This window comes from Capra hircus, chromosome 18 (genome assembly GCF_001704415.2).
Source record: "Capra hircus breed San Clemente chromosome 18, ASM170441v1, whole genome shotgun sequence".
Taxonomy (NCBI): Eukaryota; Metazoa; Chordata; class Mammalia; order Artiodactyla; family Bovidae; genus Capra; species Capra hircus.
Window position 1 is genome coordinate 21,158,892 of NC_030825.1, and position 1,153,433 is coordinate 22,312,324.

Here is a 1,153,433-nt window from a genome sequence, read left to right on the forward strand (position 1 = left end):
ACCTTTTCCGTGTAATTTTTGCTGAGAAAGTACTTGTACATTTGTGTGTTGTATATGGATCTGTATCATTATAGACAAAAGACATATTTACCCTATTCATGAATAAGTGCAGCAAAAGGCATTTCAGAACTTCCCTTTGAAACAGGAGGCATAGGGGCAGGGCACAACCTTTAAAAGAATGACATAGCCATTGAGGATATGACAAAAACTGATTGGAATCTATTAGGTGCAAGATGGTGGAAGATTTGACTTCCAGCAGACCTTGAACCTCATTATCTGTTCATTGTAATGATTAGCATATGCTAAATGACACATCTATGAGCACCATGACAGTTCCAAGGCCGATCATAAAAGGCCAAAAAGTGCGTGGTGGCCCAATTCCTGGAAATCCCTGCCCTCTCCCCCAAATAGTTGGAATTATTTAGCCTCATTAGCCTGTGAAATTTCTTCATTAGCTCCCCACTCATTAGCCTATGAAATTACCCAGCCCATAAAATCTAACCACCTCATATTTCTGGGCCTTTCACCTTCTGAAATGGCCCACACGCTGTCTGTGAAGTGTGTTTCTCCCAGAGCCACTCTTGCCTTTTGAGGTGGATTGCATTCTGTCTAAGGTATATATCTCAAAATAAATCTACTTCTTACCTATCACTTTGCCTGTCACGGAATTCCTTCTGTTCTGAGACATGAAAGAACCTGAGCTTCATTAAGACAATGGGTTCGAGACCCAGCCTGTGTGTTCAAGTCCCATTCTGAGTTTGGTTGGATTCAAATCTCATGTCAGTGTGTGGTTTCATTCCATGTGAGATGTGTGGTTTCTACTTGGTGAGCCACCTGCACCCGCTTATCAGATGCAGTCACTCATCAGCACCAATCTACGTGGACGTGCAGACTGGCGTCAAAGAATCTTTCATGATTTTCATAATAAATAAGAAATATGAATTTTATGAGAAATCTCTTGGTTTTGAAATGTTGACTCAACTTGTGTTTAAATATGCAATAGACCAACCAAAACGCATCTTGCAAAAAGTCTGTGGGCAGCTTGAGATCTCTACTGTAGCTACTCAGTAGCTTGCAGAACCTTGCTACTCAGAGTGTGGTGTGAAAACCAGCAGCACTGGCATCAGCCAGGAATTTACTCAGAATCCAGAAGCCCAGGCCCACCCCAGACCTGATGAATCAAAATCTGCTTCTTAACAAGTTCTCTAGGTAGTTTGTTGGCACATGAAAGACTAAGAAATCTTGGCTTAATTCACTTGTTCATAACTGGGCTGTGATTTGAACTCATCTGAGGAGCTTAAAAAAGTACTGATATCTCTGGGTCCTACTCCCAGAGATTCTGTTTTAATTAGTTCATGATGCAGCCTGGACATTTTCCTAAGCTCCCAAGTTGATTTTAACATGAAGCAAATGTCAAGACCTGCTGCTGTACCACAGACCCCCTACTTCCTCTCACCTCCCAGATAACACACCCAGAAGTACACTCAGACCTTACCTGCTTTGGCCTGTGAGTTGGTGACCCCTGACTGGAGTCTTACGATTTGACAAGAGTTGCAAATTAAAGGTCCACAAATATTGCCAGAATACAGAAAAACTTGTTGTGTTTTTTTAACAATGTTTCAAAGAAAATTAATCTGATGGGCCTAAATTAGAAGTCAGTACTTTCCTAAGTGCTAACAAGAAACATCAAGTATGAACATCTTAGAAAACTAAACTACTATGGCCAAAAGTACTCAATTACACCTATAAAGATTCCAAATACACAAAGCTAAGCCAAGACCTGCACCTGAAATGATCTCAGTCATCTGAATATTCCAGTCCTTTGAAAATGTCAAATGAGCAACAATAGCAAACAACCAAGGTTGAACACTGAGAAAATGAACACCTAAAATTAGAGTACAGGAAATATGTGTTCTTTTCCATTCTGAGACCTAATCATGCACTCTGATCATAGCTCCCACATCCTAGCAACTAAAACAAGCTTTCCTGTTTGTTCTGAATGTGTGTATATAAAGTTCTCCCAGCACAATCAACCACAAACAAGAAAACAAGCCCACATTTCTTTACCCTCCCTGTGCCCATGCTCTTTGCAATGTGATGTGGTTTCTCCCCTTAAAAAGGAGGATCTATTGCCACCCTTTGATTCTGGACTTGTCTGGTAAGTTTCTTTGGCCATTAGAATAGGTAGAAGTGATGTTGTCCATTCCTAAACCTAAGCATCAAGAGGCTTTGTTCATTGCTTCTCTCTTTTAGGCCCCTGCTTCTGCAATGTGAGCAAGCTGAATTAGCTGAATTCAGAGAAGACCCAAGGTCTTCCTAAACCAGCTCACAGCCAACTGACTCTCAACATTTGAGAAAGACCAACTAACATCAGCAGAGTCATCTACCTGCCCCACCACTGGACGAAGACTCATTAGCAAGCTTGTGCGTGTGCATGATAAGTCGCTTCAGTCATGTCTGACTCTTTGTGACCCTATGGACTGTATCCCCAGGCTTGTCTGTCCATGGGATCATCCAGGCAAGCATATTGGAGTGGACTGCCATGCCCTCCTGCAGGGATCTTTCCAACCCAGGAATCAAACCTGTGTCTCCTGCAGCTCCTGCATTGCAGGCAGATTCTTTACCGCTGAGCCACAAAGGAAGCCCTGAGTAAGCCTAGCTAAGACCAACAAATTCATCCATCCATCCCACAGAGTCATGAATCATATAAAAGCTTGATTTGTTTTGGAGCGCTTCATTACACAGAAATAGCCAAGTGACATGCCCACCCTAGAGAATTTCAACTAGACACTAAAATCCCAAAGAGACAACTAGAAAGCAGCTAAGCTAAACTAGAAAAGACTAAGGAAGGTGACAAAGTGAACTACACGGGAGATGATTTCTCTGTCCTTGTCAACCAGGAGTGCACAAGAGTTCCCTTCTCCGCATGCTCACCAAAACTTATCTTTTGTCTTTTTGATAGTAGGCATCCTAACAGGTGTGAGGTGACATCTTATTGTGGTTTGCATTTCCCTGATGATTAGTGATGCTGAGCATCTTTTTATGTATTGGTTGGCCATTTGCACGGAAGATCTTGCTTATTAAATACTCCTTGAGACACATGTTCTGGGCTTCCCTGGTGGCTCAGTGGTAAAGAATCCACCTGCTAGTGCAGGAGACATGGGTTTGATCTTCGAATCAGGAGGATTCCATGGAGAAGGAAATGACAACCCACTCCAGTATGCTTGCCTGGGAAATCCTATGTACAGAGAAATCTGGTGGGCTACAGTCCACAAGTCACAAAGAATTGGACACGACTTAGGGACTAAACAACAACAACAGAAGTATGCTCTGGATATCTGTCTCTTTGTACACACACACACACACACACACAGACAATTCTATAACTGTCTTATCAAAATCATCCCCATCTCCTGAGACTCTCAGGAGGGAGACTACATAGCTCTCTGTATAGAGAAACCATACAGGCCTACTATTTCATAGGTCACTGTTGACATTTCTTCACATTATTTTGAACTGGACACCACCCAGGACAGATGATCTCCCAGAGAAAGAAATGGTTCCAAATGTTAACAGTGAGTTGAGAGCAGCCCAGATATGTGATCAGGAACATGCAAGGAAAGTAATTTTCAATAAGTTCCTGTGAATAGCAATTCTTAGAAAGCTTTCTATGGGATGCCATCTGGACGCATAACTATCACCAGGATGAAACAGCATTGGCTTCCACTCTCACCGTGCACATGTCTTATAATTATCTATACTCCCAAGTTTTCTGAGTTTTTATTTTAAAAATTAAGGGAAACTTTATCATTTCACATTTGGTTTTCAATACAATTGTAGCACACTTTCTAAAATGCCAAGTAATCTAAAAGTAATTTACATGTGAGCTAGGGATATGCTGGATTTTTAGGATATTTTCCTTCTTACTTCCCAAATTGTGCTCTGACTAATCTAGTAGTAAAATTAGTTAAATATTCAACTAGGCACAAGCTGCATGATTAGAGAGGATAGCTGTGAGAGCTGGAAGGAAACCAGGCTGATTTAAAATTTATCAAGAGATCATTTAATTCCATGCAATGAGCATTTCCTGCACTGCCAGGGAACTGGTCATCATTATTCATTAAGACACAACCCACATGGAGCTAGATTAAGGAGTGATCATTCAGAGACCTCACCAGTTTTTACATACAAATGAGACCCCATGGTCTTAACAGCATAGACCAGCCTCCAGATGGCAATTTCACCTTGCAGGTCATTAAAACAAACCTGTCCTTGGAGCTTTATCCAGCAGACAATGCCTCACCCCACTACAATCAACCCGAAATGTGCAGCACGTTGCATGTTGCTTCCTTGATTAGAGTACACCAATCATCCAATTACACGGCATGATTTCTCAAGCCTCTCTTGAAACAAGCCCCTAGAAAACCAGGAGGAAAATCAAACTGAAGGAAGCCCCAGGATTTCAATAGGCTTTAACCACAGAGGCTTTAATTTGTTCATAGGTGAATAAGGGGTGGAAGGGAAACAAGGCTCTTAGTTTTCTGCCGGTCTTTCCCAGGCAGGGACGCAGCTCAGCAGCAGAAGGTAAATGTGCCAGGTGGAAAAGCCTCCTCTGGCCTTTCATTCTTCCTTTCCCTCTAGGCTGACCAAGCAGGGTGCTTTCACCTTGGTTACTAACACGTAAATCAAGAGGGAGCAGCTCACTTCACTGACTGCATCATTAACTAGTAAGACTGTTCTTTACATTTGATAAAGTGACCTGCAAAATAGATCTTTTGCAGAAAGCATACATCCAAATGTCTCCTTATGAATAAAAACCAAGTGTCCATGAAAAGACTCCTCTGGAGAAACATAACTAGCACTTTTAGGATTCCTGCCCTCAGGCTGACACAACACAAGGCACTGGGTGCTAGTGTTAAGTTTACTCTCAGCCTCTCTAGCGGGACCTTGACGTTCAGATGGGTCTATCCTTTGCTTATGGACAGGCAGGAGAGGCAACACAGAGTGAGAAATGATGCTGGACAATTTGATAAAACAAGCTCAGCTTCCAGTTCTTTCCAGAGGACAGGGAGACATGATTGGGAACATGGACACTGGAAGCAGACCAGTTGGAGTCTGAATTCTAATTTTACCACCTTTTGATCCTGGTAAAGCTCTTAAACCGGCCCCTACTCTGAGACTTGTTTTCTACTGAGGTAGAGATACTCCCTTTTATCTGCTAGATGAAGTCATAATTCATGCCAAGTGTCCAGCACAGTGTATGATGCATGAAGAGTATTGAGCCAATACTGGTTATTATTATTTATCATACTATTTTCCTTGATTTATTCTCCTTTCAGTCCCTTACTGGTGTAGCTCAAGGGCTTTACCTAAAACAACTTCCAGCAGGTGGAAGTGAGAAGCAAATGGAGATCACGTGCCATGATGATGATAAGGCAGTAATTAAACAGGAATTACCACCTAAATTCGACTGGGCAGGAGGGATCAGGTAGGAAATCTGGTCTATCCATTTTTTATCAGAGGAAGAACTGTGCTTGTGGTGATGCTGGAGCTGGAGGCAAAGAGTGTGGGGTTGAGAGGAAATGGGAGCCTCGACACCTATGGCTTTCACTTTGATTAAGACTCCACTCTGCAGCACATCCTTCAACGAGAGAAACACTGAACACAGGCTGTGGTCCGAGAGACCCAATTTTGATCTGCTGGCTCCCAGGGGCAGCCATCTGCCACATCTGATTGGGGAGCAGAGATAAAATCACATTGCTGCAGCATCACTTCCCTACTCCCTAAGAAAACCAGTGAAGGATGGCAGGCTGGCTGGCTGTGGCCACTTAGAGGACAGTCTATTCCATGTTAATGGAGCAGAGACAAGTGGGATAGCAAAACTGGGAGAGATGCATTTTATGTTTTTTTTCATGGAGGGACCTCAGGGAAAGACAACATCCCATAGCAACGCTGGTAAAAGAAATCAGAACCATGTTAGTATGGTGACATCTCTATCAGTTTCCCAGACCAGAGGAACAAGGGCAATTTTGAAAAGAGAAAAGCAGCCGGAAATAAGAAAAAAAAGACTTTCGCATGAGATCATTGCCAGAACGCAATTCGCCCACAGCACCGAGGTGAAAGCCTTCGTCAAGAGAGGAGTCGCAGCTGGAGCAGGAGCAAGGGGCCCTTGGTTGCAGTCCTGCCCAGAAGCACTGGGGAGGCGGACGGTGGGGGTGGCAAGAGAGGGCGTGTGATCTACAAAGGTGGTGCTCTTCAGCAGTCTTTTTTCACACTCTATGTTGACATAGAAAAGACATTAGAGGGCATAAGTGTGAAAGCAAGACCACCAAAAGCACAGAGAAAACCTTCCAAAGGGCACGAGTGCTTACTACAGGCCCCTTCCCAACCAGTTCTCCCCAGTTAGCACCTGCTGACACCTGTGGCCCTAGCCCTGCCGTTAACCCCGCTGGAACATAAGAGATTTCTTTTCACCCACCAGCTAGGGGTGCTGCTGCTTGTTCTGCCTCTGAAATGTTCTGAGGTGGATTCATTTAGGGCTTTGACAGCAAAGATGCTGTCAGTGTGCTGTTCCTCTCCAGTGAGACACAAACGAGAGAGTACACAAACCCAGACTTGGGAAATGGAGATTGGGGACCACCTCACCCCCTTCCTCCCACATTTTACAAGTGAGACTGCGATGGCTCAGGAAAGCTGACTGAGTTCTATAAAGTCACACAACCTATTCAGAGATGGACCTGGGGCTAGAAACTACGCAGCTTTAGAGGAATAAACCTCTTCATTGTTAGCAAGTTCAATACTGAAGTGTGTGTGAATTAATGGGTATCTCCTTTACTGAAGGCATGAAAATCAGGATGATTGTCTTACAGTTGTGACAGCTCGCAAGAATCAAAGTCCTTCCAATATCTAAGAATCTACCAACCCCCCAAAAACAAACAAAACAGTGGAAAAACTGAGTGTCAAAGCCAACAGGGTTTGCAGAACAGTGTGGACTCGGGGCAGCAGATGCAGCTGGATGACTGTGAGGTGGCTGGGCAAATTCTCAGAGGACAGCAGCTGGGGTTGCCTAGAGCAGAGAAATAAGAACTTCCAGTATGCAAGGCACCCTTCTAGGCCTGCTTAGCTCACACAAAGGTGAAGGGGCATGGAGGGAAATGATGCTGCAATGTTGGCACTAGATCACATGGAGTGTCGCTTTCATGTACATTACATCACAGCAAGCCAGCTGTGTATCGCTCCCCCTATTTTAAGGAGAGGAGACTTCATCAGTGGCAGAGAAGGAATCAGTGTAATGTGTCTGTGTATACTCTTCATCTGCCTCCCCACAATTTAGCCGGAAAAGGATAAATACATAGAGAAACTCAGGTGTGCTCATGAGGCTGACATTTCAACAAACTAAAGGTTGAGAACTGGAAATAAACATTCTCTGGTGTTTGCACGCATTGCATAGCACAGGGATGGGTGTGATCTTGACAGCTCCTTCGCTCTCCTTCTGGACCAAAGGGGCTGCTGAACTCCCTTGTTAAGCAGAGAGCTGGTCATTTGCAGAGTATGGATTTGGAAACTTTCCCAAGACACAGTCTAAGAAGTCTGTATTCTACTCTGGAAACAGTGGGGAGTCAAAAATGTGTTTCTGGGAAGAAGAGGAACTGGATTAGACATGATGCTTACAGTGGAGCTAGTCCAAAAGGATAAAACTCAGGTTTGAAAATCTGGTGGGAAGAGGTAGTTGTAGCATCAAGATTAGAGGTGATGAAAGTGGAAAGAGAAAATGAATGGAATTACCTTAGGATCCTACCTTTGGACAGCCTGCATGATTAATCCCCATGAATGTGGTTATATAATATGGTTCCATTAGCCTAGAATCTCCTAGAAATAATGGCTTTGAGCTAAAGGGCTTCTGGAGCTGGACTCTGTACCCCAGGGGCAGCTAGTGAGGAAATCTTCCTGGGAAGGGAGGTGCTGGAGGCTCTCAAGCCCTGGAAAAGTGTCTCCTGCTTCCCTTAGCCAAGAAAGGCCCATCACCAAGAGTACTTCTTCCAGTCTGATCAGCCAAAGAGTGGGGAATGAATAGAGAGGTGTGCTTTGCTATTTCATTATCTGAGTCCATTCCTCTGCTCATGCCCAGATTCTAACCCAGTCGTGGGGTTGAATCACTCAGGTCTGCCTTGCTAGTTTCCTGAAAAACAGACAGAGGCATATCTTAATTTGAAGGGACTATTATGAAAGCTCTTTGATTAGTAACATTTTTAAAGTGCAAGAATAGATTTTAAAATTGTCAGTCCTGTTACCCAGACAATCCCTGGGTTTCACTCAGGGCTAATCCCGTGCCCTACTTTCTCCACTGATCACAAACAGAAAAGCTGGTTAAAGATATGTTTCTTCCTCCTATACCCAATTATTACGACCTTGGTTCTAGCTGTCAGGAGACCTTGCTAAAGGAAGGAATGCCATAATTCAGCATTAGCTCACAAGAAAACACTAGTGGGAGTTGAAATCACAAGTAAACAGAGAATAAAGTAGAACCAAAATTCATCACGAAGTCATTTTCACCTCCCACACTCTTCTATGACCCAGACAAGAACCCTTATTTGTAAGGAACATAAAGATTTGCCCTTGTTATTGCTGCTTGATGCTATTTTTTAAGTGTTGGAATGTACATTCCTCTCCTGGAAAAGAGCAGTGTATTTAGAAATGCTCTGATCTTTTATCTACAATCAGCAGAAAAAAATTATAATTTAGCTCACTTTGAGGAAATGATGTTTGGATCAGACTCCAAAAGCAGAAGATACGGATAATTGGCAATTCTCTGCCTCTAAGAACTGTGATAAATGTCACAGAAGAGCCTTGGCCAGCACTTCAAGAGGTCCCTGGGAAGCCCTTAGGCTTCCCCTGATGGAGACGTGGAGGAGGGCAGCTTTTGGAACTGACTAGTTGGCTTCAGGTGCCCAGCATTTTGGTCATAGCAGTTTTGAAAGTGGAAAGTGAACTCTGCAAATGTAGCCAAGCCATCTTAATTAAGGCCAGAGCCTCTTCATTAAAAAGAAATAGTACTTGAGTTCAGAAATCCAATATAAGTTGCCACAGTGAATTGAAAATGATGGAGTGCACTGGCTAAATATGCAGCTAAAGACATGTATGAATTTTAGTTGCCTTGTCTTCAAGCTGGTTTCAAATTAAAGGCCAAGTGGCTAACCAGAGGGGCCAAGGGCAGTTGTTGACAGTGAGAGCTAGGGACTCTGGCGCTCAGATCAGATGCTCCACAAACCCTCAGTGACCTTGGCCTTACCTGGGTCTGTCCCTCTTTGTTTCCAATCCTGCAGTGAGTCCCCCAAATTCTTCCTGATTCCAAGGCATTCATGTCAGCCCCCTGCCTAAAGCTCTCCAGTGTCTTTCCACGGCACTTAGACTGAAAGGCAAATCCCAGCCAAGTCCTGCAGGGCTCCCACCTGGTTTAGCTTCAGCTCCACCCTCCCAACTCACGCTCCCCTCTGTTCACTTCATTCCAGCAACTCTGGACTTCTTTCTGCTCTGTGAACACAACTAACTTGCTCCTTTCCTGCCTCCGGGCCTTTGCACTGGCAGCTCCCTCCTTCTGGACTCTCTTCCCTCAAATCTTTGCATGGCTAGTTCCCGTCCTTTGGTCCACATGTTACCTGTTCTTGGTAGCCTTTCTGATATTCCCCATATATGCAGTCCCCCCATGACTATCTAATCACTATCCTGTTTTGGTCTATTTTATTCATCAAACTCTGACATTACTGTGTTTGTTTATTTTTCTGTTTCTCCACATTAACGTATAAGGCCCTGGAGAACAGAGACCTCACTTGTCTCGTTCACCACAAGATCTCTAGCACCTGTAACAGTGTTCAGTTGCTATGCTTAAACAAATGAATAAATCTCTTAGGACACTCACAATAATGAAAAATCTAGAAGTAATTCTTTAAAAAGCTCCACAATCATATGAGCACATGTGGAAATGCATCAATCTGGCAATCTTCCCAGAGAATCCTGTGTCCCATCACTGCAGCTCCAGCCTCCCCTCTGCTCCTGGCTGGCACCTGACAGAAAACAGAAGTCATTTGTAGGAATTCACTTAATAGTAAAACACACGTTCTAATTTTCACTCCTCAGAACCACTTACATTCATTGGTACTTTTCACCCAGAGACGCATCCTGCAGTCATTCCCATTAACATCTTACATAAACAAGCCACAAGAGGTATCAGTCGGAAAGTCTTTTAAATAATGTTTCAAGCAACCTGAGCATAGGCAATAATTTCAAAGTCAGAGGGACACCGCTGCTTGGGAAAGAGCAGCCTGGGATGGGAAAGAGAAACTGGAATTGGCCTCTCCTTCTGCAGTCTACTTATCTACCTGTTCTTCTTACATTTCTATTTAGATGTTGTCTAGGGTGCCACAGACACCCAAGGAACACAAAGAAGGTGATTTGTCCAGTTACGAGGCAAATTGTGAGTGTGTTCACTGGAGTGTGTTTTGTTTCATCTTGAGTCGGTGATCCAGAAAGGAAAGTAGAAGGGGATGAACTAAATGGGGCCAAACTCATCTACTGTGCTTGCTTCCCTTTAGAGTAATTCTAAAATTGTCATCGTCATTGTCTTAGTGGCTAAGTCGTATCTGACTCTTCAGGACTCCATGGACTGTAGCCCACTGTGGGATTTCCCAAGCAAGAATACTGGAGTTCATTGCCATTTCCTTCTCCAGGGTATCTCCCCAACCCAGGGATCAAACCCACGTCTCCTGCAGTGGCAGGCGGGTTCTTCACCACTGAGCCACCTGAGAAGCCCAAGTCTAAAATTAACAATTCTAAAATTAAAAACAGGTCATGGTCTCTAGAAATAAGGGTGTGTGGTCAGTCTGAATTCTCTCCTGTGGCTCCCTCCCTGACTAACTGATTTCTATTGGCTACAGAATTTCCTCAAGGGCGACACGGATGTGTGTGATACCTCTGCACCGCACACATAGCAAACAGCATGGAAACTATTCAGGAGATGTGCAATAGTAGTGATGACAAAAGTAAGAACTCAGCTGTATTTTCCTGGGAGTCACACTGAAGGACAGAGCTGCACACAGACCCTATTGTGGGGACTGAGACCCTTGATGTTATTTGGCTGTTTCTGCGGGTATAGAGCTAGGCTGGGGCTGCCAGAAAAGGACTAGAAAACTCAAGGACTGATGGGCTTGGAACCTCTAAATTCAGTGTCATTGTTTCCCACTGCAGTATGACAGAGGCTTAAAGGCATTTACATAAAAAGTATTAAACTAAGCCGGGTGGCTGACCTTTTTTTTCCCTAAATCTAAGTAAAAACCATCTAGAAGGCCAGACCTGCTCAGAAGGGCAGCCCTGTTTTAATCCTCTTCACCACCATTCAACTAATACTGAAGCACATGCCACACTCAGGACATTCTGTTGGGTGCTATGGACTCAATGATAAACAAGATAAACCAGTTTCCTGCCTCCTCTAAAGCTTTTGTTCTAGTGTAAGTTTGTCTTTTTCTTTTTTAATGCAGCTTTATTTAGACATAATTCACATAACATACAATTCACTCATTTTAGGTGGATAATTTAATAGCTTTTTATATATTCATGGAGTTATTCAACCATCACCACAATCTATTCTAGAGCATTTTCATTACTTTAAAAGGTAGTGCAGGCTTTAAAGGAGTTAATCTCTTGGTCAGTTATGAGCTGCGATTGGGGCCATTGCTTCTCCTTCTTTGGGAAAATGAAGTGAGGAACAGGAGGAGCTCTCTGGTCTCAGGGTGCCATGACCGCTCCCAGCCAAGTGACCCTTAAACTGTGAACTGATGGATGAGTAGGAGGCAGCCAGGCAAAAGGAGGGGAATGAGGAGGGGGCAAAGTAAGCAAAAGCAGAGGTTTCGTGGTGAATCTGAGGAACTGAGATAAGAACTTTGAATTTCATCTTAGAAAAATTTGTTTTCTAATTTTAAAGACTCTTAAGTCTCTCTGCTCTCCCTTCTCCCCCCACCCCCCACCCTCACCATGGTCAGATTTTCATTTTAAAACTTGATAAATCTCTTACTAATGGCTGGAGAATGGATTCCAGAGAGATAAGCGTGAAAGCAGGAAGGCAGTTAGGAACCAGCACAGAAGTCCAGACACAAGATGATGGTGGCCCAAATTAGGGCATTGGCCATGGATGTGAGATTTTTTAGGACCTGAATTGAAAGACCTCGATAATTGATTGACTATGGGAGTGATGAATCCCAAGTAAGCTGGTACATCTGGGAATATGGTCATGGAACGAAAACTGGAAGAAAAAGGATTCTAGGAGTTAGGAGAGAGATCAGTACAGGTTTGATATTGGATAGATTGACAATGAAGGGTCCATAGACTGAGCTGTCAAATATTTGAATATGAATCTGATATCGGAGGTGAGATCTGGGCTGAAGATACAAATATGGACTGTTGGCCACCGATGCCTGCCCAGGGTGAGACCACCCAGGGAAAGACCACAGAGTAGAGAAGCGAGTCTTAGACAAAGCCAAGGGGAACAACTTTTTAAAAATTGAAAGAGTTGATTTACAATCTTGTGTTAGTTTCTGGTGTACAGCAAAGCGATTCAGATGTGTGTATGTGTGTATATATATAATCATTCATATCATGTTCCATTATGGTTTATTACAGATGTTGAATATACTTCCCAGTGCTTGCATGTGTGCTAAGTCTCTTCCATCATGTCTGGCTCTTTCCAATCTTATGGGCTGTAGCCCACCAGGCTCCTCTGCCCCTGGGATTTTCCAGGCAAGAATACTAGAATGGTTGCCATGCCCTCCTCCAGAGGACCTTCCTGACCCAGGAATTGAACCTGCATCTGCTGCATTGGCTGGTAGGTTCTTTATCACTGGTGCCACCTGGGAAGCCCCAGTAGGACCTTCTTATTTATCTATTTTATATATAGTACGTTGTATCTGCTAATTACAAACTCCTAATTTACCACTCCCCCTCCTTCTCCTTTGGTAAACTTAAGTTTGTTTTCTATGTCTGTGAGTCTGTCTTGTAAATAAGTTCATTTGTATCATTTTTTTTTAAAGATTCCACATATGTGTTATCATATGATATTTGTCTTTCTCTGTCTGACTTATTTCTCTTAGTATGATAATCACTAGGTCCATCCCTGTTGCTGCCAATGGCATTATTTCATTCTTTTAATGGCTGAGTAATATTCCATTGTGTATATATACCACATCTTTATCCATTCATCTGTTGATGGGCATTTAGGTTGCTTCCATGTCTTGGCTATTGTACATAGTACTGCAATGAACATTGAGGTGCATGTGTCTTTGTGAATTATAGTTCTGTCCAGTTATATGCCCAGGAGTGAGATTACTGGATCATGGTAACACTTATTTTTAAGGAACCCCCATGCTATTTTCCATAGTGGTTTCACTAATTTACATTCTCACTAATAGTGTAGGAGAGGGGAATGCCAACATTTTAATGGTGGGTAGAGGAGGATGAGCTGGTAAAAGAGGGTGAGAAAGAGCTTGCAGGGAGGAGAAGGTAAGCCAGGAGAGTGTGGGGACCAGGGGAAAATGGTGCTTTGAGGTGGGAGAGGCTATTTGTTTAAACACCGCTGAGAAAATGTCCTTCGGACTTGGTGATGGGAAAATTTTTAGTGACCTTAGTAAGAGTCATTTCAGTGACAGACAGGGGGAGGGATGAAAAAAAAAGGAACACGTGCAGAAAGTTTTGAGATATTTGGCTTGAATGGGAGGAGGAGGATAGTGTGGATGAAGGGTCAGGTGGGGCAAAGAAGGAAAGCTTAAGATAGGAGAGATGTAAGCAAAAGGCAATGCTAATAGGAAGGATAAGAGGGAGCAAGGAGAGACCTACAGATCAGTACATGTTTCCTTAGTTAATACTATGCCCTGTTGCCTTGGGTCTCTTAAAAAATAAAAGGAACATTTCGTTGGCATAATGTATTTTAAGCAAACAGTTGCCAACTAAACTCCTGTCAAGGATATGGGGCACTGGGCCAAAAGCAGAAGGAACTGTGTTAGGATCACCCTCCACCTCCGTAACAGAGAAAATTAATGCACTGCCCTGCATACCTTTACGAAAACCACTTAACTAACTGCTGACTCTGCTAGTTTTGTTATTTAATTCCCTGTTTGATAGAAGTTGAAAAATCACTTGTATTATTAATTTGTGTAAAACCTCTAGCTACAGAATGTGACTCTAAAGCTATTTTTACAAAGCAAAGTTAAATTCTCAGATTTTTGCTTTCAAATAACTATAGTCATTCATCAATGGTTCTCATAAACAGCCAGCTTACAATTTTTTTTACCTTTCCTTTTCTAGATAGGATAAACATGTGTGGGTTTATTCTAACTCTCACTGCACAGTCATACATACAATTACCAAAAGAGCCCTTAGTCCCTTTCCTATTTTCAGACAATCAGACAATTACCTCTCCCTTTCGGAAAATCTCCATTCATTTTAAATATTTATTATCCACTCTCTTTTCTGTCAATCAAGAAGCATTTATTCAACTTCAGCTACAAGTTTAGCACTGTAGTGGGTAGTGGGTGGAGACATCCAATTTATTGAGCCCTTGCTGAACGTCCTGGGTTCTAAGCAGGAGACCCTTAGTTGGCCTGGGGACTCCATTTCAGGGGGAAGGGAAGCTGCAATGCAGCAGAGGCCAAAGCAGCAGAAATGAAAGAAAATTTCCATTCTTTCCTATTTACAGTAAAAAAAGATTCTTCCCCCACTGGGGATACTATTTCAGACTTTTCTTAGCCATTATTGCCATTCAAAAAGATAGATGATAGACGTTGCTGCTGCTGCTAAGTCACTTCAGTCGTATCCAACTCTGTGCGACCCCATTGATGGGAGCCTACCAGGCTCCTCCGTCCCTGGGATTCTCCAGGCAAGAACACTGGAGTGGGTTGCCATATAGGCAGATAAAACATAAAATAAACCCAAATCAGCTTTTTAAAAAAGTGAGCAAAGTAGCAGCGAGCCCAGATCTGATAGAATGGAGATTTTTAATCTGACCCCAGCTCTGCTACTGAGTTTGCACAACTGTTTGACCTCTCAGTTTCCTCAGCTGTGTAATGGAAGTAATAATAATGCCTTCCCTATAGAATTAGTGTTAGGGTTAAATGCGATAAACCATACCATGAGCTTAGCAGAGGTGTAACCAAAGCTACTGATGGACATTGCGGGGCGTGTCCCAGGTAAATCCATAGGCAGGCTCTGGGTACACGGCTCCCCAGATTTTCAGTCATCTCCTGGTGTGGCAGACATCCTTCTGGGCTGAGATCTGAGTCTTAAACCATTTTCTCTCTTTGTTCCATTTATGATTTTGTGACTACAGACAGACAGACAGACAGACAAGCAAGCAGTTCCACTCCCTGCTGAGGATCTTCCTCCTGGTTCAAGCAGATGTCAAGTGGACAGTTACAGAGAAACAAGGTTGTCAGGGGTGTGGCAGTGGGAACAGGAAGATGTCAGATTCTGAAGACAGAAGTAAGAAGACAATGGGACTTGGCAATCAATGATAAGGACAGTTAAATATCACCACAGGTTTGGGGAAATTGCTGACGCCGTAGAGAAGAGGACTTAAATCCAGAACTGGGACATGTCTAGAGTGGCGAGGAAAAACAAGTTCCACAAAATTTGGATAAGAAAGGTTTTGACAAAAGATGGTAGGACAGATGAGTATAAATTTCTAGTGGACAAATCAGAGATAGAGTGTATATGTATACACACACATATGTATGAGTTACAAGGATAAAGGTGATAATTAAGGCAGGAGAGTAGGGGCAGTCTTTGAAAGACAGCACTTAGCAACCCGGAAAGAGAAAGTTTAAAGCAGAGGGACTGATGCACATGGTAACATAGATGGGAGGTGGATTGGCAGATCCGTAGGGACATTCACAAACATGTAGCCCGACTCAGTCACTGTAAGGATAAAGAAACTGAGGTTCAGAGAACGCTGGTGATTCATTGAATGGTCCACGTCATTCAGAAAATGGGAGGTCACAGGCCTAAGTTCTCAGACTCTCAGTTTTTGTCCATTCCCACAGTTCTAGGCAAGAGACCAGGAAATGGCTAGGAGCAAGGTGAATGCTGATTAATACCACCAGAATGAAATTGGTGAGCATGAAGTTTTAAGTTGGGGTAAAATCAACTTATGAGTCAAGGAATCATGAAAGTAAGTGTCCTTTGTCCTTTGACGTAAATCAATGAGAAACAACAAAGCCACCAAAAGCAAAACCAGAAAAATATCTTAAAATGAAATGGAATCTTGTTATCTGGGGGGCTGATTAATGATTTCCAGGGCTGGAGAATTATTTCCCTACTTTATTCAGGATAAGGAAGTGGCAGAAAAAATTAGGTTCAAACCATTTATTTTGAACTTGTATTCATCGTGCTTCTTGTCAGTCCTGAATCATGCATGAAAATGAGCAGAAGGAAAACTTGATTTGTACTGACAAACTTCTAGGTCATAAGCTGTGACAACTTGCAATATCTCCATTAAAAAAAAAAATCGAATCTGAAGAGCTAGAAATGCATGTTGCATGAAGGGTTTCTGATTATGGCACCCACTTTCAGTCTCAGAAAACAAACAGTTCTCTAAATGATCCAACCCCTTCTGAATCAGTCATCTCTACTGGTGGTGGCTCAGCCAGTATTGGAGCCAAAATTGCCACTTAAACCTGCCCTTGTGGGTTTCCCTGGTGGCTCAGCTGGTAAAGAATCCACCTGCAATGTGGGAGACCTGGATTCAATCCCTGGGTTGGGGAGATCCCCTGGAGAAGGGAAAGACTACCCACTCCAGTATTCTGGCCTGGAGAATTCTATATACTATACAGTCCATGGGGTCACAAAGAGTCAGACAAGACTGAGCAGCTTTCAAACCTGCTCCTGTAGTTCACTGCACTGAGAGCACAAGATGGGAGGGTTAATTATCCACCTCGCATTGTATTTCTCTACCAAACACAGGAACATGGCAGGGTGGACACTTGATGGTGAGTGACTGATGTTATCGACTTTTTTCATTCTCATTTTGTCATAGGCTTGAAAGAAGAGTAAAACACACTCACGCTGTGAACTTTCCTGCTTATTGGGTACCCTTCAGTGCATTCTGCAAGAGGCAACTGGGACCTGCTTTTTCTGAAAGATGAAAATGCCCTCAAGTAATCTCTTTGAAGCACGGAGGAGGATTAGCCAGGTTCCAGAGTAAATGTTGCTCTCGGAGCAACAGGGGTTCCAGCTTCCTCATTTAGGGAGCTCCCGTGGGTCCATGTTGTTTATAAGGTGCATCACAGAGGAGCCCACACTTTTGTGAAACGGGCATATGGTTGCAGGACAGCAAGAGAGTCCCCAGCCCTGCCTCAGATTTCTCAAATCTTGAAAAACAGATGAGCTTGTTTCTTCAAGAAGTGTTTTTGAACCACTCAAGTAACAAGGTTGAGAATTTTCTAATGTTAATATGTATCAAAAATTTAAATTTTAAGTTTCATCTGTCTTTGTGAAATAATTATTTCATCTTCTGAAATCTGATCGTTCAAACACTTACTATTTGTGGGGCCTTGGATAAGATGCTTAAACTCTGTTCCTCAGTTTCCTTATATGTAAAATGTGGCCGCCAATCGTACCTACTTCATAACATAGAGCTAAAATACTTAAAGCACTAAGCCTAGTGCCTAGTTAAGTCCTCAGTAAATACGAGCTATCATTACTCCTTTATTACTCCATTAACTAATTAATCATCTAGTTATCTAACACTTTCTTCAAAAAACCACCTCTTAGATTTATTCTGTTATTGAATTAATTTCTGTTTCACTTTGTCATTTTCTTTTCTTGTGCTTTATTTACATTTAATTTAAAATTTTTCTTGCAATGAGTATTTAATTCACTTATTTCCATTCTCTCTTATTTAGTAGTATGTTTAAAAATATGAATTCTTACCTAAATATGGTTTTAGCCTTCTTATATGTAGCAATTTGACTATAGCATAGACATTATGAAATTTCAATTTTAGTTTCAAATTTCAGTTCAGTTCAGTCACTCAGTCGTGTCAAATATAGAAGAATTTCAAAATTTCTAAGAGTCTGGCTTTTATCCTTTCTATTTTGGTTATGAAACTAGAATTTTTTCCCTTTACTTTACATAAATGAATGCAGTCATTATTATTCCTAATTTTGAAATGCCTGGAGGCTTCCTTTGGCACCCCAAATTTGGTCAGCTTCAAAATACTCAGGGGAACCAGAAGGTGAGATTTCAATGTTTGAATAAGAATTAAATTTTTATATATTAGTCATTATACTTGGAGAAGGCGATGGCACCCCACTCCAGTACTCTTGCCTGGAAAATCCCATGGACAAGGAGCCTGGAAGGCTGCAGTCCATGGCGTCGCTGAGGATCAGGCACGACTGAGCGACTTCACTTTCACTTTTCACTTTCCTGCATTGGAGAAAGAAATGGCAACCCACTCCAGTGTTCTTGCCTGGAGAATCCCAGGGACAGGGGAGCCTGGTGGGCTGCCGTCTATGGGGTCGCGACTGACAGAAATGACTTAGCAGTCATTATGCTATTCCCATGATATCATTATTTGCTTGTAGATTTCACTTGTCTATATTTTCATTTCTCTTTGCATTTTCAGACACTTGCTTTATGTATGTATCTTGATACTTATACTGGTTAAACTGTTTTTTGTGTTACATTGGTTCTGTCCAGACAACTGGGACAGTTTCTATCTTTTGACAGAATCCTGACTCAGTGGTCAATGATGGGTGTTCTAGTAAGCAGAGTATGTGTCGAGGGATGGTCAGAGACAGCCCCACAGTTAGAACAAGACTGAAGCTCTTTGGCTACTATGTTCGCCTTAGCCCTTGTCATCCCAGCCCACAGGAGGAACACAGAGGGGCCAGAAAGGAGGTTTACGGGCCAGGTCTGTAAGAGGCACTCACTAGTTCTGCTCGTAACCCACTGGGGAACATTCTGGGAATGCCACAAGGCCACCTTCCGTGAGAGAGATGGAATGTATGGTATATCTGAGCAGCCATATGCCCAGCTATAATTGTTACCATGGAAGTGAAGAATAGATGTTGTGATAGACAGCTAGCAGTTTCTACCACGATGGGATTTTTTGGTACATTGAATTAGGCTACTTGTATTCTAGCTTCAGACTTAATCCTTTTTTTTTTACCTTTAATTCAATGTTGTCTAGTAATAAAGAAGACAGTTACAGTTAGTTATAATGGATCTAGAGACCGTCATTTTTCTTTTATTTTCTATCTGGTCAATTTCCTGAACATGCCCCACCTTCTAGTAATTTAAAATTACTTTGGTATTTCAAATGGTAAACTTTTAAAATTTTTATTTCTTGATTTATTAACTTTAAAAAATGAAATGAATATTGACATTTTGCTGTGAAAGATGAGGAAATTCACTCACGCAAGCTTCCTCCTTAGTCCCACTGAGTTTTATTAACAAGATCTAGAATTTTTGTCCCGGTCCATTAGTCAGGGCCTTCCCCGGTGGCTCAGTCAGTAGAGAATCCATCTGCAATGCAAGAGACCTGGGTTTGATCCCTGGTTGAGGAAGATTCTCTGGAGGAGGAAAGGGCTACCCACTCTAGTATTCTTGCCTGAGAAACCCCATGGATAGAGGACAGAGGAGCCTGGAGGTCTACAGTCCATGGGGTCAAAAGAGTCAGACATGACTTAGCAATTAAACCACCACCACTACCATCATTAGTTATATTATTTTAAATTGTGAAGTTTTTCTTTCATCTCTACATTATTTTCTGTAAATGCATATTGCTTTAATTTTATATTTTAATTAATTGTTTTTATGTATCAAGTTTTCTACTCTGCTCTTCACATTGACCCCCCTTGGTTGACTGGATTTAGTAAAATATTATTTTCAAGAAAATTTCACAGTTGCTACAACTCCTGAGTTATTATATATTTAAGAAATCTTCATTTTGCCTTTATAACTGACAGGAAAAAAATTTAGGTTGCACTTTTGGTGTAACATTGAACTGGCATAGAGAAATTGAGCCCTAGAAGATGATAGATTTTTTTGGTCTGAACTTCTCCAAGATGTTTCAGCATTGCTCATCTTGTTTCAATTTTTTTCTGAAACGTGGTGTGTCATCTTTATCTTTTAATTCTTCCTTATTTAGGTAAAACTTTATGATAGCTTTGAATTTTCTTTTTTCCTGTATCAATCATAGCCCTCTCTACCTATGGATATCAGTTCTGTTTATGTTGGATCAAACTTGTCCCCCCCCCCCACCCCATCTCTTTTCTATTTGCATTTGAGAGTGTTAACAGCCTCAGTAGGGAGGCCAGAAGTCCCCAGGCGGCAGGAGGCGATAAACTGCAAGTGGCAGATTTTTTCCCTTCTCCGTTGATGACACCTAGTTCTGCCTGAACTTATTTTTCTCAAACATTGAGCTAACCAACTCATTTTTCTTATGGGAATGTTTTTCTTAAGCTATATTAATGAAACTATGTATTTGCTTTGGAATCTGCCTTTCTTCAAATCAGCTCTGCCTAAAACTAATCTTTTTTTTTTCTTTTCTTTTCTTTTCTCAAAGAAAAAAATGGGCTGACAATGGCTCAACAAACCAGCATTCATGTCAATTGTTTTTTGGCTGGGGATGACACCTTGTGCTATTCTATCTTAAAAATGCATGTTGTGGGAGAGGGGCCTAGTGAAACTCCCTCAGCCTTGAAGTGTCTCTCTTATCTGATTGGCAGCTCACTAACAGACATAGCTCGGAGAAGGCAGTGGCACCCCACTCCAGTACTCTTACCTGGAAAATCCCATGGATGGAGGAGCCTGGTAGGCTGCAGTCCATGGGGTCGCTAAGAGTCGGACACGACTGAGCGACTTCATTTTCACTTTTCACTTTCATGCATTGGAGAAGGAAATGGCAACCCACTCCAGGGTTCTTGCCTGGAGAATCCCAGGGACGAGGGAGGCTGGTGGGCTGCCGTCTATGGGGTCGCACAGAGTCTGACACAGCTGAAGCGACTTAGCAGCAGCAGCAGCAACAGACATAGCTACAGTCCATGGGATCGCAAAGAGTCAGACACAACTGAATGACTTCACTCACTTAACAGACATAGCAAGTGGGCACTCTTTCTGTCCCCTTCTGATGTCTGTGTCAGAAGCTTTCCCAATCTCTACTATACTTTAATAAAACTTTGCTACACAAAAAGCTCTGAGTAATCAAGCCTTATCTCTGGCCCCAGATCAAAAGCCTCTCCTCCAGAGGTCATGAATCTCGGCATAACACATGGCTCACAACCACCAACTTTCACATTCACTGTGGTAATCTCTCTGATCTGCCAATCTCCCAGATAAAAAAAAAATTAAAATGCCCAATCCCAGTGTCTACTTCCTTCCTTGAGGAGCCTGACTGTGGCAGTCATGTGGTTTGCACACTGCACAACGGTGCCTCACTGAGAGGGCAACAGAGTGCCAAAATGCAGTTTATGCTAGGTTCTCTGAGCCGCTTGTCCTAGCCTGGCAAAGGTACATCTCCTTAGAGGAAGGATCTTCTTTGCACAAAGGTACTAAACCTTGTGCTAAGGTTAGTAAACCTTCGGGGCCGAATGTCTCAGAAGGGGTTCCTTTTTCTAATTCACACAGCTGTCACCTGGGCTGGCAATAGCCCTCCGAAAAATATTGTGGGACAGTGGTATGTGTGGTGGGGGAAATTCCACCCTGGAAAGACATTTCCTGTCTTTTTTCCCCTACATACTGACTCAGCTCTCATGGTTCCCTTCAAGTGCATTAGGTTTTTCATAATTTATCTGCTGATCTTGTCCTCACCCTGTACAGCTTCTGAGAAGCCAGAGGATAGGAGCCAAATACAAATTCCAATGAATGTTTTGTTTTTCTGCTGCTTTTCAGATTTTATGGTACGAGATTGCATTGCTTCCTTAGTCTGAATGCTGGTATATTGTTTTGCCAATTCTTTCCTTCTCATTTTTCATTCACATTTTTAGTTTCCAAGATAGAGTACTTTTATGAATCTGGCTGTGTGTTAGTCACTGAGTCGTGTCTTACTCTTTGTGAACCCATGGACTGTAGCCCACCAGGCTTCTCTGTCCATGGAATTCTCCAGGCAAGAATACTGGAGTGGATTGCCATTCTCTTTTCCAGAGGAACTTCCCAACCCAGGGATTGAACCCTGATCTCTTGCATCGCAGGCAGATTCTTTACTGTTTGAGCTACAGGGAAGTCCTATGAATTTGGCTGCATACTACAAATATGAAATTGAAGGAAGAAAGGAACAGGCCAAGCTGACTCCATCTTGAAAAGGAAGGAAACTCCATCTTACATTCCCAGTGAACTTTGGACTATACACCTGCTTGCAGGTTCAGTGAACTTTGGACTATATGCCTGCTTGCACTTTCAGTGAACTTTGGACTATGTGCCTAGTAGCCATAGGGATAACATACCTATGGCCTCCTGGACCGATAAAACACCAGATTCATACGAAGATTTCCCAGTGCCAAAAAGAATGCAATAATCCCCTATGTAATCACACCTTTGTAATCTTTATGGCACCCATTGGTGTAGGCTACAACGTATAACCAGCTGACCCTTCTGATTATGAATCATGGTTGTAACCCGATTGTATGTCCCTTTAACATTTTCCAGGCTAGGTTTAAGGAATTTGGGGATGTGGGCTTGAGCATGTACACTTAAGGTATATAAGGTTTTCACAAAAGTCAGCCGAGGACCCTGGGGTCCCTGGCCTGGGTCCCAGACCTGCTGGTGTAATAAACGACACTCAACTATCCACACTGTCCTTCTGAGTGAATTTGTTTCCCAAAGGGTTTGGCTATAACATTTGGTGCATTGGCTGGGAAACTCCTCACTTTGAGGAGACAAGTCCTGTTTGGGGCCACACCAAGGCCTTGTGGCTCAGATATTCTAGAGGGGGGAAGGTGCCTCGCCCTTCTGGAAAAATTCTCTTTCTTGACGCCTGGACCTTCCAAGTTAAGTGGCCAGTGGATGACAGCAGGGGAATTGAGCTCTCGGCTAAGGAAGGTTCCCACCCTGCGGGGTGGAAGAGGGGGCCTGATCAACTCCTGAGAGAGAGCAGGAAATGCACAAACTGTAAATGTCAAGGGAGGCAGTGGAGGTAGTGTCCACACGGTCCTGAGTTAAATTTGTCAGGTGGTCATGAGAAGGCTTTTCGAAGAAAATTGAATGTCACACCGTCTTGGGACAAATTATTGCCAGACCATTGTGAGAGGGCTTTGAGGGGAAGAAACTTGGTCTTTGTTGTGTGCTCATATTCTACTCTCCCCTAGGAGATGTCCCATCTGCCATGGAATTCTTAATCCCCTCAGAATTGTCAGGCTAGAAGGAGGGGGATACATAAGTGAGTACAAATTGGCTTTTCCAGAGATGGCGTGGGACGTGGGATATTTAACCCATCTGTGTTTTCATCTGCACCTGATCAACCCCACCAAGGCAAAGTGGACTTTAAAAGTCAAGGGAGAAACAGTCTTGGACCACGTGGTGTTCTGGTTTGGCTGTGCTGACCAGCAGATGAAGACATGCCAATTCCCCTTCTCCCTCTGGGATCTGGCAGGTAAGGCTCTTCTCACCCCAATTAGGAAGGAGGCAGAATGGCAATTTAAATGTTTCATTGAGTTGAAATATCAGAAGTACATAGAGTACCGAGAACTCCGTACACAGAATGGAAAGGAAATGTAGAAGAAGGTCCAAGAAGGTAAGCAAGATGGGAGGAAATGAATCTCAGACAACAGTACTGGAGTGCATGAGTAAAAATTTTAAGAAGGGATTTGGAGGAGACTATGGGGTGAAGATAACACCTAACCGCCTCCACACACTCTGTCAGGTCAAATGGCCCTCTATGGGAGTAGGGTGGCCACCAGAAGGCATCATGAACTTAAAAACAGTGGAAGCAATCTATACAATAGCCACAGGAGAGCCAGGACAGCCAGATCAATTTCTACTTATTGGCTTATGGCTAGGGTTAGCTCAAGAGCCCCCTCCTTGGATGAGATTCTATATCAAGAAAGGGAAAGGAACAATATTAATGGCACAAAAATTGACTGATAAAAAAGAAATTCTGCAGGATTTGGACGGGGACAACTTGCCCCCTTCCCCATACTGGATGATGACGTGCCCATCACCCAATGCTCCACCAGGACTGGAGGCCACCTTAATGCCCAATCCAAGGCCAGGTAAAGTTCCTGCAGTGGCCACTGCTCCTACACCGACTGTCCTGGAGATCATAGAGCCACTGTTTCAGCAGCCTCTGATCCTGGCAATGGAGACCTCTGGTCAACGCCCCCAGGATTCCAGCTCAGCCGGACCTCCTAGACTGTATCTACCTCTCCCGGTGAGTACTGATGGGAAGGGGAAAGAAAATTAGGAACTAGACAGAGGCTGCACTCCACCAAGGAACAGGGGGAAAGAACCCCACTACAGATGCCTCTCAGAGAGCTATAACAGCCTCCTGTTCAGGACGCAGGCGGGCACTACCATCAGCCCTCTGTAGCCTATTATTACCAGCCATTTTCCTCTATGGATATATTAAACTGGCAGAGACACACTCCACCATACTCGGGGGAGTCACAAGTCATCATTAGGCTAATGGAGACTATTTTTCGAACCCAGTGCCTTACATGGGATGCCATAATCCAACTACTAGCATCCCCTTTCATCACTGAGGAAAGACACAGGATCCTAACTGAGGCCAGAAAATGATTAAGAACTGGCGCTTGAGAGTACCAGAATACGATTAAGAAATGATTAAGATGGCACTTGAGCATACTGCAGCAGTGGGCAGAACTAGCCACCCCTGATAGAGGCCCAACTGGGACTATAACACAGAGGAAGGAGGGGGGGCCACCTGGAGAGATGTTGGGTGGCTATTTTACAAGGCCTCAAGGGGGGGCCCGAAAACCTATGAATATGGCAAAACCCTCCAAAGTGATTCAAACCGAATCACCCTCTGGGTTCTATGAAAGACTGTGTGAAGCCTACAGACTTTATACACCAATAGATCCAGAGACCTCTGGGTCTCAGATGGTGATAAATGCAGCCTTTGTGTCTCAAGACTACCCTGATATCAGACATCAACTTCAAAAGTTGGACAGGGTATTGGCCACGACTAGCTTACAAATAATTGAGATCGCTGATAAGGTATTCAGAAATAGAGACGTGGAGTCTAAGGGGGAAGCTGAGAAAAGACAGAAGATAATATGAGGGCAGACCAGAGGATCGTGGTACTGGCCATGGCTTTGGGAAGGTCTCCTCTCTGAGTGGGGGCCAATATCTCGGCAAGCCCTCTACAAGAAGGCCCACAGCCACCCTGCAACAAAACCAATGTGCTCCATGCTGAGACTTTAGTCACTGGGAAAATGAATGCCCTCAAAATAATGGAGAAAAAGAATTGGCATCGGCTGTTATAGGGCTGGTTGGACTAGAGGCTGAATAGGGGTGCCAGGGTTCAAAGACACAAGGTCCCCGAGAGCCCATGGTGAAACTAAAAGTAGGGGACCAAATTACTGACTTTACGGTGGACATTGGGGCAGAAATGTCAGTGGTGACTGAACCGGTAGTACCCCTCTCAATAAAGGCCACTGGCATAGAAGGAGTAACCAGAGAAAAGATTATCAGATCATTCTGTTTACCCCAGAAATGCCAAATAGGGGGCATCAAGTGACTCATGAATTCCTGTATATTCCTGAATGCCCAGTACATCTTTTGGGAAGAGACTTGTCATCTAAATTGGGGGCACAAGTGACCTTTCCCCCTCAAGAAAGACCTACTTTCCGGGTGTGGATATTTACTCTATTATTTAAACTATCTATTTACTCTCCCTCTCAGTAACCCTTCAAGATGAATTGAGGTTACATGACCCTCTGGAAGGAAATCTGGATGGACTAGACAGCTGAGAGAGGGAACTAATCCGATGATTCCCCAAGGTTTGGGAGGAAAATTAACTCCCAATCCCCACACTGGGCTTGCCATACATCAAGCTCCAGTGGTAATAGAACTCAAACCCGGTGCCATCCCAGTCAGAAAACATCAGTACCCATTGCCACTAGAGGCTCGAGTTGGCATTTTGCCACACATAAGCAGACTGAAACAGGAAAGCATCCTGATTGAATGCCAGTCGGCCTGGAACACACCAATTCTACCAGTCAAGAAAGAAGGGGGACAGGACTATAGACCTGTGCAGGACCTCAGACTGGTCAACCAGGCCACTGTGACTCTACATCCCACCGTTCCTAACCCCTATACTTTAACTAGCCTCCTTCCACCGAGTGCTAATATCTATACTTGTTTAGATCTCAAGAATGCCTTCTTCTGTATATGCCTTGCCCCAGTGTCTCAACCCATTTTTGCTTTTGAATGGGAAGACCTAGCAGGGGGCACCAAACAACAGCTCACCTGGACTCACCTCCCACAAGGATTTAAGAATTCCCCAACCATCTTTGGGGAAGCCATGGCTTCCAAACTGGACTCATTCCAGCTAGAGTTCAGATGCTGGTTGCTACAACATGTGGACGACTTGCTGTTGGCTGCCAAGAACAGCGAAGAGTGCTGGGAAGGGACCAAGGCTTTACTAGAGCAGTTGATGGAGTCCGGCTACCAAGTCTAGAAAAAGAAGGCACAGATCTGCAAAGAGGAGGTAAGATATTTGGGGTTTGTTCTGAGAGGAGGGACAAGGCTGTTAGACCAGTTCAGAAAAGAGGTCATTTTGAGAATCCCACAACCAAGAACCAGATGATGGGTCCAAGAGTTCTTGGGAGCCACTGGGTTTTGTAGGATTTGGATTCTGGGCTATTCCAAGACGGCTCAGACGTAATATGAACTCCTAACGGGATCAGAAGGAGATTCACTAAATTGGACTGCTAGACAGCAACAGCCCTTTGAGGAATTAAAGCTGGCAATCACATCAGCACCCGCCCTGGGCCTGCCAGACCCTAAGCCGTTTACTCTTTATGTGACTGAAAAGGACAAGGTGGCTATGGGAGTGCTGTCCCAGACTATGGGGACATGGGACAGACCCGTGGCTTCTCTCTCAAAACGGCTGGACAATGTTGCCACCGGGTGGCCGGGATGCTTATGGGCAGTTGCTGTGGTTGCCTTACTGGTCCAGGAGGCAACCAAGCTGACTTTGGGCCAAGATTTGATCATAAAAGTCCCCCATGAGGTCAACACTCTCCTGTGAGGGGACCCCCATAAATGGCTGTTGACATTCTGGAATACTCAATACTAGGGACTGTTATGTGAGAACCCTCATGTTACTATTGAGCCTCGTCAGGCCCTGAATCCAGCCACTCTCCTTCCTGAGGGAGAAGGTGGGCCCTCACATGATTGCAAGGAAATCCTAGAAGAAGTTTATGCCAGCAGACCTGACTTGAGAGACCTGTCAATCCTGGACCTGCCTTGGGTTCTGTACACCAATGGCACCAGCCTGATGAAACAAGGACAGTGACTGTCAGGATATGCAGTAGTCACAGAAGAAACCATCTTTGAGGCTAGCTCTCTGCCGTCACCGGTCTGCTCAACGGGCCAAACTATATGCTCTAATCCGGGCCCTCCAGCTGTCAAAAGGCAAGAAGACAAACATTTGCACAGACTCCAGGTACGCTTCTGGTACTCTGTGTGTACATGGGGATTATATGAAGAGAGACGTCTTCTGACAGCCCACAGAAAGGACATTAAAAACAAGAAATCTTGACTCTATTAGATGCTGTATGGGAACCTGAAAAGGTAGCAGTGATACATTGCTGGGGTCACCAAAAGGAAGACACCCACAAGCACAGGGAAACTGACTAGCAGATAAAAGTGCAAAACATGTGGCTGAGAAATTTGGGGCTGCTGGTGGGGGACCTCAAAAATGCCTGAGTTAATGTTGATTCTCCCACAGTATACCCTGGCCCAAGATCAGCTGGCTGAAGCAGAAAGGGCCACCATGAATGAAAAACGTTGGTGGGAACTGCCAGATGGCAGGTTACTGGTACCCGAGGCATTAGCCCCCCATACTGGTGTCTCAGGTTCACCAGGCAACCTACTTGGGACATGACAAAATGGAAGAATTAATTCAAAAATATTTCTTAATTCCATGACTTTCCTCCCTATGTAGACTGTTCTGCTTGCTCAGATGTCAATGCTGCCCTTCGACATAAACAAAAACTTCCAGGAATACAGTTAAAAGGCACTCTACCCTTTGAACATTTAGAAGTGGACTTTACCGAGATGAAACCCTGCTGACACTATCACTATTTACTGGTCATGGTACGTACCTTCTCAGGATGGGTAGAGGCCTTCCCCACTTGAAATGAAGTAAATGAAGTGGCTTGCTGTCTGCTCCGAGAAATAACCACCAGATTTGGGTTCCCAACCAGTGTAGGATCAGACAACGGCCCTGCCTTTGGTAACCGACTTAATTCAACAGGTCTATAAAGGTCTAAATATCAAGTGGAAATTACATATGGTGTATAGGTCCCAGAGTTCCAGAGTGGTGAAAGAACCAACCAAACTCTTAGACACTTTCAAAATGAATCATAGAGACTAACTGTTCATGGGTAGACTTGCTTCTGGCAGCCTTACTCAAATTAAGGGTAACCCCGCATTCCCAAGGTTTTTCTTATGAAACTGTCTATGGGAAGCCCTCTCCCATAGTAAGACTGGTTTGGGCGAATCTGCCACAGGTAAGGGCAGATGGGATTTCACAGCAGATGGAACAGCTGGGTCAGGTAATAAATCAGGTAACTAAGTTTGTACAAGAAAGATTGCCAGTCCCCCTTGGGGAACAGATTCACGAATTTGTGCCCAGTGATCAGGTGTGGGTCAAGGACTGGAAACACGACCGACTCCTTGGCCCCTCATTGGAAGGGTCCGTATACTGTTGTTCTAACCACCCCTACAGCCTAAGAGCTATTCAAGCACTAAATACTGAACAAATACAAATGAGAAAAGTGGTAATTCAAAACAGAATGGCTTTAGACATACTTACAGCCACTCAAGGAGGGACCTGTGCTATAATTAAAGCCAAATGTTGTGTATATATTCCTGATTTGTCTGGCAATATATCAGTCGCTCTAGATGACATGAAGGATCAAGTAAAAGCTATGTATGATGAAAATCTTCCTTTTTGGACTTCTGTTCTATCATAGGTAAAGGGTGATTGGTAGAAACCTATATTAACCATTGTTACAGTTGTTCTGTTGATTCTGTTACGTGGACCTTGTATTCTCCAATGTGTTGTTAAGTTTGTATCACAGAGGATGACTTCGTTTACCCAAATATTTACCAGGAAGCCTAAAATGCAGTACATCTCAGTAAATGATGCTTGCACTGGAAGTTGAGAGCATCAAGAGGGGAGAATGAAGGAGGAAAGCAACAGGCCGAGCTGACTCCATTTTGAAAAAGAAGCAAACTACACCTTACATTCCCAGTGAACTCTGGACTGTACGCCTGCTTGCACTTTCAGTGAACTTTGGACTATGTGTCTAGGAGCCATGGGGATAACTACCTACTACGGAACTGGCCTCCCGGACTGATAAACACCAGATTCCATACCAAGATTTCCCAGTGCCAAAAAGAATGTAACAATCTCTTATGTAGTCAATCACCTTTGTAATCTTTATGGCACCCATTGGTGTAGGCTACAGCATATAACCAGCTGACCCTTCTGATTATGAATTATGGCTGTAACCCAATTGTATCTCCCTTTAACATTTTCCAGGCTAGGTTTAAGGAATTTGGGGATGTGGGCTTGAGCATGTACACTTAAGGTATATAAGGTTTTCACAAAAGTTGGCTGGGGTCCCTGGCTAAAGAGGCAACTCTGCCTTGGACCCGCTGGTGTAACAAACTGCACTCCACTATCCACACTGTCCTTCTGAGTGAGTTTGTTTCCTGGAGCATTTAGCTATAACAAAAACAGTTGTAACAGGACAGAGAGACCACATTTAAATCAAGAAGATCCTGGACATACTGTAGTATATGAAGCTGGCTGCATACTACAATACTTCTGGGCTCTTCTTGATTTAAATGTGGTCTCTGTGCTGTTACAACTGTTTTCACATTGTGTTGGCTCTCCTACTTTTATATGCCATCTATTTAATATGCATGCTCATCAAGTACTTTTTATCTGATCCTATTCTTTAGGGTTCTGGTAAAAAAGTTTACTTAGGTATTCTACAAATGTTGTTTGGTGTCCATTAGGCACTGCAAGCTTATCATATATTGGAAATGATATCAAGGTGATTCCACACTCTGATTTTTTAAAACTGAAATATGATCTTTTCAGACTTAAATAAAATGGAAGGAAATCCGGAAAACACCATGTTTCTGAAAATGATGTTCTAGAAATGTAGCTGAATTTGATATTCAGTGAGGAGTTTCCAACAGACATGGCTTGTACAATAAACTTACACAGTAAATCTGCCATTGTGATAGAGGAAGCTTTAAATTAGATTTAAATCTTGTCATGCCTGGATAAATGTGCTAATATTTTCAGTCAGTCTCTAGTACAGCTGTTAAAACATTTTGGCTCTGTAGGCCAAATGAGACTTCTAAAATTCATGAGTTCTGTGTTCTAATTCTTATTATTTTTTGCTCTTCTAATTAGAAAACAATGGCTTCTGTAGAGGGAAGATTTATTGATCCAAACATGTCTTTCAGAACAACAGATTTTGAATTTCGTCAAAACACGAAGTCTATACTTACATCACAGATTCTGAATGCCTTCAGTACTAGAAAACTTCAGAATTCTGCATATGTAACATGTAAGCAGGAAGTTAAAACTCCTATGTGGATATGCAAATGGTGTTTGCTTTCAGCTAAGACAGTGGCAGGTTCCATCAACTTTGCTCAGCTAATCAAATTTTTTAATTCTCAAAAATACAACATAGTTCATTCTGCCTATATTTCAGCAAATATTAAACATTTCAAGTTTTTTTAAATCTCCAGTTGCCCTAGCTAGTGTTAGTCTCCAATTCTTTCCATGGGTTTCAACTTTAAGTTGATGCTCTTTTTCCCATGCTTGTTTTATAAACTAGCTGGTTATCTTTTCATAAACTCTCTTCATATATCAAGTGTTCTTTGCCATATTCCTCTCCTTAACATGTTCTTGACCATCAACAAAATGAAAAGATAACCTACTGAATGGGAGAAAATATTTGCAAATCATATATCTAATAAGGGACTAACATCCAAAATAAAGAACTCATACAACTCAATAGCAAAACAAACAAAAAAAGTCTAACTAAAAAATGAGCATAAGATCTGACTAGACATTTTCCTAAAGAAGACATATAGATAGCCAACAGGTACATAAAAAGATGCTTAACATCACTATTCATCAGGGAAATGCAAATCAAAACCACCATGAGAAATCTCAGAATGATTATTTGTCAGAATGATTATTATAAGAAAAAAGAAATAAAAATTTGATTCTCTTTTTCCTTAACATAAAAAATGGAGCTAATGGTGCTGCTTTATTATTTACTCTGAAGAAGTACTAAAGATTAATTAGATTGGCATGGAGTAATCTGAACTCATTGAAAAAAACAGCAATAACTATTTCAGTGGGGAAAATTAGCATGCATATAATATGCATGTATTAAATATACTCATATAGAGTCTATTCCTATTTATATGTGTATGTATATGTATTTATATGTGTATGTATGTATATATGTGTATATATTTATTTGTATACATATTGTATACAAATTCAATGTGTATGTATTTGTATACATACATATTGTGTATGTACATTGAATTTGTATATACTCTCAAATTACAGGTAAGAGTGTGAAGAAAAGTGGATCATAATGCACTGTTGGTGGTAATATAAATTGGTGCAGCAGTCACTATGGAAAACAGTATGGAAGTTCCTCAAAAAATTAAAAATAGAACCATCATTCAGCTCAGTTCAGTTCAGTCACTCAGTCATGTCCAACTCTTTGTGACCCCATGGACTGCAGCACGCCAGGACTCCCTGTCCATTGCCAACTTCCAGAGTTTACTCAAACTCATGTCCATTGAGTTGGTGATGCCATCCAACCATCTCATCTTCTGTCATCCCCTTCTCCTCCCGCCTTCAATCTTTCCCAGAATCAGGGTCTTTTCTAATGAGTCAGTTCTTTGCATCCGGTGGCCAAAGTACTGGAGTTTCAGCTTTACCATCAGTCCCTCCAATGAATATTCAGGAATGATTTCCTTTGGGATGCACTAGTTGGATCTCCTTTAAGTCCAAGGGACTCTCAACAGTCTTCTCCAACACCACTGTTCAAAAGCCTCAATTCTTCGGTGCTCAGCTTTCTTTATAGTCCAACTCTCACATCCACACATGACTACTGGAAAAACCACAGCTTTGACTATAGAACCATCATACAATTCAGCAATTTCACTTCTGGGTATTCACTCAAGGAAAATGAAAATCCTAACTCAAAAAGATACCTGCACTCTTATGTTCACTGCAGCATTATGTACAATAGCCAAGATATGGAATATCCTAGGTGTTCATTGATGATGGATGAATAGATAAAGTAATATTCTACTGCATATTGGTGGTGGTTTAGTTGCTAAGTCGTGTCTGACTCTTGTGACCCAGTGGACTGTAGCCTGCCAGGCTTCTCTGTTCATGGGATTCTCCAGACAAGAATACTGGAATGGGTTGCCATTTCCTTCTCCAAGGAATCTTCCTGACCCAGGAATCAAACCCAAGTCTCCTGCACTGCAGGCAGATTCTTTACTGACTGAACTATGAGGGGAAGCCCTACTGCATATTATTCAGCCAGAAAAGAAAAAAATCTTGCCATTTGCTTCAACATGGATGGACTTCGAGAACATTATGCTAAGTGAAGTCAGTCAGAGACAGAGAAACACAAATACTGTATGATCTCTTATATGTGGAATCAGAAAAAAAAAAAAAGCAAGTTCATAACTACAGAGAACAGATTGATGGCTGCCAAAGGTAGGGGCTTGGGGAGTAAAAGGGGTCAAAAGGTAAAAATAAATAAATAAATAAATATGATACATTACTGAGCAACAACAACAACCAAAATAAAGAAGAAAAAAGAAGTAGTATATGGCTTTTTATGGATGCACAAACCTAAAAGCAGGATGTAAGTAAATTACCAATTTCAGTTCAAGTCACTTTCCTCTTTAACCATAGTATTACAAGAAAACTTACATTGAAATATAAGTCATACTTTAAGTAATGCCCATGCTCACGTGTTACCTGTTTCCTGCATTTGTATGGGAAGGGAGTGGGGGTAAGAAGAAAATACAGTAAAAAAAAAAAAAGAAAATACAGTAAAAAACACATCTATATTACTCTAAGCCATTTTGTGTATGGTGAGATTATTTTTTCTTCTCAAGAAAATGTCAAGTCATTTCTTTTTCTTAACACACATTCCAGACATTTTAACTGGATATTTTCTCAAAACTCACAAAGGAGTTCCCTGAAGTATTTTCACTAGAGTAAATAAGCAAACAAAAAAGGGCAAATCTATATATGCATGTGTTTTTTTTTTAAAAATTAAATACATATGTATAAATATAAATTCAATATACATGCACATATAAAAAGGAATCTATATATATTTAATATATGTGTTATATGCATGTTAGTTTTCCCCAATGAAATATTGTTATTGATGTTTTTTCAAGGAGTTCAGATTACTTGATGCAAATCTAATTAATCTTTAGTACTTCTTCAAGGTAAATAATAAAGCACCATTAGCTCCATTCTTTTATGTTAAGGAAAAAGAGAATCAAATATATAATAATAGAACAAGCTTTCTTGGTCACTCAAAAAAGATACAGCAAACATACAGAGCTCACAAAAAATATAATGTGATATAGCTCTTGCATGTGTGTGCATGTATATACAGTTAGCTCTCTGTGTTCCACATCCACATTCAACTAACTATGGATTGAAAATAGCCAGAAAAAAAATTCCAGAGTTCCAAAAAGCAAAACTTGAATTTGCAGCATATTGGCAACTATTTACACAGCATTTACATTGTATTAGGAATTAGAAATAATCTAAAGATGATTTAAAGTATATAGGAGGATGTATGCACGTCATGCTATTTTATATAAGGAACTTGAGTATCCGTGGATTTGGGGATCCATGAGGGTCCTGCAACTAATTTGCTGTGGACACTGTGGGGTGACTGTACAGTCTGATTGTAGTATTCAAATACATCCGCACTGCCAAATATAAGTTGTTCTAGCTCTTTTAAATTATTGGCCATTGGAGATAAAACACTTATTTCAATGATACCACTTTTATTTCCTATTATGTTACTAGTGGAATTTTCTTAAGAGCCAGATTTATGTTCTTTATTTTATCAATTTCTCTGAATCAAATTAAAAACAATTCGAATGACTAGTGAGGAATTCTCTTTGAGCAATAAACACTCACAGCATTTACAGCTTGCAGAAGTGGTTTGTAATCCAGTAAGATGATGGTTCTAGACAGAAACCAGTGATTGGTTTGGAATCAGAGACAGTGCAGTCAGAAAAGATAGCCTAAAGCAAGAATTCTTGTAGAAGCTAGGAGAACTCCTCCTAAACTGGGTCATTTCCCATAGTCTGAATCAACTGTTGCTTCTCCCTTGTGGATTTTACCTGGAAATGTGGCATTCTAACACTACAGTCCCACTAGAGAGAAGAAAAATCAGAGTCTGTGGTAGATTAATGAAATATACATAGATTCTATAATATTAGTTAAAAGTACATAGATTCTGTACTATAGACACAAATCTCAATTCTTTTCATACCACAGAAGTGGAGGAGTTTATTACATAATCCAGACAGTATAACTTATTTCTTAATATTCATTTATTTAGCTGTATGGGATCTTAGTTGTGGCACACAGGCTCTCCATTGCATCACGTGGGATCTTCTGCTACGGCACGCGGACTCTCTAATTGTGGCCTGTGGGCTCAGTGGTGGCAGCATGTGGGCTCTGTAGTTGTGGTGCACAGGGATCTTAGTTTCCCAGCCAGGAATCAAACCCTGTCCTCTGCACTGCAAGGTGGATTCTTAACCACTGTACCACCAGGGAAGTCCTTGGACCTTAGTATTCTTAACTGTAAAACTAGGATAACAATTTCCGTTTCATATGATTAGTATACAAATTTGATAGTATAATTCATGTGAATCACTTAATACATAACAGATTCTGAAAATATTTTTCTCTCTGATTTCTTAAAACGAAAAAGTTCTATAAGGTAAGATTTTACCTGACTCTTCTCAGTTTCGCCAACCAGCACACTCTTTGCAAGTGCACCTCAAAGATGTGAGGAATGTGCCCGACTCCAGACTTTTTCACGTGCTCCTGCACCCATTTATTTCACATCAACCTGACTTGTCGCTTAAGCTACTTGTCCTTTCTGTCTTAGATCCTTTCAAGACTTTATAAATGGGCTGTATTTTCTGTGACAAGTTTGACTTTTCAGGTGAAACTCCCATAAGGCTAGTGAGAAAAATGACTCCCTTTGGGGTCAGGGCTCAAATTAATGGGCTTCACTGTAACATTCAGTAAGGAAACAAAGTGATGAAATTTTAATGTTTAACCTATATTATATTTTCATTAACATTAGCTTAAGTAAATTTGGTAACAAAATATGTGTAATGGTAGGTACCATAGATTCTCTTTCATCTCCTGATCAATTAAATGAAAATATTCAGGAGTAATAAATTCAATATTGAGAATAATGAGAACAAAGAATGTATTCAGATGTATTCATTAATTCAGAAATAAAATTTAATGATTTTTAATTTTGTTTTTATGAGTACAAACTAGGTTAACAGTTCATACTTATTTTTACTAAGGATGCAAAGAAAATATTTGATAAGGTATAGATTTATTACTTTAGTCCAACCCCTACAGTTAGCACAAATACAAAACCATAATAATGTTTATAAGGTAAAAATTGTACAATAGCTCTGTATTCTAAAATATTACCAATAATGCAGTTTGAGAATAAAAATACCAGCCTGTTGATTTTGCTTTTATGATGCATATTAATATCTTGTTCTAGAAGCATGTTACTTAACAAGAATTCACCATTTTTTCAATATACTTTCTTTCCCGGTATGCATTATTAGTTGGAAAATTCATTTAATTGACAGGAAGGTGGGAATTCAATCCAAAATGAGCAAAGGCTCAATTTGAAGAGTTATGTAATCAGAAAACATGCAGTGGTAAACTTTCAATTAATAAACTATTACTACTGCTCAGTAAAGATTATTACTGTAGTTGGCATAATCATGAGAACTTATTTTCAATTGATTACAAGCATTTCTTACCATTAGATTGGTTATGGCATGCAAGAAGTCCAAAAATTCCACCAAGGGTGTAGCGACCACTTCACCAGCATGGTCAGCCCACACATTAATGGCTGCCTTGCTTAAGCTTCAACACAAACACCACACTGCTGGAAAACCTGTCTTAGCAAGTCTCTACCACTTTCCTCACTAGCTAACCAGACACGGGTCATCGTTGCTTGGCTTGACTTCTCCTTCCAGCAGCAGATTCATCACGACCTTTGTCAAATAGCTGCATGTTCCTCTTTTTCCCAGAGGGGGAGTGTTGTAAAAGGAAGTCATGTCATCCTACAAAGGAAAATAGTAAGTGAGTCATCTGAGTTTTTGTTTGTAAAGAGTTGACAAGTAAAATCAGTGTCAGCCAAGAGGGAAAAATAAATTCACAGGAAGATTTCCTTGTGGAAAATATGAGCTTCTTGAGTTTTTCTTTTATTTTCCTGAGGCAACTTCTCAGCATATAAAACAAAGACAGTATTTTCAGTATTCTCCTTTTTGCTGATAATTTTTATTTATTTAGGGAAACGTTTTATGGATGAGAATAAAATATTAAACAGACAGCCTGGAAGGAGCTATATTAGGTAGTACACAGCACCAGTGTGGCCTGTTACTCATTCCCATCCTCCCAGAATTTAATTTTATAGCCTTCTGGAATCCATGGCTTCTTTCTGGTAAAACACATTTTAACTGCTAACTACAAATGGAAATTTATCTCTTCTTACATATCTTTCTAGTCAAAACTTTTTAGCTGAATTGACTACTAATTGATTAAAAAGTAACATTAATTCCTCAAATAAATCAGACTTCCTCCTGTTTTGTACTCTGTATATCTGTTCTGTAAGTTAAATGACAAGGGATTTAGGGATACTTTGAAGAATTGAGAAAAAAAATTCGACAAAAAGCTATTTTCTCTACTTACTTGTTTTTCAACTTCCTTTAGTCGACTCTCATCTTTCTGAAATTCATGAAATGCTTCTTTCACCAGTTTGTCAAGATCTACTTTGTCTTGAAATTCTAGCTCAGGGTTTCTTTCCAGTACAATGGATACGACCATTAGTAACTAGAAGAGACAGACATCAAAAGCCAATTATATGAACCATAAAAGCAACATAGTCTGCGTATGTTTTCATTCTTTGCTCAGACTGATGGATGGTCCTTGTATTCCACAGCCTGTTCTGTACAATGATAGGTGTTAGGATCATCTATGGATGGAATCTTCCTAACTATACAAATTAATAACATGAGTTCTGTTTGGAAATCTCACTTTTTTTTCATTGTCTGTATCCCTGTAGCTATATGGAAATGTTTTTTAATCACTTATATCGATAACTTAGAAAAATGACTTTTCTAATCCTGTCACAGTACATAGTACCCTATAGTATCCAAAGTGTCTGAACTCTCTCTAGTCTTTAGACCTTCATGCTTGGTGGCAAGCAAGCCACTCTTTGGTGGACCAAAACAGGGTCCAGTGGTGCCGAGGCTGCCTCAGAAAGCAAGGCAGATGAGTACAGTGGAGATTTTGGATCTACGCTTAAGATCAAATGACTTGAAGTCTAGCACGCCAAAATGAGTATAATTCTCTGACATCACAGTATTTCTCAGGGGACAGTTATGTTTTAAACAATATACTTAAGTGTGATTCTTTATGACATGAGCACTATTTGGTTTGTATAAGCTATCTCAGTTTAAGGCATCATCCTATTGTTTGGCTACCGTGTACATTTATCCTAAGTAGTAATGTTCATTTTATATGACAAACTGTAATATGCAAAATTGTATCTGAGTATACAATGCTTGGTAAAGACTTTCTGATGATGATTATGGTTCCTGGTTTGTACATGAAACAGGATAAAGACATAATTTCCAACTTGGGAATCTTTCTGATATACTTTATTGAAATGTTTCCCAATTAGTACCTGAAAGAACCAAAGGAAACACTAAGAAAAAATCCAGGAGTCACAATGTGGGAGACCTTGGGGCAGAGCTTTAGCCGAAAGAATTTGAAGTTTTGCTCAAGTTCTAAAGGTAAATTTCTTCTGCAAAGAGAATGACCACATTTTAGGGGCATCTATAGGCATGAGATAACAAAAGGTTAACTATACAAAGAAGGCAATCACTTTTCTAAAAATCCCATCTTTTCTTCACCCCAGTCTCTCTCTGTCTCACTCCCACAAGTGATGAAACTGATTGGCTGATACTCTTACCCAAATTCTGGCCTATCATAGATGAGGCTGAATCTTGCTCAGCTGACTGTAGCTCCAGACATGCTGGATTTTAGGAGGTGCCACATCCAGTTCAGCACTCACTGAGAGCTTCTGTATCAATAGGACATATTACCCACCCTCAAGAGAGACAGAGTCTGATGGAGACATTCCCAGAGAGACAAAGTGAGGATGAGCTATACATTATATCCATTCAAGGGAGTCTGTATGTATTTGATATAATACTTTAAAATGGCAAAAAAGTATGTGTATGTGTGCATGCACAGGTGTGTGTATTTTAGCATTTAACTTTATATGCAGTGATGATGATATACAAAATTACACGCTTTCTCTGTTCACAGAGATGTCTGGAAAGGTATCCCTCAAAATAATAGTGACGATCTATTGCTAGTGGATATGGTGATATGTTTTGGTTTTCTTTTCTATAATTTTTTCAACTATTGAACTTTTCTACAATAGTCATGAGTTATTTCTGTAAACAGGAAAAAATGAAAAAGGTCACCTCCTCTCTTTTATGGTACTGCTGATGCACTTACTGTGGGGATGAGTGTGTAGCTGGGAAAGCTGGCCAGTCAGTCTTTCTACCCTGATGGATTTAAGATGTTTGAATTGTTTGTGTGCCTCGACTCAAGGGTCAAGGATGGCCATCTCCTCCAGGACTCAACTGGAGATCTGGGTTAGGTGAGGAGTGAATTTCTGGCCTCGTAAGCAGTTTCCTTTACACTGGTTTTCAGGGAGCAGATAGAAAGCACTTCTTCAGCAATCTACATTTTTAAATACAAACCTCCACGACAATCTGTCTGTATTTTGGCTGGTCAATATTTCCCAACATGTCTTCAACAAGGAGAGAGAAATTCATCTCATACATGGTCATATCTGACAGGGTTGGTTGCTGAAAAAAATAACTCAGCATTAAAATGCTGCATTGTTACACTCTGGTTCCTGCTTAACAGGAAAATTTCATTCGCTAGTATCTTTTTCAGCTTCTACAAAACCTTAGAGAGCATTTTCAGCTATATGACTGGATTTTATATATGTCAAACTACTTAAGCTAACCAGCTGACTCTCGTGATAAATTAAACCTCCTGTTTTTAGTAGTTATCTTTCCTATATTAATGTATTTAGGGAAAAGAGGACTGCATTAGAAAACTACTTCAATACACAAAAGGAATGGCCAAAAATTGAACAACACATAAGAATACATATTGCTTTTAAGATTAACACAACAAGTTATGCTTGCCATCAGACTTCAGCCTCTAAGTCACTTGCTATTGAATTAACATCATTTCTGTGGCAGGTCCTTCTGAGCTGGCAGCATAAAAATGCACACAAATAAGTGAAACAATATCATGTACAGAAATGGTAAGCAAACACAGAAAAAAGCAAAAAAAAAAAATTTTCTCTAATCTCCTCTTTATATTTCATTTAAAACAAGAGTATTGTAAAAATCTTCCATATACTTTCCACAAACCAAATGAAAGCAGAAAATAAACAAAGAAAAAATCTTGGCATGCATCTTCAAAGGATGGAAGGAAAGGCTCTAAATGTTAGGCTTGAATGACGGAAAGCAGATGGAGTCACCAGAATTATTACCAGAGATGAAGAGATGAGAGTCATACTTATTTGCCTTTACCTCAGAGCATGATCTACAGTGAATTTACTCATACCCTAGAACATGTGTATCTACTTACTATTCAAAATGGGATTAAGCCCATTGTCTCCTTTCAATTAAATGACAGCAATATTATTTTGCTTGGTGTAATAATGCTTCAGTCCTATATTCAATATGGTCCATCTATTGTATTTTGTATTCAATACAATCCCACATACTGTCAATGATTATAGGTAGTACCTAATTCAGGGAAAATGCAGCTGGGGCAGGCATACCTTGTTTTATTGTGCTTCACTTTACTACACTTTGCAGATTTTTGTTCTTGTTGTTCATTTTATAAATTGAAAGTTTCTGGCAGCCCTGTGTTTTTAGATGATAGTTACCAATTTTTAGCAAATAAGTACTTTTAAATTAAGGTATGTATATTGCTTTCTTAGATATAATGCCTAGCATGCCTAGCAGACTACAGTATAGTGTACACATAACTTTAATATGCACTGAATAACCAGAAAAAATTATGTAATTTGCTTTACTGTGATCATCTGGAACCAAACTTGCACTATTTGAGATATGCCTGCAATTATAACTGTTTAGATGTCTAGCAATGAGATTAATGGGGTTACGGAAGGAAAGGAAGATCTTTTCATGGGTTCACATCAATGTCCTTTTAATAGATCTCATTTGAAAAGTCAGCATAGCTAGTATGCAATATGATAGTTAAATCTAGAGAAGAGCTATCAGGCTACCTTATTTTCCAGTCTCTGAAACAAGTGGAAAGTGTAGCAAAGGAGTTAAGAGAAAAGGCTCAGAAGCCAAACTGCTGGGAAGCGGGTCACCCTAGGTCAGGTGCTTCCTAGATGTACAACTTTGGGAAAACCACTGAGCTGTGTTGCAGTCTTCTCATCTGTCAAACAGTAGTAATACAGTTCAGTTCAGTTCAGTCGCTCAGTCGTGTCCGACTCTCTGCGACCTCATGAATCGCAGCACGCCAGGCCTCCCTGTCCATCACCAACTCCCAGAGTTCACTCAGTTCATCATCGTCCATCGAGTCGATGATGCCATCCAGCCATCTCATCCTCGGTCGTCCCCTTCTCCTCCTGCCCCCAATCCCTCCCAGCATCAGAGTCTTTTCCAATGAGTCAACTCTTCGCATGAGGTGGCCAAAGTACTGGAGTTTCAGCTTCAGCATCATTCCTTCCAAAGAAATCCCAGGGTTGATCTCCTTCAGAATGGACTGGTTGGATCTCCTTGCAGTCCAAGGGACTCTCAAGAGTCTTCTCCAACATCACAGTTCAAAAGCATCAATTCTTTGGTGCTCAGCCTTCTTCACAGTCCAACTCTCACATTCATACATGACCACAGGGAAAACCATAGCCTTGACTAGACGGACCTTTGTTGGCAAAGTAATGTCTCTGCTTTTGAATATGCTATCTTGGTTGGTCATAACTTTTCCTCCAAGGAGCAAGCATCTTTTAATTTCATGGCTGCAGTCACCATCTGCAGTGATTCTGGAGCCCCCCAAAATAAAGTCTGACACTGTTTCCACTGTTTCCCCATCTATTTCCCATGAAGTGATGGGACCGGATGCCATGATCTTCATTTTCTGAATGTTGAGCTTTAGGCCAACTTTTTCGCTCTCCTCTTTCACTTTCATCAAGAGGCTTTTTAGTTCCTCTTCACTTTCTGTCATAAGGGTGGTGTCATCTGCATAGCTGAGGTGATTGATATTTCTCCCGGCAATCTTGATTCCAGCTTGTGTTTCTCCCAGTCCAGCATTTCTCATGATGTACTCTGCATAGAAGTTAAATAAGCACGGTGACAATATACAGCCTTGATGTACTCCTTTTCCTATTTGGAACCAGTCTGTTGTTCCATGTCCACTTCTAACTATTGCTTCCTGACCTGCATACAGATTTCTCAAGAGGCAGGTTAGGTGGTCTGGTATACCCATCTCTTTCAGAATTTTCCACAGTTTATTGTGATCCACACAGTCACAGGCTTTGGCATAGTCAATAAAGCAGAAATAGACGTTTTTTTGGAACTCTCTTGCTTTTTCCATGATCCAGCGGATGTTGGCAATTTGATCTCTGGTTCCTCTGCCTTTTCTAAAACCAGCTTGAACATCAGGGAGTTCACGGTTCACGTATTGCTGAAGTCTGGCTTGGAGAATTTTGAGCATTACTTTACTAGCATGTGTACCTACCACAAAAGACAGTTGTAAGGATTAAAGGAGCACTTAGAAAAGTGCCTGGCACTTAAAAATACTTAACACATTGTCAGCAAGGAGAGAATATGCCCAGGCGTTCAGATAATTAAAAGAAAGTCTGGTAGGTATTAGAGGAGGCTGGGAAAGAAGCAACAGAAGGCTGCAACAGTCCACTGTGCCCAGACACAAGGCCCAGTAGAAGCAGCAGGACACGAGCAGTTGAAGTAGGTCCCTGCCCACAGGAGACAGAGGCGCTCCATACAATGGTCACAGAGAGCACCTTGGGAAGGACTGGAGCACCTATACTGACAACCAACAAAAACCAATCAACAGTCCGTGAACAGCATAAAAAATACTTTTAAAAAGCTCTTATTCATTTTTAGAAAAAAATAATAGATTCACAAAGTTCAAAAATCTGAAAGGTTAAAAAGGATTATCAGTACGCCCAAGCTGTACCATAGACCACAGTCCCTTTCCCCAAAGGCAAAGAAAAGAATTCTATTGATTTCTTGTGGGTTCTTTCATAAATACCCTATGTACACATAAACAAAATGAGTATAGGTGTGTGTTTTAAGAATATTTTATTTTCACAGATATAGAGATCAAACTAGTAGTTACCAGTGGGGTGAGGGAAGAGTAGAGGGGCAAGATAGGTGTGGGAGACTAAGAGGCACAAACTATGTATAAAATAAATAAATATGCTACAGCACAGGGAATATAGCTGATATTTTATAATAACTTTAAATGGAATATAATCTATAGAAATATTAAATCACTATGTTGTATACCTGAAACTCACATTGTATATCAACTATACTTCAATAAAAAAGGAATACTTTGATAAAGACCTTTATCACAAAGAATTTGGCTGATGTTTCAACACTATAAACAAATATAGTACTCCATTTCTAGAAGGCCTAATTATTCACGTTTGTGCATAAGCAGAATGATTTAGGTATCAGAATTAAATTAAAGAATTAAAGAGGCTGGCTAGTTGCTATAACCTGGAAAACCATTTGAAGAAGGGAATACTAATTCATTCAGATCAAACGTCAGTTACCTCTCAAATAAGTGATTGTCTAATGACCTAAAAGTTACTGTACTTTTCACGTTCAATTCAATTTTTAATTAGTAATTTCTAGCCACAGCATTACTAAACCACTTTGTTTCTTAAGACTGATTTGGTTTTTGAACGTATGTTTTCCTGTTTGAGAGGTTCCCTGCCACTGGCCTATTGCACTTGGTGGTATTTCTACCATCATTGCTATTATTTCTAATCCACCTGATCAGGCTTCTTATTTTTCTCCTTTCAAGTATCTAAATATTCTTAGAAAATGAAATAAGTAGAAAAGTCATTTGCAAAGCAGAGAAGGGAAGAACTCTCTGCTCCTTTGTAGCTGCTCAGTCACTAAGTCCTGTTCGATTCTTTGCGACCCCATGGAGAGTAGCACACCAGGCTTCCCTGTTCTTCACCATCTCCTGGAGCTTGCTCAGATTCATGTCCATTAAGTCTGTGATGCTATCTAACCATCTCATCCTCTGCTATCTTCTTTTCTCTTTAGGTCTCTTTAGAAGGCCCTCTTACTGACACAAACACAGTGGGGCTGTACCTGGGGCAAATGCCTCCCGGCTACAATGATTCCATTGGGTGTGCGTTCCAGGATCTGCCATACTCTGTCATAGAACCCAGGGGGGGTTCTATTCAAAGAGCCATCGATTTGCCGCCTGTTCAGCCAACACCTGTGGGCCAAAGGAAAATGCCTCAGTGTTGAAAAACAAGCTTGTTCTGGCAAAAAGCAGTGCTTTTAAATGGATTAATTGTTCCAACAGAGTGAGCAATAAAAGCCAAAATCCATCAATGATACATATCTACCATGTGTTATAGAGGTTATTAAATATTTCACAGTGAAAACAGAACTTACAGGAAAGGAGAAAATCCCTAAGATTTTAAAAAATTTAACAGGCAAAATGTTATTCTCTAGTAAGTTTCTTACAACTCACTATGTGATCAAATGAGTTTCTAACATGCAACACAGTTCAATTTAAAAACACAGGAACAGTCAATTTCAAAATAAGTTCACCTGGTCCTCACGTGCAATAAAATGTAAGTTCCATGAAGACATGGGCATTGTATATATAGTTTGATTACTCCTATATACCTCTCCAAGAAAGGTGCTTAATAACCACCTGATAAGTGGGTGAGTGCTCAAAAAAGCATAATGTATCTAATAAAACTGTTGTTGTTTAGTCACAATGTTATGTCTGACTCTTTTGGGACCCCAGGGACTCTAGCCTGTCAGGCTTCTCTGTCCATGGGATTTCTCAGGTAAGAATACTGGAGTGGGTTGCTATTTCCTTCTCCAGGGGATCTTTATGACCCAGGGATCAAACCCAAATCTGCATTGGCAAGTTGATTCTTTTTTTCTTCCTTCAAATATAATTTATTTATTTTCTTTTTTCCTTGTTTTTAAAATTTATGGGGCAAGTTGATTCTTTACCACTGAGCTACCAGGGAAGCCCATCTAATGAAATTACCTTATTTTAAACCTTATATGTTAATTTAAACCTTATATTTAGTTTTCTACTTAAATTCAACCAAAGTACCAGTGCTAAAAAATCAGCTACCGAATCTTTCACATCATAATAATTAATGAAGAGTCAAAATTCTAGATCTATTATTTTAATGAATTTAAGTTTTAAATCTTAAAAATATAATAGTTACTTCAATCACAAACTGCTAACGATACAGAATTTGCACAATCTGAAAAGAATAAACAAATGACATAGTAGTATATTATTACAAAAGCTGAAGATAGGCACACATTAATTTTTCATACTTGATATTAAAACAGGCAGCAGAGTAAAATGTGTCATCAACCACAAGTAACAATCAATAATATTTCTAGGTGTGAAACTCGTTATGCAGGGTACAGTGATCAGAAAAAGACATTTTTTGTTCTGGTGAAAGCGGACCAAGAAGTTACATCACTACACAAGTGAGGAGGCATCTCCTTCGGATTTATAGCTTCTTTTGGTAGGCCCAGATTTGTGTGGCTGGGTTCAGTGCTATGCTAAAGAAAAAGCCAAAAAGGTTCCTTTGTGATGTTTTATTTTGGATAATGGGTATGCAAACTGAATATTTTGCATGTGATTCTTCCCCTTACTTTGTTTGGCAACAACAACAAAAAATGTTTTCAGAGTTCTGTGAAGTCATAGTTAAGACTATAAAAGGAAAATGTTTGCTTAGAACAACATAAAAGGTAGAAATGTGTGAATATTCACAGAGCAGGAATTATTTTAGAAGAATTCTCTTATTTTTATCTTTTGACTTTTTACTTAGAAAAAAAAGGTTTACAGTAAAGCAAAAAAAAAAACAAAGTTCCCCTACTCAGCCTCCTCTTTCTGTCATCTTACATAATCAATAGTACAACTGTCGAAACCAGGAAATAAACATTGGTAGAATACTACTAATCTTATGGACCGTACCCAAATTTTGCCAATTTCACTGCAAATTTCCTTGTTTTGGTCCTGTGTCCCATCCAGGACAGCACACTGCATTTAGTGTTCAGGTCTCCTTAGGCTCTTCTAATCTGTGACAGTTCCTCAAACTTTATCTTTCACAACTGTGACATTTTAGAAAAGTCAGTTATTTTGTAGAATGTACCTCAATTTAGGTTTGTCAGATGTTTTCTCATGATTAAACTCAGGTTATGCAGTTTTGCAATACCCAGAAATGGCTGTACCCTTTCTCAGCACATTGTATCAGGGGGTATGTAATGTTGATGTATCTTACTACTGATGATGTTAACCTTGATCATTTGGTTAAGGTGGAGTCTGCTCGGTTTCTTCACTGTAAAGTTACAATTTTTCCTTTTACAATTAAAAAGTATCTTGAGTGGAAATACTCTGAAATTATACAAATTCCCATTTCTCATCATACTTCCACCCACTAAATTTAGGGGTTCTTGCCTGCAATGGTTATTGTACTTGCCTAATGGTGATCATTATTCTACCTACATTATCATCATTCCACCTATACTTATTAATTGGAATTCTACTGTAAAAAGAGTCCCTTCTCTTCCATTTATCTATTTATATCAGCATGGGCTTATGGATATTTATTCTACTGGATGTAATCCAATAGTATCATTATTTATTTTGTTGCTCAAATTGTCCCAGCTTTGGTCATTGAGCCTCCTTCACATTGTCTCTGGCATCCACCTAAAACACCTCTATAGTTTTTGGAGCATTTTCTTACTTTCTGGCACCACATGATGCTTCAGGTTTATCTTGTGTTTTTTTCTGTCCCAGCCCTGGAATCAACTACTTCTCCAAGGAATCCTGGTTCTTTCCATCAGAAAGTGTTATTTGGAAATCAGTATCTGGGTACGAGGTTTGCTCACTGCTATTGGGGTTTCATTGCTTCTAGGTTCTCTTAGTGGACAGTTAGGAAAGATAAGGATGTATGTTCCCATATACATATACACATTCTCATTTATTTCTGTATCTATCCATCTTTGTAAAAACTATGAATTCACAGTGATACTTCCAATTCCAATCAAACACCACGGGGTATATTCTAGCCATTCTCCTTTCCTTATCTCTAACTATATATTTCAACAGTGAAAAAAAATCTGGCTCAAATTAGCTGCAATATATTGAATTATTTATTTAATCTCAGTGTGTATATGTATGTTGCTGCTAAGTCGCTTCAGTCGTGTCCGACTCTGTGCGACCCCATAGATGGCAGCCCACCAGGCTCCGCCATCCCTGGGATTCTCCAGGCAAGAACACTGGAGTGGGTTGCCATTTCCTTCTCCAATGCATGAAAGTGAAAAGTGAAAGTGAAGCCGCTCAGTTGTGTCCGACCCTCAGCAACCCCATGGACTGCAGCCTACCAGGCTCCTCTGTCCATGGGATTTTCCAGGCAAGAGTACTGGAGTGGGGTGCCATTGCCTTCTCCAGTGTATATGTATATGCACCATATATTGGGTTGACCAAAAAGTTCGTATGGGTTTCTCTACAAGATGTCATGGAAAAACTCAAATGAACTTTTCAGCCAACCCAATATATAACACTATGCATGTGTGTATAAATATCAGAACTGCTAATTCCTACCTCTGTGAGAAAAAATAATTAGTCCAGGATTTGTGTGCAGTTCTTAAAAATTTTTGTTTAGCTTTACAGTGTTTAGTCAATGTTTTCCAAAGGTACTTTGGTTAATTCTTGTCTTCCCCTCCCCCTCCAGTGTGGTAATATTATTCATTTGTAATATGGTTAGGGTCAATTGTTACTATGTGTATTCTATTTTTGGATTAATCTCCATTAATAATTTATGTTTGGGGAATAATTATTTGGAGAGTCAGAGCTAGTCAAATGGTCTGAATTTGAAGTATTGCTCTCCCCTCAACCCTACTGCTCTGGATCTATTTTTTTCATTCTTTCCACCCTGTTCCCACCCACTCTCTGAAGGTAACCAATTTCACTAGTTTCTGATTTAGCCTTCCTGTATTTCTTCTGCAAAAGTGAGCAGATATCCTCTTCTTTCTTACATGAAGAGTACATGAAGAGTAGAGTACTATATACTTTAGTACTTTGCTATTCTCAAGTAACAATGCAGCCTAGAGATTATTCCCTATCAGTTCATAGAGACCACACTTGTTCTTTTTCACAACTTCATAATACTCCATTGTGTGGACATTTACCACAGTTTATTCAAATAATTCCCCATGTATGAGGACTTAGGTCATGGGCATTCCAAAATTTGCAATTATAGATGATGATGCACGGAATAACCTTGTGCATATATACTCACATTGTTGGAGGCATATCTCCAGGGTGGGTCCTTAAAAATAAGATGAAGACTGCTGGGTTAAAGGGTAAGTGCTCATCTAGGCTTTTTTTAAGATATTATCAAATTCTCATATAGAAGGGTTATACTCATCAGCTGTATATGGGAGTATCTGTTTTCTCCACAGCCTCAGCAAATGTTCCCCATACTCTTTAACTCTGCCAGTCTGATAGATGAGAAATGGTATCTCAATGTGTTTTAATTTACATTTCTCTAATTTTGAGTTAGTTTGAACATCTCTCCAAATATTTAAGGTCCATTTTAAATATTTTAAATGAACTGATCAATCATATCTTCCCCCATTTTTCTCTTAGGTATATTTGTGCTTTATCCCTCAATTTTTAAGAGTTAGTATTAACTCTCTGTAACACATGTTTTGCTCCAGCTTCTCAAGTTGTCTTTTGGCATTGCTTATTTTTTTCTATGAAAAATGCTGTTTTTAATTTTTATATAGTTTTATTAATCTTTTATTGCCCCTAGGTTTGAGTCATAGTTAGAAAGTCTTTCTCATACCAAGGTTACAAAGGAATTTACCCATATTTTCTTCCAGCTAAGTCATGTCCAATTTTTTGTGATCCCATGGACTATAGCCCACCAGGCTCCTTTGTCTGTGGGATTTCCCAGGCAAGAATACTGGAGTGGGTTACCATTTTCTCCTCCAGGGGGTCTTCCCGACCCAGGAATTGAACCCACGTCTCCTGCCTGCATCTCCACAGGCAGGTGGATTAGCGTTGGCACTGGCACAGGCATTGGCAGGTGGATTCTCTACCACTTGAGCCACCTGGAAAGCCTTTAGCACTAGCACAGTTTCATTTTTTTAAATGTTTAGATCACTCATCTGTTTGGAGTTTATTCTTAAATACAGTATAAAGTATGGATTTTATTTTATCTTTTCCAAGTGGTTATCCAGTTGTTACATCACTAGTTATTTAAAAAGTCCATCCTTGACCTAATGATTTGAGATGTCACCTCTATCACACACAAAATTTCCAGATGTGACTGGGGGTCTATTTCTGGACTTTCTATTCTGTTCATAAGTTCTATTTTTCTCTTCATGTACTAGCATCACATTATTTTAATTATAAAGGCTGTTAAATATTTTAACTGTCTCTCTTAGGGCAAGTCTTTATGTTTTCCTGGTTATTCTTGCATGTTTGTTTTTCCATATGAATTTTAGTATTTACTGGTCTAACTCCATAAAACAGCTTGTTGGAATTTTGTTGGAATTGTTAGATATCTTTAAAGTCTTCCTGTTTAAGAAAAAGGATGCTTTTCTGTTTGTTCACATCTACCTTTGCAGAAGACTTCTTTCCTAGGTATTTCTAGGCATATAACTATATCATTTTAGAAAGTACCAGGCACACAAATAGTGCTCAATAACTGTTTGCCTAAGTAATTATATTAATACTGTTTTTGTAACAAAAATAACTCTTCAATTCAAAGCAATCCAAAGTATTTGCTTTACTTATATTCTAAGATTGGTACAAGTTACGTTTATAGACAGTTTACTCTGAAGATTATAGTCTACTTAAAGAGACAGAGTTACAAGCAAGAATTTAACTAACATTATCAAACCCAAACTTGTGTGCCAAAATGTTGGGAGGAGATGGTGAGTGCTACCAAAGATCAGAAAAGGAATTGACCAAAGTAGAATGAAGTACTACATTCTACACAGAATAATAAAAATTATTACAAACTATACCTAGAAAAAGTATAAAATTCAAATCAATACAAAATTACAACCAAAGACAGACATTTTAACTAGTATCTCTATGTATGCTGCCCATCTAGTATTGACACTTTGCTACATTTTATTTCTTATTAACATCTTACTAATTTCATACACACACACACACACACACACACACACACACACACACACGTACGTATAAAATGTTATTGTAAATCCAGAGTGTCCTGTAGGTAACAAAGGACCGTCATTACCTTCCATTCTGTTGAGGCTGGAGAATATCCAATAGAAGCTGTTTTACTTCACTAGGTGACAGTTGATATAAGTCTCTGGCTGGCTTGTTTCCACCACGGATTTGTAGTTCATACTCCATAGCATGGATGATCCACCTGCAACAAAACAAGGGAAGCGCGAATCAGTACCTTCATTGCAATGCCCTTAACAGCACTGACCCATCCAAAGAAGAATGAAAAAGGCCATTTAAATTTCCTAAACTTCTGATAGAATTACTTCAATCAAGATTGTGTGACATGATTAGACTGTTAAAAATGACGCCTGCTCTTGCATATGCGGTAAGGTAGTAAAACATGAAAATAAACTTAGGTACTACCAAATGAGATTGATGAGTAGTAGCTGTCACATTACTATTTTCTTAATAATAGATACATGGAAAAAATAAATAGGATAAAAACTCATTCTAAGAAATGAGCTGTGATATGCTATCATATAAATGCTCCTTTCCCAGGAAGGACAAGTATTTCTTACCTACTACATTTATTTTGTAGTCATTCCCTTGTAATTAGAAGGGATAGAGAAGTACCTGACTTTTAAATACAGAGACACAGTTAGTTATAACTTAACTATACTAGTATATTAGAGAACACACTTTATTCAACAGATTTCAGAAGAATCTACTCTTTAATAGATATTTAAATGCTATTCATAAAATATGTTTTTATTACAGAGACAGCTTTATTATGATTATTTAGGAAAGTATTTATTGAGCACTGTTTGTGTGCCTGGTAGTTATATGCCTGGAAATGCCCAAAATATTTCATCATTTTATGTGTAAATAATTTTACTCTTTAATTTGAGAAGCTTTTAGTATTTTTATAGTGTCATCTCATTTCATTTCTGTTATTCTGAGGAAAGAACTCCGATAAACCAGTTATGCAAATTGAAGAAAACTCTGGAAATAACACTGTGCCTTAGGGAATCAGAACTCTACACACCATTAGGAAAAGCCAGGGAATTAGTTTTACACAGCAGAATCCTATACTTTTATCCTTAAATCCTTCATTGAAAACTGAATAACAGACAGGGACTGGAAAGCATCTGGAAAGAATGTGTCTCTGTTTACTCAGGTTTTGTCTCAAAAGAGGGGCTGTACAGCCAGTGCACAGGCAGAAACATATAATAGTTACAGCAATGAAGATTTAAAGTAGGGAAGCTACTGCACCCAAATATTTCAGCATCTTTCTCTTGATGCAATCCTTTGAAAGACTGCCTACAAGGGTTATCACAGATATAGAGATGAAAGAGTTAGACGGAAATAACCAAAAATTAAAGTCTTTCTTTCTGCCAAGGCTAGTTTGCAAAACAATACTGATGCATCCTGATGGACTGACTTTAATGTCTCTCAGTGGAAAAAAATGGTAGGAAAAATGGTAACAGTTTCCGGTTGAACAGTAAGTAATATCAACCAAGCATATTGCCCTGCCCACTTAGCCAGGCCACAGGAGACAAAGCAGTGTGTCCCTGCTCTGTGACTGTTCCAATCCTGATAAGGCAACTCTCACCTCTTTTTCCTATCCTCTTCACTATTCTTCGTTGTTGCCATTTCTGGAAGTTAGGCATTTAACTAGCCTGCCAGTTGGATACTGAGATAGATTATACTCAATTATAGAGTATCTACTCAATTATAGAGTATCTCAATTATAGAGTATCTACTCAAGATAGATTATACTTGAAGAAATACTCAAGAATAGGACATAATAATGTAAAAAACATACTATTACCACTGATAGTACATAACAAATATTTAATACTTGCTCTTTGGTAAGAACAGTAAAGATGACAAGGTGTTTACAAACAACAAAAAACATGTTTGTGAGTTTTCTGATATGTGCAACAGAACTTGTGACAGAGTTAAGATGTATAATTTGCACTTCTCTAATCAGCTGAAAAGAAAAATTGGACTAAACTTATATTACTGCCAAACACTAGAATTTATTAGGACTTCCTCATATCTCAGTTGGTAGAGAATCTGCCTGTGATGCAGGAGACTGGGGTTCGATCCCTGGGTTGGGAAAATCGTCTGGAGAAGGAAATGGCAACCCGCTACAGTATTCTCACCTGGAGAATCCCAAGGACAGAGGAGCTTGGTGGGCTACAGTTCATGGGATTGCAAGAGTTGGACACGAATGAATGACTTCACTTCACTTAGTGACTAAAACACCAAACCACCAGAATTTATTTACTTGTTCATCTTCACTATTATGAACTACACTTAGTCAAAATGCTAATAGAGACATACAAGTCACAAGGATACAGTTACTACTTTGGATTTTATTTTGATTTTAAAGTTGCTTATGAAATAAATTCTTACATTTCACTTACTGTAAACTGTTCTGTGAACTCTTGAAAATAAAAAAATTCTACTTTTAAGGTTAGACAGAGTTGTTTTCTATTTATTATTGTATTTCTTTATTTAACATTTAAAATTTACATTTGAGGCAGCTTAGTATAATAGAAGCAACATGAAATTTAAAATTTAAAGACCAGCCTTTTAGTCTCCCCAAGCAAGTTAACATCATGAAAAGAAAAATGGGGTGAGGAGTATTGTTTTAGATTAACCGTGACTTAAGCAATGTAACAACTAGTGTCTTGTGGGGACCTTCTTTGAGATCCTGATTATTTTTAAAACAAAGTCATTTTGGGAACAACCAGAAAAACATGAATAAAAATATTGTAATATTACAGAATCACTGCTAATTTTGTTGGGTGTGATAATGGTATTGTGGTTATTAAGAAAATTTCCTTTTCCTTACTTTTGTTGTTGTTTAGTTGCTAAGTTGCATCTGACTTTTTCGTGACCTCATGGACTGTAGCCCGCCAGGCTTCTCTGTCCAGGGAAATTCTCCAGGCAACAATACTGGAGTGGGAGAAACCATTTCCTTCTCTAGGGGATCTTCCTGATCCAGGGATCAAATCCACGTCTCTTGCACTGACAGGCAGATTCTTTACCACTGAGCCACCAGGCAAGCCCCTTCCTTACTTTAGATATATACTTACTAAAATTATGAGGGGTGAAAGTCAAAATGTCTTGGATTTGCTTTATAATCTACAGCAAAAAAAGAAGCAAATAAAGTAAATGCAAATTACTAACAATTGCTTGTACTCATTTACATAATGAGTATAAAAGAATTTACCAAATTGTTCTACTATTACACATTGTTAAATTTTGTCAGGATGAAAAGCAAAAACAATAAAGACAGACCTGAATACCAATTCTGTCACTAACCAACTGAGCTCCATTTGCAAGTTATTTTTCAAATGGTAATACTACATTACTATTACTTGTTTAGCTCATTTTATGAAAGTATTTTGAAGAAAAAATAAGAACGTTATGTTAAAATTTGTTAAAAGGCTTTTGAAATTATAGAGGTCAATTTTTATGTTCAGATGTTATGTTCAGATTATGTTAGCAAACTCCTTTTACTTGACTCTCAGACTCAGGCTGGAAGAAGTGCCACATCAATTTAACTTTAGGAGGTATCTATCCTCTATTAAAATAAGTAATTAAAAATTTTTTAAAACACTTTTTAAGGTCTTCCCAAAACTTGAGTTATTAAAACTAAACAATATCTATCACATTTACCTTTTAAAATCTTCAATGCCATAAACAAAGATAGTTGGAGATCTAAACATTTTCCCAAGACTTCTATTTACAAAGTCCCAGCAGTTCTGTGAGCAAAATACAGAAAACATAGTACTCAGCAGCCACCAAAGAAAGGTGACTGTTTTTCATTCATTTGAGCACAAATTAATCTTATTTGTCAGACTGTTAAAAAAAATGCATTATTCACTAAAAAATATTGGTCAAATTAATCTGTTTAGCTTGGAATTGTTCAAAAGACTAAAACAGAGTTCATATCAAAACAACTTTAGATATGAACCATCAGAGACTTTGAGAAAGTAAAAAACCAAGAGAGTAAAATCAAAGCCATTTTAATCCATTTTTAGAATTACTAATACAAAAGGGCATTAACTCCTTTGCATGGGAAATCTGGTTTCTTACCCACATTGCTGCTGACAAAGTCACCAAACCTGATTTGACAATTCCAGTGTAAAAGCAGTTAATGCAAAATGGGGAAAGCAAGCACGCAAGCAACTGTGAAAGGTCAAAATAATGAAGGTTATCCTTGGACAAGATCCTTATAAATTCAGTCTGTCTAAAGAACCAGGGACACGCTCTACTTGCCAATAAGCAAATGAGAAAGAGGCAGATACACATGACTGACCAGATCAACCTTCAAATGTATCATGGTCTGACTTGACGATAAATTCCTCCACACTACTAGAAAAATGTGAAGAGGCAGACTAGCATTCCTATATAGTCCTGGGAATTAGCTTGTCCTTCTAAAAACTGTGGGATGTGAGGTTGGTTAGCATATGGTGTATGTACTGGCATTTTTCTTTCCAACCTGCCCCAATTAAGGAGTGAAACAGAAAATAAAGTTCATGGAAATCTGACATCATTGGCTGACATTTTCTGGAAAAAAAAAAAAAAAAGCAATAAACAATAGCACTGATCCATAGCAAGAAACAATACTTAAAGTAATTATTTTGAGTTTATTTCAAGATACTGAGAAGTATTTGCCAAGTTTACTGCTAAACAAGTGAATGAATAACTGTACAAGCATTTTACTAAGCTATATGATAGGAAACGAGAAAGTTGCAAGAAGGGATATTTTGTTTGATTCCTATTAATACAGAGAGGGTGATAATTTGATGAGGCAAAATGAGCTTCCTGTCTGGTAAATGGAGAACAGTCACTCACCCACCCTACCTGTGATCTAATCACAACAAAATAGAGGTATAACTCGATCATTTCATTTTCTTACCTCATATCAAATGTCAAAAGCAAAGTCCTATGAATGAGTATCAAACTATGCTAATGAACTCAGAGCTGCATCTATCTCCTTTTCCCTATCTCCATAGGCCTGGTACCTATGACACCAATGGACTTCTCTAAGCATTGGATGGGTGAGCCACAGATGCACCTGTGGGCAATAGAAGACATGCAATGATCATAGTTGCTTACAGAGGATGACCTGGCAGTATGAAAAGCAGTGATGAAAAAGATTTGATAACATATATCCTCAGCAGTTATCTCCTGAATGACAGACCTAGAGCAGAAAACATTTGATTGGAGGTCTTTATGCTAATGGGCCTGTCAGGAACTCGATCTATTTCAACCCAAAAGCTGGAGCGCAAATCAATAACAAGGCAGCAAATCAAATCATTATCAGACTAGAATACCAATCCTGTGAGCAGGTTAATTTTGTTCACTGGAGTGCCTGATAACAGTAATGTCAAAGAAATTACACTGGCAGAATTAACCTTGGGAAAAGAGAAAAAAACCATGGTGGTATTGGTTTAAAGCAATTGAAGCAGTGGGTGATGTAAATAAATAAAATTTAAAAACCGAAAAACCTGAGAGAGGGAGAGGGGTTAAAACAGAGATATAAGCATACATAGTGCAGGAGAATTATGGGTAACACGTACCACGACCAAGACAAATATTCTTTTTTTAAAAAAATTTATTTTAATTGGAAGCTAATTACTTTACAATATTGTGGTGGTTTTTGCCATACATTCACATTAATCAGCTATGGGTGTACAAGTGTTCCCCCTCCTGATCCTTCCTACCACCTCCCTCCCCATCCCATCCCTCCCCTCAGGGTCATCCCAGTGCACCAGCCCTAAGCACCCTGCCTCATGCATCGAACCTGGACAGGCAATCTATTTCACATATGATAATATACATGTTTCAATGCTATTCTCTCAAATCATCCCACCCTCACCTTCTCCCCAGAGTCCAAAAGTCTGTTCTCTACATCTGTGTCTCTGTTGCTGTCTCACATATAGGGTCATCATTACCATTCTTTCTAAATTCTATAAATATGCATTAATATACTGTATTGGTGTTTTTCTTTTTGACTTACTTTGCTCTGTATAATAGGCTCCAGTTTCATCCACCTCATTAGAACTGATTCAAATGTATTCTTTCTAACAGCTGAGTAATATTCCATTGTGTATATGTACCACAGCTTTCTTATCCATTCATCTGCAGATGGATATCTAGGTTGCTTCCATGTCCTGGCTATTGTAAACAGTGTTGTGATGAACATTGGGGTACATGTTATCTCTTTCAATTCTGGTTTCCTTGGTGTGTATGGCCAGCAGTGGGATTGCTGGGACATATGGCAATTCTATTTCCAGTTTTTTAAGGAATTGCCACACAGTTCTCCATAGTAGCTGTACTAGTTTGCATTCCCACAACAGTGTAAGAGGGTTCCTTTTTCTCTGCACCCTCTACAGCATTGTTTGTAGACTTTTTGATAGCAGCCATTCTGACTGGCGTGAGATGGTACCTCATTGTGGTTTTGATTTGCATTTCTCTGATAATGAGTGATGTTGAGCATCTTTTCATGTGTTTGTTAGCCATCTGTATGTCTTCTTGGAGAAATGTCTGTTTCGTTCTTTGGCCCATTTTTTGATCGGGTCATTTATTTTTCTGGAATTGAGATGCAGGAGTTGCTTGTATATTTTTGAGATTAATTCTTTGTCAGTTGCTTCATTTGCTATTATTTTCTCCTATTCTGAAGGCTATCTTTTCACCTTGCTTATAGTTTCCTTTGTTGTGCAAAAGTTTTTAAGTTTAATTAGGTCCCATTTGTTTATTTTCGCTTTTATTTCCATTACTCTGGGAGGTGAGTCATAGAGGATCCTGCTATGATTTATGTCAGAGAATGTTGTGCCTATGTTTTCTTCTAGGAGTTTTAAAGTTTCTGGTCTTACTTTTAGATCTTTAATCAATTTTGAGTTTATTTTTGTGTATGCTGTTAGAAACTATTCTAGTTTCATTCTTTTACAAGTGGTTGACCAGTTTTCCCAGCACCACTTGTTAAATAGATTATCTTTTCTCCATTGTATGTTCTTGTCTCCTTTGTCAAAGATAAGGTGTTCACAGGTGCATGGATTTATCTCTGGGCTTTCTATTTTGTTCCACTGATCTATGTTTCTGTCTTTGTGCCAGTACCATACTGTCTTGATGACTGTTGCTTTATAGTATAGTCTGAAGTCAGGCAGGTTGATTCCTCCAGTCCCATTCTTCTCTCTCAAGATTGCTTTTGCTATTCGAGGGTTTTTGTATTTCCATACAAATTGTGAAATTATTTGTTCTAGTTCTCTGAAAAATACTGTTGGTAGTTTGATAGGAATTGCATTGAATCTATAGATTGCTTTGGGTAGTATACTCATTTTCACTATATTGATTCTTCCAATCCATGAACATGGTATATTTCTCCATCTATTTGTGTCATATTTGATTTCTTTCATCAGTGTTTTATAGTTTTCTATATATAGGTCCTTTGTTTCTTTAGGTAGATTTATTTCTAAGCATTTTATTCTTTTCGTTGCAATGGTGAATGGAATTGTTTTCTTAATTTGTTTTCTCATTGTTAGTGTATAGGAATGCAAGGGATTTCTGTGTGTTAATTTTATATCCTGCAACTTTACTATATTCATTGATTAGCTCTAGTAATTTTCTGGTGGAGTCTTTAGGGTTTTCTATGTAGAGGATCATGTCATCTTCAAATAGTGAGAGTTTCTTTTCCAATCTGGATTCCTTTTCTTTCTTTTTCTGCTCTGATTGCTGTGGCTAAAACTTCCAAAACTATGTTGAATAGTAGTGGTGACAGTGGGTATCCTTGTCTTGTTCCTGACTTTAGGGGAGATGCTTTCAATTTTTCACCATTGAGGATAATGTTTTCTGTGGGTTTATCATATATGGCTTTTATTACGTTGAGGTATGTTCCTTCTATTCCTGCTTTCTGGAGGGTTTTTATCAAAAATGGATGTTGAATTTTGTCAAAGGCTTTCTCTGCATCTATTGAGATAATCATATGGTTTTTATCTTTCAATTTGTTAATGTGGTGTATCACATTGATTGATTTGCGAATACTGAAGAATCCTTGCATCCCTGAGATAAAGCCCACTTGGTTATGATGTAAGATCTTTTTAATATGTTGTTGGATTCTGTTTGCTAGAATTTTGTTAAGGATTTTTGCATCTATGTTTATCAGTGACACTGGCCTGTAGTTTTCTTTTTTTGTGGCATCTTTGTCAGGTTTTGGTATTAGGGTGATGGTGGCCTCATAGAATGAGCTTGGAAGTTTACCTTCCTCTGCAATTTTCTGGAAGAGTTTGAGTAGGATAGGTGTTAGCTCTTCTCTAAATTTTTGGTAGAATTCTGTTGTAAAGCCATTTGTTCCTGGGCTTTTGTTTGCTGGAAGATTTCTGATTGACAAATATTCTTATTTTTTATGCCCATTCAGCCTAGTGAATATTGACATTTCAGGAAGAACATGTGTTAAAGCTGACTGAAGCTATCAATCTCTTTAATCATCAGTTCAGTCGCTCAGTTGTGTCCTACTTTTTGTGACCCCATGGACTGCAGCACTTCCCTGTCCATCACCAATTCCCAGAGCTTTAATCATACTCAACATTTAAATGATAGAAACAACAGTAAAAAGTCACATTTAAATGAGTCTGAAATGCTTTAATTAATTTATAAGGAAGTGAAAAAAAAAGAATGTTTTGTATAAATCCCTTCTCTTCTTTCTTTTAAAATCATGCTACAAACGGGTGACTTAAAATAAGAGTAACAAATCCAACAATTGATAAAAAATTTGACACTCAAGGACTCTATAAATGAATAATTTTTCATCAATTTTAAGCAAGTTAAAACATTTCAGGAATTAATTCAAGGTAAATTTTTAAAAGACACATAAACAGAGTATGTGCTTGCTGAGACAAGTATATTAACAAAGCCATTCACTTAAGGAGCTGAGGTCTGAGTGAAATTTATTAAGAATAAAGAGCAATAAAAATATACTAAAAAGATACAAAAATATCTTTTTTTCTTTTCAGAGAGGCACTATCACAAGCTCCACAGACAGGATAACTGCAATTCTCTGAGGTTGTTAAGATATCCCTTGAGTAGAGACAGGGTTCCAAAACCTTTCCATTAATATGGTGGAGGAGCAATGTGGGTAGGCACAGGAGGATCTGTGAGTGTCTACCATGTGTTTCATGAAGTCCTAGCAGGTGATGGAGGGGTGATACCATCTCAGATGGCAGTCAAGAATCCAGAAGGAATTCTGCATCATGGTTTTATATGAAATGCTTGGGGATCATTCCACTGGGCCTTGAATGAGAATGGAAAAGGATACTTCTAGGGTGGATGTTTCTTGTGGGAGCAGGTCTTTGAAAACCTAGAACTGGAAGATGAGTATGTATGTGTTTGTTGGTGGGGGTGGGTGGGGCATGGGATCCTCCTCCTTTGGATCTGTGGCATGCAAAAAGAAATCCCCAAAGATACTTGTTCTCTAAATGCCACAAGACAGAGGATCTCAAATTACCAAATGTCAGACCAATACTGTCTAAGTTTTATCCTTTGCAAAAGACCTTCACATTCCTTGCCTAGAACCCCCATAATCTAATGAGGAAGCCAAAGCAGGGACAGCCTCCCTATTTTATAGACATGAAAGATGGAAGAGGGACAGGGAAGCATGAACTCTGGAGTCATTCACCCTAGGTTCAAATTCTGGTTTTTGGTCTTACAACCAAGGGCAAGTTACTTAACTTTGTTGAATTTTTTATAGCATCTTAATATATCTCTGGCACTGCACAAGGGGATACTTAGAATCAGTTTCAAATCATCCCCATTTTCTTGGTCTCATGAATAAAGGAGGCAAAATCTTATTTTTTATGGTTGTTAACTTGGAACTGTTTGGCCTCCTTAGTGTCCCTTGTACTGTGTAATGCTGAACAGTACTGATCCTAGGCTGACTAATGACAAAAACCATCAGGAGCTACTACATGAATACTTGAATATAAAACAGGTCATAGCTGAAATCAAGTAGAAGGGACTATATGGTCAAGGTTTTAGGAAAAAAAAACAACAACACGGTAAGGCCTATTTCCAAGAGAAGAGCAATAGTATATGCAAGTGAAAACATGCACAATACTTAAGAACAAAGAACAAGAACTTTGAAGTAAGGCAGTATGGGTATAAATCCCAGTTCTTTCACTTATTGATTTGTAAATAAATTACTCCTTATTAAAAAAAAAAATTAGACTTATCCCGAACTGACAATGTCCCAGTGTTTACAGCTGACCCTATGAGTCCACCACATGGGGGAAACACACAGAGTATTTTGGGCAGGGACACTCTTAATACCTACAATGGATATATAATGCCACAACTGATTCCAGGATGAGTTTCAGGACAGTAAATAAAGCTGTCTGGCAAATTTCTTCATGAAGCTTTTTTCTATCATGAGATACTAAGTCACACGCTTTGTTCTGACATTTTTATTTCGGGAGAAAGTTTAAGGAAAAAAGAATATTTCTCACAGAAGACACTGAACATATAGAGCAGAAGATACAAAAATAGGAAGAAAACTATTTTTAGAATAAACTAAACATACTTCATTTCCATGCAGAGAATGAAGCTTCAGGTCAGATTTGAATTCAAGAAAGAAAATTATGTTGGATTTTTGAGAGAACATAAATCAGCCTAAAATGCTGAATAGACAGTAAAGGGAAAACCACTAGAGGCTGAAAAATATAGCATTGTAAGATACTGGGGAACAGTTAACTTTCACTCTGAACCTTTGCTTAAGTCACAGCAAGGATGACTACTGCTTAAAGAGTCTCCTGAATAGAACATTTATTACAAAGAATGTGTTTTGGAAGAGTTGTAACCTATACTCCTAAGTCAGCCTCAGAGAAATGCCTTAACCTGTGATAACAGAGTACTTTTAATGATTGTATGGATATGAAGAATCACACGTCATCTAGAGACAACTCACAAGAAGACCCATTTCTGCATCCCCCCATGTAGTCAAACCCTGAAGTGGAAAATTTTAGAGCTAACAGAGACTGAACAATCAGGATATAATTCACAGTTCTTATAACTGATTTGGAATACATCCTATTAGTAATATTTTAAAGGAACTATTTTACGGGGTAAAAAGGCAGGCTAAATTCTATGCAGAATGAGTTCACTTCTCAATCAAAAGGAAAAGGAGATAAAAAATAGGAAGCTCATCTGAAATATACTCTAATTGGAATTAGGCAAATAGTTTGAAAACTAATAACCTCAACTAAAATAATTTAAATAAAACTGAACACAACTTACAAAGTAGAAATCTCTCACAGAGAGTAACCGACAGTGATTTTATGTATATTTTTCCACACAGACAGACAGACAGACAGACACACACATATATATATACACAATAATTTGATAAAAAATGGAAAAAATTAGCAACTTTTTTTCACTTAATTTATCTTCAGTTCAGTTCAGTTCAGTTCAGTCGCTCAGTTGTGTCTGACTCTTCGCAATCCCATGAATCACAGCACGCCAGGCCTCCCTGTCCATCCCCAACTCCCAGAGTTCACTCAAACTCACATCCATTGAGTCGGTGATGCCATCCAGCCATCTCATCCTCTGTCGTCCCCTTCTCCTCCTGCCCCCAATCCCTCCCAGCATCAGAGTCTTTTCCAATGAGTCAACTCTTCGCATGAGGGGGCCAAAGTACTGGAGTTTCAGCTTTAGCATCATTCCTTCCAAAGAACACCCGGGGCTGATCTCCTTTAGAATGGACTGGTTGGATCTCCTTGCAGTCCAAGGGACTCTCAAGAGTCTTCTCCAACACCACAGTTCCAAAGCATCAATTCTTTGGCATTTAGCCTTCTTCACAGTCCAACTCTCACATCCATACATGACCACTGGAAAAACCATAGCCTTGACTAGATGGACCTTTGTTGGCAAAGTAATGTCTCTGCTTTTCAATATGCTATCTAGGTTGGTCATCTTGGATACTTATAAATGCCATCACTTCATGGCAAACAGAAGGGGAAAAAGTAGAGGCAGTGACAGATTTTTTTCTTGGGTTCCAAGATCACTGTGGATGATGACTACAGCCATGAAATCAGAAGATGCTTGCTTCTCGGAAGGAAAGCTATGACAAACCTATACAGTGTGTTAAAAATCAAAGACATCACTTTGCCAACAAAGGTCCATATAGTCCGAGCTACGGTTTATCCAGTAGTCATGTACAAATGTGAGAGCTGGACCATAAAGAAGGCTTAGAACTGAAGAATTGATGCTTTTGAATTGTGGGTGCTGGAGAAGACTCTTGAGAGTCCCTTGGACTGCAAGGAGATCAAACAAGTCAATCCTAAAAGAAATCAACCATGAATATTCACTGGAAGGACTGATGCTGAAGCTTCAATATTTTGGCTACCAGATGTGAAGAGCCAACTCATTTGAAAAGACCCTGCTGTTGGGAAATACTGAAGGCAAAGGAAGAGGGTGGCAGAGGATAAGATGGTTACATGGCATCAATGACTCAATGAACATGAACTTGAGCAACTCTGGAAGACAGAGGACAGGGAAGCCTGGCATGCTGCAGTCCAGGCATGGGGTCACAAAGTGTCAGATGCAACTTAGTGATTGAACAATAACAACAATTTATAAGTGCCAGTGTATTAACCTTATCTTGTTACTTGTAATGGTGGCAAAATATTTTATTATATGGCTAACAACTTATTTGAACTATTTCTTACTGATGGATAGCTGTGTTATTCTCAGTGTTTGACTACTTCAAACAAGGCTGAAATGAAGACTGCTCTTAAGTATGTCTAAATTTCAAAAATGAGAATTATTGATCAAAGAGGCATGCAGATAATTCCCAAAAAGCAACTAGTTTTTAATGAAATTTTTTGAAGGAAAAAAATGGGTGATCATTTTACATAAAGTGCTTCATACTCACATCCAAAATTAAAACTAAGAAATGAAAGGGTATCAACTTAGCAATAAAGAAGAAAGAAAAAAAGTAAGAACAAAAAAGCATGGTAACTAGAAAACAAAATAAAATGGCAAGAATAATCAAAATAGAAATGAAATGGCAAAAATATGGCATATATTTCTATTACAAGATAGTCTCAGATTGGATTAAAAGTAAATAGAGCATAGATGTTAAATATATAAGACATACCTAATCAAAATGAAAAAAGAACACTGAAGGTAAACAAATGGAAAATTATACCAAGTTAATAACAATAAAAAACAGTAATATTAAAAATATGGTAGTAACATTAAACAAAAGGAATTCATTTGTTATATTTTATACATTGTAATGGGATCATGGTTATGCTTTTTAAAAGTCTCTATGTCTTAGAGATACATACTGAAGTATTTACAGATTAAATGATATGATGGAATCAGAGGAGACTGTGGATGAGATGAATAGTAGGGAGGTATGAGTGAAATAAAATTGGCTATATGATGATATTGTTGAAGCTCAGTAATAGTATGGGCTTTATTACACTATTTTCTATGCTTTTGTAGATGTTTGAAATTAAAAATAACTTTTTAAAAATAATTCAATTAGAAAATAAATGACACAAGCAAAATTATATCATTAAAACTACAAGGTAACATGAATAAAAACAAAGCATTAAAATATAGAAAGCAAAACTTATAAAAATGCAAGGGGAAATTGACAAATTCATAATCAGGAAAACATCTTATAATTTATTAGCAATTGAAGGTCAAGTAGGACAGAAATAGTAAAGATATTGATTTAATCACAAAATTAGCACCCTGTATTCCCACTTATTCACACTCACATGTATTTGTGCCTGACAGAGACTCATTATTGTTCTTTTCAATGAGCCTATGACCATAGAAGGGCATGTATCTTTTTGAATTATACCTTTGTTTGGGTATATGCCCAGGGGTGGGATTGCTAGGTCATACAGTATTAATAATTCTATTTTTAGTTTTCACAGGAGCCTCTATACTGCTTTCCATAGTGGCTGTACCAACTTACATTCCCAACAACAGTGTAGGAAGGTTCCTTTTCCCCACCCCTTCTCCACCATTTGTTATTTATAAGACTTTTTAATGATGGCCATTCTGACCAATGTGAGGTGGTACCTCATTGTTGTTTTGATTTGCATTTCTCTAATAATTTGTGATGCTGAGCATCTTTTCATGCGCCTGCTGGTCATCTGTATGTCTTCTCTGGAGAAATGTCTATTATGGTCTTCTTATTTTTCAATTAGATTTTTTAATTTTATGAACTGTTTGTACATTTTGGAGATTAAGCCCTAATTTGTCACATCATTTGCAAATATTTTCTCCCATTATATAGGCTGCATTTTTTTTTAAATGGCTTCTTCTGTTGTGCAAAGGAAGTTTGATTAGGACCCATTTATTTTTGTTTTTATTTCTACTGTCTTGGGAGATTGACTTTAGAAAACATTGGTACAATTTATGTCAGAGAATGTTTTTCCCTATGTTCTCTTCTAGGAGTTTTGTGGTATCATGTCTTATGTTTAAGTCTTTAAGCCATTTTGAATTTACTTTTGTGCATGGTGTGAGGGTGTGTTCTAACCTCACTGATTTACATGCAGGTGTCCAACTTTCCTAGCACCACTTGCTGAAGCGACTGTCTTTTCCCTATTTTATATTCTTGCCTCCTTTTTGAAGATGAGTTGACTGTAGGTGTATGGGTTTATTTCTGGGTTCTCTATTCCACTGATTGGCTTGCCTGTTTTTGTATTAATACGATATTGTTTTGATTGTTGTAGCTTTGTAGTATTGTTTGAAATCTGAGGGAGGTATGTGTTTTTTTTTCCTCAGGATCACTCTAGAAATTCTGCATTTTTTATAGTTCCATATAAATTTTTGTATCATTTGTTCTAGTTCTGTGAAAAGTGTCATGGATAATTAGATAAGGAATAGCATTAAATCTGTAGATTGGTTTGGATCTGTAGATTGCTTTGGGCAATATTGCCATTTTAACAATATTAGTTCTTCTAATCCAAGAGCATGGGATATCCTTCCATTTCTTTGAGTCCTCTTTTATCACCTTTATTAATGTTTTGTCATTTCTCAGTGTATAAAACTTTTATCTCCTTGGTCAGGTTTATTCCTAGGTATTTTATTTATTTATTTTTGGGGGAGGTGCAATTTTAAAAGGTTGTATTTTTTTTTTTAACATTTCCTGATATTTCATTGTTAGTATAAATGAATGCAATCAATTCCTGAATGTTAATCTTGTATCCTGCTACTTGGCTGAATTCATTTATTAGACCTAGTAATTTTTGTGGAGTTCTTGTGTACGTGTGTTTGTCACTCAGTCGTGTCTGACTCTTTGTGACCTCAAGGATTGTAGCTCACAGGCTCCTCTGTCCATGAAATTCCCCAGGCAAGAATACTGGAATGGGTAGCCATTCCCTTCTCCAGGAGATTTTGTTGGCCCAGGGATTGAACCTGGGTTTTCCACATTGCAAGTGGATTCTTTACCATCTGAGCCACAAGGGAAGCCCTTTGAATCCTTAGGGTTTTCTATATAAAATAACATGTCTGCATAGAGTGACAATTTTACCTCTTTTCTTCCAATTTGGATACCTTTTATTTCTTTTTCTTATCTGATTGCTGTGGCTAGGATACATATTCATTTCAAATATTTGAGGAACAATCTCCAAATTGGCCATATACTAGGTTACTCTATATGCTCACACTTGATTTTTTATAATTAGAATATATTTATGTGATATTTGTACAAAATATGTTTTAAAAAATGAAAAGAAGCACTTATATGCAGTTGTGGTAGGCCTTTTAAACATATTACCTTGTTTGATATCACATAAAACAGTGAAAGTTGGAGGGAGGTTCAGCCAACTGACCCCAGACTACTGAGATGATGAGTACAGTTCAGCAGTTGCACTCAGTTCTCCTAGATGCCAGAGCCTGATCACATACCTTACTGTGCTGCCTCACACAATGCTTGATGAAGCACATTCAAGATTACCAGAGCCTTACTTTCAATTTCTCCAAAGAGAACACTTATGAGTTTAAGGACTAAAAATCAGATTTTGGTAGGGAACAGATACAGAAGAATATTCTTAAAAGGACCAAATTTTTACCTAAGTGTGTCTTTTTGACATCTAGCTTTACTAAAACATCATTTTACTCTTAAGGCTTATTCACTTTATAGGAATTTTTACAAGGATTGTACATAGTGGGGGGTTTTATTTATTATTATTTTTTAACATGATACAACTGTTCAAACTTCCTTGTGTTTGATTTTATCAGAGAACAGAGTTACTTCACTATTTCTCATGTGGGAGTCAAATAAACAGGCCACTAGTATTTATTTCTTCATATCACCAGACGTTTTCTCTATGACTTAGGGGAAGAAACACTTTCCTAAATACCCACCAGGTCCGAGGCAGCACTTCACTCAGAGAGACTGAGGACAACCTGAACAATTCTCTTTATGCAAATGCAAAGTATTTACTCACCCAATTCGTATTTTCAGCATGCCACTGAATAATTCTGGGTTATTGGAGATGATCCAGCCAATATGGATGACCAGTTCTTGCTGAATTACTGCCTCCCTCTCATCATGGGTATTACACTTGTAATAGATGATGTTCTTAATCACTCCCGGAGACAAAGGGTTAGAGATAACTTCTTCTTCATGCCCAAAGGCACCCAGAGTTACCTACAGATGGCAGAATTTTATTGTAAAAATTTCCTAGCTACTAATAGTTTGAAAAAAAAAAAAATCAAGGCTCAGGATGACTGGCAGGCTGAAATTACTCTATGCAAGCTAGGGAATTAGGTAGAATAACTGCCCCTGCTATTTATTAAAATGGCCTTCAAAGCATGACTCCCATTGGAGTTCATGATGGTTCAGTCTCGTCTAAAATACAAGGGCAGGTGAGGGTCCCAGCTAGGGGAATGAAGGTGAGTGGATAAAAGCAGGGAAGGAATATAAATAACTATTATGATAAAATTATTCTGAATGACTTCAGGACTGGAAACTCCTCAGAGAAAACAGTTTTACTTTAGTGCATAGTCTATACAATTTAGCATTTGAGAGTATGTTCTTCACTTCTTTTACAGTTTCTCGTGTGGAAGTTTTTGCTCTTTAACAATACTGTAACTTTTTCAAAGGTAGGTACAAGGACATAGTTGTAGTGAAGACGCACTTTTCCTGGCACACAGTCAGGTACCCAGTGAGTGCTGAAATACTTTTGGATGTATCTCTGGCCTGTGGAGGGGAATAAATAAGGCTGCCCACAAGCCAGAAAAATGAGAAAGCACAGAGGAAATGGCAAAGAAAATTCAAAGCCAAAAGTGCTGTTGAGGCTGGGCAAGAGGAATAAATACTCTGCTCCCCCTCTCTCCTCTTGTCTTAGTACTCTGCCACCCAAAAGAGTCTGCATGCAGAAGAGTCTGCATCCCCTCCTTCCTCATTGCCTCTCTCTTCCTTGTACAGGGCATAATTATAAGAGGCAGGAAAAAGAAGAGGATATCAAAGAGTCCTTGTGTCTTCTGACATGAGAGGAGAAAGCAGAATAGAGGTCTTCTGCCCAAATTTTGTGATGGACTAAAAACTGAGAATTGCTAGTTTATTGCAACACAAGTGGTACCAACCAGTTAGTCCAAGTGCGATTACTTTTATTAAAATGTCAGCTTGTAAAGAAAAAAACAAACAGAAGGTAAGTACATCATTGCCTCTGGAAGCAATGATGACTAAACCACTATTTCATTCCAGGGAGCTTGAGGTGATCTGAAAGTGCAGAAGTAGAAGTATAGAAGCAGTATTACTTCAGTTCTCAGGGTGGCACTTCATAAATAAGCAAATGCAAACTTGGAATGCTCCATTTTCATTTCCCTTTTTAAACAGGTTAAGATGCAGTCAGTGAATAGACTCCATACACCTGAAACAGGGCTGTCAGCCTTCCAGGTACCCAACTCTGTAACTGACTACTTCCCTGGGAGATGTGCAGGTCTGGTGGACAATAGTCCAGTCACAGCCTCAGGATAGGTTTCAAGGTGCTAGGATTTTGATCTGGAGAACAGAGTCTCAGGATCTTAGGCAGCAATCGCCCTCTAGATAGTGCACAGAATGGACATGACCAACTGTACCCTACCTAACCCCTCTCCAACTGCCAGATGCCAGTGACCTCAGAGCTCTCCAAAACCTTCTCATTCATTCATATGTCACAGAATTAACTATATTTTCAGATATACTACAGGGGCCTAAATCCAAGGAAAAATAACCTCCCAAAGCCTGTTGAGTTTTTTTAAGAGGTGGCTCAGTCCAAGGCAAAAATATAGAACTCTGTGGCTGGATCTGAGGACTGCAATGAGAAAAGCCATCCAATAACTTACTACCTGTCCCTGGTCTATTTACCTGATAAAGAAGGATGAAAATTCTTTTAGTAATTTGGAAAACAGAAAAATAACATATATGAAGAGATTTAAATTTTTTCTCAGGAGTTTTATTAGTACAATAATTTTTAGCTATTAAATATTACAGAATAGGATCACTTATTCTTTCAACATTTTAAAACTTTGATGTCAAGATGAAATAATTTCAATTTTAATGAACTAAGAGCCCTGAGATATGAACAATGGGTTGATTCCATCAAAGAGGGTTATAGTTTTTTGCATTATTAAAGCTTATTACATCCCTAGGTTAACTGTCAGGAAGACATGATAAAGCACACATATTCCCAAATAAGAGATAGAAAGCACACAGCTTTTCATTCCAATCAAATGATGATTCAGCCAAGTAATTAGAGCTTACAGAAAAGCAAAAAATGAGCAGCCATATCCCACTCCACATACCCACATGCACAGGCTCAATTCAATCTACATTCACCAAGTGCCTCTACAAGGCCATGGTGAGCACAAAGGGACGGTGTTGGACAAGACATAGGCCCTGACTTCCAGGGCTTCATCTACCCTATGAGAGACACACATTCAAATGAACCGGGATCCAGGGCAGATTGTGAGAAGTGTAACAGGCCTATTTTGAGAACCCAGAGGAGAAAGGGACTGCTAATGGTTTTCTGTGAGGAAGAGCTGGCAAGAGTTGGCTTTGGTGGGAGGGGAGAACCTAGAAGGAGAGGGGCCCAGAGGGTTAAGAATCTGGGGAGCCAATGCATTTCTAATGGGGAGAAGAGTTCTGGTGAAGTAAAAGGAGAATGTGCCCTTCACTACTCCCTATCGTTGCCCCACCTGTCCTAAGCCTGTCTGCAATGCTTTAGTAGGTGTCATACCATTTTCTTTGTCAGTATTTTCACTGATATCGCGTTAACACAGGAGCTTAAAATTAAATCTCTAAGGTGCAGCACAGATGTGCTTCTTTAAGACTAGATTTTGCTTGGGGAAGGAGCCTTCTGTAGAAATGCCTGAGCCATTGCAAATGTGGTTGTGAGAGGCCTGCGATGCTGAGGCTTGCCAGACTTAAAAGCCAGGGTCCTACCCAGAAATCTCTGTGACTGTGACCGAGAGTCTGAAAATCAGCTACTTACCTGTTTGCCCTGCACTAAAACATTAGTAATGGATGGGGCCAGGCTGTCCACTAGTTTACTTAAAAGACTTGCTGCATGGCGCACCACCGACCTGGGGGCAAAGAAGAGAGCACGCCAGAGGTTGACAAATCTAAATGAATGAATGAATGGGCCCCTGAATGGGGGGAATTAAAAAATCTGTACAATTAGGTCCTCACTTAATAATATGGATGAAACACTGACCCCAAGACACTGGACCTAACAGCTGAAGTCTTCTAGACTGTAGGACTATCCAGAATTAGGGAGGGATAGCTTCACCCTCACCTCTGCCACCAGCATTATTCCTGCCATTGACAACTTAAAAAGAAAGAAAAGGAAGCCTAACTGTCCCTTTGTCAGGGAGCAGTGTAGGAGGAGGAATTGATTATTCTGATTTTGTATTAAAAAATTTATTATTAAGACTGTCATGGGTACATGACACTATTCCTATAACCACTGTAAATCAAGTTTCCTTTGGTGCCTAGTAACCAAATCCCTGGATTAGGGAATTCACTTAGTACTCAATTTTAGGAAGTGATAACAATGAGATACCAGCGTTATTTTTTTTCCTTGCCAGAATGTTGAAGGAAGTAATTCACACTACTATTTCAACATTTCTGAAAAAGTCTTAGACTGTAAGAACGGATTTTTAAGCACAGCACATGCAATACATAAAACATTTTCCCCCCATCAAAAGTAAAAATCCATGTGGAACTTTCAGATGGAGAAAATAAAATAAAAATGTAGGTTTAAAGGTGTTTCCTTGTATTTCAGGATATCCATGGAAGTTGACCTATAAAAAACATGTTGCTTAATCTCAACATAGATGAACTAGTAGAAAATTCAGTCATATCTGATAAAGTTAGTGAAACAAAGACTTCCTACTTTTAGAGAAGCTTTCACCCACACACTATAAGACCAAAAGACATATTTAACCCTGAGAACGCAAATAAGCCCACACGTTTCAAGCAGCTGGAATTTTGACAATCTGTGCATGTTACCTGTTTCCCATGTACCAGAAAAGTAGTAATGTGTGGGGCTATAGAGGAAGAAAATTTCTGCGTAAATGCAGCCCCGTAGCGTACCGCCAACCTGGGTGTGTCAGTGGAAAGCCATAAAAGGGAAAATACAGTAAATAAAACTTCCAGGAGTTCGTTCTTTTAAACATAACAGTCAGGACTCTAAATGTTTGCTAATGACTTATCTAAAATACAAGTATTAAACATAAAGTAAAAGAAGGTTTGCTTAACCGAAGATTATAGACCAGATTTGAAATTTACTGACTGAAAAGCAACATCTATTTGTTTGCATGCCTTACTGTGCTGAGAATTTACAGCGAAAATCTGAGACTTAACCACAGGGTTATTACATAATTTCTTCTTGAGTGGAATAGTATATTTACTACAAATTAGAGTTGAAATACTGCTAAGAGATGTTTTGTCTAATCCTTTTATTTTAGAGATTAGAAAACTGAGGTTCATTGAAGTTAAGGGAGTTTCTTATGACATGATACTTTCTTGAGATTTCTTTTTTCAAAATTAGATAATAATGGGTTATTAAAAAACATATATGTATATTTACATACTATTAATTTCCAAAATGTTAGATTCTGCTAGTAAAACTGTTAGAGTTGCTTCAAAGATGCAGAGGGCATGCGTTTAGGCATACCTACCCCACTGTGAATGTAAACAATCTTACCTCAACTTACCTAAGTTTTCCTTAGTCTCTGGGAAGAGACTACCTCTGCAGGACATATCAGTTACTTTTTATGCAGTAACTACAATCATTAGGATTCATTAAACTTAAGCCATGAGAGAACTATCTTGTAAGTATATTATACTTTGCTTGTGTTTAAACGAAACACTGGTCTCTTCATGACCCTCTATAACAACAAGTTTTCAAAATACAAATTAGAACCTAAAGCACCTTGCTGGAACAGAGGAGGTGCAGGATAGGAAAAAGTCATTAGAACATTATGCCAGTGCATCCTCTCCAGGTTCTATTCCTACAGATGTCTTTACTCCCAGACATGCTTTTAATATCTTGGGAGAGTCAAGATAAAATGCAATGTAGGCAGATCCTTAGAATCTCACAGTACTGCAACCTTGGAACTTAAAAGGAAATATTAGAATGACTAGCCACCTTTAACACTAGTCCATTATCTTTAGGATACTGAATATGATAACACAATTAAAATAACATAATGACAAGGACGCTAATACGAACCAAAGTTTTTTGCTGCCAGCTCTTCTATAGACTCTCTCAATGTGATCAGAAACAGTACCTAGACATTGGATAATAGAGTCTTTGTTGAAAAAAGCTTTAGTTAAGTGCATAACATTAATTCTCCTTAAAAAACCTGACATAATTAAACATGTAACCCAAATATATAGTGTGAATGTCCCCAGCCCTTGTTACAATGTAGCTTGAGTATATGATTTTGATAAATATTTTATTTCTTGAAATTCATTGTTTTCTTAATATATAATCAATATATTTAACAAATAAAAATGTTATTTTAATTTACTACAAAAAATTAAAAAAACAGAATATGGCAAACTGAACAAAATACTGTAGACTCTGAATATATATAACTTCATTTGTTTGTTCAAAAAAATGTTGTGATGATTCTGTATATGATCAGAAACCAAACAAGGGTAAAGAACAGAATCTTTATCTTTTTACCCTGAACTTATTTTTATAGCTTTATAGCAAGTTGGATAAAATTATATTCAGATTCTGCAGATGCTTGTGATTTTTAATATATAAAGTTTCACAGATTTAAAACATGTAAAGTCTTTTAAATATCTAAGTAACAGATGAATATTATTACCAAGCTTAAAAAATGGTTTGAAAAATAATTCTCTTGACATTTTCATTATAAACTATTTTATATAAACTGTTTTATTTTAAAGCACCACTAAAATACACGTGTACATGCTAAGTTTACCCTTCAGTCATGTCCGACTCTTTGCAACCCTACAGGCTATAGCCCATCAGGCTCCTCTGTCCATGGGATTCTCCAGGCAAGAATACAGGAGTAGGTTGCCATGCCCTCCTCTAGGGGATCTTCCCGACCCAAGAATCGAACTGGAATCTCTTATGTCTCCTGCATTGGCAAGCGGGTTCTTTTACCACGACTGTCACCTGGGAAGCCTACTACTAAAATAACCATTCTGAATTCTAAGTTCCTAATGAAATGTCTGCTTTTTAATGATCCCTTTGTTTTAAAGTATAAATTCTGATAAATGTCCTCAATATAACTGGGATCCTTTTTACACTTTGAGTTTCAAGATTAATTAGGAACAGAAAAGATTCTATTTGAAATTTGCTTAGAGTTCTTCTGTCTTCATTAAATTAAAAAACTAAAATTGTATAATACTCAAGAAAGTTGTCTCTTAGCTACAATAATGTAAAAACTAAGTAAACCTTAGTTTCTTTATCTGAATTGTTTATCTGAATAAACAATTATGTTTAGTTCACTACCAGAACTATAAATCTTATTAATTACATTGCTGTATAGAATATCAACTCAATTTCTAATTCTAACCAAATCAATATGCCTCACTGGACAGAGGACTTTCAGATGAGCCAAAAATTTTGGGTAGTTAGATATTAAATACTTGAAATGTATCCTACATTATTCTGTATTATAAAATGCCAGAAGTAGACCATGATGTAGACAGAATTCAAAGATTCCTTAGAGTAGTGACTCAACATATGATTGTAGATTTCAGGGGTAACTGGGTTTCAGCCTTAATGCACAGTGGACACAAACACAATTAAAAATGACTTATTTTCGTAAACAGTCTTGACAGTGCAATTCTATTAAATGCCATGTTCCATTCCAAATGGCTGCTGCAGACCATGAAGGAGCTAATTCTTATGGCTATAATGATTCAGCATTGTTCTTAGACACATACAGAAAATAAAAGTGGAAATATAAACTGTCAATAAACAACTATGGAGTCATCAGAGGCTAACAGTCACAGGCAGAATCCAGGCTCCAACACCACTGAGATAATCAGACAAACAAGCATTACTGCATGAAAGCAATTCAGGAGTTCATACATCAAACTGTCTATTCCATTCTAGGGGTACGAATGAACATTTTCCTTTTAAAAAACTTTTAACTTTTAAAAATTATAAAAGGAAGGTTTACTAGGAAGAAAATAACTTGTAACAGTTTAGTGCATGTTCATTATGCATTTTTGATATATGTTCAAAAATAGGGAAGTCTTTTTATTTAAAATGTTCTCTCAGTTAGATACTCTTACCTTCCTTTGTGATGAAGTTGGGGCCTTCTCTTTTGAGCAGTATACCCAGTAGGATGGCTTGGCTAGCCAGACAACTACAGTCCTGAAAATATAAATCACTGTGAGTAACTGGAATGAAATGGGTACAAAAATTACCACAGGGAGTAAAACTAATCATGAAACCTCATGATGCAAAGAGGAAATATTCTGCTATGCAACTGAGAAAAGATAAAACGTCACTGATATATTACCAGGCATAAGATGACATTATACAACTATTTTTAGCTATCTTGGAAACAGTGGGTAGACAAGCAGGCTTCCTGGGGTAGTAGAATTTAATAATCAAATTTTCCAGGAAATAAGTAATGAATAGAAAATATGTTATCTATAAGCTAATACAGGTGACACTGATGCTGTCACCCTCTGAAAGATTTGGCCAAGTCACTTATCTGCTCCTTTCTTGACTTTACTTGTTGTTACCGACTCATTGTGGAGAGGAGGATGAAAGAAGAGGACATGTGTAGGCTGCTTATCATATGTTTTGTTTTATGCCTATTATATCATATTCATGCTTATATAGATTTATAGGTAGTAACGATCAATCACAAGAACTGAATTGATATCTGGCAGGCTATATATTTGGCCTATTCAAATTTGGATAGTCCAATAAAATGTCAATGTATTCATAGCTCTACCATTAAATTTATATTTCTTTTGATAGGTACTATACATCCTGTCCTCCTCTAAAATGCAAATAACCTCAGGGATGGGATAATACTAGGTTGCTAACCTAATATTCATATGGATGTAGTTACAGGATTGCTTTCTTCAGTGACTGGAGAGACTCAAAGCAAGCATGACCTAAACGCTGAGATAGGAGAGAAGGCCCAGATTGGGAAAAGAAGAGAAAGGGCACTGAAAGAGAAGTCTGAGATCCCCAAAGCAACTATGCTTCCTTAATGGGCTATTTAATACTTTCATACACAAGACAACCCATTTTAAGCATCTTAAAGACATTCATGCTAATATTAGACCATGAGAACTACTTCTCATTACTGCCTCAGTTACAGACAGGCCATCTACTTCCAGGCTAGTTGCTACCTTCTCTGGGAGGACAAAAAGAAATATGGTTTGCCCCTGGCAGTTCCTGCTCTGTCAACCTCACTCAGGGTCATGTGGGAATTGCATCTTCCTCACATTCAGTTTTTGAAGAATTTCATGGGTGGGTTTGTTTCTCCATTCAGTCATGGTAACATCTGGCTTCTGTTCCTGTTCAGGGGCATTGGAGGTGCTGCTTTGTCGTTTGACTTTTGAATGTTTGGGAACTTCTAATTCCTCAAAACTCTTAAATTCTGGAAGCCTAGAATTTAAAAGAAAAAGTTTCATATTTCCTGCATTCCTAATGAAATCTCAAGAAACACAATAAATAACCTAAAGGAACTTACTCTTCTATTTCACTGATTCGTAAGAAGTCAAGTTGTTCAACCACAGCTCCAGATATTAGTGTCTGAAATGCGATTGAGAAAAGATTCACAACTCTTAAATTTATCAAGCAATAACGTTATGATTTATGCACATACTATTCTGTAAGTATACAATACTTAAAAAAAGTTTACTTAAAAAATAAACATGATTGTTAAGTAATTTCTTAAAATGAACATTCTAAAATCAGATAGATTTTCACATACAACAAACCCCCCTGAAATAGAACATAAACATCAAGCTACAAGTTAATGAGTTATAATAAATAGCAGAATCAGATGAACTGTTTTTTCTTTCTATCCTCTTATTTATAAGTTCAATTAAAAACTCAGAACTTATTAAAGTGCTAAAAGACAAAAATTTGATGCTTAAAAAAGCCATGAAATATTAAAACTATATTCAGAAAATATAATGTGAAATTACTCTTTGGATTTGGCTACCATAATATATTTCAAGGCTATTCTATGATAAGATACTGCCAAATCTCCATTTTTCAGGATCATGAAGTTATTGATTATCTAGGCCAGTGCTTCTCTATATTCTGGCAAGCAATATTTGGTCATTTTATATCCCATTGTGTGTGTGTTAGTTGCTCAGTCATGTCCGACTCTTTCTGTCAATGGTATTCTCCAGGCAAGAATACTGGAGTGGGTTGCCATGCCCTCCTCCAGGGTATCTTCCTGACCCAGGGATTGAACCCAGGTCTGCCTGCATTGTCGACAGATTCTTTACCATTTGAGCTACCAGAGAACCCCTTGAGCAAACTAAATGAGGCCAAACTTGAACATAATAGTTGCTTATCAGTGGTTCATGTATAAATGAATGATAACCCACAATGATTTTTAGCACTGTCACTTCTGATGAATTGTCGAGTGAGAAATATACTGACAAGGAAACAAGCCATAAATTGTTACTTTAAAAATAAGGTAATTCTTTAATCAAAACTGTGTTACATATATTACTTTCTCTATTTTCTCCTGTTCCTTTCAAATGTGAAGCAACAGGATTTAGGGAATGTTACTCTTGTTGGCTAACCTCCAGAGTTGTGCTGCCTTCTCTTCCACTGAAAATTCATAAAGTAGGTGATCAACAAATATCCACTACAAATGGCAGAATGAACATGTTACCAATCATACTAAAGCCTCCTTGCAGAGTCTGAATGAGAAAGGCCAAATATGCAACTAATTTGCACATTTTTATGTGGCCCAGCCACAGTAAGGGTCTGAGAGGAAAGTCTGTGCCTGGGCAGAGGGCAGTACAAAGCAAAACTAAAGTCTACAGAGTGGTATTTCCTAAGATGCAGACTTACCCCTTGAACATCTTGCTCTATAGTTAACTAATTTGTTAGACAAATATTTACTGAACACATATATGCCAAGCACTAGGCTAGGTATTAAGGATATAGCATGGACAAAATACACTTAATACACAGTAATTCAATTCATAAAGTAAATGCTACTCTGAATTAACAGATAAGTTGTAGATTTCATTAATAGTCTGTAGAGTTTTTGATTTTAAAAATTTAGTTGGTTGGAGAGGCTCCTAAATTATTTTTTTAAAAACTGAATTACAGTTGTAAAATATTATATGTTAGAGGCATACAATGCAGTGATTCATAATTTTTAAAGGTTATACTCCACGTGTAGGTATTATAAAATCTTGGCTAGTTTTATAAAAAAGCTATTGCAATTATTTTGCTGGGGATTAATAATTTAGTTCTGATGGTAATTAAATAACTTACTATTGACAAATATATATGTCAAATGCAATACAATATTCAAAAATGATATTCAATTATATCCCCCAAGACCCTCTCCAACTGAACATACCACCAAAGACTGTACTCCATCCCATTATTCTGAATCCTTATCTGGCCTTATCTTTGGTTTTGCTCTCCTACTAAAATAAGTCTCATGAGATCAGGAACTCTGCATATTTTTTTTCAGCATTATATCTCCATTGCCTAGAGAGGTCACTCAGTAAGTATTTGTCGAATCAAGGAACCAATATTTACATATTTCTTACAGAGAGAACAGTAGTGAGCAGAATACTCTGGGAATGCAGAGATGAGTAAAGCCTGGACTGATAAAGAGTTTGCAATCCACACAGGGAAGCAGGCACAAGAAATTAGTTCTACCTAAAATAAGAGCTATAGCAGAGCTCAAGGAAAATGCCACAGAAACACACTGGAAGGAGAAATTAATTCCAGACTTGGAGACTTCACTAAAGAGATGAGATTGATCTAAGTTATAAAATTAAAGTATGACTTAAAAGGAAAAAAAGAAAAAAAGCAGTTCTAGAATAGAATAATAGCATGAACAGGGGAAAAAATAAATCACATTAAAGATTTGGAAAGTACTCAGTACTCTTGGAGTGGAAATCAGGACTGAGAATTAGCTGCATGAAGACATGTCCTGAGTGATGAAGCTAGGAAGTGATGCTGAGGCCCAGTGATGAGAGAGACTATAGATCATGGGCTGAAGACATCTGAAAGAGCCTTAAATAAAGGCCCAGAGAAGTATACAGGTGTCATTTCCATTTCTTATACTAAAGAGAAGATAAAGGCTAGTTTGAGGGTATGAAGGGTTGTTTAATGGGTATAGTGTTTCGGTTTTACAAGACAAAAAGAGGCTTTTTCTCTAGTTAAGACTGTACTCAAGGGTTTAGTGCACAGCAGAGAGCAGAAGATATAAAGATTAAATAATAATTTAAGTGACTCATAAATGAATTGATTAAAAATTGGAAAGCTGTCATTTATGTCCAAGATGTAGATACGAACAAAGGCTTTACTGCTTAGTGATGAGAAGCTGTTATCCATTGCTCCAACTTTCAAAGTGCAGTGTTGCACAAACTCATGGTCTAGCATCTATGCTGTTAGGATTAAGCCACTTGTGTTGCCTATGTGAAAATAATCTGTACTGTTGTAAATACCCTATACAATCTAATAAGGTACCATTTCGCTGTCTTCTGAATCTGCATTGGTAGAAAGCAACAACTGAGAGATGTTTCTGATACTGTACAGAACAGTGCAACACCCCCGGCTCCTTAACCCAACCCTGCTCTCAGGACATGGAAGCAAAATGTACATCCTTTAAGCAGAAGGCCAGATGTTTATTTTCTGGGAACCTGAAAAACCCAGAAGAAAAAAACACCCAGATATTGGCACCTGGGTTTTCCCCAGCAAAAATGGTCCTTGCCCCTAGCCCACCTTATGAGTAAATTCACCATGACAATGATCCTTGTTCCCAAACACACAGCTTCCAATAAATTTTTTATTCTTTCACTCTTAAAAATAAAGGGATAGCTGACAAATGACTCCAACATGAAAGACTGAGCCCCCTGAAAACAGAGAAAAGAAACCTGAAAGAGATAATGTACAAAGGAAAGATTTCCAAAGCTATCCTGTTAATATTCTTAGAAGGATAAGACAAAATATAATATTCAGAAAAAAAGGACAAGATACTACGAAAGAGAAAATTAAAAACAAGATAGCTAAAATACAAAAATCAGCAGAGGAGCTACATGCTAAATATCAAGGAAATTGTCCCAGAAAGCATTACACACAAAAAGACAAAACAGAAAATAATGGGAAAAGATAAAAACTTAGATAAAAATCAATTGAGTATACAAAACACAAGCAATGGTGAATGAGAATGTAAACATGCCATTTACCAGGTTACTTACATAGGTCCCTCTTTATAAATTTTCCTCTTTCTTACTCAATACTGTGCACCTACCACATAAAAGACTATGAATGATCACAACTTTTTAATGGAAATAAGACATTTAAGCCCATAATGGACTACAATTTGGATAGTTTATGTTAATGGTCATAAAAGGATATTAAAAAAGAAAAGTATCCTCTCTGGACTGAGTGATTCTGCAGAACTTGCCTTTAATGCTCAGTAAGACTTCAAAGCCCAGTGATGTTGAAAGAAAGGAGGCTACTCCAGGCAGAGGAAATGGAGTGAGCAGAAAGGGGCAGAACCTCAAAAAGCTGAGAACACAGTAATTAAGCTGTATTGGCTGAAGCAGAAAGAATGTTTAGCAGGAGATAATTGTAGGCAGAGAGGCTGCTATGGCTCACAGGAACCACAAAGGGATTCTGTTATTTAGGAGCTGTGAACATAAAGCTGTAAAATCTGAATGGAACAAGCATTATCTCCAGGTTGGTGTCACTGTGGGGTAGGGAAAAGAGCACTGGCCCATGGAGTCAAAGAACCTGAGATTATACAGGTCACTTCACCACTCTGGCCTCCAGCTTTCTCAGATGCAAAAGTGAGGTAAGAGATGACCTTTTAAAGTCTAAAATTCTGATGGGAAACCAGTGCAATTGCTCAAGCATCAGACTGGAAGGATCAGATACACAGGGTGGTGACAACGGGAATAGGAAGGTAGACAGAGAATAAAACATTCAGACAAAAGCCTTACAAAGAATATAATTAAGAAACATAGTTGATTCTAAGGATTAATTGTGCTGGAAAAAGAAACACTGAAATTCAGAAGACTACCTGTAGACGATCAACATGAACTTTGACTCCTCCAATCATTCCTTTCTTAAAAGCTGCCAGCATATCTAATATGGGATTGAATCGGCTACCTCTGAAAAATATAAACAGATAAAATGTGCATATTAACAACAGAATGAGAAATTAATAATCTAGTACTAAGTGCCTTTTATATATGCAAACCACTCTGTTACATGCTGAGATGGATATAAAAATGCAAGGAGGCCCTGCTTCCAAAGGGTTCACAGTAATAATGGCAGTGAGATGCATGCACCTTAATTCTTTCATCAACGTACCTTATATTGTCTTCCCGGATGAGAACAAGGAAAAGTGGACGTCCATGCATTTTCCAGTATTGCTTAATAAACTGGAGTGCATTCTATTAAAACATAAGAATGAGGTAGGATGTGATGGCATAGTATCTGAGTTGATCAGGATGCTTAACCATTAGTGGCAAAGAGCCAACAAAACTCTTACATATCCAGATAATTTCACAAACTCTGGATAAGACTACTTAGGGGTAGAAATGTTCTAATAACACTCAAGTTAAGCTAGAAATCATTTTGACTTTAAACTTTGTTCTTACAAATAATCAGATCACCAGATCACACATGTCTTAAAGTTGCCTTATTTGCTTTTTTTTTTTTTTTTTTTGAGGCCTAACAAATACAGTTCAGAGTGGTCTCAGGGACGGAAAATCAACCCAAGGTTATCATCCAGAAGATTTCATTCTCACTCCACAATTTACATTACAGTAGGTAAAAGAGCTTGGGCTGAACTATATATATCATCAAAAACATGAAGAGTTCTTTATTTGACTCAATTTCTATTATCATCATTATCACATCAAACATATACATAACATTTCACTATGCACCAGGCACTATTCTGAGGGCTCTGCATATATTAACTCCTAATCCTCAGGACAGTCCTATTCAGTTACACAGATGAGAAAACAGGAACACAGAGAAGTTAACTGATTTGCCCAAGATTACACAGCTGGTAAACAGAGGAATCAAGATTTTAACAAGTAAATCTGGCTCCAGACTTCATGCTCTAGGCCATGACTCTAAGCTTCTCTACTCTGCAAATGAAAAAGGGAATGTAGGAGATTTTAACTGACTGGGTATTATGAGTTAGGGGAGGTTTTATTTGAAATTCTTCATAAATAAAATCATTTTGCTAACTCAACTTTGTTCAAAAAGAGACAAATTTACTGTTATATGAACCTGGTTTCCAAAACAGTTCCCCCTCTGCTTTCACAATATATATACATATATATCCTTTTATTCCATTTGTAGAAGGTAGAGCAAATAAAGTCATACAACTTTGTATAAAACAGAATACATCTATTATTCTAAGGCTGCAAGTAGTTTAACTCCCCAAAACTATGCAGATGATGTTTAACTTTCATATTTGATACTGTATTAATCCAGTAGCATAGGCCCAGGAGCACTTCATTTAACATACGATAGAATCAGCAGAAACAAAATCATCCCCTTCAATAAAAGGCTACCTTTATGTCATCTATCAGCAGTAAAACATCTTGAGACATGTAGAAATCACTAAGGTCAAAGATGATAGGGTAACAAACCACAGTCTTTCCTAGAATGCGATAAATCTGTAAGTGATAGTAAAAAAAAGTCATATATCCATCCATACATATATATGAAACAGACGAAAGGCTAGTCTTAAAATACTAGTCTTAAAAATTAAAACTGATGTTTATTCTGAATAAGCAAATAATCTTATAAAATCTATATAATATCAAGAAATTTTAGTTTCTTAATTGAATCAGTATGCTGATAAAGTAGTTCACCTCTATTGTAATGGAAAAAATCTGAGTAAACACTACTACAATCAGATATCTTACTATGCTTAGAAGTAACAGTGAGATGTGTATTTATTTTTAGAAGAGTTCACGAAAGCATACAAAACTAATTATTTACTTGTAGAAAATAATAATTGAGATAATTAGCACAAGTATGATGAAATGTGCAAATGGATGCACAACAGGTCAAACATCATTCTAGTCTGTGGTATTACAATCTGAAGACTGCTCTATAAGGAAATTTCATGAGCACCTTTGATGTACCAAGGCAGCCAATAGGTCTATCTGGCCTTCCGCAGAGTCCTAATTTTTCATTGATACCCAGATGGAAATAAGCCTGTAAGACACAAATACGTAAATCAGAGCCAGACAAAAATTAATGCTTTTTGTTTTTTTGCCCCACCTCGACTACTGCCCTGCTAATTTCTGATTTTTCCAAAGAGGTCAGGGAAACTTTATTCAACAGACTTGCAGGAAAATAAGACAGCCAATGACATCAACTTAGATTCTGGGGCACTGGGAGATTTGAGAGTGAAATGTTTGAGATCCATTTAGCAATATTCTAAAATTCAGCACTGTTCTTATATTATCATGTCATAAATTTACAACTTGCTTGGCTCTACCTGATTCACACAAGAACACAGAGACAAATGCTTCCTATGTGATAAAACTTTTCACTATTTAAAGGTTAAAAAATCAGGGCCACATAACTTCTACTAGATTTCTATCTTCAATTATTTCCTACCAACAAGAAAATATCTTCATTGCTTTTTCTGATTATATGAATTTTATGAAAAATTTAATCCATATCCTACAAGGGAATGGTCCTGTTACTCTCACAACAGGCAACAACTCGTTCACTTTGGTATGTGTTAAAAGGAGTGTAATTTATTGTTTGATCCCTAAGAAACACTGGAAGTATAAAATATGGTTACAATTTTTTAACAGTACATAGATAAATATATACCCATATCGTATACACACACACACGTGCATATATTTACATAAATGGGTTCATATAGTATATAATCTGGTATTCCAGTTTTTTAAAATTAGTATTGTTCTTTTCTACAGAGGAAAAACAGACCTGGAAGGAACTAGATGTTAATCAGTGCCAGAGGATGAGCGCTTTATCCAATTAAGAGGTCTCCTTACAGTATTTAAAATTAACATGGATTCACCTGATGAAGGTAGCTCCCAATTTTTTTACCAATTCAGTAACCACCTTTTGTCAGTGTAGTATTACTTCTGCAGGATAATTTCCCAGACTGGATAGAGTCAAAGAGAATATACATTCTCTTTCATCATAATGGCAGGTTGGTCACCCTCCAGAAATAATGGACCAATTACATCTACATTAACAGTGCACAGGCCATTTTTGTCATTCTCTTGGGTCATAAGGATATTTCATCTTAGTTTTAAACAACTGTATTCAAATATTTTGTGGTTGACCATTTTCCTATACATTTAATAGCTATTTGTATGTTATATACATTTTTTCCTTTCATCAAATATTTTACTCAATCTGCTCATCTTCAATGTTGTTATGAAATGTGAGAACAACAGCATATTAATTCAAACATCATTTCAGCATGTGGTATTTCAATCTAAACAATTTTCTGCTAGGAAATTTCACAAGCACCTTTGATGTGCTGGTCGTTTATGCCACCTACAACTAAATTTATTTAAATGTGTCAATCACTTCCTTAATGGCTTTTTGGCACTGGTGTTACTCAATTGGACTTTTCCTTCCAACAGTTGTAAAATGTTCTAATTTTTCTTTTAGTAATTTTATATTTGATCATTAAAAATATTTAAATCTTTAATCTGTCCGGAATTTATTTTTGTATCTGAAGAGAGGCAGAAATCTAAATTTTCTTAAATGTAAAATAAAACCAACTGTCTTTACACAATCTACTATGATTTGAACTGATTTCAAGCATCAATCTCAACATATACAAATTTAATGCCATCACCAGAGCTCTCTGTTCATTTTGTCATGACGCACACATGTATGTTAGAATTAGGTCTGTCTCTCTCCTTCTGCACTGACTATTCCTAGAGAATAGCATCCCCTGAGTTGGCACTGTGCCTAGCATACAACTGTGCTCAGGAAATACTTGGTGGATGAATGAGAAAGCAAGCTAATGTCCTCTGGAGCCACATGTACTGTGCATATTAATTCTGGAATAGCAGTGGTTTTAGACAAAGCCAACTAGACAGAAAAAGTTCTCCATAAAGCATTTTATTGTATAGGCTGCACTGAAACTGCAATGCACAGCACTAGATGGAGATACCCTTCCTTTGTATTTACCGAGGTAGAAAGGAAATCTTTAAATACTATTCAATTATATTAAAAGCCGTTTCCTTAACTTCCTGAGCCACAGAAGGTCTATGACAATTAGGTAATCAGATGCAGAATGCTCTCTGTATTACAGGATGCAGATAATACTGTTCCTATGTTATATACATTGACACCATTTAATGCGCTGAAACATACAGTAGGGACAAAACCACCCAGAAACCCAGAAACACTTCATTCTCTTGGGTTGGCCAAAACTTTAGTTCAATTTTTCTGTAAGATGACTCTAGTAGCACTTAGTTGTCTAACTTCATTCAAAACAATTGTTGGATTGTATTGTGACAGCTGTCATATCAGTGTGCATAAAAAAAAAAAACTTAGCAAACTGGTCAATTTTTGTGTAGCCATTTTAATACTGAGGACAGAAGAAAAAAAATGCAACATTTTCAGCCATTATGCTTTATTATTGCAAGAAAAGTAAAAACACAACCGAAATGCAAGAAAATGTTTGTGCGATGTATAGAGAAGGTGCTGTGATTGATTGAACGTGTCAAAAGTGGTTTGTGAAGTTTCATAGTAGAGATTTTCACTGGATGATACTCCATGGTTGGGTAGACCAGTTGAAGTTGATAGCAATCAAACTGAGACATCAACTGAAAACAGTGTTATACCACACAAGAGAGAGCCAACATACTCAAAATATCTAAATCAAACACTGAAAATCATTTGCACGAGCTTGATTATGTTAATCATTTTGATGTTTGGGTTCCATGTAAGTTGCTGCTGCTGCTGCTGCTAAGTCACTTCAGTCGTGTCCGACTCTGCATGACCCCATAGACGGCAGCACACCAGGCTCCCCCATCCCTGGGATTCTCCAGGCAAGAACACTGGAGTGGGTTGCCATTTCCTTCTCCAATGCATGAAAGTGAAAAGTGAAAGTGAAGTCTCTCAGTTGTGTCCAAATCAGCGACCCCATGGACTGCAGCCTACCAGGCTCCTCCGTCCATGGGATTTTCTAGGCAAGAGTACTGGAGTGGGGTGCCATTGCCTTCTCTGTCTGTGTAAGTTAAGCAAAAGAAAAATCTTCTTGATCGTATTTCCATATGTGATTCTCTACTTAAATGTAATAAAAATGTTCTGTTTCTAAAACAAATTGTAACAGGCAATGAAAAGTGGATATAACTGTACAATAATGTGGAAGGAAAGACTGTGGGGCAAGCAAAATAAAACCAACAACCACACCAAAGGCCAGCCTTCATCCAAAGAAGGTTATGCTGTGTATGTGGTAGGAATGGAAGGGAGTCCTCTATATATATGAGCTCCTTCAGGAAAATAAAATGATTAATTTCAACAAATACTTATCCCAGTAAGACAAACTGAAAGCAGCACTTGACAAAAAGCGTCCAGAATTAGTCAACAGAAAATGTATAATCTTTCATAGGATAATGGAAGACTGCATGCTTTTTTGATGACCAGGTAAAAATTGCTACAACTTGGCTGTGAAGTTTGCTGTATTTGTGACATTGCACCTTCAGATTTCCATTTATTTTTGTCTTTAAAAATTCTGTTAGTGGAAATAATTCCCATTCCCTGGAAGACTGTAAAAGGTACCTGGAAAAGTTCTTTGCTCAAAAAGATAAAAAGTTTTGGGAAGACAGAATTATGAGGTTGCCTGAAAAATGGCAGAGGGTAGTAAAACAAAATGGTGACTAAGTTGTTCAATCAAGTTCTTGGTAAAAATGAAAAAACATGTCTTCTATTTTTACTTAAAAATTCAAAGGAACTTTTTGGTCAACCCATTAAATCTTCTCTTTGTAACAGAATGCTTGCTACCACATCTGTGATTCCTCAGCACCTTGTACTAACATTTATCATAGTACAACCAAAGTGGATTGTCATTATAATTTTTTTTTTCTGTCATCTCACGAGATTCAGAGGTCACTGACTGAGAACACGGGCAGGGTCATTTTGTCTACGTGCCCCATATAGTGCTCTGCACAGAGCAGGTGTTGCTGATGAAGGAATAAAATGCTGCTATCATGTCATCTAAAGGAGATCAGTCCTGGCTGTTCCTTGGAAGGACTGATGCTAAAGCTGAAACTCCAATACTTTGTCCACCTCATGCGAAGAGTTGACTCATTGGAAAAGACTGATGCTGGGAGGGATTGGAGGCAGGAGGAGAAGGGGATGACAGAGAATGAGATGGCTGGATGGCATCACTGACTCGATGGACATGAGTTTGGGTGAACTCCAGGAGTTGTTGATGGACAGGAAGGCCTGGCATGCTGCAATTCATGGGGTTGCAAAGAGTTGGACATGACTGAGCGACTGAATTGAACTGAGAGCCATGTTGGTCTTTTAAATCTTGCCTGCATGTCGTCTGGCAGAGTACAGACTCTAACGGAAAGAGTTGTTGATATAAATTAGGCCTGAAAAAACAGATTCAGGTTAATTTGCTTTGAAAGCATGTTTACCAAAGAATAATAACCTTTGTTATCATACTCTGGAGCTTTCAGTGAGAGACCTTAAAAGTGTATCAGCAAATACAGCCTGTACCTGAATGATAAATGCACAGTGTTATAGCCTTGGATTTTCAGACCTTCCATGCTGCCTCCTTTCCTTACCTAGGGGATCCTTACTTCCCTCTTGGACTCATTTAGCCTTTTCCATGAAACCCAGCTTTCCACCCTTTACTTCTTGGTGTGATTTTAAAGTGTTACCTCCTCTAGGGTTCCTTGCATTTTCGGCCATATCTCTTTAATTAGGGCAGAAAAATTCTAAATTTGTTAAGGACTTTTGAAGAGCTGGTGCTCTGGGTTACCTCTGGTTTTGTGGCTAACAGGTAAGGTCCAGTCTGATTAGCAACAACACTGGGGCCTTGCATTTTCCCTGCAATGTCCACCTCACTTCTCTAAGCTTTTATTCTTTTTAAGTCAAGGCTTTAATCAAAAACATTTACATCAACTTTACTGACTTTACCTCGATTACCTGAAAGAAACCACTTCCACCAAACACTGTGGAAATTTTCCTGTATTGCTTTTAACAATTACCAAATAAAAACAGGTTTATTAAATAATTAGTGGAGATCAACAATTTCCTGCCCCTAATGAGCAGGAATATTTCTAAACTCAGGCACTCCTGGATACATCTGTAGAGCAGTACATGCAAAAGGCTTCAAAAGTCACCACTTTTAATTCAATCCAATAGGTATGTAACTGTATCAAAGATAAATTCAGTTGTCACTTTACAATTATATTGAGAACCAGCAAACCAAAGAAGATAGGAATCACTTCAGACTTCAAAGAGTAAGGCAAGAGAAAAAGGGCAGTAGTTATTACCAACAATATTTAGGTGAGAACATTTCTTTAATAGTTAAAGGGGAAATCAATCAAATGTAAAAGTTAATTTGATACACCACTACTAATATTAAGGCTAATTTGTTATTTAATTGGTCAGTCCAGGTTAGTAACAACACTTTAGCAAGGAGCAGAAGCTAACAAGACCTATGAATATAATGCACACACACAATGCAGTTGATTTTTAGTAACAATGTTTGATAAAGTGGGTCTCTCAACTTAATCAGACTTATGGATCAATGACCTTATTTAGAATTGGATTTTAGCTATGCTTCTTAACTATAAACTAAGTAATCATCATGCTCTAGTACCTCCACAAAGGAGACAGTAAAGAAACAGCATCACTTACTTTCACCAGCTCCTGCTGGGCCCAGATCTGAATGGGTTCCACCTGTTGAGGAGTTTGAGTCTGAATACCATATGTGTTGAGGAAAACCTGAAGGCTAGAAAACAAAAGGGAAAAAAAGATATTGCATTTATTAAAAACCATGATGAAGGGGGAGGAGAAAAGGTGAGAGACTGTGCTAGCTGGGAATGTATTATCATTTGTTAAATATCAGCAATATGTCATCTGCACTGAAATCCACAGGCCCTCTTTTGGCGGGGGGTTGGGGGGGTGGGGTGGTTTCTTCACAGAGCATCAGATGTGAGCTCTGGGGGCTGGCAGTAAGGTAAGTACTAACTTAGGGGATGATCCCCATAATCTGTTCGCATTAATTTCTCAAAACTACATGCTGGGCAACACTGGTACAGGCCACAGACTTTAATATTTGCATCAACTAAAACAAAATTGTTTTTAAACATGGAAATAATGTTGTTCTGACACTTAAAGTGACATTAGTGATATCCTGGAAACCCTGTCAAGGGGTCTATGAAACTAATTTCTACCACCATACACAATATTATAAGCCTAAAGCAATCAACCTCCTTCCCTCTCTGTCAAAAGAACATACCACCCATCTGGATTTCATACCGTTGGCTTTCTGCTATGAGTGCTACATAAACAACCAAATCATTTTCCAGTGGACCCTGTAATACAGAATAAGAGGGGGGAACATGTTAAAAGATCTGATCATCACTGACAATAAGGAGAACCAAGGACAACATTAACCATCTCTAAGCAGTTCATTAAAATGATGGACACCAGCTGGCTCTAAGCAGTCGCCTCTCCTTCCTTTCTCTCCATTTGCCTACTAATCAGTTTGATGGTGTAGAGAGTAATGGAATACCAAGGAATGGAAAGCCATAAATTGCACCGCTGCCAGAGGGCCAGAGGGGCTAGACTTTCAGGGCTATTTTGAATGATGCCTAAGAGTAGTTTAGGAACTGAGAGTCATTTTCCATCATTTAACTATGAAAGGAAGAGCAGGAACTAAAAATAAAAACCCAACTTACATACTCTCTAAAAAGGGACTGTGAGTTAAAATAGTTCATTCCACATCTTCACTGCAAAAAGCTTTCCCCTTTTTTGTTAGCCAGTTTTACTTGGGCACCTTATACATCAAAATAGCCTTATTCTAATACACAGCTTCTACAGTAGAGAATGAACTACCCAGTTGACTATATAATTAACACTGTGTTTGTTAAATACAAGCTGTTGGGCTTAATAGTTCTAATCAAACATAGTGTTGGACATTTACTATTCTTTTTGGTGTGGAAAGATTCACTGTAGCATATATTATGCATTGTTAAAATGAACCCAATTTTAAACTTGTATATAATTAACATAAAGAAGCACCAATAAACTACAGTATTAGGAGGCTCCAAAAATACTGATCAAACATAATTTCTTTATAGTAATGAATCCAACATTCCCAATAGTATGCTGTAAAATGTTTGATTTACCATCAGTCAGCTCCTCTCTATGGCATTCAATATGCCACTAGAATTTATGTATGATAGAATGCAAGAAACACCAGCATACATATATCAGCAGTAAATAACATACAGTAGAAGGATGGTTCTCAGAATCATCATGAAAATGCTATTTCAGGAAGTCCTCAATGTGATTTAAAAGAACAGATGAGAGAAAATATGATGGAACAACCACACAAAAATAAATACACATTAAAAATGCTATAAATTCTATTTTTATTTGATAAAAACTTTAAAAGTTGATGTTACTCAAAAAGATGAGAAAAAGTAATTATTCAGAGTCTCAGGATTTCTAACAAATGAAAACATTAAAATTTATTTTTCTTGGATGAAATTTATTCATCAAAAGGAGAAGTAACCTTACGGTGGGCCATTATCTTGAGGACAATTAGAGTTTTTAAATAAAAAGCAAGTGAATACATCTATTAGAATACAGACATTATTCCAATGTAAAAAAGGTAGCTTGTAGATCCTAATAAGTGAATCAGTATATTCTTTTCGAATCACAGACCCGTTTAGGACAATGTTATTTCTATTTGCATGACAGAGCACTCAGATCTAAAATGCCTACTACAACATGTTGAATCAGAGAAAGCATCTGGTTAGGGGACTTTTTGACAACTGAAGAACACTTCTATTGTGAAAATAGCATTTCAGAAACTTCCAATTCACAAACCATCTACCATAATGAGCTTAGGTTTTTAACCCTAGCCCAAGTAGGACCCTTCACCCATTTCTTTTCACAGAAAAAAATTTGCATGACCAGTCCCACCACACCAATTCTCTTCCTTTCAGTGACAAAGTTGGAACTACTTTTCTCTGCATTTTCGTAATTTTCTTCAAATCACCAAAATTGTTGTCTAAACCTGAAGTCTCTCTGAAAACTTCCTAACAGTAATTAACACATTCTATTTCTGAATGGTATTATTCTTCATAATATTATAATACTTTCTGCTTTTAGGTTCACAAAGTATGTAAGAATACGTGCGCACACACACACACACGTAACATATTTGAAGGGCTCCAAGGTGGCACAGAGGTAAAGAATCTATCTGCCACAGAGTAGGAAATAGCAACCCATTCCAGGATTCCTACCTGGACAATTCTATGCACAGGAGAACCTGGCGGGCTACAGTCCACGGTGTCGCAGAGTCGGACACAACTGTGCAACTCAGCATCCACATATACATACTCAGTGACTCCTCTCACATAGAATATACAATGTCCTAAAGTGATGGTTACTGTTGCCATTGTTACTTTTCAATCCTGAATGTTGCTATAGAAATGAAGAGAGATGGGACTACTTCCTAGTGGTCCAGTGGTTGAGAATCTGCCTTCTAATGCAGGAGATGTGGGTTTGATCCCTGGTTAGGATCTGTTAATAAGATCCTACATGGTACAGAACAACTAAGCCCAAGCAAGTCAGTTAGTGAGCCTGAGCAACTAAGACCTGATGCAGCCAAAAATAATAATAATTATTATTATTATTTAAAAAATGAAAACAGAATATTAAGGTATTTTATCAATTACTTTATCAATTAAGATATTTTATAAGGGAAGGGTTACAGGATTTTGGTGACCAAATTGGTGCAAATCAGATGCTCTCTCCCTCTTCAACCACCATCCTCCACATGCATACACACAGACACCCTGTTTAAAACTCTTCACTGAATTCCCATTGTTCACAGAATAAGAACCAAGCTGCTTACAACAGCCTACAAGTCCTTACATAATCTAGCTCCAGCCTACTATTTTCTCATTCTCTTCTCTTCTTCACCACATTTTGGCCACACTGGGGTCTCTCTGTCCCTTGAACATGCCAACTATGTTCCTATCACAGGGCCTCCGCTCTTGTTGCACTCTTGCTTGGAATGTTTTCCCTTTAGATTGCTGCATGAGGTCCTCTTGTTATGCAGGTCTCAAGTATCATCCCTTCCTTAGAAAGGTCTTCATGTTCTACCATGGCAGCCCTCCTCTATTACTTTACTTTATTTGTCTGCTTTACAGTACTTGTCATTTCTAGAAATTACTTGATTTTATTTACTTATATATTGACTGTTATTCATCCCTACCAGAAAACAACTCCCTGACGACAGGCAACTTGATCTATCTTGTCTATCACTATGGCCCCAGTGCCAAGAAAAAATGCCTGCCACACAGTAGGTGCTTACTATCTGAGGAATGACTGCCCAGGCAAGTTTCTCTATGTTCTTCTGTGTTTATGTAAAATAAAAAATGAGAATAATGGTATGTAGGAGGCCTAACATAAAGGCAGAGGATCAAACAAAAGAGGGCCAATAGAAATACTTACAAACTTTGACCTGCTAAACAAATGATATTTATACTATTAGTTGCTGTATGACTATATCAATTAACCTTGCTAAGCTTCAGTTTCCTCACTGGTAAATTGGGATAATAAAAGTATCTGCATGTACATCTGTCTAGATTCTAGTTTTCAAATTACCCAAATCAGGTCAAAGTAACAAGGCTAGTTTTCAGCTAGGAGTAATAAATAAAATAGTAAAATACAACTTTCAAAGGGTATATACAGAAACTTAAATGTGAATGTACCCTAATGGTTTCCCTTCCCCTCTTCTTTTTCAAATTTAATTTTAATAATTAATTAACATAATTAAATTATTTGGATCATAGAAAAAATAAGAGAATTCAAAAAAAACATCTACTTCTGCTTCACTGACTATACTAAAGCCTTTGACCATGTGGATCACAACAAACTGTGGAAAATTCTTAAAGACATGGGAATATCAGACCACCTTACCTGTCTCCTGAGAAATCTGTATGCAGGTCAAGAAGCAACAGTTAGAACTGGACATGGAACAATGACTGGTTCCAAACTGGGAAAGGAGTATGTTAAGGCTGTATATTGTCACCGGGTTATTTAACTTATATGCAGAGTACATCATGTGAGATGCTGGCCTGGATGAAGCACAAGCTGGAATCAAGACTGCCAGGAGAAATATCAATAACCTCAGATATGCAGATGATACCACCCTTATGGCAGAGAGTGAAGAAGAACTAAAGAGCCTCTTACGGAAAGTAAAAGAGGGGAGTGAAAAAGTTGGCTTAAAACTCAACATTCAAAATCATCGCATCCAGTCCCATCAGTTCAGTCGCTCAGTCATATCTGACTCTTTGTGATCCCACGAACCGCAGCACGCCAGGCCTCCCTGTCCATCATCAACTCCCGGAGTCTACCCAAACTCACGTCCATTGAGTCGGTGATGCCATCCAACCATCTCATCCTCTGTCATCCCCTTCTCCTCCTGCCCTCAATCTTTCCCAGCATCAGGGTCTTTTCAAATGAGTCAGCTCTTCACATCAGGTGGCCAAAGTATTGGAGTTTCAGCTTCAACATCAGTCCTTCCAATGAACACCCAGGACTGATCTTCTTTAGGATGGACTGGTTGGATCTCCTGGCAGTCCAAGGGACTCTCAAGTCTTCTCCAACACCACAGTTCAAAAGCATCAATTCTTCAGTGCTCAGCCTTCTTTATAGTCCAACTCTCACATCTATACATGACCACTGGAAAAACCATAGCCTTGACTAGACAGACCTTTGTTGACAAAGTAATGTCTCTGCTTTTTAATATGCTGTCTAGGTTGGTCATAACTTTCCTTCCAAGGAGTAAGCATCTTTTAATTTCATGGCTGCAGTCACCATCTGCAGTGACTTTGTAGCCCCCCAAAATAGTCAGCCAGTGTTTCCACTGTTTCCCCATCTATTTGCCATGAAGTGATGGGACTGGATGCCATGATCTTCGTTTTCTGAATGTTGAGCTTTAAGCCAGCTTTTTCACTCTCCTCTTTTACTTTCAAGAGGCTCTTTAGTTCTTCTTCACTTTTTGCCATAAGGGTGGTGTTATCTGCATATCTGAGGTTATTGATATTTCTCCCGGAAAACTTGATTCCAGCTTGGGCTTCTTTCAGCCCAGAGTTTCTCATGATGTACTCTGCATATAAGTTAAATAAGCAGGGTGACAATATACAGCCTTGATGTATTCCTTTTCCTATTTGGAACCAGTCTGTTGTTCCATGTCCAGTTCTAACTGTTGCTTCCTGACCTGCATACAGGTTTCTCAAAGGTGGGTCAGGTGGTCTGGTATTCCCATCTCTTTCAGAATTTCCCACAGTTTATTGTGATCCACACAGTCAAAGGCTTTGGCATAGTCAATAAAGTAGAAATACATGTTTTTCTAGAACTCTCTTGCCGATCACATCACTTCATGGCAAATAGATGGGGCAACAATGGAAAGAGTGACAGGCTTTATTTTCTTGGTCTACAAAATCATTGTGGATGGTGACTGCACCCATAAAATTAAAAGACGCTTGCTCCTTGGAAGAAAAACTATGACCAACCTAGACAGTGTATTAAAAAGCAGAGACATTAATTTGTCAACAAAGATCCATCTAGTCAAAGCTATGGTTTTTTTCCAGTAGTTATGCATGGATGTGAGAGCTGGACAATAAAGAAGGCTGAGTGCCAAAGAACTGATGCTTTTGAACTGTGATGTTGGAGAAGACTCTTGCGGGTCCTCTGGACTGCAAGGAGATCAAACTAGTCAATCCTAAAGGAAATCAGCCCTGAATATTCATTGGCAGGACGGATGCTAAAGCTGAAACTCCAATGCTTTGGCCACCTGATGCAAAGAGCTGACTCATTAGAAAAGACCCTGATGCTGAGAAAGACTAATTAGAAGAGTCTTTCTGATGCTGAGAAAGACTAAAGGAGATCAAACTAGTCAATCCTAAAGGAAATCAGCCCTGAATATTCATTGGCAGGACGGATGCTAAAGCTGAAACTCCAATGCTTTGGCCACCTGATGCAAAGAGCTGACTCATTAGAAAAGACTCTGATGCTGAGAAAGACTCATTAGAAAAGTCTTTCTGATGCTGAGAAAGACTAAAGGCCAGAGGAGAAGCACACGACATTGGACAAGATGATTGGATGGCTTCATCGACTCAATGAACATAAGTTTGAGTAAGCTCTGGAAGACGGTGAAGGACAGGGAAACCTAGTGTGCTGTAGTCCATGGGGTTGAGAAGAGTTGGATACAACTGAATGACTGAACAACAACAACAAGTGGTTCAAACTTTTAAACTTATGAAGAAATTTTCAGTGAAATCTCTCTTCTGCCTGTGGCCCATACATCCATCCCACTATTCTCCAACCAGGCAACTGCTAGCTTACTTAAGCCTCTTTTCAGAGTTTCCTTTTGCCTATAAAAGCAGATTATCTATAATCTTACTTTGTCACATTATGGACAGAAGGTAGAATTCTATAAGCACTTTTTTCCACTTAATTACATATCATGGTACTCTTTTTATATATTAGTACACAGAATATGCCCTCATTTTTTTGCTGTAACTGCTTAGCATACCCTTATTTTGTATATGTACTGTACTTATTAATGTTACTTTTTCACATCTTTTGTCATTTAAGGCTACTCATCCTTTTGCACTGAAATCTCTGGACATGGTTATAGTTAAAGAGTGGACCATAAAAATCAGGTTTTACTTTTGCTTATAAAAGCAGAACAACGCAACCAAAGTCATTCAGAAGCTTTACTGCCACTGGATCAAGTGGGGCAAGAGAAGACTATTAGCAAAGATCAGTAGGATTGGATTTTAGGAGCAGGCAGTGGGAAAAATGTGAGTCTTTTCTAGGATAATGGCACAGAAAGATGTACGGATTCTACTTACATCTGATTCATGGAAATAGCATGACAGCCTATTAACAAGAATTACATTATTTTGTTGATTACCTTTGTTTTGCAGTCTAGTTTAGAAAGTCAAGGAATTATAACTCAAGAGTCTGCTGTATGCACTGTCACAAAAACTTCAATTTTTAAAGATGAGGAAACTGAGGTGAAGAGAGGTGAAATATGTCAAAGATCATCCATCTAGTCAGGTAGAGCTTATACCTGACTGCAGATATGTCTAAGTCTAAAGTCAGTGTGGTGCATGTCAGGCATGTATTAAGCGCTGCTTGCAGCTGTGGTTTGTATTAGTCAGGGTTCTCCAGGGAAACAGCCAACAGAGTGCACGCGTGTGTGTATGTGTGTGTAAAGAGCAGGGATTTAATGTAAAGAACTGGTTCAGGCAAACACTCTGTGTGCGCGCGCGCATGTGTGTGCGTGTGTGTGTGTGTGTGTGTGTGTGTGTGTGTGTAAAGAGAAGAAAGAGATTTACTATAAAGAATTGGCCCAGGCAATTGCGGAGTCTGGCAAGTCCAGCGATCTGCCAGGTGAGTGGGCAAACCGGTGAAACCCATGAAAGTGACGGTGTAGTTCTAGTCCAAAGGCCAGGAGGCTTAAATACGCCATTCTAATCTAAAGGCAGGAAAAAAGCCAATATTTCACTTTGAAGGCCATGAGACAGGGAGAATCCACTCATACTTGGGGGAAGGTAAGAGACGTGGTTCTCTTCAGGCCTTCAGGGATGAGGGCCACCCACATTACGGACTGCAATCTGACCTGCTCACTCTACTGATCTAAATGTTAATCTCATCAAAAACATCTTAACTCTTATCCAGAATGTTTGACCAAATATGTGAGCACTTCATGTCACATCCAGGGTGACACATAAAATTATCCATCACATAGTTGTAGGAATGTCTTACAATCATGAGGAGCAATTGTTGCTTTTCAGTTGCTCAGTTCTGTCTGATGCTTTGTGACCCTGTGGACTGCAGCATGCCAGGCTTCCCTGTCCTTCACCATCTCCTGGAGGTTGTTCAAAATCATGTCTGCTCATGTCGATCACTCATGTCCAGATGGTGATGCCATACAACCATCTCATCCAATGTCATCCCCTTCTCCTCCTGCCTTCAATCTTCCTCAGCATCAGAGTTTTTTCCAATAAGTCAGCTTTTTGCATCAGGTGGCTAAAGGAGCTTCAGCATCGGTCCTTTCAATGAATATTCAGGGCTGATTTCTTTCAGGATTGACTGGTTTGATCTCCTTGCAGTCCAAGGGACTCTCAAGAGTCTTTTCCAACACCACAGTTCAAAAGCATCAATTCTATGGCACTCAACTTTCTTTTATGGTCCAACTCTAACACCTATACATGACCACTGGAAAATCTTAGCTTTGACTCTATGGATCTCTGTAAGCAAAGTAAGACTCTGCTTTCTAATATACTGTCAAGGTTGGTCATAGCTTTTCTTTCAGGGAGCAAGTGTCTTTTAATTTCATGGCTGCAGTCACTGTCTGCAATGATTATGGAGCCCAAGAAGATAAAGCCTGTCACTTTTTCCACTGTTTCCCCATCTATTTGCCATGAAGTGATGGGACCGGATGCCATGATCTTCATTTTCTGAATGCTGAGTTTTAGGCCAGCTTTTTCACTCTCCTCTTTCACTTTCATCAAGAGGCTCTTTAGTTCCTCTCTGCTTTCTGCTATAAGGGTGGTGCCATTTGCACATCTGAGGTTATTAATATTTCTCCTGGCAATCTTGTTTGCAGCTTGTGCTTCATCCAGCCCAGCATTTTGCATGACGTGCTCTGCATATAAGTTGAATAAGCAGTGTGACAATATACAGCCTTGACTACTCCTTACCCAATCTGCAAACAGTCTGTTGTTCCATATCCAGTTCTAACTTGTATCTTGACCTGCATACAGGTTTCTCAGGAGGCAGGTATGGTGGTCTTGTATTCCCATGTCTTTTCGGAGAAGGCCATGACACTACATTCCAGGACTCTTGCCTGGAAAATCCCATGGATGGAAGAGCCTGCTAGGCTGCGGTCCGTGGGGTCGCTAAGAGTCGGACACAACAAAGAGACTTAACTTTCACTTTTCACTTTCATGCACTGGAGAAGGAAATGGCAACCCACTTCAGTGTTCTTTCCTGGAGAGTCCCAGGGATGGTGGAGCCTGGTGGGCTGCCGTCTATGGGGTCACACAGAGTCAGACACAACTGAAATGACTTAGCAGCAGTAGCAGCAAGAATTTTCCAGTCTGTTGAGATCCACACAGTCAAAGGCTTTAGCATAGTCAATGAAACAGAAGTAGATGTGTTTTTGGAATTCCCTTTCATTTCCTATGATCCAATGGATATTAGCAATTTGATCTCTCGTTCCTCTGCCTTTTCTAAATCCAACTGTACATCTGGAAGTTCTTAGTTCACATACTGTTGAAGCCTAGCTTGGAGGACTTTGCTATCATGTGAAGTGAGGGCAATTGTGCTGTGGTTTGAACATTCTTTGCCCTTCTATGGGACTGGAATGAAAACTGACCTTTTCCAATCCTGCGGCCATTGCTGAGTTTTCCAACTTTGCTGGCATATTGAGTGCAGCACTGTAAACAGCATCATCTTTTAGGATTTGAAATAGCTCTGCTGGAAGGGATTAGATCTGATAGACAGAGTGCCTGAAGAACTATGGATGGAGGTTTGTAACCTTGTACAGGAGGCAGTGATAAAAACCATCCCCAAGAAAAAGAAAAGCAATAAGACAAAATGGTTGTCTGAGGAGGCCTTACAAATGACTGAGAAAAGAAGAAAAGTGAAAGGCAAAGGAGAAAAGGAAAGATATACCTATCTGAATGCAGAGTTCCAAAGAATAACAAGGAGGGATAAGAAAGCCTTCCTAAGTGAACAATGCAAAGACATAAAGGAAAACAATAGAATGGAAAAGACTATAGATCTCTTTAAGTAAATAAATTAGAGATACCAAGGGAACATTTCATGCAAAGATGGGCACAATAAAACTCAGAAATGGCATGGACCTAACAGAAGCAGAAGAGATTAAGAAGAGGTGGCAAGAATACACAGAAGAACTATACAAAAAATTTCTTAATGATGTGGATAATCATGATGTTGTGATCCCTCACTTAGAGCCAGACATCCTGGAATGTTAAGTCAAGTGGGCCTTAGGAAGCATTACTATGAACAGGGAGCAGAGGCGTGAGCAAAAGCTTTTGTGTTCTACCAAGAGTCACTCTACATTCTCTTGAAATCAGGTTTGAAGAAAACTAAATTCCAAGTGGTGTATACAAAACACCTATTTTCTTATCTCCTTTTTGATAGAATTTATTTCTTAAATTCTTGGCAATTAAGTTTCTTCTATTAAATAATGTATACAGCATGTAAAAAACATGATTCTTATTTTTGCAACATTGTATTAAGCCCTGGTCTAAGCAGATTTATTTTTAACATGCTCTATGCTGCATAAAACAATATACTGTGGCTGGCTTGAATGGATCTTTTACTAAAAGAAGAGCATAGGAGAAGGGAGAGAAGAAAAGAATAAAAGAAGCCAACAAATAAACAGGTCACACCCCACACAAGCTGGTCTTGCCTCAAGGGCAGTGCATTTGAAACATTCTCTGCCTCTGCTGCTGGGGCCTTACAGAAACTTATTTATGCTCACTAGCCTTCATCAGTAGGTCCTGCCAACATCCAGCATTGTTTCATTACACTCATTTTTCAGCAAAACCTCATTAGCTGAAGAAACCAGGCAGACGCTTTATATTAATACATCTCAATTTCAACTGGAGACACCATAGTCATAGTAGTTTTTCTACAAGAGCCAAGTAATAGGCTCCAGCAGATTGAACACAAGGCATATCCTGACTCCAACACCCTGGCATCTTGTTCTGACATTTTCAACCAAGCCAAAGTAGCTACATGGAGAAAATTAATAGGGAAGCAGAGGAAAGTCAAGTGGAAATACCCGACAAACAACAACAATAAGCACAGTTAAAAAGCTAAACCTAGCCTAAGAGTGAAGCTGGTCAGGGATAAAATGGCCCTTTAGGACCCTTGTATTTATACACTGAATTAGTGATCATACTAGCTTTTAAGAGGAAAATACATGAATATTAAAAAGTATTCCCAAACCTCAGACATATAGTTTCAAATATCTGAATGAATAAATCAGGCGATGTTTTTGGAAAGCAGTCCTTTCAGGGACTGCAATTATCTAGGAAGAGAATACTAATCATCACTTTGTCGCAACAAATCGATTTGTAAAACTGTTTTCACTCCTGTCTAAGCACATGCTGTAACTGGATTCTTCTGTATTTTTATCTTAAAGAAATGCCCAGGCTAAAGGTCTTGTCTATTTTCTGGAAATAATGCTAAAATGACTAGGTGGAGAAACTCTGACTTGTGGTGTTCACATACTAGAAAACTGCCAACGCACAACTCCAAGTATGAGTGGAAATGAACAGACAGGCCACATGGACCTTCAGTACAACGTGAAAGCTACCTGAGAAGAGAGGCTTTGAATGGTAAAAAGTATAAAACCTGTGCTACGTTCTCTTTCAGCACTAGATGCTCTTCCCAAAGACAAAAAGACTGGGCTAATTAAACCGAGAAAGGAGAACCTGTGATAAGTTTTATAGCTGCTGGGTTAGAGATCAAACAGTTACACAGAGGAATCCAGCAAGCTCTAGAATCCGATGAGCTTTTAACTGTATAGAGCCATTTTCACTGGTTGAGGCCAGATTATTTCTAGAGTGGATTTTCACTGAGGACCAGACTGCCGAGGACACATGCTACCATTGCTCTCAACAGATTAAATCTAAATGTCTTCCATATTGATGAGATCACAACTCAACAAGTCTGTGTACTACAAATTCTCCTGCCTTAGACGGTTTATTTACCTGTTCATTCATCCAGGTATCCTGGTAGGCACCAGGGATGGCAGAAAGCCTGATGCAATGTTATTCCTGTTCTTTAGGAACTCACCATATAACAGAGAAGGGAGTTTAGCAGAATAGTAAATATAATGCTATTAACCAGTGCTTTGAAGGCAAGGGAGGGAGTAGCTAATTTAGTCTCAGAGAATGGAGGAGGACTTTATAGAAAAAGGTATCTAAGCTGTAAGAATAAAATGGATAAATGTAAAGGGTGATACAATATAGTAACTGGAGATAGGCCTACTTTAGATTGATGGTCAGAAAATAATTCTCCTGGAGGATGTCATTAAATCTGAGACTGGATTCAACAGCAAAAGGAACAAGATCTGGTAACAAATACTCAGGCAGAATGAACAGCAAAGGCCCTGAGAAGAAAAGACTTGAAGTGTTTGAGGAACTAAGAGGAAACTAGTGTATTTGGAGCATAACAGGCAAGCAAAAGAAAAAGGAATGAGGGTGGAGTTAAGGCCCAAAAGGGACTTCTAAGTGGAATGAAAAGCCACTAAAAGAGTTTCAAACAACAAAAAGACTCAATGTAATTTACATTTTTAGAACAACAGTAATATATACATATATAGTGCCTACTGTAGGTCAGCTTCTGCCCAAGCATTTTATCTATATTAACGTACATTATAATGGCTACTATATAGACATGGTTTGCAGAAGGGAGAGTGGGCACAAGGAGATTCATAGAGGGCTGCAGCTGAAAGATCAGAGTGGTTGGAAAACAGTGAAAAGATTTCAGAAATATTCAGGACATAGAATTGACAGGACTGGACTGGGAGGGGGAGAAGCAGTGACATAGATAGGCACAGAGCAATCAAAAATTACTTCTAAGCTTTTACAAAGTTCAAAGAAGGGAGTGTTCAATGGTGTTGAATGTCTGAGGACAATGATACTAAAATCTGAAAAGAGATCAATGGATTTTCAGTTAGGAGGTTATGAGTAACCTTCTGCATGTGATTTTAGTAGATCAGTGGTATAAGCAGTCAGACTGCATATAGGTAGTGATTGGAAGCTGAAGAAATGGAGATCATACAAATATTTTTCTAAGATGTTTGAAAGAAAGAAAGAAGAGAACATTACAGAGGGGCACAATTGAGGATTTTTTTTTTTTTAAGATCAGGGATAATTAAACATCTCTATAGTTAGGTGAGTTATTGCCTGCAATATAAAAGAAAAGATCTATTCATTACTAGAGGCATCTCAACATTACTAGAATACATCAATCTAGTTTTTTCTTATTGAAGTATAGCTGAATTACAATATTATATTAGTTTCAAGTTTACAACACAGTGATTCAAAATTTTTATAGATTATACTGCATTTAAAGTTATAAGATACTGGCTATATTCCCTGTGAAGTACAATATATCCTCATAGTTATTTGTTTTATACATAGTAGTTTGTATCTCTTAATGCCCTATCTCTGTTAGCCTAGTTTTAATCTTTATTATCACAGACGCTCCTGAGAATTTAAAAGTCTATCTCCTACTTTTAATAATTTTTATGCAGTTGCAAGGAAGGGCTCATGGTTGGCTACACATAATTATTTCTTCATTGCCACCTTTAACTCATATATTTAGGCTAACTTTATTAGTTTCTTCAGTTTCTGATTAATGATAGAGGAGTCATAATCAGCGTTCAGTTGTCTGGCCTTGCCACAGTGTTCCTTTTGCTCTCCAAATCACAGGCTCCCAAGATGAAAGATGCTTTAAATAAGACTGAGGAAATAATAAAATGCTCACAAAAATAATTAAGAACAACAAAATCTGAAGGTTTTTCATGAAAATTCATAAAATTCATCAAATTATATGAAATTTATATGCTTTATATGAATATTGCCTTCTTGTAAGCCAATGAAAGTGACTTTCAAAAGCGATATTTCCTAGGCATTATATTCTGACATCTCTAATTTAATAGTCTTAAGAAGTATGGGATGCAACAGGATAATGTAATCTGAGAAAATGCAACAGGCACTTAAGTTTTATCTATGCCAAATCAAAACCATCAATACAGGGCTAATTTTTAAAGTGGAGCTATCTTACGTATTTTTAAAAAAGCACTTGTCCAAATTAAAACACTGACTTGCATGTGTATAGGGACAAACTTAATCAAAAATACAAAGAGATAAAAGGAATTTAACAGGTCAAATACTAAAATTTAATTTTTTAAAAACTGAATATAATCTAAAACATATATTAAATGGCTCACTTAATGAAGCTAATCCTTTCTTTATATTCTTTCCAACTCTTCACAAATTAAAATCTTAACTTCTGCAAAACAGCCCAACAATAATGTTCATATAAGAACAGACTTTTGGACTCTGTGGGAGAGGGAGAGGGTGGGATGATTTGGGAGAATGGCATTGAAACATGTATACTACCATGTAAGAAACATATCGCCAGTCTAGGTTCGATACAGGATACAGGATGCCTGGGGCTGGTGCACTGGGATGACCCAGAGAGATGATATGGGGAGAGAGGTTGCGGGGGGGTGGGTTCAGGATTGGGAACTCATGTACACCCGTGGTGGATTCATGTCAATGTATGGCAAAACCAATACAGTATTGTAAAGTAAAATAAAAAATAAAAAAGAGAAGGATTTTAATATATAATGATTATTAATAAGGTCAAACTCTGAGTACTAAAAAAACAAAAATAAATGAAAAAACTTTCCAAAACAATGGGATGATAGAAAGTAAACGTGGTTTCACATTCCAACTGGTGACTGGTTGATAAATGATTATCTGTTGGCCTAGCTATAGAAGCACTATGCTAGTTATTGTGTGGAAGATGCACTAGTAAAAGACATGCCTACTTAAGACCATCTCTCTTAGTCATAATTGGGGACAATGAAGACATAGGAAAACAACATTAATAAGTCCCACTGACAATGATTCTTCACTTAAACAAGCTTTAGTGAAGCTTCTGAACCTCCTTGTAGGCTCACCAGTGCGCTTCCTTAAAACTCAGTTTCAGCAAGAATCCTAAGTCAGTTTAACTAGAACCCTCACCATCAATATCAATTTGTTTACCTTCTGTATCTGTTCATATTTCTCATCTGTTTCCTACCCCCGTGATATCTGATCACCCTGGACTGTCTTAAACAAAGAATCTTGTTAGCTGCTAGGTTGATTTAGACAGAATCCCCCTTACCCGTGATATTTCCTCCGAGTAATTTTCCATCCACTGACCCCTACCCTGCTCCTTGGCTATAAATTCCCTTTTGCCCATGCTGTATTTGGAACTGAATCCAGTCTCTGTCCCCACTGTAAAATCACACAGCAGTGGTCTCTATACCTGTTGTGATGGTCCTGAATAGTCTGCCTATCATGTTTAGTAAATGCCACTGAACAGTAGTTTCTCTAATTTTGTTGTTGTTGTTTAGTTGCTAAGTTGTGTTCTACTCTTTGCGACCCCATGCACTGTGGCCTGCCCAACTCCTCTGTCCATGGGATTTCCCAGGCAAGACTACCAGAGTGGGTTGCCATTTCCTTTTCCAGGAGATCTTCCTGACCCAGGGATCAAACCCATATCTCCTGCACTGGCAGTCAGGTTCTCTATCGCTGAGCCATCAGGGAAGCCCCTCTTCTCTAAGACCATGCAGTAAATGTGCACTCTCACCATGGTAGACACAGCTCACCAGCCCACACTGCAGGACACGTGGGTTCCATCCTTGCTAATACACCTGTGTGACCTTGGACTCTCACTGTCTGAATCCCAGTTTCCTGCCCTATTTTGAGGGAATAAAACAAGATGCTCTTGATAATCTTAATATTCTCTTAATATACTTTTACTATTCTATCATTTATGTGGCATACAGCCAATAAACATAATGGTTTTACAGTTTATATAGATACATTTGAATAAAAAAATAAAACATTTCCCAATCTAGGCTAAGGTCTATAACACACACATTCAGATCATGTGTGTGTTAGGAAAGTTTCTAGAAAGTGATTTTCATTTTTATGATTTTTATGAAAAATGGTTTTATCTTATAATCTTTTGCCTTATGTTTATTAGCTAATGAATGCTACAGAATATAAAATATTTAATTTAGGGATAGAAAAGTAGAGACCTTTAGATGGAAAGCAATTTAGTCATATCAGCAGTTTCTTAAAAATGTAATTCATGTCAATGTATGGCAAAAACCACCACAATATTGTAAAGTTTAGCCTCCAATTAAAATAAATAAATAAATTAAAAAAACATTAAATCTTAAACAGCCCTTATTAGGATGAAATGAAAGTCGTTCAGTTGTGCCTGACTCTTTGTGACCCTATGGATTATACAGTCCATGGAATTCTCCAGGCCAGAATACTGGAGTAGGCAGCCGTTCCCTTCTCCAGGGGATTTCCCCAACCCAGGGATCAAACCCAGGTCTCCTGCATTGCAGGCGGATTCATTACCAGCTGAGCCACCAGGGAAGCCCAAGAATACTGGAGTGGGTAGCCTATCCCTTCTCCAGTGGATCTTTCCGACCCAGGGATCGAACCGGGGTCTCCTGCATTGCAGGAGGATTCTTTTCTCCTGCATTGCAGGAGCTCAGTTCTTTACCAACTGAGCTATCAGGGAATCCCAATATACTTCTAGAACAGAAATTATTACATTAAAGAGACAGGAAACTTGATATAGCCAAAGAAACATCATGTAGGCATTTAAAAGAACATTTTATAGAAGTAATATGAAAAATAACTATGATGGTGTAAGTATTAGCAAATGCAAAACTGAATATCCAGTTAGGCTATGTATGATAAGAAAGCCTATGCATATTAACAGCCAATACATGGAGAATATGTTTTTCTCCAGACTTTTTAGAATTTTTCTCATTCTCACTAATGAGAAAGTAATATTACTTATAAAATAAGTTACTGGAACAAAATAAAATTAGCAATAATATTTATTTAGGTCTTATAATGTCAGACATTTTGTTAAGAGCTTTACATACACTATTACCACTTAATTACATACAACCACATGAGTTATGAAGTATTATATCTATTTAATAGAGGACAGAGGAGCCTGGAATGCTGCAGTCCATGGGGTCACTGAGGGTCAGACACGACTGAGCGACTTCACTTTCACTTTTCACTTTCATGCATTGCAGAAGGAAATGGCAACCCCCTCCAGTGTTCTTGCCTGGAGAATCCCAAGGACGGAGCCTGGTAGGCTGCTGTCTATGGGGTCGCACAGAGTCGGAGACGACTGAAGTGACTTAGCAGCAATAGAGGAAGAAAGTGAGGCTTAGAGAGATTAATTAAACCTTCCAAGGTCACAGAGTTAGTAAGCAGAAGAAATCAGTTTTAGAGTTAGGCCTATAGGACGCAAAGCCACTATACCACCTCCTTAAAAATAAAATGCATTACATACATATGTAGTATTCTTTAATCTTCAAGAAAACAATTCATGCAAAATTTTATATACCTGTATTTTCAGAAAACAAAGTATGAAACCCTTTCTTCTTCATTAATTTGAAAAATGAGAGATCAAGTGTATGTTCTTAGCTCAGATCTGTATAAATACGTACATGGTTTAGTAAATAAATACTGACTTTCATTCTAAATTTGGTTTAGTAAATAAGTACTGACTTTCATTCTAAATTTAGAAGCTTTACGCTCTTACACTAAATAACATTTCTTTCATATTGGTCTTTTCTCCAAAGACTGCCAAAGTAGATCAATCCATTTTAATTGGTATATTAAATGTGCTAGTTAACTTCTCAAAGCTTGGGTGTCACTGAAAATGATAAATGTGAACCTGAATTCTCTCAAGGGTGCTTCAACACCCATGATCTGTTTTATCATGATGATATGCCATAAATGTAAAGTACTGCTTCAAGAGGCTGACCAAAAATACTCATATTTTATTCAGTACAATGGCAAAAATACCTATAACTCTCTAAGGACATTGTAAAAGCACATTGCTCCTCAGGAAGTAGGCTCCCAAGGCAGCTCCTTATAATATGAATCATTAAATAAGAGAGGGTTAGAATAGATATAAAGAATATACTTTTCTTCAAAGATCAAAAAGACCTTTAAAACTTTTTGAAGATTCAAAAATAAGAAAAAAGGGAAGTAGGAAAGTCCCAGGTAAATTCATAAATTTATTTATGTTTATGAATAAACAGGATTCTGTTCTCGGAGTAAAATGCCAGGAATATAAGACGGCTCAGTGTGTTGAATTATAAGAGGGCACAAACTGATACTTGTAGTAGATTCATTAAAACAATACTAGATCATAAGTATTAGATCAAACATAAGTACTAGATCAAACAGGACCCTGCACATCTTTATTCTGGATAATAAACCTTGTTTTCTTGCTTTGGATATTTTTCTTCTTTTACATTTCAGCCATGACTATTGTAAGTTTTCATCTTGTAGATGAAATCTTTCATTATATCTCATGCCTATTATTGGAACTTTTAATTTTAACAAGTTCAATGGGTTAATTAGAATGATGTTATTATATTTAATCTTTTTTTTTAACTTCAAATTTAACCTTTCTCAGATCTGGATGCCTTTGACAAAGCATTTAATTTTCATTGGCTCTGGTATAAATACTAGTTAATAGGAGCCTTTTATTTCCCTTAAAGACTGAAGACAGTATTCCTGAAGAGAACTCATATGCAGACTAGGCTTTCAGAAGCATTTCTGATGCCTTGACTATTTTATGCTGTTTCATTATGATAATCATACGAACTTCTGTTCAGCACTCAAATTCATTCCCATGCTTTTAGATAATTTTGGGTTTTTCGTCCCACATAAGCACTTTCTTTCTTCGCCAAGCTAATGAAGTAGAGTTTTGTTTTAATCCTTTAAGTAGAAATTATGTCTCAAACTAGTTAAACTATTTCAGAGCATTAGAATGAACAAATAAAACTGAGCTTCACGCAAAATTTCCCTAAATCATCTAAGATTAATAAACCTTTAAAAACTGTGAACATATCTGAAACAAGAATGTAAAAAAGGGAAGCAGGTATAAATCCATATTTAGGAGTGCGATATACACATCTACTAAATTAGGATAGGCTTATAACCTGCCTTGGACTGCAGCACACTTACTTCCTGAACAGATGGTCTCCCACCGTTTAATCACTCTTTAACTCCCCACAATCTGGCTTCTGAGCACACTAGCTACTAAAATCACTCAAAAGTTACCAGTAACCTAGATCATGGAAGCCAGCAACAAGAGTGCTATACAGAGATTCATAAATAAGATTCAGCCAAATAATTTCACAGATTAGAGAACTACCCTTCATAAATGCTAGGAGACCTTGCCCAGATTATACTAAGGTGAATCATGCAAGGTCTAAACACCAGCACTTGAATTTCTGCCAAAGCTGTGCTGTTCTCCCCAGCCAACTAGGCAGTCAGCTTTCTTGAACCTTTCTTGAACCTTAACTTGTCTCAGAGTTAAGATCCTTTACATTTACAATCCAGTGACACTGTTTTACCTTCTTGTTAGATCCCTATCAGGCCCTTCCTTGAACATCTCTTTACTCAGCCATCTGCATTACCTGTACATACCCTGACTTTCCAAAATTGACTGCTCTCATAGTTTCAGTTCCTATCGTGAGCCATGTGCAAGAGCAACACAACCTTGTAACTTTTCATTAACTGCTGGGTATCTCAACTACCATCTTTTTATGAAATCTCTACTATTTACATTCTTGAATATTAAAATAGTATTTTCAGATCACAGTGTTTTTCTGTGACTCTTCCTTCGATAGTAGAATGGCTTATTTATGTAAAATTTCTACTGTACTCAGTATCTATTTCAAGAAACAAGCTCATTTTTTTTGGAAATTGCTTTAAAAATGAAGAAAAGAAAACCAATTCCTGGCTGGTCTTATTCTATTGCCTGTTAAACATGTTAGTTTCAGATTGAATCCTGCAAACATTTAGAAAGATATTAAGTTTGCCTTCCTATTGAACCAGGTATCTTCTGTATGTTGATTAGTATAACACATACTTCAAAATAAAGCCCATTTGCTACAGAACTCCAGAAAGCCCCCAGCTGCTATAAAAGGATGTCCTTCTAGCGTTACCTTATCCTCCAGTGGAAAACCATAATGCAGAATACAATGAATATGCGAAATCTACACAGTCAGCTGCTTACAGTTTCTTCCAAATATGAATGAGTAGCAAAGGTTTGAAACAAACACAGTCTCCAAGCAACTTTTCTCATGTTAACACGGTTAGAGGCTCTGTAGTGTGAACAGTCTAAGTCTCATTCACACCTAATCAGCAGATAGCTGGCACCAGAATTATCTAGGCAACAGAAAATGATGGGCCTCCCTAATAGGAACAAGTTAGGGTGAAAGAAGGGAGGGCAAATTCTCAAATAAAGCAGCTTATAACCTCTAAATATTATTTTCCTTTGGATAAGGAAGAAGGAACTCCCTAATAAAATTACTGTTAGACTTGTGGAAATCGGTCTTATCCCAGTACTAACAGAGAAGAAGAAAGTGACAATTAGACCTTTTACACATGATAAATGAGATATGTATTATGAATCTCAACATAAATTTTGCACAGATATAACATCTTTCCACTTAATTTTTCAGATCATTTCCAAAAGCCTCTCAGTGTCCTATAGCACAGGTGAAATGAGTTTTCTCTGACGTGGTATTAAGCTAGGTTGTTCAGGAAGCAAAATATTTCCTCTGTTAACTCCTTCATACCATTACAAAAATCACTGCTTCCATGCTTGACATCCCTTTCACTTTTCCTTCTTCAGTTTACAACTTTGTATTGGTTCTGCCACCTGACAACTGTACGACCTTGGAAAAATTACCAAACCTTTCTGAGACTTACGCTATCAATCTATAAAACAAGTATAATAATATTTATTTCAGAAAAGCATTAAACTCTGACATAATACATATAAAACAGTTTGTACAATGCCTATAATCATTAGATGGCAAAAATCAATAGTGGTTTCCTATTTCTCTCCTTTCCTTTCTCTAGCCCTGTCAAATACCAAACTAGTCTAGTAGAAGACAAAGAAGAATAAGACACATTCCCTACTCTGAGGACCCCTGCCAGAGAGGCAGGCGTGTAAACCAACTACAATGACATGACAAATGTTAAAACATGGAGAAAGAAATGGCAACCCACTCCAGTATTCTTGCCTGGGAAATCTCATGGGCAGAGGAGACTCGCAGTCCATATGGTCACAAAAGAGTGGAATTATTTTCAGGGAGTAATTTACAGGATGATTAGATAATATGATCTTTTGCATAATTTATCTTTTCCAAATCAAATGTGATATAGGAAAGTAGGGGTAAGTAGAGCAGGCACTGTTACTCTATCTACAAGAAAAAGAGAACAGATTAACAGTTTGGTGTAAATTATTCTCTTTCACACATTTCTTTATCAAGTTGGAAAATTTTGGTATTTACTTGGTTTGCATCTACTTGGGGCTATCACAACTGTTCGGTGAACATCTACTCTGCTCAAATCCCCGTGTTAGGTTCATCAGCCAAGATCTGAAGAAGCACAAAGTGTGGCTGCAGAAAAAGATACTTCAGAGAAACAATGAGAAACTAGCATGGGAAGTGAGGCTTCTAGTTCTAGACAGTGGTGTGAGCACTTACACTGAATTCTTATTCCTCTGCAGACCCCAAAGAAATGACCACATAGATGCTAAAAATAAACAAAAAAAGACTAAAGCCATAGCAATAAAGAGAAAAAGGGGCAAAAAATAAGACATTTCAGCACATTTCTAGCGTAAAAGATGGCAAACAGAAGTGCACTAATGAAGAAAGCAGAGCAGAGGAAGCTTATATTGGCAAACTATACCACTTAGAGCATCACCATAATGCTGCCAGAGGTATGGGAGCTGATCCACCAAATACAGGGGTTCCGGAGCGGCACCTGGTTTGCAGATATAATGGAGGGCTGATGGGAGAAGTGGGGCATGACAGAGAACTGATTAAAGTCCACAGTGGCTAGCCAGAGGCCCCACACAAGAATCACCATCAGCAATAAAACGAAGTTCTTCTCTCTTTTTAAATATTTTACATTATCTTTTATGTATTTATTTTTGGCTGCATTGGATCTTCATTGCTGCACATGGGCTTTCTCTAGTTGTGGTGAAAGGAGGCTGCTCTTGATTGTGGTGTGAAGGTTTCTCGTTGCAGTGGGCTTCCGTTGTTGGAAAGCATGGGCTCTAGATATGTGAGCTTTAACAGTTGCAGCATGGCAGGCTCAGTAGCTGCAATGCACAGGCTTAGCTGCTCTGCAGCATGTGGGATCTTCCTGGACCAGGGATCAAACCTGTGTCCCCTGCATTGGCAGTGGACTCTCAAGTACTTGTTCTTTTAATATACTGAACAAACTGGCTGGGGTGAGTTAATGCTTCCAGTCTTGGCCCCATTTGGCAAGGGTGATGAAGGGCATGTTTGTTCTCCACCAAGATCCCCAAGAGACAAAACTCTTTCTCACCTCCTGTTGGGACTAGGGGGTGGGGGGCGGGTACCACTTAATACACTGAGAATAATCAGGCCATCTATTACCTAATATATCACTGAACAAAGGAGGATCACCAGGTATGTGAAAAATAGCCAACAGGAAGAAAGCAAAACACTACATCAATAAAACACAAAAATTACCTTGGGTATTATGTCTACAAATTCACTAGACACAGAAGGACAAATATTGCATGGTTCTACTTATATGAGGTATATTGAATAGACAGATTCATAAAGACAGAAAGTAGAATAGAGGTTACCAGGAGCTGGAGGGAGGGGAGAATCATTGTTTAAAGGGTACAGAGTTTATGTTGGAGATGATGAAAAAGTTTTGCGTATAGATAGCAGTAATGGTTATGCAACATTGCAAATTTAATGCCACTGAATTGTACACTTATGAATGGTTAAACTGATAAATACCATGCAATGCTTATTTTACCACAATAATAAAAAAGAAAAAGATCAGTCAGGAAATTCAACAAATGGTGCTCTAACAACTGGATATCCGCATACAAAGAATGGAGTTGAATGCCTACCATTAACTCAAAATGAATCAGAGGTGTAAATCAGAGGTGTAAATATAAAAGCTAAACCTATAGAATTCTTGGAAGAAAACACAGGCATAAGTCTTTGTGACCCTGGATTAGACAGTGGTTTCTTAGATATGACACCAAAAGCACAGCAACCAAAAAAGAAAAAACTGATAAATCAGACTATCAAAGTGGAAATTGTCTGTGTTTCAAATGACACCATCAAGAAACTGGAATAGTAGTTCACCAAATGGGAGGAAATATTTGCAAATAATAGAAGGAACTCATATGCAGAACACATAAAGAAATATGACAAAACAATAATAAAGAGACAAAGAACCCAATTTTAAAATGACCACAGTATCTTGAGACACTTGCCCAAACAGATCCATATACATATTCCTCCCAAAACATATAAAAAGATGCTCAACGGCTTTAGTAACTAGAGTAACTAGGGAAATGCAAATCAAAACCACATTTTACACACTAGAAGACTATAATCAAAAGGTAACAATAAGTAGTGACAAGAATGTAGAGAAGTTGGAACCCTTATACACTGCCAGTAAAATGTCTAAATGGTGCAATCACTTTGAAAAACAGCCTGCAGTTCTCAAAATGTTAAGCATAAAATTATCAAATAACTCAGCAATTCCATTATCACCAAGAAAAATGAAAACAAGTCACATACAACCTTGTGTACCAAATTTCATGGCAGCATTAGTTACAGTAGTCAGAAAGTGGAAAAACCCAAATGTCCATCACCAGATGAATGGATAAATAAAGGGTGGTAAATACACACAATGAAATGTTATTTGGCCACAGAAAGGACTGAAACACTGATATATGCTCTAACAATGTTTTCTATGAACTTAGAAAACGTGTGGAGTGAAAAAAGCCAGTCACAAAATACCACACATTATATGAAATCATTTATATGATATACCCAGAACAGGAAAATCCATATAGACAGAAAGCAGATTCGCAGTTGCCTAGGGTTGGGATAGGGAGACAGAGGAAGGTTGAAGAAAGTGGAGAGTGACTGTGGAGAGTGACTGGGTCATGAAAATATTCTAAAATTTATTGTGATGACTATACTAAAATCCATTGAATTGTACACTTTAAATTAGTGAACTATATACAATGCAAATTTTATCTCAATAAAGCTTTTACTAAAAATAAAAGTACAGCACATTCCTGGTGCTTCAGTGGTAATGAATCAGCCTGCCAATGGAAGGGACATTGCCATTACAAGGGACATGTACTCAATCCCTGGTTCTGGAAGATCCCACACACTATGGAGGAATTAAGCCTGTGTGTCACAGCTACTGAGCCTGTGCTCTAGGTCCTGCATTTCACAAATACTGAGCCCTCGTGCACTAGAGACTGTGCTCCACAACAACAGAAGCCTCTGCAATGAGAGGCCAGTGAACTGCAATGAAGAGCAGTGCCAACTGGCTGCAATGAGAGAAAGCCTGTGCGTAGCAACAAAGACTCAGTGCAGCCAAAAATAAAAATAAATAAATAATTTTTTAAAAAGTTCAACTGTTATTCAATAAGTGATAGCATATATTTTAAAAAATTATTCTACAGAAAAAGACTAAGGAACAGAACAAATCTTAACTCTAATTTTTATTCACAGAAAGACTTATGAAGATTAATTATCCATGAAAAAAGGGGCAAGAAGGAACAAGACTCATATAACTTTTAATTATTTACCCTGAACATAATCCAATGGATAATGAGTCAAGAACTCTGAGGGCTGAAAAGAAGGCAATGGACTTGGCTGGCTAACCCAACCTCAGGACCTGAAGAACGGCAATGTGGTGAGATTCCTAAGATCCAATACACATTGGGCTGAGCACTGGACAGGCCTGCAGGCTGAAATAACCAGCAAGCATAGACCAAAAACATAAACACAAAAGTCTCTTCTCCCAGTCTAAAGGACTGGGAAACAAGAACCATAAGAGTGACCAAGTGGAAAGATCCAACTCTGGCTCCTCTACTTGAGGGTTATCAGTTGGCCATTCTACCTTCACCAGTAGCATCAAAGCCCTGGTAGGCCCACCTAACCTCTGCTTTACACCCAGCGCACTTGATGGGTCAGTACAACTGTAGCATCAGCAAAGAAGCCCCAGTGAACTGTCATGACCCCTACTCCACAAGTCAGGTTTTAGTGGGCAGTCCAATTCATCCATGATAGCAGCAATAAAGCTCCAAGGACCATCCCAACCCTCACTCCACAGCCAGTACATCAGCATGGAGTTTTGCAGCCTAGAGAAGCAGCTTTACAGCAATGACAAGATTACCCAATCCCTGATCCACACCCAGAAACCAGCAAGTGAGCTGATACATCTGAGCTGATGATAACTGCATCAGCTGATTTAGTTATCTCCTGGCCTTCCACCCAGGGGCATAAGTAGACTTAGTCCGAGAGAAATGGAATATTATCTGTAGAAGAAAACAAATTTGAATTGGCAAGGGATTTCTCAACAGCTTCCCTTGTGGCTCAGCTGGTAAAGAATTCACCTGCAACGCAGAAGACCTGAGTTCGGTCCCTGAGTTGGGAAGATTCCCTGGAGAAGGGAAAGGCTACCCACTCCAGTATTCTGGCCTGGAGAATTTCATGGACAAGTCCATGAGATCGCAAAGAGTCAGATATGACTCAGCAACTTTAACTTCACTTCACTTCTCAGCTGAAATTATGGAGGCCAGAGGAAGCACACAATAATTCTTACTGAATTAAAGAAAACAACCGTCAATCAGGAATCCTGCATTTAATGAAATCATTCTACAGAAATGAAAGGGAAATAGACATTATCAGACAAAGGAAAACTAAGGATTTTTCTAAAAGACCTACTCATAAATAATGTCTACGGAAAGCTGTGCAAACAGAAAGAGAATTACAGAAGAGGGCAGGGACATTCAGAAAGGAAAGAACAATGAAACAGTAGAAGTTGAGATAAGCACATGACTTTCTCTAAGGGTTACATTTACATTACTCAGATATTTAGAGTCAGAGGTGAAAATCGATCTGGTTTTGTTTTAAAAAAAGACTTTTCTGGAAATGGGGAAATTGCGAACTGGTTAATACTCCCAAACGTAACACAACTGCATTGTGATATCTTCTGTATTATTTCACTTTTTACAAAATGCATCTATGTAATTTTCACATGTGGGCAAAGGAAGAGACTGTATCGGGCTTGGATTTTAAAGGATTCTGTGTGAGAGGCCAGGGTTTCAGGATGAAGGTTGTACTAAGAGTAGAGGCCTGGAAGGGGGTGAATAGTAGATCAGCAAGTCAGCTGAGACTGTAGTACAGGGATAGTTGGGAGACATTTGCAGAAATTGCAAGATATAAGTGAAAAACAAGGAAGTGAAGTGACTATGTGAGGATATGGAATTTAGACTCTACCCTGTAGGCAACAGTGTGTCATGGAAGGTTTTCAGGAAATGACATAAATGAACTCATACTTTATAAGATCCTGTGCTCTCAAGCACAGAGAGTAAACAGGAGGAGCGATTAAAGACAGACAGAGATCATTAAACCATGCCACTGAGTAGTAATGAAGCCTGAGTGATACGTGGCAGTGGAAATAATTATGAAGAAACAAATGGAGATGCTTCTGTGAAGGCAAAGCCAATATGATAACCACCTGAATATAAGAGCTATTGGCACAAGAAGGGGTAACCACCTGAAAATAAGAGCTACTGGCACAAGAAGACAGTCCTTATCCAAGATAGAGGCTATGAATACAAAGAAGATAAGTTTGGCATCATAAATGTTGGGTTTCTTCTTTTTTAAACTACTTTACTGAGATATAATATATAACTCAAAGAGTTGGAGTTAAGCATACACCCAGAAATGCTGAGTTTTACTACTAGATCTGTGGAGAGACGATCACCAGGTAGGTAAAACTTAAAGTTTTGACAGCAGGAAAGAGGTCAGGGTTAAAGAAATAGATTTGGATATTTGCATAAGTCCACTATTTCCCTGGTGGCTCAGACAGTAAAGCGTCTGCCTGCAATGTGGGGGACCTGGGTTCGATTCCTGGGCTGGGAAGATCCCCTGGAGAAGGAAATGGTAATCCACTCCAGCACTCTTGCCTGGAAAATCCCATGGACAAAGGAGCCTGATAGGCTACAGTCCATGGGGTTGCAAAGTTTGACACGACTGAGCGACTTGACTTGACTTTACTATTTCCCATGACATACCTTCCTCCCACATATACCTTTAAGCACACACAAACACTCAAGTTCAACACTGAGAACCTCCTATATAACAGGTGTTAGGGCACTATGACAGATACTGAAGCTACGGAAATGAATAAAACATGGTCTCTGATCTCTAGGAACTTATATTCTAAAGTCTGCAGAGGTTTTCTTGTTTTGTTTTCTTTTGGTCAAAATCTCACAATACTGTTAAGTATATCTGCTACTGCTCACAATGCTTTTCTTTCTGCTCCTCTACACCGGCGTTTCTTTCTACTCCTCTAAAGCTGGAATTAAGATTGCTGGAAGAAATATCAACAATCTCAGTTATGCCGATGATACCACTTTAATGGCAGAAAGTGAAGAGAACTAAAGAGCCTCTTGCTGAGGGTGAAAGAGGAGAGTGAAAAAGCCAGCTTAAAACTCAAAGAGAAACTAAGATCATCACACCCGGAACCATTACTTCATGGCAAATAGAAGAGAAAAAGGTGGAAGCAGTGACAGAATTCCTCTTCTTGGGCTCTAAAATCACTGCAGATGGTGACTGAAGCCATGAAATTAAAAGGTGATTGGTTCTTGGCAGGAAAGATATGACAAACCTAGACAGCATATTAAAAAGCAAAGACACCACTTTGTTGACAAAGGTCCATATAGTCAAGGCTATGGTCTTTCCAGTAGTCATGTACAGATGTGACAGCTGGACCATAAAGAAGGTAGAGCACTGAAGAATTGATGCTTTTGAACTGTGGTGCTAGAGAAGACTCTTGAGAGTCCCTTGGACAGCAGGAAGATGAAACCAGTCAATCCTAAGGAAATCAACTCTGAATACTCATTGGAAGGACTGATGCTGAAGCTGCAATACTTTGGCCACCAGATGTGAAGAGCCAACTCACTGAAAAGAGGCTGATGCTGGGAAAAATTGAAGGCAGGAGGAGAGGAGGGCAATAGAGGATAAGATGGTTGGATGGCATCATCAATTGAATGGACATGAATTTGAACAAATTCTAGATGGTGAGGGACAGGGAAGCCTGACAGGCTGCATTCCATGGGGTCGCAAACAGTCAGACATGACTTGGCAATTGAACAACAAAAAAAAAGGTATTTTATATAATGGTATTTTATTATTCAAGTAACATCAAGAGAAAACAGCGATTTCCGACGAGTGGGAGAGCAGTGAGGAGGTTCATCCCAAATGATATCACAGTTTCCCAACCTCAATTTTAATCCCAGCTACAAAAGCAAGTCCCTTTTCCTCAAATTAATTTGCTAAGAGTAATGTTAATAAAATCAAGAGCTCTCAATTCAGTCCTCAATGTTTTGGATTTATAATGTGCCAATAGCCCCATGCATACTTGAAGGAGGGACCTTTCTAAAGTTCTAACACACTTCCTGCTCTCTGGATTCTGGAAATTTTTCTTCTGCCATAACCTCCTGTGAAGGAATAAGCTGGTCCAGAAGGCCTGGGTTGTCTAAATCCTGAAAATTCCCAAGAAAGGCATGCTTTCAGGATGAGTTTTCTGGCTTCTTGTAAGGTTCTGTCAGAAAAGAGTGTTTTTGCATGCCTTGGGCCCATACTGTACCAGTGTGTCTAGATAATTTATCTTAATAATGTGATTTATCTTAATAATGTGATTTACAGAGAACATCTGCTTCTTCTCTGAGGGGTAACTAGAGCTTAAATAACTGAAGGCAGTCAAGGCAATATACACATTTATATGACTGACCCCTAAAATAAAAACCCTGGACACTCAAGTCTGAGCAAGATTTCCTGGTTTGCAATACTTTGCATACGTTGTCACACATCCTTCCTGGGTAATTATGTCTCACATGATTCCACTGGGAGAGACCATTTGGAAGCTTGTGCCTGGTTTTCTCAGACTTGACTTGTGTATCTTCACTAATTTTATCCATTCTTTTTTTTTTGTATCAGGTTGGTGCAAAAGTAATAGAAGAGTTAATTCTTAGGTAGGTTAATAAGGAGTCTAGGGTCCCCAAGGAGGAGGAGGAAGGGGTTCGGGGCCCTCTAGGAGGAGAAAAGGATAAACTTCTTTTTTTCTACATTCCTTGTCTTAGGCACATTAAACATTTTGTTCTTTAAGCCCAGAGCTAATGATTACACAACAAAACAACTCATCTTGCTCAAAGGTATGTTTTTCCTTAAATTCTGTACCAATGATTATATATCAACAATGTATCCTGCTCAAGGATATGTTTCTCCCTCTTAAGAACCTTCTGACTAATCCTGTTATCTTAAAATCTTTATTGTGGGAGTGGGTATGGTAAGACCATTACAACCTTGAGACATTATTTTGATTTATTCTTAATAACCAATTGGAAAAGTATATAGCTCCCTTGCTAAGCCTAGTGAGGGGGCACTCTCTGTTCTCCTTCTGATGTCTATGTCAGTTCAGTTCAGTTCAGTCGCTCAGTCATGTCCAACTCTTTGCGACCCCATGAATCGCAGCACACCAGGCCTCCGTGTCCATCACCATCTCCCAGAGTTCACTCAGACTCACGTCCATCGAGTCCGTGATGACATCCAGCCATCTCATCCTCGGTCGTCCCCTTCTCCTCCTGCCCCCAATCCCTCCCAGCATCAAAGTCTTTTCCAATGAGTCAACTCTTCGCATGAGGTGTCCAAAGTACTGGAGCTTCAGCTTTAGCATCATTCCTTCCAAAGAAATCCCAGGGTTGATCTCCTTCAGAATGGACTGGTTGGATCTCCTTGCAGTTCAAGGGACTCTCAAGAGTCTTCTCCAACACCACAGCTCAAAAGCATCAATTCTTTGGCGCTCAGCCTTCTTCACAGTCTAACTCTCACATCCATACATGACCACAGGAAAAACCATAGCCTTGACTAGACGGACCTTAGTTGGTAAAGTAATGTCTCTGCTTTTGAATATGCTATCTAGGTTGGTCATAACTTTTCTTGCAAGGCGTAAGCGTCTGTTAATTTCATGGCTGCAGTCACCATCTGCAGAGATTGTGGAGCCCCCCAAAATAAAGTCTGACACTGTTTCTACTGTTTACCCATCTATTTCCCATAAAGTGATGGGACCAGATGCCATGATCTTCGTTTTCTGAATGTTGAACTTTAAGCCAACTTTTTCACTCTCCACTTTCACTTTCATCAAGAGGCTTTTTAGTTCCTCTTCACTTTCTGTCATAAGGGTGGTGTCATCTGCATAGCTGAGGTGATTGATATTTCTCCCGGCAATCTTGATTCCAGCTAGTGTTTCTTCCAGTCCAGAGTTTCTCATGATGTACTCAGCATATAAGTTAAATAAGCAGGGTGACAATATACAGCCTTGACGTACTCCTTTTCCTATTTGGAACCAGTCTGTTGTTCCATGTCCAGTTCTAACTGTTGCTTCCTGACCTGCATACAGATTTCTCAAGAGGCAGGTTAGGTGGTCTGGTATACCCATCTCTTTCAGAATTTTCCACAGTTGACTGTGATCCACACAGTCAAAGGCTTTGGCATAGTCAATAAAGCAGAAAGAGATGTTTTTCTGGAACTCTCTCTCTTGCTTTTTCCATGATCCAGCGGATGTTGGCAATTTGATCTCTGGTTCCTCTGCCTTTTCTAAAACCAGCTTGAACATCAGGGAGTTCATGGTTCACGTATTGCTCCTAAAGTTAAATCCTCTTCTTTGGAGATCAAGAATCCAACATCAACATCGTTCACAGTAAGCTATCAGTAATTGTGGTTTTTCATTGTTGAAATTTGCCATTTGATATTGGAATACATTCTAAAATACATGTGGTTATGTTATACATCATTTTAATGTGCATTTCTTGCCTTTTTTTGTTAATGACATTACTTTCAGCTCATTTTATATTTATTTTAGACTAGGGAAATAATGTTAGACAAAAAGTAAACTCAAGTGATTTTCTCATTCAAGCTCCAAAAGGGTTGTAAAGCAGTGGACACAACTCACAGCAACTGCTAACAACTGTACAGCACAGTGGATGTTCAAGAAGTTTTGCAAAGGTGATGAGAGCCTTGAAGATGAGGAACACAGTGGTCAGCCACCAGAAGTTCACAATGACAGACTGAGAGGATCATGGAAGCTGATCCTCTTATAACTACAGGAGAAGTTGACCAGCACTGGCCATTCTACAGTCTTGTGGCATTTGAAGCAAACTGGAAAGGTAAAAAGCTCAATAAGTGGGGGTGCCTCATGAGCTGACATCAAATCAAAAAAAATGCTGAAGTGTGGCCTTCTCTTATTCTGCACAACAATAATGAACCATTTTTTGATCAGTTTGTGATGTGCAATGAAAAGTGGATTTTATATGATAACTGGCAAAAACCAGCTCAGTGACTGCTGCTGCTAAGTCACTTCAGTCGTGTTCAACTCTGTGTGACCCCATAGACGGCAGCTCACCAGGCTCCCCCGTCCCTGGGATTCTCCAGGCAAGAACACTGGAGTGGGCTGCCATTTCCTTCTCCTATGCATGAAAGTGAAAAGTGAAAGGGAAGTCGCTCAGTCATGTCAGACTCTTCACGACCCCATGGACTGCAGCCTACCAGGCTTCTCTGTCCATGCGATTTTCCAGGCAAGAGTACTGGAGTAGGGTGCCATTGCCTTCTCCAAGCTCAATGACTGGACTGAGACAAAGCTCCAAAGCACTTCCCAAAGCCAAACTTGCACCAAAAGAAGGTCATGGTCACTGGTGGTCTGCTGCCCATCTGATCCACTATAGCTTTCTGAATCCCACTGAAACCATTACATCTGAGAAGTATGCTCAGTAAATTGATGAGATGCACAAAAACTGCAAAGCCTGCAGCCAGCATTGGTCAACAGAAGGGGCCCAATTCTTCTCCACGACAATGTCTGACCGCATATTGCACAACCCATGCTGCAAAACTTGAATGAATTGGGCTAAGAAGTTTTGTCGTATCCACCATACTCACCTGACCTTTCATCAACTGACAACCACTTCTTCAAGCATCTCAATGTTTTACAAGTAGAACTCTTGGAAAGAGTTTGTTGAATCCTGAAGCACAGATTTTTATGCTACAAGAATAAACAAACTTATCTCTCATTGGCAACAATGTGTTGATTATAATGGTTCCTATTTTGATTAATAAAGATGTATTTGAGCCCAGGTGTAATGATTTAAAATTCACAGTCTAAAACCGCAATTACTTTTTCACCAACCTAATAATAAACTGTAAGTGTAACAGCTTCTGAGTCCTGACAGTCCTTCCAATGAGTCACTGGGGCAAAGAGTGGTCATGAGGACCCCTAACACAGCTTCCTTTGAAGTTGGAGCTGTCTCTCTCTCTTTTTTTTAATAAGACTTCCCAAGATTTAATTTTTTGAACCAAAAAATGGAGAATGATCTCTTGGTGGCTCTTTAAGGGAAATTTAACTACATAAGATTTAATCATTTAAAATGGAATCAAAACACTGGCTTCAAAGCTATACAGGACAAACTCTAGCTTTTTTTATATCTCTGCTTCTCATGAGGTGGAATACTTCTTGGATACTCTGGAGAAGAGACATTTTAAGCCCTTGCAATACTTTTACTTTATTAACAGATATTTAATATAAAAATTAAGCAGACTTTTTATTGATATATAATTTACATATAGTAGATGGTGACTGCAGCCATGAAATTAAAAGACACTTACTCCTTGGAAGAAAAGTTATGACCCACCTAGATAGCACGTTGAAAAGCAGAGACATTACTTTGCCGACTAAGGTCCGTCTAGCCAAGGCTATGGTTTTTCCTGTGGTCATGTATAGATGTGAGATTTGGACTGTGAAGAAGGCTGAGTGCCGAAGAATTGATGCTTTTAAACTGTGGTGTTGGAGAAGACTCTTCAGAGTCCGTTGGACTAAAAGGAGATCCAACCAGTCCATCCTAAAGGAGACCAGTCCTGGGTGTTCATTGGAAGGACTGATGCTGAGGCTGAAACTCTAATACTTTGGCCACCTCATGAAAAGAGTTGACTCATTGGAAAAGACTCTGATGTTGGGAGGGATTGGGGGCAGGAGGAGAAGGGGACGACAGAGGATGAGATGGTTGGATGGCATCACTGACTCAATGGATGTGAGTCTGAGTGAACTCTGGGAGTTGGTGATGGACAGGGAGGCCTGGTGTGCTGCAATTCTTAGGGTCGCAAAGAGTCGGACACGACTGAGCAACTGAACTGAACTGAACTGAAAGGCATAAATGTTAAGTGTATTGTTGGATAAGTTTTGACAGATATATACACCTCTATAACCACTACCCAGAGATCAATGGTTAGAGTATTTCCACCACCCTAGAAAGGTTTGTTATATTCCTTTTCAGTCAGACACTCCCCATACCCACTGCAAGATAACCATTGTTCTGACTTTTAATATCTAAGTGTAGTGTTGCTTGTTCTAGTACTTCCCATAAATATAATCATGCAGGAGGTACTCTTGTGTTTAGGACATGATTTAACCATATTACTTAAGTCGATAGTTCACAATTTTTCATTTCTGATTAGTATTTTGTTGTATGGATATAGAATATTTCTTTAACCATTCACCTGTTGTTTAACCATTTGGGTTGTTAGTTGCTAAGTCATGTCTGACTCTGACTCTTGTGATCCCATGGACTGTAGCCCACCAGACTCCTCTGTCCATGGGATTTCCTAGGCAAGAATACTGGAGTGGGTTGCCAGGAGATGTCTCTTATTTCTGAGAAATGTCTGAATTTTACTACTCTACATATTTTTCTGACATTTGGCAGGATCAATTCCCACAGATCAGTTAATTCCAGGATCTGACTTAGTTAATCATGATTGAAAGGCCACTGACAGCAGCATTTCAAGTAGAGAGCCATGTCTGACTTTCATATTTCACCATGCCAAGCCAGCTAGTCCCAACAATGTATATGAGCATGCTATGTCTTGGCTACTGCTTAAACAGCTGAGAAAGTGGCAAAGGCACCTTACTATTTTATATACTACCACAACCAAGTTCCCAGTAGGGTAGAGCAATGACACCTCCCACCAATCTTCTGCTGCCTGCCCTTCCTATAATCTCCTTGTCAGAAACTATACAACACTGCACAGATATAATCCCCACTAGGCTGCAAGAGAGAAGCCTCTGTCCTGGCTCTAGAAAAAGGCTCTTAGATAGGATGTAGCTCCACATGGGAGGCATAAATATTTCCATATAAAAAGTATACCTAGAGTAAATGCTCTATAAAATTCACTCTCACTCATGTGTACCCTGATTTTTTGAGTGGGCGAGAGAGTTGCAAGTATATTGTATATACAAAATTATACATAACCCACAGCCCTCATCATATGTGTCAAGCATGAAGTAAATGTTTTAACTATTCTTTATGTTAGCTGTGTGCTTTGATGTAATCTGGTTCCTGTCCCTATACCTCGAATCTGTGACCAACAGGTCACTTTATATTCTAAAAAAGGCCTTGAGATTTCATCACCCTAGAAGTGGGTCACACATGCTATGTAAATGAAACATACTAGTCTTAAAATGGCTCAGAGTCACAGCACTAGGCGATATGAAGTAAAATACATTGCCACTTTCCCATTTCTTCAGGTAAAATTGCATGTCTCAAATACATCCAGAATGTACACTTGTACTGCAGTGAGACAAGTGGTAAATAGAGACAAAGGCCAGATCTCTTCCTTATATGGGAACTAACAGACCAGCATAACATCTCTATCACATATGAACACAGGCATTTTTATGTTCCTGGGAAAATCTTAACATTTATTAAAAGTCTCCCCCAAAGTTTTTCAACTATAAACCACTCAGTAACTAGATGTTTTGTTGAGGACCAGCAAAAGAAGCAGAGAAACAGTGTGACAGAACCTACTAACGAGGCTGGCTGGCTTTCCCTTTCTCTCATTAAAACAAGCATTTATGTGTGTGTGTGTTTGTGTATTATACATATATTTTTAAAGTAAAAGGAGCATTTTATAATGCTTACTTGTAAGCATATTTTCTGTTACTGATGATGCTATTCTTATTAAATACATTTTAACTGCTTGGAATCCCAGGCACATACTCAGGTTCATTCCCTTTCTCCTTGGGCAGTTTCAACAATCCACACAACATTTTCATTTTAACAGTCCTCATTACTGGTATCATTTAATACTTGAGGGTATGCTCAACTCAACATCAATCTTGCTGATCCTGCAAACACTTATTTTGTTGACACAACACAGTCTGAATCTATAGTTGCTAAACGTGAAAAAAAAATTTAACTATTCCTTTCCCCGACATGTCACCAAGTACTAAGATCAGCTCTGTCCATCACTTAGGCCTATCACAGAGACACATCACAGATAGACATCAAGTATGGGGTAGGGGGTGGCGTTCATGTAACAGTGCTATCTTATCTGTCCCAGTGCTACCCACACATAAATCTTCTCAAAGACATTTGATACTGTAAAGTCAACCACTGTGAAGGTGAAAATGTTTACCTGTGAGACATCTTGTTGGAAACATCCGACTCATACTTTCTCATTAACAAATAACCTTTACCACAAGTAAATCTTAACTAACCAGAACAGAGAAATGTCTTGCTCTCACAAGGAACAATAAAAATCCATTTAGAATAAAATTTATGCTTTAATTAAGCTTTAAATGTCTGGATGAATCTAAATCATTAAATAAAATCTCTTTACCTGATTGGAAAACCTCATGCTCACATTTCGTTGATTCTGTAGAGGGACAAAACGCTGAACAGGATCAATGTCTTTAGGACTAATTAATTCATCAGCTGAAAAAAAAGAAGGGAAATTACTAGATCAACAATGTATCTATACAACACTATAAACCAACTAGACTTAACAGGTGTTTACAGAACACTTCATTAAACAAGAGCAGAATATATATCCTTCTCAATATGCAAGCAACATCTTTCACATACCAGACCATAAAATAAGCTTCAGTAAATATAACAGGATTTAAATCATACAAAGTATATACTTCAGACTTCCCTGGTAGCTCAGATGGTAAAGCGTCTGTCTGCAATGTGGGAAACCTGGGTTCGATCCCTGGGTCTGGAAGATTCCCTGGAGAAGGAAATGGCAACCCACTCCAGTACTCTTGCCTCGAAAATCCCATGGACGGCGGAGCCTGATACAGGCTACTGTCCATGGGGTCCCAAAGAGTCGGACATGACTGAGCACAATAGAATGAAATTAGAAATCAATAACAGAAAAAAGTCTCAGAAATTCACAAACTAAAATTAAATAATACATTCCTAAATAACCAATGGGTTGGAAAAGAGAAATTAGGAAATACTTTCTAATATACTTTCTGATGATGATTGAAAAAGAAGACCAAACTTTAGGGGATTTAGGTAAAGCAATGCTCAAAGGGGAATTCATAGCTGCAACTGTATATACTGAAATAGAAGACTCTCAAATCAATAAGATATATTTCATATTAAGACAACAGATGAAAAGAGCTAATTAATCAAAAGCATGCAAGAGGAGTACAGTATAAATGAAACCAAACAGATTCTTGAAAAACTCAAAAGTTGACAAACCTTTAGATAGACTAACCAAGAAAAAATAAAAAAGACTTAAATTACTTACTCAGGAGTGGAACTAGGAACATTACTACTGATTTTATGAATTCCAAGAGAATATTCTCAAAAAATGTATGCCAACAATTTAGGTAACCTAGATAACATGAGCAAATTCCTAGAAACACATACACTACCAAAACTGATTCAAGGAGGACAAGAAAATATGAACAAATGTTTAATAACTAGTGACCGAAACTTTTCACACAAAAAATGTCCAGGATCATGGGACTTCACTGATGAATTCTATTAAACAGTTAATGAAAAATTAAAACCAATCTTCCATAAAATTTTACAAAAACCAGTAGAGGGACACTTTCCAACTCATTCTAAGAGGCCATTATTACCCTAAAACAGAAATCAAAGACACCACAAGGAAAGAAAATCACAAATCAAAATCTCTTCTGAATGCAGACACAAAACTACTCAATAAAAACACTAGCAAACCAAACCCAGTAACATACAAAAATTACTACATACCATGACCAACTGGGACTTATCCTACAAATTCAAGAATGGCTTAACATCCGTAAATCAGTTATTGCAACTCCCCATATCAACTGAACAAAGGATAAAAAGCTACATGACAATCTCAGCAGACACAGAAAACATTTGACAAAATTCAACATCCTTTCATCATGGTAAAAAGCGTTCAGCAAACTAGGGATAGACAGGAACTTCCTCAACCTGATAAAAAGGCATCTATAAAAAATCCAATCACTAATGTCATACTCAATGGTAAAAGAACGCTTTGCCCCAAAGATCAGGAATCAAGACAATGATGTCTGCTCTTGCCACTTCTATTCAACTTTATACTGGAAGTTCTAGTCACAGAAATAAGGCAAGAAAAAGTAATAAAAGGCATCCAGAATGATAGGTAGAAGCTACAGTAATTAAAACAATGTGGTACTGCCATAAAGATAAGAGATCAGTGGAATAGACAGTGTCCAGAAATAAACCCTTCCATTACAGTCAACTGATTTTTGACAAGGGGTCCAAAACAATTCAGTAGGGAAAGAATAGTTTTCTCCCCTACACAAAGTACTAGGAAAGGCAATATACAAAAGCAAAAGAATGAAACTGGATCTCTTTACACAAACTACAAAAATAAAGGCAAATTAGATTAAAAAGTTGAAAGTAAGAGCTAAAAGTATAAAATTGTTAGAACAAAATATAAGAGTAAATCTTTGTGACTTTGTATTAGATAAAATTACATCAAAACATATGTAACAAAGAAAAAATGAGATAAACTGGATTTTGTCAAAATTGTAAGCTTTTGTGTCTCAAAGAATACCATCAAGAATACCATCAAGAACAGCCCAAAGAATGGGAGAAAATATCTGAAAACCACATAACTTGCAAGTGACCTGAATCTTGAATATACAAAGAACTCTTACAACTTAACAATAAAAAGACAAATAACCTAATTTTAAAATGGCTACAGTATCTGAATAGACATTTCTCCAAAGAAGATTTAGTGTAAACATATGAAAAGATGCTCTGACAATATTAGTCATTTGGGAAATGCTTATTAACCCCACAATGAGATAATACCTCATATCCATTAGGACAACTAACACCAAAAAAAAGACAAGAATAAAGGTTGGGGAGGACACACAGAAATTATTACCCTTATACACTGCTGGTTGGAAGCCAAATTGGTATACCTACTTTGCAAAATAGTTTAGAAGTGCTCCAGATGTTAAACATAGAGTTACTATAAAGTGAAGTCACTGAGTCGTGTCCGACTCTTTGCGACCCATGGACTGTAGCCCACCAAGCTCCTCCGTCCATGGGATTCTCCAGGCAAGAATACTGGAGTGGGTTGCCATTTCCTTCTCCAGGGGATCTTCCTGACCCAGGGATTGAACCCAGGTCTCCCACATCGGAGGCAGATGCTTTAACCTCTGCACCACCAGGGAAGCCCTTAAATACAAGAATTCAAGTACTAACATCAAAGATTTCAAGGGAGGAAAGGAAGCCAGGTCGAAAGAAGAAGGGGGAGGAGGCAGGAGATGGGGGGGCAAAAGGGGTGACCTTATAGACGTCTCCTGCCACCTACAGATGCCCAGGCTTTATGGGAGTTTTCCCTGGGCCTCCAGAGAAGGGAAGACTGGAAGTTGGCCCTACTAGAAACCAGACCAGACTAGAACCAGAATTCGAGTTCTCTGCCAAGAGGAGGTGATCAGTCTCCAATCCTCAGCTCAGGCTGAGGGCCCTTCGACCAGATTCCTGCATCCAGCCCCCGGGGACTAGAAAAACAGGGAAGGATAGGAAGGGTTAAGGAGAAGAAAGAGAGAGGGAAAGGGAGAGAGGTCAATAAAGTCTCTTGTTCCTTACCAGTCGGGGCACTCTGGCCAGTTGTCCACGTCAGGAGGAGACCAAGGACAAAAGGGTCCCAGTTGCGGCCGCTGGGTCTGGTCCATTGGCAGGCAAGCTGGCCCCTGAGTACCCCGAGTGGTCAGGACGTCAGTCTCAGCAAAGAAGAGTCCCGTCAGAGTCGCCATTTCTTGCTGGAAGACGGACCCCTTCCAGGGCCCGAAACTGGGCTCTTGTCTAACACTCGGAAATGAATTGTCCGAGGAGACACATCTCCTGACAAAGCAAGAGATTTTATTGGGAAAGGGCACCCGGGTAGAGAGCAGTAGGGTAAGGGAACCCAGGAGAACTGCTCTGCCACGTGGCTTGCAATGTCAGGTTACTATAAGACTCAGTAATTCTACCCCTAGGAATCAGGGTAGGAAATGAAAGGGAAATGAAAACATATGTCAAACAATAACTTGTTCATGAAAGTTTATAGCAGCATTATTCACAACAGGCAAAAAGTGGAAACAACCCAAATGACCATCAGCTGCTGAATGGATAAATCAAAGGTGGTCTACCCATACAATGGAATGTTATTCAGCCATAAAAGAAAAACGTGTGGGAATTCCCTGGTGGTCCAGTAGTTAGGACTTCGCACTTTCACTTCAGAGGGCATGGGTTTCATCCCTGGTCTGGGAACTAAGATCCTGCATCATGAGGCACAGGCAAAAAAAAGTGGGAGGGGTGGGGGAGAAAAAGTGTTACTACTTGGATGAAACTTGAGAACAGGATAAATAAAAAAGTTTGCCATAAAGGCCATATTACATGATTTGTTGTTGTTCATTTGCTCAGTCATGTATGACTCTTTGTGACCCAATGGACTGCAGCACGCCAGGACTCCCTGTCCATCACCATCTCCCGGAGCTGTTTCAAACTCATGTCTATTGAGTCTGTGATGCTGTTGAAACTTATCTTCTACTGTCCTCTTTTCCTCCTGTCTTCAGTCTTTCCCAGCATGAGGGTCTTTTCTAATGAATCAGCTCTTTGCATCACATGGCAAAAGTATTGGAGCTTCAGCATCAGCATCAGTCCTTCCAATGAATATTCAGGACTGATTTCCTTTAGGATGGACTGGTTTCATCTCCTTGTAGTCCAACAGACTCTCAAGAGTCTTCTCCAACACCACAGTTCAAAAGCATCAATTTGGCAGCACTCAGCCTTTGTTATGGTTCAACCCTCACATCCATACATCACTACTGGAAAAACCATAGCTTTGACTATGTGGACCTTTGTTGGCAAAGTAATGTCTCTGATTTTTAATATGCTGTCTAGGTTGGTCATAGCTTTTCTTCCAAGGAGCAACATTTAATTTCATGACTGTAGTTACCATCTGCAGTGATTTTGGAGACCAAGGGAATAAATTCACTGTTTCCATTGTTTCCTCATCTATTTGCCACGAAGCGATGGGACCGGATGCCATTATCTTTGTTTTTTGAAGGTTGAATTTTAAGCCATTTTTTTCACTCTCCTCTTTCACTTTCATCAGGAGGTTCTTTAGATCCTTTGTGCTTTCTGCCATAAAGGGTGATATTATCTGCATATCTGAGGTTACTGACATTTCTCCTGGCAATCTTGATTCCAGCTTGTGCTTCATCCAGCTCAGCATTTCACATGATGTACTCTGCATATAAATTAAATAATCATGGTGACAATATGGAGCCCTGATGTACTCCTTCCCTAATTTGGAACCAGTCCGTTGTTCCATGTCCAGTTCTAACTGTTGCTTCCTGACCTGCATATAGGTTTCTCAGGATGCAAGTAAGGTGGCCTGGTATTCCCATCTTTTGTAAAATTTTCCACAGTCTGCTGTGATCCACACAAAGGCTTTGGCATACACAATGAATCAGTAGTAAATGTTTCTCTGGAATTCCCTTGCTTTTTCTGTGATCCAACGGATGTTGGCAATTTGATCTCTGGCTCCTCTGCCTTTTCTAAAACCAGCTGGAACATCTGGAAGCTCTCGGTTCACTTACTGCTGAAGCCTCGCTTGGAGAATTTTGAGCATTACTTTACTAGCATGTGAGATGAGTGCAATTGTGTGGTAGTTTGAGCATTTCTGGCATTGCCTTTCTTTGGGATTGGAGTGAAAACTGACCTTTTCCAGGCCTGCGGCTACTGCTGAATTTTCCAAATTTGCTGGCATATTGAGTACAGCACTTTCACAACATCATCTTTTAGGATTTGAAATAGCTCAACTGGAATTCCATCACCTCCACTAGCTTTGTTCGTAGTGATGCTTCCTAAGGCCCACTTGACACCACACTCCAAGATGTCTGGCTCTAGGTGAGTGATCCCATCATCGTGGTTATCTGAGTCATGAAGATCTATTTTGTATAGTTCTTCTGTGTGTTCTTACTAGCTCTTCTTAATCTCTTCTGCTTCTGTTAGGTCCATACTGCTTCTGACCTTTATTGTGCCCTCTTTCCATAAACATTCCCTTAGTACCTCTAATTTTTTTTAAGAGATCTCTAGTCTTTCCCTCTATTGTTTTCCTCTATTTTTTTGCATTGTTCACTCAGCAAGGCTTTCTTATCTCTCCTTGCTATTTTTTGGAACTCTGCATTCAGATGGGTATATCTTTCCTTTTCTCCTTTGCCTTTCACTTCTCTTCTTTTCTCGGCTATGTGTAAGGCCTCCTCAGACAACCATTTTGCCTTTTTGCATTTTTCTTGAGGATGGTTTTGATCCAACATCTCCTGTACAATGTTAGGAACTTCCATCCACAGTTCTTCAGGCACTCCATCAGGTCTAATCCCTTCAATCTACTTGTCACTTCCACTGTTTAACTGTAAGGGACTTGATTTGGGTCATACCTGAATGGTCCTACTTTCTTCAATTTAAGTCTGAATTTTGCAATAAGGAGTTTATGATCTAAGCCACAGTCAGCTCCTAGTCTTGTTTTTGCTGACTTTATAGAGCTTCTCCACCTTTAGCTGAAAAGAATATAATCACTCTGATTTCGCAATTGACCATGTAGTGATGTCCATGTGTAGAGTCGGCTCTTATGTTGTTAAGTATGATCATTGTGGTCTCTTGGCAAAACTGTTAGCTTTTGCTCTGCTTCATTTTGTACTCCAAGACCAAACTTGCCTGTTATTCCAGGTATCTCTTGACCTCCTACTTTTTCAATCCAGTCCCTTATGATGAAAAGGACATCTCTTTTTGGTGTTAATTCTATAAGGTTTATATGTCCTTTACAGAATTAACTTCAGCTTCTTCAGCATTAGTGGTTGGGGCATAGACTTGGATTACTGCAATACTGAATGGTTTTCCTTGGAAATGAACAGAAATCATTCTGTCATTTTTGAGATTGCACTCAAGTATTGCATTTTGGACTCTTTTGTTGAATATGAGAGCTACTCCATTTTTTTAAGGGATTACTGCTCACAGTAGTAGATATAATTGTCCTCTTAATTAAATTCATCCATTCTGGTTCAGTTTAGTTCACTGATTCCTAAAATGTCAATGTTCACTCTTGTCATCTCCTGTTTGACCACTTCCAATTTGCCTTGATTTTACGGACTTAACATTCCAGGTTCATATGCAATATTGTTCTTTATGGCATCAGACTTGACTTCCCTTGTAACTCAGCTGGTAAAGAATCTGCATGCAATGCAGGAGACCACAGTTTGATCGCTGGGTCAGGAAGATCTGCTGGAGAAGGGATAGGCTACCCACTCCAGTATTCTGGCCTGGAGAAGTCCATGGACTATATAGTCCACAGGGTCACAAAGAGATGGACATGACTGAGTGAATTTCACTTCATTTCACATGGCATCCGACTTTACTTTCACAACCAGACACATCCATAACTGTGCCTTGTTTCCACTTTGGCTCAGCCTCTTCATTCCTTCTGGAGTTATTTCTTCACTCTTCTCCAGTAGCATACTGGGGAGTTCATCTTTCACCTACTGACCTGGGGAGTTCATCTTCCACTGTCATATCTTTTTGCCTCTTCATACTGTTCATTGGTTTCTCAAGGCAAGAATGATGAAGTGGTCTGCCACTCCCTTCTCCACTGGATCACATTTTGTCAAAACTCTTCACCATGACTTGTCCAACTGGGGTGGCCCAACAGTGCATGGCTCATAGTTCAATCAGTTAGACAAGGCTGTGATCCATGTGATCAGGTTGGTTAGTTTATTATATGATTTATTATATGATTTGAGGTATATATAAAATGTCCAGAATAGGCAAATATATAAAGTAGACTAGTTCAGTTCAGTTCAGTTCAGTCGCTCAGTCGTGTCTGACTCTTTGTGACCCCAGGAATCGCAGCACGCCAGGCCTCCCTGTCCATCACCAACACCCGGATTTCACTCAGACTCATGGCCATCAAGTCCATGATGCCATCCAGCCATCTCATCCTCTGTCATCCCCTTCTCCTCCTGCCCCCAATCCCTCCCAACATCAGAGTCTTTTCCAATGAGTCAACTCTTCCATGAGGTAGAAAAGTACGGGAGTTTCAGCTTTAGCATCATTCCCTCCAAAGAAATCCCAGGGCTGATCTCCTTTAGAATGGACTGGTTGGATCTCCTTGCAGTGCAAGGGACTCTCAGGACTCTTCTCCAACACCGCAGTTCAAAAGCATCAATTCTTCGGTGCTCAGCCTTCTTCACAGTCCAACTCTCACATCCATACATGACCACTATAAAAACCATAGCCTTGACTAGATGGACCTTTGTTGGCAAAGCAGTATCTCTGCTTTTCAGTATGCTATCTAGGTTGATCATAATTTTCTTGCAAGGAGTAAGCGTCTTTTAATTACATGGCTGCAGTCACCTTCTGCAGTGATTTTGGAGCCCCCCAAAATAAAGTCTGACACTGTTTCCCCATCTATTTCCCATGAAGTGATGGGACCGGATGCCATGATCTTCGTTTCCTGAATGTCGAGCTTTAAGCCAAATATTTCACTCTCAACTTTCACTTTCATCAAGAGGATTTTTAGTTCCTCTTCACTTTCTGCCTGGTGCCATCTGCATATCTGAGGTGATTGATATTTCTCCCAGCAATCTTGATTCCAACTTGTGCTTCTTCCAACTCAGCGTTTCTCATGATGTACTCTGCATATAAGTTAAATAAGCAGGGTGACAATATACAGCCTTGACACACTCCTTTTCCTATTTGGAACCAGTCTGTTGTTCCATGTCCAGTTCTAACTGTTGCTTCCTGACCTGCATATAGGTTTCTCAAGAGGCAGGTCAGGTAGTCTGGTATTCCCATCTCTTTCAGAACTTTCCACACTTTATTGTGATCCACACAGTCAAAGGCTTTGGCACAGTCAATAAAGCAGAAATAGATGTTTTTCTGGGACTTTTTTGCATTTTCGATGATCCAGCAGATGTTGGCAATTTGATCTCTGGTTCCTCTGCCTTTTCTACAACCAGCTGGAACATCAGGGAGTTCACAGTTCACGTATTGCTGAAGCCTGGCTTGGAGAATTTTGAGCATAATTTTACTAGCGTGTGAGATGAGTTCAATTGTGCAGTAGTTTGAGCATTCTTTGGCATTGCCTTTCTTTGGAATCGGAATGAAAACTGACCTTTTCCAGTCCTGTGGCCACTGCTGAGTTTTCCAAATTTGCTGGCATATTGAGTACAGCACTTTCACAGCATCATCTTTCAGGATTTGAAATAGCTCAACCGGAATGCCATCACCTCCACTAGCTTTGTTCATAGTGATGCTTTCTAAGGCCCACTTGACTTCACATTCCAGGATGTCTGGCTCTAGGTCAGTGATCACACCACTGTGATTATCTTGGTCGTAAAGATCTTTTTTGTACAGTTCTTCCGTGTATTCCTGCTACCTCTTCTTAATCTCTTCTGCTTCTGTTAGGTCCATATCATTTCTGTCCTTTATCGAACCCATCTTTGCATGAAATGTTCCCTTGGTATCTCCAATTTTCTTGAAGAGATCTCTAGTCTTTCCCATTCTCTTCTTTTCCTCTATTTCTTTGCATTGATCAACAAAGAAGGCTTTCTTATTTCTTCTTGCTATTCTTTGGAACTCTGCATTCAGATGCTTATATCTTTCCTTTTCTCCTTGGCTTTTCACTTCTCTTCTTTTCACAGCTATTTGTAAGACCTCCCCAGACAGCCATTTTGCCTTTTTGCATTTCTTTTCCATGGGGATGGTCTTGATCCCTGTCTCCTGTACAATGTCATGAACCTCATTCCATAGTTCATCAGGCACTCTATCTATCACATCTTGGCCCTTAAATCTATTTCTCACTTCCACTGTATAATCTTAAGGGATTTGATTTAGGTCATACCTGAATGGTCTAGTGGTTTTCCCTATTTTCTCAATTTCAGTCTGAATTTGGCAATAAGGAGTTCATGATCTGAGCCACAGTCAGCTCCCAGTCTTGTTTTTGCTGACTGTATAGAGCCTCTCCATCTTTGGCTGCAGAGAATATAATCAATCTGATTTCAGTGTTGACCATCTGGTGATGTCCATGTGTAGAGTCTTCTCTTGTGTTGTTGGAAGAGGGTGTTTGCTATGAACAGTGAGTTCTCTTGGCAAAACTCTATTAGCCTTTGCCCTGCCTCATTCCGTATTCCAAGGCCAAATTTGCCTGTTACTCCAGTTGTTTCTTGACTTCTTACTTTTGCATTCCAGTCCCCTATAATGAAAAGGACATCTTTTTTGGGTGTTAGTTCTAAAATGTCTTGTAGGTCTTCACAGAATCGTTCAGCTTCAGCTTCTTCAGTGTTACTGGTTGGGGCGTAGACTTGAATTACTGTGCTATTGAATGGTTTGCCTTGGAAACGAACGGACATCATTCTGTTGTTTTTGAGACTGCATCCAACTACTGCATTTCAGACTCTGTTGTTGACCATGATGGCTACTCCATTTCTTCTAAGGGATTCCTGCCCGCAGTAGTAGATATAATGGTCATCTGAGTTAAATTCACCCATTCCAGTCCATTTTAGTTCGCTGATTCCTAGAATGTTGACGTTCACCCTTGCCATCTCCTGTTTGACCACTTCCAATTTGCCTTGACTCATGGACCTGACATTCCAGGTTCCTATGCAATATAGCTCTTTACAGCATCGGACCTTGCTTCTATCACCAGTCACATCCATAGCTGGGCATTGTTTTTGCTTTGGCTTCATTCCTTTATTCTTTCTGGAGTTATTTCTCCACTGATCTCTAGTAGCATATTTGGTACCTACTGACCCGGGGAGTTCCTCTTGCAGTATCTTATCATTTTGCCTTTTCATACTGTTCAGGGGGTTCTCAAGGCAAGAATACTGAAGTGGTTTGCCATTCCCTTCTCCAGTGGACCACATTCTGTCAGACCTCTCCATCATGACCCGCCCATCTTGGGTGGCCCCACGGGCATGGCTTAGTTTCACTGAGTTAGACAAGGCTGTGGTCCTAGTGTGATTAGATTGACTAGTTTTCTGTGATTATGGTTTTTGTGTGTCTGCCCTCTGATGCCCTCTTACAATACCTACCATCTTACTTGGGTTTCTCTTACCTTGGACGTGGGGTCTAAAGTAGACTAATGATTGTCTAATGCTGGTGGAAGGATGAAGTGATTAAAGGTAATGTGGGGAGTGATTGATTAAGGGTATAGGCTTTTTTGCGAGGGGTGATGAAAATGTTCGAGAATTGATTGTGGTTATGGTTGCACGGCCTGTCCTGCCCCAGCTAGCTCCAATGGTAAAGAACCTGCCTGCCAATGCAGGAGACATAAGAGCCTTGGGTTCGATCTCTGGGTTGGGAAGATCCCTTGGAGGAGGAAATGGCAACCCACTCCAGTATCTTTGCCTAGGGTATCCCAGGAACAGAGGAGCCTGAAAGTGAAAGTCGTTCAGTCATGTCTGACTCTTTTCGACCCCATGGACTATACAGTCCCTGGAATTTTCCAGGCCAGGATACTGGAGTGGGTACCCTTTCCCTTCTCCAGGGGATCTTCCCAACCCAGGGATAAAACCCAGGTCTCCCACATTGCAGGTGGATTTTTTACCAGCTGAGCCACAAGAGAAGCCCAAAAATACTGGAGTGGGTAGATCTCCCTTCTTTAGCAGATAGCGGGCTACAGTCCATGGGGTCGCAAAGAATCGAACACGACTGAAGTGACTTAGCATGCATGGTTGCACAACTTTGTGGATATGCTAAACACAACTGAAATGTAATCTTTAAATAGGCGAAATGTTTGTAATTTTAACTCAGTAAAGTTGTTCTAAAAATCATGCATTTGCAGTCTCAGGAAGAAAACTAGATTCTTGAGGGAAGACTGTGTTTTCTAACACTAAATTCTAAAAGATGTTTCTGAGATGGAGCATTTTTTAGGGGGCACTGACCAGCATAAGGGCAATGTCTTTGGCTGCTGTTATATTATAAATATGGAAGCTCTTTTCATGTTTTAGTTCCTTGTGGTAACGCTGGATAAAATACAAAGATACAACAAGGAAGACAATTTAGTGTGTTTGGGGGTGTGGGGGTGGGAAGAAGGTACTAAGTCAGTGTTCTCTGCTGTTTTCTGCTCTAATGTACCTCAGAGAGACTCACTGACACCTGAGGCTCTCTGTAGCATGGATTCTCTGAGGGCCTGGGGGTGACTATGCTGGGAAGGAGCAGTGCAGGGGGTAGGATCCTCAAATTTAATTCTGAATAAGCTCTTTGGTGTGCAAGTTGGCAGTATGTACGCAGATTTAAAGCAAGCATACTCTCTGACCCAGTAATTAGCATATCTTAAAGTTTGTTATGCTCAGACATGTGAAAGTTAACTGAATAATAAATCAAAAAAAAGAATCCAATTTCTCCTAAAATGAGTCAGCAGAGGTGTTTATTTTTACTGCCATGAAGCTATGAAAATGTGCTCATTTCATTTTGATCTTCAGTTCTATGTTGATTATATAAAAACAGGTTGTTATGTGGTAGCCTGGATGGCAGGGGGGTTTGGGGGAGAATGGATACATGTATATGTACAGCTGAGTCCCTTTGCTGTTCACCTGAAACTATCACAACATTGTTAATCATACCCCAATATACCCCAATAAAAAGTAATATACTATAAAAGTAAAAGGATATAATAAAAACAGGCTGAGTTTTATACATATTTATCCAAGCATAATATTTACTTAAAAAAAAATTACAGCCCATCTACCATAGCTTTTTAGGTACTGTTTTTAGGCAGTGAATAATTCTGAAAAACAGAGGAGGGAGTCAACCACAAAAATGATGGTAAATTCTTTACAGCTTTGGGACTGTTTCTCACTGTATTTCTATCCTGGGGCAATTTCAGGGTACATGTACAATGTTATTTAATAGACAAAAAACAAAGGTGTCTTTATAAACTCTTGGAAGATATTTTTCATAGTGATAAAAATGAAAATAATAGAATAATAAGAAAAAGGAGGAGAAACAGCAGCAGAACAGCCACAGAAGCCACCAGAGCCACTGTTGCCTCTGCAACAGCAGCCACAGCATCATTTTGCGCTTACTCCATTCCTGGCATTGTTTAAGCATTTCACATACATTAATCCTCAATATGCCCCTATCTTACAGATGGCAAAATAGAGGCATTGAGTGGTTAAGCAACTGGCACATGGCTAGAAAATGACAGAATTTTGATTCAAACATAATAGTCTCTTCAGAGTTTCCTGACGACATATTAATCTTGCCCTTTAAAAACACTGATATTCTATACAGTGGAAAAGATAACCAAGAGGTGGAAACAATAAAAAATTTAGGCCTTGATATGTCATCCTTTTCCTATCCCAATCAGGGAGTGTATTATAGGATATTCTCTCTCTCTGAAGAAAATATACTTTTGCAATTTAAACCAAGTCAACATGGGCTTGATTATGGCAAATATTGGCATGTAATTTCAATTTATTAATATTAGTTTAGTTTATGCTGCAGTGATATTCTAAATAGTAGCATATTATTTCCCCTTCTTATTTGTCTGACCACTGAGATGTGAAAAAATTTTCATTACCAACAAGCATTTTACATAATTAATGTTTCACTGTCATCCTATAGAAATGAATTGTATCTTTATTATTTTGTTATTTATAAATGATGACAGATAAATTAAGAAATCTTATATCCTTGGAAAGCACAAGTGCTAATTTATTAACAGTGATATGAATCAAACAGACAACCAAATCTTGAAAAAGCTTATTTCTTTGCATTTCCTTCTCATTTCTCTTTTTGTACTATACCTGTATATCTAGTTTCATGTACCAGTTTATACCACCTGTTCATCTATAACCCACAGGCTGTATGATTCTTATTCATATCTATACCACACTACCTAGCACAGCACCGGCATCTGGTAGGCACTCAAGAGATTTATTAAACAAAATAATAAATTGGTGGGTTAACAAATCTGGATACATTAATTGCCATAATCATTAATTTCCATATGGTAAAAGTGATAAATACCTTAAAAGATCAAGTTAAAAGACATTCCTCCCCACCCTGTTAGGGGAAGCACACTGACTGAAACCGCCCACCCTGGCCAGGCCCTATAGTAACCATTCACATGAGTTATTTGATGACAGGAGATCCCGGTAAGGAATACAGGAACTAATTAGCCACCACCAACTGGAAAAGTTCGGGAAAGGTCAAAAGGAGACACCGCGTGTCTGTCCACTTTGCAGAATGCCTCTCACTAGCATTCATCTTGGCTGAGGGATGCGTGCACCACCAGGAAAGACTTTGAATTAGAATGATTGGCCAAAGACCACCCGGAAACTAATCACCATAAAACCCAAGACTGTGAGTCATGCTGAGGAGTAGTTCTCCTGGGTTCCCTTACCCTACTGCTCTCCACCCGGGTGCCCTTTCCCAATAAAATCTCTTGCTCTGTCAGCACATGTGTCTCCTTGGACAATTCATTTCTGAGTGTTAGACAAGAGCCCAGTTTCGGGCCCAGGAAGGGGTCCCCCTTCCTGCAACAACCCTACTGCATTGATTTTTATCATTCAGGAGGCAAAAACAGAGCTCCTCATTGCTCCAACTATGGCAGTGGTTTTCTGGTAAGATCCCTGAAAGACCTCACACCTGCCCAACTACAGAACATTTTAAAAAAAGAAACAAGGATAAAAGAGCAATGCCTTTTACATTTGACAATACAGTACCAAAGCTCACAGAATCAAGTATTTCTATTAATATAAATAGGGACAGCTGTTTTTAAACCTTTAGAAGACATATTAGGTTCATTAATATCTACATTTTTATACACAGAAAAGGTTTATGAAATATACCCTTGGTTTATCTCAAACAATAATTGTTGAGGGTAAAAAGAAAAAATCCTTAGTTACAGTGATACATATTAGCAATTCATATATTAAGAAATGAGCTATGAAAAAAAGGAAAATGTAGATCCTCAATCTTATACATTATACCAAAAAATCCCAAATTTATATAATGTTCTTAAGTCAATTAACAGGGATCTAATACATAAAGATTTTAAATTTACTTCATCAAAAAACAGCACAAGTTGGGGACTTCCTGATGGTCCAGTGGCTAAGACTCCAAGCTTCCAATGCAGGGGGCCTGGATTTGATCTCTGGCCACGGACAGAGGAGCCTGGCGGGCTACAGTCCATAGGGTTGCAAAGAGTCGGACACGACTGAGAGACTAAGCACAGCATAGGGAACTAGATCTCAAACGCCGCAACTAAGACCCAGTGCAGCCAAATAAATAAATAAATATTTATTAAAACAACAACAACAATAGCACAAGCAAAGTTTAAGGGCAAACTAGGAAAATACTGAGAGGTTAAGTATACCTAATATATAAAATATTCACACAGACTGATGACAAAAACTATAAAACCAAGGTTAAGTGAGCAAAGTAAATAGGTAACTCAGAGGACACAGAAATGACTGAGAAATATGTTTTTAACCATCAGCATGCAAATAAAAACACGATACAAATCAGTATCTTAATATGCTAGTAAAATTTTTACTTTTAATGAGCACACTTAATGCCACAAAGGTTATATGTGACACATCACCATGGAGACTTCTGCACAAGTCAACAGTTTGTCAGTCATGGGCTGCATAACCTTGGGTGAGCTGCTAAGTTCTGAGCTTCAGTTACAGCATATAATACCCATCTCATAGAGAAGACAGGAGGATTACTTAGGATAATATTTGTAAAGGGAAGAGCACAGACTATGACAGATTTTAAGGTAGTATTATTTCAAGGCAACAGTCTGACAATATATACATAGAGTCTTCTCAGGCTTGAGGCATCACTGACTTCATGTTCAAATTTACTAATATATTCAAGGGTAGGATCAAAAACTTGTATACAATTTTTCTAGCTCTAGTAGCAATTCAAGTAAAAATTTTAGTTTTAAGAAAATCATGGAAGAAAAATCTTTCAAGATGCAACTTTTAAAGCAAAACTCTATTACATGTACTTTCAAGATGTTAGTGATGCCTACTGCACAGAAATCTTACTTTAGGTCACTAGCAATCTCATGGATACCATGAAAAAGATAGCAAAAGTGCTAAGAAATTGATGTCTTTCTGCTTGAAGTTTCCTGGAGGGTGATAGCTGGGAGAGCTCTTAGCAACAGTGTAAAAATAAACCTATATATTTTTATCTCTTTATCTTTATCACTAACCAAACTGTGGGTTACACTGAGCAAGGTGTCAACTGTATTTGAATTTCAACAGATCAATGAAAATCAAGAACTCAATTTCTTATGTCCACATGCACACTAGGGGGCACTTGATCACTAACTTGAAACAGATTTCCAGGCTTAAAAAGTGGTTTTTATATTTGAGGTCAATTGGTCAAGAAATATCATGAATAAAATCAAATACAAATGGACTTGTCTTAGTTACAGACACCGGGATTAGAATAAGCAGTTTATCAGAATAACTAACCTGCCCTCAGAGACAAAGAAATATTTCCTAGGTTGTCACATTTGATTCTTGTTGTAAAGCTACTGTGTATCAATCACAATGACTAGCAGGGAGAAGGCCTCTATAAATATCAGCTGGTTCACTGAGTAGATGAATAGTTAAGAAGCATCTAAGGATGCATTTTCTTCTTGTGATGCTCTGTGACTATCAGAGTACCTATAAAGAGAGCCCATATGCATCCTTAGTTGCCTGTTTAACAAGAACTATGAAACATATTTTCACAAGTACTATTTTCCAAATGGTGGCTGAAAGGAGGAAGGAGGGTAGAAAGAAGGACAGGAAGTAGAAGAATCATTTAAGTATGTATTTGTCCCACAGTAAATGCTTCAGTATATTTTCTCGTCAATCCTTAAAACAAAATAAAGAAACTGATGATCAAGAAGATAAGAAAATTCAAGACACTTAGCAGTAAGTGGTAGAACTTCTTTCCAGATCCTAAACTGTCTCCTTCCTAAATGCATGGCCCCCAAACTCTTGATCTTTCCACTACAGTTCAAGAAAAACATAAAGAAAAGGAAAGGACGGTAAACTAGGGGGAGGAAGTGGATGAAAAACATAGTAATGTCAGAGAAATAATCAGTATCACGTGGTTAAAAGTTTGGTGGGTGTTACAAATCATTTAAAGTATAGTTTCTGCTGGAAAATGAACTGAGTTCCAAAAAATGACTTACTAAAGAACTTTAGGAACCCAAGAATTAGTTTGGGAACTGTATATGCACATAACATTTTAGATATTTTAAAATACTGCTTTGTTTATTTCATAATTTTAAAAGTCTGTTAACACTTCCAGGAAATTAACACCCCTCCTCAAAAGAAAAGAATCCTTTGTGAAACTCAAAAAAATTTTTCACTCAACTTAACATTTTAGGACTTTGCATGCATTGCAGAAAAAACAATAGTTAATTAAAGAGCTCAGTAATTTAATTATAATCAAAGAACATGCCTGTTTTAACTCTTGATTTTTATTAATGTTTTCAAAGCATCTATCCTAAAAATTCTTCTGTTCACCTATCTTAATTTATAAAGTATGTAAAAGCTCTAATATTTATGATTTGGGATCTTACAGTAGTACCTAAATGAGGTCATCACTATGAATGCCCGATGTAAAGGGTAAAAAAAGTTAGTTGCGTATATAGTAGTCCCCTAATCTACAGTTTCACTTTCTGCAGTTTCAGTTACCTGTGGTCAATCACAGTCCAAAAATAATAAATGCAAAATTCCAGAAATAAACAACTCATAGGGCTTCCCTTCCCAGGTGACACTAGTGGTAAAGAACCCGTCTGCCAAGGCAGGAGAGGTAAGAGATGCGGGTTCCTTCTCTGGGTTGGGAAGATCCCTTGGGGGAGGGCATGGCAACCCACTCCCTGGAGAATCCCATGGACAGAGGAGCCTGGTGGGCTATGGTCCAAAGGGTCGCACACAGTAGTTGGACACGACTGAAACAACTTAGCATGCACGTGCACAGACAATGTTTAAATCCTGTGCCTGTGTCCTGAATAGCATGATAAAATCTAGGACAGTCCTTCTCCTACCTGGTAGCCCCAATCATCCCAAGATCTCTAATTATGGACATGGTCTGCTCCTGACATTGGACCATCAACATTGTCAAGGCTCCATGATCCAGGATTCCCAGAAGCAGATGATCCCACTTCTGACATCTTCTCAAAAGGTCAAGAGAAAACTAATGCTATGTCATAAGGCCTATATCATTCACCTTACCTCATTTCATCTTGTAGATATCTTATCATCTCACATTATCACAAGAAGAGGTGTACGTACAGTACAATAAGGATTTTCTTTGAGGAAGACCACATTCCATAACTTTTATTGCAGTATACTATTATAAATTATTAACTTATAAAATTATTCTTTTTGTATCATTAACTATTGTTGCTAACCTCTTACTATGCTTAACTTACACATTAGACTTTATCATAGCTATGTATACATAAAAAAAACATAGTACATATAGGATTTGGTACTATCCATGGTTTCAGGTATCTACAGGGGGGTGGGTCATAGAATGTATACTCGTGGATAAGGGGAGGGGGGCTATTATTTATTAAAAACACAAGCTCAAGTCTGGAGGTCAGGCTTTTTTTTCAAAGCTAAACAACTGATATGTTAGTTTCTCTTTAAAAAATATTGAATAAGAAAATATATTAAAGTTAAATAATGGTATTGGGGAAGTTTTAAAGTTATTATTAACTGTATGTTATCTTACATTACTCTAGTTTAACCTCAAAAAAATTTCAATCTAAAGATCATGATTTTCAAATGACTTTTATGTGATAAATATTCTTAAGGTTATTTATGCAAAAAACTCAAAAAGTACATGGCTTTCTACAGACTCACATGAACATTTTCTAAACTTTCAAATGTAAACAAAAATTTAAGGTATAACTAATGATCATTTTATTCTAAGACAAGTTAAATGTTATATCTGAAATTACATTTTATTTGGTTTAAAATAACATGTTTGTGGTTTATTTACCTATTTCACAGCAAACATTGATTTTCTAAGTGTCTAAATTTTCTAAAGATAAAAAAATTACTGTAATAATTAACTATTTTCCAAGAACACAGTGGGTAGTTCAGGTCTTGGGCCAGGAAATAGCATACTGAGTCTTTCTGCTCTAACAGTGAAATAAAAGTCACATAGCTTTGTTGTATATTATTCATTAAGGTATGTGTGTGTTAGTTGCTTAGTTGTGTCCAACTCTCTGCAACCCCACAGACTGTAGCTCACCAGGCCCCTCCGTCCATGGGATTCTCCAGGCAAGAACACTGGAGTGGGTTGCCATTTCCCTCTCCACAAGGAACTACAGAAAGAAAGAAAGTGAAGTCATTCAGTTGTGTCCGACTCTTTGCAAACCCATGGACTGTAGCCTACCAGGCTCCTCCATGCATGGAATTTTCCAGGCAAGAGTACTAGAGTGGGTAGCCATTTCCTTCTCCATCATTAAGGTATACATAGAGCAAAATATTAAATTTCACCTGAATTAGTGAAAGCCATATACTATAGAATATTTTTAAAGGTTTATGTTCTATTATTTCCATATAATTCCAATTAACTGCCCATAAAATACTGTTAAGCAGATATCCAACTGAGGGTCCTTTAATGAATAAATAAGACTTTGCTCGTAAATGTGGTGGCTGGGATCTTAACATCCATAGAAACTGGATGGTTCTTACGGAGGGCGCAGGGAGGGGGCAAGAATACTAAATGATTAGTCAAGAGCAACTAAATGAGTCAGTCTTCCGAGATCTTATTCATTTTAACCAGTGAGTTGTTAATGAGACGACACAGAGCTAGGTCAAAGTGCTAATTAACATGCAGCATCTCTCTTTTTTTTAAGCAGGAGATAAGAATGTGGTTTCATAGTTTGCAACACACCTTTTGCAGGTTCTCTACTGCCTTTTTACAAGTACAGCAGGAAAAAGAGAAATTGACTACTTTTTAAAAGATTTTCTTTTTCAAAATGGTCATGGAACAGAGATGAAGGTATGACCTGGACTATTTCTGTTCACTCTGATCTTAACAGAAGAAAATGCTATCTCCATTCAAAACCTGTCTACATTTAATACATGTAGTTTGGAGTAACAAAAGTCCAATTTTTTTTACTGATTAATATTTTCAATCCTCTTTATTTTTAAAGCTCAATCTGCTCATGTAGAGTATGGTCAATTCTATATTCCCAATTAATTAGCCTTCTTACTTTTATCCTGAGACTCTGCTCAAACAGCAATCTTTCTAGCTGTATCAATCCCAGGCTGAATATATAGCAAAAAGCAGGATGAAGGCAGTGTAGATCTCAAATTATAGCCCAGGTACCTGTTTTCAGTCTCATACTCACAGGAAAATTTCATCATGCTCACTTGTAATTTCCAAGTATAGTATACAGAAACTTATGATTCTGATGTTAAAATTCTTGTCTTAGGTTTACTATTCCTCTTCTAAAATATGTTTTATTTAGCTTAATATCAACAAGGCTTCTTTGTATTCATGATAATAAGATGGAAATAAAATTCTAACTAGAGACAACCTTAGCAACTTGATTTCAAGAAAACTACTTCATATATAGATTTTTTTTTCCTTTCAGAAACTCAAAGCAAAATCTGTACAAATAATATCAATTCCTTATCAAAGAACTGTCCCTTTAGAGAAAAGCATTTTTCAACAGGCTCTTAAATTAGCATTAAGTAAATATGGAGACCCAGAAAATACAGTTAGGAAATGAGCAAACTGAAAACAGCAATAACTTAATATTCTCTTCTTTGGTTAGCTTCTGTTTGCTCCTATATACCATTTTTTGCATGCATGCTCAGTCACTAAGTCATGTCCGACTCTTTGTAATCCCATGGACAGTAGTCGACCAGGCTCCCCTGCCTGTGGGATTTCCAAGGCAAGAATACAGGAGTGGGTTGCCATTTCTTTCTTCAATATATCATTTGTGTAAAGCTTAAATCAGGAATCTGGACTTTGAAATATTTTCCCCTAGTGGAATGTAAAAAAAGAAACCAAGATGATTACTCTTACAGCACCAAGAAATTCAGGTTTTAGGCAGTAATGCTAAGAACAGCAAAGACAATAACAGTATTTCACACAGTAAGCATTTCTTTTAGTGCAAGTATAGTATTTACAATCAACCTGCTTCATAGACTGTTTGCCATAAAAGAATTCTGACTAATATGATAACCTTTTTAATGGAAACACTAATAATGTTAAAAATTTTATCAAGGAATGGCACAGGAAGATGCATAAAGCTTTTTTGTGTTCATGAAATTAACCTTCATTTCAGTGTGTCCAAAGACACTTAGGCTGAAGTTTTAGGATAAGCTGAAAAATAATTCTTTAAAAGATTATGAATAATGGCCCCATTATGGCTCCCTCTTACTGAGTAAACTGCCAACATGTATTTATTGGCAAGAAGAGAACTTTGATATACCTGATTTCTTTTGCAAAGTGGATGACCATAGCTATGATAAAGCTATGACCAAGCATGGTTGTTATACTAAGTCAGAATTGTATTACATTTACAAAAGAGACTAAAAGTTTCCATAGCCTTCTGCTAGGAACCTATACAGTAAGCTGAATGCAACACCTAAATGATCATAGTGGTACCCACACATCTATTTGATTTTCTTCCCAGAAACCATCCATCATCATTCAGCACAACAGACACATTAATATACTTTTACATGATAAGAAACTCCAAGATGAAAACTCCCAAACTCATTCTATAAGGCCACCGTCACCCTGATACCAAAACCAGACAAAGATTTCACAAAAAAAGAAAATTACATGCCAATATCACTGATGAATATACATACAAAAATCCTCAACAAAGTTCTAGCAAACAGAATTCAACAACACATTAAAAGAATCATACGCCATGATAAAGTGGGGTTGACTCCAGGGATATAAGGATTCTTCAATATATGCAAATCAATCACTGTGATATACCACATTAACAAATTAAAAGATAAAAACCATATGATCATCTCAATAGATGCAGAGAAATCTTTCAACAAAATTGAAGACTCATATAAAATAAAAACTCTCCAGAAAATTGGCATAGAAGGAACCTACCTCAACTTAATAAAGGCTATATACAAAAAACCCACAGCAAACATTATTCTCCCTGGTGAAAAAGTTAAAGGGTTAATCTCTAAGATCAGGAACAAGATAAGGGTGCCCACTCTCACCACTATTATTCAATATAGTTTTGGAAGTCCTAGCCAAGGCACTGAGCAAAGAAAAAGATATAAAAGGAGCCCAGAGTGGAAAAGAAGAAGTAAAACTCACTGTTTGCAGATGACAAACATCTATACACAGATTTTTTAACATATTTTTTATACATGTATAGATGTTTTTCTATACATAGAAAACCCTAAAAAATGTCACCAAAAAACTACTAGAGCTAATCAATGAATTTAGTAAAGTTTCAGGATATACAATTAATACACAGAAATCCCTTGCATTCCTATACACTAAGAATGAAAAGTCAGAAAGAGAAATTCAGGAAATAATCCCATTCACCACTGCAACAAAAAGAATCAAATACCTACAATAAACCTACCAGGGGAGAAAAAAAGCTGCATATAGGACACTATAAGACAATGATGAAAGAAATCGAGGACAATACAAATAGATGGAGAGATATATTATATTCTTGAACTGGAAGAATCAATATTGTCAAAATGACTATGCTGCTCAAAGCAATCTACAAATTCAATGTAATCCCTATCAAACTACCAATGGTATTTTTCATGGAACTAGAACAAAAAATTCACAATTTGTATGGAAACATAAAAGACTGAATAGCCAAAGCAATCCTGAAGGAGAAAAAGAGAGCTGGAAGAATCAACCTTTCTGACTTCAAGCTATACTACAAAGCTATAGTCATCAAGACAGTATGGTGCTGGCACAAATGCAGAAATACAGACCGATGAAACAAGACAGAAGCATAGAGATAAACTGATGCACCATGACTATTTTATTTTTGACAAATGAGTAAAATTTACAATGGAGAAAAGACATCCTCTTCAATAAGTGGTGCTGGAAGAACTGGACAGCTACATGTAAAAGAATGAAATTAGAACACTTCCTAACACCATACACAAAAATAAACTCAAAATAGATTAAAGATTTAAATGCAAGGCCAGAAACTATATAGGTCTTCCCTGATAGCTCATTTGGTAAAGAATCCACCTGCAATGCAGGAGACCTGGGTTCAATTTATGGATCAGGAAGATCCGCTGGAGAAGGGATAGGTTACCCACTCCATATTCTTGGGCTTCCCTTGTAGCTCAACTGGTAAAGAACCTGCCTGCAATGCAGGAGACCTGGGTTCAATCACTGGGTTGGGTATTCTGGCCTGGAGAATTCCATGGACTGTACAGTTCATGGGGTTGCAAAGAGCTGGATATGACTGAGTGACTTTAACTTTTATTTTTAGAGGAAAACATAGGCAAGAAGATTCTCTCTGACATACCTCCTAGATTAATGGAATTAAAAACAAAAATAAACAAATGGGACTTAATTAAACTTAAAGCTTTTGCACAGCAAAGGAAACTATACACAAGATGAAAAGACAACCAACAGAATTCGAGCAAATAATTGCAAATGAAGCAAGTGGCAAAGGATTAATCTCAAAAATATATAAGCAGCTAGCTCATACAGCTGAATATCAGAAAAACAAATAATCCAATCAAAAATGGACAGAAGACATAAACAGACATGTCTCCAAAGAAGACATACAGATGGCCAGTAAACACATGAAAAGATGCTCAATATCACCCATTATTAGAGAAATGCAAATTAAAATTACAATGAGGTAACACCTCACACCAGTCAGAATGGCTAACATCAAAAAAGAAACCAAAAAACAAAAAACCCACAGAGAATAAATGCTGTAGAGCATGTGAAGAAAAGGGAACTTTCTGCACCGTTGGTGGGAATGTAAACTGACACAGCCATTATGGAAAGCAGTATGAAAATTTCTTAAAAAACTAGGAGTAAATCTACCATATGACCCAGCAATCCCAGTACTGGGCATATACCCTGAGAAAACCACAATTCTAAAAGACCCATGTGCCCCACTCTTTAGTGCAGCAATATTTATACTAGCCAGGACATGGAAGCAACCTAGATGTCCATCGACAGATGAATGGATAAAGAGGAGGTGGTACAATGGAATATTACTTAGCCATTTAAAAGAACAAATTTGAGTCAGTTGTAGTGAGATGGATGAACCTAGAGCCTCTGATACAGACTGAAGTAAGTCAGAAAAACAAGCATATTAATGTGTATATATGAAATCTAGAAAAATGGTACTGATGAACCTAGGAGCTAATGGACTTGTGGACATAGCAGAGGAAGGTGAGAGTATGACAAACTGAGAAAGTAGCACTGACACAGATACACTATCATGAGTAAAACAGTGGGAAGTTGCTATACAACACAGGGAGCCCAGCTTGGTCCTCTGTGATGACCTAAAGGGGTGAGATGGGGGAGGGGAGGGAGGCTCAAGAGAGAGGGGTGTGTGTGTGCTAAGTTGCTTCACTTGCGTCTGACTCTATGTGACCCCATGGACTGTAAACCGCCAGGCTCCTCTGTCCATGGAATTCTCCAGGCAAGAATACTGGTGTGAGTTGCCACGCCCTCCTCCAGGGGATCTTCCCCACCCAGGGATCCAATCTGCATGTTATGTCTCCTGCATTGGCAGGCAGGTTCTTTTCCACTAGTGCCACCATATATAATTATGACTGATTTGTGTTGCACAGCAGAAACCAACACAACATTGTAAAGCAATTTTCCACCAATTAAAAAAAAAACTCCCTCAAGGCCTCTTAATAGCATGAAACACCACCCAAATCCAAAAGAAATGCCAACAAAGATATACTTATTTCTAAAATCTTGATAATAAGGGAAAAAAAATAAAATTCCCAGTCTTCTTCACTTACCCAGGAGTTTTGCAATGATATAAAGGGCTTGTCCCCAAAGAAATAGTTTTCCATCACGGCCACAGTTGCTAGGGAATCGCTTCTGACTACCAGGGTTTCTTTTCTCATGCTCTACAAAATCAGCTGGCACATAATAGTACTTTGGTATGACAGGATAACCTATGGAATTTAAAAAATAAGTATTTAAAGTATAACAAATCAGTGTCCTCCCCGAATTTTCCTTTCAAAGACAGAAAGGTTGTCCAATAGAACATAAGAAAACTTGACTCTTTTCAGAAATCCCCAGTCAATAATGCGGGAAAAGTTTCTTTACTTTAAAACTAATTTGAACAGCATATAAGTTAGCTAACTTATAACATAAGTTGTACATAATCTCTTCTAACAACATTTAACACCTTTAAGTGAATCAATAAATATAAAGTATGCAAATATTTAGAGCTACAGAAGAAGCTATTTGTAATAGGATTAGTCTGTGGAAGCTTTACAAATGAGATACTATATAATCTTAAGTGAAGAATTATAACCCTGAGCAATTGCTGAGAGCAAAGAAATCCCCATTTTAAACATTAAGCCCATTATCTACCATTCAGTATCATTGCACAGAAAAAAAATCCATCTTCCTCCCATGACCAATCCATTTAAAAACTTTTTTTTGGTAGAAACTAAAATTTAAGACTAGAATCTCTGTGGATGATATCAACAGGGGGAAAACCAACTTTCTAATAGTGCTACAGAAGACTTCTTGTATCATCAGCCCACAGTGAACTTAATTTTTCTAATAAGACTGCATATATTTCTGTAAAATTTGCTTCTCTATTCATGCAACAATCAACAGTGATACCTCTGTCTAAAACCAGTAAAAAGGTCTAAGAAACACAGAGCATAGTTTCAACATCACTCTTTCAATAGGATGAAGCCTAAGTGTGATACACAAACTATTACCTCAATGCATCAATGATTTTGCACTGAATACTAAAAGACCTGATTCAGGGATTTTAAATATATTCATTACAACATTCATTACATTATGTCTCACACTGGACTAGTGGTTATTTGGAACATAAAGACAGAAATAACTTGTTTTTAACATTAATATTTATTTGAAATTCAATGTTTTCCATAATCATTTTACTACTTTAACATTATAAATATCTTAAAGGGTGAGCACATAATATAACGACTCTAAGATATTTGTGGAAAACCCCAAAGAACATCATAAACTTCACGTAAGACAGGAATGGGGCCTACTGCTGTGATTGCCAGTTTGTGCATCATATCTGCAAGGCCATCCTTTTTTTTTAATCAACACACCATAATTTTTAAGTTCCAGATGTTGTTATTTCACCAATCTGTCCAAACACCAAAGATATCTGGAACCTCTCCTTTGGAATTTTTTTGAGAATTAGTTTTTGAGTCATACAGAAAAATCACTTATGTTCCTTTATGGTCCCTGCTGGTGCTTAACTGAAATCAATATATTACTCATAAGCCTAGACCTTCTGACCATTTCTAAAATAGTAAACCCATCCTCAAAGGATGACATTTTAGAACTATGGCAGGCATTTATTTCAAAATAATGTGTAAAAAGCCCTGAAAACATCTCCAAAGAGGAGGCCAAAATACTCTTGGCAGTGGTAGGAACTGTTAGGCTCGAGCAGAGCCTCCCGAAGTGGCCCTCTGAAGGGGGTGGCATTCATGAACAAAGCATTTCTGGTGACATGTATAAAAATTAGTCATTTTTTATTATCATCATATTACATACAGTGAAGGAGTTTCACAGTAGGTAACAGATGAAGAACCCCTGCGCACCTGGCAAACCATTGGGTAGTAACTATAGCCATGACCTCTTAAAATTCATCTCCATCTCCATCTTTTGTCTAATGAGCTCCTTTTATAAAAAACAAGTTTATTATAACAAGTTAAGAGATGATTCATTCTAATCCATTTGCAGTCCCATTCATTTTTTCAATTGAATACAAATAGTTCTGTTTAAAAGGCAATCATTTATACACTTCAAAGGAACATTAAGGAAACATTGCTAGAAAGAATTTCTTGAGACATCATCCTAACTATACCTTCTGTGGTGTGATGAAGTACTGGAGTCAGAAGATCCTGATACTCTTTTACTTGCTTGGGATTGCCTCTAAAAACACCTAAAATGTAAAATATAAAATCCAATAGCATTTGAACTCAATAAGCACCACAGAAATTCTGCCTTAGAAAAATTACCTTAATTGTAATTATTTTGGTAATTTTATATGTAAATAATAAAACAGAAAAAGGTAAAGCAAATAAATATATACGATAGTTTTCTGGGACACTGATTTTAGAAGATCATGTTAGCATTTAGAACTAAAAATTGAATTTTAATTGCAATTTCTCTGTTCTTCAGTGTAAGTATTATAGACAGACATTCACAATGTCATAAATTGCACTGTTCATAATTCCTATGCATAAAAATTATTTGTAAAGATGAAAATATATTTATATCACTTTTAAAATACTTCAAATATTTTTTAAATTCCTTAAATGATTTAACATTAACTCAGAAAGCAGAAGGGTAAGTGAAAGTGAAAGCGTCAGTCACTCAGTTGTGCCTGACTCTTTGAGACCCCATGGACTGTACAGCTCTCCAGGCTCCTCTGTTCGTGGGATTTTCCAGGCAAGAATATTGGAGTAGATTGCCATTTTGTTCTCCAGGGGATCTTCCCAACCCAGGGATCAAACCCGGGTTTCCTGCATTGGCAGGCAGAGTCTTCACCATCTGAGCCGCTAGGGAAGCCCTAAATGATTTAACATTAACTCAGAAAGCAGAAGAATAGCAATATAAATATGTAAAGTAGTTAACATCACTAAGTGCAGTCTATTTTGCTAGCTGAAAGGAGTCATACTTTATTTCCGCTCTTCTTTAAACTACTTATATCCTACAGTTTAAATTTCAGGAGAAAAACTCACCATCAATCATCATGTAAAGGAAAAATATGGGAAATTCACATTCAATGCCATCAAATAGCTAAAACAAAATAAAACATTAAAAATTTCATGAACAATTATATTAGAACAATGATATTAATTAGAACACTTGCATCATAGGAAAGTTTCTTGTAATAAAAAAACTGGACTGATTTTATAAGTACTTACTTCTTTTTAAAAAAATTTTCTCAGAATTCTTATTATTTAAAAGCTCATTCATTTATTAATCCATCACACAGTAGTCATTCATTCAATAATATTTACTTAGTACTTAGTAATGCCACGCATCACTAAACAGAGGGCTATGGAGATAAAAAGATAGAAAATCTGCCCTAGTGGAGAAATAGGCATGTAAATAAAACAACTGCAGCAAATTATAAAACATCTATATATGGTATATATCAAGAATCAAGAACATGAAGCATCTGAGCCTGCCTAGGGGGTCAGGAAAGGGTTTATAAGAAAGGAAATGCTTCAGTTAATGCTTGATGAGTTTCTCTGGGGAGATGAGCTCTGGGAATTCCACAAAGAAAAAAGAGCAGTACACACTAGAGATGCATTAAAGGACAATGTTTGTTCAAGAAGCTAACAGCAATTCTGTATTCCTGGAACAAGCAAAGAAGAAGTAATGAAACCTGAAGTCCAACTAGGACTAGCTCAACTAGTCCACAACTAGAACATTTCATGCTCTTTAGAAGTGACAACAGAGAGAGAGGCAATAGGAGGCAGGTAGGGAGGGGTTTGGAGTATTTTTTTCTTTTTAATGATTTTCAACCTACTCCATTAAAGCATAGTCTTCAGCAATGTGAATGGATGCTTACCTTTCTGGGAGATTTTATATTCTTCTGGGGAGCTTAAAAACAGCTAGAATAACTGCAGATGTAGGGTATGTATGCATGCTCAGTCACGTCAGTCGTATCTGACTCTTTGCTACCCCATGGACTATAGCCCGACAGGTTCCCCTGTCCTGTGATTTCCCAAACAAGAATGCTGGAGTGGGTTGCCATTTCCTTCTCCAGGGGATCTCCCCAACCCAGGGATCAAACCTGCATCTCCCGTGTCTCCTGCATTGCAGACAGATTCTTTTATCATTGGGGAAGCCTCACTTTGATGGGGATGGAGGAAAAAAAGGAAAGTGAAAGTGATTTACTCTGAGATATTTGAGGCTTGAGGCTACACTCACGCAATAGAATCTCCCGTCTTGAAATATCTTCATTCTTCGAGAACTTTTCCATGTTCTCAATGGAAAATGATGGACGAGGGATCAGAGGACATTTTGACAAGTATTTAAGAAACAGACTCCCCAAGGGTCTCTTACTGAAGTAGCAGGCAGTGACTACTATATATGTATTTGAAATATAAAATCCTTAAAACTAAACGTTTAGAGGAGTATATTTTAGAGGGACGTGTGTAAGCAAAATAGAAAAAGCATTTGCTTAACAGATTGAAAATTAGATCACAAATAGATATTTTCTATTGTCTTAGACAAATGGTATAGTAGGCAGGCAAAATTTGAAAGCTCAAAAGAAAAATTACTCACTCAATGAATCAACATGGCCCAATATGAGCAAATGGGCCTTCACACTAATGTTATCAAGAGTTTACTACACGCCAAGCACAGTTCTAAATACTTTTATATACATTAATTGATTTAATTCTTATAAAACCTCACTAATATAGGCACTAACATTATTTTAACCAATGAACAATATTGTATACAGAGAGGTTAATTAACTTGCTCAAGGTCAGACAGCTAGTGAGTGGCAGAGCCATAATTCAAAGCCAAGAAGTCTACCTCCTGAAACAGTGTTTTTTTTGATCATTCTGTTATGCTATCTGATATGGAATATTTTTAATACCTTAATTTCAGCTGGTCTGTAGTAGCGTCTATTGGGATCTTCCAATGATGTTCTATATCCATCTCTCAAGAAACGCTTAAATCCATATTTTCCTTTTAATTTTCTAATCACTTTATCAAGCGTCTGGTTAAAGAGAACTTCATCATCTAAGGCAAATGCAGGATAACCGATGCAGGGGAGCAGGGCAGCATCTGTGTTCTAGGGGCAAGAAGAAAAAGAAGGGAATATAAGTGCCTATAGTGATATGATCAAAACAACTTAAGAAGAATCACAGAGATGAAAAGCCACTAAGGTTATCTAACTGACAGTGAGACTGCTGTGCTTCAAGGGACAGACAGGTGTTTATATGGCATGGTTTAGTGCACCTTACAAAGGAGATAAAACTTCATTCAGTTATTAGCAGTATTTTCAAAGTTCAACACTGGACTCAAATTTTAGTATATTATATCACTGTGTAAAAATTTTCACCAATAATTAATCATTACAACTAGTTTGTCATAACAATTTGTTCATAATAGTGAAAACCAGAAAACAATCTAAATGTCCAACAACTGGCTGAGTAAAGTAGCAGCCAATAAAATTTACATTATAGAAATGTTTACTGATATAGAAACTTGTCCATTCAAAGAAACAGGTTATCAAGCATTATGAGCAATATTCCTCCAGTTTTGTAAAGTAAAAGTATTATATGTGCATATAAAAATATATACAAACCCAAATGTATCACCCTAAGATTATAATTGAATAGTGGAAAATAAGTGGATATATTCTTATTATTTGCTTGTTTGTAAACTCTATTTGTCTATCATAATCTTGTATTACTTCTATAAAATAGTTATCTTAAAATAACTAAATTATTCCATTTTGGGTGTTTTCAAGAATAGAGCCATGAATAATTCCTACAAAATTTGGCAATCAGGTACTATATAGGCATATAAGAATTTATCAGATAAAGAAAAAGGTGAGTAGAATGAGAGAAAAGAAACAAGGAAAGCAATTCTATTCAAAAGAAATTTAACTTATGAAAAATATATTTCTACATTTCTAATATATAATAACCATGACCAAAAAAAATTCATTTTGGTATGATGTTACTAGAAAAAAATATATATATAGTTCTCTATGGCTCTACAAAAACGGAGAGGACAAAGCAGCTTTCTCCACAGCTCTGCTCACTTCCTGAACACGATCTCCATAGGCCAGAAGAGCAAGTGGCAACACTCTCTCTTCTTACCTCTTCTACCAACCTCTAACACTTTGGAGCACTTTCTTGGATAAAGAAAAAAACTACAGAGGGATGGTATGGGGAAGGAGGATGGAGGGGGGTTCAGGATAGGGAACAAAAAAGAAAAAAAAAAGAAAAAACTATACAACAATCATAAACAACAGTTCATATTAATTTATTATAAAAATATCTCACATGTGATCTTGATTCTCTGGGTAACAATGAGCACAAAGTTTGCCGGTTGCGATTGTGGGCATCAAGATCCACAAATATAACTGACCAAGAACAGCCCTGGAATGAGAGAGAAAAAATTTTCCTATATTAACATAAAAGAACTTGTAAAAACTAGGCAATCTGACTGAACTAAATTTCACATTTATAAATCAATGTTACCTTAATTTACAAAAATAATAAAATGAAAAATACAAAGACAAGCAAAGAAAAGTTTACAAAAATATTAACATTGGTTGCATTTGAGAGTGGCATTACAGAAGATTTTAATTTTTTAAATACCTTCAAGTATTTCTTAGATTTCTTGCAATAATATACTACTTTTATAATTATAAAAAATAAATGTTATTTTTATATTTTCCCCATCCTGTCAGTTTTCTTATAAACCAAAATGTATTTATCTCCAGATAACTAATAAAGGATATTTATTTTAATAAATATAAAAAATAGTTTAGCTAACACTTCTAACAAGGAATTAAGAACTAATTTAGATTCACAAAATCTGAATTGTACAGACCTAATAAAGAATGATCAAACTAAATGAATTTAGATATCTGTAATTTCTGATATAAAAGCTACTTGATTAAAATATGGAGACAGAAGCATCTCAGCTAATAATGTACAGAATACTTGCTGTTAGTCACTGTGTGTAAGGCAATGTGTTTTGCGCTTCACATGGATTCTCTCGTTTAACCTCCTTATGTGGACATTTGTGTCCCCATTTTACTGAAAATGATGCTAAATCTTAGTATAACAGAAATAAGAATTCAAAATTAAGTCTCTGACACAGAAGCCTTCATCTTAAGTTCCACGTTAGGTAATTTCCCACACTAAAAATTATCTTTCAAGTAAGAACCAAAAACTTGAATAAGAAAACCAAGTGAACATAAGGACCAAAAGCTAATAAAAAAACCAAGTGTAACAAAAATGGTAACTGGTCTCTTAACCAAAAAAAATTTACTCTTTAGCCATTAGTGCTTTCCATCTTCAATAGTACAGCTGTTAAGTAAACATGGCATTGTCCTTTTATTTAGAACCTAGATATTTTGAAAACAGAGAACGAAATTGGAACACAGAGACTGCTTCCATTATAAGAGAATACTCAGAAAAAAACATGAGAAAAGGAAGAACACTATCACAAATTTTATGTTGCTTCATTACCTTTCTCACCAATTTCAAAGATGCATTTGCCCTGAAGATAAAAATCACTGACTGAAATAAAAATCTAGTAGTACTAGCCCCTAGAACCAAATATCACACTCACTCTGTGTATGAATATGGGTTAACAGGAAAAATGTACACAGTATTAGCTCACAAACCAAAATGATTTCTCAATCCTAATATCATTTCTTAAATTTCTCTTAACTCTGACAATAAATGAACAAGGAATGAATGAGGCTGTCTCTCAACCAGATCAATGCTAAACTGTCTTCCTATTATTTGCAAGTCCCTACTTTTCATTCCTACTGTCAAAATTGAGTCCAACAAACCTTCATGCAGCAGCTGCCACTGTCAGAGTAATGTGCCCTCTACTTTGAGAGGGCACAAGACAGAACGTGACCTCTGATACCAAGGAGCTGACTCAGGTGGTATACAGCCCTAAATCAGATAAATATTCAACAAAACAACACTGCACATGGCAATACATGACTAAGAACCAGGTGAGTGAACAAATGCTAAAGTTTACAGCAGAAAACAACATAGCAAGCTTGGGGTACTTCATGCAAAAGGTGAGGACCAGAACCAGGATCTGAATTTGGGGGCAAAGGGGAGCAAGTAGAGCAGTTAGAACAAAAGTGTAGAGAAATAAATGTGTATGAGATGTTGGGAGTCAAATGAATATACAAAAGAATGGGATTTATTTATCCTTAGGCTGATAATTAAAGTTAATTCCATGTCAAATCAGTCTACCTTGAATTGAATTTTTTAAAAGATGCAATCTAAGTAGGATAATTTATAAGTAACAAAGTGAAATGGCAAATTTGGCAATTCTTGTCATCATTTGATTCATATAAAGAGCCAATTTCCATCTTCTCTCTCTCTCTTTAGTTGTTGTCGTGTCCGACTCTTGCAGCCCCATGGATTGTAGCCTGCCAGGCTCCTCTGTCCATGGAATTCTCCAGGCAACAATACTGGAGTGGGTTGCCATTTCCTTCTCCAGGGTTCTATTTTCTAGTCAAGAATAAATCGTTTATCTAGATTCACCAAAGTACTTGTTCAGATCTCTTCATCTGCCAGCCTCTAAGAAATGTGTATAAAAGGGAAAATAATCCATAATGCTACCATGTTTTTACACTAAGATCAAAGGCTATTAAACAATAGTGTTTGACTGTCATCTTAAAAACCGCACCACAGCTTTTAGGTATCTCGCCTAGATTTACAGAAGAATAAAACTCACCTAAAAAACCACGAGCATCTATTTCTATTCAGAAACAAATTTTTAAAATAACTCACCAAGGAGGCCTACATATGGAATCAATTATCACCTACTTTAAAATATCAGACATATTAATTTTAGGCCTGCAAATTTCAAAGGAAGCTAGGTATGTCGGTATTGCTTTGAACACTCTACATAATATGAGCAGTCTTTTTAATCATCACCTCTGAGATTCCGACCTCAGCTCAATTTGTCAGTCTCTTGATCTTTCCAGTTAAAGATAGGAATATGAAAGGATGCGTATACATATAAAAACTCCAGAGTATCTGATTAACTTGGGATATTTTATCTTCACCTTTCTCTTCCTGAAATTATAACTCCCGACTCATTTAAAGACCATAGTTTAAGACTGACAGTTCAAACTTTACTTCAAAACTGGGTTTCTCTAATTGTTTTCTACTATACACATTATACAGTGATTCAACCTGACTTGAGTTCCAGCGGTTCCAGTGTACTAAACCGTCTATTCAGGTCTCCATGACCACAACAAACACTTCTGAGATGGTACCTATGACCAAGGTGGCATCTAAATTAAAACAGACTGGGCCTGGGACCTATGCTGCAGTGCTGGCACCTGGACACAAATCTCCTCAAGCAACAAAATACAAAAAAACTGTAAGAGACTAAAAATAACTGTGCACAAACAACTGGGGTAAATTCTGGACAAAAGATACAAAGAAACCAAGAAACCTAACTGCTACTTCTGAAGAGCTTGGAGCAAGGTTAGGGCACTGAATGCATGCTCCCTGCAGACACTACCACCAAAGGGGTGGGTAAACCACCTAAGTCACCCTGCAGGCCTGATCCCTGGACACACCTCTAACGTAATCACATATAAAAAACCAGTTTGAGCCCCCACAGCGAGTGAACAAGGGAACGTGTTACTTGTTCTTGCTCCTCCCTGCTGCAGTAGGGAACCTAAAAAAGCCTTGCCTGAATTTCTTGTTTGGTTTATGATCAATTCCTATTGATTAAGGAGGCCAAGAAACCTGGCAGGTAACATGACCATAAGATGATCCCTTTATTTTCAATTCAAAGTGAAATGATTTAAAGTACTGCCCAGGCCTTTTTTCCCCTCATTAGCCATTTCTCTGAACCGGATCTAATGCGCATACTATCCTCAAAGATAAAACAAGATGAAACTGATCAGTATATGTACCATACATGACCTTTTCTATTCTCCTAGAAATAAAACCACATCACGACGATCAGGAAACTTTCCTATCTAGTTCAGCATTATAGGCTGTCCTATAGCTCTTTGGCATAGCCTAGAGACATATTCTGTAGAAATGACTTTTACTGATGGAAACTGCCCCTCTATACTATGGCTGTGGTGGAAGTGGGCCTGTAAACAGCCAACTTTTACTTACTGACCAAACAATAGATTCCAGCAGCCCCTCTCACCAGAGGAAATCCTACTCACATGTTGTTAAAGGAATTTTCAAGCTACAGAGGGAGATGAACCTGAGTGTTAATTCTTAGGATTTTAGAAGAACACAGCTGAGACTCAGACTCAAGAATCACAAAAATGTTGCTGATGTCTGTGACATCTGCTAAGTATAAATTATAATTTAAGTACTGTCAAATATCTATATATCACTATATCCATTTATATATCACTACATATATGGTCAAATACAAATACATTTCTAAGTGCTCAATTCAGTTCAGTTGATCATTGTGTCCAACTCTTTGCAACCCCACGGCCTGCAGCACACCAGGCTTCCCTGTTCATCACCAACTCCTAGAGCTTGCTCAAACTCATGTCCATCAAGTCGGTGATGCCCTCCAACCATCTCATCCTATGTCGTCCCCTTCTCATCCTGCCTTCAATCTTTCCCAGCATCAGGGTCTTTTCCAATGAGTCAGTTCTTTGCATCAGGTAGCCAAAGTATTAGAGTTTCAGCTTCAGCATCAGTCCTTCCAATGCATATTCAGGGATGATTTCCTTTAGGGTTGACTGGTTTGATTTCCTTGCAGTTCAAGGGACTCAAAGAGTCTTCTCCAACAGCACAGATCAAAAGCATCAATTCTTTGGTGCTCAGCTATCTTTATGGTCCAACTCTCACATCCATACATGACTACTGGAAAAACCATAGCTTTGACTAGACAGACCTTTGTTGGCAAAGTGATGTCTCTGCTTTTCAATATGCTGTCTAGGTTGGTTATAGCTTTTCTTCCAAGGAGCAAGCATCCTTAATTTCATGGCTGCAGTCACAATCTGCAGTGATTTTGGAGCCCCCCAAAATAAAGTCTGTCACTGTTTTCACTGTTTCCCTATCTATTTGCCATGAAGTGATGGGACTAGATGCCGTGATCTTAGTTTTTTGAATGCTGAATTTTAAGCCAACTTTTTCACTCTCCTCTTCCACTTTCAGCAAGAGGCCTTTGTTATAAACTTACTAGAAAAATTAAATTGATCAAATTTTCTTATTTTCTCCCAAACAAAAATGTTTTGAAAATAGTTTCAGAGTAAAGATTTAAATGATGAGTCCTTTTTCTGTGAGGCAAATCTGAAAATTTTTTGTTAAATTATTTTTTAATTGAAGGATAATTGCTTTACAGAATTTTGTTGTTTTCTGTCAAACATCAACAGGAATCAGCTACAGGTATACACATGTCCTCTCCCTCTTGAACCTCCATCCCGTCTCCGTCCCCATCCCATCTCCCTCCTCATCCCATACCTCTATGCTGATACAGCGTTGCTGTTTGAGTTCCCTGAGTCATACAGCAAATTCCCATTGGCTATCTATTTAACATAGAGCAATGTAAGTTTCCATGTTACTGTCTCTATAAAAAGAAGGAAAGAAGTGTAGAAACACATAATAACAAAAGTTAAAGGCATATTCCACCCAACAATTCCCAAAAACAAAAATCAATTTTTGTCTTCACTCAAACACCAAAGCACACAAAGGGCAAGAATTCATGAAGTAGATACCTCCTTCAGAAGATCAATAATTAAGAAGAAAATGGTGTGGTAAAAATGTAGACGTTTCCATTTATAAAATAAATAAATCCTAAGAATGTAATGTGAACTAAATGGACTGGAATGGGCAAACTGAATTCAGATGACCATTATATCTAACTACTGTGGGCAAAAATCCCTTAAAAAAAAAAAAAAGGAGTAGCCCTAATAGTTAACAAAAGGGACCTAATTGCAGTACTTGAGTGCAATCTCAAAAACAACGGAATGATCTCTGTTTCCAAGGCAAACCATTCAGTACCACATAATCCAAGTCTATGCCCCAGCCACTAATGCCTAAGAAGCTGAAGTTGAATGGTTCTATGATGACCTACAAGACCTTCTAGAACTAACAACAAAAAATATGTTCTTTTCATCACAGGGGATTGGAATGCAAAAGTAGGAGGTCAACAGGTAAGTGGAGTAACAAGAAAGTTTGTCTTGGAGTACAAAATGAAGCAGGGCAAAGGCTAACTGAGTTTGGCCAAGAGAAAGCACTGCTCATACCAAACACCCTAAGAGGTGACTCTACACCTGGACATCACTACATGGTCAACAGCAAAACCATATTGACTATATTCTTAATGGGCTTCCCTGGTGGCTCAGAGGATAAAGCATCTACTTGCAATGCAGGAGACCCAAGTTCGATCCCTGGATTACAAAGATCCCCTGGAGAAGGAAATGGCAACCCACTCCAGTATTCTTACCTGAAGAATCCCATGGACAGAGGACCCTGGCAGGCTACAGTCCATGGGGTCACAAAGAGTCGGACACAACTGAATGACTTCACTTTCTTTCTTTCTATATTCCTTGTAATCAAAGACGGACAAGCTCTACACAGTCAGCAAAAACAAGACCGGATGCTGACTGTGGCTCAGATCACGAACTCCTTATTGCAAAATTCAGACTTAAACTGAAGAAAGTGGGGAAAACCACTAGGCCATTCAGGTATGACCTAAATGAAATCCCTTACGATTACACAATGGAAGTGACAAACAGTTTCAAGGGATTAGATCTAATAGAGTGCCTGAAGAACTATGGATGGAGATCCCTAACACTGTACAGGAGGCAGAGATCAAAACCATTCCCAAGAAAAAGAAATGCAAAAACGCAAAATGGTTGTTGAGGAGGCCTTACAAAGAGCTGAGAAAAGAAGAAAAGTGAAAGGCAAATGAGAAAAGGAAAGATATACCCATCTAAATGCAGAGTTCCAAAGAAAAGCAAGGAGAGATATGAAAGCCTTCCAAAGTGATCAATGCAAAGAAATAGCGGAAAATGACAGAATGGGAAAGAGCAGAGATATCATCAAGAAAATTAGAGATACCAAGGGAACATTTCATGCAAATATGGGGACAATAAAAGACAGAAATAGTATGGACTTAACAAAAGCAAAAGATTTTAAGCAGAGCTGGCAAGAACCCACAGAAGAACTATACAAAAAAGATCTTAATGACCCAGATAACCATGACGGTGTGGTCACCCACCTAGAGCCAGACATCCTGGAGTGCAAAGTCAACAGGGTTTTAGGAAGCATCACTATGAACAAAGCTAATGCAAGTGATGAGATTCCAGCTGAGCTATTTCAAATCCTAAAGGAAGATGCTACGAAAGTCCTGTACTCAATATGCCAGCAAATTTGAAAAACTCAGCAAAGGCCACAGGACTGGAAAAGTCAGTTTTCATTCCAATCCCAAAGAAAGTTCAAAATACTGCACAACTGCACTCATCTCACATGCTAGCAAAGTAATGCTGAAAATCTCAAAATTCTCCAAGCTAGGCCTCAACAATACATGAACTGAGAACTACCAGATATACAAACTGGATTTAGAAAAGGCAAAGGAACTAGGGATCAAATTGTTAACATCTGCTGGATCATAGAAAAATCAAGAGAATTCCAGAAAACCATCGACTTCTGCTTCATTAAATATGCCAAATCCTTTGACTGTGTGGATCACAACACGCTGTGGAAAATTCTACAAGAGATATGGATATGAGACCACCTGACCCGCCTCCTAAAAAATCTGTATGCAGGTCAAAAAGGAACAGTTAGAAAGCAGATGGAACAACAGACTGATTTCAAACTGGGAAAGGAGTACATCAAGGCTGTATATTGTCACCCTGTTTATTTAACTTATATGCAGAGTACATACATCATGAGTAATGCTGGGCTGAATGAAGCAGAAGTTGGTATCAAGACTGCCATGAGAAATATCAATACCCTCAGATATGAAGATGACACCGCTCTTATGGCAGAAACCAAAGAGGAACTAAAGAGCCTCTTGATGAAATTCAAAGAGGAGTGAAAATGCCGGCTTAAAACTCAACGTTCAAAACACTAAGACCATGGCATCCAGTCCCATCACTTCATGGCAAATAGATGAGGAAACAATGGAACAGTAACAGACTTTATTTTCTTGGGCTGCCAAATCAGTGCAGATGGTGACTGCAGCCATGAAATGAAAAGATTCTTGCTCCTTGGAAGAAAAGTTATGACCAACCTAGACAGCGTATTAAAAAGCAGAGCCATTACTTTGTCGACACAGGTCTGTATAGCCAAAGCATGGTTTTCCCAGTCACCATGTACGGATTTGAGAGTTGGATCATAAAGAAGGCTGAGCGCCAAAGAATTAATGCTTTTGAACTGTGTTGTTGAAGACTCTTGAGCATCCCTTAAACTGAAAGGATATCAAACCAGTCAATCCTAATGGAAATCAGGGCTGAATATTCATTGGAAGGACTGATGCTGAAGCTGAAACTCCAATACTTTGGCCACCTGATGCAAAGAGCCAACTCATTAGAAAAGACTCTTATGCTGGGAAAGATTGAAGGCAGGAGGAGAAGGGGATCACAGAGGATAAGATGTTTGGATGGCATCACTGAATCGATGGACATGAGTTTGAGTAAGCTCCGGGAGTTGGTGATGGACAGGGAAGCCTGGCGTGCTGCAGTCCATGGGGTCACAAAGAGTCAGACACGACTGAGCGACTGAATTGAGTGATGCCATCAAGGCTGTATACTGTCACCCTGCTTATTTAACTTATATGCAGAGTACATCATGAGAAATGCTGGGCTGGAAGAAACACTAGCTGGAATCAAGATTGCCGGGAGAAATATCAATAACCTCAGATATGCAGATGACACCACCCTTATGACAGAAAGTGAAGAGGAACTAAAAAGTGGTGCATGGGGATGACCCAGAGAGATGTTATGGGGAGGGAGGTGGGAGGGGGGTTCATGTTTGGGAACGCATGTAAGAATTAAAGACTTTAAAATTAAAAAAAAAAAAAAAAAGATTGTGGGGAGAAATATCAATAACCTCAGATATGCAGATGACATCACTCTTATGACAGAAAGTGAAGAGGAACTAAAAAGCCTCTTGATGAAAGTGAAAGTGGAGAGTGAAAAAGTTGGCTTACAACTCAACATTCAGAAAACGAAGATCATAGCATCTGGTCCCATCACTTCATGGGAAATAAATGGGGAAACAGTGGAAACAGTGGCAGACTTTATTTTTTGGGGGCTCCAAAATCACTGCAGATGGTGATTGCAGCCATGAAATTAAAAGACGCTTACTCTTTGGAAGAAAAGTTATGACCAACCTAGATAGCATATTCAAAAGCAGAGATACTACTTTGCCAACAAACGTCCGTCTAGTCAAGGCTATGCTTTTTCCAGTAGTCATGTATGGATGTGAGAGTTGGACTGTGAAGAAGGCTGAGCACCGAAGAATTGATGCGTTTGAACTGTGGTGCTGGAGAAGACTCTTGAGAGTCCCTTGGACTGCAAGGAGATCCAACCAGTCCATTCTGAAGGAGATCAGCCCTGGGATTTCTTTGGAAGGAATGATGGTAAAGCTGAAACTCCAGTACTTTGGCCACCTCATGCGAAGAGTTGACTCATTGGAAAAGACTCTGATGCTGGGAGGGATTGGGGGCAGGAGGAGAAGGGGATGACAGAGGATGAGATGGCTGGATGGCATCACTGACTCGATGGATGTGAGTTTGAGTGAACTCTGGGAGTTGGTGATGGACAGGGAGGCCTGGTGTGCTGTGATTCATGGGGTCACAAAGAGTCGGACACGACTCAGACACTGAACTGAACTGATGCCTTCATTTCTCTAGCCAGAGGTCTTGAGAGAAAAAAGAATGTGGAAGAGAGTGATTTAGAGTCATATCTTATGCACCCAGAACAAGTAACTGCTTCTAACTCCAACTCGAAACTTTCTTAAATGCAATACTTGAGGTATATAGTATTATAATTGCCATAACAAAATCCACGTCACATTTTACACGTCTAAGTTCCTAAAATGTATGTTCATTGATTTGATTAGCACTGAATAGCTTAAGGTTAATTATGACATTAGTCGGACACTTCCTCTGCCCTCCCATTTTTAAAAAAATTTATTTCTAATTGAAGGATAATTGCTTTACAATATTGTGTTGATTTCTGCCATACACTAACATCAGCCACAGGCATGCATATGTCCTCTCCCTCTTGAGATTCCCTCCCAACCTGCCACCACATAAAACACCTCTAGGTTGTCACAGAGCACCAGTTTGAGCTCCCTGAGTCATACAAGAAATTCCCACTGGCTATCTATTTGTTGTTCAGCAGCTCAGTAGTGTCTGATTCTTTGTGACTCCATGGACTGCAGCACGTCAGGCTTCCCTGTTCTTCACTATCTCCGGGAGTTTGCTCAAACTCACATCCATTGAATCAGTGATGCCATCCAATCTTCTCATCCTTTCATCACCTTCTCCTCCTGCCTTCAATCTTTCCCAGAATCAGAGTCTTTCTCAGTAAGTTGGCTCTTCACATCAGGTGGCCAAAGTATTAGAGCTTCAGCTTTAGCATCAGTCCTTCCAATGAATATTCAGGGTTAGTTTCCTTTGGAATTGACAGGTTTGATCTCCTTGTGGTCCAAGGGACTCTCAAGAGTCTTCTCTAGCATCACAGTTCAAAAGCATCAATTCTTCAGTGCTCAGCCTTTTTTATGGTCCAATTCTCACATCCATACATGACTACTGGAAAAACTATAGCTTTGACTATACAGACCTATGTCAGCAAAGTGATATCTCTGCTTTTTAATATGCTGTCTAGGTTGGTCATAGCTTTTCTTCCAAGGAGCAAGAATCTTTTAATTTCAGGGCTGCAGTCACCATCTGCAGTGATTTTGGAGCCCAAGAAAATAGTTTGTTACTGTTCCATTGTCTCCCCAACTATCTGACATGAAGTGCTGGGACCAGATGCCATGATCTTAGTTTTGTGAATGCTGAGTTTTAAGCCAGATTTTTCACTGTCCCCTTTCACCTTCATCAAGAGGTTCTTTAGTTCCTCTTTGTTTTTTGCCATTAGGCTGGTGTCATCTGCACATCTGAGGTTACTGATCTATTTTACATATGGTAGTTTATATATTTCCATGCTCCTCTCTCCATTTGTCTCACCCTCTGCTTCACCTCTGTGTCTGCAAGTCTGTTCTCCATGTCTGCATCTCCACTGCTGCCCTGCAAATAGGTTCATCAGTACCATCTTTCTAGATTCCATATATATGTGTTAATATACGGTATTAAGTTTTTCTGATTCTGATTTACTTCACTTTGTATAATAGGTTCTAGGTTCATCCACGTCATTAGAATGGATTCAAATGTGTTCCTTTATATGGTTGAGTAATACTCCATTGCATATATGTACCACAGCTGTTTTTATCTGTTCATCTGTCAATTGACATCTAGGTTGTTTCCATGTCCTGGCTATTGTAAATATTGTTGCAGTGAACACTGGGGTACATGTGTCATTTTCAATATGGTTTTCTCAGGGTATATGCCCAGTAGCAGGACTGTTGTGCCATATGGTAGCTTTATCCCTAGTTTTTTAAGGACTCTCCATATTGTTCTCCACAGTTACTGTATCAATTTATATTTCCATGAACAGTGCAAGAAGGTTCCCTTTGCTCCACACCCTCTCCAGCATCCACTGTTGATAGATTTTTTTGAGGAAGGCCATTCTGAGGTGTGAGGTAATTCATCACTGCAGTTTTGACTTGCATTTCTCTAATAATGAGTGATGTTGAGCATATTTTTATGTGTTTATTGGTCTTCTCCTAGCCTTCTTTGGAAAAATGTCTGTTTAGGCCATCTGCCCAATTTTTGATTGGGTGGTTTGTTTTTCTGGTATTGAGTTGTAAGAGCTGCTTTTATATTTTGGAAATGCTTTGTCAGTTGTTTAATTTGTAATTATTTTCTCCCTTCCTGAGCATTGTCTTTTCGCTTTGTTTATATGCTTCCTTTATTATGCAAAAGCTTTTAAGTTTAATTAGGTCCCATGGTTTATTTTTTTTTCCATAACTGTAGGTGGTGGGTCATAGAGGATCTTGCTGAGATTTATGTCATAGAGTGTTCTGCCTATGTTTTCCTCTAAGAGTTTTATTGTTTCTGGTCTTACATTTAGGTCTTTAATCCATTATGAGTTTATCTTTGTGTATGGTTTTAGGGAGTGTTCTAATTTCATTCTTTTACATGCAGCTGTCCAGTTCTTCTGGCCTGCAGAGTTTCTGCTGAAAGATCAGCTGTCAACAGTATGGGATTTCCCCTGTATGTTACTTGTTGCTTTTCCCTTGTTGCTTTTAATGTTCTTTCTTCATGTTTAATCTTTGTTAGTTTGATTAGTATGTGTTTTGGTGTGTTTCTCCTTGCATTTATCGTGTATGGGTATCTTTACAAAAATTGCTAAAGAAAATTAGTCTACTTCTTGATCCAGAGAAATAACCAGTATTACTGCATATTATTCCTTCCATTGACAACTCAATCCATGGTCACTTGTTTAGGTGCAGAAATCAGTTAAAAATTTAAGGCAATCCTCAGGGTTTTCCTTTTAATCTCAAAGAAAATGAGATTTAGACAAATGAATACAGTCAGTTGAGGGTTAAGCTAGGATCCCAATTTCCAATTCCTTGGCTGCACATCTGAAGCAAATTTCCCCTCTGCATGAAATATACATCTATCTACATTAAATTGAAACCAACAAGGGAACTGACAAGTAAAATATTTAGTACATAATGCAAGGAATATACAAAAATGTTGAAAGTTGAACAAAAGACTAGAGAGAAAAGCTACTGAACTTGGAAAATGAAAATTCTTTATCAACAGCTTTACTGTTAAATTAAGCAATCTTTTTTTGTTAGAACACTAAAATTTAAGAAGCAAATCATGTTCAAAGGAAAGGCTGTTCAACCATGGGCTGCTACATAAATTTCAGACATTCTCTGATCATAATGAATGAATTGGTTAATAAATGGCCAAGTTAGTTAAACATGCAAATCAAAACAATGAAGTTCGTTGTTGCTACTGCTGTTTTTTTACCTGGTTGCCAAAGAGGTTGAATCCATTAATTGCTTCGAGAGCTGCTTTTGCTAAGCCAACAGAGCTAGAAGAGAAAAAGAAATAGTTCATAACTCTGATGTATTTGTCTATAAAAGAATACCTGTTATCTGATGAATATTCACAAGCAAGTATTTTTATTAACACTTATAACAACTTCCCAAGAATAATGTCTAATAGACTTCAGTCTGACATTTCACGACGTTAATTTTTCTTCCTTATAGTTAGTGGTCTCCAGGGAAAAATATTTCTAAGTTCACCATGATCTAGACAAATGGTCATACTGTTGATGGGAGTAGTCTTAATTCCAGTATCACTTATATTCACTAACTCAAGGGTAAAAAATGATTAAGTTTAGAAGAAAGTGTAGTATGATGATATTTGCATGGTAATACCAGGCTGGGCATCATCATTCAGATCAATGAATAGAGCTTTTGCCATGTCAATTCTGAGCCCCAGAAAAGATTTTGCATATCATACACTAGCCACCGAGTATAGTTTAATATACCCATTTGAATGCTCTTTGATTAAGGTCCAATGAAATGGCATTATTTTATGCTCATAGATCAAAGGATCATCATACCTTTGATTTTTTGCTATATTCTTCTCTTTGTAATAAAATGCATACTTCTTTGGCCTCTCAGATATCTCATTTAACAGTGTTGAAAAATGGGAAGACCCAAATTTCATTAAAAATATGAAACTGTCAGCTTATAAATATCAACCTTTAAATATTTTAGATCTAATATCTAGTTTACTTATTGCAATTTTTTGTCTTTTTCTCAAAGCAACTGTATATTCCATTAATCATTTAAAATTAATGATCTGTCATCATTTCTCTAAAGCAGTGATTATTAAAGTGTGGTTCCCAGAGCAGCAGCATTATCTGGAAGCTTGCCAATTCTCACTGCTTTCTGGGAATGGGGTGTTAACAAGCCCTCCAGGTACTTGAATGCACTTTAAATCTGAGAACCACTATCCTAAGCTATTCATGTTATCACGATTTACATTTTCTATGGGCTGTTTACATGAAATGTTCTCAAGTAAGCATTAATTTTACTATAGAATAGTAACTTGTTGGGAAACGTTTTAAAATACATGAATGGGAAGGAATATAGCCAATGTTTTATAACGTTAAATGAAACAGAACCTTTAAAAATTGTGAATTGCTGTGTTGCATACCTAACAATTACATAATATTGTACACCAGCTATAATTCAATTTTTAAAAAGGATAATTAATGTATGGAGATAGTGATCAGGTAGAAGGTACAGTGACGAAAACAAAAAAATTATACTTCAATGTCCTACCTAATTGACACACCTAAGAAAATTTTGACACTAACTCTCAGGGGCCTATTTAAGTATTAAAATACCTTGGAATTGATAAAGCAATGCAGTTTATAGCAATAAAGTGAAATCCAGAAACTGAAAGATGAGCTAAGAGAAAGAACAGATTTTTTTTGTTTTTATTACATAAGTTAAAAGTACAAAGGTAAGCGACTCAGACTACAGGATTTTATCCACAGGTGATATAATCACAGATATAGAAAATCCTTCAGTTCAGTTCAGTCACTGAGTTGTGTCTGACTCTTGGTGACCCCATGGACTGTAGCACACCAGGCTTCCCTGTCCATCACCATCTCATGGAGCTTACACAAACTCATGTCCATTGAGTCTGTGATGCCATTCAACGATTTCATCCTCTGTCATCCCCTTCTCCTCCCACCTTCAATTTTTCCCAGCATCAGGGTCTTTTCAAACGAGTCAGTTCTTCGCATCAGATGGCCAAAGTATTGCAGTTTCAACTTTAACATCAGTCCTTCCAATGAATATTCAGGACTGATTTCCTTTAGAATGGACTGGTTGCATCTCCTGGCAGTCCAAGGGACTCTCAAGAATCTTCTCCAACACCATAGTACAGAAGCATCAATTCTCCGGTGCTCAGCTTTCTTTATAGTCCAACTCACACATCCATACATGACTACGGAAAAACCATAGCTTTGACTAGACAAACTTTTGTTGGCAAAGTAAAGACTTTGCTTTGTAATATGCTGTCTAGTTTGGTCATAACTTTTCTTCAAAGGAGCAAGCATCTTTTAATTTCATGGCTGCAGTCAAAATCTGCAGTGATTTGGGAGCCCCCCAAAATAAAGTCTCTCACTGTTTCCATTGTTTCCCCATCTATTTGCCATGAAGTGATGGGACTAGATGTCATGATCTTAGTTTTTTGAATGTTGAGTTTTAAGCCAACTTTTTCACTTTTCTTCTTCACTTTCTGCCATAAGGGTGGTGTCATCTGCATATCTGAGGTTACTGAGATTTCTCCCAGCAATCTTGATTCCAGCTTGTGCTTCTTCCAGCCCAGCATTTCTCATGATCTACTCTGCATATAAGTTAAATAAGCAGGGTGACAATATACAGCTTCGACATACTCCTTTCCCTATTTAGAACCAGTCTGTTGTTCCATATCCAGTTCTAACTGTTGCTTCTTGATGTGCATACAGGTTTCTCAGCAGGCAGGTCAGGTGGTCTGGTATTCCCTCTCTTGAAGAATTTTCCACAGTCCTTAAGAATCAACAAAAATATACTATGTGGATGATACCACTCTAATCACAGAAAGCAAAGAGGAACTAAAGAAACTCTTGATGAGGGTGAAGGAGGAGAGTGAAAAAGCCAGCTTAAAACTCAGTATTAAAAAAACTAAGTTCATGGCCTCCAGTCTCATCACTTCATGGCAAATAGAAGGGAGAAAGGTAGAAGAAGTGACAGATTTCCTCTTTTGGGCTCTAAAATCACTGTGTATGGTGACCGCAGCCATGAAATTAGAAGATAATTACTTTTTGGCAAGAAAGCTATGACAAAACTAGACAGTGTGTTAGAAGCAAAAAGGTCCATACAGTCAAGGCTATGGTCTTTCTAGTAGTCATGTACTGATATGAGAGCTGGACCAGAAAGAAGGTTGATGCCAAACAACTGAACCGTGGTGCTGGAGAAGACTCTTGAAAGTCCCCTGGACAGCAAGGAGATCAAACCACTTGGTCTTATATGAAATCAACAATGAATACTCATTAGAAGGACTGATACTGAAGCTCTAGTACTTTGGTCATCTGACGTGAACGGTCAGTTCATTGGAAAGACCCTGATGCTGGGAAAGGTTGAAGGCAGAAGGAGAAAACAGTAACAGAGGATGAGATAGTAGGATGGCATCACCGATTCAATCGACATGAAATTAGGCAAACTCCAGGAGATGGTGAGGGACAGGAAGTCTGGCATGTTGCGGTCCCTGGGGTCACAAAGACTCAGACATGACTTGGAGACTAAGCAACAACAAAGTCCCAGGAGACAAATTCACTATCAAAATTAATTTTATTTCTATATACTAGCCATAGACACTTGGAAATTTAATGTTAAAAATAAGTATCACTATAACATGAAGTAACTTGAAATATTTTAGCATAAATTTAACAAAATGTGTACAATACCTGAACACTGAAAAACACTTCTGAAAAATTAAAAAGAAATAAATAAAGAGATGTCCAACTTTCATTAATTGGAAAATTGAAGATCATTAAAGTATCAGTTATCTTCAAAATGATCTACTGATTCAATGCAATCACAATCAAGTATCAACAGGCATTTTTTGGCAAAAACTGACTAGCTAATTCTAAAATAAATGTGAAAATGTCCTGGGACAGTAGAAAGGTTTTCTTTAAAGGAAAGCAAATCTGAAGGAATACTTCAGAGGTAGAAGAGCTCCACGATAATGCTGGTAAAAGAAGACATTTCAAAAGATAAGAAGAATCTGTGTAGGGCAGAATAGTTTTTCTTGGATTCAAATAAAGCAAGTTAGTCCTTAAAAAAACATGATGGACAACTTGATTTCACAACTTAGCATAAAGCAACAATTACCAGTGCAATATAGTACAGATCAGGGCAGACATGTAAATCAATAAGACAGTCTAGAAACAGACCCATATACATGATCAAACAGCCAGGTAAGTCAATGCAGAAAGAATAGCCTTTAATGGCGCTGGAATAGTGAAGTATCTATATGGGGAAAAAATCTCAATCTTTGCTTCATACTACACAAAAGTAATTTGAAATAGATCATAGAGTTAAATATAAAAGCTAAAACTATATATCTTTTAGAACAAAACCTAGGAAAAAACTCTTCACAATCATGAAGTGGAAAAATTTCTAAGACATAATGAATAACTAATGATACAAATTTTGATAAATTAGACTTCATCAGAATGAATATCCAATCTTCAAAACATGCTATTAATAAATGGCATGCCATTTATTACATGCCATAATAAACATGCCATTAATAAAATTAAAAGGCAAGTTGAACTCTGTAAAAAAAAATTTAAAAAAAAGAACCCGTATCTCACAAAAGAATCTAGAATATATAAAAAACCGTTACAATTCAGTAAGAATACAAACAATCCCCTTTAAAAATGAGAAAAAGATTTTAACAGACACTTCAAAATGCAGATATATGAAAGTAAATGGTACATGAAAAGATGTTTAATTAAACTAGTCAACAGAAAAATACAAATTAAAATTACCACATACTCATAAGGATAATTTAAAAAATACTAACAATACCAAGCATAGACAAAGATGTGGAGCAACTGAAGTTTCTGCCATTTGATGGCAGGTATGAATGGTAGGAATGAAATGGTAGGGATGAAAAAAGGTAAATCCCTTTCAAAAAACAGTTTGGCAGTTTCTTAAAATGTTAAAACACTTATTATACAACTCAGGAATTCTGCTCTTATCTATTTTCCAAGAGAAATAAAAATATATATTAACAAAAGAGCTGTATTGAAATGTTCACAACAGCTTTATTTTAACAGCCCAAACTGTCAACAACCAAATGCTCATCAACAGAAAATGGATAAACCAAACTGCGGTTTATCTGTATAATGGGATACTATGTGACAATAAAAAGGAACAAAGAACTGAAAAAATTAAAATACATGAAAGGGAAGGTGGAGTAGACATAATTTTCCCTATTCCTTTAAGTACAATTAAAAACCCTGGACATAAAATAAGAGACTTGCCTGTAGCTCAGACAATAAAGAATCTGCCTGCAATGCAGGAGATGCAAGTTCGATCCCTGGGTCGGGAAGATTCTCTAGAGAAGGGAATGGCAACCCACTCCAGTATTCTTGCCTGGAGAATCCCATGGACAAAGGAGTCTGGTGGGCTACAATCCATGGGGTTGCAAACAGTCACATACGACTGAACAACTACTACTACTACTACTAGATATAACATAAACAAACATAAAAAGGCTCACAAAGATAGAAGGCAGCCTGCCTAGGAACCTCAGGATCCAGGAACAGCAGTATACGGAGTCTCCTGAGTTTCCCTTTTGCTTTTTTTTTTTTTTTTTTGCCGCCTCATATATATACTGGACTTCCCTGGTGGCTCAGATGGTAAAGCGTCTGCCTACAATGCGGAAGACCTGGGTTCAGTCCCTGGGTCGGGAAGATCTCCTGGAGAAGGAAGTGGCAACCCACTCCAGTATTCTTGCCTGGAAAATCCCACGGATGAAGGAACCTGGTGGGCTACACAGTTCATGGGGTCACAAAGAGTCCGACATGACTGAGCGACACTCATTCACTCACTCACTCACTCATATATATACACCAGACTTAGAGCTGAATAAACCAACAACTAGGAAATATAGGTAAATACATACAAAAAAAATACCCAACAAAAGCCAATGGACCAGGAAAAGAGCAATCTAGCAAAATGGAAACTTTTAGAACATAACCAGTCAAAAAAACCATGACTCTATCCCCACCCACTCTTGTATACACTGAGTGGGAAATTTAGATGTCTGTGTCCCTGAGACTATAATGAGGAACTGTACCCAACATCCAACCACCTCAGTCATGGTGGTGTCAGAAAAACCCAAGGAAGAAATCAAGACTTGCATTCCTGATGGACGGTAAAAAGTCTCCATTCTCCCACCTCAGTGTCAGCAGACATCATATGGAGAGCCTAGACTTTCATTCCTACACACCAGTAAATAGGTAAATCGCCCCTTCCTCTGGGGATGGCACCAGAGGAAGTTCAGTGGGCAATTAAAACTCACATGAATGCCCAACTATAAAGAGGCCACACACTCTTCCTTGTCATGTAAGTGGAGGTCGCCTGGAAATTAGTACTCAGGTAATAATACTACTACCTCCCAGACAGGGAAGTATTAATTGAAGCCTACTGGGGAGCTAGACATGACAACCAGATCCAGCAGTAATGTATAATCTCTATCTTGGGTGTCAATAACACACAAAAACTGGCAGTAATGTGGTGATGTTATTACCCTCTTCCCTTGCCAGAGTGATGTCAAAAAAATACAACTAAAATAGAAAATAAAACCCACAGTCTTATAATTGCTTAAATGTTCATCAGTTCAGTTAAGTCACTCAGTCGTGTCCGATTCTTTGTGACCCCATGAATCACAGCACGCCAGGCCTCCCTGTCCATCACCAACTCCCGGAGTTTACCCAAACTCATGCCCACTAAGTCAGTGAAGCCATCCAACCATCTCATCCTCTGTTGTCCCCTTCTCCTCCTGCCCTCAGTCTTTCCCGGCATCAGGGTCTTTTCCAATGAGACAGTTCTTCGTATCAGGTGGCCAAAGCTTCAGCTGCAACATCAGTCCTTCCAGTGAACATCCATGACTGATTTCCTTTAGGATGAACTGGTTGGATCTCCCTGCAGTCCAAGGGACTCTCAAGAGTCTTCTCCAACACCACAGTTCAAAAGCATCAATTCTTCAGCGCTCAGCTCTCTTCATGGTCCAACTCTCACATCCACACATGACTACTGGAAAAACCATAGCCTTGACTAGATGGACCTTTGTTGACAAAGTAATGTCTCTGCCTTTTAATATGCTGTCTCAGTTGGTCATAACTTTCCTTCCAAGGAGTAAGAGTCTTTTAATTTCATGGCTGCACTCACCATCAGCTGTGATTTTGGAGCCCAAAAACATAAAGTCAGCCACTGTTTCCACTGTTTCCCCATCTATTTGCCATGAAGTGATGGGACTAATTAAAAAAAAAAATCACTCATCATATCTAGAACCAGAACTACTCAAAATTAATAAAAACTACCTATCCATATCAATACATCCTTATACTGAGACAAGAGAGATGTGAAAATTAACAAAGACTTTAAAGCAGCTGTGATGAAAAGGCTTCAGTGAGCAATTATGAGTATGAGTGAAACAAATGAAAAGAAAAAGGCTCAGCTATGAAATAGGAAATCTCAGCAAAGTCTTTAGAACTGAGAAATACCATAATCAAAACAAGAAGCTCAGTGAACAGGATGAAGGAGACAGAAGAAAGAATAGCTAACCTGAAAGATAAAACAATCGAAATTATCTAGTCTGAACAAAAGAGAGAAAATAGACTTAACAAAACAAATGAAGATAATCTCAGAGAGCTGCGGGACTTCAACAAAGGTTTAACATTCATGTCACTGGACTTCCTGAATGAAAGAAAAAAAAAAGGGGGGGGATGGAGCTTTAGGAAAAAAAAAAAAAAGCATCTGAAACAATGGCAGAAAAATTCCCAGTTAGCAAAAAACAAAAAGCTAAGTGAAACTCAAAAATATAATAATAATAAAAATACCCTTTCAGGACACATCATAACTTCTAAAAACTAAAGAAAAAGAAAAATCTTGACAATATCCAAAGAAAACATGTCTACAGGGAAAAAGCAATTAAATAACAGTGAACTGCTTGTAAAAAAAAAAACACACAAAGCTAAAAGAATGTGACATAAGAGTTTTTAAGCATTCAAAGAAAGAACTGTCAACCCAGAATCTTATACCAGTAAATATATTCTATATATTTATTTATTTAAGCAAGGCATTCCCAGATGAAGGAAAAGTAAGAGGTCTGTCATAAGCAGATTTACCCTAAAAATAAAGTAAGTTCTCAAAACAGATGAGATGATGGAAGTAAGTTCTCAAAACAGAAAGGAAATGCTAGATAGTTAGAAAATGGTAAACAACACTACTGGCAAATACAATAGGCTTTTCTCCTGTTGAATTTTATAAATTATGTTTGATAGTTACAGCAAAAGTTATAATACTATGGTTGTAAATGTATATGGAGGAAATATTTAATATAATTAGATTATAAATGGGGGAGGACAACAAAACACATATGAAGGTAAAGTTTCTATAATCCCTCTACCTGATAAAATGATGACATTAATACACTGAGTACATAAGTGTATATAATAATACCTAGAGCAGCCACTGAAAAGCCATAAAAAAAGATCATTCAAAACCACTATAGATAAGCAAAATGGAATTCAAAAAAATGTTTCAGAACCAACAGGAAGGAAAAAGAAAACTGAGAAATGAAAAAAAAAAGAGAATAAATACAAAAATAAAATGGCAAATGTAAACTGAAACATATCAATAATTACATTAAATGTAAAAATCTAAATATGGCAATTAAAGACTGGCAGAGTTGATCTAAAAACATAACCCAACTGTATGCAAGAAACTCTTTTTGAATATAATAATATATACAGGTTGAAAGTAAAAGGATTTAAAAAAGAAGTATCATGTAACCATCAATCTCTAATGAAAGCATATTTTGAAGTCCCAACCCAAAGAGATAGCATTTGGAGATGGGGCCTTTGGAAGGTAATTAGGCTTAGATTAGTTCATGAACTAGGTCATGAATGTGGAGCCCCTATGAATGATGGAATTAGTATGCCTGAGTCATACACACAGCATGTGGGATCTTAGTTCTCTGACCGAGGATAGAACCATGCCCCCTGCAGTGAAAGCATGGAGTCTTAATCCCTGGACCCCCAGGGAAGCCCCAGGATAAGTATCTCTTTCAGAAGAGAGACCACAGAGCTTGCTTTGTCTCCCTCTCTGGCATGAAAGGACATGGCATGAAGGTGACGTTCTGTAAATCAGAAAAAGTGCTCACCAGAGAACAGAGATGTCTGGCAACCTGATCTTGGACACTTTAGACTCCAGAATATATGAATACCCATGGTTTAAGCTACCCAGTCTATGGTACTTTGTTTTAGCAGGACAAATCAATGACAACAATTCTATATAACAGGAGTATACTTTTTTTTTTTCAAGTGCTCACATCAACATCAAGAGATCCTATCTTGGCCATAAACAAAATCCCAAGCCTATAAAAGAACTGAAATCCTACTGTACTCCTTAATCACAATGGCATCAAACTAGAATCAATAATAGAACAACAACAGGTACATCTGCCAACACTTGTAAAGAAAACAATATATACCTGTCTACATAATCCACATGAATGAAAGAATCATCTCAAGTGAAATAAAAAATACAGTGAATAGGATGAAAATGAAAATATAACATCAAAATTTGTATAGTATAACTAAAGTAGTACTAAGGGAAATTTACAGAACTAAATGTATATATTAGCAAAGAGAAAAGCCTCAAATCAATTATCTAATCCCAATGTAATTGAAGCTAGAAAAAGAGCAAAATAAACCTGAAGCAAACAGAAGGAAATAACACAGATAACAGAAAACAATGACAATTGATACACCCACCCCATCCCCCACCCCCACACAAAATCAGTGAAACAAACAACTGATCTTTAAAGGGCTAAAGAAAATTGACAGAAGCCTGACAAAGATATAAGACACAAATGACCAATATTAGGCATAAAACAGGAGATAACACTACAGCCATTGTAGGTATCAAAAGGATAATGAGCAAATACTCCGAACAATTCAACATACATAGATTAACAGGAATGAATCAATTCCTGGAAAAGCACAAACTAACACTACTCACTCAATATGAAATAATCTGAATAGCCCCATTACTGTTAAGAAGTTGAATTCATAATTTTCAAATGGTAAAAAAAAAAAAAAACCCTCTCCATACTATATGATTTCACTGAAGAAATCTACCAAACATTTAAAGAAAAATTGACACCAATTTTACACAATCTCTTCCAGAAAATAGATGGGAAAAAAAAACACTTCAGACATCATTTAATTGAAGCTACCATTACCCTGATACCAAAACAAAACGAAGACAATGCAAAAAAGAAATCTATAGGCCAATATCTTTCATGACTACAGATGTTAAAATCTTTTTAAAAATTAGAAAATAGAATTTAGCAATATGTGAAATGAATTATCCCCATGACTGACCAGGTAAGGTTTAGTCTAGGGACAAAAGGACAGTTTGATAATCAGATATTAATCAACATAATCTACCATATTAATAGCCTAAAGAAGGAAATTCACAGAATCATATTGGTGGTATCAGCAGAGGAATAGACATATAGAACCCAGAAATAGTCCAATATAAATATATCCACTTTATTTTTAGCAAGAGCCCAAATGCATTTCAATGGAGGAAAGACAGTCCTTTCAGCAAATGCAAATGACGCTGGAGCAAATGGACATTCATTGAAAAAAAAAAAAACAAAAAACAAAACCTTCAACATCATACCTTATACAAAATTAACTCAAAATAGGTCATGAACTTAAATATAAGACACAACACTGTATAAATTTTATAAAACAAACCACCAGAGAAATACATCAAAATCAAGGTTACGCAGGGTTGTCAGAATTTACACCAAAAGCGGAATCCTTCAAAGAAAAAATTTATAAACTGAGTTTCATTAAAATCAAAAGCTTGCTCTAACCAAAACAACAACAGCAAAAAACCATTCTCAACTAGGAGAATATATTTGCAAAACACAGAATTAAAGGACTAGTATCAAGAATTATTTATGTACAAAGAATTCTCAAAAATCAACAATTTTAAAAAAACCATCCTATTAGAAAATGAGCAAAAGACATGAAGAGACATTTCACCGAAGATGCAGATGATATATAGTCACATGAAAAGATCCAACACCATTATCCATTAGGAAATGCAAATTAAAACTACAATAAGCTACCAAACATCATGGAATGTGAAGTCAAGTGGGCCTTAGAAAGCATCACGATGAACAAAGCTCCTGGAGGTGATGGAATTCCAGTTGAGCTATTTCAAATCCTGAACGATGATGCTGTGAAAGTGCTGCACTCAATATGCTAGCAAATTTGGAAAACTCAGCAGTGGCCACAGGCCTGGAAAAGGTCAGTTTTCATTCCAATCCCAAAGAAAGGCAATGCCAAAGAATGCTCAAACTACCGCACAGTTGCACTCATCTCACATGCTAGTAAAGTAATGCTCAAAATTCTCCAAGCCAGGCTTCAGCAATACGTGAACCGTGAACTCCCTGATGTTCAAGTTGGTTTTAGAAAAGGCAGAGGAACCAGAGATCAAATTGCCAACATCCGCTGGATCATCAAAAAAGCAAGAGAGTTCCAGGAAAACATCTATTTCTGGTTTATTGACTATGCCAAAGCCTTTGACTGTGTGGATCACAAGAAACTGTGGAAAATTCTGAAAGAGATGGGAATACCAGACCACCTGACCTGCCTCCTGAGAAACCTGTATACAGGTCCGGAAGCAAAGGTTAGAACTGGACATGGAAGAACAGACTGGTTCCAAAGAGGAAAAGGAGTACATCAAGGCTGTATATTGTCACCCTGCTTATTTAACTTATATGCAGAGTACATCACGAGAAATGCTGGGCTGGAAGAAGCACAAGCTGGAATCAAGATTGCCAGGAGAAATATCAATAACCTCAGATATGCAGATGACACCACCCTTATGGCAGAAAGTGAAGAGGAGCTAAAAAGCCTCTTGATAAAAGTGAAACAGGAGAGTGAAAAAGTTGGCTTCAAGCTCAACATTCAGAAAACGAAGATCATGGTATCTGGTCCCATCACTTCATGGCAAATAGATGGGGAAACAGTGGAAACAGTGGTAGACTTTATTTTGGGGGGCTCCAAAATCACTGCAGATGGTGACTGCAGCCATGAAATTAAAAGATGCTTACTGCTTGGAAGGAAAGTTATGGCCAACCGAGACAGCATATTGAAAAGCAGAGACATTACTTTGCCAACAAAGGTCTGTCTCGTCAAGGCTATGGTTTTTCCAGTGGTCATGCATGGATGTGAGAGTTGGACTGTGAAGAAAGCTGAGCGCTGAAGAACTGATGCGTTTGAACTGTGGTGTTGGAGAAGACTCTTGAGAGTCCCTTGGACTGCAAGGAGATCCAACCAGTCCATTCTAAAGGAGATCAGTCCTGGGTGTTCTTTGGAAGGACTGATGCTAAAGCTGAAACTCTAGTACTTTGGCCGCCGCATGTGAAGAGTTGAAAAAAACTCTGATGCTGGGAGGGATTGGGGGCAGGAGGAGAAAGGGACAACAAATGATGAGATGGCTGGATGGCATCACCGACTCAATGGATGAGTTTGAGTGAATTCTGGGAGTTGGTGATGGACAGGGAGGCCTGGCGTGCTGCAATTCATGAGGTTCCAAAGAGTCGGACATGACTGAGTGACTGAACTGAAGCTACCACTACAAACAAATCAGAGTAAATAAAGTAAAAACTAGTGATAACACCAAATGCTGGCAAAGATTCAGAGAAATGACATCATACACTGCTAGCAGGAATGTAAAGCAATACGGGACTCTCAAAAATATTCTTGCAGTTTCTTAACTGAACTACTGGACATTCATCCCCCATAATTATTTACAACTGTTTTCTTCTAAGAGTTTTATAATTTTAGTTCTTACTTTTAGGTCATTGATCCTTTTCCAGTTAATTTTTGTATTATATACTGCACAAAGTAGGGACCCAAATTCATTCTTTTGTATCTAGTTGTCCCAGCACCATTTGGTAAAAAGACTATATCCTTATCTATCAATTATCCTTGCAACTTTGTCAAATCAACTGACCATACATTTATGGGTTTCTTTCTAGATCAGCAATTCTACTGCACTAATATCTGTATCTCTTGTTATACTTGTACCACACTATTTAATTATTGCAGCAGATTACTGTAAGCTCATTGTAGTAAGCTCATTACTGTAGTAAATTTTGAAGTTGCAAAGTGTGAATCCTCCAACTTTGTTCTTTATCAAGGGTTGTTTTGGCTATTCTGAGTCCCTTGCATTTCCATGCACATTTTAGGATTAGTTTGCCAATTTCTAAAAAAAAAAAAAGACAGATTTTTGAGATGGAATACACTGAACACCCCTAGAGTAGGAAATGCAACCCACTTCAATATTCTTGCCTGGAAAATTCCACGGACAGAGGAGCCTGGTGGTATAGTGCTATAGTCTGTGGGATGGCAAAGAGTCAGATGTGACTGAGCACACACTGAACACAGGATATCTTTCCATTCTTGCATGTCTTCTTTAAGTTTTTTCAACAATATTTTATTGTTTTTGATGTACAAGTCTTGCATTTCTTTTGTAATCCCCTCTACTTTAAAAGTGAGGAAACTTTTAAGTTCTGAAAGATTGAATGTAAGTGACTTTCAAATGCATCCTTACTTTCTCTTTGGTGAAAACTCTTTTCCTTACTACAATATATGCAGACCATGTTACCCTGGTTCTCAAGAACAACTAAGCCAGTAATCTGGTATTGCTTCCCAGGTGACCCTAGTGATGAAGAACTCACCTGCCAATGGAGGAGATGTAAGAGATGTGGGTTTGATCCCTGGGTCTGGAATATCCCTGGGAGGAGAGCATGGCAACCCACTCCAGCATTTTTTGCCTAAAGAAACCCATGGACAGAGAAGCCTGGAGGGCTACAGCCCAAAGGGTCACAAAGAGTCAGACAAGACTGGAGCAACTTAGCATGCACACACTACTGACTCAAATCTGCAGTCCAGCATTTCACTTTCAGTGAAGAAGTACCTCACACTTCCACGGGTTAAACAAATTTCAAAACAATCCACGTGGTACTCGCCAGTATTCTTTAGAGAAGGGGCATGGTCTCTTTTCATAGCCAAAGTCACTTTAGAGAAATGACGAGGCCTACAACCTGGAGGAACAAAGTCCAAATGAAGAGTATGTGCTAGTTTAAAATATGTCTGCCAAATCTCTGCCTTTTATCAAAAGGTGGAGTCTAATTCCCCTCACTTACCTTACTGAATCTAACAGATGGGATGTAGTGAAAGTTATGCTGCATGATTTCCGAGGCTAGGTCATAAAAAGATATAGCTTCCACCTGGCCTGTGGGTTTTGGGACACTGAACCTTGGAACCTAGCTACCACAATGTGCAGAATCTATATGGAAAAACTTCATATAAGTCTTCCTGCTGAAGTCCCAGTCAACACTCTGATACCCAAGTGAGGAAGTCTTCAAAGTTGATTCTAGCCCCAGCCACAACTGATGGTAAACATGAGACCCTAAGTATGAACCACTCTAGTTAGCCTAGTCAATCCTCTTAACCATGAGAGTTAACAATAGTAAAAGATTGCTGTTTTGCTGTTTTATGCTTCTAAGTTTGGGATGCTTTACTTGAAACAGTAGGTAGCAAGAAAAGAACCTAAGGCAGGTTTCTAACTGCACATGCACCCAGCACAATCATACCTAGCCTTGAATAGTCCAAATGGAAACCAAACAGCACCTGCGTAAGAATTCTAAATTCTTAGAACCTAAGGGTTAGAAGAGCCATAGGAATCATATACTCTGACAATGCATGCAAAAACATTCACTGCCAATTGATTTTATTACTTAAGGATGTGTTCTCAATGCCCAGGGAGTTCTCTGTTAGACCCCAGTGCACAAAGTTCTAAGTTTAAAAATGGTGCAGAAAGACAGCTAAGGGATGAATTGGCAAACTGTCCTCTAAATAAAGCACTACAAAAGAAAGAAACATTGTATCTGGATTATAGTAAAGGTCGAGTTCTTACCATTTCAATTTTCTTTACCAATGCAATTGGTTGAATAATTGGACTTAACTGAAACTCACAAATATGTTAATTTATTATTGACTGGTTATTTAAATCTTTGGCAACAGCAAGATATTTACGTGACTATTACCAACAGAGCATTCATCAATTTGGTTCTTTAAAGGTGTTACCTTACATTTACTTACAGGAACCAAAATAAAGTGTTTACCTGGGAGACAGTTTTTAATAAAGTGATTTATTGCATAAATGAAAGCTTCTCTAGAAAAGATAATGGGTTTGGACTAGGTGATTTAAAACCCAGCATGGAATCCAAAAAATTAACTGGCAAGCATGGAAATTAAATTCACAATCTCATATTCATTAACATTATGCTTTAACTCCCTGAGGTGCCCAATCATACTTCCTAAAAAAAAAGACCTTACAGTACTACGGTTTTAATGGATGTTCATGAATTGTTCAGTACAGGAAAAATACATAAAATAAAGCAGAATGGATGGATAACTGCCTGTATTATAGCTCAATGACTAGAACATCAGAAATGACTTAAGAAGAATAAGTAGTTACTTTAAATAACAAGTACTATATGAAATAAAACGGTCACTAAAAGTATCTTAAACTGAGCAAAGTGGTGCTATGATGGTTACTTATTTTAGTGATAGCCTTCTTGATTGGAAAAGCCTGGAGAATAGAACATAAAATTATATTCCCCCCAACAAAACCCCAATAATCTTTCCTTATGGATATATATCTGTTATGGGCTTCCCTGATAGCTCAGTTGGTAAAGAATCCACTTGCAATGCAGGAGACTCCAGTTCGATTTCTGGGTTGGGAAAGATTCTCTGGAGAAAGGATAGGCTACCCACCACGGTATTCCTGGGCTTCCCTTGTGGCTCAGCTGGTAAAGAATCAGCCTGCAAAGTGGGAAACCTGGGTTTGAACCCTGGGTTGGGAAGATCCCCTGGAGAAAGGAATGGCTATCTACTCTAGTATTCTGACCTGGAGAATTCTATGGACTGTATAGTCCATGGGTTGCTAGGAGTCAGACATGACTGAGCAACTCTCACTTTCACGTATGCATAATAATCTTTCCATTTGGGCACTGTTGTTGTGGTTCAGCTGCTAAATCGTGGTTTAGCTGCTAAGTCATGTCTGACTTTGCAACCTCATGGACTACAGTATGCCAGGTTTTCCCTGTTCTTCAGTATTTCCCAGAGTTTGCTCAAATCATGTCCATTGAGTCGGTGATGCCATCCAACCATCTCATCCTCTGTCATCCCCTTCTCCTCCTGCCCTCAATCCTTCCCAGCATCAGGGTCTTTACCAACAAGCTGGCTATTCACATCAGGTGGCCAAAGAACCGGAGCTTCAGCTTCAGCATCAGTCCTTCCAGTGAATGTTCACGGTTGATTATATATCTACATTACTAAGTTGTTACAACTTTCCTTTTTGCTTTCCAATAGCCAAAAAATTTAAAGTTAGGTTTGAGATTCCATTCATATTTTATAGAGGACTCATCTCTTCTCCACCTGTAATGCAGGAGACCCCCGTTTGATTCCTGGGTCAGGGAGACCCCCTGGAGAAGGGATAAGCTACCCACGCTAGTGTACATGGGCTTCCGTGGTGGCTCAGACAGTAACAAACTGGCCTGCAATGAGGGAGACCTGGGTTTGATCACTGGCTTAGGAAGATCCCCGGGAGGAGGGCATAGCAACCAACTCCAGTATTCTTGCCTGGAGAATCCCATGGACAGAGGAGCCTGGAGGGCTACAGTCCACGTGGTCGCAAAGAGTCAGACATGACTGAGTGACTAAGCGCAGCTCATTCTCTTCTCCAAAACAGTTTTGGCTTAAAGTGTTTAAAGGTAGCCCCAAGGAGTAGAAACACCCTTACTTAAATGAGGAAGGGAAAATTTTTAAATTAAAATACTGAATTTAATGTAGAACAGCTAAAAAGACCACCTGGATATGTAACTCTGGGGATTAAGAATTAGTGTTATACTTTCTGCCTATGGATGCCACTGAGTGAGCATCGTTGAAGTCTTCCCCCTCCACTGCCACCATGTCTAACTCAAAGTCTCCCAAAGAGCCTGAACAGCTGCGGAAGCTCTTCATCAGAGGACTGAGCTTTGAAACAAATGATGAGAGTCTAAGGAGCCATTCTGAGCAATGCGAAACACTCACAGACTGTGCGGTAATAAGGAATCCAAACACCAAGTGCTCTAGAGGCTGCGGGTTTGTCACACAGGCCTCTGTAGAGGAGGTGGACAAAGCCATGAATGCAAGGCCACACAAGGCGGATGGAAGAGTTGTAGAACCTAAGAGCCCGTCTCAAGAGAAGATTCTCAAAGAGGCGGTGTGCACTTAACCGTGAAAAAGATTTTTGTTGGTGGCATTAAAGACACTGAAGAACACCACCTGAGAAATTATTTACAATAGTAGGGGAAAACTGAAGTGACTGAAATCATGACTGACCGAGGCAGTGGCAGAAAGAGAGGCTTTGCTTTTGTAACCTTTGATGACCATGATTCCATAGACAACACTGTCATTCAGAAATACCACACTGTGAATGGCCACAACTGTGAAGTAAGAAAAGCCCTATCAAGGCTTGCCTAAGCAAGAGATGGCTAGTACTTCATCCAACCAAAGAGGTCAAAGTGGTCTGGAAACTTTGATGGCAGCCATGGTGGTGGTGGGTATTGGTGGCAGTGGGGATAGCTATAACTGATTTGGTAATGATGGAAGCAATTCTGGAGATGGCAGAAGCTACAATGATTTTGGCAATTATAATAATCAATTCTTCAAATTTTGGACCCATGAAAGGAGGAAACTTTGGAGGCAGAAGTTCTGGCTCCTACGGTGGTGGAGGCCAGTACTTTGCCAAACCAGGAAACCAAGTGGCTATGGTGGTTTCAGTAGCAGCAGTACCTGTGACAGTCGGAGAAGATTTTAATTACTGCCAGGAAACAGAATTTAGCAGGAGAGGAGAGCCAGAGAAGTGATAGGTTACAACAGATTTGTGAACTCAGCCAAGCACAGTGGTGGCAGGGCCTCGCTGCTACAAAGAAGACATGTTTTAGACAATACTCGTGTATATGAGCAAAAGCCTTGAGGACTGTATTTGTGATTAATTGTGTAACAGGTTATTTTAGTTTCTGTTTTATGGAAAGTGTAAAGTATTCTAATAAAGAGTTTTAATGTAGGTTTTTTTTTTTTTTGCAGTCATGCTGTTGATTGCTAAATGTAATAGTCTAATCATGATGCTGATACATGCTTTTTTTTAAAATGTGCTATGTAAAGTTAATCTACTCTGAAGCCATTTTGGTAAACTATATCCCAACAGTGTAAAGTTAGAATTCTTTCAGGGTGATGCCAGGTTCCACTCAAAATTTATTTACAACCTGCTTTGGTGGAGAAGCTTTTGTCTTCGAGCCTTGTTGTAGTTGAACTGACAGTTACTGTGTTGTGACCTGGAGTTCGCCGTTAAAATAGTCACCCATGCAAAGTCATGGAGTTTTTTTGGTTATTAATGACTGTTGGCACATCCTATGCAATATATCAAAATTGAATTATGATACCAAATAAAGTTATAGGTGGGAATGAAGCTCATGTATCATCCATTATCAGGTATAATCAATAAAAGATTTAACATCTTCAAAAAAGAATTTGTGTTATAATCAATAGGTAACTAATACATGAAGGAAAATGCAATTAAATCAAATAATATTAATACAAGAGTTTGAAATGTAAGAAAATTTATTATAAGACTTAGAGAATAAACAGAAGAAAAAAGGAGAATTATTTGCAATAGTTCTAGACACCCTAGGAGAAACTGAGGGAGTATATTGTTCAAGGAAAAGTCAGATCAACAGAAAAGTCAGGAGAGCAGGGAATGGTTGCTCAGGAAACATTCAGTTACACTGAGCTTAGAGCAATGGATTCTTTTACCAAATCCTGAAAAGGATGAGGATGCTGCAAGAATGGGTTAAAATGGTTAAATGTAATGAGATCACTTTTTAGAAAAAAGTTCTGAAGCTTATCTAAGAAATGCTAAATAATTCAAGAATTTGGACTAAAACAGATACAGGCAAACCTGGGGCTGAAAAGGGCAGATTAGGAAGGGAATGACAAAGGCATTAGGCTAAATCGAGCTTTACTGATTGCTAAGCAAAGATATCCTTGAAACTTAGCAAAATGTCACCAAAATGGTATACCTTGCTGTTCTTTCAAACTTTAGGAAAACTTTTTAAGACATTAAATTACAACATGATACAGCAGAAATGACTTTGGATTTTCAAGCCAACCACCTGGAATTCAGTTCTGGCTCCATTATCTTTTGATTTGTATCACTTAAGGAATGGAGGGGAAAAAAATCACAAAGTCTTCTAAACTTTAGTTTCCTCCTGTAAAAAGGCAGTAATGCTTCCTGCCTGGACTAAATGAAACTTACCTTGTAACTATAGTGCCAGGGTTTAAAATTACTAGAGAACCACTGAGCATGGATGCTGAAGGGGAAGCCTCTATCCTTAGAATACTATGTGTATGGGTTTTAGGGACCTACGGGCAGTAATCATTTTTGACCAACATGCAGTTTAGAAGGGACGTGCACTGTGTGTGGCAAAGGAGGAAAGGGATATTTACCAAGTCAGTGAGCACAAAACCCTAGTGATCGTCAAAGCAACAGACTGTGCTCCGAGCCCTGCTAAGGAGAACTGCACAGCACAGAGACAGAGATTGGCAAAGAAAGTTAGAAGGCAAAGGGCAATATGAGTACTTTTAGCAAGAATTACTATATAATATTTCAGGCTTTTAAAAATTATGAGAATAACTTAAGAATACAACAAGGATATCACATTAAGCAGTCCTTGGATCAGACCCAACGAGGCACTAGGATCAGATAATTAACTAGGATCAGATAATTCTGGGAGGTCTTACAGCAACAGATTAAGAATTGGGATTTCATCCCTGACCAGTAGCTGCTCTACATTTGACTTCCGGGCATAAGCACGGAAAGATACTGGCCTCCCACCACCACTGCCAACACTACATCCATGAGAGCCACAGGGCTCAGGTCTCCTGCAGTTTCAAACTAGACACTGTGTCAGCAGAGGCGACAGATCTGAAACAGGCCTGTGAGTATCTGAGCTAAGAAGCATTATGGATAGAGAAATTTAAGTTATTTACAGCATTATACCATGGAAAATTAGAAGATGAATGTTAAATATATAAAATGCACCATCCAAAGCTAAATAGCAAACTTCATTTCCCATCCATTTGAATAAAATTGGCCTGCTACAATCAAGGTTAGTTTTGCATGCAAAAGGTAGCAAAGAATATCATTTAATGATTTTCCAAGACTTGAAGTAAAATCCTTAATGATTCAATTTAAAGACTGGCACCTCAGTTACAGGAGAACAAGTTGGAGTCTCTTTTTTCACTGTTGTCGTTTAGTTAGTCCTGTCTGACTCTTTTGTGATCCCATGGACAGTAGCCTGCCAAGGGACTTGCCAACACCCTCACTTTCTAAGATGAATGGTAACTTTTACCCAAGAGTCTTTCTGAGTTTAACAACTTTTATAAACAGAAAAAATCCTACTCTAAATATTTTACACCAAAAATGTCAGTGGGACCACACTGGCATATATTAAATAGTTATTAACAAGCAGAAAGGGACCTGATAAATAACTATTGAAAAGGTAAATTTTAAAAAATCACGTTTTCCAATCATAAACTTTGTCTTGAATTTGACTGCTAATTTGAAATGCTGAGAACTTACAGCTGAAATATAATATTTTCTTGCTATATTTAGTATTTGCCTGAATTTAATGTCTGAATTATTTCTCTCCTTTATTGTCTTCCTTACCCATTGTTACTATTCTACTCTGTATAAACATGCCTCATATGAATCATAAAACTTATATAAAGTTTGTATGTGAGTTGACCAGAGTTAAATGAAAAATCCTTTTTATTTCAATCTTTGTTATTAAAATATTCTTAAATGTGTGAGTGTACTTTCATTTCAATGTTTACTTATGCAATTGTTCAAATGCTTTATAAATATCAACTCAATCATTACAACTTCATAAAGTAGAAAGCATTATCATCTTCATTTTATAAATGAGGAAAACTGAGGCAGAGACATTATATGGCAAGTAATCTGGAGCAGATTTTAGTTTTCTGAATATCTTATATCAACTTAATCTTTTTGTGTGTGATTAGTCCTTCTATTCAAAAAAGTATTCAGCTGCAGATTCCTCTTAACCACTGTTTCCTAAACTGTTTCACTACTTCATTTAAGTCTCGATGATCTAAACTGACCTATAGCTGATAATCTTTAGATTATTAAACTTTTAGTGTGAAATGGATAGGACTAACTGAGCTATACTTTTTAGTTAAACAAAACATAAAGGGTGTGAGTATCTCTTGTTGGGATAAAAATCAGCTCTATAACGCAAAAAGGAATTTTAGATGCGATGCATTTACAACTGCTGTTTGGCAATTTTAATGTACTTGACCTTTCAAACAGTGTAATTTAAGAGAGGAAAAAGAAAATGACTTGGTTGAACAGAAAGGTCAGGTCTTAGACTGAATACTGATATGCATGTCCTGACACGTTGTGAAGCTGGCAAAGACACTCATATGCTCTTTTCCTGCATCTGTTAATGGGTACTGAGAGGAGACTCTTCCTTTAATTTTAAGTGAATTTCACTTGAATTATATTAATATATAGAAGAAAAGAGAGATGAAAACTACACAGAAACCAGAGTTCCAACCTAGTTCTTTGATCTTTATTCACATTCCACACATTCAAATTAAAAATAGAAAGCAAAACACTCAGAAGTCAGCAAATTACCTCGAATGTAGCTCTGTGCTGCCGTTATTATATTTGCTTCCTCTTTCCCAGACACCGAAGTCAGGCACCCGGTAAACTCTTTCTACACAAAATACAAGGTTCTGAATAAAAGAGACCTAAAAGAAAACAAATGAAACATAAGGACATGTGAAATAACGGGACCTTTAGATACTGAAATTTAGATAATAATACTTGGAGTCTAAAATGTCAGATGTTAAATAAGTCTAAAACTTTGGAGATAAAAAGGTATTTCTCAGTTCTAAAATGAGTCAATCTCATGTTAGATCACCCTAGAGTCTTGAGTCTATTACTCCTAGAATCTAATCTTTCTCCTGCCTTTCCTATATAGCTATAAATAACCCATTTTCACACACTCAAAAGCTTACAGTTCAAGATGGGCTCAACCAATAAGCTGGGAGTCACAGCTTTTATGTAAACATTTCAGACATCTGATTAAATTTATATTTTCAACAGTAACTATAGAAAGCAAAGATTATAATCAGTTCTTATTTATGTTAATAAAAACACTATCTTATGTGGGCTACTAGTCCTAATTGCAGGGTTTTTAATTTAGTCATCATGTTTGATTCAATAATATGTGCACCTGCCTACCTTTTATCTCATTATCACTCTTAAGTGGCAATACATATTCCTCCACCTCCACCCTACACACCTAATAAATAACATGTATGTACTTTTAAGAATGACATGATAATAACACTGAAAACCAAGGTAAGGTTCCATCAGCAGACTAGAAACTTGACAAATTACAGGAAGAGAGAAAGCAGTAGGAAAGAACTGATTGAGAAATCAGAGCAGAGGAAAGAAAACATAGCCTCTTAAAATGATTCTCCCCTGTCTCTAAGTCTCTAAGCCCAGAGTCAACAAATACATTGATCAAGAGTAGATTAGGAAGCAGTCTAACCTAGATTCTCTCAGAAGTGATGAATGGCTGAGGCAGCTGAACTTTTCATTCTCAGTTGGGACTTTTCATTCTCAGTCCCAACACAGAGGTATCTGCCCTCAGAGCCTAGAACATCTCACACGTTTCAGTGAAGGAGAAAGTAACGAGGGTGTTGGAGCCTCACAGAAACAGAAGAGAGCCATCTAGGTTTCAAAAAACACACATCTATCCCATCATTTCTCTATCAAAGAATGGAGCATTACACGCCTACAGTAAACTTTTTCTTACTTCAAATATTGGAGAGGGTCTTCCCAGCTTTCCCAGTTTCTTGTTACCTTACCTATTCCCTGAGGAAATTCTGCCTGTATAAAAAACCTGGTGTACTTTCATAAAACTGGGTGTCTTCAGTTTTTCCCTGGTCTTCAGAGTTATTTAGATTCTATACTTATAGGAAATACTTTATACTTGTCAGGTCCCCAGGTTAAAAGCTTTGAAACCATCTAAATTCTCCTTTTTCTGATGACAAATTTCTCAAGTATATAGTCCATATACCTGCTTCTTCCCCATCTTAGGAGGATGTCAGGACCAATCCTGGAGAGACCCACAAGCAAAAACAGGTAATCATGGTTTCCTAGATCAGAGACTCAAGAGCAGAAACTGCTTAGGAATTAGTGCTGGGGAATTAAAACCTGAACTGTAATTGATGAATTGCTAGAAGCTCACTTAAAAACTTGTGAAAGTTAAAAAATGCCCAAGGGATCCAGTTTTAAGGGGGTCCCCACAATACTGTGAGGTTTACCTCCAAGAGCTCAATCAAGTTCCCATAGAAAATATCCTAGAAAAATCCCCTCTGGTTTCCAGCAAGGAGAGAGGATAAGGAACAATTCTGAAATACACCAAAACATTCTGTTTTTCTTAAGACAGTCTCTGCTCAGGGGAAACCTGTTAACCAAAGCCAGACCTGCTGGGCTATGAACCCTCCTGGGGTTATTACATAAATAAGGTACCCTATAACCTTTTCAAAACACACAAAAATTGGTATCTAAAACTTACTTGGTCTTAAACCTTTCTTCAGATAAGGAATTATGGAGCAGCATAACTTTCATGAACTCAGAAATAAATATTTCTTATACTTCATACACATGTAATACTGTGCTTTAGTAAAGACTGGACACTTAGAGGAAATAAGCAATGGCTAGAACATGAAAATAAAGATCACAACCATTTCCAAGTCAGGGTATTTTATGTACTAATTTCAATTCTGACTCTAGTTTATGTACCCAATGTTGTTAGCCCTTTGCTCTGTCTTCACACCAATTTCTAATGTGCTACCTTGCTTTGAAGGCATATATCTTTTGGATACTTTTGGGAAAAAAAAAAAACTGTACAGAAAGATTTCTAATCTGAAACAGAATCAAATGGTTTCTGTGGTATTTTCTAAGTATTTTTAGCTTATGTATAAAATAATAAATCAAATATCTGAAATAGTTTCAAAACAGATCTAAATGTCACTGAAACAATTACATTTGGGAGATAGTGAACTGATGTAATGATGTGCTAATAGAAAATTCTTAGAGGACTTCATAAAACTTAAGGTATATGCAGTAAAAAAAAAAGTAACAAATTAGCAATTAAGATGGTCTCAAATTGATTACGCATTTCATCTATCTGAGCATGACTGTGTTGTTTATGGCCACCAAAAATTTTTTAACCTTATAAAACACAGGATAGTGGGGCAGTTAGTGCCACAGTGGCATTTACGGACGAGGTTCTTCCACCATTTACTCTATAATTCTCTGGGGGTTTCCTGAGGATGAGGGAAGGAGCAGGCAAGAGAAGAGAAGTTACTTTTACCTACTATCCATACCAATTTATGTTTTCCTCAATTCATATTATCAGTCAGAATTTCTTCAAATACTGCCTTTCCTCAATTCTCTCTATCCTTTTCATCCTTGGACCTCATTCTATCCTCAATTATACTCAAACTTTCTTTCATATTTGCTATCTTTTGACATTCTGGATAATTTCTCAAGAATTATTTTCCTGTACATAAATCTTTTCTTCAACAATGTCCAATCTACTCTTTAATATGTTCATTAATGTTTTAATTGTTCATATTTATCATTTCTAAAAATATTATTTCTTTCTAGTATACTTTTTATTCCAGCACTTCACCCAGCTACTTCATACTACATTTAAATATCAATCTCAATGAAGATATTTCCTGGAAGAAAAAAACTTCCTTGATTCCCTAAGTCTGGATGAAATATCTATCTTATTCATCATTTTACCCTAGCATCTATCATTGTGTCTTATACATAGAAGCTCTTCATGAAATACTTGAACAAAATTGGCATATAATTTACACATCTGTAAACACTGACAGAAAGGCCACTGATGAGTTATTCTTGTAACTGTGTTATACTATTACAAGTTATAACTGTAGGTACATCCAATTCTAAAGACCTTTCATCCAGAGATTTCAAAGAAAAGATTATTTATGTCATCCTAGTAAATATACTAGCAGGCTGCTTGGCTCAGATGGTAAAGAATCTGCCTGCAATGCAGGAGACCTGGGTTCAATCCCTGGGTTGGGAAGATCCCCTGGAGAAGGGAGAAGGCTACCCACTCCATCATTCTTGCCTGGACAATTCCACGGACAGAGAAGCCTGGTGGGCTACAGTCCATGGGGTCACAAAGAGTTGGACATGACTGAGTGATTAACACCTTCACTTTTAGTAAATATACTGAAATAAATTACATAATCTATGCCAGTCCAGAATACTGCAACCAACTGAAAAACAATAGCCATTTTTTCAATACTGTTAAAAACCAAATAATACAACTTGATTTAAAATACCCATAAAGGCCTTTACTAATTTTTAAGTGAGCAAAGTAGAATTCTCATGATACAGTAAGCAGAAAAATACTAAACTCTTCTCTTAAGATAACCCAGGCAGGCAATATGGAGACACTGAATAAACAAAAAGGTATTTCAGAACTGGAAACCAATATCCTCAAAGAATGTTACTCACAAATCAAATATTTGAATACAAAATTTAGCACCTCATCATTAGCGACTTCATTCCCATGGTAATTGAGAATCTGTGGCTAATAGTAACAGAATCAAAATGTACTAAAGTTGTAGAACTATGATTAAGGAACAAAAGAGATAACAGGTTACTGCAAAGGTTATTTTGTCACACTGTGGAATATTAATGGCACTTTTCTGTTTAACTCTTAATGAGAAATATAGGAAGATTATATATCTTAAAGTGAAAGTAAAGTCACTAAGTCATGTTCAACATCTTGCAAACAAATGAACTGTAGCCCAACAAGCTCTTCCATCCATGGGATTTTCCAGGCAAGAATAGTGAAGTGGGTTGCCATTTCCTTCTCTAGGGGATCTTCCTGACCAAGGGAAGATCCTTATATATCTTAAGTAGCACTTAATTACATGGAAAAGGAACTGTTCAAAATTTTAGTTACTTTCTCATGGAAACTTACGTTGCCATATGCAAAATAGATAGCTAAAAGGAAATTGATATATGTCTCAGGAAACTCAAACAGGGGCTCTATATCAATCTAGAGAGGTGGGATGGGAAAGGAGATGGGAGGGAAGTTCAAGAGGGAGGGGATCTATGTATACCTATGGCTGATTTATTCTGACAAAAAAAAATTCTGTAAAGCAATTATCCTTCAATTAAAAAATAAATATTTTTTAAAAGAAAAAAATAAAGGAAAAAAAAATTAATTACTTTCAGAAGTTCTTGCTTCCCACTTACAGTGTTGCTGTTGTTCAGTTGCACAGTCGTGTCTCTCTGTGACTCCTTGAACTGCAGCACACCAGGCCTCCCTGTCCTTCACCATCTCCCAGAGCTTGCTGAAACTCATGTTTACTGAGTCTGTGACGCCATCCAACCATCTCAGCCTCTGTCATCCCCTTCTGCTCCTGCTTTCAATCTTTCCCAGCATTAGGGTCTTTTCCAGCGAATTGGCTCTTCATATCAGGTGGCCAAAGAATTGGAGCTTCAGGCAGCATCAGTCCTTCCAATTAATATTCAGGATAGATTTCCATCCTTTGATCTCCTTATAGTGAAGGGACTCTCAAGAGTCTTTTCCAACACCACAGTTTAAAAGCATCAATTCTTTGGCACTCAGCTTTCTTTATGGTCCAACTCTCACATCTATACATGACTCCTGGAAAAACCACAGCTTCGACTATACAGACCTTTGTGAGCAAAGTGATGTCTCTGCTTTTTAACACACTGTCTAGGTTTGTCTTAGCTTTTCTTCCAAGGAGCAAGTATCTTTTAATTTCAAGGCTGCAGTCACCATCCATAGTGATTTTGGAGCCCAAAAAAATAAAGTCTGTTACTGCTTTCACTTTTTCTCTTCTATTTGCCATAAAGTGATGTGACTAGAAGGCATGGTCTTAGTTTTTTGAATGTTGAGTTTTAAGCCAGCTTCCTCACTCTCCTCTTTCATCTTCATCAAGAGGTTCTTTAGTTCCTCTTTGCTTTCTGTCATAAGGATGGTATCGTCTTCATATCTGAGGTTACTGATATTTCTCCTGGCAATCTTGATTCTAGTTTGTGCTTCATCCATCCCAGCATTTTGCACGATGTACTCTGCATATAAGTTAAATAAGCAGAGTGACAATATACAGCCTTGATGTACTTCTTTCCCAATTTGGAACCAGTCCACTGTTCCATGTGAGGTTCTAACTGTTGTTTCTTGACCTGCATACAGGTTTCTCAGGAGACAGGTAAGGTGGTCTGGTATTCCCGTGTCTTTAAGAATTTTCCACAGTTTGCTGTAATCCAAACAGTCAAAGGCTTTGCCGTAGTCAATGAAGCAAAAGTAGATGCTTTTCTGGAATTCTCTTGCTTTTTGTATGATCCAACGGATGTTGAAAATTTGGTATCTTGCTCCTCTGCCTTTTCTAAATCCAGCTTGCACATCTGGAAGTTCTTAGTTCATGTACTCTTGAAGTCTAGCTTGGAGGATTTTGAGCATTACTTTGCTAGCATGTGAAATCACTGCAATTGTGCGGTAATTTGAATATTCTTTGGCATGGCTACTCTTTGGCATTGCCCTTCTTATTTCAGATTATTACAATAATTTGGACTAATTATGAAAGTTAAATTTTATGCTATAATTAAAAAAATGATCACTCAAAATGTGCTTTACAGCAAAACACAATATATTTTTTTTCATTTCACTAATATGAATAAATTCTACTTCACAAGAAGGCATTTTACTGTTCAAACAGAAATCTTTTCTAAACTGGATACTTTCCAAGGAAGCAAGACATTCCTTATATGCAATTCTAAAGTAACTGTAATACTGTTTAATAGATTAAATATATTATTATAAAAATTACTGATATTATATTCCTTTCTTATAACATTTCAAATGAAGAAGTAAATTCATATTAAGCAAAGACCATTTTATGAATTTTAGATAATTTGTATTTTCCAGTAATAAGTAAAGAGGCCATTCCAGCTTGTTGTTGTTTTGCTAAGTCATGTCCAATTCCTTGTGACCCCATGAACTGGAGCGCACCATGCTCCCCTGTCCTTCACCATCTTCCAGAGTCCTGCTTACTATGCCTTATAAGACTGTCATTTGAAAAACTTTATCAGCTTTACTAGAGTAATAATTAACATATGTGAGTATGTCTGATGGTGACTCTATTTTTTATTTGGGTAAAGAAATCTACACCAATATACTATAGTCAAAAAATCTTTTTAAATTCCCCAACATTATCTTGAATTTAGAAGCTATCACAATAACAATTAAAAATCTATATTAGTCCTATGACTACCATTTAAATATCCCATCTCTTCTATATCCTATCAAAACCACACAAGCGGGACTTCTCTGGTGGTCCAGTGGTTGAGAATCCACCTGCCAATGCAGGAGCCATAGGTTCTATCCCTGGTCTGGAAGGATGCCATGTGTTCCGGGGAAATTAAACCTATGCATCACAACTACTGAAGCCCATGTGCCCTAGAATCCGTGTGTCACAACTACTGTGTCCACACCTAGAGCCTGTGTTCCCCAACAAGAGAAGTCACTGCAATGAGAAGCCCATGGACCACAATGAAGAGTAGCTTGCTGCAACTAAAGAAAACCCACGTGCAACAATGAAGACCCAGCACAGCCAAAAAGAAAGTTTAAAAATAAAAATTAATTAATTAATTTAATGGAAAACACTTAAAAACCAAAACTAGCAAACAAAATTTAATTTAAAAAATTTCAGAAGATAAATATGGAACAAGAAACAAATTTTTATGTGTGGGAAACATTTTTATTTGGTCAATAAACCGTTATTTTTTAAAATTCAGAGACTGGCTTAGAAAAGAGATCAAGAGATCATCTATGCCAAATATGTCTTTCTGGGTATGTCCATTTTTAGCAATTATTGGAAATCATTTATATTAATAAAAGATCTGCAAGGCCCTCTTTTCCAAATACTAAATACAAAAATCTGAATCCTCTCCAATGCCTGTAAATTCAACATAGATCACAGCACCCCAAACTAGGTGCAGTACTTCAAAAAAGGTTTACCCATCTGTGAGTAATAATTTGCATATTAAATAACAAGTAACAATAATAAATCATAACAAGATACCTCTAAAATAACACTTTAAAACAGTCTAAATTATATATACATAAGAATCACCAAGAGAGAGATGGATTATCATTTAAGGTATGAATAATGTGAGTTTTGAGAGAGAAAGAGAGCATGGGATGGGAGTGATATGTGGGACACAGATTGAGTTTGAGTTATCTGACTGGACTAGTCTTCTAGAGGACAATCTTCCATCAACAGGTCAACATTTTTTCTATTTTAAAATATCTGTATTTATCAGTGACCAAGTGACTAAACTGAACTAACTGACTGATCAATCTATATATCAGTGTGTATATGGTTGGCTTGTCGTTCAATCACTAAGTTGGGTCCAGATCTTTGCGACTCCATGGACTGCAGCACACCAGGCTTCCCTATCCTCTACCATCTCCGGGAGTTTGATCAAGTTCATGTCCATTGAGTCGGTGATGCTATCTAACCAACTCATCCTCTGCTGCTCTCTTCTCCTTTTGCCCTCAGTCCTTCCCACCATCAGGGTCTTTCCCAATGAGTCAGCTCTTTGCATCAGGTGGCCAAAGTATTGGAGCTTCACCTTTAGCATCATTCCTGCCAATAAATATTTAGGAGATTTAGTTGATTTCCTTTAGGGGTGACTGGGTTGATCTCCCTGCTGGCCAAGGGACCCGTTCGAGTCTTTTCCAGCACCACAGCTCAAAAGCATCAATTCACCTGTGCTCAGTCTTTTTTATGGTCCAACTTTCACATCTATACATGACTACTGGATAAACTATAGCTTTGAATATACAGACTTTTGTCAGCAAAGTGTTATCTTTGCTTTTTAATATACTATCTAGGTTTGTCAAATCTATCACTGGCTTAGGAGGCACTAAATCTCTTTAAGACATGACCACCACCACAACAAAACAAACTGAGGTAAAATAGACTTTCTTTAATCAAGAAAAACTGAGTTTTGGGGTGAGAGGAAAGGGTAAGAGAATATCTCAAGCAAAGTAATTTCCTGATTCTTATACACTTACACTGTGAACACTCAACACACTGTAAATGGACAAGCAAAGAAAGCAAACAACGATGTACACTAAATGAGGTGGCCGTTAGCCACACGCGGCTGACTGCCATCAACTAGCTCCAGTTGAGATGAACTTTCAGTGTAAAAATTTTGAAGATCTACCACAACATAAAGAATATATAAGATATATCATCAATCTTTTCTATTTATTACACATTAAAATAATGACATCATAGATATATGCATTAAATATATTATTGAAACAAATTTCATCTGTTACTTTGATTTTAGCTACTAAAAATATTTAATTACATATGTGGCTCACATTCTGTTTTTATTGGAGAGCAAGACTATACAGACTGGAAAAAGAAATAAATGCTTTCCCAATCTGCCTGTTCAGCTGGAGGTGGCCTTACAATAGCTCTGACGGCATAAGACGATGTCTCTTGGGGACTTTTGGAAGGCTTTTGATGTTTCTGACAAAAACGGCTACTTCTGATTAAAAGTAGCTAATACATCAACTTTATCAACCTTTACCCCTGCTTTCTGCCATGATGCCAGTAGTTACAGGAGCCATTCTGAGATGATGAAGAGTAGAGAAACTGATGGACCAAGGAGCTAACCATTTCCAACACTGCATTATATGAGAAAAACAAGCGCCTTTCATTTAAGCCACTGTAGTAATCCTCAACAGACACAGAATGAAATAGTCTACTATTTCATAATGAACTAAGATATTAGAAGGGCCAGAATGAAAGAAAAATTTCAGATATTCATATGACAAGCTTCATTAAATATGACAACCTTAAATTTATTCAATAACAGCCATATAGCCAAAAAAATTAAAAGAGCATTTCTATGCAATCACTTGATAGTTTCGTGTTAGTTGTTTTAAAAAAGTCAAAGACACTAATTGGGACATAACCAAAAATTCATTGATTGTGAAATCACTGAAGTGACAAGCAATATCAAAGCAATAGCTAAATTCTAAGAACTTCTCAAATATACCATTAAAAATTAGTATAACTATTCAGCAAAACAAACTGTATACCAATACTACTGTTATAAAAGACACAATGCCTAAGCAAAGTCCTGGCTTACAACAGGTGTTCACTCAATATTTGAGAATGAGTAAACAGTAGGCATTTAGTCACACATTTCTGATCATGGTACAGAATCTCAGACGGCCACTAAATGTGCTGTTTACATATGTTTAAATGTGATAAAATGTTTGCAGAATATTGAAGCTTCTTTTTTAAAAAACTGAGGTGCAATTGATGTAACAATATTATATAAATATCAGATATACAATTAAGTTATTTTTATTGCAGTTATAAAAATACATTAGGGTTAACTGAGTTTATACAAAGAGTAAACTGCAGGATAAAAAGCTGTTGGCGGGGTGAGGAATGAATAGAAAGTTACATTAAAAATAATTACAAATGGGAAGTGTAATTTTCCCACTCTTTTAAAAATTATTAATTACCTTCATACTGATTGGTCTACCTGATATGTTGAAAGTTAACTCATTTGTTTTCTGTTTGTCTTACTTGTTATACATTCTTTTTTCCTTTTTTCTATAATGACTTTTATTTATTTATTTTTTTTTAAATTTTTTTATTTTTTTTAAATTTTAAAATCTTTAATTCTTACATGCGTTCCCAAACATGAACCCCCCTCCCACCTCCCTCCCCACAACATCTCTCTGGGTCATCCCCATGCACCTGCCCCAAGCAAGCTGCACCCTACGTCAGACATGGACTGGCGATTCAATTCTTACATGACAGTATACAAGTTAGAATTCCCATTCTCCCAAATCATCCCACCCTCTCCCTCTCCCTCTGAGTCCAAAAGTCCGTTATACACATCTGTGTCTTTTTTCCTGTCTTGCATACAGGGTCGTCATTGCCATCTTCCTAAATTCCATATATATGTGTTAGTATACTGTATTGGGAATTCAATTCAGAGAATAGCAAAGATCTCAGAAAAACTAGTCATCCATAAAAGCAATAGGAATACTGACAAAAATCATAAAAATCAACTTTTTCAGAACTCTGAAACTTAAACAAGAGCTTGTAACAATGCAAGGAGCATTAAATAAAGAAAGTGACTGAAATCTCATGTAAGTAGACTAAGCATTGGAATGTACTGAATTGCTCTATTTTCTATTCCCTCTCCCTTGCTTTATTGTAGCCTCATAATAGTTATGAAAATTAGCAGACTAAAGCCACCAGAAGGAACAAAAAAGGTTTGGAACTCACCCAAATCACTGTCTTGGTAAACTGTCACTATTTGAAGAGTCTGACAGCTTCCTGGATACATTCACTCATAGAGGTTTTCTTTAAATGATCTGACCTGGAGCTTGTACAATGCATACAGCCTTTCCCCTAGGCATATATTATATAGCTGCCTAGACATACTGAGTGGCAACTATTTAATATTTCAACTATCTAAAAACTTTCTTTTTAAAAGTTGGGCCATGAGAAGTCCACAGTGGGCTGCGTAAGTCTCCAGTATATTCCTGGGAAGCCATAAGGATATGCACGTGCGTACAGTTGTGCTTCCCTGGCAGCTCACCTGGTAAAGAATCCACCTGCAATGCAGGAGACCCCAGTCCAACTCCTGGGTCAGGAAGATCCCCTGGAGGGAGGCATGGCATTCCACACCAGTATTCTTGCCTGGAGAATTCAATGGACAGAGGAGCCTGGTGGGCTACAGCCCATGGGGTCACAAAGAGTCGGACATGAATGAGCGACTAAGCATAGCACACAGTTGTGCTCATAATTAGAAAAGACCTGAGACATAATCTCACACCTCCATCTGAACTTAAAGCTTTGCAAAAGTAGGAAGCGAAGGCTAAAGGAGAGTTACATACATCTACAAAGAACTAAAGATGATTTGGTGAGAACAACATCTCACTAATAGGGAGAATCAGTAAAGATGTAGAAATTATAGTAAGGAAACAAAATTTTAAAAAATGAGTTGAAAAGGATAATAATAAGAATTGCATTCAATAATTATATCAAATTATTTAATTTAATAATTATACTAAAATCACTCCAAATTATTCTTGAGTCACCATGGAATGAAATTACAAATCAATAACAGAAGAAAATCTGGAAAATTCACCAATATATGAAAATGAAACAATAGCCTGCTAAACAACCAAGGGGTCAAAGAAGACATCATAAGGGAAATTAGAAATACATTGAGATGAATGAACATAAAACCATAATATAACAAAAATAATGGGATGCAGCTGAGCAGGCTGAAGAGGGAAATTTATAACCACAAATGTCTGTATCTGAAAAGCAGAATGATCTCAAATCAATAACCTAATCTTCTACCTTAAGAAACTAGAAAAATAAGAGCAAAATAAATCCCTTCAACCAGAAGAAAGGAAATAATAAGGACCACAGAGGAAATAAATAAAATAGAGAATAGAAAAACAGTAAACCACTAAAACTAAAAGTTGATTCTTGGAAATCATCAATAAAACTGATAAATCTTTATCCAAACTGACCAAGTAAAAGAGGAGCTATGATTTAAATTACTAAACTAAGGAACGAAAGAGGAGATATTAAAGCCAACTTTGGAGGGAAAAAAAAGGATTCATAACCTAGATGAAATGGACAAAGTCCTGGAAATACACAAACAACAAACACTGACTCAAAAAAAACCCAAAAAATCTGAATAGACACTGAAACAATAATCAAAAATCCTCACAGCAAGGAAACCCAAACCCAGTCAACTTCAGGCTTCACGGTGGCTCAGATGGTAAAGAATCTGCCTGCAATGCATGAGACCTGGGTTTGATCCCTAGCTCAGGAAGATCCTTTGGAGGAGGAAATGACAATTGACTACAGTATTCTTGCCTGGGAAATAACACTGGCAGAGGAACCTCAGCGGCTACAGTCTAGGAGGATGCAAGAGAGTCAGACACAAATTAGTGACTAAACAACAATAGCCAGCTTTATCAATGAATTCTACCAAATGTTTAAACAAAAATTAACACAAATCCTTCACAATCTTCCTAGAAAGAGGAAGAAATGATTCCTAACCAACTGAATGAGGCCTTTATTAAACTAATACCAAAGTCAAAGATGTTATACAAAGAAACAGAAACAACAAAATATATACCAATAACCATTAAGAATACTGATGTGAAAATCCCCAACAAAAACTAGAAAATGGAATGAAGCAGTATAAAAAAATTATCTTACATGACAAACAATATTTACCTACCATATAATTTAGGTTGATTTAAAAAAAGAGAATTTGGATTACAGTCAATAAGAACATATAAAAGATGAATGTGAAGATAAAAAAGCAAAAAAATTCCAAATCAAAGTTCAGTTCAGTCGCTGAGTCGTGTCCAACTCTTTGCAACCCCGTGGATGCCAGGCCTCCCTGTCCATCACCAACTCCCGGAGTTTGCTCAAACTCATGTCCATTGAGTCAGTGATGCCATCCAGCCATTTCAGCCTCTGTCATCCCCTTCTCCTTCTGACTTCAATCTTTCCTAGAGTCAGTTCTTTGCATCAGGTGCCCAAAGTATAGGAGTTTCAGCTTCACCATCAGTCCTTTCGATGAATATTCAGGACTGATTTCCTTTAGGATTGACTGGTTTGATCTCCTTGCAGTCCAAGAGACTCTCAAGAGTCTTTTCCAACACCACAGTTCAAAAGCATCAATTCTTCGGCACTCAGTTTTCTTTACAGTCCAACTCTCACATCCATACATGACTACTGGAAAAACCACAGCTTTGACTAGATGGACCTTTGTTGGCAAAGCAATGTCTCTGCTTTTTAATACACTGTCTAGATTTGTCATAGTTTTTCTTCCAAGGAGCAAGCGTCTTTTAATTTCATGGCTGCAGTCACCATCTACAGTGATTTTAGAGCTCAAGAAAATAAAGTCTCTCACTGTTTCCACTGTTGCCCTATCTATCTGCCATGAAGTGATAGGATCAGATGCCATGATCCTAGTTTTTTGAATGTTGAGTTTTAAGCCAGCTTTTTCACTTTCCTCTTTCACTTTCAGCAAGAGGTTCTTTGGTTCTTCTTCACTTTCTGCCATAAGGGTGGTGTCATCTATGTATCTGCATTTATTGATATTTCTCTCGGCAATCTTGATTCCAGCTTGGGCTTCATCTAGCTCAGAATTTTGCATGATGTACTCTGTGTAGAAATTAAATAAGCAGGGTGACAAAATACAGTCTTGACATAGTCCTTTCCCAATTTGGAACCAGTCTGTTGTTCCACGTCTGGTTCCAACTGTTGCTTCTTGACCAGTATACAGATTTTTCAGGAGAAAGGTAAGGTGGTCTGGTACTCCCATGTCTAAGAATTTTCCACAGTTTGTTGTGATCCACACAGTCAAAGGTTTTGGTGTAGTCAATAAACCAGAAGTAGATGTTTTTCTGGAACTCTCTTGCTTCTTCTGTGATCCAACGGATGTGGGCAATTTGATCTATGGTTCCTCTGCCTTTTCTAAATCCAGTTTGAATATCTGGAAGTTCTCAATTCACATACTATTGAAGTCTCACTTGGAGAATTTTGAGCATTACTTTGCTAGTGTGTGAGATGAGTGCAATTGTGTGGTAGTTTGAACATTCTTTGGTTTGAACACATTTATAAAAATAGTAAAAGGGATAGGGAAAAGGATATAAAAAAAGAGATAAAAAGATATGGGACAAAGTGTAAGGGTTGAATATACAAGTAGCTTGGTAAAAGAAAAAAAAATGCAGCAAAAACAATATTTCAGTAGACCCTAGGTGAGAAATTCCCAAATGTTATCAAAGATATTAAACTAGAATATTTGAAAACTTCCACATGCCCCAAGGAGGATAAATACAAAGAACAGCACAGCTAGCACATCTTAGTGAAACTAATAAAAATCAAATACAAATTTTAAAGCAGCCCGAGTAGACAATATTTTCATAGAAACAATGGAATTCAAGCTGATTTATTAAAAAAAAAAAACAATGGAAGCCTAACGACAACATATTTAAAGTGTTGAAAGAAAATAACTGTCACCCTAAAATATATTTCAAAATTAAAATGGAAACAAAGATATTAAAAAAATAATAAATCAGGAATGGACAATGATCCCAGACAGAATATCCCAGGAAAGAAAGGTGACTGTCATAATGGTACATGGGTAGGTATATGTACAGTTGTAAATGGTCTGCCTGCAATGCGGGAGACCCGGGTTCAATCCCTGGGTCAGGAATATCCCCTGGAGAAGGAATTGGAAACCCACTCCAGTATTCTTGCCTGGAAACCCACTCCAGTATTGTTGCCTGGAGAATCCCATGGACAGAGGAGCCTGAGGCTAACAGACCATGGGGGTCACAAAGAGTTGGACACAATTGAATGACTCACACACAAGTAAATGTAGATGAACGAATATATAGTTCAATATTGATGTAAACATCAATAATATTGAGGTTTTGTTCAGTTTAAAAATACATGTAGTATTAAAATAAATGCACACAAAACCGCAATAGTAGATAATAAGTAGGTACGTAGAGCTAAAATGTGGTAAGGTTCTTAAATGATCTGTAAAGCAGAAAGCAGAAGAACTAACGAGCCTCTTGATGAAAGTGAAAGTGGAGGTTAAGTTGGCTTAAAACTCAACATTCAGAAAACTAAGATCATGGCATCTGGTCCCATCACTTCATGCCAAATAGATGGGGAAACAATAAAAACAGTGTCAGACTTTATTTTTAGGCTCCAAAATCACTGCAGATGGTGACTGCAGCCATGATATTAAAAGACGTTTGCCCCCTTGGAAGAAAAGTTATGACAAATCTAGACAGTGTATTAAAAAGCAGAGACATTGCTTTGCCAACAAAGGCCCATCTAGTCAAAGCTATGGTTTTTCCAGTAGTCATGAATGGATGTGAGTTGTACTATAAAGAAAACAGAGTGCTGAAGAATTGATGCTTTTAAACTGTGGTGTTGGAGAAGACTCGTGAGAGTCCCTTGGACTGCAAGGAGATCAAACCAGTCGATCCTAAAGGAAATCAGTCCTGAATATTCATCGGAAGGACTGATGGTGAAGCTGAAACTCCAATACTTTGGGCACCTGATGCAAAGAACTGACTCATTGGAAAAGACCCTGATGCTGGGAAAGATTGAAGGCAGAAGGAGAAGGGGACAACAGAGGATGAGATGGTTGGATGGCATCACTGACTCTATAGACATGAGTTTAAGTAAGATCCAGGAGTTGGTGATGGACAGGGAAGCCTGGCGTGCTGCAGTCCATGGGGTTGCAAAGAATTGGACAGGACTGAGCAACTGAACTGAACTGAAAGCAAAGTATAAATTTGAGTAGACTCTGAAGTTGCTGTCCTTTCTAAAGTAGCCACTATAAAATAATATGACAACTGGCATAACAACAAATAAATTAAAAAAAAGGGTACAAAGAATAGATAAGGCCTGTAACAAACAGAAAGGTAAAAGACTTTAACCAAGATATATCAATGTTTACATTAAATGTATATGAACTAAGTACTCCAATTAAAAGAAAATGATTGCCAGACTAGATTTAAAAAATAATAACTATATGATGCTTATAAAAGATACCAGATACAAATAAGAACCAGTTTTAAAATAAATGAAAGTTTTTTTTTTTTTAATGAAAGTTTTAGAAATGCCATACAAACACTAATGAAAAGAACCTGGTCTCTCAAGATAAATTTTAACAAAGAAATTTAATAGGAGTTAAAATGGGATATTTCCAACTAAAAAGTACAATAATCTCAAATCACGTGCCTATAATTTTATAAAAACATACACATACATATGTGTGTATATATTTATACATACATATAGATATAGACATACATATTCATGTACAAGGACACACACATACATACATACTAATAAATCAGAAAATTACAGAACTAAATGTAGAAAAATAAATTCGCAATCACATTTGCAAACTTAATGAACATATCAGACAAAAAACTTACAACATGTAAAAGATGAGATGAGCATAACTAATGCAGTTTACCTAAGAAATGTATAAAGCAATTTAAACCTAATGGCATTTTTGCCATGTTTCTATGACACATTAACTGATAATTACCATAGCTTGCATAATCTGTTTCCTTATTTCATCCAGGTATTTGCTCAAAAGCTCTTTTCCAGAAAAGCCTGTCCTGATAATTCTACTTTAAACAGTTTTATAGTTTTATTTTCTGTTTTCCTCCTTACATGCTTAAAAAAAATTATGTATCACTTCTGGACATTATAGCCTATATTTAAGTATTTATTAATTCTGTTTTCCTTATTATAAAACAAATTCCATGGCATTATAGACTAATATCTTTTTTCACTCTTATATTCTATTTGGTCTATTTTAGAAACTCAATAAATATTTGCCAAATAAGCATGGTTCATGCAAAAATGCATGACAGAGTGAACATGCAAGACATGAATAAACAGGCAAACTCTGAGTCAGCCTGGCTGCCCTCAATACTGGAACATGAAGATGTCACACGACATGTGTCACTCACATCTGTACAGAAGAAGCAGAGATAGAACACTATCAATAGAATGAATGGGCTCTGGTGCCAGACCGCACAGTTTAAATCCCGGCGCTGTCAATGACTGACTCTCCATTATTTTCATCATTTGAAAAATGAAGATGATAATTATACCAAGTTGATAGTTTTGTGAAGATTAAAATTGTTTATATGTGCAAAGTACTTTGAACAATGATAGCAAGTGATAAATGCTATTATGTTAAGTGTTATGTTATTATGTTAAGAGTTAACTACTACTATTATCATTATTATTGCTTCCTATAAATTTGAGAAACAAGAATAATACCTTTTTATTCTTAGAGGAAAACATCTATAAATAGTTTTGAGTAACCTATTCATTTTTGTGTGTACATTGTTGAAAAGCAGGGACTAAGAATACCTTGTAACACCTTAATAATTATAGATTTATTCTAACTATTAAAAAACAGAAACCCCTCAAGTTCAGCTTGAAAACCATTTCACATTAAAAGATAGTCTGTAACACAAAAGTATCTATACAATAAATGGGAGAAAAAAAAAAGATCTGCAGTGTTTTAAGGAGAAAACATGCAAACAAGGCAAAAGTTAAAACTCACTAAATAATGAGTTAAAAACCTATCTTTAAAATTAAAGTCCCAATATATGAGAGAAAAAATCATATCTTAAAGTATCTAACAAAGGTCACCTAGAAACCATTGCTTAGTATGCTGGCTCCCAATCAGACCCAATGCCTACTATTCATGCCCTGTGCTGTCCCCTCTCACACTGATTTGAGACTGACCAATGTGATAGAGGATACTGTAAAATGATGGAGGGTGACTTCCGAGACTAGGTTGTAAAAAAAGCAGTGTACTTCCATCTTTGGAATCACTTTCTCTGAAAAAAGCCACCTGACACATAGAAAAGGCACTCAAGCAGCTCTATGGAGAGGCCTCTTGCCCACAACCATGTGCGTGAACCATCCTAGGGCCCCTCCAGGCTCAGTAAAGCCTTCAGTTAACTGTAAATCTGGCTGATTATTTGAATCCAACTTATGAGAGACTCCATGTCAGCAACACCTTGATTAGTTTCTTCTGAATTCCTGACTCACTGAAACTATGAGATAATAAATGTTTGCTCTTTTAAGCCACTAAGCTCTAAGGCAATTTGTTACTCAGAAATAGGTAGTTTATATAGCAAGAAATTAATTCCACATGTCATCCAATCTAAAAGCATTTGAAAAGATCTTCTGGGTTTTGATGATAAAGGCATCTTTGCAAAATAAAAAGGAAATGGCACATGATACACAGTTGGCATAAAAGACTTTTCCAGGTTTCATGTTGAACAGACACCTACAGATTTGTATAGTATTTTTATGTAAAAGGCTTACAACCTACACACTTCTACCAAAGAGCTAAAGAAATAATCATCTAACCATTCTTGAGAAAACAAGGCTTCAAACATATTTATCTAAAGGAACTGGAGTTCGCAGGATCATTTGACAAATTTCCATCAGTACAACTGGTTCTATGACCACTCCAAGTGTTATCCCCGGTTAGTTAGTTATCTCCTATTAGTAATCCCCAGTTAGTGTTATCCCCTATTTCCACTTAAATTCTAAGCTTGTAGAAAAATGTTTGAAGTTACTGTTTTCAAAACTGACATGATACTATGACTTGTGATCAACCATTAGAGCACACTAAAATTAGAGTCATATAATAGCATACAACTAGAAAAGGGACATTAAAATCATACAGGCATTTTTCCATCTCCATTTATAATGATTTAGCAGATATAATCTAACACACAACATACAATTAACATTTTTTAATAGTTTAATAAAAAATAAAAGCAAATCCAAAATGTAACAGGAAAGACAAAATTTCACCCTTTGTAAATCTTTACTTTCAAAGTGTTCTTTAAGACTTAATAGTTTTGGGGTTATCAAAGTCTAAAAGGTCCCTTATTTTATTAAAGAATTATGAATCTTTTCATCTAATGAAGCCTTTCCACAAAAAGGAAGGAAAAATTAAACACAAAATAAAATCTCATATTTTTCCAGTAGTCATATATGGATGTGAAAGGGACTATAAAGAAAGCTGAGTGCCGAAGAATTGATGCTTTTGAATGGTGGTGTTGGAGAAGACTCTTGAGAGTCCCTTGGACTGCAAGGAGATCAAATCAGTAAATCCTAAAGGAAATCAGTTCTGAATATTCATTGGAAGGACTGATGCTGAAGCTGAAACTCCAATACTCTGGCCACCTGATGAGAAGAACTGACTCATTGGAAAAGACCCTGATGCTGGGAAAGATTGAAGGCAGAAGGGGACAACAGAGGATGAGGTGGTTGGATGGCATCACTGATTCCATGGACATGAGTTTGGGTAAGCTCTGGGAGTTGGTGATGGACAGGGAAGTCTGGCATGTTGCAGTCCAAGGAGTCACAAAGAGTGGGACACGACTGAATGACTGAACTGAATTGAACTGATGGGGGTATGTGAGGTTCTTTCATGTTAAATAAAGTAAGTTTCTCAGGAGCCATTCTGAATGATACAGCTCTTGCTTCTTTTAATCTACTTTTAGGTTATTTATGGAGTATGTCATAGAATGTAACATAGAATACCATGTGGTAGTTCATTACTTTGCCCCCTCCAACAGAAATAAATGAGTTCTCTCTATTAATAAACAGAAGGACTGATTTAGGTGAACTTTGTATTTAGTTAATATATATGTAAGATTGGTCTGATTCCCAACCCCTCTCCCACCCAAAATATTTGAGCATCACTATTTCACAACACTATAAAAACTGAGAACTAGTTGGATGAAATGAAAACATGTAGTTCTTTGATAAATAAAACAAAAGAAACCATAAGTAGTTACTGTTATTTATTATTATTATTACTTCTTTATTATTTAGCTATATTTCTAAATAGGTTTTACTTATGTGTATTAAAAAGGCACAGTGGATGTATAAGATTATGAACTACTGGAAGGCAGGGCTACATGTACCAATTTCATAGCACCCCGAGTGCAGTCCAGTGATGACTTTACTGTTTAGTATGATAAACTGTTCTTCATGCATGGATCTTAGGAAAAAATAATAACTAATACATAACTATATATCTACTCTTTGATAGAATTCTCACTGTATATGCTGGTGGTTTAGGCGCTAAGTGGTGTCTGATTCTTTGTGACCCCATGGACTGTAGTCTGCCAGGCTCCTCTTTCCATGGGATTTCCCATGCAAGAATACTGGAGTGGGTTGCTACTTCTTTCTCCAGAGGATCTTCCTGACCCAGAGAGCAAACCCACCTCTCTTGCCTTGCAGGCAGATTCTTTACCGCTGTGCCACCAGGGATGCCCTTCTCACTGTATATACCATCTCAATAATAGCTTTTTACTTCAACTGTGACACAATTCAACATATGTTAGCATATGGGTCTGTCTGTATGTTTTTTCAAGCATTAGGGCCTATGAAAAATTTCTCAACTTTGTGATAGAGTTATTTTCAAATTTCCTAATAAGAATAAAAACATATATTTATCTCTTGAAAAAAATTAAGAACTCTATTGAAGTCAAACAAAAATAACAAAACATGATAAAGGAGTTTTTACTATTAAAAGGATGGGTTACAAAAAGCAACAAAAGAAAAGAAGACAATAATTCTGAGAAAATCTGGAAAGGCTTTTATTTTTATAGTTACTAAAATTTCTGAAAGTTACAAGGTTTTATTTCAGAATACCTGAAATAAAGCCTTCATAGTAGAGTTTCACAACTGTTTCATATTTTGTTTATTTTTAAAGTGCTTTGCATTGATAATATAAAGACTTTTTAACTGAGCATTCAAAATCCCTTATCTGACTATATGAATTTAAAAATAACCCAACTGACACAATTAAAAATAAGTTTTAAAAAGTAAAAGAAAAAAGGTATTCTCAGAGATGAAATTCAGTACTACAGAATTTGGGAAAATCATACCTCATCAGTGTTGTAGATAATCTGGAGTCCTGAGGAAATCATTTCCACAAGGTAAAGCAGATAGAGGGAAACTGCATTTATCTGAAAACCAAAGAACACTACAATAGGTTAGAGAAAACCACAAAAATACTATGTTACAAAATTAAATGTAAAAGCTAAAATTATAAGTCATTTGCTCTTGTAGTAGCATACAGAACTGCTTTCTTTCCTATGAAAAATAAAGGAGCTGTGGATTTAGTTCATAATAAAATCTCAGCTTGGTATATAAAACTCTAAAATCCTCAAATTCACTGTGATGGTTATTAACAGCTGATCAGGGGTATTTTTTATGACATTTGCTTTGTAAGATTTATTTTGAAACTGTAGATTTAAGTACTTCTACTTTAGTTTTGTCCCTTGGGCAGCTAAGTAATGTGAATCCAATTCAACTGTGTGTAAATGAAAAAAATTATTGGGCAGTAAGACATTAGGACTATGCCACCACAAATAACAGGCAGCACATCCTATATTCAGAGAACACAGAACTTATATCAGCAACTGTAGGAATATATTAATCAAACATTTAAAATATATTTATGAAAAAAGTATTCTAAAAATGAGGCTTTTTCTTTTAGTTTATTAGTCTATTAAAGATGAACATTATATGCACTAAACAAAACAAACAAAAGACAATAATGTCCCCTTTAACCAAAAATAAAGATTCTCATAGAATTCTGAATGGGCTATATACATTTTCTCGAGGAAATAAGCAGTGAAAGATAAATAGCACAACATGGACAAACCTTGAAAACATTACACTGAAAGAAAGAAATCAGTCACATTAGACCACATGGTACCTGATTCCATCTATATGAAATGTACAAAATTGGCTTGTTCATACAGACAGAAAGTAGACTGGTAATTGCCTACAGTGGGGGTCTTTGAAGGAGATGAGGAGTGACTGCTAACAGGTACTGGATTTTGTTCTGGGGTGATGAAGATGTTCTGCAATGTTGTTTGAACAACTTTATGAATATATTAAAAAGCTATATACTTTATATAGGCAAATTGTATATTATGTGAATTATATCTCAATAAAGTTATCCAATAAACAAATAAATGAGAAGCAGTGAAACTTTTTCATTTAGCCAGGAAACAATTAACTTGAGGTAAAAACAACGAGGAGGTAAGACATAATTTTCTTATCATATAATTCTAACCCAGAAGATTATTACCCACTAACAGCCCTGCTGCCTTGTGCTTCGCTGATTCTCCTCCAATCCTTTCTGAATAACAGACAGTTGGGGCAGAAAATTATTTGTGCCCTAGATGCCTTGGATAAAGCAGCTGTGTGCCACCAGGGCCTGCAAGTGGGGGTAACTCTCTCAGGAAACAGGACTATCCTGAATGTCTCTTGACTTCCCAGCACTCAAAGTCCAGCAGGTCTCAGGGTCTTGTCAAGATCCAAGTGGGCCATGTAAGAAAATGGAGGATTCTTGTTTAAGGCGTTTTATAACAGATCAACATTAACCCTTGAGTGACTTTTCTCAGAACATAATAAGCAAGAGCTTCTTCCATTGGGTCACCCAAATATTCTCATAGAGCACTGACACTGGCCTGTCAGAAATGATCTCAAAGAAATTTCATTTCCATTGACAGCCAACTATAGCAATATCTCAAGAACTGTCTGCTATGATTTTTTAGGAGGCTTCTGTGAGAAAATATCCCTAAGTGGCAAAATGTACGGGACTACCAAATAACTGGCTGACCAGCATTTACTTGAAACCTACTCTGTGTTTTTATAATTTGCATCATTGGCTAATTAGTTGATATTTAAAATTCTTTGACGATTTCTCTGTGGTTTCATGCTTGATTTCTTCCCGAATATTTGTACAAGAACATTTCTGTATGTTCTCCTTGCTGTTGGAGTTCTCTGACGGTGTGTCTGCTTTCATCATTGGTTTTGATTTCCTGTCTCATGTGTTGTCTGCTTAGTTGTCGTCAATCCAGACCCCGCCCCGCCACTCCCAAGCCTGTAGTGACCCATCCATCTCCCCTCCCCCGTCCCCCAACTTGCTCTGGTCATAGCAGTGCTGTGGTCCACAGCATGTGTTCCCTTAGTCGGGTTTGTGCTTTGTCTTCATGTCTCATTAAATAGTGTTTTTCCCTCATAGCAGTAAGTTGCATTGGTGTATTAGTATGCAGTTACAGGAGAAGGCAATGGCAACCCACTCCAGTACTCTTGCCTGGAAAATCCCATGGACGGAGGAGCCTGGTAGGCTGCAGTCCACGGGGTCGCACAGAGTTGGACACGACTGAAGCGACTTAGCAGCAACAGCATGTGCTAGGCACTAAGTTTAAATTCTGAGATACACAAATAAATGAATCATTATCTTCTAAAAACTCTATGTCAAATAGCAAACATATCTGTGAAAGCAAAAGGTACAGAAAACCTAATTATTTGAAAAATTATGACACAGCTGAGCAACTACATATTTAGGTACAATTAAATCTCCATAGAACTGGTTACAAATAACTATTAAGAGTTTCTGCTGCGTAGAAATGGGGACACTGAACTTTCTGTGTTTGGAAGAGTCATTTGGAAGTAAGACATTTCAGGTCTCTAGAGAGAAAGGAACTATAAAAAGGATACTCATGTTTTAGTAAGGAATATATGAATAGTAAGTACTCTGTTCTAAAGACAACAGAACCAAATGATGAATCGGAAGAAAACCCATTAAAGATAAATAGCATATATAATACTCGTACACTAGACACAAGGCACAGGGGTACAAAGATGGGAGAGAAAAAATGAAAACAAAATATGAAGCTTTACAGTGGATTCTAAGCATATAAAATTTATATTAATGCCTTTTATGCCTTTGGAATTATCATTTTAGTGGTACATTTTTAGAATCATTGAAGGCTGATTTATTAGAAATGGGCTGTGATGTAACAAAAACCTATTATTTGTTGTTATATTACTGTCAGTTGTCTTTTATTCCCTAGTTCCTAAATACTGAAATTCCTCTAAATTTGATAATGAGCACAACAAGCTTTTGTCACTGAAAGAGCTGTAGGATCCTTTCTTCTAGATAGTAGTATTACATTCTCTCCAGCTGCCCTTTTTGCTTTTGGACCAAGAAGGCAATAATATTTAATGCTCAGTCACAATAACTAATTCAGTTCCACTGGGATTTCTTCATTTCATGGTTGACTCTCTACTTGAATTTTGAACAATTAAAGTTTTACAAAATGTAAATCCAATTTTGTAAAAATGTAAATAGCCTCAAACATTCTATGATATAGAGTAAAACTGCAGAAGAAAATGTATAGTCTTCTATTTTTACCTGAAGATGACCATATTCCTCATAGGAGAGGATCTCATCTCCTGTATGTACATTGAACACAGAGTGAAGACATGTTGTTGGGCGTGGATCCTGCTTAAATTGCTGGACCTGGAATAAAATATGAAATTTAAATGGTGCTACTAATTCACATTCTCACCCAAAATCAGAGATTATACATTTTTCAAGAGACTTTTTAATGGGGAAAACTACAGCTTATAGACAGAGGATAGAACAAAGCAGAATGTTACTTTTTCTAAAGAAACAAAATAGATAAAACTCATCATTATTAATGTAATACAGTTAACATGATTGTCAAATACTTAACTGATACTTCACAAATAACTGAAGTATAATAAAAGGCTTGTTAATCTATAAGCATTGCCTTTTGTAATGTTTTGCATCTTATTTTAGACTCAAATAATGGTTTCCTCTATGGGACTGGATATCAGAAACTGTATCCCACTGTACTGCTATTTGGAAATGCTTACATGACAACCAATGAAAGAGTGCTTCAGGCCACATTCTAATTCAATAAATTTTCAAAATGCCAAATGCTTTTTCTTTCTCCAAGGATCACAAATTGTAACCATGCTCCTGTCAACATGTTTTCATTTCTTTCACCACACATACTGTCATTACTAAGGCACCAATTCCAAGAGAATATAGGCCATATTTTTACATATTAACTCAATGTAAAATTTAATCATTTTAGAATACAAATTAAGTAAGCATTAAATAACAAAAGGAGACAAACTCCAAGGACAAGCAGATATTAATTCAATTTTGCAAACATCTGCTAATAAAGTTATATGTCAAGTAAGTCTACTACTACTTCCCTGGAAGGATAAGATGAATAGGAACAAAGAATGAATAGAATGATACATCAGTTCAGTTCAGTTGTTCAGTCTTGTCTGACTCTTTGCGAGCCCTGAAGAGCAGCACACCAAGCCTCCCTGTCCATCACCATCTCCCAGAGTTCACTCAAACTAATGTCCATCGAGTCGGTGATGCCATCCAGCCATCTCATCGTCTATCATCCCCTCTTCTCCTGCCCCCAACCCCTCCCAGCATCAGTCTTTTGCAATGAGTCAACTCTTCGCATGAGGTGGCCAAAGTACTGGAGCTTCAGCTTTAGCATCATTCCTTCCATAGAAATCCCAGGACTGATCACCTTTAGAATGGACTGGTTGGATCTCCTTGAAGTCCAAGAGACTCTCAAGAGTCTTCTCCAACACCACAACTCAAACGCATCAATTCTTTGGAGCTCAGCTTTCTCCACAGCCCAAATCTCACATCCATACATGACCACAGGAAAAACCATAGCCTTGACTAGACGGACCTTTGTTGGCAAAGTAATGTCTCTGTTTTTGAATATGCTGTCTCGGTTGGTCATAACTTTCCTTCCAAGCAGTAAGCGTCTTTTAATTTCATGGCTGCAATCACTATCTGCAGTGCTTTTGGAGCCCAAAGTAATAAACTCAGACACTGTTTCCACTGTTTCCCCATCTATTTCCCATGAAGGATGGGACCAGAAGCCATGATCTTCGTTTTCTGAATGCTGAGCTTTAAGCCAACTTTTTCACTCTCCTCTTTCACTTTCAATCAAGAGGCTTTTTAGTTCCTCTTCACTTTCTGCCATAAGGGTGGTCCATCTGCATAGCTGAGGTTATTGATATTTCTCCCGGCAATCTTGATTCCAGCTTGTGCTTCTTCCAGCCCAGTGTTTCTCATGATGTACTCTGCATAGAAGTTAAATAAGCAGGGTGACGGTATACAGCCTTGACATACTCCTTTTCCCATACTGAACCAGTCTGTTGTTCCATGTCCAGTTCTAACTGTTGCTTTCGGACCTGTATACAGGTTTCTCAAGAGGCAGGTCAGGTGGTCTGATATTCCCATCTCTTTCAGAATTTTCCACAGTTTATTGTGATCCATACAGTCAAAGGCTTTGGCGTAGTCAATAAAGCAGAAATAGATGTTTTTCTGGAACTCTCTTGCTTTTTCCATGATCCAGCAGATGTTGGCAATTTGATCTCTGGTTCTTCTGCCTTTCTAAAAACCAGCTAGAACATCTGGAAGTTTATGGTTCATGTATTGCTGAAGCCTGGCTTGGAGAATTTTGAGCATTACTTTACTAGCGTGTGCGATGAGTGCAGTTGTGCGGTAGTTTGAGCATTCTTTGGCATTGCCTTTCTTTGGGATTGGAATGAAAACTGACCTTTTCCGGTCCTGGGGCCACTGCTGAGTTTTTCAAATTTGCTGGCATATTGAGTGCAGTACTTTCACAGCATCATCTTTCAGGATTCCATTACCTCCAGTAGCTTTGTTCTTAGTGATGCTTTCTAAGGCCCACTTGACTTCACATTCCAGGATGTCTGGCTCTAGGTCAGTGATCACACCATTGTGATTATCTTGGTCATGAAGATCTTTTTTGTACAGTTCTTCTCTGTGTTCTTGCCACCTCTTCTTAATCTCTTTTGCTTCTGTTAGGTCCATACCATTTCTGTCCTTTATCGAGCTCATCTTTGCATGAAATGTTTCCTTGGTATCTCTAATTTTCTTGAAGAGATCTCTAGTCTTCCCCATTCTGTTCTTTTCCTCTATTTCTTTACATTGATTGCTGAGGAAGGCTTTCTTATCTCTCCTTCTATTCTTTGGAACTCTGCATTCAGATGCTTATATCTTTCCTTTTCTCCTTTGCTTTTCGCTTCTCTTCTTTTCACAGCTATTTGTAAGGCCTCCCCAGACAGCCATTTTGCTTTTTTGCATTTCTTTCCCATGGGGATGGTCTTGATCCCTGTCTCCTGTACAATGTCACAAACCTCCATCCATATAGTTCATCAGGCCCTCTATCAGATCTAGTCCCTTAAATCTATTTCTCACTTCCTCTGTATAATCATAAGGGATTTGATTTAGGTCATATCTGAATGGTCTAATGGTTTTCCCTACTTTCTTCAATTTAAATCTGAATTTGGTAATAAGGAGTTCATAATCTGAGCCACAGTCAGCTCCTGGTCTTGCTTTGCTGACTGTATAGAGCTTCTCCATCTTTGGCTGCAAAGAATATAAATCTGATTTCGGTGCTGACCATCTGATGATGTCCATGTGTAGAGTCTTCTCCTGTGTTTTTGGAAGAGGGTGTTTGCTATGACCTGTGCGTTCTCTTGGCAAAACTCTATTAGCCTTTGCCCTGCCTCATTCCGTATTCCAAGGCCAAATAAAAGCAATGACTTTCTTGTCTCTTTGCAAAGATATAAATGATGATAGTATCTGAGTATTCATGATCTTGACTTGTTTCACTTGGCTAAGGAACCATACTCTCTTTCCCATCTTCAAATTTCTTCTCATCCTTTAAGCCTTATTTTAAAAAGATCTTCTTTAATAAAGTCCCTTCTGAACCCCAACTAAAATTCCTTACTCTGGACTCCCATATCAGGGTGCTTATCCTTTATTTATTTCTCCAGTTATTTGTTCTTATTCAGTTGAGTTCAGTCACTCAGTCGTGTCCGACTCTTTGCAACCCCATGAATCACAGCAGGCCACGCCTCCCTGTCAATCACCAACTCCCAGAGTTCACTCAGACTCACATCCATCGAGTCAGTGATGCCATCCAGCCATCTCATCCTCGGTCGTCCCCTTCTCCTCCCGCCCCCAATCCCTCCCAGCATCAGAGTCTTTTCCAATCAGTCAACACTTCACATAAGGTGACCAAAGTACTGGAGTTTCAGCCTCAGCATCATTCCTTCCATAGAAATCCCAGGGCTGATCTCCTTCAGAATGGACTGGTTGGATCTCCTTGCAGTCCAAGGGACTCTCAAGAGTCTTCTCCAACACCACAGTTCAAAAGCATCAATTCTTCGGCGCTCAGCCTTCTTCACAGTCCAACTCTCACATCCATACATGACTACTGGAGAAACCATAGCCTTGACTAGAGAGACCTTAGTCAGCAAAGTAATGTCTCTGCTTTTGAATATGCTACCTAGGTTGGTCATAACTTTTCTTCCAAGGAGTAAGCGTCTTTTAATTTCATGGCTGCAATCACCATCTGCATCAGTTTTCTGTATCTCCCACTATCTTTCAAGCTTCAAGAAGTTATACTCTCCAATATGGCAGCCACTAGCTATACATGACAAATTGAACTCAGTTCAGTTCAATTGCCTAGTCATGTTCAACTCTTTGAGACCCCATGGACTATAGCACACCAGGCATCCCTGTCCTTCACTAACTCCTAGAGCTTGTTCAAGCTCATGTCCATCGAGTTGGTGATGCCATCCAACCATCTCATCCTCTGTCATCCCCTTCTCCTCCCTCTTTCAATCTTTCCCAGCATTAGGGTCTTTTCCAAAGAGTCAATTTTTCACATCAGGTGGCCAAAGTATTGGAGTTTCAGCTTCAGCATCAGTCCTTTCAATGAATATCCAGGACTGATTTTCTTTAGGATTGATTGGTTTGATCTCCTTGCTGTCAAAGGAACTTAGGAGTCTTTTCCAACACCACAGTTCAAAAGCATCAGTTCTGCAGCACTCAGCTTTCATTACGGTTCAAATCTCACATTCATACATGAATACTGGAAAAATCATAGCTTTGATAATACAGACAATTATATAAAATTTAGAAATTCAAGTTTTCAGTCACAATGGCCCCATATCAAGTGCTCAAAAGCCACATGTGACTAGTGGTTTCTGTACTGTTCAATATAGTAACAGAGAACATTTAGATCATAACAGTAAATTTGTTAGTACTAGAGGGCTAACACACCTTTTCACCCCTCCACGAGCCCTATATATAAACACATATGTTATGTTATACATGCATGCTCAGGCCAACTCTGTTGGACCCTATGGGCTGCAGCCCACCAGGCTCCTGTGTCGGTGGGATTTTCCAGGTAAGAATACTGAATCGTGCAGCCATTTTCTCCTCTAGGGGACCTTTGTGGCCCAGTGATTCAACCTGCATCTTCTGCAGCTCCTGCATTGGCAGGTGTTTACTTTTACCACTGAGCTATCCGCAAGCCCTCCCTAAGGTTGAAATCAACAAAATTAAAGCCAGGAACTATCAGCAGGTAATCAGAAAAGAGAGAATGAGGGTAACGGTATGGATGTACACACTCCCTCTATGTAGTGACCAAGCTATCCTGTGTTAACTCAGAAAAGGTGAGACGGCTATCCCATCTCAGTGTCTGAAACTCCTGGTAACAGTCTCAGGCTACACAAATATAGAAATCAAGGTGGTCACTACTTTCACAGTACCATGACTATTACCTCAAAGCACTGAACATTTTTCTGGGCTCTTAAGACAAAAATGTGGTTAAATTAAAACAAAATATATTTTGCCCACTTGATATGTATCTAAATGGATAAGGTTTTATTAGTTTAATAAAGTGATCGCTGCAGGTGACAAAGCAGTGTTTGTCATTTGTCTTCAAGACACACAAGTACCCAGCATGAGAATTTATATTCAATGACCGTGCCAGAGGAAAGGCAACTATTAAACGATCAAAGATAATCAAATAGTGAATTATATAATTATCCTTTGAGTCTTAAAGCTGTAAAAAGACAAACAGCAAAAGAGACACAGATGTAAAGAACAGACTTTTGGACTCTGTAGGAGAGGGAGAGGGTGGGATGATTTGGGAGAATGGCATTGAAACATGTGTATTATAATGTAAGAAATGAATCACTGGTCTAGGTTCGATACAGGATACAGGATGCTTGGGGCTGGTGCACTGGGATGACCCAGAGAGATGATATGGGGAGGGTGGTGGGAGGGGGTTCAGGGTTGGGAACTCATGTACACCTGTGGTGGATTCATGTCAATGTATGGCAAAACCAATACAGTATTGTAAAGTGAAACAATAAAATTAAAAAATAATAATAAATTAAAGAAAATAATAAAATAAAATTTCAGGGGGAAAAAAAGACCCAAATTCAATAAACTTGGAAAATTAATGAAGCATATTGTATACAAAATATACACAAAAAGTACTCTTGAGAGCAGCCAAAATCAAGAAGATGTTAATCAGTATTGTATGATATCTGGCATATGGGAAGTAAAAATAGAGAATTATTTATCAAAGTAAGAATTTCTAGATTAAAAGAATTCTAGAATAATGTTTTCTCCTTCTGTATTTTATTTAGACTTTTCCTCAGAATTTTAATTACTGTGAATAAGCAAGTTTATCATTCAGGAAAAGGTACTGAGTATTTTGTGATGACAAAATACTCTTAAAAACATCCTTAATTTATAGGCTTAAAATATACACTGAGGTAGGAAAATCATCTCATAAGGGAATCCAGGAAGAATAAATTTTATAAAAATTTTATGATTTCTCATGAATTAGAAAGTACTTAGGTAGCATTTTCAGGAAATAAATTTTTTATGCAGTTAGGGACAGCAACATTCATAGGCTACTGTAAAGCAGATCTCTATTTTCTGAACTATGAACTACAAATTGAATCGATTTTGAAATCTGAATGCTCCTCTTTAAGTAGTATTAATAAAAATAGGTATATGAACACCTAGAGGTAAAAAATAACTAATGTTGATAAGTAGAAATTAATACAAGCAGAAAGAAAATAATAGAAATTAAATTGCTCTATATTCTTCAAATCAAGGAAAACTATTCACTCAAATAAATTAAAACATCCTATTTAGGTAGTATTATTAGAAAATACATCAAGAAGCATGCTTTACAATGAGAAGCAAAAATTTTCACTAAGTCATGATTTTACTTCAGAAGATGAGCTTTAAGGTCAAACAGCACATGAACATTACAAATATGCTTTACTTCAGTTTTAAGGGAGGGCCAGAAGATAAAAGCACACATTTAAAAGTATTAACAATGTCTACTGCTATGAAATCATGAAGGAAATAGTGAGCACCAAGGTGAAGGAAGGTATGGTGGGAGGTAATTAGCTGCGTGCATGGTTTAGTCTACTGAGTCCTATGTGCATTGTAGCAATATCTTCTATTCCTACTGTAACATTATGGGGTTCAAGAAAGATTATACCAACAACAGTATTTTAAAATTTATAAACTTCTACATTTTGTAGTATGCAGAAATACCAAATGTGATCCTAATGTGATCTGTACCTTCTTACAACTCACGTAAGGCAAAAAATGATAATCCTTTGTAATTTAACGAATTCAAAGACAGCTTAAATTACATTCAAGTTGCATTCTGAAGAATACCAAACTATGAATACTTGTTAGTAAAGGTGAATAATATTTAGGAAAGGACATTAAGAAGATTAAACAAATCACGAAGAAAAGAATTTATAGTACATCATTTTCTTCCTTTTGATAAACAATTATAACTTAAGTATGTCAACCTGGTTAGCAAGCACATGAAATTCACAGTTCACACAATGTTTTCTTGAGAGAAAAGTTGAATTTACACAAAAGAATTCATGAAATGATAAATGTGAAACAAATAGTAAACTTCTCACACTTAGGAAAAAGAACTTAATCACAATTACTTCAATATGTTATACAAATTTAATTCAAATATTAAATGTCAATATGACATATTACTTTATTTCAAGCATTGAAAAACCTTTATAATAATGATTTGCAAAGTCAAATCTCAGTAGACAAACTACAGGTTTTTCATATATCTCTATTATCAACTTGTGAATAAATTTACTTTCTGCAAACTAATTTTTTTTGTTGCCATATTTTGGTGACAGAATATATAGGATTTTTTTTCTTTTGCATTTTTGACTTCAGGTCAGGTCTTAAAAAATGTGCTATCACAAAAACTTAATATAATATTCATATGATAGAGATACACAAAATATTAAGTCATTAAAATTGCCTGCATTAACTACTGAAGTGTATCTTTTCTAATAAATTATCAAACGTGGGAGTGGTTGTTGAGGAACCACGATGTAAATTTAATAACGTACCACAATATATTAGGACCTAGAAACACAGAGATGTAGGTAAGTAGAAGGAATATCACATTATATTTGTGTAGAGTTTTATAGTTTAAAAAGTTTTATTATGTACACTGTTTAATTTCCAAAATAATCCTGTAAAGTCTGCTGTTTTTTGTTTGTTTAGCCACAGACCAATCATTTAAATCAGGACTGTCCAATAGAATTATTCCATCATCCGTTCATGATCTGAATTCTAGTGTATGAGATCAATTTAAATATGGTACACAGAAAAAGTCATGAGACACTTCTGTTTCATAATAAATAAGGCAGTGGCCAACTATTACTCATTAGTAGCTTTTTTGAGATAAGCTATCAAGTCCTCCCTCTCTCCCTTCTTCTTAATGCCAGCAAAGATCATCTTGGTTCCAGGGATGTACTTCTTGGGATTCTCCAAATACTCCATCAGCATCTCCTCTCCCCAGGTGATACCTTTGTTTTATTGGCATCTGTGTAAGAGAATCCAGCAGCCTGACCTGTCTTTCGTCCAAACAGACCATGGAGGTTTGGCCCAGTCTTGTGCTTCCCTCCCTTTTCCACAGTATGGCACTGGGCACACTTCTGAACAAAAATCTTCTTGCCCTTCTCAACATCACCCATTTTTAAATTATTCTTTTTCTGTGCGCGACCGAGAAGTTCCTGCTCACAAGCTGAACGTCCCGCTTTCTAACAGTCTGCTGTTTTCTAAGCCTTTAATTCCTGCCCTCTTTATACATAAATGAATGAATTATTATATTTCTAAACTGAAGTTCAATTAGAGTAATGACATGTACAAAAGGAATTTTGATAAGGATTTTCTTATTTAATATAATATTGGTTAGAATTATGCATATCATGAGGTTCTTTAGAAACTATTTATCTGAGCAAACATCAGATGCAAAATACAAATTCAAGCCCAAATAACAGTTCCCAATCAACCTTGCTTAAGGTATTTCTTCAGTTTCAGTACTTCAAAACCCTGGGCTGGGAAGGCAGAGCTGTTTTAATCTATCCAGACTGCCCCCAGGACGTCGCTTTACCTTTTGAAAGTACATCCTTCTTCAGAAGATGTTATTGCTATACTGGTTAAATTAATCCCTCAGAACGATGTGAGAATTTCAGTCCATACTACAGTGTTTTACCTTATCGGCCTGACGCATGTAGCAGTACAGAATTCCTCTCATACATTTTATAGCCGAGTGCTCCAGCTCATGGGTCCTTCCCTTGTCATCATCAATGCGCCTGGGTGAGAGAGATAACTCATGAAACAAATTGGAAATGCATTTGAAAAGGAAGCAGAGCTTTTGATAATTAAGTATTTATCTGGCTAATCCTATGTTCTGGTGACAACTACTAATTCTGTAACAGTGAAACTCCATTTTCCCAGCAGATGTAGAAATGCTTAAAAAAAAACCCTCATGATGAAATTGTGCAAATTTCCCCTTGTCTTAAGGAAGTAAGTTAATTGTGTTAAAAATAGTGTATAATATTTTCAACACTGACTTGGCTGAAACTTTAAAGGATATTTTCATATTAGAAAAATCTACCAATAGATTTTTTTTTTAATTCACCATTCACAGAGCACAGGCAATTTTAAATACCAATCCTTTTAGGTTATGCAATGATCACTTGGATCCAAAGAAGTGTAGATTAACGTAGGCCCATGTCTTCTTTGGCTTCCCTAGCGGCTCAGACGGTAAAGCATCTGTCTGCAATGCAGGAGACCCAGGTTCAATCCCTGGGTTGGGAAGATCCCCTGGAAAAAGAAATGGCAGCCCACTCCAGTATTCTTGCCTGGAAAATCCCATGGACCGTGGAGCCTGGTAGGTTACCATCCACGGGATCGCAAAGAGTTGGACACGACTGAGCGACTTCACTTTCACTTTCTGTGTCTTCTTTGCTCTGTTATGTGTTTAATAATGCCAGAATGGGCACTTCAGTCAGCAATGCCTTCAAACAAAAATGCATCCAGGATGATAATGATGTATTTGGGCATAAAGTTTTATATTTTCAGGTCTTAGTTTAAAATCAATTGACTACAGTTTACAACTCCTGCTTTTAAAAGAAAAAAAAGCTGACACTTAAATATTAAATTAGGTTAAGATGTTTTTCGATCTTTAAGTTACTTTTTATTATTGATCAGTGGCCTTCAAAAAAGATGTTATACACTCTTGAAAAAATAAAAGTAGCTTATTCATTGTTTTACTAAATCATAAGTAAAATATCTAGCTATCATCCTCACTTGACAAAAAACACTACCTGTTCCCCATAAAAAGTAAACTATAATTACTTCCTCTTTCAATTACAGACCTCATATACCAGCAGTAGAAAGAACAATGATCATTTTAATACAGTATGGTGAATGTCAGTAAAAATGTCTATTTGTCATTAGAATATCATTCTTCTTTTCACATGCAGGTATTAAAGTATAGCTAGTATGATTCTGCTCTGTGATCTTTTTTCCCATGATGTCAGAACCAAGTGTTAACAGGCAAATTATGGAGTGGATAACATTTGACTTGGCACTGATAAAGGAAGGAAACAGCACATCTGGAGTAAAATGAACTCAATGAAATGTTCTGCATATAATTCCCACTTCATAAAAAATAAAGAAATAATTCAGAAAGAAACAAAATCCAATTTTTCTAAAATTACCTTGACTGCAATTTCTCTGCCCCTAATTTCCACAAGCATTATACCAAGACTAAAATATCCCATAATAATTTAGCCACAATAAAGAATTCTTCTATTTTAATGATGCTTTTATTTCTCCTTTCCTTAGCAAATAATAGTGGTAACCAGAAAAATATTTCTTTTCTGACTTAGAAAACTAAAGAACAGCTGCATTTGAGTAAAAACATTTAGGCAACTAGTATATATCTATTTCCTTTCCTAAGATTTAAAATGAACCTTTTCATCCAAAATAATTCCTTTATTTTCTACCAAGAACTAACAAGCTTTACTGATGTACATTCAAGTTTTAATATGATCTCAATAAAATGTTTAATTTAAAAAAAATCAGATAAGTAACTTTAATTGATCACAAGCCATGTGGAGATGTTGACTGAATATTTCTATAATATTAAGTATTAAGTTTATATTTAAATCAAAACTTAAAAATACATAACTAGTGAAAAACTAAACACTTAAGTCCTATCACTGGTGCATTATTTCCCCACAGTCAAGATTCAAGGAAAATAAAATCAGAATACTGTTTGGTCATGTGACTTGACTGTTTACAAGGACTAAGCTAGGGCCACCTGTTATATTTAACTCCTAAAATAGCAATAAATCTGACACTGAGAGGGAACAGGCCAACATCTTGCATGAAGTATTCCTCTCTCTCTCTTAGACAGTACTGCAAAGTGTCTTACCAATACCTCACCTTGAGTTTTTCTAACATATGCACAGTCTAAAGTGCTTTTTCAAATCAATACTCTTAAAAAAAAAGCTACTTTTCTCAAACATAAAAAGTAAAGAAAACTAAATCCTGTATTTAAACCCTAAATTAAAGTCATGCTTTTTTTCTAGAAGTAAGAACAAAAAATGTAAAAACTCTACATAGTACTTTTTAGTATAGCATAAAGTACAGGTTTGGGGCTTCCCAGGTGGCTCAGTGGTAAAGAATCCACTTGCCAATGCAGGAGCCGCAGGAGACACAGCTTCAGTCCCCTGGAGAAGCAAATGGCAACTCATTCCAGTATTCTTCCCAGGATACTCCTATGGACAAAGAAGCCTGGTGGGCTAGAGTCCACGGGGTCATAAGAGGGTTGGACATGACTGAGCAACTGAGCACACATGCAAAGTATAGGTTCAACTTTTCTTTTAAAAGATTTTGTACAATTGACTAGTTTTAGAAACAATTTTAACCCGAGTCATATATTTAGGTTGTGATATTTAGGATATTTAGGTTATATCATACATAACCTAAATCAAAGCAATATAATTATTTATAAAATAAAATAATTATAATAGTTATAATTATATAACTAAATATACATTTTAATTATATTAATTATAATTATATTCATACATAATTATAATGCAATATAGATATAATTATATATAAAGTAACATAAATAGATATAATTATAATTAGATATAATGCAATATAATTTTAAACAAAGGTATATTCAGGACTACAACTTGATACACGTGAAAGACATCTTAAAAAGTAAAACATATTAGTAAGCATTTTTTTCCTCCTCTAAAATAAAACAAAATTAGAAGTGAAACTATAATATTGCATTTAAGAAAAACAAACTATGTCAAAGTGTATTTTACAAATAAGCTATTTCACTGCTTCTTGCTTTTATCCAATTATTTAAATTAAATCAAACCATACTCCTAATGTAAATGAAATATAAATGTGCGTAAAATAATTATTTTAAGTCCTCAGTACACATGTACATACACACACATTCAAATAGAACTGGGGTTTCAAGAGATTTTTTACATGACTGATTAAAAACTAATGCAATTAGAAAAATCAAATTACTTCCATTTAAAAAAATTAATGACTTCATATTATGCATTCATTACCAATAAGAGATAGATAAAAATCCCTGAAAATATTGACAGCTTAATTTTTGATGAATTTTTCCTAATGCTATCTATATGATTTCATCAGCATTTTTAAGTAGAATTGGAAACAGAATTCTACTAATTTTACAACATGGGGATTATCTAAACGAATCATCACAGCTTAATACTGTGGGTAAAATCAGCTTCATCCTAATTCTGTGGTACGTACTCTTGTGTTTCTCCAAACAGAAGACATTTTGTTAGTAAAACAAAAAGTTTTTACTTTAACTATATAAGATAAATTATCCAGGGAGTTAGGAAATAGACAGTGCCCCTAGCAAAGAACAGACTTTAAATTCTCTATCAGATTTTTGAAGGCTTCTGGGAACGGGCCTGTACTCTTGTATTGTTTTTTTTTTTTTTTTTCAGTGTATAATTATAATTTATTACTTTCTATTATAATAAACTAATATAACATCAGTGACTTTTCAGTGTCTTTCATCTTTCATAAACTCCCTCATCCTTCTTCCCTCCATAGGAAAAGATTTTTCAGTTACTTTCATTTTCAGTCTCTATGTCCCTTCTCTTCCCTCAACTGTTTATCTATTTTTTTTTCTCCTCTACCTTTTATTTTTATTTTTTTTAATTTTTTAAATTTTAAAATCTTGTATTGTTTTAAGCAATTTTCCCTGAACACTTTATTCAGAAAAATTTCAAATCTATACAAAAGCTACACAACTGCTACAATGAATAAAACTCTACTCTTCACATGGATTCAAGAGCTGATAAAATCAGCTTGAATTCTTTATCTATAATTTATTCTCGGCACTAACACCATACATATTTCAGAAGTATCCCCTAAATACAAGGACATTTGCCTATATGACCATAATATCATTATCACACCAAGGAGCTATTAGCATAGACATAGTGTCTAATATATACTGTATATCAAACACAATCCAATTATCCCCAAAATAAACTTTAGTTTTTTTTAATGCATGATTCAATCAAGGTCCACACATTGCATTTGATTCTCATAATCGCGCCATCTTCATACCTATTTTCTAATCTTCTATGATTACATTTTTAAGAGCCCAGGCAAGGTGTCTTATAGGCAGCCACAATCTGGCTTTGTCTGACTCTATTTACGAGTAGAGCCACCTACACACTTTGATAAGAAGTAGACATGGGTGCTATGGCACATCAGGGAGCACCTATCTAACATCAGTGAAACGCATCAACGATTTAAGGCAGAGCAATCATATGCATGTTAAGGATACAATCTTCAAATCAGAGGCACATGCATTTACTACCTTCAGAGAATTAATACTCAGAAATCCATTCTTTTTGCCAGTTAACATGTATCACTACTGACTACAAGTCAAGACCCACGTCGGATATATTAATAATGAAACAAATAAATAAATAATGAAATAAAACAAAGAAATAGATATTAATAATGAAAAAAGAAAACTTCTGTATTGTGAAAAGGTTTATTTTTCTTTTACTTTATAAGAATTTTCCGACTTAGTGATATCCCAATGAAGTGTAATTAGAAAAACACTAAACTGGGGGAAGGAAGGAGAGGAGTTTTGGTCCTGGCTCTATCATTAACTAGGTGTGTCATTTGGGACTACTCTATTAACTACTCTAGGCTCTAGATTCATCATCAATCACTCTCAATTTCCTCTATGGTCAAAACAAATCAATTCAATGAGAATGGGCAATTCATTCTATTAAAGACTAAAGCTGATTTACAAACCTAGAGATGAGAAATGTTAGTCACAAAGTCATAAAATGTTACAACTTATCTAACGTAAATGCTCTGGAAACCTGAAAGATTTAGAGGCTGAAAAGGAGATGCAAACAGCTGCAGGTCACACGGTGACCCAGAAGCAAAGCCAACAGATAGCTGTCCAGTTTGTCTTGGGCCTAGACTTGGAGTCACAAGGAGAAGACACACCCGCTTACCTGTATGCAAGAGCCAAAGCCCAGGCACCAGCAGCACAGTACAGACTGTCATGAACCTTGGCCTTCTGATCATCACCACATGTTTTAGTGGGGAAGAGACCTGTGGTTGGACTTTGATACAGCAGCAATGTTGACTTGACTGCAATTGAAGACAAGAAAAAGAATGAAAAAAAAAAAAACCTATTTCCCTTGAGCTGAAGGTCTTAAACTTTTTTGATTTCTTTATCCTACAATTTTGTTCTTTCTAAACTTAGCTGCAGCATAAAACTTTTGAAAACGTAGAAACAACTCTTGGTATATAATTCCAGCCTCGGTAGAGATCCACCCGGCATGAGGGGTATTTTCATTTTTGAGTAAAGAATTCAGCTAATTGGCACATAAAAAATCTTTAGCACATCCCTGTTAATGTCAGTAAGTGTTATAAGGCAATATCAGATACAGAAAAAAAAAAAAAAAGATCAGCCAAAAAACTAAGTATACTTTCAAAAACTAGTTCAATAGGGAAAAATAAAGCAAATATATAACAAAGAGTTGCATACATTTGCTAAATCCAAAGATAACTCAATTCTAGAGAGGCCAGAATCCTGGTTTTCACAGATGACTAATTTGTGCCTGGCCTTCAGAGCAATATATTCCTCTTATATATGGTACAGGTCAAAGATATGTTTAACATTTCAAAATTGAATTGCATCCTAATATGACATGAAAATAGTAAACAAGTAACTATTTTATGAACATTCCACTTAAGTTAAAGAAGTCTGGAATCAATGTTTTCTAGTCATCGCTCAATCTGCACAGGGATATTTCCAGGACCTGCCATGCATGCCAAAATTCTCAAATACTCAAGTCCCTTATCTAAAATGGCTAGTATAGTAGGCCCTCCATATCTGCAGGTTCTGCATCTGCAGATAGAGAAAGCAGACTGTATTAATCTTTATAAAAGAGTCCTAAAATAAAAAAACAGTCACACTAAAATGACATTTCCTAAAAGCTATTTTATTCCTAACTATAAATGGATGAGTAATATTTTTCCCTAAAATAAATTAGGTTACTCTAATCTAGACTGGCATATGTCAACTAATTTAGAACAGTTTTTCAAAGGTTTAAAGTACTCTGTTCCATCACAGAGATTAAAGAATTAAATTTCTTTTTCTCAGACTAAACTGACATAATCATTATCATGTCTTTCAGAATACCTAGGTATTTATTATTTTTACCAGAGTGAAAAACTGGTCCTCACACTGCAAAGTAAACAGCTGACACTTCTTTTAAAAGGCAGTTTAATTTCTTTAGTTTGTTATAGCTACAGAGATAAGTGGGTAAGAATCTTGAACACAATAAGCTGAACTAACATTTTTAAGATTTTTTTTAATGTGGACCATTTTCAAAGTCTTTATTGATTTGTACAATATTGCATCTGTTTTATGTTTTAGGTGTTTGGCCACAAATAATGTAGGATCTTAGCTCCACAGTTGTCCGCTAGCTATATGTGACTAATCCAATTCAGTTCAGTTCAGTCGTTCAGAGTAGAGTGTTCAACTCTTTGTGACGCCATGACCTGCAGCACGCCAGGCTTCCCTGTCCTTCACTATCTCCCAAAGTTTGGTCAAGTTAATGTCCACTGACTCAGTGAAGCTATCTAACCATCTCCTTGCTCTCCAAGGGGCTCTCAAGCGTCTTCTCCAGCATAATATTTTGAAAGCATCAATTCTTCGGTGCTCAGCCTTCTTTCTGGTCCAACTCTCACTTCTGCACATGACTACTGGAAAAACCATAGATTTGACTATACAGACCTTTGTGGGCAAAGTGATGTCTCTACTTTCCCCATCTATTTGCCATGAAGTGATGGGACCAGATGCCATGATCTTAATTTTTTGAATGTCAACTTTTAAGCCATCTTTTTCACTCTACTCTTTCACCTTCATCAACAGGCTGCTTAGTTCCTCTTTGCTTTCTGCCACTAGGGTGATGTCATCTGTAAAACTGAGGTTACTGATATTTCTCCCAGAATCTTCATTCCTCCTTGGGCTTCATCCAGCCCAGCCTTTTGCATGATGTACTCTGCATAGAAACTAAATAAGCAGGGTGACAATATACAATCTTGTTTTACTCCTTTTCCAATTTGGAACCAATCTGTTGTTCTACATCTGGTTCCAACTGTTCCTTCTTGAACTACATATAGGTTTCTCAGGAGGCAGGTAAGATGGTCTCGTATTCTCCTCTCCTCAAGAATTTTCCACAGTTTGTTGTGATCCACAGTCAAAGGCTTTTGTGTCAATGAAGCAGTAGATGTTTTCCTGAAATTCCCTTGCTTTTTCTATGATCCAGTGGACGTTGGCGATTTGATCTCTGGTTCCTCTGCCTTTTCTAAACCCAGCTTGAACATCTGCAAATTCTGAGTTCATGTATTGTTGAAGCCTAGCTTGAATCATTTTGAGCTTTACCTTGTTAGCATGTGAAATTAGCACAATTTTGCAGTAGTCTGAACATTCTTTGGCATTGCCTTTGTTTGGGATTGGCATGAAAACTGACCTTTTCCAATCCTGTGGCCACTGTTGAGTTTTCCAAACTTGCAGTATATTGAGTGCAGCTATTTCAAAGCATCATCTTTTAGGATTTGAAATAGCTCAGCTGGAATTCCATCATCTCCACTAGCTTTGTTCGTAGTGATGCTTCCTAAGGCTCACTTGACTTCACACTCCAGGATGTCTGGCTCTAGGTGAGTGATCACACCATTGTGGCTGTCTGGGTCATTAAGAGTTTTTAGTATAGTTCTTCTGTGTATTCTTGCCACTTCTTCTTAATATCTTCGCTTCTGTTAGGTCCATACCATTTCTATCCTTTATTGTGCCCATCGTTGCATGAAATGTTTCCTTGATATCTCTAATTTTCTTGAAGAGATCTCTAGTCTTTCCCATTCTATTGCCTCTATTTCTTTGCCCTGTTCACTTAAGAATGCTTTCTTATCTCTCCCTGCTATTTTTTGGAACTCTGCATTCAGATTGGTTTTCTCCTTTGCCTTTCATTTCTCTTCTTTTCTCATCTATTTGTAAGGCTTCCTCAGACAACCATTTTGCCCTTTTGCATTTCTTTCTCTTGGGGATGGTTTTAATCACCATCTTTTGTACAGTGTTACAAACCTCCATCCTTAGTTCTTCTGGCACTCTATCACATTTAATCCCTTGAATCTATTTGTCACTTCCATCCACTGTATAATTGTAAGGGATTTGATTTCGATCATAACTGAATGGCCTAGTGGTCTTCCCTACTTTCTTTACGTCTGATTTTGCAATAAGGAATTCATGATCTGAGCCGCAGTTAGCTCCAGGTCTTGTTTTTGTAGACTGTGTGGACTTTTCTCCATTTTCAGCTGCACAGAGTACCAATCTGATTTCAGTACTGACCATCTGGTTGATGTCCATGTGTACAGTTGTCTCTGGTGTTGCTGGAAGAGTGTGTTTGCTATGATCAGTGTGTTCTCTTGGCAAAACTCTGTTAGCCTTTGCCTTGTTTCATTTTGTAATCCAAGGTCAAACTTGCCTGTTATTCCATGTACCTCTTGACTTCCTACTTTTGCATTCCAGTCCCTGTGATGAAAAGGACATCTTTTTTGAAAAGGACATCTTTTTTTTGATGCTAGTTCTAGAAAGTCTTAAAGGTCTTCATAGAACCATTAGACTTCAGCTTCTTCAGCATTAGTGGTTGAGGCATAGACTTGGATTACTATGATACTGAATGGTTTGCTTCAAAACGAACAGAGGTCATTTTTTTCATTTGTGAGATTGCATCCAAGTAGTGGATTTTGGACTCTTTCGTTGACTATGATGGCTACTCCATTTCTTCTAAGGGATTCTTGCCCACACTAGTAGATATAATGGTCATCTGAATTAAATTTGCCCATTCCCATCCATTTTAGTTCACTGATTCCTAAAATGTCAATGATCACTCTTGCTATCCTGTTGGACCACTTCCAATTTACCTTGATTCATGGACCTAACATTCCAGGTTCCTATGCAATAAGAACAATAGCTCCACAACCAGGAATCAAAGCCAAACCCTGCACATTGGAAGGTGAAGTCTCAACCATTGGACCACCAGGGAAGTCTCTGAAATAATGTTTCACATGACGCAGACAGAAACAAGAAAATTGTTCTCCTTGGTGAGAGAAGTCAAATTTTTTATTTGACATACTAGGCCACATAAATGTAGCAAACTAACAAAAAAAAGCATCCCCACCTTACCATCTGATGAACAAAAAAGAGCCCGATATATATGTATCTCTAAGCTGCTTACTCACATTGAAAAATAAAACTTGCCAGCTTGATCCTGACAAAAACAAAAGAGCAAACAAAACAAATAGGGACCTTATACCAGTAACAGTATTGAGATTCCCTTTTGCATCTCAATGAATTAGAAATGGATACAAAAGATTCAGGACTACATTGTAACTTTGTATAGGTAAATGAGCAAGGAATACTTCTACAAAATCTTTGTGTAAGAATTATTCAAGAAACATCCTCTAGTTCTCAAATCTGTTAATGTTTAGGAAAGCTAAAAGGACACAGAAGACACTAGCAGCAGTTTCAAAATTATTCCAGGGACAGATATGACTTGCCAGATTCCATTTTTAGTCTCCATATCAACATGCAATTGGAATATACAGCTGTCTAAGCACTGGAACTACCCCAACACTCAAATGAGAGATCACCATCCATATAATGTATGTAATTTAACTAAGGCAGAATAGATGTTAATCATAGCTACCTACAGACTTGCTTTCCTCAGGTTTAGCTTACCGATTCTGTAATAGTGATCCAATTTATCCCATAGAGTTTCATCAGGTCTTGGAAGATTAATGCTTTTCAGAGGTTCGTAAACTGAGCCTGAAGGAAAAATGAAAAACCCAACAAGTCCAGTTATTTTCACCCAAGTAAATGAAGAAACTCCTAAACAAATGAAGAGCCACTATTTAACAATCTAATCTTCATTTTTATAGTGAACTATATTTCACTGTTGTCAAATTTTGGATGAGGAAAGGAGAAAGAAGAAAACACTTGCAGTTTTTCTAAATGCTAGGGCATATCCCCACCCTCACTCCCAGCTAACTCATGTGCATACTGGTCTTAGCAGCTCAAATATAACTACTATTCCTATGGAAGTATAGTAGCATAATAATTCCAGTTCCTTCTGAGAAATATATCTACTTATATGCCCTGAAATGCAAACCTTACTCCTTTCTCAGGCAGTTTTCTGTCCCAGGATAATATTCCTGAACCCCCAAATCATCCGCTTCATGAGTATTCAAACATTGTTCATATTGAAAGCCTGAAACTTCCACTTTCTCCTAGGTAGGTAATATCTGCCTTATTATCTAGATTGTAAGCAGAAACCATTTCTACTTCTCAGCCATGGGAACTACAGCAAGGCGGTAACAGAGCATACTGCTCAAAAGCTACAGAATATCCATTAATCATGATAACCTGTCATAAAATGGATACAGAAAATTGTTCACTTGACAAGGGCACTTTCTCAACTGATGACTGAAAGGCAGACATTTGACCCTTCAGCCATCAGAATAAGCAGTCTCTCATTCTTGTTATAAGCACTCAGAAATTATAAACATCTCAAGGTCACAATTAATCCACCTTGGGATGCAGGTAATGCATGTCATATAGTCTAACAAAATACTAGAAGACTGAACCTATAATTTATTGGGGCAGGGGAGAGGGTCATGTTGGTAGGCATTAAGAATCAATTTTTGAAGAAAATTAAAGCATTTATGTTTGCAAAATTGCTATGTCCAGTATGCTAGTTTAAAGCCAAGTTATGTCTAAGGGAGGTTTAAGTTTTGTTTAGGGCAGGTAAGGGCTTCTCTGGTGGCTCAGATGGTAAAGAATCTGTCTGCAATCCGGAGACCCACGTTTGTTCCCTGGGTCAGGAAGATCCTCTGGGGATATCCTCTTCAGTATTCTTGCCTGGAGAATTCTATGGAGAGAGAAGGCTGGTAGGCTACAGACTACAGGGTTGCAAAGAGTTGGACACAACTCAGTGACTAACACTTACTTTTTCAAAGTAAAGAACTACACATTCAGGCAATAGCGCCATTACCTTTCACTAAAAACAGAGATGCAGATGAAAACAAGGAATATGAAATGACTTGCATGAAGATATTTTTCTAAAATAGTCTTCATAATGACACCAACCAGAATGGTCCCATACAGAAATATGGAAAGGACTACTAACACAGACAGGAAAGCATCAGGACTACAAAGGAGGCAAGGGTCCAGACACGCTCTCTGCCTCCCCACATTCAATTAGCTCTAGGTAGGTGTAAGTATACTGGCAGTAATGGGCAGCCTGGCAGCTAAGGGAGGAATGCTGGCCTGGTAGGTGATAAGGTCTGGGGGCCAGGGAGGTCTACATATTATCCATGAAATTCATCCATAATTAATAAAACAAAATCAGGTCCAAATCATCACGTTTTAAATTTTGCATGTGAATATACAAAGACTAAAGGGGACACATTTGCTAGACCAGAATGAATGTGTACCCTGTTGCCTCAGATGGAAAAGGAACCACCTGCAATGCAGGAGACTCAGGTTCAGTCCCTAGGTTGGGAAGATCCCCTGAAGAAGGCAATGGCTACTCACTCCAGTATTCTTTCCTGGAGAGTTCCATGGACTTGGTATAGGGAGACTGGCGGGCTACAGTCCATAGGATTGCAAAGAATTGGACATGATTGAGCAAGTAACACTAATAACAGTGGAATGATTTGTTTTTACTTAGATTTATTTCTATTTATTTTGTCGTGAAATGATTTGCTTTTATTTAGAGCACTATTATACAGTTAATGTTGTGCTTTATATAAGAATAATAATCACCAGAAGATGCATATATATATTTTCATTACAATTAGGTAAATAATACATGTGCATATGGATAAGGATTAAAACAGAATATGCAAAACTGAAATCTGCATTATAATAGTAGATGAATTTATTTTAAAAGATTATTTCCATGACATTGCATTCATGGTTTTAGAGTGAAAAAAAAATATTTCCCTTAAAAGCCCCTTCAGTTCAGTTCAGTTCAGTAGCTCAGTCATGTCCAACTCTTTGCGACCCCATGAACCGCAGCACACCAGGCCTCCATGTCCATCGCCAACTCCCGGAGTTCACTCAACCTCATGTCCATCGAGTCAGTAATGCCATCCAGCCATCTCATCCTCGGTCGTCCCCTTCTCCTCCTGCCCCCAATCCCTCCCAGCATCAGAGTCTTTTCCAATGAGTCAACTCTTCACATGAGGTGGCCAAAGTACTGGAGTTTCAGCTTTAGCATCATTCCTTCCAATGAACACCCAGGACTGATCTCCTTCAGAATGGACTGTTTGGATCTCCTTGTAGTTCAAGGGACTCTCAAGAGTCTTCTCCAACACCACAGTTCAAAAGCATCAATTCTTTGGCACTCAGCCTTCTTCACAGTCCAGCTCTCACATCCATACATGACTACTGGAAAAACCATAGCCTTGACTAGATGGACCTTTGTTGGCAAAGTAATGTCTCTGCTTTTTAATATGCTATCTAGGTTTGTCATAACTTTCCTTCTAAGGAGTAACTGTCTTTTAATTTCATGGCTGCCATCACCATCTGCAGTGATTTTGGAGCCCCCCAAAATAAAGTCTGACACTGTTTTCACTGTTTCCCCATCTATTTCTCATGAAGTGATGGGACCAGATGCCATGATGTTAGTTTTCTGAATGGTGAGCTTTAAGCCAACTTACCTCCCTGCAAAGACTAAAATGATTCTATCATCTAATGTTTCTCAGTAAAATCATCCATGGAGATTCTTAGAAGCAACATTAAGTATACAACATTGTATATACTTAATGTATAAACAAGTACACATAGTATTAAGTCTGGGAAATCAAACTTTCTAAGAAAATAAATACCCATTCTATAAGACTAAAAGAGATGTTCAAAGCAAAGCAGAAAAGTGTAAAAATAAAAATCATCTAATTCACTGAGAATTTATATATTCTTCTATAGTTCCTTTCTATATCTTCAAAGAAAGCCCATAATGAATTAAAAATAGCTAAGTTAGATAAATGTCAACACTTTAGTGATTACTACTGTAATGTTTCTGAAGTAACTGCATAAAATTAAGTAAGGATGTTCCATAGAATTTATGTCCAGTACCACAAATCTGAAGTCAAAGGAAAAGTCATCAATGGAAATATTTTAAACAAGAATTAGACATCTGGAAAGCATGAATACCAATAAAAATATGAAGGAGAAAGCAATCAACAATGGAGCACCAATTCTCAAAGCCAATGAAAAAAGACACAAAGTAACAGAAAAAATTCTAATAAATGCTTAGAGTTCAAAATGAAGTGAATTTTTAAAATATAAATATTTCTTTTCCACATTTTTCTTATTTTAATTTTGCCTAAATCCAACACCACAGAGGAAGACAAAACTTATCAGTTATGAAGTATGTAAAATGGGTTTAAACATGTCAACCTGATTTTTTACCTCTTAATTCCCTTTGTATTAGAAAAATACAATCTACCTCTTCATTTCATAAGACATTATGTCAAAGAGACAAAAGATAACAAAGAAGATGAAGCAGAAATTGTTATTTGAAGAGACATATTACAGCTTTATGATGAAAGAAGCAAGAACTACTTACTATAAGATTTACTGAGAAGTTCTCAAAATCACAAAATAAAACTGGTAGTTCAAAAACAAACTCTTAAAAGAATAAAAAAGATGACCAAGAGGAAATTCAAGGTGGAACACTGACCAGCAAACCAAGACAACATCAAAAGTGTATTATTTAAGCATCTTGCTTTTCTTTCTATTATTCAAAGCACTTTAATAAAGTGTTATTAACCAAGACTTTGATGATCCCTAAAATAGCTTTATCATTTTTCCATGTAAGGTGGTAGACTAAGATAGATACCATTACTTATGCATTCAGTTAACATATACAGTGAATACCTAAGACTGGAGCATACATCCAGCAGGCTACAAAGCCTACAGATTAGGAAGAAAGGTAAAATAATGTTTTGAATATAATATATATGTTTGTGTAAGATATATATGTATATAAGATATATTATATATATATATATATATGAGAATAACAAGGTAGAGTGGTAAGTTCCTTAAAAGACAAAGGACAGGAAAATTCAACTCCCCTGTGGGGCTCAGAGAACAGAGAACTTCTGCACTGCAGTTGATAAAAATACTAGCAATTACAAATAATTACAAAAAAATAAATAGCTCCAGAGGCTTCCCAAGTGGCTCAGTGGTAAAGGTCTACCTGCCAAGCAGGAGACACGGTTCAATGTGTCGGAGGATCCCCTGCAGAAGGAAACGGCAATCCACTGCAGTATTCCTGCCTGGGAAATCCCATGGGCAGAGAAGCCTGATGGGCTACACTCCAAAGGGTCACACAGTTGGGTACAACCTAGTGACTAAACAACTACAACAAAAATTTTAAGGTGTGCATTTTTTAAGGTGTATGTATTTTTAATGTGTATATACCACATATACACATAATATTTAACAAATAAAGGATACCATATGTATTTCTCATGGAAATATGTCCTTTTTTCCCTACCTCATCCCGCTTGCCCTCTTCTGTCCTCAAAACCATACATTTCCCTATGTCTCAAACATGTAGGCAAAAAAGAAGTTTGTCCTTGCTTGTTTTATAAAAATGGGATCTTGGCAAAGTCTACTCTTGCATGTAGCTCCTTTCATTTAACAACACACAGGGAAATTGCTAAAGGTGATGGCTCTTTCTCATGGATGCTATATATTCCAAGGTGTTGATATACTACAACTTATTCCACTAACTTCTCATCAGTGGGTATATAATTTGTTTCCTATTTTTACCATAACAACAATAATGCAAAACACAGATATACATAGATATAGCCAGGAATATGCTGGAACAGTTAGAATTGGCTGGAGAGTTAAATTTTATAGGGATTTTGGGAGTAGTTGTGAAACACAGCTATAACTACATATTAAATTATATAAAATTAAAACTAATTATTAAAAACAATAGTGATAATTAAACCTCATCACTTCCTATTTTCTACATATGTGCTTTTGAGTTTATTTATACCTATATAACTGTACACTGGAAATACTATGTAGCAGCATGTTAAATTACAATATATCTCTTCCAAACTCTGCATTTAGTGATGTCACATAGAAAAGTAGTACTGAGTTAAATGATTAATGAACTTTTACAATAAATGACAAATTGCATCTTTTAAAAATGCTAAAATAATTCACATTTGTATCAGAAATAGAAGTACTCTATTCTATTAAATGCTTTTCCAATTGGACAGGAATAAAGAAGTAGCCGTCTTTTCATTTCCCAGACTATTAGTGAGCTTGAGAATCTTTACAAACTGGCCATTTGGATTTGCTCTTCTGTGAAATGCCAACATCCTGTAGCCCTTTGCCATTGCTTTATCAGTATTTTGGTCAATTTCTGAGAGCTCTTTGTATACTTTGTATACTATTTATTTTCCCCTGATCAATCATTAGTACACCAATACCAAGATTCAAAGGTGTATATATATACACACACACAGACACATATGTAGATAAATAACAGTCAATGATCTCTTTCCTCATTTGGTTCTAGTTTTCTTTTCTTTTAAAAAGGTTTCTGCTAATCCTGAGGTTACAAATATAGTCACTGAAATTTTCTACTAAGTTTTCTTAAGGCTTTTATAATGTTAAAAAGATAAATTTTCCCCCTTAACTACTTTATCCATTGATAAGTTGGGTGCTGCTAAAGTAAGCAGTAGTTCACAGCAGCACTACTTACAACAGTCAGGACATGGAAGCAACCTAGATGTCCATCAACAGATAAACAGATAGAGAAGTTGTGGTACATATATACAATGGAAGCAAATGTGAAATGAGGTGGATGAACTTAGAGCCTGTTCACAGAGTGAAGTCAGTCAGAAAAATAAATACCATATGTTAATGCATAATTAATGTATGTAATCTAGAAAAATGGTACTGATGAATCTTTGCAGGCAACAAAGGTCCTTATAGTCAAAGTGACAGGTTTCCCAGTAGTCATGCACAGATGTGAGATCTGGACCATAAAGAAGGCTGAGCACTGAAGAACTGATACTTTTAAATTGTGGTGCTGGAGAAGACTCTTGAGAGTCCCTTGGACTGCAAGGAGATCAAACCAGTCAATCCTAAAGGAAATCAATCTTGAATATTCATTGGAAGGACTGTTGCTGAAGCTGAAGCTCAGTACTGTGGCCACCTGATGTGAAGAGCTGACTCACTTGAAAAGACCTTGATGCTGGGAAAGACTGAAGGCAAAAGGAGAAAGAGGCAGCAGAGAATGAGATGGTTACATAGAATCAGTGACTCAGTGGACATGAATTTGATCAGACTCTGGGAGATACTGGAAGACAGAAGAGCCTAGCACATTACAGTCCATGGGGTGGTGAAGAGTTAGACATGACTCAGCAACTGAACAACAACATCCAGAACAAATAACAAAGATGCAGACATAGAGAATGGAATTGTGGACACAGAGACGGGGAAGAAGAGGGGGGATGAACTGAGAAAGTAGCACTGACAGTATACACTACCATGTGTAAAAACATAAAGCTAGTTGAGCTGTTGTTTCGTTACTAAGTTGTGTCCGACTCTTTTGCCACCCCATGGACCGCAGCCTGCCAGGCTCCTCCTGTGAGTAGGATTTCCCAGGGGTTCCACTATGTACTTCTCCAGGGGATCTTCCTGACCCAGGGATTGAACCAGTGTCTCCTGCATTGGCAAGAGGATTCTTTACCACTGAGCCATCAGGGAAGTCTGATACAGTTAATGGGAAGCTGCTATAATACACAGGGAGCCCAGCCCCATGTGCTGTGATGACCTAGACAGGTGGGTGGGGGGGGTGAGAGGCAGGCTCAAGAGGGAGGGCATACATATATGTTGTTGTACCACAGAAACGAACACAGCCACTGTAAGGGAAATATCCTCCAATTTTGTATGTGGCACACTCCCCCAAATAAACAAATAAAGCAGCAAATTCCATTATTTTAAAAAAGATCAAATTGGTCCAGTTTTTTTTTTTAGGTTACAAATATTTGATAGAAAGAGCCATTTGTCCTAAATTATAAACAGAACATTTCAAATTATGGGATTTAAATAGACCATTTCCTCTTGAAATAATACAACTTAATTTTCAAAGGCTATAAAGAAACTCTATTATCTAATAATGTAGCATTTGGCCTACTTACATACAAGATTTCAAACCCATCATGGACATATGATATTTAAAAGCAGCTTAGCAATAATCAGCTTCATGTGCAGTTACATTAATGTTTCTAAAACTCTCCATTACTTGAAGTAACATATTGATTTTTTTTTAAAGTAATGTATGTAGCACTCAATACTGCATACTGACACAAAAACGACTGAAAATGCATGACTGACTGAGAGCATCATTTATATATGATATATTTTCAAGCAACTTTGAAATTTAAATTAAATCATTAACTTGAGATGATAATTTTTCATCTTACCATCTCCTTTTACTCTTCCACTGATAAAAACTAGACAGTGCTACTATACAAAGGGCAGGTTATTCTAATAACATTCTCACCTTTGTATCCCTAATATCAGTACTAGTAAGTTTTCAATCCAAATATTTATAGAATTGAACTAAGTGACCCACATGATTAGGGGAAGGCCTTCTTGAATTCTAGAGGCATTCTTACAGTACCCTGTAAATACCTTAAGTACAGTTCTTGCTTATGACATTTTATTTTCACTATTAGATTACTATGTTATACTACACTGGACGCCAAACAATAAACAGGGGCCATATCTAGTACATAGTAAATGGCAGTGAGAGTTTAGTAAGAAGGAGGGAAAACATGAGGAGAAGATGACCAAAATAATTTTCCTGAAAATTCTGTTTTCAGAAAACTTTTGATGACTAGTTTACATATTCTCACAGGCTACATTATCTCTTGGAATGGTCCCATCCAACTCGGAATACACAATACATGACTCAGGATTTTGAGCATCTTCAAGATCATCATCTCCTTGCAAAACAAAGAAACAAATTATTTTCTTCATTGTTCAGTTCCAGCATGCACAGAAATTTCAATATGTCCCCAGCAGAAGAATGAATACATTATCACATCTCCATTCAGTGAAGAACCTTGAAAGAGCCTTATCTGCTTCTAATATCACTAAAGACCAAAAAAACATGGTAGGAAAAAGTAATGTCATAGAACAAGATGTACAATATATTCCCTGTTGCAAAAAGAAACTTGCATGTGTGATGTTTACAAATATATGTGCATATATATTTTTAAAATATTTTAAAGGATTTTTTAAAATCTTTAAGAATATGCACCAAAATGTTAAAAATGATTAGTACTAGGGAGAGGACAGTGATTTTTACTTTACTTCTTAAGAATATATTTATCACTTGTACAATTTATGATAAGAAAGGGACATTTTGAATGCACACTATTGATACTCTGCATTGTAAAAGATACTTTATATACCTTGTCCCATTTCATTATTCTCACAAAGGAATGAGGTTGGCATTAAATTGAAGCACAAAGCAGTTATTAAAAGGCAGTCCAAATCTGAATACAGGGTTCTCTAAAGAGAAACTTTTTGTGTGCTCTTTGTCCTTTACCATGAAACTTCATAAAAATGCTTGGCTAAGAAGAGTTAAGAGCTCTTAATCGGTGTTTTCATTTTCTGCTTTAAACAACAGATTATTCCAAAATTAGATGTACAAGTATACACACATACACGGATACTTTAACTTACATAACCCCAACTTATTATCACAATTCACCTGAAATCTCAACTTTTTAAGTCTATGTTTCTGCATGGAAAGTTGTGTAAGAAACATATTTTAAATGTAAAATATTAAATGGCAAATGTAAAATAACACAACTTCATAAAAATAAAGTAAAATTTGCCTCTTCAACGTATCCAAGTAAGATGTGAAAAGGCCATTCCACTGTTCCCACTTTATTTTTAATAAAAAGGTATTAAGTTCTTCCAGTGACCTTTAAGGAAGGAGCACAGCCTATAAAATCTATTTAAGGATATTAAATCTGGTTGATGTTTCAGGTGTCGACCTTATGAATACCAATCTCTCAATTAGCTATTTCCTTTTCCTTCCTTATTTATAGTCTAGTAGAGTACCTCACCATAATATACCATGAATGTGTATGATTTCTGTGAGGTCAAACCTGTATTCCAACAGTTCTAATGTTTCTGAAAAGTGTCTGGAATTCCTTTTATGAAAAAAAGGCATTCAGAAAAGGCACAGTTATTAAAATTTTTCAACAGCAGTTTCTCATTCACTGTTATAACTCCAGTGACGACAGTGCCAGGACACAGTGAGCACTCAATAAATATTTATTGAACAAACGGAATTAATATCCTTTGATATCTAAAATTTACCGAGTTACTAGGAATCAGTTGCAATGAATAAGGTGATTCATTACAACAGATGAAGTTAAGTAAAACTCACTGGTCAATAACCTAAGCTGTGACCATACAGTAATTTAATTTGTTCTATTCTTCTATTTTAGTTTATTCTGTTCTACTATTCTATTGCTCATGAAGAAGGTGCTCAGCGAAAACATAAAAGGATATAATTTAAAAATGAACAAATGTATACAGCTTACAAGTGAGTCACTTTATAAAGTATAATACTTAACCTGAACATATAAGATTTCTCTAGAGACACCTATAGTCATTATTTCATGCTTATATTACAAGTAAAATTTTTCAATTCCCAACCTCTAAGTCTTAAGTGATAGCATGTTAGATACATATGAATTGAATTATAGGGAGGGAATAAAGAACTTCACTATATACCATTCCCAATCTCCACAATATTTAATTTTATTAAATCTTCTGTTATTAAAGCAAAAAAATATATTAGGCATTTTGATATGTCATATGTTATTCAAAGCAAGTCTTACAGAAATAATAATTTCAAGCTATTCAGGATTTGGAAAGATGGAAATGAACCATTTTCCTTTATTATCTGCACTTTGGTGAATCCTGATCTGCATTTTTTGTCTTGGCAAATATAAGCAATGCATTTAATATGAATGTTGTTACTACTAATTATAAATTGCCCTGATAACACTTCATAGGATAAGTTTGAACAGAGAAGTCTTGAATGTTAATTGAAAAAAATAACAATAAACTATAAATTAGCAAAGTAAGCTAACCATAAGAATAAAAATATTCTAACCAGAAATAGAAAATTAGAAATACTTCTGACAGTATAGAGTTTGTCAACAATGAATGCTAGTTAATTTTCTTCTCATTAAAATGCAGTGAAGTTTAGGTCACTGGCTAAAAAAGGGCAGAGATATTTTTACCATTTTCTACACTATACCATCAGACTTTGGTGATTTGATCTAAAGCTGTCTTGAGAGTCTGAGTCAATAAACTGTCTTCTGTGAACATTCACATATAATACAAACATAACTGATGAAACGTTCTTGCATGGAATTCAATCACACTTTTTAGAAGCCAACTTTTATCAAGTGATATATGATCCTAAGATTCAATCAAGTAAAAAATGAGGTTTCCCAGCTATCCATTGCCCTTCCTTCTCTTCCCACCGCCCCCCCTCCGCCGAGTGTAAGGAAGCTCCTGGAAAGAGACTGTCATAATACCTAGGAGGGTGTGGAAAGAACATGGGCTATGAAAACAGACAGACCTCGGCTACAGGCACAGCTATGTCCACAGCTTTCTACACTTGGGCACTCTCTGAGCTAGGTCTTCTCATCTGTAAAGTGGGGGGAAAATTACTTAACCTCATTGGATTGTTGTGAGAATAAATGAAATATGTCAGGTATAGCACTGGCATAGTGTATATTAACCACTTATTGTTTTCCCTTCTCCACTTTTAAACTTTTGAATCTCCTCCAGCACTTAGCATAGTATTAACCACAAAATTAGAAATCAAAGAATTTTAATTAGTTAGCTTTGTCAGGTTAATATTAGAATCCTCTTGATCAATGCAAGGATGGATGCCCCACAGAATGGTTTTAAATTTGCAACTTAAAAATCAGTAATTAAGAAATGGCAAAAAGCTAAATGAGTGAAATTTGAGCTTTGTGATATTAAAGTACCCTTGGATTGCTATACATAATTTAATGTCTATGTGCAGAAGCCATAGGAAACCAAGATTAACATGTTTAACAATGCTGGAGGAAAGAGCATAACTGAGACTGGAAGAGCAAAAGCTCCCCTAAAGTATGACCCTGTACTACATAGGAGTGATGCTAACAGGTCTTCAATAAAATTTCATAACCAAAACCAATAATTATTTCTGAAGCATAATTATTCAGAATTAACTTTAATTTCACTAACAACCTCCATGGCCACTGTCAAACATCCCCCCAAAATATGCCATCCATATAGGGAGACAAAACAAAGTCAAGACCCTTGGGAGCAGAATCACATCTGTCATTAAGATGTGGGACTGGCTCAAGATGGCAGAACAGAAGGATGTGCGCTCATCTCCTCCTGCAAGAGCACCAAAATCACAACTAGCTGTTGAACAACCATACACAGAAGGACGCTAGAACCCACCCCAAAAAGACACTCTACATCCAAAGACAAGTAAGAAGCAGCAATGATATAGTAGGAGAGGCACAATTATGATAAAATCAAACCCCATACCTGCCAGGTGGGCAACCCACAAACTGGAGAACAAAATATCAAAGAAGTTCTCCCACTGTAGTAAAGGTTCTAAGCCATATGTTAGGCTTCCCAGTGGGGGATGAGGAAACAGAGACCCCACTCTTGGAGGGCAAAAACAAAATGTCATGTGCACCAAGACCCAGGGGAAAGGAGCAGAGACCCCATAGAAACGGAACCAGACCTACCTGCTCATGTTGGAGGGTCTCTTGTGGAGGTGTTGGTCAGCAATGGCTTGCCATGGGGACAGGGGTACTGGCAGCAGCACTCCTGGAAGGTGCCCCTTGGCAAGGCCCTCTTAAAGGCTGCCATTAACACTACCATACAGCCCACAGGCCCCAGGGCTGGGTTGCCTCAGGCCAAACAAAGCACTGGGAGGGAACACAGTCCCAAGCATCAGCAGATAACTGGATTCAAGTTTTACTGAGCAAGGCCCTGCCCAGAGCAAGACCCAGTTTTTCCATTAGGAAGCTTACATAAGCATCTTAGTCTCATCCACCAGTGGGTAGATAGAAGAAGAAAGAAGAACCACAACTCCATAGCTGCCAGAAAGAAAAACCACAGAAAGTTAATCAGGATTAAAAAAGAGGGTTATGGAGCAGATGAAGGGACAACATAAAACCCCTGAAAAACAACTAAATAGAGATAGGCAACCTTCCAGAAAAAGAATTCAGATAAATGATAGTGAAGATGATCCACGATCTAGAAAAAGAATGGAGAAGACATAAAAAACGTTTACCAAAGACCTAGAAGAGCTAAAGAACAGAGATGAACAATATACTAGAAGGAATCAATAGGAGAATAACTGAGGCAGAAGGAAAGATAAGCGACCTGGAAGACAGAATGGTGGAAATCACTGCCACAGAACAGAGTATAGAAAAGAGAATGATAAAAACTGAAGACAGCATAAGAGACCTCTGGGACAACATTAAATGCACCAATATTCACATTATATGGGTCTCAGAAGGAGAAGAGAAGGACCCAAGAAAATGTGTGAAGAGATAATAGCTGAAAATTTCCCTAACATGGGAAAGGAAAGACTCAACCAAATCCAGGAAGTGCAGAGAGTCCCAAGCAGGATAAACCCAAGGAAGAACATACCAAGAAACACAGTAATCAAACTGATGAAGATTAAAGACAAGGATAAAATATTAAAAGCAACAAGGGAAAAACGACAATATACAAGGGAACTCCTATAAGGTCACCAGCCAATTTCTCAGCAGACGCTCTATAAGCCAAAACAGAATGGCACGATACATTTAAAGTGATGAAAAGGAAGAACTTGCAACCAAGAAGGAGATCAGCCCTGGGATTTCTTTGGAAGGAATGATGCTAAAGCTGAAACTCCAGTACTTTGGCCACCTCATGGGAAGAGCTGACTCACTGGAAAAGACTCTGATGCTGGGAGGGATTGGGGGCAGGAGGAGAAGGGGACAGAGGATGAGACGGCAGGATGGCATCACTGACTCAATGGACGTGAGTCTGAGTGAACTCCGGGAGATGGTGATGGACAGGGAGGCCTGGCGTGCTGCGATTCATGGGGTCGCAAAGAATCAGACATGACTGAGCGACTGAACTGAACTGAACTGAACTGAATAACCAAGAATACTCTAATCAGCAAGACTCTCATTCAGATTTGACAGAGAAATCAAAAGCTCTCAGACAAGCAGAAGTTAAGGGAATTTCAGCACCACCAAATCAGTTTTCTAACAAATGCTAAAGGAACTTCTCTAGGCAGGAAACATCAAGAGAAGGAAAACAACTACACAAAATAAACCCAAAACAATTAAGGAAATGGTAATAGAATCATACATTTTGATAATTACCTTAAATGTAAATAGATTAAATGCACTAACCAAAAGACATATACTGGATGGATGGATGAAAACATGTGCATGTATTCAGTTCCACTTACCACATCGTTTTTTGTAACCTCCAAATTGTATGTAATTATTTTTATATCCTTAGGGTAATCATGCTTCCATTATGGCTTGCAACTGCAATTATTGTTTTTGTCCAAATACTGACTATGAAAACTGATAAACAGCTTTCATTGGGACTATGTAACTATTATTTGCTTAATATCACTGTATTATGATTGGGCAACAGAAAATAACAGGATTCTATATCACTAAAGTTACCATTTAATAGAAAAATCTGTAATCACATTTAAAATCCAGAATATCAGAATTATCTTGGGATTTTCTGAAAAATATAAGTGCTTAGGTATTGCTTCTTTTTCTCCAAAGCTCCAGATGTGTTTCTAATGAGCAACCATGCTTAAAAACAACTGGATTATTTATATGATGATATTTTACTTTTATCTAGTTTCTTTCAAATGGGAAGTGCTCCCATTTCATTCAGTTTGTTTTCCAATTTATCTCTTTTTTGGTTGTTTTTTTTTCAAGCCTTTATCAAGCTTCTGTATATATAAATACTTAAATAGTATGTATAATATATATGTTTTAGAAAATTAAAAAAGAAGACTTCTCAAATTAAATGTGATTTGGTTAAAACAAAACAAAAAAAAGAAGCATAGGATGCATATTAGGCTACTGAACTCATGTTATAATGAAAATATTAAAACACAAATTAACCAACTTTCTAATACATACATTTAAAATTATAGACCTGGAATACTATAATAGGCATCCTTTAAGTACTAAATGTTTTCATCAAGAAATACACTATTCAAACTATCTAGTTTGGCTTAAATGTTTCATGTCTATTCTAAGTGTAGCTTAGCTGTGCAATATTTTTTATGGGCTATTAGTTTTTTATTGAATACAAAACTGAAAGAATGTAACCCTGGGTGAATACTAAGCCTATTAAAATTTTGCTGAACTTTAATTTGCATTATAATTTAGTTGTAAGAATTTTACAGTAAAAAAATGGAAATGAAAACCGGAGTCATGACAATGGATATTTAGGTATTCAGTATAAGATATTCAGCTTACAATATTACAAATGGAACTAAACTATACTGCAACATGAAACCACAGTAAAAATCAGCTTTGAATTTGCTAGTTTTCTGTAGTTAATTTGAAGACCATTTGCTGTTTCCTCTCCTTTTCAAACAATTATATCTATTACTAGAGCACCTACCCTCAGTTTTTTGTTCATTCTGTAAGAATGAATCCTATGAATCTTATCTTACAAGTATGCCTAGAGGAAAAAATACTTTTCTGAAGGTATTATAAATTCCCTGTCTACTGGTATTATTCTGCTTGAAATGATAAACTACATGAGATACGAAAGAGGCCAGATCCTGGACACATCACCACTTCCACTACCATCAAACAAGGGCCTACGCAAAGATCTTCAAGTAATCAGCACTTCAGTTTCTCAAAGAAATAGCTGTGGAAAATAAACTGGACTGTAGAAAATAAATTTAACTTCTACACCTAACTAAATATGCCTCTTATTTTCATTCAGTTGGCTAGGCAATTCCCTGGAAACAGAAGCAGTCATTACATCCTGAAACAGAGGTGGCAACTGAAATGAAGATCCCCTGGACAGACAGTATCAACAAATATGATTAAAGAAATAAGTAGGACTCCCCAGGTGGTCCAGTAGTTAAGAATCTTCCTGCCAATGCAGGGGACACAGATTTGACCCCTGGTCCAGGAAGATTCTACATGCTGTGGAGGAACTAAGCCCATGCACCAAAACCACTGAGCCTGCCACACACAGCAAGAGAAGCCACCGCAATGAGAAGCCTGGACTTCACAAGCAAGAGTAACCTCCACTCCTGCTGCGGCAACTAAAGAAAACCAGAGCACAATAATGACTCAGCATAGCCAATAAATAAAGTAAATTAAAGAAATAATGTACGGTAATGACACTAGACAGAAATATAAGTAAGATCCACCCACCTCCAAAAACGTTTGCTGTAAAATTTAACTTTTGTTAATGTATAGCAACAGGCTCAAACAGGAGTCCCGAACTAGAAATCCAAATGCTCTTGTGCAGTTGAGTAAAAAGGATTTGGTCCAGGTAAAATCAGGTCAGAAGTCAGAATCTGGAGAAGACCAACAAACTGGTAAAAGACACCCATACTAGCAAAAGGAGGGCTTCCCTCATAGCTCAGTTGGCTAAGAATCCGCCTGCAATGTAGGGACCCCAGTATGATTCCTGGGTTGGGAAGATCCTCTGGAGAAGGGATAGGCTACTCACTCCAGTATTTTTGGGCTTCCATTGTGGCTCAGCTGGTAAAGAATCCTCCAGCAATGTGGGAGACCTGGGTTCGATCCGTGGGTTGAGACGATCCCCTGGAGAAGGAAAAGGCTACCCACTCCAGTATTCTGGCCTAGAGAATTCCATGGACTGTAGTGTCCACGGGGTCGCAAAGAGTCGACATGACTGAGAGACTTTCACTAGCGAAAGGAGGCTGCAGAAACAGTCACGGCCAGACATAGGAACTGCAGGGTCATGCTGAACAGGAATCAGTGAGGCCAATGATGACAAATTTATCCAAAGATGATGTTTAAGATTGGGAACATGACAGACCTAATTCAGCACCCAAGATTCAGAGCCTAAAATATAACACAGAGAAGACATGAGGACTGCTGCTCAACAAGTATGGTGCTATGGAGAGACATTTCCCCCCAAAGTGTAGTCCATCCACTAGCATACTAGCAAAAGGGCCTCCCTGGGAGGTAGCTAGAACTACTGACTCTCAGGCAACATGCCAGACCTGCTACACCAGAATCTACATTTTAAGGAGATCCAAGGCTCTAAGAGGTAGTTATTTCATCTTCTAGAAATCAAGAAAGGTGAGACGGAAAAAGAGAAGAAAACGGGATCAAATAGCAACTTTATTGTCTTAGGAAAATCCAACTCCACACACCCTAGAATATAAGGATGCAGACTAACTAAAACAGCTTCAATGGAGCTCAGTCGCTCAGCGTGTCCGACTCTTTGCAACACCATGGACTGAAGCCTGGAAGCATGCCAGGCTTCCTTGTCCATCACCATCCCAGAGCTTACTCAAACTCATATACATCAAGTGCATGATGGATCTAATCATCTCATCCTCGGTGGTCCCCTTCTCCTCCTGCCTTCAATCTTTCCCAGCATCAGGGTCTTTTCAAATGACTCAGTTCTTTGCATCAGGTGGCCGAATATTGGACTTTCTGCTTCAGCATCAGTCCTTCCAATGAATATTCAGGACTTACTTCCTTTAGGATGGACTGGTTGGATCTCCTGGCAGTCCAAGGGCCTCTCAAGAGTCTTCTCCAACACCACAGTTCAAAAGCATCAATTCTTCAGTGCTCAGCTTTCTTTATAGTCTAACTCTCACATTCATACACGATTACTGGAAAAACCATAGCTGTGACCAGATGGACCTTAGTTGGCAAAGTAATGTCTCTGCTTTTTAATATGCTGTCTAGGTTGGTCACAACTTTTATGCCAAGGAGCAAGCGTCTTTTAATTTCATAGCTGCAGTGACCATTTGCAGTGATTTTGGAATCCAAAAAAATGAAGTCTGTCACTGTTTCCATCGTTTCAATCACCATCTGCAGTGATTTTGGAGCCCAGGAAAATCAAGTCAGCCATTGTTTCCACTGTTTCCCCCTCTATTTGCCATGAAGTGATGTTATCAGATGCCATGATGTAAGTTTTCTGAATGTTGAGTTTTAAACCAACTTCTTCACTCTCCTCTTTACCTTTCATCAAGAGGCTCTTTAGTGCTTCTTCACTTTCTGTCATAAGAGTGGTGTCATCTGCATATCTGAGGTTATGGACATTTCTCCCAGCAATCTTGATTCCAGCTTGTGCTTCATACACCCCAGCATTTCTCATGATGTACTCTGCATCTAAGTTAAATAAGCACAGTGACAAAATATAGCTTGATGTACTTCCCCGATTTGGAACCAGTCTGTTGTTCCATGTCCAGTTTTAACTGTTGCTTAATGATCTGCATAGAGATTTCTCAAGAGGCAGGTCAGGTGCTCTGGTATTCCCATCTCTCGAAGAATTTTCCACAGTTTGTTCTGATCCACACAATCAAAGGCTTTCACATAGTCAATAAAGCACTAGCAGATACTTGTCTAGAACACTCTCATTTTTTATATGATCCAACAGATGTTGGCAATTTGATATCTGATTCCTCTGGCTTTTCTAAATCCAGATTGAACATCTGGAAGTTCTTGGTTCATGTACTGTTGAAGTCTGGCCTGGAGAATTTTAAGCATTACTTTGCTAGCATGCGAGATGAGTGCAATTGCGCAGTAGTTTGAACATTCTTTGGCATTGCCTTTCTTTGGGATTGGAATGAAAACTGACCTTTTCCAGTCCTGTGGCCACTGCTAAGTTTTCCAAATTTGCTGGCATATTGAGTGCAAAACTCTCACAGCATCATCCTTTAGGATTTGAAATAGCTCAACTGGAATGCCATCACCTCCACTAGCTTTGTTTGTAGTGATGCTTCCTAAGGCCCACTTGATTTCACATTCCAGGATGTCTGGCTCTAGGTGAGTGATGACACCATCGTAGTTATCTGGGTCATGAAGATCTTTTTTTGTATAGATATTCTGTGTATACATGCCACCTCTTAATATCTTCTGGTTCTGTTAGGTCATTCCATTTCTGTCCTTTATTGAGCCCATCTTTGCATGAAATGTTCCCTTGTTATCTCTAATTTTCTTGAAGAGATATCTACTCTTTCCCATTCTATTATTTTCCTCTATTTCTCTGCCTTGATCACTGAGTAATGCTTTCCTATCTCTCCTTTCCATTCTTTGGAACTCTTCATTCAACGTATAATGAAAATGCGTATATCTTTTCTTTTCTCTTTTAGGAGGTCAACCCTGGGATTTCTTTGGAAGGAATGATGCTAAAGCTGAAACTCCAGTACTTTGGCCACCTCATGGGAAGAGCTGACTCACTGGAAAAGACTCTGATGCTGGGAGGGATTGGGGGCAGGAGGAGAAGGGGACGACCGAGGATGAGATGGCTGGATGGCATCACGGACTCGATGGACGTGAGTCTGAGTGAACTCCGGGAGATGGTGATGGACAGGGAGGCCTGGCGTGCTGCGATTCGTGGGGTTGCAAAGAGTCGGACATGACTGAATGACTGAACTGAACTGAACTGCCTTTCATGTTTTTCCTTTTCTCATCTATTTCTAAGGCTTTCTCAGACAACCATTTTGCCTTTTTGCATGTTTTCCTTGGGTTGTTCTTTTCACTGCCTCCTGTGCAAAATCACGAACCTCTGTCCATAGTTCTTCAAGCACTCCAACAGATCCAATCCCTTGAATCTATTTGTCATCTTTACTGTATAATCATAAGGGATTTGATTTAGATCATACCTGAATGGTTTAGTGGTTTTCCCTACTTTCTTCAATTTATGTCTGCATTTCACAATAAGGAGTTCATGTTCTGAGCCATAGTCAGCTCCCATTCTTGCTGATTGTATAGTACTTATCCAACTTTGGCTGCAGAGAATATAATCAATCTGATTTTGGTGTTGACCATCTGGTCAAGTCCATGGGTCTATTGTGTTGTTGGAAGAGGGTGTTTGCTAGGACCAGTGTGTTCTCTTGGGAAAGCTCTGTTAGCCTTTGACCTTCTTCATTTTGTACTCCAAGGCCAAATTTGCCTGTTACTCCAGGTATCTTTTGCATTCCAGTCCCCTATAATGAAAAGGACATCTTTTGAGGGTGTTAGTTCTAGGAGGTCTTCTGGGTTTTCATAGAACTGTTCAAATTCAGCTTCTTCAGCATTACTGGTTGAGGCATAGACTTGGATTACTGTGATACTGAATAGTTTGCCTTAGAAGCGAACAGAGATCATTCTGTCATTTTTGAGATTGCATATACGTACTGCATTTCAGACTCTTTTGTTGACTATGAAGGCTACTCCATTTCTTCTAAGGGATTCTTCCTCACAGTCACAGATATAATGGTTAGATGAGTTAAATTCACCCATTTCAGTCCATTGGATCATCCACTGGATCATCAAAAAAGCAAGAGAGCTCCAGAAAAACATCTACATCTGATTTATTGACTACGCCAAAGCCTTTGATTATGTGGATCACAACAAAATGTGGAAAATTCTTCAAGAGATGGGAGTACCAGAGCACCTGACCTGCCTCTTGAGAAATCTCTATGCAGATCATTAAGCAACAGTTAGCACTGGACATGGAACAACAGACTGGTTCCAAATAGGAAAAGGAGTAGGTCAAGGCTGTATATTGTCACTGTGCTTATTTAACTTAGATGCAGAGTACATCATGAGAAATGCTGGGGTGGATGAAGCACAAGCTGGAATCAAGATTGCTGGGAGAAATGTCCATAACCTCAGATATGCAGATGACACCACTCTTATGACAGAAAATGAAGAAGCACTAAAGAGCCTCTTGATAAAGGGAAAGAGGAGAGTGAAGAAGTTGGAGAGTGAAGAAGTTTAAAACTCAACATTCAGAAAACTTAGATCATGGCATCCCATACCATCACTTCATGGCAAATAGATGGAGAAACAATGGAAACAGTGACAGACTTTATTTTTCTGGGTTCCAAAATCACTGCGAATGGCGACTGCAGCTATGAAAATAAACGACGTTTGCTCCTTGGAAGAAAAGTTGTGACCAACCTGCTGCTGCTAAGTTGCTTCAGTCGTGTTCGACTCTGTGCAACCCCATAGACGGCAGCCCATCAGGCTCCCCTGTCCCTGGGATTCTCCAGGCAAGAACACTGGAGTGGGTTGCCATTTCCTTCTCCATTGCATGAAAGTGAAAACTGAAAGTTAAGTCGCTCAGTTGTGTCCAACTCTTAGCAACCCCATGGACTGCAGCCTACCAGGCTCACCCGTCCATGGAATTTTCCAGGCAAGAGTACTGGAGTGGGTTGCCATTGCTTTCTCCAGATGCGAAGAACTGAGTCATTTGAAAAGACCCTGATGCTGGGAAAGATTGAAGGCGGGAGGAGAAGGGGATCACAGAGGATGAGATGGTTGGATGGCATCACCAACTCAATGGATGTTGAGTTTGAGTAACCTGCAGGAGGTGGTGACAGACAGGGAAGCCCAGCATGCTGCAGTCCATGGTGTTGCAAAGAGTTGGACACAACTAAGCTACTGAACTGAACTGATGACTTATATTTTTATAAAAATATAAATAATCTATGTGATTTCTTCCATTTTCCAGTCAAGGGAAGCATATATCAGTACACAGAAACTGCTCAAGATATTTAAGCAAGGGGCAAAAGGAAGTCAGAGACATGCAGTTTGGCCCTGGATATGCTATCCAAAGTTAAAGATCAATCAAGAATGCCCTAATCAAGTTGTAAAGTTATTAACACTAGGTTCACTATTTTCCTTCATTTATCATACTACTTTTTTGAATTTGAACTTTGTACCTTTCTGGACTTGACCAGTGGGGTAAATATGTTTAGTGTGAAAATATGTTCTATTCAAAAACAAATGGAAAATAAAGCACTGTAGCAGAGTTGTACATGGGAGAGGAAAGTGGAAAGGTATTCAACAGTGCACTATGCTTAACAGCAGAATCCGGGTTTGTATTTTATCCTTTGGAGAATGGAGAACCACTAGGGAGGTTGATGTAATGGCTTCCTGTGATATGAGCCAAACTTTAGAAAGATAACTGTTGACAGTATGAAAGATTGCAGAAAAGTGGTAAGTCCTAGACACAAGAGTCCACTTTTGGTTAAAACATTCATCCTAGAGCCTTGAATTAAGATAGTGACAGCAAGGATGCAGAAAAGAATGAACATTCAAGAAATATTTAAAAGGTAGAAAAATTTGACTGAGGAAAGGCTTATATTTGGTATATATCTTAGGCACAAATATCAAGCCATATAGAGTAATACAAGAGGAGAATCTAGTGATAAATTTCTTATCCTTAGTTTTTTATTCCTTTAAATAATAATAATTAACCTTACATCCTGCTAGGATTTTTTTTTTTTTAATCCTTGCAGTCACCGAGTAAATGATTATTATCAAAGCTACAAGCCTATTGAGAATTGGGATTAGGTTTGGATGTGAGAGTTGGACTGTGAAGAAGGCTGAGCGACAAAGAATTGATGCTTTTGAACTGTGGTGTTGGAGAAGACTTGACAGTCCCTTGGACTGCAGGGAGATCCAACCAGTCCATTTTGAAAGAGATCAGCCCTGGGATTTATTTGGAAGAAATGATGCTAAAGCTGAAACTCCAGTACTTTGGCCACCTCATGTGAAGACTTGACTCACTGGAAAAGACTCTGTTGCTGGGAGTGATTGGTGGCAGGAGGAGAAGGGAACGGCAGGGGATGAGTTGGCTGGATGGCATCACTGACTCGATGGATGTGAGTCTGAGTGAACTCTGGGAGTTGGTGATGGACAAGGAGGCCTGGCGTGCTGCGATTCATGGGGTCGCAAAGAGTCGGACACGACTGAGCAACTGAACTGAACTGAACTGAACAAGTTAATTGTGCTTTATTGAGTATTTTCATGAAAACGTGATAATATACCAAACATGAGGATCTCAGAACTGATAGACAAACAGATAAAAACTCATAAAAGGATTCCCCAAAGCAAAGACAATTACTGTCAGAACTATGTAAGTTAAGCAAATAAGCAAGTATTTTAAATACCTCTTTATTACAGATATTTAACATGGACAATTCATTGTTATCAGGAGACCATTTAGAAGATGTTTAATACAAAAAAGGTAAAGGTCTAAAATCAGCTTGCTTATATCAGCCATATTTTAAAGGCTCAATCTGAATGGAATAAATCCTTTCAAAGCAAAAAATAAATATATTAATAGAAATGATCAATGCTTTCTACCAATGCCTAGCATAATACCAAATGACATTATGTTTAAAAACTAAAATCTTTAAAAGTTATTTTTAAATAAGATATATTTTTTAAATGTCCTTAGAAGTATGAAAGTTGGAGATGTCACACAGTGGGACATAAATATATAAGCAAAGCCTAACGATTAATGATGAACAGTGCATTTTCTCCAGAGCTCCAGGTTTCCTACTATAAATTTCTAGGTGAAGTCACTTAACAAACCCATAGCTCCAGAATGGTCAAAACCTAAGTGTTGCCCAGTTTGGAATCAATCAGCCATGGGTTGCTTTGTTCAAATCTTATCTCATATATTGTTTTTGCTTAAAGAAAGAGAATATAGTAAGGCCATCTACATTAAAATAGCATGATCTACGGTCAAATCATATACACACACACCACACACACCCCTGCACACAGGCTGCTTGATACCTGAGCCAAATTTCCATCCTTGAAATAAATATAACAGTAAATGCTTCTATCAGAATATTAAAAATCAAACATCACAGGTTTATCAGTTCAGTTCAATGACCTTAATTTTTAACCTGATTTGCACAACTGTCATTTGTTTACAAAGATAAAAATTCATGACAGAAACATATTCAGAGTACACGAAAAAAGAACATGAAACTGAAATCAGCGTAAACTAGAAGCTGTTAAAAAGTTTAGACAAATTATTAAAATTAATAATCAAAAAGAATAACCTGTCCTGTGTGTTACTGAACAATACATGTCCGTGTGCCTGATGCACTGCTGCTGCTGCGAAGTCGCTTAAGTCGTGTCCAACTCTGTGACCCCATAGACGGCAGCCCACCAGGCTCCAGTAAGGCCAAATAATATTAAAACACTGGAGTCTGGAAGAGAGAAAGGTTTATTACTGGGTCATGCAAAGAGATGGGTGGCTCATGCCCTAAGAACCTCAAACTTACTGAAAGCTTTCATCAAAGACCTTTAAAAATCAAAAGGTGAGAAGGGTGTGGTTAGTTGTTTTGCAAACTTTTGGTGTCATATTTGTTCTTGAAGTTAGGTCACAGTCAGATGACAATATTTCTGTAAACCTCTACCAAAGAAAGTTACTCTCTGTTCTAACAAGAAAGGGCCAAGGCCCAAGGCCTTGCTTTCTCCTTCCAAGGTCCTAGCAGTGGTTAAGAGGAGGTGGAGCTCAGCTGGGAGCTCCCTCAGGGCCAGATCCCCAGACTTTGCCCAGCAGTCATCTCTGAGGGAGCCAGGTGCCCAACACAACTGGCCCTAGGCTCCTCAGGCCACCTGTATAGTGAGGACCAGGTCCCACAGACTGTGACCCAGCCAGACTGCCATTGCTATTAGGCAGGATAGGGGAGATTAGGATAGAGGAGAGGTTTACCACTGTCTCAAGGCCTGGGTCAAGACCAGTGGATGGCCTAGGTGAGGGCTCTGAAGCCCTACAGAACACAGCCCTAAGCTTGTTCTCCTGGCCCCCCAGCTCACCTGCTGGCCCAAGGCTGGGTGAGCTGGAGAGCTTCCCAGAGAAGGCCAGGATCCGCCTCTTACCTCACTCTCCACCTCACAACCACCACTCCATTGTTGTCTAATTCCCCTCACTAACTGTCACTCCTGAATAGTTGGCTGCTTATAGGTGGGGCCCACAGCTGTGCGGTCCAATAGCTGAGCAGGACCACTAACAGTTGCTCACTGACAGCGGCTGCTAGTGGGCAGGACACACTGAGGCACCAACCAATGGCTGAGCAGGACCCATTGCCTGGTGACAGGGTGCAGAGTAATGAGGCAGAGCAATGGCTGCTGTACTAAGGCCTGAGCGCACTGTGCTCTGTTACATACAGACTAAAAACTCCACAGAAAAGAACAGTTCACTGACTGAAGCAGCCAAAGTCATCTTTTCAGCATAACAGTGATTTATAACTATAATCAACCATCAGGTATCTGTGATCAAAATTCAAAAGTTAATGTAACCACATTGGAAAAAGTATAATTTAAATATATAGAAATTTCTTCAGTGGCTCACCTGCTGGAAGAGGATAGAAATGCAATTATGAATAGAAGTCATGCACCTGAGAAAAGCATGTTTTCAAAACATACAAGAAAGAGAAAGAACTCATATATGAAGGACTATCCAAAGCTCAACTGCCCAGTCCCAACCTCTGGGCCTGTTCTTGCCAGTCTACATTCTCAGCTTTAACCACAGACTAAATCTATCACACCAATAATAACATGACCAGGGCTTAAATATTTGAAAAACTTCAAGTCCTATAAGACTTGAATCTTAAATGGTTGAAAAGGAAGGCCATGGAAATGGTATGAGGTTATTGATAATGAAGTACAACAATTAAAACAATAAGCTTTAAAAAATTTTATAACAAAAACTAATTGATGTATATTTTGAAAGACAAAACTAATTATGTAAAGTTTGAAAGATGACAACACATATATCAGAACCCATAAAAATAGCCAATTTCAATTACATACATAAAAAGATTCTGATTCTGGAAGTCCCTTAATATATCATATCTGTTCATCAATAAAAAGCAATGTCCTCAAGAAATTTGTGAAATATGAACTGAAAGAGAATCAAGAAATTAAAAATAAACTAGTTCTTTTCAAATGACTAAGATAAAGTCACATCATTGTTGGTAAAAAGAAACTAATAAAATCTAACTAATAAAAACTAAGAAAAAAAATACTAAAATAAAAACCAGCAACAATGTTTTCACCTTTTTAAAACAACTGTTAATCAAGGCAGCCAAGGCCAATTGTGACAAAAATAAGAACAAGTGCAAATTTATTAAAAACATATCATAGAAAACTACAATGAACAATCAAAAAGCATTTATTGAATTTTTAAGACCAGGTATATAACATGTGCAGTTACAGTTTCCTTTTATGTATTTTCTAGTCTAGGATTACTTTCAAATCTCTTTGGGTCTATCTTCAAGACTCAAAAAAAAAAAAAGACATATCTTAATATCTTAATTTCATAAGTTTTACCAGTAAAAACAAAGGAATATTTACATCTCCTACAAACCCAATATCTTCTAACAGGTAAATCAAATGTTTATATCTCTTTCAGCCTAAACTGAGAAAGATATGGCAGCTCTTGGTGTGGTCCTCAGAAACAGAATGGTTAACCTCCACTTTAAAATATGCACAAATAATGTAAAAATAAGATGTAAATCTATTTGCTAGACATAGACACAGAAAATTTTCCTGTATTAAATTTGGCCACATCCTAAAAGTTACTCTGTTGAGTCAAAGATACATACAAAAATGATAGATGATCAAGGCAGCCAGTTTCTGAATCTAGACTGAATCTGTTCTGATGACAATCAGTATTTGTGCTTTCACTGTCATTTATTATCAAAGAAGGACTGAGTGTCCCATATGCCTAGCACTGCTACTCTTAATTGCTAAATGTAGAGATAGGAACAGAGAGCATATGGCTTCTACCATGAGGCTGCTCCCTGCCTTCTTACCACTTTCCAATTTATTTGCATAATAGCCAGAGGATCTTCATAAAATATTACTCAAGTCTTATCACTCTGTTATTTCAAATTTTCCATAGCTTTCCCTTCTGATTACAGTAAAATTCAGGTATTTTCAAGCTTCCCAGCACCCTCCCCCTCACAGTCATCTTCTCTTTCCTATTACTGTCATTCATAATGTTTTGTCCTTTAAGGGTACTATTCTCAAATATCCAGCTCTATCTACCCCCAAGATCCTGTACTAGGACACTCTACCCCAACTTCTCATTTGACTCCTATATCCTCCTTCAGCTGAAATGTCACTTTCAGAGATGCCTTCTCTGAAGCCCCATGCTAATCCTGCAGAAAATACAGAGCTGACAAGTGGTGCTTGTCATCCGGTCAGAGGAGTAACGGGATCAGTTCTTTATTTTAGAAAAATAAAAGCTTGTAGAACAGACTAGGTAGAGAGGTGGTACAATGGGAGGTGATGGCTATAGGTAGCAAAGTTAAGTAGGAAACAACTACTTGTTAGAGACTATAGACATGCAAAAGCACTGAAGTCATCTTTAGCTTTGCAAAAAGTTCCATCAGGTTATAAGCTCCTCTTTAAGACCTTTATCAATTATCAGCATCTCTAAGACTGGAATTAAGATTGTCCTTTGGTATCCACCAGTGATTGGATCCAGGACCATATCACCCCTGCCAATCACACCAAAAACCATAGCTGCTCAAGCCCCTTAAGTAAAACAGCATGGTTGTGTTGGCCTTCTTCTTTCTCAGATTGTAGAGCCAACAAAGGGCCAACTGTATTACAGAATTTCCACAACATCAGAGAGATCCACTAAACATTAGTTAATTTGACATGAGTGAGTGAGAGAAGAGCAGTGAACATTTCCAAGATGCAAGCAATAATCATTCTACCACCCTAATGGCAGGAAGCAAAGAGGAACTAAAGAGGCTCTTGATGAAGGTGAAAAAGCTGGCTTAAAACTCAACATTCAAAGATCATGGTATCTGGTCCCACCACTTCATGGCAAAAAGATGGGGAAAAAATGGAAACTGACATAATTTATTTTCTTGGGCTCCAAATTCACTGCAGACAAAAGATGCTTGCCTTGGAAGAAAAGCTATGACCAACCTAGAGAGCATATTCAAAAGCAGAGACACCACTTTGCCAACAAAGGTCCATATAGTCAAAGCTATGGTTTTTCCAGGAGTTATGTATGGATGTGAGAATTGGACCATAAAGAAGGCTGAGCACTGAAGAACCGATGCTTTCAAAATGTGGTGCTGAAGTAGACTCTTGAGAGTCCCTTGAAAAGCAAGGAGATCAAACCAGTCAATTCTAAAGGAAATCAACCCTGAATATTCATTGGAAGGACTGATGCTGAAGCTGTGGCTCCAAAGAGCCAACTCACTGGAAAAGACCCTGATTCTGGGAAAGACTGAAGGCAGGAGGAAAAGGGCGCAACAGAGGATGGCACCATCGACTCAATGGACATGAGTTTTAACAAATTCCAGGAGGTCGTGAAGGACAGGGAAGCCTTGCATGCTGCAGTCCACAGGGTCGCAGTGGGACACAACTGAACAACTGAACAACAAATGACAGAGAAAGAGAATAAGGTTTAAGGCCAATAAGATTCATGCCAAGATAGTTAAATGATACCATATGGCTTCTATTTTCTAAATCTTGTAAGATTTCAGGGCAGGATATAGTAAGAAGAGATCAGAGTTCCCAGCAGGAAACAATTTACCAGTGCTCCTCAAAATTCCATCCTACATGAAGGGAACCCATAACAAATCCAATATAAACCAAATATCTCTTCTAATTGTATATAATGATGGTACTCCTTGCTGTCTGACAAGAGTTTCTATGGAAACGCTCAGAAACAATTTCCTTAGAGTTGCAATGATTACAAAAATGAACAGACTTAGATTAAAACAAGAGGTAGATTCTGTTTTAATCTGATTCCATCCAATTGTATTTTATCATGACTAGCCCTCTTAATCAAATAACTTCCATGAGTTTATGTCAAAATAAGGGAAAGTGATAAGCAACCATGTTTGCTTTTGTAAAATCAGTCTTAAATACCAAACCAGCAATATTGTTAAACACACATTTTTAGGAAAGATAAAAAAAGAGAATTTATTGGGCAGCTACTAAATATTAATTTATTTTAATTGGAAGCTAATGACTTTACTTAGCTTAAAGCTCAGCTTTCAGAAAACTAAGATCATGGCATCTGGTCCCATCACTTCATGGCAAATAGGTGGGGAAACGGTGGAAACAGTGGCTGACTTTATTTTTCTGGGCTCCAAAATCACTGCAGATGGTGACTACAGCCATGAAATTAGAAGATGCTTGCTCCTTGGAAGGAAAGTTATGACCAACCTAGACAGCATATTAAAAAGCAGAGACATTACTTTGCCAACGAAAGTCCATCTAATCGAGGCTATGGTTTTTCCAGTGGTCATGTATGGATGTGAGAGTTGTACTATAAAGAAGGCTGTGTGTCAAAGAATTGATGTTTTTGAACTGTAGTGTTGGAGAAGACTCTTGAGAGTCCCTTGGACTGCAAGGAGATCCAACCAGTTCATCCTAAAGGACCTCAGTCCTGGGTGTTCATTGGAAGGACTGATATTGAAGCTGAAACTCCAATACTTGGCCACCTGATGTGAAGAGCTGACTCATTTGAAAAGACCCTGATGCTGGGAAAGACTGAGGGCAGGAGGAGGAGGGGACGACAGAGAATGAGATGGTTGGATGGCATCACGACTCGATGGACATGGGTTTGGGTGTACTCTGGGAGTTGGTGACGGACGGGGAGGCCTGGCGTGCTGTGGTTCATGGGGTAAGAGTCAGAGACGACTGAGCGACTGAACTGAACTGAACTGAATTACTTTACAATATTGTGGTGCTTTTTGCCATACATCAAAATGAATCAGCCACGGGTATACATGTTTCCACCCCATCTTGAACCCCCCCCTAAACACACACACACCCTCCTCTCTCCCCACCCCAATCATCTGGGTTGTCCCAGAGCACCAGCTTTGAGTGCCCTGCTTCATGCATTTAATCCTCACAATAATCCCTTCAGTAAGTTTTATGACCCTTATATTTACAGAGAAGGAAACCAAGTCTCAAAGATGTAAAGTAACTTGCTCAAAATCAAACAAATAGTAAACAGAGCCAGGATTAGAGTCAGGAATAGCTGAACACAAAATGTGTATGCTCTCCTTAGGCTCTTAGAAGGTGCCACAACACGTAACAGCTCAGAAACCTCAGGCCTACGGTCTCTTTTAGACAAAAACCAAAAAACAAAACCCTCAGTAAGTAGTTGACTATTATATTAGGCTGAAAATAAGCCTGCTATATAAGTGACCAGAAAGAAGCAAGTGTCAGACACACAAAATAAAAAGTTGAGTTCTGCCCAGAATATACAATAAAATCTGACCAGGTATTGATATGCCCCTTCAAAATCAAATCAAATTAACCAAAGAACTTAAAAAGAAGTAAGTAATGAAAAAAACTCAAGTCACATGCTGATAAAGTCCTTTAGATGCTAATAAACATACGGAGCCAAGATAGAGATAAACCAATGATCCATTGCAGGGTATGACTTTTCAAATCATCTTATCATCTAAGAATAAAACTAAAAATGCTGAAACATTTCTTACCCCATCACAAAATGCCATAACAATTACTACAAATACCTGAACTGTAATGTCAATTACAGTGATTGCCCTAGCTGACTAACTCTGCTAACCTAATACAGAACTGCAGTAGTCAAATGAGAAACGGAAGCAGTCTAAGTTACTGGATGCTACACTCTTTACCTAGTAATTAGTTAATTCATTTTGGTTGTGGAATTTGCCTATAAATTCATTGTCCTGTATGCTTTGCCCAGAGGTTCTTTAAAGAAAAACCTGGAGATCAAGATCCCATTTTGGATTTTAGCAGTCAAAATAAAGAAAACATCTTCAAGCACAGCACATACTGACACATCAGCAGTCACAGCACAACTCAAGCATGCACACACAGAAATGAAGGACACACTAAATTCAATAAAGAGTAGAAATAAAAAGAAACATAGCAGAAACAAATCCAGCAGGGATAAAGAGGACTGGAATGCATAAAATAATCTAGGTATATTTGAAATTAATTTTCCAAAATGAAGGTACTAGCTTTCACTTTTGGTAACACTGAATAGTTTCTAGCCAAAGGTACTTAGGAAAAGCTCAGCTATAAACACAAGACATGCTTTAAAATGATTGTTAAATGAAATCACACCGGTAAACACTCTCCCACAATGATAACGTCCAAGGAACTACAATAGCAAAACACAAATCATTTCCAACATAAATGCAGTATTTCCAAATTAGTAAATAAACTATGCAAACCACTCTATTTAACAGATAAAAGTTTTAAGTATTTTTTACAGTCATCACTAAGTTTTGGTTAGACAAACCCTAAGTGTCACTACTGAAAGTAATTTTTATGGAATCTATCTTCTAAAATGGTTTATAATGATTAAGTTTGGTATTTTTCTATTTTGTTTCTGGGCTCATTCTATTTCCAATTTAATAATATGGTACTAAAAAACTTCTTGTATATGGCTTTAAACACTGTGCCAGTTGCACAGTTCTTAGGTCTTGAAATCTTCAGGACTGCTGATATATAAAAGCATACCTTTAGCAATCCATTACCCCATAGCTACTGAATGACTCTGCCAGTGCCGAAAATCCACCAGCTCTTATTAGGAAAGCCAAGACGGAAAACAGAGCCTGGTGCTTAAAAGAAAGTTCAGTTCAAAGATAGATGTCCTGATGTTCTCCTAGTTCAAAAATTAAGTCAGAAATCAATTGGTAATGTTACATATACTATTTTGTCATTTAGCACATGACAACTGAAGACATGGATCATTTTCCTTCCTTAAAGCATAGGCTTTGTTTACTTCTATTTGTGATTCTTCTCTAAGGTCTTGTCTATCTGTTCTTCAAGAATTTTCCCCTTCATCTTGCCAAAACAGGATTTGAAATACAAATCAAAATAAGTGTGTGGGGGCGGGGGGAGGGGGGAAGAGAGGAGGGAGAAACCACTTCTGAATGGTTATGGTGAAGCCAAAAACAATTTTTCACTGCTAACTGGCTCATCTCACATCTACCTGTTAATACGTCCTGAGGTTTGAATATTCTGCTTAAGGCACACTAAAGACAAAGCTATCTCTAGCCAATAGGCTTTACCCAGTGTTCAAGCACAGAACAGTTCAAATGGCCCAAGGTGGCTCAGTCTTCATTTCAGCTCCATGGCCACTTAACAAAGTCCTTCTATTTAGGATACATTCAAAGGCCTGGGTTCCTAATGGGAATCCATATGTAGTATTTTCTGAATGCATGGACCTCTTCCAGATTTTTTTTCAAAACCCAAAACATTCACCTGGGAAACAATTCCCCAGCTTTAATCCAACTTGAAAATGGTCTCTAAGAGCCAGTGCACCAGCACCCCTCCAAGCTAAGGAAGCCATGGGACAGAAGGCAAACCATGGGATAGAAGACAAACCACAAGGCCTTGAAACGTAATAGTTTCAGGACCTGGGACAACTGCTTCAATTCTGCGGGCTTCTCTTTCCTGTGAGAATGCATATAAAAATACCTACTTCACAGGGAGTTAATGAAGAGAAAATAATTGGAACGTTGATCAAAAATTTCTAATTTGTAAAATTTATTTTGTTATGCAAAAAGACAAAAATTACTGAAGAAGCATTTTATCTAAAAGGTGACAATTAAGCCTCCCAGATACTGAAGAATGGCCCCTGATCAAATAGAGTGTTAAGGCAGGGGCTCCACTCTGCACTTCTCAGGCCTCTTATACCACAGACCACATTCAACACAGTGCAAACTTGAGCTCAACAATAACAGAAATGGTGCTCAGGCTTGGGCCCACCAAAGATAAAATAAAAACCAAAATGATATATGGTGATAGCAACCTTCAGAAACAAATATATTTAAAATTACTAAGTGACCCTTTTGGGGTCTCCACACTTACCAGACCTTAAGAAAGCTGGTGGAGAAGGGACGACTGGATCAGGTGAGCTGGCCATTTCAAATTGTTGACTCTAATCATAAGCGTCGCAGGCTAAACTATAGCAATTTTCAAAACTGTTTAGTGAAGGTTAGAAGCAATCAGCGTTAGATTAATTGAAAGCAGTGTGAGCAGTTATTAACATGATGCAGTGTGCAACAAAGGCAATAACTGAGGCTCATTATAATTTTATTTTCTCTTTTATGACTAGAAAATTTGATTTTCTTTGCTTTGATAAATTACATTTGCTTATATGGATGAGGCAGGAAATATGTAATGGCCACTTATTAAACACTACATAAGAGCAGCATCCTCTCTTGAGCAGTGAAGTGATTATGCTACCATGTAACAATGGCTCAGAACTTTGTAGTGGTGTGTATATCTGAGTCAGGTTAGTCCAAGTTTCAAACAAAACTGTTTATACACTCCTCTAAAAGTAACAAACAGAATTCGGAGAACTCAGCGATTCACTTAAGAAACTTTACAGTCTACACAGTTATAGAAGACTCTGAAACCTCAACTAATTTGGAGGGATCTCCAATGGTATCTTTTACTGCTGCGATGTAAACATATAGGAACATCCAACACTTATACAATGTATTCAATTACTTCCTACATGAAAGTGGATTTAAGTGACCACATTCAACAATAGTTAAGACAGAGAAGGTAGGTTTTCAAAGCTGACTGTTAAGACATGCAGTTCAGAGAAAATTAAAACTGGAAAAGAAAATAAACCCTATATATGTGTATTGGAGACATGCAGTTCAGAGAAAATTAAAACTGGAGAAGAAAATAAACCCTATATACGTGTATTAGAGAAAAAGAGAAACGCTGTAAAAATATACGTTGAAGGTAGGGCTCAGTTTCCTGTAAAAAAACTCCAGTTACTCTCTTTGATGGGATATTATCAACCAAACAAAACTTTTTATAGCCCAGACAGACTCATTGCTAGTGGTCAACTAAATAATTCAATATGACACAAAAAATTTGAGAACAGTGTGAAACAAAACATATGTGACTACTGTACATAACTGTATTGATTCTAAAATGTACTAAGGATTAGTTTTTGAAAAATTCTCTCATACTTCAGTGGTAGTTTTTCTATAACCCTAAGTAAATACGTGCAGAACTATTTTTAAGGTTTAAAACAGAATGAAATAAACAAGAAACACTGAATTTCTCCTGTATGATTTATTAGACACTGACTTTAAAAAAAAAAACAAAAAAGCTAGGCACTCTGTTGTTTGCACAACAGACAACTAAGAACTTCATAAATGGGAAAAGCCAAAACATAATGGGGTGGTTATTAGCTGTAAAAAATAACAACAAACTGAATACTAATGCAAATGCAGAGTTAGCTTTCCTAGAGCTGTGTTTTTTACTGTTATTAGATTATCAACTTTGACCTTAGCTAACTAATTTATATAGTAACAACAATAACTAACAAATAATAACAATCCTTCAAAAGGGAAGATTGTTAGTTGAAGAGTGGTCATTCCACAATCTTTCCTGTATACAGGGGCACTTTTTAGCTAGAGATTACATCTAGCCAGGAATAAGAAGTTTCAATCCTGGCTCTCAGATGAGTTACCAGCCAAAAGTGCTAACTTCAAAGTCGTGACTTTGCAGTTTGAACAAGTCAGTTCAGGACACTTGAACTGTTATAACTGCCTGCGCAGCGTCTTCTGACCTAGGTGGCATCGGGTTTGGGAGCCACAGCTGAGAACTAGGTGTCCTGGGGCCACTCGCCCAGGGAAGGGGCCCACTTCCTTCTGAGCCTTAACTATGCTCAGGTGACATCCTTCACTGCCTGAGGCCCCGGCCCCCTCAATTTCTGCCATATAGGCTAGAGCTCAGAACTTGTGATGTAAAAAGGAGATACAATATAAGGCAACAAGCAAACGCCGGTTTTCTAGGACCAGACCCTAGTCATAATAATGAAACTGCTCTGACTTTCTTCTGGGAGGAATACAGGCACGAACAGCAGGCTGTCGAACGTGGTCGCCGTCTGATTTCTAAGTAAGAAGACTCCAGACTAAGTCGGCACCACCACCTACTTTTCGAGGGGGAGCACACGCGAAATATAGCTGGGGAAGCAAAACGGAATAAAGGTGGGGCCACCACCTCATGGGGGAAGACATCAAGAGAAAGTCAGGGACCACCGTCCGCTTTCTAAGGAGAAACTCGCGGGCACGGGTTCATTCTAGGACCCCTACCTGCCTCCCGCCCAAAACGCTAGAGGGGGAGCACCCCTGTGGTGCGAGGGAAGGGGTGGCGTCCCAGCCAGCCAAACCTGAGCGCTTGGTCCGGGCTCTTCGCTCCAAGACCTTCCAGTTCACTTCGGCCATGAGCCCCGCCATCGCGCTCGGGCCGCCGCCTTGGCCACCACCCCCGGGGCCGCCTGTCAGCTCCGCCCAGCCGGCCCCGCCCCCCCCGCGCGCGACACTGTCGGGAGGCGCACCGGCCGGAAGTGAGCTGAGGGCCAGCTTCAACCTAGCCCCGCGGCCTCCCAAGCGTCAGAGGGGCAGCCCTAGGGGAGAGTAAGAGAACCGGCCGCGGTCGTACGGGCGTCGGAGCTGCGCTCTTTCTCTCTCTGCCGGCGGCACGGTGCTTTCCGGCTGCCGTTAAGCGCGGCAGTGGGCCGGCGGGCTGGGGCGGAGGGGCTGCCATGGCGGCGGCGAGCCGGCTGCCGGACTCTTGGGTGCTGCTGGCCCTGCTGCTTGGGAGGCTCGCGCTGCTGGGAGTCGGGCCGGTCCCGGCGCGGGCGCTGCACAACGTCACGGCCGAGCTCTTTGGGGCCGAGGCCTGGGGCACCCTGGCGGCCTTCGGAGACCTCAACTCTGACAAGCAGACGGACCTCTTCGTGCTGCGGGAAAGTCAGTGCTTGCCTGGCCCCTCTCTGTCCGCGTGCCCCTCCCGGTGTTCCCCACGCCCCTTGCCTGGGGGGGCCGGTTCTCCTCCTTTTCCCGGCCCTTCTGTGGCAGCCCTGTCTTTCTCCTTTTATCTCCAGTTTCCTTGACAACCCCCCCCCCCACTTTTTTTTTTTTTACTATCTTTTCCAAACTCTGGTCTTGGATTGACCACTTCACAGTTTGACCGCACTAGAAACACCCCAGGTTTTTTTGTTTTGTTTTCTTGAGAAGACCGCGACCTTCACTCAGGCACCCCGCCCCCTTCATAGAATCACCTGCCTTCCAGAGTCCTTCCTGATCCCCAGGAGTCTTTCTAGCTTTCTATACGTTCCTTCCCAAGGCCCCTTCATTCCTATTTGCCTTACTTCCTCCGGTCTCCCTTCCTTTTTGATGAACTGGAAAAGGTGCAACTTGATAATTTCCTCTGGTAAAGAACTTCTCCCTACCTCCTAATTAATCTAATTCAGCCTCCACTCCCTTTGTCTGGGTCCCAGCTTTCTTTGAAACTACTATTCCTTCCCAAGAACTGAACACACCATTAACTGAAGTATTTTGCAGGCACCACTAATAAATAAACCCAGTGTCTCTTTGGAAGAGGATTCTCAAACTGCAGGGTTTTCTCCTTCCTGAGTTGCCTAGTCTTTTGTGTGCAGAAGACCTCCTTGCTTTGGCCACCACCCTCTTCTTCCAAATCTCTGCTTTACTTTCGAGCTTAAGGTTCTTGGGAGTTCTTTGGTTTAACCATCGCTAAACTATTTTTTGGTAAATCTTGATGGTGACAGTGGGCAGTAGAGGGTCTCAGTATTCTTGAGTACCCAGAAAACAGGTTCTATTTAAGGTCAAGGCTGTGAAAGAAGGAAGTGAAGCACTTATACAAAGTTTGACAGGATCTTGGCCCAGATCTCTTGGAGTCCTTTCTGGGACCCTAGAGCTTCTCGTGGACCTTGGACCTTGGGTATTTCCCCTGTTTTTATATGACTCCAGTTTCTGCAGGAAGGGGGCAGACTCCCTAACCTATATAGCTGCTCCATCCAAAGTGGAGAGAGACTCTCCCTTTAACTTCAAAGATAACATGTGTTTGGCTAAACAGTTTGAAAAGTCTGTTCCAGTGAGTGCTCTTTGAACTCCAGAAATGCTTGGGGCAGGGGGAAGGGTGGGGGTGGATCTTTAGGAGCCAAAAGGGACTGGTCTTGGAGGATTCATTTTTTTTCTGCTTAAATACGAAATCACACCCTTGTTTCTAGTCAAATGCCTACGGTAAGAAGTTACTGTGTTTTTGGTGTGACACATCTGTGCAATGAACTGAGCATAACACCCTTATAAGAGGTTGAGTTGTTAGGTTTGGGGAGGGTATGACTTAACACAGGCATATTCTTTAAATGCTTCCTCTAAGTCAGTCGATCTGACTGCTAGGAGGAGGCAGGACCGAGTATATTTTCCATGTTAATCTTTCTAGTTTCTCTGCTGCTTTGAATATTGAATTTGTTGTATACTATTAGGAATCACCATTCCGTTAGTCTGATAGGCATCCTCGATAGGGCAGACAAACTGGAGTAAAATAAAACTTTTCTTGTTGAAAACAGCCTAGAAAGCTTCTTGTAACCACTGATTAGATGTCTTAATGGGAAGCATTTTTCTAATGTTACATATTTGCCTCTTTTAGGAAATGACTTAATCGTCTTTTTGGCAGACCAGAATGCACCCTATTTTAAACCCAAAGTAAATGTATCATTGAAGTAAGTACAGATGTGTGTGTTTCTGTAACATTGTCATTGTAATAACATGCAGTAACCAATTGCATTGTTTTTGAAATCAGTTTTACTCTAATATGATGTCATGATAGAAAACCACTAGTTATGAGGTATGAAGCAAGTAACTTGTTAGGAAAATTAGTTAACATACAAAAATTTAAAGTTAATAAATAATTTTGAGTGGATCCAGGTCTGTTCCTACATAAGCACCTTTCAGACCCTTGTGATCTGATATGCTCTCTTAAATGTCTTAGAGATTGTCCCTCATCCTGAGTGTGCCTGTGGGAACAGCCTGCTCTCAGGCTCTTCAGGTCAATTTTGCAGTCTGAAAGAGGAGTTTGCTGTGGGGTCAGTGACTTCTGTTTTAATTTTTTCCTTATTGACTGGTAGGTGGTGACTGCTAGGAGACTAACTGGTTACTTTTGAGGAAATTCCAATCAAACTGAATTTTTTCAGTGTTCAAATAATTGTCCTGTTTTTTATATATATACGTATATGACTGGCTTTGCATGAAACACAGTGACTCATTCAAAGTGAGCCAACAGTTTTGAAATTATAAGAAGCAAGGATTGAATCGCTGTCTGGAAGAAGAGATGAGTCAGTGCAGGCTAAAGTGGTAGCTTCTAGAAAGATATGGAACTTGAGCTTGACCTTAAAATAGGTAAAATTTAGGTGAGGGCTTTCAGTTTTCAGGATACAGCATTAATAAGAAATGGCAGTAAAAAACAGCATGTTGTGAAGAGAAGATGAAAAAATTTGCCTGACAGAAGTAGAGGGTATACTTTGGAGAGAGATGGACTAGGAAGATGAGATCAAGTCAGACTGCTGCTGCTGCTGCTGCTAAGTCACTTCAGTCGTGTCTGACTCTGTGCGACCCCATAGACGGCGGCCCACCAGGCTCCCCCGTCCCTGGAATTCTCCAGGCAAGAACACTGGAGTGGGTTGCCATTTCCTTCTCCAATGCATGAAAGTGAAAAGTGAAAGTGAAGTCGCTCAGTCGTGTCCGACTAGTAGTGACCCCAGGGACTGCAGCCTACCAGGCTCCTCTGTCCATGGGATTTTCCAGGCAAGAGTACTGGAGTGGGGTGCCACTGCCTTCTCCGTAAGTCAGACTAAACCTTCATAAATATCAGCATTGACCTCAGTCCCATGAAAAATGAAAATCGTTGCAGGTTCTTGTTTGAAGGAGAGGTGATAAAAACGGTATTTTAAGTTGTTTGATTTACTTGTAAGTCATTGCAGGATGAATTGCTGTGTAGAAAGATCAGATATTACTTCAGAAGCTGTTCCAAAAATTTAAGAAGTTCACATGTGGCCTAATGAGTCCTGAGATTCTTTAATATTTAACTTAAATTCAAACATGGAAGATTAGAAGTTAAGGCAATTTATGGGCTGTTAAAGATTTGGGTTCCACAGAGGTTTGTTTTTTTTTTTTAATCCCAATTAATTTCTTTTTCTTTGATTAATGTAATGTCATTTTATATACTTACAAATATAGAAATTCTTGTATTTATTTAGTATACTTTTCAAAAAATAACTGTCCTTCACTGTTTTTCCCCTGCTCCTCTGTTCCTCTCTCAAACACAGCCACATTTAAAACTTTGAGTTGTTTTGGTGTTTATTTCCATATTTTGGGGCTTCCCTAGTGGCTCAGAAAGTAAAGAATTTGCATTGTTGTACTCCTTTGCAATCTGAACTCTCATGCCCTAGGCCTTCTGCAGAGTCACTGTTTGGAGATTTTTCCCTTTGTTATTGGTTGATCCCTATTTCTTAGATCCTGTACCATTTTGTTCTTTGCTTCTTCATTTACTTCACTGGAGTGTATCCTTCTAGAAATTTGGAAATGGGTATGTCCTTCCATTTCCAAACCCTTTTTCTATTCACTCTTTGATTGACCTATAGTCTTCTAGCTTCATAGGTTGCTGATTTAAAATCCATTGCTGTTCTTTTTCCTAATCTTTCAAATATAGCTTGTTTTATTTTTAATTTTAGAAGCTATTAGGGTGTCTTCTTTATCCCTTTTTTCTGAAATTTCATGGTATGTATTGGTATATACTGCTTTTCTTTTATTATTCTGGGCAGTAGATGGGCCCCTTCAAGTCTTCTATACCTGGGAGATTTTTGAAATGTTTTAATTTCTCTGATTATATTTTTGTTTTCTCTTTAAGAAATCCTTTCTAGTTATTGGATTGCCTAACTCCATCCTTTATTTCTTTATTTCATTTGTGTCTGTCATTTTGTGGGTTTCCCCCCAACCAGGAATTCTTAAGTTTATCTTGGGCCTTTTATTGGATATTTTTATGTTAGCTGTCATTTGAAGTGAAAGAAGGTTTATTCAGGGGGGAAGCAGAATCCATATGCAGACTGTGGGCTGTCTCTGATCCAGGAAAGGCCGTCTGTTATATTTTTTAATCTCCAAGAAGTTTTCTTTGTTCTTTTATTATTCTTTTGTCTTAGCATGCTATTCTTTTTTTTTTAATGGATACATTTTCTTCTCTTACGTCCTTAAGTATAGTTTTGAAGCTTTGTTTTGTTCACTATTATCTGTTTGTTTTTTTCAGATTCTTTATTGCTATTTGTTTGACTCTCTTTAATACTCAGTTTTCTTTAAAAGGCAGTTAGCTCTTTATTAAACTTTATTAAGAATAAAGTACTAAAGAACTCATTGGAAACTCTGCATGGTGGGATTTGTCTCTTGCCCTGTGGATATGTTCCTGGCTGACGGGCATCCTAGGGATTTGGCAGAGCTGGGATCAAAGGCCCATCTATTCCTTTTGTTGACTTTCCATTAACTCCCTGTTTTTAGCCTTAGACCAATATCTTACCATCTCCTGAAACTTAAATCTCTGACACTGAAACTTCCCAGAAATAAACTAGTTGATGCCTTGCTGAGCAAGAGGGAAAAGGAACCATCACAGGCCTTCAGTTAAATCTCTTTCCAGCCTTGCACCTTATTTTTGTCATCTGATATTTCTGAAAGGTTCTTCAAGGCAAAAAGCTTCTTGAGCCTGTTCTCTAAGCACTTCAAGCTAAAGTGTATATAAGCTATACAGTTGAACATTGAATGACATGGGTCTGAAATGCATAGGTCCACTTATATACATACTTTTTTCCACTAAATACATACTGCAGTACTATGCTGTCCACAGTTGGTTGAATCTGTGAATGCAGAACCGAGGATGTGAAGGACCAATTGTAAAGTTATATGTGGATTTTCAGCTGGTCAGTGTCCTTAACCCCACGTGTTCTTCAAGGGTCAGCTCTTGTTTCCTTGCCCCCTGTAAAGTCAGGTAGCATCTCTCCATCTGCTGTGTCCTTTCATGATCTCTTTGTCTTTGAGGGTTATGCTTAAAAAAAAAAATTCATTCCATATAATCTTAGTAAGTTCTTTGAAAAAAGAGATCAATGCATATCACAATCTGTTATTTTTTAAAGTTCAAATTCCTATTTTTAGAGCCATAAAGAAGCAAGGCAATTTTAGGAATGAAGCTGGTTAGGATAAGTTCCCATCTAGTCCTTTGTAATGTATTCCTGTCTATTTCAGGGTAGCTTTTGACTGCAAATCATGGATTTATTTGAAGAAGTATTACTGTCAAGTATGTGCAGCAGATGCATGACTGCACATGCACACATGCACAGGTGCACAACAGGGTATGCACTTACATGCAGCTTGCTACATAGTAGCATGTGCAGTTACTGTGGCATCATTTTTAAAGACCAGCTATTTTTCAGGGAAAGGTTAAAGTATTTTCAGAATACTTTGAGGAAACTGGCATTACAAAAAGTATTTTATCATAATGAGAATCAATTTTAGAGGACAACAGAATTCCAGCTATTCCATTTAAGTAGCTGTTTAACTTAGAAAGCAACTTAATTTCTCCAAACTTCAGATTCTTGGTCTATTCAATAAGAAAAACAGTACCTATTTCAGGTAATGGAGATTATCAGATAATAATAATAGCTGTTAAGTACTTGATATAATATCTGAGACATAGTAAGTAGCTGTATTAAGATAAAGCTATTATATATTTTTTCTAAATCTTATCATTATCAGTATTTTCCTCATTTCACTGTAAAACCTGTTACAAATTTTTTGTATTCATGATGTCATTTAGAAAATAATTATTCATAGACTATTTGGAAACTGTCTTGCTATTTGTTCTTAAGTATAATTAAATATAAATAGAATTTAAGGCCTAATTTGGTTGGGTCACTCAGACAACATTATGACCATACTCCAGAATTTCTTTTTTAAATTTTTCAAGGTTAATATAAACCATTCTAGAATATTTTATTTTTAAAGATGTAGAACTAGGTATGTATATCTTGATAGTTTATTGCCAGGTTTGGTCAAAAGGAACATATTTTTCATTATGAATCTTGAAAAGCTTTCAGAAATAAAATGATTATTTCAAATCTGCATTGAAATCCAAAATTAAGTAATTTTTAAATAATATCTTTTATAAAATGACAGTGATACTGATTCATGCTTTAACAATTGATAATCAGCCTCCGTTTGTATAAACATCATTCATGGGTCCTGGTATCTGACAAAACAACTAGGTGAAAGGACTAAGTCAACGCTTAAACATAGAACTGCACTTCCTCTTAATAAATACTTCAGTTTTTTCTCATTTCTTAAGACTCTCTGCATTCATCCTGAATTCTTTCATAGTCCAAGGAAGCCTACATACGTGAAGGATGATAAACTATTAAAGAAGACAATGAAATTAATCAGTTCTGTCAATTTTTGTATTTTGCATTGAAAATATTTTTGCATAGTATAAATATAAAAGTGTCCTTTTCTATTATAGCACTACTGGAATGTTTGTTTATTAAAATGTTTGTTTGTTTGTTTGTTTAGTAATTACAGTACATTGATAACCAGTGTAGTCCCAGGAGATTATGATGGAGATTCACAAATGGATGTCCTTCTGACGTATCTTCCCAAAAATCATGCCAGTGGTGAATTAGGAGCTGTTATCTTCTGGGGACAGAATCAAACATTAGGTGAATTTGTTTTAATTGTCTTTTAATATTTGTCTCTGGATATTAAAGGAAAAACATGCTTGGTGTTCTTAGGTAAATGTAACAAAAATAATGTTCAAAAATTAGTTCAAAAATGCAGTTCTTGTGTGTTAGTAATTGTCTCTAAAAATCTTCTTTAAAGTCTGTTTTCTCATTCTCCTTTTTCAACCTAGAAGTGATCTGCAGTCAACTCTAGGGAGCAAAATCCATTCTTGTTAGCTTAAGGAAGAGAAATTTATTAAAAGGTTTTTTTTATGCTTTACAGAGTTATTGGGTTGGCTGAAGAACACACACTAAGTTGAACTTTCAGGAACAGTTCTCAAAGCCTTTGAAGAAGCTACTGCCCTTTTACCATCAGAAAGCAGCCAACAGGTGCTCCCTCAGTACTTAACAATTCAGTGATCAGACTTTTAAGACAGAAATGGCAGAAATACAGCCTTCGCCCCATTCCTGCCTTGCAAAACCCATAGTGTGTCTAATTAGCAGGGCTCACATTTTATTCAGAATCTTAGATGCAAGGATGTCTGAGAAATACTGTTTTTGGTTTCTGGTCTCCTCAGTACAGGAAAGCACAAAAAGGTTAAATGTTGAGAGTCTGTCTACCATGCATGCGTGCAAAGTCGCTTCAGTCATGTCCAACTCTGTGCAACCCTATGCACTGTAACTCGCCAGGCTTGTTGTCCATGTGATTCTCCAGGCAAGACAGTCTACCATGTCTTCTCAGGAATCTTCAAATCTTATCTGAAAAACCAGTTAATTACACCTGAATGGGCAATTTTGTTCATAGAACCAGATTTCAAGGACTGAGGAGAGGAGAGCATGGACATTTTAGAATCAAGTAGTTTTGACATATTGGGTTCTTTACAGCAAAATCTTAATTGACAGCTGCTGTAGTGGTAAACCGTATATAAAGAAGACTCATGTAAGAGATTTTCAGAATGAAGACTCAAAAGGAAGTGATTATAATGCTGCTATCTTCACTGTAGTATGAAAGTGAAAGTGTTAGTCTCTCAGTCGTGTCCAACGCTGTGACCCCATCAGGCTCCTCTGTCCAGGCAGTTCTCCCAGTAAGAATACTGGACTTAGTTGCCATTCCCTTCTCCAGGGATCTTCCATACCCAGTGACTGACCCTATGTCTCCTGTATTGCAGACAGATTCTTTACTATCTAAGCCATCAGGGAATCCCATAGACTTTCCCAATAGTTTATCTTTACAAACCTGATGTCCACTTAAGTTACAGTGTCTCATTAGTGATTAATGGTGAAAGCTGGAATTAGTTAGAGATGAATCTTGGAAAGAGTAAAAGATTATTCTTGTCCCTGAGTACAGATATAAAAAAGAATATAAAATGCCTGTTCATTTATGTATTTTCTTTTCTTTTACAGATCCTAGCAATATGACCATACTCAATAGGACTTTTCAAGATGAACCACTAATTATGGAGTAAGTATGTGCTTGCTTCCCTTTAGATGATTTTAAACTTACAAACATAAAATAAAATCTTTCATGTAGGAAAATACTTTGCTCAGTCGTATTGGCTCTGTATTCATTCTCCCTTTAAAGCTGATAGGGGCCTGCCCTCTTAATTATATGATATTTACTTGCCATGGTGGAAGAAAGTGAAAAATGAAATTCATTATTTTGGAAAAAGAAAGAGATTTGTCTTTTTGGTTTTGTCTTAATAGTTTTGAATGTGTCCATGATGGATCTTTATTGATCCTAGCCATGTCCTTATTCAGAGAACTAAGATAACTATTCTTGGATAAAACTGTTTGTTAGTGCTTGATTGACAAATATGAAGGGTAGAGGATTTCCTCTAGTGACTTAGAACTATTTTTATATTAAGGAAAAACTTTGTCCTTTTTTACAGCTCTTGCTTAGTATTATCATTTATCTCCTCGAAGTAGACTCTTGTACCAACATAAGGTTAATTCAAATAGCTGTTAGGATTCTGATAATGATATAGATACTGTCTTGGGGACTAAACAATGTACAGTCACATTCTTGCTTCCAGTGCTGCCTTTTGTACAGTTATTAAAATCATAGTTGTACTTCAGTAGGTCAGTGACTATTAGAAGCCTGAACTTTAATCCATGGATTAATCTTTGAAAGGTTCTCAGCTTGATTTATCTTATAATTAGGTGTTTCTCATTGTTGTTAAAATATTCAATGGCTAGTATAAATTTTTACACCATCTTAGGGATTACTTTTGTGGGTTATTTCCCCTAAGCCCATCTGACTAAATAAGGAGGAGGGTCATGATTCTGAAATTACAGTTTCCTTATTACTCAGAGATAGGCTAGACTATGCAGAGGCTACAGACAACACCGAAATCTCACAACAGAAGTTTATTTCGTGCTCATACTGCATGTCCATTGTGGGTCACTGATAGTCTGTGCTCTTTTGCTGGCACTCAGAGTGTCTTGCAGGCCCTATCATCTGTGGAGCTGGGCCATCTGAAACACGTTGTTATTGCACAGGTGGCCAGAGGGTCCAATAACAAAAGTTAAACTTGTCACTTCTGACATTCAATTGACTACAACAGGTACAATTGTGTGTTTACCACACCTAGCCAATGTTTTCTTTTAATTAAATTGAAAGTGAGAATTTAATAGAATAGCTGCTTAATGTTTTAATGTTTTCTTTTCAGCTTCAATGGTGACTTAATTCCTGATATATTTGGTATCACAAATGAATCCAGCCAGCCACAGATACTATTAGGAAAGTGAGTAAATATGATTATAACCATGTAATTAATGGTACATGTTGGTGATAGAGGGACTGCGTGTCTGTATGAACTGATTGCTTTTACCATTGTGGGGGAAACCCCATCTTATTGGAAATCCTTAATTTTTAAAGGACATTTGGTCAACATATAAATTTCCTCAAACAGTATGAATTTGATCTGCCACTGGTTTCTGTGTAGAGCCAGTTTAATCATTTTCCCTCTGGAAATTAGAGATACAAACTTTGCAAGTCTCCATTTAAATATCGGTTCATTAGATGTTCTTAGAAATGGAAAGATTTAATCTGAATACTATGGATAGCTACCATCTTGGTTGATTTTCCACCTTACTCATGTTAACTCCCATATGTTTACTGATAAGCTGTGTTCCTTCTGTGTTCAGAGAGCAATTAATATTGCCTGAAAATGTAAATATTTCTCTCTAAGCTCTGGAAACTTTTCCATGTGTACTCTATCCTTGACCAGTATGTGTACTTGTGCATATCTAAGAATGCCACTCTCAGGGAAAACTACCTATGATTTGAAGATTTTCATTATAGTTCCTCTAGATTTGGATGGAACTGTCCTCCTAACACAAGAGTTGATGATAGCAAGATACTTTTCATGAGATACCTTCAACTTGGTTAATGTTTTCTATATTTGATGAAGTACACATTTTAAGAGTACAGAATACTTTTTTTTTTTTTTTCCTACTTTCCAGCAAGTTCAGGAAACCATCCTTATCAATTTGTCTTCCCAAGTACTATAAATCTAATGAATTTTTCTTCTGGGTTTTGGAGAAGTAATGTATTTTTATGATTAGTTTTCAAAATGTGATTCACAGGCACAAAGATGACTAAATTGTCAAAATTTGAGCTATTCCGAGGCAAAACTATCACATTTTCTGTCCCTTTTCTTTTAAAGTTCTCAGTAAAGAATATGAGTGTTCTTATGCTAGTCATAGTGACCTTTTAAAGACTTATTGTGCTTTTTCAATGAGAAACCCGTTTTTCTCTCAAACTTTGAAATCTGTCTGGAAGAGCACACTGCTTGAGAGAGCAACTGGATGTGGATCTTGCTTTGGCTCTGCAGCCACCCGAGAGGCACTGAGTGTGGATGTGGCGCGGCCACAGGCCACTCCCCTGCTTGTTTACCTGGGGTAGACGTGTGATTGAGAATGTGGTGGTGATTTCTGGTCTGGGTTGTTTTATGGTAATCTCTGTTATTTTATGATAATCTCCATTTTAGTGACAGAAATGCTTGGAATATCTTTAATATGATATGGCTTGACCTTATTAAATTTAAATTTATGAAACAGTTATTATAGATAATTGAAAAATTACTGCCTAGAAAAAATAACTACCTAGATATTGTGTGATAATGTCATAAATTATTTATTTGTTCTGACTTCTAGATGAGAGTGTATTTGTCCTCTTATGCTTCTTTAAAAACTTATTCTGCCTGAAGATATATTCACTTTTACTCTTTCATACATTATACTCTTATATACTACAGTATACTGGAGTAGTACTCTGCTGTTTCAAGATATTTATCATTTAAACTTCAGTTACAGATTAAACAATAGTGGGTAACCCTATTATAGGTAACAAGTTTGTATCCAAGATTTGTCCTGATATGACCTTTCAAAATGAAATTATGTAAATTGGCAGCAAAGAATTTCTGTCAAGAGCATTGTTAGGATGACTGTAGCTAGCATTATCATTATTTAGACAAAAAAAAGCTGAAGATTTCTCTATTGGGGCAAGCATTAATATGTTACTGAAATAAGATAAATGTATTTAGTCATATCCATTTTATAAGTTACAGACATATGATTAGGTGCATAAGTTAAAAAGCCATCGGTTATTAACATTTTGGACTATTTGTGTGACTTCAGTTTGGCAGTGTACTCCTATCTATCAAGAAACCTAATCTACCTTTTGCAGCTTAAATATTGTGTTTATTTATGCCTGACCCCAAGATTATCTTAATCAAATTTGACTCGAACCTAAATTTTCTGGAAAATTTTGCAGTGATCTTTGAATAGAGTGCTAAGTATTCCCATGGGATTGTGCTGAAAAGCCCATGGCTGTAAGTGGCCCAGTACAGGCATGGAACATGGAAAAAGGAGACTGCCCACAGGTAAAACTAACATGATCTGGAGTAAGGGTGCAGGTGGTCAGCCTAAGCCAGCAACAGAGATAGGTAGAAAAATCCCTTTTACTTGGTACAGTGTGGTTATCTGATAAGGATAGAAATGGTGCTAAATCTTCTGAGATACCAGGAATCATTGAAGTGTGTTAAATGTGCAAAGGTGAGGCTTCAGTTTGTGCCTCCACCTCACTTCATAATGACTTGAAGTAATGTAATAATGTGCCACATTATTGAGAAATAACACCTAGCTATTAAGTGTTAGAGCATCTTTTGTAGTGATATGAGGTTATCGTTAATGAGCATTTTCTGTAAAAGGGTATTTAAAACTGATGCTGCATAAGCGTTCAGAATATTGTTTTTAGTACTGATGTGAAAACACTTGTACCTATAATTTTAATCAAAGCCAAATGTAATGTTGGTCTGTTCAGATTTTCTGTGATTCATATACAGAATTCAAACATGTAACTGAGTCAGGCCTGAGGTGTATACCTGGGAATATTAGTGTAGGTATGTGACAAACTTTTGCCATAGTCTTTACTTCACAAGCATCTGCTTGAATATTTTGAATGAAATATTAATGGCACTGGAAGCAGCCATTTTTAACTTGGTTATGTGGGTGGATATTTTTCCTCCATTAGCAGAAAAAACTATCTTCTATTTAAATATAGGTATTTAATCTCAATTCAGAAATCCCTTTTTTGTATGTAACCATGTAATTTTCTCACATTATAATCAATGACTGATTTATTAAATCACCATTAGTTTTTACTGCTGATTTTGTTTGCTTTCTATAGCATTACAGAAAATACTGCCAATATTTATCCTAATGAAATAATATATTTTTCATGTATATCTATTATTTAGAAAAAAATATGAAAATTAAGAGATTTATAATGCAAAAGGAAACCAAGTAAAAGCTCTCAAGAGAGCTTTTAACTTTATTATCAGCATTAGTACTCATAATCTTAACAGAAAAACTAGCTCTGAGATGATTCATATTTTCTTAGAATTCCCCTACCAGCCCCCTCTCTCACCTTATACACCGTATGTATTTTGAACATTGTTGTTTAAAGAAATCTGTTAGGACTTGAGAAATCAGTTTTTTATTGGTATTTGCATAGAAACAGAGCATCAATTTTCTAACTTTTCTCTTTTCCTAAAGAAATTTTGCTATTGGAGATGAATTCACTAATTCTCTCTTTTCTCTTCTAGACCTTTATTTTCCCCCCTCAGAATTAAGCCACAGAAATAGTGAAAAACTTTTAGCCTGATGCCTTAGAATTCTACATGCTGTCATTATTTCCAGTGACATGTTACTCAAGGATCCATAATTTTATTTCCTGGAGTCCTGTCAGAAGCTTTGGGGAGTCAGTTAAATGACCCCTGATTCCCTGGTGATTTATCTTACTGCTTTGTTTTATGTTCTGGTTGGCAGTGTTGTGTGTAACTGAACTTTTGATTTTTTCTAAGTGAATTTAAGATGTTAGTCTTAAAATTTACTCACTGTTTTTAGTTAAATGTTACATTTTTTAGATGTGTTTCCTTTGTAGTAATCTTTCAGAAAAAGAGCTTCTTTTGAGTTTCTGTGCGAGTAAATTCAACAATAATAGTTCTTCATGAATATTGATGAATTTAAAAGTGTTTTGAATTCAACATATTTCTATTAGCATATATCAAAAAATTTGTTTCCTTCTTTGAGATGAAAGCATTTTCTTTTACTTACTACTTTTTGCATATGTAACAAGCACAGTTAGAGCAGCTTATGTATAGAGCAAATTTTGAGTAAGCTTGGTATATGTTATCATTTCAATTTAGGGTAAAATGAATCAAAATAATTTGTAATTCCTGAAACTGCAGGTTAAGTCCTCTTTCATTAGCATCCTGTTGCATGATTTAAGTATGTATATACTGTTGAGAATGCCCTACAGATACTTGGTATTTAACAGTCTGGAGGCCTAGGCTCTGGGCTACATGCAGTTCCCTGAGTTCCATAGAACTCCTGAGTAGAGATGGGAGCCTGTGGTTCTCCTCAGACTTCCAACTCTTCTGTTTTCCTGACCTATGATTTCTCTCAGGTATAATATTACCCTATGGAGGTAGGAACTTTTGGACAAAGTAAGAATATGGCTCCACGTTCTCTTTTACGAATGTAAGATGCTGTTTTTTAGAGGTCCTTAAGATTTATCTGGTCTGTCCCACACCTTTGATTCTAATAGAGGTCCAAGAGTGAATGAATAACCCATCAACTATTTACCAGAGTAATTCTGTTCTCCAATTCTCTTCTCTCATATATCTGACTGCTCACCATGCCCATCCTGAGGAGGCATACTTCAGGTTGTACAACTTGTTGTGTTCTGTAAGGCTTGGGGTTGGATGGGGAATGATGAGAAGAAAGAAAATCTCAAACAAGCCTATTAGGATTTTTAGATGACTGCTTAGTAACTCTGGAGTTGTCAGTTTGCATGAATTGTCTCATGTTTTTCTCACACCAGATAGCTATGTAGCTCAAGAGGCTCTCAAGGAGCCAGGTGATTCAAAGGTTAAGTGACCATTGCAATATATAAATAAATGGCAGATCTGGCATTTGAATCTCGGTCTTCCAAGATTGTCTTCTTGCCTTCAGTTATGTACAGCCATTACCATTGTTCTCGTCACAGGGATCTTGGTGGTGCTCCAACATGCTTAGCTTAGAATTCGTGGTAGCATAGTGATTGTTTTCCAAGAAGGAGCAATACAAGAGGTGTAGACAGAAGCTGGAGATCTCTTTAATGCCCAGTCCTAGCAGTACAACAGCATCACTGCTGTATTCTAATCAAAGAACTAGCTAATATTCTAGGGAATTTGAGGATTATGGATTCTACTTGTTGATGTGAGCATGTCTTAAGAGTATGGGGGATAGGAAATATGATGGATAGGAAATAATGTGGCCATCTTTGGAAACACAGTATAATGGGCTGTGTTTATTTACTTTACGATAAGTGAAGACTTGCAAAGGAATTTGCAAACAAAGATCATTTAAGCAGCTAGATCCTCAGGTTTCATAGGCACTCCTACCTAAAACTGATGAGCCTGAGTATATACCCATTATCACTATAACTTTCTTCTCTTTCATATAAGAAAGCCATATTCCTTGAGGGTTCCCTGGTGGCTCAGCACTAGAGAATCCTCCTACAATGCAGGAACCTCAGGAGACATGGATTTGATCCCTGGGTTGGGAATATCCCATGGAGGAGGGCATGGCAACCCACTCCAATATTCTTGCGTGGATAATCCCATGGTCAGAGGAGCCTGGCTGACTATGGTCCATAGGGTCACAAAGAGTCAGACGCAACTGAAATGACTTAAGACACCATATTCCTTACCCTTCCTAAAACTCACAAACGGTACATTTCCAGGGTAGTAAAAACCCATAGAGCATCAAACACAGATACAGTAAACTAATAGAATCTCCAGATTTTCCTCTTTCATAATACCTTCAGATGAAGCTTGGCAGCAAAAAGAGCACTTTGATCCACATTTAAGATGTTCTGAACTCAGGTGTGCTAGAGAAGGGTTGTGGGAGTAATGACAGCTTTTGTTAAATAACTTTGCCTCCTCCATTCCCTGATTACTGTCAAAGAATCTAATAATTACTGAGAGAGGGTCCTGGGAGAGCATAGCAAAGAGTATCCATAAAAAACACCAATTTCAACAAAGCCAACCTTTTAGCTATTCTTAGTATTTTGTCCCTAAGAAACATAATTAAATGGAAAGAAGGTACTTTTCATGCCAATGTAGTTTTGGATCATGAGAATGATTGTTTCAGGTGTGACTGGAATGTTCTCAAGGACCGCTAAACCTATGGATAAAACTTTTACATAATTTATTTCATATTTGGTACCCATTTTTGGTAACAGTAGCTAAAATCTATTTTATCAAATCATATCAAGAAAATTCCATTTAAAGTCAGATATCTTATTTTGTCTAAGAAACGTTTATTTTTTCTTTCTCCTATTGATAGAAAGTAAACTTACATGTTGGTTCCATGAGTGAAATAATTTTTTGTAGTGTATACCTTTTTCCCTTATTAAAGTCGTAGGGGGAAATGTGGTATGTCTAAAGAAATAAGAAAGAAATGGTATTATTTCTCATTGTTGTGATTCAGTTCAGTTCATTTCAGTCGCTCAGTCGTGTCTGACTTTTTGTGACCCCATGAATCACAGCATGCCAGGTCTCCCTGTTCATCACCGACTCCTGGAGTTTACTCAAACTGATGTCCATCGAGTCGGTAATGCCATCCAGCCATCTCATCATCTGTCGTCCTCTTTTCCTCCTGCCCCCAATCCCTCCGAGCATCAGGGTCTTTTCCAATGAGTCAGCTCTTAAAGTATTGGAGTTTCAACTTTATTCCTTCCAATGAACACCCAGGACTGATCTCCTTTAGGATGGACTGGTTGGACCTCCTTGCAGTCCAAGGGACTCTCGAGTCTTCTCCAACAACACAGTTCAAAAGCATCAATTCTTTGGCGCTCAGCTTTCTTCACCATCCAACTCTCACATCCATACATGACCACTGGAAAAACCACAGCCTTGACTAGACAGACCACTGTTGGCAAAGTAATGTCTCTGCTTTTGAATATGCTGTCTAGGTGGGTCATAACTTTCCTTCCAAGGAGTAAGCGTCTTTTAATTTCATGGCTGCAGTCACCATCTGCAGTGATTGTGGAGCCCCAAAAAATAAAGTCTGACACTGTTTCCACTGTTTCCCCATCTATTTGCCATGAAGTGATGGGACCAGATGCCATGATCTTCGTTTTCTGAATGTTGAGCTTTAAGCCAATTTTTTCACTCTCCTCTTTCACTTTCAAGAGGCTTTTTAGTTCCTCTTATGATTACTTTTATTTAATTACTACAAAAGCCAGATTCCAGAGTTCAATATTCACATACATTTAATCGACTAATACATTTTTATCATGCTTACTGTATTATAGGTTCTTTTAGCTATACTTCACATTGCATTGCTTTAAGTTCATTAAAGATAAACAGCATGTCACTTTACTATCTTATTCTTATAACCTGTTATGAAAATTGTTAAAACAGTTTTATCAAAACTACCTTGTTTTAATCTTGACTGCTTTTAGTAATCTTTCCTATAATATATAATGTGTACTTTTCTCAGCAGTTTTTCCGTTATTCTTTGAAACACGTGTTAACACATTTATTCTAATTGAAAAAAAGAGGTCAAATTCTTAACACAAACTAACCTTCATTTGGAGATTGGTTTGACATTGAGGACTGGATTTCTTGGTTGTATCTGAACGGCATACATTTTCCGTAAGTTGAATAAGATAAATCAGCAGCTCTAATTTTTTTTTTACTTTATTATGGAAAAATTTAAACATACGGAGAGGTGTAGCATATGGGACAGTGAATTTGCATATAATATACCAACTAAACTAAGCAACTCTTGGCCTGTCATTTCTTTCACAACTTTTCCTTCATTTCCCTCTCTCACTCCCTCCCCTGACATTTAAATCTATAAATATCTATAGTAGTGAGTAGTAGTAGTGATGTCGCTCAGTCGTGTCCTACTCTTTGCGACCCCCTAGACTGTAGCCTAGCAGGCTCCTCCATCGATGGGATTTTCCAGGAAACAGTACTGGAGTAGGTTGCCATTTCCTTCTCCAGAGGATCTTCCTGACCCAGGGATTGATCCCGGGTAAATAAATATTAAATCTATAAATATCTATAAGTAAATAAATATAAATAAATATTAAAATACATCTAATAATAAAGATGTTTAAAAAATACATAATCACAATGTATTTATCATACCTAAAAAAACTATGTTTAATATTAAATTTCCAGGGAGGTTGTAATGAAAGCACATGAACAAGATTTCTTAATATCTGTATCTAAAAAAGATGAAGAAAAAATATAGACTTTATGCTGAATACTGTCTCATTCTAGCAATGTCATGTTATTTAAAGATAAGTAAATTCTGAAATAGATGGGAATACCAGACCACCTGCCCTGCCTCTTGAGAAACCTATATGCAGATCAGGAAACAATAGTTAGGACTGGACATGGAACAACAGACTGGTTCCAAATAGGAAAAGAAGTACTCAAGGCTGTATATTGTCACCCTGCTTATTTAACTTATATGCAGAGTACATGAGAAATGCTCGGCTGGAAGAAGACCAAGCTGGAATCAAGATTGCCGGGAGAAATCTCAATAACCTCAGATATGCAGATGACACCACCCTTATGGCAGAAAGTGAAGAGGAACTAAAAAGCCTCTTGATGAAAGTGAAAGAGGAGAGTGAAAAAGTTGGCTTAAAGCTCAACATTCAGAAAACGAAGATCATGGCATCTGGCCCCATCACTTCATGGCAAAAGGATGGGGAAACAGTGTCAGACTTCATTTTTTAGGACTCCAAAATCACTGCAGATGGTGATTGCAGCCATGAAATTAAAAGACGCTTACTCCTTGGAAGGAAAGTTATGACCCACCTAGATAGCATATTCAAAAGCAGAGACGTTACTTTGCCAACAAAGGTCCGTCTCGTCAAGGTTGTGTTTTTCCAGTGGTCATGTATGGATGTGAGAGTTGGACTATGAAGAAAGCTGAGCACCGAAGAATTGATGCTTTTGAAGTGTGGTGTTGGAGAAGACTCTTGAGAGTCCCTTGGACTGCAAGGAAATCCAACCAGTCCATCCTAAAGATCAGTCCTGGGCGTTCATTGGAAGGACTGATACTGAGGCTGAAACTCCAATACTTTGGCCACCAAATGAGAAGAGTTGACTCATTGGAAAAGACTCTGATGCTGGGAGGGATTGGGGGCAGGAGGAGAAGGGGACGACAGATGATGAGATGGCTGGATGGCATCACCGACTCGATGCACATGAGTTTGGATAACTCCGAGAGTTGGTGATGGACAGAGAGGCCTGGCATGCTGTGATTCATGGGGTCACAAAGAGTCGGACATGACTGAGTGACTGAACTGAACTGAAATGAAACTAATATTTTAAAACTCCATTCATCTCTTCAAAAAATGGATTTCCAGTAAAATTTTACCTTTCATTTAAGAGGCTATCAAAGCATGTGCATTTTCATCAGTTGTACAGTAGTAGTTAAAATAACCTCAAAGAGAATTTTTTTTAAACACCTGGGTACATGAAGCCAATTTCAATACCAATTTGAAGACATACATTTCTTGGAGATACATGATAGAGTGATCACTGAAAAGACCAGATAAAAAAAAATTTTACATCATCATAAAATTTTGTAAGAAAATTTAAAGTACAAGCTTAAGGATAAAAGAAAGAGGAGTTTTTTTAAGTGGTTTATGGGTATATGTGGATGATGGTGGATAACAGTCAATATGGTATCTATATTCCACATCCTACTGAGCACATTTTTAACGATAATCTTTTTTTTTTAATTGAAGCTTAAATGCTATACAGTATTGTATCAGTTACACATGTACAATATAGTGAGTCACAGTTTTAAGGGTTTTATGCCATTTATAGTTATTATAAAATACTGGCTCTCTTCCCTGTGTTGTATAATATGTCTTCGCTTTATACTTAACAATTTGTATGCCTTACTCCCCTGCCACTGTATTGTCCCTCCTCCTACCCGCTCCCCACTGGTAGCCCCTAGTTTGTTCTCTGTTATATTTGTGAGCCACCCTCCTTGTTTTTTATTATATTCACTAGTTTCTTCTGTTTTTTATACTCCATATACTAGTGATATCTTACAGTGTTTATCTTTGTCTAACACATTTTACTTAGCATAATGGTCTCTAAGTTTTGCCTTTTATGGATAAGTAGGTATTCCATTGTGAGTATATGTGGTTATGTGTGTATACCTCTCTCACACACACAAGCACACATATATATGTGTGTGTGTGTGTATATATATATATGTATATATATATATAAAGCATAGATAACATCTTCATCTGTTCATCTGTTAAGACACTTGGGTTGCTTGCATATCTTGGCTTTTGTGAGTAATGCTGTTATGAACATATATCTTTTTGAATTAGTGTTTTTATTTTTTTAAGATATATATATCCAGGCGTGGAATTGCTGAGTATATGATAGCTCAATTTTTATTTCTTCATAATTTTTTAATTTAATTTGTTTATCTTGGTTGGAGGCTAGTTACTTTACAATATTGTAGTGGTTTTTGCCATACACTGATATGAATCAGCCATGGTTATACATGTGTTCCCCATCCTGAACCCCCCTGCCACCTCCCTCCCCATCCCTTCCCTCTGGGTCATCACAGTGCACCAGCCCTGAGCACCCTCTCTCAAGCATCGAACCTGGACTGGAGATCTATTTCATATATGATCATATACAAGTTAATAAATTTTATGTATTTATTTATTTTTGGCTGTGCAGGCTTTTCTCTGGTTGTAGTGGATGGGGCTACTCTCTAGTTGTGGGGTGTGGGCTTCCCTGCAGCAGTCTCTCTTGTTGTGCAGCACAGGCTCTGGGCGCTCCGGCTTCGGTAGTCGTGGCTCTCGGGCTCTAGAGCACAGGCATAGTAGTTGGGGCACACAGGCCCAGCTGCTTCATGACGTGTGGAATCTTCGCAGCTCAGGGGTCAAACCCATGTCTTCTGCATTGGCAGGCAGGTTTTTCACCACTGAGCCGCCAGAGAGGCCCAACTCTATTTTTAATATTTGAGAAACCTCCACACTGTTTTTCACAGTGGCTATACCAGTTTACATTTCTACCAGCTAGGGTAGTGCTAGGGTTCCCTTTTCTCCACATGCTCACCAACATTTGTTATTTGTGTTCTTGTTGATGATAACTATTCTGACAGGTGTGAGGTGATGTCTCATTATAGTTTTGATTTACATTTCTCTGATAATTAGCAGTTTTGAGCATCTTTTCATGTGCCTTTTGACCATCTGCATTTTCTCTTTGGAAAAATGTCAATTCAGTACTTCTGTAGCACAGTCAGACACGACTGAGAGACTTTCACTTTTTCTTTTGTCTTTGATTAATTGACTGTAAGTACGTAGGTTTATTTCTGGGCTGTTTTGTTCCATTAGATAATCATTTTATTTTAAATATATCAATAATTCTAACAGAGTTAAGTATTTACATATTTTGTTGCTATTTGTGGCTGAGATATTCAGTTGTGTCTGATTCTTTGCAACCCCTTGTATTATAGTTTGTCTCTCAGCAATAATACTGGCTGCTAAGTCTGCTAAGTTGCTTCAGTCGTGTTCGACTCTGTGCGACGCCATAGACAGCAGCCCACCAGGCTCCTCTGTCCCTGGGATTCTCCAGGCAAGAACACTGGAGTGGGTTGCCATTTCCTTCTCCAATGCATGAAAGTGAAGGCGCTCAGTCGTGTCCGACTCTTAGCAACCCCATGGACTGCAGCCCACCAGGCTCCTCCGTCCGTGGGATTTTCCAGGCAAGAATACTGGAGTGGGGTGCCATTGCCTTCTCCAAAGAATACTGGAGTAGAGTGCTGTTTCCTCCTCCAGGGAATCTTCCCGAACCAGGGATCAAACCCATGTCTCTTGTGTCTCTTCATCTGGGAAGATATTTAAGACAATGAAAATATTTACATTGCTTTCTTAGAAATGAGCTTAAATGTATTAAGGGATATATCTGTGTTTAGTTGCTCAGTCGTTCCTGTGTGAGTCTTTGCAACCCTTTGGATGGTAGACTGCCAGGCTTCTCTGTCCATGAAATTTTCCAGGCAAGAATACTGGAGCAGCTTGCCATTTCCTCCTCCAGGGAACCTTGCCGACCCAGGGATTGGAACTCCATCTCCTCTGTCTCTTCTGTTGCAGGCAGACTCTTTACCTGCTGAGCCATCAGGTTTTTCTAAATTCTTTTGGAGTCTGTTTGAGCAAAAATGTTTTAAAACCACTGGACTAGTCAGCTTAGAGAAGCATACTAGACTCATACTGACAGTAGAGCCATTTCCTGCTACTGCTAAGTCGCTTCAGTCGTGTCTGACTCTGTGCGACCCCATAGACAGCAGCCCACCAGGCTTCCCCATCCCTGGCATTCTCCAGGCAAGAACACTGGAGTGGGTTGCCATTTCCTTTTCCAGTGCATGAAAGTGAAAAGTGAAAGTGAAGTTGTTCAGTCGTGTCCGACTCTTAGCGACCCCATGGACCACAGCCTACCAGGCTCCTCTGTCCATGGGATTTTCCAGGCAAGAGTACTGGAGTGGGGTGCCATTGCCATCTCCTAGTAACTGCTTTTACCCGAGTATCTTAAAAACAACTCAGTATAAGCTGATCATTGAAAAGTGGGTGGATTAGCAGTCATTTCCAAGAGCTGTTACTATAGGCAACTAAAAGCTACAGTTGACATTAATTACATTTAAATTCATTCTTTGACAAATGCTATTATTTGAAATTGAGGGTGATGATGCCCAGAAATGAACACTTTGACATAATTATGTTTCCTGTGGGGCAATGGCAGGGAGGAGGGTGGGGGACAAATAACTGAAATTTTCCACAGAGGTTAAGACATCTTAACAGATAGATTCATCTTGGCTTTCAGACCTGCCCCCTTTTTCATCTCTGCTGTTTTATTCCTTTGTCATCAGAGCAGTTTGCATCTGTGACCTTGCCCATCAAATGGAGTTGAGGAAATTATAGTTTATATGGGTATAGTTGCTTTAAAAATGTGGTGTCTGCTTTTTAGTTGTTGTTTTCTTTCTACTGTACTGTATTTCTGTTGCTGTGCAGGTTTTTTCTAGTTGCTGCCAGCAGGGGCTACTCTCCAGGTGCAGTACGTGGGCTTCTTATTGTGGCAGCTCCTCTTTTTGTGGAGCCTGGGCTCTAGGGCACATGGGCTTTGAAAGTTCTGGCATCTGGGCTCAGTAGTTGTGGTTCCTGGGCTCTAAAACACAGGCTCAAGCAACATGTGGAATCTTCTCAGACAAGGTATTAAACCTGTGTTTCCTGCTTTGGCAGGTGGATTCTTTTCCACCGAGCCACCAGGGAAGTTTCCTGGTATCTGTTTCTTAGTGAAAAACTATGTTGTGTACAAAGAGCAACATTAAAGGCAAGAGGAGAAATGAATTTTATTTTCAGCTATTTGAATTTTTAAACAATTTAATTCTGTTAAACAACTGCAGATACAGTTTTCAGTCATCTTAAAATGTACCATAAAAGAAACGGAAGCTGTTTCTCCCCTCACTTTGGCTTGGTAACTCATCAGAGTGGTAAATGGACACTGTTTGTAAAATAGACACTTACAGATAAAATAGACTTTAAGAATCTGTAACTGCCTTTTAAGAGGTATTAATGTAAAAATTATAAACCTTAAAATACTGTCAAGAACCTTAATATTGATTTGAAATGTTCAAGATAGCAATATTACAGTTGATGTTTCAGTAGGGGCTGCAGACTCAAATGTCTCATGGGGCCCAGAAGGAAACCAAAGTGAGTGAACAGTTTGGAAAGGCTGGACCTTGACCTGCCTGCAGGTACTCGCTATGTCTAAAAAGGGCCAGTTGGTTGCCAGACATAATATTTCAAAAGAAGCTGGAAATCTTAATTTTAATTTGAAATATGATTTTTAATTTGTTTTACTTCTGAATTCAAACTTTTTAAAATAATGTGTAGGTCAAATGAAATATATCTTTAATTGCATTTGGCCCATAGTTAGCCACTTTATACTGTTTGCTGCATCATTACTCTAGATTCTTCATTTGAAATGTATGTTTTGTTCAATAGCTCCTAGAAGAAAATGTCAAAAATTAGTAGTTGAGGTTTTCCAAAATTCTAGCTAGAACTTATTTCAAAGCAAACCTATAAAAAATTCTGTGATAAATCAATAACTGTTTGCATTTTAATTAAAAACAGCCACATGATTAGCCTCGTAGAGCTCATCTATGTAAAATTTATGTTTTCTTAATTCCTATTTGGCTTGTATTTACAAGCTTGTTGGGAACCTGAGAAAACTCTTCTGAAATAACTTTATGTTAAAGTTGTCATAGACTCTCTAGCCTGAGTCTGATTATTTTGAATGTAATTAGAACAGTATAAAAAGACAAAAAGAAATGACACTGAAAGATGAACTCCCCAGGTTGATAGCTGCCCAGTATGCTACTGGAGATCAGTGGAGAAATAACTCTAGAAAGGATGCAGAGACAAAGCAAAATCAACACCCAGTTGTGGATATGATTGGTGATGGAAGTAAAGTCCTGTGCTATAAAGAGCAATATTCCATAGGAACCTAGAATGTTGTTAGGTCCATGAATCAAGGCAAATTGGAAGTGGTCAAACCGGAGATGGCTAGAGTGAACATCGACATTTTAGGAATCAGCGAACTATGATGGACTGGAATGAGTGAATTTAACTCAATAACCATTATATCGACTACTGTGGGTAAGAATATCTTAGAAGAAATTCAGTGGCCATCATAGTCAACAAAAGAGTCCAAAATGCAGTACTTGGCTGCAGTCTCAAAAAACGACAGAATGATCTCTGTTTATTTCCAAGGCAAACCATTCAGTATCACGGTAATCCAAGTCTTTGCCCTGACCAGTAATACTGAAGAAGCTGAAGTTGAATGGTTCTATGATGACCTATGAGACCGTCTAGAACTAACACCCCCAAAAATGTCCTTTTCATTGTAGGGGACTGGAATACAAAAGATGGAAGTCAAGCAATACCTGGAATAACAGGCAAATTTGGCCTTGGAGTACAGAATGAAGCAGGGCAAAGGCTAATAGAGTTTTGCCAAGAGAACGCACTGGTCATAGCAGACACCCTCTCCAACAACACAGGAGAAGACTCTACATATGGACATTACCAGATGGTCAACACCAAAATCAGATTGATTATTTTCTTTGCAGCCAAAGATGGAGAAGCTCTATATAGTCAGCAAAAACAAGACTGGGAGCTGACTGTGGCACAGACCATGAACTCCTTTATACCAAATTCAGAGTTAAATTGAAGAAAGTAGGGAAAACCACTCGACCATTCTGGTATGACCTAAATCAAATACCATACGATTATACAGTGGAAGTGACAGATAGATTCAAGGGATTAGATCTGATAGACAGAGTGCCTGAAGAACTATGGATGGAAGTTCATGACACTGTACAGGAGACAGGGATCAAGACCATCCCCAAGGCAAAGAAATGCAAAAAGGCAAAATTGTTGTCTCAGGAAGCCTTACAAACAGCTGTGAATAAAAGAAGCGAAAGGCAGAGGAGAAAAGGAAAGATATACCCATTTGAATGCAGAGTTCCATAGAAGAGCAAGAAGAGATAAGAAAGCCTTCCTTAGTGATCAATGCAAAGAAATAGAGGAAAACAGTAGAATGGGAAAGTCTAGAGATCTCTTCAAGAAAACTAGAGATATCAAGGGAACATTTCATGCAAAGATGGGCTCAATAAAGGACAGGAACGGTATGGACCTATCAGAAGCAGAAGATATTAAGAAGAAGTGGCAAGATACACAGAAGAACTATACAAAAGAGATCTTCATGTCCCAGATAATCACAGTAGTGTGATCAATCACCTAGAGCCGGCCACCCTAGAATGCAAACTCAAATGGGTCTTAGAAGGCATCACTATGAACAAAGCTAATGGAAATGATGAAATTCCAGTTGAGCTATTTCAAATCCTGAAAAATGATGCTGTCAAAGTGCTGCACTCAATATGCCAGCAAATTTGGAAAACTCAGCAGTGGCCACAGGACTGGGAAAGGTCAGTTTTCATTCCAATCCCAAAGAAAGACAATGCCAAAGAATGCTCAAACTACTGCACAATTGTACTCATCTCACATGCTAGTAAAGTAATGCTCAAAATTATCCAAGCCAAGCTTCAACAGTATGTGAATCGTAAACTTCTATGTATTCAGGCTGTATTTAGAAGGCAGAGGAACCAGAGATCAAATTGCCAACATCCATTGGATCATGGAAAAAGCAAGAGAGTTCCAGAAAAACATCTATTTCTGCTTTATTAATGATGCGAAAGCCTTTGATTGTGTGGACCACAAGAAACTCTGGGAAAATGTTAAAGAGATGGAAACACCAGACCACTTGATATGCCTCTTGAGAAATCGCTATGTAGATCAGGAAGCAACAGTTAGAACTGGACATGGAACAACAGATTAGTTCCAAATACGAAAAGGAAAAGGAGTATGTCAAGGCTGTATATTGTCACCCTGCTTATTTAACTTACATGCAGAGTACATCATGAGACATGCTGGGCTGGATGAAGCACAAGCTGGAATCAAGATTGCCGGGAGAAATCTCAGTAACCTCAGATACGCAGACACCTTATGGCAGAAAGTGAAGAGGAACTAAAAAGCCTCTTGATGAAAGTAAAAGAGGAGAGTTAAAAAGTTGGCTTAAAGCTCAACATTCAGAAAACGGAGATCATGGCATCTGATCCCATCACTTCATGGGAAATAGATGGGGAAACAGTGGAAACAGTGTCAGGCTTTATTTTTGGGGACTCCAAAATCACTGCAGATGGTGATTGCAGCCATGAAATTAAAAGACGCTTACTCCTTGGAAGGAAAGTTATGACCAACCTAGATAGCATTTTCAAAAGCAGACACATTACTTTGCCAACAAAGGTCCGTCTAGTCAGGACTATGGTTTTTCCAGTGGTCACCAATGGATGCAAGAGTTAGATCGTGAAGAAAGTTGAGCGCCGAAGAATTGATGCTTTTGAACTGTGGTGTTGGAGAAGACTCTTGAGAGTCCCTTGGACTGCAAGGAGATCCAACAAGTCCATTCTAAAGGAAATCAGTCCTGGGTGTTCATTGGATGGACTGATGCTAAAGCTGAAACTCCAGTACTTCGGCCACCTCATGTGAAGAGTTGACTCATTGGAAAAGACTCTGATGCTGGGAGGGATTGGGGGCATGAGGAGAAGGGGACAACAGAGGATGAGATGGCTGGAGGGCATCACCGACTCAATCAACATGAGTTTGTGTAAACTCTGGTAGTTGGTGATGGACGGGGAAGCCTGGAGTGCTGTGATTCATGGGGTCGCAAAAGTCAGATACAACTGAGTGACTGAAGTGAACCTAGCATGAGTATGTACTAAAAAAGAATGTAGAATAAGTTTATTGGGAAGAAGTTACTATTTGTACAACACAGACCCTTTGCATAGAGAAAATGTTCTCCTGTTTAATGCTTATTCTTTTTCCCTATTTCCACCTGTAAATAACAAATTATCCAATTATTTCCATTTTCCAAACACATCAAAACTAAATTCACAGGTGAACCTTGTTTGCTGTCTCCTGAATCGGATATTGTGTTGACAATTACAGTGTACTTAAATACCTTTTAATTGCTCTTCAGAGACAGCTTGTCTGTGCGTCCGTGTTGGACTAGAACATAGTACTGTGAAATTATAGCAAATTCGCACTAGAAGTAGAGAAGAATAGATGCTACTTGAGACTGCAGTTCAGTTCAGCCAGTATTTGGGAGACAGGTCCTGGTTAGACATTATAGATTCAAACTATGAATCAGAATACCTAGGATACACTCTCAGAGAGTTACTCTAATAACTTTGATCCAAACCAAAGTACTGTTAGTGGAGAAAATATAATAATGAAACAGAGAAGAGTAAAGACCTTTCAGAGGAAGCTGATTTATTTAGAGCCTTGACCAATGGGAATGCCTTTGACATTGGAATATTCTTCATTGATGGGGAGTTATGGGGGCATGATTTTGTTTAAACTTGCTCTTCTTTCTATAGTTCCCAATAGTCTACATGTGTGACCTTCCTGATTTTGATAAATTTACTAAGGTTATATTAGATGTTAACATTGGAGAAATTAAATGAAGGGTATATGTAAATTTTGCACTGTTGGTTTTTTTAGTGAGGTAAAATTCACATCACATTATTAAAGGTAACCATTATTGTGTACAGTTTAGTAATATTTAGAACATTTTCAGTGTTGTGCAACCATCACCTGATTTCAGTGGCTTTTCATCTCTCCAAAAGAAAACCCTGTATCCATTGAGCACTCACGCTCCCTTTCCCCTTTACTCCCGCACTTGGTAACCACTAATCTGCTTTCTGTGTCTAGAATTTTCCTATTATGGGTATTTCATATAAACAAAATCATATAAGATATGACCTTTTGAATTTAGTTTCTATCACATAGCATGTTTTAAAAGTCCATCCATATTGTACCATTTATCTGTACTCTGGTTGTTTTTATGACTAGACATTATTTTCATTGTGTGGCTATGACATTTTGTTTATCCATTCATCCATTGGTGGATATTTGGTGCTACTGAGATCATTCATGTATGAGTATTGGTTTGAATGCCCCTTTTTTGATTGCTATGGGTATATACCTAGGTATAGAAATGCAGAGTCAAATGGCAATTCAGTGTCTGACTTTTTGAAGAACTGTCAAACTGTTTTCCATTTTGTATTTCTACCACCAATGTTTAAGAGTTCCTATTTCTTTTAGCATTTTGACTCATTTGAGTTTATTTTTGGAATATGGTATGAGGTAGGGGATCTAAATTCATTCTTTTGCATGGCTCAGAACTTTGGAATTAATATTTTTAAAAGGTAATTATCACTCTCCACAGTCTTGGCAAAGTATCACTCATGAAAATATCAAGTTACTTTTCTTGATAAGTTACTTAAAGAATTAAACATAGTAACAAATGTAGGAGCTAAAACTATAAAACCCTTAGAAAAAAGCATTTGGAAATGGATTCTTATACCTGGTAGTAAAAGAAAAGCTACACAAGTTAAATTGGAGGAATTGGATATATCAAAATAGAAAGAGATTTTATACAGCATAGGACACTGTCAAGAAACTGAAAAGACAGTGTACAGATTGGGAGAAAATATTGGCAAATCATACACCAGATAAAGATTTAGGATCTAGTCTACATAAAGAATTCCTATAGCTCTAAGCAATAAATTACACAATTTAAAAATAGGCAAAGAATTTGATTAGACATTTCTCCAAAGATGTACAAATGGCCATTAAGCACATGAAAACATGGTAAAACATCACTAGACATCAGGAAAATAGAAATCAAAACCATAAGAATCTTTCAGAATACCTATAATAAAAGAAAGGGACAGTAATAAGTGTTTACAGTGTAATAGAGATCTTGCAACACCCATGTATGTCTAGTGAGAATGTTGGATGATGAAGCCACTTTGGAAAATGGTTTGACAGTTCTTCAGAAAGTATGGAATTGCCATGTGACTCAGGAATTCTACTCTTATGTATACTCAGGAAAATCAAAAACATATGTATATGTCCACAGAAAAACTTGTACATGAATATTCATAACAGCATGTACTTTTACTAGCCAAGCGAGGAAACAAGTCAGATGCTGATCAACAGTTAAATACAGTAACAAAAAAATGTTTTGAAATTAGATTGTGGTGATGGCTGCACATACTACACATGATGGACATACTCTAAAACCACTACATTGTGTACTTCAAAGGAGTAAAGTTTAGAGTATGTAAAAAAAACTAAGAATAAATGAGTTTTTAAAATATCTCACTTGCAGAAATTTTTGTTTTAAAACAGTACTCATTTGCTGTTTATCCTAAGAAAAAAAAATTTTTCTTTTTTTTTTTTTTTTTTTTTTTTAGAAATTTATCATGGCATCCTGCATTGACCACTAGAAATAAAATGCGAATTCCACATTCTCATGCATTCATTGATCTGACTGAAGATTTTACAGCAGGTGAGTTGCACATAAATGTAAAATATTTCTTTTTGGATGCCAAAAAATGGTGAGATATTTGCTGTGTTCCTAGGAAACATTTGCTGTTGAATTGAACATTGAAACCAAAATGTGAAAAGGTTTCAAGGAAGTCAGTGATATCAGCAAAATGTAAAAAGTACTGGGTGTAATAAAATATACCTGTAGTTATTTTTTGCTGTTTGTTAATCATATCAAAATTTGAATTATTGACTAATAAATACTGTATATTTAATTATAAGAAAAATATTTAGCTTATGTATTAAAAATTGCAAAGGTTGTTTTTAATTTTTATTATGAAAAATGTTAAATACAGAAAAGTAGGCAGAATAGTATGATATACACATATTTAATAATCACCTAGCTTCAACAATCGGAGAAGACAATGGCACCCCATTCCAGTACTCTTGCCTGGAAAATCCCATGGACAGAGGAGACTGGTAGGCTGCAGTCCATGGGGTCGCTAAGAGTCGGAAACGAATGAGTGACGTCACTTTCACTTTTCACTTTCATGCATTGGAGAAGGAAATGGCAACCCACTCCAGTGTTCTTGCCTGGAGAATCCCAGGGATGGCAGAGCCTGGTAGGCTGTCGTCTGTGGGGTCGCACAGACTCGGCCACGACTGAAGCAACTTGGCAGCAGCAGCAGCAGCTTCAACAATAATCAGTATATGGCTAATCTTGTTTCATTTGTATAATCACTCATGAGCCCCTCCCACCTAAATAAATTTAACATTTCAAACATTTTATCATTTCATTTATAAATATTTCAATCTATAGTCATGTCCAACTCTTTGCAACCACATGGGCTATAGCCCGCCAGGCTCCTCTATCCATGGAATTCTCCAGGCAAGAATACTGGAGTAGGTAGCCATTCTCTTCTACAGGGGATCTTCTTGACAAAGGGATAAAACCCGGGTCTCCTGCATTGCAGACAGATTCTCTCCTGTCTGAGCCACTAAGACAGGTTGTTAATTTTTAATAACCACAAGATCATTTTTGAACTTAAGAAAAAAAAGGAACAAAATTCTTTTAATTTTTGTTGTTCAGTCACTAAGTTCTAAGTTGCTATGCCTTGAGACTCCTTAGACTGCAGCAGGGCAGGCTCTGCTGTACTCCAGTGTCTCCCAGAGTTTGCTCAGATTCATGTCCATTGAGTCGATGATGCCATTCAGACATCTCATTCTCTATCACCCCCTCCTCTTCCTGCCCACAGTCTTTTCCAGCCCCAGGGTCTTTTCCAGTGAATCAGCTCTTTGCATCAGGTGGCCAAAATATTGGAGCTTTAGCTTTAACATCAGTCCTTCCAATGAATGTTGAAGGCTGATTTCCTTCAGGACTAACTGATTTGATATCCTTGCAGTCCAGGGGACTCTCAAGAGCCTTCTCCAGAACCACAGTTCAAAAGCATCAATTCTTTAGCATTCAGCCTTCTTTATGGTCCAACTTTCGCATCGGTACAGGACTACTGGGAAAACCATAGCTTTGACTATGCAGATGTTTGTCGGCAAAGTGATGTCTCTGCTTTTTAATATGCTGTCTAGGTTTCTCATATCTTTCTCTCCAAGGAGCAAGAGTCTTTTAATTTTGTGGTTGCATTCACCATCTGCCCTGATTTTGAGCCCAAGAAAAGAAAACCTTTACTAATTCCACTTTTTCCCCTTCAATTTGCCATGAAGTGGTAGGACTAGATGTGATGATCTTAGTTTTTTCAGTGCTGAATTTTAAGCCAGCTGTTTAGCTCTCCTTTTTCACTCTCATCAAGAGACCTAGTTCCTCTTTGATTTTTGCTATTAGAGTGATATCTGCATATCTGAGGTTGTTGGTATTTTCCCTGGCATCTTGATTCCAGCTTGTGAGTCATCCAGCCCACATTTCATATGATGCACTCTTCATCAGTTCAGTTCAGTCCATCAGTCGTATCCGACTCTTTGCGACCCCATGAACTGCAGCACGCCAGGCCTCCCTGTCCATCACCAACTCCGGGAGTCCACCCAAACCCATGTCCACTGTCAGTGATGGCATCCAACCATCTCATCCTCTGTCGTCCCCTCCTCTTCTTGCCCCCAACCCCTCCCAGCATCAGGGTCTTTTCCAGTGAGTCAGCTCTTTGCATCAAGAGGCCAAAGTATTGGAGTTTCAGCTTCAGCATCAGTCCTTTCAGTGAACATCCAGGACTGATTTCCTTTAGGATGGACTGGTTGGATCTCCTTGTGGTCCAAGGGCCTTTCAAGAATGTTCTCCAAAACCACTATTCAAAAGCGTCAGTTCTTCGGCGCTCAGCTTTCTTTATATTCCAACTCTCTTATCCATACCTGACCACTGGAAAAACCATAGCCCTGACTAGATGGACCTTTGTTGGCAAAGTAATGTCTCTGCTTTTGAATATGCTATCTAGGTTGGTCATAACTTTCCTTCTAAGGAGGAAGCGTCTTTTAATTTCATGGCTGCAGTCACCATCTGCAGAAGAACAGGAAAGACAAGTCAGGCACTATTTGCTGACTTGTTCCCCCATCTGTTTGCCATGAAGTGATGGGACCAGATGCCATGATCTTCATTTTCTGAATGTTGAGCTTTAAGCCAACTTTTTCACTCTCTTCTTTCACTTTCATCAAGAGACTCTTTAGTTCTTCATCACTTTCTGCCATAAGGGTGGTGTCATGTGCATATCGGAGGTTATTGATATTTCTCCCGGCAGTCTTGATTCGAGCTTGTGCTTCCTCCAGCCTAGTGTTTCTACTGATATAATCTGCATGTAAGTTAAGTAAGCAGGGTGACAATATACACCCTTGACGTACTCCTTTTCCTATTTGGAACCACTTTGTTGTTCCATGTCCAGTTCTAACTGTTGCTTCCTAACCTGCATACAAATTTCTCAAGAGGCAGGTCAGGTGGTCTGGTATTACCATCTCTTTCAGAATTTTCCACTGTTTATTGTGATCCACATAGTCAAAGGCTTTGGCATAGTCAATAAAGCAGAAATAGATGTTTTTCTGGAACTCTCTTGCTTTTTCGATGATCCAGCAGATGCTGGCAATTTGATCTCTGGTTCCTCTGACTTTTCTAAAACCAGCTGGAACATCTGGAAGTTCACGGTTCACGTATTGCTGAAGCCTGGCTTGGAGAATTTTGAGCATTACTTTACTAGCGTGTGAGATGAGTGCAATTGTGTGGTAGTTTGAGCATTCTTTGGCATTGCCTTTCTTTGGGATTGAAATGAAAACTGACCTTTTCCAGTCCTGCGGCCACTGCTGAGTTTTCCCAATTTGCTGGCATATTGAGTGCAGCACTTCCACAGCATCACCTTTCAGGATTTGAAATAGCTCAAATGCAATTCTGTCACCTCCACTAGCTTTGTTCGTAGTGATACTTTCCAAGGCCCACTTGACTTCACATTCCAGGATGTCTGGCTCTAGGTGAGTGATCGCAATATCATGATTATCTGGGTCGTGAAGATCTTTTTTGTACAGTTCTTCTGTGTATTCTTGCCTCCTCTTCTTAATCTCTTTTGCTTCTGTTAGGTCCATACCATTTCTGTCCTTTATCGAGCCCATCTTTACATGAAATGTTCCCTTGGGGTATCTAATTTTCTTGAAGAGATCTCTAGTCTTTCCCATTCTGTTGTTTCCCTCTATTTCTTTGCATTGATTGCTGAGAAAGGCTTTCTTATCTCTCCTTGCCATTCTTTAGAACTCTGCATTCAAATGGATATATCTTTCTTTTTCTCCTTTGCTTTTTGCCTCTCTTCTTTTCACAGTTATTTGTAAGGCCTCCCCAGACAGCCATTTTGCTTTTTGCATTTCTTTTCCATGAGGATGGTCTTGATCCCTGTCTCCTGTACAGTGTCCTGAACCTCATTCCCTAGTTCATCAGGCCCTCTATCTATCAGATCTAGGCCCTTAAATCTATTTCTCACTTCCACTGTATAATCATAAGGGATTTGATTTAGGTCATACCTGAATGGTCTAGCGGTTTTCCCTACTTTCTTCAATTTCAGTCTTAATTTGGTAATAAGGAGTTCAAGATCTGAGCCACAGTTAGCTCCTGGTCTTGTTTTTGTTGACTGTATAGAGCTTCTCCATCTTTGGCTGCAAAGAATATAATCAGTCTGATTTTGGTGTTAACCATCTGGTGATGCCCATGTGTAGAGACTTCTCTTGTGTTATTGGAAGAGAGTGTTTGCTATGACCAGCACATTCTCGTGGCAAAACTCAGTGGAGTTTCTCTTGTAACATTTGTTTAAAAGACTTGTCATTTCCACACTGCATAGTCTTAACCACTCTTGTCAAAACCAGTCTACCATATACTCAAGGATTTGTTTTTGGGTTCTGTGTTATTTCACTGATCTGTATGCTCCCCTGTGTTTATGCTAGTACCACAGTGTTTTATTTACCAAAGCCTTGTAATATATTTAATAATCAGAAAGTGTGAGTCTTCCAACTTCATTCTTTTTCCACATTGTTTTGAATCTTTGAGGTGGTCCCTTGAGATTCTACATGAATTTTAGGACAGGTTTTTTTTTCTTTGCATATCTATAAGCAGTGCCATTGGAATTGTGATAAGGATCATTCTGAATCTATAGGTCACTTTGGGTAATATTGCTGTCTTAACACATTGTTTTTCAGTTCATGAAAATGCAGTGTGTTCTCATTTATTTGTCTTTTTAATGATTTAATATTGTTTTGTAGTTTTTATTCTACAAGTCTTTTACCTCCGTGGTTAATTCTGAAGTATTTTATTCATTTTGACCTATTGTAAATTAAATCTTTCTTCATTTCCTTTTGGGATTTTATGCTTTAAGTATATAGAAATGCAACTGATTTTTGCATCTTAATTTTGTATCCTGCTAGTTTTCTGAATTCATTTATTAGAAAAGTCCTAGCGGGGTTTTGTTTGTTTGTTTGTAGAATTTTTAGGGTTTTCTGCATATAAGTTCATATCATCTATGAAGAGTGATAATTTTGCTTTTCTCCTTCTAACTTGGATGCCTTTTGTTTCTTTTTCTGTTTTATTTCTTGTTCTTCCATTTTTTTTTTAGCCATTTTTCAGACACTTCTAATCTGCTTTTACAATTCTATTTTTATATAGTATACTAATTGCAAATGAGTGAAGCATGCCTGGTGGTTGCTAAAAGTAATAAAATTTCCTTCCTTCAAAAGTATTTCATTGTTAAACTCCTAAAATTTATTTGAAAAGCAAATAGCTAATATTTTATAATTGAAACTTCTTATTCTGGGTGACTATTAATTTTATTAGAGCATTTTCATTATTAAGATACAGTTTGCAAAGTTAAGAAAATTTTAGTGTTTGAATTTACTTGGATTTCACTTTTTAAGCCTTATGCTCTGTAAGTTTTTCATGGTTCTGAGTTTAGGTTCCTGAACAAGAGCTCAGATTGGAAAGAGGATACTTTAAAAACAGAGAGGTTACTTTTATTGTGGCATATAAGCTGAATCATGTGTAAACAAAAAAATAAGGGATTTTGTACATTGTCCTGGAAATTGTTTTTAAAAGCTTGTTTTTTCAAGATGAGGATGTTCTGTAGTTATAGGCTCATGTTCTATTATCTCCTTCCAGTTAATATTAGACTTCCCTCAACATACTGACTCTGCCTTTAAGTAATTTTTTAAATTAATTCATTTGTTATTTTCAGCTGTGCTTGCCTTCTTTGCTGCACTTGGGCTTTCTCTCGTTGTGGCGAGTGGGCTCCACATTCCTGGGGGTTCTCTTGTTGTGGAGAATGTATTCTAGAGCATGCAGGCTTCAGTAGTTGTGCCTCATGGGCTTTAGAGTACTGGCTCAGTGGCTGTGGCGCACGGATCTTAGTTGCCTTGTGGCATATGGTATCTTCCTGAACCAGGAATTGAACCAATATTCAGTTCATTGTAAGGCAGATTCTTAACCATGGAAGCCCAATAATTTTTTTTTTTTTATGAAAGAGTAATTATGGCTATTGTCAGATGTTGGAAAATATGTCCAAAAAGATAAGATATCTCAATAGATTTTTGTTTTATTTTAAAATGTTGTGATTACAATTTATTTCATTACAGCAATTAGAATATCCAAAAGTAAATGCATATAATTTCTGTAAAGCATATTTTTACTTACTGAACTACTGGTGAACTTCACTAATTTATTCAAAAAAGCTGTGACTGCACTGGTAATGTGAACACAGATATGTGATTTTAAGATGTATTCTTCAAAGAAATAATACCAAGACATTTTTAGTTCTGCTTTATTCTCCCATCCTACAATCAATATCCAAGAATGAGGAATAAAAGGGACTATGGATAGAACCTGCTGGCCTTAAGTACAGCTGTAAAAAGGGTGAAACCTTTCCTGAGGTTCCTTCATCCCTACTATTCTTGGCCTCTTTGACCCTTAGGGGCTCTGGTGACATCACTCTCTTTGCTTCAGTCAGCTGATGCTCTTAATCTGACCCTCAATTGCCCTGAATTTTTCACAACATTGATTTCATCCTTTGTAGTAAACTTTTCTCTTACTGTTTATCAAAAAAAAAAAAAAAATCTTTTGCTGAGTATCTGCATAGCCTGAGTGGTAAACCAGTGAAAACAAGATAAAGATTTGCTGCTGCAGATTTTCCCTGGCCACACAGCACATGAATTTCAAAAGAGGCCTTAAGTGCCATGAACACTGAGTAATATAAAAATAATTACCATTTTATCAGAGTCAATGGGAAAATATTTTGTGATGGGCAGTTTTCTCCTCTGCCGCTTAAATCAGACCTCCTAGATGACTACAGTGCTACATGGTTTCCACAAAGAACCAAAGTAGACAGGATGAACCCAGATATTTAAAAGCCCTCCTAAGTGGGTCTTTGTCCTCTTCTCTTGCTTCTTTGGATTCATCCTGTACATTCTGCTGAGACCCCGGCCACTCTCCTATCAGAAACCTCCCTTGGTTCCTCATTACTTATCAGTTGCTTTCTAAACTTTAATTGTATCTTCTAAATGTCCTGTGGACTGGGCCTGTCCTGCCTTTCTGGTCACTAGTTTGATTATACGCAAGATGAGCTGGGGTTGTTTTGTTCTGGTTGGTTTGTTTTACATTCCACATATAAGAGATCATATCGGTATTTGTCTTTCTCTGTCTGACTTATTTCATTTATCTTAGAAAATGCCATTGAAATATTGGTGCTTTTATGATTTTGCACTTAAATCTTTGATCCAGTGGAATTTTCTTGTTATTTTTGTTATATCTTTAGATGCATGTCTCTCTGAATTGATAGTGGTAAAAGGTCTACCTGGCAAGGTGGGAGATATGGGTTCAATCTCTGGGTCAGGAAGATCCTTGGAGGAAGAAATGGCAACCCAGGATAGTATTCTTGCCTGTAAAATCCATGGAACAGAGGAGCCTCGGGGAGCTATAGTCCATGGTGTCACAAAGAGTCAGACATGACTGAACATGCACTGAGCCAGAGGGTTCTTTATTCAGTAGCACAGACCTCTTTCTAATTTCTGCCTTGTTATTGAGGAATTAATTTCTGCACTTATGTACTTATGTCCTGCCTTGCAGAGCATGTGTGTCATCAGATCCTTCTTACAGGTTTGCTATAAATAAAAGGAACTGTCTGAATCATTGGTCAGTTAAATAAGATATTTATTATAGTTAAAAGTAGACTCTCTTTAAAAGGAACATCATAAATAGTGGCATTAAAATTTTAAGAAGTTACAACATAGGAAACATAACCTTTGTTTTCTAGAATCAAAACTCTATGCCTTGGGCAGGTATTGGAGAAACAGAATTTAAACGTCTCAGTCAAAAGTTTATATCTTAGTCTCTTGAGGGTTCTAATTTGTTAGTTAAATATTCAGTTTTTCTGGATATTAACGCATTTCTCTTCTAGCAGAAGTGGCAACTGGGACAGCCTAAGGATAAGCTTATGTGTCCTGAAGGATTTGGAGGGAAAGGTCTTCTCTGAGGTTTCTACACCACCATGTTGATGGCCCCTATATATTAGGTGTCTTGCTGGTATTTGGCAGCTGGGGACTTCCTGATCTCTTCTGGCTCAGTCAGAGCTTCATAGTCTTCCCTGGCTGACTTGATCCTGCCTTGAATCTAATCTTGTTTTAATGGATTCCTCTGGAGCTGCACCTCTTCCATTCAGCCGTCTCATTTGAATTGTCCATTGTTCTTCCTTTACCATTGAATTCATTTACTTTGCACCATAGTGGCCCATGAAAGATCCATTGGTTCTCAACTTGATTATGGTCTGTATTCACCACAGGTGGTCTTAAGTCCCTTTGCTACACATTAAAACAAGGGAAGTTTGAGAGTACTAGGTTAGACCCTCTATAATTTATTTTCTGTTCTGTGAGAAATACCATTATACATACCCCTGTCATCTCAAAAAGACAGGCTCCTCCCTGAATTCCAATAGGAAGCAAGGACTTTAAATTCTTTCTTTCTGGCTAATGACTCAAAAATTGCCAGTTTTAGAAATAAGCTGAATATTGGCTCTTTTTTTTTTTTTTTTTTTTTTTTTGCCATCCTATTTGATAACCCTAATCTTTGCCAAGGCCAGTAGTTCTCTAAATGTGATCTCATTCTCTCCCAAGTGTGCAATAGAGTTTTTCAGGAATTTTAAAATATAATGATTTTGTCATTGTGACAGCATGTGTGTGCTTATGTACTCTTATGTTTTAAAAATATTTCAGTATTAAGGTTTAATATAGTAAATTATGTCAATATTCTATCAATTAACAAAACATCTTTGGGGTCCTCAATAATTTTTAAGAGTGTGGAGAGATCCTGCCACCAAAAAGCTTGAGAACTGCTGCCCTAAGCAAATGGATGCTTCTAGTTGACTGGAGTCACTGTGCAAAGTAATGAGAAAGAGTAATGTAATGTCCTTCATACATACATACATTTATCAAACAAAGATAAGATCTTGGTTGTGACAAGTGAGATAGATCATAACAATCCCTCTAAGCATTCCCCACCCCTCCTTCTTATTCTTGCCAAATAATTATCAGGGTTCTAGCATCTGACATGCAGCCAAATGGAGGAACTCAGAGGCTGATCTATTGGTGAGGTGTTCACTTCCTTCAGATGGATTCTTAGAAGTAGAACTGCTGAGTCATATGGTAGTCCGATTTTTAATTTTTGAGGAACCTCTGTGTTATTTTCCATAGTGGCTGTACCAATTTATAATCTCACCAGGAGTGCCCAATGGTTCCTTTTTCTTTATATCCCCACTAGCATTTGTTAATCCGTCTTTTTGATGCTAGCCGTTCTAACAGGTATGAAGTGATATCTCACTGTAGTTTTGATTTTCATTTTAGTGTTTCCTGGAAATTTCTTTAATATCACAAATACTTTTTCACTAATTCATCAGTTTCAATAATTATTTACTGAGCCACTGCTCTGTGAGATATTATACCAGAAACCAAGGGTTCAAAGATAAAAAAAAAGATCTCTAGACTTAAGAGCTACAGTAGCATGAATCTCAAGGATGTCATTATAGCAAGATACCGTTGCATTCATGCTGTATTTAGAAGTTTAAACTTGTTTTTTAAGCACATTAATTTCTGTCTTAAATGTTTTAAAATTCAACAGAATTTCAGACTCAGATACACTTTAGTACTCGAGAGTATCATTCATTTGTAGTGCATTTATGGAGCTGTACAAAATTCTTATATTTTTTTCCTTGCACACCCATGCTAATCTCATCACTCCAAGAATCATCTGCATTCTGATGACTCCCAGATTTATATATCTCCAGGTGGTACCTCCCTACAAATTCCAAAATCACATATCCGAATACCTACCAGCCATAACTACATCTGTGTCTTGTAAGACATTTCAGACCCTGTTTCCCAGAGTTCTACCTCCTTAACCAATAATCTTCCCATCTCTCTCAGTGGCAACCCTGTCTTTCCAGTTCCTCTGTCAAAATGCTAGAGTCATCCTCACCACCTCTTTCTTTCATACCCAGCCTCAAGTCTGTCTTGCAATATTCTTTATTCTACTTTCAGAATAAATCCACAACCTGACCACTTTCACCACCTCCACTGTAACCATCTTGTTCCAAGAAAATGTCATTTCTCACCTGAATTATTCTAGTTACTGTTACCCTGCTTCCACCCTTGTCCTCCTACACCCTGTCTTCAACGTGTGAGCTGCTGTGATCCTTTAAAAATAAAAATCAGGTCATACCACTCTTCTTAAAGTTTTCCAGTGTTTTTTTTTGTTGTTGTTGTTGTTGTTTACATTTAGAGAACTAGCCAAAGTCCACAAATTGGCCTACTAGGTCCCACATACTTTGGCCCACAATGACCTCTCTGACTTTCTATTTTATTTTCCCACTTGATGCCTTGAACTGAACATGCTAAACTCCTTGCTGTTTCTCAAACACTGCAAACAAGCTTGGGATGTGTGGCTGTTTTCTCTACCTGGAATGTTATTCCTCCACATACCCATATCACCTCTTTCAACTTTTTTCTCCAGATCGACTTTACTGCCGTCACATCTTCACTCACCTGTCATTTTATTTGCCAGTAAGGCCTGCTGTATCTGAAATTATGACTTTCAAGCACTCCCCTTTGCTATTTTCCTTGCTTTCATTTTGCTCAAAAGCACTTTCACCTGCTGAAATACTATACACTTATCTTTGCTATGTCTTCTCATTCTATATCATAAGTACCATGAGGGCAGGGATTCTCCTGTTGTTCTGTTCACTGTTGTCTCTTCAGTGCCTGGAACAGTACCTGGCACCTCATAGGGGTTTGACGGATGTCTGTTGAATAGTAACAATTTGGGCAGCAGATCAGAATCTGAAAACAGCATGTTTTTAGCTGCTCATACTGTCCCTAGTTGGTAGGCCTCATTCAGCTAAAGATTTAACAGCCTATAAAGGAAGCTCTTGATAAAAATTGTGTTTGCTTCCAAAAGTTCAACCATGTATGATCAAATGGGTTTTTTGTTTTTATTTTTTAAACACCACAAAGGATTTCTCAGAACTATGTACAAAACTTAAGCACTTTGGCTCTGGGAATTTTATCTAAGCAGATGTAGAAAATAATGGATACATTTCTCACGAGTTTTGTCCATTTTTCTAAAAACACAAATTAAACTGTTTGAAGCCTTGAGATAACATAAGGTTATTTTGTAAATTTCTTCTTAATGTATCAAGTTAGAACTGATTAAAATCTGTTCTAAATCATGGTTGATCTTTATCAGCAAAGATGAAGAGACCTGTTTACTAAAAACTGAAGTTGTCTTTGATACTGTCTGATAAGAATTGAAAGCACAACAAAGACATAGTATTAGAAATGTCTTTTTGTAAACCTCCTGTAACTTCTCTGATGCTTTCACGCATTTATACCTGAATATTTCTGAGAGAAACTTTTCAGAGATATTTGTATTCTGTAACAATATTGCACTTGCTTATCTTATAACTATTAGTACCTATTATTTGTGAAGAAGTGAAGTGAAGTCGCTCAGTCGTGTCCAACTCATAGCGACCCCGTGGACTGCAGCCTACCAAGCTCCTCCGTCCGTGGGATTTTCCAGGCAAGAGTACTGGAGTGGGTTGCCATTTCCTTCTCCAGGTCCTAATCCAGGGAAGTCCTGGTAGTTCAGGTGGTAAAGAAACTGCCTGCCATGCAAGAGACCCGGTTTCAATCCTTGCATCAGGATGACCTCCTGGAGAAGGGAATGGCAACCCGCTCCAGTATTCTGCCTGGAGAATTCCATGGACAGAGGATTCTGTGGACTGTAGTCCATGGGGTCGCACAGAGTTGGACACAACTGAGTGACTAACACATCACACCATCCCTTCCTCATCCCTCCCTGCAAAAGTCTATCAAAGTATCAAATCTGCTGTAATTTTATTAATAGTTTTTATCTGAAATAGTTAAGAATTAATAATAAAAATAAGCACTACCACTTATTTAGTACTTAGAATGAACCTGACCCTAGTCTAAGCAGTCTATGTGTATTCACTTATTTAAATCATCATAACAACATGATAGAACAAAAAATCCCCACTGCTTATTGATGTAAGCGTTAGTGACATTTTATTACCAACAGGAAGAATTCCATGCTCCTCATTATGGCACAAAAGGATCTTCTTAGTCTGGTTTCTGCCCAGTACTCCATTCTTCGTTCTCACTAACCCCCCGTCTCTTTATGCATCATGCCCAAAATGCTCTGAATTCCCCTTCCCCTCCTTTGATCTAGCTGACTTTTACATACCCTTTGGCTCTCAACTGAGACCTCTCTTTTTTTCTGGGAAGCTTTCTCTGAACCCCAGTGTAATGGCTACTACTCTATAATAATTGTTTGATCACTTGTCTGTTTCTTCTTTAAAAGCATCAGCTCTTAAGGAGAGTGACTCCTCTCTTCTCCGTTTTAGCCCCTGCTTCTGACACAGTCTTGGTGTCTAGTGATACCTATTTGAATGACTAAGGAGGGAATGAAAATGAAAGAAAGCCAGTTGCTAAGGAAGACAGTATACTATTTTGGTTAAGAATGGAGGGTTTGGATCTGGTAAATCTGGACTCCAGTCTGGCTCTTCCACTGCCCAGCTAAACAAATCAGACTCATCTGTAAAAATGAGAATGTAAGTATTAATAGTTGCTACCTTATAAGGAGTAAAATTAGAGAGCACACGCAGAGTGTCCAGAACAAATAATATGATGATGTACTCTGTCTCTCAGTCCTGTCCAGCTCCATGGTCCCATGGACTATAGCCTAACCAGCTGCTCTGCCCTGGAGTTTTCCAAGCAAGAATACTAGAGTGGATTGCCATTTCCTGCTACGGTGGATCTTCTCAACCCAGACGTGGGCTCGAACCTGTGTTTCTTGCATCTTCTTCCTTGTCAGGCAAATTCTTTACAACTGATGCCACATGGGGAGCCCATAACACAATAAAGCTAGCTGTTATTTCATTCCATTTTAATATATGAACAGGTAAAACTAAAGCACTATCTGCTTATCACTGTATTGTTTTTGACAATAAAAACACACATACATACATAGCTACATGACCCACAGACAGATTGCTTAATATCAAGAGATAAAAGGCATAATATTATATGTGGCCTTCAACCCCTGAAAATATTAGAAAAAGTAACTGATGCACCAGTTGGATAAAAATACAACTGTCATATGAGATAAAACAAAATCTGAACTTTTTATAGAACTGTAAGCCTAAGTACAGTGTATTAAAAATGTACTTTTTAAGTGTATGCTGCATGAAATGGAAAGAGGCTTTATTATAGCTGGTAACAGACTGAAAGAATGTGAGGTTTCTGAACTTGTTCTGATGGAAACTAATGTCTACTGATGTATGTCTCGAAGTGTTTTTTCTTAAAGAAGGAAAATGTAGTGCTCTGTTAAAATTCACTTAATAGTACTGCTCCATTTACCCTTTGTCTCGTTTTTACTAACTCTATTATCTGTTGACAGACAATACCAACTAGTTTGCTTGCACCTTGGTACCATTTCTTACACTCTCTGCAATCTGTCAGAGTAGGCCTAGCTTTGAAAATTTGATCTGTGAAGCAAGGGAAGCACTTAGCTGAGCTGCTTGAAAGTATAGGGAGAGAAGCTCTTTCCTTCTTGATGTGAAAAAATTTTCCCATTGTAGGTTTTACCTAGCCTGATCCATGCTTGTGGTTTGGAGAACTAAGCTGCTCTTTCATGAATGTTCACTGAAAGCTTGGCACATAAGCTTTCCATGAGTGTAGAAAGAGCACCAGTGAAATCATATTAGCTCTTTAATGTCACCAGGGCTCCATTTGATACACTGGAGAAGGAATAAGTGGTGCTTTGGTATTATGGTTATCATTCTGAACAGTATGCCTGCCTGCAGATTAAATTCTTTACCTGTCAGAAAGAATCTGATTTATTTGAGGGCGTTTTTGCCTTGGTTACCTTGTTCGGTATCTAATTTGTTTCAGAGAGAGGAACAGGAAAGGCAAACTGAATCAGTTTAGTATTTTCTTCTTAGAAATATATTGATTTGGTTATATTCAAGCTTTTATAAATTATCATTATAGAAAGTAACTGCTAACTGAAATGAGCTGAACAAATTTATGTACAGCTAAGAAAAATGGTACAAATTTGTAAGCTTGAGTTATTAATGATTTCCTTCTTGAAGAGGAAGACTTAAAATGATTGAAGTTTAGTGACCTATGTTTTGCTTTCATGTATTTCCAGAATTGAACTGTGCAATTTGTACTCTCTCCCATATGCTGGCCTGGAGAATTATATGAACTATGTAATCCCTGGGGTCGCAAAGAGTCAGACACAACTGAGCGACTTTCACTTTATATTATTAATTCAGATCTTTTTTTCTTTTCTTGCCTCAGGCTTTCTACCATTTCTTTGTTCCTCAGCATTTCTAAACATACACTGGGAATGAGGAGAGAGGAAATTAAAGTTTTTCATGTTTTCTCTATTTTTAGTAATTGAAGGGGGTGTGTGGCAATGCTGTTAAGAGCAGCATAGCAAGAGTCTGAATTTCAGGCTAGGCAACTGTATGCTTTGTTAACTATGGAATTCGATGTCTCTTATCTAGGAACTTACTATTGTTAAGAAGATAAGACATCAATGAAGCATTAAAGAGTGATGAAACTTTTACTTAAAAGTGCTTCTAAACTGAAAAGACAAGTCGTTGATAAGACTGCAATCATATATGAAGCCTCCCACCTCAATGATGTTTCAGTTCTTTGCTCAGAGATCCTCAGTGTTTTCCTTTTATCCTCTAAATTAGTTGATAGTTTCTTAACCTGCATACAGTGTGATCTTAGCCTCCTTTCCAACTTTATCTTCTGACTTCCTCTGCTGATATCCACACTTCAGCTGAACTAAAGTCATCTTTTTCCTGAATGGGCTTTCATTTTCCTCACTACCATGGCTTTCCTGTGCTATTTCCTCTACCTAAGACTTCTCAATCATGGCATTACTGACATTTTGAGCTGGTTGATTGTTTTGGGGAGCTGTCACCATCTAAATAGTAGTAATAACCAAAAATATCTTGCACATGGCCAGATGTCCCCTGGGAGGCAAATTTCCCCTGTGAGTTATTTCTGCCCTATGTTTCTGCAGTCTCCTACCCTTTTGAGGTGTTTACCACTTAGCTACACCCACCGTCTTCCAGTTTTCATTACTGACACATACCAGGTTTCTGGTTTCTTAGGGACATAATTCCTCCCATGCAGTTGTCTAGCTCCTGCCATCATTTTAGCTGATTTCATTGTCAGCAGAGATGACCTAGCCCAACATAATGACCTCCTCACCTCAGCCACCTCAGTTCATTCCCTGTGCCTTGTAGGTACCAGAAAATAAACTGTCCTTCAAATCACTAAGCAGATATCCCATTCCCCTACCACACTTCCTATCCTTCTAGGACGCCTATCCAACAGTTCTTGGACCTTGCTGAGACTCCTGGCCACTAACTGACCCGTCTAATTTATATCCACCCATCCCCTTTCCAGCTTGGGCTTCCCTCTCTCTCCATGCCACATCATTACAAACATCGCTAGCAAATAACACTTAACTTCTCTTATGCTGTGATGCTCAAACCCTGCTGCTGCTGCTAAGTCACTTCAGTCGCATCCGACTCTGTGTGACCCCATAGACGGCAGCCCACCAGGCTCCCCCATCCCTGGAATTCTCCAGGCAAGAACACTGGAGTGGGTTGCCATTGCCTTCTCCAATGCATGAAAGTGAAAAGTGAAAGTGACGTCGCTCAGTCGGCTCCTATCCTCAGCAACCCCATGGACCACACCTTTCCAGGCTCCTCCGTCCATGGGATTTTCCAGGCAAGAATACTGGAGTGGGATGCCATTGCCTTCTCTGGCTCAAACCCTAATCCTAAGTGAATCCAGTCATCTAGTCTTTCTCCAAGAACAACACATTATAATCACTGAGTTAAGAGATTGTCCCTGATCTCACTTTCAGCATTCTAAAGTCAAACCCTCATTTTACTCTGTTTCATAGTTGCTGAACTTTCTTTTCACGTTGTCACACTTTGAAATTGAAGTCTCCTTTCTCATCTTGATACATGTCAGTGGTCTCTCTGTCTCCCTTTCTTTTCTCATTCTTCCCTCCATCCTGCTACCCTTGGAGCCGAAAACAGCACACACATTTTAAGAACCACTGACAGTTTTTATCTGTGCCCATTTTGGCATTTATCAGTGTACTTGCTCCAGATGCTCTTTTCACCCCTGCCCCCACATATTTAAGAAAATAAGAAGGGACAGTTAGTTCAATCGCTCAGTCATGTCCAACTCTCTGCAGCCTCATAGACTGCAGCACACCAGACTTCCCTGTTGATCACCAAACCCGGAGCTTGCTCAAACTCAAGTTCATCAAGTTGGTGATGCCGTCCATCCAACCATCTCATCCTCTGTCATCCCCTTCTCCTCCTGCCTTCAGTCTTTCCCAGCATCAGGGTCTTTTTCCAGTGAGTCAGTTCTTTGTATCAGGTGGCCAAAGTACTGGAGCTTCAGCTTCAGCATCAGTCCTTCCAATGAATATTCAGGATTGATTTCCTTTAGGATTGATTGGTTCGATCTCCTTGCAGTCCAAGGGACTCTTAAATTAAGAGTCTTCTCCAACACCACAATTCAAAAGCATCAATTCTTTGGCGCTCAGCTTTCTTTAAGGGACAGTTGAGTGTTTTCTAATACTATCACATGCACTAATGAAATATCATTAGGAAAACCAAGAAGATATAAATTGAGTCAGTAGATATCTTAAACTTCAGGCATTTACCAGGAGACTGATACAACATTAGTAACAGATTATGTTGCATGATTTGATATTTCATCACACTGGCTTTCTGAATATAGTATGTTCTTAATTTGATATCCAGGGTTGGATACTACTAATGATAAACACAGTACAATAATGTGTAATACTTTCTGCAAGATGGAAAAAAGTTTTTGAAGCTCAGCTTTTCTGACAACATTTTGAAATTGAATATTTTCATTAATAGAACTCTAGATTAGAATTTCATTTTAAAACAATAGTCAGTACCACTAGATAATCAGCTCTTACTGTGTAATAATGAAAATAGAATTACATGTTTTGCTTCTGTTAGAGTTCTTTACTATACTAATAAACTTCAGATAGTAATTTTTAATCACGTAAAAACAGCTTTCAGTCTTTGTTAATAGTTGACAGAATTATAATGACAGTTTAACTGTTACTAGTTACTTTTTCATGGGTTTAGATTGTAATGTAGACTTTTAAATCAAGCTTGTTTGCCAGGGCACTTCACCTGATTTAGAATGTGTGAGACCTCCTATGTGTTTTACTCTGAGTGACAGTTTATGACATCCTTAGGCAGCACACACATTATCCCAATAAGCTTAAATGACTGTGGTTAGCTATTCATATTTTTAGTATCCAGTGCAGTTGATGTAGAAATGGTTTGTCTGAATCACTATCTAGTCACATTCAAGATGAACTAAGTCAATTACTATCAATTATAGTTCGTTTATTATGAACTTAGAGTCTGTTAACAAATGTTCTGAACCGTGAAACTATTACATTGGTTCAATTTAAGAAGAATATAAAATTAACATTCCGCTTATATCATTTAAAAATCTTCAGGATGCTTACGTTTCTCTTAGTTGAAATTGTCTGTGATCATAAGACTGTTACTTCTTATTGTATGTTGTTATGAAAAACAAAAAGGTCTGAAAGGAAATGGTCAGTTGCACTGTTCCTACCTCTTCCCCTAAAACCAAGAGAACTAAGTTTCCATCAATTTTTTTTTTTTTTTCATTTTAGAAGACTGGCTGAAATCATGGAGTAAGAAGAAACTTAAATTTTTAATGACTGGAGATCTAATTTCACTCTTATAGCACCTGGGATCTCATATCTTTCATAGGGGTCAGGTTCTTTGAGAGTATTTAGAGTGCTTTTAGTAAAGTAATTAAAATGAGAGGTAAAATGAGCTAAAAGCTCATAAGATGACTTTTTACAAATTAAGAGATCATCTTTTACTTTTCCATTTCCAATTAGATTTTTGGAAGAGCTTTCATAACATTGCTTCTGGCAAGTAATGAGGCTTTTGCCATTCTACTTTAAGAAAACATGTAGTGCCAGGGACATGAAATCCTGTCAGAATTCTAAAAAACAATTTGGGGCTTCCCCCACCCCTGTAGCCTTTACCTGAAGTGAAATACAATTTCATTTCTGAAATAACCTAAAGTGAAATTAGTCTGAGTCACTGAGTGAGGATATTATAAAACAAAGCATTTTATACACCAAAGTATGTAAAATGTTTAATATCTCAAACTCTGAATCCTAATCCATTTTCATAAACAAGCATATAATTTACCTTGGAGTCAGTTTAAGAAACTTAAAAGATATGTATTTTAAATGACACTGACCTGTTAGTGATATTATAGTTACCTCTAGCTTTGTGAATTCCCAGAACAGAAAAGAGCCAGATTTTTGATGGTTTGTCATTATCTTACATTTAATGACTAACTTTCTATTTATGGTAGCATAAAGTTACTTTTTCTTAACAAAGATTTTTAAAGTTTTATTTATTCATTTTTCAATTTCATTTTTCATTTACATAACATAAAATATACCACATAACCATTTTTAAGTGTACTGCTACTGCAGTCGTGTCCAACTCTTTGCGACCCCATAGACAGCAGCCCACCAGGCTACCCTGTCCCTGGGATTCTCCAGGCAAGAACACACTGGAGTGGGTTGCCATTTCCTTCTCCAAAGCATGAAAGTGAAAAGTGAAAGTGAAGTCGCCAGTTGTATCCAACTCTTAGCGACCCCATGGACTGCAGCCTTCCAGGCTCCTCTGTCTATAGGATTTTCCAGGCAAGAGTACTGGAGTGGGGTGTACAGTTCAGTTGTATTAAATGCATTCATAATGTTGTCCTCCCATCACCATGGCCTTAACTCTTAACCATCTTATAAAATTGAAACTCTATACATATATTAAACAGTAACTTCCCTATCTCCTCTTCCTCCAAGCCCTTGGCAACCACCATTCATTGGAGAAGATTCATTGGAACAGACCTTGATGCTGGGAAAAATTTAAAGCAAAAGGAAAAGGGGCTGGCAGAGGATGAGATGATTAGATAGCATCGCTGACTCAATGGACATGAGCAAATTCTAGGAGATAGTGAAAAACAGGGAATCCTGGCACGATGTAGTTTATGGGGTCGCAAGGAATCAGACATGAATTGGCGACTGAACAACAACAAAATGATAATTTTGTTTTTAATTTTTTGAGGAGCCACCATCACAGCAGCTTTATCATGTTTTATTCCCACTAAACAATGCATCAGTTCAGTTCAGTTCAGTTGCTCACTTGTGTCTGACTCTTTGTGACCCCATGAATTGCAGCACGCCAGGCCTCCCTGTCCATCACCAATGCATAGGGTTCCAGTTTCTGCACATGCCTGCCAATATTTGTTATTTTCTGCTTTTTTCCATAGCTGTCTTTTAGTTGCTAAGTCATGTCCAACTCTTGTGCCCCCATGAGCTATCCTTTGTGCATTTTTCAATCAGGTTATCTTTGTAGTTGAGTTTTAGGAGTTTCCTATCTATTTGCTTTACTATATCTTTTTTAAAAAATTATTTTTAGTTGAAGGGTAATTTGCTTTACAATATTGGGTTCATTTCTACTGCTTTACAGTATTGGGTTCATTTCTACCATACATCAACATGAATTAGCCAAGGGTGTACATATGCTCCCTCCCTCTTGAACCTCCCTTCCACCTCCCACTCTTTCCCACCCTTCTAGATTGTTATAGAGCCCCAATTTGAGTTCCCCGAGTCGTACAGCAAATTTCCGTTTGTGCAGAAAGTCATTAAAACAGTGTATGAATGAAATGGTATATTTCAAACACTCTATGAAATATCAATAAAATACAAAAAAAAAAAACCTAAGAAGTAGCCACACACCAATACAATATTATAAAGTAATTAGCTTCCAATTAAAATAAATAAATTTTTTAAAAAAGAAAGAAATTTTGGAGCTAAAAAGTACAATTACTGAAAGGAAATTCACTAGAGGAATTTGAAGGCTGATCTAAGCAACAGAGGAAAAAACAGGTAGCTTGAAGATAGGGCAATGAATATTACTGAATCTGGAGAACAGGAAAAAAAGACTGAAGAAAAGTGGACAGAGACCCATGAGACATTATAGGAGTCTCAGGAAAAGATGAGAGAAAGGGGCAGAGAGAATATTTAAAAGACAAATGGCAAAAACTTGCCAAATCCAATGAAGGATGTGAATATAAACACCCAAGAAACTCAATAAACTTCCAAAAATATAAATTCAAAGAGACTCATACCAAGACATTATAATCAAAATGTTTGAAAGACAAAGGCAAACAGAGAGTCATGGAGCTATTTGAAAGGTAATTGTAATGCATTTAGTATGTACTTTTCATGTTTAATCATTACTGATTTCTACGTTAAGAAAAATATATAATTTCACATGTGAAGTTTAGGGACTCCTTTAATTCTGTAATCTTGAGGAAATTTATTTCCTCAAGAAATACCTCTCAAAATTATTAGTTACTTCAAATTTCATATGGCTGGAATGGGTATATGAACAGTTTTTGTAACTGTCAGTTGTACTTTATGTATTACATTAATATGCTTTACTTAACATTTATTTTTGAATGAGATCGAGGTCTTGAATATGTCTCATTATTTAAGAAATTGCTTTAACCTAAAATTTGTTAGTGATTTGATTGTTTGGTTTTAACTTACTCTATATAAAAGGAGCTTTATATACTATAAAATAACATGTGTTGGTAGTGACAAAAAGTTCTCAGAGACAAGGAGCTCGCCTCATTTTTGTTTATCCAATACCTAATTGAATGCCAAGCACATAGGGGAGGCTTAAAAGGTTTTGAATGAGTAGGTAGATAGACATGAAAGAAATTTTAAAGATCATTTAGTCTTATCATATCATTATAAAGGCAAGGAAATGAAGCCTGGGGAGATTCATATTTTGCTTTACTTTTTCCAATTTATTGGAATTATTACACTTCAAGCATTTTATCACTACACTGCTCTAGATTCAGCAAAAATATTCTCTTCCAGTATGTCTCAAAAATGATGCATAGAAACCATATATATGGATTATCTCATTAAGTTCACTTTTATTCTAGTCTACAGAAAGTTGCTGACTGGTACTTAGAAAAACAAGTTAAGAGTAGAAGACAATACAGAAATCAAGAGTTTCTAGCCGAGATGGGGAATACTGCCTACTGTTTGCTTTTGAGTAACTATGAGTTTAAATAATTTTAAACAACTAATTTTTATGTTTAACTGTTCTACTCTTGGACTTTTAAGAGGAATAGTCTGGTAAACTCTGCTGACCATATATATTGTTTTGCAGTTCAGTCTGACATAGCAGTTATCAGAGAGACTAACAGCTTCTACTCATAAATTTTAGATTATTCATTGCGATGATTGAATTGTACCACTTAAGAAATAAATTACTTTCAGGTTGAATTTGATTTTAAATGTCTAGCCACTATTTTTGTGAGCAAGATTGGGGTTTCTTCTCTAACCTTGGCCCCTGAGTATGAGCCCATCATGTGATGAAAACTAAGAATTCTGTTAAAAATGAAACAACTAATTAGACAGAATTCCAGAAAAGATACAGTTGGTGGGAACGTCCTTTAGCATCAGTATAGATACTCAGAAATAGTATGTGCCATGTTTCACTTGCCAGAAGAACTGGTTTTGGATAATAGTGATTGTGAAGGCAGCTTCTAAACAGTTAGCAAGTATGACATCTTTATAAATTTGTAATATACACTTAGTGTGTGTATTATATTAATAATTAAACTTTACCTAACATTTGTTTTTGAATGAGTAGGCATGATAAGAAAGTAGACATGATCTTTTCTTAAGATTAGAAAGGATCAGGAGTTGGGAAAGGAACTAATGGAAGTAAATAGCTTTATTGTATAAACCAAGTGTATGCAGGTTGACTTCATTGCTCTAAGAAAAATCGTCAGGCCAAATGCAGTTCTAAAATTTGTATTACAAAGCCTTCATTCAAGAAAATTAACTTTAATGAGAGTTCATGGAAAAATCTGAAAATCTTAGTGATGATTAATTCCAAGCTCCTACACTCCAGTTTTTTCCATTATTAAGTATTATCATCTCTAATGAAATCTTTACATTCTGGAATCTAGAGGATTCTTCTGGAAGGTGGAATGTGTTCTCATATTGGAATTTTAAATTAATGTGTGTTAACTCATAGAAATACTGCAAGATTGGAAAAATTAAAACTGCAAACTCCCCCAGATTCCTTAAGACCCTGATCTCATAGGAGTAGAGGAAATATGTGTCTTCAACTGAGATATTCATATAACAGAAGATAACCATAATTATCTTCATTATATTTCTCTTAAAAATTTAACATTAAGTTATAAAAAATAAATGCCCTATAATCATAAATGCCTTATAATACTAATCTGGCAGCAGATCCACTACTGGCTATATACCCTGTGTCTGTGTGTGTGTGTTTGTGTGTGTGTCTGTGTGTGTGTGTGTACTTAATTGCTCAGTCATGTCCAACTCTTTGTGACCCCGTGAACGTAGCCTGCCACGCTCCTCTGTCCGTGGAATTTTCCAGGCGAGAATACAGAGTGGGTTGCCATTTCCTACTCCAGGGAATCTTCTGACCCAGGGATCAAACCTGTGTCTCTTGCATTAGCAAGCGAATTATTTATTACTACCTTGAAAAAACCATAATTCAGAAAGACACACACCCCAGTCTTCATTGTAGCACTGTTTACAATAGCCAGGACATGGAAGCAACCTGTATGTCCAGTTTACAAACAAATGGATAAAGAAGGTGTGGTACATATATACAATGGAATATTACTCAGCCATAAAAAGGAATGAAGTTGGGTCATTTGTAGATACATGGATGAACCTTGAGTCTGTCATACAGAGTGAAGTAAGTCAAATAGAAAAACAAATATCATATTAACACATGTATGTGGCATCAAGAAAAAAAAATGGTACAGATGGACCTATTTGTAGGAATAAAGGTACAGATGTAGAGAACAGATGTGGACATGGAATGGGGGTTAGGGGAGGGAGCTTAACTGGGAGACTGAGATTGACATGTACACTACCGTGTGTAAAATAGCTAGTGGGGAAAAACTGCTGTACAGTGTAGGGAGCTCAGCTGCGCTCTGGGGTGACCTGGAGGGGTGGGAATGTGGGGGCTGGCTGGGAGCGAGGTCCAAGAGGAACAGGGACATATGTATACGTATGGCTGATTCACTTCATTGTACAGCAGAATTTAACACAACACTGTAAGGCAACTATATCCCAGTTGAAAAATAATAATAACATATCATGGTCTCTCTTGCCAGTCTTCATCAAGTGAAAATTATAACCCCCTTAAACTCAATTTCAGGACACTTAACAGGCTCCCATCAATCTAACCTTTTTTTTTTTCTTACAACAAAAGTTCTTCTGGTAATGATTTGACTGATAAGGGAAGCAGGGTGGGAGTAGGTTTGTTTACCCAACGTTAAGGTCCTTCAATCATATATTAATAATAATGTGTGCGTGTGTTCCAGTGTGGTGTCTGAGTCTAGTCAGAGCTCTGCTAAACACGGAGAATCTTCATTTAGGGCCTAGTGTTTTAGGATAGGAAAGAGGAAGAAAGGGAAAGGAAGTCTAGATAAAAGTTTGTAAACTTAAAAAGTGAAATTTTAAAATGATTTCTGGAAATTTAGGCTGCTTCTTTAGGATGGTATCTTGTGAAGGAGGACCTATTCAAATAGGTTCCTCATATCATCTACTAAATTAGTGCATTTGTACAGACTATTACCTGGCAGCATTGTTTGATATAGGGAATCTAGGAAACAGGGTTGGTTCTTTGTGAACAAATATGTAACCAAAGTAATAATCTCTCAGAGGTTTTAATCTAGTACCTCAAATTAACTCTGCAGACATGTTCTTAATTTTTTCCCCATGTTGCTTAAAATATTTTGAATTGTATTTCAATATTTTTCAAGTGTGATTTTCCATATTTAAAAATTACATTTCTGTAGCAACAACAGTTGGCTGGAGCTAGCTAGTTGCCATCCTCTTTGATCAGTAATGGCCTGTTTTTAGTGCCTCCCAGTTCTCTTCCTCCTACTGCTTCTCCCATCTAGATATCTGTAGACAGTTTGTATGTCCTGTGCCTTTCTACTGTTTGATGATCTCAGGTGTAGTTGAACCTCTTGAGTTAGATCCTCATGCCTAATAGTATTTGAGTTGATGACCTCTCAGCTTCTGAATGCAATTAAACTCCTGCTGTGAAAAGGAAGAGTTGTTGGCATTAGCTGGTTTATATTAATGACTTCAGCAATCTGATGGCTCATACGGTAAAGAATCCACCTGCAATGCAGAGACCTGGGTTCGATCCCTGGGTCAGGAAGATCCCCTGAAGAAGGGAACAGCTACCCCTCCAGTATTCTGGCCTGGAGAATTCCATGGACTGTATAGTCCATGGGGTCGCAAAGAGTCAGACACGACTGAGCGATTTTCACTTTTCAGCAGTCATATGTCCTTTGGTACAGTTTTATGAACAAGTGGAAGGAGATGAAAGATAATTTTATTCTACACTCTTATGCTGCCCTTTCACCAGTGTAACTGGAACTAAGAAAGACAGGACAGTGCTACAGAACAGATGTAAACATGAACTTCGCAAATTCTCCTGGTTCAAACATTGTGAAAATGTCTGATGGTTCCAGAAAATACCAATAATATTTTATTACCTGTGTTTTTTCCAAAATGAACCATGAACTTCTTTGGAAATACAATGACTCTCGACATTGAAGGAGAACTTCTTCATGTAGGAACTCTAAATGACATTATGAATATTTCTTTTTAAAAATTTCCATTTAATATTTTTCTTAAAAGATTGAAATGTACTGAATACAATGCCAGAAATCACAGTTTTTAATCTCTTCCTTCATACCATAGTATGTCAAAAGGATGTTAGATGCCCATTATTAATGATTAATCTTTGTTTTGATTTTTCCTAACATGGTTTAGTTCACGTAGTTAAACTTACAATTCAAGTTTCTAAATTCTCAAGGGTTCCTTTTAATGCCAGCATTAACCGAAAGGTTCTTCATTTGAAAGGAAGACTGTGCTGCACTTGGCAATGATTAAAATGCAGTAAAGCTTGGTCCTTTCAAACTATGAGTGGAGATAATTAAAGCATAAACCATTTAATGTTTTTGCACACACTTGACTGTGTATTTTGAAGAAAAGAAAGTGCGTGTACGTTGACTATTTTCACTATTCTACTTGTTAAAAGAATCTAATGAACAAGGATTCAATTGACTTTGGGACTTATATCTTGAATTTTTCACTGACTCGTAATGGCAGTCTTTTGATACAGTTTATTTCTTCAAATGAATGCCAGTGATGTCAGTTATCATAATATTGCTGTTAGCATTTTAAAATTAGTTTTCAAAATGGGAAAGGCAAACCCATATCCAGAGTATATGGCTTTACTCCTGTAAAATGAGTTGTTGCCACTTCTCCAGTAGATGAGATCCAGTGTAATCACCATATCCCCAACCCCCTATTGTATCTCATTCTGCACCCCATCTTTTCTATGCACTCCTCAGCCCCTACCCTCACAATACAGTCTCATGCTTCCTCTCCTGGCTCCTGCCAGTGCTTGTTAGCCAGCTACTGCACATAATTCAGGCTATACTCCCTTTCTCCCTCAAATGACCATCACATTCCTAGTCAAGTTATCTTGTACGTAACCCATTTTTGGCTTAATGGCAGCAGAGAAGATGGGACAGACTGCAGGAAGTGAGAGCAATGTTGCCTAATAGGGTAGAAAATTTTTTCACCAAGAGAGCTAGCCTTTAGGGGTAATTTCTCTGTCATCTTCAAATGAGAGAGTGTCAGTCTCTTAACAGTCCACTTCTGAAGGCTCTGAAAATCCATTCAAGTGAATCTGGGGATTCAGGATTTTCATATTATCAACTAGGTGTTCTGATCCCATGGGTCTAGTATCACAATTTACTATCTAAGGCTCTAACCTTAATATAGCAGAGCTGCTTACGTTGAGAATTTAATGTTCTTGTCTACAGCCATACCCTCATGAACACACCCCATCTTGGAGGGTTAGCTAACCTTGATACTAATCTTAATTAAGTATTAAGCTAATCTTAATACTAATCTTGATTAGTACTTGGATTTCACTTTCAGAGTTCTTCTAGGCCCTCACTCAGAGTTCTTCTACTCTTACCATTAAGACCATTAACTTCTGGTCTTATTCATCAGCTTTCCTTGCCCTTCAGGATGGAGGTAAAAAACTCTTGTTTTGCTCCCCAAGAGGCTTTCACACTTAGCTTTTAATTTATTACTTATGCTCAGGCTTTGTATCATTCCTGTGTTTCCTGAGTTGAGCTTTGCAAAAGCCATCTAATTCTACTGTCTTTATTTGTTGTTGTTCAGTCTTTAAATCATGTCCGAATCTTTGCAACCCCATGGACTACAGCATGCCAGGCTCGCCTGTCCTTCACTATCTCCCGGAGTTTGCTCAAATTCATGTCCATTGTGTCGGTGATGCTATCTAACCATCTCATCCTCTGCCACCCCGTTCTCCTTTGGCCTTCAGTCTTTCCCAGCATCACGGTCTTTCCAGTGAGTTGGCTCTTTGCATCAGGTGGCCAAAGTAACAGAGCTTCAGTTTTAGCATCAGTCCTTCCAGTGAGTGTTCGGGGTTGATTTCCTTCAGGATTGACTGATCTCCTTATAGCCCAAGGGACTCTCAAGAGTCTTCTCCAGCACCACAGTTAGAAAGCATCAACTCTTCAGCACTCAGCTTTCTTTATGGTCCAACTCTCACATCCATACATGACTAATGGAAAAACTATAGCTTTGATCGAATGGACCTTTGTATACAATGTGATATCTCTGTTTTTTAATACACTGTCTACCTTTGTCATTGCTTTTCTTCCAGGGAGCAAGTGTCTTTTAATTTCATGGCTGCAATCCCCATTCACAATGATTTTGGAGTCTAAGAAAATGAAATATGTCACTGCTTCCACTTTTTCCTCTTCTGTTTACCATGAAGTGATGGGACTAGTTGCCGTGATCTTAGTTTTTTGAATGTTGAGTTTCAAGCCAGCTTTTTTATAATCCCCTTTCCCCCTCATCCATAGGCTGTTATTCCTCTTCACTTTCTGCCATTAGAGAGGTATCATCTGCATACCTGAGGTTGTTGATATTTCTCCCAGCAATCTTGATACCAGCTTGTGATTCATCCAGCCCAGCATTTCATATGATGTACTCTGCATGTAAGTTAAATTAAGCAGGATGACAATCTACAGTCTTGAGTAGTCTCAGTGACATGTCACAGCATCCATTAGTTTTACTGAGTACATTTCCTTTAATTTTATCATGTACAATACTCTTAACCTTATAGGATGGTAAGAACTTTATTGCTTTGTTGACCAAAATTTTTTTCAAGCTGTTATTCTCATTCAAACTCTGAGACATTATTCTGCATATTGAGTTGTTATTAAATAATTGTCTCTATTTTTGTTTCTTTGCAAAATAAATTATTTTTCTGTAACTCCGTTATATAATTGAACGATGAAGTGAATTTTTTAAAAAATCTGATTTATAAGGTACTTCCAGTCTCTCATCTTACTTAACTGTTTTTCAAAGTCTTATTAAATAATTAGTGAAGCTGTGAAAATAGAATCAACAAACATCGTGGGAGTAGCAAGAAATGAGCCTAGAAATGTAGGTAGGTAGGCTTTCACCTGACTGATGAGATTTACCCTATATCCTGGAAGAGAAGGAATGAGATCAAATTTGCACTTTTCTGTTTTAATCATGCTGATGACAGTGTGAAGGATCCATGGGTGAAAGAGAGAAGATTGATTGTAGGTATGTCATCTCTCAAATCACAGATGTTGTTTGGGAGTTTTCCTAGTGGAGTATGGAGATAAACACTTCATTGGGAGTATATGATTAAACAGATTAAAGAAATTACCATTACAAAAGACTGTATTTCAGACTTTCCTTATGGTATAGTGGATAAGAATGCACCTGCTGATGCAGGCGACATGGGTTTCATCCCTTACCTGGGAATATTCCACATGCCTCAGAGCAACCAAGTCTGTGTGCCACAACTGAACTGTTGCTTTAGAATCCGAAAGCCACAACTACTGAGCCCATACGCTCTAGATCCTGTTCTTTGCAACAAGAGAAGCTCATGGTATGCAAGGAAGAGTAGCCTCCACTTGCCCCACTTGCAGCAACAAAGACCCAGTGCAACCAGAAGTAAATAAAAAGTCCAAATTGACCAAAGATTTTAAAAACCCTACATATTTGTATTCATAGGCGAAGCATCCCTAGTGTGGTGAAAATAAATGTAGAGGTATTTGATACATTGACATAGACAATTGTTCCACTTTCTCAGAGTTAGTTTTGGGTTCAGCTGGGCTTCCCAGGTGGTGCTAGTGGTAAAGAACTCACCTACCAATTCAGGAGATTGAAAAGATACAGGTTCCATCCCTGGATTGGGAAGATCCCCTGAAGGAGGACATAGCAACCCATTCCAGTATTCTTGTCTGGAGAATCCCTATGGACAGATGAACCTGGCTGGCTACAGTCCAAGGGTTGCAAACAGTCGGACATGACTGAAGCAGCTTTAGCACTCAGGCACACAGCAGCACACACAATAATAAAAGTTAACAAGTTACTTAGCCTTCAGAGAGTTCTATGAAAATCTTTATCATTATGATTATTATTTAAATTGCTTCATTAAATTCATATGAAGCCTTTATAGAAAACATATGAATGATAGTTTCCTAAATATATTTAATGGGATGAAAAAGAAAACCTTTTCTTTGAGATAGTCATGATCTTTATACCACTTTCATCTTTTAAAAGTGTAGAAGGATGTCATTTTAATATTCCTTTGAGTCAGCTCATCATTTTAAAACTTTCATGTTCATTAAATAAAATTGCCATTCACAAAAGTAATAAATGATGCTGCTAGAATAGACTTGCAGATTACCTGGCCTTTGCATTAATAGGTTGTTTGAATGTCAACCTACTGTTTTTCAAACCATCTTTTTTAAATTCTTGCACTTTTGAATAAAACTTTTTAGTTGAAATATATGGAAATAATTGTACTACTTAAAATTTGAAATACAGTTTATTGCCCACTTAACATGTGTGCTAATGATTGTGGGTGCTGTAATACTGTTATTTAACATAATGCTGAAATTCAGTGGAGACGGAGACACAGAGAACAGACAAAGTAGAGGAAGAACAGGGTGGGATGCTTTGAGAGAGTCACATTGAAATGTATACATTACCATATGTGAAACATATTGCCAGTCAGAATTTTCTGTATGACATAGGGAGCTCAAACCCAGTGCTCCATGACAACCTAGAGGGGGTGGGATGGGGTAGGAGATGGGAGGGAGGTTCCAGAGGGAGGGCAGATATGTATACCTATGGCTGATTCATGTTAATGTATGGCATAAACCAACACAGTACTGTAAAGCAGTTATTCTCCAATTAAAAATAATTTTTTAAAATAAATTAATAAATAATACTGAAATCTGACTATGATATATAGTAGAGTGTTGCTTTTAGAGTGAGAAAGCAAAAATGTGATTATGATTAGACTATCTTTTAAAAATATATAGCCTGTCTTAAAATGTGTAAGATATAAAAGTAGTATACATAATTCTTTTTTAAAGTAAGGAATAGAGGAGGAACAAGATGGTGGAGCAGTAGGTGGACGTGGAGTACACTTCTCTCCACGGATACATCAGGAATACTCCTTCAGACACAGAAGTGCATGCAGAATACCAGCTGAGAGTTGACAGGAGTACCTGACCAGTGGAAAAGAATATGTAGAACCGTGCAAAACTTGGTAGGACAAAAGAACTGGGGAGGAAAGGGAGTGTTAGTAGGACTGGACCTGCCCTCTGTGGGTGGGGGAACTGAAGCAGCGGTCTGATCCCCGCATCGGGGCAATTGTCTGAGTCAGAGGAGAAACATTTAAGGCTGAGCGTGAAACAGCTGATCTATGGAAGCCTAAATGGAATGAGAATCAGAGTACTTGCTGCAGCCATACATACCCCAAACAAAAATGCTGGTCCCCTGGAAGGCGCAGTAGCTGGGAGCTGGAGTTTAGGGATTATGGAGCAACCCCAGGGCAAGGGCTGGTGTTGACTGCAGAGAAACACATTGAGGGGATGTGAGGTAGGAGATCGTGGTGGGAAATGCTAGTGCAGGAAAGCCAGGAAGTCATGGAAGCAAGGCAGTACTGCTGAGTCACACATAGGGGGTGGAGCCATCACCACAGCCTCTCTCTCCCCGCATGCCAGCATTGGCAGCTGAACACTAGAGAGGCTGGCCCATTAAATGCCTGATGCATTTGAGTAGGACCCCACCCAGGGTACTCCTCTAAGTGACTGATGCACTGAACTACAGAGTAGGGCCCCACCCAGAGTGCCCCTTTAAGTGCCTGAAGCGCCAGTCTACAGAGTAGGACCCCAGCCAGGAGGGCCCCCTCTATGTGCCTGACTTGCGAAACTATGGAGAAGGACCCTAGGCAAGGGAGCCCTCTAAGTGCCTATACAGATGGAGCTACAGAGAAAGACTGGCCAAAGAAGCTTTCTGATCGCCAGCTACAAGAGGCTCGGAAAAAGACCAGAGGGCCATAACTCCTATGGCGGAGGCGGTACTTGTCCCTGCACACTTGGTGCCGCCAGGGTCCCCATGAGCCAAGCAGCTGCACCACTTTCACGCTCAACTCTCACTGAGGCAGAGCTGCCACAGGCAACTATGCCCGCAGGGTACCTTTGGTCATGTCTGACTCTTTGTGACCCTGTAGACTGTGGCCTGCCAGGCTTCTCTGTCATGGAGTGGGCTTCTCCAAGAAAGAATACTGGAGCATATTGGCCAATAGTGGTTGCCATACCCTTCTAGAGCACTATATTTCCTACTGCCCTAGCTGCCAACCCCCCTGAATACCTGGTGCTGCCAGACCCCTGCAACCCAAGCAGCCACAGCACATCCATACCTGGCTCTCACAGGTTAAACCCAAGTCCTCTGGGGCAGCCTTAGGAGGAAACAAACCCCTGTGGACGACCCACATGCTGAGGTGGAAATAAAACCACAATTGAAACTCAGGGGCAGTGTGGCTAAGGAAGAAGACCCAAAACGTTCCCATCACCTGTACAGTTCAGTTCAGTCACTCAGTCATGTCCGACTCTTAGCGACCCCATGGGCAGCAACACACCAGGTCTCCCTGTCCATCACCAACTCCCGGAGCTTACTGAAACTCATGTCCATTGAGTCGGTAATGCCATCCAACCGTCGTCTCATCCTCTGTCGTCCCTTTCTCCTGCTGCCTTGAATCTTTCCCAGCATGAGGGTCTTTTGCAATTAGTGAGTTCTTCACATCAGGTGGCCAAGGTATTGCAGTTTCAGCTTCAGCATCAGTCCTTCCAATGAATATTCAGGACTGCTTTCCTTTAGAATGGACTGATTGGATCTCCTTGCTGTCCAAGGAACTCTAAAGAGTTTCTCCAACACCATGGTTCAAAAGCATTAGTTCTCGGTGCTCAGCTTTCTTCATAGTCCAACTCTCACATCTGTACATGACAGCTGGAAAAACTGTAGCTTTGACTAGACGGACCTTTGTTGGCAAAGTAACGTCTGCTTTTTAATATGCTGTCTAGGTTCAAGCTGCACATAAATCCACGCAATCAACTAGGCAGACTTTCTATCCGTGGAATATATAAAAGGCTATTGAGAGCTCCCACAAAAGAAAATGTACTAGTTCTGATAGCTGTGGACACTGGAGGCCAAGAACACACAGGAATAAGACCAGATGAGAATCTGAGCTGCATCCACAGCAGGTCCAGAGACCAGCACAGTGTTGGAGGTTATCCTAAGGTGGACGGTGACTCCCAGCAAGGGAAAGAACTCTGACAGCAGTGACTGAACAGAAACATTTGTTATTCCTTTTTTTGACTTGTTCTGTAGATTCTTTTGAATTTTTTCTTTTCTTTTCTGTTTTTCCTTTTTCCCCCTTCTGTTGTAGTTGTCGATTTTATTAGCACTAATAAATCCAGTTAAGCTTTTGACCTTTTTTCTTTCTTTTTCCTCAGTCACATTTTTATTGTTGTCATAAACCTCTGCCTCTGTGTTGGGCTTTTGCAGGTCTCTGGAGTTTTCCTCTTTTTTTTTTTTTTTTGTCTCTTTTTTAAATTTAAATTTTTAATTGTCTAAACCTATTATTATTTTTTCTACATTTATTCCTTTGTTTGCTTTTCCAACTGTTCTTTTTCCCTTGTAGTTAATCTTTAATGTATATAAATCTTCATCTACCTCTATTTAACTTTGCATATCTATTCTTTCCTTTCCTTTCAACATATTTGTTAGTTTTGTTTTCATTGCTTTATTCCCCACTTGGCACCTTGCTTTAGTTTTGTTTTCCAGTTTGTGCTTTAGTTAGTTTTGTTTTTAACTGGTAAATATAATTTTTTATTTCCTTTGTTCACCAGGTCAACCTGCTATATTTTTGTTGGGCTGTTTTGACTTTGCTCTTGGGCGTATATGTGTATATTCCATTATTTTAATTGTTATTTGCCTGATTTTCTAACTGCCATTTGTGCTTCATCTTTAGTTTCTCGTTTTTGGATATTTGTTTTAATCTCACTTAATACCATAACAAACTGCTTGTGGAATCTTTGTTCCCAGCAAGAGATCAAGCATTGAGCCTTTGGAATGGTAGCACTGACTACAAGACCCTAGACTACCAGAGAACTTACCCTAGGGAGTATCAAATAGTGAGAACTCACACAAAGGAAACCATGTGAATACAAGAACCAGCATCACCCACCCACCAGTAGCACCCTGTGCAGTAGCACCTCATCTGAACAACAAACAAAAATACAAATCCAATATCAGCAGACGTCACTGTCACTCAGCCTTGCTCATCAGAGAAAAAACAAACAAAAACTCAACACAGATCTCACCCTATAGGAAACTTACACAAACCACTGGACCAACCTTAGGGGGCAGAAACCAAAAGGAAGGAAGAATTCAACCTTGAAGCCTGGGAAAAGGAGACCTCAAACACAATAAGTTTAAAATATATATAATAAAAAAGAGAAATACTACACACATGAAGGAACAAACTAGAAACACAGAAGTCCAAATAAATGAGCAAATAGGCAAAAAGGAATTCAGAATAATGATAGTAAAGATGATCAAAAACCTTGAAAGGAAAATGGAGAAAATGCAAGAATCAATTAACAAAGACCTAGAAGAATTTGATTTAGGTCATACCTGAATGGTCTAGCGGTTTTCCCTACTTTCTTCAATTTAAGTCTGAATTTGGTAATAAGGAGCTCATGATATGAGCCACAGTCAGCTCCTGGTCTTGTTTTTGTTGACTGTATAGAGCTTCTCCATCTTTGGCTGCAAAGAATATAATCAGTCTGATTTTGGTGTTGATCATCTGGTGATGTCCATGTGTAGAGTTTTTTCTCTTGTGTTGTTGGAAGAGGGTGTTTGCTATGACCAGTGCATTGTTTTGGCAAAACTCTTTATTAGTCGTTGCCCTGCTTCATTCCGCATTCCAAGGCCAAATTTGCCTGTTACTCCAGGTGTTTCTTGACTTCCTACTTTTGCATTCCAGTCCCCTATAATGAAAAGGACATCTTTTTGGGGTGTTAGTTCTAAAAGGTCTTGTAGGTCTTCATAGAACCGTTCATCTTCAGCTTCTTCAGCATTACTGGTTGGGGCATAGACTTGGATTACCGTGATATTGAATGGTTTGCCTTGGAAATGAACAGAGATCCTTCTTTCGTTTTTGAGATTGCATCCAATACTACATAATGATCAAGGGATCAATCCAAGAGAGAGACAAAACAATTGTAATTGTCTATGCGCCCAGCATAGGAGCACCTCAATACATAAGACAAACCGCTAACAGACATAAAAGGGGAAATTAACGGTACTGCAATAATAGTAGGAGATTTCAACACCCCACTCTCACCAATGGACAGATCATCAAAACAGAAAATTAATAAGGAAACAATTCTTAAATGATACATTAGATGAGCTTGACCTCATTAATATCTTCAGGACATTCCATCCAAATGCAGAGGAATACACTTTCTCAAGTTCACATGGAACATTCTCCAGGATAGACCACATCTTGGGTCACAAATTAAACCCTAAATTTAAGAAAATTGAAATCATTTCAGTTGTCTTCTCTGACAACAGTGCTATGAGACTAGATACCAATTACAAGAAAAAAAAAAAACTGTAAGAAACACAAACACATGAAGATTAAACAACACATTTCTAAATAACCAAGAGGTTAGTGACGAAATCAAAAGGGAAGTCAAAAAATCTCTAGAAAGAAATGACAATGGAAATATGACAACTCAAAACCTATGAGATGGAGCAAAAGCATTCCTGAGAGGGAAGTTTATAGCAATACAATCCTACCTCAAGAAATAAGAAAAACATCGAATAGAAAACCTAACTTTACACCTAAAACAACTGGATAAAGAAGAACAGAAAATCCCCAAAAGTAGTCAAAGGAAAGAAATCATAAAGATCTGAGAAGAAATAAATGCAAAAGGAATGAAAGAAACAACAGTAAAGAATAATAAAACTAAAATCTGGTTCTTTGAGAAGATAAATAAAATTGACAAACCTTTAGCCAGACTCATTAAGAAAAAATGAGAGAAGAATCAAATCAAAATTAGAAATGAAAAGCAGAGATTACAACAGATAATGAAGAAGCACAAAGTATTATAAGAGACTATTATGAAAAATTATGTGGCAATGAAATAGATAACTTGGAAGAAAGGGACAGATTCTTATAAAAGTTCAATCTTCCAAGCCTGAACCAGGACGAAATAGAAATTATAACCACCCAGTTATAAGCACTGAAATTGAAGCTGGAATCCATAATCTCCCAAAAAATAAAAGCCCAGGACTACATGACTTCACAGAATTATTTCAAATATTTAGAGAAGAGCTAATGCCTATCCTTCTAAAACTATTTCAGAAAATTTCAGAGGATGGAACACTTCCAAACTCATTCCACAAGGCCACCATCACCCCAATACCAAAACCAGACAAAGACAACACAAAAAAGGAAAACTATAGGCCAATAACACTGATGAACATAAATACAAATATCCTCAACAAAATTTTACCAAACACAATTCAGCAACACATCAAAAAGCTCATACACCATGATCAAGTTGGGTTTATTGCAAGGATGCAAGGATTTTTCAATATGTGCAAATCAATCTGATACACCATATTAACAAATTGAAACATAAAAATCATGATAATCTGAACAGATGCAGAAAAGGTTTTGACAAAATTCAGCACCCATTTATGATTAAAACACTTCAAAGAAGGGAACCTACCTCAACATAATAAAGGCCATACATGATAAGCTTACTGCAAATACTATTCTCAATGTTGAAAAACTGAAAGCATTCCCCCTATGATCAGGACCAAGAAAAGAGTGTCCACTTTTGTCACTGTTGTTCAACCAAGTTCTGGAAGTCCTAGCTCCAGCAGTCAGAGAAGAAAAAGAAATAAACGCAATCCAGATTGGAAAAGAAGAAGTAAAGCTCTCACTGTTTGCAGGCGGCATGATACTGCACATAGAAAACCCTAAAGGTAGTATTGGTAAATTACTAGAGCTAATCAGTGAATTTAGCAAAGTTGCACCATACAAAATCAATACATGGAAATATCAGAAAGTGAAATTAAGGAATCAATCCCATTCACCATTGCAACAAAAAGAATTAAATATGTAGAATGAATTTACCCAAGGAGACAAAAGAACTGTACACAGAATGGCACCCCACTCCAGTACTCTTGCCTGAAAAATCCCGTGGGTGGAGGAGCCTGGTAGGCTGCAGTCCATGGGGTCCCCAAGAGTCGGTCTGCACTGAGCGACTTCACTTTCACTTTTCACTTTCATGCCTTGGAGAAGGAAATGGCAACCCACTCCAGTGTTCTTGCCTGGAGAATCCCAGGGACGGGGAAGCCTGGTGGGCTGCTGTCTATGGGATCGCACAGAGTTGGACATCACTGAAGCGACTTAGCAATGAAACAGCTAATGAAGACACTGTACATTATTCAGTTCAGTTCAGTCGCTCAGTCGTGTCCGACTCTTTGAGACCCCATGAATCGCATAACCCCAGGCCGCCCTGTCCATCACCAACTCCCGGAGTTCACTCAAAATCTTGTCCATCAAGTCGATGATGCCATCCAGCCATCTCATCCTTTGTCGTCCCCTTCTCCTCCTGCCCCCAATCCCTCCCAGCATCAGAGTCTTTTCCAATGAGTCAGCTCTTCGCATCAGATGGCCAAAGTACTGGAGTTTCAGCTTTAGCATCATTCCTTCCAATGAACACCCAGGACTAATCTCCTTTAGGATGGACTGGTTTGATCTCCTTGCAGTCCAAGGGACTCTCAAGAGTCTTCTCCAACACCACAGTTCAAAAGCATCAATTCTTTGGTGTTCAGCTTTCTTCATAGTCCAACTCTCACATCCATACATGACCACTGGAAAAAGTATAGCCTTGACTAGACGGACCTATGTTGGCAAAGTAATGTCTTTGCTTTTGAATATGCTATCTATGTTGGTCATAACTTTTCTTCCAGGGAGTAAGCGTCTTTTAATTTCATGGCTGCAGTCACCATAGCAGTGATTTTGGAGCCCAAAAGAAGAGTCAGACACTGTTTACACTGTTTCCCCATCTCTTTGCCATGAAGTGATGGGACCAGATGCCATGATCTTCGTTTTCTGAATGTTGAGCTTTAAGCCAACTTTTTCACTCTCTTCTTTCACTTTCATCAAGAGGCTTTTTAGTTCCACTTCACTCTCTGCGTAAGGGTGGTGTCATCTGCATATCTGAGGTTATTGACATTTCTCCCAGCAATCTTGATTGCAGCTTGTGTTTCTTCCAGCCCAGTGTTTCTCATGATGTACTCTGAATAGAAGTTACATAAGCAGGGTGACAGTATACAGCCTTGACATACTCCTTTTCCTGTTTGGAACCAGTCTGTTGTTCCATGTCCAGTTCTAACTGTTGCTTCCTGACCTGCATACAGGTTTCTCAAGAGGCAGGTCAAGTGGTCTGGTATTCCCATCTCTTTCAGAATTTTCCACAGTTTATTGTGATCCACACAGTCAAAGGCTTTGGCATAGTCAATGGAGCAGAAATAGATGTTTTCCTGGAACTCTCTTGCTTTTTCGATGATCCAGTGGATGTTGGCAGTTTGATCTCTGGTTCCTCTGCCTTTTCTAAAACCAGCTTGAACATCAGGAAGTTCACGGTTCATGTATTGCTGAAGCCTGGCTTGGAGAATTTTGAGCATTACTTTACTAGTGGGTGCTGCTACTGCTGAGTCACTTCAGTCGTGGCCAGCTCTGTGCAACCCCATAGATGGCAGCCCACCAGGCTCCCCTGTCCCTGGGATTCTCCAGGCAAGAACACTGGAGTGGGTTGCCATTTCCTTCTCCAATGCATGAGATGAGTGCAATTGTACGGTAGTTTGAGCATTCTTTGGCGTTGCCTTTCTTGGGGATTGGAATGAAAACTGACCTTTTCCAGTCCTGTGGCCACTGCTGAGTTTCCCAAATTTGCTGGCATATTGAGTGCAGTACTTTCACAGCATCATCTTTTTGGATTTGAAATAGCTCAACTGCAATTCCATCACCCCTACTAGCTTTGTTCATAGTGATGCTTTCCAAGGCCCACTTGACTTCACATTCCAGGATGTCTGGCTCCAGGTGAGTGATCACACCATCATGATTTTCTTGGTCTTGAAGATTATTTTTGTACAGTTCTTATGTGTATTCTTGCCACCTCTTCTTAATCTCTTCTGCTTCTGTTAGGTCCATACCATTTCTGTCCTTTATCGATCGTGTGTTTTGCATGAAATGTTCCCTTGGTATCTCTAATTATCTTGAAGAGATCTCTAGTCTTTCCCATTCTGTCCTTTTCCTCTATTTCTTTGCACTGATCACTGAGGAAGGCTTTCTTATCTCTCCTTGCTATTCTTTGGAACTCTGCATTCAGATGCTTGTATCTTTCCTTTTCTCCGTTGGTTTTCACTTCTTTTCTTTTCACAGCTATTTGTAAGGCCTCTCCAGACAGCCATTTTGCTGTTTTGCATTTCTTTTCCATGGGGATGATCTTGATCCCTGTCTCCTGTACAGTGTCAGGAACCTCAGTCCATAGTTCATCAGGCACTCTGTCTATCAGATCTAGTCCCTTAAATCTATTTCTCACTTCCAACTGTTTAATCATAAGAGATTTGATTTAGGTCATACCTGAATGGTCTAGTGGTTTTCCCTACTTTCTTCAATTTCAGTCTGAATTTGGCAATAAGGCTCATGATCTGAGCCACAGTCAGCTCCTGGTCTTGTTTTTGCTGACTGTATAGAGCTTCTCCATCTTCGGCTGCAAAGAATATAGTCAATCTGATTTTGGTGTTGACCATCTGGTGATATCCATGTGTAGAGTCTTCTCTTGTGTTGTTGGAAGAAGGCGTTTGCTATGACCAGTGCATTTTCTTGGCAAAACTGTATTAGTCTTTGCCCTGCTTTGTTCCGCATTCCAAGGCCAAATTTGCCTGTTACTCCAGGTGTTTTCTGACTTCCTACTTTTGCATTCCAGTCCCCTATACGTTATTAGAGAAATGCAAATCAAAACTTCAATGAGATATCACTTCATACTAGTCAGAATGGCTGTCATCAAAAAGTCTTTCTTCATAACCTCCATGGAGAGGTTATCTAGAAAAGGGAATGCCCCTGCACTTTTGGTGGGAATGTAAATTGATATAGCCACTATGGGAAGATGGTATGGATATTCCTTTAAAAAACTAGGAGTAAAACTACCATATGACCCAACAATCCCACTCCTAGGCATATACCCTGAGAAAATTGAAATTGAAAGAGACTCATGTATCCCATTGTTCATTGCAGCACTGTTTATAATACCTAGAACATGGAAGCAACCTATATGTCCATCGACAGATGAATGGATAAAGAAGTAGTGGTACAATGGAATATTACTTGGCCATAAAAAGGAATGCCAGTTGAATCAGTTCTAATGAGGTGGATGAACCTAGAACCTATTATACAGAGTGTAGTAGGTCAAAAAGAGAAAAGTAAATTTTGTATTCTAACACATACATATGGAATCTAGAAAAATGATTCTGAAGAATTTATTTACAAGGCAACAGTGGAAAAACAGACATATGAATAGATTTATGGACATTGGAAGAAGGGGGGAGAGGATGGGATGTATGGCAAGGGTAACATGTAAACTTGCATTACCATATGTAAAACAGATAGCCAATGAGAATTTGCTGTATGGCTCAGAAAACTCAAACAGGGTCTGTATCAATCTAGAGGAGTGGGATGGGGAGGGAGATAGGAGGGAGGTTCAAAAGAGTGGGGATGTATGTATACCTATGGCTGATTTTTGGTGAGATTTGACAGAAAACAGCAAAATTCTGTAAAGCAATTATCCTTCAAAAAGATAAGTTAATTAAAAAATATAAAATGTTTAAAAAGATGCATTTAATTGCATCATTGTGTAGGGTAGCACTGGTCCCTAAAACATATTTTTGTTGTTTCATTCTATAATTCTTATCACTTTCAATCTATCAGAAAGAATATGCAGGTGGTCTTTAATTGTCTTGTTTTCTTTGCTTAGGATGATGTATCCATTAGGAACAGTGGGACTAGCTGTGGAACTATCAATCGTCATTATAGAAAAATATTTTTTTTAGCTTAAGAGACCTATCTGAGATTATATTGGTACTTTAAAAAATATTGCTATAAGAAAATGAACTAGAGTTTTGAAAGAAAAAAAAGTAAAGAATGCCTTTGAATGACTAATACTAAATGCTCCCTTTAAATGCATTTTCTTTAATTGTGTTAATACAGGGTCATCTGCTTTATTTTCTTTGATGGATCAAGCACATTAAAATAAAGTTTAGAGACTTTCCTGGTGTCCAGCAGTTAAGACTCCACAATTCCACTGCAGGGGGCACAGATTTCATCCCTGGTCAGGGAAATAAGATCCTACATGCCTTGTGCTTAGGCAAAAAAAAAAGAATACTGATAGCATTCCTTGTTGAACTTGTAAGGAGTCACATTACCCATCATTGATGTTGCTTAGATCTAGATCTTATAAACTGTCAATAAGCATCATTTGATGCACATAAATTATGTATATATATATAATTTTAAATGTGTTTAAATACAACTGTATTATAACTGTTTTATGTATTGTATTTCTTCCTGTTTAAATGTACACATCAGTAACAAAGCTTACAATTCTGTAATTTTCCTCCTAGATTTATTCCTCACGACATTGTCTGCTTCTAGTACCTTCCAGTTTGAGATATGGGAAAATTTGGTAAGAAATCTTTTCCTTTAAGCATTTTTAAATGATGGCTTTCAATGAAACGCACAGTTTTAGAAAATAAAATGAAAGTAATCACTTGGTCGATTGATTTAACAATAAATAGAACAGTTTTAAGAGCTTTTGGTTGCATTGCTGCATTCAAACTGCTGAATATTGCTGATGAAATGATTCATTCAGCATCAATTCCTCTGCAGGTTTTTAAGCATGACTGCCAATTAAACCAATCAGTCTGCCCTAATGCGCATGTTAACAGGGACCCTGCTAGGCTGTCAGCTGGTGAGAGAGATGCCTGTCATTTAATTTGTCAGCATGATGGTTTGTTGAAGAAAACCCCTTTTAAAAGACTTATTTTTCCTCTTTGCCTTCAGTCTTCTGTAAAAAAAAAAAAAAAGAAGAACAACAGTCACTAAATTTACTGCCAAGTTGACCAGGATTAACAATCCTTCCCCAGTATTTTTTTTAATTCCAAGTAGAATATTCCCAAACTGGTATCATGGTTTTATTTTATTTTTAGCTTGAGGTAGATTATATGAAAGATGAATTAATGCAGACCAGACTACCCCAAGTTTTAAAATTCAAATAATAGAGGATAGGATTTGAGGACAGGCCAAATTGGCCAACTGAGTGACATTCATTAAATAATGGTCAAGTATTAAACCTCACTTTTCTCATATGGGAAACAGAAGTAAGAATGTCTGTTTCATAGACTGTGAAGATTAAAATGAAACAATGTGTGTAAAGTACCTGGCCCACAGTAGACACTTATTGAATTTTTGTTTGAGATCACTTGATTTCCCAGCTATTTACTCTAGATTATCTTTTATTCAATCCAAATTAAACCCATTGCATTTTAACAGATTTTTGTTAAAATACTCATGAACAATAAACAGATCTTTAAAAATGTAAAGCACAAGCCCATGGAAGAAGATTCATTATTTGCCATCTCTTACAGCAGAGTCATAACTCAGATTTCTTCATAGGAGGAAAATAGAAAGAGGGGAAGAGCTTTGTTTAGATAAAATTAGGGCTTTTGAATATTACTAACTACACCTCAACTAAGCAATCTAGTCCTTCTTTCTCTTTTAATGAGGCAAGGAGAAAGAAGAAAGACTTCTACACTGGAAAGATTTCTCTCTCTTTAATGTACATCTTTTTAAAATGTAGTTGCATTTGTTTTTCTGATGACAGAAATATAGTTGTTATATTCTTAATGGTTACTGTATATGAAATCTTCCACTAGTAGGGGATATTCGTTTTCAGGTGACCTTGAAATCAAGTGAATCTTGGGGTTTTAGAACGTGAGAAAATCAGTCATGCATAACTCACAATTGCCAAAACATGGGAAAAACCTAAATGTCCATTGACAGATGAATGGTTAAAGAAGATGTGGTGTGTGTGTATATATACAATGGAATATTACTCAGACCTAAAAAAGAATGAAATAATGCTATTTGCAACAACTAGAGATTCTCATATTAAGTGAAGTAAGTCTGATAGACATATATGATATCACTTATATGTGGAATCTAAAATACGGCACAAATAAACCTACCTATAAATCAGGAATAGACTCACAGACATAGAGATCTGACTTGTGGTTGCTAAAGGGGAGGACTGGAAATTTGGAGTTGTTTAATGCAACCTATTACATTCAGAGTGGATAAACAACAAGGTCCTACTGTATATAGCACAGGAAACTCTATCTAATCTCCTGAGATAAACCAAAATGTAAAGAATATTAAAAAAAGAATGTATATCTCTGTATAATGGAGTCACTTTGCTATATAGCAGAGATTAGCACAACACTGTAAATCAACTCTACTTTATTTAGAAAAAAAGGAAGGAAGAAGAAAAATCATCTGGCTAAAAGGACCAAGACTGAAAATTTCTAACTGAAAGGGTGATGGGTGTTTATTCACCGGTCTTGACTTGCCATTCTTCTCTTAACTCTTTCCTTTCATGATACTTCTCTGTTCTCTTCCTTGATTACTAGTCCTACATTTCTAATCATTTCTTTGTTATATCTCTTATCTAAAATAATTTCTTTTCCTGTTCCCAATTAGACCTTCCTTTGTATTTTCTATTAGGTAGGCATTCTGTGTTCTCATATCTATCCTTTACCTGTCCCCAACATTCCACTCCTTAAATCATCCATCTGTTTCCCCAGATATAGTAAATTCTACTTATTTCCCCATCTCCAGATTTTCCATCTGATATGCAATATCCAGATTAATTGCAACAAAGAAAGCTCTATTTATCTCACTCTCAGTCCTAAAACCTTTAGGACTTAAGCTTCTCAATAAATTTTTAAAAGATCAAACTACTTAGTTTAGGAGTCAAGGCCTTTGCTGATCTTCCAATATCTTTCCATATTCTGGCCCAAATCAGCCAGTTTCTACTCTATGTCCTCTGTTTCCTCTGCATATCCTTTCCCTACTCTTCCTTTTCTTTCAACCACTAAAATCCTGCTCATCTGCATTAGCCATTTCAAATACCACGTCTTCCGTAAAGCCTTCCCTAATGATCCTGGGTGGACCAAATGGAAGCAACTGCTCTGTTTTTTTAACTCCTTGTAACATGGGGTTAGTACATCTCATCACATCAGTCAGAGTTGCCTGCACTCACATCTTAGCACTCCTCCTTGTCTTCAGTTAATTTCTGATTTCCTAGAGCATCTACTGTGGGGCTGTGGACACCACAGCTGACTAAAAACATTTGCTGCAGCTCGTATTCCTCTACTAGCTAATACAGTTTTATATGCTTTTAGGGCTTTTCTGTCTATGTTACTGCAAATTGTCCAGTCACTAATTAAAAGTGATCCTCCCATTTTACAAAACTTAACACTTATGAAAATTCTTACAAAACTTACAACAATCATTTTATTAGTATGAGGATTGTTATGAACATAGGAGAGTGCCTGTATCTTTTTAAGTTATAGTTTTGTCTGGGTTTATGCCCAGGAGTGGGATTGCTGGATCATATGTGGCTCCGTTTTCTGAGGAACCTCTATACTATTTTCCAGTGGCTGTACCAGTTTACATCCCCACCAACAGTGTAGGTGGGTTCCCTTTTCTCCACGCCCTCTCCAGAGTTTTATTGTAGACTTTAATGATGGCCATTCTGATTGGTGTGAGGTGGTCCCTCATCATAGTTTTGATTTGTATTTCTCTAATAATTAATGATGTTGACTATCTACTGCCCATAGGCCAGATGACTCTTTATTGTAGAGATCTGTCCTTTAACTTGTTTAGCAGTATCCTTGGCCTCTGTTCACTTAGGTTCTAGAAGGCACTTCCCACTTGAAACAGTCAAAATATCCCCCTACATTGCCCAATGTCCTGTGGAGAATAAGTACACCTCAAGTCAAGAACCATTGCTTCATGTGAATAAAGATGTAGATACAATGATAGTCATCATATGTTGCTTCCTGACCATTTTTAACATTATATATATGGGAGTTTAAATACTAAATGTTAAAACCTGCAGGCCAAAGCATAGGTGGTCATCCCTGAAAGGATACTTATTACAAAATAACACCTGTGATTGGAATTCAAGCAGAAAATGTCAACTCTCCTGTCAATGGCAGTGTGCTCAGCTGCTTCAGTGATGGATAGCAGATATAATAGTATTACTACTATCATTCCTAGTCAATAACTGTTAATGTTGACTAAGGACATATTTGTGCATATGCTGAACTGGTAAGCGCTTTATATGCATTATTTTACTAATTTTCACAAAAACTTTATAAAAGTTCATTTTAGAAAAAAGCAAATATGAAAATGCAAAATCATAGGATACTGAAAGAGGAACTCCCCAGGTTGGTAGGTACCCAATATGCTACTGGAGATCAGTGGAGAAATAACTCCAGAAAGAATAAAGAGATGGAGCCAAAGCAAAAACAATAACCAGTTGTGGATATGACTGGTGATACAAGCAAGATCCAATGCTGTAAAGAGCAATATTGCATAGGAACCTGGAATATTAGGTCCATGAATCAAGGCAAATTGGAAGTGGTCAAACAGGAGATGGCAAGAGTGAACATCGACATTCTAGGAATCAGCGAACTAAAATGGACGGGAAGTGGTGAATTTTCTCAGATGACCATCATATCTACTGCTGTGGGCAGGAATCCCTTAGAAGAAATGGAGTAGCCATCATGATCAACAAAAGAGTGCGAAATGCAGTAGTTGGATGCAATCTCAAAAATGACAGAATGATCTCTGTTCGTTTCCAAGGCAAACCATTCAATATCACAGTAATCCAAGTCTATGCCCCTACCAATAACACTGAAGAACCTGAAGATGAATGGTTCTATGAAGACCTACAAGACCTTTTAGAACTAACACCCAAAAAAGTTGTCCTTTTCATTATAGGGGACTGGAATGCAAAAGTAAGAAGTCAAGAAACACCTGGAGTAACAGGCAAATTTGGCCTTGGAATACGGAATGAAGCAGGGCAAAGGCTAATAGAGTTCTGCCAAGAGAACTTACTGATCATAGCAAACACCCTCTTCCAACAATACAAGAGAAGACTCTACACATGGACATCACCAGATAGTCAACACTGAAATTAGATTGATTATATTCTTTGCAGCCAAAGGTAGAAAAGCTCTATCAGTTCAGTTCAGTTCAGTTCAATCTCTTAGTCGTGTCCAACTCTTTGCAACCCCATGAATTGCAACACGCCAGGCCTCCCTGTCTATTACCAACTCCCGGAGTTCACTCAGACTCACGTCCATTGAGTCAGTGAGGCCATCCAGCCATCTCATCCTCTGTCATCCCCTTCTCCTCCTGCCCCCAATCCCTCCCAGCATCAGAGTCTTTTCCAATGAGTCAACTCTTCACATGAGGTGGCCAAAGTACTGAAGTTTCAGCTTCAGCATCATTCCCTCCAAAGAACACCCAGGACTGATCTCCTTCAGAAGACTGTTTGGATCTCCTTGCAGTCCAAGGGACTCTCAAGAGTCTTCTCCAACACCACAGTTCGAAAGCTCAATTCTTCGGCGCTCAGCCTTCTTCACAGTCCAACTCTCACATCCATACGTGACCACAGGAAAAACCATAGCCTTGACTAGATGGACCTTAGTTGGCAAAGTACCGTCTCTACTTTTGAATATGCTGTCTAGGTTGGTCATAGCTTTTCATCCAAGGAGTAAGCGTCTTTTAATTTCATGGCTGCAGTGACCATCTGCAGTGATTTTGGAGCCCATGCTCTATACAGTCAGCAAAAACAATACTGGGAGCTGACTGTGGCTCAAATCATGAATTCCTTATTGCCAGATTCAGACTTAAATTGAAGATAGTAGGGAAAACCACTAGACCATTCAGGTATGACCTAAATCAAATCGCTTATGATTGTACAGTGGAAGTGAGAAATAGATTTAAGGGACTAGATCTGATAGATAGAGTGCCCGATGAACTATGGATTGAGGTTCGTGACATTGTACAGAAGACAGGGATCAAGACCATCCTCATGGAAAAGAAATGCAGAAAAGCAAAATGGCTGTCTGGAGAGGCCTTACAAATAGCTGTGAAAAGAAGAGAAGCAAAAAGCAAAGGAGAAAAGGAAAGATATAAGCATCTGAATGCAGAGTTCCAAAGAATAGCAAGAAGAGATAAGAAAGCCTTCTTCAGCGATCAATGCAAAGAAATAGAGAAAAAGAACAGAATGGGAAAGACTAGAGATCTCTTCAAGAAAATTAAAGATACCAAGGGAACATTTTATGTTAAGGTGGGCTCGATAAAGGACAGAACTGGTATGGAACTAACAGAAGCAGAAGAGATTAAGAAGAGGTGGCAAGAATACACAGAAGAACTATACAAAAAAGATCTTCATGACACAGATAATCACGATGGTGTGATCACTCACCTAGAGCCAGACATCCTGGAGTGTGAAGTCAAGTGGGCCTTAGAAAGCATCACTACGAACAAATCTAGTGGAGATGATGGAATTGCATTTGAGCTATTTCAAATCCTGAAAAATGATGCTATGAAAGTGCTTCACTCAATGTGCCAGCAAATTTGGAAAACTCAGCAGTGGCCACAGGACAGGAAAAGGTCAGTTTTTATTCCAATCCCAAAGAAAGGCAATGCCAAAGAATGCTCAAAGTACCGCACAATTGCACTCATCTCACACGCTAGTAAAGTAATACTCAAAATTCTCTAAGCTAGGCTTCAGCAGTACGTGAACCATGAACTTCCAGATGTTCAAGCTGGTTTCGGAAAAGGCAGAGGAACCAGAGATTAAATTGCCAACCTCCGCTGGATCATGGAAAAAGCAAGAACATTCCAGAAAAACATCTCTTTCTGCTTTATTGACTATGCCAAAGCCTTTGACTGTGTGGATCACAATAAACTGTGGAAAATTTTTCAAGAGATGGGAATACCAGACCACCTAACCTGCCTCTTGAGAAATCTCTATGCAGGTCCAGAAGCAACAGTTAGAACTGGACATGGAACAACAGACTGGTTCCAGATAGGAAAAGGAGTACGTTAAGGCTGTATGTTGTCACCCTGCTTATTTAACTTCTATGCAGAGTACATCATGAGAAACACTGGGCTGGAAGAAACACAAGCTGCAATCAAGATTGCTGGGAGAAATGTCAATAACCTCATATATGCAGATGACACCACCCTTATGGCAAAAAGTGAAGAGGAACTAAAAAGCCTCTTTATGAAAGTGCAAGTGGAGAGTGAAAAAGTTGGCTTAAAGCTCAACATTCAGAAAACGAAGATCATGGCATCTGGTCCCATCACTTCATGGCAAAGAGATGGGGAAACAGTGTAAACGGCGTCAGACTTTATTTCGGGGGGCTCCAAAATCACTGCAGATGGTGATTGCAGCCATGAAGTTAAAAGACGCTTACTCCTTGGAAGGAAAGTTATGACCAACCGAAATAGCATATTCAAAAGCAGAGACATCACTTTGCCAACAAAGGTCTGTCTAGTCAAGGCTATGGTTTTTCCAGTGGTCATGTATGGATGTGAGAGTTGGACTATGAAGAAAGCTGAGCACAGAAGAATTGATGCTTTTGAACTGTGGTGTTGGAAAAGACTCTTGAGAGTTCCTTGGACCACAAGGAGGTCCAACCTGTCCATTCTAAAGGAGATCAGTCCTGGGTGTTCTTTGGAAGGAATGATGCTAAAGCTGAAACTCTAGTTCTCTGACCACCTCATGCAAAGAGTTGACTCATTGGAAAAGACTGATGCTGGGAGGAATTGGTGGCAGGAGGGGAAGGTGACCACAGAGGATGAAAGATGGCTGGATGGCATCACCGACTCGATGGCCATGAGTTTGGTGATGGACTGGGAGGCCTGGTGTGCTGCAGTTCGTGGGAGTCACAAAGAGTCAGACACGACTGAGCGACTGAACTGAGCTGAACTGAACTGAACTGAAACAGATCCTTACTTGAGAACTAACTTGCTCAGACTTCAAACCTAGAAACAGTGGAGCTAGAATTTGAACTAGGAAATCTTGTCTCTAAAACTAGGGCCTTTAAATCATTGCACAGACATTCCAGAATCCAATTAGGTGAAAGATAGAGGACATAATTGTGGCAATACGTTGGCCCAGTTTTGGATTGAAAGACTACAGTGAAGGTCAGTAAGAACAGCACGGTACAGAATAGGCCACAGTGTAGTAGATGAGTCTCAAATGGCAGCCCATGAAAAAGTATTTGCAGCTCAGAAGCACAGGACTGACATTATAAAAATACCTGCATAGAAGTTAAATAAACAAGGTGACAATATACAGCCCGTCTTAAACTCCTTTCCGAATTTTTGAACCAGTCCATTGTCCCATATCTGGTTCTAACTATTGCTTCTTCACCTGCATACAGGTTTCTCAAGAGACAGGTAAGGTCGTCTGGTACTCTAGTCTTTTAAGAATTTTGTTTGTTGTGATCCACACCGTCAAAGGCTTTCATGTAGTCAATGAAGGAGAAATAGATGTTTTTCTGGAATTCCCTCGCTTTTTTCATGATTCAGGGAATGCTCTGGTTCCTTTCCTCATTGAAACCCAGCTTGTACATCTAGAAGCTCTCCGTTCACCTACTCTTGAAGCTTAGCTTGAAGGATTTTGAGCATAACTTTGCTAGCACATGAAATGATTGTGCTTATATGATAGTTTGAGCATTCTTTGACATTACTCTTTTTTGAGATTGGAATGAAAATTGAATTTTTCCAATCTTTTGGCCACTGCTGAGTTTTCCAAGTTGGCTGACATATTGAGTGCAGCACTTTAACATCATCATCTATTAGGGTTTAAATGTCTTGAATTCTATCACCTCCACTAGTTTTGTTCATAGTAATGCTTCCTAAGGCCCACTTGACTTCACCCTCCAGAATATCCAGCTCTAGGTGAGTGACCACATCACTGTAGTTATCCAGATCATTAAGACCTGTTTTGTATTATTCTTCTTTGTATTCTTGTCACCTTCTCTTAGACTCTTCTGCTTCCATTAGGTCCTTGCCATTTCAGTCCTTTATCATGCCCATCCTTGCATGAAATGTTCCCTTGATGTTTTCAGTTTTCTTGAAGAGATTGCTAGTCTTTCCCATTCTGTTGTTTTCCTCTATTTCTTTGCATTGTTCACTTAAGAAGGCTTTCTTATCTCTCCTTGTTATTCTCTGAAATTCTGCATTCAGCTGGGTATATCTTTCTCTCTCTCTTGCCTTTCACTTCTTTTCTTTCCTCAGCTATTTGTAAAACTTTGTGGGGGGTGGTTTCGGTCACTGCTTCCTATACAAACTTACAGGAGTGTGTATAAACTTACATCCATAGTTCTTCAGGCACTCTATCCACCAAATCTACCATGTATGCAAGCCTACCTTATTTTATTGTGTTTCACTTTATTACACTTCACAGATAATACTTTTTTTTTCCCATAAGTTGAAAATCTGGCACCCCTGTGTCAAGTAAGTATATCAGCACCGTTTTTTTCTGATAGCAGTTGGTCACTTCATGTCTTCTATGTCACATTTTGGTAATTCTCACAATATTTCAAACTTTTCCCATAGTATTTAATTTGTATTATTGTTCTTTGATGTTGCTATTACAGAAAGATTACAACTTGCTAAAGGCTTGCAATGATGGTTAGTATTTTTTTTAACAGTAAAGTATTTTTTAATCAAAGTATATACATTTTTTAGGCATAATGAACGCTATTGTACACTTAATAGAGCACAGTGTAGTATAACTTTTACATCCGCTGGGAAACTAGAATATTCCTGTGCCTTGGTTTATTACAATACTTAGTTTATTGCAGTGATCTTAAGCAGAATTTGCCTGTATTTCCAAAATATGCCTGCATCTGGAAACATTGCTAAATATATTTTATTACGTTTAACAGAACTTCACCAGAGTAATTTATTCACTTGAGCCAGTAGAATAGGTTGATATTCAGCTTTATGTAATATGCGGCTGATGTATTTTTAGAGTGGTTTTTCCATTTATTCAAGAATAATTGTGTCTTCTTTGTACCTGATGCTGTACTCTTTCTAGAATGCAAATTCATTTGACACTTCATTCACAAATTTGGCAACTTTGATGCATCTTTAGTATAACATCAGGTACTCAGCAAGACTGGAGGGGTATCCTAAGTTTTAAGACACTTACATAAATATGATTTCCATAGAAAAATCTTTCAAAAATGTATCAGATACTTTAATAATAGTAAGAGAGACATGTTTCTGCATGTGGATGATGGAGAGTTAAAATCGCTGGAAAACTGCCTGTCACAAGACAAACGTTACTTACTCATGTTCCTCAGGCATTTAGTCTTAATGCTTTCTGAGTAGCATTGCCCGTCTCTGAAAATGTTGAAGATGATTTCTTCAGAAATAACTTACAGATCTGCAGTATCTTTAGAGGAGCAAAGGAGAAAAATGGTTTAAATTTTTTAAATATTTTAAAATATATAGTTTTCTATATGAAGCATGTAAGAATCAGGGTTAACACATCAAATAGTTAAAAGAGAAATCAGTGGTAAGAGAAGAGCTTTAAAACTAAGAGCTTAAAACCTAAATGCAATGTTTTGGTTTATTTTTCTTATGTTCTAATATAAAATTATAGAAAGGAAAGATAATAATTTAAAGAAATGCATATTATTTTTGTAAGCCAGATATTCTGTTTTGGTAAGAGTAACTGAAGCAAAAGATCTCTGAGGAGTTCTCCTTTTCTGTTTAGCTTAGCCACCTCTGGTTGGACACGTCAGCTATTGTACTCCTTTGCTCCCTTTCTGATAGTGTTGGTATGAATGAGCCATTGAAGATGAATGCAATTCTCATCTCATTTGAATATCTTTACCTAATTAACCCCCAACAGAATGTTCTTTCTTGAAATTTGTAAAACGTAGTATCTTTCCTACTTACTCATACCACTTATATGTTGCCTGCCTTCAAAAATTCTCTTTTCTTGACTTTTATCTTATCTTCCAACTGGACTGTTAGCTCTTTCAGGTAGAAACTATTTTATATACTTCTTTGTACTTCCCTTGTGGCTCAGCTGGTAAAAAAAATCCACCTGCAATGCAGGAAACTAGGGTTTGATCCCTGGGTTAGGAAGATCCCCTGGAGAAGGGAAAGACTACTCCAGTATTCTAGCCTGGAGAATTTCATGGACTGTATAGTCCATGGGGTTGCAAAGAGTCGGACATGATTGAGCGACTTTCACTGATATTTCCAAAACCTTCCATGGTACTTGAAAGTAGAAGACACTCATTCTGTCTGAAATTATGATGATGATTTAGGAAAGAGGGCTTCCCCTGTGGTGCTAGTGGTAAAGAACCTACCTTCCAATTCAGGAAACATAAGAGATGCCTTTCAGTCTCTGGGTCAGGAATTTCCCCTGGAGAAGAAATAGCAACCCACTCCGGTATCCTTGCCTGGAAAATCCTATGGACAGAGGAGCTTAGCAGGCTCTGGGTCTCAAAGAGTCGGACACAACTAAAGTGACTTAGCACACAACACACACACATCATACCTGACGGTTTCACAGAAGGCTCAGTGGTAAAGAATTCACATGCCAAGCAGGAGATGCAGGTTGAATCCCTGGGTCAGGAATATCCCCCAGAGAATGAAAAGGCAACCCACTCCAGTATGCTTGCCTGGGAAATCCCATGGACAACGGGGCCTGGTGGACTACAGTCCAATAATGTCGCAACGAGTCAGACCTGACTTAGTGACAGAGAGTAAAGAGAGAGAGAGAGATCATCCCTGAACTGACAGCACGGAAAGCACATCTCCGGATGTGCATCTTCAACTCACAGCAGTTTCTTTCATTTTATGATAAAAAGTGGGATGATTTTTTGGAGTACAAAGTCTTAAATTGTTTATTTCCTTGCTTTCATTAAAATACTTTGTTTCAGAGGACCTACTGTATAGCTTAGGGAACTCTGCTCAATGTTATATGGCAGCCTGGATGGGAGGGGAGTTTGGGAGAGAATGGCCGTATATGAATGGCAGTGTCCCTTTGCTGTCCACCTGAAGCTATCACAACATTGTCAATCAGCTATACTCCAATACAAAATAAAAAGTTTAAAAAATAATAGTAAAATACAATAGTAAAATTTTAAAATGCTTTGTTTCACACTTGAAAAATGATCTAATCCATAACTTTCTGCCTCTAACAGGATGGAAATTTCTCTCTCAGTACTGTTCTTGAAAAACCTCAAAATATGATGGTGGTGGGACAGTCAGCATTTGCCGACTTTGGTAAGATTGTTTTTGTCTTTGCAAGTCTCCCTGTCTCTCTGACCTAGTCATGTTAATTCTCTACATCTGAAAATAACTTAAGTATCTTCAGATCAATTACAGATATAAAAGATGCCTATCATAGGATTGGGGCTTCCCAGGTGGCACAGTGATAATCTACTTTCTAACTCAGGAGACACAGGAGATTCAGGTTCAATCACGGAGTTGGGAAGATCTCCTGGAGTAGTAAATGGCAACCCACTCCAGTATTCTTGCCTGGAAAATCCCTTAGACAAAGGAGCATGGCAGGCTACAGTCCGTGGGGTAGCAAAGAGTCGAACACAACATAGCAACTGAGCACACACATACATGCATCGTAGTATTATAAGTGACATGTTTTCAGGTCTTTCCTATTGGGTTGGCCAAGTTCCTTCAGTTTTTAAGTAAAAACACATTTCTGTTTTTACCAAGAACTTATTGAACAGCATATTCAGCTTTTTGTTCCACTACCTTCTGCCACTTTTCAAGCAACTTCCTAATTCCACTTTCCCAAAACTTTTTGTGCAAAGAACTCTTCTAAGTGCCTTTTACAGTCTTCCAGGGAATTGAATTTTTTTCCTTTAAGAGAATTTTGTAAAGACTGAAATAAATGGAAATCCAAGGGTATAATATCTGGTGGGTACAGCAGATGAATCAGAACTTCCCAGCCAAGCTGTAACAGTTTTTGCTGGGTCTTCAAAGAAACATGCAGTCTTGCATTATCCTGATGGAATATGTGTTTTCGGTTGACTAATCTGGATGCTTTTCTTCAAATGCTGCTGTCAGTTGGTCTAATGGGGAGCAGTACTTGTTGGAATTAATTGTTTGGTTTTCCAGAAGTAACTCATAATAGAAGACTCCCTTCCAATCCCACCACATACACAGCATCACCTTCTTTGGATGAAGAACAGCCTTTTGTGTGATTGGTGGTGTTTCCTTTCACTTGCCTCATGATCTGTTCTGTTCCCTGTTATTATACACTATCCACTTTTCATTGCCCATCAACAGTTTGTTTTAAAAACAGAACATTTTTGTTATGTTTAAGTAGAGAATTGCATGCAGAAATATGGTCAGTGTTGGTTGTTTTTTTTTCCCCCCCCCACTTAGATGGAACTCAAACATGAAAGCAGTAACCATAACCAAGCTGGTACAAATGATTTCCAGTGCTTGATTTGGATTATTATTATTAATAATTATTATTTTTGGGCCACCTTGTGCAGCATTCAGGATCCTGGTTTCCCACCCAGGGATCAAACTCATGCCCCCCTGCTTTGAAGTATGGAGTCTTAACACTGGACCTCCAAGGAAATCTTGATTTGGGTATTTTGAGTATGTCAGTTATCTCCCTTGAGGTATTACATTGATTGTTCTCAGTTAATGTCTCTATTTGATTGCTGTCAGTGTCAACAGGTCTACCAGACCATGGCTCGTTGTCCAATGAGAAATCTCTGGCATGAAATTTGCAAACCACTTTTGACATGTTCAGTCAGTCACAACACCTCGATACACTGCACAATTTTTTTTTTTTTTTTTTGCTTTTCAGCTCGTTTTTACCTTTCTTGAAATAATAGAGCAAAAATGTTGCTTGTTTTCTTCCATCTTTAATATTAAAGTAGCTACACAAAAATTCACCAATTCTGATGTTTTTTAAAATGCAGTCTGATGTGACAGCCGTCACAATACAATCTAACAAAATTGTTTCAAATGAAGTTAATGATAACTAAGCACTACTAGAGCCATCTGATGGAAAAAGCTGAAGGACTATTTTGGCCAACCCACTACAATAAAGAGCAATTTATGACGTGTGTTTAAATTACAGTTTGAATTTAAGGGACTCCTCTTTGCAGGAGTAACCTGCAAAATAAGAATATCTATTGAACGTTCTCAACTAGTAATTATCATAACATTTTTATGTAGATCCACATTATGAAACAATGAAAAAAAAATTGGAAAACTTAACCTGACCTCTTGAAACTACTTGAATACTAAAAAACATTTGTTATTTACATCTGAATTCCAAAGAAGAGTAATATTTGTTATAAATCTCTATATTCCGTAAGAGTCTACACAATACATCAGGTTTAGAACTTCCAAAACATATGTGACTCTTTCATAATTTGTCAAGGTTATTATCCAAAAGATTTTAGTGTTAGATGAAAAAGTGGTCTAGATAGCCACTGCTAAGAATCCACAGCTCACTCCCACCCTGTTTTTCCTTCATTCTACAAACAGACACCTCAGCCTGTTTCTCAAAATGCAAGTGACACCTTCCTACCTAGAAAGGCTTCAGTTTCTTTATTTATAAAATAAAAATGGTTATAACCACCTCACAAGGCTACTGTGAATAACATAACGTGAATTAAGCACGATGTCAGGCCCACAATAAATACACAGAAAATTATTGTATAATCTGAGTCTTTTTATTGGACATGTTTGGTCTTATTGTTGTTGCTGCTTTTTGCTCAGCTGACTAAATCAACTCATTGTTTAGTGTCATAGAAATGTGTCCCATGGCAATTAAAGCAGGTTTGGTAGTGTTTGATGAAAATTTCAACATGAATCTTTCTATTGTACTGTATTTTACTTTTATTACATTGAACATTACTTTGCTTTTGATAAGATTTCTGGGGCCTGATTTATTATCTTTAATGCAGATGGTCAAGTGATAGGATACATGCATTTTTCTTTTAATTTGCTGGTGGACTTGATTAGCTGGATTAATGACAAGTCTCTCTAGGGAAAAAAGTTTATATGCACTATGTAATTCTCAGAAGACTAATAGACCTCCCTTAACCTGTGGTTAGGATCCTCCAAATCACAGATATTTATTTTCTGACTGTATGTTTTATATGATGAAGTGCTTTGCCTATAACAAAGTTTTAAGTAACTTTAAAGATTTTTTTTAAATTGTACTAATGATAAACATAGACATTTACCTGTTTGTAGTGTTTCAATGTGCAGAATATAGGATATAATTAACTAAATACAACTTCCTCCCCTGTTTTTCATAGCTTTATGTAGTATATCAGTAAACTTTTAAATATATCAGAAAATTTTAAATAAATAGCCCATGCTGTCTTTTTAAAACTTGAAATATCTTTAGCTGGGTATTATCAAAAACAAGACTACTTTTGACTCCAAACAGATGGCACTGAATAAGGTTATGAACACTAATATATAAAAATAGGCACTTTCCTATACATTTGAATATGTCTGTGATTTGTATCCTGCCCTTCATCCTCTACCCCTCCCACTCCTTTTGAACCAAGGTGCAAGGAAAATGATTGACAGCCAAAAAGGCAGCAAGATACCAGAAATTTGCCATTTCATAGGGGGAAAAAAAAGCACATGCTTAAATAAATGATATAGCTCACAGGAAAAATCCTATACCAAAAGGAGTTTTTAAATGGCTCCCAGCTCCCTTAAGTTGTCTAGGAATAGAAGGTTTTTGGGTTTTTAACCTATGGTGAAGTTTTTAGCTTCCAATGTAAAATATTTTTAAAAGATATCAAAAAACCTATGCTAAATTTAGGCTGTGCTGGTATAGTAAAAGCGGGGCGGGGGGCGGTGGCAGGGGAGAGAGGGTGGTTTGAAATCAAACAAATCAAGAATATTTTCAAATAAAACAAGGAAATAGTTATTCATACTTATGATAACATTATCTTTTCCCTTTGTAATACAAAAAAATACTTTCCCAGAAATTAAATAAAACTATGAAATTTTACACAGGCAATAAAAATAATTATCAAATTCTTTTAGGAGGGAAGAGCAGAAAAGTATGTTGTGTGATACGATTATCTTAAAAAAATCAAACTAAGGACTTCCCTGGTGGTCCAGTGGCTAAGACTCTGGGCTCCCAATGCAAGGGGCCTGGGTTTGATCCGTAGTTTGGAAAGTAGATCCCACATGCCACAGTAAAAGATCCTGCATTCCGCAATTAAGACCCTGTGCAGCCAAAGAAATCATAAATATTTTTTTTAAATAATCAGAATATGGAATCAGTATAGAATATATCAAAATAATAATAATGGTTGTATTAGAAGTAGGATAACAGGTTATCTTATTACCTGTTTTCCATATTTTCTGTTGTATGGTTAGATTAATTTAATAATGAAAAAGTAAATTATGGAAGGATAATAGTCAACTATACCAAGTACAAGGTGTGTACTTAAAGTGTTTAGATTTTGTTATCATACTTCCTCTAACTTCATATATAATTGACTCTGTCCTCTTAGTTGCATGAACAACTCCTTCAGAGAAGGTTATGTACTTTCTTGCAGTCTTTAACTCCTACAGCTTTGTAAGTATAGTGTCCCTAAGTATCCATGGGGAATTGGTTCTAAGACCACCCCACTACCGCCAGTTCCCCACAACTACTGCCAGATAGCCAAATCCAAAGATATTCAAGTCCCTTCTACTGTAGAAAATTACATACATAGTACAGTCAGACCTCCATTACTGTGGCTTCTGCAGTTGGTTGAATGGATGCAGAACCCATAGATCTGTACAGCCAACTGTACCTTTATTTAAAAACTTCAGAAAGTAAAGTTAAAATCTTCTGCTGTGATGAAATATACAGAAGGAAATACTTCTAGGACATGGAACAGGAATTCAGGGGAAGATCATTATTATATAATTATTATTATATCATCATTAATATAATATAATATTATTAATATTATTATTATATCATCATTATTATTATATCAAAAGAGAGGTAGATTTAAACAGTTTTAAAATACTGGACTTTCTTGGGATGAAAACCAGTCAAGAGACGGGTTGGGGATGAGGTGTTACAAGCATGAGCTAACTGCATCAGTGATTGGAGGGACAGATGTGAGAAACTTTACAAAGAAAGAATTGGTAAATGTAGAGATGGGTTTGACTCTAGAAGGAGTAAAAAAAATAAATATTGCCTCTGAATGACTAAAAGAATCATTATATTCTCTACTGTTCTTCACAGAGATAGGTAAACAGGAGAGTAAACTAGCTATTAAGGTACTTTAAAGTCATTAATAATGCTAATAAGACAGCAAAGCTGAAAGAAACATTTATGAAACATAAGTTCAGTAATACAACCAAAGTAAGTTTGAAAATCCTCCAAGACCTGAATGAGTCCTCCACGAAAGACAGTATGAGTAGAGTTTTACAGGAATAAGGAGGAAGTAAGAGGATCACTAAAAGGTGGTCAGAAAGTTTTGATGATATTTAAAATGTGATGCCCAAAGGTGTCATTTATAGAGTTATTTAACAGTTCTTGAGTCATAAAAATCAGCCAATAAACAGTGGCTGCTGCTAGTTACTAGCTGGGCCCTGGCCTCACGCTTGGGATATCTGCAATCCATAACTGCCTCTACTAATAGTTAATTGGTCATCTTCTAGAAAACATGTTTTGTGTCAAACTATTATATCACCCTTTTAAACTGTATGTTAAAGTTAAATGTTTTTCTAGGTACACTCAGAATATCAAAGTCTAGAATTTCAACAGATAAGGTGATAGTTCTTTACTAAACTACATAGGACAAAAAAGTCAAGAAAAGTAAGGGTTATTTTTTCTATCAAAATATTACATACAACCAGATTTAGAGAAAACATTAATTTTGTATGCCGTGCCAAATGTAATAGAAATCAATGAAAAGCTATAAAACTGAAGGGGAAACAGAAACTAACAGAATGTCATAATTTCCTATATATTGAATCATATTTTAAATTTCACAATATACATGGATTTATATATCCAAATCTAACTCTTGTGTACTGGGTTATCATAAAGGGATCACACTTTATTCTTCAAGTGAGGGAAGAATACTGGCATGTTGACAAAGCCTGGGAATTATCAATCAGGCCTAAATAATCCTAAAAATAATAAGTTAATGAAAACAGTAAACTTTGTCATCTATGAAAGTAACATATTGGAAAGTACTAAACCCCTTAAATTGGGTCATGAATGATTGAAACCAAATCTTATTCAATTGAGTATCCCAGTTGCCTAATATAGTAAATAATGAACAGCATATACTAAAGTAAAGGAGAAAGGGAGCAAAACCCCACAATCAGGTTACTTTATGAAGTTTTTATGCTGCTTGATAAAAATTCAGAGTTTTAGCTCCAAATTAACCATAAGGTGTTAGTCGCTTATTCGTGTCCAACTCTGAACCCATGGGCTGTGGCCTGCCAGGCTCCTCTGTCTGTGGAATTCTCCAGGCAAGTACATGGAGTAGGTAGCCATTCCCATCTCCAGGGGATCTTCCCAACCTAGGGACTGAACCCAGTTCTCCCACACTGTGGGCAGATTCTTTATAGTCTGAGCCACCAGGGAAACCTAGGCATTTTATTATTTTTGATGTGATGGTAAATGAGATTGTTTCTTTAATTTCTCTTTCTTCCGTTGTTTATGTATAGAAATGCAAAAGGTTTCAATATATTAATTTTGTATTCAGCAACTTTACTGAATTCTTGATGAGCTCTAATAGTTTTCTGGTAGCATCTTTAGGATTTTTAGGATTTTCTATGTATAGTAGCATGTCATCTGCATACTGACAGTTTTACTTCTTCTTTTCCAATTTGGAATCCTTTGGTTTCTTTCTCTGATGACCATGGATTTGCCATGCCTTCCGAATCTATGTTGAATAATAGTAATGAGAGTGAACATTCTTGCCTTGTTTCTGATCGGTTTGTTGTGTATGGCCTTTATTATGTTGAGGTAGGTTCCCTCTGTGCCCACTTTCTGGAGAGTTTTTATCATAAATAGGTGTTGAATTTTGTTGAAAGCTTTTTCTGCATCTACTGAGATAATCATATAGTTTTTATTCTTCATTTGTTAATATGATGTATAACATTGATTTGCAGATATTAAAGATCCTTTGTATCCCCGGCATCTCACTTGATCATGGTGTATGATATTTTTAATGTATTATTAGATTCAGATCACTGGTATTCTGTTGAGAATTTTTGCATCTATGTTATCAGTGATACTGGCCTGATTTCCGTTTTTTGTAGTATCTTTGGTTTTCGTATTAGGCTGATGTAAATCTCATAGAATGAGTTTGGGAGTGTTCCTTCCTCTGTAATTTTTTGGAAATAGTTGGAGAAGGATAGGTGTTAATTCTTCTCAAAATCTTTGATAGAATTCACCTGTGAAGACTTCCGCTTCTGGACTTTTGCTTGTTGGGAGTTTTATAATCATAGTTTCAGTTTCAGTGCTTGTGATTGTTCTGTTCATATTTTCTATTATTTCGTGGTTAAATCTTGAGAGTTTGTACCCTTCTAAGAATTTGTCCATTTCTTCCAAATTGTCCATTTTATTGGCATATAGTTGCTTGTAGTTGTCTCTTATGATCCTTTGCGTATTTTTGTTGTCCATGTTAACTTATTCTTTTTCTTTCTGATTTTATTGATTTGAACCCTCTCCCTGTTTTTCTTGATGAGTCTGGCTAAAGGTCTATCAATTTTATCTTCTCAAAGAGCCAGCTTTTAGTTTCATTGATCTTTTCTGTTGTTTTCTTAGTCTTTGTGCCTGCCTTTTATTTCTGCCCTGATCTTTATTGCTTTCTAGCTACTAACACTGGGTTTTGTTTTTTCTCTCTCTAGTTGCTTTAGGTGTAAGGTTAGGTTCTTTATTTGAGATTTTTCTTGGTGTAAGATTGTATTTACATAAACTTCCCTTTTAGAATTGCTTTTGCTGCATCCCATAGGTCTAGATCATTGTATTTTCGTTATCATGTGTCTCTAGGTATTTTATAATTTCCTGTTCGATTTATTCAGTGATCCATTGTTTGTTTAGTAACTTACTTTTTAGCCTCCTTGTGTTTCTTCTTTTTTACAGTTTTTTTTTCCAGTAATTGATTTCTTTTCTTTTCTTTTTTTTTTTTACTTTACAATATTGTATTGGTTTTGCCATACATTGACATGAATCTGCCACGGGTGTACATGTGTTCCCCATCCTGAACCCCCTCCCACCTCCCTCCCTATCCCATCCCTCTGGGTCATCCCAGTGCACCAGCCCTGAGCATCCTATATTATGCATCGAACCCCTGGACTGGCAATTTGTTTCGCATGTGATAATATGCATGTTTCAATGCCGTTCTCCCAAATCATCCCACCCTCTCCCTCTCCCTCTGAGTCCAAAAGACTGTTCTATACATCTGTGTCTCTTTTGCTGTCTCACATACAGGGTTATCATTACCATCTTTCTAAATTCCATATATATGTGTTAGTATACTGTATTGGTGTTTTTCTTTCTGGCTTACTTCACTCTGTATAATAGGCTCCAGTTTCATCCACCTCATTAGAACTGATTCAAATGTACTCTTTTTAACGGCTGAGTAATACTCCATTGTGTATATGTACCACAGCTTTCTTATCCACTCATCTGCTGATGGACATCTAGGTTGTTTCCATGTCCTGGCTATTATAAACAGTGCTGCGATGAACATTGGGGTACATGTGTCTCTTTCCATTCTGGTTTCTTCGGTGTATGTGCCCAGCAGTGGGATTGCTGGGTTATATGGCAGTTGTATTTCCACTTTTTTAAGAAATCTCCACACTGTTCTCCATAGTGGCTGTACTAGTTTGCATTACACCAACAATGTAAGAGGGTTCCCTTTTCTCCACACCATCTCCAGCATTTATTGCTTGTAGACTTTTGGATAGCAGCCATTCTGACTGGCATGAAACCTCATTGTGGTTTTGATTTGCATGTCTCTGATAATGAGTAATGTTGAGTATCTTTTCATGTGTTTGTTAGACATCTGTATGTCTTCTAACCCTAACTCATTCTATGAGGCCACCAGTAATCGATTTCTAATCCAATAGCGCTGTTGTCAGAAGGGATGCTTGATATGATTTCAGTTTTCTTAAATTTACTGTGACTTCATTATGGCGCAGAGGTTAAAGCATCTGCCTGAAATGTGGGAGACCTGGGTTCAATCCCTGGGTTGGGAAGATCCCCTGGAGAAGGAAATGGCAACCCACTCCAGTACTCTTGCCTGAAGAGTCCCATGGACGGAGGAGCTTGGTGGGCTACAGTCCACGGGTCGCAAAGAGTCGGACATGACTGAGCGACTTCACTTTCACTTTCACTTCATTAGTGACTCAAGATCTGATCTATCCTGGAGAATGTTTTGTGTGCACTTGAGAGGGAAGTGTATTCTGCTGCTTTCGGATGGAATGCCCTATACTTATCAAGTCTATCTGGTCTAATGTGTCAATTAAGGCTTGTGTTTCCATATTAATTTTTTGTCTGTCCATTGGTATAAGCGGGTGTTAAAGTGCCCCACTCATAATCTATTTTACACAGGTGTTTTAAAAATCAAATGCCTTCAAAGAAACGCATGACTTTATTACAAAAGAGGTTGTATAGGATAAAGTTCTAGGTATTGTGCCTTCTAGGCTTGATTTCATTTTTTGACTTATTTAAGACTACGTTTCATTCCGAAGACTTAATAATGAACTTTTGTTTTTTGTTTTCTATGGTTGAAAATTGGCTGCTCTTTTGTGACGTAGCCTTATTTATTTTTTCACTAAAAGGGACCCTGAATTCCAGCTGATATTTATCAATAAAAGTAGTTTCAGATTTTCCCTCTTAAATGTACTATAGCACCTTCATCACCAGTCAGAAATTATCAAGTAGATTTAAATACAATATACTTCAATATATGAACTATAGATAACTAGATGTAAGTGCTGGATTCAAGGAATTTGAAATATAATTCATAGAATACCTTGACTTTTATGGTACAGACATATCAGTCGGTCAAATAGTTGATTCTGTTCTTTAAAACTGTGTAGGAATCAGTTTTTCTTCCATTCAGCTTTTTTCCTGTTTTGTGCTGGAAGATGTACAAGATGTTAACCAATTCAGAAATAACCTTTTTTTCAGTGCCTACTCTTTAGACTATTCTAGATGCTTGGCATGTAGCCATAAATGAAGCATATAAAAACCTTGCTTTCATGAAGTTTAAATTCTGTTGAAGAAGGAAAAACAATAAGAAGTTAGTATTTTTATAAAGTGTTAAAAAGAGTTTTGAACAGATAAAAGTAGTGTAAGAGAAACTGAGAAGGCTTATTTTCTATAGCTGATTGGAGGTCATATTTGACCTTCGAGTTTGGAGACCTTGGAAGAATGTTACAGAGGTAACACCTAAATGTATGTTCAAGGTACAAAAAGAAGAAAGGCACTTGGCCAGGTCTTTAGGGAACTGAGAACCAAGGTAAGAAATTTGGGTTTTATTCTAGATATAATTGGGAGCTTCAAGGGAACTTAATAGGACATGTAATTAATCAAGCAGTATTTTGGACATAAGTTTGTGATGTCTGTTAGACACTAAAATGTTATACATGTGGGAGATAGTAGCTCTGAAGAGACAGAGTTGGATATTAGTATGTCCTTGTTTAAATACCTTTTAGAAGGTGGATAATGGATAAAGGAGTACCTTCCCAGAGTATCCCACCTTTCTTCCTAAAACTAAAACTGTTACTTATTTCAGCCACAGTGAGTGGCTTCTTTGATGTTCCTCAAGCAGGCCAGGCACAGTTTCCCCCTACGGGCTTTTTCCTTTGCATGGAATGCTCTTTCTCTGAATATTCCTCTTGGCTCAACTCCCTTACCACCTTCTAGTCCCACTTAAATGTCACCTTCTCCAGACCTTCCCTGACCACTCTATTTAAATTTGTAACCCCTGCTCTGACACTCCTGACCCCTTTCCCTCTTTACTTTTTCCATTGCATTTATCACTATCTGACATATCACGGATCTGACATCACATCTGCTTTTATTTATGTACTCCGTTGGTGTGTTTTGTTCACTGTTATATCTCTTGCCTTGGAACAGTTCTAGTTACATTGTAAACACTCAATGAATAGTTTTGAACATGTAACTTAATTTTTAAAATATCTTAATTTATTTCACCATTTGGTTTTTAATAATTGATCCCTAATTTAAGACATGTCTCAAATATCTTCAGTCATAATCCTAAGCCCAGACTTCTTAGTGTCATTCACATGATGAGGACAGAGCTAACATTACTTTGGCTCTTTCTGATTAAAGTTAAGTGATTGAATTAAAAATTGTTCTAAATCTCTAAAATAGATGGATGTTGATTTCAGTAGGAGACTTCCTAGGTCCTTGTGAATTTTAATTCTCAGTTTTTGTATTTCCATTTTTCTAATTCCTGAATGCTGACAACATACATTACCTGTACTGTTTTGTTTATATTATTTAACATTTAAAGAGACCATTGTATTTGCACAGTTTCTGAATATTACATTGAATCTTCATAGTATCAATTTGTTCTGACATGATCAGAGTAAAAGCAACCAATTTAAGTAGTTCTCTCTAACCTGGCAGCATGACCTACCCCTATTTCACCAAAGAAAGACAATACTATTGCAAATTTTGATAAATCTGGAATATTTTCTGTGCACACGTTGCCATATGACATGGGAAGTAAATAGGCATTCTTAGAAGACTCTTCTAATGTGCATCTAGTTCATTAGTGTTTCCTTTTCATTCCAGGTCACTGTGGCTATTGCATTGCAGTGGTTGCCATAGCAAAATTGATTAGTCCCTGAGTTTTATTTCTAGCAAAGACTATAAGACATCTATCGTTGTGAGTCACAGATGCCAGATGTGATTTAGATAAATATTTTGAATGCTTTTTGATTGGAAATGGTAATTTATATACAAATTGTAAAATTGCTACTTCTGAGTCTTGATTTTATACATACTCAGTATTCAAAGCAGACAAAGCTATACTTACTCCTTTTATTTAAGATTACAAATATGAGGAAAAACTAGGACCCTGAGTCCATGAAGTTTTTTTTGTTTAAATTTTATATGATAGATTCTTGCCTTTCTAGGTAAGGGGGTTTGGGGTTTTTTGTTTTTTTTTTTTTTTTTGGTACACCTATCTTTCTGACTTACTAAATTCTCAAAGTTATACTGTTCTTTTAATTTTTCAAAGGTGCATGGATTATGAGTATATAATTATTTCTTTGAAAATTAAATTTAAAGCACTTAAAGAGTCCATAATTAGTGTTATATTTTACATTATCACATTACTGTTCTGTAATTTAGCAGGGTTTTTTTTTCTTTGTTTTAATTTAAGCTAATTGAGACACTTGTCTCTCTAAGCCTGCCCTGATTAATAGAATGGATCTCTGATAACTGGAGCAATCCATGTAACTGATCTGTGAACTTCATCATGCATTTATCTCTTTGTTGGTTGATTGTTCAGTATTGAGGAAATGGTTACTGCAGGATCTTTCCGATTCTTAGACCTTCCAGTTACATACAGCCTGGGAAAGACTAACAGTGAAATTTATTCCTCTCTGATACCTTACACCTGAGGGGAGTTCCCCCAATCAGAGCAGTATAGAGTAATATACTCTCAGAGCCTGAGAATAAATTGTGAAGATCCCCTTTTTAAATGTCCTATGACATTTTCAAGTAACCCAGGCTTCCATTTTAACCCTATTTTCTTTACATCTCTGCATTTTCATTCTGTGTAAATACTCCATCCGTAGATAAGCAAAAGCGGAGATGTAAATCTTAGATATAGGTGAGCATACAGCTCTCTGTGCTTAACCTTCACCCTCTAAAGAATTGAGTGATGGGTTGGATGGATCAATCTGTGGTGGATAGATGGATAAGAGCACCGTTTGCTACTTATTCCTTGTCCAGAGCAATCCATTCCCTTAATAAGTCTCACAAAGTAATCAGTTTTTCTATTCTTTTCCATGATAGCAAGTCAGTACCCTTTTATTTCTGTCATGCTAACAGCCAGATGGACATTATCTGTACCTAACTTGCCCCTGCCTATAATTATACCCCAAATAACTAATGTATTCTTAGTTAATTTAATCAATAGAAAAGTTTCAAAGTTTTGTTAATCAATGACATTAAGGATTTAGTAGTTAGTACTTTTCAAATATTTGTTTACTTCTTTTTCATAATACTGAACAGTTTCTTATTATTTGGCAGGAACTCTTTTACACATTGTGTGTTTTACCTTCATCTCAGTTAATCTTCCCAAAACTCGCTGAGGTGAGCAAATTATTTATTCTTGACATACAGATGTGGTAACAGTGGTTCAGATGTTAAGAAACTTGCCTAAGAGGACAAAACTAAGAAGTAGTAGAGCTGGACTGTGATCTTCGGCTCTGTCTCACAAACTGTGAGGCCCTCCTTCCGCGTTAGTTCTTAAAAGGTGTGAGCATCCTTTGTTGATGTTCTCCAACAGTGACCTCTTGGTAAGCCCTGTTTTGGTTTTTTAAATCCATGTATCATGTTGATAGTGAATCTTTTCCTTCTGCTCCCTGCAAGATGGCTTTCCCTTATTACTTTTAGAATGTTTATACTGTCTGACACTTCGTGATTATCCATCTCAAAAATTTGCTTTTGTGTGTGTGTGTATGTATATATATATCAATAATTATAAAATATATAATGTAGATTCCAGAAAATATCAAAACCAGGCATTGGTGATTTTGATATAGAATTCACTATGTAAAAATATCTCTTGTATTAAGACAGCTCTTCAGAATACTTCTTTATCAACTATGATAAACTTATAGTTTTTATTCAGATGAAGTCATTCTGCTGTTGAGTTCTGAGAACATGTGGGAGATCATTTCCTAGAAATAAGTTCCTTGATTTCTCTTTGATTTTGATTTTTCTCCCTACCCTAGATGTTTTCAGTTTTGCAGCCACATATTTGTATTTTCAGTCAGTTTTTAGAACTCTGGCTCACTTCCAAATTGTGACTCATCATTTGAAACCAGGATTTCTGTAAATTTATGTGAACAAATTCTTTCTTAAACATTCACTAATACAAGTATAAACATTCTTTATGTCATATCCTAATCCATATTTTTTAAATCAAGATTTTTTTTGGCCTCATACAGATTTCTTTTTCTATTCTCCTTTGTTTGAAGTAGCAGTCTTTATTTGAAAGATCTGCTTATATCTGGGATGTGTTAGAGATGTCAGTTAAGTCTCCTGTGTCTCATACTTCTTATAATCTTCTCAAAATAAGCTGCTAGTTTTAAAAGTGGCATATTTCATGATGAAGAGTTAAGGCAGCAGAGAAAGGAATGTAATGGAGGAGTTAAAAAGAACCTCACTGTTTGAAATCAACCACCAGTAAAAGTGGTTGAGGGCTTATAGAGTAAGTATATTTTTTTAAATCTATTGCAGTGTTTATAGCAATTAGTACTATTTTGCTACTGAAGATTTGTCTTAGGCTTTAGATCCGCATAGATCTAGATTCAAATTTCAGTTCTGGGCAAGTCATTCAAATTCTTTGACCAACTATTTCCTATGTGTACTGTGAGGTTATCACTAGGTTATGGTAAACAAAACGGTATTGTAGGTGCTTTAGTACCTTGGCATTACCTGCTGAATAAATGTGAGCTCCAACAATAATAATGTTTTAGACCATTTACTTATAGTTTAATATCTTCTTTATTCAATATATTCTTTAAAGGATGAAAGAGTGATTCAAAATCTTCCTGTAGAGCCTTTCTTCTTTCCACTCTGCCACTTCCAGTACATCTGTCTCAACTTCTTCCTCTGCACTGCCTTATACTCCTCAAACCACTAAAACTCATGGAGTTTTAACCTCCTTCATATCTCTTAAAACTGTCTTACCCCATAATTATTTCTTGAACTCTCTCTCCTACCTTACTGTGAGATTACTGACCTAACTCCATTCTTGTACCTCTCCAAACCATTCTTCACTCTGTAGTGCTGCTTCTACATAAAGTGAATCTGAAACACTAAAAGCCTTTAATAGCTCTCTGTATCATTATGATAAGGTCCAGTCTTTGCTATGGTACCGAGGCCATTTTGGATCTGGTTTCTTGTTACTTATCTCTAACAAGATTTCATTATTTCTGGAGTTATTTCTCCACTCTTCTCCAGCAGCATATTGGGCACCTTCCAACCTGGGGAGTTCATCTTTCAGTGTCATATCTTTTTGCTTTTTCGTACTGTTCATGGGGTTCTCAAGGCAAGAATACTGAAGTGGTTTGCCATTCCCTTCTACAGTGGACCGTGTTTTCTCAGTACTTTCCACCATGACTGGTCCGTCTTAGGTGGCCCTAACGCAGCATGGCTCATAGTTTCATTGAGTTAAACAGGCTATGGTTCATCTGATCAGTTTAGTTAGTTTTCTGTGTTCTTCAGTATTCTTGCTTTGAGAATTCAGTATTCTTGCCTTGAGAACCCCATGAACAGTATGAGAAGGCAAAAAAAAATGATACTGAAAGATGAACTCCCCAGGTTGGTAGGTGCGCAGTATGCTCTGGAGAAGAGTGGAGAAATAACTCCAGAAAGAATAAAAACACAGAGCCAAAGTGAAAACAGCACCCATTTGTGGATGTGACTGGTGATGGAAGTAAAGTCTGATGCTGTAAAGAACAATACTGCATAGGAACCAGGAATGTTAGGTCCATGAATCAAGGTAAATTGAAAGAAGTCAAACAGGAGATGGCAAAAGTGAACATCGACATTTTAGGAATCACTGAACTAAAATGAACCTGAATGGGCGAATTAATTCAGATGACTATTATATCTACTACTGTGGGCAAGAATCCCTTAGAAGAAATGGAATAGCCCTCATAGTCAACAAAACAGTCTGAAATACAGTACTTGGGTGCCATCTCAAAAATGACAGAGCGATCTCTGTTTGTTTCCAAGGCAAACCTTTCAATATCACAGTAGTCCAAGTCTGTGCCCCAACCACTAATGCCAAAGAAGTTGAAGTTGAACAGTTATATGATGACCTACAAGACCTTCTAGAACTAACAACAAAAAAAGATGTCTGTTTCATCATAGGGAACTGGAATGCAAAAGTAGAAAGGAGATACCAGCAGTAACAGGAAAGTTTGGTCTTGGAGTACAAAATGAAGCAGGGCATAGGCTAACAGAGCTTGCCAAGAAACACACTGTTCATAGTAAACATTCTCTTCCAGCAACACAAGAGACAGCTCTGCACATGGACAGCACCAGGTGGTCAGTACCAGAATCAGATTGATTGTATTCTTTGCTTGATTGTATCCTTTGCAGCCGAAGATGGAGAAGCTCTATACAGTCAACAAAACGAGACCAAGAGCTGACTATGGCTCAGATCATGAACTCCTTATTGGAAAATTCACCTTAAATTGAAGAAAGTAGGGAAAACCGCTAGACCATTCAAGAAAGACCTAAATCAAATCCCTTATGATTATGCAGTAGAAGTGACAAGTAGATTCAGGGATTAGATCTGATAGAGTGCCTGAAGAACTATGAAGAGAGGTATGTGACATTGTTCAGGAGCCAGTGATCAAGACCATCCCTAAGAAGACGGAATGCCAAAAGGCAAAATGGTTGTCTGAGGAAGCCTTACAAATAGCTGAGAAAAGAAGAGAAGCAAAAGGCAAATGAGAAAAGAAAAGATATACCCATCTGAATGCAGAGTTCCAAAGAATAGCAAGGAGAGATAAGAAAGCCTTCTTAAGTGGTCAATAGAAAGAAATATGGGGAAACAATTGAATGGGAAAGACTAGACATCTCTTCAAGAGAATTAGAGATACCAAGGTAACATTTCATGCAAAGATGGGCATAATAAAGGACAGAAACAGTATGGACCTAACAGAAGGAGAAGATATTAAGAAGAGGTGGCAAGAACACACAGAAGAACTATACAAAAAAGATCTTAATGACCCAGATAATGATGATGGTGTGATCAGTCACCTAGAGCCAGACATCTTGGAGTGTGAAGTCAAGTGGGCCTTAGGAAGCATCACTACGAACAAAAGCTAGTGGAGGTGATGGAATTCCAGCTGAGCTTTTTCATATCCTAAAAGATGATGCTGTGAAAGTGTTATACTCACTATGTCAGCAAATGTGGAAAAGTCAACAGTGGCCACAGGACTGGGAAAGGTCAGTTTTCATTCCAATCCCAAAGAAAGGCAATGCCAAAGAATGTTTAATCTACCACACAGTTGTACTCATCTCACACACTAGTAAAGTAATACTCAAAATTCTCCAAGTGAGGCTTCCAACAGTACATGAACTGAGAGCTTCCAGATGTTCAAACTGGATTTTGAAAAGGCAGAGGAACCAGAGATCATATTGCCAACACCCGTTGGATCATAGAATAAGCAGGAGAATTCCAGTATTTCTGCTTCATTGACTGTGCTAAAGCCTTTGACTCTGTGGATCACAACAAATGTGGAAAATGTTTGAAGAGATGGGAATACCAGTCCACCTTACTTGCTTCCTGAGAAATCTGTATGCAGGTCAAGAAGCAACAGTTACAACCGGACATGGAACAACGGGACTGGTTCCAAACTGGGAAAAGAGTACACCAAGGCTGTATATTGTCACCCTGTTTGTTAATTTCTATGCAGAGTACATCATGCGAAATGCTGGGCTGAATGAAGTACAAGCTGGAATCAAGATTGCCAGGAGGAATATCAATAACCTCAGATATGCAGATGACATGACTGTTATGGCAGAAAATGAAGAACTAAAGAGCCTCTTGATGAAAATGAAAGAGGAGTGTGAAAAAGCTGGCTTAAAACTCGGCATTCAAAAAATGAAGATCATGGCATCTGGACCCATCACTTCATGGGAAATAGATGTGAAAACAATGGAAACATGAGAGACTATTTTCTTGTGCTCCAAAATCACTGCAGGTGGTGACTGCAGCCATGAATTTAAAAGACGCTTGCTCCTTGGAAGAAAAGATATTGCAAATCTAGATAGCTTATTAAAAAGCAGAGACATTACTTTGCCGACATGTATGTCCATGTAGTCAAAACTATGGTTTTTCCAGTAGTATGGATGTGAGAGTTGGACCATAAAGAAAGCTGAGCACCAAAGAGTTGATGCTTTTGAGCTGTGGTATTAGAGAAGACTCTTGAGAGTCCCTTAGACTTCAAGATCAAACCAGTCAATCATAAAGGAAGTCAGTCCTAAATACTCATTGGATGGACTGATGCTGAAGCCCAAGCTCCAGTTTTTTGGCCACCTGAGGTGAAGAAGTGACTCCTTGGAAAAGACCATGATGCTGAGAAAGATTAAAGGTAGCGGGAGAGCAGGACAACAGAGGATGAGATGATTGGATGGCATCACCAACTTGATGGACATGAGTTTGAGTAAGCTCTAGGAGTTGGTGATAGACAGGTAAGCCTGGCGTGCAACAGCCCATGGAGTTGCAGAGTTGGACACACAATTGAGCAACTTAACTGATCTCAACAAGATTTTACAGAGACAGTACAGTTCTCGAAATATATCATATTCCTTTTTCTATTTTCCTACCAGGCCTTAGTATGTGAGATTCCCTTTTCCCTACAAACTCCTAATCCCTAATCATCTTTCAGGTTTTAATTGTTATTTTTCTAAACACTAACCTGGCACATAGTAGGCTCTCTGAATGTGTTAGATGGGTTTAAAAACAGCCTCTTTGATTGATTAAATGATTATATCAGATGCAGTTTCAAGTTCAGGTCACTAATACATTTTTGCTCCTGTTGCGTGTATTCTGTTTTAGTACTTTCCATATTCTGTTGCAAGTATAGATATGTTTTTTTGTTTTGTTTTGTTTTACTTTTCTTTTCACCCTTACCTTGATTTCTTTGGAGACAGAGAACATGGTTTTCCACATTCTTAATTGAACGTCTGGAATATTGGTTAGCACATTAGTAAATGCTTAATAAATGCTTAATGAATAATTCCTTCAAAAGGAGTCTGCTTAAATACTTCTAAATTTTTAGCAGTTTTATCACAGTATAACTTGCACACTGTGAATGTCTCCCATTTTAAGTGTAGAGTGTAAGCTTTAATAGACTGTGATAAAACTGTGTAACCATGACCACAATCCCAATTTTAAAACACTCATTAATCCAAAGAGTTTCCTATGCCCATATATATTCTCCTAGACAACCCAGCCCAAAACAACTACCAATATGCTTTTTTTTAATTGTGGTATTAATAAAATCTATATAAACATACAATTTGCTACATTAGCAATTTTAAATGCATAGTTCAATTTCATAAATTATATTCACACTGTTGTGCAGCTGTCTGTATGTGCTATTTGCAACACTGTTTCATCACCACAGACAGAAACTCTCTGCTTATTAAGCAGTCATTGCTCCGTTCTGCCAGCCCTTAATAACTTCTAATCTACTTTCTATGTCAATTAATTTGAATACTCTAGATACTTCGTGTAAGTGGAGTCCTACAATATTTGTCCATTTGTGTATCATTTATTTCACTTAGCATCATATTTTTAAGGTTCATCTAGATTGTAGCAGTTATCAAAATAAATTAATTTCCTTTTTGATTATCCATTCATCTGTTGATAAACTTGAGTTCTTTTCTCCTTTTAGCTGTCATGAATAATGCTCAGTTGGAGACTGGCATATTATTCTACCATTACTTCCTTCTTAAATGATGTGAAATAGTATGTCATTGTTTTTTTCATTTGCATTTATCTTATGTCTAATGATGTTAAGCATCTTTTTTTTTTTTTTTCCTTTTCATGCAAGATCTTTACTTGCAGTATGTGGTACCTTTAGTTGCCAGCTGTGGAATCTTTACTTGCACCATGTGAACTCTTAGTTGCCACTCATGGGATCTCGTTTCCTGAACAGGAATCAAACTCAGGCGCCCTCCATTGGGAGCTCAAAGTCTTTCCCACTGGACCACTAGTGAAGTTCCTTGAGCATCTATTCATGTGCTTTTAGAGTATTGGTGTAACTTCTTTGGAGAAATGTCTGTTCAACTGCTTTGCTCATTTTTTTTAATTGGATTGTCTTTTTGTTGAATTGTTGGAATTTATTATGTATTCTGGATGTTAAACCCTTTGTATGAATATTTTAATATGTGTGTTTAAATGTGTATGATTCACAAATATTTCCTCCCTGGGGATTAACTTTTCACTTCATGATAATGTCTTTCAATGCATAATATGTTTTAATTTTGGTAAAGTACAGTTTCCTTGTATTTTCTTTTCTTCCTTCTGTTTTCATTTTCATACGTAAAAGTGACCAATAATCTGGGCAGTTACTGAATGAAGATTAGGAATAAACAAACACTCGATAAAACAAGAAGAGACTGAACCAGAAAACTAAACCATTCCAAGCGCAGCACTGAAAAATTCTACTAACAATATGTGGTTCACTCTCCTGCTGCGTCTCTATACTCTAGGCTCTCCACTGAGCCAGGATACTGCTTGCCTCTCTTCGATGCTGCTCCTGTCTCTTCTGCTGAATTCGAGCATTTAACTTTGAGATGGTACAAATTCCCCAGATAAAGTCTTTGATTCCCCTGGCAAGGTCCTGCAGAAAGATTTTGACACTGTCAATCATCTCTTTACCACCCAAACTATCAAAATACGCAAAGGAGAGAGAAGTATGCTCAGATCTTTCATCATGAAGGACCCGGCAGCTTCGCTGCCACGGTTCTGGCTCCAGCTGGGCCCCTTGCCCACTGCCTGCTGGCTCGGTTCCTCTGAGCCCCTCCATGCCTGGGCACTGCCAGGATCAGGGCCACTACACCCACACTGGATCCCAATTATTTTAAGCTTCCTGTGAAAATGGTTTTCTTTGCCATTATTTGATTTAGGAGTGGCTGGCTTTTGACCAAAGAGACACCTGGGAAAATCTGCTGGGAGACTTCTAGGAAAACCTTCACCACTCTTGACACTCAAGTTTTCTCTTCTTTGACTAGATATGCACTCTCCAATATGATAACCATAAGGCACAGGTGGCTATTTTAAATTAAATTAATTAAAGTGAAATTAAAAATTCAGTTCTTCAGTCACACTAGTTACATGTCAAGCACTCGGTTTTCACCAGGGGTAGTGGCTGCCATATGGGACAGTGCAGACAGAGTATTTCCATCATTGCAGAAAGTTCTATTGGATAAGTGCCTGGATATTTTCAGTTTGAATTTGAAACAGTGGTAGCCATCTGAAAAACACCGAAGGGGTTAGGGATCGCAAGTGAACATGGTGATAAACCTGAGGTTTTGAAAGGTTGGTATCCAATAGCTCAGTTGGCAAAGAATTGACAATGAGGAGACCTGGCTTTGATTCCTGGGTCAGGAAGATCTGCTGGAGAATGGATAGGCTACCCACTCCAGTATTCTTGGGCTTCCCTTGTGGCTCAGCTGGTAAAGAATCCACTTGCAATACAGGAGACCTGGGTTTGATCCCTGGGTTTGGAAGATCTCCTGGAGAAGGGAAAGGCTACCCACTCCAGTATTATGGCCTGGAGAATTCCATGGATTGTATAGTCCATAGGGTCGCAGAGTCGGACGTGACTGAGAAACGTTCATTTCACTTCAAAAATCTGTTACCAAATCCAAGTCACAAAGCTTTTCCCCTCTACTAAGAGTTTTATAACTTTAGCTCATGTTTGTTTTAATCATCATCTAGTTTATATTCATTTTTCCACTTTGGTAAACAATACTCCTTGGAAGAAAAGTTATGACCAACCTAGATAGCATATTCAAAAGCAGAGACATTACTTTGCTAACAAAGGTCCATCTAGTCAAGGCTGTTTTTTCCAGTGTCATGTATGGATGTGAGAGTTGGACTATGAAGAAAGCTGAGCACCGAAGAATTGATGCTTTTGAACTGTGGTATTGGAGAAGACTCCTGAGAGTCCCTTGGACTGCAAGGAGGTCCAACCAGTCCATTCTAAAGGAGATCAGTCCTGGGTGTTCTTTGGAAGGAATGATGCTAAAGCTGAAACTCCCGTACTTTGGCCACCTCATGTGAAGAGCTGACTCATTGGAAAAGACTCTGATGCTGGGAGGAATTGGGGGCAGGAGGAAATGGGGATGACAGAGGATGTGATGGCTGGATGGCATCACTGACTTGATGGACATGAGTTTGAGTGAACTCCGGGAGTTAGTGATAGACAGGGAGCCCTGGCATGCTGCGATTCATGGGTTCGCAAAGAGTCAGACACGACTGACCAACTGAACTGAAACAACATAATAGGCACAAACTAACGTAGAGTTCAACAACATGAGGTACCTTCTCTGCACTGTGAAAAATATGTCACTTTTTGAAGTGTTAGTAGTTAATTATTTCACCATATCTTTTATTGGGAATCCCTAGTGGCCTAGATGGTAAAGAATCTGCCTGCAATATGGGAAACCAGGGTTCAGTCCCTGAGTTAGGAAGATCCCCTGGAGGAGTGTGTGGCATTGCACTGCAGTATTCTTGCCTAAGCAGAAGATATTAAGAAGAGGTGGCAAGAGTACACGGAAGAACTGTACAAAAAAGATCTTCACAACCCAGATAATCATGATGATGTGATCACTAATCTAGAGCCAGACATCTTGGAATATAAAGTCAAGTGGGCCTTAGAAAGCATCACTACGAACAAAGCTAGTGGAGGTAATGGAATTCCAGTTGAGCTATTTCAAATCCTGAACGATGATGCTGTGGAAGTGCTGCACTCAATATGCCACCAAGTTTGGAAAACTCAGTAGTGGCCACAGGTCTGGAAAAGGTCAGTTTTCATTCCAATTCCTAAGAAAGGCAATGCCGAAGAATGCTCAAACTACTGCACAATTGCACTCATCTCGCATGCTAGTAAAGTAACGCTCAAAATTCTCCAAGCCAGGCTTCAGCAATATGTGAACCGTGAACTCCCTGATGTTCAAGCTGGTTGTAGAAGAGGCAGAGGAACCAGAGATCAAATTGCCAACATCCTCTGGATCATGGAAAAGCAAGAGAGTTCCAGAAAAGCATCTATTTCTGGTTTATTGACTATGCCAAAGCCTTTGACTATGTGGATCACAATAAACTGGAAAATTCTGAAAGAGATGGGAATACCAGACCACCTGACCTGCCTCCTGAGAAATCGGTATGCAGGTCAGGAAGCAACAGTTAGAACTGGACGTGGAACAACAGGCTGGTTCCAAATAGGAAAAGGAGTGTGTCAAGGCTGTATATTATCACCCTGCTTAGTTAACTTATATGCAGAGTACATCATGAGAAATGCTGGACTGGAAGAAACACAAGCTGGAATCCAGATTGCCGGGAGAAATATCAATAACCTCAGATATGCAGATGACACCACCCTTATGGCAGAAAGTGAAGGGGAGCTAAAAAGGCTCTTGATGAAAGTGAAAGTGGAGAGTGAAAAAGTTGGCTTAAAGCTCAACATTCAGAAAAAAAGATCATGGCATCCGGTCCCATCCCTTCATGGGAAATAGATGGGGAAACAGTGGAAACAGTGTCAGACTTTCTTTTGGGGGGCTCCAAAATCACTGCAGATGGTGACTGCAGCCATGAAATTAAAAGACGCTTCCTCCTTGGAAGAAAAGTTATGAACAACCTAGATAGCATATTCAAAAGCAGAGACATTACTTTGCCGACTAAGGTCCGCCTAGTCAAGGCTATGGTTTTTCCAGTGGTCATGTATGGATGTGAGAGTTGGACTGTGAAGAAGGCTGAGCGCCGAAGAATTGATGCGTTTGAGCTGTGGTGTTGGAGAAGACTTCTTGAGGGTCCCTTGGACTGCAAGGAGATCCAACCAGTCCATTCTAAAGGAGATCAGCCCTGGGATTTCTTTGTAAGGAATGATGCTAAAGCTGAAACTCCAGTACTTTGGCCACCTCATGCGAAGAGTTGACTCATTGGAAAAGACTCTGATGCTGGGAGAGATTGGGGGCAGGAGGAGAAGGGGACGACCCAGGATGAGATGGCTGGATGGCATCACAGACTTGATGGATGTGAGTCTCAGTGAACTCCGGGAGATGGTGATGGACAGGGAGGCCTGGCGTGCTGCGATTCACGAGGTCGCAAAGAGTCAGACATGACTGAGCAACTGAACTGAACTGATTCTTGCCTAGAGATTCCCATGGACTGAGAAGCCTGGCAGGCTACAGTTCATAGGGTCACAGAGTTGAACACAACTTAAGCAACTTAGCATACACGCATCTCTTAATACCAGATAGAAACGAGTCTTATCATTCAGTGCTACCCAGTATTACAGGGGGGAAACCTGACTCATAACTTAAAGGAATCTTTTAGAAATTTTATAGTTGATCCTTCTATCTATAGAGAAAAGTATGGTTTAAACAGTAAAGTTACAAACCAGAAGGACTCAATTGACCAACTTTGTAGACCTTGGGTGAAAAAAAGGTTGAAATCTTCCTCCATTTTTATGATCAGAAATCCTTTTCTCTACATCACAAAGGGACTTTAATCTTTAATTCACTGTTCATTAACTTATTTTCTGTTCAGGATTATGTTATAAATTGCAGCACAAATAACTACTCAGGAACTATAATTTTTGCTATCTTACTCTCTCTGAAACATCTCAAAATAATACTCATCCTTCACATTTGTACATATAGATTTCTGAGAAATGCAGGCTGTCCCTCACACGTTGTTGTTCAGTCCCTAAGTTGTGTCTGACTCTTTGTATCCCCATGGACTATAGAAAGTCAGACTTTGCTGTCCTACATTATCCCCCAGAGATTGCTCAGATTCATGTCCATTGAGTTGATGATACTGTCTTACTCTCATCCTCTGCCACATCCTTCTGCTTTTTCCTTCAGTGTTTCCCAGCATCAGGGTCTTTTCAAATGACTTGGCTTTTCACGTTAAGTAGCCAAAGTATTATAGCTTCAGCTTCAGCATCAGTCCTTCCAATGAATATTCAAGGTTGATTTCCTTTAGGTTTGACTTGTTTGATCTAGTTGAGGGAAGGACTTGGATTACTGTGATGTTGAATGGTTTTCCTTGGAAAGCAACAGAAATCATTCTGTAATTTTTGAGACTGCACCCAGGTACTACATTTCAGACTCTTTGCATGAATATGAGGGCTACTTAATTTATTTTAAGGGATTCTTGCCCACAGTAGTAGATGGTCATCTGAATTAAATTTGCCCATTCTTGTTCATTTTAGTTTACTGATTCCTAAGATGTCAGTGTTCACTCTTGCCATCTCTGGCTTGACCCCATCTAATTTACCTTGATTCATGGACCTTATTATATTCCAGGTTCCTGTGCAATATTGTTCTTTATCACTTCGAACTTCACTTTCACCACCAGACACATCCACAACTGAGCATCATTTCCACTTCAGCCCAGCACCTTCATTCTTTCTGGAACTATTACTAATTGTCCTCCACATAACATCTTGGATCCTTCTGACCTGGGAGGCTTATCTTCCAATATCATATCTTTTTGCCCCTTTATACTGTTCATGGGGTTCTTGTGACAGGAATACTGACGTGGTTTGCCATTCCCTCCTCCAGTGGACCACATTTTGTCAGAGCTCTTCACTTTGACCCATCCATTTTGGGTGGCCCTGTATGGCATGGGCCTCATAATTATTCAATTCTTAAGGACTAGGTACAACGGTGTTTTACAGCAAGCCTGTTTCAGCCTCTAAGAGCTGATTGCTAAATTTTCAGATACAAGTTTAATAAAATTGGATACTGAGTTTCATAACTTAAAATCACATAAGTTATGTTTGAAGCAAAAGTAATGAAAAGAACTTTGGGTCATCATATCCTATTTACTTTACCACAAATTCTGTCAATCAGAGATTTTTCCTCTACTTTGTAGCTATTACTAGTCTAACTTTATTTTAATTTTTATTTTATGTTATAGTTGATTAATCATGTGTTATTTTCAGGTGCAGAGCACATTATTCACTTTGTATCTGTTCCTTTTCACATTCTTTTCCCATTGAAGTAGTTACAGAATATTGAGCAGAGTTCCCTGTGCTATAGAATAGGTTCTTACTGGTTATCTGTTTTAAATATAGCAGTGTGTCCCATGTCAATACCAATTTTCAACCCATCCCACCCCCACAACGCTTCCCCCCAGTAGCCATAAATTCAATCTATCAGTCTGTGAGTCTGCCTCTATTTTATAAATCAATTCATTTGTATTATGTTTTTTAGATTCTGCGTGTATCATATTATATTGGTCTTTTTCTGTCTGACTGACTTGACTTAGTATGACAATCTCCAGGTCCATCCATGTTGCTGCAGATGGCATTTTTTTTGTTAACGGCTGCTTAATATTCCATTGTGTGTATAGACCACATCTTCTTTATCCATGCATCTTTCTGTGGGCATTTAGGTTGTTTCCATGCCTTGGTTATTAGAAACAGTGCTGCAATGAATATTGTTGTGTATGTATGTTTTCAATCCATGTTTTTCTCTGGATATATGCCAAGAGGTGGGTCTGCTGGATTGTATGGTAGCGCTATTTTTGTTTTTTTAAGAAACCTCCATTCTGTTCTCCATAGTGGCTATACCAATTTACATTCCCACCTACAGTGTAGCAGGGTTCCCTTTTCTCCATACCCTCTCCAACATTTATTGTTTGTAGTTTTTTTTATGACAGACATTCCAAAGATATTGTCCCTGTGTGAGACAATATCTCATTGTAGATTTTTATTTGCATTTCTCTAATATTGATGTTCAGCATCTTTTCACATGCCTCTTGGCTGTCTGCATGTCTTCTTTGATGTTTATTTAGGTCTTCTGCCCATTTTTTGGTCTTTTTTTATACTGAGCCATATGAGCTATTTGGAAATTTTGGAGATTAATCCCTTGTCAATCACATTATTTGCAAATATTTACTTTAATTCTGGGGTTCATCCCATCTGTGGTTTCCTTTGCTGTGCAAAAGCTTTCAGTTTAACCAGGTCCAATTTTTTGTTTTTATCTCCATTGCCCGATATAACAGATCAAAAAAAGATACTACTGTGATTTTTATGAAAGAATATTCTGCTTATGTTTTCCTTTAAGAGTTTAATAGGATCCAGTCTTACACTTAGGTCTTTAATCCATTTTGGGCTTATTTTTGTGTATAGTATAAGGGAGTTTCCTAATTTCCTTCTTTTACATGTAGCTGTCCAGTTTTCACAGAACCATTTGTTAGAGAGACTGCCTTTTCTTCATTCTGTACTCTTGCCTCCTTTCTTGTAGATTAACTGACCATAAGTGTGTGAGTTTATTTCTGGACTTTCTATCCTATTGTACTGATCTACATTTTGTTTTTTGTGCCAGTGTTGTACTATTTTGATGACTGTAGCTTTGTAGTATACTCCAAATTCAGGGAGCCTAATTCTTCCAGCTCCGTTTTTCTTTCTCAAGATTGCTTTCTCTATTTGGGATCTTTTGTGTCTCCATACAAGTTTTAAGATTTTTTTGTTCGATGAAAAATGCCATTGGTAATTTAATAGTAATTGCAGTGAATCTGTCGACTGCCTTGGGTAGGATAGTCCTTTTCACAGTATTGATTCTTCTAATCTAGGAGCACGGTATATCCTTTCATCTATGTGTCACCCTCAATTTCTTTATCACCACCTTATAGTTTTCTGAGTGTAGGTCTTTTGCCTCCTTCGGTGGGTTTAGTCTTAGATACTTTATTGTTTGTGATATGCTAGTAAATGGGATTGTTTCTTTAATTTCTCTTTCTGACCTTTTGTTATTACTGTATAGAAATGCAGTAGATTCTAGTGTATTAATTTTGTATCCTACAACCTTAACAAATTCATTGATGAGCTCTAGGAGTTTGCTGGTTGCATCTTTAGAACTTTTGATGTATAGTAACATGTCATATACAGTGAAAGTTTTGCTTCTTCTTTTCCAATTTTAATTCCTTTTCTTTCTTTTTCTTCTCTGGTTGCCATGATTGTGCTTTCCAAATCTGTGTTATATAAAGTGACAAAAGAGAACACCTTTGTCTTGTTCCTGATCTTAAGGGAAATGTTTTTCAGCTTTTCACCGTTAAGCTCGATATTGTCTGTAGATTAGCCATTAATGGTCTTTATTATGTTGAGGTAGGTTTCTTCTGTGCCTACTTTCTAGAGAGTTATTATCATACATGGGTGTTGACTTTTGTTGAAAACATTTTCTGCATCTATTGAGGTGATCATATGCTTTTATTCTTTGGTTTGCTAATGTAGTGTATAACTTGCATATAGTAAGGAATCCTTGCATCCCTGGGATATATCTCACCTGATCGTGGTATATGAATCCTTTTAAAGTAGTGTTAGATTTGAATTGCTAGTATTTTGTTGAGGATTTTTGCGTTCGTGATCATCAGTGTTACTGACCTGTGTTTTCCCTTTTCTGCGGTATCTTTGGTTCTGCTATCAGGCTGATGTTGGCCTCTTAGAATGGGTTTGGGATTGTTCCTTCCTCTGCAATTTTTGGAAGAGTTTAAGAAGGATAGGTGTCAGCTTTTCTCTAAATCTTTGATGGAATTTGCCTCTGAAGCAATCTGCTCCTAGACTTTTGTATGTTGGGAGCTTTTTAACCACAGTTTCAGTTTCAGTACTTGTGCTTGATCTGTTGATATTTTCTGCTTCTTCCTGGTTCAGTCTTGAGAGATTGTACCTTTCTAAGAATTTGTCCATTTCTTCAAGGTTGTCTGTTTTATTGGCATATAGTTGCTTGTTGTATTCTGTTATGATCTTTGTATATATTTTGTGTCCATTATAACTCCTCCTTTTTCTTTCTGATTTTGTTGATTTGAGCCCTCTCCCTGTTTTTCTTAATAAGTCTGTCTGAAGATGTATTGATTTTGTTTGTCTTCTGAAAGAACCAGCTTTTAGTTTTATTGATCTTTTCTATTGTTTTCTCGGTCTCTGTGCCATTTATTTCTGCTCTGATCTTTATGCTTTCTTTCCTTCTGCTAACTTTGGGTTTTCTTTTTGTTCTTTCTCTAGTTGCTTTAGGGTTTTTTGTGATTTTTCTTGTTTCCTTAGGTAAAATTGTATTTACATAAACTTCCTTCTTAGAACTACTTTTGATGCATCCCACAATTTTTGGATCATTGTGTTTTTGTTTTCATTTCTGTCTAGGTATTTTTTTATTTCCTCTTTGATTTCTTAATGATCCATTGGCTGTTTAGTAGCATAATGTGTAACCTCCATGTGTTTGTGTTTTTTTTTTTTTACTAATAGTTGATTTCCAATCTCATAGTGTTACTGTAAAAAAAGATACTTGATATGATTTCAGTTTTAGAAACAGATTATTGACTAGAGATGTATTAATACATCTTTTGTTATTCCAACATTATTGACCAGAGACATATCAATACATTTTAGAGAGTGATACAATTAACATCACCATGCAAAGTTGTTAGAGCTTAAAATCTTTAAGGTTCATTATACAACTTAGAATTTTCATTATCATTCACAGTTAGCTCCATTAGATTTCTGTTTCAACCTTGAGTGCAATAAATGCAGTAAATGCCTTTTTGCAATAAATGCAAATTTATTACCATAAAATTTTCAAAAACTGACACATCATGAAATTTTTTGTGAAAAACAGCTCTTTAGTGAATTTTATGCTGATACTTTCACTGATTATCCAGTCAACATATATACTAGACTTTATTTTTCTGGGCTCCAGAATCACTGCAGATGGTGATTGCAGCCATGAAATTAAAAGATGCTTACTCCTTGGAAGGACAGTTATGACCAACCTAGACAGCATATTCAAAAGCAGAGACATTACTTTGCCAACAAAGGTCAGTCTAGTCAAGGCTATGGTTTCTCCAGTGGTCATGTATGGATGTGAGAGTTGGACTGTAAAGAAGGCTGAGTGCCAAAGAATTGATGCTTTTGAAGTGTGGTGTTGGAGAAGACTCTTGAGAGTCCCTTGGACTGCAAGGAGATCTAACCAGTCCATTCTAAAGGAGATCAGTCCTGGGTGTTCATTGGAAGGACTGATGCTGAAGCTGAAACTCCAATACTTTGGCCACCTGATGTGAAGAGCTGACTCATTTGAAAAGACCCTGATGCTGAGAAAGATTGAGGGCAGGAGGAGAAGGGAACAACAGAGGATGAGATGGTTGGAAGGCATCACCAACTCGATGGACATGGATTTGGGTGGACTCCGGAAGTTGATGGTGGACAGGGAGACCTGGCATGCTGTGGTTCATGGGGTTGCAAAGAGTCACATGACTGAGCGACTGAACTGAACTGATATATACTAGTGTTTCAGAAGTAGATGGTTCTTCACAATGTAGTTCTGATACAGGCAATATGAATATTAGACCAACGAAAGGACAAAAAAACTTTGTGATTGATTCTAATATGGAAAGTGAAAATAAAACTCAGTCTGGAGAAGACTTTATGGGTGTTTTAGGTTAATACTAAATCTATTTAGGTTAATACTGAATGTATTAACCCACAAGTGTTAGTGAAATAACAGAATTAATTCTGAGCTGGCCAATATAAAAATCATTAGCCACAGGCATTAGTTTCTGCAGAAATTCCCCTGTCAATAATGAGTTAAATTTATGAATCTCACATTGTGGCCCAGCATGTGATCAATCCTGGAGAATGTTCCATGTGTAGTTGAGAAGAATGTACATTCTGCTTCTCTGTAAATGTCAGTTAAGTCCAACTTAATGGATTGTTTAAGGCCTGTGTTTCCTTATTAATTTTCTGTCTGGATTATCTATCCATTGATGAATGTGAGATGTTAAATTCCCTTAGTAGTATTGTGTTACTGTCAGTTTCTCCTTTTACAACTGTTAATATTTGCCTATGCACATGTACTCTATGTTTGGTGCATATATACTTAAAATTGTTAAATCTTACTGGATTGATCTCTTGATCATTGTGTAGTGTCCTTTGTCTCTTATAACAGTGTTTATTTGAAAGTTCATTTTGTCTGATATATGAGTGTTGCTACTCCCACTTTCCTTTCATTTCCACTTGAATGGAATACCTTTTTCCATCCTCTTACTTTCAGACTATGTGTGCCCCTAGATCTAAAATGGGTTTCTTGTACACAGAAAATGTATGGATCTTGCTTTTATATCCATTCCACCAATGTGTCTTTTTGTTGGAGCATTTAATCCATTTCATATAAGGTAATTATCAATGTATATGTTCCTCTTGCAATTTCGTTAATTGTCTTGGCTTTGTTTTGTAGGTCTTTTTTTTTACCTTCCTCTTTTATTCTCTTCTCTTTTGATTAGATGACTAACTTTAGTTTTGTGTTTGGATTCTTTTTGTGTGTAGGTATCTTTTGTAGATTTTCATACTACCATGAGATTTGATACAGCAGTCTATATATAAATAATTGTTTTAATTTGCTGGCCTTTTAATGTCAAATGTATTTCCAGTATCTTTCATCTGTGCTGCCTTCTTCTCACAGTTGCTAGTTTTGATATCGTATTTGTATGCAGATAATTTCCTACCTTTACTTTATGTTTGCCTTTACTGATAAACTTTTCCATTCATAATTTTCTTATTTCTAGTAATGGTCTCTTCTTTTCCACTTAGAAAATTTCCTTCAGTATTTCATGCAAAGTTGGTCAGGTAGTGCTAAATTCTCTTAGCTTTTGCTTGTCTATAAAGCTTTTGATTTCTCCATAGAATCTGAATGAAGGCCTTTGGAGATTTGATTTCTCCATCGAATCTGAATGAAGAATATTCATGTAGAATATTCTTGCTTGTAGGTTTTTCCCTTTCATTACTTTAAATATTTCATGCAGTTGCCTTCTGGCCTGCAGAGTTTCTGCTGAGAAGTCAGTTGATCCTTATGGGAGTTCCCCCTGTAAGTTATCTGTTGCTTTTCCCTTGTTGCTGTAAAAAAAAATTTTTTTTCTCTTTAGTATTTGTCAGTTTGATTACTATGTGTCTCAGTGTACTCCTCCTTGGGTTTATCTTGCTAGGCACTCTCTCTGCTTCCTGTACTACGGTAACTATTTCTTTCCTGTGTTAGGACAGTTTTCAGCTATTTTCTCTTCAAATATTTTCTCAGGTCTTTTCTTTCTCTGTTTTCCTTCTGGAATCCCCATAATGTGAATATTGGTGCATTTAACGTTTTCCCAGAGGTCTCTTGTGGGCTTCCCTCATAGCTCAGTTGGTAAAGAATCCGCCTGCAATGCAGGACAGCCTGGTTCAATTCCTGGGTCTGGAAGATCTGCTGGAGAAGGGATAGGCTACCCACACCATTATTCTTGTGCTTTCCTTGTGGCTCAGCTTGTAAAGAATCTGCCTGCAATGTGGAAGACCTGGGTTCAATCCCTGGGTTGGGAAGATCCCCCAGAGAAGGGAAAGGCTACCCACTCCAGTGTTCTGGCCTGGAGAATTCCGTGGACTGCATAGTCTATGGGGTCTCAAAGAATCGGACACAACTGAGTGACTTTCACTTTCAGAGATCTCATAGCCTGTCTTCATTTCTTTCACTCTTTTTTCTTAAGTCTGTTTTGCAGCAGTGATTTTGTGATTTTCGTGTTTTTCTAAGAAACTCACATCCTTCTGCTCTGCCACCTTGAAGCCACTCCTTAGCTCCTATATTTAGATCAATTCATTTTTAGTCAATTTTCACACATGATATGAGTTAGAGATCCACTAGATTTCTTTGCATGTGGAAATCTAGTAGCCCCAACATCATCTATTCAAAACTCTTATTTCTCCATCAAATGGACTTAAAATGCTTGTCAGTTGTCCTTGGATGTGTGTTTATTTCTGTATTCTCAATTCTGTTTTGTTGGTCTGTATGTCTGTCCTTATGCCAGTACCACACTGCAGTGTTTTTTGTTTTAATTGAGATATCATTGACATACAATATTATATTAGTTTTAGGTATACAACATAATAATTTCATACACACACACTGCAAAATAATTACAACAATAACTTTAGTTAACATTTATCACCACACAGTTATATTTTCCTGTGTTGAGAAGTGTTAAAATCTGTTCTCTAAGCAAATGTCAAATATACCACACAAGATTATTGACTGTATTCACCATACTGCACATTACATTCCCAGGACTTATTTGTAACTGAAACTTTTTATCTTTTGAACACCTTCACCATTTCTGCACATCCTCCACCCTTGCAGCCACCAATCTGTTCTCTGTATCTCTGAGTTCACCCTTCTTTTAGATTCTACATGTCAGTGAGATCATATGATATTTGTCTCTCTGTGTCTGGCTTATTGCACTCAGCATAATGCCCTCCAGGTCCATCCATGTTGCAAAAAATGGCAGAAATTTCGTTTGTTTAATAGCTGAAAAATATTTTGTTGTATGTACAGTAAGTCCCCTCCGTAGTGACCCTTCAAGTTGTGAACTTTCAAAGATGCAAACATGCATTCACACGTTCCATAACTGGCATACATGTGTGTAGTGTACATCGTCACATTCATATGCCCTCTAGAAGTGGTTGTGCTTTTGTATACTTTGCTGTACACGATGTGCAGATGACACCACCCTTACGGCAGAAAGTGAAGAGGAACTAAAAAGCCTCCTGATGAAAGTGAAAGTGGAGAGTGAAAAAGTTGGCTCAAAGTTCAACGTTCAGAAAACGAAGATCATGGCATCTGGTCCCATCACTTCATGGGAAATAGATGGGGAAACAATGGAAACAGCGTCAGACTTTATTTTGCTGCTGCTGCTAAGTTGCTTCAGTCGTGTCCAACTCTGTGCGACCCCATAGATGGCAGCCCTCCAGGCTCCCCCGCCCCTGGGATTCTCCAGGCAAGAACACTGGAGTGGGTTGCCATTTCCTTCTCCAGCACATGAAAGCGAAAAGTGAAAGTGAAGTCACTCAGTCGTGTCCGACTCTTAGCAACCCCATGGACTGCAGCCTACCAGGCCCCTCCGTCCATGGGATTTTCCAGGCAAGAGTACTGGACTGGGTTGTCATTCCCTTCACCAGGGAGACTTTATTTTGGGGGGCTCCAAAATCACTGCAGATGGTGACTGCAGCCATGAAATTAAAAGACGCTTCCTCCTTGGAAGAAAAGTTATGACCAGCCTAGATAGCATATTGAAAAGCAGAGACATTACATTGCCAGCAAAGGTCCATCTAGTCAAGGCTATGGTTTTTCCAGTAGTCATGTATGGATGTGAGAGTTGGACTGTGAAGAAAGCTGAGTGCCGAAGAATTGATGCTCTTGAACTGTGGTGTTGGAGAAGACTCTTGAGAGTCCCTTGGACTGCAAGGAGGTCCAACCAGTCCCTCCTAAAGGAGATCAGTCCTGGGTGTTCATTGGAAGGACTGATGCTAAAGATGAAACTCCAATACTTTGGCCACCTCATGCGAAGAGTTGACTCATTGGAAAAGACTCTGATGCTGGGAGGGATTGGGGACAGGAGGAGAAGGGGATGACAGAGGATGAGATGGTTGGATGGCATCACTGACTCGATGGACGTGAGTTTGAGTGAACTCCGGGAGTTGGTGATGGACAGGGAGGCCTGGCATGCTGGGATTCTTGGGGTCACAGAGTCAGACACGACTGAGTGGCTGAACTGACTGACTCATTCTTAAAACATGAATTGTTCAACCATTGGTACAATTCTAAAAAGCAAGGACAAGATCATGGAACATGTGACGTTTGTTATGCCTGTGGTCTGTGGTATAGTCAATAATGTCAAGAGAACCTTGAAAAACTGACTGAGGAGATGGAGAAATTTTTCACTGTATGGATGCAGGATCAACATTATGTAGAGTCCCACTGAGCTTAATGCTGGATTCAACAGAAAGCTAAAGCCTTTAAAGAGGCTTGAAGAAGAATGTTAAAAAATTAGTGGATCCATCTTTTAATTCAAGTCATAGTTGGTTTCATCAGTTCAAGACTCATCCTCTGACGCCCTCTCCTCCTGCCTTCAAATCTTTCCAGCATCAGGGACTTTTCCAGTGAGTTGGCTGTTTGCATCAGGTGACCAAAATACTGGAGCTTCAGCATCAGTCCTTCCAATGAGTATTCAGAGCCGATTTCCCTTAAGATTGACTGCTTTGATCTCACTGTTAAAGGGACTCTCAGGGGTCTTCTCCAGCACCACAGTTCAAAGGCATCAATTCTGTGGCACTCTGCCTTCTCTATAGTCCAGTTCTCACAACTATATATGACTACTGGGAAGACCATAGCTTTGACTATATGGACCTCTGTTGGCAGAGTGATGTCTCTGCTTTTCAACACACTATCTAGATTTGTCTTAGCTTTCCTGCAAAGAAGCAAATGTCTTCTAATTTTGTTTCTTCAGTCACCATCCTCAGTGATTTTTAGAGCCCGAGAAGAGGAAATCTGTCACTACTTCCACGTTTTCCCCCTCTATTTGCCATGAAGACCTGGGGCCAGATGCCATGATCTTAGTTCATTTAACATTTAGTTTTAAGCCGGCTCTTTCACTCTCCTACTTCAACTAATGAAGAGGCTCTTTAGTTTCTCTTCTCTTTCTGCCATTAGAGTGGTATCTGACTTTAGTATCGAGTTAATGCTGGCCTCATAGAGTGTTTTCTCCTGTTTTTTGGAAGATTTTGAGATTTTGGTGGTAATTCTCCTTTAAATACTTATTTAAATCCAAAGAAGCCATCTGCTTGGATTTCTTAGTTGAGAAATTTTTGACTAATAATTCAGCAGTCTTACTTGTTATAGATCTGTTGAGATTTTCTATTTCTTCTTCAGTCAGTTTGGTAATTTGTGTGTTTCCAGGAATTTGTCAGTTTCATCTAGGTTATCTGATTTGTTGGCATGACAGTTGTTTAAGCTATTTCTCTAAAAGCAGCAATAATGTAACTACTTTAATTCCTGATGTTAGTGATTTACATCCACTCATTTTCCTTTGTCAGTTTAGCTGCAGGTTTGTCAGCTGTTTTCTTGTTTCCAGCAAAGCAACCTTTAGTTTCATTTATTCTCTTCTCTAGTCTCCATTTCTTTACTATTTTCTTTCTTTTTGTTACTTTAAATTTAGTTTGGTTTTTTCCTAATTCCTCAAGGTATATATGAAAATCATCTATTTGAGATCTTACTTACTTTTTAATGTAGGGATTAAATTTACAGCTATTTCAAGCCAAAAAGAGCTTCACAGGTGACTCAGTGGTAATGAATCTGCCTGCAATGCAGGAGACACGGACTTAATCCCTGGGTCTAGAAGATCCCCTGGAGAAAGAAATGGAAACCATTCCAGTATTCTTGCTTGGAAAAGCCCATGGACAGAGGCTTGGTGAACTATAGTCCATGAGGCTGCAAAGAGTGAGACACAACTTGCATGCTTGCATACATATATACAAGCCATAAGAAGCCACTGGGGAACGTTACATCTGTATTGCTAAGTGAAAAAAAGCCCATCACAAAGGCCTACATATTGTACAATTCCAGTTATATGGCATCCTACAAAAGGCAAAACTAGCAGATCAGTTCAGTTCAGTCGTTCAGTCATATCCGACTCTTTGCAACCCCATGGACTGCAGCACACAGGCCTCCCTATCTATCACCAACTCCCAGAACTTATTCAAACTCACGTTCCTCAGTGATACCATCCAGCCATCTCATCCTCTGTTGTCCCCTCCTCCTCCTACCTTCAAACTTTCCTAGCATCAGGGTCTTTTCCACTGACTCAGTTCTTTGCATCAGATGACCAAAATAATGGAGTTTCAGCTTCAGCATGAGTCCTTCAGTGCATATTCATGACTGATTTCCTTTACCATGGACTGGTTGGATCTCCTTGCAGTCCAAGAGACTCTCAAGCATCTTCTTCAACACCACACTCCAAAAGCATCAATTCTTCAGTGCTCAGCTTTCTTTATAGCCCAACTCTCACATCCATACATGACTACCGGATAAACAGTAGCTTTGACTAGACAGACCTTTGTTGGCAAAGTAATGTCTCTGCTTTTGAATATGCTGTCTAGGTTGGTCATAGCTGTTCTTCCAAGGAGCAAGCATCTTTTAATTTCCTAGCTGCAGTCACCATCTGCAGTGATTTTGGAGCTCCAAAATATAAATTCTGTCACTGTTTCCATTGTTTCCCCATCTATTTGCCATGAAGTGATGGGACTGGATGCCATGATCTTAGTTTTCTGAATGTTGAGTTTCAAGCCAACTTTTTCACTCTCCTCTTTCACTTTCATCAAGAGACTCTCTAGTCCTTCTTCACTTTCTGCCATAAGGGTGGTGTCATCTGCATGTCTGAGATTTTTTATGTTTTTCCTGGCAGTCTTGATTACAGCTTATGCTTCATCCAGCCCGGCATTTTGCTTGATATATTCTGCATATCAGTAATTAAATAAGCAGGGTGACAATACACAGCCTTGACATACTCTTTTACCTATTTGGAACCAGTCTGTTCTATGTCCAGTTTTAACTGTTGCTTCTTGACCTGCATACAGATTTCTCAGGAGACAGGTCAGATGGTCTGCTGTTCCCATCTCTTGAAGAATTTTCCACAGTGTGTTATGATCCACACAGTCAAAGGCTTTGGCCTAGTCAGTAAAGCAGAAGTAGATATTTTTCAGGAACTCTCTTGCTTTTTCAATGATCCAATGGATGTTGGCAATTTAATCTCTGATTCCTCTTCCTTTTCTAAAACCAGGTTGAACATCTGCAAGTTCATGGTCACATATTGTTGAAGCCTGACTTGGAGAATTTTGAACATTACTTTGCTAGCATGTGAAATGAGTGCAATTGTGCAGTAGTTGGAACATTTCTTTGGCATTGCCTTTCTTTGAGATTGGAATCAAAACTGACCTTTACCAGTCTTGTGGTCACTGCTGACTTTTCCAAGTTTGCTGGCATATTGTGGTATATATGAGTGCAGCACTTTCACAGCATCATCTTTCAGGATGTGAAATAGCTCAACTGGAATTCCTACAGCCCACTTGACTTTACATTCCAGGATGTCTGGCTCTAGGTCAGTGATCACACATCGTGGTTATCTGGGTCATGAAGATCTTTATTGTATAGTTCTGTGTCTTCTTGCCATCTCTTCTTAATATCTTCTGCTTCTATTAGGTCCATACCGTTTCTGTCGTTTATTGTGCCCATCTTTGCGTGAAATGTTTCCTTGGTATCTCTGATTTTCTTGAAGAGATCTCTAGTCTTTTCCATTTTGTTTTCCTCTAGTTCTTTGCATTGATCACTGAGGAAGGCTTTCCTTGCTGTTCTTTGGAACTCTGCATTCAAATGGGTATATCTTTCCTTTTCTCCTTTGCCTTTCACTTCTCTTCTTTTCTCAGCTATTTGTAAGGCCTCCTCAGACATCCATTTTGCCTTTTGCATTTCTTCTGCTTGGGTATGTTCCTCTCACTGCCTCCTGTGCAATGGCATGAACCTCCACCCATAGTTATTCAGGCACTCTGTCCATCAGATCTAATCCCTTGAATCTATTTGTCACTTCTACTGTATAATCATAGGGGATTTGATTTAGGTCATACCTGAACGATCTAGTGGATTTTCCTACTTTCTTCATTTTCAGTCTGAATTTGGCAATAAGGAGTTCATGATCTGAACCACAGTCAGCTCCTGGTTTTGTTTTTGCTGACTGTATAGAACTTCTCCATCTTCAGCTACAAATAATATAATTAATCTGATTTCTGTACGGACCATCTGGTGATCTCCATGTGTAGAGTCTTCTCGTGTTACAGATCCGTGATTGTCAGGATTGGGAGTTGAAGGCTTGAATTGATAGAACACCAAGGATTATTAGAGCAGTGAAAATACTCTGTATGGTATCATAATGATGGCTACATGTCATGATACCTTTGTGTAAACTCATAGAATATACACCAAGAGTGAACCTTAATATAAACTACAGGCTTTGGGTAATTCTGTGTCAGTACAGGATCATCAACTTTGACAAACGTACCACTGACAATGGCGATGTTAATAATGGGAAAGCAATGAACATGTGAGGGCAGGAACTATATGGGAAATGTGTGTATCTTCCCCTCAATTTTTCTGTGAACCTAAAGCTACTGTTTTTTAAAAAAAAGTCATACTTCTTGCCGTTGTCGTTCAGTGTTTTATACGTGTCAGTTAGGTCTAGTTGGCTTTTTACTGTTGTTTAAGTACTCTGTTTTGTTTTTTATCGTCTGTTTAGATATTCTGCATTAGACAGTGGAGTATTGAAATCGAGTATTATTGTAGAGCTCTGTTTCTTTCAGTTCTTTGAAAAATTGTTTCTCCTACATTGAGACTCTGTTTTGGGGGTAATATATGATTACATCTGTTGCATCTTCTTGATAAATTGACCCTTTTGTCAATGTATACTGTCCTCTTTTGTGTCTTGCAACAGAATTTTTTTATTTTTATTGTTTTACTTAAAGTCTATTTTCTCTAATACTAACATAGCTCCTCAGCTCACTTCGGTTAATATTTATATGGACTGTCTTTTGCAGTTCTTTCCCATTCAGCTGATTTGTGGCTTTAGAACTACGTTGTGTCTCTTGTAAACAGCTGTATAGTTAGGCCTCTTTTTTTTAATCCATTCTGCAAATCCTTTTGATTAGAGAGTTTAATTGATGAAGAAATGTCCTCATTTCTTTCTTATTTGTTTAGTTGACTTGTAGTGAACTATTTTGCTTCCCTTCTCATTTTCTTCTGCATATGTTTTATAGATTTTGTGTGTTTGTGTTACCATGGGGATTACATTTAAGAATCTAAGGTTGTAACATTATAACTTGAATTGAAAACAACTTAACATAGCATGGAAATAAATTGTGACCCTCAGTGGCAATTAAAACTGCTTTACAGTTGTGAAGGAGATTAAAGATGTTTATCTTCTGAGAAAAAAAATGCTAATTAGCTCATTAATTGTACAGCTAAATGACTAAAATTTTGAGATACTTTTTTCCCATGGAAATTTCAAAGTAATCATGTCTCGAGTGTTTATTTTTCAAAAGGATATTTCAAATTAGTCTATATATTCCTGAAATTTGTTCTTTTTAATGATTTTAAACTCACCCATGTTTATTCATATTTAAAATATTATAAGTTATGAAATAACCTTAAAATGAGTCTCTCGAAAATACATATTTCAATGAAAGGTGAGTACAGACAGAAGTTGTAGGTTACCCTAATTAGTGGTATTATCAATGTCTGTTTTAATTGGAACCATTTTTCATCTTCTTTGGAAGTAACACATTCATTCGTACACTCCCGAAGAATCCAATTGACCATTAGCCTTCCCTGCTTTTAGGAGTGATGTGTCTTGGTTTATGTAAAAGCTTCTGTCTTTGACATTGTAGCATCAATATTAAACTCCTTTGAGTATTCACCATCCTTAAAAAATTGCCATTTATTGATGCAAAAGCTAAAAATATAGTCTCTGGAGTCAGGCTGCCTGGGTTGTATTCTGGTTCTACTGCTGCTAAGTCACTTCAGTCGTGTCCAACTCTGTGCGACCCCATGGACGGCAGCCCACCAGGCTCCCCCGTCCCTGGGATTCTCTAGGCAAGAACACTGGAGTGGGTTGCCATTTCCTTCTCCAGTGCATGAAAGTGAAAAGTGAAAGTGAAGTCGCTCAGTCGTGTCCGACCCTTAGCGACCCCATGGACTGCACCCTACCAGGCTCCTCCACCCATGGGATTTTCCAGGCAAGAGTGCTGGAGTGGGGTGCCATTGCCTTCTCCGTGCCTCTCACTAACTCAACGATTATGGTCAAATTTCTTAACCTCTTGGTACCTGTTTCTTCTGTTAAATGGGGAGGTAGGAAGGGAATAGTATAGCATAGTGACACAATAGGGGTTTTATGACAGTTAAAGGAAATAATACAAGCATAAAACTTATGTTGTTGTTCAGCTGCTAAGTTGTGTCCAACTCTTTGCAACCCCATGGGCGGCAGCACACCAGGCTTCCCTGCCCTTCACTGTCTCCCAGAGTTTGCTCAGATTCATGTCCATTGACTCAGTGATGCTGTCTAACCATCTCTTCCTCTGCTGCCTGCTTCTCCTTTTGCCCTCAATCCTAGTGAATTGGCCCTTCGCATCAGGTAGCCAAAGTACCGGAGCTTCAGCTTCAACATTAGTCCTTGCAGTGGAGGACTAATGTTAGATAGATAAATAGATAAATGAATCTTTACAGATAAATGAATATTCAGGATTGATTTCCTGAATACTGGAAAAACCATGGTTTTTACTATACAAACTTTTGTCCGCAAAGTAATGTTTCTGCTTTTGAATATGCTGTTTAGGTTTGTCATGGCTTTCCTTCCAAGAAGCAAGCATCTTTTAATTTCATGGCTACTGTCACCATCCTCAGTGATTTGGGAGCTCAGGAAAATAGTTTCTGTTGCTATTCCCACTTTTTTCCCCTTCTATTTGCCATGAAGTGATGGGACCAGATTCCATGATCTTTGTTTTTTTAATGTGTTTTAAACATAGTAAACACTTAGTTCTTACTGATATCAGTATCATCAAAATTTAATATTTACAAGAAAATGTTGGGTTAATGTATACATTTTATAGATAAAGAAACTGAGACTGAGAAATGGTAACTTGCCCATAGTCACACTGTTAACAAGTAATAGGTGAAATTTGAACCAAAGTCCTTCTAGCACCTAAGCCATGCTCTTGAAAACTATACTCTGCCCTTAGTGGAAGTAGTCTCTTGTTAGCATTTTAGTCATATGTGGAATCTAGCCTTTTTATTTCATGGATGGAAAAACTGAATTAGCCAAGCATCTTGGTAACTGAACAGTCTTACAAAGCAAAATCTTTCCCATTCGTAATTTATTGTCCTTTCTACTACCTTCAGACATATCTATGTTGACTGAAAAAAAAAAAATACACAACCCAGTAGTTGAGAATTATGTTTTGTTTGGCAGACAAAACTAAAGACTTGAGCCTGGGACATAGATATCAGAGAGCTCTGAGAGACTGGTCCAAAGAGGGAATGGAGGAGCCAGGATATATGAGTTTCTGCAGCAAATTCCAGATAGTCTGTCAGTATCTTCAGAAGACTACCGTTAATTAAAGAAAACCAGATAGCACAAGTTAAACGGTTTAGCACTTTTCTATATATGGGAAGATGCAAAAAGCTGAGCTCACTAAAACCATTCCTTTGTTAGGAACCACAGCTATCTGGGACCAGTATCCTGTGTTTTTCTCATCTTGTGTCTCCTCAGGGTACACCCTTGGGGGAGGCTGCAGCTTCTGCCTGCTGGATGGTGGGCTTTGGTTTCTATCCTGAATTCCCTCAGGGCTCACCTCCAGGGTGACAGGATTGTGATGGCTCCATGACTGTAGCATCATTTGTTTACCTGTATGGCAGGCAATACTTTTTTTCCCTGATATCTTCCTATTCTGAGAATTCTTTAGAACAGATTTCATCATACACATTTTAATTGTGATATATGCCCAAATTTAAAATGCTGAATATTTGCATCTACATAAAACTTTTGAGTATAAAGACTTTTTCTTGATTAGTGAAACTAATTTTATTTGTACTATCATTTTATGTTTCCTTATTCTTACCAAAACAAGAGTTTGAGCCATTTGGCTACACTTTTTGCTTAAGTGTTGATATTCATGTTTAAATACATTTCTGTTCTTTTCCTGTTAAGGCCTTATTTCAGATGCAGGATTTTAATGATGGAAAGAAGCTAGCACTCCCCTTTCCCTAATGTATGGAGTGGATGTTAATAATTGTATAATTCAAAAAAATAGGATTTTTTGTGACATGATTACTGGAAAAACCATAGCCTTGACTAGACGGACCTTTGTTGGCTATAATGTCTCTACTTTTTAATATACTATCTAGGTTGGTTATAGCTTTTCTTCCAAGGAGCAAGTGTCCTTTAATTTCATGGCTGCGGTCACCATGTGCAGTGATTTTGGAGCCCCAAAACAAAAGTCTTTCACTGTTTCCATTGTTTCCCCATCTGTTTGCTATGAAGTGATGAGACCAAGTGCCGTGATCTTTCCTTTTTGAATGTTGAGTTTTAAGCCAGCTTTTTCACTGTCCTCTTTCATTTTCATCAAGAGGTTCTTCAGTTCCTTCTTTGCTTTCTGCTTTAAGGGTGGTATCATCTGTGAATCTGACGTTATTGATATACCTCCCTGCAATCTTGATTCCAGCTTATGCTTCATCCAGCCTGATATTTCTCATGATGTACTCTGCATATACGTTAAATAAGCAGGGTGACAGTATACAGCCTTGACGTACTCCTTTTCCGATCTGGAACCAGTCTGTTGTTCCATGTCCAGTTCTAACTGTTCCATCCAGTTCTTGACCTGCATACAAATTTCTCAGGAGGCAGGTAAGATGGTCTGCATTCCCATCTCTTTAAGAATTTTCCACAATTTGTTGTGATCCACACAAAGATTTTGGCATAGTCAATAAAGCAGAAGTAGATGTTTTTCTGCATTTTAGGATTAGCACCTTAGGGTTAACACCTTAGGATAATTAGCACCTGTCAGGATTGACAGATATACACTTTATATCAATAAGTAAACAAATAAGTGCTTCTGTATCACAGATAACTATATTTAATGTCTTACAATGACCTACAGTGGAAAAATCTGAACAAGTGATCTGAATCACTTTTCTATATTCCAGAAACTAACAGAGCATTGTAAATTAACTATAATTTAGAAAAAAAGAAAAATGGATCAAGAAATTTATGATTAGGAAAGCTAAAAGAATTAATTTTAGAGCACAGTTGATAATTAATATAAAATAATATTCATATACTTTAAATTCTGTCTTAAGAATACAGCTCCCAAAGTACAATAAACAAGGCATTGCCTTGTAGAATGTTTTAGAAACATTTCTACCATCATGTACCCTCTGGTGAGTGGGCTAATTTGGATGTCTTCATTCTTATCTCCCCGCTCACCAAAGTAGTTGGCAATTACCTCTATTTGCATAATACAAAGGGAGATTTCAGAATAGGAAATTTAATAAATAGGTCAATATTTTGTTTTATATCCTTAACTAGGGAAAAATTATTAAAAATAATAAGCTGTTCATCATCACTAATTGTTAGAGAAGTGCATATCAAAACTATAATGAAGTATCACCTCACACCTGTCAGAATGGCCATCATGAAAAAATCTACAAACAGTACGTGCTGGAGAGGATGTGGAGAAAAGAGAACCCTCTTAAAGGAATGTAAATTGGGAATATAAAATACTGGTGGGAATGTAAATTTATACAGACACTATGGAAAACAGTATGGAGGTTCTTTAAAAAACTAAAATTAGAGCTACCATATGACCTAGCAATGCCACTCCTAGGCATGTACCCTGAGAAAATCATAATTCAAAACGATGTCTACCCAAATGTTCATTGCAGCACTGTTTACAATAGCCAAAAGACGGATGCAGTGTAAATGCCCATCAGCCAGTGAACGGATAAGAAAGATGTGGTACATGTATACAGTGAAATATCTTTGTTATTTAGTCACTAAGTCGTTTGTGACTCATTATGACCATGGACAGTACCCCAGCAGGTGCCTCTGTCCGTGGGATTTCCCAGTCAAGGATAGTAAAGTGGTTTGCCATTTCCTTTTCCAGGGGATCTTTTTGACCCAGGGATTGAACCTGCATCTCCTGCATTGGCAGGCGAATTCTTTACCACTGAGCTACCAGGGAACCCACTACAGTGGAATATTACTCAACTGTGAAAGTTAGGAACAAAATTGGTCCATTTTTAGTGATGTGGATAGACCTACAGTCTGTCAATACAGAGTGAAGTTAGAAAGGGAAAAACAAATATCATATATTAACACATATCTGTGGAATCTAGAAAAAAAAAGGGTACAGATGATCCTGTTTGCAGCGTAGGAATAGAAATGCAGATAGAGAATGGCCATGTAGACACAGGAAGGAAAGGAGACGGTGGGACGAATTGGGAGAGTATCATTGACATACACAGTCAGACAGTCAGAGTGTTAATCGCTTAGTCCGTGTCCGACTTTGCAACCTTGTGGGCTGTAACCCACCTTTGTCCTTGAAATTCTGCAGGCAAGAATACTAGAGTGAGTTGCCAATCCTTCTCAAGGGATCTTTCCGACTCAGGGGTCTAACATAGGTCTCCGACATTGCAGGCAGATTCTTTACCACCTGAGCCACCATGGAAGCCCATATATATAGTTCCATATGTTAAATAAATAGCTAATGGGAATTTGCTCTGTAACACAAGGAGCTCAGCTCAGTGACACACAGGGGTGGGATGGTGGGGTGGGAATTGGGAAGGAGGCTCAAGCATGAGGGTATATATGTATACATAAAGCTGATTCACTTTGTTATACAGCTGAAACTACACAACATTGTAAAGCGGTTATATTCCAGTGATAAATTTTTTTTTAAAAAAGCACATAGTAATCAAAGAATCAGTATATTCAGCAAAGCAGAAAATCATCAGTAGATAAATGTCCTGGAGACATTACTGAAACTTGATGGATATTTAAGCACTGAAATGACAAGGAAAAATAATTTATCATTTCTAAAAGAACAATTACTAGAATTGGCAAGAGAAAAAGAAGTCATCATGAAAGTTTATAACCTATAACCTGACCAGCTATTCACAAAGCCTAAATCTATGTTAAAGCAAATTTAGTTAGCTTTCTATATCCTTGACCCTACCTTGGAATCCCCAGCATTACCCTGTCTGTTAGGAAACAGCAGTATATTATTAAATAATTATAGTTTTTCAGTTCTGATCATGTTCATATTCCTTTACAATATATGTTTCTTATCACTGAAATTCTGTTAAGGCCCTGGCACTTTCTAGGCTCATCTTTAATCACCTAAGTATTTTAATGCATATTTATAGGAGCATAACTTGAAAATCAACCTGGATGCTACTTAACATCTAAGGAAAAATATGTAAAGTTATATATATACTCATAAATTTGCAGTTTATGTTATTTGAAAATGAGTATTTTGAAGAAAGTAAGTATATACTTTCCACGTGATAATGTGACTTGTTCTTTTTTTCCTGTATGTGTATATGTGTGTTTTTAGCACCTGTGTCGTCTTATCACAGTTTGGTTCATGAGCATTTCAAAAAAAAAAAAAAAAACAGAAATCAAATATTTCCATGCATGCCACCTATTTTTTATACTCTGCGTTCATTTTAAAATTCTGAATTTTCTTTCTGTAAAAAATGTAATCTTGCTATTATATTATTATCATTTTATATCATACTCAGTTTATTTCTGTGCCTTAATGTCTCTTACATTAATGATGTGTTCTTCTGAAAAATATGAAGTGGTATAGGTCACATACAGTAAGTCCCCCACATGGAAATGAGTACCATTCCAAAAGCATGTTCATAAGTCTGATTTGTTCATTAAGTTCGACAAAGTTAGCCTGGAAACCCAACTTACACAATTGGTTATATAATACTGTACTGTAATAGGTTTATAATACTTTTCACACAAATAATACATGAAAAACAAACACAAAAATTTACACACACACATTTTTACAGTATAGTACTATGAAAAGTAATAGGGTACAATAGCCTGCATACAGGGACTGACATCCAGTGAACACACAATAAGAATTACTGACTGGAAGAGAGAAATGAGGTGGAAGATGGTAGAACTGAAGGATCATCAGTAATAGGAGACAGAGGACATACTGTTGTTCCACACATGCCTGACATTGTTGGAATGGAGAGTTGCATCTTTGGAAATTCGCAACTTAAAGGTTTGTAGATGTATGGGATTGTATTGAAATGTATGTATTATAATGGAAGTGATAAGGGAATGTTTATTTTAGCGTGTGTATTTCCAGCTTTATGTTAATAATAACAAAAATATATAAACATGAGTACATTATCTGACATATGTCTCACATGTTTTTTGACAAATGTGATGGAAACGCTGCTACTTCTACCTATATTCTGGGTCTAATTTAGCAGGAAATGCAGTTTTAGAAATTCTGTATAGGAATCGTTCAGCATTGAGTCCCACATATTAAAAGTTAAAGAAAACCCTGAATTCTGTGTAGAATCTTCTGCCATTAATTAGTTGTGTGACTTGTAATGTTTATATCTTGAGTATGCTGTAGCCATCCATGAGTAAATTTTCCAGATGATGGAAGGAGTCATTTTGACTTACTCCCCATTTGAGCTGTCATGATGTGCTCTACTGTGTAATTCAGAAATCAGTGATTTATTTTTATTACTGAACTCAGAGTTCCAGGGTATCGATCAAAATATTTAGTAATCTACTTACCGTTTTTTTTTTCCCCCATCTGTAGAGTATTATTCATCAGATCCTAAATTACTGCTTTCATTTTTCATGATCAAATGTTTCAGTTTCCTACTAGAAGCAGTGAGTGAGTCTTGGAAGTGAAAACTCTGGAGATAAAGCACTCTGTTCTTCTGGTAGTTATGCATGTTTTACTCTCTTGCCCATCTGCTGCACCAAATATACCACTGTCCTAAGCACCTACAGCGTACCACAGTGATAGAAGGGGTATATATAAAAAGTGTACTTGTTTAGGATTGTTTATTTCCCCAACATTTAGTTCTCACAGTGACCCCTTTCTATGTTCCTTTTGATCATTTTACAGATAAACATAAATAAAACAAGAGAAATTGAGATTCTTTTCTGAAAATGAGGATCATTCACTAAGTTTTGTGAGACAGTTGGATATAACCATTTGTAAAAAAGAAAAAATAAAGTACTGTAGGATCATTGTTGTTTAGGCACTATGTCCTGTCCAACTCTTTGGTGGACAGACCCCATGGACTGCAGCACTCCAGGCTTTCCTGTCCTTCACTATCTCTCATAATTTGCTCAAACTCATGTCCATTGAGTTGATGATGCCATCCAACCATCTCATCTTCTGTCACCCCCTACTCCTACTGTCCACAGTCTTTCCCTGCATCAGGATCTGTTCCAATGAGTTGGCTCTTTGCATCAGATAGCCAGAGTATTGGAGCTTCAACTTCAGTCCTTCCAGTGAATATTCAGCATTGATTTCCTTCAGGAATGACTGATTTGATCTCTTTGCTCTCCAAGGGATTCTCAAGAGTCTTCTGCAGTAACACAATTCAAAAACATCAGTTATTTGGCACTCGACTTTCTTCATGGTCCAACGCTCACATCCCTACACGACTACAGGAAAAATCATAGCTTTGACCGTCCAGACCTTTGTTGACAGAGTGATGATGTGTCTGCTTTTTAATACACTGTCTAGGTTTGTCATAGCTTTTTTCTAAGGAGAAAGTGTCTTTTAATTTCATGACTGCAGTCACCATCCACAGTGATTTTAGAGCCCAAGAAAATAAAATCTGTTACTGTTTCCACTTTTTGCCCTTCTTTTTTCCATGAAGTGATTGGACTGGATGCCATGGTCTTAGTTTTTTGAATGTTGAGTTTTAAGCCAACTTTTTCATTCTCATCTACATTTCCAAGGTTATTGATATTATACCTGACCATCTTGATTCCAACTTGTGAGTCATCCAGCCTGGCATTTTGCATGATGTACTTTGCATGTAAGTTAAATAAAGCAGGGTGACAGTATAAAGCTTTGTCATACTTCTATCCCAGTTTTTAACCTGTCCATTATTCCATGTCTGGTTCTAACTTGCTTCTTGACCTGCATACCAGTTTCTCAGGAGACAGGTAAGGTGTTCTGGCATTCCCGTCTCTTTGAGAATTTTCCACAGTTTATTGTGATCTACACAGTCAAAGGCTTTAGCACAGTCACTGAAGAAGTAGACAAAATACTAATGTTCTTTACATTAAAAGGATTCATACAAATTGGCAGCAGGAAAAAAAAAATACCAGCAAAGAGTGTTCATCTGTGTTCTCTTCCAGAAGTTTTTTGGTTTCAAATCTTATGTGTAGGCCTTTAATCCATTTTGAGTTTGTTTTTATAAATGATGTGAGGAAATATTCTTTTTTTTTTTTTTTTTAATTTTTATTTATTTTTTATTTATTTTTTTTTTAAATTTTAAAATCTTAAATTCTTACATGTGTTCCCAAACATGAACCCCCCTCCCACCTCCCTCCCCACAACATCTCTCTGGGTCATCCCCATGCACCTGCCCCAAGCAAGCTGCACCCTACGTCAGACATGGACTGGCGATTCAATTCTTACATGACAGTATACATGTTAGAATTCCCATTCTCCCAAATCATCCCACCCTCTCCCTCTCCCTCTGAGTCCAAAAGTCCGTTATACACATCTGTGTCTTTTTTCCTGTCTTGCATACAGGGTCGTCATTGCCATCTTCCTAAATTCCATATATATGTGTTAGTATACTGTATTGGTGTTTTTCTTTCTGGCTTACTTCACTCTGTATAATCGGCTCCAGTTTCATCCATCTCATCAGAACTGATTCAAATGAATTCTTTTTCACGGCTGAGTAATACTCCATTGTGTATATGTACCACAGCTTTCTTATCCATTCATCTGCTGATGGACATCTAGGTTGTTTCCATGTCCTGGCTATTATAAACAGTGCTGCGATGAACATTGGGGTACATGTGTCTCTTTCAATTCTGGTTTCCTCCGTGTGTATGCCCAGAAGTGGGATTGCTGGGTCATAAGGTAGTTCTATTTGCAATTTTTTAAGGAATCTCCACACTGTTCTCCATAGTGGCTGTACTAGTTTGCATTCCCACCAACAGTGTAGGAGGGTTCCCTTTTCTCCACACCCTCTCCAGCATTTATTGCTTGCAGATTTTTGGATCGCAGCCATTCTGACTGGTGTGAAGTGGTACCTCATTGTGGTTTTGATTTGCATTTCTCTGATAATGAGTGATGTTGAGCATCTTTTCATGTGTTTGTTAGCCATCCGTATGTCTTCTTTGGAGAAATGTCTATTTAGTTCTTTGGCCCATTTTTTGATTGGGTCGTTTATTTTTCTGGAATTGAGCTGCAGAAGTTGCTTGTATATTTTTGAGATTAGTTGTTTTTCAGTTGTTTCATTTGCTATTATTTTCTCCCATTCAGAAGGCTGTCTTTTCACCTTGCTTATATTTTCCTTTGTTGTACAGAAGCTTTTAATTTTAATTAGATCCCATTTGTTTATTTTTGCTTTTATTTCCAGAATTCTGGGAGGTGGATCATAGAGGATCCTGCTGTGATTTATGTCTGAGAGTGTTTTGCCTATGTTCTCCTCTAGGAGTTTTATAGTTTCTGATCTTACATTTAGATCTTTAATCCATTTTGAGTTTATTTTTGTGTACGGTGTTAGAAAGTGATCTAGTTTCATTCTTTTACAAGTGGTTGACCAGTTTTCCCAGCACCACTTGTTAAAGAGATTGTCTTTACTCCATTGTATATTCTTGCCTCCTTTGTCAAAGATAAGGTGTCCATATGTGTGTGGATTTATCTCTGGGCTTTCTATTTTGTTCCATTGATCTATATGTCTGTCTTTGTGCCAGTACCATACTGTCTTGATGACTGTGGCTTTGTAGTAGAGCCTGAAGTCAGGCAAGTTGATTCCTCCAGTTCCATTCTTCTTTCTCAAGACTGCTTTGGCTATTCGAGGTTTTTTGTGTTTCCATACAAATCTTGAAATTATTTGTTCTAGTTCTGTGAAAAATGTGGCTGGTAGCTTGACAGGGATTGCATTAAATTTGTAAATTGCTTTGGGTAGTATACTCATTTTCACTATATTGATTCTTCCGATCCATGAACATGGTATATTTCTCCATCTATTAGTGTCCTCTTTGATTTCTTTCATCAGTGTTTTATAGTTTACTATATATAGGTCTTTAGTTTCTTTAGGTAGATATATTCCTAAGTATTTTATTCTTTTCGTTGCAATGGTGAATGGAATTGTTTCCTTAATTTCTTTTTCTACTTTCTCATTATTCGTGTATAGGAATGCAAGGGATTTCTGTGTGTTGATTTTATATCCTGCAACTTTACTATATTCATTGATTAGGTCTAGTAATTTTCTGGTGGAGTCTTTAGGGTTTTCCATGTAGAGGATCATGTCATCTGCAAACAGTGAGAGTTTTACTTCTTCTTTTCCAATTTGGATTCCTTTTATTTCTTTTTCTGCTCTGATTGCTGTGGCCAAAACTTCCAGAACTATGTTGAATAGTAGCGGTGAAAGTGGACACCCTTGTCTTGTTCCTGACTTTAGGGGGAATGCTTTCAATTTTTCACCATTGAGGATAATGTTTGCTGTGGGTTTGTCATATATTGCTTTTATTATGTTGAGGTATGTTCCTTCTATTCCTGCTTTCTGGAGAGTTTTTATCATAAATGGATGTTGAATTTTGTCAAAGGCTTTCTCTGCATCTATTGAGATAATCATATGGTTTTTATTTTTCAATTTGTTAATGTGGTGAATTACATTGATTGATTTGCAGATATTGAAGAATCCTTGCATCCCTGGGATAAAGCCCACTTGGTCATGGTGTATGATCTTTTTAATGTGTTGTTGGATTCTGATTGCTAGAATTTTGTTGAGGATTTTTGCATCTATGTTCATCAGTGATATTGGCCTGTAGTTTTCCTTTTTTGTGACATCTTTGTCAGGTTTTGGTATTAGGGTGATGGTGGCCTCATAGAATGAGTTTGGAAGGCTAGAGACAAGGATTGAGAAGATGCAAGAAAGGTTTAACAAGGACCTAGAAGAAATAAAAAAGAGTCAAAATATAATGAATAATGCAATAAATGAGATCAGAAACACTCTGGAGGCAACAATTAGTAGAATAACGGAGGCAGAAGATAGGATTAGTGAAATAGAAGATAGAATGGTAGAAATAAATGAATCAGAGAGGAAACAAGAACAACGAATTAAAAGAAATGAGGACAATCTCAGAGACCTCCAGGACAATATGAAACGCTCCAACATTCGAATTATAGGAGTCCCAGAAGAAGAAGACAGAAAGAAAGATCATGAGAAAATCCTTGAGGAGATAATAGTTGAAAACTTCCCTAAAATGGGGAAGGAAATAATCACCCAAGTACAAGAAACACAGAGAGTTCCAAATAGGATAAACCCAAGGCGAAACACCCCAAGACACATATTAATCAAATTAACAAAGATCAAACACAAAGAACAAATATTAAAAGCAGCAAGGGAAAAACAACAAATAACACACAAGGGGATTCCTATTAGGATAACAGCTGATCTTTCAATAGAAACTCTTCAGGCCAGGAGGGAATGGCAAGACATACTTAAAGTGATGAAAGACAATAACCTACAGCCCAGAATACTGTACCCAGCAAGGATCTCATTCAAATACGAAGGAGAAATCAAAAGCTTTACAGACAAGCAAAAGCTGAGAGAATTCAGCACCACCAAACCAGCTCTCCAACAAATTCTAAAGGATATTCTCTAGACAGGAAACACGAAAAGGGTGTATAAACTCGAACCCAAAACAATAAAGTAAATGGTAACGGGATCACACTTATCAATAATTACCTTAAACGTAAATGGGTTGAACGCCCCAACCAAAAGACAGAGACTGGCCGAATGGATACAAAAACAAGACCCCTCTATATGCTGCTTACAAGAGACCCACCTCAAAACAAGGGACACATACAGACTGAAAGTGAAGGGCTGGAAAAAGATATACCACGCAAATAGAGACCAAAAGAAAGCAGGAGTGGCAATACTCATATCCGATAAAATAGACTTTAAAACAAAGGCTGTGAAAAGAGACAAAGAAGGCCACTACATAATGATCAAAGGAACAATCCAAGAAGAAGATATAACAATTATAAATATATATGCCCCCAATATAGGAGCCCCGCAATATGTAAGACAAATGCTAACAAGTATGAAAGGGGAAATCAACAATAACACAATAATAGTGGGAGACTTTAATACCCCACTCACACCTATGGACAGATCAACTAAACAGAAAATTAACAAAGAAACGCAAACTTTAAATGATACATTAGATCAGTTAGACCTAATTGATATCTATAGGACATTTCACCCCAAAACAATGAATTTCACTTTTTTTTCAAGTGCTCATGGAACCTTCTCCAGGATAGATCACATCCTGGGCCATAAATCTAAACTTGATAAATTCAAAAAAATCGAAATCATTCCAAGCATCTTTTCTGACCATAATGCATTAAGATTAGATCTCAATTACAGGAGAAAAACTATTAAAAATTCCAACATATGGAGGTTGAACAACACACTTCTGAATAACCAACAAATCACAGAAGAAATCAAAAAAGAAATCAAAATATGCATAGAAACTAATGAAAATGAAAACACAACAACCCAAAACCTGTGGGACACTATAAAAGCAGTGCTAAGAGGAAAGTTCATAGCAATACAGGCATACCTCAAGAAACAAGAAAAAAGTCAAATGAATAACCTAACTCTGCAACTAAAGCAACTAGAAAAGGAAGAGTTGGAGAACCCCAGAGTTAGTAGAAGGAAAGAAATCTTAAAAATTAGGGCAGAAATAAATGCAAAAGAAACAAAAGAGACCATAGCAAAAATTAACAAAGCCAAAAGCTGGTTCTTTGAAAGGATAAATAAAATTGACAAACCATTAGCCAGACTCATCAAGAAGCAAAGAGAGAAAAATCAAATCAATAAAATTAGAAATGAAAATGGAGAGATCACAACAGACAACACAGAAATACAAAGGATCATAAGAGACTACTATCAGCAGTTGTATGCCAATAAAATGGACAACGTGGAAGAAATGGACAAATTCTTAGAAAAGTACAATTTTCCAAAACTGAACCAGGAAGAAATAGAAAATGTTAACAGACCCATCACAAGCACAGAAATTGAAATGGTAATCAGAAATCTTCCAGCAAACAAAAGCCCAGATCCAGACGGCTTCACAGCTGAATTCTACCAAAAATTTGGAGAAGAGCTAACACCTATCCTCCTCAAACTCTTCCAGAAAATTGTGAGGAAATATTCTAATCTTGTTCTTTTATATGTACCTGTCCAATTTTCCCAGTACCACTTATTAAAGAGATTCTCTTTTCTGCATTGTATATTTTTATATCCTTTGTCATAGATTAATTGACCATATATAGGGGGTTTATTCCTGGATTCTCGCTTCTTTGCCATTGATCTATGTCTTTTTTAACGCACTGACATGGTCTTTTGATGACTGTAGCTCTACGGTATAATTTGAAGTTAGGGAGCATGACACCTCCTCCTGTCTTCTTTTTTTTCTCAAGATTGCTTTGACCATCTTTGTTTTTTGTGGTTCCATATAAATATTAGGATTATTCTACTTCTATGAAAAATATTATGGGTATTTTGATAGAGATTGCATTAAATCTGTAGATTGCTTTGAGTATTATGGATATCTTAATATTCTTTCAATCAAAGCACATGAAGTATCTTTCCATTTCTTTGCATCATTTTCAAATCCCTTCATCCAGTGTTTTATAGTTTTCAGAATACATGTCTTTTACCTCCTTGGTATGTTTCTTCCTAGGTGTTTTATTCTTTGTGACATGATTATAAATGCGATGTTTCCTCAAGTTCTCTTTCTGTTAGTTCATTATTAGTATATTGAAAATTGATTGACTTCTGTATATTCATCTTGTATTTTGCAGCTTTACTGAATTCATTTCTTATTTCTAATAGTCTTTTGGAGGCGACTTTAATGTTTTCTATACATGGTATCATGTCCTCTGTGAATAATGTCAGTTTTACTTATTCTCTTCCTATTTGGATGCCTTTATTTCTTTTACTTACCTGATTGCTGTGGCTGAGACTTCCTGTACTGTGTTAAATAGAAATGGCAAGAGTGGGCATCCTTCTTGTTCCTGATTTTATGAGTATGATGTTAGCTTTGTGCTTGTCATAAATGACTTTTATTATGTTGAAACATGTTCCCTCTATGCTACTTTGAAGAGAGTTTTTATCATGAGTGGTTATTGAATTTTGTCAAATGCTTTTTCTGTATCAACTGAGATGATTGTGTGATTTTTACACTTTGCTAATGTGGCGTATTACACTGATTAATTTGTGAATATTAAACTATCTTTGCATACCTAGATAAGTACCTCTTGATTATAGTATGTGATTATTTGTATATATTGTTGAATTTTATTTGTTAGTATTTTGTTGAGGATTTTTGCATCTATATTCATCAGAGATGCTGGCCTATAATTTTCTATTGGAGTGTCTTTCGTTTCGGTGTCATGTTAATGGTGGCTTCATAGAATGAATTTGTGAGTGTTCCACAAACAAATTCCACTATTCCTCATAGTAGTCTCTTATGATTCTTTGTATTTCTGTGTTGTCTGTTGTAACTTCTCCTTTTCATTTCTAATTTTATTGATCTGAGTGTTCTCCCGTTTTTCCTTGATGTCTGGCTAACAGTTTGTCTATTTTGTTTATCTTCTCAAAAAGCTAGCTTTTAGTTTTATTGATCTTGGCTACAGTCTCCGTCATTGCTTTTTCATTTATTTCTGTTCTGATTTTTATGATTTCTTTGCTTATACTAACTTTGGGTTTGTTGTTGTTGTTGTTCTAATTGCTTTAGGTGTACAGTTAGATTGCTTATTTGATGTTTCTCTTGTTTCTTGAGGTAGGCTTATATTGCTCTAAACTTCCCCTTGAACAGTGTTTTTACTGAATCCCACAGGTTTGGGGTTTTTGTGTTTTCATTATCATTTGTTTCTATGGATATTTTTATTTCCTTTTTTATTTCTTCAGTGATCCATTGGTTTTTCAAAATCTTGTTGTTAACCTCCATGTATGTGTGTTTTTTTATGGTACTTTTTTTCCTGTGGTTGATATCTAATCTTACAACATTGTGGTCAGAAAAGATACTCGAAATTATTTCCATTTTTAAAAATTTACCAACACTTAATTTGTGACCCAGGATGTGATCTGTCCTGGAGAATGTTCCATATGCACTTAAGAAAAATGTGAAATCCATTGGTTTGGGGTGAAATGCTGTGAACCACCTTGAACATCTGGAATTTCACGGACTTGGAGAATTTTGAGCGTTACTTTACCAGCATGTGAGATGAGTGCAATTGTGTGGTAGTTTGAGCATTCTTTGGCATTGCCTTTCTCTGGGATTGGAATCTAAACTGACCTTTTCCAGTCCTTGGCCACTACTCAGTTTTCCAAATTTGCTGGCATATTGAGTGCAGCACTTTCACAGCATCATCTTTTAGGATTTGAAAGAGCTCAACTAGAATTCCATCACCTCCACTAGCTTCATAGTTTATAGTCCGTCACTTCCACTCGTTCATAGTGATGCTTCATAAGGCCCACTTGACTTCACATTCCAGGATATCTGGCTCTAGATGACTGATCCCACCATCATGATTGTCTGGGTCATGAAGCTCTTTTTTGTATAGTTCTTCTGTGTTCTTGCCACCTCTTCTTAATATCTTCTGCTTCTGTTAGGTCTATACCATTTTTGTCCTTTATTGTGCCCATCTTTGCATGAAAAGTTCCCTCGGTATATCTAATTTTCTTGAAGAGATCTCTAGTCTTTACCATTCTATTGTTTTCCTCTATTTCTTTGCAGTGATTACTGAGAGAGGCTTTCTTATCTCTCCTTGCTATTCTTTGGAACTCTGCATTCAAATGGGTATATGTTTCCTTTTCTCCTTTGCCTTTCACTTCTCATTTTTGGTAGCTATTTTTAAGGCCTCCTCAGACAATCATTTTGCCTTTTTGCATCTCTTTTTCTTGGGGATGGTCTTGATCACTGCCTCCTGTACAATGTCACGAACCTCTGTCCATGGTTCTTCAGGCACTCTATCAGATCTTTTCCCTTAAATCTATTTGTCACTTCCCCTGTATAATCATAAGAAATTTGATTTAGGTCTTACCTGATTGGTCTAGTGGTTTTCGCTACTTTCTTCAATTTAAGTCTGAATTTGGCAATAAGGAGTTTATGATACATGTATGGGTCACTTCACTTCAAGAGGTACACAAATGGGCAAAAGATAACTTTGATTCAGTCTCAAGAGCTTGAAGCAAGACACAGAGTCCTAAATGAATAGTGGAATATGATTAGCAAAAGTAGTTTGTTGTTAATGGTGAACGTGATCAAGACAGACATAGGCTATGTGTAGCAACCCCTGGTATTAGTGGAGGACTAGCAGAAGTACCTGTGAACAATGGTTCAGTCAGAGGGCATATGCTTTGCCCCACCCTCAGAGGTTCTTACGGAGAAGGCAATGGCACCCCACTCCAGTACTCTTGCCTGGAAAATCCCATGGATGGAGGAGCCTGGTAGGCTGCAGTCCATGGGGTCGCAAAGAGTCGGACACGACTGAAGCGACTTAGCAGCAGCAGCAGCATTAAGTTCCTAGGTGATATTGAGTCTGTGGGACTGGGAGCCATACTTTGGGAATACTGCATTAAAGAACCTGTGGTTTACAGTGTTAATGGGTAATCTGGTCAGAACAATGAGTTGTAATTTGATTAAATGATATCACAGGTCAGTTCATTTCAAGATACTGAAAATGTTATGAATGTTTAAGAGGAAACATAAACGTGACCCTTGCTCATATATATCTTCTTTGTCCTCTGCTTAATTAAAACCAGAAAAATTATTATATCAAAATTCATTATAGTCCATTTTGATGAAAACTATTTTAGTGTTTTCCTGATTGTAAAATTAATATTTTGGGGAAAGTCAGTTTGAATCATATCTATCTCATTAAAATAATCTGTTTTAGAGAAGAATTTCGTTTGAAATTTGGTTAAGATTAACATCAGATGGAAATTAACATGTGGTTAGTGTGAACTTTAGTCTCTAGCAGTCCTGACATTCAAAAGGCCAAATTTTATGTCACATTTTATAAAATGAGTGAATCAAAATGTGATTCCTTCTGTTACAATTTCATTTGAACCTTTGAGAAGTAATTTATCTCTCAAAGAAACTTGAGATATGTAACATGCTGAAATCCTGAGGAGAAGACAGTCTGAAGTTAATAATTCCTGGGACTTCTTTAAGAAATGTATGCTAAGTTCACAGAGCGGTACCTCTATCAGCATGACTTTCCTCATAGTCACATTATTTTTCCCAGAGTTTGCATGTTACTAGTTCCTAGCCTTGTGCCTCCGACTCATGAAATATTTTCCTGAAACTACTTTCTTCCTCAGACGTAATAACTTACTAAAAAAGTAAGAAATTCCTGTCATCCGAGGTTTAAAAACAAAAAAGATATATAGATTATAAAAGACACAGGCTATGAAAATATTCTAGGTTAAAGGAGATTAAAAATAACTGCAAGGAGATCCAGCCAGTATACTGGAAGGACTGAATATTCATTGAAACAACTGATGATGAAGCTGAAGCTCCAGTCCTTTGGCCACCTGGTACGAAGAGCCAGCTCCAGGGAAAATACCCTGATGCTGGGAAAAATTGAAAGTGAAAGCAGAAGAGGGCAGCAGAGGATGAGATGGTTAGCATCACTGAGTCCATGGACATCAATATGACCAAACTCTGGAAGATAGTGGAGGACAGAGGAGCCTGGCATGCTGCAGTCCACGGGGTCGCAAAGAGTTGGAAATGACTTAACAACTGAAAAACACAGCAAAAATAACAGCTAAATGCAGTTCTACTCTTAGACTCTGGATCCTATGTTAGAGGGTCAGAAATGCTACAGATAACATTATTAGGTCAATGAATGAAACTGGAATGTAGATACAGTACAATAGATAAGATTGTCTGTGTGAGTTAATAGTTGTACTGTGGTTATTTAAGAGAATATCCGTATTCATAGGAAATGCACACTTAAGTATTTATGGGTGAGAGGCTATAATGTATATAATTATGGTTCAGAAAAAAAAATGATTTCACAGAGCACACAAATGATCAAATAAATGGCATAAAATGTTAACAGGTCAATCTGGTTAAAATGTGTTCAGGACTTCTTGTACTACTTTCATTATTCAAGTTTAAGTTTAAATTATTTACAAATAAAAAAGGTTTTTTTTTTAATGTAGAAAAGTGAAACGTGGAATTTAAAAGTTTGTTGCCTTTAAGAGAGAGAAAATTTCCTTAGGACATGAAGTTGGAATCTCAGAAACCTTTTCTATCACTGAGGAAGTGTTGTTAAGCGATAAGTATCAAAAAATAGCACTTAAAGAGTCAGCATAAGGAGCACCTTCTTTGATAGAGTTCTAGATTTCTATGGCCATATCTGTAAAATATTACTGATAATTCTTACAAAAAAGGCATGTTTATGATGTCATGATGTGAGTTAGTTATATGTTTAACAAAGGTTATTTGCCAGTATTAAATTTCAGCCAAGTCATGGCCAAAATACTTGGGGAAATAGGAAACTACTTGGAAGAAAGAGAAACTAGGAGAAAGGAAAAGTGTAAATCAGAATCTAATCTGAGTATTTTCCCTTTGGGGTAAAAATGAAAGACAGAGACTTATTAACTGTCTTCTTCTGATTAGTCCCAGAATAATCACAATAAAATGATTTGGCTTTTAATGAAGCCTATGATGTTGCTAGACCCAGTTTATAAATCACATTTTGCATTTAATTCTTACTTGGCGAGCTCCTGGTTTGTTTTTTTTCTAACTATGATGTATGTTTATGTCCTTGGAAAGCCTTCTCCTTTCCAAGTATTCCTGCCTAGAGTTGCATCTCAACTGCTTTCACAATAGTTCAGATGTACTACTGCCATATCACAGAGATTTTCTGTACTTCCGTTATTAATTCAACTGTTTTATTTAGTGTTACACTCCTATACATAAGAGTTTGTTATCACACAGAGTATGACCTATGAGAATCATAAGTAATTAAACCATGAAATTAAATCAAAGAAACTCATTTTTCACTATGATATTCCTTTTCCTTGCTGAGGTCAGCTTCCATTGGCTAGATTTTCTTCTCACACAACCTAAATTTTTTTTTCCTTTTGGATACATTATTGGATACTTGATAGACTTGTTTTAGTTATATATATATATCTTAATATTGATAGTTAAACCTACACAAAGAAGGACTTCTTTTATTGTTAACCCTTATATAGCCTTCCAAGTGAAGGTACTACTACCTTGGCACACATTATATGATACATTAAACCATTGCAAATAAATCCATATTTATTCCAAAGAAATACAAAATAAGGCCCTAAATTTAAAAGCTACATGGTTACTTCATTGTGTGAATGTCCCTGTACAGATTTAACTCTATGACATCAAAATTTGTAAACTTCCATCAGGTAGGGGCTGTAGATAGGAGGCAACACTAGAGGAAATGACTCCAAGTTCCTCAGTAACATCATCTCTGGAAGTCAAAGGTCTTTGCAGACCATTGTGCAGCTGTTTTAAAATCAGCCAGTTGGAAATGACATCTGTATTCCCTTCATTTGCTTTTTTATCGATAAAAATATACTGGTTCTTTTTAGAATCTAGATTGCAGAAAGCTTTATAACTCTTGAAATTTGTGCTGTATAAAAGACACTTAAAAGTATATGTAAAGACATCCAAAATAAGGCAAATAATAATGGGTTACTATTGACATGCTTAGTTTCCTCCCGTGGCAGCAGTGATAACTGTCTAAGTCACAAGCTGCATTGTTTTAAGTGATGATTTTAACATTAAAGCCTTGAAACAAGGCGTTTTTCCAACATTGGATAAATATTTAACCAAAGAAAAGTGAGCAGTTTAAAACCAGTCTCGGTCCAGGTAACAGATAGCAAGGGCCAGAGTAATTCTTTAATTGAATCACATAAACTACAAAACCATGCGTCCGTCAGATTCCTCAGTTTATCTAGAGTGATACAGACTTTGAACAGATAGGAAATGTAATCTGTTATACAAGAGCACCATTTTGTGGCCAATAATTAACTTTTTAAGTTTCTTTTGGCAGATGGAGATGGAAACATGGATCACTTACTGCCTGGTTGTGAAGACAAAAACTGCCAGAAAAGTATCATTTACTTAGCAAGATCTGGAGCAAAGCAGGTATATCTACTTGTTTTTTAATGTAAGTAAGGTTACAATCTCGGAAAACAATTTCAGAGGTTAGAAAAGTATTTGAAGAATCAGAAAAGAGAAAAAACAAAAATAAGTTTTCTTCCTCATTTTAACTTTGTTGTTCAGTCACTAAGTCATGACTGACTCTTTGCAGTTCCATGAACTACAACATGATGGGCTTTCCTGTCCTTCACTGTCTTCTCAGTTTGTTCACACTCAGGTACATTGAGTCAGTGATGCCATCCAACCACGTCAATTCTCTCCTGCCCCCTTCTCCTCCTGCCCTCAATCTTTCCCAGTATCAGGGTCTTTTCCAATGAGTTGGCTCTTAGCATCAGGTAGCCAAAGTATTGCAGTTTCAGCATCATTCCTTCCAATGAATATTCAGGACTGATTCCCTTTAGGATTGACTGGTTGGATTTCCTTGAGGTCCAAGGGACTGTCAGGAGTCTTCTCCAGCACCACAGTTTGAAAGCTTCTTTTCTTTGGCACTCAGCTATCTTTGTGGTCCAACTCTTATCATACATGACTACTGGAAAAACCATAGCTTTGAGTATACTGCCCTTGTTGGCAAAGCGATATCTCTGCTTTTTAATATTCTGTATAGGTTTGTCATAGCTTTGCTTCCAAGGAACAAGTCTCTTTTAATTTCATGGCTAAAGTCACGTCGACAGTGATTTTGGAGCCCAAGAAAATAAAATCTGTCACTGTTTCCACTTTTTCCCCTTCTATTTGCCATGAAGTGATGGGATCGGATGCCTTGATCTTTGTTTTTTGAATGTTAAGTTTTAAACCAGCTTTTTCACTCTCCTCTTCCACCTGCATCAAGAGGCTCTTTAGTTCCTCTTTGCTTTCTGCCATTAGAGTGGTATGATCTGCATATGTGAGGTTGTTGATATTTCTCTCAACAATCCAGCTTGTGAGTCACATGATGTATTCTGTGTATAAGTTAAATAAGCAGGGTGACAATATACAGCCTTGACATACCTCTTTCCCAATTTTGAACCCAAGTAAAGTCTCTCCTTAGGAGGACTCTTGTGTTCATATCAGCTTTTCTGCCATTGGTCTGTCTTTGAGTGTAATTCTCAGGCTCAGACGTGGCACCTTACTTTCTGTATGACAACCAACACTCCTCCTCCATTTTAACTTAATAAAATGCATCTAAGTCTATTTTTTTTGGTTTACTCAGAGAAAAAGTACTGCAGTTGAATGTATTGTGATGATTTCTCATAAAGAAAACCCATTCCTTTTTTTAATATTTATTTATTTGACTGTGTGTGGTCTTAGTTGTGGCATGCAGGATCTTTTGTTGCAGCGCACAAACTCTCTAGTTGTGAAGTGTGGGCTTACTCGCTCTGTGGCATGTGGGATTTTACTTCCGCAGCCAGGGATTGAACCCACGTCCCCTGCATTAAGGCAGATTCTTAATCACTGGACCACTAGGAAAGTCCCAAGAAACCCATTATTGATCCTGCAATTATACGATCTGTTAGCCTTTTATATGCTGGGAATATGGTAAGACACACTATAACTATAATAAAGAATTATGTAGAAGAGCACTGTATCTAGTTTCAAGGCTAATCTTGTTTTTATTTGTGATGTCTAGATCTATTTTGTTCTTTTATGTCAACTTTATTCCTGTAGCTTGTTGGGAAACAATTCAGAATCTGATAGTCCCAGCAGAGAATTAATGTGCGAATGATTTAAAAAAAAAAAAATTTAATGTGGGAATGATAGCTTATGACATTGAGAATTTTTCAATATTGATAACACCTGAAAGGAAACCAGTAATACAGTAGGATAATTAATTATATTTTCTATTTTGGGATTAAAAAAATGATAGAATGACCTTGATAGAATGATCTTGATTTTTATAGCTCTTAGGGTAGGAAGTATCACCTTTCATACTGAGACACTAGAGAAAGCAAATCTTCAAATCTTCCTATAGTGAGCATTCTAAAAACATTCAACTCTTAAACCCATTATCTGTATTATCTTGAATTTTTTGAAAGTTTTAAATCACTGAAAATATTAGGTCAAGAAACTCCTCATCATTGGTTCATAGCTGTAAGTATACCTAGTAATTGCAGCCTGTCTTCAAGTGACAGACTACTGTATTTTCAAATTATGCAGTCATGTCTCTGGGAAGATAAATGTCACAGTTCTTTGTTGACTGTTAAGAATGTCACGTTAATGAAAAATCTTTTTACTTCTTAGACCTTAATACATTTACCTTAACAGAAGTACTTTATCCTCATTAATAAACTGTCATCCTCTTTAGAAACTTGAGATATCTCGACATTTTGTGAAATTTCTCATCCTCTTCCAAAATAAAAGCAGCAATTTTTTTCAGTCATGTGAAATATTAAAACATTTTGATGATATACAATACTTTTGCTTTAAGAAAGATTGAAAATTTCATTAGATGCATATCAGTTTTTTAAGCTGCTTGTTTTCTGTAAATTTGCCTTTATAGTTAAGCCATATTTTTCCTTTTTCCTTGGCAAACTATGCTTTCTTTGAATACACAGAAAATGTTTGGGATGTTCTGTGTACTAAACACTTTTCAAGAATTCACTTTTTATGTAGTTTGGCTTGGAGCCATGTATATGAGCCACCTGCTTACAAGGAAAAAAATATCTGTGGGCATGTTTGACCTCCTGTCATTTCAAGCCAGCTGCGCCTACTTCTATTTAGACATCTTTAGGTTATGTGCCAGTATCTATGCTCTTGCTAGTTGTGGACACATCTCTAATTTTCATGTATTGATTAGCAGTCTTCAGATTTTTAGTTTACATTAGGTTGTTGAAAGTAAAGATTTGGGCGTTCAGAAGAGAACAGGCTTTACCAAAGCTCATTTTGAAATGAACCTGTTCTCTGTGTTTTCTTCATTATACTCAGTAGAGAAATAAAGAATTTATGTAAAATGTAGCTTCCAGCTGTTTTGGCAACAAAGCTCATTCTCCTGGGCTGGGACAGCTTGTCAGGGCTAGTGTTGTTTGGAAAGCCTCAGAGCTGCTTGCTTCTGAGTGTGGTGACTCAGGTCACCACGTGTAAGAGTCAGAGCAGAAGAACAGGGGAGACTCTGTCATGTTCTAATTTTCTTCCTAAACTGGTCCTTCCAAAGGACATCAGTGTTAGACATTTCAATTTTTAAAAGACTCATTTATGTTTATACTTTCACTCAACACATATTCTGTTTATTCATTTATTTTTTTTCTTAGCTGCATTGGGTCTCCATTGCTACACACAGGCTTTCTCTATGTGCAGAAAACGGGGCCTGCTTCTAGTTGTGGTGCATGGGCCTCTCCTTGTGTTGGCTTCTCTTGTTGCAGAGCACAGGCTCTAGAGCGCACAGGCTCAGTGGTTGTGGCCCACAGGCTTAGTTGCCCCGTGGCATGTGGGATCTTTCCAGACCAGGGATTAAACCAATGTCCCTGCATTGCAGGGTGGATTATTAACCACTGGACCACCAGGGAAGTCCCCAACACACATTTTTAAATGGACGGTTCAACTAAATGTTTGATAACATCAGTTCAATCCTAAGATTCCATATTCTGTGAAAAACTTTTTAAGGTTCTATATGCTAGTTCAAGGAAAGGTGACTACTGATAAATTTTAAGGTAGACTTATTTTTTTAGAGTGTCAGTTACCTATTTATCAAAGTAAATTGTAATACTCTGCCATTTTGCAGAGATACAACTTAAGAAAGATGATACATATCTTGAGGATTTTTTGTGGATCATTTGTTTTACAAATGGTGATTTTTTTTTTTTCTAAAATGATTGTAAAATCTAATTTTTTTTTTCTTAATCCACAGTGGATTCCTGTCCTACAGGATTTTAGCAGTAAGGGTACACTCTGGGGCTTTGTGCCATTTGTGCATGAACAGCAACCAACTGAAATACCAATTCCAATTACCCTTCATATTGGAGATTACAACATGGATGGCTATCCAGATGCTCTTGCCATACTGAAGAATACATCTGGAAGGTATGGAAATTAAGTCAAAAGGAGAAATATGTATAAAATATCTTCACTATGACACATTATACCTGAATAGCACCTAAATAAGGTACAGTCCCTTAAATAAGGAACACGATGAGTTCAGTTTCTATTTTTCACATGGTCCCTGAGCTTCTCCCAGCTGCTTAGAATACCTGTTCCTGTTCTATTTTATAGAACAGTGAAAGGCATATTTTCACTCAACAAACTTGATCTTTAAAAGATCAAAATTTTTATAAGCAAATATCTCGGTTACATTTTGAGTCTAAAGACTATGGATGTCAAGAGTTCAGACTAGGCTTAACTCAGTCCAGCCATTTAGCACCTGTGTGAGTTGGGCAGCTTACCTAAACCCCTCATTGAGAGTAATAATTGTACCTCTGTCATGGAGTTGTGGTGGAAAAAGGTGAGTTAAAAATAAATGAAGAAATTAACATGATACTTACCATATGCTGACTTGTACTATCAGTGAATGTTGCCTTACTGTTACTTGTTTTGTAATGGTATCAAGAATTTAGACATGACTGTTGATAATATTTGTAAATACAAATTGTTTAGTACATTTATTGCATTATCAGTAATTTTGAATGTTGTTGCTACTTTTTCACCTTAAATAGAAGTACCAGTAGCTAAACCAATGTAGTTAAATTCACACTCTGTTCTTGGCAGATTCCATTAATATGACTCTTCTAAAATTTTAATGCTTTATTGTATTTTTCATATTACAATTAGTTGTGTTTCTTACTCCTTATTCTTTCTTGCCTCTTCAATCATCCATAATATTCCTTCTGAGCATTAATTCATTTTTTGACTCTGGAATTTGTGGTGATTCAGCTCACATTTATTACTACCTGGCTCATAATGTAATACAACTGTCCTGGGGAAAAAACCCAGACTATTGTTAATTTCAACATAAAAAAATGTTATCTAGAAATGTGATTTTTAGGAAACCATACATTATTAGTGATTATCCCTAAATATTTATAGAAAATTATGAAGAATCTGTACTTAAACTTTTCTGAGAACCTTGATTTGATTTTATAGTCACTCTGAGTATATTTACAGAATTTTCCACAGATATGAGCATCATGCTCTGTAATGCAGAGTAGTATATACCACTCATCACCTATCTGTGAAGCACATCTGATAGAACCAAAAGAAATCTCTGAGGTGAATGTGATTTTTCTTCCTTTTAAATATATCAGTTCAGTTCAGTCGCTCAGTCACGTCCGACTCTTTGCAACCCCATGAATGGCAGCACGCCAGGCCTCCCTGTCTATCACCAACTCCTGGAGTTCACTCAGACTCACGTCCCTCGAGTCAGTGATGACATCCAGCCATCTCATCCTGCGTCATCCCCTTCTCCTCCTGCCCCCAATCCCTCCCAGCATCAGTCTTTTCCAGTGAGTCAACTTTTCGCATGAGGTGGCCAAAGTACTGGAGTTTCAGCTTTAGCATCATTCCTTCCAAAGAAATCCCAGGGCTGATCTCCTTCAGAATGGACTGGTTTGATCTCCTTGCAGTCCAAGGGACTCTCAAGAGTCTTTTCCAACACCACAGTTCAAAAGCATCAATTCTTTGGCGCTCAGCCTTCTTCACAGTCCAACTCTCACATCCATACATGACTACTGCAAAAACCATAGCCTTGACTAGACGGACCTTAGTCGGCAAAGTAATGTCTCTGCTTTTGAATATGCTATCTAGGTTGGTCATAACTTTTCTTCCAAGGGGTAAGCATCTTTTAATTTCATGGCTGCAGTCACCATCTGCAGTGATTTTGGAGCCCCCCAAAATAAAGTCTGACACTGTTTCCCCATCTATTTCCCATGAAGTGATGGGACCAGATGCCATGATCTTCGTTTTCTGAATGTTGAGCTTTAAGCCAACTTGTTCATTCTCCTCTTTTACTTTCATCAAGAGGCTTTTTAGTTCCTCTTCACTTTCTGCCATAAGGGTGGTGTCATCTGCATATCTGAGATTATTGATATTTCTCCCGGCAATCTTGATTCCAGCTTGTGCTTCTTCCAGCCCAGCGTTTCTTCCAGCCCAGCGTTTCTCATGATGTACTCTGCATATAAGTTAAATAAGCAGGGTGACAATATACATCCCTGGCATACTTCTTTTCCTATTTGGAACCAGTCTGTTGTTCCATGTCCAGTTCTAATTGTTGCTTCCTGACCTGCATACAGGTTTCTCAAGAGGCAGGTCAGGTGGTCTGGTATTCCCATCTCTCTCAGAATTTTCCATAGTTCATTGTGATCCACACAGTCAAAGGCTTGGCATAGTCAATAAAGCAGAAATAGATGCTTTTCTGGAATTCTCTTGCTTTTTCCATGATCCAGCAGATGTTGGCAGTTTGATCTCTGGTTTCTCTGCCTTTTCTAAAACCAGCTGGAACATCAGGAAGTTCATGGTTCACGTATTGCTGAAGCCCGGCTTGGAGAATTTTGAGCACTACTTTACTAGCATGTGAGATGAGTGCAATTGTGCGGTAGTTTGCGGAGAAGGCAATGGCACCCCACTCCAGTACTCTTGCCTGGAAAATTCCATGGACAGAGGAGCCTGGTAGGCTGCAGTCCATGGGGTCGCTACTAGTCGGACACGACTGAGCGACTTCACTTTCACTTTTCACTTTCATGCGTTGGAGAAGGAAATGGCAACCCACTCCAGTGTTCTTGCCTGGAGAATCCCAGGGACGGGGGAGCCTGGTGGGCTGCCATCTGTGGGATCGCACAGAGTCGGACACGACTGAAGCGACTTAGCAGTAGCAGCAGCAGTAGCAGTAGCGGTTGAGCATTCTTTGGCATTGCCTTTCTTTGGAGTTGGAATGAAAACTGACCTTTTCCAGTCCTGTGGCCACTGCTGAGTTTTCCAAATTTGTTGGCATATTGAGTGCAGTGCTTTGACAGCATCATCTTTCAGGATTTGAAATAGCTCAACTGGAATTCCATCACCTCCACTAGCTTTGTTCACAGTGATACTTTCTAAGGCCCTCTTGACTTCACATTCCAGGATGTCTGGATCTAGATGAGTGATCACACTATCGTGATTATCCAGGTTGAGAAGATCTTTTTTGTACAGTTCTTCTGTGTATTCTTGCCATCTCTTCTTAATATCTTCTGCTTCTGTTAGGTCCATAACATTTCTGTCCTTTATCGAGCGCGTCTTTGCATGAAATGTTCCCTTGGTATCTCTAATTTTCTTGAAGAGATCTCTAGTCTTTCCCATTCTGTTCTTCTCCTCTATTTCTTTGCATTGATTGCTGAAGAAGGCTTTCTTATCTCTTCTTGCTATTCTTTGGAATTCTGCATTCAGATGCTTATATCTTTTTTCTCCTTTGCTTTTCGCTTCTCTTCTTTTCACAGCTATTTGTAAGGCCTCCCCAGACAGCCATTTTGCTTTTTTGCATTTCTTTTCCATGGGGATGGTCTTGATCCCTGTCTCCTGTACCATGTCACGAACCTCATTCCATAGTTCATCAGGCACTCTCTCTATCAGATCTAGGCCCTTAAATCTATTTCTGTCTATTTAAATATATAGTGCCCTACAAAAGCAAAGAAATGTAAAAACTGCTTTAATTTGGACATTTACCCTATTGAAAAGAATAAGAATTACATCTCAAATTAGTTTAAGTCAGTGATTACTTATTCTTAGAAAAACATGCAAGCAATCTGTATTTTGTCATAAAAGTTTTTTTAATCAACATTTTCTCCTTCAAGCCATGAGATATTTAACTTACCTTTACCGTTCAGTGATAATGACAGTGAATTGAATTTGTATGCATTGTGTCCAACTCTTTGGGACCCCATGGACTGTAGCCCACCAGCCTCCTTTCTCCATGGTATTCCCAGGCAAGAATACTGGAGTGGATTATCATTTCCTTCTCCAGGGGATCTTCTGACCCAGGGATCAAACCCACATCTCATGTGTCTCCTGCATTGGCAGGTGGATTCTTTACCATTGAGCCACCAGGGAAGCCCATAATAATAATGATGGTGATACCAGCAGCTAATTCAGTAGTGAACACTATGGCTCTATAGGAAACATTAAGTATACGGCAGTTGTGGATTCTTGGAGCTTTTGTAAAAGCAGCTGTTTAAAGCCCGGGGTTTCTTTTTTATTCTTTTGGGATAGATGAGAATTGAAGGATAGATTTCAGTGCAGCTCAGTGTTCATTAAATCACTAGATGAGAAAGAGTCCTATACTTGAGAGATGAGTGTCTAGGAGAATACAGCATAATACATTCTTTGAAACATAAAAGAAGCAAAATAAGACATAGTGTGCATTATAATCCTTTTCTACTATTCAAATTTTGTTGAAAAAGCATTTTATAACTTTTAACTGATTTCAGGACTGCTGTATTGCTAAGAAGTAGTATAGGGATGCAGTTTATATTTTCAGGGGCTGCTACCTGGAGAATTTTTTTCTGCAGATTTTGAAAATTAGGTAGAGATTAACTACACAGATAAGACTAAAAATCCACAATATGGATTTCATGAAAAGAAGTTCTAAAACTGTGGCTTGTAAACTTGTATTTTTTTGTTTTCAGAGGAGAGTTGCTGTTTGGGCCTATGTTTGCTTTTTATTTTTTATTAAAGGTCTTAATTGTTTAAAGTTAACCTTTAAAATCATGTTACATGAAAAATCTCTATTAATGGTTCCCTGGTGGCTCAGATGGTAAAGCATCTCCCTACAATGAGAGAGACCTGGGTTCGATCCCTGGGTTGGCAAGATCTCCTGGAGAAGGAAATGGCAACCCACTCCAGTACTCTTGCCTGGAAAATTCCATGGACGGAGGAGCCTGGTAGGCTACAATCCACGAGGTCGCAAAGAGTCAGACACAACTGAGCGACTTCAATGTCAATGTCAATAGAGGCAGCAAGTGACTCTAAACAAAACAACGTGGTCTGAGATAAGCCACTTTTACATCTGTGACACCACTGACTGAAAACCATGGTTTTTCCCTTAGATGCCCTACTGCCACTCAGTTGCCCTGTGTTTACTGTAATCTGTGTGTAGTCATCTTATCTTACTTGTCTGAATTTTCTTCTTTTTTTTTTTCTGAAAGAAGAGCAAAGTTAGAATGAGATTATTCCATAGTATGCTGTTAAGCTAATAATAACTCTGTTTTTATAAGTTTTTAATTTTGTCTATAAGGTAAATCAATGAATGCAATATATTCCTTATCAGTTAATGCCAGGAATAAAGAAAAGGGCTTTAGTTTATAAAGTGTTTTTCATGCATATTAGTTCACAATAATTTCTATAGGATAGTATTATCTGGTAAATACTGGAGTGGGTAGCTGTTCCCTTCTCCAGGGAATCTTCCCAACCCAGGGATCAAACCCAGGTCTCCCACATTGAAGACAGATTCTTTACCAGATGAGCCACCAGGGAAGCTCAAATATGGAAATAGTCTCACATAAGTCAGACTGCTTGTCCAAGATCACACATTTGCAGTCAGGACTCAAAGCTTACAGAATCTAAACCATTTTCCTTTCCCTATAAGAAAAAAATTTAGAAGGAAGTAGTAGATAATCAAAATAATACATTTTTAGCAGAGGTTGAAGATGACGATTTGGGCAGACAGTAAAGGTTACTCTGACAAGAGAAAGAAGGAGCAAGCTAAGGACAAATAAATAAAACCCATAAGCTTTCTGAGAGTCACTGTCAGAAGGGCTTCCCAGGTAACTCAGGGGTAAAGAATCAGGCTAACAATGAAGGAGACAAGGGTTCAATACCCAGTTTGGGAAGATTCCCTGGTGAAGGAAACAGCAGCCCAGTCTAGTATTCTTGCCTGGGAAATCCCATGGACAGGAGAGCCTGGCAGGCTGCACTCCATGAGATCGTAAAAGAGTTGGACACAACTTAGCAACTAAACAATAGTGGTTAGAGGAGATTGATTATGTACAAGCATGTGTTCTCGTTTGTTAGTTAATTTGTGTTTTGTTAATTCGGAAACCAGAGGTATAATTTGGGTGTGTTGGGGTACACATTCAAGCTACCCTTATGAAAGACTGAAAGATAACCAGAAACAGGTTGGGATCTGGAACTCTGTCAAAAAGAATTACTGGGCACTTTTGCAGATATTAGCTAATTACCCATTCAGTATAATCTGCATTTTCATCTTGACCCTCAGCTTTTTAGAATAATTTAAGTTCATATTGATACCCTGAGTCACCAAAAAAAAGGCTCTGTTTTGTTTCAGATGTTCTACTTTAGTAGGTAAGGAGATTGATGGTACAGATGCCTGTATCCACTTTTCCATTTCTAGCCACTGCTATTTTTCATTTTTATTATGAAATATAACAGGATTTATCATGGTTTTTAATTAAATCCAATATGTTACTAATTTTATGTTTTACACTTCAAATGCTTCACCATAATCTTTTCTAAATGAAGTTAATCACAGTCTTTTCCATGAATGTGAAGATGTAACAGACTTTCTAATTTACAATAAAAGAAAAAACATTCACAGAATAAATCTTGGTAGGCTAAGTCACATAATTTCCATCTCTTCAAATGATTACTTCAAATGGGAGGACAGCCGTTTTCTAACATTACAACCTAGATTACTAAGTCTTAGGATCTAAATCAGTAACTAACCCTTAGTTAATGAATAATAACACTGGGTAGGGAAGTTATCTGCATTCACAGCTTGTTGAAGACTGAAGAATATTTTAATAAATTTGCTTAGGGTGTTTTATAGAATTATACAAAGGGGTAGAGCAAGGTTGTTTTTGTAAAATGTTTCTTTTTCAAAATTAATAAAGATACTGAATATAAGAATCATATTCACATACTTTGGACTTAATAAAGTGTATTACTTCCTCCTAAGCAAATTATTATAAAGCCTCCAGAAACATTCAATATGTGATTTTTTTTAAATCAGTTATTACAATATAGAATATCTTATCAGGCTTAAATTTACTTTCATTTTTGCACTATTTCTGATTGCACTGTCTTGTTCAATAGTTTCTATACCTCAAATGAAGGAGAATACTAAATTAGCCCAAAATGATACGGCAGAATAAAAAATTTACAATGTGTTTGAAATCATATCCTGGATACTTCATCACTGAAGAACTCATACTATTTAATCACTAAAGAACTTATATTACAATGTTAACTAACCTTTACTCACAAACTGATTTTAGCTTCAGTAGTTGAAATTTGCAAAGATAAAATTTTTCTACAATAAGGTTGCCTATTCTTCTGCCCTAGTGAATCTCATATTACAATTTTTCATCGCATATTAAAATGAAACAGGATCCACTAATTAATTATTAGGGAAAAAATTATGTAGATGATAAAGCACTGGCAGTCTCTGTTAATTCCTAAAAGAATATATATTAAATATTATTTATTGGCAATCAGTTTTAATCAATCTCTCAATAATTATACCTGCATATTGAGTTTATTGTCATGATATTGCATTCTTCTATAATTTTTACATTTCCTTTGAATCCATAGGTGTAGGCCCTTCGTGTTTGTAATGTTATTTACCTGTTATATTTTATTCATCAGAATTAAGGCTATTCTATTATTTCATTCGTATCTGTGTTTTTGTTGTTATTATAGTTGCTTTTAAAATTACTCCTATTTTCAATGATAACGTGGGTTTTTTCCTAAATATTTTATTTCTGGTTCTATATTTAATTCCTTCCCTTTTTTCCTTTCTTTAGATTTATTTTTGTTTTTCTTTTAGTTTATTTCATTGAATACTTAATAGAATTTCTCCCATTTTCTTATTTTTAGTAAATGATTTTAAGACTATGTACTTGGCCTCAAACCATGTATTTTGATAATTAGTGATTTCATTGTTCTCTTCTTTTGTATTTATTTGAAATTTCTCTTAACCTACACATTATTTTGGAAGGTTTTTGAAATGTTCATATAAATATGTTTAGGGAGTTGTTTTTTGTTGTTTTCTTACTATTTGAGTCTATTTTTTTATTGTTCATTAAGGTTATTGCATTGCAAACATTGAACTGTCTTGTGCAATACTTTTCAAAACTTTTTGAGGGTTTTCTGGTAGTTTGATAGATAACTGAATGAATGGTTATTTGAAATATCATTTGTGTTGTGTTATTTAAGTCTTCTATATAGCCTTATATATTTTTATCTATTTTTAAAAGTATATTAATCCTCTGCTGTGGAAGTATACGGTTGTCAGGTTCTTTATCAATTTTTAATTTATGGACTTGCAACCTTGATTACTAGGTGCATAAGGGTTTGTCCTCTGACTTCTTTTTTTAATTGTGAACTATCCATTTTATTTCTTTCCTTTTTTCTTTTTAATGCTTTTTGCTTTGAATTCTTCTTTGTTGTTGTTGTTTTTGTCATACGGTAATCTCTGGGCTTCCCTGGTAGCTCAGCTGGTAAATAATCCACCTAAAATGCAGGAGACCCTGTTCAATTCTGGGTCTAGAAGATAGTCTGGGCAAGGAATAGGCTACCCATTTCAATATTCTTGGGCATCCCGCATGGCTCAGATGATAAAAAAAAAAAATCCAGCTACAATGCAGGAGAGTGAGTGAGTCAAAGTCACTCAGTCATGTCTGACTCTTTGCGACCCATGGACTGTGTAGCCTGCCAGGCTCTTCTATCCCTGGAATTCTCCAGGAAAGAATACTGCAGTGGGTTGCCGTTCCCTTCTCCAGGGGATCTTCCCAACCCAGGGATCAAATCCAGGTTGCAATGCAGCGGATCTGGGTCCATGGGGTTGCAAAGAGTTGGACATGACTGAGCGACTAACCATAGCACAGCACATAATCTCTATCCTGTTTCTTTTTCTTAGCGTTTACTCTGCATACATTTCTACCCATTTTAGCTTTTATATGGCATTTTATTTTGGAAAATTTCACACTCAATAAAATGCAAAAATGTTAAATGTACAGTTTGATGAGTTTTGCTAATGTTTACACCTGTGTACCCAGTACTCCTGACTGGAGTAAAACGTTTGACCCTAGTTAATACCCAGCCTTGTCGTACCCAGTGTTTTGATTTCTATCAACAAAATTCAGTTGTACCTGGTTTTGAATCCCAGAATATTACTGAGAGTAATTTTAAAAGGCCTCCCCCAAAAAAGGGAAATATCATATTTACACATCAGTATAGAGCTTGATGGACATGAGTCTGAGTGAACTCTGGGAGTTGGTGATGGACAGGGAAGCCTGGCGTGCTGCAATTCATGGGGTCACAAAGAGTTGGACACAACTGAGCAACTGAACTGAACTGAACTGATATTCAATATTCTCTGTAGAGAACAGACTTTCTTGATCTTTCAGCTTTATCTGTATATTTATATTTTATTTATCCAATTTGATCTATAAATTGAACACAATTTCAATCAAATTCCCCATTCACTTCTGAAGAAATTTATATTCTCATTCTGATATTTATATGTGAAAAACTAGATTAGTTCGATTTTGTTGTTTAGTTGCCAGATCATGTCTGATTCTTTCATGACCTCATGGACTATAGCCCACCAGGCTCCTCTGTCCATGGGATTTCCCAGGCAATACTGGATTGGGTTGTCATTTCCTTCTCCTGGGGATCTTCCCGACCCAGGGACCAAACCTGCATCTACTTGGCAGGCAAGTTCTTCACCACTGAGCCATCAGAGAAGTCCATTAGCTCAATTAAAACCTGGGTTAGTCAGAATGCTTGAAGAAACAACAAGATGGAGGAGTCATTTCTGCCTGACTTTTAAGACTTCCTGTGAAACTGCAGTAATGAAGACACTGTGGTATGTATGTAAGAATACATATAGAGATCAATGTCTGAGTCCAGAAATACAGCTGTACATATTATGATCAACTGATTCTTTTTTTTGCATAGACACTAAGGCACTTCAGTGGAAAAGGTATACAGATGGCCAGTAAACATGAAAAGATATCCAATATCACTGATAATTAAGGAAATGCAGTTAAACCCATATGATACACTCGATAATACCCCCTCGAATGGTTGCAGTTAAACAAGGCAATAACACAAATGTTGGTTAGGATGTAGAACAACTGGAACTCTTACACACTTTTTATTTAGAATATAAAATTGCACAATCATTTTGGAAAACTTGCAGTTTCTTATGAGATTAAACATGTACCTTTCCTGTGATCCAGCAATTTCATTTCTAGGTTCTTTTGCAAAAGAAATTAAAACTTGAGTTCACAAAAAGATTCTGAAAGAATGTTCACAGTATCTTTATTCACAGTAGCACCAAATTGGAAGCAAAACAAAGGACCATAACAAGAGAATAAATAAACAAGTCATGGTATATTTATATAATTTAATTATGCTTGGCAATAAATGATAATAAATTACTGAAGAAGGATAGTTAGCAGCATGGATGAATCTTCAAAACTGTAGGTTAAGTGAAGAAAGGACTATATGATTGGAATTTTTAAAAACTGAATGTATGAATCTCTGTCTTTTAATAGTAGGATATAACCCATTCAAAAAAGTAGTATAATTATAAAAGTAGTAGGATAAAAAGCATGTACTGTGGAGCCTAGATTCAGATTCTGTCTCTGTTATTACCTGTGTGATCATGGCAAATAACATGTCTATTTCAGTTTTAATATTTGTTAATGAGAAAAACAATAATACCTACCTTGTGAGGTTATTGTGAGAATCAAATGAGAACTTGCATCACACATGGCATATCATAGCATAAGTTCTATGTAATGTCTGCTATTATTTTAATTATTAGTATATTATTATGTGGTCAAATATGCCTTGATTTATCCTTGCCATTTTATCATTGTATTCATCATTTTCCTTATTTTTCTTCTTTTGGATCATTCAAATTTCTCTTCCTTTTCTAGTTCCTAAGATGATTTGTATAAATCTTATTTCTATTATAGTTGTTACTTTTTTTAGTGAACTATTAGAGACAAACTGGCCTTAAGATTTTTAGCATACATTCAGTTCTTTTTCCCCTACCCTTTCTCTCATTCAGTGACATCATCACCATGTTGATATCATTTAGGACTCATCTATTTATATGTGTGTTTATTTTCACATTTTATTGTTGCCATTATTTACAATTGGCTACAAAGTTTACTAGTTTCTTTGATCACCATTGAACACATCTATCTTCCATTCTTTCTTTGATTCATCTATTATTTTTCTGGGTATATTGGCAAGTAAGTTTATCAAGGAGAGTCTATAGATTTTTCTGAGACCATGCAGATCTGAAAATTTCTTTATTTTCCTCCAGCGTCCCTGCTAATCTGAAGAGTATAGGATTCTAATTTTTTTGAGTGTATGCTATGTTGATAAATTTCATTACTTTTATTACACTGTTGCTACCAAGATAAATTCCAATAAGCATTTCCTATATAATTGATCAGTACATTGCTAACTTTGATTTTATATAAAATTATACTATTGTAACTGTGAGGTTGAGACCTATAAGTATGATATGAGACCTATAAGACCTTCTAGAACTAACATCAAAAAAAAGATGTCCTTTTTATCTTAGGGGACTGGAATGGAAAAGTAGGAAGTCAAGAGATACCTGGAATAACAGGCAGGTTTGGCCTTGGAGTACAAAATGAAGCAGGGCAGAGGCTAATAGAGTTTTGCCAAGAGAACACACTGCTCGTAGCAAACACCCTCTTCCAACAATACAAGGGCTGACTCTACACATGGACATCACCAGATGGTCAGTACTGAAATCAGATTGATTATATTCTTTGTAGCCGAAGATGGAGCAGCTCTATACAGTCAGCAAAAACAAGACCAGGAGCTGACTGTGGCTCAGATCATGAACTCCTTATTGCAAAATTCAGATTTAAATTGAGGAAAATAGGGAGTACCACTAGACCATTCCATTATGATGTAAATCTAACCCCTTATGATTACACAGTGGAAGTGACAAAAGATTCAAGGGATTAGATCTGATAGGTAGAGTACCTGAAGAACTATGGATGAGGTTCATAACATTGTACAGAAGGCAGTGATCCAAACCATCCCAAAGAAGAAGAAATGCAAAAAGGCAAAATGGCTGTCTGAGGAGGCCTTACAAATAGCTGAGAAAAGAAGAGAAGCAAAAGATAAAAGGAAAGATCCTCCTCAGCATCCCAGTTGTGTCCGACTCTGTGTGACCTCATGGGCTGTAGCCTAACCAGGTTCCTCCGTCCATGAGATTTTCCAGGCAAGAATACTAGAGTGGGTTGCCATTTCTTTCTCCAGGAGATCTTCCCGACCCAGGGATTGAACCCAGGTCTCCTGCATTGTAGGCAGACGCTTTACTGTCTAAGCCACCAGGAAAGATCCAAAAGGAAAGATATATCCATCTTAATGCAGAATTCCAAATAATAGCAAAGAGAGATAAGAAAGCCTTAAGTGAGCAATGCAAAGAAATACAGGAAAGCAATAGAATGAGAAAGACTAGAGATCTCTTCAAGAAAATTACAGATACCAAGGGAACATTTCATGCAAAGATTGGCACAATTAAGAACAGAAACAGTATGGACCTAACAGAAGCAGAAGATGTTAAGAAGATACGGCAACGATGTACAGAAGAACTAAACAAAAATGATCTTTATGACACAAAAACCATGATGGTGTGATCATTCACCTAGATCCAGACATCCTAGAGTGAGAAGTCAAGTGGGCCTTAGGAAGCATCACTACAAACAAAGCTAGTGGTGATTGAATTCCAGCTGAGCTATTTCAAATCCTAAAAGATGATGCTGTTAAAGTGCTACACTCAGTATGGCAGTGATTTGGAAAACTCAGCAATAGCCACAGGACTGGAAAAAGTCAAGTTTTCGTTCCAATTCCAAAAAAGAGCAATGCCAAAGAATGTTCCAACTACCGCACAATTGCACTCACCTCACATGCTAGCCAAGTAATGCTCAAAATTCTCCAAGCCAGGCTTCAACAGTACGTGAACCATGAACTTCAAGATGTTCAAGCTGGATTTCGAAAAGGCAGAGGAACCAGAGATCAAACTGCCAACATCTGCTGGATCATCAAAAAAGCAAGAGAATTCCAGAAAAACATCTACTTTTGCTTTATTGACTACACTAAAGCCTTTAACTGTGTAGATCACAACAAACCACGGAAAATTCTTCAAGAGATGGGAATACCAGACCACCTTACCTGCCTCCTGAGAAATCTGTATGCAGATCAAGAAGCAACAGTTAGAACTAGACATGGAACAACACTGGTTCCAAATTGGGAAAGGAGTACGTCAAGGCTGTTTAATGTCACCATGTGTATTTTACTTACATGCAGAGCAAAGCATGCAAAATGCTGGGCTGGATGAAGCAAAAGCTGGAATCAAGATTGCAGGGAGAAATATCAGTAACCTCAGATATGCAGATGACACCAAACTAATGGCATAAAGCAAAGAGGAACTGAAGAGCCTCTTGATGAAAGTGAAATAGGACAGCAAAAAAACTGGCTTAAAAACCCAAGGTTCAAAAAATGAAGATCATGGCATCCAGCTCCATCACTTCATGACAAATAGATGGGTAACAATGGAAACAGTGATAGACTTATTTTCTTGGGCTCCAAAATCACTTCAGATGGTGACTGCAGCCATGAAATTAAGACACTTGCTCCCTGGGAAAAAAGCTATGACCAACCTAGACAGCATATTAAAAAGCAGACATTACTTTGCCAACAAAGGTCCTTCTAGTCAAAGGTATGGTTTTTCCAGTAGTCATGTATGGATGTGAGAGTTGGACCAAGAAGAAAGCTGAGCACTGAAGAACTGATGCTTTTGAACTGTGGTGTTGGAGAAGACTCTTGAGAGTCCCTTGGACTGCGAGATCAAACCAGCCCATCCTAAAGGAAATCAACCCTGAATATTCATTGGAAGGACTGATGCTGCAGGTCAATCTCCAGTACTTTGGCCAACTGATGGGAAGAACTGACTCATTGGAATAGACCCTGATGCTGGGAAAGATTGAAGGCAGGAGAAAGGGATTATAGAGGACAAGATGGTTGTATGGCATCACCAACTAGTTGGACATGAGTTTGAACAAGCTCCAAGCTGGTGATGGACAGGGAAGCCTGGCATGCTGCATAAGTCCATGGGGTCACAAAGCATCAAACACAACTGAGCGGCTAAAATGAACTGATACTTTTATAAAGCAGAGTAAGCTTCTTAACTTTTAAATCATCAGCATATACAGTTACCTCTTATAATTTGGGGGGAGATACTAGAAAAAGAAAAAGCATTCTGGAATATATACTTCCACTCTAAGACATTTTAATCAGCTTCCCTCCTAGAATAACACCCACAAAGTTTTATCACCTCTCAGTAGCAATAACAGAGTTCCTTTACAAGAGCATGGAAGATTTTGAACTTCTATGTTTGTAATTCTTACCAGCTGTATAAATTAGACTAATGGTGGTAGAAACTGATAGTATGGAATCAATTTCCCAACCTGACGGAATTGAAAATGCCTCTTCATAAATAGGATAAAACTTTAATTCAGACCTCTCTGTTAAGTTATATACTTGCAGTCAGGTATATTAATTAAAAGAGAAATGCAACACAAGTGAATTTTCCTTTTCAAAAAAATTTTTATTGAGGTACCATTGGTTTATGACATTGTACAGAGTTCTTGTGTACAAAATTATATTTCTGTTTCTGTGTACACTACAGTATACTCACCACCAAAAATTTAGTTTCCATTTGTTACCCACCATAGAATTGATACCCTTTAGTCATGTTACCTTCCGCCTTCCTTGCTCCTTCCTCTTTTGTATCCACTACTCTACTCTTTGTAGCTACATTTTTGTTTGATTTGGTTTGACGACTTATCTCGGTCTTTCGTTTGTTTGTATATTCCATATGTGGTGGGTGCTTTTGTGCCTTTCCATGTCTGTGATCTCCTGAGTCACAAGCTTCATCACCACAGAGAGAGGGAAAGGCTTAAAGGGAGCCAAGGTCATGGGCATCCATTCTTTGTCCTTTGTTTTCTGGCTCCTGGGCACACCCTTGCCCAAGGAGATGGGCTAGAGTCTTGTGTGCCTCCACAGCTAAAGGGCTGGGATTCTAGGCCTTTTGCCACTGCTGCCCAGACCACCACAGCAGCCGGGAAGCCAGAGTCATATGTGCCACTTGCCCCGGGCTGCTGGGTTCCCTGGTGCTGTGGTCTCCACTTCATTTTTCGCCCTTATTCACTTCCTCTATGTGTTCCAGTTCACCCACCTTTACATCTACAGATGTGTGAAATTCTCTGGAGTCCTGGTGTGTTGGGCAGAGGCACCTTTGTTGAATTGTGGATGTTTTGTTGGTTTTTGGTTGAAGCGTAGAAATAAGGGAGCATTTCAATCCATCATAATGCTGATATCCTTTTTTTCCAATTTTTGACAGCATTTATCCCAAACGGAATTTGAGTTAGGGTACGTTACAAAACACGTTTCTTTCGTGCATTGTATATCACATGAGGTTAAAAGAAAAGTTTATTTCTAAATGCAGCTCAGCTTGGGGATAAAAAAAAAGAGCATGGCCTTTAATCTACATTTTAAATGCCAGTGCTCGGGAGCTCTGTTTCCTTCAGCAATGTGTTTAGCCTGTCTGTGTATCTATACGTCTATAAAATAAGAATTAATATACCTACCTGCAAGTGTCTTGTGTGATTAAATGAAATACTCTTCCTTCCCCTTCCCTTCAAAGCTTACCTTATTAAGAACATGTTTAAATTAGAATGTCAACAACATGAATACCAAATTTAATTGCAAAAGATCTGTGACAGCTAAGTGACTTCTTACCACTAAGAGAACACAGATTGTCAGAGAAAGGACTGATGGATATTTAATTCCTGTTAATTTTATACCACAGCAGCTTTTGAAGGAAACTTGAAATATATCAGCAAAAAGTTTTCTTGTGTTGATTTTAGAAAATAAAATAGCCCAGGTCTTTTCTGATACTCATTTTGCAGCCTTTGTCCCTAAAGCTGAGAGATTAAATGCTACTATTTTCAGTGTTGTTACACATGAATTAAAAGAAACGAAAAACATAATAGGTCTCTGGTATAACAAGACCCATCTTTTTATAGATAAATAGATTCATGTATTGTGGTCTTCACTGATTTCTCTCACTTATTATAGTGTTTTCAAAGTTTACCTTTTTTGTAGCTTCTATAAATACCCCTTTCCTGGTTGGATATACCACATTTTATTTACTCAAGCTTCAAGTGATGACTGAACCAGTGTTGCAGAAGAGTATCGAGAACAACAGTGGATTGTATATTAGTGTATTACCACAGACATAGTGTCACATAAAACACAGATGCATTCTGTCACGGTTCTGGAGGTCGGAAGTCTCAGATCAGTTTCACAGGCTAAAGTCAGAGTGCTAGGAGTGCTGGTTCTGCTGTAACTAAAACTTTCTTCCTTTGTCTTTTCTAACTTCTCAAGGCTGCCAGCTTCCCTTGACTCATGGCCCTTTCCTTCATCTCCATTGTCAAAGCCAGCTGTGTAGCATCATTGTATTATTCAGAATTCTCCAGAGAAACAAAATCAACAGGAAATAGATAGAAATTGCGGGAGGGGAGAAGGAGAGGTGGAGTTTTTTGTTTGTTTGTTTGTTTGAGGAATTGGCTCACATGATTAGGAGACTTAAGAAGTTCTGTGATTGGCAGTTAGCTGGCTAAAGACCCAGGAGAGCCAATTTGCAGTTCCAGTTGATATCTAAACCAGGAAAGTTGATAGTTTAAGTTCCACTCCAAATTCCAGCAGGCTCAAAACCCCAGAAAAGTCAGTTTTTCAGTCTGAGTCCCAAAAAGCCAAAAATAAACCCATGTTCTAACTCAACAATGGCACAAAGAGTTTCACTCTTACTCAGCTTTTTTGTTCTGTTCATGTCTTTAATTGATGGGATCAGACCCACCTACATTACAGAAGGTGATCTGTTTTAGGAAGCCTACCAATCTATATGTTAGTCTTAGCCAGAAACACCCTTAAAGACATGCCCAGAATGTTTAACCAAATATCTGAGCGTGGCCCAGTAAAGTTGATACATAAAATTAACCATCAAAATCTTTTCCCTTTTCTGAGCTCTGCTTTCATTCTTCTACTCCCTTTTATAAGAAATATTGTGGTCTCTGTAGAGTGACTAACATGGCTTCTCAGGTGGCTCCAGTGGTAAAGAAACTGCCTGCCAATACAAGAAACACAAGAAACAAGGGTTCGATCCCTGGGTCAAAAATATCCCCTGGAGAAGGGCATGACAGCTCACTCCAGTATTCTTGTCTGGAAAATCCCATGGACAGAGGAGCCTGGTGGGCTACAATTCATGGGGTTGCAAAAAGTCAGGCATGACCAAAGCACTGAGCATACACATACCATGATCTGAGATCCTCTGACTCCCTAAAGATTAAGTCTCATACTGCATGCAAAATATACTTCCTCTCATCATCCCCCAAAGTCTCAATCCATTAGTGTATCAACTCAAGTCCAGAATGTCTTAAGCTTATCAGTTCAAAAGTCGCAGTTCTCATCATGTAAATTATCTAAATTAGGCACAGGAAATGGCAACCCACTCCAGTGTTCTTACCTGGAAAATCCCATGGACGGAGGAGCCTGGGAGGAGCTCCAGGAGTCTAAGAGCTGATTCATTGGAAAAGATCCTGATGCTGAGAAAGATTGAGGGTAGGAGGAGAAGCAGGGGACAAGATGAATGGTTGAATGGCATCACCCACTCAATCAAAGGACATGAGTTTGAGCAAAGTCCAGGAGATGGTGAAGGACAGGGAAGCCTGGTGTACTGCAGTTCATGGGGTCACAAGAAGTTGGACACGACTTAGCAACTAAACAACAGCAACAAAGCTACTGGGGTAATTAATATTACAGCAGAATTACCCTTCATTCATGGATCTTTGAAACTAGTAAACAAGCTATTTGCTTCCTGAATATAGTGGTGAGACAAGTAATAATTACAGGTATTGCCATTCAAAAAGGGAGAAAACTAAGGAACAAAGAAGTTAATGGCCTCAAGCAATTACAGAATCCAGCCGCCCATACTGCTTTTGGTTTTAAGGCCTGAGTCTAATCCTCTGTGGCACTCAGCTCCAACCAAGGGCCTATGGCTCATCTTTTCCCAAAGGGTAGTTCATGTTTTCAACTGAGTAATTGATCAGCCTCTTTCCTGCCTGTAGAATTTGTAGACTCTCAACAGCCTTCTTTCATTGTCTCTCTGTGCCTTTCTGTGCAAGCTGGCAGTATTTCTGTTAGTATAGCATTCTAAAAATCTTGGTGAGTCTTCTGCATGTAAGTAATTCTAAGTAATTACTTACTAAGTAATTCTGTCCGTCAGACAAGAGCCTTCTCTCCAAATCTTTCTTAGATAAACCCATCTCCAATTTTGGCTTCTGAGATGGCTGACGGATCCATGAGTTACAAACCTAATCTCTTCAGAGAGCACTGTTTGTAATTGAGTTCTTTGATTTTTTGATCCTTCCAAGACATAAACAAAGTTTTATCCATATATGTCCTTGACACTTTCTCCTGAACATGTTTTCCTGACTGAATTTCTTAATTTTTATATCTTTTCAACCTGCATAGGCTGATGATTTCCCAAATCATCAAGTTCTGGTTTCTTTTTGATTAACAGTCCTCCCCTCAATGTTTTTCCTACCTATCACATTTTTTTTTTTACAAACAGTGAAACCAAGTTTTTCCTTCAAAAGTTTTCTTCAAAATCTTTTCAGTTAAGTGTCTACATTCATCACTTACAATTCTACTTTCCATATAATTGTTGGGCACAAGTCAGCTAAAGCTTTCTGTTTCTTTATAACAAGCATCTTTCCTCCACTGTCCAACAGTAAGTGCCTCCTCTTTTTGAGCCCTTATCAACAGAACTTTTACTATCTTTTTCTACCAACAATCCATTTATGATGATTTAGGTGTATTCTGTTAAGGTATAGTGTTTTTGTGTTTTTTTTTTTATTCTTAGCCTTCACCATCAGTCTTTAACATTCATATTTGTACAAACTGTAGTCTCCTCAAAGCAGTTTAGGCTTTTTCTATCATGTTCTTCAAAATTGTTCCCGCCTCCACTAGTTACCTAATTTCAAACTCACTTCCATATTCTTAGACATTTGTTACAGCACTACACCACTTCCTGCACCAAAATATGTATTAGTTTCCTATTGCTATTGTAACAGACTATCACAAATATAACGGTTTAACAATGCAAATTTTGCAGCAGATCTAGAGGTCAGAATTTCTGTATAAATCTTATAAAACTAAAGCCAAACTGTTAGTAGGGTTACTACTTTCAGCTTCTAGAAGCTGTCCTTGTTCTGCGGAGACCCACATCAGCTATTCTGTTGGTGCCACACACATCACCTTTTTTCCCCTCTGCTTCTGCCATCACGTCACCTCTGACTATCTTTGCCTTCTTCCTCTCACTCATAAGAACCCTTGTGATTACATTGGGCCCACCTAGATAATCATATAAAACACAGGATAATCTCCATACTTCAAGATCCTTAATTTGACCACTTCAGAAAAATTCCTTTTGCTATGTAAGCTAAGATATTCAGAAGTCCTAGTGATTAGGATCTGAGCATCCTTGGGTGGCCATTCTGCCACAGATTGTATTGGTACATTTTTCTCAGGATAATTGCTAATGCTTACTGAGCGTTGCTAATGTATGCTGGTATTTTTCTCAGTTTTAAATATGATATTTCATTTTTGATCCTCACTACTATCCCAGTAAGCCGTTCCTACTATTATGCCATTTGCAGATGAACTGACATTACTATAGAATGAACTAAACACACAAGACGACATATTAGAGATGACAGATGTTCTTTTAATGCTATATTTTCAAAACCTAGTAGAATAGCCAAAACAATCTTAAAAAAAATAATGTTGGCAGTCTCAGACGTCCTGATTTCAAAACTTACTAAACTATAGTAATCAAAACAGCTTGAAACTGGTATAAAGACAGACAATACAATAGAATAAAAAACTTAGAAATAAACCCTCACATATATGGTCACATGATTTTTGACTGAGATGCCAGACTATTCAATAAGAAAAGGATACTTTTTTCAATAAATGGTGTTGGCAAAACTGAATATCTATATACAAAAAGAGAAACTGACCCTTTACAATAGATATAAAAATTAAAGTCTATCAAAGACTTAAATGTAAGTGCTAAAACTATAAAACACTTAGAAGAAAATCTGAGATATCTTCACAGCTAGATATTTGGCAGTGGTTTCTTGCTTATGACACCAAAAGCAAAAATAGACAAATGGAAATACATCAGGATGAAAATTCCTTGTGCTTTAAGGGATACTGTCAACAGAATGAGAGAAAAATTTGCAAGTCATATATCTGTTAAGGGGTTAATATCACAATATATAAAGAATTCCTACAAGTCAGCTACAAACCACCACCATCACCCTCCCTGCAAAAGACAATTAAAAACTAGGGCTTGGATCCATATTCCTTCAAAGAAGATATACAGATGGTCAATAAACACATGAAACAGTGTGGTAGGGGAATACAAATCAGAACCATAGTAAGATACCTCTTCTCATCAGTTAGAATAACTTTTTTAATAAAATAAATTAACAGATTTAGGTAAGGATGTAAAGACATTGAAACTATTGTGTGCTTCTAGTGGAAATGTAAAATGGTGCAACTGCTACAGAAAATATGGTGGTTAGTTAAAAATAGAGTTGCCATATGATCCAACAATTCCCCATCTGAATGTATAACCAAACATTTGAAAGCATGGACTTTGTTCACCATGTTCATAGAAGCTTTATGCACACTGGCCAAGATGGAAGCAGCCCATGTGCTCATCAGCAGATGAATGGATTTTAAAATATGATTTATACATATGTTGGAATATTATTCAGCCTTTGGAAGGAAATGTTGACACATGTTACAATATGAGTGAACCTTGAAAATATTCTAAGGGAAATAAGCCAGTCACAAATGGAAAAGTACTATAAGCTTCCACTTATATGAAGCACCTAGAGTAGTCAAATTCATAAAGATAGAAACTAGAACAGTGATCATCAGGTTGGAAGGAAGAGGGAAAGGTGGAGATAATTTAATGAGTACAGAGTTTTAGTTTCTGAAGATGATAAGTTTTCTGGAACTAGACAGTGATGATGATTGTACAACAATATACATAGTGCCACTGAACTGTACACTTTTAAGTTGTTAAAAGATAAATTTGGTGTATTTTCCACAGTTAAAAAACATCATCGAAAGTTAAGAGGGTTTCCTTCATCTGCAAAAGTGGAGGCAATAAAATATGTTATCTAAGAGGAAAAAACTGTCTTACCATGTGGTGGTTTCTTACCATAATAACCTTGAAATACCTAAACTATTCTTTGAGGCAACTAAACTATTTGTCTGGTGTCATTTTCTTATATATCCTGATCTTCCTTTTATATCAGTTTGTCAAGTATTTTTTTTTTCTTTTAAGCAAGTTTTACTTATTCATGTATTCATTCACTCGGAAGCTAACTAGTACTGGACACTTTTTTCAGATGCTAGAGATACAACAGAAGCAAGAAAAGATAAAGCCCTTGCTTCTCACTGACCTTTATATTCAGTGTTTAGCATTGAGGCCAAGATGTCTACTTTAACATGTTTGTCAAATAAGGCATTGCCAAAGTAATAGCATTTGAGGTTAAGCTAAAATGATGAGGAGCCACATAAGAACTACTGACTGCATCATAAAACTTGGTCACTAATTTACTCATAGAACAAATTTTATTAGGAGTATAACATGTTCATGGCCCAGTTTGGAAATAATATCAGCCTAGAGCTGATACTGTAATGGAAAAAAATACTACAGACAAATACATGTAGATATAAGCTGTAAGAAATAAGTGCCATGAAAACAAAATTAAGCAAGCAGTTGTGTAACCAGAAAGGAGTGGAGGACAACTAAGAGGTGGTGGATAATTTGGGATAATAGAAATCAGATGAGACTTTTCTATGGCCATGATATTTAGCTGCTCACTGAATGCAGTGGTCAAGAAGCCTTGGGAATATTTAAGAACATTCTAAGTAGAGGGAAAAGGTCCTGAAAGATCATGTTCAAGTGTTCAGGGAAGTGACTGGCTGGAGTGAGTGATCCAGAAAATAGTAGGAAATGAGTCCAGAGAAGTAGCCTGGAGACAGACCATTTACAGTTTATGGGCCATGGTAAAAGGCTTTGGATTTTACTTGAGGTATCATTGGAAAACACTAGAAGGTTTGGACAGAAGCAAGATTTGAATTTTTAAAAATCATTCCTAATTCTTGTTGCTGTTTGCAGAATGCATTTGAGGTGAATTTGCTGAAGATTTGAAAAAGGGAAACAAGTTAGGAAGCTGCTGCAGAATTCTAGGCCAGAGATAATGGCGGATTAAGATCATGGCATCTGGTCCCATCCCTTCATAGGAAATAGATGGGGAAACAGTGTCAGACTATATTTTGGGAGGCTCCAAAATCTTTGCAGATGTTGATTGCAGCCATGAAATTAAAAGACACTTACTCCTTGGAAGGAAAGTTATGACCAACCTAGATAGCATATTGAAAAGCAGAGACATTACTTTGCCAACAAAGGTCCGTCTAGTCAGGACTATGGTTTTTCCAGTGGTTACCAGTGGAATTTGACTGATTTGTGGATGTTGAACCATCCTCTTCGCCCCTGGGATAAATCCCACTTAATCATATTGTATGATCCTTTTAGTTACTGTTAAGTTCAGTTTAATATTTTGTTCAGGTTTTTTGCATCTATCATCAGTGACACTGACCTCTAATTTTATTTGTCTGATTTTCATAGTAGTGTAATGCTGGCCTCACAGAATGAGTGTACATGTTCCTTCCTCTTCAGTTTTTTTAAATAATATGAGAAAGATAGGTTTTAACTCTTCTTAAATGGTAAAATTCACCTGTGAAGCCTTCTGATCCTGGACTTTTGTTTGTTGAGAATTTTTTAAGTCACTGATTCGATATAATTACTGGTGATTAGTCTGCTCGTATTTTCTATTTCTTTCAGTTCAGGTTTGATAGATTGCATGATTGTAGGAATTGCCTCATTTCTTTTATCTTGTCCATTTTATTCTTGTATAATGTTTTATAGTAATCTCTTCTGATCCTTTGTATTTCTGAAGTGTCAGTTGTAACTTCTTTCCTTTCATTTCTGATTTTTTATGTGTGCACGTGTGCCTTCTTTTTCTCATGAATCTGACTAAAACTTTGAGGAAGAAACTTATAAAGACAGAAATTGCAAGGCCACAGTGAGCTGGCAAGAAGTAAGTGTACTTCTTAAGCAAGGATTTGTGGGGTCTGAAATTGTTGCGTAGTTACAAGGGGGAACCTTGAAACAGTAAAGTTGCTGCTTGTGGTGGTTCCAAATACATCAGGTGGTGTCCTTGGTTTTGATACATTTCAAAGAAAATTTAAATTATCAGTGATGCAGGAATATGTTTCAGATCCTCAGTGAACAAATGACTGCATTATTGTATGCCTGAACTGTGATTATTTCATTATAATTTCAATATATCATCAGATGTAAGTGGGGTATTAATATCCCCCAATAGTATTGTTACTTTATTATCGTTTCTTCCTTTGTGTTTGTTAATATTTGCTTTATGTATTTAGTTGCTCCTATATTAGGTGCATATATAATTGTTATATATTCTTGTTGGACTGATACGTTGATTATCATGTAATTCCCTCTTTATCTCTTGATATAGTGTTGCTTTAAAAAGTCTTTTTTGTCTGATACAATTTCTGGTACACAGCTTTCATTTCATTTCCATTTCCATAGAAAACTTTTTGCATCCCCTCCATTTCAGTCTGTGTGTGTCTTTAGATCCAAAGTAAGTCTCTTATAGGCAGCATATATGCAGGTGTTGTGTTTTTTTATGCATTTAGCCACTCTGTGTCTTTTGATTGCAGCACTTAGTCCATTTATGTTTCAAGTAATTATTGATAGTGATGAACTTGCTGGTATCTGTTCATTGTTTTGAGGGAGGTGGAAGAGGGTTGTTGTAGTTTTCTTTGTTTCTGTCTTCATTTGTTCCCTTCTCTTGCAATTTGATGACTGCTTTTTATGTAGTGATTATTTTATGTTGCTGATCTCTTAAGTTCAAACACATTTTAACAATCCTACATTTTCACTGCCCTTTCCCACGCTGGCTGTTTTTCACATCATATATTACATCTTCTTGTGTGTTTATCCCTTCAGTTCAGTTCAGTCACTCAGTCGTGTCCGACTCTTTGCTACCCCATGAATCGCAGCACGCCACGCCTCGCTGTCCATCACCAACTCCTGGAGTTCACTCAGACTCACGTCCATCGAGTCAGTGATGCCATCCAGCCATCTCATCTGTTGTCCCCTTCTCCTCCTGCCCCCAATCTCTCCCAGGATCACAGTCTTTTCCAGTGAGTCAACTCTTTGCATGAGGTGGCCAAAGTACTGGAGTTTCAGCTTTAGCGTCATTCCTTCCAAAGAAATCCCAGGGCTGATCTCTTTTAGAATGGACTGGTTGAATCTCCTTGCAGTCCAAGGGATCCTCAAGAGTCTTCTCCAACACCACAGTTCAAAAGCATCAATTCTTCGGCACTCAGCCTTCTTCACAGTCCAACTCTCACATCTATACATGACCGCAGGAAAACCATAGCCTTGACTAGAAGGACCTTAGTCAGCAAAGTAATGTCTCTGCTTTTGAATATGCTATCTAGGCTACTTACTACAAAGATAGATGGATTTATTCCTTTTGTCTTTTAAACTTCCTGCTATCTTTGTACATTGATATACTACTACCTTTACTGTACTTTTGCCTTTCCCAAGAAGACTTTTCCTTTCGTAGTTTTCATACTTCTAGTTGTGGTCTTTTTTCCAATTAGTAAAAGCCCTTTAACATTGTGACATCAGTTTAGTGGTGCTGAACTCACTTTGGCTTGTCTGTAAAACTTTTATCTCACCTTCAAGTCAGTGATAGCCTTGCCATATAGAATATTCTTGGTTTTAAGGGTTTTTTCGTATTTACTTTGAATATATCATGCCGTTCCCTCTGGCCTTGAAAGTTTCTACTGAAAAATCAGGTGATATTCCTTGCAGCCTCGGATGCAACTGGGGCTTCCCTGGTAACTCAGATGGTAAAGATGCAATACAGGAGACTCGGGTTTAATCCCTGGTTCCAGAAGATCTCCTGGAGAAGGGAATGGCTACCCACTTGCCTGGAGAATTCCATGGGCAGAGAAGCCTGGCAGGCTATAGTCCATCGGGTCATAAAGAGTCAGACACAACTGACCGACTAACACTTCATATGTAACTAGTCCAAAGTTACATACACTTTGTATGTAACTAGTAGGTAAAACATTCTTTGTATGTCTTAAATGATTAAAAACAGGCCTTTGCTGCTTTTAATATTCTTGATGTCTAATTTCTGCATTTTAATTATAGTGTGTCTAGGTATGGATCTCTTTGGGTTAATTTTATACGGTACTTTCTGTGATTCCTAGACCTAATATTCACTTACCAGGTTAGAAAAGTTTCCAGCTATTATTTCTTCAAGTAATTTCTTTCTTTTTCTGCAACCCCTATAAATATAAATTTTAATATACTTTATGTTGTCCCAGAAGTGACCTTGTATAGGAGTTCTAGCAGCATACATCCCTCTATGTATCATAGGTATATGCTCTAGGGGTGCCCCATTTATGGACTGCACAGGCCCTTCTCTGTGGCAGGCTGACTGTTATGGGCATGCTTGTGGACAGAGCTGTCCCCTAGACTAGTTAGCTGTCAGGCCCTGCCTCCATGGGATGCTGCTTTCCACTGGTGTGCAGGTCCAGATTTTGGAACTGCTGGCTGTACAGCCTGAAGAGTTCTGTGGCTAGTTCCAATCTGGTTATTTGTGGATCCTAATCCTTGGGTGGCTGGCTTCAGGATTCACATTCCCATGGTGGGTACCAGCCCACTGGTGCCAGGATGGCTGGCTCAAGGGCCTACTGTTCTCAGATGTAGGGCCAGCCTGCTAGTGAGCAGGACCAGGTCTCAAAGCTGTTCTGGAACTGGAGTCACCTGCTGGTAGCTGTGGCTAAGTCCATGGGTGGCTGTCTTCAGGGTCTGGGGTGTCCCATGGCTGCTACTGGCCTGCTGGTGGGTGACACTTGTTTCTGGGATGGATGGCTTTCTGGGACCTGGAGAGACCTAAAGTTGTGCCAGCCAGCTAGGGCATGAGGCTGTGTCTCTGCATGGCTGGCTACTTGATCTGTGCATTCTTGACACTGGTGCTCACTAGCTGGTATGTATGTAAACCCCAAGTACTAATACATTAGTTGGAGTAAACAAATGATGCTTGTCAGCACAGTGTTATCATAGTGCAAGCTTCCAGGAATGACTGCCACCAGCATCTGTATCCCCAGGACTAGTCCCATTGGTGCCTACTTGTCCAGGAGGCTCTCTAGGATCAGCAAGTGTGTATAACCCAAGTTCTTTTCAAGTTACTGCCTCTGTGCTGGGTCTTGGAACATGAGAGATTTTTCTTGCACCCAAGAGTGGAATCTCTGTTTTCCTGAGCTCTCCAGTTCTCTAGTATGGAAACACTACTAACCTTCAGTGCCAGATATTCTAGAGCAGGGGTCCCCAACCTCTGGTATCTAATGCCTGATGATCTGAGGTGGAACTTGTGTAATAATAATAGAAAGAAAATGCACAATAAATGTAATGTGTGTGAATCATCCCAAAACTGCCCCCTACCAAGTTTATGGAAAAATTGTTTTCCACAAAATCAGACCCTTGGTGCCAAAAAACTTGGGGACAGCTGTTGTAGGAGCTTATCTTCCCAATGCAGTTCCAGCCTGGGGAGCCCACTCTGGAGCTTGGACCCTTCCCTCCTTGTGAAGAACCTCTGCAATTTTATCTTTCAGTTTGTGGGTCATCTCCCTACTGCATAGGTCTCAACTGTACCACTTTTCTGCCTTCCCCCTAGTCTAGTTTTTCTTTCTTTATATCTTTAATTGTGGAAAACCATTTTTGCTAGTCTTCAGGTAATTCTCATTGCTGCTTGCTCTGTAAATAGTTCTAATTTTTGCCGTGCCTTTGGGAGGAGTTGAGCTCTTCATCTTCCTACCCTGCCATGCTGGCAACTCCCTTCAGAATACATATTCTTTTCCTGCAAACACATGGCACATTTACCAAAACAAAACAAACCTTACTATATTTACTTGTACAGCATATGACCATAGTGAAATCAAAACTAAAAATCAGTAAGTGGTAACAGGATTATCTCTAAACACTTGGAAATTAACCACACTTCTAAATAATAAGTGAGTCAATAAAAAGACTCAGGAAATTTTTAATACATGTTGAACCGAATGAAAATGAAGTTACAACTTTTTGATTGGGTTGTTTTTCTGCTGTTGAGCTGCATGAGCTGTTTTTATATTTTAGAGATTAATCCTTTGTCAGTTGCTTCATTTGTTATTGTTTTCTCCCATTCTGAGGGTTGTCTTTTCAGCTTATGTATAGTTTGCTTTGCAAAAGCTTTTAAGTTTAGTTAGGTCTCATGGTGTATTTTTGTTTTTATTTCCAGGTCATAGAGGATCTTGCTATGATTTATCTCAAGAACCATCCAGCCTATGTCATCCTCTTTAATCCATTTTGAGTTTATTTTTGTGTATGGTGTTAGGAGGTGTCTAGTTTCATTCTTGATTCACATAGCTGTCCAGTTTTCCCAGCACCACTTACTGAAGAGCTCTCTTTTCTTTATTGTATATTCTTTCTTCCTTTGTCAAAGATAAGGTGCTCACAGGTGCATGAGTTTATCTCTGGGCTTTCTATCTTGTTCCATTGGCCTATATTTCTGTTTTTGTGACAGTACCATACTGTCTTGATGACTGTAGCTTTGTTGTATAGTCTAAAGTCCAGAAGGTTGATTGCTCCAACTCCCATTTTTCTTTCTCAAGATTGCTTTAGCTATTCCTATTCGGAGTCTTTTGCATTTCCATACCAGTTGTGAAATTATTTATTCTAGTTCTATTTTTAAAAAAATAGGTAGTTCTGTGTGAATTGTACTGAATCTGTAGATTGATTTCAGTAGAATAGTCATTTTCAAAATATGGATTCTTCCAATTAAGAACAGGATATATCTCTCCATCTATTTGTGTCATCTTTGATTTCTTTCATCAGTGTCATAGTTTTCTGCATACAGGTCTTTTATCTCTTTAGGTAGGTTTATTCCTAGCTATTTCTTTTTGTTGCAGTGGTGAATGGGATTGTTTCCTTAATGTCTCTCTCTGATTTTTCATTGTTAGTTCATAAATATGCAAGGGATTTCTGTGTATTAATTTTCTACCCTGGGACTTTACTGTATTCATTGATTAGGTCTAGTAATTTTCTAGTGGCATCTTTGGGATTTTCTACATATACTATTATGTCCCCTGCAAACAATGAGAATTTTAATTTTTCTTTTTGAATCTGAATTCCTTTTCTTTCTTTTTCTTCTTTGATTGCTGTGGCTAGGACTTCCAAAATTATGTTGAATAATAGTGGCAAGAGTGGGCACCCTTGCCAAGAGTGAGTTCCTGATCTTAGAGAAAATGGTTTCAGTTTTTTCACAATGGAAAATAATGTTTGCTGTGGGTTCATCATATATCGCCTTTATTATATACATAATGGAATATTCAATTCAGTTCAGTTGTGTCCAGCTGTTTGCGACCCCATGAATCGCAGCACGCCAGGCCTCCCTGTCCATCACCAACTCCCAGAGTTCACCCAAACTCATGTGCATCGAGTCGGTGATGCCATCCAGCCATCTCATCCTCTGTCGTCCCCTTCTCCTCCTGCCCCCAATCCCTCCCAGCATCAGAGTCTTTTCCAATGAGTCAACTCTTACTCAGCTATAAAAGGGACACATTTGAAACAGTTCTAATGAGGTAGATGAACCTAGCATCTGTTATTCAGAGTGAAGTAGGTCAGAAAGAGAAACACAGATACTATATAGTAACACATATATATGGAATCTAGAAAGATGATAGCTGATAAACCTATTTGCAGGGCAGCAAGGGGGCCACAGACATAAAGAACAGGCTCGTGGACAGTGGGGAAGGAAAAGGTGGGATGACTTAAGAGAGCAGTACTGAAACATATGCATTACCATATGTAAAACAGATAGCCCGTGGGAAATTGCTGTTTGACACAGGGAACCCAAATCAGATCCTCTGTGAGAACTTGGAGGGGAGGATGTGAAGGGAAGAGGGGGGGTGGTTTAAGAGGGAGAGGACATATGTATGCCTATGGATGATTCATGTTGATGTAAGACAGAAACCACCACAATACTGTAAAGTTATTATCCTCCAATTAAAAATAAAATGTAAGAAAAAAGAAATCTCCAGATCCAGATAATTTCAACAGCAGAGTCTATCAAACCTTTTTAAGAATAAATAACTCTACACAATCTCTTCCAGAAAACAGAAGGTAAAGAACACTTCTCAACTAAATTCATTTTAGGAGGCTAATATTTTCATGATACCAAACAACACAGAGGCTGTACACACACACACACACAAAAAGAAAACTACAGAGTGATGTTCTTCATTAACAAAAAGACAAAATTGCCAAAGTATTAACCAGTTGAATCTGATGCTCTGACACCAAATAGGTATCCAACAATTCAATCCTTTTCTGACAGTACTGTTCCAGGTAGTTAGTATGCTAAGTCACTTCAGTCGTGTCCGACTCTGTGCGACCCCATAGATGGCAGCCCACCAGGCTCCCCCATCCCTGGGATTCTCCAGGCAAGAACACTGGAGTGGGTTGCCATTTCCTTCTCCAATGCATGAAAGTGAAAACTGAAAGTGAAGTCGCTCAGTCGTGTCCAACTCTCAGCGACCCCATGGACTGCAGCCTACCAGGCTCCTCCATCCATGGAATTTTGGAGGAAACCAATCCTAAATATGCATTGGAAGGACTGACGCTGAAGCTCCAATACTTTGGTCACCTGATGTGAAGAGCTGACTCACTGTAAAAGACTCTGATGCTGGAAAAGATGGAAAGCACAAGGAGAAGGGGGCAATAGAGTATAAGAAGGCTAGATAGCACCACCAACTCCATGGACATTAGTCTGAGCAAACTCTGAGAGACAGTGAAGGAGGGGGAAGCCTGGTATGCTGCAGTCCATGGGGTCACAAAGAGTTAGACGTGACTTAGTGAGTGAACAACAGACAATGAATTCATAGAATAAACTCTACCTGGTCACGATGTTATTATTCTTTTGCTACACTGATGGAATTCTTTGTTGTAATAGGAAATATATATTTGGCCTTTGAACCCAGTTCTTGGCACAGAGCTCCTCAAACCTTTGGACTGCATGACAGGAATGTCATTTGGTATTCAAACAAATCCCTTTCAGCCATATCTGAGTTGATGCCAATAAGATGACTGGCGGGGGGTTGAGGAGGTGAGGCTCAGTAGCTTCAGGATGGTGACTAGTTTCAAGAAAGAACAAGCCTTGGAACTTCAGGGAAGGGTAGAAGGACAGGAGCTCATCCACCAATGGCTAGTGATTTAATCAATCATGCCTAAAAAATCGAAACCTCCATAAAAGCCTTACCACCAACAACTGAATTTAGGGGGCTTCCAAGTTGCTGAACACATCTGGATGCTTTCAAGGCGGCTTGAGCGACTTCATTTTCACTTTTCACTTTCATGCATTGGAGAAGGAAATGGCAACCCTAATAAAAATTAGGGTTAGGGTTAGGATTGACGGGTTTGATCTCCTTGCAGTCCAAGGGACTCTCAAGAGTCTTTTCCAGCATCACAATTGAGAAACGTTAGTTCTTTGGCACTCAGCCGGCTTTATGGTCCAACTGTCACATCTGTAGTGACTACTGGAAAAACCATAGTTTTGACTAGATGAACCTTTGTCGGCAAAGTGATGTTAGTTTGTTTGTTTGTTTGTTTTTAATTTTTATTTTTACTTTATTTTACTTTACTGTATTGGTTTTGCCATACATTGACATGAATCCACCACGGGTGTACATGAGTTCCCAAACATGAACCCCCCTCCCACCTCCCACCCCATATCATCTCTCTGGATCATCCCTGTGCACCAGCCCCAAGCATCCTGTATCCCACATCGAACATAGACTGGTGATTTGTTTCTTACATGGTAGTATACATGTTTCAATGCCATTCGCCCAAATCATCCCACCCTCTCCCTCAGAGTCCAAAAGTCCGCTTATTTTAATTGGAGGTTAATTACTTTACAATATTGTATTGGTTCTGCTATACATCAACATGAATCCACCACGGGTGTACACGTGTTCCCCATCCTGAACCCCTCTCCCATCTCCCTCCCTGTACCATCCCTCTGGGTCGTCCCAGTGCATCAGCCCCAAGCATCCACTATCATGCATCAAACCTGGACTGGCGATTCGTTTCATATATGATATTATACATGTTTCAATGCCATTCTCCCAAATCATTCCACCCTCTCCCTCTCCCACAGAGTCCAAAAGACTGTTTTATACATCTGTGTCTCTTTTGCTGTCAGGCATACAGGGTTATCGTTACCATCTTTCTAAATTCCATATATATGTGTTAGTATACTGTATTGGTGTTTTTCTTTCTGGCTTACTTCACTCTGTATAATAGGCTCCCATTTCATTCACCTCATTAGAACTGATTCAAATGTATTCTTTTTAATGGTTAGTTTAATATTTTAAAAATTCTTCTATTCCATTTAATTCTCTAAATGAGGGGGAAATAGTATCAATTAACATAGAAAAGTTATTTGACAAAATTCGTGATTAAAATAAACACCTCCTAGAAACATGAAAATACAGGAAACTTCATCAACTAGGTGAAGAACTATAAAAATATCTACAGCTAACTTTATACTTAATGGTAGAAGGCAGACTCATTCTGTTACTGTGTCCAGGCTCACTCTGCTCACCACATGATGGGCCAGTAAGTCGGGAGATGAGGTGTTGAGGCAAGGAATAATGACTTTATTCAGAAAGCCAGAAGACTGAGAAGATGGCAGACTAATGTCACAAAATAACGAGTTTCTTTCATAGAACATGGGTTTGAGGGGGAGGTGAGGAAGTAAAGTAAAAAGGCCATTAATCTTGCAAATATGTCCTGGAATGGTCAGCCTCAGGGAGGGACTGTGTTAATTTCTTCTTTCTTGCTGCCATTCACAGGTGGACAGGATCAGGATGTCTCCCTGAACAAGGGCACTTTGTTTTAACATTCAACCAGAGAAGCAGGGTTCCCCAAGGCAGGATATTATGTATAGATAGTATCGTTTACTGAACAAAAGTGAAGGGAACCAAAGGTTAAAGTAAAAGAAACAGATTCTCCCCTGTAACAACCCTTTGTTTTTAAGATTGAAAACAAGACAAATATGTATACTGTGTTGTCATTAAACATAGTACCAAAAGTTTTACCCAGTGCAATAAGGCAAGAGAAGAAAATAAAAATCATAGACACTGGAAAGGAAGAAAAAATTCCCTATTGCAGATGACAGGAGTGTGTAGAAATTACAGAAATTTTAGAAAATAAAATTTAAGTGAGTTTTGTAAGGTTGTAGAGTGAAAGATCAATACACAAAACTAATCTTATATATTAGCAGTGATTGGATGGAAAGAAATTAATAGCATAATACAATTTAAAATAGAAAAATGAAATACTTAAGTACAAATTAATTTTGTAAAGTATATGCCAATGACTCCAAATGCTAATGGAAGAAATCATAGAAAACTGAAGAGATAAAACACTCAGATCAGTGGAACAGATTAGTGTTATACAAGTACATGTAACTGATTCTTGACGAGAAAAGCAGTAGCTTTTTAGTCTTTTCAACAAATGGTGGTGTTAGGCGAGGCACACTGACAAACCACCCACCCTGGCCAGGCAGCATAGTAACCATTTGCATGAGTTGTTTTAAACAGGAGGTCCTGGTAAGGAATGTGGAACTAATAAGCCACCACCAACTAGGAGAGTTCAGGAAAGATCAAAGAGTGACACCTCCCAGAATCCTTCTCACTGGCATTAGGAAACATCTTGGCTGAATAGGCACCACCAGAAAGGACTCTGAGTCAGAATAATTGACCAAAGACATCCTGAAGACTAATCCCATCACCATGAAACGCTAGCCATGTGGCAGAGCAGTTCTCCTGGGTTCCCTTACCCTACTGCTCTCTGCCCAGGTGCCCCTTCCCATTAAAATCTCTTGCTTTGTCAGCACATGTGTCTCCTTGAACAATTCATTGCCGAGTGTTAGACAAGAGGCCACTTTCAGGCCCTGGAAGGGGCCCCCCTTCCTGCAACAGTGCTGGAACAATTGGATGTCCATAAGCAAAAAAAAAAAAAACCTCAACCTAAATGTCACACCTTATACAAAGTTAACTCAAAATGGATTACAAACATCAGTGTAAACTGATGTAAAGCTTTTGAAAGAAAACATGGAAAATCTTTATTAATTGAGGAGCTCTTAGATATGACATCACATATGCAATAAAAGGAAAGAATGGTGATTAATCTTTATCAAAATTTCAAATATTTTGCTTATGCAATTTAAAAAAGAAAACACTCCACAGACTTGGAAAAAATATATTCAAATCCTATATTCAGAAACAATTTGTATTCATAATGTATAAAGAACTCTAAACAGTACAAAAACAAAATTGAGAATGTAGCCTGATGCCTAAGTTTTTATGAGGTTTAAACTGGGAATAAACAAGTTATGTTTAAAACTTTCATAAGTATTCACCATTTCTGAAGTTACTCTCTTATCATGGATTGGACATAGCTGTGCTGTCAGTAATATTTAGTGTGATGTTAATTCCTATCAGCTGATAATAATCACTGTTTCTACTCTAGTTGCTGGGTTATTTTCTCACATATGGTAGATATCTCCCTTCCATTGCCACTACTGATTTTTCCCTGCAATGGCATCATTAAAGATTCTGAAATGAATTTCACAAGTATTTTCTATACAGAAATAACATTTTTTTATCTAAGCCCGAGTGTTACAGAAAAGCAGTCAAATTGCTTTCCAGGCAGGAATCGAAAGAACAAGTGTGCTTGTCTCATGCATACTCTTCTTTCAGTCCCTCTCCCATTTCGGCTCTGGGCACCAGTGTCTGCCATCTGAAATAATGAGCAAAGCAGCAGTAAGTTCCTGGCCTGATTCTGAACCGTACTAATCCTAGTCATGATGTCTGGAAAGGAACATTTGTAAATGACTTCTTCCATTCACTTGGCAAATTGGTAATCCAAACTTTTTGTCATTTTTGCTTCACATCATTTAGATACAGCTGAGACCTCTGAATACTGGGTTCTACTGTCTCATCTTTGTGTCTCTTACTGACATGGACACATACATTATGTACTAACACTTCTATACATAGAATTTCCATTTGTAATCTCTCTTAAATAGGTTTATTTGCTTTAAACAAAGACTGGGAATAGTACTCAGGACCCACAGATTAACAGATTTAAACTAGCTTCCTTCTAGACAATAGGAGTATCAGGAAGCAAGGAGAAGATAATTTGAATAAACACTTGTTATAAAGTTGAAACAAATTTCTAGTTTTGTGATATACTTTAAAGATGATCTATATACCTAAGATATTCTTTCTGATTATAACAATTCTTAGCTTGAACTGGAAACATAATCTCTCTCCCAAATCTAAGATCTAGAATAAATACACTACATATCACACAGAGCCATCTCTTTACAGCATAAGAAACGTTAAGTAACATTCTTCAAAACACTGTTTTGTTATTGCGGTCTGTGTTTTATGCATGTGTACTAATTCTTCAAAACTCACCATGTATTTTACATTATGCATGTTTGAATATGATCTAGCCACATTTCATTTGCTCAGTAGCCATGTGGAGCCTAATGGCTACTATATTAAATAGCACAAGTCATCACATTCTTTGCAGCTTGAAAATTCAAGTTTTTAGTTATAAATCCAATTTTTTATTACCATTTAAAAATGTATGTTAAACTGGTCATATCTAAAATTTTCTCTTTAAATTTCTAGGTATTATGTTCATTATAAATATATTTTTGTAATATTTAAATTTTAGAATTGGGAAATAAAAATACATGGATTATGTTTCTGATAAAATTAGCAAACTAGATTTAGCACAATTTTATGTCCATTACAACCTATGTAGCTCAGTTGAATATACTATAGAATGTTTTTATATATCACTGAGTGTAAGCTACCACAGTATTAGTGAAAACCACTGGCATTCAGAAGACTCTTATTGTATGACAAAGATTCCAAATAATAATAATAATAATTCTATCCATTTTAATATTAGAAGTGTATACATAGAATCAGTGTACATTATGTTATGTGCAATCTAAGCTTTCTTCATCCCATTTTGGTAATACTAATATATACTGTGGTCCTAAAGATATTTTCCTATATTTTATCATAAAAGTTTAAAACTTTTTCCTTCACATTCAGGCTCTTAATATGCCTAGTTATTTTCTAATTATATTCTCTTATTTTTGGGTAAAAGAATTGTCCGCCACTGATTGTAACACCCTCTTTGTCATCTACCAAGTTTCTCTGTATACATGGTTCTGTCTCCTTGCCTTCTATTCTAGTGCCATACCTGTCGGTCTCAATACTCATTTTGCATTGTATTAATTATTATAGCCCTAAAATAAGTTTGATATCTGATAGAGAAAATGTTTCCATGTAATTTTTTATCTAAATTGTCTTGGCTATTCTTGCCCCATTTTTTATCCACATAAATTTTAGAATTAATTTTTTCTTATTTGACCATAAAAACCTCTATTAGGCCTCTGATGGATTTGATTTCATTGTACTTAAAGATTAACTTGTGAGAAGCTAGCATATTTCTGATGTTGATTCTTCTAGTTTATCCATATTTTCTTTAAAAATTGTTTAGTAATGTTTTTTCATTATCTTCCTAAAACTCCTACACATCTTTTATTGGATTAATCCTTGATAACTTAGAGATTACATTGTTACTATGAATGAATATTTTCCTTTTCATTTGTTTTTTGGACATGCCACATAGCATGCAGAATCTTAGTACCTGACCAGGGATGGAACCCGTGCCCCTTGCAGTGGAAGCCTAGAGGCTTAACCAGTGGACTGCCAGAGAAGTCCCTGAATTAGATTCTTTTCTATACATTTTCTTTTTCTAGGCCTCTAATTTTTTTAATTTTTGTATTATAGTTGGGTTACTGTGTTGGGTTAGTCTCAGTTGTACTATAAAGTACCATAATATGCAGGGCAGGAAGCAATAGTTAGAACTGGACATGGAACAACAGACTGGTTCCAAATAGGAAAAGAAGTACGCCAGTGATGTATATTGTCACCCTGCTTATTTAACTTATATGCAGAGTACATCATGAGAAACGCTGGGCTGGAAGAAGCACAAGCTGGAATCAAGATTGCTGGGAGAAATATCAATAACCTCAGATATGCAGATGACACCACCCTTATGGCAGAAAGTGAAGAGGAACTAAAAAGCCTCTTGATGAAAGTGAAAGAGGAGAGTGAAAAAGTTGTCTTAAAACTCAGCATTCAGAAAATGAAGATCATGGCATCTGGTTCCATCACTTCATGGCAAATAGATAGGGAAACAGTGGAAGCAGTGTCAGACTTTATTTTTTGGGACTCCAAAATCACTGCAGATGGTGATTGCAGCCATGAAATTAAATGACGCTTACTCCTTGGAAGAAAAGTTATGACCAACCTAGATAGCATATTGAAAAGCAGAGACTTTACTTTGCTGACTAAGGTCCATCTAGTCAAGGCTATGGCTTTCCCAGTGGTCATGTATGGATGTGAGAGTTGGACTGTGAAGAAAGCTGAGTGACAAAGAATTGATGCTTCTCAACTGTGGTGTTGGAGAAGACTCCTGAGAGTCCCTTGGACTGCAAGGAGATCCAACCAGTCCATTCTGAAGGAGATCAGCCCTGGGTGTTCTTTGGAGGGAATGATGCTAAAGCTGAAGCTCCAGTACTTTGGCCACCTCATGTGAAGAGTTGACTCATTGGAAAAGACTCTGATGCTGGGAGGGATTGAGGGCGGGAGGAAAAGGAGATGACAGAGGATGAGATGGCTGGATGGACATGAATTTGAGTGTACTCCGGGAGTTGGTGATGGACAGGGAGGCCTGGCGTGCTGTGATTCATGGGGTCGCAAAGAGTCAGACATGACTGAGCAACTGAACTGAACTGAACTGAAAGTGATTTAACAATACATGTACAGATATCCATTCTTTTTCCGATCCTTTTCCCATAGAGGTTATCACAGAATATTTTCCTGTTTTAAACAGAAGGTCCTTGTTGATTATCTTTTTTTTGTTTTCTTTTAAATAATTAGGCTATGTAGGGTCTTAGGGACATGGGATCTTCATCACTGCATATGGGATCTTTCATTGCAATACGTGGGCTGTGGGCTCTAGGTTGTGGCACTCAGCTTCTCTAGTTGTGTTGCACAGGCTTCCTTCTAATTGTGTGCAGGCTCCAGAATGCATGGATTCAGTAGTTATGGGAAGCTAGTTTAGTGCCCTTCAGCATATGGGATCTTAGTCGCTCAACAAGGGATCAAACCCGCGTCCCCTGCGTTGGAAGACAGATTCTTAATCACTGGATTACCAAGAAAGCCCCCAGATTATCTGTTTTATATATAGTAGTGTGCATATGTTAATCCCAGTCTCCTAATTTACCCTGCTACCTTCCCCCTTTGGTAACCATAAGTTTGTTTTCTAAGTCTATAAGTCTGCTTCTGTTTTGTAGATAAGTTCCTTTGTATCATTTTTTTAGATTCCACATAAAGTGATATCATGTTATATGTGTCTTTCTCTGACTTCATGTAGTATGATGATCTCTAGATCCATCCATGTTCCTGCAAATGCCATCATTTCCTTGTTTCCATGGCCAATATTCCATTATATACATGTACTGTGTCTTCTTTATCCATTCATCTGTCAGTGGACATTTTGGTTGTTTCCATGTTTTGGCTGTTGTTAATAGTGCTGTGGTGAACATTGGGGAACACTGTCTTTTTGAAGTATGGTTTTCTCCTGATATATGCCCAGGGATTTGGATCATATGGTAGCTCTATTTCTACTCTTTTAAGAAACCTCCATGCTGTTCTCCTTAATGACTGTACCAATTTCCATTCTCACTGGCAGAGTAGGAGGGTCACCTTTTCTCCACATTCTTTCCAGCATTTATCATTGGTAGCCTTTTTGTGAGGGTGACCATTCTGACTAGTATGAGGAAATACTACATTGTAGTTTTGATTTGTATTTCCCTAATGCTTAGCCAGGTGGCTAATGCTTAGCTACCTGGGCTTCCCAGGTGGTGCTAGTGGTAAAGAATCCACCTGCCAATGCAGGAGGTGCAAGAGACGTGGGTTTGATCCCTGGATTGGGAAGATCCCCTGGAGGAGGAAATGGCAACCCGCTCCAATATTCTTGCCTGAAAAATCCCATGGACAAAGAAGCCTGCTGGGCTACAGTCCATGGCATAACAAAAAGTTGGACACGACTAAGTGACTAACACAGTGCTTAGCCATGTTGAGCACCTTTTCATGTGCTTTTTGGCCATGTGTATGTCTCTGGAGAAATGTCTACTTAGATCTCTTACCCATTTTTTGATTGGGTGATTTTTTTTTTAATTGAGCTGCATGAGCTGTCTGTATATTTTGGAGATTAATCTTTTGTCACTCACTTCATTTGCAAATATTTTCTCCCATTCTGTAGGTTGTCTTTTAATTTCCTCTATGGTTTTCTTTGCTGTACAAAAATATTTAATTGGTTCCCATTTTATTTTTGTTTTTATTTTCATTATTCTAGAAGGATTAAAAAAGATATTGCATTCTGCCTATTCTGCCTATGTTTTCCTCTAAGAGTTTTAGAGTATCTGGTCTTATGTTTGCATCTAGGTCTTTTAGTTCATTTTGAGTTTATTTCTGTGTATGGTATTAGAGAATGTTCTAATTTCATTCTTGTACACGTAGCTGTCCAGTTCACCCAGCACTACTTATTGAAAAGACGGTCTTTTGTTCTTTGTATATGCTTGCCTCCTTTGTTGTATATTGATTGACTATAGGTGCATAAGTTAATTTCTGGGCTTTCTATCCTGACCCATTGATCTATAAGCCTGTCTTTATGCCAATATAATACTGTGTTGATTATTGTAGCTTTATAGTATTGTCTGAAGTCAGGGAATCTGATTCTTCCAGCTCCATTTTTCTTAAGATTGTTTCAGCTATTTGGGATCTTGTGTTTCCATACAAATCTTAAGGATTTTTTTGTTCTGTATCAGCAAATGATGCCATTGGTAATTTGACTGATATTGCTTTGAGTCTGGAGATTACCTCAAGTAGTATATTCTGTTTTTTCTTTTTTTTTTTAACTTTGCGTATAGTCTTTGACAGTATTGATTCTTCCAATCCAAAAACATGATATATCTTTCTGTCTACGTTATCATTGATTTATTTCATCACCATCTTACAGTTTTTGGAGTACAAGTCTTTTGCTTCCTTAGTGGGATTGTTTCCTTAATTTCTCTTTCTGATCTTTCATTGTTAGTGTATGGAAATACAATAGATTTCTGTGCATTAATTTTAACATACTTTAACTTTATCAGATTCATTCATGAGCTCTAATAGTTTTCTGGTAGCATCTTTAGGATTTTCTACATAAAATGTTATGTTATCTGCAATTAATGACAGTTTTACTTCTGTTGATTTTCTAATCATTATTGGTATGTGAGCAAACCGCTGAATTTGCTACATGGATCTTGTATTCACCAATCGTATTCTGTTATTTTAATAATTTGTATATTATCTTGGGCTTCCCATGTATATTTTCATTTCATTTGAAAATAAAGATAGTCAAGGCTCGTAGCATACAATTGTTTTTTCTCTTCTTTCTTTTTCTGGTCTTTTTGCATTGGCCAACTTTCACTATAGTGCTGAGTACTAGTGGTGTCATCTGGAATCATTGACTTGTTCATGATCAAACATCATGTTTTATCCAGAAGAGAAGTTAATTTTATAATATATAACAGAAGCTGGCATGATTTACTGGAAGGCTAATATGACATTCTCTGATTTAATAGAATGTATGTTTTTCTAATAAACACAAATTATATATATTTAGAAAATAACATTTTTTTAAATCATCCATAATCACTTTTCCCAGAGATGATCACCATCTGCATCCTGAAAATGGCAAAATTATTCTGAAAATCCCTTAAATCATATGGAAGTTAGAAGAGCTATGTGAAAGTCACTTAGTCATGTCCAACTCTTTGCAACCACATGGACTATACAGTCCATGGAATTCTCTACCCACTGGAGTGGGTAGCCTTTCCCTTCTCCAGGAAATTTTCCCAACCCAGGGATCAAACCCAGATCTCCCACATTGCAGGCAGACTGTTTACCAGCTTAGCCATAAGGGAAGCCCAAGAATACTAGAGTGGGTAGCCTGTCCCTTCTCCAGGGGATCTTCCTGACCTAGGAATGGAACCGGGGTCTCCTCTATTGCAAGAAGATTCTTTACCAGCTGAGCTACCAGGGAAGCCCATAAGAGCTATAGAGAGAAGTAAATGGATCTTGGCTGTTCTCTCTGTACATTTATACTATGAAATGAAATACAGAAGAATACATGTGAAAATACAATTCTTTAGCCTGTTTTCTATACTTTTATTGTTGTTACTGAACAACAGATTATATAGCATTCTCTCACAATGCACCAAGTATTATACATTATAGTTGAACTCAGGAGGTTAAATGTATATGGATCAATTGCAGTATTTACATGATTTACTGGCTTGAGCACGTGAGCTTCTGTAAGACTCAACTCCTTCATATAAAATGTACCATATTTTATAAATGCCTATTACTGTGTATTCACTTAATAGCATTTTTGTTTATATCCATATTTAGCATTTCAAAAATGGTATACTTTGTAATAACAAAAATTAAAGAAATATAATAGCAAGGGAGAGACCTAGGATTCTCATGTTCCAAGAAAATATATTGTCTATTCTAAATCTTTTCAGAAGATGGACAACCAATGTCAGCTAAACAGTAGAATAATAAATTGATACATGCTCAATTACATGTGGGAAATTTAGCAAAAAAATTTTGAACATGAATCTAATCAAGGGAAACAAATATATAAAATCTGTGTCAGCCAAGCTTTTAAAATGCTGTCGTTCATAGGTCTTAGAAACTCCTTCCTCCTTCCCACATAAGTGAACCTCAGAAACCAAGTAAAATACCAAATGAGAGTGATACATAATGATCATTTTTCATATACTGTAGAGTTTGATATAATTCTAAAGAGTGAAAGAAAATCATGGATTGCCTCAATTCAAATTCCTTTTGCATTATAGCCTTTATAGTTAGGATATTTAAACAGACTTACTCAGGTTTTTTTTCCCACAGTACATAAGCTGAACTCATGGCCTTTCCCACAGTAGATATAGTCTCTCTACATCTTCAGCAACTTATTGTTTGTTAGCATGAATATCCTAACATGAGAATCATAGTTTATTAGTGATATTTTCTATAAATTTTCATTATCATAGGTATGTTTTAAATCCATCATTATCCCCAAAAGAAAATTGTGTCTCACATTCAAGTAATGGTAAAGTAAATTTGAATAATGAGCTTAAATCTTAAATTGGGTCACTTCAGGTCACTCAAGGCCAAGAAAGACCTGACATGAGAAAAGGTTTTAGCTTTATAGAAGCACTAGCTGTGTTACATCTGCTTTTTCTTTCACAGTGTTAGTTAATTATCTTTATTTTTTGTCCTATGCTTAATAAAAGGTTTAATAGGTGATTATGTATACATTCCTGGTTTAATCTTATTTTAATTATTTTCACTGATGGGATAGTTCCCTTTTTTTAAGGTATGTAATTATCTTAACACAGCATGTTGTCAGGCTTTTCCTAAAAAGGAAAATGTAGTTGGTTCTTCTATCTCACAGGTATTCAAGTACAGAGGATTTCTTACCTTTCATGAACCAATGAATATTTCATAGATTTTAGAATATGGTATAAACATGAAATATAGCTGGTGACAGGACAATTTGTTTTCCTTGATTGAATTTTATTAGTATTCTCAATTCTAAGTGAATCTGACTGATATTTATCTAAAATACCGATGACTCAAGTTGTCCAAAGGAGTCACCTTGTTAGAAGAAACATTTTTTTTTTAATTGAAGGATAGTTGCTTTATAGAATTTTGCTGTTTTCTGTCAAACTGCACCATGAATCAGTCATAGGTATACATATCCCCTCCCTTTTGAATCTCCCTCCCATCTCCCTCCCCATCCCACTTCTCTAGGTTGATACAGAGCCCCTGTTTAAGTTTCCTGAGCCATACAGCAAATTCCCATTGGCTATCTATTTTGCATATGGTGATGTAAGTTTCCATGTTACTCTTTCCATACATTTCACTCTCTCCTCCCCTCTCCCCATGTTCATAAGTCTGTTCTCTATGTCTGTTTCTCCATTGTTGCCCTGTAAATAAATTCTTCAGTACCATTTTTCTAGATTCTGTATATGTGTTTTAGAATATGGTATTTACCTTTCTCTTTCTGACTCACTTCACTTTGTATGATAGGTTCTAGGTTCATCCATCTCATTAGAACTGACTCAAATGTGTTCCTTTTATGGCTGAGTAATATTCCATTGTGTATATATACAACAACTTGTTTATCCATTCATCTGTTGACGGACATCTAGGTCACTTCCATGTTCTAGCTATTGTAAATAGTGCTGCAATGAACTGTGGGATACATCTGTCTCTTTCCATTTTGGTTTCCTCAGGGTATATGCCTAGCAGTGGGATTGCTGGGTCATATGGTGATTTTAGTCCTAGTTTTTTAAGGAATCTCCATACCATCTTCCATAGTGGCTGTATCAATTTACATTCCCACCAACAGTGCAAGAGTGTTCCCTTTTCTCCATGAAAAGATGCTTAACATGGTTCATTATTAGAGAAATGCAAATCAAAACTACAATGAGATATCACCTCACACCAGTCAGAATGGCCCTCATCGGTGCATGGGGATGACCCAGAGAGATGTTATAGGGAGGGAGGTGGGAGGGGGCTTCATGTTTGGGAATGCATGTAAGAATTAAAGATTTAAAAAAAAAAAAAGAAATATAATTTAAAAAAGAAAAAAAATAATGATTAACTAAACACCTGGTAGAGAAATGAAAACCTTCAAATTAATATTAAATTACTTGCCAGCAAAACATTCTTTTAATAGCCAAAAAAAAAAAGTCTACAAATAATAAATGCTGGAAAGGGTATGGAGAAGCATTTCTTTAATAATGTTTAAAGCACTTGAGAAGTTCTTCTCTATGGAATTGGCTATATGGATAGTGGTTGCTCATAGGGATGGGATTCTGTATGAGGATGATTGGAATTTAGTAGAGTTAATGATTGTACAGCTTTGTGAATGTACCAAAGGCTGCTAAATTGAACACTTTAAAATGATGAATTTTTTGGTAAATTAATTGTCTCAGTTAAAAATAAGTCAATTAAAGAACCAGACGCAAAAAAGTCTCACTGTTTAATATATACCTTGACTTTCTATAAATATTTCATTTAGTTCAGTTCAGTCAGTCATGTCCGACTCTTTGCAACCCTATGGACTGTAGCATGCCAGGCTCCCCTGTCCATCACCAACTCCCGGAGCTTGCTCAAACTCTTGTCCATCAAGTCAGTGATGCCATCCAACCATCTCATCCTCTCTTGTCCCCTTCTCTCCCTGCCTTCAATCTTTCACAGCATCAGGGTCTTTTCCAATGAGTCACATTGATTCTTCACATTAAGTGGCCAAGTATTGGAGTTTCAGCTTCAGCATCAATCCTTCCAATGAATATTCAGAACTGATTTTCTTTAGGATTGACCAGTTTTTTCTCCTCAATCAAACCAGATCAAACGAGATCAAATATCTCACTACCCAACATATTTACTGACCTTAACCATAATTCTAGGGCTTCCCAGGAGGCACTAGTGGTAAAGAATCCGCCTGCCAATACAGGAGACATAAGAGTCATGGGTTTGATCCCTGAGTCAGGAAGATCCCCTGGAGGAGGAAATGGCAACCCACTCCAGTATTCTTGCCTGGAGAATCTCATGGATAAAGGAGCATGGTGGGCTACAGTCTGTAGGGTTGCAAAGAGTCGGACACAACTGAGCATCTGAGTACATAGCACATAACTGTAACACTTAAGTTTACACTTACTGCTCACACTGAAGACTCACCATCACTGGCAATGTCAGAAGATTCAACATCTTCTGAAGGCATCCTCAAAGAGGATCACAAATCTGTCCTCAACAATGACACTGAAGGTAAGTATAGAGCATCACGAGGAGCTTGCTTGGAGGACACAAGATTTGTGTGTGCTGTGAGATTATTCTTTTACAAAAATCAGTAATAGTAACTTATTACATTCAGTTTTTCTTGTGCAGCAATCCCAGGCTACTCTGGGCCTTGTGAGGTATCTCATGAGGCAGCCCAGAAAAGTATTTGGCCCTCCTCAGAGTCAGATTCTTCACAAGGGTGCAGGAAGACTGCATCTCCATTTTCCTTTGCTTCTAACACATTTGATTACTTCAAAAATAGAGGACCTGAGGAGAAAGATGACCGTGCTTAACAATAAATTAAGCTTTTAGTGTTTATTTTCTTGTTAAAAAACATTACTGGTTATCTTTTACTTTAAAAATATTTATTGAGGGCCCCTTCTACTGAAGCAGATTCTGAGTGCTAAGGATACAAGAGTGAATGAGAGAGATAAATTTAGGAAGAGTAGACAGTAAACAAGCAAATCATAAATAAAAATATAAAGTATTGCTAAATTTACACAGTGAATTGAAGTAGGTGATGTAGAGTGACTGGTAACTACAAGAAAATGTTGTTTCCTGCCTACTAGAAAAATCTACATACAAATCAAACTACTTAAAACCCTGCCCACCAAGAGATAACCACTGTTAGCCTTGGCTGCATATCCTTGCAAACCTTGCTCTGTGTGCTCAGGAGTATGTATAAAGATGTATGTGACGTTTTGTATATATTGATTGTAAAACAAGATCATACTGCTTTTTTCATTTAACATATCATGAACTATTTTTCATGTCAGTAATACTACTTTTATAATGCTGTTTTAACAATTATAAAATATTCTATTTGGTTGATTTAATCAGTTTTCAGTTATTGGATGCTTGGAGTGTATTGCATAACTCAAAAAATCACATGAAAGGATGTTGTATATAGCTGATGCACACATAATTAAAAATATTCATTTATAATGTTGAATGATACAGCTTTCTCTCCATCACTGTTAAGATACATACTTTTCATTCTTCTGGTTTGGTTTGTTTAGGGTTTGTTTGTTTTTTTTTGTTTGTTTTATTGTTTTTTTGACTGCATTACAAGGCATGTAGGATCTTTAATCTAATACTCAAGCAGAAGTGCAGAGTCTTAACCCCTGGACCACCAGTGTAGTCCTGGGTGTTTTTTTTAATCTATCTACCCCCTGGGTACATACTGCAAGGCAGAATCTTTAGCTGTTGACTTTTTTCCCCTGTATTTCTTACCTCAGCTATTGCATTCATATTTACAGCACAAGTTTCTTAAATTCTAGTTGATAAACCCCTAGATCTTTATCTCAAACCTTGTCATCTCTGCCACATGGCTGTCTGACCATACCCCCAATCTTGTCAGAAACCAAATTTAATCATACCTGCTCGACTCTTCAAATCCAACTCTTCCTCATAATTTTGCTATTTATTACAAAGATATCATCATGGCTCCAATCATTTTAGCCTAGAAAAGTTTAATTACCTTTGACCCCACGAAGCAGGTACAGTCTTCTTTCATAATGTAATTTTCAGACATCTTTTCCATCAGCATTGCCACCTCCCTAGTTCAAGACACTTTCTGCTTAGCCTGAATTATTATTTTAACAGTTTCCTTCTTGATTTTTTTTAAATTTGGTATCCCCTTCCTTTCAATTCTGCCTATATCCTCTGGATCTTGCTCCATCAATTATCCCCCCTTTGTCTTCAGAATCTTCTCATACTACCCTCTTTTCCGTCCAATATTTATTTAAATATGTACAAGTCTCCCTAAACTTAAAGATGTTTTTGTGACTCTGGACAGCTGTCTCTACTTTATTACCTGAAATTTACCCTTAATCTGCCACAGTCTAGCTTCAGGCCATCCTACTCTATTAAACCTCTCATTCAGTCCCTCTAACTGATAATCCAGTAGATACTTAACAGTCTTTATGTCACCAAGTGTTTGTCCACATTTGCTGTTGATAACTTACTCCTTAAACTTTGCTGGTTCTCTCTATATTCTAACTATTCCTATGCCATCTCTTCTGAGAACTCTTCTTCACCTTGGCCACTTTAAATGCTGATATTTCTTAGGGTTCCTTGCTCAGCCCTTGTTCTCACTCTGCATATTCTTCATCTACTTTGGCTACTTCAGTTACCATTTAGAAGCTGAGGACTTCTAAATCCTGGAATCTGGGCCTCACACGTGTGTGTAACTGCCTAGTGCATCTTCCCCTGGGTGCTCTACCAATGGCACCGCAAACCTGAAACTATCTTCTCTTCCCTAAAACTGTTCTTAGTTTTCTGTTTATCTCAGATGGTGTTACCATCATTCACCCAGTCATTCAGATCAGAAATATTGGAAGCCATTTTTCATTTCCCTTTCATTTCATCCTTCCCTTTCCCCTCATCCAGCTCATCACTGCATTGCACAGTATTCACAACTAAACAAGAACTAGTGTCATTTCCTAACCAGTCTTTGTTCCTCTGTGTGTATACCTCATAAGTTGTGGTGTGTCCATGAATTCCTTACACTGAAAGTCTCAATATTCTGTTTATATCATTACCCAACTAACAAACAAAATGACCATTACATTTCACTTTACATAATTTAAAACACAAATATAACACATAGAAAAGAAAAATGTTGCAGTGGCCACCAAATTAGCTCATGTAAGGAATGCCTTTGACCAAAGATAAAGTAAAACATGACAGGATCTTTTCTAACCACTTATTTGACAGGAGCTTACCAGTCAGTCTTTCATTGTATTAAGTTTGGCCTTCTCAGTTGACCTTGCTCTGCTGAAGATGCTTGCTTCCTCTTTTCATTCAAGAAATGTTTACTTTTTGCCCGCTGACTCTAATAGCTTAGCTGCTATTAGGGGAATAAAAGTGTTGCTTTGCCCAGAGCTCAAGTGAACTTTACTCTGGATATTATCATTTCTTTTCATATATATATATATATATATATAGACACACATACATACACCTATACATATATAGACATATTACCTTAGCTTAAGATTCTGCGTTTAGCAATATCTGGGCAGCATGGATTTCAGAGCAACAACTCAAAAAAAGAAATATTTCATTCTTTTTAGAGAATTTGACTTATTTGTATCTCTTCTTAGTTTGTTTTTCTTCTGTGTGTAGAACTGCCTTTCTTAAGATTTACACAGAAAGACAGACATATCCCCAGATTGAAGCTCCTTTCCTTCCTTGTGAGCCTAGGCTGGTAATGAAATTGGGGAATTAAGAAAAAAGAGAGTTACGGACCATCTAGAAGAGCAGAATTCACTGGATATAGAAATGACTAAAGTAGACCCACAAGCTCTTAGAGCAGCCAGGAAGAAAATCAAGCTTAAAAGTTAAATGGTTCATCAGCTACCATTCTTAATGAGATATAAGACAGATGCACACAACATATTAACAATAACAGCTTAAAATAACCCAGTTTTTCAAGTGGTAGCCAGTTTTATAGCCATGAAGAGGAATTAAAACCAACCTCAAGTCTGCACACTGAAAGTGTGAATATTGGCCTGTTCAGAGAAGCATCTGATACCGTGTGTTTTGCATATTATGTCACGTAAACATTTCCTATGGATATTTTTTGTGATTTAAAATTTTCTGCACACATTGTGTGAAATGGAGAAGACAAGTGTCAAAACCATTGAATTTGTACTTTTTTTTGGGGGGGGGTGGGGTGAGGTGGTTTGTTTTTTGCCATGCCACGCAGCATGCAGGATCTTAATTTCTGACCATTGCTCCCTGTAATGGAAGCACAAAGTCCTAACTACGGGACTGCCAAAAAATACCTTATTTCTTATCAACAGCTTTTCTAAGCAGTAATTCACTTACTATGTACAATTCAGTGGCTTTTAGTGTACTCACAGAGTTGTGCACACATCACCACAATTTTAGAACATTTTCTTTGTCCTAGAAAGAAGCAACCTGCCTTAGCCACAACTCTCCAATCTCACTAGCCCTAAGAAATGACTCATTTTATCTCACGTTTGCCTGTTCTTAGCATTTCATATAAATGCAATCATATAATATTATTACATAGTAGTCTATGACTGGCTTGTTTGACTTGGCTTGTGTTTTCAGGTTTCAAGTATATGGTAGACTCTATCAGCACTTCATTTGTTGTTGAATAATATTTCATTGTATGGCTACACCACATTTCATTAAGTCATCAGTTGCTATGTATTCAGGTTGTTTCTACTTTGGGGCTATTTTGAATAACAATGCTGTGAACGTTCATATACAAGTTTTTGTGTGGACATGTTTTTGTCCTATTAAAATATACCTAGAAATGGAATATACTTAGAAATAGAACTCTGTGTGGAACCACTTGCGGAACAACCAGACTGTTTTCTGAAGCATCTGCACTATTTTACATTCCCATCAGCTGTGTATGAGTTCCAGTCTTTCCATAAACTCACCAGTATTTGTTATTGTTTGTCCTTTCTGTTGTCGCTGCCCTAATAGGTATGAAGTGTTACCACACTGTGGTTTGCAGTTTCCTGATGCGTGATGAGTCTGAGCTGCTTTTTGTGCGCTTACAGGCCATATATGTATCTTGCTTGGATATTTATCCACTTTGATCCTTCACCCATTTTTAAAATTGAATTACTTGTCTTTTTATTGTTGAGTTATAATAATTCCCAACAATATGTGTGTTGGTGAGTATATTTCTTCTCTGTCTATTCTGTTCCAATGATCTGTTTCCCACCTTTGTGGCAGTTACTGTTGGTTTATAATGAATAGTGAATTAGTGTAGTATAAATCTTCAAACTTTATTCTTCCTTACCAATATCATTTTGGCCATTCTAGGTCCTTAACATTATCTGTAAATTTCAGGATCAGTTTTTCAATTTCTCAGGGAAAAAGTCTCCTGAGATTTTGATTGACATTACATTGAATCTGTAAATCAATATGGGGATAATTACCATCTTAATATCAAATTTTCTGCCCAATATCAAGTCTTCTGCCCATAACTGCCATGTGTGTGTATGTGTCCCTTTTTTTTAATTTAGGTCTTTAATTTTCTCAGCAGTATATTATGGTTTTCAGGTCTTGTGCATCTTATATCACTTTCCTAAGTATTGCATTTTTTATTGCTTTCTCATTCATACATTTGTCCTGAAACTGATGATTGTTGTTTGCTAGTGTATAGAAATACAGTTGACCTTTGTATATTGATCTTGTATTCTGCCACCTAGTTAGCTAAGTGCTTATTATTTCTAGTAGTTTTTTTGTAGATATTAATAGGATGTTATAAATAGGTGGTGCTTATTATTTCTAGCAGTTTTTTTGTAGATATTAATAGGATGTTATAAATAGGTGGTGAGAAAATTTATGAAATTTTTTTTCTTTCTTTCCAATCTTTTTGCTTTTTATTCATTTTTCTCACCATTTGCAATAGCTAGAATGTAATACAATGTTGAATGGATGTGGTAAGGGTGGATATCTTTGTCTTGGAGGAACAATGCTGCTAGGAGAACAGCATTCAGTCTTGAACTGTTAGTATGATGCTCATTGTACGTTTTCTGTGGATGCCTTTTATCACACTGAGAAAGTTCCTTCTGTTCCTAGTTTGCTTTGGGAATGGATATTGGATTTTGTTAAATATTTTTCTACCTTTATTGAGATGATCATGTGGTTTTCCTTTTTTTGTTTATTAATCTGCTGAATTAAACTGATTTATTTTAAAATATTAAAGCAACTTTGCATTCCTGCAATATATCCTACTTGATCATGATTTTTTATCTTTTTACTCTATCTGTAGTCCTCACTTGAGAGATACTCAATTCACTGAAACATGTCCATGTCAGAATCATGTCGTATCTTTTCATGGTTCCTTGGTTATCATAAAGCAGAGACATGATTTCAAAATGCATGAATTTGAGTGAACTCTGTATCGGGCAAAGCATAATCTGAATCTACTGTTGAATTTGATTTTCTAGAATTTTGTTAAAATTTTTTATATCTGTGTTCATGAAGAATATTGCTCTATAGTTCTCTTACAATATCTTGGTATTGATGTATATAATGTGGCTTCATGGACTATTTTCTCAAGAATTTGTGTAGAACTGTTATTATTTCTTCTCTAAATTTTTGGTAGAATTCATCATTCAAACCATTTTTACCTGAAGGTTTTCAGGGTGTTTTAGAAGACTTAGAATTACAATTCAGATTTCCTTATCTTCTGAATTAGCATTGGTTGCTTGTGGCTTCCAAGGAATTTGTTCATTTCATCTAACTTATCTATTATATTGGCATGAAATTTTTGTAACATTCCTTTATTATCCCTTTAATATCAGTAAAATCTGTTGTGATGTTACCTGTCTCATTTTTGTTATTTGTAATTTCTGTCTTCTCTCTTTTTTAAAAAAATAACCATTCTAATTGGAAGTTTATCAGTTTTAAAACTGTTCTTCCCAAAGAAACTGACTTTTGGTTTTGTTGATTTTTACTGTTTTTCTGTTCTTTACTTCATTGCTTTCCTCTTTGTTACTACTTCCCTTCTTCTACTTGTTTTAAATTTTATTTGCTCTTATATGTCCAGTTTCTTAGGATCATTGATTTGAAATCTTTCTTCTTTTCTAATAAAGTATTTAGTGCTATATATTTCCCCTTAATACTGCTTTAATGACATACTACAGATCTTGCTGTGCTGTCTTTATTTTCATTCACTTCAAAGTACTTTGTGATTTCTCTTCTGCTTTCTTCTGTTGCTCATAGTTATTTAGTGGTGTTAAATTTCCAAATATTTGGAGATTTTCCAGGTATCTTTTATTGATTTCTTTTTTTTCTACTCTTACAGTTTTATGAGACATAACTGATATATACTGACATTATGTTAAGGTTTATGGCATTATTTGATAAATGTATATGTTGGAAAATGTTTACCTACATTGAGTTAGTTCAGTTCAGTCACTCGGTTGTGTCCAACTATGCAACTCCATGGACTGCAGCATGCCAGGCTTCCTTGTCCATCACGTACTCCCGGAGCTTAATCAAACTCATGTCCATCAAGTCAGTGATGCCATACAACCATCTCATCCTCTGTTCTCCCCTTCTCCTCCCTCCATCAATCTTTCAAAGCATCAGGGTTTTTTCCAGTGAGTCAGTTCTTCACATCAGGTGGCCAAAGTATTGGAGTTTCAGCTGCAACATCAGTCCTTCCAGTGAATATTCAGGACTGATTTCCTTGTGGATGGACTGGTTTGATCTCCTTGCAGTCCAAGGGACTCTCAAGAATCTTCTTGAACACCACAGTTCAAAAGCATCAATTCTTCAGTGCTCAGCTATCTTTATAGTACAACTCTCACATCCGTACATGACCACTGGAAAAACCAAAGCTTTGACTCGATGGACCTTTGTGGACAAAGTAATGTCTCTGCTTTTCAATATGCTGTCTAGGTTGGTCATAACTTTCCTTCCAAGGAGTAAGTGTCTTTTAATTTCATGGCTGCAGTCACAATCTGCAGTGATTTTGGAGCCCAAAAAAATATTCTCACTGTTTCCATTGTTTCACCATCTATTCACCATGAAGTGATGGGACCAGATGCCATGATCTTAGTTTTCTGAATGTTGAGTTTCAAGCCAACTTTTTCACTCTCCTCTTTCACTTTCATCAAGAAGCTCATTAGTTCTTCAGTTTGTACCATAAGGGTAGTGTCATCTGCATCTCTGAAGTTACTGATATTGCTCGCAGAAATCTTGATTCCAGCTTGTGCTTCATCCAGCCTGGCATTTCACATGATGTACTCTGCATGTAAGTTAAATAAGCAGGGTGAAAATATACAGCCTTGACATACTCCTTTTCCGATTTGGAACCAGTCTGTTGTTCCATGTCCAGTTCTAACTGTTTCTTCTTGACCTACATACAGATTTCTCAGGAGTCAAGGAAGGTAGTCTGTTCCCATGTCTTGAAGGATTTTCCCCAGTTTGTTGTGATCCACACAAAGGCTTTGGCATAGGCAATAAAGCAGCAGTACATATTTTTCTGGGACTCTATTTTTGATGACTCAAAGGATGTTGGCAATTTGATCTCTGGTTCCTCTGCCTTTTCTAAATCCAGCTTGACATCTGAAAGTTCACATACTATTGAAGCCTGGCTTGGAGAATTTTGAGCATTATTTTGCTAGTGAGAGATGAGTGCAATTGTGAGATAGTTGGAACATCCTTTGGCATTGCCGTTCTTTGGGCTTGGAATGAAAACTAACCTTTTGCAGTCCTGTGGCCACTGCTGAGTTTTCCAAATTTCTAAATATCCTGGCATATTGAGAGCAGCACTTTCACAGCATCATCTTTTAGGATTTTAAATACTTCAGCTGGAATTCCTTCACCTCCACTAGCTTTGTTCGTAGTGATGCTTCCTCAGGCCCATTTGACTTGGCATTCCAGGATGTCTGGCCCTAGTTGAATGCTCACACCATTGTGGTTATCTGGGTCATGAAGATCTTTTTTGTATAGTTCTTCTGTGTATTCTTGCCACCTCTAATATCTTCTGCTTCTGTTAGGTCCATACCATTTCTGTCCGTTATTGTGCCCATCTTTGCATGAAATGTTCCCTTGGTATCTAATTTTCTTGAAGAGATCTCTAGTCTTTCCCAGTCTGTTGTTTTCCTCTATTTTGCATTAATCTCTTCAGAAAGCTTTCTTATCTCTCCTTGCTGTTCTTTGGAATTCTGCATCCAAATGGGTATATCTTTCCTTTTCTCCTTTGCCTTCCACTTTTCTTCTTTTCACAGCTATTTGTAAGGCCTCCTCAGACAACCATTTTGCCTTTTTGCATTTCTTTTTCTTGGGGATGGTCTTGCCTTCCTGTACAGTATCACAAACTTCCATCTGTAGTTCTTCAGGCTCTGTCAGATCTAATCCTGTGAATCTGTTTGTCACTTCCACTGTATAATCGTAAGGGATTTGATTTAGGTCAAACCTGAATGATCTAGTGATTTTCCCTACTTTCTTCAATTTAAGTCTGAATTTTGCAATAATATATTATCTCACATAATTGCCATTTTCTTCTTAATATGGTTAAAACAGTAACTAATAGCAGCTTTCTTGATGGCTCAGTAGTAAAGAATCTACCTGCAATGCAGGAGATCTGGGTTTGATCCCAGGTTGGAAAGATCTCCTGGAGGAGGGGCAGTCCACTCCAGTATTCTTGCCTGGTGAATTCCCATGGACAGAGGAGCCTGGCAGGCTACAGTCCATGGGTCTCAAAGAGTTGGACATGACTGAGCAACTAAGCACAGCACAGCACATAGTATTATTAACTGTAGTCACCATGCTATACGTTGGATCCCCTGAACTTAATCATCTTATAACTGAAAGTTGGTGCCCTTTGACCAACATCTCCCCATTTCCCCCACCCTTCAGCCACTGGCAACCACCATTCCACTCTCTGTTTCTGTAAGTTCATACCACATATAAGCAATATCATACAGTATTTGTCTTTCTGCATCTGATTTATTTCACTTAGCATAATGTCCTCTAGGTTCATCCATGTTGTCACAATGGCAGAATTTTCTTCTGTTCTTTAAGGCTTAATATTCCAGTGTATGTGTATACCACATTTTCCTTATTCATTCCTCCATTAATGGGCACTTACATTGTTTTCTTATCTTGACTGTTTTTGCTGCAACAAACATGTGAGTTCAGCTCTCTTTGAGTTCTTGATTTCAATTATTTTCAATATATATCCAGAAGTGGGATTACTATATGGTAGTTCAGTTTTTAGTTTTTTGAGGAAACTTTGTATTTTACATCTGCTCATGTCATTAACAGCATATTGAAAAGCAGAGACATTGCTTTGCCGACAAAGGTCCATATAGTCAAAGCTATGCACATGACTATTTTTCCAGTAGTCATGTATGTATGTGAGAGTTGGACCATAAGGAAGGCTGAGTGCTGAAGAACTAATGTTTTTGAACTGTGGTGTTGGAGAAGACTCTTGAGAGTCCCTTGGACTTCAAGGAGATCAAACCAAGCAATCCTAAAGGAAGTCAGTCCTGAATATTCATTGGCGGGACTGATGCTGAAGCTGAAGCTCTAATACTTTGGGCACCTGATGCAAAGACCTGACCATTAAAAGAGACCCTGATGCTGGGAAAGACCAACTCAATAGACATGAGTTTGAGCAAGCTCCAGGAGATGGTGAAGGACAGGGAAGCCTGGTGTTCTGCAGACCATGAGGTTGAAAAGAATAGGACACAACTGAGCAACTGAACAACAAAATATCATTAACAGGCCTTCAAGGTGGCTCACTGGTAAAGAGTCCACCTACCAGTACAGGAGACACAGGAGATGAGGGTTCGTTCCCTGGGTTGGAAAGATCCCCTGAACAAGGACCTGATCACTCACTCCAATATTCTTGCCTGGGAAATTCCATGGGTAGTGGAGCCTGGCAGGCTACAGTCCATGGGGGTGCAAAGAGTCAGATATGACTTAGCGACAAACAACAATATCTTAACACTACACTGTGTTGTTTAATTATCAATTATCTTTAAAGAGACTTAAATAACTTAAATTTGCCTGCATATTTCACATTTTCACTGCTCTACATTCATTTTTGTAAATGCACATACTCTGGTGTTTTTTTCTATCTCCCTGATAGATTTTCTTTAACATTTATTATAGTACATAAGAAAAATATTGGCATAAATGAATATATATGTATTATTATAGGGCTTCCCTGGTAGCTTAGACAGTAACGAATTTGCCTGCAATGCTGGAGACCCAGTTTTGATCCCTGAGTTGGGAAGATCCCCTGGAGATGATGGCAGTCCACTCCAGTAGTCTTGCCTAAAGAATTCCACAGACAGAGGAGCCTGTTAGGCTACAGTCCATGGTGTAACACAGAGTCGAGCACGACTAAGTGACTAACACTTTCACTTTCATGTATTATTAATCATTTAGTTAAAGAAACCATGCCTTAGAAAGCAAAATAAAAGGCTGGGGTGACATGTTTGGAACATATCAGAGTAATAACATCACATATAATAATAACAGCAGATATTGAAAGTGTTCTTTGCTATGCTCTGGGCACTATGTTAAACCATAAACCATTTATCATTTATTTTCTCCTTTAATCCTTACAACAGCCATTTTAGGTAATGTACTGTTTTTACCCTCATTTTATAAGTAAAAATATGAGAATCCCAGGTAGGGGCCAATGCTCTTAACAATCAGAGATCTAAATACCAATAATTTTTAAAAGTGCCAGTTCTTGAAATATGAATAGATAATAAACGTAAAGATAATACTCAGCATCTCTCATAATCAGGAAAGTGAGATAATTTTTCAGTTACCCAATTGGCAAAAATAAGCAGTGTTACTAATATTGTTAGGATAAGAAAGATATACTTGTATAAGAAGTATAAATTGGTACATTGTTTAGAACACCATTTAGCTTTACCTGTTGATATTTAAAATATGCATATCTTTTGACTAGATGACTTTATTTGGAAACCCTTATACAAATTCTCAATGAAAAATAATGTGTGTGTGTGTGTGTGTGTGTGTGTGTGTGTGTGTGTGTAATGGGGAACAGTTGAAAACAACCTGATTATCAGTAGCAGGGTGTTAAAACCGAATGATAACTTAGCTATATAATGGAGTAAGCATTGAAAAGTACACACATGTGGGGAAACAGGCAGCTAGATGTGCTGCTGCTAAGGAATATAAATTGGTACAACTTCTCTGGGGAATTCTCAAAAAAGACATCAAAAGTCCTCATTCAGATTGTATCCTTTTTCCCCATGTGTATGCTATATTACTGAGTAGAAAGAAAAATATTGCAGAATCATACGTATAGTAGAACTCAATTGGAATTGGTTGTTGTTGTTGTTGTTGTTGTTGTTGTTGTTGTTGTTGTTGTTGTTGAAGGATATATGTACTTAAATTTTCTATGTTCCCAGAAGAAGGTTTGGAAAGATGCTCACTAAATTGTCAACAGTGATTATCCCTGGAAAGAAAAGATCTCAACTTTTTTAATGTCTCTATTGCTTGAATTTTATAATAACTTTTGCAATAGTTTTTTTTTTAAGTTATATTGGTTGTAATTGTGTAATTGCCAAAATACATAGAGCAATTGACTCAAAGAAGCAAGACCATTTCCCCACAAGGGTTTCCAAACCTAATGAATCAGTATTGTGTCTTCCTGGGCTTAAATGGAATTTTATTTTTATAGATGTGGGGCTTTACCTATAGGGCTCAGTAGAGCTTAAAAAAACTGAAATTTTTCAGACCGCATGTTGCTGAATACAAGACAAACCTGTTTAGTGAGCATTTAGCCAAGAACTGTGATACACAGCATTTATGATCTTTGCAAATTCATATCAGAAGTTAAAATAACATATTAAATTATTCAACTGCAATTAGAGTTTTTGTTGCAGGTTACATTGTGTATTTGAAACTATGGCTAGAGTTGTAATATAATAATGAAATCCTTGCATCCCCATTTTGAAAAGGGAAACCAGAGGCAAGTGCTCACTCAGAATGTTACCAGTGTGATGCATTGGTCACAGAAGATTGTAGAAAGGCTGCACTGGCTCTGCAGTGGTTAAGACTCAGTGCTTTCACTGCCATGGGCCCAGGTTCAATCCCTGGTCAGAAATCTAAGATCCCACAAGCTGCATGGCGTATCCAGAAAGAGAAAAGAAAAGTCACCTTTATCACTGGTTCTCATGTTTTAACATTATTTAATAACAAAATAGAGTAGTCTTCATTTCTGTGAAATATATAGTAAAATTGTTTAGCTAGAAAGGTAGGATGAGTAAATACCTGTAAAAAGTTATTAGGCTGGTGCAAAAGTAATTGCAGTTTTGCGTTGTTGAACTTTGCCATTTGATGGTGGAATATATTCTTAAATACATGTGGTTATGTTATACATCATTCTAATGTGCATTTCTTGCTTTATGTATTTTGCTAATCAAATATTGCTGTTTATTCTATATGTATTTTAGGCTAGGGAAATGATGTTAGACAAAAAGCAAATTGGAGCGATTTTCTTATTTGAGTTCAAAATGGGTCGTAAAGCAGCAGAGACAACTCGCAACATCAACAATGCATTTGGCCCAGGAACTGCTAATGAACACACAATGCAGTGGTGGTTCAAGAAGTTTTGCAAAGGAGATGAGGAGCGCAGTGCCTGGCCGTTGGAAGTTGACAATGACCAACTGAGAGGATCATCAAAGTTGATCCTCTTTAAACTACACAAGAAGTTGCTGAAGGATTCAACATTGACCATTCTATGATCGTTTGGCATTTGAAGCAAATTGAAAAGGTGAAAAAGCTTAATAAGTGGGTGCCTCATGAGCTGGCCCCAAACCAAAAAATTGTTTTCAACTGTCGGCTTCTCTTACTCTAGGCAACAGCAACAAACTTTCTCAATCAGATTATGAAGTGTGATGAAAAACAGATTTTATACACCAGCCAATGTCCACCAGCTCAATAGCTAGACTGAGAGGAAGCCCCAAAGCACTTCTCAAAGCCAAACTTGAACTGAAAAGAGGGTCATGGTCACTGGTGGTCTGCTGCCAATCTGATCCACTACAGCTTTCTGAATTTCAGCGAAACCGTTGCACCTGAGAAGTTTGCTCAGCAAATTGATGAGATGCACCAGAAAATGCAACACTGCAGCCAGCATTGGTCAGCAGAAAGGGCTCAATTCTCTACGACAGTGACTGACCACACGTTGCACAACCAGTGCTTCAAAAGTTGAACTAATATGAAGTTTTTTCACATCTGCCATATTCACTTGACCTCTCGCCAGTCGACTACCACTTCAAGCATCTCAACAACCTTTTGCAGGGAAAATGCTTCCACAAACAGCAGGAGGCAGAAAAGGCTTTCCAAGAATTTGTCAGTTCCCAAAGTGCTGATTTTTAATTTTTTTTTTAATTTTTATGTTTACTTTATTTTACTTTACAATACTGTATTGGTTTTGCCATACATTGACATGAATCCACCACGGGTGTACATGCGATCCCAAACATGAACCCCCCTCCCACCTCCCTCCCCACAACATCCCTCTGGGTCATCCCCGTGCACCAGCCCCGAGCATGCTGTATCCTGCATCAGACATAAACTGGCGATTCGATTCTTACATGATAGTATACATGTTTCAGTGCCATTCTCCCAAATCATCCCACCCTCTCCCTCTCCCTCTGAGTCCAAAAGTCCACTATACACATCTGTGTCTCTTTTGCTGTCTTGCATACAGGGTCATCATTGCCATCTTTCTAAATTCCATATATATGTGTTAGTATACTGTATTGGTGTTTTTCTTTCTGGCTTACCTCACTCTGTATAATCGGCTCCAGTTTCATCCATCTCATCAGAACTGATTCAAATGTATTCTTTTTAACGGCTGAATAATACTCCATTGTGTATATGTACCACAGCTTTCTTATCCATTCATCTGCTGATGGACATCTAGGTTGTTTCCATGTCCTGGCTACTATAAACAGTGCTGCGATGAACATTGGGGTACATGTGTGTCTTTCAATTCTGGTTTCCTCGGTGTGTATGCCCAGCAGTGGGATTGCTGGGTCATAAGGCAGTTCTATTTGCAATTTTTTAAGGAATTTCCACACTGTTCTGCATAGTGGTTGTACTAGTTTGCATTCCCACCAACAGTGTAGGAGGGTTCCCTTTTCTCCACACCCTCTCCAGCATTTATTGCTTGCAGATTTTTGGATCGCAGCCATTCTGACTGGTGTGAAGTGGTACCTCATTGTGGTTTTGATTTGCATTTCTCTAATAATGAGTGATGTTGAGCATCTTTTCATGTGTTTGTTAGCTATCCGTATGTCTTCTTTGGAGAAATGTCTATTTAGTGCTTTGGCCCATTTTTTGATTGGGTCGTTTATTTTTCTGGAATTGAGTTGCATAAGTTGCTTGTATATTTTTGAGATTAGTTGTTTGTCAGTTGCTTCATTTGCTATTATTTTCTCCCATTCAGAAGGCTGTCTTTTCACCTTGCTTATATTTTCCTTTGTTGTGCAGAAGCTTTTAATTTTAATTAGATCCCATTTGTTTATTTTTGCTTTTATTTCCAGAATTCTGGGAGGTGGATCATAGAGGATCCTGCTGTGATTTATGTTGGAGAGTGTTTTGCCTATGTTCTCCTCTAAGAGTTTTATAGTTTCTGGTCTTACATTTAGATCTTTAATCCATTTTGAGTTTATTTTTGTGTGTGGTGTTAGAAAGTGATCTAGTTTCATTCTTTTACAAGTAGTTGACCAGTTTTCCCAGCACCACTTGTTAAAGAGATTGTCTTTACTCCATTGTATATTCTTGCCTCCTTTGTCAAAGATAAGGTGTCCGTATGTGTGTGGATTTATCTCTGGGCTTTCTATTTTGTTCCATTGATCTATATGTCTGTCTTTGTGCCAGTACCATACTGTCTTGATGACTGTGGCTTTGTAGTAGAGCCTGAAGTCAGGCAAGTTGATTCCTCCAGTTCCATTCTTCTTTCTCAAGATTGCTTTGGCTATTCGAGGTTTTTTGTATTTCCATCCAAATCTTGAAATTATTTGTTCCAGTTCTGTGAAAAATGTGGCTGGTAGCTTGATAGGGATTGCATTGAATTTGTAAATTGCTTTGGGTAGTATACTCATTTTCACTATATTGATTCTTCCGATCCATGAACATGGTATATTTCTCCATCTATTAGTGTCCTCTTTGATTTCTTTCATCAGTGTTTTATAGTTTTCTATATATAGGTCTTTAGTTTCTTTAGGTAGATATATTCCTAAGTATTTTATTCTTTTCGTTGCAATGGTGAATGGAATTGTTTCCTTAATTTCTTTTTCTACTTTCTCATTATTCGTGTATAGGAATGCAAGGGATTTCTGTGTGTTGATTTTATATCCTGCAACTTTACTATATTCATTGATTAGCTCTAGTAATTTTCTGGTGGAGTCTTTAGGGTTTTCTATGTAGAGGATCATGTCATCTGCAAACAGTGAGAGTTTTACTTCTTCTTTTCCAATTTGGATTCCTTTTATTTCTTTTTCTGCTCTGATTGCTGTGGCCAAAACTTCAGAACTATGTTGAATAGTAGCGGTGAAAGTGGGCACCCTTGTCTTGTTCCTGACTTTAGGGGAACTGCTTTCAGTTTTTCACCATTGAGGATAATGTTTGCTGTGGGTTTGTCATATATAGCTTTTATTATGTTGAGGTATGTTCCTTCTATTCCTGCTTTCTGAAGAGTTTTTATCATAAATGGATGTTGAATTTTGTCAAAGGCCTTCTCTGCATCTATTGAGATAATCATATGGCTTTTATTTTTCAATTTGTTAATGTGGTGAATTACACTGATTGATTTGCAGATATTGAAGAATCCTTGCATCCCTGGGATAAAGCCCACTTGGTCATGGTGTATGATCTTTTTAATGTGTTGTTGGATTCTGATTGCTAGAATTTTGTTGCAGATTTTTGCATCTATGTTCATCAGTGATATTGGCCTGTAGTTTTCTTTTTTTGTAGTATCTTTGTCAGGTTTTGGTATTAGGGTGATGGTGGCCTCTAGAATGAGTTTGGAAGTTTACCTTCCTCTGAAATTTTCTGGAAGAGTTTGAGTAGGATAGGTGTTAGCTCTTCTCCAAATTTTTGGTAGAATTCAGCTGTGAAGCCGTCTGGACCTGGGCTTTTGTTTGCTGGAAGATTTCTGATTACAGTTTCAATTTCTGTGCTTGTGATGGGTCTGTTAACATTTTCTATTTCTTCCTGGTTCAGTTTTGGAATATTGTACTTTTCTAAGAATTTGTCCATTTCTTCCACGTTGTCCATTTTATTGGCATATAATTGCTCATAGTAGTCTCTTATGATCCTTTGTATTTCTGTGTTGTCTATTGTGATCTCTCCATTTTCATTTGTAATTTTATTGATTTGATTTTTCTCTCTTTGCTTCTTGATGAGTCTGGCTAATGGTTTGTCAATTTTATTCATCCTTTCAAAGAACCAGCTTTTGGCTTTGTTGATTTTTGCTATGGTCTCTTTTGTTTCTTTTGCATTTATTTCTGCCCTAATTTTTAAGATTTCTTTCCTTCTACTAACTCTGGGGTTCTCCATTTCTTCCTTTTCTAGTTGCTTTAGGTGTAGAGTTAGGTTATTTATTTGACTTTTTTCTTGTTTCTTGAGGTATGCCTGTATTGCTATGAACTTTCCTCTTAGCACTGCTTTTATAGTGTCCCACAGGTTTTGGGTTGTTGTGTTTTCATTTTCATTAGTTTCTATGCATATTTCTATTTCTTTTTTGATTTCTCCTGTGATTTGTTGGTTATTCAGAAGTGTGTTGTTCAACCTCCATATGTTGGAATTTTTAATAGTTTTTCTCCTGTAATTGAGATCTAATCTTAATGCATTATGGTCAGAAAAGATGCCAAAGCGCTGATTTTTGTGCTACAGGAGTGAGCAAACTTATTTCTTGTTGGCAAAAATGTTTTGATTGAAATGGCTCCTGTTTTTATTAATAAAGATGTGTTTGAGCCTAATTATAATGATTTAAAATCCAGAGTCCAAAACTACTATTACTTTTGCACCTAACCTAACATTACAAAATAGAATTTTAAAATCACTTATTAGACAGGAGACAAAGTAGAAATTATTTTTCCTTCTAGTGGAAGAACATTATTATATGTTAGGTCTTGATCAAAGCCACCTCAAAATTTTCCATGTAAATGTTATAATCTGTAAGTTTAAACTATTTGTGTTAAAGTTTTTTAACTAGGAAAATAATGTGAAGCCAGTCATATATTAAGTATATCAAATGAATATTTTGCTTGTGTTTCATTACTTTCATGAACACTAAAAAATTTACCTTTCTTACAATAGAACTTTCTTTTCTAAAATGCTCAAACCCAAAGTAATACCCAAAATAATATTTTCACATGAAAAAAGAAGTCTGTCTTGATAGTTTTATTTAAAATAATTATTAGAGAGAATTGAACAGTAATAAAATTTAAGCCTTTTAGCTTATTATTTTCTATGTAACATAAAGGGACATGAAGGAATGTAAATATTAGAAATTGTCTAATACAGGAGTATAATCTATTTACTAAAGTTACTTCTGTATTTAGAGAAAATGTTTTTACATGGCATAGTGTTGCACTACATAAATAAGAGTGGTGATAGTATAAACAGTTTTACTAAGATTGAACTGAATGGCAGAAATTGTTCTAAGTGCTTTGCAGTCAGTATTTCATTTGTTTTTTATAACAATTCTGTAAGTCCTTATTGCTCAGCTTACAAATAAGAATCTGAGTCTTCAAGAGGTGAAATAACTTTTTTTAAGGTCACATAACTGCTAAATGACAGAAACATAATTTGAATCCAGGTAATGTGATTCGAAAATCCAAATTTATAAGCACATTGCCTATAGAGTAAGATTTTCAAAAGGGAGGACTTCATAGCTATGCAAAATACAATAGTTTTTTTTTTCTATCTTTTATCTGAGAGGTGCTCAGCCTACTATCCATCTGGGAAGCTAAAATTCTATCATTGTAGACTTACTGCTTTGGGTTTGTAAGACTTAGGGATGTCAAGAATCTCCAGTTAAAATGCAAATATTCACCTGAGGAATTATACACATCTAAAGGGATTATGGTGACTGCAGCCATGAAATTAAAAGATGCTTACTCCTTGGAAGAAAAGTTATGACCAACCTAGATAGCATATTCAAAAGCAGAGACATTACTTTGCCAACAAAGGTCTGTCTAGTCAAGGCTATGGTTTTTCCAGTGGTCATGTATGAATGCTAGATGGACTGTGAAGAAGGCTGAGCACTGAAGAATGGATGCTTCTGAACTGTGGTGTTGGAGAAGACTCTTGAGAGTCCCTTGGAGAAAGGAGATCCAACCAGTCCATTCTGAAGGAGATCAGTCCTGGGATTTCTTTGGAAGGAATGATGCTAAAGCTGAAGCTCCAGTACTTTGGCCACCTCATGCGAAGAGTTGACTCATTGGAAAAGACTGATCCTGGGAGGGATTGGGGCAGGAGGAGAAGGGGACGACAGAGGATGAGATGGCTGCATGGCATCACCGACTTGATGGACATGAGTTTGAGTGAACTCCAGGAGATAGTGATGGACAGGAAGGCCTGGCGTTCTGCAATTCATGGGGTCGCAAAGAGTCGGACACGACGTAGCAACTGAGCTACTACTAAAGGGATTATGACAGTGTCCAGGAACTCAGAAATGAAACATGGGTTCACTGGCTGTGGAGCAGCAAAGGAGAGCAGAGAGATAGACTTGGGAACCAAAAAAGAAGAGAGAGGCCAACAACTGACTAACCTGAGGACTTTTGCCAAAGGCTGAAAACGGATAGCCAACAACTTAATCTTTTTATGTTTCGGGACAGCAATTATTAAGACATTGAGTTTTTTTCATATTTCTTCAGTATAGACCATTTACCATCTCTTTGATTCTAGGATATACAGCACAGCTGATGCTAGTCAGCATTGATATGTTTTATTAACGAAATACCTCTCCTTTGTCTCACAGCAATCAGCAGGCCTTTTTACTGGAGAATGTCCCTTGTACTAATGCAAGCTGTGAGGGGGCGCATCGTATGTTTAAAGTCTACTGGGAGCTGATGGACCTAAACCAAATCAGAGATGCAGTGGTTGCCACCTTCTTTGACATTTACGAAGATGTGAGTTCAGAGCTCTTCTGTGTGTTTGGAATCTAATTGCCTTCTACCTTGTCTCACTTTCACATCACCCTATTTAACCAGACAATAGATGAGATAATGAAAGCAAACGAGTTAATTAAAGAAAACCCCTTTTAATGTTAAATGACAGAAAGAACAAATTAATTGATACCACTGGCTGATCAGAACAGTGAAATATGAAAGCGTCTTTATCTCATTTTATGCCTGTTTAGATGAAACCACTAGAGAATTATGCTCATGGCAATTGTGCATGTGCCCAAGTAGAGAGAACAACAGCCGACAGATGACAGACCCTTAACCCTGAGCAGGATCACAGAAGAATGAGTTCAGTGTGCTCTCTCTCTTAACCTTGTGAGCTAGAGGTGGCATCTATTGCCCCAGATTCTTATGACTGTCCTCTGTTCCAGGTGCCCTGGTAAAGGCAAACAGGGTCCTGGTTTTCTTCTTTCTAATGTCAAAAGCCAGTTTTGGGGGGAAAAAGTAAATTCTGATAAAAATGCATTAAATTCCAGAGTTAATATGTCACAATATATCGTTGTAAAATAACTTGATTATTTTAAAAAGTTAAATCTCCATCAGGACAATTATGTCCGACATTAACCCCGTTGGTTTTGTTTGGCTTTTGTAGGAGGCTGATCTTCAATTACAAGTATCTTCCAGGTCCTTGTTTTCCTCTGTCTCTCTGCTACCAACTCTTGTATTGATTCACTTTTTATAAGCAATTTCCAAGCATAAAAGTTATTGGGTAAAAATATAACAAGAGGAAAAATCAATAGAATTAACTGTAAATCAGCTTTTAATTTCTGTACATTAAAAAAACCATAAATGAAATTTAAAATTGCATCTAAACCTAGGAGATTAAATTAGCTATGGAAGAGTTAAATGATTAACATTCTTAACATGCGTGTGTGCATGCTAAGTGGCTTCAGTCATGTCCAACTCTTTGTAACCCTGTAGACTGTAGCCTGCCAGGCTCCTCTGTCCATTGGATTCTCCAGACAAGAATACTGGAGTAGGTGGCCATGGCTGTCTCCAGGGGATCTTCCCAACCCAGGGGTCAAACCCGTGTCTCTTATATCTCCTTCAATGGCAGACAGATTCTTTACTACTAGCACCACCTGGGAAGCTCACATTCATAACAGGCTGTGCTGTGCTTTGTTGCTCAGTCGTGTCCGACTCTTTGCCACCCCGTGGACCGTAGTCCGCCAGGCTCTTGTGTCCTTAGGGAGTCTTCAGGCAAGAAGACTGGAGTGGGTTGCCATGCCTTCCTCCAGGGTATCTTCCCAACCCAGGGATCGAACCCAGGTCTCCAGCATAGTAGGTGGATTCTTTATCATCTGAGCCACCAGGGAAGCCCACATTCATAACGTGAAAAGGGTTTATTCAAACTGATACAAGTCACCAGAAACTCCCACTGGAAAAACAACATGATTAAGTCAATTCACAGAAAAAAAAAAAAAACAATGTGAGGAAAAAAAACCTAACGTGAAAGATGGATCCTCCCTGTAGCTCGAGTAAAGAATCCACTTCTAAAGAATTCTATTTAGAAAATAGAATCTATTTTCTAAATTCTTAACAATTGCAATGCAGGAGCCCTAGGTTCGATCCCCAGGTTGGGAAGATCCCCTGGAGAAGGAAATGGCAATCCACTCCAGTATTTTTGCCTGGAGAATCTCATGGATAGAGGAGCTTGGCGGCCTACAGTTCATGGGGTTGCAAAGAGTCAGACACGACTAGGTAACTAACACTAACTAACTAATGTGAAAAGATAGGATAAATGATTGACCTCATAAAGAGTTAGCAGAATGAAAGTTTAAATGAACACCTTTTTTACCCCCAATTAAATTAGCAAAGCTTTCCACTTGTTTAGGAAAAAAGGTAAGAAGCAGCGCAAATAAAAAGTTACCTTCTTTCTCTGATGATTGGAAACATTTCAGTAGTCCATGTCAAAGGCCTTTAAAAATTAATGCATGGGGCTTCCATAGTAGATTAATGGTAAAGAATCCTCTTGCCAATGCAGGAGACATAGGTTCTATCCCTGATCTGGGAAGATCCAACCTGCTGTGGAGCAACTAGTCCCAAGTGCCAGAACTACTGAGCCTGTGCTCTAGAGCCTGGGAGCCACAACTGCTGAAACCCACACAACCTAGAACCTGTGCTCAACAAGAGAAGCCACCACAATGAGAAGCCTGGACACCGCATGCAACTGGAGAGTGGTTGTGGTGTGCAGGCTGCCTGCAGTGAGAGAAAAGCCGACACGGCAGCAGAGACCCAGCACCGTGAAGAATAGAGAAATAAGTTTTATTAATTCATGCAGATATGCCTGAAAGGAAATACAGAAGAGTAACATTTGTCTTCAGAGATTTAAATTATAGGTGTTTTTTAAAATTTTATTTATATTTAATATTCTAGGTTTTATATTTTTAATAGTATTTTTATTTAAAATATCAAGTTGAATAAGTAAGGTCTGTTTTTACATGATAAACATGTCATACATTTTCATCATTTTTTTTCAGTCAGTCCAGTAGTTTGTTCTTACCATTTTTATGTTTTTTCCAGGGAATCTTGGACATTGTAGTACTAAGCAAAGGGACAAAGAGTGATTTTGCCATCCATACCCTAAAAAATAACTTTGAAGCAGATGCTTATTTTGTTAAAGTCATTGGTGAGTATTTGTTTTATATGCTTTATTATTAAGTATTACCATCTGATTTTGTATTCTGTCAGTGCACATTTTCCAAACAGTAAAACATGCTTCTGTGTAACAACTCTCCAAAGCAGAGAGATCACCTTCAGTACAACACAACCACCCTGTTCAAATTTTGCCAGCTGTCCCACCAGTGGCTTTTTCCTTTCTGATCCAGAGTCTGTTCAGGAATACTACTGTCACATCTGCTCCAGTCTGGAACAGTTCGTTTTCATGCCCTTAGCAGTTTTAAAGAATACAGGCCTACACATTCTTTGCAGAAACGTCACTACATGGAATTTGGCGGGACCTATGCTGTGGCCTTTCAAAGCATCATATCAAGAAACACATGATGTTGCCCTGTCCCACCACCATGATGATACCCTTGATCATCTGGTCATCTTGAGGATGGCTAGTTTTCCCACCTTAAATTAACTTTTCCCCCTTTATAATTGATTAGTGTTTTGTGGAGAGGTATTCTGATACTTAGTATACTTTCTGCATATCAAATTTTACCAGTTTTAGAATCCATTGACAACTCCTGCCTAAATCAGCCTTCTATATGATTGTTGTCAGTGAGTAGTTCTCTGTTTCCAATGCTCCTGCAATTTTTAGTTGGCATTCTACTCTACATCTGCCATCTCCTCCCCCTAACACTTACGTTCATCATAGAGATCCTGAACATGTTGTGTTAAGTGTGTGCCTAAGTATTTTATTTTCTTTGACATGATTATAAATGTCACTGTGTTTTAAGTTTAGTTTCCATATACTTGTTTTTAGTGTATAGAAACACAGTTGATTTTTGTGTGTTGATCTTATATACTACAACCTTGCTCAACTCACTTATTAGTTCCAGGGGGATTTTTTAATTTTTATTCTGTGTAACTTTATTTTTTTCTGAACTTTTTATTTTGTATGGGATATAGCTGATTAACAATGTTGTGATAGTTTCAAGTGAACAGCCATGGGACTCAGCCATACATACACAAGTATCCATTCTCCTCCAAACTCCCCTCCTATCCAGGTTGCCATATAACATTGAACAGAGTTCCCTATACTATACAATAGGTCCTTGTTGGTTATCCATTTTGAATATAGCAGTGTGTACATGTCCATCCCAAACTCCCTGACTATCCCTTCCCCCACATCCTTCCCCCTGGCAACCATAAGTTCATTCTCTAAGTCTGTGAGTCTCTTTCTGTTTTGTAAGTAAGCTCATTTGTATCCTTTATTTTTAGAGTCCACATATAAGGAATGTCATTTGATATTTCTCCTTCTCTGTCTGACTTACTTCACTTAGCATGACAATCTCTAGGTCCCTCAATGTTGCTGCAGATGGCATTATTTCACTCTTTCCAATGGCCAAGTAATATTCCATTGTATATATCCACCACATCTTCTTTATCTGTTCTTCTGTCGATGGACATTTAGGTTGCTTCCATATCTTGGTTGCTATAAACAGTGTTACAGTGAACATTGGGGGGTGTGTGTGTATATATATATATATATATATATATATGTATCTTTTCAGATCATGTTTTTCTTTAGATATATGCCCAGGAGTGGGATTGCAGGGTCATCTGGTAACTCTGTTTTTAGTTTTTTAAGGAACTTCCATACTGTTCTCCATAGTAGCTGTACCAATTTACAGTCCCACCAACAGTGTAGGAGGGTTCCCTTCTCTCCATACCCTCTCCACCATTTATTGTTTGTGGGTTTTTTGATGATAGTCATTCTGGTAGGTATGAGGTGATATCTTATTATAGTTTTGATTTGCATTTATCTGATAATCAGAAATGTTGAACATCTTCTCATGTGCCTCTTGGCCATCTATATGTCTTGTTGGGAGAAATGTCTATTTAGGGCTTCGGCACAGGCAGAAGGATAATTTTCCTTCTGCCTGTGCCCTTACTGATTCCCACAACAGCACAGATCCATAGACTGCTCTTCAGACAGGAGACTTTCTGTGCTACAGAATTGGAGGGGTTCCCTAGCTCCCCTGAATCAGAACTAGCTCCTAGCTCTAATTTTTTTTCTCTTATTCCTGTCAGCTTTTAGAGCTTCTCATTCTGATTCTACTAATACTTAACACAAATTTCTAACAAACATATGTGAACCTATATTTCCTTGGATTGTTAAAATTTTAACAGTATCTTCACCTTTCACTTCCCAAATAAGATGAGACCTTTCAAAAGCTTTTGTCCCCTGCCTGCTTCCAGATTTTGTTGCAATAATGTGGAAATTTATTTCTGGATGATTGACTTAGTTTTACCTTTTTTTTTTTTGAAGGATAATTGCTTTACAGAATTTTGTTATTTTCTGTCAAATATCAACATGAATCAGCCATAGGTGTACATATGCCCGCTCCCTCTTGAACCTCCCTCCCATCTCACTCCCCATCCCACCCCTCTAGGTTGATACAGAGCCCCTGTTTGAGTTCCCTGAGACTTACAGCAAATTCCCGTGGGCTATCTATTTAACATATGGTGATGTAAGTTTCCATGTTATTCTCTCCATACATCTCACCCTCTCCTCCCCTCTCCCCATGTCCATAGTCTTTCTCTATATCTGTTTCTACACTGCTGCCTTGCAAATAAATTCATCAGTACCGTCTTTCTAGATTCCATATATATATGTGTTAGTATGCAATATTTATCTTTCTCTTTCTGACTTACTTCACTCTGTATAATAGGCTCTGGGTTCATCCACCTCAGTAGAACTGACTCAAATGTGTTCCTTTTTTCAGGCTGAGTAATATTCCATTGTGTATATGTACCACAACTTCTTTATCCATTCATCTGTCAGTGGACATCTAGATTGCTTCCATGTTCTAGCTATTGTAAATAATGCTGCAATGAATATTGAGGTACATGTGTCTTTATCAACTTTGGTTTCCTCAGGGTATATGCCTAGGAGTGGGATTGCTGGGTCATATGGTGATTTTATTCCTAGTTTTTTAAGGAACCTCCAAACCGTCTTCCATAGTGGCAGTATCAAGTTACATTCCCACCAACAGTGCAGGAGTGTTCCCTTCACACTCTCGCCAACATTTATTGTTTGTAGGCTTTTTGATGATGGCCATTCTAAGTGGTATGAGGTGATACCTCATGGTAGTTTTGATTTGCATTTCTCTAATAATGAGCGATATTGAGCATCTTCTCATGTGTTTGCTAGCCATCTGTTTGACAAAATTCAGCACCCATTTATGATTAAAACTCTTAAAATATGGGCATAGAAGGAACCTACCTCAACATAGTAAAGGCCATATATGATAAGCCCACAGGAAACATTTTTCTCAATGGTGAAAAACTGAAAGTATTCCTCCTAAGGTCAGGAACAAGACAAGGGTGTCCACTCTCACCACTGTTATTCAAGTTTTGGAAGTCCTGGCAACAGGAATCAGAGAAGAAAAAAATAACAGAAAAAGAATCCAGATTGGAAAAGAAGAAGTAAAGCTCTCACTGTTTGCAGATGACATGATACTATATATAGAAAACCCTAAAGATAACTATCAGAAAATTACTAGAGCTAATCAGTGAATTTAACAAAGTCACAGGATACAGAATCAATGCACAGAAATCACTTGCATTCCTATATACTAACAATGAAAAATCAGAAAGAGAAATTAAGGACTCAATCCCATTCGCAACAGAAAGAATAAAATATCTAGGAATAAACGTACCTAAGAAGACAAAAGAATGTGTATAGAAAATTTTAAGACACTGATGAAAGAAATCAAAGGCAACATAAACAGATATTCCATGTACCTGGGTAGGAAGAATCAGTATTTTGAAAATGACTATACTGCCAAATGCAGTCAACTCAGTGCTATCCCTGTCAAATTACCAATGGCATTTTTCATAGAACTAGAACAAAATATTTCACAATTCATATGATTTTACCTTTTGTACCTTCTATTTTCTAAATCCTTAACAATTTATAGCCGTGTTAGCCATGATCGTTTAAACTTAACAAGTTTTGCTAGCTATACTGTCACCATATACTTATATACCACATGTTTATCTTTCTTCATTCAAATTCTGGAGTGTTTCTTCAAGAGATTTTCAGAAAGGTATACATAGGTTAATATATTTTCTGAGTACTGGTATGTTTTAAAATATCTTCTATTTATTTATTTATTTTTTTACCAGTGCATATTCTTTATGTTTTTTTGTTTTTTTGTTTTTTTACTTTATTTTACTTTACAATACTGTATTGGTTTTGCCATACATTGACATGAATCCACCACGGGTGTGCATGAGTTCCCAAACATGAACCCCCCCTCCCACCTCCCTCCCCATACCATCTCTCTGGGTCATCCCTGTGCACCAGCCCCAGGCATCCTGTATCCTGCATCGAACATAGACTGGCGATTCATTTCTTACATGATAGTATACATGTTTCAATGCCATTCTCCCAAATCATCCCACCCTCTCCCTCTCCCTCAGAGTCCAAAAGTCCACTCTACACATCTGTGTCTCTTTTGCTGTCTCGCATACAGGGTCATCATTACCATCTTTCTAAATTCCATATATATGTGTTAGTATACTGTATTGGTGTTTTTCTTTCTGGCTTACTTCACTCTGTATAATCGGCTCCAGTTTCAGCCATCTCATTAGAACTGATTCAAATGTATTCTTTTTAATGGCTGAGTAATACTCCATAAAATATCTTTTATTAAGTACAGAATTTTTTAATTTATAATTTTTAAATTAATTTTTAACTTAATTTTAAAAATGAATGAAAGATAGGTAATCAATAACAGATAAAAAGTTTTCCATATACAGTCTAAAATAATGTCTAAATGACAAGAATGGCTGAAATGGGAGTCTTTATTTCACATGTGTCATTTGATTATGATATTTGCTTTGTATTCACATGTTTTAAAGAAATAAAAACTAAAGACATTTTCAGAGAAATGAATGTGAATAGCCACCCATAATCCAGGCAAGGGTTTTTCATTTCAAATGTTACTAAAACCATTATACAGTATTGACCTTTAGTTTTGACTTTCTATGATTCTTCTCCCAACCTGTACATTCATTTAGTGTTACAGTATTTATGCACAATTACGTCTGTTTTCTTTTGGTTCTGGCATTTGTATAAAGTAGCTAATGTACACTGAATCACAAAACCAAAAGTGAAAATTTTTATACTTGAAATATCTTTAAGTATACAAAGATATAATGTATAGTGTGGTTTAGCATGAAATGTTAAGGTCCTGAGCATTGTCATTTTAGAGAAAACTTACAGATTTCACATCCCATTGGTCATGTTTTAAGCTAATTTAATAACCAATAATGCACATAGCTCATTAAACATTTAATTGCAGTTTTCCATTTAACTCTGTGACTAGGCTGTCTTCTTAATTTCATTAATCGTTTTTAAACAACTTTGGTTTTTAAAGTCTAGGGGTATTAGAAATTACTTTTTAGAACAGTTTATTTAAAGGGGTATGATAAAATGCTATAATAAATCTCTTTAGACCTTTATGATGTGGTTATAAATACTAATAAATTATAAAAGTTGATGAAAGTATTAAAAATCCTTAAACTAGACTGTGGATCAACCAAGGTCACCTAGTTAGTAGAAAAACATTTATTGACAACTTAAAATGAGAAACATCATGTTGAGGTTGGACAGGAAACAACAAAATTCTATAAAGCAATTATCCTTCAATTAAAAAATAAATTTTAAGAAAAGAAAAAAAAATGAGATACTTCAAAACTAAAGAATTTAAAAAGTGTTCTTGATATCAAGAATCTCACAGTGCACCCCCCCCAAAAAAAAACACAGATAGTAGGAGGCTGAAATTTTATACCAATATCTGTCTTGTTGGGGCTTCCAAGTTGCTCAGTGAAGAATCTGCTTGCCAATACAAGAGACGTGTGTTTGATCCCTGGGTCAAGAAGATTCCCTGGAGAAGGAAATGGCAACCCACTCCAGTATTCTTGCCTGGGAAATCCTATAGACAGAGAAGACTGGCAGGCTGCAGTCCATGGGGTCGCAAAAGAGTCAGAACACAACTTACCAACTTGTCCATTTGCTCAGTCAAATAAACTATCTATCAATAAGAATTGATTAAATTATGTTGTATCCATACTTTTGTTGTTCAGTTGCTGAGTCATGTCTGATTCTTTGCAATCCCTTGGACTGCAGCACACCATCCTCCAGAGCTTGCTCAAACTCGTGTCCATTGAGTCAGTGATATATTCCAACCATCTCATCTTCTACAGTCCCCTTCTCTTGCCTTCAGTCTTTCCCAGCATCAGGGTCTTTTCATTAAGTAAACAACAACAACAAAGCGATGCTGTTAAATTTCCCTTTCTCATAGTGGGCCCTTTTATGTGTTTTAGCTGTTCCTAGTTTTTGTTATAGTTGCTTACAAAAATGTTTTACTGTACTTGTGTGTGCTCAGACACTCAGCAATGTCAAACTCGTTGCGACCCCGTACCTGATAAGAAGAACTGACTCATTTGAAAAGACCCTGATGCTGGGGAAGGTTGAAGGTGGGAGGAGAAGGGGACCACAGAGGATGAGATGGTTGGATGGCATCACCGACTCAATGGACATGAGTCTGAGTAAACTCTGGGAGTTGGTGATGGACAGGGAAGCCTTGTGTCCATGGGGTCGCAAAATGTTGGACACGACTGAGCAACTAAACTGAAACAATCAGCCCCCGGGCTCCTTTGCCTATGGGATTCTCCTGGCAAAAATACTGGAGTAGGGGGCAATTTTCTCCTCCAGGGGATCTTCCTAACCCACCATTTCCTCCTCCAGGGGATCTTCCTGACCCGCCATTTCCTCTTCCAGGGGATCTTCCTGACCCGCCATTTCCTCCTCCAGGGGATCTTCCTGACCCGCCATTTCCTCCTCCAGGGGATCTTCCTGACCCGCCATTTCCTCCTCCAGGGGATCTTCCTGACCCGTCATTTCCTCCTCCAGGGGATCTTCCTGACACCAGGATCAAAACTGCATCTCTTACGTCTCCTGCACTGGCAGACAGATTCTTTACCGCTGGTGCCACCTGGAAAGGCCTTTATTATACTTAGAGCCATATGTTTTAAACAAAAAATTTAATTGTCCCACTTCTAGGAACTGAGCTCTTACTATAATAACTTCTACTTTGGAACATTTAGGAGTCATTTGTTTTGTTCTGTTTTCTAAAGCACAAAGGATGGAATTTTTATTTTGATGTCACTGAGGAAGTTGCATCCTTACACTGACTTAATTCACTATTAGTACTTTTTATTTGTTCCTCAGCTTGACATTTGGAGTCTTAAAATAGTAATTTCAGAGTGACATTTATAAAAACATTTCCTTTTGATTATGTAAGAGAATTTTAAGGCATTATTCTTTTTTATTTGTAAATTTTTAATTTGGTATTTATTTTGCTTTTTCATTATAAAAGTAAGGCAGCCTATTGTAAAAACATTTGGAAAGTCTGGAAAAGTATTAATATTTTTAAAAAGCTGTGATCTTTACCACCCATTAGATACAGCTACTCTGAACACTGAGCATTCTGCTAGTTCCTAAAGCTTCAGAAGTAGCTGCAGCAATGAAAGCTGATGCTTTTAAATCCTGGAATCCATAATGACAGAATCTATAATTTATTTTATTTATTTATTTATTTTTTTAATTTTAAAATCTTTAATTCTTACATGCGTTCCCAAACATGAACCCCCCTCCCACCTCCCTCCCCATAACATCTCGCTGGGTCTATAATTTATTTTAAAAGACAAACAAGAGTAGCTAATATTTATTGTTTATCATGTACCAGGTCCTCTGTGTATTTTGCGTGTGTTATCTCATATAATAATACCTACGCATAATAATTTTTAATGACAATATTTGTCAAGTATAACTTTTCAAAATCTTATAATCTTACATATTCTGTAAGGAGAAAGAGAAAGTAGAAAATTTAGCTTACAAAACAACAAGTTATACTTCTGGTTCTTTTCTTCATTTCTGACTTTAGAGAGCACGTGTCATCCATTATCCAGCCTCATTCATTCAGCCTCTGCCTGTTCAAGGCTCCCACTTTTCTAGATAATTTTCTTGTATGTGAGCAGACTTATACAAAGTGAAAGTGAAGTTGCTCAGTTGTGTCCACCTCTCTCAGTCCATGGAATTTTCCAGGCAAGAGTACTGGAGTGGGTTGCCATTTCCTTCTCCAGGGGATCTTCCCATCCCAGGGATGGAACGCAGGTCTCTGGCACTGCAGGCAGATGCTTTACCGTCTGAGCCATAAGAACCCTTTAAAACCAGACTACTTCCCTCTGTGCCAGGTCAGAGTGTTAAGCACCCAAAGCAAGATAAATCCTGTTTGGAATCATAGGATTTGGAAGCTTTTGTAAACCTCATAAATTATTTTAAAACAAGGAAAGGTGAAGTGATTTGCATTGGCTCACACTTAATCGAATATCCTATACTGCATGATTAAAAAGCCTAAAAAGAGCTGAACTTCAGGTTTTTAGCCAGTGTTAGTATCAGGTAGTTACTTTGGGATTTGTTCTTGGTGAGTACTAATGACCTATATAGATGATGATTAATCTGATATGTACTGAAACTGACAACAACAAAAATCCTGTTGATAAGGTGAACTACTAACACATATATAAAATGTTTGCTATATTGTGTTTCTCAGCAACATTTAATTCAGTTCTTTCTTTGTTTTTGTAGAAATTACATCTAATTATAATATGTTTAAACATTAAAGCTATGTTTAAACCATACTGTGAACCTGTCACATTAATATACTAACAAAGATGAGAAGAGAAATGAAAATAAAAATTTTCCTTTTATAGCCTATTATTTGAAGAAACCTAATGCTTTTCAGACTTTTTAAAAATTTTATTAGTTCAAGGGAGAAAGACAGTAAGATGTATGTATGTGAGTAGGTGTGTTCCTTTTTTTCTAATGGTAAAACTAAAGGAGGGTCACAGAGGGATTTAGAGATAAAGCCAAAGCTAAGTAAACTTTCAGTGTTCCTTAAAAAGCAGTATAAAGGCTGAAAGTAGCCAAAGACTTTTTTTTTTCTGCCTTACGTCAAACATACCTAGTGAGTGCAGCCCAGAAATGATACAGTCTAAATATGCCTTTCCTGCTGCAGTACCCATATAGATGTCACTGGAAAAAAGGTCAGGTTGTTTTATAGCAAAATAATAATTTCAGCCTAAGAACAAGTTAACCTTTATTTGGGAGTTCTGTATTCCTAATTAAACAGTTATCAATATTATCAACAATATCAAACAATAAACATTCTTAATTAAACAATAACATTAATTAAGCCCAAGGATTAGTATTATTCCTTCTTGTGTCTTTAGTTGCAAAACCCAAGGAAATGCATATTCTATCTGTATTATGTAGACAACTCTTTTTATAAGACATATATGTGTGCAGACACACCTCAGAGATACTCGGGTACTCGGTTACAGATGACTGCAATAAGTGAGTATCACAATAATGTGGGTTAACAAGCTTTTTGGTTTCCCAGTACCTATGAAAATTATATTTATATTATGCTTTATTAACTGTTCAACATCATTATGTCTTAAAAAATTATAATTGTAATTTAAAAATATTCTATTGCTAAAATATGCTAAGCATCATCTGAACTTTCAGCAAGTCATAGTAATAACATCAAAGATCAGTGACCACAAATCATTGTAACAAATGATAATGTTTGAAATATTGTGAGAATTACCAAAATGTGACACAGAGACACAAAGTGAGCAAATGCTGATAGAACAATGGCGCTGATAGATTTGCTTGACACAAGGTCGCCACAGATCTTCAATTTATTAAAAAAAAACACAATATCTGACAAGTGTAATAATGCAAAGCTCAGTAAAACAAGATATACCTATATAGTATATATGACATGTATGATATGTATATCTATGATACATTTAAATCTTCTCATTATTATCCTATTTCACACTATTACAGTGTGAAACTTCAAATTTAATAGAGGAAGTCTTGTTAAAAACAAAAATAGATATAGGAACTCAATTTTTATCTTGCTGTATATAAAATGAGACTCAGGTAATTTTGAATAAGTACTCTCTCAACTATGCTAAACAAAACACAGACATTTTATCTTGTACAGAAAATAAAATAATTGAGTGGTTCATTGATTTCCCATCTTATATAAATATAGGATAATGTGTTTTTTAAATGAGTTAGTGTCTAGTGACTGCATGGTCTTTCAAAAGAGTGTCATTCCCTTTCTGACCTTGAGTAATGTGCTGGCCCAAGCTTCAGTTTCTGCTCCTGAAGAAAAAAGGGTGGGAGGAGGAGGGTAATTAGACTTACTTCACAGCCTTGCTGTGAGGATTGAGGAAGAGCATATATCAAACTTTATCATATGAACTTTGGGGGCTGGGTGGTACAAACATTCAGTCCATGACAGTGGATTATAATAAGTTGGTAACAGTATCTGGATAGTTGGGTTAAAGTGATTTTTATTTTCTCCTTCTTCCTTCTCTATATTTTTAAATTTTGTCTCGAATAACATATGTTATTATAGAAAGTATTCACAAATATGTATAGTAAGTGAATGGTAGATTAGTGGTTGCTTTGGGCCAGGGGTGGGAATGGGGCGTGATCGCTAAAAGGTACATGGTTTCTTTATTGTGATGAAAACTGATTATGCTGATGATTGCACAGTTCTGGGAATTTACTAAAAACCATTGAATAGGACCCTTTGAACAGGTGAATGCTCTGGTGTGTGAATTGTATCTCAGTAAAGTTGCTACAAAAATGAATGTATGAAGGGAGTTTTGGAAATACTGTAGATCTGTTTATCAGCACTTACAGTCACTAGATCCAGTATCTTCTCCCACATTTGCACATTATTGTCTTCACTTTGACTGCCACTTAGTTTTTCTCAGTGAGGATCTATCCGTTTATGTAGCAAGCATCTATTGCAGTCAACTTGGAAGAGGAAGGTGTATGCACGTAAAACAGCTAAAGGACAGTGAAAAGAATTTTATACTCAAATGTTGAATGGAACTATATGTATAAAAGATTATTAAGGTCAAAGAAGTCTTCTGTGAAGATGATAGATCAGAACCTAGATCCTTGAAAGATGGTTAAGGATTGGCAAAACCAAAATGAGTAGTGGTATAACATTCTAGGAAGGAGAGGCCATGATCGTAGTAATAAAGAATGAGCAGATAGAAAGAAGTAGAAACTTACTCACCTCCATGTACTGTGTTGAAGATTAATAACAGAGAATATTGATAGTATCATTGATAAATGGGCACCTATGGCAAAGAAAAGATTTTGTCAGTGACTTAGTAACTACAGAGACTTACTGAATTAATCAAGATTCTCCAGAAAAACAACATCAATGGAATACAGAGAAAAAGAGAGAAAGATTTATTGTAAGGAATTTGTTCATAAAGTTATGGAAGCTGGCATGTCCAAAATCTGCAGAGCCAATGTCCCACTTTGAGTCACAAGGCCAGCAGGCAGCGGTAGAACCAGGAAGAATGGTGTCCAGTTCTTCGGGCAGGAAAAGGTGATGTTCTAGTTTGAAGACCCATCAGGCAGGAGGCTTCTTCCTCAGGAGACGTCAGTCTTTTGTTCTGTTCACCTGGGTAGATGAGGCCCACACATTATGAAAAACAATCCGCTTTACCCAGTTTACTGATTAAATGTTAATCTTATCTGAAAACACCCTCACAGAGACACCTAGAGTAATATTTGATCAAATACCTGGACGCCTCATGACCCAGTCAAGTTGGCACATAAAATTATCTGTCACACTTACTATTTAAATTCTTCATCAAAAAAGTCTGTGATCAAGTGTGCAGATAAAGAAGATGAATTTTACAGCAGTGTTCAGAAGAAAAAAATAGATGTTCATTTAAAAAATTGATGTTCTGACCTGAGGGCTTTGACGAGAGTAACCACCTAGGAATACAGACATCTAGGTGTGAGCTGACCAGACAGTAGAAATACAGTTGTAGCAATGGGTGCTCAGGTGTATAGCTTGATAAGATTTTACATAGGTACCTTCCCTTATAGCCACACTCCAATCAAAATAAAATATTTCCAGTGCCCAAGAAGGGTCCCTTCCTTATATTCCCTGCAAAAGTATAACCACTGTTCTGATCTCTGTCACCACAGTTTTTCCTTTTCTAGCTGTCATATAAGTGTAATCATGTAGTATATACTCTTTGTGTCTGACTTCTTTAATATTGTGTCTGTGAAGTTCATCCAGCATATTTGTTTGTAAATGTAATCTTACTGAACATATTTGCCTGTCTGTTTTTTTTGCCTTAGTAAGAGTATTAACCCCTTTCATACCAACACTTGTAGGTCTCTCATGCTTTAACAGCTCCATGTCATTCCATAAAACTGTAGATGTTCCACAATTTATTTAGCATTTTCACTCTTAGTGGACAGATAGGTAGTTTCTAATGTTTCATATACATGAATTTGATGAGTTGAGAGGCTGTGTTTTTAGTGTTAATAGACAATACTAAGTTACCTTTCCCAAAAATCACAGACGTTTATATCCCACCAGCTTAACACTGTCCAGTTTACCACATATTCATCTGAGCCTTCTAAATTTTTATTTCACTAAGAAATTTGGTTTTCTAGTAAATTTGTTTTTCACCATGCAAATGGTGAAAAAAATACAGGAGTCTATAATATTGAAAAGTAATTCCCTTTTGCACCAATGTTTCCCAGTGGTCCAATTCTTCCCCCACCAAAGCAACCTCTTCTTTATGTCTGTCCAAGATATTTTATGCACTTAAATAAGCACATGTGTTTATATGCTTTTATTTTACATAAATGGTAGTTCTAGACTTTGCTTTCTCCATTTAATGATGTATCTTAGAGATTATGCCTTAACAATATAGTCTAGAGCTACCTCATTATTTTAACTATCAAACAGTATCATGTAGTATGGACACTGTTCATGTTCATGGGTTCTCAAAAAATGGAGAAGAGGGCAGCAAAGGATGAGACCGTTAGGTAGCATCACCAACTCAGTGGACGTGACATGAATTTGAGCAAACTCTGGGAGATGGTGAAGGACAGAGAAGCCTGGCGTGCTGCCGTCCATGGGGTTGCAAAGAGTCGGACATGACTTAGCAACTGAACAACAACAACACAATGAATACAACATAATTTAATCAGTTCATATTGATACCAGTTTATTTTCATTCTCTTGTTATTGTAATTAATACCTGTAGAATAAATTCCTAAAAATGGAACTACTAAAAAATAATATATGTACACTTTTAAAATAAACTCTGTTGAACTACACGTAGGAAAGTGTACATAAGTACAGAGGTCTGCATGTTTCGACAAAGTAAATATACACATGTAAATACACCCAGATCAAGAAGAACATGATACCTGCAACCAGAAGCTTCCTTGTGCCCACCCTTTCTGCTACTAGCCCAGTTCACCTGAAGGTAACCAGTAATTTAATTTCTAACACCTTAGATTAATTCTGCCTGGTTTTGAATTTGTAAGTATTTTTTAACAGATGTCTCTTCATGAAAATTTGATGTTGACACTTCTATATAGGAGAATTCACATTTCCTAACACCTTCACCAACCCAAAAGATTATTAAACTTTTTGAGTTTTGCCAACTATAAAGTGAAAAGTGTTGTCTTATTTTGCATTATTCTTATACTGAGTAAAGTTCTGCATCTTTTCATATGTTCAAGAGCCATTTGTACTTTTATTTCTATAAATGGTTCTGTCCTTTTTCATTTCCTTATTGATTTATCCCATAGTATATATTAAATTAATCTTTTGTGATATATTTTGTAAATATTCTTCATAGTTCATCATTTATCTTTGGTTTTGTTTTTCCTACAGACGTTTTTATTGGTCTTTGATTTTTTTCCTTTCTGTTAGGGTATAAAATTGATTTTTTTTGTTTCCTGACTAGTGAAGCTGAGTATCTTTTCATCCTGGTTTTTTTATTATTATTTGTACTTTCTCTTCTGGATATTGCTTCTCTATATCTTTTGTTTTTATTAGATTATCATCTCCTCATCCATATCTAGAAACTCTGTGTATGTTAGCAAGTATCTCTTTATATTTTTTTAAAAAGTTCATAGCCCCTTGTCACTTTTTTAATTTTATGGTAACTTTTATTTTGTAACAGCTTTATTGAGATGTAATTTACATACCATACCATTTGCCCATTTCAAGTATACCATGTAATTTACATACCATACTGTTTGCCCATTTCAAATATATCATTCAGTGGCTTTTTGCATATTTACAGAATTGTGCCAATATCACCACAGACATTTTCATCACCACAGAAGAAGCCTATACCCTTTAAAAAACATTTTAGTTTTATACTATAGTTGATTAACAATGTTGTGAAAGTTTCATGTGTACTGCAAACTGATTTAGTTATATGTGTACCTATTTTTCAAATCATTTTCCCATTTAGGTTGTTATACAATAATGAGCCGAGTTCCTGGTCTTAGACAATAGGTCCTAGTATAGCAGTATGTATATCTCAATTCCAAACTTTCTATCCCTTCCCCCACCGCACCCTGCTCTCCTGGTTCATTCTCTAAGTCTGTGAGTCTGTTTCTGTTTTGTAAAGAAGTTTATTTGTACCAGTTCTTTTTCAATTCTGCATATAAGCAATATCATATTATTTCTCTGACTCCACTCAGTATAGCAAAAACTAAAAATAGAGCTACCATATGATCCTGAAACCCTGTACCCTTTAGCTGCCACCATCAATCCCCCAGCCCCAGCCCTCGGCAACCACTACTTTCTGTATTCATAGATTTATCTATCCTGGATATGTCATATAAATAGGGTCATATAATATGCAGTCTTTTGTGACTGACTTCTTTCACTTGCCATAATGTTTTTAAGATCCATCTTTGATGTAGCATGCATCAGCACTTTATTCCTTTTAATTGTCAAATATCCACATGAATTGTCAAATATCTGTATGAATATTCCACATTCTGTTTATCCATCAGTTGATAGACGTTTGGATGATTTCTACTTCTTGGCTATCATGAATAATACTGTTGTGAACATTCAGGTACAAGTTTTTGTGTGGACATACATTTTAATTCCTCTTGATATATACCTAAGAATGGAATGACTGGATTAAATGGGAATTCTTTGTTCACCGTTTTAAGGAATTGCCATTTCCAAAGCAGCTGGACCATTTTGCATTCCCATAGAAATGTATGAATATGCAGCTTCTCCACATCTTCACCCAAATTTGTAATCTGACTTTTTGATCATACCCATTCTAATGGGTATGAAGCCTGGTGTGCTGCAGTCCATGGGGTCGCAGAGAGTCAGACACAACTTGGTGACTGAACAACAACAAAATGGGTATGAAACGGTGTCTCATTTGTTTGTTGTTTAGCTGCTAAGTCTTCTCCAACTCTTTGCGACCCCATAAGACTGTAGCCCACTAAGCTCCTCTGTCCATGAGGTTTCCCAAGCAAAAGTACTGGAATGGGTTGCCATTTCCTTCTCCAGGGGATCTACGCAGGGATCAAACCCAGGTCTCCTGCACCGGCAGGCAAGTTCTTTACCACTGAGACACCAGGGAAGCCAGTATCTCATTATGGGATTGTTTGTTTACAGTCTTAACCTTTTAGTGTGTGTGGTTAAGAAAAAAAAAAAGTAACATAAGATTCACTATCTTAACCATTTTTAAGTGTTCAGTAGTGTTAGGTATATTCATATTGTGGTGAACCAGATTCCAGAACTTTTTCATCTTGTAAATTTGAAACTCTGCACCCATTTAACAGCTGTCCCCTTTCCCTCCCCCTAAACTCCGGTAACCAGCATTCTACTTGTTTCTCTGAATTTTAAAAACTTAGATACCTCATGTAAGTGGCATCATACAGTATTTGTCTTTTCATGACTGGCTTGCTTAGCAGAATGTCCTCAAAGTTCATCCATATTGTAACATGTGACAGGATTTCTTCCCTTTTTAAAGCTGAATAATATTCCTTCTGAGTGAATGCCAGGTTCTGTTTGTTCATTCATCTGCTGCTCTTGTTATTGTTCAGTCTCTCAGTCATGTCTGACTCTTTGCAGTCCCGTGGACTGCAGCATGTCAGGCTTCCCTGTCCTTCACTATCTCCCAGAGTATGCTCAGATTCATTTATCTGCTAATGGACATTCATTTGGGTCGTTTCCACCTCATGGACATTGTGAATTGTGTACATTTCATTGTGATTTTGCTATACATTTCCCTGATCACTAATGATGCTGAGCCTCTTTTCATGAGCTTTTTGTATGTCTATATCATCTTTGGAGAAATTCCTATTCAGATCCTTTGCCCATTTTTTAACTGGGTTGGCTTTTTATTACTGAAGCAGAAGAGTTCTTTATATTAATTATGTCTTTGCCCAGTGTAATTTTCATGTTATGAATCAAAGTCTAACTTTATTTTCCTCCAAGTAGCCAACTATCCAGTACCATTTATTGAATAATCCATCTTTTACCTTTTTTAACAAGCATTTATTGAACAAATACATTTGGCTAGGCCCTAAAAACATGATAAAAATTATGCAGAACTTTCATACTGATACAAAGACAGACTTGTGAGTAAATAGTGTACTGTTTAGCAAGATAATGTTTAATGAAGGTTTAGGAAAATCATTTTAGGACAAGTGAAAAATAATGTCTGCCTAGAGTTGAACCCATGGCTGATTCATGTCAATGTATGGCAAAAACCACTACAGTATTGTAAAGTAATTAGTCTCCAATTTAAATAAATAAATTAATTTTTAAAAAGGAAAGGGAGAATTAAGGTCATAGAGTGTTTGAGAATAAGAGAGTACTAGGCACTGTGCTGGGGTAAGGAACTTAAACATTAAAAACTGATTTGGAGGTATAAAATATTTTTTTCACTGTTTCCTCAGGTCATATTTAATATAAATGCTCTGTAGTAAATAAACAGGTGTTTTCCTTTGTGATGAAATATGTTGTTCATTTTTTAATTCCTTTGCATTTTATATACCCTTCCCAAGTATAAGATTTCTGTTAGAATGATTATCATTTCACATTTGTGGAATATAAATTAACATAAAGAACCATTTTCCTATGGATATATTTAAACTAGCTAGTAATCACAATTATTATTCATACAATTCATTACTGAGTATTATCAGTTATTTTCCTTTAATTTATAACATATAGAATATTTACTAGCACATAAAGTATGCCTTCTTACAAAGAAATTAGTTTGCATGAGGTGGTAGTAGTATAGTTATGTTTCAAAGCTTATATTGGTTATAGAAAGAATATTCAGATATCCTTTGTGGTGGTTGTTCAGTTACTCAGCTATGTCCGACTTTTTGTGACCCCATTGAAATAAGCAAGTTGACAATATATACAGCCTTGACATACTCCTTTCCCAATTTTGAACCAGTCCATTGTTTCATGTCTAACTGTTGCTTCTTGACCTAAGTACAGGTTTCTCAGGAGGCAGGTAAGGTGATCTGGTATTCCCATCTCTTGAAGAATTTCCCACAGTTTGTTGTGATCCATACAGTCAAAGGCTTCCGTGTAGTCAGTGAGGCAGATGTTGTTCTGCAATTCCCTTGCGTTTTCTATGATCCAGTGGGTGTTGGCAATTTGATCTCTGGTTCCTATGCCTTTTCTGAATCTAATTTGTCTTGTACATCTGTAAGTTCTCAGTTCACATGCTGTTGAAGCCTGTCTTGAAGGATTTTGAGCATTACCATGCTAGCATGTGAAATAAGCACAGTTGTGTGGTAGTTTGAATATTCTTTGGCATTGCCCTTCTTTGAGATTGGAATAAAAACTGACCTTTCCCAGTCCTGTTGCCACTGCTGAGTTTTCCAGATTTGCTGGCATATATAGTTATGTTTTCTGTAAAAGTTATCAAGGGTGCCTAAATTCTTTGACCCAGAAAATTTGAGATATGAAGTATTAAATGTTCTATTTGTTTTTTTTTTCAGTATAAGTTTTAATTGGTTTGTACTTCTCTGCCAGATTCTAAGTCATCCTTGGAATGTAGCTAACCAGCTGGGAAATAGGGCCAACAGGTGTATTATATATCCATAATTAATTATATCACCTATATATTTCAAAAAATGGCATCACCTTGACTGCTTAATAAAGGCTTTTGAAATAACTGGCATAAAGTGAACAACAGAAATTTAACTTACTCAGATCTAAAGAAACTGGGTTGATTTTTACTTGTGATCATGAATCAATAGGGCATATTAATAGATTTTAGGGGGAAATTAGAGCTCACTTTAAATATAAGCTTACATTATAACAGTAATAACAGGTTTTTTTTAATTTTTCCACAGTTCTTAGTGGTCTCTGTTCTAATGACTGTCCTCGTAAGATAACAGTAAGTAACCTTAATTCTTAGTTGTAAATATTTCTGTTAAAGTTCTCTGCATGATAGATACACACAAAATAGTTGTTATAGGTTAAATCAAATTGATGTTACTTTTAGAACTGATTAAAATGTCCTTCATTGCTCAAGTAAAGTTTACTAGGAATAAAGTTCCTTTCCTAAAAACTTTCTCACCTCAAGGTTTATTTCCTTAATGAGTCTTCTCTGATACACTTGGAAAAATGACCACAGCTCCCATCATTTCTGGGCATCCTGCTGCCATTTCAAATGTGTAATACTTGGCCACACTTTATCTGTTCATATTTAATGCATTTCCCCAGACTGTAATCCCTTGAGGTCAAGAACCATGCCATCTTTGAATACCTCACCCATAGCACAGGGTCAAGCATATAGTAGATAAGTAATGAATTTTTGGTGTAATCTTAATATTGACTTGCTGTCTAGTGGAATGTTTCCATGAAATAACAAAATGTGAAAATAGTAAGAAACTGTCAATTCATTTAAATTGTAATGAGAACACTACATTTTATTTAAAAGTATGAGTGCATTCACAAGTGTGTGTATGTGTGTGTGTGTTGGCATATTCTCATTTGAGTCCTTGTAGTAACCTCTGTTACATAAGGAATTATCCTGAATTTAAAGATGAGAAAACTTGAGGCTCAGAGAAATAAACTATCCAAAGTCATAGAGCCATTAAGTACTGTAACTAAAACACAGAACTAAGTATTCTGATTATAGCCTCATATTTTCAACACAACTTTAAAGCATTGCTTCATCATCAACGTCCTGTGTATGATTGGGAAACGTCCTATATTTAAGACATTTGGAATCCCTGACCAGAGATTTGCATGCAAAGATTTAATCTAGACTCTTCTTGCGAGCAAGACCTCTGGAGTAATGAAGACTGTCAGAAGAAGTTGGTCTGTGAGCTGTGAAGCAAAGATGGTTTTTCAAAGACGGCCCAGATTGAAGCAACAGGGCATGCCTTTGTATTCTGCATCAATCAGACATTGCATGCAGGCAGTCCCCAGGAAGGGCTTATAATTTGTACAAGCCAGCTCCCTTTGGCTGAGAACAATTTTTAGGTTAAGAACTCAGCTATGAGCTATCCTCAACTAATACTTAGAGCAGCTCAGGGAGTACTGTCTCACTCCTAAAGGGGACCTCTGTCACCACAACCACTGTGAGTACCACATGAGTACCTGGTCAGACATAATCTGCTTTCATATCAAAAATGTGGACATATTGAAGGGGAGGTCTGAGGAGGAGAGATGCAGAGGATACCTGGGAATTCTTTGTACTTTCCACTTAATTTTGCTGTGAATCTGAAACTGCTAATAAAAATAATGTCTGGTCTTTTTTAATTAAGTGCAAGTCTGACTAACTGGAGGCCAAAGATTAACTTGGTTATTCAAGAATTGTCTACCCAGTTTGTGAAACATCCAGACCCTTTGTTCCTCTTCTTTTCTCTGATTGATGATATTCCCATCATGTGGCTCTTTCATTACCCTAGTCAAGCAAAGTTCTAGCAGAAGAATTGGTAGAAAGGCCATTTGCTTAAGGCAGGTTATATTTCTGAGATCACTAGTGCTCCCATTCTCCATATCTTAAATTTACATCATGTGGAGAGCAGAGTCATTGAAAAAGTCACGTAAGTAAAGTGCAGCATGCAGAGCTGCTCTTGAGTGGTTATCTTAGCAGTCTAGCTTTTCTGCAGGTGATAACACCTGCCTCCCATTCATTCATTCATTACTTCATTTGAAGTTCAGATCCTATTGAACTGCCCTTCACGTCTATCATTTTCCTTCCCCACTGATATGATAGATCACAATTTTGTGGCAAACTAAAAGAAACAAATCCACACTATACTACCCCAGTTTTGCATATATCAAATATATGCCCACTTTGAAATTATTTACTTCATGATAAAGTAGGCCTTCTTCATACTGCTTTGATATCAGATCCACTTGATCATAGTGGAAAATGTTATGTTAGATATGACCCAGTATGAGACTAAGAGGAAAAGGTGCATACCATATGATATTCTTACCACTTGAGTTAAATCATGAATTGAATAAATACTGTTCTGCTGCCTATATATTCCTACCTGCTACAGGCAACCTGTCTGATATATAGAGAGAGGAAAGAATATTTAAGTCAGCAACTAGTCGCACCCAAATTTCTTCATTTCCAGATTCCTTCATTTACATTCACCTTTAGCTACTCACTCCCATTTCCCTGTGATAGACCTTGGGCTTTGTTTGCTTCATGTCCAGTCGCTCAGTCATGTCTAACTCTTTGTGACCCTGTGCACTGTGGCCCACCTGGCTCCTCTGTCCATGGGATTTTCCCAGCAAGAATACTGGAGTGGGTTGCCATTTCCTCCTCTAGGGGATCTTCCCAACCCAGGATCAAGCCCGTGGCTACCTGCTTCTCCTGACTTGCAGGTGGATTCTTTACCACTGTAATGATAGGCCTTATCTACCAGAAGTGTTTTACTTTGGAAATCTCAATGCCATCCATCAACTCTAATCCAAAGCTATTTTTCCCAGTCCTCTCACTCTTGTTATTATAACTATACCTATTCAGTTTAAAATCTGTTAGTTTCTTGAACTGTATCAACCTGTTTTCTGTACCTCCCTCCTTATTTAGCTACCATATATCAACCATCACTTTGGCCACTATGTTTAACTCCCATAAAGCACTATGCTTTTACTCTACCTGCCTGGCAAAGTTACACCCCTGGGTTAATCCAACTGTCTCTCTTGTTCACTCCCAGCTCTAGGCTATTAGGCATTTCTAAAGAAAAATATACAGCCCTGAATGTTGTCACCACCACTGATTCATTGTTGTCAACCTCAAATGAGTATTTCTAATTGTATCATACTGTTACATGGATTTCTAGACACCTTTTCTTAGGGTACTTTCAGGATTTTCTGTTTGTCTTTGATATTCTACTGATTTGAGTGTGATATGTATAGATATAGGTTTTTAGGTATTTTTCCTATTTGGTATTCTCTAAACTTTTTGGATCTGTGGTTTGGTGTCTATCACTAATTTTGGAAAATTCTTATATTATTTCCTCAAATATTTCTTCTGTTCTTTTTCCCCTTTTGGTAGTCCCACAATACATATGTTATACCGTTGATAACTGTTCCACAGTTCTTAGATAGTCTGTTCCAAATTTTCATTAGTTTTTCTCTTTGCAATTCAGTTTTGGAAGTTTCTATTGATACATCTTCAGACTTACTGATCGTTTCCTCATCTGTACCCTGTCTACTGATGAGCTCATCAAACGCATTTTTCCTTTCTATTGCAGTATTGTTTATTTCTGCCATTTCCTTTAGATCCTTTCTTGGCATTTCCATCTCTCTGCCTACATTAACAATCTTTTATTGCATATTGTCTGCTTTTTTCCATTAGAGGTGTTATCATATTAGTCAGTTATTTTAATTTCTGGTCTGATAATTCCAGCATCCCTGCCATATGTGAGTCTGGTACTGATGCTTGCTTTGTCTACTCACACTTTGTTTTCTGCCTTTTAGCATGCTTTGAAATTTTTGTTGAGAGCCAGACATGAGGTATTGGGTGAAAGGAACTGTGGTAGATCAGCCTTCATGATGAGGACTGAGTTTATCTGCCAGTTCAGACTGTGTTACTGTTTGCAGTAGCTGTGCTGTCAGGAGACAGAAGTTTCCTCGAGTGTCTTTGTTTTTGTCTCTGTTGTCTTTGTGTCACCCTACAGACTTCTCTTAAACGGATCAGAGGTCTTCAGGTCTTTTAACTGTAATCTCATTATTAGGAACCCAATTGATGTGGTGGTGAAGTATAAAACTATCGTAGGAGAAGCATCCTATAATCCTCTGATTAAATCTCAGACTTTAGTGAGCCTGTGTCCCTAAGCTGTGACTTGCACAAGTGCTTCTCAGCTTGCCCTCCTCTACAGGTTAAATAGGAACTCTCAAACTAGCTCACACTGATTCTCCAGCAATTTTTCAATCACAGTTTAAGTGTTCCTCCCAGTACTGGCTCTAATTTCAGTCTTCTGCTTCTGGGCTTCTGCTCCCAATAAACTGATTCCTAAAACACGTTAAATGCTATGATATAAGGGGTAAGAGGGCTTTCCCAGTGACTAGTGGTAAAGAATCAATGCAGGAGATGCAGGTTCAGTCCCTGGGTCAGAAGACCCCTTGGAGAAGGGAATGGCACCCCACTCCAGTATTCATGCCAGGAAAATCCCATGGACAGAGGAGCCTGGTGGGCTGCAGTGCACGGGATGGCGAAGAGCCAGGCGCAGCTGAGCCGCTGAGCATGCGTGCCTCCCAAGGGGAGGGAAGCCAGGCACACAGGCTCAGGCATCAGTCGCGTCAGCCCCTGGGAGAGCAGAGTGAGGGCTGGGCCGCTCACTGGGCACCGCAGAGCAGAGCCGCAGCTCTCAAAGCCGCTGCTCCTGAGGGCTCCAGATGGTTGTTCTTGCGGGAGTTTTGTCAGTGTTTCTATTTGAAATTGAAATTGGAACGATTTTAAATATTTCTATTAAGTCATTTTAAAACAATAAAACCATTACGTGTTAACCTCTGTTTTATTAAATAATAATTTCCTGAAATTCAGCAGTGGCAGTTACTTAAGTTAGTTGTAATGTGGAATTTGAAGCTGTATCAGTGAATTTTTCCAACTCTGTCACATAACTTACTGGTTATTTAGAAGTCTGTTGTTTAATTTCCACTCATTTATTAATTTCTCATGTTTCTTTCTGTGGTTGTTTCTGTTTGTTTGGTTTTGGGTTTTTCGGCCGCACTGCGTCTTCATAGCAGTGCAAAAGCTCATTGTTGTGCGTGGGCTGTTACTGATTTCCAGTTTAAATCTGTTGTGGTGAGAGAAAAAACTTTGTAAAAATTTCAGTACTTTTACATTGATTGGAACTTGTTTTATGGTCTAGTATGTGTTTCCCCTTAGAGAATGTTCCTTGTATGTTTGAGAAGAGTGTGTATTCTGCTAAAGTTGGGTAGTGCTCTAGTCTACAAAATCTGTTCTAGTGTCACCCAAGTCTTCTGTTTCCTTGTGGATCTTAGACTTCATCAGTCTATCCATTAATGACACTAGTGTATCACTAGTATTTCTAAGAGTATTCCCTGTTGTTATCTGTTTCAGCCATCAATACCTCATATATTTGAGAACTCAGTTAGGTACATTTATGTTTATAATTTTGTCTTCTTGATGGATTGACTCTTTAGCTGTTACAAACTCCCATTTTCTGTCTCCAACAACATTTTTATGTTAAAGTCTGTTTTGTCTGATATTAATATGGCTACTCCAGCTCTTATTTGGTTACTGTTTCCATGGTATGTCTTTTCCATGCTTTTACTTTCAACCTATTTGTTGTAAAAACATTTTTAAAGTATATCTTTTATAGACAGCATATACTTGGCTGATGTTGTTCTGTCCTGCTCATCTCTGCCTTTTGATAGCAGTGTTAATCTATTTACATGTAATGTAATTACTAGTAAGGTAGATTTATATCTGCCATTTTGCTATTTTGGTCCTTAGTGTTGCTGCTAATTACCCACACTTTTTACCAATGCGGTTTTTGGACTCCAGGGGTCCTTGCACCACACTTTGAGAACCATTGTAGGGAGGAATCATGTCTGGATTTCTGGATTCTTGTTTTTCAGTGTCAGAGTGACTGGTGTATGGTGGGAAGTTAATCTCAGCTTTAGGACTCATAACAGACTTGCTTATATGATTTTTTTCAATTGGCTGTAGGAAAAAAGAAAAAACTTATAAAATCTGTAAAATAAGATATTATAGATAGGAATATGAAATTTTCCAAATGTGGATTAGAAAAAAATATTCAAGAATTTAATTGGGAAGGTTCACAAAATACAGTACTTATAGCCTAAGATACCGGTCTTCCAGTACATAAACTAGACTATGGGTAATAAAATGAATCTGAGGTTATAACACTGTGATAAATATAGTCTCACAAGTATTATCTCCAAGCCTCACTGCAGTAAGACACGTTTAAAATATTAAAGGGCTTTCACCATTCCAAGGAAACAAACCCGTAAGAGATGAAATATTTTGTGTTAAGAAGTATATATTCCATTAGTGATGTTTGTTACTAAGCATGTGAAGTAATTTACAGCTAGTAGAAGTGATGTTTGCATTTATGCATTGGGTGACATACATAAGAATGCCATGTTTATCATGGGAAAAAAATGGAAATGAGTGTTGATCAATAAAAGAATGAAAAATATTTGTGCTATAATCATGCAGTGGAATACTCTCCACCTGAGCCTCAGGTGACATACATAAGAATGCCATGTTTATCATGGCCAAAGAAAATGGAAACAAGTGTTGATCAACAAAAGAATGAAAAATATTTATGCTATAATCATGCGGTAGAATACAACCTTGAACTACAGTACATGCTTAATCATGGATGAGTCTCATTTTAATATATTTTTTAAACAGTCACAGAAGGATACATAAAGTATGGTTCCATTTACATAGAAATTTAAAAGAGGTGTAACCAAATATATTTTAACATTTATATATATGATAAAACTTAATTTTCCTTAACTGGAAAAGAATGTATTCTCTAAGTCTAGTGCAGGATATAAAATGTTTTAGAACAACTCATCAGTATTTTTTATTCTATTAGGATTACAATGGATGGATTTTATTTATATTTACTGGGAAAATATAAACTATTCCAGTTCATTCCCGAAGGGAAAAGCAATGCTATAGTCAACAGAAATGTCATAATAAAACTACTTAAGGTGGGACCAAAAGTAGTAAAGAAAATTCTCCCTAAAATATTCATCTTTATGTAATAAGGAAGAGACATTATTAGATTTTAGAACTATCCAATAAAATTATCAAATCATTTAAAGTTAAGCATTTTCTACTAATACAAGGTTTTTTAGTAGATAACACTGGTTATCTATTTATGAACATGTTCTCTAACTGCTATCTAATATGTAAGAATTTTATATAGAAGTATTTACTTTTTGTAATAGATTGCCTGAAACTTCCAATGATGCACTTAATTTCCAAGGCTTAACTATTTCTTTTTTATTGTAGCCCTTTGGAGTAAATCAGCCTGGACCTTACATCATGTATACAACTGTAGATGCAAATGGATATCTCAAAAATGGTTCAGGTAAGACTAGATATGCATATCAGTACATTCCATCAATATATTGGGTTGGCAAAAAATTTTGTAACATCTTCCAGAAAAACCCAAACAAACTTTTTGGCCAACCAAATATTAACAAAAGTAAACTGAATGGCAAAAATTCTTGTTGTGTTTTCACACTCTTTATAAAATCTTCACTTTTTATATTATACTTTGTCTTTCTGTATACTTACATCAGTAGATTACCAAAAGTCCTCATGACAAATATATTAACACTAAATTCTGTATATATCCCTATCGTATGGAGCCAAACCACTGTCCTTACTTTTAAGTTGAAGTAACAGATTAGGAATGATTACTTGGGACATCTTGATCAAAGTATGAAGTGGTGAATTTGTTAACAGAGCTCATCTTAAAAGAAGTAAAAATTAGGAATTCAATCTACTACATTAATCCTATTTTTTTTCATATGTCAAATAGAAGCTGGAATATTATACAAATTTATCTAATATGTAAATTGTTTTGATATGTGACTATAAAGAAAAATCTTGGTTTACATTTGAATAAAGGGAAATGCAATCAAAGCAAATGGGAAATAATATAAGCAAAGGATGTCTGATCTTAACAGATGGCTTAGCTGACTGAGATAAGGTCCAAACATTTCAATTCTCTGAGAAGGAAAAGGAATACTAACATACACATATGCTTCTTTGAGACTGCTAAAGTCCTAACCATGAAGAAGTACATGTAATCAGAGTTATTGTTACTCCTCCATTTTTAAGTGAACTAAATTTAAAAAGAACTCATTATATGGCAATTTTCATTTTATATAATTTTATTAAATATGCCAGAGTGCACTTCCTTTTAAGCTGATTGTACACATTTAACAGTCATCATGCTACTTCATCAGCACAGAAACATTCCATAAAACAAAACTGAAAAATTCAAGGAGAAACTGACAAACTCAATTACAGTTTACCCTTGAAAAACACGGAAGGTTAAGTGCACCAACCCTCTGTGCAGTTGAAAATCTGCCTATAATCTATAGTTGGGCCTAATTCCTCCATATCCTTCAATTCAGCCAAATGTGAATTATATAGTTCTGTAGTATTTACTATTGAGAAAAATCTGCATATGAGCAGACCTGAGCAGTTCAAACTTGCGTTATTCAAGAGTCAATTGTATCATCAAATATGTTGATATACCACTGTCAGTCAAAGAAACTTAAAATAAATCTGGATATAGATGATTGAAATTACTTATTTACACTTTAAAACATACGTACATTAAACTGTACAATAGATTCCAGGACAAAATGGTTTTACTTTTTATCAGTGAACTCGTTTAGACTTTTTTCTTCACTTTTGCCTGCGTTGGGCCTTGGTTGCGGCACACTGTGGTGCACATGCTCCAGAGAGCATGGGCTCTGTGATTGTGTCACAGTTGCCCCACGGCATGTGGGGTCCTGGTTCCATGATCAGGGATTGAACCCACGTCCCCTGCACCAGAAGGCAGATTCTCAACCACTGCACCACCAGGGAAGTCCCTCTTTTAGACTTTCAAGATGCTGATAATTTCAGTTCTAGATTAAATGTTTCAGAATGCAGAAAAAGATGAAGTTATTCATTCATGTTATGAAGCTAATATAACTTCATAAAGCTGATATAATTTTATAGCTAGTTTACAAAGCCACTCCTGTATGGATCACAGCCTTGTCGTGGCAAAGGGGCTGGCATAACTCAATGAAATTATGACCCATGCTGTGCAGGGCCACCCAAGACAGATGGGTCACACTGAGGAGTTCTGACAAAACATGCTTCAGTGGAGGAGGAAATGGCAATCCACTCCAGTAGTCTTGCCGTGAGAACCCCATGAACAATATCAAAAAGCAGAAAGATGCGACACTGGAAGATGAGGCCCCCAGGTCAGAAGGTGTACAGTATGCTACCAGGGAAGAGCATAGGGCAATTACTAATAGTTCCAGAAAGAATGAAACGACTGGGCCAAAGCAGAAAGAATGTCAGTTGTGGATATGAAAATGATGGTGGTGAAAATACAGTCCATTGCTGTAAAAACAATACTGCATAGGAACCTGGACCATTAGGTCCATTAAACAAGGTAAATGGGATGTGGTCACGCAGGAGATGGCAAGAGGGAATGTCAACATCTTAAAACCAGTGAACTAAAATGGATGAAAATGGACGAATTTAATTCAGGGGACCATTGTATCTACTACTGTGGGCAAGAATCCCTTAGAAGAAATGGAGTAGGCCTCAGAGTCAAAAAGAGTCCTAAACATAGTACTTGGGTACAGTCTCAAAAACAACAGAATGATCTCGATTCATTTCCAAGGCAAACCATTCAGCATCACAGTCAGCATTACAAGTCTATGCCCCAATCATTAATGCCAAAGAAATTGAAGTTGACCAGTTCTCTGAAGACCTACATCAGTTTCTAGAACTAACACTAAATGTCCTTTGGTGTCCTTTTCATCATAGGGGATTAGAATGCAAAAGTAGTAAGTCAAGAGATACCCAGAATAACAAGCAAGTTTGGCCATGGATCACAAAATGAAGCAGGGCAAAGAATAATAGAGTTTTGTCAAGAGAGCATGCTGATCATAGCAAATACACTTTTCCTATAAGCCAAAAGATGACTCTACACATGGATATCACCAGGTGGGCAATACAGAAATCAGATTGATTATGTTATTTGCAGCTGAAGATGGAGAAGCTTTATATAAAGTCAGCAAAATCAAGACCTGGAGCTGATTGGGGCTCAAATCATGAGCTCCTTATTGCAAAATTCAGCATTAAATTGAAGAAAGCAGGGAAGAGCACTAAGCCATTCAGATATGACCTAAATTAAATCCCTTTTGTTTATATAGTGGAGGTGACGAATAGATTCAAGGGATTAGATCTGGTAGACAGAGTGCCTGAAGAACTGTGTATGGAGCTATGTAACATTATACAGGAGGCACTGACCAAAGCCATCCCAAAGGAAAAGGAATGCAAGAAGGCAAAGTGGTAGTTTGAAGAGGCTTTACCAATAGCTCAGGAAAGAAGAGAAGCCAAAAGCAAGGGAGAGGAAGATATACCCAACTGACTGCAGAGTTCCAGAGAATAGCAAGGAGAAATAAACAGGCCTCCTTAAGTGAACAATGCAAAGAAATAGAGGAAGACAATAGAATGGGAAAGACTAGAGATCTCTCAGTCCCTGGTGGCTCAGATGATGCGTCTGTCTACAATGCGGCAGACGTGGGTTCGATCCCTGGGTCGGAAAGATTCCCTGGAGAAGGAAATGGCAACCCACTCCAGTACTCTTGCCTAGAAAATGCCTAGGCAAGAGTCTCTGTCTACCTAGAGATCTCTTCAAGAAAATTGGAGGTACCAAGGGAACAGTTCATGCAAAGATGGGCACAATAAAGGACAGAAACAGCAAGGACCTAACAGAAGCAGAAGAGCACTGAAGGCTGAGCCCTGAAGAATTAATGCTTCCCATTTGTGGTGCTGGAGAAGACTCTTGAGAGTCTCTTGAACTAAATGAGATCAAACCAGTCAGTCATAAAGGAAATCAACCCTGAATATTCATTGGAAGGACTGATGCTGAAGCTGAAACTCCAATACTCTGGCCGCCTGATGTGAAGAGCCAACTCATTGGAAAAGACCGTGATGCTGGGAAAGATTGAAGGAAAAAGGAGAAGGGGGCAGCAGAGGAAGAGGTGGTCAGAGAGCAACACCAACTCAGTGGGCATGAATTGGAACAAACTCCAGGAGACAGTGGAGGGCAGAGGAGCCTGGCGTTCTGCAGACCATGGGGTCGCAAGGACTGACATGACTTAGAGACTGAGCAACACAACCATACAAAATCAGCATATCTAAAACCGAAAATTTAGCCCACTTGCAAACTATCAATCAAAAATGCTATCAAAAATACTATTCATTTAATTACATTTGTATTTTGAAAGAATTTCTTAAGACCATCAATCAGGTGATTATCACAGGAATGTACTGATGCTTTAAAATGGGGGAAATCTCTTTATTTTCATAACGGTAGATCAGTTTTTTAAAGACTTGTCCTCTTTTTTATTCATATAATAATATATTATTTAAATCTTTCCATGTCCTTATAGCTTAGTCCTAATTTTTTAAATTGAGGTATAGTTGACTTCAGTTCAGTTCAGTCGCTCAGTCGTGTCTGACTCTTTGCGACCCCATGAATCGCAGCACGCCAGGCCTCTCTGTCCATCACCAACTCCCAGAGTTCACGTCCATTGAGTCAGTGATGCCATCCAGCCATCTCATCCTCTGTTGTCCCCTTCTCCTCCTGCCTCTAATCCCTCCCAGCATCAGAGTCTTTTCCAATGAGTCAACTCTTTGCATGAGGTGGCCAAAGTATTGGAGTTTCAGCTTTAGCACCATTCCTTCCAAAGAAATCCCAGGGCTGATCTCCTTCAGAATGGACTGGTTGGATCTCCTTGCAGTCCAAGGGACTCTCAAGAGTCTTCTCCAACACCACACTTCAAAAGCATCCATTCTTCAGCACTCAGCCTTCTTCACAGTCCAACTCTCACATCCATACATGACGACAGGAAAAACCATAGCCTCGACTAGACGGACCTTAGTCGGCAAAGTAATGTCTCTGCTTTTTAATATGCTGTCTAGGTTGGTCATAACTTTTCTTCCGAGGAATAAGCGTCATTTAATTTCATGGCTGCAGTCACCATCTGCAGTGATTTTGGAGCCCCCAAAAATAGTCTGACACTGTTTCCACTGTTTCCCCATCTATTTGCCATGAAGTGATGGGACCAGATGCCATGATCTTCGTTTTCTGAATGTTGAGCTTTAAGCTAACTTCTTCACTCTCCTCTTTCACTTTCATCAAGAGGCTCTTTAGTTCCTCTTCACTTTCTGCCATAAGGGTGGTGTCATCTGCATATCTGAGGTTATTGATATTTCTCCCAGCAATCTTAATTCCAGCTTGTGTTTCTTCCAGTCCAGCGTTTCTCATGATGTACTCTGCATAGAAGTTAAAGAAGCAGGGTGACAACATACAGCCTTGACGTACTCCTTTTCCTATTTGGAACCAGTCTGTTGTTCCATGTCCAGTTCTAACTGTTGCTTCCTGACCTGCATACAGATTTCTCAAGAGGCAGGTATTCCCATCTCTTTCAGAATTTTCCAGTTTTTTGTGATCCACACAGTAAAGGCTTTGGCATAGTCAGTAAAGCAGAAATAGATGTTTTTCTGGAACTCTCTTCCTTTTTCGATGATCCAGCAGATGTTGGCAATTTCATCTCTGGTTCCTCTGCCTTTTCTAAAACCAGCTTGAACATCAGGAAGTTCACGGTTCACGTATTGCTTAAGCCTGGCTTTGAGCATTACCTTACTATCATGTGAAATGAGTACAATTGTGCAGTAGTTTGAGCATTCTTTGGCTTTGCCTTTCTTTGGGATTGGAATGAAAACTGACCTTTTCCAGTCCTGTGGCCACTGCTGAGTTTTCCAAATTTGCTGGCATATTGAGTGCAGCACTTTCACAGCATCATCTTTCAGGATTTGAAATAGCTCAATTGGAATTCCATCGCCTCCACCAGCTTTGTTTGTAGTGATGCTTTCTAAGACCCACTTGACTTCACATTCTAGGATGTCTGGCTGTAGGTGAGTGATCACACCATTGTGATTATCCGGGTCGTGAAGATCTTTTTTGTACAGTTCTTCTGTGTATTCTTGCCACCTCTTCTTAATATCTTCTGCTTCTGTTAGGTCCATACCATTCCTGTCCTTTATCGAGCCCATCTTTCCATGAAATGTTCCCTTGGTATGTCTAATTTTCTTGAACAGATCTCTAGTCTTTCCCATTGTGTTCTTTTCCTCTATTTCTTTGCATTGATCGCTGAAGAAGGCTTTCTTATCTCTTCTTGCTATTCTTTGGAACTCTGCATTCAGATGCTTATATCTTTCCTTTTCTCCTTTGCTTTATTTGACTTAGTGTTATATTAATTTCAGGAGTACAGTATAGTTATTCAGTATTTTTATACATTATATTTTTTAAAGTTGTTATAAAATATTGGTTATATTTCCTGTGCTGAACATTATATCCATGTATCTTATTTATTTTATACCTAGTTGTTCTTAACTCTTAATTCCCATCCCCTCTGTTACCCGTCACCTTACTGCTCTTCCCTCTGGTGGTGATAGTGGTTTAGTTGCCAAGTTGTATCTGACTCTTGTGACCCCCATGAACTGTAGCCCACCAGGCTCCTCTGTCCATGGGGTTCTCCATGCAAGAATACTGGATTGGGTTGCCTGTCCTTCTGCATGTCCCTCTGGTAACCATGAGTTTGTACTCTGTATCTATAAGCCTGTTTCTCTTTTGTTGTATTCATTTGTTCTATTTTTTAGACTCCATATAAGTAAAAACACAGCATTTGTCTTTCTGTGACTTACTTCAATAAGCATAATACCCTCAAAGTCCATCCTTGTTGTTGCAAATGGCAAAATTTCATTCTTTTTAGTTGTAGTTTCCTGTGAAATTGTTTTTCATATGGATACAGTAACTGGATAATTTGTTCCTTTTTTCCCAACTGTAAAGATAACAGTAAAGATATATTTGACATATTTTTGTGTGCTTAAATTAATAATACTTCATAGAAAAAAATCTAGAAAAATACTCATCAAATTGTTAACATTTATCTTGGGAGAGCAAGATTTCAAGAAATTCATGTCCTATTTGTTACATTTTCGTAACTGTTTACTACTTTCAGTGCTTTTTTTTAAAAGGTAAATTTTACGCAAATTTAAACCTACCAAAATACTGCTCTTAAAGTTAGATACAGAAAAAAATTTTAATAGGGATTGTTGTTCACAATATATATTTATTGAACTTCTACTACAAGCCAGGCATTGACACCTAGTAATATATCTAATTAGATGTTAAAAACCCATTCAATGATATTTACTATCCACTGCTGTATTTTTCGGAGAAGGTAGTGGCACCCCACTCCAGTACTCTTGCCTGGAAAATCACATGGATGGAGGAGCCTGGTAGGCTGCAGTCCATGCTAAGGGTCGGACACGAATGAGCGACTTCCCTTTCACTTTTCACTTTCATGCATTGGAGAAGGAAATGGCAACCCACTCCAGTGTTCTTGCCTGGAGAATCCCAGGGACGGGGGAGCCTGGTGGGCTGCCGTCTATGGGGTCGCACAGAGTTGGACACGACTGAAGTGACTTAGCAGCTGTATTTTTAAGTGAATGGAACAGTATTTCCTAATGTGATTGCCCAAAACAAAAATGGAACTTGGGGTTTTTCTTACTCAGTTAAATATTTACTTCTTCCCTAGACTGGAAAGGAATCTGTAAGCATAAAAACAAAGGAGAAAATATCTATAGAAAAATAAATGCAATTAAATGAATAAGTCAAATAAATGCATACATTTTCATGGCCAAAAATAAAAGGCTGTAGCAAACTGGGAAAATCTAAATGTCTAAAAATAGAGAAATAATAAATTATGACATCTTATTATAGTTTCCAGCCTATGAAATATTTTAGAATAATTTTTGATGAAGTGAACAGATGTTTAGGGTCTACCGCTTGGGAAGGAGGCACATCTGTGTGCATAATCTAAATTGTATGAGTGTAGATGTTTTTAGTATACCCATGTGTAGGGAAAATATAAAAATAAAATGACATATAGAAATGTTACTAGGATTATCTTTTGGTTGTGGGATTTTCTTTATATAGTTTTTGCATTTTAGTTTAGTGCACTGATCATATGTTGCTATGAGAAATATATTTAATTTGAGAAATATATTAATAAATCATATATATTTTTAAATATTTTAACCATATGCTATATTTCATGCATAAATGTACATTCTAAACAGGGAAGTAGCAGTTAATTAAGGAAGTACTATGGTGAAAACCTATGCCAAATTTTAAAGGATGAAATTTCTACTTTAAATGTTAATTAAGCATGTTGATGGGCTTCCCTGGTAGCTCAGATGATAAAGAATCTGCCTCCTATGTGAGAGACCTGGGTTCGATCCCTAGGTTGGGAAGACCACCTGAAGAAGGGAGTGGTAACCCTCTCGAGTATTCTGACTTGGAGAATTCCATAGACAGAGGAACCTGGCAGGCTACAGTCCAGGGGGTCGTAGAGTCAGACACAACTGAGCAACTTTCACTTTCACTTTTCAGGCATGTTGGACTCTAAAGAAACTGGTTAAGCCATACCTTCAACCCATCCAGCCCCACTTATAGAGTACTTTCTACTCTAGGAAGAGAATGACCACATAAATAGCCCTGGTTTTCTTATAGAGCAGCTAAGGTCACTACTCATTAGTGGGTCATGAAATGATTTTAATGACTTCTGATAAGGACTTTATATTTAATAGAATAAAAGGTAAAAAATATCAAAAGTATCCCACATTTAGTGTTGTTTCATGAAAGTTTTAGTATGTGTTTGTGTTCTTAACTGGGTGATGACATAAAATTTAGTTTTTATTGTGGACTGTAGTCAAAAATGTTTGAAAGCCACTGTCAGAGATAATAACTTGCCTTAGTGTTATTCAGAAAAGGCCTGGCCTAATTATCCCTTTTGCTTATAGACAGATTTTATCATTATTACCAAGTACTCTGTGGTCCTACTCCACTTCCTGGCAAAGCCAATAGCTAAATGTTATTAGACAGTTATATTACAGAGGAGTCATTAATTTTCTAAATAACTGTTTACTACTTTTATAAATTAGCTAGAAATCTACAATAAGGAGCCAAATTTTCTAAATAATATTAAATAAGAACTTAGTCTGGCATGTAGGCCAGACTGTGCATTAGTGAGTTGTTGGTCATTTCTAAATAATAACATTATTAGACCAACAAGTATTTTTCTACCTCTTAAATAGCTTATTTAGCCCTGCTGTTATAAAATTATTTCCCATTAGTCCTCTAAAGTTACTATTTGTTAACATATCTGAGAAAAGCATTAGTTACGTTTACCTACTATACACCCTTCATCATAAGCCTCAAATATAAGAGCAGTTAAAACATATGGCAGACTGATGTAAAAGAAGCACTAAGAAGAAATGATTTGTAGTAACACATAATAATGTCTTTCTAAAATTTTAACCTTTCAGGTTTCTCCGTTTTAATAAATAGCTGTCAATTAATTACATCTTCCAGTGTCCAAAAAAATGTATTATTCTTTATGTTCATTTCTCACCTACATATTTTCTGAAATTATCTCCAGAGTATAGTCATGTTCCATTTATCCACATGTAATTATCGATAAAAGAATTTTTTAGTCCTAGGTCATTTTATTTTAATCACTCATCATATTTTAAATTGTCGTACCCAGAAATTTTAGCTTGAATAATACTTAATCAAGCATATTTTTGTGTCAAAAACTGTAATTCATAACAAAAGAGAATGGAGTTGTTATGCCCTGCTGGGTTATCCATGACATTCTTTTTATCTTAAAGAATGAATTCTTCTTACAAGAAGAATCATTCCCTTTCCTTAATCTTATACCAACTAAAGATCTGATAGGTATTGTCAAGTCCACAGAGATTAAGATGAGAGCATGGCTAATAATGATTTTTTTTCCAGTGGAATGAAAGAGAGAAAGGGAGGGAGGGAAATATGAAATAGCTCATAAGCAGTACTGATATATCCTCTTCATTTAATTGTAAGTTGAATTTATAAATTAATTAATTACAAGAAATGCAGAAAGTCTGAGAAACTGCAAGAGAAGTTTACAAATTATTCAGCTGTTGAGCAGTTAAAAATCCCATCTGCACAGTACAAGTGAGTCAAAGTCATATTCTGGGAAACCAAAAGAAAGAAAATAAGAAATTATAGTGTCAGTGAAACCAGAAATTTTGTTTCATGAAATTCTATTTATGAACTGAGTTCTAGTATTATAGATACTAGACTGTAATACTAATACTGAAGGGGAAACTACCACATAACAGCTTTGAGAACAGAAAGTGGGGGAAAGAAGATAATTTGTCTATTCTGTGGTTTCTGTTAGCAAATATTTTGTCATCCTACAATGTGTAAATTACTTAGCAAACTCTGTCTACATGTAAGTATATTTGGTAAAGGAATTTAATTAAAATCTCACTCATTACTCAGTAATACTATTCCTTCTCATTCCTAAGTGTTACTTAAGGACTATTGTCATTAGCCATGTTTTCCTCTAACTTCAAGTTATGCACAACAGGAACCATAGAAAGCTGCTAAGTGCTACAGCGAAGATTTAAATTCACAAATATATTATGTATACAATGCCTGTTACATAGGAACCACTCAGTATATCCTGAGGAAATGCAAGAATGAAATAAAATTCTGGAGATGAAATAGAATGGCATTTGGAAAAAAGAAAAAAAAAAGGTATTTGAAAAACAAACTAGATTTTGCATCTCCTTAATTAATTTTTCACCACTCCCTATCTTACATTCATTAGAAATACAGTATAAGGTAAAGTCAAATAAGTAAATTTAAAGAAAGTACTAATTTAATCACAAATTATATTTTTAACAACTTCCTCATAAGTATTTCCCTTTTTAAACTAGCTCTACCCTAAAACAAATTCTAAATTTTTATCCTCTCATATGTTTTTTCCATTATTGATCTGGACTTTTTAGACCACAAAAAACAAATGTATGTTACAGATCCATGATAATGTGCATACTCAACATAATGCCTCATAGGTCCCGACACTACTCCAACAAAGACCTAAATCGTGGATTAATATTTTCTCATCTTCCCGTAATCTCTTGACATTGCTCATTGTAAATTTAGATAACAATTGCCTGAACAGTTGTGCTCAGTAACATAGAGATTAGCTTCTAGAATGTTGAGATCTCTTAGAAATCTAGTTTCTTGCTTTTATATCCCAAAGTGGATTCCTACTGCCTAAGAATCAAGGGTTTTCATAACTAAACCCTAAATTACCTGCCAGCCTTATCTTTTCTTACTCCCTTTATGCATCTGATACATATCCAGCTTGGTTTCCCATTTATCCAGCTTCAAAGACCTTCCAAGATAAAGGCCTTTGTTCATGTTTTCAAGCTCTAACTCTTCCCCATTCTTATATCTTAGAACTTCAAATGTGACAATATCAGCACCATCCCATTGGCTCTCAAAACTGGAAATAAACTCTTTCCACCAAATGTCAATAGAATATTATTTTGTACTTCTCCTTACAACGCCTACCACACTCTTCCTTGTACCATTAGTTTTGTCTTATCTCCCATATACTATAGGGGCATTGAGGAGTGTATTTTGTATTTATGTGTGTTGCCCATTCTAGGACATCCAAATAGTTGTTGAATGAATGATTACATGAAATCAGTACTAAGACTTCCATTTCTTCAAAATAAGATTTAAGGCAGAAAACTACCAAAATCGATCATAGTGACAGTTCTTAACTGATTATAAGAAAATTTTTAAAAATCTAACATAAAGTAGTGGGATTAGTTCATAAAAACTGAATTAAGTTTACTAGAGCTGTGGATGCTTATTATAAAGCCCCTGCCTTGTGCTGGACACTATTCAAACCCACTACATGTCATCTCATTGGATTTCACAGTAGCCTTGCTAAGCAGTCCTCATCCTACAGCTGAGACTCTGAGAACTAAATTAATTTAGCTGTGTCATTCAGCTGTTAACCATTCAAGGTAGATTACTCAAGACTAACTGCAAACCTACACATTCTTAACAGTACTCCAGTATTTTTAAATGTCATCTTGTCAAAAGCTTAGCATATTCTAAAAAAGGAAATCATCCCTAACACTTTGTTTCATTTCTAGTTAAACTATGGTAACTGTGTAAAGTGAAATGATGGCTACAATTTAACAAACACAACTTTGTTTTATGATGCTTCTGTTTCTTTTTTATTGCTATAGGCTTATGATTTTTGTACTTCATGATCTTTCATTTTTCATAATGATTTCAGAAATAGCACTTGGGTAATGGGTACATTCCTTGCTTTCTGGGATGTTGCTGAATTCCTCCCTGCTCAATACCACCTTACTGCTACACACAAACTGAAGAAATAAAGTAAACATCAGAACTAGATTTTGGAATTATCTGATAAGAAGGATACAATAATTATGATTAACATATAAGGGCTCCAATAGAAAAAGTGGACAACATGTAAAAACAGATGGATAACGTAGGCAGAGGGATGAAAATTCTAAGAAAGAATTGAAAGGAAATGCTAAAAATCAAAATAGTGGTAACAAAATTAAAGAATGCCTTTCTTTGATGGGCTCATCAGTAGAGTGGACATGCACAAGGCAAAAATTAGGGACCTGAAGACATGTCGACAGTAATTCCCCAACCTGAAATGGAAAAACAAACAAACCAAAAAAAGAATAGCGGAGGAAAAATACAACAGACATCCAAGAACAAATTCAAAGTGAAATATATATATATATATATATATATATATAATTGGAGTATAAAAGGAGAAAAAAGGACAGAGCATAAAAAATAATTGAAGAAATAATGTCCAAGAATTTTCCAAAATTAATGACTGACACCACAGTCCCAGGAAGTTCAGAGAACATCATATAAGTGGGTAAGTGTCAAATCTACACCAATGCATATTATAATCAAACTGCAGAAAACCAAAGACAAAGAGAAAATCTTAAAAATAAGCCAGAGGAAAAAAATACCTTACATCTAGCAGAATAAAGGTACAAATTACAGCCAACTTTTTGTCAGAAACCAGTACAGGCAAGAAGGGAATGAAATATTTGAATTGTTGAGAGAAAAAGCTGTCAACCTAGAATTCTATATATAGCAAAATTATCTTTTCAACATGAAGGGAAATAGACTTTATCAGACCAACAAAAACTGAGGGAAGCATCCTTAGTACATCTGCTACCCAAAACTAGTTAAAGAGGTTCCTCAGGGAGGAGTATGACAGGTCAGAAACTCATATCTACATAAGAAAGGAATAGACATACTCCAAGAAGAAATAAATGATGACAAAATAAGCCCTTTTATTTCTTCGTTGATATAAAAAATAACTTAGATTGTTTAATGATAGTAACAGTGCACTGGGTGACGAAAGCATATAAATAAGTGATAATGAATGACAGCAGTGTCATAAGAGATCAGAGAGGGAATTGGGAATACTCTGATATTTATTTAAATTAGTGCTTTCCATTTATTTAAAATGACAATCAGGATATCCTTACCAACAGATTTGCATAATAACCTCTTTCAGAGAAACAACAGTAGGTTATAAAACTTAAATATACTTTATCGTTATATTTAAATTCCCCACATTTATTTGTTCACCACATATATTTAAGTTTATCACAGCCTCCCTGGTAACTCAAATGGTAAGGAATCTGCCTGCAATGTGGGAGACCTGGGTTTGATCCCTGGGTTTGATCCCTGGGTTGGGAAGATCTCCTGGAGGAGTACATGGTAATCCATTCCAGTATTCTTGTCTGGAGAATTCCATGGACAGAAGATCCTGGCAGGCTACAGTCCATGGGGTCACAAAGAGTCAGAAACAACTGAGCAACTAAGCACAGCACAGCATACTTTTATTGGTGCTTCCTTGGTACCGATTTACCAGTCCAGGAATAAATGCAGGGGACATGAGTTCAATCCTAGTCAGGGAACTAAGATCCCACGTGCTACAGAGCAATAAGCCCTCACACCATTCCTGCTGGAGCCCACATGCCACAGCTGGAGGGTCTGTGCACCATGAAGATCCTGCATGACACCACGAAGATCTCGCATGCCACAACTAAGACCCAACACAGCCAAATAAATATTTTTAGAAATTGTAATTATGTATGATGTCTGAGAATGGGGGCTATGCATACAGCAGATTGCACAGTGATAGTGGTTTGCTCTATGAATATTTTTATTGTTATTCAAAAAATATTTATTGAACATACAAGTACAGCCTATAATCCTAGATACTTTTACAAAGTATGAATTATAGTCAGGGGCTTCCCTGGTGGCTCAGTGGTGGAGAGTCTGCCTGCCAGTGCAGAGGACACAGGTTTGGTCCCTGGTCTGGGAACATCCCACATGCAATGGAGCAACTCAAACCCGTGCACCACAGCTATTGAGCCTGTGCTGTAGAGCCCAGGAGCTGCAATTATGGAGCCCTCCTGCCAAAACCACTAAAGCCTGTGCACCCTGAGCTCCTCAGCAAGAGAAGCCACTACAGTGAGAACCCCGCAACTAGAAAGTAGCTCCCACTCACCACAACTAGAGAAAAGCGTGTGCAGCAGCGAAGACCCAGCACAGCCAAAAATAAATAAGAAGATTCACGGCTCACATTAAAATATAGACCTATATTCGTTATCCTCAGAAAGTCTACAGTTTATTTGCGGAGTAAAATCAAGAAAAAATAAGATGATAAAGTACTAATGAAAGATGAAATATTTGTAGAAGACTAATATCCTTCTGGAAGATGACTGACTTCAGTATTCACAGGCGTCTTCTATGAGACTTAGGTGTCTAGAGTGAAATAATGAGAACGGACTACAACTCCATATCATTACCTACACAACTTCCTAGCAATCTGATATTCTTCTCCTCATTTGCCTGAATAACTTAAGATGATACTTCACCAGGTGCTATGAATGTGCAAAAAATATTAAGACATGGTTACTTTGTATTTCAGATATTAGGAACTTTATATTTTAAGAACTAGACATATATTTTAAAATATCTTAAATAGGAATTACAAAGCAATAAGCATCAAGTTATTGGCAACAATCACTGTGACAGGAACTCAGAGAAGGCAGAGGCCATTGTAGACTGATTTACAGGTGGCATTTTTGTGAGGGGAATCACTTGAAGAATTGATGTATAATATGGATAGCACCGGAAAAGTCAAAACATGAAAAACGTAACTTTTATTAGCAAAAGTGAAAGTCGCTCAGTCTTGTTCGACTCTCTGTAACCCCATGGACTATACACAATCCATGGAATTCTCCAGGCCAGAATGCTGGAGTGGGTAACTTCCCTTCTCCAGGGGATCTTTCCAACCCAGGGATCGAACCGAGGTCTCCCACATTGCAGGTGGATTCTTTACTAGCTGAGCCACCAGGGAAGCACAAGAATACTGGAGTGGGTAGCCTATCCCTTTTCCAGCAGATCTTCCCGACCCAGGAATCAAACCAGGGTCTCCTGCATTGCAGGTGGATTCTTTATTAGGAGTGACTCAAAAAGGATTTGTCAATCAGTCAAGAAAATATTATTCTACTTGTTAAAATCTGTTTTGTACACACAAAAGCTATAGTATCTTTGAATATTTCCTTTTTATTTTTATAAGTGCATTGAGGAAAACTCCAGTAGCCTAGATAAATGTTTCCTCTGGTTTTATTTAGTTGCTTCAGTGTTTTTGTGTCACTTGGCAGATGGCCTGGAACTTAGTTCAGTCATTGGTCTTTACACAAAATATTATTTTAAAATTTAATTCAGTGAGCAGTTTACTAACCATTATGATACATTTTACTTAATTGTGTATGTTTATAAAAAGTATCCAGAGAAGGCAATGGCAGCCCACTCCAGTACTCTTGCTTGGAAAATCCCATGGATGGAGGAGCCTGATAGGCTGCAGTCCATGGGGTTGTGAAGAGTTGGACACGACTGAGCGACTTCACTTTCACTTTTCACTTTCATGCATTGGAGAAGGAAATGGCAACCCACTCCAGTGTTCTTACCAGGAGAATCCCAGGGACAGGGGAGCCTGGTGGGCTGCCGTCTATGGGGTCGCAGAGAGTCGGACACAACTGAAGCGACTTAGCAGCAGCAGCAGCATAAAAAGTATCAATTTAGAATATGAATGCTACTTATTTCAAGATTTTATACTGTGTTAAATATCAATGAACAATGTAAAATAGACCTGATTGCCCATTTCTTAAAATATATTTTAAAATGAAAGAGAAAGAAAAAAGTGAATGAAAAATCTCCATTTAACAAGTACAGTATTGGAAACTTCTGGTTTCTGGACCAGCATGTAAAGAGCTTAGAAATCATACTCCCATCCTCCCCTTCCACCTCACCCCACCCCCTACCACCCATCCCCACCTGCCAAAAGATGACCAAAATGAAAACCAATAACTCTTGTTAGATCCATTAGAGAATTGAAGACATGGGGCAAACCCTGCCCCAACACTAGAAAGACAAATGCATAGAATGGCAGCTTACCAGAGCAGAAGCCACAGCTAGGACCAGCTACAGGCAGGAACACTTAAAGTGTAATTCTGGAGACTCAATTTGAGAGGTTAAAAAATCATGCCCTTGGGGACCCAAACTTCCATAATTTTTACCTCAGTGAGCCACACAAAGTTCTCAGGGTCAATATCTAAGAAAAATTCCCTTGTGCTTCTGTCAGGAGAAAGAGAAAATTGTTGTTGTTATTGTTTTTGTACAGTCATTAAGTCGTGTCTGACTCTTTGCGACCCCATGGGCTTCATCATGCCAGGCTTCCCTGTTCTTCACTGTCCCCTGGAGTTTGCTCAAACTCATGCCCATTGACTCGGTGATGCCATCCAACCATCTCATCCTCTGTCGCCCCCTTCTCATCCTGTCCTCAACCTTTTCCAGCATCAGAGTCTTTTCCAGTGAGTCAGCTCTTCACATCAGGTGGCCAAAGTACTGGAGCTTCAGCTTCTGCATCAGTCCTTCCAATGAATATTCGTGGTTGATTTCCTTTAGGATTAATTGGTTTGACCTCGTTGCTGCCCAAGGGACTCTCAAGAATCTACTTTAGCAACACGGTTGAAAAGCATCACTTCTCCTCGCTCAGCGTGTGTATGGTCAAACTCTCACATCCAAAAATGACTACTGGAAAAACCATAGTTTCGACACTATGGACCTTTGTCCGCAAAGTGATGTATCTGCTTTTTAATACACTGTCTAGATTTATCATAGCTTTTTTCCCTAGGAGCAAGCTGCTTTTAATGTCATGGCTGTAGTCACCATCTGCAGTGATTTTGGAATCCAAAAATTAAGTCTGTTGCTGTTTCCATTTATTCCCCATCTGTTTGCCATAAAGGGATGTAACTGGATGCCATGATCTTGGTTTTCTGAATGTTGAATTTTAAGCCAGGTTTTTCACTCTCTTCTTTCACCTTCATTAAGATGCTCCTTCACTTTCTACCATTAGGGTAGTAGTATCTGCATATCTGAGGTTGTTGATATATCTCCCAGCAGTCTTGATTCCAGCTTGTACTTCATCCAGCCCAGGATTTTGCATGCTGTACTCTGAATATAAGTCAAATAAACAAGGTGACAATATACAGCCTTGTTGTACTCCTTCCCAATTTTGAACCAGTCCGTTGTTCCATGTCTGGTTCTATCTGTTGCTTCTTGATCTGCAGGTTTCTCAGGAGGCAGGTAAGGTGGTCTGGTATTCCCATCTCTTGAAGAATTTCCACAGTTTGTTGTGATCCACACAGTCAAAGGCTTTAACTTAATCAATGAAGCAGAAGCAGATGTGTTTTTGGAATTCCCTTGCTTTTTCTATGACCCAGCAGATGTTGGAAATTTGATCTCTGGTTCTTCTGCCTTTTCTAAATCCAGCTTGTACATCTGGAAGTTCTTGGTTCATGTACTGTTGAAGCGTAGCTTGAAGGATTTTGAGCTTTACCTTGCTAGCACATGAAATGACTGCAACTGTACGGTACTTTGAACATTCTTTGGCATTGCCTTTTTTGGGACTGGAATAAAAACTAACCTTTTCCAGTCCCATGGCCACTGCTGAGTTTTCCAATTTGCTAGCATATTGAGTGCTGCGCTTTAACAGCATCATCTTTTAGGATTTGAAATAGCTCAGCTGTAATTCCATCACCTCTACTAGCTTTGTTCATAGTAATGCTTCCTAAGGCCAACTTGACTTCACTCACTAGGATGTCTTGCTCTAGGTGAGTGACCACACCATCATGGTTATCTGGATCATGAAGATCTTTTTTGTATAGTTCTGCTGTGTATTCTTACCATCTCTTCTTTAGCTTTTGCTTCTGTTAAGTCCTTGCCATTTCTGTCCTTATTTGTCTTTGCATGAAATGTTCCCTTGGTATCTCCAATTTTCTTGAAGAGATCTCTAGTCTTTCCCATTCTTTTGTTTTCCTTTATTTCTTTGCATTGTTCATTTAAGAAGGCTTTCTTAACTCTCCTTGCTATTCTCTGGAACTCTGCATTCAGTTGGGTATATCTTTCCCTTTCTCCTTTGCCTTTCACTTCTCTTATTTTCTCAGCTATTGTAAGGCCTCCTCAGACAACCAGTTTGCCTTCTTGCATTGCTTTTTCTTTGGATGGTTTTGGTCACCATCTCCTATACTATGTTATAAATCTCCATCCATAGTTCTTCAGGCACTCTGTCTACCAGATCTAATCCCTTGAATCTATTCATCATCTCTACTGTGTAATCATAAGGGATTTGATTTATGTCATACCTGAATGTTCTGAGATTCCCTGGTGGCTCAGATGGTATAGAATTTGCCTGCTATGCAAGAGACCTGAGTTCCATCCCTGGGTCAGGAAGATCCACTGGAAAAGGAAATGGCAACCCACTTAGGTATTCTTGCCTGGAAAATCCCATGGACGGAAGAGCCTGGTGGGCTACATTCCATAAGGTCGCAAAGAGTTGGACATGACTGAGTGGCCTCACTTTCACATACATACCTGAGTGGTCTAGTGGTTTTCCCTATTGACTTCAATTTAAGCCTGAATAAGGGGGAAAATAAACATTTTCAAATACTCCCAGAGCTACTGTTCTCCTTAACAAAGGCCTGCCCTCGAGGGAAATTATTTTACCAAAATGTAAGCGACTTTGTTTTTACCAGAGCCTGCCTGACTTGATGGAAATGAGATATCCAGCTCGAGCCCTCTCCAGTCCTCCTGCCTCACCTATGAGGATGGATTGGAGGTAGAGAAGCACTTATGAAAGTCACAGCCCAGGGTCATAGACTCACTGAAAACTGAGACCTAATCACAGGACTGGAGAGCACTTACCCTCCCTTTACATCTTACCACCACATCAATCAGGTTCCTGTATAACAACGGGATTACCTGAGCAGGGTAAAGGAAACCCAAAAATAACAGAAGAAACAATAACAAGGACATGAGAGGAAATTTTAGCCTCTGACACCTACAGTTACAGTAACCAGTAAATGCAATCCAATTCATAGCCAGGTAAACATAAAAACTAAAGGCCTGTTTATCTTAGTTCTTTTTGCTCGAAACATCAGCTCCAGCTTTCAACAGAAAATTACAGGACATGCTAAAAGGCAAAAAGAAAAAGAAAAACTGTACTTTGAATAGACAAAACATTAGACCCAGACTCAGTTATGACAGATTTTGTAATTATAAGGCTAGGAATTTAAGATAATATGATAAATATCCTAAGGGCTCAAATGAAAAAAAAATTGAAATGCTAGAAAGCAAAAACACCATTAACAGAAATGAAGAATGCCTTTGATCGGCTCAGCAGCAGCTTGGACATGGTCAAGGATAGAATCAGTGAGCTCAAAGATGTGAATAGAAACTTCCCCAAAAAAGAAAGTGAAAAAGGAATACAAAATATAGTATGTCTTAATGAATATTCAGGTATGAATTGCTACACTAATGGCCACAATGACTTATGATAGTCTTGTTCCACATTCACTCTGCTTAACCAAGGGGACATCAGCAAACATGACACAAAGAGAGCCTTGACTTTGAGACCTACCTTTTTAGAATGCTGCCCTGAAGTCTGCCCAGTCTAGCCACCTTAAGAATGAAAGATTGTAAAGAGAGGCGCCTACTCAGGCATTCCAACTGACCTGCCAGCTGACTGCAACCATGTAAGTCCAGCCAATCCACAGAGTCATGAGAAATAAAATGGTTAGGGTTGTAAGCCACTAACCTTTGAGCTGGCTTGTTATACAATAACAAATAATCACTAAAAATAATGCATTCTGTTTGCTTAAGAGCCAAATATGAAAGATTACAGAAATGGACCTATCAACATTATTAAAAAGGTATGTTTGGGAAGTACAGTAAATACTAGTACATTTGAATAGACAGTAAAAGGAAAGAAGTATGAAGAAGGAGAAAATGAAAACTTAAGAGTTTAAGAGAACATGCTTACTGATATTCACAATTTTAATCACATCCTCTAGGGAAAAGGTACATGTGAAAAAAGTGTCTATTGATAGCCAAGAATTGCATCTACCTCTCTGCAAGATGACTAACATGTGACATCTACCTACTCTAATAAACATTTACTTTTAAGTCACATTTCATTAAATAATAACCTATCTTGCAATTTGAAACTAAAAAATGGCTGCCTCTCACCTTTGGTTTATAAAGTAGTCATGTGTCTTTTATCCCTGTATCAGAACTATGAATATGAATAAACTCTTCTGGTTTTCATCACCACCAAAAAAAGAGTTTATAGCAAAACTCTGTGGCCTGTTGGTTTGCCTCTCAAAGGGGTGTAGATCTCCAGCTTGAAAAATAAGATGCACTAAAGCACAAGTCAAGCTCTTCCCATTTAGCTCATTTATAGCACATTGTCCACTTTGGAAATCAGAGTTTTATCTTTTTAATCCAAAGAATGACAGCTGAAATATAATAGCACATAATCTCAGGAAGGTTTACCTCCTTTATACGACTCTGTAAAGGACCACAGACCATTAAATTAGACCTCCACAGGCAATAACGCCCAGTGCAGTTCAGCTTTATGAGGGCTGTGGGTATGTTTTATTGTTTCCCTTTGCATTCTTTTTTCACGCATTGACAATGGCTTTTATCATCCTTCATTAGATGCCTATGTACATTAGGTTCTAGGAAAGCAGTTATCGAAATCAAACTACTCAGTTACTTAAGAAGCTAATGAGCCATTAATTCCACTCTTACTTATATTCCCAAGAGAGTCTAAAATGTGTGTCACACAAAAATTCCTACATGGATATTCACAGCATAACATTCATATTCATAATAGCCAAAAAGTCTAATAAACAAACCAAATGTCCATGAACTGGTAACTGAATAAACAAAATGTGGCATATCAGTACAATGGAAAATTATCCCATTAAAGACATGAAACATGCTGTGACCTGGATGAACCTTGTAAAACATGATTCCAAGTGAAAGAACTGAAGTGAAGGAAACCAGATACAAAAGGCTTCGATTCTGTTTACATTAAATGTCTAGAAAAGGCAAATCTGTAGAAACAGAAAGGAACTGGCAGTCTGGGATACCAAGAACTGGCCTGGAGAAGAAATGGGAAGTGACTGCTAATGGGTACAGGGTTCCTTTTAGGAGTGATAAAAATGTTCTGGAACTAGTGGTGACAGTTGTACAACCTTGTAACTAGAGTAAAAGCCACTGAATTGTGTGCTTGAAATTGGTGAACTTTAAAGTACATGTGAACTATGTATCAGTTTAACAAAAGAAAAGGAAGGAAAATATACACATTCTAAATTTATAATTGGAAAGCAGGTTGATAGGTAAAGCTTGAATCAGGATTTTAGGCTTCCTCATTTATTCCAAAAGAGAAATCAAAAACTTCTATGAAAAACCAGTGTTACAGTGTTTTTCAGGAACTAATATCAAGTTGAAATTCAGCCTAAGAAAAAACAGAGAACATGAGGAATAATCAAAATAACAAGTAACATTAGTATAGTGCTTTGCAGTCTTTAAAGCACTTTTATATACATTAAAAGTTCTACTGTAATTACCTCATAAAACCTGTTCAGTAAGTGGTATTGTAGTTCTAATTTTATAGATGAGGAAACATTCAAGTTATATTTTTCTGTTGTTATGTCTTTAAGCACCCCCAAGTCAAGATTTGGCTTTTTCATCTCTGTTAAAGGCCTACAATGTACATTCAACAAATGTTGAGGTGAATGAATAAACATAAATTAAGGCTTAGAGAAGGCAAGGAACTTTCTAAAAATCAAGCAAAGCAGGGTCCACTACCATCTTTGGCATTCAAATCCTGTGTACTTTCCATCATATTACATCACAGGTCTCCTGTGTTAAGGAAAATATTTGTTCAAGTTCCAACCTTTAAGCGGGTATCAAAGTTATTTTAATTCAAAGCCAAAATGGAGGTCTTCAACAGCAATCATTTATATGGCATATTACTAAACCTCAAGAAAAACTAAACAGTTGTACACATTATATTTTGTTATTGACTACCAAACCTTCAGGTAAGTAAAGCAGACATTTACCAGATGCCTGATATGTGTCAGCCACTATGTGAGCCCTGGTAATGGGGCATTCAGTTCAGTTCAGTTGCTCAGTCATGTCCAACTCTTTGTGACCCCATGGACTGCAGCATGCCAGGCTTCCCTGTCCATCACCAACTTCTGAAGCTTGCTCAAACTCATGTCCGTCAAGTTGGTGATGCCATCCAACCATCTCTTCCTCTGTCATTTCCTTCTCCTCCTGCTGTCAATCCTTCACAGCATCAGGGTCTTTTCAAATGAGTCAGTTCTTCGCATCAGGTGGCCAAGGTATTGGAGCTTCAGCTTCAGCATTAGTCCTTCCAATGAATATTCAGGACTGATTTCCTTTAGGATTGACTGGTCTGATCTCCTCGCAGTCCAAGGGGCTCTCAAGAGTCTTCTCCAACACCACAGTTCAAAAGCATCAATTCTTCAACACTCAGCTTTCTAAATTTATGGTCCAACTCTCACATCCATACATGACTAATTGAAAAACCTCCGGCAAAGTAATGTCTTTGAGTTTTAAGCCTGTCACTATTTCCATTGTTTCCCCATCTATTTGCCATGAAGTGATGGGACCGGATGCTATGATCTTAGTCTTTTGAATGTTGCGTTTTAAGCCAGCTTTTTTACTCTCCTCTGTGGAATGGGGCATACAAATGAAGAAGTCACTAGATTGGAAACACCTAAGCACCTGTTCTTTTTATTTTTTTTAATCTTTAAATCATTTTACTGTTTATACTGTAGTCACATTTGAATTGGCAGAACTGTTCCCATGACAGACCAGAGACTTGTTATTCAAGGAAAAATAAGTGAAGGTTTTCCTAAAGCTTAAGGAGAGACGTCCCATAGTAACTAACACAAGAATGGCTGTAGCAGTCTCAGACAGTGGTGCCAAGGTGTGTGAGCAGGCAGGAACAAAGGGTGCTCCAGAGTAGCTGGCCTACAAATGTGTGTTGGCCTGAGAGCACTGCTGCTTCCTGAAGGGATTTTCTTATTATGTTATTTTTTAAATAATGAAAGTATGATAATACATTTTCAGGAGATTTGGAAAATACAGAACAAAGTTACATATAGTTTCACTATATATTACAATTATGTTTTAGGTAGATAAATGAAGGTTTTTAGTTGGAGTTTCAATATCAAACTCTCAAAAATTAATAGAATGAATATACAGAAAAGTAGAAAGATACAGTAGGCCTGAAAAGCACCGTGAACCAATTCAACATAATTAAGACTTCTACAGCTTTCACACAACAGTGGGATGCAAATTCTATTCAAGTTCCCATAGACTGGAAACTAGGGTACACTGGAACGTATCCAGGGACATAAAACAAGGTACCAAATGTGATGGTCTAAAGGCACTGAAATCATAGAGTCTGTCCAGTTATCATTGTGGAATTATGTTAGAAATCAGGTTCAAAAGATATTTGAAAATAACCTCCATATTTTCAAGTACAATGTGACATTTACCAAGAGAGATCTTTGACTTAGCCATTGAAAGCCTCAAACTCAGAAGACTGAAAAAAAAAAAAAAAAACAGAAGGTGATTGCAGAGAAGAAAGCATTTTATCAAAATGTGAAATTAATATCAAAGATACTTTTTTAAAACCCAGGTATTTGGAAATTAAATGTCCACTTTTAAATGATGGGTTTATCTAAGAAGCCAGAACAAAGAAAATTAGAAAATATTTGTAACAGAATAAAAATGAAAAGAGAATTTACCAGAATTTGTTGCATGCAGCTGAAGCTGCTCAATGCAATTAAATACCATTTGGAATCTTGAATAAGGTATGAAAACAAATAATGGACTCAAGCATAAAATTTTGTGAAATTTGAATAAAATCTATACTTTAATAATACTGTATCACATGTTAATTTACTTTTTTAACGACATAGTATATTTCTCCATATTCTCAGAACTGGACTAGAAGTTTCAAGCCTCATTCAAAAAAAAATTTTTTAACCACTAAAATAAACTTTCTAGGCTTTCAGCAGGAATATTAGATGCCAAAATACATGGAACTATATCAAAGTTTTGAGTGAATATAAATTAGAAATCTAGCATTCTATTCATTCTAAGTCAAACAAGTGGAATTCTAAATGTCATAAATTTTTAAAGCCAGGTAGAAATTCATTAAGTTTTCTAAAATATACATACTATTTACATATATGTGTGTATACAAAAGCTTTTCTACTATGATTGATAAAGACCTAAGTACCTGTTCTTATGGAGCTATTTTCAGGCTAGTAAGATATTCTTCTACATGTTTCATCACTTTATCTTTGTCAGTTATCTAGAAGCTGGGTTCAGATATAAGTCAGAATACTCCAAAGGATAGTCAATGGATTCCTTTACTCTCCATTAAAAGCCCCCCTTTGACTACAAGGAAACGAAGCCAACCATTACAGTTACATTAAATTAACATGTGTCTTAGATTTATAATTTGATCACAAATTGATTAAGGTGATTCTCCAATCAACAGAGTACTTGGTATATATAGCAGGTGCTTAATATCTATAGAACAAACAAGCTAATTAATCACAGGCTTTGATAAGTAAATGATTAGTGAGACTCCATTTACACTTGAACCTAGGTTTTCTAAAAGTCAAAAAAAAATTTTGTCTTAGTCATATAAACCAGTAGAAAATTTTACCATCAAGCAGAAAACTGCTTCATTTGTACTTTCTGTGTGAGTTGCCATACATTTAATTTAAATCAATGAATTTTAAGACAGAAATAAGAAGACAAGCTATGATTTAGTGAATGTTTTAAATGTTAAGTGTCTATAGCCGAATTTTAATATTAAACACCAATATTTTTATTCTCAGTCTAAATTTTTTGGCTTCTCTTTCCAAATCTATGCTGTCCTGTTTTTTCCCCACTTCTGAATTCTGGTGTCACATTAGAATATGATGTTAAGAAGCACAGATAGGTTTAGCCTGTTGACAATAAGTAGCCTTTCTTATGACTGTGTTCTATATATAGGAATTAGCTGTCTCCCTAAAACTGACTAAACACTTCAGCAATGAATTTAAATATTCAAAATCATCACTGTTTTAATACATTTTATCAGTTTTCTTTGACCACTCTTCTATCTTTGTTGATAATTTATTATTTAAAAAGTGGTCATCTGTATATTACTGGAAATCATCCTCTTATATCAGCTATGGTATCTTAAATTGTCCAGAAATTTGGGGCAGTGGGGTCTCAGATCAACTCAAATGTTTTTTTAAGCCACAAAGTTCACCTTAGATTTTGTAATTAATTTCACATATAATTAGAATATATATATATGTAACATCTGACATAGAGATTCTTTTCTGTGAAGTTCACAGATAAGTTATTTGAAACTTTTAAAATTAAAATATCAGAAAAAAGATTATATTATCATAGTAGATTATAAATAATTTCATTGTTAGACTTTTTCTGGCTAGGATATCTGATTTGATTAACATTTACAAATGCTATGTTGACTGGAATGACTACGTAAAAAATGTTACATATTTCCAGATCATATCCTAGGACCCCACAAATATAGAGATCCAGCAGTAAAAGAAATGAACAGTGGGCATTGGTGGTAGACGGGGTGTTAGTTTGTCATTATATAGAGCATTTTATAGAGCAGTAAGACAAATATCAATGCTTTTCTTCCAACTGAATAAAAGGATCACAAGTAATGATAAACAGTGTGGAATTTGGAATTAAGCTGCCAAAGTGAAAATCCCAGCTCCACCATTTAGTAACTATGTAGTTTTGATCAAAACGTTTGACCTCTTGATTTCCTCACAATAAAGATAATTGATACTGTAAATGCTTTTTATGTATTATTATAAATTGTTCAAAATTCTTATTTATAACTGATACTTTACCTTTAAGTAGACTGTCTTTCTGTACTGGTATCTATGTGGTATAAATTGATACAGTATTTTTGAATCAATATTTTACAGATCTCAGGTCTGACACATGTGGAGGGTAAAAGTTCTTTCATTGATTCCTTCATTCATTGAACAAATATGTACTGAGTGCCTAACATATGTTAGACCAATTCTAGACTCTTTAGGTAGGTTAATAAAACAGACCAATTTCATGACCCTCGTAGAGAGATTACATTCTAGTAGGTGAAAACAGGCAATAAATCATATAAATAAATAGTTATGATAAGTTACTTAATACTATGTAATGGTTAAGAGGTGATATCTACTCTGGGGGGAATAAAGCAGGGTAAGAATGATAGAGGAGTCATCAGATTTATGTATGGTGGTCAGAATGGGCTTCTTTGAGAAAATGTCATTTGAACAAAGATTTGAAAACTATAAGGGAATCACACATGGTTATTTTAAAGAATATTCCAGGTAGAGCAGAAAGCCAGAGCAGAAGCCCTAAGGTGTTCCTGGAATCTCCATGGAACAGTGAGTGAAGAGACCCATGTCTTGGAGTAGAATGAAAGAAGGGGGATTTAAGGAGTAGAAGATGAAATCTGAGTTAAATGAGGGAATGTGAACTAAGTGAAACAGTAGAGGATAGGAAGAACAACAGCTAACACAGGGAAACTGATCAGAAAACTATTTTAAAAAATTCTGATTAGAAATGATGGTGCCTTTGACCAAGTAATAGCCATGGAGGTAGAAATAAGTGTTTGGACTGTGGATGTTTGGGGACTGTGTATGGACCAGTGGTGAAGAGTCTGCCTGCAGTGCAGGAGCTGCAGGAGACTCGGGTTCTATCCCTAAGGTTGGGAAGATCTCCTGGAGGAGGACATGGCGACCCATTCCAGTATTCCTGCCTGGAAAATCCCACCGACAGAGGAGCCTGGAGAGCTACAGTCCATAGGGTCACAAAGAATCTGGCACAACTGAGCATGCACACACAGTGTTTTTAAAACATGGAAGTAAGAGATACTGAGCTTAAAACATGGAATAATAGGTTGGATGTAAGAACTTAGAGTTCAAGGATTGTAATTCTAAGCTGGAGTTATACGTTTGGGAGTGTTAGGGACTGACCTAAGTAAGTTGGCCACACAAACTCTTAGGTTCTTTTTGAGCTACATTCAGTCAAGGAATTCATTGTCACCAACGATTAGCAGCAACTTTCCTTACATGAAAGAAAATCTCAAACCAATTTTGTGCAAATAAAGATGTTAAATATAGATTCATTGCCAAGTGGACACAAAATTGTTAATATAATATTTTACATTACTTTGGATAAATGGTTCACTCATGGCAGATGAGACTATATATTAGTGAAATTAGAAAATATTTGGAGAAGAATGAAAACAAATGTAGCATACCAGAACTTACGGGATGCTGCAAAAGCAGTAAGTACTCAGAATTTTATGGCTGTAGAACTGTGTTAAAAACAAGAACACCAAGTCAACAACCTAACTTTAGACCTTAAGGAACTTGAAAAAGAAGAGCAAACTAAATCTAGAGCTAGTAAAAGGAAGGAAACAATAAAGATTCATGCAGAGATAAATGAAATAAAGTGAAAAACAGTAGAAAGAATCACAGAAATCAAAAGTTCGTTTTTTGGAAAACCAACAAAGTTGACACTCCTTTAGCTAGGCATAAGAAAAAAAGACACAAATGAACAAGGGGACATTACTACCAACCTTGCAAAAAAATGAAAGGATTATAAGTGAAACCATTAACAAATTAATACATCAACAAATTAATTTAGATGAAGTGGGAAAAAAATTTAACAGACACTCATTGGAAGGACTGATGCTGAAGCTGAAACTCCAATACTTTGGCCACCTGATGTGAAGAACAGACTCACTTGAAAAGACCCTGATGCTGGGAAAGATTGAAGGCAGGAGGAGGAGAGGACAGACGATGAGATGGTTAGATGGTATCACTGACACAATGGATGGACATGAGTTTGAGTAAGCTCTGAGAGCTGATGATGGACAGGGAGGCCTGGAGTGCTGCAGTACATGGAGTTGCAAAGAGTCAGACACGACTGAGCAACTGAACTGAACTGATGCCTATATTGATGCAGAAAGAAATAGAAAATCTCAACAGACCTAAAACCAGTAAATAAACTGAATCAGTCATCAAAAGCCTCCAAACAGAAAAATCAAGGATCAGATGGCTTACTGTTGAATTCTTCAAACCATTAAAAGAAAAGTTAGCATGAATCCCACCCACACTCTTCTAAGAACTAGAAAAGGAGGGAACATTTCCTAACACATTCTGTGAGGCTGGTATTACATACATACCAAGCAAAATAAAGATGTCACAATAAAACAAAAACTACAGACCAGTATTGTGCATGAATATTGATGTAAAAATCTTCAGCAAAATGCTTACAAGCCAAGTCTAACAGGACATTATAATAAACTGATCAGTTTGTCCCAGGAATGCAAAGGTGGTTCACATAAGAAAAATCAGTTAATCCATCCCAGTTATAGAACTGAGGGAAAAGAACAAATGATCCTCTCATGTGTTTTCATAGGAAAACCATGTAACAAAATTCAGTACCTTTTCTTGATTTAAGAAAAATCAGAAACAAAAAACTTGGAGTAGATGAGAACTTCCTTATCTTTCATAAATATAAAGGTCATTTATGAAAAACCCACAGCTGACATCATCCTCATTGGTGAAAAATGGAAAATATTCCCCCTAAGGTTAAGAATAAGACAAGGATGGCCACCTTCACTACTGCTATTCAACTTTGACTGGAATTCCTGGATAGAGAAATTAGGTGAGAAAAAGAAAAGCATCCAAATTAGATAACAAAAAGTGAAACTTTTTTCACTTTTTGCAGATACTATGATTCTGTATAGAAAACCTCTTAGAATGCACACACAAGAAAAACCTCCAGAGCTAATAGATGTATTCTGCAAAGTTGTGGAGTAAAAGGTCAACATCCCTAAATTAGCTGTGATTCTATATACCTGTGAGCAATTCAAAATAGAAATCTTTTTAAATTGTTCAATTTACAGCAACTCCAGAAGAATGAATAGGGATAAATTTAACCAAGGAAGTGAAAGACTTATACACTGAAAACTATAAAACATTGCTGAAAGAAATTAAATAAGACCTAATAAATGGAAAGACATCCCATGTTCATGGATTAAAACACTTAGTAATGTTAAGATAGTCGTATTCACCAAAGTGCTCTATATATCCAGTGCAATCCTTGTCAAAATTCCAGTGCTCGTTTTTGCAGAAATGGAAAAGGCAAAGTTCAGACTCATAAAAAATAGCAAAGGGCCCTGAAAAGTCAAAACAGTATTGAGAAAGAAAAACAAAGAAGAGGAGCTTATACTCCCCAAGTTTAAAACTTACTTAATCAACTGTGTGGTGCTGGCATAAAGGGGGACATAGAGACCACTGGAACACAATTGAGAATCCAAAATAAATGCAAATATCTGTGGACAATTAACTTTGACAACAATGGTGCCAAGGCACCATTAAATGGATATGATGCACCATTAAGTGGATATGATGCCAAGGCAGGTAAAAACCCAGGTAAGACAGTAGGCGCTGAGGGAATCAGAGGGCAGACAGACTTAAAAACCACAGTCATGGACAACTAGCCAGTCTGATCACACAGACCACAGCCTTGTCTAACTCAGTGAAACTAAGCCATGCCGTGTGGGGCCACCCAAGACAGACAGGTCAAGGTGAAGAGGTCTGACAGAATGTGGTCCACTGGAGAAGGGCATGGCAAACCACTTCAGTATTCTTGCCTTGAGAACCCCATGAACAATATGAAAATGCAAAAAGATAGGACACTGAAAGATGAACTCCCCAGGTCAGTAGGTGCCCAATATGCTACTGAAGATCAGTGGAGAAATAACTCCAGAATGAAGGGATGGAGTCAAAGCAAAAACAATACCCAGTTGTGGATGTGACTGGTGATAGAAGCAAGATCCAATGCTGTTAAGAACAATATTGCATAGGAACCTGGAATGTTAGGTCCATGAATCAAGGCAAATTTGAAGTGGTCAAACAGGAAATGGCAAGAGTGAACATCAACATTCTAGGAATCAGCGAACTAAGATGGACTGGAATGGGTGAATTTAACTCAGATGACCATTATATCTACTACTGTGGATAGGAATCCCTTAGAAGAAATGGAGTAGCCATCATGGTCAACAAAAAGAGTCCGAAGTGCAGTACCTGGATGCAATCTCAAAAATGACAGAATGATCTCTGTTCATTTCCAAGGCAAACCATTCAACATCATGGTAATCTAAGTCTATGCCCCGACCAGTAACACTGAAGAAGCTGAAGTTGAATGGTTCTATGAAGACCTACAACACCATCTAGAACTAACACCCAAAAATGATGTCCTTTTCATTATAGGGGACTGGAATGCAAAAGTAGGAAGTCAAGAAACACCTGGAATAACAGGCAAAATTTGGCCTTGGAGTACAGAATGAAGCAGGACAAAAACAGAGTTTTGCCAAGAGAATGCACTGGTCATAGCAAACATCTTCTTCCAACAACACAAGAGAAGACTCTACACATGGACGTCACCAGATGGTCAACACCAAAATCAGACTGATTATATTCTTTACAGCTAAAGATGGAGAAGCTTTATACAGTCAGCAAGACCAGGAGCTGACTGTAGCTCATGAACTCCTTATAGCCAAATTCAGACTTAAATTGAAGAAAGTGGAGAAAACCACTAGACAATTCAGGTTGACCTAAATCAAATCCCTAGAGGGCCTGATGAATTATGGATGGAGGTTCATGACATAGTACAGAAGACAGGGATTAAGACCATCCCCAAGAAAAAGAAATGCAAAAAAGCAACAGGATGCTTGGGGCTGGTGCACTGGGATGACCCAGAGGGATGGTGCAGGGAGGGAGGTGGGAGGAGGGTTCAGGACGGGAACACGTGTACACCTGTGGCAGATTCATGATGATGTATGGCAAAACCAATACAATATTGTAAAGTAATTAGCTTCCAATTAAAATAAATTTATTTTTTTTAATGACTGTCTAAGGCAGCCTTACAAATAGCTATGAAGAGAAGAGAAGTGAAAAGCAAAGGAGAAAAGGAAAGATACCCATTTGAATGCAGAGTTCCAAAGAATAGCAAGGAAAGATATGAAAGCCTTCCTTAGCGATCAATGCAGAGAAATAGAGGAAAAAGAATGGGAAAGACCAGAGAACTCCTCAAGGAAATTAGAGATAACAGAACATTTCATGCAAAGATGGGCTCAGTAAAGGACAGAACTTGTATGGACCTAACCGAAGCAAAAGATATTAAGAAGAGGTGGCAAGAATACACAGAAGAACTGTACAAAAATGATCTTCACAACCCATATAACCACGATGGTGTGATCACTCACCTAAAGCCAGACATCCTAGAATGTGAAGGCAAGTGGGCCTTAGGAAGCATCACTATGAACAAAGCTAGTGGACATGATGGAATTCCAGTTGAGCTATTTCAAATCCTGAAAGATGATGCTGTGGAAGTGTTGCACTCAATACGCCAACAAGTTTGGAAAACTCAGCAGTGGCCACAGGACTGGAAGAGGTCAGTTTTCATTCCAATCCCAAAGAATGCTCAGACTACCACACAATTGGATTCATCTCACACACTAGTAAAGCAATGCTCAAAATTCCCCAAGCCATGCTTCAGCAGTACATGAACCATGAACTTCCAGATGTTCAGGCTGGTTTTAGAAAAGGCAGAAAAACCAGAGAGCTAATTGCCAACATCCGCTGAGTCATCGAAAAAGCAAGAGAGTTCCAGAAAAACATCTATTTCTGCTTTATTGACTATGCCAAAGCCTTTACTGTGTGGATCACAATAAACTGTGGAAAATTCTGAAAGATACGGGAATACCAGACCACCTGACCTGCCTCTTGAGAAACCTGTATGCAGGTCAGGAAGCAACAGTTAGAGCTAGACATGGAAAAACAGACTGGTTCCAATAGGAAAAGGCGTACATCAAGGCTGTATATTGTCACCGTGCTTATTTAACTTCTATGCAGAGTACATCATGAGAAACGCTGGGCTTGAAGAAGCACAAGCTGGAATCAAGATTGCCAGGAGAAATATCAGTAACCTCAGATATGCAGATGACACCACCCTTATGGCAGAAAGTGAAGAACAACTGAAGAGCCTCTTGATGAAAGTGAAAGAGGAGAGTGAAAAAGTTGTCTTAAAGCTCAACATTCAGAAACCTAAGATCATGGCATCCGGTTCCATCACTTCGTGGCAAATAGATGGGGAAACAGCAGCTGACTTTTTTGGGGGGGAGGGGGCAGTGCTCCAGAAACACTGCACATGGTGATTGCAGCCATGAAATTAAAAGACGCTTACTCCTTGGAAGGATAGTTACGACCAACCTAGACAGCATACTAAAAAGCAGAGCCATTACTTTGTCAACAAAGGTCCGTCTAGTCAAGGCTATGGTTTTTCCAGTGGTCATGTATGGATGTGAGAGTTGGACTATAAAGAAAGCTGAGCACCAAAGAATTGATGCTTCTGAACTGTGGTGTTGGAGAAGACTCTTGAGAGTCCCTTGGACTGCAAGGAGATCCAGCCAGTCCATCCTAAAGGAGATCAGTCCTCGGTGTTCATTGGAAGGACTGATGTTGAAGCTGAAACTCCAGTACTTTGGCTACCTCATGCAAAGAGCTGACTCATTTGAAAATACCCTGATGCTGGGAGAGATTGAGGACAAGAGAAGGGGTCGACAGAGGATGAGATGTTTGGATGGCATCACCGACTCGATGGACATGAGTTTGGGTAAACTCTGGGAGTTGGTGATGGACAGGGAGGCCTGGCGTGCTGTGGTTGCAGAGAGTCAGACATGACTGAATGACTGAACTGAACTGAAGCCAAGGCACCATTAAATGGATATGATGCAATCTCAAAATGTCAGAATCGTCTCAGTTTGCCATTCATCATCACAGTAATCCAGGTCTATTCCCCAACCACTGATGCCAAAGAAACTGACACTGACTGGTTCTATAAAGACCTACAACACCTTCTAGAACAAACACTGAAAAAAGATGTCCTTTTCATCATAAGGGATTGCAATGTAAATGTAGGAAGTCAAGAGATACCTGGAGTAACAGGCAAGTTTGGCCTTGGAGTTCAAAATTAAGTAGGGCAAAGGGTAACAGTTTTCCCAGAAGAACACACTCGTCGTAACAAACACCCTTTTCCTCCAACAACTCAAGAGATGATTCTACACATCGACATCACCAGATGGGCAATACAGAAATCAGACTGATTATATTCTTTGCAACCAAAGATGGAAAAACTCTATACAGTCAGCAAAAACAAGACCTGGAGCTGACAATGGCTCAGATCATGAGCTCCTTATTGCAAAATTCAGGCTTAAATTGAATAAAGCAGGGAAAACCACTCCGCCTTCAGGTATGCTATGCTATGCTAAATCACTTCAGTCGTGTCCGATTCTGTGCTCCTCTGTCCCTGGGATTCTCCAGGCAAGAACACTGGAGTGGGTTGCCATTTCCTTCTCCAATGCACGAAGGTGAAAAGTGAAAGTGAAGTCGCTCAATCGTGTCCGACCCTCAGCGACCCCATGGACTGCAGCCTACCAGGGTCCTTTGTCCATGGGATTTTCCAGGCAAGAGTACTGGAGTGGGGTGCCATTGCCTTCTCCACCTTCAGGTATGACCTAAATCAAATCTCTTATGATTTTTCAGTGGAAGTGATGAATAGATTGATGGCATTAGACCTGGTAGACAGGGACTGAAGAACTATGGATGGAGGTATGTACACTGTACAGGAGGCACTGACCAAAACCAACCCAAAGAAAAAGAAATGCAAGAGGGCCAAGTGATTGTCTGAGGAGGCTTTACAGATAGATGAAAGGCAAGGGAGAAAGGGAAAGACACAGCCTACTCAATGCTTGGAAAAGCCCCAAATGGTGGAATAGAAGGATATGTGCTTTTCTTCCCCTTCAAGAACAAAATCGCAAGTAGCTGCTGAACAGCCATCAACAGGAGGATGTTGAAACCCACCATAAAAAATACCCCACATCCAAGAACAAAGGAGAAGCTGCAACAAGATGGAAGGAGGGGGTACATTCACATTAAAGTCAAATCCCATACCCACCGGGTGGGTGACCCACAAACTGGAGAACAATAATACCAAAGTTCTCATACTGTTGCAATGGTTCAAGGCCCCACATCAGACTTCCCAACATAGGGATCTGGCAAATAGACTGGGAATCCCCAGGAAATCTGACTTTGAAGGCCAGCAGGATTTACTTACAGAACTTACATAGGACTAGGAGAAAGAGAGACTCTTTGAGGGCACAAACCAAACTTGTGTGCACCAGTACCCAAGAGAAAGGAGCAGTGACCCCACAGGAGAATGAGACAGACCTGTTTGTGCATGTTTGAGGGTCTTTTGCAGAGGCATGTGCTGCCAGTAGTTTTCCACAGGGACGAGGGCACTGGCAGCAGCAGTCCTGGGAGGCACATATTGGCATAAGTCCTCTTGGAGGTCGCCATTAGCCCTACAGCAGAGCCTGTAGACTCCAGGACTGGGTCTTCTCTGGCCAAACAACTAACAAGGAGTGAGCACAGCCCCACCCACCAGCATGCAATTGGATTAAAGATTTACTGAGCATGGCCTTGTCCACCAGTTCAATTCAGTTGCTCAGTCGTGTCCAGCTCTTTGCGACCCCATGGACTGCAGCATGCCAGGCCTCCCTGTCCATCACCAACTTCCAGAGTTTACTCAAACTCATGTCCATTGAGTTGATGATGCCATCCAACCATCTCATCTTCTCTCATCCCCTTCTCCTCCTGCCTTCAATCTTTCCCAGCATCAGAGTCTTTTCAAATGAGTCGGTCCACCAGAGCAAGAGCCAGTTTTCCCCACGTCACATCAGGAAGCTTGCACATGCCTCTTATCCTCATTCGTCAGAAGGCAGACAGAAGAAACAAGAACTACAGTCCACAGCCTCCAGAGTGAAAACCACAATCACAGAAAACTAACCAAAATGATCACATGGATCACAGATGTGTGTACTCAATGACGCTATGAGCCATGTCATGCAGGGCCACTCAAGATGGAGAGTCATGGTGGAGAGTTCTCACAAAACATGGTCTGCTGCATAAGGGAAATGTCAAACCACTCCAGTATTACCTCAAGAACCCTCATGAACAATATGAAAAGGCAGAAAGGCATGACACAGGAAGATGAGACCCCCCTCCCCTAGTTGGTAGCTGTGCAGTATAATACTGGAGAAGAGTGGAGAAATAGCTCCAGGAAGAATGAAGAGGCTGAGCCAAAGCAGAAATGACACTCAGTTGTGGATGTATCTGGCAGTGAAAGTAAAGTATAATGCTGTAAAGAACAATATTGCATTGGAACCTGGAATGTTAGGTCTACAAGTCAAGGTAAATTGGATGTGGTCAAGCAGTACATGGCAAGAGCGAACATCAACATCTTAGGAATCAGTGAACTAAAACCAAAGAAGATATACAGATGACCAACAAGCAAAGACATTCAACATCATTGGTCATGAAGGAAGTGCAAATCAAACCACAGAATTACCACTTTACAGTCATTAGGATGGCTTTAATGAAAAAAGAACAAGTGTCAATGAGGATGAAAATATAGGAACTCTCATTCATTGCTAGTGAACATGTAAAATGGCAATTTCTTAAAAAATTAAACAATTACCATATGATTCAGCAGTTTCATTGCTAGTGTAATAAATAGCCAAAGGAAACTGAAATCAGGGTCTCAAAGTGGTATCTGTACATCCATTTTCATAGCAGCATTACTCAGCCAAAAAGTGGAGTCAAGCCAAATGTCTATATATGGATAAATGGATAAGCAAAGTATTAATATACAAGGAATATGAGGCTTCCCAGGTGGTGCTAGTGGAAAAGAACCTGCCTGCCAATTCAGGATACTAGGGATAAAGGTTTGATCCCTGGGTTGGGAAGATCCCCTGGAGGGGAAGATCCCCTGGTGGAGAACATGGCAAGCCACTCCAGTACTCTTGGCTGGAGAATCCCATGGACAAAGGAGGCTGATGGGCTACAGTCCATAAGTTTGCAAAGTGTTGGACAGAACTGAAACCGACTTTGCACACACGTGCACACACACAAGGAATATTATTCAACCATACAAAGGAACAAAGCACTGATACTTGCTACAGTTTATTGTAAGTGAAAAAAGGCAGACACAAATAATCATGTCTTATATGACACATGTGGAAGAGACAAATCCATAGAGACTGAAAGCATATTTGAGAATACCAGGGGAGAAGGCAATAAGGAGCTTTTACTTATATGAGTATGGAGATTAATGAGAGCTGTGGTTATACAACATTGTGAATAAAGGCCACATGATTTTATACTTTAAAATGGTTAAGTGTGCATTTTATGAATTTCACCTCAAAAAAACAATAAAAGAATAGAGTGAAAAGGGTGCTTTCATTAAAAACTAGTGTTTGTGTAAAGCAGTACAATCTATTTTTAGAAATCAGGTTTTGCCTTACATGTATTCATCCACATGTCCCAACACCATTTGTTGAAATGATTGACCCAATAAATGCTCCATCCTCTGGTATTCCGTGTATAGGAATGTAAGAAAATAATTTGGATGCAGACAAATATTGGGATGCAGAGGTGTTCACTAAAGCATTGTTTATAATAATGAATATTAGGAGAAATCCTTAATATCCAACAGTAAAATATTAATTTTAAATTATGGAATAAGAGGATACTATATAAACAATGAAGTTATGTTTCTTATAATATTTGTATAGATATACTTTTATAAAAATAATTTTTAAAGGCTTGTGTAATGTCTGTCTTTTAACTGTTACCTTAGGTTTTCTTTTAATGGTATTTCAGTGTTCCAATAATCTTTCTCTCCGCATATCTATTTTTAAAGAATTTTAATAACATGAAAATATTTATGAAATAACATTGAGTGGAGAGCAGTAATACTAAATTGTGTTAATGTGTTTACTTGTTCATGCACATGCCTAGGCAGAAAATTACATGATTAAAAGTATGATAAAATTTTTTTTAAGTATGCTAAAATGTCTTCATTTTGAGATTTTTTGATAATTTTCATTATTCTTTTTAATAGTTTTTAAGTTTTCTTATGAAATATACAGTTTTATTTGGAATTTATGGTCTATGATCTTCTTAACAGTATTGATAAATTTTTTTTTTTTGGTTCTTTTCAGTGAGGTAGTTATAGAGAAATGGTTTATAAGTCTAGTTTGATGTCTATTAAGTCAGTCTTTGCTAAGTATAATGAAATATGTATATATTTAACATTTACTTTCACAATGTTTACTATATTTGAGGCACTCTTTTAAGCATTATCATTCAATCAGCTAAGTCTACAAGACAAAGTAATTTCATACCCCTTGCAATTAACTCTGTTGCTTTATAGTTTTACATACATAAACTTTATTAAGCTATCCTAAATTCACTGTTCCTTTTCATTATACCTTTCTCTTACTAACATAAGAGTGTCCAACTGTGCGACCCCACAGACGGTGGCCCACCAGGCTCCCCCGTCCCTGGGACTCTCCAGGCAAGAACACTGGAGTGGGTTGCCATTTCCTTCTCCAATGCATCAAAGTGAAAGTGAAGTCACTCAGTCATGTCCAACTCTTATAAAAAATTAGATATATATATTTTCCAATGATTTCATATTTCTGGGTAACATTAGATGTTTAGCAGAGTCCATAGCATATTATAGTATTTAGACATTAAGTAACCCTGTCACTTTAAATAGTTTGTTTAATTATGTTGAAAATACCTAGCAAGTAAATAACAGTCTTTAAAAGTGAGCTATAATAGGAGAGATTCATTTTTGGAATGCCAGTGTAAGGACTTCATGAACCTGCTGTCCCCTCCCCCCACCAATAAGCAAACAAACAAAATTGCTGGCTAAATAACTAATATTAACTACTTCAGAACTCTGGAAATTAACCAAAGCCACACAATGTTCCAAGCACTGTCTATCCAGGAGGAACTCCTGATACTTAAGACGGCAGGGTCTGGGGCATTTTAACTTGGACTGTCTCCATCCCACCTCCCCTGTCTATTAAATGGTGCAGCAGCCATAAAAACAGCTAGTAGCCTCACAGTCAGTGGACGACTGACCTTTGGAGCCCCATTAAAATTCTCATCCCTATAACACTATCAGTATTTGTCTAAGCTATCAACTCCTTAGGAAATCTCCATTCTCAGAATGTTGGGGCTATCTGATTTGACTCAGAGTTCAGCCTAGCAGGGGGAAAAAAAGCCCAATCCCTCCAAGACATTACCAAAAACAATAATGTGCTGGCAGAATCCCAGATGTAGTGAACAAAAGCCTGGCCAAAACATATAAGGAAGTCCCAAGGCACTCAACAACCATAGGCAACTATAGGCAACTTTGAAATGCTGGAACATCTTCTTGGACATCTAAAAACATGCCTAGAAGGGAAACTACCTCATTCAAATACATAGCTTGATTATGCTGCCTTGAGGCACTGCTCAAGCAAGAAATGAAAGCGAAAGCTATCTTATAAAAACACACATTTAAGAAAAGCAAACAGAAAATGTGCGCAGTGATGTTAGACTTAAGTTAAAAGAACCTGTAAATTGGCTATTATAAACATGTTCAAAGACCTAAAGGAAACGAGGATTAAAACACCTAAAGTAAGCATGACAACTGTGTCTCACTAAAAGATACAAATAAGAAGTAAAGATCATTTTTAAAAATCAAATAGAAACTCTAGAGTTGAAAAGTACAATAACTGAATTAAAATTTTCTGTAGAGTACTCAACAACAGATTTGAGCTGGAAAAAGAATTGTTCAGTCGCTAAGTTGTGTCCAACTGTTGTGACCTCGTGGACTGCAACACACCAGGCTTACGTATCCTTCACTACCTCCCAGAGTTTGCTCAAACTCAAGTCCATTGAGTTGGTGATGCCATCTAACCATCTTATCCTTTGTCATTTCCTTCTCCGGCCTTCAATCTTTCCCAGCATCAGGATCTTTTCCAATGAATCAGCTCTTTGCATCAAGTGACCAAAGTATTGGAACTTGAGCTTCAGCAACAGTCCTTCCAGTGAATATTCAGTTTACTGGTTTCATCTCCTTGCAGTCCAAGGACTCTCAAGAGTCATCTCCAGCACCACAATTCAAAAGCAGCAATTCTTCAGCATTCAGCCTTGTTTATGGTCCAACTCTCATATCTGTACATGACTACTAGAAAAATCATAGCTTTGACTATATGCACCTTTGTCTATATGCGTCACTATATGCAAAGTGATGTCTCTGCTTTTTAATACGCTAGTTAGGTTTGTCACCGCTTTCCTTCTAAGAAGCAAACATTTTTTTAGCAATCCTGAATATAGGTTAATTGCAAGTTTAGAGAAGAGAAGAAGGAGAAGGCAATGGCACCCCACTCCAGTACTCTTGCCTGGAAAATCCCATGGACAGAGGAGCCTGGTAGGCTGCAGTCCATGGGGTCGCTTGTTCTTGCTTGGAGAATCCCAGGGACGGCGGAGCCTGGTTGGCTGCTGTCTATGGGGTTGCACAGAGTCGGACACGACTGAAGCAACTTAGCAGCAGCAAGTTTAGAGAAAGAAAAAAACAACCTCAGAACCTGTGAAACCACCATCAAACATACCAATGTATGCATAAACAAGTCTTAAAAGAAAAAGAGGTCCGTCTAGTCAAGGCTATGGTTTTTCCAGTGGTCATGTATGAATGTGAAAGTTGGACTGTGAAGAAAGCTGAGTGCCGAAGAATTGATGCTTTTGAACTGTGGTGTTGGAGAAGACTCTTGAGAGTCCCGTGGACTGCAAGGAGATCCAACCAGTCCATTCTAAAGGAGATCAGTCCTGGGTGTCCTTTGGAAGGACTGATGCTAAAGCTGAAACTCCAGTACTTCATGCGAAGAGTTGACTCATTGGAAAAGACTCTGATGCTGGGAGGGATTGGGGGCAGAAGGAGAAGGGGATGACAGAGGATGAGATGGCTGGATGGCATCACTGACTTGATGGACATGAGTTTGAGTGAACTCCAGGAGTTGGTGATGGACAGGGAGGCCTGGCGTGCTGCAATTCATGGTGTCACAAAGAGTCGGACACAACTGAGTGACTGAACTGAACTGAACAGAGATTAAAATAGAATTCATCACTAACAGACCACTCTTTAAAAATACTAAAGGGAGCCCTTAAGCGTGAATGAGAGGACAACTAGACAGTAACTTGAATCCACACAAATAAGTAAAAAGCACCTGTAAGACTATAGAGAAGTATGAAATATGGTTTATGTATTTCTGTTAAATAGTACCTCTTATTTCCTAAGTGATTTACAAAACAACTGCATAAAGTAATTATAGATTTGTGTTGATGGACTGAATATATAAAAACATAATTTGTATAATAACAGTAACACAAAAGGGTGGGAACTTTGGAGCAAAGTTGTTGTTATGTGCTAGGTATTAAGTTATTTTGTTATAAGTTAATATGCTAGTTGCAGTTCCAGGGTAACCACTAAGAGAATAACTCAGAAAATATATAATAAAGGAAAGTACAGAATTAAAATGCTGTAATAGAAAACAATTAAAAGAAAGCAGCAATAGAGAAATAGAAGAATTAAAAAGACATACAGAAAACCAATAGCAAATAGCAGGCAAAAGTCCTGCCTTATCAGTAATTACATTGAATGTAAATGGAATAAATACTCATATCAAAAGGCAGAGATCAGCAGAATATATATTAAAATATGACTCAACTAGGTGCTACCTGCAAGAGAAACACTTTAAAGATATAAAAAGTTGAAAGTTTTAAAAAATGAGATAAATTGTACCATGCAAAGAGTAACCAAAAGAGAGTTGAGTTTTTCTAGTTGCAGACTTGCCCCCTCTCACTGAAACTAGAGAAAGCCCATGCACAGCAAAGACCCATTAAATATAACCCATTTAAAATATAGATCTGGCAATGAAACAACCCACTCCTAAAAACCCAGTGGGTCAAAGAAGAAATCACAATAGATACTAGAAAATAGGTGAATTTAAAAAAAAAAAAAAAAACACACAACATACCAAAATAAATGGGATGCAGCTAAAGCAGTCCTTAGAGGGAAATTTGTTATACCCAGAACAGTCTGAAATCAATAACCTAACCATCTAGTTCAAGAAACTATAAAAAACAGCAAATTAAGCCTAAAGGAAGCAGAACACAGGATATAATGAGAGAAAATATGTAGGGGATAGAAAATCAGAGAAAACCCGGCTGAACCAAAAGTTGGGTTTTTTAGAGTAGCAAAATAGATATACCTTTAGCTAGACTGTTCAAGAAAAAGAGAAGACTCAAATTACTAAAATCAAGAATAAAAGAAGCGACAACTACAAACTTTGAGACCTAAAAAGGAAGCTACAAAAATGGCCAATAAGCACATGAAAAGAAAACATTAGTTATTGGGTAAACGCAAATGAAAGCCACAATGATATACCACTTCATAACCACTAGAATGGCTGTGACCAAAAGATAGAGAAAGTGTTGATAAGAATATGGAAAAATTGGACCCCTCATAATTATTCTTGGAACTGTGGAATGATACAGCCATTTTGGAAAAGAGAAGTTGACACAAAAGCATGTATGTGAAAGTTCACAGCAGCATCATTCATCAAGAGCACACATTACATGATTGCATTTATATGACTCTCCAGGATAGGCAAATCTATTGATGTAAAAAAAAGTAGATTAATGGTTACCTGCATCTGGAAGGGCAGGGGTTAGAAATAAAAATAACTGCTAATGGGTATGGCATATTTTGGGGTGATGAAACTGTTATAAAATTTGATTGAAGATACTCAGAATCACTCAACTTATACTTGAAATAGGTGATGTTTATGAAGCATGAATTATTTCTCAATAAAGCTGTTATCTTTAAGAAGTAAATTATTTTTATTATGAACCAGGCATTTCATTTCACATTTTTATCCTTATGTAAAGGTAAGTTATAGAAACATACATTTTTAACATTTTATAATTTTAATATTTGATAAGAACAGTGTCTCCAAAGATGTATTGTTCTTTTTTCTTTTTTAAAAATAAATTTAGCTGGACAACTTAGCCAGTCGGCACATTTAGCTCTCCAACTGCCATATAATGTACTTGGCTTAGGTCGAAGTGCCAATTTTCTTGATCATCTTTATGTTGGTATTCCACGTCCATCTGGAGAGAAGGTGAGTAAAAATTTACAAGTAATCTGTTTTTTAATATTTACTGTTCAGATATTTGAATCTAAATATTTTCATTTCCTTTAAAGAATTTTAAAAATTCACTGGTAGTGACTGATATAAACTTATCTTACATACAGAACATTATAATTTGAAAATATACCTTAAGACTTCGTACCCCTCTTCTTCCCTGCTTTTTCTCATCATTTTCACCATCTACCATACCAAATATTTTTATTTTGATTAATGTCAGATTCCACCTCAACTTCAATTTTAGTTCCAAAGCAGCATTTGTACTTAACACTTTGAACAGTGCCTGCTACAAGAGTGTTCTATAAATACTAGTTGAATTAATGCATCCATAAGACAGAAATATAATCCTTCTCTGAAAAAATGAAATTTTTGCAAATAGGAGTCCTATTTGGAAGCTTATATGTATAAATTTAGCTTAATCCATACCTAGGATTTCAATTTATCAAAGAATACTTAAGCTTTTTCCTTATTTACAATAATCATGTTTTTAAAGTGTACTACTGAATGTTAAATGTTCTTATTCTTTTTCTAGTCTGTACGAAAACAAGAATGGACTGCAATCATTCCAAATTCTCAGCTAATTGTCATTCCATATCCTCCCAATGTTCCTCGAAGGTAATGTCCTTGCTTGAATTGAATTTGGTAAAAATACTGTCAACTCTGAATTATAGATACATCTTTTTAAAGCTCTGTTTCTGTTGTGTTCCTCTGAGTGTCATCACTTAAGTTTGCTTATAGCAAACTTTAAATGGCTAAACATACCTATACCTAAGATCCCTGACATTTTCCATGAAGAACAAATTAAACCTTATTAGAAAAACAGCAGGTTAACTAGGGATTGATACATGTTCTGATTAAATAAGCTGGTCTGATGCGAAGAGCTGACTCATTTGAAAAGACCCTGATGCTGGGAAAGATTGAAGGCAGGAGAAGGGGACGACAGAGGATGAGATGGTTGGATGGCATCACCAGCTCAATGGGCAAACTCCAGGAGTTGGTGATGGACAGGGAGGCCTGGTGTGCTACAGTCCATGGGGTCGCAAAGAGTCGGACACGACTGAGCGATTGAACTGAACAGAGCTCAGTTTACTGGCCATAAATTCTAAACTTTCAGGCTGCTAAACTTTACAAGCAATGGTCTTTTTAGCAAATGCTTTGAGAAGTGGTTTATGTCCCACAGGGGTTAGGCAGAAATTTTGAAGTCAACACACCCAGGCACGAAACTCAAATCTACTGCTGGCTGACTAAAACAGGAAGCTAGTCCTTGTTGTCTCTGAAGGACTGTACAGTCCATGGAATTCTCCAGTCCAGGATACTGGAGTGAGTAGCCTTTCCTTCTCCAGGGAATCTTTGCAACACAGGGATCGAACCCAGGTCCATTGCAGGCAGATTCTTTACCAGCTGAGCTACAGGGGAAGCCCTTCTGCACTGTAGAATGGGAGTTAAAATACCTGCCTTACAAGGATGAGGATGAAATGTGCTTAACACAGTGCCAAGCATATATTGTTTTCAGTGAATGATAGGTATTTTTAGCCTTACTAGCAACATGTTCCTTTTATAATGTAGCATTTAATTCTAAATCTTTATCTGTTCATTTTTCTTTAAATTATTAGGTTGATTCCATTATTTCAAAAAGTAGGTGATGAAGGTATTCATTAACACTTAAATTTCATTGGGAAAAATAGAACTTGCCCTTAAGGCCATTCTGATGTCAATATGAAAAAAATAACCTAGGAGTATGTAACTAGTGGCTTACTATATTTCTTCTCAAAATACAGGCTACACTGTTTTCTTCTTCCGGTTTTATTGAGATACAGTTGACATACAGCACTATGTAAGTTTAAGGTATATGGCATTATAATTTGACTTAGTTACATCATGAGATGATTATCACAGTAAGTTTAATGAACATCCATTATCTCACATAGGTACAAAGTTACAGAAACAGAAAAAATATTTTTCTTGTGATAAGAACTCTTAGGATTTATTACTCTTTTAACAAATTTCATCCCCTATAACATGTGGCAGAGTTAATTCTGTTTATTGTGTTGTGCATTACATTCCTAGTATGCATTTATCTTAAAACTGGAAGTTTGTAACTTTTGACTGCCTTCATCCAATTCCCTCCCCTCACACCTCCCATCCCTGTTAACCACAAGTCTGAGCTTTTTCTATGATTTTTTTAAAAATAATATAACTGACCTACAACACTATGTTAGTTCCTGTTACACAGTATGTTGTTGTTTAGTCACAAAGTCATTTCTGACTCTTTGTGCCCCATGGACTGCAGCATGCCAGGCTTCCCTGTCTTTTACCATCTCCCGGAGTTTGCTCAGACTGAGGTCCATTGAGTCAGTGATGCCATCCAACCATCTCATCCTCTGTCTCCCTCTTCTCCTCCTGCCCTCAATCTTTCCCAGCATCAGGGTCTTTTCCAGTGAATTGGCTCTTCATATCAGGTGGCCAAAGTAGTGGACCTTCAGCTTCAGCATCCATCCTTCCAATGAATGTTCAGGGTTCACTTCCCTTAGGATTGACTGGTTTGATCTCCTTGCTGTCCAAGGGACCCTCAAGAAGCTTCTCCAGCACCACAGTTTGAAAGCATCAATACTTCCACATGTAGAATACAGAATACAATGATTCAGTGTTTCTGTACATTTCAAAATGATCACCACAGTCAAGTCTGATTACAGTCTGTCATCAGACATTACATAATCATTGACTATATTCCCCACATTGTACATTTCATATCCATGACTCATTTACATTGCAGCTGGAAGTTTGAACCTCTCAGTTAACCTCACTCATTTCTCTCCTTCCTCTACCCTCCCCCTCCCCTCTGGCAAACATTTATTCTCTGTAACTCTGTTTGGTTATGTTTGTTCATCTGTCTTTTATTTTTTAAATTCCATATAAATGAAATCATACAGTATTTATCTTTCTCTTTTTTCACTTAGAATAATACCCTCTAGATCCATCCATATTGTCATAAATGGCAAGATTTCCTTCTATTTTATGGCTAAGAAATATTCCATTGTGTGTATATGTATAAATGTGCGTATGTGGAAAGAGAGTGAGGACTCACATTCTTCTTTATCCCTTCATCTATTGATGGGTACTTAGGTTGCTTTCACTATCTTGACTATTATATATAATGCCACAGTGAACATAGGGTTGCATGTATTTTTTCTAATTAATGTTTTCATTTTCTTTGGATAATGGAACCAAACTATTTAAGTAGTGGAACCAAACTACTTAAGAACTCTATTACAGCATTATGTTTGAATGAGGATAACATCAATAACTCCAGTTAACATCTGAGTTCAGACCTTTTTAATGAGTCTATTAAAATTTTGAAATTTATAACTAAATGAATCTACACAAAAAACTATATGAATCATAGTACTTCTAGATCATGTAATATCATGACATAAAACAATCTCTTAAAAATAGTAAAATAAAAGACAATAAACGGAAAATGCACTTAGAATATGTATAATAAGCAATGATTTGTGATTTTAGAAGATATCTGTGCATATAGATAGATAAGATATAATGGTCATCTGAGTCAAATTCACCCATTCCAGTCCATTTTAGTTTGCTGATTCCTAGAATGTCAACGTTAACTCTTGCCATCTCCTGTTTGACAACTTCCAATTTGCCTTGATTCATGGACCTAACCTTCCAGGTTCCTATGCAATATTGCTCTTTACAGCATCCGACCTTGCTTCTGTTGCCAGTCACATCCATAGCTGGGCATTGTTTTTGCTTTGGCTCCATCCCTTCATTCTTTCTGGAGTTATTTCTCCACTGATCTCCAATAGCATATTGGGCACCTACCGACCTGGGGAGTTCCTCTTTCAATATCCTATCATTTTGCCTTTTCATACTATTCATGGGGTTCTCAAAGCAAGAATACTGAAGTGGTTTGCCATTCCTTTCTCCAGTGGACCACATTCTGTCAGACCTCTCCACCACGCCCGCCCGTCTTGGGTGGCCCCACGGGCATGGCTTAGTTTCATTGAGTTAGACAAGGCTGTGGTCCTAGTGTGATCAGGTTGACTAGTTTTCTGTGATTATGGTTTCAGTGTGTCTGCCTTCTGATGCCCTCTTGCAACACCTACCATCTTACTTGAGTTTCTCTTACCTTGGACGTGGGGTATCTCTTCACGGCTGCTCCAGCCAAGTGCAGCCGCTGTTCCTTACCTTGGACGAGGGGTATCTCCTCACTGCCGCCCCTCCTGACCTTGAACGTGGAGTAGCTCCTCTTGGCCCTCCTGCACCTGCGCAGCCACCGCTCCTTGGACAGTGGGTAGCTCCTCCCCGCCACCACCCCTGGCCTTGGGCGGGGGGTAGCTCCTCCCGGCTGCCACCCCTGACCTCGGACGTGAAGTAGCTCCTCTCGACCACTCCTGCACTGTTGCAGCCTTGCAGTACTTGGATGCAATCTCAAAAAAGACAGAATGATCGCTGTTCGTTTCCAAGGCAAACCGTTCAATATCACAGTAATCCAAGTCTATGCCCCAACCAGTAACACTGAAGAAGCTGAAGTTGAACGGTTCTGTGAAGACCTACAAGCCCTTGTAGAACTAACACCCAAAAAAGATGTCCTTTTCATTATAGGGAACTGGAATGCAAAAGTAGGAAGTCAAGAAACCCCTGGAGTAACAGGCAAATTTGGCCTTGGAATACTGAATGAAGCAGGGCAAAGGCTAATAGAGTTTTGCCAAGAGAACGCACTGGTCATAGCAAACACCCTCTTCCAACAACACAAGAGAAGACTCTACACATGGACATCACCAGATGGTCAACACCAAAATCAGATTGATTATATTCTTTGCAGCCAAAGATAGAGAAGCTCTATACAGTCAGCAGAAACAAGACCGGGAGCTGACTGTGGCTCAGATCATGAATTCCTTATTGCCATTTAGACTCAAATTGAAGAAAGTAGGGAAAACTGCTAGACCATTCAGGTATGACCTAAATCAAATCCCTTATGATTATACAGTGGAAGTGAGAAATAGATTTAAGGAACTAGATGTGATAGATAGAGTGCCTGATGAACTATGGACTGAGGTCCATGACATTATACAGGAGACAGGGATGAAGACCATCCTCATGGAAAAGAAATGCAAAAAGAGCAAAATGCCTGTCTGGGGAGGCCTTACAAATAGCTGTGAAAAGAAGAGACGCGAAAACAAAGAGAAGGAAAGACAGAAGCATCTGAATGCAGAGTTCCAAAGACATCTGGTGATGTCCAAAGAAGAGAAAAGAAAGCCTTCTTCAGCGATCAATGCAAAGAAATAGAGGAAAACAACAGAATGGGAAAGACTAGAGATCTCTTCAAGAAAATTAGAGATACCAAGGGAACATTTCATGCAAAGATGGACTCAATAAAGGACATAAATGGTATGGACCCAACAGAAGCAGAAGATATTAAGAAGAGGTGGCAAGAATACACAGAAACTGTACAAAAAAGATCTTCACAACCCATTTAATCATGATGGTGTGATCACTCACCTAGAGCCAGACATCCTAGAATGTGAAGGCAAGTGGGCCTTAGAAAGCATCACTACAAACAAAGCTATTGGAGGTGATGGAATCCCAGTTGAGCTATTTCAAATCCTGAAAGAGGATGCTCTGAAAATGCTGCACTCAACATGCCAGCAAATTTGGAAAACTCAGCAGTGGTCACAGGACTGGAAAAGGTCAGTTTTCATTCCAATCCCAAAGAAAGGCAATGCCAGAGAATGCTCAAAGTACCGCACAATTGCACTCATCTCACATGCTAGTAAAGTAATGCTCAAAATTCTCCAAGACAGGCTTCAGCAATACGTGAACCGCGAACTTCCAGATGTTCAAGCTGGTTTTAGAAAAGACAGAGGAACCAGAGATCAAATTGCCAACATCCGCTGGATCATCGAAAAAGCAAGAACATTCTAGGAAAACATCTATTTCTGCTTTATTGACTATGCCAAATCCTTTGACTGTGTGGATCACAATACACTGTGGAAAATTCTAAAAGATAGGAATACCAGACCACCTGACCTGCTCTTGAGAAATCTGTATTCAGGTCAGGAAGCAACAGTTAGAACTGGACATGGAACAACAGACTGGTTCCAAATAGGAAAAGGAGTATGTCAAGGCTGTATATTGTCACCCTGCTTCTTTAACTTATATGCAGAGTACATCATGAGAAACGCTGGGCTGGAAGAAGCACAAGCTGGAATCAAGATTGCCGGGAGAAATATCAATAACCCAGATATGCAGATGACACCACCCTTAGGGCAGAAAGTGAAGAGGAGCTAAAAAGCCTCTTGATGAAAGTGAAAGAGGAGAGTGAAAAAGTTGTCTTAAAACTCAGCATTCAGAAAATGAAGATCATGGCATCTGGTCCCATCACTTCATGGCAGATAGATGGAGAAACAGTGGAAACAGCATCAGACTTTATTTTTCTGGGCTCCAAAAACACTACAGATGGCATTTGCAGCCATGAAATTAAAAGAACGGTTACTCCTTGGAAGGAAAGTTATGACCAACCTAGATAGCATATTCAAAAGCAGAGACATTACTTTGCCAACAAAGGTCCATCTAGTCAAGGCTATGGTTTTTCCAGTAGTGATGTATGGATGTGAGAGTTGGACTATAAAGAAAGCTGAGCACCGAAGAATTGATGTTTTTGAACTGTGGTGTTGGAGAAGACTCTTGAGAGTCCCTTGGACTGCAAGGAGATCCAACCAGTCCATCCTAAGGGAGATCAGTCCTGGGTGTTCTTTGGAAGGAATGGTGCTAAAGCTGAAACTCCAGTACTTTAGCCACCTCATGTGAAGAGTTGACTCATTGGAAAAGACTCTGATGCTGGGAGGGATTGGGGGCAGGAGGAGAAGGGGATGACAGAGGATGAGATGGCTGGATGGCATCACCGACTCGATGGACGTGAGTTTGAGTGAACTCCGGGAGCTGGTGATGGACAGGGAGGCCTGGCATGCTGCAATTCATGAGGTCGCAAGGAGTCAGACATGACTGAGCAACAGAACTGAGATAGATAAGAAAGTGAGAAGAATGACTGCTTCTGAGTAAGAAACTGAGTATTGGCCTTTTGTTGAGTATTTTTTATTACCAAAATTCCTGTATTCATTTTTAATCTATTTTTAAATTAGAACCACCAAAAAAATCTCATGAAAGGACTTTTTCTTAAGTATGAAGTAAGGTACTGAGAATAGTTATCCTCAACTAATTAACAGTATTTAAGGTTTTCTTCCTCTGAGTTTCTGGGAAATTCTGTTGTAGCCTTTCTTCCATAAGCTCAACATTTTTCATGTTTGTCTTGCTCTTTCTGGAAAACAAATGTTCTTTTCAAATTTATGTACATAATAAAAACCAAATTGATTTTGGTTTGAAGTATACTTTGAGATTTATTGACTAGAGGCTAACTTACGTATCAGTAAATTTTAATTATCCCCACATAAGTCAATCACTGCTTGCAATTTATCAGAATAATTCTTACCTTTATTAAAATTTAAAATGAAAATATATCCATTATCTATTTTCAGAGAAACCAAAAAGTTCTTTACATATAACCACCTGCAGTGTTGGTGATACAGACTTCAGTTTTAGGTTTTTCATGGTTTTCAAGGGTTTTGAGGGTTTTAGAAGAAAGAGCTAGTTATATTCTTTATGCTAATGTTTGTATATTGCCATTGAGGGAATAAAATCATTTTGTAAGAAGTCTCATAGTGCCATTGTAATACTGTAAACCTTCCAATATGACACTTTGCACAAGTACTTATCTACACCTGCTTGGACATATGGTTATTTTACTTAGTCATAGTAAACATGTGAATAAGGGTCAAAAAATAAGATATAGAAATCTTAGGAAAATCATGTGACAATTTAACCTTAAACTTCAAGGTTCCAAATTCAGCAAGTCAAACAGGACATAAAAAGAATGTCTAAAATTGCCCAAAGTACCCTTAATAAGTTTGTCAGTGGTGGGGGCGGTTGTTCAGTCACTAAGCACATCTGACTCTGCAACTCCATGAACTGTATGCAGCAAGCCAGGCTTCCCTGTCCTTCACTATCTCCTGGAGTTTGCTCAAGAATAATTCTCACAGGAGCAAGAAAAAGTATCAAAGCATCTCAATAAAAAATTCTTTTCCATTTCATTTCTTGAAGTAAAATCTGAACTCTGCTGGTTTGTCAATATTCTTAACCCTATTTAATTTTAATTGCTTTTGTTTTACTTGTAATGAATTGGATAGAGGTGGAAGAATTAATGAATGACTGAACTGATTATCGATTAATAAGAACTTTTGCTTTTGGTCACAATAGAATTTTGTTATTTTTAAGTTAAAATGTGTAATTTTAATTCTTCTCTTTTCATCTACAGCTGGAGTGCCAAACTGTATCTTACACCAAGTAACATTGTTCTACTTACTGCTATAGCTCTCATTGGTGTCTGTGTTTTCATCTTGGCAATAATTGGCATTTTGCATTGGCAGGAAAAGGTTTGTTCACTTAAATGAAACTTTGATTATTTATAATAGTAATATGTTGCTTTTTAACATGTTTTAAATTAAAAAACTATATCTTCAACTTTTTCACATGACTAAGATTTTCTGATTTTTCAAGTTCTGTCATATTATTGATGATAATTTCTTTCATCTCCTTAAGTTACTGTCTCAGCGATTCCTACAAATCAAAGAAAACTTGGTATTTTTGATACTACACTAAAGTAATAAAGTGAATACCCTCAAATCAACAGGTATATCAAAAAGCTTAATTAGAAGTAGTTTCATAATGGCCTTAAAAATAATAATCATTTCTTAAATGAACTTGTGTTCATTATTTACTATTAATAATAAAGCCATGGACTTTTTTTCCAGGGAATAATAGCTATCTCTTTATAAAAAATTAGAGCAGAGAGAGTTTAGGTGGGAAGTAACAAAGTGATAAACATCCTTTCCATCTATTAATAGAAGGTATTCTTTGCATTAAACAACACTGATTTCTGTTCTATAGTATAACACCATAAATAATAATTAAAAACAAAACTCCAAAAGTATAATTTTATATAATATTAATGAGAAACAAAGGGCTTTCACATAAATTTATTAGTAGTTTAGATATAAAGGGAAAAAGTTAATTTCTATTTGTATATGAATTCATTACACAACTAGGAGGTTCCAAAAATGTTCTCCAAAAAAGGGGCTTCTTTGTCACAAAAATGTCTTCGTTTTTTGCACCTATTCCCTTTAGTTTGTTATGCTTATAATGATCATTTTTTAATTAAAATTACCATCTGTTTTATGTTACCAGTTTTAACTATGAAAGAGAATATATTATTGTTCTAATAAATGTTCATAGCTTTGTCTGTCCAAAAAACCACTCCTTCCATATAAAAAATGATAACAAAGTTACATATTCAGTTGATTTTTAAATTGCAACTTAAGAAGATCATGGCAGAAACCAACGCAACATTGTAAATTATCCTCCAATTAAAAATAAATGTTTAAAAAAGAAGAGGTAAGATCAGAGGTGATCTTATTTACTTTTATCTGAAGCTTCAGAACATAGTATGAAATATTATATAGCTCTAGACCTATGAAGGAAGAGAAATTAATTTTATTAATTTTACAGTAGGTCTGATTACAGTATAAACAGACTCACAATGATGATACAGTGGCTAAAAACTGAAGTTTTAAATACAAGAATGGATCGAAATTCATATTTGTAAACTGCCTCTTCCTGTGGTACTGTGGTTCTTCTTCCCCTTGGACCACTTCTCTTTCATCTATTGGCTGTTCTTTCTGCCACAGTGTCTGCCCTGTGCCCTCTTCTTTATACACATTCCCCTGCCACTTTGTTCAGTTCAGTCACTCAGTCTTGTCCGACTCTTTGTAACCCCATGAACCACAGCACTCCAGGCCTCCCTGTCCAACACCAACTCCCAGAGTCCACCCAAACCCATGTCCATTGAGTCAGTGATGCCATCCAACCATCTAATCCTCTGTCATCCCCTTCTCCTCCGGCCCTCAATCTTTCTCAGCATCAAGATCTTTTCCAGTGAGTCAGCTCTTTGCATCAGGTGGCCAAAGTACTGGAGTTTCAGTTTCAACATCAGTCCTTCCAATGAACACCCAGGACTGATCTCCTTTAGGATGGACTGGTTGGATCTCCCTGCAGTCCAAGGGACTTTCAAGAGTCTGCTCAGCTTTCTTTGTAGTCCAAGTCTCACACCCATACATGACCACTGGAAAAACCATAGCCTTGACTAGACAGACCTTTGTTGATAACGTAATGTAAAGCTTTTTAATATGCTGTCTAGGTTGGTCATAACTTTCCTTCCAAGGAGTAAGTGTCTTTTAATTTCATGGCTGCAATCACCTGCTACTTTAGTTTTATCTAAAATCATGGCATGAGCTATCACCTCAGATAATGTCCAGCCTTCAGTTCAGTTTAGTTCAGTCACTCAGTCGTGTCCAGCTCTTTGCAACCCCATGAACCACAGCACGCCAGGCCTCCCTGTCCATCACCAACTCCCAGAGTTCACCCAAACCCGTGTCCATTGAGTCGATGATGCCATCCACCCATCTCATCCTCTGTCATCCCCTTCTCCTCCTGCCCTCATTCTTTCCCAGCCTTCATCTCTCTCTAAAGCTCCCTCCTTCCAACTGTCACCATGACACTTCTACCCAGATCAATTACAAGCAACTTAAAACTAGTTTCTTTCTTACTCACTGCAGGATTTGCCAGTTGCCCTCCTGTCTGTGCCTTCATACAATCTCTGAAGCTGACTCTACTTCTGAATTCCTTACATCAGTACTTTAATTTAGTTCAACTCCTTATTATATCCTGCCTGTCCTCCCAAATTCCATTCTCTCCCCTCCACTCCATTTATCACATTGCTGCCAGATTACTCATCGTTTAGTCTTAATCATGTCACTCCTCTGCTCAAAAACCTTTGGTGCCTACCCCCTGCCTAAAATGTGTAACCCCATTAGCCTAGCCTTCATGGTACAGTCTTCCTTGTGACTCCACCATACACTTTTCCAACCTTTCTCTTACCAGTTTCTTTCATATAGCCCATGCTCCTGCCAGACTTACCAGGATTATTCCTGCTCTTCCCCCATCTTATAGTGAATGTCCCTCTTAATTTCCATAAATGCTGTCTTTCAAAGCTTTCCCTTTCATCATGCGTAATCTCTCAGAATTTTGGTAACATTTTTCAGCTTTTATCCTGAACTAGAGTTATTTAGTATGCTTTGCTTATGTTTTAGTAACATTTTTTAATTTTTACCCTGAGTAGAGTTATTTAGTATGTTTTTAGTATGTTTTTCATTCTAGGCTTTAATAAGTTCCATGAGAGCAAGATACAAAACTGAGTAATCCCTCAAAATTCCAAGCACATGGGACTTGACCTAGTGGTCTAGTAGTTAAGACTCCAGTCTTCCACTGCAGGGGGCATAGGTTCCATCGCTGGTCAAGGAACCAATATCCCAATGCAAAATCAATAGGTTAACCCCAAAATAATTAATGTACTTTAATATAATTAGATTCAGCAGTATTAAGAACAGGAAAAATGTAATAGTTGATTCCATTCTTACAAAATCTAATGTTTACTCCTACTGTCAAATAAATAATATATAACAAAGCTTTTAAGGAATAATGCTTGTTGGTTTTTTTTAATTCAATTTAAGAGATAATTATAGAATAGCTACTGTAAACTATAAAATATTTTATAAGATTATTACATAATAAAATCACACTTTTACCTACTAATTGCTGAGGGCTTTTTTAATTAACCACTTCATATTTCAGAAAGTCTTTGTTTGACATTTTCTTATCATTTATAAACCAGTCTAAAATTCTTTTTCAGAAAGCAGATGATAGAGAAAAACGACAAGAAGCTCATCGATTTCATTTTGATGCTATGTGACTTGCCTTTACTATTGCATAATGGAACAGCTTTTCACTTGATTAACTGAAATGCTAAACTTGGCTTATAGAAGAAAATAGGAGATTTTGAATATTACTTATAAATGATACATCCCTTGATAATTACTGAAAACTGTCCAAATAAATATGGTCTGGATGTGTTACAAGTCTTTTTTAAGTGCTTTGTATACAACAGTTTTGGTTCTTTTTTCAGTTGTGCTGTACATTTTTTTTCCCTTTGTGGAATGTGTTGCATGTACTCAGGTGTTTATGTATTTATAATCTTATTAGAATAATGATGATGGAAAAAGACATGTAAATAAAAATTATTTAAATGAGCAAGGTTTTTTGTGTTCCACTTGAATTAATCTTGCTTCTTAGTCTAACAGTGCAAATTATACTTCTGTGACTGTATCATAGGCAAAGTTCTTAGCCGTTCACCCTCATGATAGCAGGTGAGGGGTCTTTCACTGATGTTATACAATATAGTGATTGGGTATTCTGGCTTTGGAACCACAGTCAGACTTGCTTTAAACTCTTGGTTACACCATTTACAAGCTGTTTGGTGAACCTGGCTAACTGCTTAAGCCTCAGTTTTCTTGTTTATAAACAGAGCTAATACTATTACACAGTTGAGTTATACATTAAATAGAATAATGTATACAAAATACATAGCTGTACTCATAGCACAGAGTAAGGTTTCAATACGTGGTAGCTGTCATTACAGTTATTCTTAAATCATTTTTTACAGACTTCTGCAACTAATTATCAAAATATATAGACTTCATAGGATTTTCTTTTCAGGCATGTGGAAATCATAGTCTTAGGAAAGCCTAAATTCTTCATGGTTGACACCCTATATAAAGGTTTATTACTTTCTTATATTAACTGAAAATTATTATACCCTTCAAGAATTAATGTGCCGCAATAATTTTCATTTGAACACAGATCCTTATCACATGGTAGTGAAAAGCATTTGATTGCTTGAAACATCTGGGAATGCAAATCTTCAATCACATTTCTATTCTCAAACGCTTGTAAGAGTCTGTAATTTACATTCAGACTTCAGTGCAAATTTTTGTGAACTTCATCAAAAAGTTACATCTAAGTTTATATGTCAGTGCTAATAACTTCCTAACATGCAAATGAACATATGATGGATATAAAATATAAAAACTTGTTTGAAAACAATTTTGTTCTTCGTGTTATTTTTTTTTCTTACAGTTCACTGAGAATGGCGTGTGTATAAGTGGTTTACTTTATGTACCTAAGCATGGTTTTATGTACCTAAGTCTTCTTAATAAATATTCTGTATTGAAACAAAGTATTTGGGGGAATGTGTAAATAATAACTTTGGCCCATGATAAGCCTTAGAGGTTATAAGGTCCACGTGCCTAACAGGGCTAGACAGGCATTTCCCAACTATAATACCCAGTTAAATTCACTAAACCTTCATCAGCCTACAACACTGTGCCAGGCTCTGTTTTACACTGTCCTTAAGGTCAGGTAGGTTTAGTGTCTCTTATCTGATACAGCATGAGTTTTAAAACTCATTGTAGTCAGAGTCTATGAGGAATAGTGTTACAGGCAAATGAAATACTAATAACAAAAATACAATCAGTGACTTTCATGTTTCTGTATCTTGATATTAACCTTCAGTGCAACATCAGTGCCACTCATTAAGGGACAGCAAGTAAATGTGTCACAATGTTCAGAATCAAATATAGCTGACCCTTGAGCAAAATGGGTTTGAACTGCACAAGTCCTCTTAAAAGTGGGTTTTTCAGTACTTATGTACTACAGTAGTACACAGTTGGTTGAATCTGCAGATGCAGAACCTCAGATACAGAATCCAACAAGAAAGTTACACTTGGATATTTGTGTAGAAGGTCAGCACATGCACTGTTCAAGAGTAGTGGAAAGAGCACAAGACTGAGGTCAAACTAATCAGGATTCAGAGCCTAACTCCCATTTTGCGACTTTTAGTCAGTCACTTTACCTCTCTGAGCTCTGGTTTCTTCCTCTATAGAGGAAGAAGGATGCTGAGTGGTACCTACCCTAAAAAAACTATTTTGAGTTTTAAGTAGCAATATGTGCACAGAAGATATTTGAAAAGTGCTGGTTCTTTTCTTCTCTCCCACTTTCCATTGCAGAGACAAACAATAACTTAACATTTTGACTCTCTTCCACTGACCTATACTTACATAATCCTCCTCCTCTGGGGAACTAGGAGTAATCAAGACTTAATAACCATTTGAAGATAACAATCACATGCAAACTTTTTTTCACTGTGCTACAGTTTACTGCATTTCACAAATATTTTGTTGTTTTAAAAACTGAATGTTTGTGGCAACCCTGCATTGAGTAAGTCTATTAGTGCCATTTTCTAACAGCATTTGCTCACTTGATGTCTGTGTCACATTTTGGTAATTCTTGGAATATTGCAAATTTTTAAATTATTGTTATAGTGACTTGTGATCAGTGATTTTTTTACATTATTATAACGGGTTTTTGTATTTTTTTAATCATTTAAAAAATTTTTAATATAAATTTATTTTAATTGGAGGCTAATTACTTTACAATATTGTATTGGTTTTGCCATACATCAACATGAATCCACCACAGGTGTACACGTGTTCCCCATCCTGACCCCCCCTCCCACCTCACTCCCCATACCAATAATAGCAAATGAAGCAACTGACAAAGAACTAATCTCAAAAATATACAAGCAACTCCTGCAGCTCAAATCCAGAAAAATAAACGACCCAATCAAAAAATGGGCCAAAGAACTAAACAGACATTTCTCCAAAGAAGACATATAGATGGCTAACAAATACATGAAATGATGTTTTTTGTATTCTTAAGGTATGTACATTTTTTCTTTTTTTGCTTTTCTTTTCTTTTTTTTTTTTTGCCACACTATGGGGTATGTGGGATCTTAGTTCCCTGACTAAGGGTCCAACCCTCATCCCCTGCATTGGAAACATGGAGTTTTAACCACAAGGAAGTCCCTAGGATGTAGAGTATCTTTAAAAAGACATAATGCTATACTGTTTAGACTACAATATAGTGTAAACAATGAAAAACCAAAAAAGCTCATGAGACTTGCTTTACCATGATATTCTCTTTATTGGGATGGTCTAGAACCAAACCCATAATATCTCCAAGACATACCTATACTTGCAAATACAATAAACACATTGTTAACACACCATTTATCTGAACTAACCCTTTATATCTCTCCATCTACCAGCCAAAAAAAACTATTTTCAGAAACTTAATTCTCAAAATAATTTCTACAAGAAGGCCTCAGGATTAAAGGTAATAACTTATGAACATACTTTTTATACTCTTCCTACTCTTGATACGGTAGGAAGCTATTACAGCTAGATATACCTAGAGATTCACCCTCAGATTAAGTATCCATAAATCTGTGACATGCATCTCTCTACTAAAGACAGTGGTTACTAAACCAGCAATGGTAAAAATGAATTGGTGTCAAAGATACAGCCTTTTCAAGCAGAGAAATCCTGTAGCAAAATGTTTCATGATGGAGGAAAAATAAAATCACTAAGGATACTAGATTAAGTTATTTTAGAAAAACTAAAAATAATTTTACATATTGCTAAAAATAAGATCACCGAGGTAAATTAAGACAGATTTATACAAAGGTCCAGTGAAATAGTAGTTGCAAAAAATGAGTTTTATTCCATGTTTTGATTTTTTTTTCCTTTTGTTCTTTAGATGATCTCTAAGAAAGAATAAAAGTCAGTAAATGTTAATTTTTACAAATAGCTAGAACTGACTACTCAAAACTCAAAAACTTGAAATGTGTCCAAGAGACCCTGATTACTGAGGCTTAAGTTATGATTGTTGTTCGGCTGCTAAGTCCTGTCTGACTCTGTGACTTCATGGACTGCAGCATGCCAGGCTCCCCTGTCCCCTATTATCTCCTGGTGCTCAAATTCATGTGCATTGAGTCAGTGATGCTATATAACCATCTCATCCTTTGCCACCCCCTTCTCCTTTTGCCTTCAATCTTTCCCAGCAGCAGGGTTTTTTCTGAGTTGGCTCTTCGCATTGGTGGCCAAAATATTGGAGCTTCAGCATCAGTCCTTCCAATGAATATTCAGGGTTAACTTCCTTTAGGATTGACTGGTTTGATCTCCTTGCAGTTCAAGGGACTCTCAAGAGACTTCTCCAGCACCACAATTGGAAAGGATCAATTCTTTGGCACTCAGCCTTCTTTATGGTCCAACTCTCACATCCATATATGATTACTGGAAGAACCATAGGTTTGACTCTACAGGCTGTAAGCAAAGTGATGTCTGTGCTTTTTAATACACAGTCTAGGTTTGTCACAGCTTTCCTTCTGAGGAGCAAGTATCCTCTAATTTCATGGCTATCATCACCATCTGCAGTTTTTCTGCAGCCTAGGAAGATAAAATCTATTTCCACTTTTTTCCCCATCTATTTGCCATGAAGTGATGGGACCAGATGCCATGATCTTATTTTTTTGAATGTTGAGTTTTAAGCCAGCTTTTTCAATTTCCTCTCTCACCCTCATCAAAAGGCTCTTTAGTTCCTCTTCACTTTCTGCCATTAGAGTGGTATCATCTGCATATCTGAGGTTGTTGATTATCTCCCAGCAGTCTTGATTCCAGCTTGTGATTGATCCACCCAGCCTGGCATTTTGCATAATATACTCTGCATAGAAGTTAAATAAGCAGGGTGACAATATACAGTACTCCTTTCCCAATTTTGAACCAGTCAGTTGTTCCATGTCCATTTCTAACTTGATTCTTGACTCACATACAGATTTCTCAGGAGACAGGTAAGGTGGTCTGGTATTCCCATCTCTTGAAGAATTTTCCACAGTGTGTTGTGATCCACACAGCCAAAGACTTTCACATGATCAATGAAGTAGAAGTAGATGATTTTCTGGAATTCCCTTGCTGAGCAATTTGATCTCTGTGCCTCTGAAAAGCCAGTTTGCACACCTGGAAGTTATCTCGGTTCATGAACTGCTGAAGCCTAGCTTGAAGGATTTTGAGCATAACCTTGCTAGCATATGAAATGAGAGCAACTGTACACTAGTTTTTGACCATTGGAGCCACAATTACTGACACCAACATGCTTTAGGGCCGTGCTTCCCAATGAGAAGCCTAAGCACTGCAACTAGAGATTAGCCCCTACTCACCGCAACTAGAGAAAAGCCCGCGCAGCAATGAAGACCTAGCACAGTCAAAAATAGTGAATTAAAGTTGACCAGCCCTTGTGATGACCTGCAGCCTATTTGCATCACCTAGCCAGTTATTTTAAAAGACTAATAAAACAATAGATTAGGAGTGCTCTTGGTCAATACTTGTACTGAAGAAAGGAGAGAAGCAAGACTGGGCAAAGGTAGAAATCAAGTTGTGATGCACTCTGTCAGTGAAATGCCTCATACAGTGCTACAGTGAGTCTTGAGATACGATGACCTCTATTTCCTAACCTGTCCTAAGTTAGGGTAAGAAGGCTGGGCCTTTATACCCCCACATTCATCAGTTATTGGCTAGAGGCTGTCCCAAGAGCCTCTGTCAAGGAAAACAAAGCAGGCAGAAATAACTAACATCAGAAATGATAAAGAAGATATAACTATAAAGTATATACTAAAAATAGGAAGAGGTTAAGAACAATTTTATACCAATGAATTTGAAAGTTAATAAAACAGACCAACTCCTATAAAAGCGTCACTAAAACAGATTCAGACAGAAAACCTGATTACTTCTCTGGTAGGTGCTATGATGTCCAGATCCTCCTTCAAAAATAAAGGATTTATTATCTTAATTTCTGAGAGTGCCTTCAATAGATGGCTGTCAGCCCCTTTGGGGCACTGCATTAGCTAAAGAGAATAGACTCAACTAAGATCACTCCTCTCTTCTTGACACAGAAATCCTAAATGTGTATAAAATAAATATATAAAGCAAAACAGACATGTAAGGAGAAAGAGACACACCCCAATTTAGGTTGGAAATGTCAATTTTCTTCTATAGTGAGTAATAGAAAATGTAGACAGAAACTCAGAAAATTTACAGATGACCTGAAAAGCATTACCAGTCAAGTTAACCTAATGAAATAGAAAACACTTCAACAAGAGCAAAACACAGACTTACCGTACATGCACACGGAACATTCACTAAAAGAGATACTAATCTGAGCTATAAAAGAAACCTCCCCAAATTTAAAAGAACAGAAATTATACAAAGATCCTCAGACTAAAACTGAACTAAATTAAAGAGATACCTGGAAAACACTCAAATATTAGAAATGAATGCACTTTAAAATAACTATGGGATTAATGAAGAAGTCTCAAAGGAAATTTTTTAAAGTTTTTAACCAAATAAAAATACAACAAAAAATCTGTAGGAGACAGAAAAGGCAGAGCTTAAAGGGAAATGTATAGCATTAAATGCATATATTAACAAAGAAAAAAGATCTAAAATCAGTAACCTAAGCTTCCACCTTAACTAGAAAAAAAGAAAAGATTAAATCTAAAGCAAACAGAAGATAGAAGGAAATTATTAAAGCAGAAATCAATAAAAAGATGGTTCTTTGAAAAAATCAACAATATTGATATACCTCAAACCAGGGGAAAAAAGGAATAGACATAAATAACCAATATAATGAACGAAAGGGAAGACATCACTACTGATCCCACTGACATTAAAGGCATACTTCTTTTAAAATATGAGGAATTATCTATGCCCATGAATTCAATAAATTAAATGGACCAATTCCTTAAAAGATTTGTTGTTGTTCAGTCACAAGTCATGACTGACTCATTGTGACCCCAACAGATTGTAGCATGCCAGGTTCCTCCTCTGTCCTCTACTACCTCCCAGAGTTCGCTCAAATTCATGTCCAGAGTGTTGGTGATGCTATCTAGCCATCACTTCTCTGCTGCACCTTTCTCCTTCTGCCTTCAATCTTTCCCAGTATCAGGCTCTTTTCCAGTGAATCGGCTCTTTGCATCAAGTGGCCAAAGTACTGAAGCTTCAGCTTCAGCAACAGTCCTTTCAATGAATATTCAGGACTGCTTTCCTTGAGGATTGACTGGCTTGATCTCCTTAAAGTCCAAGGGACTCTCAAGAGTCTTCTCCAACACCACAATTGGAAAGCATCAATTCTTCAATGCTCAGCCTTTTTATGGTCCAATTCTCACATCCGTACATGACTACAGGAAAAATCATAGCTTTGACTGTATGGACCTTTGTTCGCAAAGTGATGTGTCTGATTTTAATATGCTGTCTAGGTTTGTCATAGCTTTCCTTGAGTAACCATCTTTTAATATCATGGCTACAGTCACCATCCACAGTGATTTTGGAGCCCAAGAAAAGAAAATCCTTCACTGCTTCCAATTTTTCCCCTTCTATTTGCCATGAGGTGATGGGACTGGATGCCATGATCTTAGTTTTCTAAACGTTGAGTTTCAAGTCAGTTTATTCACTCTCCTCTTTTACCCTCATCAGGAGGCTTTTTAGTTCTTCTTCACTTTCTGCCATTAAAAAATACAAACTACCAAAACACACCTAAGGAGAAATCAATAAACACTATATATTTTTTAAAGTTAAATTTTCATATTAAAAACAAACTTTCCACCAAAGAAAACTCAACAGAGCAGATGGTTTCACTGGCAAATTTTACAAACATCTAAGAAATAATACCTATTCTATCCAGTATCTTGAAGAAAAAGAAGAGGAAGGAATATTTCATAACTCTTTTTAAAAGGTCAATATTTCTCTAATTCTAAAACCAGACAAAGACATTATAAGAAAATAAAACTACAGGCCAATATCCCTCATAACACAGATATAAAAATCCTCAACAAAACAGTAGCAAATTTTGTGCACAAATATATAAAAAAGATAATATATCATTACTGAGTGTTTTTCATCCCAGAATGCAAAACTAATTCACTATTTGAAGGGGAAGAAAGCAATATAATTTACCATACTATTAAGTCAGAAAAACCATTTTGTCCTCTCAATAGACACAAAAAGATAATTTGACAAAATCTAACATCCACTGTCAATTTTTTTAAAAAAACTAAGTAAACTATGAATAGAACCTCCTTAACCTATTAAAGGGCATTACTTTAAAAAAAAAAAAAAAACTACAGCTAACACATACTTAATGGTGGGAGACTGAATGCTTTCCCTCTAAGATTAGGTACATGGTAAGGATATCCTCTCCCACTGATAATTTTTAACATAATACAGGAAATCTTTTTTTTATATCTGTTTTAATATAAGATCTTTTTTAAAATTTAATTGAAATATAGTTGATTTACCATATTGTGCAGGAAACCTTAATTAAAGTAATAGGCCAAGAAAAGAAAAAGAGAAGGCATATAGACTGGAAAGGAAGAAATAAAACAGACCCTATTAGCAGATGACACAGTAGTCTAGAAAATCTATACACACACACAAGGCCCTAGAACTAAGTGAATTCAGCAAGTTCAGCAGGATACGAGGTCAACACAAAAAAATCAATCATATTCCTATATAAATGCAATGAGCAACTGGAAATTGAAATTCTTTTAAACATCACTTAAAATAGATCCCCAAAATGAAATTCTCATGTAAAATATAACAAAGCATGCATAGGATCTGTATGCTGAAATCTATGAAAGAGCGATGAAAGAAAGGAAGAATAAAAGTAAAGACATTGTGTTCATAGACTGGAAGATCCAGCCTAGTAAAGGTGTCAACACTCCCCAAAGTGACCTATAGATTTAGTAGCATCCCTATCAAAATTCCAACAGCATTTTTTGGACATAGATAAGATGATTATAAACTTTATAAAAGAGTAAAGGAACTAGAATAGTTTCAAATAATTTTGGAAAAGATGGCAAAGTTGAAGGTCAAACTCCTGATTTTAAGATTTATTATGAAGCTATAATAATCCTATAATAATATAGGCTAATGTGGCACTTGCAAAAAAAACAGACACATAGATCAATGGAACAAAAAAGAAAGTCCAAAAATAAGCCCACACAAATACAGCTGTTTGATCTTTGAAAAAGGTTTAAAAGTGGTTCAGTGGAAGGTGGTCTTTGAAATAAACAGTACTGTTAGAATAGTTGGTCATCCGTATGCAAAGAAAAAAAAGAACCTTGACCTAAACCTCACACCTCATACAATAATTAATTCAAAATGGATCATAACCTTAAATGCAAAACATAAAACTATCAAACTTTTAGAAGAAGACATACAACAATACATTCATGAACTGCAGTAAGCAAAGATTTCTTAGAAATAAGACCAATAGTATGATCCATAAAAGAAAACAGTCTAAATTTAAAATCATTTTCTTTGCCAAAAACGCTTTCAAGAGAATAGACAAGCTACATATGCAATGGAAATATTTGCAAATCATATATTCAACAGACATATCCAGAAAGTATAAAATGTAAAAGAACTCTCAAAACTAACCCAATTTAAAAGTGAGAAAAAACTTGGACACTGCCCCCAAAAAAGATATATGAATAGCAACTAAGCTCATGAAAAGACACTCAACATCATCTGCCATTAGGGAAATGAATATTAAGACCATGGAAAGATACCACTACATTCCTATTATCCAAGAGACTTGCATTTGTTACAATTTTAGTAAACAGGGTTAAACATAAAGTAAACATCTTTCAAAATGAGATTCTGGCTTGAATAATCACAATCTAAGTTTCTCAAGTAAATGGATGATCAGAAATCTTCCCGATAAAGTTGAAATACTTAAGCACTGGTTGTTGCTGTTTGTTAAGTCACTTCAGTCGTGTCCGACTCTGTGTGACCCCATAGACGGAGCCCACCAGGTTCCTCCATCCATGGGACTCTCCAGGCAAGAGTACTGGAATGGGGTGCCATTCCAAGCACTGGTAGAAGACAACATTTCTTAAAATTTTTCTTGCTTTGCAATTTTACTAAGCAGAAATTTGAAAACAAGTTTCAGTTCAGTTCAGTCACTCAGTCATGTCCAACTCTTTGCGACCCCACGAATCGCAGCACGCCAGGCCTCCCTGTCCCATCACCAACTCCCAGAGTTTATTCAAACTCATGTCCATCGAGTTGGTGATGCCATCCAGCCATCTCATCCTCTGTCGTCCCCTTCTCCTCCTGCCCACAATCCCTCCCAGCATCAGGGTCTTTTCGAATGAGTCAACTCTTCACATGAGGTGGCCAAAATACTGGAGTTTCAGCTTTAGCATCATTCTTTCCAGTGAACACCCAGAACTGATTTCCTTTACGATAGACTGGTTGGATTTCCTTGCAGTCCAAGGGACTCTCAAGAGTCTTCTCCAACACCACAGTTCAAAAGCATCAATTCTTGGGCACTCAGCTTTCTTCATAGTCCAACTCTCACATCCATACATGACTACTGGAAAAACCATAGCCTTGACTAGATGGACCTTTGTTGGCAAAGTAATGTCTCTGCTTTTGAATATGCTATCTAGGTTGGTCATAACTTTCCTTCCAAGAGTAAATGTCTTTTAATTTCATGGCTGCAATCACCATCTACAGCGACTTTGGAGCCCAAAAAAATAAAGTCGGACACTGTTTCCCCATCTATTTGCCATGAAGTGATGGGACCAGATGCCATGATCTTCGTTTTCTGAATGTTGAGCTTTAGGCCACCTTTTCACTCTCCTCTTTGACTTTCATCAAGAGGCTTTTTACTTCCTCTTCACTTTCTGCCATAAAGGTGGTGTCATCTGCATATCTGAGGTTATTGATATTTCTCCCAGCAATCTTGATTCCAGCTTGTGCTTCTTCCAGCCCAGCGTTTCTCATGATGTACTCTGCATATAAGTTAAATAAGCAGGGTGACAATATACAGCCTTGATGTACTCCTTTCCTAATTGGAACCAGTCTGTTGTTCCATGTCCAGTTCTAACTGTTGCTTCCTGACCTGCATAGAGGTTTCTCAAGAGGTAGGTCAGGTGGACTGGTATTCCCATCTCTTTCAGAATTTTCCACAGCTTATTGTGATCCACATAGTCAAAGGTTTCTGTCATACTCAATAAAGCAGAAATAGATGTTTTTCTGGAACTCTCTTCATGATCCAGCAGATGTTGGCAATTTGATCTCTGGTTCCTCTGCCTTTTCTAAAACCAGCTTGAACATCTCGAAGTTCACAGTTTAGGTGACATCATTACCAGATGACCCAGTTTTGACTCCCTGGAGATAAGCCTTCTTCAATATCATTGGCACAGGGATAATTTTGGTCTATGACTGCATGGACTGAACTGCCTTTCCCCCCACCCAAATCCATATGTTGAAGCTCTAACCCAAAATGTCATATATTTGGAGATAGGGCCTTTAAGAATGTAATTAAGGTTGAATGAGGTTCTAAGAGTAGGATCTTAATACAATCGGACTGATATAAGAAGAGGAAAAGACATGAGTTTGCGGCTATGTGAAAACATAGCAAGAAGTCTGCAGTCTGCAAGCCAGGAAGAGAGGTCTCATCAGAAACCAACCCTACCGGTACCCTAATATTGGACTTCTAGCCTTCAGAACTGTGAGAAAATAAATTTCGATTGTGCAGGTCACCCAGTCTATAACATGTAGTTATGAGAACCCAAGCCAACTAATTCAATAAACTAAAAAAAAAAATCTTCCTCTTTTCCTTCCTTTAAAAACCCCACTGAACTCTTCATACAATGAGATTCTATATGATTTTGCTTTTCACTAAATTTCATCATTGTAGTCATATGTGCAAACTGTAAGAAAAACAGTAAAGACAAACCCCCCCCCTTTTTTTTTTACTACAAATAGATTTTCTATGTATTAGTTTGGATATGTGTCAATTCCTATACCTTCATTAGTTATGGTATATCTCTGTATTAGTCTGCTCAGGCTGCCATAACAAAATGTCATAATTAAGTGACTGAAGCAACATTTATCTTCTTACAGTTCTGGAGGCTGGAATCCAGGCTTAATCCCCTGATTAAGACTCCAGCCAATTTTGTTTCTGATAACAGGGCTTGCAGGCTGCTGCCTTCTCATCAGGTCTTCACCTGGCACTTCCTCCATGCCTGTGCTCGCTACTGTTTCTTCTTATAACACACTAATCCCATCGGGTCAGGGTCTCACCGTTATGACTTCATTTAACCTTAGAGGCCTCATCTCCAATACAGGCACACAAGGGGTTCAAACCACAACACATGTATTTTGAGGGAAACAGTCAGTTCATAACCATCTCTAAACATAACCTGCCTTTCTTGGCTATCATTTAATAAAATGTAAGAGCTCCCAAATTCCAGCAAAAGAGAGAGACAATAAAAATCTGTTTGGTACATAAACACAGAGATAAAATGCAGCATTTTTAAAGTAAGTCAATGCTCCACAATGCCATTCAAGTGCTACAGAAGACTTGGTCAGAGAAAACAAAATGTAAATTACAGGAATGATCTTGAGGAGTTTCAGAGACTAGATCTATGCCTGAAAGATCAGGCAAGGTACAATGAAAGCAGAGTTCTCAATCACCTGGGCACTGGAGGTAATCTGGGAACAGATTGGGTGCTACTGGGTGGTCTTCCAGGGAAATAATATTTCAAAAACAGAACTCCCCAGCTGAGAGAGATGCAAACTGCTTTCCTTTTAATTTAGTCAACATATGGTCACACAGTAATCTCAGCTATGATGTGTGCTTTACCACATTCCGTGGAAAATCTACTGTAGACAATTACATCCAAAAAATAGGTGTCTTAATAGGTACCACAAAATGAACATTCCCAAACCACTCCTTGGGAATCTACTCTCCAGCCAACATACTAGAGAAAAGACTTCTTAGGTTTCACCAAAATGTTACTACCAGTAAGAGGTACTAGACTAAATGAAACAGTACTATGTATATACTTTGTCTTAACTACAGTTGTTAACTACAGTTGTTTTAATCTGTCCCCTTTTATCTTCAACTCAACTGCCAGATTTATCTTTCCAGAACTCCACTGCTCCACTATTAAAAGTTGCCCCTCTGGCCTCCTGAGTCAGGTATAAACTCCTTCACCTAGGAATTAAGCAAAATCCCCACAGACAAAACCCACCGTATTCAACTTTACCTTCAGTACCAATCACCACATTTGTCCCCAAAAAGACGCTTGCTGCTGCTCCTTGCCTGATGTGAAAGCTCTTCTACCCTCTCTCCTCTCCACTTTGCATCCACAGCCTTTTCATTCTGCGTGTGTCACCTCCTTCACGAAGCATTCTCTGATGACATCATACACACATGGATTCTTCCATCAGCCAATAATTATGCATTAAGAACCATTATTCCAAGGACTTCCCTGGTGGTCTTGTGGTTAAGAATCTGCCTTTATTGGCAGGGGCCCTGGGTTTTTGATTCCCAGTCAGGGAACATGGGAACTAAGATCCCACATGAAGAGGGGTAACGGAAGGCTGCGAGCCACAACTACTGAGCCCTTGCAATGCAAGAAGACCCAGTGAAGCCAAAGAAAAATAAAAGTGCATTAAAAAAAAAAAAAGAACCATTATTCCAGAAGCTGAGAGGGCTCCTTCCTCCTAATTCGTTTTGTCCACCACTGCCTGTGACTTAGATTTAATCTTAATACTGTCCTAGTCTCTCAATGAGTCACTTTATCAGTGGAAAAGGCTCCTAAAATGCTTTATTTACTAGTTGGTTCTTCCATGCAATATCAATTTAACTGTTGGTAATTTGTCCTTAGGAAGCCAAATAGACACATTATGTATCTTTCATGGCACATGGTGAAGGGCTACCTTAATATTAACTGATGTTAAATATCCTTTCACTTGTAGACCTTGTTAATACTTTCTGAAGGATAGAAGGAAAGTTTCAGTTGCCACAATTTGTCCTTAACTTTGTTAGACAAATATTTATGGAGTTCCTACTATGTGTCAGATACAGGTATAAATATTCTTTTACTCTAGGGCCTTAATCATGGGTGTTTCCCCAGCACCTATCACAAGCAACTTGTTTTAATAGTGTGGTAAATGAGACTCAGGTGATGAACAAATAAACAAGTAGTCGGTGGGCAAGGTAATTTCAGAGCATGATAATCACTACGGAGAAAATAAAACGGAATTAATGCCACATACTATGCAGCTGTTTACAAATGTGGAGATTTGTTATCAGCAGAGTCAAGTGACACCATCAGCATGGCTTGGTGGAAAAGAGAGTATCTCTGGAGGCAGATGTGTTGGGCTCATCACCCTGCCTCCTCCGCTCCCTGTGTGGTTCTGAACAAAGAACTTCACCTTCCCTGCCTCCTCTTTCCCATCCCGCATGAGGTGAACCGAGGATTACAGAGTTGATGCGTGAAGTGTTTGGTGCTGTGCCTGGCAACTCGGGAAGCGGGTCGGTAACTGTTAGTAAACATTACCGTTGGTCACGTAAACTCACCTGATGCTAAAGGCAGGTGAGAACCTCAGGCTCGCTCGGTCCCGAGCCCCGCCCAGGTGCGCGCCCGCCCGCCGAAGCAGGTAGTCGAGCTGGGCTGAGGAGGGCGGAGTTCTGACCTTGAACTGAGGTCCTAGGAGGTTGAGGGGTCAGGGCCCCCTCTCCGTCGGCAGACGGAGCTGGGCAGGCGGGCCAGGGCTGCCGAGTCCAGTGAGCGGCGGAGACCCCATCGCTCCCTCAGGCGGGAGGACGCGGACCTACTCACCCCGCGCCCCGCGGGGGGCGGGGGACGGGCCGGGCTCTCCCTCCGCGCCCGCCCCTCAGCGCGCGGGCGAGGCGCCGGCGCCCCAGACCTCCTGGCCCCGCCCCCAGCCCAACGGCGGCCCGCGGGGCGCACCGCCCACCCAGGGTGCGAGGCCGCGGGCGGGCTCGCCCGGCGATTGGCCGGGAGGGGTGCGAGGGGCACGCGGGCGGGGGCTGGGGGCGGGCACATGCGCGCAGGCAGCGCGGCCGGCACGCGGCGCTCGCGCTCGCAGCTTAAATGAGCCTGGGCTCCCAGCGCCCCGCACTTCACCCGGGCCCGCGCTGCGGCCGCAGGCGGAGCGGCCGGTCCCGGTGCCGGCCCTGGCGTCCGCACTCCTGGGCTCCCAGGCGGTCGATGGGACGGAGCGCCGTGGACCAGGAGGCGGCGGCCGTCGGGGGGCTGGGTCAGCGCGAGAGCCCGCCGGGGGGCTCGGGCATGGCGGGCCGCAGGACCTGAGCCTTGCCCCGCGAGGAGCAACCTGGTGGCGGGCGATGGGGACGGAGCGGGGCTGCAGCCGCGCCGAGCCGTGAGCGCCCCGCTTCCGCCGCCGCAGCTGCCGCCTCCTCATCGCCGCCTCGGCCCCTCGCGAAGCGCCGGGCCGCTTGGGATCATGGCCCTGGAGCAGCTCTGCTCGGTCCTCAAAGGTAAGCGCCCGGGGCCGCGGACGGCGCCCCCTGCGGGCAAGACCGGCCTCTTCGCGTCCCTGCCCGGCGCCGGGCGCCCGACGCGCCCCTTTGTCTGGCACGAGCGGACCGCGGATCCCCGCTCCCGCCGGGATCCACTTGTTCCCCGAGCGCTTCTTCCCAGCCCTCTGTGTGTGCCTTGGCCGGGGACCCGGGAAGCGCATCGGGACTTGGCGGCCCGGCCGGTCCTGCGAGCTGTGCCCTCGCGCTTCTTCCTCGGAATTGCCATACATCGCTTTGCAAAGTTGTAGGGTTCGTGTGAGTGGAGCGAAGGCCGCTCTTTTCAGCATTAGTAACAGAAAGTCAGTCCCAGCGAACAATAAAAAGCCTAGCTGAGGCGTCGCGGAGCGGTTCTCGAAAAGCCCCGCGGTGGCGGGCGGCGAAACGGCCTGCCAGCCGGCCGGGTCCCACCTGCTGCGGCCGCGGAGGCTGCGGCACCACTGCGGGCGCCGCGACCCGGCCCGGGCCGGACACGCTGCTCGGGGCTGTGCCCCGGCGCTTCCCGGGACCTCACATACCCTGCCGCCGCTGTCTGATTCTTTCTGATTTGTTGTACCGGGAAATAAAACGGTCGGCTTGCCAAGTACACAAAGCTCCAAAACATACTACAGCTGCTTTGCATTTTCCAGGAGATGTATTATTAGATTAAAATTTATGTACATGGATAATTAAGATTTGTGATAACAAAGTTGTTTCTGAAAATCGAACTGAATAAATCCTTTTTTTTGGCCCTCGGAGGAAAACACCACTACCAATAAAGGGCTTCTCTTTTCTGCTACTGACTTAGATTGAAAACTGAATAGCTGTGTATTTGTAATGTTACGAAATGTCCTCTTTTTCAAAATATTGGGTAAGGCGTACAGGCATTGACTAGCGGTACCATATATCGCTTTTCATTGTGTCTTAATATTTGTACAGTGAAAAATGTTGGGTTTTTCCCACCCATTAACACTTTCGAATTTTGTTTTACTGGAAAATTCAGTATGATTTTGCATTAAATTTTAATTGCAAAAATTACTCCATATATTTCTAAATTTATAATTGAGATATCAGCAATTTAGCTATCTGCTGTATATGTATAATTTGTACAAAGGTAACCTAGGACTTTGTTTCGCAGTCAGTCCATAAATCATTAATGATTTCCTCATTATATTAAAATGTTAAAACTCTGAAATTAATTTCTGTAGGCTTTCCTGTCTGTAATTCCCAATTTAAATCGCCATTCCTTGGAAATTAAGATTTTGTTTTACTTTTTCAAAATAATCATTCGCACAGTAGGGTTGTGATAGTGCTCCTTATCTGAATTTGCTTCGTTGTCCTCATTCCCTTAGGATGTTCAGTATAATAAGGACATTCCATCTGAGTAGCCCCCTCTGGGGAGAAATCACGTAGATCTGTTATACAGCTTCACCTGCAGAACTTGACGAAACTGAGCTGGATAGGACGGAATCTCTGATACTCCTGGAATGGTGAAGGGTTTTGCAGCTTTTCTGCCTTTGCGTTTGTCGTTGGTACACACTGCCCTCTCTGGCCACCAGCGTGAAGCATTTAGTGTTTGCACCTTTCAGGAAAGGATTCTGTGGTTGATGGCAGAGCTACAGTGGAAACAATGAATTTCAGTAATACCTGGCTTTTCTTTTTTTTCATGTTATGCAGCCTACACTATTTTTACATGCTGGTGTATTTTTAAAGCTCAGACTAACTTGTTGTTAGGCTTACTAGAGAGAAAGCAAGCTATTTTTAAGTCTTCTACAGTCCATGGATATGTGCTTGTACATAGGAGGAATCCCTCTGGGAAGATTGAAGAAATTAACAAAAGTTGATTCTGAGAAAAAGATACAAGAGACTGAGAAATAAGAGTAAAAGGAAGACTTCCGTGTCACTGCCCACCCATTTGTATCGCTTGATTTTTTTTTAAACAAAATGCATGTGTTACCTATACAAACATTGGTGTTTTTAATCTTAAAAAATTACGTTTTGAAAAACTACTGGCTTTTTCTGGTGCTTCCATTCATTGTGTGCACCAGTGCGTGAAAAAGTAGCTCTTAAGGTGTAAATTAACATTGAAGAGGTTCTTATCGGAAGCAGTTATTTAACATCTGCATAATTACAGATATTACCTGCCAAAAGCCTTGTTTGGAATATTATGGTCAGTTTCTGCTAAAACAAATCAGCCATAATGAGTGTGTGGAATTTTAAGTAGAAGGTAATTTTCTTTAAGATGCCATTGATTCTTGGTTTTACTTTCAGCAGTAAGAACAAAAGGATAACTCTGCTAGGCTTTTAAACCTTTCATATATTGTTAAAATTGAATAATTCACTTTTAACGGTTTATGATCACTCCAAGTCTAATAAAATTTGACTTGTCTTTTATCAAAATTAAGTATCATGGTCACATGAAAATATTAGGCTTATAAACCCATTTTTCACTGTTCATATTCATTCTGCAGACTTGTGTCAGGAGAATCCTATACTCAGTTATATTTAAATCTGTATAAACTGTGGTTAAATTTATGGTGTTACAGTGCGTAACTGGCACTGTATTTTAAAAATCTTATTTGAGACTGTGACAAATAATAACTCGTGTCCTTCATTCTTAAGTCTTTTTCAAGAAATTAAACAATACAGAAAAATAAGTACCATAATGAAAAGTTATCCTTTAAAGAGGGAAGTTTTTAAAGATAGATAGCCTTGATAAAAGCTAACTTTATTTCCCCTCACCAGGAGTTAGAAAAAATGTTTTATTAGTACAGTTGAGAAATCTGACTAAATGGTGGTGTTATTATAATTTGATAGTTTGATTACTTGAATCCAATTATCTGTTTTAAAACCAAACTGACCTTTTAGGAAGAACATACAGTGCTGTAATACACGCACATGCACATTACAAGTCCAAATCAAAGCCATTTTTCAAAGTCCATTTAGGAATAAGATAGAAAAAAGATCATTATATAAGTAAAGTTCATTATCTAAAATTCTAAAGAATAATTCGAGTTCTGCTCTTGGTTACTACCCATTCAGCACAATCTGCTGTCATTTTAAAATTTATGATTCTTCAGAATAATTTATTATTTTTTTAATGTGTCCCTGGGGCACTTTGAGATCCCACTTAGTGTGATCTTTAAGTTGCAAAGGGGACTCCTAAAAGGTTTCCAAACTCTCCTTAACGGAACTCCTTCAAAGGAACTCTTGGTGGAGGGAGGAGAGGTAGGCCTTAAAACTCAGCAAAAGCGAACAGGGTTGCTTTGATTGCTGTGGGGCCTCACCCTCTCAGTCACTCATCAGAGTGACCCAGATTAACTGACACTTATTAGCATATTTGTTCATAAAATTACAGGGTGTACTAATCTGAAGGTTCAATTTGTCCTAGTCAAAATGAGATTAAAATATATTGGTTTAAGTATGCCCAGAATAATATATTGGAAATTACAGTGTTAGTGGGTAAGAAGACATCAAAATACTCATCAAAATGTGACCTGATCATGTTAAAATCCGATGGTAGCTGCTGTGGATGTCTGAGGAAGACTCCAGTATGATTAGAACATACAAATATACTGCCATCTCCAGAGCGTTTTGACTAACAAGAAGGTTGTCACATTCTGCAGGCAAGAAAAAGCATTTCTGCAGTTATGCTTTCTTTGAAGTGATTGGCAGTGTGGTTAGCATGAAGAGGTTGGAGTGATCCCAGAGTTCAAGCTCCATCTTCCTTCTTAACTAAAAAGTAAAATTGAGTTTGATTAAATTAAGGTACTTTTTTGTTCTTTGGAACAAAAAGTTACTACTACCTCCCTGGTGGCTCAGAGGTTAAAGCCTCTGCCTCCAGTGTGGGAGACCTGGGTTCAATCCCTGGGTCGGGAAGATCCCCTGGAGAAGGAAATGGCAAACCACTCCAGTATTCTTGCCTGGAGAATCCCATGGACGGAGGAGCCTGGTAGGCTACAGTCCACGGGGTCCCAAAGAGTCGGACACGACTGAGCGACTTCACCTTCACCAAGTATATGGACTCTAATTGAATTCCATTCTGCTTCAGAAAACAGATGCAGGGAGACCAGGTAGGCAGTTGTTACATTATGGGATCTCATGATAAGTTTACCACACCTTACCTTTACCACTTAAATGCTCAAAACAGGAAAACTCAGAAAGAGGTATGTTTAATTACTCACAAAGGTGAAGTGAGTTAGCTTGATAAAAGTAAGAGAAGTGGCATATCTGAAAAAGAAAAAAATCTATTATTTTTCTGTCCCCTGACTCAAAAATAAGAAGCTGGGTCATCTGTGTGCCTATTCTTAACCAAGGTTTGTGCTTGTTAGTTTGTTAGTGTGGCTCTCTGTGCTGTATGTTGTAGTTACAAAGGAGATATAACCAGGATTATGCTTAGTCACTTCGTATATTCATCTAATTTTGAGTGGGCCAGCCAGTCTTCTAGTCACTAGAGATGCACAAGTGAATCAGACAAGTCCCTCTTTCTAGTAGGAAGAGACAGATAATAAAAAAATAGTGGGTAATATAAGTAGGGATTGAAATGCTATTTATGTATTTATTTATTTATGTATTTATTTGTGTATAAAACAAGATGAAGAAGAAAATATGGAGCTGCTTTAGCAGTTAGAGAGCCCTCACAAGACTTGAATAACAGGAAGGAACCAGCCGTGCAGAGTGAGTCTAGGCAAAAGGAATAACTAGTCCCTAAGGCAAGAATTAGCTTGGTGTGTTGTGCAAAGAAGGCCTGTGTAGCTGTAGACAGCAGTCAGAAGGTCAGCGGGAGGATCAGAACATAGGACTTATGAAGTCAGAGTAAGAAGTATGGATTTATTTTAAATGGACTCTGTTGGAAGATTTTATGAAAGGCTGTGATGTGATCTGATCTATGTTTTGAAAGGATCACTCGCTGGTGGGTACAGAGTAGATTATAAGGGACTGTGGCAGAAGTAGCCAGTTTTCTTCCAATATCCATTTTGCCTTTCAGTGGATCTCTGAACTTTAAGCACACGATCACCCAAAATAAATACTAGATTTTCCAGTTTTCCTTGGAATTAGGTGTGGCCATGTGACTAAGTCTGACAGTTACATGTGTGTTGAACTTTGGGGGAGTGGTGGTGTTTTTGTCACTCAGAGTTTTTATTTTGACATCATGGTAGATTCTAAGCAAATGTTTTTAAAGGAAGGAGGAATGCCCTGTGTCATTTCTTCATTCTTACTAAGTGTAATGCTGGCATGGTAGCTGTAAAGATACAGTGCCTGGCCCTCCAGCATCTATACCGGCCCATCAGATGACCTTGGGCCTGAAGTCATATACAACTGAACAGTAAGATAGAAGAAGCTTAGCCTCTTTGTTTCTTTCAGTATACTATCACTCTCCTGTTGAAGCTGTCTTTAAAGTGTGGTTCCAGGGCCAACAGCTTTCGCATCACTAGGGAATTTGTTATAATGCAAGTTTTCAAGCCCCACCCGAGACTTACTGGATCAAAATCTCTGGAAGTAATGCCCCCCCACAAGTCTGTGTTTTCATAAACCTTCCAGGTGAATATGATCCACGCTAAAGTTTGAGAACTACTGTCCCAGTGATTTATTTCTCAAACATGGATGAAGTGCTGAGTAGGATGTGTACATTTTTAATCCTTGATATATATTACCAGATCAACCTCATCAAAGCTGTGACAGTTTACAGCCCAGTGACAGCATAAGTCAGTTTGCTATATCCTGACCAATACGCTGCTGCTGCTGCTAAGTCACTTCAGTCGTGTCCAACTCTGTGTGACCCCATACACAGCAGCCCACCAGGCTCCCCCCTCCCTGGGATTCTCCAGGCAAGAACACCGGAGTGGGTTGCCATTTCCTTTTCCAATACTGGAATCTATTTTTATACTAGCAAGGCTGAATTTCTCCATTGTTTTTTTTTTCTTGGCACTTTACTCTAGTGGCATAATCTTTTTTCCCATTTATTTGTAGTTTTTATTTATGGTTTGGTCTTTTGTGAATGAAGTTGTTCCCTACCCAAAAGTATGAATTCACCTTTTTTTCATTCTGCTATTAATTTTTCTATTTAGCTTGAAAAGGGAATCTACTTTTTTCCAAATAATTAACAAGTTATCCCAGAACCATTATTAAAACTGCCCTCTCACCCAGTATTTCAAATATTATATAAATCGTAATAAATTCTGGGATATATATGTCTGTTTCTGAACTTTTTTCTTTTCTTCCATTTTCTAACCTAAAAGCCCATTGAGAATAAGGACCGTGTCTTTTTGTTTCATTGTAGTTCCAGGGACTGACTCAACTACCTGTAATGCAGTGAATGCTAGTAATGTTTGTTGACAGATACCAATTTCTTCCTCTACCATCGCTACATTTTATAATTCTTGTAGCTTTATAGTAAGCATATTATTTTATGAACTTTTTTATATTTTCCTTGCAAATATGGAAACGTCTTTAAGATGACCATCAGAAAAGCATTTTAAGTATCTAGAAAAAAAGCTAAGATTTTTATTAAAACATCATTAAATATTATCTGACTTACTGGGAAGAATTGTTACCTTTACATTGTTTCATTATCCAAAATGTATTACTTCTCTATTGTATTTACATTTATTTACTTGTTTAACTTATTTTAGTCTTAGGCGCTTCCCTTAATAGGTATAATAATTTTCCTGGTAATTCTCTTGGGACTTGTGGGCTTTAAAATAACATTGTCTATAAATAACAGTCTTGCCTCCTTTCCAGTATTTATTGCATTGGCCAGAGTTGCCACTATTAAGTAACAGTGAAAAAAATAGACCTGACCTTGATTTTTACTTGATTGAAAAGTGCAGCCTTAAACTGGAAGGTCTGGAGACAAGATTGCAGGTAGAATGCTAATAACAATGATTCAGGGTTAAAAGGAGTAGCTTGGAGGATTTGTATTTAATACCTTGAATAGCACCTGTCTTTATCATTTAGGCCTTCATTTTTAAGTCAGATCTGTATAGTACCCTACGCTAAACTCCAAAATCAGAGGTGAGAACATACATGGTGGGTACTACTTATTTCAAACATGAGATCACAAGCAGTTCTCTGCATAACTATACTTTGGGGTTGTGGAGTTTAGAATCTTTATTTTGGCATGGATTTCTTTTCTTTTTTTTTTTTTCTTGGCATGGATTTCTGCTTTAAAGAATCAGTGCCTTCCTGGGTACATTGTTTTTGAATTCAAAGTATGAAATCTTTCTGGATTTGAGAAACTATTGACCCTTTGGTAAGATATAGAAGGAAACAAGCGACACACAGATCAGGACTAAGGACAGAGCAGAGCGCAACAGCACTGCTTCATGTACTAGGTAATTCCAGCGTTTGGCATCAGTGGAGTTTGTTTTAATATCTCAGCCTGATTATAGCAAGCAATTTGCAAAGATCCTATTGTACAACTGGGAGAAACTGTGTTTATTATGATACAGAATTTAGAATGATTAATCGTTAGAACTGTATCACCACAGCTATCACTATATATTTCTATCCCCAGTTGTTCTAGCTTGCCTTATTCATTCCTTTTATTCGGTGGCATAGCTGATTGAGTTGTGAGTAGTAAGATTTGGGGAGGGGGATTATGAGCAACACCCTATATAAAGTGGAAGGAATAAAAGGTTATTTGGTCTAATTTATTTTTAATATGATTTTTCTACCTCAGTTGTATATTGTGTGCAAATTACCTAAATCGTGTTTTAAAAAGACATGCTTTTTTAAGTCATTATATAGTGTAATTTTCCAGGCACAATTCATCTTTTTGCCATTGTTTTACTGTTCTCCTGGTTTCGATTTATTGATTTCTTACTTTCCCTTTCTGTCTGACTTTGTGTTACTTACATACTGTGAATTACAAATGTGAGAACTGGTAAATTGTTATGCCTGTGAATCAGGAGGAAAGGTACAATGAGCACAAAATTTTGACCAGTTCTATATCATCTGAATGGGATGATATACCTTGGGAAATAGTGTCCTCTATCAAGATACCTTGATACAGTTATGGTATTTGCTGAATTGTCAAATATCTGTTATTATTCTAGTTTGTTTTTCTTTTCTTGGCCATATTTTACAGCTTGCAGGATCTTAGCTCCCAGACCAGGGATTGAACCCAGGCCCTCAGAGAAGGCTCAGCATCCTAGCCACTGGACCACTATAGGATTCCCTAATTTTTCTTTTTGATCAGGAATCTTCTGTGTTTTGTTTTTGTTTTTTTAAATAGTGTTTCAAAACTCCATTCCCTTAACTGTGATCCAGTGCAAAGATGTGAAGAGTCTGAAGGAAGGATTGTTCCTACATAGTATGAGATCTTCAATACGACTAGCAACCAGAGAAAAGGTTTAAACTCTTTAGCATGGCGTTCAAGGCTTTTTACAATCAGATCTCATCCTACTTTTTTTTTTTTTTTTTTTTGCCTTCATTGAGTCTGTTGCTTTGCTTGGACTTTCTCTAGTTGCAGCAAGCCGCGGCCACTCTTCGTTTCAGTGCACAGGCTTCTCATTGCCGTGGTTTCTTGTTGTGGAGCACAGGGTCCAGGCATGAGGGCTTCAGTAGTTGCAGAAGGCAGGCTCAGTAGTTGTGGTTCACGGGCTTAGTTGCCTTGTGTGTGGAGTCTTCCCTGGCCAGGAATCAAATTCATGTCTTTTGCACTAGCAGGCAGATTTTTATCCACTGGGCCACCAGGGAACACCCTCATCCTACTATTTCTAACCTGATGTATCCCTTTTCCCCTCCACATGCTAACTGTACTATCCTACTCAGAATTCAGTAACACTTCCTAGGTAAGTTTTCATTGTCTTAGCTGTTTCTTTCTCCCTCTCCTGAGAAGTTCTATTAGGTTTCACTAGAATAGACCTTTTTTCCCTAAAGTTTTCCTCACTCTGTTCCTCTTAACCCCCAGCAGAATGAACAAATACTTCCCTTTTCTGCTTCCGTTGTGTTTTCTGTGTAACCCCTGCTAAATTCTTTTTCACCTTGTAGATTGTCTTTGCCAATACGTTGACTCCTTAAGGATGAGTTTGTCCTAATATCTATGGTTTAGCAGAATGCCTAGCGCACATAAAGGGCTCTGTGCAATGTGCATCATCATCTCATTTCATTTTCACAACAACCTGTGTGGTTGGTGTTATTAGTACAACATCCCCATTTTACAAATAAGTAAACTGAGCTGAAAAGGTCTCACAGCTGGTAGAAATCAAAACTTGAACCCCAAACCTAGATCCACCTAACTCCTGAAGTCCATTCTCTTGTAACTGTTTTGCTTTATATCTCTCCTGCCTTAATCTGTGCATCCTCTGTGCCTGCTATCCAGTAGGTACTCTGACGTGCTTGCTGACTGATTGAATGAAAAATAAAAACTCCAGTTCACACAGGAGGCTGATAATGTGGTTTCCATTGAGAGAGTGAAAGATACCAGTGCACCATTCTTAAAAAGAATGTGTTATCGTCAAACACAAACATACAAAACAATATATTATTCATTGGGGATCAGAAATGTTAAACGTGGAGGGAGGGGAGAAGCTCCATTTTCTAAATAGTGCCAGCTTTTGTAATGCAGGACACAGCATAGTGCTGCACAGGCATAGAATGTCTTGAATTGATTTCCAGGAGACTGCTGCCCCCTTACTTCTGTTTTTATTATGATGTTCTCACAAGTCAAATAATCTAAGTGAACTTTTACTGGCATAATATATTGCAAAGCTAGCCATAATGCGTGTAAGGTCTGAGGAGGTAGAGTGCAGTAAATATAGGATAATTGGGATCAGCACGGTTCGTTGTACAAGAAAAGAAAGGTATGTATTTTTGCATCCATCATAAATTGAAAACGTACTTATTAGTGCTTGTATAAATGCGTGTCATATCAATTGTGTTTTTTCTTGGGTTGTCTTGTCAAATAGTAACTCCGAACATAACGATTAATAGTATTGAGTGTGAATGTTAGTAAGAAATAGGGGGGTTTAGTTTTTTTTCGTCATCTGATTTTTCTCATAAACTTGGTAAAATCTAATATAGATTCAACTTTTTAACTTATCTTCTCTTATTTCTCTAGTGTTGTTAGTAACAATACTTGTAGTGGAAGGAATTGCTGTGGCCCAAAAGACCCAAGGTAAAGAATTTACAATGCTAATTTACTACGTGTTCAGAGCAGTAGGATGGCTTTTTGGAAGGATTACAACTTTCAAGTACTATTTCCATAATCCATCTGGGGTGTTTCAATGACTAAGGCTTTCTGTCAATCTATGAGCTTTAATTCAGCCAGGTTCAGCTGCAGTTGAGTAAATTGTTAACATAAAATCTTACACTGATAAATGTTAAAAATTGGCATAACTGGTGACTCCTAGAACACTATGGATTATGTCCAAAAATTAAATAAGATTCATGCTTTATCACCAAGCAAAAATAAAAATCCCTTTTTCCAGTGTAAACAAATGAAACATTTCCATCAATATCTTATTCAAACCCCTGAGGACATGTTCCAGTTATTGTTTATGAAAGAGGATTAGCTAGTATGATGTTTGAGCCAGATTTTTATTTCAGAGTTTAGTACATTTCCTAAATAACCTGACTTATTTTTATTTTCATCAAAGTTATACATACACCTGACAAAAATTAAAGCATTCTAAAAAGTTCATTAGGAAATATCAGTCTACCAGCCTCCCAAACCCCACTTCTCCATATCAGTCTACCAGCCTACCAAACTACTCTTTTAGCTGATTCTTTTGGTATTTTCCTGCATATTTCTGAATAACAAAGTATATGGTTATTCTCAGTTATTTCAGTTTGAAGTAGTAGATAATTTTCCCACCATGGAAGATAAGAATTTAGCTCTTTTTTGCACCTACTCTTCACCTCTAACTACATATAAATGTTCTTTTTAACTTTGCACCTGCAGTACCCATGTCAGTATTTTAACAATTCTGGTTACATCTGTTCAAGTCACCACTGGGCTTTTTCAATATGAAAATTTTGTCTTTGGTTGTAGTTTGTAGGAAATTTTTCTTTCCCTTTTTTTTTGTTTTATTTTTAAAATTCTCTTTTCTCCATTTTCTCTCTTGTCTTTAAGGAATTCTTATTATTTGGTTACTTTTTTTAAAAAATCTTTTCTTTTTTTTTCCATTTCTCATCTAACTGTTTTCTTCTCAGTAGTCTTCATTGAGACTTCTAAACCAAGAATTGGAAAACCTTTTTCTAGAAAGGGCCAGATAGGAATTGTTTAAGGCTTTGCACGCCATTATAGTCACAGGAGCACCTACTCAGCTCTGCAACTGCAGGGTAAAAGCATGAATGAGCATGTATTTATTCCACTAAACTTGATTTTACAGTAACAGGCAGCAGACCAGATTTGGTCCAAGGCTCATGGAAAGTGAAAATGTTAGTCACTCAGTGGTGTCTAACCCTTTGCAACCTCATGGACTGTATGTAGTCCACCACGAAATTCTCCAGGCAAGAATACTAGAATGGGTAGCCAGTCCATTCTCCAGAAAATCTTCCCGACCCAGGGATCAAACCTGGATTTCCTGCATTGCAGGCAGATTCTTTACAGTGTAAGCCACTTCTGCTCTAAACTTTTTTTTTTCTATTCTTAGAAACTTTCTTTTGTTTCCTGAATTATCTCTTTTTCAGAGTATGCTGTGTTCTTGTATTATAGGTATGCGTTTGACCCTTGAACAATGCAGGGGTAGGGTTAGAGTTTAGGGTTAGTCAGAAACCTGCCTGTAGCTGCTGGCGGTCCTCCATGTTTGAGGTTCTGCATCCTCACAGTCAGCCAACCACAGACGAGCACTCTATGATTATACTGCATCCACGTGGTTCAAACCTGTGTTGTTCAAAGGCCTGCTACTCCCTTGTTCTCTGAGAAGATTAAATGGTAGTTTTGTTTAGTGCTTTTTTTTTTTTAAGTATTCTATAATCTCTGCTTCTCAGAGTCGCTTTGTTATTTGTTTTTAATCTGTTTTTCATATTGGAGGCTTCCCTCGCGTGTCTGGTGCTCCTTGAGTGCCTCTCATAGTTACGAGAGGAGCACGCACATCTGCTTGTTAGCCATCTGCAAGTGCAGACAGGGCTGCTTTACTGCTGCCTTTCCTGGCGAATGATTGAATCCACCTATGAATCTTTTTCTCTGGACTCATTAGTTTCCCCAGAAAAGGTTATTTCCATTTTCTGCTTAGAGGCTCTATAGCTGACCAAGAGGCCTTTGGGGAGTTGAGTGGGGGAGGAGGAGGGGAGTGTGGTTCAGCATGTTGCATTCACCTCATCTCCCTGTTTTCCTTTTGATATTTTCACCCTCTGCTGTGCCTGATGTTCCCTGGTCCAGCAACCCTGTTTACTTTCTCCGAAGAAATAGCATTATTTTCTGATGTGGTGATAGAGTAGCATCTACCTGGGTTTGTGGAGTGGGGGAGAGGGTATTAGGAGTCAAACTGATTGCAGAGACTTTTAACCAAGCCTCATGTTTTTAAAAATACCCAACTTCACCACTTCCACCCCCACTTCAGAGATACCTACCACTGCCAGTAGTTATTATTGCAGCTACCTATTTGTACTTATGGGTTTATGCCCTTTAAAAATTTATTTACAGTTGTTTAAGTGGGCTTTGAAGAAGGAGCAGAGCTAAATGCATGTGTTCAATCTACAACCTTTAACTAAAAATCCCTTTGCAATCTTTGAGTCTTATTTCACTTTGAGTTAAACTAAATATAGAGGTACCATACCTGAGATAAACTCCTGGAATTCTTTTATTTTGTGTCAGAATTGAATTTTATAGAGTTTTGCTAATTTATCAGATTCTCCCACGTGGTTTTGCCCTTATAAAATGTAAGCATTTTATTTCCCTGCTGTTTTACATGGCAGACTTGTCCTCTGGAGCAAATGCTTCTGCTGTATTCAATCTGTTATGCTAAATTGACAATAGTTCTTAAAAACTGTGTGTGTGTGTGTGTGTGTGTAACTCAATTGGCAGTTGTTCGGGGAAGTTGTAGGGGAAACTAACTAATGTTTTAAATTTTCCGTAAGATGGACAAAATATTGGAATGAAGCACGTTCCTGCAACCCAGTGTGGCATTTGGGTTCGAACCAGCAATGGAGGTCATTTTGCTTCACCAAATTATCCTGACTCATATCCACCAAACAAGGAATGTATCTACATTTTGGAAGGTATTTGACCAATTTCTATGTTTCATTGGATGAATGTTAACTTTTTTTGTAAAACTAAATAATTGGTTAAATGCTCTTTTTAAACCAATTTGAACAAAATTTAAACATGTGTTTTAATTAAATCCTAATCATGATAAGTATTTCTTAATACTGCCAACATTAACAAAATGATGGTTCAAGTTTTATAAGAATTTTTAATCTCCTAAAATAATATTTAACTAGATGCATCAGTATTTATGAGAAACTTCTCTGATAAGAAACTTAAACTTACTGACATCTCTTATTAGGCTTTATGAAATTTATGTCTATAGTTACATTTTATGTTTCTTTCATTTCTTCTGTTTTTCCGTTCCATCATGGTACGTTGTATCTCATGAATTAAGCATTAGCTTCTCAACTCTTAATTTTGAGCATTCTGCTACATTTAACTAATTTAATATATAGCATATGCCAAAGGGAAAGATTACTATAATTCTACAGATAGCATTTGTTATTAACATATAATATAACATTTATTATGAATTTTATATATAATAACTCAGTATGATCCTCATCTATAAAACAGTAACAGAGAAATTGTGCTTTTCTCACTGCGTCAGGACATTTTTACTTTTTCTTGTTCACATTGCCCTGATTTACTTACTCTTTCTTTCTAGCTGCTCCACGTCAAAGAATAGAGTTGACCTTTGATGAACACTATTATATAGAACCATCATTTGAATGTCGGTTTGATCACTTGGAAATTCGAGATGGGCCATTTGGTTTCTCTCCACTTATAGATCGTTACTGTGGTGTGAAAAGCCCTCCATTAATTAGATCAACAGGGAGATTCATGTGGATTAAGTTCAGTTCTGATGAAGAACTTGAAGGACTGGGATTTCGAGCAAAATATTCATTTATCCCAGGTAAATAACTTATTGTTTCAGTAGCAAGATCTCACTCTGGTTTTAGAATCTTAAGACTGGAAAACAGAAAATCCAGTCAAGTTTATCAAATAAAGGTTTTTAAAAATTACCAAGATCAAAGGGGAATCAGCCCATGAATAAATGTTTAATAAAAATTAGAAATAGAGCTGTATCACTTGAATTTTGAGGCATATCATATATGGTATTACATTATTTCTTAGATTTAAGTTTTTAGCATATATCAAGGCCAAAGACATCATCATAAATACATTTTTAAAGTAATTCAACAAATTTGTCTTTTTGTGATCTCTACTAATTATTTTGGCAGGTTTTTTTCCCTTGGAATGGTTGAATTAAACACTCATTTAAATAAACAGTCCCTAGAAAATACTAAACAGTAGAAAGAATAGTGCTCTGTACTTGGAGGCAAAAGATCTGGGTTTGAATCCTTTCTGTGCCACCTGCTAGCTGTAAAATTTAGTATTAAGCATGGACTTGTGCCTGAGCATTGCTGTTGATAAGACAGGAATATCTTCGTGAGGCTGCCATAAGTAATTACCAGAAACTTGGCAGCTGAAAACAATGGTAGTTTATTCTCTCAGAGTTCTGGAGGCCAGCATCCGGCAGGGTCACTTCCCTCTAGGAACTCTAGGGGAGAATCCTTTCCTAGCCTCTTCGTCTGGAGGCCGCCCCAGCATTCCTGCACTTGTGGCCTCATCACTCTAATCTCTGCCTCCATCTTCACATTCCCCCCACCCCGATCTTCTCAGAATGCTTAGCTTAATCACATCCTTTGCCTTAGAATGTAATATTCACTTTTTTTTTTAACCTTACAAGGTAATAAGGTAACCTTTTAACCTTATAAGGTAATAGTCATAGCTTGTGACAGTTGTGATGTGGACATATATTTGGGTGGTGGGAGAGGGTCGCCATTCAGTGCATTCTACCCATCTTACCTACCACAGAGTTATGTGGAAACGCTTTGTAGTCCTCAGAGCCTGTCCACTGTGAAAGTATACATATCCCTAATGCAGAAGCCCAAAGGTACACTAGTTATTACTCCTGTCTTCAGAGAACTCACAGACTTAACAAGATGAAAAAGTAACTTAAGAATCATATAATCTTTTTATGTTTTCATGCAAGAAATTTACTAACTTAAAAAAAATTTTAATTAGAACAGCCAAATGAAAATATCATAACCTTATCACCCTATAAATAAAAAACCAATATAAGCAATATGGTATGTATCACTTCAGATGTTTTTATCTTTTTATTGTGTTTATTTTATATAACGGAGATCATGCTATTCTTTCAACTGTGTTACCAGTCTTTTTTTTTCCCTGAACAATATATTCAGCTTTTTTTCCCTGTTTTAAGTGTCACTTCAGTATTTAAGTTCTCAATGTCAAAATGATCACATTTTCAGAAAGTAAAATTTATACTTTTTTTTCTGTTAGAAATTTTAGGCATATAGCACACTGAGTAGAGAGTACAGAGTTACGGTATACTTTCTAATCACACACAGCCACCGCTAAAACCTAAGATGAGCATCCAGCACCCAGGGTACATTTGTTACAACTCATGAACCTGCATCACCACCTGAAGTCTGCAGTTCACATTGGCGTTCACTCTTGACGTCGTACATTCTGTGCGTTTGGACAGATGAGTGATGTAATGACGAATCTACCAATACCGTGTCATATGGAGTATTGCAAGTGCCCTAAAAATCCTGTGTGCTCCACATAGTCATCCCTCCCACTCCAGCCCTGGCAACCACTGATCTTTTTACCGTCTCTATAGTTTTGCCCTTTCCAGCATGTCATATGCTACAGTATGTAGCCTTTTCAGATTAGCTTCTTTCCCTTAGTAATATTTGTTTAAGGTTCCTCTGTTTTTTCATGGCTCAGTAGCTTTTTTTTTTTTTAGTGCTGAATAATATTTCATTGCATGAATGTACCACAGTTTGTTTGTTTGTTGTGTAGAAGGATGTCTTGACTGCTTTCAGGTTTTAGCAACCACAGATAAACCTGCTGTAGACATCCATATGCAGCCATTTGTGTGGACAATTTTTTAACTCATTGGGCTAAGTACTGTGGAGTGCAATTGTTGTATCATATTAAAATTTGTCTTAAATTTTTCCTTCAATGGAGAGTGGTGATGTTTGCACAGCATCGTGAATATACATAATGCCACTGAAGTGTACACTTACAAATGGATGAAAGGGTAAATATTATATTTTACTACAATAAAAATAAATTTTAAAATTAAAAACACGTGTCTAAAAAAACTTAATTTGAAAATTCAGATAGACATACATATAAACTTGTCAGAATGAAAAAATTGCTAGTCTAAAATATCTTAGACTCTTTAATTAGCCTATTTAAACCTATTTTAATTGACAGTTTTTAATATGTAACTGATTGCTTAATTCTTGTTAGTTTCTTTCTTTTTTTTTCTTTTTTTTTTTTGCCATGCTGCATGCGAAATCTTCCTGACCAGGGATTGAACCCATGCCCTCTGCAGTGGAATCTTAATCTGCACGAAATCTTAACCATTGACTTTCAGCATGATTATCAAAGTACATGTTGAAAAAAGTAGGAAAAATTTTAGCTTAATTTAGAATAGATCACAGAGACTATTCTTTCCAACCTCCCTAAATAAAAGAAAGTAACAACACTTCACCAGTTTTGCAGAGATGTGTCAAAGAGAAATCTAAATCTTAACCAGCATTAGAGTAAAAAAATCATAGCAACTCTCTGGCAAGTGAATCAGAACTTCACATGTAGGCAAGAATTCTAGGGATATTGTCATTGCACTAAAATTTTCAGAGTTATTCCAGTTACTTCCAGGAAGTAGGAAACCATTACGAGGCTCTGCCTCAACAAATATCACCAGTAGCTCAGAGAATTTCATATATTTAAAAGATACTAGGTTCTCATCGTTAGTAGCTTTCATCCACATTTACAAATCCCTGGGCAAAATTTATTTTGCTTAAATAACTATGGCTTAAATAACTAGACAGCCATGATTTAGCTATTTATGAATTACCTATTTATTTTGACATTTTTTTTCTTTAGTAGTAAGATTGTGGCAACCTCACCCACGTTTTAAAAATAGAGACAGAAAAATTGTCTAGAGAATTAGAGCTAGTCCTGCTTTTGCCATTATATTATCTAAAATAGTCATCATCTCTCTCTGATTCAGTTTCCTCATCTATAAAATAGAATATTACAATATCTTGATGTTATTGTTATTAGCATAATATTAAACATAAGGTATGTAGAAACTCTGAAGTACTATAAAACACAGATGTAGGGTAATTAGTCTAGAAATCTTAAACATTCTTTTTATTTTAGTGTGTCTATATTTTAACCATAAACCATATGAAGTAGCTCTCATGATACATATAATAGAAGAAAAAGAGAGCTGCTTTTCTTCCAAGAATCTTTACATATAAAGTTGCCTGACTTTGTTTTTTAATATTTTTAAAAGTATTGTTCAAATGATTAAGATAACCTTTTATTTCTTTCAGGTAGTCTAAACATATTTGCAAAAACCTGACTCTATGTAAGACTTTTTTATATAATGTATTTTTGGTGCTGAAGTATCAATTCAGTTAATTGATTTAGTTGTTAAAAATCAAATACCTGACCAATTTAATTAAATCAGTTTTTTTAATATAAACTATTGGTTGTCAACTTTCTGTGAACTATTTCACAGGGCAGAATATACTGTATATCATTTAGTCTTCTTTCTTTGTGCCGCCATTGTGAAAATACAGCTCATTAAGCTACTACAGTGGGCTTCCCAGGTGGCTCAGTGGTTAAGAATCCACATGCCAGTGCAAGAGACGCAAGAGACACGGGTTCGATCCCTGGTCAGGAAGATCCCCTGGAGAAGGAAATGGCAACCCACTCCAATATTCTTGCCTGGAAAATTCCAGGCAAGACAGCAGAACCTGGTGAGCTACAGCCTGTAGCTTAGTCAGTCAGTCGTGTCCAACACTGTGACCCCATGACTGTAGCCCACCAGGCTCCTCTGTCCATGGGGATTTTCCAAGCAAGAATGGGTTAGGCAAGCTGCCTTGCCCTCCTACAGGAGATCTTCCCAAACCAGGGATTGAACCCAGGTCTCCTGCATTGCAGGCTGATTCTTTACAGTCTGAGCCACCATGGAAGCCCAAGAATACTGCAGTGGATATCAGGCCTACCTGATTCCCTGAGTTAGCAGGGAAGCCCAGGCTACAGCCTATGGGGTCACAAAGAGTTGGACATAACTGAGCACACACACACACAGCTACTACTATGGTGAGGAGGAGTAAATTATGTGTAACATAAAATTCACTGTTTTAACCCTGTTAAATGTGCAAGTCAGTGGCATTGAGTACATGTACAGTGTTGTGCAGCCATAGCCACTGTCCATTTCCAAAACTGTTTTGTCATCCCGAGCTGAAATTCTGTCCCCATTAAATACTTAACTCCCATTACCCTATCCCTACAGCCCTGTGAAAACTATCTCTATTAATTTGACTAATCTAGGGACCTCAATAAATGGAACCTTACACTGTCCTTAACTGTCTGGCTTATTTTACTTAGCATAACGTTTCAAGACTCATCCATGTTAGATAGCATGTGTCAGAATTTCATTCCTTTTTAAGACTGGATAATATTTCATTGTAGTCTATATCTTTCTACTAGCTACTGCAGTTGAGAAAGAGTTGTGAGTTTTCAGGTAGCATAAATGTTATTAATTCACAATGTGATCAAAAATTTAAGCATTATCACTTTTAAAAACATCAATCTTATAAGTGAGCAGTGCTTTGTAGTATACACCAGTGAAAGCTTTCTCTTGCTTTGTTGTTAAATGCAGCATTAGATATAACATAAGACATTAAGCCTTAAATTAACTCTAAAATATCTCAGTGCCAATCACTTTCTTCTCTTCTCTGTTACAGATCCAGACTTTACTTACCTAGGAGGTATTTTAAATCCCATCCCAGGTTTAGTATATTACCTCTTTTTTTTTCTCATGGCATCTTTGATTAGTCTTATTTTCCTTTGAACATCATTCATCTGTTCTTTCTAGATTGCCAGTTTGAGCTATCAGGAGCTGATGGAATAGTGCGTTCTAGTCAGGTAGAACAAGAGGAAAAAACAAAACCCGGCCAAGCAGTTGATTGCATATGGACGATTAAAGCTACTCCAAAAGCTAAGGTAGTATTAAGTATGCAGTCACTTCTGAGAATAATATAATAAGATGTGATTTGTACAATGTGTTATTTGGTTCATGCACATACTTGTTAGTTAAACTGATGTTGCAACTTTTTAAAAATTTTATTTCAGTCATGAACACCTAACATCAGCATTGTTATGGTTAAATAAATTACAATATAAACTTCAGGAATATTACACATACATTAATATCCTTACTTTAAGACTCTTAGAATCTGTGTATTCCTAACTGGACAGTACAGGTATTGATCAGTGTGATCATAGATTCATAAACATCTTTATGAGGAGGTAAAACAGGCTGTAAGAGGTTGAAGTGTCTTGTCAGAGATCTCAGTGTTGGTTATAACAGTGTCAAAACCAAAACACAAATACATTGTCTTAGTTCTGTGTTCTTATCATGCTGTCCTCTGCTAATCATGTAGAATTTTTATTGGAAAGTACCACAGGGAAGGATGCTTTCATAAACTGACAGATTGAGACTGGTTCCTAACTACTGCTGCTTTTTGCTTTTAATTTGTACTTCTGGGAATAGTAACAGTTAAAATTGTATTTATTGTGTGTATATATATATATATATGTAAAAAGAGGAAAAAAAGAGTGAGGGTAAGAGAACAAACCTTTAAAGAATTAACAAAAATCAAATTTAAAGTTGCTGGTAATGTGATAGGTTAGATAACCTGAAAACCTACCTGTTACAAAACACCTAGAAACATTAAATAATATATAATAGATGTCCTTTTTAAAGCATAGATAAGCCCCCCCAAAGAAGATAATCCTTATGAACTAGAACTGCAAGAACTATAAACCAGAGCAATAAGCTGAAAACTGCAATTGACTGTACAAATGCCAAATGCCCCTGCTGATTTCAGTAACCTGTGACTACTCGGGTGAGCATGCCAGGAGCATATTACCCCCACTGAGACAAATAAAAGGCCTAGGGCTCATGTGGCCTTTGTGAGGTTCATCACATAAAGCTGGAACCCACAAAGGGAGATGGTTGCCATGAAATGGTAAAAAACTCTTCCATGAGCACTGGTGGTAACAAAAGAAGCGTGTCTTTTTGGGCTCAGTCTCAGGATGAGGGTGAGGCTGAGGTCTCCCCTGACAGTTGATACCTAGAAACCTATCTTTATTAGTTTGGGGTGCAAATTTATGTTCCATGCTCAGCCCAGGAATCACTTAGGCCCAAAATGAACAAAATGGTCCTGGGCTTATTATACCTTTTGATGCATCTGGCACAGATAAATACAAGTAGCCATGTAGGCTACAAGATTGCCATAGATATACAATAGATCCCCAAATTAGACAGCGGATAGGTGAACAACCCACCGCAAGTTGAGTTAGCAAGCGTAACAGCAGGAAGTTTCTTAGATCCCCAAGATCTGAAGTGTTTTAAATATCCAACAAGTAGGTATCAAAATATGAGAAAGAAAAATACCAAGTAAACTTTAAAAATAACCAAACAGATCTTAAAGTAAAAAGTATAGTATTGAGAGATAGATTTGAGAAAATTACCCAGAAAGTAGCTTGAAGATGGGAGACAGTGACAATTTATTAAGAAAATTGCAAGAAATAACAAAAGGCATTGACATACAGTGATTCTCAAAGCAAGGAAAAAAAGAGTTAACTGACCCTGAGTTACAGTCGGCATCACAGACAACACGAATATCTCCAAAATATCTAGAGAGAGAAGAGATTGTCTGGAAAGAATAACAAAGGAATAACCAATAGCAAAATGGAAGCCAGAAAGCAATAGAATAACATCTTCAAAGTGCTAAGGGAAAAAATTAACCAGCAATCTAAAATTCGAACATTCCATGTCCAACTAGAGTGAGGGCAAAATTAAGATATCTGGGGGCAAAAATAATAAACCAAGTGCTGTGGTTAAAATCCAAATGTATCTGTTTTAGGTTAACTACAGAAAATTTTGAAAATACAAAAACAGAGAAACAGATACTTAAAGAGCTAGTATAACTATTAAAATTGAAATCAAGATGGTCACTAATTCATAAGGAAGATATATTTTTAATTTTATGTATTAATATAGCCTCAAAATATACAAAACATGAATTGACAGTTGTCAAGGGAAAATTGTGACAAATCCACAGTTACAGTGTGTATAATTTTTTTAACCTCTCAATAATTTAATCAGGCATGCAAAAACTAATTGTCAAGGCTTAGGTTTAAACATCACAGTTTGCCTAATGGAACATGGTATCCTAACTCCCAGCATTCAGAGATTTTACATTCTTTACAGGTGTGCATGAAACATTCATGGAAACTGATCCATACACTGGATGGAAAAAGGAAGTCTGACATACACACCAGTGCTTGGTATCATACAGAGCATTCTCTGACAAAAGTACAATTAGCAACCAGAAACCAAAAGATAACTTTAAAATCCCATATGGTGCTAGTAAAGTTGGATAGTTGCTTGTAGATCAGTGAAGTTAGAACACATCTTCATACCATACATACACAAAAATAAACTCAAAATGGCTTAGAGACTTAAACTTTGAAACTCCTAGAAGAGAACATAGGCAAGCATTCTGACATAAATTGTACCAATGTTTTCTTAGGTCAGTCTCCCAAGGCAATATAATTAAGCAAATGGGACCTAATCAAACTTACAAGCTTTTGCACAGCCAAGGAAACCATAAACAAAATGAAAAGACAAGCTACAGCATGGGAGAAAATATTTGCAAATAATGCAGTGACAAGAGCTTAATTTCCAAAATATTCAAACAGCTCATACAACTCAACAAAGAAACAACCAAAGTGAAAAATGGGTGGAAAACCTGTATAGACATTTCTCCAAAGAATAAATTATAGATGGCCTATAGGCATGTGGAAAAGTGTTTAACATTGCTAATTACTAGAGAAATGCAAATAAAAACTACAATGAGGTACCACCTCACACTGGTCAGAATGGCCATCATTAAAAAGTCTACAAATAACGTATATTAATGAGGGTGTGGAAAAAAAGGGAACCCTCCTACACTGTTGGTGGGAATGTAAGTTGGTGCAACCACAATGGAAAACAGTACAGAGGTTCCTCAGAAAACTAAAAATAGAACTACCATGTGATCCAGCAGTCCCACTCCTGGGCGTATATCCAGATTAAACGTAGTGCTCCTGTGTTCCTAGCAGCACTATTTACCGTAGCCAAGACATGGAAACAATGTAAATATCCATCCCATCACAGTTGAAAGGATAAAGATGTGTTACATGCATGCAATGGAATACTACTCAGCCATAAAAAAGAACAAAATAATGCCATTTGCAGCAACATGAATGGAACTAGCTATTATACTAAGTGAAGTAAACCAGAAAAAGAAAGACAAATACCATAGGATATACTTACATGTGGAATATAAAATAAGACACAGATGAACCTGCCTGCAAAACAAAACAGACTTACAGACATAGAGAACAAAGGTTTGATTGCCTAGGAGGAGGGACAGTGGGGAAAAGATGGAGTGGGAGTTTGGGTTAACACATGCAAACTATTACATGTAGAATGGATAAACAACAAAGTCCTACTATATAGCACGAGGAGCTATAGTCAATAGATATAGTTGAGTTAAACCATAATAGAAAACAGTATCTTTAAAATGTGTATATTTACATGTACACACATGCTTATATATGTGTATAACTGAATAATTGTGCTGTACAGCAGAAATTAACACTAAGTCAACTATAGGTCTTAAAAAATGTTTAGAAATAGTAATATATCATCTAGTAATATGTCACAGAAGAAATTAGGATGAAAATTTGAACACATTCATAAAAAAAAATTTAGCAATAGTGAAAATACTACATATCATAACTTGTGGGATATCCCTAAATGTACTTTAGAGAATTTGTGATCATAAATACTAATTTTAGAAGAAGAAAAAGATTTAAACTTAATGAGTTAAATTCAGCTAAAGAAGCTAAAAGGATAACTGAAGAATCCAAAGAAAGGATAATAATAGAAGAACAGAGATAAATGAACTTCAAAATTTACAAAAAGGAAGACTCAACAAAACCAAAAAGTGGCCTTTTGTTAAAAAAATAATAGCAACAAGCATACTTCTGGCAAGAGTAATGTAGAAAAAAGACAATATTAGAAGTGGGAAAGGTCATTCACTCAACCAGAGCTGAGATTAAAAAAGCATTGTAAGACAAACTATGAAGAATACTTGCTGAACAACAACAAAAAAGAATAGCATTTCCTCAGTAAATTACAAAGGGAAAAAGAAAACCAGCAGGGGGATGTACAGATTGAAAAAGTACAAGTCAAATTAGTTTGAATTCAAACAAACTACAGAAGGCAAGGAACATTAAGAGACAATTAGAAGTCTGAACACTAGAATTCGATACTAAGAAATTATTCACTTGTTTGGTTAATAATAGTATGAAGTTATTTTTAACATCCTTAACATTACATATGAAACTAATTGCACATAAAATGGTATCTCTAGAATTTGTCTCAGAATAATATGTGAGAGGCAGAAGTGAAAGTATGGAGGGTGTGAATATGAAAGTTGCTTAGTCACGTCTGACTATGCTTATCCACGTCCGACCATGGATTATACAGTCCATGGAATTCTCCAGGCCAGAATACTGGAGTGGGCAGCCTTTCCCTTCTCCAGGGGATCTTCCCAACCCAGGGATCAAACCCAGGTCTCCCACATTGCAGGCAGATTCTTTACCAACTGAACTATCAGGGAAGATAAAGCTAAAGTTAGGGAATGGGTAAAATGAGCTTATGATACTATTTTGTCTGCTTTTGTACGTTTGAAATTTTCCATAATCGAAATACTTTAGTTTGTTCTTTGCTAATACATTTGTGAACAGTCTAAGTGAACAATTTACTGAAATATATAATGTATGTATATACATACATGTTCACATACATATAATTTATCAAAATCAAAGAAATAGAAAACCTAAATAAACTGTTAACAAATTGACAAAATTGATTTTATATTAGGTTGGTGCAAAAGTAATTGTGGCTTTGCATTGTTGAACTTTGCCATTTGATATTGGAGTACATTCTTAAATAAATGTTGTATTATAATCACTTTAATATGCATTTCTCACTTTATTTTTTTGCTAATGACTTTATTACTTGCTGTTTATATTTATTTTAGACTATAGAAATTATATTAGGACAAAAAGCATTTTTAAGCGATTTTCTTATTCGAGTTCAAAATGCGTCAAAAAAGCAGCAGAGACAATTCTCAACATCAGTGCATCTGGCCCAGGAACTACTAATGAATATGTACAGTGCAGTGGTAGTTCAGAAAGTTTCGCAAAGGAGATGAGAGCCTTGAAGATGACCATAGTGGCTGGCCATCAGAAGTTGATAATGACCAATTGAGAGCCATCATCAAAGCTGATCCTCTTAAAACTTCACAAGAAGTTGCTCAAGAACTCAACATCAACCATTCTGTGGTGATTTGGCATTTGAAGCAAATTAGAATGGTGGAAATCTTGATAAGTTGATATCTCATGAGCTAACCACAAATCAAAAGAATTGTTGTTTTCTCTTACTGTACTCAACAACGGCAAACATTTCTCATCTGGATTGTCTATGACAACCAGCAATGACCAGCTCAGTGATTGGACCAAGAAGAAGCTCCAAAGCACTTCCCAAAGTCAAACTTGCACCCAAAAAAGGTCATGGTCACCATTTGGTGGTCTGCTGCCAGTCTAATCCACTACAGCTTTCTGAATCCTGGCAGAAGCAATCCATCTGAGAAGTATGCTCAGCAAGTAAATGAGATGCACCGAAAACTTGAACGCCTGCAGCAGAATGGGTCAATTCTAATATATAGTGGAAATACATGTAATCTTGTTCTGTATTTTCCAAGTCTACTGTAAATGTGTTATCATACTTTCATAATGTAAAAACATAAAAATTTTTTTTTAATGAGCTTTGTTTTTCTCCATAATATCTGATTCTGACTACATGTTGCACAACATGCTTCAGAAGTTGAATGAATCAGAGGTTTGCCTCATCCAGCATATTCACCTGACCTCTAGCCAATGGACTGCCACTGTTTCAAGCATCTTGACAACTTTTTGCAGGGAAAACACTTCCATAACCAGCAGGATGCAGAAAATGCTTTCTGAGCATTTGTTGAATCCTGCAGCATGGATTTGTATGCTACAGGAATAAACAAACTAGTATCTTGTTGGCGAAAATGTGTTGATTGCAATGGTTCCTATTTTGACTAATAAAAATATGTTTGAATGTAGTTACAATGATTTAAAATTCACAATCCAAAAACACAATTACTTTTGTACCAAGCCAGTACTTAAAATATGATAACAGAAAAGCTGGCCAAATTAGATTTTACCAAATATTTAAGGAACATGTTATATAAACTGTTTTAGAAAACTGAAGAAGAAAGAACTTTCCCCACCCTGTTTTATCAAAACTAAATAGATAGCATGAGAGAATTTTAAAACAGAGAATTATTTATAAAATGAAGGAGAAAGAAAAAGACCCAAAAGACTAAGTAGCAACAAACTAAACCTAACAAGTATTTTTTAGAAAACTTGACCAAAGATGGGCTTATCTTTAACATTTGTGGACAGCTTACTATGAGAAAATAGAAAATCAAATGATATGGTTTACCATATTGACACTTAAAGGAGATAAATCCACATATATCAATAGATGCAAAAAAAATCAGTAAAATTTAAAATCTATTGATTAGTGAAAATCAGTAATTCCAACATAGGATATATCTTCAGCATGATGAAAAATATCTTCAAAATCCTATAGCAAACATCATAATTAATGGTGAAACCTTAAAATCATTTTCTTTAAGCATACGTCTATTGCCAGTACTTTTTTTGGTGGTGGTCAGTGCAACAAATGAATGCAGTGACAGATTTTATTTTCTCGTCCTCCAAAATCACTGTGGACGGTGACTGCAGCCATTAAATTAAAGGATGCTTGCTCCTTGGAAGGAAAGCTATAACAGACCTAAAAAAGCAGAGACACCACTCTGCCAACAAAGGTCCATATAGTCAAAGCTATGATTTTTCCACTAGTCATGTACAGATGTGAGAGTTGAACCATAAAGAAGGCTGAGGACAAAGAATTGATGCTTTCAGAGTGTGGTGCTGGAGAAGACTTGAGAGTCCCTTGGACTGCAGGGAGATGAAACCAGTCAATCCTAAAGAAAGTCAACCTCGAATATTCATTGGATGGACTGATGCTGAAACTCCCCAATACTTTGGCCACCTGATATGAAGAGCCAGCTCATTGGAAAAGCTTCAGATGCTGGGGAAGATTGAAGGCAAAAGGAGAAGGGGCAGCAGAGGGTGAGATGTGTCACAGACTCAATGGACATGAATTTGAGCAAACTGCGAGATAGTGAAGGACAGAAGGGCCCGGTGTGCTATAGGCCATGGGATCACAAAGAGTCGGACATGACTTAGTGACTGAACAACAATGTGACAAGAGAAAAAAAGTTCATCAATTATAAAAAATAAGTTGCTTTCCAAAAGTAATTTGAAAGTAAAACACAAAATCATACCAGGAAGTAATTTTTCAAATTATATTGAAATACAGAAAGAAGACCTAGAGAATTGGAGGAAATCAGAGAGACATACACCATTTTCATGTATGAGAAGATGGAAATGTTTATTCCCAAATCCATCAATTTAAAATTACAGTCCACATCCCCATAGGGCTTTCTGGGGAACTTGGCAAGCTAACCCTGAAATTCACATAAAGAGGAAAGGGTCCAGAAGAACCATGACAATTTTGAATAAAAACAAAGTGAGAGTACTTACCCTTTGAGAAGATACTGTGGTGGTTGGATGGAATGCATTTATCACTGGTCTGTGCAAACTGATAAAACTGAATAAAATATCAAAACATAGGACCTCATATGTATGGAAGCTTAGTATATAATATAGCATGCTGGATCAAAAGGAAACAATAATTGATGTTACACCAATTGACTGTTGATGTGAGATAACCTGTTTTGCCGGAGAAGGCGATGGCACCCCACTCCAGTACTCTTGCCTGGAAAATCCCATGGGCGGAGGAGCCTGGTGGGCTGCAGTCCATGGGGTCGCGAAGAGTCGGACACGACTGAGCGACTTCACTTTTACTTCTCACTTTCATGCATTGGAGAAGGAAATGGCAACCCACTCCAGTGTTCTTGCCTGGAGAATCCCAGGGACGGGAGAGCCTGGTTGGTTACCGTCTATGAGGTCGCACAGAGTCGGACACGACTGAAGCGACTTAGCAGCAGCAGCAGCAACCTGTTTGCATTTGGCATAAATGTTAAAACTAAAACTTCTAGAAGAAACTATTGGAGTATAGTTCTGTAACCTTTGGTTGGGAAACAGTTTATTAAAAACAGAGAAGACACAAAGTACAAACCATAAAGGTAAAATGTATCAATTTTATTCCCTTAAAATAAGTGACTTCTAGAACCAGCCAAAATATTGTAATCCTACTGTAGCTTATTGCTCTTATTATAACTGAAAACTAGATAGAATACAGAAAGCAATTGCATGAGGATTCTGAAAAGTAACCATTAGAAAGGGGGTTAGAAGGGAAGTATTCAAAACTTGAATACTAACCCCAAAAGGGGGTGAGAGTCAGTAGTTTGTTGTGGGTTTTTTCTTTCTCTTTGTAGAACTGATAGCAGGTATAGACACAGAAAGTTTGCTAGCCAGAACACTAAGAGAGGGGCCCCTACAAACTGCATGGGGCTTCCCTGGTTGATTTGTTTTTTCCCCTTACTAACTCTGCCCAAGGTCAGCACCAGTCACAGCAGCTATAGTAACAACTAAAACCCCAAGAGAAACCCCACATCCTAACTGGTGGAATTTAGGGGAAGATATGGTGATGTATGGAGGAAATTCCCATTGTTTTTGTTTTTGTTTTTTTCCCCTTTGTTCTTAGTCACTCAGAACTCACAGCAAATCAGGAGACTAAAAACTGAGGAAATTTTATCTTTCTAGCCAGCAGAGGAACTGGGAAGAGGAAACCAGGTTATCCAGAGAATGAGAAGGAAGCCTTGGAGAGCAAAGAGGTAGAGAAAGAAAGGTACTAATTCTGGCTTAGCCCTGAGCTACGTATGCACACAGCAGGCCCGGAGAAACACAGCAAAGGTATTGAGGACCACAGTACATTATAAACACTGCCCCGGTGCCTGAGCAGGGTGTGCTTTGGGCAAGTCTGCATGGCATAGCAAAGGTCTTGACAACTGAACCAGCACATGGAACTAACACCCAGACAAAGAGGCAGTACATGCAGCCTGAACTGCACTGAGTAGGTGTCCTGATAAGCAACAGAACTCAACATTTTCCACAGATTTTTAAGGATCCAGAGTCTCAATATTATATTCAAAATGTCCAGGATGTAATTTTTAATTACAATATAAAGAACCAGGGAAACGTGATTATTTCTGAAAGGAGAATACAGGAGATCCCAACCCTAACAGTAGTCAGATGACAATTAATCAAAGATTTTAAATCAGTAATGTAACCATGTTCCATGAGATAAAGGTAAACATTCCTGAAATGAGTGAAAAGATAGAACTTACCAGAGAAGCAGAAACTATAAAAAAGAACCAAGTGAAAATTTTAGAACTGAAGAAATACATCTTAAATTTTTGAAGAAATTATTCAATGTGTGGGCCAATATAAGAATGAAGGAAAGGCAGTAAACTTCAAGAGGATTCAGTAGAAACTACCTAATCTGAATTGAGAAAAAAAGGTTGAAAATATTTTATGCAAAAGCTTTAGGGACCCGTGGGGACAATTTGAAAAGATGTAAAATTCATGTAACTTAAGTACTAGACGAAGAGGAAAAGATGTTACCGAAAAAACATTTGAAGAAATAATTGCAAAAAATTTGGTGAAGGACATAAATTTACAGATGCGAGAAGCATAGCAAACACTAAACAGGATAAAAACAAACAAAACACAAAGCCTACTCATATCAAATCAAATAGCTTGAAACCAAAGGTTGAAAGCTTTGAGATCTGACAGAAATGATGCATTTTATATAAGGGAACAACAATTTGAATGACTATGGATTTCTCTGCAGAAATTACCAAAGCCAAAGACTGTGCATCAAAACCTTTAAATGCTGAAATAACTGTAAAATTCAGAATTTTATATCCAGCAGAAACTAATGAGGGCAAACAGAGCCCCAACGAAGACAGAGAATTCATTGCCTGCAGACCTGCTATAAAAGAAATGCTAAAGGAAGTTCTTTAGAAAGAAATGGCACTGGATGAATCTTCTAATATCATGAATCAAAGTGTACAGAAATGGTAAATAATCTGACATAAACCGTTTTACCAATATCAGGAGCAAAAGAGAGGATATCATTATAGACCCTCCATTAAAACAGTGGACATTTCTGTGCCCAAATCAAATGTCTCAAATGACAAATTCCTTAAAAGCCTCGAGCTGCCCAAACACATCTAAGAAGAAATATGTAATCTGTATGACTATATATTTGTGAAATGAATTCACAGTTTAAAACCTTCTTACAAAGAAATCACCTAAATGGATAATATCAAATATTTAAAGAAGAAATGATGCTGATTCTCCTCAGTCTCTTCCAGGAAGTAAAAGAAGAGGAACACTTCTAAACTCTTAAGCATCACCCTGAAACCACCAAAGACATTATTTGGAAACTGCTGATCAGTATTCCCCCTATGATGTTTTGCTTGATAATAGGAAATACATATATTTGGTGTTCATCCCCATTTCTGGCACAGAGCTCACAAAACTCTTGGAATTTCCTGAATGATAAGAGCAATTCAGCATCTTATGTTAACAATATTTAGTCTCTTGTCCTCAGTCCCTGAAAATGTTTCAGAGCCTTTATAAACCTGAAGTGGGTGTGTTGTTATTAATAACAAGCTCTTTTCAACCACAAGTGAGTTTATGTTAACGAGGTGACTTCTGGAAATCCATTGAATATGGAGGCTCATTACCAGGGTAGCCGGTAATCTTGTAAGTAAACTGATGTTCTGTAAGCCACTTTATTAAATTAAACTTTTAAATTTAAACTATTAAACGCTCTATTAAACTAAATTAAAGACTCCAAAATGTAATGCTTTTGAGCTCTGGTGTTGGAGAAGACTCTTGAGAGTCCCTTGGACTGCAAGGAGATCAAACCAGTCGATCCTAGAGAAAATCAATCCTGAATATTCTTATTAGAAAGGCTTATGCTGAAGCTGAAGCTCCAGTACTCTGGCCACCTGATGCAAAGAGCCAGTTCATTAGAAAAGACCCTGATGCTGGGAAAGATTGAAGGCAGGAAGAGAAGGGGACGACGGAGGACAAGATGGTTGAATGGCATCACTGACTCAATGGATGAGAGTTTGAGCAAGCTCCAGGAGATGATGAAGGACAGGGAAGCCTGGCGTGCTGCAGTCCATGGGGTCACAAAGAGTCAGACACAACTGAGCAACTGAACAACAAGAATGAGACCTTAGGAAACTCAGACTTGTAGTGAGTCAGAATCACATGACAGCCTGATCTTGTGTTTGGCCTCTGAAGGGGAGGCTATTCCCCTGGGAGTAAGCCCTCAACCTTTGGAATCTGATGCTGTCTCTGGATAGCTGGAGTCATCACTGGATTGAATTATAGGACACCTAACTGATATTTGAGGATTGCTGTTGTAGTGGGGGTATGCGGAGGGAAGACCCACATGTTGGAATTGGTATCATAATTGTTACTCCAGAAAATAGATACAAAAATCCCTAACTAAGTATTGCCAGTCTAAATCAGCAATATATTAAAAAGTATAATATGTTCAAAAACCACAACCAAGTGTGGTTTATCCCAGGAATGCAAGGCTGATTCACATTTGAAAAATCAATATGATTCAATATGTAAAGAAAGAATGCTACATGATTATCTCAGTTTGTTAAAAGAATCAACACCCATTCATGATGAAAATATCAGAAAATTAAAAAGTGGAACTTCTATAACCTGATAAAGGATGTCTATCAAAATGTACAGCTGACACCATACTGAATGCTTTTTCTCCTCAAAATTAGCAACAAGATAACTGCCACTCAACACCATACTGGAAGTTGTACACAGTGAAACGTGGCAAAAAACCTATTTTTCCAGATGACATAATCATCTGTGTAAAAAATTAACATGAAATATACCCTCAAAAAACTCCTGGAATAAAGAAGTCAGTTTAGCAAGGTTGAATAAAAGACTGATAGGTAAATGTCAGTTGTATTTTTTCATATGTAATTGATGCTTGAATAAGATGTGTTTGAACTGCACTGACCCATTTGCACACAGATTTTTTTTAAAGGATAAATACCTACTACTATACCATCAGTGGTTGGTTGAATCCACAGATGTAGAACCAAGGATACTGTGGGATGACTGTGAAGTTATACATTGATTTTTGACTGCAAGGAGGGTCCGCGCCTCTACGTCCCATGTTGATCAAGGCTCAGTTGTATTATCTGATTGAGTATTTGAAGAATGAACAATTGGAGTTCAAAATTAAGAAAGCAGCAATACCGTTAAAGTAGCCCTTGCCTCCCCCCCACCCCCAAAAATTAAACACAGCATCTATAAACTGCAGAACCCTGATAAAAAATTCAAAGACCTGAATAAATGGAAATATATACTATGTTTTCATTCCAATCCCAAAGACAATCCCAAAGAATGTTCAAACTACCATCCAGTTAAACTCATTTCTCATGCTAGCAAGATGATGCTCAAAATCCTTCAAGCTAGGCTTCGGCAGTACATGAACTGGGAACATCCATATGTGCAAGCTGGATTTAGAAAAGGCAGAGCAACCAAAGATCAAATTGCCAGCATCCACTGGATCATAGAAAAAGCAAGGGAATCCTAACAAAACATCTGCTTCATTGACTACACTAAAGACTTTGTGTGGATCACAACAAACCAGAAAGTTCTTCAAGAGATGGGAATACCAGACCCCCTTACCTGACTCCTGAGAAACCTGATTGCAGGACAAGAAGCAGCACTTAGAACCAAATGTGGAACAATAGACATTCCAAATTGGAAAAGGAGTACTTCAAGGCTGTATATTGTCACCCTGTCTGTTTAACTCCTCTGGAGAGTACATCATGCAGAATCCTGGAGTGGATGAGTTATAAGCTGAAATTAAGATTGCTGGGAGAATTATCAACAACCTCAGATATGCAAATGATACTACTGTAATAGTGGAAAGTGAAGGGGAACTAAAGAGCCTCTTGATGAGGGTGAGAGAGGAGAGTGAAAAAGCTGGTTTAAAACTCAACATTCAAAAAACTAAGATCATGAAATCCAGTCCCATCACTTCATGGTAAATAGATGGGGAAGTGGAAACAGTGACATTTTATTTTCTTGGACTCCAGAATCACTGTGGATGGTGACTGAAGCCACGAAATTAAAAGATACTTGCTCCTTGAAAGAAAAGTATGACAAACCTAAACAGCATATTAAAAAGCAGAGATGTCACTTTGCTGACACAGGTCTTCATAGTCAAAGCTGTGGTTTTTCCAGTAGTCACATACAGATGTGAGAGTTGAACCATAAAGAAGGCTGAATGTTGAAGAATTGATGGTTTTGAACTGTGGTGCTGGAGAACACTCTTAAAAGTCCCTTGAACAGCAAGGAGATCAAGTAAATCCTAAAGGAAATCATCCCTGAATATCTACTGGAAGGATTGATGCTGGAGCTTCAATACTTTGACCACCTGATGTGAAGAGCTGACTCACTGGAAAAGACTGATGCTGGGAACAATTGAGGGCAGAAGGAGAATGGGGAGACAGAGGATAAGGTGGTTGGATGACATCACTGACTAAATGGACATGAGTTTGAGCAAACTCTGGGAGATAGGGAAGGACAGAAAAGTCTGGTCTGCTGCAGCTCATGGGGTTGCAGAGTCAAACACAACTTAGCAACCAGACAACAGCAATACTGTGTATACCTATTGAGGTGGACTCAATAGTGTTAACAGAAGTTGTTCTGAAATAGATCTGTATAAACAAGCACAGTTCAAATTAAAACCCCTGCTATGTTTTTGTAAATGTAGGCAAACTGTTTTTAGAGTATAAGGAAAATGCAAGGAATTATAAGAGCCAAAACAATGTTCAAAAAATACAAATACTCACTACCTGATTTCAGATCTTCAGTAACCAAGACAGTGTGGTACTTACAAATGACAGACACACAGATCAGTGGAACAGAATAGAACTCAGAAAAGGAGTCACACAAATATGATTTATTTTTTCCGTTGGAGATACGATGTCAGTTCAGTGGATAGTCTTGTCTTCAACAAATGGTGCTAAGAACAACCAGATACCCATATTAAAAAAAAAAAAGAATTTTAACCTATACCTGTATCCTGAAGGAGATCAACCCTGGGATTTCTTTGGAAGGAATAATGCTAAAGCTGAAGCTCCAGTATTTTGGCCACCTCATGCGAAGAGCTGACTCATTGGAAAAGACTCTGATGCTGGGAGGGATTCGGGGCAGGAGGAGAAGGGGACGACTGAGGATGAGATGGCTGGATGATATCACGGACTCGATGGATGTGAGTCTGAGTGAACTCCGGGAGATGGTGATGGACAGGAAGGCCTGGCGTGCTGCTATTCATGGGGTTGCAAAGAGTCGGACAGGATTGAGCGACTGAACTGAACTGTATTTATACCTTATATTAAAAGCTAACCTAAACTGGATTATAAACACAAGTGTAATACTGTAAAACTTTTAGAAGAAAACATAGTTGAAAACTTTGGGTTAGGGAGAGTTCTTAGATAAGACATCAAAGAAGAATCTATTTTTTAAAAACTATAAATTGAACTTCATTAAAATTAAAGCTTTTCCTTTTCACTGTTGAATGAAAAGAAAAGCCACTAAGAGAAAATATTTGTAAATCACTTGTCAAAAGATTTCTTTAATCCAGAACTCAAAACTCAACTATAAGAAAAGTACCTAATTTAAAAATGAGTAAGAGATTTTGAACAGGCACCAGAGAATATTTCGACATTTCAAAACTGAGAATTAAAACCACAGTGGAATAGCTCTCTACCTCTGTTACAGTAACTAATATTTTAAAACAGACAGTACCAGGTGCTGGGAGCTATATAGAGCAATTGGGAATGTAGTAAGACTCCTGGTAGAAATACAGAATGATATAGCCATTTTGGAAAACAGCTTGGTGATTTCCTATAAAGTTACCACGTGAGTGAGCAGTCTCCTGGCAGGGTAGCCAGGAGAAAGAAAAACATGTTTACACACAAAAAACTTGAAGGTAAATGTTTACAGTAGCTTCATCCATAATAGACATAAACTGGAAACAATCCAAATACTCTTCAGTTGTTAATAAACTGTGGTACATCTGTGTAGTGAAATCTGTTCAGGAGTAATGAGATACAAACCATTGGGGATGCAGATGCATAGAAGAATCTCACATGCATTGTGCTAACTGAAGGAATCCTGACTCAGAGTATACTATTATTTCATTTATATGAAATTGTAACATTTGTGGGAAAGGTGGAACTACAGAACAGCAGAAGATTGGTTGCCAGCAATTAGAGTTGAAGATGGATTTGGACCGCTGAGGACCTGGACAGGATTTTTCAGGGGGGGGCGGGGGGCGGGTGATGGAACTGTTCTTGATGATGGTGTCTGTCACTTGACCCTGTGCGTCAGAGAATCTTATTTTATCTTACTTGGGATGTGACTGAATGTCTTCATGTGACCAAGTATCAACAAGGATTGAAGAATGGAGATGCTCTCAACTTGGGAAAGCCATTGGACATACCCTGGTAAAGATGAAAATGGTCATGTCTTATGACACAGCAACCACGTTTCTAGATGTGTACCCAGATGCTCATCGTGTGAGAGCGTAATCAGAATGCAAGAATGTTTACAGCAATATTTAATATTTTAAAAAGTGGAAGCAACATTATTAGAGAAATGCAAATCAAAACCACAATGAGGTACCACTTCACACCAGTCAGAATGGCTGTGATCCAAAAATCTGCAAGCAATAAATGCTGGAGAGGGTGTGGAGAAAAGGGAACCCTCCTACACTGTTGGTGGGAATGCAAACTAGTACAGCCACTATGGAGAACAGTGTGGAGATTCCTTAAAAAATTGCAAATAGAACTACCTTATGACCCAGCAATCCCACTGCTGAGCATACACACTGAGGAAACCAGAATTGAAAGAGACACATGTACCCCAATGTTCATCGCAGCACTGTTTATAATAGCCAGGACATGGAAACAACCTAGATGTCCATCAGCAGATGAATGGATAAGAAAGCTGTGGTACATATACACAATGGAGTATTACTCAGCCGTTAAAAAGAATTCATTTGAATCAGTTCTGATGAGATGGATGAAACTGGAGCCGATTATACAGAGTGAAGTAAGCCAGAAAGAAAAACATCAATACAGTATACTAACACATATATATGGAATTTAGGAAGATGGCAATGACGACCCTGTATGCAAGACAGGAAAAAAGACACAGATGTGTATAATGGACTTTTGGACTCAGAGGGAGAGGGAGAGGGAGAGGGTGGGATGATTTGGGAGAATGGCATTCTAACATGTATACTATCATGTAAGAATTGAATCGCCTGTCTATGTCTGACGCAGGATACAGCATGCTTGGGGCCGGTGCATGGGGATGACCCAGAGAGATGTTATGGGGAGGGAGGTGGGAGGGGGGTTCATGTTTGGGAATGCATGTAAGAATTAAAGATTTTAAAATTAAAAAAATAATAAACTAAAAAAAATTCAAAACAAAACAAAAAAAGTGGAAGCAAGCTAAATGTCCAAAAGGAAAATGGATAAGTAGTGACTTATTTCTACAACTGATACAAGATTTTAAAATACACAAATAAAAATACTATATGTTTTTATAGATACATAAATTTAAAAGTCTAAAAATGTACATAGTAATTATAAAAATTATACTCAAAACAGGGAATATTGGAAAGATAGTAGGAACATAGATGGCTCTAGTTGTATAGTTGACCCTTGAACGACATAGAGGCTAGGGTCACTGACCACTCACAGTTGAAATTCTGAGTATAACTTTATAGTCAACCCTTGGTATCTGAGGTTCCACATCCTCAGATTTAACCAGCTACAGACTGTGTAGTACCATGAAAGAAAGTGAAAGTGTTAGTCACTCAGTCATGTTAAGCTCTTTGCAACCCAATGGTCTGTAGCCTGCCCGTCTCCTCTGTCCATGGGATTCTCCAGACAGGAATACTGGAGTGGGTTGCCATTCCCTTCTCCAGGGGATCTTCCCGAACCAGGAATCGAACAGGTCTCCCGCATTTTAGGCGGATTCTTTTACCATCTGAGCCACCAGGGAAGCGTAGTGTAATACTACAGTATGTGATTATTGAATAAAATCCACATAAATGGACCTGCATATTTGAAACCCATGTTCAAGGGTCAACTGTACACAGAATTGAACTGTACAAGTCCACATATGTAGGTTTTATTCAGTAAATATTATAGTGCTATACAATCTGCAGCTGGTTGTGTCTATAGACACAAAACCACAAATACAAAGGTTGCATCATAGGACTTGAGCACCTGCGGATTTTGGTATCCAGAGCAGAACCTTCCTAGAACCAATTACTCATTGCTACTGAGGGATGACTGTGCAGAGGTGAGGTGGGGTTTGTGGGTTTTGAGGGGTTTTTAATATTTAATAATTTAAATAAGTGAAATTAATACTTTCAATGTGGCTCTTTTATAAAATACCTCATGAAATGATTTTATATGCATAAGTTTTTTAGAAATGTAACCTAGAATCTTAAATATTGAAGGTTACTTTTAATATATAAAAGTAAATTGATTTTTTAAAGTTAACAAAAAAAACACTTGACGTGGGAATTGTATCAAAATTTTTTAAATGAGTTCAACTAGAAGAATAAACATGATTTTATTTGAGGAATTTAAAAGAGAAAATGTTAAAGGCCACAATAACCCTTGAATACTGAAAATGGGGTGAACTAGTTTACTGCGGGTGATGTTCAAGAAAAATTCACTTACATATAAAAGTCGTCGGTGTTTGCATTTAAGTAGTGTTTTAATCTGTTTTATCAGTGGCCTTTCCATAAAAATAACAGCTTTCTGAGGATCTCATTGCATTTCTTTTGTGGTCTTTGAGGCCTCTAATAAAAAGCGTCCTTTTCCCCATTGGAGTTATGAACCAGTTGAGACAGTGGAGCTTCAGAATAGCCCCTTGATTATAATAAAGGCTAGGAAGCTTATAGTGAGAGAATCCATCTAGACCTGCTAATTCCCTACTCACCAGGTCCACCTCCTACCTAAGACTAGACTGGAACATCCCATCCGAGGAAACTGCATCTACAGAAGAGACCCACTTACCTAGGTCACTGTTATTCTCATTCACTGGTCCAGGGAAGGAGGAGAGGAAAAGTGAACAAATACCATCCCCGATCCAGGTGACTCTCTCCACTTCCCTGGGAGGGTATAGGAGTAGGTAAGAGGCCAAGAGTGTTTGTGTTTAATTAAAGATCTGCAGTCTGGGTGAGAGAAGAGTAGTTTGTGCCCCAATCCACCCATTTCAGTTTGTTAGCCTCATAATGTTAGAAATATTTTCTGAAGATTATTTGAATTAAACTATTGTCAATATTTAACTGTATTCACAATAGCAAAGAATGTTATTTTTGTCATATGACTTACCTTAAAACTTTGATTTTTAAATGTTACCTATTTAAGGCACATTTACTATGGCCTTATATAGGTATGTTTCTTTGGATTTAAAAAAACAGTAGAGAGTAAATACTTCAGACTTTTTGATGGTCTTCCTGATATTCAACTCTATCAAAACTAGGTTTTACGAACCTACTCACTTTTTCATTGATTGCTCTTTCTGAGCAAGAATTATACTGGATAGCACATTGACACTCTAATTGGAAGACCATAGAGTCTAATGGAGAAGACAAATAAAACGAATATTAGTGATACTCACCACCAGACAGCCATGGGCAGAATATTCTGGTTATATAAATGATAGAGAAAGTAATGAAGACAGATTGTATATTTTAAACAAACATATTACTTCTGTGTTAAAATACATTTATGAGGTTTAGTGAAGTTTTGAAATGGAAGTACATTAGCAGTAATTTTGCTCATGAAAGTGGCAAATTGGTCATTTCAGATAAGCCAGAGTTACTGGTCAAAATTTAACTCTTAGATATATTTTTCAGTTTTTGTTCTTAGTTTTATGTCATCAAGGTATTTTGCGGGGGGGGGATGTTTTTGTTTTATGACACCCTTTAAATTACAGGGTGGGTGTGGCATCATACTGCTACCTCAGAGATAGCAATCAGCAAGGTGAATACCCACTAGACATCTCCAGTGGCAATCAAAGAAATCTTTATTCTTCATTCATTAAAATTTTACTTTAATTGTAGAGTCACATATGAGCAACTATATGCAAAAATGAACCATGTATGTGAAGAGTGTATGTGTGTGTGCATGTATGTACACACATAAAAGGCATCCCAGGGAATGTGAAGAACATACATCTTAATAAGATTCAGACCGACTTAGGTTCACATCCTCGCTCTAAGTAACCTTGGGCAAGTTCTTTAGTCCCAGTGAGCCTTAATTTCCTCCCAGCCCATAAAGAATAGTACCTGTTTCACTGTTCTTTTGGAGATTTTGCTCAAGGTGTTTCTAAGCCTAAAGTCTAATGTAACTCTTCAAATAAGAATGGGTCAAGGACATTTTAAGAAGACTGAGTGCTGGGTAGCAGACTGCCTATGACATTCGAGGAAAGGGGATACTAAGCAATAGAATACTAGTGCTTATTTTGAAACTCCAGTTTAAATCTTTGTGACTGAAAAGTTAGAAATTGTTCATTTATGGAGTAAAGTCATAAAACCACTTACATGTGCAACAGTAGGATAGTGGGTAAATAAATGACATCATAGGAATGATTACAGTTATGAAGTGATAGGTAAGTTCTGATGTGTTACAGCAAAAGCAGAGTGTATCTTAAAATTAGGCTTAGGTTTTAAAAATGTGGAAAAAACTGAAAAAAGTTAATCATAGTACTTGATAGAGTGAAAGAATTATGAATGTTTCTTTTATTTTCCCAGTTTGTCAGTACCACAAGATTGTTTTTATAACAAGGAAAACATGTACGATAGTCATGCCTCATGAAGCAGTAAGTTTTTCTTTATAGACGAAATGCAAGCTTTAGGTTCCTTAACGCTTGGTTCCATTATTAAGACAACCAAAGAAACAACATTAGTATTGGTTCTGTTACCTTCTTAGGCATCAGCCTTTTATCTCTTGTTTTTTCTGTCAGCTGTTATAATTCAGTTCAGTCCGCGTTACATATTGATTGGATAATAGAACTAGAAAATTAAAATTAATGTCCTTTTTAAAGCACTGTTTTTCTTTCTTTTAATGTTACAGATTTATTTGAGGTTCCTAGATTATCAAATGGAGCACTCAAATGAATGCAAGAGAAACTTCGTTGCAGTCTACGATGGAAGCAGTTCTATTGAAAATCTGAAGGCCAAATTTTGCAGCACTGTGGCCAATGATGTAATGCTGAAGACAGGAGTTGGGGTGATACGCATGTGGGCAGATGAAGGTAGTCGGCTAAGCAGGTTCAGAATGCTCTTTACTTCCTTTGTGGAGCGTAAGTAAATAATTTCTATAGCAGTGAGATCTTTTATATAATCATTTACTCAAAATATAATTATTGAGCATTTCCTTTTGACAAAGACTGCTAGTCACAGAATGTAGAAGTAAGTAGGTCTTAGTATGTATTCTTAAAGAATTGACTTGTCATAGGTGAAAAAAAGCATAGTAATGCATAAATTGCAACACTACCAGTTATAAGGATATATGGTAGGGAGTGCAAAAAGTGGAGACTTCTCTCAGGATTCTCAAAATTAAAAGTAATTATCAGTAGTATGAAGTCATCTTGGTAAATATGAATCCACCAAACCATGTTCCCCGAAAGATTTAGGTAGACTGTTTTCTTTTTTAAATTTTTTAAAGTAATTTTAAGCTTACAAAAAGTTGTAAAATAGTAGCGTTCTCCTGTGTCCTTCACTCAGATTCACCTAATGGTAACATCTTACAATACCATAGTAAAGCTGAATGTTAACACTGATGCAGTATTATTAACCAGTTTATAGACCTTACTCAAAACCCACTAATTTTCTCATTAATGTCCTTTTCTGATCCAGAATCGCAGATTGCTTTTGTCATATCTCCTCTGTTTATAGCACTTTCTCAGTGTTTAATGACCTGGATGCATTTGAAGAGCACTAGCTAGCTACTTAGTAGAATGTCCATCGGTTTAGGTTTCTCTGATGATCTCTCTCTCATGAACTGAGGTTATACGTGTCTGTCAAGAATACAATAGAAATCACATTCCACCTTTCTCAGTACGTAATGTGGGTTTGCCTCACACTAACTTGGATCACTTTCTTAAGGTACTATCTGCCACATTTCTACACTATAAACTTAATGATTTTTCTTTTCAAATTAATAACTCAGAGTATGCAAATACCCTTTTGCTCACTAACATTAGCATCCATTAGTGGTTTCTGCCTGTAATAACTATTACTATAGTATTTACTTCAAGGTGGTTTTCTGTTTCCATCAGTCTTTCTACATTTGTTAATTACAATTTTGTGAGGAAAAGCTATTCTTCCTCCTCATTTATGTATTCTATTTGTGTCACTATGAGCTCATGGATATTTATTTTACTCTATTATATATATATATATATATATACATATATATATATATATAATTCTATGATAGCATTTACTTTGGTGCTAAACAGCCCAGCTTTGGCCATTGGGAGCTCCTTCAGGTTGCATCTTGTACTCTTTGGGTAAGCCTGTTATTTTTTAACCGCTTCCTTTTCTGATACAGAAAGTAAAAATGAACCAGGCTCAACATTTGTTTTCTCTTTTAAGCCTTAGAATCAACCATATTTCCAAAACGCCCTTTCCTTCTCTTCCAGTGAGAAATCTGACTCTGATTATCTACAGTATATTTATTTGTTCAATTCTAGAATATACATTGGGCTTCCGGGGTGGCTCAGACAATAAAGAATCCACCTGCAATGCAGGAGACTCAGCATCAGTTCTTCAGTACTCAGCCTACTTTGTGGTCCAGCTCTCAAATCTGTACATGACTACTGGAAGGACCGTGGCTTATTGGTTTTGTCAGCAAAGTGATGTCTTTGCTTTTTAACATGCTGTCTAGGTTTGTTATAGCCAAGAAGCAAGCGTCTTCTAATTTCATGATTGCAGTGACCATCTGCAATGATTTTGGAGCCTGAGAACAGAAAATCTGTCACTGCCTCCACTTTTTCCCTTCTATTTGCCATGAAGTAATGGGACCGGATGCTATGATCTTAGTTTTTTAATGCTGAGTTTTCAGCCAGATTTTTCACTCTCCTCCTTCACCTTCATCAAGAGGCTCTTTAATTCCTCTTTGCTTTCTGCCATTTGAGTGGTACTAATCTGAAGTTGATATTTCTCCCAGCAATCTTGATTATAGCTTGCTACTCATCTAGCCTGGCATTTTGCATGATGTACTCTGCATATAAGTTAAATAAACAGGGTGACAGTATACAGACTTGTCGTTCTCCTTTCCCAGTTTGGAACCAGTCTGTTGTTCCATGTCCAGTTCTAACTGTTGCTCCCTGACCCTCATACAGGTTTCTCAGGAGACAGGTTAGATGGTCTGGTGTCCTATCTCTTGAAGAATTTTCCACAGTTTGTTTGTGATCCACACTGGCAAAGGCTTTCACATAGTCAATGAAATAGATGTAGATGCTTTTCTAGAATTCCCTTGCTTTCTCTATGATGCAGTGGATGTTGGCAATTTGATCTCTGGTTCCTCTGCCTTTTCTAAATCCAGCTTGTACATCTGGAGGTTCTCGATTCAAGTACTGGTGAAGCCTAGCTTGAAGGATTTTGAGCATAACCTTACTAGCCCCTGGCGGCTCAGAGGTTAAAGCGTCTGCCTGCAATGTGGGAAACCTGGGTTTGATCCCTGGGTTGGGAAGATCCTCTGGAGAAGGAAATGGCAACCCACTCCAGTATTCTTGCCTGTAGAATCCCATGGACTGAGGAGCCTGGCCAGCTACAGTCCACAGGGTCACAAAGAGTCACACGACTGAGCAACTTCACTTCACTTACTAGCATGGGAGGTGAGTGCAATTGTCAGGTAATTTGAACATTCGTCAGCCCTGCCCTTTGGAACTGGAATGAAAACTGACCTTTTCCAGTCCTGTGGCCACTGCGGGGTTTTGCCAAATGCCCTTCTATAGCGGTTATACATATTTTTAAACTATGGTAAAGTATACCCTAAGCCATTTTTAAGTGGACAGTTCAGTGGCATTAAGCAGTCACAGCATCATACAGCCATCACCACTATCCACTTGCAGAACTTAGGTAACATCCCAAATTAAAACTCTATACCCATTAAATAATAACTTCCATTCCCTATTCCCCCAGCCCCAGGTAACCTCTATCTGACTTTCTGTCTCCATGAATTTCCCTGTTCTAGATACCTCATATAAATGGAATATTTGTCCTTTTGTGTCTGATTTATTACACTTAGTACGTTTCTAAGAATTTCAGTCCTTTTTATGGCTGAATAATTTTCCATTTTACATATGCATTTTTGTTTATCGTTTCATCTATTGTTGAACACTTGAGTTGTTTCTGCTTTTGGCTATTATGAATAAAGCCACTATGGATACTGGCGTAGAGTTATCTCTCTGAATCTCTGATTTCAGTTTTTGCATATAGGTTTTCAGTTTTTACTTTTAGGTATATACTATACCTAGAAGTGGAATTGCTGGATCATATAAATATTGTTTATTTAAAATTTTTTTATTTTCCACTGGAGTATAGCCAGTTAACAATGTTGTAATAGTTTCAGGTGGACAGCAAAAGAATTCAGCCATACATATACATGTTTGTTTTCCCCCAAACTTCCCTCCCATCTAGACTGCCACGTAACCTGGAACAGAGGTCCTTGTGCTATCCAGTAGGTTCTTGTTGGTTATCCAACTCCCTAACTAAATATGAATATTCTATATTGAATATTAAACTTTACTATCAGAATATTAAAATTTAAAATCTATTCAAATTTTTGAGGACCACCAGCTGTTTTCACAGCAGCTGTTCCATTTTACATTCCCTCCAGCAATGCAATAGGGTTAGTCCCCATCCTCTTTTTTTTAACAGTAGCCATCCTAATGGCTATGTGAAATGTGATTTTTATTTTCCCTAATGATGAGTGGTGCTGAGTATCTTTCCATGCTTCTTGGCCATTTGTATGCCTTCTTTAGTGAACACCTCATTTTATTGCACTTCACAGACACTGCATTTCTATTTTGCACGTTGAAGTCTTGTGGCTCCTCTGCCTTAGGCAAGTTGGTCAGCGCCATTTTTTCAGCATTTGCTCACTTCATGTTTCTGTGTTACATTTTAGTAATTATCACAACATTACAAACTTTTTCATTATTGTATGTATTATGGTGATCTGTGATCAGTGATATTTGATGTTATTATTGCAAAAAAATTAATGACTTCCTGAAAGCTCAGATGGCAGTTAGCATTTTTAAGCAGTACAATATTTTTTACTGAGGTATGTGCATTATTTTCTTAGACATAACACTGTTATGTACTTACTACATTACAGCATAGTGTAAGCATGCCTTTTACATGCAGTGGGAGACCAAAACCTTTGCATGACTCGGTTTTCCACAACACTTGCTCTATTGCAGTGGTCTGAAAGTGTGGCGTGCTTGTATTTAGTCCTTTACTCATTTTCTAACTTGAAAATGAAAGTGTTAGCCACTCAGTTCGTGCCTGACTCTTGGCGACCCCATGGGCTGTAGCCCACCATGCTCCTCTGTTCATGGAACTATCCAGGCAAGAGTACTGGAGTGGGTAGCTATTCCCTTCTCCTGGAGATTTTCCCAACCCAGGGGTCAAACCCAAGTTTCCTTTATTGCAGGCAGTTTCTTAACCATTGAGCCAGCTGGTAGGTTCTTGGTTTTTTGTTAAGTTGTAGAAGTTCTTTATATATTCTGGCTATTAATCTCTCATAAGGTATATGATTAGCAAGCATTTTTTCCCATTCTATGCATTATCTTTTCACTGTCCTGATAGTGTACTTTGAGAAAACAAAAATTTGGTGTTACCCAGTTTGTCTGTTTTTTCCTTTTTGTCTGTGCTTTCGGTGTCATAATCAAGAAATCATTGCCAAAGACAACATTATGAAGCTTTTCCTCTATTTTTAAAAATATTTGATAGCAAGTTTTTATTGATTTCTAGTATTGTATGTCTTGTGTATACAGTGTCATATTTTTATTTTTGTACACACTGCAGCATCACCACCACCAAAAGTTTATTTCCCACCTGTCACTGTACAGTCGGCCTCCTTTACGCATTTGTCCTCCCCACCCCCCATAACCACTGCTCTGTTTTCTGTAACTGTGTGTTTGGTTTGGTCTGTAACTGTTGTTTGTTTTTTTAAATAATCCACATATGAGTGAAATCTGTGGTGTTTGTCTTTTTCCATCTGATTTATGTCATTTAGTTTAATACCCTTTGGGTCTATCTATCCATGTTGTTGCAAATGACAAGGTTTCATCTTTTCTTACAATTGAGTACTAGTCCATTTTATATATACATATATACCACATGTTTATCCATTCATCCATCAGTGGGGCTTTGGTTCTTTCGATATCTTGGCTATTGTAAATAATGCTGAGATGAACATAAATCTTTTTAAATTAGTATTTTCTTATTCTTTGGCTAAATACCCAGAAGTGGAATAGCTGGATCACGTGGAAGTTCTGGTTCTTAATTTTTTGAAGAGTCTCTGTACTGCTTTCCATAATGTCTGCAACAACTTAACGTTTCCACCAAAACTGTATGAAGGTTCCTTTTTTTCACATCCTCTCTAACACTTGTTATCTCTTATCTTTTTGATTATAGCCATTCTGACTGGTGTGAGGTAGTATCTCATTATTGTTTTGATTTGCATTTCCCTAATAATTAGTGATGTTAAGCACTTTTTCACGTGCCTGTTGTCCATTTGTATGTCTTCTTTGGAACAATGTCTATTGAATACCTCTGCCCATTTTTTAAACCTAGCTCTTTGTTTTTTGGTTGTTGAGTTGTATGTGTTATTTCTTGGGTATATAATTTGCAAATATTTTCTCCTATTCAGTAGGTTGCATTTTCATTTCTTGATGGCTTCCTTTCCTGTACAAAAGCATGTTAGTTTGATGTAGTCTCACGTTTTATTTTTGCTTTTAATTCCTTTGCCTGAGGAGACATATTCAGAAAACTGTTTGCTAAGACCAAGAGCAAAGAGTGTACTGCTTGTTTTCATCAAGGAGTTGTATGGTTTCAGGTCTTACATGCAAGTATCTGATCTATTTGGAGCTGTCTTGTGTGGGGGGGGTTAAGGTAGTGATCTAGTTTCATTCTTTCTCATGTGGCTGTCCAGTTTTCCTTGTGCCATTTATTGAAAAGACTATTCTGTCTCCATTGTAAGTTCTTTGCTTCTTTGTTTTAAATTAGTTGTTCATATATGTGTGGGTTTATTTCTGGGCTCTCCGTTCTTTTCCATTAGTCTCTGTCTGTTTTTTGCCAACAACATGCTATTTTGAGTGCTGTAACTTAGTAATATAATTTGAAATCAGGGAGTGTGATACCTCCAGTTTTGTCCATTTTTCTCAGGATTGCTTTGACTATTTGGGGTTTTTTTATGTTTCTATATAAATTTTAGAGTTTTTTGTTCTGTTTCTGAGAAAATGTCCTTGGAATTATGATAGGAATTGCATTGAATCTATAGTTTGCTTTAGGTAATTTGGACATTTTAATAATGTTAATTCTTCAGTCCATGAGCACAAAGTATATTTCCATTAATTTCTGTCTTCAGTTTCTTTCAACAATAATCTTAACAGTTTTCAGTGTACGGGTCCCATACCTCCCAGGTAAGTTTATATTCAAGTGTTGTATTCTTTCTGTTGTAATTGTAAATGGGATTCTCTTAACTGCGTTTTTGTTAGTTCATTGTTAGTATATAGAAATGCACCATATTTTTTTATATTGATCTTCTACCCTGCAACTACTATATTCTTTTTATTATTTCCAAAAGGTTTTTGGTGAATTTTTTAGAGTATTCTATGTATAAAATCTTGTCATCCACAAGTAGTTACAGTTTTACCTCTTGTTTTACAATTCAGGTACCTTTCATTTCTTTTTCTTGCATTATTTCTCTGGTTAGGACTCCCAATACTGTGTTGAATAAGAGTGGCAAGATTGGGCATTCTTGTCTTGTTCCTGATCTTAAAGGAATAACTTAAAGTTTTCATCATGGAGTATTACATTAGATATAGGTTTACTATATATGGCCTTATTTATATTTTTGGTACATTCCTCCTATACCAATTTTATTGAGAGTTTTTATCATAAATGAATATTAAATCTTGTCAGATGCTTCTTCATCTGTTGAGACAGTCATGTTTTTATCCTTCGTTTTGTTCATGGGTGTATCATATTGATTAGTTCATGGATGTTGAAACACCCTTTCAAGTGGGTAAATCCCACTTGATCATGTTGTATGATCTGTTTAATGTGTTATTGTATGGTTTGCTAGCATTTTATCGAGAACTTTTGCGTCTGTGTTCATCAGAGATACTGGCCTGTAATTTTCTTTGAAGTGTCTTCCCTGGTTTTGCTGTCGGTGTAACGGTGGCCTAATGGAATGAGTAGGAAGTATTCTCTCTTCTTCAGTTTGTTGGGAGAGATTGAGAAAGATAGGTATTAAATCTTGAATGATTGGTAGAATTCACATGTAAAGCTATCTGGTCCTGGACTTTTGTTTTGGGGGGGGGAATTTTTTATTATTTCGACCGCTTTACTAGTGATCAGTCTCTTAAAATTTTCTGTTTCTTCATGGTTCAGTCTTGGAAGGTTGGATGATTCTAAGAATTTGTCCATTCTGGGTTGTCTGATTCATAGTCATATAGTTGTTCATAATATTCTCTTGTCATCCTTTATATTTCTGTGGTATCCTTGTTATTTCTCCTCTTTTATTTATCAGATCCTTCTCTCTTTTTTTCGTAGACTAGCAAAAGTTTTGTCAGTTTTGTTTATCTTTTCAAAGGAGCATCTCCGAATTTCATCTGTCTTTCCTATTGTCTTTTTAGTGTCTATTTCACATATTTCTGCTTTGATTTTTATTAGTTCTTGCCTTCTACTAACTTTGGGCTTCATTCTTCTTTTTATAGTTCGTTTAGATGTAAGGTTAGATTTGAGATTTTTCAGGTTTCTCGGGGTAGGCCTGTATAACTGCACCTTTCCCTCTTGGTATTGCTTTCGCTGCATCCCCATAGATTTGGTATGTCGTATTTTCATTTGTCTTCATGTATTTTATTTTATTTTTGGTGATCTAATTCTTACTCTGTAGCATTTGTTTGGCCTTCTCATATTTGTAGATTTTCTCAGCTTTCTTCTTGTCGTTGATATCTAACTTCACACTTTTGTGCTCAGAAAAGATACTTGATATAATTCCATTCTTAACTTCATTAACGTTTGTTTTGTGTCCCAACATATGGTCTGTTCTTGACAATACTTCATGTGCACTTGAGACGAAAGTGGATTCTCCGTTTGGATAGAATGTTCTGTGCGAATCTATCCAGTCCTTCTGGTTTAATGCGTCTGTGTTAAGTGCATGTATATGAATAACTCTTATTATGTCTTCTTGATGAATTGTCCCCTTTATCATTATATAATGTCCATCTTTGTCTCTTGTTACCTTTTTTGGCTTGAAGCCTGTTTTTTCTGTTGTGAGTTTGGCTACTCCTGCTTTTGCTGGCTACCATTTGCTTGGAACATCATCTTCCATCCCTTCACTTTAAGCCTACTTGTCTGCAGAGCTGAAGTGAGTCTCCTGGAGGCAGCATATAGTTGGGTCTTGCATTTTAATTCACCCAGCCACTCTGTGACTTTTGATTGGTGAATTCAGTCCATTTACATTTAGCATGAATATTGATAAATGAAAATATAGTACTGCCATTTCATTTTCATTTTTTGTTTTCTGGTTGCTCTGTATGTCCATTGTGGTTTTTTCCTTAGGTTCCTGTTTGGAGCTTTTCTGGGATTTTTTTTCAGTTTCATCTTTTTATGTTTTGTTGTTACTGTAAAGTTTGTATAAAATGTCTCATAGTTAAAATATCCTTTTTTCTGTTGACAGCATCTTGTTTTTACTTGCCTATATGAGTTCTGACCTTTTCCTTCTCCCCTTTTATGTCTTAGATGTCTGATTTCCTCAATTATTTCTTGTTACAAGTTTGTTACCAAATTGAAGTAGCTATAAGTTATTTTTATAAATTATTTCCCTTTAACCTTTTTTCTATGATACGTTTAATATTCTGATGTTAGAGTTTCAGTTTTCTCTGTCACCCTACTCAAAGTTGTGTATACTTTTTCCTTCTCATTTCAGGTAGAAGAGGTCATTTCAGTGTTTTTTTGTAAGGCAGTTACAGTGTTGATGAACTCTCTCAGGTGTAGTTTGTCTGGGGGAAAGCCTTTATTTCTTCTTCATATTTGAATGATAATTTTGCTGAAAAGAATATTTTTGACTGGCAGTTTTTATCTTTCAGTATCATGTGTAGGATATGCCACTCCCTGCTGACCTGTAGAGTTTATTCTGAGAAACCTGCTAATAGCTTACTTTGTAAGTTAACATCTTCCCCCCACCCCCACCAACCCCTTCACCCCTTCACCCCCCCGCCCCCGCCATGGCTGGCTGCCTTTAAAATTCTTTCTCTGCCACTGAGTTTCAACAGGTTTAATATAATGTGTCTTGGAAAAGGTCTTTCTGCATGAGGTAATTAAATGTTCTCTTAGTTTCTTACATATCCAGTTCCTTCCCCAGTTTGGGGAAGTTCTCAGCTATTATTTCTTGAAATAAACTGTGTGTTCTTTTCTCCCTCTGGTTTCCTTCTGGTATACCCATTATCCTAATGTTGCCCTTCCTAATTGACTTAGATAGTCCTCATAGAAGTTCCTCATTTTTTGGTCTTAATTCCCTCCTTTTCTACCTGTATCATTTCTAGATTTCCATCTTCAAGCTTCCATATGGCCTGCTGTCTTTCCAGTACTTTCTTCGTCTCATTTGTTAAGTTCTTCAGCTCCAGAATTTCTTTTCTAGAGTTTCAATCACTTTTATAAAGTATTACTTCTGTTCACTAAGTTTATTCCTGAACACATTGAACTGCCTTTCTGAGTTTTCTTGAAGCTGGTTGAGTTTCTGTCTGACGCTTCATTTGAACGGTCTATCAAATCTCATTGTTCTGAGACTGAGTTTGGTTTCCGGAGAACATTCATTTTCTTTTTGTGATACCATGTTACCATGGTTCTTCATTGTGCTTGATGAGTTGTTCCCCTTCTGGCACATTTGAAGTACCAAACATCTTTCTTTTTTAGTAAAGCTTCCCGCAGCCCACCCTACTTGATTTTGATTCTAGGAATTCTACAGGTTAGAAATCAGAGGCCTTTCTCTAGGTTTTCAGTAGGTGGCGCTATAGCACAAATTTTGGTTTCTCTTACCTGCGCTGCCTCTGGTTGTATTTGAGAGTTGGCACTTTCCTTGTCATTTTCTCTGTTGTCATTGCGCCTCAGTGGTCTTTGGTGCCTTGATGCTGCTGGCATCGACGCTTGGGGCACAAGGATCACAGGCACTTCACCGCGTTTGGGATCTACCGAGGTGCAGGCTTTGTTACTGTGGGAGTAGGGGAGGGGGAAGGGGAGCTGGAGAGCAGGTATCTCTGCTGTGACCAGCATTGCTGGTTTCCAGGCAGCGCCACTGCGGGTAGGAGGAATGGTGCCTTTGGTTGTGAGCGCCACTGCAGCCAAAAGGCTGGTGGTTCGTGGACCACCTCCCCTGCTGCAGCTTCTCTGGGATTGCTGGCTCCGCCATAGCAGCAAAGCGGTGCAGGCAGTGATTCTGCCGTTGCCTGGATTCCACCTCCTGTTGGTGTTCCATTGTCTTTAGGTATAGACATGTGCAATTCTCCAACATCCTGGTCTGCTGGGCAGAGTTGAGTTATGGATGTTTTACTGGTTGTAGACTGAAGGAAGAGACAGAGGGAGCACTTGAACCATCATTAAACTGACGTCACTCTCTTTTTCCATGTTTTCTTTTAAAATTTTTATAGTTTTCACTCTTACATTTAGGTCTTTGATTCATTTCAAATTAATTTCTTCAGCTTCATTCTTTTGCATGTGAATATACAGTTTTCCAGAATCATTTCTTGAAAAGACTGTCCTTTCCCCTTTTAATCATCTCATAACCCTTGTCAAAAATCAGTTGTCCATATATTAATACATGTGACAGTCTATTTGAGAGGCTGTTTATTCCATTGATCTATTTGTCTATTGTAATGCCAATTACTTTGATTACTGTAGCTTTTTTTTTAATATTTATTTATTTATTTGGCTACACCAGGTCTTAACTGCAGCATGTGAGATCTTCGGTCTTCATTGCAGCATACAGGATTTTTTAGTTGCAGCATGTGGGATCTAGTTCCCTGACTGGGGCTTGAACAGGGGCCCTCTGCATTATGAGTGCAGAGTCTTAGCCACTGGCCCACCAGGGAAATCCCGATTACTGTAGCTTTGTAGTGAGTTTTGAACTTAAGAATCTTTCAACTCTGTTCTTTTTCAACTTTAACTATTCAGGGTCCCTTGAGATTCCATGAATCTTACAATAAGTTTTTCTATTCTGCAAAAAATAGTTTTGGAATTTTGATAGGAAACACAATGAGCCTGTGGATAGTATCATCATTTGTTCCTTACTAGTGTATAGATATGTAACTAATTTTTGTTGATTTTTGTATCCTACAATTTTGCTGAATTAGTTTATTTGCTCTGAATGTATGTCTGTGTTGTGGTCTTTTCAAGTTTACTATTTGTAAGATCGTGTAATCTGCCAACAGAGATAACTTTATAGGTTCCCTTCCAATTTGAGTGCTTTTGTTTCATTTTCTTACCTAATTGCTCTGGCTAGTACACTATATTAAACAGAAATGGAAACAGACATTCTTGTCTTATTCCTGATTTTAGGGGGAAAACTTTCTGCCTTTACCATTGAGTATGATGCTAACTGTGGGGTTTTCATATATAGCCTTTATCATATTGAAAAAGTGGTCTTGTATTCCTGCTTTATTGAGGTTTTTTTAAATCATGAAATGCTGTTGAATTTTGTCAAATGCTTCTTCTGATTCACATGAGTTGATCGTGTGAGTTTTGCCTCCTTCATTCTGTTATTGAGGTGTATTGCATTAATTGATTTTTATATGTTAAACTATCCTTATATCCCACTTGATCCTCACATTAAAATGTTGCTGAATTCAGTGCTAGTATTTTCTTGAGGATTTTTGCATTGATATTCATAAGGGATGTTGGGATATTGGTCTGTAGTTTTGTTTTCTTGTTGTTTCTTTGTCTGGCTTTGATATCAGAGTAATGCTGGCCAATAAATGAGTAAGAATCGAGCCCTCCTCTTCAACTTTTTGGAAAAGTTCGAGGACTGTTGTTAATTTTTCTTATGTGTTTGATAAAGAAGCCATCTGGTCTAGGGCTTTACTTTGTTGAAACATGTTTGATTACTGATTCAGTATCCTTGCTATTTAGAAATCTCTTGAGATCTTTTTTCATTTTTGTCAGTTTTGGTCGATTGTGTGTTTCTAGGAATTTGTCTATTTCATCTAAGTTAGCCTATTTTGGGTATACAAATTTTTCTTAGTATTCTTTTCTAATTCTTTTTATATATGTACAGTCTATACTATGTCCCAACTTGCGTTTCTGATTTTAGTAATTTGAGTCTCTAATCTTTTCCTTAGTCATTGTATCTAAAAGTCTGCCTAGTTTGTTGATCTTTTCAAAGGACCAAGATTGGTGTTTTTTATTTTCTCCAGTTTTTCCCCCCTCTATTTTTATTTATCTCTAATCTTTATATTTTAATCCTTCTGACAAATACATGGAACTTTTGAGTTTTTTAAATCTGTTAAATTATTGAGTAAAATAAAAATCATTGTCAGACATTAAATTTGGTTCAAATTTGGCTGATGTCCATTTGCAGCAGAGATGAATGGAGGGGAAGAGAAGACAGTGATGCTGGCAAGGGGACGCTGAGCAAGACTGCCTTCCTTTAATTGTAACAGCAGGCGTCACACAGCCAGAGTGGGTCACTTAGCACAGAGGGGGACGTGAAGTTTAATAATCAGTGATAAAACCAATGTAAGTGAGAATTTGGAAGAGAGGGGCCACAGTGTTCAGAGGACAAGATGCAGCGAGGCTGTGTGGAAAACAGCATTGGGTCCAGAACTGCTGGCTCATTCGGGGAACACTGGCCACAGCGTAGCCCTCTGTGGGGTGACTCGCTCCTGGGCATGCTTTCCACAGTAGATCTGATCCTCCACAAAGAAATGGCCCTTCTGTTTCAGACTGCTGCCATAGTTGGCGCACACATAACACTTGGGGTGGCTGTGACGCTCCCGCAGCTTCACCGACACGCTGACAGTGCTGGTGCCACACTTGTCACACGCGAGCAGCTTCCGGGCATTTCTAGTCAATGTAGCCCCTTTGGTGACTGGAGCCTTAACACTTCTGAGTCCTGAGAGCTTGTTGGGATCCCCTTTCTCCTCAGACTCTAGAATTTCCTGCAAAACCAGGAATGAAGTGGGCTGTCTCAGAGGCTCATTTAACTCCTGTTTCTCCAGAAGCATCTTGTAAACTTCAGACTCTTTGCCAAAGACAAGTCTGCTTGGAAGCTGAGGATGGTCTAAAGATGTGCTGTTCATCTGCCTGCTGGCTGCCTCTTTGACTCCAAGGCATTGTTACAGTTTTAGATATTTTCAGAGGAGTAGAAGCTAACTGGGTTGTTGCACTGGTTTGTGACGACCCTGGGGAAGAGCTGGAGGAAGGTGAGGTGGGAAAGGGCATAACTCTGGTTCGGGGTGCTTCCTTTGTATAGGATCTCTTGGGGTTCAGAGGCTAATTCATCTTGTATGAGTGATGTTTCCCTTCCTCTGTCACCAGAGGAGACCATATTTCTGTTCTGTTGCTACTGTGAGAGTCATGTTGTCTGTGCAGCCCTTGATTTTGTTCTGAGCTTCTAAGTACAACATACTGCTGCTGTTTTCCCCATCAATGGCTGTGGTTACATCTCCAACACAGACATTGGCTATTGCAGCCTTGGTTCCAGGAATGACCTGGGAAATGAGGAACACTTAGTTTGCTCTACTTTTTCTGATTCTCTATGATTTGAATGAAGTCTTTCTCCTTTATTGTCTCCTTTTTTTAAAATGTAGGCATTATAGCTTTAAATTTCCTTCTTATCACTGCTTTCACTGCTTTCCATAAGTTTCATACGTTGTATTTTCATTTGTCTCAAGGTATTTTCTAATTTTCCTTGCGGTAGCTTCTTTGAAATGTTGGTTGGAGTGTGTAGTGTAATTTCCACATATTTGTAAATTTTTCAGTTTTCCTTCTATTACTGATTTCTAGTTTCACTGTGATTGGAAAAGATACTTTGTATGATACGAGTCTTTTAAAATTAAGACTTTGTGTGGCCTAACATATGGTCTGTCCTAGAGAATGCTCCATGTGCACTTGAGAAAAATATCTCCTGCTGTTGTCAGGTGGGGTTTTTATGTCTATTAGTTTCAATTGGTTTATAGTACTGTTCAAGTTCTTTATTTCCTTATTGGTCTTTTGAAGGTGTGCCCCTCACAGCTTGTGGGATCTTAGTTCCCTAACGAGAGACTGAACCTGGGCCTTTGGCAGTGAAGATTGCAGAGTCCTAACCACTAGACCACCAGGGAATTCCCTCCTTATTGATCTTCTGTGTGGTTTTATTCATTATTGAAAGTAGAGTATTGATGTCTCCAACTGTTATAGAACTGTCTAATTCTTCCTTAAATTCTAACAATGCTTATATTTTAGGGCTTTGATTTTTGGTCCATATACGTTTATAATTATTATATCTTCTTGGTGAATTGACCCTTTTATCAAGGTACAGTGTCCTTCTTTGTCATTTGTGACAGTTTTGGCTTAAAGTCTGTTTGTCTGATACAGGCCTATCTTAACAGATACTGCATTTTTCACAAATTGTGGCAACCCTGTATGTGTTGAGTTACTCAGTCACGTCTGACTCTTTGCAACCTGGACTATAGCCCACCAGGCTCCTCTGTCCATGGTGTTTTCCTGGCAAGAATACTGGAATGGGTTTCCATTTACTCCTCCAAGGGATCTTCCTGACCAGAAATCAAACCTGTGGCTCCCACATCTCCAGCATTGCAGGCAGATTCGTTCTTGCTGAGTCACTGGATAAACCCCAGGGCAACCCTGTGTTGAAAAATCTACTGGCATCATTTTTCTAACAGTTGCTCACTTCATGTCTCTCTGTCACACTTTGGTAATTCTCACAGTACTTCAAACATTTTCACTATTATTGTTTATGGTCATCAGTGATTGTTGATGTTACTGTTGTAAAAGACTTGCTTAGATGATGGCTAGCATTTTTTAGCAGTATGATGTTTTTAAATTAAGTTAAATTAAGTTGAGTTTTTTAGATGTGATACTACTTGTGCACTTAATAGTCTACAGTAAAACATAAATGTAACTTTTATATGCACTGGGAAACCGAAAAATTCATGTGAGTCCTTGAATAATTGCTTCATTGTGGTAGTCTGAAGCCAAACCAACAATATCTCTGATATGCACCTGTATTTATATCACTATCCCAGCTCTCTTTGGTGTCTATTTGCATGGAACGTCTTTCTCTGTTCTTTTACTTTCGACCTAATTATGTCTCTGGATCTAAACTGGATCTCTTACAGAACATCATATAGTTGGATCTTGGTTGTTTTCTTGCTTTTCTGCTAATCTCTGCCTTTTGAATGGAACGTTTAATCCATTTACATTTAAAGTAGCTACTAAGGAAAGACTTCTACAATTTTGCTGTTGATTTCTATATGCCTTACAGCTTTGTTATCCCTCATTTCCATCCTTACAGTCTTTTGTGCTTAGTTGATTTTTGTAGTGACACATTTGCATTTCCTTCTGTGTATATATTCTTCAGACATCTTTCTTGTGATTACAATATATTCTTTAGACATCTTCTGTTTACAATGGAGATTTTGGCTTTTTTCTGATTGCTAAAGTCTTTAAAGGTGTCTTTATTATTTTATGAGCACGTGGGAACTTTTTCACATTACAGGATGTTGTAGTTCATGTGTAGACACACGGACCCAGCTTATAAGTGGAGAAACTTTGAGAACAGATTTTAGAATTCTTTCCTTAAAAACTTGATATCTGTGTGTGTGTTTTAGTTGCTCAGTCATGTCCAACTCTTTGCAACCCCATGGGCTGTAACCCACCAGGCTCCTCTATCCATGGAATTCACCAGGTAAGAATACTGGAGTGGGTTGCCATTTCCTTCTCCAAGGGATCTTCCTGACCCAGGAATCCAAGCCAGGTCTCCTAGACTGCAGGTAGACCCTTTACCATCTGAGCCACCAGGGAAACTCTTGTTAATTCAGATGAACAAATCCTCACAAGGCAAAATGGTTCTGTGTTTTGGGATCTCCTATAAGAAGTATAAGTGACTTATCAGTAGTTCCTAATAATTATTTTGCTGACTTTGCTTATAAGTGCAGATCACATTACATTAGCTTTGACAAAAAACTGCTTTCACACCATCATGGTTTTGACTTGGTTTTGAATGGCCCTTAACTTTAATCTACATTTAGGCAGGACTGATTAGCCTGTTTAACAGGTTGCTTTCCTCACAGTCATCTCCTGAATGAAGGAAGTCGGCATATGAAAATTCACCCAAACTTCCTGGATATAATTACATGTGTATGTTCATATTATACATATTTTTAAAAATAAGTGGCATATCTTATCTGTTGTCCTTATGAGACAAAGATATTTTGTATCCTGACTGGTGAATATGGTACAATGGTAACCTATATGATTTCTGCAACTTCAAAGTTAATACATATTTCAGTACACTAGTAAGATATTATCAGGTATTTTTCTTGAGAAATGTGGGAATTGATCGTTTTACCCTTTAGTTATAATTTCAAGGTATTATATTATTGCTCCCTGGATTCTGTGTTAAAATCATGTTGTATGAGACCATATATAGGCTTTATTATAGCTGAGCTCTTCTAAGATCTTCTGAATTGCTAGATGGTCAGTTGAATTATGAAGTTAATTTAGCCAACCAGCCTTCCTACCTGCCTTCCATTCATTTATTTAACTTTTACCAAATGAAGTATTTGCTATGAAGATACAAACATGGATGATACAATCCCTGTCCTAAAGGATCTTACAGTCACTTAAGTGAAGTGATATATATGCAAATGAAATAAATACAGAATTGACTATGACAAAGACCATTTAAGACAGAAAACAGAGTGCTTTCTTAGTAAATATCCAGGCTACCTCTAGTGGGCAATATTGTTTATGGAGCAGGTAGTCCTTGCAGAAAGGTCCTTTGAGTTAAGCCTTGAGGGTAAGGTTGATTTTTTTACAAGGTGGAAATGTTAAGTGAGGTTGTTATTTTCAGAGTTGCTGTGATGGAAAAGGTATAGAAGCAGAGCTAATTTGGGCCACAGGAAGTAGTGGGAGAGAACAGAGAGAAATGAACCAGGAACGGTAGATTAAAGCTAGAGCTTGAAGACCTTTAAACGAAAGGCTGAAGTTAGGCTTCATGTTATAGGCATTGGGGAGTTTTGAAGGATGTTATTCTGAAAAAAGCTGTGCTTTTATTGGGGCATGGAGGCTATTTAGGAGGTTACTTCGATGGTTGAGGTGGGAAACCAGGAAGATATGAATCAAAGAAGTAACAATGAGTTGAAAGAAGAGTTGTGGAGACATACTCCACACGGATGCAAAGTCACAAGAGAGTGACTCAGAGGTACTTAAAATCTGGGGCCTCACTGACTTGGAAACTGAAAATTGAACAGTCAAAGGAGGAAATGTTGAGTTATTTTGAGTGTAGTGAATTCTTCAAGCAGTAGGGAAGTCCACTTCAGCGGTGGTGTTTGCTGCAGTAGGCTGTGCTGTTGCTTCTTTTTGACCTATAGATATAACCTCAGTTTGTTTATAAAAATTGTTTTATTTTGAAAACTTTTCAAGCTTGAAAAATAAAAAGCAACCCAACCAAGGTTGTTTCATTGTTTCAAGTAACTACAAGTCAGACAAGTCAGCGCTTGATACAAGGATGTAGTTAGCAGGAAAACCTTTAAGCCTTCTTACTTTGTCCTCAGTACCTTTACTCCCAGCATCTGTACCCACGCTGCCCAGTACAGGGTCCATCAGCTGCGTGTAGCTGCTGAGCACTTGAAGTGCAGCCAGTCTACACTGAAATGTGCTACAGTTACAGAAATATATACCAGATTTCAAAGACTTGGTATGAAATAAAGAATGTAAAATATGTTCTTAATAATGTTTTATATTGATTACATGTTAAAATGATAGCATTTTGGATATTGTTTCAGGTTTCCACAGCACCACCCATATGTTAGGTGATTTCTAGGACCAGCATATATTCATTTTAATAGCTAAGATAATTACAGTGAAAGGGAAAAGACTGTCTTTGAGTTTGGAGAAATCCTTTCACAGGGATTATGCTCACCCCTCCCAGGAGGGACACACTGAACATGTTCATTTCTCCAACAACCAAAAAATATAGTAACCTGTTCAATGCTTCTGCCCAGAAAAGCCGACTTTAGAGATTCAGCACCCAAGGTTTTTACTGGGGACTGTTCACATAGGCACTCTCTGCCTTGAATATACCAAAATTCTAGACTCACAGAAGGAAAGCAGTTGTTAATATTTGGCATAAATGATATTAACACAAACTCTAGGCACCATGAACTACCCTTGTCAGTCAGGGAATGGAGGGAAGCCAAGTTTCCAGATGCCAGCTAAGGGCCACCCTTGCACACAGACCCTTCTCAAGGTAGCAGCCTTAGTCCTGCTGTGTTAACTTTCTACACAAATATATTAGGTTAATAAACTATCAGTGACTTCCCTGATGGCTCAGAGGTAAAGAAGACAGCTGCTAATGCAGGAGCCACAGGTTGCATCCCTGGGTCAGGAAGATTTGCCTGGAGTAGGAAATGGCAAGCCACTCCAGAGTTCTTGCCTAGGAAATCACCTGGGCAGAGGAACCTGGCTGGCTGTAGTCCATGGGATCACAGAAGAGTCAGATAGGACTTAAAGACTAAACAGTCAGTAGAATTAATTCCACCTGTTTCTTTTTAAAGACTAATATGGCTACTTGTTCTCATTCTTGACTCACATTATATTTACTTTGGGTAGCAGTTGTCTAAATCTTACATGTAAAGTTCTTCTCTAATGTGTTTTAGTTATTTTCTCTGTAAAACTAATGATTTCTCTTTAATACAGATCTAATAAGTAAACAGATGACAAACCTCCTTCAAGTGATATGTTTATACTAATCATTAAAGTTCAGACTAATTGAAGGCTACAGTAGGCTTAATTCCGTATCCCAAATGTAGCTTTATTACCCAAGAACAAAAAGAAAACACCACTCCAAAAAAATATGTGTGATCAAAATAAAGAATTTTGTGAACTTTGATAAAAGTTTCAATTTAAAAATGTCCACTTGATAAGCACATTTGAGAGCTTCAGTTTTCTTTTCACATGCTGCTGCTGCTGCTAAGTCACTTCAGTCGTGTCCGACTCTGTGTCATTAATTCGCATTGTTAACTCTCTTTTGTTATTCTCCAAACTGTTGTTCAGTTGCTAAGTTGAATCTGAGCTTTTGCCACCCCATGGACTGCAGCACACAAGGCTTCCCTGTCCTTCACCATCTCCTGGAGTTTGCTCAAACTCATGTCCATTGAGTCAGTGATGCCACCCAACCATCTCATCCTCTGTTGCCCGCTTTTCCTCCTGCCTTGTCCTTCCCAGCATCAAGGGTCTTTTCTAATGAATCAGCTCTTTGCATCAGATGACCAAAGTATTGGAGCTTCAGCATCAGTCCTTTCAATGAATATTCAGGATTGATTTCTTTTAGAATTGACTGGTTTGATTTCCCTGAGGTTTGATTTCCTTGTATTAACTCTAAACTGTTAATGGTTTGTAATTACTATGAATCCATCCATGAAAATATTTCCCAGGAGATTTATATAAATGCATTAATTCTGCATAAGAGGTTCACTTCCTATCTATTCATTGACTGTAGACTGCAGATGTGACTAAAATAGTACAACTTGGCCAAAATGCATAATACAGAATAGCAACCAGGATATGTTTGACTTCTTCCCAAGCACTGAGTACTAATATATACTTTACTCTTTAAGGAAGGGAATGGTTTTAGGAACATAATTTCCAGGACTAAAACTGTGAAAGCAGCAGAAGATGTTTTTGTCAGAATAAATCCATAATGTGATTTTCAGTGACATATTGCCCTACAGGTCCCCTGCAGGCTTAGCTGAAGGACAGAACCATCTCTTAGCATCATTGCCACATCCCATCAGAAGTAGAGGGAAGCTAAAGTGGCAACCCCCTCCCCTCTCCTGCACCATGACCCAGCAGTGAGTAAAGGAGAAAGTCCTCAGGCTGCAAGCAGAGAGCAGTTCAGAACTGGCAGTGTTTTTGCTATTCTCTTTGTCCTTTATTTATGTAATTCAGCCATTTTATATAGTTTAGAATTGAAGCATGTCATTAGCAACCCATGTCAATAACTGATACTTTCATTCTCATTATGAACAGTTATGCTTGTCCACTGAAAATCCATAAAGCTTAGTACATTTGTGATTTTAAATACAACTCGCATTTCTACAAAACGAAACTGACAATATCATTGCTTGTGCTGCTTTCTAATTGCTTTAAATAATGTAGAGAGCAGTTATAAAGAACTCTCTGATATTTTTGAAAAGGGTACTTTCCACTCTATTCAACCAGTAAGAAACACTGAGCAGGAAACCTGGCTTTTTGCCACCTTTGAAGCTGTGAAGCGCCATCAGGGTACTGTCACATTATGTTCTGTTGATAAACCATAAGAACTAATAATAGTTTGACTCAGAAAATCAGAGTAGAATGCTATTTATAACTTTACCCACCCTGTCTTGAAAACAGCTTCCTTGTATTCCCACTTGTGAACTGGATAAAATAAAAGCTCAGTGTGTAATATGATCTAGTATATAATAGAATTGTGGTGTGAAAATTAAACAACAGGAAACTCCAGTTTTTAGAAATGAGGAATCTAAAAATACTATATATTCCTTAGGACATCTGTTATATTTTAAAGTGCACACATTTGTGTGATACAGTTTTATGACATACATGACACACAGAAGTGGGTTCACCTGCTAATTCTGCAATTGACTAAATACCACGATGCATCTTCATTGGCTTTTCTGTCCATCTAACAGCTGATTTCTGTATCTAATACTTATTGTCCTTGTGATAAGCTTTGAGACCATTAAGGATTTTTAAAGAATTATACCAAGTATGAAATTCAATGGCATATATTCTATATGTGTACTGTTTAAAAACTTTTTTTTAATTCCAAAGAGTGCATTTTTATTTTGTCTGTGGTCATCCGTTCATCCTTCAACAGACATTTCCATTGCTTTCACCTTTTGGCTCCTGTGCATTATATTGCTGCAGTGAACAGCAAGTATCTCTTTGAGTCTCTGCCTTCAGTTCTTAAGACTGTATACCTAGAAGTGGAAATGCTGGCGCTATAGTAATCTGTATAAGTTTTTGAGAACTGTTTACCATTTGCCATACTATTTACCACAGCAGCTGCACCGTTTTACATTCCTGCCAGCAAAGCACAGGGGTTCAGTGTCTCCAGGTCTTCACTAATATTTTCTTTTACATTTTGAAAAAATGTGCTGTGTACTAGTTTCGTAAGACCTGTATCAGATATGGTTGACCCCTGAGTAACAGGAGTTTGAACTGTGCAGGTCCAGTTACACATGGCTTTTTTCAGTAGTAAATACCGCAGTAGTACACATTGCATAATTGATTCAGAGGGGCCGCCTATGGGACTTGAGCAGCTGCACATTTTGGTGTTGGCCACAGGTCCTGGAACCAATGCCCCACAGATACCGAGGGATGACCATATATTCATATTGTTATTACGCTAAGAGCAATCTCTTGGTGCCCAACCTTGGTAAAAGTTTACATGAGTCAGCAGCAGAGAATACGGGCCTTTGTCTTATTGTTTGTGTAGTACAGAGTATCTTCACAGAAAAGCCTTTGAGATAGGATATTGACTTTATAAGAGCAAATGTAAAATGAATCCGGATGTCATAATCTGTGTGCTTTCTCTTCTTAGCGACAAAGTTTCCTTTTTTCTACAGCTCCCTGTACAGGCAGCACTTTCTTTTGCCATAGCAACATGTGCATCAATAATTCTTTAGTCTGTAATGGGATTCAAAACTGTGCATACCCTTGGGATGAAAATCATTGTAAAGGTGAGTCTGCTGGTGAAGGACAGCCCTTAGAGGTGTGGCCATTGCCTTTCACTAAGAAAAAAAAATCTTTTTCTACAACTGTACTTGGCATAACTGCTTTGGCAGAATGAAGACATGTAAAATCAGTGTTCTCCTTAATGAATCACAGACCTCTGGGATGTGGTAAAACTGAATATTATTCTCAACAAAAGCAGTTTTTGTAGACTATATTTTTTGCCTAAAAGTTGTCCACAAGTTAGTCATGGTTGTTTATATTGTAAAGATACCTTATTGTCATAATAATGTAGATTGTGACCTAGAGTATTCTTATTTTTAAAATTAAATGGAAATACTATTTAGCAAAATTCAACTGATAGATTCAGTCTTACAGTGTAAAACAGACTCCTTATAAGGACTGCGTTTTTTATTCCATGAATTTCCTATGCTATATTTCAGTATATACTCCCTGAAAGAGAAATATGCCTTGTGGTAATGCTGGTTATCAAATCACTGTTTCAGTACTACAGTTTATCTCCCTTTTATTCTCCCAAGAGTTCAATAAATAACTATAGAAAGTTAATGTAAGATATTGCTATCACGAGAGGAAGTATTTTCAGGTAACCATTCAAAAACAGTGGACCATCGTTGTAAACATATCTGAGTGGGTCAGTGAAATCATTTTTGTTCTCCTTGCTTAATGGCCATCAGTAGGAATACTATGGGTTAACTCAAATCTACCATAGAGCAGAAAGCTAAACTTGATAAAAACAAAGAGTATTTTGTTTTGACATTTTCTATATTCATGTATTACTTTGATTTGCAAACTGTATGTGCTTACATGTTATTGTTGTTGTGTCTGACTCTTTGTAACCCTATGGACTATAGCCCACCAGGCTCCTCTGTCCATGGGTTTCTCCAGCCAAGAATACTGGAGTGGGTTGCCATTTCCTTCTCCAGAGGATCTTCCTGACCCAGGGATCAAACCTGCGTCTCCTGCATTGGCAGGCAGATTGTGTACCACTGAGCCACCAGGGAAGCCCGTGTACTCATATACCTTCTGAGTAAAGAACCAAGTCCTTTTCCTTTTATAGTCTGTCTGGCTGCCTTATGTTGGTTAGTTTAACCAGAAGTCATACTAGTTTTATTTTGTTTAAATACCTAATCTTAAATTGCATTTTCTGGGTTGTATTTGACCCAGGTGTTCTGCTTTACCTAAAAATATTTTACCAATTTGTGACAGGAATCATGAATGAATTTTCAAAGTCTCATTGTTTTTCTTTCTCTTTCTGCAGAAAAGAAAAAAGCAGGACTGTTTGAACAAATCACTAAAACTCACGGAACAATTATTGGTGTTACGTCGGGGATTGTCTTGGTCCTTCTCATTATTTCTATTTTAGTACAAGTGAAACAGCCTCGAAAAAAGGTCATGGCATGCAAAACTGCTTTTAATAAAACTGGGTTTCAAGAAGTATTTGATCCTCCTCATTATGAACTGTTTTCACTGAGAGACAAAGAGATGTCCGCCGACCTGGCCGACCTGTCGGAGGAACTGGACAGCTACCAGAAGACGAGGCGCTCCTCGACGGCCTCGCGGTGCATCCACGACCATCACTGTGGGTCGCAAGCGCCCAGCGTCAAACAAAGCAGGACCAACCTCAGTTCCATGGAACTTCCTTTCCGAAATGATTTTGCACAACCACAGCCCATGAAAACATTTAACAGCACCTTCAGAAAGAGTAGCTACACTTTCAAGCAGGCACATGAGTGCCCTGAGCAGGCTCTTGAAGACAGGGTGATGGAGGAGATGCCCTGTGAGATTTATGTCAGGGGCCGGGAAGACTCCGCACAAGCGTCCATGTCCATCGATTTTTAGTCTTCTGCTGAAGTGACGTTGATCATTGAGTATGTACGTATGCAGCCTACAGAGCGTCCATATTGTTTTCAACAGCCAACCCTTTTCTCCTGTCAGAACTAGAAAGACCTTCATTTCGCATTAATGTAATGGTCAAGTTTTTATTATCTCAGGCAGTCTATATGTTAACCCAACCAAGAAACTTCGTCCATGCAGTAAAAAACAAAAAACAAGCGTCTAGTGCTCAGTGTCCTACACGCAAAGCACCAGTTACATAGTAGCGTCTGGAGAGGGGAGCGGTGTTGCGCCAGGCTCAGCTCGTGTTAGCAGCAGGAAGACGGTTCCTGATTGATACAGCTCTGTCAAAATTTTGATCCCACAATAAGTTTAAACATTTTTCTTCACATTCCTTTTACTTTTTCTGTTCTCTAACTTTAATTTGTTTTAGAAGCCAGTAATGTTGCCATTTCAGTTTCTTATATAAATGGTTAATGTTTCACATGTATTTCAGTATAGGCATTTGTTCTAGAGTTTGTCAAAATATAACTAGTTACTGTGGTAAGTGCCAGTTAAGACACAGAATTATGTTTCATCCATCTGTTTCTTCAGTAATTTCCATACTGCTGCCTTTTAATTACTGGATCCTTAACCTTTATTTTCTGTGATATGGTTTAGCACCTCTAAGTCATATTTTGTTTTGGTTATATTATACTAAAAAGTTTCATAATCCTGGGATGTATGCACCATTGCCAGTTACAACTAAAAACTTAATTAAAATTTTTTGAAATTTCCTAGGTTTTATCACATTCAGTGATAGCCCACTTTTTCCTGTGAGTAAAAAGTCATTTAATTCATTTTGGGGGCGGCCTATCATATTTATTTCCGTTGTTACTCATTGCTAGATCTGTGTTTCCTATTTTTATAAAAAGGTTGTTCACTCCCTTTGTATTGGTTTGTCCTGTAGCATATGGTAACCAAGGTTGTATGGGAGTTAAAGGAAAATGCCTAAGAAACTGTATAAGCCTTTAGATTGCTTCTTACTTGGGACAATACATTTTTCTAGTTCTTACCAAGAATAACAATTTCCACTTTTTTTTAAACTGCACTTTTGACCTTATTTTTCTTATGGTATATAAACAATAATTTATAAACATGATATAAAAAAATCATTGTGTTTTTTTAGACTTTTGATATTATTTGATACTGTACAAACTTTATTAAATCAAGGTTAAAGACCTCCACGACAGATTTCTTTTCAGTATTCACAATAGCGGCTTTGTATACCAATATGCTGTGATGGAACTGTACACTATAATTTATTGTAAAAATCTTGGTAATGTGTACATAAGCTTTTGTTTCCTCTTGTTATTGCACTTAGTTTATGATAAATTTTTCACTGGTATCTATTGATCTAAATCACTACACAAATCTGATAATTAAAATATACATTGTTACATGATTCTTTAATCATATTATTTATGGCACTGAGATTTAGGATCTTAAGATATATGTGGAAAGGAATCCATTTATTGAATTATGACTAATACAGGCATGACATTTAAAAGATAAATTCTCATGTTTGATATTTTTTGTAGTTAAATTTTCCATGAAATGAGAAATTAAAGTTTCACTGGATTTCGCTGACTTTTTAAAAATATCACATCTTTACATTTTCTCAGATTAATGAAAACTGTGACCTTAAATATGATATTATATAAAAAAATACTCCTTCAAAATGCTTATTATATCACATTTTTTAAAAAGTATATACTCTCCAGAAGATAGGAAAACTTACACATAGTATTGTCTTAAGTGTTTTTAAAACTCAGTATAATTTCCAATTTTAAAAATACAACTTGGGAAGGTAAAAAGACTTAATGAATGTAGTATTCAATGAACTAATGAACCAGAGCCAGATTAGATAGCTAAATTCTTTCAGTAGTTATGTTGAATAGGCATTTTAGTAGATAACAGGCCAGACAACATTTAGTAAGTCCTTAATATAATGATAACTGTGATCTCATTCTTAGTGAAAGGGGAATTATCATATTTCCTATATAAAATTATATTCATTAAGAAAATACATCTTTAACATCTAAAGTAGTAAATGATACAGTATGCTTAAGTAGCACTTGTAAATGTATTTTTATTTTTGAAATTTGTGTCCTACTCTCTTAAAAGGGCATGAAGAGGCCTACAAAATACAAACCCGTTAATGAAGACATTTAACATTAAAACAGCACAGAAGTACATGGTTTCAGGCCACTAAGCAAGTAAAGCTTGGACAAAAAAATTGTTTCTAAATTTTCCTGCTTCTAAAACAATTAAGTCTTCTTGTTTTTCATAGTAGAAAATTCAAACTTACCTGCAAGAGGCTAGTTTTCTCTTAAACTAAAGAAAGGAGGGTCTTAATATTGAATGACATTTCCTTGTAATTTAAAGAAAATGAAAAATACACAGAGAGGCCTTAATGGTAAATACTAAGCCAGTGAAGGCGCATCTGAGTGTGGCCTAGAACACTGGTTTCTCATCAGTTTACCTGCAGGGATAGAAGTAAAGAACCAGAGGATCAGTAACTACACCAGCCCGAGACTGCCATATGTTAGTCATTGAGCCGTGGGTGGCATTAGATCGCATTTATTTCTTAGTCAAACATTTGGCAATATACAATCTAAAGAGAACAGAATGGAACTAATAAATTTTAGGCATTATTACCAGAACAGTGCTAATTGCTGTATATATAATCTTTCATCTTTGACATCAGTGAAAAAACTTTGCAGATTGTTTACCGATGTGAAAGCCATAAATTGTAGTAATTTAAGAAAAAAATTTAGCCATCTTGTGGAAGTTGTTACATCCTTCACAGAGAATATGGTGCCCAGTGTTAAACACAGAAGGTGAATCTGGAGGAGTGTGCGCAGCTCAGGAGCACATCTGTTAGGCTGTTGGTCCCAGATTTACCACAGGGTGTCAACCCCCAAGTGCCCGTAGATTGCAGGAACCCCACTAACCCCAGCATCTAAAGAATGTGGGAGTAAAGCGTCACGTACCTTTTGAGAGGGGAGATGTTTGACAAAAAGCAAAGGATTTTTCCACGTTTTCAATCACAAAAGAGATCAGAAACACTCCTTTGACTTGGACTTGTTAACAGCTTGTGTCAGTGTCTGTCATGTTTCATGTGATTATTAGGTGTTAAAACAACCTCCTAAATGCCTGAACATTTTTATAGTGGTGCTGTTGTCTGGTGAGGATGCTTCCTTGTTTCAGGAGTGTGTCAGCTGATGAACAGGATAGGAAAAGCCTAGTTGTGATCATGGGAATAATTCTCAATCTAAGGAGCGTATGCCTTCTTACAAAATGGTGTTCATGATCAGAAGGAATCTTGAGATTTGGGGTTTTTGAAGATTCAAGAGAGATTATGTGCCCCAGTGTTATTGATGAGGATACTGAAGCCCAGAGAAAAGAAGGTAGTTCCCCATGTCTCAGAGCTCGATCAGCACCCTTCCCTTGCTCTCTGCTGTCTCCCTGCTTTTGCTTGCTGGATGTTTTAAAAGCCGCTCCAAACAGCAGCCCAGATGTTTCTTGTAAGCTTGTCAGTTATTCTGGTTTAAAATGTAATTTATTCTACATTTTTCTTCAAAGCATTATATTTTACTCTCTTTTTCTGTAATACTTTGTTGTTCTTCAATTTTGTTGCCATGATTTCTTGGCACCTGCAAATTCTGGAAGACAATGACTCTTAATTCTTAATAAAGAATGTTTGTTAACAATTTATAGCCTTGACACTAGATAGAAAGAGCTTTCACTGGTTTGCTTTTGTGATCTTTTCTGAATCCAAAGGAAACAGTGTATAATCTAGAAATTAAAACATGTGTGTGCGCTATTGCGTTGGGAGAATGATTTGGGTTGTGAGCTAATTAATATGACAGGTTGATCTTGGATATCTTTTTTTAGCTTTCTGCAAAATCAGTTGTCCATGTTTTATATATCTCTACTAATAACAAACTCATAATTCTGAATTTGCTTTTTTTAAATCAACTTTTCCTTATATTTCTGTGATTGACTTAATGACTACAAAAGCCCAAGGAACTAATGACTGGGGTGCATGTTTAGTATATACTGTCTTAAGTATATTCTTTTGAGGCATTGATTTTTCTTTAAGAGGTGAACTTCCAGACCATATAAGACTTCTTATATGGATTAATATAGTATTAACTTACTACTGTATTTGATACTTCACAGTAAAGAATTTGGTCCTTAAACTGGAAATAAAACTTGTACTTTGATTCCTTACTTGCCTCAATTTCCAAAATCTCTAAAAGTGGCAAAGAATCCTAATTTCCTTCCCAGGAAAAGTTGGCATTTCCTATCCAGTCACGTCCAAGCTAATCATAGTTATGATAAAAAATAAAATCATTACGTTTCCAAGTGAATCTTCAGGGGAAGAACTAAAAAAGACAAATTCAGCCTTAGCTTGCCTGCAGAATCCAGGCTGCTGCCTCCAGTCACTGAAGTGACCATGAAGTCTTTCGTAGTACAGTGGGCTGTCAGAACACGCTGTCTGTTGAGGTGCAGGATGCGTCGGTCGTGGCCACAGCTTAGTGAGGATGGGGGTGTAGGTCTCTTGAAAGGTGCACCCTGAGGAGAAAGCAAAGGAAGGCACACAGATCAAGGAGCCAAAGAAGAAGAAAAGAAGGGTAGTTATCACTGCAAATAGTTACAGAGCAATTTTAGTGTTATGTAGGATCAGGAAACAGCTTTTATCCAAAAGTTGTCTCACCCTCCAAGCTTTGTCATACTCTGTAACATCTGGTGCCTGCAGGTCACTGAGCTGGTACATTCCTTATTGAAATATTTGGAGTGTCTGCTGTTTGCTAGAGGAATTTCCATCAAAAATCTAGGTATTGAACCATGCTTTTCAAATCTTGTTCAATGCTTCCATTGATGACTTCATCTAGGATTTGTATTAAGCTTTGTATTAAGCCGTGTTTTGGAGAAGCATTCACAGATTTTGAACCCAAAAATAGTTTTGTCAGTCTGTTACGTGTAATGCCTCAAAAGACAATTTAGCTCTGAAAATGTGCACAAGTACTTGCTGCAACTAACTCAAATATGTGGCCTCTGCCTTTCACATTCATTGTCTGAAACCAACCTTGCATTCTCAATCAGTTTTTAATATTAAAAAAAAAAAACTTGTGATAAGAGACTTCTAAGGTGGCTCCCATCAATCCTTGCTTCCCAGTATTCACAATCCTGTATCATCCCCTATCCTTGAATGTGAGCTGGACCTAGTGACTTGCTTCTAATGAATAGGATATGGCAAAAGTGACATGTCTCTTCCAAGATTAGGTGACAGAAAGACTTCGTCTTCTGTCTTGCTTGCCCACTGTTTCTGTCATGCTTTCCTGCTCTGATGGAAGCCAGTTGCCATGTTCTGAGATGCTCTGTGGAGAGGTCCATGTGACAGGAAACCAGGGTTTCCTGGCAACAGCGGAGTCCCCCAGTCTACCACATGCAAAGAACTGAATCCTGCCAGCAACATGTGACGGGTCAGGAAGGGGATCCTCCCCTCACTAGAGCCTCGAGATGACCACAGACAACACTTTGATTATAGCTTGTGTGGGACCTTGATCCACACCCAAATTACTCAGAAACCCAAGATAAATAAGTCTTGTATTAAGCTGCTAAACTTAGAGGTAATTTGTTATGCAGCCATAGATAATACGAAGCTGGAAAAGACAGTGGCAGTTCCCAATTTTCACTCCTGGGATAAAAGTATTGATGAAATCTGACATGATGTTTTATGTTTGTGGAAGAACTATCAGTGCAGTGGGCACATCTTAAACCTGGCATCATGGAATGAGGAGAGCTGGTCTTCCTCTTGCATGAGTACAAGTCAACCATTTTTAGCCTCCCAACCACCAATAAAAACACTTAGATCCATTCCCTCTCAAGTATGGCAGAAGATACTGCAATTTGATTCTGCATTTGAAATGTAAATAAAATTACATTACACCCTAACTCTTGAATAGTGTCCCTTTTAAATCACTCATCAAGTCTCCTTTGAGTAAGGTGAATCTATCTTAAAATGAATAAAGGATAAAATTCTATTCAAAATCTATATAGTAGTCCCATAATTTAATCAAAAACCTTTCATATTTCCAATCATATTAACACTCAGTTTCCCAGACTGCAGAGTTAGTATCATTAGCCCACTTGCAAATGTAATCCTTGGGAAAACTGACAAAGAAAAGCAGTGGAGCCCCACCTTTGAAAGAGTTTGAGGGGACTGCACTAAGAAATAGCAAATCTTTCATGCCCAGAGCCACCCTACACCCAAATTGAGAAATATAACCAAAACATTTCTATACAGAGATTTTTCTGTTGTGATGAAAAATAAACTGATTTCCTGGAAGAGAATACTCTTTTTTTTTTTTTTTTTTTGCATTCTGGTCAAACTGATGGAAACACCAGACCAACCTCACAAAGTTTTTTCTTTCTGAAATTGTTTTCACATCTGGCTGACAGCCAACCACAACTACCTGCTACAAAGATAAAATTGTATATTTTATTGTATCTGTGTATAAATATTGCCTTTGAATTGGAAGCTGCTATTGCTGATTTTGTTTTGCCCAGTGGGTAGAATTACGTCCTAAATCCTTTTCTAATGTGAATGCGTCAGACCTTAGCCTCCAGAAATAGGGTAGTACCTGTTGCTTTGGAAGCTTGACGTTTTACCCTAATCTCTGCAAGAGAGGCACCAAATGAATCTAGTCTTCCCATCTGCCATTCTTAATTGCTAGATGGCAGACAGTGACTATGCTGTTGAAGTTTTAGGGCTTTTTCTGCAGGATTGGGAAAAGGACCTGCCTTTCTGCTAGGAGCCTATGGTTTAAAGTAAGCTTCCACACACACTCTGTCCAAAAACTCTCCTCTCCTGCTATAGCTCCCTCCTTTCATGAGGATGCAGTGTTTAGTTTTGTCTTCCCGTTACCCACAAATGCGCAGAGATTTTCTAAGGAAATACTGCAATACCAAACCAGGTTCTCTGAAGAAACTCCCAAAGTTTGTCCATGAAGATGAGGGAACTTCTCTGATTGGTGCAGGTCAGTGCTAGACTGAAAGGTGTAAAGAGCGACTGCCTTTATCAAAAGCCATGTATTTTACAAATATATATATATATATTTAATATTTACATATATTTTTATATATGTAAATATATATATAGTTTGTCATGCAACATATATCATGTCAGCTGTGTCATGCAACATGTGGGATCCTAGTTCCCCGACCAATTGAACCCACACCTCCTACATTGGAAACACAGATTCCCAACCACTGGACCGCCAGTAATGTCACAATACTTCTGTTTCAGGCTGACACTTTCACCTCTCCACCCTAGAAAAACAGCTCGTTTCTCTTCCTCTCATCAGATAGGCAAAGAAAGTGATTGCATACTTTTTTAATTACAGGCGTACATAAACCTACAATTCTAGGGTATTGATTTGTTGGACCGTAATCTACACACTGAACTGCATTTGGCAGCATGCCAGATGTGTAAAGTTGGAATTTAATGACGTTTCAGTAGCAGCCCCAGAATTTTGTACAATACCACTGTCGAATACTAATCTAACAGTAGCAAGAAAACGAGTAGAGAAACGGCTTCTTTCTCAAGTTCCCTTTTTTCTCTTTCTTGGATATGGAGCAACTGAAAGCAATTAACTATTTCATGGAAACTTCATCTCATAAAGAAACTCCAGTCAAAAGCAAACCGTGGTCATTGTTGCTATGTTCCTGGAACTTTATCAACCAACCAAAGGTAAGTTCATTTTTGACACTAAAACATTAATTATACTGCCTACTTAGGAAGTTTTTTCCTGAAGAAGTTATCAAGCAATTTTACCTTCTGAAAATATAGATGTCAGAAGTAGAACGACATCACCATGTGATCACATTTCTGGTTCTCATGATTTTCAAAATGGAGTTCCATTTCCTTTCAACTAGAAAGAAGAGTGATAAAATCTAATTTTGAAAAAATGACGTTTCTTATGCTGAAGAATGGGATTTCTCAAACTCAATACTGTCAACGTTTTGGGCCACATGATCCTTCATTATAGGGGAACCACTCTGTATTATAGGATGTTTAGCGGTGTCCCCGACCTAGGTTCCAATAACACCACCCCCATTTGTGACAACCAAAAGTGTCTCCAGGTATGGCCAAGTGTCCCCTGGAAAGAGGAGTCAAAATCAACACAGGTAAGAACCACTGCTATAAAGAGACTGAAGGGCTTTTATTTATTTTTTATTTTTATTTTTTTACAGACATGTCAGTTTATTTTATTTTATTTTATTTTTTACTTTATTTTGCTTTACAATACTGTATTGGTTTTGCCATACATTGACATGAATCCACCACGGGTGTACATGAGTTCCCAATCCTGAACCCCCCTCCCACCCCATATCATCTCTCTGGATCATCCCCGTGCACCAGCCCCAAGCATCCTGTATCCTGTATCGAACAGACTGGTGATTTGTTCCTTACATGATAGTATACATGTTTCAATGCCATTCTCCCAAATCATCCCACCCTCTCCCTCTCCCACAGAGTCCAAAAGTCCATTCTGTAAATCTGTGTCTCTTTTGCTGTCTTGCATACGGGGTTATCATTACCATCTTTCTAAATTCCATATATATATGTGTTAGTATACTGTATTGGTGTTTTTCTTTCTGGCTTACTTCACTCTGTATAATAGGCTCCGGTTTCATCCACCTCATTAGAACTGATTCAAATGCATTCTTTTTCATGCCTGAGTAATACTCCATTGTGTATATGTACCACAGCTTTCTTATCCATTCATCTGCTGATGGACATCTAGGTTGTTTCCATGTCCTAGCTATTATAAACAATGCTGCAGTGAACACTGGGGTACACGTATCTCTTTCGATTCTGGTTTCCTCGGTGTGTATGCCCAGCAGTGGGATTGCTGGGTCATAAGGCAGTTCTATTTGCAGTTTTTTAAGGAATCTCCACACTGTTCTCCATAGTGGCTGTACTAGTTTACATGAAGGGCTTTTAAAAAAATAACTAAAAGCTGTTGAATTCTATGTTGAAGAAATTCTTCAACTACTCGGCCATAAAAAAGAATTAAATTTTGCCATTTGCAATGATATGCATGAACCTATCAAATTCATAATTGGTATGGAAGGTATGATGCTTAGTGAAATAGCCAGAGAAAGACAGGTACTCTATGTTATCAACTATATGGGGAGTCTAAAAAATAAAACTGCTCAATATAACAAAACAGAAACACGCTCCCAGATATAGAGAACAAACTAGTGGTTTCCAGTGGAGAGAGGCATAGGGAAGGGGCATAATGGGTAAGGGATAAAGAGGTACAAACTACTTACTATGTATAAAGTAAGCTACAAGGATATGTTGTACAGTACAGGGAATATAGCCAATATTTTATAACTTTAAATGGAGTACAAAATTTAAAACTTTGAATCACTTTGTTGTACACGTGAAAGTAATATTATAAATCAACTGTTTCGATTAAGAAAAAAATATTTCAGACTTAGGAAAAGAGGTAAAGAACAGTGAGCACCTACATGTATGGATGTGAGAGTTGGACTGTGAAGAAGCCTGAGCACCGAAGAATTGATGCTTTTGAACTGTGGTGTTGGAGAAGACTCTTGAGAGTCCCTTGGACTGCAAGGAGATCCAACCAGTCCATTCTGAAGGAGATCAGCCCTGGGATTTCTTTGGAAGGAATGATGCTAAAGCTGAAACTCCAGTACGTTGGCCACCTCATGCGAAGAATTGACTCATTGGAAAAGACCGATGCTGGAGGGAATTGGGGACAGGAGGAGAAGGGGATGACAGAGGATGAGATGGCTGGATGGCATCACGGACTCAATGGACGTGAGTCTGAGTGAACTCCGGGAGTTTGTGATGGACAGGGAGGCCTGGCGTGCTGCGATTCATGGGGTTGCAAAGAGTCGGACGTGACTGAGCGACTGACTGAAATGAACATGCCCAGAACAGTGCCTATCGCCCTCTCTGTTTCATTTCCTTCCTTCCTACTTCATCCCCCAGAGGTCCTGAACTGGGTGTTTATGCATACTGTGTGTGTATCATACATATACTGTGTATATATTAGTTAGAAGTTGCATACTCAGGGGACTCCCCTGGTGGTCCTGTGGTTAGGACTCCACACTCCCAACACAGGGGCTGCGGGTCTGATCCCTGATTGGGAACTAAGATCCCACATGCTGCACAACACAGCACAGCCAAAGAAAAATAAATAGAGAAAGCTTAGTTGCTCAGTCATGTCTGGCTCTTTGTGATCCCATGGACAGGAGCCCACCAGGCTCCTCTGTTGATGGGATTCTCCAGGCAAGAACACTGGAATGAGTAGCCATTTCCCTTTCCATGGGAATCTTCCCAACCCAGGGATTAAACCTGGGTCTCCTTCATTGCAGGCAAGTTCTTTACCATCTGAGCCCCAGAGAAAGTGGTAAAATAAATAGCTAGGTAAATATTTAATAATAAAAGCTTCCTGCTCTGGTTACTTCTTCAGTTCTTCATTGTCTTGTGAAGAATCTAATTAAAATTTTTTCTTAAAAAAGATATAGAATAGAATAGACATATTCTATTTCTCACTTTTGTGGTTAACATTCACACTTTCTCATGTGTCTATAAGTCTAAAATTATATTTCTACTGTCTTTCTGAAAAGAACAAGAATCTGCCTTATCTGCATCACTCCTTTTCCATACTGCATGTTATTTGATTTTCCATGCTGCATGTTATTTTATTTCTGTGTTGTTTTTCATGTCTCAAAACAGTTGTCCATAGTGACCATTTTTTATAGTGAATAGACTTCTCTCCATGCCTGCTGATTGATTTGCTCTTCATATCTTCTTGCATCCCAGACCTTACTACTGGAATCACTTCCCTTCTGCGTTTCCTTTGGAAGTTATTTACTGACACTCTGCCTAGTAATCTGTCTGATTTTTACTTTTCTAAAACAAATCTACTTCTTCCTCATGATTTGTATAATTTATCCAGGTATAAAATTGATATTGACAGTAATTTTCTCTCTGTGTTTATTTTGTGAGCATGTGGCTTCCTTTCTAAATTTAAATTCCTTTATCTATCAGTATAACCTGTCTTTTCCCTCTTACATGAAGTGAAGTGAAAGTCACTCAGTCGTGTCCGACTCTTTGCAACCCCATGGACTATACAGTCCATGGAATTCTCCAGGCCAGAATACTGGAGTGGTGGCCTTTCCCTTCTCCAGGGGATCTTCCCAACCCAGGGATCAAACGCAGGTCTCCCACATTGCAGGTGGATTCTTTACCAGCTGAAGCAGAAGGGAAGCCCCTTCCCTCTTAACTGATTTTATAATATTCTCTACTATTTTGCCATTTCACTGTGATGCATTACGTCTACATATGGATTCATTTTTGTATTATTTTTGTAATATGTGGGCTTCTTGAATCTGAACATATATGTTTTTATCGTTTATAGAAAATATGTTACATATTCTATTTAGCCATATCTATCTTACATTTAATTCATGGTAGTTGGTTTTCTTGGGTTCCAATGAGTCCTTAACTTGAATGATTATATTGCTAATTTCTAGAAATTCTATTTAGTTCTTTTCTAAATAGACCTGTTGCTTTTATGGTATCTTTTTCTTTCCCTTTGTTTTTATTCTCTTTTTATTTTTTTATTCTTTATTCTTTTATTTGTTTTTATTCTTTTTAACAATTTTATACATACTTTATATTCTGTATTCCACAGTTACACTACCTAAATTTCTTGCGGGTTCTTGTTGCCTCTGTTGACTAATGCAAATAGTAGTCGGTTTGCTTGGGTGATTGTTAATTTTCTTTTTATTGTCAGTGCATCTATGAAAAGGCATTATATCTCTAGGAATTTGATGAAGGCTGGTGTGAGGTATATTTCCTCCAAAAAAGATTTGCATTTTGCTTCTCTGAGATACTCCCAGAGTACTTTCAACCAGGATAAATTTAGATTAATTTTGCATATTGGGATTTTCAAAAAAATTATAAAATTCTTTTTTATTAAAATATAATTTACATTCAATAAAAAGCATACAATTTGTGTCTAGTTGGATGAGTTTTCATAAATACATGTACCCATATAGCCACCATTCCAATCAATATGTAAAACCCTTTTATTAGGAATTTGCTGGTGGACCACTGGTTAAGATGTGGGCTTTCACTGCCAAGGGCTTCAGTTTGATCCCTGGCTGGGGAACTAAGATCCCACAAGCCACTCACTGTGGCCAAAAATAAATAAAACCTTTGTTCTCATCCCAAAAGGCTCCCTTGAGCCCTGTCTCCTAACTCCTACTAACACTGATTTACTTTCTGTCACCATAGTGTTGGTTCATATTTCCTAGAGTTTCATATAAATAGAATTATGTGTTAAGTACTCTTGTGTGTGAATTTTTTTAATTCAAAATAATGTTATTCCCATTCATCTATGTTGTTGTATATATCTTAGTGCATACTTTTTACTACTTAGTATTCCAGAGTTGACTATGCCACAATTCATTTATTCTTTTTTTGATGAATGTATTGATTTCAATTTTTGGCCATTATGAATAATGCCTCTGTATACATTCATGCACAAATCTTTCTGTGGGTGTATATGTTTATATCTCGGTCAATGTTAAAGGGAGCTTCCAGGATGGCACTAGTGGTAAAAAAAAAAAAAACAAAAAAAAAAAAAAAAAACCTGCCTGCCAATGCAAGAGATGTAAGAGATGGGTTCAATCCCTGGGTCAGGAATGTCCCCTGAAGGAGGAAATGGCAACCCGCTCCAGTAGTCTTGCCTAGAAAATCCCATGGACAGAGCAGCCTGGCGGGTTACTGTCCATAGGGTTGCAAAAAGTCAGGCATGACTGAAGAAACTTAACACAGTATCAAAGGATAGGATTGCCAGATCATATGTAAGTTCACATTGAACATTTAAAGAAATTGGCAAACTGTTTTCCCAAAATTACTGCACCATTTTACAACCTCACCAACAATATATGAGTGTTCCATCTGCTATACATGCACGTGAACACTTACAATGATTAGCCTTTTTAATTTTAACCATCCTAATGGGGATGATATCACATTGTTTTAATTTGTATTTCCCTAATAAATTGCACCCATCTCACACACTAGCAAAGTAATGCTCAAAATTCTCCAAGCCAGGCTTCAGCAATACGTGAACTGTGAACTTCCAGATGTTCAAGTTGGTTTTAGAAAAGGCAGAGGAACCAGAGATCAAATTGGCAACATCCACTTGATCATCAAAAAAGCAAGAGAGTTCCAGAAGAACATCTCTTTCTGCTTTATGGACTATGCCAAAGCCTTTGACTGTGTGGATCACAATAAACTGTGGAAAATTCTGAAAGAGATGGGAATACCAGACCACCTGACCTGCCTCTTGAGAAACCTATATGGAGGTCAGGAAGCGACAGTTAGAACTGGACATGGAAAAAAAAAAAAGAACTGGACATGGAACAACAGACTGGTTCCAAATAGGAAAAGGAGTACGTCAAGGCTATATATTGTCACCCTGCTTATTTAACTTATATGCAGAGTACATCATGAGAAACGCTGGCCTGGAAGAAGCACAAGCTGAAATCAAGATTGCCGGGAGGAATATCAATAACCTCAGATATGCAGATGACACCACCCTTATGACAGAAAGTTAAGAGGAACTCAAAAGCCTCTTGATGAAAGTGAAAGAGGAGAGTGAAAAAGTTGGCTTAAAGCTCAACATTCAGAAAACAAAGATCATGGCATCTGGTCCCATCACTTCATGGGAAATAGATGGGGAAACAGTGGAAACAGTGTCAGACTTTATTTTGGGGGGCTCCAAAATCACTGCAGATGGTGACTGCAGCCATGAAATTAAAAGACGCTTACTCCTTGGAAGGAAAGTTATGCTATCTAGTTATGCTAGATAGCATATTGAAACACAGAGACATTACTTTGCCGACTAAGGTCCGTCTAGTCAAGGCTATGGTTTTTCCTGTGGTCACGTATGGACGTGAGAGTTGGACTGTGAAGAAGCCTGAGCACCGAAGAATTGATGCTTTTGAACTGTGGTGTTGGAGAAGACTCTTGAGGGTCTCTTGGACTGCAAGGAGATCCAGCCAGTCCATTCTGAAGGAGATCAGCCCTGGGATTTCTTTGGAAGGAATGATGCTAAAGCTGAAACTCCAGGACTTTGGCCACCTCATGTGAAGAGTTGACTTATTGGAAAAGACTCTGATGCTGGGAGGGATTGGGGGCAGGAGGAGAAGGGGATGACAGGATGAGATGGCTGGATGGCATCACTGACTCAATGGACGTGAGTTTGAGTGAACTCCGGGGGTTGGTGATGGACGGGGAGGCCTGGTGTGCTGCGATTCATGGGATCACAAAGAGTCGGACACGACTGAGCAACTGAACTGAACTGAATAACAATTGATGTTTGCATCTTTACAAATACTTGCGTATCTTCTTTAGTCAGCTTTTATATAAATATTTTGCCAATATTTTAATTAGATAGTTTTATTATATGTAATATATATTTATACACACAAACATACATATATCCCAAATATAAGTTTTAAGTCAGATGCATGTATTATAAAATTTTCTGGATTTTATTCTTTTTTTCTATAAGTATTTTAAACAGAATAGTTCATATTCTGTGTTCATGGAGCCCATTATCTAAACTTCCAGTTGATTGCTGCTGCTCAATAGAAATGCAGTTGACTTTTTTGTGCTAACTTTATAACAATCTTGTAAAACTCATCCTAGTGGTATTTTATAGATTCCTCTCGATTTTTTATGTATACAAACATAACATCTGTAACTAAAAGCAATTCTAGACCATGTCATTTTATTTCTTTTTCCTGCCTTATTACACTGGCTAGGACCATCAATAGACTGAAATAGAAATGGTGAGAGTGGATATCTTTTAATGGTTTTCATTTTAGGAAGAAAGTATTCAGTCTTTCATCATTTAACTTCATTTAGATATACATTTTTCATAGATGCCTTTTATCAAGTTGAGGAAATTCCTTTTATACCTAGTTTGCTATGAGATTTCATATGTATAGGTGTTGAATTTTATTAAGTACTTTCTCAGCATCTATTGAGATGATCATGTTTCTCCTCTTTTTATATGATAAATGACATTGCTTGATTTTTCAAATGTTAAACCAAACTTGCATTCCTGGGACACATTTACTTAGATGCAATGTATTATGCTTTGTACATACAGCTAGATTTAATTTCCAATACTTGTTAAGAATTTTTTGCATCTGTATTTATGAGGAATGTTTGTTTTAAGCCTCGTGATATGAGTTGGGAAGTAATTTACTTTCTTCTGCGTGTTATAATTTTGCATAGAATTCGTATTTCATCATCCTTAAATGTTTACTAGAATTCACCAGTGGAGCCATCTAAGCCTGCCTGAGGTTTTATTTGTTTAAAGATTTTTAATGGGAAATTTATTTTTTTTAATTGAGGTAAGGTCATTTAATTTCCTGTTTCTTCTTGAGTCAGCTCTAGAATTCAAGGAATTTGGGTACTTCATTTAGGTTGTTAATTTTATTGGCATAACATTTTCTTATTATTCTTTAAATATCTGTAGAATCTGCTGCGATGTCTCTTCCTTCCTTCTTGATAATAGTCATTTGCATCTTTTCTCCTTTGTTTTAATCAGTCCAGTTAAAGGTTTACAACTTTATTGATGTTTACCAAGGCCCAGCCTTTGGTTTATTTTCTCTATTATTTCTCCATTTTTTAATTTTATTGATTTCTATTGATTTCTATAGTCTTGTTTTCTTCTTTCTATTTAATTTGGGTTTATTTTGTTGTCTTTCTAGTTTCTTAAGGTGGAAGATTAGATCATTGATTTTAGACTTTTCTATTATTAGTAATGTTTCTACTACTGATTTCCAATTTAATTCTTCTGTGGTTAAAAAACATATCTTGTATGATCTCTGTCATTTTAATTTTTAAAAACTCACTTTATGGCCAAGCATAGGTCTCTCTTGGTAAACATTTCATGTGAAATTTAAAAGGATATATGTTCTGTAGTTGTGGGTATATTCTAAATCTTAAAAGCAATCAGAAAAAGAGGCTGATTATATATACACATGTGTGTAATGGTCTAAAAACATAATTAGATGGTTATAATCTTCATTACATCATATCTATCACTTTTCAGTCAATTATTAAGATAGGTGTTTTGAAATCTCAAATTGTAACCTAAGAGTTACCTATTGCCCCATTCAATTCTGTCTGGTTTTGCTTCATGTATTTTGAAGTTCTCTTGTAAGTATACTCATTTAAGATTGTCTTCTTGTTGAATTATTATAAAGCTATCCACTTTGTGCCTGACAACATAACCACTGTAGTCCTATACATTGTAACCCTGACAATGTGGACCATTTACATATAATGTAATTTTTTGTGGTTAAGTTTTAATTCACCATCTTGCTACTTTCCTGTGTGGCCCATCTGTCCCATATCCTCTTTATTATTTTTCTCTTTTTCTGATTTCAATGGAAGTGAGAAATAGATTAAGGGACTAGATCTGATAGAGTGCCTGATGAACTATCGACGGAGGTTCATGACATGCTACAGGAGACAGGGATCAAGACCATCCCCAAGAAAAAGAAATGCAAAAAAAAGCAAAACAGCTGTTTGAGGAGGACTTACAAATAGCTGTGAAAAGAAGAGAAGCGGAAAGCAAAGGAGGAAAGGAAAGATATACCCATTTGAATGCAGAGTTCCAAAGAATAGCAAGAAGAGATAAGAAAGCCTTCCTCAGTGATCAGTGCAAAGAAATACAGGAAAACAATAGAATGGGGAAGACTAGAGATCTCTTCAAGAAAATTAGAGATACCAAGGGAACATTTCATGCAAAGATGGGCTCAATAAGGACAGAAATGGTATGGACCTAACAGAAGCAGAAGATATTAAGAAGAGGTGGCAAGAATACATAGGAGAACTGTCCAAAAAGATCTTCATGACCCAGATAATCACGATGGTGTGATCACTCTCCTAGACCTAGACATCCTGGAATGTGAAGTCGAGTGGGCCTTAGAAAGCATCACTATGAACAAAGCTAGTGGAGGTGATGCAATTCCAGTTGAGCTATTTCAAATCCTGAAAGATGCTGCTGTGAAAGTGCTGCACTCAATATGCTGGCAAGTTTGGAAAACTCAGCAGTGGCCACAGGACTGGAAAAGGTCAGTTTTCATTCCAATCCCAAGAAAGAAAATGCCAAAGAATGCTCAAAATTCTCCAAGCCAGGCTTCAGCAATACGTGAACCATGAACTTTCAGATGTTCAAGCTGGTTTTAAAAAAGGCAGAGGGACCAGAGATCAAATTGCCAACATCTGCTGGATCATGGAAAAAGCAAGAGAGTTCCAGAAAAACATCTATTTCTGCTTTATTGACTATGCCAAAGCCTTTGACTGTGTGGATCACAAGAAACTGTGGAAAATTCTGAAAGAGATGGGAATACCAGACCACCTGACCTGCCTCTTGAGAAACCTGTATGCAGGTCAGGAAGCAACAGTTAGAACTGGACATGGAACAACAGACTGGTTCCAAATAGGAAAAGGAGTACGTCAAGGCTGTATACTGTCACCCTGCTTATTTACCTTATATGCAGAGTACATCATTAGAAATGCTGGGCTGGAAGAAGCACAAGGTGGAATCAAGATTTCTGGGAGAAATATCAATAACTTCAGATATCCAGATGACACCACCCTTATGGCACAAAGTGAAGAACTAAAGAGCCTCTTGATGAAGTGAAAGAGGAGAGTGAAAAAGTTGGCTTCAAGCTCAACATTCAGAAAACGAAGATCATGGCATCCAGTCCCATCACTTCATGGCAAATAGATGGGGAAACAGTGGAAACGGTGGCTGACTTTATTTTGGGGGGCTCCAAAATCACTGCAGATGGTGATTGCAGCCATGATATTAAAGACGCTTACTCCTTGGAAGGAAAGTTATGACCAACCTAGACAGCATATTCAAAAGCAGAGACATTACTTTGTCAACAAAGGTCCATCTAGTCAAAGCTATGGTTTTTCCAGTAGTCATGTATGGATGTGAGAGTTGGACTATAAAGAAAGCTGAGTGCCAAAGAATTGATGCTTTTGAACTGTGGTGTTGGAGAAGACTCTTGAGAGTCCATTGGACTGCAAGAAGATCCAACCAGTCCATTCTAAAGCAGATCAGTGCTGGATGTTCATTGGAAGGAGTGATGCTGAAGCTGAAACTCCAATATTTTGGTCACCTGATGCAAAGAGCTGACTCATTTTAAAAGACCCTGATGTTGGGAAAGATTGAAGGCAGGAGAAGAGGACACAGCAGATGAGATGGTTAGATGGCATCATGGACTCAATGGACATGAGTTTGGGTGGACTCCAGGAGTTGGTGATGGACAGGGAGGCCTGGCGTGCTGCAGTTGATGGGGTCGCAAAGAGTCAGACACGACTGAGCAACTGAACTGAACTTATTTCTTTTATTTTAAGTTTTTCCCCACCATTATTCCTTTTTTATCTTGACCCTGCCTGCCAATGCAAGAGATGTAAAAGATGGAGGTTCGATCCCTGGGTGGGGTAAGATCCCCTGGAAGAGGAAATGGCAACCCACTCCAATATTCTTGCCTAGAGAATCCCATAGACAGAAGAGCCTGGTGGGCTACAGCCATAGGGTCGCAAAGAGTCAAACACAACCAAAGCGACTTAACACACACACAATAGCTTATTAGCTATTACAGCTTTGCTTTTTTTTAATGGTTTGCTCTATGGTTTTCAATATACATTGTTAATTTATACAGTCTGTCCTCAAATAATTTTATTTCACTTCAGACGTAATGTCAGAACCTGACACCAGAAGCGTGTATTTCCCCCTTTCATCTTGTCTACTCTTATTATTATACATTTTATCTTAATAAGGCCCACAATACATTATTATTACTTCAGCTTAATCAATCATGTTTTTAAATTTTTTTTTCAGAAAGGGAAATCTCTTGTATTTACCCACATATTTGCTATCTCCTACACCATTTCTTCCTTTTTAAAGATCCAAATGTCTGTCTAATATCATTTTTCATCTGCCTGAAGAATTTCCTATGCCATTCATACTACGTCTCATAGCATTTGTTTGTCTAAAAATCAGTATTTTGGAGAATAAGTTTGCAGGCTATGTAATAATTCCAAGTTGACTGATTTTCCTTGTCTTTTAGCATTTTAAAGATGGATTATTATTGTCTTCTGGCTTGTATTGTTTCTGACAGGAAGTCTGTGGTCATTCAATATTTCTATATATAATGAGCCTCTTTTTTCTGACTACTTTTAAGATTTTTCTACTTTTCACTTTATCATTGCGTTCTGGTGGAGTCCACAACCTCTGCTGACCCTGTGGATCTCTAGAGAGGGCCAGGAAAGCTTCAGTTGGAAGTCTTGGTTACTTTTGTGTTTAATTATGACTAACTGACTTGGTCTGTAGTAAAATTTGTCACAGTATCATTTACGTTTGCAAATGCCAATAAATCAAGCCAAAAGGCTGGGCACTTGCACATTATTGTTTATCTATGTGAATATTCAAAAAACCCACTTCCCTATATTAAAGAAACACAGAATCTGACAGTTATTAAAGTAGTAAACACACATTTTATTAGGAACTATTGCAACAGAGGAAAAGAGACTTCAGTGTAGAACTGGGCTCAACTCCAAATACAGCAGGGAATAGTGGTGATTTGTAACTATGGAGCAGGTTGAGGCTCAGTGGATGAAAAATTACTAAAACATCAAGGAGAAGGTCTAGTTAAACAGACTTAAACAAGATTCTTTGTGAGGGCAGGGTAAGGTGATGAGACATCATCTGGGAAGTGGTGCAGATGTGAGGAATTTGATCAGAGATTGAGCGTGATCAGATATCAAGGATGGAAGGGTTTTCTCTAAACTAGCTTAGAATGATTCTTGCGACAAGTAGGTGATGCAGACCGGACAAGGACAGATACCAAGTTGGGGCCTAGAGACCTTAGAGGAGACTGAATAAAATTTAGTCAAGGAGGGAACCTCTGTCATTAACAATAGCAAATACACATCTTCTCAAGTATACACAGAACTTTTTCCAGGATAGACCACTTACTAGGCCACAAAACAATTCTTAACCAATTGAAGAGGCTTGAAATCATGCAGACAATCTTCTCTAACCACAATACAATGAAACTAAAAATCAATAGCTGGAAAATCTACAGAAATCTACAGATTAAACAACACACTGTTAAACAACCAAAGGGGCAGCGGAGAAACCACAGGAGAAATTATAAAATGTCTTGAGACGAATGAAAATGAGAGTGCAACCTACCAAAATGTATGAGACTCAACAGAAGCAGTGCTAAGAGGGAAGTTTGTAGCCATAACAGCTTACATTGAAAAGGGTCTCAGATGAGCTGCCTAACGTTCCACCTCAAGAAGCTAGAAAAAGAAGAACAAACTAAACCCAACGGTGGCAGAGAGAAATTAATAATAAAGATTAGAGCAAAGGCAAATGAAATAGAGGGTAGGAAAAAATCTTTTATTTCCTCTTACAAATTTTGTGAAACTAAAAACCTTAAATTGGTCACCCCTCTCTCAGCCTTTCTGTCCTAGAAAGTTCACACCACAAGTATATTCTTTGCAGTTCTGTTTGCTCAACTTGATGCTGAAATACTAGACATACCCCAGAATCTATTAAACTGCCCTTGAGCCCCTTACTGCTTGTTTTTTCTGTGATGTTCACAGGACACACTGTTCTTTCTATTAGTACTGTAGTAAGAACTCAAATAAAAGGGAACATATAAGAAATAACAAATCCCAGATTTATCAGCACCGAAAGGAATTAAGCCAGAAGGCTTTCTGTAGTGCTCTGGGCAGTTTTCGGAAGGAGGAAAAGAAGGACAACCTGATCAGAAGGTGGGCAGACTTCCCAAACAATAGGAAGACTTGGATCACAGAGGGATTCCTGAAGCTGGCAATGAACTAGGAGCCTGCTGTGTGTCTGAGTAACTGTGAGCAGCCCTCTTCTTGTACCTCCTCCAGGCAGGAAGGACTGCACAAGCCTCCTTGGAAGGTCTCACTCACCCAGGCATGTTTTTAAAAAAATTCTGTGATGATAAAGGGAGTAGAATGTGGGTGCCACATTAGTAGTTCTGATTGCTCAGAATATGCTTGTATACTTTCATACACATCCAGAATCTAGGATCTCACGCCATCACACCTTTTCATAGTGCTGAGCTGGAGATGAAAGGGAATAGAGCAAGTGCCAAGGAGGCCAGAGGAGATGAAAGGGTTCGTTTCTTCAAATAACTGCAAAGACTGGAGAGACTCAAATCCTGCTTGATGGCGTGAGCTGCAGATCACATCAGCAGTCAGTAAGACAGAGTGTATCTCCCGAGAGCTTTGAACAGGAAAACAATGAGCCCTAGCCCCTCAAAGCTGGGGTTTCTTTGATCTTGGTCATTATGTTGGGAGTGCTACCCCACTGGGGAGACTGTTCCTTCTCAACCAACAGAATGGACAAAGTTTTACAACTGGTCACACAACCACCTTCACACCTTTACAAAGAAAGCAATTGTATTAGTCAGGACTCTGACTTGGATATAACACAGCCTGATATAAACCAGTTAAGTAAAAAATGGAAATTTATATGCCTCACATAGATGGGAAGAATGTAGGAAAACTTGCATAATACAGAAGTTCTGCAGGAACCCGGGCTTCAGAGGCAGCAACCTGGGACCTGACACTTTCATCTCTACACACATCTGCTTCCCAGTGTTCATCTCATTCTCACTTCCTGTAAGCAGGCTTCCTGCATATGGCAAGTACATGCTCACATTCTCTCAGCACCTTTGTTTCAAAGGTAAAAATGTCCCAGGAAGAAATCTCATGGGCTGGTTATTGTACCACTTCCTGAAGCCAGTGGGTCAGCATATTCTAATGGGCTAGGTCTTGGTCACTTGCCTCCCTCGTGGTGTGCATGGACACCCTCACCTGGAGTAGGAGAAGACTTTCCTAAAGGAAAAGGATGTGTGGGTGCCTTTACTGGGAGAGGAGAGCAGACATGCTGAGTGGCTGCGGTACAGCATGATGCTCTATCTGCTCTTAGGTGCTTTTTGTCTTTTATCTTCCCCACACTTCCCACACAAATGGCAGTAAATAATGTCCTGGATGCTTCATTTCCTACTTAGGGCATGTGATTTGTAAAAAAAATTATTCCCAAGACAAATGGACGTTAACCCAGAAGCCCAGAATTGAGATGAGAAGTTGCCTAAGGAAATTCAGGGAAAGGGTTGAGAGAGAAGCTGGAAAAGGCATAAGATCAGGGCAAACTTTAATATTTATTGAGCACTTACTAAGATTTATTAAGTACTTACTCTATTACAAACTTTATTCTGCCTTGTCTTCACGTCTCTATTTCACAGGTGATATAACTGAAGCTTAAAGAGGTTAATCAACATTCAAAGGTCACACAGCTCCTACCTGACTGTATAAGGAGTTCCAGAGCCCATTCTCTCAATCAGTTTTCCACTTTGCCTCTCAGGTGAACTAGATGTCAAAGAGACTGGAAGTTAAGCAACAAATGGGTGGGTTATTGGAGTGAGTGCTTTTTACTTTCCTATATTTTCTCGATTTCTTTTCATGAATGTATATTACTTCTATAATTAAAAGCACCTTGTGCAGAACACAGTGGCACTTGGGCTATGGCTGTGAATCTGCTCTGAACTCACTTCCAACCCCTGACAAACTTTCTTTCCCCAGCTCTGGGCCTCAGTACTAGATCATATCTGTGGCTGCTGACAGCTCAGATTTCCTGGGATCCTTGTCTGACCTCACTCCCAGGCTTCCCTGGTGGCTCAGATGGTAAAGAATCTGCCTGCAATGCAGGAGACTCAGGTTTGATCCCTGGGTCGGGAAGAGTCCCTGGTGAAGGAAAGGGCAACTTACTCCAGTATTCTTGCCTGGAGAATCCCGTGGACTGAAAAGCCTGGTGGGCTACAGTCCATGGGGTTGCTAAGAGTCAAGTACAGCTGAGAAACTAACACTTCACAGGCAAGCAAGGGGACCAGTTTCTGGAATTAAGTTAGGTGAGAAGACTGGATCCATGGATGCAGAATCCAAAACAGAAAGGAACAGAACAGATGGCCCAGGAAGCCAAAAAGTTCCAGGCACAGAGTCCAAGTCCTGGGACAAGGACAACCACCTGGGGTGAAGGAAGGCTGACAGAGACCAGGTGAGACAGCCCGGCTGGTGCAGGAGAGGCTCCCACTCAACCAAGCTGAGGCAGAGAGTGTGAGCGTCATGGACACTGCCCTGCCTCCATCTGCACCCTTTCCTCTGGGGAACTACCCCTTGCCCACTGCACACAGTGTCAACAGGGCCTGTCCCTCCTGAGCAGATTGTTAGAAGGACTGAGGACAGATGAAGCACATGCTTGCTCATGGGGACAGTCACTGTTTCTGATGTCACAGTCCCAGAGCTGTGCTAGTTCCCATCTGACCCAAAGATTGCTTCTTCCACTTTTCCCTCAGTTAAGTGTTTGCTTAAGTTCACCAAAGGCAGTCTCTTTTGTTTGTAACCAAAGAACCCTAATAGATACAACTCTGTTTGAATAATATAATTTTGCTCTGACAAATTACTAATCACTTAGTGAGTCCCACTGAGTGCCAAGATCTGTGCTGAGCTCTGCTGCACGTGCAGTCGCTTCAGTCTTGTCTGACTCTTTGAGACCCTATGGACTGTAGCTCGTCAGGCTCCCCTGTCCGTGGGATTCTCCAGGCAAGAATGCGAGTGGGTTACCATGCCCTCCTCCAGGGGATCTTCCCTACCAGGGACTGAACGCACATCTCTTAAATCTCCTGCATTGGCAGGCAGGTTCTTTACCACTAGCGCCATGTGGGAAGCCCGAACACCCTTCTACCGAGGCCCAACCCAGTGCCCAGGATCCCACAGCACCTCATGTGTTCTCATGATGTTCCCTTGAAAGTGAAACAGCCACATTCAGGAGTGGCAGTTAGTGACAGCTTACGGTGAACAGTGCTGCCGGATTCGTAGTCGCTGAAGAAGATGTAACTCCAGAACCAAAGACAGTTTCAGTCACTCAGAGCTTTGTGTAGATTTTTATTTAAAGTCAAAGTGAGAGAAAAAGTTTCTGACATAGATATCAGAAGGGGACAGGAGAGTACCTGCCTCACTAGTTTAAGCGGGGCCTTACCTACTTTTCAACTGGCTGCTGAGAATAGATAAAAAGAATACCTCAAGGTTGTAAGAGTTCCAGCAGACCCTTTCCCAAGGCATATGTCCTGAGATAACTTTGGCACAAGATTAGCCAGGGAGAACGGTTCTGGGCAACGTCCCTCAGCTAGATATACTGTTGCTATGTAATCATGGATCTAAGGCTTGAGAAACAGGTTCCCAGTCAAGATTTGTTACAATTATAATCATTAACATAGAGCTCAAGAAAAGCATTTCCATGAGTAAGACATTGTGCTGTGTGATTATTAGTTCTGGGACCTAAAGAAAGGCCAGTTCTTGGACAAAATATATTGTTGCACAAGGCTTAATGGAAAGCATGAGCGAACATGTTCACCTCCTCCTTAAAGGCGCCTAAGCTTTCACTCAGGATGTCCCAAGACAGCTGGAGATACGACTGTGGGCCTGGCAGAAGAGATGCTTCCTGGGGTGGTGCCTCAAAGTTGTTAGAGAAGTTCAGCTGAGTCTTGAAGAAAGCTTCATCCCAGCACCTAGCAAACCAGAAGCGGGTGGGAAAAGTTTGCCGATTGATTGGTGATTGCTCCCAGGGCTGGGCCACAAAAACAGAAATTTCTCCTCACCTGAGCCAGCCAGTGTCCAAGCAGCCCTGGGCCAAAAAAAGAGGTGAGATGCCCAGACTGAGAGGGTGGAACCCGAGCTTGAGAGGCCGCCCCAGCACTGGAACTCAATTTAGACGTCCACCTCCACCCCTTCCTCTGGCCTGGTTTTAACCTCCATTAGCCAGTTTGTTTCCTGTTTCCACCTCTCCTCCCTCAGACCTTTCCCCTTATGCAGATACTGATCCTGCCTCCTCCTGACTTCCTGGTAGAGAGACCCAACCCTAGGCCCTCCCCGAGTCCTTCCCTTAGGGTGGTGCCAGCTCACCTGAGCCCACCAGGTGGGCCTTGGGCCACAAAGAGGGGAGTTCTGAGGAAGTCCTTAGTCTTCCACAGGGAACATTAAATGTAATCTTCCCTTTAAACATGTCTTGCTGAGAAAACTGGTTCAGACTGAAAGCAAAGTGACCAAATGGAAAAAGCTTTAAAAAAAAAGGTTACAAAGATTTCAGAACTGATAGTTACACAATGACACTGAAGAGGGGCGGAAAATTCAGTGTTAGATGTAACTCAAAATAATAGTCACACGCTTCCCCCCATGCCAGCACAGCACTGGAAAGGGAAAATGTCATGTGGCCTGTGACCATAAACAGACTCTGGGTGCCCTGAACCAACAGCCAGCCCAGGACATCCACCAGCAGGTCAGCCCCATCTGGTGCCCAGTGGTCATCTCCCATCAAATGATCGCATTTTTTTAAGCCAATATCATTTCACTCTGAGGCTGAAACAGCCAGTGGAGGAAGGGACAATATTGAGATTTTAATCTCACTCATTGGGGGTGGGGTAAGGAAGAGTTGGCCCCCTTCTCCAAGGCACTGCCCTCTTGGACCAGAGGGAGGCTCACCTTTATCTCTACCATAGGCCTTCATGAATCATCTTAATGATCATTCATTACATAAGCAAAACATGTGAGTTTTAGCAAATGAAAAATGTTGACAAGCAAAAATGAAAACTACACATGTCCAACCACTCTGAGACTACCACTCTAGCTCCTTAGTGTGTAGCCTTCCAGATTCTTTTCCATGTACAGAAAAACTGCAACAAACCTAGACAGCATATTAAAAAGCAGAAACATTACTTTGCCGACAAAGGTCTAGTCAGAACTATGGTTTTTCCAGCAGTCATGTATGGATGTGAGAGTTGAACCATAAAGAAGCCTGAGCACCGAAGGATTGATGCTTTTGAACTGTGGTGTTGGAGAAGACTCTTGAGAGTCCCTTGGACTGCAAGGAGATCAAACCAGTCAATCCTAAAGGAGATCAGTCCTGAATATTCATTGGAAGAACTGATGCTAAAGCTGAAGCTCCAATCCTTTGACCACCTGATGTGAAGAGTTGACTAATTAGAAAAGACCCTGACGCTGGGAAAGATTGAAGGTGGGAGGAGAAGGGGATGACAGGACAAGATCATTAGATGGCATCACCCATTCAATGGACACGAGTTTGAGTAGGCTCCGGGAGATGGTGAAGGACAGGGAAGCCTGGCATGCTCCAGTCCCTGGGGTCGCAAAGAGTCTGACAGGACTAAGCAACTGAACAACAACAGCAGATTTGTACATGAATTGTTTTTACCAAAATGAAGTCATATTTCACATTGACTTTTTTTCTCAACTTTTATTTTGAAAAACTTTCAAACCTATGGTAAGAACTAGTATAACAAGCATCTGTAAGAATTTCATCTAGAGCCATAAGTTGGCACCATTTTGCTACATTTGTTTTGTCTCCATCTCCCATATCGATATCCAGATGTAGATATGTATGCCTCTATATACAGACACCTAGTGAGATCTATACAGATAAATATAGCAATGCAGACACAGAAATACATGTTAACCATATGGAGTAAGTTGCACATAACAGCACAACCCTTCCCCACTAAATACCTTAGCATTTCTCCTAAGAACAAGATAGTCACCTACACCGCTGCCATGCAATTACCACACTCAAAAAATTTAACACTAATATAATACTGTTAACTAATATATAGCCCATAGTTCCCTAATCACCCAATACTGACCTTTATAGTTAGTCACAGGTTGAGTTCTTCAGAAACCATACATGTCAAGATGGAGTTTGGGGCACAAGATGCTTATCAGGCATCTTACACCTGTGAAAGGGAGCAGGCGGAAGAGCAGTGTCAGGCAGAGGAAGAAGTTGAACTTCACAGTCCTGGCAAAGCCTCATTCTACTCTACGGGGAAACTCTGGAAGGAGAACTGCCCGTCAGGGTGTCCTGTATGGAGCCAGTCACTCCACAGGGCTGCCCTGGGAAGGGCCTGGCCTGGGGGGAGGAAGCTCTCTCGACGGAGCAGCTCCAAGGTGCCAACTGCTGGCCACTCTCTGTGGTTGGGTGGCACACCTCTTGATCTCCTAGAGATGGACCTGTGATTCCCTTTAAAGTCTGGATCCAATCAAAGGTCACTTGTTGCACTAAGTTGTCACATCTCTTATGTCCTTCACTGTAACACTTCCTCCACTTTTTTTTGTCCTTTAGGATGTTAACACTTTGAATGGCCCAGTCAGTTGTGTTGTAGAATGTCCTTCAATTTGGATTTGCCTGCTACAGAGCTTCCCAACCTCCTTTGTTCAGCCAGCAGTCTCCTTTTCATTTTAATAAATTTCATGTTGTGTAACAGCCAAACAAACTGATCAGCTGCTTCATCCAACCAGTATCCAATCCTGGACCACAAACTGCATCTGGGGTAATGGTCCTTAGGTCTCTTTCCATCTAGTGCTGTTTGTCTTTTTTTTTTTTTTTTCGAAGTAGTCTTTTTATGTGAGTAAACCTGGTGGAGAGACCAGACCGCGTGGCCTGCAGACCCTGTCCTCTGAGCTGTCTGACTGCTTCCGTGGGGGTACTCTACCCGCTGACTTCCAGTAGTCAACCCGTTGGGCTATAATTCATCATAGGTGGTGATGTGGACTTTGTGAAACACATATTATTAATACCTGACCACCGTGCACTCTGAATCTTGAAGCAGGGGTCTCACCAAGCTGCCAGTGCTCACCGTCCCCTCTCCTGTTTTTACAGCTCCCTGTCCTCCCTCAGTATTTACAGACGCTGATGTGCCCAGCCACACCCGAGCTCCCAGCAGGGAGCAGCAGAGCAGGCGTCAGGGAAGGCAGCCGTGTTCCCACCCTGAGTCTGTCCTCACCGTTCTGCGTGACTCAGGTAACACCCCTGACCTCTCCTCTCATGGAACACACAAATGCAATACTTCTGGCCCAGATTAAGCCAACTTTCAGAGAAGGTCACGCATCAGCCTGCTTCTGCCACCCCTACCCAGCTCGCCCTCCCTTCAGTGACTGGCAGGCCTGAGCTCAAACGGCAGGAACAGAAAAAAGGCTTCAGACCCCCAAGGCTGAGCTCCAGGAGCCTGAGCTGGAACCTGCCACCTGCAGACTGACTTGTGGTCAGGCCAGTCCTCCTTAGATTAGAAGGGGCCCCTCAGAGTTCAGAGCAAGCAACCCGCACACGCCAAGGATCCCACACAGACCAGGTGTAAGATGACTGACAGGAAGCCGCAGTGTCAAGCTCTGGGGCCCAGGGGAAGTCCATTCCTCTCTCTCCCCAGAGTTTTAGAGGGTGGGGAGACTTGAAATGGGGAGCTACTGGAGTCTCATAACCAGGATGCCGGTGGTTAAATAGTGTGAATATTTTCCCTGGTGGAACAGCCCTTTAGAGGTTTGCCGACCAGAGGCCCCATGGCCTGGTCAGATCTGTTTGTTTAGCCAGTAGAGGGTTGTTGCTTCCATGGGAACATTAGTGCCATGCACCTCCTCTCCAGTGTGCCACAAACACCACCCCTCTCTATTGTCTCAGTTCAGTTCTGTGCTCAATTTCACTCCCTGCCCAGTCCCTGGAGGAACTGAGACTGCAATCCCAGAGGCAGGCGCTGCTCATTTTAACATGTCCTTCAGGCAGCAGGTGATGGCCCCAATCTGAGAATGGAGACTCCCGTCCCCAGAAGGGGATTGCTGCTCAGGATTGCAGCCTGAGTGCCCTCAGCTGTCTGCACCACCTGGGGTCTCATTCCTGGAGATTCATCCTTGAGGTTAAGTGCTGATTCCCTCAAGAATGGAGGAGACCTATTTCCTCACTAGCAGTGTGGTATAAATTGGTTCATCGAGTATCAGGAGAGAAAAAGAAAGGACACTGGCATCTATTAAGAGTTCACCCTATGCTAGGCACCGGGTGTGCCATCCCGGTTAGCTTCCCTGACACTCTAAGACAGATGTAATCCCCACTGTGCAAACTGGAAAACCAAGACAAATTCGCTTCCCCTGAATTGCACAGACAGTAGAAACACAGGCAGTTTTGAACTCTGATCTGCATGAGAAGCTGTGTTCCTTCCTCTCCCTGCACCATGCCACCCTGAGCACCTACTGTGTGCTGGACACAGAGCTAGACACAGCCTCTGTCCTCAGCCGGTTCCCAGCCCGGCAAGAGGAGTGTTAGCTTGTGCACGTGGCCTGCACTCTGCCCTTTCTCCTTCACCCAAAACTCAAGCCAAGGCTTTTCAAAGACTGGCAGCTACCATTGGCAGGACATGAGGTGACTTTAGGTGAAACATAACATGATCTATTTTGTTTCAGAAGCTACATATTCAGTATAAAAATACAGGTACTTCATAAGTACATGTTTCCCAGACATTGCTGCAGATGAGGCCCCAGGGGGTGGCCCTGTGAGGACCGTGTAAAAGCCAGAAACAGGAGAGGAAATTGCTGCTTGTAAATCAGTGGGACACTGGGCTCCTTCTGGACAGCGGGTCCTCACCGTCTCCTCCAGGCACCTGCCCCTCCCAGGGTAGCTGAAAACAAGACTTCCTCTTCAAGTCCATGTGGCTCCCTGCCAGCCATACCTGGTGACCTCTCTCCCGGGCTTGTTCCCCAGCCTGTTTCAGGTCAGGGGGTTGGTTTGGGAGGGCAGCAGGTCTCTCAGGCACTGCTTCAGACCCAGCGCAGCCAAGGCGGGAGTGACGGTGCAGGAAGGACTTGCCGCTGCCCTTTGCCCAGCTTAGGAGTCAGTGAAAGTTTGCCACTCCCAGTCCTGGGACCCTAGTCATCAAACATGTGTCCACACACATGCATGCACCCGCGTGCACACACATGCACATATGCACCCAGCCCTGCCATCATCACTCTTCAGCAACCACGATACAACTAGGACAGCATTCTGGGAATTAGAGACTCCTTGGAAAGGAAAATAGCTACAAATAATTGAGAGCAGTTCTCTTGATAAGAACTCATCAGGAGGCAGAGATGTCAGTTAATTAAAAGAATACGGTGGGGTCTTCTCTGGGCCGGGGCATCACCACCAAGCCAAACCAGTGCCCCACAAACTGTGTGATTCCCAGAGCCCTTTGCAGACACTTCCTTTCCAGAAGGAAGGGAGAGCTGTGCTCCCATCGCCAGGGTTAAGAAGAGGAGAGAATAAAAGAGACAGTCAGAAGGACAGAAAGACAAGGCAAAGAGAGATGCTCCTTAAAAACTCAGCTCAGAGGAGAGGCCATGTAATCAGACTAAGAAGAGCTGACATTTCTCAAGCACTTGTCCTATTCTGAGCCCTGTAGCCATATTATCTCATGTAACCTTTAAAACCACTCTGTGGGTTGGTTCTGGTATTTCCCATTCTCTATTTTACAAACAAAGGAACTGAGGCTCGGGTGGGATAAATTATTTGCCACAGGTCCTACTGGTGAGAGGTAGATGGAAGGTCTACTTTCTGTGGAGACTTTGTAAACACTAAAAAGGGCCTAACCATGTTGTTTTGTTAGAAATTGCCGCATTAAAAAAAAACCCATTCTTTAAGACCAAACTCATCAAAAATATCCTACTAAATTACAAACAAGTAACCCCATTTTCAGTGCTGAAGACTTCCAGGCTGAGTGTAAGATGGAGTTAGGGCACAAAAGCAGAGACACCATGTGATCTTGGGATTTCACGCGGCCTAAGGAGAGCAGTCTGTACCCTGGGGTACGCCAGGGAGGGCTGCAGAGCTCCTAAAGGGAAGGCACGCCAAAGGCCCCACACCCCAGGATGCCACAGCTGCAGCCCCACCAATGTCCCAGTGGTGTGGCAGGAGTCTCCCCGCTAGGCCCATCACAGCTTCCACTGGCCACCTGCATCTCTGCAAGCAGTATGCCTGCTGGGAGCAGGGACGGTGCAGAGAGAGACCCTGTCTGTGAGCTCCATTCCTCCCAACTGCAGGAAGGCAAGAATGGCTCTTTGTTTGAGAAGCCAAGGGTGGGGAGGGGCACCAGCACGGTGCGATATGGAGGGGGCGTGGTGCGCTGTGGGTGAAAGCAAGGAGCATGGCCGCTTTTGGAGACAAACTATGAAATGAGCTCAGAGTAAAGCAGAACCATGCATTGTCACCCTAGGGAGACGGACCCTCAGTCCACAAGTCCAACCCTGAGTACTAATAACATGTCTAAAGACAGACTGTCTTTGTCACAGCAGGGTGGCCGGCTCTGAAAGCATAGGAAAAGGGAGTCACCAACAGACAGACCAGCCTCTCCTGAGCAGTGCCCAAAGGAAATGGTGGCTCCATTTCAGCTGATTAAAAATAGAAATGGTAACTAAGTCAAAAAGAGAAAGACAACATACGATATCACTTATATATGGAATCTAAGAAATGACACAAATAAACTTATTTATGAAATAGAAACAGGCCCACCGATATAGAGAACAGATCTGTGGTTGCTACTGGAGTGGGTAGCCTTTCCCTTATCCAGGGGTTCTTCCCAACCCAAGGATTGAACCCAGGTTTCTCGCATTGCAGGTGGATTCTGTACCAACTGAGCCATCAGGGAAGCCCTCAAGAAAAAGGGGGAGTAGGGTGGGGAATTTGGGATTAGCAGAAGCAAACTATTATATGTAGGCTAGATCAACAAGAAGGCACAATATAGCACAGGGAACTATATTCAATATCCTGTGATAAATCTTAATGGAAAAGAATAGGAAAAGAATGCATGTATAACTGAATGACTTTGCTGTATGGCAAAAATTAACACAATATTGTAAACCAACTATACTTCAATAAACTTTTTGGAAATAAAAAGTTATCACACACACAAAAAAAATGAAAGAAAGAAATGTTTGACTTGAGAGGTTCTGGAGGAAGGTGGGGCTACATTGGGAATGGTGGCTGACTCAGACCACCATTGACGACCCAATGCACAAGTCATCGCTGTGTGCCCACTGTGACCCCTTCTGATAACCAGGCCTGCCACATGACTGGCCAACAGAAGGAAAGGCTCTGGTTCAGGCCACATAAACCTCTGCCAGGCAGTTATAATTCTCACCAGTGACTCATCAGTGGATGTATGATTCTGCCTCCCACTTCTGTGGCTTTGGAGGTGTGGGTCAGCTTCCCTGAGTCCTGTGGGCTTGAAGACACTGACCAGATACAGATTCTGAGCTCTGAGGACTAGGCGTTGGACTAGGGGCTGTGGTAAGTCCACCAAAGGAAGAACTACCCTATAGATTCAGCCTCTCCCCCAGTGTCTGCACACACTTTCTCTACCCAAAGTGGGTGCTTGGTGTAGGATGGATGAGAGACAGATGAACACACAGATGAACAGAAAGATGAACTACAAGATTAATTTCCTGGCCTCAAGAGCTGAGACTTGCTCACCTGGGACAGCTCCTTGGCTGTATCTTTGTTCTTTCCTCTCCCCAATGTGCCCAGCCCATTTGATCTGGAATCCAGCAGCAGGGATGGGGTCAGTGAACTTCACACAGTCGGGAGAAGAGACTGTCCTTCTCACTGGAGTCCTGCCCTCACCCCTGTCCAGCTCTAGAAAGGAAGAGTGGGTGGGATAGGAAACCTGTTCCTCAGGACAGTGCCCTGCTTGAAACCATGCAACTCAGATTGGGACTTGAACCCATGGACTTTTAACTGAGATCACATACCTAGTCTCAGGCCTTAGTAAAGCTCATGTTCTTGCTGTCTTGTTGCAGAAAGAATTCAGTGAGAGACAAAGTGACAGGTAAGAAATGGATTCATTTAGAGAGAAACACACTCCACAGACAGAGTTTAGACCATCTCAGAAGGTGAGAGGCCTTGAGAAATGGAGTAGTTAGTTTTTATGGATGGAGTACAGGCTCCTCTGTCCATGGAATTTTCCAGGCAAGAATACTGGAGTGAGGGCCATTCCCTTCTCCAGGGGATCTGCCTGACCCAGGGACTGAACCCAGGTGTCTGTGCATTGCAGGCAGATTCTTTACCATCTGAGTCACCAGGGAAGCCTTAATTGAATAGGCTAATGGGTGGGAGGATTATTCCAACTATTCTGGGGAAGGAGGGATTTCCAGGAATTGGGCCACCACCTACATTTTTGGCCTTTTGAACTGTCATAACTCTGGTGGGTGTGTTATTTAGATGCTAATACATTATAATGAGCAAATAATGAGGGTCAAGGTCCACTGGAAGTCACATCTTCTGCTTTCTTGGACCTAGTTGGTTCTAACCAGTTTTGTCCTGTCCTCTGGCTACGTCATTCTTTTAAAGTTGTGCCCTGCCCCCTTTTCATACTGCCCCTGTTTCATACTGAGAGCCACATTTCATGGGCAGCCATCTTCTGGGACTGTCTGTGGCTAGTAACACAAGAGATAGGAGTGTTTTAGAATTTGTTTCTTTTGGTATACAGCATAAAGAAGTCTCCACCAAGCTCTGAACACTGTCCAGGCAGTCAGCATGGACATAGGGCAAATGGTTCTGAAACAGGAGGGAAGAGGGCAGGGCACAGCCTTTGAAAAGATGAACATAGCTCAAGGACAAAACATAAACTGATTAGAATCAAATGGGTCTGAGATAGCAGACAAGTCAACTTCCACTAGACCTTGATCCTGAGTATACGCTCATTGTAACACATCAGCAAGCTAAAAGACACACTGAGAGGCACCGGGACAGTTCCAAAGCTGACCATCAAAGACCAAAAATTGGGGGGGTGGGAATTGGGCCCAGTTCCTGGAAATCTCCACCCTGTCAGCTACAAATTGGCACTTACCAAGAGCACTGCCAGTGACTGAACAAGAAGGCCTTTGCCACCTGCCTTTGTGGAGACTGAGCCCCATGCTGCCATAGCTGTTGACCTTCAACACCCCCTGAGGGAATTCAGTGTGGAGTCAGACGCTCTGTACTCCAGGGAATCTGGTGGGACAGGTCTTCAGATAGTTGGATGTTTTTAGGAACCGATTTTATGATCTCAACCCTTGCATCTCCTCATATCTAGAGAAGCACTAAATCCCTTCATGGTGACATCAGACCCTCATGACTAACAAAAAACCTTTTGTAAACTGAGTGCTTCATGGTACTGAACTCCCCCTCCACCAAAACCTTATATACTGACTTTCCCCCACTGCCGCTTTGGGGCAATCTCTCAGAGCCATCTGAGATGCTGCCTCCCTGGCTGCAGTCCTCATTTTGCCCCAAATAAAACTTAACTCACAACTCTCAAGCTGTACATCTTTTTTAGTCAACAACCCCTTCCCCAAAATAGTTGGAATAAGCTTCTCACTCATTAGCCTATGAAATTACCTGGCCCATAAAAACTAGCCACACCACCTGCTGAGGCCTCATTTGCTCTCTGTAATGGCCCACACTCTTGTATGTGGAGTGTGCTTCCAAGGCTGCACTTGCCCTCTGAGAGGGCCCAGCTCTGTCAGCAGAGTGCACTTCTCTCTAAATAAATCCACTTCTTACCTATCACTTTGTCTTTCACTGAATTCTTTCCCCAATGAGACATCAAGAACCTGAGGTTAGGTCCTAAAACCAGGTCTATGATCTCAGTTGGAAGACTGTGGGTTTTGGCTAGCTTTCAATACAGCCACATGGATTCAAATCCCAAACGGAGGAAAATGGTTTCAGGTTCTGCCCAAGGCAGTTATCAGTCTGTACCTAACAACCCCTTACCCAAAGCAGAACCAGGCACCCTAGGACCAGAGGATAGAGAATCAAACTTCTCGAACCATGTTGACTTTCATGATTACCATGGTGTTCCCCACCCTTCCCACTGCCCCATTTTCTTCTGGACTGTTCTAGGGGTGGAAGGAACTAGGAATTTGGAGTTCAGAGACCATGGTTCCAGCCCAGTTAGGGCTGCTGGGTACATTTGTATCCCTTGTACCCCCAAATAACTGGCAGATTGAGTTCTGCTGCCAGCTGTGTGTCTATAGGACTGAGTTCATCCAAAGGTACTGATACCAAGCAGGACTCTATGACCCCCATTTCTTGATTACAGGAAATAAGCATCATTGAGCCTCTATGATCTTCCATGAGTTCGAAGGAACAGGTTCAAACTGTTGCTAATCAGGGAAAGGAAGGAATGTAGAGATAAGGAGCAGTCAAAAGAGATAATAGTGCAGCCTTGGGGCAGGGTTCTGACTCCCCATCAAGGGATACACATAAGAATATCTTTGAGTTGTTTGGAAGATACTGAAACCCCCACCAGGTGGGAGAAATTAACAGAATGCTGCCCACAAGACCAGCTGTGGGCACTTTCCTCCCACTTACCTCACCACCAACCAACCAGAAGAATGTCCTCAAGCTGAGCATGCCCTCTTTGAACCATTACTATTGATATAAAACCTCTCACTACACCCTCTAGGTTAGGACACACGGTTCTGAAAGCATTAGCTTCTATACCTCCCTTTGCCTGGCAAAGCAATAAAGCTATTCTTTTCTGCTTCAACCAAAACTCAGTCTCTGAGAATTAATTTGGTCTCAGGGCATAGAAGCCGGATTCAGCTTCAGTGCCATATGGGCTGGTAGGGGTCAAGGCCCTCCCATTACTCAGCTGTGAGAGTTTAGGAAAGCCATGGCATCTTCTCCAGGTCTTAGCTTTCTCACCTGTAAATTGGGAGTAATGTTGATACCCTGACCAACTCCAAACTCACTTTGCTTGCTGCACAACAGGTCAATAAATCCTAGAGACACCGTGTTAAGGCAAGGAATATGACTTTATTGGGAAAGCAAGGAGACCAAGAAGATGGCAGACTAATGTCTCAAAATAACCATATTATCAGGTTCTGGATGCCACATTCTTTCATAGAAAAGAGACAAGGGAAGTTGGGAAAAAAGTAAAAGGGCAGACTAGAGAGGAAGAGGTGGTGAGGAAATAAGTTAAAAAGGGCTATCAGTCTTGAAAACCATTTCCAGGAATGGCCAGTCCATGGAAGGAATGTGTTAATCTCTTCTTTCCTGTTCAGTTCAGTTCAGTCGCTCAGTCATGTCTGACTCTTTGCAACCCTGTGGATCGCAGAACGCCAGGATTCCTTGTCCATCATCAACTCCTACTGTAGCTTGCTCAAACTCATGTCCATCAAGTCAGTGATGCCATCCAACTATCTCATCCTCTGCCGTTCCCTTCTCCTCCTGCCTTCAATCTTTCCCAGTATTAAGGTTTTTTCCAATGAGTCAGTTCTTTGCATCAGGTGGCCAAAGTAACGGAGTTTCAGCTTCAGCATCAGTCCTTCCAGTGAATATTCAGGGCTGATTTCCTTTAGGATGGACTTATTGGGTCGATATAAGCATCTAAATGCAGAGTTCCAAAGAATAGCAAGAAGAGATAAGAAAGCGTTCTTTAGCGATCAATGCAAAGAAGTAGAGGAAAACAACAGAATGGGAAAGACTAGAGATCTCTTCAAGAAAATTAAAGATACCAAGGGAACATTTCATGCAAAGATGGGCACAATAAAGGACAGAAATGGTCTGGACCTAACAGAAGCAGAAGATATTAAGAAGAGGTGGCAAGAATACACGGAAGAACTGTACAAAAAAGATCTTCATGACTCAGATAATCATGATGATGTGATCACTAATCTAGGGCCAGACATCTTGGAATGTGAAGTCAAGTGGGCCTTAGAAAGCATCACTACGAACAAAGCTAGTGGAGATGATGGAATTCCAGTTGAGCTGTTTGAAATCCTGAAAGATGATGCTGTGAAAGGGCTGCACTCAATATGCCAGCAAATTTGGAAAACTCAGCAGTGGCCACAGGACTGGAAAAGGTCAGTTTTCATTCCAATCCCAAAGAAAGGCAATGTCAAAGAATGCTCAAACTACCGCACAATTGCACTCATCTCACATGCTAGTAAAGTAATGCTCAAAATTCTCCAAGCCAGGCTTCAGCAATATGTGAACCATGAACTCCCTGATGTTCAAGCTGGCTTTAGAAAAGGCAGATGAACCAGAGATCAAATTGCCAACATCCGCTGGATCATGGAAAAAGCAAGAGAGTTCCAGAGAAACATCTCTTTCTGCTCTATTGACTATGCCAAAGCCTTTGATGGTGTGGATCACAATAAACTGTGGAAAATTCTGAAAGAGATGGGAATACCAGACCACCTAACCTGCCTCTTGAGAAATCTGTATGCAGGTCAGGAAGCAACAGTTAGAACTGGGCATGGAACAACAGACTGGTTCCAAATAGGAAAAGGAGTACGTCAAGGCTGTATATTGTCACCCTGTTTATTTAACTTCTATGCAGAGTACATCATGAGAAACGCTGGACTGGAAGAATCACAAGCTGGAATCAAGATTGCCAAGAGAATATCAATAACCTCAGATATGCAGATGACACCACCCTTATGGCAGAAAGTGAAGAGGAGCGAAAAAGCCTCTTGATGAAGGTGAAAGAGGAGAGTGAAAAAGTTGGCTTAAAGCTCAACATTCAGAAAACGAAGATCATGGCATCCAGTCCCATCACTTCATGGGAAATAGATGGGGAAACAGTAGAGACAGTGTCAGACTTTATTTTTGGGGGCTCCAAAACCACTGCAGATGGTGACTGCAGCCATGAAATTAAAAGACGGTTACTCCTTGGAAGAAAAGTTATGACCCACCTAGATAGTATATCCAAAAGCAGAGACATTACTTTGTCAACTAAGGTCCGTCTAGTCAAGGCTATGGTTTTTCCTGTGGTCATGTATGGATGTGAGAGTTGGACTGTGAAGAAGGCTGAGCGCCAAAGAATTGATGCATTTGAACTGTGGTGTTGGAGAAGACCCTTGAGAGTCCCTTGGACTGCAAGGAGATCCAACCAGTCCATTCTGAAGGAGATCAGCCCTGCGATTTCTTTGGAAGGAATGATGCTAAAGCTGAATCTCCAGTACTTTGGCCACCTCATGTGAAGAGTTGACTCATTGGAAAAGACTCTGATGCTGGGAGAGATTGGTGGCAGGAGGAGAAGGGGACGACAGAGGATGAGATGGCTGGATGGAATCACGGACTCAATGGACGTGAGGCTGAGTGAACCCCGAGAGATGGTGATGGACAGGGAGGCCTGGCGTGCTGTGATTCATGGGGTCACAAAGAGTTGGACATGACTGAGCGACAGAACTGAACTGAACTGTTGGATCTCCTTGCAGTCCAAGGGACTCTAAAGAGTCTTCGCCAACACCACAGTTCAAAAGTATCAATTCTTCAATGCTCATCTTTCTTTATAGTCCTACTCTTACGTGACTACCAGAAAAAACATAGCTTTGACTATATGGACTTTTGTCAGCAGAGTAATGCCTCTGCTTTTTAATATGCTGCCTAGGTTGGTCATAGCTTTTCTTCCAAGGAGTAAGCATCTTTAAATTTCATGGCTGCAGTCACCTTCTGCAGTGATTTTTGGAGTCCAAAAAAATAAAGCCTTTCACTGTTTCCAGTGTTTCCCCATCTATTTGCCATGAAGTGATGGGACCAGATGCCATGATCTTAGTTTTTTGAAAGTTGAGTTTTAAGCCAGCTTTTTCACTCTCCTCTTTCACTTTCATCAAGAGGCTCTTTAGTTCCTGTTTGCTTTCTGCTATAATGGTGGTGTCATCTCTGTATTTGAGGTAATTGATACTTCTCCTGGCAATCTTGATTGAGCTTGTGCTTCATCCAGCCCAGAATTTCACATGATGTACTCTGTGTAAAGAAATGGGAAAGAGCAAAATGGCTGTCTGAGGAGGACTTACAAATAGCTGTGAAAAGAAGAAAAGCAGAAAGCAAAAGAGAAAAAGGAAAGATATACCCATTTGAATGCAGAGTTCCAAAGAATAGCAAGGAGAGATAAGAAAGACTTCCTCAGTGATCAATGCAAAGAAAAAGAGGAAAACAATAGAATGGGAAATTTTAGAGATCCCTTCAAGAAAATTGGAGATATCAAGGGAAAGTTTCATGCAAAGATGGGCTCAATAAAGGGCAGAAATGGTATGGACCTAACAGAAGCAGAAGATATTAAGAAGAAGTAGTAACAATACACTGAAGAACTACACAAAAAAGATCTTCGTGACCCAGATAATCACGATGGTGTGATCACTTACCTAGAGCCAGACATCCTGGATTGTGAAGTCAAGTGGGCCTTAGAAAGCATCACTTCAAACAAAGCGAGTGGAGGTGATGGAATTCTAGTTGAGCTATTTCAAATCCTGAAAGATGATGCTATGAAAGTGCTACACTCAATATGCCAGCAAATTTGGAAAACTCAGCAGTGGCCACAGGACTGGAAAAGGTCAGTTTTCATTCCAATCCCAAGAAAGAAAATGCCAAAGAATGCTCAAACTACCGCACAATTGCACTCATCTCACATGCTAGTAAAGTAATGCTCAAAATTCTCCAAGCCAGGCTTCAGCAATATGTGAACCTGTGAACTCCCTAGATGTTCAAGCTGGCTTTAGAAAAGGACAGATGAACCAGAGATCAAATTGCCAACATCCGCTGGATCATGGAAAAAGCAAGAGAGTTCCAGAAAAACATCTATTTCTGCTTTATTGACTATGCCAAAGTCTTTGACTGTGTAGATCACAATAAACTGTGGAAAATTCTGAAAGAGTTGGGAATACCAGACCACCTGACCTACCTCTTGAGAAACCTATATGCGGTCAGGAAGCAACAGTTAGAACTGGACATAGAACAACAGACTAGTTCCAAATAGGAAAAGGAATACAGCAAGGCTGTATACTGTCACCCTGTTTATTTAACTTCTATGCAGAGTACATCATGAGAAACCCTGGGCTAGAGGAAGCACAAGCTGGAATCAAGATTGCCGGGAGAAATATCAATAACCTCAGATATGCAGATGACATCACCCTTATGGCAGAAAGTAAGAAGAACTAAAAAGCCTCTTGATGAAGGTGAAAGAGGAGAGTGAAAAAGTTGGCTTAAAGCTCAACATTCAGAAAACGAAGATCATGGCATCCGGTCCCATCACTTCATGGGAAATAGATGGGGAAACAGTAGAAACAGTGTCAGACTTTATTTTGGGGGGCTCCAAAATCACTACAGATCATGATTGCAGCCATGAAATTAAAAGACACTCCTTGGAAGGAAAGTTATGACCTATCTAGACAGCATATTCAAAAGCAGAGACATTACTTTGTCAACAAAGATCCATCTAGTCAAAGCTATGGTTTTTCCAGTAGTCATGTATGGATGTGAGAGTTGGACTATAAAGAAAGCTGAGCACCAAAGAATTGATGCTTTTGAACTGTGGTGTTGGAGAAGACTCTTGAGAGTCCACTGGACTGCAAGGAGATACAACCAGTCTATCGTAAAGGAGATCAGTGCTGGGTGTTCATTGGAAGAACTGATGCTGAAGCTGAAACTCCTATATTTGGTCTCCTATATTTTGCGGGGGACTGCCCGTGAAGGGTTAAGTCTTGGGAGCTGCTCGGCGTTATGCAGAGCCTTAGGCATGTTCCTAAGCTCCCTGTCCCGCCCCCCTGAAGAATTTATTACCCTTAAGGCTCCAGGACGTTTGGTTCTTGCAACATTTCATAGAAGATAGATTATCTTATTGATAGAAGATAGATTATCTTATTGTGATCTGTACACAATGGTAAGGGTCTTGTGATTGTATTTGGAGATTAAGAACAATCTTGTGAATGTCAGAAGTCACGTACTTTATCCTATATATACTGCAGCACAATAAAGGAAGGCATCAGCCATTTTGGTCTGATCCTCTCAACCCCATCTTTCGTCTCTCTCTTATTTTTCTTAGCGGGGACGCTCCAGTTCTCTCCCTATGCAGGTGTGACTCTTGCTTGTGCTGGCCGCGGCAACCTGATGCAAAGAGCTGATTCATTTTAAAAGACCCTCATGTTGGGAAAGATTGAAGGCAGGAGGAGAAGAGGACAACAGAGGATGAGATGGTTAGATGGCATCACAGACTCAATGGCGACGAGTTTGGGTGGACTCCAGGAGTTGGTGATGGACAGGGAGGCCTGGCGTGCTGCGCTTCATGGGGTTGCAAAGAGTTGGACACGACTGAGTAACTGAACTGAACTGACTGAACTGAACTCTGTATATAAGTTAAATAAGCAGGGTGACAATAAACAGCCTTTCATACTCCTTTCCCAATTTGGAACTGGTCTGTTGTTCCATGTCCAGTTCTAACTGTTGCTTCTTGACCTGCATACAGATTTCTCAGGAGGCAGGTTGGGTCGTCTTGTATTCCCATCTCTTGAAGTATTTTCCACAGTTTGTTGTTATCCACACAATCAAAGGCTTTGGCATAGTCAATAAAGCAGAAGTAGCTATTTTTAAGGAACTCTCTCACTTTTTTGATGATCCAACGGATGTTGACAATTTGATCTCTGGTTCCTCTGTCTTTTCTAAATCCAGCTTGAACATCTGGAAGCTCACAGTTCAGGCACTGTTGAAACCTGGCTTGGAAAATTTTGAGCTATACTTTGCTAGCGTGTGAGATGAGGGCAATTGTGCAGTAGTTTGAGCATTCTTTGGCATTGCCTTTCTTTGGGATTGGAATGAAAACTGACCTTTTCCAGTCCTGTGGCCACTGCTGAGTTTTCCAAATTTGCTGGCATATTGGTTGCAGCACTTTCACAGCATCATTTTTTAGGATTTGAAATAGCTCCACTGGAGTTCCATCACCTCCACTCGTTTTGTTCATAGTGATGCTTCCTAAGACCCTCTTGACTTCACATTCCAGAATGTCTGGTCCTAGGTGAGTGATCACACCATCGTGATTATCTAAGTCATGAAGATCTTTTTTGTACAATTCTTCTGTGTATTGTTACCACCTCTTCTCAATATCTTCTGCTTCTGTTAGGTCCATACCATTTCAGTCCTTTATTGTGTCCTTCTTTTCATGAAAACTTCCCTTGGTATCTCTAATTTTCTTGAAGATATCTCTAATCTTTCTCATTCTATTGTTTTCCTCTTTTTCTTTGCATTGATCACTCAGGAAGGCTTTCTCATCTCTCCTTGCTATTCTTTGGAACTCTGCACTCAAATGGGTATATCTTTCCTTTTCTCCTTTGCCTTTCTCTTCTCTTCTTTTCTCAGCTATTTGTAAGTCCTCCTCAGACAACAATTTTGCTTTTTTGTGTTTCTTGGGGATGGTCTTGATCACTGCGTCCTGTACAATATCATGAACCTCTGTCCATAGTTCTTCAGGCACTCTATAAGATCTAATCCCTTGAATCTATTTGTCATTTCCACTGTATAGTCATAAGGGATTTGATTTAGGTCGTACCTGAATGGTCTAGTGGTTTTCCCTACTTTCTTCAGTTTAATGATCTGAGCTACAGTCAGCTCCCGGTCTTGTTTTGGCTGACTGTATAGAGCTTCTCCATCTTTGACTGCAAATATAATCAATCTGACTTCAGTATTGACATCTGGTGATGTCCATATGTAGAGTCTTCTCTTGTGTTTTTGGAAGAGGATTCTCTTCTTCAGGATCCTGACTTGCTGAGAGATTGGGAAACAACTTTCTCAGCTTTCTTTTCCTTGATCCCAAGTTTACAAACTCCTTTTCTGCAGCCATTCACTGATGGACAGGGTCAGATTATCTCCCTGGGAGCTGAACAAAGGCACTTTTGTTAACAGTCATGCAGGTTCTCTGAGGCAGGCCATTACGTATAAATATATTTTCAAAAGCAAGAAACAGCTCCAGGATGGAGTCAGAATTGGCTCTTCCCTGCAACAATACTTGATCTGCCCACTTGGCAGGCGTAGGTCAGTGACACGTGGCACCTGACAGTGTTTTGTGAATCATGAGGATGCTGGCCCACTTGGGCAGGCCCTCCTCCACTTCCAGTGTGCCTGGACCCTGCTCCCGCTCCCCTCCGGGGACCTGGCAGGGCTCTGGGACCCTGCCCCTGTTGCATCTGCTCACATCCCTGTCCTTTTATTTCTCCTTCAAGACGTCTTCTCAGTTTACTGTTACATTTTCTTAATTATTATAAAAGTAATCAAATGTCCTGGTTATAAAAAAATGCAAACAGCTCTCTGAGGTATAAGATGAAAAGGAGAGGTTTTCCTTTTCCAAGCTTCTCAAGCTTCCCCCTGTATCAGCAGCTTCCCAGAAGCTAACTCCTTGTTCTTGCCATACAGCCCAGGGCATGAGACAGCCTCTGCTTGCAAGGGCCCCGCCCTGCCCCACTCAGGGAAACTGCCTTGCATAGGCAACCTCACCAGATGTTTGTGGGGATGGAAGGAGTATACACCACTAGCCCCTCAGCACAGAAGTCTGAGCCCCCCTGCTCATCTCTGGGCAGCAAGGCGACCAGCATCTGCTGGATGCCTGACACTGCTGCCCATACCCCACCACTGGGGGGGAAGTAGGAGAGGGGCCTCCTGGCGCTGTGCCTGCAAGGGAGTTGCTGACTGGGGTGGCTGACAGCTTTTTCTGAAATGCCAATAAATCACCAATCTCTGCCTGGCTCACTAGGATGATTCCGTCACTTTATAAATTCTAATCCTCAGAAGCTCATCACCCCCTGTCCAGTGTCTTTGTCTTCCCATGGCAGGTGACAAACATACGACCTCTGGTTGGTGGTGTCAACAATAAAAATATATGCACAACCTAAAAGTTGAGAGTTATATTTTATTCAATGGAAGTTTCTAGGACTTCAAGCCCAGGAGGCAGCATCTCAAGAAACCCTGAGAGAACTGCTCTGAGAAGGCGAGTTGTGCAGCCAAGTTATATAGAAGTTTTGCAACAAAAGGCAAGTAGTAGAAACAAAAGATTAATTAATTAAAGCTAACTAGATATCTAATTAAAGTTAATTAAAGAAAACTAGATATCTCAAGGAATTTAACAATTTTCTATGTACGGAAAGATGCAAAAGTCTGGGCTTACTGAAATCATTCCTTTGCTATGCACTTCAGCTATCTGGGTCCAGTATCCTGTGACTTCACATCCCAAATTTCCTCAGAGCTCACCATAGGGAGTGGCTACAGCCTGGTGGCTGCTAGATGTCAGGTATTTGCTTCCTTCCTCAGTTCCTTTAGGCCCTACCAGCTCACTGTTGGTGGTGGCTGAAATTACTGATGACTGTGACATTCTTTGTTTACTGATATGGCAGGAAATATTCCATTTCTCAGAGGCATCACATCTGCAGACCTCTGGCCTTGCGAGTGGGCATGAGGGGTGAGTGTACTCTCTCTGGGTCTTTCTAGGAGGTAACCACTGGCCAGATGTGCCTGGTTTCTGGTCCCAGTCTGTCCTGGCTGCAATGAAACCTTGAATGAAATGCTTTCCCTTTCTTTACCTCAGTTTCCCCATCTTTACTAATCAACATTGGTTGAATTCACTGTTTTACTTGTAAATACAGTTTATTTGGGAACTTCCCAGTGGCTCAGTCAGTAAAGAATCTTCCTGTGATGCAGGAGACACACGTTGGATCAGGAAGATCCCCTAGCAAAGGAAATGGCAATCCACTCCAGTATGCTTGCCTGGGAAATCCCATGGACAAAGGAACCCAGTGGGCTACAGTCCATGGGGTTGCAAGAGAGTCACACACCTTAGCAACTAAACCACCATCAGTGGCTCAGAGGTATAGAATCTGCCTGAAATGCAGGACACCCGGGTTTGATCCCTGGGTTGAGAAGATCCCCTGGAGAAGGAAATGGCAACCCATTCCATTCAGTATTCTTGCCTGGAGAATTCCATGGACAGAGGAGCCTGGCACGCTACAGTTTATGGGGTCTCAAAAGAGTTGGACATGACTTAGGGGCTAAACAACACTTTATTTATAATATCTTTGAGTCCTAACACTCATTCCTTAAGGCAGGTAGTCACTTTGTCCTTGTCCTCTTTTTTGTTACAAATTTTAAAACCTGAGGCATGGAGAGGTCAAAAGACATCCCTATAGGGCACAAGACCAGTGGGTGGCAGAGCCAAGGTTTGAGCAATCTAAGCACAGCCCCCATGTTCTGGCTTGCCAACTCAGGAGGCCAAAAAGGGAATTCTTCAGTCCAGCAGGAGCCCCAGGCCCTCTTTTCACAAGGGACTTGGGGGATGAGGAGAGAGAGCAAGCCTGGAAAGCACTTACCACCTCATACCATTCAGGGAGGCCCAGGAGTAGACGAGGAAAGCTGGGGACCCTCCAGGCTGTGGAGTGAGAGCCCCCAGGGGCTTTCACAGACAACACAGGCTGGGCCCGGAGCAATGGCCGGAGGCTGGTTCATAGACATCTTCACCTCCCCCACCCCTCACACCAAGATGGCTGTGGCCTCCCTCCTCTCAAAATCTCAAAGCCCTAAAGTGAAAGAGGAGAGAATGGGGCAGGGTACAATCTTTAAATACATCCAAGATGGTAGATGAGTCGACTTTCACTAGACCTTAAGCCTCAGTATACTCTCACTGTAAGACAACAGCAAGCTAAGTGACACACCCACAGACATCATGACAGTTCCAAGGCCAGCCATCAAAAACCAAAAAGTGGGCAGTGCCCCAATTCCTGGACATCTCCGTCTCTTCCTCAAAACAGTTGGAATAATCCTTCCACTCATTAGCCTATGAAATGACTCAGCCCATAAAAACTAAGCACACCAGATTTAAGGGCCTCTCAAGGAAATGGCACCCCACTCCAGTACTCTTGCCTGGAAAATCCCATGGATGGAGGAGCCTGGTGGGCTACAGTCCATGGGGTCGCAAAGAGTTGGACACGACTGAGTGACTTCACTCACTCACTTACACCTTACAAAATGCCCCACACTCTGTCCATGGAGTGTTTCTCTCTAAATAAATCCACTTCTTACCTATCACTTTGTCTCTCAATGAATTCTTTCTACAACAAGATATCAAGGAGCTGAGCATCATTAGGTCCTGAAACCAGGTATGTGATCTCATTTGGAAGACTGAGGCTTTGGCTTAGGTTTTGGCGAGGTCCAAGTCCTAATCTGAGGTGAACAGTTTCAACAGGGCCAGCCCCGCCAGTCACCTGAGCATTTCCCCTAGTGCAGTGATCTGGGGCTTCAGCTGAGGACTCAGCCTCAGCTCACTTGTCCTTCCCTGGGGCTCTTTTGCAGGCAGGGGGACTTACAGGCCCTGCTGCCAAGGAGGGGAGTGACACCAAGAACTAGTGGCCCATCAAGGCTGTCCCCATCCCCCCAGACATGTCTCGAAGGGAGAGGCCCAGGAGGCCCTGGACACTGGTGCAGATGGAATGAGACTCCAGTTCCTGTCACATACACACTTCTTGGGGAACCACGCTGAGGACTGCGGCTTCAAGAGAGAGAAACCTGGATCCAACAAGCTCCAGAAGAAGGGGGTTTATTGGGAGCTCCTGGGGCTTCTCACCACTCATGTGCTTCAGGGACAACCAGAATAAAGGACTCAAATACTACAGGGTGCGGCCTACCCTGCCCTGCCTGTTCCTGACTCCCTCCACACAGGAGTGACCTCACATGGCCTCAGCCAGCAGTGGCTTGAAGCAGGGTTTCGATTCCTGGTCAGAGGCTGAGTCCAGGCCACAGTGGTGAGGGCACCAAATGCTAGTGCTAGACCAGTGGTCAGTGATCAGGCCTTAGCTCTTTGGCTTTGAGGAAAAGAATTCCCACAAAGACAAAAAGGAGTGAAACAAAGTATTTATTAGGACAAAAAAGAGTACAGCACCTCTGGATAGACATAAAGGCAGACTCAGAGAAAGAGCTGCACCCTCATAGAGGTTTAAGTCGCTTTCTTTGGGGTTTCCTTTGGCCAATTATTTTGATTTGCCTGGTTCAGAGTCCATATTTGGTATATCTCAGGATCTTCCCATGAGCGTACACGCATCTCTTAGCCAACATGGATTCTTCTGCAGAGGCCTATGGATAGTCATCATCACTTGCCTTTTGACCATCAGGGGACATTTCTGCACATGTGTAGTCAGGGAGGTCTTCTGACTTTGAGAATGAGAAATATGTGGTCTCTTATCTTTTATCAGAGCAGGGCCCAGACTCCTCTCCCGATTTCCCAGCTATTCTCATCTTGAAGTATTAATCCATAGGGAACAAATCTCCAATTGCTCCTCTGGGGTGAGGAGGGGGCCCGTCAACTTCCAGCCTCAGGAAATACAAGGCTGCCACAGCTCCAGCCATCACTAGAGGGGGACTGCTCCCTTGCCTTACTTCCAGCCTGTCAAATCCAAGAAAGGGGCTTTGATTGGCCAAGCTCGTGTCAGTAGCCCATTCCTAGCCCAATCAGGTTACCAAGAGGGCAGGGCAACATGACATAGGCAAAGCCATTGGCTAGAGAAGGAAACTGGAGAAGGAGACTCACTGAGGGCCAGGAAGTCAATTCAGTTGTTATCTGTCACACCTCTGTGAGGTTTCATTTCCTCACAGTGAATTGATGCTGACGTCAGTGACCACTTCATGGGTGGTTGTGATTTAATGATGAGATAGTGAAGTAAATAGTTTGGTGCCTAGAAGTAATCCACAAATATTGGCTTTATTGTTGATGTTGTTAATAGGATTTGCTGTAGCCAAGTGAGGAATAAGGTTCCCACTGAGAAGGTTGTGCGTGGAGCAGGGCCTCAGCTGTCAGTCCTGCCTGAATCCCAGTACTCTTGACGTCACTCAGTGGCCCGTTAACATGCCCCAGGCAGCAGAGAGGAGGGCTTCCTCCCCAGCTGAACCCCACCCCACCCCCATCTCAGTTTCTTGGTCATCAAACGGACAATAATCCAGACTTGTTTTCCTTTGCTACAGTTGTGAGCAGCATGCATGAAAACCTGAGAAGGGGGAACTGCAACGTCTTACTAGCACTTTATTGTTGTTGTTATTAATTATCAGCTCCAGAAAACTGCTGGGATTATGAGTGGGTGTTTTCCCCACCCCAAAGGCCATTACAACAAGGGAGGCCAAGCAGACTTAATTTGCTAATGCCAACCGCTAAATTATGCAAAACCAGATCTGCTAATGAATTTCTCCCCTCTGGCTGCCGGTGCTGATTTGTTTGGGGCACCTTGTTGGAGGGAGAAGCAGGGAAGGGGCCCAGTGCTCAGCTCCCTCTTCCACACCCAGGAAGCAGTTTGCCTGCACACACCCCCTGGATGAGGGCCTCTTAAGATGTGGCTCCCTACCTGAGAGGCCTTGAGGGGGCTGAAGAGCTTCTTTGGAAATTCAAGATGGTTTTCGGTTTCTTCAGTTTGAAAAGAATCACATAGCTTATTTCAGAGGAAGAAAAAGAACACCTTTGAATTAAGTGTGAGCCCACAAATGACTTCTCTCTTTCTCTGCTTTATTTCTGATGGCTATTTATAGATCTGAGTCCCATCACTGCAAAGGAAGGAACTTTTCATTCTCCCTCAGCCTCCACTGCTCTCATCCCAGCTCATGAAGATGATGGTCATTGGGGGGCTCACCTGAGGCTCCCCTCCTGACAAGGAGCTCCTCCAGGAGAGGGGCGGGGCTGCATGCCCAGGGCCAGGTGAGGCGGGCAAAGGACTGGCCTCATATCCACCTGGTAAGTCACGGCAAGCTAAGGAAAAACCCTTGGCTTACTTAGGCCAAAGAATGTAGTTTATCAGAAGGATGCAGGCAACTCACAGATGAAGAGAAAGGTCTGAATGACCTTTCCCAGCCTTGGAAAGGGCTGGAGCGGGGCAGCCTGGGGACCCAGGTGACAGGAACTGTATTTTCACTGTTCTTCCCCAAGGAAATCCAATCAGTCTGATTTCCTAAAGGAAATCAGTCCTGAATATTCACTGGAAAGACTGATGCCAAAGCTAAAACTCCAATATTTTGGCCACCTCATGTGAAGAACTGACTCACTGGAAAAGACCCTGATGCTGGGAAAGAAGGAAGGCAGGAGGAGAAGGGGACAACAGAGGATGAGATGACTGGATAACATCACCAACTCAATGGACATGTGTTTGAGTAAATTCTGGGAGTTTGTGATGGACAGGGAGGCCTAGAGTACTGCAGTCCATGGGGTCGCAAAGAGTCGGACATGACAGAGTGACTGAACTGAACTGAACTGTAATACTCCCCAGTTGTTTTTAGCCGAAGTGGTTCAAATCCCTCAGTGCCAACCCTGTGTGTGACCTTGGATGGGTTTCTGAATCTGTCTGGGGTTAATTTATTCTGTGAAATGGGGCTCACAGAGCCTTTCCCCCCATCTCTCACAGTTGCTGTGTGTATAACCCAGATGCCAGCTGAGTTAGACACTGTTCTTTGAAACTTAAATTAAATTGGCTTTAATCCATTGTATATTCTTGCCTCCTTTGTCAAAGATAAAGTGTCCATATGTGTGTGGATTTATCTCTGGGCTTTCTATTTTGTTCCATTGATCTATATTTCTGTCTTTGTGCCAGGACCATACTGTCTTGATGACTATGGCTTTGTAGTAGAGCCTGAAGTCAGGCAAGTTGATTCCTCCAGTTCCATTCTTCTTTCTCTTTTGGCTATTCGAGGTTTTTTGTATTTCCATACTAATCTTGAAATTATTTGTTCTAGTTCTGTGAAAAATACTGAGGGTAGCTTGATAGGGATTGCATTGAATCTGTAGATTGCTTTGGGTAGTATACTCATTTTCACTATATTGATTCTTCCAATCCATGAACATGGTATATTTCTCCATCTATTAGTGTCCTCTTTGATTTCTTTCATTAGTGTTTTATAGTTTTCTATATATAGGTCTTTAGTTTCTTTAGGTAGATATATTCAGAATGGCATTGAAACATGTATACTGTCATGTAACAAATCACCAGTCTATGTTTGATGCAGGATACAGGATGCTTGGGGCTGGTGCATGGGAATGATCCAGAGAGATGATATGGGGTGGGAGGTGGGAGAGGGGTTCATGTTTGGGAACTCATGTACACCCGTGGTGGATTCATGTCAATGTATGGCAAAACCCATACAGTATTGTAAAGTAAAATAAAGTAAGAATAAAAAAAATTTTTTTAATAAAAAAAATAAATTAAATTGGCTGGGACTTCAATCCCCTGTGAACAGGAAATTCAGTATTTTCCCCCAAGATTTCTGTGACTCCCTGGGGATGGCTGCACTCAGGACCACCTCCTGTCCCTGCTGGCCTCTCCTGCTCATTCCTATCTCACTCCCGTGGCTGTTGTGGTGTCTGATCAGTGCTGATCCCAACGTGCAACTCAGCACCTCCCTAAAGGCTCCCAGGAGACATTTACATGTGAGACTTTACTGAAAATGGGGGCCGGGGAAGAGGCGGTTTACTCTGTCAATCACAAACAACCACATATAGCATATTAGACTGTTTTCTAAGACACAGAGAGGCAACGTAGCCTACTGGCTAACAGCTCAGGCACTGAGGGGGCCCTGTGGAGGCTCAGGTCCCAGCATCACCACTTACTGGGCATGTGACCTGGGACAAACAAGTGACCTCATATTACCTCCCTACAGAGCGAAGATTAGAAGCTTCATGATGTGTGCATGTGTGTGTGTGTGTGTGCACGCACCGCTTATGACGCGCCCAGGACACAGTACATCGTATAAGGGTTACGGACTCCTGTGAAGAATCAGCCTCCTGCCCTCTTGCCTGGCACTGCCCATCCCACCTCCTTTCCTCTCCTCTGTCCCAGGCCCACCCAAAGTCTCCTTGCATTTCTATGTAGAGCAGTAGGATGCCTCTTTGCTTCACTGTCACCTTCTAAACCAGGATATTACCTTCCACCTCCGAACTGTTTTATCAAGGACTTTCCTAAAGTTGGTGTCCTTCTTTAGCAGTCCCAGTCAAAATAATTGTTTCATATTCAGTGCATGAAGAGTGTATAAATGTGAAAATGCTTTGAAAACCCCAAAATACAGCTCATGGATGAAGGGTCATTTGCCTGTTTCTATAAGTAACCCATTTTGTGGACAAAGCTTCCTTGGAGGTACCTAAATCTCTCTTGGCTCATGTTAGTGATATCCGTCTCTTCCCATTGTTGGTCATGAATAAGATGGTAAGGATTTTTCTGAAAGAATCCTTTCCAGGCTCAAAATGAACTCAGTCCCCTGAAACTAAACAAATCTATCTCTAACCACCCCTTCCCACTTTTTAAACTTCTTACTGGAAAATAATTTACATAGGCAAAGTCATGTCATCAACTTTCACACCTGCACCACCAGCCCTGCGCTGAAGACACAGACAACAACCAACTCCCAGAAGCATCCCCTGTGTTTCCTTCCATCTGACCCCAAAGGGTGCCCGCCAGCCATCCCGACTGCTACCAGCTCCCTCAGCTCTGCCTGCTTCTGTCCTTTATGTGCACGGAGTCTTACCTTGTACATGATACTGTGTCTGGCTCCTCCACCACGTGTCTGTGAGATTCACGAATATTACTGCAGGTCCCCCTTGCTGCACAGAACTCTGTCCTGTGCAGCGTCTACTGCTGATGAACACTGGGGTAGTTCCCACTGCTTGGACATTCTAGGAGTTGTTTTTCAGCACACATATGGATGTATTTCTGTTGGGCAGCTACCTAGGAGTAAAACTGTTGACTCACTGGTACCCTTGTGTTCATTTTAAATAAAAGTTGCCAAGTATTTTTCTTCCCACCTTCTTTTCTGAGAGTCTGCTCTCAGACCACATTCTGCAGGTCACAGGCACTAAACAGCAGTGCTGGGATTGGAGTCTATGCTCAGAGGCTGACCTCCTAACCACTAGGCCACACTGCCCTCCCATGTTTCTGAGAACAAAGACTCTAGTGTACAACAGAAAGCTGTGTGTATTTTGCAATGTAAACCTCCTAAAGAGGAATCCAGAACTTAGGGGAACAGAGCATTCTATAATGTGCAGTGGGCATGTCTGCCTACTCTTCACTCCAAAATGAAACACTACCACTCACTTCTAAGGTTGTTTGTTATTCAAACGTCCTGGAAATGATCATCTGGAAAACATGCAATCAGAGCCTCTGCTCATGGAATGTGCAAAGTGCGAGAGACCCTAGAGGATTGTCTCTAACACCCAGCTTCTCCACCTGGAGGCTGGGCTCTAGCCACCTGCAGCATCTGCTGTCTCCATCCCCAGCAGAGGTGCTCAGGGTGTAACACAGCTGGAATGCCTGGGAGCTGGCCTGGAGGGGTTGCAGTGCCATCTGGAGGACACCAGCTGCTGCCACTCTTGGGGGCGGGGGGCACATCAAGGCCTCAGCCAGGCCCTGCAGAGCTCTCCCCATCTCTCCTCTGCCCTTTGCCTCCCCCTCCTTCATCTCTGCTCCCCTGACCCTCTCTTTCTCCCTGTGCTTTATCCTGTCTTCATTGCTTCTTCTCCTTCCCTCCTTCTTGCCCTACATGTATCTCTCTTACTCTCCTTTTCGCGCTTTCTCTCTGGATGATTTTATCTCAGGGACTGTGAGACTTTAAAAGACAAACTTTAAAAAACAAATTAAACAAACATGAACCACAAATGTGAGGAAGGAAGCAAGTGAGGCTCACCCACAATCCCCCACCCAGAGATAACCACCGTGATCACCTACTCCAGAGTTTTATACACACACGTGTCCGCACCTATCAACACACTTCCCACCAAATTGGGACCCTAAGTAGACAGAGCTCACACTTCCTGGCTACTCCAAAGAAGGGGAGGCTTGTGGAAAGAGCCGAAGGAAGGCTTTCTTCCCCTTGAGAAAAAGAATGAGAAGGAACCCAGGACCACTGCAGGCTGCCCAGGGCCTTGAACTTCCAGAGCCCAGACAATCCTAAGCCCCGTCTCCCAGCCCATTCCTGTCAGCAGGGTGAGGCCAGGGGCAGAGTCAGGGAGAGGGCCTGGCAGTGGGGGCTCCCAGGACTGGCCTGGGGCAAAGAACTACATGTGAGCCCTCAACCCCAAGCAGAGGCCAGATCAGAGGTGTGTGTTGGGGGCAGGAAGGTAACAGGCCTGGTACGTGTGTGTGCACATGCTCACGCGGCAGCCACTGGGGTCCCTGCCATGGCCGCACAATTCTCTTTCCTTTGACTCAGCTCTGGACTGATTCCCACCCTTAGATGTGTCTCACCTTCAACCCTATTTCAGGCTGGGCTGGAAGGGCAGCCTGACTAGACAGATCGGGAAGCCCTCCAGGGTTGGCCTGGGCCTTCGGGTTGTCTCTACATTTTCCCTGTTACAAACATTCCATTTTCAACGTTCCTGAAGGATAAGGATTGTTACAAGAAACTCAGACAGCAGCCAATATCACAGAATGTTGGATGTTCTCCCTCCCCTCCCCCTCTTCAGTTCCACTCCCCGTGGAGGTGACCATCGGAGACAGCGGTTAATACCCTCTCAGAGTTATCCCTCACAGAAACAAAAATATGAGCCCACGGGACATTTTGTTCCCAGTGCACTGGCCTGCAGAGTTCCACAACTTCCCTTTTCACTCACTCATCAAGGCTTCGGAGGCATTTTGCCAGGTCAGCACACACAGAGCTGCTTTGCAGTCGAGAGGGCTGCTCAGAGACAGAACCCTGTCAAGATCTGGCAGGTAAGAACTATCGGTTTTTCCATATCTGCATGTCCCGGGCACTGTTCACAGCCTGAGCAAGACTCAGAGAGCCCTATGCTCAGAGTCCCTACCTTCCAGCTGTGCGGCCCTGGAGACGTCACTCAACCTGAGGGCCTGTCCGTGGTGCTGTGGGGATTAAGCAATCCTCTGTGTGGGAGGCTTGGCAGAGCACGAAGGGCACACAACTGTGCGAGCCACGACAGTCACCCCAGAAACAGACAAGCGAGGGGAGCAGTGGCTCAGCCTTCCGTGGGCTGGAGGCATGGAGCCGCTTCACCCCGCTTGTTTCCAGTTTTCCACAGCGTTCTCATTTATTCCACAAACAAGATCACTTTCCTCTTGATGCACTTATCAGATCACTACGTTTGGAGTGTTAGTCTGAAAAGAGGCTATTAGTCTGACCACTCTCTGTGGTCACCTCGGGCAGCACTTGGGGTCCCTGAACCTTGCCTCCTGTCTCTAAAATGGAGAAATGGAGAAATCAATCCCATCCCTCAGCTGCCTAGATGACAGGAGAAACTTCCTATAGAAGTGTAAACTGAGGTCTTGTGGACCTATGGGGAATTGTGTGGGGTACAGGCTGTGCCCCGCTAGAAGGTTCCCTCTTGTGAGGGCAGAAACACGGGCTCAGTAAATGCTAGCTGCATAATGAAGAAACCTGCTCACCTGACATAAGAAAATCAAAGCCCTGGGTCCCTAGAATATTTAGCAAATGGACAGAAGGGAAGAGGAAATGCTGATCACACCTACAGTGTGCCTCCTGCCTTCTCTCCTCTCCCTTCACTCTTTCCTCCTTCCCTCCCTCCTTTCCTCCTTTTATTCAACACACTGTCCTGACTTTTTTAGGGGAAGAAGAGATTAACAATGATACTGGCCGACAGCTCCTCATTATCACACACATTTTATGGTTTACAAAGCACTGTCACATGGTCACATGTTTCTCTTTTGACCACTGAAATTCAAATTGAACTAGGCCATCCAGTGTTTTGTCTGACAACCCTGGCTCCTACCCAGCCTCTAGGAGACCTCCCCTCAGCTCCTACAGGCCCAACCGACCCAGGGCCTCCCAGTGAGATAAACTCCCCTTCCTGGTTCATCTGGAGTTCATTGACCCTGAATATTCATTGGAAGGACTGATGCTGAAGCTGAAACTCCAATACTTTGGCCACTTGATGCAAAGAACAGACTCACTGGAAAAGACCCTGATGCTGGGAAAGATTGAAGGCAGGAGGAGAAGGGGACGACAGAGGATGAAATGGTTGGATGGCCTCACTGACTCGATGGACATGAGCTTAAGCAAGCTCTGGGAGTTGGTGACGGACAGGGAAGCCTGACGTGCTGCAGACCATGGGGTCGCAAAGAGTCGGACACGATTGAGCAACTGAACTGACATTGACCCAGGCTTCAGAAATGGCCCAAGCATCCCCCACCTGCCCACTGGCTGTGAAGAGAGCCCTGTGCCAGACTCTTCAGGGTGAGATGACCTGGCAGGGTCTGCCCTGGAGAACCTCAGTAGGAGAGAGAGGATGCATTCATGAGCAACACTGTTAACAGGTGGCAAGTGCCAAGTACATCCATGATGTGGAAACTGAGGTCTGAAAAAGAAGTTATACAGTCTAAGTGTGAAAGCCATGGTGTGATTTCTACACCACTTTCACTGCGCCTCTCTCTTTCTGAAATGTTCCCCTTCCCTCCTGCGCCCTCCTACCCCTTCTCCTTCCCAGGCTTCCCTCTAGACCACCATCAGTACCCTGAATGCTTGGTTCTCAGTGCTTCCCCTCCTGGGGGGCCACTCGTTCTCTCTTTCAACCAGTGTTTCATCAAGCGTCTTTGGTGTGTCAAGCCCTGGGCTGGACCACTGAGATCACCATGTGGGTCCTGACCCAGCAAGAACAGCGGCCTGTCCTCTCTCCACCCTTCTTCCCTCCCGCCTTGCCTTGCCTGCCTGCCTTCCTTTCTCCCTCCCTCCTTTCTTCTCTCTTTCCTTTCTCCACTCCTCCCCACCTCCCTCCCTCCAGTCCAGTACTTCCTGCCCACCGCCTAAGTGCCTCTGAGCCCCTTGCTCTCATGGGGCTTTCAGGAAGACCCCTCGCTGTCACAGAGGAGGGGATGTACCCTCGGTTTTCTCTCGTTTAGTTTCAGAGCAAAGAAAGAGAACCTCTAACCGGAATGAAACGCAGGGCGTTTTCCTCCTGGTGGCGGAGAATCATTTCACAAGCCAGCGCGCCCTCTGGTGGCCAGAGTCGGGGCCCGGCCGTGGTTGCGTTACCCCGATGAGCTCAGGAGGCTGGGCTTCCCGCGGCATCGCTCCGCCCCCGCTCCGCGGCCCCGCTCTCCCGGCCCCCAGGTGCCGCCCTCCCGCGGGGTGTCCCCCTCCGAGACCACCTTCTCCTGGAGCCTTCCGCCCCAGCCCACCTCAATTCGAGAGTTAAAGGCGGCACTCGTACTTGGAGCTTCCCACGTTACAACAGTGATGCGCTCCCACGGAACTGGAACCAAGGGTTCACCCAGGCAGACCCTGCCAGGTCGTCTCACCCCCCAGTCTGGCACGGGGCTCTCTTCACAGCGGTTGGGCCAGGGGTCGGAGGTGGGGGTTGCTCGGGCCATTTCTGAAGCCCGGATCAATGAATTCCAGATAAACCAGGAACCAGCTGGGACGACCTGGGCTTGCTGGAGCTGAAAGGAAGTCTCTCAGAGGCTGGGTATTAGGTTGTCAGATAATACACAGGACATCTCAGTTAAATTTTAATTTCAGATAAACATAAATGAAAAAAACTTTTTTTTTCCTTTTGTTTGTTTAAGTCCCGAATACTGGAAAATCCCATGGATGGAGGAGCCTGATAGGCTGCAGTCCATGCTAAGGGTCGGACACGACTGAGCAACTTCCCTTTCACTTTTCACTTTCATGCATTGGAGAAGGAAATGGCAACCCACTCCAGTGTTCTTGCCTGGAAAATCCCAGGGGCGGGGGAGCCTGGTGGGCTGCCGTCATGGGGTCGCACAGAGTCGGACACGACTGAAGTAACTTAGCAGCAGCAGCAGCAAATACTGTAGGGTGCACACATACTTAAGCTAAAAACTGTTTTTGTTGTTCGTTTGAAATTTGAATTTAAGTGATGTCCTGCAATTTATTTGCTAAATCTGGCGCCCTTACTGAGTGTAATGGCCCTATGGAGCCCATCTTAACAAGGAGGGGGCAAACTGCAGGGAGGCTGGGCAGGCAGGTTCCCAGAGGAGCCTGGGGCAGGCCAGGTGTGGGGTGGAGGGCAGTGGTCTGAGTCTAAATCCTGCTTGGGACCACAGAGACCAGTAATACAAACTTCATATTTTTACATGGAATTTACATCCACATCATGGTGGTGAGGTGTGGGTGACAACAAGGAGAGCCTTGTCTGTTCTCAAGGTTCTGCTCAAATGCTGACCTTTGCAACCCGGGCCCTGCTTCCCTGGGACTGTAATCACACATGCATTAGCAACATTGTTACCAGCCAAATACAGATAGACTTTACCCACCTGAAATTTGAGGACTGAAAAAAAAGTTATACAAGGTAAAAGCATAAGCCCTACCATTCCTCCACCACTTTCCTCTTTCCTCTCTCTTCCTGAAGCTTCCCCTCGTTCCTGTCCCCTCCCACCAGTTGGCCCTCCCTTCAACATCTTCAAACTTGTGTCTGCAGGGCACACCAGCACTTACCACAACCAAAAGCACCTAGAGGGTATCAACAATTGGTGTGAACCGAATGGATGTCAAGAGGGAAAGTTGCAACCTGGGAGGGCTACCTCCAAGCCTACCTCGTAAGGTAGGTAATTGGTGTCAAGTCCCTAGAATGATGCCTCGCAACCCAGTCAGTGCTCTGTAAGCCTCAGTGCTTTCTTCCATGACAACTGTTAAAACACTGATTCCTGGGGGGTGTAGCCACTCATTTTTCTCCTGGAATGATATTGCATTCCACTGTTTTCCCACCTTTGATGGCACTCTTTCACAAGACATTTTGGGGATATTTCCTTTGCTTTCTGAACAGAGGTTCAGGTGAGTCTTGAGAGCACAGTGTGATCTCACATTCCCTCAGAGAAACAATCTCTTGGCCTCATTTCCCGTGACCATGGCCGAGCATCTATGTTCCTAGCAGTATTAGAGCTCATTTATAATGATTTACAGTAATTATATTGGACAGGAGTTTGATGGCTATTAGGCCTCTTTATTTGGCTGAAAAACATTTGAAGCATGAAGCTGTGTGAGAGAATCAGCACCAGCACCATCACGAAACATCCTTGTATTTGGAACCAATTTAGAGTGTCATTTTTGATATCACAAATTATCCATCTTCGGATTCCAAGTCCTTGGTACCTGTGTTCTCCTGCTCTGGTATCGGGAGGACAGCCAGCGGCCGCAGGCCTGCCCTGGGAGTGAGCAGACAGGCCAGCACCAGCCCTAGGAGCTGAGTTCCCAGGGGATGCTGGGTCACCTAACACTCAGCATTTTCACCAGCATCATTCCACCTCCTGTTAGAGCAAGGCCTTAGGATAAATGGAAATGCCATCTGAAGTCTTACTTCAGTGTCCGCTCCTCTTCCCTCCACTCACAGAGTGAAAGGATAGCCAGGACTGCCACCAGCTGGTACACATCGATGCCGGCTATTTGGGGCTGGCATTCATGCCAAACCTGATGTTCGGTATTTGAATATCACTCAAGTAGAACAGCCATGGCATTGGCTGTGAAGAATCTCTCAAGCTGTGACTGTACCATGCCAAAAATGCTGGTTTGAAAAGTAAAAAATTAATCAGCAGGCCAGATGTTTAATATTCCATAATGACAAATAGAATGTATTTCATCTAGATGTTTCTGTGTAAATATACTCTGGCTTTTTTTCAGATCACTGCAACCTGCCCACACCAACACCTAAGAGATGGTTTCATATGTGTATATTTTTATAAACACAGGAAAAGTAGATTCTGCCCATGAAGAATTGAAGTAAGGGCATGAAAGTGCAAGATTGACCCACGGCCACTGCCATTATTGTGACTGCCCCTGGAAGGGCGCAAGGGCCCCTCCACTCTCTCCAGGGTCCCATGGTAAAATGTCTCTTTCTAAAAGCAAGAACAGTAAATGCCATATGGTTTGTTTTATCATCATTTTAATGGGAAAGAACAATAAGGGAGCGATTACTGGGCTGAGGAGCTGGCTGCCGGGCCTGCCAGGTCCGATTCATTTATCCTCCTTTTTGTTGGAAAACTCGGACTGACTTTAATGATGAGAAATAATGTGGCTTCCAGGAGCCTCTCTCCACACTAATGGAGCCTGGGCACCCTTTCTTTAAATAGACATTGAAATATGCAAGAGTATCTATGTCATACGAACACCCCCAGACCGAGATTTGGACAATTTAACTGCTCTTGGTAATTGGATTCTGTACAACTTCAGCCATTTCGCTGTCTCCATTTGCTGGGTGAAATTCATTGTTTTAATATTCACAGTAAGCTTAAGGTTTCATTTGCACAGAGAAAACCTATGAAACAGAAACTTGAGGTAAGGATGGGAAAACTAGTGTTTGCGTGGGTGACTTTAACATTTCCCTCTCTGCCTCTGCCTGGGCTGGGGGAGTGCCTATGGGGCCAGCAGACACTGATGGTTTCAGGTCATCTGCTCCCTGTTTCTTCCAAGGCTGGGACGGGAAGCCATTTACTTGAGCCTGCGGAGGGTGATGGCTTCAGCCTCCCTCCAGAGAGATGGCACAAACCTGCAGGCAGGTGTCCACCTGAGTGCCCTGGTCTGGAAGCCAGGGTCCGAGGAGCAGGGACCAAGGCAGCAGCTTTCTGCTTTAGTTAACTCTGCATCCTGAGTGGTGACCAGTGTTCTCACCCCGGCTGTGGACATGCCTGGCATCCTAGAGCCCACTGCTCTCTCTCCCTGGTACTTCCATCTCCACCCACAGCCAGACATTTCCTCTGAGCCTAAGAGCCAAAACTCCTACTGCCTTCTGACATCTCCATGTGGATGAGTCAGGCTCAACATGTTCAAACCAACCTCCTTCTCCAGTGCTTCCCCCACCTACTCCCATTCCAGTGCTCCCTGTCTCCAGGAAGGGCCCTCTGACCCCTTCCAATGCCTAAGCCAGAAACCTGAAAGTCATCTGTGTCCTTTTGGAGTTATCCTTGTCCAACCTGTGTCCCTAAGAACAGACCATGTCGTAATGACGCTGGCATACTTCCAACCTCCAGGATCTACATGAAGAAGCCAGGGGAATCCATTCTTCTAGGCAGGGCAGGCTGGAAACGCCAGGAAGGTGGAACACTCCGGAGCAGCCTTTGGCCATTGACTGATGGCGCTCTGATTCTTCTGAGCTGTGTGTTTTATCTCATTTCACCCAGCTTCCTGCAGGATTAAGCTCCAGTTGCCCAAAGGCAGGATGGGCTTCACCGACTTGCGATGTGCATGGGACTCCATTGTCTAAAGGGCCTGAGCTTGGCTAAACACTCTGCTGTTTTCATTCTGAATTTCTCAATAATTTATGATCACAAGGCCTCACAGTTTCATTTGCACCAGCCCTGCAAATTGCACACTGGTCCTGCTAAAAAGGTAGCTGGCTTGAGAAGACACTGGCTGCCTTCCCTCCTTCCTTCCATGTCTCTCCTCCCCATTCACCTGTTTGTATTTCCTGACCCCAAATAAACTGCTTGAGCTGAAATCCTTGTCTCGGGGTCTGCTTCTGGGGGAAGCTGACACTGACATATTCATTCCTCCAGAATCTGTCCACTGCCCTTGGTTTATCCTCACCTCACCATGACACTGTCCCTCCTGGACTACTGCAGTGGCCTCCCAACTGGTCTCTCCATGTCCACTTTGTTCCCTCCAACTCCTTCTCCACAGTAGCCAGAGGGCTGGTTGGCTGGTGGGTTTGAATATAAAGTTAATCATATCACTTTCCTGCTTGAAACATTTTCAGGGTTAATTGTTGAAGCTGTGTGATGGTATTAGGTACCATCCCTGTACCATAAAAGTAATTTATGGTACCAAACCATAAAATAATGATGGTTTCAGGCCCTGAATTTAAATCATTATAACTAGGCTCAACACATCTTAATTAATCAAAATACAACCATCACATTTTTGCCAAGGAGAAATAAGTTTATTTCTGTAGCATAAAAATCTGTGTTTCGGGATTCGATGAACTCTTAGGAAGCATTTTCTGCCTCCTGCTGGTTGTGGAAGCATTTTCCGTGAAAAAACGTGTCGAGAAGCTTGAAGAAGTGAGTCAGTTGGTGAGAGGTCAGGTGACTAGGGCAGATGAGGCAAAACTTCAGAGCCCAATTCATTCAACTTTCAAAGCGTTGGTTGTGCACCGTGTGGTCAGTTGTGGTCTTGGAGAAGAACTGGGCACTTTCTGTTGTCCAATACCAGTTGCTGTTATTACATTTATCAGTGCATCGATTTGCTGAGCATACTTCTCAGATGTAATGGTTTCCCTGGGATTCAGGAAGCTGTAGAGGATCAGACAGGTAGCAGACCACCAAACCATGACCTTTTTTTTGGTACAAGTTTGACTTTGAGATGTGGTTTGGAGCTTCTTTTGGTCCAACCACTGAGCTGGTCATCAACAGTTGTCATATAAAATCTTCGTTTCGTCTCATGGAATGGTTTATTGTTGTTGCATAGAATATGAGAAGATGACTCTGGAAAAGGACTTTTTTTTCCTTTGTGGTCAGCTCATGAGGCTCCCACTTATTGAGCTTTTTCACCTTTCCAATTAGCTTCAAATCCCAAACAACCATAGAATGGTCAACATTGAGTTCTTGGGCAACTTCTCATGTAGTTGTAAGAGGATCAGCTTTGATAATGGCTCTCAATTGGTTGTTATCAACTTCCAGTGACCAGCCACTATGCTCCTCACCTTCCAGACTCTCATCTCCTTTGCAAAACTTCTTGAGTCATGCTGCACTGTACATTCACTAGCAGTTCCTGGGCCAAATGTGTTGTTGATGCTGCAAGTTGTCTCTGCTGCTTTGTGATCCATTTTGAACTCAAGAAAACCGTTCAGATTTCCTTTTTGTCTAATATCATTTCCATAGTCTAAAATACATAAACAGCAAGTAATATTTCACGAGTAAAAAACATAAAGCAAGAAATGTACCTCAAAATGATGAATAACATAACCACATATCTTTAAGAATGTATTCTAATATCCAATGGCAAAGTTCAACAATGCAAAACCACAATTACTTTTGCACCAACCTTAATATATAGGAATCTGTGATCTTTTTCTTTCTACTTTTGCGTATGTTTTAAAACTCTAAAATGGAAGTTAAATTAAAAATCAAGTCTCAATCACTTCTCAATGTTATCATGAGAATAGACAAAATCACGGTGCCCTATGAGGCCTAATGGGCTGACGGCCCTTGCTTTTTTGCAGTCTGTACAGTAGCTGTCCTGGCCTTTCCCCTTACATGTACTGTGTTCCTTTTGGCCTCAGGGCCTCTGCACATGTTGGGCCCTCTGCCAGGAATGCCTTCTCTCATAATCTGTACTCCCAGCCGTTACCCAGCCTCTCTATTTCTCAGTTTTTCCTCATATGTAAAACAAGAATGATATTAGTATTTACAGCACAGGATTTTCTCATAGGAGTATTATTAGGATAAAAGTGCCTGGCACAAAGAAAACACTCAAAAAACAAAACAAAAAACCACCAGCTAGTAATACTGTAAAAATGATGCTGCTTCCTCCGGGATTTGAGTAACACTGACAATCCACGAAGCCTGGTCATGTTTATTCTGAGTTCCCTCAGTGTCTGCACCTCAAGATCCTAGGCCTGCTAGTTGCTGTCTGCCTTCCACTCATTATGGTGAGAATCAAGTTAACTTTAAAAGAGACACAGATGTGTAGAGTGGACTTTTGGACTCTGAGGGAGAGGGAGAGGGTGGGATGATTTGGGAGAATGGCATTGAAACATGTATACTATCATGTAAGAAACAAATCGCCAGTCTATGTTCGATGCAGGATGCAGGATGCTTGGGGCTGGTGCACAGAGACGATCCGGAGGGGTGATGTGGGGTGGGAGGTGGGAGGGGGGTTCATGTTTGGGAGCTCATGTATACCCGTGGCAGATTCATGTCAATGTATGCCAAAACCAATACAGGATTGTAAAGTAAAATAAAGTAAAAATAAAAAATTAAAATAAATAAATAAAAATAAAGATATCGAGGGCCTACATGCATGAGGCATGATTATAGCATGCTTGAGGGACCCAAAAGGAGTTATATCACTTGGTTAATCAGAAGCCCTGAGGTTCTGCCAGCCTGCTTAACTGGTTCCTTCTAGCTGCTGTTGGCCTTTGAGTGGGCAGCCACACTCCCAATCAAGTTCAACCTGAGGTTATCAGAATTAACCAGATGTCAAACACTTCCTGTCTGATTCATCCAGCTTCTTGACCTTCTACATGGCTCTCTGATTATGGTTAAATTGAGTATCATCACATCTGCAGGAATCTCAAAGGGCATGAGGAGGGAGTAGCCCATGGTGCCTACAGTAGACTGTTTGCATCCATACAGAATTCATGTGTTAACATCCTAACTCCCAATGTGAGAGTATTTGGGAGATGGTTAGGTCATAAGGATGGAGACCTCATGAATGAGATTGAAGTGAAGTGAAGTGAAATTCACTCAGTCGTGTCCGACTCTTTGTGATCCCATGGACTATACAGTCCATGAAATTCTCCAGGCAAGAATACTGGAGTAGGTAGCCTTTCCTTTCTCCAGGGGATCTTCCCAACCCAGGGATTGAACCCAGGTCTCCTGCATTGTGGGCAGATTCTTTACCAGCTGAGCCACAAGAGAAGCCCAAGAATACTGTAGTGGTTAGCCTATCCCTTCTCCAGAAGATCTTCCCGACCCAGGCATCGAACCGGGGTCTCCTGCATTACAGGCAGATTCTTTACCAACTGAGCTATGAGGGAAGCCCTGAATGAGATTGATACCCTTATTAAAAAGACCCCAGAGAACTCCCTTGTCCGTTTGGCCATGTGCAGTTACAGGGCAGCTGTCTATGAATCAAAGAAGCAAATCCTCACCAGACACCAAATTTACTTTAATCTTGAGCTTCTCAGCCTTCAAAAAGGTGTGAAATAAATGTTTATTGTTTAAGCCAGCTAGTGTATTGTTATAGCAGCCTGAATGGACTGAGACAATTACTAAGTGCCTAATAATGTCTAGTTTCTGTGTAAACTTTTTGAGATACCTTACTGATCATCCCAAAGTTACTATTCTTAGGGGTTCTAAGGTTCAGAAGTCTGGAAACATGCTCAAGATTACACTAGCAAGATTCAAAACCAGATCTATCTGTCCCTAAGCCTAAATTCTTTCTCCAGGGTTCAGCAGTTCTCAAACTCAATATTCCTGGGCTCCCTCCACCCACTGCTAATTCAGTAAATTAGGAATTTGTATTTTTAAAGTCCCCTGGGTGACTCTGAAGATCATCTAAGTTTGAGCACCATTTATGGGGGGCCACTGTATTCCCCCAGATCCAAACAAAATGGCCCCATGAGGCTGTCTGTGAGCTGGGCCCACGTTCACCATTCACCTTAAACAATTAGTTAGCCATTGTATTTTACATCATGCCTGTCTTATCTCAAATCAAGTCTTTTGACATCTAAACAGAAAAAGTCCTTTATTTATTGACCAAATCTCTGTCGTAAGACAGCATTTGCTCTGGGACTTCACACACTGCAGACCCCTCTGGCGCTGTGCCCTCTCTCATACTGTAGCCACCGAGAAACAGAAACTGGGCATCTTTCATCTCATCTGTGCAGAAAGATACATAATACATGCCTCAGCCCAGCATACGTGGCTTGATAGGAAGAGATGTCTGCCTTGTCATCCTCCAAGATTAGTTCCTGGAGTTCTATAGGCTCCTTTCTGGCAGGGAAGTTAGAGCAAGAGCTGCTTTAAAGATACAGTTTTATGCCCTCAAAGGCTTTAATAGACTGGAATCATGTAGGAGCTTTCTAGAACAGAACCATGTCTGCAGTCAGAGCTGCGACTCTGAACCAATTCAGGAGAGAAGTTGCTGCTTATGAACAGGGACTTGCTGAGCTTATAAATGGATTTTTTAAATGAACTTCTTGTCCCACCTCTGATTTCAGCACTGGAGAGTGCTAGATTATGCTTCTAATGCCTTTCCCAATTCAAAAATTATGTTTACAATAAGAACCACTTTTAATAAGTCAAGGAATTTATCTAAAGAATGACTTATTTCATGCAGACTGTATTCCTCTCTATTCAAACACTATAACCCTCTTGTTCCACTACCATCTACAGAAAGCCTCAAGGAGCAATCACTAACTTAATAGCTAAAGTAAATGTTTCAATTTTCTATATTAAAAATAATAATGTTGCTAAACTTAAACTTTAAAAATGAATTATTGGCTCTCTTGATGAGTCTCTTTCCTTCAGAGTTGGCCAGAAAATATGTTTAAAATGGCCCACAGAGTTCAAAAAAAAAAAAAAACTCACTAGGAAAGGCAGACACATGATTCTGACAGTATAAATGATGATAAAACTTTTTAATGAAGAGCAAAACTTAGTCAATTAACTCCTGTCTATTCTATGTCAGGAAATGTGTTTGATCTTTTCCCAGTGATTTGTGTTGCTTCTTACTAAACTAATTCGGTTTGCCTGATCAAGACTGAATGTAAACCAACTTTGTCAGTGCAAGTTAACTTAGTTCCTGCATGTATGGGGTTGTCCCTGGTGGGTCAACGGTAAAGAATCTGCCTGCCAATACGGGAGATACAGTAAGACAGCCTGGAGAAAGAAATGGTACTGGGAATACTCCAGTATTCTTGCTTGGGAAATCTCAAGGAGCATGGTGGGCTACAGCTACAGTCCATGGGGTCACAAAAGAGTCAGACATGACTTAGCAACTAAACAGGTACAACTGCGTGTATGGCGGAGATGATAATGTGTGGAGTATGGTTGGCCTTGCTTGTCTGGACATTCTATCACTTGGACTTGGGGACCAAAAACATGCTAAGTACTAGCCCCAGGTTTTAGCCACTGTGACCTTTTTACTATGGTCACTAGACTGCCACTATATGGACAGAAACCAAAGGCACATTGAGGAAGGGACATGACTGGGCTAGGGATGGGGAGAGGAGAGGGGTTTCACCGAGAGGGGACTTTGCAGCCACACCTTGAAGGATGACTAGAGAAACTGGCTGATCACGTCTCAGAGACTGAATAGCCAGCTGACTGCTGCACAGCCAGTGCAACCATTTCGTGCTGCAGAGCCAGTGCAGCTGAATCCTCTCTCCTTGCAAACGTCCGCTCCTCTGAAGGAAAATGTTACTGGCAGGAGATTTCTGCTGGCACACATCCTCAACTTTCCAATTCTCAGTCTCCATGATTTCCTTTGCTCACCCAGTGGGCTGGCTCGGGCAGCACATCTGTGGCTGTGGTGATGGGGAGCACGTCCCTCCTGTTCTCCTTGTGATTGTCCATTAGCACAGTCAGCCCACAGGCAGGGCAGGACCATACAGGCAGCCCTCTTGTCAGCCTGGCTGTGTCCCCCTGCCCAGTACTCATTTTCAGCTACTCTGATCTTTCTTAAATCTACCTACAGCCAGTGTCCTGTGCAGACTAGGGAGAAAAGACATCCAGTGGGCCACCAAAGTCTTAGGACTCTGGGCTGAGTCTTTGTCTAGGCATCTGAAAAGTGGTGATCTCTTTAGTCAAGGCTCCAAAACCATTTCCAAATGGTACTCCTTGTGTGTGATAGGCTCCATTTTAAGAACACTCAATTTATGAAAACCTGAATTGACAAAACAAATACCTCAAAGGCACATATGTTTGACTCCACATTCAGGCTGCTTCTTCAATCTGAGATTCTTATATTTCATCAAGTCTGACTATTCTTTCTCTGTAAGGTCTTTTCTCTTGTTGTTAGCTATCTCAGAGTCTCAGGGGCACTGACTTCTTTGTGATTGTGCCTGCTCATATTCTCTAATGGTCTATGAATTTCACATGTGAGCCCATCTTTCCCGGGGAGGTTACGTGTGTGTGCACGCACGCGCACACACGTGCATGCATGCTTTATACCCTTGTGTGCATGCTCAGTCGTGTCTGACTCTTTGCAAATGTGTATGTGTATGCCTTCACACATGTTCTATGGACTATGGTATGTGAAAATAGCCACACAGAGCAAGTCTAAGTTCTTCTTTGCTGGACACCCAAGTATTTCACCTGTCTGTGGTTAGTTTCTCTCAATTTATTGGCTCTACATTGCTAAAACAAGCAGGAAGAGTAAATCTGGGTTCCACATCCTTGCATGGAGAAGGCTCGGGGTTTCAATTTCTCAAAAAGTTCTTTTTTTTACATCCAGAGTCTTGACAAGATAAACCCCCATGCTAGGGTATGTGTGTAATGGTTTGGGTTCCCTAATCACAGAGATGCTGCCATTTCAGAACCCAAGTTTACACAGGTGTCGATTCCAGGTCCCCACCCCTTGTGGCTGAAGGCCATGTGCCCTGTCTGACTGTGGCCAATGAACGGTTTCAGTCAGTGTCAAGGTCCACTGGCCCTGGGCCATCATGGCGCTGACTTTCACGAGCAGCAATCTAGTGTGAACTCCTCTTCATTGCTGGCACCCAGGGAAGTCTGCTTATTTTGTGCTTGCCCTTGAATTTGAACTTTTCAAAAAATATTTTACCCTACTATTTAAAGTGGGCTTCCCTGGTAGCTCAGCTAGGAAAGAATTTGCCTGCAATGCAGGAGACCTGGGTTCAGTCCCTGGGTTGGGAAGATCCTCTGGAGAAGGGAAAGGCTACCCACTCCACTATTCTGGCCCAGAGAATTCCATGGACTGTATAGTCCATGGGGTCACAAAGAGTTAGACACAAGTTAAAGCAAGAGGGGGGAGTCCACATTAGTTCATCGTACTATATACTGAAGTCCAAACTAGAAATAATATGTTAAAGGTAAGATAGTTCAACAAACAACTACAGGGGGACAGACAGCTTCACTGATGAATTCTACCAAACACTGAAAGAAGAATTAATACCAATCCTTCTCAAATTCTTCCAAAAAATAGAGGAGGAGGGAGTACTTCCAAACTCATTTCTTAAGGCCACCATTACTCTGATCTCAAAACCAGTACATCGCAAGAAAAAATTAAAGACCAATATCCTTCATGAACATAGATCCAAAAATCTTTAGCAAAATATTATCAAACTGAATTCAACAATGCATTAAAAGGATCATATAACAGAAGCAGAAGATATTAAGAAGAGGTGGCAAGAATACACAGAAGAACTGTACAAAAACTATCCTCACAACCCAGATAATCATGATGGTGTGATCACTCACACTCATCTAGAGTCAGACATCCTGGAATGTGAAGTCAAGTGGGCTTTAGGAAGCGTCACTACGAACAGCGCTAGTGAAGGTGATGGAATTCCAGTTGAGCTATTTCAAATCCTAAAAGACGATGTTGTGAAAGTGTTGCACTCAATATGTCAGCAAATTTGGAAAACTCAGCAGTGGTCACAGGACTGGAAAAGGTCAGTTTTCATTCCAATCCCAAAGAAAAGCAATGTCAAAGAATGCTCAAACTACCGCACAATTGCACTCATCTCACATGCTAGTAAAGTAATGCTCAAAATTCTCCAAGCCAGGCTTCAGCAATATGTGAACTGTGAACTTCCAAATATTCAAGCTGGTTTTAGAAAAGGCAGAGGAACCAGAGATCAAATTGCCGACATCTGCTGGATCATGGAAAAAGCAAGAGAGTTCCAGAAAAACATCTCTTTCTGCTTTATTGACTATGCCAAAGCCTTTGACTGGGTGGATCACAATAAACTGTGGAAGATTCTGAGAGAGGTGGGAATACCAGACCACCTGACCTGCCTCTTGAGAAATCTGTATTCAGGTCAGGAAGCAACAGTTAGAACTGGACATGGAACAACAGACTGGTTCCAAATAGGAAAAGAAGTACGTCAAGGCTGTATATTGTCACCCTGCTTATTTAACTTATATGCAGAGTACATCATGAGAAACGCTGGACTGGAAGAAACACAAGCTGGAATCAAGATTTCCAGGAGAAATATCAATAACCTCAGATATGCAGACGACACCACCCTTATGGCAGAAAGTGAAGAGGAACTAAAAAGCCTCTTGATGAAAGTAAAAGAGGAGAGTGAAAAGGTTGGCTTAAAGCTCAACATTGAGAAAATGAAGATCATGGCATCCAGTTCCATCACTTCATGGGAAATAGATTTGGAAACAGTGGAAACAGTGTCAAACTTTATTTTGGGGGGCTCCAAAATCACTGCAGATAGTGACTGCAGCCATGAAATTAAAAGACGCTTACTCCTTGGAAGAAAAGTTATGACCAACCTAGATAGCGTATTCAAAAGCAGAGACATTACTTTTCCAACTAAGGTCCATCTAGTCAAGGCTATGGTTTTTCCAGTAGTCATGTATGGATGTGAGAGTTGGACTGTGAAGAAGGCTGAGCGCTGAAGAATTGATGCTTTTGAAGTGTGGTGTTGGAGAAGACTCTTGAGAGTCCCTTGGACTGCCAGGAGATCCAGCCAGTCCATTCTGAAGGAGATCAACCCTGGGATTTCTTTGGAAGGAATGATGCTAAAGCTGAAACTCCAGTACTTTGGCTACCTCATGCGGAGAGTTGACTCATTGGAAAAGACTCTGATGCTGGGAGGGATTGGGGGCAGGGGAAGAAGGGGACGACAGAGGGTGAGATGGCTGGATGGCATCACCAACTCGATGGACGCAAGTCTGAGTGAACTCCGGGAGTTGGTGATGGACAGAGAGGCCTGGCGTGCTGTGATTCATGGGGTCGCAAAGAGTCGGACACAACTGAGCAACTGAACTGAACTGATACCATAATCACACAAAATTTGTTTATGAAATGCAAGGATTATTTAACATTTGCAAATCATTGTTATACACCACATTATCAAAATGAAGGATTAAAATTATACAATCATCTCAATAGATACAGGAAAAGCTTTTGACAAAATTCGGCATTCATTTATGATAAAATCTCTGAACAAGTAGGTATAGCAAAAATATACCTCCATATGATAAAAGCTATGTGAAAGACAAGCCTATAGTTAACATCAAACTCAGTGGTGAAAAGCTGAAAGTATTTCCTCTAAGATAAAGAGTAAAACAAGGGTGTCTACTATTGCCACTTTTATTCAACAAAGTTTTGGGGGGGAGGAACAAATTATTGGAAGCTCTTGCCATAGCAATCAGAAAAGAAAAAGAAATAGAAGATCTCCAAATTGTAATGGAAGAAGTAAAACTGTCACTATTTGCAGATGATATCATACTATATGAGGGCTTCCCTAGTAAAGAATCCACCTGCAATGCAGGAGTCTCAGGAGATGGGTTCGATCCCTGGCTTGGGAAGATCCCCTGGAGGGGGGCACTCCAGTATTCTTCCCTGGAGAATCCCATGGACAGAGGAACCTGGAGGGCTACAGTCAATAGGGATGAAAAGAGCCAGAACCTACTGAAGTGTCTTGGCATGCCCAATGCATGGTACTCTACATAGAAAATCCTAAACATGTCGCAAAAAAACTACTAGTGCTCATCAATAAAGCCAGAAAAGTTGTAGAATACTAAATTAATATACAGAAATCTGCTGCATTTCTAAACATTAATGACAAACTATTTGAAGAGAAATTAAGGAAACAATCCCATTTACAAGGTATCAAAAAGAATAAAATACCTAGGAATAAATCTACCTGAGGAGGTAAAAGACCTGTACTGAGAAAACATTAAGACACTGATGAAATAAATTGAAGATGACATGAACAGATGGAAAGGTATACTGTATTCATTAATTGGATTAGTTAATATTTTTAAATGACTAGATTCAATGTAACTTCTAATAAAATATCAATGGTATTTTTCACGAAAACCCAAACAACCCAATCAGAAAACGGGCAGTAGATATTTTCAGATATCTACTGAATAGATATTTTTTCCAAAGAAGATATACAGATGCCTGACAGACACATGAAGAAATGCCCAACATCAGTAATTATTAAAGGAATGCAAATTGAAATAACAATGAGGTATTACTTCACTCGTCAGAATGACTATCATCAAAAAGTCTACAAATAACAAATATTGGTGAGGATGTGGAAAAAAGAGAACCCTGGTTCACTATTGGTGGGAATGTAAGTTGGTACCACATTATGGAAAATAGTATACAGCTTCCTCAAAAAACTAAAAATAGAACTACAAGATGATCCAGCAATTCCAATCCTGGGTATATATCCAAAAAAACCCCACTAATTTGAAAAGATATATGCACCTCAATGTTCATACATATATACATACAATGGAATATAACTCAGCCACAAAAAGGAATGAAATCTTGGGACTTCCCTGGTGGTCTAATGGTTAAGAATCAGCCTTGCAATGCAGGGGATGCAGGTTCAAACCCTGGCTGGGGAACTAAGATCCACCATCCCACATGCCATGCAAGAAGGCCAGGAAAAACAAACAGTGTATGGACCTGGAAGAGATTATGCTTAGTCGAGAAGGAGAGACAAATGCTGTATATTTTCATATATTTTTAACATATGAAAAATTAAAATATAAATATAATAGAACAGAAACAGACTCTTAGAATAAATTAGTGGTTACCAGTGGTGAGCGGAGAAGGCAATGGCACCCCACTCCAGTACTCTTGCCTGGAAAATCCCATGGATGGAGGAGCCTGGTGGGCTGCAGTCCATGGGGTTGCTAAGAGTCGGACACGACTGAGCGACTTCACTTTCACTTCTCACTTTCACGCATTGGAGAAGGAAATGGCAACCCACTCCAGTGTTCTTGCCTGGAGAATCCCAGGGATGGGGGAGCCTGGTGGGCTACCGTCTATGGGGTCGCACAGAGTCGGACACGACTGAAGCGACTTAGCAGCAGCAGCAGCAGCGGTGGTGAGACGGTTTTGATGAGAGACAACACAAAGAAAAAGGATCTTAAGGAACAAACTACTAGGTATGAAATAAATAAGATACAGAATGTAATGTACAGCACAGGGAATATGACCAATATATTCTAATAACATTAAATGGAGTACAATCTATGATAATATGAGTCATTATGTTGTATATTTGAAACTAACGCAACATTATAAATCAACTACATTTTGTAGTTGTACCAAGTTAAATCTTAGGGTTGTGATAGATTTACCATGGCAATGTAGGATATTAAGACTAGGAGAAATGAGGTGAAGGTTTGTGGGAACTCTCTGTAGTATCTCTGTAACTGTTCTGTAAATCTAAAAACTCTTCTTAAATAGTTTATGAAGCCCATCTTCCCCTCTGAAAAGGATGGCCAAGATATGCTTTCTTCTGGATCTCTGCTTAGTTAGAGACTAGGTAGAGTCTGCTCCTTTTTGGATGTATGGGTAGATCAATCCTGAGTATCCTTATTTCTCAAAATTTTTGCCCTTTAAGTCATTTTTCAGTTCAGTTCAGTTCAGTTCAGTTCAGTTCAGTTCAGTCACTCAGCAGTGTCTGACTCTTTGCAACCCTATGGACTGCAGCATGCCAGGCTTGTCTGTCCGTCACCAACTCCTGGAGCTTACTCAAACTCATGTCCATGAGTTGCCATCATGGACATGTGGTACACATGTGATGCCATCCAACCATTTCATCCTCTGTCGTCCCCTTCTCCTCTCACCTTCAATCTTTCCCAGTATCAGGGTCTTTTCAAATGAGTCTTCTCTCCCCATCAGGTGGCCAAAGTATTGGAGCTTCAGCTTCAGCTTCAGCATCAGTCCTTCCAATGAACATTCAGGACTGATTTCTTTAGGATTGACTGGTTTGATCTCCTTGCAGTCCGAGGGACTCTCAAGAGCCTTCTCCAACACCGCAGTTCAAAAGCATCTATTCCTTGATACTTAGCTTTCTTTATAGTCCAACTCTCACATCCATACATGACTACTGGAAAAAACATAGCTTTGACTAGATGGACCTTTGTTGGAAAAGTAATGTCTCTGCTTTTTAATATGCTGTCTAGGATTGTCATAGCTTTTCTTCCAAGGAGCAAGTGTCTTCTAATTTCACAGCTGCAGTCACCTACTGCAGTGACTTTGAAGCCCCCAAAATAAAGTCTCTCACTGTTTCCATTGTTTCCCCATCTATTTGCCAAGAAGTGACTGAATGGGATGCCATGATCTCAGCTTTTTGAAAGTTGACTTCTAAGCCAGCTTTTTCACTCTCCTCTTTCTCTTTCATCAAGAGGCTCTTTACTTCTTCTTCCCTTTCTGCCATAAGAGTGGTGTCATCTGTGTATCTGCAGTAACTGATATTTCTCCCAGCAATCTTGATTCCAGCTCGTGCTTCATCCATCCTGGCATTTAACATGATGTACTCTACATATAAGTCAAATAAGCGGGATAACAATATACAGCCTTGACATACTCCTTTCCCAATTTGGAACCGGTCTTTTTTTCCTTGTCCAGTTCTAACTGTTGCTTCTTGACCTGCATACAGATTTCTCAGGAGGCAGGTAAGTGGTCTGGTATCCCCATCTCTTGAAGAATTTTCCACAGTTTGTTGTGATCCACACAGTCAAAGGATTTCGTGTAGTCAATAAAGGAGAAGTAGATGTTTTTCTGGAACTCTCTTGCTTTTTCGATGATCCAAAGGATGCTGGCAATTTGATCTGTGGTTCCTCTGCCTTTTCTAAATCCAGCTTGAACATTTGGAATTTCATGGTTCATGTATTATTGAAGCCTGGCTTGGAGAATTTTGAACATTACTTTGCTAGTGTGTGAGATGAGTGCAATTGAGTGGTAGTTGGAACATTCTTTGGTATTGCCTTTCTTCGGGATTGGAATGAAGACTGACATTTTCCAGTCCTATGGCCACTACTGAGTTTTCCAAATTTGCTGGTGTATTGAGTGCAGCACTTTCACAGCATCATCTTTTAGGATTTGAAATAGCTCAAGAGGAATTCCATCCCCTCCACTAGTTTTGTTGGTAGTGATGCTTCCTAAGGCCCACTTGACTTTACACTCCAGGCTGTTTGGCTCTAGGTGGGTGATTACACCATCATGGTTATCTGGGTCATGAAGATGTTTTCATTTAGTTCTGTGTATTCTTGCCACCTCTTCTTAATATCTTCTGCTTCTGTTAGGTCCATACATTTCTGTCCTTTATTGTGCCAATTTTGCCTGAAATGTTCCCTTGGTATCTCTAATTTTCTTGAAGAGATCTCTCACCTTTCCCATTCTATTGCTTTCCTCTATTTCTTTGCATTGATCACTGAGGAAGGCTTTCTTATCACTCCTTGCTATTCTTTGGAACTCTGCATTCAAATGGGTATGTCTTTCCTTTTCTCCTTTGCCTTTTGCTTCTCTTCTTTTCTCTGCTATTTGTAAAGGCTCCTCATACAACCATTTTGCCTTTTTGCATTTCTTTTTCTTGGGGATGGTCTTGATCACTGTGTCCTGTACAATGTCATGAACCTCTGTCCATAGTTCCTCATGCACTCTGTCTATCAGATCTAATCCCTTGAATCGATTTGCGACTTCCACTGTATATTCGTAAGAGATTTGATTTAGATCATACCTGAATGGTCCAGAGGTTTTCCCTACTTTCTTCAATTTAAGTCTGAATTTGGCAATAAGGAGTTCATGATCTGAGCCACAGTCAGCTCCTGGTCTTGTTTTTGCTGACCGTATAGAGCTTCTCCACCTTTGGCTGCAAAGAATATCATCAATCTGATTTCGGTGTTAACCATCTGGTGATGTCCATGTTAGTCTTCTCTTGTGTTGTTGGAAGAGGGTGTTTGCTATGACCAGCGTGTTCTCTTGGCAAAACTCTGTTAGCCTTTGTCCTGCTTCATTCCGTATTCCAAGGCCCAATTTGTCTGTTACTCCAGGTATTGCTTGACTTCCTACTTTTGCATTCCACTCACCTATGATGAAAAGGACACCTTTTTTGGGTGTTAGTTCTAGAAGGTCTTGTAAGTCTTCATAGAAATGTTCAACTTCAGCTTCTTCAGCCTTTTTGGTTGGGCCACAGACTTGGATTACTGTGATACTGAATGGTTTGCCTTGAAAACTGACAGAGATCATTCTGTTGTTTTTGAGATTGCATCCAATTATCTTTTCTTAATTTTCATATTTCTAGTTGTTGGTCTTTACTGCTTAGAGAAGTCCCTTTAGTATTTCTTGTAAAACCAACTTAGTGGTGCTGAAATCTTTCAGCTTTTTCTTTCTGTAAAACTGTTTATATCTCCTTCAAATCTGAATGACAGCTTTTCTGGGTAGAGTATTCTCAGTTTTAGGCTCTCTCCTTTTATTACTTGGAACATATCATGCCACTTTCTTCTGTTCTAAAAATTTCTATGGAGAAGTCAACAGAGAGTATTTGGGAGTTCTCTTTTAAATAACTAGTTGCTTTTCTCTCCTGCTTTAAAGATTCATTATCTTTAATTTTTTCCATTTTAATTTTAATATGTCTTGGTGTTGACCTCTTTGTGTTCATTTTGTTTGGGGCTGTCTGTACTTCCTGGATGTAGATGTCTGTTTACTTTCCCGGATAGGAAGTTTTCAGCTGTAATTTCTTCAACTAAGTTCTCTGCCCCTTTCTTTCTATTTTCTGCTTCTGGGACCCTTATAATGTGAATGTTAGTATTTTGACATTGTCTCAGAGGTCTCATAAACTATCTTCATATTTTTTAATTCTTTTTTTTCTGTTCAGCTTGGGTAGTTTCCACTACTCTTTCAGTTCGCTCATCTGTTCCTCTGTATTACCTAGTCCTTCCAGTGCATTTTTACTTCAGCTATTGTTCTCTTTATCTCTGTTTAGTTCTTCTTTAAATTTTCTAAGTCTTTACCTTCTCACTGTGTTCATCTATGCGTCTCTTAGTTCATTAATCATTTTTATGATCACTACCTTGAACTCTTTCTTTATAAGGTAGATTTTTTTAATCTCCACTTCATTTAGTTCTTCCAAAATTTTGTCTTGTTCCTTCATTTCAAAAATATTCCTCTGTTGCCTCATCTGGCCTGGTTCTCTATGCTTACTTCTATGAATTAGGTAGTTCAGTTCCATTTCCTGACCTTGGAGAAGTAGCCTTAGTAGCAGACATCCTATAGGGACCTAGAGCACTCTTCCCTCTAGCCAGTAGAGCTATACGCTCTAGGAGGGCCATCTATGTGGGCTGTGTGGGCCCTTCTTCTGTTATGAGGGGGCTGCCTGGTGTAAGTGTCCTGGTAGACAGGACTGGCCACTGACCTGGTTGGCTGCCAGGCCCTGCCTTTTGTGATGGCTTCTGGCCCATGAGTGGGAAAAACGAGGTTCCACCACAGCTGACTGTATAACTCAGTGTCTTGGGCCTGATTCTGGCCTACTGGTGTGTGGGGCCAGGTTTCAAGCTAGATGACTAAGCAACCCGTGATGTCCCAGGGCTGGTGCCAGTTCACTGATAGGCAGGGCTGTGTCCTGGAGCAACTGGCTGTAGGGGGCCAAGGGAATCTTGGTACTAGTTCCATCCCATTAGTGGGCAGGGCCAGGTGTCAGGGTGGCTGACTGTGGCACCTGGGGTCCAGGGATGGTACTAACTCACTAGTGAGGGGTGGGGATGTGGGGCTCGGTCTTGGGGTAACTGCTTGTGGGGTCCACTTGAGAATGAGGTTGGGTCCCAGGACTGCTGCTGGTCCATTGGTAGAAGGACTGGGTCCTGGGCTCATGAAGACCTACTGGAAGTTATGTAAGCCCCTGGAGATAATAGGCTAGAGGGAAGACTCCAAATTGCACTTGTTAGCACAGTGCTGTCATGGCAAAACAAATCCCCCCAAATGGTTGCTGCCAGCATCTGTGTCCCCAGCGTGAATCCCAGTAACCTCCTATCTCTGCAGGAGCCTCTCCAAGATGAGCAAGGAGGTCTGGCCTGGGCCTCTTCCAAATCACTGTGTCTGCCAGCACTCAGGGTAGGAGCTTTGGGGCATGTCCTTTCAGAGCAGTGTGTTCCCTACAGCCCTCCTGCTCTCCCACACACTCCCGCTGGCCCACAGTGTCAGAAGTCCTGGGGGCTTGTCTTCCTGGCGCAAGACCCGTGGGCAGGGGAGCCCAGCATGCAACTTGGACTCCTTACTCCGTGGGGACAGCCTTCGCATTGGTGATTATCTCATTTGTGGGTCACTTACCTGGGGGCTTACATCTTGACTAGGCTGCATTTCTGTTCCTCCTACCCGTTTCACATTTCCTTCTTCATATTTTTAGTTTGGAAAACCTTTTCTTCTAGTCTTCAGGTAGTTCTCATAGAGGGGGGTCTCCACAAATAGTGTAATTGTGGTGTGCCTGTGGGAGGAGGTGAGTACAGGCCCTTTCTACTCTGTCATCCTGGTGATGCCTCTGTCACGTCCTTTTCTAAAAGGTATTTTCCCCCATGTTCAAATTCTTTCAGTGAACATTTTTTGCTCTATTCTTATTCTCTGAAGAAAGGTGTCAAAATTGCCACTGTTTGGAGGGAGTTTTAATTTCTCACTCTCTTTCCTGGATTAAAAATATGTTCTCTAATGTCTGTATTGATTTGGCAAAAATCAGCCAAGATCTTCCTTAGGGAGTCTCATAGTTTAATTTTAATAACAGAAATATTATAAACCAGAATGTTGAGAATAGAAGTTTCAACCAGGTGACCCATAGGCTAAATCTGGCATGAAGGTTTGTTTTGGCAGGAACCACGTAATTAAAAAAAAAATTAATTTCTCATGAAAATTTGGAATTTCATATTGTCTTGAAATAGTAGTTCTGTCAACATAAGACTCACATTTTTCTTCTTCTTTTTTTGGGGGGGGGGGCATGTGACATGTGCAATCTTAGTTGCCCAACCAGGGATTGAACTCATGTCCCCTACAGTGGAAGTGTGGCATCTTAACCATTGGACCACCAAGGAAGTCCCAGGACTCTTATTTCTATCTGGTTACAGCTAGCTGGGCCTGAAAAAGGGCTTCTTCATTTTGTTGATATTTAAGTCCTTCCCATTCCAGAATTCTTGCCTGGAGAATTCCATGGACAGAGGAGCCTGGTGGGCTATAGTCCATGGGGTCACAAAGAGTCAGATACGACTGAGTGACTAACTTTCACTTTCACTTTTCAGGTCCTTCAGAATGCCACAATCCTCTTCTATCCAAATTGTAGGACCCTCCTTAGAAGAAAAGCTATGACCAAACTAGACAACATATTAAAATGCAGAGACATTACTTTGCCAACAATGATCAGTCTAGCCAAAGCTGTGGTTTTTCTAGTAGTCATGTATGGATGTGAGACTTGTACTATAAAGGAATCTAGGCACTGAAGAATTGATGCTTTTGTACTGTAGTGTTGGAGAAGACTCTTGAGAGTCCCTTGGACTGCATGGAGATCCAACCAGTCCATCCTAAAGAAAATCAGTCCTGATATTCATTGGAAGGACTGATGCTGAAGCTGAAACTCCAATACTTTGGCCACCTGATGTAAAGAACTGACTCACTGGAAAAGACCCTGATGCTGGGAAAGATTGAAGGCAGGAGGAGAAGGGGACAACAGAGGATGAGATGGTTGGATGGCATCACTGACTTGATGGACATGAGTTTGAGCAAACTTCAGGAGTTGGTGATGGACAGGGAGGCCTGGCGTGCTGCAGTCCATGGGGTCGCAAAGAGTCGGACACAACTGAACGACTGAACTGAACAGTTTACCCCATTTGTGCTTCTCTGAAGCTGATTAAATTACCAAGTCCTGACCTAGAATACCAAATGCCTTCTTGTCTAAATGATTTTCTTTGAAGTATCATAAAGAGTAAGAGAAAATAGTTAAACATATGAAGCAAAATGAACCCTGTGCAAACCCTATACAATCAGGTTAAAATAATCAGTTTACACATTTTTAGAATAAAGTAATAAAGAAATTAGCAACTTATTATAAATGTACTAATTTAGGGATTTGATTTAGGTCATAACTGAATGGTCTAGCGGTTTTCCCTATTTTCTTCAATTTGAGTCTGAATTTGGTAATAAGGAGTTCATGATCTGAGCCACAGTCAGCTCCTGTTCTTGTTTTTGTTGACTGTATAGAGCTTCTCCATCTTTGGCTGCAAAGAATATAATCAATCTAATTTCAGTGTTGACCATCTGGTGATGTCCATGTGTAGAGTCTTCTCTTGTGTTGTTGGATATACAGTGGAAGTGAGAAATAGATTTAAGGGTCTAGATCTGTTAGATAGAGTGCCTGATGAACTATGGACTGAGGTTCGTGACATTGTACAGGAGACAGGGACAAGACCATCCCCATGGAAAAGAAATGCAAAAAAGTAAAATGGCTGTCTGGGGAGGCCTTACAAATAGCTGTGAAAAGAAGAGAGGTGAAAAGCAAAGGAGAAAAAGAAAGATATAAGCATCTGAATGCAGAGTTCCAAAGAACAGCAAGAAGAGATAAGCAAGGCTTTTTCAGCGATCAATGCAAAGAAATAGAGGAAAACAACAGAATGGGAAAAACTAGAGATCTCTTCAAGAACATTAGAGATACCAAGGGAACATTTCATGCAAAGACAGGCTTGATAAAGGACAGAAATGGTATGGACCTAACAGAAGCATAAGATATTAAGAAGAGGTGGCAAGAATACATGGAAGAAGTGTACAAAAAAGATCTTCACGACCCAGATAATCATGATGATGTGATCACTAATCTAGAGCCAGACATCTTGGAATGTGAAGTCAAGTGGGCCTTAGAAAGCATCACTATGATCAAAGCTAGTGGAGGTGATGGAATTCCAGTTGAGCTATTTCAAATCCTGAAAGATGATGTTGTGAAAGTGCTGCACTCAATATGCCAGCAAATTTGGAAAACTCAGCAGTGGCCGCAGGCCTGGAAAAGGTCAGTTTTCATTCCAATCCCAAAGAAAGGCAATGTCAAAGAATGCTCAAACTACCGCACAATTGCACTCATCTCACATGCTAGTAAAGTAATGCTCAAAATTCTCCAAGCCAGGCTTCAGCAATATGTGAACCGTGAACTCCCTGATGTTCAAGCTGGTTTTAGAAAAGGCAGAGGAACCAGAGATCAAATTGCCAACATCCGCTGGATCATGGAAAAAGCAAGAGAGTTCCAGAGAAACATCTCTTTCTGCTTTATTGACTATGCTAAAGCCTTTGACTGGGTGGATCACAATAAACTGTGGAAAATTCTGAAAGAGATGGGAATACCAGACCACCTGACCTGCCTCTTGAGAAATCTGTATGCAGGTCAGGAAACAACAGTTAGAACTGGGCATGGAACAACAGACTGGTTCCAAATAGGAAAAGGAGTATGTCAAGGCTGTATATTGTCACCCTGCTTATTTAACTTATATGCAGAGTACATCATGAGAAACGCTGGATTGGAAGAAACACAAGCTGGAATCAAGATTGCCGGGAGAAATATCACTAACCTCAGATATGCAGATGACACCACCCTTATGGCAGAAAGTGAAGAGGAGCTAAAAAGCCTCTTGATGAAGGTAAAAGAGGAGAGTGAAAAAGTTGGCTTAAAGCTCAGCATTCAGAAAATGAAGATCATGGCATCCGGTCCCATCACTTCATGGGAAATAGATTTGAAAACAGTGGAAACAGTGTCAGACTTTATTTTGGGGGGCTCCAAAATCACTGCAGATGGTGACTGCAGCCATGAAATTGAAAGACACTTACTCCTTGGAAGAAAAGTTATGACCAACCTAGATAATATATTCAAAAGCAGAGACATTACTTTGCCGACTAAGATCCATCTAGTCAAGGCTATGGTTTTTCCAGTAGTCATGTATGGATGTGAGAGTTGGACTGTGAAGAAGGCTGAGTGCCGAAGAATTGATGCTTTTGAACTGTGGTGTTGGAGAAGACTCTTGAGAGTCCCCCAACCAGTCCATTCTGAAGGAGGTCAACCCTGGGATTTCTTTGGAAGGAATGATACTAAAGCTGAAGCTCCAGTACTTTGGCCACCTCATGCAAAGAGTTGACTCATTGGAAAAGACCCTGATGCTGGGAGGGATTGGGGGCAGGAGGAGAAGGGGACGACAGAGGATAAGATGGCTGGTTGGCATCACAGACTCGATGGACGTGAGTCTGAGTGAACTCGGGAGATGGTGATGGACAGGGAGGCCTGGCGTGCTGCGATTCATGGGGTCACAAAGAGTCGGACACAACTGAGCGACTGAACCGAACTGAACTGAATTTGGGGATAGTACTATTGAAGCTGCCAACCAAAGTTTGGGGTTCTTGGTACTCAAGGCAAGAAACAAAGTCAGTTCCCTGGATCCACCTTTGCACTTGCTGCGGGATTCAATGCAGTCCTAAGACTCTAAATTACATGCTGAGTGTTTTTCTAAATTTGAAGTATAATTGTGAGTGGAAAACATCAGTTCACAGATGATGAAGTAAGACCAATGGTGTTGAAAGAGGGAAAGAGATGAATGAATTTTCGGCAGCCTTTACCATAGTGGCAGTACACTTAGAGACAAAGCTGCTCGGGGAGGAGCAGCACAAACCAGGTGGAGATGCATGCTGCCAGCCCTAGTGTCTCAGACTATGCTGGACATTGGCTTTTTAAAGTCTATGTCACAAACAAAACTTTACATATTTTCACTTCTTCCTGAAGGCTTAATCTTTGTTAATATTATGGGCTTCCCCAATGGATCTGCAGTAAAGAATCCGCCTGCAGTGCAGGAGACACAGGAGACACGGGTTCGATACCTGGAGAAGGAAATGGCAACCCACCCCAATATTCTTGCTGAAAAAATCCTGTGGACAGAGGAGCCTGGTGGACTACAGTCCAAAAGGTTGCAAAGAGTCAGACACGACTGAGCACACACACGCACACACACATATGTGATAATACTATATAGTAAACTCAAATGGAAAAAAGAAAGAAACTGAGTTTTTCAGCCCAATAGAATGTATATACTGCCTCTTGTTTAGTGCAATGAAATTTTGTCTTAAGCATTTCTAAATAATTCTGCCACATCTTAGAGCCCTGAATCAAGAGTCATATACACTATGTATTGGATTTCTCTCTAAAGCAGGAGTTGGTAGAGATGTATCTGGAAAGGCTTGAAAGAAGGAAACCACAAAGCCTAGTTGTCCCAAAGGTAGATAGGACCAATAATGAGCTGGGGAGACATAGGTGGTTGTGCTGCCCACACCCAAAATTGTTCATCTCCTGGGACCGAGACTTGATCCAGCTCACTTTCTGGGCCTTCTCAGATATTTGCTTAGGGCATTACCCTCCAGGAACAGACAAAGAACAGATTTTACTGTCCTCTGGTTCAGGTTTGCCAAATACTCTGCCCCTTTTAACCCTATGAATTCAGATACAAAGAGGAAGACCGAATTTTAACAAATAGAATCCTCTGGAAAGTTAAATGCTGACCTGGTAGAGCACTTCTAATGGATTTTCCTTTATACGATGTAATAGGAGGTGGCTGATATGCTGGGGCTGGAAGGGAGGGGGCCAGATGTAGACAGGGGGAGGGCCAGCTGAGTAATATCCCAGAACAGAAACCTAAAAGAAATGCTAAGAGATTTTACCAGCAGAATAATGACCCCTTTTACCTCTTGGCTCTTTTTCCCCTCCCCATCTACATCTATCCCAGAATAAAACAAAAGACACCCCGATTGAAGACTGGTAGCTTGTTGGGGAGAAAAGAGAAATGGAGAGAAACCAATGAAGGTTCAGACACAGTGAAAACCGAGTGAATGGGGCTGAATGCTGTCCAATGAACAATGCGGAAAGAAACTTGCTAAAACCTCAGAGTCTGAGAACAAACCCACTTGCATCCCCTTATGTGGAGAAGGTTGCAAAGCCCCAGAGAGGAAATGACTGCAAAGGAGTCTAGGCATATGTGGCTTCAGAGAGGCACAATTCCTGCCCAAAGCCCAAGCACAACGAAAGCAGCAGCAATGATGCCATTCTCTACAGGGTGAACTTGGCTACATGACCTGAAGGGACCAGCAGATGGGGGGAAGCATGGTTTCATGGACACCTAGTAGGCAACAAGAGGGCACCCCAACTTTGTGGTACGACAAAAGCCCCTAGAGCTTAGACAGAACCACAGGAAAAGGAGGAACTCCATCTTTCCACAACCTTGGTCAAACAGAGGTCTTAGAGATTGAGTTATAGAGCAATAGAAAAAGTTCTATTTCTTGCCCACTGCAAGATGTAAACTGCTCTGGTCTTGGCCAAAAATGATAGCACTGTGAAGCTGAAATCATAAAACATTTATAGCAACACACAACCGTGGTCAATGTATCTGAACTGAATAATATGTGGTGTTGCATTGCTTATTGGGAATGAGTGATTTATTTTATGAACCAAATTTTAAATCCTCTGAATTTTATATGCCTCTGAAAGGGTGATCTGGTATGGAAAAACAAAAAGGAGTGAATAACTAATGAATGAAAAAGACTATAGGAAAAGTAGAAAATGTTTTATTGAATTTTTTTCTAACATGAATTGCTTTGACCAGAGAAGGTAAATTAGTAAACCAATCTGTTCCTAGGTACAATTTTTATTAAAATTTGGTGGAAAAAGAAAACTGCATTCTATGCAATTATTTGTGAATAAAATGTATATGTGCTTACATGTACATAGAAAATGCCTGAGATTATGTAAAAGAGGGTGTTATTAACAGAAATAGCCTTCTAAGGAAAAAGGCTGAGAGTCTGGAGCAAAGGAAAAATAATATTTTATTCATGAATATATCATTTTAATTTAATTTTAAAGTAACCTTTTCCCCTTTCCTTTCTTTCTTTCTGTTTTTTTGTTTTGTTTTTTTGGTTGTGCTGGGTCTTCAATGTGGCATGTGGGCTTTCTCTACTTGAGACATGTGGGCTTAGTATTTATGGCACATGGGCTTAATTACTCTGCAGCATATGGGATATTCCTGGACCAGGAGATTGAACCCATGGTCCCTGCATTGGCAGGTAGATTCTTAACCACTGGATCCCCAGGGAAGTCCCCCAGAAGAGTTTAAAATTAATTAATATGGGAATATAACATATTTAGAAAAATCTATTCACTTACTAAATGTGTATTTAGTGTCTACACTATGCCAGGTACTTTGCTAGGAAATAGAGAAATAAAAACAAAAGTCACAAACCTTACCCATTAACAGCCTAAACTCTATGGGGTTTAACATTCAAGTTAAACATACTCTAGTGTGGTAAATGCTAAGCAGATGCACAAGTCAAGAAATTGGTAGGGCATGCTATTTTACACTACCTATTTTTGTGGGGCATTATATTTTTGCTTTACACATGTGAATAATGTTTCAGTGTAACATACTGTGGTCAAAGACACAGCTCAGCACCAACTGTAAGCATTTGCCCATGTTTCTCACCCTTCCCTTTTTTTCACACCTCACAATAGATCCGTAAGCTATTACTTTCTTTGCTGTCTTCAAAAGTCAACCTAGAATTCAGCCACTGATAAATATCTGGTATCAAAAACACCCTGGACATCTCTTGCCTCAGTTCAGTTCAGTCGTTCAGTTGTGTCTGACTCTTTGCAATCCCATGGACTGCAGCATGCAAGGCTTCCCTCTCCGATACCAATTCCCAGAGCTTGCTCAGACTCATATCCATCAAGTCGGTGATGCCACCCAACCACCTTATCCACTGTCGTCCCCTTCTCCTTCTGTCTTCAATCTTTCCCAGCATCAGAGTCTTTTCCAAGGAGTCAGTTCTTTGCATCAGGTGGCCAAAGTATTGGAGTTTCATCTTAAGCATCAGTCCTTCCAATGAATATTCAGGACTGATTGCCTTGAGGATTGACTGGTTTGATCTCCTTGCAGTCCAAGGGACTCCCAAGAGTCTTCTCCAACACCACAGTTCAAAAGGATCAATTCTTTGGTGCTCAGCTTTCTTTATAGTCCAACTCTTACATCCATACATGCTGCTGCTGCTGCTAAGCCGCATCAGTCGTGTCCGACTCTGTGCGACCCCATAGACAGCAGCCCAACAGGCTCCTCCATCCATGGGATTATCCAGGCAAGAATACTGGAGTGGGTTGCCATTGCCCTCTCCATCCATACATGACTACTAGAAAAACCATAGCTTTGACTAGATAGACCTTTGTTGGCAAAGCAATGTCTCTGCTTTTTAATATTCTGTCTAGGTTGTCATAGCTTTTCTTCCAAGAAGCAAGCATCTTTTAATTTCATGGCTGCAGTCACCATCTGCAGTGACTTTGGAACCCCAAAAAATAAAGTCTCTCACTGTTTCCATTGTTTCTCCACCTATTTGCCATGAAGTGATGGGACTAGATGCCATGATCTTCGTTTTTTTGATTGCTGAGTTTTAAGCCAACTTTTTCAGTCTCCTCTTTCACTTTCATCAAGAGGCTCTTTACTTCCTCTTCACTTTCTGTCATAAGGGTCGTGTCATCTGCATATCTGAGGTAACTGATATTTCTCCCAGCAATCTTGATTCCAGCTTGGGCTTCACCCAGCACAGCATTTCACATGATGTACTCCGCATAGAAGTTAAATAAGCAGGGTGAAAATATACAGCCTTGACATACTCTTTTCCCAATTTGGAACCAGTCTTTTTTTCCATGTCTGTTCTAACTGTTGCTTCTTGACCTGCATACAGATTTTTCAGGAGGCAGCTAAGGTGATCTGGTATTCCCATCTCTTTCAGAATTTTCCACAGTTTGTTGTGATCCACACAGTCAAAGGCTTTGGCATAGTGAATAAAGCAGAAATAGATGTTTTTCTGGAACTCTGTTGCTTTTTCTATGATCCAACATATGCTGGCAATTTGATCTCTGGTTCCTCTGCCTTTTCTAAATCCAGCTTGAACGTCTGGAAGTTCATGGTTCACATACTGTTGAAGACTGGCTTGGAGAATATGAGCATTACTTTGCTAGTGTGTGAGACGAGTGCAACTGTGCGGAGTTGGAACATTCTTTGGCATTCCTTTTCTTTGGGATTGTAATGAAAACTGACCTTTTCCAGTCCTGTGGCCACTGCTGAGTTTTCCAGATTTGCTGGCATATTGAGTACAGCACTTTCACAGCATCATCATTTAGGATTTGAAATAGCTCAGCTAGAATCCCATCACCTCCACTAGCTCTTTTGGTAGTGATGCTTCCTAAGGCCCTCTTGACTTCTCATTCCAGGATGTTTGGCTCTAGGGGGGTGATGACACCATCATGGTTATCTGGGTCATGAAGATTTTTTTTATAGTTCTTCTGTGTATTCTTGCCACCTCTTCTTATTATCTCCTGCTTCTGTTAGGTCCATACCATTTCTGTCCTTTATTGTGCCCATCTTTGCTTGAAAAGTTCCCTTGGTATCTCCAATTTTCTTGAAGAGATCTCCAGTCTTTCTCATTCTATTGTTTTTCTCTATTGCTTTGCAATGATCACTGAGGAAACCTTTCTTATCTTGCCTGGATTGTTGTAATAACCTCTTAACTTCTGCCCTTATTGCTCTTCAATCCATTCGCAATGCAGTAGAGTACCCTTTGAAAATGTCCATCCCAGCACCTTGCTTCCCTGCTCAAAATCTTTCAATGTCTTCCCATCTAATGCTATGTAAAGGTCAGTCTACACAATGAACATAAGGCTCTGTATGTCCTGTCTTGCTTTAGCTTTCTAACTTTGGCAGACTCCTTGGCACACTCCTGTCACAGGATTTGTACACGTGCTGTTCCTTCTGCTTGAATTGGAATGTTCTTTCCCCAGATATCTGGCAGATCCTTCCTTCTTCATTTATATCTGGGCTTTACTTAAATGTCACCATCTTAGGGAGGTCTTCTCCGGACACCATATCTACAATTTCAATACTATATCCTTCTCCCAACATTTCTTTTTCTCTTTCACTGCTTCTTCTTCTCTGAAGCACTGGTCTCTATCAAACTTGATATATATTTTACATACTTATCTTGTTTACAACTAGAATATAAGTGTCAAGAGGACAGAAATTGAATCTGGGTGTTGTTCACTGACTTTTTCCCCCAAGTGCCTAGAACAGTGTCTATATAAATATTTCACTTAGGTATTTGTGAAATGAACAAATGGGTGAATACGTGAATATTTTATACAAGGAATTCATTGTTATTCATTATCCATTCCACAGATAATTGACTGCTTTCTTTTGAAAAATATTCTCTCATTGACCAAACTTTACTCAGATGCCCCTGAACTTTTTTTCAACTCAACCTGACTTTCAGACTTCTGTGTTCATCTACTACATTGTCCAATTTAAACAAGAATCCCGATAAATCAGTTTAGCCAGAATCTCCCATCCTGCATATCTCATCACCCTCTATATCTTAACAGCTTCCTCAACCACTACAATCTCTCAGATGATGTTTTATCACCCTAGGCTGCCTGTACCAAGAAGCCCGTTAGGTCAGTTTAGCAGCATCTCCCGTTACCTCTGATGTTGTTTCCTAGTAATTTTCTACCCACTGATCCCCACTTTGCTCCTTGACTATAAATTCTCACCTGTCCATGCTTTGTTAAGAGTTGCTATGTCCAGTCTCCCTCTCTCACTGCAAATTCTACCCAGTGGTACTATACCAATTACTACATTGCTCTCCCCTCCCTTCCCCCCTGTAAAGTTTTCCTTATGGCTAATTGTCATTTTAATACTTTACCACTATGTACAAAGTACTTTTTAAAGTAGAGGAAGTAAAAAAAGCAAGAGAGATATAATTTCTGCTCCCATGAAACTTATAGAAAAGTAGGAAGGGATCTTTAAATTACTTTCACCCTCAGAAAACTTACTGCACAACAGGACATGAGAACCATGACTTTGGTCTTTGCACAATCTACAGATGGCATTTCCTTTAGCCTAATAGAGCATCCTGGAACCTACAATTACAGTATTTATACAATTATAGTTATAGTATGCATCTCCCATCTCCAAAGAGCAATTGAAATCTTTTTATTAGTGATAAACCACATTCACATCTCAATGTTCCTCCAACTGTGGAATCCAACTGCTGGAAAACACAGCAGTGTTGAAGCTATCTTCATGATGATTTCCTTGAGGAAAGAGGCCATGCCTATTCTATGGTACCTGGTAGGAGTGAGTACTCAATAAATGTTAGAATGTTAGTTGCTGTTACTGAGGACCACCTTAGCAAAGGAGAACAGCCACAGCTTGTGGACTTTTCAAAGTTGTGGAGCAATTTTTAGAGGACTAACAACTAACTTTTAAAACTTAATTAATCCTGCTCAGAAAAGAGATAAAAGAACTCTTACAAGAAATTCTTGCAGGAGTTGAGGTGGGTCACTTCACTTAAGGTTACCATTGGCTTTTTAGAGAATGAGAGCTATTCATTCATAAACCTTAGTCTGCCAGCCCCCTAATCTGGCTGGAAAAAAAATTAAATAGATTTGCTGAAAGAAAATTTCAGAATGGAATCTTCTTTCCAAGGAGACACAGACTTGAACAATAATCATTTCAGTGAGCTTTATTGCTCATGGAGATCCCCCTAAAGAGTACTCTATTGTGGTTTCTTTTAGAGCAGAAAGAGGGCTTCCATCGTCAAGGCCAACGATCCTCTGGATTTCTTCTATGTATTTTTCCAGTTGGACCTGAGTAGTTTGTTTCTTTAGAATAATAAATCTGCTAGCCAAGTTCACAGCTAAACCACAGCTAAAGAAATGTCTCCATTACATTGACCTAGAATTCTAGGATATTTGAAAACAATACCTTCTGTTTTCGAGAAAATTGGAATTTTTCTTTTGATTAATTTCCTTTAAAGATTAAGCTATCAAAAATAAACTCAAAACTTTTTTCACCCTTGTAGAATACTGCTGAAGAATTTGATCCTATTTCCTGAAATTGGTAAATAAAGAATAACTTCTAAGGCATTTTCATCTCTGGGATAGATACATATCTTAGTTACCAGATAACAGGTCAAGTGTTCATCAAAAAGAGCTAATTACATAAATCATGGTAATTCTCACAAGGTATGTTGCTACAAAAAAGAATGAAGAGTCTGGTCCAAGATGATGGCGTAGAAGGACGCGTGCTCATCTCCGCCTGTGAGAGCACCCAAGTTGCAACTAGCTCTTGAACAACCATCGACAGGTGGACACTGGAACCCACCAAGAAAAGATACCCCACATCCAAAGTCAAAGAAGAAGCTGCAGTGAGGAGGCAGGAGGAGCACAATATCGATAAAATCAAATCCCATCCCCGCCAGGTGGGTGAGCCACAGACTGGAGAATAATAATACCAAAGAAGTTCTCACACTGTTGTGAAGGTTCTGAACCCCTTGTCAGGCTTCCCAGCCTGGGGATCGCACAAAGGGACTGGGAATCCCCAGGGAATCTGGCCTGGAGGGCCAGTGGGATTTGATTATAGGCCTTCCAGAGGACTGAGGGAAACAGAGAGCTCAGTCTTAGAGGGCACAAGCAAAATTTTGCGTGCTCCTAGACCCAGAGGAGAGGAGCAGTGACCACAGGAGGCTGCGCCAAAGCTCCCTGCTTGTGTTGTAGGGCCTGGGTTGGCAGGGGCTCACCATAGGGACGGGGGCACTGGCAGGTCTCTCTTGGCATAAATCCTCTTGGAGTTCACCACTAACCCTACCACACAGCCCTAGGCCCCAGCGCTGGGTCATCTCAGGCCAAACAACTACCAGGGAGGGAGTGCAACCCCATCTATCACCAGATAATTGGATTAAAGCTTTACTGAGCAAGGCCCTGCCTACCAGAGCAAGATCCAGTTTTTCCTACCATCAGTCTCTCCCATCAGAATGGTGGAAATCACTGCCAGAGAACAGAATATAGAAAAAAGAATGAAAAGAAATGAAGACAGCCTAAGAGACCTCTGGGACAACATCAAATGCACAAACATTCGCATAAAAGGGGTCCCAGAAGAAGAGAAAGAGAAAGGTCCTGAGAAATATTTTTGTTTTCTAGGAAAATATTTGAAGAGATAATAGCTGAAAACTTCCTGAATATGGGAAAGGAAATAGTCAGTGAAGTCCAGGAACCACAGAGTCCCAGGAAGGATAAGCCCAAGGAAGAACACACTGAGACATACAGTAATCAAACTGACAAAAATTAAAGACAGAGATAAAATATTAAAAGCAACAAGGGAAAAATGACAAATAACATACAAGGGAACTCCCATTAGGCTACCAGCTGATTTCTCAATAGAAATTCCACAAGCCAGAAGGGAATGGCATGATATATTTAAAGTGATGAAAGGGAAGAACCTAAATCAAGAATACTCTACCCAGCAAGACTCTCCTCCTTCAGATATGTTGGAGAAATCAAAATCCAGACAAGCAAAAGTTAAGAGAATTCAGCACCACCAAACCAGCTTTATAACAAATGCTAAAGGAACTTCACTAGGAAGGAAACACAAGGAAAGGAAAAGCCCTACAGAAAATAAACCCAAAACAATTAAGAAAACAGTAATAGGATCATACATATTGATGGTGGTGGTGGTTTAGTCGCTAAGTCATGTCCAACTCTGCGAATCCATGGACTGTAGCCTGCCAGGCTGCTCTGTCCATGGGATTTTCCAGGCAAGAATACTGCAGTGGATGGCCATTACCTTCTCTGGGGATCTTCCCAACTCAGGAATCGAACCCAGGTCTCCTGCATTGCAGGCAGATTCTTCACCGACTGCGCTATGAAGGAAGCCATACATATTGATAACTACCTTAAATGTGAATAGATTAAATGCACCAACCGAAAAAGACATAGACTGGCTGGGTGGATGAAGCGCATGTATGCACTTCCACTTACCACATCACTTTGCTTGACACCCCCTGCCAAATAGTATGTAATTATTCTATATTGTTAAGTTAAACATGTTCCCATTATGGCTTGCAATTGTAATTATCTTTTATTTTTTGTCTAGCTATTGATTGTGAAAACAGATAAACATCTTTTACTATTGTGAAAAAAAAAAAAAGAATGAGGAAAATCTCTCTGTACTGATGCGGAAGGATTTTAAGGATTTTGGTTCAAATACAGTGCAGAGCAGAACATATATTAATAGTATTCTACTTTTATATTAAAAAGAAGTGGAGATAAGAATATAAATTTAAATTTTTGACTTGTATAAAGAAATGATGGAAAGACAAGAAATACAGGCAATTGGTATGAGGTAAACAGGGGTGAAGAGGACAGGGATGGAAGCAAGATTTCTCTTTGTATAATTTTGAATGACATAAATATATTAATTAAAATAAATTTTAAAATAACTTTACTGTAAGCAACATGTCTGCTGCTGCTGCTAAGTCACTTCAGTCATGTCCGACTCTGTGCGACCCCATAGATGGCAGCCCACCAGGCTTCCCCGTCCCTGGGCTTCTCCAGGCAAGAACACTGGAGTGGGTGGCCATTTCCTTCTCCAATGCATGAAAGTGAAAAGTGAAAGTGAAGTCGCTCAGTCATGTCTGACTCTAGTGACCCCATGGACTGCAGCCCACTGGGCTCCTCCGTCCATGGGATTTTCCAGGCAAAAGTACTGGAGTAGGGTGCCATTGCCTTCTCCAAAGCAAGATGTCTACATTCATAAATTCATAGGTATAAGAAAGATTCAAGTTGAGATAGATGAAACTGAAGAATAGGTGATTTGAACATCATTTAATGAAATGATTAAATGATTATAATCATTTAAGTAGGCTGAATCAAGTTCTTTTTCTTTCTTTCTTTTTCCTTTAAGAAACTGATAAATCCTTCAGACCCAGATATTTAGAGAGAAAGTGTTAGGACTCTTGATTATGCTAGAATTGGAAAAATAGCCAACATCTTTTGATATAATTAAAGCTCTATAATAAACCATCCTGGAAAACCATTTTCCATTCTGGAAAAACCAAAGCTATGGTTTTTCCGGTAGTCATGTATGGATGTGAGAGCTGGACCATAAAGAAGATTGAGTGCTAAAGAATTGATGTTTTTGAATTGTGGTGTTGAAGAAGACTCTTGAGAGTCCCTTGGACTGCAAGGATATCCAACCAGTCCATCCTAAAGGAAATTAGTCCTGAATATTCATTGGAAGGACTGATGCTGAAGCTGAAACTCCAATACTTTGGCCACCTCATGTGAAGAGCTGACTCATTAGAAAAGACCCTGATGCTGGGAAAGATTGAAGGCAGGAGGAGAAGCGGATGATAGAGGATGAGGTGGTTGGATGGCATCACCAACTCGATGGACATGAGTTTGAACAAACTCCGGGAGATGGTGAAGGACGGGGAAGCCTGGTGCGCTGCAGTCCAAGGGATTACAAAGAGTTGGACATGACTGAGCGACTGAACAATAACAACAATAAACCATTCAAGAGTTTTTATAGCCAGATCACACCAGATTTGAGCTGGAAAAAATTTGAAGTAGTAAAAATTTAAATTCCTGTCGATTGGGTCTAAAATAATTAAGTCTGAAATTCTTCCTCTCTGCCCTCTGGAATTCACTGCCCATCAAAATTCCCATAGCGTCAACTCCTATGAACTTTGCCTTCTTATTCAGATTGAAAGTGCAGCCCTCTTAAACTGTGGCTGGACTGGTTGGATCTCCTTTCCTCCTTTCCCCTGGGCCTAGAAGGTGACTTCAACCACTCCCCAGACTTTGAAAGCCACCTAGGATAACTGTTGCAAAATTTCTATCCCAGCTTTGACCTCTTCCTTGAGCTCTAAGTGATTAATTAGATTTGGTTCCTTAGCCTACATTTCTAGTTAGATACTGGAATTTCAAATTTAACTCTGCCAAAATATTTAATAGTCTTGATTCATACAACCACCAAATCTGCTCCTTCCTTAGCCTTTTTCATCTCTGTAAATGATTTTACCACCACTTTAGTGCCTCAAATAAAAATATGAAATCATTTCAATTTTTCCCATCTTTCAAACATCTATTAATATATCAAATCCATCCCCTTATAGGACCAGGACCCCATAACCCATTGATAGTACTACATTCTGACATCCACCATGAAACATTATCATCTCTCCACTGTACACTTTAAAAGTCCTTGTTCCATTCTCATAATGGTCTCCACTTTGCTAAATACAGTCCTGGTGTGGTTGAAAGATTGTTGGGTTCAGAGTATTAGAGGGAGTGGAAAGATAAGTGGTAATCAGTGAATGAGATTAATGAGAGTTTGGCAATGACAAAGTTATAAAACCACCAGAGTAAGTAGCTCCATGGCAATGGAGGACAAGACCACTGAATGTGAGTTCAAGGAAGTGGCCAGGGTGTTAGAAGGATCATTTACACATGTTTCAAGCTAAAAATTAAGACAGAAGTGAAGCTGGAGAGTAAACCAAGAGCTACAAGAGAAATAAGAGGAGTAACAAGGGTCAATAAACTGACAATGCAATATCAGGTAGTAAATGATGTTATCTGGTGACTAAAAACTAAAGGCTTTATGTTTTCAGGAATGTGGGAGGGAGAAATACCTGGAAATAGCAATGAGATTCATCCATATTACCTGTAGGCTTTATTTCTAAAATGCTGGGAAAGATTGAAGGAGGGAGGAGAAGGGGATGACAGAGGATGAGATGGTTGGATGGCATAACCGACTCAACAGACATGAGTTTGAGTAAACTCTGGGAGTTGGTGATGGACAGGGAGGCCTGGCGCGCTGCAGTGCACGGGGTCACAAAGAGTCGGGCGCGACTGAGCGACTGAACTGAACTGATACCGAATTCATTCACGCCTCTCCATTTTTACTGTTGGCATCCTAGTCCATACTGCCTGAATTCCTGCAATTGAGCTTCCTAATTCCATACTTAACAGGGAAGCCCTGATCCTTGTTTACCAACATTTTATACTGTGTGTCTTTGATACTGTGATTTGTTTTAACCTGATGAAATGTATTGAGAAAAAAGGTATCTGATAAGAAAATTAAGCTGACTTTCAGATTGTGACTACCTTAATGACTAAGTCAGAATTGAATGAACTTTCTGGATTCTGTTCATTTACATTGTTTAATCAGAAGAAATTTTTAGCAACAATTTCTTCTGATTAAACAATGTTAAGACCTTTAAGCACTATGTCTAGGAAGAAGATTTGACACTTCAATGTCACTATAGATTTTGGGTGATTTTCTTAATTTATATTATCAATTGTTTAATAACAAATTATTCTAACACTTAAGGTATGGAAATTTTATTTAAAAACAAAACCCACACTTTTAGAATATTTTAAAGGCTATTGCCAAGCCCTTTGCCAATTTTTCTGCCCTCCTGCTGTGTATTAGCCAATCATTCCATGTCCTTTTCCCATCTCAGCAGTGAAGTGAAAGTGAAAGTCACTCAGTCGTGTCTGACTCTTTACGACTCCATGGACTATACAGCTCATGGAATTCTCCAGGTCAGAATACTGGAGCGGGTAGCCTTTCCCTTCTCCAGGGGATCTTCCCAACCCAGGGATCAAACCCTGCTCTCCCGCATTGCAGGCAGATTCTTTACCAGCTGAGCCACAAGGGAAGCCCAGAATATTTTAAGATTATATGCCAGAACAAAAGCATGTGTTCTTCAGGAGTAAATTGACAAAATGAAAATATTAACAATATTCTAGAAATGTATCCTATGAAAGCAACTAAGAATATGCACAAAAATTAGACTATAAGGCAGTTCATTGAAGCATTGTTTACAATGTTAAAAAAAACATTGTAATGTAAAAAAACATTTACTATGTTAAAAAAAAACTATAGCAATCTAAGTATTCAAAAATAGAATCAATCTAAGTATTCAAAAATAGACTATTTAAAAAAATATAATGCCTTCCTCTATTTCTGATCAGTTTAGTCAGGACCTCTGGGACACTGGAATTTTTAAAAAGTTCCTCCAGGGGTTCTAATGTGTAGTTACTGAGTAAACTATCATAGGTGAGATTACCAAGTCTTAAGTTATATACCATCAATGTGTTGAGGGAGTCCTCAATTTACATCTAAACTGCAGCCCTTCCAACTCCATTTTTATAAACCCACTGCTTACTCAACATTGCTTCTTGAATGTCTAATAAGCATCTCTAATTTAATATGAACTCTTATTTTTACCATTTCCACCCCAGATTTAACTCTATCAGTTCCAAATTCAAAATATATCCAGAATCTAACCATTCCTCAACAACTTCCATGTCTTCAACCTGGGCCCAAGTCATCCCTCTCTTGGGTTTTATTACAATAGATTCTCAACAGTTACTGGATGCATTTATTTATGTTTAGTATTTATTTATTTGGTTGCACTGGGTCTTAGTTGCAGCATGCAGGATCTTTGATCTTTCTTTCAGCATGTGGGATCTAGTTTCTTGACCAGAAGCCAGCCCCCTGCATTGAAAGCTCATAGTCTTAGCCACTGGATCGCCAGGGAGGTCCTACAGACCCATTTAAAATGTCACTTAGTTTATGTTTCTCTTCTGGTCAATCTTGTTAAAGGCTTCCCATCACACTAAGGGTAAAAGCCAAAGTCTTTACAATGGACCTAACTGGGTCTTTCACAACATCTCTGACTTTAGCTCCTTGTACTATCTCCTTAACCTGCTGTCACCCAGCCATACTGGCCTCCTTCCTCTAATAAAGCAGGCATGTTCTGCCTTAGGGCCTTTGCTTGCCTTTGCTTGCCACTGCCTGGAAAGTTTTCTCAAATATTCCTGTGGCTAACTCCATCACTTCTTTTACAGTTCAAATGTCACCTTATCAATGAAGTCTTCCCCAAATATTGTAAATAAAAATACTGTCCAACCCCAATAGTTCCTTATCTTTCTTCTTTTTCATCTGTTATACCATGTATTTACTTGTTTGTTTACCTTCTATCTTCACCACTAGAATGTAAGTTCTGTAAAGGAAAAGATTTTTTGTTTATGATTGTATCCCTTACCCTAAAGAATGCCCAACACATAATGGGTCCATAATACATATTTGTTGAATGAGTGAATAAATATATAGACATATTTTCCCCATTATTTGTCCCTAAACAAATGGTTAAACTTTCCAGTTTTTCTGCTTACTCTACTATTGCAATGATATAAGCAAACTGAAAAGTTAAACGTGCTAATTGACAAGAAAGGTTTGACATGACAGGGTTTAACAGGTTAGCTGTGGAGCTATACAATGATGTACACCATATGTATATGTGTATGTATATAAATGTATATATATGTGTGTATATGTGTACATGCACACACATATATATTTATATATAGATATATTTGATACTTAAATGTCAGTATAGATTTTGGATGATTTTCCTAATCTATATTGTCAATTGTTTATTAACAATTGTTCTAACACTTAAGGTATGGAAATTTTATTTAAGCAAACCCACAACTTTAGAATATATTAAGATTATATGCCAGAACAAAAGCATGTGCTCTTCACATGCAAACTGACAAAATGAAAATATTAACAGTATCCTAGAAATGCATCCTATGGAAGCAACTAAGAACATGCACAAAAATGAGACTGTAACACAGTTCATAGAAACACTGTACTGTGTATGTGCAATATATACACACACATATACATATATATCCTATATAACCATGCTGTACCATTACTAAACAATCTAGTTTAGGAACTGCAAGGAATACAGATTATCCAGCGATCCAAACTCCACAATTTTTTTCTCAGAGTACCAACAATCATCAATTCTAATTGTACTAATATCCTCATGACAAGGGTATGTCTTCTGTATGCCCTGACAAACATTTCAACTGGCGTCATCTGCTTTGTACATTCAAAACTAGTTAGATTTACAGAACATTCCACACAACAGCAGAATAAACATTCAAGTGCACACACACACACACATGCATACACACACACAAAAACTAGTTAGATAAAAGGCAGAAAGCAAAACTACTGTCTGAACTGCCTGAACCATATATTTAAGGCTATTTAAAATCATGGATCTCATGGTACTGTATTCAGTTAGTTGTGAACAATATGAATGGCCTTTCTGGTTCATACAGTCTCTCCCTAGTCCTTACCCTCCTCCACCCCACTCCCAATCCCACAAAATTACACAAGCACAGTAAATTTAAAGAAGAAAAAGAAATTGAACAACAATATAAACCTGGCAGAAATCTGAAACCACTCCAACTTCAAACTTTGAATCACTTGCCTAGTGAGAGCAGCCCTCAGATGCACTGTGACTCAGCATTTTATGATGCCTGAAACATGAAATGAGATAAAGATCTTGTTCCCTTCACGGCATTAGCTAAATATGGAGCTAAAATAAATGAGCTACCTTAAAAATACAAAGTCAGTGGCTGAAAATGTTACAGTGCTCACCCTGACACAGGTTTGACTCAGTATGTGATGACAGGGAGGAGAGCATGTGTCAGCTGAAGCACACAGAACTGTTCTGAAATAGCTTGTTGACCTATAACATTAGCAAATAACAATGCTGACTACAATTAATGCTCAGAAATGGAGGAATTATTGTAAATAAATGAAAATAAAAATATGAACTGTGACAACTGATTTAAGTCAGGTAGTAAAGTAAATCTGACTTGGGTGGGAGTGGTGCTGGCGGTGGGACTTACCCAGCTATTCTTCACTAGAAAACAGAAGCTAAAATCTAACCAAGGGAAAACCTTTGAAAAAAAAAAAAATTAAGAAAACTGGAACAAATAGAAGTTTAACTCTTTATGGACAGAAAGAAAATAAGATGAAAATAAAATAATGAACTATACAAAAGTTGCAATTCAGACAAAGTTTTTAGTTCATAATCTCATGTGGAACAGGAATGGATGGAGGAAAGAGAGAATCTGGTAATCAGCAAGCAGGAAGAACTGGATAGCCGAGATCACCAAGAAGGACTGAGGACTATTCCACATAGGCAATGAAGGAAGTTGGGAAATCCCACTTGGAAAGCCAAGAATTTAGATAAAGACAATGAATAGAGATATGGTGACAGTTTATAGGCAAATGGGCAAAAAAAAGTTGCTAATATTTACTTGGTTTTAGCTCCTGTTTTCAGTACTGTATATCAACTCTTTTAATCATCAGAACAAGCCAATGATAAAAAACTATTAAACCCCATTTTACATGTGAGGCAATAGCCTCAGAAAAGTTAAGTAACTTGCTCAAGGTCATGTTGTTAATAAATGGCAGAGCCAGGCTACCAACCTACGTGTTTTAACTCCTCCACAACTTTATATTGCCTCTTATGAACCACTCAAAATGTGAAAAGGAAGTGGAGGAATTGAAATTATCGGGGCCTTTACTGCATTCAAAACTAGACCATCTGCATTCAAAAATAGAAGAGTGAATTTCCCCTAAGGAACCTACTAATGGAGCTCAGACTCACGGCAAAATACCATTCAAGTTCCACAAGCCAAGGGTAGTGGGAATTCAAATAAGAAAGCAATGTTCAACTGGTTATGGAGTCAAGAAAGACTTCACTCAAAGAGCAGCATTTTGGTCAGGATTTGAGAAAAACTGGAGTTAGGTGAAAAGAGAATCATGACTTCAATTACTCCCCAGGGTTTTCAGGATAAATTTCAACTCCTTGGCTTGGCACTCAAAGCCCTCCAAACTAGGTCTGGAGGAATGCCAGGGAGAAGTGGTTTTCCTAAGTGAGATGCCTATGCTGGAGTCTTTATTACTATACTAGTTCAGGTTCCAAAGGATCAGAAGATGTTATTTTTTCTATCTCCATAAATAATTAGTGAGTTTAAAAGCTAGGCATTATGACTTATTCTTCTGTAACACTCCCCTCCACCAGAACAGGAGACCATACATCTTCAGTTCAGTTCAGTCGCTCAGTTGTGTCCGACTCTTTGCGACCCCATGAATCGCAGCACGCCAGGCCTCCCTGTCCATCACCAACTCCCGGAGTTCACTCAGATTCACGTCCATCGAGTCAGTGATGCCATCCAGCCATCTCATCCTCTGTCATCCCCTTCTTCTCCTGCCTCCAGTACCTCCCAGCATCAAAGTCTTCCAATGAGTCAACTCTTCGCATGAGGTGGCCAAAGTACTGGAGTTTCAGCTTTAGTATCATTCCTTCCAAAGAAATCCCAGGGTTGACCTCCTTCAGAATGGACTGGTTGGATCTCCTTGCAGTCCAAGGGACTCTCAAGAGTCTTCTCCAACACCACAGTTCAAAAGCATCAATTCTTCGGCACTCGGCCTTCTTCACAATCCAACTCTCACATCCATACATGACCACAGGAAAAACCATAGCCTTGACTAGACAGACCTTAGTCGGCAAAGTAATGTCTCTGCTTTTGAATATGCTATCTACGTTGGTCATCATCTTAACACGTTGTAAACAGTGAAAGTCGCTCAGTCCTGTCTGACTCTTTGCGACCCCATGGACTATACAGTCCATGGAATTCTCCAGGCCAGAATACTGGAGTGGGTGGCCTTTCCTTCTTCTTCAGGAGATCTTCCCAACTCAGGAATCGAACCCCGGTCTCCAGCATTGCCGGCGGATTCTTTACCAGCTGAGCCACAAGGTAAGTCAGTGGCTAGGTGCATGGCAAACATTTTCTGAACCTAAATCATGAGCAACAATCACCAGATGACTGTGCGCCCAACCAGGCTGATGATACCATCTAGTCCTCTGACTAATTTTAAAGTTATTATATAACAAGTAAGAGACTTAGGCACTTGACCCAGATGCAAGGGGTAGAACTTGTGGCTCTAGATGCTACGAACCAATTGTGAAAGGACATGGGACAATGGTGAAAGTCTAAACAACAGTCCTTAAAAATTTTTGCCTGCAATGCAGTAAACCCAGGTTCCATCCCTGGGTAGGGAAGATCCCAGGGAAAAGGGAATTGCTGCCCATTCCAGTATTCTTGCCTGGAGAATCCCATAGACAGAGGAGCCTGGCAGGCTCCAGTAGCTAGGGTCGCAGAGTCCGACATGACTGAGCCACTAGGCTCAAATGCAGATTAGGAATTAGATGAGTTCATTTCATTACATGTGGGGATGTGATCATGCCTTAAAAAATATATGTATACACACAGAGTATAAACGAATGATTTCCCTTAAGACACTGTAAGTAAGGGGTAGGGGGGGGTACATTAAACAAAATCGGCAAAATGCAGCTAACCGTTGAACAGTTTAACACTATTTTTGGTGAATGCTTGAAAATGCCCTAATAGAACCTAATAGAAAACACCATTCAAGTCCTACAAGATGTTTTTCATCTTAAGCCCGGAAGGAACGAGACCCACAGGGTCCGCGGGCGGCATCTCTTAACTCTGAGGAAGACCTCCGCGAGCCCGGAACAGACTCTCTACGGCGGGACTGGAAGTGGACCGAAGGGGCAGCCGTGGGCCGCATCGGCTTCTTCATCCTTTCAGTACCCCCCAATAAATGCCTCTGGAAAGAGCTAATGCCCCTGAGAGCCCCATGAAGAGTTAGTTCTCCGGGTTTCTACGCTGGACCTCATCTGGCGGCCCATAGCCTCAATCTAGAAGAGTACCCAGCATGCTCCCTCACCACCCACGACCCCAACGGTCCCCTGAGCTCGCGGCTGGCTCTGCGCAGCGACGTCACGGAGTGCCGTGCGTCGGGTCAAAGTTTAGCCCCACCTCCACTTCCTCGCTGTCTCCGCCTGCGCTGCCGCCACCTCTGCCGCTGCTTAGGGCCTGGCTCCGCTCCTCCTCCTTCTCCGCCTTCTTTCCTGAGCGCTGCCCGGCCGGCCGCCATGGCGAACGTGGCCGACACGAAACTGTACGACATCCTGGGCGTCCCGCCTGGCGCCAGCGAGAACGAGCTGAAGAAGGTATTGGGGCGCGGGCCGGCTGGGCCAGGTGTGAGGGGCGCGGGCCTGCGCGACTGGGACGGCCAGGCCGCGCTGCGGGGCAGCCCGCGAGCTGGCGGCGGCCGGCCCAGCCTGGGGGCCGGCGGCGAGACCGGCCCGCGTCGGGCCGCGCACTCCGGCCCCGGCTGACCTTGGGCCGCCGTCCCCGCCCGCCCGCCCGCAGATGCAGCAAATAAAACCCACCTCTGCGCAAACACTACGAAAACGCTTCCTTCCTCCCTCCCCCGGCGAGTGCCGGAGGCCGGGCGCTCCCGGGAGGCAGCTGCCTGCCCGGCCTTCCTCGTGCGGAGGTCACCACCCTGGAAAAACAGGTTGGACCAAGGCGCCCAGCGCATCCCAGCCCCAGGAGAGGAGTTGACCACGCCGCGGACGTCGGCGCCCCGGCCGCATCGGGACTGATTTGGGGCCTGGTGGAGGGGTCGAGGCCGCCCCCGCTGGCTGCTTGGGGAAGCTTAGGGATGTTTCCTGGGAGCCGCGGCTGCGGAGCTTCTCCCGGCTTCCTCCCTCGCCTGTCGACCCGGAGGTGGCGTGGGTCTGTGTTTGGGTGCATTGTTCTGTAGGCAGGTAACCCAGATGTTCTCTACACGCTTCAGGAAGAAGCCATGGGTCCCAGCCAAACACCTGAGTGTACACTGACTAAAAATAAATAGAAGGCCTCATTATCGCACTTTGCAGTGCTGCGACTCTTCATCGCAGGATTTCAAAGCATTTTAGACATTTAAGTCGCACAGCATCTTCACGGGGCTTAAAGTATCCGGATTTGTAAGCTTAGAAAAATGAGAATGCTTCTTAGTCAGTGGGACGGGTGCAGTTCAGAGTAAAAGGACTTCCTGTTACCTTACCGGAAATGCTGTTCTCTATTACATAATTCATCTATCTGTGAATGAACGCTTAAGTGGTTTATAGCTCAGTCACCCAAATGTATGCAGCTTCGCGAAGACTGAAGTCACTCCAATTGAGACCACAGTCAATTCACCGTATGAAAATAAACATGACATAGGAGGGTGTCTTGGCTTTTTCCTGATACTACAATTAGAGGAGCCATCATGAGCCCGGATTCTTACCTTAGCTTAATTTTTTAGTTTATTGGAGTCTTCTTGATGTGGTTACTGGCCATCAAAGACGTTTGACAATAGTAAAAATATGGGACGTTTCACTGTTTTGTTTTTCTCTGTGGTTTTGTTTGCGTCTGTCTTCAGTGTAATGTATTTTCTAATGTAACTACTGTTTACTCTGTTATTAGTGAGTAAATGGTATTAAGATGGAATATGTCCAACAGTGCCAATGGAAGTATTGCTTCTCAGAAATTTGGATGTTAAAGTTAGTACTCAACAAGTCTTTAAACTGGTCTTTATATGTAACCTTTTTTTTTTTCAATCTTTTATTGAAGGCGTACAGAAAGTTAGCCAAAGAATACCATCCTGATAAGAATCCAAATGCTGGTGACAAAGTAAGTTATTTGAAATCCGCCCCCCCCCCCCGAGATTTTTGTTTTAAACTTAAATTGCCCTTTTTGGGAAAAAGGGAATGTTGTAAGGAAAGTCCGTTTATGCCCCAAAAGCCATATTTTTATGTTAATATTTTGGACTTTATAATAGGGGTATATTTAACATTCTGGGTAGTGGTAGTTGGTAAATAGGACCACCTATAACTTTTCTTAGAATTAAATGAATTCTAGATTCCTATAGCCTTTCCCTAGTCCTTTGAAAATCCAACTGTTTTCCTTTTTCCTTTTTGTTCATAGTTCAAAGAAATAAGTTTTGCCTATGAAGTACTATCAAATCCTGAGAAGCGTGAACTTTATGACAGATATGGAGAACAAGGTCTTCGGGAAGGTAGCGGTGGAGGTGGTGGCATGGATGACATTTTCTCTCACATCTTTGGTGGAGGATTATTTAGCTTCATGGGTAATCAGAGCAGAAGTCGAAATGGCAGGAGAAGAGGAGAAGACATGATGCATCCACTCAAGTGAGTATCTCTTTTTTTCTTTAAAAATACTAAGCACATTTTTTTCCAAGTAGAAGTATTCAGTACAGGAGAGGAAAAGTATCAAAAAATATTCTATCTTTAATCAGAAAAAGAAAAATCTTCCATTTGCCATACTGTCCTTATTGGCTAAGTTGAATTTAATAACCTGGATGTTGGTATTTGGTGACAGATCTTAAAGGATGGTTGGAGTTTTTACAGAGTGGGAAGGTGGTTTTCGTATATGCTTCTGAGCCTTCTTGTTTTTAAAATTTCAATTAAGATCTTTTCTCTGAAGTATTTAAACCTTCTGAGTTAGTTTTAATTTAAAAACTTACAAAGTGAGTGACCATCAGACTGGTTGATTGACGTGTTACAGTCACGTGTTACTTAATCCTCAGTGTGAGCTCTCCTAAATTGATTTTCATGGAGCTTGCTGGCTTCAAGCCTGACATTAACCTGCCAACATATGAATGGTATCTTACCTTAATCTTAGACTGTGAACCCAAGACGAAAATAGCTATTTTACTTTGCCACATTCTGTGAAATCTTTTTATCTGTTAACTTTCCATGAACCAATAATGGTTTTACTAGCAAATGCCTGGCACTAAAGTTCAAGTGTGTATTTACAGTGTTTCATATTTTCTAGTTTATACATTTGAGTAGATAAGGGGACCATAAAACATGATTTGTTAAAATTTTCATTACAGTGTTTCATTTTGGATGTCTTTATAATATTGCATTCCATGATTTATTTATTCATTCCCTTTTCTATAGGATGTTACCAGGTTTTTTTTTTCCTATAATGAATAGTGCTGCTGTATCTTTATATACAGCTTTGTCTCATTGGTAGAGATTCCTGGGGAGGTATCAGTGTTTTGAGGCTGATAAATAAATACAACTATATTGTCTTTAGAGGATGTGTCAGTTTAGCTCCACTGGTGGAGAGTGCCAGCTTCACTAGACCATTACCCACATTTTTCTTTCTTTGCCATGTTTATTGAAATAACGATTTTTCTTGCTGACCTCTTATGTAATGGTGTTGCATACTAATTGCAATTTAATATGTAAGGCAAAGAAGACCTACCTATCATGTAAATGGTTGGTTAAAAGTTCTTAGGAAGAGGAGGATAAAAGGCTGATGGAACCAAGTACTTTGGTCTAAGGTCTAGATATGCCATAGTTTAGAAGTGTTGGTAATGTTTTGTTCTTAGGTGCTTTATTCTTAACACTGTTTAGAATGGATAAAAATTTTAGCTTCGAATGCTGCAAAATAATGTAGGTGCTTTGCAAGGTAGTTTTAACTTTTTTGTTCCTTTATTTAATTAAAATATTTTTGTTCCTTTGTTTTAAAGTAAATTAAGCAACTTCAGTTTCACTTTACTACTAAAGATTTAAAAATACTATGAGAAGGATAAAACCAAGTTAAATGCAAGCTGTTTCCAAGTTGTAAATGAATATTTTTGAGACTTTGGTATAAATAGATTTTTTTTGAGGTTTATTTGAAAATGAATAGTCCTGCAGTTCAAATATGTTGTGTGAATAAAAGCAAGTTGGGGTTTATCAATTGGGATTTTTAATAGGCTTTTTATCTAGACCATTTGGGGGTCATGGACCCCTTTGAAATTTTTGTAAAAGTTGCTCAAATTTTGCTTATAATTCTCTGGGTTTTTCAGACATTGAAAGCTTGTAGGCTTTCTATTTGGAAACCTATTCTCTGTTACAGTGTAATAAAGCCAGTTTGTTTTTTTTTTTTAAAGACATACCCAATCTGAGTGTCTCCCAGAAATTATAATATAACTTTGTAGCCTTTCTGAATTGTCCTTGAAGGAGACAGAGGCTTACAGTAGAGCATGAACTCCAGAGCTAGACTGCCTGTGTGATCCTGGGCAAGTTACTTAACCTCTCTGTGCCTCAGTTTTGTCCTCTAAGATGAGGATAATAATTTTGCTTCATTCAAAGGGTTGGATTAGGTGAAGGTTTTGTCTAAGGCTAGAAGAAGGTGTGATGTTTTGAATTTGTGTAGTTACCAGCTTTATCAGAAAATACAGCACAGTCAGTTATTGGCCTGATCCTTTACATTCTGGCTTTAAGTGCCACCTGTATTTATGGCCATAAACAATTTGAGCTACAAAATAAAATCTCACTCAGTTGACTTAATGTAAGATGTTCTTGAATTCTTTGTTTAAAAGGTTATAGTGAAATTAGCTGTATCAGCTAATCCTTTCTTGTATTTAAGACAAATTGGCAAAATTTGAATCTAATTCTTTTCTCCACAGAGTATCTTTAGAAGACCTGTATAATGGCAAGACAACCAAACTACAACTTAGCAAGAATGTACTCTGTAGTGCTTGCAGTGGGTGAGTGTGTTTCCTGGTTATGAAATAAATGTCATCTGTTGTTTGAGTCACATATTGAGTCTATATCAAATAAAAACTATTCATGATTTCAAAGTGACTACCCAACCCAGAACAGTTTCTGATACCTCTGAAAGTTGGTTAAAATACCAGTCTTTGGGGGTTGACGATGAAAGTAAAAAGCACAATTCCCATTTTTCATGACCTAGAGGGGGAAAATCTAATTTATACTTTTGCTTGCTTTAGCCAAGGTGGGAAGTCTGGAGCTGTTCAGAAGTGTAGTGCTTGTCGGGGTCGAGGCGTACGCATCATGATCAGACAGCTGGCTCCAGGGATGGTACAGCAGATGCAGTCGGTGTGTTCCGACTGTAATGGAGAAGGTATGCATGCCAGTGTTGCCCTGCCTTTCTGTTGGAATGGGTTGGGAATGCAGAAATTGGAGAGGCTTACAGTTTTTCTTTTTCAGCGTGTTTTTATAGGCATCATATTGTAAAAGGTAGTTATTTTTAAAAATGCAAAAATATTATTTCCTTTTGCACAGGCCCAGTGAACACCAGTAAACAGTAAATTTATATTATGTTGAGTGGAATGTTAGTCTTTTTCCAAAAAGATGGGCAAATTTTTTTGTCCTTTTGTATTTTATTGTTATTTACTTATCCTTTATGTTTTAAAATGTAAAAGGGAGACAGCAAATTGTTTAGTTCTCATTCTGATAAGTAGAGTATTTTACTGTAAACTTTAGTTAGCTTTTGAGGATAGATCATTATAATTGAAGCTTATTTTACAGAAGTAAATATTTTAGGTTTTCGTAGGTTAATGGTTTTTGAAACTGCTACTCTTCTACCCTTTTAGCACTTTTATAGCCACAGATAATATATAAATAAGTGGGCATGACTGTGTTCTGGATAAACAGTATTTACAGAAGCAAAGGCATGCCCAGCTTGGCCTGGAAGCCTTAGTTTGCCGGCCCAGTTCTAGAGCAGTGCTGCCCAAAAGAAGTTCTCTGTGCTGGAAAGGTTCTATGTATGTAATGGCTACTGTAGTAGCCACTAGCCACCTGGGTGTGGCTGAGGAACTGAGCTCTTAATTATTTTAAACTTAAATAACCTCAAGTGGCTAATGACTGCTATATTGGACAGTTCTAGAATACCCTTTTCCAAATTGCTTCTGAAAGTGACAAGATAATTTTGAGGAGCCACATACCATATTTCCCTCCTGAAGAGTCTTAGTGCATTTTACCTTATTAAAGTTGCTGACATTTCCCACTCAAGAAGTTGGAGTTGACTGAAATCTTTTCCCATGTGCCATTACCATTTTAAGGAACTGGTGCTTTGCAGAACATACCTTGCAGAAGCAGTGTTCCTAAAGTCATTTATGTTACCTAAGCATTAAAGTGTGCCAATAATCAGCCATTAGAAATTGATGGTATCTTCTTCATGATATACTATTGTATGACTTCAGTTTTATTTTATTATGCCACTGATCAAATATTTCAGAATACATGGAAGAAAAAACTGTTGGAGTCATAAAGGATATTTAAATTTTTATTTGGGTTGTCACTCCATTGTCAAATTTAAATGAAACTAAGACAAAAAGTGAAGCATTTGTAGAAGTTCTAGTGTCTGACCACCCGTTTTGTTTGCTTGATCCTCAGGCTGTGTTTTAACTTTAGGAAGTAGTGTCAGGAGGTAAGATAATGTTATTTAAGATATTTTATATTCTGGAATAGAGTAGCTGGGTCCTTTAGGTAATCTGCAGTAAGATGTGAGTTTTGTTCCTAAGAATGTTCATGAAAAGTTCAGGTAGCAGTTTAAAGAAGTACAGGAAATTTATTTAGTGAATAAAGGCGTTATCAGGACCTGTCTTACTTAAGAGTGCAACATAGTACCCTTGCTGGAAGTTTGAATGACCTCTTTTTCCAGGAGAGGTAATTAATGAAAAGGACCGCTGTAAAAAATGTGAAGGGAAGAAAGTGATTAAAGAAGTCAAGATTCTTGAAGTCCACGTAGACAAAGGCATGAAACATGGACAGAGAATTACATTTACTGGGGAAGCAGACCAGGCCCCAGGAGTGGAACCAGGAGACATTGTTCTTTTGCTACAAGAAAAGGAGCATGAGGTAATTTCCTTTTTGTTTTATTTTTGCCTCAGAAGATCAGAAATGGGTCTTGTATGCAAGATACAGGTTGGTGATGGTTTTGTTGCTAAGTCGTGTCCGACTCTTGCAACCACGTGAACTGTAGCCCCCCAGGCCTCTCTGCCCATGGGATTCTCCAGGCAAGAATAACTGGAGTGGATTCCCATTTTCTTCTCCAGAGGATCTTCCCAACCCAGGAATCCAACCCGGATCACCTGCATTGCGGGCAGATTCTTTACCTACTGAGCTATGAGGGAAGCCCAAGATACAGGTTAGATCAGTTTGAGTTCTCTGAAGTAGCATTGAATATAGATGAAGTTGTTAAGTGGTTTGGCTGAGTTCATAAGAACTGAATTGTTTAGTAGACCAGCAAGACGGGTGCTGTCAGAAGCACGGTAGGAGCCGATCTTGGTCCCGGCTCTGCCATTGACTGGCACTGTACTTAAGTAATCCTATTGTATCTGTTCCCCTGTTTCCTTGTTTATGAAAATAAGGAATTGGACCAGATAATGTAGGCAGCTTAGTTTTCACTGTGAGCTCCTTCGATGGTTGGTGAGTTGGTGACGGTGTCAGTCCTCAGTACTGCTCTGTTGATTTGTTTTACATACTGGGTATCCATGTGAGCTTTTCTTGGAAAAAAAGTTCTGCAGTTTTAAAAACATTGCATTTTAAATTTCTCATTCTCTTTTTGGGGGTAGCGGAGGGCAGGGGCATTTTGTGGCTTGTGGGAGCTTAGTTCCTTGACCAGGAGTTGAACCTGTGCCCACAGCAGTGGAAGTGCCGAGTCCTAACCACATGACTGCCAGGGAACTCCCTGTTTTTAAATTTCTGATTGACTCAGTATTTTATCTGTTAATGCAAGGGTCTTTAACCCCTGGACCTTGAGTGAAGCTTTATATACTGCTCCCTATCATTCCCCATGCTTGCATTACTGCCTGAACATTGTTACACCACCTCCACCCCACAGTCCGGGAAGAATTCACAAAACTGGTGCCCAAAAGTTTGGGGACTGCTTTGTTAATGTGCATGGGAAAATGAACTGAGCTAACAGTGTGGCCTGGAGTATGTTATTTTGATTATACCATTGCATCTGTATTTTTTACATGTGCAGTGGAGTATATTATAGACCTTTTCATTCATGAAGAACATGTGTGGAGCTGTGGTGCCCACCTAGTTCTTGAATATAGAAGCATTTGACAGAATCCTGGCTTTGTACTTGATCGCATTGCCGTTTTGACTTCCTTTGGAAGTCTAGATCACAAGTCAGCCACCTTTTTTAGTTCGCAATAAAATTTTCTCCCATATGACGGTGATTTCTACAAATAAATTTTAAAAATTACTAAGAATCCAATAGAGAATAAAGCCATATTGAGATGCAGATTATGGGAGTTTGATTAGATTCATTCCTTCACTAGACTGGCTTACTACTACACTAGCCTTTCTCAAGGAATGCTAGTCAAATTTATTGCCTCAGCAAATCTGAAAGTGAAAATCTATAAATTGCAATATGTCTTTTCCTTTGTGAATATTGCCAAGCCTACCAATGACAAGGGTCCCTAGATTGCTTTGGGTTTTTTTTTAACAAATAATTTCTAGAATTCTGTCTTATGGGTTGAAATATTCTGTAAGTATATTGGGTTTTACAAAATAGAAATCACTGTTCTTAGAGGCAAGAGACTTAAGTTCTGGCTCCCATGTACTACTAGTTTTGGTTTCCCTGGGCTTGGCTTTGCATACTTAAAAACAAAACTCATCCCTCAGAAAGATAGTGTAGAATCAAATGAGATAAAGAATAACCTGCTCTTCTTTCTGGGGACTGTGAAGGAGGTATGTGGAACTGAATCAACCTCTAAAATTATTGGCTACAGTGGAATTACATGGATTTTCTAACAAACAGCAGATGCTACTGGTTGTCTAAAGTAGAAAATAGAAGATGATAAAGGCTAGAATGGAAGTTCATCTAGTAAGAGGTCAAAGATTTTTCCTTCTTAGTTCTATTGACTGGTAAAGTAAATTTGAGCCCAAAATGAGATTTAAGCATCTTGTTTAATTTATACCACTGAGAATATTCTTAACCCTCTTAAGAAAACTAGTCAGTGTTTGAACTAGTTCATGAACAAGCTTGTATTTTGCTTGGGGTTTTTTGTTTAAAAACTCTCAACACTTGTAGGAATTGTGAGGCCATGAGATCAGGGTGGGTTCTGTAGCTTGAAACAAAATGTAAATCTTCTGATTAAAAAAATAGTGCAATTTTGAGAGTAATATGTATGCTTGTGTATCATCTTTCAGTGTAGGTGTGTGTGTGTGTCGGTGATTTTGCTGTTATAATGAAGTTGTACAGCAAAGAACCACAGTGGTGGGTAACATTGGGTGATACTAGTCTCTCCTCTATTTTTCAGAAATTATTTCAGCTTTTAAGTGTTTTATTGTCTGGTTCTTGGTAATCTCATTAGTCTTGTTTTTCAAAAATTTCCTGGCCATACTTGCCTGTTTATTTTCTGTTTGAATTTTAGCATCTAATTGTCTAATCTAACCACCCTTGTTGCTGGCCCCCTCCCCCACAATACCCAGCCCTAATACCATTTTTTTTTTTAATTAGTTTGAGTTCCTCTATCCAAGAACATAGTATGTCTTCTTGCTCCTTCTAATATTGCTTTAACTAAATGATACTTGGTTAAGGATGGTTCTTGGAACAATGATATAATGAGATGTTCAGAAACACTTCCATTTTGCAAATTTGCAAAAGCATTAAAAAGTCCTGCATTAAAGAAACCTTACTTAAATTAATTTTTCCTCTGATTGTAAGAAACACCTCAGTAAACTCAATGTAGGTAATATAAATTCAGTGGTTCTTAAGCTTTAGTATACGTTCGAATCCCCTGGAGGGCTTATTAAAATGACAGATTGCTGGGCCTCACCTTCATAGTTTCTGATGCAGTGGGTATTGGATGGTGCCCAAGAATGTTCATTCCTAACCAGTTTCCTGGTGCTGTTGAGTCTCCTGGTCCAGGACCAATTGTCAAGATAATGGTTTGAGATTAACTTTACTCGTAGGTAAGTTTAGGAGGATAGTTTAGGAAAAGAGTCTATCTTTCAGATTTCCTTTCCTCTGAATTAACCAGCCAGCCTTATTCTTTGGAAGAGAGTCTATTGAAAAAAATCTAGGTGACTGTTCCCTGCGGTTAATTTTATTTCAAGATAAATTTCAAAAGTTAGTATAGATATTTGAAAATTCTAAGAAGCAGAAGTTGGGCATATGTGAAATGGGATGTATTTTTTTCCTGCATGTTGAATGCTCAGAAACAGTATTTAAAATGCTTGTTGAATAACCTTTGCATTACATAGTCCATAGGCTTATAGTGCATTAATAAGCCAACTTTCTTTAGCATTTGGTTTACATTCACCTAAGCAAGTTTTGTATCTTAGGTTAGGTAAAACTTGTTGATACTTAAGTGTTGGGTTTGAGCCCTTTTACTGGTTGAGCTTTTTCAGTTGAGCTTAGGCCTTCGCCTTCCCCTCTTAGAATCATGTCTGGAGGAAATTCCAGGTGAACCTGTTCTACAGAATCCCACTGGGTCTTGTACACCTTTTCGCTCATGGTTCAGAAATGGGCCATAATTGTAAAATATACTTGGTTCTATTTTTTAAGCTTCAGCTGTGCCTTATGAGCCATTGTATTCCCAATTCCAATTCTTTTGTGATCGAAGTTTCTAGCATATTACTTGAGAATAGCTAGATTTCCTTATATATATTGATAAATTTAGGGAACTTAGGGATGGTGGCAATTTGACTTTTGCAGTAAATGGTAGAATTAAGGTTTTGAAATTGATTCAAGTTAAACAGCACAACAGAGCATGCCTCCATAGTTTCGATATTTCTTGTGCGCTTCATTTGTAGGTGTTCCAGAGAGATGGGAATGATTTGCACATGACATATAAGATAGGACTTGTTGAAGCTCTTTGTGGATTTCAGTTCACATTTAAGCACCTTGATGGACGTCAGATTGTGGTGAAATATCCCCCTGGCAAAGTAATTGAACCAGGTAAATCTTGATTTTTGTCTGATCTAAGATTCTATGTAATCTTCTACACTGGGTGACTCTCAAAAAGCATTTATTATTGAGCACTTGCTTGGGTAAAATTCTTAATATCTTCCCCTATTTATTTACTGAAATAATAGGATGTGTTCGTGTAGTTCGAGGTGAAGGAATGCCACAATATCGTAATCCCTTTGAAAAAGGTGATCTTTACATAAAGTTTGATGTGCAGTTTCCTGAAAACAACTGGATCAACCCAGATAAACTTTCTGTAAGTATTAGGCAACAGATGACTTAAAGTTTAATAATGGTTGTTTCTTTGTCACTTTCCATTTGTTTTGAGTGCTAAGATTAGATCACATCGTTTATTAATTTGAGTGATTGAAGGTCTGGCCTCATTGTTTTTTAAAAGTGGAAATAGCTGCTGTAAAAGTTTATGGGGCCAAGTCGGGACTAGTGAAGGCATAAGCAGACGGCGTGAGGTGGGGGTAGGAGGATTGTGACCCTGGAGAGCAGATCTCTTACCCCAGCCTAGCATCTTCTGGTCGTTCATGCAGGAAGACATGTCTAATGTGAAGTTTTCCAGTGTTTACATGTTAGCAGTTAAATCTGTTTATTGTTTTCTAATCAGTACATGGGTTGCACAAAAGATGTCTAGATTTGGTCTGTGGGTCATCAATTTGTGATCTCTGGCTTAAAGTGCAAAGATTTTAAATGTCAAACATATACCTTGGATTTTATCAAAAGGGAAATTGATAGTAGATAATAATCTTCAAGCTAATCTTATTTTTGTTCATTTTAATGAAGGAGTTAGAAGATCTTCTGCCATCTAGACCAGAAGTTCCAAATATTATTGGAGACACTGAGGAGGTAGAGCTTCAAGAATTCGATAGCACTCGGGGCTCTGGAGGCGGCCAGAGGCGTGAAGCCTATAATGATAGCTCTGATGAGGAAAGCAGTAGCCATCACGGACCAGGAGTGCAATGTGCCCATCAGTAAACTCTGCAAACAGATTGCACAGGGGGAGTTTCTTTCCACATTGGCCTGGTTTGTTTTCTGCAATCCAGCTGGAGCGTCTGGTCAACCCAGATGAACTGATGGACATCTGTTGGTCTATGTGTAACTTTTAAAATTGGTATAGTATCTACAGAGTGTATAATTTAAACTAACCACAAAGCTTTACATCTTCATTTCGACTGTTCTATAGCAGAATAAAGCACTTGAAAGGAAACAAGACTCCCTTTCACACATGGGTTATAAGTTTCAGTCCTGATATCTGTGCTTGATTTTTATCAGTTTTGTGTAGATTTTATGTTTCATATTTTAAATTCAATTCCCACATTGTAAAGTTTGTGTACAGTTTGTCCTGAAGCTTTGTGTTTGGCTGCACCTGCATAAGCTGCTACAAATAGAATAAAGAATTTCATAGCCTGTATCTATCATTTAGATGCATGGGAAAATGGGCTTTGCACACAATGGGTTTGGAGCTGACTGGGAACAATGGAGAAAATATCATTAGCTGAGCTGTGGTTGTAAAGTTTTGGGCGGGGTTGGGGGATGTTTCTTTTTCTTTCTTTCTTTCTTTCTCCCCCGCCCCACCTGGTTTTTTTTTTTTGGTTTTTTTTTTTGTTTGTTTTTTGGGTTTTTTTTTTTACCATCTTGTGAAAGGTTTCTGGAACTGAATAATAAAAAGCAGTTGGTGTAAATTACTCTTTGTCTCACATTTTTAGAAAGAACATATTATGAACTGTAAAATCTTTCCTTAAGGACATAATTTGAACTGTAAAATCTATCCTTAAACTGGAGAATGTATCCTAGTTCTGGTCCTTAAACAGTGTTTAAAAACCATTGGCCTGAAGCTTATGCCTCAGGCTCGTGCCCATTTTATAGTTTCAAAAGACTAGAGAAAGTTTGATACATTGGTAGAAATGGGCTTTATTGGCTTCAATTAATGCTTTGTAGAGTCAAGGACATCTAAGTTATGTAACTCATGGTCCTGAGTATAGGGGCCAAGTTAACCTGGCCTCTGTATTTCCCTACCCCACTCTGTTTAAAAAAATAAGGTAACAGCAAATCAGTATTAGAACCATGTCTGCATAGAACCTGTTAAAATGCTCTGTTTTCATTAAATGTTAAGTTAAAGATTCTCTTGTCTCCATTAAGTTGAATATTTGAGACTGGGGGAAGCATTGATTATTGTTGTTTTACAGAAAGGTAAGACTCTTAGGCTGGTATGAGAAAAATCAGGTAAAACTACTATGGAAAGGATATACTGCTTTTTCATCTTCTATTATCTTTTCATTCCCAGAGTAGGTATTTTTAGAACACACTTATTTTAGGGAAAAAATAGATCAGTTGTAGAAACGTTTGTAAAAGACGAATGGGAGAAAACTGAAAATTAAACAGTTTTAATGTATTATGCCATCCCTGAGCCTATTTGTAGTACTTGCAGTCTATTTCTAGGTCTTCTAGAACCTGAGTGAAAAAAAAAAGGTCCTGACATTGATCAAGGCCTGTGAGGTTTCAATTATTGCCCTATCCACTCTACCTCCATTGCACAAAGACTTTCACAGCCAGCCGGGGCAAGCTGCAAGAGCATAGCAGTTTTGTATCCAAGGTTACTTCCCCCACAACACTAAGGGAAAGCAATGCAGTGGCAATGCAAAATTTGTAGCCTTTCCAATAAAGGTTTGTAAAACAGTTGTACAGTGTAGTCTTTATTTCAGTTCTATCCAGATTTCTGGATTGTAGTAGTGAACTATGTGAAAGTTGCTCAGTCATGTCCTACTCTTTTGTGACCCCATAGACTGTACAGTCCACGGAATTCTCTAGGAATGGGTAGTTGGCTTCAACAGGAGATCTTCCCAACCCGGGGACCGAACCCAGGTCTCCGGCATTGCAGGCAGATTCTTTACCAGCTGAGCCACCAGGGAAGCCTGAGAATACTGAAGTGGGTAGCCTGTCCATTCAGGGAATCTTCCTGACCTAGCAATCGAACCAGGGTTTCCTGCATCACGTGGATTCTTTACCAGCTGAGCTACGAGAGAAGGGGAATAAAACCTTGTTAAGGTTATTTCACTGAAGCTACTGGCTCTGTTGTAGAGAATCTGTTTTAAAGAATAAGCATGTATCATCAGTACAAAGAACCTTTTATAATGGCTTTATTGAAATACAATTCATATACCTTTAAATCTACTTTTTAAAGAAAAGTGCAAGAAATTCCCTGGCTGTTCAGTGGTTAGGACTCCATACTTCCAGTGTTGGGGTCCTGGCTTCAATCTGTGGACTGGAAACTACGATCCCACAAGCCACATGGCCAAATAAAAGGTGTGCAGTTCAGTGGGTTTTAGTGTATTCACAGAGATTTGCAACCATCACCACTGATTCCAGAACATTCTCATTACCCCAGGAAAGAGAGCTTAAGTCTGTTAGTATTTGCTCCACATTCCATTCCCTGTCCCTTTGGTGCAATCTCTAGTTTCTAAGTATTTGCCTGTTTCAGACATTGTCTACAAAATGGAATAAATAGTATGTGGCCATTTGGGATGTCCATTTAGTACGTTACCAGTTGATCCCCGTCATAGCATGTATCCATATTTCATTTTTATAGCAAAATCATACTCCATTGTATAAAATACCAGGTTCACCCATCCATCAGTTGGTGAACATTTGAATTTTTTCCATTTGGAATAATGCTTCTATGAACATTAACATACAGATTTTTGTGGGGGCACGTTTTTAAGTTCTTTTGCATAAATCTAGGAGTGTAATTAGTGGTTCACGTGGTTTAATCTTTTGAAGCCTGTCAAACTTCCAAAAAGTATGCGCCATTTCACAATACAACAATATTTGAAGACTTCAGTTTTTCCATGTAACAACCAGCATTTGCTGTATTTTAGTATAGCTGTCCTAGTAGGTATAATTTACATTTGCCTAATGATGTTATATTTTAAACATCATTTCATGTGCTTGCTGACCATTTGTGTTTTGGGAGAAATGTCTGTTCAAATCCTTTTCCCATATTTTATTCAATATGTTTTCTTATTTTCTAACGTTTTTCTGGTCCAGGACACCATACTATATTTAGTCATATCTGCATTGGCTCTGCTTGGCTGTAACAGTTCTCAGAGTTTCTTTATTTTTGATTGATGACTTAGAAAATTTTGAGGAGTCAAGTATTTTATAGAATGAACAATGTAATATTAGTATTGCTGCTAAGTCACTTCAGTCGTGTCCAACTCTGTGCGACCCCACAGACGGCAGCCCACCAGGCTTCCCCATCCCTGGGATTCTCCAGGCAAGAACACTGGAGTGGGTTGCCATTTCCTTCTCCAATGCGTGAAAGTGAAAAGTTAAAGTCAAGTCGCTCAGTCGTGTCCAACTCTTTGCGACCCCATGGACTGCAGCCTACCAGGCTCCTCCGTCCATGGGATTTTCCAGCCAAGAGTACTGGAGTGCGGTGCCATTTCTTCTCATTACATATGTAAAAGTTGATTCTAATAGTATTAGTTGCAGGAATGAATCAGTGTAATGCCTAAAAAAAACACCTGTTTCTTCTACTCAAAACACTTTGACACTACCAGGAGTTAGACTCCACAGGTTAAGGGCTCAGGTCCCACAAGACTGCCTGGTCTTTAGACACTAATCACAATTCCAGGTTGTCATTTGTACTGACCAAGTGGTTATAAATCAAGGGTATGCACAACCCTCTCCTCAGTTCAATAATTTGCTAGAATGGCTCATAGAACTCAGGAACACCTACTAGATTAGTGGCTTATTACAAGTGATACAACTCAGGAACAGCCCAACGGAACAGGACATAATCATTGTCCATTGATGACTGAACTGTCTCAGCCCTTCTCCCTTTCCCAGAGGTCTAGGGGCGAGATGGAAAGGTCCAACCTTCTTACCATATTGTTGGTTCCCGCTGGTAAGCAACCCCATCATTAACATAAACTCAGGAGTGATTGAAAAGGGCTTGTAATAAATTTAAAAAGATACTCCACTAATTCCTATTGGAAAACTCCAAGGGTTTAGGGAGCTCTGCCAGGAACAAGGGATGAAAACCAAATACATTTTTCTTATTCTATCACAATATCACAGTGTTATTTTGTAAAACACAAAAGCTGCATATTACAAACTCTGTCAAGGCACATGTGTAAAAGTTATTTCTAATGGTTTTGCATGAATGAATCAGTGTGCTATTACTTTGGCAGAAACCTGGCTCCTATCATCTGCCAACCTTCTGCTTAGTTGTTCAATTCTAGTATAAATGAACGGTAATATCCATTGTTAACCCATACCCACATGGGAAAAAAACTAGGTCAGCTAGAGTACAGTGCTAAGCATAGTTTCTTTTGCCTTTAACTTTACAGACTCTATTTTCAAGATTATTTAGGCCAACACCTTTGCCCCCATCCCCTTCCTTGAGAACTGTTTCGTATGTTTGTAATACAGTTAAATTATGTGCTTGCCTTCTACAAGCATTCTACATTCTATTCTAGGTGCCACCCCACCACCACCTCCTAAATGATTTTTGAAAACCTCCGTACAGGGATACCCTGGCTGTCCAGTGGTTTCTAGGACTTCACTTTCACACTGAAGACATGCGTTCAGTTCCTGGTTGGGGAACTAAGATCCTGCAAGCTGCGCTTCATAGTCAAAAATAAATAAATTCTGGGTTCTTCCCTGGTGGTACAGTGGTTTAGAATCCACCTTCCAAAGCACGGGACGTGGGTTTGATCCCTGGTCAGGGAACTAAGATTCCACATGCTGCAACTCGAGAGCTTGCATGCCACAGCTAAGCCTCTGGAGTGCATGTGCCGCAACAAAGCCCACGTGCTGCAGCTTCAGGAAGCCTATGCACCGCAGCGGGGAGCCCACGGAGCGCAGCAAAGATCCGACAGCACCAAACAGTCCAAACCTGCAGTTTAAAACAAGTTAGATTTGCTCTCTAAAACCTGCGTACATTACCGGTCGCTCTTTGTGCCGTAAAGTTCAGTATGTTTTGACAAGTGCATAGTGTCCTGTATTTACTATTATGCTATACTGAATTAGAAACTCCTCTGGACTTCACCTATTCAACTCTCCCCACTCCTGACCCCATGACAAACACCTACTGTTTTGCCTTTGCCAAAATTTTATAAAATTAGTCATATTGTATGTAAGCTTTTCAGTCTTTCACTTAACAATATGCTCTTAAGGTGTGTTCATATCTTTTTGTGGCCTAATAGCTCATTTATTATTATTTTTTTATTGGAGGATGACTGCTTTGCAATATTGTGGTGGTCTCTGCCCTACATCGATACGAATCAGTGATAATTACATATATACATGTATCTCCAGTCCCTCATGAGCCTTCCTCCTCTCCCCTAATCCACCCTTTAGGTCGTCACAGGGTGCCAGGCTGGGCTCCCTGTTACACAGCAGCTTCCTGCTAGTTGTCTGTTTTACACATGATAGTGTATATATATCAATGCTACTTTCTCAATTTGTCTTACTTTTCTTACTATTGCTGAAAAAGATGTCATTATATGGATATATCAGTTTATTTACTCATTATCAGATATTTGATTTGCAAATGTTTTTCCCATTCCATGGTTGCCTTCACTTTCTTGATAGTGTCTTTTGAATTTAGCACAAAGTTTTAAAGTTTTCATTAACTCCAGTTTATTTTTTCTTTTGTTACTTACATAAAATTTTTAACCAAAGTGTGTTAAAACTGTGTTTGACACTGGAGATGACCTTCGGTGTTCATTGTGAAACAGTAGCTTCTTTTTTACATACAGCAGTCATCTAGCTTGGGCTGGGTGTATGTAAGACGTCGTAGATCTTATTTGGTAATTGATAATTTATTTGGGAAGTCCATCCACATGAAGGTACTGTTCAACAGTTACATCAGTTAGGTCTTGAGTATTTTGCCCCAAGTACTGATTATACCCACTCATTTTCTTTCTTTTTCCTTCTAGTTTTATTGAAATATAATAGACATACAGTACTGTATAAGTTTAAGGTATGACAACATAATGATTTGACTTTCATACATTATGAAATGATTATTACAATAAGTTTAGTGGCCACCCATCATCTCATATAAATAAAAACAGTAAAGAAAAAAAATAATTTTTTCTTGTGATGAGAACTCTTAGAATTTACTCTCTAAACTTTTATGTAATGTGTAGCTGTGTTAATGACATTACATCCCTAGTACATTACAACCCCACTACTTATAACTGGAAGTGTGTACCTTCTGAGTGTCTTCATCCAATCCTTTCTCCCCACACCTCTGCCTCTGATGCTAACCACAAATCTGATCTCTTTGTCTATGAATTTGTTTGGTTTTGAAGTGTAATTGACTTGTAACACCATGTTGCTGCTGCTGCTGCTAAGTTGCTTCAGTCGTGTCTGACTCCGTGTGATCCCAGAGATGGCAGCCCACCAGGCTGCGCTGTCCCTGGGATTCTCCAGGCAAGAACACTGGAGTGGGTTGCCATTTCCTTCTCCAATGCATGAAAGTGAAGTCGCTCAGTCGTGTCCAACTCTTAGCGACCCCATGGACTGCAGCCTACCAGGCTCCTCCATCCATGGGATTTTCCAGGCAAGAGTACTGGAGCGGGGTGCCACTGCCAGTCCCTGGTGTACAATATAGTAAGATGTTTCCATACGTTTTGAAATGATCACCATGATAAATCCAGTTGTCATGTGTCACCATACAAAGGTATTACAACATTATTGTCTATTCCCCACACTGCACCCCATAGACTGCAGCTCACCAGGCTTCCTTGTCCACCATCTCCTGAGCTTGCTCAGACTCGTTAGTCAGTGAGGCCATCCAACCATCTCATCCTCTGTCGTCCCCTTCTCCTCCTGCCTTCAATCTTTGCATATAGTGTATGATTCCACGTGTGGAATCATATGTCTTTTTCTGTCTGGCTTATTTCACTTAGCATAATACCCTCAGATCCATCCATGTTGTTGCAAATGGCAAGATTTCATCCCTTTTTGTGGCTGAGTAATATTTATATTTTTTAATACACATATATACCACATCTTTATTCATTAATATATATTCCATAGAATATGAATATATGTATACCACATCTTTATCTATTCATCAATACATAGGCACTTGGGTTGCTTCCATAGCTTAGCTATTATTCAAAAAATGTTAAATTAACATGGGGTACATATATCTTTTCAAATTAGTGTTTTTGTTTTCTTTGGGAAAATTAATTGCTGGATCATGCATGTGGTAGTTGTATTTTTATTTTTTTGAGAACTCTTCATACAGTTTTCCACAGTGGCTAGTATACTCATTCATCTTCCTGCCTTTCTTTACTTATGCCACACATAGTAAGTTATCCATAAACCTAATCTTCCTTTTTTGGCTTACTAGCTCGGAAGTTTTACAGTCTTTTATTGTTAAGTAAACAGAGTTTATATTAATATAGATAGCTGGAGTTTGATTACAAAAAGATGCATGTTCTCTAATAATCAACACTTGCTGGAATTCCCTGATGAGCCAGTGGCTAGCACTAAGCACTTTCACTGCCAGGGTCTAGGTTCGATCCCTGGTCAGGGAACTAAGATCCCATAAGCTGAGCAACTTGGTCAAAATAATAATAACAGTAAAAACTCCCAAAGTCTTGTGATTAATTCATCTCCAGTTGCAAGGGATTTTAATAAATTCTGAAGCCCACATAATCTGATGCAGGCTTCTAGAGAATGTTGTTAGCATAATTCTTGTCTTTAATTCCTGAAAGTTTAGTTAAATCTCTATCAAAGACAATGGGGTCAAGCTAAAGACGCTAGAAGACCTGACTTCTCAGCTATAGGAACGAAAGTGCCTGAGAAAGCTCTTTAGCCAGGGTAGGTTAACCTTCCATCAATGATGTACTTTAGTCTGTGTGTGAACAGCTAATTCCTTCTTGTGAACCACAAATTATTGCCTTTTCTGTTATGAATGCCGTACATAACCATTAAAAAAACCTTACAAAACTATGTGACTTAGAAAAATGAGTAATGCAGTGCTCCCATCCAATCCCATGTTTATGAGACTATGAATACAAATAGAGTTGTCTTTATTCTTCAAGATTTTTTAAAATGCATCTAGAACCAGTTGGAATTCCCTGGTAGCTCAGCTGGTAAAGAATCCACCTTCAACGCAGAAGACCTGGGTTCTGATCCCTGAGGTGGGAAAATCCCCTGGAGAAGGGAACAGCTTACGCACTACTCCAGTATTCTGGGCTGGAGAACTCTGTGGACTATACAGTCCATGGGGTTGCAAAAAGTCAGACACGGAGCGACTTCCACTTTCATTTTTTTCATAGAACGAAATCTCCCATCTTTAATCCTCCTCCCAGATGCAGCTGCTTTTACCTTTTTCTCATGTGTTTATACAGAAATGGGTTATAACTTATTTTATAACTTTCCTTTGGCCTTATTCCTCCTTTGCCACATTTGCATCTAATACATAAAGATCTATGTCTTCTTTTTAATGATCTCAAAGTTCTATTGTTTGAACCATTATTCATTTTTCTACTGATAAATAATGAGACTGTTTCCAATCATTCATTACAATGATATGCATAGCATCTTCATGAATATGTCTGTGCATGTGGACACAATGCACAGATTATAAAGTTAAGCTTCTAATGCAAAGAACCCTGGCACAAAGCAGAACCTAAATAAATATTTTCTAAATGAGTGGTGTGCCTCTTGATCTTCTGAACCATAAGATCTGAAGGATCGAAAATAATGACCTAAATCCCTGAAAAGGAGCTCCAAAAAACAATGTATCCCTGTTAGTCGAACTGTGTTACACACCATCCATTTCTCAAACTCTTCACCACCAAGGACCTTATGCCGAAATACTATTTTGCTTGCCAAATTAGTCATGATGACCCACATTTTTACTTTATTAAGGTGCAATTTTCCATCTTGAAGGCTATAATGTAACTTGCAGTAAAACCAAAGCTATAAAATAAGAATGCATATTTAAAAACGTCTACTTGAGAGGACACAAGATTTAGTTAAGGAGAAAGCCTTTATAGACCACCTGCTGAGGCGCGACAGGTACTCCTGCAAGGAAACCTCCACTAAAGACAGTCCAGCATGTCTTTAGCCTCAGGTACCAATCCCAGTGCCATTGGGAACTGGACTTTCCCTGGTTTCAGCTGGACTCAAGTCTCTAAGGTTCTAGCCTTGCTCAGGCATCTGAAAGGTGGATTCTACAGAGCTCAACAGACGGTTGAGCTATTTCCTCAACGGCACCTCTCTTGTCCTCAAAAGCTGATCTCTTGTCTGCAGCGCTCTTAATGACTCTGCAAAGAAGCCATCAATGCAGATGGCTGTGGCTCGACAGGGCACCATGGTGACACCCCAGCCCATTCACCTTCTCACCCTATCAATCCAGGAATGTCTTATTTAAAGCTCCTTAGGTTCTAAGTCCTCTCTCACTTGATCCTAGACATCAGTCCGTGGCTAAGTACCCAGAATGGTCATCCTAGGAAAGGCAGGCAGTGTTGGATATCCCCTGTGTATCCCAACAGTCTAGAGACATCCACTATAATGACCTGCTTTGAATACTTCATTTCTTGCTATCAAAAAAAAAAAAAAAGAGAGAGAGAGAGATTCAACTATTGGTTAGGCGCTTGTCTCAGCTGATTGCTTTAGAGATGGGAAAGTTCGAGGATCAAGGATGAAGAAACAGTGGTCCACTGGCCATCACTCCTTTAGAAACCCTCTGACTCCTCAATTTGAGAATGGCTTTGGCCTCAAAAAGTTTGTTCACAGAGCTTCCTTGTTCTTTGTATTTATTCACAGAGGACTATTGACTACATTTTTTCAACACAAGATTCCTTAAATTATTTAATGTTTGGTCCATGTATAATCTTTAGAATGCCTTTGCCAATGGTATACATTTTTGTCTGACCAAGACATTTCAGAACAAGTTGATTAACTTTCTGCCTACACTGATTAGTATACATTTGCATCTAAGACACCCTGTGATTGCAATGAACAAAAAAAATACAGTTGTAAGAAGCAGTGAGGAACATCTGAAGGAGGGAGAGTCCACAATATAAAATATATTGTATTGTTGAAGGTCCAAGGGTCTCGATCCATGAAGAATCATGGGTCCAGGGGTCTGCCTGTTAAGAGTTGACACAAAGCAATCAATGCTCATAAAGAAGCAAAACTTCAGCACACAAGCTTCCCAGTGTGACCTTTACACTTTTTTAAGGTCTTGAGTTTGAACTCCTCATGTAGTAGATCCACAAGGAGAAAGAACTTTTCCTTGTTCTGTCCACGTAGACTAGATTCCAGGCTGCTGCTGCTGAGTCGCTTCAGCTGTGTCCGACTCTGTGCGACCCCATAGATGGTAGCCCACCAGGCTCCCCTGTCACTGGGATTCTCCAGGCAAGAACACTGGAGTGGGTTGCCATCTCCTTCCCCAATGCGTGGAAGTGCGAAGTGAAAGTGAAGTCGCTCAGTCGTGTCCAACTCTTACCGACCCCATGGACTGCAGCCCACCAGGCTCCTCCATCCATGGGATTTTTCCAGGCAAGAGTACTGAAGTGGGTTACCATTGCCTTCTCCAATCAGGAGTGTTCAGTTCAGTTCAGTTCAGTCGCTCAGTCGTGTCCGACTCTTTGCGACCCCATAAATTGCAGCACGCCAGGCCTCCCTGTCTATCACCAACTCCCAGAGTTCACTCAAACTCATGTCAATCGAGTCTGTGATGCCATCCAGCAATCTCATCCTCTGTCGTCCCCTTTCTCCTCCTGCCCCCAATCCCTCCCAGCATCAGGGTCTTTTCCTATGAGTCAACTCTTCACATGAGGTGGCCAAAGTACTGGAGTTTCAGCTTTAGCATCATTCCTTCCAAAGAAATCCCAGGGCTGATCTCCTTCAGAATGGACTGGTTGGATCTCCTTGCAGTCCAAGGGACTCTTAGTGACTTAAAAAAGGATTTTTAGGTATTTTGGCTATCTTCTTTCAATCTTCTCTCTCTGGGTATTTATACCCTGGATTTCCTCTAAAGCCAAGGGTCAGCAAACTATAGCCCATGGGTCAAGTCATCGACCACCTGTTTTTGTAAATAAAGTTTTATTGGAACACAGCCATGCCCTTTTTTTCCATATTTTCTATATTGCTTTTGTGCTACAATAGCAGGGTTGAGCAGTTACAACAGAGACCATGTGGTCTGTAAATCCTAAAGTATATACCATCTTCCCCTTTATAGGTAAAATTTCCTTACTTCTACTCCAAGGGACCAGTACCTTCTTCATCCTCAGTTCTCAGAGCTAAAGGTGAGTTTTTTTGTCACTTGGCAAACCAACTGAGTCCTACCTGACACAAGGGTGGCCCAGTTTAGAATCACTCTGCCCCTGGAATGGCCTAAATCACACACCCAGAGCAATGGCTCTAGTTCATGCCCATCAGAGAAGGACAGGAAGTATCCTCTGATCAGAAGCTGCAATTTGTTTTCTGTCAACAGGGTCATATATTTGAAACTGGGAGTTCCCAGAAAATCCCAGACGCATGGTCATCATCTGATGATGCCTCATTTTATGGACATGTTGACAGTGGAATATATATATGTGTATATATTTGATGAGAGGGAGATAGTGCTGTGGACGAACAGGCTTAGCAGGATGGAAGCTTGCTGTCTCTCTCTACATCTCAGGGTAGGGGATGTTGTCCTAACTGCCAACCGAAAGCTTGGAATGACTGATATGTGCCAGGCTTAGGGCTTAATGGTTTGCATGTGTTACATCACACGAACCCTACAATAACTCTGTAAAGTGGAAATTATTAGTGCCCCAGTTTACAAGTGAACCAACCAACAAATGAGCACTCAGTCATGTCTGATTCTTTGTGACCCTGTGGACTATAGCCTGCCAGGCTCCTCTGTCCTTGGGATTCTCCAGGCAAGAATACTGTCGTGGGTTGCCATTCCCTTTGCCAGGGAAATCTTCCCGACCCAGGGATTGAACCTGGGTCTCCTGCATTGCAGGCAGATTCTTTACCATCTGAGCCACAGGGAAGCCCCAAGGAAGCCAATTCTTAGAGATATTAAGAAATTTCAGAAAGGTCACATGGCTAATAATGAAGATAGGATTCCAATTCAAGTCCAAACTCCAACACCCAGGTTCTTCAATATGATGCTCTACAACCAAGTCAGCAAGCCTGTAAAAGCAGCAGCTCTCTCTCCACCCTCCCACCATAAGTACTGGATGGGGCACCCATTGGCCTGGTGTTAGTCATGTGCCATCCTTGAACAAATCACTGGGGTTAGGAGCACCAACCTGGGTCCCATGCTCATCTGTGAGCCTGAAGTGGGACCGTGCTTACCTAAATGACATAACCTGGCCTGAGGCAGTGGCATGTTTTCACACTGAAGGGTTCAGGACTGGAAGGTGATAGCATTTGTGTGATTGAGAAACATCAATTGTCCACATCTTTTGGGGGGCGCAGGAAGAGGCCGGGAGGGAGTGTGTTGCCTCCACTTCTGGTTATTGTGCTTCTGTCCGCTGTCATCTGTGACCAGCTGAAATGTTGGGAGGTCAACCCTAGAGCACCCTTCCTGACAAGGAGATGTGTGTCTACCAGGGATACAACCTGTGGGGCAGCACCTGCATTAGGATCTTGGCAACCTCCGAGGCAAGTCAACTGTTAAATGTCTTGGTCTCCTTCCCTGCAATCTGGTGAGAATCTGATCAGGCTTTCAAAGCTAGTCAAAGGGTCAAAATAACTACAAGACAGTCTACAAAATAAGAATGTAGCAGAAAGAATCACCTGTAGGCTAAAACCTGCCAGTGAGTCATAAGGAAACAAGTTCTCCCCTGACTAGAGTCTGGTGTGCACGCCCATCCCTCTGCCCAGTACCCAGCCCACCCTCCCACTGCACAGAACCTCTAGATTGACACAGTTATCACTGGCACTCGTCTATACTTCTATTTAATCCTTCTTGGTCTGTCTTGGTAAAAGGGTTTCAAAGATTACAGGCTTAGTTAAGTGTTCCTGGGTGTCAGGCATTAAACAATGTGGCTGTGTGCCCAGGCGTTTTGTACTTTCATCACAGAAAGCTGAAATATGAAACAAGAGATGGGCTCAGCTGCTAAGTTCAAGGACGAAGGTTGCTTTCCAACACACGCGCACACACACACACACACACACACACACACACACACACACACACACACACACACACACGGGCTCTGGTTATTGGATAGGTGACCAGCTCCCCCTGGTGCTTAAACATTTTTGTATCTGGAAATCCCTTTCTGGGCCTCTATCTTGGGAAAATTATGACTGTGCAAGAGTCAATATAAGAATATCCATTGAAAGATTATGATTGTAAGGAATCGAAAATAAACTGAACTTTCCTCTGTTAAATTCTGATGCATCCATTCAATGCATAGCATGTAGTTGCTAAAAACCAATGTTGTGAAGAATGTTTTATGGCTATGTTAATTATATAATAGAAAATGCATTCACTATGATGAAATATATACCTGCATAACTGTTCTGCTAGGATGTACATGAAACTGAAAATAATTATTTTTCTCTGCATTTGAAGGTTGCAGGTGTTTAAAAAAATTATTATGAAAATATACAGAAAAGTCAATAAAATGAACATCTCCACATCTACTGCTCCAAATCATTAATTATCATCAATATTTAGCCACACTTGCTGCACTTATTTTTTCCAATAAAGAAATACATTTAGTCTTAAAACTTATACTACTTTGTTGAATAGTAATATTTTCACACCTATTTTTTTTAACTGGCCTCTCTTGACTAAAGTATTTTAAAGCAAATGTCAGACACCACTGAATGTTATCCCTATGTACTTCAACATGCATCTTGACATTTCTGGGACTTTCCTGGTGGTCCAGAGGTTAAGAATCTGTTTTCTAAAGCAGGGGATGTGGGTTTGATCCCTGGTTGGGGAACTAAGATCCCACATGCCCCGAAAACTAAGCTCACAGGTCATAACTAGATAGCCTGTGCACCACAAAAACTGAGCCCGCGTGCTCTAGAGCCCGTGCTCCACAGCTAGAGAAGCCTGTAAGAGAAAGCCTGCGTACAGCCAGAAAAAAGGAGAGGGGGACATTTCTTATGTGTTTGCAATGCTGTTATCACATCTAACAAATTAACAATAAATCCTTCAATTTCTGCATTATCTGCATTATATTCCTATTTCCATGAGTGATTTTCTTTTCCTCTTTCTTACCTGTGTTTTCTAATTTTTTACAAATCAATATAACAACACTTATAAAAAGCAACCATTTAAAAAATTAGAAATCCTTTGATTTACTCACTTTTTCTTAGGAACATAGACTGCATTCAGTGAATAAATGTGAAATCTGATGAATCAAGCAAAGGTCTAAAGACAAATAAGGGTTTGCAAGTTTTTAGCAGCTTGATGATTTTTTAAGAATTCTTCTTAAGAATTTGTTAGCTGAAGTATTTTAGGGCAGAAAAACATTATGAGGGAAAATCCTTCATCTCTAGGAGAGAGACAGAGACATGGAGACTGAAAATCAGACACAGAGCAAATGAAAGAGATTGATTTCCATAATCAAATACTAGTCCAGTACATCACTATCTCAAGGTTACCCAGGGGACCCCTACTCCTCACTCAAAAATCACATTCCTGCCTTTAAACAAAACTAGCCCCAGCCTCACTTACTGCTCTGATGAACCGGGCAGCAGTTGTGGATAGCTGTGGCTGCACCATTTCCTCCTCCAAGTTCCCTTTACTAAAAAGTAAGCTGAGTGTTTGAGCATCTGTAGACCATATATGTGTATATATATACATATGAAACTCTTTTCCCCTAGTGTTTCCTTATGTGTACACTAACATATGCTTTGCCTGCAGCAATAGGAACTTAACTCCAGCTAACTCGGCCAAAAGGGAGACTTTATTGGCTCTTAGGATCCAATAAATTAGATAACCAAGCCACAGGAACAGCGGGGATGTAGCTGGGGACACTGAAAACAACTGAAGCAAAAGGGCAAAACCCATGAAGGCCTTTGGACTGTGAATTCTCATCCCTGATTCTCTCTGAACGTTAGTTTTATTGTCTCATTAATGAGCATCTTCTATGAGACAAGACCCACGTTTACCTTTAGGGCTTGAGTTTTCTTTTATAAAAATAATTTAGCCTTTCAAGAATTAGACTCTGGGTTTCAAACTGGACAATCCTGGGAATGGATTTACCCACCTGCAGTCCAGGGGTTGCAGAATCACTTTAGAAGGCGCGGACTCACTTTAGAGTGAGAGAATCCTCTTGATGTGGGGGAAGAATATTCCCAGGACAGGGTGAGTCTGATCAGACAATACCGAGATGTCCACTACTGCCCTATGTATAGCGATTGCAATTCTACTTCAATTTAAAAGTGGATCTTAGATGACTTTTCAGGCCAGTACCTACAGATGTACTAATCTGGATTAACAGTTGCATGACATTCTTTTGGAGGGATACACAAATCCTTCATTAGTGAGTGTGTAAGTTTCTCCCCTCTTTTGCTCTGGCCAACAATGCTGGCATGAACATTCTTGAACACAGTCATAGAAAAGTCAATTAACTACCAAGTTAAGAAGAAAAAAGGGGGAATTTTATTCAAGCCAAACTGAGAATTATAACCTGGAAAGCAGATTCTCAGAAAGCTCTGAGAAACTTTGTACCTACTAGAAGTTGAAGGTGCAATCATATATATTTTTGATACAAAAGAACTGTGAGGATGTACCTGGGAACTTTGAAAATGACATGATATTTTACATAAAGTTCACCAAGGATACAGAGCTCTTATACAAAGTGAGCAGCAAGTCATGGTGACCCCTTACGGACCCCCTATAGAGCTGGGAAAGAACATTATTATTTTAAGAAGTTACATTCTAGTATCAGAAGGCAGGGGAGAGAAAAGATCTTTCCAGCTGAGCCTGCACTCCCATCTTTGAGGAGCTCTAGTTAATGCGTAATGAGATACACACTGCACATCAGGGAAGGAGGAGGAGGTCCAAACAAACACAGAGAGAATTTTGTTTAATTTTTCTTCTCCTGCCTTAAAATAGAAATTTTACTTCATATATATATACACACATCTTTCCCAAGTGGGAAAATGTCCAAGGATAAATTCCTAGAGGTGAGATTTCTGGATTAAGGGATGCATCTATTTCCTGCTAATAAGTTCTGTTGAGTTATAATTTACTTGCAGTGAAATACACAGATTGTAAGTGGACAGCTCTGCAAGTCTGGACAAATGAACACAGCAGTGTAACCCACAGTCCTGTAGAGACATGAAACAGGAAACTTTTGCTCCAGGCTATGATGGATTAACAGGCACTAGATTTACTCAGAACGTGGAGGAACAACCCCACGTCCGAGGTTAGGGGCGGCTGCCAAGAGGAGCTACCACACGCCCGAGGTCAGGGACAGCAGTCTAGAGGAGCAACCCCACGCCCAAGGAGCGGCGGCTACAGGGGGGGAAGGAGGGCGAGAGAGGCTACACTATGTTCAAGGTCAGGAGGGTCAGCCATGAGGAGATATCCCTTGTCCAAGGTAAGAGAAACCCAAGTAAGACGGTACCTGTTGCAAGAGGGCATCAGAGGGCAGACACACTGAAACCATAATCACAGAAAACTAGTCAATCCGATCACATGGACCACAGCCTTGTCTAACTCAGTGAAACTAAGCCATGCCGTGTGGGGCCACCCGAGACAGATGGGTCATGGTGGAGAGGTCTGACAGAATGTGGTCCACTGGAGAAGGGAATGGCAAACCACTTCAGTATTCTTGCCTTGAGAACCTGTGAACAGTATGAAAATGCAAAATGATAGGACACTGAAAGAGGAACTCCCCAGGTCAGTAGGTGCCCAATATGCTACTGGAGGTCAGTGGAGAAATAACTCCAGAAAGAATGAAGGGGTGGAGCAAAAGCAAAAACAATACCCAGTTGTGGATGTGACTGGTGATAGAAGCAATGTCCGATGCTGTAAAGAGCTATATTGCACAGGAACCTGGAATGTCAGGTCCATGAATCAAGGCAAATTGGAAGTGGTCAAACAGGAGATGGCAAGAGTGAACGTCGACATTCTAGGAATCAGTGAACTAAAATGGACTGAAATGGGTGAATTTAACTCAGATGACCATTATATCTACTACTGTGGGCAGGAATCCCTTAGAAGAAATGGAGTAGCCATCATGGTCAACAAAAGAGTCTGAAATGCAGTACTTGGATGCAATCTCAAAAATGACAGGATGATCTCTGTTCGTTTCCAAGGCAAATCATTCAATATCACAGTAATCCAAGTCTATGCCCCAACCAGTAACACTGAAGAAGCTGAAGTTGAACGGTTCTATGAAGACCTACAAGACCTTTTAGAACTAACATCCAAAAAAGATGTCCTTTTCATTATAGGGGACTGGAATGCAAAAGTAGGAAGTAAAAAAGCCTGGAGTAAGAGGAAAATTTGGCCTTGGAGTACAGAATGAAGCAGGGCAAAGGCTAATAGGTTTTGCCAAGAGAATGCACTAGTCATAGCAAACACCCTCTTCCAACAACACAAGAGAAGACTCTACACATGGACATCACCAGATGGTCAACACCGAAATCAGATTGATTATATTCTTTGCAGCCAAAGATGGAGACGCTCTATACAGTCAACAAAAACAAGACCGGGAGCTGACTGTGGCTCAGATCATGAACTCCTTATTGCCAAATTCACACTTAAATTGAAGAAAGTAGGGAAAACTACTAGACCATTCAGGTATGACTTAAAACAAATCCCTTATGATTATACAGTGGAAGGGAGAAATATATATATATTTTTAACTTTACAATACTGTTTTGGTTTTGCTGTACCTTGACATGAATCCACCACAGGCGTACATGTGTTCCCAACCCTGAACCCCCCTCCCACCTCCCTCTCCATATCCTCTCTCTGGGTCATCCCAGTGCACCAGCCCCAAGCATCCTGTATCCTGTATCGAACCTAGACTAGTGATTCATTTCTTACATGATAGTATACATGTTTCAATGCCATTCTCCCAAGTCATCCCACCCTCTCCCTCTCCCACAGAGTCCAAAAGTCTGTTCTATACATCTGTGTCTCTTTTGCTGTCTCACATACAGGGTTATCATTACCATCTTTCTAAATTCCATATATATGTGTTAGTATACTGTATTGGTATTTTTCTTTCTGGCTTACTTCACTCTATATAATTGGCTCCAGTTTTATCCACCTCATTAGAACTGATTCAAATGTATTCTTTATAATGGCTGAGTAATACTCCATTGTGTATATACCACAGCTTTCTTATCCATTCATCTGCTGATGGACATCTAGGTTGCTTCCATGTCCTGGCTATTAGAAACAGTGCTGCGATGAACACTGGGGTGCACATGTCTCTTTCAATTCTGGTTTCCTTGGTGTGTGTGCCCAGCAGTGGGATTGCTGGGTCATAAGGCAGTTCTATTTCCAGTTTTTTAAGGAATCTCCACACTGTTCTCCCTAGTGGCTATACTAGTTTGCATTCCCACCAACAGTGTAAGAGGGTTCCCTTTTCTCCACACCCTCTCCAGCATTTATTGTTTGTAGACTTTTGGATAGCAGCCATTCTGACTGGTGTGAAATGATACCTCATTGTGTTCTTGATTTGCATTTCTCTGATAATGAGTGATGTTGAGCATCTTTTCATGTGTTTGTTAGCCATCTGTATGTCTTCTTTGGAGAAATGTCTATTTAGTTCTTTGGCCCATTTTTTGATTGGGTCATTTATTTTTCTGAAATTGAGCTGCATAAGTTGCTTGTATGTTTTTGAGATTAGTTGTTTGTCAGTTGCTTCATTTGCTATTATTTTCTCCCATTCCAAAGGCTGTCTTTTCACCTTGCTTATAGTTTCCTTTGTTGTGCAGAAGCTTTTAATTTTAATTAGATCCCATTTGTTCATTTTTGCTTTTATTTCCAGTATTCTGGGAGGTGGATCATAGAGGATCCTGCTGTGATTTATGTCTGAGAGTGTTTTGCCTATGTTCTCCTCTAGGAGTTTTATGGTTTCTGGTCTTACATTTAGATCTTTAATCCATTTTGAGAAATAGATTTAAGGGACTAGATCTGATAGAGTGCCTGATGAACTATGGGCGGAGGTTCGTGACATTGTACAGGAGACAGGGATCAAGACCATCCTCATGGAAAAGAAATGCAAAAAAGCAAAATGACTGTCTGAGGAGGGCTTACAAAGAGCTATGAAAAGAAGAGAAGCAGAAAGCAAAGGAGAAAAGGAAAGATATAAACATCTCAATGCAGAGTTCCAAAGAATAGCAAGGAGAGATAAGAAAGCCTTCCTCAGTGATCAATGCAAAGAAATAGAGGAAAACAACAGAATGGGAAAGACTAAAGATCTCTTCAAGAAAACTAGAGATACCAAAGGAATAATTCATGCAAAGACGGACTCGATAAAGGACAGAAATGGTATGGACCTAACAGAAGCAGAAGAGATTAAGAAGAGGTGGCAAGAGTACACGGAAGAACTGTACAAAAAAGATCTTCATGACCAAGATAATCACGATGGTGTGATCACTCACCTAGACCCGGACATCCTGGAATGTGAAGTCAAGTGGGCCTTAGAAAGCATCACTACAAACAAAGCTAGTGGAGGTGATGGCATTCCAGTTGAGCTATTTCAAATCCTGAAAGATGATGCTGTGAAAGTGCTGCACTCAATATGCCAGCAAATGTGGAAAACTCAGCAGTGGCCACAGGACGGGAAAAGGTCAGTTTTCATTCCAATCCCTAAGAAAGGCAGTGCCAAAGAATGCTCAAACTACCGCACAATTGCACTCATTTCACACTCTGGTAAAGTAATACTCAAAATTCTCCAAGCCAGGCTTCAGCAATATGTGAAGCATGAACTTCCTGAAGTTCACGCTGGTTTTAGAAAAGGCAGAGGAACCAGAGATCAAATTGCCAACATCCGCTGGATCATGGAAAAAGCAAGAGAGTTCCAGAAAAACATGTATTTCTGCTTTATCGACTATGCCAAAGCCTTTGACTGTGTAGATCACAATAAACTGTGGAAAATTCTGAAAGAGATGGGAATACCAGACCACCTGACCTGCCTCTTGAGAAACCTATATGCAGATCAGGAAGCAACAGTTAGAACTGGACATGGAAAAACAGACTGGTTCCAAATAGGAAAAGGAGTACGTCAAGGCTGTATATTGTCACCCTGCTTATTTAACTTCTATGCAGAGTACATCATGAGAAACGCTGGACTGGAAGAAACACAAGCTGCAATCAAGATTGCCGGGAGAAATATCAATCACCTCAGATATGCAGATGACACCACCCTTATGGCAGAAAGTGAAGAGTAGCTAAAGAGCCTTTTGATGAAAGTGAAAGAGGAGAGTGAAGACATTGTCTTAAAGCTCAACATTCAGAAAACTAAAATCATGGCATCTGGTCCCATCACTTCATGGGAAGTCAATGTGGAAACAGCAGAAGCAGAGTCAGACTTTATTTTTGGGGGCTCCAAAATCACTGCAGATGGTGATTGCAGCCATGAAATTAAAAGACACTTACTCCTTGGAAGGAAAGTTATGACCAACCTAGACAGCGTATTAAAAAGCAGAGACATTACTTTGCCAAGAAACGTCCGTCTAGTCAAGGCTATGGTTTTCCAGTGGTCATGTATGGATGTGGTTGGACTGTAAAGAAGGCTGAGCGCCGAAGAATTGATGTGTTTGAACTGTGGTGTTGGAAAAGACTCTTGAGAATTCCTTGGACTGCAAGGAGATCCAACCAGTCCATTCTAAAGAAAATCAGCCCTGGGTGTTCTTTGGAAGGACTGATGCTAAAGCTGAAACTCCAAAACTTTGGCCACCTCATGCGAAGAGTTGACTCATTGGAAAAGACTCTGAGGCTGGGAGGGATTTGGAGGCAGGAGGGAAAGGGGACGGCAGAGGATGAGACGGCTGGATGGCATCACCGACTCGATGGACATGAGTTTGAGTGAACTCCAGGAGTTGGTGATGGACAGGGAGGCCTGGCGTGCTGCAATTCATGGGGTCTCAAAGAGTCGGACACGACTGAGCGACTGAACTGAACTGAGACTTACTCAACCATTTTAAACAACTAAAACCTGGGGAATGGGGAAACACATGAAACGATAGTTTCAGACAATGGACAACAGGCAACACCAGACAGTGTTCCCTGGGAGGGAGCAAATGAAGGGGCCCTAGCTGTGAAATTGCTGCCTCTCAAGGCAGGTGTGTGTTTGACTTTGTAAGAAGCCACCCGTTTTCCAAAGTGACTGTATCACCCCTGAGATTTTGGTTGCTCCGTGCCTTCAGCATTTGGGACTGTCAGTCTTCTTTACCTAGTCACCTCAGTGGCATCTCAGTGCTTTTAATTCACGTTCCTTTCCGTCACTGATAACGTTGGGCTTTTTCCCACGTCCTCATTGGCCATTTGTATATCTTCTTCTGTGAAGTATCTGTTCCAATCTTTCCCCCGTTTTTCAGTTGGGTTGTTTCTCTGATTGTTGTTGACTTTTAAAATAACTGTATTTGTTTTGTTTTTTGGCAGGGGTCTGCTGGGTTTTGTTGAGGTGGGTGGGCTTTCTCTGGTTGCGGGTGGCAGGGGCTACTCTTCACTGCAATGCGCGGGCTTCCCACCACGGTGGCCTCTCTTGCTGTGTCTCACGGGCTCTAGAGAACGTGGCCACAGCAGTGGCACACAGGCTTAGTCTCTCCACGGCATGTGGGTTTGAGCTGGTGCTTCCTGGTTCCTGGTTCCTGGTTCATTGCAAGGCAGATTCTTAATCACTGGACCACCAGGGAAGGCGCTATTATTGACTTTTGAAGTTTTTTATGTACTCTTGTTGCAAGCCTTTTATGAGATTTATGTTCTGAAAATATATTTTCCCAGCACGTGACTTGTCTTTTGTTTCTGAATCATGTCTTTTTAAAAAGCAGAAGTTCTTAATTTTGATGTGGTTCAATTTATCAATTTTTTCTTTTAATGTTTGTGTCTTTTTGTCCTAAGAAATGTTTATATCATAAATCGCAAAGATTTTCTCTTATGTTTTCTTCTAGAAGATGTATCATTTTAGCTCTTAAATTTAAGTCTGTGATTCACCCCAAATTTTGCATATGTATGAGGTAGGAGTTGAAGTTCATTTGTTTCCCCATGTGGATACCCAGACATTGCAGCACCATTTGTTGAAGAGACTCTTTTTCTTACTGGATTGCTTTAGTATGCTTGTCAAAAATTATTTCATCAATACAGATGTATCAAATAAATATACGTGTGTGTGTGCAGTCTCTTACGCCAAAGTGATAAATGTATGTGGTTCTATATCTGGACTCTATTCTGTTCTTTATTTTTGTCTTTCCTTAAAGTAATACCATACTGTCTTGATTACTGCAGTTTTAAAGTAAGCATGTGTATATTTAATGATGATTGTACCAAAATGGTACAAACTCACACTCTTATCAACAATGTATCACTGTTGCCTCTCCCACTCTTATCAGCATAAGCATCATCAACCTTGTAAACCATGAAGCCATGTCTTACTGCTGGTTCCCCATCACCAAGCACTGTGCCTGGCACACAGCTGCCCAGCCAGCGCAGGATGAATGGCAGGAGTCGTTAGCATTTCCATGAGTGTTGCCAGCATTTATTTAGCTGCCTTGGTAGGCAACAAAGATGAGATGATCAAGCTAAACTCCAGACAAATGAAAGTCCAAAAGATTTTGTCACTATAATTAAGGTGGAATAATAACAACAAAAATAACAGCAAAACCTTACACAGCATTTCTGCACAAGCCTGTGTCTTTGTCACGGCTCAGTTGTCACACATGCATTCCAAGCAGCCAGAGGACAAGACGGGAAGAAAAGGGACCCAGGACAGGCAAGGAAAGTTCCCAGCAGCTTCCACATGATACTACGATGATGACCCATTAAATTCATGGCCACACATGAACTGCCGAGCCTGGGGAATGTAGGTTTGACTTACCCAGTTCTTGACTTCTCAAGTTTGGCTTTCTGTCTGTACAAACAAAAGAATTCTAATTTATACACTCTAAATCCTGGAGTGGGGCTTTGGACCACAAAGTGTATCATGATACTGACTCAAATAACTGGGGGGATTTTGTTTTAAAGTTTTAAGGTGGAAATGGCAAATAGCAGCTTGCTTTAGTCATGAAGGGGAAAAGGCCCACAAAGTTCCTTTTGAGGGAGGACCCAACCCCAAATACCAGTTCCTAACTGGTGCCAGCAGGTCAAGATGAACCTGCACCAAGAAAAAAAATGTCCAGTTACATTAGAGTTGTAAAAAGAGTTTTGTGTTGTTTTTTCAATTGGACCTACCTCATGAAGATTAAAAGATGCTTACTCCTTGGAAGAAAAGTTGTGACAACCTAGATAGCATATTGAAAAGCAGAGACATTACTTTGCCAAGAAAGGTCCATGTAGTCAAGGCTATGGTATTTCCAGTGGTCATGTATGGATGTGAGAGTTGGACTATAAAGAAAGCTGAGCACCGAAGAATAGATGCTTTTGAACTGTGGTGTTGGATCAGACGGTTGAGAATCCCTTGGACTGCAAGGAGGTCCAACCAGTCCATCCTAAAGAAAATCAGTCCTGGGTGTTCTCTGGAAGGACTGATGCTAAAGCGGCAACTCCAGTACTTTGGCCACCTCATGCGAAGAGTTGACTCACTGGAAAAGACCCTGATGGTGGGAGGGATTGGGGGCAGGAGGAGAAGGGGACGACAGAGGATGAGATGGCTGGATGGCATCACCGACCCAGTGGACATGAGTTTGAGCGAACTCTGGAAGTTGGTAATGGACAGGGAGGCCTGGCGTGCTGCGATTCATGGGGTCGCAAAGGGTCAGACACGACTGAGTGACTGAACTGACTAAACTGAACCTCATGAAGAATCCAGTGTAACTGGACCCAGTGCAATTTTATTTCAGAAAATGTGTAACTGAAAAAATAAAAAGTTACCACTGACCCAAAAAAATAACCAAATAACTAACGTGTGTACTTTGTCTAGCAGAATATGTTCAGCAGTGCTGGGAAAGAGTCCTCACTTCCTCTGCATGTCATTTTCATACTGTATCTGGTGTGCCAAGAGTGTAATTTTTCCCTTGATTTAAACATGTATTGAACATGTATCTTATCAGCACTGCTCTAAAAATTAATAAGACTATCAAAGAAAGTAATCAATAAACAAACTACTTGCCATGAGCTATACTCAGTTACACACACATACATGCAAACCCCCACATTTTCCTGTTCGGTGCTCACAGTCATCCCATTACTCCATAAATGGGTGCTATAAGCCCTGTTTTGCAGATGGCAACAATGAGGATGAGTGATCTCACAGCTGGGAAGTGCTAGAGCCAAGGCCAAGGTGTGTACCATGATCTGCTGAGCTCTGATCTCTGCCTCAGGGACAAAGTCCCTGGAGGTTCATGGACAACACCTCTCCCAGCTGGTAACCAGTAGTTTGTTTTTTATTTCTATTTTGCTACACACATTCACACATTTATATGTATATATACCATATCTTCTTAAGCCAATCATCTTATCATGGGCATTTGGGCTGTTTCCATGTCTTGGCTATTGTAAACAGTGCTGTAATGAACATTGGGGTACATGGATGTTTTTGAATTCGTGTTTTCATTTTTTTTCAAATATTATATCTAGGAGTGGGATTGTTGGATCACATGGAAGTTCTATTTTTAGTTTAGTTTTTCTTTTGGCTAGGCCACACATCTTGCAGGATTGGACCTATAGCAGTGAAAGCACTGAATCCTAACCACTAGATCACCAGGAAATTCCTATTTTTAGCTTTTTGAGGACCCTCCACACTGTTTTCCATAGTGGCTGCACCCATTTCCATTCCCAGCAACAGTGTGCAAGTGCTCTCTTTTCTCCATACCCTCTCCAGCATTTGTTATTTGTAGACTTTTTGATGATGGCCATTCTGACCAGCGTGAGATTTTTTTTCTTCTTGCTTTTAGCAACATAGCGAGCATCTTTTTATGTATCCGTTGGCCATCTGTATATCTTCTTTGGAAAAATATCTATTCAGGGTTTTTGCCTATTTTTGAGGCTTTTTTTTTTTTTTTGCATTGAACTATATGAGCTGTTTATAGATTTTGGATATTAACCCCATGTTGGTCAAGTGATTTGAAAATATTTTCTCCCACTCAGTAGGTTGTCTTTTCATTTTGTCAGAGGTTTCCTTTGCTGTGCAAAATCTTTGAAGTTTAATTAAGGCCTATTTCTTTTCCTTTGGGAGACATATCCAAAAAAATTATTGCTATAATTTATGTCAAAGAATGTACTGCCTATGTTCTCTTCTAGGAGTTTTATGGTTTCGGGTTTTACATTTAGGTTTTTAATTCATTTTGAGTTTATTTTTGTATATAGTGTGAAGGAGGAAATGTTCTAATCTTGCTGTTTTACATTTTCTCCTGAATCACTTACTGAAGTGACTGTCTTTTCTTCACTGTACATTCTTGCCTTTTTGTCATAGATTAATTGACCGTAGTTATGTGGGTGTCTCTTTTTTTTTTCAGTAGGACAATGAAATCTCAATAGGAAACTCTAGCTGACCTGTTCCTCTTAAGTAAAAGAACTGGTTGAGTACCTAGCAGTAAGTTTCATCTTTTCCTTTTTCTTGAAGAGTCTCCTGGCTCAGTGGCAGGATGAAGGCTAAACGGAAGACCTCAGAAGGCATTGCGGAAAGAGTAGAGGTGGGTAGAGGCACCCCAACTCAGTAGACAACAGAATCAGCCTCTCCCTCCTATGCATCACCCATATACTTCTTTTAAGGCCAGTACCACTAGGCGGATGGGATTTGAGCAATGAACCATTCGGTGGCCATTCCATCCATAGGTTTTTTGAGGACAGTGACCACCTCTTATTAGCTTGATTCCCCATTCCCTAGCAGTCTGTGGGCTTATGCTAGGTCCTTATCAAACATTCAAAAGCTTTCTAGATGTGGTTAGAGCAAACACTATACCAAAATAATTTAGAGCAGGGGTCCCCAGCCCCCGACCTGTTAGAAACTCGGTCACATAGCAGATGAGTGGTGGGTGAGGGATGACGTTTCATCTGCCACTCCCCACAGCTTGTATTATCGCCTGAACCATCCATCCCCACCATCTCTTGCATTACCGCTTGAACTTTCCCTCCCTCACCACACATCTGTGGAAAAAGTGTCTTTCACAAAACCAGTCCCTAGTGACAAAGAACTACTGATCTAGAACAACTGTATCTCCCAATCTTTGTCTATTTAATAAACCCTTTGCATAATACACTACACAAAGTTTGCTCACCAGACAAGATGTACACTTCCTGAGGTATGTGTGCAAGCACAGTGTGTGTGTGCAGAGCATCTCAGTCCCCTGTGTTATCAACTAGTAACGACTTTCAACCTGCCTGCAACACACCTCCCCCAGCTTCCCTCTAAAGAGCCACCTGTGGTAAATGAGGTTTGTGGGTGCAGCATCACCTCCATCCCTCATTCCTATGGGGAGCAACTTCTCCAAAGGCCCTCATGAGGCTGGCAATTCTAGGCCCTTCTCTACCTCTGCTCATACACAGGGCCAGCCAAAACACTCTATTCTCAAAGGCCACAGCTACTGTTCAGGGAAGGGCATGTGAACCGAGGCAGAGCCCTTCTATGAGATTTTTCAATAGAGCCAGACAGGCAGGCAGGCTTTGCACTTAACCATGTACATCAAAACTAAAGTCAGCATCCTTCCAGGATTTCAATAAATTCCTTTTACATGACCCAATAAATTCTCTTCTGCTTAAGCTACTTTCAGTAAGTTTCCAAGCCTTCCACTCGAAAGTATCTTACTTTTTAAAACATATATATATTTCCAGACTTTCTTTTAAAAAGAAGTTTCAGTTTTAAGTGAAAAATAAAGTTTTGAATTCCAGCATCACACATTAAAATTGATATGGGTCTGGGAAAGCCTGGGGCAATGAATGAAACCCCTTGTCTGGGCAGCTGCTCCTCACCCCCGCCCCAGCCTCAGGGCTGCTTCTCCAGCTCCCCCTGCCTGCTTGGGCTCCCCTGCCGCCTGCGAAGCTGCTGCTAGTTCGTTTCACTCCCACTGAGAAAATCAAGGTCTGTTTTCATTTGAACAGCATTCTATTTTAAAAGAATACATAAGCAATATAGAGCAGCCCAGGGTCTTTAGCGTTGACACCTAAGAAGAAATGGAAACTGAAAGGCTATAACTTCGAAACATAAGAATGAAGGTGTGCAATTAGTGACGTCCATTTGATATTTAAAATACAAAGAAAGGTAAACACAGTCACCATTTTGGACATATATTTTATTGTTTAGAAATTTCCATCAGAGCTATCATGAAGTACCTTTGTCAGGAGATGCCTATGAGAATCCAGACTGGAAAACGGGCACGTAGGCCTGTCAGCTCTTCCTGCAAATTCACAAACATGGGGACAACCGGTCTGGCCACAAGGTGTAAGGTCATGGACCACCACAATATAGCCCAGCATCCCCCCAACTCCCGTGCAGACCTAGATGAACAGCAGAAAACTTTACAGGTATAGATTTTGTGCAACCTCAAACGACAAACAACTTACTCTGGTGGTGCCCAAATAAGACACCACAATCTGCAGAAAATCAAATCTATCATGATCAGAGTTTCTACCTGAATCAAGTTAACCTCCTAAACCAGCTAGCTGACCTTATTAAGAATTTACTTATTTTTAAAAGCAAACCAAATGTATATGGCATCTTTTTTAAAAAATCATGTAAACGTTGCAAAGTTTTTAGGGATTACTTATAATCTGAAGAGATTCATTTAAAAAAACTACTGGACTTGTTAAAACTACAAATACTAACCCCAACTCCCCCCATGAAAAAAGCAATTGTTACAAAAATATAGAAAATATACTAGCTTCTACTATTTAACCTTTCCACCAGAAATCTCAAACTCTGGGATACATCCTGGCTTATATACCATCAACAAGCACAAGTGCAACTTTCTCGAAGTTTTAAGGAAGAAAAAGTTCTAAAACATTCCCTTTGTTATTTGAGATTGTGGCTACTTTCTTCATAGGGACTGTAATGCTAGTGGACAGGGGCAGTCTGAAGTTTCCTATTGCATCCTGTGCGTGGACCTGGCATGGAGATTACAGGACAGGAGGCTGCTTTCAAAGTTCACTCCTTTAGCCTCTTCAGATTTCTCTCTTCGGTCCCTTCAATTCCACTTTAGGACTTGCTGGATCCCCTGACTCCTGAGCTGGCCTTGGCTTCTCAGCAAAGCCCACCAGGGACGGCCCAGAGAAGAGGGCATAAGCCTTCTGCGGCCTGAGGTGCCTACTTCTGGGGAGTGAGGGTCAGGCCTCCCACTCAGGTTTGCACGTGGCAGGGAAGCTGCAGGCTTGGGGGATGATCCCCCATCTCTACCCCCAAAAGATGACTGATACTACGGGACAGTCTACAGAGCCTGCGAGGGGAGCCAGCAACAGATGGGGAGGCAAAACACTTTACTTATCGAACACTTTTATAAACTTTGAATCGGATCACATGTTCAGAGCAGGCATGCTACCAGGCACTTGGACCAATTAAGAGCTAGGATAGGGACCAAATTCCGCTTGGTCCAAACAGCAAACACTACAGGAGGGGCATGTGGTTTAACTGTCTTCATGTCTCTAAGGATACCCTCCTTCACTAGGACATTTTCAGAGTTTCCTTGTTCTACTATTGCCTAAAAGCTCCCTGAAGCCCTTGGGTGAGGCTGGCTGTTGGGTAACAGTGGGATAGATCCACACACCATCAGGCAGAATCTCCCATGACTGAGATATGGCTGGGCTGATGAACCCGGTGCCCCTGGAGCTCAGGGAGACCTCAAGATGGGTGTCCCAGCCTAAGAAAGCTCAAGAGAACTCTTTACCTGCAGCCCCCCTGTGGGCAGAGTCCTCACTACCTGCTGTGTGCTCCCGGATGGAAGCCTGGTTCAACTCGGAGCCTGGCTCGCACCCACCCCTCCCCTGGTGGACCTTCTGGCCTTGGCCATAATCTCCACACCCACCACCCCCTAGCCTGGCATCCTTGCACTGCTCCTCTCACCATGCTCGTCTGAGAGCAGGATGCCTGCCTCCAAGTCAGAAGGATGGGCCCTCTCTGGGCCTCCAGTGGACTCCAGGCTCTCCTGTTTGAAGGAATAGATTTTCACACCGCTAAGAGTTTTATTTCACAGATCATGGCGGTGAGTTTGGGATTTCCAGTCCTCATCGTGGTTAAGTTATACATTTCCTGATGCCTTGTTTCTGCAAACCTGAAGCAGCTCACCCAACACACCCAGGCTGTTTTAAACCCCAAATGAATTTTCCACAAGCAACAACAACAGATTCGGAGGACACTACCACATAACGCTGAGTGAGTCCCCTCTACTTTGGCTGCATCAAAAAAACAGGGCTTCTGAGGCATCCCCGATTCACATTTGCTCAGAAGAGAGGTGCTCCCAACATCAAGGCACAAAGAAAGAAGTCTCCTGGGGCAAAATGACGATGAAAGCGACCAGTGACCTTTGTAAGGCCTGAGGCGGAGTCGCTGCGGGAGGCGAGTCTGGGCTGGGCTGGGCAGGCATATCAGGAGGCAGGCTGAGGGCCTGGTCTCCCTCTAGGGCCTGAGGAGTCCTCACGCATATTCCTCCAGGAACTTTATGTGAAAGTCCTTCACCTTCTGCAGAACCGTCTTTAGTTTCTCGACCGGAGGAAGAATGGTCATTCTGTCAGGAAGGAGAACATCACAGTCAGACGCGAATTGCTCTGGAGAAGGGGACAGGGGTAAAGCTGGCAGGTCACTCCTCTACCTGCACACAGGGCAGGCAAGCTTCCTGGGGAGGGACAGGCCCTGAACAGCACCTGGCACTTGCTAAACCACTTTCCTCCATCATTCACATATTTTTTTTAGCCAACTCATACATGTGAACAAATGCAGTAAGCTGGTGGCGGCATCTCAGCTTACTTAACCCATCCACCCATAATCACAGGAGGCCCACCCAACACTCTGACAGGGGCACAGAACTTTTCTCTGGAGCCGACCCTACTCCTGCTAGACAAGCCTTTTCCATCTCCACTGTCAGTCTCATAGTGAGAACCTTCAGTCACAACTTCCCTCCATAGGAATTCCCAAGTTGCCATGGTAACTAACTCCTCCCTCCAGTCCTGTCAACCTGCTTCCCATCCCTAAGGGCAGCTCTCAAGAAGTAACCACTTCTTGAGTGAGCCACAAATTGCCAAGATGAACCTAACTAGGGTGGAAAGGCTATCCACACACATTTGTCCATTGAGGGGCACTGCCCATGACCTTCACTGACTCAAAACTTGGCCCCAGGTGCTAAGCCCAAGACATTTCTTTTTTTGACATCTGCTGCTGGCTTTGGTGGGAAGCCCTGGCTGAGCTGTTCAGCTGGCCTGGTAGAGTCCCATGCCTGTGAAAGGCGGCCCAGCAATTTCACCGTATCTCAGAGGCAACATCTCAGCAGGTTTTTGGCTCAGTGGACAAGCTACTGAGCTCCTGGATGCAGACTGATACATCATGGAGTTGAAAAGGGACAAGGGAAGAAAAGAAAACCCAGCAGGGGGAACACTGCAGAGAGCATGTGAAAGATGGAGGCGGTGGAGTGGGAGACAGCGGTCAAGGAGATGACCGTGGAGTCCACCCATAGTCTTCCTGAGTCCCTGCGCAGCGTCTCGGCTATCTCTGTGGCAGGACAGAATGGGAGTGGGATGAGGGCACAGGGGCTTCACACGTCTCTGTCTCTGCAGCTGCCTTGCTGTTAAGAAGCCCGAGTTTCCCAAGACAAACCAGGACCCAGGCCCCTCTGTTAAATAGGTGCAGAGGCAGTGGTACCTGAAGTGGTAGGTGCCTTCCCTCTGCCCGAAGCCGCTGCCAGGCACGACACAGATGCCCGTCTCCTCCAGGAGCTTCATACAGTAGAACATGTCAGGGGCCATCTTACGGGCCTGAGGGGACAGGGCAGAGCTTAGGAGTCATTCCCGATTTCACCCTGCACAGCCCCACCATGACACTCTCAAAGCCCAGTATGCTTGACATGGCGGCTTCTTTGCCATGGCAGGGCCCCTCCGCCCTCTCTTCCTGCGAGAAAGAAGGCAGGACATTGGGTACGCAGGCAGCTGGGGCCGGGAGCAAAGAACCCAAAGGCCGCTTTGGGACAGCCATGGGCTGTGGGGCTTCTGCTGTCCCCTAGGGAGTGCCAGCCCGAGTCCACTGTGCCCCACCCACAGAGCAGCTCCCCAAGCATTGGCCTTGGCCTCCTACACACCAAGCCAGGGCCCTGAGGTCTGTGCCCAGGGGAGCCTTAAGGGACAAGCCTCTCAGGGGCCCTGCTGGTGGTGCTTCTCACACTTCAGTTTGCACAACCAGGCCACCTCTTAAATAGATTCTCGGGCTCTAACACCTGGGATGCTATTCCACAGGCTGAGGGATGGGGCCAGATTTTGAATGTTTAACAAGGTAGGTTAGGGGGTGTGAGGACACTTTCAGAGATAGGGCTCTGGCCCTTGATTCTCAAACCACCTCAGTGGCACCACCTGAGAACTTATTGGAAATGCAGAACCTTGGGCCCCTCCATAGACTTCCTGAACCAGAACTGACGTTTTTAACAGGGCCTCAGGTGATCCATGTACACATCCAAGTTTGAGCAGCGCTATTGTAGGGTATGGTGGCCAGGTGGAGGAGACAGCTCCTGATGCTTCTCCAGTGTCTGTTCAGTTTTAAATGCATCGCATCACACCTGGGCCTGACCTCACACCCACTCCATCACCACAGCTGCTGCAGGGCTGGGTCTCCGGGAGCCCGTCATCTTTACACGTTAAGTACCATCTGACCAGTGGATACACCAAGTTCAGAGCCTCAAGGGCCAGCGGTTGTGCTCCTCAAGGCAAGAAAGAGTTCCAAGTGAACCTGCTGAGAGAGCCAGCCCAACCCGGCGCCTCTGACCTGAGCTGCCTCCACGGCTTTCGCAGGGATGAAGATTCGAGGAAAGGCGTACATGGCCCCCATCAAGGGGTTGCAGTGAATTCCTGGGACTTGGCTAAACATGTCTTCTGTCAGTTTAGCTTTTTTGGCCAAATTACCCAAGACGGACTCTTTCTCCTAAGGAGACAGAGAAAGCATAGGAGTCAGCATCTCCAGGCACCATGGCTCCAGACACTGAAAACCATCCCTTCAAACTAGGGCATCCAGGCAGACTGGTGAAAGGCAAGCTGTTGTGTGCTTGAGCAACAAACCAGAGAGGCGGGCAAGACACGTGTCCCTCTGCAGAATGTCCTCCACAGACGCTTAGCCCATGAGGTCGCCATGGGCCCTGGGCAGGGACACATGAGTCACAAGTAGGTCCTAGGTGGCTTGTGTCATAGGATCTACTCTCGTACCGAGATGTCATTCCCGCAAACAAGGAAAACCAGTCCCTCCCCATCAGCCTGGACAAACTTGGCCCTGGATGGAACATCCTAGAATATGCTTCCAGGAGACAGCCCCACCACTTAATTCTGGGGAGCTACCCTTCCCCCAGTCCATGTGATGTGTTGGGGCACACAATCCAGGCAAAGCACATCAGTGATAGGCTGGGAGCTTGACACGTGGCCAAGGCTGGAGCAGGCAGCCCAACACTTGTGCAAGCGCTGCTGGACGGAGGTGAAGCGGTGTGCCCTGTGCATGAGCGGATCAGCAGAGCACAGCACGCACACACAGTGCAATGTTACCCTGCCTTCAAAAGGAAGCACATTCCGACACACGCCCCGACAGGGACAAACCTTGAAGACACAGTGCCAACTGAAATAAACCAGCCACAAGATAAATGCTATATACGAGGTACCTAACGCAGTCAAATCCTCAGAGACAGAAAGTAAATTAGCGGTTACCAGGGGCTGGAGAAGGGGGAAATGAGGAGTTATTGTTTAATGGGTACAGTTTCAGTTTGGGAAAAGGTTCTGGAGATGGAAGCTAGTAATAGTTGCACAATGTGAATGTACTTTATTCACCAAACTGTTCAGTCAAAAAAGATCAGAATGGCAAATTTTATGTTCTGTGTAATTTACCACAATTGAAAAGGAAAAATTGTTAATCTAAAACAGCTGGGAGCTGACTTCTTCAATGAGTTCCATTCTTGTTTAAACTCGTTACAGTTGGGTTTTTGTCACCTGCAGTTGAAAGGGTCTGTCTGCATCACTTCAAGGTGCAAGGATATCTGGTTAAGCCACAGGCAAGTTTGTGGTCTAGAATCAATGGCATGCTCATCCATTTCCCCCTTTTACTTTAGTAACAGAATCATCACCCCCTTCTCTGCCCTCCATGTTCTCAGGACATGAGGCCATTCCCTCTGAGCGCCTGCCCATCTGTGGTGCTCACAGGTGAGAAGGAGGAAGAGGTGCCCACACCCACAGTGCGCACAGTCCTCCCACTTCAAATACAGCCCAGCCACATCCTGAGACTTAACCTTACTGGGGGGGGTCAGGCACCATGTGGAACCATAAGCATGCCCTGGAGGTCATCTGGAGAGAGGCTGGCCATGGAGCCCATACATGGTGAATGCTGGCCACATTCAGCGATGCAGACAGGCCATGGGACGCAGCCGACTCACCCTGCTGAACTGCTCGAAGGATTCCTCTCCTGGCACCGGGGGGTTCACAACGATGTCCATGGCAGCCTGCCCAGACACTGGCGGGCACAGACGCACCGAGAGCAGCTTCACCAGCTGGCCCTTGATTTCAGGGTGCAGGTTGATCACCTCCATGTAGCCTCCTCTGTAGCCACACCTAGAATGTTGAAGCAGGAGAGAGGACCCACCAGTCAACAGGGACCACTACTAAGCGCAACCAGCTGGCCAGAATCTTCTGTAACCAGCCCCATGCCCAACACTGAGCTGCCAGGTACGGCCAAGTTCTTGCCAATGGAAAGTGAATAGAAGTGACATGTGCAAATCCCACATCACTTCCTTAAAAGCAGGCTCTCTCGTTCCTTTCTCCCACTTCCTAAGAAAGGCAGACACCAGAGCAAGCAGCCTCAGTGCTAGAGATGATGCCACGTGTTGAGAAGACAGAGCCAGCCCAGCAGGCTATCTTCGAATGACCTCGTGGAGCAAAGCCAGTCCCGGACTCCCCCTGCCTCTGAACTGTTATCACAGAGACACACTTCTACCTTGTTTGAGCCACTGTAGTTGGTTTTCTGTCATTTTCTTCCACCCTTCTAGATTGTCACAGAGCCCCTCTTTGAGTCATACAACAAATTCCCGTTGGCTATCTATTTCACATGTGGTAATGTAGGTTTCCATGTTACTCTCTCCATACTCTCACCCTCTCCCTCCTCCCCTCCTCCCGTGTCCATAGGTCTGTTCTCTGTGTCTGTTTCTCCACAGCCACCCTGAAAATAAATTCATCAGTACCATCTTTCTGGATTCCATATATATGTGTCAATATGTGATATTCACATTTCTCTTTCTGACTTACTTTGCTCGTATAATAGGCTCTAGGTTTGCTCACCTCATTAAACTGACTCAAATGCATTCCTTTTTATGGCTGACTAATATTGTACGTATGTACCATAGCTTCTTTATCCATTCATCGGTTGATGGACATCCAGGCTGCTTCCATGTTCTAGGTGTTGTAAATAGTGCTGCAATGAACATTGGGGTACATGTGTCTTTTTCAGTTTTGGTTTCCTCAGGGTATATGCCTAGCAGTGGGATTGCTGGGTCATACAGTGGTTTTATTCCTAGTTTTTTGTAATGAGCCGTTATACTTTGGGTCTATAAGTCTTCTATAGTGAGCCACTGTACTTTGGGGCCTTTTGGTTATAGCAGCTTAGCCTGACTGCTAACTAGCATTATACTAGCTCTGCTCGAAAGGGGCATATGATTCAGGCCAGGCACCCCTTGCACAGGTTCAAGAAGTGGGCATGTGAGCAGCAACCTGAGGATTTTGCTGCAACTTTCTGATGCCTGAAAACAAAGCCAATCCAAAGGAAAGCAGAGCAGGGAATTCCCTGGCAGTTCAGTGGTTAGGACTCTGCGCTTTGACTGCCAAGGGCTTGTGTTCAATTCCTGGACAGGGAACAAGATCCCATAAGCTGCATGGTGTGGTCAAAAAAAAGGAAAAAGAAAGAAGAGAAAAAAAGGGGAGGCGGGTAGGAAAGCAGAGCTGAGAAAGAAAACAGGACAAAGTCAGAAGTAGAGAGAGAGACCCCCTGACATTTTTAAGCCCCCTGATTCAACTTTACTCCTTGACTTTTTACTGATACGGATTTTTTGAAAAAATTCATTTATTTTTAATTGAAGGATAATTGCTTTATAGTATTGTGTTGGTTTCTAGCAAACATCAACGTGAATCAGCCATAGATCTACCCATGTCCCCTTCCACTAGAACATCTCTCCCACCTCCACCCCCATCCCATCCCTCTAGGTTGTCACCAAGCCCCGGCTTGAGTTCCTTCAGTCATACAGCAAATTCCCATTGGCTATCTACTTTACATATGGTAATGTATGTTTCCATGTTACTCCCTCCATACATCCCACCTCTTCTTTCTCCCCCCGACCCTAAGCTGTGTCCATACGTCTGTTCTCAATGTGTGTGTCTCCACTGCTGCTCTGCAAAAAGGTTCATCAGTACCATCTTTCTAGATTTCATATACATGTGTGAGTATACAATATCTGTTTTTCTCTTTCTAACCGACTTCACTTTCTATGTGTTTTTTAAACCCTCTTTCATGTTGAGTTTCTGTTACTTATTGCCAAAAGGATCCTGACTGATACAGAGTCAAATCTCATGAAAATAAGCTGAAATCATTAAAAAACAACAACAATAAAAAACAACTTTCAGAACCAAATCAGCTCCATTAGCCACACTTCCTCCTCTGGACTGTGACTGATAACCTTCAGGCTAATGACCACAGAAATAATGGCATTAGCTACCTTCCTCTGTATATGCACCACACCCACCCAACCTCAGATACCTGATATGATGAGAACTCAGTAAAAGACTTTTGGGATCAGGCTATAGAATGATGGCAAAGACTGACCCCCATCTGATCCATCACCTGGCCTTTCCCCCAGGAAGATAAATTCTGGCCTCTTGGAAGGGTTTCTCGTAACAAAAGTTGAAAGAAGAATCTTTCTGCTTTACCCTCTGCTGATGAGTAGAAAATCAAATTGGGTAAATCAGTCTAATCCTAGGTAATCAGGATCTAAGGGCAACAGGATACCAACTCAGGTTACCAATATCCAGAGTAATCAATAACACAGATGGAGAGATGGGTAGGTATGTAATAAACACACTTGAGTTTGAAAAATGAGTTAATAGAGAACATATTTAAGAAAAGCAGTACACAACACATGAAAGTTTAGCAAGGAGGCACCACAGCTACCAGGGTAAACCAGAAAGAACAGCATAAATCAACTCCTGCACACAACAAATACAGCCAAGAACAGCCGGGCAACCATCCCAAGGGGACAGCTCCCTTGCGTGTGTGTGTGTGTGTGTGTGTGTGTGCTAAGTCACTTCAGCTATGTCCGACTCTTTGCAACCCTATGGAGTGTAGCCCAGCAGGCTCCTCCGTCCATGGGATTCTGCAGGCAGGAATACTGGAGTGGGTTGCCATGCCCTCCTCCAGGGGATCTTCTTGACCCAGGGATCGAACCTGTGTCTCTTATGTCTCCTGCATTGGCAGGTGGGTTCTTTACCACTAGCGCTACCTGGGAAGCTCCCTTGACCTGGTCAATATATGTCTTGAAGCTTCATAGTTACACTGGCCTCCAGACCCTCTCCCCTACCCTGACACCTGGCACATAATGGAACTCCCACAACGCTGGGGAATGAATGTCCTAGCTGTAAATGCATGGGCCTACCCATCTCAGTCTAGTTTGCAGGTTCCTCCTCTCCTCCCCTAACTTTTGAGCAGTGACGGCTGGGCCCAGTCCCTGGACCTCTTCTCTATCTATACTCCTCCCAGTGAGATGTCTAGGCTCAGAGATCTAACTAACAACTCAAACACTGACATCTCGCACACTTGAATCTCCAGCTGGGTATCAGCCCTGAGCTACAGACTCACATAGCCACCTCCATCTGGACATCCAACAGGCATCTGCAAATTTTACACATCTAAAACCAACTTCCAAATCCCCCCCGCCAAACCTGCTTCACCCACAGACATCCTCACCTATTGAGGGCAACTCTATGCTTCCTGCTGTTTGAACAAAAAACTTGGGAGTCATCCTTCTCTCTCTCACACCCTCCTTTTCATCAAGCAACAACCGTCAACTTCACCTTCAAACATACCCAGGATCCAACATCCCCCCACCTTTACCCTGGCCTCCAGTATCTCCCCTGGACTGTAACAGCCTCCTGACTTGAGTGCTCGCTTCTTTCCCTGCCCTCATCACTCAGCAACCAGGAGAAGTCACACCTCTGTGCAAACCCTCTAAGGGCTCCCATCTCATTCTGAGTAAAAGATAACCTAAGTAGCCCAGGTGATCTGGCCTCCTGTGACTTCTTGGTCTCAACTGCTGCCACTTTCCCTCTCACCCTCTTCTAGTCTCCTTCCTGCTCCTCAAACAGCTCCTCCCTCCACCTCAGGGCCTTTGTAGAAGCTGTTTCCTTAGATGTCTGCATAGCTCCCCACCTCCCCTCCCTGGGTCCAATTCTTTGGTGACTGGACGCCACCTCTCTGCATTCCTACCTCCTCTCTGATCATTTCTGTCCTTGACACATCACGTTCATTTGTCTATTGCCTCTGACCTCACTAGAGCATGACTGTGAGGGCAGAATGGGTGTGGTTTTCTCACTGCTGTAACCTCACTGCTGAGCTTCTGAACTCATAGCAGATGCTCAATAAATATGGGCTGAATGAACGAATACAGGGCTGAAGCTGATGCTCTGGCCCCACAGGTCACAGGGTGCTCAGGCAGGGTGCATACAGCGCTCCTGCACACAGAGCTTGGCCACTGGCCTGACGGCATTTATCCACTCAACCTGCCATCCCTGGCCCTCAGACTTCAGTCAAGTATCAGAGCAATAGCAACAAGGCTGGCAGAAAACCCTAGGGTTGGAAGCTGCTGTGGGTCCTGTATTCACTTTCATCACAGCCTTATTTTACACGAGCCCTTGCACAGGGGATGCCCTCACACCAGTGCACTCCCCCTGGGGAGACATGGCCTGTCTCCTCCTGCTTCTTAGATCAGCAGAGGCTGTAGACGAGAGTAGCCACCTCTGTCCAGTAGGTTGAGGCGGGGCAGGGTGGAAAAGCAATGGGACCAGGTGGGCCCAGGAGCAGCGTAAGGGAGGCGGGGGCCCACATACTCGCCCATGTAGCCCTTGGAGGTGGAATGGAAGGAAGCGAGCTCCACGTTGCTGGAGTACTCAGGCCCCATCTCATAAAGCACCTTCTTAAAGGAGTGGAATTTGCAGTCCGGGGAGTACACATTGTCCTGGTACACCTGCAGGAGGGGACAGGACAGGAACAGTCAGCCAAGTCCCCCAGAAACTGAGCCACCCGGGCTGTGGCTGAGCGAGGGCACTGGGACAACCTGCAGCCAGGGCTGCCTGCTGTGAAGCTGGCCTTAGATGTCACGTCTAAGCCAGATGTGCCCAAGGGAACCTTCCAGAACAAGCAAGGGCAGCGGGGGAGGCCACGGGCTGGATGCCCACTGGATTCTCCCACATTAGCCCCACGCAGTCTCCAGATCTCCTTTCTGCCTCACGTGCCAGTGACACCCGGCTGGCCCGAGCAGGCTTTCCTCCCAGAGCGTGATGCTCACCCCGTCAATGAGATGAGTGGTGAAAGCAGGTCATGGACCTGTCCTCTGACCTCACCATCCGAAGAGCTAACCGTCCTCCTCAGCGCTTCACGGCACTCACCCAGCTTTCCATCCACCATCACCGTCATTCTCTCCTCCCTGGACTGGGCAGCGCCTACACCTCTTGTCCCTCCCCGTCTACACAGTCTAGCAGGCAAACGCTCCATCTGCACTTGGAGATGAACTTCCCACGCCCAGTATGGAGATCAGGGGAACCGAGGCTCTCTGAGGTGCTGTGGGTCAGCAGGAGGGTCAGGCCAGCTCCACCTTCAACAAGCCAGGCAGAGCCCCCTCCCCTCCCCAGCTCCTCCATGGCCTCTCTCTTCTCCCCCTCACCCTCCTCGCTTCCCAGACCCTGAGGGAAGAGGTTCATGCACCAGGTCACTCTACTGCCCCTTTTTTCCTTTAGAAATGAAGATTTAAGTCTATCTGCTATTGACCACAGCAGTGATTTGGTGGATAACCTCTGTGTAGGGGGGGAGGTAGGGGGGTGCTAAGGAGCACAGAAATGAAGCTCACGTGCTAGAAGCTAGGACTAACCAGAAATCACGCAGAAATGAAGAAGTGAAAATAGGATTTGACAGGTCTTTAATTTCTTCTTGCAAAGCAGGAAAAGAATGGGCAGGTTTGTCTCCAGATCTAGGGTTCAGGCAGCAGCGATTCTGGGGTTCATAAGATTCCCCTCCTCATAGGACACAGCATTCAGCCCACACAGCTCCCACTCTCCCTTCTTGAGAAAGGGGCTCTTGATTTGCTTCAAGAAACATCCTCCTCAGCTCCCTATCTGCAGGTTTCAGGTCATAGGGGAGAGCCCCCGACCCTTGCCTAGCGCCTGGTCAGTCCGCACATTGCAGCCACTGGGCCAGAATAATCAGTTCAGTGATGGGTGTTTGACCTAAACTGCACCAGTGAAGCTCAATTCTGAGCTTTGTTGAAACACCAGGAAGATAAGCTCTCTTTCTAGGCTGGGAAGATAGCAGGCCCGTGTTTGAGGCCAAGGCAGCAGGATGGAACAAGAGGAGCCGGAAGATATGATTCGAGTCCCTGGATCCAGCCCCACTCCTGAGACCCCACCACCGTGTTAAGTTTAAAGTAGTTTGGGTTGGATTTTTGAAACTTATAACCAAGATTCCAAACCAATAAGGGATGATTTCGGTCACAATCTCACAGGTTGTTTAACACTGAACATCCTCAACCTTGTTAGAATCTCTCCTCCGATATCTAGAAAGTTCTCTTGTCTATAGAACAGCAGACCTGGCTCCCTCCCCCAGAAGAGAAAGCATACCCTCACCTCTGAGAGTCCAGGCTGCTCTTACCTCATCAGCCAGGAGAAAGAGCTTCTCCTCCCAGGCAAAGTGAATCACATCTTCTATGCACTTTCTGCTCTGCACCTGACCTAAACAGTCCCAAACAAAAGCAGAAGGCAGGTTGTCATGGTGTTTCATTCATCCCCAGGTGAGAATTCCAGCCAGAATCACTCAGATGTCTGTGTTCCCTCATGATCTTACAGGACCACCCTCCCTAGCTGCTGACAGCCTCCAGGGAGCCCCTAGGGTCAGCTCCGTCCCTCTGACTCACTTCAGCCAGGTATGTGTAGGGAGTGGTGTTTCATACCCAACTTTCTTGTTATTCTCCTCAGAGGTATGTGTGTGGAGGGGGGAGGAGGATATATGTGCATTATTCTGTGCTAGAGGACAAGAAGACATGGACGTGTCACAGACAGCACGAAAATGAAACTGAAGGAGTTAACTCTCTCAGCCCTGCTCCCCTCCGCCCCCCACAGCAGCCGCACCATGAAAACAGCACTGGCCACACCTTCTCCCGACACAAGCTCCACGAGGCAGGGACAATGTCTCTGGCCCAGCACCGACCCTCAAAGCCGGCACCCAGCAGGGCCCTCCCTGGTAAGCACAGTGGAAGAAGTTCTAGACGAATGAATGAGCCTGCCTACCAGCTCTGGCTTCTCCAGTGACCATGCGGGAGCCGTGCCCGCTGAGGACGCTGGCAGGCACCCACGGTATCCCTGCCAGGGTCTCCCTTCAGAGCTGGACTCATCACTTCATCCACCTTAGAGAAATCAGTGCCAGTAGCAAAATATTCACCATCAGCTCACAGGAAATACTGCGGGTTTCAGTGGGGAAAGGAGCACTTTCCCAGATTTCCCGAGGCCCTGAGATGGTGGACTTGCTCACACAGCTTCTGGAAAAGTACTGCCTGCTGATGCTCACAAAGGATGTAAATGAGCACCTACGGGTGTTACATGCATGTATTGTCTACATAAGTATGTATGTGCACATGTATTACTGCCATATGTATCTACATCTTCATGCAAAGCAGTATGGAGAATATATTACCTCTTTGTTAAAAATAAAAATAACCATATTCTTGTCCATGTAAGAATAACAAGACTAAGTCTCGGAAAAATACATTGATGTATCTTATAAGAGCATGGTATGATTCAGCCAGGATTTCAGACTTAAACTATCTAAGCAACAAACCAGTTCCTTTACTAAGGGACCAACCAGTCCCTGCCAAACAAAGGCCAAGCAGGCTTCCATGAAGCAAGCTCACGCTCTGGGAATTAGGAAGGGCAGCACCCGCGATGCTACAAGTAACCAGCTGCTGTTCCCATAGACAGACAGGGGCTGTCCATTCTGGCAGCCTCTCCTGCCTACCACATGCTCCTGGTCTTCCCTCCCAGGGCTGCAATGCCACAAAGTATAGCCTGTTAGAATGCGAGCACAGGTGTGAGCACCCAGAGTATAAAAGGTGTGAGCGGGGAACATGATGCCAGTTTAGTTCAGTCGCTCAGTTGTGTCCGACTCTCTGCAACTCCACGGTCTGCAGCACGCCAGGCTTCCCTGTCCATCACCAATTCCCAGCGCTTGCTCAAACTCATCTCCATCAAGTCGGTGATGTCATCCAACCATCTCATCCTCTGTCATCCCCTTCTCCCGCCTTCAATTTTTCCCAGCATCAGGGTCTTTTCCAAAAAGTCAGTTCTTTGCATCAGGTGGCCAAAGTATTGGAGTTTCAGCTTAAGCACCAGTCCTTCCAATGAATATTCAGGACTGATTTCCTTTAGGATTAACTGGTTTGATCTCGTTGCAGTCCAGGGAACTCTCAAGAGTCTTCTCCATACTGCCAGGGGGAGTGCAAGGGCCAGGAAAGGAGACCTGCTGTGCACAAATAATCCCCCATGCGATCGATGCAAACTGTGGGGCAAGGACAGAGCTTATTCCTCTCCAGGGCCTGGGACGAAGCAGTCACTCAGAACAGGCCTGTGGAGCAGGAGGAGCCGCATGATCTCCAGAGGGCAGGGCATGCCTGTGCCCAGCAGGGGGAGACATGCGCGCACCACAGAGAAGAGGCAGCTCTGCTGAAGGCCCCAAAGGCTGCAGAGGGGTCTTCCAAGCGCCCCTTGCCAGAGGCTGGGCCAAGGGAATGTCCCACACACTAATGGGGATACCTGTTGCTTGCACCAGCCTAGCGTCCTGTCCTTCTCTGAGCAACAGCACACAGCTGTCCTAGGGGAACTTCTCTTTAAACTCCACCAGGGACACAGACCCAGCCAATCAGCCTCAGTGATTTAACTAGGTCAGGCATAGGCAGGTGTCCCAGTGCGGTCCAAGAGAGTCTGGCCTGGGGCTTCAGTTGAAACCAGGGGTGAGTCTCCCTGTGGAGGACACTCAGCTGCTGGGCACTGACTGGACCTGCGGAAGGCCACTCCCAGGACAGGTGCTTCCTGAGGATTCCAGCCCAGAGCAGAGCTGGGTCATGGCCTGAAGTTCCCATGACGACGACGTTAATTCAAGTGTGCTGCTTTACCCTGGACTTCACAGGTCCACTCCCTTCAAGCCTCAAGGTGAGTTTCTGTCTCGAATCCCAAAGAGCCCTGTTAGCCACTAATATTCCACTCCATTTTGACACCTTTCAGACAAAGTGGTTACAGTGTGTGGTCCAGATGAGATACATTGTGATCACAGGTAGGTCTCTATTTTCCATCCTCCATCTTCCAATAGCTGCTTTCCACACATTAAGACCCCAGAGGGGAACTGCCTGGTGGTCCAATGGTTAAGACTTGATGCTTTCACTGCTGGGGTCCAAGTTCAATCCGTGGTCAGAAAACTAAGATCCTACAGCTGCGTATCACAACCAGAAACTAAAAAAAAAACCTCAGAGAGCAAAACTAGCCTGAGCCTGCTTGTAACTTATTTTTTAGAAAAACTGCTTGTTGTTGTAGTTCAGTCTCTAGTCTTGTCTGGCTGCTGCAACCCCATGGACTGCAACACACCAGGCTTCCCTGTTCTTCACTGTCTCCCAGAGTTTGCTCAAACTCTTGTCCATTGATTCAGTGATGCCATCCAACCATCTCATTCTCTGTTGCCCCCTTTTCCTCCTGCCATGGATCCTTCCCAGCATCAGGGTCTTTTCCAATGAGTCAGCTCTTCACATCAGGTGGCCAGAGTACTGGAGGTTCAGCATCAGCTTCCAATGAATATTCAGGGTTGATTTCCTTTAGCATTGATGTATTTGATCTCCTTACAGTTCAAGGGACTCTCAAGAGTCTTCTCCAGCACCACAGTTCAAAAACACCAATTCTTCAGTGCTCAACCTTCTTTCTGGTCCAACTTTCACATTCGAACATGACTACTGAAAAACTGCTTATATTAATATCACACTCATATGACCCCCACTTTGACCCCAAATAGGAAAGTCTGGTGCAGTTACTTCTCCCCAGACAGCCAGAAGAAGATATATGTAAGCTTCTGGTCAAAAAGTTACCAAGCCTATGATATAAACTAGGTATACAGAGTATTTCCTAAGATATAGGACCTACTACTCCAAGTTTGGGGCCAGTAGCATCAGCATCACCCATGAGCTTGTTAGAAATGTAAATTGTCAAGTCCCACTCCAGCCTAATTATATCACCATATCTAGATGTAGGGCTCAGCAGTTTTTAACAAGCTGAAGTTTTAGAAGCATCATCCAAGGGCAGTGTTTCTCATCCTCAGTTGCACAGAATATTGATGCCTGAGCCCCATCCCCAGAGATTCTAGGGTGTGGCCTGGCCTTTGGCATTTTTAAAAGCTCCCTTTCTGATTCTAATGTGCAGCCAGGATTGAGAACCTAGCTCTGTCATTTTCCTACAATACCCTGGTTAGGTCCCTCATCCCTTCCCCCAGCCAGTCGGTGTAAATAAACCAGGCGAGCAGCTGCACCCATTTTCTGCACCCAGGAATTCAAGTGGAGCTTTCAGCTGATTGAAGCATCATTTGATGTTCCCAAGGAGCAGATTCCACAATCAACTCCACCACGCTTTGGCCCTGACCCAGTTTATCTCAACAAAGGAGGAGAGAGGAGCCCTTGTTCTCGGCATCCAAATAGCATCTGGGACACATGAAGCCAGCAGCCTGGAAAGATCAAAACAGGCAGAACTGTGCATTTTTTGTGCGTGAAGAAAAATATGCAAAATTAGGAGTGCTTTCCAACTTCTGGAAACAGGTTTTTTTGGTTTGCTTTTGTTTTTAATATGGCATTTCCTTTTCAGGCCTCAAAGTACACAGCAATGCTGTGTCAAAGAAAAACAAACGCACACACCAGCGATCTAAAAACTGGTTCAGAAAAACAAGTAGGAGTAAGGGTAAAATTAGGCCTATAATTAGGTGATGGCTTGTCTGTGACCTCAAAGAGTAGGTTCTTTGTACGTGGACGTACAGGAAAAAGAACTGGTCTTAATTACCATACAAGCCTGCCCAGGAAAAGGCCTGTATTCGTTCACCTCCTAAGGTGGCTGGCGGCCAACTTTATGGTTTTATGTTAGCAAATCTGGAGTTGGATTGGGAACCTTGGAGCAAATAAAACATTATTTTTTAGCTCTTTAGTGTCCAGAAAACACCAGCCACCCTGCTCCCCAAGAAACTGGTGAGGAAGTAGAGCACAGACCTGTGGGGTTCCCGGGGTTGATGATGCACAGCACCTTGGGGTTACAGTGCTCTTTGGCGTGCTGCACGGCCCGCCGGAGCTCGTTCACATTCAGGGCCCAGCAGTTGTCCTCATCCAGGTAATAGTTCACCTGGATGGCATCGAGTTCGGAGATGACCGCTGAGTAGAGTGGGTACTGCGGGATGGGGATCATCACGCCTGTCCGTGACTTGCCACCCCCGGAGACCAGGATCTTCAGGATCGTCTGCAAGAGAAGCCACGTCTTACAGAGCGACTGCCACTTTCCACCCTCCGAGGACTGAACAGCGGCAGAAGCCGGAAGACCCCAAACCCCGCCTTTCACCAGTCGCCCAGTGCCTACCCCCAGCACAGCCGCATGTAGGTTTCTGAACTCCCCTGAGTCTACCTCTCCTCCTCTGTAAAATGAGGTCTGTTACGAGGAATGAGCAAAATGATTTAAAGCTTTTAGCACAATGCATGGAACCTAAAGGCTTGATACCTGTTAGTATTTTTAAAAGAGATCTTTTAAAGAAGTAGCCCCAAAACTAGACCTGCTCAGAATTATTCTGACCTCACCCCTGAAACTCATTCTATACATCTGGGATGCAGCCCGGAATCTGTCTAATCATGAACTTATCAGAGCCCAAGACTTGGAAAGACCAGTGAACAAAGGAGTGTGAAAATGGGATGAAATACCCAGCTTCTGCCACCAGGTGGCGCTTCAACCTGGCTGTTTCCAAAATTGAGCCCTAAGTTCATAGGATTCCTGAGAAACAGGCCTGGGGAGTCCTGTGGGGCACTAGCGGAGGTGGCAGTAATTCACTGAATTCATAAGTCCAAACTCTTCTGGGTGAAGACTTAGCGCCTTTCTCAGGCTCATTTCCTTGCTACAACAATGCCAGTGTAACAGCTTGATTCTTTTCACTAAATCTTGAAGACTCTTCCCCACATCTGCCTCTGGAACCTCTACCCATACCTGGGCTTCTCTGGGAAGAGGGAGGCGCCGTGATGGCAGCTTACAGTGGAAGATGCCATGGCTGGGGGCCTGAGTCCAACACTAGAATCTCCAATGCCTCGAGAGGCTCTTAACAGCAGGCAGACCACCTAAGCTTTCTGTGCCTGTTTCTTCCCGCGCTCAAGGAAGAGTTTAATGCACTTGAGAGGCTTCAGCAAAGGACAAAATCATTTAATAAACATCCAAAATAAGAGCCTTGGAGGTCAAGAGACACAGACAAACGTAACTTATTAAAAGAAGGGTCAGAAAGGACAAGCTCCCTGAGTAGGGAGGACAAGTGAGTGGATGGCCCCCAGCACTGACTGGGGGCACGTGGGGAGGGTGCTGGAAGGGAACAGAGGCTGCAGGTGAACCTCAGACCACAGGTTCAGCCCCTTCTCCTATGGACCCCTTGATACCAGCCCCTCTTCACCTCATCCACGGCTGATGCCCAGCCCAAGCCGCCTCTTCTCTTGTCTCCTAAACACTCTCACATCTACTCTGCTCCCTCCTGCCACAGTTAAGCTTAAGAACCCAAATCTAATTATGACCCTCCGTCTGCTTCAGATCCTTCAGTGGCTCCCACGGCTCTTAGGACAACAATATTTCAGGACTCAGGCCCCACCTGCCTCCGCTGGTAACTGTCCCTCCCCACGTGTGCTTGCCCCGCAATGCTCCATTTCCAAACATGCAGCCTCCTTCCAGCCCAAGGCCTCGGCATACGCTGACCTTCTGCCCTGAATCTGTCTCTGCCTGCCTCCCTGAGTTCACATCTACGCAGTCTCCAGATCTCTAACTGCTCAGCCTTCCTTGGAGAAACCTTCCTGCCCTCACCAGCCCCAGGTCAGAGTTCCTGCTGCTCCCTTCTGTTAACACTTTGTCCTCATCCAGAAGAGAAACTGAAAGCTTGCGATCTGACGTGTATTTATGTGCTGTTAGTGCTAGTCAGATCCAGTACTGATGTCTAAGTAGAGACCAAATGTGTTTGGTTCCCCATGACCTCCCCAGCACCTGGCACAGTGCCTGGCAGAGGAGAGACAGCATATATGCTGAGTAAGAGAAAGGCTGATGCCAGGAAGATGGACACTCTCGAGTGTCCCGTGACTCCTCCCAACTGGAGGAGGGAAACTGAGGCTGCCGGAGTGTCCAGGTTCACAAAGACTGAACGCGGTAAGGACAGCAGCTACCAGGCTGGGGCAGACAGCAGGGAGCAGAGGGTGGCCAACCTCTCTGCCCAGACCTGTCCCCCTTTAACAGCCCACAGGCTCACGCCATCGGCCCTAACGCACAAGGCTGTTCTTCATGCGGGTGAAGAGTGAGCAACAATGAGCCACTCTGACACGTACAGAAATGCCATCACTAGCTCCAGTGGTCAGGTAAATGTTATCCGGGTCTGCAGGTACACCGCCATCTCTCCTGGTGATGTAGGCAGCTACATCTTCACGGATACAGTTGACACCCTGGCTGGCACTGTAAGAGCCTGTAAGACAGAAAGCAAGACAATGACTAGAGGGAAGATCTGGCTCCATGCAGTCTGAGATATCCATATAATTAACTGGGGGTGGGAGGCTGGGGGAGGTAAGGAGTCTCAGTGGCGCCCTATTCCCACTGCTTAGGTTCTGGAATTGTGGCAAGCTGCTTAATCACCTGTCTGGGCTTCATCCACCCATCCTGTCATCCCTCCACCTACCCAAGCGTCTGCCCACTCATCCAACCATTTGCTCATCTGCTATCCATCCATTCATCCACATATCCACTCACCTGCCCACCCACTCACCCACCCATCTGCCCGTCTGTTCATCTACCCACCCACTCACTCATCCATCCAGTATTTACTGAGAACCTACTTATACCTCAAGCATTATTCCAGGCCCTGACTTCTAACCAGTTCAATGGGGCTCATAGCTGCTCTACCCACCCTGCTGGGCTTTACATGCCTTCCGCGACAGCACGGACCATTACAGCTGGGACTCCTATGCTTTTATCACTGTTGCCTACGCATGGTTCCAAAGAGCTTGGGAGAAGGGTCACCCCAAGATGGCACCACCTGCCATCCCAGGAATCCAGAGCCCTGACAGGCACTAACCACAGCGTTCTTTGGGGCTGCTGGGCATGACGCACCTACCCTCACCCTATGGCAACAGCATGCTCAGGCTGCCAGTTAGGAGCCAAATCCAAACCACCAGTTAAAAGTGAAGTTCAAAAACAGCAGTGACCACTTTGGGCTTGGGAGTATATTCGGCAAAGGGGCACACAGGGGCCTTTTGTGGCGCTGAGAGCGTTCGTTGTCATGATCTGGGCACGGGTTACACAGGTGTGCACACACAGGTGCTGTACACTAGTACCTGGGCATTTACCGTAGGCATACAAATGTTTTCAGGATGTCAGGCCACTACGTACGTTCTTGAAAAGAAACTGAAAATAGGTACCTGAACATGCACAAAATCTCTCCAGGAGATTCAAACTGGCGAAGCGAATTCTCTGGGGACATGAACCAGGAGGCTTGGGGTCCGAAGTGGGAGGCAGATCTTTCACTCCATATTCTTTTATCCCATTTGAGTTTTATACCGCGTTTAAAGAAAACCAGCCAATTTCCTCCTAAGGACTGCAACACCACCACCAGGAGGCGCCCGGTTTAAGGGTCTGTGTAGCACTGGGCTGGCCCATCCCCTTGGACTAACTGTAAACCAGGGCGGGGAAAGCGGCACCACTTCCCTAAAAGTTCAGGTGGCAAACATTAACACGCACCAAATCTGGGTGGAGAGTAGAGTCCTGCCACATTCTTTGGGGGTACTCGAGGGCATCTGCAGACGCCACTGTTAGAGAATCCTCCTTCCACTGGATGTCTTGATATATCTTGGGCTCCCATGCCCAGAAAGCTTCCTGCGCTATTTCCCTCTGCCTTCTTTCACTGCCCTCTGCTCCACTCCATGGGGCCTGGCCACGTCCACACCAGCTAAGCCTCCTCTTCTTCCTGCCTCTAGTTCATCGGCTTCCCTGCATTCCCAGGCCTTTCGCCACTAGCAAGCTCTCTGTTCCTGCCAGCCACAGGCTTTCCATCTTCTGTTTTGTTCTGAAGTACCCTGATTCTTCAGAGCTCAGATCTAGACTCTCTCAAGAAGTCTGAGAAATGGCCTCACCCCAGCCTTTCTGATTTCTCCAGTTACCTTGCACAGATGAATCCTTGCCTCCCCATGTTGACTTGCGGGCAGGAACCATCCATCACCTATTTCTTCTGTGCGTCTCTGCAGCACCTACCCTCAGCTAGGCCCACCCCACCACACTCCTGTGTAGGACACTGCCTGAACCCGATGGCAACCTGCCTCCCACAGTCCACAGACCGGCGACACCTGCCAAATCACCCAGCGTCATTGCATCCAAACCCTTTCACTCAGTCACACTCAGCTCTTAAGCCTCAGGGCCTTTGCAAACACCATTTTCTCTGTCTGGGATTCATTAGCAGATTCTCTTACTCATCCTCTACATGAACTTGAAACACTTTCTCCTTCAACCCTCCCTCTCCACTAGAACCCCTTGTTCAAACCCCACAACTCTCTGCTCGTCCACCAGGAACTCATGAAAACTGGGAATTATGTTTTTGTCTTAATTCTTTTTCATGTTTGTTTCTCCCAAATATGACAGTGAGCTTCATGAGCACAGAACTCCACCTGCCTTCCCCAGTGTCCCTCAGGGCCTAGAGCAGTGCCTGGTCCACAGCCCAGGCTCCAAGAGGGGCTGGAGGAGGGCGTTCTCTCCCATCTCCCGCCACCCCCAGATGTGTCTAGGTTTCACCTCAACCCCACCTAAGATTCAGGATGCAACCTGAGAACTGGATTACGCAAACAAAAAATAAATGAAGCCCCAATTTAAAATAATTTTAAGGGGCATGATAAAAACACGTCCAGGTGAGCCCTTGTGTACACTTGATAATCCTTCCTTGGGTCAGGGTGGCCCTGGGCATATCTTCCACTTCCTTAATTTTTGTGGGCAGTGCTCAGGTTGCCCAAGCCTTAGTTGACACAGGGCCACCCCCATTGTTCTACTCTCTGCCAGAACACTGCCCTTCCTCCCACAATGGGCAGAAACAGGTAGTGACCTCCAGGGTGGGGCTTCTCCACACGTGACGAGCAGCACAAACAGCAACTTGCCTGCAAGCCCAGGAGGTGGGTACAAAGTATCTCCTAGTTCAAGGATGAGGAAAGAGGCTCAGAGAGTGCCTCCCTCACCCACCCTGCTGAGCTCCTCACACAGAACACAGACAGTCCTGACTCACACAGACATGGCCTCCCAACATTATTCCCCCAGCCCTGCCTAGCTGACACAGAAAAAACTTGTTGACGAGGCTTGTCCCTGGAACAAGATCCCTTCCCAGTTCCCCAGACATTCACGCAGACAGCAACCCCCTCCCCCCACCTCTGGGTTGCGCTTCCTGCAGGCTCAGGCTGAAGGCCACGGATCTCTGAGAAGCGCCTTTGTCCTCTGGGCCCGGCAGAGGATACAGAGGGAAAGAGCCTGGAGACCAGGTCTCTGAGCTGTGGCGCTGCCCTCTGCCAGCTTGTGGTTTAGGCCTTGCCTCACAAGGTGCTGGCCCACACCCCACCCAGGCTGACTGGCAGGGAGGCAAAGGGCGGCTGGCCCCTTCCTGAGAGGGACACACGAAGGACACAGGCTTGGATGGAGGGCTGGTGGGGTGATCACAGCCAGGAAGGCTAAGCCTAGTGACGCCCATAAAGGGACAGAGCAGAAAGGGGAGGGGAAAGGCAGGGAGGTGACCGAGAGGCCGAGGGCAGCTGATACCCTGCTGAACGAGCCACAGAATCCCTGTCCCATGTTTGGAACATTCAGGCAAGCTCCCTAAAAAGCCCTATGGAGAGCTACTTCTCCTCAGGACAAGGGGAGCCAGATTCCCTATGTACTCCATTGGGCAAAGGAATGAGGCAAAAATGAACAGGAAAGAGAACATGAGATGAGATCAAAGAGCCAGCGGCCCAGAGGCTGGAGATCCACCTCAGCAGGCAAGGGAGAGAAGACGCCTTCACATCCACAGCGCCTCCCCGCTCAGAGCCCCCTGGGGCCGGGCGTGAGCTCCGGGCACAAAGGGGCACAGGCCGGTGTCAGGAACACAACACATACACGTGGTGGGTAAGGGGAGGCACCTCCACAGCGAGGAAGCCACCAAAGGGGGCCACAGCACAGTGAGAAGCCAGACCAGCGGGGCAATGCACCTCCTTCTGGCCTCCCGGCTCAAGCTCAACCTTCTGCCCTGAGGGTGTGGTGGGCTCAGCGTCACAGCCGGCTCCCCCCGGAAACCCCAAATCCTGCCAAATGCAGACTCTCGTGCCCGAAGTGCCCCCAGTCCGCAAGAGACAGCACGGACCCCATCAGCTCAGCAAACAGGAGGCTCTCAGAGCACGGACAAGGAGAGTATTTTTCCTTGACTTGGCCTGTCGGCCACCCCACACACATTCACACACTCGCTCAACGCATAACCCTCCATGAGGGGCTGGGGCCAGGCCCATGCTGAGAACACACGTTCTTTTCACGCCCGCCGGGACCTGGCAAGTCGGGGCCTCACCCAGGCTGTTCCCACCGCAAGCCTGTAGGATGCGCCGGGCTCGTTTCTTAGCATCTTCTGGGAAGCTGGGGCTGTCCAACAGGTTCGGGTAGGTGCACAGTGCCATCACCTGGGGGAACAGAGGCATTGGCTGGGCTCTTGGCAACCTCCCACCCCAGAGGGGCACAAAGGATGCCTCTGAGGGACAGCGTCACCGCAGGACTCCCCACGAGGGCCCCCGCCTGTGGGGAGGGTCTGGGGACGGGTGGGGAGGAGGACAGTGGATGCTCTGCAGTGGAAAGGAGATGGTGAGAGGCAGGGTCCCTGATGACCTGGGCTTGGGCCAAGGGTGGGCCACCAGAGGAGCCAGGGAACAAGAGGCTGCTACTCGGCCCAGCTCCTCCATAAAGGCCAGCGGCTCACATAGCCAAGGCCACAGAACCAGGGGTTCCAGAACAAGGAGCTGGGACCAAGCAGGCAGGTGCACCCCAGCTGACAGGACTGCAGAGACCCCCTCCTTACAGCCTGAGCGCCGCCCCATGCCCCGCCCCCACCCCTCCTCACCATCACCCCCTTTCCTGGCCAGAAGTGAAAACCGAGGCAGCTTTTTCACCTCTGTAACAGGGAAAATCACCCTAACCTCACAAATTAAGAGGATTATGCAAGAAAGTGTTTGCAAAAGTGTCAGTAAACCCCCGCTCAGCAGGCAAGTCTAAGCTGGAAGCTTAGGAGTGGTGCCAGGAGCAACGAGATGAGATGGGGCTCAGGCTCTGACACCAGCTGGGGGCTTCAGGCAGGCTCAGGCTCTGACACCAGCTGGGGGCTTCAGGGCAGGCTCAGGCTCTGACACCAGCTGGGGGCTTCAGGCAGGCTCAGGCTCTGACACCAGCTGGGGGCTTCAGGCAGGCTCAGGCTCTGACACCAGCTGGGGGCTTCAGGCAGGCTCAGGCTCTGACACCAGCTGGGGGCTTCAGGCAGGCTCAGGCTCTGACACCAGCTGGGGGCTTCAGGCAGGCTCAGGCTCTGACACCAGCTGGGGGCTTCAGGCAGGCTCAGGCTCTGACACCAGCTGGGGGCTTCAGGCAGGCTCAGGCTCTGACACCAGCTGGGGGCTTCAGGCAGGCTCAGGCTCTGACACCAGCTGGGGGCTTCAGGCAGGCTCAGGCTCTGACACCAGCTGGGGGCTTCAGGCAGGCTCAGGCTCTGACACCAGCTGGGGGCTTCAGGCAGGCTCAGGCTCTGACACCAGCTGGGGGCTTCAGGCAGGCTCAGGCTCTGACACCAGCTGGGGGCTTCAGGCAGGCTCAGGCTCTGACACCAGCTGGGGGCTTCAGGCAGGCTCAGGCTCTGACACCAGCTGGGGGCTTCAGGCAGGCTCAGGCTCTGACACCAGCTGGGGGCTTCAGGCAGGCTCAGGCTTCTTGGAGCCTGGCTTTGCCTCAAATGAATTTGTGCGATGGGCGGTGACCTGGCTTGCCCTCCTGCTCTGGGGCGCTTATGAAGGCTGGAGGAAGCCAGCACCAGGTGGCAGAGGCTGGGTCTGCTGTGGCCAGCAGCAGAGCTGGATCTGGGAGTGTGCCAGCCAGTCAGAAAAGGCTGAGGCAACAGGAGCCTGTTCACACCCAGAGCCCCAGGCACGTGTGGGGAACTTCTGCAGAGCGAGGCCACTTTGGACCTCTCCTCTCCTAAGCTATGTGCTTCCAGGACAAGCTTTCAGGACAAGCAAGATGCTTTAATCTCCTCCCACCTCCACTTCCCGGGCAGAGCCACTCTGTCTGGTCTGATCCACTTCCTCATCATGGGCCCAGCTTGAGGCCTCTGACACTCACAGGCAGCTGGCACACTCCTGAGTCAGCAGCAATGCCAAGGGAGTCCATTCAGTGGACGTTCCTGAGGTCATCGCCAGCCTCATTTCTTCTCCCCTACACCCTGTGTGAATTCCCTGAGGGGCTGCAGGCTGAGGCCCTGGGGCTCCCAACACCTGCCATCCAGAGAGCAGGGCAAAGTTTGCCTCTCCTGTGTGCCAGCCCCTGCAGCAGGAAATACCGGCAGGAAAGGAAGACCAGGGGTGTCCAGCACTCGGCTTTCCTGCCTGCCTCAGCCCACGAACCTTAACCACACAAAGACCAAATTTTGCTCCAGAATTGGCCCCATTTCTTCTCTAGGAAAACGCCTTCCCCACAGCTGGTCTCCAGCCTCTATCTAGCAGATGCTATGGCACTCTCCCACCTTTTCCCCCAAGCCCACCAATCTCACAAGTTGGGCCCATGCAGCGTCCTTGCAGCTGGCACTCAAACTGAAACACGGAAATGTGCCTCTTGAAGGCCTTCATGTTCATCATCTCATGAAGGCCCCCAGAAGTCCTCTGTGACAGTGCTCTGGTGACTTCCACTTGCCCAAAGCCACCCAACTGATCACCAACAGAGCCAACACTCAAACCTGGGTATTCTCACCTGGGAAACCATATCTAGACCCCCATGCACCACCTCCCAGCCTTCATCTACTCTCTGATGCCCTCACCAACCCAGGTCCGAACTCAGCATCCAGGACCATTCACCTGGGAGTCTTGTACACTACAGCGACCTCAGGATGGGCTTAGGGATTTTAGACAGCCCTGGAAGGAAGGGAAGGAGCCTGCTGGAGAGAACCAGAGGGGACGTCAGGCGCTGGAGGGGGTTGCTGCTTCAGTGGCATCTCCCTGTGGGATCCAGTGCCTGCTGGATCTTGAGGGGCTGGACAGGCGAGGAGGCAGAGGCAATTTAACAGGTTTGACTGTCAGGTTGGCTCCCCGCTCCCCCAGGGCCCTCGGTTCCTGAGGGCCAGCTCACCTGTCGCAGGAAGGTGATTGGCTGCTGGCCCATGGCCTGGGCGTCCCCGATGTTGGCACGGATGACCTCAGTGAACGGTTTTTTGATACCCTGAGTAGAGAGAATGCAATAGGTGGTTACTTAGGGATTCTCAGACCCTAGATTTCAGAAGCCGAGCAACGGTCAACAGGACATTAGTCAGCAGCCCTATGCTGAGCCTTGCCAGGTGTTAGGCACAGGGCCAAGCGCTTGATATGCTTGGTCCCATTTGACCTTCACAACCACCCCCATGAGGAAGGGCTTGTGTTAATCCCATTTTATAGATTGGGAAATTAAGGCTTCAAAAGGTTACCCAGTTTCTGAGAAGGCTAGAAAAATTTCCCTGGGCTGCCAGAGACCCCTGAGGCAGCTGTAGGTCCACGCTGACCCTGGGGCAAATGTGGTGGGAAGGAGGGAGGGCGTCAGCAGCAGAAAGCATCAGGGAGAGGGTCCCACAGCTGCCGGCTCCACCTCCACCCCTAAGTGATCGATGGGACACTGCAGCCAGCCTTGCTGCCAGAAGACACTGATCCGCAGGGACCTCTCGGGGGTCGTTCTCTTGCAACCCTGTCTTTGCAAAATGAAGAATGTGGACTGAGCTTCATACTGAAAAGAAAAAAAAGCATCAGGGATAAAGATGTCTTGTTGAAGAGCAAAAGTGAGGCCACTGCCTGAGCAATGTGTTTAGCACAGAGCAGAGACGGCAGAGAGAGAAGGAACTCGGAAACAATAGCAACATCGCTGGGAAGTGACTACAGGACACTTGGCTGCTGCAAAGGAGAAAATGTGGTTCGGATGGAGAACTGTGGGGGATCTGGAAATATGGGAACTCCACACAGGTCCCTGATAAATCCAGAATTAGCCACTATAAGAGTTAGAATCAACAGCAGGTTCAAGAACCCCCAGAGCAGCTGAAAGGATTATCTGAGACAAACGGTATGAAAGCACTTGGCAGAGTACAAATATCATCATGTTGCAAAGCTGGACCAGGAGCAAGATTGCAAGGGTCACCGTGGGGGAAGAAGGCGGTGGGGCAAGGGGTGGCCTGCGCGGAATGGCCACCTTCCCATCTCCAGCTGCCCTGTTCCCAAAGGCATTCTAAATACAAATCTCAAGGGTACAATTCCATGATTCTGATACTTGTCTTCTCCGTTTCCCACAACGTGTGAATAAAAGCAAAGTTAGAAAACTTTCCCCTTTTTAACTCAGTAATATACACCTTAAGTAAAGACCAGTGGGCTTAAGGAATGAAAGCAGCTGCCAAACAAGTTTTCTTGACTCTCATTTGCCATCCCTAAGCCCTCCCATATGGAATTCTCCAGCTGCTTTAGGAGCCAGGAGGCACAAGGGGCTGAGGAGGGCACCCCAGAAACAGCCCTGTGCTGTGCTCAGTCGCCTCCAACCCTTTGCAGCCCTCTGGACTGTAGCCCATCAAGCTCCTCTGTCCATGGGGATTCTCGAGGCAAGAATACTGAAGTGGGTTGCCATGCCTTCCTCCAGGGGATCATCCCAATCCAGGGACTGAACCCACATCTCCTGCATTGCAAGCAGATTCTTTACCATCTAAGCCACCAGGGAAGCCTGAAGGCAGCCCTGGACTTCCATAAACCAGGCCTAATGAGTCGAAAAGCTCTGTTTGGGTTGGAGGGGGTAGAATTCCCTTCTGCCCTTTTTACAAAGTTCTTCAGGGCTGGCCGATATGGAAAGACATCTCAGGGTGGGGGATGGGGGGGGCGGCAAGGAAGGGGGTAACACTGCCTACTGACCCGGACTGGGCCAGGGGTGAAGTCAGACACCCTGGAGACAGGCTGCAGAGCGTGTGGCCTCAGGGCTCATCCCACAGGCTGAGCAACCCAGGCCACTGTGTGCAAAGGGTAGGACTCCCCCACCCACACTGGCCTAAGCTCCTGGCATGGGACCCTCTGTTAGTCTGACTCCATCGCCATGGCCCCCTAGGCCTGGCCAGCTGAACTCAGGTGATTTCCACAGTGTGGGCACAGTCCCCTCTGGTGGGGAGCAAATCTGTCACAGTCGAGGGCAGGATACATACCACACAGCTGTGGGCCCCGGGCCAGCCCCATGGAGGGAGAAAATAATCAGATCCCTGGATGTTCCTTTCGTGTGTCCCCTCCACCCCGCACTGCTCAATCAACTCAGGGCAGGCCAACAAGCAGCCTAGGAGTGTGGAGCATCTCCTTTCTTGGGTCTGGGTACCCACAGGCTCCAGATACTTTGCTATGATGGAAGAGCTAGTGGGTGGGAACCTGCCTCCTCTGAATGGACTGGGGACCAGGCTGCCCAGCCAAGGGCCACCATACAAAGGAGACTCCTGTATCTATGCACTTGAGTTCTACGTGGGTTGGGAAATACCAAGGAGCCAGGGGCAGACTTCTGCCCACAGTGACTCATCCAAGTCTGGCAAGCACACCCAATAGAGACCTCACCTCAGCCCTGCCCCAGGAGCTGGCCAGGTCAGCACGTAGCTTTTTAGTTCCAATTCCTAGCATCCTAGAACCATGTGTCTAACTCACCTGCACACATCCTGCCCAGAGCTGCCTCACCAGGGGAAACTGAGATGAGATCCATCGCAGGGGGGCTCCCTTCCCACCATTCAGGTCAAGGAAGGCTCAGGGAGCAGGCCCCCAGGCCCTGGAGATGGCATATTTCAGAAGGAGTTATTGGGAAGAAGGATAAAGGAAGGACAATGATAACTCCTTTATCATTGTTACGACTGTCCTTCCCAGCTCACATGTGCAGCATGAGAACAATGGACAATTCCAACAGGCCCAGGCATTTTCCTCAAGGTAGGGGCGGCTCCTGTCATTTCATGCGGCATGTCAGTGGGGAGGCTTGGTAGGACAGTTACTGCCCAGAGAACCTCCCTTTCATTCACGAACACTTATGAATCATGCTCTGTGACAGAAGTGGGCAACACCAGAAAGGCCACCACCTTCAGAGTGTTGGCTGATGAAGAAGCAGGCTCAGAGAAGGGAGAGAGGGCACAGCTGGCCCCAGAGAGCTCCGGAAGGAAGTCTCAGAGACAAACCCGACTAGTCTCCAGGGTCCTTGAGAACAGCTGCGCTGCAGAGCAGAAGAAAGTGAGGCTCAGCACAGGGTCTGGCCCTAACCATCGTGATATGCAAACCTGAAAGAAACGAGCCAGCCCGACACGGGCCTGAGATTAAGAGGAGGTGGGGACTCCAGGGGCTGAATTTTCTAACCACAGAGGCAGGGAAGGCTGGATGGAAGGCTCCTGAACTGTGGGAGTCTGTAGGAGGGTCAACCGTAGAAGTGGAGATCTGCAGGGCAGAGTAGGGATGAAAGGTGAATGAGCTCCAAACAGGATAATTCAAGGCAGCAAGCCTAAGCGCCAGGCAGGAGAGCCAACCCCATAGAGTGCATTCCTAGACCCAGAGACTCAGAAGGAAGGCAAGGAAAGAGGGACCCTCAGCACCTCTCCCCCGGGCAACTCTCGTTAGCTTGAAAACAAGACCCTCCCAAGGGTTCTGATTGGGAAATTCCCTAGTGGTGCAGTGGTTGGGACTCCACGCATTCACTGCTGAGGGCATGAGTTCAGTCCCTGATTGGGAACTAAGATCCTGCAAACCACACAGCACAGGCTGAAAAAAAAAGAGGAAAACTAGCCTTTGCTTTCTCATTAAGTTTTTTCTTAGAAACACTGCTTATATTAATATAAGCTCACATAACCTTTTGACCTACAACAGGAAAGTCTCTGGTGCAGTTGTTTCTCCCCAGATAGCCAGAATCCTGATAGGGTTCTAGCTATTCAAACCATCATCACTAAACATCTCCAACTCATCTTCAGTGGAAATAAATTGGCCCTATTTTACAGAGGAATAATTCAGGCCAAGGTGTTCTGAATGATGCGAGGCCCACAGCACATAAAGGTAAAGCCCAGGATGCAGGTCCCTGGTGACTTGGGCAGGGGGATGGGTGGAGGGTTCATCCAAACAAAAGCCTATGTTACAAATGTCTTTTATTTTAAAATAGCGTCTAAGCGCTAAGAAAGCCTATGTTACAAATTTCTTTTATTTTAAAAAAGCATCTAAGCGCTAAAGAAAACGGCCTATGAGATTTCACTGCTTGCGCCTCACACATCCAGAGTTTCCACTCTTAGCTCTTAGCTAACTATCAGCAGGTGCTCCAGCATTCTCCATTTTCATCTGTTTCTCGGTGCAGCACTCAGTGATTTTAACATATTCAGTGTTTCCCCTCATGAATGTTTTGCCCTGACTCTGTACTTTTTACAAACAAAAGCCATTCCTGTCTCCACTTCTGTCAACCTCCTTTCCTCCTCCAATAAAACAAGGGAAAAAGAAGTAGGTTGAGGAGGAACTGACAGATTTTTTCAAAACTCCTACTAATGGCAGTTTATTTTTAAGTGCTGCTCCCAGGGAACACCAGGATCTGAAAAGCTGATAGGTACTCCCCCTTGGAGCTGCTGTCAGGGAGAAACAGGGCCTCCCTGAAAGCACACAGAACAGGCTGGAGGAGAATGGCCTCTTTCACACGCTCTTAGCCAAGTGCCCCTCCTCCCTCAGGCTCTCCTGAGCATTTTCCCCCACTCCTACCACAAAGTAAGACGGACGGGACTTGTCTGGCATGCCACCCCGCAGTCAAAAACCAGAGCCACGTGTCCAGCCAAACAGCCAGTACTGTTAACAGAGCACCTGGTGAAGTGATTCCATACGGCAGTATAAGGCCTTCAAATGGAGAAAGAGGCACAAAAGGCAGGGCCTGGGGAAACCCTGGGACCACCAGACCACTACTCTTCTTTTACAGAAAAGGGAAAACAAAGCCCAGAGAAGACAAGAGATTCACCCCCATGTCACTCACCTCCCTACATATCCCATCTCTAACCAAGTCAAACCCTTTAAAATAACATCAGTCCAGTTTTGATCATTAGAGTTCAAAACAGAAGTAAAAACCCAAAGCTGTGCAAAGCTAAGCCAAAAAAAAAAAAAAAAAAGACTGAGAAACCCTGAGAAAACATGGCTCTCTCAGAAGAGGACCTGCTTAAGCTAGCATAATGGAGAGGCTGCCCTTCAAGAGTGAAAGATTTAAGCGAGGCTTGGCTGGGGCTATTATCTCCAGCACCAAGAGTCAGGAACTGAGACTCGACGAAGTGAGGAGAGAACAAGAAGGGATGAATTTGAACGAAAGTACTGGAGAATGTAGATGGACAGAAAGAATGTCTCAAGTTATTCAGGGGTAGGACATGGTGGTGGAGCCATCTGTCCTAGAAATCACAGAGTGTTTCCAGCCCCAATGACCAAGAACTTTCTCTAGCTCAATGATGGAGTCATATCCTGTTGGAACATCTTCTTAGTTGCCCACTGCACACCAAACTTTGCACTATAAGTCCTAAGCCCAGCACACCAGACTCCAGTCCCTCATTTCCATCTCATTCATTTATCATATCCCTTGCCAGACAGTGCTTTCCAAACAGCACAAATCCCCTCCCCTATTTGCCCAGAAATTCCCAACCTTGTTTTTGCTCCCAGCCCTCCTTCCACCTAGAATGCTCTCACATTTTCTCTACGTGCTAAAAAAAAAAAAATAATAATAATAATAACCACCAATCCTTAAAGAATTGCAGGAAGAGAAGTTCAGGCCCAGAGAACAACATGGCAATCAGTTCCGTGAAAGCAAAGACAGTGTCTCCGTTCTATTCTAACCATCCCCATACTTCATGGAGTCCATGCTACTTAACAAAAGGTAGAGATAATCCCCAGAACCCCTACCAGCTCTGGAACCAGAGAAATCAGTTGTAAAGTGCTAAACCGGAAACAATTTAATCTCAGCTTTAACAGGGAGACTGTTGTCTCAAGGAGGGCCAGCTCCAGTCTGCCAGATATCAACAAGGAGCAGAAACCTTTTTTCTGCCTGTGGTCCACTTTTGGGACAGGGAGGCACAGAAACCAAGCCAGCTTTCCGAGGACCAAGCTTTAAATTTGGCCTTGCAAGGAGTCAGAGGGAGACACTGGACTTCACTTATTCAACTCACTGTTTTGAGTCAGCATAACTGGGTGTCCTGATGAAGTCTCAGCGAGCCGTGAGCTCATCAAACGCCCCAAAGTGCCCATGTTACAGTCATGGTCCCATCATGGCTTCTTCCCAAGCATTCAAGGACCATTAAGTGTCCAACTCACCCCCAGGACATTCAGTTCTGGTGCCTATGAGAGTGAGATCAAAGAAGCCTCCCCCCTTCTGGGTTAGGACTACCTTGAGCAAGCAGCTGGGTGACTACTTCATCTGCTCCTATAAATCTTAGGAATATATACATTTTTTACATTCCCCTTCTGGACCCTGCCTCCTGAATTCCACCAGCGTTAGAACTCTGGTAAACTACAGAGGTGTTTCTTTCACCCATCCGAGCCACCTCGTTGTAGGGGGACAGGAATCACTACCAGGTGTGTGGTCACCTTATATACAGCTGTGAACTCAAGATTCCAGTCTGCTGGCCGCCAGGAGGAACAAAGTTCCAGGGCCACCCTGCCAAGGCCCCAAAGGCCCAAGCCTCTGCTACCCACTGTGGGTGACTGTTTCCTCAGAGAACAAAATAAGGCTGTCAGTCAAGGTTCCAAAGGGGCTCTAGGGGAAGGAATTGTGCGGGACCACTTTTGTCAGGGAATCATTCCTGGAAGAATGACCCAGAAGGTCTCAGAGAGAGAAAAAGCTTCGGGAGAACACTCAGGTCTCTTCAGAGCCTTCATCGCACCTCTGGTGCCTAACGTGATCTCTGAAATTCTCCTTTATGTCTTTCCTGCCTGTCGTTGTCCTCACGCTCACGCCCCAGTGGATCTTGGTTCCACTCAAGTAAGACAGCCACATAGCAGGCAGTGCCTGGCACTAAGGGCCACTCAATTATAATTGATGAATTCAGTTCAACAAGTGAACCATATCTGAGGGCCTTACTTTGTGCCAGGTGCCGGGCACTAGTGAGGGAAGGGTTGGGGGGAGGGCATTCTCTCCTTTCAGTCAAGATTGGCAGAATGAAGGAGCTTGGCCACGCGGCTGGAGGAAGTACAGCGGTTGGACCCCAGGAGGCGACAGCTGCTACTGCTCCCCCCTCGCCCCCACCAGTGGCCCCTGGCCTCCCAGGGCCCTCCCGCCCCACGCGGGCCCGGGCGCCCGCGCTCACCCGCTGCAGCTCGAGCTCGATCTCGCCGGCCTTGAGCACGATCGGTCCCCGCACCGCGTACTCCACCGCCTTCACCTGCGGGTTCATGGACTCGAGCGTAAGGATGCGCTCGCGCCGGCTCCGCTCGGGCCGCACTTTGAGCACCGCCGAGGCCTCGGCGGCCGCGCTGCTCTGACTACGGCCCCAGGGGCCGAGGGTCCGGGGGCAGCAGCCCCGCCGGACCAGCGCCGCCGCCCGCTGCATCGCGCGGCCGCCGAGTGAAACCTTGGGACAAATAGGGAAAGAGAACAAACACGTCGCGCACAGCCCAAGGCAGGCACGCGGGCACCCACCCCCAAGCTCAGCTAAGGGCTCCTTCAGCGAGAGGTGCCAGCCTGGCTTCGGGGACGGGTGCCCATCCCCCGGCGACTCGGACCCTGCACCTCGCCGCTGCAGAGCGAAAGCGCTGCACAACCGGGTTTTGCAAAGGCTGAGCCCAGTGCATGCGTGCAACGTGCCTGTCGCCGCCTGGTCACCCCTTCGTCGAGTCCGGCTAGAAAGCTCGCCTAGGGCAGCTCCTCGGCTCAGGCGCCGGCAGCCGCATCCCAGCTCCCGCACGCAGCACCGGGCCCCCAGCGCTCACACACCCACAGCCAGCGAGTCCGCCCGGGCCTCCCCGCTGGCTCCTGGGCCTTGTAGTTCTCTTGTCGTTTTTCAGAACAGGTGTGGCGAACTGGTTGAACTACAAGTCCCATAGTGCCCCGCGCTGGCCTGATCTGGGGGCCGGGCTGGAGGCGGGAGAGGGGGTCTGGCTCTGTTGTGAGCTGGGCGGGCTCTTTGTCTGGCTAAAGGGTCTGGGATCCCGGAGGGGGTCTGGCGGGGGCTCTCCTCGCGGCTTTCAGCGAATTTAGAGCTCTTTGGTGCTTCTCCCTGGAGGCGCATCCCGCATTCCCCCACACAACCCTTTCCCCAACATCTGCAAAGACATAGGCGGAGAGATGGTGCAGTCCTCGCCCCAAGTTTCATCATCCAGGGTTCAGTGGCCGCTGTTTAGGAAGCAGAGGTGGGGTGGGGGTTAGGAGTTTGCGACTTGACTGCCACTTTTACCCGTCTCAACGTCGGTTTTCTTGTCAAAAGGGAGATCAACTCTCAGCCTTTAAGGATTGTCGTGAAAATTAAAGGACCAACACAGCTGGTATATACCAGGTGGTCAGGCTTCCTGACAGCTCCATTTGAAACGCTACCCCACCTCCACTACCTCTTTTAATTTCCTTTCTAGCATCAGAAATTTAGATACTTTTTACTGGCTCCCGCATTAACCATGTAAGCTCCAGAAGGCAGGGGCAACGTTTTTCTCTTTCATTGTGTTCACAACGTATTCACACCACCTCTGAGTGTTAGCAGCACATAGTAAGAACTCAGTAAACGTTTGTTGAGAATGGATGCTCAGCGTTTTGTAGCTTTTTTTTTTTTTGTAAAGGTACCTGCTGTTGACTGAAAAAAGATGTACAACTTGAGAGTTGTGAGTTAAGTTTTATTTTAGGCAAAATGAGGACTGAAGCCTGGAAGGCACCATCTCAGATAGCTCTGAGAGACTGCTCCAAAGCGGCAGTGGGGGAAAGTCAATATATAAGGTTTTGGTGAAGGGGACGTTCAATACCATGAAGCACTCAATTTACAAAAGGGTTTTTTGTTAGTCATGAGGGTCTGATGTCACCATGATGATTTGCAGCATGGGGTTCAATCTCCACAGAGGCAGATGGCAAATGCCTTGTTCTGTTACTGGCAGTGCTCTTGGTAAGTGCCAATTTGTTGTTGACATGGCCCCCTTGTGGTCATAAATCCTACCAAACTTTGGGGGTCATTTCATAACCATTTTGTCCCGCGTTGCTGGGAAGGCTCATCCCCAGTTCTGAAGAAGGTTTTTGTTGATAAGACACTCAATGTGCTATTACTGGACTAGGTCTTAATAGTCAAAGATCTCTGGACACCTGTCTTCTAGTTATAGTCCAGGAGAGTATTCCCTCTTGTTGCATCTTTTCATACCTGCTGCTGCTAAGTCGCTTCAGTCGTATCCGACTCTGTGCGACCCCATAGACGGAAGCCCACGAGGCTCCCCCGTCCCTGGGATTCTCCAGGCAAGAACACTGGAGTGGGTTGCCATTTCCTTCTCCAATGCATGAAAGTGAAAAGTGAAAGGGAAGTCGCTCAGTAGTGTCCGACTCTTCGCGACCCCGTGGACTGCAGCCTACCAGGCTCCTCCGTCCATGGGATTTTCCAGGCAAGAGTACTGGAGTGGGGTGCCATTGCCTTCTAGAGTTACAGTATTACAATCATTGATCATATATTGAACTATACATTTGATCAGCTGCTTCAAGTCTAGTCATCATTTCCGTTGAAGTCTCCATCATATACTTGGTAATACAAGTAAGAATAATCTTGTGAAACAAGCAAAATACAAATGGTATAGTTAACAACATTAGTGGAATTAAAAGTAAATATTTTATCCATGATCCTCCCACACCAATTTTTATTTAAAGATTGTCAAGACTAGGGAATGGGTCACTTAGAGCAGAAATCTCATTTTTCATGTGGTTCAAATGTGTTACATTAAAGGATTTATCAGGTACAAAAATACAGCATTCAGTTTGAATTATAGCACAGATATCTCCCTGAGATGCTGTAAGGTGTCAAAGGTCTTGCAGTTGGGTAGCACTGCCTTTCTCATCATAGAGATCTCAGAATTCAATAGGCTAATAGCCCGGTTACTATCATTTAAAGCTTATGAAAGTTGTCAAGGCTTAGATATGGTCAATTACATCCTCCAACCCCATTGAAGACACACACACACACACACACACACACTGCTAAATGGTCATACCAGTAGAATACAGATCTTTGACCCATTGAGATCATACCGATGGTAGATTGGTTGGAGTTACCTGTAATTTGTTGACATGTATGACCTTAAATTCATGGGAATCCCAGGCTATACCTTCGTATCATCCTTGTAAATGTCAAGGCCATAGATTAGTGCCACAAATCCACTGAGTTCCATACCAATCACTCTAAGGGTAATGACAGGCATAGTTCATAAAGCACCCAGCCTTGTCTCATAATTACCAGGTTGATCATTTTTAGTATGATTTAACCATTCCCAACATAGAGGAGCCTTTAAACTTAAATGACCATAGCCTGGTGTTAACCATGTAGATCCTCCCCATAATTGTAGGAGTTTTCCTTTTAATAGATGAGAAGTTAATTTTTTATTGTGACTTAGCTCATCACTCTGATTGAGTTTAAATGACCCTAAGAGAAAACTTAAATCTATGGCCAGCCTCAGAGCAGTTATTTTTAATTGGCCAGGTGAGAGGATCCCATCTAGAATTATTATGAATAGAGAGAACAGGACTGAACACTCATCTAAAACAAATTTCCAATTAAAAAAATAAATAAATAAATAAAACAAATTTCCTAGGGGGTATCCAATCAGAGCCCCAAAGAACAGAAACCCACCAAGGTAACCAAGAAGTAATAGGCACAGGTAATTGGCCACAATCCAACAATTGGATTTAAAAACTGGAGTTTTAAACTAGCATAGAATCAAGTCCATGATAGAAAACATGTGATTGATAGGCATAGGTCCAAGGAATCAAGAAAACATTATGAATGATCATAAAAGTCAGATCAGCATCTTGGGCAGGCTGTCTACTTCTGATGTCATCTTCTCACCCTAGTGTAGTGTAGTTTCCTGGTTGAGCATTGTTTTAAGATGAGTTGAGGTCAGCAGGCCTCTCTATGAACCAGTCCAGCTTAGGAGCCTTTGGAAATGGGAGTTAACTGAAGAGTCAATTTCCCTTCAATTTCATTGGGGATGAGCTAGTTAAGAGTACCTGATAGAAAGGTCCTTCTATCCAGGTTGGAGACAGTTTCTTAAATTATGTCTTCTTCCAGTCTTGATTGAAGATCATGTGTGAGGCATCTGATCTTCATCCAAAGAGAGATTACTGCCATAAGCTTCAGAAACAACTCTAGAGTGTCCTTTAATAATTCAATTAAATTTTACATTAATATACCCTAACAGCAAAGAACTATCTTGGAAATAAGTCTTAGTAGATACAGACCTCCATTAACAAACTAGGATTTAACTTTCCTTGAAACATCTCTTTCTCTCTAAAATCACCATCATCTTTACCAAATATACGGAGAAGGCAATGGCACCCCACTCCAGTACTCTTGCCTGGAAAATCCCATAAATGGAGGAGCCTGGTAGGCTGCAGTCCATGGGGTTGCTGAGAGTTGGACATGACTCAGTGACTTCACTTTCACTTTTCACTTTCATGCATTGGAGAAGGAAATGGCAACCCACTCCAGTGTTCTTGCCTGGAGAATCCCAGGGACAGCGGAGCTTGGTGGGCTGCCGTCTGTAGGGTCGCAGAGTTGGACACGACTGAAGCAGCTTAGCAGTAGCAGCAAGACCTGTTCGTAATATAGGTCTGGTCTCAAGAAACTTGGCCTGATGATTTACCTAACCATAATTGATCATAGACTTTTTTGCTTCGCTGAGAGTTGCTTTGCTCAGACTGAACTTTTAAAATCTCTGGAGGGTTCAGATAGAGAGAAAAGATAAATGTTTCAACTTGTTTATAAAATGTAATTTTACCAAATTACTGTCATAATTAGTTTGAGGGGAGGGTTGTTTTTCCTTACACCTGGAAAACACAGATTCAAATCAGTAATTTTTCATATAGAAACCATAAAAGTTTCAGGTTTCCTATTAGAATCCTTACTCAGTTCAGAAACTGGCATTTATCCAAAAGTCCTTTTTATAAATCTACTTGAAGAGGTGAAACTTGATTAGTGCTATGACAATATCGACATAGTAACTAGAATTATGCCTGGTAATATTTTACCCAAACATATCAAAATTTTAGGAACGCCATACAGTTTCTAGGATATCTATATTAATAACATTTACCATACAATATAACCCAAGACTTATTACTCGCTTGACAATACCCCTCATGTAATTCTGCATACAAAATGAACCTAATTAATGTAATGACTCTCCTTGGGATGTTTCAGAGGCCCTCTGAAGCATCCCAAAGTTAGCTAGAAATCTTATATGAATAAGATAGAGTGATTTAGGAAGCTTTGTCAACAAATACCAAAAAGGCCAAAGTAACAACAAGGGATTTCAGAGCAGATCATTTAAGACATAAAGAAACTTAAATCTATTATCAAAGCCAGTTCAATATCTGAAGAAAAGGTGTCCTCTTAACAGAGAGAAAAGCTCAATTCAAGTTTTTGCACCAGCTTAGAAAGAAAGTGAAGTCACTCAGTCATGTCTGACTCTTTTCGACCCCATGGACTGAGGCCTACCAGGCTCCTCTGTCCATGGGATTTTCCAGGCAATAGTAGTGGAGTGGATTGCCATTTCCTTCTCCAGGGGATTTTTCCCAACCCAGGGATTGAACCCGGATCTCCCGCATTGTAGACAGATGCTTTACTGTCTGAGCCACCAGTCAGTACTTTACTTAAAAAGTAAACTTAGCTTTATTTTAAACTTAGTCCTAACCATATACAAAACTCTTTCCTCATGGTTCACTTTTCACAAACCTTATCCCTTTCTGTACCCATTACTGCGTTCTTCCATCCTAAAAAGCCACCTGTAAGGCAGGCTTACTTCATTTTCCCTTCACAAAATGAAATTCCATTCTTCATACCTTCTTTACTGAAAACACATTTCCTACCTCCCTTAAGCAACCAAGAACTGACTTTTATATTAGCATTTTATAGATTGATGAGCATAAATATCAGTGATAATTTCTAAAACCTTTGTTTTTTAGAGAGAACATTTTAGGATGGCACCAAACATCATTTCTTTTTAATCCCAAATCTCTTTAGTTTCTCTGTAAGAGGTAATTAGTGTTTAGTAGTAAATGTTTCAAAATCTTCTTTTATTTGGAAATGACTTAGCTATTCAATAGACTTCCAACACGTAGTTTAGCACAACCCTTAGAAGTTCAAGTTACCCCAATCTGGATAGACTATTTTAGACAGACATTCCTAAAGTGTAATTATTCTTAATAGAGTTTATCTAAAGGCTCATATCTCATTTACATTTTTTAAGAAATTTCTTCACTCAGCAAGGTAATTTCCTTGCTAACAAACTTGTAACAGATATAGCAATATTTAACTTATTATAAACCTAGGTACAATGAAAATATTCTGCTTAATGTTAACTACTCTTAGACATGTCTACATTATTTAAATCAACAAATAAACATTAATATCAGGTATTTAACACTGAATATTTCCCAGTTCACATGAACCTGAAATTCATTTATGTTAATTTCTCTTGTATTTAGAATTATTTGATTTGTAAGCGCTTGCTTACTTTATTTTTTTAAGGCCAATTAGATTAGAGCTTATTTACAAACTGATCTCAGCAATCAGCAATATTATCAAAAAAACAAAAGACACACACTGAGACATACATTCATCCAAATAGACACAAGAGATCCTATAGCTTTGTTTTCCAAGCTTAGTTATGAATAAAAAATGGTTGTAGTAAGATTTTAAAAGTCTTTGTTCCCCTTTTGGTTTTTTGTTCTTTTTGATTTCAGGAATTAGATATGGTCTAGATAAGTGATCCTGGAGAAGGCAATGGCAACCCACTCCAGTACTCTTGCCTGGAAAATCCCATGGATGGAGGAGCCTGGTAGGCTGCAGTCCATGGGTCACAAAGAGTCTGACACGACTGAATGACTTCACTTTCACTTTTCACTTTCATGCATTGGAGAAGAAAATGGCAACCCACTCCAGTGTTCTTGCCTGGAGAATCCCAGGGATGGGGGAGCCTGGTGCGCTGCCGTCTCTGGGGTTGCACAGAGTCAGACACGACTGAAGCAACTTAGCAGTAGCAGCAGCAGATAAGTGATCCAGAGAGCTCTGGTCCAAAGGTATAGAAGAGTTGTTTCCTCAGGGCAAGAATCCTCAAAGAGGTAATTTTTTTCTTCAAGCTTCCTCTGGAGTCTAAAGAATATTGTGACCATACTGTCAAAAATTGTGGGGTTTTTTTTGTGTGTGTGTCTGTGTGTGACCATAGTTTTATAGCCAAAATTTAGACCAGATACTGCTCAACTTGGCCTTGATAACAAGGGCAGATTGGTCCCAGCAGGGATTGTCCCTCTGAGGAAGTAGGGGGTCTTAATTTGATCAGCCCCAGGCTGTTGATTACAGGAGGAAGTCCTGGATATAAGGGAACTTAAGTTCATTTTCCTATCCTATGTCAATAAAGATCTAATATTTTTAGGCCATTTTTCTTGTCATTGGATCATAGCAATAGGTGACTATTTAAAAAATTTTCCCAAGGGCTTCCCAGGGGGGTGTGGAAACTTAGAGTGAGCAATTCACATATTAGCTCAAACAGTTTGTACCAGATGTCTGTGCACTCAAACCAAACCAATGAACCAAACTGAGTCAGAATTTCACCAGCCAGGAGTCACACTCCAAACAAAACAAAAGGCAAAGAGATGCCCCAAAATCAAAAGCCAAGTAGCAAGAGTGCCCCATAAAGATGGTAAAGCGATGCCCTAAAATCAAAAGCCAAATCGCATAAATGCCAAACATGACGTCCCAGTTGGACCTGGCAAAGTTAGTGCTAGCAGCCTTTTTTCAGTTTTGATATAGTTTCAAGCAATTCCTTGCTGATTTTCTGTGAAGAAGTTACTCTATCGAAGCAGGAAACAGACAGAGCTGGACTCCATCTTAGGCCAGGCTGCGAACATTAGGCTTCATGCATGGTTACCCTCCCAATGGACTCTGAACTTTGTGCTCGTGTCTATAGAAATGGCATACGAATGAAAAACCAGACCCCCGGATGAAAGAACCTCAGGACTTGTACTTGGACTCTCCGTTGCCTAAAAGAATATGCTCATTGTCTCTGTAACAGAACAAAGTGGTAAATTCCATTATGTTTATTGGGATATGACCACAGTTCTATTGATAAATATCCACTGTTTATCTAGCCTTGTGACACATGAATCATTGGTTAACTTTGATCGTATCTCTTTTACCTTGTCCAGTCTAGTTTCAAGGAATTTGGGGAGGTGGGTTTGAGCAAGTACCCTTAGGGTATATAAGGTTTTCACAAAAACTGGTCGGGGTCCTTTGCTAAAAGGAGACTCTGCCTTGGGCCCGCCAGTGTAATAAACTGCACTCCACTATCTGCATTGTCCTTCTGAGTGAGTTTGTTTCCTGGAACGTGTGGCTATACAACACTATCATTTCCTGCTCTAGAAGCTTCTAGATACCAGTCAAAGCACGGCTGGCCTTGTCTAATTGTGCATGCAAAAATTATCAATTTTAGAATATCAAAAGAACCCAAATCTGGTCATTTTAGATTGAGATCTCTTTTAGCATAATTTCTCCAATTAACTAAGTACTTGCAAGTGTGAGCTCTGTATGTATTGTACATGAATCTGGCTCGAGTGTTAGTCAGAGGCTGGCTTTCTGACACCCCTTTGCTTCTGTTGAGAGAGTCTGTTTCCCATTTCAAGCTGAATTTGTCAGGGATAAAAGTCACTAGTGAACTTGTGTAGTGGGCCCATGTGCTGCTTGTGAGTTTAACTCCCCTAGGAGTCACCCTAGAATCGTTTCAGCTCACCTTACATGTCTCAGAGTCTGTCTCTGGCAATCTAAGACCACCATGGTTGCTCAGGTAGCTGAATGGCCAGTTCTTGTGTGTGACCCCTGGACGAGCAAGTATTTTAATTAATGAGTGGGTTTCCCTGTGGGACCACTGCACGATACGAGGACTAGGCCCCCACCACTCCTGTAAATTTCTCAGTCACCTGAGAAAACCAAAACTGGCCCAGAGGAGTCTTGTCCCTTTTCTTCAGAGCAAAGCCCTCATGTATTTTCCTCACTTTTATCCTGACATATTCTATAATGGCAGTCAAATTGAGAAAAAGTGTCAGATCAGCCTCTTACTTAACCACTCAGCCAAGACCATGCAGTCCCTACAATGGAGTGACCTCAGCATCTTTCAGCTGAGCCCTGGGTATTCCTCGATTTTTTTCCAGTCGAGCCCTCCCTACCCAGTACCTTTCCACTGGATGGGCAATTCTCCTGGCATCTTTCAGCCAGCCCCCCACCAAGGATCTTTTGACTAGGTGGGAATTTCTCAGTATCTTTCAACCGAGCCCCACTCAGTGTCTAGATCATGAGTGGATATGTCTTGGATGTTTCACCTGGGGCCCCCCAGTATCTTTCCTACTAGGAGGGGGCGGGTAACTTGTTCCACCGCCAAATAACCCAGAATCTCAACCAATACAGGAGATTCAAGAACCAAGAGAGACTTACCCAAATTTTTCTGCACTCCCCGAGGAGACTGATGGACGCACAGGGCCGCTGCTGGTACCAAAGCTCTGGTTCCTCTTGGAGTCCAGTAGAAAGAAGGAAGTCCACTCTGGGTCACTTCGTGGTCACCATAAATGTCAACTAAAAGAAGATGTACAACTTGAGAGCTGTAAGTTTTATTTGGGGCAAAGGAGGACTGCAGCCTGGGAGGCAGCATCTCAGATGGCTCTGAGAGACTGCCCCAAAGCAGCAATGGGGGAAAGTCAATATATAAGGTTTTGGTGAAGGGGACGTTCAATACCATGAAGCATGCAATTTACAAAGGATTTTTTGTTAGTCATGAGGGCCTGACGTCACCATGAAGGGATTTAGTGCTTCTCTAGATATGAGGAGATGCAAGGATTGAGATCATAAAATCTGTTCCTAAAAACATCCAACTATCTGAAGACCTGTCCCACCAGATTCCCTGGAGCACAGAGTGTCTGACTCCACCCTGAACTCCCTCAGGGGGTGTTGAAGGTCAACAGCTAGAGCAGCATGGGGTTCAGTCTCCACAGAGGCAGGTGGCAAATGCCTTCTTGTTCAGTCACCGGCAGCGCTCTTGGTAAGTGCCAATTTGTAGTTGACACTGCAGGCAGTCATCCTGGCTTCCCCAGAGTAAGTGCAGGGCAAGAGCAGGAATGGAAGACACCTGTGCTGAGATGCCAGCGTCGACAGAAAGGATGTGGGAGAAGTCACTTCCCCTCTCAGGGCCTCAGAGTCTCTATCTACAAAATAAGTTGCTTTAACTGACTTCTACGGTCCCTCGGGGGCTTGGAATTATTGTTGTAGGTGTTTTCAGGCAGATAAACAGTCCAGAGCTCCCTCACCCCAACCAACACCTACTCACATTAGCTTTATGAAGGGTGGGGGGCAGGGGCACTTAAACACAGCAGTACCAGGGAGAAGGTACTAGAAACTATGGGTTTGAACATAGGTACATATAGCCACTTATCACTTGGCTAACTGACCGTGTTGCTTAGCCTTTGTAAGCATAGTTTCCCCATCTGTGAAATGAGATAACACACCTACCTCATGGGACTGTGGGGAAAGTTCAGTGAGTTAACTGTAGAAGTCAAGAGTTTGGAACCTGGTGCTGTGGATCACTCTTATTCCTCTTTGTGAAGAGAATGCCATATACTTTGATTAAATAAATTGATTACAAGTGGAGGGGAAAGGAGGATGGGGAGAGCAATAGAAACCAAAGGTGGCGCTGAGTGTTCCTTTGTTAGCAAACTGAGTTGGCCTGTGGAGGGCTTTTCATCACTGGTTCCACCCTCAGCACCTGTGTCTACACTAGCTCCTTCCCAGCCTCTGTCTCAATGGATATGTGTTCAGTCTCCAGGTAGAAGATTCTCCCCCAGGGAACTTCGCTTCTCTAAGGATGCCACTGCCTTCAATGCCATATTCTTACCTGCTCTGCTCAGTTGGGGAGATACCACATGCACGCATTCCTCTCCATCTCCAAAACACACTTAACCTTGACCTGCACAGACTGTAAACACAGTCCCTTCCTGCTGTCTTCACCCCTGATCAGGACAGTGGGCTGGGAGGCAGGGTGAGTTTAGGTGAGCATAAATCCATTTGTGCAACTGAGAAAAGCAAACTTCCAGAGCACAGCCCATCTACGTGGGCTCCAACGTCATCATTGTAGAAAACAAAATAGTGTTCCAAAACTGCCTTTTGCCAACCTGTCAAGATTGCATGAGAAGAAAGTTCCCTTGCATTCCTGTAAACAACACTATAATTTGCAAAGCACTTTCTTGTCTATCACTGCATTTTAACCTGACCTCAATGTAAGAAAAAGAACAAGCATTATCCCCATTTTACAGATGAGGTTCCGAGAGATTAAGTGACTTCAGGTGGCACAGTTAAGAGTGCAGCAGAAAGTGGGATTCCTAACACAGTGCTGCAGCCTATACATGCGGGAACCGGATTTATGCAGCTCTCTGGGTTTGGAAATTTGAGCTACCCGTTGCAATGCACTGAGCCCTTAAAAGCTTTTGGGTGATAGTTGTGATGATGGTGGTGGTGATAGTGTGAATTCTGCCTTTATTTTGCCTTCTAGACCAGGTCAGGGTGGAGCAGGAGACAGGCTCCTAAATATTAAAAATAAAACCTGATTGAAATGGTCATAAATGCCCTCCCTGTGAGCTGAGAGCTCCAAATACACAGCAAGCTCTTGATGACCCACAGTTAAGAGAATCATACTGTGCAAGACGTAGTACCAGTCTTTGATCCTTTCCTCAACAGGTTTCTACTGGGCACCTACAAGGTGCCAGGTACTGGCTGAACTCTGCGTCTGTAGTCTCACAGACCATCCTTGCCTATACAGAACATATAGTTTCTTAGGGAAAGCAGATGTTGATTAGATAATTGTACACGCAACCATGATTACAAACTGTGATAATTGCTGAGATTTATGAGCACTTATAGCCCAAAGGTCTGAGCAAAGTTTTCCCAAAGGAAGTGGCGTGCAAGCTGGAGCTGACTGGCAGATGATGAGGGATAGCAGTCCTGGCAAGTGAGGTAGACACAGCGATGTGCCCTCACCTGTCAAGAGAGAACTTGCCTTCAACCAAAGGGTGCAGTCAGCAGACAGCCTTGCATAGCATTTGCACAGAACTGCCTTGCCTGAGGTCACTGTCACACCCTAACTGCAGAAGCCCAGGGGAGGTGCTGGAGCAGTATTTGCTCCAGGGCTTCCCCAGGATGTTGGCTGAAGCTTTGGCAGGCCTGTCTTATGGGTTTTCTTTCTTTGCCTGTTCATGCTTCCTCCTATTTCGTCTTACAGCAGTGGATTCTTAATGTTCATCTTGCACCTCACACTCCATCTTCGCGTTGGTGGGACATAGACAGCATCACAAGCCAGGGATCGCTGGAGGCTGAGATGTCTGAAGAGCTCCAAGAAGTCTAGGATGATTGCAGTTCAGACCTGAGGGAGGGTCAGGACTGGAAGACAAGCGTCAGATGTGAGCTGTGGTAGGACAGGTAGGCCAGGTTCTAAGGGTAATAATTTTGGTTTCATTTTGAGAAATGAAATAATGTAATAAAGAAATGAAAAATGTAATAATTTTGGTTTCATTTTTAAGCCCCTGGAAGGCTTAAAATAATAAGAGAATTACACGATCATATTTATATTTAAAATTCTGCTGAATGGAAGATGAATTGGGGGAGGGCAATGGAGGGTGCAGGAGGGTGACCTATGGCACAAATAAGGTCCAGGGTTGGCATCGACTAGAGTGTGGGTGATGGGAAATGGACAGGCATCCTGAGGACCTGGTATAATACCTGGCACATAGAGGTTTTCAATAAATTTTCATTAAATGAATGTAGAGGTTGATTCTACAAGGCTCTCAAAGTGCTTGCAGTCCAGTAGGAGTTGGGCAGCTCATGGTAAGTGTGGAAAAGGCAGCTCCTAAGAGTGTGGTACAGCCAGCTCTCGGAGTAAATGAGGGCCATTCCACTCAGTGAGGGTGATGAGAGACCTTCATAAGTAACCACAGAACAGAACAGAAGGCGAGAGGTTCTTCCCAGAAGAGCAGATGGGCACTGTAGTGTTGTAGGGAGAGGCAGATGACCTCTCAGAATGTCAGATCATGCTTGGGCTGAGTGCTTAGGTAGCTCGAGGGTAGCTCTTAGTCTTTTGCTCCCAAGGACTCTTGGGAAGCTGGTAGAAGTTAGCACTCTCAGTAATCAAATACCTTGACTTGCCCCTTGGAAAGAAGGCTATGATAAATCTAGACAGTGTATTAAAATGCAGAGACATCACTTTGCCAACAAACTTCCATATAGTCAAAGCTTTGGTTTCTCACAGTAGTCATATAGTTGTGAGAATTGGACCATAAAGAAGGCTGAGCATCAAAGAATTGACACTTTTGAATGGTGGTGTTGCAGAAGACTCTTGTGAGTCCCTTGGACTGCAAGGAGATTAAACAAGTCAATCCTAAAGAAAATAAACCCTGGCTATTGATTAGCAGGACTGATGTTGAAGCTGAAGCTCCAACACTTTGGCCACCTGATGTGAAGAGCTGACTCACTGCAAAAGACCCTGATTCTGGGAAAGACTGAAGACAAAAGGAGAAGGGGGAAGCAGAGGATGAGATGGTTAAATAGCATTACCAACTCAGTGGACATAAATCTGAACAAACTCAGGGAGATAGTGAAAGACAGAGGAGCCTGGCATGTTGTAGTCCTATGGAGGGGTTGCAAACAGCCAGACAGGACTTAGCAACTGAATAACAATAGTCTAGGCCAGTAATTCTTAAGTGGTTCCCAGAGTTTTGCTTAAAATGTAAATTCCAGAGCCTTTGTACAGACTTGCTGGTTCTGAAACTCCAGGGGTAGTTTTACCCAGAGCTTTTCCTTTAATCAGGATTCTGATTTGCAGTAAAATTTGAGAACCACAGGTACGGGGCAAGGCAGGGCACTATCACGGTGGGAAAAGTCCAGATCAGGAAAGTCTGGATTCTGGTTCCAAATTTGTCACTAATCAGATGTATGACCCTGAACCAATACTATCTCTTCTTGAGCCTTAAACTCTTCATCTGCAGAACTACTTGCATTTCTACGTGATTTCTAAGTTATTGGCTCTGCTGAGGGCTTAAAGATAGTCAAGCTTCCCCCTCCATTGTAACTGACTCCCCCAGTCACAGCTGCAGCCTCTGTTCACTTTGGTTTCCTTACCTGTCAGTGAGATGACAACATTATCTGCCTCAGAGAATTACTGAGAGGATTAAAATGACATTTTAAAATTTTATTTTCCTTGTGGATATTTGGGTAGATTAGAAAGTCTGAAAGGATACACACTCTATTGTTAAAGATGCTTATCTTTGAGTGGTGGGATTATTGGTGATTAAGCTTTCTTTTTGCTTAATGTATTATCAATATTTTAATAAATGATAAAATTTTAAAGGAATGTTAAAAATAAAAATAAGTTTAAAAAATATAAACATGGAATTACCATATAATCCAGCAATTCCTCTTCTGGGTATATACACAGAAGAGTTAAAGGCAGGCAGGGGCTTGAACAGATATTTGTGCACCAGTGTTCAAAACAGCACTATTCACAATAGTCAAAAGGTGGAAACAACACAAATCTCAGATGAATGGGTATACAAAATGTGGATAAACAAAATAAAATGGAATATTACTCAACCCTTAAAAGGAAGGAAATTTTGACATATCCTATTACATAGATGAAATTTAAAGACATTATGCTAAGCGAAAAGAAGAAAGGCACATTGTATAGACACAAAAGGGTTACTGTATTACTTTGCGTCTAAAAGAGGCAACTATAATAAGCAAATTATAGAGACAAAAATTAGAATAGATTAGCAAGGGCTAGATGGAAAGTGGAATGGGGAGTTACTTTTTAAGAGGGGCAAAGTCTCCGCTTGGGAGGATGAGAAAGTTCTAGAGATGGATGGTGGTGATGGTTGCACAACAATGGAAATGTACTTAAACTGGACACTTACAAATGTTCAGAATGGTAAATTTTATGTTATGTATATTTTACCACAAAAACTAATGTACAAGGGTTTCCTATGCCATGCAAGAACATTTAAAGAAGGAAACAATATAAATACTGATGGTTTCAGACATGGCTATGGAGCTGTTTCTGGAGGCATTTGTGAAGGTTTCTCCCTTTTCCTCCCCACCCCCTCTCTCTTTCTGCCACATAGCAGTCAGCTCCCATCCTTGGTCCTTGTGTTTTCCTTTCTAAATAAGAACCACATTTTTGAAAAGTCGGGCTTCAGTTTTTAGTGGAAATTTAGGGGGAGAGTTTCATTGAGATCCCACTTGCTCTGAGTGTCTTTGGAACAACTAATTGCCTCTCTAACAAGTAAATATTAGTTGAGGTGAGCTGACAGCCAGGACACATGTACTAGTAAGCTTTCAAAATGACGTGCAAAGTAGGTTAAAGATAAACTTGTGATACAAAGCCAAGCTGGACACAGGCAACTGGTGCATTTGACACAAGTGGAATTCGTGGAGATTGGGACTGAATAGAGACATTTCACAAAAGCCATATTTGCAGCTCAGTATTGCACTGATAACATTTCAGAATGGAGGCAGACGTGTTGTGGTCTTAGCAGCTGATGCAACAAAACCAGGTATCAGAGAACAGGGGTAGGGCAGGGTAGAGGAGTGAAAGAGAACAATTGTATAAGATTCAGGAGCAAACATAACCTCCGTCAATCAGAGGGTATTTATTGTTCCACATCCTTTGATTTCCTGCTCCCTGGATACTTTTTCCATGGAGGGCATTTGGGAAAAATTTCAGAAATAGCCCTAGGGATTAATATGAAGAGAATTCTTAGCAGGAAACTCAATGACTTCAGCTATTCAGTGCCTCCAAATAGGCACAGTATTAAGTAAGCAATGGCTCAAATCAATACTTTCAACTGGTTTACTCATTCAGTTTCCCAGATATTTTCTTCATGAAGCCACAGAATCTTTCACCTAGAGAAGCTTGCAAAATAGTTTTGGGACCTCAGAAGTTAGGAAAAAAAATATTTATGCAATATCATCTGCTGTTGTCATTTGTTCTCATTTACTCCTTTAGTTTTGGGAGGTTTGGGATTCTAGTTCTGCGTGTGTATGTTTGATGAAGGAAAATGCAGCATTTATTGTAAAGGCACGTGTACAAGGAGGATGGGTGACTAGTGTTCTAAAACCCTGCACTAGGGAATCTGGACCTAGAGAGGTGGGCTGGGGGAAGTGGGAAGGAGGCTCAAGAGGGAGGGGATGTATGTACACAGATAGCTGATTCATTTTGTTGTACAGCAGAAACTAACACAACATTGTAAAGCAATTATCCTCCAGCAAAACAATAAAAAAAAAACAAGAAAGGGAATCTGTTTCCTATTTTATGCCTGGAGAAACAAGCATAAATTATTTGTGATTTGGGTTTGGCACCAGAGTGGCCTGGGAAAAAGCCTTCTTCATTAGCAATAATATTATTATGATAGGGACAGAGTAAAGGGACAAAGTGGGTGATTAAATTCCACTAGGGGACTGTAAGGATAGAAAATACAGGATATCCCTGTAAGTCAATGATTACTCAAAAGAGTAGGTTTGCATAACCACAAAAGAGGTTGTTTAGAAATAAAACCTTACAACAGAAGTGTGAGATATGCTCCAAAACAATATAATAATGGAGGCATGATACCCACATCCTGTCCAGTGAGCCCAATAAGTTAATGATCCCTAGGGCATGCTCTTTGCGCACATAAAAATAATAATTTGTAGACCTAGCTTGACCATGCCGGGACAAGAAAACTCCTCTGCCCAACCTGGAGGATGAACTTATGGTGGAAGCATGATGTCTACTCAAGAAAGACAGATTTTTCTGCCTCCACTTTTATTTTGATTATAAAACTGTAGCCCACAAGTTCTCGGGCATGGCATCCTCTCACCTGCTCACTTGTAAGCCTCACAAGTATCCTATTCCAGTAAGTTATTTCTTATCTATCACATTGCCTCTTGCTGAATTCTTTCTGTGCTGAGACATAAAGGACTATGACACCAGAACTCTTCAGAGCCTCCAAAATGACACCAAATGGTTTCAATTATAGCTAACATTTTTATTAAGCATTTTTAATGTGTCAGATACTGTGCTAAGCGCTTTACTGCATCATATCAAACAACCCTCAGAACAACCTTATGACATGTTTACTGCTATGATCCCTATTACGATAGGAAAACTGATATTCAGAGAGATTGGGCTACTCTTCAAGATCACATAGCTAATAAGCGGCAGGCTAAGACCTGAACTTCAGATCTCAAAGGTTAAAGGCTCAGTCCCACAAGACTGCCCCCACTTTAGATACCAGCTACGACTCTTCACTCAGATTCAGTAATTCTCTAGGATGACTCACAGAACTCAGGAAGGTTCTATACTTATTATAATTTTATTATAAAGGATATAGCTCAGGAGCAGCCAAATGGAAGAGGTGCACAGGGTGGGTGTGGGGAGGGGAGCAGCAGCGCAAGACGTAGAGGAGGGTGCACCATCCTGCCAGCACATGGATGTTTGCTAACTAACCAGGGTCCACCTGCTGACACACAGCAAAGCCAGTCTATGGATACCAGGTTGTGGTGAAGGAAAGTATAGCATTTATTGTAGGGCACCAAAGCCAAGGAGTGGGGAGAAAAGCCACAGAACCATTCCAGCTTGATCTTTGAAGTTTGGGTTTAAAAAAAATTTTTTTTAACTTATATGTAAATATTCTTTTTTGATTTTGTATTATTGTTATTTTATTTTTGTCTTTTGTCCATGCCATGCAGCATGTGAGATCTTAGTTCTCTGACCAGGGATCAAATCAGTGGCCCCTGCATTGGAAGCACAGAGTCTTAACCTCTGGACTGCCAGGTAAGTCTCCGGGTTTGTTGTTTTTTTTTTTAAGAGGAAGAATGAAGAGGCTGGGATTAATCATCATCTTCTGACATTTCTGTGGCATTTCATAATCAGAGTTTTGGGGGTGGGGATGTCTGTGGTTTACAATTCTCTGGCCAGGAGATCCAACAGATAGGAGGACTCATCTTGCCCTGGAGAAACAATCTGAATTTGTACATTAATGATGATACCTGTAATAGCAATGTTACTACACTGACAATGTTATCTTAATGATGTTGGGGGCCACCACGTTGGCTCAGCAGTGAGGAATCTGCTTGAAATGCAAGAGATGCCAGACACTCAGTTTTGATCCCTGAGTTGAGAAGATCCCTTGGAGGATAAATGGCAACCCACTCCAGTATTCTTGCCTGGAAATCCCATGATCAGAGGAGCCTGGCAGGCTACAGTCCATGAGGTTGCAAAGAGTCAGACACAACCGAGCACAGCACAGCTCAATGATATTATTGACAACAGCAATTTTAGTCATCTGACTGTTTGATTAGTGTTCCCTTAGCACAGAATTGAGGTCAGAGGGGATAAGAAAGGGATAAAGTTTTGGATAGACAGATTAATCATAAACTCAGTGATTGGGGGACTTGGTTTCATGTTCACCAACTCATAAGTTCCCCAAGGCTCCTTGTTCAAAAGTTTTGAACTTTTGATTGTTGATTACATCAATTAATGTAATGATTACATCATTGACCACTGTTGATTGAACTCAATCTCTAGACTCACTCATCTCTCTGAAGTTTGGGAGGTGGGGCTGAAATTTCTAATCAAGTGTGTGCCTGGTTAGCTCCTCTCTTGAAACTATCTAATGGCTCATGTTGAGCCACCGTGTCACCAGAAAACTCTGATTCCCAATTCTCCCGTATATACAGTAGCTTTAAAAGGTTTTAATTTTCCTAAGTGTCTCACTTTGCTTTTTAAGGGGCTCTAGTGAGTGTTAGTTACTCAGCTGTATTCAGCCCTTTGTGACCCCATGGAGCGTAGCCTGCCATGATCCTCTGTCCTTGGGATTCTCCAGGCAAGAATACTGGAGTGGGTTGCCATTCCCTTTGCCAGGGGATCTTTCTGACCTAGGAACTAAACCCTGGTTTCCTGCACTGCAGGCAGATTCTTTAGCCTCTGAGCCACGAGGGAAGCCCTAAGGGGATCTACGTAGTCTCTTGAATTTCTCAATCAGTAGTCTTCTGCTCCAGGAGTATGTGGGTCCGTAGTCCCCCTGTGGCTTTCATGAGCCAAGTCCACTACTTCCCACAGCTTTTCCCAACCTGAGATCTGAGCCATGCCCTATTTGGCCATTTGAGCTCCAAGTTAGGCAACACAGGGACCAAGCAGACAGCTCCCACACTGGTTAAAATGTTGAAAATTAGGTCCACTCTTCCTTCTCTAGTTCACAGAAGAAAACTGGGGAATGGGTAGCTACTCCCCTAAACCACTATCTGTCATGATGAGGAAAGGGTGGGGCAGGGGCAAGTAATGCCATAAAACTTCTTCTACTTTGAATGTGGCTTTTTTGACTGACTTATTGAGCTCTTATTAAGCTAGTTTACCCAATCTCTGATTGTTGATTTAATGTTTACATGGGGGAAATGAGGGCCTAGAGCCTACTAATCCACCGTCTTGCTGATGTCTGACAGAAACAGAGTGAATGGATAAAAACAGGTAATTAAACAGTTAATCCCACTAGAGGATTTTAAGTAAAAAAATATGGGACACCCCTGTAAGTTAATGATTGCTAAAGACAACAGGTTTGCTTAACCATGAAACCAAGCAGGCTTGCTTAGGTATAAAACCATGAAACAGAAGCGTGAAACATGCTCCCAAACAACAAAACAATGGTGGTATGAGACCCGCATCCTGCCCAGTGAGCTCAGTAAGCTAATGATCCCTAGGGCATGCTCTTTGCACACATAAAAAACAATAATTTGTGGACCTAGCTTGACCATGTAGGGTCAAGAAAACTCCTTTGCCCAACCAGGAGGAGGAGCTGATGGTGGAAGCATGATGTCTACTCAAGAGAGACAAAGATTTTTCTGCCCCCAACTTTTCCTTTGATCATAAAACTGTAGCACAGTAAATTCCTGGACACAGCATCCTCTTGCCCTCCTGCTTGTTAGCCTCACAAGCATCCTATTCTAATAAATCATTTCTTATCTATCACTTTGCCTCTTGCTGAATTATTTTCTGTGCTGAGACATAAAGGACTATGGTGCTGGAGCTCTTTGGAGCTGTGAAATGACACCAAATGGTTTCAACATAAAAGATCTTTTAGTATTATGTGACTAGAGCAAATTCCCTGTGGTCTCTACCAGATAGATAACAGGTGAAGTGGGACAGACCAGGGCCCTGGTAAAAACACCATGAAGCTGGTGTCTATATTTCCTCCATACTGAGAGAAGGCCAGAATGTCAGCACCGAAAGGGCCTGTGGTTATCCAGTCCCCACCTCCATGAAGATAGGGGCCAATGAGTGTTATCACCGCCCCCCATACCATGAGCCAACTGAGATCTGAGATGAAGTGTGTGAATGAAACATGTCATCTGCCAGATCAGTAAGCAAAGCATGCTTCATCCATCAAACTAGTAACCATTGCAGCCACCTCCCACTGTGTGCCCTGAGGGAATTCAGAATGGAGAAGACAGGACACGGGCACTGGATGGTTAAGATGCGTGTGAAAGCAATGATGTCAATGAGCCCAGATTCTTGCATCTCCCAAACACAGAAAACTGCTAAATTCATTAACTTGAGATGTCTTGTTTTCTTTAATTAACAGTAATCTTCTACTCAAGGCTATGGTTTTTCCAGTGGTCATGTATGGATGTGAGTTGGACTGTGAAGAAAGCTGAGCGCCGAAGAATTGATGCTTTTGAACTGTGGTGTTGGAGAAGACTCTTGAGAGTCCCTTGGACTGCAAGGAGATCCAACCAGTCCATTCTGAAGGAAATCAGTCCTGGGTGTTCTTTGGAAGGACTGATGCTAAAGCTGAAACTCCAATACTTTGGCCACCTCATGCGAAGAGCTGACTCACTGGAAAAGACTCTGATGCTGGGAGGGGTTGGGGGCAGGAGGAGAAGGGGACAACAGAGGATGAGATGGCTGGATGGCATCACCGACTCGATGGACATGAGTTTGGGTGAACTCTGGGAGTTGGTGATGGACAGGGAGGCCTGGCGTGCTGCGATTCATGGGGTCGCAAAGAGCTGGACATGACTGAGTGACTGAACTGAACTGAACTGAACTGAACTGAACTGAATCTTTTAATAGGCTTCCCTGGTGGCGCAGACAGTAAAAAATCCTCCTTCAGTGCAGGGTACCTGGGTTCAATCCCTGTGTTTGGAAGATCCTTTGGAGAAGGAAATGGCTACCCACTCCAGTATTCTTGCCTGGAGAATCCCATGGACAGTTCGAACTACCTGCTTTTTATTGCGGAAACTCCTATATTTCCTGGTTCCTCCCTTACCTCTTCAGATCAGTCCCTCAGAGCTATCTGAGAGGCTGTTTTCCAGGCTGAAGTACTCAGTCTTGTCTGCCAAATAAAACATAATTCTTAACTTCTAGATTGTGTTTTTATGTTTCAGTCAACAAGTGTTTTTCTCTCCCTTCTCAGGAAAAAGTTAACTGCTCACATTGAAAGTAATTTTACAGTCTGCTAAATGCTTTCCCTTTTGTTTCCTTACTCAATTTTCAACCACCCTGAGAGATGGGTGCTATTAACCTGTCGTACAGACGAGGCAACTGGGAGTGCAAGAGCTGCAGATTTCTTCTGGGCCACATAGTTTATTTAATGGAAGAGTCAGAACTTCCCTTTGAAAACCTACTTCTGTAGGTTTCCCCTTGCTGAAATTGTTTCTGTACTGAGACATAAAGGACTATGGTACTGGAGTTCTTTGGAGCCCTGAAATGATACCAAATGGTTTCAACTCTAAAGACTTTTAATAATATGTGACCATAGCTGTAATTCTGCCAGTGGCAAAAGTGATATATGCAGTCCTCCATGGACAAAGAGCCTGTGGCTTCTTCCTAAAGGTGACAGAACTGGGAAAGCCAGATTCCAGGACAAGAAAGGAGTTCCGACCTTCAGGGACCTTCAGGGAACTCCATTTCTGATGGCTGATACAGCAGTGATGCAAGTCCCAGATGATGAGGATAGGGTCTGATGGCCACAGGCTTTGTTCCAGTAAGTGCAAAGAAAAGTGTCAGCTCTCAAGCCAGAAGTACCACTCACAAGGAGCAACTGAAAGTGTTTTTTGACTTAGAAGACCAGCACCTTGGCCCTCCAGCTTCAAGGCCCTGATTCTGGGCCCCCAACTTTCTTCTCTTGCCACAGGCTCAGGCATTCTGCTTGCTGGGTTAAAAGCTTGATTAGACCCTCTGGTAACAAGTACAAAGCTTCACTTTCTCACTGCCTTAGGACACAGAGGACAGAAACTCTGTGCTTTTGAAAAGTTTGGGGAAATAGAGGGAAGAAAAATAATACATATGAGAAAAAGGCAAATCTTACAAAGACCTGATAATCACCTGTTACTTCATCTTGAGTGTCCAGGTCCCTGCTATAATCACGGCCTTGCAGAGGAGAAGGAAGACTCCAGCCAATTCCATTAGCTAAGGGTCACTTTAACTAAGGGGGAAAAAGGTCAAAGCAAGATATCTAATTGTGGTATCATTTGCTTATATATAAGTAAACTCTTTTATACAAAAATTTTCAGACTCACAGAAAAGGACACCCATATATACCACCAACAAGCTTCAACAACTGTTAATATTTTTGCCATATTTGCTTCAGTTCAGTTCAGTTCAGTTCATTTCAGTCACTCAGTTGTGTCCAACTCTTTGCGACCCTATGAATGGCAGCACTCCAGGCCTCTCTGTCCATCGCCATCTCCCGGAGTTCACCCAAACTCACGTCCATCGAGTTGGTGATGCCATCCAGCCACCACTCAGGAAAAGAGATGAAACTTTGCTGGCCTCCATCTGTTTGACTCATCTCAATCACAAAAACCGCTTCTTCAAAGAGACCAGAAATCTAAGCAAGATTCCCTGAGTTTTTGCATGTTGATAACATTTGTTTGTTTTATCGACCCTTTACCCAGCTGGATACTCAGATCAGTTGGATACAAACCCTTTGACTCATGTTTTCTTTCCTTGATTATCTTATATATATGACTTATCATTTTCTTTTGGCCTCATGCAAAGAGTTGACTCATTGGAAAAGACTCTGATGCTGGGAGGGATTGAGGGCAGGAGGAGAAGGGGACGATGGAGAATGAGATGGCTGAATGGCATCACTGACTCGATGACATCACTGACTCAATGGGTGTGAGTCTGAGTGAACTCTGGGAGTTGGTGATGGATAGGGAGGCCTGGGGTGCTGAGATTCATGGGGTCGCAGAGAGTCGGACACAACTGAGCAAGTGAACTGAACTGAACTGAACTGAACTATTGTTGAAAGTTTAATGAAAAGCTACTTTTCTTTCCATCGAAGTTCACTTGGCCCTCTTGCCTTGGGAGGTCTAGAATATTTCTTGGTGTTGATCACTCTGGGTCAGTATTTTCAGGTAAAGCTGTGCCTCTTCAATATGTAGTTTCAAATCTTATTTCAAGACAATTTTCTTGAATTACAGTTTTTAGTGGTAGCTCCTCTCAGCCGCCGCCTCTGCCCTCAGCCATGGGGTAGCTCCTCTTGGCCGCCGCCCTTATGGCAGAAAGTGAAGAGGAACTAAAAAGCCTCTTGATGAAAGTGAAAGAGGAGAGTGAAAAAGTTGGCTTAAAACTCAACATTCAGAAAATGAAGATCAAGGCATCTGGTCCCATCACTTCATGGGAAATAGATGGGGAAACAGTGGAAACAGTGTCAGACTTTATTTTGGGGGGCTCCAAAATCACTGCAGATGGTGACTACAGCCATGAAATTAAAAGACGCTTACTCCTTGGAAGAAAAGTTGTGACCAACCTAGATATCATATTAAAAAGCAGAGACATTACTTTGCCAACCAAGGTCCATCCAGTCAAGGCTATGGTTTTTCCAGTGGTCATGTATGGATGTGAGAGTTGGACTGTGAAGAAAGCTGAGCGCCGAAGAGTTGATGCTTTTGAACTGTGGTGTTGGAGAAGACTCTTGAGAGTCCCTTGGACTGCAAGGAAATCCAACCAGTCCATTCTAAAGGAGATCAGTCCTGGGTGTTCTTTGGAAGAAATGATGCTAAAGCTGAAACTCCAATACTTTGGCCACCTCATGCGAAGAGTTGACTCATTGGAAAAGACTCTGATGCTGGAAGGGATTGTGGGCAGGAGGAGAAGGGGACAACAGAGGATGAGATGGCTGGATGGCATCACCGACTCAATGGACATGAGTTTGAGTGAACTCTGGGAGTTGGTGATGGACAGGGAGGCCTGTTGTGCTGCGATTCATGGGGTCGCAAAGAGTTGGACACTACTGAGCGACTGAACTGAACTGAACTGAACAGTTTTTGGTACTTGTCATATTGTCCCCTTGTTTCATTTTCTTTCAGAGTTGTGCTTAGTTACACAGTCATGTCTGACTTTTTGCTACCTCATAGACTGTAGCCCCAGAGAAGGTGATGGAACCCCACTCCAGTACTCTTGCCTGGAAAATCCCATGGATGGAGGAGCCTGGTAGGCTGCAGTCCATGGGGTCGCTAAGAGTGGGACACGACTGAGAGACTTCACTTTCACTTTTCACTTTCATGCACTGGAGAAGAAAATGGCAACCCACTCCAGTGTTCTTGCCTGGAGAATCCCAGGGATGGGGAAGCCTGGTGGGCTGCCGTCTATGGGGTGGCACAGAGTTGGACACGACTGAAGCGACTTAGCACCAGCAGCAGCAGCAGACTGTAGCCCTCCAGGCTCCTCTGTCCATGGGGATTCTTCAGGCAAGGATACTGGAGTGGGTTGCCATGCCCTCCTCCAGGGGATCTTCCCAATTCAGGGATCGAACCCAGGTCTCCCACATTGCAGGAGGATTCTTTACACACACCCAACACACCCACCTGAGCCACTAGGGAAGCCCTGTTATAATATGTTGGATCTCGTTTACATGGCTTCAATATTTGTCACTTTCTCTTGAATTCTTTTTCTTCCTTTATTCTTTTAATTTAAAAACTTTTTTCACTTTCTACTTCTCATAAGGCAATGTCTATGATATGTATTCACTCTTTTTTTCTTTTTTATGTAGTTTCATTCCTGAGACAACTTTTATTCTTAATTTTTCCTGAGATTTATTGCTTAACTGATATAATTTTCTAGTTCTTTTGTTAACTTTTGATATCTTGTATCTTTTGAATTGAGATCCTTTGTACTCATTTAATATTGGAGCCAGCAAAAGGCCTTTTGCTTCAACTGTTTTGCTCAAATCAGCCCATTCTGCCTTTCTATGAATACCCTTTCTCTGGCCCATCAGATGCCCTGTTTCTTCCTTGTGCTTTCTTCTGCATAAATGTAAATATCCCAGAGATCTTATGGTGCTGGTGAAACAGGAGGGAAAGGGATAAATCATACTTTCTAAAAGAATAACATACACATAGGACATGACAAAACCTGATTAGAACCAACTAGGTCCAAGTTGGTGGAAGACTGGATTTCCATGGGACCTTGTTGATCCTCACTGTAAGCTTGCTGTAAAACATTAGCCTATGCTAAACAACACACCCACCAGTTCATGACAGTTCCAAGGCTAGCCATAAACGACCAAAAAGTGTGCGGTGGCCCAATTCCTGGAAATCTCTCTGCCTCCTTCCCCAAAACTGTTGGTATAATACCCCCACTCATTAGCCTATGAGATTACCCAGCCCATGCAAAACTAATGCCATATTTTGGCACTCTCTCACCTTGGGAGATGGCCCACACAATGTGGGATGTGTTTTTCTCTAAATAAGTCCACTTCTTACCTATCGGTTTGTCTCTCACTTTCTGAAATGAGACGTCAAGTGCCTGAGCTTCTTTAAGTCCTGAGGCCAGGCGTGTGATCTCAGTTAAAAAGCCATGGAACGAATAAGCCACCACCTACCGGAAGAATTCAGGAAAGGTCAAAAGGAGCGTCCACATGCCCTACCACCTCCCAGAATCCTTGCTAGTGTTCATCTTGGCTGAGCAATATGTGCACCACCAGGAAGGACCCTGAGTCAGAATGATTGGCCGAAGACAGCCTGGAAACTAATCCCATCACCATAAAACCCAAGACTGTGAACCATGCGGCAGAACAGCTCTTCTGGCTCTCAGCGTGGGCATGGCTTCCCAATAAAGTCTGTGGCTTTGTCAGCAGATGTGTCTCCTCAGACACGTCATTTCCAGTGTTAGACAAGAGCCCCTTTTGGGGTCCTGGAAGGGGTCGCCCTTCCTGCAACACTGGTGCTTTGCCTTTCTAGTATTGTTAGCGAGGAAAAAAGCCAGGAAAGCTCAGGAAGAAAATATTATATTTGCTTCCATAGCCAGACCAGGACCAAGTACCAAGTACCTGACTCACATTTAGGTGTGAAGAGGAGAAGGTGTTTCCCAGAAGGCAAGTTATCACGTTTTTAAAAATCTATACCAAAGAAAGAGAAATCCAACAGATGCTCACTAGTGTTCCATGTAATGTTTCATTTGACATGTTCCATTATTAAAAAAAAAACAACAACAACCAAACCTAAGCACTCATCTAAGATCATGCAATTACATGACTTGTCCTTTAAACCTATTTATTGTTTTCTTTTAATTTTTAATGAAAAAAAATTTTTTGGCCACATGGCACACAGCATGCAGGATCTTCTTTCCTCAACCAGAGAACAAACCTGTACCCCCCTACAGTGGAAGTGTGGAGTCTTAACTACTGAACTGTCAGGGAAGTCCCTAACCCTCTCTATTTTAAAGTTAATTTTTATTTATGAACAAATAATTTACAAATGCATTCCTTTATAAGAAATCCACACATACATAAGGCTAAAGTCCTGTTTGGACACTCCTCACCAACACAAGTCTCCTGGCTTTTTCTTCTTGATGCCTGGTTGACTTTGCCCCTTCTTCAACAGACTTCTGATCCATGACTCTGCCTTGCTGAAGTCATTTTAACATTAACCAGAGTTCAATGTAGTTAGAAAAGTGAATTCATTAACAACTATTTTGGAGAATTATTTGAGCTGCTCTTGTCCTCCATTTGTACAAAAATGTAAAACTTGAGAACGGTTGGGAATGTTAGGAATTTAGCCTTTTCTCTGTTGTGGGTGAGGGGGGCGGGCATCTTGAGGCATGATTCATCTCTGATCAGCAAAACTACTGTTTCATCCTAGCATTGGTAACTAATGGACGTTTTGACCTAGCCATCACAAGGTTTATTGAGATTGTTTTAATTAGGGTGCATTCTGATTCAAGTTGCAGAAAATCATACTCACATTGACTTTTTACTTATTTTTAAAATGTTAATTTATTTTTGGCTATGCTAGACCTTCGTTGCTGTGTGCAGGCTTTCTTTAGGTGTGAGTGGGGGCTACTCTAGTTTCAGTGCTCGGCTTTTTCATTGTGGTGGCTTCTCTTGCTGTGACAGTGCATAGGCTCAGTAGTTGTGGCTGATGGGCTTAGATGCCCCGTGGCATATGGAATCTTCCCAGGCCAGGAATTGAACCCATGTCCTGAGCATTGGCAGGCAGATTCTTAACCATTGGATCACCAGGGAAGTCCCACATTGACTTTTATTTTTTTAATTAAAAAAATTTGTGTGTCTATTATTTATTTATTATTTTTTGTTTCCCTGGATCTTTGTTGCTGCAAGCAGGCTTTCTCTAGTTGTGGAGAGTGGGGCGGGGCTACTCTTCATTGCAGTGCAGGGGCTTCTTATTGCGGTGGTTTCTCTTGATGCAAAGCATCAGCTCTAGGGTGCACACACTTCAGGAGTTGTGGCTCTCAGGCTCTAAAGTGTGGTCTCAGTAGTAGTGGCACATGGGCTTAGTAGCCCAGTGACTTGTGCTACATTCCCAGACCAGGGATCAAACCCATGTCCTTTGCATTCTTAACTCCAAAGCAGATTCTTAACCACTGGACCGCCAGGAAGGGCTTCCCTGATAACTCAGTTGGTAAAGAGTCTGCCTGCAATGCAGGAGACCCTAGTTCAATTCCTGGATCGGGAAGATCCTCTGGAGAAGGGATAAGCTACTCACTCCAGTATTCCTGGGCTTCCCTTGTGGCTCAGCTGGTAAAGAATCCACCTGCAATGAGGGAGACCTGGGTTTGATCCCTGGAGAAGGGAAAGGCTACCCACTCCAGCATTCTGGCCTGGAGAATTCCATGGACTGTATAGTCCATGGGGTCACAAAGAGTTGGACAAGACTGAGCAACTTTCACTTTCACTTTCCACCAGGAAAGTCCGTTACATTGGCTTTTAAAAAGGGATATATTGACTTGTGGAACTAGAAATTGTAGAGCTGCTTGGCACTTTAGGAGTCACTGGATTCAGGGCTCAAATCAGGTCTTGGCAATATGCTTTGCCAACTCCGGAGGGCCTCATTATATTGTGTGGCATGAGTCCAACACTGTGTACTTTTGGCAGTGCCCCTGGAGTCCTGTGCTCTGGGCCCCTCTCTTTGTTCTGTTTTCTCTGTCTACTCCCCCTTAAAGGCCTCCCTTCCAGGCCGCAGGAAAGTCTGGTCAAGACTCACTGACTGATCTGGTCACAGGACCAGCCCTGAGCCAGTCACTGAGGCAGGAAGGTGGGTGATTGGCTCATGCCTGGTCAAGGTCAGCATCTTCTTCAGAACCCCTTGAATGAAGAGGGAAGGAGGAGGGAATCAGGCGTGGTTAACAGAGTGGATTATGACAAGGGCTAGCTCAGCTCTGCTTATTTTGCACCCCTTCTTATGAGGCATCTAGTGGTTGAGAATGTGGGCTATGGAGCCAAATGACTTTGGTTCTAATACTGGCTTTGCCATTTAAAGGCTGTATGACTTTGGGCAAGCTAACAAACCTCTGGCCTCAGCTTTCTTATCTGAAAAGTAGGGGATGATAGCACGTCGCCCACAAGATTGTTGTGACATCAAATTAATTAACTATGCACACAGCACTTAGAGGCTTCCCTGGTAGCTCAGATGGTAAAGAATCTGCTTGCAATGCGGACACCTGGGCTTGATCCCTGCAAAGGGTTGGACACGACTGAGCAACTAACTTACAACAAAATAACAGCAATACTTACAAGAGTGACTGACTGGCCTGGGACAAGATCCAGAGAAGCCTTTGCTATTACTGAGAGAGATGTAATGATCTGGAGGGGAGAGTAAGAAAAGTTCTCCGTATAGCAAGTACTGAACAAATAGGGTAGGGTTCTTTGGCCTAAGGCTGTGATACAGTAACTGGAAGAGGTCCCTTTCAAAAGCTTAGTTTGGAATGAGGAGCTTCCAGGTTCAGTGTATTTGCATACTTGGGGGTGGTTCGCAGGAGATCTGGAGGTGAGGGCCTCACTGCTGAATGCCAGGGGGAACGATTCATTGTGAGACTCACAACGAATGAGACAATTCACAAACATTGGTCTAAACTTTAGACTCTGATTCACGATTTTGCTGCCAGCCTGGGGAGCAGCAACTGCTTCAATTTGTGACAAAACAAACTGATTTTATTTATAATTCTCCTCTCCTCTTAACACAGCCATTCCACAAATGACTCAGGTTGCTGATGGGGGGGGGGTTCCCTGGAGAAGGCTGTTGGGGGGGTTCCCTGGAGAAAGAGAACAAGGCATGGCTTTTTTGACACAAGGGAAACCACTTTTGGCCTAAGCCATTTTTTAAAAAATAAATTTATTTATTTTAATTGGAGGTTAATTACTTTACAATATTGTATTGGTTTTGCCATACATCAACAAGAATCCACCACAGGTATACGCGTGTTCCCCATCCTGAAGCCCCCTCCCTCCTCCCTCCCCGTACCATCATCCCTCTGGGTCGTCCCAGTGCACCAGCCCCAAGCATCCAGTATCATGCATCGAACCTGGACTGGCGATTCATTTCGTATATGATATTATACATGTTTCAATGCCATTCTCCCAAGTCATCCCACCCTCGCCCTCTCCCACAGAGTCCAAAAGACTTCTATACATCTGTGTCTCTTTTGCTGTCTCGCATACAGGGTTATCATTACCATCTTTCTAAATTCCATGTATATGCCTTAGTATACTGTATTGGTGTTTTTCTTTCTGGCTTGCTTCACTCTGTATAATAGGCTCCAGTTCCATCCACCTCATTAGAAGTGATTCAAATGTATTCCTTTTACTCTAAGCCATTTTGTTATGGGCTTCCCATGTGGCGCAGTGGTAAAGAATCCATCTGCCATTGCAGGAGATGCAGGGGATACGGGTTCGATCCCTGGGTCAGAAAGATGTCCCGGAGCAGGAAACGGCAATCCACTCTACCCACTCTAGTATTCTTGCCTGGAAAACCCCATGGACAGAGGAGCCTGGCGGGCTACAATCCACAGGTTTGCAAAGAGTAGGACGCGACTGAACACACACACACACACACACACACACACATTTTGTGATCTAATCCTGGCCACAATGCTTGTCCTTGAACAGATCTCTAATTAATGATCTTAAAGGAACAAACGAATGCAGAAACAAACAACTGTTGTCTGGCAAGAGAATCTGGGCAATAGCAAAGAAATCAGTTGCAAAGAATCCCAACTGTTTCAGTAGTAAAGATTAGCCTGAAGTGCTCAACCACCAGACAAACTGGAACCTGAGGGATGATGATGTTGACCTTTTCTAACCCTTGTGACTTCATTCAGCTGAAACTTGGACTCTGCTCATTTCCCAAGCCCCTTCATGAATATGCATGTGTGCTTAGCTTAAAACTTCCCCAATTTTGCTGTTAAGGGAGACACTGCTTTGGGAAAGAGCCCTGGAGTTCTCCCTACTTGCTGCAAGCAGTAATAAATCCTTCCTTCACCCAGTCTTTGGCTTTGTTGTGTCTTTTGGCTGGACACCCACTGGTTTTAGGCTAACACAACTTAAGGGGAGACTGGAGACTGTGACTGAACTTTCTTTATAATGAAGTGGAAAGTGTCATTTTGAATAGCGCTTCCATCATAAATCCCAGATCTCAAACATGGCAATTAAGAGAAGCCTGAGGAACAAAAGAGGCTTGTGTTCCAAGCCTTCTCTTCAAACCCCTAAACGTTGAATTCTCTGTCCCTGTTTCTTGGCCTGGCATGTGATTTCCCCCAACAGCCTCCTCCCACCCCTTTCTCAGCAACAATCTCTGATCCTGGCAGCAAATGAACAGCATGTGAAACTGGACACACTTTTATTCCACAGATAGGGTTATATAAATCTTGTTTTACAGTTTTTGTTTTTTTTTTTTTTTTTGCCTTTTATTTCATTTATTTCATTCAGCAGTTTGCTTGGATTCTTAACAGGCCATATCCCAGGTTGGTTTTTTTTTCTGTTTCAAGTGAAATATACCAATTCCAATGACTTTCATCCAGGTAGTCACATATTTATCGAGGGCCTACTATTGGCAGTTGCCCTGCCAGGTGCTATTATAATCAGAGGACTTCTCCATATTCTTTTAAGCTAGTTTTTTGTCCAAAAAATTCTGCTTTTGATGCCATCCCTTTTATTTTCTTTCTTTTTAAAAAGGGGTTGGTTTAGCTAAAAGAGATAATTCTGGTACGGTTACCCCTTGTCCTGAAGGGTCAGTGCTCTGAGACTGAGACTACATCAGACTATGCCAGATTTTCTCGTCTTCCAATGTGCTTCTGAGGGCATCTTGCTGCATATGCCTTCTTATTTTTCCAAAGTTAATACAACACAATGACTCTTCAGGGAAATTTCCTGGACTACTCTGATTTAGACATTCCTCTCCCAGGCTCCCTTGAGTCCACCACTCTTGCAGAAATCATTGCAGTTGGCCTGTGGATACTGTTTTACTTGTCTGACTCCATCATTAGGATAGAAGCCAGGTGGGGGCCATGTCTGGTTGGACTTGCTATCCCCTAATAGGAAAGGCAATGGCACCCCACTCCAGTACCCTTGCCTGGAAAATCCCATGGATGGAGGCGCCTGGTAGGCTGCAGTCCATGAGGTCGCTAAGAGTCGGACACGACTGAGCAACTTCACTTTCACTTTTCACTTTGATGCATTGGAGAAGGAAATGGCAACCCACTCCAGCGTTCTTGCCTGGAGAATCCCAGGGACGGGGGAGCCTGGTGGGCTTCTGCCTATGTGGTCCCACAGAGTCGGACACAACTGAAGCGACTTAGCGGCAGATAGCAATAGGAAACATAAAATCAATGAATGAGCACATGTTTACTGAGTACCTACTATGTTTCAGTCACTGTGCGAGGATCTACAGGTACCAAAATCTAAAGGAAAGATGCATACTAGATTAATAATCATACACATCACTACATAATCTTGAACTGATCAGTGCTTTGAAGGAAAAGAACAGGATGTTAGAAGACTGTGTGGTAGGAGTCCTTGAATACTCGGGACTTTCAGCTTGGCAAGAATAGAGAGGGAAAGTTAGCAGGTGTATTGGATGAGTCAATAGATAAGTGAGGGAGTGAAGGGGACAGGAAACGTCATAGCTGCCTGGTCATCATGGGCTTCTGCTGACTTGGCTTGTCCTGTGTACCTTGTTCAGGTGAGAGTACTTCAATTTTTTTCTTGGGAATCCAAGCCTCTTTCATTTTCATCCTGACCTATGCCTCTTTCTAGCAATGGGTACTTGACCTAAACAAATTGGCTATGTCATCTCTCAGGCTGTCTCCCATGTGATTAGTCTACAGATCTTGGCAGAACTATGGAGAAATAAATTTCTTTCTTTGAGGACTTGGGAGTTTGTGCTCAAGAGAGAAAAGATGGATCAAGACAAACAGATTACTGCTAATTCTTTTCTTTAGCACCTGAATCCAGACATGCCTGAAACTCATCATGTAGATACAGCTGTGACTAAATTCACATATGTATGGCTCTTAAGTCTATTGACTAAACAGTTCTCTTTATTTGGCTTAAGCTCATTTTCATAGGGCTTCAGTTACTTGCAGGTTAAAGTGTCTCTCTCTCTCTCTTTTTTTTTTGGCTATACCACGTACCTTGTGGAGATCTTAGTTCCCTGACCAGGTATTGAACCCCGGGCCCTCAGCAGTGAAAGTGCAGAGTCCTAACTGCTGAACTGTCAGGGAATTCCCTAAAGTGTCTCTTTTAATACAATGATTTTAGCTAATGTCACTTGTCTGCTATATCCAAAGGTAGTAGGGGAAACCTGCTAAAGCAATTGAGGAGGTCATTGAGCCAGGAAGAGCATAACCCAAACACAGCAGTATTTCCTGCACCAGGAGGGATTCCTCCTCAGGTTCTATGTTCTAGAGTCTCTTTCCCATAGACCCAGACCCTTGGGTCTACATCAGTGTTTCAGTGTTATAGATGTGAAAGTTGATCAGTCGTGTCCAACTCTTTGCGACCCCATGAACTGCAGCATGCCAGGCCTCCATGTCCATCACCGACTCCCGGAGTCCCCCCAAACCCATGTCCATTGAGTCAGTCGGTGATGCCATACAACCATCTCATCCTCTGTTGTCCCCTTCTCTTCCTGCCCTCAATCGTTCCCAGCATCAGGGTCTTTTCCAATGAGTCAGCTCTTCGCATCAGATGGCCAAAGTATTGGAGTTTCAGCTTCAGCATCAGTCCTTCCAATGAACACTCAGGACTGATCTCCTTTAGGATGGACTGGTTGGATCTCTTCTTGCAGTCCAAGGGACTCTCAAGAGTCTTCTCCAACACCACAGTTCAAAAGCATCAATTCTTTGGCACTCAGCTTTCTTTATAGTCCAACTCTCACATCCATACATTACTACTGGAAAAACCATAGCCTTGACTAGACGGAACTTTGTACACAAAGTAATGTCTCTGCTATTTAATATGCGGTCTAGGTTGTTCATAACTTTCCTTCCAAGGAGTAAAAAAGTGAAAGTCGCTCAGTCATGTCCGACTCTTTGCGACCCGTGGACTAGTCCACGGAATTCTCCAGGCCAGAATACTGGAGTGGGTAGCCTTTCTGTTCTCCAGGGATCCTCCCAACTCAGGGATCGAACCCAGGTCTCCTGCATTGCAGGCAGATTCTTTACCAGCTGAGCCACAAGGAAGCGTCTTTTAATTTCATGGCTGCAATCACCATCTGCAGTGATTTTGGAGCCCCCAAAAATAAAGTCAGTCACTGTTTCCACTGTTTCCCCATCTGTTTGCCATGAAGTGATGGGACTGGATGCCATGATCTTCGTTTTCTGAATGTTGAGCTTTAAGCCAACTTTTTCACTCTCTTCTTTCACTTTCATCAAGTGGCTTTTTAGTTCTTCACTTTCTGCCATAAGGGTGGTGTCATCTGCATATCTGAGGTTATTGATATTTCTCCCAGCAATCTTGATTCCAGCTTGTGCTTCCTCCAGCCCAGCATTTCTCATGATGTACTCTGCATGTAAGTTAAATAAGCAGGGTGACAATATACAGTCTTGACATACTCCTTTTCCTATTTGGAACCAGTCTGTTTTTCCATGTCCAGTTCTAACTGTTGTTTCTGGACCTGCATACATGTTTCCCAACAGGTAGGTCAGGTGGTCTGGTATTCCCATCTCTTTCAGAATTTTCCACAATTTATTGTGATCCACACAGTCAAAGGCTTTGGCATAGTAAATAAAGAAGAAATAGATGCTTTTCTGGAACTCTCTTGCTTTTTCCATGATCCAGCAGATGTTGGCAGTTTGATGTCTGGTTCCTCTGCCTTTTTTAAAACTACTTGAACATCTGGAAGTTCATGGTTCATGTATTGCTGAAGCCTGGCTTGGAGAATTTTGAGCATTACTTTACTAGCATGGGATAGGAGTGCAATTGTGTGGTAGTTTGAGTATTCTTTGGCATTGCCTTTCTTGGCACTGGAATGAAAACTGACCTTTTCCAGTCCTGTGGCCACTGCTGAGTTTTCCAAATTTAATGGCATATTGAGTGCAGCACTTTCATAGCATCATCTTTTAGGGTTTGAAATAGCTCAACTGGAATTCCATCACCTCCACTAGCTTTGTTCATAGTGATGCTTCCTAAGGCCCACTTGACTTCACATTCCAGGATGTCTGAAGAGTGAGCACACCATTGTGATTATCTGGGTTGTGAAGATTTGTTTCTGTACAGTTCTTCTGTGTATTCTTGCCACCTCTTCTTAATATCTTCTGTGTCTGTTAGGTCCATTTCTGTCCTTTATTGAACCCATCTTTGCATGAAATGTTCCCTTGGTATCTCTAATTTTCTTGAAGTGATCTCTAGTCTTTCCCATTCTATTATTTTCCTCTATTTCCTTGCATTGATCACTGAGGAAGGCTTTCTTATCTCTCCTTGCTATTCTTTGGAGCTCTGCATTCAGATGCTTATATCTTTTCTTTTCTCCTTTGCTTTTCACTTCCCTTCTTTTCACAGCTATTTGTAAGGCCTCCTCAGACAGCCATTTTGCTATTTTGCATTTCTTTTTCTTGGGGATGATCTTGATCCCTCTCTCCTGTACAATGTCATGAACCTCTGTCCATAGTTCATCAGGCACTCTGTCTATCAGATCTAGGCCCTTAAATCTATTTCTCACTTCCACTGTATAATCATAAGGGATTTGATTTAGGTCATATCTGAATGGTCTAGTGGTTCCCCACTTTCTTCAATTTAAGTCTGAATTTGGCATTAAGGAGTTCATAATCTGAGCCACAGTCAGCTCCTGGTCTTGTTTTTGCTGACTGTATAGAGCTTCTCCATCTTTGGCTGCAAAGAATATAATCAATCTGATTTCAGTGTTGACCATCTGGTGATGTCCATGTGTAGAGTCTTCTCTTGTGTTGTTGGAAGAGGGTGTTTGCTATGACCAGCGTGTTCTCTTGGCAAAAGTCTATTAGCCTTTGCCCTGCTTCATTCTGTATTCCAAGGCCAACTTTGCCTGTTACCCCAGGTGTTTCTTGACTTCTACTTTTGCATTCCAGTCTCCTATAATGAAAAGGACATCTTTTTTGGGTGTTATTTCTAAAAGGTCTTGTAGGTCTTCATAGAACCTTTCAACTTCAGCTTCTTCAGCATTATTGGTCGGGGCATAGACGTGGATTACCATGATATTGAATGGTTTGCCTTGGAAATGAGCAGAGATCATTCTGTCATTTTTGAGATTGCATCCAAGTACTGCATTTCAGACTCTTTCATTGACTATGAGGGCTACTCCATTTCTTCTAAGGGATTCCTGCCCGCAGTAGTAGATATAATGGTCATCTGAGTTAAATTCCCCCATTCCAGTCCATCCAGTTCACTGATTCCTAAAATGTTGACGTTCACTCTTGCCATCTGTCAGAAACCCCACATCCAAGGTAAGAGAAACCCAAGTAAGACGGTAGGCACTGAGAGAGGGCATCAGAGGGCAGACAGACTGAAGCCACAATCACAGACAACTGGCCAATCTGATCACACGGACCACAGCCTGTCTAACTGAATGAAACTAAGCCATGCCGTGTGCGGCCACCCAAGACGGATGGGTCATGGTGGAGAGGTCTGACAGAATGTGGTCCACTGGAGAAGGGAATGGCAAACCACTTCAGTATTCTTGCCTTGAGAACCCCATGAACAGTATGAAAAGGCAAAAAGATAGGACACTGAAAGAGGAACTCCCCAGTAGGTGCCCAATATGCTACTGGAGATCAGTGAAGAAATAATTCCAGAAAGAATGAAGGGATGGAGCCAAAGCAAAAACAACACCCAGCTGTGGATGTGACTGGTGATAGATCAAGGTCCGATACTGTAAAGAGCAATATTGCATAGGAACCTGAAATGTTAGGTCCATGAATAAAGGCAAATTGGAAGTGGACAAACAGGAGATGGCAAGAGTGAACGTCGACATGAACTATACAGTCCATGGAATTCTCCAGGCCAGAATACTAGAGTGGGTAGCCTTTCCGTGCTCCAGGGGATCTTCCCAACCCAAGGATCAAACCCAGGTCTCCTGCACTGCAGGTGGATTCTTTACCAGCTGAGCCACAAGGGAAGCCCTTGAGTGTTGTAAGCAAACAGCAAATTAGCCAAGATAGCTGAGGCTTTCTCACCCCACAGCCTCTTGCCCCATGTTTTGTAAATACGTGGTTATGTAACAGTTGAGATCACATATAGCACTGCATATGTGTGTCACAATGTACTCACTTGGCCACAGGCTGCTTTTGTTCTGTTTGCCTATATAGGCTCCCCCTGAAAAGCCCTTGTGACTGCATTATGGCTGCGTCTGCTGGGTCAGCTGTGAGAGAATACAGCATGTCTGCTGCTACAGCTGCTGTGCTAGTCAGGAGAAAATAAACATGTTTGCAGTTCCTACGGCTCCTTGAGCTTTCTTCCAGCTTCTCCGCTCTCGCCTTGACTACTGTGGGTTCAGCAAATACGGAGATACAGCAAGACAAGCGTCTAGCAATAGATGTATTGAGGGAGGGCCGATAGAAGGAGATACAAATAGGAGCCTTCTCAGGCCCAAGGTTCTGAAAAACCACAAGCTGCTTCTATGTTGGAGGAAAGTGGAATAACCCTGATTTACGAGTGGAGAGCTGGCAGGTGAACTGGCTTTTGCTGGACTGTGTGACTCGAACCTGCAGGCTTCTGTGAGCAGCAGCACCAGTGGGTATGACTGCCATCTAGTGCCAGATGTCACCTTTTGCAAGTTGTTTACTTGCTGTTTCCAGCTGAAGGGCATTTGGGGAGCCAAATTGAAGTTTAGGAGGTCATTACCCCTATCATCAGGAAGAAACTTAATATCAGGCTTTTGATATTATCTCTAATCTATCTTATTGTAGATGCAGAATCTAACTGATTGGATGGAATAAAAGGGCAATCATTCCACAATATAAAATTTGTGTCTCATTTCAAACCTCTAGGTTACTATGAATTTTGTAGATGCTACATAATCTTTTTTATAAAGAAATCCTGGAATGGACACATTTATGATTCAGGAGTCTTGTAGGAAACAGGTAGCATGCTTCAAAGGGGTGGCTGGGGAGAGTTTAATGAAAGGGCTACTCAGAAAGGATGGGAAGGGACTCAGGGAAACAGTCAAGACCAGGAAAGCACTGTAGAGTTAGTGACAGTCGGAAGCAGCTAGCACTCATAGGCCAGATGGAGCAAAAAGCAGAAGAGGACCCAGAAGGACTGTTCCACAGGAGACAGCCACTTGACAGTTGCTGTGGCCTCAGCTGTGGTTCTTGGTTGGGAAGCACACCCTTAGAGGAGGATTCACATGAAAGCAGTGTAATAAGGAATCCTTGGACGGATGGGAAGGGGTAGGGGCGCAGAAGCAGGGCAGAGAAGGAAAGATCAGCAAGATATTATCTCAGGCAGAATTCTGTGGAAAGGCAGTGTTAGCCTGACCCCTCAGAGGAACTTTGAGAGGTAGGTTGTTTCTCAGAAGGTCTACCTGGAGGCAAAGAGGCTTGGCATTGAGACTCTTAACTTGCCATTCATTGGTCAGGTGGATGGGGATGAGAGGAAGCAGGGCATTATACAGGACCTGGACCTTCTAAACATTCAGTTAGGGTGAAGCGCTAACTCCGGGGCTCTGAGAGCACTACCTGGGCTCAGCTGAAGGTTCTGAGTGTTAGAAGAACACGCTGAAAATCACTACAAAGGCATCCAAAGGGATCTGTGTGAAGCAAGAGCATCTGTTTCTACCAGGGATTAAACCAGTGAGACACGATGGTTCAGTTAACTCCTGAAGGAGAAAGACACTGAGATGGATTTGGAGTACCAGAGGTTTATTTAGCGGAGAGGGTAATGTCTGATACAGGGGGGCCTCACCACAATCTGAGCTGACATTCTCAGCCAATCCCACGGAAACTCTAAAACAAAGGTTGTCCTTTAGAGGAGTTATGCAGTGGGCAGAAGTGACCAGGCCCTCATACCCCTTGCATGCCCAGGAATTGATTGGTAGCAGACCAGGAAAGGCACAGATCCTGAAGATGGTATCGCTGGAGGCTCTTGGCTAAAGGTGCTGCTTGTGGCTGAATGGCAAGTTCTTTTACAAGGGAGGTCCAAATGGAGTACTCCCTCAGCTGCCACACTTAATCAAATGCAGTATTTCTGTTGTCTCAGCTACCTCCCCAACACCAGGAAAGAAGAACTTGCCTGCATGGAGTAGTAGAGAAACAAAAGGCTGAGGGACCTCCCTGGTGGTCCACTGGTTAAGAATCTGCCTTCCAATGCAAAGGATGTGGGTTCGACCCCTGGTTAGGGAATTTAGACTGAGTCTGCATGCTGCAACCAAAGCCCAAACGTCACAAAGAAGATCCCACGCCCTGCAACTAAAGCCCAGTGAAGCCACGTAGATGAAATAAGTAAATATTAAAAGAAAAGATACAATAGGCCCAGAGAGAAATGTTGTCTTGGTGGCTCACTTGAGTACCTAGATGCAGCTACATCTGAAGCCCAGTCACATGCTTGGCTCTTTTGGTTATGTGAACCTGTCAACAGTCTTTCTGCATAAGCCAATTTGAGTTTGGGTTTTCTTTTTCAGCAAAAGAAATCTTCCTGGTTAATATGCTCTCTGAGCTTTACTTTCTTTAACTGTAAAATGTGACTCGGGTTTTGAGAAGGAAGAAGGACAACTAATATAAAGCATAGGCACAGAGTAGGTGTTCCCAAATAGTATTTAATACTATCAGAGAAAAAGGAAAAGGAGGCAAAGCAAGGCAAGGGCCACCTCTGGAGGGCCCTCTGTGTCCAGGGCCAGCCAGTGGGCTGAGTTCAGTGCTCAGCAAAGTCTGGTACCTGTCTTGAACTTTCCTGAAGTACTCAGCTATCAAACAGGGCTGGCCTCTTAAGTTGCTTTGAGCCTGTGACTTTCCTGAAGCGAATGCTCCCTGATTCAGTGTGTTACTGGCCTTATAGGAAGAAAAGAAAAGCTCTCTTTCAGGACAAGATGAGAGAGTCTTCTCACTCTCTTTTTCTTTAATATGGATACTTCTCTGTATTTATTTTTGTTACTATTATTGTTTGTAGACTATTTCTTTGTGGAAGTATGCGAAGTTTATAGCAAAATTAAAAGAATAAATATGAAATGACTACCTTTGCAGTGTTGTGATGATGCCAAAGCTTCAGGGGGAAAAACCAAGAAAGAACAAAGACCTATAATTTATAACTCAGGAGTTATTTTTTGTTTTCCAAGAGGAATAAGAAACTTTATATTTTAAAGATCTGCTGAGCTCCCCACTGTTCTTCTTCTCCTCTCCCACCAAAATTACAAAACCTTTGACTTCCCAGTAGAGATTTTGTGTTCTGAATGTTAAAATGATGACGGGAGTTGGGGAGAGAAGACGCTGTTACATGTAAATTCTCCCAATCTCCCTGAGGAAGCGTATGTCCTAATTACAGGAGTGAACAAAAAGTGGCTTTGAATAGTCATTTTGGTTCATCAAGTACTTAATACCTATTATTAAAGAAGCTTCTGACTGGTCTAATTGCATATTGTGAGACTAGAGCAACTACAGGTATTTTAGCAGCACACGTGAAAGATCTTGAACAAAGTTAGAAATAGCATCAAAAGCCAGTGGAAAATGGACTTCTCTGGCATCTGTCCTGGTTCTTTCTTACTTTCTGTCTTTAAGTCAGGGACAAACCAGATAACGTTTACTGATCCTTCTCATTTTTCTCAGTATCTGTGAGACCCAAAAAGCCTACCTCTCTATCATTTCTTTTTGAAGCCCACCCCAGAATGCCCTGGCAGAATTAGTTATTACTTCCTGGATACCTGTGGTTGCCAGCACCCAGGACGGCTCTCATATTCCTGGGATACATGCCCTCATTTAGTGTCTTGCCACCTTGGATAAAGCTGACCTGTATAACCAATAGGAAACTGCAGAAATGATAGAGTGTAGCTTCTGAAGTTAGACCATAAAAGGTACTATGGATTCCTTATTGTTCTTCCACCTTCTTCCACACTGAAAGACCAGCTGCCGTGTCGTAAGGACACTCGAGCACCCAATGGAGAAGTCCACATGGCTTTTCAAGAACTGAGGCTTCTTGCCATTAGCCAGTGTGGTGGTTTTAAAAGATGTCCACCATTTCTTTGATACATCTCTCTTAAGAGTTAGAGTTTAATTCCCTTCTTGAGTATGGACTGGACTTGTTAACTCACTTCTTTTTAAAATAATTATTTACATTGTTATACTGTCTTTGCTCATTTTGAGCCCTTTTTTTTTTTTTTTTTTTTTTTTGGTATCCTGAGCTAATGGGAATGGAATTTTTACTCACCACAGTAGTTTAGTGAAGGTAAGAATTACAACTCTCGTTTGGCCATGCTTTGCGGCATGAGGGATCTTAGTTTCCCGACCAGGGATTGAAACTCTGCTCCCAGCAGTAGAAGCACAGAGTCTTAACCACTGGACCACCACGGAAATCCCAACTCACTTCTAATAAATAGAATATAGGAGACAGGATGGTATGTGACTTCTGAGACTTGGTCATGAGTGAAATGGCAACTTTACCCCCGCTCTTTTTTAGATCACTTGATCTGGAAGGAATCTGCTGACATGTCATGAGGATACTCAAATATCCCTGTGGATAAGACCATGAGGTGAGGAACTGGGGCCTCCTGCCAATAGCCACATGTGAGTCACCTTGGAGCATATCCTCTAGCTCTAGTCAAGTCAGATGGCTGTAGCCCTGTTGACAGCTTGATTGCCACCTCCTTATGAGAGATTCTGTGCTAGAACCATGTGGCTAAGCTGCTCCCAATTTTATAGTCATTTAAGTTTTTAATTGAGTCTTAAAACTATATATCTAATTTAATATTGATACCATTGGCTAAATTAGAGAAGGAAAATTTATTTATTTTCACTCCTAATGTGTCAAAACAAACTTTATTATTTCTGGGTTATTTTTGTCAATATACATGCCAAACTTAACAGTTAAGAGCTAAGACTGCAGTATATTATTTGTGGAAGTATACTGACCAATGAAACAATGAAACTGTCAAAACTTACATAGCATATACAAACAGAACACAAATAAATAAATTAAAAATAAATATAATCTTTTATATTGATATTGATTTGATAATTATTTGATATTTTGTAAATACTGCTACTGCTACTGCTGCTAAGTCACTTCAGTCGTGTCTGACTCTGTGCGACCCCATGACGGCAGCCCATCAGCCTCCCCTGTCCCTTAGATTCTCTAGGCAAGAACACTGGAGTGGGTTGCCATTTCCTTCTCCAATACATGAAAGTGAAAAGTGAAAATGAAGTTGCTCAGTCGTGTCCGACTCTTCGCGACCCCATGGACTGCAGCCTACCAAGATTCTCCATCCATGGGATTTTCCAGGCAGGAGTCTGGAGTGGGGTGCCATTGCCTTCTCCAAAATACTACTAAATATCAAATCATTAAATGATCACTACAATAAGTCTAGTTAACATCCAATACCATACATAGTTATAAAATCTTCCTTTCTTGTCAAAATAACCTCTTAAAACAAAGATTACTGAATTAAAAGAGGCAACAGAAAAATAGCTGAGCTGCTTTGAAAAATAGTTTGGCAGTTCCTTAAAAAAGTTAAATGTAAAGTTACCATGTGTGCTTGGTCCCTCAGTCTTGTCTGACTCTTTGTGACCCCATGGACTGTGCCTGCCAGGCTCCTCTGTCCATGGGGATTTGCCAGGCAACAATACTGGAGTGGGTTGCCATCCCCTCCTCCAGATAAAATTACCATATTATCTTGTAATTCCAAACCTAGGTATATACTTATGAGAAAAGAAAACATGTCTACATAAGAGCTTTTGAATGTTTATAGCAACATTGTTTATAATAACTAAAAAGTGAAAACAACCCTCTCATCACAAAAGATGTCCATCAACTGTGAATCGATAAACAAAATGTGGAATATCCATAGAATGGAATGTAATACAGCTATAAAAAGAAACAAAACACTGGTGCTTGCTACAACAGAGAAAAACTTTGAAAACATTATGTTACATAAAAGAAGCTAGTCATAAAAGATAGCACATTCTATGTGATACAATAAGAATTATATTCTCATCAGTTCCTATCACAGAGTTTCAAAAACCCTTGGAATTCCTGAGTGATGAGGGAGCAGCTTTTGTTATTCATAAGCCCCTTTTGACTATACCAAGCTTTATGCTAGAAAGTTATCTCTTGGTGAGGCTCTAGATAGCTTCAGAATGGAGGGTGATTGCTAATGCAACCTAGCATATGAATCAGAGGGTTGGAACTTTTAATTCATCTCTGGACCTCTTGGGAAGGAAGAGGGTTGAACAATGAGTTCAATCACCAATGGCCAATGAATTAATCAGTCTGCTTATGTAATGGAACCACTATAAAAACCCCTAAATGATAAGGTTTGGAAAGCTTTCCCAATGAGATGCCAGGAGGGTGGTGTGCCCAGAGAGAGAATGCAAGCCCTGTGCCCATAGCCCCATACCTTGTCCTATGTATCTCTTACATTTAAGTGTTATTGAGGTGTATCTGAAAGATGATGCTGTGAAAGTGCTGCACTCAATATGCCAGCAAATTTGGAAAACTCAGCAGTAGTCACAGGACTGGAAAAGGTCACTTTTCATTCCAGTCCCAAAGAAAGGCAATGCCAAAGAATGCTCAAACTACTGCACAATTGCACTCATCTCACACGCTAGTAAAGTAATGCTTAAAATTCTTCAAGCCAGGCTTCAGCAATACGTGAACCGTGACCTCCCAGATGTTCAAGCTGGTTTTAGAAAAGGCAGAGGAACCAGAGATCAAATTGCCAACATTTGCTGGATCATGGAAAAAGCAAGAGAGTTCCAGAAAAACATCTATTTCTGCTTTATTGACTATGCCAAAGCCTTTGACTATGTGGATCACAATAAACTGGAAAATTCTGAAAGAGATGGGAATACCAGACCATCTGACCTGCCTCTTGAGAAACCTATATGCAGGTCCAGAAGCAACAGTTAGAACTGGACATGGAACAACAGGCTGGTTCCAAATAGGAAAAGGAGTATGCCAAGGCTATATATTGTCACCCTGCTTATTTAACTTATATGCAGAGTGAGAGTTGGACTGTGAAGAAGGCTGAGCACCGAAGAATTGATGCGTTTGAACTGTGGTGTTGGAGAAGACTCTTGAGGGTCCCTTGGACTGCAAGGAGATCCAACCAGTCCATTCTGAAGGAGATCAACCCTGGGATTTCTTTGGAAGGAATGATGCTAAACCTGAAGCTCCAGTACTTTGGCCACCTCATGCGAAGAGTTGACTCATTGGAAAAGACTCTGATGCTGGGAGAGATTGGGGGCAGGAGGAAAAGGGGACGACCAAGGATGAGATGCCTGGATGGCATCACGGACTCGATGGACGTGAGTCTGAGTGAACTCTGGGAGTTGGTGATGGACAGGGAGGCCTGGTGTGGTGTGATTCATGGGGTTGCAAAGAGTCGGACACAACTGAGCGACTGAACTGAACTGAACTGAGTGCATCATGAGAAACGCTGGGGTGGAAGAAGCACAAGATGGAATCAAGAATGCTGGGAGAAATATCACTAACCTCAGATATGCAGATGACACCACCCTTATGGCAGAAAGTGAAGAGGAACTAAAAAGCCTCTTGATGAAAGTGAAAGAGGAGAGTGAAAAAGTTGGCTTAAAGCTCAACATTCAGAAAACAAAGATCATGGCATCTGGTCCCATCACTTCATGGCAGATAGATGGGGAAACAGTAGAAACAGTGGCTGACTTTATTTTGGGGGCTCCAAAATCACTGCAGATGGTGATTGCAGCCATGAAATTAAAAGATGCTTACTCCTTGGAAGGAAAGTTATGACCAACCTAGATAGCATATTGAAAAGCAGAAATACTACTTTGCCAACAAAGGTCTGTCTAGTCAAGGCTATGGTTTTTCCTGTGGTCATGTATGGATGTGAGAGTTGGACTGTGAAGAAAGCTGAGCGTCGAAGAATTGATGCTTTTGAAGTGTGGTGTTGGAGAAGACTCTTGAGAGTCCCTTGGACTGCAAGGAGATCCAACCAGTCCATCCTAAAGGAGACCAGTCCTGGGTGTTCTTTGGAAGGACTGATGCTAAAGCTGAAACTCCAGTACTTTGGCCACCTCATGCAAAGAGTTAACTCATTGGAAAAGACTCTGATGCTGGGAGGGATTGGGGGCAGGAAGAGAAGAGGATGACAGATGAGATGGCTGGATGGCATCACCAACTCGATGGACATGAGTTTGAGTGAACTCCAGGAGTTGGTGATGGACAGAGAGGCCTGGCGTGCTGTGATTCATGGGGTCGCAAAGAGTTGGACACGGCTGAGCGACTGAACTGAACTGAACTGAACTGAGGTGTATCCTCTTCTAACAAACTGGTAGTAGTAAGTGGTATGTTTTTCTGAGTCCTGTGAGCTTTTCTAGAAAATAAAACTCTGGAGGGATCATGGGGACTCCGGATTCATAGTGGATTGGTCAGACGTATAGGAACTTGCAACTGGTACCTAAAGCTGGGGTACTCTTATGGGACTAAGTTCTTAAAATGTGGGTTCTGTGCTAACTCCAGTTAACATCAGAAATGTATTGTCCTATCCACTTCCCTGGTAGTCCAGTGGTTAGGAATCTGCACTTTAACTGCCAAGGGCCTAGGTTCAATCCCTGGTTGGGGAACTAAGACCCTGCAAGCTGTACAGAGTGGCCACAAAGAATAAATGTATAATTGTAGGACACCCAGCTAGTGTCTAGTGAGCTAGGGAATTGGTTAACGTTGGGGAGAAAACTCCCCTCATACTTGTTGCCAGAAGGGGTGGTGGAAAACACTACAGGCTATATGATTTCATTTATACAAAGTCATCAGAAAAGGTCTAAGTTCACAGAGACTAAAAAGAGATTAGTGATGGCCTTTATTAGTCTGGTAGTCCTCAAGAAGAGTGTTGAAGTGCTCTCTGGTGTTTGAGTGTTGAAGCTCAAGAAGGCTGTGATTGTCTTATGGAGGAAATAAGTGTATTAGAAAAGCTTTGTTCTTGTATGAGTTAGAGTGCCATTGGTTGTTAGATTAATGCAGAAGGATCAACAATATATAGTAAATAATGTGTCTTTAGAAAGGAAACAGACATAAAAATAAGTTCTGGATTAATCAGTTGACAAAAGTGTGGTGACCAGAGGCTTGCAGGAACACAACCTTATATTTCCTCTAGAAGCAGTGGTTCAGTATTCACTAACTCAGTGTTCATGGTGACTTTGTTGAATTCATCTATTTATTTAAATTTATTTTTAGTTAATTATAGTTAATTTACAAAACTTAGAGAATTTAAATACTACAAATAATGACAACTAATGATATGTCATTGTGTAGTTTCCTTTCATAGTGAATATGGCCCAGCCCTGTGTTACCAACAGAATACTGTGGAAGCAATTTCCCCATTACTTTCTGAGCCCATAAAAGCTTTGCATGCCCAATCTGCTCAAGGACAATACCAAGTGACCCATCTGAAACCCCAAGCTAAGCTGACTGGTGAAGAACTGACTCTGCCAAAATGAATCTGTGAAGTCTGAAAGAAAAGACAGTTTACACACATGGGCTTATACCAACTAAAAGGAATCAGGGACCTTGAAGAATCAGGTAAACATGAAAAAAATGAAGAAAGCCTGTGAGACTTATGGGACACTATCAAGACAAACCACATTCACATTATGGGACTCTTAGGAGAGGCGAAAGAGACCAAAAATATATTTAAATCAGTAATGGCTGAGAGCTTCTTTAACATGGGAAGAGAAATTGACAACCAAAAGAGGCCCAAAGAATACCCCAAAACTGAATGAAAAAGGACCACACAGAGACTCACTAGATTTAAATTATTTGAAGTCAAAGACAGAATTTGGAGCTGTACCTGTCCTCAGCAACGGCCTACACTCTTTTCTGTGGAGTGTGTTCTCTCTAAATAAATCTACTTTTTACCTAAAAAAAAGAGAGCGAATTTTGAAAGCAACAAAGGAAAAGTGAAAAGTCACAAACATATAAGGGAATCCCATGGAACCGTTGGAAGATTTCTCTACAAAAGCATTTTAGGTCAAGAAAGAATGGGATGGTATATTCAAAATATTGAAAGAAAAAAAAACCCAACATCAAACAGGAATACTATACCTGGAAAGGCTGCCTGTGAGAAATGAAGGAGTGATAAAAAAAACTTTCTAAAGTAAGCAAGAGCTGAGGAAGTTCCTCACCGCTACTCCTTCCTTACAAGAAATGCTAAAGAAAGTTTTTCAAGTGGAAATAAAGGGACACTAACTAACATCTAAAAATATATGAAGGTAGTTGTGTAAAACTCGTGAACAGTAAATATGAGGTCAAAGTCAGATTCTCTAATATTGTAACAGTGGCTTGTAATTCACTTACAACTCTAGTTTGAAAGTTAAAAAACAGCCACTTCTCTGGTAGTCCAGTGATTAAGACTCCACACTCCCAATGCAGGGGGCAAAGTTTCGAGCCCTGGTCAAGGAACTAAGATCCCACATGCTAAACAGCATAGCCTGAAAAAAAAAAAGTTAAAAACAAACATATTACAAATAACCATAACTAAAATATTTTGCTTTTGAATACCACTGTAAAAATGTGAACTGTAAAATAAAAAACCTAAAATTTTAAATGAAAGTGAAAGTCGCTCAGTCATGTCCAACTCTTTGTGACCCCATGAACTATACAGTCCCTGGAAATCTCCAGGCCAGAATACTGGAGTGGGTAACTGATCCCGTCGCCAGGGGATGTTCCCAACCCAGGGATCAAACCCAGGGGTCCCGGATTCTTTACCAGCTGAACAACCAGGGAAGCCCAAGAATACTGGAGTAGGTAGCCTAGCCCTTCTCTAGGGGATCCTCCTGACCCAGGAATTAAACCAGAGTCTCCCGCATTGCATGCAGATTATTTACCAGCTGAGCTACCAGGGAAGCCCATGTGTTAAGTAAAAATGTCAAGCTTGGAATGCTATCAAAGTTAGGCTGTCTTCAGTTTAAAATACAGTATACTAACACATATATATGGAATTTAGACCCAGAGAGATGTTATGGGGAGGGAGGTGGGAGGGGGGTTCATGTTTGGGAACACATGTACACCTGTGGTGGATTCACGTCAATGTATGGCAAAACCAATACAGTATTGTAAAGTAAAATAAAGTAAAAATAAAAATTAAAATTAAAAAATAGAATGTTATAAATGTAAGATATTTTATGTAAACCTCATGGTAACCACAAAGGAAACTCTGTCATAATTACAAGAAGATTATAGTAAGAGTCAAGGCATACTGCTACATAAAGATATCAGATCATAAAAGATAGCAAGATAAGAATCAAGGAGTAATGGATCCACAAAACAGAAAACAATTAACAAAATGGCAATATTATGGGAATACCAGACCACCTTATCTGCCTCCTGAGAAATCTGTATGCAGGTCAAGGAGCAACAGTTAGAAACAGACATGGAACAACAGAATGGTTCCAAATTATAAAAGGAGTACATCAGGCTGTATATTGTCACCCTACTTATTAAACTTATATGCAGACTACATCATGTGAAATGCCAGGCTGAATGAAGCCCAAGCTGGAATCAAGATTGCCAGGAGAAATATCAATAACCTCAGATATGCAGATGACACCACCCTTATGGCAGAAAGCAAAGAACTAAAGAGCCTCTTGTTGAAAGTGAAAGAGGAGAGTGAAAAAGTTGGCTTAAAACTTAACATTCAGAAAATGAAGATTGTGGCCTCTGGTCCCATCACTTCCTGGCAAATAGATGGGGCAACAATGGAAACAGTGGCAGACTTTACTTTTTGGGGCTCCAAAATCACTGCAGATGGTGATTGCAGCCATGAAATTAAAAGACGCTTACTCCTTGGAAGAAAATCTTTGACAAACCTAGACAGCATATTAAAAAACAGAGATATTACTTTGCTGCCAAAGGTCTGTCTAGTCAAAGCTACGGTTTTTCCAGTAGTCATGTATGGAGGTGCAAGTTGGACTATAAGGAAAGCTGAGTGCCGAAGATTTGATGCTTTTGAACTGTGGTCTTGCAGAAGACTTTTGAGAGACCCTTGGACTGCAAGGAGATCTAACCAGTCCATCCTAAAGGAAATCAGTTCTGAATATTCATTAGAAGGATTGATGCTGAAACTCCAATACTTTGGTCACTTGATGTGAAGAACGGACTCACTGGAAAAGACCCCGATGCTGGGCAAGATTAAAAACAGGAGAAGTAGGGGACAACAGAGGATAAGAAGGTCGGATGGCATCACCAACTTGATGGACGAGTTTGAGCAAGCTCCAGGAGTTGGAGATAGACAGGGAAGCCTGGCATGCTGCAGTCCATGGGGTCACAAAGAGCTGAGCAACTGAACTGAACTGAAATCCTTACCTACCAATCATTGCTTGAAACATAAATGGATTAAATTATCCAATCAAAAGATGATCCAATGAAATATTGTCTACAAGACATCTAGTTTAGTTTTAAAGATACAGGTAGATAGACTGAGAATGAAGAGATAGAAAAAGATATTTCAAGCAAACTGTAACTGAAAGAAAGCGGGGGTAACTATTCTTTTTAATTTTTGTTTATTTACTTTTTTTTTTTTTACAGCAGACTGTGTTACAGCTCGGTTACAGCTCGGAGTTTTATTTGGCAAACAAAGGATAGTATACTCTCGAGGTGTGAGGATGGGCCTACCCCAAAGGAGAGGCCTCTTTTTCATTTTTATCTTTCAATTGGAGTATAGTTGCTTTACAGTGTTGTTAGTTTCTGGTATACAATGAAGTGAATTAGCTGTATGTATACATCTATCCTCTCTCTTGGACCTCCCTCTCATCCCCCTCCATCGCACGCATATAGGGCACCGCAGAACACCAAGCTGAGTTCCCTGTGCTATACTGCAGGTTCCCATTAGCCTTCTATTTGGTAGCTGTTCTTACAAAACAAAACAGGTTTTAAGCTAAAAATGATCTAAAGATACAAAAGGTAATTTTTGGTTGCTATATCATGTCCAATTCCTTGCAATCCCAAGGACTGCAGCATGCAAGGCTTCCCTGTCTTTCACTAGCTCCCAGAGTTTGCTCAAATTCATGTCCATTGAGTCGATGATGCTATCTAACCATCTCATCCTCTGATGCTCTCTTCTTTTACCCTCAGTCTTTCCCAACATCCAGGTGTTTTCCAGTGAGTCGACTCATCGCATCATGTGGCCAAAGTATTGGAGCTTCGGCTTCAGCATCAGTCCTTTGCAATGAATATTCAGGGTTGATTTCCTTTAGGATTGATTGGTTTGTCCTCCTTGCTGTCCTAGGGAATCTCAGCAGTCTTTTCCAGCACTACATTTTGAAAGCATCAGTTCTTTGGTGCTTAGAATTCTTCATGGTCCCACTCTGATATCCGTACATGACTACTGGAAAAACCATAGCTTTGACTATACAGACCTTTGTTGGCAAAGTGATGTCTCTACTTTTTAGTACACTCTCTATGTTTGCCATACCTTTTCTTCCAAGGAGAAAGTATCTTCTAATTTCATGGCTGCAGTCACCATCCACAGTGATGTTGGAACGCAAGAAAATAAAATCTGTCACTGCTTCTAATTTTCACCCTTCTACTTGCCTTGAAGTGAAGGAACTAGATGCTATGATATTAGTTTCTTGAATGTTGAGTTTTAAGCCAACTTTTTCACTCTCCTCTTTCATCCTCATCAAGAGGCTCTTTAGTTCTTCTTTGTTTTCTGCTATTAGCATGGTATCATCCGCATATTTGAGACTGTTGATATTTCTCCCAGGAAACTTGATTCCAGCTTGTAATTCATCCAGCCCTGCATTTCACATGATGTACTCTGTGTATAAGTAAAATAAGCAGGGTGACAATACACAGCCTGTTGTATTCCTTTCCCAATTTTGAACCAGACAGTTGGTTCATGTAAAGTTCTAACTGCTGCTTCTTGACCTGCATACATATTTCTCAGGAGGCAGATAATGTGGTCTTGGAGAAGGCAATGGCACCCCACTCCAGTACTCTTGCCTGGAAAATCCCATGGATGGAGGAGCCTGGTAGGCTGCAGTCCATGGGGTCGCTGAGAGTTGGACGCGACTCAGTGACTTCACTTTCACTTTTCACTTTCATGCAGTGGAGAAGGAAATGGCAACCCACTCCAGTGTTCTTGCTTGGAGAATCCCAGGGACGGCAGATCCTGGTGGGCTGCCGTCTATGGGGTCGCACAGAGTTGGACACGACTGAAGCAACTTAGCAGTAGCATGCCCATCTCTGTAAGAATTTTTGACAATTTGTTGTAATCCACACAAATGCTTTCACACAGTCAATGAAGCATAAGTAAAGGTTTTTCTGAAATTCCTTTGCTTTGTCTACAATCCAAAGAATGTTGGCAATTTGATCCCTGATTACTCTGTCATTTCTAAACCCAGCTTTTACATCTTGAAGTTCATACTGCAGGAGCCTAACATAAAGGATTTTGAGCATACCCTTACTAGCATGTGAAATGAGTGAAATTGTACAGTAGTTTGAACATTCTTTGACACTGCCCTTCTTTGGAATTAGAATGAAAACTGACCTTTTCCAGTCCTGTGGCCACTGCTGAGTTTTCCAAATTTGCTGACACGTTGAGTGAAGAACTTTAACAGCATCATCTTTTAGGATTTTAATTAGCTCAGATGGAATTCCATCATCTCCACTGGTTTTGCTTGTAGCAATGCTTCCTAAGGCCCACTTGACTTCACACTTCAGGATGCCTGGCTCTAGGTGAGTGACCACACACACCTTCATGGTTATTCTGGTCATTAAGACCTTTTTTGTATTTTGTATTTTTGCCGTCTCTTCTTAATCTCTCCTGCCTCTGTTAGGTATTTTACTGCACCCGTCATTACATGAAATGTTCCCTTGATCTCTGCAATTTTCTTGAAGAGATCGCTAGTCTTTCCTATTCTATTGTTTTCCTCTACTTCTTTGCACTGTTCATTGAAGGCCTTCTTGTCTCTCCTCGCTATTCTCTGAAACTCTGCATTCAGTTGAGTATATCTTTCCCTTTCTCCCTTGCTTTTAGCTTCTCTTCTTTCCTCAGCTATTTGTAAAGCTTCCTCAGACAATCACTTTTCCTTCTTGCATTTCTTTTTCTTGGAGATGGCTTTGGTCACTATCTACTATTATTAACCTCTGTCCCTAGTTCTTTAGGCACTCTATCTTCTAGATCTAATCCCTTGAATCTTTTTATCACCTCCGCTGTATAATTTTAAGGGACTTGATTTAGGTCATACCTAAATGGCCTAGTAGTTTTCCCTATTTTTTTTCAATTTAAGACTGAATTTTTCAATAATAACAAAGGAATCAATCCATCAATAAGATATCAAAATTTTAATTTTTTATGTACCCAATATTAGAGAACCTAAATTTGTAAAGCAAATACTAACAGAACTAAAAGAAGAAATATACAGTGATATAATAATAATTGAGGGAAATCCCTTTAAATAATAATAGGGGACTTTAGTACTCCATGATTGGAAAATTCTTAAAGAGATGGGAATACCAGACCACTTTACCTGCCTCCTGAGAAACGTGTATGCAAGTCAAGAAGCAACAGCTAGAACTGGACATGGAAGAACAGACTGGTTCAAAATTGGGAAAGGAGTACAACAAGGCTGTATATTGTCACCCTGCTTATTAAACTTACATGCAGAGTACATCATGTGAAATGCCAGGCTGAATGAAGCTCAAGCTGGAATCAAGATTCCTGGGAGAAATATCAATAACCTCAGATATGCAAATGATACCACCCGTATGGCAGAAAGTGAAGAGGAACTAAAGAGCCTCTTAATGAGGATGAAAGAGGAGAGTGAAAAAGTTGACTTAAAACTCAACATTCAAAAAACTAAGATCATGGCATCTGGTCCCATCACTTCATGGGAAATAGATGGGTGAGCAATGGAAACAGTGGCAGACTATTTTTCTGGACTCCAAAATCACTACAGATGGTGACTGCAGCCACAAAATTAAAAGACGCTTGCTCCTTGGAAGGAAAGTTATGACCAACCTAGACAGCATATTAAAAAGCAGAGACATTACTTTGCCAACAAAGGTCCGTCTAGTCAAAGCTATGGTTTTTGTTTACAGAAGCCTAGGAATATGTATATTTTCTCTAATTTTTTAAATTGGTGTGTAGTTGATTTAAAATGTTGTGTTAGTTTCTGCTGTACAGCAAAGTGAATTAGATATGCATTGCCGGGGTCCAGCCTCAGCAGAGTCCAGGATGGACGACGTCGGCGAATGAAGAAAGATAGAGAAAGAGATAAGGAAAGAATAACACGGGGTGACCAAGCTTCAGTGAGCGAGGCCCGTTTACTTTATTTTCCTCGGGGCTTCTATACCCTGAGTTATACATACAGCAAGGTGAAAAAATGCAGAGTCAACTCAACATTCCATCAGTAATAACTTTTATCGATATCAGGTTCCTTCCTGCAAGTCTTATTTTTTGTACATCATCTTCTGGCCCAGAGGCCTGTTGATACTTCATGACCTCTTTTTGATAAAGGTTGGTCAGCCAGAACAATAATTTTCCCTTAAAGTGTTTCTTCTTAAATTTTTAGCCTGCGTCACCCTTAAAGTACAGAGTTAAATTTTTATGGAGCAAAGATTCAGTGGGTTACATCAAAGAAAGAACTTATTAACTCAATGTCTACTGTTGCTAATGTTAAAGCTACTGCTTGTTTCTTCTACATCCTGACTATATGCACTCCCAGGAACACAATGGATAAGGGATGTGAGAACTTGGCAGCAAGCATAGGCTCAACAATGTTGCAAGAGTCTGGATAAAGATAAACCTGCCAAGTAAGCTAGAATGCTAACAGGAGGTTTGAATTGAAACACTCTTATCTTGTCCAGGAGACTTATTAACTAAAGCCCTAAGTTAACTCTTTCCAGCGAAAGGTGGTCGGAGGCAGCCCCCTGTTAATGTCAGAGGAGTTGATGAAAGGCATAAAATAGTAAGACAGACAGATTCTGGTTTGGGGGTAGATGCTCGAGCAAATCCAGGGGGTCCCTTGAGTCCTGATCTCGCCTTTGCCCGTCAGGCCTCTTCCTCATAACCTTTGCCATGGTGGGATTTTCCACGCTGGCTCCCAGCAATGCATGTACAAACATCCACTCTTCTTTAGATTCTGTTCCTATTGAGGGCAATATAGAGTATTGAGAAGAGTTCCTTGTTATCTATTTCACATACAGTAGTGTGTCTATATCACTCCCAATATACCAATTTATCCTTCCCCCTTTCACTCTGGTAACTATGAAGTTTATTTTCCACATCTCTGTCTTTGCTCACTTTTAAACTGGATTATTATTTTTTATTGCTCTTGAGTTGCATAAATTCTTTAAATATTTTGGATAGTAAACCCTTAACAGATATACCAACAAAAGTCCGTCTAGTCGAAGCTATGGTTTTTCTAGTAGTCATGTATGGATGTGAGAGTTGGACTATAAAGAAAGCTGAGCACCAAAGAATTGATGCTTTTGAACTGTGGTGTTGGAGAAGACTCTTGAGAGTCCCTTGGACTGCAAGGAGATCCAACCAGTCCATCCTAAAGGAAATCAGTCCTGAATATTCATTGGAAGGACTGATGCTGAAGCTGAAACTCCAATACTTTGGTCACCTGATGTGAAGAACTGACTCATTGGAAAAGACCCTGATGCTGAGAAAGACTGAAGGCAGAAGGAGAACCGGAGGAGAGGATGAGATCGTTGGATGGCATCACTGACTCGATGGACATGAGTTTGAGCAAGCTCTGGAAGTTGGCGATGGACAGGGAGGCATGGTGTGCTGCAGTCCATGGGGTTGCAAAGAGTTGGACACGACTGAGCCACTGAACTGAACTGAACAGATATATAGCTTGAAAATTTTTTTTCCCATTTTGCAATTGCCTTTTTGTTTTATTGACTGTTTCCTTTGTTGTGCAGCAGATGTTTTAAAATTTGATGTATTTTCGTTTATTTTTTATTTTGTTGTTTTGCTTTTGGTGTGATGCCCCAAACATCACTGCCAACATCAATGTCAAGGAGAACTCCCTCTATGTTTTCTTCTAAGAGTTTTACAGTCAGGTCTTACATTTAAGTGTTTAATCCATCTCAAGATAATTTTGTAGTATAGTTTAAAATCAAGATGTTTGGCATAGTTTGGGGGTCTAGTTTCATTCTTTTGCATGTGAATATCCAGTTTCCCAACACCATTTACTGATGAGATGATCCTTTCTCAATTGTATGTTCCACAGTGCCCTTGTTCAATAGCAGATGACTGTATATATGTTGCTTTATTTGGGGGCACTCTATTTTTAAAAAAATAATTCATTTATTTTATTTTTGGTTGCACTGGGTCTTCATTGCTGTGTGCAGCCTTTCTCTAGTTGGGGAGAGAGGGGGCTACTCTCAGGTTGTGGTGCACAGGCTTCTCATTGCAGTGGCCTCTCTTGTCATGGAGAACCGGCTCTAGGTGCAGAGGTTTCAGTTGCAGCACACAAGCTCAGTAGTTGTGGCCTGTTGGCCCTAGAGTATTCAGGTTTCAGTAGCTGTGGTTGTTGTGTAAGTTGTGGCTTAGTTGCTCTGTGACATGGACAGGTGGAATCTTCTTGCACCAAGGATTGAACCCATGTCCCCTCCATTGGTAGGCAGATTTTTATCCACAGTACCACCAGGAAAGTCCTGGGCACTCTGTTTTGTTCCATTGATCTATGTGCCTACTTTTATGGCTATACCATACTGTTTTTGTCTGTTTTGTTTTGTTTTATTTTTGGCCATGAACATGGCTTGCAGGATCTCACTTCCCCAACCAGGAACTGAACCTGGGCCACAGTAGTGAAAGCTTGGAAAACCACTAGGCAACCAGGGAACTCCTGAACCATGTTGTTTTGATTACTGTATCCTTATAATACAGTTTATTAAAAATTTTTTTCATGGGAAAGGCATTTTATTTTAAATATCACAGATTGCACATGTCAATCTCAAACTCCAGTCTATCCACCCTTCCCCTTGGTAACCATAAGTTCATTCTCTAAGTCTGTGAGTCTCTTTCTGTTCTGTAAATAAGTCCATTTGTATCATTTTAAAAAAGATTCCACGTATAAGTGATATCACATAATACTTCTTTGTCTGACTTACTTCCCTTAGTAAGATCTTCTCCAGGTCTATTCATGTTTCTGCAAATGGCATTATTTCATTCTTTTTTTTTTAACTTTAATATTTAAAAATGTTTTATTTGTTTTATTGTATATCCAATTAACAATGTTGTGGTAGTTTTAGGTGAATAGTGAAGGGACTCAGCCATACATATACATGTATCCATTCTCCTCCAAACCTCACTCCATCCAGAATGTCACATAACATTGTGTAGAGTTCCACATACTATACGATAGGTCCTTGTTGGTTATCCATTTTGAATATAGCAGTGTGTACATATCCATCCCCGGCTCCCTAACTATCCCTTCCCCCTGGCAAACAAGCTCGCTTTCTAAGTCTGTGAGTCTCTTTCTGTTCTGTAAATAAGTTAATTTGTATCATTTTTTTTTAAGATTTCATATATAAGGGATGTTATATGATATTTCTCCTTTTCTGTCTGACTTACTTCACTCAGTATGACCCTCCCTAGGTCTATCCATGTTGCTGCAAATGGCATTCTTTCATTCTTTTTAATGGCTGAGTAATATTCCATCATATATATGCATCACATCTTCTTTATCCACTCAGCTGCTGATAGACATTTAGGTTGCTTCCATGTCTTGGCTATTGTAAGCAGTGCTGCAATAAGCATTGGGGTGAATGTATCCTTTCAAGCCATGTTTTTCTCTAGATATATGCTCAAAAGTGAGATTGCAGGATGATATTATAGACCTATTTTTAGTCTTTTAAGGAATCTCCATACTGTTCTCCATAGTAGCTGTACCAATTTACATTCCCACCAACAGTGTAGGGAGTTTCCCTATTTGCCACATCCTTTCTAGCATTTACTATTTGCAGCTTTTTTGATGATGGCCATTCTGTCTGGTGTGAGGTGATATCTCATTGTAGTTTTGATCTGCATTTCTCTAAAAACTAGCGATGCTATCTAAAAGTTGAGCATCATTTTATGTGTGTCTTGTTCAACTGTATGCCTTCTTTGGAGAAATGTCTCTTTAGGTTTTTTGCCCATTTTGAACTTTTTTTTAAAATTTATTTTTTGATATTGAGCTACATGAGCTGTTTGTAAATTTTGGAGACTCATCCTTTATTCGTCGCATTGATTGCAAATGTTTTCTCCCATTTCATGGGCTGTCTTTTCATTTTGTTTATGGTTTCCTTTGGTGTGCAAAAGCTTTTGAATTTAATTAGGTCCCACTTGTTTATTTTCATTTTTTTTTCCATTACTCTGTGAGACAGATCAAAAATATAGTGTCAACATTTATGTCAAAGAATGTTCTGTCTTTGTTTTCCTCTAAGAGTGTTATAGAATTCTGTCTTACATTTAGGTGTTTAATCCATTTTGAGTTTGTTTTTGTGTATTGCATAAAAGAATGTTCTCATTTCATTTTTTTTTACATGTAGCTTTCCAGTTTCCCCAGATCCATTTATTGAAGAGATTACCTTTCCTCCATTTCATAGTCTTGCCTCTGTTCTCAAAGATTAATTGGCCATAGGTGCATGGGTTTGTTTCTGGCTTTTTTATTCTGTTACCTTGATCTATATATCTGTTTTTGTGGTAGTACCATACTGCTTTGATGACTGTAGCTTTGTAGTATAGTCTGAAGTCAGGCAGCCTGATTCCTCCAGCTCTGTTTTTCTTTCTCAAGGTTGCTTTGGCTATTCGGGGTCTTTCATGTCTCCATACAAATTTAAAAAAAATTTTTTTTGTTCTATTTCTGTGGAAAATGGCATTGGCAATTTAACTCAAATTGTACTGAATCTATAGATAACCTTTGGTAGTTTAGCCATTTTCACAACATTGATTCTTCCAGTTCAAGAACATAGACTATCTCTCCATCTGTCCATGTCATCTTTGATTTCTTTCATCAGTGTCTCAAAGTTTTCCAAGTATAGGTCTTTTGCCTCCTTAGGTAGGTGTATTCCTAGGTATTTTATAGCTTTTGATGCAGTTGTGAAGGGGACTGTTTCATTTCTCTTTCTGATCTTTCATTGTTAGTGCATAGACATGCAACAGACTTCTGTGTATTAATTTTGTATCCTGCTACTTGATGAGCTCTAGTGATTTTCTGTGTATAGTATCATGCCATCTGCAAACGGTTACAGTTTTACTTCTTTTTCTCCAATTTAGATTCCATTTATTTCTTTCTCTTCTCTGATTGCTTTGGCTAGGACTTCCAAAACTATGTTGAATAATGGTGGTGAGAGTGGACATCCTTGCCTTGTTCCTGGTCTTAGAGGAAATGTTTTCAGTTTTTCACCATTGAGAATAATGTTTGCTGTGGGTTTGTCATATATAGCCTTTATTACGTTGAGATAGGTTCCCTTTATACCCACTTTCTGGAGAGTTTTTATTATAAATGGGTATTGAATTTTATCAAAAGCCTTTTCTATATTAAGATGATCATATGGTTTTTATTCTTCAATTTGTTGATGTGATGTATCACGTTGTTTGATTTGTAGATACTGAAAAGTCCTTACATCCCTGGGATAAATCCCACTTGATCATGGTGTTCAGTTCAGTTCAGTCACTCAGTCGTGTCCAACTCTTTGCGACCCCATGTCCATTGAGTTGGTGATGCCATCCAACCATTTCATCTTCTGTCGTCCCCTTCTCCTCCCGCCTTCTATCTTTCCCAGCATCAGAGTCTTTTCCAGTGAGTCAGTTCTTCACATCAGGTGGCCAAAGTATTGGAGTTTCAGCTTCAGCATCAGTCCTTCCAATGAATATTCAGGACTGATTTCCTTTAGGATGGACTGGTTGGATCTCCTTGCAGTCCAAGGGACTCTCAAGAGTCTTCTCCAACACCACAGTTCAAAAGCATCAATTCTTTGGTGCTCAGCTTTCTTTACAGCCCAAATCTCACATCCATACATGACTATTGGAAAAACCATAGCTTTGACTATACAGACCTTTGTTGGCAAAGTAATGTCTCTGCTTTTTAATATACTGTCTAGGTTGGTCATAGCTCTTCTTCCAAGGAGCAAGCATCTTTTAATTTCATGGCTGCAGTCATCATCTGTGGGAGAAGGCAATGGCACCCCACTCCAGTACTCTTGCCTGGAAAATCCCATGGATGGAGGAGCCTGGTGGGCTGCAGTCCATGGGGTTGCGAAGAGTCAGACATGACTGAGCCACTTCACTTTCACTTTTCACTTTCATGCATTGGAGAAGGAAATGGCAACCCACTCCAGTGTTCTTGCCTGGAGAATCCCAGGGATCTCTGGGGTCACACAGAGTCGGACACGACTGAAGCGACTCAGCAGCAGCAGCAGCACTCATCATCTGCAGTGATCTTGGAGCCCAATAAAATAAAGTCTGTCACTGTTTCCACTGTTTCCCCATCTATTTCCCGTGAAATGATGGGACTGGATGCCATGATCTTAGTTTTCTGAATGTTGAGCTTTAAGCCAACTTTTTCACTCTCCTCTTTCACCTCCATCAAGAGTCTCTTTGGTTCTTCTTTGCTTTCTGCCATAAGCGTGTTGTTATCTGTATATCTGAGGTTATTGATATTTCTCCTGGCAATCTTGGTTCCAGCTTGTGCTTCATCCAGCCCAGAGTTTCTCATGATGTACTCTGCGTGTAAGTTAAATAAGCAGGGTAACAATATACAGCCTTGACATACTCCTTTCCCTATTTGGAACCAGTCTGTTGTTCCATGCCCAGTTCTAACTGTTGCTTCCTAATCTGCATATAGGTTTCTCAAGAGGCAGGTCAGGTGGTCTGGTACTCCCGTCTATTTAAGAATTTTCCAGAGTTTGCTGTGGTCCACACATTCAAAGGCTTTGGCATAGTCAATAAAGCAGATGTTTTTTTCTGGAACTCTCTTGCTTTTTCAGTGATCTAGCAGATGTTGGCAATTTGATCTCTGGTTCCTTTGCCTTTTCTAAATCCAGCTTGAACATCTGGAAGTTAATGGTTCATGTACAGTTGAAGCCTGGCTTGGAGAATTTTGAGTATTACTTTACTAGAGTGTGAGATAGTGCTATTGTGCAGTAGTGGAGCATTCTTTGGCATTGCCTTTCTTTGGGATTGGAATGACCTTAAGATTGGACCTTTTCCAGTCCTATGGCCACTGCTGAGTTTTCCAAATGTGCTGGCATATTGAGTGCAGCACTTTCACAGCATCATCTTTTAGAATTTGAAATAGCTCAATTGAAATTCCATCACCTCCACTAGCTTTGTTCGTAGTGATGCTTCCTAAGGCTCACTTGACTTTGCATTCTAAATTGTCTGCCTCTAGGTTGCTGATCACACCCTCATGATTATCTGGGTCATGAAGATCTTTTTTGTATAGTTTCTATAGTTCTTCTGTGTATAGAGGAAAACAATAGAATGGGAAAGTCTAGAGACCTCTTCAAGAAAATTAGAGATACCAAGGGAATATTTAATGCAAATATGGGCACAATAAAGGACAGAAATTGTATGGACTTAACAGAAGCAGAAGATATTAAGAAGAGGTAGCAAAAATACACAGAAGAACTATGCAAAAAAGATCTTCATGACCCAGATAATCACAAGGGTGTGATCACCAGCCTAGAGCCAGATATTTTAGAATGCAAAGTCAAGTGGGCCTTAGGAAGACTCAGTAGTTGCAACTCTCAGACTTGAGTTCAAGCTCAATAGTTGTGATGCACAGGCTTAGTTGCTCTGCAGCATGTGAAATCTTCCCAGACCAGGGATCAAACCCATGTCCCTTGCATTGGCAGGCAGACTCTTATCCAATGCATCATCAGGCAAGTCCTCATAGTTGATTTCTAATCTCATAAGAGTTGTGGTTGGAAAAGATACTTGATTTGATTTCAGTTTTCTTAAGCTCACTGAGGCTCACTTTTTAGCCCAGGATATGGTAATTCTGGAGAATAGTCCATGTGAACTTGAGAAGAATATGTATTCTGCTGCTTTTGGACGGAATGCTCTATAAATATCCATTAAGTCCACCTGATCTAATTTGTCATTTCTTGCCTTTGTTTACCTATTGGTTGTATGTCTGGATGATCTGTTCATTCATGAAGTAGGGTGCTAAAGTTCTCCACTATTATTGTGTTACTGTCCATTTCTCCCTTTAAGTTCTTAGTATTTGACTTATATATTGAGGTTCTCCTATGTTGAATACATATGTATTTACAATTGTTATTCTTCTTGGATTGATCCTTGATTATTGTGTAATGTCCTTCTTTGTCTCTTGTAATAGTCTTTATTTTTAAAAGTCTATTTTGTCTTAAATGAGTACTGCTACTCTAGCTTTCTTTTGATTTCCATATGCATGGAATACTTCTTTTCCATTACCTTGCTTTCAGATTGTATGTGTCTCTAGATCTAATGTGGGTCTCTTATAGATAGCATATATATGTGTCTTGTTTTGTAACCATTTAGCCAGTCTGCTGGGACATTCAGCCCAAGCCCGCCAGGACTGCTGGTTGACTTGCACCGTGGAAAGGAAGAGAGCAAGGGCCAGTGACTGACCAGGCCCTCTGGCCCACACTTGCGCCAGTGATGGTGGAGGACCCAGGCATGGATTAGTATGGTGGCATTCACATACCACCACCATCTCCTGGCCCTGCATTCCCTCCACGGAAAAGGGAGTCACCCACCAATGCCCTCTGTCTCTCATCTGCATGTGCCTCTCCCCTTTCCTCAGTGTCACCAGCTTTGTTCTTTTTCAGGGTTCATCTGGCCATTCAACATCTTTTGTGATTGCATGTGAATTTTTGGCAAGCAGATTCTTATCCACTGTACCACCAGGAAAGTCCTATAATTTTTATATCAAGTGGTAAAATATCTGCTTGCAATACAGGAGACCTGGGTTCGATCCTTGGGTTGGGAAGATCCCCTGGAGAAGGGAATGACTACCCATCCTAGTATTCTTACCTGGAGAATTCCATGGAGAGAGGAGTCTGGTGGGCTACAGTCTATGGTGTCACAAAGACTCAGACACAACTAAGCAACTAACACTTTCACTTATAATTTTTAATGTAGAGATATTTCACCTCTTTGGGTAAAATTATTCCTAAATATTTTATTACTTTTGATGCTATTATCAATGGGGCTGCTTTCTTAACTTATCTTTCTTGCAGTTCATTGTTTGTGTTTAAAAATACAACTGATTTTTTAAAATATTTATTTATTTAATTAATTTATTTGGTTATGCAGGGTCTTAGTTGTAGTATGTGGGATCTTCAATATTTGTGGTAGCATGTGGGATCTAGTTTCCTGGTTAGAGATAGAAACTGGGGCCCCTGCATTGCGAGCACAGAGCCACTGGATGGCCAGGGAAGTCCCCTGCAATTGATTTTTTATTTATTGAATATTTTTATCCTGCAACTTTATTGAATTAATTTACTAATTCTATAACCTATATAAGATTATGTCATCTGCAAACAGAGACAAATTTTCTTCTTCCTTTATATTTATTTTTGTTCAGTCTCTCAGTCATGTTCAACTCTTTGTGACCCCATGGACTGTAGCACGTCAGGCTTCCCTGTCCTTCACTGTCTCCTGGAGTTAGCTCAAACTCATGTCCATTGAATTGGTGATGCTATCCAACCATCTTATCCTCTGCCATCCCCTTGTCCTCCTGCCTTCAATCTTTCCCAGCATCAGGGTCTTTTCCAGTGAGTCAGTTCTTCGCATCAGGTGGCCAAAGTATTGAAGTTTCAGCTTCAGCATCAGTCTTCCCAATGAATATTCAGGGTTGATTTCCTTTAGGACTGACTGATCTCCTTGCAGTCCAAAGGACTCTTAAGAGTCTTCTCCAATACCACAGTTCAAAAGCATCAATTTTTTGGCACTCAGCTTTCTTTGTGGTCCAACTCTCACATCCTTACATGACTACTGGAAAAACCACAGCTTTGACTATATGGACCTTTGCTGGCAAAGTGATGCCTCTGCTTTTTAATGAGCTGTCTAGGTCTGTCATAGCTTTTCTTTCAAGAAACAAGTGTCTTTTAATTTCATGGCTGGAGTCACTGTTTGAAATGATTTTAGAGCCCAAGAAAATAAAGTCTGTCACTGTTTCCATTGCTTCCCCATCTATTTGCCATGAAGTGATGGGACCTGATGCCATGACCTTCATTTTTTTCCCCTTTTATATTTTGCTCTTTATTATTATTATTTTTTACTTTACAATACTGTATTGGTTTTGCCATACATTGACATGAATCTGCCACATGTGTACATGAGTTCCCAATCCTGAACCCCCCTCCCACCCCCCTCCCCATATCATCTCTCTGGGTCATCCCAGTGCACCAGCCCCAAGTATCCTGTTTCGAACCTAGACTGGTGATTTGTTTCTTACATGATAGCATACATGTTTCAATGCCATTCTTCCAAGTCATCCCACCCTCTCCCTCTCCCACAGAGTCCAAAAGTCTGTTCTATACATCTGTGTCTCTTTTGCTGTCTTGCATACAGGGTTATCGTTACCATCTTTCTAAATTCCATATATATGTGTTAGTATACTGTATTGGTGTTTTTCTTTCTGGCTTACTTCACTCTATATAATTGGCTCCAGTTTCATCCACCTCATTAGAACTGATACAAATGTATTCTTTTTAATGGCTGAGTAATACTCCATTGTGTATATACCACAGCTTTCTTATCCATTCATCTGCTGATGGACATCTAGGTTGCTTCCATGTCCTGGCTATTATAAACAGTGCTGCAATGAACATTGGAGTACATGTGTCTCTTTCAATTCTGGTTTCCTTGGTGTGTACTCCCAGCAGTGGGATTGCTGGGTCATAAGGCAGTTCTATTTCCAGTTTTTTAAGGAATCTCCACACTGTTCTCCATAGAGGCTGTACTAGTTTGCACTCCCACCAACAGTGTAAGAGGGTTCCCTTTTCTCCACACACTCTCCAGAATTTATTGCTTGTAGACTTTTGGATCGCAGCCATTCTGACTGGTGTGAAATGGTACCTCATTGTGGTTTTGATTTGCATTTCTCTGATAATGAGTGATGTTGAGCATCTTTTCATGTGTTTGTTAGCCATCCATATGTCTTCTTTGGAGAAATGTCTATTTAGTTCTTTGGCCCATTTTTTGATTGGGTCACTCATTTTTCTGGAATTGAGCTGCATAAGTTGCTTGTATATTTTTGAGATTAATTGTTTGTCAGTTGCTTCGTTTGCTATTATTTTCTCCCATTCCGAAGGCTGTCTTTTCACCTTGCTTATAGTTTCCTTTGGTGTGCAGAAGCCTTTAATTTTAATTAGATCCCATTTGTTTATTTTTGCTTTTATTTCCAGTATTCTGGGAGGTGGATCATAGAGGATCCAGCTGTGATTTTTGTCACAGAGTGTTTTGCCTATGTTCTCCTCCAGGAGTTTTATAGTTTCTGGTCTTATGTTTAGATCTTTAATCCATTTTGAGTTTATTTTTGTGAATGGTGTTAGAAAGTGTTCTGGTTTCATTCTTTTTACAAGTGGTTGACCAGTTTTCCCAGCACCACTTGTTAAAGAGGTTGTCTTTAATCCATTGTATATTCTTGCCTCCTTTGTCAAAGATAAGGTGTCCATAGGTGTGTGGATTTATCTCTGGGCTTTCTATTCTGTTCCATTGATCTATATTTCTGTCTTTGTGCCAGTACTATTCTGTCTTGATGACTGTGGCTTTGTAATAGAGCCTGAAGTCAGGCAGGTTGATTCCTCCAGTTCCATTCTTCTTTCTCAAGATTGTTTTGGCTATTCGAGGTTTTTTGTATTTCCAGACAAATTGTGAAATTATTTGTTCTAGCTCTGTGAAAAATACCGCTGGTAGCTTGATAGGGATTGCATTTAATCTATAGATTGCTTTGGGTAGTATACTCATTTTCACTATATTGATTCTTCCAATCCATGAATATGGTATATTTCTCCATCTATTAGTGTCCTCTTTGATTTCTTTCACCAGTGTTTTATAGTTTTCTATATATAGGTCTTTAGTTTCTTTAGGTAGATATATTCCCAAGTATTTTATTCTTTTCATTGCAATGGTGAATGGAATTGTTTCCTTGATTTCTTTTTCTACTTTCTCATTATTAGTGTATAGGAATGCAAAGGATTTCTGTGTGTTGATTTTATATCCCACAACTTTACTATATTCATTGATTAGCTCTAGTAATTTTCTGGTGGAGTCTTTAGGGTTTTCTATGTAGAGGATCATGTCATCTGCAAACAGTGAGAGTTTTACTTTTTCTTTTCCAATTTAGAGTCCTTTTATTTCTTTTTCTGCTCTGATTGCTGTGGCCAAAACTTCCAGAACAATGTTGAATAGTAGCAGTGAAAGTGGGCACCCTTGTCTTGTTCCTGACTTTAGGGGAAATGCTTTCAATTTTTCACCATTGAGGATAATGTTTGCTGTGGGTTTGTCATATATAGCTTTTATTATGTTGAGGTATGTTCCTTCTATTCTTGCTTTCTGGAGAGTTTTTATCATAAATGGATGTTGAAATTTGTCAAAGGCTTTCTCTGCATCTATTGAGATAATCATATGGCTTTTATTTTTCAATTTGTTAATGTGGTGAATTACATTGATTGATTTGCAGATATTGAAGAATCCTTGCATCCCTGGGATAAAGCCCACTTGGTCATGGTGTATGATCTGTTTAATGTGTTGTTGGATTCTGATTGCTATAATTTTGTTAAGGATTTTTGCATCTATGGTCATCAGTGATATTGGCCTGTAGTTTTCTTTTTTGGTGGCATCTTTGTCAGGTTTTGGTATTAGGGTGATGATGGCCTCATAGAATGAATTTGGAAGTTTACCTTCCTCTGAAATTTTCTGGAAGAGTTTGAGTAGGATAGGTGTTAGCTCTTCTTTAAATTTTTGGTAGAATTCAGCTGTGAAGCTGTCTGGACCTGGGCTTTTGTTTTCTGGAAGATTTCTGATTACAGTTTCAATTTCCATGCTTTTGATGGGTCTGTTAAGATTTTCTATTTCTTCCTGGTTCAGTTTTGGAAAGTTGTACTTTTCTAAGAATTTGTCCATTTCTTCCACGTTGTCCATTTTATTGGCATATAATTGCTGATAGTAGTCTCTTATGATCCTTTGTATTTCTGTGTTGTCTGTTGTGATCTCTCCATTTTCATTTCTAATTTTATTGATTTGATTTTTCTCCCTTTGTTTCTTGATGAGTCTGGCTAATGGTTTGTCAATTTTATTTATCCTTTCAAAGAACCACCTTTTGGCTTTGTTGATTTTTGCTCTGGTCTCTTTTGTTTCTTTTGCATTTATTTCTGCCCTAATTTTTAAGATTTCTTTCCTTCTACTAACCCTGGGGTTCTCCATTTCTTCCTTTTCTAGTTGCTCTAGGTGTAGAGTTAGGTTATTTATTTGACTTTTTTCTTGTTTCTTGAGGTATGCCTGTATTGCTATGAACTTCCCCCTTAGCACTGCTTTTATAGTGTCCCACAGATTTTGGGTTGTTGTGTTTTCATTTTCATTCGTTTCTATGCATATTTTGATTTCTTTTTTGATTTCTTCTGTGATTTGTTGGTTATTCAGAAGCGTGTTGTTCAGCCTCCATATGTTGGAATTTTTAATAGTTTTTCTCCTGTAATTGAGATCTAATCTTACTGCATTGTGGTCAGAAAAGATGCTTGGAATGATTTCAATTTTTTTGAATTTATCAAAGCTAGATTTATGGCCCAGGATGTGATCTATCCTGGAGAAGGTTCCATGAGCACTTGAGAAAAAGGTGAAATTCATTGTTTTGGGGTGAAATGTCCTATAGATATCAATTAGGTCTAACTGGTCTATTGTATCATTTAAAGTTTGTGTTTCTTTGTTAATTTTCTGTTTAGTTGATCTGTCCATAGGTGTGAGTGGGGTATTAAAGTCTCCCACTATTATTGTGTTATTGTTAATTTCCCCTTTCATACTTGTTAGCATTTGTCTTACATATTGCAGTGCTCCTATGTTGGGGGCATGAAGGTGAAGGTGAAGGTGAATTTGCTCAGTCATGTCTGACTCTTTGCCACCCGTGGACTGTAGTCCACCAAGCTCCTCTGTCCATGGGATTCTCCAAGCAAGAATACTGGAGTGGGTTGCCATTTCCTTCTCCAGGGGATCTTCCTGACCCAGGGATCGAACCCAGCTCTCCCATATTGCAGGCAGACGCTTTAACCTCTGCACCACCAGGGAAGCCCCTATATTTATAATTGTTATATCTTCTTCTTGGATTGATTCTTTGATCATTATGTAATGGCCTTCTTTGTCTCTTTTCACAGCCTTTGTTTTAAAGTCTATTTTATCTGATATGAGTATTGCTACTCCTGCTTTCTTTTGTTCTCTATTTGCATGGAATATCTTTTTCCAGCCCTTCACTTTCAGTCTGTATGTGTCCGTTGTTTTGAGGTGGGTCTCTTGTAGACAACATATATATGGGTCTTGTTTTTGTATCCATTCAGCCAGTCTTTGTCTTTTGGTTGGGGCATTCAATCCATTTATGTTTACGGTAATTATTGATAAGTATGATCCCATTGCCATTTACTTTATTGTTTTGGGTTCGGGTTTATACACCCTTTTTGTGTTTCCTGTCTAGAGACTATCCTTTAGCGTTTGTTGGAGAGCTGGTTTGGTGGTGCTGAATTCTCTCAGCTTTTGCTTGTCTATAAAGCTTTTGATTTCTCCTTCATATTTGAATGAGATCCTTGCTGGGTACAGTAATCTGGACTGTAGGTTATTTTCTTCATCACTTTAAGTATGTCTTGCCATTCCCTCCTGGCCTGAAGAGTTTCTATTGAAAGATCAGCTGTTATCCTTATCGGATACCCTTGTGTGTTATTTGTTGTTTTTCCCTTGCTGCTTTTAATATTTGTTCTTTGTGTTTGATCTTTGTTAATTTGACTAATATGTGTCTTGGGGTGTTTTGCCTTGGGTTTATCCTGTTTGGGACTCTCTGGGTTTCTTGGACTTGGGTGATTATTTCCTTCCCCATTTTAGGGAAGTTTTCAACTATTATCTCCTCAAGTATTTTCTCATGGTCTTTCTGTCTTCTTCTTCTGGGACTCCTATAATTTGAATGTTGGAGCGTTTTATATTGTCCTGGAGGTCTCTGAGATTGTCCTCATTTCTTTTAATTCGTTTTTCTTTTTTCCTCTCTGATTCATTTATTTCTACCATTCTATCATCTATTTCACTAATCCTATCTTCTGCCTCTATTATTCTACTATTTGTTGCCTCCAGAGTGTTTGTGATCTCATTTATTGCATTATTCATTATATATTGACTCTTTTTTATTTCTTCTAGATGACCTTCATTTTTTGAATGTTGCGTTTTCAGCCAGCCTTTCACTCTCCTCTTTCACCTTCATCAAGGGGCTTTTTAGTTCCTGTTTGCTTTCTACCATTAGGGTAGTGTCATCTGCATATCTGAGGTTGGTGACATTTCTCCTGGCAATCATGATTCCAGTTTGTGCTTCATTCAGCCTGGCATTTCACATGATGTTACATAACTTATTTAAGTTTATATTGTATATGTTAACTTCTCTTCATATAAGTTAAATAAGCAGGGTGGCAATATAGAGCCTTGACTACTCCTTTCTCAATTTTGAACCAGTCTGTTGTTCTTTGTCCAGTTCCAGCTGCTGTTTCTTGACCTGCCTACAGGTCTCTCAGGAGGCAGGTTAGGTGGTCTGTTATTCCCATTTCTTTAAGAATTTTCCAAAAATAATTTCTATTTATGTAGGCTATATATCTTTTTCTCATTTAATTGCTCTGGTTAGGAATTCCAGTACCATGTTGAATAGAAGTGGTGAGAGTGGGCACCCTTGTCTTGGCCTGATCTTAGGGGAAAAGCTTTTAGCTTTTCGCTGTTGAGTATGATATTAGCTAGTTTTGATGCAGATGGCAGATTAGAAGAATGTGCTGTCATCTTCTCCTGTGAAAACAACAAAATCGCAACTAGCTGGTGAACCGTGGGCAGGATTATGTTGCAACCCACCAAAAAAAGATACCCTATGTCTAGGGACAAAGGAGAAGCCACAATAAGATGGTAGGAGGGCTGCAATTACATTAAAATCAAACCCCATACCTGCCAGAGACTCTCAGAGGGGACAGATAAAAAACTTGTGCTCACCAGTACCCAGGGAAAAGGATCAGTGACCCCCACAAGAGACTGAACCAGACCTGCCTCTGAATGTGTGAGGGTTTGCCACAGAGGCATGGGTCATCAGTGGCCTGCTGCAGGGATGGGCACTGGCAGCAGTAGTCTTGGGATGAGTGGAGTGGTGGCATAAGTCCTCTTGGAAGAGGTCACCATTAGCCCTACCATAGAGCCAATGAGTGAGTGACCCACAAACTGGAGAACAATTATAGCAAAGAAGTTCTTGCATGGTTGTGAAGGTTCTAGGCCCCACATTAGACTTCCCAAACTAGGGCAAAGGGACTGGGAATCCCATTTTGAAGGTCAGTGGGATTTGGTTACAGAACTTTAAACAGGATTGGGGAAAACAGAGACTTTTGGAGGACACAAACAAAACTTTGTGTGCACCAGGACCCAGGGGAAAGAGGAACGACGAAAGTCCATATAGTTAAGCTATAGTTTTTCCAGTAGTCATGTATGAATGAGAGAGTTGGACCATGAAGACAGCTGAGCACAGAAAAATAGATGCTTTCAAGCTGTGGTGCTGGAGAAGACTCTTGAGAGTCCCTTGGACAACAAAGAGATCAAACCAGCAATCCTTAAAGGAAATCAACCCTGAATATTCATTGGAAAGGCTGATGCTATAGCTGAAACTCCAATACTTTGGCTATCTGATGCGAAAAGCTGACTCATTGGAAAAGACCCTGGTGCTTGGGTCTCCTGATCAAAGTCAGGAGAAGGGGATGACAGAGGATGTGATGGTTGGATGGCATCATTGACTCAATGGACATGAGCTTGAGTAAACTCTGGGAGCTAGTGAAGGACAGGGAAGCCTGCCGTGCTGCAGTCTCTGGGGTCACAAAGAGTCAGACAGAACTGAGTGGTTGAACAATAACAGCAACAAAGTTATTAGCTATGGGCTTATCATAGCTAATTATTATTAGCTTTTATTATTATTATACCTTTATTATTATTTACCTAATAATATACCTTAAAAGGCCTAATTAGGCCTTTATTATTATTATACCTAATCTGTTGAGAGTTTATCATGAAAGGATGATGAATTTTGGCAAATGCCTTTTCTACATCTGAGATGATCATATGATTTTCCTCCTTGAATCTGTTAAAGTGGTGTATCAGCATTATTGATTTATATATGTTGACTCTCAGGGTTAAATTCCACTTGATCATCACCATATAATCCTTTTACTATGCTATTGAATTCATAGTCCTAATATTTCACTGAGGATTTTTACATCTATGTTTTTCAGAGATATTGTACTGTTATTTTCTACTTCTCCTTTCTTTTTTTGATGTCAGGGTAATGTTGGCCTTCTAAAATAAGTTTAGAAGTATTCCTTTGCCTTCAATTTTTTGCAAGAATTTGAGAATGACTGGAATTAATTCTTTAAATGTTTGGTAGAATTCACTAATGAAACCATCTCATCTTAAGCTTTTCTATTTGGGAAGTTTTTAAAATTACTAATTCAACCTTCGTGCTTGTTACTGGTTTGTTCAAACTTTTAATTTCTTCATGATTCAGTCTAGGCCTTGAACTGACAGAATCAATTTTACTTTTCCTAAGAAAGTGAAAGTCGCTCAGTTGCTCATGACTGTTCGTGACCCCATGGACTATACAGTCCATGGAATTCTTTAGGCCAGAATACTGGAGTGTGTAGCCTTTCCCTTCTCCAGGGGATCTTCCCAACCCAGGAATCGAACCAGGATCTCCTGCATTGCAGGTGGATTTTTTACCAACTGAGCTATCGGGGAATGTTGAAGTTTGTTTGCTTTCTCACAGTCTTGCAGAGTTGGGCCAGCTTTATGCATATACACACAAGCTTTCTGCCAATGCTTGTACTTGCCACCTCAGGGGCACACACAGGATGCTGGTTGCAAGACAGAAGACTGTGTGGGTGAGGTGTGGAGAGTGTTGGCAATAAATCTCTTTGGGCCAGTTGGGGGGATCTGCTGGTAAGGCCTCTTCAGAGGTTTGTGGGTGATCCTCTAACAGAGCCTACGAAACAGAAGAATTCACATCTCTTTGGTGCATTTCAAGCACTGCCTACTGTGTTCCCAGCCTCTCCCCACTCTTAGCTGTGTAACTGCCCTCATATTCCGGATAGGGTCAGAAAGAAGTGGGCCTCCTTGGGAGTGTCCTGCACAGCTTGGGGAGAAACTGGTCACTCATTCACCTGCTCTCACTTGCTGCTGTGAAAGAAATTCCAGCCCTAGGAGGTCTCTTTTGCCTCTGAGATGTGCTACACTGAGGAAAGACTGGCACAAATAATGTAAAACTGCTTTTTTGGTTCTCTTTAGTGTGTCCAGTCTTGGATTTGCTTTTTGCTCCAAGGATGTGCTAGAACTTCTTCACTGGACTCCTGGACTTCCACAAAGATATCCTCACTTGTGCATGTTGTCAAAACTACTGTTCTTTGAAGGGAGGATGGTAGAAAACTCCTATTCCACCATTTTGTTGCTGTTACCCCTGTGCAGGATTCAATGCACATGGCAGACCTGACAAGTAGTTCCTGAACCATAGACTCCTCGAAGCTGACAGTCCTCCAGCGCCCGCAAGAACACATTCATGGTGATCTTACACTCCACCACCCGGAATTCATCCCAGGTCTGAGCCAGGTCCAGCAGACTCTGTTGGACTAGTCAAAGCAGGATGACACGGTCCAGTGAAGGGGTCACCAATTCCAGCGCCCTATTGTCGTGGGTCCAGAAGACTATGTTCTTAGTGCCCACCTCGGTGAATTGGAGGTCAGACCCATAGCCAGAGGACCTGTTCGCAGCCCTTCTTTTGTGCCTCTTGCTGCACGAACACGGCGGGCGCTTAATTTTCCCTCAGCTTGCAGTCGCCCACCCCACCTACCCAGGCTCAGATGAAGGATGGATCCTCCAGGAGGGAGATAGGGCTCAAGGCATATCCAGGGAAGATTGCAGACACGTAGCGAGGGCTCCCACGCCCTCAGGAACCCAGTCCTTGTCTTTCACCAGCCGGCGGATGCACTCCAACAACCCAGCTTTGTCAAAACTGCAGGCGGAGGCGCAGAGCTGAACACAGCATGAGTTCCATGTTGAGCCAAGGTCGGAAGAGGCCTACGCCCTGGTCCTCCGCCTTTGAATGCCTTCAGGTCTTCGAAGAGCTGCAGGGAGTAGTGGAGAGCTGAGCGGGCGGAGAGCAGAGTGAGGTTTTGCAAGGGCTGGATTTGGGGCTGACTCCAGCCCTTCTCCCTGTTCCGTCCCACCATCAGCATGTGATCGGTGAACGCCTTCCTGAACAGCAGGGGCTGGCTGGGGTCAGGCTTTTTTTGAGGCTCCTATGTCATTTCCAGCAGCCCGTCAGCAGCCTTGAAGCTGGATGAGGCATACCGTCTGGGACCACACAGAAGCCAAAGAACAGGGAGAAAATTTGGGGTCCAAATCTCTCTCCCTTCATCCGCTCTAAAGCCTCGTGCTCCTTTCTGAGGGGGCCCCTCCTCCTCCGAATATGATGTATGAAACTACATCATCACTTCATCTTGGATAAAGGGTAAGAATGAATCATGAATTTACTAAAATTGCTTTAAAATCTATTCTTCCATCACCATTAACATAGTTTAATGGTTTAAGATAATTTTCCTGCCACGAGAACCTAGAGACGGTTTCTACGTAAATTTTTCTCTACAAGTGGTGCTTTTATCAATCCAAACTCATTTAGGTAAATGACTAAACAAGAAACAACCTTACTTGTCACATTGAAAACTTAAAATATTTATATACATTGTCTTCATTCAAAGTGTGCTTACAGGCATTAACATGTAGAATAGAAATTTCACTAATGCCTTTGCTTTCCTTAAAATCGTAGAACGGATATCAGTGCAATACCCATTGTGCTGCTGCTGCTGCTAAGTCGCTTCAGTCGTGTCCGACTCTCTGCGACCCCATAGACGGCAGCCCACCAGGCTCCCGCATCCCTGGGATTCTCCAGGCAAGAACACTGGAGTGGGTTGCCATTTCCTTCTCCAGTGCACGAAAGTGAAAAGTCAAAGTGAAGTCGCTCAGTCGTGTCCGACTCTTAGCGACCCCATGGACTGCAGCCTACCAGGCTCCTCTGCCTATGGGATTTTCCAGGCAAGAGTACTGGAGTAATACTCATTGTAATAAACGCTCATGTGCAAATTTTGTCAGAATGAAATTTACTTTCTTATTTTCTTAGTTATATTTGCTCCGATTGTTGAAATATAATTTTTAAGTGTAATTTTATGGCTGTCGAATCCCACATTTAAAAAATGAACTTGTATTTTGTATATATTTTTTCACTTCATTTTATGAGTAATTTTTTTTTTCTTAAAAATGCATGATGAATTTAAAACAAACTGGTCTTTCATTGTGGGCTCTTAAGTAGTAACAGATCTAAATAGCTAGAAGGTGTTTGAGGGCAGACAAATTGCATATTATTCAAATTTGCCCGATAGTGGGCCTTAGGCAATTATTCATTAAACGAATGAATTTTTAATCCCCAATCCTGGGCCCAGGGCTTTAATGACATCTCTACTCCAATTTCTCAATGATTAGACTTGTGAGACAGAAGTTTATCAAACACCAGGATCTGTGCCAAGCACCTCACTCTCCACCTGCTTTTCACTCTCTCTTCTTCCTCTCAGAGAGGGGGCGTGCTCAATACCACGACCCATTTGTTGGTCGAGGCCGACGCCTTTCACTGCGGAGTCGCAGCCAAGCCACGCCCCCATGCCGGCCTAGAAGGGGCGTACCTATTGTTCCTCCAGAAGATCCAGGCCAAGTAATCTTGTGAGAAGCCGATCCCCGTGAATGGGAGCTGTTCCGCAGACCCTCAGAGCCGGCGCACGTCGCGCCTCGCCCCCTCGGCCCGCAGGCTCTGAGCGAGCTTGCGGACGCGCCCGCTCTCACCGGTCAGAGCCTGGGTCCGGCTATCCTGGACCTGGCAGGCTGAGGCTGGGCGGCTGAGGTACCAGGGGCGGAGCCCGAGCCTCTTCAGAGAAAAGCTTGTCTGCAACTTGAGCCAAGAAAGTGAAGATGGCCACCGAATCATGCCCCGAGTGCGACCAACAGGTGGACGCCGGGAGCCGGGCACGCGGGCCAGCGGGGCGGGTGCGCGCGGGCAGCGGCCGTTGCCTGTGGCCGTTGGCTGTGGAGAGGCCGCCTCGCCGGGGTCCCGGCGGCCGAGCGAGGGGGCCAGCCCTCGGGCTCTGTGGCCACCGCGGGAGCCCCGAACCGGCCCGGCCGAGCCGAGGGGTTGCCGCGGAAGCGCCCGGAGCCGCGGCCCGGCCGGGGTCCACCTGGCGGCGGTCAGACGGGCGAGTGTCGTGCCCTGGGGCTGGGCGTGAGAGGGGGCGTGAGTTTATCCTGAGCAGACGGGGCGACCTGTCCGGAGCCTCCTCGAGTCGCCTGGCCGGCTCCGGTGACAGCGGCAGGAGTGTGGGGCAGCGGCCCAAGTGGACGAGAACCGTGCCTCAGCCCCCTCCCGCCCCGACGAGAGTGCCTGATGTGCGAACTCCCAAGTCAGGGCTCCTGGCTCCCAAATCCCCCTCCTGCCACTCAGGGTTGCTTTGTTCCCATTTCAGATGTGGACCGTGGACCCCCCAAACTGCCCCCCCCCGCCACCTAGGCGGATGCTTAAATGTGACAGTAAGGCCTGCAAGTGTAATGATGCTTTCCTCTTAGACTTAAGTAATTGATGATCTATATGCTTTTAAATAATTTGCATAACATCAATAGTCATTAATTTGGTCTCGTTTTTAGTAGAACAGTTTAAAATAGTAAGTCCCCATTAAAGTCCTATTTTTCTGAGTTTTCTCCTCTTATAATGTTGCATATTCTTCTAACTTTTTAAGAGGTGAATTTGCCTTATGTGGTTTCTTGAACTTTCGATATCTGCTTTCTAAATTAAATTCATTAGGTCATGCAGTGGCTTTATGACTGTTGTTGATCTGGGGTTCAGACTGACATTTAAACTTGAAAGCTCTCAGCTATGACAGTAAACACTGCATGTAGTGAGAACAGCATCAGAATTGTGGTAAGGATCCTCACAGCATTCCTGAGGCTTTCTCTGCTTCCCTAAATGACAGCCCAGGTGTAAAGAAGAAGAAGAAAAAAAGCTCATGCCAGTGGTTGCAAGTTATCATGGCTTGGTAATTTCATGTTTCTTAGCCCATGAGCAAGGCCTTAACTACCAAGGTTTTCCAGAGAATGGAATGATTATACTGCATTTAGGGAAGCCCAAAGCTGTGGCTTCTCACCAGGAGCCTTCCAGTCCAGATGCCAACAAAGGGTCAGTTTTACTTTAAGCAGGATTGCTTAGTAACACTGCTGCCATTACATCTTTACTGGGTTGACAGGGTTAGAGTGATAGAAAGGTAACCAAAGGTATTTTTCCTCATGATACAGTTTTGTTTACCCCTTACTAATATGTCATACATAACCTAATGGAAAAAAATTTTTTTACTGACTCCTATATGTATAAAATTTGATTATTCTTAACTAGAAAAAGTAATTCATTTCAAGCTCTCTCAATTAAAACTGTAAGACATCTTTTATGCCAAAATGCAGACCTTAATATATGTTTCTTTTAAAATTACTTCTTGAAATGGCAATCCACTCCAGTATTCTTGCCTGGAGAATCCCATGGACGGAGAAGCCTAGTAGGTTACAGTCCATGGGGTCGCAAAGAGTCGGACAGACTGAGTGACTTCACCTTCACCTTCCTTTGAAGATAGTTTTCAAAGCAAAATGATCATCTAAAATTACTTCATTTTTTACTTTCCCTCTGAGCAAGAGAAATTTACTGCTTCTATTTCTCTCAGCAGTGCTTTATTGTTTTCAATGTATAGATTTTGTACATATTTGTTAAGTTTATCATTGTGAATTTAATTTTTTGGATGCCACTATAAGTGGAATTGTTTTAAATTTTTCATTTTATCAATGTTCATTAATTATATATAGAAATAAAACTTATTTTTTATTGAAAAATATAAAATTCACCATATAAACCATTTTAAAGTATATATATATATATATATATATATACTTCAGTGGCATAATATATTCACAATATGGTATAACCATCACCACCATCTAGTTCTAGAATATTTTCATCACTTCACAATGAGACCCTGTTTTCAGTTAAGCACTCACTTCCTGATTCATGCTCCCTCTAGTCCCTAGTAACCACGAATTTGCTTTCTGTTTCTGTAGATTTGCCTATTATTGATATTTCATATAAATGGAGTCATGCAATGTGTCCTTTGTTATCTGACTTCTTTCATTTAGTTTATCCATATTGTACTATATATCAGTACTTTGTTCTTTTTTTATGGCCAAATGTCATTCCATTGTGTGGATATATCACATTTTGTTAATCCACTCGGCAGTTGATGGACATTTTGGTGGTTTCCACCTTTTGCTTATTGTGAATAGTGCTGCTGTTAATATTCATGTCCAATTGTGGGTGTGTTTAATATATTCTTTTCAGGACATTACTACTCAATTTTTGTTTTTTGACTGTACCGCGTGGCTTATAGGATCTCAATTCCCCAACCAGGGATTGAACCTGGACCATGGCAGTGAAAGTGCTAAATCCTAACCAGTAGCCTAACAGGGAACTCCCACAAGTTTTGTTTTAACATCTGTTTTCATTTATTATATTCCCATGAATGAAGCAGCATGATCATACTGTAATTCTGCATTTAACTTATTGAGGAACTGTCAAACTGTCATTCACAGGAGTTGTTGCATTTTATATTCCCACCAACATCATATGAAAGTTCTAGTTTTCCCACATGCTCACTCATACTTGTTATTTTTCATTTTTTAAAAGAATTAGTGTAGTTTGACACCAAAAAAAAAAAAAGAGAGAAAATTGTCATGTTCAAAAAGCTTTAAGCTGCAGTGTTGGCTCTTTACAACCATAACCAAATCCAACAATGGAGAAAAATGGATACTATGATATCGTCCTAGTTCTGGATGTTCCCCTGAAATGTAATTTCCTAGAGCTTGTTATTAATTTAATGAATATTTATTACATACTTGCTTTGTGTCAGAGACTGTTCTAGTTCAGGAAATAAAAACAGTGAATAAAAGAGACAAATAGTCCTTTTTCCTTGGGGAGGTGGGATTAGAATAGTCATCCTAGTACATGTGAAATGGGATGTCATTGTGGTTTTGATTTGCATTTCCCTAATAATTAAGGACATTGAACATCTTTTCATGTGTTTCTTGGTCATTTATATTTGTTCCTTGGAGAAATATCTATTCAGGTTCATTGCCCATTTTAAAAAAAATTAATTTTATTTATTTTTGGCTGCACAGGCTTTTTTTTTAGTTGCAGCAAATAGGGACTACTCTTTAGAAGTGGTGCTCAGGCTGCTCTTGAGATGGCTTCTTGTGGGGCACAAGCTCTAGGGTGTGGGAGCTTCAGTAGCTGTAGTACGTGGGTTCAGTAGTCATGATTCCCAGGCTCTGGAGCACAGGCTCAATAGTAGTGGCACACAGGCTTAGTTGCTTTGCAGCATGTAGGCTTTTTCTGGATCAGGGATTCAACTTGTGTCTCCTGCATTGGCAGGCAGATTCTTTACCACTGAGCCACCAGGGAAGCCCTCATTGCCCATTTTTAATTGACTTGTCAATTGGGTTGTTTATTTGAGTTCTAAGTGGTTTTGTATATTCTCGATACTAGACCCTTCAGTTCAGTTCAGGTCAGTTGCTCAGTCATGTCTGACTCTTTGCAATCTCATGGACTGTAGCACGCCAGGCTTCCCTGTCCATCACCAACTCCTGGAGCTTGCTCAAACTCTTGTCTATCGAGTCAGTGATGCCATCCAACCATTTCATCCTCTGTTGTCCCCTTCTCCTCCCGCCTTCTATCTTTCCCAGCATCAGGGTCTTTTCCAAAGAGTCAATTCTTCGCATCAGGTGGCCAGAATATTGGAGTCTCAGTTTCAACATCAGTCCTTCCAATGAACACTCAGGACTGATTTCCTTTAGGATGGACTAGTTGGGTCTCCTTGTAGTCCAAGGGACTCTCAAGTCTCCTCCAACACCACAGTTCAAAAGCATAAATTCTTCGGTGCTCAGCTTTCTTTATGGTCCAACTCTCACATGACTACTAGAAAAACCATAGCTATGACTAGACAGATCTTTGTTGGCAAAGTAATGTCTCTGCTTTTTAATATGCTGTCTAGGTTGGTCATAGCTTTTCTTTCAAGGAACAAGTGTCTTTGAATTTCATGGTTGCAGTCACCATCTGCTGTGAATTTAGAGCCCAAGAAAATAAAGTCTGTCTCTGTTTCCATTGTTTTCACATCTATTTCCCATGAAGTGATCGGACCCAATGCCATGATCTTCATGTTTTGATTGTTGAGTTTTAAGCGAGCTTTTTTACTCTCCTCTTTCACTTTCATCAAGAGGCTGTTTAGTTCCTCTTCACTTTCTGCCATAAGGGTGGTGTCATCTGCATATCTGAGGTTATTGATATTTCTCCCAGCAATCTTGATTCGAGCTTGTGCTTCATCCAGCCCAGCATTTTGTATGATGTACTCTGCATATAAGCTAAATAGGCAGGGTGACAATATAGAGACTTACCGTACTCCTTTCATAATTTGGAACCAGTCTGTTCCATGTCTGGTTCTAACTGTTGCTTCTTGACCTGCACACAGGTTTATCAGGAAACAGGTAAGGTGATCTGGTATTGCCATCTCTTTAAGAATTTTCCACAGTTTGTTGTGATCCACACAGTCAGTCTTTAGCATAGCAGTAGATGTTTTTCTGAATTCTCTTGCTTTTTCTATGATCCAACTGGTGTTGGCAATTTGATCTCTGGTTCCTCTGACTTTTCTAAATTCAGCTTGAACATCTGGAATTTCTTGGTTCATGTACTGTTGAAGCCTCACTTGGAGAATTTTGAGCGTTACTTTGCTAGCATGTGAGATGAGTGCCTTATCAGACATATAATTTGCAAATACTTGCAAAAACTCATTATGTGGGTTGTCTTTTTACTCTCTTGATGGTACCCTTTGATGCACAAAAGTTTTTCATTTTGATGTAGTCCAATATGTGTATTTTTTCTTTCATTGCTTGTGTTTTTTGGTGCCAGAACCAAGAAACTATTGTCTGACCCAACATTATAAAGATTTAGCCTTTCTCTCATCTAAGAGTTTTATAGTTTTTGTTGTTATATGTATGTCCTTGATTCATTTTGAGTTAATTTTTGTATATGGTGTGAGGTAAGAGTTCAGCTTAATTCTGTTATATGTGCATATTTCACTGTTCTGGCACCTTTAGTTGAGACTAGTTTTTCTTCATTGTGTGGTCTTGGCACCATTGTTGAAAGTCAGTTGATGACAGATTAATGGGTTTATTTCTGGACTCTCAATTCCATTGAATTGCTGTTCTTATTGCCAGTGTTACACTCTTTAGTTTTTCTTGTCTTACTGATACACTGGATTCTCTTAAGACTTTAAAAAATTGAAATATAGTTGATTTACAATGTTGTGTTAATTTCAGGTATACAGCAAAGTGATTCAGGTGTATGTGTGTGTATATTTATATATCTTTTTTCAGATTTTCCCATTATAGGTTATTGCAAAATATTGAATATAGTTCCTGTGCTATACAGTAGCTCCTTGTTTTTTATTTTATATATAGTTACGTGTATCTGTTAATCACAAACTTCTAATTTTCTCCCTTCCCTTTTTCGTATCTATCAGTTTATTTTCTATGTCTGTGAGTTCGTTTCTGTTTTGTAAATAAGTTCATCTTGTATCATTTTTTTAAGATTCCACGTATAAGTGGCATCATATAGTATTTGTCTTTCTCTGTCTGATTTACTCTACTTCATATGATAATTTTTAGGCCCATCCGTGTTGCTGATAATAGCATTATTCTATTCAATTTTAGAAGGAGTAATACCACATCTTTATCTGTTCATCTATTAATGGACACTTAGGTTGCTTCCATGTCTTCACTATTGTAAATAGCACAGCTATAAACATAGGGGTACACGTATCTTTTCAAATTACAGTGTTGTTTGGATATGTATGCCCAGGAATGGGATTGCTGGATCATATGGTAACTACAGATTTTGAGGAGCCTCCACACTGTTTTCCATTATGTTTATGTTCCCACCGAAATTGTAAGAGGGTTCACTTTTCTCCACATCCTCTCCAGCATTTATTGTTTGTAGATTTTTTGATGATGGCCATTCTAACTGGTGTGAGGTGTTACCTCACTGTAGTTTTGATTTGCATTTCTCTAACACTTAGCAATGCTGAGCATCTTTTCAGGTGCCTATTGGCTATCTGTGCCGGGGTCCAGCCCCGGTGGATCCAGGGAATTCGAAACGGGGACAGAGTCAGAGTCTGGGAAAGGACTATTTAATTAGAAATATAAAGAGAGATTAGGAAAGAATAGTATAGTAGGAAAAATCAGTGGAGAAAAGAGGCTGAATAACTTGGTTTACGTGGAGAACTAATAAAACCTCAAGACAAGAGATTTGCACCATCTACGTTAGGCCACTGGCGCCCATTTGAATAGCAGAGGGTGCCCCACCTTGGGCTTCCTCTCTCATGGGTCTTAGAAGCCAGGGCAAGTAAGTAGACTTGGTGAGCCTCCACGCTCCAGATGGGAATTCAGCCTGAAAAGGAGAGGGAGGGAGAGGGAGAAGGAGAGACGGGGGGAGCCAGATTTCCAAGAAACCAGTTTGAGAAGCTGGTCTGAGAAACTGGTACATCCTTTATTGTTCGGGAAAGCCTTTTATACTTTTGGTTGTACATAGAGATCAATGGATAATACAAAGTTATGCAGCATCAGCAGTCCTGACTCTTATCGAGACCAGGCTTTCTCTCTGCATACCTAGCTGTATACACAAGTCTTAGGTGATTTACATCATCTTCTGGCCAGAGGGCCAATTAACATTTTATGGCCTTTTTCTGATAAGGGTCCATCAACCAGAGAACTTATTTGCCTTAATAGTGTTGTTCTTCCAAAAGTCTGGTGCCACTCTCAGAAAGCACTAAATAAAGTTACATTCTTACATAGCAAGGACACAACAATTTATAGCAAGGAAAGAGGAGTACGGTGATTTATAACAAAGAGAAAATTCATTAATTCAAAAGTCTAGTGTTGCTAACATCAAAACTACTATATTCCTATTTCTGCATCCTGTTTGCATTGATTAATATCCTCTCAGGTGCCTAAAAGATAAAGGATATGGAGGCCTGGCAGCAAACATTAACTCAACAATGTAACCTTTCATCAAACTAATTCTTAGCTCTAAAAGGCTCTATATCTTTAAGATGTTTTAAGCTTCATGCCTCTCAAGGTTGGGGGGCTGTAAACAATCACAAGTTGTAAAAGTCTCCAACTGTCAGGCAAGTTAGAGAGCCACAGAGGAATTTGAGCTGAAACATTCCTTTCATATGCAGGAGACCAGTTGGAGCTCTAAGTTAACTTTTTCCAGAGAAAGGTGGTCGGGGATAGCTCCCTGTAATGTCAGAAGAGTATAGTATAGCAGACAGTAAACAGACAGATTTTGGTTTCGGGGTAGATGCTCAGGCAGAGGACCCCTTGAGACCTGACTCACCTTGCCCGTCAGGTCTCTCCGCATGGCCTTGTCATGGGTGGGATCTCCCGTGCTGGCTCCCAGCACATCTGTATATCTTCTGTGGAGAAATATGTTTAGGTCTTCTGCCCATTTATTTGGAGAAGGTGATGACAGCCCACTCCAGTACTCTTGCCTGAAAAATCCCATGGATGGAAGAGTCTAGTAGGCTGCAGTCCATGGGGTTGCAAAGAGTAGGACACAACTGAGCGACTTCACCTTCACTTTTCACTTTCATGCATTGGAGAAGGAAATGGCAACCCACTCCAAAAATCCAGGGGACAGGGGAGCCTGGTGGGCTGACGTCTATGGGGTTGCACAGAGTCAGACATGACTGAAGTGACTTAGCAGCAGCAGCAGCCCATTTATTAATTGAATTGTTTGTTTTTTTGATATTGAGCTGTAGGAGCTGTTTATGTATTCTGGAAATTAAGCCCTTGTCAGTCACATTATTTGCAAATATTTTCTCCCATTCCATAGGTTGTCTTTTCATTTTGTTTACAGTTTTCTGTGCAAAAGCTTATATATTTGATTAGGTCCATTTGTTTACTTTTGCTTTTATTTCTATTGCCTTGGAAGACTGATCTAAGAAATGTCAGAGAATATTTTGCATATGTTCTCTTCTAGGAATTTTATGGTGTCATGTCTTATATTTAAGTCTTTAAGCCATTTTGAGTTTGTGTTTGTGAGGGAGTGTTCTAACTTCATTGATTTACATGTGACTGTCCCGCTTTACCAACCCTAGTTGCTGAAGAGACTGACGTTTCTCCATTGTATATTCTTGTCTTCTTTTTCTAGAAATAATTTTTAAAGACTTTTTAAAAATTGAGGTGTAATTAAGGGGGGATGGGAAATATAGGGGTAGGATTTTAAGAACTACAAGCTGTCATGTATAAATAAGCTAAAAGGATATATTGTATAATGGGATATAGACAGTATTTTATAACTACTGTAAATGGAGTATAACCTTTAAAAATTTTGTATCACTATTTTATTATATACATGTAGCATATAACATTATATACCAACTATAATTCAGTTTTAGAAATTAAGGTGTAATAGTGTATAATATACATAATAATGATTACATGTTGTTTAGTTGCTAGGTCGTGTCCAACTTTTTTGTGACCCTATGGACTGTAGCCTGCCAGGCTCCTCTGTTCATGGGATTTCCAAGGCAAAAAGACTTGAGTGGGTAGCCATTTCCTTCTCCAGGGAATCTTCTTGACCCAGGGATTGAACACCTGTCTCCTGCATTGGCAGGCAGATTCTTTACCACTGAGCCACCAAGAAGTCCTATATATTACAAACATAATTATAAATTTAATATATAATTATGGAGAAAATAATTGCAAATGATATGACCGACAAAGGCTTAATTTCCAAAAAATATAAACAGCTTATCTGACTCAAGAACAAAAAAAGAAGCAACCTGATGAAAAATGGGGAGAAGACCTAAGTAGGTATTTTTCTAAGGAAGACATACAGATGGCCAATAGGCACATGAAAAAATACTCATAATCGCTAATTACTAGAGAGATGCAAATCAAAACTGTAATGAGGTACCACCTCACTTTGATCAGAATGGCCATCATTTAAAAGTCTGGGGTGTGCTCAAAGTAGGGGGCCCGAAGAAATGGCTCCTTTGTTTACAACACACCCAACAGGAATCTGGGTTCACTGTAACAAGAGGCACAAAATTTGTGGCCTTCTATGAATAAGTATCCAACACATGTCCCCCTGTACTTCCATGTGGCTGCTGGGCAGGACCAATGGGACAGGGCTCAATATTTGAAGGAAAGCTAAAATATTTAGTAGGTGAGTTTGCCACCTAGAGTCTATTTGGTCCATACATGTGTAGGCCATGAGCGATCTTACAGACATAAAAGCTTTGCACCTCTCTGTTTATGGAAAAAGAAAGAAAAAAAGATAGATTCTATATGCCATTCTGGAAAAGACAAAACTATGGAGACAAAAAGATCAGTGCCAGGAGTTTGAGGGGAGTGAAAGGGAGATGAATACATATATACAGAAGTTTCTATGAGCAGTGAAAATACTTTGAATGACATTATAATGATGGTTATATGTCATCAAACTTTTGTCCAAATCCATAGAATGTGGAATACTATTTGTTTCATTAAAGGGAAACCTAAAGGTGAATTGTGGACTTTGACTTTGGTGCTATGTGTCAATATAGTTTATCCTTGTTTTTATTTTTAAGGGTGCTGCTCTGTTGATATTGGTTATGCATGTGAGGAGAGGGGTGATATGGGGAATTTACCTTCCTGTCACTTTTGTTGTAAACCTAAAACTTCTTTTTAAAAGTCTCAAAAAAGTTAACACTCAGGATAGAAGTTTCTGGCAAAACTTTTGTTTCACTTTTATAAATATATGCATATTATATATGTGTATGTGTTTGTTGGATTGTGATTTTTTAAAAACAGCAAAAAAGTTTCTAGGCCACTGTAGTTAAATTATACTGGCAAATAAAAGCACAAATTAACCTAAAAAAAAAGTCTACAAGTAATAAATGTAAGAGAGGGTGTGAAGAAAAGGGAACACTATTGTTTGGAATGTAAAGTGGTGCAGCCACTGTGGAAAACGGTGTAGAGGTTCCTCAAAAACTAAAAACAGAATTACCATATGATCCAGCAATCCCACTCTTGGGAATATAGCCAGATAAAATTATAATTTGAGAAGATACCTGAACCCCTATGTTTATAGTAGCACTATAAACATGGAAGCACCCTAAGTATCCATCAACAGATGAATGGATAAAGAAGATGTGGTGTATCTGTACCATGGAATATTACTCATTCTATAAAAGTATGACATTTGCTGCAACATGGATGGATCTAGGGATTATCATACTAAGTGAAGTAAGTCAGAGAAATACAAATGCCATATGATGTCACTTGTATGTGGAATCTAAAATACAACACAGATGAACATATCTGTGAAACAGAAACAGATTCACAGACATAGAGAACAGACTTATAGTTGCCAACAGGAGTTGTATAGGAGAAGGATTGGGAGTTTGGAATTAGCAGATGCAAACTGGTGTATATATAATGGATAAACAAGGTCTGCCTATGTAGCACAGGGAGCTATATTCAATATCCTGTGATAAACCATAATAGAAAACAATATGAAAAATAATATATATGTATAACTGAATTACTTTGCTGTACAGCAGAAATTAACATTCTGAATCGACTATAATAAATATTTTAAAAATTGATGTAATGTTATATTAGTTATATGTATTAGTAATAGCACTGGGTTAGTTTCTGGTGTATGATATAATGATTTGATATTTGTATATATTTTGAAATGAACACACAGTAAGACTTTATTTATAGCAGTTTTAGGTTCAACCAAGTTGAGAAGACAGTACAGAGATTTCTTATATACCCTTTGCCCTCCCACATTCATAGCCTCCTTCATGATCACATCTTCTACTAGACTGGTAAATTTGTTAAAATTAATGACTACATTGACACATCATTGCCACCTGAAGTCCAGAGTTTACGTTATGGTTCACTCTTGGTGTTGTACATTCTGTGTGTGAATAAATATATAATGACATGTACCTCCATTAAATATATAATAAATATATAATGACATGTACCAACATTACTGTGGAAAATTCTGAAAGAGATGGGAATACCACACCACCTGACTTGCCTCTTGAGAAACCTATATGCAGGTCAGGAAGCAACAGTTAGAACTGGACATGGAAAAACAGACTGGTTCCAAATAGGAAAAGGAGTATGTCAAGGCTGTATATTGTCACCCTGCTTATTTAACTTCTATGCAGAGTACAGAATGAGAAACACTGGGCTGGAAGAAGCACAAGCTGGAATCAAGATTGCCAGGAGAAATATCAATAACCTCAGATATGCAGATGACACCACCCTTATGGCAGAAAGTGAAGAGGAACTAAACAGCCGCTTGATGAAAGTGAAAGAGGAGAGTGAAAAAGTTGGCTTAAAGCTCAACATTCAGAAAATGAAGATCATGGCATCCGGTCCCATCACTTCATGGGAAATAGATGGGGAAACAGTGGAAACAGTGTCAGACTTTATTTTTCTGGGCTCCAAAATCACTGCAGATGGTGACTGCAGCCATGAAATTAAAAGACACTTCCTTGGAAGGAGAGTTATGACCACCCCAGATAGCATATTGAAAAGCAGAGACATTACTTTGCCAACAAAGGTCCATCTAGTCAAGGCTATGGTTTTTCTAGTGGTCATGTACGGATGTGACAGTTGGACTGTAAAGAAAGCTGAGCGCCGAAGAATTGATGCTTTTGAACTGTGGTGTTGGAGAAGACTCTTGAGAGTCCCTTGGACTGCAAGGAGGTCCAGCCAGTCCATCCTAAAGGAGATCAGTCCTGGGTGTTCATTGGAAAGACTGATGCTAAAGCTGAAACTCCAATACTTTGGCCACCTCATGTGAAGAGTTGACTCACTGGAAAAGATCCTGATGTTGGGAGGGATTGGGGGCAGGAGGAGAAGAGGATGACAGAGGATGAGATGGCTGGATGACATCACCGACTCGATGGACATGAGTTTGGGTAGACTCTGGGACAGGGAGGCCTGGCGTGCTGCAATTCATGGGGTCACAAAGAGTTGGACACGACTGAGCGACTGAACTGAACTGAACTGAACCACCATTACAATATCACTGAATATTTTCACTGTCCTAAAAATCCTCTGTGCTTTGCCTGTTCATCCCTCCTTCCCTATGATCCCTGGGAACCACTGATGTGTTTACCATCTCCTTAGTTTTGCCTTTTCCAGAATGTCAGATAGTTGGAATCATACTGGGTGTAACCTTTCAGGTTGGCTTCTTTAACTTAGTAATATCTATTTAAGCTTCCTCCATGTCTTTTCAGGGCTGGATAGCTCTTTTTTTTTGTTTTTAAGAATAATATTCCATTTTCTGGAAGTTCCACAGTTTATCCATTTGCCTACTGAGGGACATCTTGGTTGTGTCCAAGTTTTGGCAACTATGAATTAAGCTGTTTTAAACATTGTGTTCAGGTTTCTGTGTGGATATAAGTTTTTATTGTTTCAGGTGAATATCAGGAAGCATAACTTCTGGACTGTAAGATAAGAGTGTGTTTAGATGTGTAAGAAATTGCCGAACTGTGGCTGTAGCATTTTGCATTCACACCAACAATGAATAAGTGTTCCCGTTGCTTTACATCCTTGTCAGCCTTTGGTGTTGTCAGTGTTCCAGATTCTGGCTATTCTAATAGATGTGTACTGAAGTCTTAGGAAACATTACTATGAAAAAAGCGAGACGAAATTCCAGCTGAGCTATTTAAAATCTTAAAAATGATCTGTTAAAGTGCTTCACTCAGTATGTCAGCAAATTTGGAAAACTCAGCAGTGGCCACAGGACTGGAAGAGATCAGTTTTCATTCCAGTCCCAAAGAAGGGCAATGCCAAAGAATGCTCAAACTACTGTACAATTGTGTTCACTTCACATGCTAGCAAGGTTATGCTCAGAATCCTTCCAGTTAGGTTTCAGCAGTACATGAACCAAGAACTTCCAAATGTACATGCTGGGCTTCAAAGAGGCAGAGAAACCAGAGATCAAATTGCCAACATTTGTTGGGTCATGGAGAAAGCAAGGGAGTTCCAAAAAACATCTACTTATGCTTCATTGACTATGCTAAAAACTTGGACCAAGTGAATCTCAACAAATTGTGGGAAATTCTTAGAGATTAGAGTACCAGATCACTAACCAGTGTCCTGAGAAACTGTATGTGGGTCAAGAAGCAACTGGACATGGAACAACTGACTGGTTCAAAATTGGGAAAGGAATACAATGAGGCTCTATATTATCACCCTGCTTATTTAACTTACATGCAGAGTACACAATGCAAAATGCTGAACTGGATGAATCACAAGCTGGAATCACGATCACTGGGAGAAATATGAACAGCCTCATATTTAGGTGATACTACTCTAATAGCAGAAAGTGAAGAACTAAAGAGCCTCTTGAGGGTGAAAGAGGAGGGTGAAAAAGCTGGATTAAAACTCAACATTCAAAAACTAAGATCATGTTATCCAGTCCCATCACTTCATGGCAAATAGATGGGGAAAAAGTGGAAACAGTGACAGATACCATGTTCTTGGGGTCCAAAATCACTGTGAATGGTGGCTGCAGCCATGAAAGTAAGAAACACTTGCTCCATGTGTAAAGTAGTCTCTTGGGTTGTTGGAAGAGGGTGTTTGCTATGACTAGTGTGTTCTCTTGGCAAAAGTCTGTTAGCCTTTTCCCTGCTTCATTTTGCACTCCAAGGCCAAACTTGCCTGTTACTCCAGGTCTCTTGATTGCCTACTTTTGCACTCCAGTCTCCTACAGTGTAAAGTAGATCTTCTTTTGGTGAACTTCCTGATGTTCAAGCTGGTTTTAGAAAAGGCAGAGGAACCAGAGATCGAATTGCCAACATCCGCTGGATCATGGAAAAAGCAAGAGAGTTCCAGAAAAACATCTATTTCTGCTTTATTGACTATGCCAAAGCCTTTGACTGTGTGGATCACTATAAACTGTGGAAAATTCTGAGAGAGATGGGAATACCAGACCACCTGACCTGCCTCTTGAGAAACCTATATGCAGGTCAGGAAGCAACAGTTAGAACTGGACATGGAACAACAGACTGGTTCCAAATAGGAAAAGGAGTCAATGTTGTATATTGCCACCCTGGCTATTTAACTTCTATGCAGAGTACATCATGACAAACGCTGGGCTGGAGGAAGCACAAGCTGGGATCAGGATTGCCGGGAGAAATATAAATAACCTCAGATATGCAGATGGCACCACCCTTATGGCAGAGAGTGAAGAGGAACTAAAAAACCTCTTGATGAAAGTGAAGAAGGAGAGTGAAAAAGTTGGCTTAAACTCAACATTCAGAAAATGAAGATCATGGCATCCGGTCCCATCACTTCATGGGAAATAGATGGGGAAACAGTGGAAACAGTGGCTGACTTTATTTTTTTGGGCTCCAAAATCACTGCAGATGGTGATTGCAGCCATAAAATTAAAAGATGCCTACTCCTTGGAAGAAAAGTTATGACCAACCTAGATAGTATATTCAAAAGCAGAGACATTACTTTGCCGACTAAGGTCCGTCTAGTCAAGGCTATGGTTTTTCCAGTGGTCATGTATGGATATGAGAGTTGGACTGTGAAGAAGGCTGAGCACCGAAGAATTGATGCTTTTGAAGTGTGGTGTTGGAGAAGACTCTTGAGAGTCCCTTGGACTGCAAGGAGATCCAACCAGTCCACTCTGAAGGAAATCAGCCCTGGGATTTCTTTAGAAGGAATGATGCTAAAGCTGAAACTCCAAAACTTTGGCCACCTCACACGAAGAGTTGACTCCTTGGAAAAGACTCTGATGCTGGGAGGGATTGGGGACAGGAGGAGAAGAGAATGACAGAGGATGAGATGTCTGGATGGCATCACTGACTCAATGGACATGAGTCTGAGTGAACTCCGGGAGTTGGTGATGGACAGGGAGGCCTGGTATGCTGGGATTCATGGGGTCGCAAAGAGTCAGACATGACTGAGCGACTGAACTGAACCGAACTGAACTAGAAGGTCTTGTAGGTCTTCACAGAACTGGTCAACTTCAGCTTCTTTAGCATCAGTGGTTGGGGCATAGACTTGAATTACTGTGATGTTGAGTGGTTTGCCTTGGAAACAAACAGATCATTCTGTTGTTTTTGAGACTGCACCCAAGTACTACATTCTGGACTCTTTTTTTTGCTTATGAGGGCTACTGCATTTCTTATATGGGATTCTTGCACAGTAGTAGATATAATGGTCATCTGAACTAAATTCACTCATTCCCATCCATTTTAGTTCATTGATAGGTCCTAAGATGTTAATGTTCTATCTTGCCTTCTCCTGCTTCACCACGTCCAATTTTCCTTGATTCATGGAGCTAACATTTCAGGTTCCTATGCAATATTGTTTTTTACAGCATCAGACTTTACTTTCACCACCAGATACATCCATAGCTAAGTGTCTTTTCTGCTTTTGCCCAGCCACTTCATTCTTTCTGAGCTGTTAGTAATTGCCCTCTGCTCTTCCTCAGTAGCTTGTTGGATACCTTCCAACCTGTGGGGCTCATCTTCCAGTGTCATGCCTTTTGCCTTTTCATACTGTCTCTGGGGTTCTCCAGGCAAGAATACTGGAGTGGATTGCAATTTCCTTCTTGAGTGGACCATGTTTTGTCAGAACTCTTCACTATGACCCAACCATTTTGGGTCCCCTGCACAGCATGGCTCATAGCTTCATTGAATTATGCAAGTCCCTTTGCCGTGATAAGGCTGCATGCCATGCAAGGGATTGACCCTCTTGGCAGTGTTCAAATAAACATGATATCTTTCAGCTCTTTGAGATTTTGAAAGCAACACATTTCTCATTTATAAATTTTACTTAAGCCTATTTATGCTATTACTTACAGATACCTTGAATGGAGACCTTATAACAAAATGCTCTGAAATTTTGTCCAGCTTGAAAAAAAACACACAGTCCCCTTATGTCCTGGTGCTTGCATGGTTCACTGAACCCAAGGTAGATAAGGTGCGACTGGGGAAGCTGGAAGAAAACTCGAGGAGCTGTTGGGACTGCAGACATGTTTATTCTCTCTGGGCAACAGCAGCCAGAAGTCCTCAAATAGCACTGATATACTAAGAACAAAAGTGGCCCATGGTCAAGTGGGTGTGCAGGCACAGAGCTCCAGCTGCTACATAACCATGCAAGGTCAGCAATATTGTTTACAGAACACAAGGTAAGAGGGCGTGAGGGAGTGGGGCAGGAGAGCCTGACTGATGCCATGTTGTCTAGATATTTTCCCCACACCTTAGTTCCCCAAAGACCTCTTCACTGTGGAGGCTTTAGCAACCTCTTCCTTTGCTGCCTAAAGTCTCTCAGCTACCCATTATGGCCATAAATTATCTGGAAACTTGATGCAAGAAGCTGCCCTCCTTGATTCCATGCTATACACCATTAGTAGTAATTGCTGGCTACACACTGATTTTCCTGGAAAATCTGATAGGTCCTAAGACCATGACCCTTCCTCCTCAGCTGCCTATTATGCCTTAGGTCATGGAAGTACTCAGTACATCATCAAGGCCTCCTTCCCAAAACAAAAGCAGTATCTACAGTATAGTTAAACCTGAGCCTCTGGCATATTCCACCTACAGGAGAGATTGGTCTCCCTCGTCCTCAGTCCTTTGCTAGATGCCATAGTGCTGGAGGATGTCACGCTTCTATTGGACCTTTTAGATACTTGGGGAGCCCCTGAGGATCAACTGAGTGAACATTAAAAGGAGTTTGTACAGTTTTGGATGGCATCACAGTTGATGGAGCCCATGGGAAAGCTGTTGCTGTTAATTCCTTAAGCAGGATGTTCCTGATCAAGGGCAGGATCCGAGGGTTGGCACTACTGGCCTAACTTCACACAGTTTTCTTAGCACTATATGCTCTATTCAACAGTCAATTCTCTTTCACGTTTTTTTCTGACTCTTGAGCCATGGCCAATAGTTGGTTGTCTGGTCCTGCCAGTGACAGCAACAACTCCTTACCCAAGGTTAATCCTTTACGTAAAAAGAATTCTGGGAATCTCTTGCCTTACAAGACACCCAGTATTAACCAAACATTTCTGTGCACGTGCTAAAGCCACAATACAAGGCCTCATCAAGACAATCTTTATCCCTTTTGGAGTTCCAGGTATTATCCATAGTGACCAAGGTACTCATTTCACTTCTCAAAATATACAATGCTGAGCTGCTGAACGTGGCATTCAGTGGAACTCTCATCTTTATTACTCTCAAGCTGCCAACCTCATACAGTGCCAAAATGGCTTAATTAAAGAAGCTCACATTAAATTAAGTGAAATGTCACCAGTTAAGTATGAGGAGTGAATTGTAATAAAATGCCTGACTCTGGTTTTGATACTTGATTGCTAACACATTTGAAGCCCTAGCACTTTATCCATTTCTGTCCTATATCTGGGGAAGTTGATGAGAAAGCTCGATACTTTCTTCTTTAATGCTGACAGAAAGTTCAAGCCATGTAAGCCACAGCTGCTCACATACAGAAACCCTCACCCCAGTCCTTTTCCCTAATTACAGTGAAAACAGGACCAATTTCTTTGCCTTGCTCTCTCAAACCATTTTAGACCTCCTTAGGAGCCTTCCCTGCTCTCCCCAAAAAGACACATTATGAAACCCTTTACATACCTTCCAGGTGCTGGATGGTATCATCAGGGTCAACGTCTGAAGCAAATTTTGGATAGTAGGTCATTTCATCTCTGTAGGGTGAGCACAGTGGTAGAGGATTTTTTTCAACAAGTGGTGGTGTAGCAATTGGATAGAACATGCAAAAACTAAAAAAACCCTTTTTCCCCACTTGTTTTTGTTGTGGTGAGATACATATGACATAAAATTTATCATCTTAACCATTTTAATTAAAACTGTACATTTTAAGTTAAATTTTAAACTATGAAGCTTCTAGAATAATGTTTATTAACATAAGTTAGGCAAACGTTTGTTAATTACACACCAAAAGCATGATCCATAAAAGAAAAATTGATAAAATGATAAATTTGACTTCATCAAAATTAAAACTCCTGCTTTCTGAAAGACACTGATAGAGGACTTGTATCCAAAATAAAGGACTCTCAAAGCTCAATAATAAGAACACCTAATTAAAACATGGGCAAAAATTTAAATAGATGTTATACCAAAGTAGACATATAGATGGCAATAAGCACATTAAAAAAAATGTTCAACATAATTAGTCATGTGGGATATGCATATTACCATAATGAAATGCCACTACCCTACTAGAATAGCTGAAATTAAAAACAACCTACCAAGTGTTGCTGAGGATGTTGAGGAACTGAAACTCTCATACACTGCTGGTGGTGATGTAAGGTGGTACACTTTGGAAAGTAGTTTGGCAGTTTTCTTAGAAAGTTAAATACTTACCTACTGTATCATCCAGGAGTAGGAAATGGCAACCCATTCCAGTATTCTTGCCTGGAAAATTCCATGGACAGAGGAGGTGTGCTCCAATATCCTTGCCTGGAAAATTCCATGGCAGAGGAGCCTGGCAGGCTACAGCCCTGGTGTCACAAAGAGGTGGACACGACTGAGTGACTGAGCACATGTATAACCCAACCACTAGGCATTTATTCAAGAGGAAAGAAAGTATGTCTATGCAAAGACATGTATCTGCTGTATTCAGAGCAGCTTTATTTATAATAGGTAAAAACTGGAAATAGTCTATATGTACATCAGCAAGTTGATGGATAAACAAATGATGATATATCTTTACATGGAATAGTATTTACCAATGAACTTATTACATGGAACATATGGACAAACCTCAAAAAATAGTTATGCTGAGTGAAAGAGGCTAAACAAAAAATAGGGCATGTACTTATGATTCCATTTATATACAACTTTAGAAAATTCAAACTAATCTATAGTGACAGAAAGCCAGCCAGTAGTTACCTGGGGATGTCCTGAGGTGACAATGTATGATAAAAAGTAGAGCTAGTGAATTAACCAATTTATAAATATCTTTGTTATAACTGATTTTAAAAAACAGCATCTTGGACATGGAATTGTTAAACCGTGTCTGAGAAATGTATGTCAGGGCTTGTTCATTTAGTTTGGCAGCAGAGGGGCAGAAGGAAGTATAAAGGGAGAGATGTATGTGGATGTGTTCATGTCTATATTTTAATGAAAACCACTGTTGTGTGTGCATCTCTTGGCTGTACTGTAGGAATGCATTTTTAAGTAATTCAGTGGAAACACCTGTTTGCTAATACTTGAATAATTTAGATTGGATAATAAAGCATCTTAGAAGCATTATACTTTATGTACTCTGTTGCTTTATGTCTCATTTTTAACTGAACATTCAGGGAATGCAGTATGTTAATAACAAATCTGCCAATATCTTTATCTAGAGGCCTGTTGTCATTTTTCGTCTTTCCTGAAATTTTTGTCACCAGAAGCCAGGAAATGAAGGATTACGATTTTTTCCTTCCAGGCTGACTTGGTGTAATGTAATCTTGGTTATCAAAATACTCATAGCTTTGGGACTTTGAAATGATAAATATTCATAATGTGTGAAACAGCATGATACATGACTATAGGATCTTAATTACGTAAAAATGAATGCTTAGTAGTGAAAATACACAATGAGACCTGGAAGGACACGTCAAATGGTAAACTGCTTGTGATTATGAATGACTTTGTTTTTTGCTTCTTGTGTTTTGTGATTTCCTATTATGCACATGTTACTTTTAAGAAATAAATGTTATTTTAAAACTTTTTAAAAAGGGAAGGGCAGGAGGGGAGGTTATAAAGGGACACGAGGAAGCTTTTGGGGATGATAGATTCACTGTCTTGATTGTGATGGCTTCATGGGCATATACACATGTCGAAACATATCAAACTGTACATTTTAAATGTATGTATTTTATTGCATGTTTGTTATACCTTAGTGAAGTTAAGTGATAGGTTTCTGTTTTTTGTTTTTTTTTTTCACTTAAAAATGTGTAAAAATCGAGGCTGGCAGGAAGACTGTGGAGCAGCTGGGAGCTCGCCTGACTTCCAGGACTGCCTCCATCATCATTCAACACTCTCATCTTGAACTGTAAACTCTTTCCTGGAAGAAGATCAAGTTTTCAGAGAGAACAAGATGGCAGAAGAGTAGGCGGACATGGAGTACATCTCTCTCCACAGATACATCAGGAATACACCTTTAGACACAGAAGTGGATGCCGAACACCAGCTGAGAGCGGACAGGAGTACCTGACCAGTGGAAAAGAACCACGCAAAACTCAGTAGGATGAAGGAACTAGGGGGAAAAACAGGAGTGTTAGTAGGACTTGACCTGCCCTCAGTGGGTGGGGAGACTGAAGCAGGGGTCCAATCACCACATTGGGGCAATTGTCTGAGTCAGAGAAGAAACATTTAAGGCTGAGAGTGCCACAGCTGATCTGTGGCAGCCTAAATTGAGAATCAGACAGTCCTTGCTGCAGCCATAGATACCCCAGACAGGAATGCTGGTCCCCTGGAAGGCGCAGCAGCTAGGAGCTGGAGTTTAGGGATTGTGGAGCAATCCCAGGGTGAGGGCTGCTGTTGACCGTGGAGAGACAGGTTGAGGGGATGTGAGGGAGGAGATCCTGGTGGGAAATGCCAGTGGAGGAAAGCCAGGTAGCCATGGAAGCAAGGCAGTACTGCTGAGTCACTGTAGGGGGTGGAGCCATCACCACAGCCTCTCTCTCCCCGCATGCCAGCATCAGTAGCTGAACAGTAGAGAAGCTGGCCTGTCAAACACCTGATACACTGAACTACAGAGTAGGACCCCACCTAGGGTGTCCCTTTAAGAGCCTAAGAGCCTGACACATCTGTCTACAGAGTAGGACCCCAGCCAGGGGGACCCCTCTATGTGCCTGATGCCCCGAATTACAGAGAAGGACCCCAGGCAAGGGAGCCCTCTGAATGCCTGAACAGGCGGAGCTACGGAGAAAGACTGGCAAAGAGGCCTTCTGGTCACCAGCTAAAAGAGGCTCGAAAAAAGGCTCTGATAGGGCCATAACTCCTGCAGCAGACGCAGTCCGTGTCCCTGCACACTTGGTGCTGCCAGGGTCGCCACAAGCCAAGCAGCTGCGCCACCTCCACACTCAACTCTCACTGGGGCAGAGCTGCCACAGGCAAAAAAAGTCTTTTGTCTAGGCACACAGGGTCGCTTCATTTGTGTCTGACTCTTTGCAACCCTGTAGACTGTGGCCTGCCAGGCTTCTGTGTCAAAAAGGGGTTTCCCCAGGCAGGAATACTGGAGTATATTGGCCAATACTGGTTCCCATATCCTTACAGAGCACTATATTTCCTGCTGCCTTAGCTGCCAACCCCCCTGAGTGCCTGGTACTGCCAGAACCCCTGTGACCCAAGCAACTGCATCACCGCCACAACTGCCCCTCCAGGGGCAAACCCAAGCCGTACAGGGCGGCCTCAGGTGCAAATCTCCAGTGGATGACCCACATGTAGAGGTGGAAATAAAACCACAATTGAAACCCAAGGGCAGTGTGGCTAAAGAAGAAGACCCAAAACCTTCTCACCAGCTGTACAAGCTGCACATTAAATACACATGATCAACTAGGCAGACTCTGAGTCTGTGGAATATATAAAAGATCATTGAGAGCTCCCACAAAAGAAAACACACTAGTTCTGATGGCTGTGGACATTGAAGGCAAAAACATAGAGGAGTAGAACCAGCAAATTTGGAAAACTCAGCAATGGCCCAGGACTGGGAAAGGTCAGTTTTCATTCCAATCCCAAAGAAAGGCGATGCCAAAAAATGCTCAAACTACCACACAATTGCACTCATCTCACATGCTAGTAAAGTAATGCTCAAAATTCTCCAAGCCAGGCTTCAGCAATACGTGAACTGTGAACTTCCAGATGTTCAAGCTGGTTTTAGAAAAGGGAGAGGAACCAGAGATCGAATTGCCAACATCCGCTGGATCATGGAAAAAGCGAGAGAGTTCCAGAAAAACATCTATTTCTGCTTTATTGACTATGCCAAAACCTTTGACTGTGTAGATCACAATAAACTGTGGAAAATTCTGAAAGAGATGGGAATACCAGACCACCTGACCTGCCTCTTGAGAAACCTATATGCAGATCAGGAAGCAACAGTTATAACTGGACATGGACCAACAGACTGGTTCCAAATAGGAAAAGGAGAACATCAAGGCTGTATATTGTCACCCTGCTTATTTAACTTCTATGCAGAGTACATAATGAGAAACGCTGGGCTGGAAGAAGCACAAGCTGGAATCAAGATTGCCAGGAGAAATATCAATAACCTCAGATATGCAGATGAGATCACCCTTATGACAGAAAGCGAAGAAGAACTAAAGAGTCTCTTGATGAAAGTGAAAGAGGAGAGTGAAAAAGTAGGCTTAAAGCTCAACATTCAGAAAACGAAGATCATGGCATCCAGTCCCATCACTTCATGGGAAATAGATGGGAAACAGTGGAAACAGTGTCAGACTTTATTTTGGGGGGCTCCAAAATCACTGCAGATGGTGACTGCAGCCATGAAATTAAAAGATGCTTACTCCTTGGAAGGAAAGTTATGACCAACCTAGATAGCATATTGAAAAGCAGAGACATTACTTTGTTAACAAAGGTCCTTCTAGTCAAGGCTATGGTTTTTCCAGTGGTCATGTACGGATGTGAGAGTTGGACTGTGAAGAAGGTTGAGTGTCGAAGAATTGATGCTTTGAAGTGTGGTGTTGGAGAAGACTCTTGAGAGTCCCTCGGAGTGCAAGGAGATCAAAACAGTCCATCCTAAAGGAGACCAGTCCTGGGTGTTCATTGGAAGGACTGATACTGAAGCTGAAACTCCAATGCTTTGGCCATCTCATGCGAACAGTTGACTCATTGGAAAAGACCCTGATGCTGGGAGGGATTGGGGACAGGAGGAGAAGGGGACGACAGAGGATGAGATGGCTGGATGGCATCACTGACTCAATGGACATGAGTCTGAGTGAACTCTGGGAGTTGGTGATGGACAGGGAGGCCTGGCGTGCTGTGATTCATGGGGTTGCAAAGAGTTGGACCCGACTGAGTGACTGAACTGAACTGAACTGAACTGAGGACCAGATTAAAATCTGAGCTGCCCCCACAGCAGGTCCAGAGATCTCCACAGTGTTGGAGGGCGTTCTTGGGGGGTGAGGTGGACTGTGACTCCCAGTGAGGTAAAGGACTCTGACAGCAGTGACTCAAGAAAACATTTATGATTCTTATTTTTTGACTCGTTCTATAAATCTGATAGATAGAGTGCCTGATGAACTATGGAATGAGGTTCGTGTCATTGTACAGGAGACAGGGATCAAGATCATACCCATGGAAAAGAAATGCAAAAAAGCAAAATGGCTGTCTGGGGAAGCCTTACAAATAGCTGTGAAAAGAAGAGAAGTGAAAAGCCAAGGAGAAAAGGAAAGATATAAGCATCTGAATGCAGAGTTACAAAGAATAGCAAGAAGAGATGAGAATGCCTTCTTCAGTGATCAATGCAAAGAAATAGAGGAAAACAACAGAATGGGAAAGACTAGAGATCTATTCAAGAAAATTAGAGATACCAAGGGAACATTTCATGCAAAGAGGGGCTCGATAAAGGACAGAAATGGTATGGACTTAACAGAAGCAGAAGATATTAAGAAGAGGTGGCAAGAATACACAGAAGAACTGTGCAAAAAAGATCTTCATGACCCGGATAATCACGATGGTGTGATCACTCATCTAGAGCCAGACATCCTGGAATGTGAAGTCAAGTGGGCCTTAGAAAGCATCACTATGAACAAAGCTAGTGGAGGTGATGGAATTCCAGTTGAGCTGTTTCAAATCCTGAAAGATGATGCTGTGAAAGTGCTGCACTCAATATGCTAGCAAATTTGGAAAACTCAGCAGTGGCCACAGGACTGGAAAAGGTCCGTTTTCATTCCAATCCCAAAGAAAGGCAATGCCAAAGAATGCTCAAACTACCACACAGTTGCACTCATCTCACACGCTAGTAGAGTAATGCTCAAAATTCTCCAAGCCTGGCTTCAGCAATACGTGAACCGTGAACTTCCTGATGGTCAAGCTGGCTTTAGAAAAGGCAGAGGAACCAGAGATCAAATTGCCAACATCCGCTGGATCATGGAAAAAGCAAGAGAGTTCTAGAGAAACATCTATTTCTGCTTTATTGACTATGCCAAAGCCTTTGGCTGTGTGGATCACAATAAACTGTGGAAGATTCTGAAAGAGATGGGAATACCAGATCACCTGACCTGCCTCTTGAAAAATCTGTATGCAGGTCAGGAAGCAACAGTTAGAACTGGACATGGAACAACAGACTGGTTCCAAATAGGAAAAGGAGTATGTCAAGGCTGTATATTGTCACCCTGCTTATTTAACTTCTATGCAGAGTGCATCATGAGAAACACTGGACTGGAAGAAGCACAAGCTGGAGTCAAGATTGCCAGGAGAAATATCAATAACCACAGGTATGCAGGTGACACCACCCTTATGGCAGAAAGGGAAGAGGAACTGAAAAGCCTCTTGATGAAAGTGAAAGAGGAGAGTGAAAAAGTTGGCTTAAAGCTCAACATTCAGAAAACAAAGATCATGGCATCCGGTCCCATCACTTCATGGCAAATAGATGGGGAAACAGTGGAAACAGTGTCAGACATTATATTTTTGGGCTTCACAATCACTGCAGATGGTGACTGCAGCCATGAAATTAAAAGATGCCTACTCCTTGGAAGAAAAGTTATGACCAACCTAGATAGCATATTCAAAACAGAGACATTACTTTGCCAACTAAGGTCCATCTAGTCAAGGCTATGGTTTTTCCAGTAGTCATGTATGGATGTGAGAGTTGGACTGTGAAGAAGGCTGAGCGCCGAAGAACTGATGCTTTTGAACTGTGGTGTTGGAGAAGACTCTTGAGAGTCCCTTGGACTGCAAGGAGATCCAACCAGTCCATTCTGAAGGAGATCAGCCCTGGGATTTCTTTGGAAGGAATGATGCTAAAGCTGAAGCTCCAGTGCTTTGGCCACCTCATGCAAAGAATTGACTCATTGGAAAAGACCCTCATGCTGGGAGGGATTGGGGGCAGGAGGAGAAGGGGACGACAGAGGATGAGATGGCTGGATGGCATCACTGACTTGATGGACGCGAGTCTGAGTGAACTCTGGGAGTTGATGATGGACAGGGAGGCCTGGCATGCTGCGATTCATGGGGTCACAAAGAGTCAGACACGACTGAGCGACTGAACTGAACTGATAGATACTTAGGGATTATTTTTTTTCCTTTTTTTCCCTCCTTTCCCCCTCTCTTGTAGTTTTTGGTTTAACTGGCATAAGAAATCCAATTAAGCTCTTGAGCTTTTTTTTTCCTCTCAGTCACATTTTTTTATTGTTGTCATAATCCTCTGCCTCTCTCATGGGGTTTTGCAGTTTTGTGGAGTTTTCATCTTTTTTTCCCTGTGTTAATTTAATTTTCAATTTTTTTTTACCTATTATTTTTTTTCTACATTTATTCCTTTGTTTGCTTTTCCTACTGTTCTTTTCTCCTTGCAATTAACCTTTAATGTATAGTAACTTTTATGTACCTCTATTTAACTTTGCATATTTCTTCTTTCTTTCTTTTCTTTCTTTCCTTTCCTCTTAACATATTTGTGTGTTTTATTTTCATTGCTTTATTCCCTGATTGGCACCTTGCTTAGTCTTGTTTTCCAGTTTGTGCTTTAATTAGTTTTGTTCTAGTAGATATAATTTTTGGTTTCCTTTGTTCACCGGGTCTATCTATTGTACTTTATTTTTGTTGCACTGTTTTGATTTTGCTTATGGGTGTATATGGTGTATATGTATATATGCATATTCAGTCACACTTTCTATTGTTGTTATAAACCTCTGTCTCTATGTTAGACCTTTGCAGGTCTGTGGAGTTTTCCTTTTTTCCCCCCTTTTCTCTCTTCTTCCTTTTTTTTTTTTCTCTTTTCTATGATTTTAATTTTTAACTTTTTAAAACCTATTATATTATTTATACATTTATTCCTTTGTTTGCCTTTCCTACTGTATTTTTCCCCTTGCAGTTAATCTTTAATGTATATAAGTCTTCTTTATCTACCACTAGTTAACTTTGCATATCTATTCTTTCTTTCTTTTCTTTTTTTCCCTTCCTCTCAACATATTTGTTAGTTTTGTTTTCATTGCTTTATTCCATGCTTGGCACCTTACTTTAGTTTTGTTTTCCAGTTTGTGCTTTAGTTAGTTTTGTTCTTAACTGGCAAATATAATTTTTGATTTCCTTTGTTCACCAGGTAAATCTACTGTATTTCGTATATTATTTGCCTGATTTTGTAACTGCCATTTGTCTGGGATTCATCTTTAGTTTCTCATTTTTAGATATTTGTTTTAATCTTACTTAATGCCATAACAAACCACTTGTGAATCTTTGTTCTGACCAGAGATCAAGCCCTGAGCCTTTGGAGTAGGAGCACTGACTCCAAGACCCTAGACTACCAGAGAACTAACCCTTAGTTCAGTTCAGTTCAGTCGCTCAGTCGTGTCTGACTCTTTGCAACCCCATGAATTGCAGCACGCCAGGCCTCCTTGTCCATCACCAACTCCCGGAGTTCACCCAAACTGATGTGCATCGAGTCGGTGATGCCACTGATCCATCTCATCCTCTGTCATCTCCTTCTCCTCCTGCCCCTAATCCCTCCCAGCATCAGGATTTTTTCCAAAGAGTCAGTTCTTCGCATCAGGTGGCCAAAGTATTGGAGTTTCAGCCTCAGCATCAGTCCTTCCAATCAACACCCAGGACTGGTCTCCTTTAGGATGGACTGGTTGGATCTCCTTGCAGTCCGAGGGACTCTCAAGAGTCTTCTCCAACACCACAGTCCAAAAGCATCAATTCTTCAGCACTCAGCTTTCTTCACCGTCCAACTCTCACATCCATACATGACCACTGGAAAAACCATAGCCTTGACTAGACGGACCTTTGTTGGGAGTATCAGATAGTGAGAACTCACACAAAGGAAACCATATGAATACAGGCTGGGCATCACCCAACCACCAGTAGAACCCTGTTCAGGATGCCTCATCTAAACAACAAACAAAACAAAAATACAAACCCAATCATCAGCAGATAGGATTATCATCTCACTCAGCCTTGCCCATCAGAGGAAAAACAAACAAACAGACAAACAGAAACTCAGCACAAATCTCACCCTATATGAAGCTTACACAAACCACTGGACCAACCTTAGGAAGGCAGAAATCAAAAGGAAAAAAGAATTCAACCTTCTTCAATAAAAGAATTCAGCTTTCCTTGAAGCCTGAGAAAAGGAGACCTCAAACACAGTAAGTTAAAAAAAAAGTGGGGGGGGGGAGAGAAATACTGTGCAAATGAAGGAACTAACTAGAAACACAGAAGTCCAAAAAAATGAAGAGGAAATAGGCAAACTACCTGAAAAATAATTCCAAATAATCATAGTAAAGATGATCAAAAACCTTGAAAACAAAATGGAGAAAATGCAAGACTCAATTAACAAAGACCTAGAAGAATTAAAGAGTAAACATACAGAGACAAACAACACAATTACTGAAATTAAAATACTCTAAAATTAAAAATACTCTTAAATCAATAGCAAAATATCTGAAGCAGAACAATGAATCAGTGAGCTGGAAGATAAAATGGTGGAAATAACTTCTGCAGAGAAGAATAAAGTAAAAAGAATGAAAAGAATTGAGGACAGTCTCAGAGACCCCTAAAGTGAAGCGAAGTGAAGTGAAGTCACTCAGTCATGTCTGACTCTTTGCAACCCCATGGACTGCAGTCTCCCAGGCTCCTCTATCCATGGGATTTTCGGGGTTGCCACTTCCTTCTCCAGGGGATAGAGACCCCTAGGACCATATCAAATGCACCAACATTTGAGTTATAGGGGTCTCAGAATAAGAAGAGAAAAAGAAAGGGTATGAGAAAATTTTTGAAGAGATTATAGTTGAAAATTTCCACAACATGGAAAAGGAAACAAGTCAATCAAGGAAAGGAAAAGTAAATCAAATCCAAGTGGCACAAAGAGTCCCATACAGGATAAACCCAAGGAGAAACATGCCAAGACACATACTGATCAAACTAACAAAGACTAAACACAAAGAAAGAACATTAAAAGCAGCAAGGGAGAAGCAACAAGTAACATACAAGGGAAACCCCATATACTTAACAGTTGATCTTTCAGCAGAAACTCTGCAGGCCAGAAGGAAATGGAAGAATATATATAAAGTACTGAAAGGGAAACTCTACAATCAAGATTACTGTACCCAGCAAGGATCTCATTCAAAATTGATGGATAAATAAGCTTTTCAGACAAGCAGAAGTTAAAAGAATTCAGTGCCACCAAACCAGCTTTACAACAAATGTTAAAGGGACTTATATAGTAAAGAAATACAAGAGGAGAAAAAATATCTACAAAATCAACCCCAAACAATTAAGAAAATGGCAATAGGAACATATATGTCAATAATTACTTTAAATGTAAATGGATTAAATGCTCCAACCAAAAGACATAGACTGGCTGAATGGATACAAAAACAAGACCCATATATATGCTGTCTACAAGAAATCCACTTCAGACCTAAAGACACATATAGACTGAAAGTGAGAGGATGGAAAAATATATTCCATGAAAATGGGAAGCAAAAGAAACCTGGAGGAGCAATCCTCATAGCAAACAAAATAGACCTTAAAATAAAGAAGATTACAAGAGATAAGGACACTACATAATGATCAAGGGATCAATCTAAGAGGAAGCCATAATTGTAAATATCTTTTACACCCAACATAGGAGTACCTTAATACCCATAAGACAAACACTAACAGACATAAAAGGAGAAATGGTCAGTAACACAATAATAGTAGGAGACTTTAACACCCTAGTCACACCAATGGACGGATCATCAAAACAGAAAATTAATAAGGAAACACACGTCTTAAGTGATACATTAGATGAGATGGATCTCATTGATATCTTTAGGACATTCCATCCAAATGCAGAAGAATACACCTTCTTCTCAAGTGCACATGGAACATTCTCCAGGCTAGACCACATCTTGGGTCACAAATTGAACCTCAGTAAATTTAAGAAAATTGAAATTGTATCAAGCATCTTCTTTGACCACAATGTTATGAGACTACATATGAGTTACAAGCAAAAAACTGCAAGAAACACAAACACATGGAGATTAAACAACACGTTTCTAAATAACCAACAGGTTACTGAAGAATCAAAAGGGAAATCAAAAAAATTCTAGAAAGAAATGACAATGAAAATACGACAACTCAAAACCTATAGTATGCAACAAAAGCAGTCCTAAGAGGGAAGTTTATAGCAATACAATCCTACCTCAAGAACCAAGAAAAACATCAAATAGACACCCTAACTTTACACCTAAAACAGCTGGAAAAAGAAGAACAAAAAAACCCCAGAATTAGTAGAAGGAAAGAGATCATAAAGATCCAAGCAGAAATAAATGAAAAAGAAATGAAAGACACAATAGTAAAGATTAATAAAACTAAAAGCTGGTTTTTTGAGAAGATAAACAAAATTAACAAACCTTTAGCCAGACTGATCAAGAAAAAAGAGAGAAGAATCAAATCAACAAAATTAGAAATGAAAAAGTAGAGGTTACAACAGACAATGCAGAAATACAAAGGATTGTAAGAGACTATTATGAACAACTATATGACAATAAAATGGATAACCAGGAAGAAATAGAAATTATGAACAACCCAATTACAAGCACTGAAATTGAAGCTGTGACCCAAAATCTTTCAAAAAACAAAAGCCCAGGACCAGATGGCTTCACAGGAGAATTTTATCAAATATTTAGAGAAGAGCTAATACCTATCCTTCTAAAACTCTTTCAAAAAATTGCAGAGGAAGGAACACTTCCAAATTCATTCTGTAAGGCCACCATCACCCTGATACCAAAACCGAACAAAGACAACACAAAAAAAGAAAACTACAGGCTGATATCATTGATGAATATAGATGCAAAAATCCTCAACAAAATTTTAGCAAATAGAATTCAGCAACACATCAAAAAGCTCATACACTGTGATCAAGTTGGTTTTATTCCAGGGATGCAAGAGTCCCTTGGACTGCAAGGAGATCCAACCAGTCCATTCTAAAGGAGATCAGTCCTGGGTGTTTTGGAAGGAATGATGCTAAAGCTGAAACTGCAGTACTTTGGCCACCTCATGTGAAGAGTTGACTCAGTGGAAAAGACCCTGATGCTGGGAGGGATTGGGGGCAGGAAGAGAAGGGGACGACAGAGGATGAGATGGCTGGATGGCATCACTGACTCAATGGACATGAGTTTGAGTAAACTCTGGGAGTTGGTGATGGACAGGGAGGACTGGCTTGCTCCAATTCATGGGGTTGCAAAGAGTTGGACATGACTGAGCGACTGAACTGAACTGAAGGATTCTTCAATATATGCAAATCAATCAATATGATACACCATATTAACAAATTGAAAGATAAAAACCATATCATTATCTCAATAGATGCAGAAAAATCCTTTGACAAAATTCAGCACCGATTTATGATTAAAACTCTTCAAAAAATGGGCATAGAAGGAACATACATCAGCATAGTAAAGGCCATATATGATAAGACTACAGCAAACATTATTCTCAATGGTGAAAAATTGAAACCATTCCCCCTAAGATCAAGAACAAGAGAAGGGTGTCCACTTTCACCATGTTATTCAACATAGTTCTGGAAGTTCTAGTTATAGCAATCAGAGAAGAAAAATAAATAAAAGGAATCCAGATTGGAAAAGAAGTTCTCATTGTTTGCAGATGACATGATACTGCAAGTAGAAAATCCTAAAGATAGTATCAGAAAATTACTAGAGCTAATCAGTGAATTTAGCAAATTTGCAGGATACAAAATCAATACACAAGAAATCACTTGCATTTCTATATACTAACAATGGAAAATCAGAAAGAGAAATAAAGGAATCAATCCCATTCACTATTCCAACAAAAAGAATTAAATATCTGGGAATAAACTTACCTAACTGAACTGAAGGAGAAAAAAAAAACTGTACACAGAAAATGATGACACCAATGAAAGAAATCAAAGATGACATCAACAGAGGGAGAGATATTCCATGTTCCTAGGTAGGAAGAATCAATATTGTGATAATCACTATATACTACCAAATGCAATCTACAGATTCAATGTGATCCCTATCAAATTACCAATGGCATTTTTCACAGATGCGGAACAAAAAATTTCACAATTCATATGGAAACACAAAAGACCCCAAAGCCAAAGCAGTCTTGAGAAAGAAGTATGGAGCTGGAGGAATCAACCTTCCTGACTTCAAATTACACTACAAAGCTACCATATTAAGACAGTATGGTACTGGCACAAAAACAGAAATATAGACCAATAGAACAAGATAGAAAGCCCATGAATAAACCCATACACGAATAGGTACCTTATTTTTGATGAAGGAGGCAAGAATATAAAATGTGGAAAAGATAGCCTCTTCAATAAATGGTGCTGGGAAAACAGGACAGCTATATGTAAAAGAATGAAATTAGAACACCTTCTAACACCATACACAAAGATAAACTCAAAATGGATTAAAGACCTAAATGTAAGACCGGAAACTATAAGACTCTTAGAGGAAAACACAGGCAGAACACTCGATGACATAAATCAAAGCAAGATCCTCTATGACCCACCTCCTAGAGTAATGGAAATAAAAACAAAAGTAAACAAGTGGGACCTGATTAAACTTAAAAGCTTTTGCACAGCAAACGAAACTCTAAGCAAGGTGAAACGACTCAGAATGGGAAAAAATAATAGCAAATGAAACAACTGATAAAGGATTAATTTCCAAAATATACAAGCAGCTCATACAACTCAATAACAGAAAAACAAACAACCCAATCAGGAAGTGGGAAAAAGACCTAAACAGACACTTCTCCAAAGAAGACATACAGATGACTAACAAACTCATGAAAAGATGCTCAACACCACCTATTATTAGAGAAATGCAAATAAAAACAATGAGATATCACCTCACACTGGTCAGAATGGCCATCATCAAAAAGTCTACAAACAGTAGATGCTGGAGAGGGTGTGGAGAAAAGGGAACACTCTTACACTGTTTGTTGGTGGAAATGTAAATAGATATAGCCACTATGGAAGTTGGTATGGAGATTCCTTAAAAAACTAGGAACAAAACCACTGTATGAACCAGCAATCCCACTCCTAGGCATATTCCCTGAGGAAACCAAAATTGAAAAGACACATGTATCCCATTATTCATTGCAGCAGTATTACAATAGCTAGAACATGGAAGCAACCTAGATGTCCACTGACAGATGAATGGATAAAGAAGTTGTGGGACATATACACAGTGGAATATTACTCTGCCATAAAAAGGAATGCATTTGAGTCAGTTCTAATCAGGTGGATGAATCTAGAACATATTATACAGAGTGAAGTGAGTCAGAAAGAGAAAGATAAATACCATATTCTAACATATATATGGAATCTAGAAAAATGGTACTGAAGAATTTGTTCACAGGGCAACAATGGAGAAACAGACATAGAGAATAGACTTATGGACATGGGGAGAGGGGAACAGAGGGTGAAATGTATGGAAAGAGTAACATGGAAACATATTACCATATGTAAAATAGATAGCCAACAGGAATTTGCTGTGTGGCTCAGGGAACTCAACAGGGACTCTACCAACCTAGTGGAGTAGATGGGGAGGGAGTTGGGAGGGAAGTTCTAAAGGGAGAGAATTTATGTATACCTGTGGCTGATTCATGTTGAGGTTTGACAGAAAACAGTAAAATTCTGTAAAGCAATTATCTTTCAATAAAAAATAATTTAATTTAAAAAATTGTGTAAAAATCATGCACTACTTCAGGTAGTAAAGGAATTTAGAAAAGAAACAGAAAACTGCAGGGCTTACAGGATTTGCTCAAAGTATTTCCTCAGGCAGAGGCTAGGAAAACTTATGTCTCAACAACTTTTTTGTAGTCTTCCATGTTACTTTCCCTCAAATTGGCTGTTGTGAATGATCCTCTTTTTATAATTGGCACTAACCCTCTTCTCCTCTCATGTTTGAATTCTTACATTCATTTTCAGTTCTATTATCAGTAATCTATTTGTCTAAGTCTTACTCCTTACTCCCTTTTGAAGTCTGTCAAATGTTATCTTTTTTTTAAAATACATTCTCTCTGTCAGCATTGCAGAACAGGCCAAGAACTTCTCATTCTGGGATTAAGGTAATAATTTTCTTACTAATTCCTTTCTTCTCATCTAATCCATGTTGTAACTATTCTGAAATTGACATTTTAGGGAATAAATTTTTTGTATTTCACATTCTTCCCCTGGCCGTTCACATATTAAACATTTACTAAATATATACAATTCTAAAGGACCTGGAGAATGGGAAGGACATGATTCTTAACTCTTATGAGGAGGCATTTAAATATAAATGTGATTTTTACCTTTAGTTTACTATTGTTTAGTTGAAGATACCACATAAACACTTGAAAATTTTAATAAATAGTAAAATAGTGATTTTTTTTCATCCCACCCCCCTCTATGTTCCTATTGCATATAAATCTTGCCCCTATGGTAATGTATTTATTAATAGGAAACCTCTAAAAACAAAACACTCAGAGAAATTATCACCTTGTACAGGTAGTTGTGAGAGTTCACCACCTTTCTATCTTTTATGTGTCTATTATATAAATTTAAAACTAGTTTTTGTGAGTTAAAAAAATTTTTTTTGCTCATGAAGTTATAATATTGAAGTACATTTTTAGCTTTTATGGAAACAGTAAATCAATTTATGATGATTTGTTTTTTATCCAATTTAAATGTTAACTCCTTCACAATACTGATAAACTTTGTAACAAATTTTAATAAGAATTTTAATTTGAGAGTGTTATCTGGAAAAAAGAGAACTTTGGTTTTATTATTAATATAATTTTTAAAAGTACTATTTTGTCCAGTTTGCTGATTTAGACTATCTAAAAAATTGCTGATTTTAATTTTGAGTTTATAGCTTTCTCTTTAAGGTTGACAAACCTAGATTTATTCAAGAAGTGCATTCAGAGAAGGTGGGTTTTTGTTTTTCTTTTCTTTCTGTGATAAGATCAGATTTCTGACAGTGAAACCCAAATGGGAGTAGATTTATTACAAACACTTATTGAGGCTAACGTGTGCCAGGTATTCTGTCTCTTGGCAAAAAAAAAACTATTCCCAAGACAGATTCAGTGCTATCACAACAGAAAAAAAATATATATATAGGAGTGTACATATGGAATATATAGGAAAAATAGCAGCTAGTAATAAGTCTAGGTAGGAAATTAAAATAGGGTACTGTTTTAGAGGATGACTGGAAGGTGACTTTTGCTTGAGTGGTCAGGGAATGCATATCTTGAGGAAGTAATATTTTAGCTAATATGAAAACCAGGGAAGTCAAATTTTAGGCAGGGGGAAAAGCAAAGGTAAACGTTCTAAGGCTGGATTTATTCCAGGAGTGCAAAGCTGGTACTATGGGGGAAAGGAAATTTCCCCTCCTTTTCCTCTTTGTTCTTTTTGCTTAGCAATTAAAATGACATAAGGCAGATTAACAGGAGAAAATCAAGTTTATTACCTGTGCATGGTAATCCCTGTAAGTATAGAGAATTTCACAGAAAGCAAGCAAGGAGAGGTCTGTAAATATATATTCTGGACTAAGGAGAAGGCGGTAGGGGTCTGAAGCTTCAAGGGAAAATAAAGTAATTCACAGGAAGAGAAAAAGAGATAATGTTTGGTTGACAAATGTTTGCTGGGACACAAAGAGGACTTTGATCAAATGGGCTTTGCTAGGTTCCTCCCTCTACCACACCTTATACTTTTCTATAGTTTTCTAGGGTGATAGCTTCTTCCTAGGACAGAGCTCCTATCTTAAATTCCTTTAGGCAGTTAAGAGGGAAGTTCAAAGGTTCTTCCTGAGTCATTTGTGCTTTGATTGTTTTCGGCTCAAAATAATCCACAAGTCAGAGTGGCAAACTTGGCCCCATCAGTGTAATATAAGGAAATCTATTAATATTATATCAACACTGATAATGTCTTTGGCAATTCAGCACCCATTCATGATAGAAACACTCAAGAAAATAGGAATTGAAGAATAATTTAACAAAGTATATGTTGTGTGTGTGAAAGTTACTCAGTCATGTCCAACTCTTTGCAACCCTATGGACTGTCCTGGAATTTTCCAGGCCAGAATATTGGAGTATTCTTTGTAACTGGGTAACTGTTCCCTTCTCCAGGGGGTCTTCCCAACCCAGGGATTGAACCCAGGGCTCCCACATTGCAGGCAGATTCTTTACTGTCTGAGCCACCAGGGAAGCCCAAGAATACTGGAGTGGGCAGCCTATCCTTTCTCCAGGGGATCTTCCTGACCCAGGAATCAAACTGGGGTGTCCTGCATTGCAGGTGGATTCTTTACCAGCAGAGCAACAAGGGAGGCCCTTAATAAAGTATGTATTTCAGTGTTAGTGTCTTACTTAAATGGGGAAATATTATGAAAGTGAGAGTGAAAGTGAAGTCGCTCAGTCATGTCCGACTCTGCGACCCCATGGACTGTAGCCTACTAGGCTCCTCTGTCCATGGAATTTTCCAGGCAAGAGTACTGAAGTGGGTTGCCAGTTCCTTCTCCAGAGGATCTTCCTGACCCAGGGATCGAACCCAGGTCTCCCACATTGCAGGCAGATGCTTTACCTTCTGAGCCACCAGGGAACCTAAGGAAACACTATAGGCATATCCATTAATATTGGGAGCAACGCAAGCATCCCCACTATCTCCACTACTGTTCAGTATTATATTAGGGGCAAGTTAGCCAAGACTGTTAAATGAGAGAAATCAGTAAGAGGGATAAGAATGAGTAACAGAGAAAGTAACACAGTAACTATTTGTAGATCATAGTGTCAGGCAAGTGTATGCTCCTCGGTTCTGTCTTGTCACAACAAAGATTTGGAGTGATGGACATTAAAGCCTTCTGTGCCTCGCAGCTCTTGGGTCTTGGACAGACAGTGTTATAGCTCTTAGACAAATCAATGTTACAGCTCTATTTTATTTAGAAGATAGCAGGAGAATCCATCCTGGAAGCGTGAGGGCATGCCAACCCAAAGACTCAAAGAGAAGAGAGTGGAGGAGCGTGCCAGCGTGTGGGAGAGAGAAAGGGGGGGTGGGTGGGGTGGAGACAGAGGGAGAGAAGAGGAGAGAGAGAGACAGAGAGAGAGAGAGAAAGAGTGCACACACGTAGGGGAGAGAGAGAGAGAAAATGCTTTGGCTCCTCCGTTTATATGTTTTTTCCTCCCTCTGGGCCTGCCCTATGTAAACTGGGCTTAGCCAGGAGTGTTTGGTCTACCTGAGATCTTAACTTCGGACCTTCCCTTTGACCTTCCTTTGTTCTATTTTCGCGGGCTTTTCCCTTCCTTGTCTTTCAGCCACTGCCATTTTGGACTCCTGTTTCCTATTCTAACTACCTAACCTAAGGTCACCCAACGGGTCTCTAAAGCATTGGGCATTACTTATTATCTCCATTGTGCCTGGAGGCCTCAGTTTTCAGGAAAAGTAGAATGAGCCAACCAATTCTTAAAATCAGCAATAAAAAAAATAACCCAGACCTCCCTGGGATGGAAGGAGGCTTTACCGATAGCTCTCCTCCGCCCCCGCATTGCCCCTAAGGAACAGGTTGGTCTAGGTCCTTATGAAATGCTATATGGGAGACCTTTTTTTTTTATGTCAACGACCTCTTCCTAGATCCAGAGTCTCAGACCCTTCAGTCTTATACCATGGCCATTGGGCAATTCCAACAGGATATATGCTTGTGGGGTATGAACCAGGACACAAAAGACTCTAAGGAGTCACCACTATATGCTCCAGGGACACAATGAAGAATCTAAGCTACTCCATTTTATTAACAGAAAAACTCCATTTTGTAAGGTTCCGGGAAAAGAGCCTTTGGAAATCCCCTGACCTCACCCCATCACCCACGAGCCAATCAGACCCCAGACCAGAATCTCCTGACTTAACGTTCAGGAACTTGTGGTCTACCTAGGAAACAGGGACCAATCAAAAACCAACACACAACCCTTCGAAAGAAAGTGACCAATCAGACATCCCCCTACCTAGAAATTCTTTTCTTTCATGAACACTCCCTATATAAGCAATGTAACCCCAAACCCAGGGCTCCTCCCTATAGCCGCTGTGTCAGTAATGGTGGGAGCCCCAGCTCTAGCTTGGTAATAAAAACTCTCTTGCTTTTGCATCGGATATTGGCTCCCTGGTGGTCACTGGGAGATTTCGCGACTTGGGCATAACAACAAGTCCTAATTAAAGTCTGGAAAGATAGGTCCCCAAAGACTCAACTCCAGCCCACATGGAAGGTCCCCTACCCTATAATACTTTCTACCCCCACAGCAGTCAAGGTACCAGGACATGACTCACTACTCATGAGTCAAGCCATGGAAGAACACAGAAGAGGACACTCAATACACTTGTGATCCCCTGGGAGATCTCAGATACTTATTCAGGACTACAAATGAGTGCCATTCTAATGAACACCACCAAAATCTGGTTTCTGGGGATAAGATTTCTCAGGATAACTCTAAAGAGCCAACACAGCTTGACAGAGACTGTACTCCAAAACAGACAGGATATAGATCTTCTGATTCCTGAACAAGGAGGGACTTGAGCCATGCTGGTGATGTGAATTTAGAATTGGCTAATGCCCCTACTAGTCCTTGTTCAGAGAATGCAATGGCACCCCACTCCAGTACTCTTGCCTGGAAAATCCCATGGATGGAGGAGCCTGATAGGCTGCAGTCCATGGGGTCGCTAGGAGTCGGATACGACTGAGCGACTGCACTTTCACTTTTCACTTTCATGCATTGGAGAAGGAAATGGCAACCCACTCCAGTGTTCTTGCCTGGAGAATCCCAGGGACGGGGCAGCCTGGTGGGCTGCCGTCTATGGGGTCGCACAGAGTCGGACACGACTGAAGTAACTTAGCAGCAGCAGTCCTTGTTACACCATACTGATGCTGCTTATGATTGTTCCATGTATTATCAATTGTCTAAGATGGAGAAGCTCTATACAGTTAGCAAAAACAAGACCGGGAGCTGACTGTGGCTCAGATCATGAACTCATTACCAAATTCAGACTTAAATTGAAGAAAGTAGGAACCACTAGACCATTCAGGTATGACATAAATCAAATCCCTTATGATTATACAGTGCAAGTGAGAAATAGATTTAAGGGCCTAGATCTGACAGACAGAGTGCCTGATGAACTATGGAATGAGGTTCGTGACACTGTACAGGAGACAGGGATCAAGACCATCCCCATGGAAAAGAAATGCAAAAAGGCAAAATGGCTGTCTGAGGAGGCCTTACAAATAGCTGTGAAAAGAAGAGAGGCAAAGAGTAAAGGAGAAAAGGAAAGATATAAGCATCTGAATGCAGAGTTCCAAAGAATAGCAAGAAGAGATAAGAATGCCTTCTTCAGCGATCAATGCAAAGAAATAGAGGAAAGGAACAGAATGGGAAAGACTAGAGATCTCTTCAAAAAAATTAGAGATACCAAGGGAACATTTCATGCAAAATGGGCTCGATAAAGGATAGAAATGGTCTGGACCTAACAGAAGCAGAAGATATTAAGAAGAGGTGGCAAGAATACACGGAAGAACTGTACGAAAAAGATCTCCATGACCAAGATAATCATGATGATGTGATCACTAATCTAGAGCCAGACATCTTGGAATGTGAAGTCAAGTGGGCCTTAGAAAGCATCACTATGAACAAAGCTAGTGGAGGTGATGGAATTCCAGTTGAGCTGTTTCAAATCCTGAAAGATGATGCTGTGAAAGTGCTGCACTCAATATGCTAGCAAATTTGGAAAACTCAGCAGTGGCCACAGGACTGGAAAAGGTCCGTTTTCATTCCAATTCCAAAGAAAGGCAATGCAAAAGAATGCTCAAACTACCGCACAATTGCACTCATCTCACATGCTAGTAAAGTAATGCTCAAAATTCCCCAAGCCAGGCTTCAGTAATACGTGAACTGCGAACTCCCTGATGTTCACGCTGGTTTTAGAAAAGGCAGAGGAACCAGAGATCAAATTGCCAACATCCGCTGGATCATGGAAAAAGCAAGAGAGTTCTAGAAAAACATCTATTTCTGCTTTATTGACTATGCCAAAGCCTTTGACTGTGTGGATCACAAGAAACTGTGGAAAATTCTGAAAGAGATGGGAATACCAGACCACCTGACCTGCCTTTTGAAAAATCTGTATGCAGGTCCGGAAGCAACAGTTAGAACTGGACATGGAACAACAGGCTGGTTCCAAATAGGAAAAGGAGTATGTCAAGGCTGTATATTGTCACCCTGCTTATTTAACTTATATGCAGAGTACATCATGAGAAACTCTGGGTTGGAAGAAACACAAGCTGGAATCAAGATTGCCGGGAGAAATATCAATAACCTCAGATATGCAGATGACACCACCCTTATGGCAGAAAGTGAAGTGGAGCTAAAAAGCCTCTTGATTAAAGGAAAGAGGAGAGTGAAAAAGTTGGCTTAAAGCTCAACATTCAGAAAACGAAGATCATGGCATCTGGTCCCATCACTTCATGGGAAATAGATGGGGAAACAGTAGAAACAGTGTCAGACTTTATTTTTTGGGCTCCAAAATCACTGCAGATGGTGATTGCAGCCATGAAATTAAAAGACGCTTACTCCTTGGAAGAAAAGTTATGACCAATCTAGATAGTATTTTCAAAAGCAGAGACATTACTTTGCCGACTAAGGTCCGTTTAGTCAAGGCTGTTTTATCCAGTGGTCATGTATGGATGTGAGAGTTGGACTGTGAAGAAGGCTGAGCGCCGAAGAATTGATGCGTTTGAACTGTGGTGTTGGAGAAGACTCTTGAGAGTCCCTTGGACTGCAAGGAGATCCAACCAGTCCATTCTGAAGGAGATCAGCCCTGGGATTTCTTTGGAGGGAATGATGCTAAAGCTGAAGCTCCAGTACTTTGGCCACCTCATGCAAAGAGTTGACTCATTGGAAAAGACTCTGATGCTGGGAGGGATTGGGGGCAGGAGGAGAAGGGGACGACCGAGGATGAGATGGCTGGATAGCATCACTGACTCGATGGACGTGAGTCTGAGTGAACTCTGGGAGATGGTGATGGACAGGGAGGCCTGGCGTGCTGCAATTCATGGGGTCACAAAGAGTCGGACACGACTGAGCAGCTGAACTGAACTGAACCTGTTTTGTCTCTGCTCAGGTCAACAAGCTACAACATGTGGTGCCAGTTCAACAGATTCAAAACTATAGCCGACCATGGAAAATATCAGTCACGCTTAGATGGACACCACTATGAGGACTCTGAGGCCTGAGACTAGCAAGAGGGGGAGGCCCAATACCCCTTGCCGTCCCAATTCGGCAAGAAGTAGCCAGAAAGACCTCGATGCCCCTATTCCCAAAGAATTGGGCCTCCCATCTCTTGAGGGGGGAATGTTAGGTAGTTAGAATAAGAAACAGGAGTCCAAAATGGCAGTGAATAAAAGACAAGGAAGGGGAAAAACCTGCAAAAATAGAACAAAGGAAGGTCAAAGGAAGGTTCGAGTTAAGACCTCAGGTAGAACAAACAGCACTCCTGGCTAAGCCCAATTTGCATAGGGCAGGCCCAGGGGGAGGAAAAAACAGACAAAAGGAGGAGCCAAAGCTCTTTCTCTCTCTCTCCCCCTCTCTCTCCTTGCCCCCCGCGTGCTGGCACGATCCTCCACTCTCTTCTCTTTGAGTCTTTGGGTTGGCATGCCCTCATGCTTCCAGGATGGATTCTCTTGCTATCTTCTAAATAAAATAGAGCTGTAACATTGATTTGTCTAAGAGCTATAACACGGTCTGTCCAAGACCCAAGAGCTGTGATGTGCCAAGGGCTTTAATGTCCATCACTCCAAATCTTTGTTGTGACAAGACAGAACGGAGCAGCATACACTCGCCTGACAATAGTATACCTGGACCCCCAGAGAATCAGTAATAAAACTAACTCAAACTGAAAGAATTCAGTGAAGGAGCAGGATTTAAAATTAACAAAAATCAGCTTTCATAAGGCAGGCATACCATATTTTGCTTCACTTTATAGAGTTTCACAGATAACTGCATTTTTTACAAATTGAAGGTTTGTGGCAATACTGCATCAGACAAGTCTTTATGTGTCTTTTTTCCAAATAGCATTTGCTTATTTTGTGTCTCTGTATCACATTTTGGTAATTTTCACAAAATTAGAAATGGAGTTTGAAGATGTGACTGAATTGCTGCAATCTCATGATAAAAACTTTATGACACTCAAGGAGTTTCAGAGAAAGTGATTTCTTGAGATAGACTTTATTCCTGGTAAAAATGCTGTGAAGATCATTGAAATGACAACAAATAATTTAGAATATTATATAAACTTAGTTATTAAAGCAGAGGCAGGTTTGAAAGGATTGAATCCAATTTTGAAAGAAGTTCTACTATGAGTAAAATGCTGTCATACAGCATTGCATGCTACAGAGAAATCATTTATGAAAGTATTAGGGGAACCACTGAAATCACCCACCCTGGCTAGGCAAGATACTAGCCACTTGCATGAGTTATATTACAGTAGGAGGTTTTGGTAAGGAATATGGAACTAACAAGCTACCATCAACAAGAAGAATTTAAGACAGGTCAAAAGGAGGGAGGAGACACCAGTCTGTATGTTTTACCGGCCTCCCAGAATTGTTCTCACTGGAATCCATTTTGGTTGAACGATACGTGCACGCCACCAGGAAGGACCCTGAGTGTCAGAATGATTGGCCAGAAACAACCTGGAAACTAACCCCATCACCATAAAACCTGAGACTGCAAGCCACATGGCAGAGCAGTTCTCCTGGGTTCCCTTGCTCTGCTGGTCTCTGCCCTGGCACTCCTTCCCAGTAGTCTCTGGCTTTCTCAACATGTGTGTCTCCTCAGACAGTTCATTTCCAAGTGTTAGACAAGAGCCCACTCTTGGGCCCTGGAAGGGGTCTCCCTTTCTGCAACAAAAGAATGAGTTAATTGATGTGGCAAACTTCCTTTTTGTCTTATTTTAAGAAATTGCCACAGCCACCCCAGTCTTTCAGCAACCACTGCCTTGATCAGTTAGCAGCCATCAACACCAAGGCAAGACTTCACCGCAAAAAGAGAATGACTGAAGGCTCAGATGATGGTTAGGTTTTTTTTAGGAATAAAATAGTTTTAAATTAAGGTATATACATTTTTATGCATAAGGCTATTACACACTTAATAAACTATAGTATAATATAAATATAATTTTATAAACATGCACTTGGAAACCAGAAAATTTGTGTCACTTGCTTTATTGCAGGATTCATTATTGCCATGGTCTGGAACCAAACCTGCAATATTTCTGAGGTTTGCCTGTAGTAAACAGAACATAATGTTAGAGAAAAGCCCACTTACAACAGCTAACTAGAAGATTAAATACTTATGAATAAATTTAATAAGGTGCATAACCTACATAAGGAAATTTAAAACACCCCTGAAAGACATTAAAGCAAATTTAAACAAGTAGCAAAACATGAAGATGTCAATCCTAATTTATAAAATCAATGCAACCTTAATAAAAATTCTAAGAAGTTATTTTACTGAGTTAGACTGATTTTTTTAAAGTTCATATGGAAAAACAAATATGCAAAAAATAACCAGGAAAATTGTCAATTGACTTTTAGTAAGGGTCCCAAGGAAACTAAATGGGAAAGAAAATTTTTTCAGCAAATAGTATTAGTACACCCTGCTGGATATCTACATCTGAAAGAATGCAGTTGGTCCACTATGTCACTGCATACACAAAAACCAATTCAAATTCTATCATAAGCCTAAATGCAAGAGCTAATCAAGCTATTGAGGCAGTCTGAGTGCAGGTTGAAAAAGAATTTCCAGATGCAGAGAATTTCAGAAGGGAGTGAGTTTATTAAGAGTAAGGAGCAGAGATAATGAAGGCACTGTGAGTGAAGTGGGCTGACCTCCTGACAGACCAGGGAGAGTCGACAGTTTTTGTGGATTAGTGGCCAATTTTTATAGCCTCAAGACAAAATTCCTGCTGGAAGGTTGGCCCTAGAGGATTGGTTAGGGCGCTATAGGGTGACTACTGCAGTGGGCATCTTTGTCTAGTTTGGAATCAGGAAGCCTGCTGGTGAAGATCTTAGAGGCTTTTGGCAATGGTTACAAAGGGGCTTAGCTTTGGAGTGACCTTGATTCTGGTGGCCACTTCTGTGGCCTTGGTACAAGGTCTTGCCCCTGTGGCCTTGGGGCAAGACTCAACATTCCCCCCTCTTCTTATTAATGGGCCGAATCTTTGGCCCCTTAATACCTGCTCGTGTCTAACTACTTGCATATCTTCATCTCAGATCATGGGGACCCAGGTCATTGGGGAAAGGGGTGGAGACTGCTCTAGCTTCTTCCTGCTGGACAGAAGCATCATGGGGTCCTGGGTTCCAAAGCCTGCTCTCTGTCAGGGTGCATTTGTGGAGGGAGATGAGAGTCCATGGAATGATCATACGGCTTGTTCCAGCGTAGTCTGTGTGCTAACTGGCTGCTATCCTTGTTGTAGCATCATCTGGAGGTTTAGTTATTGTATTCTAGAAGAGGCAAACTTTACAAGAAGGTTAGATATACATGGCCCAAAGACCAATAGAAGCAGAAAAGCTATCAAGGGGCCCGGAAGAGGGGCTAGCCTGGAGAGCCAGGACCAGACAGACATTGGTTTGTGATGTTAGTGTTTCTCTAGGTAAGAGAAGATGAAAGAATTGGGGCTTACGAAAATCTTTGTTCGAAAATAACTAACAATCTGAAGACTTGTTCTGTCAGTTTTTCCCAGAGCACAGAGTGCCTTATTTCTGATTTTTACCCTGAACTCCTTTCAGAGGGTGTTGAAAGTCAGTAGCTCCAGTAGCTCCTGATTTAATCTTTGTAGAGGCAGACAGCATATCCCAGTTCCAAGTTAGCAGGGCTCCTTCACAGCAGTAAATTTGACCATTGGTTTGGGGGCATTTTATGATCATTTTGTCCCATGATGCTAGGAACACTCATTCCCAGATCTAGTGAAGATTTTTCTGATAGATCACTTAATATGCTGTTACTGGACTTTATCATGAAAGTAGTAAAAGTTCTGGACTATAGCTTCTTTACTGCTACTGCTAAGTCACTTCAGTCGTGTCCGACTCTGTGCGACCCCATAGACAGCAGACCACCAGGCTCCCCATCCTTGGGATTCTCCAGGCAAGAATATTGGAGTGGGTTGCCTTTTCCTTCTCTAATACATGAAAATGAAGTCGCTCACTCTTGTCCAACTCTAAGCAGCCTACCAGGCTCCTCCGTCCATGGGATTTTCCAGGCAAGATTACTGGTATGAGTTCCATATGAGATCAATATCATAATTATGTAACTCTAAATATGGAAAGAAGCAACAAGATGGAATATTTTCCTGGACTATAAGAGACTAGCTAGTATCTAGCTACTATCTCATATGGAACTATAGATCATCATTTTATTAGAGACTCAGTCACACATTTGGTAATATAAGAGACAACAATTTTGTAAAATTGGCAATATAGAAAGCCATATAGCTAGCAGTAATAGTAACTTCACAAGTAAGAATTTAAGAACTTTTATTAGGTGTAGCCCAGTATATACCTAGGTTATCTGACTTAATCTGTTAAATGACTATAGCCAGTGTTAATCTGGTTGTTGATCATGGTGCCTCTGATCTTTACCTAAAGATTTATTGTGAAGTTAGGTTTCAGAAGCAGACTTAGAGTACCCTTTATTAACTCAGTTAAATCTTATAACTGTGTAACAGCAAAGGACTAGCTGGGAAGTGAGTCTTGGTGAACACAGACCTTATTAACAACAATAGAATTTAATATTTGGGCTTTCTAGGTGGCACCAGTGGTAAGGAAGCTGTCTGCCAATGCAGGAGATGTAAGAGATGCAGGTTCGATACCTGGGGTCGGGAAGATCCCCGGGAGGAGGGCATGGCAACCCACTCCAGTACTCTTGCCTGGAGAATCTCATGGACAGAGGAGTCTGGCGGGCTACAGTCCACAGGGTTGCAAAGAGTCAGACACAGCTGAAATGACTTAGTACAGCACACAGAATTTAATATTTAGTGAAACTTTTTGTTTCTAAAATCATTCCCATTTTATTAAACATAGCCAAAACTAATTCGTTTTTTAAATAAGTTTGGTCCATTGACAATAGATGTCATAAACCTGTCATCAGATTTTATCTAAGTGGATTTTTTTTTCTTCTAGAGGTCCCCAGTATACTTTGAGATTCCTGTTTATATCAGGAGACAGTCTTTTTATGTACCTGATAAGGCTGTTCAGACCCCAAGTGTCTCCAGTTTCCAGAGGGACAAGGCAGAGAGGAAAGATAAATGTTTATTTTACCCACAGGTATAAATTACCAAATTGTTTTGAACCATACATAGCTTGAGGAGGAAGAAGCTCTTCTCCTCAAGATTAGAAGCCAGTAATATGTCAGACAAAAGGTCATGAACATTGTAATCTTATTTAGTAGTTTATTTAATCCCATGTAGTCCCTTGGACTGCAAGGAGATCCAACCAGTCCATCCTAAAGGAGATCAGTCCTGGGTATTCACTGGAAGGACTGATGCTAAAGCTGAAACTCCTATACTTTGGCCACCTCATGCGAAGAGCTGACTCATTGGAAAAGACCCTGATGCTGGGAGGGATTGGGGGAAGGAGGAGAAGGGGACGAGAGGATGAGATGGCTGGATGGCATCACTGACTCGATGGACATGAGTTTGAGTGAACTCCGGGAGTTGGTGATGGACAGGGAGGCCTGGCGTGCTGTGATTCATGGGGTCGCAAAGAGTCGGACACAATTGAGCGATTGAACTGAACTGAATTAATCTTTGTTCTGTTGTCCTTGCCTGATGATTGAGGATGATAGTGACAGTGATAGTTTTAAGAAGTTTGTGAAGTTTTTGTTAAGACTTATATGATTTGTCCGATGAAGTGGGTGCCTTGATCACTGGAGATTGTAGAACGTATAGCCAAGTGAAGACACACTTTTAACCATTTTTTCCTCCATTGTGAGAGCATCAACCCTGCAGCCAGGAAAGGCTTTATCCCATCAGATAAAAGTGAAGTTTGTCAGGCAGCCAAAATCCAAGCGGCCATCTTGGATTTCCTATAGCCCTGACTGTTTGCTTTACAGCATTGTTTATCCATTTTAAATTCCCTGATTAATGAATAGATGAAGGGTTAATTTTTGTATAAGCAGAATGAGCTTTGCCTATGTGTGCCATAGTCCTCACAGATCGTTGTGAAATACTTATTTATTTTATCACAACAAAAGTTGTAACAGTAAGTTTTAAAAACAAATATAAATCACTTCAAGGTGAAGAAACGTACATAGTCTGTTATGTACCTTCCAAAAGGTGCCTTCCAAGAAAACTTTGTTCTTTTAACAAGGAGAGAAAGCCAAATTCCAGTTTGGTACCAGCTTATATTCACTGTGAAACAACAGTTATTCACTTAGCCAAAGTAACAATAAAAGATTTCAAAGGCAGTTTAATGTCTTAGAAACTTGTACCATGCACAAAACTCTCTTCTCTAGGTCCATTTTCCACAAACCATTTCTTTTTTCACTTTCTTTGCCCATTCAAAGAACAGCCACCTGTAAGTTTAGACTTACTTCTTTTCCCTTGACAAAATGTAATTCCATTTCTTATAACTTTCTTACTGAAAACACACATCCTATTTTCCTTAAGCAACCATGAACTGTACTTTATATTGCCATTCTGTAGATTGGCAAGCATAAATTACCCAAAGCCATTATCTCATTTTATTTTCTTAAAAGTTTCTTTATAGCAAGTTATTTTTCTTGTTGACCAATCTGCAATAGATATATTTACAGTTCAGTTTATTTAAACCTAGGCATAATAAATTATTACACTTAATGTTAATGAACCTTAAGACATATCTATATTAATTAAATCAATAAACATTAATATCAGATATTAAATTTAATATTGAATATTTCCCAGCTTACATGAACCTGAAATTCATTTACTTTCTCTTATATTTACAATTGTAAGTGCTTAGACCAATTAAATTAGAACTCATTTACAAATGGACCTCAGCAATATTATCCAAAGACAAAGATACATACTGAGACATACATATATATCCAGAGAGAGATCTCACAATTTTCTGTTTGATGTTTAAAATGTCTCTTTGACCTTTCTTTTCTTGGCTTGAAGTTCTACTGATATGCCCAAAGTCTCAGGCAGAGTGGGCTGTGTATCTCAAGGACATAAGAGTTAACTTCACACTCTTTCCTAGGCATGTTGCTGTTTTCTGAGGCAGAATCAGAGCTCCAAAAAAAGTATTTTGATAAGCCAGGTTTTTATAATTGCCCATGCAAAAAGAAACAGTTTTGTAATTTCAAAGATTTCATTTTAACCAGTTTTCTCTGGAGTCTAAAGAATATCATAACATCCAGTTTCAAAAAATGTCATCTTTCCTTTTTGCAGTTATAGTTTCATAGCTAAAACATAGACCAAATAGTGTTCAAACTGGCTCAGATGACAGGGGCAGACTGACTGATAAAATATTGTCCCAGCAGGTGTTGTTCCTCTGGGGAGGTGGAGTCTTAGTTTGATCAGAAGAATCTGAAGGAGTAAGGGACTAGCAGGAATAGAGGAAGCTTGGTTCCCGCCCTCCACCCACCACCACCCAAGAGATCAGAGAAGGGGATTCTTTAGAATGTTAGGAGAGGTTTTTTTTTTCAGACTTTTGATTGTAGGAGAGAGTCCTAGGCTAGGAGATCTGATGGAAGGAGAGACAGAGGGGGATGAGGGGATAGGGCAGCAACAGAAAGAGATGAGCAGTATGAGTCCCTTAGGTCCAGATTCTGACTGAGTGCCATCAGGGTTTGAGCATAAGGAATGATAAAAGAGATCAAGTTGGAGGATTGTGTTGTAATTTAGCGTATCATTAAGAAGCCATTTTTCTTGGTCCCCCAATTCATACTGGCTTCAAGTTTTGTTGAGAAAGAATGTGAACCTTTCTTTTAAGATTTTCAGGATCAAATTTTTTCCAGGTCCTGAGAATAGAGCCTAGAGGTGAATCGATGTACCTGAGCCCATTCTTAATGGGGGTACTGAGAATTCACCAGCCACAGAAGGCGTCCCAACTGTCCTAATGAACACTCTGTGTGCGACAAGGCACTGTGAGGCTAATGGTACAAATGGCTAGCCATCCCAACAATCACGTCCAACAGAGAGGTAACCCCTGAGCATGTGATGTGGCTAGGCACAAGCCTAGGCACAAACTGTGAAAATGCACCTGGTAGCTAGGGCAGGAAATGACAGAAAAGAATTTCCTGGAACCAACCATGACTCACTCTTTAGCGATTCCCTGGGGTCGCAGAGTCGGACACAACTTCACTTTCACTTTCACTTGACATGTGAAAGGCACCCTTTGGGATGATTCAGAGGCAGCTTCTAGGCTCTTGTAAATTAATCTGGACCATGGGAGGATAAGAAAGACAGAGAAGACAGGCTGAGGAATCTGCCCTGCAGTCCTGCAAGGAAGGGGGTGGCCTGGAGAACGGGCTTAATGTTTTGCTTGAACCAATATGTGCCTGACATGGTGCGTGAAGTTGTCTTGCTAGGGATGGCCTGGTGTGGTCTATGACCCCCTTATCCTGTCACAGGAGTCTTCAAGCGGCAGGTGCCCTAATGGGTTTTAGGTGCCTGAGCTGTGTCTGTACAATTTTAATTGGCCTGGCCCTCAGCTTAGGAGGAGGAGGAGGAAGAGGAAAAGAGAGCCCTTGCCCACTTGGGTGGCAGCGACTGGCCCAAAGTAGGCAGTGGAGACTTTGAAACATGCCAGAGAGTAGCCCTGGCCAGAGTTCCTCAGTTGCTTCTATAGACAATTGCCTGTTCACGGATGGTTTGAGGAAAAAGAAAGAAAAAAGGCGAGTGGGAGAGAGCCCCCTAAAATTCCATGCATGGGCCACCAAATGTTGAGGCATTCTGAGTGTGGGTTGGAAAAGAATTTCCAGACAGAACATTCCAGAAGGGACTGAGTTTATTAAGAGTGGGGAGCAGAGATAACAGAGGTGCTGTGACCTCCTGACAGACTAGGGAGAGTCGACAGTTTCTGTGGGTTAGTAGCCAGTTTTTACAGTCTCAAGACAAAATTCTGGCTGGAAGGTTGGCATTAGGTAATTGGTTAGGGCACTATAGGGTGACTACTGGGGTGTGCATTTTTGTCTAATTTGGAATCAGGAAGCCTGCTGGTGATGATCATGGGGCCTTTTGGTAATGGTTACAAAGGGGCTCAGTCAGATTTGGAGGTGACCCTTGTTCTGGGCTCCACTTCTGTGGCCCTGGTACAAGGCCTTGCACCTGTGGCTTTGGGGCGGGGCTCAACACAAACCATAAAACTCTTCAAGGAAAACAGCAGTAAGTCTTTGTGATATTAGGCTAGGCCATAGTTTCTTAACTATGATACCAAAGGCACAAGTGACAAAATGAAAAATAAATTAGACTATATATAAATTTAAAACTTTTTTTTTCTGCTGCAAATGCTATGAAGAAAGTGAAAAAACAATTCACAGAATTGGAAGAGCTATATGCAAATCATATATCTGATGAAGGACTTGTATTCAGAATATATAATGAACTCTTGGACTGTGAAGTCAAGTGCGCCATAGAAAGCATCACTACGAACAAAGCTAGTGGAGGTGATGGCATTCCAGTTGAGCTATTTCAAATCCTGAAAGATAATGCTGTGAAAATGCTGCACTCAATATGCCAGAAAACTTGGAAATCTCAGCAATGGACACAGGACTGGAAAAGGTCACTTTTCATTCCAGTCCCAAAGAAAGGCAATGCCAAAGAATGCTCAAACTACCGCACAATTGCATTCATCTCACATGCTAGTAAAGTAATGCTCAAAATTCTCCAAGCCAGGCTTCAGCAATACATGAACCATGAACTTCCAGATGTTCAAGCTGGCTTTAGAAAAGGCAGAGGAACCAGAGATCAAATTGCCAACATCCGCTGGATCATGGAAAAAGCAAGAGAGTTCCAGAAAAACATCTATTTCTGCTTTATTGACTATGCTAAAGCCTTTGACTGGGAAATTCTGAAAGAAATGGGAATACCATGCCACCTGACCTGCCTCTTGAGAAATCTGTATGCAGGTCTGGAAGCAACAGTTAGAACTGGACATGGAACAACAGACTGGTTCCAAATAGGAAAAGGAGTATGTCAAGGCTGTATATTGTCACCCTGCTTATTTAACTTATATGCACAGTACATCTTGAGAAACGCTGGGCTGGAGGAAGCACAAGCTGGAATCAAGATTGCCGGGAGAAATATCAATAACCTCAGATATGCAGATGACACCACCCTTATGGCAGAAAGTGAAGAAGAACTAAAGAGCCTCTTGATGAAAGTGCAAGAGGAGAGTGAAAAAATTGGCTTAAAGCTCAACATTCAGAAAACTAAGATCATGGCATCCAGTCCCATCACTTCATGGCAGATAGATGGGGAAACAGTGGAAACAGTGGCTGACTTTATTTTTCTGGGCTCCAAGATTGCTGCAGATGGTGCAGCCATGAAATTAATTAAAAGATGCTTACTCCTTGGAAGGAAAGTTATGACCAACCTTGACAGCATATTAAAAAGCAGAGACATTACATTGCCAACAAAGGTCCATCTAGTCAAGGCTATGGTTTTTCCAGTGGTCATGCATGGATGTGAGAGTTGGACTATAAAGAAAGCTGAGTGCTGAAGAATAGATGCTTTTCAACTGTGGTGTTGGAGAAGACTCTTGAGAGTACCTTGGACTGCAAGGAGATCCAACCAGTCCGTCCTAAAGGAGATCAGTCTTTGGTGCTCATTGGAAGGACTGATGTTGAAGCTGAAAGTCCAATACTTTGGCCACCTGATGCGAAGAGATGACTCATTTGAAAAGACCGTGATGCTGGGAAAGATTGAGGGCAAGAGGAGAAGGGGACGACAGAGGATGAGATGGCTGGACGATATCACCAACTCGATGGACATGGGTTTAGTTAGACTCCAGGAGTTGTTGATGGACAGGGAGGCCTGGCGTGCTTCAGTTCATGGGGTCGCAAAGAGTCGGACACGACTGAGCGAATGAACTGAACTGAACTGAACTGAACTGAACTTGAACCTCAGTAATTAAAAAAAAAAAAAAACAGTTTTGAAAATCAGCATAAGATTTGAATAGCATTTGTCTAGAGAAGCTATGGTGGCACTAGCGGTAAAGAACCCGCCTGCCAGCGCATGAGACATAATGAGACGTGGGTTTGATCCCTGGGTTGGGACGATCCTATGGAGGAGGGCATGGGAACCCATTGCAATATTCTTGCCTGAAGAATCCCATGGATTGAAGTCTAGTGGGCTTCAATCAGTAGAGTCACACAGTCAGACATGACTAAAGCAATTTAGCACGCATGGAGAGAAGATATTCAGTTCAGTTCAGTCACTCAGTTGTGTCCGACCCTTTGTGACCTCATAGGCTGCAGCACGCCAGGCTTCCCTGCCCATCACCAACTCCTGGAGCTTACTCAAACTCGCCCATTGAGTTGGTGATGCCACTGAACCATCTCATCCTCTGTCCTCCCCTTCTCCTCCCACCTTCAATCTTTCCCAGCATCAGTCTTTTCCAATGAGTCAGTTCTTCACATCAGGTGGCCAAAGTCCTGGAGTTTCAGCTTCAGCATCAGTCCTTCCAATGAATATTCAGGACTGATTTAGTTTAGGTTTGGTTCTCCTTGCAGTCCAAGGGACTCTCAAGAGTCTTCTCCAACACCATAGTTCAAAAGCATCAATTCTTCGGCTCTCAGCTTTCTTCACAGTCCAACTCTCACATCCATACATGACTATTGGAAAAACCATAGCTTTGACTAGATAGACCTTTGTTGGCAAAGTAATGTCTCTGCTTTTTAATATACTGTCTAGGTTGGTCATAGCTTTTCTTCCAAGGAGCAAACATCTTTTAACTTTATGGCTGCAATCAACATGTGCAGTGATTTTGGAGCCCAGAACAATAAAGCCTGTTACTGTTTCCACTGTTTCCCCATCTATCTGCCATGAAGTGATGGGACTGGATGCCACGATCTTCGTTTTCTGAATGTTGAGCGTTGTCAACTTTTTCACTCTTCTTTCACTTTCATCAAGAGGCTCTTTAGCTTTCTTTCACTTTCTGCCATAAGGGTGGTGTCCTCTGCATATATTAGGTAATTGATAATTCTCCCAGCAATCTCGATTCCAGCTTGTGCTTTATCCATACCAGCATTTTGCATGATATACTCTGCATATAAGTTAAATAAGCAGAGTGACAATACATAGCCTTGAAGTACTCTTTTCCCAATTTGGAACCAGTCTATTGTTCCATGTCCAATTCTAACTGTTTCTTCTTGACCTGCATACAGATTTCTCAGGAGGCAGGTGAGGCTTCCCTCATGGCTTAGCTGGTAAAGAATCCACCTGCAAATGTGAGAAGATATTCAGATGGACAATAAGTACATAAAAAGATACTCAGCACTGGAGAAATGCAAATCAAAATCATGAGATACTATTTCACACACTGATGGCAATAATAAAAAAGATAGAAAATAACAGGTATTGGTGTAGAAATTGGAAAACTGAAACTGTTGTACACTGCTATTATAAACGTAAAATAGTGTAACCACTTTGTAAACAGTCTGCCAGTTTCTCTAGAGTTAAACAGAGTGATCCTATGTGTTCCAGCAGTTTGTTAGGTATATATTTAACATAACTGAAAACCTATGTCTACACAAAAGCTTGTATGTGAATTATGCTTGTACATGCTGCTTTGGGGCTTCCCTGGTGCTCAGATGGTAAAGAATCTGCCTGCAATGTGGGAGGCCTGGGTTCAGTCCCTGGGTTGGGAAGATCCCCTGGAGAGGGAAATGGCAACCTGCTCCAGTATTCTTGCCTGGAAAATTTCATGGGCAGAGGAGCCTGGTGGGCTACAGTCGATGGGATCGCAAAGAGTCAGACATGACTGAGCAACTATGTTGTTATTAGCAGCCTTATTCATAATAGCTAAAAAATGAAAACTGTCCTCATGTCTATTTGATAATAAATGTGGTATTATTACCAATAGAAAGTGGTATTTTAAAAGTAGGCATGCTCACTCCTTTGAATGAGGGGTCAAATGAGTTTAGGAATGGAGACAAGAAGATGCTCTGGCGGCAGCAGTCCTGGCAGGCATGGCATGTGGCCTAAGTCCTCCTGCGGTGAGTGAGTGAGTGAGTGAGTGAGTGAAGTCACTCAGTTGTGTCTGACTCTTTGTGACTGTAGCCCACCAGGCTCCTCCATCCATGGAATTTTCTAGGCAAGAGTACTGGAGTGGGTTGCCATTTCCTTCTCCAGGGGATCTTCCCAACCCAGGAATCTAACCTGGGTCTCCTGCATCACGGGCAGACGCTTTACCGTCTGAGCCACCAGGGAGTCCTCCTTGAGGAGGTCACTGTTAGCTCAACTATAGCGCCACCAAGCAGGCGACCCACAACCTGGAAAACAGTTATACCAAAGAAGTTCTTGCACTGTTGTGAAAGTTCTAGGCCCCGCAACAGATTTCCCAACCTGGGGATCCAGCAAAGGGACTCAGAACCCTTTGACTTTGACAGCCCGTGGATTTGATTACAGAACCTTCACAAGACTGGGGAGAGAGAGACTCTTGGAGGGCACAAGCGAAACCTTGTGCATAACAGGACCCAGGAGAAAGCAGAAGTGACCCCACAAAAGACTGAGCCAGACTTGCCTGTGTGTGTTCGGGAGTCTCTGGCAGATGCATGTGTCTACAGCAGCCTCCTGCGGGGTGAGGGACACTGCAGCAGTCCTGGGAAGCATGGCATTCTGGCATAAGCCTTGTTGGAGGAGGTCTCCATTAGCCCTACCATAGTTTGGCCTCAGGCTAAACTACAGGGAGGAAACAGCCCAACCCATCAGCAGAAAATTGGATTAAAGATTTATTGAACATGGTCTTGCCCACCAGAGCAAGACCCAGTTTTCCCAAAAGCCAGTCTCTCAGGAAGCTTATTTACAGCCTCTTACCCTCATCCATCAGAGGGCAGACAGAATGAAAATGACAATCACAGAAAACTAACCAAACTGACCACATGGACGACAGCCTTGTATAACTCAATGAAGCTATGAGCCATGCCATCATATAGGGTCACCCAAGATGGACAGGTCATTGTGAAGAGTTCTGACAAAACGTGGCCCACTGGAGAAAGGAATGGCAAACCACTTCAGCATTCTTGCCTTGGGAACCACAAGAACAGTGTGAAAAGGCAAAATGATATGACACTGACACGGAAAGATGAACTCCCCAGGTTGGTAGGTACCCAATATACTACTGGACAAGAGCAGAGAAATAGCTCTAGAAGGAATGAAGAGGCTGAGCCAAAGTGGAAGCAACACCCAGTTGTGTCTGGTGGTGAAAGTAAAGTCCAATATTGTAAAGAACAATATTGCACAAGAAAATGGAATGTTAGGTTCATGAATCAAGGTACATTGGAAGCTGGTCATACAGGAGATGGCAAGAGTGAACATCAACATTTTAGGAATCAGTGAAATAAAATGGATGGGAATGGGTGAATTTAATTCAGATGACCATTCAGATGACTACTACTGTGGGCAAGAATCCCTTAGAAGAAATGGAGTAGCTCTCATAGTCAACAAAAGAGTATACAATGCAGTGCTTGCGTACAGTCTCAAAAACGACAGAATGATCTTGATTTTTTTCTAAGGCAAGCCATTCAATATCACAGTAATCCAAGTCTATGCCCCAACCACTAACACCAAAGAAGCTGAAATTGAACAGTACTATGGTGATTGCAGCCATGAAATTAAAAGACGCTTACACTTGGAAGGAAAGTTATGACCAACCTAGACAGCATGTTGAAAAGCAAAGTCATTATTTTGCCAACAAAGGTCCGTCTAGTCAAGGCTATGGTTTTTCCAGTGGTCATATATGGATGTGAGAGTTGGACTGTGAAGAAAGCTGAGTGCCAAAGAATTGATGCTTTTGAACTGTGGTGTTGGAGAAGACTCTTGAGAGTCCCTTGGACTGCAAGGAGATCCAAACAGTCCGTCCTAAAGGAGATCAGTCCTGGGTGTTCATTGGAAGGACTGATGCTAAAGCTGAAACTACAATACTTTGGCCACCTCATACAAAGAGTTGACTCATTGGAAAAGACTCTGATGCTGGGAGGGATTAGGGGCAGGAAGAGAAGAGGACGACAGAGGATGAGATGGCTGGATGGCATCATCGATTCAATGGAGATGAGTTTGAGTAAACTCCAGGAGTTAGTGATGGACAGGGAGGCCTGGCGTGCTGCGATTCCCAGGGTTGCAAAGAGTTGGACATGACTGAGCGACTGAACTGAACTGATGAAGACCTACACCTTCTAGGACTAACACCAAAAAAAAAAGTCTTTTTCATCACTGGGGACTGGAATGCAAAAGTAGGAAGTTAAGAGATTCCTGGAGTAACAGGCAAGTTTGGCCTTGGAGTACAAAATGAAACAGGGCAAAGGCTAACAGTTTTACCAAGAGAACACACGAGTTATAGCAAACACTCTCTTCCAACAATAAGAGATGACTCAACACATGGACATAACCAGATGGTCAATACCAAAATCGGAATGATTATGATCAGTGCAGCCAAAGATGATAGAGCTGGAGAAGCTCTATGTAGTCAGCAAAATCAAGACCTGAAGCTGACTGTGGCTCAGATAAGGAACTCCTTATTGCCAAATTCAGACTTAAATTGAAGAAAGTAGGGAAAACCACTAGGCCATTCAAGTATGACCTAAATCAAATCCATTATAATTATAAAGTGAAAGTGACTGATTCAAGGGATTAGATCTGATAGACAAAGTGCCAGAAGAAATATGAATGGAGGTTCCTAACATTGTACAGGAGCTGGTGACCAAAACCACCTCCAAGAAAAAGAAATGAAAACGGTAAAATGGTTGTCTGAAGAGGCCTTTCAAATAACTGAGAAAAGAAGAGACGTGAAGGGCAAATGATCTGAATGCAGAGTTCCAAAGAATAGCAAGGAGAGATAAGAAATCCTCCCTAAGTGAATAATGTGGAGAAATAGAGGAAAAAAATAGAATGAGAATGACTAGAGACCTCTTCAGGAAAATTAGAGATACCAAGGGAACATTTCATGCAAATATGGGCACAATAATGGACAGAAATGGTATGGACCTACAGAAGCAGAAGATATTAAGAAGAGGTGGCAAGAAAACACAGAAAAACTATACAAAAAAGGTCTTAATGACCTGGATAACTGGTCACAATGGTGTGATCACTTACCTAGAGCCAGACATCCTGGAATGTGTAGTCAAGTTGGCCTTAGGAAACATCACTACAAACAAAGCATAAAGATAATGAAATTCCAGCAGAGCTATTTCAGACCCTAAAAGATGATGCTGTGGAAGTGCTGCGCTCAATACACCAGCAAATTTGGAAATCTCAGCAGTGGCCACAGGACTGGAAAACATCAGTTTTCATTCCAATCCCAAAGAAGGGCAATGCCAGAGAATGTTCAAACTACTGCATAATTCCACTCATTTTGCATGCTAGCAAGGTAATGCTCAAAACTGTTCAAGCTAGACTTCAACAGTTTGTGAACTGAGAACTTCCATATATATAGGCTGGATTTAGAAAAGGCAGAGGAACCAGAGATCAAATTGCCAACATACACTGGATCATAGGAAAAGCAAGAGAATTTCAGAAAAAAAAATCTCCCCTGCTTCATTGACTACACTAAAGTCTTTGTGTGGATCACAATAAACTGGAAAATTCTTAAACAGATGGGAATACCAGATCACTTTATCTGCCTCCTGGGAAATCTGTATACAGGTCAAGAAGCAACAGTTAGAAATGGACACTGAACAACAAAGCGTTCAAAATTGGGAAAGGAGTACATCAAAGCTGTATATTGTCAGCCTGCTTCTTTAACTTATACGCAGAGTACATCATGTGAAATGCTGGGCTGGATGAAGCTCAAGCTGGAGTCCAGAAAGCTGGGAGAAATACCAATAACCTCAGATATGCAGATGAAACCACCCTTATGGCAGAAAGCAAAGAGGAACTAAAAAGCCTCTGGATGAAGGTGAAAGAAGAGAGTGAAAAGCTGGCTTAAAACTCAACATTCAGAAAACTAAGATCATAGCATCTGGTTCTGTGACTTTATGGCAAATAGATGGGGAAACAATGAAAACATTGAGAGCCTTTTATTTTCTTGGGCTCGAAAATCCCTGCGGATGGTGACTGCAGCCATGAAATTAAAAGACTCTTGCTCCTTGGAAGAAAAGCTATGACTAAATGAACAGTGTATTAAAAAGCAAAGACATTATTTTGCTGACAACGGTCCTTATAGTCAAAGTTATGGTTTTTCCAGTAGTCATGTATGGATGTGAGAGCTGGACTATAAAGAAGGTTGAGCACTGAAGAATCGAAGCTTTCAAACTGTGGTGCTGGAGAGGACTCTTAAGAGTCCCTTGGACAGCAAGGAGATCAAACCAGTCAATCCCAAAGGAAAGCAACCCTGAATATTCACTGCAAGGACTGATGCTGAAGCTCCAATATTTGGTCATCTATGAGAAGAGCTGACTCACTGGAAAAGACCCTGATGCTGGGAAAGATTGAAGGTAGGAGGAGAAGGAGACGACAGAGGTCGAGATGTTTATATGGCCTCAGTGGACATGAGTTTGAGCAAACTCCAGGAGATGGTGGTCAAGCAGGCCCGGCATGCTGCAGTCCATGGGGCTGCAATGAGTTGGACACAACTGTGCAACTGAACAGCAACAAAAATGTTGTATATCCATATAATGAAATATTATTTGACAATAAACGGAGAGGAAATAATGATATATGCTATAATGTGAATGACTTGAAAATATACCATGTGAAAGAAGTAGTCATGAACGATCACATACTGTAGGATTCCAATTATAGGAAATATCTACATAGGCAAATTTATAGACAGAAAATAGATTTACAGTTCAGGACTGGGAAATGGATAGAGAGAGAATGTGGAATAACTTTAACAGGTACAGAGTTTTTTTATGGGAGGTGGAGCAAAAAAAAGTTCTAAAATTAGATTAACAGCACTGTGAACACTAAAAACCACTGAATTATACTTCATTATAATTTTTGTTCCATTTGTTTTTTCTTAAGGCTCCCCAGTAATTCCATGTGATCTGGATGGCTGTCTTCAGGATTAAATATTCTTTCTTTAAGGTAACTGTTAAATCTTGCCCTAAGCAAAGGGCCCTCAGGTTAATGCAGAGTCTATTAGGATTTATTCTTGTTTGTTTCTTCCATTTTTATTGAGATGTAATTGACATCATGATGATGTGATCACTAATCTAGAGCCAGACATCCTGGAATGTGAAGTCAAGCGGGCCTTAGAAAGCATCACTACGAACAAAGCTAGTGGAGGTGATGGAATTCCAGTTGAGCTATTTCAAATCCTGAAAGATGATGCTGTGAAAGTGCTGCACTCAATATGCCAGCAAATTTGGAAAACTCAGCAGTGGCCACAGGCCTGGAAAAGGTCAGTTTTCATTCCAATCCCAAAGAAAGGCAACGCCAAAGAATGCTCAAACTACCACACAATTGCACTCAACTCACATGCTAGTAAAGTAATGCTCAAAATTCTCCAAACCAGGCTTCAGCAATACGTGAACCGTGAACTTCCAGATGTTCACGCTGGTTTTAGAAAAGGCAGAGGAACCAGAGTTCTAATTGCCAACATCCGCTGGATCATGGAAAAAGCAAGAGAGTTCCAGAAAAACATCTATTTCTGCTTTATTGACTATGCCAAAGCCTTTGACTGTGTGGATCACAAGAAACTGTGGAAAATTCTGACAGAGATGGGAATACCAGACCACCTGACCTGCCTCTTGAGAAACCTGTATGCAGGTCAGGAAGCAACAGTTAGAACTGGACATGGAACAACAGACTGGTTCCAAATAGGAAAAGGAGTATGTCAAGGCTGTATATTGTCACCCTGCTTATTTAACTTCTATGCAGAGTACATCATGAGAAATGCTGGACTGGAAGAAACACAAGCTGGAATCAGAATTGCCGGGAGAAATATCACTAACCTCAGATATGCAGATGATACTACCCTTATGGCAGAAAGTGAAGAGGAACTAAAAAGCCTCTTGATGAAAGTGAAAGAGGAGAGCGAAAAAGTTGGCTTAAAGCTCAACATTCAGAAAACGAAGATCATGGCATCCGGTCCCATCACTTCATGGGAAATAGATGGGGAAACAGTGGAAACAGTATCAGACTTTTTTTGGGGGGGCTCCAAAATCACCGCGGATGGTGACTGCAGCCATGAAATTAAAAGATGCTTACTCCTTGGAAGAAAAGTTATGACCAACCTAGATAGCATATTCAAAAGCAGGGACATTACTTTGCCGACTAAGGTCCGTCTAGTGAAGGCTATGGTTTTTCCTGTGGTCATGTATGGATGTGAGAGTTGGACTGTGAAGAAGGCTGAGCACCGAAGAATTGATGCTTTTGAACTGTGGTGTTGGAGAAGATTCTTGAGAGTCCCTTGGACTGCAAGGAGATCCAACCAGTCCATTCTGAAGGAGATCAACCCTGGGATTTCTTTGGAGGGAATGATGCTGAAGCTGAAACTCAGTACTTTGGCCACTTCATGCGAAGAGTTGACTCATTGGAAAAGACTCTGATGCTGGGAGGGATTGGGGGCAGTAGGAGAAGGAGATGACTGAGGATGGGATGGCTGGATGGCATCACGGACTCGATGGACATGAGTCTGAGTGAACTCTGGAAGATGGTGATGGACAGGGAGGCCTGGCGTGCTGCGATTCATGGGGTCGCAGAGTCAGACACGACAGAGCGACTGAACTGAACTGAATTGACATACAGCATAAGTTTAATATGTACAGCACAAATATTTGACTCACATACATCATGAAATGACTACCACAATAAGTTTGGTGAATATCCATCATTTCATATAGATACTAAATAAAAGAAAGAAAAATTTTTCTTCTGATGAGAATTTTTAGGATTTACTCTCTTAACAACTTTCATATGTAACATACAGCAGTGTTAATTATATTTACCATGTTGTACATTACATCACAGGTGGCACTAGTGGTAAAGAACCAGCTTGCCAGTGCAAGAGACAAAAGAGATGCGGATTGATCCCTGGGTCGGCAAGATCTCCTGGAGGATGGCATGGCGTTGCAACGCACTCCAGTATTTTTGCTTGGAAAATCCCATGGACAGAGGAGCCTGGTGGGCTACAGTCCATAGGATCAATGACTCAACATGACTGGAGCAACTAAGGAAGCAAATGTATGCACATTACATCCCTAGTACTAATTTATCTTATAATTGGAAATGTGTAGTTTTAGTGTACTTCATCCAATTCCCCCACCTTTCCCTATAAGACTCTGGTAAACACAAATAGGTGACTCATTGGAAGAGACTCTGATGCTGGGAGGGATTGGGAGCAGGAGAAGAAGGGGACGACAGAGGATGAGATGGCTGGATGGCATCACTGACTCAATGGAGGTGAGTCTGAGTCAACTCCGGGAGTTGGTGATGGACAGGGTGGCCTGGCGTGCTGTGATTCATGGGGTCGCAAAGAGTCGGACGACTGAGCTACTGAACTGAATTGAACTGAAACACAAATATGATCTCTTAAGTCTTTGAGGTTTTTTTGACATGTAATTGGCCTACAACACAGTGTTAGTTCCTAGTATACAACATAGTGATTCAGTACTTCTGTACATTACAAAATGATCACTACAATAAGTCTAGTTACCATCTGGCACCATACAGCCATATACATTATTATTGACTGTATTCCCTACACTGTGCATTTAATACCTTTGTTTGTTTGTTCAGTCACTCAGTTGTGTATATACATCTTTGTGCCACTGATCTCTGGAACTAGTTTATCTACCAAATCTGAAACTCTATACTCCTTAAACAACATCTTCCCGTTTTTCCCTCCCCTCAGCCTCTGGTAACCTACCTCTATTTTACTTTCTATCTCTGTGAATATGATTACTCTACGTACCTCATATACCTTTTGTGACTGGTATATTTCACTTAGCATAATGTATTCAGGGTTCATCCATTTTGTAGCATGTGACTTAGTTTATTTCTTTTTAGGCTGAATAATGTTCCACTGGGTATTTACCATATTTTGTTTATCCATTCATTGTTTGAATGACATTTGGGTTGCTTTTACTTTTTGGCTGTTGTGAATAATGCCACCATGAATTTGGGTGTACAAATATCTGAGATATTGCTTTCAATTCTTTTCAGTTCCCACAGTGGAATTACTGGATCATATGGTAATTCTATTTTTAATTTTTTAAGGAACCAATATACTGTTTTCCATAGTGGCTGCATCATATTCTTACCAGCAGTACCCAAGTGTTCCAATTTCTCTGTATCTTTGCCAACTCTTGTTATTTTCCATTATTTTGTTGTTGTTGTTAGCAGCTTTCTTGATGAAAGGTTGTTGCTGAATGAAAAGACGCCAGGATTCTTGGCCTCTAGAGGAGAAGAATTCTATCCAGGGCCAGAGACGAGGCTTGATTGCTCAGAGCTTTTGTGTAATAAAGTTTTATTAAAGTATAAAGGAGATAGAGAAAGCTCTTGACATAGGCATCAGAAGGGGGCAGAAAGAGTACCCCCTTGTTAGCTTCAGCTGGATGTTATATAGTCACTAGCTGTCTGTTAATGAAAGAAAGAAATGTCTTAAAACTCAGAATGGCACCAGGCCCCTCACCCATAAGATGCATTTTGGGATAATCTTGGCACCAGAAGATTCACCCCAGGCCATAAAATGATTAACTTGAATCTTCTATAAGGGCAGATTACCATACAAATAGTTTCATTTACATAGATTAGGGGAACAATATCTAAGTATAACATACTGGTTTGTCAAGTAGGTTCTGAGCCATTAGGAGGAACCAACTTGAAGATAGACTTTGGGGTAAATGTATAGTACATTAGCAGAGCTTAAGACAAACATTTCCATAAGAAAAATGCATTGGTTAACTCAAGGTTTGAGAATAGTTAACTTCAGTGAAACCAGGTGTTATTATGGTAACACAGTATTTTAAGAGAAACCTCCTTTTAAATTTGTATAGAGAAGAAAAAAATATCATGTTTGTTTCCTCCTGCCACTTAAGAGAGATAAAAATGTCTGCCACTTGCAGGCTATTTCCTCCGTTTGGAGACCCCTGGCCTTCCTGCCTGTCACCCCCTCACTGACGGGTGCGAGGTGGTATCTTACTGCGGCTTTGATTTGCATTTCCCTAATGATTAGTGATGTCGAGCAGTTTTTCATATGCCTGTTGGCCACGTGTGTATGTTTGTTGGAGAAATATTTATTCAGGTCCTTTGCCCATTTTTTAAAATCAGGTAATTTTTTTGTTGTTGAATTGTAAGAGTTCTTTATATATTCTGAATATTTAACCATTTATTAGATATATGATTTTTAATTATTTCTTCTATTCTATAGGTTGCCTTTTCACTCTGTTGATTGTGTCCTCATCACTGAAGTTTCAAATTTTGATGTAGTTCAGTTTATCTATTTTTACTTTTGTTGTCCTTGTAATATTATTTAAAAGTTCACGTCAATCCGCTGCTAATATAAACTAGCTCCTCTATAATCGTGGTGTAGAAAATAAGGCTAACTGTGACTTAAAATCCAGAAGCATTAAAAGAAAAGATTTACAAATTTCACTAAATTCAATTCTTGCATGACAAAAATCCCATAAACAAAGTCTGTGGGGAAAAATATTCACAATCTATGACATAAAATGATAATTTTTTAGATGAGAATACTTCTACAATTCTTTATTTTTATTTATTGGAGTATAGTTGATTTATAATATTGTTTCTGCTATATAACATAGTGTGTGTATATATATATTTTAGGTTCTTTTTGTATATAGGTCATTATATAGTATTGGGTAGAGTTTCCTGTACTTTATAGTCAGTCCTTATTAATTTTTTAATGTATAAAGAGGTCTTAAAAATTGAGAGACAAAATTCTAACAACCGGATATAAAAATGGTAATTAGACACTTAGTTGGTGAAACTGTGGGGAAACAGGCACTGTCATACATTGCTTGTGAGAATACAAATTGCTCTAACTCTTCTGAAGGGAGATTTGGCAATACCTAAAAAATGTTACATAGTAGTTTTTTTTAATATTTATTTACCTTTTGACCCAGCAAGAACATTTCTGAGAATCTACCATGAAGATATATCTCCAGCAATATGAAAACACATGCAGATATATACTGTAGCATTGTATGTAACTGTAACATATTGGATACAATCTGAATGCCTGTACATAGGAAAGTAATTAAACTGGTATATCTGTACAGTGGAGTAATAGAGGTATATTTTAAAAATAGGATAATCTTTATTAATTTATCTGGAGTGTTTTCCAGAAACCAGTTCAGTTCAGTCACTCAGTCGTATCTGACTCTTTGCAACTTCATTGACTGCAGTATGCCAGGCTTCCTTGTCCTTCACCAAGTCCCAGAGCTTGCTCAAACTCATGTCCATCGAGTCGGTGATGTCATCCAACCATATCATCCTCTGTCAACCCCTTCTCTTCCTGCCTTCAATCTTTCCCAGCATCAGGGTCTTTTCCAATGAGTCAGTTCTTTGCAGTTCTTTCCAAAATATAAAGTAAATATAAAGTAAAAAATATAAAGTAAAATATAAAGTAAAAAAAAAAAATCAAGCATAATAGTATTTATAGTATCCTACCTTTCATGTAAGAAAGGAGACATAAGACAATACATATATGTAGTTGTTCATTTGTCCAAAATCAATGCCAGCAGGGTTAAACCACAAAGTGAGGTGACTGGTAATCTATAGGGCTGTAGGGAAATGGAGAGATGGGAACTGGGTAGTGGAATGAGAAAAGAGTAACACTGAATAGGATGGGGAAGAAAAGAACTAACCCAAGTAATTATGGAAAATACTATCTTGAGTAGATACAGTAATGTTAGACAGCAAAGAACCGTGGATTAATGCTGTAATCTAGTCAGTAAATGTATTTCTCACAGGGGTATAGATTAACAATTCTGGGCTTTATGTGTATACTCAAACTGAACAAACAGGTAAATATGTTTTAGATAAGAACTGGGTTTTTCGTAAGGAGAGGAAGAGGCTAAAATGACCTCTTTGGGGTTGGACTGGAATCTGAGCTATTACTATATGTGTCAGTTAGTATGCATACATATTTCTCCTAACTGTTCAGCGTGAGGAACTAGAAGTGATGACACCTCAGCAGTAATGAAGAAACTTTATTACTTTATGTAACGTTATTACATCCAATTTTTAAGTATGATTCTTCAATAAAAGGAACCAGGGATCTTTAGAGAAGAGGTCAATTACAGGACTAAGATGGGATAAAGGTGTTTGGAAAATCTTTAGGTGTGCCAGATAATTTTTATTTTATTTTATTTTATTTTTTTTTAGAGAAAGAAATGGGAGAATATTGCTGAAAGAACACAGGAGCCAAACTAAAGCAGTTCCTAATGGCCAAAGCTGGAATAGTTTGAGCAAAAGAAATAATGTTATCACTGAATTAATAAAGTATAATATCTGTGAGCCCTACTGATACAAATTTTAAAATGAGGGGAAAGGGACAGTTCTTCCTTCATAGTAGAACTTTAGTTTAATAACTGTGGAAGAACTGTAGGAAATAGAAAACCAGCATTAGCTAAACCGTAATTTTTGTTGCAGACAAGACGAACTGATAGGCAGTAAAATCAGTGAGTGAAAATTCGAGGAAAATGAAAGTTTTGTAACAGAATCTAAGTATACAATTTTGTATATGTTCAGTTTTCTTTGACAGTTGAGCTTTTATTGTTTATTTTCTCTACAGATGTGAACAATACCACATCTTTGAAAGTTACAAATACTTTTTAAAATATTAATTTAAACTAGCTCATAGTGCAGACATGGCAAGTAGAAATATCAATTCTGTCTTTGGGAAAGGCTCTGTTAGTGAAAGGCTCTGTTAGTGCTGGATGTTAGTTTGAAAAATTTTGTTCTGGGGATCTGAGCCTGAAAAATGAGCCTTTGGGGAAACCCAAATCTGTTTTAAATGAAGATCAGTTGAGAGCTATGATAGAAGCTAACCCCAAAACAGCAATTCGAAGTCTTGCAGCAGACTTAGGAGTTTCTGCTACAATAATTTCTTGACACCTGGCTGCAATAGGAAAGGTAAAAAAAATGGACATGTGAGCAGGTACCACACCAGTTAACAAATGATCATAAACTCAGATGGTTAGAGATATTCTCATCTCTTAAGATTTGAAAGAACAGAGACATATTTGGGAGAGGATCATAAGCTTTGACAAAAAGTGACATCGAAAGTGATCTGGACGATGGATAGATGTTGATGAAGTTCCCAAACATGTGTTCAAATCATCACTGTAATCAAAAAAGGTTCTGGTAATGGTATGGTGGTCTACAATGACTATTTTATTACTGCCTTTTAATCCAGGTATAACTAATGGTAGCATCTTATTGCCAAAAAGTTAAAATTATATATAAAAAGTTTATCTAAAAGTACTCCGTATTGGTTAGCAGACACGAACCTCTATTTTTCCATGACATCTGACCACAGAAATCACAAACCACTATAGAGAAGTTAATTGAGCTAAGAAATTTTACCACATTCATCATATTTACCTGACTTTTTTTCAACCAATTACCACCTTTCCTGTCATTTGGAACTCTAAGAAACAAAACTTTCTCCAACTGAGAAGCAGTAATTGGAGGATTTGAATAAATATTAATAATGCTGAATTTTATAAATATAGTATATACCATTTAATATTGGGGGAAACTTATCAGTTGGGGAAAGCAGTTAATGCTAACAGTGTATATTTTGGTTGAGTATAGCATTTTTTCTCCAAAATACTTAACATTTTCATTTAGCCCATAAAAAGGCAATTTCATGTGGTTCAACTTGATACCTTCTCAGACCCTGGCAGAACATGAATATGGAAAGGACCCTAAGGTGCTGGAAAACTACAAGCTGCCCCTGAGTTTTGGGCTTTTTCACTGGAGGAATGTGGAGCCCAGAGTGGATGTGTATGTGAAAGATGCTTAGGAGTCCGTCATGCAAAGGTCCAAGTAAAGTGGGTTCCAGAGAGATGAACTGCCTCATCAGAGGCTCTCAGAAAATATTTTTTTCACTAAAGAAATGAAAGCATGTTTCTAATACTAAATGCCATGCACACATGGCTCAGTGATGCTTTTGGATGATAACACTCATTCTGTCACACAGAGCCAATCCTTTCATTCATATACTTTCCATTCTGATTTTATTATTTTTTAAAATGTAGGTGGCCTGTTAGATGCCATAGCTAATGGCCTCTTTATGATTTTGTAACCAGATTGCAGTTATTCTTTGTGGCATCCAGGGATTAAGTTATGATAAAGATACTGGGATGGTCCTTTTCCTGCCTCTTTCCCTGCTGACAACTTGCTATGTCTAATCCATGAAAGAGAGGAGAGTTAAGGAATCTTGAAAGGTAAGAAGTAAGAGGACATCTTGGAATGAATCTTAACCTGGAGGGGGAGAGAGACACTGAAAGGGAGGGGAGGAGAGAAATGGAAGAAGACATGGAATGGAAATTCCCTAAAGTAAAATTGACTATCCCAGGGATTAAGGACAATGGGACGTATTACTGCAGAAAGGGGGAAAAAGGTGTTCTTTCCTTGGGGTAGGTGCAATCCTGCACCATGACACAAGGCTCGGTGAGCAGAGCATAGCGTGCGTCCAGTCTTAATTTATTTCCTTTGCTGGATGCCCTGGTTGGGAGTCACATGCTCGTTGTACTACTACGTCTATGGGTTTACCAAGGAATCTATAGTTTCTGCGGACTCTTGCTTACTCCCAGGACAGTGAAGCTTCTGATTTAGTTCAGACTGATGGGGTAAGAGGACTAAGACCAGAAGTGTGGGAAGGACTTTATTTCAAAGGCAGCACAGTCCAGTTCGGTTCAGTGGCTCAGTCATGTCCGACTCTTTGCAACCCCATGGATTGTAGCACGCCAGGCTTCCCTGTCCATCACTAGCTCCCAGAGCTTGCTCAAACTCATGTCCATCGAGTCATGAGTGATGTCCAATCATGTCATCCTCTGCCATCCCCTTCTCCTGCCTTCAGTCTTTCCCAGGATCAAGGTCAGGGTGAGGATAAATGGTAACAGGGCGAGAGGCAGTGGCTTGGCCATTGTGAAAGAAAGTGTTGGAAAGTTACTTACTCTGGATGGTAGTTGTTCTGTGACCCACCGATCCTTCCCTCAGTTCTCAGACACCCTGTCAGATTTCCAGAGCTGGATGCTGAATTTTGGTCTAAAATAATCAGTGGATGTCCTTGTCCAGCCCAGATGAGTGATTCTGGTATAGGTAGGAAAACCAAACAGAAGCAGTGAAGTGTACTGAGACAGGAAAAGGAGCATTAAATATAGGATGGTGAGCTATCTGAGCCATCTTTCCTATCACCTCCAAGAAGGGATGTAGACCTGAGAGACAAAAATGTTTGCTTGGGGACATGGATCCAGCTGTGCCTGAAACTGGTACTACTATTCATGTTTTCTGGTTATGGGAGCCAGTAACCCTTTTTGTTTAAGCCATTTTGATTTGGGTTCTTTGTTTGGCAAAAAAACAAAAAAAACAAAAAAAACATTCCTGACTGATAATGCTCCCTGAGCCTTACTTTATTTAACTGTATACTCTGCAGGATTTGGGGAGGAAGAGGAACATAATGTAAGGATAGGCACAGAGTAGATGCCCAATAAGTAGTATTTAATACTATGGGAGAAAAAGAAAAAGGAGGCAAAGCAAGGCATGGGACACCTCTGGAGGCCCCTCTGTGTCCAGGGCAAGCCAGTGGGCTGAGTTTGGTGCTCAGTGAAGCCAGGTACATGTCTTGAATTGTCCAGAGGTACCCAGCTGTAAAAGAGGGCTGGCCTCTTGAGTTGCTTTGAGCCTGTGGCTTTCCTGCAGTGAGTGCTCCTTGATGCAGTGTGTTATTGGCTTCATGGGGAGAAAAGAAAAGCTCTCTTTCAGGAAAAAGATAGCATCTTCTTTGTCTATTATTTGATATTTCTTTTTTTTTAAATCATGGACTGTTCCTTTTTGGAAATCCAGAGTATAGTGTTGTGAACAGAATCAACACAAAATGACTACATTTTCATCATTGTGATGATCATTTCTCCATTGCTTTGGAAAAGAAGGAACTACAGCTTTAAACTTTTAACTCTTTAATTTAGGAGCTATATTAGATTTTCAAGAAAAATGCGAAATTTTAAGGAAATCAAGACTTCCCAAGCAGCCAAGTGCTCTCATTCTCCTTTCCAAGAAAAGAAAGAGAAGCTTCAAAGGGCTCCTTGGTAGAAACTTTGAGTATCAAAATAAAGGAATGGAAATGGAGGCTGTTACACCTCACTTTTTCTTACCACCACTCCTCCCCCCCTACCCCCCGCAGCTTGGGTATAGTAAAGGGTATAAAGAACAGTTTTGAGGGAATTCCCTGGTGGTCCAGTGGCTAAGACTGCATTTTCACTGCCAAGGCCCTGGGTTTGATCCCTAGTCAGGAAACTAAGATCCCACAAGCTGAGTAAGCTCAGCCAAAGAAAAAAACATTTAAATGGCCATTTTGGTTTCTCAAGTACATAATCCCTGTATTAAAATATTATAGTTCCTGCCTGCTCTAATTGCTTACTATGAGACTAGAGCACCTACAGCCACTTATAACAGCACACATAAAAGATCTTGAACAAAGTGAGAAGTTGCATTGAAAGCCAGTGGAAAGTGGACTCTCCAGCACCCATCCTCAATATGTCAGATTCTCTCTTCCTCTTCCTCTTGGTGCTTCAGCAACAATAGCTTCCTTTCACTTCCTTTTACCTCAGTTAATTTCCCCATGCTGCTCTTTCTGGTTGAATATTTGCTATTCCTCTTTACCTTGTTAACTCTACCTATCATGCACATTTCTTCCTTGATTACTCCAGGAAGTCCTCCTTGATTACTCTACGCTACCATAGATCAGATCTCCATGTGATGAGGGACTGGGGCTTGCCAACCATCAGATGAGTGAGCTTAGAAGTGGATCATGTATGGATGTGAGAGTTGGACTGTGAAGAAAGCTGAGCGCCGAAGAATTGATGCTTTTGAATTGTGGTGTTGGAGAAGACTCTTGAGGGTCCCTTGGACTGCAAGGAGATCCAACCAGTCCATCCTAAAGATCAGTCCTGGGTGTTGATTGGAAGGACTGACACTGAAGCTGAAACTCCAATACTTTGGCCACCTGATGCGAAGAGCTGACTCCTTGGAAAAGACCCTGATGCTGGGAAAGATTGAGGGCAGGAGGAGAAGGGGACAACAGAGGATGAGATGGTTGGATGGCATCACCGACTCAATGGACATGAGTTTGGGTGAACGCCAGGAGTTGGTGATGGACAGGGAGGCCTGGCATGCTGCGGTTCATGGGGTTGCATAGAGTCGGACATGACTGAGTGACTGAACTGACTGAGAAGTGGACCTCCCCATCGTTGAGCACTCAGATGAGATTGTAGAACCACATCTGCATTCCTGACTCACAGAAACAGGTATGTTTTAAGCCACTGATTTTGGGGGTAATTTGTTATGTAACAATATATAACCAATACCTTATTGTCTCATTGTCATAAGATGGCTGCTTTACCTATACGGCCTCAAGGTGATGCTCCAGAGAGTAAGAAAAGTGTGAAAGGCAAAGGACAAAGAGGTTTTTCTGGACAAGAATTGCTTTATTTTTATCAGGAACTCAGAGCCTTTCCAAAAATCCCACTCAGTGGACTTTGGTTTATATCTTATTGGCCAGCAATAACACCACATGACCCATTCCTACTTAGAAGATGGCTAGAGAGAAGGGGGAAACCTGGATAGAGTTTGCATCAGTCAACTGTCAGTGTGTGCCAAAAACTCCACAGAGATAAAGACCTCTTCCTTACCCACACCAACCAAGTGCCCTTTTGGGGAGAGTTTCCTAAAAAGGACCTAGTCAAATGAAATTTTCAGAAAACTTCTCAAGGCCAGGATTACAGGACCTGGGTTCCCAATTCATGCCCTACACCATTCTCCAAGGAAAACTGAGGTACTATCTTCCTCTGTTACTTCTATTCCTCCATTTCTTTGTATTAGAAGTTTGAGAGTCATCCTGGAAACGTCCATGGCCGCTGCTCTCCACCAACAAAATAGCTCCTTAAGTTTTACTAACACTATGGCCTTCACATTTTTTAAATTTCTCTCCACTACTGTCCATCCTCTCCCCATGCCTCAGGTCGTAAGACCTGAGGTGTTTTACTGGTCCAATCATTATCAACTTCAAATATAATCCTGTTAATTCCCCAAAATAAAACCTCCACTGCCCCACTGCACTCAGGAAGAAGCCCAAACTCCCTCCCATGGTGGGAAAGACCCTGTCTGCACAGCTGGGTATGATCCACATCACCAGTCTTAACTCTGTCTTGCACTTGGTGTACTCACAACACCAAGCTACTGACTTCTCTGCCTTTGCTTACTCTGTCTCATCTGCCTGGTGGTTTCTCACCTCTGATTGGGCAACTCCACCTGACTTCCTTCAGTTCAGTCGCTCAGTCATGTCCGACTCTTTGCGACCCCATGAACCACAGCACGCCAGGCCTCCCTGTCTATCACCAACTCCTGGAGTTTACCCAAACTCCTGTCCATCAAGTCAGTGATGCCATCCAGCCATCTCATCCTCTGTCGTCCCCTTCTCCTCCTGCCCCAAATCCCTTCCAGCATTAGGGACTTTTCCAAGGAGTCAACTCTTCTCGTGAGGTGGCCTAAGTATTGGAGTTTCAGCTTCAGCATCAGTCCTTCCAATGAACACCCAGGACTGATCTCCTTTAGAATGGACTGACTGGTTCTCCTTGCAGTCCAAGGGACTCTCAAGAGTCTTCTCCAACACCACACTTCAAAAGCATCAATTCTTCGGCTCTCAGCTTTCTTCACAGTCCAACTCTCACATCCATACATGACCACTGGAAAAACCATAGCCTTGACTAGACGGACCTTTGTTGGCAAAGTAATATCTCTGCTTTTTAATATGCTATCTAGGTTGGTCATAACTTTCGTTCCAAGGAGTAAGCATCTTTTAATTTCATGGCTGCAGTCACCATCTGCAGTGATTTTGGAGCCCAAAAAAGTAAAGTCTGACACTGTTTCCACTGTTTCCCCATCTATTTCCCATGAAGTGATGGGACTGCATGCCATGATCTTCGTTTTCTGAATGTTGAGCTTTAAGCCAACTTTTTCACTCTCCTCTTTCACTTTCATCAAGAGGCTTTTTAGTTCCTCTTCACTTTCTGTCATAAGGGTGGTGTCATCTGCATATCTGAGGTTATTGAGATTTCTCCCAGCAGCCTTGATTCCAGCTTGTGCTTCCTCCAGTCCAGTGTTTCTCATGATGTACTCTGCATATGAGTTAAATAAGCAGGGTGACAATATACAGCCTTGATGTACTCCTTTTCCTATTTGGAACCAGTCTGTTGTCCCATGTCCAGTTCTAACTGTTGCTTCCTGACCTGCATACAGGTTTCTCAAGAGGCAGGTCAGGTGGTCTGGTATTCCCATCTCTTTCAGAATTTTCCAGTTTGTTGTGATCCACACAGTCAAAGGCTTTAGCATAGTCAATAAAGCAGAAATAGATATTTTTCTGGAACTCTCTTGCTTTTTCGATGATCCAGCAGATGCTGGCAATTTCATCTTGGGGATTCAGTACTGGAGATAACTCTACTAGAAAGCCTTTCAGGAACACCAACTCCCTTGACAGTGTGTCAGTTGACCTCCTCAGTAACTGTGTTCAAATCCTTTCCTCTTTTGCGGGGCGGGGGGGGGGGGGGGGGGGGGGGGCGGGGGGGGGGGTGAGGGGTTGTCCTATGTCATATTAGGTTAACCTAGTAGACAATTCACATTAATACAATACTATATGGAATATGTCTCCCTCCTCTTCCTGCCCTCCACTTCCTTTTCTAGTCTCTTAATGTATGTGTAACCATAAATACATTTTCATGTTATTTTACACAATCTTAAACAAGGTGTAGAGTACTCTGCTCTTCCAATTAATACTATTTTAGAGATCATTATATCACTTCATATAGAACTATCATTCTTTTGAAAAACTGCAATGATAATTCTGATGTGTGCATACCTAAATTTGCTCAGGCAATTTGTTGGTGGACACCTGGGCTGTTTCTGATTAAGCTGTGCTGCGAAGTGCAATATCTTGGCACAAATGCATTTGAGCACAGCTGGAGAATATATTTTAAATTCTTAGGGAAAATATCTTTTCAAATTCTTAGGGATGTGATTGAAAGATCAAAGGCGAGGTGAATTTTAAATTTTGATATTGTAGTCAACCGAATTACTCCTCCCAACAACTCATTTCCCCTGTATTCGAACGTTAGGCCCTCTACACCTCTAAACTACGTGTTTGAGGACAGGCACCTCCCAGTATTCAAATTTGTCTGGCCGATTTGGCCCTCAATACATATTTGACTTAACGAATTTCATACCTCCCGGTGAAGAGCTCAAGACTGGCATCTAGCAGACTCATCAGCTGTCTATTATAATTTATCAATGATTAGACTTGCTAACATTTACTGAAGTCTATCAAACGTCGGTATCTGTGCGGAAAGTCTTACCTCCCACCTGCTTTTTCACTCTCACCTTCTTCCTCCGGGGAAGGGGGCGTGCTCAGCACCAGGACCCGCCCTTTCTGTGCTTTCGTTGGTGGAGCCCGACGCCCGTTACTGCCGAATCCCGGCTAAGCCACGCCCCCACGCCGTTCATCCGGCCGACAGAAGGCGTGTCCATTGTCCCGTCGGAAAATCCATGCTGTGTCTTCTCGTGAGAATCGAGACCCGCTGGAGGACCGGAGCCGTGTGGGTGGAAGCGTGCTCCGCAGTTCTTTGGAGCCGGCGCCCGCCGCGCCCCGCCTCCTCGACCCTCAGGCTCTGCTCGAGTTCGCGAACGCGCGCGCGCGCCCGTCAGAGCCTCGGTTTGGCCAGCGGGGGCCGCGCGGGCAGAGGCTGGGCTGCTGAGGTAAGAGGGGCGGAGTCCGAACCGCCGCCACCGCCGCCGCCACTGCTGCTGCCGCCGCCGCCGCCTGAGAGAAGCATGTCTGCAACTCGAGCTAAGAAAGTGAAGATGGCTACCAAATCATGCCCCGAGTGCGACCAACAGGTGGGCGTCGGGGGCCGGGCAACGAACACGCGGGCCAGCGGGGCGGGTGCGCGCGGGCAGCGGCCGTTGCCTGTGGCCGTTGGCTGTGGAGAGGCCGCCTCGCCGGGGTCCCGGCGGCCGAGCGAGGGGGCCAGCCCTCGGGCTCTGTGGCCACCGCGGGAGCCCCGAACCGGCCCGGCCGAGCCGAGGGGTTGCCGCGGAAGCGCCCGGAGCCGCGGCCCGGCCGGGGTCCACCTGGCGGCGGTCAGACGGGCGAGTGTCGTGCCCTGGGGCTGGGCGTGAGAGGGGGCGTGAGTTTATCCTGAGCAGACGGGGCGACCTGTCCGGAGCCTCCTCGAGTCGCCTGGCCGGCTCCGGTGACAGCGGCAGGAGTGTGGGGCAGCGGCCCAAGTGGACGAGAACCGTGCCTCAGCCCCCTCCCGCCCCGACGAGAGTGCCTGATGTGCGAACTCCCAAGTCAGGGCTCCTGGCTCCCAAATCCCCCTCCTGCCACTCAGGGTTGCTTTGTTCCCATTTCAGATGTGGACGGTGGACCCCCCAAACTATCCCCCCGCCACCTGGGCGGATGCTTAAATGTGACAGTAAGGCCCACAGTGTAATAGTTATAAGTTTTGGTGAAATATGGAGTTTTTTTCTCTTAAAACATTATTTTTGCCGTAAATAATCGTGAATCTTTTCTGTACATTGTTTTAAATGGAATATAATTGAATTACGTCCCCATTGAAGCCCTTTCTTTCTGGGCGCTCCTCACGTTCCCCTACCCGCCGTGGTATCCACTGTTAAAAATTTAGGATTTCTGCTTCTAGATCTTCTAAAAAAAATGTATGTGGTTTTATGAATTTTAAATGACTGCTTTCCACACAGAATTAATGGTGTCATAGCTGTAATGTTTTAAATCTCATTTACTCTTTTAGTTTAAGAGTGCCTCATTTTTCACCCGTTCCTCTAAAACCTTATAATCTAATGAGTTAAAACTCTCAGTTAAAAGCATTAGTAAGGGCCCTTGTTTCACGCCAACATGCTGATCTGGGTGTGTTTTTTCCTTTTCCACTGGGAGAATTTTTTCAAAATGACTACCTCTCTCCTCCCCCTTTCTTTTTCTTTCTTTCTTTTTAAAATGAGGAATAATTTGAAATGGCTGAAGATTCTTTTAATAAGCTGATTTTAGAGCATTCTTTAAGGAGCAAGCTTAAAGATTGAGCAAATCTTTTAACAGAAAATGTTACATGTTTTATTCAGTATCTTTTATGGGCAATGGTAGAGATACTGATTAGAGGAAGGCTGTGCAAGGAGAATTATGGTTTATTGACTTTATGAATTTATTGAGTATGCATTTTAAAAACAATTTAGCCATGTTTGCCAAACCAAAGTTAAATTTCCATTCTTAACATTGAACTAAATTTGTTAAATTCTGAAAAAATTGGGCTTCTTTATTTAAGTCTCCTTGTCGAAGATTATTTCAATATTTAAATCATTTCCATTTGTTCAATTGTGCAGAAATATAAGGTTTACATGGTATGCATTATGCATTCCAGTGTCTTTAGGGCATCAATTAGTGTGAGTCATGACCTTGCAGTACTTGGCATGAAGTAACCTTAACCTGTTTTGAATATCCTGGTTGAAGAAAGAGGAAAGGATTGTAAACTTGTAGGAGTCTTTGTATCTGTTCATCAGAACCTGATCAGCATTTTATTTGGCAATACTGTATTTCATTTTGTTGTTAACACACACAACCCCTCTTCCAGCTCCTATAACAAAATACTGTAGATTGGGTGGCTCAAACAGCAGTAATTTATTTTGTCACAGGCTGGAAGCCCCAAGATCCTGGCAGAAAAGAGAGCTTTCTGACAGCTCTTCTAAGGACACTAATGCCATCATGAGGGCCCCACCCTCATGAACTCATCTAAACCTAATTATCTCAGCTCCAAAAACCATTGCATTGAGGAGTTGGGGCTTTAACAGATGAATTTATTGCTGGGATGTTTTTGGCAGGGTGGGGACACAATTCATTGCATAGCAAGCTACAACATAATTTAAAATGTTAGTTTGTGTTGTCCTTTATTCTGAATACTTAAGATAACGTAAATGATGACTAATTCAAACTTTTGGTTATTCTTAAAAGCAGTTTGTCTTTTATTGAAAGTAACTTAATAGAAGAAAATAAGATTAATTTTAGCTTTCTAATTATTTGAAAGTATAGATTTCTTATAAATGAGAAAAATTACAACCCCAAAAACCATTTTAAAAAAACTAAAAAAAAAAAAAAATACTACTGTTATTCTAAGTTGCCTGGTGAACATTAAATTACAATTTAGATACAGTTTATAAGCATAAATGTAAAATCTTTTTAAAGTTTGAGGAAGTTGCCTCAGCCAAGTAGATTTACATGTGTTCTGTATGTGTAAGTTTAAAAATGGGTACAGAGATCAGTAAACAAGAAAGACCTAGATTTTCAGTTGCTTTATAACATCCCCTTTTACATGCCTCTATTGAAAATAAAGTTCTGAAACATCCAAACCACAATACTTTTCATTTTCAACGGGTTTCACATCCACTAATTCAAATTACTGAGCCATTTTGAGGATAGTAGTAGTCAAGATCCTGATTTTTCTGGTGTCTTTGGTGTATGTTTCTGTTTTTGCGTTTTTGTTTTCTTCTTTATTAGATCAGCTTTTCCCCCTTTTTTTGGAAAAAAATTTTAGAAAATTTTATGTGACCTTTAGCAAATATGTCTGCTATAGGTAACTTTCCCCTTAGCAACAAAGAATATAAATGTATGCTCCATAAAATGGTTATTTTTTTGAGCTTTTTAAAATCAGTGAAATAATATAGGGCCAGGATTTTGTTTTTTGCAGTTTTTTTTAGAGCTTGTCTTCTAAAACATGTGCAAACAATCCAAATACCTGTTTTTCAAGGAATAAATTGATTCACAAGCCATCAGTAAACAAAACTTTAAGTTTTTTTCTTCCATTTTAAAATCCTGAAAGTATAGCATTAGAACTTTCATTACTGTTGTTTTTGGCATTACAACTGAAATTTAAAGGAAGTTTAGATTTTTTTAAAAAAAATCTAAATTATACAATAATTTAAAGAGACTAATATTACTGAAGTTGGCCACCCTGCTTAACAATTCTTTTTACAGGATCTGTATTGTGGTGGTGGTTAGTTGGCTTTTTTCCAGGGTTGGTGTGAGGGAAAGGAACTTTCCATTTTCAAAAGGCCCTTAGGGTGATTTAGCTCAGGCACCTAAATGTTCTTGCACATAAGATGCTTTCATTAAGGGATGTAAATCAGCCTATCGATTGCGTTAGTCATCTGAAAGCCAAATGTTACATTTCTCATCTAACTGTAGCACTCTGTTAATTCTGGATTGGATTGATGTATTTTTTGTGTATAAGACACAGAATTAAATTTCAATTTGTTGAGTTTCAGTAGCTGAAAGAAAATGGCTGTTGAGTAGCAAAGGATCTGTTGAATAAGAACATCGTGTTCTGTTGTTTTTTGGGTAGCATTAACTTAAAACAATTTATATTACTGCTATGCCCTTAATGATGTGTTTAAGTGTAAAGGAAATGAGTCAGTACCTTTGAGCTTGGTTTCTATGAAGATGTGAAATTTTAAAATGACAAAACTTACCTATTTTAGGCATATTTCTCACTAATAAGAAATGTAACATTACATTTTCTGCTATTTTTTGAAAGAATCTCATTATATTCTTGATAAAGGAACCTGTTAGACATACTGGAGTTTGATTATTTTTATAGCATTCATTGTTATTTTTCATGAATACACAACAAGTTCTTTCTTTAGTATTTTTACTGCAAAGGATTCTCCCAAAATTATGATTTAGCTTATTTAGATCAAATATTTATATTCTATAATATGAGGCATTTCATACATAAATGGATGAAAGCTTTATAATCATAATTAAACTTTTACAACAAATGGAATTTATCTTACAAACCAGAATTGTAATTACTATTTTGTGAGTACTTTTTTGTTGAGATTAATTTCTGGTTCTTAGTGTATGTGTCCCCAGTCCAAGGAACATTAAGGTTAATATTAGTGAAACAATTGTAGAGGAAAATCTAAAACTTTTTTCAGTAATTTTCAGTAACATTTGACTTAAAAAAATATTTATATGAAATGGAGAAAGGACCCTCTTGTAAAAATATTTTATAGATTTTGAAACAGAAGCCTGGAGAATTTAAGTGTTTTATCAAACTTCCTTCCTGGACCTGAGATTATAAAATCCTAGATCTCAACTCCTGCTTTGTCCTACATTCTCTGTTGTTTATACTGCACTTTGGCCCCTCAAACTGGTTGTTGTAAACTATTTTGTTTTCCTGTCAGTAGTAATTGGTATCTTACCCTCTCATGTTTTCAGTTCTTTACCCTCTGAAATGTCTTACAGATCTGCCTTTTCTCTGTTTCCAGTCTCATTATTCCAGTGGGGCCCTCAAAATGTTATGCTGGGATTACTTTAATGATTTCCCAACCATGCCCTCCAACTTATTCTATTATCAACTGCTATCAAACTAATATTTTAGGAAATGCTACCTTTTTTCCAATATATTTTCCTTGGCTCTGATCCTGTTGTGGTTTTCTGTTGTTCACTTACATCAGCACACTTTTATCACGTATTTGCTATAGTCTTAGTGTTGTAATGCATTAGTAGAATGTGAAGATGTAGAGGACCCAATACCCATCTCATCATTTATTATAAGGAGGCGGGATTTAAATAAACCCATGATTCCTACTTCAAGTAATTTATCATTCAGCTCAGGAAACTAAGTAAACACTGAGAAGTTTAACAACAGAAAAGTAGTAATAATAAATTGTGTTTTGTTTTTTTTTGTCTGTAGGTTCCTGTTGCATGTAAATCATGTCCCTGTGGTTACATATTTATTAGCAGAAAACTTTTAAATGCAAAACACCCAGAAAAAGCACCATCTTCTACAGGTAATTGTGAGAGTTTACCATATTTTTAGCTTTCGATGTAGAAATTTAAAATTAGTTTTTGTGAATTTACTATTCAATTTTTGTTGAATTTAAATAAAATCTATTGAAGTATGTGTTTGGTTTTTATTAGCTATTGGAAATCAGCTTTATGACATTAATATGCCATTCATTCTATTTAAATGTTAATTCACCAATGCTGGTAAAGCTTGTGACAGATTTTCTATTTTTTGCTTTTGGAGGATGGAAAGCCATTAAAGGGCTTAGGGAGTGACCTAATCTGATTTAAGAAAAAAAATTTTTTAATGTTTAATAAAGGCATAATTGACATTCAATAAATTGCACATATTTGAAGTGTATCTTTGATAAGTTTTGTTTACACTAATCAGTCACCACAATCAAGATAATGAACATGTCCATCATTCCCGTAAGTTTTCTAGTTCCCTTCTGTGATCTCTCCATCTTATTTCCCCTTCCCTCAGATAACCACTGATCTGCTGTTACTGTTTTAGAACTTTGTATTATATAAATGGAATCATATAGTATGTACTCATTTCCCTGGCTTCTTTCACTGAGCATAATTTAAGATTTAGCCATATTGTTATATATAAGAATTCGTTCCTTTTTATTGCTTAGTTTTAATAGTATTCTTTGTGTGGATATGCCACAATTTGTTTACCTGTTTACTGCTTGATAAACATTTGGTTTTTCCCCTCATAATGCTGGTAAAATTTGTAACAACGTTAAAGTAATATTTTTTAAACTGGTGGCTGAAAAATATACAACCTGATTTTGATGTGAATATAATTTTTGGACACATTGATTATTCTTTGTTATTCCCTGATATAGAATATCTAAAAAAAATTTTTTTGTTTGAATTTTATCTTCCCATTAATATAGACAGATTGGGTGTATTCAGTGGATATATTTATTAAAAATTAAATTTTGTCATCTTTGATAAAATAGAAAAACTTTGTATGTTTTTGAACCCCAAATAAGAGTAGACTGATTACAGATGTATACGTGAGCACCTGCTGTATACTAGGCACTATCTAAGCCTTGGGTCTAAAGTAATGAATCAGTCTACTCTCAAGGCAGGTTCACTTCTGTCATAGATCTTACTACGTTCCTGTGGGCAGGAAATAGAGAACAAATAGGGAGAATATCAACTTGTAATAAATGCCTTGTAAGGAATTAAAATAGAGTGCTGTGGTATGTGATTGTTAAGACTGCTTTTGACTTAGTGATTGGGGGCTTTTCTGTTCTGTTCAGTTCAGTTCAGTTGCGTCTGACTCTTTGTGATCCCATGGACTGTAGCACACCAAGCTTCCCTGTCCATCACCAACTCCTGGAGCCCACTCAAACTCATGTTCATCGTGTCGGTGATGCCATCCAACCATCTTATCTTTTGTTGTCCCCTTCTCCTCCCACCTTCGATCTTTCCCAGCATCAGGTTCTTTTCCAATGAGTTGGTTCTTCGCATCAGGTGGCCAAAGTATTGGAGTTTCAGCTTCAGCATCAGTCCTTGCAATGAATATTCAGGACCAATTTCCTTTAGGATTCACAGATTGGATCTCCTTGTTGTCCAAGGGACTCTCAAGAGTCTTCTGCAACACCACATTTCAAAAGCATCAGTTCTTCTGTTCTCAGCTTTCTTTATAGTCCAGCTCTCATATCCATACAAAGTTTCTCACTGATCCCATTGTTTCCCCATCTGTTTGCCATGAAGTGATGGGACCAGATGCCATGATCTTAATTTTCTGAATGTTGAGTTTTAAGCCAACTTTTTCACTCTCTTTCATTTTCATCAAGAGGCTCTTTAGTTCTTCTTTGCTTTCTGCCATAAGGGTGGTGTCATCTGCGTATCTGAGGTTATTGATATTTCTCCTGGCAATCTTGATTCCAGCTTGTGCTTCATCCAGCCCAGCATTTCGCATGATGTACTCTGTATATAAGTTAAATAAGCAAGGTGACAATAATAATAATAGGGCTTCTCTGAGAGGTGACGTTTTAAGTTGAAACTGAATAGGAACATGACAGGGGGGTAGTAGCCATGAAGAAGACCATTCTTAAAAGAAATCGCAAATGCAAAAATTCTAAGGGTGTTAAAAGTTTGATGTATTTTAGGAACAGAAGACCCACTCCAGTGTTCTTGCCTGGAGAATCCCAGGGATGGGGGAGCCTGGTGGGCTACCGTCTGTGGGGTCGCACAGAGTCGGACACGACTGAAGCGACTTAGCAGCAGCAGCAGCAGGAACAGAAGGGCCTACGTGGTTGCAATGTAGACAGTAAAACCAGGAGAGTGTTTGAGATGAAGCCAGAGGGATAAGCAAGGGCCAGATTATTTAAGGCTTTTAAACTAAAGTAAGATTTTGGCTTTTGTTCTTACCATGTGAGAAGAAATTATCCCTGGGTGGTGGGATGAGGTTAGGGGATGGTGACATGCTTTGCTTTGCCTTTTAGAAAGATCATTCTGACTACTATCTAGAGAATAGTTTGTGGGGTTGCAAGACGGAAGTGAGCTCTTGAAGTATGTTAACTGACTAAGGGCACCGGGTTAGACAAAAGAATAGTTATAGTAGGAGATGATTCAAGGATTATTTATATTTATGTTTGTGGGAGGCCTGTTTATCCCAAGTCTATGGAGAGATGGGTGGAAAGTTTTTTTTTTAAAGACTATTTCCTTCCTTCATTTTTTAATAATTATTTTTAATTGATTTAGTGATTGCTTTACAATATTGGTTTGATTTCTGTCAAACAGCAAGATGAATTAACCATAGGTGTATATATGTTCCCTCCCTCTTGAACCTCCTTCCCACCCTTTCCCACCCCTCTAGGTTATGACAGAGCCCCAGTTTGAGTTCCCTGAGTCACAGCAAATTTCCATTGGCTATTTATTTTACATATGTTAGTATATATGCTTCCATGCTACTCTCTCTATTCATCTCACCCTCTCCTTCCTCTCTCCCGCCCTTGTCCAAAAGTCTGTTCTCTATGTCTGGGTCTCCATTATAGCTGTGCAGATAGTTTCATCAGTACCATCTTTCTGGATTCCATATATATGCATTAATATATGATATTTGTTTTTCTGCTTCTGACTTACTTCACTCTGTATAATAGGTTCATCCACCTCATTAGAACTGACTCAAATGCATTCCTTTTTATGGCTGAGAAGTATTCCATTGTATATATGTACCACAGCTTCTTTGTTCATTCATCTGTTGTTGGACATCTGTTGTGTCCTAGCTATTGTAAATAGTGCTACAATGAACATTGAAATACATGTGGTTTTTTTTTTAGTGTTGGTTTCCTCAGGGTATATGCCTAGAAGTGGTAATTGCTGGGTCATGTAGTAGTTTTATTCCTAGTTTTTTAAGAAATCAACATACTGTTTTCAGAAAGTTGTTTTAATTCCATTTCTGCCTTTGAGTTTGCTCCTTTTCAACATGATAATGGGTTTACTACTAATGCATTAGTTCTTAAAGACTGTTGCTGGATTGGGTTATATAGGAGTCATCTAGAGAGCTTGTTAAAAATCGATTCCTGGTTCTGACTTCCTTAGAGTTTGATTCAAGGAATGGAAACTCTGGAATGATTCACTCTGTAGATTTTCTGGGGAGGCAGGTCAACTCTTTTCTGAGTCTCCAAAATGAGTAAGACGTGGTCCATGCTTGTTAGTGGAACAAGTATGTTTATTTTATTTTTATTGTACAAATATCTTTGAGATCCTTCTGTATACCAGTTATTCAGGTGAGAAGTGAGGTAAGGTGGAGACCTAATGAGGACAGTGGAAAGGGTCAGATACTCCAAGTGTTAAGAAGTTAGAACCAGTTGAAGGAGAGGGAAGGCTTTAGAATGACTCCCAGATTTCTTCCTGGGATTAGTGGCTAGAAAGGGAAGATAAAAGGGAAGACAAGTTTTGAGGGAAAGATGAAGAAACTAGATTTGGATATAGTTGTGAAATACCATCTATGTAAATTTTTTTTTCCCCCAGTTGGAGATACAATCTGAGAGTAGCTCAGGGAGTAGCCTTAGCTAGAGATAAAGGTTTCAAATAATCATGGTTGTTGAGATCATGGGAATGGATGAGCTAGTTCTACAGTCTATAGGGAAGGAAGAGAACTCTGGCAGACTCCAGTGTTTATGGGTAGAAGTAGGTAGGGAAGTCCTGTCAACTGAGAAAAAATGTTAGCTATAGGAGAACAGCCAACAGTGGTTTTTACATAAGTCTGGTGATAAGTGAGAAGTAATTCGTTATTATTTTACATTTGGCATTTCCTAAGATTCTGTTGTTTAATAAATTAGAGTAGCCTTGTGGCCTTGAAGTACAGATGAAACACTGAAGCCTAGGAATCCTAGGGAGGAGGAAGAAGAACCAGCAAAATAAAGAGAAGGAATAGAAAGGACAGAGAAATATCAGAGATAGACTTTGCTGTCTAATAGGCAAGTTGGGCCATGGTTACAGAATGAAGCAGGGCAAAGGCTAACAGTTTTGCCAAGAGAACACACTGCTCATAGCAAACACCCTCTTCCAACAATAACAAGAGACGACCCTACACATGGATGTCACCAGATGGTCAGTACTGAAATCACATTGATTATATTCTTTGCAGCTGCAGATGGAGAAGCTCTGTAGTCAGCAAAAACAGGACTGGGAGCTGACTGTGGCTCGATCATGAACTCCTTATTGCCAAATTCAGGCTTAAATTGAAAAAAAGTAGGGAAAACCACTAGACCATTTAGGTATGACTTAAATCCCTTATGTTTGTACAGTGGAAGTGACAAATAGATTCAAGAGATTAGATCTGATAGAGTGCCAGAAGAACTATGAACAAAGCTTTGTAACATTGTACAGGAGGTGGTGGTCAAAACCATCCTCAACAAAAAGAAATGGAAAAAGCATAATGGTCGTCTGAGGACACCTTACAAATAGCTGAGAAAAGAAGAGAAGTGAAAGGCAAAGGAGAGAAGGAAAGACATATGCATCTAAATGCAGAGTTGCAAAGAATAGCAAGGAGAGATAAGAACGCTTTCTTAAGTGAACAATGCAAAGAAATAGAGGAAAACAATAGAATGGGAATGACTAGAGATCTCTTCAAAAAAATTAGAGATACCAAGGGAACATTTCATGCAAAGATAGGACACGATAAAGGACAGAAATGGTATGGACCTTACAGAAGCAGAAGATATTAAGAAGAGGTGGCAGGAGTACACAGAAGAAGTATACAAAAAAGATCTTAATGACCCGGACAACCATGATGGTGTGATCACTCACTGAGACCCAGACATCCTGAAGTGTGAGTGAAGTCAGGTGGGCCTTAGGAAGCATTACTATAAACAAAGCTAGTGGAAGTGATGGAATTCCAGCTGAGCTATTTCAGACCCTAAAAGATGATGCTGTGAAAGTACTGCACTCAATATGCCAGCAAATTTCAAATACATAGCGGTGGCTACAGGACTAGAAAAGGTCACTTCATTCCAGTTCCAAAGAGGGGCAATGCCAAAGAATGTTCAAACTACCATACAGTTGCACTCATTTCGCAAGGTAATGCTCAAAATCTTTCAAGCTAGGCTTCAACAGTTCGTGGATTGAGAACTTCCAGATGTACAAGCTTTATTTAGAAAAGGCAGATGCTTTCCAATTTTTGTGCTAGAGAAGACTTGAGAATCCCTTGGACTGCAAGGAGATCAAATCAGTCAATCCTAAAGGAAATGAACTCTGAATATTCATTTGAAGGACTCATACAGAAGCTCCAACACTTTGACCATCTGATGCAGAGAGCTGACTCATTAGAAGAAACCCTGATGCTCGAAAAGATTGAAGGCAGGAGGAGAAGCGGGGGACAGAGGATGAGATGATTGGATGGCATCACTGACTCAATGGAAATGAGTTTGAGCAAGCTCTGGGAGATAGTGAAGGACAAGGAAACCTGATGTGCTGCAGTCCATGGGGTTGCAAAGAGTTGGACATGACTGAGCAGCTGAACAAGCTGTGCTATAGAACCAAAGGAAGAAAGGGTTTTAAGAAGGGCTGTTGTTTAGTCCATAAGTTGTGTCCAACTCTTTGCGACCCCTTGGACTGTATAGCCCACCAGGCTCCTCTATCTGTGGCATTTCACAGGCAAGAATCTTGGAGTGGGTTGCCATTTCCTCCTCCAAGGATCAACCCACCTTTTCCAACCCAGGGATCAAACCCATATCTCCTTCATTTAACAGGGAGATTCTTTATCACTGAGCCACCAGGGAAGCCCTTAAGGACTAACAATACTCAGAGCCTGGAAATCAGTTTGGTACAGTACAGACATGAGCTATATGTTGTTACATGGAAGATCTGGCTTCAGATTCAGATTCTGGTTTGGTAAGTGTAACAGATTAACCCTCCATGAGGAGCTGCTGTTTACTTGTACATACACAGATTTATAGTACTGACCTTAGAGGACTGAAGTGTAGATGAAGTGCATATGAAAATGTCTAATGTAAAGAACTACCACACAGTTGCACTCATCTCACATGCTAGTAAAGTAATGCTCAAAATTCTCCAAGCCAGGCTTCAACAGTATGTGAACTGTGAACTTCCAGATGTTCAAGCTGAATTTAGAAAAGGCAGAGGAACCAGAGATCAAATTGCCAATATCTGCTGGATCATCGAAAAGGCAAGAGAGTTCCAGAAAAACATCTGTTTCTGCTTTATTGACTATGCCAAAGCCTTTGACTCTTGTGGATCACAATAAACTGGAAAATTCTGAAAGAGATGGGAATACCAGACCACCTGACCTGCTCATTGAGAAATCTGTATGCAGGTCAGGAAGCAACTGTTAGCAACAGTTGTTCCATGTATGCAGGACATGGAACAACAGACTGGTTCCAAATAGGAAAAGGAGTACGTCAAGGCTGTATATTGTCACCCTGCTTATTTAACTTTTATGTAGAGTACAGTATGAGAAACGCTGGGTTGGAGGAAGCACAAGCTGGAATCAAGATTGCTGGGAGAAATATCAATAACCTCAGATATGCATATGATACCACCCTTATGGCAGGAAGGAAAGAAGAACTAAAAAGTCTCTTGATGAAAGTGAAAAAGGAGAGTGAAAAAGTTGGCTTAAAACTCAACATTCAGAAAACTAAGATCATGGCATCCAGTCCCATCACTTCATGGCAAATAGAGGGGGAAACAGTGTCAGACTTTACTTTTTTGGGCTCCAAAATCACTGCAGATGGTGATTGCAGCCATGAAATTAAAAGATGCTTACTCCTTGGAAGAAAAGTTATGACCAACCTAGACAGCCTTAAAAAGCAGAGACATTACTTTGCCATGAAACGTCTATCTAGTCAAAGCTATGGTTTTTCCAGTAGTCATGTATGGATGTGAGAGTTGGACCATATAGAAAGTTGAGTATTGAAGAATTGATGCTTTTGAAGTGTGGTGTTGGAGAAGACTCAGAGTCCCTTGGACTGTGAGGAGATCAAACCAGTGCATCCTAAAGGAAATCAGTCCTGAGTGTTCTTTGGAAGGACTGATGTTGAAGCTGAATCTCCAATAGTTTGGCCACCTGATGTGAAAAACTGACTCATATGGAAAAGACCCTGATGCTGGGGAGGACTGAAGGCAGGAGGAGAAGGAGACAACAGAGGATGAGTTGGTTGGATGACATCACCGACTCAATGGATATGAGTTTGGGTAAACTCTGGGAGTTGGTGCTGGACAGGGAGGCCTGAAGAGCTGCAGTCCATGGCATCGCAAAGAGTAGGACATGACTGAGCAACTGAACTTAATGTAAAGAAAGCTTGATATGTTATAGGTACATAAATACTAATTTTTACAATTAAATTTCTTAAAGGTAAGATTGGCTTGGCTAGTCCATTATGTATAGGGAATTGAGATGAGTATAATTTTTAAAAAAATCTTCCCAGTTTTATCAAGTTCTAATGAATGTTGTCAATAGGATCTAGAACATTCAGTTTTAATTACCAGAGAATTTATAGGAGAAATGAAAATGGATAATATATACCTGTAAAGATAATACTGACAAGCAGTTTTTGGTGAGAATAAACTCAGTTTGTTCCAAATCTTTAAATTTGGTTTTCCACATGGGTGTTCTGGATGGTTTAGTGCATCAAGAGTGCTGTTTTGCATTTAATAGCAATGGATATACCTTTTTCCTTTATACATTTTTTGTTATAAAAACTGTAAAGAAAAATAAACTCAAAAATCTAAATGAGATACTAGTTTTAGAGGACTTCTCTAAAGATAAGAAAAAGACTTAAAATAATAAGATATTGGGATAGCTCATTAATATTTAATTTCTCAGTGAGTACAAGCTTTAGGTTAAGCAACACCCTCCCCATTTTTTACTGGAGGAAGGAACAAAGGGATAGAAATATTAAACCCAATTTTTAAATTATTCTCTAAGTTCACAGGCAAAGGCTGATAAGTAAGCAAAATGTACAAATTGCATACTCACTTTTGTTAAGGAAGTAAAATGAAGAAATTATCACCAGTACCTTTTAGAAATCCAAAGTCATTCAACATTAATTCAATAGTAAGTTATCCTTAACTCTGAATTACTTGACGGTGAAGATTTGGTATTGTTATTTTAGAAAAATCATTCCTTACAATTTTATTCGTGATTTTAGGTCCACAGCAGAGCTGTCACTAAAATTTCTTTCCATTGTGCTACAAGGATAATCTCAATTTTTCTTATATACTTTTTAAAAAAACCCATGTGTTTTTATTTCTGGAACTAATTTTCTAAAAATTGTTTTAGACCTGAAAAAATTTTCATGAAAAATACGTGATGGTATATTTCTTATCTTCCATTGGAGAGAGTACCTTTACTTTGTTGTTGTTCAGTAGCCTAGTCATGTCCGACTCTTTGCCACACATGGACTACAGCACACCAGGCCTCCCTGTCTCTCATGATCTCCTGGAGTTTGCCCAAGTTCATGTTCATTGCATCAGTGATGTTGTCCAGCCATCTCATTCTCTGACATACTCTTCTTCTGCCCTCAATCTTTCCCAATGAGGGAAAGATTTTTCCCTTGAGGGACTTTTCCAATGAGTTGTCTGTTCATGTCAGATGGCCAAAATACTGGAGCTTCAACTTCAGCATCATTTTTTCCAGTGAATATTCAGGGTTGATCTCCCTGAAGATTGACTGGTTTAATCTCCTTGCTGTCCAAGGGATTTCCAGGAGTCTTCTCCAGCACCACAGTTTGAAGGCATCAGTTCTTTGGCATTCTGCCTTCTTTACGGTCCAGCTCTGAGAACTTACATAACCACTGGGAAGACCATAGCCTTGATCATATGGACCTTTGTCAGCTGAGTAATGTCTCTGCTTTTCAACACACTGTCTAGGTTTGTCATTGCTTTCCTGCCAAGAAGCAATCATCTGATTTGTACTCACAAATCGCCTTTACTTTGTACTCACACTTATGTCATTGTCATGCTTCCTTGTTACTCAGTAAGTCCTTTTCATCTGAAGGCTCAAGTCTTCAGCTTAGGGAAATTTTACCTATTTCTCTCCCCCCATTCTCTTTTCTTTCTGGCATGCTTATTGGATAATTGTTGTCATGATCGCCATCCACAGAAAACCTGGTTGGCACTAGATTGGACAAATAGTTTACTTTTCCTTTAGTGAAGAAAAATGAAGTTGGCATTACAGTTGGTCCTCTGCATCTGTGGGTTTCCATGTTTGCAGGTTCACTCAACCATGGGTTGAAAGTATTCAGGGGAAAAAATTCCAAAAAGTGTCAAAAAGCAAAACTTAAATTTGCTGTGCCCTGGTATTTACATAGCATTTATATTGTATTAGTTATTATATCTAGAAATCACAGACTATACAGGTAGATGTGTGTAGGTTTTGTGTAAATAATATACCATTTATATAAGATACTTGAACATCTACAGATTTTGATATCTGTTGGGGGTTTTAAAACCCTCATTAATACCAAGGGACCACTGTACAGGACTGTTCAATGTTGTCCCCAAGGACCTAAGCTCTTCCCTTTCTTGAGAAGATGTGGCTTTCATGCTCATTATTGTTCAGTCACTAAGTCATGCCCACCTGTTTGCGATCCCATGGAATACAGCACACCAGACTCCTCTGTCCTTCACTATCTCCCAGAGTATGCTCAAATTCATGTCCCTTAAGTTGATGATGCTATCTAACCATCTCATCCTCTACTGCCTCCTTCTCTTTTTTTCTTCAATCTCTCCCAACATCAGGATCTTTTCCAGTGAGTTGGCAGGGTCTTTTCCAGTGAGTTACATCAGGTGGCCAAAGTATTGGAACTTCAGCTTTAGCATCAGTCCTTACAATGAATATTCCGGGTTAATTTCCTTTAGGATTAACTGGTTTGATCTGCTTGTAGTCCAGGGGACTCTTAAAGCACCACAGCTCAAAAGCATCAAGTCTTTGACTCTCAACCTTCTTTATGGTCCATCTCTCACATCATAACTACTGGAAAAACTGTAGCTTTGACTATATGGGCCTTTGTTGGTAAAGTGATGTCTCTGCTTTTCAGTACCCTCTCTAGAGAAGGCAGTGGCACCCCACTCCAGTACTCTTGCCTGGAAAATCCCATGGGTGGAGGAGCCTGGTAGGCTGCAGTCCATGGGGTCGCGAAGAGTCAGACACGACTGAGTGACTTCACTTTCACTTTTCACTTTCATGCATTGGAGAAGGAAATGGCAACCCACTCCAGTGTTCTTGCCTGGAGAATCCCAGGGACGGGGCAGCCTGGTGGGCTGCCATCTATGGGGTTGCACAGAGTCGGACACGACTGAAGCGGCTTAGCAGCAGCAGCAGATTTGTCATAGCTTTCCTTTCAAGGAGCAAGTATCTTTTAATTTCATGACTGCAGTCACTGTCCACAGTGATTTGGAGCCCAAGAAAATAAAATATCACTGCTTCCACTTTTTCCCCTTGGATTTGCCATGAAGTGATGGGACTGGATACCATGATCTTAGTTTTTTGGATGTTGTGTTTTAAACCAACTTCACTCTCCTCTTTCACCCTCATCAAGAAGTTCTTTACTTCCTCTTCATTTTCTGCCACTAGAGTGATATCATCTACATATCTGAGGTTGTTGATATTTCTCCTGGCAACCTTGATTCCAATTTATGATTCATCCAGCCCAACATTTCACGTGATGTACTCCGCATATAAGTTAAAAAGCAGGGTGACAGTATACATCCTTGAGTACTCATTTCCCAATTTGGAACCAGTCCATGCTCATTGTTACAAAGTAATTGTTGTACATCTAGGCATCTCTTAAGTATTCTAAGCAGAAAGAAGAGAGACAGACCCAGACGGAAGGACAAAGCAGCCATGTGCTGTGCTTAGTTGCTCAGTCATGTCCGACTCTTTGCGACCTCATGGACTGTAGCCCACCAGGCTTCTCTGTTCATGGGGATTCTCCAGGCAAGAACACTGGAGTGGGTTGTCATGCCCTCCTCCAAGGGATCTTCCCAACCTAGGGATCATACTCCTTAAAAAAAAAACTTTCTGGAAACCTTATCCAGTTCTACTTATATGTCATTGGTCAGAACTAAATTTCATGGCCTCTTCACCTGCAGGAGAATCTTTGAATGTGTATATTTTAACTGGGCACATTTCCCTCTTGACCAGAGCAGGATTCTATTCTTAAGGAAGAGGGGGAGAATGAATATTGGGTAGATAATTACACAATATATTATAGATGAGTATCAGATTTCTTAGATCTTTCCTGTATTTCTCTTCCCTTATTGTCGTATATTCTGTCTTTGTTTTGTTCCAAGAAATTTCAGTGTTTTCCTTTTCTCATAATGGACATGCCTGAATTCTGTGTTCAGACATGTCCATTATTTGTCTTTTTAAAAATTCTTAAAAAAATGTATCTTTTTGGCTGCATTGGGTCTTAGCTGTGGCACATGAGCTGCTCTCTATTTGTGATGCGCAGGCTTAGTTGTCCTGTTGCATGTGGAATTATAGTTCCTTGACATGGGATCGAACCTGGATCCCCTGCATTGGAAGGTGATTCTTAACCAATGAACCATCAGGGAAGTCCCTATTTAACTTGTCTTTTGCGCTTTCTTATTAGCAGTTCACTTTTTTTTTAATTTCTTCTTTTTCATTGAATCTTATTTTTTCATATCTTTTATTGTAAAATTTAGTATTTTAATCATTTTAAATTGTATAGGTTAGTGGCATTAAATACATTCATTATCATGTGCTTAATCTTCACCATTATCCTTTTCCAGAACTCTTTTCATCTTCCCAAACTGAAACTCCATACACATGAAACAATAATTCCTCATTTTCCTTCCATCCCCATATCATGCCCCAGACCACCTGTGTTCTTCCTGTGCCTGTGAATTTGAATTTGACTGCTGTAGTTATCGTCTTACGTGTAATCATCCAATATTTGTCCTTTTGTGTCATGTAGCATAATGTCTTCAGAGTTTATCCATGTTGTAACATGTGTCAGAATTTCCTTCTTGAATACTATTTGAATGTATTACATACCCCATTTTGTTTATCTCCTAATGCACTGATGGGCACTTGAGTCGCTTTCACCTTCTGGGTGTTATGAAACATGCTGCTGTGAGCATGTGTGTACATACTGCTCAGTGCCCTTCCTTCGTTTCTTTTGGACGGACATATTTCTGTATGGGGAAACGCTGGATCGTATAGTAATTCTGTTTAATTTTCTGAGCAAGTGTCATGGTGTTTTCACTGTTTTTCTTTACCACCAGCAATGCAAAGTTTCCAATTTCTCCACATCCTCAGCAACACTTGTTATTTTATGTGCTTTTCCTATTAACCATCCAGTGGGATTAAAGTGATGTCATGTTGTGATTTTAATTTGCATTTCCCTTATGATTGGTGATGTTGAACATTTTTTCATGTGTTTATTGGCCATTTGTCTATTTTTGGAGAAATGTTTGTTGAAGTTCTTCGACCTTTTTTTCGTTGTTGAATTGTGGAAGTTCTTTTTATTCTGGATGTTAATTACTTACCTGATACATTTTTGCAAATATTTTTTTCTTCTATTTCAGGAGTTGCTTTTCTGTTTTGTTGATAGTGTCCTTTTGACATACATAAGTTTTTAAATTTTAAATGAAATCCAAGTTGTCTAGTTTTTATTTTGTTGCCTATATTTTTGGTGTCCTATCCAAGAAATCACTGGCAAGTCCACTGTCATGAAGCTTTTCTCCTGTTTCCTTCCACCCCCCTAAGCCTTTTATGGTTTTAGCTGTTATATTAGGTCTTCAGTCCGTTTTGAGTCAATTCTTGTAGGTAGTATAAGGGTCCACTTTCATTTTTTTGCCTCTGGGTATCCAGTTTCCCAATTACCATTTGTTGCAAGCTCTATTTTTTCATGACTACTGTTCCTGAAAACCATTTGACCATGGATTTATTTCTGGATATTTTATTCTGTGGTCTGTTTGTCTCTGGTGACACAGTATCATATTTTTTGATTACTGCAGTTTTGTTAGGAACAGTTTTGAAACCAAGAAGTATGGTTCTTTGTTCTGTTCTAAGATTGTCTTTCTATATGGGGTTTTGAGATTCCATATGATTGGAATGTGTTTTCTGTTTCTGCAGAAGAATGTTAATAGTATAATACTCTCTGAAGGTATCATCTGAAACATTTTAAGATGTTTTTGTTTCCTGAAATACTTTTGTTCCTTATGGGTTTGTTGTTGTTGTCTTTTTTTAGCCTTGACCAGGGATTTAACCTGGGCCTCAGCAGTGAAAACCCAGAATCCTAACCACTAGGCCACCAGGAAACTCCCTGTTCCTCATGTTTTATCTTGTTCCTTCTCTCTTGCTCTTTTTGTTTTCCTCAAATAGCTGGTAATCTTTAATTATCTGTTGATGCTTGTAAATGAAGGCCTTGGTTTATCAGTGTAGGTAACTTGCATGCATATCCTACACTTTAAAAAATATATTTATTTATTTATTCATTCATTCATTTTTGACTGCACTGGATCTTTGTTGCTGCACATGGCATGTGGCTCTTCCCAGACCAGGGATTGAACCTGTGTCCCCTGCATTGGCAGGTGGATTCCTAACCACTGGACCACCAGGAAAATCTTCTTACACTGTTTTGAGGGTCCATTTTGACATCGTCTTTTTAGTGTATGATGGGAAGAAGTTTATTTTTAGTGTGTATTTGGAAGAAGGTAATGTTCGAGGTTCTGTGTAATTGGAAGAAGCAGACTTTTAGATGTAAATTAGGTAAGCTGGGAGATGCTGTTGAAATCCATGATTGCCAAAATAAGAAAGGCATCATTCTGAGGCAGAATGTGAAATCCTTTATAGTGTTTCTTTTTTATGAGGAACTACTTTTTTTTGTTTATTTCTTATTTCTAATGTGTGTGCCTGCTCAGTCGTGTCCAGCTCTTTGTAACACTGTGGACTGTGAGCCCCTAGGCTCCTCTGTCCATGGGGTTCTCCAGTCAAGAATACTGGAGTGGATTGCCATTGCCTCCTCCAGGAGATCTTCCCAACCCAGGGATTGAACCGAAGGCTCCAGCGTCTACTGCATTGCAGTTGTATTCTTTACCACTAGCGCCACCTGGGAACCCCTTTCATATTTCTATGATATGGAAGTTCAAAGTTCCCTTGAACATTGCTTGGTTCTGAAAAGCTTTATTTCTTTATGTCAGTTGCTTTGTATACATAGGCCCAACTGTTCTACAGTAGTTCGAGAGTTATTCTGATGAGCACTCTGTGGCCTACTCTTCCTTACTATACTTTTTGTCTTATCCTGGGAGTGTCTTTGGGAAGAACAGCTGCCCCTTCTATAGGAGCCATCTCATAGTCTTAGTTTGAATTTTAGTTTCTTCTTTTCTGGTTACTTAATCAGAATCTGTCAGTTTGCTAGCTTGCTGGAATTCTGTAATTTCAGATTGCTAATAGCACTATTTCCTGTTTGAAACCCTGCTGATTTATTTTCCTTTTTCCCATGTTTATTTGCATTTCAGTAGAATTTTTGAGAACATCGTGAGATAAATGCATGTTCAGTTCAGTCTCTCAGTCGTGTCCCACTCTGCGACCCCATGAATCGCAGCACGCCAGGCCTCCCTGTCCATCACCAACTCCCAGAGTTCACTCAGACTCACATCCATCAAGTCCGTGATGCCATCCAGCCATCTCATCCTCTGTCGTCCCCTTCTCCTCCTGCCCCCAATCCCTCCCAGCATCAGGGTCTTTTCCACTGAGTTAACTCTTCGCATGAGGTGGCCAAAGTATTGGAGCTTCAGCTTTAGCATCATTCCTTCCAAAGAAATCCCAAGGCTGATCTCCTTCAGAATGGACTGGTTGGATCTCCTTGCAGTCCAAGGGACTCTCAAGAGTCTTCTCCAACACCACAATTCAAAAGCATCAATTCTTTGGCGCTCAGCCTTCTTCACAGTCCAACTCTCACATCCATATATGACCACTGGATGTACTCAGTCTAATTTTGTTTATTTAGCACCACTTAACATGTGTAGGTTGGAGAAGGGCAATGGCAGCCCACTACAGTACTCTTGCTTGGAAAATCCCATGGACGGAGGAGCCTGGTAGGCTGCAGTCCATGGGGTCGCTAAGAGTCGGACATGACTGAGCGACTTCACTTTCACTTTTCACTTTCATGCATTGGAGAAGGAAATGGCAACCCACTCCAGTGTTCTTGCCTGGAGAATCCCAGAGACGGGGGAGCCTGGTGGGCAGCCATCTATGGGGTCGCACAGAGTCGGACATGACTGAAGCGACTTAGCAGTAGCAGCAGCAACATGTGTAGGTAATGTTCTAGTTTCTGTGAATGAAACAGACAAACAAGTGTCCCAACTTTCATAGAGCTTATACGTTGATGGGGGAGACATACTGAGCATATATGTAAATAAAAAACAGACTATAGTTATAGTAGAAGAAGAAAGTAACTTGGGCTTGAGACTTGGAGTGATTTGTAAATTGACATCTGAAGGAAATATAGCCTATCTCATGAAGAGTGTTGGGAAGAGAACTCTAGGCAGAAGGATTGGCAAATGCAGAGCTTCAAGAGGAGGAAGGAGCTTGTTTTAGAGGAAGACATGTCTGGAGAGTAGTGAACAAGATGGCTAGTGGTATGAAATGAGATGGGTAAGATGTGAATGTCAGGTCTTATAGTGGGACTTATAGTCTTTTGTCAGGAAATTTGACTTTATTTTAAATAAAGTGAAAAGCCTAATGAAAGATTTTAGAAAAGGAACTTATACAGTCTGTTTTTTCTTAAAGGTAATTTTGACAGCTGTTTAGGGAATATATTCGGTTTGGATGTTGCCCACAGAAGTGGGAGAAATGAGGAAATTGTGGATATATTTTGCACAGAGTACCTGTGGGCTTTTGTGATGATAGAAGAAACAGTCTGAGTCACAAATGACTAGGTTATTTGGCTTTTGTAACTGTTGGTGCTGTTTACTATTATAATGAAGGTTGGAGGAGGGAAAATCAAGAGTTATTTTTTGGGGCACTTTTGAAATGCTTGTGGGTCATACAAGTAGGCAGTCTAGAGCTTTGGGAAGAAGTCACAGCTGAAAGTATGAATTTTAGAACCATTATAACACCAGCGCTTAATGTTTTGGGTCCATGGAGTATCTGAGTTCAAGATAGAGTCCTAGGACTTTAATATTAGAGATGGAAAAGAATCTGCAGAGAGGAGAAGACTCCAAAGGAGATAAAAAAGGAGTGGCTGGTATGATGGGCAGCCTGGAGAACCTGAAAAATCAAGGAAATTAATTTCAAGGAAAAGAGTAGTCCTCTTGAATTTTTGAGAAACGGTAATTAAGATGATTAAAGGAAGGTGTCAGTTAGATTTGCTGACAGAGGTTTTTGTTCTTGATGATCCTTTTCATTGGGTTGGGAACTACACTGGAATGAAGTGATGGATGAATGGGAGGTGAGAAACTAGAGGCAGAAAGTATGGACACTTCTTTTTTTTTGAGATTGGCTATGAATAAGTTTACAGCGATGAGTGGGTAGCTGAAGGAACAAACTTAAATTCAGTGTTAAAGTCTAAAAGGCATACTGTAAAAAGCTTTACCAGTTACTATTTCTTTCAACTTTTAATTTTTTTCTTAGACTTTATTTAAACTTTTAATATTTTAAATTATGAAAGTATAATAACACATTTATTGGAGACTTGGAAAATACAGATCAAAATTACATGTAGTTCCATTATGTATTACAATTATTTTTTAAGTAGATAAATTAAGATTTTTTAGGTGGAGTTTCTGCATCAAAGTCTCAAAAATTAATAGAATAAATAGAAAAGTAGGATATAGTAGACTAGCGTTATGAGCCAATTCAACATAATTAAGATTTATACAATTTTCACACAACAGCAGGGTACAAATTCTATTGAAGTTTCTATAGACATACACCAGGAGACCCTGGAACATATCCAGGGACATAAAACCAGGTGCAAAAATTTCATCATCTAAAAGTGTTGAAATCAAACAGAGTCTATTATTCTCTTATAACTGTGGAATTGTGTTAGAAATGAATATTGAAAGATACTTGAAAACAGCCCACATATTTTCAAGTGCTGCTGCTGCGTCGCTTCAGTTGTGTCCAACTCTGTGCGAGATGGCAGCCCACCAGGCTCCTCTGTCCGTGGGATTATCCAGGCAAGAATACTGGAGTGGGTTGCCATTTCCTTCTCCAATGCATGAAAGTGAAAAGTGAAAGTGAAGTCACTCAGTCATGTCTGACTCTTCGTGACCCCATGGACTGCAGCCCACCAGGCTCCTCCATCCATGGGATTTTCCAGGCAAGAGTACAGTGTGACATTAACCAAGAGAGATCTTTGTCTTACCCATTGAAAGCCTCAAAAAAGTTAAAAGACTGAAAAAACACAGGGTGATTGTGGAGAATAAAGCATTTAAATGAGAAATTAATATAAAAAATACTTTAAAAACCCCATATTTGTGGAAATTAAATGCCTACTTTTAAATGATGGGTGTATCTAAGAAGCCATAACAAGAGAAATTAGAAAATATTTGTAAAGAATAAAGATGAAAAGAGAAGTTATCAGAATTCATTGCATGTAGCTGAAACTGGTCAATCCAATAAATACAATGTGAAATCTTGAATTAGGTATGAAAACCAATAGTGGACATAAAATTTTGTGAAATTTGAACAAAATCTATACTTTAGATAATAATACTGGAATCACATGTAAATTTTCTATTTTTTTTTATAACATCATATATCTTTATATTTTCAGAATTGGATTGGAAGTTTCAAGCCTCATTTAAAATTGTTTTTTTTTTAAATCACTAAAATAATAATCTTTCTGCCTTTAGCAGTAATAGTAGATGCCATAATAAATGAAACTGTATCAAATGAATTTTTTATTTTTTTGAGATTCTAAGCACACACTGTTACATCCACATCCATTTCTTGTCTTGTATATCATTTTAAAGCAAATCTCATATAATTTCAATTATAAATATTTCATTATATGTTTCTGAAAGGTTGACCTTTAAAAGCTGAAGCACAGGGCCTTCCCTAATGGTCCAGTGGCTAGGACTCCATGTTCCCAATGGAGGGGGCCTGGGTTCAATCCCTGGTCAGAGATCTAGATCCCACATGCTGCAACTAAGACCTGGCACAGCCAAGTAAATAATTTTTAAAAACTTACATGCAATTAAAAAATAACACTAATTCTGTAATACCAAATATCCAACTGGTATTGAAATTTTCAGGTTTCTCATAAATGGTTTTTATAAACATTCCAAATAAGGTCCTCACATTGTATATGGGTGATATCTCTTTTGACTCTAAATTTTCTTTTTTATTCCTTGCAAATTATTTGTTAAAGTAATAACTTTCTTACAATTTGGAATAATTAAATGTTCTTACATTATCTGGTGCATGTCTCATTTGAGACTTGGAATTAACTAATTTTCTAAGGATATGGCATTTGGAAATAACTATTACTATTTTACTTAAATTTATTTTATTTTATAGTAGCCTATTGAGCATACTTAATTTATATAGCCTTTTAATTTTTTCCCTTTAGTGTTTGGGATATGAATTTCCTTATTTGTTTTGCCCCTTTACCATTATTATTTTAGGCATTTGAGGAATTTTCTTTTTTTAAAGTCGGGTATGTATTAAATTTATTGTTTGTCTTACCCAACCTTTTAATCTGTTTGGAGAAGGAGTGGCTCCTTGCATTAATTAAATCACCATGTTGAGTAAAGTTCCCCCATTGGATTCTAATTGGGATAAATATGCTCTTAGAATATAAAAAATGACCTTATCTGTAACTAAAGTGAAAACTGCTTACTTCCCTAGTGTTGTTATGTTTTCCCTAGATACTTTCTGTTTGTTTTTTTCCGTAACATTAATATAATAGAGCTAAAGTCAGTTTTACTTCTGTGTAATTTATATATTTCAATCTGTGATTTGGGTAGGGGGAAAAAAGGAATGGAATACTTATTTATTTTCCTTTTTAATACTTCACCATTTTTAGCTTAGAAACAGAGAAAAGGAAAAAAGCAGAAAGCTTGCCTTGGAATTGTGTGAACTTACAGGGGCTGAATATCAAATAGAGATACTTGTTTTCTAATATTCCTCCTACCTTACATGTTAATATGGATCTGAATTCTGTTGTTTCTTTTTTTTTCTGAAGGGCATAGATGTTATGGATGTAATTTTATAAAATATGCCAGCCAGCAAACTCTAGCGCTATTTAGAAAGAAAAAGAAGAAAGCAGTGTGAACATGGGCAAACAGTTCTTGCTTAAGCCCTAAAATATATCACTTTTATTCATCCATACAGAAAACAAGCATGAGGCCAAGAGGAGGCGAACAGAGAGAGTTAGGCGAGAGAAGATAAATTCTACAGTAAATAAAGATTTAGAAAACAGAAAGAGGTCTCGAAGTAACAGCCATTCAGATCATATCAGACGAGGAAGAGGAAGACCTAAAAGTGCATCTGCCAAAAAACATGAGGAAGAAAGAGGTATGAGTAAATCCAAACAGTTTTTTTTCCCCAAGTATTAAAGTTTTCTAAGATCTTAATTAGATAGTAGTGAAGAAAGTATTTGGTAGGCATTTAACTCCTGGATTTAAAATTCCAACTTATATTTTAGTTTGTAAAAGCACTTTCTCTCAGGTAGATACCTGTTTTTTTTTTTTTAATCCATAAATTTAATTCTTACTGGAAAACTAAAGGCTTAAGTTAGGTAAATTCACTTTCCTATAAACTGATGATAGTAAAGTTCAGAGACAATAATTTGTGTATGACATCCTGAATAAGTCTGTTAAAATGGTTATACTTTTTTAAAAGATAAATTCTATTAAGATTTATTTCAAACTATTATACTGTGAGTTTTAAAAATTTACTATTGAAAGTGTTCTTCAGTATGAATTTTCAGTGTTCTTCAGTATCCAAAAGCTAAGGTGGATTCTTCTTGGATAATAAAGGTGAATTCTTCTTTGTCTAAAACATATTCATTTTCTCCTTATAGATTTTCTCTTTTCTTTGGATAACTAGTGTGCCTACCAATAACCATCCACCATGATGTTTTTTACCATCAACTTAAACTTCAGCTTCTTTTTCTTTGATTTTTGTTTATCTTTTAAAAAACCTTTTATTGTGGAAAATTTTTTAAATTACACAAATTAAAAAGAATGGTATAATGAACCCCCATATGCCCATAATTTCAAGCCAGTAATTAAATGAAAAAGATAGTTGTTTTCTATAATTCTTTTAAAATCTCTATCAAGTAAATCAACTATACTTTAATTAAAAATAAATAACAATGTTATTAGACATCAAAAAAACCTCTGTTAGAATAATTTCATCTTCAGTTAAATGCGTTTATAATTTCTTATGTTATTTGTGAGCTACACTTTACTTTTTAGAGGCATTCAGTCTTAAGTATTCAGGTATTCAGGTATTCACCCATAAATATATTTTAGACACTGAGAATTTCTTACTGTTCACCATTTCTCCCTGTTTTGTGTGTTTCTATTTAAATATCTATTTGAATAAAATTACTACTGTTAGCGTAAATAACTTCATCTTTATAGCTTTTATCAAAGTTAAAGATTTCTTAATATTATATGGCTAAAGGATTAAGGTTAATGTCTTTGACTATATTCTGTGAAGACTGTGCTTAGATACTCCTTAATTCCTTGGCTAATTTTACTACTTATTCTCTTTTCTTCTGTTATGCTGATCTTCCAGAGAGTTTGAGTTTTCTTCTCAGTTTGAATGCGCTTCTTTAATAATGGGGTGACCAGAAAATATATGCCAAAGACTATTTCAACAGGGAAACTAGGTAAAGGAAAGTCTAACAGAGGAAAAAGAGAAAAGGAAAATACTGTTTGGCCCAGAAAACAGAACATTCTTTACAGTTGAAGTAAAAGGACCATAATTCAAAGAATGGAAAAGGAATGCTTCTGGTGGTGGGTCAGAGGAGATGAGAAAATAGATAATGACAGTCTTTTCTTTGGGGAAATGAAGTTCTGGTTCTCACCGTGCAGGTTTGAATCTTTTATTTTGTGTTAACTTGAAAACAGAAGCATTTATTTGGCTATACATTTTTTTCAGATATTTTTAGTTGTAGAAAAGTTTTAAGAAAGCTGTTTCTAGAGTAAGATATGCTTTTACTGCAAACAAGGAAGACCTCAAAGCAATTTTTGTATAATAAAATGGAATCTTTTAATGTAGGTCAGGAACAGGGGCAGTCAGCAAGCTTTTTATGTAAAGAGCCAGATAATATTTTAGGCTTTCTGGGCTATAAAGTCTCTGTCAAAGCCACTCTGCTCTGTCATTGTGTCTGGAAAGCAGCCATAGAAAATATGTAAATGAATGGGCATGGCTGTGTTCCAGTAAGACTTTATAAAAACAGGTTGCAGACTAGATTTTGCTCTTGGGCTGTAGCTTTCAGTCCCTGAAGGCACACCATGTTCTCTAAATACAATACTGGTGGGAAATAGGAACGTTTAACATGTCTATATATTTTAGAATAGACTTCTTTGATATACTTCTTATTGTTTGCTGCTGCTCCTGGTAAGTCACTTCAGTCGTGTCCGACTCTGTGCGACCCCGTAGATGGCAGCCCACCAGGCTTCTCCGTCCCTGGGATTCTCCAGGCAAGAACACAGGATTGGGTTGTCATTTCTTTCTCCAATGCATGAAAGTGAAAGTGAAGTCGCTCATTCGTGTCTAACTCCTAGCGATCCCATGGACTGCAGCCTACCAGGCTCCTCCGTCCATGGGATTTTCCAGGCAAGAGTACTGGAGTGGGTTGCCATTGCCTTCTCCTCTTATTGTTTAGTAGCCACTTAAATTCAGTATCCCTGCTCATAGGACGCTTAAAGAATTTGAAGGAAGCTTTATTTTTATTTTAATAAGGAAAACCTTACGATGTGTCTAAAAGCACATTTTTAATTGACTTTATTTTTTATATTTTGAAAAAAATAGAACAATGAAAGGAAATCTTTTTAGACATCTAGGTAACAACATTATCATAAAAGCCAATCATTAAACTTAATTTTTGGTTGGTTTAAAATAAGTCTTCATTTTATATGTGGGGGTATGATTATTCTGGATATTAGTAATGTAAGAGTGACATTTTCATTGATTAAAATTTATTAACCAATTTTGAATATCTTATTAATGAACATAGATAATTAAGATAGACTTCAGGTTAAAGATGGTAGATTGAATAAACACATCTAGCTCTGTTCTCTCCCCAAACCCTAGTAAAGTAGGAAAGGGACTTTTTGTTTTCCAAGGGCAAAGTTCCACAAGAAGAGGGAATAGGAGAAACAGCAAAATTCTGGAAAGTAATAACTTCTTTAGTAGACCCAAGAAACCTAAATTGTAAGCTCCTTTCAGAAAAGCTAAGAAAGAAACTTTTTCTTGTTTTACATCTTCCTTAAGGTCAGCAATTTTTGGCACGAGTTATGTCTGGAAGTGTAGAGGTGAAGGTGAGGCTAAAAAACTTCATTTGAAAGTCTTTTTTTAATACCTTGCTAGGGCTGTTTATCCTTTGGTAAAAGATAAGGCAAAAGAGTTTCTGGTCTCGGAAATAACCAGGCATCATTGAGGGCAGGGCTATCAAATTAAAATGAGGAAAGTTAGGTAAAAATTAGAGATGTAAATATTGGGTTCTCCAATCAGGCTTTCATAAAGGAAAAAAACAATAACTTGGATGAGTTTTTCCAGGGTGAAAAAAAAAAAAGAAAACTACCATTAATATTCTTTGTAAGAGAAGTTGTGGTAGTAATGAAACAGAAAGGAATTTCCTTTTTCTTAAAAGGAAATTGAAGATGTCAAAAAAGTACCTGGAAAATGAACTTTAAAATGAGAATCTTATATATATATATCTATATAAAATATGTAACTTTAAAATGAGAATCATATATGTGTATATGTGTATAGATATGTCTATATGATATGCAAAAATGGCAAACTTTAACAGAAATCTGATAGATAAAATTGAAGAAATGTACCAGAATGTATACCAGTAGGAAAAGAGATTAAAAATAGAATAGGAAACATAAGAAATTTAGAGGACCAATTTGAGGTCAACATATGTAAATAATTGATGTTGCAGAAAAGAACACAGAAGATGAAAGAGAAGGAAGCCATCAGTGAAATAATTTGAGTAATTTTCCCACACCCCACCAAATTAAGTGGATGGTTAGAAAAAGATATTATACAAAATTATATCATCATAAATTATCTCTCTTTGGTTAAAAGGAAAATCCTTCAAGTGTTCAAAGGAAATAATCAAAATGGTACAGTGAAATACTATCCAGCAAGGAACAAGCTACTTGTGTATGAGCAACATCAACGAATTTCAAAAGCATGTTGAATGAAAGAAGCTAGACACAAAATAGTACATATTATACAATGCCACTTATATGATGTTCAAGAACAGGCAAAATGAATCTATGGTGGTGGAATAATATTTCTGGTAGGGTGGGGAGGGATTGGCTGGAGAGAATGAGAAATTTCATATCTTAAATTGTGGTGTGGGTCATCCAGTTGTACACTTAAGATCGTATATTTCATTTTAGGGAAATTAGCAACAACTTAAAAAATAACTATAAAAAGTGGTATAGAATTTTCTTAGCAGTGGCACCAGTATTTGCAATATAGTATTTTGCCTTTAAATGCTAAGAGGAAATCTTCAGGTCTTTACTTAATCACACTAGTAAGTAGTGTGAAGAAAGACTCAAGACACTTTCTAATATTTAGGATCTCAAAAAATTTGCTACCCATACTCCCTTTCTCAGGAAGCTACTGCAAGATACATGGCATCAAAATGAAGATGTAAACCAAGAATTTATCCTGAACTTAGAACACAGGGTCCAACTCAAGAGAGAGATAAGAATCTCCAGCATGATGTTGACGAGAGATCTCAACATGATAATTGTGCAGTAGGCCTAGAAACCAACCATGTCAGATTGGAGTATAGCAGAAGACTTTCTTGAAGAATTTCTTCAAGAAGATAAAATTGTTATATGTAAACATTCTGAAAGATTTATCCAACGAGGAGAGAGTTTGGGTTCAGTTAGTAATGAAAACTAAGCAAATGAAGAAAGAGAATCTTTTCAGGGAAAACAATGTACAGGAAAAGTGAAATAATTTATGTAATGAATAATGTAAGCACAATATTGATCTCATCAAAATGATAATATAACTGTAATGGGAAGATGTGATAAAAGTATGATGGCAAGAGACAGAAAACAATAAATCCTAATCTTTCATGGTGGAAAGTCAGTTTATAATGCCTGAAAACAGAAGTCCAAGATGTTGCATCAGATAAATGCTGTTAAAGTGCTGCACTCAATATGCCAGCAAATTTGGAAAACTCAGCAGTAGCCACAGGACTGCAAAAGGTCAGTGTTCTTTCCAATCCCAAAGAAAGGCAATGCCAAAGAATGTTTAAACTACCGCACAATTGCACTCATTTCACATGTTAGGAAGATAATGCTCAAAATCCTCCAAGCTATGGTTCAGTCGTATGTGAACCGAGAACTTCCAGATGTTCAAGCTGGGTTTAGAAAAGGCAGAGGGACCAGAGATCCAATTGCCAACATGCTGGATTGTAGAAAAAGCAAGGGAATTCCAGAAAAACATCTACTTCTGCTTCATTGACTACGCTAAAGTCTGACTGTGTAGATCACAGCAGACTGTGGAAAATTCTTAAAGAGATGGAAATACCAGACCACCTTACTGGCCTCCTGGGAAACCTGTATGCAGGTCAAGAAGCAACAGTTAGAACTGGACATGGAACAATGGACTGGTTCAAAATTAGGAAGGGAGTGCATCAAGGCTGTATATTGTCATCCTGCTTATTTAACATATGCAGAGTACATCATGTGAATGCCAGGCTGGATGATTCACAAGCTGGAATCAAGACTGCTGGGAGAAATATCAGTAACCTAAGCTGAGCACCAAAGAATTGATGCTTTTGAACTGTGGTGTTGGAGAAGCCTCTTGAGAGTCCCTTGGACTGCAAGGAGATCCAGCCAGTCCATTCTGAAGGAGATCAGCCCTGGGATTTCTTTGGAAGGAATGATGCTAAAGCTGAAACTCCAGTACTTTGGCCACCTCATGTGAAGAGTTGACTCATTGGAAAAGACTTTGATGCTGGGAGGGATTGGGGGCAGGAGGAGAAGGGGACGACAGAGCATGAGGTGGCTGAATGGCATCACTGACTGGATGGACGTGAGTCTGAGTGAACTCCAGGAGTTGGTGATGGACAGGGAGGCCTGGCGTGCTGCGATTCATGGGGTCGCAACGAGTCGGACACGACTGAGCAACTGAACTGAACTGAAGATATGCAAATGACAGCACCTTTAGGGCAGAAAGTGAAGAGGAACTAAAGAGCTTCTTGATGAAGGTGAAAGAGGAGAGTGAAAATCTGGCTTAAAACTCAACCTTCAAAAATTAAGATCTTGGCAAATAGATGGGGAAACAATGGAAACAGTGACAGAGTTTATTTTCTTGGGATCCAAAATCAATGCAGATTGTGACTGCAGCCATGAAATTAAAAGATGCTTGCTCCTTAGAAGAAAAGCTATCACAAACCTAGGCAACGTATTAAAAAGCAGAGACATTACTTTGCCAACAAAGGTCCATATAGTCAAAGCTATGGTTTTTCCAATAGTCATTTTCTGATATGAGAGTTGGACCATAAAGAAGACTGAACGCCAAAGAATTGGTGTTTTCCAACTCTGGTGTTGGAAAAGACTCTTGTGAATCCCTTGGCCAGCAAGGAGATCAAACCAGTCAATCCTAAAGAAAATTAACCTTGAATATTCATTGGAAGGCCTGATGCTGAAGCTGAAATTCTTGATATTTTCCTGACGTGGAGAGCTGACTAATTAGAAAAGACTGATGCTCGGAAAGATTGAAGGCAGAAGGAGAAAGGGACAACCGAGAATGAGATGGTTGGATGGCCTCAAGGAATCAATGGACATAAGTTTGACCAAGCTCTGGGAGATGGTGAAGGACAGGGAAGCCTGGCATGCTTCAGTCCATGGGGTTACAAAGAGTCAGACACAACTGAGCGACTGAACAACAAAAGCAAACTATATACATGTTTAACTGATTAAAAATCAAAGCATAATAAAAAATCCAGACAAAAGTAGAATTCATAGTCAATCAGTCAGTTCAGTCGCTCACTCGTGTCCAACTCTTTGCGACCCCATGAATCGCAGCATGCCAGGCTTCCCTGTCCTTCACCAACTCCCAGAGTTTACTCAAACTCATGTCCATCGAGTCAGTGATGCCATCAAGCCATCTCATCCTCCTTCGTCCCCTTCTCCTCCCACCCCCAATCCCTCCCAGCATCAGAGTCTTTTCCAATGAGTCAGCTCTTTGCATGAGGTGGCCAAAGTATTGGAGTTTCAGCTTTAGCATCAGTCCCTCCAAAGAAATCCCAAGGCTGATCTTCAGAAAGGACTAGTTGGATCTCCTTGCAGTCCAAGGGACTCTCAAGAGTCTTCTCCAACACCACACTTCAAAAGCATCAATTCTTCAGCTGTCAGCTTTCTTCACAGTCCAACTCTCACATCCATACATGACCACAGGAGAAACCATAGCCTTGACTAGACCTTTGTTGGCAAAGTAATGTCTCTGCTTTTCAATATGCTATCTAGGTTGGTCATTACTGTCCTTCCAAGGAAAAAAACGTCTTTTAATTTCATGGCTGCAATCATCATCTGCAGTGATTCTGGAGCCCTCAAAAATAAAGTCAGCCACTGTTTCCACATCTATTTCCCATGAAGTGATGGAATCAGATGCCATGATCTTTGTTTTCTAAATGTTGAGCTTTAAGCCAGCTTTTTCACTCTCCTTTCACTTTCATCAAGAGGCTTTTTAGTTCCTCTTCACTTTCTGCCATAAGGGTGGTGTCATCTGCATATCTGAGGTTCTTGATATTTCTCCCAGCAATCTTGATTCCAGCTTGTGCTTCCTCCAGCCCAGCGTTTCTCATGATGTACTCTGCATATAAGTTAAATAAGCAGGGGGACAATATACAGCCTTGACATACTCTGTTTCCTATTTGGAACCAGTCTGTTGTTCCATGTCCAGTTCTAACTGTTGCTTCCTGACCTGCATACAGATTTCTCAAGAGGAGGTAGGTCAGATGGTCTGATGTTCCCATCTCTTTCAGAATTTTCCACAGTTTATTGTGATAGTAGAACCTGAAAAAGTAATTTGTAATCCACAAAGATGTTAATCATGATTTTAGCTGGCTTGAGATAAATAGGTGGTTTTTCTTTTCTATTTTAGTTTTCTGTGTTTAAAAAAAAATTCTGCCATGAGCTTTGATTACATTTGTAATCAGATGGGGCAAAGTAGAAATAAATATTGGTTATTCTTATTTTCTGTAGCAGGGCTAAGGTGAAGAATTTATTATATTCATAAAGGCACCATTGATGTTCAGAAGGGACCTTATTTATGATGAGGAAATTCATTTTGATTGAGACAGGGAGCTCATGCTACTGAGAAGAAAAATATTTGAGATTCTTACAGAAATATTAGATGTGTGTATAGAAATATATATCCAGTCTCTATTTAGTCTTAGAATTAAGTTCATGCAATTTAGTAACTCCTTTGTATAATTTTAATATTTCAGTTTAGTAACATACTTTATACCATTTAGTATGTATCATAGTATTATGTATAGTATTTATTGTCATTTAAAGAAATAGTGAAAACTTAAATTACTGAATCTACTGCCTTTATGTTAAAAGCTTTCCCTTTTTCTTTTAACAGAGAAACAGGAAAAGGAAATTGACATCTATGCTAACCTCTCTGATGAAAAGGCTTTCGTGTTTTCAGTCGCCTTGGCAGAAATAAATAGAAAAATTATTAATCAAAGACTTATTCTCTGATATTTGTCTGCAAAATGTGTTGAAACTTTCTTCAGGATTACATCAGCAAATTCTCAAAACAGTTGTGGACTCTCAGGAGCATTTTGATTGCATCAATAAGGGCCATTGATTGTTTTTTTCCTTATCATTTAGCCTGTGCCACACCTTGGGAGTGAAACTATAGGCTTGGACTGTTTTGGGATTTCCTTGTTTACCAAGGAGTATTGTCAGTGTTTGTGTTTGGGATATAGTGAATTTACTCCAAAAAAGAAAAAAAAGTAAACAAACTGGTTGACTGTTAAAGAATTAAAGGATAGGGTTGAGAGTGGAAGTATGAAAACCAGAGAAATAAAATGATAGTTTTCAGGTTTGCCACCAGAGATGCAATATTTTAAATACTTTGAGAAAGAGTGATTTTTGAAAATATATATTTCAGATTTGAGCACTAACATTGCATATTTACAGTTCATTTAATAAATTGGCAATTGATATTTTATTGAATGGGGAATTAATATAAACTGTAAGTTTTGTCTTAAATTGATTTTTTTTGCGTTTTATTTTTATGATGTAAGGTATAGGTTATATTTTAGAAGCTACTTTCTAGACAGTTTGGAAGTTTAGGTGCTATATATGAAGAAAAACATTTAAGGATATATCATACTTCAGATATAAACACTTTGTTTTCTTGAATGTAATTTATTTATTGGTTAAAAAAAACTTTTTTGCTCTCGAGATGGTGCCTGTTAACCTAAACATAGAATATATTTATTACATGCGAAATATTTCTTAGCCACTTTTAAGCAGTAATGTTTGTTCCGAATGGATGTTCATTTATACATCCGGAAAATTATTTAAGTTGTTACTTAACCTCACTCTGGAGGAAAAAGAAAATAAACCTTAATATTGAAACTAATAGATTAAATAGTGTGCTATAAGCTTTTTGTTATAGTGAAATTTGTGGACTGTATTTAAATTATTAATTTCCTAGTGTTAATGATAATTGTTTATAGTTGATTTGTTTTATACTTAATGCTTTTGCATTTTTGTATTCAGTTTTGTGCTTAATGCATTCAAACTTGGTAATGACTTTCCTTATTTTAAGTTGGTTGTGGCCTCTCCCACCTCCCCCCCACCCCCCAAATCTGTTTGGAAATTCTAAAGCCTTATTAGGAAGGTAGCAGCAGTTATACTTGCCCTTGCTTAAGGGAGAATTTTCCTTTCAACAACAGCATTGTCAGCTTCAGGCTGTTTCTCTTGTTACTGCTCAAAGGAAAAGAGGTTTACAATTTTTTTTTCTTTATTTAAATGGTAGCCAGCAGAGGGAGCTTAAGAGGTACTCTAGGTAGGATATAGGATTTTTCCTAAGAATTCCTTTTCCCTCAATCTTCATATTTACCTCCAAGTACTACTACATTTATCTTTTATGCATTTTAAAACCCTGGTAATAAAGTTTATTCCCAGGAATGTTAATGTGACTTTTATCTATGAAATAAAATGATAAGAAACTTTCATTTTGAGAAAAAAAAGTTATATGATTAATATCTTAAAATGCTTATGAACTTATATAGGCATACCTCCAAGATATTGTGGGTACAAATCCAGACCCCTCCAATAAAGCAAATATTGTGATAAAGCAAGTCACATGAAATTTTTGGTTTCCCAGTACATGTAAATGTTATGTATATATTGTATGATACTATAATTTATTGTGTACAATAGTATTATGTCTTTAAATATATATATACGTACACCTTAATTTTAAAAAATACTTAATTGCTAAAAAGTGCTAACCATCATTTGAACCTTCAGAGAGTCTTTGCTGGTGGAGGATCTTAGCTTGATGTTGATGACTGTTGATTGATCCAGGTGAAGGCTTAAGGTGGTTGTGGCAATTTCTTAAAATAAGACAATAATGAAGTCTGCCTCATTGACTGCCTCTTCCTTTCATGAATGATTTCTCTGTAGCATGTGATGCCGTTTGAAAGAAGTAGAACTTCTTTCAAAATTGGAGTCAGTCCTCTCACCTTTATTACCCTGCTTTATTAACTAAGTTTATGTAATATTCTGAATCCTGTGCTGCCATTTCAACATTCTTCACAGCATCTTCAGTAGGGGTAGAGTTCATGTCAAGAAACCACTTTCTTTACTCATTTATACAAAGCAGCTCTTCATCTGTTAAAGTTAGATCATGAGGGTGGAGCAATTCAGTCACATCTTTAGGCTCCACTTACGATTTTAGTTCTCTTGGTGTTTCCATCACATCTTGGTTACTTCCTCCACTGAAGTCTTGAACCATCCATGAGAGTTGGAATCAACTTCTTCCAAACTCCGATGTATGTTGATATTTTGACTTTTAACTATGATTCACAATGTTCTTAATGGCTTCTAGGATGGTGAATCCTTTCTACAAGGTTTTCAATTTATCCAGACCTATCAGAGCACTCACTGCCTATGGCAGCTATAGCCTTATGAAATATATTTCTTAAATGGTAAGTCTTGAAAGTTGAAATTACCCTTTGATCCATGACCTACAGAATGAATGTTATGTTAGCAGACATGAAAATAATATTAATCTTGCTTGTACATCACCATCAGAGCTCTTTGGTGACAAAGGTGCATTGTCAATGAGCATTAATATTTTGAAAGGAATCTTATTCTGAGGAGTAGGTCTTAATAGTGAGCTTTAAACAGTAAATCATGTTGTAAACAGATGTGCTGTCATCCAGGCTTTGTTTTTCCATTTGTAGAGCACAGACAGAGTAAATTTAGCATAATTTTAAAGGGTCCTAAAGGTTTTCGAATGGTAATGAGCTTTGGTTTCAACTTTCAGTCACCTATTGCAGTAACCCCAAATAAGAGAGTCAGCCTGTCCTTTGAAGCTCTGATAGCAGGCATTGACTTCTCTTTATCATGAAACTCCTAGGTGGCATCTTCCAATATAGGCTGCTGGTCTACATTGAAAATTTATCATTTTGGTGTAGCCACCTTCATTAATTATCTTAACCTAGGTCTTCTGGATGACTTGTTAACAGCTTCTACATCAGCATATGCTGCTTCACCTTGCATTTTTATGTTATAGAGACAGCTTCTTTCCATAAGCCTCATGAACCAACGTCTACTACCTTCAAGCTTTCTTCTGCAGCTCCCTCACTTCCTGGCCTTCACAGAACTGAAAAGAGTTAGGCCTTTGCACTGGATTATGTTTTGGCTAAATGTGGCTGGTTTGATCTTCTGTCCATATGGAAGATCTTCATATCGGCCATAAGGCAGTTTCCCTTTTCATTTATGTGTTCACTGGAATAGCACTTTTAATTTCCTCCAAGAAATTTTCCTTTGCACTCACAACTTTGCTAACTGGTGCAAGAGGCCTAGCTTTCAGCCTGTCTTGACTTTGGACATGTTTTTCTCACCAGGCTTAATTATGTCTAGTTTTTGATATAAAATGAGAGACCTGTGACTTCCTTTCACTTGAAACATTAGTGTCCTTTTAGAGACATTAACTGACCTAATCTTAATATTGTGCCTTGGAGGCCAGGGGAAAGGTGGGAAGACAGAATGATTGGCTGGTGGAGTGATCAGAATACATCTTTATTAAGGTCGTCATCTTATGTTGTCAAAGTTAATGGCACCCCGAAACAATTACAGTAGTAACATCAAAGATCACTGCTTGCAGGTCACCAAAACAAATACAAAAATGAGAAAATGCAGAATGTGAGAATTATAAAAATTGACACAGACACAAAGTGAGCAAATGATGGGAAAATGGCACCTATAGACTTAGTTGATGTAGGATTGCCACAAGCCTTCAATTTGTTTTCAAAAAAGGCAGTATCTGCAAAGCTCAGTAAACTGAAGTATGCCTGTGCTTATTTAGGTCCCCAGAAAAAACAAGAAGCTTATGGAGTACGTATCTCTATAAGAATTATTGATGTCAGAGCCAACCTGTTTAAAGCTGAAGACCCCTTAGAGGAAAGTCATGTTAAAATAGTCATTGGAAGGACTTCCCTGATGGTCTAGTGGTTAAGACTCACTGTTTCCACTCCAGGGGGTGCAGGTTCAATCCCTGGATGGGGAACTAAGGTCCCATATGCTGTAGTGCAAAGACTTAGACTTAGAAATTTAGCCAAAGTAAATTCATATGTCTTTAAATTTCAGAAATACTTAAAAAATAATGGTAGGTATCCCATGATATCTGTTCAGTTCAGTCGCTCAGTTGTGGAATTTTTCAAAAAATTCCAAGATATGCATCTGAATTCTGATATGCATCTGGATTTTAAAAAGTGATTACAGGTTTTTCTATTAAATGCTAGTTTTGGTGGTATAGAATTCTATAAGTTTTCTGTTGACAGTCATGATACAATGATACAACGGTCAGTTCAATCACTCAGTCGTGTCTGACTCTTTGTGAACCCATGGACTACAGCACGCCAAGCTTCCCTGTCCATCACTAACTCCCAGAGCTTGCTAAAACTCATGTCCATTGAGTCACTAATGCCATCCAACCATCTCATCCTCTGTCATCCACTTCTCCTGCCTTCAGTCTTTTCCTGGCATCAGGGTCTTCTCCAATGGGTCAGTTCTTCGCATCAGGTGGCCAAGGTATTGGAGCTTCAGCATCAGTCCTTCCAATGACTATTCAGGACTAATTTCCTGTAGGATTGACTGGTTTGATCTCCTTGCAGTCCAAGGGACTCTCAAGAGTCTTCTCCAACACCACAGTTTGAAAGCATCAGTTCTTTGGTGCTCAGCTTTCTAAGGTCCAACACTCACATCCATACATGACTACTGGAAGAACCGTAGCTTTGACTCTATGGACCTTTGTCGGTAAAGTAATGTGTCTGTTTTTTCATATGTTGTCTAGTTTCCTCATAGCTTTTCTTCCAAGGAGCAAATGTCTTTGAATTTCATGGCTGCAGTCACCATCTGCCGTGATTTTGGAGCACAAGGAAATAAAATCTGTCACTGTTTCCATTGTTTCCCCCTCTATTTGCCATGAAGTGATGGGACTAGATACCATGATCTTAGTATTTGAATGTTGAGTTTTAAGTCAGGTTTTTCACTCTCCTCTTTCACTTTCATCGAGACTCTTCAGTTCCACTTCGCTTTTTGCCACAGGGTGTTGTCATCAGCATATCTGACGTTATTAGTATTTCTCCCAGAAATCTTGATTCCAGCTGGTGGTTCATCCAGCCTGGGATTTTTCATGATGTACTCTGAATATAAGTTTAATAAGCAAAGTGACAATATACATCCTTGACATACCCCTTTCCCAATTTGGAACCAGCCTGTTGTTCAATGTTCGGTTCTAACTGTTGCTTCTTGACCTGCAATACAGATACCTCATGAGGCAGGTAAGGTGGCCTAGTATTCCCTTCTCTTTAAAGTTTTCCACAGTTTGTTGTGATCCACACAGTCAAAGATTTTGGCATATTCAATAAAGCAGAAATAAATTTTTGGGACTCTTGATTTTTCTGTGATCCAGCAGATGTTGGCAATTTGATCTCTGGTTCCTCTGCCTTTTCTAAATCCAGCTTGAATATCTGGAAGTTCTTAGTTCATGTACTGTTGAAGCCTCACTTGGAGAATTTTGAACATTACCTTGCTAGCGTGTGAGATGAGTTTAATTGTGCAGTAGTTTGAATATTCTTTGGCATTGCCTTTCTTTGAGATTGGAATGAAAACTGGCCTTTTCCAGTCCTGTGACCACTGCTGAGTTTTCCAAATTTGCTGGCATATTGAGTGCAGCAATTTAACAGCATCATCTTTTAGGATCTGAAATAGCTCAGCTAGGATTCCATCACCTCCACTAGCTTTGTTTGTAGTGATGCTTCCTAAGGCCCCCTTGACTCCAGACTCCATGATGATTGGCTCTAGGTGAGTGATCACACCATTGTGGTTATTTGGGTCATTCAGATCTTTTTTGTGTAGTTCTTAAGAGTTGGACGTGACTGAGTCACTTCACTTCACTTCTGTGTTTCTTGACATCTGTTTCTTGCTAAAAGTACTATTAGAAGTGATTTTCCTGAGATAATTATAATAGAAAAATAACTTTCTAAATTTTGGTAGTTACGCTTGCTTTTCTAATTCTGTATGTAGAAAGGTCTTAGCAATATACTTTTACTTTCCTCTCAAGTTGCATCTTTTTCCTTTAAATTTGAAGAAACTGAGCTCTTTATGTACTTCATAATAAAGCATCAATCAAATTTGTTTGATTCTGCATACAAAATATGCTCAAGATACAGTCACTCACATTGCAAATTTAATGTGTTCTTCCCTAAAACATTTCTCTATTATTTTTTTAAATTCCTTTAAAGTTATTATTAATATTTCGGTACTTCCATGGCAGTTCAGTGGTTAAGATTACAGCTTCCACTTCAGGGGGCTCCAGTTTGATACCTGATTGAGGAAGTGAGATCTCACATGCCATGCAGCATGGCTGAAAAAAAGAAAAATGTAAAAAGAAAAGAAAAATTGCTATTTCCAGTCTACATTCTGGTTTTGGTTTGATGCCTTATTTTCTTGAAATCTCACTAGCATTTTCTATCTTTTTAGCCTTTAGAACATTTTTTAAAATAAATGAATCTCATTACAATTAAAACTGTGTGTGTAGCTGGTTCCCCCCCCCCCCCGCCTTAATACTGTTATATGCCTTGTTTTTACATTTGGAGATATATGTAGTATCTGTACGCCTGTTGTTGTTGTTCAGTTGTTAGGTTGGATCCAACTCTTTGTGACCCCATCACTGCAGCACACCAGTCTTCTCTGTCCTTCCTTATCTCCTAGAGCTTGCTCAAACTCATGTCCATTGAGTCAGTGATGCCATCCAACCATCTCATCTGTCACCCCCTTCTCCTGCCTTCAATCTTTCCCAGCATCAGGGTCTTTTCCAGTGAGTTGACTCTTCACATCAGGTGGCCAAAATATTGTAGTTTCAGTTTCAGCACTAGTCCTTCCAGTGAATATTCAGAGTTGATTTCCTTTAGGATTGACTGGTTTGATCTCCTTGCAGTCCAAGGGGCTCTCAGGAGTCTTTTCCAGCACCACAGTTCAGTTCAGCCTAGTTGCTCAGTCGTGTCCAACTCTTTGCGGCCCCATGAATTGCAGCACACCAGGCCTCCCTGTCCATCACCAACTCCTGGAGTTCACTCAGATTCAAGTCCATCGAGTCAGTGATGCCATCCAGCCATCTCATCCTCTGTCATCCCCTTCTTCTCCTGCCCAATCCCTCCCAGCATCAAAGTCTTTTCCAATGAGCCAACTCTTTGCATGAGGTAGCCAAAGTACTGGAGTTCAGCCTCAGCATCATTCCCTCCAAAGAAATCCCAGGGCTGATCTCCTTCAGAATGGACTGGTTGGATCTCCTTGCAGTCCAAGGGACCCTCAAGAGTCTTTTCCAAGACCACACTTCAAACACATCAATTCTTCGGCGCTCAGCCTTCTTCACAGTCCAACTCTCACATCCATACATGACCACAGGAAAAACCATAGCCTTGACTAGACGGACCTTAGTCGGCAAAGTAATGTCTCTGCTTTTCAATATGCTATCTAGGTTGGTCATAACTGTCCTTCCAAGGAGTAAGCATCTTTTAATTTCATGGCTGCAGTCACCATCTGTAGTGATTTTGGAGCCCAGAAAGGTAAAGTCTGACACTGTTTCCACTGTTTCCCCATCTATTTCCCATGAAGTGATGGGACCGGATGCCATGATCTTCGTTTTCTGAATGTTGGGCTTTAAGCCAACTTTTTCACTCTCCACTTTCACTTTCATCAAGAGGCTTTTTAGTTCCTCTTCACTTTCTGCCATAAGGGTGGTGTCATCTGCATATCTGAGGTTAGTGATATTTCTCCCGGCAATCTTGATTCCACTTGTGATTCTTCCAGTCCAGCATTTCTCATGATGTACTCTGCATAGAAGTTAAATAAGCAGGGTGACAATATACAGCCTTGACGTACTCCTTTTCCTATTTGGAACCAGTCTGTTGTTCCATGTCCAGTTCTAACTGTTGCTTCCTGGCCTGCATACAGATTTCTCATGAGGCAGGTCAGGTGGTCTCGTATTCCCATCTCTCTCACCACAGTTGGAAAGCATCAGTTCTTCAGCAGTCAGCCTTCATTATGGCCCAACTTTCACATCCACACATGACTACTGGAAAAACCATAGGTTTGACTATACAGACCTTTGTTATCAAAGTGATGTCTCTGCTTTTTAATACACTATCTAGGTTTGTCATAGCTACTCTTACAAGGAGCAAGTGTCTTTTAATTCGTGGCTGATTTTGGAGCCCAAGAAAATGAAATGTAACTGTGTTTAGTTTGTTCTTTTGCTAGTTCCTTGAAGTGTAAAGTGAGGTGGTTTATTTGAGATCTTCCTTGTGTCTTAATATAGGCTTTTATCTCTGTAATCTTCCCTGTTAGAACTGCTTTTGTAGCATTTCATAGGTTTGATATGTTGTGCTTTTGTGTGTGCTCAGTCATGTCTGACTCATTGTGACCATGTGGACTGTAGCCCGCCAGGCTCCTCTGTGCATGGGATTCTGCAGACAAGAATACTGGGGTAGGTTGTCATTTCCTCCTCCAGGGGATATTCCTGACCCAGGGATTGAAATTGTGTCTCCTGCAACTCCTGCATTGGCCAGCAGATTCTTTACTAGTGAGCCACCTGGAAAGCCCCTGTTGTGCTTTAGTTTTCACTTTTTTTTTTCATATTACTTGAATTTCCTTTTGATTTCTTCTTTGATCCATTGATTGTTTGGGAGTATGTTGTTTAATCTCCACATATTTGTGGATTTTCAGCTTTTCTCTGTTACTGACTTCCAGCTTTACACAGTTGTCCAAAAAAATACTTAGTACGATTTTGGTTGTCTTAAATTTTTAAGTTTTGTTTTATGTTCTATTATGTGACCTACTCTGGCTAATGTTGAATTTGTGCTTGAGAATAATGTGTATTCTGCTGTACTGGGTGGAATGCTTTACATTTGTTAGATCTATTTGCGCTAACCTGTGATCGAGTCCATTTACTTGTTGATTTTTCTGTCTAGATGATGTATCCATTATTTAAAGTGAGGTATTGAAGTCCCCCTAGTATTGTCTGTTTCTCCCTTTAGATCTGATAGTATTTGCTTAACATATATTTAAGATTTCTGATGTTGAGTGCATATATTTATAATTGTTGTATCATCTTGATGAATTGGCCCTCTTATCATCATATAATGAACATTTTGTCTCTTGTTACCATTTTTGACCTAAAACTTATTTTGTCTAATATTACTATAGCTACTCCTTTTTTTTTTTGACTTTCCATTTGCATAGAATACCTTTTGCCATACCTTAACTTTGAATCTATGTGTTTTCGTAGAGTTGAGATGAATCTTTTATAAGCAGCATATTGTTGGCTTTGCCTCTTAATCTGTATATCTATATATCTTCTGATTGGAGAATTCAATCCCCTGATATTTAGAGTAATTGATACCTGCTAATACTGTCTTATTGTTTTCTAGCTATTTTGTAGTTTCATTTTTTTTCCTCCTCTCTAGCTGACTTCTTTTTAAGTTGATGTTTTTCTGTAGTAGTAGTATGCTTTCACTTCCTTTTCTATGTCTTTTGTGTGTATTTTGTAGATTTTTGCTTTGTGGTTACCATGAGGTTTCCATAAAACATGTAATAGACTTAACAGTTTACGTTGTGCTTATAACAGTTAAACTTACATCATGTGTAATTATATCTCATATAAAATATTCTTTTACTCCCCCTTTTGTGTTTTTGATGTCACCATTTACATTTTTTGATTGTGTGTCTATTAGCAAATTGTTACAGACATAGTTATTTTTAATGCTTTTGTCCTTTTAACCTTTATTCTAGAGTTAAGTAGTTAGCATATCAACAACTTACAGTATTAGGGTATTCTGAATCTGATTATTTCCTTACCTTTACCAGTGTGTTGTATATTTTCATGTTACCAATAAGCATCTTTTTGTTTCAGCCTGAGGGACTCTTCTAGCATTTCTTGTAAGGTAGTAGTAGTAGTGTAGTGTTAGTTGTTCAGTCATATCCAACTCTTTGTGACCCCATGGAGTGTAGCCTGCTAGGCTCCTCTGTCCATGGAATTCTCCAGGCAAGAATACTGGAGGATCCCCTTCAGGGGATCTTCCCGACCCAGGGATCAAACCTGGGTTTCCTGCATTGCAGGCAGATTCTTTATCATCTGGACCAGCAGGGAAGCCCAAAGCAAATTCAGTGGTGATTAAATTAGTACGTATGTTAACCAAAAACATAAAGCTCAACATTCAGAAAACTAAGATCATGGCATCCGGTGGGAAATAGATGGGGAAACAGTGGCTGACTTTATTTTTTTGGGCTCCAAAATCACTGCAGATGGTGATTACAGCCATGAAATTAAAAGACGCTTACTCCTTGGAAGGAAAGTTATGACCAACCTAGACAGCATATTGAAAAGCAGAGATATTACTTTACCAACAAAGGTCCATCTAGTCAAGGCTATGGTTTTTCCAGTGGTCATGTATGGATGTGAGAGTTGGACTCTGAAGAAAGCTGAGTGCTGAAGAATTGATGCGTTTGAAGTGGGATCTTGGAGAAGACTCTTGAGAGTCCCTTGGACTGCAAGGAGGTCCAACCAGTCCATTCTAAAGGAGATCAGTCCTGAGTGTTCATTGGAAAGACTAATCCTGAAGCTGAAACTCCCAATACTTTGGCCACCTAATGACAAGAGTAGATTCATTGGAAAAGAGCCTGATGCTAGGAGGGACTGGGGGCAGGAGGAGAAGGGGACGACAGAGGATGAGATGGCTGGATGGCATCACCGACTCGATGGACATGAGTTTGAGTAAACTCCGGGAGTTGGTGATGGACAGGGAGGCCCCACGTGCTGCGATTCATGGGGTCACAAAGAGTTGGACACGACTGAGCGACTGAACTAACTAACTAATTCCCTCTACTTTTGTTTATTTGGGGAAGCTGTCATTTTGCCTTCAATTCTGAAGGACAGTTTTTCTGGGCTAAGTATTCTTGGTTGGTAGTTTTTTCTTTCAGCACTTTGGATATATTATCTCATTCTTTCTTGGGCTATAAGGTCTGTGCTGAGGCATCTACTGATAGCTTTATGGGAATTCCCTTGTATGGGAGAGATTTTTTTTTCCCTTCCTTTTTTTTTTTTTATCACACTGTGTGGTATGCAGTATCTTAGTTCCCCAGCAGGACTGAGCCTTTAACCCCTGCAGTGGATGCATGAAGGATTAACCACCAGACTGCCAGGATGTCCTCTTTTGCTTCTTTTGAAATTCTCTCTTTACCTTTAGTTTTAGACACTTTTATTACTATGTGTCTTAGAGAAAAACATTTTGGATTGAGATTTTGAGTTGACCAATTTACTTCATGAGCTTTGACACCCAAATCTGTCCTCATATTTGAGGATTTCTCAGCCATTATTTGTTAAAATAAGGTTTCTACTCCTTTCTCCCCTATCATACATTATTTCTTTTGATAGTGTTCCATGACATCTATAGGCTTTGTACATTCTTTTTCATTCTTTTTTCTCTTCTGTTGTAAAATTTCAATTTGTCCTTTAGACCATGGATTTGCTCTTCTGCTTGTTCAAGTCTGCTTTTGAAGCTTTCTAGTCAATACTGTATTTTAGTCTTTGTATTCTCCAGCTCCAGATTTTCTGTTTGGTTCTTTTTTTAATGTTTTCTTAAGTTTCTTATTTTGTTCTTTTATTATTTTCCTGATAGCATTAAACTTTTCATCTGTGTTTTGTACCTCTCTGAGTATTCACAGAATAATTATTTTGAACTCTTTGTCAGGCAGTTCCTGGATATTCATTTATTTGGAGCCAGATACTGGAAGTTTATTGTATTTCTTTGGTGGAAACATATTTTTATTGTCTCTCTGTGATCCCTGTAGTATTGTATCAGTATCTGCACATTTGAAAAAGCAGTCACTTCCTCCAGGCTTTATGGACTGATTTTTTTTGCAGGGGACTTCCCTGGTGGCTCCGACGGTAAAGCGTCTGTCTACAATGTGGGAGACCCAGGTTCAGTCCCTGGGTCGGGAAGATCCCCTGGAGAAGGGAATGGCAATCCACTCCAGTACTATTGCCTGGAGAATCCCATGGACAGAGGAGCCTGGTAGGCTGTAGTCCACAGGGTTGCAAAGAGTCGGACATGACTGAGCAACTTCACTTTCACTTTTCACTTTTTTTTGGTAGGAGCCTTTCTACCTGCTGATAGGGACCCATCCTGGTTATGTTGGCCTGCTCTAGTGATGTGAGCAGCATGTATAAAGGTGCATTTGACACTAGGTCCAGTGATATATGATGTCTCTTTGGCACAAGGACATTGGGGTCCACAGTATTGACAACTGTGTGGCCCTTGACAAGCTTTGCAGAAATTCCGCTTGGCTTCAAGATCTTTTGGGCTAAGTGGCACCTCCAAGACTGGTAGCAGGGCAGGAAGTGGTGGCTGGAGCCAGCAAAATGCACAAGCTTGGCTGCAGGGGCCAGCTGCATATCCCTATGTAGTAGCAGAGGTCACTTGCAGATAAACTCTTAGTGAAGGGGACTAGAGCAGATAGCAAGGGCTAAGGCTCACTGGTATTTTTCATACTGTTTTTATGCCAGTACCATACTGTTTTGATTACTATAGCCTTAAAGTACACCTAAAAATGATGAAATGTGGTGCTTCCAGCTTTGTTCTTCTTTCTCAGCATTTATTTGGACATTCAAGGACTTCTGCATTTCCATGTAAGTTTTAGGAGTCTTTTGTTTGCTTTTACTTATGCAAACTTCTAAAAAATGCCATTGGAATTTTGATAGGAATTGCATTGAATCTATAGATGGAATTTTTTTTTGCATTTTTATTTTATTTATTTTTATTATTTTTATTTTTATTTTTTTTTTTACTTTACAATACTGTATTGGTTTTGCCATACGTTGACATGAATCCACCACAGGTGTACATGAGTTCCCAACCCTGAACCCCCCTCCCACCACCCTTCCCATATCTCTCTGGGTCATCCCAGTGCACCAGCCCCAAGCATCCTGTATCCTGTATCGAACCTAGACTAGCGATTTGTTTCTTACATGATAGTATACATGTTTCAATGCCATTCTCCCAAATCATCCCACCCTCTCCCTCTCCCACAGAGTCCAAAAGTCTGTTCTTTACATCTGTGTCTTTTTTGCTGTCTCACATATAGGGTTATCATTACCATCTTTCTAAATTCCATATATATGTGTTAGTATACTGTATTGGTGTTTTTCTTTCTGGCTTACTTCACTCCATATAATTGGCTCCAGTTTCATCCACCTCATTAGAACTGATTCAAATGTATTCTTTTTAATGGCTGAGTAATACTCCATTGTGTATATGTACCACAGCTTTCTTATCCATTCATCTGCTGATGGACATCTAGGTTGCTTCCATGTCCTGGCTATTATAAACAGTGCTGCGATGAACATTGGGGTACACGTGTCTCTTTCAATTCTGGTTTTCTCGGTGTGTATGCCTAGCGGTGGGATTGCTGAGTCATATGCAGTTCTATTTGTAGTTTTTACAGATGGAATTTTAACAGTATTAATTCTTCAAATCTATGAACATTGGCTACCTTTTCATTTATCTGTGTTTTCTTCCATTTCTTTCATCAAAGTATTATAGTTTTCAGAGTAGAGCTCTTTCACCTCCTTGGCTAAATTTATTCCTATATATTTAATTATTTTTGATGCTACTGTAAATGAGATTGACATCTTTTTTCCTTTTTCAGAAAATGTGTTGTTAGTGGATAGAAGTGCTGTTGCTTTTGTATGCTAATTTTATGTCCTGCATCTTTACTGAATTAATTGATTAGATCTAATGATTTTTAGTTTCATCTTTAAGATATTTTGCTTCCCTGGTGGCTCAGATGGTAAAGCGTCTGCCTGCAATGCAGGAGACCCAGGTTCAATTCCTGGGTCAGGAAGATCCCCTGGAGAAAGAAATGGCAACCCACTCCAGTACTCTTGCTTGGAAAATTCCATGGACTGAGGAGCCTGGTAGACTACAGTCCATGGGGTCACAAAGAGTCAGACACGACTGAGCAACTTCACTTTTAAGATTTTCTATATGTATGATCATGTCATCTGCAAGAAAAGACAGTTTTACTTTTTCCTTTCCAATTCTGATGGAAACCCTCTCCTGTATTCTTGCCTGTAGAATTTCATGGACAGAAGAGCCTGGTGGGCTATATTCCATGGGGTTGCAAGACTTGTACACGACTCAGGGTAAACCACCAGTCCAATTCTGATACCTTTTATTTCTTTTTCTCCCACCTGACTTTTACTTCCAGTACTGTATTGAAAGGAGTGGTGAGATTGGGCATGTTTTCTTCTTCCTGCTTTTAGAAGAAAAGCTTCTAACTTCTCACCACTGAGTATAATGTTAGCTGTGGGATTATGATATATGGCCTTTATTATGTTGAAATATGTTTCTTCTGACTAAATTGTTAATAGTTGTTTTTTTTTTTTTAATGACTGGATGTGGGATTTTATCAGATGCTTTATCTGTGGACATGATAATTCTTTTCTTTCATTCTATTAATGTAATATATCACATTGATTGATTTATACACATTGAACCTTCAATGCATTGTAGGAATGAATCCCACTTGACTGTGGTGGTGAATGACCCTTTTAAGTTGCTGCTGAATTCAGTTTGTTAGTACTTTATTGAGAATTTTTACATCTATACTATATTGAGGATATTGGTTTGTAGTTTTCTAGCAATGTCCCTTTCTGGCTTTTGGTATCAGGTTAATGCTGGCCTTGTAAAGTGAGTTTGAGAGTGTTCCTCTTCTTTATTTTTGCTTGTTTGTAGCTTTAATATGACATCTATTGGCTTTATTTTTTTTTATCTTGTCTCAGTTTAGTTTTTCATCCAGTTGTATGGAAATACAATTGACACCCAACACTATAAGTTTAAGGTATATAGCATAATGGTTTGTCTTACATTCATCATGAAATGATTAGCACAGTAAGTTTAATAAACATCCATCATCTCATATAGATACAAAATTAAAGAAATAGAAAAAATATTTTTCTTTATGATGAGAACTCTTAGGATTTACTCTTTGAACAACTTTCCTATAATATACAGCAATGTTAATTGTATTTATTGTATTATGCATTACATCCCTAGTATTTATTTATCTTATAACTGGAAGTTTTTACCTTTTGACTGTCTTCATCCAATCAAAACCTCCCCCCCACCCGTAATCACAAATCTGATCTCTTTTTCCATGAATATGTTTGTTTTTGAAGTGTTATCGACCTATGACACTGTGTTAGTTCCTGTTACACAACATAGTGATTTGATATTTCTATATATATCAAAATGGTCACCACAATAAAGTTTGGTTGTGATTTGTCACCATATAAAGATAGTACATAATTATTAACTTTTCTCCACAGTACACATTTAATACTTGTGACTCATTTATTTTGCAGCTGGGAGTTTGTACCCCTTATCTCCTTCACCTCTTTTCTCCCCTCACTCTACCCCAGCCCTCAGCAACCATCTATTTGTTCTCTCTAGCTATAACACTGTTTCTGTTTTGTTAAATTTATTCATTTTGTTGTTTAGACTTCACATATAAGTGAAATCATGCAATATTTCTCTGTTACTTCACTTAACATAATACTCCATAGATTCATCCATGTTGTCACAAGTGGCAAGTGATTTATTTGGGACCTTTCTTGCATCTTAATATAGACACTGATTGCTATGAATTCCCCTCATACCACTGCTTTTGTTGCGTCCCATAAGTGCTGGTATGTTTAGTTTCCACTTTCATTTGTCTCAAGAAACTTTTAAATTTCACCTTTAGTTTCTTCTTTTATCCCTGGGTTGTTCAAGAGAGTGTTGTGTAATTTCTGTGTATTTATTAATTTTCCCATTTTCCTCTTGTTATTGATGTCTAGTTTAATACCACTGTGGTCAAAGAAGATACTTGGTATAAGTTCAGTCTTCTTGAATTTACTAAGGCTTATTCCGCAGCCTAAAGTATGGTCCTAGGATATTTCCATGTGCACTTCAGAAGAATGTGCTTTCTCTTGTTGGATAGAATGTTCTGCTACTACTGCTGCTGAGTCACTTCAGTCATCTCCAACTCTGTGCGACCCCATAGACGGCAGCCCACCGGGCTCCCCCGTCCATGGCAAGAACACTGGAGTGGGTTGCCATTTCCTTCTCCAATCGTGAAAAGTGAAAGTGATGTTGCTCAGTCGTGTCTGACTCTTAGTGACCCCATGGACTGCAGCCTACCAGGCTCCTCCGCCCATGGGATTTTCCAGGCAAGAGTACTGAACTGGTGTGCCATTGCCTTCTCCGATAGAATGTTCTATATGTGTCTATTAGGTCCATTTGTTCATAGTGGTGTTCAAGTCTGCTGTTGCCTTACTGATTTTCAGAATGTTGAGGGTGGGATATTAAAGTATCCAACTATTTTTGTGATACTTTTACTTCTTATTTTAGCTCTGTTAGTTTTTTTTTTTTTTTAAGATTTATTTATTTTTATTCTTTTGGCTATGGTGGGTCTTCATTGCTGAATGTGGGCTTTCTCTGGTTGCTGCATAGCTCTGTTGTTTTGCTTTATATATTTAGGAGCTCCAATTTTGGTTGCATAAATACTTTAAATTGTTATAAATTCTTGATGGAATGACCCCATTATTATGTAATGACCTTTTTTATCTCCTTTTAAAACTAAAGTCTTTCCTTTCGGATATAAGTGTAGCTAGCCCTGCTTTTTTTTATTTTTTTTTAAGGAAAAAAAGATATTTAGGTATATTATCTTCTGATTGGAGAGGTTAATCCATTTATTTTTAAAGTAATTATTGAAAAGTAAGGACTACATTGACTTTTCTTAATTGACATTTAAAAAATTGTTTTCTGGTTGCTTAATTAATTAATTGTTAAGATTAATTGTTCCTTGTTTTTTATCCTGCCCTCTTTTTTCATATTTTGATGTCTTTTGTATTAGTATATTTTGACTTCTTTATCATGTTCCTTTGTATAATTTCTATAGGTTTTTCTCCTTGTGGTTACCATGAGGTTTACATAAAATATCTTAAAATTATAACATCCTATTTTACACTGATTACTTAACTTCAATATAATTTCTAAACTTTGCACTTTTTCTTCTCCCCTTCACATTCTTGTTTATTGCTGTTAATTTACACATTATTCTATTGTGTAACTAATAACAATACCTAATTATTGTAGTTATGGTTCTTTTTAATATATTCAGTTTTTTAACCTCTGAACTTAAATTTTAAGTAAACTATGAACCATCATAACCAAATTACAAAACCTAAATTTGTACATTTACCATTCATTTTATGCTATCTTTGAATGATGTTATTTAGTGTCCCTTACTTCCACTCATAGAAGTCCCTTTAGCATATCTTGTAAGGTTGGTTTAGTGGTAACTCTCTCACTTTTGTTTATCCAAGGAAGTCTTTATCCCTCCTTTATTTCTGAAGGACAGCTTCACTGGGTATAGTGTTCTTGGTTGACAGTTTTTTCTTTCAGTATTTTGAGTGTGTTGTCGCATTCTCTCTTGGCCTGAAATGTTTCTGTTGAGAAATCTGCCTTTAGTCTTATGTGGGTTCCCCTGTATATACTTTTTCTCTTTTCATTTGTTGTTTTAAAAATTATTTCTTTATCTTTCCCTTTTTATAACTTTAGTTATAATATGTCTTGGTGTGGCCCTATTCAAGTTCAACCTGTCTTTTAGCCTCATGGAACTGGACATCCGTGTATCTCCCTAGGTTTGAGAAATTTTCAGTCATTTTGCTTTAAATATACTTTCTATCATTTTTCTCTTTCTCTTCTGGAATTCCCATAATGTGAATTTTTTTGTTTTCGTTTTTTTTTCATTGTGTACCATAAGTCTGTAGACTTTCTTCACTCCATTTCATTCTTTTTCTTTCTTTGACTGGATAATTTCCAGGATCCTATCTTCCAGATCACCGGTTCTCTTTCCTGCATGGTTGAGTCTGCTTTTGAAACTCTCTAATGAACTCTTCATTTCTGTTATTGTAGTTTTCTTCTCTGGGATTTCTGTGTGATTCTTCATTTTGGTAGTTTTTGTTGCTTTGTCAAAATTTTTTATTTGTGCATTGTTTTCTTAATTTCTTTTAGGTGTTTGCCTTTTTTTTTTGTTTTTTGGAGTTTACGGAATTTTAGGAGGATTATTCTGAATTCTTTGACAGTTTGTAGATCTCTCTTTACATCAGTTATTTTTGGTGTTGTTTCTTCTGGTGGTGTCATATTTAGTTTTTCAGGACCCTTGATTCCTTATGTTTGTGTCTGCACAGTTGAGTACTTGGATTTCTCTTACAGTCTTATCAGGTTGCTTTGGAAGAGACAGATTTTCCCCAGTCAACTCAGTTTAGATTTCTGGGCATGTCTGCTGATAGTGTCCTTGGGCAAGTGGAGCCTATTATTATGATCTGTGTTTCTGAGAGATAACTGTTTGAGTTCTGAGGTTGGGAATGGGAGGATGTGCCACTGGGTAAGAACAGTTGGGTAAAAGTGTTGGCTTGATTCCCTACCCTAAAGCTAGCCTATGGGAGGGGCTCTATAGTTGCCTGGATTCTCTGATCAGGCTTACTAGACGGTCAGGACTGGGTACTATATTCAGTGGTAGAGAGGACTATGAATTAGCTTCTCTGCCCTGGCAGAGCAGTAGGATGGGACCCAGGCCTGTGTGGCTTGTTGTTTGGGAACCTGAATCAGGTGAGAGGCCACACTGAATTCTCTGGTCAGATGAGGCCACTGGTTTTGCTCTGCAGATGGAGAAATCTATAGGCTGTGCCTCTGTTCAAGTATTACTGTAAGTAGGGCTATTGGATAGGCTATGAAGCTTCCCATCTGTTCAGATTCCCAGATCAGGCATGTTTGGACTGTATTCAGCTGTGAGCGGGGCTACAAATGTTTCTCTATCTAGGCACAGTGGCAGAAACAGCTCTGGTAAAGCTGGTAAAGCTCTTTATTGTCTTAACTCAAACTGACCTGCTCTGCCTGCCCTTCTATTGGCTTGAGCACCACTGGGCCACACAGCTTGCAGATGTTTTTGCCAGTCTTTCTAATCACATGGGGCCAGGAGGGTAAGAGGTCTTTAATGTGGGGTTTTATACAAATGTGAGTTATATTAATGCATCACATTCCATAGTATGTGTAAAATATTCTTATGTAGCAAAGTCACATAGAATCGCATTTTCTATAGGTATTTGAATGATTTGCATATCTCTTGCCATATCATGTCATGAACTACTAGTGTCCTTTTTACTACTGAAGATAGAGTCACTGGTGCCATCAATAAGATTAGAGAACAAATTCTAGAAAATCCAGAATCAATTTCAAAAACTCACCCTTAAGATTCTATTTCTCTAGAATCACTTCTGGTATCAAAATCTATATCAGTCTAGGTTCAACTAGAGAAGCAGAAACAGAAGTATATGTATATTAAGAGATTTATTGGAAATAATTGGCTTACATGATTGAGGAGGCTGGCTCGACAAGTCTGAAATCCACAGGACAGGCAATCATGAAGGGTAGGTTGGAACTCTGAGGCGTGGGGTAAAACTGCTGTCCATAAGTGGAATTTATTTGGGGAAGCAAGGTATACAGCATAGTACCGTGAAGGTGTTCAAAACTAACACTAGAAATTATTACATGAAAGAAGTTAGAGGAGCAAAAACAGGCTTTTAGAGTCATGGAATTGATCTTTTTACCAGTCTGCTTTCATTATATCTGGTCTTGATATATTCCTTTTTAAGCAGAGAAAATAACATCTAATGTATGAATATCCCAACCCCTGTCCTTACTGGGTTGGTCGAGGAAAGCTTGGGTTGTCACTAGGATTATCTTCTATGAGGTCTTTGGCACTGTACCTTGCTGAGGTCTTTGACAACTCAGTAATGTTTAGAATGGTGGAACTTGATAAAATGAGGGACTCAGTTCTTGACTACAGATTTCAGGCACTGATATTAAAGCCCCAGGGATAGAGGAGGTAGTTGAGGATTGACCTTTTTTCTTCCTTTCTCATCTCTCTAAGACAAGAGTATGATGATTGGGACAGACTTGAATCCCAATGGGAAAAATCTATCTTATCCTTAGAGAGATGATAATGTCTTTTTATATCTTCACTTTCATTCAGCCTTCCATCCTAGTGACAATCCATTTGGGCATTTTCAGTTTCAGTTCAGTCGTATCTGACTCTTTGCAACCCCATGAACTGCAGCATTCCAGGCCTCCCTGTCCATCACCAACTTATGTTTAGGCATTATCTCTATCAATTGACTGTACTCTTTATGTAATCCACATGTTTCTGGTGATGGTGGTGGTTTAGTTGCTAAGTTGTGTCTGACTCTTGCAATCCCATGGGCTATAGACCACCAGGCTCCTCTGTCCATGGAATTTCCCTGGCAAAAATACTGGAAGTGGGTCACCATTTCCCTCTCCAGGGGATCTTCCTGACCCAGAGACTGAAACTGCATCTCCTGCATTGCAGGTGGATTCTTTACTGCTGAGCCACCAGGGAAGCCCCTGCACTTTTCAAAGTCTTCTCGAAATCTTCTACTAGGGACATAATCTCTTGGTTTGTCCGTAACTCAATTCTCCACATTTTTTGTAGTTGACAGTTCAGTTCAGTTCAGTCGCTCAGTGGTGTCTGACTCTTTGCGACCCCGTGAATCGCAACACGCCAGGCCTCCCTGTCCATCACCAACTCCTGGAGTTCACTCAAACTTACGTCCATCGAGTCAGTGATGCCATCCAGCCATCTCATCCTCTGTCGTCCCCTTCTCCTCCTGCCCCCAATCCCTCCAGCATCAGAGTCTTTTCCAATGAGTCAACTCTTCGCATGAGGTGGCCAAAGTATTGGAGTTTCAGCTTTAGCATCAGTCCCTCCAAAGAAATCCCAAAGCTGATCTCCTTTAGAAAGGACTAGTTGGATCTCCTTGCAGTCCAAGGGACTCTCGAGTCTTCTCCAACACCACACTTCAAAAGCATCAATTCTTCGGCACTCAGCTTTCTTCACAGTCCAACTCTCACATCCATACATGACCACTGGAAAAACCATAGCCTTGACTAGACGGACCTTTGTTGGCAAAGTAATGTCTGCTTTTCAGTATGCTATCTAGGTTGGTCATAACTTTTCTTCCAAGGAGTAAGCAAGCGTCTTTTAATTTCATGGCTGCAATCACCATCTGCAGTGATTTTGGAGCCCCCCAAAATAAAGTCTGACACTGTTTCCACTATTTCCCCATCTATTTCCCATGAAGTGATGGGACCAGATACCAAGATCTTCGTTTTCTGAATGTTGACAGTGAGTGTTCAGCTGATAGACCCTTCACTTGGCTGAAATATGCCCTCCATATATAACTTGGTCTGTAAATTTTCTAGACATCACTACTGCAAGGAACTGACTAGGCAACTAACTTGCCCAAGGTCATTCTTATTGGTCATGTGAACTTGAACAAGTTACTTAGCCTTTCTGAACTTCTGAGGTGGATATAAAAACTGTACCTAATTCATAAAAAAGATCTTCACGACACAGATAATCACGAAGGTGTGATACTCACACTCACCTAGAGCCAGACATCCTGGAATGTGAAGTCAAGTGGGCCTTAGGAAGCATCACTACGAACAAAGCTAGTGGAGGTGATGGAATTCCAATTGAGCTATTTCAAATCCTAAAAGATAATGCTATGAAAGTGCTGCACTCAATATGCCAGCAAATTTGGAAAACTCAGCAGTAGCCGCAGGACTGGAAAAGGTCAGCTTTTCAAGAGGCAGGTTAGGTGGTCTGGTATTCCCATCTCTTTCAGAATTGTCCACAGTTTATTGTGATCCACACAGTCAAAGGCTTTGGCATAGTCAATAAAGCAGAAATAGATGTTTTTCTGGAACTCTCTTGCTTTTTCCATGATCCAGCGGATGTTGGCAATTTGATCTCTGGTTCCTCTGCCTTTTCTAAAACCAGCTTGAACATCTGGAAGTTCACAGTTCATTTATATTATATAAATATAATAGATTTATATTTAATTAATTTATATTAATATATCCTACACAAATATATTTAAAATTTTGTATCTCATGTGTTGTTATTAGATATCCATAGGACATTTAGAAAATCTGACAAAAAGATAAACATTACTAAATTTCTAAAAGTAGAATTCTTTTCTATGTGTGTGATTTAGTTATACATAGACACGTATGTTATTTTTGAAATTATTTTCTATTGCAGGTTATTACAGGATATTGAATATAGTTCCCTGTGCTATATAGTAAAACCTTGTTGCTTGTTGCATATCTATTTCTTTAACTGTAAACCTAGCAGTCTATTCATACTGAGTCAAACAAGTGGAATATAATTGTGATAAATTTTTTAGTTAGGTAAAAATTCATAAGTTTTCTAAAATATACATATTATGCCTATTATTTATGTATATTTATATAAAAGTTTTTCTACTACTAGATAAAGATTTGAAAAAATATCAAAAAAAGAGATGGAGAAATTGGAAAATATAAGCTAAATGAAATGGAAGCACCAAATATGAAATAGAAAAATTGGAACAAATTAGATAAAAGATCTTCATATAGTCCAGTGTTTAAACATGGCTACTCATTAGAAACATACTTGGAATTCTGGCAAAGAAAAGAAATATCTGGGTATTTGTATTTTTTCAAAGAACTCCAAAATAATTCTGTTATGTATCTGGATTTTAAAAAGTGATTACAGGTTTTTCTATTAAGTGCTAGTTTTGGTGATATAGAATTCTATAATTTTTCTGTTGATGAGTCATGATACAATGCTCAGTCAGTTCAGTCACTCAGTCGTGTCTGACTCTTTGTGACCCCATGGACTGCAGCACACCAGGCTTCCCTGTCCATTACTAACTCACGTAGCTTGCTCGAACTCATGTCCATCAAATCAGTGATACCATCCAACCATTTCATACTCTGTCGTCCCCTTCTCCTCCTGCCTTTAGTCTTTCCTAGCATTAGGGTCTTTTCCAATGGATCAGTTCTTCGCATCAGGTGGCCAAAGTATTGGAGCTTCAGCTTCAGCATCAATCCTTCCAATGAATATTCAGGGTTGATTTCCTTTAGGATTGACTGGTTTGATCGCCTTGCAGTCCAAGAGATTTTCAAGAGTCTTCTCCAACACCACAGTTTGAAAACCTCAATTCTTTGGAGCTCAGCTTTCTTTAAGGTCCAACACTCACATTCATACATGACTACTGGAAAAACCATAGCTTTGATTTGATGGACCTTTGTCAATAAAGTAATGTCTCTCCTTTTTCATATGCTGTCTAGGTTTGTTATAGCTTTTCTTCCAAGGAGCAAGTGTCTTTTAATTTCATGGCTGCAGTCACCATCTGCAGTGATTTTGGAGTCCAGGAAAATAAAGTCTCTCACTGTTTCCATTGTTTCCCCATCTATTTGCCATGAAGTGATGGGACTGGATGCCATGATCTTCATTTTTTGATTGCTGAGTTTTAAGCTGGCTTTTTACTCTCCTCTTTCACTTGCATCAAGAGGCTCTTTAGTTCCTCTTAGCTTTCTGCCATAAGGGTGGTGTCATCTGCATACCTGCATATCTGAGGTTATTGATATTTCTCCTGGCAATGTTGAATCCAGCCCGGGATTTTGCATGATGTATTCTGCATATAAGTTAAATAAGCAAGGTGACAATATGCAGCCTTGATGTATTCCTTTCTCAATATGGAATCAGTGCTTTGTTCTATGTCTGGTTCTAACTGTTGCTTCTTGACCTGCATACAAGTTTCTTAGGTGGCAGATCAGGTGATCCAGTATTCCCATCTCTTTTAGAATTTTCCACAGTTTGTTGTGACCCACACAGTCAAAGGCTTTGGCATAGTCAATGAAGGAGAAGTAAATATTTTTCTGGAACTCTCTTGCTTTTTCTGTGATCCAACAGATGTTGGCAATTTGATTTCTGGTTCCTCTGCCTTTTCTAAATCCACTTTGTACATCTGGAAGCTCTCGGTTCATGTACTGTTGAAACCTAACTTGAAGAATTTTGAGCTTTACTTTGCTAGCATGTGAGATGAGTGCAATTGTGGGGTAGTTGGAACATTCTTTGGCATTGCCTTTCTTTGGGATTGGAGTGAAAGCTGACTTTTTCCAGTCCTGTGGCCACTGCTGGGTTTTCCCAATTTGCTGGCATATTGAGTGCAGCAATTTAACAGCATCATCTTTTAGGATTTGAAACAGCTCAACTGGAATTCCATCACCTCCACTAGTTAGTTTGTTGTAATGTTTCCTAAGGCTCACTTGACTTTGCACTCCAGGATGTCTGGCTCTAGGTGAATGATCGCACCATCATGGGTTATGTGGGTTATTCAGATATTTGTATAGTTCTTCTGTGTGTTCTTGCCACATCTTCTTAATATCTTCTGCTTCTATTAAATCCATACCATTTCTGTCCTTTATTGTGCTCATCTTTGCTTGAAACGTCCCCTTGGTGTCTCTAATTTTCTTGAAGAGATTTCTAGTCTTTCCCATTCTATTTTTTTTCTCTCCTCTGTTTCTTTGCATTGATCACTCTATCTCTCCATGCTATTCTTTGGAACTCTGCATTCAGATGGGCATAGCTTACCTTTTCTCCTTTGCCTTTTGCTTCTCTTTTTTTTCTCAGCTATTTGTAAGACCTCCTCAGACAGCCATTTTGCCCTTTTCATTTTTTCTTGGGGATAGTCTTGATCGCTGCCTCCTGTACAGTGTTACAAACATCCATCCATAGTTCTTCAGGCACTCTGTCTATCAGATCTATTCCCTTGAATCTATTTGTCACTTTAGTGTATAATTGTAAGGGATTTGATTTAGGTCATACTTGAATGGTCTAGTGGTTTTCCCTACTTTCTTCAATTTAAGCCTGAAATTGGTAATAAGGATCTGAGCCACAGTCAGCTCTTGGTCTTGTTCTTGCTGACTGTATAGAGCTTCTCCATCTTTGGTTGCAAAGAGTATAATCAATCTGATTTTGGAGTTGACCATCTGGTGATGTCCATGTATAGAGTCATCTCTTGTGTTGTTGGAAGAGGGTGTTTTCTATGACCAGTGTGTTCTCTTGGCAAAACTCTATTAGCCTTTGCCCTGCTTCATTTTGTACTCCAAGGCCAAACTTGCCCGTTACTCCAGGTGTCTCTTGACTTCCTACTTTTGCATTCCAGCCCCCTATGATGAAAAGAACATCTTTTTTTGTGTTAGTTCTAGGAAGTCTTGTAGGTCTTCATAGAACTGTTCAACTTCTTTGGCATTAGTGGTTGGGCATAGACATGGGTTACTGTGATATTGAATGATTTGCCTTGGAAATGAACAGAGATCGTCTGTCACTTTTGAGATTGCACCCAAGTACTGCATTTCAGACTCTTGATGACTATGAGAGCTACTCCATTTCTTCTAAGGGCTTCTTGCCCACAGTAGTAGATATAATGGTCATCTGAATTAAATTAGCCTATTCCAGTCCATTTAGTTTACTGATTCCTAAAATGTCAGTGTTCACTCTTGCCATCTCCTATTTGACCACTTCCAATTTACTTTGATTCATGGACCTAACATTCTAGATTCTTACGCAATATTGTGCGAAAGCATCAGACTTTCCTTCCATCACCAGTCATATCCACAACTGGGAGTTGTTTTCGCTCTGACTTAGCCTCTTCATTCTTGCTGGAGCTCTTTCTCCACTGGTCTCCAGTGGCATATTGGGACCTACCAACCTGAGGAGTTCATCTTTCAGTGTTACATCTTTTTCCTTTTCATACTGTTCATGGGGTGCTCAAGGCAAGAATACTGAAGTAGTTTGCCATTCCTTTCTCCAGTGGATCACGTTTTGTCAGAACTCTCCACCATGACCTGTCTGTCTTAGGTGACCCTACACAGCATGTATCATAGTTTCACTGAGTTAGACGAGGCTGTGATCCAAGTGATTAAGTGAGTATTCGAAGTGACAGCAGTAGCAGCAGTTACATAATCACAATAGTAAAAGATGTTTATCAGTTTTCACCAGACAAAAAATGGGTAGCCTTTCCCTTCTCCAGGGGATCTTTCCAACCCAGGGATCGAACCCAGGTCTCCCACATTACAGGCATATTCTTTACCAGCTGAGCCTCAAGGGAAGCCCCACATAATCACTATAATGAAAGATGTTTATCGTTTTCACAATCAATAGCCAGACAAAAAAGATAATTACAATTTTAAACCATAATGGGAACATGATTAACTTAGCAGTATAAAATAATTACATATAATTTGGGGGGGTCAAGCAGAGTTTTGTGGCAAGAGGAACTGTATCCACGCACACGTTTTCATCTGCTCAGCTAGTCTGTGTCTTTTGGTTGGTGCATTTAATCCATTTACATTGAAGGTAATTATTGATATGCATGATCCTATTACCATTTTCTTAATTGTTTTGGGTTTATTTTCTGTAGGTAGGTCTTTTCCTTCTCTTATTTTCTGCTTAGAGAATTTTCTTTAACATTTCTTGTGAAGCTGGTTTTGTGGTGATGAATTATCTTAACTTTTGCTTGTCTGGAAAGCTTTTAATTTCTCCATCAAATCTGAAGGAAGGCCTTGCTGGGCAGAGTATTCTTGGTTGTAGGTTCTTCCCTTTGATCACCATCATCCCATTCCCTTCTGTCTTGTAGAGTTTCTGTTGAGAAATCAGCTGATAGCCTGATGGGAGTTGCCTTGTATGTTAATTGTCATTTTTCCTTGTTGCTTTTAATATTTTATCTTTGTCTTTAATTTTTGTCAGTTTGATTACTATGTGTCTCAGTGTGTTCCTCCTTGGGTTCATCCTGCCTGGGACTCTCTGTGCTTCCTGGACTTGGTTGATTATTTCCTTTCCCATGTTAGGGAAGTTTTCAGCTAATAGCTCTTCAAATATTTTTCAAGTCCTTTCTCTCTCTTCTCCTTCTGGGACCCCTATAATGCAAATATTCATGTTTTAACACTTCCCTGGTGACTCAGAAGGCAAAGAATTTGCCTGCAATGCAGGAGACCTGGGTTCGATCCCTGGGCAGGAAGACCCCCCTGGAGAAGGAAATGGCGGCCCACTCCAGTATTCTTGCCCCTGGAGAATTCCATGGACAGAGGGACCTGGCAGGATACAGTCCATGGTTTTGCAAAGAGTCCTACATGACCATGCAACTGATACTTCACTTTCAGAGGTCTCTCTATTGTTGTTCAGACATAACTACATGACTATTGCTCAGCTGTGTCTGACTCTTTGCAACCCCATGGATTGCAGCATGCCAGGCTTCCGTGTCCTTGGCCATCTCCCAGAGTTTGCTCAAACTTATTTTTTGATAAGTTTAATATTTGAAGAGATATTAGCTGAAAACTTCCCTTAAGTTGCTGATGCCATCCAACCATCTTCTCCTCTGTCATCCCCTCCTCCTCCTGCCTTCAGTCTTTCCCAGCATCAAGGTCTTTTCCAATGAGTAGGCTCTTCACATCAGGTCTCCTAGACTGTCTTCATTTCTTTTCTTTTTTTTTCTATATTCTGTTTTGCAGCAGTGATTTCCACCATTCTGTTCTCCAGGTCATTTATCTGTGCTTCTGCCTCAGTTATTCTGCTATGGATTCCTTCTGGTATATTATTCATCTCTGTTTATTTATTCTTTAGTTCTTGTAGGTCTTTGGTAAACATTTCTTTCATCTTCTCAATCTTTGCCTCCATTCTTTTTCCAAGATCCTGTATCATACTCACTGTCATTATTCTGAATTTCTTTTCTAGAAAGTTGCCCATTTCCACTTCATTTAGTTGTTTTTTTGGGATTTTATCTGTCCCTTCATCTGGGACTTACTTCCCTGGTGGCTCCAATGGTAAAGCATCTGCCTACAGTGCTGGAGACTCAGGTTCAACCCCTGGGTCAGGAAGATCTCCTGGAGAAGGAAATGGCAACCCACTCCAGTATTCTTGCCTGGAAAATCCCATGGATGGAGGAGCCTGGTAGGCTACAGTCCATGGCGTCACAAAGAGTCAGACACGACTGAGTGACCTCACTTTCCTTTCCTTTTGGGCTTCCTTGGTAGCTCAGACGGTAAAGCATCTGCCTACAGTGCAGGAGACCTGGGTTCAATCCCTGGGTCAGGAAGATCCCCTGGAGAAGGAAATGGCAACCCACTCCAGTATTCATGCAGTATTCATGCCTGGAAAATCCCATGGACTGAGAAGCCTGGTGGGCTACAGTCCATGGGGTCGCAAAGAGTCGGACATGACTGAGTGGCTACACTTCACTTCACTTCACTTCATCTGGGACTTAACTTTCTGCTTTTTCATATTGATAAACTTTCTGTAATGTAGTTTTGTTTTATTTGTTGTGTGATTGTGGTTCTTCTTGCTGCTTCTGTCTGTCCTCTGATGGAGGAGGCTAAGAGGCTTATTAAGCTTCCTGATGGGAAGGACTGGTGGTGGGAAAAACTGGATGTTGCTCTGGTGGGCTCTGCTTCACTTGCTCAGTAAAGCTTTAATCCAATTAAAGGGAGGGGTTACCCTCCCTTCCTGGTAGTTTTTTGACCTGAGACAACCCAACCCTAGGGTCTTAGGGCTCTATGGTTGGGTTAATGGGGAACTCCAAGAGGTTTTATGCCAAAGGGGACCTTCCCAGACAGCTGCTGCCAGTCCCCCCATCCCTGTGGTGAGCCCCTGCTGACCATGCCTCCACAAGAGACCCTCCAACACTAGCAGGTAGTTTTGGTTCAGTTTCCTGTGGAGTCACTGCTCCTTTCTTCTGAGTTTTGGTGCGTGCAGGTTTTGTTTGTGCCGTCCAAGACTGGAATCTGTTTCCCCTAGTCCTGTGAAGTCTTGTAATCAAATCCTGCTGGCCTTCCTAGTCAGATTCCCTGGGGGTTCCCAGCCCCTTTCTCAGATCCCAGGCTGGGGAGCCTGATGTGGGGTTCCGAACCTTCACAACAGTGGGAGAACTTCCTTTTTATTATTGTTCTCCAGTTTATGGGTCACCCTACTGGCGGGTATGGGTTTGATTTTATCATGATTGTGCCCCTCCTACTGTCTTGCTGTGGCTTCTTCTTTGTCTTTGGATGCACAGTACCTTGTTTGGATGGGTTCCAGCGTCCTCCTGTGGATGGTTGTGATTTTGGTGCAGTCACAGGAGAAGATGAGCACACAGTCTTCTATTCTACCATCTTGAACTGGAATTTACAAAATTTACCCTTTTAAGTGTATCATTCAATGACATAAAATACATTCACAATGATGTAGAAAAATCACCACTGTTTCTGAACTTTTTCATCACCCCAAAGAAATTCTGTACCCATCAAAATAACTCCCCATTCTCTCCTCCACCCACCTCCTGGTAATCTTTATTCTGCTTTCTCTCTTAATGAGTTTGCCTCATCTGGTACCTCATGTAAGTGGAATCATATTAATATATTCGTCCTTTGTGTGCTCAGCTGCTCAGTCATGTCCAGTTCTACAGCCTCATGAACTATAGCCTGTCAAGCTCCTCTGTCCACAGAAGCTTCCAGGCAAGGATACTGGAGTGGTTCTTATATCGTTCTTCAGGGGATCTTCCCGACCCAGGAATCTAACCCACATCTCTTGTGTCTCCTGCATCGGCAGGTGGGTTATTCACCACTGTGCTGCATCGGAAGCCCCTCATTTGGCCTTTAGTATCTAGCTTGCTTCACTTAGAATAATATTTAATTCATCCATACTGTAGGGTGTGTTAGAATTTTATTCCTTCTTAAAAGGCTGAATTGATATTCCCTTGTATGTATATAATACATTTTGTTTATTCATTTGTTGATAGACACTTTATTTATTTCTACCTTTTGGCTATGAACTGAGTATATATGTTCATATATTTATGTATTCTGTGAACATGAGTATATAAATATCTACTTTCAGTTCTTTTGGGTGTGTTCCTAGGACTGGAATTGCTGAATCACATGGTAATTTTATGTTTAATTTTGAGAAATCATCAAACTGTTTTACATCGTGGCTGCACCATTTTACATGCCTACCAACAATGCACAAAGGTGCCAGTTTCTCCACATCCTCACCAATACTTATTTTTCTTCTTTTCCTTCTCTCTTTCTTCCATTTTAAAAAATAGAACCCGTTCTATTGGGGGCAAAGTTATATCTCATTGTGGTTTTGATTTTCATTTCCCTAATGACTAGTGATACTGAACATTTTTTCATGTGCTTACTGTCTGTTGTATATTTATTCAAATCCTTTGTGCATCTGTTTATTTTATTTTTTAAATTCTATTATTTATTTATTTGGCTGCACTAGATCTTAATTGTAGCACAGGGTTTTTTTTTTGTTCCAGCTTGTGGGATCTTTATTTGTGGCATATGGGATCTAGTTCCCAGAGTAGAGTTCGAATCTGGACCCCTTGCATTGGGAGCGCAGAGTCTTAGCTACTGGACCACAAGGGAAGTCCTCCTTTGCCCATGTTTGAATCGGTTTGTTGGTTTAGGGGCAGAGCTATATGCCCAAATCTATCTGTTCTTCGAAGATCTTCTGGGAGTTCTGATGTTCATTTGGCATTTTATGTCTAACATAATGTAGAAAATGCTCCACAGGAAATTTGCTCATGTTTCTCTGACAGTGGTGTCACATATGGGGCAGATCTTCCTTTGTAATAGATGAAGCAGACAACGATTCCAAGTTGCTTCCCGTGTACCTGGGCTGTTTTCAGTGTTCTCCTCTTGTGTCTGTATGGCATACTTCCAGAAAAGAATTATTGACCAGACTGATCTGAACTGATCTGTGTGTGTTGCTCCCAAGGCTTCAGTGTTAAACTTCACTTTCCTTTGAGTTTGAAATTTTTATTTCAGTGAACAAAAGCGTCTTCACTCTTTGACTTGCAAATGAGAAATTCATTTCTGATTGAAAATGAATTTCATTTTCTAAATGAAATTCATTTTCTAATTTGAAATTCATTCAAATTCAATTTCACATGTCAGTATTGAGAGAATCTGCTTCTGCTCCAGCAATGGCAGCTCTGACACAAGTTTGCCACATGCTCTTTTAATTTAAAAGCTATAATACAACCCAAGAGCTAAATAAATTTGGTGCTAGAGATATTGATAAATGCAGCTAACTCCTGACCTTTATCAGGAAGCTCAAGGTTAAAACTTGTATGTGTTGTTTTGAGGCTGTAGAACTGTAAAGCACATTTAAAAGTGTCAAACATGTTTGTAACAAAAGAATCAATTGAACACATCTGAGTACATTTCTTTATGTCTTTTATGGCAGTGCTAACATGTGGGTTCAATTAAAAGGAACAATAGCAGAAACAATAGAGAAGAACTACCATATATGGAGTACTCACTACATCCCAGGCACCGTGCCAGATGTTTCCCATGTATGATTGTGTTTAAAGATTACAAATCAGGAAAACGAAGCTCTAAGATTCAAGAAAAGTGCTCAGGTCACATACTTGATAAATGGCAGAGATTGGATATAAAATCAGGTGAGTGTGACTCTCTAACAGAAATACAACAGCTGGATGGAGGAAAAACAAAGAAATACATTTCAAATAGTTTAATGTTATTGTGACTGGCTGAAGACAAAAGGGATGTCATCTAGAAAATAGGAGATTTAAGTAGATTGACTTTTTCTTTAAACTGTGTTGGAAATGTTTCATAAAAATGTGGAAAGCCAAGTGCTCATCTTAAACTTCTTGACTGATGCTAGTATCTTCTCTACGTGCGTTGCAGTTTTTCTTTTCATTTTCAAATTTTGGATTAAAATACTTTGTTTATGTTTTGATTGGCTTTTGTATTGTCTATTATTCTCTCCTCATTGGACTTACTACTTCTTTCTGAACAAAATGCTACTTCAAATGTCTCCTTTCCTGATTCTTACCATGCCCCCATCTTTCAACTCAAAGCCTTTCCCTAAACCTGTCTTTAATGGATTCAGTTTCCTCATTTGAAAGTCTCCAGTTAATATATCTTTGTCTGTATTATAGTTTTTGGTTCTTGACATCCATACTTTAGAGATTTTTGTCTTATAGTTCCTCTTTTGTGAACTTTTTGTTTTCCTTTTGTTTGTTTTTGGCTTTTTTCTGCCATGCCTTTTAAAATTTGTGGCCCTTTTCTTTTAGGTCAAAGCCTAAAGAAAGAAGTTTCTAGAATCTCTCTTACTAGACCAACTTTCTAGAATGAAAAAACTAGTTTTTTCAAATTGATCATAAATCTACACTTGGATCAATCAGTCATGACCAGTTGGGTAGGGACCAGAATCCCACCGTACAAACATGGCTGCTGGGAGTCTACTGATACAGACTCTGTTAGGGGCATTCCTAGAAAAGACAAAATGTTTACTAGCCAGGTACTCATCCAAGAGGTGCCTTCTATACTCTGTAGACCAGGGCACAGGAAAACTTTATGATGTCCTTGTAAACAAGATGGAGAAACATAAACTGAATCCTGGAGAATTGGGTGCAATTGTAAGTATTTGAACAACCAAATGCAAAGAAGGTGCACTGATGTTACCCTGCAGGCAGGTCATTAGTGATGAGCTGGAAGGCTCTGCTCAGCCTGCCCTGATTTTGGCATTACTCTCAGGGATTCAGATGAGCTCTCACTGGAATGCGAGTGCCCACATGATCAGAGGCTATGGCCCTGGATTCCTTGGTGCTATCAGGCCGCATTAAGAAAGTGATAGTCATTTGTCATTTTCTGACCACCCTTGACTCCCCTTCCTGAGTATATTATCCTCCAGTCTTAAAGCAACTGCCATTAGAGCTCCCCTGGGAGTAAGTAACGCCAAGATAGGGAAATGGCTGAAGTTCGCTAGTCTCCCACACCACTACTCCCAGCCTTTTCTCTATTCTGTTTTCCTGGGACACCATTTACTGAACACTGGGCTTTTGGATTTCATCTGTTCTTTCACATTTCTCTCTTTTCATCCTATGCTGTAGGAGATTTCCTCCCTTTTATATTACAGTTTGTGAACATTTTATTTCTGTTATCACATTTTAAATCTCTAATTGCTTCTCTAATTATTCTTTTAAAAATCTTATGTTTTTGTAAAATCTTTCTTAACTCTTTTGAGTCAACTTTTATTCTATTCCCTGATAATTTTGTTTCCACCAGAATTTGTTTTTCACATTTATATATCTTGATCTTTCACTGTCTAGCTGCTGGATCTGCCGTTATCTTGGTGATCTTTGCTTACCTGCTCATATTTAAGAAAGAAGGTCCATGCAAGTGGGGTGACATCTCTCCACTGATAATTCTGAATGGGTGCTCTGGACATGAGGTGGGAGAGTTGAGTGGAAGTTCATTTTTAGGCTGAGCTCGCCTGATGGTCAGAATGAGAACTTTACTGTGAGACATAAAGTTGATGACCAAAATCCTCAGCTCTCCAGTGTGGAGAACTGTCTAATTTGTTTAGAGAAGAGCTGTCTGGGGCTTGTTTGGTTTTGCCTGAGGGTAAAGGCCAGTTGCCTGTACTTACTACATGTGAGGGAGGGGCTGGAGGGTGGAAGTGGGTGGTGGAGAAAAGCAGGTGGGTACAGGTGATCCACCTTCAGAGCTTGCCGGGTTCCCTGGGCTGACTGGCAGTCATTCTCTGCAACTCTCATAGCTTGTCCTGGGCTGGCTGTCTAAGGCACCTGTTACCTGTAAGCCTCTTCCATCAACTTTCCGGCTTCCAGATATATGCCAACTGTCTCATCTCCAAATGATACCTCCTTACTCTGTTCTCCATTAGATATGAGTTTATTCCTTTGTGTACTTTTGTTCCTGTCGTATAAAGAGTCAAGGCAGAGAGAGCATGTCTGGTTCATTAATAAAACACAACAATACACATTTACTGTTTGTTATCCTGCAAGTAATATTTCTAGCAAAAGAACTGTAATGTAATGGTCTATTAAAATAAACAAATAATTTTTTATAAGTTAAAAAAGTATACCTAAAAAAACATACTTCTTATAGAAATGCAATTACAGAAACATGTGGATTATAAAGAGAATTTGGCTTTTCCTTTTTTTTTTTCCCCCAACACAGTTCTGCTCTTTCCCCCAGGAAGTAGCTGCTGTTAATTACTGGCTATGTATCCTTGACTATTCCTAATGTATTTGTATACCTATATGTTTCTGGTTATCAGGCTATTTGTCCTTTTTATTTAGATAGGATCAAGTTTCATACGTTGTTTTGTGAATTTTAACTCAGCCATATGTCTTGGCTAGCTTTTCATGGTAGTAGATGTACTGCCGCTGCTGCTGCTAAGTCGCTTCAGTCGTGTCCAACTCTGTGCGACCCCATAGACGGCAGCCCACCAGGCTCCCCCGTCCCTGGGATTCTCCAGGCAAGAACACTGGAGTGGGTTGCCATTTCCTTCTCCAATGCGTGAAAGGGAAAAGTGAAAGTGAAGTCGCTCAGTTGTGTCCGACTCTTCACGACCCCATGGACTGCGGCCTGCTAGGCTCCTCCGCCCATGGGATTTTCCAGGCAAGAGTACTTGGAGTGGGGTGCCATTGCCTTCTCTGAGTAGATGTACAGCTATCATTATTTCCTCCACTGGTTGCCATTTAAGGAGCCTGTAGTTTTGTTCTTTTTTTTCCAAAAAGGCAAAACCTGTTACTTTCCTATTTCTTTGACCCTTAGCATGCTTTCCACTCAAACTGAGAAATCCTTGTCATAACTATAAAGAATCCCAGTGAATTAAACTGAAAAAAAGTGATGATGAAATATAGCGAATTGAACTGATCATAATAAGTGATAATATTTAGAGGTACAGTACTAAAACTTCTTTATTAAAATTCATATTATCCTACCTCAGGTAGTGAATGGAACAAAATCAAATCACAGTTATTTTGCTCACAGTTAAGAAGGCAAATCAGCTTGAATGTTATCTCTCAAACGTACTAATAACAAATGTCCAGGCTTAAAACATTCTTATTTTTTTCCTACTGTTCTTTTCCTACTATTCCCTGACTGTTTTTCTGGTTTATTCACCATGTTTTAAGTTCTTGATTTATTCCTTATTCTTTTTGTTATAGGTCTTGAAACTGGAATCAGTTTAACCTCAAAAAAAAAAATCAGTGTTAATTTTCAGATGAATCCTCTTTATAACAGTGTATAAGCATATCTATGACAAAAAATACACACTTTCCTTGACTCTGTGGCAGAATGATACCCCTATACACCCCCACTTCCTCCACTCCCCACTTTCACATTTCTTCATCTGTAGAAATTTGTGCTCGCTGGCCTCCTCTTGTAAGGTTGGATCACAACTCCAGCTTACACTCTGCTTTTAACAAATTCATTGAGCACTAAGCTATGTTGCTGCTGCTGCTAAGTCGCTTCAGTCGTGTCTGACTCTGTGTGACCCCATAGATGGCACCCACTCCAGTACTCTTGCCTGGAAAATCCCATGGACGGAGGAACCTGGTAGGCTGCAATCCATGAGGTCGCAAAGAGTCGGACATGACTGAGCGACTTCACTTTTACTTTTCACTTTCATGCATTGGAGAAGGAGGCTATGTTAGGCACTGTTACATGCATTTCATTTTCATTATCTCATTTAATCCTCAAAATAGTCCCACATTTTAGATTTAGAGAGGTTAAGTTACTTGTTTAAGTCAGACAGTAAGTGGTAGAGCTAAGCTTCAAACCTGAGTCTGCCTAACACCAAAGCTTGAGCTCTGGCCTCTATGCTGCTCATTCACCACTCAGCCAGTGAACCCTCATGACTGCGTGAGAAGAGAAACCTCGCTGGGAGGGTAGACGACGGCCCCCCAAAAGATACTCACATCCTCATCTCTGGAACCTGTGAATGTTCCTTTTTATGGTGAACAAGGACTTTGCACATGTGATTAAGAACCTCAAGATGGGAAGATTATCTTGGATTATCCAGGTGAGACCTAAATACAGTCACATATATCATCGTGCAAGGGAGGCATGGGGTCTGACACGTGCAGAAGGACCGGGAACGCAGTGTGATCGTGGGAGCCGAGTGCAGTGAGCGACCAGAAGCCAAGAAATGCCAGCTGCTACCAGAAGCTAGGAAGGGAAGGAATGATTTTCTCCTGGAGCCTCTGGAGAAAGCATAGCCCTGCTGACACCTTGGTTTGGCCCAGTGATATTAGTTTCAGACTTCTGGCCTCCAGAACTGCGAGAGAATAAGTTTCTGTTGTTTTAAGCCATTAAGTTCGTGGTAACTTTTTATGGCAATCACAGGTGACTTTGTGACCTCTCTGGGCCAGTTTCCTTATGTAAATGAGAATTAATGGTAATACTTAGAATTTAAAAAATGTACAGTGCTAGCTTTTAGCTTGCACAAGGTGAATGCTTGACAGAACTATTACCACTTTTAGGATCTGATCGGAAGACATTTGTGGTGCTTTGGCAGTACACAAGAAAGAGGGGCAGTTAACCCAGCCTCTGGTTCATAAACGCACCCGACCATCCAGTAAGGTTAATGAAGAAGTTAAAATTGATTTAATTGATTTTTAAGCCAAATGACAGAGTTCACACACACAAAAAAATCTCCACCCCTAATTTCTAAGAGTGACTGCAATCATCAGAGAAACTCTTTTCAGGTGATAACTCTTATTACCTGGTGGATGCCCCAGTGACTTTCTTATTTTTCTAGAGGTGATTCTGAATGGTCATTCCAGGACACGTTAATTAATGGACCATAAAAATAAACACTGCAACTGGAGACTGGAAGTGTAAATTCGCTTGCCTATCAGGAATGTAATCTGTGACCACGACACTTTGTCCATAGAAATGAACAGAGGGAGGGCTGGACTGGACTGGGGACCTGGTTCCCAGGCATGTAAGGATTATTTCTCTCTGAGGGCTGGACAGGAGCCGGGCCAGAGAGTTTGCCTTTGAGCTGTTCCCGTGTGTTCATCCAGCTCCCAGAGAGATGTCATTGCCTTCATTATGGGTTGCTCTGGGCCAGTGATGGAGGAGTTAGCAGGGTGGCCTGGAGTGGCTCTCTGCAGGCTGGTGCCAGCTGACACATGCCACTTAGGTTTCCAAGGAGCCAAGCTGTCCCCACTCACGCATGGCTGATGCACTTGTGGCTAAATGCGGTGCCGCCAGGGCCCCAGGCCAGATTCAGGGCAGGAAATAGAATGCCACCTCCATCACCAGGGAAACAATGGTCTGCGTGCATGATTTAAACCTGGGCCAACAAGAAAGCTCAAAGGCACGGTCAGCAGAGGAAGGGAGACCATAGAGTGGCTTGCATGGATTTTGTCTTGGGCTATGACTGTTGACAAGCCACTTAACTGCCCGCATGTTTAGGTTTATCTGCATGTAAGATGGAGGGAACAATACGCATCTCACAGGGGACTTATGAAAACAACATTTCTGATAGACCACTCGGGATCCATGGAAGGAAGGTGGTATGTAAGTGCAGATGGTAAACTTATTGTGTGTGTGTGTTTTCAGCAGGTGCCTTAAGGGCATGTAGACCCTCCAGAAAACACATTTAGAGTCTGACCAAAAGCAAACAATAGTAAAAACTAACCATCTTAAGTGCATGGATTTGTCTTTGGTTTTGTGCAGCTATCGGGGAATTACATGTGTAATTCAGACTTCAAAACTATTTTATTTTCAAACATTGCTGTGATTAGTCCTACTTAAGGCTCAGATCATTTGAGAATGCTGTAGTTGATTGTTTGCAGATGTTTGCCAACTTTGCTCTAAAAAAAATTCCCAAATTAATTCTACTGTATAGTTTAATGAGTTGCATGTGTAGTCTGGAATGTTTGTTTCCAAGTCAGAGGGGGCAAAAATCTATTTAAAAACCGAAGTGCAAAGAGGAATCCTTTCTCTATCCTGGGGGTTTACTGTTTCTGAGGAGTCCTGAGTCTGTTACATATACATTTGTTGTATTCATTTAAGGTTAAGCAATCGAAGTCTGACCTCCCTATAAGGTTATTAAATGTTGTTTTCTGTCAGCTGGGTTCCTGGGGGAGTCTGTTCTTGGTCAGTTAACCTCTCTCGTGCATATTGTCTAGAATAATTCCTGTGGGTCCAGATGAATCATGACTATTACAGAAAAAAATAACACAAATAATACACTTAAAAGTTAGAATAATTATATAAATGAAATATAGAAAAGAAAGACCATCTGCAGTTCTCTGATGCAGAATTAGCCATATTGGCATATATGTATATTTTAAACAAAAATGGGATTCTAATGTCTGTACTTGGCTGTTTTGCAACCTGCTTTTGGGGTGAAACCTTCACCTATTGAATCTGGGAGGAACACCATAGATCCTCAGAGTGTCTGGCCCTGTATGGTGAGGAGGGGTCCTGCTTTGGTTGCAGGCATGGCGGTGGGTGGGGGGTGGGTGGGAATGGAATGAGGGCCTCAGAGCATCAGTCAGCATTTATGAAAGGAGTTTCAAAGACTTGTTCTCTCAGATGTCACTCCACTTCCTTAGTGCTAATGTGTGTTGGCAACAGCATACATCCCAGAACTGGTAAACACTTGCTGCTTTTAGTTTCTGTGTGGATGACAATTCTGTGCCCTCCCGATCCATTTACATCCCACCAGATCCACTGGTTCCACCTTCCTCCCTTTTTTCCATACTGACAGAACTTGGTAAGGCATACAGCACAATACACAAATCTTATAGCCTTCTGGACCTGTATGCACATATACGTGAACCAGGGTAACCACCACCCAGGGTATAAAACATCTCCAACATCCCAGAAGTGGCCCTGTGTCCCCTCTGAGTCAGCCCCTCCTACCTCTAGGTAATCATTCTGTTCAGTCTTAGACACTGATTGCACCATGTTATTTCCCACCTAAAAACATTCCACAGGATTACTGCCCCTTTATCGTGCTCCTTTGGGTCTAAATGTCTCTGCTTGACTTTCAGGTTCACTTTCTTAAAGAGTCCTGCCTGCTGGATCATTTGGGCCTCCATTGACACCTCCTGGCCCAAGACTAGTATCTGCACTGTCACTCTACCTGGAGCTCTGTTCACTCCATGCCCTCACCTTTCCCTGGCCTGCCTGAATCTCACGCATCCTTCAAGGCTCGGCTCAAGTCCTGTTTCCACCAGGAAGTCCTTTCACTTTGCTAAAATTTGTTTCCAATTTCTTTACCTCCCACTTACACTCTGAATTCGTTGACATCAAGTAAGCAAGTTTCTGCAGAGACTTGGGCCCATGGAAGGCAGGCCACTCTGCCGTTCCTACTTACTATTCCCAGTGACCCTCCATAGGCAGCAGCACACAGTTTTCCAAACCCTCCTTCCTTCTCTCACCCATTCGCTTGCATCATGGGGCTGCCTCAGGTCTGCTGATCCCCAACCCCAAACCCTGCTCCTGGTCTGAAGCCTCCTCTTTCCTTCCGCTTCTTGGTGCTTTGCTACCCAGCTCACCAAATTCTCTCCTTCAGACTTCAGATTCCACCCATTCTCTAGATTTGACAGGAAAAGTCCTGAGACCAAGCTCTCCTCAGAGGGTAGGGATAGACTGAGGACTGAGAATTTGAGCAGATGACGGTGGGCTTCTTTTTTATCAGATACAGGAGGCCGGGAAGCACTGGTACGTCACATGATTTTGCCCTATCCCACCCACATCCTTCACACCCAGCAGTTAGTGGCTGTCCCATCTTCTCTGTTGTTCCAGTGTGTTACCCTTGCTCCCACCTGACTTTCTGAGTTTCCCATGGCACAAGCAGAGATCTCAGCTCACAGGTATCAGCACAATAAAGGATTTGAATAAGATATTGCTGTTAGAATGCTAAGCAGCACGATGTCTGCGATGGTCAGGCTCGGGGCTAAAATAAAAAGCCTGCAACTCTTTCTCTGATTCCTGTCAAGCCAGGTGTGATAGGGGTAGGGGTGTGTGTGTGTGTGTATGGCCAGAAACCCTACCTACTATAGGGAACACAGGCCCTGGGGCCATGGCCAGCTCCGCACTGACTCTCCTTGGGACCCTCAGTCTCTTCTTGAGGAAAATAAGAATCATAATCCATGCAACTTAGATGAGTGTAAGTGTGAGCACATGTCAAAGCACTTTGCAGGTGGGGACACCTTACCAGTATGAGCCGATTGGCAGTACAATATGTTGGCATGAAACTTATTGACCCAGTTCCAACTTGCAAATAAAATTGTGTTTCTAAATTGGCAGTTGGAAAATGCAGCCCCCTAGAGAAAATCAGGTTCTAGACAAGATGTTTCAACTAGACTCCTCCGGCTGTAAGCAGACTCGGGAGTTTGGCTGCCTGCATTGATGTACTGGGTCTTACACACACTTACAATAAAAGTCTGTCTAGTCAAAGATATGGTTTTTCCAATAGTCGTGTATGGATGTGACAGTTGAACTATAAAGAAAGCTGAGCACCAAAGAATTGATGCTTTTGAAGTGTGGTGTTGGAGAAGACTCTTGAGAGTCCCTTGGACTGCAAGGAGATCCAACCAGTCCATCCTAGAGGAAATCAGTCTTGAATATTCATTGGAAGGACTGATGCTGAAGCTGAAATGCCAATAGTTTGGCCACGTGGTGCGAAGAACTGACTTACTGGAAAAGACCCTTATTTTGAGAAAGATTGAAGGCAGGAGGAGAAGGGGACAACAGAGGATGAGATGGTTGGATGGCATCACCGACTTGATGGACATGAGTTTGAGTAAGCTCCAGGAGTTGGTGATGGACTTGGAAGCCTGGCATGCTACAGTCCATAGGGTCCCAAAGAGTGGGACACGACTGAGCAACTGAACTGAACTGAACTGAACACAGACTTTGGAAAGTGACTTTGCATCCCAAGCCTCAGTTTACTCACCTGTGAAATGGGAATATAGTTTCTTTCTCTTAGAATTGTTGTGGGGGCAAAAGTAATTTATGTGACAGTATAGCACAGTGCCTGACACATAGAAATGCTTGATAAATAATAGTCTTTTTATTATTTCCTAAGAAGTGTTGCTCTGGACATGTTGAATGAATGAATAGCTGCTAGTGTAGATTTGATTTATGAGGGTGTTCTTTTTTTTCTTCTCTGATATTTTCAGGCTTATTCCATTTGACCATGCTTGGCTGGGAACAATTTTGACTAGGCATGTGAGAAAGGAATTGAGAAAATGAAAAGCTTCAACCAGGGGTAGAAGTGCTGACTGTAGAAGACAGTGAGATTCTGGGAGCAAACCCACCAGCCACCTGAGAGCTAGCAAGGAGGGTCCCTGAGGCCCAGGCCTGTCGTTAAGCTGCTATTTCCCTCTCTGCTTCTTCAGAGTGCCCAACTTGCCTCTGGTTTTATTCCTAAGTGCAATTCCTGGATTCATCCTGGCAGGACTTTTGGTATCTTTCTGGGTAGCCAGATGAGATAAGCAGTAGACGATTTTCTGCAAAAGAGTAAGTAACTATTATAGTATCTAGGGCCCCCTACCCTGTGTCCACTCCCCCCACCCCCCACCCCATCTCCTCAGCCAACTGTCAGGGATGAGCCTATGGGCAGAGGCCAATTTCATGACACACACACCCTGCTCAAATCCAGAAAGCAGGGTGGAGATTTCCATGGTCACTCTGAGGGCAATCGTTTGGTCCGGTCTTTGACTTACTCAGTGGCCTTTGAAGAGTCCCTTCTCTCCAGATCTCAGACTCTCCATCTACAAAATGACGGGATTGACCCTTACAGTCTCTGAAGTTCCTCCTGTCTCTGAAAGTGGCAGAGTGGTGTGAGTTATCAACCTGGGTTGGAATTCTGGCTCCACTGTTTTCTGACTATGTGGCCTTGGGTGAGCCCCTTAAGTTCTTTAGATTGATCCCCCTCTGTAAAATGGGGTGATAAATAGTAATCTACCCTATAGGGTTATGCATGCCTTCTCAGTCCCTCAGTCACGTCTGACTCTTTGCCACCCTGCGGACTGTAGCCCACCAGGCTCCTCTGTCCATGGGATTTTCCAGACAATAATGGAGTGGGTTTCCTCCTCCAGGAGCTCTTCCAGATCAGGGATTAGACCCAAGTCTCCCGAGTCTCCTGCATTGGCAGGTGGATTCTTTACCACTGAACCACCTGGGAAACCCACACTATAGGTTTGTAGCAAAGTCTAAATTAAGACATTTGCAGTTAAAGTACTTAGTACAGAATCTGCCCATGGTCAGGTTCAAGAAAACAAACTAAATATCAAAACTCTGTACCCCGTACTCTGATTGCTGTCAGTCAGGCCAGGTGAACTGGGCCCTGGAGTGATATGTGTGCATATATGTATGTCTGTCTGTGGATGCATGCCAGGGCATGTGGAGGGTTTGGCCTCACCCAGAGCACTCTGGGAAGATCTGTCCAAGGAGCCTCCCTGAGGGTAACAGCTGAGTTGGAGCAGGCATCTCATTCAGCAGAAGCCCCCGCTCATGGCCTTCTCTTCACTGCAGCATGTCCCAGTCTTTGAGGCTCCAGATACCTTCATTGCTTCTTGAGTAGTTTTACTTGAAGAGGCAATAACTGATCCCTCCCAGCCTGGATGCAAGCAGCCCCCATGAAGAAAGCAACCTGTTCTATCGCTGTCCAGGGCTTTGCTCTGTCCTGAAGGGCTGCCCGAAGGCAAGGAGTCTTAGCTCTTCTCTGGCCCCTGCACCCAGGTTCTGGATTTTGAACTCAGGTCAGCTCTGTCTGCGGACTCAATCCCTTCTTTCTTCTGTTGTTGGACCACACAGTGTTTGTTTCACACTGGACACTCAGCTAAGTGATGCAGGAAGTAGGCCCCCGGGGAAGGCAGATACCGCCCAGCAAAGCAGATAACCAAGTGAAGCCTCTGGATGCCTCTGGGGCCCGGGGCAGGCTCAGAGATAAGCGGAAATGCCAGGCTTATCGCTGCAGCCTGAGTTCTAGAGAAGCCATCCTGGCCAGCCCACCTCGTTCCCTGGGCTCCGGGAAGTCGGGCATCTCCAAGCAGAGTAAACAGTGGGCTGGCACGGCCGCAGCAGCAGGACAGGACTCTGTGCCTCACTCCGGCACTTCGCAGTCCCAGCACCAGAGGCCAGCAGCGGGCGTCGAATTACACCCAGATATTTGCGGTAAGCAGGCCGGTCTGCTTTGAAGTAGGAACCCAAGTAACAATTATTAGGTTCACAGGACAAAGGGAGCCTCTGTGACAATTGTCGCCCAGATCTGAGTCCTCTTGGACCAAGAAACTCCGTCAGCAGAAACTTTTGGTTGATGAGTACAGCCTGGGGGTGGTCAGCGCAGGCCTTTCCTGATGTAGTGGGCAGATAAGGCCAAGGGGCAGCTAACCCCGAAGTTGTCCACGTTGAACCCCGCGAGACTTTCTGAGGTTCTGTTTCATCTCTGGTTTCCTTTCGGGAGTAAGTGCAGCTTCGTGGAGGACATGTTTGCACTTTCTGGTTGCACATCACGAGCGGTGCATGCGGGGTGGTGGCCTGGGGGAGGTCAGGTGGCTGGGGGAGCTGATTTAGGTTTGGGAAGACATACCCTTGTCCCCTGCCCCTACCCCACAATGAGGTGACTGAGTAGACTGCTGTGCTCGTGGGCTGTCTGGGGTGGGATGGGCGTGGTGAAAACAGTCTCTACTGTTTTCAAGTACTTATTGTGTGCCAAGTGCTGTGCTGAGTGTTTTGCTTATCTGAATACTCAAATAGCCCTGAGGCTATTGCACTATTATGAGCCCCTTTTACAAATGAGGAACACTGTGTTCACAGAGGTTAAGTTCCAGCTGGCCCTTACGGGCACTTAGGTGTACTTACCTACCCAAGTAGGTAAGCACACCTTTCCTCAAGACATGTGGCCTCCATCTCTCAGAAATTTGTCATATTTGATTTTGTTAGGACCAGACCCTTCACTGTCTTGTGCCGCCACACTTGTTACGAGTCCGCAAACACGCAAATTCTTTTTTTTTTTTTAATAATTTTAAAATCTTCAATTCTTACATGCGTTCCCAAACATGAACCCCCCCTCCCACCTCCCTCCCCATAACATCTCTCTGGGTCATCCCCATGCACCAGCCCCAAGCATGCTGTATCCTGCGTCAGACATAGACTGGCGATTCAATTCTTACATGATAGTATACATGTTAGAATGCCATTCTCCCAAATCATCCCACCCTCTCCCTCTCCCTCTGAGTCCAAAAGTCCGTTATACACATCTGTGTCTCCTTTGCTGTCCTGCATACAGGGTCGTCATTGCCATCTTTCTAAATTCCATATATATGTGTGAGTATACTGTATTGGTGTTTTTCTTTCTGGCTTACTTCACTCTGTATAATCGGCTCCAGTTTCATCCATCTCATCAGAACTGATTCAAATGAATTCTTTTTAACGGCTGAGTAATACTCCATTGTGTATATGTACCACAGCTTTCTTATCCATTCATCTGCTGATGGACATCTAGGTTGTTTCCATGTCCTGGCTATTATAAACAGTGCTGCGATGAACATTGGGGTACATGTGTCTCTTTCAATTCTGGTTTCCTCGGTGTGTATGCCCAGCAGTGGGATTGCTGGGTCATAAGGTAGTTCTATTTGCAATTTTTTAAGGAATCTCCACACTGTTCTCCATAGTGGCTGTACTAGTTTGCATTCCCACCAACAGTGTAGGAGGGTTCCCTTTTCTCCACACCCTCTCCAGCATTTATTGCTTGCAGATTTTTGGATCGCAGCCATTCTGACTGGTGTGAAGTGGTACCTCATTGTGGTTTTGATTTGCATTTCTCTAATAATGAGTGATGTTGAGCATCTTTTCATGTGTTTGTTAGCCATCCGTACAAACATGCAAATTCTACCGCACATTGGGCTCCCCTAGATGTTGTACCTGTGAGCTCCGCAAAACCTACTTCCCATCCTGCTTCCCAGCAGCAAACACAATGAAGTCTTTGAGCAGTTCTTTCTGGTGTTTGCCTCCAATTCTCTCCTCATCAATTTTGTTCATTATTTATGGATTTCCTTTTAAGAGAAATAAAGATTTAGCTCTCTCCATTTTCCCTTTACAACTCTTATAATATTATATATCACTGCTTTAACTTAATACAATATTTACTTTATTATGGCATAATATAATATATATATATAATGTAACATTATAATGTGTGTGCTTTGCTTAGCCACTGTCTGACTCTTTGTGATCCCATGGACTGTAGCCCGCCAGGCTCCTCTGTCCATGGGGATTCTCCAGGCAAGAATACTGCAGTGGGTTGTCATGCTCTCTCCAGGGGATCTTCCCAAGCCAGGAGCTGAACCCAGGTCTCCCACATTGCAGGCAGATTCTTTACTATCTGAGCCACTAGAGAAACCCAAAAATACTGGAGAGAATTGCCATTCTCTTTTATAGGGGATCTTCCCGGCCCAGGAATCCAACAGGGGTCTCCTGCATTGCAGGAAGATTCTTTACCAGCTGAGCTACCAGGGAAGTCCAAAAGTCTGATGCTCTACCAACTGAGCTATCCAGGCTCCTATATAAATATTATTCATTGAAAATTCAATCATGTACTTAAAAAAATTTTTTTTTAATTTTTTAGTTGGAAGATATTGCTTTACAATGCTGTGTTGATTTCTGCTGTACAACAATGCAAATCAGTTATTATATATATAACCCTTCCCTCTTTAGCCTCCCTCCCCTGCTGCCATCCCACCCCTCTAGGTCATCACAGAGCTCCATGCCAGTCTCCCTGTAATCGTGTATTTTGATTTCATTCTTTCCTGGACTCTGATTTTCTTGGAGACTCTGATTCCTTCTGTTCCCCTTTTGCCCCGTGGCTGGCATCATACTGATGGCTAACATCTGAGCACTCGCTGTGTGCCAAGCTTTGTTCCAGGCGCCTCACAAGCATTCTCAAGTGACCCTCCTGACAACTCCATGAAGCCTGTGCACTGTTATTACGTTACACTCCAGGAAGCACAGACTGAGAGAGGTTAAATAAACTGGCCCACGACTCTGCCTAATAACAGGCAGAGGCAGGAGTTAAATCCTGGTCATCTGACCCTAGGCCCCATACTCGTAACCATTTACATGTCTTTAACTCTATTATATTTCATAATGTCTGTAGTATTTCTTTGATAAATTCCTTTCCTCTTTCTTTCCTTTCTCCACCTGAACTCCAGTTAATTAGATGTAGGACCAGCTTAATCCACTGTCTCTCTTTTTTCTCCTAATGTACACATCTTCTGCTTTCAGTTCTGTTTTCTGGAATATTATCTTATTCCAGATAAGATAATATCTTCCTATCCCTGTACTGGATTTTTAAATGTTAACATTCGTATTTATAATTTCCAAGACCTCTCTTTTATTCCATGCTTGTTCTTTTTCCACGGTACCCTCTTCTTTTTTAATGGATAGAAGAGTCTTTCACACTCTTCTGTGGTTACTAATGAGAGCCTTTTTTGAAACTTTCTTGTTTCTTTTTTCCCTGTTTCTGCCACAATATATTTCTGTTCATTTGTTTGGGGCTCCTCTTTTTATCTTGGGAGCTTTCTCTGAATACCTGGTGATCCCTTGGCTCTGTTGAGGATCAGATGATCCCCAGAGCAGAGCACTGTTGTATTGTGGACCATTGCAGCTCTTCAGAAACAGATCTGTGATCTGCAGGGAAGGGGAGGCAGGAGAAGAGTCACGGCTTTGAATGAACCCCTCAGCCTTGAGTTTCTTCTCCCCTCTTCCTTCAACTGGGATCTCAGGGTCCACAAGCCTCTCTAAGGTTCTTCAGGAAAAGCTGGCTATCACCATAAAGACATTGGAAGACTCTTGGGGTTCCGTGCACGCTGACCACAGCCTCCGGCAGACAGAGGTCTCCCGTGCCTTGCTGGGAGTGGACTGGCTGCCAGTCGTCACCCAGGAGAGATGGGGTGTCACTGCACTTGCTACTCTGGGACCGTCCAGCTTGGGTGCCTCTTTCTGGCCTGCGTTCTCTTGACTTGGTGGGTGGAATGCCTCTCCTGTCCTCTGGGCAGGCACCATTGTCCCAAAAGAATTGCCTATGGCTCTTGCTGTGCCCTTTAACTCAGGGAGCTAGAGAGAAGCCATGCACCAGCCCTCAGAAAACCGATGTGCTCATAAACTCATTTCTTCTGGAGGCTGAGAAGTGAAAGGGCTTCACAGTTGGTCCTGTTCATCAAGGAGGCCTAAGGACTTGTCCTGTCGGCATATTCTGAGCTTTCTCCCAGAGGGTCCTAGAGTTTACTTCTGGGAATTGTGAGGGCTTCTTGCCCTCTGCTCATTTGTTTTTTCTGGGAAACCCCAGCTGCAGCCTCCTCCTTCCACTTTCTCCCAGGGATCAGCCCAGGCCCCTGCTCCTATTGGAGCCTGCTTAGTTCATTCCTTCTATATAGTTGCCTTGAATACCTACATCCCAGGATCAAGCCAAAGGGGTGCTTTTCTGGGCTCAAGGGCCTTCAAAGTAGTTCTGGAAGAGTGGATGACACAGCAAACATTCACCATAAACCCGCTGACTCGCAATTACTTGTCGCTTAAGGGAGACCAGGGGCAAATCCTTTTGCAACGCAAATAATTAGCTTTTGATATAAATAGATGTCTGGGACACTTACTTGTGACCATTGTGTTCATCTAGACTTTCAAAATATCTTTCCAGACTTTATTAACCTAGGACTTGCCTGGAAGCAGGCTGCTCTGAGATCTCTAGAGCAGCGGTCATAGTGAAGCAGCCTGTGCCAAGCATTGGTAGGAACGGTCTCCCAGAGATGGTATCAGTCTCTTTAGACTATGGGGACTTTCCTTCACAAAGATTATCAGGACCTACTGAAGGACATTGTGCTGAGTGTTAGACTTCCAGAGCTTTCTCTAGGCGGACATTTCCCAAGGTTGGGTCCAGGGAACCACAGTTCCACAGGGAAGTGTTCAGCAGGAAGTACGGGGAAGGAGTGAGTCCCTGGTAGGATGCTGATTTCTTTCTGTGGCAGATGACTGCTGCTGAGGTACAGAGTGAGGCCCCAGCAGTGTGCCCAGTGTGTCCCAAATTTCTTTTTCCAAGGACAGTTTATCTGTGTGTTTTAAATCACAGTAAATGTAACAGACCAGTGCTCTTTGGAGCATGTTCTGGGCCATTCCACCAATGACACCTGGTCTGTGCTCCCAGAAACGGGTCTGGATTTCTATATGGGCTGCTAAGGGCAGTTGTCCTGACAGAGGAGGGTGGCAAGGGGTTTGTGGTCAGGCTGCACACTGCGTTTACCACTCACTTGCAGCTTCAGACTGCTAAATGATCCCAAGGTGCTTTTAGATGTCAGAGTTCCAGGTCGAATTTATTCTCGTAATTGCTTTCATTCAGAAGGAGGGGGTTTAAGGGGATGCTAACACTCACCTCCCTGCTGCCGGCCTTCACCAGAGATATGCTGTCCTCAGGAGGTTGTATGCCCAGGGCCACCTTGGACAGAGTCCCTCTCTGGCCCTGCTTTCTCTCTATGAGGACCTGGAGGCAAGTGGTGCCCGTGGACTGCTCCATGGCAGCCTCAGGCACTGTGGTGCCCCCTTGCACCCCACCTTAGTGTTAGCTTGAGCGTGTCCCTTTGTCTGCTGTATTATTGATATTTCTGTCAAAGTTTCATTTGAACCAAGGGTTTCTGATGCTAAAACATTTAGAAACCACAGGAAACATGGGTCCCCTTGCTCTCTAAGGCCCTACTGTGTCTGTTTCAGTCTTTCATTTTACAGACTGGATGCCTGATGCCTGTGCAGTCATCTTTGCGGGAGAAAGGGGTGGCTCGCAAATGGTCCCCAGAGGGCTCTGCAAGGAACATGGCCTGCAGGATGAAACTTGGGGAGTAACCTAGGCCCTCGCTAGCCCCTCACTTCTATTTTTAGTTTCAAGTGATTCGTGAGTGGGGGCCCCATGTGGGGAGGGACATGCACACCCACCTCTACAGCAGCCTAAACACCTTTGTGGTATCAGCAAAGTAGGGGCAATAAAATTTTGTTTTTAATTTGCAAAAGAATCAAATTTTTTCATCATGGCAAAGATCAGAACTCTGTTGAATGGCCTCACATTTCTTCCTGTTTTGGTCTTGCTTCTTATTGTGAATTGGGTGTGTATGTGGTTTGGGTGGGAGCAATGTACTCCTCAGTGCTTTGGATCTCTTAGGTCCTTACTCTGCTCTGGTGTTCCTTATAGAGTCCAGCTTTGGGGACATTACCTAAAGGATTTCTTTTCTTCTAACCTTTAGTTTCAGCTACATGAACTCCTGCCTGTCCTGGGCAGATTCTTAAAATATTTGCCCATCAGCAGCCTCTCAGAGAGGAATGTTAAATGCTGCCATGATGTCAAAGGGGCCCCGAGGAGAAGGGCCTGGGCCAAGCCCAGCCTGTCACTCATGGCCACGGCAGAGTGGGAGATAAGCAAAGGCAACGGCTCGTAGAGAGCCTGGTCCTCTGGGCTCCCTGAACAACCCAGGCAGTCCCTAGCTAAAGAACAATGAACTTCCAGACAGCACTGCCCAAGTGAAAGCCAGAGGTCTGTGGCTCTTCCGAATCTTCACCCTTGGAGAGTCTTCATCAGGATGTCAGGAGCCCCTAAGGAGAGTTTGGGGCCCCAGGGGCTGCCAGGGCTGGGCAAGGCCTGCTTAACCACCATGGACAAAAAGCTCAACATGCTGAATGAGAAGGTTGACAAACTGTTACATTTCCAAGAAGACGTGACGGAGAAACTGCAGTGTGTGTACCGAGGCATGGGCCACCTGGAGCAAGGCCTGCACCGGCTAGAGGCCTCCCGCGGTCTGGGCCTGGCTGGGGCCGACCGCCCCCCGCCGTCTGATGCTCAGGCTGGGTGGCCGGAGGTCCTGGAGCTGGTGCGGGCCGGGAGGCAGGATGCCGCCCAGCAGGGCGCCAGGCTTGAAGCCCTCTTCCGGATGGTGATGGCTGTGGACAAGGCCATTGCCTTGGTGGGGACCGTGCTCCAGAACTCGAAGGTGGTGGATTTCATCATGCAAGGGAGTGTCCCCTGGAGGAAGGGAAGCCTGGCCGACGTCCCTGAGGAGGTTGGTTCCTGCTTCTGTGCCCCAGTGCCTTTCCGGCTGGAAGGGAGGCTCAGGGGCCTGGTGGGTTGCCCAGATAGGAAGCTAGTCTTCGGAGAGCGGGAGGACTGTTTCCTCCTCTAGTGTCTGCTGCATGACTTGTTGATGGGAAAAAGGAGAGGTGGAAGCTTAAAGGCCATAGGTGGATTTCCAGACAGAGCAGGACAGTTGGGTTTCTCCCTTGTGCCCTGGCGAAGACTGTGGGGCCCTGGGCAGTGCAGGGCACCTAGAAGTGGGGGACAAATGAGCCACTAGGGAGAGGAGGGCAGTTACACTTATCTGACATCCCAGGGACTTCTCTCCTTACACCTGGGGTGGGCGAGAGGTGGGGAGCACTCAGTTTACCCTGACAGAGCCCCTCCTTTGGAAACCCAGATCCCCCCCTTCCTGTCCCCAACCTTGTGCTGTGTCCCTGAGTGGGCAGAGTATGCAGCTGCCTGTGGGGAGATGAGTGTTGACAGTGACCTACGGGGGACACAGGCCAGAGCCAGAGCCTGGGGGTGGAGTGTGGCATTTCTGAGAGTGGCTGTTCCCAAGGGTTGCATAATCAGATCCACTGGCTAAAGGACGCTTGGCTGGGGTGCGGGGTGTTTGTGTGTGCATTTGTGTGAGGTGTGTAGAGGCAAAACTGTTTGGGAACAGCTAAGGGTCAGCCACCTAGCAACTCGCAGATGTTGGCCTGGAGCTACCCTTTCAGATCTTTGCAGCTTCCCCCTCACGGAATCTGAGCTTGACTCTATCAGTAACTGAGGCTTTCCGGAGCAAGGCTGCAGGACTTTGCCTTCCTCCCCGCCCCCAGCCAGGCCAGAAGTGCTTTGCAGACCCCTTTCCCTCTTGCCCTGCAGCTTCTCCGCAGTGGGCCCCTCCCACGCAGCTCTCTGCTTTCTGCACCTCCCCTGAGATTGGAGCCTATAGGGAAAATAGGACCTTCTGCTCTTGACTCTGATAACCAACCTCAGCTTTAAAAAAGAAAAGAAATATAATTTATGCACATGGCAAAAATCATTCTCCCTCCTACTCATCCCCCAGTCCCCAGGACAACCCTCCTCTCCCAACAATCATAGGAGCCTATTTCCTGTGAAACCTTCCTGACAGAGACTGTTAATCTATAAGCACACTGGTATACACACCACCCTCTTTGTTTTGTTTTAACTAAAATATTATTCACATTGTACTGGGCTTGATTATTTTTAAAGATTTTTGGGCATTAGTTTGGGCATTGTTTCATATTTATAACTAGAAAGTGTTCTTGTTTTTGTTTTTTAAGTTACAGAGAGTTCTATTTTTGAGAATGTGTCTTAATTTATTAATCAGTCCCATATCATTATGTACATTATTTCTCATTTTTAGCTTTTATAAATAATGATGCAGTGACTATCCATGGAATTGTGAGTTTATCTATATGACACACTCCTAGAAGTGACAATGCTAAGCCAATGGGTAAATTTATACAATAAATAATGCCAAACCAACCTTCAAAGAAGTTATTCTAATTAAGTAACATATGGGAATGATTGTTGCATTCCTATTTTTGCTAACAAAGCATATTATCCAGTTTTTCATTCATTGCCTGGCAAATGAAAACATCTTATTATGCATGTGTTTCTTTAAAAGAAATTTTTTTAATATAAAAAATGTCAAATGAATAAAAATAGATTAGTATAATGAACCTTGTCAGCCCACAAATAGAGGCTCTTTCCCACCCACTTCCCTCTTTCCAGATTATTTTAAGGAATATCTGAGACATTGGATCATTTCTTCCATAAGCAACTCAGCTAATATATCTAAAACCTAAGGGGTCTTTTAAAAAACATTATCATGATACCCTTCATATCTAAAGGTAAACAGTAATTTGATGTTACCAACCAGTGTTCAAATGTCCCTGATCAGCTAATGTTTTATTTGTTTACTTTTAAAATTTGTTTATTTGAGTTAAAATCCAAATAAGGCAGTTGGTTATATCTTTTTAAAGCAAACTCTTTTTTCAAAAAATTCATACGTTTTCCCTCTTTTCCATTCTTTTTTTGCCTTTTCCTTGATTTTTAAGAATTCTTCATATATAAGTGAAGTTAGCTGTCACACGTGTTGCAGATATTTAGGCATTTCTGGATAAGGCAAAGTCACGGAACTTTCTATTTTCTTGCCACTGTTCTTGCCTGCGATTGATCTGGAACACGATTGATCTCTCTCCTGGTCTTTGTATTTAATATACATGTCAGTAGCTATCTGCAGGGCTGATCTAGTCTCCCCGTTAGGCTGTCAGCTCCTTACCTTACCCCCGTGAGAGGCCTCTGCTTCCTTCTGTGTGCTGGCAGGGCTTTCTCACAGAGGGTGTCAGAAAAGGGGCCATTAAATAGCTGAGACTGAGCCCCAGCTTTTACACGCACTGTGGATGCTGAAAACAGTGCATTGTGGAGACTTTCTGGAGATCCTCTTCTATTTCCTAGGAGAATATGGGCATTGCAATTTGTGGAATTGAATTCAGTCGTAGTTCTGGCGGCCAGGACTTCATGAAGCTTCTCCTCAGGCCTGGATTGCCCAGTCACACTTCATTTGGTTGTAGCAATGGATCAGATTATTACTGGAAGCTGTATACTCTCTCATGGAGGGAGTCAGACTCAGTCAGGATGCACAGAAGCACAGTCAAACTGCTCAGAATGCATCAGTCCTCAAGGTGCCTAGGTGTTTGGGGTTTATCCTCCTTCTTCTGAATACGTCAAAACAAGGCTGGGACCAAAAGATTGAGCCTTGAAGTCAAAATCCAGCTCTGCCTGCGTGTGTGTGTGTGTGTGTGTGTTTGTGTGTTTGTGCACGCGCGTGCAAGCACCTCCCTCTACCAAACACAGGGGGAGGGAGAAGATAGTCTGAACCCCGCAAGGTCTGCCAAAGGACAATCTGTTTGAATCAGTCTGTTTGAATCTTTCTCCACTGGTAGGTGAAACAGGAGGCAGCCATGATAATGCTTCCAGTTCCCCAACTACTGGGGTGGCAGGACAGAGTCTGTAGAAAGAGACCCAGGGAGAGATCTCCATAGAGCAGGGGATCCAGGTCACGATGATGCTGGTTGGTGATAATCATGATGACAACAGCCAACCTTATTAAGTGTGCCCATGTGTTATGTTGTTACCATTAAGAGGGCAAAACTTGCTGTCCTGGAATCACAAAGACATAAACAAGGCCGAGAGAAGTGGTCACAGGGTAGGAAAACCAGTGGAACCAACCTGGAAGCAACCCCAAGTACAAAGGCCCCTCCACACCCCCTACCTTTTGTTTGTAAAAAAGCTGAAGTCTTCCAGGCCTCGCTGAGTCACAAAAGAGCAGGCTCAAGCAGCTAATGATTAGAACACTAGAGTCACAGACCCAGGTCTGATGCACGTTCCTGAGTTGTTTCCCAGATAGTATAACTGCCACCAGAGGGAAAAGGCCAGCTGCATGTTGACCAGACTGCAGCCATGCCGTAAACTGCTCCATCCTGAGCAGTACTGAATTTATGGCTAGAGCAATTTCAAGAACTGGCCTCAAGAGAATGGGATTAACACTGTTGCTCATAATAATCTATAACTTTGTGAGTATTTGAATAATTGTAGCTTGCTCTGACCATATATGTAAGCAGGCTGTTAAAATTGTCAGCAAAGAAATGGTACAGATCCATGTCAACATCTTCACTCTGCGAATACAGTGTCCTATGTCAGCATGAAGAATTTACAGAAGTCAGACAGACCCCTAATCCCATAGAAATGGAATATGGCACCCTGTGTCAGCATGGAAGAGTTACAGGAGATGGATTTTTCCCCATAATTCCATAGAAATGGAGTCATGTTTTGACAAGTGGGGATTTGTAAGCAACGTTTGGCAAGAAAGAGCTCTCTGTAGGAGCACCCTTTTATCTTGTCACCAAACTTAAACCAGGCACCTCCATGCTCTACTCATCTCTGGCCCAAACACACCTTTCAGATCTTTTAATCACACAATCCCTTGCCTAACATGTTGGTTCTTTCTGTAGATCAAAGAACTAGAAATGAAGAGTAAGTAATTAACAGATGACCAGATCTCTTCCTTAGTTTCTTCTTTAGTAATCTCACAATGCAACTAACTGTGTGAACAAACCGTAAACAAGATAGCCTCCACAAGCCTGCATACAGCGGGGGATGAGGATGACTCTGACTCCTTATCTCAGTGATTAACTGAGGTTACTTTTTTCTTCCCTTTTAAAAACTTTCATGGCTGAGCAGATTCTTTGAAGGTGGTTTTTGGGGGAACAGAGTCTACCATCTCCCCAGATTGCTGGCATTCTGATTAAAAGCAACTTTCTACCAACACTTGCCTCTCTCAAGTATTGATTTTTGAGCAACAGGCAGCTGAACCTGAGTCAGTAACAAACCTAACCTTCGCCCTTCGTGTCAGAGAGACATGCAAGAGAGGTGAGGACTTTGGTGACCCAGTTAGAGGGAATTGCTCCAGGTGATTTTTGCCATTTGGGCTTAGAGTTGACAGGTCATCAGATTTTTTTTTTTTTTTTTTCAAGAGAAGCTGGGAACCTAGAATTTTTTCTAATCATTTTTATTAAGATATAATTTCCATACAATAAACTGTATATATACAACTGAATATGTACATCTTAAGTACACAGTTTAACAAATGTATATACACTAATAAGCACCACCACAATCAAAATGTAGAACAATTCTCTAAGCCCAAAAGGCAGCTTAGAATTTTGATGTAAAATGCTGTGCAAGCCAAATAAAACTCTAGTTCTTTTTGGACTCTGGGCTCCCAGTTGAGGCCTCTCTGGCCAAGATAGGAGAAAGGGCCTTCAGTCTCTGGGCTTAGACCAGACCTGGGTCTGTGACAAGTGCCAGGAGGAATCTTAGGGGCCATACTCTAGATGGGGTTTAAACCCAACCAGTCTGGCTCAAGCGTCCTGTTCTATAAAGTCAAAGACTCAGAAATACCAGGGGGACCCAACAAGGGTCAGTGCACCTAGAAATATTTGCACTCACAAATACTGAGTGCTCTGGATGATTTCAGGAGCACAGCGCATGCCCTGGTCTGGTGGGGACCACTCAGTTAAGGAAGAACTGCTGAGCGCCTCTGTGGGTAGGCTCTGAGCATCCTACACAAACCACTCATCTGTTCAGACAGGATAAAATCACCAGAGCTAATCACCTTGTGTTGGGAGAACTCCTCAAGAAATTCTACAAATGAACTCCCTCAATCCTCCCACTGCTCTGTGATTAGATATTATTCTCCCCATTTCACAGACAAGAAAAGTGAGAGGCAGAGAAGTTAAGGATCATATCAAATGGTTAAACCGGTTTAAATCCATCAAGTTTAGCTCAAGGGTCCCGTACTATATAGACAGAACCATAGAATCCACCTACCTGGCTCCCAGGCAGGTATTCATTAACAGAGACACTCCCATTACTGGATTCAGTATCCAACCCAAGCCAACACTGGAATAGTCATAACTGACTAATCTAAATTGACTCAAATTTATTTTCCAAGCCTGATCTAGTATTTTGAGGTCTGGTCTATTTAGATCGGGGACTAGGTCTGCCCCTTACCTGCAATACAGTAACCCATTTGAAAGGACTTGGTGACCTTGGGAAAACCTCAGTGTCCTTATCTCTAAAGTAACAATAGTAATTCGTACCCTCTAGTATTACTGCAAGACTACATGAAATAACCTAAGTGTTTCTATTTCAAGCCCAAGGTAGGTACTCAACAAAATGTTTGTGGCCTCAGTGATGACAGTGATAGGTTTTATGGTCATTCTTTTAGAACAAAGAGCGAGTGGAAGAGAAAGAAGCAAAACCAAAGCACACGCTGAGCACCAGAGGTGTACAAGCTGAGCTCAGGGGCCCTTGGGAAGGTGAGTAGGGCCCCATCTGCTTTATCCCACATGCACACCCAACAGTTTCAGGGTTAAAGATACCACCACCATAACAAATGTGATTACTGAAAAACTGCTGAAATGTCTTCTTCCTCTTTTCTTGAAGTTTTTTTTTTTTTTTCATGTTTATCCCACTCTGTATTGCTATGCTTATTTCACTTGGATTTAAATTTTTATGCATTTTTTAAGGTTTAATTTTCTTTTATACTTTTTGCATAATATTTACATGCTTCCAAAGCTGAATTGATAAAACAAGCTATACTAAGTCTAGCTTCTATGCATGTTCCCTGCATCTCATTTTCTCCCCCACATTTGTAACCATTAAAAAAAAAAAAAAACAAAACTGTCTTATCTTTCCTTTAAGGTCAAATCTCTTCAGACCACATTGTAAGTGGTTATACACATGTATGTGTGTGCTCACACTCACACACAGCCTCCCTTTAGACAAACAGAAACACATCACACACTTCTCCACTTTGTTTTCTCCATCTGTATACCCTGAGATCACTCCATAGCCGCATATGGAGGTAGTCGTTTCTCCTTTTTTATGCCTGAGTGGCCCTGGTTTAGTCAAACAGCTCCATCTTGATGATCACTCGGGTTATTTCCAGTCAGCCTAGAGTTATAAACATGGTGCACTGAATGGCCTGCTACATATTCTTTGGAAAGTTTCCTCCAAATGAGAGAGTTATCCTGCTTATTTTCCTATAGAGAGCCAGAAGGCGGACCTGCCAGAAGGGACAGGATCTGACCTTCCTACCCAGGCAGAGGCCCCACCAGAGCAGAGAGACGGAATTTCTGGCCCAACTCAGGTGCGCCCAGAGGTGGAAGTCCAAGCTCCTAGAGCATCCAGCGAGAACCCCGGGATTGGCCTGGAACTGTCTGTGGTGTCTGAAAGGGTCAGTGAGGCTCCCACTGGGCAGGAGGCTGCATCGAGTGCAGCACGAGGAACATCACCCAGTAGGCCTGACCCTCGGCCCTCGGTGGAGGGCATGAGGCTGACTCCAGCACCGCCAGCTCAGGCCAAGGCAGCTCACTGTGGTGGAGAAACACCTCCAAGGTAAGGCATGTGCCTCCAAGCTGGGAAAGGAAGGGGGAATTAACTGCAGCCCCTAGGCTAGAGCGTGGCCAAGGGGACAGCTGCTCCTGTAGAGTGTCCACTGTGCGCAGTGCTGGCCAGCCTCATAAGGGGAAGATAAGAGAAGGCCAAGGCCCTGCTTTCAGGAGCTTAGAGCACTGGTTCTTACCTGGTACCCATAAGAGTTACCGGAAGGAATTTTTAAGATACCAATGAACAAAGATTCTGATTTATTCAGTCTGGAACAAGGTTCAAACATTGTCTGTTTGTTTTTAAAGCTTCCCAGGTGAGTCCCACGTGGAACAAGACTGAGAATCACCAGTTCTGACAGCCACAGTAATAGCGATAATGACACCTAAAAGATGGGGTTCACAGAACACATCCCAAGTGACAGTCATTGGCTGAGCATTTCACAGATATCATCTCATTTTATTCTCAAAACATCCCCAGGAGGTATCCTCAATTTATTGATGAGGAATCAGGGTCAGGTTGCCCAGGGTCACACAGTTAGGGGTTCAGAGTTGGAATCTGAATCCAGGTGTTTGTTTATTATTGAAGTATAGTTGATTTACTATACTATATTAGTTTCAGGTATACAGTATGTGGGACTTCCCCAGTGGCTTAGTGGTAAAGAACCCTCCGGCAATGCAGGAGCCGCAGGAGATGCGGGTTCGATTCCTGTGTCAGGAAGATTCCCTAGAAGAGGGCATGGCAACTTACTCCATTAATCTTACCTGGAGAATCCCGTGGACAGAGGAGCCTAGCGGGCTATAGTCCATAGGGTTGCAAAGAGTCAGACACGACCGAGCATCTGAGCATACACTCATGCGTACAGCATAGTGATCAGATTTCTGAGAGTTTACACCCCATTAAAAGTTACTATAAGGTAATGGCTATAATTCCCTCTGTTATACAATATATCCTTGTTGTTTTTCTAGTTTATATACAGTAGTTTGTACCTCTTAATCCCCTTCTCCCTCCTCACTGGTAACCAACCAGTAGCTTGTTCTCTGAGTCTGTTTCTGTTTTGCTATATATCTTTTTTTTTTTTTTTTGCTATATATCTTAATTTGCATTATTTTTTTTTAGATTCCATATATGTTATACCATACAATAATTCTTTCTCTGTTTGATTTACTTTACTAAGCATAATATTCTCCAGTTGATATACATTGCTACAAAAGGCAGAATTTCGTTCTTTCTTATGGCAGAGTAGTATTCCATTGTGCATATCTACCACGTCGTCTTTATCCATTCATCTGTTGATGGAAACTTGGGTGCTTCCATATCTTGGTTATTGTGAACAGTGCTGCTATGAACACTGGGGGCATATGTATATTTTCAAATGGATGGTTTTGTTTTTTTCTGGATGTATATCCAAGATTGGAACTGCTGTGTTATGTGGTAGTTCTATTTTTAGTTTTTTGAAGAACCTCAATAATGTTTTTCATAATCACCACCCCAATTTACATCTCACCAACAATGTATAAGTGTTCCTTTTCCTCCATATCCTTGTCAACATCTGTTATTTGTAGTTTTTTTGATGATAGGTGATCTGACTGTGTGATGTGATAGCTTGTTGTTTTGATTTGTATTTCTCTAATAATTAGCATTGTTAAGCATCTTTTCATGTTCTTTTTGGTAATCTGTATGTCTCGTTTGGAGAATTGTCTATTGAGGCCCTCTGCCCATTTTTTTCATTGGGTTGTTTGTTTTTTTATATTGAGTCTATATAAACAAATAGGTCGTTTGTATATTTTGAATATTAACCCCTTGTTGGTCATATCATCTGCAAATATTTTCTCCCATTTGGTAAGCTGTCTTCATATTTTCAATGGTTTCCTTTGCTGTACAAAAGCTTTTAATTAGGCCCCATTTGTTTGTTTGTTTTCTTTGCTTTTATTTCTTTTGACTTAAGATACAGATTTTTTAAAAGTTACTATAATTTACATCAGACTATTCTGACTAACCATTCTTTTCCAGAGTTTTATGTGTGGAGTCTTATATTTAGATCTTTAATACACTTTGAATTCATTTCTGCATACAGTGTGAAAAAGTAGTGCAGTTTGATTCTTTTGCATGTAGCAGTCCAGTTTTCCCAACAGTGTTCATTCAAGAGGCTGTCTTTTCCCCACTGTATATTCTTCCCTCCTTCATCATAGATTAATTGACCATGGGTGTATGGGTTTATTCCTGGACTCTATTCCGTGCCATTGATCTATGATTCTGTTTTTGTGCCAGTACTATGCTGTTTTGATTATTGTAGCTTTGTAATAGAGCCTGAAGACTGGGAGGGTTATTCCTCCAGCTTTTTTCTTTTTAAGCAAGATTGTTTTGGTAACTTAAGGTCTTCTGTGGCTCCATATGAATTTTAGGATTATTTGTTCTCATTCTGCAAAAAATGTCATGGGTATTTTGATAGAGACCATTAATTCTGTAGATTGCTTTGGGTGGTATGCCTATTTTAACAATATTAATTCTTCCAATCCCAAAATGGGATATCCTTCCATTCCTTTATATCATCTTCAATTTCCTTCATCAATGTTAATAGTTTTCAGAATAAATGTGTTTTATCTCCTTGGTTAAGTTTCTTCCTAGGTATTTTTAAAATGTGATTTTAAAAGAGATTGATTTTTTACTTTCTCTTTCTGATAGTTCACCATTAACATATAGAAAATCAGATTTCTGTATACTAATCTTGTATCTTGCAACTGTATTGAATTCATTTATCGGTTTTTATGGATTTTGGGTGGAAACTTTAGAGTTTTGCATTTAAAGTATCATGTCACTTGCAAAAAGTGACAGTTTTCTTGTTGAATAGTGATATTCTTTTCTTTCATTTTGGATGCCTTCTATTTCCTTTTCTTGTCTGATAGCTGTGTTTAGGAGTTCCAATACTATGTTAAATACAAGTGGAAAGAGTGAGATCCTTGTCTTGTTCCTGAATTTAGAGGAAAGGCTTTTAGCTTTTCACCATTGAGTGTGATATTAGCTATGAGACTGTCATAATGGCCTTTATTATGTTGAGATGTGTTCTCGCTATACCCACTCTGATGATAATTTTTATCATGAATATATGAATGGATGTTGAATTTTGTCAATTGCTTTTTAGGCATCTATTGAAATGATCATGTGATTTTTATCCTTCCCTTGAAAAGGCAACCCACTCCAGTACTCTTGCCTAGAAAATCCCATGGACGGAGGAGCCTGGTGTCCATGGGGTCACAAAGAGTCGGACACGACTGAGCGACTTTACTTTACAAATTACTTTGTCATAATGATGTATCACATTGATTGATTTGCAAATATTGAACCACCCTTGGGTCCTTTGAATAAATCCCACTTGATCATGGTGTATGATCCTTTTTACATATTGTTGAATTTAGCTTGCTAGTATTTTGTTGAGGATGTTTACATCTATATTCATCAAAGATACTACCCTATAACTTGCTTTTATGGAGTATCTTTTTCTGGTTTTGATGTCATTGTAATGGCGGTCTCATAGAATACATTTGGGAGTGTTCTATCCTCTTCAGGTTATTGGACTAATTTGAGAAGGATAAGTCCTAGCTCTTCTTTATAGAATACAAAAGAGAATTACCCTGTGAAGCTGTCCAACCTTGGACTTTGTTTGCTGGGGTTTTTTAAAATTACAAATTTAATTTCACTGCTAGGGATCAGTTTGTTCAGATTGGCTGTTTGCCCTTGATTCAGTCTTGGCAGGCTGTATGTTTCTAGAAATGTGTTGATTTGTTCTGAGTTATCAAATTTGTTCATATATTCTCTTCTGATTTTTTGTAGTTCTATGCTATTTGTTATTTCTCCTCTTTCATTTCTTTTGTTTGTTTTTAATTAAAGTATAGTTGATTTACAATGTGTTATTTTCTGCTCTACAGCAAAATAAGTCAAGTATATATATGTATTTTTTATTTTTTTTATTTTTTTTTTTTTATTTCATTCTCTTTATTTTTTTTTTATTTTTTTATTTTTTTATTATTATTTTTTTTAATCTACAAACATACAGAATTTTAATAATTGAATTAGATATATGGGCATGGTCATTTGATTTGTTTTTTTTTTTTTTCTTTTTTTATTTTTTTTTTATTTATTTTTTTTTTAAAAATTTTAAAATCTTAAATTCTTACATGCGTTCCCAAACATGAACCCCCCTCCCACCTATATGTATTTTTTAAAAATGTTCTTTTCCATTGTAGTTTATCATAGGATAGCGAATAAAGTTCTCTGTGCAATACAGTAGAAACTTGTCCTCTTGTATTTCTTATTTTGTTTATTTGAACCTCTCTCCTTTCTTTTTGATGAGAGTGGTTAAAGGTTTATCAATTTTGTTTGTCTTTTCAAAAAGGCAGGCCTTTTTTTCATTGATCTTTTCTATTGTGTTTTGATCTCTATTTTACTTATTTCCTCTCTAATTTTTATTTTGTCTTTCCTACTGCTGACTTTGGGTTTTATTTATTTTTCTTTTGTAATTCCTTTAGGTGGTAGATTCAGTTGCTTGAGATTTTTCTTGTTTATTGAGGAAGGTCTGTATCACTATCATGTTCCTTCTTAGAATTGCTTTGACTGAACTCCATAGATTTTGGGGGCTTCCCAGGTGGTGCTAGTGGTAAAGAACTTGCTTGCCAAGGCAGAAGATGTAAGAGACACAGTTCAATCCCTGGCTCAGGAAGATCCCTTGGAGGAGGGCATGTCAACCCACTCCAGTATTCTTGCCTGGAGAATCCCATGGACAGAGGAATCTGGCAGGCTACAGTCCATAGGGTCACACAGAGTCGGACATGACTGTAGCAACTTAGCATGCATGTATGCATAGGTTTTGAAGCATTGTGTTTCCATTTACATTGTCTCAAGGTATTTTCTGATTTCTTCTTTGATTTCATCATTGACCCATTGGTCTTCTAGTAGCATGCTGTTTAGTCTCCACTTGTTTGTTCTATTCCCATTTTTCTTTCTGCAATTGGTTTCTAATTTCATATCACTGTGGCTGGAAAAGATACTTAACATAAGAATACACATTCTTTTCAAGTGCATATGGAATGTTCTTCAGGCTAGATCACATGCTAGACCATAACGCAAGTCTCAAAAAATTTAAGAGGATGGACATAGGTTTCTGGACTCCTATATCTGTGCCCCTAATCACTGCACCATCCTGTTTCTTGTCAGCATTTGTTAAGTCCTAAACACTATGGTAGGGAAAGAATAATGGGTCTTCAGAGGTGGGAGGTTGATATAGGCTGAATCAAGCCAAGGGAGTTTCAGAAGGATTATGCTTGGAGTCCTGGAGATGAGGTTGTATCCTAACCCTCAGGACTCAGCCTCAGGACCTGCCATCAGCCAACATGGTACAGGAGAATAATGAGTTAGAACCTGATGATTGTCAGGTCTCTGTGTTATCCAGCAGTGTTCTCCAAGGGCAGTGCACTAAAGGGCACTCTGCTTCCTGGGCTTCTCTCTAAACAGCCTGGTACCCTTCTACACCTGTCCTCCGTTGTTCTGACCTGTAACCAAGCCCCTCGAGGCCTGCTCTAGGGAGGGGAGCTGGTGTCTGTGTATGCTGTGGTGACTGGCAGGGAAGCCCAGATGCTTTGTCTGCCTTTGTTTTGCAAGGAAATGTGAGTCCCCAGGAGACCTAACCATCTGGAGGGAGGGCTTCCTGGCAGGCATCCCTGGATCCTTGCCAGGGCTCTAAATGTAGAATCTAGAGTGGGGATGAACTTTCCATGAACTTGGTAGGGGCCCTAAAAAGATTCTGGGTGACAGAGAAAGGTTTCTATGTAAGTTTCAACCTTGAGGTGAATTTCAGACACACCAAATTGGGCTTAGGAACTGGGGAGATCACTACATACCCTCCCTCATCTACCACATGAGTATATCTTGAGGAAAATGTTGGCTCTAATTGGCAGCGGCCACCTGACTACCTGTATATTCTTCCAGACACTGGCTTCCTGCAGTTTCCCATGTTCCTTGATCAAGGCAATGCCTAAGCTGGGCTTGGATGCCACCTTTCCCATCCTTTCCTGTCATCACCAACCTGTAATTGCTCCTGAGGGATGTCAGGGGAATTTTGCTACATCCTATCCAAGCTTTAGCTGTGAACAGTCTGCAGAACCAGGTGCATTCAGGCGCAGGCAAAGGAAGGACCCAGGCCTCCAGCTGCTAGGGGAAGCCCTAATTAAAAAAAAATTTTTTTTGGTTAAAAAACATGTAACATAATGTTCATTGTTGTAACCATTTTCTAATGTATAGTTCAGTGGTGTTAAGTATATTCATGTTGTTATGACACAGATCTCCAGAGCTTTTTCATTTTGTAAATCTGAAACTGTTACCTTAACTACCATTCTACTTTCTGTCTCTATAAATTTGACTACTCTGAGTCCTTCCTATGGGCTTCCTAGGTAGCTCAGCGGTATAGAATCTGCCTGCCAATGTAGGAGATATGGGTTCGATCTCTGGGTTGGGAAGATCCCCTGAAGAATGGAATGGCAACCCACTCCAGTATTCTTGCCTGGAAAATCCCATGGACAGAGAAGCCTGGCAGGCTACAGTCCATGGGATTGCAAAGAGTCAGACACAACTAAGTGACTGAGCACAGCAGCACGGGTCCTTCATATAACTCATTCATTCAAATATATAGAATCCGCCTTTCTGTCACTGGCTTATTTCACTTAGCATAAGGATGAATACTATTGCATTACATGTATATGCAACATTTTATTTATTCTTTCATCTGTCAATGGAAACTTCAGTTTCTTCCACATTTGACTGCCACGAACAAGGCTCTACAAATATCTCTTTGAGGTTCTGCTTTTAATTTTTTTGAGTTTATTTCCAGAAGTGGGATTGCTGGATCATCTGGTAATATATTTTCACATTTCTGAGGAACTGCCATACTGATTTCCACAGTGGCTGCACCATTTTAGCCTTCACTGTTAGAACCTCTGTGTTTTCTTTTCTCAGTTGACTCTCAGCACATCCATGAGGTGTTATCATCCTTGTTTGACAGAAGCGGTTGCTGAGGCTAGACTTGCCTAGACCCAGCCCTGCCTAGTAACCTGTTGGCAGAGCAGCAGGGTCTGAAGCTCCCAGGGTCAAGGTCCTTTCCTGTGAATCTTGGGGCATAGAGGACTTTCCCGACCTCCAGCTGGGGTCCCAAACCACAGTACTGCTTGGTCTGGGGAACAAGTATGGATGAGATGGGCCCAATGGCACTGGGGACTTGTAGGGAGGCAGAGAATTTCCTCACGTGTGTAAGGATGCAGGCCCAGCACAGCCAGGACTGTTTCTTCAGGAGAAACAGAAAGTCCAGAGTCTTATGAACAATTCCCTGATTTTACTAACATATGTCTAACCTGAGGCTTCTAGTGTGATGTTTGACTTGGTTCACCCTTCTCTTCACTTAAGAGAAGGAAAACTGAGGCCCAGAGAAGGGAGGGAACAGCCCAGGTCTCCTGCCTCCAGGCCACAACACTTGTGGGGCAGAATCATGTTTTCAAGGGGCCACAGAGATGTCTGGTGCCCATCCTCCCACTCCTCTCACCCGCCATCCACCACAGGTTCTTCAAGTCTCCCGCAGATGCTGACCCAGTGGAATCCTGGTGGCACTGCGTGTCACTGAAACTAGCCTCTCCCCAGTGTTGTGTCTGGGCAGAGATGGGTAGGGGTTGGTTGCTAGTTTCAACCACAAGCTAGCTCTTACTATTATAACAACTCAAAGGACACTTTTAACAGATGAGAAAACTGAGACTAAGAGACCACAGTTAGTGAATGGCAGCAGCAGGCAGCTGAACCCAGGTATGCTCTGATTTGAGTTCTTGCCACATTTCTCTCTGTCCCAGGATCTCCATCCATGTGCAGGAGACAGATACCCCTGGGGAGCTGCTTGTGACACGAGGGGGCAGCCTCAGAACCTCACCCCCTGCTGAGACTCCAGCAGCTGTGCCTCCAGGTGAGCAGGACCCACCTGGGCCCAGGTGCTGCCCCCAGGTCCCTGGAACTGAGTCAGGAAAACCTATCCTCAGAGGAGCCAGTGTGAGAAAGTGGAGCTGTGACGGGGGAGCAAAGGCCAAAGAGAAGCAAGGACCTGGGTCTGAGCTGACCATGGCGCCAAGCAGGGCCAGGAGGGACAAGGGAGTTGATTCCGGGGCCCCAGGCCCACAGCAGGACACAAACCCAGAAGCAGGGAACCCTGACCCTGGGAAGGACTGCACGGCTGAGGGTGCAGGCAGAGCCGAAGCAGGAAGCAGGACACCCCCAGGAGCTGAGGCGGGCAGCCTGGTTCTAGGTAAGTGAGGCCGTTGCTATGTGCCCCAAGGTGAGTGAATTTGAAAGACCTACTCTCGGGGGGCAGTGGGCGGGGGGGGGGTGCTCTCTGAAGCTTCCAGGTAGAGATAATATGAGGATAATGTCTGGGATACCAGGACTCAGAACAGCCTGCCACACATCCCAGAGCTGGAGACCAAGGCATAGAGATGCAGCAGGTGAGCTCAGGTTGGCTGTAGCCACGGGAGAGGAGGGAACATGGGGGACTCACCTGGGTGGATTTCTCAAAGCCACCTGCCTGCCCAATAGAACTGGCATCATTCTGGATTGAGATAGGGAAGGCTTCTTCCTCCACTACCTGATGCATATAACCTACTATTAGCCATTTGCACCCAGTGTGCTGACTCTCCTCCAGGATCAGGAAGGGGCTGCTGATCTGCTTTCTGTCCCAGTGGCGGTGGTAGGTGTCCTTGTGTTCCTGTGACCCAAAGGGCCTTGAGTCTTTCAGCCCTTAGGGCCACACCCTCATGGGAGCCCTCATCCCATGTGGCTGCAGGAAGGCCACCCTTTGCCAATTCCCTGTCCCAGAATTTCTAGAGGCCCTGAGGAAGGGCTGAGTGTTGTGCAGGTCATCCTGGTGCCTCTTGGCTCTTTCAAGCTCTGAAGTTGCTCTGATGGCTCTGGTTGCTTCCTTTCCCCTTCTATGACCTGGTTCAGATGTGGACACGGCCTCCCTTAATTCCTGAAACATAGCTGAGAGCAACCTGTGACTTTAGTCTTTTCTGAGACTTGAGATGGTGATCAAGCCAATGTTAGCTGAGGACTGTCTGTGAGCCAAGCCTCAAGCGTTTGTGGCGGTGTTTACACTCACAGGTCAGTAGAGTGAGGACACATCAGACACAGGAGAGGCTGAGAAGCACCTGTAAGGCCACAGGGTCTGTGCTGACAGAGCCAGGATCTGACCACTGGGCTTCTGAACCTTGTGTGTAAACCTTGAGAACAGAAGGCAGTTACTTTGCAGTGAAGGAGACTTCAGATTGGAATTCTAAAAGTAGAGTCTCTGCCACACAACCATTTCCAGGGGCCCAGAAAACCAAAAAACCCTACAAAAGTTACCCCCTTGTAACCTAGGGCTCAGGCTCACCTTGGCAGACACACACAAAAATGCTCTCAAAGCACATTCAACCTTCTACTTTGGGGAGCAGAAAGTTGCTTGTGAGACAGACTAAGAGAAAATAGCAGTATTTTCCCCTGCTTTGGGTCCAGGGTTGCAGAAATCATGGAGCTGTCCCGGGAACACTCTGAATGCTTCCTTGATAAACCCCCAGCAAACCGGCAGAAGCCTTTTTGAACCAAGCGGGGCCAGGTCTGGGGATCGGGGTGGCGGGGGGGGGGCGAGCTGAGAGGTAGGGGCTGCATGAAGAAGACTCACGGGCTGCTGTCTCCTGAACAGACGACAGTCCAGCCCCGCCAGCCCCTTTCGAGCACCGGGTAGTGAGTGTCAGGGAGACCTCGACCTCAGCGGGCTACACAGTGTGCCAGCATGAAGTCCTGGGAGGGTAAGCGGGCCTTCTGCCTTGATGGGGGTGGGGAGGGCAACTGGACAACCGGGCACTGCTGCTGGTTCTCAGGAACTGATTGAGGGAGCCACAGCCAAGAGCAGGATGTCCCGAAAGACGAGAGTGTGAGCCGAGAGCTCATAAATAGTGGGTGAGGAGACAGCTGCAGAGAGCAGGAGGGCCCATGTGGTGTGAGTGAGACGAAGTGGAGGGTACAGGTGGGCCCACAGTGCGGGCCTGGGGCCCATGTACTGCAGGTGAAATGAGAGCCGACATGGGGTGGGTTAAGAGGGATGACCTCTAGGGTGCAGGACAGCCTGGGTGGTGTGGCTGTGGAGCACTCCCCTTGGGTGCAGGATGGCCCATACCTGGGGTGAAGAAGCTCTTCTCCAGGTTCAGGTAGCAGTGTGGGGGCAGTGACTATGATACCTCTGGTGGGCAGGGTAATCGCTGTAGCGTATGTGGAGTTGAGGTAGGACCAGACAGTCCAGGGTCCCAGATACGGCTGGCCTCCACTCACATGCAGGGTATGCCTCTGGGGCTCTGAGCCTGCCGTGTCATCGTGTCTCTCTCTGCAGGGGCCGGTTTGGCCAGGTTCACAGATGCACGGAGAAGGCCACAGGCCTCTCGCTGGCGGCCAAGATCATCAAAGTGAAGAGCGCCAAGGACCGGGTGAGGTGTCTGCCCCAGGCCAACAGTTGCCCCGGGCCAAGCTCAGGACTCCTTCACTTCCTTCTAGGCCCCTCTGGGTCCTGCACTGCCTCAGGCCCCTCCAAGCTGAGCAGGAAACCTGGCCACCTTTCCTGCCTTTTTTCCTTGGCTCCCACACTCTAGTCAGCAGTCACCTTGCACCCTGGGGAACAGGGTCCTCCCAGATCTCCAGGGTTCTTTCTGGGGTCTCAGGGTTCCTATCTGGGAAATGGGTGGGTCCCTTCTGTTGCTTCCCTGGTGGCTCAGAGGTTAAAGTATCTACCTCCAATGCGGGAGGCCCAAGTTTGATCCCTGGGTCGGGAGATCCCCTGGAGAAGGAAATGGTAACCCACTCCAGTATTCTTGCCTGGAGAATCCCATGGACGGAGAAGCCTGGTGGGCTACAGTCCATGGGGTCACAAAAAATCAGACACGCCTGAGCACCTTCACCTTCACCTTCTGTTGTAAGAAGCTGGTGTGGGTGGTGAGCTGAGGAAATCTGGTGATGCTGCAGGAAATGAGGATGCAGGGGTGTGTGTGTGTGTGTGTGTGTGTGTGTGTGTGTGTGTGTGTGTATGACTTGGGAGATGCAACTGACTGCTCTTCCTAACCCATTTCTTGGAAACTCCTCTCCCTGTTGGCTTCACAAGGAGGATGTCAAGAATGAGATTAACATCATGAACCAGCTCAGCCACGTGAACCTGATCCAGCTCTACGACGCCTTTGAGAGCAAGAACAGCTTTACCCTCGTCATGGAGTAGTGAGTGGGAGGCAGGGCCAGGGCTCAGGGTGGGGCTAGGAGCCAAGGTTGCAGCAAAACTCTCCCTTTCCGCTCTCTGTGACACCCAGGGAATGTCATCACTTCCTCTACCTGACCCCCAGCATAAAACACAGAGGACAAGGCCATTTGTCAGAAACCAGTGACCAGTGAGCCTGGTTTGACCTGCAGATATTATTTTGGCCTACCTACACAATTTTTAGTAATTTTGATTTAGTGCTTACAGTTGGAAATTGGGAAATTTCACATTAAAACCTAGGTGCCTGATTTTTCTTGCAAATATAGAAGATCTAATAATGCTGGCTCTGCATTCTCAGTTGGAAGTGGTATGATGGAGCTTGTAGTAACTGACCTTTGTAGACAGGGCAACCAATTTCCCATTTGCTACAGTCCCACCACTTTCACCTACCCACAGTGCTGAGGCCAAGGGCTCAGGGGACATTTATTAGTGTGCTTCTGTTGCTGTTTTCCTTCTGGTGCAACTGAGGAGAGTGAAACATTTGTCATGTCGTATCTCTATAAAAAATGGAAAAACAAACGTTAGACTAAAGGCTGTGTATTCTAAGAAAACTTTTGTCTCACATCTGGTCTGATTTGCCCACTTAGATTCTTGCCATGTAGGTGCTAATTGGACCCTGTAGGCCAATGAGTTTATAACCTTGGTCTGGAGTATTGACAGTGAGTGTCCAGAGTGAGCCTGGGTGATCAGTATTGCAGACAAGCCCCAGTCTCCCATTTGGCCTATCACTTCGTTTTTATCAGCCACACTCTGAGCTGGGAATAGACCAGAGCAGAGGTTCACCCGCCTGCCCCCCATAAAACCCCAGGTGGGAGTGGTGCCCTCGTCTCACCTGGTGATGAGTAGACCAGTCCTCTGAGAGCCTTGCTCAGTCAGTGTCTGCCTCTCCTTTTGCCCTGGCAGTGTGGATGGGGGTGAGCTCTTTGACCGGATCACAGAAGAGAAGTACCGCCTGACTGAACTGGATGTGGTCTTGTTCACCAAGCAGATCTGCGAGGGTGTCCATTACCTCCATCAGCATTACGTCCTGCACTTGGACCTCAAGGTCAGGCTCCGCCCTGGGCATGTGGCGGGTGGGTGCCCCTGTTCCTGAGCCTCTGTGGCTCTCTCATCTTTGAGAGCTCTGTCGTCACACAGGCCTGGCTTCCTTTCCTGGCTCTGCCATGGCCTAGTTCTAGAGTCTAGGGTAGGCCAAGTCTCACAGCCTCAGTTTCTCCATCTGTGAGATGTGGAAAATAGCTACCTCATTAAGTGCTCTTTAAAGATCAAATGAAACAACTTTTTTTTTCCTATTAAAAAACTCAAAAATTAGTTTTTAAAAAATTAAAATAGAGACACATGCATGTAGTAACAAATATAGACAATATAGAAATATATAAAATGCACAGTGAAAGTTCTTCTCCCCCAGCCTCTGTGCTGAGAGGTCTTCTGTAGTAGCACATTAGCATGAAAACACTCACAAAGGGGAGCTTACTGTATATTCCATTTTTAAACTTGCCTTTTTAAGTATAGCGTGGACATCTTGTCTGATTCTTTTTAAGGGCCATCATATAGTCCATTGAATGAATGCATTGCAGCTTCTTTTGTCTACTTGATGAAAAGTAAGCATGTGGTGGCCATTCTTTTCTTTCTTTTTGATACATAGTTTATTTCTCAGGGGTCTGTTCTGTTCCATTGATCTGCTTGTTTGTTTTTATACTGATTTCACACTATTTTGATTAGTATAGCTTTGTAACAGTTTGAAATCAGGAAGTGTTCAGCTCAGTTCAGTTCAGTTGCTCAGTCATGTCCGACTCCTTGCGACCCCATGAATCGCAGCACGCCAGGCCTCCCTGTCCATCACCAACTCCCGGAGTTCACCCAGACTCATGTCCATCAAGTCAGTGATGCCATCCAGCCATCTCATCCTTGGTCATCCCCTTCTCCTCCTGCCCCCAATCCCTTCCAGCTTCAGAGACCTTTCCAATGAGTCAACTCTTCGCATGAGGTGGCCAAAGTATTGGAGTTTCAGCTTTAGCATCATTCCTTCCAAAGAAATCCCAGGGTTGATCTCCTTCAGAATGGACTGGTTGGATCTCCTTGCAGTCCAAGGGACCCTCAAGAGTCTTTTCTCCAACACCACAGTTCAAAAGCATCAATTCTTCGGCGCTCAGCCCTCTTCACAGTCCAACTCTCACATCCATACATGACCACAGGAAAAACCATGGCCTTGACTAGACGAACCTTTGTGGACAAAGTAATGTCTCTGCTTTTGAATATGCTATCTAGATTGGTCATAACATTTCTTCCAAGGAGTAAGTGTCTTTTAATTTCATGGCTGCAATCACTATCTGCCATGATTTTGGAGCCCGAAAAAATAAAGTCTGACACTGTTTACACTGTTTCCCCATCTATTTCCCATGAAAGTGATGGGACCAGATGCCATGACCTTTGTTTTCTGAATGTTGAACTTTAAACCAGCTTTTTCACTCTCCTCTTTCACTTTCATCAAGAGACTTTTTAGTTCCTCTTCCCTTTCTGTCATAAGGGTGGTGTCATCGGCATATCTGAGGTTATTGATATTTCTCCCGGCAATCTTGATTCCAGCTTGTGTTTCTTCCAGTCCAGCGTTTCTCATTCTGTACTCTGCATAGAAGTTAAATAAGCAGGGTGACAATATACAGCCTTGACGTACTCCTTTTCCTATTTGGAACCAGTCTGTTGTTCCATGTCCAGTTCTAACTGTTGCTTCCTGACCTGCAGATAGGTTTCTCAAGAGGCAGGTCAGGTGGTCTGGTATTCCCATCTCTTTCAGAATTTTCCACAGTTTAAGACGTTTACTCCTTGGAAGAAAAGTTATGACCAACCTAGATAGCATATTCAAAAGCAGAGACATTACTTTGCCGACTAAGGTCCATCTAGTCAAGGCTATGGTTTTTCCTGTGGTCATGTATAGATGTGATAGTTGGACTATGAAGAAGGCTGAGCGCCAAAGAATTGATGTTTTTGAACTGTGGTGTTGGAGAAGACTCTTGAGAGTCCCTTGGACTGCAAGGAGATCCAATCAGTCCATTCTGAAGGAGATCAACCCTGGGATTTCTTTGGAAGGAATGATGCTAAAGCTGAAACTCCAGTACTTTGGCCACCTCATGAGAAGAGTTGACTCGTTGGAAAAAACTCTGATGCTGGGAGGGATTGGGGGCAGGAGGAGAAGGGGATGACCAAGGATGAGATGGCTGGATGGCATCACGGACTCAATGGACGTGAGTCTGGGTGAACTCCGGGAGTTGGTGATGAACAGGGAGGCCTGGCGTGCTGCGATTCATGGGGTCGCAAAGAGTTGGACACGACTGAGCGACTGAACTGAACTGAACTGAACTGAGCTGATTGTGATCCACACAGTCAAAGGCTTTGGCATAGTCAATAAAGCAGAAATAGATGTTTTTCTGGAACTCTCTCGCTTTTTCCATGATCCAGCGGATGTTGGCAATTTGATCTCTGGTTCCTCTACCTTTTCTAAAACCAGCTTGAACATCTGGAAGTTCGTGGTTCACGTATTGCTGAAGCCTGGCTTGGAGAATTTTGAACATTAGTTTACTAGCATGTGAGATGAGTGCAATTTGTAGTGCCTCCAATTTTGTTTTTCTTCCCCAAGATTGCTTTGGCTATTTAGAGTCTTTTGTAGTTCCATACAGATTTTAGATTGTTCACTGTATTTCTGTGAAAATTGCCACTGGAATTTTGATAGAGACTGCCTTAAATTTGTAGATTGCTTTGGGTAGTAAGGACATTTAATAGTAAGGACATTTTAATATTAATCCTTCCAACGAAGAGTGAGGATATCTTTCCATTTATTTGTCTTCTTTAATTTCTTTCATCAACGTCTTACAGTTTTTAGTTTATAGGTCTTTCACTAACTTGTTAAATTTATTCCTAAGTATTTTTCTGATCAACTGTAAGACTGTTTTCTTAATTTCTCTTTCCTAATAGTTTCTTTTTATTATATAGATATGCAACTGATTTTTTTGTATATTGCTTTTGTATTCTGAAAATATACTGAATTTGTTTTTAAGTTCTAACAGTATTTTGGTGAAGACTTAATATCGTGTCATCTGCAAGTAGTGACAGTTTTACTTCTTTCTGAGTTGGATGCTTTTTATTTCTTTTTATCACCTAATTACTCTGTCTATGACTTCCAATATTGTGTTGAATAAAGGTAGTGAGAGTGAGCATCCTTGTCTTGTTCCTGATCTTAGAATAAAAGCTTCCAGCTTTTTACCATTGAGAATATTATTTATGGACTTGTCATATATGATCTTTATTACATTAAGGTATATTCCCTCTGTACCTAGTTTGTTGACAGTTTTTATCATGAAATGGATATTGAATTTTTATTAGGTGTTTTTACTCTATCTATTGAGATGATAGTATGATTTTTATTTTTCATTTTGTTAATGTGTTGTATCACACTGATTGGTTTGCATATATTAAACCATCTTTGCATCCCTAGAATAAATATCATTTGATTGTGGTGTATAATCTTTTTATGTATTGCTGAACTTGATTTGCTAATATTTTGTTAAGGATTTATACATCTATTCTTACCAGGTATATCGGCCTGTAAGTTTCTTTTTTTGTAATATCCTTGTCTGGTTTTCGTATCAGGGTAATGCTGGACTTATAAAATGAGTTTGGAAGTGTTCCCTCCTCTTCTATTTTTTGGTAGAGTTTGAGAAGGATTGATACCAATTTTTTAATGATTGGTAAAATTCACCAGTGAAGCCATTTGGTTCTTGACTTTTGTTTTTTGGGATATTTCTGATTACTAGTAATTAGTCTGTTCAGATTTCCTATTTCTTCATGATTTGGTCTTATGTAGTTGTTACGATCCTAGGAATTAATTCATTTCTTCTAGGTTGTCCAGTTTGTTGGCAATAAATTCCTCTCTCTCTCTCTTTTCTGGTGAGTCTGAAAAGTGAAAAATGAAAGTGTTAGTTGCTCAGTCATGTCTGACTCTTTGCGATCCCATGGACTGTAACCCAGCTGGCTACTCTGTCCATGGACAAGAATACTCTCTCCAGGCAAGAATGCTGCAGTGGGTAGCCATTCCCTTCTCCAGGGCATCTCCCCAACCCAGGGATCAAATCCGGGCCTCCTGCATTCGGATTCTTTACCATCTGAGTCACCTTATCTGTAAAGTTTGTTTCCAGTTTTATCAAGATATAAGTGACAGGTAACATTGTTTTTGTTTAAAGTATGAACATAATTGTTGATAAATGTATACACTGCAAAATGATTCCACAGTAAGTTTAGTTAATTATATCACCTCACATAGTTACAGTTTCTTTTCTTATGATAAGAACTTTCAAGATCTGCTCACTTAACAACTTTCATATATATAATACTGTGTTGTTAACTATAGTCAGCATGCTGTACATTACATCCTCAGGACTTTTATTTTATAGCTGGAAGTTTGTACCTTTTGACCACCTTCACCAGTTTCCCCAAACCCTCCCCCTCCCCACCTCTAGCAACCACTAATTTGTTCCCTAAACAAACCACTCATTTGTTCATATGAGTTCTGGGTGATTCTTTTTTTTTTTATAGATTCTACTTATAACTGAAATCATACAGTAAGTGTTTTTCTATGTCTGATTTATTTCACTCTGCATAATGTTGTCAAATTCCATGTTGTTGCAAATGGCAGAATTTCTTTCTTTTTATGGCTGAATAATATTCTGACACATTAAAAAATTATTCATCTGTTGATGGACACTTAACTATTGTAAATAATGCTGCAATGAATGTGGGGTGCAAGTATCTCTTCAAGACAGTGTTAGTTTCCTTTGGATATATACCCAGAAGTGGAATTGCTAGATTGCATGGTAGTCCTATTTTTAATTTTTTGAGGAAACACCACACTGTTTTGCACAGTGGCTGCACCAGTTTACGTTCCCAGCAACAGTACACAAAGGTTGCCTTTTCTCTACATCCTCACTGACACTTGTTATCTCTTGTTTTTTGGATGACATTCATTTTAACAGGAATAAAGTGATATCTCATTGTAGTTTTGATTTGCATGGTGGACATTTCTGTGGTTTTTCACTCCACTGGGCAACAGGAGAATTTTTCTCTACAACCTCTGTCAGGAATCTTAGTGGCTCTCTACAGAAGATGGGAAGTGGGTTGGTTGGACCTACATGTATGCACACTGCTCCTTCTGACCATCTTTCTTTATTGACATCAGATGGTAACACTGTGGTACTATGAAAAATGGTAGAGATGGTGAGGAATCAGCCTCAAACTTCCCTGCTCACCGGAGCTAATTCCAGAGGCTCTGGGCCAGCTTTCTGTGGCATGAGCAGTTAAGAGAAGCTAGGATTCTGTTCTGTGATTCAGGATCAACGAACAGCCTTTGGGACAATACCTGTGACACCACAGCAGGAGACAATCATTGCCAAGGTCTGTTTCCAGCCAGGAGCAGAACTTGCGTTAGTTCAGCCTCTTCCTGACCAGGAGATCTTACATAAGTTCCCTGATCTTGTTGACTGGTCTTGCATAAGCTCATCAGTTGAAAAGTGGAGATTAATAATATCTATGTCCTAGGAATGTTGTTTGAATTAAAATATGAAATATTTTAATATTTCACTTGAAACATAACTAGTGTGACTGAGGAACTGAAGTTTACATTTTATTAGTTTTTAATTAAATACAAAACTGATATGATTAAATTATTAAAAACCATAAAGTATATTTAGAACAACTTCAACATGTTAATTTGCTTTTCAAAAGCTATCAATTTCATGCAATCTAAATACAAATAAAGGGTTTCCCAGGTGGCTCAGTGGTAAAGAATCTGTCAATTCATGAGATCTAAATACATCTAAAGTACTTCTGATGAAACTTTAGTGTCTGAATGGAGATGCGCTATAAATGTAAAATACACACTGGACTTTAAAGTCAATATAATAAAGATAATTGAAAATATCTCATAAACATTTTTATTTTGGTAACCTATTAAAATGATGATTTTTTGATATATTTCACTAAATAAAATTATTATTAAAATTGAGTTTTAGAAAATACTTTGAGATGAATGAAAATGAGAACACAACATGCTAAAACTTATGGGGTACATCTAAACTAGAAATGAAATTTGTAGCTGCAAACTCTTATATTGTTAAAAAGAAGATCTAATAATCTAATATTCCACCTTAAGAAACTAGAAAAGCAAGTTAAACTCAAAACAAGTAGAAAGAGGGAAATAAGAAAGATTAGAGAAGTAATTGAAACAGAAAACAGAGAAACAGTAGAGAAAATCAGTGAAAAGAAGTTGGTTCTTTGAAAAGGTGAATAAGTTGACAAATCCTTAGCTATCTTGAACTAGAGAGAAAGAGAGAAGACTCAATTACTAAAATGAATGGAATGAAAGAGGGGACATCACTACCAGCCTTACCAAAATTAAAAAAAGATTATAAGAGAATATTATGAAAATTTATATGCCAGTAGATTAGATAATCTAGATAAAATGGAGATTCCTTAAAAGGCACAAACATCGGAAAACTGGCTAAAAAAGGAACCGAAAATCTGAATAGACTTATAACAAGTAAAACAATATAAGTTTTACTTATAACAAGCACAACTAGTATAAAAACTACCCATAAAAAATCCTAGGCCCATATGGCTGTCAAATGTCTAAAGAGTTAACACCAATCCTTCACAAAATGTTCTAAAATTAGAAGAGAAAGAAACATTTTCTCACTCATTTTAGAAGACCAAACTTATCCTCATCCCCAAACCAGGCAGACTTCACTTCCTGTGATGAAACTACAGTACACTATCCCTTATGAATATAGATGTAAATATTCTCACTAAAATATTACTAAACAGAGTATAGCAACATATAAAAAGGATTATACACATCACAAACTGGGATTTGTTCCAATAAAGCAAAGTTGGTTTAACATAAGAAAATCAATCAATGTAATATGTCATATTAAAAGAATAAAGGATGATATCACCTGATCATTTTAGTAGCTGCAGAAAAAGCACTTGACAAAATTGAACACCTTTTCATGAGGAAAACACTAAGCAAATTAGATATAGAACTTCCTTAGCTTGATAAAGCCCACCTATGAAAAAACCCCAGGTAATAATAAACTTAATGGTAAAAGGTTGAATGCTTTCTTTTTAAGATCAGGAACTAGACAAGGATGTATATTCTTACCATTTCTGTTAAACATTGTACTTGTGGTTCTAACCAGGGCAATTAGGCAAGAAAATAAATAAAAGGTATCCAGATTGGAAAGGGAAAAGTAAAATTCTATTCACAGATGACTTGATTTTGTATATAGCAAATCCTAAGGAGGGTAGAGAAAAACTATTAGAATTAATAATAAGTTCAGCAATGTTGCAGGATCTAAGATGTAAAAATCAATTGTATTTCCATACATTAGCAATCAACATTCTATAAATAAAATTAAGAAAACTATTTCATTTACAGTAACATCAGAAAGAATAAAGTACTTAGAAATGAATTTAACCAAAGATGTATAAACTTTATATTCTGAAAACTATGAAACATTGTTGAAAGAAATTAACAGTGACACAAGTAAATGGAAAGACATCCCATGTTAATAGGTCAGAAAACTTAATGTTATTAAGATGACAGTACTCTCCAAAATGATCTATATGCAGTCTTGTCAGACTCACAGCTAGCTTCTTTGCAGAAATTAATAATCTAATCCTAAAATTCAGATGGAAATTCTTGGGACCCAGGAGAGCAAAAACAATATTGAAAAAGAGGAACCAAAAAAAGAAAAACAGAAGAAGAAGATAAAGTTGGAGGACTTGCATTTCCCGACTTCAAAATCTACTACTAAGCTACATAAATAAAAAATCTGTTATGATGTAAGGATGGGCAGACATATCAATGGGATACAACTGAGAGTCTAGAGTTAAACCATTTTATTTGTGGTCAATGGATTTTTGAGAACAGTGTCATGACAGTTCAGTGGGGAAAGAGTAGTCTTTGCAACAAATGATGCTGGGACACCATGCTTGATAACCACATAAAAGTTGAAGCCCCACCGCATTCTATAAATAAAAGTTAACTCAAATGGTCATAGACCTAAATGTCAGAGCTAAAACTATAAAATTGTTAGAAGATAGTATAGGAGTAAATTATATCTGACTCAAAAAGCACAAGATAGAAAAGTTGATAAATTTAGATTTCATCAAAATTTAAAAATCTTTATGCTTCAAAGGACACCATCATGAAAATGAAATGACAGCCCACAGAATGGGAGAAAATATTTTCAGATCGTTTATCTGATAAAGGACTTGTACCTAGGGTGTATAAAGAACACTTACAACTCAATGAGAAAGATAAATTTGAATAGACATTTGTCTAATGAGAATTGTAAAATGGCCAATAAGCATATGAAAAATTTTTAACATCATTAGTCAAGAGAGAAATGTAAATCAAAACTACAAAGAGATACTATTTCAGCCCCATTGGATTAACTAAAATAAAAAATAAAAATGGCAGACAAGTATTGGCTAGGATTTAGAGAAACTGGAACTCTCAGACATTGCTGGTGGGATTGTAAAGTTATGTATCCACTTTAGAAAACAATTTGGTAGTTTCTATAATGTTAAACATGGAGTTATCATATGACCAGCAATTTCACTTCTAGGTATAGTCTCAAGAATTGAAAACACAAGTCAACACAAAAACTTGTACACAAACGTCCTTAGCAGCATTATGCATAAATAGCCAAAAAGTAGAAACAACACCAATGTTTACTATCTGATGAACAGGTAAACAAAATGTGGTAGGTATATTGTCCTTATAATGATTATTATTCAGCCATGAAAAGGAATCAAGTATCGATTTATGGATGAACCCTAAAGATATTACGCTGAGTGAAAGAAGTCAGATGCGAAAGGTCACATATGTATTTATGATTCCATTTATACGAAATTTCCAGAGCAGGCAAATCTACAGAGGTAGAAAATACGTTATTGGTTGTCAGGAGTTTTAAGTAAGGAGAATGGAGAATGACTGCTGGTGAGTATGTTTTTTTTTCCTGAAGTGATGCAAATGTTCTAAAACTAGAGTGGTAAACTCTCTACTGAAAAACCACTGAATTGTATACTTTAAAATGGTAAATTTATGATCACATCTTTATTACTTATATTTCAATAATGCTTTTATGAAAATTAAGTTCACCTATTTCTTTTTACTTTTTTAATGTGGCTATTAGAATTTTTTGAATTATATATGTAGCTCACATTATATTTCTATTGGACAGTGTTATTCTACATCTCATAAAGAAGGCCTGGAGATTTTTAATCATCATTTTTCTGAACCTATCTGAGGAGTTTCACAACCCCATTGTAACATAAGTAGCAATAAAATCTTCTACTGGGAGAAATAGTACCTGATATATTTGCTTCACAAGCTGTAAAGTCTTTAATGCATTATCATTTGATCTTTACACCTTCCCAGGAGGAAGGCAGGAAGACGTTATTATTCTCATTTTACAGATGGAGACACTGAGATTTCTGGAATGGGAAAGTACTCATCTAGGGCTACAGACCCTGGTAATGGACCCCTGGACTGCAGGCCCTGACCTCAGGTCTCCAGGACCTTTGTTCTATAAGCCTCCCATCTGCCCTCAACCCCTCCCCACCTTCAAATTTGTCTGCCACAAGCAGCAAGAATTATTCCAGTCTTCCTCAGGGCCTCCAAGCTGATATGAAAGACACAAGAGAAGCATGTCAAGTCCATTACCTCCATTCCATGGGTCACAGCTGTCACCACAAAACAGCAGGATGACATTTGGCAGCTCTGATCTCCTTGACCAGACTACTGCAGATTTGGTCCCACACTTGAGATTCTGATTTAATTGGTCAGGACTGGGGCCTGGGTGTTAAGACTTTCGAGGGCTCCCCTGATGATGTTAATATGCAGCCAAGGTTTGGAACCACCACTCCAAACCAGTGGTCTCAAACAACCAGCTCATGGGCCAAATCTACATTCCAGATATGTTGCGTTTGACTCCCACATATAATAAATGTGTGTTTAAATTGGATTCAGTTGTCAACATTTAAAAGCATGGAGTTTTTACTTAAACTTGAATTCCTGGGATCCCTTAAGGACTGAGGAACTCTAGCAACTGGACCTGCATTTCTGTGTGGTGGCCAGTGGCTGGAGCTGAGCAGTGGCTGCCCTTTTATACATGGCAGGAGTCCTCTGGGTTCTCATAGTTCACAGCACTCTTTATTGTCTCACACTAGCCCGCATCATTTATTTTCACTATCTATCCATCCTTGCAGGGCTTTCCCTTGGAGGCTTGGAAACTGAGGCCTATTGACAAATAAGTGGGGGAGCTCAGACCTTCCTAGTTGTTGATTAAGCTAAGCAAACTTCTTTTTCTTTCCCAGCCTGAGAACATACTGTGTGTCAATCAGACAGGACACCAAATTAAGATCATTGACTTTGGGCTGGCCAGAAGGTAAGGGAGTTGTATTTTGGTACTTCAACAGAACTGCTTGGGGACTCTTGATAGCTCTCTTGGATATGGTTACCCACAACTCAGCCAGTTTTTGAATTTTGGAGACTAATATGAGAAAGCTCTCTTATAAGGTTGGTGGCCTTCACAAAAACTATGTAGACAGGCCTTGTTACTACCCTCCTTACTACCACAGGGGGCAGCTTTATGCTGCAGGCTCCATTTCTCCTTAAAAGGCTGTAGAGTTCTAGGTTCATCCACCTCACTAGAATTGACTCAAATTTGTTACTTTTTTGACTGAGTAATGTTCCCCTGGTGGCTCAGATGATAAAGCATCTGCCTACAATGTGGAAGACCAGGGTTCGATCCCTGGGTTGGGAAGATCCCCTGGAGAAGGAAATGGCAACCCACTCCAGTATTTTTGCTTGGAAAATTCCATGGACTGAGGAGCCTGGTAGGCTACAGTTCATGGGGTTGCAAACAGTCGGACACTACTGAGCAACTTCACTTCACTTCAATGTTCCGTTACTTAGCAACTGAACAGCAAAATATTCCATTGTGTATATGTACCACAACTTCCTTATCCGTTCATCTGTCAATGGACATCTAGGTCACTTCCATGTCCTGGCTAGTATAAATGGTGCTGCAGTGAACACTGGGGTACATGAATCTTTTTGAATTGTGGCTTTCTCAGGGTATATGCCCAGAAGTGGGATTGCTGGGTCATATGGTGGTTTTATTCCCAGTTTTTTTAAAGGAATTTCCGTAGTGTTCTCCATTGTGGCTGATCAATTTACATTCCCATCAGCAGTGCAAGAGGGTTCCCTTTCCTTCACATCCTCTCCAGCATGTATTGTTTTTCGATGATGGCCATTCTGACCAGTGTGAGAGCCTGTTCTACAAAGTGAAATAGATCAGAAAGAGAAAAATGAATATTGTATATTAACACAAATATATGGAATATAGAAAAATGGTAGTGATGATTTGCAGGGCAGTAATAGAGACACAGACATGAGGAAGAGACCTGTGGGCACAACAGGGAAAGGAGAAGGTGGGACGATTTAAGAATAGCGTGAAACACATATATCACCACATACAGAATAGATAGCTAGTAGGGAGTTGCTAAAGAACACAAGGAGCTCAACCCAGTACTCTGGGACAACCCAGAGGGCTAGGATGGTGTGGTGGGAGGGAGATTCAAGAGGCAGGGGACATATGTGTATACCTATGGCTGATTTACGTTGTTATATGGTAGAAACCAATACAACACTGTAAAGTAATCATCCTCCAATTAAAAATAAAATTTAAGAAAAGAATTAACTATACTTCAAACCACTTGTGTGAGCAGAGGGGAGTGGTAGTTAAAGGTCGCTGAATGGGGCTGCTGGGCAGCTCATTTCTATTCACTCCCCAGGTCTCCTGGGGCCAGGATGTGTGATATATTCATTAGCAACTCTGCCTTCCAGAAAATGGCGAGGTTAGACAGGAAAGTGTGTGACTGTGCAGGATGGTGCCATGGATAAGAGGTTCTGGGCACTCAGGACTAGGCTCACTCTTGGTAAAATGGTGATATAATACAGTGACTGTTGATAGGGGCAGCTATGAAGTTTAAATGAGATACTACATCAACAGTGCAGAACCATCCTATGAGGGTGGTTAGGTTCTCAAGTTTTAGTGCATATAGTGAACATTATATATAACTAAAAAAAAAAAAAAAAAGGAAAAAAACTTTAAGCCCCTTAGAATGCAAGCCTAGTAAAGTATAGATAGCGTTACTGTTGGATCCTGCCCTGTGTCGTGTGTGATAAACACCAGGCCTCTGCAGGGCTCTTGTCCGTGGCGTGCATACCCAGTGGGGTGGCTGTAGCAGAGCCTTGGCATTGGCAAGGACACCCACAGTCTACAGTGCTTCCCTGGTGGCTCAGATGGTGAAACGTCTGCCTGCACAACAAAATTTTATAAAGCAATTATCCTTCAATTTAAAAATAAGTAAAAGAGAAAAGTTCAAACCCCCTGCCCCCCCGCCACACCCAAAAAAGTATCTGCCTGCAATGCAGGAAACCTGGGTTCAATCCCTGGGTCAGGAAGATCCCTTGGAGAAAAGAATGGCAATCCACTCCAGTATTCTTGCCTGGAGAATCCCATGGACAGAGGAGCATGGTGGGCTACAGTCCATTGGGGTTGCAAAGAGTCAGACATGACTGAGCGACTAACAGTTAACATTTTCCACAGTCTATAAAGATGGAAATAAATGTATGCTCATCCTCCATGTTTCCTCCAGAATTCTGTTTCCACCAGGAAATGACATGTCTCTGAGAATCACATACTTTCTAGATAAGTCTTCACACCACAGCTGAACAATCAAATCTTGAAATTTTCTCTAATGATCATTTTCCACAAAGAAGTTGTTTTGTCACTTTATGAGCCTTGCAGCATCTTCCACTCTCTCCACAAGGGGAGAAAGGACTCTCATCTCCACGGAGGCAGAGCTGCTTGCCTGAGTTCAGCCTCTGGTGTCCAGCACCTGCCTCCAGTGGTGGTCTTCCTCGGCCGCTGCTCCACTGGTTGAAGTGGCCAATGTTATCTCTTTGTAGGTGTGAAAGGTGCATTTTCAGTGCTCCACATGATGGATGGGAGGCCAAGTGTGGGGTTGTAGAGTAACAGCAGAGGGAAGTTCTTATCATCCCCATCCTCATTACACAGTGTATTGTATTTCATTAACAATACCAAGCCCCCCAACCCAAAAGCTTAAAAATCACACTTAACCCATAATGTAAGAAAAAGAATCGCTTAGTATTTCTCCGAGTAATGTTGTATAACATTGGGATGCATCCTATACAGGTGCATATCTTATGCAGCAGGGCTTGCTTCTCAACCTAGTTTTCATGTCTCTGCCTGCTCCACAAAGAGCCTTTTTAACCATTTCTTTCCTAATCCCCAGGTTCCATCTTCATGATGCCACAGGTGTACTGTGTATCTGTTTATGTACTGTGGCCCTTTGGGGAGCCACAGGCCATTGTAATAGCTAAGACTATCTTTGCCCCACCCCCACCAGAACTGGTTTTCCCTGGTGGCTCAGACGGCATAGTCTGCTTGCAATGCGGGAGACCCAGGTTCAGTCCTTGGGTCGGGACAGTTCCCTGGAGAAGGGCATGGCAACCCACTCTTGCCTGGAGAAATGACAAGGGACCCTGACAGGCTGTATTCCATGGGATCGCACAGAGTCAGACACAACTAAGCGACTAACAATTTCAGTTTGACTTTTCCGTAAGAACCACTGTTCCCTCACTGCAGGGCAGTATGTTCTTCAGAGACTGCCACGCTAGTGTGTATGCAGGACCCTCCCAAATGTCAGATGACCAATTGCCAAATGAGGATTTACAGTGACACACTGTGAATTCAGAGCAAGAAGTAACCACCTGAGGTCCCTGGAGTCTGAGAAGGGTTTTCTGAGCAGCCAGAAGAAAGGAATGGATGAAGTTTTGTTACCTGCAGGCGATAGTGCTGGTAAACGTTTAACAACCCGCTGCAGCTGGAGCGGGAGAGGGGATGGGATTGATCTGTAACCTTTGCTGACTTTGGCTGATTTCAAGCTACCAATATGACACCACTGAGTACAGAGCTGAGAGGAGATGTGCACAGCTGGCTTTCACACACCTGTGACAACTGGCTCCAGCATGACTCTACGTGGAGGCGAGGCAAGAGGGCTAGTGTGACTCGGGGGCTGAGAATAGGATGTGCTCTGTGTGTGAGCAGGCTGACCTGGGGAAGGCAGGAGCTGCAGGTGGGCCAGTGGATGCTGAGGGCACTTGCGGAGCACTGGAGAAGTGTAGGTGTCAGAAAACATGGTGCTCCGGAGATGGCCCTTGGTGGAGCTGGGCCCACAGGTTCATGGGTTCTGGCTGTGAGATGAAAGGAAACATCAAAAACATCCTCAGTAGTCTGGCAAATTGGTCACTCAGCCAAAAGATTGTTTGGCAAATTGGCCTGCTTACTGGGCAGTGTGATTTTAAGAGGAGGGACCTCTGGGAGGGACTATGTGTGTTGAGAGAGTATGCCTTATGCTCCAGAAGTTTAAATGTTTATAAAGAGGGAGGAAATGACAAAGTTTCCCCCTAACAAGAACTGTAGAAAGTACAGTTGTATTTCTGGGTGGAGCTATGAGAAGGCTCCGAGGTTGTGAGTGGAGGTATGGCCCTCAGTAGGGAGGGGCCATACAAATCTTCAGAGGCTCTGACATCCAAGAGGGACCAGTTTTACAGCAGGCTGGGTGCTAAGAGTCATCAATGGGTCTAAGTAAGGACATATCAAAGGGTCGAAAATGGAGACAAATGGGAAATAGCTTGTTTAAGCTGGGTCTCCAGAATTTTAGGTGCAGAGATGTGCCTCCTGACTCCCAGTCTAGGGCTCAGATTGGGATCTAAGCACATTTAATCAGATCCTTTGGCAAGGCAAGGAGGTGCTTGTCCCAAACCTTATGGACTGTGACTGCATATGTGACCTTATGATTACAGAGGGCCTTCTCTGGGAATTTGGAAAGAGAATCTTAGATACTTTGACCCAACTTTGGGGTGGATGGATTGGTTAACTATTGCCACAGTACTGTTGTATAACGAGTCACACCCATGTACACTCCTTGCTGTATAACAAGTCACAGTAACTTAAAACAATTGTTTATTTCTCTCTGCACATTTTTGAGTCAGCTGGGGAATTAGTATGATGGACCCAACTTACACTAGCTCATGATAAGGAATCTTGTAAGCCAGTTGTTAAACATGACCATTATTTAAAATTAAATTGTATAAATGTACAATTAAAGAAATATTGAAACAAAGATATCACAATCTTACGTTATTTATTTTCATCTTTGGTTGTTCTGGGTCTTCGTGGCTGAATGCGGCCTTCGTCTAGTTGCAGAGAGTGGGAGCTACTGTCTAGCTGTGGTGCTCGGGCTTCTCATTGTGTTGGTTCTTTGGCTGCAGAGCACAAGCTCTAGGGTGCAGAAGCTTCAGGAACTGCAGCACATGGGCACAGCAGTTGCAGCTTGTGGGACATAGAGCATGGCCTGAGTAGTTGTGGCATATAGGCTTAGTTGCTGTGTGACATGTGGGATCTTCCCAGACCAGGGATCAAACCTCTGTCCCCTGCATGGGTAGGCAGATTCTTATCCACTGTACCACCAGGGAAGTCCAAGATATTACATATTGTAAAACTTAATAATTCCTAATTATTTTACTACATTTCACTATTATTTATGCTCATGAGGTTATTTATGCCTATTGTTATTGTGGAAAGACTATAAAATAGTGTGCTATGGCCTATCTCTTCTCAACTCTTTATTCAGTGACATCCTGATAGTACTTTAAAATCAGGCATGGTGAAATCAATATTTACACCATTGGCAGATGCTAAAAATCAGGATTTTTTTTAAAAAAATCAGATGGCTGGTTGTTAAACTTTTACCCACACACCACTGGTAGGGAGTTTCTGATCTAGGCTGAGTTGAACTGGGCTTGGATGCAGGTCAGTGAGGACAGGTCTTTTCCAGGTGTCTCTCATTCTCTTCCCACGGTGATGGCCAAGGAGCAGGAGGGCACATTCCTATAGCCTAGCTTGGACTTGGCCCACTATCACTTCCACCCACATACCACTAGCCAAAGCAACTCACATGGCCAAGCTCAGCGTCAATGGGATGGGGTAAAATATGCCATCTCTAGTGGAAGGAACTACAAAGTCACATGATACAAGATGTGGATGTGGGGCAGATGAAGCAGTAGAAATAAGAATGTATCCTAGGAAAGTGGTGTCCAGGGGCTGAGAGCCTGGACCTTCTGTCCTCAAGAGGAAGGCTGTTCCTCTCAGTTTGGCTGCTTGGCTCTGAGGCTCCAGGTAGGTGCCAGTGCAGGGGAGGAACAGGCTGCCGGAGGAAGGCTTTCACTTTCTTCCCCTCCCTGGCTTCCTGTCGCAACTCAGCCACCAAGGTGATCTCTGTTGCGCTTTCACTGGATGGGGGTGGGCTGTGTTGGCTCAAGGTTTGCATTTGCCTGGCTCTTGGCAAATTTGAAAGAGAGGAGACTGTATTTTGAAAACTCATATCCCTGTTGGGCCACATCAGCAGAATATTTATTTTATTCTTCTCTTTCAATTTCCCCATCTGTAAAATGGGGACAGTAGACTTACTTCATGGTGCTGTTATGGGGATAAAAGTTTATATAACTAAAACTTTTAGCATGGTATCTGCAAATAGAAAGTATTTGTTGATTTTTTAAAATAAATATTTAAGTTTTAGAGTTTTAGGTGCATATCAAAACTGGGGGAAGGAACAGGGATTTTCCATTTATCCCCTTTCCCACATATGCAAAGCCTCCCGCATCATCAGCAATGATAAGCCTATTTTGACACATCATAATCACCCAAAGTCCATAGTTTAAATTAAGGTGCACTCTTGACATTGTACATTCTGTGGGTTTGGATTAGTGATGTACTCACGAAGAGTATTGGAGAAGGAAATGGCAACCCACTCCAGTATTCTTGCCTGGAGAATCCCATGGATGGGGTAGTGGTGAGGGGTGGTGACTGGCAGGCTACAGTCCATGGGGTCACAAGAGTCAGACACAACCTAGCAACTAAACCACCAACACCATGAAGAGTACATCATGTGAAATGACAGGATGGATGAATCACAAGCTGGAATCAAGATTGCCAGGAGAAATATCAACCTCAGATAGGCAGATGATACCACTCTAATGGCCAAAAGTGAAAAGGAACTAAAGAGCTTCTTGATGAGGGTGAAAGACTTGGAGAGTGAAAAAATCTGGCTTAAAACTCATCAAAAAACTAAGATCAAGGCATCTGGTCTCATCACTTCATGGCAAATAGACAGGGAAAAAGTGGAAACAATGACAGATTTTATTTTGGGCGGCTCCAAAATCATTGCAGATTGTGACTGCAGCCATTAAATTAACAGACACTTGCTCCTTGGAAGGAAAGCTATAACAAACCTTGACAGTGTATTTAAAAACAGAAACATCACTCTGCCAATAAACGTCCATATAGTCAAAGCTACGGTTTTTCCAGTAGTCATGTATGGATGTGAGAGTTGGACCATAAAGAAGTCTGAGTGCCTAAGAATTGATGCTTTCAAATTGTGATGGTGGAGAAGACTCTTGAGTCCCTTGAACAGCAAGGAGATCAAACCAGTCAATTCTAAAGGAAATCAACCCTGAATATTCATCGCAAGGACAGATGCTGAAGCTGAAGCTACAGTACTTTGGCCACGTGATGGCAAAAGCTGACTCATTAGAAAAGACCCTGATGCTGGGGAAGATTGAAGGCAGGAGGAGAAGGGGGCAACAGAGGATGAGATGGTTGGGTGGCATCATCAACATAATTGACATGAGTCTGAACAAACCCTGGGAGATAGTGAAGGATAGAGAAGCCTGGGGTGCTGCAGTCTATGGGGTCACAGAGACTGACACAACTTGGCAACTGAACAACAACAACAAATGGGTTTGGACAAATAGTGTATGATGGCATATACTCATCAACAGAGTATCTTCACTGCCCTTAAAATCCTCTGTGCTTCACCTGTTTATCGTTCCTCCTCCCTAACTCTGCAATCGTGATCTTTTTATTGTCTCCATAGTTTTGCCCTTACCAGAATGTCATATATTTGGAATCATACAGTATGTAACCTTTTCGGACTGGCTTCTTTCATTTGGCAATATGTTTTTAAGGTTCTTCCATGTCTTTTCAGGGCTTCCCAGGTGGCTTTAGTGGTAAAGAACTCCCCTGCCAATGCAGGAGACGTGGGTTCAGTCTCTGGGTTGGGAAGATCCCTGTAGAAGGGCATGGCAATCCACTCCAGTATTCTTGCCTGGAGAATTCCATAGACAGAGGAGCCTGCTGGGCTACATTCCATAGGGTCGCAAAGAGTCAGACACGACTAAAGCGACCTAGCACGCTTACATGTCTTTTCATGGCTTGATGGGTTTTTGTTTCTCTTCTATTTTTTTTTCTGTGTTGAATACTATTCCATTGTCTGGATGTACCACACTTTATATTATCCACTCACCAACTGAAGGACACTTTTGTTGCTGCCCGTCAAATTTTACCTAGGGATTTTTTTATCTTTCAAGAATGATTCTAAAAATCAACTTTTGCCATTCAGCAAAAATCAAATTTCTCCATGCAGCAATCAGTTATCTTCCTAGTCTCCCTTAAACTTCATGTCCAGAGTACTTTTTCTAATCTTTTTCTGTAATTTTATAAAACACATGTAACATAAAATTTACAATGTTAGCAATTACTAAGAATAGTTACAGTTGTTGTTCACTCAGATGTATCTGAGTCTTTGTGGCCCCATGGACTACAGCACCCCAGGCTTCCCTCACTCTCTCCCAGAGTTTGCTCAAACTCATGTCAATTATGTCAATGATGAAATCCAACCATCTCATCCACTCTTGCCCCCTTCTCCTCCTGCCCTCAATCTTTACCAGCATCAGGACCTTTTCTAGTGAGTTAGCTCTTTGCATCAGGTGGCCAAAGTATTGGAGTTTCAGTTTCAGCATCAGTCCTTGTGATGAATATTCAGGGTTGATTTCCTTTAGAACTGACTGGTTTGATCTCCTTGTTGTCCAAGGGACTCTCAAGAGTCACCTCCAACACTACAGTTCAAAAACATCAGTTCTTTGGTGTTCAGCCTTCTTTACGGTTCAGCTCTCACATCCATACATGACTACTGGAAAAACCATAGCTTGGCTATACAGAACTTTGTCAACAAAGTGATGTCTTCTGCTTCTTAATATGCTGTCTAGGTTTGTCATAGCTTTTCTTCCAAGGAGCAAGCATCTTTAACTATGTTCATATTGTTGTGCAACTGATTTCCAGAGCTCTTTTTACCTTGCAAAACTGAGACTCTGTGCCCATTAAACAAATACCCCTCATTTTCCTCCTGCCTCCAGCACCTGGAAACCGTCATCCTACTTTCTGTCTCTGAATTGACTATTCTGGGAACCTCATATAAGTGGAATCATACCGTATTTGTCTTTTTGTGACTGGCTTATTTCACTTACTGTAATGTCTTTGAGGTTCATCCAAATTAAAGCATGTGTTAGAATTTTCTTTCCTTTTAAGGCTGAATGATATTCTATTGTATGTATATACCAAATTTTGTTTATCCGTTAATGTGTTGATGGACACTTGGGTTGCTTTCACCTTTTGGCTAGTTTTGAATACTGCTGCCACGAATGTGGGTGTAGAAATATGACTTCAAGACGCTGCTTTTAATTTTTTTGGATATATACCCAGAAGCAGGATTCCTGGATCATATGGTAGTTCTTAAAACAGATTTTGACGAACTGCCACGCTGTTTTCCATAGTAACTGCATCATTTTACATTTCCACTATTAAGGGTTCTAATTTCATCACATCCTAGTCAACACTTGGTATGTTCTGTTTTTTTCTGATGGGGTGGGTACTATTTCATTGTGGTTTTGATTTGTATTTCCCTGTGGTTTTGATTTGGTGATCAGTGATGCTGAGCATTTTGCCTCTTTCTATAATGCATACCATCTTCCCTTTAACCATGTTGCACAACAGAACACTGCTCCCCACACAGCTTCTACCCAGTTTTTGCTCACTCATGTGAGTGAGTGAATGGGTGAAAGTTACTCAGTCATGTCTGACTCTACGGCCCCATGGACTTGTAGTCCATGGAATTCTCCAGGCTAGAATCCTGGAGTGGGTATCCTTTCCCTTCTCCAGGGGATCTTCCCAACCCAAGGATCAAACCCAGGTCTCCCACAATGCAGGTGGATTCTTTACCAGCTGAGCCACAGGGGAAGCCCTCGTTCATGTGACTGTAGGCCAATTAAGATATATTGATCTTCCTTCCATTTCAGATTGTAAATACCTGGAGGAGGAAGACTGTGGTTTTCTTATTTTCCCCAGTGACTTAGGAAAGTCTGCATTTAGGGCCTGAGGGTGTGACAACTTCCCAGTGAACCACACATGGTGGGATGTGAGGTCTAGAAAACATGGCTGACTCAAGGGTTGAGGAGTATTTAGCTCCCAACAAGAATTAGCCTGGAATCCCCAGCTTCTCTCGGGGCTCACTCTCATTGTGCTCTGCACCCCTCCTCCCCAGATACAAGCCTCGGGAGAAGCTGAAAGTTAACTTTGGCACTCCTGAGTTCCTGGCCCCAGAAGTCGTCAATTATGAGTTTGTCTCGTTCCCGACGGACATGTGGAGTGTGGGAGTCATCACCTACATGCTGTGAGTGCCCGGGGGCCTGATTTCCCGCTGGGGATGGAGGTCATTTGTCTTAGTTTGGGTATCCTTAGAAGCAGAAAAAACCTGAGTGCCAGGAGTTTATTGGGGAGGTGTCCCCAAGAGAAACACTGAGGAGTGGGGAAGTGAAATGGGGAAGGAAGGCAACTAGCAAGCTGTGTGTGGTGGAGTCAGTTACCACTGTGGGTAACTGGAGTTTAATCCTGTGGGGAACATGGGACCCGCTGTGGGACCCGCTCAGAGCTAGTTCAGCTGAGGGGGGAGGGAGTTGGAGTATTTATACACTGGCTGTAATCAGTTGCTGCTAGTGGGCTGGTCCCAGAGTTATTAATTCCCTGAAACCTCTGGGTTGATAAATCAGCTTCCACTAGAGAGAGAGCCCTCTGGTGAAGAAATAGAGGTCCTGCAGTACAGGTGGGGCCGGAGTGCACTGAAGCGGTAAGGAGAGGGGCGGACTGAACAGGGCTCAGCTCATGCGTCTTCTAACCTTGTCCCTCTGCTCCCTGGGCTGAGGAAGTAGAGGTAGGATGGGCTGAGAGGAGAGCCAGCCACAGACTTAACATTCTCCTCTCTCTCCAGTTCTCTCAGCTATTTCCTCAGGGGCACGGCAAAATCAAGCTTTGCTCCCAGTCTTATTATTACGGTTTAACTGTTTCCTGTACTTTGCGCATATGCTGCACCAGGTGGGGGAATATTGAGGCTCAAGGCCAGCCAGGGAGGTTGTCCTGTCTCTTTGCCCTCCTCTAGATGAGCCTAGTAAAGCCAGTTTTCCTTTGGCCTCTGAGGCCTGGGTAGTCTCAGAGACATGCCAAGCTATTTTAAAATTCAGTCAAATATACACGACAAATGGGCATATTGGGTTGGGCCCCAATTTACTCAGGGTAAGAGAGAATGTTGGAGAAGAAAATGGCAACCCATTCCAGTATTCTTGCCTGGGAAATCCAATGGATAGAGGAGCCCGGTGGGCTACAGTCCACGGAGTCACAAAGAGCTGGACACAACTGAGCGACTAAACAAGAGGGAATGTAGTGAGCATGATAAGGGACTTTTTCCAACACCCTTCCTGCCACCAATTTCGCAGTCCTGCCACCAATTTCGCAGTCCTGCCACTTCCTCTATGGAGTGCTGTGGATTTCTCCTATGGAGAGGCAACAGGGGGTGCTTTTCTTTCGAACCTTCTTGGTTCTGGTTAGTTTTGCTTGACCTTGTAAGTCTTCTCTGTCTCGTCAATGCGTGTTGGCAGGTGCGGATTCCACATACTGACGGTCCTTTCTCTCCTCTGTAGACTCAGTGGTTTGTCCCCATTTCTAGGAGAAACAGACGCAGAGACCATGAATTTCATTGTGAACTGCAACTGGGATTTTGATGCTGATACCTTTGAAGGGCTGTCAGAGGAGGCCAAGGACTTTGTCTCTCGGTTGCTGGTCAAAGAGAAAAGGTACCCTTTATTGCTTATCGCCCTTGATCCATCCTGATGGTGACCATCCATCTGGATGCTGTGGAATCAGGCTGTACTGGGCGGGGCTGCTGAAGTGAATGGTCCTTTTGTCCTGTAGACCAGTTCCGTCCAGGATTTCTTAGTCTGCTACTTCTTTGGGAAAAAAAGGTAGCAGGGAAAGGGACAAAGGCAATCAATTAAGAAACAAGTGACTAGGATCACAAAATCTAGACAGAGTTTTAGAAAGGACCGTACTTACAAATTAGGTCTATTTCCACGTTATCACTTTTGATGGGCTAATGTTGAAAAAAAGTTGAGATATGCAGTTGTTATTCCCCAGAATAAAAGACATAAAACCTAATTTCTTGGAGATGAAGACCTACTTACTTTTCAGTAGGTTTATCAAGGTCATGGGTTGGACCACTGAGTTTTCCAATACTCAGACATATGGGAATAACTACAAGTGGTAAGGCCCAAGATCTGGGCTCTGTGAAAAGTTATGTGTGATGAAAAATATTTCTAATTCAGAAGAACAAGTTGACATTATTCTCTATGAAGTTCTTTTAGAGCAATTCTTTTAGTTCTTGAGAGCAATTCCAGGCCCACCTGGCCCCGCTTCTGTCCTGCCTCAATTCCCCAGCTCTACTCTGGGAAGTGGTAATTAATCACTGGAAAATACATCTTCCATAGAGGGCTGAGAACATTTTGCTGACGACATTCTTGCACTTTTAAGGATGGGAATTTTAGGTAGGAGGGTGTCTTTCTTTAGTATATGGCATGAATCTGCCCAAATGATTAATCTCTTCCACTGACTCAGCTTCCTACCAATTGAACAGATTTTGGACAGTCAGAAAAGGCAACCCCAGCTAAAAGTCTCACCTGCTGTTTGATTTCACAGCTGCAGAATGAGTGCCACACAGTGCCTGAAACATGAGTGGCTGAATAATTTGCCTGCTAAAGCTTCAAAATCGAAAGTTCATCTCAAATCCCAACTATTGCTGCAGAAATACATGGCTCAGAGGAAATGGAAGGTATCTGTTTTTCCTTTAGTAAAAGCAGCATTTGTCTTCTTTAAATGTCCTGTGAAAGAAGTGTAATAAGTTTTTTACTTACATTTTGATTCTAAATAGATTATTTAGGGAGAAAAAAGCTTCATGTCAAAACCTATTACCTTGATTAAAAAAATGCCTCAGACCAAAAATGACTGGCATAAAAGTAGCATGTAATTCATACTTGTGTGAACACTTGAAGTGACAGCGTGAAGTTTGAACATATGTTCTCAATGACCATTGCAGTGAAGTGATCAGAACTAACTGCCTGTAGTTTGAGGCTGATTCCTCCACATTTCAGAAAGAGGGCCTAGGAAAGCCCAGAAGTGAAAGTGTTAGCCACTCAGTTTTGTCTGACAGTTTGTGACCTCATGGACTGTAGTCCACCAGGGTCCTCTGTCCATAGAATCCTCCAGGCAAGAATACTGGAGTGGGTAGGCATTCTCTTCTCCAGGATCTTCCCAACCCAGGTACTGAACTTGAGTCTCCTGCATTGCAGGCAGATTCTCTACCATTTGAGCCACCAGGGAAGCCCTATTAGGCTTTAAAAGCTTTATAATTTTGTTTACAACAGAACTCTTTGGAACCATGGATGTAAAACATATCTTAAAAACAATTGTCCCCCAGAGAAGTGACTTTCCAATATTTTGATGTTGGCTTAGATCCTCAATAAAGCCAGCATACAAGTATATGTATACTCACACATGCGTGAAACAAAAATACTGTGACTTTTGCTCCACAGAGTATGATGAGCTCTGATATTTTCTACTCTATATTTGGTTTCATTAAAAATTTTCTAATCATGCTCCATGAATTTGATTTCATGACTCACTGGTGGGTTGTGAATTACAATTTTAAAAATATCATTCTAGAGTGCTCCATCTTTCACATGAAAAGGGCAGGAGAACATATTTTCTCACTTAAAACTTGCTCCAGATATGCCCCTGAAAGTCATGTGACTGTTTTACTATAGTTTTGCTGGAATCTTCTTTTCCCCTTTAGTTATCAATTTTAAACAAACTCAAGTGGCTAAACTTAAGCAAGTCATTTTATTGTTTCTTCTTTAAATAATTGGTCTAAAAATATGCTTCCCTCCTCTTTTTTTTCTTTCCCTCGCTTAAGAAACACTTCTATGTGGTGACTGCTGCCAACAGGTTAAGGAAATTTCCAACTTGTCCCTAATCCTCAACTCTGCTGCTCCCATGGGCCTGGAAATTACTGGGACTGGTGGTGACATCATGACTGAAGATTCTTAATAATCTGGCTTTCTACTTATTTTGTTTCAAAAAGGTTATGACTGTTGCCTTCCTTGTGGATGAAAAGTGGCTATAAGAAAGTGACCTAAGAATTTTTTCTGGTTTGTAAGATCACTGAGTTGAAATGACGTGGTTTCTTTTCAAGTGTACCTACTTTGGGTGATAAGTATAGGCATGCTTTAAGTAGTAGGTAGGAAAACTCCTACTTTGCATATGTCAACTTTAAAGTCAGCTTACTTTGATTAAAGAACCCAGTGGACTATCACACAGGGCATGTCAGTGTTACCTCCTCCAGTGCAAAGAATTCCGAGCATTTTGATTTGCTCCAAAGTGAGCTGACATTTTGTACTACCTTTGTTGCTCTAGTGTGAAGCAATGTAGATTTAGGGCAGAGATCCTCAAACTTGTTTTAGCTTGTACTCCCTTTCGAGAATCAAAACATGCAGACCTCTGCCCTCTCCTAATTCTGCCCTGTCCTGACACTGGCAGTCTCCATCCTGACCTGTCTTTCTCAGTTATGAATCTATGGTCTAGTAAGTCTGGGAACTGATATGTAATATGTGAAAAGAGAATGCAGTGGTGTTCAGCTTTCTGAGAGAAATATGGAAACGATGGATCGTGAGAAATCAAATGAAAACTGCTCTCCTCCTGCTTTATGGGGATAGAACCGTCACTTAACTAACTTCACGAAATGAGTAACAAGGAATGCTTTATTATTCAAAAGTAAATATTCCTTTTAATTTCCTCACTGCTAACTTGATTTTCATGGTATTCCCCATTACTGTCTTGGGTCAGCAGTTTTTACTTTTAGTTTTTAATTAGCCATGCAACAGTTTCACACTTTTTGTCCCATAATACTTTTTTTTTTTTTTAAGTACAGGACATGGGTGTGGGGAGAGGGGCAGAAGATGAAGAGATTAATCCTCCTGATGCATTTCTTTGGTTATAATGTTCCTCTGGAACACTAATGCCTGTTGGGAAGCTAAGATTTTCAGTACCGGCATACCTCGGCCTGCTGCAAGCTGACTGGCTAGTGGGTGAATATCAGAAGAGATGGCTGCTGGATCTCTCTTTCATGGGCCAGTAACAGTGGCTTAGTAAAATGCTTTAAGGTGTTTTGAAAGCAGCCTCAGAAAGAGCTAGAGGATATCTATAGTTCTATCTATAGTATGGTTATTCTTCCCCTCCACAGGACTTCACATTGGCGGGGAATGCTATGAATCTTCTCCCCAGAAAAATGGAGTCTCCCCAGTTAGTTATTCTAATCTAGAACACCACTGCCTAACAGAAATATATGAGTCAAATACATAATTTTAAAATGTCTGATAGCTTCTCTTTAAAAAAAAATCTGGTAAAATTAATTTCAATAATTTATTTAGCATAATATATCAAACATTTCAATATCTAATCATTATAAAAAATTGTTCATAAGCTATTTTATATTCTTTTTTTATACTAAGTCTCTAAAATCTGGTGTGTATTTTATACTTAAAATATACATCAGTTTAGATTCTAGGTTTTTATCAGACATAATTTGTATTTAGATTTCATAAAATTTACTGTGGAAAAATATATTCACATGCTCAAGTTATTCAAAGCATCTTAAATATTTTCTAGTATTTTTACATTTAATAAAAATTAGGAATTAGGAATTCCGTTTTACAGTTGCATTAACCACATTATAAGTGCATTTAGCCACATATGGTTTGTGGCTTCTATATGACAGGACAGATCCAGGGAAAATCTAATAGTTATCAAATTTCAATTTTCCCTCATATGCTGTAATTCTCTACCTAAAGAAACAACTTTTCTCCAAAGTCCCTTTGAGGGATTTGTTTAGGCCAGACCCACACAAGTGAAAGTTACTGCAGAAGTTAGCCTCTCTTATTTGAAATGTGAAGCTTTAATTTTCTGGATATATTATTTAAAATTTTTTGGATATTTTTAGTTGTTGGTATGTACTTAACTCAAAAATTTTTTAGACTGATGCTTTGCTAGTATTAACTATTTCTAATGGGACTTTTTAATCTGAACGAACAGTCATTAAAAACTTCTGAGAGATCCAATATAAAATAAAATTTTTTAAAAAGAAAGAAAACTGCTCGGCAGAGGAAATCTGAAAGGTCGTCATGACCCACATTTTATCTATCAGATTTAGTGGGTGTGTGGGCAAAACAGAATTTTTCACTCTTGATGAATATGTATCCAATCCAAATAAAAGTGATGCCCACACTTTCACCCAGAAATTCCGTTTCTAGAAATTTATCCCTCAGCCATATTTGAACTAGTGGGCAGAGGTGTATGCAAGATGACATTTACTGTAGCAAAGTGGCCCAATGAACACAACCTACATGTGATTATCAGTATAAATTTAAATTTTGCCACATACGTATAGGAGGTTGCCTTGTAGCTGGTAAAGATAGATCTTGATGTACTGATTTTTGTTATGAAAAAATTATGGAACGTATATATGGTATTATCCTATTTGTGAAGTTATGTTTATATATGTGTTAAAATTTTCTAGGTTATGCAAGAAACTTAACAGTGGAACGTGGAAATTGGGTGATGGGGAGAGAGGGAATTTTACTTGTCACGTTATTTCTGAATTATTTGAATTTTTTAACAATAAGCATGTATTGCTTTTATAATTAAAAATTAGCCACCTCTTGTCAAGTGTGGACCCTGTCTTGACCCTGATTTGAGCAAATAAACAATAAAGATATTTCAGAGACATTTAGGGAAATTTAATTCTAAATTGTATATTTGATGACAGAATTTCTATATGTGTTAATATTGTGAAGTATGATAACAGTAATGTGTTTATAATGTAGATTAAATGACTTCAGGAAAAAGGGAGATATAGTGAAGCAAGTGTGGCAAAATCTTAACTGTTGGGTTTGAGTAGTCAGTATGGGCTATCAGTGTATTTTCCTCTAGTAAAGGGACATACATTTGTTGTATACATTTGAAAACTTTCATGATAAAGCATTTTTTAATCAGTTAAATAAGCCAAGAGGAGCTGTTAAAGAAATGAGCTTCCAAAAATCTTTACAACAGCACTGGAATATATGAACCCACTAAGTAGAAAGCTTCTGTTGCTGGGGAATGAATGTGTTGAAAAACTGTAAAGGATTCCAGCTCTAGGAGAGCATTTGGACAAGACTGCTGCTGCTGCTGCTGCTAAGTCGCTTCAGTCGTGTCCGACTCTGTGCGACCCCATAGACAGCAGCCCACCAGACTCCCCCATCCCTGGGATTCTCCAAGCAAGAACACTGGAGTGGGTTGCCATTTCCTTCTCCAGTGCATGAAAGTGAAAAGTGAAAGTGAAGTCATGTCCGACTCTTAGCGACCCCATGGATTGCAACCCACCAGGCTCCTCCGTCCATGGGATTTTCCAGGCAAGAGTACTGGAGTGGGGTGCCATTGCCTTCTCCTTAGACAAGACTATGTTAATACAATTCCCCTACCCCACAACTATTAGGTTGGTGCAAATGTAATTGCTATCTCAGATTGTGAATTTTAAATCATTTTAACTAGACTCAAACATATCTTTATTAATCAAAATAGGAACCATTACAAGCAACACATTTTTGCCAACAAGAAATGTTTGTTTATTACTGTAGCATAGAAGTGCATGTTTCAGGATTCGACAAACTCTTGGAAAGCATTTTCTGCCTCCTGATGGTTGTGGAAGTGTTTTCCCTGCAAAAAATTGTTAAGATGCTTGAAGTAGTGGTAGTTAGTTGGCGAGAGGCCAGGCAAATATGGCAGATGAGGCAGAACTTCATAGACCAATTCATTCAATTTTTTTTTAGTCAATTTATTTTTTATTGAAGGATAATCGCTTTACAGAATTTTGTTGTTTTCTGCCAGACCTCAACATGAATCAGCCATAGGTATACATATATTCCCTCCCTTTTAAACCTCCCTCCCATCTCCCTGCCCATCCTACCCCTCTAGGGTGGTACAGAGCCCCTGTTTGAGTTTCCTGAGCCATACAGCAAATTCCCGTTGGCTATGTATTTTACATATGGTAATGTAAGTTTCCATGTCTTTTCATATATCTCACCCTCTCCTCCCCTCTCCCCATATCCATAAGTCTATTTTCTATGTCTCTCCACTGTTGCCCTGTAAATAAATTCTTCAGTACCATTTTTCTGCTGCTGCTGCTAAGTCGCTTCAGTCGTGTCCAACTCTGTGTGACCCCATAGACGGCAGCCACCAGGCTCCCCCGTCCCTGGGATTCTCCAGACAAGAACACTGGAGTGGGTTGCCATTTCCTTCTCCAATGTATGAAAGTGGAAAGTGAAAATGAAGTCACTCAGTCATGTCCAACTCTTAGCAACCCTATGGACTACAGCCTACCAGGCTCCTCCGCCCATGGGGTTTTCCAGGCAAGAGTACTGAAGTGGGGTGTCGTTGCCTTAAATATGAGTTAGAATATGATATTTCTCTTTCTCTTTCTGACTTACTTCACTCTGTATAATAGGTTCTAGGTTCACCCACCTTATCAGAACTGACTCATGTGTTCCTTTTTATGGCTGAGTAATATTCCACTGTGTATATGTACCACAACTTGTTTACCCATTCATCTGTCAGTGGACATCTAGGTTACTTCCATGTTCTAGCTATTGTAAATAGTGCTGCAATGAACAATGGGGTACATGTGTCTTTTTCAATCTTGGTTTCCTCAGGGTATATGCCTAGGAGTGGGATTGCTGGGTTATATGGTGATTTTATTCCTAGTTTTTCTAAGGAATCTCCATACCATCTTCCATAGTGGCTGTATCAATTTACATTCCCACCAACAGTGAAAGAGTGCTCCCTGTTCTCCACACCCTCTCCAGCATTTATGTTTGTAGACATTCTAATGATGGCCATTCTACCGGTGTGAGGTGATACCTCATTGTGGTTTTGATTTGCATTCTCTAATAATGAGCGATGTTGAGCATCTTTTCATGCGTTTGTTAGCCATCTGTATGTCCTTTTTGGAGAAATGTCTGTTTAGGTCTTTTTCCCACTTTTTGATTGGCTTGTTTTTCTTGCATTGAGTTGTATGAGCTGCTTGTATATTTTGGAAATTAATCCTTTGTCAGTTGTTTCATTTGCTATTATTTTCTCCCATTCTGAGGGCTGTCGTTGCACCTTGCTTAGAGTTTCCTTTGCTGTGCAAAAGCTTTTTTGTTTAATCAGGTCCCGCTTGTTTACTTTTGTTTTTATTTCCATTCCCCTAGGAGGTGGGTCATAGAGGATCTTGCCTTGATTTATGTCATCGCGTGTTCTGTCTATGTTTTCCTCTAAGAGTCTTATAGTTTCTGGTCTTACATTTAGGTCTTTAATCCATTTTGAGTTTATCTTTGTGTATGGTGTTAGGAAGTGTTCTAATTTCATTCTTTTACATGTAGCTGTCCAGTTTTCCCAGCACCATTTATGAAGACGCTGTCTTTGCTCTATTGTATATTCTTGCCTCCTTCATCAAAAATAAGGTACCCATACGTGGATGGGTTTATTCCTCGGCTTTCTATCTTGTTCTATTGGTCTATATTTCTGTTTTTGTGCCAGTGCCATACTGTGTTGATGACTGTAGCTTTGTAGTATAATCTGAAGTCAGGAAGGTGGATTCCTCCAGCTCCATTCTTCTTTCCCAAGACTACTTTGGCTATTTGGGGTCTTTTGTGTTTCCATATGAATTGTGAAATTTTTTGTTCTAGTTCTGTGAAAAATGCAATTGGTAATTTGACAGGGACAGCATTGAATCTGTAGATTGCATTTGGTAGTGTAGTTATTTTCACAATATTGATTCTTCCTACCTAAGAATGTGGAATATCTCTCCGCTTATGTCATCTTTGATTTTTTTCATTAGTGTCTTATAATTTTCTATGTACAGTTCTTTTTGTCTCCTTAGGTACGTTTATTCCTAGACATTTAATTCTTTTTGTTACAGTGATTAATGGGATTGATTCCTTAATTTCTCTGATTTTTCATTGTCAGTATATAGAAATGCAAGTGATTTCTGTGTATTGATTTTGTATCCTGCAACTTTGCTAAATTCACTGATTAGCTCTAGTAATTTTCTGATACTATCTTTAGGGTTTTCTCTGTACAGTATCATGTCATCTGCAAACAGTGAGAGCTTTACTTCTTTCCCAACCTGGATTCCTTTTGTTTCTTTTTCTTCTCTGATTGCTGTAGCTAGGACTTCCAGAACTATAGTGGTGGAAGTGGCTGAATAATAGTGGTGAACGTGGACATCCTTGTCTTGTTCCTGATCTTAGGGGGAATGCTTTCAGTTTTTCACCACTGAGAATAAAGTTTGCTATAGGTTTATCATATATGGCCTTTACTATGTTGAAGTAGGTTCCTTCTATGCCCTTCTTTTCCTGAAGAGTTTTCATCATAAATGGGTGCTGGGAGTTTTGTCAAAGGCTTTTTCTGCATCTATTATCATATGATTTTTGCCTTTCAATTTAACATGTATCACATTGATTGATTTATATATATTGAAGAATCCTTGCATCTTTGGAATAAACCCAACTTGATCATGGTGTATGAGCTTTTTGTGTTGCTGAATTCTGTTTGCTAATATTTCATTGAGGATTTTTGCATCTATGTTCATCAGTGATATTGGCCTGTAGTTTTCTTTTTGTGTGTTGTCTTTGTCTGGTTTTGGTATCAGGGTGATGATGGCCTCGTAGAATGAATTTGGAAGTGTCCTTCCTCTGCAATTTTTTTGATAGAGTTTTAGAAGGATAGGCATTAGCTCTTCTCTAAATGTTTGATAGAATTCTCCTGTGAAGTTATCTGGTCCTGGGCTTTTGTTTTTTGGGAGTTTTTTTAATCACAGCTTCAGTTTCAGTGCTTGTAATTGAGTTGTCCATAATTTCTATTTCTTCCTGGTTCAGTCTTGGAAGATTGAACTTTTCTAAGGATCTGTCCATTTCTTCCAGGTTATCTATTTCATTGCCATATAGTTGTTCATAATAGTCTCTTATAATCCTTCGTATTTCTGCATTGTCTATTGTAACCTCTTCTTCGTTTCTAATTTTGTTGATTTGACTCTTCTCTCTTTTTTTCTTGATGGGTCTGGCTAACGTTTGTCAGTTTTGTTTATTTTCTCAAAGAATCAGCTTTTAGTTTTATTAATCTTTACTGTTGTGTCTTTCATTTCTTTTTCATTTATTTCTGCTTGGATCTTTATGATTTCTTTCCCTCTACTAATTTTGGGGCTTTTTTGTTCTTTATCCAGTTGTTTTAGGGGTGAAGTTAGGTTGTCTATTCAATGTTTTTCTTGTTTCTTGAGGTAGAATGGTATTGCTGTAAACTTCCCTCTTAGAACTGCTTTTGCTGCATCCCACAGGCTTTGAGTTGCTGTGTTTTCATTGTCATTTGTTTCTAGAATTTTTTTAATTTCCCTTTTGATTTCTTCAGTAGCCTGTTGGTTATTTAGAAACGTGTTGTTTAATCTCCATGTGTTTGTGTTTCATGCAGTTTTTTGCTTGTAATTGATATCTAGTCTCATAGCATTGTGGTTGGGGAAGATGCCTGATACAATTTCAATTTTCTTAAATTTACTGAGGTTTGATTTGTGACCCAAGATGTGGTCTCTCCTGGAGAATGTTCCATGTGCACTTGAGAAGAATGTGTACTCTTCTGCATTTGGATGGAATGTCCTGAAGATGTCGATGAGATCCAGCTCATCTAATGTATCATTTAAGACTTGTGTTTCCTTATTAATTTTCTGTTTTGATGATCTGTCCATTGGTGTGCGTAGGGTGTTAAAGTCTACTCTTCCTGTGTCCTTTTATGTCTGTTAGTGTTTGTCTTATGTATTGAGGTGCTCCTATGGTGGGTGCACATCGATATTTACAATTGTTATGTCTTCCTCTTGGATTGATCCCTTGATCATTATGTAGTGTCCTTCCTTATCTCTTGTAATCTTCTTTAAGGTGTATTTTGTCTGATATGAAGATTGCTCCTCCAGCTTTCTTTTGCTTCCCGTTTACATGGAATATATTTTCCATCCTCTCATTTTCAGTCTATATGTGTCTTTAGGTCTGAAGTGGGTTTCTTGTGGACAGCACTTGTAAATGGGTCTTGTTTCTGTATCTATTCAGCCAGCTTGCATCTTTTGGTTGAAGCATTTAATCCATTTACACTTAAAGTAATTATTGGTATATATGTTCATGTTGCCATTTTCTTAATTGTTTGGGGTGCTTCTGTAGATGTTTTTTCTTCTCTTGTTTTTCTTGACTATATAAGTCCCTTTAACATGTGTTGTAAAGCTGGTTTGGTTTGAATTATCTTAACTTTTGCTTGTCTGAAAAGCTTTTTATTTCTGCATCAATTTTAAATGAGATCCTTGCCAGGTACAGTAATCTTGGTTGTAGATTTTTCCCTTTAAGTATTTTAAATATATCCTGCCATTCCCTCCTGGCCTGCAGAGTTTCTGCTAAAAGATCAGCTGTTAAGCATATAGAGTTTCCCTTGTATGTTACTCTTTGCTTCTTTCTTGCTGCTTTTAATATTCTTTCTTTGTGTTTGGTCTTTGTTTGATCAGTAAGTGTCTTGGTGTGTTTCTCCATGGGTTTATCCTGTATGGGACTCTTTGTGCCTCTTGGACTTGATTGACTATTTTCTTTTCCATGTTGGGGAAATTTTCAACTATAATCGCTTCGAAAATTTTCTCATACCCTTTCTTTTTCTCTTCTTCTTCTGCTGCTAAGTCACTTCAGTCATGTCCGACTCTGTGCGACCCCATAGACATCAGCCCACCAGACTCCCCCCGCCCCTGGGATTCTCCAGGCAAGAACACTGGAGTGGGTTGCCATTTCCTTCTCCAATGCATGAAAGTGAAAGTGAAGTCACTCTCTTAGCGACCCCATGGACCACAGCCTACCAGGCTCCTCCATCCATGGGATTTCTGGGACCCCTATAATTAAAATGTTGGTGCATTTGATATCGTCCCAGAGGTCTCTGAGGCTATCCTTGTTTTTTTTTTTCATTCTTTTTACTTTATTCTGCCCTGCAGAAGTTATCTTCTTCTTTATCTTCCATTTTATCTTCCAGCTCACTGATTCGTTCTTCTGCTTCAGATATTCTGCTATTGATCCCTTCTAGAGTACTTTTAATTTCAGTAATTGTGTTGCTTGTCTCTGTATGTTTATTCTTTAATTTTTCCAGGTCTTTGTTCATTGATTCTTGCATTTTCTCCATTTTTGTTTTCAAGGTTTTTCATCATCTTTACTATTTACTATTATTATTCTGAATTCTGTTTCAGGTAGTTTGCCTATTTCCTCTTCATTTATTTGGACTTCTGTGTTTATAGTTTGTTCCTTTATTTGTGTAGTATTTCTCTGCCTTTTCTTTCTTTTTTTTCAACTTACTGTGTTTGAGGTCTCCTTTTCCCAGGCTTCAAGGAAAGTTGAATTCTTTCCTTGAAGAAGGTTAAATTCTTTCTTCCTTTTGGTTTCTGCCCTCCTAAGGTTGGTCCAGTAGTTTGTGGAAGCCTGGCAGGCCACAGTCTACAGCGTCGCAGAGAGTTGGACATGACCGAAGCGACCCTGCGCACATAGACACAAGATTTTTTTGCCTTTGGCAGCTCTGCCCCAGTGAGAGTTGACCATGAAGGTGGTGCAGTTGCTTGGCTTGCGGGAACCCTGGTGGTGCCAAGTGTGCAGGCACTTGGACTGCCTCCAGCATAAGAGTTATGGCCCTATCAATCAGAGTCTTTTTTTAAGCCTCTTGTAGCCGGTGATCAGAAGGCCTCTTTGCCAGTCTTTTTCCATAGCTCTATCCATTCAGGCACTTAGAAGGGTCCCTTGCCTGGGGTCTTTCTCTGTTGTTCAGCACATCAGGCACATAGAGGGGTCCCCCTGGCTGGGGTCCTACTCTGTAGTTCAGAGTGTCAAGCGTTTGATGGGCCAGCCTTGGTATTGTTCAGCTACCAATGCTGGAATGTGGGGAGAAAGAGACTATGCTGATGGCTCCACCCCCTACACGTGGCTCAGCAGTATCACCTTGCTTCCATAGCTGCCTGGCTTTCCTCCACCGGCATTTCCCACCATGATCTCCTCTCTCACATCCCTTCAATCCATCTCTCCAGTCAACAGTAGCCCTAGCTCTGGGATTGTGCCACAATCCATAAACTCCAGCTCCCAGCCACTGCACCTTCCAGGGGACTAGCGTTCCTGTCTGGGGTATGTGTGGCTGTGGCAAGGATTATGATTCTCATTCCATTTAGGTGGCCACAGATCAACTGTTTCACTCTCAGCCTTAAATGTTTCTCTTCTGACTCAGACAATTGCCCCGATGTGAGGATTGGACCCCTGCTTTAGTTCCCCCACCTGCTGAGGGCAGGTCCAATCCTACTAACACTTCCATTTTTCCCCCTAGTCCCTTCATCCTACTGAGTTTTGCGTGGTTCTATATATTCTTTTCCACTGGCCAGGTACTCCTGTCCACTCTCAGCTGGTGGTCTGCATGCACTTCTGTGTATGAAGGTGTATTCCTGATGTATCCGTGGAGAGAGATGTACTCCACATCCACCTACTCCTCTGCCATCTTGTTCTCAGTCTTGTTCAATTTTTGAAGTGTTGGTTGTGTGATGTGCGGTGGGGCACTGTTGTGGAGAAGAATTGGGTCCTTTCTCTTGACCAATGTCAGCTGCAAGCGTTGTAGTTTTTGGTGCATCTCATCGACCTGCTTCTCAGATGTAATGGTTTTGCTGGGATTCAAAAAGCTGTAGTGGATCAGACTGGCAGCAGACCACCAATCAGTGACCATGAGCATTTTTTGGTGCAAGTTTGGCTTTGGAAAGTGCTTTGGAGCTCCTTCTTGGTCCAACCACTGAGCTGATCGTCACTGGATGTCATATAAAATCCACTTTTTGTGGCATGCCACAATCCAGTTGAGAAATGGTTCATTGTTGTTGTACAGAATAAGAGAAAACAACAGTTCAAAATGATGATTTCTTTTTATTTGTGGTTAGCTCATGAGGCACCCACTTATTGAGCTTTTTCACCTTTCCAATTTGCTTTAGATGCTAAATGACCATAGAATGGTCGATGTTGAATTCTTCAGCAACTTCCTGTGTAGTTGTAAGCAGATCAGCTTCAATGATGGCTGTCAATTGGTGACTGTCAACTTCCAATGGCCAGCCACTATGCTCTTCATATTCAAGGCTCTCGTCTCCTTTGCAAAATTTCTTGAACCACCACTGCACTATATGTTCCTTAGCAGTTCCCGGGCCAAATGCATTGTTGATGTTGCGAGTTATCTCCACTACTTTAAAACCCATTTTGAACTCGGGTAAGAAAATTGCTCAAATTTGCATTTTGTCTAACATCATTTCCATAATTGAAAATAAACATAAAATAAACAGCTAGTGTCATTAGCAAAAAAAAAAAAACATAAAGCAAGAAATGTGCATTAAAATAATGTGTAACATAACCACATTTATTTAAGAATGTATTCCAATATCAAACAGCAAAATTTCAACAATAAAAAAACCGCAATTACTTTTGCACCAACCTAATAGTTGAAAGGTGATTCATTTTGATGTATGGCAGAAACCAACACAAAATTGTAAAGCAATTATCCTCCAATTAAAAATAAATTTAAAAAAAAGAAAACAAAACAAATAACCAAAACTTATTCTTGGTTTGATTATCTTATTCTACCAGATAATCAAAATAATTACCATTGTTTGCTTTTAAGGCATAAGAAAGGTCACAAATAGTACTAAGATTTATTCTCATGAAATTAACAGTGAAAAGGCAACCTTAGGAATGGAAGAAAATATTTGCAATCATTTTTTAAATAGAGGCTTAATATTTACACTATATAAAGAACAACTCAACAGCAACAAAAATCCATAGAAAAAATAGGCAAGGATTTCAACAGACATTTTCCTAAGTGGCCAATAAGCTCATGAAAAAGTGCTCACTAGTCATCAGGGGAATGCAAATCAAAACCACAGTGAGATACCACCTCATACCAATTTAGGATGGCTACTGACCAAAAAAGAAAAAAAAGCAGAAAATAAGTGTTGGCAAGGATGTGGAGAAATTGGAACTCCTGCGCACTGTTGGTGGGAATGTAATATGATGCAGTTGCCATGGAAAAAGTATGGTGGTTCCTCAAAAATTTTTAAATAGAATTAGATGACCTAGCATTCTGGGTAAATGCCCAAAAGAATAGAAAGCAGGGTCTCCAAGAAACACTATATATACACACACACACACACATCTATAGCAGCACTATTCACAACAGCCAAGAGGTGAAAGCAACCTACGTGTTCATTGACAGATAAATGGATAAACACGGTGTGGTATATCCACACAATGGAAAATTAGCCTCAAAAAGGAAAGAAATTCTGACATATGCCACAATACGGATGAACCTCAAGGACAGTATGCTAAGTGAAAAAAAACACACCAAAAAATACTGTCTAATTCCACTTAGATGAAGATTCTAGCTGGATTAGTCAAATTCAGAGGTAGAATGGTGGTTGTCTGAGGCTGAGGGAGGGAGGAATGGGAGTTGTTAATGGGTTTCGAGAGTAGAGTCAGCTTTCTGGGGTGAAGAGTTCTGGAGATCACATAATGTGACTGTACTAAACACTACTGTTTTTTTGTTTGGTCACTAAATTGCATCTGACTCTTGTGTGACCCCATGGACTGCAGCCCAACATGCTCCTCTGTCCATGGGATTTCCCAGGCAAGAATACTGGAAGGGGTTGCCATTTCCTTCTCCAGGGGATCTTCCCAACCCAGGGATCGAACCTAATCACCTGCATTGGCAGGCAGATCCTTTACCACTGAGCCACCGGGGAAGCACTGCAGCATTGCTGACCATATTGACTTACCTGTTAAGATAGGAAACGACTTATGTATTTTACCACAATTTTTTTTTTTTAATGAGTGTGCTTTAATTTTGATGCAAAGCTAGAATCTAAATCTTGGCACCAAAACCAGATTACATACCTTCTTAAAATAAATGAGGAAAAAACTCACCCATTTTAGATCAAAGTAATAACAGAAGTACTATTTAGTGAATGCCTTCTAAGTATCACACACTTTACAAACATTACCTTCAATTCTCACAAGGTAGATAATATATCTATTTTTCAAACAAGGAAACTGAAGCTCAGTAAGATTGTGAAATTTCCTTAGTCTATTAGTGGCAAAGTCAGAATTTAAACATAACTGCATGTGGTTCCAAAGCTCACATTCATTCCCATCTACCACAGGGCTGTGGGATATTATACCTGTTTTGGGATCATTTGATCATGGCCTTTAACCCCAACAGCTTGCTAAGTGTTTAGAATTAAAAGGGGCTGGGGGAAAAAAATCACTCTTTTAGCTACTTCTGTTCTATGTAGCAGGTATTATACCTTATTTATAGGAAATAGAAAGCAACAACTATTATTACTGATACCATCCTAAATAGGTTTAAACAATTTAGATGCAATCACTTTATTGCATTCTTCATGGAAATATTTACTTAGATCATGTGTTCTTAATCTTAGTTAAAATCATGTCTAGCATGATGCCTTAGAACTGCTGGCAACTTATCTTCCCAGTCCTTTTCCATAGTTGTAAAATGAGTAGTATTTAGTAAGGTTATATTTTTCAGTATGTAGATAGCAAAGAAAATAAATCTTGGTCTCTCTTTTTTAAAGTATAATTGATTTACAACATATATATGTATGTTTCAGGTGTACAATATAGTGACTTGATATTTCTATACGTTATGAAATGACCACCAGTCAGTTGCCATTTGTCATCACAGTGATTACATTATTGACCATACTCCTTATGCTGTACATTGCATCCCCACTTATTTATAACACATAGCTTGTACCTTTTAATCTCCCTCATCTATTTCACTTATTCTCTCGACCCTCCTTCCCCTCTGGCAACCACCGATTTGCTCTCTGTATCCAAGTCTGTTTCTGTTTGTTTTTAGATTCCACATGTGAGAGCATATGGTATTTTCCTTTCTCTGACTTACTTCACTTAGCTTAACACTCTCTAGGTCCATCCATGTTGTCACACCTTGGTTTGTTTCTTAATTTTTTAATATGATGCTAATATATAATTATGTGAGACCTCTATAAGTGTTTCTTTCTATATTTTAATACTTACTAAATACTTTTACCAGGAGCTGCACTAAATGCTTTACAAGTATTGGCTCAGATACTCCTCCAATTATACTATGAGGTAGACATCTCTTTTATTCCTACTTATAGATGAAGGATGTGTGTTAGTCACTTAGCCATGACCAGCTCTTTGTGACCCCATGGACTGTAGCCCACCAGGCTCCTCTGTCCGTGGGATTCTCCAGGCAAGAACACTGGAGTGGATTACCATTTTCTTCTCCAGGGGATCTTCCTGACCCAGGGATCGAACCTGCATTGCAGGCAGATTCTTTACTATCTGGGCTATAGGGATAACCGGATGAAGGATAAAGAAGCTAAATAACTTGTTCAAGGTTTCACAGGTGGTAAGAGCTGAGCAGGGTTTTAAACCCAGAAAGCCTGATTCAAGAGTTTGTGCTCTGGGGAGCAGTATGGTTCAGTTCAGCAACCTGGCTGAGTCTTTTTTCCTGTTAGGGGAGACAGCTTTTGGCATCACAAGAATTCTCCCAGACTGATAACACGTACACTTTGAATGCATATAAAAATAATATTTATTAACTTAAGATTGTACCATATATGGATTTATTCAAACCAAGAGATTTACACAAAAACCTAAGTAAAATCTTTAGACTCCATTCAGCCTGAATTTCATATTATGGATAGGGCAGACGACTGTCTTTTGCTTAAAACAAAACAAAAAAGCAAAGTGGCTTCAATTACATTTTGCAGAGTGCAGACCTGTGGGGAGCCAAGGCTGAGTCAACCAGGCACTGTGGTTGATCTAATGAATTTGCTGCCCATTATCAGAGCCATCCTGCTGAGCCCCAAGGCTGGCTTCTTTGCTGTTAAGAATAGGATCTTTGTTTTAAAAGTTTACACAAATTTCCAAAGTCCTCACATTTTCCTTGAGGTGGCAGGTGCACTGCTGGTTTGCAGCACAAGTCAGTCTGGAAGCTGAAATCACTGTGTTGCAGCCTTCTGTGCTCTGGCAGCATTTTCCAAAATGTTCCTTTTCCATTCTTCATAATCTTGTGTCAGATCTTCACCTTTCTGCGGTTTATGTAGGGTCTCTACTACATTCTCCATTTCTACAAGAGAAAAAGTTTTTTTTAATGTTTCAAACTCCTTATGTTATAAATGAGTAAGAAAGAAGCGAGCTTATTTACTTTAAAATGTCTATCTTAATTAAGGTAACAGGGAATAAGATACTACAATGAAAAATGGAAACAGAAGTTAACACATCAGTTTTTCACTCTCCCTTATACTCCAAGCAGTTCAAGACTTCTTGATGATAGTTAACATTTATCAAGCCTTGAACCAAGCACTTTAATTGTATTATCTCATTCAGTCTTCACCACAATTCTATGAAATAGGTGCTAACATTAATCATATTTTATAGATTAGGAAATTGAGGTTCACAGAGCCAGTAGGTGATAAAGCAGGATTTGAACCTAAACAGTTTGTCTTCAGATGTATTTTTTCTTCTATTTTTTTAAATTTAAATATTAAGAAAAAACTTTTTACAGTGTTGATTTCTGCCATACAACAATGCAAATCAGTCATAATTATACATACATTCCCTCCCTTCCCTAGCCTCCCTCCCCTCCCCCCATCCCATCCCTCCAGGTCATCACAGAACACCAGACTGAGCTTCCTGGGCTACACAGCAACTTCTTTCCAGCTATCCACCTTACACGTGATAGTGCACATATGCTGATGTTACTTTCTCCACTCGTCCTACTCTCTCCCTCCCTGACTGTGTCCTCTACATCTGTGTCTCCAATCCTTCCCTGCAAGGCTCATCCATCATATTTCTAAATTCCGTATATATGCTTTAAAATGACATTACCAACTCGATGGACTTGAGTTTGGGTAAGCGCCAGGAGCTGGTGATGGACAGGGAAGCCTGGCGTGCTGCAGTCCATGGGGTCGCAAAGAGTCAGACACGACTGAGCGACTGAACTGATACTATGTTTGTTTTTCTCTGACTTAGTTCACTCTGTATAACAGACTCTAGGTTCATCCACCTCACAAGTGACTCAAATGTGTACTTTTTCATGGCTGAGTAGTATTCCATTGCATGTATATGTGTATATATATACACACACACCACATCTTTATTCATCTGTCGATGGGCATCTAAGTTGCTTCCATGTCCTAGCTATTGTAAACAATGCTCCTATCAACACTGGGGTACATGTGCCTCGTTCAATTATGGTTTTCTCAGAGGAGTATATGCCCAATAGTGGGGCTGCTGGGTCATATGGTAGATTTATTCATGGCTTTTTAAGGAATCACCATACTGTTCTCCATAATGGCTGTATCAGTTTACAGCCCCACCAACAGTGTAGGATTCCCTCTTCTCCACACCCACGCTACCATCTATTGTCTGTAGATTTTTTGATGATGGCCATTCTGACTAGCAGGAGGTGATACCTCACTGAAGTTTTGATTCCCTGGTGGCTCAGATGGTAAAGAATCTGCCTACAATGTGGGAGACCCGGCTTCATCCCTGGGTTGGGAAGATCCCCTGGAGGAGGAAATGGCCGCTCACTTCAGTACTCTTACCTGGAGAATCCCATGGACAGAGGAGACTGGTGGGCTACAGTCCAGGGGGTCAAACAGAGTTGGACATAACTGAGCAACTAACACTTTCTTTCTTCTAATAATTAGTGATATTGAGCATCTTTTCATGTGTTTATTGGCCCATCAGAAATATTCTTAATTACACAGTACTTGTGTAAACTACTGCTTGAAAAACTGGTATTATCAATGATTAACTGACAGAATTTAGCTAAAATTTGACTCTGTTTTTAAATGAAGTATAGTTGATTTACAATGTTGTGATAGTTTCTGGTGTACAATGAAGTGATTCAGTTACACACACACACACACACACATATATATACATACACACTTTTCCATATTCTTTTCCATTATGGCTTACCACAGGACACTGAATATAGTTCCCTACAATACCTGCTATACATTAGGACCTTGTTGTTTATCCATCCTTTATATATAGTTTGCATCTGATAGTCACAAACTCCCAATCCAACCCTCTCCTGCACATCTTTCCCCTTGGCAACCACAAGTCTGTTCTCTGTGTCTGTAAGTCTGTCTGTTTCATAAATAAATTCATTTGTGTCATATTTTAGATTCCATCTATAAAGGACATATCATTGGTATTTGTCTGACTTATTTTGTTTAGTATGATAATTTCTAGGTCCATCCATCTTGCTACAAATGTAGAATCTGACTCTTGTTAAGGCAAGCTGCTACAGCAGCAAAGGGCTATTCACTGCACTAAATCCATCGTACACTAATCCTGTTGTACAAATTTCGATTTTTGTCTAGTATTAATATGCCTCACCCTTTGCTGAAGGTTCAATCACTGTCTTCTTTTTCTTCTGTGGTGGAGTAGCTGAATCTCCAGGTTCTCCTTTGGGGGGGGGGGGGGAAATATATATATATATATATCATCTGAGTTCATTTTTCTCCAATTTTAAATTTCAGTTTTGGGGTATATTTTGCATCAGAAATAAAAATTAGATATCGCAAATGGCCAAGTACTAGGATAAGGAGAAGGGGAATTATCTTGCTATCTTTTCTTTGGCTTTTCTTGTCAGATTTCGAAAGGGAGACTCTACTCTCTGGGCATGAATTTACGGAATTACAGCATTTATTGTTGTTTTTAGTTATTAAGCTAAATAAACAGCTATTAAGCTATTTATTTGAAAACAAACAGTAATTTTGCTACTGAAAATAAACAGTAATTTTCTTACTAAAACTTGATCTCATCTATAGTAAATAGAAAGGAGCTAGTCTGCAAGTTTGACGCTTTCTCCTTGGGAGAAAAGTTATGAGCAACCTAGACAGCATATTGAAAACCAGAGACATTACTTTGCCAACAAGGGTCCGGCTAGTCAAGGCTATGGTTTTTCCAGTGGTCACGTATGGATGTGAGAGTTGGACTATGAAGAAAGCTGAGTGATGAAGAATTGATGCTTTTGAACTGCGGTGTTGGAGAAAACTCCTGAGAGTCCCTTGGACTGCAAGGAGATCCAACCAGTCCATTCTGAAGGAGATCAGCCCTGGGTGTTCTTTGGAAGGAATGATGCTAAAGCTGAAACTCCAGTACTTTGGCCACCTCATGCAAAGAGTTGACTCATTGGAAAAGACTCTGATGTTGGGAGAGATTGGGGGCAGGAGGAAAAGGGGACGACAGAGGATGAGATGGCTGGATGGCATCACTGACTCAATGGACATGAGTTTGACTGAACTCCGGGAGCTGGTGATGGACAGGGAGGCCTGGCATGCTGCGATTCATGGGGTCGCAAAGAGTTGGACACAACTGAGCGACTGAACTGAACTGATAGTAAATAGAAAGGAGCTAGTTTGCAGGTTTGAAAATATTTAACTTTTACCAGCAGGTTTACATTTTCAAGTGACACATTCCTGAAACATGGAATGAATTACTCACTGTCAATCTGCTGCCCAATCTTTTCTAACTGTTTACAGAGTCGATCAAATATGGCCTTTTTTACTCCAGATGTGGCTGCCATTTTATTTCTGTCCACCTTTACCTTTAGAATCCTACAAAAGAATTTGATAAATTGCAGTTCTTAAGATCAGTACTGTTATCTTTTTTGGCCAACCAGTTATCAACTTATTTCCTTTCCACTCAGGCTTTATGAAGAGCTCCCATCTGTTTAATTTTCCCTTTACTTCACACATATATCATTAGCTAAAAATCATGTAAACTTACCTTTTAAAGCTATTTATTTAGTTATTCATTGTACTGCGAGAATTAAAATATACATGTTATCTGTTATGTACCAAACAGGACACATAAAGACATCTACTGTAGCGCTTCATGCCTTATAGAACTCTTTCTAGTAAATCTCAGATATTAACTAATTTGCTGAGTGGCAATTACAGCATGTTAAAATATTTAATTCACTTTAACACAAGATGCTTATATTTATGCTACTACAGGAATATAAACCACTCTCACCTCCAAAAACTTCTTCCCTAATAACAATTCACAACAACCACTAATGAAAAATACAAAGTGAGCTTCTTATTTCAGATAACAGACCTATTTGAATCTTTTTTTGCTCAGTGAAACTTGGTTTCAAAAGTAAATCTGTCCATATTGTTTCCTATAATAGCCATGTTCCTTCCATATAGTTGTATTGAATTAAAGGGCATTTTCTATTAAGGCCAATTAATCACTAATAGTAGCTAATGGAGCCAAACACATCAAAATTAGTGGTTAGGTAGTAAAAAAACCTATTGTCCAACAGCCAACTAATTTTATTTTCTGAGGAGTTTTCTAGCAAGATAAAACAAGACAACTTTAGATGAAGACAGCAATTACCAATATTTCCAGGGTAACATTTCAGTCAGTATACATATAGATAACACCAAAGATTCAAATTAAGAATTTATTATTGAACTGTTTTATAAATTACTTGAAAAAGAGTTGTAATCAACAATTCAAAAATGTGACTGAAAATCACAACTAAATGCTATTTTAATGATAGATTTCACGATTTAAAAAAGGCAGACTCTGAAATCAGATTACCCAGCTTATATATTGGCAAGTAGCCTTCAGGCAACACTAATTCCTAGCTGTCAGATCTGTTGTGGGATAAACTGAGACTCGGGTCACTTGGCCACTATTGTTATTTAGGAAAATATGCTTCGAGTCAAAATCAACTAAATTAGAAGTATTCTTTGGGAATGAGAAATTTATTTATAAATTACAGACTTTACTGAACGGTAAAAGGAACACTTACTTGCAAGCTGAAAGCAGGGCAGCAGTGGTGAAAAGCGGCCTGGATAAGTCAAGATCCACCTGCTGTGTTTGTGGAAGACTGGACTCATAGCTGAGTAAAACCAGTGTTCACAGAGTTATTTGTTAGAAAATATTGTTTCAAAGGGACTGAAAATGCAAATACAAACTCATAAATGTGTCACTTTAAATGTAAAAGAAATACATTCTGTCACTTCAGCATGTTAATTATTTTTTAAACTGAAAATTACCAGGACATTGGATACTTTCAATTTACGTATCAGTACTGAGTTTTAATTATATGCCTCATACCTTTGCAGTATCTTTGAAGCCAAGTTCACTGCTTCTGTGCAGCTAAACTGTACTGCTAAGTCTCTTATTCCAATATTTGAGTTCAGGCCCAATAAACACTCAAACGATTTAAGACAACTCTGATACATCTTCTTGTTCAAGCCAGAAAGTTTAATTAAGTAAGCCTTTGAAAGGAAAAAGAAATGAATCATAAAAATCGTAAGTGCTCTATATTAGTACCTTTAACACTTGTTTAATAAGTCAACTTTTCAAAATTAATTATTTCTGTGGCAAGTCACTCTACCTAAAGGTTTAGCTTCATTTACTCAAAATCAGTAACCATGTCAGACAAGTTAACTAGTGCTTGCAATAGCTCATATCTATAGAAAGGCAGTCATGTCACATGTGTGTGCAGATACTTTAAAATACAACATAATACTACCAATGCCGAGCTGTGAACTAAAAATGCGTGTGTGTGTGTGCACACGCGTGCATGTGTGCACACTCAGTTGTGTCTGACTCTTTGAGGTCCCATGGACTGTAGCCAGGCCCATGGACTGCCAGGTCCCTCTGCCCATGTAATTTTCCAGGCAAGAATACTGGACTAGGGTACCATTTTCTACCCCAGGGAATATTTCCAACCCAGGGAGAGAACCCATGTCTCTTGTGCGTCCTGCACTGGCAGGTGGATTCTTTACCACTAGTGTCACGTGAGAAGTCCATGAATTAAAAAACAGAGAAGATATATATATGGCTACTTATTTTAACAAAGGTGCCAATTTGTAATCCATTGGAAAAACGAACGAGGGAAGCAGTGGGAGTGGCGTGTGGGACTAGTGGGAGGGTGAGTGTGTGCAAAAGGGACAGGAGACGGAGACTGGGAGAGAAACAGGAGGGACGACGACTGAGGGACACCAACTCTGCCTGGGGAAGAAAAGCTTAATAAAGGATGTGACAGCAAAGTGAGGTCATTTTAAGACAAACAGGAGCTTGCTAGAAGAACATCCCAGGTTTAAAAAAAAAAAAAAAGGCAGTGCATTTACAAAGTCAGTCATTAAAGTGCATGGCCTGTTAAGTGAATACTGTAGCTTGAGGTTAGCAGGGATCAAGAGAGGCTGGAGAGTTTGATGGTAATGGCGAGCCAACCCATTGGAAGTCAATGGTGTTTACAATGCCACCATTTTATCAATGTAGCATGATGCTTATGTGTGATAGGCACTGTGTTAAGAGTGCTACATATAGTACATTGTTTCTTCCTTACAATTATCCAGTGAAATCAGTTCAGTTCAGTCGCTCAGTCGTGCCCGACTCTTTGGGACCCCATGAATCAGCACGCCAGGCCTCCCTGTCCATCACCAACTCCCGGAGTTCACTCAAACTCACGTCCATCGAGTCAGTGACGCATCCAGCCATCTCATCCTCTGTCGTCCCCTTCTCCTGCCCTCAATCCCTCCCAGCATCAAAGTCTTTTCCAATGAGTCAGCTCTTCGCATGAGGTGGCCAAAGTACTGGAGTTTCAGCTTTAGCATCATTCCTTCCAAAGAACACCCAGGGCTGATCTCCTTCAGAATGGACTGATTGGATCTCCTTGCAGTCCAAGGGACTCTCAAGAGTCTTCTCCAAATGGATACCTCTTACCCCACTTGACAGATGAGGAAACAAGAGACTCACAGAACTAGTAACTGGTGGTGCTGAGATCTGGTCTCAACATGTGAGTCTTGCCATAGCTTGGCTCTCAATCACTGTGACATTGGAAGAAAAATAATACAATGGTTTTAAAGTATGTGATTTAGGAGGATGATGCTAGTGGCAGTTTGATAGATGCCTTTGTATAAGGAAAGAAGTGCTCAGGGAAAGTACGTAGTAAAGAGTAAAGAGATCATTGCAAAAAAGTTTTTTTCTGCAACTTGACACAATGGTTCTAAACTTCATCTACAGTAACATATTCTACATATTCTAGATGAAAATTCTAAAACAGAGTTGTAACAGGGGCTAATACAACCAGAGATGAAAACATATGATTAAACTTCAGAGTCACACCAGAGTATTCAGACATTCAGTGGGACCTACTTACCCTGTCCAAGGGGCACTTCATGCAGGAAGCTGCAAGGTCCAGGCACATGACTGCATTGCTGGTTTCTGTGGTTCGTGCAGACAGGCCAGCACACTTCACATGGGACAGTCGCAAGTACTCCTCCGCTTTCCTAAGCAACACATTCACTAAAACTCTTTCTTTTTCAGAAGTTTGCCCAATACTTTGGTAAGCAATAAATTCAGCCTGGTGGACTTCATTCTGACCCACACTCTTTTTGGGGCTGGGAATGAAACTCACATCCTTTGAGAGAGGACAGGGTTCTACAAGACAGAACAAACCCCCTGACTCCGAACATCACTGTGCTCCAATCCTTTCAGGAAGAATTAAGTTCTTGAAATCCTTCAAAAAAGGCCAACCCTTCTTTCAGCCTTCCATTACTGGAACAAGCATGAACTATGGCAGACAGAGGCAGGCAGGTGAAACCAGGGTTCCTCCTTCCTTTAAATCAGTAGTTCTCAAACTTAATGTCTATGACAGTCACCTTGGAGCGTGTGAAAACAAGTCCCAAGTTTCTGATCGGTAGGCCTAGAATGGGGCCCAAGAATGTGCATTTCTACTAAGTGACAAGAAAATATTGATGCTGCTGGTCCAGGGACTACACTTTCAGAACCACTGTTCTAAATGATTAAGAGTGCAGAAGGCCATACTTCCTGTCTTTTAAGAAATGCTCCTTCCCTTCCCTCAACTAATCCACAGCCCAGGCACCCGGCCTAGCCCTGCCCTCCAGAGTTAAGTCCTGCACTCCACAGTTTAAAGTATTTAGAAATACTTTATTTCTAACCCTGGATCTTGCAAAGGCCCTTGCCATCTCCGGGCTTTTGTACAGTTTGCTGTGCCAGCTTGGGCCCTCTTCCCACATCTTCCCGTGGCTGGCAGCTTCTATCAATCGAGTCTCAGCGCAAACAGCAACCCCTCCGAGGCTTTCTGGAAAGTTCTTTTGTTTGTTTGTTTAAATTAAAAGCAGGCACAGGCCGCGGCTCCGCACACCAATCCTATTTCGTTTACTGCATGTCGTGGCCACCAGACACTGCCCTCCTTGGGTTCTGTATCCCGTCTGCCTCTGCCGTAAACGCACTCTCAGTAAGTTTCAGGGAAACGACCCAAGTTCTCCGCCTCTCTCGCTTTCCCACCACCGTGCATCTCACAATGCCAGCTGGTCCCAGGGGCCGCTCGCCCCTCCGGCCAGCTCACAGAGCCTATTGCCGGTAGGATTTTCTTGATGTAGAGCCTAAATCCTGCCTTTGCGCGGGAAAAGCATGGGGCCCCATTTGAGGAGGGTGCAGGGCTACTGGGGCGTGCACAGCCGGACTTACCTCAGCACCTCCGGCTCGGCGATGCCCAGGCGCGGGGCTAAACGCCTGATCAGACCAGACTCCATGGCCCGGACTAGGACGACACCCACAGCTGAGACCAGACGAAACCCGCGCACAGATGCTGCGCTAGCCAATTAAGGCTGGGCCGCCCCCCCTTGCGGCACCTGGATTGGTTAGGACTAGAAGTTCCGACTGCCCCGCAAACCAATCCTGGCCATCCTTCTGCGCGTGCGCGCTGCGAGTACACACGTCAAGGCAAAAAGTGAATGTGCTGGGGTGGCTCCACTCACTCCACTCCTCCCTTCTGGAGAGACTCTAGTATTGCCTTTCTCTCCGGCTGCCCCTTCCTGCCGCCTAGAGCTTCCCCGGTACTCCGCATTGCCCCCGCCCTCTCATACATCGTGGAGAGATTGGCTGGTGCCTAGGTCCGTCAGTCCGCCGTGAAGTGACAGGGACCAATAAACACGCGGGAGTTGGGGGACCAATCGAGAAGCCGTCTGCTGGGTGCGAAGGCGGAGCTAGAGGGGGCGGGGCTTGGAGGGGCCGCAGAGTCACCTGACCGCGGGAGGCTCCGCGCGGGGTGGGTGCTTCAAGCTGCAGGCTTAGGGGAGTCGCCATGGTGAGTGCTGAGGGGCGGCGGGCCCCGGGCTGACCCTTTTCCTAGCCACTGCTCGCTCCCACCGTTTGGAACCATGCAGGCGGAGTCGGGGCCCAGCAGCCGGGTCGGGGCTAATACCAGCCAGGCTTGGCCTACGGGTTGGGGGGCAGGCCGGGGAAGGCCGCAGGCGGGCCGATCCGTGATCAGGGGTGCGGCGGCGCCTGGCCGTGGCCGTTGCTCTTTGAGGGGGTGTATTCGCTCCCTAGCTCTGAGAGTCAGTAAGGGCCTGCGAGCCCTCTGAGTGGAGTTCGCCACTGCCCCGCCTTGAGGGGATCTCTAGTGCTGGGTCTGGGCGTCTGGCTAGAACGGGGGCGTACGGAGGGCCTGAGGCTCAGAGGTTGCGTTGGGACCCGCCCAAAGGCTGCTCCCTTGCTGACGGTTCCACCTTTGTGCCTGGTAGTGCTTTCGTGTCCCTTTCTTGTGCAAGAAATACCTTCTGGAGGGTCCTTAATAGTGCCCGGGCCTTTTTTAGCCTCATAGGCCTCTTAGATTGCAGTATGTGTCAGAGAATTCTAGGGACTGGCTTAGGTGAATTTCCTGGAAGGACTCATACTATCTGATATCCATTAATTCTGAGAGACAAAAAAGAGACTGCTTGTTTCCTTTAATATTTGTTCATTGGACGCCCTGGCTCTTTTACTGACTTCCCCATTGATAAAATCCAGGTCTTTTACTTACTGGAAGGAGGCATTCTCCTTAGCGCCTCTCCATGCTGGCAGCAAATCGTGGTGTAGCTGTTGGCTGGTGAACTTGAACTTCCTCAAAATGTGAATCCTTGTGTCTAGTTTCCACAAAGGCAAGTTGTCACTTGCATTTTATTAGCGTTTGACATAGCCTGTACTGTATAAATAATATTTTTGCATGTTGGTGTACAGTATGTCAGTTTTAGTTATCTCACTATTCAGTTTGTGTAGACAGGCTTCTGAAAACCTGTAAGCCTGGAAACAGGCTGCACTTTAAATGCACTAATGCCAAAAAGCAAAATGTTTGACATATATTGCTTTCATATAATATGATGCTGTACGAGGTGATTCTGCTTATTTCTCTGAATTCTTATTTGGGAATTGATATAAGAATGGTGCAAAAATTAAACTAGCATTTGTCTGTTTCTCAGCATTTATGGATTGACATTTATAGTGTTTGTAATAAAAAAGCACCTACTTGAGGATCTCTTATATATCCCCTTTCTGTGCGTGAGGAACCAGTTTGGAACAGTGAAGGAGACACCCTGTATTGTCCTCACGAATTTTACTGGGAAAGAAAACTTGAGTAGTAAGTCTTGTCACAACCACTGTCTCTGTGACTTGGGCAAATCACTCATTCTTCTTTGAGTCTCCTTTTTGCATCTGAAAACAAATGTTCCCCTTTTGGCCCTTCCCAATTCTAAAATCTAGGGTTCAGTTCAATTTATCATGCATCTTGTGTGTCTTTTATGTCATGCACTGTGCTGGACACTGAAAACATAGCCCATGCTTTCAAAGAACTGAAGAGTCTAGCAGAAGACACGCTTATGGAACTTAATGTAGTACAGTCTGAGTACTGAGGACAGTCCGTCAGTTCAGTGCTGTGGGACCATGAAAGGAGAGAAGGTTCGGGGAGTATGGGAGAGGTTACAGGAAGTAACATGTGAACTGAGATTCTGAGGACAGTGAGTAGGAATTTTCTAGGTGGAGAAGAATGTGTACTGCTAGTAGATAAAGCTGGGGGAAGTAAATGGTTATGGTGTGTGCCATCATAGGATTCCTGGGGAAATTTATTGGTAAATGAAATTGGAGGTGCCGGTATTAAAATATATGTTTGGATGTTCCATTCCTTCATCGTGCTTAGTTCTCCCTACTTCAGTTGCTATTTTGTGTCTTACCGTCATTTTAAAAATAGTGTTTTCATTAACATAATGAAATTCTGTATCTTTGTGAGATGTGTTATTTTCGTTTTGTAGTTGATTAACATTGCATTGTTTGATTACATCTATCTTGAAAACATCTATATGAGTGGAGAGATCGACAAGTCTCTAGGATGGTTGTAGATAATTGCTGGTATCTATGGGGAATATAATAATGATGGGAACACTTAGGTGGATTGCTTATTACTAAGTGCTAAGCAATTTTCAAGCTTTATCGGTGTCATTTCACTTTATTAGTCATAACAATGATACAAGTATTTCTATTATCCTTGTTTGCTGCAAGAGGAAATGAAAGCACATTGTTTGAATGGGAACTAGTTTTATAAGTGATATGTTCATAGTGACCTTTGTTTTCTCTGCACCTTTTAACTGTAGAGGTGTGAGGGCTATTTGGCTTGAATGTGTGGGCTAAAAGGGGCCTAATCACAAATGTTAATTTGATCTTGACTCTAGTGTTTCCATTTTTCTCTGATATATATAACTGCTGTGTACAGAGTCATTTGTAAATGACTTTTATGAGTGAGGGGTCATTGGTTACCTAATTTGTGTATAGTGAAATCATGTTCATGTTAAACTGACTTGCTCAGTCCCATGCTTGGCAGGAAGGGCATCTAGATGTTCCTTTAGAATAGCCAGCTGCATTGTCTTACAAGTAACATGTAAAAGTACATTTCTTTATTATAGCTTTATCTCTTTATTTTCTACATTTTGTATATATGCTTTTCTATTAATTTTAAACCCAGTTGGTACAAAATAGAAAAATTTTGCTAATTGGCCTACAGATTACTGAGTCTAGTCAATTCTATACAAATATTTTTGAATTGTTTGTAATCTGTTTATAGGGCTTCCCAGATGGCTCAGTGATAAAGAATCCACCTGCCAATGCAGGAGACACAATGCAGAACCTGTGTTTGGGTTCGCTCCCTGGGTTGGGAAGATCCCCTGGAGAAGGAAATGGCAACCCACTCCAGTATTCTTGCCTGGAGAATCCCATGGACAGAGGAGCCAGAGGGACTACAGTCCATGGGATGGCAAAGAACTGGACATGATTTAGAGACTGAGCATAACCCAGCCTTTTTATAACCACGCTTTTATTTGCCATATAATTATACGCAGTAGCCAAAATGTAGTACTATACCCAAATATTCATCAGCAGATGAATGGATAAACAAAATGGTATATACACACAATGGAATATTATTTAACCTCAAAAAGAAGGAAATTTTGGATCTCCCTGGTGATCTAGTGGTTAAGAATGTGGTTAAGAATTTGCCTGCCAATGCAGGGGACACAGGTTCGATTCCTGCTCTGGGAAGATTGCCACATCTTCCACATGTCCCTGGGCGGCTAAGCCGAGAGCCCTAGAACCCGTAGTCTTCAATAAGAGAGAAGCACCACAAGTAGAGAGTCGCCCCCATTTGCCAATTCCCCTTATATGAGGTCCTAGAGAAGTCAAGCACTTAGACAGAGAAAGTGGTAGTTGCCTAGGGCGGGAGTGGGGGGATGGGAAGTTACTGTTTATTGCTCACAGAGTTTCCTTTTGGAAAGGTGAAAAAGCTCTGGAGATGGATGGTGGCAGTGGCTGTACAACAGTGTGAACGTACTTAATGCTGCCGAACTGCACTCTTAAAAATGATGAAAATGGCAAATTTTTACCACAATAAAAATGTGTATATTTTACCACAATAAAAATTTTATAACATACACATTTCTAATGTGTATGTTTTATCACAATAAAAATTTCTGCTTATTTCAAAGCTGGCTTTCTGAACCTAGTGAAATCCGTTGATTGTAATAATTGTCAAATCTATTGCATCCAGAGATAAGGAGCCAAACTGTTGCTTGGTCTCAGAGAACTAGCCCATGATGAATAGTGAATTTCATTAAGTCAGAACCCTTAAATGCACATGCTCCTTGTCAGCATTTTACACCATTAGTTTTGTTGTGTGAGTTAGTGTTCAGTATAAAAGATATTGAACTTTTTCTTTGATATTTATTTATGCTTATGAAGAAGTATGCCCTAGGGAAACTCAATTTCAAAACATTTTTACCACCCAAAAAGGAAACCCTGTACTCATTAAGCAGTTACTCATCCACTCTCCCTCCTGGTAACCACCAGTCTGCTTTCTGTTTCTATGGATGATTTTCCTATTCTGGATGCAAATATACCTCATTTTATTGTGCTTTGCTTTACTGGATTTTTTTTGCCCCAGAATTGAAACTTTGTGGCAATCCTGCATCTAGCAAGTCTTTCTGGTGCCGTTTTTCTAACAGCATTTGCTCACTTTGTGTTTTTGTGTCACATTTTAGTAATTCTCACAGTATTTCATACTTTTCCATTATCATGTTTGTTATGGTGATCAGTTGTGATTGTTTTAGGTGACACAATCTGTACTTACGTAAGTCTGCAAACTAATTGGTAAGTGTGTGTATTCTCACTGCCCCCTGACCAGCTCTTCTCCATTACTCTCCCTTTTCTTGAGCCTCCCAGTTCCCTGAGGTACAAGAGTATCTTGAAATTAAGCCAGTTAATTGCCCTACAGTAGTCTCTTAAGTCGGAGAAGGCGATGGCACCCCACTCCAGTACTCTTGCCTGGAAAATCCCATGGACGGAGGAGCCTGGTAGGCTGCAGTCCATGGGGTCTCGAAGAGTCGGACATGACTGAGTGACTTCACTTTCACTTTTCACTTTCATGCATTGGAGAAGGAAATGGCAACCCACTCCAGTGTTCTTGGCTGGAGAATCCCAGGGATGGCGGAGCCTGGTGGGCTGCAGTCCATGGGGTCACAAAGAGTTGGACACGACTGAGTGACTTCACTTTCACTTTTCACTTTCATGCATTGGAGAAGGAAATGGCAACCCACTCCAGTGTTCTTGCCTGGAGAATCCCAGGGACAGGGGAGCCTGGTGGGCTGCCGTCTATGGGGTCGCACAGAGTCGGACACGACTGAAGCGACTTAGCAGCAGAAGCAGCAGTCTCTTAAGTGTTCAAATGAAAGGAAGAGTTGAAAGAGTTCAAGTGAAATCAAAAGCTAGAAATGATTCAGCTCAGTGAGGAAGACATGTCAAAAGCTTAGCCTCTTGTACCAAAGTTAGCCAAGTTGTAAATGTAAAGGAAAAGTTACTGAAGGGAATTAAAAGTGCTACTCCAGTGAACACATGAATGAAAGGAAGGTGAAACTGCCTTATGGTTGGTATGGAGAAAGTTTAAGTGGTCTGGGTAGATGATCAAACCAGCCATCACATTTTCTTTAGCCAAAGCCTAATTCAGAGCAAGGCCCTCTCCAGTTCTGTGAAGGCCGAGAGAGGTAAGAAAGCTGCATAAGAAAAGTTTGAAGTTAGCAGAAGTTGGTTAAGGTATATGTAAAGAAGCCATCTTCATACCATAAGAATGCAAGGTGAAGCTGCAAATGCTGATGTAGATGCTGTAACAAGTTACCTAGCAGATCTGGATGAGATAATTAATAACGATGGCTACACTAAGCAAGGATTTTCCTTGTAGACGAAACACCCTTCTATTGGAAGACAATACCATGTAGGACTTTCACAGCCGGAGAGAAGTCAATGTCTGGCTTCAGCAACAGGCTGACTTGTTAGGGGCTAGTGCAGCTGATGACTTTAAGTTGAAGCCAGTATTCATTTACTATTCCTAAAATCCTAGGGTCCTTATGAAGTATGGGCCTGTGCCCATAAATGGAAAAGCAAAGCCTGGATGACAGCGCATCTGTTTATAACATCCTTTACTGAATGTTTTAAGCTCACTGTTGAGACCTGTTGCTCAGAAAAGAAAGGATTGCTTTCAAAGTATTAATAATCATTGATTACGTACCTAACACCCAAGAATTCTGATGGAGACATACAGTGAGATGAATATTGTTTTCCTGCTAGCTAACACAACATCCATTCTGTAGCCCACAGATCAGGAGTTATTTTGAATTTCAAGTCTTATTATTTAAGAAATACATCTCAGGGATTTTTCTGGTGGTCCAGTGGCTAAGACTCGGCATTCACAGTGAGGGGGCCCAGTTCCATCCCTGGTCAGGGAACTAAATCTCATGCCACAGCTAAAAGTTCACATTGCCACAGCTAAAGATCCCGCATGCTGCAACAGAGATTGAAGATCCCACATGCCGCAACTAAAACCCAGTGCAGCCAAATAAAAAGACTTCAGAAGGCTGTAGCTGCTGCAGATAATAATTCCTTTGATGGATCTAGGCAAATTGAAAACCTTCTGGAAAGGATTCACCATTCTGAAAGCTATTAAGAATGTTTGTGATTCAAGGGAAGAGGTCAAAAAAATCAACATACACAGGAGTTTGGAAGAAGTGGATTCCAATCCTCATGGATGACCTTGATTGGTTGAAGACTTCAGTGGAGGAAGTAACTGAAGATGTGGTGGAAATAACAAGAGAACTAGAATCAGAAGTGGAGCCTAAAGATGTGACTGCCTAAAGGTATGAATTGCCAAATCTCCTGATCTAACTTCAACAGATGAAGAGTTGCTTTGTATGAATGAGTAAAGTGGTTTCTTGAAATGAACTCCGCCCCAGTGGAGATGTTGTGAAGACTGTTGAAAATGGCAGCAGAGGATTCAGAATATTACGTAAACTTAGTGGATGCAGCAGGGCAGTTTGAGGGGCTTCCCAGGTGGCACAGTGGTAAAGAATCCACCTGCCAGTGTAGGAGACGCAAGAGAGGCAGGTTTGATCCCTGGGTTGGGAAGATCCCCTGGAGGAGGAAATGGCAACCCACTCCAGTATTCTTGCCTGGAGTGTCCCGTGGACAGAGGAGCCCGACAGGCTACAGTCCAACGAGTTGGACATGACTGAGCTACTGAGCACACAGGGTTTGAGACAACTGACTCCAATTTGGGAAGCTCTCTTTGGAAGGAATGGTGCTAAAGCTGAAACTCCAGTACTTTGGTCACCTCATGCGAAGAGTTGACTCATTGGAAAAGACTCTGATGCTGGGAGGGATTGGGGGCAGGAGGAGAAGGGGACGACAGAGGATGAGATGGCTGGATGGCATCACTGACTCGATGGACGTGGGTTTGGGTGAACTCGGAATTGGTGATGGACAGGGAGGCCTGGTATGCTGCAATTCATGGGGTCGCAAAGAGTCGGACGCGACTGAACTGAACTGAACCATGGGTAAAATGGTATCAGACTATCACATGCTACAGAGAAATCATTCGTGAAAGAGCAAGCCAGTCCATGAGGTAGACTTTATTATTGTCTTATTTTAAGAAATTGCCACAGGCCTCCATGACCTTCAGCAGCCATCAACATCAAAGTGAGACCCTGCACCAGCACAAATTTGCTGAAGGCTCAGATGGTGGTTAGCAGTTTTTAGCAATAAATTCTTTTTAAATTAAGGCATATATATTATTTACTTAGACATAATGCTGTTGCAGACTTAATAGACTACAGTACAGTGTAAACATATGAAACTGAAAAATTTATGTGACTCAGTTTATTGCAATATTGCTTTTCTGCTGTGGTCTGGACCTGAACGTGTAGCATCTCTGAGCTATGCCTTAATTTCATATCAGTGGAGTCACACAATGTGTGGTCTTCCATGTGTGATTTCTTTTACTTAAATAATCTTTTTGTAGTTCACATAGCATCTATCAATACTTCACTCCTTATGATTGAGTAATATTCCTTATATGTATATAACATAATTTGTTTATTCATCTGTTGATTCTTTAGTTGCTTTTTATTAAAAACGTAATCTAAAACCAGCTTACTTATTCAGACAGTGAACATTTATGAAGCATCCATTATGTGTCTGGCAATGTGTTGGGTTCCAAGGATGTAAAAATAGCCATCATTTATAGTTATAATGTGCTCCCTGCTGTAGCAGAGGTGTAAAGAGTGTTTATTCAACGTAAGTGATGGAGTGGTTAATTCTGTTCACAGGTAGATCTAATTCATTTTGCAAGCAAATTTTTCTGATGGCAGAAAGAAGACTGTACAGATGTATTTAGTCCATTATAACTGTAGCTGTCTATATTTGAAATGGTACGGTAGATCCTTGAGGGAGTGTACTCTTCATGGTGTTCTACCACAAGTCACCGTCAACAGTTTTAGCTATTTTATTTCTAAGCTGTTTAGTCCCTCATTATATATTGTCTAAGAGGATAAGTGTTCTCGTAAACTAGTTCCTTGGTCTTCCTAAGAATAGACTAAGATGCAGATGAAAGGTAGTTTAGGAAAAAAGGAAGCTTTTAGAGATTTGGGTTATACTGCTTAACCACCACAGATTGGTTATGTTCTAGGTGGATTTAGAGTGTATTAGCAGAGCATAGGCTCCGGAGAAGGCAATGGCACCCCACTCCAGTACTCCTGCCTGGAAAATCCCTGGTAGGCTGCAGTCCATGGCGTCACTAGGAGTCGGACACGGCTAAGCGACTTCACTTTCACTTTTCACTTTCATGCATTGGAGAAGGAAATGGCAACCCACTCCAGTGTTCTTGCCTGGAGAATCCCAGGGATGGGGGAGCCTGGTGGGCTGCCGTCTGTGGGGTCGCACAGAGTCGGACACGACTGAAGTGACTTAGCAGCAGCAGCAGAGCATAGGCAGCCATAAACTACCACCTTCTATTTCTTTGAAGACAACCTACTACAGGAATGTTGAGTCAGTTTCTGAGAAGAAATTCTCTGTATCTGTTAGTTTTCTCCTTCAGCAGTCTATGCTATTAACTTCAGTAACAGCACAGCTCTCTGTTCAGTTGTCAAAAATTGATAAATGAGTCTTGAGATGTAGAACTGGAATGAACCTTATGTGAAAGCTTTGTAAATGTAAACTATGGCTGGACCTATAAAAATAACAGATTTGCTTGACGAGAGTTCTAATGACACATTAATGGGAGATTTAAAAAAATTTTTTTTAGCCTACAACACAGCAGTCACCGCAGGATGAGCAGGAAAAACTCCTGGATGAAGCCATACAGGCTGTGAAGGTCCAGTCATTCCAGATGAAGAGATGCCTGGTAAGAAGGACAGTGTGAGAGGCACAGTTGTAATCTGCGTGTTCCTGGGAATGTTAGGCTGTGTTTTCTAAAGCCTGTCGCACTACTGCTCTGGTAAACCTAATAATATTCAGCCTGAGCTCCCTCAGGCGCTATGTGGAGCAATTTCAGTAGATAGCCCTGTTGAAATATTTTATTTACCTTTATATTTGTGGTTTGAAATTGTCTGTCTTCCCTACCAGAATTTAAGCTCCATGAGGATGGGAGACCTTGCCTTCTATTTACACATCACTGTATTATCTCCATACCCTATCTGACCTGAATTACTGGCCTCATCAGTTCTATACCTCAAATCTGAGGAGTACTTGACATATAATAGTTGCTTAATAAATACTGGTTTTAAACGCTTTCAGTTTGAATTGTTCAGCCTTTCCCCTCTATCTTGAAGGCTTTTATTTCTGTTCTGAACAGATACATTTCTTTTACAAGAACTACCTTAAAAACTATACTTAATTATCATATTCTGAAAGAGTAGATTGTGTAGAAGCTATAGATTCTCTGGATAAAATTTAAGAAATGGAACCAAATAGGCTGGTACTTAAATCATAAGTTGCTGTATTGATGATGATGATAATATCTTGCCTTCGTAAAGTGTCTTAGAGTTTCTAAAGCTTAGTAATAATATGCTCTTTTAACCAGTTGTTTCTATTGTATTGTTTTTCTTGCAAACCAGTTTGTAAAAACAAAACTGGAGTGGAGGAAATGGGTGGTATGGAGCTTGCTATTGCTTGCTTTTATCTCTTTCTGTGTATGAACAGTGTTTCTGTATCTAAAGGAATTGTCTATGTTTATGTCTTAAGTGGGGCATATGGACATTGTGAGGAGAAAAGCATACTTAAAGAGTAGTCATTCCAGAGGTCTCTGAAGAGTGTTTAACCTATGACCAAGCCATTGTCAGAATAGTAACTTTCTTTCAAAAGAATCAGTATGCCAGTTTTCTTGCTTAAAGGTAAAAGATAAATTAATGGAGCTATAGTTTCATAGTTGCCAGGATTGTAAAGATTTGAGTTATTGCCAGGAAGCTTGTGGTCCTAGATAAATGAGATTTGCTAAGCTTTGCAGCCTGGTGAGGAATTACGTTATCTTACTCTCTTCAGTAAAGTGAAGGCAAGGTGAAATTAAACTTGATTTTTATGTGATTAAGATAATTTAGGTGCTCTGTACTTTCAGAACTGTGTAATAGATCCTTGATTAAAGTTTGTATAGCCAAGTTAAATGTTCATTTAAATTAAGCATTCTCACCAATGCTCTTGGTTTTTCTGTAGGACAAAAACAAGCTTATGGATGCTCTGAAACATGCTTCTAATATGCTTGGTGAACTGCGGACTTCTATGTTATCACCAAAGAGCTACTATGAACTTTGTATCTTTTGAAAGTTGAAGAACATTTTGATCATACTATTTTCTTGATAAGGCTTATTTTGCTTGTTCCCTAGGTTTTTTGGAAGTTGTATTATTTCTCCTTGTCTTGACCAAATAGTACTTCTCCCTGCAAATGCGCTGAGAAGAGTATCAGAAACCCCTTTTTTGTGCTTACACTTCTTTATGTGGCTTGTTGTTTTATCTCAGTTTTCAGACTACTCATGAAGGATATTGAAAATATTAAGCAAATGGTTTTTAATACTAAGATTTTGTCAAGCTGGACTCTGAAATGTAAAGGACATCAATGATTTGCCATTTCAAAACCCTGAAGTAGTTTCACAGGCAATCTTATTTTTATTGTTTTGCTTTAGCAGACATCTTTAAAACCCCTTAAAGTCAGGAAAGCCCAGAATTTAAACATGCTTTCTTACATGACTAACATTTAGGAAATTTGCCTGATATAGGAGTTCCCTGGTGGTTTAGTGGTTAGAATTCTGGGCTTTCACTGCCATGGCCCAGTTTCAATCCTTAGCTGAGGAGTTAAGATCCCACAGGCTATGGGGCATGCTCCCTGCCCCCAATAAATAAAGGAAAAACTAAGAAATTTGCCCAATTTAATGAGTCCAAAAAGTTGCAGAGTCAGCGTTCTTACGATGACTCAGCTTTAAATCCTTAATGATAATTAAAAGATATGGCTATTTCTGATGAACTGCACTACCTGGAAGTTTACCTGACAGATGAATTTGCTAAAGGAAGAAAAGTGGCAGATCTCTATGAGCTTGTACAGTATGCTGGAAACATCATCCCAAGGCTGTAAGTTACTAAGATTCTGCCGGCTTTTATATCTGCATTTCCCACTTTGTGTTGCTGCTGCTAAGTCGCTTCAGTCGTGTCTGACTCTGTGCGACCCCGTAGACGGTAGCCCACCAGGCTCCCCCGTCCTGGGATTCTCCAGGCAAGAACACTGGAGTGGGCTGCCATTTCCTTATTAAGATTCTGCGGGCTTTTATATCTGCATTTCACACTTTGTGTTACATCCTTTAAAATCAGTGGGCTTAAGGTTATTTAGTTTCTTAACGAATAGCGGTTAACATTTTGATAGTGATTTTTTAAGGCTGTGAAGTATAAATCACTATTTATTATAGATTATTGAGGAACTTTGAAAATAGAAAAAAATGGACATATTCTAATTTCTTGACTACTAGACAAGTTAATATCATGACAGTTATGAGTCCTAATGTGTTTAAAGGTGATATTATAAATAAATGGAAGGGGGTCAGTAAGCAGTTATATTTTAAATTAGATGATATTTTCTTTATTGCATAGGCGAAAACCTGCTTCCTGTCTTGTTTATTTCATATTTGTATATATTGTGTTTGAATATAGTCAAATTCTTGAGTATTTTATTTCTAATCAAATGTTGCCTCATTCTTCTAGTTATCTGTTGATCACAGTTGGAGTTGTATATGTCAAGTCATTTCCTCAGTCCAGGAAAGATATTTTGAAAGATTTGGTAGAAATGTGCCGTGGTGTGCAGCATCCCTTGAGAGGTCTATTTCTTCGAAATTATCTACTTCAGTGTACCAGAAACATCTTACCTGATGAAGGGGAGCCAACAGAGTAAGTGGTTTTCTTTCTTGATTTAGGTGTAGTATTTTTATTGTTGTTGTTGTAAAACATATAAAAAGTATAGAAAAGTATATAGAAGAAAATAAATATCAGTAATTCTCCTACCCAGAGTCAGCCACTGGTAGCATTTTGTGTATAGATTTCCTTTGAGACACAGTACATGTGATGTGATATAAAATGTACTCTTATAAAAGCTATGTGTAGATTATTAGAACCTTTTTAAATTTAGCATAATTGAGAGCATTTTTCCATTCCATCAGATACTCTTTGAAAATACAACTTTTTAAATGAGTTACAGTTTGAAAATTGTATTTGTGATAAAATAACGAAGTATGTTTAACTTTTTTTATGAGCTAGCCAGTTTTCATATTGTTTCTTGAATGTCTTATCAGTTTTTGTAATTTAGGAACTTCTAGTTACCCCAGCGGAGAAGGCAATGGCACCCCACTCCAGTACTCTTGCCTGGAAAATCCCATGGATGGAGGAGCCGGGTGGGCTGCAGTCCATGGGGGTCACAAAGAGTCGGACACGACTAAGTGACTTCACTTTCACTTTTCACTTTCATGCATTGGAGAAGGAAATGGCAACCCACTCCGGTGTTCTTGCCTAGAGAATCCCAGGGACAGGGGAGACTGGTGGGCTGCCATCTCTGGGGTCGCACAGAGTTGGACACAACTGAAGCGACTTAGCAGCAGCAGCAGCAGGTACCCCAGAGTATAAGTGATTTTAATTATCTGTGCACACAAATAAGATATTAACTCCAGAACAGGATGGGGGATGGGGGGAAGCCATTCAGAGAGAGCTGTGTCTTATGCAACCAATATTCTAGCATCCAAGTCTGTTGTGCTTTTATCCCACAAAGATGGCAGGTGGTCTTTATCCAGTTGGGTGAACTATTCACATGACAAGTTCCCTTGATTGAGGAACTTATTTCCCTTTTTAAAAAGTTTCTTTATTCATTTATTTCTAATATGTATATTTTAGTTGTTTTTAGTATATCTGCATCATTCCTTTTTAAAAGAAAAGCTATACTAAAACTTTAACCATGTATATGACAAAAATTTAAGTGGTGTAGAAAAGATAAAAATTTAACAGTGTGAAGATGGTGATGGTATTTGCTGTGTTATTATTTGATTCAGTTTTGACTATTAATTTAGTAATCAGCAAAAAGTTTTGAAAATTACTAAGTTCCCCATCTTAGGAAATGTAAAAATAAGCAAGAAATACTTGGTCTTTTACCTTACAGAGCTTACAAAGTTGATAGTTCAATTGCAAACATAAAATACTCAATAATAAAATGAGTTAACAGTAACACGTGTCAATTTTTTAAGGCTTTTTGAATTAATGGAATATAATTCCAAGAACAAGTTTAGCTGGCCCAGGAAAAGGAGTGGTTAAATTGCTTCAGTTGTATCAGACTTTTCATGACTCCATGGGCTGTAGCCTGCCAGGATTTTCTGTCCGTGGGATTCTCCAGCAAAAATACTGGAATGGGATGCCATGCACTCTTCCAGGGCATCCTCCCAACCCAGGGATCGAACCCACATCTCTTAGATTTTGGGTTCTTTATCACTAGTGCCACCTGGGAAGCCCCAAAAGGAGTGAGGGGGGCATTTTGTCCCTCTAAACTTGAGCTATGTCCCCTGCCTGATACCCTTTTCTCTCTTCCTCTTGGAATTGAGCACTAAGACAGTGTAGTTGAAGATGTCTTTCATGAAGCGTTTGGTGTATTAAAGAGGTAAGAAGGAAATGCACAAAGAAGAGAAATAGTAGTAAATTAAATACTGTGTATAAAGATTTTTCCAACTGTTTCTTTGCAGTGAAGAAACAACTGGTGATATCAGTGATTCCATGGATTTTGTCCTACTCAACTTTGCAGAAATGAACAAGCTCTGGGTTCGAATGCAGCATCAGGGACATAGCCGAGATAGAGAAAAAAGAGAACGAGAAAGACAAGAACTGAGAATTTTAGTGGGAACAAATTTGGTGCGCCTTAGTCAGTTGGAAGGTGTAAATGTGGAACGTTACAAACAGGTTTATATCTTTTTACTTCTCATCTTTTCTTATGAGATATATAAAGTCTGATTTTTGAAATTGAAATATTTTAAAAATAATATTGCATTGAAAACTGTTGATCAAAGAAGACTTAAATAAACTAAAAGACATATTTGAGTCTGTGTTTGTGGATTGGAAGACTCAGTATTATCGTTATCAAGATACCAATTTTCTTTACATTGAGATTTATTTTACTATAGATTTACTCTAAAGCTACAATAAAGTAATGTGATATTGGTGAAAGGATAAATACATGTATCAGTGGAAAATAAATCAGGAATTAGCGAACCTTTTCTTTAAAGGACCAAATAGTACTTATTTTTTGGTTTTACAAGCCATATAGTTTGCAGCTGTTAAATTCTGCCAGTGTAGTGCAAAAGCAGCCGAAGATAATGTGGAAACAATATACAAAAATGGTCATTAAACTAGATTTGCTGACCCCTAGAAGAGATGATCCAGAATAGACTCACGTGTGTATAATCAATTATTGTTGATAAGGGTGCAAAGGCAAATTTTTAGCAAGTGATTCTGAAACAGTTGGACATCTGTATGCAAACCAAGCCTCTGAATTGTGACCCATTCTCATAGTATGCAGAGGAACTCAAAAAAATTGATCAAAGTCATAAGTGTGAAATTTGCAACTGGAATTTCTAGAAGAAAACACAAAGGAAGTCTTTATAACTTTGGATTAGGTAAGCTTTCTTAGGACACAAAAAGTACAAATCATAAAAAACACCAATGAAATGGACTTTGACTTTTACAAAATAGAAATCCAGAATTTTTTTTATTTAAACATTCTTCTGTAAAATTTTACAGTTTAGTCTAGAAGTATGGATCAGGAAAACCTAAAATATGATTTTTAAGTTAGTAGTTCAAATATGTTACTGGAGGAGTGACTTAAGATTTTGAAAATAATTCTTTAAGTCTTAAAATCTTATTCTTCTTTCAGATTGTTTTGACCGGCATATTAGAGCAAGTGGTGAATTGCAGAGATGCTTTGGCTCAGGAATATCTCATGGAGTGCATTATTCAGGTAGGTGAGAACATTTCAGGTTTTTAAAGAACTCATTTTTTATTTCATTAATTTTCTTTGTTTTTTTGGGAAAAAAATCTTGACCAAAGAGAGATTAAGCTTTCCTAAATAAATCCTTTTTTCCTGTTAATATAATAACATGGTCTTTGTATTAATGCGTTTTTCCTCCCAAAATGTGGGAAAGAGTAACCTCCAAGTTGTTTAGGTATCATTAGTTTTAGTTTAATTGTAGATGTACTTTGGTTAACAGAATATTTCTTTCTGGGGTTATGTTTAGAGAGGCTTGAAAGTGATGTATTTGCACTCGCTTGTATAATGTTAAAATGGTTTTTTTCCCCCCACAAATATGAGCTTTAAATATTAAGTCCAGAATATAGTAGAAAATGCTGTTACTAATTGATTTTTGCTAGTTGATTTTAGTAATAATTGATTATCATTTGATTTTCAGGTTTTCCCTGATGAATTCCACCTTCAAACTTTGAATCCTTTTCTTCGGGCCTGTGCTGAGTTACACCAAAATGTAAATGTGAAAAACATAATCATTGCTTTAATTGATAGGTAAGAGTTTCCCGTAATGAAGGGCAGATGTTCTGACTTTTGAATAGTGAATTTAAAACATTTTTGTGAATTCTTTTTTACATTTTTATTAATGATTTTGATTTAGTTACATTAGTTCTGTAAGTCTGAGTATCTACTAAATACTTGTCTGGCTTACTCATGAGAGAAGTTTAGCTCTTAATTGAACAAAAGGCATGGAGATAATATTTTTTTAATCTGTGCATTTAATTGGTGTTTAAAGACATTATACAGTCCCAACATTTAAGTTTTATAAATCCAGTTATCACCAAAGAGCAAACCTCGTGTTTTACAATGATGAAAGTTATCTTTCAGAGGGAAACAATTTGATCTGGGGTCTTTATCAAGTAAACGTAAATATAGATGATTAAGAGTGTTCAAGTAATCACTCTGTTCCTGCATTTTTTTAAAGAAGAGTTTTCAAGTATTAAAAATATTAGTAAATCCCCAATATGTTTAAATAATATTTCTTTAGCCTTTGGTCTTGGTTAAATGTATAAAACTTGGCCTTTGATATAGCTTTAATGAGTGCCTGCTGGGTACCAGTACATAGTATGTGTCCTGCTTCTGAGCATACACTCATTGACATTATGAAACCAGAAACCCAAGTTAAGATTTATTTCTGCAAATATTTTTATTGTGTTTTAAATATCTAAGTTATTAGTTTTAAAGTCAATTTATATAGCTGAATTCTCCAAATTATGAGGTCAGTCCTTGGTTTTAAGAATTATAAGTCAATTGGGGATACTCTTAATGGAAGCTAATAACTAAGTTTTCTTATGTTAGGCGTAACACCACTTAACCATTTCTGTCAGTAGTGATTCTTCTATGCATAACAAAATGTGGGTCCAGTTGTAATCAGGATAAACAGTAATGATAATGGAACAAACATTGTTTTGAGTAGTTTCAGTTCAGTTGCTCAGTTGTGTCCGACTCTTTGCGACCCCATAAATCGCAGCACGTCAGTCCTCCCTGTCCATCACCAACTCCCGGAGTTTACTCAGACTCATGTCCATCGGGTCAGTGATGCCATCCAGCCATCTTATCCTCAGTCGTCCCCTTCTCCTCCTGCCCCCAATCCCTCCCAGCATCAGAGTCTTTTCCAGTGAGTCAACTCTTCCCATCAGGTGGCCAAAGTACGGGAGTTCAGCTTTAGCATCATTCCTTCCAAAGAAATCCCAGGGCTGATCTCCTTCAGAATGGACTGGTTGGATCTCCTTGCTGTCCAAGGGACTCTCAAGAGTCTTCTCCAACACCACAGTTCAAAAGCATCAATTCTTCAGCGCTCAGCCTGCTTCACAGTCCAACTCTCACATCCACACATGACTACTGGAAAAACCATAGCCTTGACTAGACGGACATTAGTCGGCAAAGTAATGTCTCTGCTTTTCAATATGCTATCCAGGTTGGTCATAACTTTCCTTCCAAGGAGTAAGCGTCTTTTAATTTCATGGCTGCAATCACCATCTGCAGTGATTTTGGAGCCCAAAAAAATAAAGTCTAACACTGTTTCCACTGTTTGCCCATCTATTTCCCATGAAGTGATGGGACCGGATGCCATGATCTTCGTTTTCTGAATGTTGAGCTATAGGCCGACTTTTTCACTCTCCACTTTCACTTTCATCAAGAGGCTTTTTAGTTCCTCTTCACTTCCTGCCATAAGGGTGGTGTCATCTGCATATCTGAGGTTATTGATATTTCTCCCAGCAGTCTTGATTCCAGCTTGTGTTTCTTCCAGCCCAGCGTTTCTCATGATGTACTCTGCATAGAAGTTAAATAAGCAGGGTGACAATATACAGCCTTGACGTATTCCTTTTCCTATTTGGAACCAGTCTGTTGTTCCATGTCCAGTTCTAACTGTTGCTTCCTGACCTGCATACGGATTTCTCAAGAGGCAGGTCAGGCGGTCTGGTATTCCCATCTCTCTCAGAATTTTCCACAGTTTATTGTGATCCACAGAGTCAAAGGCTTTGGCACAGTCAATAAAGCAGAAATAGATGTTTTTCTGGAACTCTCTTGCTTTTTCCATAATCCAGCGGATGTTGGCAATTTGATCTTTGGTTCCTCTGCCTTTTCTAAAACCAGCTTGAACTTCAGGAAGTTCGCGGTTCACATATTGCTGAAGCCTGGCTTGGAGAAGTTTGAGCATTACTTTAACTAGCATGTGAGATGAATGCAATTGTGTGGTAGTTTGAGCATTCTTTGGCATTGCCTTTCTTTGGGATTGGAATGAAAACTGACCTTTTCCAGTCCTGTGGCCACTGCTGAGTTTTCCCAATTTGCTGGCATATTGCGTGCAGCACTTTCACAGCATCATCTTTCAGGATTTGAAATAACTCAAGTGGAATTCCATCACCTCTTCTAGCTTTGTTCATAGTGATGCTTTCTAAGGCCCACTTGACTTCACATTCCAGGATGTCTGGCTCTAGGTGAGTGATCACACCATCGTGATTATCTGAGTCGTGAAGATCTTTTTTGTACAGTTCTTCTGTGTATTCTTTGAGTAGTTTAAGATGTGGTAAATAAAAGTTAACTTGGCTGCTTTTGGAATTAGTTGTGTTTTAAACTTTACAGCAGTAAAAATGCAGTGTCGTAAAATCATCTATGTACTTTTTACGTTTTAGAGATTATTTTTTATAATCATAGCTGTTGAATACATTTTGTCATGGTAATACAGTTCTATCTGTGACTGCTTAATTAGGCTTCAAAGAATTTGACAGAACTGACCTGTTAAAAATCTGGTGCATATGGTATAAAGTAAGAATACAGTGAGAAAGGCATCATGGGTAAAACTGTTCCATTAAAAATGAATTGAGAGAAAAGCTGAAAGGGTAAAATGTCGTCCATGATCCCGCTACCCAGATCCCTATATCTTTTCAAATAAAGAGTATTTTCTTTTTTAGATTAGCTTTATTTGCTCACCGTGAAGATGGACCTGGGATCCCAACAGATATTAAACTTTTTGACATATTTTCACAGCAGGTGGCTACGGTAATACAGGTTTGTATGACTTTCTTCCTAAGTTCTAAAAACTTTCATAATTCTCAGCTGATAGTCTTTTGGTAATTCTTAAAAATAAATTCCATGGTTTTCTGAACATTCCAGTCTAGACAAGACATGCCTTCGGAGGATGTTGTATCTTTACAAGTCTCTCTCATTAATCTCGCTATGAAGTGTTATCCTGATCGTGTGGACTATGTTGATAAAGTTCTAGAAACAACAGTGGAGATATTTAATAAGCTCAACCTTGAACAGTAAGTTAAACATTTTTATAAAAACCTTTGTAAAATTTTGTTGTCCCAGATTTGTTTTTCTTCCGCAGTAATTTTTTAAAATGTTAGAGTTCATCTTGTTTTCTAAGCATCTGTTAGATTGACATGCCTGGTACTAAACGGCACAGAAAGTGGCAGCTAATTGCTTGGTTGTGTACAGTGATCAAGTAGTGACAGTCGTAGACCATAGGCATCTTTAGAGACCCGTGTCTCCATTCAGACCCCTTTGTATATAAGGGTGAGTTAGTATTTCCATAAATAGTTTCCCACAGATGAGTAAGTTATGAAAAAATTAGGGATGCATGTATGTATTTTTTGTGTGTTTTTTTTTTTGCAATCCTATGGATTGTAGCCTACTAGGTTCCTCAGTCCATGGAATTTTCCAGGCAAGAGTACTGGAGTGGGTTGCCATTTCCTTCTCCAGTGTATGTGTTTAAGATGTGAGAATTACATTGGTTTAAATTTTTTTCTATTTTCAGCTTTTATTGTGATACCAGGCACAGTACGAATACTCTGTTGTGTGCTTGCGTCTTCCTCAGCTATCCTGCCCTAGTCCTGTTGCATCCTCTAGGGACCGCTTGCACAGCTGTGATCTTATTCCCCTTTCCCAGTAGTCCCTTTACTATCCCATCCTCCCCTGTTTCTGAACATGAGTCAAGCTAGGCCCCTTCTTGCCCTGTATTATCATTTCATCTCACATAATCTTTCTGTTTTCCATCTCTCTTCCAGTGGTTTAGTTGCATCTGGAAGATTTTTTTTTCTTTTACCTCTTTTTCTTTTGTCACTCTCATTTTTTGTGTAAATCAAAAAACATTCCAGATCTTAAATAAATTTTGTATCTTTATCTTCCCCACTAAGTGAATTTTAAAGTAAAATTAGACAGAATAAAGAATTTGAAGTCCCAACCTCTAAAGGTCTTATAAATACCTGGATATTCCTCAGTCACCCTGGAATGTTCCTAATTTTATCCTGCTTTTCCTTATTCACCAACACCTGATGCAGAAGAAATAATTTATATATTATGTATTATGTTCTTGAATTGCTAGTTTTGTGTGGATTTTTCATCCTGAATATACAGTACTTATTGACTGCTCTAGAAACCTAACTACCACTTAAAATACTTCCCTTAGAAATACCACATTTTAGACAGTCTTTTTTAACTCCAGGTATACAGCCTGTTCTGGAGAAGGCAATGGCACCCCACTTCAGTACTCTTGCCTGGAGAATCCCAGGGACGGGGGAGCCTGGTGGGCTGCAGTCTATGGGGTGGCACAGAGTTGGACACGACTGAAGCGACTTAGCACCAGCAGCAGCAGCATACAACCTGTTCATGAATTGTAGACCAGCATAACCTATTGTATCTATAGGACTTTAATAGATGAATAAATGTGTGTGTTAAGGTGGACATCTGATAGACCTCTCTTGGAAGTCACTGGGGTATTTTGGGATGGTGTGATTCACTTCACCCATCTCCTTTAATATGTAAATGAAAATTTTCAAATTTTTATGAATCAAGTGCTATTTGTATATATAAGAGGTTAATTTATTCACTAAAGGACTGCTGTTTTTCTTTTGACAGTATTGCTACCAGTAGTGCGGTTTCAAAGGAGCTCACCAGACTTTTGAAGATTCCTGTTGACACTTACAACAATATTTTAACAGTCTTGAAATTAAAACATTTCCACCCACTCTTTGAGTATTTTGACTATGAGTCCAGAAAGAGCATGAGTTGTTACGTGCTTAGTAATGTTCTAGATTATAATACAGAAATTGTCTCTCAAGACCAGGTAAGAGAATACTGACATGCTATATATTAAGAAAACAGAGACAATGTAGTTATGGTTTTACACAATGAGACGGACACATGAGATGGGAGGGGAAGGTCATTTACTACTAAAAAATAGTTATAAGTAGCTATTCATTATATAAATAAGAAGATTGGAGATGTATAAAGAAGAAAATTTAAAATAACTATAATCCCACAGGAAGAGAATAACTGCTCTTAATTAACATTTGGTCTGTCTCTTTCTAGACTTTTATCTGTATGTGTACCAACATACATACACTTTCATAAAGAAAAAAGGAATTAAGTTGTTGATACTGTTCTGTAACTTTACGCAACTAAAAGCACTTTTGCCAGTGGCATTACGTGCAGATTGTTTCACCCTAGTCGGTTTCCATGTCTTCCATACTACAGGTGGATTCCATAATGAATTTGGTATCTACACTGATTCAGGATCAGCCAGATCAACCTGTAGAAGAACCTGACCCAGAGGACTTTGCCGATGAGCAGAGCCTTGTGGGCAGATTCATTCATCTTCTACGGTCTGAGGACCCTGACCAACAGTACTTGGTATGAAGTAACTCTTCTTATATCCCTTCAACAGCTTCTTGTGAAGTCATATGTAGATGTGTCTCAAATAGTTTAATCCAGCTTGTGGTATTAACAGGTTTCAAAAGAATTGAAACTGAGTAAGAGATTAACTGGACTTTTACTTTATGGTTAAATGCATTAATTGTAAACTTCTGGAACTTATGAAGAACAAGTTGGTTGCTGTAATTTCTTCTGAAGACTTCTTAGGAATTGTAGAAAAGTCAATCTTCCTTTAGTTGGGTATCTGTCCAGTAATCATTCCATGTTTATTTTCCTTCTGAACTGTTGCTTTTAGAATTGTTCAGTTGTTTTTCATAATAAACTTTTAGTATGAGCAACAACCTTTATATTCAGTTGTGTTTATGTTTCCAAGGTTTGCAAATAGAGGTTGTGTTTGTTTGCCACATTAAAAATGTGTGAAGACTTTAAAGTTGCCTTTTTCTTAACCCCCTTTTCCTGGCAAAAAACAATCAGATGAGATTCTCCCTTTCTTTGTCATTAGTCCTTAATAAACCTTTGTGAAATGAATAAAACATGTTGCCTGAGTAGGATATTGGTGACTGATAGTGGATAATTTATGAAAGGAGGCACAGATAGTGGCTTAATTATTGTTTGGGCAAAGTTGTTTAGCCATTATTGGATACATGGGACTGTTAGTCTGTTGTAATGAAGAACACCTTAGTTTGAGGATGAGCCCTGACTTCTTGTGTTGACTCTGTCATAGTTGACACTCTTCTACTCCTTCAATACCATTGTGAAAAAGAAGCTGATTTCTGTCTGTAGTGCAGTAGTCTTTGACTTGGCTTAGTGTCAAGCAGTCTGTGCACTGCGTGTGATCTGACCTAGTGACTGGCCTGCTTGTTCAAATGTTTTAACTGATTGCCTTATGTTTCTGTGTCATACACATACATAGCCTATGTGGGTTTTCATTTCTCATTGCAAACCAAAGTAGAAAGTGTGCTTTCCACCTGTGACCAGTTGTTTATGCCATGTAAAGAAACACCTTTAAGGTGAGGATCGTTACCTTTGACTTTCTCAAGGGGGAATGCATTCTCTTCCTATCCATCTACCATTATCAAAGAAATTTACAAAACTTGAATATGTCACACACTGTGTCTCCACGCAGTAACAAGTATTTCATGAATTCTTGTGTTTTTTCTGTAACAACCAGATGTTTGTTTCCTAATGGCTCTTTAAAGTTTATTACCATTTTCATGACTTAAATGGTCTAAATATTTTCCTGAAGTAAGAGGCATGATATACCAGCAATATGCATATTTTTAATATTATAATAGTAGCCAGTATTTTGAGTACATGCAATGTGTTAGTACTGATAACACTTTACATCTGTTATTTGGTCTTCCCAACAACCCTGAGAGTGAAAATTATAGTTAAGAGAAGGTAAATGGTAATTTTCCCAGGGTCACACAAATAGTAAGTGTTAGAATCTACGTTTAAATGTGTCTATCTTCAGAGCCTGTGCTCTTTATCAACACAGCATACTTTTTACATGTGTGTGTGAAAATATATTTAACTCTGTATCTGCCCCTGAGAAGCTCTGTATGTTAGGGCAAGTTATACAACCTCGCTGAACCTCAAGCTTTCCCCCATTTGTGAGATGGGCTTCCTGGGTGGCTCAGACAGTAAAGAATCTGCCTGCAATGCAGGAAACGCGGATTTGATCCCTGGGTCACGAAATCCCCTGGAGTAGGGAATGGCGATCCATCCAGTATTCTTGTCTGGAGGATTCCATGGGCAGAGGAGCTTGGCGAGCATCTGTCTCTTGGGCGATGGTGATGACTTGGCAAGAAAAGAAATGTAAGAGTATATCATAAAAACTGTATTCAAAAAATGGTAGCAATCATCATGATTAGAGCTCTCATTTAATTTTATAAATAATTAATTATAGTTTCTATAATTACACAAAAGATTAATGGGTTTTGTCTCTTTGTTTTGGTCAGATTTTAAACACAGCACGAAAACATTTTGGAGCTGGTGGAAATCAACGGATTCGCTTCACACTGCCACCTTTGGTATTTGCAGCTTACCAGCTGGCTTTTCGCTACAAAGAGAATTCTAAAGTGGTGGGTTTACTTTTAAGTATGTCACTGATTTTTTCCTCTGTGTGTATATTTTACTTTATTATGCTAGAAAATTTCAAACATGTACAAATAGAAAATGGTGTAATAAAATCCCAGTTTCAATAACTCAATTCATTACTAGTCCTGTGTTAAGTATTACTTATAGTGATGTTGATAGATTACATACTAGTTGAGGAATCACATTAAAACAAACACTTAGAAATGAAAGATTCAAACAGTTTAAATGATGCTGAAGTTTTTCCTGTGTCTAAAGATCTCTTGTGAGACATTGATAAGTTTTTCACAGTGACTGAGAATGCTTTACTTTTTCAAGAATGATTTTATTTTCTTGGAGTCTTTATAAAGTACAAGTTCTGAACTGAGGCAGTAGTCTCGTTCAGAGGTTGCAGTACATAACAAGTAAGATCTAATAATGGAGAAACAATAATTAATAGAGAAACAAGGTATATTCAGTAGACCTACCAGCATGACATAGCATGCCTTTGGCCCGTTTTTATAAGGCCGGCCTGTCATGTAATTCCTTTTTTCCCAGTATTTTATGGATACATGTTTGTAAATGTAACAATAAAGAAACCAACTAGCACATTACTATCTGCCATACACTGTGCCAAGGACTATAAACTTGAATTATTGCATTTATTCCTTGTAAAATTCTGTGACTGTTACCCTCTTTTAAAGATGAAAAGAATCAATTGCTTTAACATGAAATTTGTATGGTCAAACATGGATAAAATATTTAACCTCACTGGTAATTGTAATAGTGAACTTATTTAAAAATTAAACTGGTAAAGAAAAAAGAAAAATGTTCAGCAATGGCAGTGGTGTGATGTGAATTCATTCTCATTTAGTAATGGTGGGAATGTGAATTACTGCAGTGTTTCTAGAAAACTCTGGCAGTATGTAACTACAGCCTTAATAAACCCAATATTTGCACTTCTAAAAATTTATACTAAGGAAAAAATTAAGGACTCAATAATCCTTTGTGTTTATAGACCATTTGTTATATTTATTTCCAAAAGAAAGTAAATTATGCTGTATCCTTTTTATGGGATATTTTCTAGTGATTAAGATGATTTTAAATAATTTTAATGTCATGAGGAAAATCATGATAAAATAAGTGAAAGAAAAGAAGTTGAATACAAATTACATGCAGCACTGAGCCCAATTTAACTCTTCTCAGTAAGTACTTCAAAGCAGAAAAGAAAACCATACCCAGAGGATCCCAGTTACATAATATTTGCATAGGAAAAAGAAAGGAAGACATTAACATCAGAATGCAATTAGTGATTATTGCTGGGTGGTAGATTTAGGGATGGTTTTTAAGAATTTTTAAAAAATTCTTTTTATGTATTTTACAAATTTTGTCCAATTTGGGAGTATGTTGCTTTTTCTGATAGGAAAAAAAAATAACAAATATATAAAAATGGCAAAGCAAGTGACCTCAAATGGTTGTTTTGAGCAGGCATCCTGGTTGATTTACTTGTGGACTCCACAGAAGAGACAGGAAGATAGTAGGAAAACTGTGAACTCAACTTTTACCACGTTTCCTATTTGTTCTATTAAAGTTTTATTTTAAATGAATATTCTTAAGTTAATCTTGAATTTAAGGTAATTTAAACTGTTTTTTCTTTTTTTAGGATGACAAATGGGAAAAGAAATGCCAGAAGATTTTTTCATTTGCTCACCAGACTATCAGTGCTTTGATCAAAGCAGAGCTGGCAGAATTACCCTTAAGACTTTTTCTTCAGGGGGCTCTAGCTGCTGGAGAAATTGGTTTTGAAAATCATGAAACAGTAGCATATGAATTTATGTCCCAGGTGATGATCTGCTCTCTTTCTAGGATGAATCTGTTTGCTCTGTTCAGTCACTTGTTATGTTAATGATGTTAAGTTATGCTATGTTATGTTTTATGTTAATGATTGTGGTGCACATGGATTTACTCTTAAAATTAAGCACCCCTTTCCCACCGTCTTGATAAGAAATACTGTACTTCTTAATACTGTAGTTTTATTGACTGGTTTGGAGCAGAAAAATTGATCAGAATTACTGGACACTGCTTCCCTCGTGGCCCACATGGTAGAGTCTGCCTGCAGTGTGGGAGACCTGGGTTTGATCCCTGGAGAAGGAAATGGCAACCCATTCCAGTGTTCTTGCCTGAAGAATCCCATGGACGGAGGAGCCTGGTGGGCTACAGTCCAGCCACAAAGGGTTGGACACGACTGAGAAACTAATCCTTTCATGCTTTCAGTGAGCTTGAGGATTTTCAAGTGTGTCATGGTAAAACTTTCATGAGGAAAAAAAAAAATCCCTTTGTTAATTCAGTTTGGAATCTCTGGATTAAAAGTTAAAGCAAGTTTCTTTGTTACAGCTTGTCAGCATCTTTGTTTTGAGGCTCTCCAAGCCAGGGCACATGTATATTCTAATCTGAACTACTCACAGGATGAGGCTTTGATGGAAAGTAACTTTGGAAAATGCTCTAATACACAGTCTCTAAAGGTCATTTCTGCTGTGTGTGCACCAGGCATTTTCTCTGTACGAAGATGAAATCAGTGATTCCAAAGCACAACTGGCTGCCATCACCTTGATCATTGGTACTTTTGAGAGGATGAAGTGCTTCAGTGAAGAAAACCATGAACCCTTGAGGACTCAGTGTGCTCTTGCTGCATCCAAACTTCTGAAGAAGCCTGATCAGGGCCGAGCTGTGAGCACCTGTGCACATCTCTTCTGGTCTGGCAGAAACACAGACAAAAACGGAGAGGAGGTAAGATGGGAGGTCATTCCTGACCAGCAGTGTTACAGGAGAGAGGATCATTGATAGGGAGTGGCTGCTGTGGCGGTGTGCCTTGGAGGTGAAATAGGTAGAGTGCTTAGACACCTGACAGGAAATTTCTTTGTTTTGTTAAATGAAATGAACCGTAATGTATAGAGAGTTACATCCTGTGGTGAAGCCTCCACTTTGAGGATTTTGCAACATAACAAGTTTGTACCACTTCCTTTTAAAAATACACGGAATAAATATAAAACATTTAACATATAAATATATAAAACAATATATTTGCTTTAAAATATTGCTGTGTACTTTAAAAACTGAAGAGGATTTAAATTTGTGTCCTTTTAAAATATGAAAGAGCCATATTAGCGTGTTTATTTCTTTGTGTGAAATGGGACATTGGTAATTCATTTCTCTCTTTAATATTCTTTCTTTAATACTCTTCACTGTCTTTTTTCTAGCTGCATGGAGGCAAAAGGGTAATGGAATGCCTAAAGAAAGCTCTGAAAATAGCAAATCAGTGCATGGACCCCTCTCTACAAGTGCAACTTTTTATAGAAATCCTGAACAGATATATCTATTTTTATGAAAAGGAAAATGATGCGGTAAGTGAATAGTAAATTGTTAGTGAAATAATATTTTCTTTTCCTATTCTTAGGTTTGACACATACAAAAGTTTATTATTTTGATACTTTCTTTTTTTGTTTACAAGGGTCAGAGTTTGGAGAATCCACTTAGTTGGTCTCTTTCATTCTCTAAAGTTCTCTGTCTATATGGATGGCATCTAAGAGAAGAGCTCACTATGTGCAAGAAAATTCTTATCTCTTTTGCTTATGAATATTTTATAAAAATAGTTCAGTCGCTCAGTCATGTTCAGCTCTTTGCGATCCCATGGACTGCAGCACGCCAGGCTTCCCTGTCCATCTCCAACTCCTAGAGTTTACTCAGAACCCATGTCCATTGAGTCAGTGATGACATCCAACCATCTCATCCTCTGTCATCCCCTTCTCCTCCTGCCTTCAATCTTTCCCAATGTCTGGGTCTTTTCTAATGAGTCAGTTCTTTGCATCAGGGGACTTTCAGGAGTCTTCTCCAACACCACAGTTCAAAAGCATCAATTCTTTGGCACTCAGCTTTCTTTATAGTCCATCACATCCATACACAACTACTGGAAAAACCATAGCTTTGACTAGACAGACCTTTGTTGGCAAAGTAATGTCTATGCTTTAAGTGCTGTCTAGGTTGGTCATAACTTTTCTTCCAAGGAACAAGTGTCTTTTAATTTCATGGCTGCAGTCACCATCTGCAGTGATTTTGAAGCCCCCAAAATAAAGCCTGACACTGTTTCCCCATCTATTTGCCATGAAGTGATGGGACCAGATGCCATGATCTTAGTTTTCTGAATGTTGAGCTTTAAGCCAACTTTTTCACTCTCCTCTTTCAGCTTCATCAAGAGGCTCTTTATTTCTTCTTCCCTTCTTGCCATAAGGGTGGTGTCATCTGCATATCTGAGGTTATTGATATTTTTCCTGGCAGTTTTCATTCCAGCTTGTGCTTCTTCCAGGCCAGCATTTCTCATGATGTACTCTGCATATAAGTTAAATAAGCAGGGTGACAATATACAGCCTTCAGTTACTCCTTTCCCAGTTTGGAACCAGTCACTCTCTGTTTAAAAAATAAAAAAGAGTTTACAAATGCTGAATAGTATTTATCACAAGTATAGAGTGATTCCCAAATAAAGGATTGATCAATATTTATAGGTTAAATAAAATTTTGCTTTTGTTCTTTTATTGGTTTATGAAGTTCTTTTTTTCCATTAAGTATTTTTTGTTTGTTTGTTGATGTTTTAGATAAATAGCCAATAGTTTTTCCTGAAGCCAGGAATCATGTTCTCACATCTCTCTTTTTTTTTTCTTTTCATAATTATTCTGGTAACTTCTAAGGGTAACAAAAGCTCTTCAGGATGTTCGTATTAAATTACATTATCTTTTATGGTACATACTTGATTGTGAAATTATATGTATTCTTTTATAGGTCACTATTCAGGTTTTGAATCAGCTTATCCAAAAGATTCGAGAAGACCTCCCAAATCTTGAATCCAGTGAAGAAACAGAGCAGATTAACAAACATTTTCATAACACACTGGAGCATTTGCGCTTGAGGCGGGAATCACCAGAATCTGAAGGGCCAATTTATGAGGGTCTCATCCTTTAAAAAGGAGTCAGGCTCACCATCGTCCTTTCCATGCACATCCAGTAAGGGTTTTATTATACTAGGCTTCCCTTCCATAGATTGTGCCTTTCAGAAATGCTGAGGTAGGTTTCCCGTTTCTTACCTGTGGTGTGTTTTACCCAGCACCTCCGGACACTCACCTTCAAGACCTTAATAAAATTATTCACTTCATAAGTGTTCAGGTCTGTCTGCTCATCCTAAGTAGCATGATTGATCTGCTATTTAAAATTCCTGTGATCTGTTTAAAAGAAACGAAAAAAAAAAAGCCAAAAAACCCCCACTTATCTCTGTTACTAATGAAGTGTCCCTTCCGTTTTTTCTGTTTTGTTTCACTGTTGAGTGTATAATTTCCTTCATTCTTTGGAAGTACTAACCTGAAAGTATCTTTGTTCTGAAATTAATTTAGAGGAAAGGAACACTGTATGTGAAATTCAGCTTGGGCTTCTCCCAAAATGCAAGATCAGGCCATGTGATATTTTAGGCCATATTTTCCCTAAAATTAGAGAATATTAATGCATGTTTGAGGATTTTAAAGCACCATGGTCTAAACCAGAAGCTATATTTTGCATATTTGGACTCAGCCATCCATTAAGAATTTATGTTGTGTTCTGGACATATTTATCAAAATAATTTTGTTCTAAATAGTATAAAATAGAAAATTTGTGATCTATATAATTTATGTATAACCTTCATTGTTGTAAATTTAGGGGGAAATGCATCATACAGTTATGATTTTTTTTCACCAGTGAAACAATAAAGTTGCTATTAACAATTTTGGACCTTTTTCCTTTCATACTATCTATTTTGAATTTATTTATTTTTTAACTGAAGGAGAATTGCTTTATAGAATTTTGTTGTTTTCTGTCAAACATAGACATGAATCAGCCATAGGTGTCCCCTCCTTCTTGAATCTCCCTCCCATCTCCCTCGCCCATCCCACCCCTCTAGGTTGATACAGAGCCCCGTTTGAGTTCCCTGAGACATACAGCAAATTCCCATTGGCTATCTATTTTGATTCATAAGAGGAACTAGTAGAGTGCGTTTGCAGTTTAATGTACATTGTTGTTAAGTTAACCAGTGAGTGGGTGCTAGGTGCGTTTTCTTTCCGGCAATAGTCAGCTCTTCCCCAGCTGTACTATGCCACTCCAGGTAGCCTCCTTGAAATGGGTGAAGAGCTACCCTCCTGTGAAGAAAGCTAATGGTCTGTTACTGGTATTCTTTCATGTATGAAAGCAAACATCTTGAACATCTCCCAGGACACATATACATCATACAGATAATTCACTTAACATCCATGTGTGCAACAGCACTGTGTTACACTGAACTTCCTCTTCCAGCATTTAAGTACACACTGTAACTATGTGCTCATTCAGTATTTTTACTCTTGACCTATTAATTCAGTCCCCACTGTAGTTCCTATAGGTGGCACTGAGTCACAGTGGTTAAGAGCAGAGGCTTTGTCTGGAGTCAGGTGGCTTGAATTCAAGACCCAGTACCATTTAGCTAGCTTTTGTTCTGGGCAATGAACTTAACCTCTGTGGCCTCAGTTTCTTCATGTGTAAACTGGGACACTTGTACCACAGAGGTGGCATGACCCTATGTATTAATACATCAAGCTCATATAAAGTTCTTAGTGTCTGACTTAAGCCCTCAGTTGTTGTATATCATTATTACTGGGTATAAAAATATCTGTATCAAAGCATGGAATAAAATTTACTGATCTTTTGTGCCCTTGTATCTTTGACGTTTGGGAAAAGTTCTGATATGGTGAGAAAACTAGAGAATTAAAAGTTCTCTGAAGATTTGGGAGATGGATATTTCCCCTCAGCTGGGCTGCCATTCTGTAGACCTTTTCAGAGTAAGTCACCGAAAGAGAACACCCACTGTTTACATGGGTCAATGAAGAATGTTTAATACTGGTAATTCGGTGATTTTAACTGTATTTGCAATGTACACAAAGCCTTAATTCAGGGTAAAGGAAACCTAATCTCCTGCTGGGAGCCACCACAGGAGATCCCACCCATGACAAAGGTCATGTGGAGAAGACCTGATAGGCAAAGGTGGATCAGGGTTTGAGGGGCTCCCAAGACCTCGAGCATCTACCCCAAAACCAGAATCTGTCTGTTTTACTATTTTGTGCCTTTCACCAACTCTTCTGACATTAATGGGGGCTATCCCCAACCACCTTTCTCTGGACAAAATCAAACTCAGGGCTCTAGCTAATAAGTCTCTTGGACATGAAAGGAATATTTCAATTCAAACCCCCTCTGTTGGCATTCTAGCTAGCTTGGCAGGTTTATGCACTCTTGCAGCTACGCATATGATTGTTCACAGCCTCCCAACTGTGAGAGGCATGGGAAGCCTAAAAATACAGACCCTTTCGAAGAGTTAAAAACTATTAGAATAGTGCTGTTGTAGGATTTCATTGTTGAGCCAATGCTTGCTGCTAAGTTCCCATATCTCTTATCCACTGTGCACCTGGGAGTGCATTAGTTAACATAGTTGGAATTTAAGAAAAACAAGCAGTAACCTTGGAATTAACCATATCAGACCTTTGAGCTAATTGGTTCTTTCTTTGTTGTAACTCACTGCACCTTTGCTCCGTGAGAAATGTAACTCTGTTCAATACTTGAGGCTGACATAGATTAGAAATATTAAAAAAAAAACCAACACTTTGAGGGAAAATAAGTTTTCTGGTTGAGCAGCCTTTATTAAAAGAGGGTCATAAAATGTCCACAGGCCTCCAAGGCCAGAAGATAATGTACACAACATTGTTTATGGGAAAGGTATGCAGAAAATATCCTGGCTTTGATAAAGACAAAACAGATGTAATGTTTGTGCTGACTCTGTATGACCTTGCATCTTTCATTTCCCTCTATGTACAAGTCAAGGTATAAAAGTCCCTTATGAAAATAAAGTGATGGACCAGGACCAGGACCCGTTCCACAAAAGCCTGGTTCCCCCGTGTCTGTCTGTCTTTTTCTCTCTTACTCTCTTTTTCAGGCTGATCCCTTGAAGCATAGAGGCTCTCTGCATTCACTTATCTGCCTGGGCTTCTAAGACCGGAACGGGAAGGCGCACTGCGTCTTCACTCCCTTGGGAGACCGGGAGGGCGCCTGCGGCCTACGTGAACAGAGAAAGTCCCTTGTCTTGGGGCTTTATTGGCTTTCTGTGTAAACCAAGGAATATCAGCCTCTTTCTTGCCTCTATTTTCTTATCTGCAACATTCTTTTTTTATCTCTCTCTAAATCATTCATTCGCCAGCACCGTCACACTTCAGATACCCTGGATCCAACCAGGGCAAGACCCCGGTAATCTCCAATGGAGGATCCAAGCAATATGTACTCTGAGCTTCTGGAAATTTAGAAAATGCCACTTTAGGCCATGTTGGTACTTGGGAAATGATTTTGGTTAAGTATTCTGAATATAAGAAGCAGTACTAGGGATAGGAGGCAACAATGAACAGTGACAAAAGGGGTGGATCTTACCTAGCTGTACTTCAGTCACTTGAAGACATTAAAAAATAATAATAATAGATGTAAAAGACCCAGGCCACTCTCCGCACCAATGAAATATAACTTTTTTTTTTTTTTTTAAGCTTCCCAAGTGGTTTCATACTGCAGCTGAAACTAAAACATTGTGTGGAGCTCACAGAGTCTACTTCTGAGAAGAGGCCAAACCTTGCTATTTTCTAATCCAAACTGAACATAGGTTACTTGTACAAAAGATGAATCATGATGAATCAAAAGAAAGTTATTCTTTTCACTTCCGTTTTTTTCCCCTTCTCATTTAAGATGAGTCTCTGCCCCTGCTGATTACTTTCGTTGGGTCTTATTCCCAGGTACATAATGCTGGCAAGAAACCTTAGTTTTTACATATCTTACAAGAGGGTGACAACCAAATGAACTAGTAGTTCAAAGTCCATAGGGCTTTCAACCTCCCAATTTTCTGATAAGAGAAATGACTCACAGAGGTGCTGTGATGGTCTGTGGACACTCAATGTGTGAGTGGCTAAATCAAGAGTGGAACCAGGTCTTCTGACTCCTGAGCCAGCATAAAAGGTACTCCTGTGAGTGGTCACTCGTGATTGCTCAAGAAAACCCTGTTCTGCAGCTGTCAGCCCTGGAAATGCAGAGGTAATCCCTTATTCAGAAGCAGAGACCCTTCCCACCCAGCACTGTCCTGAGGGAGGCAGCCATGAACTCTTAACTAGGGAAGGCGAGAAACTACTTGGCACCCACATCACATTTCCAGTGGGCTGGAATTTGAATCTTACCTCTAGCTGAGGTTATGTTTACATTAACCAGAAAATAGATCTAGTGCTGTCCAGATCAGGCACTGGGAATACATCAAACAAGACAGGCCTCTGCCCCCTTAGAACTTGGTTTCTAAGAGGAGGCACACACACAGATCCAGAATACAGTGTCAAGTGGTGGTAAGCACGAGTATCACAGGGAAGAGGGGCTGGAGAGAGCCAGGGCTGTTCCATGACATGAGTGACGCAAGGAAGGCCTCTGGAGGGGATGACAATTGAACAGAGGCCTGGAGAAGCTCAGGGTGAGCCTATACATAGAACACTGGGTGGAGAGATAAAGGCACCTTAATAGGACTTGAGATTTGCATCCCATTCTGAACCATATCCTCCTTCATGGGTCACAGCCTTCTCATGGTGAAGGGACTTGCGGAACTCAGTGAAGCCATGCCGTACAGGGCCATCCAAGATGGACCGGTCATAGTGGAGGGTTCTGACAACATGGTCCATGGGAGGAGGAAATTGTGACCCACTCCAGTGTTCTTGCTTCAAGAACCCTATGAATAGAATGAAAAGACAAATGGACATCAGCAGGTGGTCAATACCAAAATCAGATTGATTATATTCTTTGCAGCTGAAAATGGAGAAGCTGTATACAGTCAGCAAAAAAAAAGGCCTAGAGCTGACTGTGGCTCAGATCATGAGCTCCCTATTGTAAAATTCAGACTTAAATTGAAAAAAGCAGGGAAAACCACCAGGCAATTCAGGTAAGACCTAAATCAAATCCCTTATGGTTATGCAGTGGAGATAGCAAATAGATTCAAGGGATTATATCTGGTAGACAGAATGTCTGAAGGAAGAACAATGGACAGAGATGTGTAATATTTTACAGGAGGCAGTGAACAAAACAACCCCAAAGAAAGAGAATTGTAAGAAGGCAAAGGGATGGTCTGTGGAGGCTTTACAAATATCTGAGAAAAAGAAGAGAACTGAAAGACAAGGGAGAAAGGAAAAGATTTACCCAGCTGAATGCAGGGTTCCAGAGAGTAGCAAAGCGAGATAAGAAAGCCTTCTTAAGTGAACAACGCAAAGAAAGAGAGGAGTACAATAAAATGGGAAGATAAGAGATCTCCTCAAGAAAATTGGAGAAATCAAGGGACCGTTTCATGCAAAGATGAGCACAATAAAGGACAGAAAATGCAAGGACCTAACAGAAGCAGAGAGATTAAAAAGAGCAAGAATACACAGAAGAACTATACAAAAAAGGTACTTACTTGGTGGCTCAGATGGTAAAGAATCTGCCTTCAATGCAGGAGATGTGGGTTTGATTCCTGGGTTGGGAAGATCCCCTGGAGAAGGAAATGCTACTCACTCCAGTATACTTGCCTGGAGAATTCCATGGACAGAGGAGCCTGGCATGCTGCAATCCATGGGGTTGCAGAGAGTCAGATATGACTGAACAACTAATACTCAGTTCAGTTCAGTTCAGTCGCTCAGTCGTGTCCAACTGTTTGCGACCCCATGAATCACAGCATGCCAGGCCTCCTTGTCTATCACCAACTCCTGGAGTTCACTCAAACCCATGTCCATCAAGTCGGTGATGCCATCCTATACAAAAAAGGTCTTAATGAACTAGATAACCATGATGGTGTGATCACTCACCTAAAACCAGACATCCTGGAGTGTGAAGTCAAATGGGCCTTAGGAAGCATTACTACAAGCAAAGCTAGTGGAGGTAATGGAATTCCAGCTGAACTATTGAAAATCCTAAAAGATGATGCTGTGAAAGTGCTGCACTCATTATGTCAGAAGATTTGGAAAACAGCAGTGGCCACAGGATTAGAAAAGGTTAGTTTTCATTCCAATCCCAAAGAAGAGCAATGCCAAAGGATATTCAAACTATTGTACAGTTACACTCATTTCACATGCTAGCAAATTAATGCTCAAAATCCTTCAAGTTAGGCTTCAGCTGTACATGAACCAAGAACTTCCAGATGTACAAGCTGGATTTTAGAAAAAAGCAGAGGAACCAGAGATCAAATTGCAAACATTCATTGGATCATAGAGAAGCAAGGGAATTCAAGAAAGACATCTATTTCTGCTTCATTGACTATGCTAAAGTTTTGTGTGGATCACAACGAACTGTGGAAAATTCTTAAAGAGATGGGAATACCAGACCACCATACTCATCTGCAGAGAAACCTGTATATAAGTCAAGAAGCAGTAGTTAAAACCTTAAATGGAACAACTAACTAGTTCAAAACTGGGAAAGGAGTATGTCAAGTCTATATGTTGTCACTCTGTTTATTTAACTTATATGCAGAGTACATTATGTGAAATGCCAGGCTGGATGAATCACAGACTGGAATCAAGATTGCCGGGAGAAATATCAACAACTTTAAATATGAAGATGATACCACTCTAATGGCAGAAAGAGAAGAGGAACTAAAGAGCCTCTTGGTGTGAGAGAAGAGAGTGAAAAAAACTGGCCTAAGACTCAACATTCTAAAAACCAAGATCATGGCGTCTGGTCCCATCACTTCATGGGAAATAGAAGGGAAAAAAATGGAAGTAGTGACATTTTATTTTCCTGGGCTCCAAAATCACTGCTCATGATGACTGCAGCCATGAAATTAAAAGACGCTTGCTCTTTGAAGAAAAGCTATGAAAAACCTAGGCAGCACATTAAAAAGCAGTGACATTACTTTGCTGACAAAGGTCCATATAATCAAAGCTATGGTTTTTCCAATAGTCATGTATGGATGTGAGAGCTGGACCAGGAAGAAGGCTGAGTGTCAACGAATTGACGCTTTCCAACTGTGATGCTGGAGAAGACTCTTGAGGGTCCCTTGGACTGCAAGGAGATCCAACCAGTCCATCCTAAAGGAAATCATCCCTGGATATTCACTGGAAGGACTGATGCTGAAGCTGAAGCTCCAATACTTTGGTCACATGATGCAGAGAGCTGACTCATTAGAAAAGACCCTGATGCTGGGAAAGATTGAAGGCAAAAGGAGAAGGGGACAGCAGAGGATGAGATAGTTAGATAGCATCACTGACTCAATGAATATGAATGAACAGTCTCTGGGAGATAATGAAGGACAGGCATGCTGCAATCCATGGGGTTGCAAAGAGGACTTAGCAACTGGACAGAACTTAGTGACTGGACAAGACTTACTGACTGAACAACAACAACAATCGTAGGCCATCCTAGACCATCTTGTCTCCAGCTGACCTGCCTGCTGACCACAGATGCATAAGAAAGCTCATCAGCAATCAATCAGACTGAATCAGACCAGAAAAACTGTGCAGCTGACCTCTTTAGGTCACTAAGTTTTAGGATAGTTTGTTTCATAGTAATAAATATTGATACCCATCCACTCAATGAAATATCTTGGAGCAATTTGAAAGAATGAAGGGAACATATGCATATTGGTACAATGACATGGAAAGCTTGCTGACACAAATTAATATTTAAAAAAACAAAGTATGTAATTCTACAAGCTAACCTATAGCCCTCTAACAATTTCCTCCATTTCTGCATGCTAGCCTTTGTTGATTTCTATTGTAGCCATAGATAACTCTATACGTTGATGTTCTTGTTAAAATAAGTTTTAGAATGCCCATGTTAAACAGGTTTATTTCAGGATTGTCAGTGAATCCTTCAGAACGGGTAGTGTATGCAGCTGCCCTATTGTTATTTGACATTAATACCCCCTTCCCACTGAGAGAGTCAATTCCTAGGCAGGTTGATAAGAAGTCCAGGGGTCCCGGAGGAGATAGGGGTCTGGAATTCTCAAGGAGGAAAGGACAAATGTCTTTTTTTCCTCTACATTCCTTAGTCACATAAAATGTTTTTTCTTTAAGCCCAGAACTGATGATTACACAACAAACAATTCAGTTTTAAGGGTTATAAAACAACAATGTATCCTGCTTGAGGACAGTTTCTCCTTCCTGAAAACTTTCTGGCTAATCCTGTTTTCTTAAAATGTAAATTATGGGAGTGGGTCTAGTAAGATCTTTACAACCTTGAGACAGTCTTTTGATTTATGGTTTTTCCAGTGGTCATGTATGGATGTGAGAGTTGGACTGTGAAGAAGGCTGAGCACCGAAGAATTGATGCGTTTGAGCTGTGGTGTTGGAGAAGACCCTTGAGAGTCCCTTGGACTGCAAGGAGATCCAACCAGTCCATTCTGAAGGAGATCAGCCCTGGGATTTCTTTGGAGGGAATGATGCTGAAGCTGAAACTCCAATACTTTGGCCACCTCATGCGAAGAGTTGACTCATTGGAAGAGACTCTGATGCTGGGAGGGATTGGGGGCAGGAGGAGAAGGGGACGACAGAGGATGAGATGGCTGAATGGCATCACTGACTCGGTGGACGTGAGTTTGAGTAAACTCCGGGAGTTGGTGATGGACAGGGAGGCCTGGCGTGCTGCGATTCATGGGGTCGCAAAGAGTCAGACACGACTGAGCGACTGAACTGAACTGAACTGAATAAATATAACTCCCTTGCCAACACTAGCAAGGGGACACTTTCCACCCCTCTTCCGATGTCTATGTAGAAGCTTTCTCTGTCCCTTTGTATACTTTAATAAAACTCTGCTATACAAAAGCTCTTGAGTGATCAAGACTGGTCCCTGGTCCTGAAGTTAAATCTTCTTCTTCAGAGATGACAGAATTTCTTTTGCACAGAATTGGACACCGTTCACCACCTTGCCTTAACATCCCTAGAGAGTAATGGTGCATACAATACACTTTGGGAAATGCTGTCCTGTTTGTTCTTGTGACAACTAGCTCTATGGATTCTGCCATGTTTCTCTGCCACTTTGCTGGAAGGCTTTCTGATTTGTGTATTGTGCAGTGTCAGGTGTCTTATTCTTGTCAAATTCATTCCCCAAAACTCATTATAATAAAAGTAAGTAGCAAATAGTCTCTGCTTTGAAAAACATTCCCCCGGCTTCCCCCATCAGTATTAGCTTTTATATGCACACACAACTGTTACTTTGTCCAATGTGCGCATATCAGGTCAAAGTGATCTATTTCAGAAAATTGGACTTACTTAAACTATCTTGATCAAACGATTGTACTTGGGGCATTGGAAGAGAAGTGATCCTCTCTTGGAGAGATGAGGACTCACAGCACTGGGCTTAGAGGTATAAGTCCTGGATTGAAATCCAGACTCTGAAAGAAATCAAAGATGACACAAATGACTGGACAGTTATACCATGTTCTTGGGTTGAAAGAATCAATATTGTAAAAATGACAAGAATCAATATTGTGAAAATGACAAGAATCAATATTGAGAAAATGACAAGAATCAATATTGAGAAAATGACAAGAATCAATATTGTGAAAGCAATCTACGTATTCAATGAATCTCTGGCAAATTACCAAGGGCATTTTTCACAGAATTAAAACAAAACATTTTACATTTTGTATGGAAACACAAAAGACTCCAAACAGCAAAAATAATCTTGAGAAAGAAAAATGGAGCTGGAGGAATCAGACTCCCCAGCTTCAGACTATACTTCAAAGCTATAGTAATCAAAACAGTACACACTGGCGCAAAAACAGAAATATAGGTCAAAGGAACAGGGTAGCCAACCCAAAGACAAACGTATGTGCCTATGGCCACCTAAGGGAGGCAAGAATATACCACAGAGAAAAAGCAGTCTGTTCAATAAGTGGTGCTGGAAAAACTGGATAGATATACATGCAAAAGAATAAAAACAGAACACTCTTTAACACACAAAAGAAAAAACTCAAAATGGATTAAAGAATTAAGGCCAGATACGATAAAACATTTAGAGGAAAATATATGCAGAACACTGATAGATTGCTGTAAGGTTCCAACCCACCACCCAGAGTAATGAAAATAAAAACAAAAGTAAAAACCGAGACCTAATTAAACTTAAAAGCTTTTGCACAGCAACAGAAATGATAAACAAAATGTAAAGACAACCCTCAGGATGGGACAAAATACTCGCAAATGAAGCTACAGAGAAGGGATTAATCTCCAAAATGTCCAAACAGCACATGCACCTGAATATCAAAAAACAAACAACCCACACAAAAAATGGGTGGAAGACCTGAAAAGACATTTCTCCAAAGAAGATTCGATGGCCACCAAACACATGACAAGATGCTCAACATCACTAATTATCAGAGAAATGCAAATCAAAACCACAATGAGGTATCACCTCACACTAGCCAGAATGGCCATCTTCAAAAAAATCTACAAACAAATGCTAGAGTGGGTATGAAAAAAAGGGAACCTTCCTACACTATTGGTGGGAATGTAAATTGGTACAGCCACTATAGAGAACAGTATGGAGGTTTCTTTAAAAACTAAAAATAGGGCTATTGTATGATCCAGCAATCCCACTCCTAGGCATATATCCAGTTCAGTTCAGCTCAGTTCAGTCACTCAGTCGTGTCCGACTCTTTGCGACCCCATGAACTGCATGTAGCACGCCACGCCTCCCTGTCCGTCACCAACTCCTGGAGTTCACCCAAACCCACATCCATTGAGTCAGTGATGTCATCCAGCCATCTCATCCTCTGTCGTCCCCTTCTCCTCCTGCCCCCAATCCCTCCCAGCATCAGAGTCTTTTCCAGTGAGTCAGCTCTTCACATCAGGTGGCCAAAGTATTGGAGTTTCAGCTTCAAAATCAGTCCTACTAATGAACACCCAGGACTGATCTCCTTTAGGATGGACTGGTTGGATCTCCTTGCAGCCCAAGAGACTCTCAAGAGTCTTCTCCAACACCACAGTTCAAAAGCATCGATTCTTTGGCACTCAGCTTTCTTCACAGTCCAACTCTCACATCCATACATGACCACTGGAAAAACCATAGCATATATCCAGAGAAAACCACAATTTGAAAGGATGCATGCACTTTGAAGTTCACTGCAACACTATTTACGATAGCCAGAACATGAAAGCAACCGAAATGTCCATCAACGGAGGAACAGATAAAGAAGGTGTGGTGTATATATATACAATGGAATATTACTCAGCCATAAAAAGGGATGAAATAATGCTATTTACAGGGACATGGATGGTCCTAGAGACTGTCATAAAGAGTGAAGTCAGTCAGAAAGAGAAAAACAAATATCATATAATATTGCTTACAGACAAACTTATTTGCAAAAGAGAGAGTCTCAGATGTAAAGAAAAAACTTATGGTTACCAAGTGGGGAAAGGGGGCATGGGATAAATTGGGAAATTGGGACTGACATATATACACTAGTATGTATAAAATAGATAACTAATGAAAACCTGCAGTATAGCTCAGGGAACTCTATTCAGTGCTCTGTGGTGATCTAAATGGGAGGGACATCTTTTAAAAAGTGGATATATGTATTCATGTAACTGATTCACTTTGCTGCATGGCAGAAATGAATACAAAATTGTAAAGCAGCTATATTCCAATAAAAATTAAAAATAAGAAATCCAGACATTGGTATGAAGTCACTGGATCCTGGGGGGTTGCTGAGCCCCAGTTTGTTCGGTTTATCAAAAAATGAGGATGGTGTCATAGGGAAGTTTCAGGGACATTCTGGTGCTCAGAGAAATTAATGAGGGTGAAACTGTGTGGCGAAGGACAAACAGCTGGACCTGGGGTTGTCAGCCCAGGCCCCTACATTTCTGCACACCAGGAATAGAAAAGGAGGGTATCCATTTGCATGACTGAAATATCCATAAATATCTAGCAGAGCTGGATCCATGGACTCCAGAAATACCATTAAGAACTGCTTTTCTCCATTTTCCAACAGATTTTCTGTCTTGATTCTTATTAGAAGAGGGGACCTAAATAATAAATGCCCACTAAAATGAGGACTAAAATGAGGACCTTTTCCACAGGACTGGAAAAGGTCAGTTTTCATTCCAATCCCAAAGAAAGGCAATGCCAAAGAATGCTCAAACTACAGCACAATTGCACTCATCTCACACGCTAGTAAACCAATGCTCAAAATTCTCCAAGCCTGGTTTCAGCAATACGTGAACCATGAACTTCCAGAGGTTCAAGCTGGTTTTAGAAAAGGCAGAGGAACCAGAGATCAAATTGCCAACATCCGCTGGATCATGGAAAAAGCAAGAGAGTTCCAGAAAAACATCTATTTCTGTTTATTGACTATGCCAAAGCCTTTGACTGTGTGGATCACAACAAACTGTGGAAAATTCTGAAAGATTACCAGACCACCTGACCTGCCTCTTGAGAAACCTATATGCAGGTCAGGAAACAACAGTTAGAACTGGACATGGACCAATAGACTGGTTCCAAATAGGAAAAGGAGTACGTCAAGGCTGTATATTGTCACCCTGCTTATTTAATTTATATGCAGAATACATCATGAGAAACGCTGGGCTGGAAGAATCACAAGCTGGAATCAAGATTGCCGGGAGAAATATCAATAAACTCAGATATGCCGATGACACCACCCTTATGGCAG

General features: G+C 39.5%; 10 protein-coding genes, 1 long non-coding RNA gene, 1 other non-coding gene and 4 pseudogenes across 22 annotated transcripts; 7 read left to right on the forward strand and 9 right to left on the reverse strand.

Moving 5' to 3' along the window:
- On the reverse strand, positions 35,794-267,476 carry PHKB (phosphorylase kinase regulatory subunit beta). Of its 5 annotated transcripts, none has more exons than XM_018061969.1 (32): positions 267,361-267,476; positions 265,032-265,144; positions 232,765-232,851; positions 227,969-228,107; positions 222,613-222,712; positions 213,555-213,662; positions 210,226-210,306; positions 189,201-189,316; positions 167,506-167,569; positions 154,713-154,808; positions 153,293-153,490; positions 151,416-151,473; positions 150,536-150,613; positions 148,461-148,619; positions 123,818-123,912; positions 88,390-88,445; positions 87,766-87,859; positions 82,012-82,095; positions 81,444-81,548; positions 80,224-80,306; positions 79,931-80,021; positions 75,383-75,444; positions 75,135-75,297; positions 73,959-74,040; positions 71,908-71,965; positions 69,664-69,754; positions 66,634-66,836; positions 50,211-50,345; positions 44,026-44,155; positions 39,382-39,489; positions 37,295-37,435; positions 35,897-36,666 (listed from the first exon to the last, which is right to left on the reverse strand). In XM_018061969.1, exons 2-32 carry the CDS (start codon positions 265,084-265,086, stop codon positions 36,529-36,531), a joined length of 3,258 nt encoding a protein of 1,085 aa, XP_017917458.1. In that variant the 5' UTR covers positions 265,087-265,144; positions 267,361-267,476; the 3' UTR covers positions 35,897-36,528. The 5 variants fall into 5 exon arrangements, with proteins under 5 accessions (XP_017917455.1, XP_017917458.1, XP_017917457.1 ...); XM_018061968.1 differs by lacking the exon at positions 69,664-69,754 and adding an exon at positions 70,683-70,773 and having other exon boundaries at positions 267,361-267,464; XM_018061970.1 differs by lacking the exon at positions 69,664-69,754 and adding an exon at positions 70,683-70,773 and having other exon boundaries at positions 267,284-267,462.
- On the reverse strand, positions 221,677-222,119 carry LOC102174963 (annotated as a pseudogene).
- Positions 267,523-562,081, forward strand: ITFG1 (integrin alpha FG-GAP repeat containing 1). The gene is made up of 18 exons (XM_005691951.3): positions 267,523-267,943; positions 269,643-269,715; positions 274,595-274,740; positions 276,145-276,202; positions 277,410-277,484; positions 297,229-297,323; positions 337,773-337,834; positions 349,473-349,554; positions 410,050-410,144; positions 413,977-414,149; positions 478,027-478,177; positions 480,755-480,860; positions 499,206-499,249; positions 506,345-506,423; positions 548,669-548,793; positions 549,353-549,435; positions 557,210-557,327; positions 560,699-562,081. The coding sequence occupies exons 1-18, from the start codon at positions 267,736-267,738 to the stop codon at positions 560,756-560,758; spliced, it is 1,833 nt and encodes a 610-aa protein (XP_005692008.3). The 5' UTR covers positions 267,523-267,735; the 3' UTR covers positions 560,759-562,081.
- On the forward strand, positions 575,667-643,640 carry NETO2 (neuropilin and tolloid like 2). 2 transcript variants are annotated; one of them, XM_018061971.1, is made up of 9 exons: positions 575,667-576,123; positions 586,205-586,261; positions 589,168-589,308; positions 589,965-590,213; positions 595,168-595,212; positions 595,299-595,426; positions 615,907-616,135; positions 637,922-638,035; positions 639,307-643,640. In XM_018061971.1, exons 1-9 carry the CDS (start codon positions 576,090-576,092, stop codon positions 639,885-639,887), a joined length of 1,578 nt encoding a protein of 525 aa, XP_017917460.1. In that variant the 5' UTR covers positions 575,667-576,089; the 3' UTR covers positions 639,888-643,640. The 2 variants fall into 2 exon arrangements, with proteins under 2 accessions (XP_017917460.1, XP_017917461.1); XM_018061972.1 differs by having other exon boundaries at positions 595,168-595,191.
- On the reverse strand, positions 628,676-629,882 carry LOC106503095 (annotated as a pseudogene).
- LOC108637964 lies at positions 664,077-741,617 on the reverse strand. 3 transcript variants are annotated; one of them, XR_001919442.1, is made up of 4 exons: positions 669,690-669,804; positions 666,846-666,935; positions 665,098-665,222; positions 664,077-664,703 (listed from the first exon to the last, which is right to left on the reverse strand). XR_001919442.1 is itself a non-coding variant. In XM_018061974.1 (2 exons), the coding sequence occupies exons 1-2, from the start codon at positions 740,116-740,118 to the stop codon at positions 701,319-701,321; spliced, it is 345 nt and encodes a 114-aa protein (XP_017917463.1). In that variant the 5' UTR covers position 740,119; the 3' UTR covers positions 698,610-701,318. The 3 variants fall into 3 exon arrangements, 1 of the variants encoding a protein (XP_017917463.1); XR_001919443.1 differs by lacking the exons at positions 664,077-664,703; positions 665,098-665,222; positions 666,846-666,935; positions 669,690-669,804 and adding exons at positions 698,596-701,545; positions 740,417-741,617; XM_018061974.1 differs by lacking the exons at positions 664,077-664,703; positions 665,098-665,222; positions 666,846-666,935; positions 669,690-669,804 and adding exons at positions 698,610-701,545; positions 740,001-740,119.
- DNAJA2 (DnaJ heat shock protein family (Hsp40) member A2) lies at positions 739,991-752,874 on the forward strand. The gene is made up of 9 exons (XM_018061973.1): positions 739,991-740,194; positions 741,624-741,683; positions 741,978-742,201; positions 744,478-744,558; positions 744,802-744,935; positions 746,478-746,674; positions 750,590-750,734; positions 750,872-750,999; positions 751,536-752,874. Exons 1-9 carry the CDS (start codon positions 740,117-740,119, stop codon positions 751,725-751,727), a joined length of 1,239 nt encoding a protein of 412 aa, XP_017917462.1. The 5' UTR covers positions 739,991-740,116; the 3' UTR covers positions 751,728-752,874.
- GPT2 (glutamic--pyruvic transaminase 2) lies at positions 780,967-813,751 on the reverse strand. Its single transcript, XM_018061975.1, has 12 exons — positions 813,619-813,751; positions 813,122-813,385; positions 805,939-806,028; positions 803,132-803,240; positions 798,903-799,036; positions 796,563-796,806; positions 791,933-792,012; positions 790,120-790,256; positions 785,412-785,586; positions 783,770-783,925; positions 782,660-782,772; positions 780,967-781,532 (listed from the first exon to the last, which is right to left on the reverse strand). The coding sequence occupies exons 2-12, from the start codon at positions 813,362-813,364 to the stop codon at positions 781,442-781,444; spliced, it is 1,572 nt and encodes a 523-aa protein (XP_017917464.1). The 5' UTR covers positions 813,365-813,385; positions 813,619-813,751; the 3' UTR covers positions 780,967-781,441.
- LOC102182529 lies at positions 885,074-886,890 on the reverse strand (annotated as a pseudogene).
- On the reverse strand, positions 951,282-960,460 carry LOC102173492. The gene is made up of 3 exons (XR_310675.3): positions 960,385-960,460; positions 954,937-955,072; positions 951,282-951,321 (listed from the first exon to the last, which is right to left on the reverse strand). It is a non-coding gene; the product is annotated as an uncharacterized LOC102173492 (long non-coding RNA).
- C18H16orf87 (chromosome 18 C16orf87 homolog) lies at positions 960,505-995,888 on the forward strand. Its single transcript, XM_018061976.1, has 4 exons — positions 960,505-960,925; positions 965,791-965,887; positions 985,684-985,866; positions 994,159-995,888. Exons 1-4 carry the CDS (start codon positions 960,575-960,577, stop codon positions 994,275-994,277), a joined length of 750 nt encoding a protein of 249 aa, XP_017917465.1. The 5' UTR covers positions 960,505-960,574; the 3' UTR covers positions 994,278-995,888.
- TRNAC-GCA lies at positions 1,008,153-1,008,225 on the forward strand. The gene has a single exon. It is a non-coding gene; the product is annotated as a tRNA-Cys (tRNA).
- MYLK3 (myosin light chain kinase 3) lies at positions 1,029,806-1,091,148 on the forward strand. 4 transcript variants are annotated; one of them, XM_018061978.1, is made up of 13 exons: positions 1,029,806-1,031,682; positions 1,050,040-1,050,130; positions 1,050,863-1,051,211; positions 1,059,083-1,059,528; positions 1,060,960-1,061,065; positions 1,061,644-1,061,737; positions 1,062,406-1,062,515; positions 1,063,456-1,063,597; positions 1,073,983-1,074,053; positions 1,084,198-1,084,326; positions 1,085,627-1,085,779; positions 1,086,678-1,086,810; positions 1,087,951-1,091,147. In XM_018061978.1, the coding sequence occupies exons 1-13, from the start codon at positions 1,031,599-1,031,601 to the stop codon at positions 1,088,008-1,088,010; spliced, it is 1,968 nt and encodes a 655-aa protein (XP_017917467.1). In that variant the 5' UTR covers positions 1,029,806-1,031,598; the 3' UTR covers positions 1,088,011-1,091,147. The 4 variants fall into 4 exon arrangements, 3 of the variants coding, with proteins under 3 accessions (XP_017917467.1, XP_017917468.1, XP_017917466.1); XM_018061979.1 differs by having other exon boundaries at positions 1,031,598-1,031,686; XM_018061977.1 differs by lacking the exon at positions 1,029,806-1,031,682 and adding an exon at positions 1,043,746-1,044,222 and having other exon boundaries at positions 1,087,951-1,091,148.
- On the reverse strand, positions 1,091,639-1,099,437 carry LOC108638111 (annotated as a pseudogene).
- On the reverse strand, positions 1,102,758-1,112,238 carry ORC6 (origin recognition complex subunit 6). The gene is made up of 7 exons (XM_005691947.3): positions 1,111,724-1,112,238; positions 1,110,390-1,110,519; positions 1,108,337-1,108,500; positions 1,108,029-1,108,118; positions 1,106,708-1,106,820; positions 1,105,598-1,105,666; positions 1,102,758-1,103,312 (listed from the first exon to the last, which is right to left on the reverse strand). Exons 1-7 carry the CDS (start codon positions 1,111,786-1,111,788, stop codon positions 1,103,185-1,103,187), a joined length of 759 nt encoding a protein of 252 aa, XP_005692004.1. The 5' UTR covers positions 1,111,789-1,112,238; the 3' UTR covers positions 1,102,758-1,103,184.
- On the forward strand, positions 1,112,261-1,141,499 carry VPS35 (VPS35, retromer complex component). Its single transcript, XM_005691946.3, has 17 exons — positions 1,112,261-1,112,342; positions 1,121,181-1,121,279; positions 1,122,584-1,122,680; positions 1,123,369-1,123,492; positions 1,124,117-1,124,299; positions 1,126,129-1,126,342; positions 1,127,313-1,127,396; positions 1,127,845-1,127,954; positions 1,130,876-1,130,972; positions 1,131,078-1,131,226; positions 1,132,824-1,133,031; positions 1,133,442-1,133,597; positions 1,135,580-1,135,702; positions 1,137,358-1,137,537; positions 1,138,242-1,138,481; positions 1,138,952-1,139,095; positions 1,140,525-1,141,499. The coding sequence occupies exons 1-17, from the start codon at positions 1,112,340-1,112,342 to the stop codon at positions 1,140,702-1,140,704; spliced, it is 2,391 nt and encodes a 796-aa protein (XP_005692003.1). The 5' UTR covers positions 1,112,261-1,112,339; the 3' UTR covers positions 1,140,705-1,141,499.

Bases quoted from the DNA above. Each gene is read 5' to 3' on its own strand.
- PHKB (XM_018061966.1), bottom strand. From the start codon at position 267,427: ATGGCGGGGCTCATGGCCGAAGTGAACTGGAAGGTCTTGGAGCGAAGA. The intron at 88,446-123,817 runs GTAAAGAGATTT...TCTGTATTACAG, and splicing joins GCATGAGGTTTTCCAATCAG to GGTCCACTGGAAAATGATTT. The intron at 44,156-50,210 runs GTAATGACGGTC...TTTGGCCCACAG, and splicing joins CAGCCTCAACAGAATGGAAG to GTGTTGGCTGAACAGGCGGC.
- ITFG1 (XM_005691951.3), top strand. From the start codon at position 267,736: ATGGCGGCGGCGAGCCGGCTGCCGGACTCTTGGGTGCTGCTGGCCCTG. The intron at 297,324-337,772 runs GTGAGTTGCACA...TTTTCCTCCTAG, and splicing joins GACTGAAGATTTTACAGCAG to ATTTATTCCTCACGACATTG. The intron at 557,328-560,698 runs GTTTGTTCACTT...ATTCTTTTTCAG, and splicing joins TTTTGCATTGGCAGGAAAAG to AAAGCAGATGATAGAGAAAA.
- NETO2 (XM_018061971.1), top strand. From the start codon at position 576,090: ATGGCCCTGGAGCAGCTCTGCTCGGTCCTCAAAG. The intron at 586,262-589,167 runs GTAAAGAATTTA...ATTTTCCGTAAG, and splicing joins TGTGGCCCAAAAGACCCAAG to ATGGACAAAATATTGGAATG. The intron at 590,214-595,167 runs GTAAATAACTTA...TCTCTGTTACAG, and splicing joins AAAATATTCATTTATCCCAG to ATCCAGACTTTACTTACCTA.
- DNAJA2 (XM_018061973.1), top strand. From the start codon at position 740,117: ATGGCGAACGTGGCCGACACGAAACTGTACGACATCCTGGGCGTCCCG. The intron at 744,936-746,477 runs GTATGCATGCCA...CTCTTTTTCCAG, and splicing joins TTCCGACTGTAATGGAGAAG to GAGAGGTAATTAATGAAAAG. The intron at 750,735-750,871 runs GTAAATCTTGAT...CTGAAATAATAG, and splicing joins TGGCAAAGTAATTGAACCAG to GATGTGTTCGTGTAGTTCGA.
- LOC108637964 (XM_018061974.1), bottom strand. From the start codon at position 740,118: ATGGCGGCCGGCCGGGCAGCGCTCAGGAAAGAAGGCGGAGAAGGAGGA. The intron at 701,546-740,000 runs GTGGGGCTAAAC...TATGTATTTTAG, and splicing joins GAGACAGCGAGGAAGTGGAG to ACTATGGAAATGATATTAGA.
- GPT2 (XM_018061975.1), bottom strand. From the start codon at position 813,364: ATGCAGCGGGCGGCGGCGCTGGTCCGGCGGGGCTGCTGCCCCCGGACC. The intron at 792,013-796,562 runs GTCTGTGCTCTA...GGGACTGTTTAG, and splicing joins CAACCCCGGGAACCCCACAG to GTCAGGTGCAGAGCAGAAAG. The intron at 783,926-785,411 runs GTGAGTCGGCTG...CTGTCTCCTTAG, and splicing joins CCTTCGAGCAGTTCAGCAGG to GAGAAAGAGTCCGTCTTGGG.
- C18H16orf87 (XM_018061976.1), top strand. From the start codon at position 960,575: ATGCTGTGTCTTCTCGTGAGAATCGAGACCCGCTGGAGGACCGGAGCC. The intron at 960,926-965,790 runs GTGGGCGTCGGG...TTTTGTCTGTAG, and splicing joins GCCCCGAGTGCGACCAACAG to GTTCCTGTTGCATGTAAATC. The intron at 985,867-994,158 runs GTATGAGTAAAT...TTCTTTTAACAG, and splicing joins AAAACATGAGGAAGAAAGAG to AGAAACAGGAAAAGGAAATT.
- MYLK3 (XM_018061977.1), top strand. From the start codon at position 1,043,746: ATGTCAGGAGCCCCTAAGGAGAGTTTGGGGCCCCAGGGGCTGCCAGGG. The intron at 1,063,598-1,073,982 runs GTCAGGCTCCGC...TTTCTTTCCCAG, and splicing joins TCCTGCACTTGGACCTCAAG to CCTGAGAACATACTGTGTGT. The intron at 1,086,811-1,087,950 runs GTATCTGTTTTT...CCCTCGCTTAAG, and splicing joins TGGCTCAGAGGAAATGGAAG to AAACACTTCTATGTGGTGAC.
- ORC6 (XM_005691947.3), bottom strand. From the start codon at position 1,111,788: ATGGAGTCTGGTCTGATCAGGCGTTTAGCCCCGCGCCTGGGCATCGCC. The intron at 1,108,501-1,110,389 runs GTAAGTAGGTCC...TTCCTTTCAAAG, and splicing joins TGAAGTGCCCCTTGGACAGG to GCTTACTTAATTAAACTTTC. The intron at 1,103,313-1,105,597 runs GTGAGGCATATT...TTTCTCTTGTAG, and splicing joins GATTGAACCTTCAGCAAAGG to AAATGGAGAATGTAGTAGAG.
- VPS35 (XM_005691946.3), top strand. The intron at 1,127,397-1,127,844 runs GTAGGTGAGAAC...TTTGATTTTCAG, and splicing joins TCATGGAGTGCATTATTCAG to GTTTTCCCTGATGAATTCCA. The intron at 1,139,096-1,140,524 runs GTAAGTGAATAG...ATTCTTTTATAG, and splicing joins ATGAAAAGGAAAATGATGCG to GTCACTATTCAGGTTTTGAA.